At 34.2% G+C, this 1137600-nt stretch overlaps 17 protein-coding genes, 2 long non-coding RNA genes and 1 pseudogene across 30 annotated transcripts; 7 read left to right on the plus strand and 13 right to left on the minus strand.

The window, feature by feature from the left end:
- Nucleotides 1–19271: 19271 nt before the first annotated feature.
- Nucleotides 19272–68915, minus strand: LOC143256527 (glycine receptor subunit alpha-4-like). The gene is made up of 9 exons (XM_076513872.1): nt 68652–68915; nt 52263–52341; nt 51544–51641; nt 49817–49884; nt 47366–47592; nt 39329–39411; nt 37788–37922; nt 29561–29937; nt 19272–22416 (listed from the first exon to the last, which is right to left on the minus strand). Exons 2-9 carry the CDS (start codon nt 52319–52321, stop codon nt 22246–22248), a joined length of 1218 nt encoding a protein of 405 aa, XP_076369987.1. The 5' UTR covers nt 52322–52341; nt 68652–68915; the 3' UTR covers nt 19272–22245.
- Nucleotides 68916–120681: 51766 nt separating this feature from the next.
- LOC143258105 (glycine receptor subunit alpha-2-like) lies at nt 120682–146134 on the plus strand. The gene is made up of 9 exons (XM_076517124.1): nt 120682–120811; nt 131797–131890; nt 132579–132670; nt 134789–134856; nt 135117–135343; nt 137639–137721; nt 138149–138283; nt 141066–141412; nt 145486–146134. The coding sequence occupies exons 2-9, from the start codon at nt 131805–131807 to the stop codon at nt 145648–145650; spliced, it is 1203 nt and encodes a 400-aa protein (XP_076373239.1). The 5' UTR covers nt 120682–120811; nt 131797–131804; the 3' UTR covers nt 145651–146134.
- A 7184-nt stretch (nt 146135–153318) lies between these two features.
- LOC143256528 (ATP-binding cassette sub-family D member 1-like) lies at nt 153319–180902 on the minus strand. The gene is made up of 10 exons (XM_076513873.1): nt 179488–180902; nt 174759–174939; nt 168049–168164; nt 166855–167026; nt 164973–165070; nt 164352–164497; nt 163155–163300; nt 161734–161818; nt 158384–158509; nt 153319–156739 (listed from the first exon to the last, which is right to left on the minus strand). The coding sequence occupies exons 1-10, from the start codon at nt 180520–180522 to the stop codon at nt 156469–156471; spliced, it is 2376 nt and encodes a 791-aa protein (XP_076369988.1). The 5' UTR covers nt 180523–180902; the 3' UTR covers nt 153319–156468.
- A 16444-nt stretch (nt 180903–197346) lies between these two features.
- LOC143256529 (proton myo-inositol cotransporter-like) lies at nt 197347–336576 on the minus strand. Its single transcript, XM_076513874.1, has 9 exons — nt 336015–336576; nt 226161–226320; nt 221741–221955; nt 218961–219072; nt 217235–217398; nt 215330–215444; nt 208424–208665; nt 204660–204812; nt 197347–203379 (listed from the first exon to the last, which is right to left on the minus strand). The coding sequence occupies exons 1-9, from the start codon at nt 336400–336402 to the stop codon at nt 203150–203152; spliced, it is 1779 nt and encodes a 592-aa protein (XP_076369989.1). The 5' UTR covers nt 336403–336576; the 3' UTR covers nt 197347–203149.
- Nucleotides 336577–359030: 22454 nt separating this feature from the next.
- LOC143256530 (EKC/KEOPS complex subunit Tprkb-like) lies at nt 359031–369354 on the minus strand. The gene is made up of 4 exons (XM_076513876.1): nt 369165–369354; nt 360638–360760; nt 360063–360227; nt 359031–359732 (listed from the first exon to the last, which is right to left on the minus strand). Exons 1-4 carry the CDS (start codon nt 369303–369305, stop codon nt 359634–359636), a joined length of 528 nt encoding a protein of 175 aa, XP_076369991.1. The 5' UTR covers nt 369306–369354; the 3' UTR covers nt 359031–359633.
- A 2580-nt stretch (nt 369355–371934) lies between these two features.
- On the plus strand, nt 371935–379049 carry Alg10 (alpha-1,2-glucosyltransferase Alg10). The gene is made up of 4 exons (XM_076513877.1): nt 371935–372189; nt 374121–374303; nt 375309–375521; nt 376184–379049. Exons 1-4 carry the CDS (start codon nt 372013–372015, stop codon nt 377006–377008), a joined length of 1398 nt encoding a protein of 465 aa, XP_076369992.1. The 5' UTR covers nt 371935–372012; the 3' UTR covers nt 377009–379049.
- A 4234-nt stretch (nt 379050–383283) lies between these two features.
- Nucleotides 383284–439466, minus strand: LOC143257803 (laminin subunit beta-1-like; annotated as a pseudogene). The gene is made up of 32 exons (XR_013031999.1): nt 439318–439466; nt 438032–438223; nt 431274–431502; nt 430912–431086; nt 430032–430160; nt 428504–428767; nt 426577–426697; nt 426072–426260; nt 425365–425544; nt 424525–424634; nt 422535–422750; nt 422117–422275; nt 419668–419785; nt 417831–417958; nt 416451–416637; nt 415158–415300; nt 414616–414847; nt 413048–413211; nt 411074–411298; nt 409522–409721; nt 408452–408548; nt 406576–406764; nt 401257–401434; nt 399127–399302; nt 398521–398759; nt 395123–395311; nt 391490–391693; nt 389046–389206; nt 387734–387869; nt 387103–387279; nt 385713–385869; nt 383284–384813 (listed from the first exon to the last, which is right to left on the minus strand). The product of XR_013031999.1 is annotated as a laminin subunit beta-1-like (transcript).
- Nucleotides 439467–454397: 14931 nt separating this feature from the next.
- LOC143256532 (hemocytin-like) lies at nt 454398–611464 on the minus strand. Of its 2 annotated transcripts, none has more exons than XM_076513879.1 (82): nt 611244–611464; nt 606429–606508; nt 600664–600705; nt 598535–598604; nt 598028–598149; nt 595666–595689; nt 594808–594874; nt 593776–593897; nt 592925–593020; nt 590553–590741; nt 589245–589582; nt 588110–588143; nt 585346–585719; nt 584890–585055; nt 584006–584139; nt 583220–583379; nt 581526–581757; nt 580749–581049; nt 577904–577990; nt 575787–576099; nt 574755–574925; nt 571013–571250; nt 568914–569117; nt 567703–567828; nt 565873–566111; nt 564786–564964; nt 562827–563089; nt 561963–562093; nt 560078–560375; nt 559223–559397; nt 556493–556733; nt 554451–555302; nt 554030–554137; nt 551720–552001; nt 550155–550208; nt 546562–546806; nt 545996–546134; nt 545166–545330; nt 544870–544998; nt 532279–532916; nt 529888–530056; nt 528779–528841; nt 523998–524123; nt 523294–523487; nt 518481–518622; nt 517639–517674; nt 515956–516110; nt 514666–514812; nt 512693–512840; nt 512350–512436; nt 508999–509223; nt 507389–507486; nt 506198–506345; nt 505472–505537; nt 503148–503423; nt 502215–502390; nt 501866–501964; nt 497003–497156; nt 495122–495238; nt 491344–491409; nt 486381–486503; nt 485428–485687; nt 484998–485209; nt 482880–483082; nt 481726–481905; nt 481096–481316; nt 480406–480607; nt 476088–476221; nt 473914–474139; nt 472283–472453; nt 471635–471660; nt 469535–469703; nt 467989–468105; nt 466962–467162; nt 464559–464659; nt 463433–463555; nt 463021–463113; nt 462592–462708; nt 461438–461656; nt 460881–460935; nt 456209–456361; nt 454398–455225 (listed from the first exon to the last, which is right to left on the minus strand). In XM_076513879.1, exons 1-82 carry the CDS (start codon nt 611342–611344, stop codon nt 454621–454623), a joined length of 14532 nt encoding a protein of 4843 aa, XP_076369994.1. In that variant the 5' UTR covers nt 611345–611464; the 3' UTR covers nt 454398–454620. The 2 variants fall into 2 exon arrangements, with proteins under 2 accessions (XP_076369994.1, XP_076369993.1); XM_076513878.1 differs by having other exon boundaries at nt 495122–495241.
- Nucleotides 611465–621889: 10425 nt separating this feature from the next.
- On the minus strand, nt 621890–702665 carry LOC143256533 (cAMP-dependent protein kinase type II regulatory subunit-like). 4 transcript variants are annotated; one of them, XM_076513884.1, is made up of 13 exons: nt 702609–702665; nt 647771–647803; nt 645890–645942; nt 644956–645039; nt 640015–640056; nt 639009–639073; nt 635930–636086; nt 633038–633139; nt 630873–630947; nt 626923–626988; nt 625936–625987; nt 624931–624999; nt 621890–623583 (listed from the first exon to the last, which is right to left on the minus strand). In XM_076513884.1, exons 1-13 carry the CDS (start codon nt 702619–702621, stop codon nt 623453–623455), a joined length of 942 nt encoding a protein of 313 aa, XP_076369999.1. In that variant the 5' UTR covers nt 702622–702665; the 3' UTR covers nt 621890–623452. The 4 variants fall into 4 exon arrangements, with proteins under 4 accessions (XP_076369999.1, XP_076369996.1, XP_076369998.1 ...); XM_076513881.1 differs by lacking the exon at nt 702609–702665 and adding an exon at nt 700069–700699; XM_076513883.1 differs by lacking the exon at nt 702609–702665 and adding an exon at nt 660832–661912.
- Nucleotides 702666–721941: 19276 nt separating this feature from the next.
- Nucleotides 721942–748342, plus strand: LOC143256534 (calcium-activated chloride channel regulator 1-like). Its single transcript, XM_076513886.1, has 14 exons — nt 721942–722077; nt 725250–725417; nt 726118–726415; nt 727185–727291; nt 728353–728523; nt 730818–730948; nt 731663–731768; nt 733037–733264; nt 737457–737759; nt 739518–739745; nt 740490–740760; nt 743196–743366; nt 744141–744428; nt 745981–748342. The coding sequence occupies exons 2-14, from the start codon at nt 725262–725264 to the stop codon at nt 746421–746423; spliced, it is 2901 nt and encodes a 966-aa protein (XP_076370001.1). The 5' UTR covers nt 721942–722077; nt 725250–725261; the 3' UTR covers nt 746424–748342.
- A 5302-nt stretch (nt 748343–753644) lies between these two features.
- On the minus strand, nt 753645–786461 carry LOC143256535 (uncharacterized). Its single transcript, XM_076513887.1, has 7 exons — nt 786001–786461; nt 772890–773067; nt 768494–768578; nt 767783–767876; nt 764412–764544; nt 762049–762164; nt 753645–755094 (listed from the first exon to the last, which is right to left on the minus strand). Exons 1-7 carry the CDS (start codon nt 786187–786189, stop codon nt 754954–754956), a joined length of 936 nt encoding a protein of 311 aa, XP_076370002.1. The 5' UTR covers nt 786190–786461; the 3' UTR covers nt 753645–754953.
- An 18065-nt stretch (nt 786462–804526) lies between these two features.
- On the minus strand, nt 804527–808258 carry LOC143256536 (cuticle protein 10.9-like). 2 transcript variants are annotated; one of them, XM_076513889.1, is made up of 3 exons: nt 808124–808258; nt 806530–806670; nt 804527–805103 (listed from the first exon to the last, which is right to left on the minus strand). In XM_076513889.1, the coding sequence occupies exons 2-3, from the start codon at nt 806653–806655 to the stop codon at nt 804753–804755; spliced, it is 477 nt and encodes a 158-aa protein (XP_076370004.1). In that variant the 5' UTR covers nt 806656–806670; nt 808124–808258; the 3' UTR covers nt 804527–804752. The 2 variants fall into 2 exon arrangements, with proteins under 2 accessions (XP_076370004.1, XP_076370003.1); XM_076513888.1 differs by lacking the exon at nt 808124–808258 and adding an exon at nt 807075–807226.
- A 1725-nt stretch (nt 808259–809983) lies between these two features.
- Nucleotides 809984–818688, plus strand: LOC143258106 (uncharacterized). 2 transcript variants are annotated; one of them, XR_013032142.1, is made up of 3 exons: nt 809984–810318; nt 814792–814955; nt 818400–818688. It is a non-coding gene; the product is annotated as an uncharacterized LOC143258106 (long non-coding RNA). The 2 variants fall into 2 exon arrangements; XR_013032143.1 differs by having other exon boundaries at nt 818456–818688.
- Nucleotides 818689–849565: 30877 nt separating this feature from the next.
- LOC143256537 (uncharacterized) lies at nt 849566–862471 on the minus strand. 2 transcript variants are annotated; one of them, XM_076513891.1, is made up of 3 exons: nt 862399–862471; nt 855546–857960; nt 849566–855308 (listed from the first exon to the last, which is right to left on the minus strand). In XM_076513891.1, exon 2 carries the CDS (start codon nt 856956–856958, stop codon nt 855546–855548), a length of 1413 nt encoding a protein of 470 aa, XP_076370006.1. In that variant the 5' UTR covers nt 856959–857960; nt 862399–862471; the 3' UTR covers nt 849566–855308. The 2 variants fall into 2 exon arrangements, with proteins under 2 accessions (XP_076370006.1, XP_076370005.1); XM_076513890.1 differs by having other exon boundaries at nt 855522–857960.
- A 26591-nt stretch (nt 862472–889062) lies between these two features.
- On the minus strand, nt 889063–929828 carry LOC143256541 (uncharacterized). 3 transcript variants are annotated; one of them, XM_076513897.1, is made up of 5 exons: nt 929578–929828; nt 918096–918531; nt 901352–901438; nt 897228–897380; nt 889063–892504 (listed from the first exon to the last, which is right to left on the minus strand). In XM_076513897.1, exons 3-5 carry the CDS (start codon nt 901401–901403, stop codon nt 892302–892304), a joined length of 408 nt encoding a protein of 135 aa, XP_076370012.1. In that variant the 5' UTR covers nt 901404–901438; nt 918096–918531; nt 929578–929828; the 3' UTR covers nt 889063–892301. The 3 variants fall into 3 exon arrangements, with proteins under 3 accessions (XP_076370012.1, XP_076370010.1, XP_076370011.1); XM_076513895.1 differs by lacking the exon at nt 918096–918531 and having other exon boundaries at nt 929578–929827; XM_076513896.1 differs by lacking the exons at nt 918096–918531; nt 929578–929828 and adding an exon at nt 925685–925781.
- Nucleotides 926710–973938, plus strand: LOC143256539 (ras-related and estrogen-regulated growth inhibitor-like). 2 transcript variants are annotated; one of them, XM_076513894.1, is made up of 6 exons: nt 926710–926731; nt 959336–959437; nt 964021–964151; nt 970288–970481; nt 973197–973320; nt 973698–973938. In XM_076513894.1, exons 1-6 carry the CDS (start codon nt 926725–926727, stop codon nt 973869–973871), a joined length of 732 nt encoding a protein of 243 aa, XP_076370009.1. In that variant the 5' UTR covers nt 926710–926724; the 3' UTR covers nt 973872–973938. The 2 variants fall into 2 exon arrangements, with proteins under 2 accessions (XP_076370009.1, XP_076370008.1); XM_076513893.1 differs by lacking the exon at nt 926710–926731 and having other exon boundaries at nt 959198–959437.
- A 9514-nt stretch (nt 973939–983452) lies between these two features.
- Nucleotides 983453–1024906, minus strand: LOC143256542 (uncharacterized). Its single transcript, XR_013031397.1, has 5 exons — nt 1024519–1024906; nt 998940–999080; nt 998447–998534; nt 997125–997240; nt 983453–983594 (listed from the first exon to the last, which is right to left on the minus strand). It is a non-coding gene; the product is annotated as an uncharacterized LOC143256542 (long non-coding RNA).
- On the plus strand, nt 994149–1018982 carry LOC143256538 (proton-coupled zinc antiporter SLC30A1-like). Its single transcript, XM_076513892.1, has 9 exons — nt 994149–994521; nt 996779–997248; nt 1000610–1000832; nt 1001175–1001342; nt 1002674–1002815; nt 1003832–1003875; nt 1006474–1006556; nt 1012525–1012719; nt 1013768–1018982. Exons 2-9 carry the CDS (start codon nt 997072–997074, stop codon nt 1014011–1014013), a joined length of 1278 nt encoding a protein of 425 aa, XP_076370007.1. The 5' UTR covers nt 994149–994521; nt 996779–997071; the 3' UTR covers nt 1014014–1018982.
- Nucleotides 1024907–1033297: 8391 nt separating the features above from the next.
- On the plus strand, nt 1033298–1068437 carry LOC143256544 (uncharacterized). Its single transcript, XM_076513899.1, has 8 exons — nt 1033298–1033454; nt 1037009–1037061; nt 1055837–1055923; nt 1058048–1058086; nt 1062397–1062524; nt 1063775–1063933; nt 1065129–1065240; nt 1065355–1068437. Exons 1-8 carry the CDS (start codon nt 1033340–1033342, stop codon nt 1065490–1065492), a joined length of 831 nt encoding a protein of 276 aa, XP_076370014.1. The 5' UTR covers nt 1033298–1033339; the 3' UTR covers nt 1065493–1068437.
- Nucleotides 1067068–1083135, minus strand: Pex16 (peroxisomal biogenesis factor 16). Its single transcript, XM_076513898.1, has 9 exons — nt 1082979–1083135; nt 1077117–1077229; nt 1074129–1074262; nt 1072481–1072698; nt 1069481–1069627; nt 1068037–1068109; nt 1067678–1067797; nt 1067525–1067589; nt 1067068–1067185 (listed from the first exon to the last, which is right to left on the minus strand). The coding sequence occupies exons 1-9, from the start codon at nt 1083097–1083099 to the stop codon at nt 1067124–1067126; spliced, it is 1053 nt and encodes a 350-aa protein (XP_076370013.1). The 5' UTR covers nt 1083100–1083135; the 3' UTR covers nt 1067068–1067123.
- Nucleotides 1083136–1137600: the final 54465 nt, after the last annotated feature.

Here is a 1137600-nt window from a genome sequence, read left to right on the forward strand (position 1 = left end):
GAAAACGCTCCCGATCGATCAGTTCCTAAGCATACTTAAGACATGGAGCTGTTACATACTGAATGAAGGTTACTGGTTAGGTTATATAATATAGGATACGTAACATCTGTACAATTAGAATATTGTGGTTAGGGTACTTGACTCGAAATCTGGGGGTCGTGGGTTCGAATTCCCGTCCCACCAAATACGATCGCTTTTTCAGCCACAGGGGCGTTATAAGTACAGTCAATCCCACTATTCGTTAGTAAAAGAGTATCCCAAGAGCTGGTGGTAGATGGTGATGACTAGCTGCCTTCCCTCTCGTCTTTTACTCTTTAATTAGCGACAGCAAGTGCTTATATTCCTTGTGTAGCTTTGTGCTAATATTCCTTGTGTAGTTTTTTGAGATATTAATAATTAGATATCGTGTACACATTAGTCTTCTTGTCATCTGACTTCCTAGTGCCATAATCTGGTCGTTAGGACTTTCAATCTGTTGGTCGTCGATTTGAATCTCATCACCAAGCATAGACGCACTTTCAGCCGTGAGGGAGTTATATATGTGACGGTTAATTCCACTATTCGTTAGTAAAAGAGTAGCCCAAGAGCTGGCAGTGGGTGGTTTTAACTAGCTGCCTTCCCTCGTGTAGCTTTGCGCAAAATTGAGAACAAAGAAAGAAATTCAAATTCATTATCGATATCGAAAAAGTCAGTGTGGCTAAATGGACTGACATATTGCATGACAGAAATGGAACTACCCCAGGATATTATTAGCTGGCTATCAAACTTTCTAGAAAATAGAAGTTGTAAAATAAATGTAAGGGGGACCTTCTCAGAGCCATTTACTCCAGAGGTTGGTGTATCCCAAGGAGGAGTAGTTAGCCCCGTTTTATGCATCATGTATGTAAGTAATATGGCATCAAAAGACCAAAATTACAGATAAACGTTAAAATTTTCGGATGTGGGGGCATAGTAATGTGACGGTCAATCCCAATATTCGTTGGTAAAAGAGTAGCTCAAGAGATGGCGGGGGGTGGGGATCACTAGTTGTCTCACATTAGTCTCACACTACTAAATTAGGGACGGCTTGAGCAGATAGTCCTCGTGTAGCTTTGCGTGAAATTCAAAAATAAACAGATTGAACTTAGTTTCTGGTGCAATAGAGTGCCCTCTTGTGAGTAAAATGTAATAACCTGAACTGTCTAATAATTGGTTTGTCCAAAACGAACACTCGGTATAAAAGCAAGCTACCGATGTTTTCTAAGATAAGATCAGATAATTAGTAATGAATGTTAATATTTATTGCATGAATGTGATTTTCTGAAAGTATAACACGTGTACAATCTCTGATGAAATCAGACTATGTTAATATTAGTGTTTTTTATACAGTTATCTTTGTTGTATAAATTGAAATACTATAAATATGTTTTAAGAATAAAGGAAAACAGATTGCCAAGAAACTCAATTAATTGTAGGCCCATTGAAAGAATGCAGACAAAGAGACCAATAAATACTTGATGTGGAACGATGGAGTTACGTGCTTTGCGCGGAATTTGAAACAAGTATTCACTACTGAAGAGATAATTATCTTCAATCGTACTTGTTAATAAAGTACTTCCACTTGATGTGGAACGATGGAGTTACGTGCTTTGCGCGGAATTTGAAACAAGTATTCACTACTGAAGAGATAATTATCTTCAATCGTACTTGTCTGCCGGCATCTCATTTTGTTTGTCAGAGATACATCAGTAAGTCTTCGGATTTAAAACGCTAAAATCATGGATTCGATTCCTCTCAGTGGACACAGCATATAGCTTTGTTGTAACAAAATAGACAAACACACAGCTTATAGTTTTATTTTATATGCCATACTAATTAGTTGACCATAAGTCTAGTTTACAGTAATTTTTCATATTGGTTTTACATATTTTAACCACTTGCACCACAATACAGTAGTGTGTTGTCTGTCAATCAATCAGTTGATATTAAAACATAACGGACGTTAACACTGCAGTTTGTACTCTCTTGACGTAGCTAAAACGTACTCATGCTATAAATCACAAAGAATTACGCACTCTGTATGCTGCAATATAGCATAATGTATTAACTTAAAAGCAAGAAATAAAGATATCTGTTACTCTTAATTTTAGTTTTAATTTCTTTTGAAACAGAACACTTATGGGAACCTGCGGAAGTTCATCTAGTAAAGTGATTCGTGTTATTTTATAGCAAACCTGTGAAACTAAACGTGAAATTAAAATGCAGTTTTCTTTGACATCAAGAGCTCTAGATTCTGCTTGTAAAATGTCTTTAAAACATTTATGTACACAAAATTTCGCATCCACAGCCAGAGTGATGGTGAACAATAGCTGTTCCCTAAAAGTAAGAGTATGGGTGTCAGGCACGGCTGACTTAAGAAAACTTTGTCACAGAAAACTTTGCTACCTACGGGTAAACCATGAAAAGACAGGTTTAACTATTTTAAGCTTAACTCTGCTAACGTTTTTGCTATGAATTTGATTTTCACCGTGTTTGTTCATGTTTATCAGAGTATGCATTTTATAATAGAACATATTGATGTGTCATTATTAGAACTTATTGATGTATTAGGCTTATGATATGTCAAAAAAACAGTCGTAACAATTTTTAATGGCTTTATTTTCTCTCATTTTATCTTTATTTTATTTTTTTACCGTTGAGCGCAAACCTACACAATGGCTTTTGCCCATCAAATGTATGAAAACCTGATTTGTAGCATTCTAAGCTCTCAGACAAGTCGTTGAGTCACTGGTGGCCTTTTGAAAAGTAGTAGTTATTTCTGTGTGAGTAGATTTTGATCACAGAGAAAGAGAATCGAAAACTGTACTTTTTTAGGTTCTACGTTTGTAGAGTTCGGAGTTGCTTTCTGCTACAGATATCCTGAAGAGAAACCGATTCCCTCAACCAGCTGCTAAACTTGCTTAGCAATAAAGCGAGAAAGTAGACGTGATGGCACAACCAAAATGTATTTGAATTATAAATTACTTAGGAAATAGTTACTGGTATTTCATTTATTTTAAACTTTTGTGGTTATATTTTCGTGTAGTTGGAAATCTTGCATAGGGCTTCAGAAAAATATATTCATTGGATACATAATTACGTTTCACTTTTTATTAATCTCAGTTGTACTTATTAAAACATAGAGACTTCCTTACCAAAGTAGCAAAATAACTAATAACCAACTTATGTTTGATTTTAGTTACAATATTCTAAAGCAAAAAAGAATATTAACACATTGTCTCAAACGCAACTAGTTGTTTGTTTTTTGAATTACGGGCAAAGCTACAAGAGGGCTATCTGCGCTAGCTGTCCCTAATTTTACAGTGTAAGACTAGAGGGAAGGCAACGAATCATCACCACCCACCGTCAACTCCTGGGTTACTCTTTTACCAACGAATAGTGGGATTGACCGTCACATTACAATGCTTCCACGGCTCAAAGGGCGAGCATGTTTGGTGCGACGGGGATTTGAACCCGCGACTCTCAAATTACGAGTCGAACGCCTTAACACGCCCTACGTGACTATTTCAACCTCTGTGGGTTCTGTCTAGACTTCGCTTGTCTGATGTTTTATCATTATTGACAGAACAGCTTTACGTAGGACTATTGCTCTCGAAAAAAATTCACTACAGCTACAACTCTGAAAGTGGGATATAAGTCCGCATTAAATTACCTTCAGTCTATTACGTCGAGAATATCATAATATAAAACCGCTTTCTTGATTTTTGTTATTTCTTTTCATAGATTTTCATGACTTGAAAAAGTAATAATTGGTGTGTTCATCTTAAGAATCAAAACCTTATTTTTAACTACACAATGGGATATTTGTGATCTTCTCGATTTAAGAATCAAAACCTTATTTTTAACTACACAATGGAATATTTGTGATCTTCTCGATTTAAGAATCAAAACCTTATTTTTAACTACACAATGGAATATTTGTGATCTTCTCGATTTAACAATCAAAACCTTATTTTTAACTACACATTGGGATATTTGTGATCTTCTCGATTTAAGAATCAAAACCTTATTTTTAACTACACAATGGGATATTTGTGATCTTCTCGATTTAAGAATCAAAACCTTATTTTTAACTACACAATGGGATATTTGTGATCTTCTCGATTTAAGAATCAAAACCTTATTTTTAACTACACAATGGAATATTTGTGATCTTCTCGATTTAACAATCAAAACCTTATTTTTAACTACACAATGGGATATTTGTGATATTCTCGATTTAAGAATCAAAACCTTATTTTTAACTACACAATGGAATATTTGTGATCTTCTCGATTTAACAATCAAAACCTTATTTTTAACTACACATTGGGATATTTGTGATCTTCTCGATTTAAGAATCAAAACCTTATTTTTAACTACACATTGGGATATTTGTGATCTTCTCGATTTAAGAATCAAAACCTTATTTTTAACTACACATTGGGATATTTGTGATCTTCTCGATTTAAGAATCAAAACCTTATTTTTAACTACACAATGGAATATTTGTGATCTTCTCGATTTAAGAATCAAAACCTTATTTTTAACTACACAATGGAATATTTGTGATCTTCTCGATTTAACAATCAAAACCTTATTTTTAACTACACAATGGGATATTTGTGATCTTCTCGATTTAAGAATCAAAACCTTATTTTAACTACACAATGGAATATTTGTGATCTTCTCGATTTAACAATCAAAACCTTATTTTTAACTGCACATTGGGATATTTGTGATCTTCTCGATTTAAGAATCAAAACCTTATTTTTAACTACACATTGGGATATTTGTGATCTTCTCGATTTAAGAATCAAAACCTTATTTTTAACTACACATTGGGATATTTGTGATCTTCTCGATTTAAGAATCAAAACCTTATTTTTTAACTACACAATGGAATATTTGTGATCTTCTCGATTTAAGAATCAAAACCTTATTTTTAACTACACAATGGAATATTTGTGATCTTCTCGATTTAACAATCAAAACCTTATTTTTAACTACACAATGGGATATTTGTGATCTTCTCGATTTAAGAATCAAAACCTTATTTTTAACTACACAATGGAATATTTGTGATCTTCTCGATTTAACAATCAAAACCTTATTTTTAACTACACATTGGGATATTTGTGATCTTCTCGATTTAAGAATCAAAACCTTATTTTTAACTACACATTGGGATATTTGTGATCTTCTCGATTTAAGAATCAAAACCTTATTTTTAACTACACAATGGGATATTTGTGTTCTACTCATCTCAAAATTTGAAACCTCATTTTTAGCTAAACAATGAGCTGTCTGTCCTCTTTACATGTGAAAAAACATAATCTTATTTTTGGCATTGTAAGTCCTCAGACTTATGTATGAGCCATGAAGACCCATAATCATTGAAATTTACTCTAACATAAAAAGTTCAGTTTAGTTTTATTGACTGTTTATTATTATTATTTGCTATTATTATTATGTGCAGATAAGAGGATTGAGCAGCTATACGAAGTAGAATGTTGTTTTGTACCATGAAACCATTATATTCTGAAAAGATATTTCGCAGTTACTAGCCGATTACGCGTGGCACAAGTGTATTAGATTCGCGTGTGACGTTTTTATGATGTCATATCTGCACCCTGTGAATGGAGAAAAAAAAGGTTTTCCGTGACGGGAAATGGAAACAAAACGGGAAAGTCGTGATCGCAATTGCAAATCTACATGCACACAGGTTAAAAATTTAGGGAAGCTGGGGGTTGAATATCGCGTTATAAAAAGGTTTTTCTAGTATCATATAAGCAATAGTTCCATTATAGTATGATAAAGTTATCTTGGTTTGACTTGCTAAAGCTAAATTTTTCAATTTCCTTAAAAATGGTATCGATAACTTTTCTTTCAAAGATCCGAATAATTTAACGTTGTGCACGTGACTCAGTGCCTTCATTTAATTAGAAACGAATAAGCCGAAGAGTAACCTTTTGACTTAAGATAACCTTTTTGACGTGAAGAGAGAGTTACACATTAACTATACAATTATTTTAAACGTATAATGCGCATCACATATTAAAACGACACCTGTTGCTGCTTCATATATTTCTCAATATTTAGAACATTTTTGTTGTATTTCCAGTTTCTTATTATTTTCTGTTGTTGTTATTCTTCCATTTCTCGAACTTCAGTCAATGTTTAATTATTATAACAAAATTATCTACGTTAAAATAATGGTATCTATTAGTGAAACAGCAACCTTGAGCTACATTTCACAGACAAAACGTATTCTGTATGCTGAATGTCAAAGTATTGTAATGTTCTACACAAAATATCATATCGTGCTGTTTTTGCTACGATGGGAATGATCATCGAAATCATGTAAAAATTATATTGTTAATTTTTTTTAGGATTTAAAGGAGCCTTGTGGTCGTTTCCGAGAAAAAGAAAACAGCTTCAAGCTAATTTCAACTTGATTTGTTTGTTTCTTTGTTTTTAAATTTCGCGCAAAGCTAAACAAGCACTATCTGCGCTAGCCATCCTTAACGTAGCAGTGTAAAAATAGAAGGAAGGCAACTGCCAAGTCATCACCACCCACCGCCAACTACTCTTTTACCAATGAATGGTGGGATTGATCGTCACTTTATAACGTCCCACTGCTGAAAGGACGAGCATGTTTGTCGTGACGGAGATTTGAACTCGCGACCCTCAGATATTATGTGGTCGATTATAATATCGACCATTAGTGCCTTAACACCTGGCCATGCTGGTCCAGCAACTTGATTTGTATCTGATTACGTGGCATTTGACAATACAGTATCGCGAAGCCTGATACGATTCTATCGATACATGGTTCGGTACGACATAATGCGATTTAGTTATGTATCTTCAAGAAATCTGCGAGCCTTCAGTAAAATTTGTAACCTTCTGTATAGCAAAAACAAATGCGAGTTCTAATAAAGTGTTTCTGCTAAATATTATTATTTTAATATAGGGGATCAAACTAGTCACTGCTTCGACAGAAAACACTTTTCATGTTAAAATTAAAATACTTTTGTCCATCTAAAATTTAATAATTCCATCTTTTTTTGATAATTCTTCCTATTTTCTCTGTTCTATTTGCTACAATAAATTAAATTGGAGTCGGTCAGTTTGAGCAACCTCGTAACCACTGTAGAAAATACAAAATTATTCAAAATTATCTTTTCTCTTTCTAGAATTATTTCAAACTGTAGCATCAAACTATATTTACTTACATTAACTTAAAGCTTTAAAATTATGCATATCTTTCTAACTAAATGTTATTGTCAAGACTTTCAAACTTTGTATCAAACCGTTGGTATCGTATCGCGGCACCAATATCTAAATAGGTAGCGTATCGACCATAATCGTATCGTATCAGCTCTAGTAATTATGTGTTGTTTAACCTGCTCTTTGTTTTATATACATATATATCAGTCGGTCAATTACGGTATCCATTGAATTAAGACAATAGACGACTTTGTTTTTCCATCTTTCTTCATTCCTGGCTTCTTCAGGCAACTTTTCTAATACAAGATTCCCATCTTTAATTTATTTTCTAATATAAGTCAAAAGTGTCAATTTTAGCCTGTTTTTTTGCTCTTCTTCCTTCTATTATAGCTATCACAAACTCTGCTAAACTTCCATCAGATACAATTATATGACCAAAACAGTTAATCTTTCGATATCCAACACTTACCCAGCAGTTGTCGTTGCACGTTCCAATATTTGCTTATTAACATTTCTTTTTATTGAGCTGATCTTCGTTGTTAATTACTGGATTTGTTTATTTTTCAATTTCGTTCAAAGCTACACGAGGGCTATCTGCGTTAGCCGTTCCAAATTTAACAGTGTAAAACTAGACGGAAAGCAGCTAGTAATCACCACCCACCGCCAACTTTTGGACTGCTATTTTATCAACGAGTAGTGGGATAGCCGTCACATTATAAAATCCTTCGGCTGCAAAGGCGAGCAAGTTTGCTATTCGTTGTTAAACGATTAGTTGGCGGTGGATGGTGATGATTAGCAGCCTTCTCTCTAGTCTAGTCTGACACTGCTAAATTAGGAACACCTAGTGCAGATAGCCCTTGTGTGGCTTTGCGCGAAATTCAAAACAAATCACACTACCATGAATATCGTATTATAAAGGTCGGATGAATCCTGGAACGTTTCAAAAGGCCTCGTCGGCATCAAATATGATAGATGATTGACATGTTATTATATATTAATTTTTGGATTCACTCACAAACGTTTAGAAATTATTTCGTAAATCCGAGTTAGAATATGGATTACGGTTCTTATTTTCTTACTTCTGTGTAATGTTAAAATAATAAATAAATAACACAAATCGTCACACAATTACAAACATTTTTTGTGTAGTTCACTGCAATTTATTTCCTCTAAAACGTAGATTCGTCATCTATCGACGTTTATTACATTTTCACACAGATATTAAATGGGTCTGTGAGGGATTCGAACCTACGACCCTCGGAGTACAAGTCGAGTGCTTTAACCACTTGGCCATGTCATACCTCTCTCTCTAGACACAGTGTTAACATGCTCATCCTTTTAGCCGTGAGGACATTATAATGATACAGTTAAACCCAATATTCGTTGGTAAAATATCGCCCAAGAGTTGGTGGTGGGTGGTGATGACTAGCTGCCTTCCCTCTAGTTTTACATTGCTAAATTCGAGAAGGCTAGTGCAGATAGCTCTCGTGTAGCTTTGCGCGATATTAAACACAAATCAAACTCTCTAGATACAATGTTAATATGTTCACCTTTTCAGCCGTTCGGGCGTTATAATGTAACGATCAATCCCACTATTCGTTGGTAAAAGAATAGACCAAGAGTTGGCGGTGTGTTGTGATGACTAGTTGCCTTCCCTCCAGTCTTACACTGTTAAAGTAGGAACGGCTAGTGCAGATAGCCCTCGTGTAGCTTTGCGCGAAATTCGAAACCAAACAATCTTCTCTGTTGTAATAAAATTGTTTACTGTTCTTTATTAGAAATTATATCCTATTTCTGGTGTGATTTCCATTCTATTTGTTTTGTACCACTAGTTACTAAAGATACCTGAACATTTAATAAATGTTTCATATAATTAATTATTCTCTTGTTATTCCTTTTACGTATTATTCAATTCAGATTTAGAATGAAAGAAAAGTGTATTTAATATGATGTTAAGAGTACATTACATAATTAATTTGTACGTCTCTGGTGGCCAAGCATAGCCAGGTAGATCAAGGCGTGCGACACAAAGGCCAATCATTTCTTCCCTCACTTGAAAATCTCAAGTTACATATCGAACCCAAAACATCAACTGTGCAGTGTGACTAACATCTGTTGACTCATCTAGTGCTAAAGAAAAATACAAACAATCTTTTAGTTGTTCAAACAACTGATTTTCTACGCCTTTCACTAACTCTAGCATTCTGTGGACAATTGTTCTTTGGCTTAATAACAAATTGCTTACCTTTTGAAGAATCTCATCTTTTATTTTTGAATCATAATTTACCAACAGAGTTTCAATGACCACAATCAATATTTCTTTTACTAGTTCAGCATCAGAAAATGATTTCTTTTCTTAAGCTAGAATCCAAGATACTTTAGAGCTAGCTAAGGTAACTAGTTCTATCAATGATTAAAATCTTTTAGGCCTCCCCTTTGTTCATAAAGTTGTGTTTTCAGACAACCTATTTAATTCATACATTTGTTTTTTGCTATCAACTTGAAATTTTACATCAAATTCGTTGTGAAAATTGTTAAAGTGTTGCCTAAGGTTGTATACTTTATTATTCCTAAAAACTTTGTTACACAAAAGACACACTGGTTTATTATTTGCTTCAATCACTACAAATTTGAACTCTCAACTTTAATTAAATTCTCGTTTCACGTTTCTCCAGTCACGCGCCATTCTCTTTACGTCAGTAATGACAGAATCAATTAAATTGTCTGAGTGTTCACCATCATCTGGATAGTCCTCGTGTAGCTATGCGCGAAATTCAAATCAAAACAACCAACCAAACAAACCAATCTTTCGCTTTCGAATTATCCACTCACCATGTTATAGGGTTAGAAACAAAATCTATTTAAACACTTGAAATTTGCAGGACAAAAATATGTTTGCAAAAGCATGCAAAACAGCGCACACTCGATAGCAAACATTTAAACCCGACTACAGTTACAAAATGGGCGGTGTTTGTATTTGTATTTTAAAGCTACACGAGAATTATCTGCGCTAGAGGGGAGCCAGCTAGTCATCACCACCCACCGCCAACTCTTGGGTTACTCTTTCACCAACGATTGACTGTGACATTATAACGCTCCCAGGGCTGAAAGAGAGCGAGCATGTTTGGTGCGATGGGAATTTGGACCTGCGAACTTCAGATTACGAGTCGAGTGTCTTTGCCACCTGGTCAAGCTGGATCCGGTGAGGAGAAACTATCCATTTAATTAACTTAGGGATTGTGGTTTGCTTGTAACGCCAAGGCCCGGCACGGCCAAGCGTGTTAAGGCGTTCGACTCGTAATTCGAGGGTCGCGGGTTCGAATCCCAGTCGCACCAATACATGCTCGCCCTTTCTGTCGTGGGAGCGTTATAATTTGACGGTCAGTCCCACTATTCGTTGGTAAAATAGTAGCCCAAGAGTTGCCGATGGGTGGTGATGATTAGCTGCCTTCCCTCTAGTCTTACACTGCTAAATTAGGGACGGCTAGCGCAGATAGCCCTCGAGTAACTTTGCGTGAAATTAAAAAAACCAAAAACAATTGATTACTGTAAGTGATTACCACAACAATTACTGTGATTAAATGGGAAAAAAATGTAACATTGCAAATTAATCATCGAAGTTTATATTATATAGCCTTAAGTGTGTATTTAAGGGCAAAGCAAATATTCCAATATTTCGATCAAATTTGTTTCTGTATAGCGTCTGAAAAGAAAGCACATCGTGATAATATGATATACTTATAAATCATTATTTTCCAGTTTAAAATTAATGATCAATGTTATTAATCTGACCTCATTCTAAGTACATACTAAGTAATCGAAACAAATGCGAACTTTCAGATTCCTATACGTTATAGCTACACTAGTGATTTGTAACTAAATAAACCAAAACCTAATAAAAAATTAATTGAATAACTCGGTGACTTATTATTTTTTAACACAACGTTTTATTTACCTTCTGCAATCAATATTCAGTGAAAATGAAGAAACCAGTAGAGTAAAAGATTAATTAGTCTTCTCTGCAACAACTCAAAATAAAAGAGGTAACTTAATCTGACTGATTGCAGAATAGAAAAGGTTATGACAATAGGTGTCGGTAGCCCAACCCTTGTGTAGCTTTGTGCAAATATCCGAAACAAACAAACTCTTTTTTGTTTGTTTTTGAATTTCCCACAAAGCTACTCGAGGGCTATCTGTGCTAGCCGTCCCCAATTTAGCAGTGTAAGACTAGAGGGAAGGCAGCTAGTCATCACCACCCACCGCCAACTCTCGGGCTACTGTTTTAACAACGAATAGTGGGATTGACCGTCACATTATAAAGCCATCACGGCTGAAAGGGTGAGCATGTTTGGCGCGACCGGGATACGAACTCGCGACCCTCAGATGACGAGTCGCACGCCTTAACACGCTTGGCCATGCCGGGCCAACAAACTCGTACAATGGTTAATTTGTGCATTAGGGACTTCTGTTTTATAAAAATTGTTTAGATTTTAAATGCAATTAAGTCATGGAAGTTTCTTTATTTTAAAAATTCTGAAGTGGGTGCTAATATATCAAGAAACATAAACATTTCATGATTAGAAAAGAAAACCCATTTTATATCCTCATCCTTCAAATGAATCTTGCATAACTTATCAGAAATTTTCAGTTAGGGAAGTTTAATTTTTAGTTAATATATTTAACTTGTGATTAATTAATAATATCATGTGCCGTCATTTATTGCTAAGTTGAAACGATTCAAAATTTTCGACACAAGTGCATTGTCGAGTTAATTTTTAAAATAATTTTCTACTTTCTTACTAGATGGCACTTCATCAAAATTGTTCAACTAAATAATAATAGGTTTCATTAATTATTACTTAGTAAAATAATGCAGAAACAATTTAGAATTGAAAAAAAACCCACCAAAAACATTGTGTTTTCAAGTGGAGGAAACGATTCCTTTTCTTATTACTTCTCAGCTTGACTTTCAGTGTTTATTTTTATTTCTTCTTAATAAATTAACCAGAAGAAAAGAAAACCCTAAAATCGTGTATGAAGCAAACGAAATAATTATCACTTTGAGTTTTGCTCTCAAGTTTCATTTTATGTGATATATCAAAGAGTTGGACAAATATCACCGATGAGTCAAGGCGAAGTTCACATATTTACAATGTTAAAATCTTGGGCTTGATTTCTTACGGTAGACACAGTGCACATTGCGTAGCCTTGTACATAAAATCCAGCAACAGTGTCGACACTTAAAATGCTTTAGTTTAAATTTTGTTAAATGAATTGTTCCTCTATATTTACATATGTTTTCGACAAGTCCAATGTTTCATTTTTTGCATACAGTTTCAATGCTATAAATAACCTGAGAAGCATACTTTGTATCAGCAAACAGAATGGAGTATTCAAAATCTAAATATTTCAGATAAAAATATTCAACACTTTGCGTTGCAATAAACTTATTACAAAAGGATTGATTGGACGTAATAAACACGCGATATGCAAAATGAGGTTCAGTTAACACAGTGATTGGTAGAAAATGCATGTATGGAACAGGAACCACTATTTCGAGACTGGCTACTTTGAAATATATCTTTCTTCTCACGTTCTATATAAACATATGTATATAAGTAGAAAACTTTACATAACTAATATAGGTATGCCGCTTGTGCAGTGGTCAGTCTGCGGATTTACAATGTTCAAATTCCCGCTTTGATTCACCTCGGTGAACTCAGTAGATAGCCCGATGTGGCTTTGCTACAAGAAAACACACACAATAAAACTTTATTTTAATAATATCGGTTTCTTAAAGTAAACTATATATAAAAAAAACCTATTACAAGAAAAACTAATGAAAACTTGAAATGTAAAATATTAAATTTAAAATTTTAAAACAGGTTAAAAATGTTTTGTTGTAATTGAACAGAAAGCTTCACACTTTGCTATCTGTGCTTTGCCCACCACAGGTACCCAAGCTGTACCTTGTACTGGTTTCTAGCAGTAACTGTGCCACTGGGAGGCGAAATAATATTTTGTATCTGTAAAAGGGCATTAATATAATTATTTCAAAATTGTAAATATATGTATGTGTAACAGCGTAAGATGGTTTGTAATAAAGCGTACACTAGGTTTAAACTTCCTATTATATTTAGAATTTCCCGGCATGTCCAGACGGTTAAGGTACTCGACTTATAATCTGAAAGTCGTGGGTTCGAATTCTCGTCACATCAAACATGCGCGCCCTTTTAGCCATGGGGACATTACACTGTAACAATCAATCCCACTATTCATTGGTAAAAGAGTAGTCCAAGAGTTAGCGATGGGTAATGATGACTAGCTGCCTTCCCTCTAGTCTTACACTGCTAAATTAGGGACGGCTAGCTCAGATAGCCCTCATGTAGCTTTCCGCGAACTTCAAAACAAACAAACAAATATTAAGAAGTTAGGTTATTTTACGAATTTGTTAAAAGCACGGGATGAGCCCTTGGTGTAGCTATGTATATCGAATTTAAAAATATAACTTTCAGTCCCCTAAAGAGTGACAGACGGGTCAACATGACCCAAAATATTGAAAAGAGGGTTAAAGGGCAATTTTATTTTTCTAATCCCCTCTTGTACATCGGTAAGTCTACGGATTTACAACTCTAAAATAATGAGCTCGATCCCCTCGGCTCAGCAGGTATCCAGATGTGGCTTTAATATGAGAAAAAACCCACACGCATTTAACCATCGAAAATATTTTTAAAATGAAGTGGAAATGAAATTTCTGTCTGACTTCTATGTATTTTTGCGGATCTGTAATTTTCAAAAGAAGCGTCAAAGGAATTTATGTCTTTAATAAATCTTTTGTGCTCTCAAAAACTCTCTTTGACAAATATAGATTTATGTGCAAAAACATTCATAGTAGTAGTATTATAAAGATACCTTTAGGATTTCTGTAATATTATTATTGTTTGTTACTAATCATAAATCTATACAAACGGCTATCCATGCTCTGTTCACCACAGGTATCGAAACCCGGTTTCTAGCAGGCATATCGCTGTGCCACTGGGGGATCCTTTTGCAATGAATTAGCCTTAATATGGAACATAATTACTGTAAGGATAATTTTTGTTATTGATTCTATATAATAAAAATTTGCTTCTTTAAATGTCAAAAAGACTTGTCCATTTAACAGTGGAAAAACGAACTGAAAACTCACCCTATGACTGCAGTGAGAGCTGTTTCGTTCGTGATCTTAAGTGTTTGCCAAAAGGCTTTAAGACCCCAAACAGATGAGAACGTTTTGTTCCGTGTACAATTGCGAAGGTAATTCAGTGAATTCTAGATAGGATCACGTAATCAAAAACAAACGGAGTACCAATTATAGTGGCACTACTTATTGTGGCATTACTTACAGTGGCATTACTTACAGTGGCATCACTTATAGTGGCATTACTTACAGTGGTATTACTTACAGTGGTATTACTTACAGTGGCATTACTTATAGTGACATTACTTACAGTGGCATTACTTATAGTGGCATTACTTACAGTGGCATTACTTATAGTGGCATTACTTACAGTGGCATTACTTATAGTGACATTACTTATAGTGGCATTACTTACAGTGGCATTACTTATAGTGGCATTACTTATAGTGACATTACTTACAGTGGCATTACTTACAGTGGCATTACTTATAGTGGCATTACTTACAGTGGCATTACTTACAGTGACATTACTTATAGTGACATTACTTATAGTGACATTACTTATAGTGACATTACTTACAGTGGCATTACTTATAGTGGCATTACTTATGGTGACATTACTTATAGTGACATTACTTACAGTGGCATTACTTATAGTGGCATTACGTACAGTGGCATTACTTATAGTGGCATTACTTACAGTGGCATTACTTACAGTGACATTACTTATAGTGACATTACTTATAGTGACATTACTTATAGTGACATTACTTACAGTGGCATTACTTATAGTGGCATTACTTATAGTGACATTACTTATAGTGACATTACTTACAGTGGCATTACTTATAGTGGCATTACGTACAGTGGCATTACTTATAGTGGCATTACTTACAGTGGCATTACTTATTATATTTTCTTTCTTCTTTTTTCCATCTCCTTTCTCATCCGAATCATTTTTTACTCAACACTTTCGATAAGAATTTAGTTCCCGGGAAACATGTGATAGAAAGTTCATTCCGGTTCGTGAAGTAATTAATGCAAACTACGAACTTCAATCAATTATTCTCTTATCTCTCATACAATCAATTAATCTCGATTTCAGAACTTTGTTCTGGCTGTTCGTTTCTTTTGGAATATTCGCGCAAAGCTACACTCGGGCTATCTGCGCTAGCCGTCCCTAATTTAGAGGCCAGGTGTGACCAAGTGGTTAAGGCACTTCATTCGTAATCTGAGGATCACGGGTTTGAATCCCCGTCACACCAAACATGCTCTCCCTTTCAGCCGTGGTGGGCGTTATAATGTGACGATCAATCCCACTATTCGTTAATAAAAGAATAGCCCAGTAGTTGGCAGTGGGTGATGAAGACTAGCCGCCTCCCTCTAGTCTTACATTGCTATACATTAGGTACGGCTAACGCAGATAGCACTCGTGTAGTTTTACGCGAAATTCAAACCAAGCCAAACACTAATTTGGTAGTGTAAGACTGGAGGGAAGACACCTAGTCATCACCACTCATTGCCGACTCTTGGGCTACTATTTTACAAACGAATAGTGGATTTGACCATCACATTATAACGCCCCCACGACTGGAAAGGCGGACATGTTTGGTGTGGCTGGGATTCCAACCGGCAACCCTCAGATTAAGAGTCGAGTGCCCTAACCACCTTGTCATGCAAGTCCTCATTTTGTTCTGATGAAACTAAAAAGCCTTCCTAAATGGTACTCCAGAACACACGTCTCCAGACCAAAACTAACAAAGATTTCTTTCCGTGTCGCTTCCTTTTGGTTCTTAGAGCTTATAACACTATAACTGGGCTTCAATACCTGTACTGATAAGAGCATAGACAGTCTATTGTGCAGCTTTGTGCTGAACAAATAAAAATAATGAGAGAAAAACTGTTTTCCCTGACACGAAATAAATTTTCTGTTCACCGTTGTCGGTACAGAGAGAGTGGTATACTGGCAACACGACTAACTACATATTAAGATAGTGATAACTTAGCAAGTGTTAACCAAATGGGGTATTGATGCCTCTCGCTTCCCACGATGTACTTTATATGAATACATCTAAATAAATATTCTGCAAATTAATATTCATATTCCATCTGGTGGAACCGTTAAAATATAAAACATGATATCGTGCTGCTGTTAGCAATTTGTTCTCTCTTTTTCTAAAGGACTTTTGTTTATTTTGTTGTTAATTGCAAAACAGTACCATTGACAATCCGTTTTGTGCGCACCACAGATGTCACAACCTGGTTTTTAACGTTGTGAGCCTTCAGGCTTGCTATTTTTCTTTCAGCGAATTAATTACTAACAATAAATTGGTTGTAAAATGAAAACTGTTTTCCTTACACACGAGTCTTTATACAAAATTTTAAAAGTAATTTATATTTTACCATCAAAGACGAATTAACTTGTATCATATTAAAAACATTTTAAGTCACCACAGAATGGAATGAATCTGACTGTATGCGTGGTAGTTTTACAGTGAGAGAACTATCGATGTTTTTGCTCGAATGGAACCCACGTTTGTTCTCATTATATTACTAACAAATTTTCTAACTCAACTTATCAAGATTTCAGTTGCACATCTATCTAACGTTTTTGAAAAATAGAAGGATGCGTTTAATGAAGGTAAAACATCCACTTTCGATTTCGATTTTACGCAAGGATGTCACATTTAGCTCGAAAACTGATCGAAATATTGAATCTTTTAGAAACCTACATCGTAAGAATGCGTATTGCTCTCTTTATTGTCTTTGATTAAATGACTCGATTGTGAACCAAGAAATATTGATACAGTATTGCCATAAATATTGAGAAAAGAAATCTCTTGGAAGTTGGCTGACACTGTTGAATTTGTCTTGGTATTTAATAGAATAAAACTAATGTGAACACAGTTTCCTAATAATGTAAAACAGTTACTGTCTTGATTTTCGCCAGATCTTTAGTTTCATTCGTTTGACATCCTTCCAAAGTTTGGTTCGACATGGCCGGGTAGTTAAGGCACTCGACTCGTAATCTGAAGATCGCGGGTTTGACTACCTGTCACATGAAACATGATCGCCCTTTCAGCCGTGGGGACGTTATAATATGACGAGCAATCCCACTATTCGTTGCTAAAAGACTAGACCAAGAGCTGGCTGTGGGGGTGATGATTAGCTGCCTACCCTCGAGTCTTATACTGCTAAATTAGAGACGGCTAGTGCAGTTATTATTTTTAACAATAAACGTTTTCTAAACTGGTAAAATATTGTAAACAGGAACAATATCTAATAATAATACCAATATCAGCTTTACAGTTATCATTGTTGCTAGAAGACAAGCGCAACACAATAGAGGTAATATTGATGACTGAACATCTAACATAAACCTCGAAATTTGTGTATAATATTATTATGTACCCACGCTCTGCAATAGTTTATGATGTTCTGGTGCAGATGAAAAGACTGAAGATTATATGCAAGATAATAACTGAAATAATGCAGATTATAGAATACAACTTATAATTATTACATTTTGAGTAATATTGGAAACTACTGTTATTGCAAAGAATCAAATTTATTACGGCCCAGCATGGCCAGAGGTCAGGGCATTCGACTCGTAATCTGAGGGTCACAGGTTCGAATCCCCGTCATACAAAACATACGCGCTATTTCAGCCGTGGGGAGCGTTATAATGTTACGGCCAATTTATAAAAGACTAGATCAAGAGTTGGCGGTGGGTGGTGATGACTAGCTGCCTTTCCTCTAGTCTCACACTGCTAAATTAGGGACGGCTAGCGAAAATAGCCCTCGTGTAGCTATGCGCGAAATTCAAAAACAAACAAATAAACCCTTCAAAGCTCCGTTTAGGGAATCCTTAACATGTCTCGTAAGAAAATAAAAATAAACACAAAGTTTTAAAGAACTTCATATTTTCAATACAATTAGTTGAACTTTGATAAAAAGGATTGTTCAATTAGCTTCTTGTTATAGTTGGTTTAACTTAGATAAAAAAATTAACCACAACTACCACGTGCTGAAACCATTTCATTTTAAGGTGTGTTCTGAATTTGTTTGTTTGTTTTTTTTAATTTCACGCAAAGCTACTCGAGGGCTATCTGCGCTAGCCGTCCCTAATTTAGTAGTGTAAGACTAGAGGGAAGGCAGCTAGTCATCACCATCCACTGCCAACTCTTGGGCTACTCTTTTACCAACGAATTGGGGGAATGACCATCACATTATAACGTCCCCATGGCTGAAAGGGCGAGCATGTTTGCTGCTACCGGGATTCGAACCCGCGACCCTCAGATTACGAGTCGAACGCCTTAACACGCTTGGCAATGCCGTGCCCTTGTTCATAAGAAACCAAATGTACGTGATTAGAAACGCTTCATTAAAATTAACTATTCAAATTCTGGATTTTTGTTTAGCTTATGTATCACAATATTTAGAATGTTCGAATTACAAAAGACGTCAAACGTGTGTATTCGTGCGTCTTTATGATTAACATACATTTATCGAAATACTTTGTTTGACATATGAAACGATGCCCATATGTTGGAATATTATTATATACATCCCTAACGTTGTTTTACCATATTTTTCAGTACGATTTATTTCAATAGAAACTATTTTTGTAGGATATTGTTTATTCGAATGCGTGATGACCGCATCTCAAATTCCTCGACGTTCACCTATCGCATACTTTGATTTTTACATTAACAATAATTAAAGTTACCATAAAAGAACCGTCTTTCTGCTTTACCGTATCTATTCTACCATATCAGTAATAATGTGCATACTGTGACGTAGGTGCTTACTAAAGTCTTAAAGAAAAACAACACAGAACCTCTTTCTAAAACAACTTTATTTGTGCTTTTATTACATGAGTAAGATTAATCCAGCCATATCTGGCGAAATGGTGTTTTTAATATTGATTCTGATAAGCTATGTAAAAAATATTCTAAAGTCTTATTCACTAGAGAGAATAGAATCCCTAATTTGCTTAATTTACTAAACTTTTGTCTTTATAATTATCACTTCCAACATTTAAATGAATATCTACAAACAGTGTTCGAACGAATTGTAAAACGTTTCTAACATTAATTTTAATAACCAATGCCCTCTGGTGTGGGCTTTCATGTACGTCTACGTTATAGAGGGGATTTAAACTTAAAGCATAACGAAACTCATACTGTGAGACCTGTTCGAGTTGTTTTCATTTTGTTCAATTCAAGTAAACAAAGAAATCATGCTTTAAATATTGTAACATTACTGTTTCTTATTTACAAACTTTATCTAGAAAATATAATAAGATTTCAATTTAACAATGATAAGAAAATGTTTATATCAGATTCTGACTTTATGAACGTTAGCACAAGAGTGAGAGAAAACTAGTTTTATTTAGAGGTTGGGAAACTTTATAAACAACAAAAACGAACTAGGTATATACAAAAGGGTATCTAAACATTTGTTAAAATAATTAGAAAACAATCAATAGTTGAGCACACAAATATTCTTTGGTATAATCTCATCTAAACCACGCTGTTGTTTTTTCTAGTAGTTACTGATAATTGAAAAGGTTTTTTGCTACATGAGAGACACACACTATGAATTGGTACAAACCTTAGTGAGAGGGAAATCCATAGACATGTCAGGGCATGTCAAAAACCCAGTTGAAAATTTAAATCGTAACACCCTTTACTGGCCCAATCTGAGCTTCCAGCCAGAAGTTTTCTCAGCACTTCGCCTATACTTTGTTCTTTCGTATAACCATGCCGAAAAGGATTGTTTGTTTGTTTCAAGTTAAGCACAGAGCTACACAATGAGTTTCCTGTGATCTGCCCACCACAGGTATCGAAATGCAGTTTCTAACGTTGAAGCCTGCATACGTGCCACTGGTGGGCTCCGACAAGGATTATGGTTTAAAATCAGAAGTAATTAGGCTCAGAATACAGATTATTAGTTGAAACGTTTTTATATGGGCCACCTATGAACCATCAAGTCTTATAGCTTACAACGGACACATTCACATTTTACTCAGAATTGATACACATTTCTTGTTAGATTTATCACTTTTTATAAAAGCACAAAAGTTCAAGATAATGCGTGCATTATTTTGAAAATAGACATATTTTTATTGTTCTTACCAAAACAATAACTTAGTTAAAAACAAAGTTGAATATACAAATGTAACATAACATTGTTAATTATTTTCACAACGTAGCATAATAATAATGGTTAAAATCATAAGGCTTATCAGATAATAGCTTTTGTCTACGATAATTCAAGGTTACTACTTTAACTTTTCTACTGAGTTAACCATTGTGTTTTATGGTTCATACATTTAATCCTGTAATAAGTTAAACATTATAGCATTTTAATGTACCTATTTCTTGATGTTTCAAGTGACGCACGTGATATGCTACAGTTAGCGATATTCAGCTGGGAACTTAGGAGAACAGTGAAAAGTCCTTATAATTTATACTTTCGTTTCTGGCCATTATTTTTAACTGTGTTAATCCAGAGACTTAGAGCCACTTTAACAATTAAAATGTGATTTACCTAAATAAACGAATATTTTTTTTTTATTTTTGCCATCTCTAACGAATTTTTTAAATCTCTTTTTACAAAGGATTTATTCGTTATAATGCATATTCTGTTTTATTATCAACTGTTATGTATCAATGACTGTGGATCCGGCTTAGTCAGGTGGTTAGGGAAATAAAACTTTGTTAGTGTGTTTCGGAGTACCATTCAGGAAGACGTTTTAGTTTCGTCAGAACAAAATGATGATCTGAGGGTCGCAGGTTCGAATCCCAGTCACACCAAACATACTCGTCCTTGCAGCAGTAGGGGTGTTATAATGTTACGATCAATCCCACTATTAGTTGGCAAAATAATAACCCAAGTTCGAATCCCTTTCACACCAAACATGCTCGCCCTTTCAGCCGTGGGGGCGTTATAATGTTTCAGTCAATACCACTATTCGTTGGCAAAAGAGTAGCCCAAGAGTTGGCGGTGGATGGTGATGACTAGCTGCCTTCCCTCTAGTCTTGCACTGCAAAATTAGGGACGGCGAGCGCAGATATCCCTCGTGTAGCTTTGAACGAAACTCACAAACAAACAAACAATGACTGTGCTCACGGTGATTTTTACTGCTTTTTTCAACAACGAAATTCCGCGTTTTTGATAATACTCGTCGTATAAGTCTTCAAATTTTTGTACGCTGTTTGATTGGATTATTCATGTTGTAATAATGAAAATCATAATATATTAAAGATGAAGGGTGATAGTAAACCAGAAGCAAGTAGTTGAATTACTCTCTCATATCCCACACCAACATTAAACGAAAGTAACTTCAGGAAGAAACGTTGTTTGATATGCAGTTGATTGACCTAGTTCTAAATTACCCATTACTTGGCTAAACAAGAAATTATATAGAGAAGTTTCGGTGGTTTTATTTCCATAAATATAAACAGAACGTTCTAAGACATGGGAGAACTTTTAAATATTTAATGTTTAACTCAAAGGAGAAGAAAAATTGCCTTTGTTAACGTTTCAAAATAATCCTCAGTATATTTATTAAAACATTTCTATACTTACTCATTAAAACACGACTGTGAACTTTCTACAGATAAGAAAACATCTTGAACTCTATGTATTAATCCCGAAGTCACGCAGTTAAGCCTACAGAAACTTAACTTCCAAGATCTGTTTATAATGTCACAAACCATCGAACGTTCGAAGATTCTATCGTAATTAGTTGAGCCTCGAAGTTTTTGTTTTTAAAGAACGAAGTTACGTCAAACTTTGAAGGATAGTTATTCTGGCGAGGAGTTGAGAAACACCGTCCAGTAGATAGCATTGAGTACAAGAAACATGAATGGAAAAACCACGCGAGAAACCTTATCAATCATAAGGGCTTGTTCTCTCTTACGTTGCCTGACGTGAAAACTAACCCTCCTTGTTCCATTGGGGGCTGGTTCTTCTTCCTAGAATTACAAACGGCAACCAATCAATGCCAACTCAAAGCACGTATAAATGATTCTATAAAATTATATCACAATATAACCGTGATGGTGTACTATAGTTCTTTACAACCACGTGTAAGGTAATTTTTATGTGTATTTTGTAAACTATATTAGCATTAACTATAAGGTTTATTAAAGGATTTCGTACATTATCGTATTACTTTAAGATTCGTTGTCTGGCTTTGACAAGATGACGTTAAAACTACGGATAATTTTATCACACAAACGATCAACCTTCGGTGTGAAACGACTGACAAGTCTCTTAACGAGTGATACATAATTATCTATTTTGCTAGATACTACAAGCATCTGAAATTAACACAACGGTCATTCATTGGAAAGACCTTGCAATATGTAAATAAAGAAAACATGGTACTCCAGTGATTAAATACTCGACAACTGAATAAAAGAACCTCAGGCTAAAATGCGACGTAAATCACATTACAATTACAATGAATAGCATTATTGTAATAACAATTGTTATAATGACAATAATAAATTGCATTGTCGCATATTTAATAGCATCTAAATATATTTGTTGTTATACTTCGTAGAGAAAGACGGCTTAATTAGGACTGAATGTCCAGTGATGATTAGCAATCGTCATATTTTCATTTCATCTTTTGTCGTCACTTTCAATCAATTCGTCGCCTGCAGCAAAACAAAATCGTTTTCTTACTTTGAAGATATTGAATTTTCTTTAAATTTTTATTTTCCAATAAACACAAAGAAATGACTGCTTGAAAAGCAGGAAAAGTGAGTTGCACCTGCATAACAGAAACTGTCCATTTCTATAGAGCTTTACCTTTCTTCTCATAACAGAAACTGTCCATTTCTATAGAGCTTTACCTTTCTTCTCATAACAGAAACTGTCCATTTCTATAGAGCTTTACCTTTCTTCTCTTAACAGAAACTGTCCATTTCTATAGAGCTTTACCTTTCTTCTCATAACAGAAACTGTCCATTTCTATAGAGCTTTACCTTTCTTCTCATAACAGAAACTGTCCATTTCTATAGAGCTTTACCTTTCTTCTCATAACAGAAACTGTCCATTTCTATAGAGCTTTACCTTTCTTCTCATAACAGAAACTGTCCATTTCTATAGAGCTTTACCTTTCTTCTCATAACAGAAACTGTCCATTTCTATAGAGCTTTACCTTTCTTCTCATAACAGAAACTGTCCATTTCTATAGAGCTTTACCTTTCTTCTCATAACAGAAACTGTCCATTTCTATAGAGCTTTACCTTTCTTCTCATAACAGAAACTGTCCATTTCTATAGAGCTTTACCTTTCTTCTCATAACAGAAACTGTCCATTTCTATAGAGCTTTACCTTTCTTCTCATAACAGAAACTGTCCATTTCTATAGAGCTTTACCTTTCTTCTCATAACAGAAACTGTCCATTTCTATAGAGCTTTACCTTTCTTCTCATAACAGAAACTGTCCATTTTTCTATAGAGCTTTACCTTTCTTCTCATAACAGAAACTGTCCATTTCTATAGAGCTTTACCTTTCTTCTCATAACAGAAACTGTCCATTTCTATAGAGCTTTACCTTTCTTCTCATAACAGAAACTGTCCATTTCTATAGAGCTTTACCTTTCTTCTCATAACAGAAACTGTCCATTTCTATATAGCTTTACCTTTCTTCTCATAACAGAAACTGTCCATTTCTATAGAGCTTTACCTTTCTTCTCATAACAGAAACTGTCCATTTCTATAGAGCTTTACCTTTCTTCTCATAACAGAAACTGTCCATTTCTATAGAGCTTTACCTTTCTTCTCATAACAGAAACTGTCCATTTCTATAGAGCTTTACCTTTCTTCTCATAACAGAAACTGTCCATTTCTATAGAGCTTTACCTTTCTTCTCATAACAGAAACTGTCCATTTCTATAGAGCTTTACCTTTCTTCTCATAACAGAGCCATTTCTATAGAGCTTTACCTTTCTTCTCATAACAGAAACTGTCCATTTCTATAGAGCTTTACCTTTCTTCTCATAACAGAAACTGTCCATTTCTATAGAGCTTTACCTTTCTTCTCATAACAGAAACTGTCCATTTCTATAGAGCTTTACCTTTCTTCTCATAACAGAAACTGTCCATTTCTATAGAGCTTTACCTTTCTTCTCATAACAGAAACTGTCCATTTCTATAGAGCTTTACCTTTCTTCTCATAACAGAAACTGTCCATTTCTATAGAGCTTTACCTTTCTTCTCATAACAGAAACTGTCCATTTCTATAGAGCTTTACCTTTCTTCTCATAACAGAAACTGTCCATTTCTATAGAGCTTTACCTTTCTTCTCATAACAGAAACTGTCCATTTCTATAGAGCTTTACCTTTCTTCTCATAACAGAAACTGTCCATTTCTATAGAGCTTTACCTTTCTTCTCATAACAGAAACTGTCCATTTCTATAGAGCTTTACCTTTCTTTCTCATAACAGAAACTGTCCATTTCTATAGAGCTTTACCTTTCTTCTCATAACAGAAACTGTCCATTTCTATAGAGCTTTACCTTTCTTCTCATAACAGAAACTGTCCATTTCTATAGAGCTTTACCTTTCTTCTCATAACAGAAACTGTCCATTTCTATAGAGCTTTACCTTTCTTCTCATAACAGAAACTGTCCATTTCTATAGAGCTTTACCTTTCTTCTCATAACAGAAACTGTCCATTTCTATAGAGCTTTACCTTTCTTCTCATAACAGAAACTGTCCATTTCTATAGAGCTTTACCTTTCTTCTCATAACAGAAACTGTCCATTTCTATAGAGCTTTACCTTTCTTCTCATAACAGAAACTGTCCATTTCTATAGAGCTTTACCTTTCTTCTCATAACAGAAACTGTCCATTTCTATAGAGCTTTACCTTTCTTCTCATAACAGAAACTGTCCATTTCTATAGAGCTTTACCTTTCTTCTCATAACAGAAACTGTCCATTTCTATAGAGCTTTACCTTTCTTCTCATAACAGAAACTGTCCATTTCTATAGAGCTTTACCTTTCTTCTCATAACAGAAACTGTCCATTTCTATAGAGCTTTACCTTTCTTCTCATAACAGAAACTGTCCATTTCTATAGAGCTTTACCTTTCTTCTCTCATAACAGAAACTGTCCATTTCTATAGAGCTTTACCTTTCTTCTCATAACAGAAACTGTCCATTTCTATAGAGCTTTACCTTTCTTCTCATAACAGAAACTGTCCATTTCTATAGAGCTTTACCTTTCTTCTCATAACAGAAACTGTCCATTTCTATAGAGCTTTACCTTTCTTCTCATAACAGAAACTGTCCATTTCTATAGAGCTTTACCTTTCTTCTCATAACAGAAACTGTCCATTTCTATAGAGCTTTATATACAGAAACTGTCCATTTCTATAGAGCTTTACCTTTCTTCTCATAACAGAAACTGTCCATTTCTATAGAGCTTTACCTTTCTTCTCATAACAGAAACTGTCCATTTCTATAGAGCTTTACCTTTCTTCTCATAACAGAAACTGTCCATTTCTATAGAGCTTTACCTTTCTTCTCATAACAGAAACTGTCCATTTCTATAGAGCTTTACCTTTCTTCTCATAACAGAAACTGTCCATAACAGAAACTGTCCATTTCTATAGAGCTATAGAGCTTTACCTTTCTTCTCATAACAGAAACTGTCCATTTCTATAGAGCTTTACCTTTCTTCTCATAACAGAAACTGTCCATTTCTATAGAGCTTTACCTTTCTTCTCATAACAGAAACTGTCCATTTCTATAGAGCTTTACCTTTCTTCTCATAACAGAAACTGTCCATTTCTATAGAGCTTTACCTTTCTTCTCATAACAGAAACTGTCCATTTCTATAGAGCTTTACCTTTCTTCTCATAACAGAAACTGTCCATTTCTATAGAGCTTTACCTTTCTTCTCATAACAGAAACTGTCCATTTCTATAGAGCTTTACCTTTCTTCTCATAACAGAAACTGTCCATTTCTATAGAGCTTTACCTTTCTTCTCATAACAGAAACTGTCCATTTCTATAGAGCTTTACCTTTCTTCTCATAACAGAAACTGTCCATTTCTATAGAGCTTTACCTTTCTTCTCATAACAGAAACTGTCCATTTCTATAGAGCTTTACCTTTCTTCTCATAACAGAAACTGTCCATTTCTATAGAGCTTTACCTTTCTTCTCATAACAGAAACTGTCCATTTCTATAGAGCTTTACCTTTCTTCTCATAACAGAAACTGTCCATTTCTATAGAGCTTTACCTTTCTTCTCATAACAGAAACTGTCCATTTCTATAGAGCTTTACCTTTCTTCTCATAACAGAAACTGTCCATTTCTATAGAGCTTTACCTTTCTTCTCATAACAGAAACTGTCCATTTCTATAGAGCTTTACCTTTCTTCTCATAACAGAAACTGTCCATTTCTATAGAGCTTTACCTTTCTTCTCATAACAGAAACTGTCCATTTCTATAGAGCTTTACCTTTCTTCTCATAACAGAAACTGTCCATTTCTATAGAGCTTTACCTTTCTTCTCATAACAGAAACTGTCCATTTCTATAGAGCTTTACCTTTCTTCTCATAACAGAAACTGTCCATTTCTATAGAGCTTTACCTTTCTTCTCATAACAGAAACTGTCCATTTCTATAGAGCTTTACCTTTCTTCTCATAACAGAAACTGTCCATTTCTATAGAGCTTTACCTTTCTTCTCATAACAGAAACTGTCCATTTCTATAGAGCTTTACCTTTCTTTCTCATAACAGAAACTGTCCATTTCTATAGAGCTTTACCTTTCTTCTCATAACAGAAACTGTCCATTTCTATAGAGCTTTACCTTTCTTCTCATAACAGAAACTGTCCATTTCTATAGAGCTTTACCTTTCTTCTCATAACAGAAACTGTCCATTTCTATAGAGCTTTACCTTTCTTCTCATAACAGAAACTGTCCATTTCTATAGAGCTTTACCTTTCTTCTCATAACAGAAACTGTCCATTTCTATAGAGCTTTACCTTTCTTCTCATAACAGAAACTGTCCATTTCTATAGAGCTTTACCTTTCTTCTCATAACAGAAACTGTCCATTTCTATAGAGCTTTACCTTTCTTCTCATAACAGAAACTGTCCATTTCTATAGAGCTTTACCTTTCTTCTCATAACAGAAACTGTCCATTTCTATAGAGCTTTACCTTTCTTCTCATAACAGAAACTGTCCATTTCTATAGAGCTTTACCTTTCTTCTCATAACAGAAACTGTCCATTTCTATAGAGCTTTACCTTTCTTCTCATAACAGAAACTGTCCATTTCTATAGAGCTTTACCTTTCTTTCTCATAACAGAAACTGTCCATTTCTATAGAGCTTTACCTTTCTTCTCATAACAGAAACTGTCCATTTCTATAGAGCTTTACCTTTCTTCTCATAACAGAAACTGTCCATTTCTATAGAGCTTTACCTTTCTTCTCATAACAGAAACTGTCCATTTCTATAGAGCTTTACCTTTCTTCTCATAACAGAAACTGTCCATTTCTATAGAGCTTTACCTTTCTTCTCATAACAGAAACTGTCCATTTCTATAGAGCTTTACCTTTCTTCTCATAACAGAAACTGTCCATTTCTATAGAGCTTTACCTTTCTTCTCATAACAGAAACTGTCCATTTCTATAGAGCTTTACCTTTCTTCTCATAACAGAAACTGTCCATTTCTATAGAGCTTTACCTTTCTTCTCATAACAGAAACTGTCCATTTCTATAGAGCTTTACCTTTCTTCTCATAACAGAAACTGTCCATTTCTATAGAGCTTTACCTTTCTTCTCATAACAGAAACTGTCCATTTCTATAGAGCTTTACCTTTCTTCTCATAACAGAAACTGTCCATTTCTATAGAGCTTTACCTTTCTTCTCATAACAGAAACTGTCCATTTCTATAGAGCTTTACCTTTCTTCTCATAACAGAAACTGTCCATTTCTATAGAGCTTTACCTTTCTTCTCATAACAGAAACTGTCCATTTCTATAGAGCTTTACCTTTCTTCTCATAACAGAAACTGTCCATTTCTATAGAGCTTTACCTTTCTTCTCATAACAGAAACTGTCCATTTCTATAGAGCTTTACCTTTCTTCTCATAACAGAAACTGTCCATTTCTATAGAGCTTTACCTTTCTTTCTCATAACAGAAACTGTCCATTTCTATAGAGCTTTACCTTTCTTCTCATAACAGAAACTGTCCATTTCTATAGAGCTTTACCTTTCTTCTCATAACAGAAACTGTCCATTTCTATAGAGCTTTACCTTTCTTCTCATAACAGAAACTGTCCATTTCTATGGAGCTTTACCTTTCTTCTCATAACAGAAACTGTCCATTTCTATGGAGCTTTACCTTTCTTCTCATAACAGAAACTGTCCATTTCTATGGGCTTTACCTTTCTTCTCATCAGAAACTGTCCATTTCTATAGAGCTTTACCTTTCTTCTCATAACAGAAACTGTCCATTTCTATAGAGCTTTACCTTTCTTCTCATAACAGAAACTGTCCATTTCTATAGAGCTTTACCTTTCTTCTCATAACAGAAACTGTCCATTTCTATAGAGCTTTACCTTTCTTCTCATAACAGAAACTGTCCATTTCTATAGAGCTTTACCTTTCTTCTCATAACAGAAACTGTCCATTTCTATAGAGCTTTACCTTTCTTCTCATAACAGAAACTGTCCATTTCTATAGAGCTTTACCTTTCTTCTCATAACAGAAACTGTCCATTTCTATAGAGCTTTACCTTTCTTCTCTTAAGAACGTGTCACATAATCTGATACTCCAGGGCCAGGCATGACCTGGTGGTTAAGGCGCTCGACTCGTAATCCCAGGGTCTCGGGTTCGAATTCCTGTTACACCAAACAAGCTCGCCCTTTCAGCCGTGGGAGCGTTATAATGTGACGGTCAATCCAACTATTCGTTGGTAAAGACTAACTGTCTTCTATCTAGTCTTACACTGCAAAATTAGAGACGGCTAGCGAAGATAGCTCTCGAGTAGCTTTGCGTGAAATTAAAAGAACAAACAAACTGATACTCTAGTGGTTAACTGTATATTCTATTTTTTTTAGTAGCAGTACAAGACACACTTACCGGAACCTTGCTTATTGACATGACGTTAGCTAACCCTCTTTTCATTGCTAAATCTTCTGTGTCTCCCAGTAGGATGTTAACTAAGGCGTATTCCATTAAAGAACCAAATACGAAGACAGTGCATGAAATCATGAATATGTCAATAGCCTTAATGTAAGACACAGGCGGAAGTGACTTCTGCGACTGCGCGTGTTGTGTAGACAGGGTCAATAGGCTCGTGACGCAGAGAGTGACACGTGCAGGAATTGCTTCCGGTCTGATCCAGAATGATATCCAGGACATAATGACGATCAAACAAGTTGGAATGTAGGTATGAAACATGTAGTACCCCACGCGACGTTTCAGAGTAAAGCTAATTTTGATACACGTGAAGTTCCCTGCAATTATCGGAAAAATATTTTTAAAAAATAGCTATTTAAATTTAAACGTATCAAAGAAAATAATACAGTAGATTATAAGATATATTAATTGAAACGTTTGAAAATATGAAAGCCATAAAATAAAATAACTTACTTTATGTTAACTACTTACGATTTTTCCTGTAAAATATGTAATAGTATTTCAGACTGTATTTCTTCGAGCAATAAAAATATGAGACCAGAAGTATAAAGAAACAAGTGATTGGAAAATACACGACAAAAAATCAGTTGAGACAAGCTATACGCGTTTCGGCAACTTTCAACAGACACAAAATGTATTATTACTTATACTGAAGTGTATCTGATGTATACAATAGATGCTGTACATGTTGTTACTTATACTGAAGTGTATCTGATGTATACAACAGATGCTGTACATGTTGTTACTTATATTGAAGTGTATCTGATGTATACAACAGATGCTGTACATGTTGTTACTTATATTGAAGTGTGTCTGATGTATACAACAGATGCTGTACATGTTGTTACTTATACTGAAGTGTGTCTGATGTATACAACAGATGCTGTACATGTTGTTACTTATACTGAAGTGTATCTGATGTATACAACAGATGCTGTACATGTTGTTACTTATATTGAAGTGTGTCTGATGTATACAACAGATGCTGTACATGTTGTTACTTATACTGAAGTGTATCTGATGTATACAACAGATGCTGTACATGTTGTTACTTATACTGAAGTGTATCTGATGTATACAACAGATGCTGTACATGTTGTTACTTATACTGAAGTGTATCTGATGTATACAACAGATGCTGTACATGTTGTTACTTATACTGAAGTGTATCTGATGTATACAACAGATGCTGTACATGTTGTTACTTATACTGAAGTGTATCTGATGTATACAACAGATGCTGTACATGTTGTTACTTATACTGAAGTGTATCTGATGTATACAACAGATGCTGTACATGTTGTTACTTATACTGAAGTGTATCTGATGTATACAACAGATGCTGTACATGTTGTTACTTATACTGAAGTGTATCTGATGTATACAACAGATGCTGTACATGTTGTTACTTATATTGAAGTGTATCTGATGTATACAACAGATGCTGTACATGTTGTTACTTATACTGAAGTGTATCTGATGTATACAACAGATGCTGTACATGTTGTTACTTATACTGAAGTGTATCTGATGTATACAACAGATGCTGTACATGTTGTTACTTATACTGAAGTGTATCTGATGTATACAACAGATGCTGTACATGTTGTTACTTATACTGAAGTGTATCTGATGTATACAACAGATGCTGTACATGTTGTTACTTATATTGAAGTGTATCTGATGTATACAACAGATGCTGTACATGTTGCTTATAATTAATAAGACGATATCCCTGATGTGTTTTCTCAGTTGTGATGTGTTATGGTTAGTGGCTACTTCTGAGAATGTTGAAACAATAATTGCAACCTAATTTACAGGTTGTTAAAACCTATAATCACTTCAACCCCAACCCTCCTGTAATCACTCCAACTCCAACCCTCCTGTAATCACTCCAACCCCAACACTCCAAATAAACAAAATTTCATAAAGGTGATGTTTGATTAATATTTTGAGCCATTAATGACTCAAGTAGAAAATCACACAAATAAAAACAAATATTTTCGGGGCGAGAGTGTAAACGGGTACGGGATTGTAGGGGGCGTTGTAGTTAGACGGTAGGTTATTTATTAATATAGATATAAAGGTGTTCCTTTATGTTGATTAATTTTGGTTTGAGTTATTGTATAACTAGGACTTCTTTCATTTTGCATTTGTTTATATTTGTTTCCCTACTTAGTATCTGAGTGTTTTCTATGGTTATGAGGTGTTTATTTGACTTGCAGTGTTGAAAAACGTGTGAAGGTGTTTCTTTGTGTTATTCGAATCTGGTTTCCATTTTTCTGCTTGTTTCTCCAATATAGAAGTTGTGGCAGTTGTTGCCTTGCATTTTATAAATAATGTTGGTGTTGTGTTTGTCACTGTAGTTCTTTACGTAGTATGGACTTTTGATTTGTACCTGTTTTTTTAATAACTTTGGTGTTTACTGCAATGCTGTGTTTTGTTATAAGGTTTTTCCAAATGTTGGTTATTGTTTCGCTGATATCGGTAATATATGGTATGCAGCAGTGTAAGGTCTGCTGTGAAGACTGACGTGCCCACTACGGGTATTGAAACCCGAAGTTTAGCGCGATAAGCCTTCTTATTAAACTCCAGGCCACTTCACAGAAGTCCCAACTACTGAAGCCTGCAAGATAGCTTTAGAACAACAAACTACAAAACCTTATACCATACACCTGCATACCATATATTACCGACATCAGTGAAACAATTACCAACATTTGGGGAAACAACAATTATAATAAAATACAACATTCCAGTAAACACCAAATTTATTGAAAAACCAGGTACAAAATTAAAGTTCATATCAAGTTCGTCAATATCTTATTAAACATATAGCTTGGTGATTATACAATATTCAGTTTGAAATGTTAATTTAAATTTACGTACTGTCAAATCAGTAGACTTAATAACAAATATAATATAAAGATCTTTACTAGTATATTTTATGTTTAGAAAAGCACGATTTATTTAAAAGTGAATTCTTAAGAGATTCATTAACTGTATATTGACATAAGAGACACAAACTCTTATTTGATTTATTTACCTCACAATAAAAATCCGAAACTCACTAGTATAAAATATGTGTACACATTAGCGAGAAAAGCATGCAAATAGCAATTAATCACTATTAACTAATTAATTATCTAAGACACGTTTCGGTAAACACAGTAGATTTACAAAGGGGATCAAAATACATCTTTTCATTTAAATTCGCAAATGTTCAAAAGTGGTTTTAATAAACTTGGTCAATCACCTATGGATTTTCTCAGGGATTTACTAAGCCTAGTTTGACATATACGTTAAGCCGGACATGATGTTAGAAGTCGTTGTACTGAATATATATTCTAAAGAAATCGATACTATTTTACTTCTAGCGTTACTGTTATAAAAACTAACACGGGTAAAAAGAAGCGAAAGTTTCTAACACCCCGGGGTCGTCTTTCACTCTCCCAAACGTTTCACTTTTTTTATCTGAAGCTTGAAAAGTTTTTGAATCTACATTCTTGCCCACAAACTTGATTTGGAAGCTCTGATTATGAAAGTTTTCTTTTCCAGGAATAAAATAAGTTAATAAGTTAACTTTAGTATTTCATTTAATACCCTAGGTATTAACGAGATTCAAGCCATAAATTACGTTGTTTCAGAGTAAGTTAAGTCACCTGGAAAGCTATTGTAAAGCAACTACTGATTTTGTTTTCCAAAGGGAAAACTTTGAAATCTCTAGGTTTGATTTTCTCAAACTCGCTATACACGCTTTGAGAGTCACCTGGTGGGGAAGGGTGCTGTGTTCGAAGACTGAAACTTAATCGTCATGGAAGATTAAATGTATATTTCTCAGCAACGTTTCTAATTAAAACACAGAGTGATATAACGGTGCTACCACGTTACAATACACATCGAAGTTACTTAAATTACTTTCAATGTGAAGTACAGGTGGTGCTGAATCTTCCTGTTTTTTACTTTTGTATTCAAAGTCCCTAATCGGATGAGAATTCGAGAAAGTAAGAATCTCGTGTTATATATGTTTTATTCATTCCAATAGATGACTTGGTCTTGGAACTGTTTGTTTGTTTGTTTCTGAATTTCGCGCAAAGCTACTCGAGAGCTATCTGCGCCAGCCGTCCCTAATTTAGTAGTGTAAAACTAGAGGGAAGGCAACTAGTCATCATCACCCACTGCCAACTCTTGGGCTACTCTTTTACCAACGAATAGTGGGATTGACCGCCACACTATAATGCCCCCACGGCTAAAAGTTCTAGCATGTTTGATGTGATGGGGATTCGAACTCGCAACCCTCGGATTATGAGTCGAGTTCCTTAACCACCTGGCCATGCCGGGGCTTTTTGAACTGAAGACAATATTCAACTTTCTACATGTAGGCTTAAAAACTTACGTATAGATCACAATATATATAATAATACATCTTGTTTAATAGCTTCTATCCCAATACATTTGTCATATCTACATGTCTTTTAAAACGAAATCCAATGTTACTCTTCGTAATAGATACTCATTTGAGTAACAGTTTGTAAGATATCCTACATGATATGTTTACCGCATCAACGTACGAATAAGCACATTTTAGTACGCCAACAGTATGGCCAACTTGTTTATTGGTCACTCGGCTTAGAAGTATCCGAATTCTTTTGTTCACCCTCAGTCAAATGATTTATTTTGAAACGTATTTATGCGATTGAAAAACAGGATTTTTCAACGTAGCACATCAGCATTCATTATTCACAACTACTAGTGTTTAAATTTTCATCAGTGAAAACACGTTCCTTGTGTGTTGTTTAAAAACTGCGATCGTAAATTACATCAGCTAATCTCATAATGTGTTCACGACTTCACTAAGTGACGTCTTCCCTACTAACTAATTGACGAACTAGAATTCTCTGTCTATATAAAAGTAATGAACAGAAGTAACAGATTTTTCTATGTACACTGAAATGGTACATTGAGTTTGAGTAGATGGATGTCAGTAATTACACTGATCAATTGCTTCGTAATTGTCAAATACTTCATTTTTCAAGAACTTCGATTTTCGTGGAATGATATTTTAACGAATCTGGAAAGTTAAAACTGACAAAACAATCTGATAAAATAGATATGTATATTGGAAGATTCTAAGGACATGGTTTCATAAAAGAATGAAAAACACAGAAATATGTACAACAGTCTGAGAGAAAACTGATTATAATTTTATCGAGTATTTATTTTTGTCTACTTGCTAAACTATAGCATTTAAGACTTTAGCATCTGTTAATGTACTTCTAAGTAGATAAAAATATATCATTGTCATAGAATAGGTTCGTGTTAAAATTCTGGCATTATTTACGCTAAAACGTGAAATTATTTGTAGCTATCCAACAAAATCTTCAAAAGGTAAATCTCATTTTTGTAAAAGTAAGGTTTTAAATAGCTTGCATGTGTATCACTGTTGGGTGTAGAAAGAGTTTCAGATTGTATTCATGGTTCTGTATCACTGTTGGGTGTAGAAAGAGTTTCAGATTGTATTCATGGTTCTGTATCACTGTTGGGTGTAGAAAGAGTTTCAGATTGTATTCATGGTTCTGTATCACTGTTGGGTGTAGAAAGAGTTCCAGATTGTATTCATGGTTCTGTATCACGGTTGGGTGTAGAAAGAGTTTCAGATTGTATTCATTGTTCTGTATCACGGTTGGGTGTAGAAAGAGTTTCAGATTGTATTCATGGTTCTGTATCACGGTTGGGTGTAGAAAGAGTTTCAGATTGTATTCATGGTTCTGTATCACTGTTGGGTGTAGAAAGAGTTTCAGATTGTATTCATTGTTCTGTATCACGGTTGGGTGTAGAAAGAGTTCCAGATTGTATTCATGGTTCTGTATCACGGTTGGGTGTAGAAAGAGTTTCAGATTGTATTCATTGTTCTGTATCACGGTTGGGTGTAGAAAGAGTTTCAGATTGTATTCATGGTTCTGTATCACTGTTGGGTGTAGAAAGAGTTTCAGATTGTATTCATGGTTCTGTATCACGGTTGGGTGTAGAAAGAGTTTCAGATTGTATTCATGGTTCTGTATCACGGTTGGGTGTAGAAAGAGTTTCAGATTGTATTCATGGTTCTGTATCACTGTTGGGTGTAGAAAGAGTTCCAGATTGTATTCATGGTTCTGTATCACTGTTGGGTGTAGAAAGAGTTCCAGATTGTATTCATGGTTCTGTATCACTGTTGGGTGTAGAAAGAGTTTCAGATTGTATTCATTGTTCTGTATCACTGTTGGGTGTATAAAGAGTTCCAGATTGTATTCATGGTTCTGTATCACTGTTGGGTGTAGAAAGAGTTTCAGATTGTATTCATGGTTCTGTATCACGGTTGGGTGTAGAAAGAGTTTCAGATTGTATTCATGGTTCTGTATCACTGTTGGGTGTCGAAAGAGTTTCAGATTGTATTCATGGTTCTGTATCACTGTTGGGTGTAGAAAGAGTTTCAGATTGTATTCATTGTTCTGTATCACTGTTGGGTGTAGAAAGAGTTTCAGATTGTATTCATGGTTCTGTATCACGGTTGGGTGTAGAAAGAGTTTCAGATTGTATTCATGGTTCTGTATCACTGTTGGGTGTAGAAAGAGTTCCAGATTGTATTCATGGTTCTGTATCACGGTTGGGTGTAGAAAGAGTTCCAGATTGTATTCATGGTTCTGTATCACTGTTGGGTGTAGAAAGAGTTTCAGATTGTATTCATGGTTCTGTATCACGGTTGGGTGTAGAAAGAGTTTCAGATTGTATTCATGGTTCTGTATCACTGTTGGGTGTAGAAAGAGTTTCAGATTGTATTCATGGTTCTGTATCACTGTTGGGTGTAGAAAGAGTTCCAGATTGTATTCATGGTTCTGTATCACTGTTGGGTGTAGAAAGAGTTCCAGATTGTATTCATGGTTCTGTATCACTGTTGGGTGTAGAAAGAGTTTCAGATTGTATTCATGGTTCTGTATCACTGTTGGGTGTAGAAAGAGTTCCAGATTGTATTCATGGTTCTGTATCACTGTTGGGTGTAGAAAGAGTTTCAGATTGTATTCATGGTTCTGTATCACTGTTGGGTGTAGAAAGAGTTTCAGATTGTATTCATGGTTCTGTATCACTGTTGGGTGTAGAACGAGTTTCAGATTGTATTCATGGTTCTGTATCACTGTTGGGTGTAGAAAGAGTTCCAGATTGTATTCATGGTTCTGTATCACTGTTGGGTGTAGAAAGAGTTTCAGATTGTATTCATGGTTCTGTATCACTGTTGGGTGTAGAAAGAGTTTCAGATTGTATTCATGGTTCTGTATCACTGTTGGGTGTAGAAAGAGTTTCAGATTGTATTCATGGTTCTGTATCACTGTTGGGTGTAGAAAGAGTTTCAGATTCTATTCATGGTTCTGTATCACTGTTGGGTGTAGAAAGAGTTTCAGATTCTATTCATGGTTCTGTATCACTGTTGGGTGTAGAAAGAGTTTCAGATTGTATTCATGGTTCTGAATTTACTGTAGATCTTTCGTCAGTGTTCGCCGCCATTTTGGTTTTAATGACCACAGTGTTTGGTGAAGAAGGACTCGTAGTGGAGTCCGAAACTTTGTCACTAATTAAAAATACAAAGCAAGAGCTGTCTGAAATACAACTTTATCAAATGTCGACTAAACTGTTCAGAGCTACCTTCAAAGGAGAACTTATCACACCAACTGAATTATCTTTATGGATCAAAACTCATGTGAGATTTTAACGAACCAAAATAGGAATCATATGGTAAAAAACTACTGTTAATCTTTATATGACGTGAGTTATTTTTCTTAATTCACCAGTATGTGTTTGTAAGAAAGAACGTTTGTGAAATGAGCTTATCAATAAATCAACAGAAGTGCATAATTCCAACGACAAGTGTCTTTCATTATTTAATTTATAACTGCGATAATGGAAAGAAATATTCTTCAAGATCGAGGTTCTTAGCTCGTATATATAAGTGACTTTTTCTATTGAGACTTGAACCGAAACCAAATACTAGACCTAAACCAAGATCTGAACAAATTTTAACTTATTCTATTTTAAAAGAATATATGTTAAAAAGCAATAGTAAATTTCCTGTAAAACATATTTTAAACACGATCTCCTAGCTTAGTTTCTACCAAGTTATGCTCAGGTAGTACATTACCTGTTGAATATATCTGAGTACAGTCTCCTAGCTTAGTTTCCACCAGGTTATGTTGAGGTAGTTCAATAAATTCATCTACCACCAGTGGTAGATATTTCTCCCAATCAAACACAAGATCATCGGTAGTGTAAGACACTACATCAAAACAGAAGATTGAAATGGATTAATTAATAATGCACAAATAATTTCGATCTCGTACATCATGGTGTGAATTACAATTTTACCCTAAATTATACTTTATCTGTTTGATAAAAGCAAGACAAAAACACAATACCAGAAAACTGTATCCAGATTTTGATGATAATTCTTTGATTAATTAATTACAGTCTATCGATCAAGATATGAATTACGTTTTGTTTTCTTTCTAGCATCTACAGCTAACTTTATTGAATCAAACCTAGTCTACTACTTAGCTTGCCGAACGGATGATCGAAGGTCCATGGTTCACATCCCGTTCTCACAAAATCAAATCTCTTATACTTTGACGCCGTGTAAGCTTTCTAAGAGCGAATACCATATTCTAACATTCAATCGCAGTAGCCTGAGAAATAAGAGTGAGTACGTTTGACTAGCCCTCGAGCAGCTCTGCGCGAAATTCAAGAAACAAACAAGTACTACAAAAAAACATTATTTTGTTTTCCAACTGCTGGACTAAACTTGACAACCCGAATAGTACGATTTGACTGTCACTCTTATAAAGCAGCCGTGTCCCTAAAGTACAGGGTATGGTTCATTTAATCATGGAACCTAAGTCTGACACACCTTACCATTATCTGCTCTCAGTATTTTTTTTTTTTAAAATATGATTCTTAAATGACGGCACAAATAGCCTAGCTGCTTTGCGCCATAAAACACCAAATAAACCAACTTAAGTGCCAGAAATGAAGGTATTTTGAAACAAATATGCCCGAACTATTACGATTGGGTAGAATCAGAGATGACAAGATGGGATATAATACGTATTTTACAAATATATTTACAAAAATAAGGTATCATGTGTGCTTCCCGTTTCTAGTCCTTTTTCGAACTGTCTTTATTTCTTTATGTGTTAATTTTCATTGTCTTACAAATATTGTGTCGCCTTCTTTAGAAATCTTTGTAGGAACAATTGGCATTATAAAAGTTAACATAAGCAAACAGATTATAAAAACACCCTTCCATACGTAAGGTACGTATGTTTACCCAATTTCTTTGCATTGTTAAGAAAAATACAAAATATTTTCACTTACGTCATTTGCGAAGTGATGGTAAAAATCAATTATGGAAGTTATGCAACACAAGAACGTATAAGTTAAAAATAAATATGGATCTCAAACGATCATTCGATTCGCCGTTTGTCACCGAGTTAAACTGGTTTAGGGAAATTCAGCCCCTCCTCGGTAACCCTGAACAACAGGAATTCAAAAAAGAAGACTAGGCTTCTGATATTAGTGGAGTGTAAAATATAACTGGAAACAACACGTATACAATAAATAAAGTAGTTTGAATAGTAATTAATATGTAATTAGAAAATAGTTAATAAAAGAACAAAAAGAACTTACGACTTTCAATTTTCAATAAGCACGTTTGAGTGTCATGTGGATAAGTTTCAAATTTCATTGCACAGGATAAGAGCAGAGTTAGCCTATAAAAGTAATAGAGTTTATGAACTGTAGAAACACTAATGAACAAAGTTAACCTAAAGAACTAATTACAATCAGTAGAAACAGACAAGAAACAAAACAAGCTACAGAAGTAATAACAATTAGTAGAAATATACAAGAAACAAAACAAACTACAGAAGTAATAACAATTAATAGAAACAGACAAGAAACAAAACAAACTACAGAAGTAATAACAATTAGTAGAAACAGACAAGAAACAAAACAAACTACAGAAGTAATAACAATTAGTAGAAACAGACAAGAAACCAAACAAACTAAAGAACCAATTACAATCAGTAGAAACAAACAAGAAACAAAACAAACTACAGAAGTAATAACAATTAGTAGAAACAGACAAGAAACCAAACAAACTAAAGAAGTAATAACAATTAGTAGAAACAGACAAGAAACCAAACAAACTAAAGAAGTAATAACAATTAGTAGAAACAAACAAGAAACCAAACAAACTACAGAAGTAATAACAATTAGTAGAAACAAACAAGAAACAAAACAAACTACAGAAGTAATAACAATTAGTAGAAACAAACAAGAAACCAAACAAACTAAAGAAGTAATAACAATTAGTAGAAACAGACAAGAAACCAAACAAACTAAAGAAGTAATAACAATTAGTAGAAACAGACAAGAAACCAAACAAATTACGGAAGTAATAACAATCAGTAGAAACAAAACAAACTACAGAAGTAATAACAATCAGTAGAAACAAACAAGAAACAAAACAAACTACAGAAGTAATAACAATTAGTAGAAACAGACAAGAAACCAAACAAACTAAAGAAGTAATAACAATTAGTAGAAACAGACAAGAAACCAAACAAACTAAAGAAGTAATAACAATTAGTAGAAACAAACAAGAAACAAAACAAACTACAGAAGTAATAACAATTAGTAGAAACAAACAAGAAACAAAACAAACTACAGAAGTAATAACAATTAGTAAAAACAGACAAGAAACCAAACAAACTAAAGAAGTAATAACAATTAGTAGAAACAGACAAGAAACCAAACAAACTACGGAAGTAATAACAATCAGTAGAAACAAAACAAACTACAGAAGTAATAACAATCAGTAGAAACAAACAAGAAACAAAACAAACTACAGAAGTAATAACAATTAGTAGAAACAGACAAGAAACCAAACAAACTGAAGAAGTAATAACAATTAGTAGAAACAGACAAGAAACCAAACAAACTACGGAAGTAATAACAATCAGTAGAAACAAAACAAACTACAGAAGTAATAACAATCAGTAGAAACAAACAAGAAACAAAACAAACTACAGAAGTAATAACAATTAGTAGAAACAGACAAGAAACAAAACAAACTACAGAAGTAATAACAATTAGTAGAAACAGACAAGAAACAAAACAAACTACAGAAGTAATAACAATTAGTAGAAACAGACAAGAAACAAAACAAACTACAGAAGTAATAACAATTAGTAGAAACAGACAAGAAACCAAACAAACTAAAGAACTAATTACAATCAGTAGAAACAAACAAGAAACAAAACAAACTACAGAAGTAATAACAATTAGTAGAAACAGACAAGAAACCAAACAAACTAAAGAAGTAATAACAATTAGTAGAAACAGACAAGAAACCAAACAAACTAAAGAAGTAATAACAATTAGTAGAAACAAACAAGAAACCAAACAAACTACAGAAGTAATAACAATTAGTAGAAACAAACAAGAAACAAAACAAACTACAGAAGTAATAACAATTAGTAGAAACAAACAAGAAACCAAACAAACTAAAGAAGTAATAACAATTAGTAGAAACAGACAAGAAACCAAACAAACTAAAGAAGTAATAACAATTAGTAGAAACAGACAAGAAACCAAACAAATTACGGAAGTAATAACAATCAGTAGAAACAAAACAAACTACAGAAGTAATAACAATCAGTAGAAACAAACAAGAAACAAAACAAACTACAGAAGTAATAACAATTAGTAGAAACAGACAAGAAACCAAACAAACTAAAGAAGTAATAACAATTAGTAGAAACAGACAAGAAACCAAACAAACTAAAGAAGTAATAACAATTAGTAAAAACAGACAAGAAACCAAACAAACTAAAGAAGTAATAACAATTAGTAGAAACAGACAAGAAACCAAACAAACTACGGAAGTAATAACAATCAGTAGAAACAAAACAAACTACAGAAGTAATAACAATCAGTAGAAACAAACAAGAAACAAAACAAACTACAGAAGTAATAACAATTAGTAGAAACAGACAAGAAACCAAACAAACTGAAGAAGTAATAACAATTAGTAGAAACAGACAAGAAACCAAACAAACTACGGAAGTAATAACAATCAGTAGAAACAAAACAAACTACAGAAGTAATAACAATCAGTAGAAACAAACAAGAAACAAAACAAACTACAGAAGTAATAACAATTAGTAGAAACAGACAAGAAACAAAACAAACTACAGAAGTAATAACAATTAGTAGAAACAGACAAGAAACCAAACAAACTAAAGAAGTAATAACAATTAGTAGAAACAGACAAGAAACCAAACAAACTAAAGAAGTAATAACAATTAGTAGAAACAAACAAGAAACAAAACAAACTACAGAAGTAATAACAATTAGTAGAAACAAACAAGAAACAAAACAAACTACAGAAGTAATAACAATTAGTAGAAACAGACAAGAAACCAGACAAACTAAAGAACTAATTACAATCAGTAGAAACAAACAAGAAACAAAACAAACTACAGAAGTAATAACAATTAGTAGAAACAGACAAGAAACCAAACAAACTAAAGAAGTAATAACAATTAGTAGAAACAGACAAGAAACCAAACAAACTACAGAAGTAATAACAATTAGTATAAACAAACAAGAAACCAAACAAACTAAAGAAGTAATAACAATTAGTAGAAACAGACAAGAAACCAAACAAACTAAAGAAGTAATAACAATTAGTAGAAACAGACAAGAAACCAAACAAACTACGGAAGTAATAACAATCAGTAGAAACAAAACAAACTACAGAAGTAATAACAATCAGTAGAAACAAACAAGAAACAAAACAAACTACAGAAGTAATAACAATCAGTAGAAACAAACAAGAAACAAAACAAACTACAGAAGTAATAACAATTAGTAGAAACAAACAAGAAACCAAACAAACTAAAGAAGTAATAACAATTAGTAGAAACAGACAAGAAACCAAACAAACTAAAGAAGTAATAACAATTAGTAGAAACAGACAAGAAACCAAACAAACTACGGAAGTAATAACAATCAGTAGAAACAAACAAGAAACAAAACAAACTAAAGAAGTAATAACAATTAGTAGAAACAAACAAGAAACCAAACAAACTAAAGAAGTAATAACAATTAGTAGAAACAAACAAGAAACAAAACAAACTACAGAAGTAATAACAATCAGTAGAAACAAACAAGAAACAAAACAAACTAAAGAAGTAATAACAATTAGTAGAAACAAACAAGAAACCAAACAAACTAAAGAAGTAATAACAATTAGTAGAAACAGACAAGAAACCAAACAAACTAAAGAAGTAATAACAATTAGTAGAAACAAACAAGAAACAAAACAAACTACAGAAGTAATAACAATTAGTAGAAACAAACAAGAAACCAAACAAACTAAAGAAGTAATAACAATTAGTAGAAACAGACAAGAAACCAAACAAACTAAAGAAGTAATAACAATTAGTAGAAACAGACAAGAAACCAAACAAACTAAAGAACTAATTACAATCAGTAGAAACAAACAAGAAACAAAACAAACTACAGAAGTAATAACAATTAGTAGAAACAGACAAGAAACCAAACAAACTAAAGAAGTAATAACAATTAGTAGAAACAGACAAGAAACCAAACAAACTAAAGAAGTAATAACAATTAGTAGAAACAAACAAGAAACCAAACAAACTACAGAAGTAATAACAATTAGTAGAAACAAAGAAGAAACAAAACAAACTACAGAAGTAATAACAATCAGTAGAAACAAACAAGAAACCAAACAAACTAAAGAAGTAATAACAATTAGTAGAAACAGACAAGAAACCAAACAAACTAAAGAAGTAATAACAATTAGTAGAAACAGACAAGAAACCAAACAAACTACGGAAGTAATAACAATCAGTAGAAACAAAACAAACTACAGAAGTAATAACAATCAGTAGAAACAAACAAGAAACAAAACAAACTACAGAAGTAATAATTGTTGTCTTTTTTGAAAGCAAATAAAAAAACAAGAATTGTAACTATTCTTATATGAAATTTTGTCAATCATTTTTGGATAAGTCGGTTTGTTTGTAGTAAAGCACCTTATCGAAACCCGCTTTTTAACGTTGGATGTTGGTAGATTGGTTTGTTTTGGTTTGTTTTGAATTTTGCACAAAGTTACGCAAGGGTTATCTGCGCTAGCCGTCCCTAATTTTGCAATGTAGGGCTAGAGGGAAGAGAGCTAGTCATCACCACCCACCGCCAACTCTTGGGCTACACTTTTACCAACGAATAATGGGATTGACTGCCATATTATAACGCCCCCTCGGTTGAAAGGGCGAACATGTTTGGCGTGACTGGGATTTGAACCCGCGACCCTCAGGTTACGAGTACAGTGCCTTAACCACCAGGCCATGCCGAGCCGGAAGTTGGTAGGCCTACTGCCGTTCCACTGAGAGGCGGAACGTATCGGTTTGATGCACCTGTTGTACTTCTTGTTATAACGTATTGAGGAAACTAAATACTAAATGATATAGTTAGTAACTTCAAAATAACTTTCCACTGATTATTTAATCTCTGAGAACAAAATATGTTATATTTATTTGTTATACGTGTATGAATTCACGGCTTCGAAATTTCGAAAATCCTTATGTTTTAGTTTTTTAAACAATCTAAAACTTTTGCCTGTGCTCTTTAACTATTAATTTCTGTGCCTTCCCACATCAAAAAAAAATCATATAAAACTGTAAACTTATCTATATTGTCCACCGGTGAGTAAGCGGTAAGTTTAAGAACTTACAACTCTAAAACCAGAGGTTCGGTTTTTACGTGTGTTCTGTGCTGTGTTTGGGCTAATATAAGAGCAATTTATTTTGTTTTGATTTGGAAAACATTGCATGCAGTTTCACATCGTTTACGATTATTGGCGGGCAGCTGAAATAGCTTTGTTACTCGGCTTACGTTGTATATATACATATGTTTGTGCGTGTGTGTGTTGAAGACTGCTGATAGAAAAGAAAGGAACTGCCTAACACATATATACAGTCATTAAACAGTCGGTCCGTTTTCTGTCCAACACATATATACAGTCATTAAACAGTCGATCCGTTGTACAATATTAACTAAAGAATTTGGCAAAATGTCATAACAGTAGTCTCAAACTTATATTAATTTAGGTTACCATATGGTGAAGTAAAACGAAATGAGATAAACTGTGTTTTTGTTTGAAATAGCTAGTTAGGAAGTACAGTGCATCTTGTACTACGTTTTAAACTTGTTTTGTGTTTATTTATATACATTTGTTTTTAGATTTATTATCTGTGTGGCTTTCTACTTGCTTCTTTTACAGTGTCCTTTGCTGGGACAGCAGTAAGTCTTCGGATGTAGAACGCTAAAATCAAAGGTTCATTTCCCCTTGTTGGATACAGCAGATAGCTCGATGTGGCTTTGCTATAGCAAAACACACTCACACTATTAATAGCCATCACCTCGTCAGACACGATTAGAACTTTTAATACCATCTGCTAACAACTGTTTACACTCTGGTAAAAGACGTAACACCGTGTAAATATCCTTTCTCGAAAATGTCTGAGACACGTTTCTCCATCACCAAATAACTATACAGGAATGGACAAACTTATCTTTGCGGCACAGGAATTATATATAAAAAAAAAGAAAACTGTATAATCGCTTTTGGCAAACACTATATCGGTGCTAATGATATCATTGGTACGTCATGGGTTGCATAGCAACGATTTGTCACTATACGAGAGTATAAAAATCGTTTTAATTAATTGTCACCCTGTATAAATTACCATAACGCTATATATGGGGAACAAAACAGGCTGTTAAGTTAATGACCACTCATCGTATATTTGTACAACTTGGATCTGTTTAGAGACGTGGATTCCTACGAAATCATAACAAAAAAGTCACTGACTAGTATCCTTGTGTGTCGTTTCTTAACTCATTGAATGCCTTTAAACCAATGTAACTGAATCGATAACATGGTAAAGAAATGATAAAATAAAACAAGACTGGGATGACGTAGATAAGATTTACGAACCTCCAAAAAGTTAGGCCCCGGCACGGCCAGGTGGTTGAGGCACTCGACTAGTAACCTGAGGATTCTAATTCCCGTCACACCAAACATTCTCGCTCTTTTAAGCCAATCCCACTATTCGTTAGTAAAAGAGTAACCCAAGAGTTGGCGGTGGGTGGTGATGACTAGTTGCCTTCCCTTTAGTCTTACACTGCTAAATTAGGAGCGGCTAGCACAGATAGCCCTCGTGTAGCTTTGCGCAAAATTTCAAACAAACAAAACCAAAACCAAAAATTAACTTCCACTTATCTTACTTGTAGACAACATAACAATGCGCTTCCATCAACATTAAATCTTGTCGTCTCAGGCGCATAAAAAATGTTTTCTGGCTAAGTTTTATTTGAAATAGAACTAAATGTCCAAAGCTCAAAACGCTTTGAACTTCGGAAGACAAACTGAGGAAAACATTCCGAATTATTTACTCAAAATGTTTTTCTTTGAAACATAGTAGAAAAACTAAGAAACAGAATAATTGACAGAAAAAACATAAAGTAATTTCGTATTACACCGGTTCACGATATTGCATATTTCAATGTATTCAAATGCATTCATCTGAAAACAAAGAAACGCACGAGGGAAATTTATTAGACAATTGAAGTAAAGTAGTTCACATGAATAACACTTTGCGATCTGAAGCGATGTAATTGTTACAGTTACAAGTGTTGTCATACTTCGTCTGTTGACAGTTCATTTCGTATAACAATAAGTGCAAAAACGAGAAACGTCATGAACTAATAATCCACTTGGGGGTCACTGGTATATTTACTGACTTTCAACTCTAAAATCCTGTGTTCGATTTCTCGTAGTAGGCAGATCACTGACAGTCTATTGTGTAGCTTTGCACTAAAGCGAATACATATACAAAGTGGTTCAAATACTCTATGTTGTAAGCATCAAACTTGTTTTACTTCGATTAAGCAATTGTCTAGCTACGTCTCATTTTGATGGCTTAAACAATCAGTGGTCACTATTTGACCAGGTAGTAATTCGTAGTAACCCATTAATAATATTCAGAACTGATCTGAAAATTCTTGTGGTTTAATATTTGACAAAAAAGTGTGTTTTCAGATTGAATTGTTCGTGATTGTTTGATTTAACTCTGTATACTGAAATACAAGTGCCGTTACTTTCTGTTATTTAGTTAGAAATACTCCGTTTTCTGTATTACGATGGAACAACAGGAAAACCGTTCTACTGTCCATTTGTTTTGGAGTAATACCACATTGGGAAACCTGCTGTATCCATAGCGGGAAATCGAACCCTGGAATTTAGCACTGTAAACCCGTAATTTACCCCAGTCTCACCTCGGAACCATAAATCCCACTGCGTGTTTTAGAGCAATACCACATTGGAATATCCGCTGTGTCCACAGCAGGAAATCGAACCCAGAATTTTAGCGTTGTGATTCCGTAAACTTACTGTTGTCTCACTAGGGGGTAGGACTATATGTTCCTTATCAGATGGCTTCATGATTAGTTTTCAAACACATATTCATTTCGCAGTAACAAGTTCATGAGGTATTATTAAAACTAGCATGCTGATGTTGCTTTCAATACTAAAATTAAACCACTGAAACCATTTAAAAAAAATCTTACTTCACCATATAGAGAATGGTTTTATCGTAGTACAGCCAGATGTAGTGATTGGGGATGGTCATTTCTTGGAATGTCACCTTTTTAGCGTTCTTGAAGAACGAGTCTGGTCTCCACATTTGTTTTAACCAACTTACAGGCAGAAGACGGTAATATGTAGTCATGTTTTCTGGTAGTCTTAGTCGGTAGTCCTTCCAACTCTGGGACATAAATATATCTGCTACGTATGTCTAAGTAAAGGGGAAAATTATTAATCTGATTAGAAAATAATTAGATATAATCTCAGTATATACATCTTAAATATTCATAGTTTTGCGTATAAACCACAATACAAAATGTAGAGGGTGCTCTAAAATTATCTTTCCTATTTTTAAATTTAATAATAAAATAACTAAAGAAATACAACCAATGCAGTTTCTAATATCTTTGAGCCCAACTAAAACAGTTTTTATTGGCATGTCACTTGACTTCCACGTGCACAAAATTAGTGACTCTCAGTACGTCTAACCGATATTCGATTTCAGTCCAGTTTCGCTGCAGCATGCCAACAGTTACAATATTTATGGTATTCAATATCTTAGTTTTTGGCTCAGTGATCTTTACTATAGATATGCGATATACGATATCCTTAACATACCCGCGAAGAAAGAAGCCTAGTATAATGGCATTTGATGAAAGCGGATGACACGGAATTGGCTCACCAGTCAAAAGAAATGACTCGTTGAGATTTTTCTTGCACAATTGCCATTTTACGAGGTAACATTACTCACCGGAGTGAAAAAAAAAAACAAGACAATAAAAAGTTCTTTCTTCTTGGCTGAAAGACGTTTGAAACCGCATTGTACTTCTTCGGTTATTTAAATACTCAATTTGAAAATAATAAATGTAATTTTGTCCCCATGTATTAGGGAGATAAACATAACATTTTCTTATTGCACTTCAGTCGTGTATCGAGAACAATGATTGGTTGGTAGCAAAGTTTCAAAACAGTGATTGATTAAGAAAATCTGTATAAAAGGCAAATACTACTAGCATACCATTCCTGAATTCTGCAACAACGAAATAAACTCACGTGATAATAGTTAATACTATAATTGGTTGGCCTCGATCCAGTTAGGAAATATTAACACAGCATAAAGCCTATATATGTACAGAATTGTGTGGTATACCCAGTAGTAAATAAGAGGCAACTAAATTAAAATGTTGAAATGGGCATCGAACCATAAACAATAGAAAGAGCAAAGCTGGAAATGTGTGCTATTTATAGATGAGCCCAAACTCGAATTTTTGTTCAACTATCAACGACAATTTGCTGAATAAAGGGGAAGATAAAAGCATCACGGTCAATGTTGAACATCTACAGTGATTCATTGTGAGGAACAGCTGGTAGAGATACGGAGGAACCTTTCTTCTCAAAAATACAACATATTATGATCCCTCATGTAGATCCCTTAGAAACATAGGATGGGGACTTATCTTTCAACAATACACTTGTGGTAAGCATACAGCAAGTGTGGTTAAACGGTAATAACTCGACGATAAATTAACCAACATAATACCCACAATCATGACTTGATGTACTCAAAGTCCCAAAATGAAAAATTTCGAGCCTGTTTAGACTTACATAAAAACTGATAGATACCATGGGAACTAAACAGCATTGGTGACGTGTGCAGAGTAAAAGAGGACATGGAGAACAATATTTGATCAGTATACGTTGATGAACATGTACAGAAAACTGAAAGAAAGGTGGATTGTTTTGGGCAACCCAGAGAACTCGTACACAAAATACTATTAGTGCATTGTTGAACTTATCCACTATTATTTTCTAATTTTACACAATAATATTTTTACCATTAATAACTTCACTTTTGAATGTGTTTCCATAATTATTTCCATTACTGTGTCTATGAATAACAAAATGTCCAATGGACAATAAGGACACGGATTTGGATTGTAACTTATTTATATTTTAAACATCACAAACTGGGAGAAAACAGACACATGTTTTTTTCCTGAAACCACATTAATACAGACTCAGGTTTTTTCCTGAAACCATAATAATACAGACTCAGGTTTTTTTCCTGAAACCATAATAATACAGACTCAGGTTTTTTCCTGAAACCATATTAATACAGACTAAGGTTTTTTTTTCCTGAAACCATATTAATACAGACTCAGGTTTTTTTTCCTGAAACCATATTAATACAGACTCAGGTTTTTTTTCCTGAAACCATAATAATACAGACTCAGGTTTTCTTTCCTGAAAGAAACTATATAAATGTTTTAACGAGTAGATAACATTTTAAAGTGTCATTGATTATACAAATATTTACAACAAATTTGTTTATTTTTCCTATATTATTTTATCATAGTTAAATCATTTTACAAAGAAACAACTGGTACGTTTTAGCTAACTCTAAAAAGAAACGTTTATTTAATATAGCTTCCTACCATAGATCCTTCATCAACGGAATCTAGACTCAGAACGGTAACGTGGAAGCTAACAACTGTTGGTTCTCCTGCAAGTGTACAATAGTCTAATTAGAATAACGTTATCGATTCACAGGATACATTTTAAAGATCCTGCTGAAAATACAACTGTTGTAGTTGACTGTATACACACTTTTAAGTAAGTGTTTTTGTCATTCTCGAAACCATATTTTTTATTACCTGTCCAGGTTATTAGTTGATAATAAAATACGACATCAGTTTATGATTTTACTTTATATTGCATAGTCTATAAGTTCTTGTCATAACATAAGAACGGTTACGAACTATCAAACAAAGTAGAAACACATATACTCAAATTACAAATATAACACAAGGAACTTACATGATCTGTTACGAATGTTAAATGCAGGATAAAAATAGCTCGTGTGGTTTGTTAACTCTTTAATTCACAAATAATTCTTCAGTCAAGATAATAATTAGTTTTATAATGATTTGTATTTCAAAGATTATCCTTAATAATATGTTACTTTTGTAGGATTATTTTTATTTCGACTGGATCATAGACGAACAAGAGTTTCTAGGTAAAAGCAATATCAAAAACTACACCACCTGAATGGTAACGGTAAAATAATATCAAATATAACACCACCTGAATGGAAACGGTAAAACAATATTAAAAACTACACCACCTGAATGGTAACGGTAAAACAATATTAAAAATGATACCCACTCAATGGTAACGGTAAAACAATATCAAAAATAACACCCCCTGAATGGTAACGGTAAAACAATATTAAAAATGATACCCCCTGAATGGTAACGGTAAAACAATATCAAAGATAACACCCCCTGAATGGTAACTGTAAAACAATATTAAAAATGATACCCCCTGAATGGTAACGGTAAAACAATATCAAAGATAACACCCCCTGAATGGTAACGGCAAAACAATGTCAAAAATAACACCCCCTGAATGGTAACGGTAAAACAATATTAAAAATGATACCCACTCAATGGTAACGGTAAAACAATATCAAAAGCAATACCTCCTAAATGATAACTTATGTTTGTTTTATTATAATGATTTGTTAATATCACTCCAGTGGGTTCATTGTGTTTCATTTATCTTTTATTTCTAGTTAAGTCTTAATATTACTCAGAATAGACTAGATAGTTTTAGGCACAAATATATAAAATAAAATAGCTAAATATATCACTGACGGCTAATTAACTTTTAACCTAACATTAACTACGTACCAAAATTGTTATCCACAATTCTTAAATCTTACACTGATCAAAATGGTTTGTTTGTTTGTTTTGGATTTCGCGCAAAGCTACACGAGGGCTGTCTACGCCAGCCGTCCTTAATTTAGTAGTGTAAGACTAGAGAGAAGGCAGCTAGTCATCACTGCCCACGGCCAACTCTTGGGCTACTCTTTTACGAACGAATGGTGGGATTAATCGTTATATCATAACGTCCCTACGGCTGAAAGGGAGAGCATGTTTGGTGTGACGGGGATTCGAACCCGCGTATTACGAGTCGAGTGCTTTAACCACCTGGCCATGCCGGGCCACACTGATAAATTGCTGATAACTTCCACTAGATGGTGCATCTCTTTTATTTAATAAAATAAACGAACAGAAAAAAAGCTTAACCACATTGATTTCACAGAATTATCAAAACCCTTATGTTTCAAGTGAACAAAGATTATTAAATATTTCGGTACCGTTTTCCTTGGGTGGTTGGAGTCTATCATAATCCTTGGAATTTTCTGGAAGAATACCGTCAAAGTCCAGATTCTCTCGACTCAACCCAGAACAGAAACTAAAGATAAAAATGAATAAAAATTCTTTACTCATTCATATACAACTGTACATAATAAATAATCAATTTTTGTTACTCTGTAAGTCATGTTGAAATGTCTCATCAAGATCATTTTCTGCATATATAATTTAGTAATTTGAATAATTCGATGTGTTTAGTCAAAACTTAAACTTCTAGAAGCTTTAGGGAAAGAGCATCATACGTCTGGCACTCTTTCCTCCAAATCCTTATATAAAAATCTATACTTTTAAGTTTCTGTTAAATATAACACAAATAATATTATCTATCATTGGTTTGTTTCTGAGATAGCAGAACAACACACATATACTAAAGCGATCCACAAAAAAACTTCGTTTTACTAATAGAAAATAAAAACACAGACATACCCCATTAAATCTAAAGAAATGGACACGGCTCTAACAGCTAAAACACAACGATTTGTCTAATAGTTGAAATATATCAAATCACCGATGATCAACATAAATCGTTTTGTTACAAATATGTAACAAGGAAGGAAATTTCCACGAAAAGGTTATAATGAAAGTTTCTACACCCAACGTTATTAGAACCAGTTAATTTCAAGTCCATAAAATATATTATCTTCATGTTGTACGTACATACCTATCAGACGTTACGATAAACAGTTGCAGCAGTACAGAGTATATGGCTTGTTGCTTCATATGTTCTCCCGGTAAATTACCTGAAACACGAAGTCCATGATTTAACCAAATATTCTAACTGTAATTTTCATAATAAAACTACAGTCAAACAACAGTCAACAAAAATCGATATACTCCTATATGCCTGAGCATCCTCACTGGGTATCCAGTGCACTTTTCCAACGGAAAAACAAAATAAATAATTTCTTATTACCATTCAGAACGTGTACAAGTGAGTATTTAATCTCTTTAAGTCCTTTCCACCTTTTTTTTTTTTTGCCAACGAACTTTAACAAATTCATAACTAACTCGTCATCCTTAAAGTACGAATACTATGAAACTACAAATACTATTGGCTAAATTAGGAGGCTAGTTTCCTTTCAACCCTTCACTCTTTAACTGCCTTCTCCAAATAGCCTACAGCTATAGTATATAAAATATTATTTAGTTAGATGATTGTTTAATAGTCATTAACAAATGTAGTTATTTGCATCAAGACTAGAGCAGCATGTAGCATCCAAATAATACAGCCAGTGGGTTGCTGATTTTGTAATTTTTTTTTGTCAGCTGGGTCTACACGGATTAGTTTTATGGATTGAATTTATTCTATTTTCAGTCTAAGTACTATACCTTATGATATTCTAACAGTGGTTCATAATGATATATGTATGTAAATTTTCAATAACGAACATTGAAATGGTTTTACAATACTTATGTAAAATAATTTACTGTATCAACACTGGACCTCGAACATGTAACTGAACAACGGAAATATAGCAACACAAAAACTGTCTAAACAGTCAAATTACCGATTTGTCATTTCTTATCACAGTGCATTCACACAGTTGGCAGAATACTGATGACGTAAGCAGTTCCTACGACAACTGAAGGCAGATGTTACGAAATAACTAATACATAACAATTTTCTACACAATGTTTCGTCAAATGTTTTCTACTACTGAAACCTTGCAGTTAACAGTTGAACAACTGTTAACATAATGACATAAGAAAGGTCAGCTATGAGCTACCAAAATCTTCTACGTTTTTAAAGACTTTTAGGTTTTAAAGACCATTGGGAGACCCCAAAGTCAAACCTGGGGCGCTCAGAAACTTCTGTTTCTCTTCAGCTCCGCTCATGTATGAAGGTTAAAGTTGTCATGAAGTGTAAGGTAAAAAACACTTGGTTGTTTTACGTATTGGTAGATTTCTGATGGTCGACTTGGGGTTATTCGGACGCAGCTGCAATGAAGGCCAGATGAGCCGGAGAAGAAATGGTGTCACAAGCTGAGGGAGGTAAAAGAGGGCAGAGTAGGGAAACAGATTAATGTAGATACTGCATGAAATAAAGAAATGTAGAAAGGTATAGTAACAGCATTGACACAGGATAACGGCCCTCTTTTCAGGGCCTGGATAGAGAAATACCCAAACTTTTGCTGTAGAGGAAAACGGAAGTACCCCGAAGAAAACCAACTTTCACGTTCAGGGCGTTGAATAATCTACCCTGAACGTGCCCTGGATAGCTGGGGAAGGCTGAAATGGAACATCAAATAATTATGGGGGCTAGACAAGGCTAATCATAACTGGAGAGAGACTGTACTAATCGGCAGCTTGAAGCCTAAGGTTTGCCATCGCCTCAAAGTCTCTCTCAACCTCTAGTCTTATTTTCTCAGAAAGTTTCGGAAATAATCTTTTCGGCACAGGAAGATGTCTATCTTCATAAATTGTCTGGGCACTAAAGTCGTACTCGTGATCCTCTGCACAGGCTTGTGATGATCTTGGTTTCAGGAATGTGGACCTACTTCGTGAAGGGGGGAATAAGACAAGTGGTTGGTCATCAGTTACTGAGTTGACTGGTAATTCCTCTATTGTCTGGGAATATTTGTGTCTTCTGGGTGCCCTAGTTTGAGTCCCTTGAGAATTGGTGGGTTGCATGTATGTTATATGAGTTACTTGCATGGTAAGCGTTTGGGTTGACGTTTTAAAAGTTGGGGTGTTTAATGGCGTTTGACTGATTTTCTTGTTATTTTTCGTCTTATTCTGGCCTTGTTCGAGGGCCTTATCCTCGTTAGTCTGAGAGTGAACATTATTCTTGGTAACTGTTGGCGTTATGCTGGTTGTTGGCTTCACGGGAGAGTGATATGGATCACTAAGCATGTTTTCCTCGTGTGATTGTTGATTAGATGGTGATTCGGTAAGTTAAGATGAGACTTCAGGTTTTGGTCTTAAAGGTTTAGAGGTTCCGGAGTTGATGGGGCGGCGGTAAGGACGTTGGGCAGTAAAATGAAATATGTGTCAGTGGCACCCGTTATGTAAAACATGGTCAACACTTTGCTTTGAAGTAGTTACAATCTCGATGAACCTGGTGGGTTGATTAGACTTCTTGGAGAAAATTCTACATATATCAGTCAGTATATATATCAATCTTGTATTGGATTTCCAAGGCAATCTTGATTTAACTAGGCTGGATAGATGTGTCAACACCTTTCAGGAAAAGAGAAAAACAGGCTGGTCGGGTTTTTGACGGGAGAGCAGATAACATTGATTGCAGTATTCCAGTTTTTACGTAGGTAATATAAGCCTGCTTGAGTGGAAGGCTGGAGGAGAATTCCTCCTAGTATGCGTGTCTTGGACGGGTCGATAGACGCTCCTGGTTTAGCCTGGGCGAAGAATGTGGCGATTTGTAGTGGCGGGAGATGTGGCGGCAGGTCGTCGACAATTACCGGCGGGACTGGTGGCGCGATTGGCGAGGAAGGTCCGGCTAGTGAGAACACCGTGCTAACAAGGACAAGGGAGAAGCGCGTCTTACTTGTTCAGTGTCTTAGCTGGGAGCTCTTCAAATCTTCTACTGCTGGTCTGCTTTACTTAAAATTGTAAGAAAGACAACACAGTAACCTCAAAACTACTATATTCTTAACTATAATTCTTATTTTGGTAGACGAATCGGTTAGAATTACAATTGACATATATGTAATAGAACAAAACGCGTGTAAGTTTTTAGTATTTGTTTGTACAAACCCACACAATGGATTATCTGTGTTGTACCCACCACGAGTATCTAAACCTAATTTATAGCGTTGCAGTCTCACATATTTCAGGCTAAGAAATGCGTGAGTAGGTGTAATAATTAATTTTCCTATTTGACAACCTTAATCTTATATATATATATCTATCATCATATATATGATGTTTAGATTTATGAGCTAATCTTGTATATTTTTTCTTAAGTCATATGTCTTAAACCAATGGTTAATACTAAGTGACAACATGATCCCTTATAAACCAACCACGTTCTAAATCAACCACATTCTCATAAGACTGTTCATAATATCTGATACACTTTGCACATTGATTGTGCAGATTCTGAACTGGGGACACAGAATATTAAGAAGTTCAGGCCACGTGATAGGTTTCTGAGCATTTCTTCTTCAGACATATTTTGTTTCCTTCATTTGTAATATAGTTTACTTTGGGTATCATAACAGCACGTACTGAATAGTCTTCTTATGTTCCTAACAGTATCACACTTTGGTGTTGCCAAATAACGTAACATTAGGAAACTGCAATTTTATGGCTTTTCATCTAGATTTCCTCAAAGTTAAGTATTTCAGTTTTGTAATTTACAAAGTGTTAAACTTCTGTAAGAATTAATTTAAAAGGAAATAATGTTCGAAAGAGTTATACAATTTCAAAGACTCAGTAGTTTCAGTTATACGACTTAGAAAATTCTAAGCTCAACTGACAACCACTAAACAAGGAAATGAACCCCCAGGTATACGGATGTATTTTACAAAATAGGCACTTACACTGCTTACATTTACACTTACGCTTTTGTGTGTCATGTGATATGTTGAATGCAGCAGTGGTTCAAATTAAATATTTGGGATGTTAAAATCTATAGTTTTGTACGAATTAGTAACTCGAATTACCGAAACTGACAAGCTAGAATACAAAATACAAACCTACTATCTTTTCAATTTGCTAAGATATCACTGATGTACTAAATCAAAACAGTGGCCCCGCTCATTTCTGTTCAAATTTTGAAACGGTCCCATATATTCCGTTACTTTTATATATGAAATGTGAATAACCAGTCAAAAGATGGCCAGGTAGTTAGAGCGCTGGACTCGCAGTATGAAGGTCACAAGTTCGAATCCCCGTCACCAAAACACGCTCGCCCTTTCAGCCGTGGGAGCGTTATAAGGTTACGGTCAATCCCACTATTCATTGATAAAGAGTAGCCCAAGAGTTGGCGGTGGGTGGTGATGACTAACTGCCTTCCCTCTAGTCTTACACTGCTAAATTAGGGACGGCTAGCGCAGATAGCCCTCGAGTAACTTTGCGTGAAATTAAAAACAATCAAACCAATATTCTTGAATAAAAATAAGTCCAATTAAAATATACCCTGAACCATAATTATTAGTTCACAAAACCCATTACCGAACTAGAAATGATGACATGTGAAGATGATATTCCAAACTTTAAATCACAACAAACAAATAAATACATCACTCATTTAATCATCCTTTATAACACTATAAACCGGCTTCGTTACTCATGGCCCGGCATGGCCAGCTGATTAAGGCGCTCGACTCGTAATACGAGGGTCTTGGGTTCGAATCCCTATTACACTAAACATGCTCGCCCTTTCAGCCGTGGGAGCGTTATAATGTGACGGTCAATCCCACTATTCATTGATAAAAGAGTAGCCCAATATTTCAGAGCCTTACAATTTATGATGGGGAAAAACGTTGCTCATCAATTTTGCATGAATTCAAATTTGGTCATAATACATCACAAACAGCTCACAATATCAACCAATTATAGAGCGAAGGAACCACTTCTGAACGTAGAGTACAGCGTTGTTTCAAAAGCCGTCCCGAATTTAGCAGTGTAAGACGAGAGGGAAGGCAGCTAGTCATCGCCACCCACCGCCAACTCTTGGGCTACTCTTTTAATAACGAATAGTGGGATTTACCGTCGCATAATAACGCCCCCACGGCTGAAAATGTGGGTATGTTTGGTGTGATGGGATTTCGAACCCGCGACCTCCAATTACAAGTCAGATGCCCTAACTACCTGGTCATGCTGAGCTTAAGGTATTCAAACCAAAATACCTACCACGGTATCCGGATACAGAAATTTAAGTGTTTTCTTTCTTATAACAAAAGTACGTCGGGGTATTTGTTGTGTCCTCCCGAGGGAAATTGAACCCCTGATTTTAGTGTTGTAACCAGTAGAGTTACCACTGTTCCAGAGGGAAAATTTAACTGATTTAACATTTTATAGCTCATAAGTAATAACAGTTTTTTAAGCAAATAATTTTATAAAGGATTTGTTATTAAAGAGCAAAGGGATTTTGGTTGGTTTGTGGTTTTACACTTCGAGAGCTGCAAGCGTAGCCTGGTGGTTAAGACACGCGACTCGTAACCCGAGGGTCACGGGTTCGAATCCCTTTCACACCAAATATGCTCGCCCTTTCAGGAGTGCGGGTGTTATAATGTGACGGTCAATCAGTTAATTTTCTTGCCTAAGTCTATAGCATGTAAACCCAAACACTGAAGGACTGAATGTTCAGACTAAAAATAACTTAAGGTTCCGAAATTTTCGTTTTATTTGCTAGCAATGAACAGTATGAATTCTAAGCACATTTTCTAAAATTCAGAAAGCAACTCAAAGCTGCCCTCCCCCTAAAAAATCCACGTAAAAAGTATACTTGTGAACAAATGGTGAATAATAAAAAATCGACATATGCAAATGTAAGAAATTAATGACTAAATTTTGGACCACTAATAATTTTACAAATTACAAATATTTCTTTTCATTCTTAGAGAAGGGTTACAGCGTCAATTCGAGGCATATTTGCTACGCTTCAGAAAGTAATTTAAAGCCCCCCCACCCAAAAAATAGCTATAAAAAAACAGAGTATACTTCAGCAGAAAATTTTTAATAATAGCATACTACACCTTAAATATTCAACGCCTTTGGCTAATTCAACTTAAATCGGAGAAAGATATTGGAGTTTAGATTACTGTGCATATAAGCCTCTAAGCAAAGTAATTATTTTTTAGCTGAGAATCCCAGCACATCTGAACAAAAAATGAGTGGTGTGAAATTTTTAGCCACTCATCCAGTGATTACTGTTCAGTTCCTTCCCTCTTCAATAATACTTTAATTCAGGTTTCCTCAGGGGTGGATATACTGTCTTTTTGTTGTTGTTTCTTGGACCGAACAGCTAATGGAAACTTGAAAGAAACCACAGAGACCATCAATTTGAAACAAGCGACTGCGCAAACGGCTAGATTTACTCAAAAATGGAAAACAACGTGATAGGGGAATTAACCGTAAAAAATAAATAAATATAAAGTAACTAGAAAAATAAATGAGAAAAGTTTTGCTTACTCAGTAAATGTCGTTTTATAATTTTGTTAATATATAAAAAAACTTACTTTCATAAGATTTACGTTAACAGAATATCGGCAAAATCCTGAAGCTGTTTAATTGTCTCAATGAATACGAAATTTTATTTAAACAAAATAGGCTTAATAATTTCAAGAAAACTATTGCTTTTACCTATATCTTTAAACCTTTACAAGAGAGAAAACAAGTTCTTTATGTATGTGTAAGGTGCTTTTATATTATTATAGTCATTATTTCAACCAATAGTGGGACTTACCGTAACATTATAACGCCCCCACGGCTGGGAGGACGAGCATGTTTGGCGCGACTCGGGCGCGAACCCGCGACCCTCAAATTACGAAGCGCACGCCTTAACGCGCTTGGCCATGCCAGGCCCGAGTCATTATTAATGCTGCATTGTTCAGGTTTATTGAACAATGATGAAGTTTTGATAAATCAGTATAGCTTAATGACCAGTGGTAACTCGAATCACAGATTAGACTTAGAATTTATTTTTTAGTACTCGCAAACTTAGTAAAATTTTATTTCATTCGTCATTCAAGGTGGGCGCTCAATAGTTGTAGAATTAAGGGTTAAGATACGATAATAAATATTGTGTTAAATATCACAAATTATTTTTGTATTTTCTAAAGGCCTGGCATGGCCTGATGGTTAGTGTACTCGACTCACACTGCGTTGTTGTCGGTTTAAATCTCCATCACCAAATATGTTCACCCGTACAAACGTTGAAGCGCTTTTACTACGATGACCAATCTCACTATTCGTTGATAAAAGACAACCCTAAGAGTTGACGGTGGGTGGTGATGACTAGCTGCCTTCACTTTGGTCTACCACTGATAAATTAGAAATGGCTAGTGCAGATATCCTTCGAGTAGCTTTATGGAAATTCAAAACAAAACTTTGAAGTTCCGTCATACCAAACGTGCTCACCGTTTCACCTGTGGAGATATTATAATGTGACAGCCAATCCCATTATTCATCGGTAAAAGAATAGCCCAAGAGTTGGCGGTGGGTTGTGATGACTAGCTGCTTTCACCTAATCACCTGGTCATGCTTTCCCTCTAGTCTTACACTACTAAATTAGGGGCAGCTAGCACAGATAGCCCTCATGTGGCTTTGCGCGAAATTCAAAAACAAACAAACAAACTACGTCCTTTCCTGGTGGCCCCCCCGCTAGTACAGCGGTAAGTTTACATATTTACAACGCTAAAATCAGGGGTTCGATTTCCCTCGGTGGGCTCAGCAGATAGCCCGTGTGGCTTTGCTATAATAAAAACACACCCTTTCCATCTATGTTATTATTATGTTTAATGTAATAGTATTTCCTAATAAGTCACTGAACATAATCCAGTATGACCGGTGGGGCCTTAGGTTAGTGTTCCGAGATTGAAAATTCCCAAACGACTTCTACACTTTCGATCTGTTGATGGACCATGACAATGATTGTAAAATATCTCTATTTATTCATTATTATGGATGGTTTTAAAACAATCAGAAGCCTTAGCACATTCGAATGGTCGACTATTCTTCTTTAAGAATAAAAAGGATAAAGGATAATAAATATGAAAAAATTCGCGCCATAAAAGTAGAAAATATTTGACGGGAAAGCTAGCCAACTTCGACTGAAGAAGTATATACTATTAGAGGACAGAAATGTCACATGGCGCAAGGTTATAAAATAAGGAAGGGTGTGACTAAAGCTTTTGTTTTTGAATTTCGCGCGAAACTACACGAGGGCTATCTGCGTTAGTCGTCCCTAATTTAGCAGTGTAAGACTAGAGAGAAGGCAGCTAGTCATAACTATCCATTGCCGATTATTCCGCTACTCTTTTACTGACGAACAGTGAGATTGACGACTAAAATGACGAGAATGTTCGGTGTGACAGGGATTCAAGCCTGCAAATCCTTGGATTACGAGTCAAGCTCCCTAATCACCTGGTCATGCTAAGCCTACTAAATGGACATTAACCTAGATTAGTTCTACTAAAAGAGCATAGTTGGATGTGTTTTGTTATTGTTGCTTATGGTGTTTTTTATGTTATTAATAAGATATGCCGCTGATTCACATAGCTACAAAAACAGAAACGAATAATGTTCTTAAATGGTTCATATTCAGTTCACTTCGAAATTATGCACGGAAACAGAAAAATACAGTAACAAAGGATAGGAGACAAACAGAAATTGCAGCTTTCTTTATTTATTTTTGGTAGAAACTGTCAAATCAAATGAGTTGTGGTAAGCACGTGCATAACATATACCGTATTACTCCGAATTTAGGCCCTGACATGGCCAGGTGGGTTCGACTCGTAGTCTGAGGGTCACGGGTTCGAATCCCTGTCGCACCAAACGTGCTCGCCCTTTCAGCCTTGGGGTGTTATAATGTGACGATCAATCTCACTATTCGTTGGTAAAAGAGTAGCTCAAGAATTGGCGGTGGGTGGTGATGACTAGCTGCCTTCCCTCTAGTTTTACACTGAAAAATTAGGGACGGCTAGCGCAGATAGCCCTCGTGTAGCTTTGCGCGAAATTCCAAAAAAACAAATCATACACATCCCAATAACTGATATCATCCATGCATTTTTGTGCAAGAACTATTACATCTTTGTAAAAATTGCATTTTGGCAATGTTTATCTGTTTAATATGGCATATGGTGGTAATTTATTTCCATCTGCAGTTACACATAACATAACACTAACTCTTAACTTTTCATAACCAGTGATTTCGATTGTCATCTGTTTTTCTCCTCTGGCATTTACAGTGTAGTTGCGCGCCATGTCAAAAACACAACAAAAACAACTGCTGTTTCATCTGCATTGTCGATTTGGTCTAAGGAATACTGGTTCCTTTGACGTAAACTAAAAACGTAACGTGGATATTCAATAAGTTTTGTTTCCAAATCTGATGGTAATTTTTGACTAATTGTTGTCCTACGCCGTAATGATAAACCTTCTCTTTTCATAAATTTCTCACACCATCTATGACTAGCCTTGAAAGAAACACCACTGTTTCCTGCGCCTTCCTTTGTTTTTAACATTAAGACTTCTCACGTTTCAGGCAGTTTTATTTTTCCTGATTCTCTGAAATACGTTAAAATGGCTGCGTCAATTTCAGGAGGTCTTCCTTTTCTTCGGCCAGAAAACTACTTTGTACTCTTCTTGCAAGCAAACAAGTTGGTTTTTATACCACGCCTGCGACGTACATTTGTCTCTCTCACTGTACACTTTTTACAGACTGCACAATTCCTAATATATTTGGCGCGCAAAATAACTTTTTTTTTAATTCAGCATTGTAAATAAAACGCTTTTCCATGGGGAAAAACCACAATAAAAAAACACAATATAATAGCGTCTTAACAACAGGAAAAGTTATACAAAGACTGAAGACGGTGATATCCAACTACACCGGTAGAGGCGCTGACATCGGCAAATTTAACGTTTAGTACGTGTTTTTTTTTTCAGTCTTTCTGAGTTAGGTTCTTTTGAAATATAGTCCAATCTGTTTGTTAATGTTAATATAGGATTTTTCGAAATCCTTTGTTGTTCGAAAAAAAATGATGGTTTCTAGACTTTTGAAGAGTGAAAAATAATACCTCGGATTTAAGACGCACTCTGGTTTTCAGTTCGAAAAAATGCGAAAAAAGGTGCGTTTTTAATTCGAAGTAATACGTTATTATTAATCAACTCATGTTAATGGTATATCATTCAAAGTCTTAAGTTGTTTTATTATTTAATATCTTTTCAGAAAATCAAGTTACTTAGTGCCTTTCTTCATTAGACACAGGCATCGTCACGTGGTTAAGACACTCGATTCATAACCTGAGAGTCGCGGGTTCGAGTCCCCGTCACACCAAACATGCTCGCCCTTTCAGATGTGGTGGCGTTGTAATGTTACGATCAATCCCCACACGACGACTATCTGTGCTAGTCCTAATTCAGTAGTGAAGGACTAGGTGGAAGGCCCACCCCACCAGACAATCCTTTAGGCACTTATTTATCAACGAATTGTGGGGACTGACTGTCACGTTATAACGTCCTCACGGCTGAGATGGCTGTCATATTCGATGATGGAAATTCTAATTCATGATTTTCAAATAGCGAGTGCCGTGCCAGGCCTCAAAACTATCAATAATATATTATGTAAATGCATGGTTTATTAGGATCCCAACCTTAACAAACTGTGAAAGACAAATCATGTGCTAATTCATCACTTAATGGGAAACTGTTTTTGTACAATGAACAAGCTGTGAAACACGTTAAAATCCTCCAAAGTATAAATTGACGTTGCAAACTTATAGATAGATCCCTTCGGCTGAAATTAACATATCTGTAAAATTATGATATGTAACAGGCCTATATTAGAGACAAGGTCAAATTCAACTACATTAAACTAATTCTTAAATATTGTAAAGTTAGGTCAGACTATTCAGGTCATGCTATAATCCTACACGCTTTGACCACTGATTATATGAAATTAATTAAAGCTGAAAACAAGAGCTTCTAGTCGTCCCAGCCCTCAAGCGGTACAACGTCATGTCTGCAGACTCACACCGTTAGAAGCCGGGTTTCGATACCCAATATGTAGCTTTGTGCTTAACAAACAAACAGGGCCCAGCATAGCCAGATTGTTAAGGTGCTCGACTCGTAATATGAGGGTCGAGGGTTTGAATACCCGTCACTCCAAACATACTCGCCCTTTCATCCGTGAGGGCGTTATAACGTGACGGTCAATCCCACTATTCGTTGGTAAAAGAGTAGCCCAAGAGTTGGCGGTGGGTAGTGATGACTAGCTGCTTTTCCTCTAGTCTTACACTGCTAAATTAGGGACTGCTAGCGCAGATAGCCCTCGTGTAGCTTTGCGCGAAATTCATAAATAAAAAAACAGCTTTTGTTTTAAACCTAGAGTTAATTTTGTATTCCCAGCGTTCAGAGATTTAAATCTAAATATTGGTTAAGTTATTACTTTCATATTTTTTTTACATTTGCCTAAAAATCAGAGGAAAATACAGCAATTCTAATCATTCATTTATAGATATTTGTTTGTTTTTTTTTCAAAACTTTCACGCAAAACTACTGGACAAACAGCTATCAGCGTGTAGACGTCCCTAATTTTTATTGGCCCGCCATGGCCAGGTGGTTAAGACCCTCGACTCCTCTTCCGAGGGTCGCAAGTTCAAATCCCTGTCACACCAAAAATAGCCCTCGAGTAGCTTTGCACGAAATTCCAAACAAACCCTAATTTTAATTGTTAAAAAAACTAGTAAGGAAAAGCAACCAGTACACAGTCCTCACCGCCACCTCCTGGGCCCTATGTTAACTGGCAGGCCACTCCCGGTCTCACTTATACGTGAAATAGAAAACAAAAGAAATGTATTCCTGTGTTTTTTATCTCATTAACTCAGACCACCCAACATAAAAGATAATGGTGCAATATTTTGGAAAGGTTTAGTGTTAACTAATTTTTCATTTAAATAATAACAGCAAAAGTACATCAGTAAATGTGTGTCTTTCTTATAGCAAAAGGGCTATCTGCTGAGCCCACCGAGGTGGATCGAAACCCTGATTTTAGCGTTGTAAATCCGAAGACATACCGCTGTATTAGCGGGGGGCACAGTAAAAGTAATAAAGATGGTAGAATATTGTGCTACTTGAAACCACTACTCGTTCATTATTACTACAAGAACGCCCCCCGCTAGTACAGCGGTATGTCTCCGGATTTACAACGCTAAAATCAGGGTTCGATTCCCTCGGTGGGCTGAGCAGATAGCCCTATGTGGCTTTGCTATAAGAAAACACAAACACACACTACAAGAACAGTGTACATGTACAAAAAATAAAAATCAACATGTCAAGGAGGAATGAACAGAATCTTTTCTATTTCCTTCATTCTTGTGGACGAACAAATTACTGGTGTGTAAAGTAGAAATAGACATCACTGACGTTACCTCTTCACCAGTGATTCCGATGTGCGCATTTAACTGACAACACAGTCTGTTATAGTTGTCGTAGCAACAGAAGATCTCTGGAGCACTGAACTCAACGACGACGTACTGATACTGGATTATACTGTGTGGATCGAGTAGAATGTCCAGACGTACATACACACAAAATAATAACCAGCTGGAGTACCCGTCTCCTGGATGGAAGTTGTGTAAATTCATTATTAATAAAACGTCATCTTAGGATTATAAAAGATGCTTCCCTTATATGTTATCGTAAAAAAAACGCCCACACAAACTGCTAAACGCAAAATGCACAACTGAAAATTTGTACGCACCCTCACACAAGGACCTAATGAACCTACACAACAATTGTTGAACATACATACATACCATGCGAAGTAGGTACACGGACATATATAACAGACACTAGTATTATATTTATAAATGTAAGTATTTACATGGTCATACAAAAGACAGTGCTGTTGTATTTATATAGATTCCCTGGTTTATCTTTGATATAAATCGTCACATGACCTATCTGTTGTTATAGTAACATAAGTATTATGACACATCAGTATGATCTTTTCACTGTTTTTTATTCATTACAGAAATGAAAGACACCAAATAATTGGTGGTTTGTCAGTCTCTCAGCTTATAACGCTAAAAAGCGGGTTTTTGACACTAGTGATAGGTACAGCACAGATAGCCTATTTTGTAGCTTTTAGCTTTATAACAAACAAAGAAACACATACAAAATTATGGACACACTGTCGTTGATGTTTAAAATTAGTATCAACTTTAGAATCAAGAGTAAAATCAGACTTTTAACTTGTTCGCAACTGTTATTTCTTTCTCTTCATCTGTACATTTCTGTTATTGTAATATGTGGGTAGAAGAGTTTCTGTAATATCTTATTCGTGTTCAATTTGTTTTACTTTATCTTTCCATTCATAAACTGCTTGTCAGCACTCTAAGTCACTTTCTCCTTTTGGTTTCTATAATTAGGTAGACAACACAAAAGTCACATCAATAACATTTCATTTCTACGATTAGATGTATATCACAAAAGTCACTTCAATGGCCTTTGGTTTCTACAGTTAGACGTGTTACAAAAGTCACCTTAAATTATGTTCAGTAAGTCATAAAGAAGGCCTTAATTATGTTCAGTAAGTCATAAAGAAGGCCTTAATTATGTTCAGTAAGTCATAAAGAAGGCTTTAATTATGTTCAGTAAGTCATAAAGAAGGCCTTAATTATGTTCAGTAAGTCATAAAGAAGGACAGAAGTCGAACGTTTGTCTTTCTTCCCACGCTTACTTCATTAGGAAAAAGACCAAGCGACATTTACAAGGTGGACCATGTTAAAAGTTACGATCTCAGTCCCTGACTTTGTTCTGTTTCCAACAAGCACACATTTTCGTATTAGGAAAACAAATATTTCAAGAAAAGGGTATTGTGTCTAGGAAGTACAGGTACTTGAGGAAATGTGTTGAGTATAGAGAAGACAGGTATTTAAAGAAATGTGTTGAGTATAGAGAAGACAGGTATTTAAAGAAATGTGTTGAGTATAGAGAAGACAGGTATTTAAAGAAATGTGTTGAGTATAGAGAAGACAGGTATTTAAAGAAATGTGTTGAGTATAGAGAAGACAGGTATTTAAAGAAATGTGTTGAGTATAGAGAAGACAGGTATTTAAAGAAATGTGTTGAGTATAGAGAAAAGTGAAGTAACGAGAGATGTTAGCTTACAAACCTGTTAACAGAACAAAATACACTAAAGTATCAATTAATCTTTCAATAAAAGATTAAAGAAATTCAACACTAACAAACCGTATATTATATGTATATACATAACAGGAAGTAACTAGATGTATGTATATACATAACAGGAAGTAACTAGATGTATGTATATACATAACAGGAAGTAACTAGATGTATGTATATACATAACAGGAAGTAACTAGATGTATGTACATACATAACAGGAAGTAACTAGATGTATGTATATACATAACAGGAAGTAACTAGGTGTATGTATATACATAACAGGAAGTAGCTAGGTGTATGTATATACATAACAGGAAGTAACTAGATGTATGTACATACATAACAGGAAGTAACTAGATGTATGTATATACATAACAGGAAGTAACTAGGTGTATGTATATACATAACAGGAAGTAGCTAGGTGTATGTATATACATAACAGGAAGTAACTAGGTGTGTGTACATACATAACAGGAAGTAACTAGATGTATGTACATACAAACAGGAAGTAACTAGGTGTATGTATATACATAACAGGAAAGTAACCAGGTGTATGTATATACATAACAGGAAGTAACTAGACGTATGCACACATAACAGGAAATAACTAGATGTATGTACATACATAACAGAAAGTAACTAGGTGTATGTATATACATAACAGGAAGTAACTAGATGTATGTATATACATAACAGGAAGTAGCTAGGTGTATGTATATACATAACAGGAAGTAACCAGATGTATGTACATACACAACAGGAAGTAACCAGGTGTATGTATATACGCAACAGGAAGTAACCAGATGTATGTATATACATAACAGTAGGTAACCAGATGTATGTACATACATAACAGGAAGTAACTAGATGTATGTACATACATAACAGGAAGTAACTAGGTGTATGTATATACATAACAGGAAGTAACTAGGCGTATGTATATACATAACAGGAAGTAACTAGATGTATGTATATACATAACAGGAAGTAACTAGGTGTATGTATATACATAACAGGAAGTAACTAGATTTATGTATATACATAACAGAAAATAATTAGGTGTATGTATATACATAACAGGAAGTAACTAGGTGTATGTATATACATAACAGGAAGTAACTAGATGTATGTATATAATAACAGGAAGTAAATAGATGTATGTATATAATAACAGGAAGTAAATAGATGTATGTATATACATAACAGGAAGTAATTAGGTGTATGTATATTCATAACAGGAAGTAACTAGATGTATGTATATACATAACAGGAAGTATCTGGATGTATGTAGATACATAACAGGTAGTAACCGGATGTATGTATGTATGTAAGTGGTAATATTTGGACTGATAGATGTATCGTTACAACAAAGTTACATCCATTTTTTATAGATTTACAAACAGTATTTTACGTATTTTTATCTGATCAACATTTCAGTCTTATAAGATCCGAAATCGTTTTTGACAATTTAGTTTTCACAACTCGGAAATGAGTTGCATTTCTCTTATTTCGTTCATTATAAGATTGCAAATGATTAAAGTTTTTCAGTTTTCATATATCTAGGATACACTACTACTCTTTGGCGGTTTCGTTCCGTGAATTGGTTTCCTCGATATACCAAATGATTGGACTCGAACGAAAATCTACTTCGACTACACGTAGGACTAAATTGGCTTTGTTAAAACTGTTCCAGACAAAGACAACTGTACCTTTTAGAAATAACTTAATATGACCGTGGTTTCGCCCAGTAAAGGCGTCATCAGATACGGACGAAAACTTGGCAGTAAGCAACGAAATATTCATCAAAAATACAATTTATATATAAAAACGGCTTTTTTATGTAAAACATTTTCTCAACTCAAAAGAGTCGTTTTTACATAAAAATTTTCCTTTACAAGTGGGTTTTCTCGACATCACCAAAAATACAATTGTTTCTGTTCTCCCATTTCGCAAGTTAAGATTTTCACTAGTGATTTCAGGTACTAATTACGTAAACATATATATATATATATATATATATCTAATGGATAGATATACTGATATGCCTGTTAATAAACTCACATATACACTAAATACGTCTATACATAAGTGTAAGAAAAAATGTGTAAATATAAATTCTATATTAGTATTCACAATTATAGTTTACCAACGGCATATATTGAAAGTTATTTAAATCCAATTACAATATTATCTTTCGTCGACTTAAAAAGTTGAAAACTGAAGACTTTACCTTTTAAGCTGTCAGGCACGAAAGAAACGAGGTATTATTTCTGGCTATGGTCGCTCTAATTAGTACAATCACTATATTAGCTTATGTAGTGATTTATATCAATAAATGGTATTGATAACTGGAAATGTGTGCATTACTTCTGTTTTACAATTATCTTACAATAAGATCTGAGCAACAGATTCGTCATTGCTTCACGCGCGTCTACTAATCTGGGCAGCACGCACACGTACGCTGCTAAGGCGTTTCACAAGTCAGAGTTAAACTGGAAGGCAGCAAGTAAAACAGCCAGTGATAGAGCATGCGCGAATGCTCGGTGTCTGAAGTTTCTGTTTTTACATTTTACGTCAGAAAATCATGAGAAAAGGTAAACAAAACATAGTTATACAGTCCTGAAAAAGGCTGTGTAACGAAAGAACGAAAAAATGTTGCACTGAGAAACATTGTTACGTATTACACAATAATTATTAGTTTCTGGTAAGATTTCTCAGTTACACAATAATTATTCGTTTCTGGTAAGATTTCTCAGGAATTTCATTAAACAAACATGAAACTTATCAACATATATTTCCATTGGATAACGAGATGGTTTATCGGAAGATAAATTATTTTCATATTGAATACACGTGATAAGATAGTATATCAATAACACAGGTCAAAGTGGAAAATTAATAAAATAGATGCGCATGTTTTCATCAGCTCATTTCCAAAGTGGATTTTTAACAGGGCATGAGATAGAAAATGGAGGTTGACAAAGGTTATTTTGCCTATAATTATTCATAAATTCCAAAATTCTTCTTCAAAAAGGGCTACGAAGAACATTCTGCTGTAAATAGTCCATTAACATGTTGCTGTAAATAGTCAATTAACATGCTGCTGTAAATAGTCTATTAAGATACTACTGTAAATAGTTTATTAACATGCTGCTGTAAATAGTCCATTAACATGTTGCTGTAAATAGTCTATCAACATGTTGCTGTAAATAGTCTATTAACATGCTGCTGTAAATAGTTTATTAACATGCTGCTGTAAATAGTCCATTAACATGTTGCTGTAAATAGTCTATTAACATGTTGCTGTAAATAGTTTATTAACATGCTGCTGTAAATAGTCCATTAACATGTTGCTGTAAATAGTCTATTAACATGTTGCTGTATATAGTCTATTAACATGCTGCTGTAAATAGTTTATTAACATGTTGCTGTAAATAGTCCATTAAGATACTGTCGTAAAATAATCTATTAACATACTACTATAAATACTCTATTAACATCATGCTAGTACAGAAACAATGTAACGTATAAGGGAGACAATGTGTTATTTTTGGCCAGGTGGTTAGGTCGCTCGACTCGTAATCTGAGGGTCACATTAAATATGCTCGCCCTTTTAGGCGTGAAGTCGTTATAATTCTCGGTCAATCCCACTATTCGTTGGTAAAAGAGTAACCCAAGAGTTGATAGTGGGTGCTGATGACTAGCTGCCTTCTCTGTATTTTAAAATGCCAAATTAAGGATGGCTAGCGCAGATATCCCTCATGTAGTTTTGCGTGAAATTCAAAAAACAAACAAAAATGTGTTATAATATATAGTTAGAATCGGACATTGTTCTGTTATTAAAAAAATAGAAGCACCTTCTCGTAGTGGTTCCCTGGTGGAAACAGCGGTAAGTCAATAGATTTAAATACTGAAATCAGAGTTTCTATTCCAGTCGGCCCGGCATGGCCAGGTAATTAAGGCGGTCGACTCGTAATCTGAGAGTTGCAGGTTCGAATCCCTGTCACACCAAATATGCTCGCTTCTTCAGCCGTGGGATCATTATACGTTACAGCCAATCCCACCATTTGTTCGTAAAAGAATAGCCGAAGGGTTGACGGTGAGTGGTGATGACTAGCTGTCTTCCCTCTTGTCTTACACTGCTAAATTAGGGACGGCTTGCGCACATGGCCCTTGTGTAGCTTTGCTCGAAATTCCAAAAAACAAACCATATACATCCCATATACATATAAAACAAATAACATACCAGTGGATCAGCTGTAAACTTATGGGCTTATAACCCTTGAAACCTGAATTCGATACTCGCTGTGGGCACATCGTAGACAGCCCTAATTTGTTTGTTTGTTTGAGTTAAGCACAAAACTTGCAACGGGCTGTCTATGCTCTGCCTACCACAGATATCACTGTTAAATCTACTAACATGTCATCAAGCCCCTGGGGGTGGAGGGGTTAAAGAAATCAATGACACCAGTGTATTAAATCATGTTATTCTGAACCAAGTGTACTCGAACGAAACACCATCACAAGAAGTATATTTATACGAATAAAATATATTTTATAAATAATTTTAAAAGAGAACAGTGTATTATATTACTTGTAAATTGGAAATTTCTTTTCTTCCTCCCTACCCCTCTCCTTCGCGGCTTAAGAAAAGCCATTGTAGAAAATTTGCTGTGTATCAAATAAGTTTTATAAGGCATTTTAAAAGCGCTTCCATATTTTTTAATAATATCGTTAATAAAGGGCTCGTGGTTCGTGCAGCGCAAACAACTTACAGCGCAGGTTTATGCTTGTGGAAACAAATTAACTTGCCAATTTTCTAATAAGTTGTTACATCTGAATTTTTGTTTAGGTACATTTTTAAAAAAAGAAAGTTTAACAATGACAATTATAGATAAATTTTAACAGCTGTGTTTTTTTTTTCATGTCTATTGTTTTTCAAGCTTATCGTAAGTCACTCGGTAGAAAAAATTATTACAAAGCATTTCATGTGCGTTCATAAACTTATAACCTTTACATACGATTTTTGAAAAATATTTTCTATAAAATATAATGGAATGTTCTGCTTTTAGAGTACACAATGGGCATTTAAAGTACACAATGGACATTTATAGTACACAATGGACATTTAGGGTACACAATGGACATTTAGAGTACACAATGGGCATTTAGAGCACACAATGGACATTCACAGTACACAATGGACATTTAGAGTACACAATGGACATTTATAGTACACAATGGGCATTTAGAGCACACAATGGACATTCACAGTACACAATGGGCATTTAGAGTACACAATGGACATTCAGAGTACACAATGGACATTTAGAGTACAAAATGGACATTTAGAGTACACAATGGACATTTAGAGCACACAATGGACATTTAGAGTACACAATGGACATTTAGAGCACACAATGGACATTCAGAGTACACAATGGATATTTAGAGTACACAATGGACATTTAGAGTACACAATGGGCATTTAGAGCACACAATGGACATTTAGAGTACACAATGGACAGTTATAGTACACAATGGACATTTAGAGCACACAATGGACATTTAGAGTACACATTGGACATTTAGAGTACACAATGGACAACATTAAAGAGGAACGGATTACCTTTAAAGGCATTTTCCTTCCATTAGAAAAAAACATATAAACGCAAAAATTAGTCGTAAAATAGAAGCATAAGAACGAAATGTGCGTTTTATAACAAGTGTGGAAAAACGGTACTCGATAATACTATCAAAACGGTACACGATAATACTACAAAAACGGTACACGATAATACCACAAAAACGGTACACGATAATACTTGTTTGTTTAGAATTAAGCACAAAGCTACTCAATGGGCTATCTGTGCTCTGCCCACCACGGGTATCGAAAACCGGTTTTTAGTGTGTAAGTCCGCAGACATACCACTGTGCCACTGGGGGGCCACGATAATACTACAAAAACGGTACACGATAATACTACCAAAACGGTACTTGATAATACTACAAAATATCACGAGTGATTAGGAAAAACAACAGAACATAAATTTCAAAACTGATCAGGTCATTCAGTGTCTTGTTTCGTGATTCGGAAGTAACCTTAATTTCACGCATGGTGAACTCAGATTTTACAAATTATGAACAGTTACTCGAGTTGTATATAGAACTTCTATAAGTAATTCACTGAGCGGAAGTTCTAGGTTATATTGCGAATATTTTACTGTTGCAAGATGGATATTTCAAACGTCCGCACGAAATAGTTCCATGGACGTACAACGGACAATAAATAGGCAGTACCATTATATTTATTTAGATAATGTCTTCACTCACTGTGGCTATTTTCTTGCACGAGTGCTCTAAACAGTTGTATTAGTCATAACTTTATTAGGTAGTTATTCACTGTATGTTATGGCACATGTTGTGTATTGACGAAATTACATTTCTACTCTTAAACAAAAACTGGGTGTAGTGATATTTTTGGATATCATTGCAACTTGTGCGTAGGATATTTTCGGTCTTGCCGCTATAAAAAAATAATACCATACATTAATTTTTCCTTCAAGTACTAATAGTGCCATCAAAACTTTATTTAGTGGGATAATATTTTACCAAAGTCAGTTCAGTATTGATAGAGATTGAAAGATAAAACTTAGATCTCTTTCTTTCAGCGTGTTCACACAAATATTTGGTTTGAATGTCGCGCAAAGCTACACGAGGACTATCTGTGTTAGCCGTCCCTAATTTAGTAGTGTAAGACTAGAGGGAAGACAGTTAATCATCACCACCCACCACCAAATCTTAGACTACTATTTTACCAGCCAATAGTTGGATTGACCGTCACATTATAACACCCCCTAGGATGAAAGGACGAACATGTTTGTTGTGACAGGGATTCGAACCCGCGACCCTCGAATTATGAGTCGAGTCCCTTAACCACCTGACCATGCCGGGCCCTTCACACAAAGCTACAAAAAGAGATACAGACGCATAGACATCCCTAAATTTGACCTCAAAGATTAAGCGAAAGGTATATAAATAATAACACCTACTGCCAACATTTATATTGGAGTGACAGTCAATCTTATGGGACACTCACTATCCCAAAGTGCTGAGCGCCTTTCTCGGGGAACCTTTTGTAAACCATGAATGGCCAGTTTCAAACTTTGGGCATTGTTACGTATTATAATTTATCTCGGACGAGTCTCCAACTTATTATGTAACGTATACGACGTATTAAGATTTCAAATAGCCGGAAATTTTAATTTTAATTTAGAAGTTAAATAAATGTATACATGTATTAACTTAATACGCACAATTTTCTTTCTTAACACGAATATATCTTAATATAAAAAGAATAATACAATTTATAATAACAGTTATTACAAATAATGATTTATTTACAACAGTTTTACAGTACAAACAATACTGAGTCTTACATCTGGTCTGTAGCTGACTCTTTTGTCGATGGTTCACGGAGAGCGAATTAATTTTATGTTGATACTCACGTACACTTCACTAAGCGACAATGCTAGCTAGCTCTATTCTTGTCTAGTCTCACGAAAGTTTTTCACAGTTGAACTTATACAATGTCTTCGTGGAAATACTAATGTTCAAAGTTAATTCTCTAAGTTGAACGGTTCGTAATGTTCAAAATCTACCTGACCAAATATCTGCAGTTTTCCGAATAATAAGCGTTCATTGCAATTATAGCTTCAGAGATTTATAGCAAACTGACTGTAGCGACCCAACAGTATTTTAAAACCGTCTTTTGGTGCGTCAGTTTATTAACTTTAAAGTTACATTTTTTTAAAGTTCTCTTGGCATCAATACTGACAATCACTAATATTATATACACTCCATGTGCATTTTGATTCTTACACTCAAGAATCTTCTACAAATTTAGGGAACAGGCCGAACTTGTGAAATACACATCCAGCAATATACATTACGCGCATCAAATTGAAACAAACGCAGATATCAAAATAAATGCATCACAGTAAATCCGTAACAGCATACTAACCACGAAATTGTCTTTTCACAAATTTCTCACAAAACTACTTTGTCATAGTTCTTACTTATAATGATAATATTCCCAAACTAATGAGGTCACTGTAGCCCTTTCTGTGTTAAAACAATTACATCTCCAATATTCAATGTAGGCAGTGTTAAAGTCACAGAATTCGTTGTCCAGTAGCAATGGGAATAACCAGAACGATAGCCAGTTAAAATTTAATATAATCAGAGTTAAAGATATACAAGTTATAATTGAATAGAAGTAGATGTGGTTAGGATAATACTCAGCTATAATTTAATAAAATCAGTGTTAAAGTTATAATTGAATAGAAGTAGGTACGGTTAGGATAACACTCAACTATAATTTAATACAAGCAGTGTTAAAAGTATAACACTCTTAAATACGTTTTCTATGGTTATTAATTTCTAGTCTTAAACATGTAAAACAAAACTCTCAGGAGAAGAGTTTAATCTTCCAGAAACGTACAGAATACGTTTTACTTGTTATTTAATATTATTTTCTAACGCCCGGCATGGCCAAGCGCGTTAAGGCGTGCGACTCCTAATCTGAGGGTCGCGGTTTCGAATCCCTTTCAGCTATGTGGGCGTTGTAATGTGACGATTAATCCCATTATTCGTTGGTAAAAGAGTATTAAATCCCAGCATTTAATAGCTGCCTTCCCTCTAGTCTTACACTGCTAAATTAGGGACGGCTACCACAGATAGCCCTCGAGTAGCTTTGTGCGAAAAACAATAATTTTCTAGTAAAACTATTTTACTGTATAAGACTGCACAGAAATAGCATTCCAAAAATTAATGTAAGCATCTTTATTGGTATATATTGAGTCTCGTACGACAACACAATGTACCGTATTGTAATATCCGTAAAACTAGTTGTTGTTGGATTTTATTTTTGTTAGTTGCACACGCTCAGTTTCCACTATATTCGCGAGAAATCAATAAACTGTCAAGCACGCAAATCATGCAGTAACACAAAGTAAGTACGTATATTTATGTTCTGTATCTAAATTAGCATGCATCAAAGATAGTAAGGAAATAATGCGGTTCTTACAATTGATTTCTAAACCGTTTGTAATTACTACTATAGCCACGTGAAAGTTTCGCATTAACAAAGTGAATGAATGAGCACGTGCACTTCTTTTTAGTTTCGGCAATAACAACATGTGAAATTATTACAATAAGCATCGAAACCGATAAAGATCTGTCATGTGTCCGAGCTTAATTAGTCTCTCCTCCAAGATCTCTATATAAATGTACTCAGACAGGTGTACTCTCCACCAAGGTCTCTATATAAATGTACTTAGACAGGTGTACTCTCCACCAAGGTCTCTGCTTTTACAGGTACACAGAGAGATATACACTCCACCAAGATCTCTATTTAAGTGTACACGGACAGGTATACTCTCCACCAAGGTTTCTATTAAAGTGTACACGGACAGGTATACTCTCCACCAAGGTCTCTATTTAAGTGTACACGGACAGGTATACTCTCCACCAAGGTCTCTATTTAAGTGTACACAGACAGGTATACTCTCCACCAAGGTCTCTATTTAAGTGTACACGGACAGCTATACTCTCAATCAAGGTCTCTATTTAAGTGTACACAGACAGGTATACTCTCCACCAAGGTCTCTATTTAAGTGTACACAGACAGGTATACTCTCCACCAAGGTCTCTATTTAAGTGTACACACACAGGTATACTCTCCACCAAGGTCTCTATTTAAGTGTACACAGACAGGTATACTCTCCACCAAGGTCTCTATTTAAGTGTACACAGACAGGTATACTCTCCACCAAGGTCTCTATTTAAGTGTACACACACAGGTGTACTCTCCACCAAGATCTCTATTTAAATGTACACAGACAGGTATACTCTCCACCAAGATCTCTATTTAAGTGTACACACACAGGTGTACTCTCCACCAAGGTCTCTATTTAAGTGTACACACACAGGTATACTCTCCACCAAGGTCTTTACTTCAATTATCTCTACTTTTGTTACTAAAGCTCAGTCAGTGAAAGGTTTTTGAAGTTTGAGATACAATCTTTCAACTTAACTTGAGTTAATGATTCCATACTAGTTTTATAAGGTTTAGAACTGGGATATGGATGAGTTACTCCAAGACTTCGTATAGTTTCTTTTGAAACAAATCATCAGTCGTTCCTTATTTTACGTCAGGAAGCATTCTTCTGTTGATGTAGTATATTGTTTTCAGTTGTTTAACGTATATAAACACTCTTCTGTTCATGAAGTATGTTGTTTTCAGTTGTTTAACGTATATAAACACTCTTCTGTTGATGAAGTATATCGTTTTCAGTTGTTTAACGTATATAAACACTCTTCTGTTGATGAAGTATATTGTTTTCAGTTGTTTAACGTGTATAAACACTCTTCTGTTCATGAAGAATATTGTTTTCAGTTGTTTAACGAATATAAACACTCCTGTTGATGAAGTATATTGTTTTCAGTTGTTTAACGTATATAAACACTCCTGTTGATGAAGTATATTGTTTTCAGTTGTTTAACGTATATAAACACTCTTCTGTTCATGAAGTATATTGTTTTCAGTTGTTTAACGTATATAAACACTCCTGTTGATGAAGTATATTATTTTCAGTTGTTTAACGTATATAAACACTCTTCTGTTCATGAAGTATATTGTTTTCAGTTGTTTAACGTGTATAAACACTCTTCTGTTCATGAGGTATATTGTTTTCAGTTGTTTAACGTATATAAACACTCTTCTGTTCATGAGGTATATTGTTTTCAGTTGTTTAACGTATATAAACACTCTTCTGTTCATGAAGTATATTGTTTTCAGTTGTTTAACGTATATAAACACTCTTCTGTTCATGAAGTATATTGTTTTCAGTTGTTTAACGTGTATAAACACTCTTCTGTTCATGAGGTATATTGTTTTCAGTTGTTTAACGTATATAAACACTCCTGTTGATGAAATATATTGTTTTCAGTTGTTTAACGTATATAAACACTCCTGTTGATGAAGTATATTGTTTTCAGTTGTTTAACGTATATAAACACTCTTCTGTTCATGAAGTATATTGTTTTCAGTTGTTTAACGTATATAAACACTCCTGTTGATGAAGTATATTGTTTTCAGTTGTTTAACGTATATAAACACTCTTCTGTTCATGAAGTATATTGTTTTCAGTTGTTTAACGTATATAAACACTCTTCTGTTCATGAAGTATATTGTTTTCAGTTGTTTAACGTATATAAACACTCCTGTTGATGAAATATATTGTTTTCAGTTGTTTAACGTATATAAACACTCCTGTTGATGAAGTATATTGTTTTCAGTTGTTTAACGTATATAAACACTCTTCTGTTCATGAAGTATATTGTTTTCAGTTGTTTAACGTATATAAACACTCTTCTGTTCATGAAGTATATTGTTTTCAGTTGTTTAACGTATATAAACACTCCTGTTGATGAAGTATATTGTTTTCAGTTGTTTAACGTATATAAACACTCCTGTTGATGAAGTATATTGTTTTCGGTTGTTTAACGTATATAAATACACTCCTGTTGATGAAGTATATTGTTTTAGGTTGTTTAACGTATATAAATACACTCCTGTTGATGAAGTATATTGTTTTCGGTTGTTTAACGTATATAAATACACTCCTGTTGATGAAGTATATTGTTTTCGGTTGTTTAACGTATATAAATACACTCCTGTTGATGAAGTATATTGTTTTCAATAAAAAGACACCACAGTTATCATTTGGAATTGTAATATATATGAAAAATTATACATTGAAATACTTAACAGGTTATTATATGTCTTGTTTGACCCAGAGATCATTATTTTGGGATTCACCCAACCTTAGACTCGCCTTTCTTCATCATTATAAAACTGAGCGAAACAAAATGGATCACTTAAAAATAAATCGTAAACAAATATAGTATTAAAACTTCATAAAAATTGTTTATTTGTTTTTTTTAATTTCGCGCAAAGCTACACGAGGGCTCTCTGCTCTAGCCGTCCGTAATTTAGCAGTGTAAGACTAGATGGAAGGCAGCTAGTCATCATCGCCCACCACCAACTCTTGGGCTACTCTTTTACCAACGAATAGTGGGATTGATCGTCACATTACAACGCCCACATGGCTGAAATTGATTTGAAACCGCGACCCTCAGACTAGGAGTCAAAGGCCTTAACCCACGTGACCATGCCGCCCACCCCCAAAACCCCACACGTTTCTTTTTCCTTTCTTCGTATCTTTGCAAACTGTCTCGTGCAGAACATTTTTGCGTTAACCACAGCTCAGAAGAACCTTTATTAATGAGGCTAATACGTAATATTTGAAATAAAAGGTTAGTTTTTTTTTATTTCTGTACGTTTGCAATTCTTTTCGTTTCCTGTGTCTCTATTATTTTGTTAACCAATAACTAGTCTAACTTTACTTGTGAATAAAGTTTATTATTACACTGGTGAAATAGAATCATTGCATTCATGGTTCAATTTATTTAACATCAAAGTTATTTTAAGGTCTATGTTAATTTCTTTATGTGTTTGTTAATTAGCGCAAAAGTTACACAATGGCCTATTATTAACCTGGAAACCGTATTTTTAGAGCCATAAATCCTCGCAAATAGGGCTAAGCCAGTAATAAAGGCAAAGGCAGGTTAACTGGTAACTACAATAAATAATTAACGTATCAGCTTTACTCAGTTTTGTACGATTAGGCGACAGGACTATATATTAACAAAACTGTGTGCTTTCTTACAACAAAGCCACGTCGCCCGACCTGCTGTGTCTGTCGAGAGAAGTCGAACACTGGATTTTACCGTTATAACTCACTGTCCCATCGGGATACCCAAACAACGTACAGAGAGGTCTTTTACTGCTGCGGTAAAAATTAAAATAAATAGTTGTTTATCAAAACAGCAAGCTGGTCATTTTTAAAGAATCTTTCTTTACAAGCAAAGGTAAGAGAGTCATCTTTAGGTGAAATTCGTATAGAGTTTGAATAGATGTTTTTAATTTATCATAAGACATAGCTGTATTGGAATGTCACGCAAGCTACAATTAATAGAAATCCAAGCTATAGAAATCCATAATTACTAATTTCGAGTAAAGGCCATTATTCTTTCAAATTTTACATAATACAAACATTGTGAATTATTGGACAAATAACAAAGGTTTTACTTGCATTTAATAAGTCAGCTAAATCTACAACCTTATCGAAAGAACCGATTTTCCGATTTCCATATATAGACTTACAATTAGAGTGTGCTAAAAGTACGCCTCGTAGCTTCCACTTCATGATTTTTTATATTCTTGTCTAGTGTACAAGTCAGTTTCTACTGTGATCTGTCTTTCTCTCCCTCTCATGTTATCTGTCTGTCACTTGTTCACCATTTTCTTTTGTCTGATTGTCAGTTTTCCACCTATGATTTCTTGTTTCGTAAGAAATTATTTCACATTGTCTAGTTCTATTGATAGCAATATCTGGAGTTATACCCTTAATATCTAGAGTTATACCCTTGTATGAAGTGTTTTCTTCCAGTTATTCTCTGTTATACAAACTGCACACCTGCACTTCATTACGTGCTTCAAGCTATCAACCAGTTAATTCTATAATTCATCTACAGTTATTTGTACTTGTACGTTATTTGTACTTTTTACTTTCTTCGCATTGTAGAGATCTTGTATAATAAATATCGGCAAAATTACCATATAATAAATTAATTTTTTGACACTTTCATTTACTACATATTAAGTAAAAGAGAATAAAAAGAAACAGTACCTTTCGCCTGCATTGTACAAGTAAAAACTGGTTGTGGCGATAAAAAAGTCCTAAACAATTTATAATGGAAACTACAAAACTCTCAAAATACTATAAAAAAACAGTCAGAACTATTTTAATGATAGCTCTAACACAAAGTTAACACGACGAAAAATAAAAAATGACTTTCTTTAAATTATCTTAGAAAGGTTCTGTGCAATTCACTTTTAGACACGTTGAAAATAAAAATAAAACGCTGGAAGAATTGAAAGTGTGACTGATAAGATGCGAAATTTTTCGACGTCTTCCCTTATCTATTGGTAACTTACAACGAACAATAATCAGTGATGACGAGAAACCCACTTGTTGAGAAATTTATATGCAAAAACGGCTCGTTTGGGCTGAGAAAACACTTTACATAGAAGAGCGAACAACGTTTCGACCTTCTTCGGTCATCGTCAGGTTCACGACCGAAGAAGGTCGAAACGTTGTTCGCTCTTCTATGTAAAGTGTTTTCTCAGCCCAAACGAGCCGTTTTTGCATATAAATTTTACAACGAACACATTTCTCTGACAAATTTTATTCACTCAGAATACTTGTAATCATATTTTGAATTTTTAAAAACCTTACAGTTATTTATCGAAGGCGAATAAACCTTTTTTATATTGAAAGCTTTATACATAAGATATAAGTTTGAAAGGGCGCGAACAAAGTTAATTACAGCACAATGTGTTTGTTTAATTTTACTTTCCATCGCCTGTAACAATTTTGTAATAAAGCTTCAGAGGAAAACAGATGTTTTAACCTCTTTATAGGCCCAGCATGGCCAAACGTGTTAAGGCGTGCGACTCGTAATCTGAGGGTCGCGGGTTCGCATCCCCTTCGCGCCAAACATGCTCGCCCTTTCAACCATGGGGGCGTATTCATGTGACGGTCAATCCCACTATTCGTTGGTAAAAGAGTAGCCCAAGAGTTGGCGGTGGGTGGTGATGACTAGCTGCCTTCCCTCTAGTCTTACACTGCTAAATTAGGGACGGCTAGCACAGACAGCCCTCGAGTAGCTTTGTGCGAAATTCAAAAAACAAACAAACAAAAACATAACCTCTTTATTAACAATATATTTGTTGAGAGAAATATGAAAATCTACAGTATTTTTATGTTCCTGTTGTTGTTTTGAGTTAAGCACAAAACTACACAATGGGCTATCTGTGCTCTGCCCACCACGAGTATTTTATATTCCTGTGTTATACAAATTTAGTTATAAAAATATGATTATCAAAATAATTAATTAGTTATGTTGCATATTGTTGCCTGAAAGTATTAAGAATGACTTTAGTCACTTACTCTCACCTATTGCAAGACGCTGCACTTTCCTTACAATGGCTGCGGTACGACTTATTGAAGGTCTCTTTCTAGATGGTTCTGAATCATCAAGGTGATTAGTACAAGGGACATCCTTGTCTCGGAAATTCTAAATTCACGATGTGAACACATCTTTTGGATCTGAGTATAAACTTATTTGTCAAATTTCACTCAAAGCTAATCGATAATTATCTGCTCCAGTCTTAACTAATTTAGAATTGATGAACTAGAACACCACCCGCCAACTCTTAGCAGTAGGTTATCTCCACCCACCGACGTAATGTATGTGGTTGTCACTGTATCAGTATCTGTGAGTAGTGTCGAACAAAATAAATCCTAAATGTAAATGATCGTATGCTTTACTTAAACTGGTAACTTTTCTTTATAATTAACTTTCTTAGCACACAAAACACTGTGGTGAAAAAAAAACATTTTGGATATTTGAGAGAGAGAGATGTATTGTAATAGCCACATATGTTGTATTATATAAAAATATATAAGATTTACCTTACCTTAAAATTTGATCCCAATTTCCATTTTGTTTCTAATAAAAAAAACTTCAACAACCAATATTCCACTGAATAACTAAACTTAATAACGTAGTTACTTGCTACTCTATAAAGAGCAATGAACAGTTCAACAAAAGTGTTCATAAATATTTGATGAGAAATGGAAGCGAGTAAACACAAGCTTGGTAATTAAGACAAAGTGTAGCCAAGAGTGTGTCACCCCTGGGATAAGTGTAGCCTGGAAAAGCTACTGGGATCACCCTAAAATGAAATGTGCCAACTGATGTGGCTATGGCGAAGTTGTAACTGGCGTAGAAAGCTGATAGTGATTTATTATCTATTGCTCATGGATGTAATGTAATGGAAGATGTAATCGGGTAGATACCTGCAGACAGTGGAATGAATCTGCCTTTGAACACTGCGTAGAACTATAACACACCGAGAGAGATTTTAGCTTCAGTCTGAAGGAAAACGAAAAAGGAAGCAAGATGGAATGTGAAAAGTAAAGAGACATATCCGCACTTAGACACACTAGGAAGCAAGAAAAAACGTGGAAAGTAGAGAGACATATCCTCACTTAGACACACTAGGAAGCAAGATAGAATGTGAAAAGTAGAGAGACATATCCTCACTTAGACACACTAGGAAGCAAGATAGAATGTGAAAAGTAGAGAGACATATCCCCACATAGACACACTAGGAAGATATTCGTCAAAAGTTATGAGAATTGACACAAACCATTGCTGAACAACAGATCGGTAACGACATGTTTGAATTTACAAAGGGCAAAGGATGCACAGATCTGTGCTAGCCGTCCCTAATTTAGCAGTGTATAACTAGAGGGAAGGCAGCTAGTCATCACCACCCACCGCCAACTCTTGGGCTACTCTTTTACCAACAAATAGTGGGATTGATCGTCACATTATAACGTCCCCACTGCTGAAATGGCGAGCATGTTTGGCGCGACGGGGATGCGAACCCCGCGACCCTCAGATTACGAGTCGCACGCCTTAACACGCTAGGCCATGCCGGGCCTATTTATCGATAGAAAAAAAAAGAGAGAATTTTATCGAGTGGACCGAGAAAATCTTTAGACAGTATTAAAGGCTTATGATAATAGAAACAGCTACTCGACGACATTAGAATCCTATATAAAAGCGGTTAGCGTGAAGTCTGAACAAAAAATGAATTTATAGAGTACTTATAAGTAAAACTTAGGAACGAAATAAAACTGTGAGCTGTCCTCGCACGCGGATACGTAGTCTACTGTTTGTTATCAATAGTAACAGAATAACAACATAAACTTCCCCAACTCCAAAGGGAAAACAATAAACTTTTCGTAAAGGATCACAATCTATTCCATGGATACATCAACAGTGACACATAAATACACCAAATGAAATAAGAACAAATACAACCAAAGGTGGATCGACGGTTGTCAACCGATCTGCTAAACCATTCAATATTCAAGTCAATAGCAAATTGCTCAATCAGACCATTGAGGACGGACAGATGAATCATAAGATTGAAACACAATGCAAAAAAAGACAAAAAACACAACTTCAACTATCAGCTTGCTCCACTCGTGGTACAGCCAAGAATATAAATGGAAACTAAACGAAAACTAGAAAACTATTAAGTACTCTCAACTTAATTTCAACTCTTTATTATTAAAGCTAGGAGTGTAGCGTAATTAAAAGAAATAAACAGAAAACGACCACATGTGAAATGAGATGGCTGTACAGAGAAGTAAGTAAAAGATATAAAACCGTTGGAGATGTGGTCGGAGTAAGACCAGTTCTATGTTAAAACCAAGAAAAAACAATAGAATGAGATACATTTTGCCACTAGTCATCCCAACCCATCAACGAAGACAGCCTAAATCAGTCAACTCTCAAAAAACAGAAGAATATAGAGATTAAAAAACATCATTTTCATCCTTACGATATGAAAGAATCTTTTGCAACTCATTGGGTCCCCCCAGTGGTATGTCTGCGAACTTGCAACGCTAGAATCCGGGTTTCGATACCCCTGGCGGGTAAAACACAGAAAGCCCATTGTGTTGCTTTGTACATAACTACAAACAAACTCATCAGTTTCGAACTGTACAGTGTTCGACCGCACCATCTCCTGCTATTCTTACAGCCAATTCAGGCTTAACAAACACATGTTTAACACGAGAGCTATCTGCGCTATCCGTTCCTAATTTAGTAGTGTAAGACTAAACGAAAGGCAGCTCGTCATCACCACTCATTGCCAACTCTTGGACTACTCTTTTACCAACGAATAGTGGGATTGACCATCACATTATAGCGCTCCCACAGCTGAAATGGCAAGTATGTTTGGTGTGACGGCGAAGACTAAAGGGAAGGCAGCTAGTCATCATCACCCACCGTCAACTCTTGGGCTACTCTTTTACCAACGAATAGTGGGATTGACCATAACATTATAACGCCCTCACAGCTGAAAGGGCGAGCATGTTTAGTTTGACTGGATTCAAACCCGCGACCCTTAGATTAAGAGTCGATCGTCCTAACTAAGTGGCTATGCAGGAAGAGGCAAAAATAGACGTGTGGTTAAAATTACTAAAATCATATTTTTGACAACCTGTGCGTTCACCGAATACCCAACTTTCTAGAATATTACATAATACAGTCCTTCTGTTGCAATAAACATCACCTGACGTATTCCTGACTAAAATATGTTATTCACCAAAGAAAGTAGTTTTGTTAATTAAACTATATTTTCCACGTATTACCATGGATAAAAAAAAAAAAATTGCTCTTTGTTTAATAGAAGTTTATAATTTCAAATGTTAAATAATGAAAAGGTTTGTCAGTTTTATGTGATGCCGAGAGGTGTTATGGAAATATGTCAAGCATGAAACGGTGTTAAATGTAGTTTGTGCAGCATCCATTACATTATACAACCTTTTCTCTCTTTTTAAACAAGAGTATTAATACACCTTAACACTTAAGCCTAAAAGTAGAACAGATAAAGTGATATGACTTGATTGCCGGTAAATCATGTTAAAATTATTTTGTTTGTTTCTTGTTTAGCACAAATATAAATTGTTTGTGACGTGTCCACCACAGGTGCCAAAATCCTGGTTTTAGTCTTGAAAGCCATTGGGCTTACCATAGTTGGGAGCTGTTAACATAATAAAATTTTATAAGTACATAAATGTGGGACAATGGGCTTTGTTCTATTTTAAACGAAAATTATAAATTTGAAAATAAAACTTATAGCGTTTTTGTAAAGATGAGACGCATATAAAATAAACCAAGTAACAAGCAGCAGATTATCGATTTCATAACAACATCTCAAGTAGATCATTCGTTTGGTAAGTTTAATAGGTAAGTTTGGTAAGTTTAACCCAGTTGTTATACATAAATTTTGCCCTCTTGGCTTATCTAAATAGAATAAAAGAATAACATTTAAAGTATCGATTTGCTTGTATTAAAACCAAACAGTTATTTCATTACATATGTGCACCGAATTGCTTTAAATTCATTTTCTTCGATATTAATATCTAACTTGAAAAACCACAATTCAGATCTTGCCTATCATAAGACACTTTCATCATTTAGCTTTCTTAAAGGCTTCGATGTCATTTCTGTATCAGTAATTCAATTATAATTATACTTAACACTAACACATTCACGTGCCAGTGAAGTGATTTACACAATTTATACGTTGTACTTACGGCAAAGCTACTACGGTTATCTGCCATTGTCCCTAATTTTGGGCAACTGATCAGAGAGAAGGCAAGCAATCAGCAGCACCCTACTACGGTGGACTAAGCAGATAGCCCTATGTGGCTTTACTATAAGAAAACCCACACGCACGCACAACCTACCAACCACAATCTACACTAAGGTATTAACTGTCACTCTTATAACATACCTACAGCTTAAAGTTGCTAGGGATATCACGTAGTATATTACGGATTTGAACTCGGCTCTCCAGCTACTAGCTCTATTGAAATGTTAGCCTATAATCTGTGATAATTGAAACGTTGTTCGCTCCTCTACATAGTGCTTTCTTTATCCATATCACCCGTTTTTTACATATATAAAGTCAGTCTATACATTTCATTCTTAGCTACTAGAGGTGTCACAGTGTTTGCTTGTTTTGAATTTCGCGTAACGCTACATAAGGGCTATCTGCGCTAGCCGTCCCTAATCTAGCAATGTAAGACTAGAGGGAAGGCAGCTAGTCACCAGCAACCACCGCCAACTCTTGGGCTACTCTTTACCAACGAATAGTGGGATTGATGGTCACATTATAACGCTCCCACGGCTGAAAGGGTAAGCATGTTTGGCGCGACGGGGATTCGAACCCACGACCTTCAGATTACGAGTCGAGTGCCTTAACCCACCTGGCCATGTTGGGCCCGTGTCACACAGAAATGGTGTTTGAGAGTATTGAACTGTTTGTAAAATATTTTATTGTTAGTAATGCCATAATGATAAGGAATCCACTTGAAGTAAACATATCTCCAACACAAACAAGGAGCTATGTTTCCACCTTCTTAGGTTGTCATCATGTTAAGAGAAAGTAGCACTTGAAAAAGTGACCGTTATTGATCACGTGCAGTGGAGATGACAATGACGAAGATATAAAATTGTAGGAGGCGTTACATATATATTTAATTTATTTTATATAATAATTACCATTTAAGGTAATAATTAGTGTAGATATAAAAACGTTACTGTTTCAACGTGGGTTTAAGTTCTTTAAATATTCTTTAAATTTTCGATTTTTCGTTTGTATACATCTGTTTTTTGCTAAATATATTAGAGTCTTCTATGATATCGAGGCCCTGCATGGCCAGATGGTTAAGGGTCGCGGGTCCGAATTCCAGTCACACCAAACATGCTCGCCCTTTCATCTGTAAGAGCGTTATAAGTGACAGTCAATCCCACTCTTCGTTGCTAAAAGAGTTAGGGGTGGGTAGTGATGACTAGCTGCCTTCCCTCTAGTCTTACACCGCTAAATTAGGGACAGCTAGCTCAGATAGCCCTCGTGTAGCTTTGCGCGAAATTCAAAGCAAGCAAAACCAAATCTATCGTATTGTGTTTGTTTGAAATACAATGTTTAAAACACGGGAGAATGTTCCTTGAATCTGGCTTCCATTTTCCTGCTTGCTTTTCTGGTATAAAAATGATGACACTTGTTACATTGTATTTTATAAATGACGTTAATATTGTGTTCGTTAGAGTATATTTTACGTAGTATAGATTTTAATTTTTTTCACTGTCTTCCAGTGTCATTCAGAAAAACGAATATCCCCGACCTGAACACATCTTTATAACCTGAGTGTACGAGTATTTTGTGCTGGAAACGGCTGTTACACATCATCACAAAAAAGCGATCAATTCGATGGCACATCGCTACCTACTATACATCAAGCAATGTTATCAAACGCATGACGTTTCATTGCGACTTTGTATTGGCTGCGATTGTCACGTGACAAGCTGAAAGTTTCTACAGTTTTCACAAGACACTGAAAATGATACAAATGAGGTCCGCTAGAGGTTACTTTCTCTATTTTAATTGGATAAAAAAAAAGAGAGTCGCATTAGATTACAAGAAGTGTATGTATAACCAACAGCGTTTTGTATTGTTTTCCGTTGGGAAATTTACATTGCAATACCTGGTTCTTGATCTATTTCGTATGCTTCGCATGACATTTATCTGAAGCGTATTCTCGTCAGCTCTCCTATACAAGGATTCCGAGTAGAATGAGTTTCAACTATTACTGAATGTTATCAGCGAATAAAGTCTTTCCCGGAGGCACAGAACACTTTTACACAACATAACTATTTAGTCTTAAGTCTATATTGCATTTCACTACATGTGGTATTTCTTTTTGTACAAATAAAGTATACAGTTTACAATCTCTATTTCCGGAAACGTAATGTCATTTAAAAGGTTTCACTCGAGAATTATTTAACTATTTTATATTTACTTTTAATAATATAAGACAAACATACAGGAAATATCAATTTTTCACTTCATGTAATTATGACAATAGTGAGATATTATAATTGTAACAACTCATCTCATTGTTGTATTAACGAACGAACATTAACGTTAACAACACATAGGATAAAAGATCATACTTAAGTCTTTAACAGATACACTGACACATATAACAATTTTGTATTACAACAAAAAGTTCCTGAAATTTAAGCTGTCCATTAAGAATATTGGCATTCGTACTATTAGTTTTTGTTTCTGTATTTTTTCGAAAACTGTTATTTATAGAGATATTCTGAATAAGCAGTAAACCTAAGAAATAATTTTTTTTTGTTATTAATTGATAGTGATATGAAAAGCAATAATTTAAAAAAAAATGTTTGTGGATTCTTTTAAGTTGATGAACCTATAATCAGGGGCGTAGATCCTGGGGGGATGGAGGGTATACATTCCCCCCTTCATTTTAGGGTGGCGTGCATACAATCATCCCCCCCTACAGTTTGGTCTGTTGAATTGTTTTATTGGATCACAGGCCTACAAATTTTGTGTTTGTTCTTGTGATTCTCGTGTTCTTACCATCGAATTACATAATTAGGCCTAGATGTAGGCATTTTCAATAGCCGAAATGTACATCTTTAATATAGACGTGCTTCTAAGCTTTTCGATCTGAGTTATAGTTCGTAAGTATCAGTCAGTAGGCCTAAGTATACATGCAAGTATCGTGGCAACAAGATTACTCTGTTACTGCATGTTTACAGCTTCCAGGTTCACGTTATCAGAGATTACCAATTTGCAAATTGAACAGTCCACATAAGTGGTTGCAAAAATCATCCTCCCCTATCGGGTGTTAAAAATCTACGCCCCTGTATATAATTGTTTCTATTCAATTAAACCGACAAAATATTTCTTCTTCAAATTGAGGTTAAGTTGTTTTACCAGTTATAGCTTCTGTTAAAACCAGGAATGATATCACTGAATTTTCCCTCTTTATTGTTAAGAAACTTTAATGGGCTACAACAGAAGAAGAAAGATTCATATCTAAGATAATACCACACTGATACAGATAGATTAACACGTGCATTGCTTATTCTGATATTTATATAAATCTATGTAATTAGATTTATGATACCAGTTTAATTACCTTCATTAAATCCACGGTTCTATAACGTTCTTTGATTAACAAAACCTCTTGGGGCTTGTAATACATAGACACTACGTGTAAGCATTTTAATTACGTTTCTTATAAATAATGTTGACTAACAAAAGAAAACCTGTGAATACAATCTAGACTAGACTTCATATATAGATGTTTCTTTCTAAACGAAGGTTTAGTTTTAGTTTAGAAAATACAGTGAGTTCATGAACAAATGTCAACAAAAACTACAGGTTTTTCTAACACCTTATACTCGAACTTGTCAGTTTTAACTTAGACCACGCCAAACTCCAAATGTCCTGAAAAGCTAAGCCTAATAACAATATGTGTCGTCTTACAACAGAAAGTCTTGAGTGCAGTGAAGCGGCCCGGCGTGGCGAGGTGGTTAAGGCACTCGACTCGTAATCTCAGGGCCACGGGTTCGAATGCCCGTCATATCAAACATTCTCGCCCTTTCAGCCGTGGGGTATGTTATAAAGTGAGGGTCAATCCCGCTATTCGTTGGTAAGAAAGTAGCCCAAAAGTTGATGGTGGGTGGTGATGACTAGCTGCCTTCTCTCTAATCTCACACTGCTAAATTAAAGACGGCTAGCGCAGATAGCCCTCGTGTAGCTTTGCGCGAAATTGAAAACGAACAATTTGTTTGTTTGTTTTTGGAATTTCGCACAAAGCTACTCGAGGGCTATCTGTGCTAGCCGTCCCTAATTTAGTAGTGTAAGACTAGAGGGAAGGCAGCTAGTCATCACCACCCACCGCCAACTCTTTTAGCAACGAATAGTGGGATTGACCGTCACATTATACGCCCTCACGGCTGGGAGGGCGAGCATGTTTAGCGCGACGCAGGCGCGAACCCGCGACCCTCGAATTACGAGTCGCACGCCTTACGCGCTTGGCCATGCCAGACCTGAAAACGAACAAATAAGCATTGAAACGGAAAATGTGCTCTCCAATGTTCTATTATTTATGTGTGTGTGCTTTCTTATAGCAAAGCCACATCCTACCCATGATTTTAGCGTTGTAATATATTATTTATACCATAAATAAACCACATTTATTAATTCATTGTGTTAATAACTCCTAATTAACGTTTAAAATCGTAGTTTAAGGAACAGTCACAGCTCCTGTGGACCGGTTATCTTCCATACGTAGAATATTTAATGGACCTTCATTGAATTTAATGGAATTCAAATACAAATGTTATTAGTCCTCACTTCTCAGGCTCTTTTCCATCTAGATATTTATTTTTCACGTGATTCTATCGTTCCAAACCAAGTTTTATCGGTCTATTTCTGTGCCTTCTTTCAATGGGCCTACAACTCACTTAGTTTCTTGGCAACCTATTTTCCTTTATTCTTAAAATATATTCATAGTATCTCAATTTATACAACAAAGATATCTGATAAAAAAACACTAATATTAACATAGTCTGATTTCATCAGAGATTGTACACGTATTACACTTTCAGAAAATCTCGTTCGTGCAATAAATATTAACATTCATTACTAATTATCTGATCTTATCTTAGAAAACATCGGTAGCTTGCTTTTATACCGAGTGTTCGTTTTGGACAAACCAATTATTAGACAGTTCAGGTTATTACATTTTAATCACAAGAGGGCACTCTATGGCACCAGAAACTAAGTTCAATCTGTGTAAGAGTTATCGATTAAACTTATACGTACAGTTTTAGTCAGGACTGTCGTTTGAATTCATATTAAATTATTCACAAGTAAACTAAGCAAGCATAAGATATAAAATACCCGTGATCAAATAAATAACATTTTGATAATTTCAACAAATAACTAATAAGGATGGAGTGTGAAATAATAGAAGTGAGTTTTTAAATGTCATCTTATTCATATATGGATATGATTTACCCATGATGGCGTGCCGCACGTGTCTGAAGGAATAAGTACTCTGGCTGTGAGTCCGTAAATTTATTTTTTGCAAGGCCCGGCATAGCTAAGTGGGTTAAGGCACTCGACTCGTAATCTGAGGGTCGCTGGTTCAAATCCCGTCACACTAAACATGCTCGTCCCTTTTCACCGTGGGGGCGTTATAATGTAACGATCAATCCCACTATTCGTTGGTAAAAGAATAGCCCAAGAGTTGGCGGTGGGTGGTGATTACTAGCTGCCTTCCTTCTAGTCTTATACTGCTAAATTATAGACGGCTAGCGTAGATAGTCCTCGAGTAGGTTTGCGCGAAATTAAAAAAAAAAATGTTTGCGACCCGTTACCGTCAAAATACGCTCCGCATTTTGTCCTACAAGAGTGCCAGTCAACTCCCACTTTTTGATCGCGGTCATATTAATGTTCATGGTGGGTGTTGTTGAGTAGCGTTAGGGCCTTACTTTCAGAGGATGATTGTAGTTCCAAAACTGGTAAAGTACGAAATATATTCATACATTTAATATTTTTAAAAAATCAAATACAAAGTTAGAAGTAACTCTTCGCAGCAGGAAAAGAAACAGAGGAAAACTTCTTGAGGTTCTTCAAATCCAGATGTTCTAAAATATCTAAGGTTGTTACGAAACAAGAAATAGTGCAGTCTTTATGAAGAAAGTTTAATAAAAATGTTGTTGTTGGAGCTGAGTTTTCTTGTCACATTACTGTGTATTTTACCGTATAATAATACTCACAACAACAGGGGATTGTGTAAAACAGAAAAGGTAAAAAAAAAACATGGATACAACCTAAATGGTTCCAGGAATGTATCAATACATTTTCCAACCTTTGAAAAAAACACGTACTGTTATAAAAATTAATACGACCCAGATCCGTAGAATAAGAGTACTAATTAATACAAGCCTTAAAATGTATATTTTTGTTTTGAATGTAAGCTGTTGTTTTATTACACGTCACGACCTTTATAGTAAGGTAAGGTTTTATTTAATTTCGCTTAAAGCTACAAGAGGTCTATTTGCGCTAACCTACCCTAATTTAGTGGTGTAGCACTAGAGGGAAGGCAGATTGTAATCAGTAGCTACCGTCAACTCTTTTAACAACAAATAGTGGGATTAACCGTACATATTATAACTTCCCCACTGCTGAAAGGTGCGTGGTGTGATGGGGATTCGAACCCGTGCCCATCAGATTACCACTCGTGTGCCTTAACCACCTGGCCATGCCGGAACTGTTTTAACCTATGATGCAAATAACATATTGCAATGCTTTGCTTCTTACTGGTATTTTTGTTGTTGTTTGGCTGTTTCTTTTTCACATATATATTCAAAATTATCTAAGCTGGTTTGCTTTTGTTTGTTCTTTGAATTTCGCGCAAAGTTACTCAAGGGCTATCTGTGCTAACCGTCCCTAATTTAGCAGTGTAAGACTAGAGGGAAGGCAGCTAGTCATCACCACCTACCGCCAACTCTCGGACTACTCTTTTACCAATGAATAGTGGGATTGATGGTAACATTATAACGCCCCCACGGCTGGGAGGGCGAGCATGTTTGGTGTGACGGGGATTCGAATCCGCGACCCTCGGATTACAAGTCGAAAGCCTTAACACACTTAGCCATGCCAGGCCTGAACTGAAGTAAATATGTTTTTTATCCACGCCAAATACGCGTTATACAATAGGCCTAACAATTTAGTACTTAAATAATAGATTATAACGCTAACTCGTGTGAAAAGTGATTAATATTGGGTTGAGGAATAATTCGTGAGCGTTTTTTCAAGTTAAACAAATATATTCATAAATGAAACGCTTTCGCAAAATATTTCATGTCATTTGGTAAATAATTTTTTGCTCTAATAGATGGTGTGTTTGATTTTCATGTGTCTTTAATTTTTGCTTTCATGTAATGAAATGTAATGTAATGCATGTAATGCTTGAATGAAATTATTTAAAAACGCTCACGAATTATTCCTCAACCTAATATTAATAGAAAATAAACAATACTAGAACTTCTGTCGTGTAGGATAATTTAATATTTAGTAAAACATACAAAACGTTTGCACAGTCTTTGTTTAGACCCATTTCACTTCTTTCCTGTGAGGCCTAATGAAATTCTCTTTCAGGTAAATAGGATAGGTGACAAATTTTGATACATCATTAAGCATTAATAATCATTAATTAAGCCTGTCTTCATCTTATGTAAATACTCGGCAAAATGCTATAATTCAAGATTATTGAAGCATAAAAAGTCCATTGTGTAACTCTTTGATTAAGAATAAACAAACCAGTAATTGATAACTGAAATGCTGCTATCTCTAATAACGGTTCACAAGAGAATTTGTTACTTCAGACGCTATGAACTCGCTGCATGAAAAATAAAGTCTTAGCGCTCTATTGTTTGTCGATGAGCAAAAGTAAACACAATAAATAATTTTCAAACTAAAATAAATTAGGTATTATTAATCATTGCAAGCTTTTCAACAAACAACTTAGTAAATTTATTAGGATATTGTTCTTGGAGTTAACTCTGAGACCTGACAACGTTGAAAACATGTGGTGAGTACAGCATAGTTACCCTGGGTGTAGTTTTACTCTGAACGATTAACAAACATGGTTTTCACTGAAATGTTTCAGCTGTGATCATGTTTTTATGGAATATATAACAATGTCATCAATGCTAGATATTTAAGAGCGTTTTTTAAGCAGAAATACCGCTGTTCGTGAGATTGGAATTGAGAACGTATTTCGTTCTATCAATTAGTAAGAGCATCAGACCTAAATGTATTAAAGTTACATGTATTTGATTTTTAAAATGAAAAACAGTTGTAAAGCATACGTATTTGTGGTAGTAACACACAAGAGGAAGCAGTAAGTTACTCTTTAATCATTATTTTTAATTAAAATTTCTATTTAAGGTAAAAAAAAAAAACAAGTTGAGACAATAATTTACACTGTAATCAACACTTTTAATTAAAATTTGTATTTATGGTAATAACAAACAGGTGAAGACAGTAAGAGACCGTTTAATACTTCCAATAAAATATTTATTTATGGTCATGACAAAGAGGAAAAGACAATAAGTTACTGTTTAATATTTTCATAAAAATTTGTATTTATGGTAATAACAAACACGTGAAGATGGTAAATTACTCTTTAATCAGTATTTTGATTAAAATTTGTAATTATAATAATAACAAATAGGTAAAGACAGTAAGTTACTATGTAATATTTTAATTAAAAGTTGTATTTATGGTAATAACAAACAAGTGAAGACAGTAAGTAACTGAGTAATATTTTCATGAATTTTTTTATTTACGGTAATGCCAAACAATTAAAGACAGTAAGTTACTGTTTAATACTTTCAATAAAATTTGTATTTATGGTAATAACAAACAGGTGAAGACAGTATATTACTGTTTAATATTTTCATTAAAAATTTAATTTATGGTAATAACAAACAGGTGAAAACAGTAAGTTACTGTCTAATATTTTCATTTAAATTTGTATTTATGGTAATAACAAACAGGTGAAGACAGTAAGTTAATTTTTAATATTTTCATTTAAATTTGTATTTATGGTAATAACAAACAGGTGAAGACAGTAAGTTAATTTTTAATATTTTCATTTAAATTTGTATTTATGGTAATAACAAACAGGTGAAGACAGTAAGTTAATTTTTAATATTTTCATTTAAATTTGTATTTATGGTAATAACAAACAGGTGAAGACAGTAAGTTAATTTTTAATATTTTCATTTAAATTTGTATTTATGGTAATAACAAACAGGTGAAGACAGTAAGTTAATTTTTAATATTTTCATTAAAACTTGTAGTTATGGTAATAGCACACAGCTGAAGACAGTAAGTTACTGTTTAATATTTTCATTAAAATTTGTATTGGTAACTAACAGGCATAGACAGTAAGTTGCTCTTAACTCATTATTTTTTAATCAAAACGAATCTCACACTGATTGGTCAATTGTCTAATATACACAGGTGAACATTCAAACACTGCTGAAAATTTTATATGTGTGGGTGCGTTTTTTTCTTTTCGTTTTAGAGGTAGGAAATAAATACGTAATTATGTGTGCGTTTTCTTAAAGTCACATCAGGCTCTTCACGGGGATGCGAACCCGTAACCCTCAGATCACGAGGCTTAACACACTTGGCCATGCCGGGCCAAATGCACTAGAATTGAGAACCGTATGAAAATGTTTCATAACCACTTGTAAGGGCCTGGCATGGCCAAGCGCGTAAGGCGTGCGACTCGTAATCCGAGGGTCGCGGGTTCGCGCCCGCGTCGCGCTAAACATGCTCGCCCTCCCAGCCGTGGGGGCGTATAATTTGACGGTCAATCCCACTATTCGTTGGTACGAGAGTAGCCCAAGAGTTGGCGGTGGGTGGTGATGACTAGCTGCCTTCCCTCTAGTCTTCCACTGCTAAATTAGGGACGGCTAGCACAGATAGCCCTCGAGTAGCTTTGTGCGAAATTCAGAAACAAACAAAAACCAGTTGTGAGAAAAGAGTCAAGTTTTCTAATTCGAATAAATCAACAAGAGGAACTCTGTTGTAAATAAATTATTGTTTTGAAAAGTCTGAAAATGAGTCATATTAATTTAGGTGTACTCAAACCATTTCATGGCGGATTGCTTAACCTAGGATGTACTCAAACGCTTTCGTGGTAGGTTGCTTTAATTAAGTACACTCAACTCTTTTCATAATGGGTTAATTAACCTAAGTATACTCAAGTCCCTTTGTGGGGTTACGTAACTTAAATATACTGTAATTACTATACGACTGACAAGCGCCAATTTTAAAATCAAGTAATACCTTGCCTGTAACTACTTACGTCTCTCGCTGGTACAGCAGTAAGTCTACGGCTTTAAAACGCAAAAATCACGGGTTCGATTCCCTTCAGTTGTGTCAGCTGATAGCTTGGCGTGGCTTTGTTATAAGAAAACACATCGTGAATAATTTATTTAAGTTGAATACAACTTTTTTTTTTTTCTTTTAATGATGTATTTTTACTTTACCTGTACTATCACGTTACATATTCACTTATGATTATACAACTGAAAATACAGAGAAACTATAACCACTTTCTTTTCTTAGTTTATCATATCGTTATGAAATTTATTTGTTGGGATTTTAATCTTAGAAGTGACAAAATATTTTACTTATATCACATAGAACCTAAATAATTAGATTCTGTTTATTGGCACTCTTGTTAAAACATTATTCACCAATAATATTCGTGAATTCTCGGAAAAAATAATGCATTTATAAAAAACATAAATTATTAAATAGGGACTAAGGTACAGCGAATATCTGTACTACAATGTGACATGACCTTCTCTAAGAGTTATGCAGAAATTATAATCGATGCACGGGTTACACAACGTAATTCAAAAAGGTTATTAACATGACATTACCAAGTCTTTAATTTCACTCCAGATAGACACGTCTAAAAACAAGTCCTTGTTTGTAATCTATAACCTAACTTTAATTGCAAATATGTGTTATTGTATACCCATTCTGACGTTGTGTCACAAGTTGTTAGTTAGCACTTTAGAGGTGACACCCTATTTAGCAAATATTATTATGTTCAGTACATTAAAATACACATATAACTTAAAAGCATGATTGTTTATCTTATATATTTTTTCTGTATCTCTCTCTCTCGTTGTTTAGGGTATATACATTTTGTATACCCTGAAGGGTCAGGTACACTAGGCCTCTTTTGTATACCCTGTAGGGTCAGGTACACTAGACCTCTTTTGTATACCCTGAAGAGTCAGGTACACTAGGCCTCTCTTGTATACCCGGAAGGGTCAGGCACACTAGGCCTCTTTTGTATACCCTGAAGGTCAGGTATACTAGGCCTCTTTCTTCTTCCTTTTCATTGTTAATAAGGACTACTTAGTATATTAAAGTTCATACATGAAGGCCACAGTGATGAACATTACCAGGCCTTTTCAGGGTAATGTCCATGTATATTATACTTTCAGATTCACCTAGCCTAGCTCAAAGGTGGCCTGTTTTATTTTAGCACTATTTCACATAACAGTTCATGTTTTCTCCAATTTTTATCAAAGTATTTTATTGTACTATGTAGAAGTCTATCTGGTATTGTTTGTGTATTAGAGTATTTGTACATGAACTTTGAGGAAGTGGTTTTGAGTACTCTATATGCTGTTGTTATTAATGTATTTTGTAATGATTGTAGTTTGGTCTGCACTTGTTTTTTTACTTACGTTAATCCATGCAGGAGCTGCATAGTCTACTACTGGTCTTATATATGTTTTGTATATTTTAAGGATGTTTTCAGGTGTTGTTCCATAGTTTTTACCAGTTAGACTCCTAGCATAGTTTATTCTTTGCCAAATTTTAGTTTTTATGTTATTTACATGCTTTATCCAGGTAAGTTTAGAATCATATGTTAGCCCTAAATATTTTGCAGTTGTAGCAGTCTGGAGAAGCTTTCCGTTCATGTAGATCTGGGGTTGTGCTTTCTGATGTTCCGTTGATTTTGAAAATATCATTAATTGTGTCTTTGCTGTATTTATTTTGATTCTATATTTTTGGCAGTATCTTATTCTGTTTTAGTTGTGGTTGTATGTTAGTGGCTGCTATTTCTGGTGTCGGGGCACTTTTCCAAATTGCTACATCATCAGCGAACTGTGACGCGTATCCATGGTTTGGGTCTTTAAGTGGCATATTATTCACATACATGATGAAGAGAATAGGACTAGCCACTCCTCATTGATGGACGCCAGCTTCTGGAGTGAAGAACTCAGAGAAAGGTCCTTTTACATTTTCTATTTTCCAAAAGGTTTTCCAAAAACCAGCGCTGTAGTCCCATTTCATACATACGGAACCGAAGACCATTGTGCCATACAGTGTCGAATGCTTTCTCGATATCAAGGAAGCAGGCAACAGTGCATTCTTTTTTATTAAAGCTATTAATTATTGTTTCAGTTAGCCTAACTAAATGATCTATCGTTTGTCTAAATTTTCGAAATCAGTTTTGTTCCTCAGGTAATTTTGAAGTAATCTCCAAAAATGTGTAGAGTCTGTCACTTATTATTCGTTCAAGAATTTTACCTGCACAGCTGGTCAGGCTGATTAATCGATAACTATTTAGCTTATTAGCTGGTTTACCTTGTTTGTGGAACATTAATATATTAGCTTGCTTCCAAGAAAATGGGATGTATCCAGAGTAGAAAGATAAATTAGAAATAGCTAATAGGTGGTCAAATAATTTTGGAGTCATAAGTATTATCAGTGTTATTGTTAATAATATTGATTGGAAAATAAGGACTAGCTGCCTTTCTGTATCTCGGAAGATTTGTTTGTGTTTTGAATTTAGCTCAAAGCTACACAATAGCTATCTGCGCTAGCCGTTCCTAATTTAGCAGTGCAAGACCTGAGGGAAGGCAGCTAGTCATCATCACCCACTGTCAATTCTTGGACGACTCTTTTATCAACGTGATTGACCATCACATTATAACGCCCCCACGGCTGAATGAGCGAGCAAGTTTGGTGTGATGGGGATTTGAACCCGCAACTCTCAGATTACGAGTCGAACGCCTTAACCAACCTGGGCATGCTGGGCCGGCTCTCAATAGAAGGAAATTAAATTCTGATTTAAACTTAAGAATCTGTTTACATTGTCTAGGTTGCAGCTTCATTTTAGGACACACTTACATAAGTATCTGTAGCATCTAGTAAGTGAGAAGAAGTGACTACTGGATGATTGTTAGAACATACCCATGTGAGTATCTGTAGCATCTAGAAAGTGGGTAGAAGTGACTACTGGATGATTGTTAGAACATACTCATGTGAGTATCTGTAGCATCTAGAAAGTGGGAAGAAGTGACTACTGGATGATTGCTGATCTTTAGTAAGTTATACAAGTGTACTAAAGTTAATTAAACGTCTATATATATATATACACACACATCCAATTTATGATATTTGCCAACGAGATTGATACACAGTTTCTTTTTTTTAATACAAATATTTTACAAACTTACAAACAATATTGAGTCTTCTATATGGTCCAAAACTTGCTTAATATCTTATCGATTGTTCACGTTGAGCGAATTAATTTCGAGTTGACATAGATGTACTTTACTTAATTTCGACCTAACTAGCTCTGCATTGTTTTTTCTTCGCCGGTGACACGTCAGAGTTTTCTACCGCTGAAATTATACAATGTTTCGTAAAACTATTCGTATTCAATGTGAAACAGCTAAAGTAAAACGGTTTACAATGTTCAAAACTTATAAACGTTACTGGTCAAATATCTGAAGCTCATTAATAACCAGCTTCAATCACAGTTACAGCTTCCAAGGTTTATAGTACACCAACTGTAGCAAACTGGTAATACACTCTGTCTCTTAGCGCATGTCTTAGAGTGTATTTATAGACGTGAGGAGAATTTCTAGACATTTCAACCTGTACAACAACATAGATAATATATTAGTGTTTACGTCCACATATATTGTTGATCATTGATGAAAAGAAGCCAACTTGAAATTTAAAAAAGCCCAATTTGATCAATATATTTGAAATTCGATAGTTCGTTCTGCTGCCTCATAATGTAGACATTTCTCCATGAACTGACCAGAATTGAGATAAAATACAAATGAAAGAAATTGTACCGTGGCTTTCGTAGGTCGGTTGTTTGTTAACATGAGTCTAAAGTGTTTTCAAAGTATTATATTTCAAATAATAAACAATGTTTGATCAGGTACATAGTGAAAGGTTTCCAAGACACTTTTATTGCGTTTATATTAAGACAGATTGGATCCATTCGGTTTGAATTTCGCACAAATCTAGAAGAGAGCTATCAGCGTCAGCCGTCCATTTCGCGAAAAGCTAAACGAGGGCTATCTACGCAGCCGTTTTTAATTTAGCAGTGAAAGACTAGAGGGAAGGCAGCTAGTCAGTACCACCAATCGCGTACTCTTGGGCTACTCACAAATGAATAGTAGGATTGACCGTCCTATTATAACGTCTCTAATGCTGAAAGGACGATCATGTTCGGATATAAAAAATAAAATATTAACACTCATATACAGTAATTGAAAATTCCTCATGGGTCATTAATGTGTTTTGTAAGTTATATGTTGTTTTTAAATTTCACAGGTATTTTCTCTCCATGGATGAACAAAAATGTTTGAGAGCTTGTAATGATTTCAGTTAGGGATTAACGTCTGGAAAAGTATGAGTTAACCCTGATAAAGAATCAATAATTAGTAATTCAGAAGCAGTTACTACAGGTGTTTATGAATCAATTATTATTAATTCGTTCTCCACTGGAACAGCGGTAAATCTACGGATTTACAACGCTAAAATCAGAGATTCGATTCTCCTCGATGGTCACAGCAGAGAGCCCGATGTGGCTTTGCTATATTGTAAGCAAAGTATACATACACATAAGTTTTTCATTCATCAATTAAATGCTCTTATCAAAAGTAATACTGAATGAAAGTTTAGTAATCATGTTTAGGTTGTGTGAGCAGAATAAAAAAATGTTTATGACATTAATCGCTCAATAAAATAGAATAAATGTTTTTGATTCATCAATAATCTCTGAAAGGCCCTTGAAAAAGATGATGTACAAGCCTTCAAGTAGGTGTAGGTCAGTGGTACAAGGAATAATCCTTCATAGCTCCTGCCCCCTAGAGTTTCTATACCTGTGGTTGGCAAAGAACAGATAGCCCATGGTGCAGCTTTGTGCTTAAATACAAGAAAACAGACTTATAGCTCCAAATGAACATGCCCCTGCCACCGATTGGCACAGCAGCATGTCTGCGGACTCACATCTTTCAAAATAAGGTTTCGATACTCGTGATGGGCAGAACACAAATAGACCATAGTGTAGCTTTGTGCTTAATTTTAAACAAACCAACCGAATGAACATTAAGCAACAATGGAGCTTTCGTTTGAATAATCAGTTATCATAAAACATTGGTTGTAGAGTCGGTTGTACGGGAACAAAAATTGACACAATCAGTTTTAAAGTATGACCACGAGAAAGACAATTTATAATTCATATTTTGAACATTCAGTAAAGTACTGGCAATGAATAACGTGCGCACCCTGACGGTTGTTTTTATTTTTTATTTTCTAATTCCTCCACAGGTTCGAAAGTTGATAGAATACGATATTATTTACTATTTCTTACTGAATCTATTTAACATTTCTAATAATACTTTTAAGGCCATTACGCATACTAGATAGAGAAAAGACGAGACACAATTATATACAATTACGCGAGACATTTTTGATGGATCCTACATACGTAGCCTCGAAACCAACTAAAATATGGCCAGGATGTTAGGGCGCAGTGATGCCCGTTGGGCATTTCAATTATTCCAATTCAGTGTTAATCTGTTCTTTCTTATATCCGAACATCTCGTCCTTTCAGCCGTGGTAGCGTTATACTGATATAGTTTATCCCACTATTCGTTAGTAAAATAATAGACTAAGAGTTAACAGGGGGGGAGCGGTGATGACTAGCTGCTCTTCTTCAAGCTTTTCACTGCTGAATTAGGGACGGATAGCGCAGATAGCCCTCGTGTAGCTATGCGCAAAATTCAATCAGTTTTTTTTTCTTTTACATTAGAGAAATTAACTTCAGCAATGTTTATTGATATATCAAAAATTATTATACGGTCTTAACAACCGCCAGAGCGATTACCTAACTACTTTATGGTTGTTGTTTTTTTTCAGTGGATTGTTTGTTTGTTTTTTGAATTTCGCACAAAGCTACTCGAGGGCTATCTGTGCTAGCCGTCCCTAATTTAGCAGTGTAAGACTAGAGGGAAGGCAGCTAGTCACCACCCACCGCCAACTCTTGGGCTACTCTTTTACAAACGAATAGTGGGATTGATCATCACATTATAACGCTCCCACGGTTGGGTGTCTTAACCACCTGGCCATGCCGGGCTATTGTAAGTGTAAGTGGCGTTTCCTTGGTGAATTTCGCGTAAAGCTACTCGTGGGCTAATTGTGTTTTACGTCCCTGATTTACAACTGAAGCAAAGACAGCTTGGTAATACCATCCGTGAAAAGTAGGATGGATCGTCACTTTATAATGTCTTCATGGCTGAGAAGACGAACATTTTTGGTAATAGAATTCGAACCCTCAAATTGAAAGTCTAGCACTCTAACCATCAGTCACAGGTTAACGTTAAACGTGGACAAAGTAATTATTAAATTGTTTGTTTGTTTTAGTAACAAAGAGACAAGATAAGTTACCAGCGCTCTCTCCAAATCGGAGAATCGAACCCTGTATTAAAGCTTACCGAGTACCCACAGGAAGATAAAATTACGTAAATAATATTCGAAGGATATTAAACTCTCGTGAAACCAGCCTATTTTAGCGCAGCGATATGTTTGCGGACTTACAACGCTAGAAACCGCGTTTCGATCCCCCTGGTGGGCAGAGCACGGATAGCCCATTAGGTAGCTTTGTGCTTAACTGCAAACAAATTACCATCATATTTTAAGTTTAATCCTTTTAAATGTGAACCAAAGTAAGCTATTTAACATCAACGTTACATCTAACATTTAACAGTGGCAAGAAGCAACAATGATATCCGTCAATTATGTAAAACCAAAAATATTTTTGACAAAATTAAAAAGGAAGCAAATTTGAAGACAAAATCCTCCAGAGATTTTAGCCTAAAACTGTCAAAATGAAGATAAATAGAACGTAAAAACGAGTGAATTATTGTTGCTGAACGTACAATAGCGGATCGTACAAGAGATTGCCTTCTGAACTCTTGTGTTCGATTAACTACCAAGGGTTCCTAATTACATTCTATATTTTACTGACTACTTTTTACATAAAGTTTAAAGGAACTTTATTAAGATACTGTGTTGATTTGTTCTATTACTATTGTGGGTCACATATATTTAGTCTACTCTACCTTTGACAAAAGGTTTATTTTGTTTGTTTTTTTATTTCGTGCAAAGTTACTCGAGGGCTATCTGCGCTAGCCGTCCCTAATTTAGCAGTATAAGACTAGAGGGAAGGCAGCTAGTCATCACCACCCGCAGCCAACTCTTAGGCTACTCTTTTACCAACGAATAGTGGAATTGACCGTCACATAATAACGCCCCTCACGGCTGAAAGAGTGAGTATGTTTGGTGTGACGGGGATTCGAACCCGCGATCCTCAGATTACGAGTCGCATGCCTTAACCACCTGGCCACGCCGGGCCGTCATTGACACAAGGTTACGAGAACAATATCGGTGCTAACTAAACCAATGACTATACTGAGTGATATTATTTTACGTCTTACTTACACCGTAAAGGTTTTCTAACATAATAATTGGAGAATAAAAAAATATGGATTTTTACTTTTCTTTGCACAACAAAATGTGAAACTTGAGAGTTAATTTATTATAACTGTTTGTTACGCGCAAAGGTAAACGTAAAATTATAACGTCCCTAATTTTGACCTGAAAAACTGGAGAGAAGCCAGCTAATGAATAGCACCTATCTCCAACTTTTGGGATAATCATCTCTGATTGAGAAGTGGGATTTAACATACTTTTAATACCAAACTCACGACCACGTACTGCGGAGCGCGTTTTAATGATAGCGAGTTACGAATCACATATCTCGTATTCATATGCTTTACACGCTAGCCACTAGGTTTCGCTAAGTCTCTTAAACCTAAAATAATATTGCACGGTTGCGGCGTAGTGAACATGATTCCTTTAAATTATTATAAAGTACTTTTTATACCCATATTGGGCATAGACAAAAGATGTAAGCCCGACATGGCCAGGTGGTTAGAGCACTCGACTCGTAATCCGAGGATCGCGAGTTCGAATCTCCGTCACACAAAACATGCTTGCCCTTTCAGCCGTGGGGGCGTTATATGTTCCAGTCAATCCCACTATTCGTTAGTAAAAGAGTAGCCCAAAAGCTAGCAGTGGGTGGTGATGACTAGCTGCCTTCCCTCTAGTCTCATACTGCTAAATTAGTGATGGCTATCGTATATAGCTTTCGTGTAGCTTTGTTCGAAATTTAAAAAAAAAGCGAACATAATTTTGATAATCTTGTTATAATCACAAACCCTTACCCCATTAATGGATTTTACAGAAACTGATCCATTTTTTTTTCTCGGTATTAGAAGTATCGGTTGTTGGTGAATTTAGGTGTGCTTGTGATTACTTGTGTTTTGTATAACAGCTATGGGAAGATATAAGCAAAATAAGAAAACACCTTTGAAAGCTACAAACGTAACTCTCGAAAACTATTATATAGAGCTCAAAGGGAACTTGGCGTGGTTAGCCTAATCATACATTATTTAACTTTTCACAAATATTAAATTGTTATCATGAATCAGTAAATAGAGAGGAAGGCTTAACATTTCCGATTACACGTTCCTACTCATTCGATTTTTTTTAAAGTCCCCTGAGAAGAATTTTCAAGCAAGGAAGTTTACCATAAAAAAAACACTACTGTCAGATACCTCGTGAATTCGAATTCGTCATAATATCAAATAATTTATTATTTTACGATTGATATACGAGAGAGAGAAAAAACGCCGTATATAATACTAACGTAAGATAAAACACCATCCAACATTGTTCGAAACTCTATCTCTAACTACCCATGATGCATTGCTAAAATACCTTCCAAGAAAATTAAAATTCCGGGAAGATAGAAAAATGCGAGTTGTTAGAACGTTCGTTTGTTGTTTTTTTCTTAAGACGCATCTACCTGTGAATCAAGAGCACAAACATTTCAAGTCCATTAGGTTATCAAACGTAGCACTAAGAAAGAAGGGTATATTTATTAGTATGATAGCTTTTAAACAGAGTCTACGTTTATACCAACGTAAAAAAAAAAAACATTGAGGAGTGATTGTCATAGAATGAAATATTGTGGTATTTCTTACAACGTTCAGCTTCATCTTATCGCAAAATGCGCATAACTTTACATTAAAGATTCATTGTGTTAAATAACGAAATACGAATATCAGTTGTACCTCATGACAATATGTGTATTAATTACAACAATATATGATTACTGAATCAAAAGAAACAAACTATTGTTCGATTATTGTTTGTATCTAATGGGACATTCAGTTAAATAGGTTTGAAATCGAAAAATAATTTTATTTCGTCAAATCTTAAGAAGGGATCAATATGATTCAATAGTAAGGTCAATCTTTGCACATATTAATTACATGGCGATTATTTTAGCAATCGATAATGTAGTTGTTTTTTTAAATTGAAATAATTTAATTATCTAAAAATATTTTCAATTATCGATAAATACTTGATAATGGTTTTTAAGCATGGCAAAATGTTCGGGTTTCAATATCGAGATTAAACTAATCCCCAGTAAAGTAGTTTTATGCTAAGCAATAAACATAAAATTGTAAACAGAAATGGTCTAAAAAATGTTTAACAGTATTTACTCGTCTGTTTCAAAATATATAACATTGTTTGATATAATACTTGTCGCCATCTATTGACAATAGTGTGATTTACAACAAATCAATTTTCCAAATTAAACCAGCTCACTTATTTCATTGTTTGTTAATAAATCAGGTTCTGCCGTATTTAGGCTTAACTGTTACATGGCTATTAGCAAATATAAAACGAAACTAGAAAAACAATTGTTTTTATTTTATTATTATACAATATTTTTCTGATATGACAGAATTTTGAAAAATTCTAAAACAAGAATTTCTAGGTCATGATAAATAAAAACAATGTTTCTTGTAATAAGTTAAAGTTCGCTTCTAGTTCTTCAACGTAGTACTAAAACAACATATCTAAAATACAGTTTAGTTCTTCTTAAGTCTTGTTATGTTATTAACCACCTGCTAAAGATAACAGATCGCGACAAGGAAAGTTATGTTTAAAATAACATGAGATTACAACAAGGAAAGTTGTGTTTAAAATAAGGTATGAGATTGCAACAAGGAAAGCAGTGTTTAAAATAAGGTATGAGATTGCAACAAGGAAAGCAGTATTTAAAATAAGGTATGAGATTGCAACAAGGAAAGCAGTATTTAAAATAAGGTATGAGATTGCAACAAGGAAAGCAGTGTTTAAAATAAGGTATGAGATTGCAACAAGGAAAGCAGTGTTTACAATAAGATATGGCATTGCAAGAAGGAAAGCAGTGTTTAAAATGAGATATGAGATTTCAACAAGGAAAGCAGTGTTTAAAATAAGATATGAGATTTCAACAAGGAAAGTAGTATTTAAAATAAGGTATGAGATTGCAACAAGGAAAGCAGTGTTTAAAATAAGATATGAGATTTCAACAAGGAAAGTAGTGTTTAAAATAAGATATGAGATTGCAACAAGGAAAGCAGTGTTGAAAATAAGATAAACAATACTTGTATTAACGTGTAACAGGCAGCATGTAGTGATATTTATGGAGGAATGAATCTAATTTTCGTTTTCATTCTGTAACTCGTAAACCACAGTTTGTCTACTTCCACTCTAACACTAAAACGTTGAATTTCTCTAGTACTTAATATGTGCTTTAGGTTAGTTATGGCCCAAAATATACGCAATGATACCGACTGTTTAATATTGGCCAATGATCATATCGTTCGATAGATAGCGCCACTCGTTATGCTAAATGTAAACAAAAAAGTCCAGAAATAAGCAGTATATATTTTATCCTAAAATTATCGGGATGTAGGGATAGAAAAAAAATCATAAACTAGAGAACATTTGATGGGAGAAAAATCTATGTTACTCATTCTACCACGTAACTTGTATATGAATCCTCTCTGTGAATAGTTGAATGTGGAAGTAAGTATACAAATCTTCTCTGGTTTCTTATCTATTCCACCTCCACATCCTTGTAACTTTAGAATAAAGTTTCTTTATTAGTAGTCAGTAACACATATCGTCATATTTATTGTAAAACTATTATTACTTTCCAATATTATTAACAAGATATATGAATCATGTTTATAGAAATATAACAACATTGTCAAAATAAATATGTTAAACAGTAACTACATATTACTCCAGGTAATTGGAGGTAATTTGAAATTCGCGTAGAGCTATATGAAAGCTATCTGCGCTCATATTACTCCAGTAAAGGGATCCTAGGCCTAAGAGTAAAATCGTGTTCTAAGGTTTTGTGTACAATGGTAGATTTACTTTTGGATAAATGTTTGTAGAACTAAATTCTTAAAAACACCAGTGTAAAACTATAGAATAAAATTGAACAAAAAATAACTTTATTCATAATGCTAGACTTACATTTATTGAAATATTTTTACAGTGACATGGAGAAAAAGGATTTTGCTCGTAATTGGTGGCGTCGTGATTTTTTTGGGGCAGAATAACAAATAATATTCGCTGGGAAAAAAAAATCTTAGTAAACCAGGAATTATATTATTACTCATAAACTAAAAATACAGTCTCTACCTTAATTGTTTCCAATTAAAAATAACAATGGAAACAAAACATAATACCGCCAGTGTGTTATGAGAGAACTGTTCCTGTAGGTTCTTAAATATGATCAGGTATAGCAATCTGCTTTATGTTATATGAATAATTATCGTAACTTATTCACGAGAACAAAATGCCTTGCACTTTGGTGTAGTGACCACACATGTAATATTGTATAACCTAGCATACTTGTTGTATTGTATAACCTAGCATACTTGTAATATTGTATAACCTAGCATACGTGTAATATTGTATAACCTAGCATACTTGTTGTATTGTATAACCTAGCATACTTGTAATATTGTATGACCTAGCATACTTGTAATATTGTATAACCTAGCATACTTGTTGTATTGTATAACCTAGCATACTTGTAATATTGTATGACCTAGCATACTTGTTATATTGTATAACCTAGCATACATGTAATATTCTACAACTTAGCATACTTGTAATATTGTATAACCTAGCACCCTGCTGTAGTAATCGTACATTTCAAGAGGATGTACCAGCACCCTGATGTAGTGTGTTTACATATTTACGATATTTTATATTCACCGCCCTCTGCACTTACGGTACTTATTTCACTCATCTTACTGTGAAATTATTAGATATTTTAAAAATTAAATAACCAAACACGCTACAACAGTAACTACAGAAATTTCCAATAAAAAGTTATCCCTCCGTTAAATCACTCAAAACACTAAAGTGACAACACATTAATTGTTCTTCTCCAAATTGTCAAATAATAAATTTGTAATATTCATTAATAAAGAGAAACTTCTGTGTTTATTATTAACAGCACATACATTATTTCATAGCAGATACAAATCGACAGATAACGTTTTCGTTCTCTAACAGGACAAAGTTTGAAAACAAAGAGACGCTGTATGAGATTTATAGCTAAAACCGATAAAAAAAACAACAGTTAAACCATAAATACGTCGGATGGTTTTTACACCGCGGATACATATCTGTCATCCAATTAGTTTGGTTTGAATTTTGCGCAAAGCTACACGAGGGCTATCTGCGCTAGCCGTCCCTAATTTAGTAGTGTAAGACAAGAGGGAAGGCAACTAGTCATCACCCCCACTGCCAACTCTTGGGCTACTCTTTTACAAACGAATAGTAGGATTGACCGTCACAAATAACGCCCCCACGGCTGAAAGAGCGAGCACGTTAGGTGTGACGGCTATTCGAACCCGCGACCCTCAGATTGCGAATCGAGCGCCTTAACCACCTGGCCATACCGGGCCGTCAAAAGATTAGAACAACACACGTAGTTTTTATAAACATGGTAAATATTATAATATATATATTTATTGCGTAGTTTTACTGTCATCATAATATTAACCATGCTGGTTAACTTCTCAACAATGTTTACGTATTATTAATATACTTACTAACTTGTAAGTAAAAAATAAACTTTTTTGGGGGGAGGGGGTTGGTTTGGACACCTGCACGTGATACCACATCGCCTCCACACCTACAAACAAATTTCATTAGGACACTCACTCGTAGTACCTGACCAGGTTCATACCTGTGAGCACACCTTGTTAGGACACTCACTCGTAGTACCTGATCAGGTTCATACCTGTGAGCACACCTTGTTAGGACACTTACTCGTAGTACCTGATCAGGTTCATACCCGTGAGCACACCTTGTTAGGACACTCACTCGTAGTACCTGATCAGGTTCATACCTGTGATCACACCTTGTTAGGACACTCACTCGTAGTACCTGATCAGGTTAATACCTGTGAGCACACCTTGTTAGGACACTCACTCGTAGTACCTGATCAGGTTCATACCCGTGAGCACACCTTGTTAGGACACTCACTCGTAGTACCTGATCAGGTTCATACCTGTGAGCACACCTTGTTAGGACACCCGTTCGTGATACCTGATCAGGTTCATACCTGTGAGCACACCTTGTTAGTACATCCGCTCGTGATCACGCGTGTCATAATTGATTCTACTAGCTTAAGAGTGGAGGTACGAACAGTTTTAAATATGGGACCCCCGAGATCTAATGAGCCTTTCCGGATCTGTCTGCCAAGTATGATCCCACTAGTTTCAAAACTATAGTGTGAGTTCGTGGACAAACACATTCAAAACAAATAACGTAAATTAATATTCAATAGACACAGGTTTCCTGTGTGGTATGTTGATGTGCATGTGCAAACAGTAAAGAAACTGTTCCAATTTTAGTAAATGTCTGTGCTTTGTCTACTGCAAGGAATTGAGCCTCAGAATTTTGTGTTCTACCGAAGGTCTGTTTGTTATTGATAATTAACTTTTGGACTGTCTTATAATTTTAGAATAATAAGTAAGTTTAAAAAATGCTACGAAGTAAAATAACAGTTTCCCATGGAAATGGTTTTAATGTCACCTTGGTCAGGACGTTCGACTCGTAATCTGAGGGTTGCGGATTCGAATCCCCCGTCGCACTGAGCATTCTCGACCGTTCAGCCGTGGGGGCGTTATAAAATTACGATCAATCCCACTATTCGTTGGTAAAAGAGTAGCCCAAGAGTTGACGGTTGGTGTTGTTGACTAACTGCTTTCCCTTACATTTCTAAATTAGGGACGGTTGGCGCAGACAGTCGTCGTGTAACTGTGCGCGAAATTCAAAAAAATAAGCCTTGAAAATGAAGCCAAAGGGTTAAAAAATTTCTTCTCATCCATCAAAGGTTTATTTCGCCACAAGTGTATTTTTTCCGTTTTATAGCAGTTTTAGTTACAGATAAGTGTTTGTTGTTAAACTACGGTTCTTCTGTCATCTAAAGATTGAGAAAAAATATAAAAAGTAAACTTTCTTCACTAAGAGTATAGTGAATAAATTACACGTTGTTATTTCCATTCAGATATTACTGATATTGAGTATACTGAATAAATTACACGTTGTTATTTCCATTCAGATATTACTAATATTGAGTATACTGAATAAATTACACGTTGTTATTTCCATTCAGATGTTACTGATATTGAGTATACTGAATAAATTACACGTTGTTATTTCCATTCAGATATTACTGACATTGAGTATACTGAATACATTACACGTTGTTATTTCCATTCTGATATTACTAATATTGAGTATACTGAATAAATTACACGTTGTTATTTCCATTCAGATATTACTGATATTGAGTATACTGAATAAATTACACGTTGTTATTTCCATTCAGATATTACTGATATTGAGTATACTGAATAAATTACGCGTTGTTATTTCCATTCAGATATTACTAATATTGAGTATACTGAATAAATTACACGTTGTTATTTCCATTCAGATATTACTGATATTGAGTATACTGAATAAATTACACGTTGTTATTTCCATTCAGATATTACTGATATTGAGTATACTGAATAAATTACACGTTGTTATTTCCATTCAGATATTACTAATATTGAGTATACTGAATAAATTACATGTTGTTATTTCCGTTCAGATATTACTAATATTAGAGAACCAGCATGACCAAGTGTGTTAAGGCGTTTGACTCGTTATCTGAGGGTCGCGGGTTCGAGTCCCGGTCGCATCAACCATGCTTGCCCTTTCAGCCCTAGGGGCGTTATAATATTACGGTCAATCCCACTAATCGTTGGTAAAAGAGTAGCCCAAAAGTTAGCGGTGAGTGGTGATGACTATCTGCCTTCCCTCTAGTCTTACACTGCTAAATTAGGGACGGCTAGTGCAGATAGCCTTCGAGTAGCTTTGCGCGAAATTCAAAAACAAACAAATTAATATTAGATTCGCCACTGCAGTAGCACAGCCTTGCAAATTTAAACTTTATTAAAGTTCTTTGGATTTTAATAACAGGATTCCCATAATTCAGCTGTGCAAATTTCGAAAATAACATTCATTTTTTTTCTACCACAAATGACTTTTTTTACAAATTTTGACGAAGAAAAGAGCCCTTACTTAGATCGTGTTATTTTGTTCACCACAATAAACATTTTTTGTTATTATGTTCGCCATGTTTGAATTCTAGAAATATGGATAAGAGTCTCACGTTTCGATTACTCTAAAGAAATCTATAGCGAGAGGTTGTCGACACTTTCAACGCAACAAAATGTGACCCGATCTCAATGAAAGTGATTCACTTGTTTCAAAGAACATATGACGTTTTGTGGAAAAACCTGTACGCAATGGAGAAAAATATATATCATTTTCGTCTTCAGCGAATTATTCTATAAAACCTTCTGTGTTATCAGACTTTCAGTTTTAACAATAAATTCTTTTTTATTTAACAATGAGTAGATTATGTTACATTTTCTATTAATAAAAATATTAAAAAACAAGGAAGAGTAAAAATAACAAGTGTTACAAACCGTTAAACATCAACTTTCTTGTACCGCTAACGGTAAAAATAACAAAAGTGTTACAAACCGTTAAACATCAACTTTCTTGTACCCCTAACGGTAAAAATAACAAAAGTGTTACAAACCATTAAACATCAAATTTTATGTACCCCTAACGGTAAAAATAACAAAAGTGTTACAAACCATTAAACATCAAATTTTATGTACCCCTAACGGTAAAAATAACAAAAGTGTTACAAACCGATAAACATCAACTTTCTTGTACCCCTAACGGTAAAAATAACAAAAGTGTTACAAACCGTTAAACATCAACTTTCTTGTACCGCTAACGGTAAAAATAACAAAAGTGTTACAAACCGTTAAACATCAACTTTCTTGTACCCCTAACGGTAAAAATAACAAAAGTGTTACAAACCGTTAAACATCAACTTTCTTGTACCCCTAACGGTAAAAATAACAAAAGTGTTACAAACCGTTAAACATCAACTTTCTTGTACCCCTAACGGTAAAATAACAAAGTGTTACAAACCGTTAAACATCAACTTTCTTGTACCCCAAACGGTAAAATAACAAAAGTGTTACAAACCGTTAAACATCAACTTTCTTGTACCCCTAACGGTAAAAATAACAAAAGTGTAACAAACCGTGAAACATCAACTTTCTTGTACCCCTAACGGTAAAAATAACAAAAGTGTTACAAACCATTAAACATCAAATTTTATGTACCCCTAACGGTAAAAATAACAAAAGTGTTACAAACCGATAAACATCAACTTTCTTGTACCCCTAACGGTAAAAATAACAAAAGTGTTACAAACCGTTAAACATCAACTTTCTTGTACCCCTAACGGTAAAAATAACAAAAGTGTTACAAACCGTTAAACATCAACTTTCTTGTACCCCTAACGGTAAAAATAACAAAAGTGTTACAAACCGTTAAACATCAACTTTCTTGTACCTCTAACGGTAAAAATAACAAAAGTGTTACAAACCGTTAAACATCAACTTTCTTGTACCTCTAACGGTAAAAATAACAAAAGTGTTACAAACCGTTAAACATCAACTTTCTTGTACCCCTAACGGTAAAAATAACAAAAGTGTTACAAACCGTTAAACATCAACTTTCTTGTACCCCTAACGGTAAAAATAACAAAAGTGTTACAAACCGTTAAACATCAACTTTCTTGTACCCCTAACGGTTAAAATAACAAAAGTGTTACAAACCGTTAAACATCAACTTTCTTGTACCCCTAACGGTAAAAATAACAAAAGTGTTACAAACCGTTAAACATCAAATTTTATGTACCCCTAACGGTAAAATAACAAAGTGTTACAAACCGTTAAACATCAACTTTCTTGTACCCCAAACGGTAAAATAACAAAGTGTTACAAACCGTTAAACATCAACTTTCTTGTACCCCTAACGGTAAAATAACAAAAGTGTAACAAACCGTGAAACATCAACTTTCTTGTACCGCTAACGGTAAAAATAACAAAAGTGTTACAAACCGTTAAACATCAACTTTCTTGTACCCCTAACGGTAAATATAACAAAAATGTTACAAACCATTAAACATCAACTTTCTTGTACCCCTAACGGTAAAAATAACAAAAGTGTTACAAACCATTAAACATCAAATTTTATGTACCCCTAACGGTAAAAATAACAAAAGTGTTACAAACCATTAAACATCAAATTTTATGTACCCCTAACGGTAAAAATAACAAAAGTGTTACAAACCGTTAAACATCAACTTTCTTGTACCCCTAACGGTAAAAATAACAAAAGTGTTACAAACCGTTAAACATCAACTTTCTTGTACCCCTAACGGTAAAAATAACAAAAGTGTTACAAACCGTTAAACATCAACTTTCTTGTACCCCTAACGGTAAAAATAACAAAAGTGTTACAAACCGTTAAACATCAACTTTCTTGTACTCCTAATGGTAAAAATAACAAAAGTGTTACAAACCGTTAAACATCAACTTTCTTGTACCTCTAACGGTAAAAATAACAAAAGTGTTACAAACCGTTAAACATCAACTTTCTTGTACCCCTAACGGTAAAAATAACAAAAGTGTTACAAACCATTAAACATCAAATTTTATGCACCCCTAACGGTAAAAATAACAAAAGTGTTACAAACCATTAAACATCAAATTTTATGTACCCCTAACGGTAAAAATAACAAAAGTGTTACAAACCGTTAAACATCAACTTTCATGTACCCCTAACGGTAAAATAACAAAGTGTTACAAACCGTTAAACATCAACTTTCTTGTACCTCTAACGGTTAAAATAACAAAAGTATTACAAACCGTTAAACATTAACTTTCTTGTACCCCTAACGGTAAAAATAACAAAAGTGTTACAAACCGTTAAACATCAACTTTCTTGTACCTCTAACGGTAAAAATAACAAAAGTGTTACAAACCGTTAAACATCAACTTTCTTGTACCCCTAACGGTAAAAATAACAAAAGTGTTACAAACCGTTAAACATCAACTTTCTTGTACCCCTAACGGTAAAAATAACAAAAGTGTTACAAACCATTAAACATCAAATTTTATGTACCCCTAACGGTAAAAATAACAAAAGTGTTACAAACCATTAAACATCAAATTTTATGTACCCCTAACGGTAAAAATAACAAAAGTGTTACAAACCGATAAACATCAACTTTCTTGTACCCCTAACGGTAAAAATAACAAAAGTGTTACAAACCGTTAAACATCAACTTTCTTGTACCCCTAACGGTAAAATAACAAAAGTGTTACAAACCGTTAAACATCAACTTTCTTGTACCCTAACGGTAAAATAACAAAAGTGTTACAAACCGTTAAACATCAACTTTCTTGTACCCCTAACGGTAAAATAACAAAGTGTTACAAACCGTTAAACATCAACTTTCTTGTACCCCTAATGGTAAAATAACAAAGTGTTACAAACCGTTAAACATCAACTTTCTTGTACCCCTAACGGTAAAATAACAAAAGTGTTACAAACCGTTAAACATCAACTTTCTTGTACCCCTAACGGTAAAATAACAAAGTGTTACAAACCGTTAAACATCAACTTTCTTGTACCCCTAACGGTAAAAATAACAAAAGTGTTACAAACCGTTAAACATCAACTTTCTTGTACCCCTAACGGTAAAAATAACAAAAGTGTTACAAACCGTTAAACATCAAATTTCTTGTACCCCTAACGGTTAAAATAACAAAGTGTTACAAACCGTTAAACATCAACTTTCTTGTACCCTAACGGTAAAATAACAAAAGTGTAACAAACCGTGAAACATCAACTTTCTTGTACCCCTAACGGTAAAAATAACAAAAGTGTTACAAACCATTAAACATCAAATTTTATGTACCCCTAACGGTAAAAATAACAAAAGTGTTACAAACCGATAAACATCAACTTTCTTGTACCCCTAACGGTAAAAATAACAAAGTGTTACAAACCGTTAAACATCAACTTTCTTGTACCCCTAACGGTAAAATAACAAAAGTGTTACAAACCGTTAAACATCAACTTTCTTGTACCCCTAACGGTAAAATAACAAAGTGTTACAAACCGTTAAACATCAACTTTCTTGTACCTCTAACGGTAAAAATAACAAAAGTGTTACAAACCGTTAAACATCAACTTTCTTGTACCTCTAACGGTAAAAATAACAAAAGTGTTACAAACCGTTAAACATCAACTTTCTTGTACCCCTAACGGTAAAAATAACAAAAGTGTTACAAACCGTTAAACATCAACTTTCTTGTACCCCTAACGGTAAAATAACAAAGTGTTACAAACCGTTAAACATCAACTTTCTTGTACCCTAACGGTTAAAATAACAAAAGTGTTACAAACCGTTAAACATCAACTTTCTTGTACCCCTAACGGTAAAAATAACAAAAGTGTTACAAACCGTTAAACATCAACTTTCTTGTACCCCTAACGGTAAAAATAACAAAAGTGTTACAAACCGTTAAACATCAACTTTCTTGTACCCCAAACGGTAAAAATAACAAAAGTGTTACAAACCGTTAAACATCAACTTTCTTGTACCCCTAACGGTAAAAATAACAAAAGTGTAACAAACCGTGAAACATCAACTTTCTTGTACCGCTAACGGTAAAAATAACAAAAGTGTTACAAACCGTTAAACATCAACTTTCTTGTACCCCTAACGGTAAATATAACAAAAATGTTACAAACCATTAAACATCAACTTTCTTGTACCCCTAACGGTAAAAATAACAAAAGTGTTACAAACCATTAAACATCAAATTTTATGTACCCCTAACGGTAAAAATAACAAAAGTGTTACAAACCATTAAACATCAAATTTTATGTACCCCTAACGGTAAAAATAACAAAAGTGTTACAAACCGTTAAACATCAACTTTCTTGTACCCCTAACGGTAAAAATAACAAAAGTGTTACAAACCGTTAAACATCAACTTTCTTGTACCCCTAACGGTAAAAATAACAAAAGTGTTACAAACCGTTAAACATCAACTTTCTTGTACCCCTAACGGTAAAAATAACAAAAGTGTTACAAACCGTTAAACTTTCTTGTACCCCTAATGGTAAAAATAACAAAAGTGTTACAAACCGTTAAACATCAACTTTCTTGTACCTCTAACGGTAAAAATAACAAAAGTGTTACAAACCGTTAAACATCAACTTTCTTGTACCCCTAACGGTAAAAATAACAAAAGTGTTACAAACCATTAAACATCAAATTTTATGTACCCCTAACGGTAAAATAACAAAGTGTTACAAACCATTAAACATCAAATTTTATGTACCCCTAACGGTAAAAATAACAAAAGTGTTACAAACCGTTAAACATCAACTTTCATGTACCCCTAACGGTAAAAATAACAAAAGTGTTACAAACCGTTAAACATCAACTTTCTTGTACCTCTAACGGTTAAAATAACAAAAGTATTACAAACCGTTAAACATTAACTTTCTTGTACCCCTAACGGTAAAAATAACAAAAGTGTTACAAACCGTTAAACATCAACTTTCTTGTACCTCTAACGGTAAAAATAACAAAAGTGTTACAAACCGTTAAACATCAACTTTCTTGTACCCCAAACGGTAAAAATAACAAAAGTGTTACAAACCGTTAAACATCAACTTTCTTGTACCCCTAACGGTAAAAATAACAAAAGTGTAACAAACCGTGAAACATCAACTTTCTTGTACCGCTAACGGTAAAAATAACAAAAGTGTTACAAACCGTTAAACATCAACTTTCTTGTACCCCTAACGGTAAATATAACAAAAATGTTACAAACCATTAAACATCAACTTTCTTGTACCCCTAACGGTAAAAATAACAAAAGTGTTACAAACCATTAAACATCAAATTTTATGTACCCCTAACGGTAAAAATAACAAAAGTGTTACAAACCATTAAACATCAAATTTATGTACCCCTAACGGTAAAATAACAAAGTGTTACAAACCGTTAAACATCAACTTTCTTGTACCCTAACGGTAAAATAACAAAAGTGTTACAAACCGTTAAACATCAACTTTCTTGTACCCCTAACGGTAAAAATAACAAAAGTGTTACAAACCGTTAAACATCAACTTTCTTGTACCCCTAACGGTAAAAATAACAAAAGTGTTACAAACCGTTAAACATCAACTTTCTTGTACCCCTAATGGTAAAAATAACAAAAGTGTTACAAACCGTTAAACATCAACTTTCTTGTACCTCTAACGGTAAAAATAACAAAAGTGTTACAAACCGTTAAACATCAACTTTCTTGTACCCCTAACGGTAAAATAACAAAGTGTTACAAACCATTAAACATCAAATTTTATGTACCCTAACGGTAAAATAACAAAAGTGTTACAAACCATTAAACATCAAATTTTATGTACCCCTAACGGTAAAATAACAAAAGTGTTACAAACCGTTAAACATCAACTTTCATGTACCCTAACGGTAAAAATAACAAAAGTGTTACAAACCGTTAAACATCAACTTTCTTGTACCTCTAACGGTTAAAATAACAAAAGTATTACAAACCGTTAAACATTAACTTTCTTGTACCCCTAACGGTAAAAATAACAAAAGTGTTACAAACCGTTAAACATCAACTTTCTTGTACCTCTAACGGTAAAAATAACAAAAGTGTTACAAACCGTTAAACATCAACTTTCTTGTACCCCTAACGGTAAAAATAACAAAAGTGTTACAAACCGTTAAACATCAACTTTCTTGTACCCCTAACGGTAAAAATAACAAAAGTGTTACAAACCATTAAACATCAAATTTTATGTACCCCTAACGGTAAAAATAACAAAAGTGTTACAAACCATTAAACATCAAATTTTATGTACCCCTAACGGTAAAAATAACAAAAGTGTTACAAACCGTTAAACATCAACTTTCATGTACCCCTAACGGTAAAAATAACAAAAGTGTTACAAACCGTTAAACATCAACTTTCTTGTACCCCTAACGGTTAAAATAACAAAAGTATTACAAACCGTTAAACATCAACTTTCTTGTACCCCTAACGGTTAAAATAACAAAAGTGTTACAAACCGTTAAACATCAACTTTCTTGTACCCCTAACGGTAAAAATAACAAAAGTGTTACAAACCGTTAAACATCAACTTTCTTGTACCCCTAACGGTTAAAATAACAAAAGTATTACAAACCGTTAAACATCAACTTTCTTGTACCCCTAACGGTAAAAATAACAAAAGTGTTACAAACCGTTAAACATCAACTTTCTTGTACCCCTAACGGTAAAAATAACAAAAGTGTTACAAACCGTTAAACATCAACTTTCTTGTACCCATAACGGTAAAAATAACAAAAGTGTTACAAACCGTTAAACATCAACTTTCTTGTACCCCTAACGATAAAAATAACAAAAGTGTTACAAACCGTTAAACATCAACTTTCTTGTACCCCTAACGGTAAAAATAACAAAAGTGTAACAAACCGTGAAACATCAACTTTCTTGTACCGCTAACGGTAAAAATAACAAAAGTGTTACAAACCGTTAAACATCAACTTTCTTGTACCCCTAACGGTAAATATAACAAAAGTGTTACAAACCATTAAACATCAACTTTCTTGTACCCCTAACGATAAATGTTCTTTGTTAAGTCTTCTTTAATGAAACCGTTGGGTAATGATTGTTTATTGTTAGAAAGCTGCATAATAAGTTATCTGTACTATGTCCATAACAAGTATCGAAACCCGATATTTAGCGTCGTAGGCTCCATTCTTACCGCTATGCCACTGAGAAGCCGTGGGCTATTTGTGCTGTGCCCACTACCAGTATCGAAACCAGATTTGTATCATCATAAGTCCGGAGAGAGCTCCAAACAATGAACCTCGGTTCGTTGGAATCTACTACCTGTGTAGGACAATGGATGTCCAATTATCTACTACCTGTGCAGGACAATCGATGTCCATTTATCTACTACCTGTGCAGGACAATTGATGTCCATTTATCTATTACCTGTGCAGAACAATCGATGTCCATTTATCTACTACTTGTGCAGGACAATCGATGTCCATTTATCTACTACTTGTGCAGGACAATCGATGTCCATTTATCAACTACCTGCGCAGGACAATTGATGTCCATTTATCTACTACTTGTGCAGGACAATCGATGTCCAGTTACCTACTACCTGTGCAGGACAATCGATGTCCATTTATCTACTACCTGTGCAGGACAATCGATGTCCATTTATCTACTACCTGTGCCAGACAATCGATGTCCAGTTATCTACTACCTGTGCAGGACAATCGATGTCCATTTATCTACTACCTGTGCAGGACAATTGATGTCCATTTATCTACTACCTGTGCAGGACAATCGATGTCCATTTATCTACTACCTGTGCAGGACAAACGATGTTCAGTTATCTACTACCTCTGCAGGACAATTGATGTCCATTTATCTACTACTTGTGCAGGACAATCGATGTCCATTTATCTACTACCTGTGCAGGACAATCGATGTCCATTTATCTACTACCTGTGCAGGACAATCGATGTCCAGTTATCTACTACCTGTGCAGGACAATCGATGTCCATTTATCTACTACCTGTGCCAGACAATCGATGTCCAGTTATCTACTACCTGTGCAGGACAATCGATGTCCATTTATCTACTACCTGTGCAGAACAAACGATGTTCAGTTATCTACTACCTCTGCAAGACAATCTATGTCCATTTATCTACTATCTGTACAGGACAATCGATGTCCATTTATCTACTACCTGTGCAGGACAATCGATGTCCAGTTATCTACTACCTGTGGAAGACAATCGATGTCCAGTTATCTACTACCTGTGCAGGACAATCGATGTCCAGTTATCTACTACCTGTGCAGGACAATCGATGTCTATTTCCGCGTTTTTCTTTTTCATCGTGAATAAGTTGTCCAAATCTTGTGTTAAACAGCTTTACTCTCTTCTAATGTTTCAGATCATTAGTGTCACGTGATTGTAGGCCTAGTTGTAGTATTATCATGCTTCAATGTCGCTGATGTACAGTATGAACCATGGGAATTAATAATCAATAGTTTGAGTACTCTCGAATGACAAGTTCTGATTGGTTGATGCAATACGCGGGTGAAGACATCAGAACGAACCTCAGGTTCTGCTATACTTGAATGACAAAAACGGATTTCTTTAAAGGGTGATCATACCTGGTCCAACAAATCCTATGTTTAATTATAAGTGACTTTCATCGAACAATTCTATCTTTGTAAATATTGTGAATTGCCGAAGATTTTTACTGTAATTTGCCCTTTAGCTCCCCTGATGTCACACCGTAACAACAAAGTTTCATATCTGTAAAACCAAACCACCACTGAGAAGATAATTTACCGTAAGTACTTCGTAAAGTAAGCCTATTTTCATGTTATAAAGACAGAAGTGTAAAGTCAGGTCTGTTTTCATATAAGATATCCTTAAAATGTCTGTATTAAGAAATATTTTCATTTCCAGCTACGTATATATGTTTGTGTGTGTTACTATTAAGTAAATTTAAGGATCGTTAAGCCTAAAGGTACTCTTGGACCCATATGTCGTGAAACAAAATTTGCTTAAAATAAATTAATTCTTATGAAAAATAATTGATAATATGGGTTAACATATCTCGTCTGAACAAAGTGTTATATATCTTCAACCACTACTTATGTACAAAGTATCGGAAATAAGACTGGAAAATTAACATGCTAGGTTTTTGTTCATCAGTATTCTTTCTTACAACCAACAGGTTTACTGCTTTAAACTAAGAGCAGGTTTGTTTGTTTGTTTTTGAATTTCATCCACGAGGGGTATCTGCGCTATCCGCCTCTAATTTAGCAGTGTAAGACTAGAGGGAAGACAGGTAGTTATCACCACCCACTGCCAACTCTTGGACTACTCTTTTACCAACAAATAGTGGAATTGACTGTGACATTAAAACGCCCCCACATTTCAAAAGGGCGAGCATGTTTGATGTGATGGGAATTCGAACCCGTCAGGTTACGAGTCGAGCGCCGTAACCACCTGGTCATGCCGGGTCCGCTAAACGACTTACATTTATTTCCATCTCTCCAAATACACCGACCTGATATTGCTTGTTTCTTGTTAAGGGCAACGCTATACGACAGGCTATCCGTACTACGCCCTCTAAATGTATCAAAACCTGATTTGTGGCGGGAATCACATGATTTTGCTCATTTCTTTATTTGTCTCATAACAAACCTACATTGGGCTATCTTTTTTATTTGCTGCAAGGTATCGAACCTTTGATTTTAGCGTTGTAAGTCAGTAAACCTACCACTGCTCTACCAGCATACCCTAATGCTGAAACATAAAAAAGTTGGTTAGTCATATCGCATATAAAAAGTCAGCATTATATCTATACACTGCACAACAATAAAGACAAACTAATTTTATCAAATAGAAATGTTCCCCCCAGTTGCACAGCGCTAAAATCCTGGTTTCAATACCCGTGATGAGCAAAGCGCAGTTAGCCCATTGCGTAGCTTTGTGCTTAATTCTAAACAAGCAACCAAGTGGAAAAGCAAAAGAAAGATTTTGTTTGTCATTGTTTTCAGTTTCCGTGGAGAATATTGTTTTTGTACAATAACGTTAAAAGAGTGCATGTGCAATAGGTTTGTGCCTAGTTTTAGCTCAGAACTCTCTATTGTATGTAGTACTTTTACTACTAACTGTTCTTTAAAATACGGAATGCGTAATATTTATTACGATTGAAATGAAGAACTAACTGATAGAAAATAAATATTAATTATCATATTGTTTTCACTCGAAACAAACGTGAATCCTAAACATGATAAAGTATTTTTAAACACTTCAACAAAAGTTTTTGAATGTGTAAGTTAGGGTAATTCTATAACACAATTTATAAACCAAAAATAAAAATGTTGAAACTAAACAAATAATATTTATGTGACTGTTTTTTGAATTCTAATACCATTTGGAATAGGATGGCAAGCATAGCAAGGCGGTTACGGCACACCAAACATGTTCGCTCTTTCAGTCGAGGGGTGTTATAATATTACGGTCAATCCTACGATTCGTTGGTAAACGAGTAGCCCAAAATTTGGCGGAGGTTGTGATAACAAGCTACCTCCCCTCTCGTTTTGCTAGCTCTGTGCGAAATTCAAAACAAACAAACTAAACTTAGAGTAGATATCACAAGAGGGCATTATTTGTTGCCAATAACAAAGCTGCACAAATGAGCGATCGGTACTATGTCCACCACGGGCATTAAAACCCGGTTTCTAGCAGTGAAGTCCGGTGTCATAATTCAATCCAAGTGACAGAAAACTCTCAAAATATATTATGCATTTATGAATTTTACGGATAATTGAGGCGTAAGTGATATTTTTACCGTATATATTTCTCATTCACGTTTAATACGCCTCTCTTCATAACCAGAGATTGCAACAATTTTTGTTTTTCAAATAGTGGACTTAGTAAGGTCTATCCATACTGATTTATCAAACCACAATCAAACATATCATATAATATAGCTGTAAAATGTCTTGCATCATCTAACAAATGCTCGATGTCTTTTCTATTGTTGTTCTTGATTTCTCTATTTCTCAGGCTATTTGCAAACATACGATTCGTGGCACAAGGAAATGTTGCTAAATCATTCACTTCCGTGTAAAACCATTTCGTATCACTTTTCGTTCACCCAGTTCCTTTTCCTATAGTTTTGAGACATTGAAGAAATATATGTACTGTTGGCCAGGTTCTGTGGAGTTTTGAGACATTGAAGAAATATATGTACTGTTGACCAGGTTCTGTGGAGTTTTGAGACATTGAAGAAATATATGTACTGTTGACCAGGTTCTGTGGAGTTTTGAGACATTGAAGAAATATATGTACTGTTGACCAGGTTCTGTGGAGTTTTGAGACATTGAAGAAATATATGTACTGTTGGCCAGGTTCTGTGGAGTTTTGAGACATTGAAGAAATATATGTACTGTTGGCCAGGTTCTGTGGAGTTTTGAGACATTGAAGAAATATATGTACTGTTGACCAGGTTCTGTGGAGTTTTGAGACATTGAAGAAATATATGTACTGTTGGCCAGGTTCTGTGGAGTTTTGAGACATTGAAGAAATATATGTACTGTTGACCAGGTTCTGTGGAGTTTTGAGACATTGAAGAAATATATGTACTGTTGGCCAGGTTCTGTGGAGTTTTGAGACATTGAAGAAATATATGTACTGTTGGCCAGGTTCTGTGGAGTTTTGAGACATTGAAGAAATATATGTACTGTTGACCAGGTTCTGTGGAGTTTTGAGACATTGAAGAAATATATGTACTGTTGGCCAGGTTCTGTGGAGTTTTGAGACATTGAAGAAATATATGTACTGTTGACCAGGTTCTGTGGAGTTTTGAGACATTGAAGAAATATATGTACTGTTGACCAGGTTCTGTGAAGTTTTGAGACATTGAAGAAATATATGTACTGTTGGCCAGGTTCTGTGGAGTGGCAATTCTTCCTTTCCAATCTCAACATGCTAAAGTGATATTTACGTGAGCCGCCATGTTGAAGAAAAATGCCAATCACAGGAGTAACGTTGAATCATCCAACATCTGTAACTATTTGGACCAGCTTGTCTTAATTCTGTTGTAACATTACTATGTGGACTTGTTTCGTCATATAGAGTTGCGACATAATCCACCACAAAGTAAGGATATCCCTGATAGTACCTCAACAGTCTAAGCCAGAACTTTGTTCTAAACCAAATACCTAAGTACCACACGCGTTATTTTTGGAGCCATGGCCTCTACAAATCGTTGCTAACCCCTATATTGAATATTAAATATGCACAAAGACCAGCATAGTGCTTAATATCAGTTTCTACCATAAAACTGTTCATTCGAAACATAAAATGTGCTCAATGTTTAACTGTCCAGAACTTTTTAGATTTTAAAACACAAACCATCACTTGAGCTAACATACATCGATTTTTACAAATACACTTTCTTAGCAGGAACTGAGTGTGAAATTAATCGTGCTATATGGATATCAGATTTACATCAGTTCTTCATGCCAATATTACATGGATCAATAACTAAACATTACTCGCTCAATGCTCAGTTATTTGTTGACGAAGCACCTACCTTATGTCATACTTATAGTAACTCAGTAAGAGTATGTCTTCAAACTTTAATGACCACGTGAGGGACTTCTGATCTAATTTTACCATCGATAATTCAATAGGAAGTAGTCAACCATACTCGTTCAGTCAGCATATTTCCTAGTTAAGTGGAAATCTCTCTCGCATTTACTAACAGGAAACTAGTCGGTCTCTGGTTGTGTACATAATGATTTCTTAAATTCATGCTGAGAAAAATTAAACTTGGAAAACTGTTTGTAAATTAATTAACTTTTAAATACTGTTGTACATAAAGATTAATAAAAAGGCAGGTATTTTGGTTCAACTTGTAAGGTAAATAATAGTTCATAAGTTCTGTTATACTATTTAAGTTTGACGAACATTGTCTCTATATAAAAGAAAGCCTACTCATTCATAAACCGAAGCTAGAAGTGAATCAGGTTAGTTCAGCTTGTAAACATTTATTTATGTTATATTTATGGAAAAATAGTTTGTTTTACATTTCGCGCAAAGCTACATTAAACTGCGCTAACCGTCCCTAATTTAGCAGTGTAAGACCAGAGGGAAGGAAGCTAATCATCACCACCCACCACCAACTCTTGGGTTACTCTTTTACCAAAGCATAATGGAATTGACCGTCATATTATAACGCCCCAACGGCTGAGAGGTCGAGCATATTTGATGTGACGGGGATTCGAACCCGCGACCCTCGGATTACGAATGTCTTAACCACCTGGCAATGCCGGGTCGCAGGAATAACAGATACAAAGAAATATTATAATAATAAGTTCTGTATATGAGAGAACCCTGGTCGCGAACCATACAAAACATATAAACCTGTAAAAGAACACAGAGGTCAAATGAAGGTTAAAATTATTTGTCATTTTATTTCATTTTACGACTCCAATGAATCAGAACCCCCACCCAACCTGAGTGTTTCTCAAAGTGAGGGCGCTGAGTCAAGAGGGTTTCTTTAGACTATTGTAGGGTGGCCATGTGGTTACAAAACAACAAAAAGAAAGAGGTATTTTAAACTTTGCACAATAATTTGCTATCACTTTGTGTTGGAGGAAGGATTTGTTACGGCCTCAAATATTTTAAAGGGAGAAGAAACCATAAAGGTTTGAGAACCCGTATTCTACAACTGTTGTTTTGGTAATACAGACTAAATTTCGCATCAACAGCTCGGGGGAGAAACCATAAAGGTTTGAGAACCCGTATTCTACAACTGTTGTTTTGATAATACAGACTAAATTTCGCATCAACAGCTCGGGGGGGAGAAACCATAAAGGTTTGAGAACCCGTATTCTACAACTGTTGTTTTGGTAATACAGACTAAATTTCGCATCAACAGCTCATTGCAAATCTAGTAAAATTAAATTTATGGAGCACGTGGGAATTCGCGTACTTCAAGTATCAACTCACACAGAGTATCTTAATTAAGGTTTGAAACCAACCCTAGTTATTTCAGTTATTCTTAGATGTTTTGTTCATTTTTTTCTCTTTTAAAGCAGATTCTAAATGTCCTTAAGCACTCCATTCCACCATCTACTGGTTCCTCATCACTTTAGGTGCAAAGCTGGAAAAAGGCGGAAATCGAAACCCGAATTTTAGTGCTGTAAGCTCTCGTTCTTACTGCTGAGTCACCAAGGCAAACACTGTTTCCATCTACGACGTATGCACAATGTTTATGTACATACTGTTTGTGTAACCAATGTTTCCAAGCACACGTTTTCTATTTATTTGCACTCTGTTTCTATGTCCAGTGTTGTATACACACCACCTTTCTGTTTGTATACACACTGTTTCTACCCGTACATTTTTCTAAGGACAGCTCTTTCTATAATGTTTCTATGCACCCTTTTCAACACATGCTATTTTCATACGCGTTTTAAGGGCAGTGTTTTTGTGCAGACTGTTGTTATACGTATTTTTCCTTTGCTCACTGTTTCCGCAGACACTGTTTTTATTCACTTTGTGTCTATCACTGTATTTCTATACAATGTGTCTGTTTTATTTTCGAATAACTTCTACTATGAATTTATCTAAAGCAAGAACAACTTTAAGTTGCGTAGCTAATAATAATTTCCTTTCTTTAACAAATCACGTGATAACATGATTATTATCCTTTTGAAACCTAACTTCTAACTAATTATCATAAGATAAAATTATTAATGAACGTACGAATATTTCTTTTAGTGGCCCGGCATGACCAGATGGTTAGGGAGCTCGATTCCTAATCCGAGGGTCGCGGGTTAGAATTCCAGTCACACCGAACGGCTAGAGCAGATAGCCCTCGTGTAGCTTTGCGCGAAAATTCAAAATGAACAAAATTTATTTTAGTAATACAAAAAATAACGTTTAAAGTTGTTTTCGTGGTCAATAGCCTAAATGATTACATAACTCTAGTTATTAATTGTAAATCTTTATTGTTTACTAGACTGCTATGTTATTGTTGTACTTTTAGCGCAAAGATACATAATGTGCTATCTGCGCTCTGTCCACTGCGGGGAATCGAACCCCGGATTTTAACATTATGTTAAAACCTACTACTGACCACAGGGAACCTGTTTATTAGATACTAATTATGTATATCCTGAGTTTCGGTTGATAATCTGTAACTCTTTCAATAAAGTGCAGAGAAGAACTATGGTTGGAGTAGCCAGGATTTGATCCTGGGTCTTCTAGATTGAAAGACTAATGTGCTATCTGCTTAAGACATCATTGCACATTATGAGCTATCTTTCAAAGTGTTTGTATGTGTGTGTGTGTATTTTCTTATAGTAAACCCACATTGAATTATCTGCTGAGTCCACCGAGGGGAATCGAACTCCTGATTTTAGCGTTGTAAATGCGTAGACATACTCTGTACCAGCGAATGACATTTTTCAAAGTACCCCCCCCCCAGTGGAACAGCGGCATATCCGTGGATTCACACCACTAGAAACCGGATTTCGATACCCATAGTGGGCAGGGAACAAGATTGTGTAACTTTGAGCTTAATTCCAAGCAATCAATCAAAGTTTGAAAGTACTGAATAAAAAAAAATACCTGTTTTAAGTCAAGTTAGTATACTTTAATGTGGCAGATACCAAAGGGTACGAAGTTTTTAACAAAACATTTTATAATGAAGATCTGGATTTTCGTACATTTAAATAGAATCAGACCAAACTTTTCGCATTATTTATGATCCTCTTGGAATGCCTTCCGATAGAAATAAAGAAACGCCAATAATTAAAAAGGTTTGTTTGTTTACAATTAAGCACAAATCTACACGGGTATCGAAACGTGATTTTTAACGATGTGAGTCCGCAGACACTGTGCCAGGAAAGTTACTTATAACAAACAATGCTAGAAATACACACTATATTTAACAATCTTGCACTCTTGATGTACTCGTAGTAACGTCTCCGGCTGTTTATATTGATGAATATGTGGAGAGCATGCCAGTTTACTGCAATTTTTTTCTTATCACAAAACAACAATTATAATGTATATTTCTTTTACGTGGAGAACTTTATGACGCGTGGTAAGAATTTTGTGACACATTATTTCTCTTAAAATGCGTGTGTCCCCGTACAGTGAATAGCGTGAAGCCACAGGCACACAAGCCAACGGTTATCACCTATTTTTATTCGAATCCTAGATCATTCGACAATGCAGTGTCTCTAGGAAATCTTTTGCCGTGGATATTTTCTCAGTGGTTTAAGATCTAAGACTGATCTCGCCATTATGCAGAATTTCTCGTTTGAACAACGCTATTCAATGACGACCACGTCAAATTAGCCAAGGGAAAAACGAAACTTCGAATATCATTCCATAAGGAGATTGACTTTTAGTGACATCTTCATGGGAAAATGGATTATTTTACCTGTTTCAGAGCGTTATAAAAAATAATGCATTTTTATATCTGTTTTTTTTTAATTCAGCTTAAATAACTGGTTTATACTTTTGCATTACGTAACACGGTTTTTGATTTAGCCATAAAACATCCTTATGTACAGACACACTCGAAAATAATAGTGCTGGAAAAGAACCTTTATTTGAATTCAAGGTGAAATTATAGTGAAGTTTCTACACCAAAGCTAACTATGTACCGTCCTATCCTTTCAATGTACATGTCAACAGGATTTTCAACCGATGAGCTGAGGTTCTATCTTTCTTATCTCTTGTGCGGGATACGTCGGAGAATCGTGAGACTGTCCTCCGGGCATGTTATTTTACAAGAAACCATTATTATATAAAACGTCACGTACTGTTCCTGTTTGGTGAATACTGCATCAGCGATTCTGAAGAGATCGAATCTGAACAAAGAACGTGTTCTCTTCAAATAAAAAAAACGTTCATAATAGAACTTCCTCTCAATATCGATCATATGTGTGTATTTTAAAAACTTTAGGGAGAAGCCAGATTGATTTATGGATAACTTTGATTTTTTAACATACGAAGCAATATTTTTAACAGTGTTATTAATTAGTGTTTCTACAACGAAAGCTAGTCTTAATATAATAATTTTATGATTGTTGTTACACACTTAATAATTTGTTTCACCCAAAAATCGAAGAACAAGCACAGAAATTAAGAAGTTGTAATGTTTTATGTCCTATCGACAGGAAATGCAACGTCCTGTCGACAGGAAATGCAAGGTCCTGTCGACAGGAAATGCAACGTCCTATCGACAGGAAATTCAATGCCCTAGACTTCTGGAATATTTTAGCACATCAGCTTATAAATATGTCATCGACAGGCAGTTTGCAAACGTTGATTATTTCACAATACTAATCTTTTCTTTAAAGTGATGACAAGTAGGTTGCTCTAGAATAGAATATTTTCACACCGAATATGATTGATATAACACCTGTTTAACATAGTTCTAGGGTCGCGGGTTCGATTCCCCGTCGCTCCAAACATACTCGCTCTTTCAGCCGTGGGGACGTTATATATGTGACGGTCAATCCCACTGTTCGTTGGTAAAAGAGTAGTCCAAGACTTGGCGGTGGGTGGTGATGACTAGCTGCCTTCCCTCTAGTCTTACACTGCTAAATTAGGAACGGCTAGCGCAGATAGCCCTCGTGTAACTCTGCGCGAAATTAAAAACAAACAAACATAACAAAACTTAGTCTTAAATATTATATAACGATAATCATAAAAGTAAAATGTTGGTCAAACTCCATTTATCAAAATTTCATGGGCTATACGAAACTGATCCAACTCTTTCTACTATGCACTTCCTATACATGCCCGTTCCTAATTTTCGGAACTTTGCTGTTATATAAAAGCCTGTCAAGAAGGGAGTTCTTAAGACGAGATCAAGCACGGCATTATGTGTGTGATACCATATCATTACAACGTCAAGCTAGATGGATTCGAACAGGAAAGCAGGAGAGAGTCACGTGATATAAGACACCAAAGTGCACTCGCAACGTATCAACGCCTGTGAAAAATAAATGAAAAAATCCACTGTAAATCGTTTTAATTATTACAAAAATCCTTGTTAAAACAGACGGAAGATACCAGTTATGTATAGGAAAGAGGACAAGTGTGTATGTAATCACATGGTAATCGTATGTTTTAGCGCCCGGCATGGTCAAGCGTGGAAATGCTGGTCGCCCTTCACATGAAAGATATCAACCTTTTGGAAATTTGTAACTAAGAACCATTTCACAACACAAGAACAATTTCACAACACAAAAACCATTTCACAACACAATAACCATTTCACAACACAAAAACCATTTCACAACACTAAAACTATTTCACAACACAAGAACCATTTCACAACACAAAACCATTTCACAACACAAGAACCATTTCACAACACAAGAACCATTTCACAACACAAGAACCATTTCACAACACAAGAACCATTTCACAACACAAGAACCATTTCACAACACAAGAACCATTTCACAACACAAGAACCATTTCACAACACAAGAACCATTTCACAACACAAGAACCATTTCACAACACAAGAACCATTTCACAACACAAGAACCATTTCACAACACAAGAAAAATTTCACAACACAAAGGAACCGTTTCACAACACAAAACCATTTCACAACACAAGAACCATTTCACAACACAAGAACCATTTCACAACACAAAAACCATTTCACAACACAAGAACCATTTCACAACACAAAAACCATTTCACAACACTAAAACTATTTCACAACACAAGAACCATTTCACTTTATTCCACAATTCTCTTTGCTTCTCATGCTTTTTCGAAAAAGCTGCCAATAACTGAACACCACGTTCTCTTGTTAATTCTTGCAAAATGCGACTCTGGTGTAAAGCGACTAAAATTTCATACTTTTGGAGACCCGACAATGTTTCAGTTTTAAACTACTCTGAGCATGCTTGTTTTACTTACTAACTCAACTTAGAATACTGTTCTAGTGTTTAACATTATGAAAAACATCAAGCAGAAGGTTGTTTGTTTATTGAATTTTGCACAGAACTCTTGTATACTCTAACTTCTCCTTATTTAAAAGTGATAGACTAGACGAAGACAGCTAGTCACTGTCAACTCTTGGACTATCTTTAAAAACGAATAAAAAGATTGCCGTTACATAACAATGCCCTCACGACTGACAAGGCAAGTATGTTTGCTGATAGGAATCGGAACTCTGACCCGCAGTTTGCAAGTCGAACACTCTAAGACCCAGCATGGCCAGATGATTAGGGCATTCGACTCGTAATCCGAGGGTTGCGGGTTCGAATCCTCGTCACATGAAACATGCTCGCCTTTTTAATCGTGGGGATGTTATAATGTGACGGTCAATCCCACTATTTGTTGGTAAAAGAGTAGCCCACGAATTGGCTGTGACTACTTGCCTTCCCTCTTATGGATTGATCGTCAAATTTTTAACGCCCCCAAGGCTAAAATGGCGAGCAAGTTGGGTGTGACGGGGATTCGAACACGTGACCCTCAAATTACGAGTCGAGCGCCTTAACCACCTGGCCAACATATACACTTAGTTCTACTGTGGTCTTGTTGGAAACCTTATGGGTGGAAATTACTCTCAAAGGGAACAAAAATTAATTGTTTTTCCTAAGCTGCGATTAAAACGTTACTTAAGGTAAATTTATTAAAATATTTAAAACATGCACTATACTATACCTTCTTAGTTGTTCAGCTTTAATTTTATCTTTTTTGCACACGTCTTTATAAATACACCTAATATTCATAGGTACGTCTATTTCTTTTTTCTAGGTTTAAGCATGTGGCTTTCCTGTGAATTTGATATTCGATCCTATGGGCGTTATGGAACCTCTACATTTTTTATCATTGTGTGTCTTACAGAATGGTAAGGATTATATTCGTTAAAATGTTTACCAAATCAATATACTTCGTTTACAAAGGTTATATATCAAACCTACTAATATGTCTTCTTTTTTTTATAAATTAACAATTGAAGAACTATAAATGCAAAAACTATGAGATTATTTCTCTTAAAAAGATGAACAAAAAATTTCAAAATAATGGTTATTAGAAGTGTTTATAAGGAAAAACAACAGATATAATTCGATTTAAAATAACCTTAGATACAATGAATAAGCACATTGTTGCCTCACTCTGGGTTATATTTTCTTATATATAAACATATTAGTTTCATCTCTGAACAGTTAGCCTTCTAAATTCCTGATGTGTAAAACTATAGAAAGACGGTAAAAAGCCACAGAAATATTTATAAAAATATTTCTATCAGATATCAGCTAATGACTATATAATTAAAATAATCAGTCAAATAAAACTTTATATCTCAATTGATTTCAAAGTTAATAATACATTACTTATTATCAATGATCAATATTCAGATAACTAAGTTAGTTATCTGTAAAGATCGAAATAACGAGAAGTGGTTAGGGCACAAGACCAAGGATTAGATTCAATAAAACAAAATGTGGTGAAGTTAAAACGTAATACTGAGTTATTATTTCTAATTATTATTATTAATTTTTTAAATACGAAAAAAAATTGTCATTCTATTTCAGCTTCAATTTTACGTGTGGGTCGTTAACTTTTAATGACTTGTTACCAGATGGTGTCAAGGCGTACGACAAAATGAGGCCTCCAAAAAAAGACGGTACGAACAATTATTATCAAATAATACGAGTTAATCTCACAGGTTTTGGAAGAGTACTAACGGTTTCTCGCAACTTGAGATAACAAAATATTAATGGGTTAAATACAAATTTCACCTAAAAAAAACAAACCGAAACGTAAGATAAGTTAAGCTTCCCACAAAAGTTTAAAACATATCTTTGGAAAGATAATACTTGCAAGTCATGAAAGTGCATATCCCCCTACGCCAACGAAATGTAACCTATATATATATCGATTGGTTCTGATACAGTACTTCACAATACGACTGATAATAATTTTAACAAAGCTCTCTTCGCTGGCCTTTTATAAATCTCAAGTAAGAATAGTATACGAAACTCTTCAATAGTGTACCATATGTGGTCGATGTTTTTCGGTCATGAAGTTATTTAGTGAGTAATTAATATACTTTTGAGTGTAATATCACACAAACCTTTAAGCACTATCAGTACAATTTGCATATATTAATATTTTTTTAGGAATTTCGCGAATTTAGCTATAAGTAATAAGAGAAAGTGGATAAGACGGCACCCTTTCGATAAAACTGATTTTGAGTATTATCAGCCATGGCTTCTCACATCCAGAAGAACACATATAATTATTGTTCACGTGACCCTGTGTCTAAACAATGGTGGACAAGCGCGAATGTAAACGTTCAAAGCGTCACATCATTTTCTTGATTTCGAACAACAAATTTCTATGGGTACAAAGTATGTATATATATATATTTCAGAGAGTTTCTCTTTGTTAATTTCAAACGATAATGAATTGCAGAGAGCTGAAAATGCAGCAAAAATAATACAGTCCAATTTAATCACTTTTTGTTATAATGAGTGTTTTAAAATAGGTTGTAATCTCTTCTCCCAACGGTTCTGTCTTATCCGAGAATAATGGCATACATTTCGGCCATAGCCTCCGTCCCAAGTTGTTTGTTTCACTGTTTTACCTATGTTCATTTGTGCCATTATCCTAAACAATGCTTAACTTGCGTATGAGTTACAAACTGCCCAGCACTGCTGGAGGCATTTAATGTTGATTTAAGCGATTTATTTGAAGTTGCTTGTTGAAGTACTTATTTTAAATTATTATGAAATAGATGGAAAGGCCTGGCATGGCCAGGTGGTTAAGACACTCGACTCATAAGCTGAGGGTGGCAGATTCGAGTCCCTGTCACACCAAACATGCTTACCCTTTCAGCCGTAGGGGTATTATAATGTGAGGGTGGTCAATCCCACTGTTCGTTGGTAAAAGTGTAGCCCAAGAGTTGGCGGTGGGTGGTGATGACTAGCTGTCTTCCCTCTAGTCTTACACTGCTAAATTAGGGGCGGCTAGCGCAGATAGCCCTCGAGTAGCTTTGCGCGAAATTCAAAACAAACAATAGATGAAAGTCTTTTAACCTCATCTACGGGGATTCCTTTTTATTCATCTTATATAAAACGGCCAACAACAATAAAAAGCACATTTTTTCATTAACTAGAAGTAGTCTATGCCAAGTTTATATTTGAATTAGGAAAGATACGTGTAATAACACACGTTTCATTTTAAAACAGTACTTTTTTTCACAGTTGGTGAAAATCACATTTAAAGTTAAGGAACTATCTTACCCCACCTTCCCCAAATGCTACCTGTATTAGTAGTTAACAGTTTAACGTAGAAAAACCAAAAATCACCAGTAAAATGCTAGCTTCTTAATTCAAAAATAGATTTTTACTGATAAGAAAGCTGGTTTAAATACATGTGTTGACCAGTTAAAGACTCCCTGTTTTAGCTAACGCTAAATTTTAAAACAAAAAATAATGTAAGATTTCAGCATGTTTTTAACAAAACATTTCGTTATATTTTCACAAAATATAATTTTTTGTTTTTAAACATTTTTGTTTTTTATTCGTACTGTTTAAAACAAGAAAATGTTTCAGATTTCAAAAATTAATTCACAAAAAAACTGACCTAATTAATTAATTAATTTGTGACCTTAGTTTATAATATGAGATTCCAAGTAAATAAAATAAATCACAGCCTAAAAAATAATTTATTACTTAACATTTCGAAGGGGTTTTGAAAAACAAATCCGAAAAAAATTATGTTTTTTTTTTATTCACAGGTAAACCAACCAAAGTGTTTTTTCATGTAACTGTCATGGGACTCGATTCAATTAACGAAGGGTCAATGGTGAGTATGACAAATGCTGTTATAACATGAAGTCTGTAATTTTACTCATCACTGAATTGAAAGAGTTTAGCCAAATAGTTTTACATTTCTTTACTAAAGAATTTACAATAACAAAACCTTATTTTTTTAACGTCGTACCACTAAACTTAATAAGACGCAACAAGGTTGTAAATTGTCGTAATAATCAAAATTCACAAACGCATTGGTCCAAATTGGCTGAAAATATAATAAATTGTAATTTAACGTTATTCATGTTTCAGACGTATGCTGCAGACATTTTCTTTGCTCAGACATGGAAGGACCACAGACTTAAACTCCCTGAGAACATGACTATGGACTACAGGTTGCTGGAAGTCGAATGGCTAAAGTATATGTGGAGACCAGATTCGTTTTTCAAAAACGCAAAACAAGTTACTTTCCAAACAATGACCATTCCTAACCATTACATGTGGCTTTGGAAGGACAAAACTATACTTTATATGGTCAAGTAAGTCAAAATAATATAGTTTTCAACTGGGTTGGCTTTGAGTTCTGAAACCAAAAGGCTGAGAAGAAACGTTATATTTAACAAGCGATCTTTCACTTAACAAGAGTGAGCTCTCCATTAATTAAATCTGGGATTATATTGTATATCCTGTAAGATTGCAGAGTGCAAAAATAGGGCAGTCCTAGAAGAGAGAAGTATTTCGAAAATGCAGCAACCTTTGTAAGCATTTCGTTGAAAAGTAGCCTTTGGTCAATGAGAACACGCTTATTTTCTTCAATAAATGCTTAAATTAATCGTTTCGAAGTCTGTTAAAATGTATAAAGAGTCATTTTTGAAAGTGGCCTGCAAATCTGTAAAACTTGGTGAGCTACGTGTGTGGATGTGATCATGATAAGATATCCGTGAGCAGAGACATTAGCTGTAAAAGAAGTCACAAAGGTAATGATGCAAATATAAGCCCCGCCCAGAAGCAAAGAATAACATCCAAGTACCAACCAGGTATTTTCAATGAAATTCCAGACGAAGTCCAAATCACGAAGAGCATGTGATAAAGGACGACGACGGAGAGGCAATAAACGTTGTTGGCGAACTGCCTACCGTGTCTGTCTTGACTGCAGGTCACCATCCAAAGTTGCTAGACTTCAAAACTGTGTAACTCTTGCTACGTATTACTATTTCAAATTATCAAAATTTGAAGCTAATAAAATGTTAACATGTATCTATCTTATGTTATCTACCAACACGATTGATAGACACAATTTCCTTTTTTAACACAAATATATTTTAATATGCAAACATAAAAACAATGCAGTTTATAATAACGGTTAGTACTAATAGTTATTACAAATGATGGTTTATATACAACTATATAAATCTATAATGTTCCCGGTCAAATTCTGTAGTTTTCCAATTAATATACGTTAATCACAATTATAGCTTCCCTGGCCTATGACGTACCGACTGTAGTTGTCCAATAATATTCTCCTCCGGTTGTCGGTTAGCCGCTTTTTATAGGAATCACGCGATTTTCTCGACACTTCAACAAAATTCTAGTGCGTTTTTGTAAACAAATATTTTTGATTCTCACTTTCAAGAACGTTCTACAAACTTGGAGAACAGGCAGTACTTGTGCAATACACAGTTAAGAATATATTTTACATGTAAAAAAGAAAACGATACAGAGGTAAACGTAGGCACTAAAATAAATGTACAATAGTAAATCTGTTACACTCTTTGTTTGTAGAGCCTTTTATCTTTTCCAGGGCAGCGAAATGTTAAGTCAAGTTCTAACTTACCCATCTCTGAAATTTATTTCTTATTTTCTGAGTTCCAAGATTTGACAAGATTCACTTTCCATCCTATTATCTTTTGCTCTGATTAAGTCATAAATAGCTTGCTAAAGAAAATAAAAAGCGAGTTATTTGAAGTTAGACGTTAATAACATGCAGGTGCAAATGTGTTTTAGAATAAAACGTTAGAGAGAAAGCATTAATTGTGCACAATTGGGGACCAAAGCCTAACAACATTACGAGGCCACGTTGTTTTTTGCATAACTTAGATATCAGTGGTTGCCTACACAATCAAATTTTGAATTTTCATAAGTGAGGCCGACGTCAGTGTTATAACACTTGACTTTGTTTCTTATTACTTAGCAAGTAGCGCCGCCTATCGAGACAATATGATTTTATTGCATCTTAAAATAATTTTAAAGCCTAAAAATGTATTCGGTATTGTTATTACATATAAAAAAATAAGTGTTAAGTTACTTCATTGTGCCCGAATAATTATTAATTTTACTAGAAATGATAACCCCAGAAAATATATATTAGAGGCAGTATATCTAACAATTTAAGACTGACAGTGAATATAATGAATAACAACATGTTAACCACACAATATCTGCCATATCCAGCATCGACGACGTCTTTCGTCCTATATCATGGCTTATTAGGTCGGCTAGAATACAAAATACAGTAATGGTTGAAACGAACACTATTTATATTATCAAATTGCATGAACACTGGACAACAACTGGCGTGGTGTGAGCTGCATTAAGCTCGTAAAGTGTGATTTTTATTAATTTCATATGAGCCATTTCCAATCAGAATTGGTTCAAGAGTTAACGACACACGATTGTTCGTGATTTTAATACCAGTTATCTTATTTTGATTCTTGTCTTTACGAGGCTTAAGTTTCTCACTATTTATAATAAACTGGCGAACCAACAAACTAGTCTTAGTAAGGTATATCTCAACTATTCATCAATAGTTATTTAATGGATAATTTTTATTGCAGGTTAACATTAACCCTTTCCTGCTCCATGAACTTTGCTTCCTATCCTCACGATACTCAAATGTGTTCCTTACAAATGGAAAGCCGTAAGTAGCTTGACTCTGACGAAACTTTATCAACCATTGTCATCCTTCTGGATATTTTCGTTTGGAATTCATTGAGTAAAAATTGCAGATTATAAAAAAAAATGAAACATCAGTTTGTCTCGTTGTAGAATCAATGGAAAGAAGCATATTAAAATATCAACCTTAATTAAATAAAATATCAATCTTAATTAATTAAAATATCAACCTTAATTAATTAAAATATCAACCTTAATTAATTAAAATATCAACCTTAATTAATTAAAATAAGCTGGATTTAGTATTGTATTTTTTACTTATAGCCTTTTCAATACTGCAGAGTCTTACTTGTTATGCATTGTTACATTGTAATTTTTGTTCCGCTTTTACCTAGTTGATATATTAGGTCATCCCGCTTGAGTTTGTTTTCCTTTATATTATTTTATTTCAGTTTCTCATACAACTGACGATTTGGTGTTCGATTGGGAACAAGATGTTCCTTTAGCCGTTGACAAAAATATTGAACTACCACAATTAGATTTGATTAAAACCGAAAGAGCTGACTGTACACAGGTGTATTCAACAGGTAAAAGGTTTAGACTGTTTTTAGTGACAAAATTACTAACATCAAATAAGGAATGTCGCCCTAATATAATGTTCGAGGAATATTTTTAAAATGCAAATAAGTTAGACTTGTGAGAAAAAACAAAGCAGTATTTATTGTTCTGACAGTAGATATATTTTTCTCCTATTTTCCAAAATTAAAAAAATAGTTTTTGTTAGACGAATTGATAAACAAGTACAGAAAGAAATGGGTTTTGATGAAATTGTCAATAACAGTTAGTACTAAGATGACATTTTACAGATAAGTAACAGCTTTATGTTTTGTTTGAACGATATTTGGCTATCAAAAAGCTGTTTGGAGTTAATAAGATACTAGCGACCCCGTAGGCTTACAACACAAGTTTACAGGGCTGCTCTAACACATATTTAATACATCAATTACTGTTCACCTCCTTTCTCTCTTCAATAATCATTGCCACTATAGTTCAAATTTATTTTAACCAAGTTATGAACGATAATTTACGTGCTCTGAGGTAAATCAGTGCCAAATTTTGAATTTGCTTTCTGGAACTCCCCATAAAAATATTTATGTGAAGTACTTGGGTTCCCTAAGTGGTTGAATCGAAAAATTTTTCGGAAATCTTCGGGTTTCCCAAAGGGTGGGACAAAACATTAAAAGGTTTTTACCTTTATATAAACCTCGGAATCGAGACCTTTCATTTGGTAAACTTAACAGTCGGTCCAACCAGCGATTTAGGATAAGTTAATTGACACACACACACAGGCACTGAACCTTGTTATATTGATGGGCAAACTGCCATTTTAATTAATATAGTCTAAAACTACATGTTCAGATTTTCAAATCAGGTTTCGAAATAACAATTGTAAACTATTTTTAAAATGAGAATTCATTAGTTTTAGACTTAACCCTTCAAATAGATGTTTATTAACAATCGTTTGGGTTGTTTTGATTAACAAGCTTTAATCACAAGTGGAAAACTTTAACAGAATATTATGGTGTTATCATATTTAGAAACACCTAACAGGCACATGAAATCTTAAATATAAAATACATAGGAAAAGCACACCTGTTTCCTACTAACTCAGTAGAATGTAGGTTTATAACATTAAAATTAAGGCTTGATAGTCAAAGTGAACACAGATAGTCCTACTGCATAACTTTACGCTTTGTACGAAAAGCAAACAAAAACACGTCTTTTTTATTCAAAATGTGTCGTACCACATTATTTCCTTTGTAAACAGTACTTGAAATGATATAAAACTGTATGGAAGTTATTTTTCAGCAGAATACTGGGCCCAAGTATTTGTGTTTATTCACTCCAAAATTTTAAATAAGACCTTGTTCTTTCACTAAGAATGGTTTCCTAGTTTAACATTAGATATAAATATAAATATTATTTGGAGACTTCTTACTAGCTTCTTAAACGTCTTAGTAACTACGATACAGCGCCATCTTGGATGACAAGCTATCTTTCAATGTGGCGGATATATTGTTTGTTTGTTTGTTTTTGAATTTCGTACAAAGCTACTCGAGGGCTATCTGTACTAGCCGTCCCTAATTTAGCACTGTAAGACTAGAGGGAAGACAGCTAGTCATCACCACCCACCGCCAATTCTTGGGCTATTCTTTTACCAACGAATAGTGGGATTGGCCGTCACATTATAACGCCTCCACTGCTGAAAGGGCGAGCATGTTTTATGCTACCGAGATTCGAACCCGCGACCCTCATATTACGAGTCGAACGCCTTAACCCACCTGGTGACGGATAGAAGAAAACAAATTTCTAAGGACGACGTCAAATAGTCGTATGTTGACATGTTGCTATTAAGTGTAAAACCTGTAGATATGATAAATAGCAAAACCCTATAAACTAAAAAACCTTCTAATGCACAGAGGTTTGCAATTAACCTAATTGATAGTTGAATTTACTAACAACCTCATTGTAGTGAATTCAAACGTCAAGCCTTGTATAATTCACGTTCATTAAAAAAACTTAGGACCAATTAAAACACATAAAACATGTTCTCGAGGAATATGATAATAGTTACCAAATTATGATCTGCGTTGTGAAGCCACAGATTTAGATATAAATACTCATAACTTGTGATAAAGGAATAAGAAGATACTTCTTATATGCTTCTGATTTTAAATTCGCAATAGACAAATTACGATAAATGTGAAAAAAATCAACAGTCAGCGTGCTTTTCATCACAAATTCTAGGCCTATTCCAATGTTTCATCAGTTTTCTGCATTGAAACCATAATTTTACAAATGTAAATCTTGCTTCCATTGTAAAATTATTACATTAAATTTATTATTATAATTATAAAAACCAAAAAGCAACTGACGGTTGCGTTGTTAAACGATTTTTAACCTTACCAGCAATGAAATGTAAAGAACAAACTGTGATGTAGGCTTAGCTATTCTTCAGTAATCATCGAAAACGATGTGTAGGCATTTGACTTTCGTTTTTTCTCAATAACTGTCCTGATTTTTCTCCTCGAGACCCTATCACAGTTTAATTAAGGAAGCGAAAACAAAGACTTTTCATCCCTCTTATCTCATTTCGAACAATTTACCACTGCACAAAATGTAAACATTATGTAATTGTTGTCATATTAATACAATTCTTTTTCATTAATGTTAGTTTCAACCGCTAAGTGACTGGTAGATATTGTCTGTCATCCAAGATGGCCAATGGAAAATTGTGACGTCATATTTAAACTTTTGTTTCAGATATTCATAAATATTTTACACTGTAGTTTGCTTTGCTTTCTGTAGGAAATTTCACCTGTCTCGAAGTCATTTTCACGTTGAAACGGAGACTGGGGTATTACTTGTTCCATACCTATGTACCCACGTGTCTAATTGTCATCATGTCCTGGATCTCATTTTGGATTAAACCGGAAGCTGTGCCGGCAAGAGTGACCCTTGGAGTGACCAGTCTACTAACATTATCCACTCAACACGCTAAAAGCCAGGCTTCTTTGCCACCTGTATCCTACACCAAAGCCGTTGACTTATTCATGGGCGGTTGTACCGTATTTGTGTTCCTTTCTCTCATGGAATACGCCATCGTCAACGTAATTCTAGAAGAATTAGACAAATCAGACAAACGAGGAGAACGGGTAGCTATAAAATTTAATTTTCAAAGTTTATGTATGAACTTCGCGCAAAGCTACACGAGGGCTATCTGCGCTAGCCGTTCCTAAATTAACGGTGAAGAACTAAGACAGGGATGGGCAACTTATTTTTCATAGTGGCCACAACTGTGGCTAATGAAAATAATGTGGACCACACTATTAAGATAAAAAAATTGAAAGATGTTAGTTTAATCGAAATAATTACATTTCAACTCACCTTCAATGTGAAAATTGATGAGAGTTTTCATCAAGAAGCTTCGTGAAATTTGGCTTAGTATCCATGTTCGATGAGCATCTCAGCTCTGCTTTTAAATTTATGTCAGTAAGCCGTGATCTGTATCTAGACTTGAGAAAATCTAGCGTAGAAAATGTTGACCACACATCCATGTGAACCCAAACATGAAAAATAATTTTAAAATTGCTATCTTTAAATTTGGAAGGCTCTAATTTATCAGAATAGTGGCCCACATCTCTCTGGTAGAACATTTTTGTTTACCTTTTATGTGTTCTCCACTTTGCAGGGTAAGTATTTCGTCTCCAAATCCACACATATTCAAAGATTTAAAAAAAAAGATATAATTTCCTTACCGAAATTTCCTAAATCAAGTTGAAATGGATCATGCAAAAATTCAAATATCAATTTTAAATTTTTAAATTCGGTGGAACGTGATTCAAATTTTTGAGATAAATTTTTGGTCCAGTTTTCAAAGAGGTCATTTTCAGCATCAGAGAAATCATAGTTCTTATTATTTTCTCGAAAACTATTCAACTTTGCAAAGTGTGTCAAATCATTCTTTTGTAATTGTTCCGCAAGGAGGTTTAGCTTTAACTGAAATTAATAGATAGACTGTGATTGCTCACTTATTATTTTACCTCTTCCCTGAAGCTTCGTATTCAAATTATTCAAGCGAGCCATCATGTCAAACAGAAAGTTCAAACCACACTGCTATGACAAAGTTTCAATTTCAGGTAAATTTTCAATCTTACCTTTTTAACAAGATACTCTTTTATTTGAGGAAATAAGGAGGTAAATCGTTCCAAGACTTTTCCTCTACTTAACCATCTTACATTTGCAAAATCAGTAAGATCATCAAAAGTATAGTAACTGTGTTTTTCAAAGACTCAACAAACTGTCGATGGATGAGAGAGCTTCCACTTGTATTTCACAATTTTTACAACAATGTCCATCAAATGTTTCAAATCATCACTTTTAGACATCTGAGTACATAAATTTTCCTAATACAAAATGCAACGGAAAGATGGCAGTGTGGACTTTACATTATTTTCAATTAAATGCTACTTAAAAAAAGACTTATATCCTAACTTCGCCCAGTCATGGCGGGAATACCGTCTGTTGTGACAGAAACCCGTTTTTTAAATTCAGGCTGAATTTTTGTGGCATTTGAAGAAATTTTTCTCAGATGTTTTTTTACACATGTTCGATCTCGTAATCCACAAAGGCCAATCATTTCTTCCCTCACTTGAAGATCTCAAGTTACATATCGAACCCAAAACATCAACTGTGCAGTGTTACTAACATCTGTTGACTCATCTAGTGTTAAAGAAAAATACAAACAATCTTTCAGTTGTTCAAGCAACTGATTTTCTACGTCTTTCACTAACTCTAGCATTCTGTGGATAATTGTTCTTCGGCTTAATAACAAATTATTTACCTTCTGAAGAATATCATCTTTTATTTTTGAATCATAATTGACCAACAGAGTTTCAATAACCACAATCAATATTTCTTTTACTAGTTCAGCATCAGAAAATGATTTCTTTTTTTGAGCTAGAATCCAAGCTTCTTTATAGCTAGCTAACGTAACTAGTTCTATCGATGATAAAAACATTTTAGGCCTCCCTTTTGTTCATGAAGTTGTACTTTCAGGCGGCTAATTTCATTCATACGTTTTATTTACTATCAATTGGAAATTTTACATCAAATTCGTTGTGAAAATTGTTAAAGTATTGCTTAAGGTTGTATGCTTTATTATTCTTAAAAACTTTGTTACACAAAAACACACTGGTTTATTATTTAATTGTCTTTATTTTCTCGGTGTTCACCATCATCTAGATTGTTTTGTTATCGAATTATCCACTTATCCATATTATGGGATTAAAAACAAAATATATTTAAACACTTGAAAGATGTACGTGTGGCCAGTAGCCATGGAGTTGCCCACCTAGAAGGAAGGCAGCTAGTCATCACCAGCTATCGCCAACTCTTGAGCTACTCTTTTACCAATGAATAGTAGTGGGAGTGACCATCAGAGATGAACGAGCAAGCATGTTTGGTGAGACGGGGATTCGAACCTATGATTCTCAGATTGCGATTTAGCGCTCTAGCCACCTGCCCATATCGGGCCTTGGATTTCGGAAAGATCGAGCCAGTTTCGAGTCTGTGCAGTACTGTAAAATATCCCTGCACTTTAAACTGTGGTTGTTTTTGGTTTTGTTTTTTTTTTTTTGTTGTTGTTGTTGTTGGAGTGATGGTTAACCTTCTAGCATGGATGGTGGGCGGTAGAGAGATACTCACTGGCTGCCTTCTCCTCGACCAGTAAACCTGTTTGTTTGATGATGCTGAGTTAACTCAGCGAAACGTAACAGATAAACTGATCTCATAACCATGAGTTTCGTCGTTGTTGTCTTAGTGTAAAGTTACAAAATGGGCTGTTCGCGCTCTTTCTACCAGAGTGGAGATCGAATCTCGATTTTTGGGATTTAAGTCCGTAGCCTTATTGCAGACCAGCAGAGTGAGAGGTTTCCTGTAGTTATTCTTCAAAAATCTTTGATGTAAAGAGTAATCTAGTTGCATATCAGCCTGTGATGTTACACTAAGAAAAACATAGAGAGAATGTTTAAAAATAATAACAGCCAACGACGGGGCACAAATCCCATACTGTGGTCAAACCAGAAATGTAACTTTAAGTAATATACGTTTTCAGTAACAAAACTGAGTCGATACTTCTTTGGTTGTTGTATAGCACCAAACTACAAGATGGGCTGTCTGTGCTGTGCCCACTGTGGATATCAGTGACCGATTTTTAATGTTATAAGCACTCAGACTTACCATTGAGTCACTGAGAGCAAGTCAATACTATTAAGCAGAAGTGAGAGTCAGTTTCCCTTTAAATAATTTAAAGTGTATAACTAAGATTTAAATAGATGGAAGTTCACATTCAAAATCCATTAAAATGTCGACTCGTAATCCGAGGGTTGCGGGTTCGAATTCCTGTCGCACCAAACATGCTCGCCCTTTCAGCCTTAGGGTCGTTATAATGTGACGGTCAATCCCACTATTCGTTGGTAAAAGAGTAGCCCAAGAGTTGGCGGTGGGTGGTGATGACTAGCTGCCTTCCCTCTAGTCTTACACTGCTAAGGTAGGGATAGCTATCGAAGATAGCCCTCGTGTAACTTTGCGGGAAATTCAAAACAAATAAAAAAAATAGAAAACCATTAAAATGTTACAAGAATATAAACAAAGCATTTAACAGATGGTGTTTATTTCTTTGGAGTAGGATCTTCTTCAGATCTCTAAAACTATAGTAAGTTATCACGCATTTGTGTAGTTTTAATTAGCTTTTGGAACTTACTGTTTACCAGCAAATTTATAATAAGTATCCATAAATTAGGCCCAGCATGGCCAGGTAGTTAGGATGTTCGACTCGTAATCTGAGGGTCGCGGATTCGAATTCCCGTTACACCAAACATACTCGTCCTTTCAACCGTGAGGGCGTTATTACGTGATGGTCAATCCCACTATTCGTTGGTAAAAGAATAGCCTAAGAATTGGCGGTGTTGATGACTAGCTGCCTTTCCTCTAGTTTTACACTGCAAAATTACAAACGGTTAGCACAGATAGCCCTCGTATAGCTTTACGCGAAATTCAAAACAAAATATAACTTAAAAAGAATAAACGGGAGAACACCTCAAAATTTCTGTATTTCGACCGTTTTCTCGCTACTGACTGTTTCTTACTTAACAAAAAATTTTAAGAATCAACGAATGTGAAAATCGACAAGTTCCTTAATTATGTATATTCGTTTTTCTTTGCACAGGACAACGTCAGAATATTTAATCTCCAGCCCAGACTACCAGGGCCAACTCTAGCCCAGAGAAGGCGCCAACGAGCTCTGATGATTGATAGAGTTTCTCGCTGCTTCTTTCCTTCAACTTTTATATTGTTAAATATAACCTACTGGGTTTATTATGTAGTTTTCTGACGCCCTCTTTACAAAGGTTGTTTGTTTTTTTCTTCTCAACTACAACTGATTATGTCCTGGAAATGAGAATAAAGAAGAGTTACAGTAATATATACAGAATATTCATAATTAGGTTAGAAAAACATGTCAGTTGGACACATAAAATACGATTTTTGTTTCGTATTAAATTCATCGACTTTCAAAGACATTATCACTTTTTAACTTTAAATTATTAGAAACTAAATGTCTATAGTTTATACATTACTTCATTCTAAGTTGTCGCTAAAATTATTTGTTCCTTCTTCTGTTTCATATAAATTTTCCTAGAATTAGGATTTTAGGTTGTGAGTTAAAAATATAGTTTTGTATGGAAGAAATCGAGTAAATAATTGTTTTTAAAAATTAGAATTAGTTATTTTAATAAAGAATCTATTTTCACTTTTTTTTAAACATGCATAAATTAAAATTGTTCCTAGTGAATACTCAATAAAACATTGTAGTAAAAGCAGAAGGCTCATTACTGAAATATGTCTCGAATTATACGAGTGTTTATTTACAAAGACAAACAATGTAACGCTAATTACCGCTACGCTAGATATAACATTGTTTATGTATTAGCTTAAAAAAATGTTTGTAACTTCACTGAGAACTATAAGTTCATTAGTTATTTTACACTTATTGCAGTTGTATATCAGCTACTTACTCGTTTATTGAAAGCTTATGCATAAGACACCATGGAGTTAATCACATGTTCCCAGTTGAAATGTTAGACGCAGTTTAGGTTTACGTCCCACAACATTTCAAAGGGACACTTCTCCTAATTTTAATGATCTGAACTAATGTGAAGCGTGTATCTCTCAAACAATTTAAAAGGAGGAAACCTGAATAACCTATTGACAATTTTTAAAATCCTGTGCGGTATGGAAGTGTAATTTACCTTATTCTATGTTATAAGCAATTTAAATTATCAAATTAAGTTATTCGTCTGATAATATTTCAAACCGGTGTGCATAAAGTACTGAACCAAATAAAACATGGTCAGAGCCCAACATGATTGGCTCCTCGACTTATCCAATCCTACCGGCACCCATTGATGTATGAACGATATTCGTTAATAAAAATAATAATAATAAAAAAGTTTTAAGTGCAAAAGAGTTTAAATTAAAATCAAGTACATTGTGTTTTTATAAAAGTCAGGTAATTATGAAATTCAAATCGAATTTCTGATGAGGCATCAACGCTTCAACAGAAACGGTCTTAAAAAGTTCCTTCGAGTTTCGCAGCTTGACGTGGTGTAGTGGAACTTTTTACCCTATTTATAGTTTAGTTAAAAAGCCAGCTAAATTATAGTGGTATTAGAACATTCTATTCTAGTGTCTGATATATTTTTGTGCTCCAAAAGAGAGTTTATTATTTTAAGCCCATATATCTCCATAGGGGTTCTTTTTAAAGAGGTACTCAAAGCATGGTATGTTTCTCAAAGCATGATATGTTTCAAAACTAGAGACGTTGGCTAAATCCTCAACTTGATCCTCGTCACAGTCAGAAATGATAATAGTAATACCGTAAGAAATCATTGATGTGCAGAAGTTAACCATCCTGAGCAAATTCTATTAAGTTAGATCCGTCTTTAAAAGTTAACTGTATACGTTACTTTTAAATATCTAACTGGATTTAATATTATTAGAGGTGAACAGAAATTATTTTCAGCTTCTTTTGAATAAAGTTTTTGACAATGGCTTTAGATATTCAATTGTCTTCTGCCTGGTTTGGAAACAATCCCTGTAAACCAGTCAGAAGCAGGATAACTCCATGTCTTAAGTTCATTTCATCGCTAACACCAATTATAATATATCTTATTGAAGATTTAAAGCGGGAAAAAATACAAGTAATTTAACGCAACATAATGTTCAGGGAAAACAAGAGGTCTTTTGATACATCTAGACTGTCCCATCTTCGAAATTAAACTAAAAAAAATAAAAACTTCAAAGCTAGCCTTTATCGTTCACGTTTGTTTGTTTTGAATTTCGCGCAAAGCTACTCGAGGGCTATCTGCACTAGCAGTCCCTAATTTTGCAGTGTAAGACTAGAGGGAAGGCAGCTAGTCATCATCACCCACCGCCAACTGTTGGGCTACTCTTTTACCAACGAATAGTGGGATTGATCGTAACATTATAACACCCCCACATCTGAAAGGGCGAGCATGTTTGGTGCGACCAGGATTCGAACCCGCAACCCTCGCGAACGCCTTAATCCACTTGGCCATGCCAGGCTTTCATGTACTTATTAAGCTTTCTCTTTATCTCACTCAGGTTTACTGCCTCCAAAACATCCAAAGTCAACACATTTCAAAAGTCAACTACTCTCTCAGAAGAATAACATTTTCTTGGCTGAAGATCACTTCTATCTTGCCAAGATTTACACTTGTATCATCTACTTCTACCATTCTGACCATTAAATAGGGAAATAATTATATATCACCAGTATCAGATTTCCTCAACAGTCTCAAACACCTCAAGCAGATCCCTCTCAAGTCTTATTCTTTCAAGAGAAAACAATTTGAGAAATTTCAGCCTCTCACGACAACCTCTCCATCCCAGGCAACCCATCTCTAAACCCTTCCAACAATTGGATGTATTTCCTTAGGTAAGAAACCCAACACAATATTCCAAATGTGGCCTAACCAATGAAATTATAACATTTTTACACTTGTATTCAATATTTCTGTTGATACAGCTTACAATCATATTTGCCCTACCACTAAAAACAATACTCTGTTTGGGTGGTTTAAGAAACTGATCAACCACTTTCCCAAGATTATTTTACTTTCCATGACACTGTTAAGATTATTCCCACTTAAATTATACTTATAATTTTAAATACAATATCCCAGGTGCTTTATCTTATATTAATTATAATTAAAACCCATCTGTTCGCCCAACTCAATAAATGATTTTCAGAATGCTATCGTAAAGTAGCAGCATCCATCCACCAGCGCGAATGTTTTAACTTTCCACCTTAACAAGTTAAAACATTCAGGTACGACTGTATAACTGAAGTCTAGACATGTTCAGAACGAGTAGAATGGTTCAGATGTCCTCTTAATAAAATACATAAAGTTTCTCAACCTTCCAAATTACAACAACAACAACAAAATAATCAAAGCAGGCGAAACATTGAAGATGAAAAATGGCGTCAGTAGCGCAGACTTTGTTCTCATTTTCTGACAAATGATCAAAAAGCAGTTGTGTAGATAGCATTATATCAAAAAAGACAATATTTCATGAGCAGGTAGGTAAGGCACTCGGCTCGTAATCTGAGGGTCGCGGGTTCGAATCCCCGTCACACCAAACTTGCTCACCCATTCAGCCGTGAGGGCGTTATAATGTTACGGTCAATCCCACTATTCGTTGGTAAAAGAGTAGCCCAAGCGTTGGCGGTTGGTGGTGATGACGAGCTGCCTTCTCTCTAGTCTTAACACTGCTATTTTAAGGACGGCTAGCGCAGATAGACCTCGTGCAGCTTTGCGCGAAATTCAAAATAAACAAAACCAATAATACGTTGATAATGTTTTCTATATTGTTTTCACACCTATTTAAAACTATTACATTTCACTTTGTATTCTAACATGTTGAAAATAAATTGTTGGTATAACACTTTGCCATACATTTAATATATATAAAGTGTTCTATTACACAAAAGTTTAAAAAATATTTTAACAGTTTCAGACATAATTCTAGGTAAGAGTTCTTTTTATAAATTGGGTATGGTTTTTTTTATCCAAAGTCTCGTCCCTCAGTGTCTCACGAATAAATCTACAGGAGTACAACACCACAAATCGGGTTTCGATACACGTGGTGAACAGATAACAGTTAGTCTATTATGTAGCTATGTGTTTAATAACAACCAAAGATTACGTGTAGTCTTTTGACAAAATGATACCTACAAGCGAAATGTTTATTATTATTATTGTAATATTTGAAAATGACCGTGCTTAAAAAGTGGTTTGAAATTATGAAATACAGATGTGCTTTTTAAACCATAAAGCAAGGTAAACTTTGTGATAATACGGGGATTTTCCTTAGAAATAATAAATCATTTGAAGGTTAAATTAGCTCCATACCAAATTCTTAAATGGAGTGAATGTTATATCTTGTTTTATCTTTCGTTTGTTTTTCTGATTGTGTAAGTTTCCTCTCAGTAAATTTGCTCAGATTGAAATATTCTCACGTGATGAATGAAAAAAATATATATTAAAACTTCCTTTAACCCCAAGGTTACCTGGAAAATAACTGTTTACCTTGGAAGTATTTTCCTGTCAGGTGTTTTCCTTTAACCCTAATTCTTTATCAAAAAAATTTCGATGTTAAGTTTTATTTTTACAAAATGATGGTTTACTATTGATTTAATTTTCAGTTCATTTAGCAAATTAGTATTATATTGATTTCCAAATTTAAAAGGTTCGATTACTCTCGGTGGACACAACAAATAGCCCGATGTTGCTTTGCTATAAAAACCACACGCACAGCAAAAATTGCATTAATTTTCTGAACAAAGAAAATGCCATAACGCATTTCTAACTATAGCAATCAGTGTTCGATGGCTTACAGTACCTAAAAAATTTCAAACATCAAAATATACGTCAAACGCACAGCATCCATCACGACTTTATTTTTGGCCACGATTGTCACGTGATGATAAGAAATTATTCATCTCAATTGAGAGTTTTGATTATTTATTCGTTCGATTTAGTTACCAATTTTGATTTGTACATAAATAGTGTGGAACTAATAAGCTACACTAATTAAAAACACAAACACGTTCGACACAATCGCTACTTTTGTACACTAACGAATTTCATATTCTAAATTTGTATTTCTTTACTACCATATCACAACATTCTGACTGTCTTCTACATTTGTTTACATCAGCAGAGAGTAACAGGTGAAGTTTTAACCTCGTAAATGATTTGACTATATACATATTTATGTGTGTGTTTTCTTATAGTAAAGCCACATAGGGCTATCTGCCGAGTCCACCAATGGGGAATCGAACCCATGATTTTAGACTATATAAAAATATTCTAGCCGCATACACAACATCTCTCTTCGCCCTAGAAAAGTCACTGGTGTAGCAATACTAGTTTGATTCTAGTCAACAGTCCAAGAAAGAGATACGGCATAGAAGTCCAACCCATGCTGTAAAGACATGGACTGATAACTGGATTATTTAAGGCAAGAAGAATACGTCCTACACAATAGATTAACCGTGATGCGCTCACCACAAAGATCGAACCTCGAACTTTACCATTTTAAACCCAAAGCCTAGTACTGAGCTACTGACACGGGACTCGAAAAATATTTCTGAATATACCTTAGATTAGTTATGTGAGGAAAAAAAAGCTCCTCTCAGTGTTTTCGAAGTTATAACGCTAAAAACAGAGTTTTGAAACCCATTATTGGTAGAGCACATATAACCCATCGTGTGGCCTTATGCTTAACTACAAGAAAATAGTGGTTTCGAGAGAGAGTCGAGAACTCAGTAATTTATAGAACTGATATAAAAATGCTTAGAATTTTCCAACTTGGAAACACGTTGTCTGCATGTGACGTACACGCGAGTATGTCAAATCACTTGTGTCGCTCCTCAAAAATGATTACTTGTACGAGATTTTTTTTAAATTTCGCACAAAGTTACACGAGGGCTACCTGCGCAAGCCGTCCCTGATTTAGCAGTGTAAGACAAGAGGGAAGGCAGCTAGTCATCACCACCCACCGCCAACTCTTGGGCTACTCTTTTACCAACGAATAGTGGAATTGACCGTCACATTATAACGGCCCCACGACTGAAAGGGCGAGCATGTTTGGTGTGACCGGGATTTGAATCCGCGACCCTCGGATTACGAGTCGAACGTCTTAACACACTTGGCCAACGAGATTTTAACTGGCATTTACTATCACGGCGAGATGTGCGTTTTTCTTATAGCAAAGCGACATCAGACTATCTTCTGAGCTCACCGAGGGGAATCGAATTGTCGACTTACCGCTATACTAGCGGAGGGCGATCTTACAGCGAGATATATTTGTGTAGTTTTTGAAGAATATGTACAGTCAATTCTTCCAATTTATTATTGTGGATTATTTAGCAGACTCGTATATATTTTTAATATATATGAAGCCCGATCTAATATTCGAATCGCAGTTTGTTACTAACTTACTGATCTTTTTGTTTCGGTTTTTACATTCAGGTCTTTGACAGAAACGAATCGTTAAAACAAGAATAGGCTTTCAGTGGTGGTGTTTTCTGGTCATTTACTAGCCACAACCAACCATTTTATGGCATTATACTGAAATGGAACTTTTGCTTGAATGATACTGGAAAAAACTTTTTATAACGCGATATGCAACCCGCAACTTCGCAAAATTTTTATCCTGCGCGCATGTAGATTTGCAATGAGGGGTGGGTCACGATTTTCTCGTTTCCTGTCGCGTAGAATTTTATTTTTCTCTATTCTCAGGGTACAGATATAACGTCATGTGTACATCACATACAGATGCAATGCACTAGCGCCACCTATACAAATATAATAGTACTGTCTGTTGTATGTCCACGTAAATACTTCGCAAAGTGTAGATGGATCTTCACCAAAATTGGTTCGCGAGGTCCATGGGGAAATACACAGAAACTTCCAATATTTGTATTTTGCGATTTTTACGAGTGTTTTTTCGGCTTGTTTTTTTACTACTGATTCGCTTCTGTTGATGGATCTTTACCAAATTTGGCACGAAGATTTATTGAATCGATGAGGAGATACGTTCAAATTTACGGTTTTACATTTTGTGTTTTGCTGTTTTTATGGGCCTTTTAATATATAACGGAAACAACATTTCATTAATCATGAACTTGCATAACTTCCGTCCAGGTTATGGGTACCCCAGCTAGTAATAAGTTATCAGTGTAAGTACTATACACTTTTTAAAACTTGTACAGATTCTCTATAACAAATATAATAAATCCTGAATATATTATACACAAACCATCACTATAAGAACCTTGGCCTTTCTTTTACAACATGCCCTTGTCCAGAATTACTGATATAAAGTAAAACGTCCTGAAATCAGTCTAACTCAATAACTGGTGAATCGAATAACATGTTGGGCCTCTGATTTCGTTACTGATTAAACATACTCAAAATAATGCAAACTGGCTAGCTAAACCTACAATATAGTTTCAAAATCGAGTACAAACTTGAAAATTTGAAATTGTAATACAGTCACAATGGTTATCTAAAACACAAATCTTGTCAAACATTGGCACAGTACCAATGAAGAAAAAATTGTACCAAATTTATTGTAAAATGAATTTTTTTTTGCACTAATAACAACAAGCCTGAAAATATGAACATGCAGCTGCTGCTATAACAATTTCATCAAAATTCCAGAGCACAAAAAATTATTTCCATACTTGGCTTAAAGATGTGCTCAGCCAACTGTTAGAACATCACAACAAAACTGTATTCAGATTTTCAATGCTGTAGAATTTTTAATATTAAATTTCAGAGATAAAAGCTTCATGAAATCCAGTTTAATTTCAACTTTCAAAAATAACTTTATCAAATGTGTAATTTTTTGATAAACAACTAAAAAGACCAAGAAATAAATAAATCTGTAAAAAAGTACATTGTACATCTTCAACTATAAAACATTTATTTTCCAGTCACCAAAATTAACATAAACAAAAACATTAATAATTTGTTTATTCATATAATACATAGACAAATAAAGTTGGTTACATCTTCATGTTTCAATAAATTATAAAATGTTAACATTAAAATGGTAGGCATTTTTTATTGTGGTATAACAATTCATGAAAACTGCACTGATGGCATACATTTTGAAGCGCATTAAATATCGTTTTTATCAGCTTGTTAATCGAAGCATTTAAAACCAAAGGGCACTTCTTAAAACAATCAACATCACCATGTTCTTACTTGGTATGGTTTATGTAAGTTATATTTGTTATTTCTTTCATTTTTAGAATCAACAAAAATATATACAACTTAAAAAGGAATAACAAAACATAAATTAATGGACTAATTTTACAAAATAAAATAATTTTATGTGGAAACTACAGTGAAGTTCTTCAAAGTGAAATGTTTTCAAAACTAAGTAATATTCCACTCCTGTTGAATAAAGGGAAAACTCTCCCCCAAGTTCTAAATTTATTAAAATGTACATCATTAAACCTCCATATTTTTAACAGCTCTTCTAGTAGAAACTAGAATGTAATAGTTACAAGTTAAAAACAAAACGTTGCATAATTTAAAAACATTTTATTATTCTACTGCTTTTAGGCTAAAATAGATTATTCTTTCCCACTTCTACATAAAATTTGCAAGGTTCAAAATGGAATGCATAATTGTTATAAAAAATTACAATTTTTAATGTTTCATAAAACAAGAGGTTGTAAAAAAAAATTGTGAAAATAATTAACGTTGAACTTGTTACAACCTCTATTAAGATACCGAGAATTGGAAAGTGGTTAATAGTATAGCTGTATTACATCATTTCATATAACCATTTTCCACTTTACGCTCTTGAATTCCTTTGGAGAAATCATAATACACCAATAACATAATTATCAACACCTATTTGATATCCACTACAATAAAAATATTTTTAAACTTTGTTTTAACTATACTGTAAATCCTTCCCTCATATATATATATATATATATATATTAATATTTTTGTAAAGCTACACAAGGGTTATCTGCATTAGCCATCTCTGGTTCTGAACTAAGAGACTAGAGGACAAACTAATTAGTCAACAAGCACCAACTTTAGGGCAACTTAAATCAAATAACAAGACTTTACTATCATATTATAATACTCCCATGGTTTCAAAGCATGGGGTGAAACTACGTGGCAAAAGGATACAAACTACGGATCCTCGATTTTAGGTCAAGTGTGGTGAATGAAAGGCTGTCCTCAGTATCACTTAAATATACACAAGATGGATCCTCTTGTCCACAAGATCAACATTAACTTACAAAGTGATCACCCAAAAAACAGCATTTGCATATCAATAAAAAATCTGCCTGACATAAGAGTTTTAAAGATAAATAATTAACTCTTAGAAACAAACCAGAAATTCACAAAAGTTACAGAACTTTGTATGTCTTTAGTGAAAACCATAACAAGTGATTTAAAAAAGGACAGTGAAATTAGTTGTTGCTATCACAAACAATTTATCATTTAAGAAAATACCATACATGAACCAACACTTTTCAATAACATTATCAACAGTATTTATTTACAATATACTACTGATATTATTAACACACTAAGGATTCCTATGACCAACAAGTTGTTAATCCAAATAATACCACTGCTTGTGAAAGTGTTAATGTGTTTTTTTATCTAATTGTTTGAATCTATATAACATATAAGCAATGCGTTTTTGCTGTGGATTGTCAGACACTAAGTGGCATTAGAACATTTAGCCACAGCATGAAACCTGTAATGCTCATGAATCATTTCCATATAATCATACCCAAGTTCTAAAGATAGAATCTGTTGAATTCCAAAACATTTACCAACATCCCTTCTGATACAACACTGTTTTCTCATGTCATTCTCCTTTTTATCACCAAATTTAATTTTCCTTTAAGTACATCAGTTCCTGATGTCTTGATACAACAATATTAAGCATGCTTGAATACAGGTTTGTTTTTCATTCGTTTTCATCACGAAGCAATCATGGGAAAGTTTAGTATTTTAATAAAAATGCCATTGGAAAATGCCAGCACTGATGAAGATAATCACTAAGTTTTATTTCTCTCATCTATTTGTGATGTTTTGTGTGAACTGAATTTTGTTGTCCATCTCTGAATTTTTTTTGCCCACGTGCAATTCCTGCCGATTTATTTCAAGATTTTATATTTCTACAAATATTCATGTAATTACAAAAATATTAATCCTGAAAAAAAATTAATAAATTCAAGAAGTTTGTCTTGATGTAATTCAGTCAATCAGTCATGACAATGTTCACTTTTAAAACGAGTGGTTGTTTTAATGTTAAACAGAACAGTACAGTTGTATAAATAAAACTGCACATTCATTAAGTTATACACTTAAGATGTTTTAATTCAAAGTAACAGTTTCATGTAACTTTGTCCATCTTTCAAACAGATGAATGTCTCTTAAATTCTCTTAATGAACAATATAAAACAGAATCTCTGCTCTTCCATAATGATGATAATATAGCTTTGTAAAAACTTTTCAATAAAGATAGAAATACAAATTCTGTCTGATAATTCTCTGTACTCTTCACAGAATGTATCAAGATGAGAAGCACAAAAGGAGGTAAAACATGACTCAATAATACCCGAGCATAACTAGGAGAGGGAGATTCCTTTTAGCATTGAGTTAGGTAACACCAACCTCAACAAAAAAAAGAAATGAAGAAAATCTCAGGGTAACCAAGATTTAACTAACACACAGCACATGAAAATGAGTGACAAAAAATCACTAACTGCACAACAAAAATCTGCTGAAAATCTCATGTGATTAAATGAATTTATCCAGTCAGTGTATATGCACAAAAACGTTGAAATTATGCAAGTTTAAAACAAAATTAAATTATCCAGATGTCTGTAATGTGTGCTGCCAGAAGAATACATGTTGAAAGTTAATGTCACCAATCCACACTATTCTTTGAGACAGTTTCCTACTCTTATATCTAAAATGTTAGAATAGTATATTTCACATGCTTAAGAAGATACCTGCATACACAAACACTTAAGTAATGTTATAATAACTAACTTTCTGTAGCATTGCTAATCAGACAAAGGCTCTGTGTTAGCAACTGGAGCTGTTTCTTCAAGAGAATTCTCCATTCCATCAGCAGAGGGACGCTGGAGGACCACCGAGTCTTCACCCAAGAGTGTACAGAGTTCTTCAAGTCTTCTCTCCATCTGTGGAACTCCAGTTAACTGGGCTTCTAGCCTCTCTTTTTCTTCGTGTAATGACAAACGAGTATGAGTGTCGAGTGGCTCCAGACTCCAGCCTCCTTCTCCATCAAACTGCAGAAGATGAGTATGGAACTGCCTGGAAATAGAAATCAATGGAAATTTACCACAAGTTCAGAAAAAGCAAATCTGTGCTCGACTGGAAGCTTCAAAGCACTACCTCTGACTTAGATGTTTCTTGATAAATATTTTGGGCCGCTAGTGCAGAACCTTCAACGTCACGTCGTCGTGTACATAAAATGTTGAAAAGCAGCTACAACCAACAACTTTGTGAAGTCCTAAAATGCAAAAACTATTAAAGTTACGAGACTATACACATTGTTGGATTACACCTACTAGCTCTCAATTATAGCCATGTTTCAACAACATATCATCAAAACAACTAATTTGACTAGACGAAGGCCCATACTAACGGCTTGAAATGTTATCTAAAATTGTTAAATGTTGTCTACAGAACTCCCTGATCAAGTAATCTTCTTCTCTGCATAAACACTTTTAAACAAGAGATAAAATGAATCTGAGAGAACCTTGAAAAGTGAGATTTAAATAAAACCTACTAACAAAATAGTGTGACATTTAATTAACAAATGTACAAATAATTCTTATGACTTTGTTTACTGCAATATTTCTACTAATATATTCTGGTCAAACAAATCAAATCTATGAAGTTTATTGAATCTCATCCTTGGTAACTTTTTTCATTCTGTCTTCATAGTTTCAAACCCACAATCGGTGTGTGAGGACACATCTGGACAATTAACTTCATAGCTATATTTTTGAGAAAAACCACATGTCGCAATGAAACATAAAAAAATTGAAATTATTTTTCAAGAAAATCAAAAAATAAGGTTTAATAAGTGACTTGTAGGATAAAAGCAAAATATTATTGTGTGGCTATTTTTGCTAATATAACTACCCATCAGACAGTTAACATCTTACAAATATATAACAAATGTACAAATACTTTTTATGGATCACTCTTCATCAAAACTTCAACCGTCTCGAAGTTCACACTTGTGAGAATGAAATCCTAACTACCATAGCAATTTTATTAGTTTCACCAAAAAACAGTTACAAGTCGAGGTTACAATGAGTAATAATGATTGTTTCATTATATGTTGTGGATTTGTGATACATACACAAGCCAACATGACCAAGAAAAATCACATAATGTAGCTTACAAAATACTTTTTCAGAATACAGACTAACTAAATTATTTTCCCAGTTATAAAATGAACTTAAAGTAACAGCAGGAAATTTAAAACTACACATATTTTTCACACCTTTCAATATTTAGCATCATTTACAACTCTGTCTAAAAGAAACACAGTTGTATTATACCTAATTCAAAGAAGCTATTGCTTCTTATAGATCAACAGTTTTGTCCATAAACCACAAAACAACATTCAGAATGCAGTAATAACAGACTGCATGTGAATTATAATCAACCTCAGTCATAAGTAAATAATACTGAATAATAAAAGAATCAAACTTACTTTGATCAAACCAAACTAAGCAATGAAATAACCAAAATTCTTTTGATCAAACAACACCAAACATTGAAAGAAGCAAAACTATTAACTACACAATAAACAGTGAGTAAAACAGCTTTTGATTACATAATACTGAACAATAAAAAGGCAGAAAACCTGCATGTTCATTACACATGACAGGAATGGAACTTAATGTTATTACAAAATGCTAAACAACAAGATAAACTTACCACAGAGAGGGACGATGTGTGATGGTCAACAGAGAAATATCTAAATCTTTTATAGCCTGATACATCTTGCTCTCAACATCAATAGAAACTGCACTGGTGCATTCATCAAGAAGAGCAAACTGAGGTCTATAACATAAAATATTTTATTCACATTTTAGTTGATTACAAAAATAAAAACAAAGAGTCATATCCACCTTTTTCTTCTCCCCAAGAGTTTAAAAACCTTTACCAGCTTTAACGAGCATTTGTATCAATAAATACCATTGATTAATACCTACTGATGACAAGGTTACCTCAATAAATACCATTGATTAATACATACTGATGACAAAGTTACCTCAATAAATACCACTGATTAATACCTACTGATGACAAAGTTACCTCAATAAATACCATTGATTAATACCTCCTGATGAAAAGGTTACCTCAATAAATACCATTGATTAATACATACTGATGACAAAGTTACCTCAATAAATACCACTGATTAATACCTACTGATGACAAAGTTACCTTAATAAATACCACTGATTAATACCTACTGATGACAAAGTTACCTTAATAAATACCATTGATTAATACCTCCTGATGACAAGGTTACCTCAATAAATACCATTGATTAATACCTACTGATGACAAAGTTAACTCAATAAATACCATTGATTAATACATACTGATGACAAAGTTACCTTAATAAATACCACTGATTAATACCTACTGATGACAAAGTTACCTAAATAAATACCATTGATTAATACCTCCTGATGACAAGGTTACCTCAATAAATACCATTGATTAATACCTCCTGATGACAAAGTTACCTCAATAAATACCATTGATTAATACCTACTGATGACAAAGTTAACTCAATAAATACCATTGATTAATACCTCCTGATGACAAGGTTACCTCAATAAATACCATTGATTAATACCTCCTGATGACAAGGTTACCTCAATAAATACCATTGATTAATACATACTGATGACAAAGTTACCTCAATAAATACCACTGATTAATACCTACTGATGACAAAGTTACCTTAATAAATACCACTGATTAATACCTACTGATGACAAAGTTACCTTAATAAATACCATTGATTAATACCTCCTGATGACAAGGTTACCTCAATAAATACCATTGATTAATACATACTGATGACAAAGTTACCTCAATAAATACCACTGATTAATACCTACTGATGACAAAGTTACCTTAATAAATACCACTGATTAATACCTACTGATGACAAAGTTACCTTAATAAATACCATTGATTAATACCTCCTGATGACAAGGTTACCTCAATAAATACCATTGATTAATACATACTGATGACAAAGTTACCTCAATAAATACCACTGATTAATACCTCCTGATGACAAAGTTACCTCAATAAATACCACTGATTAATACCTCCTGATGACAAAGTTACCTCAATAAATACCATTGATTAATACATACTGATGACAAAGTTACCTCAATAAATACCATTGATTAATACCTACTGATGACAAAGTTACCTCAATAAATACCATTGATTAATACCTCCTGATGACAAGGTTACCTCAATAAATACCATTGATTAATACATACTGATGACAAAGTTACCTCAATAAATACCACTGATTAATACCTACTGATGACAAAGTTACCTTAATAAATACCACTGACTAATACCTACTGATGACAAAGTTACCTTAATAAATACCATTGATTAATACATACTGATGACAAAGTTATCTTTTCAGTATTTTTTTTAAATGAATTATGAAGTTTATAGATCAACAAGATTCATTGTTTTAATACTTAGATGGTAAAGACATCACAAAAGCACAACATAAAAGAAACCTACTAATATGCATGCCTGTCAAACATACAAATGAACTAACCCTATACTTCTAAAGCCAAACAAAATCTATCTTACAGAGTGCCAAATTAAACATATGAACCAATGTATTCAAGAATAATATATGCTATTATTATATGTGTTAAATATCTTTAGTTTTCATCTAGCATGGCTGAAAGCAACACCTACAAAAGTCAGATGATGTATTAAATCTCTTTAAAAAAACGTTTGTCTGTTATGACTTAAAGAAAGATCTACAGAAGTCTGACAGCCAATACATTAAATATCTTCAATTTTTTTGAAAACACATTGAAATGTACACATTTAACAAATGTCCAGACATCTGGCTAAACAGAAAATTTACTTAAAAGAAAAAAATCAAATAGCATGTAAGTAAGAAAAGTATGGTTAATTCCTATACAAGAAAGCATTCTGGATCTAAGTACAACAGCACTGTAAACTATATCAGAATACATATATAAAAAAAACAAAACTGGTCAAACTTGTAAACATGCCAACCAAGGTTACAAAGAAAAACAATTGAATGGTACTGATGGATCTGATAAAACCAAACTTTAAGAATCCTAGTACTCATTCATTCTACACAGTTCTGACAAGTGTTTTTAGATTATACATTACACATACCATAAATACTTCAGCCTTGACTTTTACTCTACAAATCTAGTTTGAATCAATTGGACAAGGTTAGCAACCAGCCATGATAAATTCAGTCCAACTTTAATCTAGCATTTATAAAAGAACAATATTAAAAAGGAACTCTATACAAAACAAGGATATAATAAACAAACTCAAATGATTTAAACAAACAGAAAGTGATGCTGAAAGTTAATACTTGAACAAACTTTTAACTTCTAATTACACCTGCCCCACCCCAAAAAGAAAACGGTAAATCTGAACAAATTAGACAAAAAAGAAGAAAAATATCTTATATTATCTACTGATGATGAAAGTCAAATTGAGTGTAGGTCCAAGAAAACAGACTTAAAAGCCAAATACCTTGGCCTAATCTAACAAAAAATAAAAACAAGATAACAGCAAGCATCTATTTCTTTGTTTATTTTAAGGACAAAGCTACATAAATGTGTCACCTGAGTTTTACCAACCACAGATATCAAAACCTAAACTTCTGCATTATAAGCTCTCTAATTTGCTGTTGAGACACTAGGGTTACATGTGTATCTAAATACAAATAAGCATAATTAGACTCCCCCCCCATACACACAAGAAAAAAAACAAATACATATTGAATATTCTAACAATTTAACAAGACAAGTCCCAAAATTCATACACAAACTTGATAAAGTTGAAAATGGTGGTAAACTACACGAGGAAAGAAAAGTTAGATCAAAATGACTGAATGACTTGACTCAACCAGAAAAAAAATGTATTAGTAAATCCAAGTATAAATCAAGTTGTTAACTATGATATATACACAGTCCCCTAAATAATGCTTTCTCAAAATAAAGTAATATTGTTACCTGTGATAGAACAGTCTTGCAACACCCATTCTCTGTTTCTCACCACCAGACAATATATCCTTCCAATCTCCAATAGCATCCCAGCCTGTTCCAAAAGAAAAGCAAACTCCATAGTAATTATTGCTCATTTAACAAACAGTCCTTCATCTGGAAGGTTTCAGATATATTTCATTCATCTGCTTTAAATTTCTTCAAAAAGATAATGTTACAATCTGTCAGCATAGTCTAACACTTGTAACATTATTTGCAATTTAGAAAAAGAATCATGCTTCCATAATGATATAAATATGTAGAGCAGTATTTCTAACTGATAGGAATATCACAAAAAAATTTGGTGACTTAAATATGAGCACTTTGAGAAGTGTACAGCCTTAAGTAAATAACTTGGATGCCTGATCCTACAAAAATCTAAGATCTTGTCTTATTTGTTGATTTCAACAATAAATCACAAAGCAATGAAAATCTTAATAATAATTTGTAATATTTTCTCTTAAAGGACACTATGATAATATCCAAGACAAAAATAAAAGTTCTGGTTCTAAACCTCCATTAAAAATTAAAGTTTAAGAATTTGTAAAACTGCAAACCACATACATGATGATCTGTCATAGCTTTATGTAACCTATCTTCAAAGAAAGCCTGAACTCAATAAAAAACTCAAGAAATCAAATTATACGTAGTTAGAATTCATTTTCAATTAATTCAGTTTTCTTGGTCAGTCCATGTGTGTCTCTTGATAACAAGCCAACTGTGTGTTTATATACATAATGTCAGCTTTAGTGGCTTCTCTATAATACTTCTACTATTTTGTATGAAATTATAACATCTGCTGATATGACATAAACAGAAACATTACTGACACGTGAAATATGATTTTCTTTTTTATTACTCATGCAATGTTTTACTTAAATTTTTGCCTACAGTCCAAGTGCACTTAACTTCCAGTGTAAGGGTGCATGGTAAAAAAAGTTTTATTTTATTGATCTGGTTTGTTTTGAATTTCATGCAAAGCTACACGAGGGCTATCTGTGCTAGCCATCCCTAATTTAGCAATGTAAGACTAGAGGGAAGGCAGCTAGTCATTACTACCCACTGCCAGCTCTTGAGCTACTCTTTTACCAATGAATAGTGGGATTGAGTGTCACATTATAATGCCCCCATGGCTGAAAGGACGAGCATGTTTGGTGTGAGGGGGGATTTGAACCTGCAACCCTTGGATTATGAGTCAATGTGCCTTATCCACCTGACCATGCCAGGCCAGTTGTATTTGAAGGAACTTATTAACACTTATTTAATTTCTCTCTAAATTTCATACATCTTGAATGATAATTATGAGAACATATCACTTATACAAGTATTACTCATATTACTACAAGTATAATTTCTATCTACAACCTTGTACATTTTTCCTCTCAACATACCTCCTTCTCTGGTGATAATTGACTGAAGGTTGACGATGGCCAAGATATTTGCCAAATCTCTATCTGTCAGACCTTTTTCCTTCATATCCTTCACTGTATCAGGGTAAATAACTTGGTCTCTCAGAGTTCCCACTGACATGTAAGGTCTGGTAAATTGCAATAAGCAGAAAGAACACATAAGTGCATGTCTTTATAAAATATTATTAAATACAGGTGAAATTGTGTTCACAAACCCTGAGAAATGAATGTGGTCAACAAACTTTTGGAGCCTGGACTATCAAACAGACAAAACAAACAGTGTAAGTAAGTAGTGAGTACACAGTTAACATAGTACTTGTTTAATCAGTAACATGTGATCCTTACAAAATGAATTAGTGTCAGTTCAAAACAATCACTATGGGGTTATAACAGCAAATTCTTGGGATAAGACACAAGTACAATAAAACACATAACTATAAAAGCTATTCTTTTTCAATCATTGTCGAGCCATTGCGTACTAAAGTCAGCTTCACGAGTGGTTTGCCAATGACAGATTCTCTTCCAGTTTCATTTAAAAATAAGTTTGTAGTTCCAAAGATTTTTGTTCTGTTTTTTTGTTTATACATTTGTACATGTGGAATACAAGATTATACTCTCTGGACTGTCTAACAATAGTAAATATAACGAGTAAGACAATTACCTTATTAAAAAAAGAAAAGATAATAAGTGACCATATTCATACTTGAATAGTAATACATGCATTTATTTGTAGCTTAATGCAACTTTGTAAAATAAAAAAAAAAATATGTTAACAAAACCAAAACAAGAGCATAAGAATTTAAAGTAAAATGACTCTTTACAGGGTAATAAGTTCTCAATTAGAACCTTCTTACTCTAATGTAGCTACAGTAGTATAGAGGTATGTTTTAATATGAAGATTTGAAAACTTATTCATAAAGACACACAATCACTTTCATTATAATATTGCTTGCCCCCCCTCTGGTAGTTCAGCAGTAAATCTAAGAACTTATGATGCTAAAAGTCAGGTGCTGATACTTCCAGTGGGCAGAGAATAGGCTTTCCTTTGTATAGCTTTACACTTAACAACAAATGTATCACTTAATTTTAAATATAAATAAGTAATGTTTACAACACCACGTTTATCATGTTTTAATAACAATAATCACCATACTACACAAATTTTATATTCTGACATACCTCTGAGGAATATAGAACATCTGTCCTGTTGGTGGTCTTATTAAACAACCAGCGTATGTTGGCCAAAGCCCACGCAATATTCTGAATAAAGAACTTTTCCCACAGCCATTTGGTCCAGTGATTAACAGGTGCATCCCTTTGGTCATCTAAATTTAGAAATACAAAGCACACGAGTTTAAGATGCCTCTAAGTAGTTTTGTAATATCTATGGACCTTTTAGTCCCACTCACATGAACAAATTCTACACCAAAAGAGTCCATACTAAACTTGTACAAAACCTTGAACTTGTTTTATAAAGAATATTACATTGTAACAGTGAAAGCTCTACTAGCATATATTAATCTGTCCATTAGAATCTGCACAATACAGCTTTACCTAAAACATAAGGAAAAGAGTTTTTAAGCATTCTTTAGCTGTATATTTATTCCCACTGTAATTACTTGTATAAAAAGACAACACATCTATTATCCAAATATAGATAAGGTGAAATTGAAGTTTCTAAAGTTCTTACACACATATATATTATTATTATTATTATTATTATTATTATTATTAAGATATTTGAAACATTTCAAACTCTATCAGCAATTACACCCAATTACTTTTTTAACCAGTACTCACAGTAAATGACAAGTCTGGAACAACAACGTCACAGTTAGGAGTGATTATTGGCACATGTTCCAGTTTCAGGATACTGTTCTCTCTTTCAATAACTGTTCCTGTAAAAACATTAAGTAAATTTAACATACAGACCAACAGCAAGGAAAGCTTCTCAAAGGTAAAACTGATGGGGTTGGGAGGCAGCTGCCCCAGGGCCTCACAGTTGGACACTATAAAGCTCACTAGGAATGCATATCACTTAACAAGCTTAAATGGCTACTGCTTTTTCATGGATTCATGATGACATTTGTCACCTGAATCTCTTTTCCGGAAAATCAGCAAAAGTTAATGAACAGAATGAACAGGGGTCAATGACATTACTGAGCCCAGGGTGCGGACTAACTCTCAACGCCCACTGCTCACGGATGTAATTTGTGTACGTAATAAAACAACAAGCAAGTATTTAAAATCATTACATTATTTGTTAGTTTCTAATAATTGTTGAATTTTTGTCTTCAGCTTCTCCTCCTATATAAGGCTGAAAAGGTACAAAAAAGCAAAAAATAAGATCAGCAGTGTCCTTCACACACACTACAGATATTGTTTACCTTACAGAATGTGTCAAGAGACCTAGTTCCTCCCATTAGAATGTTCCTCAAACCAATGTACCATTTCCAGCAAATTGAACTGTTACAACAACACAAGTGCAATAAAATACCTCATGTAATTTAATTTTTGATACTGGTGCAAAAATGTTTTTTACTTTGTTGTTTGCATTTCTGACAGCATTGTTTCAGATTCATTGTGAGCTACCATATAGAAATGTTTTGGTTTTTTTAAATTTCTATCATAGCTAATCATGGCCTCTATGGTAGATGAATCCATGAATTTAGACACAAACTAACATCTTTCAGTTGCTTTTACCAAACCTGTCAAATCAACTGTTGCCTCAGACAAGTGTTGAGTCAATTATGATTTATTTTTTTTCTAACTGTAGACATTTAATTTCAGTTGTCATTGTTGGAAGACTAATAACATGCCTTTCAATGTATGAACACAGAAACAATTTTTAAAAATAACATTCCTGTTAAACTATCATACCACTATGACAATCAGGAAAAAGTGCTCTTATTCATTGTATGCAAGATTAGCCACAGCTGCATCTCTTCACTTATAAGACTCGCACAGAGTGACATGTCACAAAATAAAAAATATAGAATGTTTTAAAAATGTATATACACAAATAGTTTTTTAAAAAATAAAGCCCAAATTGGACTCAATAGCACTTCATTTTAAGCACAGTATGCATCTGCAACCATCTTCCATAAAATTATTATTGTTCTTCTGAATTGTTCAAAACATCCATAAAATATACATTTAGGCAAATATAAACAGCTTTAAGTATGAATGAAAGAAAATAAAATAATTCATAATTCTGATTTCATGAAAAATCACCCTTTAATTACTGTCCAAAACCAAAGTAACTGGATAAAGCTTACAGAAAACTGCAATAAAAGGTTGTTTTTTTTTATCAAGCTAGTGTTGTAGCAACTAGTATTTCTTAACCTAATTTGCTGTATAAGGTAGTGTCTCCCTCTATCAACTGAATGTACATGTGCTGTATACAGTGTACAGCTCGCAAAAATTCTGTGCATGTTTAAGGCAGCCTCAGTCAAAAAATTAAGTAACGGTACAATGCATTGCATTTGTGCATTACTTACTTACAATGCTTCATTTCATACACTTGTACACTACATGTACACAGATAATAACCATCTCTTTATCTCTACAATGTATTACTTTCAAATGAGTTGAACGTAACCTAGTACTCAGAAGAAAAATGTTTTTCTTTTGTGTTTGAAACATAAATAGACAAATAAAAGACCAACTAGGTGATACAAACCTTTGATTTCTGGCATGCCATTTATAAAAGTTAGTCCTTGTACTTTGAAAGACTTCTTACTCTCTCTTGTATTCAATGTAGCAAGGGTTCTTTGGTATTTGCCTTCACTAACTTCTTCAAATACTGTGAACATCTTCGATACTCGAGATGTGTACCCAGCTAACTCGGTGACCTGAGAAAACACTTCTTTCAACAAAATCACATACATAAACCTACAAAGAGTTCCCTTTCAAGCAATCTTTTGTTAGTATAGAGAGAAAAATATCTGAAGTCAGATAAAAAAAATGTATATATATATTAGGTAATTATAAAATTAAAAATAACTCTGATCCACACACATATCAAACTGGACAAAAAAATTTTATCTCCTAACATTTACAGATATTATAAAGCTTTTGTACTTAACTTAAACTTTCTATTTAAATTTAAACAAGTACACAATAAATTGGTAAATATGAATTTTATTTCATTTTTGCAAGTTTTCAACTACTGTGTGATAATATCATGAAGGTGAATTTTTATTTTTTTTTTTTTAATGCGAAGTGTTACCATCCAAACTTTGTTCATATACAAAATAAATACACTTATATAAATTAACTAATTCACTGCCTCTGGGACATACGTTTCCAATGGCTTCCACTCCCTGACGCTGCAACCGAGACAAATGTTTTCCATGTAGACGCTGTTTACACTTCGTCTGCTGGGTCCAGGTTCATCAGCTTGACTATCATCATCAGATGGAAAGCTAGCATTCTCTTATCTCACTACCTCTTCACACACTTGACTCCATTTCACTATCTTCTAAGCTATCCAAGTCAAGTGCATCCAGTAAATTTATATAGTAATTAGAATTAATACTCACTGCTCTAGCAATGTGGGTACAGTTGGCAAATAGTTTTCATACATTAGACTCCAGCATCTTGCTGGTTACTGAAGAGCTGAGCTGAAAACACTGAGAGAAACCACATATCAATGTCAGGCAGGATGCCAATAAATACTTTCCAACTTGTTTTACTCACTTCCACATTACAATTTATATGACAACGAGGAAGCGTCTGTTCCAGTTACAGCATGAGGGTGTGGGAGCACTGGAAAATATACGTCCTGGCCAAAGTGAAAGGGTCAAGTTACTTTCTTTTGTTTTAAATACACATTTTAAAGAACAACAAAAGGAGATATACTGATATTATATACCTCTTTGTAGGAGGACATAAGTCTCTCTACAGCATCTGCTCCAGCTATTAAGATATTTTTAGCAGTTGTCATATATTGTGTCCTTGTACTAACTCCATCATCTTTGTCTCCATTACCTGATGATATAAGTTCAGACTCAGCACTTAATAGTTTGCTATTTGTGTTAAAACATTTTTTTCCACTGGAAAGATAACTAACTGTACATATCAAATATCACAAAAAAAATACCTTTAAATAGTGTTACACCAAGTTCAGCTTTTGTTACATGTTCTCACAGCACATTTCTAAAACTGAGTATTTGGACAATACTTAACCTTTTCTTAGTTTAAATAAAATGATATAAAGTATTTCAAATTCTATACTACTTTATGAGAAAAACAAAAATAAAACCTACAATGCAGATCCTACAGATTGGTACTCTTTTTATTACAGCAAGTTACGCTGCCAAATTATATTTGTATCAGATCATCCCATAAGCAATGTTCAAAAATATAATACAGAAAGTGCATCATCATTTCTGTCTTTTAGAGGCTTTAATGACTAAAATATGTAGTATGACACGTATAAAAATGTTCAAATGAATAAAATAAACTAACCCAACTTCACTTTTTCATATCATTAATCAAATAAACCCTTATGAAGATGAATGTGTCTGAGGAGCACATTAGGTATATAAAGCTTTATGCATTTAAAAAGGCAATAGTGCAGCAGAAACTACATGAAACATTCAAGGTGTTTATGGTGCAGAGTTTCTCGAAGAAAGAAAATGTCGAAGGTGGTTACAGAAGTTCAGATCATGTGAGTACAGCTTAAGTGATGCACCACATTCAGGTCGTCCTGTTGAGCTTAATGATAACTTGCTGCTGGCTGCACTTGATGAAGGTTGTGCTGTAACAGTTGAAGAACTAGCACAGAAGCTTAATTCAACCCATTCAATAGTTCACCATCATCTGCAACAGTTTGAAAAGGTGTCAAAACTTGGAAAATGGGTTCCCCATGACTTAACAGAAGCCAATCTTAAAGCAAGAGCAGACATTTGCACTCTTGTGAAAGTAATTTACCTTTTTGGACAGGTTAGTGACTACAGATTAAAAATGGATATACAGGGTGTTCAGAAAGTCACTGTGCACTTAAATATTTATTAACAGATATGTTTCAATATAGAATACAGAAGGTAAATATGAATGACAATTATAAACAATGTTGAAAGTGACCTCTGTTGGCATCAATACAGGCTTGGATCCTTCTTATTTTGTTTCTAAACACCACTATCAGTTGCTGGCTTGAAATAGACTGAATGAATGCTGTTATAAAACTGCACAGTGACTTTCCAAACACCCTGTATTATAAAAATGTTAAGTACTGCAAACAATGGCTCAGTGCAGGTATACTGGCTAAAGCACAGCCCAAAATGGGCCTCTACCCAAGAGAAGTCTTGTTAAGCATTTGGTGGGATATTATATATGTAAAAACAGCTCATTTGGGTTGAGAAAATTTTTTATGTAGAGGAGTGAACAACGTTTCAACCTTCTTCGGTCATCATCAGGTTCACAAAGAAAGATGACGATGACTGAAGAAGGTGAAAATGTTGTTCGCTCCTCTACGTAAAAAATTTTCTCAACCCAAACGAGCCATTTTTACACATATATATTTTCTCTACAAGTGGGTTTTCTCAACATCACCGATTGGTGGGATATTGTTGGTGTGATCCACTTTGAGTTGCTGCCACTCAATGTAATGATTAAATCAGACTCTACTGTCAACAGTTAGAGTGCCTGAATGTTGCACTCAAAGAAAAGAGGCCTGTTTTGATCAATCATAAAGGTGTTGTGTTACACCAGGATAATGCATGACCCCATACAGCAAGGATCACATCTGTAAAGACTGAAGAGCTAGACTGGGAAAAATTTCCACATCCTCCTTATTCTCCAGATCTTGTCCCATCTGATTATCATCTATTCCAAAGTTTGCAGAACAATCTTGATGGAAAATAGCTTGGAACACATGAAGATGTCAAAACTGCCCTCTCTACATTCTTTCCCTTCAAACCTCAATAACTTTATAAAAGTGGCATTCAGAAGCTCCTAAATTGTATGCAGGAAGTAATTAATAATAATGGAACATACATTATTAATTAAATAACATTAAAAGCATTTGAAGTCCTTTGTCTTTTCTGAACCTAAAATCAAACATTACTCAAGGGATGACCTGATACATGCATTCAGACATCACTTTCTGCTACTACATTTTAGTAATCACAGTTAACAGTTCACCTGAAAACCATTAATCAAATGTTCCTGTGCATTTATTAACATTACATAATATTTTGTAAACAAAATAAAGCTAAAATTATTATGTACAAAACTTATCTAAATGTTTTTAAAAGTTTTGTAGTGATACATCAGACATGTTACACTTCATCAATGTTACCAAAGTTAATCTAAAAATTTTCTGTACAAGTTATATCTCTTCACTGTACATGTAATCTACATTTAAAATAGAAAAAGAACAAAAAACATGAATTTAAAATCACATGTACAGCATGCTATTATCAGTTAACACGTACATATAGAAGGAGATCACAGAATAATTAGCCTGGTAAGAACATCCTTGTCATTTACATTATGAAAACCACACACCTGCAGCCCAGGTCATTGTTTGTGTCAGCACTTAATTTTATTGGGATCAAGAACCTCAACTATTTGGAAGAATTACAGTCCCCTTATATTTTTACACAGACAAGGTAAAAAACATAAAACTTTTTAAAATTTTCTCAATGATTAACTTACTAGCTGCAATAATATTTGAATGTTTTCTACATCGCACAAATTTACCCCCAGTGCATTTACCATTGTCCAACAAAATCAAGGAAGTACATGATTTTGAAAATTCAAATCAAATTGCCACATTGTGAATTCTATAAAGTATGACAGAGTATCTTTGCTGCCACAGAAAAGAGTATGGGTACTGTGGTGTCAAATGAAAGTAACAGCATTAACATTACACATTAGTTACCCTAATAACTCTAAAAGTAAAACAGTTTTTCACAAACAAAACATCTATTTGTCTTTAATCAGCTACTAATATACTATAATCCAACATATACATTTATTCAAGTTCAAAGAATGTGTGTCACAGCGTATATCTGTTGTTAGAGCTTTGTTTCTACTCACGTGTATTTTACCATGGGATTTAGCAGTAATATAATTAAGTTAAAGGCACACTCTATCTCATTTACATGTATAAAAAGGTATAATTTTTGTGCTTCAAATTACAAAATTCTGAGCAGCACAAAAAAGTGGCATTAAAAACTAATATTGATACTTGAAACACAGTAATAAATGTATTAAAACAAAAATCTTACTGGCATTACTGACAAAATGTAACAAAAGGTACAACATCTGGGTTTTAATAAGACAACAGGAAAACTGTGCTCACCAAATTACCATGGATCATCAGAACCCAACAAGGAAAATGTAACGATTTATGCACACGTACATAAATGTAAGAAGCCTGAATACACAAGGAAAACTTTATTCACAGTTGAACATATGAGACAGAGAGAGAGACGTATAATGTTACTGTTATTTTAATATAGGTATTAATTATAGCCATTTCTCCAATAAACTTTAATTTATATAAATAGCTTCCTCTGTTCACAAAATGCAAAAGAAAAAATGGGATAAAATTAGAAGTTTATTTTTTTCACATATGGTAAACTTAATGGAGTCCTGCTTACATCTACACATCTAATGAGCAGTAACTAGCACACATGATGACACACTAGTTGTATATGTTTCCAGGTCAAAGCTACTTTAAATACTAAGCTTTAATCATATGCTAAATATACTTAGCAAAGCGTACACATAAATACCAAGTAACCACAGTGTTTCAACATGATGCCTAAAGCTGTAAATAAAGCTAACACATAAACTGAAATACATGTACATATGTAAATGTATGGATGCATGTACCAAAAGCACCTTGTTTTCCAAATTGCTTCAATATATTCTAAATGAATTACTTCAAGATAAAGCAATCAGTTTTTTGATGTAGGTGCCACTCCTAATCTTAATAAAATATTAATAAAATGGTCAAGGAAAATAATCATTCAGAATCTAATTCATTACAAAGTTAGTTTTGGAAATTACATAAATTAGGTTAAGAAATTATAATACATGCCTGGTGCAAATTCTCATAAGAATCATGTTAGGATCAGAAATACAAGAAAAGGATGGGCCCAATACATGTGACAGATATTGTAGCAACCGTTTCACACATGGGGAAATAACATTTCCAACCTGTAAAAAAGATAATGTACTCTCAAAAAGTCAAGATTTTGTTTATCAATACCATGAATTTTGGAGAGTTTGTGGTCCTAACCCTACTGCAAATGCATAGTTTATTATTATTATATTGGGTATTAACCTGTAGCTCATTCCATTTGTATAGTTAGTTGTCTATACCATTGATGAGCAGGGCTGATGGGAAGAGAAGGCAAGAATGGCAGCTGCCCCATGATCTGGTGCCTATAAAAGGGCCTAACAGAGGGATATTTCAAGAATGGCAGCTGCCCCATGGTCTGGTGCCTATAGAAGAGCCTAACAGAGGGATATTCCAAAGCTCACTAGAAATACAAACAATTTAATGAGCTAAAAAGTTACTGCATTTTCCATGGATTCATAAAGAAATGCATCACCTAAATTTCTTTTGTGAAAAACTGGCAAAAGTTGATAAATATAATGAAAGAGGAACCAATGATATCTATAACCTAGGGCCTAGTCTGATTATCAACACCCTTGTCGATAAGCCTTATCTGTAATAAGCAACATTTTCTTAACAAGTTTGCATACTAATTACTTTTTTTATCTTGTCTTTCAGCTGTTGACCTGCTGAATAGAATTCTGGCCCTATCAAATACAGAAAATAATCCTTTAGCACTTCTCTGAAGAAGCTAAAATGTACGATGAAAACTAGCTAGTAATTAGTACCGAAATATGTATACAAAAGTTACTAATTAACATTACACTTAAAATGATTCTACAGGCTACTAACCACAGAAACAATTAATACAAGTCAACACAGCCTTGCTATAAGTACTGAATCATTTTGTTCATTTATACTAATGCAATAAAACAAGTGCTGTCCAACTGGAATCAGAATCCATTTTTGGTACATAAATAAAGTTAATCTACAAGTCAGTTTGTGCTGGCCTACCTCTGACAGTGACATTTATTAAGAATCACATGGGAAGGGACTTGTATAGGTCATTTGTATACTCAGCAGTTCACCCAGATCACTGTTCAAGCATAACTAAATCTATACAAGTATAAATGCGTGTGTAAAAGTTGCATTAATACAAACACTAGGCAACTATCATAACAATTTTCAATCATTCTACCATATGCTGTATCTATTATGATACACGTAACAGAATCTAAAGTAACAACAAAAACTTCACAATTATTACTTACCTTGCACTCTTATCTAAGCCTACATCTAATACTGAATAATAGAGAAACAGCAACAATTGTAAACATCTTTAATGAACACTTCAGAATTATACATTTTCCTCAAATCTATGAAAATAGCATAATGAATAATCTTTAGAACAATTACTTTTTAAAAATACAATGAATTGTGTTAGTAAAGTTATAAAACATTCAATGAAAATAAATAGAGAAAGAACTATTTGAGTAAAGCTAAGGGGAATGTGTTTGAATTTCTACCGAGTCTAAGATTTTCATTCATTATGTGTGGACTTTCTTTTATCAAAAGTTTTGATCATTACACCCAAAGTTAGAATGAAAACGTCTTCTAACGAAATGTGGTGTAATGATGTTTCATTATGAGATTATGTAGGAGAGTTAGGTGGAGTTTGAGGTACAAGTCCAGTTCTGTTTAGAAACTACATTGTGTTACAAGGCATGTATTTGTAAGTGGTGAGAAAACCTAGACGAACTAGAGGTCTGAGCACTATTGATTAAGCCTTGGAAATTAAGAGATGTGAGACATGTATTGCTTTGTGACTGGTATCATTAATGGAGTATAAGTACAGGTTCCTGTTAGTGTATTGTCCTACAGATTTATACAATCTCAGCACTGGAATGATATTTATACACAGGTGTAAAATAAATCATAACATACCTACATGCCATCTTGTAACTACTTACATCCAAATACAGCTCTATCTATGTATAGGCAGTGGTGAAACCTGCCTGATGCGAGAAAGTTCCAAATCATGTTGTACATTTGTCCTGATTGCTTGTTTATTTGAAGAGAAAAAAAAAACCTAAGAAAAACTTAATAAATGAACATTTAAAATGTGTTGATTTTGTAGGGGGAGGGATGTGATTTTATTTTGGACAGATAAATCTTTTATGCCACTTAAACATTTGACAATTTTGGGTGGAACTTGAAAGAAAGAAAAAAACACTCATGCATATAATCCATTATAACACCTTCTGCACAACGAGGTTTAAACAAACCATACAGCACAGTGTACAAGTTTTCAAGAATCACAAATTAACCACCTAATAATAAAGGAGGTTTCAGTGCAATACTTTCAAGAATATTACACATAGACCTGTGAATACATTTTAATAATAATAAAATTTGTAAAAAAGTATTCAGCTGGTAACAAGAATGAGTGATGATATTAAGAGAAAAGATTCTACAAGGCAAGTATCAAATTCATCAACAGAAATTACCATTTTCTGTCTGTTGTTTTCCAGTCAAAACTGGAAGAGATATGATAATCATTCCCACAGCACTCCAACAGTACTTCATGAGAAACTGCTCAAGCATGACATAGTAAAGACGTTTGTTGAAAATCAGATTCATCTGTCTGGCAAGAGACCTATAGCTCCTCTGTAGCATCGTTAGCTCAACCTTTCAAAAGAAAATCATACACTGTAAATTTTATAGTTAAATAATAAAAACAAAATGTTAAAACCCTTTAAATCTTAAGTCTTTCTATAACTACCTCTTTCAGATACTAATATCAAACTCAGCATACAACAGTGTAGCACAAAAATGTTGTTACAGCTGGGCTGAAAAAACCCCAAAAATTAAAAGTAGGCATAACTACAAGATCAGGTTTAAACTATCTGCTAACTGTCTTGTATACATGTGTTTATGTACACACACGTATCTGTACACATACATACAAACATATACAGGGTTCACTGCATCTTATAAGGAAGAAATACAGATGCTAATGCAACAGCAAATCACTACAAATATGAATTGTGACACCATGAGTGACAGGTACACATACATATACAGAGTTCATTGCATCTTATAAGGAAGAAATGCAGATGCTAATGCAATAGTAAGTCACTACAAACATGAGTCGTAACACCATGAATGATAGGTTTGATCTCAATCTATAGATCTGATTTGGTTTGTGGTAAATTGTCCAATCAATGTGCAATACTGCCATAGATAGATTTTAGCAAGAGGAATACATCACAGCCATTTCTACAGAAGGACATTCATTCAGTGAAACTACTACACAATGCATAGTCAAAAGACATGGCACGCAAAATAAAAGGACCTTCAACATTCTTCACTGAGGCAAACAAATCTCACACAGCAAAGCATTTAAGGAAGCATCAGACTTTTAAACTATACCCAAAGCCAGTTCAAAGCAATGTCTTCTTCTACACAGTGAAAACTATGATTATGACCTCAAATAGCAGCTGTTGTAATGGTGCTAGGCACATCTTCTGTTACCATTTATAAGATAACCACAGATATCAAATCAACATAAACTCATAAGTCAAAACTTAACACTTTTACAACTCCACATCAAAATTAAGATTTTTTCATTAAGCAAAATGAATCAATATCATAGTAGTTCCATTTAACAGCAAGCATAGTCTTCCAATACAACTCCAAAAAACTAACAGAATACCTAATCCCCAATAGAGCTCCAAGGGGTTACACAGCATACTTAATCTCCCAACAGAGCTCCAATGTACTGATAGAATACTTAGCCACCTATAATGACTCAAAGAGACTTGTGTCTTTGGTTTGTTTAAACAAGGCCTTGGAAGCTGGCATCTAGAGGCAGTGAAGTGGTTATGATAAGTCTTTCAAGATGAATGATCTAAGAATTTCAATGGCAGCACAAGACCTGTATAAACATGTTTATATGTTTAAAGATGTATAAAGTGTACATGAAATACTACTAATACATGCAGACCTGCAGATAAAAACAGCTCTTACTCTAAGATGGTTATATTTAGGATTACACAGGTATACAATACTGAAGACGCAGTGTTTTACAAATTAAAAAATGGCTGGAATTGGTAGAGAAGGCACTAACAGAAGACACAGTCTCTTCTCTTAGTAATTGCTATATACTATATAATGTTTCCAGAAATTCTTCCTTCCCCTAAAAATTTAGTTAGCCCTTAGTGTACTATATGTTTGTGCATTTATTATACTTTTAGGCAAAAATCACCAAGATAAAAATATTGCTATTATCTTCTCTTGTGAAAATAGAAAGAAAAAAATTAGACCCCAGTCACCTCATATTCTTCAATAAAAGTCTTTCTATCAACCCCCTATAAGGACCCAATCTCCACATTATTATCAACAGTAAGATGCTTAAAAATTCCTTGCTGCTATTCTGAACATTAAGAGACACCTGATACGGAACATAACCTAACTTAAGATTAATCTTTAGTTACTCTTACGCTATCGGTATTTATGTGGTAAAAATCTATAAATATTATCCTGTCTGTCAATTAAAACACTAGCATAGATGTGTAGTACAAATAATAAAAATCTTCCGAGAGTTACAGAAGTATAGGTAATTACAATGGAGAAAAGAAAGACAAAGAAAATTAAAAAAATATGTTTATAACCCCAACACTGTAACATAAACATACATTTAGATAAAATAAAATACTGCATATCATGAAGCTCCTCAAATTCTAAGTTGGAAGAACTGGATCTATTTCTGTAAAATACACCATATAAATTATCTGTTTAAAAACCTAACTTACATAATATATCAAAAAATGGTGTTAATAAAAATTACTGGTGTCTTATTCTTTAATATTTTTCAAAAAATATTTTGTTTTTTTATAACACTTTATTGTTTTATTTGATATATTAGGAAGAAAAGGTTCACTTCAGTGTTTGCTATCCATTTACAATGTACATGTTCATGCAGTTACAATGTACATTTTGGAGTGAAACTGATAGATGTTGTTTAAGGGTAAGCAGCCTTCTGTTACATGATCATATCTCTGTAACGCATGACATAATTTCTCCAAATGCACAAATTAACAATCAAAACATATGGGTAAAATAAAAACAATGTCAACAAATTTAAATGTATATATAAAGTACACATGTACCTGAAAGATCACTGTACACCTACCTGTATATATATTTTGCATACTGATATAAATAGCTATTAGTTGTTTTAATGTTTTGGATTATACACAGATATACTGCACAGCAGGTACAAACTTGCTCCTACCAATAGCTGTGGGCTGAGAAATGTGTACAACTCCCTCTGCAGACACAACTTCCTAGATTATTAACCCGTTTTACATGTTAGCTGAGATCTAATGATAAAGAAGTTGTCTTTTTTATGGATTTATAGCTCCAGTAATACTTGTGTAATAAACAATCAAACATCATTTACTTCAAATTTGTAGATTAATTATATTTTATAACAGCAGCACAAAGAAGCAACTTGGCATCTTTTCTCAGGTAAACACCATATTTTACGAAGACTGATGAATTCGCTTCATTCTTTCTCTGGTGTTATATCTACGGGAAGCATTTTTCACGTTACAACTTCTAAATAAGGAATGTGTACATGATGGGCAGTAACTGCAAAATCACACCAAGTATCATTTTTATACTGACCACATGGGGTATGTCCTAAAGGTAGTTAAAAACCACAGTAAATGGAACAAACAGTAGGAAGTCTTATTACTGGATAAACTAATTTTGACACGTTCATAAAATAACAGTTTGAAACATTGAAGCTCCTGGTCCATCACAGCCCTTCCATCCTTTAAACTAAATTAAAATAATTTTAAAAAATAAAATAAAAAATCTTAAATCCAGTCCTTACGATTCATAAACATATAAAACTTTTTCTTAAACTCACCTAAATGTACTGCCTCTACAACATTTGAAGGCAACTCATTTCAAATGCCAACCACCCTGTTAAACAAATGAGTCTTAACTAAAGATGGCTCCTACTCTGCCAAAATTTATATTTTTTGTCTCCTAGTCCTACTATTCTCACTGTTAAATATGAAAGATATGCAACAATGCTATTATTTAATTTTACAATCTTGAACACTTCAATCAGATCCTTCTAACTCTTCTTTTTTCAAGAGTCATTTTCAGTTTCAATCTGTCCACCAAGACTTCTAACAAACTGTTCCATTTGATGTGAAGTTGCTCTAACTGCTACCACAAAACTGTGTTCTTTCTCTTTCCTTCAAATGTACACATTGTGAGAGATAGCACCAAACCTTGTTTTCTGCACTGGAAATCTGTGAACCTAACAGAAATGCTCACTTTTTGTACACAGTGAAAACGTGTGTATCAGTATTGACAAATACTTTCTACACTAAACTGCATAACCACTTACAATAAAAACATATGTAAAATTATACCCATCTCACAACAAAAGTAGTGTTGTTATGTCACTCAACCTTGTCTAGTTTCTTTTCTATATACCTCAGACACTTCACTATCTATTTTGTGATTTACAACAATTATGACCTGTCACAATCTTGTTTTGTCAATTCTAACATAATGGTTGAGATTGAGTTATAATATTTTAAAGTGTTGTTAGGAGAGTGTGGAATCACTTCCAAACTTAACAACAGAATTGACAAAATGACAACTGCATGCTGGCTGAACTTCATTCCTGCTGAACATGTATGGCATGCTTTGGGAATATCCATACTTGGCAACAGAGATTAGATTGCCATGGAAAGATGCATTTCAGATAAGCACTCAATAGCACTTCATTTAGACTACAGTTGTAAAAATTTCTGAACACCAATATTAAATATACAACACCAGTGTCATACTGTCCTCTCCAGTTGTGGTAACCACACCACACACTTCAGTGAAATTTTATGAATTGTAAAGACAGCCACCTATTTAGCCCTATACCAAATACTAACCTACACATGTATACATAAAAAACCAATAATTCACATTTCAGATCACTTGAAAGACCATCATATGCATCATATACAGGGGTAAAGTGACCGAGATTCATTTCTAACTCTGGTTTTTGAATTATTTTAACTAAAATATTCTAAATTCTAATTATTTTTAACTTTTTTTTATTGATACTTTATAGAATATGTATCTTACCCATCAAAAGTTTCACTAATAAATTTATATTTAAGTCCAAACATACTTGATACAAAAGTGACATACCTCATGTCCTCCATAGAAAGCAATCTCTTCAGAATTAGCAATAAGTCGAGAGTGAATGAATCTTAAATACCCTTTTCTTTTCTCCTCTTCTGCTACAAGTTTTCCAAACTTTGGCGAGAGTTTCCTGAGAATGTGTCCTGTTAAAGAGACCATTGCTCCTCCTAAAACATTTCCAGCTACACTAAATGATCCCATGCTTCTGGCCATTTTAAGCAATGTGAAATTAATAATCACAACATCTAAAAATGGCTTGGTGATATGGGAGTACAGGTGAGCAACAGACTGAGAAAACGTTGTAATATCATCTGTCAGACAATGGTCTGCATTTTCTAAGCGACCATCTAAATTACTTACTCTGTAATAAGTCTGGTTTTTAAAATACAGATCATAGGCATGACGAACCAAACGAGTACGAAATGCTAATGCAAGTTGACTTTCCAAAAACCGTATAAGACTGTTGATAAATGTGGCTGGTATTGCCACCAGGAGCCACTTGGTAAGTTGCAAGGCAAATTTTGCGATATCCTTCCTAACTATATTTTTAACAACATGACCTTCTAGCCTTGCAACATAGATTGACAAAAATGACCTGGTTATCAAAGACAGAGTATGTAAGCCAAGAAGACCCATCTCTATTGACTGTACTTTGGGGATCATTATCCTGATTAGTTTTATAAGCTGTAGCAGAAACTGCTTGTTGAATGCTGGTGAGAACTGTAGCTTCTGTAGAGTCAACGATTTACTATCCCTTCTTGACTTTTTCTCAAATGTTTTAAGTGGTTCTTCAATTTCCTCATTTTCAGTTAACAACTGATTTTTTTCCAAGGACCTAACTGGACTTGTGCTACAAATTTTTTCTTGTGCTTCTCTAGCTTTATTCCTAACTATAGTCAATGAACTACATAAAATTGGATACCCAATTCTTAAAGTGTAGACTGCAAAAATAGCTACAGTCATTCCCCTTGTGATAACTTCTGGGTGGACGTTTGCCTTCTCTGCTGTCCGATGGATTAACTTCGACATCGAATTCACCATGACTAATGTTGTATAGTGAAATGTTTTCTAATACTACTATATTACATAACTTACAATAACAGAAATTTCACAGGCTGTCAGGACTTCAAAATTATACGGATACAAAACATATTTTCATGTTATTGTGGATAATTCAATAACAGGTTCAAAATAAAACACTTCACATATTGAGCTTATAAATTTTTTACAGGTGTCATTACTTTCACACTTATAACTTTCTACTTTTCTTTACCTTCGATTCACACAGAATATAAGATACTAATACGGAAAATTTCTGCTTAAGGTATCCACGATCGCACCAGTAACACCCATGTCATGCTTCGTAATGACGGATTACAGAAAACATATGTGCGTATATATATACATCCCTTGAATGCCGCAGTAACTGAATAAAAAGGTCAATGAGCAACTTCGAGAACAAGTTTCTAATAATAATACGTACGGAGCTGCTTCCAACAGTCAAACAATATCGGTTCGGCCACTAAGTTAAGAGTTTACATCCACAAATGTTAGTCGTATGGGATCATCATACTTCTGTTAAGAGCAAACCATTCGACATACAGTTACACCTCACGAAATACATCTGTGTCACGTCCCACTAACACTTACGACGTCAATCAATATTTTCACTACACTATAGCTGAACCATTTTCAAGCTATGACGTCATTAATTTAAACTTATTTTTCCTTTTTGTTCCTGTATGAGACTGCTAACACTTTCTTAACATGATAAGCCCATGAAATGAAACTTTAATAAAGACATCAATACGCTTCAGTCAAATGTAATATGAACAAAAAAAATAATAACTGTCTGTAAAATATTTACAGTCAATAATACATTTTTTCTTCAATTTCTTTTGTCCTGCGCTGGGACAGCTGTAAGTCTGTGAACATAAAACAATAAAGTCAGATAAACACAGCAAACAGCACAATGTGTCTTTGCTATAAAAAAACACTCACGCACATGTTATAAAAAGTATTTTACTCATTTTTAGGTTTTATCCTTATATTCTGTGCTTATGATTAACTTCCAATTCAAAGTGGGGGAGAGGGCGTGCTTGGCATACGCTCCTTTCCTGGACGATAGGGTATCGTTGACTAAAAGAAAAAGAAAACTAATCAAAAACAGCAGTTTCAGTCGTTTTAGGTTTACCTGCCCTCCGTTAATACAGCACTAAGGCTACGGATTTAAAACACTAAAATCAGGGTTTCGATTCCCCTCGGTGGGTTCAGCAAATAGCCACCTGCGGCTGTGCTGTAATAAAACACACGTTTATGTTTACCTGTTATTTTATAATTTCTCATATTAACATGTTATTATAGCTTGTTCTTTCATACGTATTTCTTTGGCCACTTAATAAAAAAATCTCAATATTTATTAAAAGTATTAGAATTGGTATTTTATGTATTATCTACCCATCGCTTGTATTTGTGTATTACTAAAACTGTAGTTAAAAAATAGGCTTAGTTTTGTTATTTTTTAACTGTACTTGACTTATTCATTAAGATCGTTTTTCTAGTTCTCACACAAAGTTTGTTCAGGGCCTATAAATCCTTCATCTGGTTCTGTTTACAACGCTGAAATTCGAAATTCGATTATTTACAATGCGCAGAGTTAGATAGTAAATTAAGTTGGTTTGCATTTAATTAAATACACAGGGTCAAGAGTATTTTATACGAACGTGGTTTTTTAAATTATGCAAACTACGTGAGGAGCCGCAAAGAAATTTTAATATTTTTTCCTTAAACCATAAAACTGAAACAGAATAAGCTCTACAAAAGGCCCGGCAAGGCCAGGCGGGTTAAGGCGTTCGACTCATAATCTGAAGGTCGCGGGTTAGAATTCCCGTCACACCAAACATTCTCGCCCTTTCAGCCATGGAGGGCGCTATGTTGTTTCGGTCAATCCCACTATTCGTTCGTAAAAGAGTAGCCCAATTAGGGACGGCTAGCGCATATAGCTCTTGTGTAGCTTTGCGCGAAATTAAAAAAAAGCAAGCAAACAAACAAACAAACAAGGGTGACAACTAATTGTTAATTTGTCTAAAAACGTATTATTACATCTTTATCACTTCAAAAGTATTTACACAGACATAAAATAGCTTCTTAATGAAATTCGTTCAAGTATTTCAGTTTTATCATCATTCAATGACCTACTGACCTAAGATCAATGTTACCATAATGAAGTCAGAAATAAACATTTGTGGAAAAAAAAGGTTTGGCCGCTACAATAATATATTTTTAAAATTAAAATGGTAACTTATTATGTTTACAATTTGTTTTTGTTTTAAACAGAAATTTTACAGCCAAATAACAAAATATTAAGCCAGATCTGACGTGCATCTAAATCTCAAACGAAATAAAACAAAATGAAACATGACGTCATGCGGGCGTATGACGTTATAGAGCTCATTTATACCAATGTCTAATTAAGCTACAATGAATCTAATCTAACCTAACAATTACCAATTATAAATAAATATAATTCTTCTTCATATAAATATACTTTGAAATTGAAACAATTGATAGTGCATCTAATTGCATGACCATGTGCCAAATTTGGACAAGTTTCAGCTGTGACGTCATTTCGTTCGAAATTTAGCCGCTAATCCAGATCTGGCTTTTAAAAGAATGTTGGCATCACTACCCTGGGTTAACCGATGTTTCATACGAAAATTATTAGACAATCTTGCATCTCCAATGACGCATGCGATTTTGAAATGGTGCCATATCTTCTAGCAACCAGTGGTGCCACAGGTCGAAGTTAATTGTGATTGTATTAACATTTTCACCGCGAGAACTTCCCCTAAGCAGAGTAAAATTGTCTGGTGTTAGGCAGAATAAAATATTAAAAAGTCCCAATACGCGATAAACGTGTTATATTGAAGATATATTTTTACTTTTTTTGTACAGCGTTTGTTTTATTAATTTTACGCACAGCTACACGAGGACTATCTGCGCTAGCCGTCCCTAATTTAGCAGTGTAAGACTAGAGGGAAGGCAGCTAGTCATCACCACCCACCGCCGTATCTTGAGATACTCTTTTACCAATGGATAGTGGGATTGACCGTTACATTATAGCATCCCCACGGCTGAAAGGGCAAGCATGTTTGGTGCGACGGGGAATCGAACCCGCGACCCTGAGATTACGAGTCGAACGCCTTAACCCAACTGGTCATGCCGGGCCGTTGTCGCCCTTATAATGGCTGAATGTCAGTAACAAATCTGAAACGAGTAAAAATCTTCCTAGGCCTGGGCTTAATTCGAATTCATCGGCTTTATCGTCATGTGCAAACACTTCAACTCTAGATGATGTTAGAAGTTGTGAAACAAGAAAGAAAGGAAAGTATGATGAAAGTTTTATTTAATATGGTTTCACATGGACAGGTAATGAAGATGGACCTTATGTGTTGTGTGTTGAATGTGGAACATTGTTGAATAACAGTAGTTTGCATCCAGCAAAGTTAAAACGGCATCTAGAAACCAAACACTCCCAATTAAAAACTCCAAATTCCGAGTATTTCAAAAGAAAGTGTTTGCAATTAAATGCAAGGAAAGATACATTTCGTTCGTTTATCCATCAAGACAACAAAGGTGCTGTTATTGCTTCATATCGTGTTAGTTACCGTATTGTAAAAGCACGTGAAGCTCATACAATTGCAGATTTGATAAAACCATCCGCAAAGGATTTGGTAGACTGCACGATTGAAGAGAAATTTCTTAAAAACATTAACACTGTGCCTCTTTCTGGCAGCAAATTGCTTAATGGAGTTAATAAGGCGAGTAAAAGCGAGTCCAACGTTTTCGCTTCAGACGTACGAATCAACAAATATTGCAGGTTATGCGATGTTGCTTGTGTTTGTTCACTATATTCACGAAGCTAGTTCTGAAGAAGACATGCTAATTTGCAAACCTTTGCATACTCAAACAACAGGCGAAGAAATAGTTAAACTGGTCCATTTATTTATGGAAGAACATGAGACCCAATAGCAGCTTTGCTCAAGTATCTGAACTGATGAAGCTACAGTTATGACTGAACATTTTTCAGGCACAGTGGCACGCATAAAAAAGAAAAACCCAGATATCGAGAGCATCCACTGCTGTCTTCATAATCATGGACTTGTAATGAAATGAATGCCAGAAGACTTAAAAGAGGTATTGAGTGATGTCATAAAAATAGTTAATTTTATAAAATCAAAGCCACTCAATGTGAGGATCTTCAGTTTACTTTGTGAGGATATAGAAAGTTTGTATAAACATTTGCTGCTTCATACTGCAGTCCGATAGCTTTCTTGGGGAAAAGTGCTTGTTCGGTTTTACAAACTGCGTGAGGAGACAGGTTTCTTTTTATCTGAATGCCATTTTGAAATTGCATACAAATTAAGAAACAAATGCTGGATATAGAAAGTGGCTTATTTTTAGGACGTATTTGCCTATCTAAATGAAGTGAATGCTGCAACGCAGGGTACCAAGGTAACGTGCTTCAAAGTTCAGAGTAAAATGGAAACGCTACAACGTAAGCTAAAACTTTGGAATGAATGTATACTTATGGAAGAACTTGATTGCTGCGAAAATGTCAGTGTTTTTTTTACTTATGAATGAAATTTCCTTAAGTGAAGATGCAAAAGTTTCAGTGTTGCAGCACATATCTGATTTGTGTACAACTATTGGGGAGTACTTCCCACCTCATTTAAAAAAAAAAAATTACTGTGGATTCAAAATCCCTTTGTTGACTCTGCAAATACCAATGATTTACCTTTGAAAGAGAAAGAACAGCTTATAGAAATTTCAACTGGTTAAACCCTAAAAACAAAATTTTAACAGGAAAAACTTTCATAATTTTGGATTCAAACACCCATGGAATACCCTGAAGTAAGTAACAGAACTTTGAATATTTTGATGCGTTTTCCAACAACATATGTTCGTGAACAAACATTTCACTGTATACAGCTACGAAGACCAAATCTAGAAACAGGCTAAATATTGAAGATTACTTGCGCTTACAGGTAACAACCACAACTCCAAATACTGAACTATTTTGTCAAAAAAGCAAGTTCATCCGTACTTTTACTTTTACTAATACAAATGTTGCAAACAGGATTTTTTGAACAAGTAAGTAGAAGTAAACATTTTTCTTTAAATTTTGATATCTTTAATAAATTTACATTCTAAAAGTTTGAAGTAAACTTTATCTGGTGCTAGTGACCAATTTATCTGGTGCTATTTTCTATTTTTAGTGATTTTGTTATTAAGGCTACGGAATGTTTTTCCTTTCTGATGTGAAGTTCCGCAGGTCTGAAAAGTTTGGGAACCCTTTGTCTAAACTGCCAGGTCGAAGAACTCTGTAATTCAGATATATTTGTTTGTTTGTTTTGGAATTTCGCACAAAGCTACTCGAGGGCTATCTGTGCTAGCCGTCCCTAATTTAGCAGTGTAAGACTAGAGGGAAGGTAGCTAGTCATCACCACCCACCGCCAACTCTTGGACTACTCTTTTACCAACGAACAGTGGGATTGACCGTCACATTATAACGCCCCAACGGCTGGGAGGGCGAGCATGTTTGGCGCGATGCGGGCGCGAACTCGCGACCCTCGGATTACGAGTCGCACGCCTTACGCGCTAGGCAATGCCAGGCCCCAATTCAGATATAACCTTCCCTAACTGTGAATCTACTTACAAGATGAAAGAAAGCCAGCCAACAGCACTCGCTGTCCCATGACGCTAAGTAGAGTGTTATGAAAAAAATGGTAAACAATATTTTTGTCCAGTTTTAACTTTTTAATTTAAAAATCATCTAAAAGGTGTTATGATTGCACAAGAGTAACATAATTTGTCAAGCAAAAATTAAAAAACAGTTTGAATAACAGTTGTAAAATTGAGTTTATAGGAACACTAGTCTTAAAAAAATCCACTTTTGCTGCTGGTGTATGGTACAAATTTCTAAAAACTAGTTCCAAAAGCCAAGAATTATCCAAATGGTCCTGTTCTGTTCCCAGTACGTATAAAATAAATGAAAGAAAAGAAAAAGAAGGAGAAATATAATTAAAAGAAACTTGTCTTTCAGAACACGTTTGTTCTTCCTGGATATTTTCAAGGCTGCTGATTGGATATTTGAGTTGATTTGAAATTTGCGCAAAGCTACACGAAGGCTGTATGCCATAGCCGTACCTACTTTGGCAGCGATAGACCAGAGGGAAAGCAGTTAGCTAACACTAGCAACCGTCGACTCTTGGGCTATTCTTTTTACCAACAAACTGTGGTATTGACTGTGACTTTCCAACGCTTACGCAGCTGAAAGGACGAACATGTTTCGAATTCGCAAATCGCGAGTTGGGCTCCCAAACTACCAGGCCATGTCAGGCTAGACTATAAACTTCAATCATATTCTTTAGGAAGTTATATATCAGAACGCTGGTCCCTAAAAAACACCATCTGAAGTTATAAGATGGTGTTCGTTTCTCTGAACTATCTTTAACAGTTCAGATAAGTTAAAAGGATCCTACCCTCCTTAACCACGGTATTAAATTTTAAAGTGTATTTTGTTTTCCTTTAAAAATGCGATTTCTTTGTTTTGAATTTCGCGCAAAGCCACACGAGGGCTATCTAAGCTAGCTATCCCTGATTTACAAATGTAAGAGGGAAGACAGCTAGTCATCACCATCCACCACCAGCTCTTGGGCTAATATTTTACCAACGAATAGTAAGATTGACCATCACGTTATAACGCCCCATGGCTAAAATGGCGAGCATGTTTGGCGTAACGGGGTTTCGAACCCTTGACCTTCAGACTACAAGTCGAGCGCCTTAACAACCTGGCCATGCCGTTAATAAATGCGAATTGTCAGTTTTCTCTACTCGTACATTCCACTTATAAGTTTCTTTGTTTCGAGATCAGTACAAATCTATTCTACGCTGTCTGATATTAATTTTGAGCTGATACATTAAAGGTGAGAAAGACAAATACCTAGTCAACAAAACCACTGACAGTTTTTGAGATACTTTTATCCAATTGAAAAGTATGATTTTACCATTGTTTTTGTCACGGAATTACAGTCCCAAACTGTAGAATGCGATGTTTTGTTCATTTTCTTCAACAGTGCCCAAACCAAGGCCGAACTAGCGTTTCATTGGTCCTAGGCTTTTCAACTCATAGAGCCCCCCTCGAGACAGAACCTTTACTATATTTATAGTCATAGCTTGAGGCCTCCTAATGAGTGTGATGTCCTGGGCTTTAGCCTGGTAAGCCCATGTCTTAATCTGGGGTTGACACCAACCAAGAACCATCAAATCCAATGTCCCATACACTGGTTACTGGATCATGCCCATTCTGGTCAGTTATGCATCACTGCTGATATTGGTTCTTTCTGGCGCACAGACAGATTAAACTAGATTAGGGTTTTGTGTTTCTGGCCAGGTGATTGAGAAATTAATATTCAAGCCATAATTTTAATTAACAACACTGCAAATTTTAGCTTCAACATAACATGAAACAAACGTCAATAAAATTATGATTACAAGTTCTTAGTTTCGATGGTAAAAATTAAATAGAAAGGTTAAATTATGACCGAGGTTATCACAGTCTTCCATCCTTCCCATTATACCCATCCAAAGTAAGAACGTAATGTAATATCAAAATACATTTAAAAATCCAATAACGGTACAATAAAATAAAATCTTTCCATGTGTAAATATAAGTTGTTTGAAATGAAATGACGCAGTGAAATCAGAAACCGTTTAAAATAAACCACACTACAACACTTATATTACATAAAAAAGACAAAATATTATTTAACAGTTTGTTGTTGTTTTTTTAATTTCGAGCAAAGCTACTCAAGAGCTATCTGAGCTAGCCGTCCCTAATTTTGCAGTGTAAGACTAGATGGAAGGCAGCTAGTCATCACCACCCACCGCCAAATGTTGGGCTACTCTTTTTACCAACGAATAGTAGGATTGACCGTCACATTATAACGCCTCCACGCCTGAAAGGGCGAGCATGTTTGGTGCGACTAGGATTCGAACCCGCGAAGTACGAGTCGAACGCCTTAACACACTTGGCCATGCCAGGCTATTTAAAAAGTTATATTTCTTATAACATAAGGTATAATCAGGGGTTCGATTCCCTTCGGTGGGCTCAGCAGATTCCCCGCTATGGCTTTGCTATAAGAAAAACACACAAACACACATAACGTATAAACAACGAAAATGGTAGGTTCGGTATAGTATGTTTGAGAATAATCATACACCAGGATTCACTTACATTCATGTAGTGGAGTCTAACGTATGAGACCAACTTGAAACGTGGAAACAAAATTCACATAAAAAACACAACCTGGAAGTACCTAAAATGAAATGGTAAGTTTCACAATTCTGTAGAAAAACTTGATACTGTGTTAAATTGTTCCGTTAATTCAAACAGGTTATTTATCTAAAAACAATAATAATTATTGAAACGCTCATTCTGAAACACTGGTGACTTGTTTACACGAAAGTAATAAATGTCTTAAATAAGCACAGCAGTTCTCTACCTAGGATCGGCGTGGCCAGGTGGTTAGGGCGTTCGACTTATAATCTGAGGATCGCGGGCTCGAATCGCATGTTCGCCCTTTCAGATGTGGGGGCGTTAATCCCACTATTCGTTGGTAAAAAAGTAGCTCAATTGTTGGCGGTAGGTGGGTGATGACTAGCTGCCTTTCCTCTAGTCTTACACTGCTAAATTAGGGACGGCTAGCGCAGATAGCCCTCGTGTCGCTTTGCGCGAAATTCAAAATTTCCACAATTTGCATTTTCTGTTAGTTTTATTTGTTTTTGTTTAGTGGAAAATGATTGCAGGTATGTTTGTTTTAGTTTTTCACCCATTTTTATGTCCACGACATATTTTTCGATAAAATAAAGTGTTCTTTTTATTAGAAAGAATACTAAGTTAGTAATACTAGTTAAAACAAAACTGTCAGATTTTATATTACTGAAACTAAGCATTTATTGGTTACTGTGTAAGTGTTGTAAAATATGAAACAGGATGTTGAAAAACATTTATACGCTTTTAAACCCACACCCGACTTACCCCGAAGGATAACTAACACTTAAACTTATTTGATTGGATCTGAATTTGTACAGAGTCATGTAGTAAGTATTTTCTCTCACTTCCCTATAGAACTTTAGACAACCATTGTACTACAAACAAGCTGATAATCCCTACACTATGTTTCCGAAGCAGTGAGAATTCAGGGAAAGCTGCTATCATTGGTGGTAAAGTCACGTGAACAGTCTGATGCCATCAGTAGCGATTCATTGCTTTATTATCGAAATATTTTTATTTCCGTCGCTAAAAGTAAAATAAATAATAAATGGTCTTCAAAAAAAAACACGAAGTAAAGATTTTCGGGAGGAGAGTTACTTTGGGATTTTGTGGTCCATGGTAAAAAATCCTCGACACATTCCACAGCATTGCACTGTGCCACTGGAGGGCCAAAAAGATGTGAAAAGGTGAGAAATGTAAGTTCTGTCATAAGGATTTGGAACTTCGTGATCAATACTAACAGAACTATACGTTTGTTTAGCCCATTTTTCCAATACTTTATTTCATTATACTTTGATTGCTTGCGTACAACCTGAATCAAAAGGATTAATTATTATTTCTTCTAAGGGTGGACAAACCTTCACGAAGTTAAATAGCTGTAAGTCGGATTCGTTCGAAATTGTGAAGAAACGGCGTTCCGCTAAAAAAAAAGAGTAAGGGAACGTCATTCACCGTGTCTCCACACTACTACACCACTTCTTACAAGCATATTAATCTGTATGTTACTATATCCAAAGGACGAACAGCAAGACATCTTCATCAAACCCCTGCAGGATTGTTATGTAATAACATAGTAATTTAGGGCGATGTACTTTTATAGGTGTGGTGAGATGGACGATCTTTGAGTGACTTAACTCTCTGCCATAGTGCGACAGTAACATGTCTCATCTATAGACACCGATCAGTGGTTGGATTCTCTATGTGCACAGAAAGCAGATAACTTTGTGTTAAAATAAGCAAGCGTCTCCATTCATATTTTATGTGGTAATCTTATCAGATGGTAATCTATTACTTTAAAGTGATCGATTATACCTTACAGTGAATAAACTAGCAATACCACTAATTTATTCTAAATATTAAGGCTTGATTAATGATATTATTTTACGTATGTCAAAATACTGTCACTTTTTCAAGACGTTACATCTAAGAAATAATGAGTGAAGGCAAAGTAAAATATGTTATAATACGTTAAGCACACTATGTTTGCCCTATCTAGTGCAGCTACGGTCTTTCGCTAACGAACAGGATTTATCAGACAAGCTGACAAAAATATTGTAACCTATTTATTTACATCAGTCTGCGGGTCGCGGGTTCAAATTCTGTCATTAAACATCTTTGATTTTTCAGGCTTAGGAGTATTATAGTGTGACGGTCAGGAAACGTGTTTAATAATAAGGGGTTCATAGTAGGTGATGTTGTCTTGTCTCTCACTTCTAAATTACGGATGTTTATCGCAGATAGTCGTTAATTAAGGCTGCGCCAAAACAAATGTTTAGTAATCATATTTTTAAAGCAACGGTTAATAACATTATTTATATTTATTCTTATAACCTATTATTTATTTATTGTTATTTGAACTATCTTTACTATCAATCAGAAGAATTGGCGAACGGCGTTAATAGCAGAAAACACCAAGCACATTTTATATAAGGGACAGAGTTTGTCGTTAGATGTCGCCCTATATAAATAGATATCAGCACTTCCACTCTTGTTCGTTTTGGAAAATGAATACCTGGAAGTGATGAGATCTGGGGTTAAAGTCCTGACGATCCTAATCAACAAAAAACAAATACCGATTGTGTTAATTATGAAGAATATATTTAAATTGATCGGAAAGCAATAGGCTGGTAGATTGTATAATTATAAACACACTGTAACAGTGAAGATGAATGTAAAAATAAATAAATAACGTAAATTTGTCGCTTCGTTGATCTTGTAGACCAGAGAGGGTCAGGTTCGCTTGGACTTTTTTCTCTTGACACTTTCTTGTGGTATTAATTTGTTTGACGTGGGATGTTGATGCTACATGTGAGTCCGAGTAAACAGCACTTGTTCCGACTCCTTTCAGGGAAATGTTCAGGTTATATGTACTGTTCTTTACTCAATAAAAATTGTCATCATACTATAATGGAACTCTTGCTTTTATGATACTAGAAAAACGTTTTTATTACGTGATGTGTAACCCCCAACTTTGCGAATTTTTATCTTGTTTGCATGTAGATTTGTAATAGGGGTCACGATTTTTCCGTTTCGCTTCCGTTTTCTGTCGCAGAGAACTTCTTAACTTTATTTTTGATAACTGTATTTTTCTTTGTTCTTAATTATCCAAATAATCACAAATCATAACTGGTAATATATTTATAACTTGGTGGTATTTTTATAGCTGAGAAATAAATAAAACAATTGATATTTTTAGAAAAATGATATGTTTCAGACTTAACTAATAAAATTTACAAAAAGGAGTAAGTTTCAAATATAAAAATAATCAAAAACAAATTAAAAAAATATTTCTTTCTCTTTACTGGAAATCTCGTGTTGCAACAGAAAAACAAGACACATACATTGATAACTGCGTCTACACAAATACTTCAGTAGACTTTACTTTGTGGTGCAATACTGTGATTATAGCTAATTTTTAAATCGACATTTCTGTGAAATTATTTTTGTCATGGATTGTGAGCGTTATTGAATGTCAAGTATGAGTACATTGTCGAAGAACTGTCAGTCAGTTCCTGGAAAAAACCTCAGGAACTATCAGTTATACCTGCCTAAAGGACGTGAATTTCTACTAGCGTTTAATAATTATGGTGTATATCATATAACCCAAATCCAAAGAAGTGGGACTGTTTCTTTGTTTATTTTGAATTTTCGCGCAAATCTACACGAGGGCTATCTGCGCTAGCCGTCCCTAATTTAGCAGTGTAAGACCAAAGGAAAGGCAGTTAGTCATCACCACCCACCGCCAACGTTTGGGCTACTTTTTTGTCAACGAATAGTGGGATTTACCGTCACCTTATAACGTCTCCACGGCTGAAAGGGTGAGTATGTCTGATGCGACGGGGATTCGAACCCGCAACCCTCAGAATATGAGTCGAGTGATACTACATTGCATGAAGTTGCAGTAATGCGTGTGTGTGCGTAGAACTGTCAGTCAGTTCCTGGAAAAAAACTCAAGAACTATCAGTTAAACCTGCCTAAAGGGCATGAATTTCTACTAGCGTTTAATAATTATGGAGTATATCATATAACCCAAATCCAAAGAAGTGGAACTGTTTCTTTTGTTATTTTGAATTTTCGCGCAAATCTACACGAGGACTACCTACGCTAGTCGTCTTAATTTAGCAGTGTAAGACCAAAGGAAAGGCAGCTAGTCATCACCGCCCACCGCCAAATTTTGGGCTACTCTTTTGCCAACGAATAGTGGGATTTACCGTCACCTTATAACGTCTCCACGGCTGAAAGGGCGAGTATGTCTGGTGCGACGGGGATTCGAACCCGCAACCCTCAGAATATGAGTCGAGTGATACTACATTGCATGAAGTTGCAGTAATGTGTGTGTGCGTGCGTACACGTGTATTGTACTACAATACTCTTCAAGTATAGTGTACTACCTACAAATATAGTACACTGTTTGCTAGCTCAGTAAACAAGCAATAGACTTTTTAATAATGGTTATACAATTTATAAATCTGATACACCTTTAACAAACATAAATACATTTTTTTATATATCAGTACAATGCATGTTCCTCGTTTTCTTCATATATTGTTTCATTTCCTAAGAATTTGGTTGTTCGTGGCTCAGTAATAAGTCTGCCAGCTTACGATGTTAAAATCGTGTATCAACACTCACAATCGGTAAAACACAATGTCCCACTGTGGAAATTTGCGTTTAACAACAACCAAATCAAGAGAAAATCAGAATGAAATAAAACACTCAACCAGTTTTTAGTTCAAAATCCAACTTTGAACCATTTTACATTCTACGTAACATCAAAATCAAAAAACAAAGACGCGCCACAATGATTAAAACTCTATAAACATAAGATGTACTTAGCTTTTTTTGTAAATGTTTCGTTCGCAAACGACCGTCTTTGGTCCAAGATGAACATTCCTATATACAAGGCAAACTTTTACTTATGCATATAAATTTCATTTTAATAGATAAACTATTTTTTATCAGTTTTATTGCTTTGACCAGGTCAAGAAGACATATATGGTATTTAATTGCGTGATCTAACTTTGCTTTTCTGCCTTTCAAAATGGCGAAGTAAATAATTATAATATCAAAGTTCACAGTGCGGACTAAACGTCACATCATCATTGTTCCAACATCTGTCAGGTGCTGAAGTAGATAATTCTAGTAAGTTGTGAAGGTATCGGGTAGACCATAGTTTGAGAAGAGTGTCTGAATGATATTATAATAATTGATCTTTTGTTTCCTAGTGTTTGTTATTGATTTTTCATAACCTTTCATATTTCTTGCCTACTAGAGTGCACGAGATGTTGTGCACCTGGGACATTTTTCCAACTGTGATGGACATTACTGTGGCTATGGATCTTAAAACGAAAACAGAGCACTTTTAGTAAGCTCAGTTAACATTGGGAAAGTCACGCGCACTTATAAAGAGTTTGTTCGAAGTTAATCACACAAGAGGCTATCTGTGTGTTTTTATGACTACGGGTATCGAAACTCGGTTTTTAGAACTATAAGTTTGCAGACATACTGCTGTACCACGGGGGTTGGGAGAGAAGAACGTCATCAGCGTGATGTCCTGTATTTCAAAAAGTAGGCGTGGCGTCCCAAGCTGAAAGTTGAGACAATAACAGTAATGTATCTCGAGAGGATCATCTACGCTCGTGTTTCCCAAAATGGAAACCATGAGAGGAGCTCCAACAAAATAGGGTCGAAAACAAAGATGCTGAATTAATAATAATTCTAAACAAACAATAAGCCGACGAAAATTATGTTAATATTTTTACTACGGCAGTGTTTTTCAATCACCATGCTAAAGTAGTTGATGGAAGGGTCAACACTTAGTAATTATTTTTTGAGCTTGATAAATCACATTTTAAGGCATTTCTATCGGATGGTTGAAAGGGAAAAGTCACACTTTTTTATTCACATCAAGAAAAGAGCCTCAGAAAAGAGTTTGGGAACCGCTGATCCGCTCTGTAACACGAATGCTTTTATTATCTCAACTGAGAGAGAAAATCGAGAAAGTTCACAGCTGCTATTATAACACCTTAACTCACAGTTGCAGAAACTTAATATTCTTTACTGTTGTTGAGGGCTAGACAAACGTTTTGAGAACAAAGTTACAGATCCTATATTATCATTGGTACTTCTTCCTTCGTGACCTGACTTACTTAATCTGATGTCACTGGCTACGTTGTACTCTCAGACTGTAATGTCGCAATTTCCGTTCAAAGAAGATCCGGAGAAGCAGTGCGGGGTCAGCTTTAGATCACACAACTTGGCTAAGTTTCCCTGGATTCCCTACTCACGTGGGTGGACATCAGCTTCCAGAATCAATAGAGTTGACCGAAGGAACAAATGATGATTGAAATTCCGCCATAGAGATTGTAAGATTTTGTTGTCAAATGGGATTTGTTTCGAAGAAAAATACAAATGTAATTTACGTTTCGCCTATAAGGCCTTTCTTCAATAAAACACTTTAACCTACATCTTTTACAAATCCAAACTACTACACACTAGTGTTTGCTTTTTTGATAAAGCTATAAGTGCAACGTTTGAAATACATTTTTCCCTCGAGTCAAGTTTCATGTTGTTGTTATTGTATTTCTAAAGTAAATAAGAAGCTTATCAGGATTGACAAGCTTATCAGTCTTCCGACGTCCTTGGCCCAGAAGTAAAAAGAAAATTGCTAAAACCAGTGGATATTGCTGAGAAATACAGGATTAACTCTTTGGTTTTTTAATTTCGCGCAAAGCTACACGAGAGCTAATTGCACTAGCTGTCCCTAACTTAGCAGTGTAAGACTAGAGGGAAAGCAGCTAATCATCGCGAAATTAAAAAAAAAAAAAAAACAGAAAATAAAACAATCGGCAAGCGAACAACACGATACTCGTAGTAGAATGTAGAATAAAATGAAATTAACGAAATTTTTATCACAAGCGTTAAATATATGGCCCCTAAATGTTTCGCTATCTGAACCGTAACCTTAATGTATTATAAACAGTATGCATGAATATCATTTCGGGGAATCTTTTTCTCTCTCTCTGTCGTCATCCAGCCCTACCGATGAGTTCTAGTACTCGGTGATATACTATTTGGACACTGACATCTGGGACACAGAAGATAAATTTAAAATGTTATTTTTATCCACTTCTGACTTTGAATTCGCAATTTAAGAAAAATGCGAGAAAAAGAAACTTCTACGGTTAACGTTTTTTTTATCATAAATGTTAGGCCTAATAATCTAGTTAGTGTTGAAGGAAATACTTTTCACTGATTTTATATAAAGATGCTGGTGCACGGAAAGTTTGCTATCGATGTTATTGAGTATTATTATTGATTATTGGTATTACCTCAAAGAAAGTAACTGTTGCATCAAAAACTTATAGAAGCAGTAATTATTTATTTGGTAACTAATTCAAAAAGTATTTGACACGCCAAAAACATGATACCACCATGCATGAGAGAAATGATATTTATTGATTTGATAACTAAAAATATTCTTGGGGCAAAAACACGGGCACCGAAATAGTCGGGTATCCAGAAGGTGTTATTGATATTTCACAGACATGGTATAGGCAGAACTCAGAAAGACAATATTTATCGATTTGGTACCTAAAAAAAAGAAGAAATGTCACTGATACATACACACAAAAGTGTCACCAGTATCATTGTGAAACGTTATTCGTAATTGATTACTAAATTATTTTAAATGTGAGCCCAAGACTTGGTACCAACAACACATAGAATATTATTATTCCTTGGTTTATCAATTATAAGAATGGGTCGCAAGAAGGCCCTGTAGTGTCTCACAGCTAGTGAACCGGATTCGAATCTGTTCTTTTCCGCAAATCAGTGGGATCGAATACCCGTCCCACCAAATACGCTCGCCCTTTCAGCTGTGTGGGCGTTGTTACGTAACGGTCAACATAACTATTATTTTGTAAAATGCAGTCCAAGAGTTGGCAGTGGACGGTGATGACTAGTTGATTTCCCTCTAGTCTTTCACTGCTAAATTAGGGACGGCTAGCGCAGATAGCCCTTGTGTAGTTCTGTGCGAAATTTACAACGATCCAAACTACGTTTCCACAAGTCCCCCGCTGGTGCAGTGGTAAATCTACGGAGTTAAAGCCCTAAAATCAGGGGTTTGACTCCCCTCAGTGGACTCAGCAGATAGCCCTCTGTGGCTTTGCTATAAATAAACAAACACGTTACCACAAAATATTTCCTGCATCATAAGTTCAGGGTGCGTTAAAATATCAAATTTCTGGAGAGGAACTACACCTTTGATTAGTTTTAAACATCTCATGACTAAATTTAGTTTCGAATCTCAAGAAGAATACAATTTTTTTTTCATGCTCAAAAATGTTGAAAAACTTTCCATCATTCACATGGCAGGTGTCTGTTATAAAGCATTTTTATAGAGACAAAGGCCTTTCTATTGAAAGGCCTTCGTTTTTTGCATGGGTAATTTCATTCATGTATTTATTAATACCACACGAACAAATGAACTGTGAGCTTATTAGGCAAACTTTTGTGATTTTACAGTAATACTTTATTTCATGTGCACATAGATACAAGTGCTTGAGTACATGTTAATCATTTATTTCACATTGAACTACATATATGAACCAGTTTTACAATCTTAACAAATTATTTCAAGAATTTTAAAGAACTCAGAGAAGACACTCAAGTTGAATTAATTACAATAAAACTAACATATAGATATTGGATGACTTAAATTAAACATTAAAACTTTAAATTAGAGCTATTCGATGGCAATCCGGTGACTATTGAAAACTAAACATGGTGATATAATACAGGCTGCAGTGTACCACTATATCTAATGATATTCTAATCACGTGACCAGAAAAACGAACCTAAACTACAACAATGACCTCTGACCCAAAATTGTTTTTAAGTGTAATAATTACAATGAACTTGGAACTATAGAATGGGCTATAGGATTTAGAATTAAAGGTTTGAATCACACGAGTTATACATTTTTAGATAGAGAACACTTATATAACATTGAATATCGCCTACTTATTATCCGTTATCTTGTAATTATATAGATTCATAAATAAACAAGTAGACTGTTCTCGGTTACCGTCAGCAAAGATAAACTAAACTGTAATTCGTACAAAACTACCAAAATTTTACAAAGTCGCTTAAAGACGGGCTAGAGGGTCCTCTTGTTTATTAAAGACGTGCTAGGTTTTTATTTCTAGTATTATGTTTGTAAATTATGCTGAGAGTTTGAAAAGCCGCAAGGTAGTATCGGGTATTATACGTTAACAGTTACGTATTTAAACATTTTAGCTGATAAAAAACAAACCTACAATTACATGTCGGTATGTAGCAAGTAAAAATAATTTATGTAGATTTAAAAAGCTTTTGCAGTTGGTTATTATTGCATGAAATTCTGCTTTATAAAAAAAAACAGGTTTCTATTATTGATATCAATAAAATATACATTAACATATATATGTATATATCTATGTATTAGTGAGATTAAATAATTACATCCAAATGAAGTTAAATAAATAAATAAAATCATGAGGAAGGACTGCGTTAAAAACAGAAAATCTCAACCTCTGATTAATTGTATTATAACTATAAATTTTCAGGCCATAAACAAAACACATTAACATGAAATAAAATATGTTGTATTCCCGGTTGATGTCTTCAAGCCACTTCCCTTGGCTGTGGTTTGACTAGACAGTAGTTAGGGACAGTGGGAATCTCGTTAATTCATTCATGCGCGTCACTAATCAGATGACGAGGTATTTGACTACCTTAAGAGAGTAATCGTTAATCTACCGTATTTTATTCCATGTTAATGTGTTTTGTTTATGGGTTGAAAATTTATGGTTACAATATATATGTATATATATATATATAGTGTAAGTACATGTAGCCAGCCTAGTAGTGTTTTGCTAAATAATATACAATTAAACCCCAAATTTTATCTATATCCTAACGCTTATTTTTTACCTCTTCTGATACATTTACATATTTCACGGTCTACGTACAAAACACGTCTCTCTCTAAATTTAACAATAGGATTGTTTTTGTTGTTTTAAATTAAGCACAAAGCTACACTGTGCTGTGCCCACTATGGGTATCGAAACCCCGTTTTTAGCGTTGTAAGTCCTCAAACATTCCGCTGAGCCACTGGGGGCTAACAATAGAAATAACATTATTTCACTAAAATTTAAATATGTTAACTAATGTTCCTAGAGTTTAAAGATAGTTTAAGAAATTGGCACTTTCATAAAGAAAATTTTAAAGAAATATTAATGACGTCTGCTACGTTAGAAGCCAAATAATTTTAACAATTTAATTATTAATTATGATTACTAATTTCACCGGTATTAAAATTTACCTGAAGCATTTTATCATGCTTATTAGCCTCCCTCTCCTACTGTGTGTCAACGGTAAGTTTACGAACTAGCAATACTAAAATCAGAGATCTGACTCCCTCCTGTAGACATGACGTAGGTGCAGCTTTGCGCTAAACCAAGCACAAGAATTTATAGAACAAAACAACTGCCCTCTGTATTCAAAAATAAATAAAGGCGATTTTTAATATTTACATAATACAATTTTATACAGATCTGATGTTACGAATTAAAGATAAATATATTACAAAATGTCAAATTCGATCATGCACGGATGACACTCTGTCAGTGGAGAATTTAAGGTTGTGCGAGCCCAGGGGCTAATAATTTTTGTGAGCTTTGCATTCCATGTAATTTTACATAGAATAAAATTAACAATGGACCCCTATTAAGACCATGGGCCCTGAAGCTGAGCCCTCTCTAGTCCCTACCTAAATACGCCAGTGAAAGAAATGTTTATGAATTTTTCACCTTCTATTGTACGTTTTGGAATTTTTGAATATTATAATTCGAATAATGATGTAAGTATTGTACATATGAACAATGACTTAACTGGTGTTAGATAACCGATACCAATCATACATGTATGGCTTTCAACTTCAGTTTATTCATGAAAGAAAAAAGTTTTAGTTCATTCAATAACTCATTTAATTTATAGCATCAAAGGAGTTGTAATGTGATGAAGATATATAAATATAATGTACAGTTTCATCAAAATTATTAAGAATCATATTTTTGTTTATTTCCAAACAAACGGCTCGTTTCCTTAAGTAATAAACATATCTGCGAAAACACGTTAAACTAATCCCACTCCTGTGACCCTTTTTGAATCAAATCATTATTTATTTACTTAAGGCTCAGGATGCTCACCGATAAAAAAGGGGTGTCAGAAGGAAAGCAAACACATGACACACTTTTAGCCACACATTTCTGCATCGCTCGTTAACCGATATATATGTGTTTAACATCAAAACAACTGACCAACGATGAAATAACAAGTAAAACGAGATTTTAACATCTCAAACCATAATGATAACAGGCGAGATCGGTAACAAACAAGTCACTTATATAACAGCATGTAAAATCACGCCTATCATCTCTAAATTAAGACTTTTAAAAATGTTCCAGGTGACTCAACAGCACTTCTGAGGGCTTAGAATGCTAAAATAAGGTTTATTAGACACTTGCCGTGGACACAGTATAGACAGCTCATTGTATAGTCCTCAAACATACCGCCCAGAACAAGTATTAAAAAGTGTTTAAGAGCTTAAAAGGATGTCAACTGTTTATAGACTTATAATATTAAAATAAGGTGTCCGATTCCTGACAGCAGACTGCGCAGACAGCCCATTTTGGAGCGTGGCTCTTAAAAAAGGCCAACAACGAAACTAAATAATTTATTTTTAAAGGTTTACTTTCAGATTCCGTTTTTTATTATTGTAATATGTAAAAAGAGTGTAATTTGAATCTATGTTCACGTAGAAAATCCACAATCATATATATATATATAATATTCGTTTTCCACGTGGCTGTTCATATCACGTGTACTTGCAATCTTAATGGTTAACGTGATTTATGTTTCCAATATAAGCATATTGAACTAACGACATCTATTCTTCCTTTAGATTTTTTAACAATGACGCGGAAATTCAGTAAGTACTTGAAAAAAATAATGCACAGAGAAGCAAATATAATTCGTTATATAACATAATTTTACGACTTTTAAACTGTAGTTTCAACCAATTAATATTCTTTTATCATTGATAATTATCAAATATAATCAAATACTTTCCATTGATAAGTATTGTAAACGCTATAGTGTAATAAACGAAAGCAATGGATCATTAATTAGTGGTCACTAAACATCTATGATGTCCATAAATAACTGAATATAAGCTACATCATAATTCTTTTGGATTGTATTTCCACATCGGGGAAAAAAAATCTGACACAACTGATTACATTATTAGAATTAAGCGAAAAGCACTGAAGAAATGATACGTATTTTTGTAACACCATACAAAATAATTTAATATGTGCCTGTTTGAATACATCAATACATACAAATACGTATATAAAGCACGCTCACGATGAATTTTATGGAAATAGTCATCAAAGAGAAAGATAGGTTATACAAATTGAAACAAATACTGCATCATTTCGAAAGCATGAAAACTGCTTTTAAACACATACAAAATACTGAAGTATTATATTGTTATCACTATAAGAATACCATACCTCAAGTGTTAACAACAGGAACACAAGGGTTTCTAACTCAGAAGATCAGATTTCTACCATACATCGAGAAAAGCTTAAACCTTTAGCCATATTTTATTTTACCCGAGATAATGTACTTCACAAAAGAAAGAAATTTAAAAATTCGACTTTTCGTTATTTCGTTGACCTGAGTTTGTGTTATTGCTTTGTTTAATTATTCAGCATTCAAACACAACTAGCTAGCGCCTCCATACCAATGTTGCATACTGTTAACTGACAGATAGAGGAATAAATACATTCATAAATCGGTTAAATCCACTCGTGATTCTCTCTCGCGTGAGTAAAAGCTTTAAGACTCTTTGGCTCATAGTGAAAGGCCTAAGCACGCATATTAAAACTCGTTCCAAAGTATTTCACACACATGTTTATAACTCGAACTTTCAATTTGTATTCATAATTTCAAACATGTTTTCGTCACCTATCCTTCAGTTGTGCATTAATTCTATTTTTATTTCTTCGTTTCAAAATGTTCCGGTTCGAGCGTGACCTAGAGGTCAGTGCGTGTCAAACTGTGAATATTCGTATTTATATATGATCCAGGCACACTACCAAGCTAACCACGCCCGGCCCTGATGTATGGAATCATAGTTGTACGTTCTTTCGTGAAATATAGTTTTCATATGGTTAAATCTTGAAGAATCGTTTACAAATAAGGTTGTTCTTCGTAACTGGTGTTTATTTTAACATTAATCTTGTAACAAAATTCGTTTCATAAATATAAAGTTAAAAAAAAAGATTTGAATATTGTTGTAATTTTAAAAAAGGGCAAACAAATTGTCTGCCGTAATAACTAACTATATTATATGTAAGAAAGTTTCATTGTTACGTCACTGATGGTACAACATTTGTTTGTTTTTTTCAACACTAACGAAAATAGTGTTAATTCATCAACAATAAATTTCAATCATATGCCTTTGTTATTGCAGTCTGCGTTGGTTTAGGTTTTGGTTTACTGCATGAAACGTCATTACTGACAACTCCAACGAATAAATACAACGTCTTATAAGACATATAAAAGACAAATTGCTTGTTGACTGATACATTAAGATTTTGTGCTCACATATTTTTTATAAAATATTTAAGCTCAATGACTGCCAAAATATCTAAAGCGTGTTTTAAAATGTCCAAGAAATGCTAAAAAGAAATGTAGTAAAGACCATCATCAGTCTTTACTTATAACACTAAACAAATCAACCACTTTCTGAATGTCGCTGAATTTATATTTCGTGCATTTCTGAATATGTCTGCAATTGTTTCACATGTTTATATAATTTATAAATAGAGTTCCTGTGCTCAGGATGGGAAGTATTTGAAATCACGATATCGCTATTATGACATGGTGATGCCCTGGTGTTTCGAAAGAGAATTATTTCTGAAACATTTCAATCAACCTTAATAATTTAGAAATTTTAGTAATAAAAGGAAACAAACTAAACAAAACAATTTCACTGTACTTATTTGGCTTAAGGTGTTAAGGTGTTAGTTGGTAGAAATGTGTAAATAACTTAACAGCGTAATCTCAGAGAGCAGGAGTCACATACTATAAAGACCACAAACTGTATACGATAAATAATATGGAAAAACTCGAACGATTTACAGGGTTGGCTGCTGGTCTCTAAGGGCTGAATTGGATGTAATGGTACATAATTTCTCTCTGAACGTAAGAAAATCGTCAGCTTTCTTCTCCAGAGTCCGGATCGTCTACATTGGTTGCTTGGTTGATACCTCGAATATGAACATACTGTACCGTTTTCTTTTCGTCCGCTGTTGTCGCATCCTGCCACCAGGGATGAGCAAACAAGCTTTCCACTTCTTCAAGGCGTTTTCCTCTGGTTTCTGGCAGCATTAGAAAAAAGTATATCCAAGCCAGGACAGCAACACTCATGTAAAGCCAGAATATTCCTAAATAATTTAGTAAATATATCTTAGAACTTGTATCTTGGTAATATAATAAAAAATTAGGAAGATAAGAGAATTATACGTGCTAAATAAGATAAGTGTAAAAGTAAATCCCTGTAATGAGAGAGAACTAATGATTTCACAAGATCTTTTATACACTTCCGGTGTTTTAAACTAATTGTTTAAAATATTAACACGTCACAAACTCTTTTATAGATTTGTCTAAAAGTTTTTCGAAACGCATTTTCTAAAATACAGACCTCACATATAACTTGTGTTGTTCGCTTACATTATGAAACAGGAATATCGTTCTAGGTTTAGGCTTAGTAATAAAACTTCATCGAATCTGCTCGGGAATCATATAAAATTAGTAGAGCGTTGACCATATTTGGCTCTTAAAAGATATAAAAATGGTCTGTATGTATCATTTCGGGCATAAAAACGAGAAATAATATTCCACACAATTCCACCAAGTTTAACTGAGTTGTAGAACAAAAATATTGTGAAAAATCGGTTCCCGTATTAAGACAAAGTGTTTGTTTTTTGGATTTTCGTGACCTTGCTCTGAACCGTAACCCTTCAAAAACTACTCACTTCCAAGTTGGGTCACAGTCCAAGTGTATATGAACTTTCGTTCAAATTCATTGAGTCGTTTTCGAGAAATCGTGTTGACAAACACCTACATAGACAGTTGGTGGAAACATGGCTTCCGTCACCTTCGGCACCGGAGTTAGCAATCCTTTCCATGAACGGCGAAAATTCTTAATAATTGAAAAATATTTGTTTTTATGTTTTTTATTGGTATGGTTTTCATTAAGGACAAAGCTATAGAATGGGTTATCGGTGCTATGCTCACTGTGGGTTCCGAAACTGGAATTTTATTATCGTCATGTTTGGTTTGGATTTCGCGCAAAGCTACTCAAGGGCTATCTGCGCTAGTTGTACCTAATTGAGCAGTGTAAGACTAGAAGGAAGGCAGCTAGTCATCACCATCCACCGCCAACTTTTGGGCTACTCTTTTAAAAACGAATAGTAGGATTGACCCTCACATTATAACACCCCCACGGCTGGAAGGGCGAACATTTTTTGTCTGGATGTATCGTAAGGTGTGAGAAATATTGCAAAGCAACCAAGAAACATTTACAAATGGATGATTATAAATCGCATGCATATTATTTCAGACCACAATAGGGCTAATTAAGTCCAACATTGTAACAACCAACGTCTTATAATTACACAATAAATCAACGTAATATAGATATATGTTACCAAAAGTAGCTTACCGTACTTATTTAATATTTCGGCAACGCTTGGGAACAACATAAAAACCACAATATTGCTTAGCCAGTTCACGGATGTCGTTGTGGCACAAGAGGTGCTTCTGGCCCAAAAGGGGTAAATCTCCGAGTTCACTGTCCAGGGCATAGAACCCATACCTGAAAAATATTTATTTAATACATAGTTTATTACATCACTAACAGCTTATGACAGTGTAAATCAGGCTTACGTAAACACAAGAATCTGGATATGCAAAATGCAAGGCATGTCACGTAATGTGTAAATACGTATCGCTGTTTAGGTGTGAACTATAATTTTCTCTGTATCTGAGATAGTAACTGACGCAGCTGTTTGAATTCACCCAAAACTGTGAATTTTGACCAATATAGTTGAGAAGTTTAAGTTTCTCTTGGTCTCGACTGACCATACAGTTTTCGTTGCTGCACATGAGTCAGTATACCTAGTAAGTCAAACCTGTAAAATAATTATGACCAAATAACCATACTGAAAAGTAGCACTTACAGGGCCGTGCATGATGTAGTAGCTAGTGTGTATCGGAAGCTACAAAAATAGCACTCGTAGAATGCCACTGAACATGCTCTGCACGTTCAGCTTCATGTGCGTTATAAAAATGGCAGTCAATCCCGTTATTAGGTTAAGAGTGGCTGGTTGGACATTTCTGGTACTCACGTGTTTCCCCTGTGATATCCTAAGTCTTCTACCTTGTTTAGGTACCGAGAATTTTTCAAATTTTTACCTAATCTAGTTTCTGTTCAGTTTTTAGCATGGATACGAGGTCCAAATGTTGTTGACATTGCCTTATTCTAGTTTTCGTTTTCTCTAGAAGATCACTTCTTTTGCTCAAGAGGATACTGTAATAGGCTACAGTATCCAGGCTGAAAAGAACAACGACTGTAATATTCTTTGCTAGACGATGTGACGTTTTCCGAATGTTACAACTGATCAATTCTGTGAGAGAACAAAAGTCACGAAGAGAAACTTTCGATTGGAAAAGGAAACAGAATCAATTCGTGATGACGACAAACACACTTGAAGTAAAATATGTATTCCAAAGATGACTGGTTCTTTATTAACCAGAAGATGACCAAAGAAAGTCGAAACGTTTTCCTGTATTTTATTTTAATTAAAGTTTTAATACCCATACCAGCTGTTTTTAGAATACAAACTGAATTAACCTGTTCAATTCAGAAGTATTTTCTTAGCACAGTTTCTACCTGGAGAGCGACTAGTAAAGGCCTACTTTAGAGTCATCGTTTGAAAGTCCATCAGAAGTCTGACCTGAGAGAGAGATAGCTGTGGAACTAATCACAGTTCGATAGAAGCGACTATCTTTTTGTATGTATAAAACTATGTTTGTTGCATAATAAATTATGAGTTTTGTTGAACTTGCCCCCCCCCCTTATTATTTCACACGCATCTTGAAAAGAAGCGAACGAAAGAAATACTGGATTATCTGAGTTTCTACAAATCACCACAGAAAAAGTAGTTAAAGAAAGTTAACAAGCTACATTGTGGAAAGAAAGGAAAGATCATATTTAGGGTGATTACGTTTCAAAAGTTTGTTTGTTTTTTGAATTTCGCGCAAAGCTACTCTAGGGCTATCTGCGCTAGCCGTCCCTAATTTAGCAGTGTAAGACTAGAAGGAAGGCAGCTAGTCATCACCACCCACCGCCAACTCTTGGGCTACTCTTTTACCAACAAATAGTGGGATTTACCTACACATTATAACGTCCCCGTGGCTGAGAGGGCGAGCATGTTTAGTGCAACAGGGATTCGAACCCGCGACCCTCGGATTACTATTCGAGTGTTTTAACCACCTGGCCATGCCGGGTCCCTTCTATCAAATTTTTCCAACTTTTTTAAACAAAAAAGATAACTTTGTATTTTCCAATGTTGATTTATACAAGGTACTGTTAAACCCACCACAATACTTGAAAAATCTTATATCCTCTTTTGAAGTAACTCATAGTTCGTGTCATTACAGCCGGCTGCATGTGTATTATTTACTTTCTTGTGGATAAAACTCCATCCATTCAATGGCTGTTCGTGCTCCGCCCATTACAAGTATCGAAACTCGGTTTATAGCGTTGTATGTTCGCAAGCGCACCGCAGTGCCACTGTGGTACATATGAAAGTATAATTTCATTTTCTAAGAAAGAAAACCATTAATTGGCAATCTGTAAATGAAACTTTCACCTCTACTTTTGACACAGTTCTGTGCAACGGCTATGTTTTACTTCTGTATATATCGTCAATGATCGAAGTTTCGAACCAGCAACCCTTTATATGGAAGGAACTGTTGGATTACAACCTGCATAACTCGTGTAAGCTCCATAAACACAAGTCTTAGTATATCTATATCTTAGTATATCTATAATGCAACATTTATGATTATTGAATTTTGTTCTTGTATATATGTATACATTATAAGCACGTGTTTCGTTCCTGAAGAAAAGTCAGATATATTTCTTGTTTTGGTTTTCAAGTGCGAAGCGCAAAAATCTACTGAAACAGTAACTTATTCTAGTATTTGAAAATAGAGTGAGTAGAGACAAAAGTTGTTTTTGATGTCGGTGTTTTCGAAATTAAATTTCAACTTAATTTTGGCACTTTTCTTCTCGTGATAAAACTTAACCCAATTTAAGTTTTACTTTTATATTCTCGTTTGCAGTAACCTTAGTAAAAACGTCATCAAATTCTATTAGAAATATATATAATCATTTGATAGGAGTTCGAATTGTTTGTTTGTTTGTTTGGAATTTCGCACAAAGCTACTCGAGGGCTATCTGCATTAGCCGTCCCTAACTTAGCAGTGTAAGACTAGAGGGAAGGCAGCTAGTCATCACCACCCACCGCCAACTCTTGGGCTACTCTTTTACCAACGAATAGTGGGATTGACCGTAACATTATAACGCCCTCATGGTTGAAAAGGCGAGCATGTTTAGTGTAACGGGGATTCGAACCCGCGACCCTCAGATTACGAGTCGCACGCCTTACGCGCTTGGCCATGCCAGGCCCCCTAATTTAGCAGTATAAGACTAGAGGGAAGGCAGCTAGTCATTACCACCCACCGTCAATTCTTGGGCTGCACATTTAACAGCGAATAGTGAGATTGAACGTCACATTATAACGCCCCCACGGCTGAAATGGCGAGCATGTTTGGTGCGACAGAGACTCGAACCAAATTACGAGTCGAACGCCTCAAGCTACCTGGTCATGCCAGGCCTTTTTATTTAAATGTTATAAACCTTTTAAATAAAAAAGATAATTTGCTCTTTGGTTTTTAATTTTTATTTTATTTTCACTATTTACATATGTAATACCTTTAATTAAACGATAGTATAGAAAGGTTTTAAAAAATATTTAAATTTATGATTGTATATGGTGACCAAATATTTAAAATAAACTGCAAAAATGACTGACAAATTGCATCATCCATTGAAATATATGCAATAAACAATTAGACCCAGCACAAACTTAAATAATTTACAACTATTATATTTACTAACGAAATAAGTTGTTTTATTTTTCTGGATCGTAAAAGCCAGATTTTTTTTTTTTTTTCACAACTAATTCCACTAAGTATTTCAAAAGTACCTTTCGTGAAATATGTTAATTTTCAAAACGGTCCCTAGAATCAAATGCAATAAATTGTCGATAGATGGCAAGAATATGCATGGCATTGATTAAAAATAATTAAAATTTCGAGATCACTGTATTGCATCGTACTTTTTAACTGACCACTTACCAGGGGAAAAACAAAGTAAATAAAGTATAAGACCAACAAGAATCAGCCATGAATAATCTGATGGACACCAATGGTAAGACCAAATCAATGGATTTTCTAACAATGAACTGTTGCATTGACCAGTGACAGATACATCGGGTTTGTCTAAATCAGTCAACAGACAACTTCCATTGGACGGTCCGGATGGCAGGTCCAAAAAACAGTAACCACAATAAGGATTGTTAACACACTGCGAACAGGAACTATGAAAAAGCAAAGATAAAACATTTCAATGTTTCATGGTTCAGAAGAAAAAGTTAGAAAATTCGATGTTCTTTCAAATATTTTTAATATAGAGGTACATCAAATGTTTTGAGGTTTTGTTGATATTTTATTAATATTTTGTTATATCCAAGTAAAAATAAATTTAAAGCGTCGCCTTTGTAGGATATCAGTAAAGCGTGTTCCAAGGTAACTTAAAACTCGTTTCCTGTATGTTTTTATACCTCTGGAACCAACAAAAAGTCCGTTAACAGCATGTGTATTTTAAATGGTTTTGTAATTATTTGTGTTTAAAACGTGTGTTATTCAAACGAAACATAGTATTAAAATTATATATTAATCCCTTCTGTATCAAGTTTAACAGGATGATATTAAAAAGGCAGTTATATATTTCGTTTTTCTGTAATAATACAATTTGAGATTCAATCCCTGCAAAGATTACAATGAGTTAAGCCGTTTGCTTATAAAACTACCCGCTTTGCGAGTAGGTTTTTATACCTGATGATGATAGTGTAAAACAAGAGAAACGTGTAGGTTTTTATACCTGATGATGATAGTGTAAAACTAGAGAAAAGTGTAGGTTTTTATACCTGATGATGATAGAGTAAAACTAGAGAAAACTGTAGGTTTTTATACCTGATGATGATAGAGTAAAACTAGAGAAAACTGTAGGTTTTTATACCTGATGATGATAGCGTTAACCTAGAGAAACGTGTAGGTTTTTATACCTGATGATGATAGTGTAAAACTAGAGAAACGTGTAGGTTTTTATACCTGATGATGATAGTGTAAAACTAGAGAAAAGTGTAGGTTTTTATACCTGATGATGATAGAGTAAAACTAGAGAAAAGTGTAAGTTTTTATACCTGATGATGATAGAGTAAAACTAGAGAAAAGTGTAGGTTTTTATACCTGATTATGATAGCGTTAACCTAAAGAAACATGTAGGTTTTTATACCTGATGATGATAGTGTAAAACTAGAGAAAAGTGTAGGTTTTTATACCTGATGATGATAGTGTAAAACTAGAGAAACGTGTAGGTTTTTATACCTGATGATGATAGAGTAAAACTAGAGAAAACTGTAGGTTTTTATACCTGATGATGATAGAGTAAAACTAGAGAAAACTGTAGGTTTTTATACCTGATGATGATAGCGTTAACCTAGAGAAACGTGTAGGTTTTTATACCTGATGATGATAGTGTAAAACTAGAGAAACGTGTAGGTTTTTATACCTGATGATGATAGTGTAAAACTAGAGAAAAGTGTAGGTTTTTATACCTGATGATGATAGAGTAAAACTAGAGAAAAGTGTAGGTTTTATACCTGATGATGATAGAGTAAAACTAGAGAAAAGTGTAGGTTTTTATACCTGATTATGATAGTGTAAAACTAGAGAAAAGTGTAGGTTTTTATACCTGATGATGATAGTGTAAAACAAGAGAAAAGTGTAGGTTTTTATACCTGATGATGATAGAGTAAAACTAGAGAAAAGTGTAGGTTTTTATACTTGATGATGATAGAGTAAAACTAGAGAAAAGTGTAGGTTTTTATACCTGATGATGATAGAGTAAAACTAGAGAAAAGTGTAGGTTTTTATACCTAAATATGATAGCGTTAACCTAGAGAAACATGTAGGTTTTTATACCTGATGATGATAGTGTAAAACTAGAGAAAAGTGTAGGTTTTTATACCTGATGATGACAGTGTAAAACTAGAGAAAAGTGTAAGTTTTTATACCTGATGATGATAGAGTAAAACTAGAGAAAAGTGTAGGTTTTTATACCTGATTATGATAGCGTTAACCTAGAGAAACATGTAGGTTTTTATACCTGATGATGATAGTGTAAAACTAGAGAAAAGTGCAGGTTTTTATACCTGATGATGATAGTGTAAAACTAGAGAAAAGTGTAGGTTTTTATACCTGATGATGATAGAGTAAAACTGGAGAAAAGTGTAGGTTTTTATACCTGATGATGACAGAGTAAAACTAAAGAAAAGTGTAAGTTTTTATACCTGATGATGATAGCGTTAACCTAGAGAAACATGTAGGTTTTATACCTGATGATGATAGTGTAAAACTAGAGAAAAGTGTAGGTTTTTATACCTGATGATGACAGTGTAAAACTAGAGAAAAGTGTAGGTTTTTATACCTAATGATGATAGAGTAAAACTAGAGAAAAGTGTAGGTTTTATACCTGATGATGATAGAGTAAAACTAGAGAAAAGTGTAGGTTTTTATACCTGATTATGATAACGTTAACCTAGAGAAACATGTAGGTTTTTATACCTGATGATGATAGTGTAAAACTAGAGAAAAGTGTAGGTTTTTATACCTGATGATGATAGTGTAAAACTAGAGAAAAGTGTAGGTTTTTATACCTGATGATGATAGAGTAAAACTAGAGAAAAGTGTAGGTTTTTATACTTGATGATGATAGAGTAAAACTAGAGAAAAGTGTAGGTTTTTATACCTGATGATCATAGAGTAAAACTAGAGAAAAGTGTAGGTTTTTATACCTAAATATGATAGCGTTAACCTAGAGAAACATGTAGGTTTTTATACCTGATGATGATAGTGTAAAACTAGAGAAAAGTCTAGGTTTTTATACCTGATGATGACAGTGTAAAACTAGAGAAAAGTGTAAGTTTTTATACCTGATGATGATAGAGTAAAACTAGAGAAAAGTGTAGGTTTTTATACCTGATTATGATAGCGTTAACCTAGAGAAACATGTAGGTTTTTATACCTGATGATGATAGTGTAAAACTAGAGAAAAGTGCAGGTTTTTATACCTGATGATGATAGTGTAAAACTAGAGAAAAGTGTAGGTTTTTATACCTGATGATGATAGAGTAAAACTAAAGAAAAGTGTAAGTTTTTATACCTGATGATGATAGCGTTAACCTAGAGAAACATGTAGGTTTTATACCTGATGATGATAGTGTAAAACTAGAGAAAAGTGTAGGTTTTTATACCTGATGATGACAGTGTAAAACTAGAGAAAAGTGTAGGTTTTTATACCTGATGATGATAGAGTAAAACTAGAGAAAAGTGTAGGTTTTTATACCTGATGATGATAGCGTTAACCTAAAGAAACATGCAGGTTTTTATACCTGATGATGATAGTGTAAAACTAGAGAAACGGGTAGGTTTTTATACCTGATGATGATAGTGTAAAACTAGGGAAAAGTGTAGGTTTTTATACCTGATGATGTAGAGTAAAACTAGAGAAAAGTGTAGGTTTTTATACCTGATTATGATAGCGTTAACCTAGAGAAACATGTAGGTTTTTATACCTGATGAAGATAGTGTAAAACTAGAGAAACGTGTAGGTTTTTATACCTGATGATGACAGTGTAAAACTAGAGAAAAGTGTAGGTTTTTATACCTGATGATGATAGAGTAAAACTAGAGAAAAGTGTAGGTTTTTATACCTGATGATGATAGAGTAAAACTAGAGAAAAGTGTAGGTTTTTATACCTGATTATGATAGCGTTAACCTAGAGAAACATGTAGGTTTTTATACCTGATGATGATAGTGTAAAAATAGAGAAAAATGTAGGTTTTATACCTGATGATGATAGTGTAAAACTAGAGAAAAGTGTAGGTTTTTATACCTGATGATGATAGTGTAAAACTAGAGAAAAGTGTAGGTTTTTATACCTGATGATGATAGAGTAAAACTAGAGAAAAGAGTAGGTTTTTATACCTGATTATGATAGCGTTAACCTAGAGAAACATGTAGGTTTTTATACCTGATGATGATAGTGTAAAACTAGAGAAACGTGTAGGTTTTTATACCTGATGATGATAGTGTAAAACTAGAGAAACGTGTAGGTTTTTATACCTTATGATGATAGTGTAAAACTAGAGAAAAGTGTAGGTTTTTATACCTGATGATGATAGTGTAAAATTAGAGAAAAGTGTAGGTTTTTATACCTGATGATGATAGTGTAAAACTAGAGAAAAGTGTAGGTTTTTATACCTGATGATGATAGAGTAAAACTAGAGAAAAGTGTAGGTTTTTATACCTGATGATGATAGAGTAAAACTAGAGAAAAGTGTAGGTTTTTATACCTGATTATGATAGCGTTAACCTAGAGAAACATGTAGGTTTTTATACCTGATGATGATAGTGTAAAAATAGAGAAAAATGTAGGTTTTATACCTGATGATGATAGTGTAAAACTAGAGAAAAGTGTAGGTTTTTATACCTGATGATGATAGTGTAAAACTAGAGAAAAGTGTAGGTTTTTATACCTGATGATGATAGAGTAAAACTAGAGAAAAGAGTAGGTTTTTATACCTGATTATGATAGCGTTAACCTAGAGAAACATGTAGGTTTTTATACCTGATGATGATAGTGTAAAACTAGAGAAACGTGTAGGTTTTTATACCTGATGATGATAGTGTAAAACTAGAGAAACGTGTAGGTTTTTATACCTTATGATGATAGTGTAAAACTAGAGAAAAGTGTAGGTTTTTATACCTGATGATGATAGTGTAAAATTAGAGAAAAGTGTAGGTTTTTATACCTGATGATGATAGTGTAAAACTAGAGAAAAGTGTAGGTTTTTATACCTGATGATGATAGAGTAAAACTAGAGAAAAGTGTAGGTTTTTATACCTGATGATGATAGCGTTAACCTAGAGAAACATGTAGGTTTTTATACCTGATGATGATAGAGTAAAACTAGAGAAAAGTGTAGGTTTTTATACCTGATGATGATAGTGTAAAACTAGAGAAACGTGTAGGTTTTTATACCTGATGATGATAGTGTAAAACTAGAGAAAAGTGTAGGTTTTTATACCTGATGATGATAGCGTTAACCTAGAGAAACATGTAGGTTTTTATACCTGATGATGATAGAGTAAAACTAGAGAAACGTGTAGGTTTTTATACCTGATGATGATAGTGTAAAACTAGAGAAACGTGTAGGTTTTTATACCTGATGATGATAGCGTTAACCTAGAGAAACATGTAGGTTTTTATACCTGATGATGATAGCGTTAACCTAGAGAAACATGTAGGTTTTTATACCTGATGATGATAGTGTAAAATTAGAGAAAAGTGTAGGTTTTTATACCTGATGATGATAGAGTAAAACTAGAGAAAAGTGTAGGTTTTTATACCTGATGATGATAGTGTAAAACTAGAGAAAAGTGTAGGTTTTTATATCTGATGATGATAGCGTTAACCTAGAGAAACATGTAGGTTTTTATACCTGATGATGATAGAGTAAAACTAGAGAAAAGTGTAGGTTTTTATACCTGATGATGATAGTGTAAAACTAGAGAAAAGTGTAGGTTTTTATATCTGATGATGATAGCGTTAACCTAGAGAAACATGTAGGTTTTTATACCTGATGATGATAGAGTAAAACTAGAGAAAAGTGTAGGTTTTTATACCTGATGATGATAGTGTAAAACTAGAGAAAAGTGTAGGTTTTTATACCTGATGATGATAATGTAAGACTAGAGAAAAGTGTAGGTTTTTATACCTGATGATGATAGTGTAAAACTAGAGAAAAGTGTAGGTTTTTATACCTGATGATGATAATGTAAAATTAGAGAAACGTGTATGTTTTTAATATTGACCGTTGGTCAAATATAAAAAAAAATTTTACTGTGCATTTTAAACTTTGATTGTGTTCTTTTTATAGCCCATTTTAATACACGGTAAAATGCGAATATATTCGGGCAAACAATTAAAAATACTTCAACAAATTATTTGGGCGACTTATCTCGGACAAACATTTTTTTTAACCCGTTGTACGCCTGACGTATCTCTGGCAAATCGCCAAAGGATTTAAAAGTATTTTTTATTTTCCAAAATAAACTTAACAAGGTTTGTTTGTCTTCTTCAGATCCACTGTATGGACTTTTCAAATTATATCATTATAAACCTTTTATGCTATTAAAACGAAAATAAGTCCAGGCAGAAGATAAGTTTTAATATTTTTCACGAACTCAGTTTCGACAAATATCCTCATGCAGGCCTACTCATACTTACATCTGTCGAATTATTATGATTAATTTCTGATTAAAGTATTCTGTTTGCACAGATCAGAACTAAAAACATATCCAGTCTTTATATCATTCTTGTTTATAACAGTTTTCGACTAATTGATTTGTCAGTTATTTTAGAGGTATTTTTTGTCATAACCCCACGAAATTCGGCGAGCTTATGAATTTTAGGTTAATGCTAAGCCTAATTTATTAAGATAATAATGCTAAATAACCTTCATAGTTATAAGTAAGTAACAAAACTAAGAAATAATAAAAATACGCTACATATATACATATATATGTATATATAAACAATTCTTCTAATACTGTCTACGACTAACATTAAAGAAACAATAGAATATTCCAAAAAAATGAAGGAAATTTTCTAAAAAAATGCGGCTGAGCAAAAACATCATATTAAAATACAATTGCTGTTTTCTTTTCTTTGTACTTAGTTTTATCAAACAAAAACAATATTCGCTAACGAAAGTATTTTGTCATCTTGTCCCTACCGTTATAAGTAATTGTTTTTATAAAAAAATTAAAACTTCAAATTGTTTTATTTCTATCAATACATACAGCTTATGAAGGTGCTACTCTCTAAAGCTAATTAATAAACTCAAGCTATTCACCTGTACGAAGAACAAACGGTGTCAGACCCACTGGTGTCATTTATTTGTATCTGTGGGGAGTGGACGTTAGCTAGTTGAAATCCAACTGCCATTATCCCGAGACTGAAGCTTACCCCTGCAAATAACAAGGTTAAGATAATTCTATATAAGGTTCTTTAATATGGTGTTTATTTTCAAGAACGTTTACTTTTTAATGTGATGCAGTTACATCTCAGAGTATCATGTTTAAATTATTATAAGCATATCTAGGCATCTTTCTGTAATGCTTCTAAAGTAAGCGTGTCACTCTAAAACATGAACCAAAACACATTCTAACACTGAACTTAGCAATGGCAAGAAACTAAACTTTTGACCTAAGCTTGTTACGCCAAAACATAAACCAAATACATTCTAACACAGAAGTTAGCAATGGCAAGAAACTAAACTTTTGACCAGAGCATGTTACACCAAAACATGAATCAAACCTTATTCTAACACTGAACTTAACAATGACAAGAAACTAAACTTTAGAAATAAGCGTATTACTCCAAAACATGAACCAAAATACATTCTAACACTTAACGTACCAATGTTTGTTTATTTTTTATTTCGCGCAAAGGTACACGAGGGCTATCTGCGCTAGCCGTCCCTAATTTAGCAGTGTAAGACTAGAGGGAAAGCAGCTACTCATCACCACCCACCGCCAACTCTTAGGCTACTCTTTTACCAACGAATAGTGGGATTGATCGTAACATTATAACGCCCCCAAGGTCGAACGCCTTAACCAACCTGACCATGCTGGGCCTAACGTACCAATGACAAGAAACTAATATTTTGAAGTACATCATTACAAGCGAAACGTTAACAATCTGAAGTAACATTCTGTTATTTGAAGTTAAGACAAGTGAAACGTTATCAATCTGAAGTAACATTCTGTTGTTTGACGTTAAGACAAGTGAAACGTTATCAATCTGAAGTAACATTCTGTTGTTTGACGTTAAGACAAGTGAAACGTTAACAATCTGAAGTAACATTCTGTTGTTTGAAGTTAAGACAAGTGAAACGTTAACAATCTGAAGTAACATTCTGTTCTTTGAAGTTAAGACAAGTGAAACATAATTACATAATCAGATAATCATATACGGTCTTTAATACTCATTATATTACAAAAGTTCAGAATAAAACTCCATGTTTAGGTTTAATTCTGAGTGGGGAACTAGAGTTTATCATGATTTCTAAAGACTCACACGACAAATGATTTTCAGACCAGCGTTTTTAGAGCATAGATAGATGTGCTATACAATCTTGCATTTCAAACTTAAATATTCAGTTCATCACATAACAGACTTGTGTCATTTCAAAATATTTAATTAACGTTATTTCTATATAACCTTAAAACTAGACCCACTTCCGCAGGTTTCCAGAAAGGGTTTCAGGAGTAAATGAAACCAAATTAGGAGTAACGAATATTTATTTTTATTACTAGATTTTTTTTTACGTTCAGGTCATGCTGTGTCATAGCCAACATAATCCTTCTCGTGATTCACGAAATACACACATTTTACGGACGTCACGACAGTACAAATTACAACGTTTAATGCCCTTTATGCGACTTACTAACAGACAACACGCTACTGTATAGTGGTGCGAGTGGTTAAACACATGTGGCCTCTTCAAATGTTCTTCGACCTCCTTTCAGCGAAATAATGTTTAAGCACAAAAACTTGTATTTATTCTTCATTTTTAAGTAAACAGATAAACATTTGATAATTTCGTTAAACAGAAGAAAACAAAAGGTCGTTTACAAATTAAAACACTCGTGATTCTAAATTATGTTAAGTAATCCAGTAAATTTCTTTAAAAAATAATCTCGCTACAGGTAACTCAAGAACAAAGAAAGCCAAATCACATTTTGTAATCGCTTACCTGCTAGACTGAAGAGTGTAAGTGGCCTTCTTCCGATTTTTTCAACCAAAACCAGACCAGGGAAGGAACAGCATAGATTAACTACAGCGATCACTGCCGTTAACCAAACGATTGACGAACTCTGCCTTATTCCACACATTTCAATAACAGAGGCTCCATAGAATCTGACGACAGGAATGATAAATGTGATTTCGTTAAGATTTCTATTTGATACGACTACAAAAGTAATAAACGAACCAATAGCAAAAGAAGTTGTGGTTTCACCAATTATTATTTAGAGTCGTTATAATCAACCAATAACAGCACTATTAAGTATGATTAATCCAATGAACATAAATAACAAAGTGAGAAATTTGTTGGTGAACACAAGTTCTGACGATTCGTTGAATAGTGAAGACGCAGTTTAAAGATGTTCTCATACACGTATATAAATACTTTCTGGGCCCGACATGGCCAAGCGTGTTAAGGCGTGCAACTCGCAATCCGAGGGTCGCGGGTTCGCATCCCAGTCGCGCCAAACATGCTCGCTCTTTCAGCCGTAGGGCGTTATAATGTGACGGTCAATCCCTCTATTCGTTTGTAAAAGAGTAGCCCAAGAGTTGGCGGTGGGTGGTGATGACTAGCTGCCTTCCCTCTAGTCTTACACTGCTAAATTAGGGACGGCTAGCGCAGATAGCCCTCGAGTAGCTTTGTGCGAAATTCAAAAAACAAAACAATACTTTCTACTGGCGTGTATTTGAACAACAACAAAAAAAAAGTCTTCAAGGATACGATGAGACAGCTTTCTTGAATAACGTGTAACCATATACCGAATCTGACGACAGAATATTGTGATAAACATTCATGTTAAGGAAACGCTTTGACGTTTCATCACAAACGAAACCTTTAATGGCGCTAATATTTGAATTACGTGAAACAGTCTTTTGATAGCTACTGCTCTTCTGTTCCTAAGCTAGCGTAGTGTTTGGATTAATAACTCAATTAACACGCAAATCTTCAGCGAATGTAAACTCTCGTGTAATTCACCGTAATTATCGCATCTATATTACATATCTGTGAATACGGTTCCGCGTGATACTTTAGTGAATATAACAATGTGATGTACAATCAAGTGCATTATGATTATAAATAATAAATAACAAAGCTTTCATATAAGTAATGTCCTATTTCCTGTCTTTTGTTTCTAAAAAACACAGGCTTTCTATGTGTGGAGCGGAAGAATTTTACGATGATAATTACAACTCTAAATAAAAATATATCATGTTAGTCGATGCTGAGTCCTCCACTGTTACAGCAATAAGTCTTCCGATTTACAACGCTAAAATCAGGGGTTCGATTCCCCTCGGTGGACTCAGCAGATAGCCCGATGTGGCTTTGCTATCAGAAAACATACAAACATACTCAATGTTGGAAGAATGGATCCCAGTGGTTCGCCTGTCAGACTTGAGGGTCCATGGTTCGTATTCCGTTACGCAGACAAAAATCGCACCCAACAAGTTTGGGTGGTGGGTTTGAGTAATGAGGTAAATTCCCAATATTTTGTCTGACAAGACTTGCCCAAAAATTAACAGTTGGAGGTTTTGTGTGGCTGCTTTCCCTCTAATCATTCACTTCAAAATTAGGGACGGCTTACGTAGTTGTTATGTAGAGTTGCGCGAAGTTCAACAAACAAATAAGTACTACTCGATATCTTTATTGAATTAGTATAAGCATGCGCATAACTCACGTGACTGTGTTACTGCCAACGAAATGGTGGGTGAGGTGAAGGAGACAGCCAATTGTGAGAGCACGTTTAACAGCAGGGTTTCGGAAAACCTGAAGAATTATGGGTCCGGAACCTGCAAATCATTAAATTCGATTATTGCTAATAAATATTGCAACACATCACATATGAAATTTTGTTTGTTGTTCTTGTTTACAAAAGTAAATCTGCATCAATAAAAACAACACTTGTTTAACTCATTCATGTTAACTACTACATAAACCTCGACTGTTCAACTCATTCATGTTAACTACTACATAAACCTCGACTTAATGAAAGCCGCACATATTAAGATACAATAGACACATTGAATTTATAAACAGTCTTCTTTCATCAGTCAAACAAGTGGTGTCCACTTCCCTTTGAAAACACATCAAAGGCCAAAAGTTACAAGAATAACTTTATAAAGTTATAATGTGGGTCGGGCCAGTTTTTATCCACGATCCCTCAACATTCTACGATTTTTACCAATCAAATGTTAACCACAATCGTGAACAATAAACCGAATGTGTTGTGTTCCAAGTTAGGAATTTTCCAAATTGCAGTTTCATACATATATATATATATATACACATCCAAGCAGGAACAAATCCTGTTTTGGTTACTAGTTCCCTCTAAGCTAGAGTTTCATCTTGTCTCTTTTAAAATCAATGCTTATACTGCAGCATTACAAAGTCGTTAAGGCCTTTAGAACTTCCCCGTTATTTCTATTATAAAATGAAAGAGTGCTGAATTTATTGAATATCCAAAAAAGATAGCGCCTAATGATAAATTTTCTCAATAAGTACGAGCCTCGTTTTGGATACAGGAGATGATTTATATTGATGCTTGGTCATTAACGTTACTTCGAAGTGAAAAATATCTTCCAGCTATCTCATACCACTCTTGTTTGTGGGAAATAAAACTTTTCTCGTGGAGTTATAAAGATAAAGACGCACCACAAGTAAAATAACAAATAACTCTACGAAGAGATTATTAGTATTATTCTCTTCTGAAATTGATTGAAGTAACTTGACCCAATGCAGGTACAAGTATGTAGATTCGAAAACATTTAATATGCTAAATGTTTATTTAATTTTGTCGTATCGATCTTAAAATTAAAGTATGTCACAGAAACTGTGTTTACTGATTTCTTTCAGGTTAAACAATAGTTGCTTTGTGGATATAGTTCAGATATTTTGTTTAAATGATACGTAAGATTGTTTTTGGGGAGATTATATAACTTTATTTTATTATAACAGTACAAAATAAATTTCGTTAAATAAATGATGGAATACAGATAAAACTATAATTTATCATTATAGAAATGCATGTGAGAGTAATTTCAAGATTTTTTTTTCTTTTAGCGCATGCGAACAAAGATTGAATGGAACGTGCGATTTCGATTCAGGACCCCAATTCATATTGATCGAAAAATTTTAGCCAGTAATTTGACAACATATACACTGACGCTGCGGAACATACAATAATTTTCTAGAAAAATAAAATGCTATGTTTTAGTTCTGCAGAAAAAATTAAATCGCGTAATCTTTACCTCAAACAAAAAAATCTTAAAACAATAACTTTAAGAGGGAGTTAAACACAAATTATTTCTCAAAACTTCAGCAACTTATCATTCTTTAATAAATAAGAAGAAACGGTTTTCAGAGTCTTAGAGAATTCTGAAATGTTATTAAACAACCATTCTGGCCGGCAGGAGGCACTTTTTGCCAAGTAAACAGAAATAAAGTTGTAACTAAGTGAGAAGATTCACTCTACTAAGTTTAGAAAATGAGAGTTTGCTCATGGAGTCGATACTGATTATGTCGCCCTTTAATCGAGTTAGCCATGGGCTTCTCCCTTATTAAAAACTTCTGTCATGAAATTTAGGTTTTTATGAACAGTATATACCTAGAATGTAGGAAAAGAGGACGTTACGATCTGTATATTGGAATGTTTTGAAAGATGCGTTTGTGGGCTTCTAAGACTAAACTGAGCATTATATATATCCTCTTATTTTGTCGGTAAATTCAAAGAGTGTAATATTACTTGCGCCTGTGAAAACTATAGGAGAAAACAATGGCGCTCACTGGATCGTAAAACCCTGAAATCGTCTATTCTGATGTAAACTCTTAACAAACGAGAAGTTGATGTTGAAAGCAGGATAGTTGATGTTCAGCTGATGTATTTCATCTGAATTTCTTGTCAAACGTTACTAGTTCGTTACGATGTAGCGAAGTGATTCCACAGCAAGAGTGTCTGTAATATTCCTCACTGATCCACGTACAACTTCAAAATATCAAAATATTTTCTTAACTTAATTATATTGGTATTAACAGCTTATTTGTCATAACTGAAAGGAACGTAAATATTCAATAACATTAGGATTAAATAGTTTTTTAACAATTCTGGAAACAGTATTATTCGTTACTTAAATAATTGCTTTTATCTTACTTTCGACAACTTTCAAAAACAAATTGCAATTTAAGCTAAAGTATTAAATTTGAAAAGTACACATTAACAGTTTATTAGTTATATATCATTCTTTGAAATTATTAAAAATGTACCGGTACAAGAATTTATTATAAAATAGCAATTGCACGTGAAAAACTCTATACAAATATAATACAGCTTTAAAAAAAAAAGTTAAAATTTGTAATAATCGAACGATTATAAGTGCTGCCATCTATCAAAAGTACGACACAATTTATTAATTCAGAATTTTTTTATTTAATATTCTTGATAACGAAAGGCTTGAAACTTGCCTGTGTTTTCCATTTCTCGTTCTGTTTCTACGTAGTTCGCTTTAATTGAATCAAATTCTTCCTTTGCGTGAGATGTTTGTCCATGTACACTTTTTAGAACCTCCAATGCTTCCTGGTATTTACCTTGAGCCATCAGCCACCGCGGGGACTCAGGCATCATGAGAAAGCCAAAAAACTGGATAAAGGAAGGTAATGCTGCTAATCCGAGCATAAATCTGGAAAAAAATGTCTTTCTTTAATTTACGATTTACGTGGTCTTATGATTTCCCCAATCCCCAATTCATTAAAATAAAAAAATACCAATAACACCAATAGTTTTTTAATGATATAAATAGCCCCTAAAGTGATAATTCTGAGTATAAGAAAACGTCTATAACCCTAGATTTATTGCATATTAAACATGAGTTTCTACCTTCCAGTCAGCCTGAGTGTTTAAATTTGAAACGTTCCGATTACCAAGTCATTTCACAAACCTCTCAACTGACACGTGCCTCACTTTCCGACAGACAATTATTCTGTGTAATACATTATATCTGTTATTATTACACATTTATAATTTGTTTATTTTACGGCTGTGTTCGGTTATTTAACGAATCTTGAATAATCGAATAAACAAATGGAAAAGTCTCAAATGTATTGTCTCTTTCTTCTCGGATTTGATTGACGAAACTTAGACTTTTTCCGTCTAACTAATTCGACACAAGTCGATGTCAACATCGAGCTCGTGTTGCTTCCCGCCCCAGCTGGTAGTCGTTCACATTGTAATAAACACAAGCTTCTGTTCAGCATCTTTAAAAGAAGCGAACGAAAGAAATACTTGATCATCTGAGTTTCTACAAATCACCGCAGAAAAAGTAGTTAAAGAATGTTAACAAGCTACATTGTGGAAAGAAAGGAAAGATCATATTTAGGGTGATTACGTTTCAAAAGTTTGTTTGTTTGTTTGTTTTTAATTTCGCGCAAAGCTACTCGAAAGCTATCTGTGCTAGCCGTCCCTAATTTAGCAGTGTAAGACTAGAGGGAAAGCAGCTAGTCATCACCACCCACCGCCAACTCCTGGGCTACTCTTTTACCAACGAATAGTGGGATTGACCGCCACTTTATAATGCCCCCACGGCTGGGAGGGCGAGCATGTTTGGCGCGACGGGGATGCGAACCCGCGACCCTCAGATTAGGAGTCGTACGCCTTAACACGCTTGGCCATACCGGGCCAAAGCTGCTCGAAGGCTATCTACACTAGCCGTCCCTAATTTAGCAGTGTAAGACAAGAGGAAACGCAGCTAGTCATCACCACCCACCATTCAACTCTTTTACCAACGAATAGTGGGATTGACCGACACATTATAACGTCCCCACGGCTGAAAGGGCGCGCATGTTTGGTGCGACCGGGATTCGAACCCGCAACCCTCGGATTACGAGTCGAACGCCTTAACCCACCTAGCCATGCCGGGCCCGTTTCAAAAGTAGTCCCTGTCCTAAGAAATCATAATTTCACATTCATAATTACAGATTTTTATCATAACAATATCATACTCATGGTAATGGAAACCCGGGACCTGTGTGCATTTTTAAAATACACAGTAAATGAAGGTGTGAAATTTGTATGTACAGTTTGTATGAGTTCGTTTTTTTTTTAATTTCGCGCAAAGCTACACGGGGGCTATGCGTGTAAAACTGCATGGAAAGCAGTTAGTCATAAACCACCCGCCGACTCTAGGGCTACTCTTTTACCAACGAAGAGTGGAATTAACCGTTACATCATAACAACTTCACGGCTCAAAGGGCGAGCATGTTTGAAGTGACGCAGATTCGAATCCGCGAACCTCAGGTTACGAGTCAAGTGCCTTAACAATGTGTCCATGCTGGACCGTAGGTTGGAGGAAATGTTAGCGTTTATCATAATTAAAGTAGAGGCGTTAGATAAAGATAAGTGTAGATCACGGGTCGGCAACATACGGCCCGCGGGCCGGACCCGGTCCTCAGTCCCCAAACAAAATATCACATCCACCCGGCCCGTGGTGGTCCTAAAAAAGAATTCAAGTTTGTAACGTAATGTAGCCCTACATCCGCTCACAGACATAGCCTCTAACTCCTATGCTGATGCCTGGTGTAGGTTGTAGGAAATGACAGCAGGACATCAGGAGAAGCTCAAACTGTTAGGGCTAAAACTAAAAATATGGGAGTTAATTGTAATGAGCCTGCTAGTGGGATTGATCTTCATATTATAAATGCCACTCCAACTGAATGAGCGAGTGTGTATGATGATGGGTGTCAAATCGGTGACCTGCAAATTGCAAGTCCAGCACTCCAAACGTCAAGCCATTTCTGGAAGGTACATTCTAATTTGAATCTATTTTCTTTACTTCAGACAGACTGGACATACGATGTTTACTTGGAGCTTATTCCAGATCACTTCAAAGCATATATAATGTCTTAGGATCTAGTGATTGCCAAGGCCTTCTCAAAAATGTATACCACTCCCTATCTAAAATGCTTTCTCCATTAACTAACGTATCTTTTATATCACGACCAATACCTGAAATAGAAAAGCGGAAGGGGGGGATGTTTAAGGAGTTAATTTTCCCTGACAACTATAGTTCTAAAGCTTATTATAAATGTAAAATAGTAAATGAGAAATCAGTGAATAACAACATGATGAAAATTCAAATGACTTGAACTTACAAATTACATTATCTATTTATTCAGCCAGTCATCTATTATATTACCTGTTTTTTATTCAGCCAGTCGTGTATTATATTATCTGTTTTTTATTCAGCCAGTCGTGTATTATATTATCTGTTTTTTATTCAGCCAGTCGTCTATTAGATTATATATTTATTCATCCTGTTATCTATTAAATTATGTTTATTCAGCCAGTCATCTATTCGTTTAACTCTTAATTCAGCCAATCATCTATTATATTATCTGTTTATTCAGCCAGTTATCTATTAGCTTATCAGTTTACTCAGCCAGCCATCTGTGAGATTATCTATTTATTCAGCCAGTCATCTATTGAATTATCTGTTTATTCAGACAGTTATCTATTAGATTATCTTTTAATTCAGTCAGTCATCTATTATATTATCTGGTTATACAGGCAGTCATATATTAGATTATCTGTTTATTCAGCCAGGCATCTATTAGATTATCTGTTTATTCAGCCGGGCATGTATTAGGTTATCTGTTTATTCAGCCAGGCATGTATAAGATTATCTGTTGATTCAACCAGGCATGTATTAGATTATCTGTTTATTCAGGTTTACATTTACATACTGACAGAGTGTGGTGTGTCGATACTACTTTGTGTGCTCTAGATATTTCAAGTCCTTCTCTTTCAGTTTTTTTCTCCGGATTGTCATCTTACCTTTACCCCGCAGACTGACTTGTAAGCCATTCCCTTGCCACCAGGTGGTTTGGAAGTAAACATGTGCTATACATGTCACCAGGTGGTTTGGAAGTAAACACGTACTATACATGCCACCAGGTAGTTTAGAAGTAAACACATGCTATACATGCCACCTGGTAGTTTGAAAGTAAACACCACGTGCTATACATGCCACCTGGTGGTTTGGAAGTAAACACGTGATATACATGCCACCTGGTGGTTTGGAAGTAAGCACGTGCTGTACATGCCACCAGGTGGTTTGGGGGTAAACACGTACTATACATGCCACCAGGTGGATTCGAAGTAAACACGTGCTATACATGCCACCTGGTGGTTTGGAAGTAAACACGTACTATACATGCCACCTGGTGGTTTGGAAGTAAACACGTACTATACATGCCACCTTGATTCTCTTTCTTTGAAACTTATTCACGGAGATTTTAATAACATTTTCACCAAATGTTACGTTTGCATAAAGTGTAACTTAAGCCTGAGTTATAAAGACATAGTAAAATTTATAAGTGCTCTTAACTGCAAAGTTATACGACAAAGTCGAAATACGATGTCTGTGATACGCGAAGGAACAAGGAATTGATTGTTATAACTTCCCTCAACTAATTTTATGTTCAACAAATCTTAATCCCGGATTAAAATGGAACATATGTGTTGTCTGTTGATGAACTCTGAACGTCGCAAAAGAAAGGTTATTGGTAATTGATGCTATTATCTGTTCCAACTCTTGTAATTAAATCGGAAGTAATTCCGGGTTATATAAAAGGTGTCAGAATAAAAAATATAGACAATAAGATGGCACGTGGACGTCAGGAACAATTCTTTGCACTGGTCGATAACGTCAATATGACTAATGACTCAATTTCCGCTTGTCAAAATCACGTGATTTGTCCAATCTTTTACTGAAAACCGTACTTTCATTTCTATTGTTTATTAACTTCCAGGAATAGGAGAGACTCAATATATTTTCTTTGCTGTTGTTAAGATAAGAGGGTACACATGTGGACAATAAATAATGCTAACCTCCATCCATTTGTTTCGTCATTAGAAAATGCTCCATCGATGATGCCAGCTACAAACTGCCCACCAGTTAAAAAGCAGTAGTTCAGTGTTACAAGTCTTCCTCGAAATTCTGGTGGTGAGACTTCAGAGATATACACGGGCACCGTCGTTGAGGTTAGGCCTAAAATGCACAGAGTTAATTACCAAACTGTTAACTGAAAAATACACTATAAAGAGGCATTTAAAAATAATCGCAGCTAATTGCTACAAACGGAAAGAGATGAGAAGTAACGTGAATAACAGCAGATTTGATTAACGTTTCAACTGAACAATTTTCACACGACCTAGCTTTCCTTTCCCTAATTTTAAATGTAGATGTTTCAGTTGTTTGTTTTTTTATAAAACTTTGAAATCTCGTAGTTTGTTACATATTGGTAGCTTTGAATTCTAGTTCCACGTAAGCTTAATATCACTCTATACTCGCCACTGAATACATCTAGAGGGAAGTACAATTTGTTTCCGAGTTTATTTTAAAAATAATTGTTGGAAAAAAATATGACAAAGAAGAGAACATTTATTGGACTGCGGCTAATAGTCTTAGTTATAAGAGTTTAGTGTATGTGAAAAGATTTTATGTTCATCCACGAAGGTTTAAACGAGGTGAAGCTAGATCAGGGGTCAACTAGGGGTTTTGTCCAGTTAAGCAGTACTTCCTTGAAGCAAACAAACCTGGATCACATGAACATATGTGCAAGTGATATGAGCTTATTTATAGAGACAAAACTAATACTTGTGTGCATATAGTATTTATTTAATATCATTCCTACGGTTTTATGGCCATAACATCCCAAGTATAAAGTCGAGCAGACTGTTAAAGTGTTAACACTTTGCTAAGTCCCCAAGAGCTCAGAGAATAGGTACCGTTATAAGTAACAATCATTGCTTGGTACTGTGACCAAGACATCACTGTCTACTTCTGTTAATGGTGTTTTCTTCGCTCCGTACACTATTTAGTAGTGTGAAAAAGGGGGTCATTTAAAGTATTTTATTTTGGTTTCATATATTTATTTTTTAATTGGCCTATCCAAAGGATTTGTTTTTAGCGCGAAGCTACACAATGAGCTGTTTGCGCGCCGTCCTCTTTAAAAATCGAGCTCTGTCCGGATTTTAGCGTTGTTTGTTTTGGTTTTTAAATTTCACGCAAAGTTCCACGAGGGCTATCTGTGCTAGCTGTCCCTAATTTAGCAGTGTAAGACTAGACGGGAGGCAGCTAGTCATCACCACCCACCGCCAACTCTTGGGCTACTCTTTTACCGTCGAATAGTGGGATTGACCGTACCATTATGACGCCCCCATAGCTGAAAGGGCGATTATGTTTCATGTGACGGGATTCGAACCCGTGACCCTCGGATTACGAGTCGAGTGCTTTAATAGATCTTAGTTGTTTTCAGTTTAAGAACAGAGCTACACAGCGCGATCTCTGTACTCTGGCCACCGCAGATATCGAAACTCACCACTGTACCACTGGGGGCTGAACACATCTAAACAAAAGTCGTCGTAAAAATAGCAACTTTGTACATGTTTTTAATTAAAAGCTGTTAAAAAACTCTAAACTGTGTTACTACTGTTGACTGGATCGCCAGTGGTGAACACAGCACAGATGCCCATCGTGTAGCTTTGCGTTAGGCAACAAACAAACAAATAGTACAAGAACCGACACGAAACAAGGTTATATTGTTTGATTTTTATCTCAACTAGACTTGACAAGTGTAGCATATATTTTGATACATTTCATAAATATTCCTCGATAACTTTAATGACGAACTGCTCTCCACTGCCTCAAAGTCAAAGCTGATGAGTTAGGAGCCTAGGGGGAAAAAGAGAAATTGACAAGAGGATTTGGTTTGTGTGGAAGTTTACGCAAATCCACACGAACGCTACCTGCCCTTGCCATCCATAATTTAGTCATGAAATACTAGGGAGAAGGTAGCTATAATCATATTATAACGCCCCCACGGCTGAAAGGGCGAGCATATTTGGTGTGACGGAGATTCAAACCCGCAACCTTCGGATTCCGAGTCTAGGGCTCTAACTACCTGGCCATGCCAAGTCCCTGAGAAGAGAAAATAGCACATGTATATATATATATGTGTGTGTGTGCGTGTGTGTGTGTGTGTGGCTTTTCCTAAAACACTGGGTTCAAATCTCACTTAGGATGGATTCTTATTTATAATATACCTTAAAATAATATACCATGTCAAAATGTGTTGCATGTGTTATCAATTATGAACAGTTAGTATTACAGACAGGTGGAAAATTAGTTGTTAATGTTTATATTTCTGTTTGTATTCCTTATATTTTCCACTATCAAAGTCCGAATAATTAAATACACTAGCATAATATATTAAGATTTTATGATAATTTATTTCTGTTTTACTACTCGTTTTCATATCTTTTTATACAATTTGAATGTTTATATATAAAACAACTATATAAGTTTGACCTTTCTATTATAACTCAGTCGCTTTCGTGCATTTAATTTATTTTGATCGATTTATATACATTTATAATTGTACAAAATCTTATGTATGTGTGTGTAAATAAACGATTATTATCTCTGTTAGAAATATTTTTCGAGTTCAAGTGTTCTATACAATAAAGCATTTGAAATCTAGGCTTTCTATTGGTTATAAAGTTAATGGAAATCGGCCTAAAAACCTATTAGCAAATTATAAATTACAGGATGTCAGAGGTGGGCGTGGAAAGTGGTTTCTCAATTTTAATTGATTGCTGTACAGATCCACAAGATTGAAGGATATAAAATATTGTATCAGAAAGTTGATGACAAAATTACAAGGAATATTTGAGTTACATTTTTTTTAGTTTTCTAGGGGTGTTAAAAAAACATCCAGAATGGACACGGCTCATAAACAAATATCCAAATTCTTATACTGTAAAAATTTGAGGCTGTTTTTAAATACTTTCTTATATACTTAAGAACTTAAAACTTATGTAATACTAAAAGTTCATGTATGATTAACAGATGGAACATGACACTTCGTGGTCAACTACAGAGAAAAGATGATATGTAAGAACAGTTTCAGTGCTTCCAGAAAAAAAACAAAACTCATTTCACCTTTGAAAGTACAGTGTTTTTCTGCACGTCAGACATGTTGAAAAGTACAGTGTTTTTCTGCACGTCAGACATGTTGAAATGTACAATGTTTTCTGGAGGTCAGACATGTTGAAAAGTACAGTGTTTTTCTGCACGTCAGACATGTTGAAAAGTACAATGTTTTCTGGAGGTCAGACATGTTGAAAAGTACAATGTTTTCTGGAGGTCAGACATGTTGAAAAGTACAGTGTTTTCTGGAGGTCAGACATGTTGAAAATTACAATGTTTTCTGGAGGTCAGACATGTTGAAAATTACAATGTTTTCTGCAGGTCAGACATGCTGAAAAGTACAATGTTTTCTGGAGGTCAGACATGTTGAAAAGTACAGTTTTTCTGCATGTCAGACATGTTAAAATGTACTGTGTTTTTCTGTAGGTCCATTAGTGACTATTCACTGTCATTTTTAAAATTCAGTTCCATTTAAAACCGAATGTGGTTCTATTTCACTTAATTTCATCATTTTAAAACTGGAAAACGCGAAGCAATTTTGAAAAGTAAACCAAAGAAAACTTCTTTGTTTTTTAACTCTGCGCTTGTCTTCACGCCAACATTCCATGCAACCAAATCTCCCTCTTGTTAGTTATGCGTGGGCTGTTTACTGTTTCGCTATTACTATCCCTAAAGAATAGGGTTAGCATCAGAAATGTGAGTGTTACTATCCCTGAAGAATAGGGTTAGCATCAGAAATGTGAGTGTTACTATCCCTGAAGAATAGGGTTAGCATCAGAAATGTGAGTGTTACTATCACTAAAGAATAGGGTTAGCATCAGAAATGTGTGTTACTATCCCTAAAGAATAGGGTTAGCATCAGAAATGTGAGATGTTTTGATTATATTTCCTATTTGGAAAAAAAAACACCTAGTCCCTTCTCAAACAAAATTTACACGAATATATGCAGTTTCAAAGAATGGTCTATTGTTTTGTTTTTATGAATTTTGAGCAAATCTACACTAGGACAATCTGCGCTAGCAGTCCCTAATTTAGCAGTGTAAGACTAGAGGGAAGACGGCTAGTCATCACCACCCACCGCCAACTCTTGGGCTACTCTTTTACCAACGAATAGTGGGATTAACCGTCACATAATAACGCCCCCACAGCTGAAAGGGCGAGCATGTTGGGTGCAACGGAGATTCGAACCCACGACCCTCGGATTATGAGTCGAACGCCTTAACCCACCTGGCCATGCCAGGCCTCATGGTATATTGAAACAAGGTATTACTACTTGCAATGAAAACAAATATTAAACACACATAGAGATTAAAACGCGATAAATAATTATGCAGGCTGATAAATAAAGAAATGAATAAATATTTATTTTTTCTCTATATTTCCTCCAAAATCATTAACACGTTTAATAAAAAAAATAATAGTAAAAATATAATCTTCGCGTACACACTTTAGGTGACGTCAGATTTTCAATACCCTCGAGTCTCAGCGCGGGAAACATCACCTGCTTACTTCTATTTGTTTTATATTCTTCCCCGATTGTTCAAATACAAGTATGGGAAACTTTCCACATTTTGTAGTCATCCGCTGGTGAAAGTTCCAGTACACACACCTTGAGGTTTAATTACTTTTTTAAACAATCCTACTCCGTTTGACAGCTGCTGTTCCAAAGAAACGATCGGATATTTGAAGGAGGGCATTGTTTGTGTTTTTCTTATAGCAAAGCTACATCGGGCTATCTACTGTGTTTAACGAAGGGAATCGAATCTCTGATTTTTAGGGTTGTAAATCTGTAGACTTACCGTTGTATTGGCGGAGGACAAAGAGAGACAGTGTAAAAGTAATCTCAGAGAGAAATATCTATATAATCAGTGACTTTTTTTCTATTAAAAACTGTTAAATTTGTTTATGGTTGCATGATTATTGTCTTGTTTTCATATTTATTAACCTCCGTGAATACAAAATACTGACACACACACATATATATATCGTAAAGACGACTGGTGAGTTAAATAGTGTGTACATTTCCAGATAAATATTTTACCCAAAAATATGCTTGTTACTCAAAAATAATTAAATTACTGACTGTTAACAAACATTATGCATAATGTTATATTGATTATACACATATTGGCCCGGCACGGCCATGTGGGTTAAGGATTCAACTCGCAAACTGAGGGTCGTGGGTTCGAATCCCCGTCACACCAAACATGCTCGCCCTTTCAGCCGTAGGAGCGTTACAAAGTGATGGCCAATCTCACTATTCGTTGGTAAAAGAGTAGCCCAAGAGTTGGCGGTGGGTAGTGATGACTAGCTGCCTTCTCTCTAATTTTACACTGCTAAATTAGGGAGGGCTAACGCAATAAGCCATCGAGTAGCTTTGCGCAAAATTCATAATAAACAAAACCCTTAAAAACATTATTTTCATCCAGTTGTATAAAATAAATAACTAATATATTTGTTGAAGTTAACATTCATAATTATTTACGCAAAAATGTCTTTTAAACTTTGATTTTTTTTAGAGTGCGTATATGAGAATCCTTGTTTCTATTGCACACTATAAAGTCTAAGCCATGAACTTTATTGGTAAATCCTCATCATAAACGCTAATCTGCTTGGTGAATCTCAGTCGCGAATATTTTTACTCTTTTTTTGGCTTATTTGGCTGTCTGTATTATGCTCAACATGGCAATCGAAACCAGGTTTCTAACGTTATAAGCCTACAGACTTGTTGCCGTGCCATTGGAAGGCTAGGATTGCGTGTCCCATAAAGTGAGGGTACTTGGTAAACCTTGGTTTCATTATCTTTGTTCGTTTGTTTTTTTTTAATTTTTGCTCAAAGTTACACGATGGGTATCTGCGCTAGCCGTCCTTAATTTAGCAGTGTAAAATTAGAGTCATTTGGTTTAGGTTTTAGTTACATGTGATAAGGTATTGTGTCTATATATGATATGGTTGTATGTTTTTCTTTCAAGGGACTTGTATTTAATCACAAATAGTTACAGATTGTTGAAGGTTTTGATGTTTAATAATAATAATAAGTCACCATGAACATAGCATTTTCTAAGATATTACACAAATTTTCTAGTTTATTTTGTTTATTTCCATGGGCATACCACTGTGCCACTGAGAGCCTAGCGTAAATTTCACATCAAACGTGGATATCTCTTACTAGACAACCCAAACAAGTGTTAATATATATAGAATTCACAACAGATATTCCTGTTCGTTAATATCAGAAAAGAAGTTACCTTTAAAATTGTCATCGTGTCGACAGCAGCCACCTACTGGCAACTCTTGGACTACTCTTTTACCAACGAATAGTGGGATTGACCGTCACATTATAAGACTCCCACGGCTGAAAGGGCGAGCATGTTTGGTACGACCGGGATGCGAACTCGCGACCCTCAGATTACGAGTCGCACGCCTCAACCCACCTGGCCATAGTAAATCATTGAATTGTGGAATTGCGGTGCGTCACGCTATCCAATAGGCCACGCTCAGCCAAGGAAATTCATATTTAATAATTAATAATGTTATCATTCTTTATATTCAAAAACACTTTTCATAATTTTTATCGAGTAAATTACAATTTCAAATTATTTACATTTCAGTAGCTTTCCCGTGAAAAAAAAATTGTATCAACTAATTGAAGGTGAATATTACAGTACAAACTGAGCAAAAGCTTTACGTAATATTACAATACAAACTGAGCAAAAGCTTTACGTAATATTACAGTACAAACTGAGCAAAAGCTTTACGTAATATTACAGTACAATCTGAGCAAAAGCTTTACGTAATATTACAGTACAAACTGAGCAAAAGCTTTACGTAATATTACAGTACAATCTGAGCAAAAGCTTTACGTAATATTACAGTACAAACTGAGCAAAAGCTTTACGTGATATTACAATACAAACTGAGCAAAAGCTTTACGTAATATTACAATACAAACTGAGCAAAAGCTTTACGTAATATTACAATACAAACTGAGCAAAAGCTTTACGTAATATTACAGTACAAACTGAGCAAAAGCTTTACGTAATATTACAGTACAAACTGAGCAAAAGCTTTACGTAATATTACAATACAATCTGAGCAAAAGTTTTACGTAATATTACAGTACAATCTGAGCAAAGGTTTTACGCAAATATGTGTATATATAATGGTATTGGTGTTTTCTTATAACAATGCCACATCGGGCTATCTGGTGAGTCCATCGAGGGGAATCGAACCCCTGATTTTAGCGTTGTAAATCTATAGACTTACCGCTGTACCTATACATAATGTAAGAGCAAAATGAAAATTATTAAAGCTTAGAAACAAAGCTTCACTTACAAGCAAGAAAATTCATAATTCCTTGGGGTGCCTTAGTGCATTTGATATAATCTTTCAGAGTTTAAAAATAATTATTTTGAAACGTATGATGTAATACTAATGTATTGCAGTACAGTTACTGCAGTAGTAGGTTACCTTTCTCTTCCTCATATAAATATATCGGTAATCTTATGTAAGATATTGGATCAGAAAGACATATCAATATATATGAATATATATGATCCCAAGGTTTCATCAACTTGCTTAACTATCAACCACTTTTACCAATAAAGTGACAGTATTTGTGGTTTGTTTGTTTTTTTAGAATTTCGCGCAAAGCTACACGAGAGCTATCTGCGCTAGCCGTCCCTAATTTCGCAGTAAAAGACAAGAGGGAAGGCAGCTAGTCATCACCACCCACCGTCTACTGTTGGTACTACTACTTTTACCAACGAATAGTGGGACTAAACGAAACATTATAACACCCCTACGACTGAAAGATCGACCATATTTGGTGTGACGGGGGATTTGAATCCGAGACCTGCAGATCAAGAGTAGCGCGCTCTGATCACCCGGCGATTAAACTGTGTATAAAAGCTGTTTATCTTACATAAAGGCACTTATAGCCCAAGGAGACTACAGTAACGACAGAACTGCTGATGAACAGTAAATGTTAACCAATCAAACAACAGTATTGACTAAACTGGATGAAGACTGTTTGCCCAATACATTACTAATCAACGAAACGATATTACTTATTAGCCAGGATAAGGAATATTTATTATGTTGTTAGCTAACGAAACGACAGTACTGATTAATTGTTTGCTTTGATAAATGTTGTAAGTTAATGAAGCAATCAATTAGCTGTGGGCGGAGGGCTGTTCTTGGACATCGTGTTCTACATAAGTTGTTAAGCAACGAATCAATAATCAGAGATTTTACTGCTAACGTATCAGTTCCGAGATGATCGTGAGTTGTCTGGAAGAAGTTCGTTCGAGATCAAGAGATATTACATTAATTAACGAAAAGTAGGCTTAACGTTTTCCATCTGCATAATTATAATCTACAGGATATTACGATTCAAATTACACTTTTTTTTTTTTTACAGCTGAAGTATTTTTCTAACCTAAAAGTAAATATATATATATAATTGCTTTAGCATTTTCTTAAATATTTGTACATGACGTAAAATTTTACTCAGTAAATTATGTAACAAATGAGAGAAAATGTAGAATCAAATTTAGTTGTAATACTCCAACACCCAAGAATAAAAATATCCTGTTTTAATATTTTATATAAACGAGCTTTTAAAGAACAAAAAAGACAGTGAATTCAGGGTGTTACAGTCGCAACACAATAAGTAGTAAACCTGTAGTGTAATAACGTTATTACACCCCAGATGTAATTCATAAGTGAAGTGCTCGTAATGTGTTCCATTCTTCACGAGTAAGCAAATCTCACAAAGTCACCACACTCATACAATGTAGTGGTCATTATACTAAGCATGGCCTGACCTTGGCTGATATTATTGATAAGGTATAGAACACCCGAGCTTGTTTATATCAGTGATATAAAGTGAATCTAAAAATAGGTGAGGCCATACGATTCTTTCCAACCAAAATGCATGGGTCTCTTTACAAGAAATATAACAAGTGCATTACACTGCTACTTCTGTGATCAAGTTACTCTGAGGATCAAACGATATTACGTAAACACAAAATACGACTTTTGTGTTTCCATTGCTCTTTCTCTGACCAAACTTCTGCTGGTAGAAATAAGACTGTGGCAAAAATAATACAGAAGAGATCATTGTTAATCTAACTGGTTTGGTCTCCCAATTTGGTTTTTGTTTTGAATTTCGTGCATAGCTAGACGAGGGCTATCTGCGCTAGCCGTCCTTAATTTAGCAGTGTAAGACTAGAGGGAAAGCAGCTAGTCATCACAACTCACCACCAACTCTTGGGCTACGAATAGTGGGATGACTGTCACATTATAACACTCTCACGGCTGAAAGGGTGAGGGTGTGAGGGATTCGAACCCGTGACCCTCAAATACCAGCAAAGTGCCTTAACCACCTGGCTATATCGGGCCTCTAGTGTCTCAAAATTAATATATGAATATTATAAAGTTATCATTTAAATTAAAGTCTTCACAAAGATCTTAAAAATAGCTTCTATTCTACAAAAGTCGAACATTTATTTTATCAGTATAACAAGTATGTAGGATACGTATGGAGTATCCAGCGATATCATTGTAAAGGTAAAAAAAATTCATTAATGATTAAATGTGTCCCTTAAGCCTCGTTTTTGATCTCAAGATCTAATCAGTTTTTTATCTTATCCTGCAAATACGCAAAAAGTATACGTTTTATTTTTTTTAGACAAATCCTGTATTGTATTAAGGTAAAATGAATGTTTTTTATTGAACTTCGGTTATTCTGGTCTTGTTAGGGCATTTTGTTTTGGCTGTTGATAGAGTCAGATATAATTAGATACTTTCCTTCTGATAACGGAAATAGTAATATTGTTCTGTTCTTCGTTATTGGTTCTGTGATGAATTGTTGGCTTCAAACGTATACGTTGGCAGCTATGACGTAGTTTGGAGCCCTATGTACACTCTATTTTCTAACAGTAGCGGATTTACGTGGAAAAATAATGAGACACAATAATGTATTCATAGCCTTTTCTATCTTCCATAGTAAAATGTGGATGGTAAAATACCAGATCGCTTTCAGTTTGTTGCTTGTTTGTTTTTGAATTTCGCGCAAAGCTACACGAGGGCATCTGCGTTAGCCGTCTCTAATTTACAAGTGTAAGACCAGAGGGAAGGCAGTTAATCATCACAACCTATCGCCAACTCTCGGGCTACTCTTTTATCAATAAATAGTGGCATTGACTGTCACATTATAACGCCCCCACGGCTAAAAGGGCAAGCATGTTTTGTGAGACAAAGATTTGAACCCGCGACCCTCAGATTACGAGTCGAGCGCCTTAACCACCTGGCCATACCAGGCTATCACTTCAAGAACAGTGAATACCAGCTCTATAAAATGTTTCTCAATAACTTTTCCTTTGACATTTCTTAGATAAACATTTATTAATACATTTCTCCGATAACTGAACAAAATACCCGAAGTTATAACATTCTACAAAGAAAGAAGTAAACTTAACATTATACGAAAGCGCTCAAGTAACGGTAAGGACTGGTTGTTGTTAATCCCAAAGCTACACAATGAGCATTCTGTGCTCTAATTACCACGGGTATCGAAAATTGGATTTTAGCTCCGTTAGCCTACAGAATTAGAGCTGACCCACTAGGGGGCGCCTCAAGTAAGAAGTAGAAGCAACATTAAGAAATGCCTGGATAAGGGATTGTTTTAAGTTACATCAAATTAAGGAGCATATTTTACGCAACAACCCAAAATCTTTACCTATTTAATCGATTAAGTTTTATTTATTACAAGTAATCAACTATTTTAAAGTTTTAATCGCGATGTTATTAAAATAACTACAACAAAAGACTCACCGACCTGGTGTGTGAAAGAGCAAATAGAATAAATTATTGCCGAATGAATGAACGAGACACGAAACACGATGCGAGTCGAACAAAAATAATATTTTATTAATTAAAACGGGAGAATGAAACAGTCAAAAGCTGGTCGTGACATGGTAGGAGTTTCTGTTGCCAAGGTTAAATGGATCAAACTGGCTAAACCTAAATAAATGTTGTTACGCTAGCCGTCCCTAATTTGGTACTCAAGGGGACTTGCTACGCAGGTTAGAGAAAAGGCACCTAGTCAATACCACCCACCACCAACTCCTGAGTTTAAATCTACCTTCACATTATAACATTCCTATGAATGGAAAAGGCGAGCACGTTCGATCCTTCTTATGCTGTTATTGAAAGTCGGGTACCGAAACTAACAGACCAGGCCGGGCTTATTTACTGCGATACAAAATGATTTATTAGGAAAGTGGATTTCCTGTGGATTTTACCACTCGGCAAACAGATGGAACTTTTCATATATTCTCTGTATGTTGCTCCTTTTCATTTAGAGAGTAGGGTGTGGCTTAGTGGTTAGCTTGCTGTATAGCAGATCCGAAAAGACCCGGCAAGGCCAGGTGGTTAGGGTGTTCAACTCGTAATCTGAAGGTCGCGGGTTCCAGTCTTTGTCACCAAACATGCTCGCCCTTTCAGTCGTGGAGACGTTATAATGTGACGATAACTCCCCATATTTGATGGCAAATGAGTAGCCCAAGAGTTGGCGACGGGTTGTGATGACTAGTTGCCTTCCCTCTAGTCTTACACTGCTATATTAGGGACGGCTAGTGCAGATAGTTTTGCGCGAATTTCAAAAACAAACAGATCTGAGAGTCCACGATCTTTTACCCTTATCTTAAACTCACACTCTGCATTTTAAAGACATGGGTGAGTTATAAGAGTGACGAACACTCTTCGATAGCTGTCTTCCCTCTTATCTATGTGTTCAAAATTAGGGAAGACGAACGCAGGTGACTTTTGTGTTGTTTCGCGCGAATATCTAAAACAAACTTTATAACGTAATACTTTGATTTATAACTAATTACAAGTACAATAGAAGTAATCAAAACAAAGAGTTATATTAAATACCTGTTCTGTTCTTCATTACATGTATTTCTCTTCTTACCTTACTTTGTAAATTAACACTGAAGTTCTTGTATGTGTTATAGCAAATATGGCATTAATGTCCCTTCTCATCTGTCCAGTTACACTTTACCTTTGAATATTTTGTTTTCACACTGACAAAAGTAGAAATCCTATGTTCCTCTATGATGATTTTTCAGTATATATATATATACACTCATTGTAAACCCAAACTTTTACTCTGCCCTGCACAAACCAACAAAACCTGATTTCAATACTCACAGTAAAAAGTAACTAGAACCTGAACCTAATTTCACTACCCACAGTATAAAGTAACTAGAACCTGAACCTAATTTCACTACCCACAGTATAAAGTAACTAGAACCTGAACCTAATTTCACTACCCACTGTATAAAGTAACTAGAACTAGAACAGGACTTCAAATGGTTAAGGCACTCGACTCGCAATCCAAGGGTCGCGGCTTCGAATCCCTGTCACACGAAACATGCTCGTTCTATCAACCGTGAGAGCGTTATAGTGTGTTGGTCATCCCACTATTCGTTGATAAAAGAATAGCCCAGCAGTTGGCAGTTGGTGATGATGACTAGCTGCCTCCTTTGTAATCTTACCCTGCAAAATTAGGGACGGCTAACGCAGGTAGCCCTGGTGTAGCTTTGCGCGAAATTCAAAACAAACCAATCACAACCTACAGCATAAAGTAACTAGAACCCGAACGTAATTTCACTACCCTCAGTACAAATAAGAAGATAAGTTCACTGCTCTAAACGTAAATTAACAGAATTTGGCCTCAATCCGTCTACTGTTGACTTCATTACATTCGGTAAAAAGTCATGAAACTTCATAAAGCTTAAAGTAACCCTGCGGTCAGTGGTCTACTAAACTTAGTTCAAACAGTCAAGGTTACATTTCTATCTCTTCACAAACATATAATTATGTATAGATTAAGTTTGTTGCATACCATCAAGCTTCAATTAATTCGGGTCTTTTTGAATAAACCGAATAATTACGTTCGATCACAGACTATATCTAAAGAGTTAATAAAATATGCTTCTTAAATCAAACGAAAATAGAAATCTGTGCCTGACTCACTCAAATTCTTTTTCTTGAGCGGCTCTGTTCTTTCAGAAAGTAAGCAGGAAATAACGAGGGCACATAAAGTCGAGTCAGCTAAAATTCTCTAGCTCTCGGGCAAATAAAAAGTTAGTGAAAAACGCAATACTTTATACGGGTGGAAAATGGAAGCTTGTTCAGACAGTCACATTTGATTCGGTCGTAATATTATTCTTTGGTGATGTCGGCTTTAAGCTACATACATGACGCTTAAAAATAGTAAAGCTGGTGACAAAGCAAAATTAGAATTTTATGGAACAAGCTAAATCATTACTCGTGTCTTGTGGTTCGTCAATTATAGAAATGTTTTCCCCAGTTACCCAGTGTATTTGGAATAGCCTGGCAGTTGTCACACCAATGTGACTGGTATAGCCTGGCAGTTGCCACATCAATGTGACTGATTAAGTTTAATATTTACTGTCTTTAAACTTTGTTTAAATGCAGTGTTTAGGTGAGTAAACCCAAGAATTCATGAGTAAAATTCGCAAAATTATAATTAGAATATTGCATTCAGAATAACGGGCGCCAACTGATTTTTAAAAACGTTTTTTCTAAACGACGTATGTGCCAATACTGTTGTTGAATTCGTGACTTGGTTACAGATCCCATAATAGCATAAAAATTGTAACTAAAATTCATTAATATTGCATTTAATATAACTGCTGGACCCTCTCTTGCGTATTTTATACAGAAAATGACTGATTTTGCCCAGTACGTTTGGTTAGTATGGTAAGGATTATGTTTGATTTGAATTTCGCGCGAAGCTACAAAAGGTAGCATTGTAAGGTAAGTGAGAAGGCAGCTGGTCATCACCACACACCGCCAACTGTTGGGCTACTCTTTTACCAAAGAATAGTGGGATTGACCATAACTTTACAACGCCCCCACAACTGAAACGGCGAGCATGTTCGGTGCAAAGGGGATTCGAACCCGCGACCCTCAGATTACGAGTCGAGTGCCTTGACCACCTGGCCGTGCCGGGCCTCCTCAATAGTATGAATGTTATAGAGCTAAATGTGAACATTTCATAGCACTAAACACTGAGTTTCGTTATTCGTGGTGGGTAGAGAACAGATGGCCCGGCATAGACAGGTGGTTAAGGCACTCGACTCGTAATCTGAGGGTCGCGAGTTCGAATCCCCGTCACACCAAACATGCTCGCCCTTTCAGCCGTGGGGGCGTTTTAATGTGACAGTCAATCCCACTAATCGTTGGAAAAGAGTAGCCCAAGAGTTGGCGGTGAGTGGTGATGACTAGCTGCCTTTCCTCTAGTCTTACACTGCTAAATCAAGGACGGCTAGCGCAGACAGACGTTGAGTACCTTTGCGCGAAATTCAAAGCAAACATGACACTAATCAGAATAGTTATCATCAGGCTATTTCTTCCATTCTTACATCAACATGAACAACAATGGTGTAATTTCATCAATTTTGCATCCGTATAGATAATTTCAGAAAATTTTCATCTTTCTTTTCATTTTGGCCTTCAAAAAAAAAAAGTAAACCTTTTTCTTGGAAATATTTTCACAATGTTTCTTTATACAATAAGAAGTCTCTTAGGTAACGTAGCTATTCGTGACAAGTCAATTTAATGGCATATTATTTACTGTTCTTTGTATTCAGTATTTTTACTATTTCTCTAATAAACTCTCATAAATAAGAAATAACACTTTTAGTTAAAATGCCCCCTGGTGGTATAGCAATAAGTTAACAAACTTACATTGCTAAAATTTGGAGTACATTTCCTCCACTGGACATAAATAAATTGTCTAAAGATCACGAGATTATTACATTATTTCCTTATTTAAGTTAGTATATTACAGCTTAGAATTTCATGAACACCAAACATGCTCGCCCTTTCAGCCGTGAGGGCGTTATATTGAGACAGTCAATCCCACTAGCGCAGATAACCCTCGTGTAACATTGCGCGAAATTCCAAACATATCAAACCAAACAATTTCACGAGTTTACAATCACAATGTCTTTAAGATATAAATAGTTTCGCCGTGAAACTTATCCCTGTATTATAATCTCGTACTAGACTATAAGAGTATTTTTACCAGTTGTTATACGGATTAACCTCAATACGTAGCCCTCTTTAAGATTGCAAAAATTGTTTTTGGTCGTTCTTGTTTGTTATTAAGCACAAACGTACGCAAAAGGCTATCTGTGCTCTGCCCACCACGGGAATCGAAACCCGGATGCTTTTGATACAATATGTATTTTATTCACGAAATTTTAGTGTGTTTTTTTTTTTGTTTATTTGCTTTTTTACAAGTACGAAGCCTTGGAAAGAAATTGAAACAGATGATGCACTATCCACGAACAGCATGGACGCTTGCGATCACTCTAAGCACCTAAAGCTTTTAAGGGTTTTGGAAAAAAATCTACTAATGACGGTGTTTGGATCAATTATGACATAGAAAGAATTTCCGAACTTAACGCTTTACCGGAGGGTACCTTTGTCTCCATAGATTTGAAAGGATGCTTAGAATAATAAAAGATAGAATATTATTTGTCTGATTATTGAATACAAAAATAAATGATTTGAAAGGCAGCATTGTTACTTTACCCTCTTAGATTCACCGGATGCAAATAATTTATCAATGAGAAACTTATAAATATAACATTGGTTTTTAGCTTAACTGAAATGTTTATGAATTACGCAAAAAAAATTATGTTTAGTGAATAAGTAAAACGTTTTCATAATTATGATTGAAGGTATTCTATGTACCAAAGAGGTCTGACATAATTACTACTGAAATTATTATACGTTCCAAGCAACTTTCAGGTGAATGCAGGAGCTTGACAAAGTTACCTCCTAATGCTCTTCTCACTGTCTGTATTCAATAGATCGTGAGAAGAAACATGGAGGACAAAAAAAAAATAACATCTAGAGGTCGCTGTAGGCACTAGTAGAATATGATGATTTGTGGTCGACATGGCCACAACCAGATGGTGGAGAAATAAACCTTGTCTCATATTGGACCAACCATAAATAAGAGCTAAAAAAAGGTCCTTAAAAGCAATACCAGTAGTAACAATATGATAACACTTGGTGGGTGGAGTTAACCTCCTAAAGAAATGAACCTCTTCACCTGCCTGGGTAGCGTAATCAGTAAGCAAGGTGGCAATAACGAAGACATGGCAAAAACCAGTAGAGAGAAAATAGCTCTTCTCACACTAGAGGGCGTTTCTGGAATTAAAGATAAATTTGAATATACGCGAAGATATACATGTTCAATCCAGATGTCAACTCGGTACTCCTGTTTGATTCAAAAACAACAAGGATAGTAATGAAGAAAATACAGATCTTTGTGAGATATATTCGTCCACAGTAATCCAAACCTCTCCATACGATCCTAATGAAATGTATAAGTAACTTAGTATTAAATAACAAATAAATAAACAAGAACAGGTAACCATACATATGGTGCTGTAATACCGGCAGTCTTTTTAACTCCTCAGACTTAGAATAACGTTATTACTGATAATACAGATATTCTAGTGGTAACATAAGGTACACACATAAGTGGATAAGATGATTTATGTACCGTAAGTCACTAAACAATCTATGAAACAGTTTGATAAGATTGGTTGAAGTGCTGCGACCTTATCCTTATGTTTATCTTTGTTTTCAAAATTTAGCTAATCTTCGACGCCGTGAAATTCGGAAGCACTGACTTATTGAAAACGACCAAACTGGAGAAAGAAATCTTGATAAAAGTGATGGCGTATCAGAAGCCTACTTTCAACATCACCAGACGATCTTCTTTGACGTGGAATCGAATCCACGGGGGAAGAAGAGAGTGAGATAAAAGAAAGTCTAGATACTTGGAAAAGAAGACGGGTTACACTGGGAGAGTTGTTTGGTTGGTTGGTTTGTGTTGAAGCAAGACAACTAGGCTATGTGTGCCAAACAAACGGTAAAAAAATAAAAATAAACTATTAAAATATATAAAAAGACATTGTGTTAAATGAAAAGAAAAACCAATTTTCGAGTTAAAATCTTAAATAGAATTAAAAAGGCCAATGACTCTTAAAAATTTAAAACAAAATTGAGGTGGACAGTGTCATTAGCGATGGTGATCGGGGTGAACCCATAGTAAATACATGTCTAAAATGGTGCCACTGGGAAAGAATTGGAGAAAGTAGCCCAGTGACGAGCATGCTAGCGGAGCATGTCGATGGCTTATGCTCCAAAAGAACTGATGAGCTGTAGTTAGTAAACTATGTGTAAACAAGAATGAAAAGAAACACCTAGCATGGATAAAATATAAGTTAGAGCCGATTCACACATACATTACGAACATTTCTGTTGACGAAGACAGGTACCAAATAACAAACAGAAGTACTAAGACAGGCCATGAAATCAAGAGGTTATGAGATCCTGAGATTTGACAGAAAAACTGAAAAGGCCAGCAAGATGCATCGAGAAAGAAGTGCAAAAGCAATATAACAGAATTCCTTTTGTAATTACATTCCATTCGAAACTATGGAAGGTCTCATACATGCTAAAAACAATTTCTATTTAATTCAGCTTAATGCCAGTTGAAAATAAATTTTCTTTGAAACTCCTGTCGTTTTATCGAGAAAACAAAAAATCTCAGAGATGCATAGGATTGAGTACGTTATATAAAACTATTTCAAACAAGCATATCAGCAAATCACAGCCAATATAAAGTTGAGATCGAACAATATGTATCAGAACTACAATTTAATGTTGTTTTGCATCCGAAACTAGTGTGATGCCACCGGTAATTGATCCCTTTTGGGAATGATATCTAAAAATATTAATACACTCAGATCCTAAATGTTCATTCACATTGGAGATTTGGGATTTCCAAGACAGAGATATTCCTTCTATTTAACGGCACTTGAAACAAACAGAATAAGGATCAACTTAAGGTATCAGAACCATCCAGAAAAACGGTTCACAAGAACTTGTGACCCAGGTTTTGCATTTGCTAAGGTTCTAGATTTTAAAATAAAAATTGCGTTTTATGAATTCATTGTTGGCAGTGTTTTGTCACTTATCAGTACTAACTGAGAAACAAATTTTATAACTGACATAAAGAAACAATTAAGCTAAAGTACTTGAGCTCGCGGTATATAAAAAGACTTATACACCACTGTTACGACACAGGATATATTCTAATAACAATTAATATGGAAACTACTCTTATTAATCAGTGGTGAAGTTTCTACTTTTCTTTCAAAAAAGAAGAATTTAAATATTCTCAAAACGCCATAACAAGCACCTTTAAAAAAATACACTTTCAGCTAGCTAATATTGAAGTTCAGTTGGTGTTGGGAAGGGAGGTAAGCATCTACCGCTCACCATTCCCTCCCCATTCGTCACCACTGATATTCATGATAAGAAATACTTATGCTATTTTATTTAGAACAAATTTAGTATTGTTAAATCAGTCAGTTCAAAGGAGCTAAAATAGGAAAGGAATCCCCCCAAGACGGCCCGGCATGGCCAGGTGGTTAAGGTACTCGACTCTTGCGTAATATGAGGGTCGCAGATTCGAATTCCCGTAATACCAAATATGATCGCTCTTTCTGCCGTGGTGACGTTATAATTTGACGGTCAGTCCCACTATTCGTTGGTAAAAGAGCAGCCCAAGAGTTGGCGGTGAGTGGTGGCGACTAGCTGCCTTCCCTCTAGACTTACACTGCTAAATTAGGGACGACTAGCGCAGATAGCCCTCGAGTAGCTTTGCGCGAAATACAAAACAAACCAAACCAAAACCCTCTGAGACTAAACAAATTGCCCGGCATGGCCTAGCGCGTAAGGAGTGCGACTCGTAATCCGAGGGTCGCGGGTTCGCGCCCGCGTCGCGCTAAACATGCTCGCCCTCCCAGCCGTGGGGGTGTATAATGTGACGGTCAATCCCACTATTCGTTGGTAAAAGAGTAGCCCAAGAGTTGGCGGTGGGTGGTGATGACTAGCTGCCTTCCCTCTAGTCTTACACTGCTAAATTAGGGACGGCTAGCACAGATAGCCCTCGAGTAGCTTTGTGCGAAATTCCCAAACAAACAAACAAAAACTAAACAAATTTGTTAAGACAGTATATAATTAAGTATATTATTCTCGCCTTATGACTCTTATCTCAGGTAACCTTAGGTTAGTTTTAACCCTAACTAGGTATTATTAAACAACAGGCTACAGACTTACTAATGGTATTCCAAGATCTAACAAGAAAGAAGCAGTCTGTGTTGTAGGTGGAACGTCAGTCATAGGAACATCAGTACAAAGTGCACGTAGCTATAAAACGTGACTCCACTTTCTACGTTCACATCTGTACGAGGAACAAGACTGTTTCATTCTTTCATTTTTTGAAACAGAAGAGTCTGTTGCTGTTTTAACTGTAACGTTTTGACTGCTACAAAAAACGACGGCAAAGAGAACCAGCAACATGACATCACAACCACGAAACCTAATTTAGCAGTGTGAGACTAGAGGGAAGGCAGTTAGTCATTACTTCCCACCCCCAATCTCAGGATACTCTTTTACAAACGAATAGTGGGATTGGCTGTCACATTATAACGCCCCCACGGCTGAAAGGGTGAGCACGTTTGATGCGACGGAGATTCGAACCCGCGACCATCAGATTGCGAGTCAAGCGCTCTGACCACTTGGCTATGCTGGGCCTAATTAGTCTTTCACCATGGAAATTAAATTTATATCGTACCTTGTAAAAATAAGGTTATCCACAATCATGTAACAACTGGAAGGTGAATTTGGCCTACACCAGACCAATCGAACTAGAATTTTGTTTTTCAACTTATGTCAACATTTACCCTCCATTTTACCATTCTCCCTTTACCCCTAGAGCTGACGATCCACCTGTCTAGAGCACTAGGGCAAACTGCTACCATGAATCATAAGTTTAAAAGGAAGCCAGTAACAAGAGTATTTATTGCTAATCAAATAGTGTTGTTAGTTGTAAAGATGAGAAACAATCGTTTCGTCAGTACTCTTGTTGTCAGTAATATTTACCACATTCAAATGGATATAAAATATCAGTCGTTAATCTCTCCTTTCACTGACAATAACTATTATATTTCTTGGTACTTACTGAGGTGTAAAATTAGTGAATAATCACATGTAGTTCCAAACAATATTCAGTTCACTAGTCACTGATGTTTCATTTGTTTTAAAGTAAAACCATATTACGTTATCTGGCGTGTCCACCGGGTAAAATCGAACACCGAATTTTATAATTTTTAGTCCTTAAACTTACTGCTGTTCCACTGAGAGAACTGAAACGAAGCGATAAAATTATGTTCACTTACGTTCTCATGCCAAGTTAGAATAATTGACTGTTAATGTAAACACACTACTAAAACAGACTTAGTAACTACCTGAGCAAGTAATATTATTTTACTGAGAAATCCAGTTCTTACGATAAAAGAAACTTACTGTAAGCGATACAAAAGATAAATTAGGCCCGGCAAGGCCAGGTGGTTAAGATGTTCGACTCGTAATCTGAGGGTCGCGGGTTCGAATCCCCGTCGCACCAAACATGCTCGCCCTTTCAGCCGTGGGAGCGTTATAATGTGACGGTCAATCCCATTATTTGTTGATAAACAGAGTAGCCCAACAGTTAGCGGTGGGTGGTGATGACTAACTGCCTTCCCTTTAGACATATACGGCAAAATGAGGGACGAGTAGCGCAGACAGCCCTCGTGTGGCTTTGCACGAAATTCAAAATATAAAGAAGCCGAAATATAAGTTCTGAAAGTTTCAACTGATTGCTAAGTTTTGGTAATATTAAATTCGGTTTACAAAAACGGTTTAAAAAAAACGTCGTAGCAGAAAGAAAAATAAGTGGGTAAATAAGTACATTATTTATTAACACTGGTCTTGAATTAAAATGTTAAGTGAAATGCTGTAAATATTCTTTTGAAGTAATTTTTGCTTGGCCTTAAAAAAGATAAACATCTATATATTTGATACTTTAAACCGTCGGTATCTGGTGAAACTCCATAATTGTAAAACTGAGGAAAAACAAGATAATTATACGTTCCACAAATACATTATTTAATGTAATGTATATGTGAAAGGTACAGTTGTCTTATTTCTTCTTTATACTGTAAACTATGTATTTGATTAATGCCATCTAACGCTTTTCCTTACTGAAGTTGCCCCCTAGTAGCGCAATGAGATATCTCTGGACTTACACCGCTACACTCCGAATTTGGATACCTGTGGTGGACAGAGCACAGATAACCCTTTGTGTAGCTTTGTGCTTAACTTCAAAATTAACTGACTAATCGTTACTGAATGATGCATTGTCGCTGAAATTCCCTCTGCACTTTAGAGACATTAGTGATTATAAGTGTAACCATCAAATCCCAAATTTAGAGCCGGTTGCTGTCGACTAGTTGCCATTTTTTTCATCTACCGGTTCAAAATTACTGACAGATTTTCTCTGGTGGCCCTTGTACAGTATCGCATGAAATTCTAAGTGGAACAGATAATTTAACATTATATTTTATGTCACACCACTTTGATCTAGAATGTTCCATTTTACTCTTTTTTATTTCTGCAACTGTTAATAACAGGTTTAATCTACTTTAAGGCAAAGGGTTTCTAACATCCCAGTGTGTTTAATCAACGCAAGATTTCTCAGTTTTTGTATATCAATTAAGGCTAGATTTGGTACAAAAACAATTGATTCAGACAACAATCTTATCCATTTTATAAATTTCACTTACACTATTTCAAATGTGCTGAACCAAGCATCTCACCTATTAAAACAAATATATTTATATGAAAGTTAGAGTATCATAATTTTCATAATCTGGAGTATATATATATATATCTTAACTACACTATGAATCGAATAATAAATTATGTATTTTAAGAAAATACTTAAATTCATTTTTGGTTTCTTCAACCTGACAAACATTCTGTGCAATATATCAGCTAAACCACTAGGCCAGAACTCCCATAATCCTCCTTAATTTTGAGCTGCTGACCAGAGGAACGGCAACCAACCAGCAACGCCCGATATCTAGACACAAAATTCAACCATAGAAATAGCAACTAGCCAGCAACGCCCGATATCCAGACACTAATATCAACCAGAAAATCAATAATTAATCAGAAACGCCCGACTAGATGCTAATCTCAATCAGTGGAACAGTACCCAGACAACAACGCCCGATTTCTAGACACAAAACTCATTTGGAGGAAGGGCAACTGCTCAACAATGTCCAACGTCTAGACATGAATATCAACCAGCGGAACGGCAACTAGTAAAACACCGAAGTCTAGACACTAATGTCAACCACAGGAACGGCAAAGTCCAACATCTAGACACTAATATCAACCAGAATAATGCCGACGTCCAGACGCTAATACCATCCGAATAGCTGGCTCGCCTGTCATCTTTAATATAGTAATTTTTAACAAAAAATAACAAGAAGGAACGAAAACCTTAAACTTTTCACTACTCATAATTATTCACAATAGTACATTTATTCAGACACTTCTAATCTTTATACTTACGCTATCTTTTAAACTGCGATATCTATTATAATGACTAAAGGAATACATAAACAACTATTATGAAATTCTCATTTTTTAAAAATATTTTCTGAACCAAACAGTTTTTCTTTATTATCTTCGTAAGAAATAGCTTCCCATGCATAATGTTTATCAGTTTTATGTTGTTTTTTCTTTTTCCTTTGGAGTGAAGTTCATTATATATATTTGTGTGCGTGTGTGTGCGTGTATACAAGTTTCAGAAACCCGCCTTACTCTTCGATAAATTATCTTAAAGTCGTTCAAAAGAAGTTAGAACCGATTGGTCAGTTTCTACTCGGATAACTTTCGAACCTCTGATTTATTTTCTTTATCTGAAAAAAAACAAACTTTTTGTTTGTTGCAGAGGTTCGCGCAAAGCTACACAAAAGCTATCTTCGCTAACCGTCCTAAATTTTAAACTCGTAAACCGGAGGGAAGACAATTAGTCGACGTCACTCACAGCCAAGTTTTGTGTTACTTTAATCGAATAGTGAGATTTTACAGTCACATTTATAACACACCCACGGTCTCAAAGAGAGAATAGTAATTTTCCACCAGTAAAACTCAAACCGCAGATTCTCAGTACGGCACGCTAACTACTAGGCCACGCCCAGACCTAAAAGCTATTAGAAATATCCACGAAAAAAAAATTAATGTAAGGAATTCAAAGAAGTGTTGAACAAGGAAGAAAAATATTTGATTTTCATAATTGGACTAACGCATATATATATGTGTATGTTTAAACTCGTTAGCATAACAAGCTCAGCCAAGTACAAGAACTGCGTGAATTTGATAGTTTGAATAACAGAAAACGAAACTGCTTAACGAAGCGGTGATGGTGAATGCAACTGTAAACGGAAAGAGAAGAAAATACGGAAATAAACCAATCAACTGAAAACTTCCACCCTAAGAAATACAGAGACACGCGTATTTTAATAACTCGGGAAAACACAGCTAGCGAATTAACTGTTTCATTATTCTGTTGGAGGGAAGATGGCATTACCAAAGTAATCGAAACAGAGAGCCTGTTGTTTCAGACTTTATTAGAAACACAAAAGTAAATATATTTCCGGCAATGTAAATATTTTTACAAATACAACTCAGTTATCCAGATATATGTAGAGTATAAGTATAACAATTAAGCAGTGTAAGACTAGTAGGAAGGCAGATAGTCATCACCACTCACTGTCAACTCTTGGGCTACTTACTCTTTTACCAACGAATAGTGGGATTAATCATAACATTATAACACTCCAACGGCTGAATGAGCGAGTATGTTTGGTGCGACGGGGATTCGAACCTGCGACCCTCGGATTAGAAGTCGAACGCCTAAACCCACCTGACCATACCGGGCCACCACTGGAGTCACAGTATTTAGCTTAAATGAATTTGTGATGGATCTTGTCACACAGTTAGAAAGCCAGGAAAACTTTGATTGTTAGAGGATATTTTCTGCTTTTTGCATGTTATTATTATATCAGTATAAAAACAGTAGGATTAAGTGTTAACGATAGTCGACAGAAAAAAAGAGGATACTCCGGTAAGTGCTTTATTTTTGTTTTTCGTGTTTATTCTTTATTTATTATTATAAAGTAATTAAGCTGTAGAAACGAGGAAATATTTAGGTTAGTTAACGTTGCATCAGGTAAAATAAATAATAATATGATAAAAATATTTCACGAGGTATGCATGCGAGCAGATTGGAGTACGTCGTCAGTAAGATACTTCAATAGCGTAAGGTGAGCTGCACGTTCCACAAGTAATTTACTTCTAATCGCGCGAATAGTAGTTAGACAGGGTTTAAATGTCAATAAAACAATAAAATTTAATTATAAATAGAAACCCTGTTACAAGTTTAAAGCTATTTAGGGTAAACGAATGTAATTTGATATTACATTTGAAGTTATTTGAAAAAATAACGCATAAAATATAACGTTTTACCAAAAATAAACACTTGTAATGTATTTAGGATATTTTAGCGATTATGCAAATGAAGTTTGAGATTTTTGAGATCAAGAAAGTTGTATTTTTACTCTTAATATGATAATCTTTTAGATTTTTAAAACACTTCATTAAAATATTTTTATGTGAGAGACATATAATGTTTACTGAACGATTGCCAAATTTTAAAGATACACACAATATTTTAAAAGTTTTAGTATATAAAATCTAAAAAGACTTTGAACAAGTATAAAGATATCTCCTGGTCGGTCAATTTGACCGAGTCTGTGTTTGTTTTTCTTATAGCAAAGCCACATCGGGCTATCTGCTTAGCCCACCGAGGGGAATCGAACCCCTGATTTTAGCGTTGTAAATCCGGAGACATACCGCTGTACTAGCGGGGGCAAAAGTTTGTGTTAAGAGACTATGTTGTTCGACAATTTATCATTGTATATTTGCTTTTAATGTTCCTAAACAATTCGTACTTTAATCCAAGGAATCAATCTTTTAAGTGTCATTAATTACTTTTTTTAAGTTTATGCTTACTCAAGAAACAAAAATAATAAAATACCTTCCTCAATAAAATATATTAACTCTCTGAAGATTCCTTGTTCTTCTGTTGTTCTAAGTAGAATTCCTGATGCTCGTTGTCTTTTGTGTTATTTATTTTTAATGTTCTTCAATTTTGGTACACAAGCCTTTAGCATCTAAATTTTAGGGTAATGCGCATTCATTGAATGTAGAAAAAAATTTAAAAGATCATATAAACCTATCTAGTATTACCTTTGTTTTATAAGAATATTTTGTCCCGCTTCACAAGCAATGTTGCAACTTAGAGGGCGCAAGCGTCAGTCTTTGTTTTATTCTGTAAGAAAAATAATTTAGTACGATATATGAGTCTTTCATGTGCCAATTGATCGACGCTAGCTTATTTATCAGAAAGCACGGCCTGGTTCGTTGAGTAAAGAATTTCCGAACAATAAAACTTTTCACGTGTAGTTCTAGATTGTCTTCCTGACATTAAACTCGGGAATACGGCATCAAAGAATGCAATGAATACGAACATTACATTTAGTATTCTAAGAACAATGAAGCTGTTAATCTTTAGGCGATCGCAAAGGTATTCTTTATCGATTATAAAATTATTAGTAACTGCAGCATCATGTACAAAGGCCAAACTAACAATTAACAGAAATTCCAAATCTTTCTTTCTTAGCTTTGTGCGAATACTTTAAACATGCAAAGAAACAAATCGAAGCTACTTCAATGAAAAACCGTTTGGATTATTAAGACTTAAGTTGGTTAACTGCCCCATCAAACAAGTTTTTATTAAACAAAGGTTTTAATATTGTCTTATTATTTGTAAACATTTTCCATGGTAATTTGACAACACCATAATTTATTTTAACTGAATGGCGTTGAACTCTGGACTTCTTGCACGCGCCAAACGAGTGTCCCTACCAAGTGAAATTAAGATTATTTGTTTTGTATTTCGCGCAAAGCTACTTGAGGGCTATCTGCGCTAGCCGTCCCTAATTTAGCAGTGTAAGACTAGAGAGGAGGCAGCTAGTCATCACCACCCAACGCCAACTCTTGGGCTACTCTTTTACCAACGAATAGCGGGATTGACCGCCAATTATAACGCCCCCACGGCTGAAAGGGCATGTTTGGTGTGACCGGGATTCGAACCCGCGACCCTCGGATTACGAGTCGAACGCCTTAACACACTTGGCCATGCCGGGCCTATGTAAAGTTAAGAATTAACCCTTTTGTTATAGCTAATACGGTTGGTTTTAATAACCCAGGACACCGTGGTAGTATTTGTATACCATTTAAATGTAACGATATTATTAAAAAAAAAATTGATATTGCATTTTAATCATTCTGGTAGTTTATTGACAACAAATAATATTCGACATGTATATTAGTGGTTGCTAAATCGAATTATTCTGTTTTTAATAATAACAAATTACATAATTGTAAGATCAGGGAAAAACTAAATTTGATAATTACCTTTACGTTCTGAAGAAGAAGAAAAAGCATAATAAATATATTATTCATTAAATATATTATTATAATAAATATATTATTATAATAAATATATTATTTCCTTTCTCGTCATATTTGTCAGTGTGTATTTTTCTTAGAGTAAAGCCATATCAGGCTATCTGCTGAGGAAAATCGAACCCCTGATTTTAGCATTGTGTATCCATAGATTTACCGCTGTACTAGAGGGTGATTCTCGTCATGTTAACGTCAGTAAGATGTCTAAAGTTTCCCAGTACAACAAAGTTATTCTGTCCCAATATACAATGTAGGTTCAGGGCCAAGATATTTACATATATAACAATTATAAAGATACATTAAACTTGATCATATCTAAAGCGATTTAAAGAAAAGACACGTGACTGGTTTGATACGTCTTCCATTTAACAACGTATTTAAACATAAAATATAGTATCGTTTTCAGTTACACCTACTCACGAGTTCATTAGTTTCCTTTAACACTTTTGTTATTAACGTTAAGCGACTATTTTAGAATAAAATTAAACAATTGCACATTTATTTGGTGGATTTTTTGCCTAGATGTTTCTTTTAAAATATTGAGAACTAATAATTTGATCTTTCGTAAGCCTATAACAATCTACCTGAATCTATAAACATTTGTATTTCAACGTAATAGCTCTTTTTTGTGAATATCAAACTTATAACTTGTATGAGTGAAAGTTATTGTCCACGCATGCGTTGTTATAAGTGATGCTTCTGTGCTGACATGGTAATGAATTTTTCCCCCTTAAAATCGCCTTGAGATTTCTGTTGTGACGTGACACATTAATAATACTGGGCTGTATTGAGATGCGTGATAAGTTCTTGCTATATTATACGAGTGACGTGAAAATCTAATATTTTATCAGATATACAGCTTGTTAAAGAAAGTTAGCGTCTCAGTCTTCACGAATTTTTCCATTGCTCATATATCGTTTGATGATTGGTTTGTTAGTTTATTTCGGGTATTCATGGCATACAACTACGCAATAGCTACGTGTGCATAGCCGTCCTTAATACTGAACCGAGAGTAGCCAGCTAGTAAACAGCGCCCTCTGCCAATACTTTGTTTGCTCCTGCCTAACCAAATAGTGGGATTTAACCGTTACCCTTAAAACCTTGCACTCCAAAGTGTGGAGAGCGTTTTTTTTTTGTTTTATTTTCTGCAACAAAACTCTTTCCATAAATCTTGGATTTACATTTTGGCATCTTAAGAAGTGGGCCACGCCTGACCCTTGGTAACTGGAATTTAGAGAACATAAAGTTGTGTATAAGTAATGTGGTCCCAGTTGATCAACAGAAATACTGACGTCATTTTCATAACTTATTTAACCAACACATTATGAGATTATGCACTCGGAGGAAAGGTGTTCGTTCTTTAAAAATACGTGAAACAGGAACAGGAGGAAACACCTGTGTATTATCAATAATTTCATTTGTATCTCAATAGTCTCTTCTTCAAATAAGCTCTGAATTTCATCCTTTAACGTGTATTTCCAATAAAACAAGTACTAAGTCATGCGGACAATCAACAGCTTTTATTCTCTTTTCACGAGTGGATGATTGTAATAATCCAATTGTGCTCTACGGTTGTGAAATGTATTCAAACTTTAAGCACGTTTCTTGTACTACTGCAGCCCGGTGGCACAACGGCACGTCTGTGGACTTACAACACTAGAATACTGGTTTGGATACCCGTGGTGGGTAGAGCACAGGTAGACCATTGTGTACCTTTGTGCTTAACTTTAAACAAACAAACTCGTCTAATTGAACTGTTGGATTTCATCGTCGTTTACGTTAAAGCACGAGGCACGTTTTTGAGAAAACTGAATTCGAATCGTGAAAATCGGACTGAAACTCCAAGCACGCTAATTCTGGGCCACGTCTTAAAATGAACTTAATGAGTAAGTGCAATGACTGGCATTAAATTTACAGTTTTGTTATAAGGAAACTTACTTCATCCTGGTTTTGTCTTAATTAACTTTCAGTCCACCAAATGTATATAACACAATTTTCAAATATTTTGAACTGTGAGTTCTTCTTTTAATCTAATATTAAAATACGATTGCAATAAGTGGCTCCAGGTTATGAATTTGTAATATAAAATCGCATTGGAAAATATCACAAAATCAATTAGTTTGTAAACAAAACCATTAAGTTTACATTTAACTAGCTTTAATCATGCGTGGACTTGTTGAACGATTAATGCCTCATATTCACTGTGATCTTAATGGTAGATATAACAGCAGTTTTCTTTAGATTATTACTGTGGTATTGCAAACAAATGAGGAGTCATTTTTAATGGCCATAGTAGTTATAATTCTTGCAGCTCATAACAATGTTATGACCAGACAGAACTCAACTTGAAGAGTTTCATTACGTAGTTTCAAGATCCTAATTACAATTAATTTTTCAAATGACTATAGTAATTTCATGACATTCTTGTGGTCCGCTATGAACAGGTGCTTAACGACCCTCGACTCGTAATCTGAGGGTCACGAGTTTGAATCCCCATCACACCAAATATACTCGCCCTTTCAGCTGTAGGGGTGTTGTGACGGTCAATCCCACTATTCGTTAGTAAAAGAGTAGCCCAAGAGTTGGCGGTGGGTGGTGGTGACTAGCTGTCTTCTCTCTAGTCCTACACTGCTAAATTAGGGACAGCTAGCGCAGATAGCCCTCGAGTAGCTTTGCGCAAAATACGTAAAACAAACCAATCGTAACATTCTAACCTTTATAAGCAGAAACTTAAGCAGAAAGTACTTAATTATCTGTTGCAAGATCGATCATCAGTTTTTCTCTAACTGTATCGTAGTTTGATCTGATCGAAAGCTAATAACAATCAGAAGTCTGGTACTATTTCTGTCGAGATAATTTCGAAGTAACAATGTTGTTTCTGAATAATCATTTAACCCTTTGAATATAATTTGAAATTGGAACTTTGGACTTGAACGACACCGTTTAAAGTAAGCGACCAGATCGCAGATCCATAGGATTCAGGTTTAGTAGTTCTCAATCCTGGTTTGGTTTGGTTTTTGGACTTTCGCACAAAGCTACTCGAGGGCTATCTGTGCTAGCCGTCCCTAATTTAGCAGTGTAAGACTAAAGGGAAGGGAGCTAGTCATCACCACCCACCGCCAACTCTTGGGCTACTCTTTTACCAACGAATAGTGGGATTCACCGTCACATTATAACGCCCCCACGGCTGGGAGGGCGAGCATGTTTAGCGCGACTCGGGCGCGAACCCGCGACCCTCAGATTACGAAGCGCACGCCTTAACGCGCTAGGCCATGGTTCTCAATCCTGAACTACACCTCGCCAGATGGAAGGAAGCCAGTCAAACCTGCAACTCTTGCTTCCATAAGCTATTTTGACCAAATAACAGAATCTTCTGTCATTTTTGTTTAATAAAGTACCCCAACTGAAAGCGTTGATCACGTTCACAAGTGTCAGTTCTCAAACCTTGAATCCTTCAACTTGCAAGCAACACACTAACCAGTGGGGTACGTCAGGCACTACTTTAAACAGAAAAAAAAATACTTGTTTAATTTACGACTTCTGAATATCGGATATAGATACAAGTGTTAGAGACGACTTCTGAATATCGGATATAGCTATGCTAGATATAACTGTTACAGACAAAGTGCTGAATAGGAAATATAATATATTCAAAATTACTCTGAATCAAGAAGCAATCAAACTTTTGAAAGACTGATGGGAAAACGTTTGAGCTTAAAGCGCTACTGTATCTTCGATAAACACTGTAAAAATAATCTATCGTTAACATGCTCACATACCTGATATAAGAAAACAACCAGAATTCAGTATATTATTTGATTAAAGATAGATAAAAAAGACCGCTAAAACGTCCACATTGTACCATTAGTGTACCGAGCTCTATGTGAAAATCCATTTGCTAAGCCTCGTTAGTCTAAACATATTCGTCTATACTAGATCTGATTCTTCCTTTTTGTTTAACCTCTTTAGAGTCAGGTTTACCACTATAAGGATACGAAGGAAGTTGCGAGCAATAGTAAATTTATTGCATTGTATGTTTTCAATAATAAATTGGTAAAATTATTCCTAATTTTTGTAATCGTATTTTTTTAAACTTAAAAGCCTCTGTTTTCTAGGCATAAATACTCTAGAACCAGTTATATGGCCCTCTGTTCTCCTCGTCACAAGTATTCTCGTAAAACACACCATGTTGCTAGTCAACAAACGAGTGCAAACGAGAAGGATATTCATAACTTAAAACACGACTCGAGCAAGCACAAACAAAAAGAATGTTGTATTTATAGGACAATTTGGAGCGGAAATTTTTTTGATACTGAATATTTAAAGTACCCTATCTTGCTTGTTAGGTATTATTCAAAATTAATATCGCCCTTAAATTCCTTTAAACTTCGTTTACCCCCACTCCCGCCGAGGCCACAATCGATCAGAAAAATAACTTAACAGAATCATCCAAAATTAATAACGCTAAGTGCTGCATCTGTTATTGGGTGTAACGCTTGTCAGAAGATTTTAAATTATTTCCAGAATACCGTGTATGTTCGGATTGTATTATAATATTTTTACATATACCTTTGCATCAAAAGTTCACAACAGCACTCAACTGAAGTATTGGATGTGAAAATTAATTACATCATTAAAAAATAAAAGAAATTTCAAATTAAAATAATGTATAACACTAATACAAAAAATACTTAATTACACTAAAGTCAAAATTTCTAACTACTTTTCTTTTAAGTTAAAACATCTGATGAATTAAGAGTCTCAAATGGTACAGATAATATGTAAAACAAGGTATATAAATGTAAAGACCTTAAAGTGATTAAACTGGCATTGAGAGACTCGTGATTATATCACCATTCAACAAATACATCACTGTACATTTTTTAATGTTTTTAAAATGGCACTTTGTACCTTCGGGATATGCCGGTATGGTAATGAAATCCCATTTATAATGTAATACATCAATATAAATTTATTCTGGAGGAAAAACAGGTTTTAAACGTGCTAAGCCTGACCTTAAGTGTCACACACCTTTGTAAGCTTGGTCCAAGACTTCCATATTTTCGATACTTAGCCACGAACTGGATGAGTTGTTGAGCTCTGGTTCGGCATGGCCAGGTGGGTTAAGGCGTTCGGCTCGTAATACGAGCGTCGCGGGTTCGAATCCCCGTTGCACCAAACATGCTCGCCCTTTCAGCCGTGGGGGCGTTACAAGGTTACGGTCAATCCTGCTCTTCGTTGGTAAAAGAGAAGCCCAAGAGTTGGTGGTGGGTGGTGATAACTAGCTGCCTTCCCTCTAGTCTTACACTGTTACATTAGGGACGGCTGGCACAGATAGCCCTGGTGTAGCTTTGCGCGAAATGAAAACAAAAACAAAACTTGTCAAGTTACTCTTAACGAATTTCGTTTCTGGTTTCTGTTAATATGGCTTGCCTGATGACGTTAGTAACGAGATATTCCGTGAAGTCGTCACAGGGTGTAGGATTATCATAATCTTGATAAAGGTGGTTGTTTATTCTGTAAATTTATTTTAATATCTCCCGTTTCATCCGTTACTAATCGTCTGTCGGTTTTGTCTGTAAAGTTCATGTGTTACATTAGTATTCTGTGCGTTTTTGAAAACACTTTTTCTCTTTTTTTGCGTTCATAAAATATTTACCTCACTCTGTTTTGTTCCTTCGTTAAGTCCACACTAATTAAAATTTCTTGTGGTCTATAGTAATTTACCTTTTGTTCCCACTGTGATACTTTACACGAAGGTGTCTCAAGTTGTGGCCAAACCCAAAGACGCCATTTTCTATGGCGGACAAAAATATTTCAAGCACAAATCTTCTTTTACTTCTGATTTGTCATCACTTCTTTCATTTAACATTATTCTAAGAACTTTTGTAACTAATGTTTTCTTATCACGCAGTCTGGCTAAACTTATTTCATCCAACCAGCATTTGTTTATTTGTTTTTAAATGGACGGTACACAAAGTTATACTTCTAATTTACTCCATTCGTATCGCTTGTGCAGAAAACAAGTTATTATTTTTTTTATGCAATAGCCATTTGTTAGCTCTTAGTTATATTGTTTAGCGCGACCGTAAAAGAAAGGTACTGAAAGAGTATTGGTAGAAGAAAATAAGAGAAAACTGAGTTCATATATCACGTGATGAGGAAATAGCACGTGAAGCACATAGTATAAACGGAGAAGATAAAATTAAAAACAACAACAAAGGAAGACCAAGAATAGATGGAGCCACAAAATCGTTAAGGAACCACAGAATTGTCGAAGATAGGATAAAGAGAAGTGATCGTAAATGTTGAAGCCCTAACACTGAATGAGGTGAAGACTTTTAAGGTTTACAGGATTAACTTAAAGGGAAATGTTCTTGAATTATAAGTACACAAAATATATACATCATTGGATAATATGGAGGACATCAAAATATGTGTCCCAGCTAAATCCTTCGACTAAGATTTTTTTTTAGCTTTCCCTCCGAAATACTTTTTGTTTTTGTTTTTAATTTCGCGCAAAGCTACACGAAGGCTATCTGCGCTAGCCGTTACTAATTTAGCAGTGTAAGACTAGAGGGAAGGCAACTAGTCATCACCATCCACCGCCAACTCTTGGGCTACTCTTTTACCAACGAATAGTGGAATTGACCGTCTCATTATAACGCTCCCACAACTGAAAGGGCGAGCATGTTTAGTGCGGCGGGGATTTGAATCCGCGACCCTCAGATTACGAGTCAAACGCCTTAACCACCTGGCCATGCTGGGCCTTCATACGAAGGAAGCACAATTTTTCTAACACAGACAGATCAAATTTAAAATATAGGATTTGAATGATAATTCGACTGAATCGTTCCATTTGGCCTTTCAATCATTTTATTTTATTTGTTCTTTGAATATCAAGTCCAAGTAAACTTTCTTTGGAACAAAATTACACTCAATCTGATGAAGTGGTTAAGGGCAACAACAGAAAAAAAAGGTTAATTTTGTTTCGTTGACTAAACAGTTCTGTAAAGAAAGAGCCAATCCTGCACTGCGTTTTTATTTGGTTTTGGTTTTGTTTTCAGGTCTCGAAGAGGAAAGTCTTGTTCTATAAAAGTGAAAGAAAACACGTTTGTTATTTGCTTATAGATCACTCGTTAAGCTTGTATCCCCTTGCTGGTGACTTCGTGTGGTCCTGTTAGTAAGAAACAAAACATGGTAGTAAAGCTTCAAACGAAACCCGACAGGTTGTTATAGTAATGAGCTGTAATTAGACTATTTTTAAAAGATGATAAATCGATATTCTACACTAAACTTTCCTTACTGTTTTAATGACGAAGGTCCTTCTCTCAGTAAACACACTAGTGCTTCTGTAGACTCGCGAAAGTAATGATGCGTACGATTACTCGTGTTTTATTACAAAACAATGCATACCTTTCTTTTCTATTAACAGCTATGTGTACTCTACAAGCCGCCCACCCCTCCTGCGAGTATCAATACCTGATTTGTTTTTAGTATCATAAGCCCTCAGGCTAGCCTCTGAGCTACCTGAGAGAACGCAATCAATATGACTTGGCAATTAATTCTTTGAAATAGTTTTCCTTCGCGTCTAAAAAGAATAAAAAAAATGCAGGAACTGAATTTATTTATCAAAATAATCTATAAAATTTTGGTTTCGTAAATTACGTTGTTTGTAAAGTGCTAACAGTTATTTTACGTGTATTCAGTTGAATCGCAGAATCCGCTAAACACGTGATCGCCTTCACAAAGAAAACGCCCCCTAATGACATAGTGATATGCCTGCGGGCTTGTAACACTATAAAAAGGATTTCGATACCAGTGGTTGGGCAGAGCAGAGATAGCCCATTGCGTAGCTTTGTGTTTAACTCAAAACAAACAAAGTCAAACCAAACACAACTAGGAGGCGTTAATTAAACGCATTGGTGGGGCTAAGTACTACCAATGTTTTATCTTTTAATATATAAATATGGCAGTAAGTACGAGGTCATTTACACATTGGAATATATGCCAACTTAACATAAGATGTTAACCAAGCTACGTCTATAAAATCAGTAATATGTGATTATTGACATAAGATATTAACCAAGCTACGTCTATAAAATCAGTAATATGTGATTAAACAACAAAGCTTAACGAAAACTACGAAGTTTTCTATTAAAATGAATGAGTCATAAAATTGAGAACTGAATTTTTTTTTAAAATGGCAACTGATTTTCAAACTTCTCTCGCAATATTTAAAACCAAGCCCTGTTTCTTTATTGTAAAACGTAAATATTGCGTCCGGGACGAAACTTGAAAGACTAGAAAGTAATAAATCATTTTATCTTAAGGCGTTGAGGTTGCTCAATGTCCGATAATCTGTGACTGCCTGTCCTCTATTCGGACAAGACAGTTTCACTTAGAAAACTGTATCTCCGTTGAAAAGTCGTCTCGTTTTAAATCATGTGTAAAACTCTAATCACTTACATAAACTAGTAAACTGATGTGTTCAGAGTAACGCATGCATAAATACTAGTGTATTAATAGGTGTGTTTGAATCGAACATATAATCATATCTCCCTTCGAGTTTTATGTGAGAGGCGAAGTGGAAGATGTATCCGTGATATCTTTATGTCCACCCATATCTATTTCATGCCTCATTAGACTACTATGAATTTCATAGGACTGGTTACTTTTCTCGTGCGTATCAGAAGCACGAGACACCAGATATGGACGAGATGTAAAGCAATCAATGCATTACCGTATCCGAGGTTACGTTAACTAAATACGTTAAATATGGAGGTATACCTCCACATCTTCTACACATGTAAAACATTGTAATATAACATCCAAATAGGGAATTTTTACGCTAATAATCCAGAACTAAGTCTGGTTGGTTTTTTTTTAAGGCTTTAGGAGGACTTTAGAATATTTTTCGCCAAAATAAATGCAGTCAACTGCAATAGTTTTATGTTTGATCGAAACTGTATACTACATTATCACAAGGATAGCTGTTGACTTCAGACTAAAAACACAAACGCTTCCTTCCTCATCGGTCACTCACTCACAAAAATGAACCAATAATTCACCTTTCCTCTTTACTGTTACGTAGTTATTATTATTCCACGATGATTGGACAGTATTTCTTACTAATTTTTCTTGTTCTTCAAAACATAAAATTAATGATTGGAATATTCTTTTCTACAAACTTAAAACAACTGAGTTGTCTATATGTATCTGACATTGTCGACAACAGGTGGTTTATTAGTTGTGTCCAGCGCAGGAATCTTATCTCAATTTTAACGTTTTAAGTCCTCAATCTTAGTGTGAGCCACCGAAAGATTGCAGCTGGTAGCTAAACAAAGAAAAAAATCCCTACCGTTTTTAGATAGAGTTCTTACGTAGACAGAGATCGTTTCCGGTTATATTGGTATCATCAACTAGTTAAGTTGATTCGTTTTGAAACCTGAAACTCTAAAGAAACCGAAGAACATGCAGTCATATGATTTAGATAGCTCCTCCTACTATCCATTATTTTTGGGGGGAGTGGATTTTTCAAATTTATCATAATGCAGTGGTTGCATTTTTAAAATGTGTAAGCGTATTCACCCCAGTGCTTCAATGAAAACTTGAGAAACAAAAAAGTATATATAACACAAATTTATATTTAGCTCTACAAAACAACTGAACAAGTTCCAAAAATGAGAAGGGCTGGAAATAACTAAACTATGGAAACGTTTCTACAATGAAACAGATGAAAGAGGAGACACGTGATACAGATGTCCCAGTTGAACAGTAGAAAGAGGAGACACGTGATACAGATGTCCCAGTTGAACAGTAGAAAGAGGAGACACGTGATACAGATGTCCCAGTTGAACAGTAGAAAGAGGAGACACGTGATACAGATGTCCCAGTTGAACAGTAGAAAGAGGAGACACGTGATACAGATGTCCCAGTTGAACAGTAGAAAGAGGAGACACGTGATACAGATGTCCCAGTTGAACAGTAGAAAGAGGAGACACGTGATACAGATGTCCCAGTTGAACAGTAGAAAGAGGAGACACGTGATACAGATGTCCCAGTTGAACAGTAGAAAGAGGAGACACGTGATACAGATGTCCCAGTTGAACAGTAGAAAGAGGAGACACGTGATACAGATGTCCCAGTTGAACAGAAGAAAGTGGAGACACGTGATACTGATGTTCTCACGATATTTTAATGTATTATCTTAGATCATAAAATCTAAACAAAACCTTTTTTTAAAACAACTGTCTTCTTGATATTAAAGCCAGTTCGTCAAATCCATTGAAATTCAGTTCAAGTAACATAATACGTACAAAACATTTAGCCAACCAATGAATCTTCGCATGAAACTTCAGTGTGTTTGCCATATTACAACATGAAAATAAAGAGTAATAGAGCAGTATTAACATTTCCTCGTTACTGTGATATGGTGCTTAAGCAAGACAATATTTCCTTTATCACCCCCTAAATCCTTACAGAGTACTTGTTCATACTTGGTAAATGATCAGATAGATATACACACTTTTCTTGGCTTGTGACTGGAAATATTTTTTACATTAAATATTTTACTATAGGGACACGTTTCCATCTCTGTTCACATAATATTCTAGTTGATGGGGTTAGAACTACCTTAACTTTTCAGTATGATGATCTTTTTATTCGATGTGTCCAATACTGTTGTCAGAGTAATAGTTCCATATAATGAAACTAACAGTTTATTCCATAACGTTATGATATGACGGTTGGTGTATGTTCAGTAATATTATAAAATGGCAACTATGTAATAATTAGTTCATAGTAATAGGTCTTGAGGATGGTAAGATATAAACCATCTACGTATGAGGAAAGAATCTCGCTATTCTTGCACTTGAAGTAATAAATATACGAATTATTTCCGAAATCACTCTCGTATTAATTCGGGAACAGCTATGGAATTGTAACTTGAATAAATTTTTCTCAGTGTATTAGCGTAACATAATTCATGATAAAAATATAACAACCCAGAAGTAAACAAACGCTAAGATCTCTTACGTAGCGGTAATTTATCTGTAGCTCTAATCTTCAAGGAGGACAAAAAATATTGCAAATACCTTCTGAACAAAACTCTATTTATTTATGAACAAGCGTTTATCGTTTCACATTAGTTACTAGCCTACTTGAGGAAGGAAACAAATTATGCTAATATAAACATAGGTAAACAGACAACGACTTATAAGCATAATGAAAGTTGTAATGATGGTGAAACACAGTGCACTTTCCGACAGGACATTGGTTTGTCAAAACATGTAGTGTGTTGGCCACCAATAAAAGTTTTCCTTATTATTATAAATCGTTGTTTGTCTACCTATTACTACTATCCTGCTGCTTAAAAAAATAGTTGTCTTTACAAATAATTAGATCGATTTATCAAAATATTCGATCAAGATGAACTTTTAAGAGCGAACAACTGATCTCGAGGGCATTGAACGAAATAGAAGTATATAAATATATTTTTAGTCTCTTAAATAAATTCTCTACCAAACCTTCGCCATTTTTATTTCTTTAAATTACCAAATTCTGCTGTTGAGTTAAAATTTAGAAAAGAAAAAAAGTTCAACATCTGCTGTCCTCTATCGGAATTCAATAAACTCCGGAACTGTTCGATAAATGCAAGCTTAAGAGCATGAAACCAATTCTAATAAGGCATCTGGCCGACCTTCTTCGCAAAAGGTTCATATTTCAATATGCTACGAGCAAACGGAACAAGAAATGTCAAAAAGAAAACTTCGTAAGTTAACGTTCCTCTACGTATATTGACGATACCTCTCTTTCACCAATAATGGAGTTTCTCAAAGTTGAAATAATTCCTCTGAAATATGTAACACTATCCTAAATAGTGCAAAACTTCGTACACTAATACGGAATTATTTGTTTGTTTGTTTATGAGTTTCGCAAAAAGCTGCAAGAGGGCTATCTTGCGCTCGCCGTCCCTAATTTAGCAGTGTAAGACTAGAGGGAAGACAACGAGTCATCACCACCTACCGCCAATTCCTGGGCTACTCTTTTATCAATGAATAGTGGGATTGGTCTTCACATTATAACGCCCCTACGGCTGAAAAGATGAGCATGTTTGGTGTGACGAGGATTCAAACCCGCGATACTCAGTTTATCAGTTGAGTGTCTTAACCACCTAGCCATGCTGGGTATAATACAGATAATCACCTAGCCATGCTGGGTATAATACAGATAACCACCTAGCCATGCTGGGTATAATACAGATAACCACCTAGCCATGCTGGGTATAATACAGATAACCACCTAGCCATGCTGGGTATAATACAGATAACCACCTAGCCATGCTGGGTATAATACAGTTAACCACCTAGCCATGCTGAGTATAATACAGAATTAAAAGTATATGTGAAAGGTACTTTATCACTTACCACGTGGGTTTTATGATTCGATGGGCTAAAACTGGGCCACTTAATTATAACGATAGATGTCAGTTTTGTACGTAAGAATAGACTTTTGAATCTTATGATGAATACATAAGAATACCAACAAGGTTGATATTAACGGTAACAGCGGTACCATGGTCCTCATCTCAATATAAAGTTTCGTTTTCGCACACAAAAGTAGGAAAAATTATTATTGAAACTGGCTGATTGAATAGATCTTTGAACTATCGGTCGAAATGGGAAAAAAAAACTCCTTTCGCTGTCTTGAGTATTTCGCTGAACTAAAATGTATGATACGCATATCAGAGATTTTAATGCTAATTAAAAACCCATTTGGACAGTAAATGCTACAAGGAATACTGTCTATATGCATAGTAAAACTTCTGTTGTTTCTCTACATTTTCTTAGAGTATTCTTAGTGTACTGGAATACATTCTGTACCGTTCATTCCATTTCACTTGTCCATATATACCATAGAATCAGTATACTATTTCTAGGGATAGCTAAGGTACTTAATGGGCATGATACGAATATGCATGCTAAAATCAACAGTGTCAGATAATTTTACTTTGAAAAAATGAATGGCACTCGTTTTCATTTGCTTCTTTAGCAAAAAAGCCCCAAAACAAAATAATAAATAGTTGCTAAGATACCAAATCAGTAAGTGACCAACACACAAAATTATTCATCTTTCTTCTTCTTGCTTCAGTCGATCTAACTCTACAACTAATTCATCAATAACATCAATTTGGCCCAGTATGGCCAGATGGTTAAAGTACTCGTCTCGTAATTTGAGGATCGAGGGTTCGAATTCCTGTCGCACCAAAGATTGTCGCGTTTTCAGCAGTGGGGGCGTTATAATGTGACTGTCAATCGCACTATTCGTTGTTAAAAGAGCAGCCTAAGAGGTGGCGCTGGGTGGTGATGACTAGCTGCCTTCCCTCTAGTCTTACTGCTAAATTAGGGACGGCTAACGCAAATAGCCCTCGAGTAGCTTTGCGCGAAATTCAAAACAAAAGAAACTAACATCAGTTTAAACCTAAATCCACTTTATGTATTTCTGGACGGTGTATAATGTCATTATTTAGTTGTAATAACTATTAGTAATTAAAACAAACTATAACATAATTATACTGTAAACGATTTTGTCATTATCTCTTGAATCTAGCTTTTTATAGACATCTGGTGTTTCTTTAAGAAGCTAAAGTACTGGGTGAAACAAAAATCATCATTCAATAATGAAAGAATGCTAAATGACTGTAACATACAGAATACTCAATGCTTTGTACACTATACAGTGTGTGTCTTTAGGGAGTCAACCCCTCTATTATGTATGAAGTGAAGGATTAAGAAAGTAATACACATAATACTAAGTTCTACAACATTCATTCACAGAATATGTTAACTTTCAGTGAGGAGAAAAAGTTACAAAACTAAAATTTAAAAGTATTATGTAAATGTAAAATGATGTAGGTATGGCAGTGCCAAAAAATGTGCAAACAAGAATTTCGGGATGATACAATTATGCACAGACCATCCTTATATGGCTTTCAACATTAAAATTTAATGTTACATTGTAAAATGCATACTTGTCTTTAATATTACTGAGCTTGAAATCATATATTTCTGAGTGTTGATATGCAGTTTGCTTAACATAATATCATAGACACGTGAGGTTAGGCAGTAATGTAATGTAACTATAAACTTAGGACTTCCATATAGTGAAAACCAAGCTGAGTCAAAACATGTCTTATTACGGACTATTTCAGGGTCTCGCTAAGAGGATGGTTGAACTGACTGACCTCGTAACCATTTTATGCGTTTTATAGTGTAACATTAAATTTTAATACTGAAAGTCATTTAAGGATGATCTACGTATAACTGTATCATTTCCATATCTTCGTTTGCATTCTTTTTCGCACTGTCATCCCTACATCATTTTATATTTAAAAAACAAATTTTATCACTTGTATGCATACATATTGGTAGGTGCGGTTTCTTGCAAGTCCTTGTAAAAGTTGTATACGATTTTATAATTTATTTTAAAACTTAACTAATTTCACATTACACAATAAAATATGACGATAAAACACTTAAACCAGAAACAAATGGTCTATATTTCTAAGCCTAAATAAAATCATTTTACCAGTGTTAAAGTCTGTCACATCACTAGACCTTCATCCAATTGTAAATATATAAGTCATTCATGATTACAAACTAAAAACTCTAACTATACTTTAAATTTATCTTTCATATATTCTTTACTAAATTATTTCATTAAACCATATTTATCAATTATTCTTTAGCGTACTGAAGTGATATATAGGCATATGCTTTCTACTTGATTTAACTTCACTGATATTTGAAAAAAATATAAATATTTATTTAGTTAGTATGCAGCTTTAGCATAAATACGTAGTCCAGAAAATAATTAAGATTGTCATTTGTCTACATGTTTTGTTTCATTGTTCTCAATAATAGTAAATGTCCATTCTATCCAAAAGTAACATACAGCACTCGGGTTGAAAGTCAGCTAATGGCATAAGAGACCAAAGGTCATGAAGTGGTACATTTACGTGTACAAAAACATTGAACTTATTTGTTGATTTCAAATGCGTTTTCTTGGTTTAGTACTATCTGAAGTTGTTTTTATTTCTTTTTCGAGTAAATACTTTGAGATAATTAGGTTTAACTCAGCAGAAGCTTAACACGAGAGAAAGATATCTGTGGAGGTAAGTAGTAGAAGTGACTGTGATTCTATCTTGGAAAGTACGCACCCAACATTTTCGTTTTGTTGAATAATACTGACCTTTGTCATTTCTAACAACTTTGTTCAGTCTCGTTATTTCACACACATTAAGAAAACTCAATTAAGTTATCAGATTCAGGATTGCGTGAGTCTCCTGTTATTAGTGGATCTAATTATCTGAAGCTTGCCAAGAAATCGGCTTTTTTATCTAAAAATATCACATTGGTAACTTGAGATCCGATTTTGGTCACATTCTATAAGATTTACTCTCCATACAAAATATCAAAAAGAGCTGTATAAACTTTTAACATAAATCTTAACCGTTATTTGACAAAAGTCTCAGATTGTGTGACCGATTATAACTGGATAACCGCAGGAAAGATTATCACCAAACCAGGCGTGTACCTCTCATAACCCCCGGGGCCCGCCATGGCCAGGTGGTTAAAGCACTCGAATGGTAATCCGAGATTCGCTGGTTCGAATCCACGTCACACCTAACATGCTCGCCCTTTCACCCATGGGGGTGTTATAATGTGACGGTCAATCCTACTATTCGTTGGTAAAAGAGTAGCCCGAGAGTTGGCAGTGGGTGGTGATAACTAGCTGCCTTCCCTCTGGTCCAGTGGTTCCCAACCTTTTTTATGCCCCGCATCCCTAAAAAATTTTAATATATTCTCGCACCCCTCACAGTAATTATTTATTTAAGAGTAAAAAAAATGTTAAAAAAGAATAAAAACAAATGTTATCTCGCACCCCCTGAAACGCTATCTCGCACCCCTGATTGGGACCCACTGCTCTACTCATACACTGCTAAATTAGGGACGGCTAGCACAGATATCTCTTGTGTAGCTTTGCGCGAAATTCAAAACGAACCATAGCCCTCGGAGAGAGTAACATAGGGAGACAAAGATCAGGTGTCACTCCAGGGAGATCCTACGTCTTCCCTGTACATTGAACAAATACATTTTTGTATATTAATATTGTACTTATCTACTAGAAGTTCTTTCCAACTGTACATCTAATAGCGTGGTATTCATATACATAATATTTATTTTTTTACTTCAAAAATAATATATAACACTTATTCTATCAGTACATGCCATAAGTATACATAGTACACACTTTAATTATGATCATGTTGTAAGCCTTATTCACTTATCGAGCCAGACAAGTAGAAAATTTAATAAAACTCGTCCTACATTCCTAGATAATCGCATTATACTTATAGTAGTACATAATCAGACTAACCGGTAATTCTGCATCATTATATTCGATATATTTACGTCACAAAACTAGACTTGCAGAACTACATACTAGAGCTGTTTTTACAAACATACATAACCGTACTTTTTGTTTGTTTGGTTGGATTGTTTTGAATTTCGCGCAAAGCTATTCGAGGGTTATCTGTCCTAGCCGTCCCTAATATAGCAGTGTAAGACTAGAGAGAAAGCAGCTAGTCATCACCACCCACCGCCAACTCTTGGGCTATTCTTTTACCAACGAACAGTGGGGTTGACCGTCACATTATAACGACCCTAAGGCTGAAAGGGCGAGCATATTTGGTGCAACGGGGATTCAAAACCGCGAGCCTCAGATTACGAGTCGAACTACCTGGCCATGCCGGGCCCCATAACCGTACTACCATATAATTCTACAAACTCAATCTTCTCACTGTCTTACCTACTCCAGCCTGCCTAGAGTCCCAGCAAATAGAATAAACAAACTAATAATTCTACCTAATCAGAATAGCTTTGTATTCCTACTAAATGAATTATTCTTATAAGACTTCTAGGCGGTATGTACTCGTACTTTTAGAGTCGTATTTTTTAGAGAAAAAAATCAGCCTTTTGTACGTGTGTTCCCCGAAATCATAGTTTTTTCTGTTACACTGTTGATGCTGTTTGGAATTAAGCACAAAGCTACACAATAGGCTATCTGTGCTCTGTCCACCACGGGTATCGAAACCCAGTTTTTAGCGCTGTAAGTCCGCAGAGATACCGTTGAGACACTGGGATCCTGTTACACTGACCACCTAAATTTTATGAAATATGCGAAATGAAATAGGCACAATTAATGTAATTAAGTTATATTGTTGTTATTTCATGTATCACACTGATAAACATGTACAATGTGAAAATAAAAGTACCGAATAGGAAAGAGCATTACTTTATATTTCAAAACTAAATATGAAGTGAAAACAGTGCTTCACATTTTAATATAATTTAATAATATTTTATACTAAAATATATATTTATGTGAGGACTAATTTTAGTTTTGTTTGTTTGTTTTGAATTTCGCGCAAAGGCTACTCGAGGACTATCTGCGCTAGCCGTCCCTAATTTAGCAGTGTAAGACTAGAGGGAAGGCAGCTAGTCATCACCACCCACAGCCAACTCTTGGGCTACTCTTTTACCAACGAATAGTGGGATTGACCGTCACATTATAACGACCCTAAGGCTGAAAGGGCGAGCATCTTTGGTGCGACGGGGATTCGAACCCGCGACCCTCGGATTACGAGTCGAACGCCTTAACACGCTTGGCCATGCCGGGCCAAACTAATTTTACATTTTTATTCCAAGTTTATAAAAAATTCTCACTGAGCTACTAGGTTTGCCATTCAAACAAATATAATCAAAAAAAGATTAACGCCTCGCTGTGCAGTTCTTATAAATACTGAGATATATTTACCTGAGCGAAACTGAAAATACTACGCGAATGTCCGAATAATTAGTAACACAGGTAACAAAAAGAACATTTTACGTTTTCGATGTAAGTGTATGTAAATAGTTATGTAACTCATAATCACCGAAGTTTCTAACACGGTCACGACATCTACCGATCGAACTCTTAGAATAGTTATGAGATATTCTCACAATTCATCACACATAATACACGATCTGGAAAGTGTGCGTTTCATTTAGCTGCTTACCAAGATGTACAGTGTAGAATTTTTACACAGGGAAATTGCGTGTTATGGGCTTATTTTCTTGTAGCAAATATCAATACATAAAAACACACATACTTAAGCACAAATACAGCTTGCGTCATGTTTTTATAAAGATAAAATGAAAAGATTCATCCGCAAGCAGTATTTCTACTCATCTCAGAGACGTAACTATCCATTTTTTTTCATTAATCTGTTGATTACAAGTTCTAATTTTTCATATTTTTCTTTTATATTGAGGTAACATTAACTTCAATAACAAGAGATACAAATGTCCCTCAGTGGCACAGCGGCATTTCTACGGTCTCACATCACTAGAAACTAGGTTTCTATACCTGTAGTGAGCAGGACACAGGTAGCCCATTCTGTAGCTTTGTGCTTAATTAAAAACAAATAGATACAAATGCTACCACAGTGACCATCAAGTTGTCCTCTAATAAACTATACTAAAACTATTTCTTACTGATAATAACACATGCTACTGTTAAATCCACGTTATTGTAGCAGATATGATACGAGTGTGTCCAATGTTCGTGTCCCGTTTCCGCCCACTTCCCAAACTTTGGGGATGTGTGTGTGTTATAAAGGTAACAGACAAACCCCACTGTTCGATCGACTAAGAGTATTTTAAGATATTTTGGATAACGATAACAATAGCATTTCAGCAACTTGGCGCAAATGTCTAAAAAACAAACAAGTATCATATAAATAAATCATTAAATCCAGAAAATACACACGTTTAACATTTAAATAGAAAAGTTTCATTTGTTGTTGATTTCTTTTCACACGAAGCTAAACAACGGACTACCTGCACTGTGATTACCGAGGGTTTCGAATCCCTTATTTTAGCATTCAAGTCCATGAACTTTCTGTTGACCAACGGAGCACTAATAACAAACAAAAGAAAATACACATGTAAATATCTTAAGAGCACAAAATATTTTAAACATTTTCAAAGTGATTCGATTTCCAAAGTCTCACTAGATTGTGTTCCTCCACTTCTACAGACAATTCAATTGAAGCGTCGTGTACAACATGTGAAATACTCAAAAGTTAATCTTAAAACATGACAAAAATATATTCATGTCAAAATTTAGACGTTAGAGTAAGTTTACGCTTCACTTATATCTCGTTGGACTTTTACTACGACATTTTGCAATGACATCAAATATTCGTTGTTAAAGATTTTTATTGTAACTTTATATGGCTAAGCGTGTTAAGGCGTTCGACTCGTAATCCGAGGGTTCGAATCCCAGTCGCACCAAACATGCTCGCCCTTTCAGCCGTGGGGGCGTTATAATTGTGGCGGTCAATCCCACTATTCGTTGGTAAAAGAGTAGCTCAAGAGTTGGCGGTGGGTGGTTGATGACTAGCTGCCTTCTCTCTAGTCTTAAACTGCTAAATTAGGGACGGCTAGCGCAGATAGCCCTTGAGTAGCTTTGCGCGAAATTCAAAAAAAACATAACTGCATAACGTTAATATTCAATCTAAGATTTCGCAACACCTTGCTCCACCTTCAAATTAACATATTTACATCAAACCAAATCATATTAAAAATAGAAGGGTTTACTTTGATTTTAAATACAACACATATATGTATACATGGGGGTGAATGTTCATCAGTTCGCTGTCCAATCTTGGCGTCCACATTCCATCTCGTATATTCTCGTGTGTACTGAATGTTTCTCCAGATAATCAGTGGAATGTAGAGGGCGTGATTAGATGTATGATTATTTTAATTAATATAGGTATAAAGGTGTTCTTTTGTATTGGTTTATTTGGGGCTTGAGTTCTTGTATAAGTAAGGCTTCTTTAATTTTGCGTTTGTTTATGTTTGTTTCTCCAGATGTTTTAAATGATATTACGTGTATATTATGTTGGGTGTAATCTCGTACAGCCCATCAACTCTTATAACTGCTGTTGAACACGCACTAGTTACACCCAAAAATCACACTGAAATTTTAATTTTAACATCCATGTACCACATTGAACACGCGCTAGTTACATCCATGAATCATACTGAAACTGTATCTTTAACATCCATATATTACATTGAATACGCATTAGTTACATCCAAAAATCATACTGAAACTGTATCTTTAACATCCATATATTACATTGAATACGCATTAGTTACATCCAAAAATCATACTGAAACTATATAGTTAACATCCACATACCATATAACACGTGCAAGTTGCACTCAAAAATTATTCAAAAATCATATTCTTAACACCCTAATTCCACATTAAAAACGCAATAGTTATATCTAAATATCGTATTGAAACAATCCTTAACATATAAAAACCACACACATTGAATATGCACTCGTTACGACATAATAATAATATGAAGCATATTGTGAGATTGTAAAGATTGAAATATGAAGCATATTGTGAGATTGTAAAGATTGAAATATGAAGCATATTGTGAGATTGTGAAGATTGAAATATGAAGCATATTGTGAGATTGTGAAGATTAAAATATGAAGCATATTGTGAGATTGTGAAGATTGAAATATGAAGCATATTGTGAGATTGTAAAGATTTAAATATGAAGCATATTGTGAGATTGTAAAGATTGAAATATGAAGCATATTGTGAGATTGTGAAGATTTACATATGAAGCATATTGTGAGATTGTGAAGATTGAAATATGAAGCATATTGTGAGATTGTGAAGACTAAAATATGAAGCATATTGTGAGATTGTGAAGATTGAAATATGAAGCATATTGTGAGATTGTGAAGATTGAAATATGAAGCATATTGTGAGATTGTGAAGATTGAAATATGAAGCATATTGTGAGATTGTGAAGATTTAAATATGAAGCATATTGTGAGATTGTAAAGATTTAAATATGAAGCATATTGTGAGAATGTAAAGATTTAAATATGAAGCATATTGTGAGATTGTAAAGATTTACATATGAAGCATATTGTGAGATTGTAAAGATTTAAATATGAAGCATATTGTGAGATTGTAAAGATTTACATATGAAGCATATTGTGAGATTGTAAAGATTTACATATGAAGCATATTGTGAGATTGTAAAGATTTACATATGAAGCATATTGTGAGATTGTGAAGATTGAAATATGAAGCATATTGTGAGATTGTAAAGATTTACATATGAAGCATATTGTGAGATTGTAAAGATTTAAATATGAAGCATATTAGATTGTAGATTGTAAAGATTTACATATTTACATATGAAGCATATTGTGAGATTGTAAAGATTTAAATATGAAGCATATTGTGAGATTGTAAAGATTTACATATGAAGCATATTGTGAGATTGTAAAGATTTAAATAGATGAAGATTGCATATGAAGCATTATTGAGATTGTAAAGATTTAAATATGAAGCATATTGTGAGATTGTAAAGATTTACATATGAAGCATATTGTGAGATTGTAAAGATTTGCATATGAAGCATATTGTGAGATTGTAAAGATTTAAATATGAAGCATATTGTGAGATTGTAAAGATTTACATATGAAGCATATTGTGAGATTGTAAAGATTGAAATATGAAGCATATTGTGAGATTGTAAAGATTCACATATGAAGCATATTGTGAGATTGTAAAGATTTAAATATGAAGCATATTGTGAGATTGTAAAGATTTAAATATGAAGCATATTGTGAGATTGTAAAGATTTACATATGAAGCATATTGTGAGATTGTAAAGATTTGCATATGAAGCATATTGTGAGATTGTAAAGATTTAAATATGAAGCATATTGTGAGATTGTAAAGATTTACATATGAAGCATATTGTGAGATTGTAAAGATTGAAATATGAAGCATATTGTGAGATTGTAAAGATTCACATATGAAGCATATTGTGAGATTGTGAAGATTTTAATATGCTACAATTTCTTATAAGCTCTGAGACAGACTGTTATCTGAGATTTGTTTGACTAATCCCTGGAACTTTTATATTAAATGAGTCATTTGCTTCAATCTTATTCTCCTTTCTACTTCTTTGTTACATAACTAGCTGAACAATCTAAAGAAATGAACCATTTGCTGGACAATCTAAAGAAATGAACCATCTGCTGAACAATCTAAAGAAACGAACCATTTGCTGGACAATCTAAAGAAATGAACCATCTGCTGAACAATCTAAAGAAATGAACCATCTGCTGAACAATCTAAAGAAATGAACCATTTGCTGGACAATCTAAAGAAATGAACCATCTGCTGAACAATCTAAAGAAATGAACCATCTGCTGAACAATCTATAGAAATGAACCATCTAATGGACAATCTAAAGAAATGGACCATCTGCTGGACAATCTAAAGAAATGGACCATCTGCTGAACAATCTAAAGAAATGAACCATCTGCTGAACAATCTAAAGAAATGAACCATTTGCTGGACAATCTAAAGAAATGAACCATCTGCTGAACAATCTAAAGAAATGAACCATCTGCTGAACAATCTAAAAAAATGAACCATTTGCTGGACAATCTAAAGAAATGAACCATCTGCTGAACAATCTAAAGAAATGAACCATCTGCTGAACAATCTAGAGAAATGAACCATTTGCTGGACAATCTAAAGAAATGAACCATCTGCTGAACAATCTAAAGAAATGAACCATCTGCTGAACAATCTAGAGAAATGAACCATCTACTGGACAATCTAAAGAAATGAACTATCTGCTGAACAATCTAGAGAAATGAACCATCTAATGGACAATCTAAAGAAATGGACCATCTGCTGGACAATCTAAAGAAATGGACCATCTGCTGAACAAACTAAAGAAATGGACCATCTGCTGGACAATCTAAAGAAATGAACCATCTACTGGATAATCTAAAGAAATGGACCATCTGCTCTAAAGAACTCAAGACGAAAACAAAAGGAGTCGTCGACCCTACAGTCTCGGTGGTCGAAAAAGTATAGATAAAAGGGATCCATTCAATCAAGGGGTCGAAAACTAGGTTTAATGTGTTTTGTTTGTAGTTAAGCGCAAAGCTACACAACGGGCTATCCGTGGTTTGCCCACCACGGGTATCGAAACCCATTTCCTAGCGTTATAATTCCGTAGACACGCCTCTGTGCCACTGGGGAACACTTTCAGACATTGTCGCAAACGGACGAACTTTGATGAATTTGATATGCTTGTTAGAGAAAATAAAAACAACTGTAAAAATGTATTTACTCATCTGTATTAACATGTATTCATCAAAACTTTACAGTTTTATCAAATATAATTTATAATTCTGAGTCAACGTTCTGCTTATAACGCCAACAAGGAATTTCTTCACTGTATTCGAACTATATTATGTTTAGTGGAAGTCCGTAACTCAGTCACACGTATATTTATATACATACGAGGAAAAAGCACAACCCCGATAGAAATAAAACATGTACTATGCGAAAGAGTAATTTGTAGCTTAAATACTTCTTCAAATACTTAAACACCTACTATTTGCCTAATACTGGTTACTAAACGAATAAACTTTTATTTCTTTGAATAACACATTAACTTCTGCTTAAAACATTAACTCGTAATCCAAAGTAATAGTCCACATACTGATTTTAAACGTACTGTTTACAATAATTGTTCCCGCGACTTGTTTGTTTGTTTCTGAATTTCGCGCAAAGCTACACCAGGGTTAACTGCTCTAGCCGTCTGTAATTTAGCAGTGTAAGACTAGAAGGAAGGCAGCTAGTCATCACCACCCACCGCCAACTCTTGGGCTACTCTTTTACCAACGAATAGTGGGATTGACCGTGACATTATAACGCCCCCACGGCTGAAAGGGCGAGCATGTTTGATGCGACGGGGATTCGAACCCGCGACCCTCAGATTACGAGCTGAGCGCCTTAGCCATCTGACTTAACGTTAGGGTTATAGCGTTAGCATTACCTGTTAAAACTCTCTGACATGATTGTGCAGTTGACTTGATATGAAAATAGGTCTATGTGTAGCATAAACTACGGCCTTTAAAAAAAAAAAAGAAAAAAGATTCTAACTTGAATTTCAAAAGTGAATCTTTCTTATGATAGCCCGCCGCTAGTACAGCGGTAAGTTTACGGATTTCTCTCGATGGGCTCAGCAGATAGCTCAATGTGGCTTTGCTATAAGAAAAAACACACACACACTTCTTACGATAGATGAACATTTGTTTTCTTATAACAAAGCCACATGGGACTACCTGCTGTGTCCACCGAAGGGAATTGAACCCTGATTTCAGGATTTTAAATCCAAAGATTTACCGCTGTCCCACCAGGGTATGAACGTTAATAATAAGTCTGATCTCTGTTGCTATAATTATATTTTCAATGGAAACGTAAACTACTTCACACACAAAATATTTAATTTTCTATCCATCGATAATTAGAACATTGATTTTAGAGAAAAACACGTGTAGAAGAGGGTAAAATCTGTCCATTTTTTGTTGCCAAAGTTCACGTGACGTTCAGACTTTACAAGTATAAAAATATAAATACCTTTGGAAATCACACCGTTCATTATTGGTGATCTGTTTCTTCGCTTGTTTTTATGAGCAAAAAACAAGTGGGTTATTTGTTTTATGTCCACAGTGGGTACGAAATCCTAATTATAGGCCGGTGAGTCATCAAACTTACCACCAAACCATGTGATCCTTTTATGATTATTAGTAGTTGTTAAGCACAAAGCTACACAATGGGCTATCTGTGCTCTGCCCATTACGGGTATCGAAACCCGGTTTCTAGCGTTGTAAGTCTGCAGACATTCCGATATGTCACTGGGAAGTACCTTTTGTAATTACTATGTTACTATGTACCTTTGATATAGTGAATTATTATAATTTGAGCGTTCATATGGTATCTGAAAATGTAAAGACATTTCATACACTATAAGGAACCTCAAGTTATACTAAATGTATTAATAACACTGGGGAACACTTTTTCAGTAACTTTGAGTTGCATTGGATATTTTAACTGATTCTGAAGGAGTTTTAGGCGCTGATTTCAAATCTGAAATTAGTTTTTCTCTACAAGCTTTAGTTTGTATGCAATTTGAGGTTAATGAAATTGTACAAATGTGAACTTGCGTAAACCATGTATAAGCATTTTCACGTCCATATATATAGATAGCTTCTAATATTTTGATCATTCTTCTTTCGTTTCAGATCAAACATGGCTTCCAAAAATAGATATCATTGCAGAAACAAGCCTGATGCCTTCTGCTACATATGTGGATGCTACACACTCAATCGTCAGAGACGTAACATATCCTCGTTCGTCAAGCGTGCCTACAAGGCATATTTTGAAGTTCAAATTGCATAAAATCTGTAGCTTGCAGACAAAAACCGACTTCAGATTTGAAATCAACACACTCAAATTGACTATAGAAAGGTCTTTTTTTAAATGGAACAAAATGAGTGTTCCCCAGTGTTATAATACGCCAAACGTTAGGCATTCGATCGTGATTTTCTTTATAAACGGCTAGTGTTATTTTTCCAAATTTTAATCTTTTTTTTAACCATGATTCAGTTTTTGTTACTTAATTTATATTACCGCAAAGTTTTAAAAGCATATTCGGGTTTCAATATTGGTGAAGGTATTTAGATCTCATGAGCAAACAATTGGATTTTTTGTGTTCTAATATACAGATATTGATTTTCACTAATATTATTATTTATAATGTTTAAAATCATTCTAAATATTATTTCTCATTTTTTTAATTTAAATCTTTTTTTTATATATACTTATGAGGATAATTTGCATTGTTAATACAGTGCGCGTGCACATACTACCGACCTGAATCACCTTAACTGACCGAAATTCGTGTTATGTAGTTTAGATCATGGCTCAAAATATCACAAACAGCAACGTTATCTAATTGGCTATCCAGTACATCCTAGTCATCGTAGATTTTCATAATGTAAAATAAACACTTTAATGTAATTATCATAAACCTTGACAGAAGAGGTTGGAGTAACGTTCTCTTAAATCGAAATTCTCTGTTTCTTACTGGTCATTATATAAGTGAATCATTACAAAAAAAAATCTCCTTTACTTAAATTCCTTAAACATTCTGAAACAGTAGGGCACTGACAGGGTCTGAAGGCTAGGGCAATTCACTCACAATCTGTTGATCATGGGTTCGAACCTTATTACCGAACACGCTCGCTCTTACAGCTATGGAACATTATAATGTGACGGTCAATCGAACTTTGGTAAAGTGTAGCTCAAGACTTGACTGTGGGTGGTGTTGATTAGCTACCTTCCCTCTGATTTATAACTTCAAAATTAGCGACGGCTACAAAAGATAGCCCTCGAGTCCTTTATCACATCAAGTATAGTATTCCAGCAAGTTTTAACGAATTGTATACCAAATACTTCGGTTTAGTTGTGAAAATGCTATTTTTAAATGTTATTTTTCCTTCATAAACGTCGAACACAATTCACCGTCTCACGTACGTCCATGCTCCAGAATGGTTCTGCTAAAAATCGGGCTCGATGCTTGTGATGAGTTTGTTTGTTTGTTTTGAATTTCGCGTAAAGCTATACGAGGGCTATCTGCGCTAGCCGTCCCTAATTCAGCAAAAACTGGAGGGAAAGCAGTTAGTCATGGACACCAGCTACTGGCTCTAGGGCTACTTTTCTACCAAGGACGAGTGGATTGACCGTAACATCATAACAACTTCACAGCTGAACACTATTGATGTGACAGGGATTTGAACCCGCGACCCTCAGATTGCGAGTCCAGCGTCTTAACCACCTGGCCATGCTGGGCCCTCTTGTGATGAGCGCAGCACAGTGTAGTAGCTTTCAGATTAATAATAAACAAACATCCCCGTGTTACTTAAAATCTACGAGTGTTACTACAGGATAATGTCAGTGTTAAGTGTTTGTTTGTTTTTTGAATTAAGCACAAAGCTACACAATGGGCTATCTGTCCTCTGCTCACTACGGGTATCGAAACCCGGTTTTTAGCGTTGTAAGTCCGCAGACATACCGCTGAGCCACTGGGGGGCCAATGTTAAGTGTGTTTTATGTTGCAGTACAACCTAGATTATGACAACTGTATTCAGAATACGTCATAAATAATAATATGTATATATTTACATATAATAATTTGTGTTGATATACAATGTGATGGATAGAACAAGTAACATTGTCTGTAAACACTCATACTAATAAATGAGAATTTGTTTGTTTTGGAATTTCGCACAAAGCAATTCGAGGGCTATCTGCGCTAGCCATCCCTAATTTAGCAGTGTAAGACTAGAGGGAAGGCAGCTAGTCATCACCACCCACCGCCAACTCTTGAGCTACTCTTGAACCAACGAATAGTGGGATTGACCGTCACGTTATAACGCCCCCACGGCTGGGAGGGCGAGCATGTTTTGGCGCGACTCGGGCGCGAACCTGCAACCCTCAGATTACGAAGCGCACGCCTTAACGCGCTAGGCCATTTCAGGTCCAATAAATAAGAAATTTTCAGAGTAGTGCTTGTCTTTACAATATTGTGTAAGTAAATAAAAGTCGATAAATTATTTCTAATTCGTTTAAGCATTTACAAGCGCTAGAACTTATAATCTTATTTATGCAAGGCTACCTAGACTGTCTGTCTCCGTCCATAAGTTTATACAACTTATCAAATGGAAGGCGTTCAGTTTGCAGTACCCTTCTGCTCCCCATTCATACCTAGGGACTAACTCTCGCTTTTATAGCAAACATATTTTAACCCTCTATTACAGATCATGAAAAGCAGGCTTAAAAATATATCACTTGAATTTCTTATTTAAATATGTCTATACTGCATAAACAATACTTTGTGAAAATGTATTTTGGTAAGTTATAAATTGCTATGTTATGGAGAAGGAACAAATGAGTATTTGTTTGTTTGTTTTTGGATTTCGCGCAAAGCCTAGACCTTAATTATTCAGTTTGTTTGTTTTCAATTTCGCACAAAACTACTCGAGGGCTATCTGCGCTAGCCGTCCCTAATTTAGCAGTGTAGGACTAGAAGGAAGGCAGCTAGTTATCACCACCCACCGCCAACTCTTGGGCTACTCTAATACCAACGAATAGTGGGATTGATCGTTAAATTGTAACGCCCCCACAGCTGAAAAGGCGAGCATGTTTGGTGCGACAGGGACGCGAACCTGTCGTATGCATTAACCCATCTGTCCATGCCGAGTCAACAATTGAAACAACCAACAAAAGTAATTCCTTGTTTTACTTAGACTGTTACCTGAAAGTAAGAATATTCAACAACAGAATTAAATCATTTGTACGTGTGTTAGATAACACACAAATAATTATATGTAATAGACAGTTAAAATTTGTGGAATTTTTGTGGCTTCACGCTGCTTTGAAACTGGTTTGTCAACTAGGAAAACTACAAGCGCCAGAACCGTTTTGTTTCGTATAGAATTAATGTTGTTTTAAAACTCATTGAATTCATTCATTTCACGGTAATTACATAAATAACTAATGTATAACTGACAACTAAATAAACTTTTAAGTCCAACATCAAAGTGTTTCGTTTTGGTTTTGCTTTTTTATTGAATTTAATCTTAAAGAAAGGAGAGACTCACATTACAAAATTAAAGTAATATTGAATAAATGGCATGTATGAGAGCTTAATACATAAAAATAAATGCCTGATATTTCAAACTTTAATTGACTTACGCTTCCAAAATTATTATTTTTGATCTCGGATTCAACAAAAGTCTTTAGGATCTACATACTAAATTGAACCTCATTCTCAAGAACAGGTTTCTCTGTGCACACTAAATGGTCCTTGATATAAGCTTTCTTATAATTATGGGCTCAGTAAAGCTAACACTAAAGTAGTGCATTAACATTTTTATTACACCTAAGGGTGTTAGGGAAGATTAACCAAACAACATAAGGTTTCTTAAGCATTAGTGTACTTATCTGTAGTGGAAGTTCAGATATGTCTTTTTCCTTTTGTAATCCCATACTATATAATATCAGTTGTATTTCCCTTGAAATGTTTCAGCTTCTAACGCGATAGAAATTTTCCAATGTGACCGATTACGATTTCTCCTTTTGCAATTTTTATACGAAGCACGAAGAGAATAAAAATGGCTGATTTTCGGGGAAGTCATCTAGGTGATTTCTACTTTCGCTTTTTTTTATATAAATATAATTTTGTTTGGCTTTATTTTGCGACAATGCACAACTGATTTAAGTGGAAACAATTCTTGTTTACACGTAACAATTTCATAAATAATTTACCCTTGAAAACGCATCAGATAACGCATTTTAAAATAACTTTACTCTGGCGTTAAGTTTATTTATTTGTTTGTTCGAGATTTGTAGATTTAAAAATTAAGATACTTGTAACTGTAAGATAAAATGTTTATGCTTTATTCGAATAGAAAGTATTAGTAACGTAATATTACATGGTAAAAGGGTTATAAATCCTGGAAGGGTCAATATTTGAACTGACAATATAATATCAACAAGGTTGATAATTTATTTGGTATTAGTACTCTAAACCAGATGTTTCTCGTGAAACACGTGAGTTAAACAATTAAATCTTCTTAATTTAAAATTCTTCACCAGTCCGCAGGATCTGTTATTTCCCGCCACAATTATAACCCGTTTACCATCAGCTGAAGTTGCAAAGTATTTTCGGCAAAACACTGAAGTTCGAGCTTGCGATACGCAGCCCAGCACGTTAGCTATTAGACCACGCTCAACATGCGGCGACTCTCAAGGAGAGATTTAAGATGTCAATACATTATCGCATTCATGTATTATACATTTTCCCGAAAGCTGAAGTATCTCCTCTGTCATGAGTGTTCGAACGTTGCTTTTCCATTGGACTTGTGTGTTTTCTATTCACACTGTAACACAAGCTATTCATTTCGTTATATTCCACTATCTGAATTACAATGGTGTGAAATTTTCTTTAACAACAGCCTATTTACTGTCGTGATATATCCTACTGTCGCTAATTTCGGGTTAAGAAGTTTCTTATATTTTTAACCTAATAGTTTTTCTGTGTTTATCTTTAACCGGATATTTGATTCACTTATCATTCAACATTATTAAACATGTATTTTTAAACTTGTGATTCTATGAAAAATAAAATTACCCATTAAAGTCATTGTCTAAGAAAGTAAGTCTTATTTTCTACCGTACATAGCGGTCCGGCATGGCCAGGCAGGTTAAGGCGTTTGACTCGTAATCTGAGAATCCCGGGTTCGAATTTCGGTCGAAAAAAGCATGTCGCCCTTTCAGCCGTAGGGGAGTTATAAGGTTCTGGTCAATCCCATTATTGGTTGGAAGTGGGTGGTGATGACTAGCTGCTTTCCCTCTAGTCTTACACTGTTTAAATAGAGACGGCTAGCGCGGATAGCCTTCATGTAGCTTTGCCCGAAATTCAAAAAACAAAATACCGTACATATTTAATGAGAAAAAAATTGGTTATTCTAAACTAAATGAAGCTTAACAAAATGAGGTTATTAACTATTCGAGTGTATCAGCCTTCGAGTCATCACGGATTGGAAATAGTGAAGATCTCCTTAAATCCAATGGTAATAATAATGGTAATATTCCCTTTTATAAATCTTGATAACCATATGCTACCACTTCAATTCTGTTCGCTCCGAATTACACTGAAAAAAAAACGAAATAGAAGAATATCCCTATAAAGTATTTAAAAAAAATCGGTAAATTGAAAAGAACAGATGATAACATCTGGGTTTGATTACAAAAAGACGGGATTTGTGCAATTTCCAAAGCCTATGTACCATGTCAGTATCCTGCGATCAATATCTGTCGAGGTTATACGAGCAAATTGTAATTGTACCTTATGATTCTGTGAGAACGGGTTCGCTTCAGCCATATCATCTTTATACATCCACAGATACGCTAACAAAATTCATTGACTCTTCTGCGAGTGTTCTGAAACTGGTGATTAAAATACAATATCAGGATTTTAATAAGGAAATCTCTCACTGACATCTGTCTTCAAAATGTTCCGGACATCTCTTGACCAAACGACATGACACCACCCAACAGTTTCTGAACAGTTTATAATAATAAAATTTTCAAGTCCCCCGCTGGTATAGAGGTAAGTCTACGGATTTACAACGCTAAAATCAGAGGTTCGATTCCCCTTGGTGGACTCAGCAGACAGCCCGACGTATATTTGCTATGAAAAAACACATACGTAAATTCACAGGATGCAAGAACCCTGCGACATGGAGCACCTAACAGTTTCTGAAAAAACTTATGATAATAAATTCAGTGGATGTAAGGTATGATTTGTTCTGAATATCGCGCAAAGCTACACAAGGGCTATCTGCGCTAGCCGTCCTTAATTTAGCAGTGTAAGGCTAGAGAGAAGGCAGCTAGTCATCACCACCTGGCCATGTCAGTCCAGGATGTAAGGACCATGCGACAAGGTCCACCCAAGAGATTCTGAAAAATTGATAATAATACCAAATTCTGTTGTAAGTATTATAGTTTAATGGATATTTAATACAACAACGAGCACATCACACCAAAATCCTAATAAAATTCGGCTGAAGGTTTGTTGTTTTGTTTTGAATTTTGCGCAAAGCTACACGAGACTTTTATAACCCTTTTGGGATAAACGTCTTAAACAAAAGGTCCTTGCAAACCGTCTGACTGTTTTCAGATGCCATAAAAACAATCGTGATGATCGATGAACACATACACACATATAATGGATGGTCTTTATAATAAGATGTTCTTTTATTTCAATATAATTTACATTTCCCAAACATGAGCTGAAAAAGAAGTACATTTTCAATTAAATGTGATACAATAGTTAATATTGTGGTAGTCTTATCTGAAACAAGTTGTAGCTTGTAGTGCACATTACTATATTGTTTTATCGATTGCCTTTCCCTTTCCCATGTTTGTTTTAGAATTTTCGCGTAAAGTTACACGAGGGCTATCTGCGCATAGCAATCGCTAATTTTGAGATTACAGACCAAAGAAAAGCCATCTAGTCAACAGTATCCACGCCAACTCTTGGAATACTTCTATCTGGCTGTATAGTGAGATTTAACAATCAGTCTTACAATGCACTCAAGGCCTCAAAGACAGGGGGAGTTTTTATGGTAATGGATACACTAACCATCAGTCCACGCTCGGCTCACTTTTTCTTTGTGAATAAATAGTCAAGTATAAACTTTTCAATTAACTTTATCATCTGTGAATTTCCCACCCGAGACACTCTTCTTTTACGAGCTAAATAATAAAACACGTTCAACATATTAAATTAACTTAAACTGCTTTGCGTGGCCTTTCATTTACCTTGTAGGAATGAATTATTATTTGTATCACAACTTACTTAATCAATAAATAAGACAAACTTATACTGTTCCTCTACTGCAGTGGTTCCCAACCAGGGGTGCGAGATAACATTTGTTTTGGCCACCTTCACCTTTATTCTTAAATAAATAATTACTGTGAGGGGTGCGAGAACATATTAAAAATTTTAGGAGTGCAGGGCATAAAAAAGGTTGGGACCCACTGCTCTATTGCATGAGTGTCAATTATTATTTCAAACTTATAGCTACACTGCTTTTATTCATTAAAAAATTGTGAAATTTATGACAAAGCTTTCTACTGCCGTTTCTAATCTTGAACTACCGACCGACCAGTAAGAAGATAGCCATTCAGTCGTCGCCCACTGCCCACCATCTTCGCTCATCGATTCAACTATCGCTCATATAACACTCCAACAGCTTAAAGTGTAGAGGGGTATATTTTGTGGTATCGGAAGAATTCGAATTTGATCCCTATCTTTGAATACCATATATCCATCACAGGACAAACCATTGACCTCTTTATAAAAGATAGTCGAGAAACTCCAACTTTTCATAAATAAATTAAACCGATTGTTATTATTAATCTACTTAACAGCTCAAATTTATTGATTTATTTTTTAGCAAACAAAAACAAAACGGCCCGGGATGGCCAGGTAGTTAAGGCGTGCGTCTCATAATCTGAGGGTCACAGGTTCACATCCCCCTCGCACCAAACATGTTCGCTTTTTCAGCTGTGGGGGCGTTATAATATGACGGTCAATCCCACTATTCGTTGGTAAAAGAGTAGTCCAATAGTTGGCGGTGGGTGGTGATGACTAGCTGCCTTCCCTCTTGTCTTACACTGCTAAATTAGGGACGGCTAGCGCAGATAGCCCTCGAGTAGCTTTGCGCGAAATTCAAAAACAAATAAACAAGCAAAAATTGCCTGCCAAACAAGTGACTTTACACTACTTGTATATATCTACGATGGCTGTGCAGCACCTTAATGATTAATCGTTTTTTGATAAAAATAAGTACATTATATACTATATCCCTGATAATCTGAAGATAAAGGAAACCCGAGTGTTGGAAAGTTTGTTTATTTGAACTTAAGAACAAAGCTACGCTACGAGCTGTCTGTGCTCTGTTCAACACGGATATCGAAACGCGGTTTCAAGCGTTGTGAGTCCGAAGATTATACCGCTGTACCACCAAGGGTCCTAGATGCAAAGTTAGTGCATGCATAATTAAAAGCGACGTCAACCTGTTTCTCATCTAAAGCCTGGGTTGAAACAATTTCTGTCCTTCCCCCTTACGTCAATGGATGCGGGTTCGAATCCACGTCGCACCAAACATGCTCGCCCTTTCAATCGTGCGGGCGTTATAATGTGATGATCAATCCCACTAATCGTTGGTAAATCAGTAGCCCAAGAGTTAGCGGTGAGTGGTAATGACTAGTTGCCTTCCTTCTATCTTGTACTATTAAATTAGGGACGGCTAGCGCAGATAACCCTCGTGTAGCTTTGCGCAAAATTCAAACAACAGCAACAACTACGTCAGTGGCTAGGGACAAGTCTGTTGACTAATTACACTAAACATTTGGGTTCGATACGTGCAGTAGACATAGCATAGATAGCCAATTGTTCAATGTTGCACTTAACAACAAACAAGTCCTCTATAAATACCCTAGCTGATAATATAAGGAGATCTTGAAAACCTAGTAAAAACACTTCTCCGCTGATCATAGTGTAGGTTTTGATTTTTTAAACATGTTTCTCACAGTCTGTCTGTCCGAAAGGTAAAAAATAAATTAATTCTAGTCTATATCTCTTGCCGGAATGTGAGATAGCCTCAAAAAAATTTTGGGGAGATCGTTGTCGCTTCTTTAAAAGAAATATATGAACAAGTGAAATCGACATAATGTAAATCTTTTCGAATAAATCTCAAGGTTTTCTTCCGAAAAAAAACAACAAACTTCCATATATATATACATATACAAATATATATTTTTTCTGATCTGACAGCCTTTTAAAGTTTTTTTTAGTGTGGTATTTAAAATGAAATTATAAATTAAATGAAAACGATATTTTATGATATAGTGGAGTACTAAGAATTGCTATTGAGGTAATGTCAAAGTTATCAAAACACACCTCTGTGAGCTAGCTATACATATACTTTATCAAAAGACGCCTCTGTGAGCTAGCTATACATATACTTTATCAAAAGACACCTCTGTGAGCTAGCAATACATATACTTTATCAAAAGGCACCTCTGTGAGCTAGCTATACATATACTTTATCAAAAGACACCTCTGTGAGCTAGCTATACATATACTTTATCAAAGACACCTCTGTGAGCTAGCTATACATATACTTTATCAAAAGACACCTCTGTGAGCTAACTATACATATACTTTATCAAAAGACACCTCTGTGAGCTAGCTATACATATACTTTATCAAAAGACACCTCTGTGAGCTAGCTATACATATACTTTATCAAAAGACACCTCTGTGAGCTAGCTATACATATGCTTTATCAAAAGACACCTCTGTGAGCTAGCTATACATATACTTTATCAAAAACACCTCTGTGAGCTAGCTATACATATGCTTTATCAAAGACACCTCTGTGAGCTAACTATGCTTATGCTTTATCAAAAGACACCTCTGTGAGCTATATACATATACTTTATCAAAAGACACCTCTGTGAGCTAGCTATACATATACTTTATCAAAAGACACCTCTGTGAGCTAGCTATACATATACTTTATCAAAAAACACCTCTGTGAGCTAGCTATACATATACTTTATCAAAAGACACCTCTGTGAGCTAGCTATACATATACTTTATCAAAAGACACCTCTGTGAGCTAGCTATACATATACTTTATCAAAGGCACCTCTGTGAGCTAGCATATGCTTTATCATACATATACATATACTTTATCAAAAGACACCTCTGTGAGCTAGCTATACATATACTTTATCAAAAGGCACCTCTGTGAGCTAGCTATACATATACTTTATCAAAAGACACCTCTGTGAGCTGGCTATACATATACTTTATCAAAAGACACCTCTGTGAGCTAGCTATACATATACTTTATCAAAAGACACCTCTGTGAGCTAGCTATACATATACTTTATCAAAAGACACCTCTGTGAGCTAGCTATACATATACTTTAGGAAGTGTGATTTAAACAAACATCTATTTGGTAACATTCCCCAAACTAAAATTTTATTTAGTTTTTGTAACACCAGTGATGTAGAGCTGCAGTTGTCACTTATCTGTTGTATACGTCTAACCAGCATTCAAATAATATCTAATTGTTAAAGGCTCCTGTGAGATTTCTGGTCATTTTTTTTTCATAAATTATAAATACATTTAAATAGCATTTTTCATGAACAACGTACTAAGTTATTTGTTAAAAGTGTGTTTATTTATATTTCGTTTTCTATTAATGTTATAGAGTTACAAATGTACAACATATCGAATTGTATGTTTTATCCCGGGCTGTTGAAACATTTTTTGATTTTGTTTTATTATCAAATATAGCGTTCACCTTAATATAAGTTTACGTCTGTTTACTTGATACTGTGAACAGCATTTACTGGAACGGATGGATAAGAAGTAAATTACAACTAAGCTATCAACATGATAATCACGTCACAAGATTACAACATGATAATCATATCACACAATTACAACATGATAATCACATCACAAGATTACAACATGATAATCATATCACACAATTACAACATGATAATCAAATCACACAATTACAACATGATAATCACGTCACAAGATTACAAATGATAATCATATCACACAATTACAACATGATAATCATATCACACAATTACAACATGATAATCATATCACACATTTACAACATGATAATCAAATCACACAATTACAACATGATAATCACGTCACACAATTACAACATGATAATCATATCACACATTTACAACATGATAATCATATCACACAATTACAACATGATAATCATATCACACAATTACAACATGATAATCAAGTCACACAATTACAACATGATAATCACGTCACAAGATTACAACATGATAATCATATCACACAATTACAACATGATAATAACGTCACAGAACTACAACATGATAATCATATCACACAATTACAACATGATAATCATATCACACAATTGCAACATGATAATCACGTCACAAGATTACAACATGATAATCATATCACACACAACATGATAATCAAGTCACACAATTACAACATGATAATCAAGTCACACAATTACAACATGATAATCACGTCACACAATTACAACATGATAATCACGTCACAAGATTACAACATGATAATCATATCACACAATTACAACATGATAATCAAGTCACACAATTACAACATGATAATCAAGTCACACAATTACAACATGATAATAAAGTCACACGATTACAACATGATAATCAACTCACACGATTACAATATGATAATCATATCACACGATTACGACATGATAATCATATCACACGATTACGACATGATAATCATGTCATACAATTACAACATGATAATCATCTCACACGATTACAACATGATAATCATCTCACACAATTACATGATAACCATCTCACAGGATTACAGCATAATAATCGTGTCACACGATTACAGCATGATAAACATATTCCATGGTTACAACATGATGACCATTTCACACGATTACAACATAATAATCAAGTCACACGATTGCAACATGATATTGATATCACACGATTACAACATGATAATCATGTCAGACGATTACAACATAATAAACATATCCCATGGTTACAACATGATAATCATATTACTTTCATCAGTAACATTAACGAGTTATGCCACGTGCTTATTCGTGAACGTGATTAAAGCCTGCTCAGTATTTAGATGTCAGTTCTCCAGAACCTGACATGGCCTGGTGACTGGAGTGGGTTGAGAGTTCGAAGCCTGTAACCAAACAGCCTCACCTTTTCAGCCGTAAGAATGTTATAATATTACGCTCAATTATACTATTCCTTGGGGAAAACAAAGTAGTCCGAGAGTTGGTGGTAGGTGGTATCTGCTATCCCTTTAGCTATCACTTCAATATTAGAGACGGGTAGCGCAGATAGTCCTCGAGTCTCTTTGTGCATAATTCAACAAGCAAACAAACGAAATCAGACCACTAATGTCACCGAGGTAAATAACTAAATCTTTCACATATTTAAGAAAACGTTTTAGGACTCGAGAAGATCAATTTTTAGTTAATTCATAAAATCACTTGTACGGTTACTAATAGGTTTGGTGGAAAAAGTAGAATGTGAAACATATTAATATTTATTTATTATATTTATATTTATTTATATTTATTCTATATTAAATGTGACATAATGGTGCTAGGAACATTTAGCTGTGGTGCTTTAAGCCATAATCAGGTGGGTGTCAAACTCTTGTTTTTGTTGTTGACACTCACTAATTAATTGGTGGTTTTATTTGATCTAATTAACTGACAATCGATGAATAAAACGAGACTGAAGTTTTTAAATGTATTAATACTTTGATCTTATATTTTATTCTGTTACTTGTGAGATGTACCTTGGAAATTTCTTCGTTCTCTGGTAGCTTCAGTTTCTTTACTGTGGCTGTTTTCTCTATTTGAAGATCCTGAGTGTTATGGTACACCGAATAATATATCAAAGATCACATTATAACCCACTAAGCTCTTCAATTGCTGGATAAACACACACTGTTGGTCTACGTAATTTTTTCTATCTACTGTCTGAATATCATCCCGTGTGAGTAGAGCTTAGTGGTGAGCCACATACGTTTCAAAGAGCGCACAAAGCAAACAAATCTTGGGGCAAACCCGATGACTAAATGTATCTTAACTTCAAACTCAGTCTTGCATGACACATTATGCAAATATTTTTTAATGAAATGGTATAAGTTTTAACAATAATTTTTAGAATAAAAAAATCGTTGTCCATAGATATCGATTCTAACTTTATGTGTTTTATTACTATTTTACGTTTATTTATAACAATATAAATTCTACCTTTAATCTATGAATAGATTACTGAAAATTACGTTGTTACGGAAGATTGAGTTATAAAACAATATATTTGTTATACTGTAGACTTTGCTGCATTCAACTTGTTAAGGTATTTCCTAATGAAGTTTTAAACGACAAAAACTGATCGCAGGTTTGACTTCTACATATAGTTTTGTTGTTTTTAATTTCGCGCAAAGCTACTCAAGGGCTATCTGCGCTAGCCGTTTCTAATTTAGCAGTGTAATACTAGAGGGAAGGCAGCTAGTCATCACCGCTCACCGCCGACTCTTGGGCTACTCTTTTACCAACGAATAGTGGGATTGACCGTAACATTATAACGCCCCCACGGCTGAAAGGGCGAGCATGTTTGATGCGATGGGGATTCGAATCCGCGACCCTCAGATTACGAGTCGAACGCTTTAATCCACCTGGCCAGGCCGAGCTACTTTTATCAGAAATAATAATAAAACTTATGTATATACCACTTATTACACACGTAATTTTCTTTAAAGTGTCAGACCTGCTGCTGTATATAAAAGTAATACATGTGTGAAAAAAAAGGCTTATGCGTAGTTTATCATCTCATAGCGTTTGTTCTAATGTTTTCTTCTATCAGTGGTTGTCACGTGGGGCAGCGGTACGTTTACGGATTTCCAACGCTAAAATATGAGGTTCGATTCCATGCAATTTGACAGAGCCATTTCACGACTTTTAGATAAAAACAGGAAACAAATTTTTCCTTCCATTCTCTTATAACACTGTAAATCAGGTTTCGATACCTGTCACAAGTAAAACACAGGTGTCCTATTGTATGGGTTTATGTTTAAGAACCAACAACAAATTTACCATTTATAACTGTTTCCATTTATTTGTTCTATTGGTCTTGACCTTATTCGTTGAAATATCAGAATTTTGAAGAATTCAGATAAACATATTTTAATTTTAGGCTTAGCTGAGAATAAAATATTGTACTTAAGCGCCACGAGCTTGTTAAACACCTTTTAAGCTTTAATACCTTCTTAAAGTGCTTTTAGAGAAGTTTCTTTACTAAAGTCAAAATGTATTTGCTAACTTGCTTTTGATGTTGTGTTGTACTTAATATCCCTAAAAGATAGAACGCTGGAACTGATGCATTACGTATGAAATCACTGATTTTATCAGTTAGTGTGTGTAGAATTACAAATTGTGCATCAAATCAACAACGAAGCATTTTTTTTCTTTGTGGGGTTTTCATGTTCTGTTAAAACAAAAGTAATTTAAATGGATTAATTTATTTTAAATTTACGGCAAAGTTGCTAAGCCTATCTGATACCATCCCTAATATTGAAGTAATAACCACATAGAATGTAGCCAGTCAGCTGCACCCTGTCATCCATCTTCTACGCTAAGAGATTCGCTATCACTCTTATAACGCACCTATAGTGTTTAAAGTGGTGGGAATATTTTGAGATATTCCTCAGACTTGGAGTTGGATCGCCAGCTCCGAACGCCAAATATCCACAACAGGACCAATTCACTCCTCCACTTAAAGCTAACTGGCGTTTTAAAAATAAGTACTTTCAATATTACTTTGAAAATTGTGTCTTACCTTTAATGTTTAGTTATCACGCTGATAAAATCCAGCGTATCTAGAGATAAAATTCTCTTAAGTTATCATACTAGCTTTTGGACATAACGATCTACTAATAATAGAGTACTAAAGTCATGCATTTCTGTTACTTTCTGTATATACCTTTTGAAACTATGGTTTCTTCAAATAGCTTATGAGCCATTTCCGATCAAAGATATGGTTTTTACCCGGTAGCTTTGAAGCCCATTTTCTGTCAAAGTGATAGTTCTTTTACGTAGCGTATGGGTCATTTTCAGTCAAAGAATTTACCAATTTGTCGTGATTAAGATACGTCTTAAAATAAAAACAAGTTAAACCGTGGCGAAAAAGACTTTGAACCCGTGCGATACCATAAAATATTACCACACTTTAAGCTATGTGTGTGTTATATAAGAGTAGTAGTAAATAAATTAACTTGAGTATTGGATGGTAGGGTTATTTGGGTGTCTTCAATCTCGTCATCAACTCCAAATCACAGACGTCTACAACTAGCTTTAATAGCTAAGCCCTGAATACAAAATAAATATGATTGTATGATTCATATCATAGAGCGTTAAATATTATTTTTATTGGTCTACATTCTATTGTCATTTTGGTTAAATATCAGGTCATGCCTTAAGTAATGTTCGATTTTAGAAAAAGAGAAAGGATTTCAAACGCTTTTAGTGTTATTTAATCAATATTTTATGTTACATTATTATTAATTACTTCCTGCTAATGATTCACAAGCTTCTGAATGTCACTTCTATAAAATTATTGGAGTTTGGAGGAAAAGAAAGTAGAGAGGATAGTTTTAACATCTTCATGTATTCCAAGATCTGTTCCATCAAGATAGTTTCTGCAAACTTCGGAATAGGTGATAATCAGATGGGGCAAGGTCTGGATATTAAGGAGGATGTGAAAGTTTTTCCAGTCTAGCTCTTCAGTCTTTGCAGATGTGATCCATGCTGTATGGGGCCATGAATTATCCTGGTGTAACACAACACCTTTACGACTGATCAAAGCAGGCCTCTTTCCTTTCAGTGCAACATTCAAGCTCTCTAATTGTTGACAATAAAAGTCTGATGTAATCGTTACATTGAGTGGCACAACTCAAAGTGGATCACACCAACAATATCCCACTAAGTGCTTAACAAAACAATCCTAGGGTAGAGGTCCATTTTGGGCTGAGCTATTGTCTGCAGGGCTTAACATTTTTATAATATACCCATTTTTCATCTCCAGTCACTAAGCTGTCAAAAAAGGTGAGTTATGTTCACAAGAGTGAAGAAAAGTGCAAATGTCCGCTCGTGCTTTAAGGTTGGCTTCTGTCAAATCATAGGAGACCAATTTTCCAAGTTTTGACACCTTTACAAGCTGTTTCAGATGATGGTAAACTACTGAATGAGTTGAATTAAGCTTCTGTACTAGTTCTTCAACTGTTACAGTACAATCTTCATCAAGTGCGGCCAGCAGCAAGTCATCACTAAGCTCGACAGGACGACCTGAATGTGGCGCATCACTTAAGCTGTAGTCACATGATCAGAACTTCTGCAACCATCTTCAACATTTTCTTTCATTGAGAGATTCCGTATCATAAACACCTTGAATGTTTCATGTAGTTTCTGCTGCACTATTACCTTTTTTAAACTCATAGAGCATTATATGCCTAATGTGATCCTCAAACACATCCATCTTCATAACGATTTATTTAATTAATGATCTGAAAAAGTGGAGTTGGGTTAGTTTCTTTTGTTTGTCTGAACAGTTCTATACACGTCCTACTACATATTGTAGTAATTAAACCTTTCTACAAAGAAACAGAAATGATAATGTACTTTCTGTATTAAATTTTCTGACATTACTTATGGGATGACCTAATAGTTAACACACGTAATTTTACGTACACTGTTAATACAAGTGTATAATTTCTTGTACTTCATTTAAGATAGTCAGTTTGTTTGTTTGCAACTAAGCACAAAGCCACACAATGGACTATCTGTGTTCTGTCCACCACAGATATCGAAACCCAGTTTTTAGCGATGTGAGTCCGCAGACATACCACTGTGCCACTAGAGGGCAAGCTAGTCAAACAAGACACCTTTTAGAATATCATTACTTAATGTTGAACCTTCACTGGACTCTTAAATTTATCTGGATGTTAAAGCTGTGATGATACTTCGGTTTCTGTGCAATGGCTTCAGCATATAAAATCAAAGAAAAAAAGTCTTACTTTTGTAGAATCCAGATGCATACAGCATATGGAAAATTGAACAACGCAATAAAACAAAATGTTTATGTAATTGCACCTATCATATTAAGTCAACGATTTCCTATTGCAGTTATTAATTTGCCTTAGTTTTTATAAACTAAACAGTTCTTTCAGGTTTTATGTTCTTTTAAGGGTTTTGCATTTTGTGAAAAAAATTCACATTTGTTTTTGGAAGTTTTGGCCAAGCTATTCGAGAATTGTTTGTGCTAACTGTCCTTAAATTTGAAATGAAAAACTAGAGATAAAGCAGCCAGTAAACACCATCCACAGTCAACTTTTGGGCTACTTTTTTATCAACAAATAGGTGGACTTGTTGTAATAGTATAACACCTCCAAGGCTGAAAAGGTAAACATATGCGGTGACTGTACTCGAATCCCCATTCACACAGCTTGCCAGTCGAGCGCTCTTAAAAAGACCTTAACAATTATACATTTGCAGTTGTGGTTTAAAGGTTAACCGTATTTTGTAAGAGCGATGTTCCAGGTTTGTAATGTTCTCGAAACAAAAACTATGGTTACACACTATTGCATGACAGCAACATTTCTTCTCAGACAAGTTTTTCACGTCGACAACTACGTTAAACTTACGTTATATACCTTAGTAGTGTTTTCATAAACCCTCCAATGTATGCGGATGTTGTCTTCTAAAACTACCTTGAAGCAAACCAAATACTCTTGTCCATTGATGTTGAAGTCGTACAATATTCCCATAATTTCAGTTAAGTGTTCCGTTTTTCGCGTGAAAACAGCCATCCAATTGGATGCACTTGTAAACTTTTTGTTCGTTTTGTTCGTACACCATCTTGTTGATGGTACAAAGAGATATGCCTAGCTCCATAGCAACATTTATATATATTTTGTATGTTATCGTAAATTCCTAAAGTTGCTGGGAAACAGATGAATATGCTTTATTGTTTTTCGCATTTTGTAATGAAATAGATTTAGAACTTGTAACCGGAATATTATCTTTTATGTGCGTGAGGGAACTTAAAAGGGTCAGAGGTTAGAGACCTTTAGAACTTAGGTATAACTATTGCTATAGTTTTTAATTATTGATCAGAGAGAAGGCAGCAGTAATCTGTCGCCAGATAACTTACTTTTGTTGACCAGCGAGAAGGCAGCAGTAATCTGTCGCCAGAGAACTTACTTTTCTTGAGCAGAGAGAAGGCAGCAGTAATCTGTCGCCAGATAACTTACTTTTATTGACCAGAGAGAAGGCAGCAGTAATCTGTCGCCAGAGAACTTACTTTTGTTGACCAGAGAGAAGGCAGCAGTAATCTGTCGCCAGAGAACTTACTTTTACTCTACTAATCAAATAACAGGAGCGATTGATTCTCGTTTATGTAACATGAAAATAACTGTGTGGTTTTAAACACTCTTCTAATAACAGATATTTACATGAAGCAGATGATTCTCTTGTTTTCCTTTTTATTAGTATCGCTACTCTCTCAGTCCATTTTTATTAATATCGCTACTATCTCAGTCCATTTTTATTATCTCTTAGTCCATTTTTATTAGAATCTCTCAGTCCATTTTTATTAGAATCTCTCAGTCCATTTTTATTAATATTGCTACTCTCTCAGTCGATTTTTTTAATATCTCTCAGTCTATTTTTATTAATATCTCTCAGTCTATTTTTATCAGTATCGCTAATCTCTCAGTCAATTTTTATTAATGTCCCTACTCTCTCAGTCCATTTTTATTAGTATCTCTCAGTCCATTTTTATTAGTATCTCTCAGTCCATTTTTATTAATATCTCTCAGTCCATTTTATTAATATCTCTCAGTCTATTTTTATATCTCTCAGTCTATTTTTATTAATATCTCTCAGTCTATTTTTATTAATATCTCTCAGTCCATTTTCACTAAAAATTACTCTCCATTTTTGTGTTATATGTTGCACGTTACTTCTGGTATTGTTTGCTTGTTTTTTTTAATTTTACGCAAAGCTAATGAAGCAAGCTTATCTCTGCTAGCCGTCCTTAAATTAGCAGAGAAAGACTAGTCATCACCACCCACCGACGACTCTGGAGCTACTCTTTTATCAACGAATAGTGGTATTTGTTGTTACATTATAACGCTCCTATGGCAGAAGAAGCAAGCATGTTTGGTGTGACGACGATTCGAACCCGTGACCCTCAGATGACCCATCGAGCACCCTAATCACCTGGCCATGCAAGTAAATTGATATATATATTTATATGTAATCACATGTACAAAACAACTCCATAAAATAACATGGCCCAAACAGTGAAATCCAAAAAAAACACGTGAATTGCAAGACTATGCAACAGTGAAAGCCAAATAACCAGAGCAAGAAATATCTTAATGAAAGATACTCGCAACGCTGTTTGGTTAAGAAGGTTGAGCACACCATTAATGTATTTTATGTGTTTATGGTGTAACTACTTTTTTTTCTATTGAACAGAACTCTTAACAGCTAATCAATTTATGCTAACGATTCCAATGAAAAGACGTCCATTTTCATCCAGCTTCAGTAAAATCCCTGAAATTTTGAGTTTATTCACATATTAGGCTTCACTTTCAATTAATCTCTTCAATCCTATTTAAAAGTTGTTTAGAATGAGATCGGCGAAGGTTTCAACAGAATCTGCCAATAAGAAAAAAAAGACTTTTTTTTTTCTCTTTAATCAGTACAATTGATGCGCGTGAACTTAATATCTAAAGGCAAAAGAAGAAGATGGAGGACTGGAATAGACAGAGGTCCTCTCCCTTGACAGTTCCTGTGCATCACACCTTTCATCAGTTCACAATCGATCTTATCACTTAACGTTATCGCGCTCTTTACCATACCATCTCGGTTTAAAACGCATCGTAAGCTGTAAGTCACTGGCGACTGCCTTTATTGAATTAAAAGAGACTGACCTAAATCCAATAACACCGAAGTGTAAGACGATTATAGCGATTACATACACATGTGACAATTTAATATTCATAAAAAAGATCTATTTAACAAAATTGAATTCAATTTTCCTACTACAATTCATCTTTAGAAAGTATTCCTTGGTAATCATGCATTGTTCAGACTCTTCACATGAAACATTTAAAAGCATAATAAGTATTCATTCAAGAATACGAAAGCCAATCAATTCCATATTTCAGTTGTTCAGTTTGAAAAATGCTGGAACAAATTATCACACTTTGTAAAAACTCTAAGATTAAACATTCACAAAAGAATATCATTTATAACAAAGTAGTAAAAATATTTTGTAAATGTAAAATAATATAGGGTTGGAAGTGCCAAAAAGAATACAAACAGGAACAAAGGGAAGATACAGATATACATAGATCATCCCTACATTACCTTCAGTATTAAATTTTAATGTCACACTGGAAGATACATAAACACAAAATTGTTACGAAGTCGATCAATTGGACCGACCTCGTGCCAAGAGTTTCTAACAATTAAAATATGTTTTGACTCAAATTACACGTAAGTCTTAAGCTCTTTTTTACACTACATTGTTGCCTACCTTGGCATGACCACGATATTATGATAAGCAAATTACAACTGCATACCAACAGTTAAGAATATATAATTTCCAATTGCAGTAATATAAAGGTCAAATATGCGCTTTACAGTGTAGTATTCAATTTTAATACTGACGTATGGATGATCCACGTTTATTATTTATTTGCACGTTTTACTTCACGGAAGGTAAATGTATTTTATAAATGAGTGTAATTATTTGTATTGATTTTCTACACCTTCACTTCAACATAATACAGGGGTTGGCTCCCTAAATACACCGATTGTATAGCATACCAAGCATTGAGTATTCTAATTGTTACAGTCGTCTAGTGTTTTTTATTAATAGCTGGTAATTCCTGTTTCATCTTGTACATAAGCTTTTTAAAGAACACCAGATGTCTGTAAAAACCCAGCTTCAAGAGGTAATGATAACATCGTTTATATCAGAATTATGTTGTTGTTTTTTAATTACTACTAGTTATTACGACTGATGACATTACGCACTGTTCTGAAACACGTAGAGTGTATTTAGGTTTAAACTAACGTCAGTAATAAAGAACTTGTAAAAGTTATCTCGACTGAAACAGGAAGGAAGATGAACAATTTTGTGGATTGGTCACTTTCTGGTTTGGTGTCTTAGCGAAGGTTTCTTGCTTTGTATTGGGGCTTGTTGGGTAGATAAACAAATGAAAGTGAGTGTCAATCATTTTTAAACTCTCTATCACAGTTTATTATTATTGGAAATGTATGTATTATGTTTATTAAGGATGTTGGCTATATTTACATATAGAATCTACAGACTACATAATAAAACGTTCCAAAAGTTAATATAACGTTTCTACTCTAAGACAATGGCTCAAAACTGAAAAAAAAAAATCTCATTCTCAAAAACAGAAAAAGCGTCAGTAAACTAGTTTTATTTTTATATTTGCTACTAAAATAGAGGATTTTTTTTAAAAAATGAGATTTTTAACTCAAAAGTTTGAATATAAAATGTTAGAAAATTCGGGAAAGAAAACTCTGTAACATCGTAAACTAACAGAACAAAAACAGTCATAAATTACACTTTGTGAACAAAACTAGATTTTTAGTTTGAGCAGTAACACTAAGTGATAAGTGGTCAGACGTAAAACTCAATTTCGTTCTAAAGACAAAAGCTCTTCCATCCAATGGGTGACAAATAGCAAATACTAAAACAAAAAGCCGTCAGTAACAAGTAATGTAATAGAACCAGCACCAGTTCTAAAACACGAACAAGATTGAAGAATAGAAATGTATAGAATGGTGGCCTTGGCTATTACATCAGCCCCTATTGTCTATCTTGCGTATCGTTGCGGGGGGTATATTGAAGTAAACGTTGCATGTGTATGTCATAGTTTATTGTATTTTACTTTCGTCTATTCAGGTATACAGTGCTATCTCTTTTAAGGCGCTCGTGACACCTGCGTGATCTATCTAAGTTTAAAATAAATATAGATTATTTTGACCACTGCTTGATCACTTTTGGTTCTTTTTTTACAGAAGCATTACATCTGCTGGACAAACTGTCTGCTTAATATGTTATCTATTTACTTATATTTACCTGTATAATATGTTTATATTTCTACATGTATATATAGATATGTTATGTTAAATTAACATCACAACAGTAACACTTTTACTATAATGACTAAGCCTTATCCTCGAAATATACTGATTCTCATTCCAATTACACATTATATATATTTTAAAGTGTTTATTTGATTTAGCGTTTCATGGAGCCCAGCATGGTCAGGTCGTTAAGGCACTGGACTTGTAATCCAAGGGTCGCGGAATCGAATCCCAGTCACACCAAACATGCTCGCCCTTTCAGCTGTGAGAGCGTTATAAATGACGGTCCATGCCACTATTCGTTGGTAAAAGAGTAGCTCAAGAGTTAGCGGTGGGTGGTAAAGACTAGCTGCCTTCCCTCTAGTCTCACACTGCTAAATTAGGGACGGCTACTGCAGGTAGCCCTTGTGTAGCTTTGCGCGAGATTCAAAAACAAAACAAACTAATGAAAAGACAAATCATTCTCCTTATCTCTATTAAACTGTGAAACTCACTTTCAAATATTTCACTAACACGCCGGATAACTTCATTTTTTATATTTTCTGACTGAATTTGTACTTCATTTCACTTTACTTCTACTTAACTAGAGCTCGCGGGTCACCTGTATATATACATTGTTCAGCAAGACCTCAACACTTCGACAAACTGTGCGATCAACACAATAATGTAACAATACTCAGTTAAGGTAACGAGAAAAACACAGAAGATTCGAGTAAAATGACAGAATTACATAACAAAAATGTCCTATTTGTTAAAGTAAATTTAAAAAGTCACCGTAAACACTTATTCAAAATACTATTATACAGTAACAAGTTTAAGGATCACTCAGAACGTTTCAATATGCTAAAGACCCGGCATGACCAGATGGTTAGAGTACTAGATTTACAATCTGAAATTCTTGAGTTCGAATACCTGTCACACCAAACATGCTCGTCCTTTCAGTCGTGAGGCATTATAATGTGACGGTCAATCCCACTATTCTTTGGTAAAATAGTAGCCCAAGAATTGGTAGCGGGTGGTAATGACTAGTTGCCTTTTCTCTAGTCTTACAGTGTTAAATTAGGGACGGTTATCGCAGATAGCCCTCGTGTAGTTTTGTATGAAAATAAAAAACAACAAGAAACAAGAATGTTTAACTTTTTTATTGGGTACCTCTAGAAACTGCATAATAAAGAGCATTTCAGTGAGCAGTGTCGTGCTAATAATGTACAGGTAGCAATACCACGTACCTTAAACCCGTTTCACTACAGAAGCAAATGGCTTCATACATTACGACCGTTGCTAGCAACAGGTAATATCGACCCTAATGTGTAGAAAACTAACTCCTTCCCTACTAAATGTTATCTAAATACGTGAAATGCTTACGTCGAGAGAATCTTCCCTTGTCTCGTTGCGTAGGTTCGTTTTTAATAGACGCATAAGTTGTTAAAAATTGGGGGTCAGAACTAGAATTGCAGAACAAGACATTATAATAAAAACATGAAAATGGTAGTTACTTGAAACCATATAGACTATGAGGAAAGTTAGTGGCTCACAACTTCATTGATTTTGGCCCCTAAAACAAACAAACCACCCGCAAAAAACAAACAACGTTATGGTTAATCAGTGCTGGAGTCCTCTATACGTATATTACATACAAGACTAGTGATTTCATGCAGTTTTGCCATCTGGGGTAGCAGTCTCCAAGTTTGAACAAACAGACTAAAGACAAGGGGATTAGTTAACATCACCCACTGTCACTCCTTAGGGTACTCTCATCGAAATATTGCGATTTTATCATAAGTCATATAACTCATTCACAGGCCTCAAAGTTCAAGAGATTTTTTTGTTCTTTTACGTCAATGGGACAGAAATCCTATGCCTTCGGATCCAGAATTCTAACTACTGCGCCAATCCCCTTTTAATCAATATTTTTCCCGTTGTATATAATGCACCGATTATAAATTTATACAATATAAGGTTTTATCCTTATATAATTTCATCTTTTTATAAGTTGATACTAAAATGAAAACATTTAAGACAATGATATTGGTAACATAATATTCGTTTATCCTAAAAGCTTTTATTTCTTGTATTTGCCACAGAAAGATCCTAACGACTTTTCTTTAAATGAAAAGGCCCGGCATGGCCAGGTGATTAAAGCACTCGACTCGTGATCCGAGAGTCGCTGGTTCGAATCCCTGTCACACCAAACATGCTCGCTCTTTCAGCCGTGGAGGCGTTACAATGTGACGGTCAGTTCCACTATTCCTTGGTAAAAGAGTAACCCAAGAGTTGGCGGTGGGTGTTGATGACTAGCTGCCTTCTCTCTAGTCTAACATTGCTAAATTAGGGACGGCTAGCACATAGCTCTCGTGTAGCTTTGCTCGAAATTCAAGAAAACAAACAAATGAAAATTACGCTTGGATCACTTTTCTTCTTGTACATCACATATTTAACTTTCTTTTAACTCATACAAACCAACAGAAAGAGATAAAGTACTATTGTGGGAATTTCTCTAAAAAATGTAAGTTTACAAAAATTCATAAACAAAATACTGTTTTAGTGTACATATTTGATCCATAATTGATGTATTATAAATTCCTTGTGTTATCCACTTGACTACTTGGGTAGTTACTGTAAATAAAAATATCAGAATAAAATAATAGTAATAAATAATTTCTGAAATAAAGTTGCATTGTTTGATTATGTACTGTTCGCTTTAACATTTCTTCCCCTACTGGCAGTAATGGCTACTTTCTAATCTTTATCGTAACCAGTGTGAAAATAATATACTTTCAGCCGCGGCATAACGGTTCACAGAAGGGCTCTGAGTTTGTTTAGTTTTGTTTTAACTACAAACTTTTACCTCATAGCTCCGTCACCTCTTGTCTGATTTGAGATCTAATTACAGTTTTGGACTCAACTGATGTATTAGACCACGACCAGGGTCTCATATATTGAACTATTCTAATCCAGTCTACCAACTTAAAATTCTTTTAGGCAGGATTAGAGTTGTTTAGAGTACAGGTAGCCCTTTGAATAGCGTTGTGCTTAACTTCAAACAAACAAACGCTATTCACCAAAGGGCTACCTGTACTCTGCCCATCACGGGTATCGAAAACCGGCTTCTAGCATTGTAAGTCCGCAAACATACCACTGCGCCACAAAAGGGCACTGATGAGTAATAACATTTAATAGGATATATACATGCACCCCGCTCCTGGTACTACTGGCACACTAAAATGCAGCTAATAAAAAGGGGGGAATCTCATAGATTAATTTGTTCTAATCCTACCTAAAAGAATTTCAAGTGTCACGGTTATTGAGAATTCCCTCTCGTTTTAAGAATTTATCCAATTACGACTGTCAAACAATCACGTGGTTTGATTTTGTTGTTTTTCACGGAAATGAGATTAAAGAAATAAGTTTGTAATAACGTAAATTAGTCCTAATCGTATTTTAAGTTAAATGCACGTTTCATTTGAGAATATTTAAAATCAAATTACTTATCATAATTAAACTGGTTAATTAAATCTTGTTATTAGAAGGGCCTGGCATGGCCTAGCGCGTTAAGGCGTGCGCTTCGTAATCTGAGGATCGCGGGTTTGCATCCCTGCCGCACCAAACATGCTCGCCTTTTCAGCCGTGGGGACGTTATAATGTGACGGTCAATCCCACTATTCGTTGGTAAAAGAGTAGCCCAAGAGTTGGCGGTGGGTGGTGATGACTAGCTGCCTTCCCTCTAGTCTTACACTGCTAAATTAGGGACGGCTAGCACAGATAGCCCTCGAGTAGCTTTGTGCGAATTTCCAAAAACCAAACCAAACGAAACCTTGCTATTAGAAAGACATTGAAAGGGTTACTAAAATGGAGAAGTTAAGATTACTGACGTTTTATCTTGACAAGTAGAGTTAGAGGGATGTGAGTGAAGTGTTTAATATTGTAAAAGGAATTGGACTTGTTAATGGATCGATATTTTTCATGTTTGACGAAGAGAATTAAAGAACTAGGGGACACAAATAGAAGTTTAGGCAACGGCCCAGCATGGCTAGGTGGGTTAAGGCGTTAGACTCGTAACCTGATGGTCGCAGGTTCGAATCCATGTCACACCAAACATGCTTGCCCTTTCAGCCGTGGGGGCGTTATAATGTTACGGTCAATCCCACTATTTGTTGGTAAAAGAGTAACCCAAGAGTTGGCGGTGGGTGGTGATGACTAGCTGCCTGCCCTTTAGTCTTACACTGCTAAATTGGGGACGGCTAGCGCACATAGCCCTTGAGTAGCTTTGCGCGAAATAAAAAAAACAAAACAAACCAAGCTACAGGCAAGGTAGAAGCTATCTTCAGCTAAGACAGTTTTATTTTTCAGATAGGGTGATTGGCCTATAGAATGGGTTGCCTTCAGATGTTATGGAGGCAGTAAAGTCAAGTGGATTTAAAAGAAAGTTTGATAGATATATGAATGATAAGGGCTGGCTTTAGCTGCTATTTTTAATTTTTCTTATTTAATAGTTTTAGTTTGGCTTAGAGGATGGGACAGCTGAGATGAACCATCAGGTCCCTTGTCATCCTTAAACATTGTTATTTTTTAAATAAATATGGAATATATATATATCTTCTAAAATTATTGGACGCTTCACACGATTATTTAAGGAGTTAATATATCTTCGTACACTTAACATGAAATTACATACATCTTTCCACACTTACTATTTGGTGACTGCTTCTTCCAACCTTACTAAGACTTAAAAATATATCTTTCCAAATTGAACACTAAACTGACACCTGTCAGAAGATAAAATTAATATGCTTTGTTACACTAAATTATTTTCATTAATAATTGTCGATGTTCTCTACCTCTTTCTTTAAAGTTAGCGTGTCTTTCCATTTTGATTAGTTTAATGCTGCAAAATTATCTAACAATTTAAAAATAATTTTTCTAACATCAGTATTTTAACCAGCTGTGAAACAGCTGTTTCTTAACATGATTTAGCAGCCGTCATCAGTGTGAAAGTTGTTTATAACATACTCCAGTTATCATGTTCAGAAAAACTCACAGTAATTCGTAAAATCGCAAGTCCTAACATTCACGGGTAAACTTTTTAAAAAGCAACGAAATTAAACCAAGTTGCAACATAGGTATTATCCTTTCAGTTTAACCATATAATTGCTGACAGTATAAGAGATCCCTTTAAACTTTTCAAATATATTTTATAAATTATTAGTTGTTGGTTCCGGACTTTATTAATTGCAAGACCCTTAACAACTATCGGGTCACCCCATAATTAAATAAATAAGATATTCCACCAATGTAATTGCTCCTGTTAATTACTGTAGAGTTTTCTCTGCCTATATTACATAGAAAAACGATAATTTGAAACTTTTTATTTGTTAACTGTGTCCATAATTTTGAACTGAAAGTTACTCGAATGCATCTACAGCCAACAAGACGAACATCTACAACCAACAAGACGAACATCTACAACCAACAAGACGAACATCTACAACCAACAAGACGTACATCTACAGCCAACAAGACGTACATCTACAACCAACCAGACGAACATCTACAGCCAACCAGACGAACATCTACAACCAACAAGACGTACATCTACAACCAACAAGACGTACATCTACAACCAACCAGACGAACATCTACAGCCAACCAGACGAACATCTACAGCCAACAAGACGAACATCTATAACCAACAAGACGTACATCTACAACCAACCAGACGAACATCTACAACCAACAAGACGAACATATACAACCAACAAGACGTACATCTACAGCCAACAAGACGTACATCTACAACCAACCAGACGAACATCTACAGCCAACCAGACGAACATCTACAACCAACAAGACGTACATCTACAACCAACAAGACGTACATCTACAACCAACCAGACGAACATCTACAGCCAACCAGACGAACATCTACAGCCAACAAGACGAACATCTATAACCAACAAGACGTACATCTACAGCTAACAAGACGTACATCTACAACCAACCAGACGAACATCTACAACCAACAAGACGAACATCTACAACCAACAAGACGAACATCTACAGCCAACAAGACGAGCATCTACAACCAACCAGACGAACATCTACAGCCAACCAGACGAACATCTACAGCCAACAAGACGAGCATCTACAACCAACAAGACGAACATCTACAACCAACAAGACGTACATCTACAGCCAACAAGACGTACATCTACAACCAACCAGACGAACATCTGCAGCCAACAAGACGAATATCTACAACCAACAAGACGTACATCTACAGCCAACAAGACGTACATCTACAACTAACCAGAAGAACATCTACAACCAACCAGACGAACATCCTGATTCCTTCGCCATTCTTCCCATTTTCTGACACAGTAATCCACTAATTCTAAAGCAATAACTTGTTTCTTTGTTTTGAATTTCCCACAAAGCTACACGGGGCCTATGTGCTAGCCGTCCCTAATTTAGTAGTGTAAAACTAGAAGGAAGGCAACTAGTTATCATTACCCACCGCCAACTCTTGGGCTGCTCTTTTACCAACGAAAAGTGGGATTAACCGTCGCGTTATAGCGCCCCCACAGCTGGAAGGGAATGTTTGATGTGACGAGTATTTGAACCCGCGAAATTAAAAAAAACAAACGAAACAGATGTTATAGCCTTGTACTTATTAATTCACAAGCTTTGGGTGAGTAGAAAAAAAATTGTTATGAAAATAACTTAATTTGTTGTTGTTAATGTAATCAGTGAAAGAAACTTTTAAAAATCTGGTACCTTAATGGGTCGCTTGGAGTATCAATATGGCGGGTATTCATCCAATTAATCAACTGGGGGAAAACAAAGAAAATGTCTACAGTTTTATCATAACACCAGTGCTGTGTGTTACGTTCTAATACACTCCATTTCTCTTTAATTTAGTCACAGAATGTTGGATTTTGGAAATTATTACGACGGATAAATACATATTTAGTGTTTTAATAACACACATTTTAGGCTTAGTCGCCAAGTGAACTCTAAGCTATTCTCAACAAAGTTTGTTAAGATACAGCTGTAATTTCCTCAGTGTAATTTTTTTAACCACAATATGTTCAGTTAGTTACCTATTCTTGAAAAAAAACTGTTTTTGGACGAACGCTGAACGATAGTTTTATTTATTATTTCTTGTCCTTTGTTCGATAACGGTGAAGTCGCTTTATTGTTGTTTATAGATACGTTTTAGATTCATGCATTTATAATATCAGTTGGTACAAAAATGCATGTTTATATTTAAGAACAAAGTTACACACTGGGATATATGTGCTCTGCCCACCACATATATCGATACTCGGTTTATAGCGTTGTGAGTCTGCGGACTTACCGCAGTGCCATTGAGGGTACGATTGGAATAATAATTAATATAACGTTCTATTCTGACCTATTCTGCACATTATTAATAATCATAAAGATATTTTTTTCTGGAATACACTAGCATTCAACAAAAAAAATCAAACAGTGGAACAACACAGTTTTCCAATTGAGAATATGACAAACGCCCCCTCATTCTGCATGCAGGATAAAAAATTGAAAATGGGAAAGTTATAGATTCTTCGAATCAACGCTCAAGTTTCAAGTCAGTTTTAAACTCACTTCAAACACAGTAATTCTAAGGTTAAAATAAATAGAACTAACGTCATTAAAACGACAAATTATTACAGAACACTTCTTACCATTGACTCAGATCCTTAAGAGACAACATCGTCTGGGACTGTGGGGCGCCTGAAATACTTCCAAACTCTGAACGCATTTAAATAATAATTTTTTTTGTTTTCTTTAACTTTTGTCCAACAAAGTTAGTTACAATATGTTATTTCTTCATTATAACATATAAAATCAAATTACTAAAATTGCAAAACTGAAAACCCTAAAGTACACAGATGTTAATAACAAGTGGATCTTTTGTGAATATTTTTTTCCATAATACGTGTAGATTCTCCGTTTTCTCGCCTTTGTTTTTTCTAATAGATCGAATAAGCTTTTGTTGTTGTTTTTAATTTCGCGCAAAGCTACTCGAGGGCTATCCACGCTAGTCGTCCCTAGTTTAGCAGTGTAAGACTAGAGGGAAGGCAGCTAATCATCACCACCAACCGCCAACTCTTGGGCTACTCTTTTACCAACGAATAGTGGGATTGACCGTCACATTATAACGTCCCCACGGCTGAAGAGGCGAGCATGTTTGGTGCGGCGGGGATGCAAACCCGCGATCCTCAGATTACGAGTCGCACGCCTTAACCCACCTGGCCATCCCGGGCCTAAAATAAGCTAAGCGAGAATTTAAAAATGTATTCTCAAGATGGCTGGTAAGAGTAGTAAATCTTTTATTAATATAAAGTAGAGAACAATGTCTCAACCTTCAGTTAGTTTGAAGATGACTTAAGGAGGTCGAAACGTTGTTCTGTATTTTATTTTAATAAAAAGTTTTAATACCTAAACCAGCTGTCTTGAGAAGACACTTTCACTTCAAGTGGGTTTCTCGTCATCACGAATCACCAAGCGAGAATTGTTACTGATATATAAAATTTGGTCTCGTACATAATTCCACATTTCCTTCACTGGATAATCAACAAATACCAATAATAATAATCAAAAACGTTTATCAGTAATCTGAAATTATTATTTAGCATATGCATTACTTCAACTGTAAAACTTCGTTAGAGGTGTTTAACAAAAACTGAAACCTACATAGTTTTTGGAATGATAAACAGAGTTAACCGCATAAGGGTTAACATAAACTGTCTTATTATTTGCTCTCACGACCAAGGCTAACTTGATTAAACATTTAGAAGAGAAATTCCTTCCTTTCTTACGTAAAAATAATAGTCGATTTAAAGCCCTGTGCATCTGCTATTACATAAGTAAACTTAAAAGGACGTACTTTTCATATTTCTATAAAATAAAATTTCAGGTCGCGTGTTTCTTTTGTTTTATTTTTCCGAGGAATCAACACTGCCTTACGCATAATTAAAGAAAGATAAACTTGTAACGTTAAAAAAACACGTGGAGAATTAATTTCAGTTTGTTTTTTTTATAATTGCGGCATTTATCATTTGTAACGAGAACTAATCAAAAATTAAAACAGAAGTTGTTTTGGAAGAAAATTTAGATAATTAAAGTTTATAGTGAAATGGTAACAATGGAATTTTATGAATAAGGTAATAACCTAATTAATAAACACTGGTTTTCTCGTCCGTACTTTCATAACCTTAACAATTATAAGTGGTATAAAAAATGTAATTAACCTGTGTAACATCACTACTAACGATTATATACAAATTAAAAATCAAAATGTGTTTGTTATTTTACTTTCAAATAATTTTTCATATAAACATAGCAGTATAACTGAATACAATAACACTCTAATAATAGGGTCAGTACTTATTTGCAAAAATTATGGTGATAAAATACGTCATTACTAATAGTAATTATGGTCGTAATTCAAAGTATTAATGATTTGTGACGGTACCATGTTAGGAACTGATAAAGGACGTAGTAACAAATTGTAATTATGATCGTAAATCAAAGTATTAATAATTTATTTTTGTATTGTCAAGCAATTATGAAATCTTTACATATAAAAACAACATCATATACTGAATTAATATCTATGATAAATAAGGCTTTACTTTTTAAAGGTATACTCCAGAGGTTGGTATCGTGTTTCTCCGAAAATAAGACAGGGCTTATATTAATTTTCACTCCAAAATATGACACTAGGGCTTATTTTCGGGGGATGTCTTATTTTGATATATTAAAAAAATGAAGTTACAAAGTAAAAATTATAAGACCTCTAAATAAATAGAAATTACGAAAAACATTCAGAAACTCAATTTGATCAATACTTAAACAAACTAATTAACTAACTATTAAACTAATTAATAAATTAATTTTTTTATTTCTTTCCTCTTCCTGCCACTCTTAACTAGGGCTTATTTTAAGGGTAGAGCTTTTATTAAAACTATTCCCAAAAATCACACTAGGTCTTATTTTATGGGTGGGTCTTATTATCGGAGAAATACGGTATGTAAAATAATGACTAAGATACAGCTTGCTTGATAGAAAATAGACAGATAGATAGTCGTTATAGCGAAACTTGAAGACTCTGAAAATATAAAGATTTTTTTTAATCGGTGTTAGAAAAAATATAATTAACAATCAAATGGTCAAATTTTCAGTCAAACTACCTTCTATCGAGACTGGTGCAGATTATCCGGTTGAAACACTGCCTGTTAATTATTACTTAGTTTTACTTCAGAATAGTTTAAAGAATCGCATCCTTACGTGGTCCGATGGTTTGGTCCTGGGTTCGAATCCCCTTCACCAAACATGCTCTCCCTTTCAGCAGTAGGATCGTTATAACGTGAAGTTTAATCCCTTCCATCTGGTCTTACACTGCTAAATTAGGGACGGCGAGAATAGATAGCCTTCGTGTAGCTTTGCGTGGAATTCAAAACGAAAGAAACGTTTTGTGTTTTCAACATTTATCACTCTTTAACTGCATTGGTGATTTAATCTTGTTACTCCAAAGTTTACAATACAGACTTTTTAAAACATAAAATACGATCACAATAAAACTTATTTAAAACTATATGTATTCGTTGTTTCGAATTAAAAATCGGGTTAAAGAAGAGATTTTACTGCAAGTGTTTAACCCTGAGTGTCTCACCGTAAGATATTTGTTTATGTGTGTATTCCGAGACATGGTATGAAAAATAATGTTACGTATTCTATCAACGAAACCAATAGCTCGTAAACGCTGTGGATAATTGACATAAAATATCTCCGCTCTAACTTTGAGACGTTACGTTTACGACAGATAATCTGTTTCCGTTTCCTTTTTTCAGTTTCTACTTAAATAAACTACATAATTGACACGTGCATCTCGTATAACGTTGGAGTAATCAATCGGCCATTATGAAATTTACATTAAGACTTAGGTTTCACGATGAAATTTGAATCTTAAAAAAATCCGCTAAAAGAAAACAATTTTTTGGCTCCCTCTAGTTAATTACTGACGTAGATCAACGAATAATTTTATATTAAGTACAAGTGACGAAGGAAACCTTTGCCACTAGAAAAAGTTAAAGTCGATTATCGTAACACAAAAGTGCAACTAACAAGTAAAGTTGTTAACAATGATATACAGCTGCCACCAAAAGTGCTGCTAAAAAGTAAGGTTGTTAACAATGGCATAACCTGCCAACAAAAGTGTTATTAACAAGTAAACTCGCTGTTCTAAGCTACAAATATCTGCCATTAGAAGAGTGTTTAAAATAACACATAGTTATTTTCATGTTACATAAACAAGAATCAATCGCTCCTGTCATTTGATTAGTAGAGCAAAAGTAAGTTCTCTGGCGACAGATTACTGCTGCCTTCTCTCTGGTCAACAAAAGTAAGTTCTCTGGCGACAGATTACTGCTGCCTTCTCTCTGGTCAACAAAAGTAAGTTCTCTGGCGACAGATTACTGCTGCCTTCTCTCTGGTCAACAAAAGTAAGTTATCTGGCGACAGATTACTGCTGCCTTCTCTCTGGTCAACAAAAGTAAGTTATCTGGCTACAGATTACTGCTGCCTTCTCTCTGGTCAACAAAAGTAAGTTCTCTGGCGACAGATTACTGCTGCCTTCTCTCTGATCAATAATTAAAAACTATAGCAATAGTTATACCTAAGTTCTAAAGGTCTCTAACCTCTGACCCTTTTAAGTTCCCTCACGCACATAAAAGACAATATTCCGGTTACAAGTTATAAATCTATTTCATTACAAAATGCGAAAAACAATAAAGCATATTCATCTGTTTCCCAGTAAGTTTAGGAATTTACGATAATATACAAAATATATATAAATGTTGCTATGGAGCTAGGCATATCTCTTTGTACCATCAACAAGATGGTGTACGAACAAAACGAACAAAAAGTTTACAAGTGCATCCAATCGGATGGCTGTTTTCACGCGAAAAACGGAACACTTAACTGAAATTATGGGACTTCAATATCAATGGACAAGAGTATTTGGTTTGCTTCAAGGTAGTTTTAGAAGACAACATCCGCATACATTGGAGGGTTTATGAAAACATTACTAAGGTATATAACGTAAGTTTAACGTAGTTGTCGACGTGAAAAACTTGTCTGAGAAGAAATGTTGCTGTCAGGCAATAGTTTGTAACCATAGTTTTTGTTTCGAGAACATTACAAACCTGGAACATCGCTCTTACAAAATACGGTTAACCTTTAAACCCCAACTGCAAATGTATAATTTTTAAGGTCTTTTTAAGAGCGCTCGACTGGCAAGCTGTGTGAATGGGGATTCGAGTACAGTCACCGCATATGTTTACCTTTTCAGTCTTGGAGGTGTTATACTATTACAACAAGTCCACCTATTTGTTGATAAATAAGTAGCCCAAAAGTTGACTGTGGATGGTGTTTACTGGCTGCTTTATCTCTAGTTTTTCATTTCAAATTTAAGGACAGTTAGCACAAACAATTCTCGAATAGCTTGACCAAAAATTCCAAAAACAAATGTTAATATTTTTTTCACAAAATGCAAAACCCTTAAAAGAACATAAAACTTGAAAGAATTGTTTAGTTTATAAAAACTAAGGCAAACTAATAACCGCAATACGAAATCGTTGACTCAATATGATAGGTGCAATCGAATCTTTGCAAAGAGCACTTTCTATCCCAATCCCCTTAGTAAATATACCAGAACATATTATTTTAATACTTATGCTAGTAAAATCATTCAAGAATTTTCAAACAATCCCACGTAAACTTCTACAATTCCAGTTTACCTTTAGCAATGCTCGTTTGTTTTAATTTCGCGCGAAGCTACTCGAAGGCTATCTGCGCTAGCCGTCCCTAATTTAGCAGTGTAAGACTAGAGGGAAGGCAGCTTGTCATCACCACCCACCGCCTACTCTTGGGCTACTCTTTTACCAACGAATAGTGGGATTGACCGTAACATTATAACACCCCCACGGCTGAAAGAGCTAGCATGTTTGGTACAACGGGGATTCGAATCCACGACCCTCGAATTACAAGTCGAACGCCTTAACCCATTGGCCTTTATTTTAACAAAATATATTGAATAAAATTTGAGTTTTGTGGATAACTGACGTGCAGAGATGTTCACACACATTTGTTTTCTGTGCCCACTTTGTTTTCAAGAAAACTTGATTTCTCAACACGCATGTTCAAAAAATGGCACGTGAAATTGAAATAGCAAAACACCTGAATAACCAGTTTTGTCCCGTTAGTCTGGTAAGAGTAAATTAGCTTAAAACCAGTTTTTATCCCTTTAGTTTGGCATGATTAAGTTAGTTTATATTTTAGTTTTTGAATGTGCGTTATTTTATATGAAAAATTATAAATGCATTAATGTTTAGCGCGTTGTTCAATATAGTGAGCTAATAATCAAATGAATGCATCATGTGCTTACTTGGATTGCCATGTTTTCGTTACCAGTAAGTTTTATTTATTATAATGCACTGTTGGCTTAGACTGCGAATGTAAAACTGATAAAAAAGTTAACAGTAGAGACAACTTGACTAATAATTCATTGTAATCTAGTCATTGCATATTTTACTTCTCTCTTAAGTCAATTTAAAACACTCATTATTTCTAGTCAGTTTGTTTTAAAACAAATTGTCTTTATTAAAGTATATACATGTGTGTTTTGTTTTAAATTATTTTAGTTCTGAACCAAATCTACAGCATCTATTATATATGACATATTATTATACTTAATAATGATAAATTATCACTCCTTATTTTGAGTTAAGCGCAAAGCTACACTACAGACTATCTGTGCTCTGCCCACCACGAGTATCGAAACCCAGTTTCTAGTGGTATAAAGTGGCAGACACTGTACCACTGGGGGTCGAGAAAATATCAATCCCTTCACGCCATAGGTTAGTTAAGCGACAAGTATCTAACACTCTTGATGTTACATAACACATCCACTAACTATAAACACCCACAACGTGGAAACCCAAAACCCTTGGAAAACGGAGACATACATACCTTTAATAATTATAAAATGTTCCTTTGCTCCTTTTTACAATATTTTGCAAATGCAAATATTGGTCAATCAGTTGTAATATTATTTTTGCTCCAAGAATTTCGGCTATTTAAGAAATTATCTTACAAGGTTGCTGTTCTGAGATAGGAAAAAATTGGAGTAACTTGAAAGGGTAAGTTAGAAACAAAACAAATCTGCAATGACATCAAAGCCACGAGAACAAAATCAAGATATGGATGGATATATAGAAAACTACAAAAGTTTATATAGATAAATAGATATACACATAATTTTTCACTTTTGAGCCTTGTACAAATAACGTTGGCAAAAAGGTGAAAGTTATATGTATAAAACTTGAATAACACCGATGGAATGTTTGTAATTAAGCATAAAACTAGACTATGAACTATCTGTGATCTTTCCACCACGGGTATCGAAACCGGGATTATAGCGTTGCAAATCCGCAGACATACTGCTGCTGTACCACTGAGGAGACCGATAAGGGTGTTTGACGTCTATCAGGGCCAGGCATGGCCAAGCGTGTTAAGGCGTTCGACTCGTAATCCGAGGGTCGCGGGTTAGAATCCCAGTAGCACCAAACATGCTCGCCCTTTCAGCCGTTGGGGCGTTATAATGTGACGTTCAATCCTACTATTCGTTGGTAAAAGAGTAGCCTAAGAGTTGGCTGTGAGTGGTGATGACTAGTTGCCTTCCCTCTAGTCTTACACTGCTAAACTAGGGACGACTAGCGCAGATAGCCCTCGAAACAAACAAACAAACAAACGTCTATCAGAATTCCAATATTTATAAAAAATAAGCTCAACATTGGCAAAATATTCTTACTTTCTATAAGTTCAAAATTAAATATAGTGATGCGAGCAAACAAAATGTTTATGTATTTTTAATTTGATGAAAACAATAAAAACACTTTATATTTTTATCTCAAGTATCAGTAATAAAAAATTAAATATAAATATTTATTTAAATAAGATTATCTCGAGTGCTAATTCTCCTTATATTTGTCTTGCAAGAACGTCGCTATTTACAAAATACGTGGAAACTTGAACACGTAACGCAATTAAACCAAGCACTTAACCTGATTAACATGTAAGTAGACTCTAAAATACCTAGGAATGGATATGTAAACTACAGTAACCGCGACATGTTCGTCTCCTCGGAGACACAAGGATAGCAGTTTCTGTGAATTATAATAAAGTAAAATGTATTAACTAATGAACTTCATGAATATCCTTATAACGAGTTACAGAACATCCACTTAAGTCATGAAGATGAAAATTTATTATTAATTTTAAAATCCTTCTAACAGTTTATCAGATATTCTTGTGGATTCCTTTGGATCCTGTGCTTCGGTTACTAAGCTTCTGTCATCTTCAAGGTTTCCTGAAGCTGTGTTTCGTGATGGTAGTAGATGATATCCGATCCTGGTTCTTCATAAGGAGAAGCTATTCACTCACCTGGAACCATCTTCCACTGGAGCTTGGATCATCTAACTATTTGGATGTTTTATAGAACATGTATAAGTCGTGTTGAATTCTATGCTAGCTCATCGAATGTGTTATTAGTTTTAAAGAGGTATAGCAGTCTTTTGTCTTTCTTATGTGTGATTTATTTACGTACTGTTCTCCTATATTCAGGTGATGGACCACTGCAGAAATATCGGCCATTACAAGGTTTTTGTGTCTCTATCTCTTTGTTTTTTCAATGTACTGGAGTCGACTTTCATCAGGTTTATTGTAAATATTGTTCTTGCTACCAACTTGGCCTCTGGGTATGTAATAACCATGATCGTATTGTGTTGTGACTTCAGAATACTGACGTAATGATGGTTACTCACCCTCAGTATTGTGTCACAGATAATTTGTACACTGGGAAATCTGACTTGTGTATAATTTTCTTCCTACCTTTTCATGTTGTTAACCCTTCCTACCGTCTTCTGAATTAAGTGTTTATAATACCCGAGTTTTTCTTCCCTCATCTTGAAATCTTCTGAATAACTGCAAATTTTCTTCATTGAGGAAGCTAAGCGGTCTATTACGCCTGTCTTCACATTGATTGTTAAGGTGGTTAGATCTATGATATAATCCAACTAATTACCAGTATTATATCTCGAGCTATATATGATTATGTGTCTCCATAATCATTGCATCTCGGAAGGAAGTTTGTTATATTTTTTCTATACATCGCTAGGTATGGTCTATTCAGTTTACATTTCATTACTTAGAGATTTCTTAACTAGGAAATGAAAACTTCACCCTTTGTAACTTTAATCCAATGAAGGTTCAGATGATCGCGTATTAAACTTAAATTATTTTACTTTCAATGAAGCACATATAATAATCTATTCATTTCAAACTTGCTACACGCTCACTACTACACAAAAATGATACGTTTTATGGAACCAACATGGCTCGAAGTAACGTAACAAGCTACAACTGTGCTCCACCTCCAACGTAAGCCAATTAAAATTATAGTAAAAAACAACTGAGGTTTACAACATAGATCGTTCGCAAATTGCAAAGTTTGTATAATACAGAATGCTTGAAGTCCTGATATGAAAATGAAAATATATGAATATCATAGATCTTTAGAGGAAACCATATTCACTGAATTCTACACAAAACTTTCTACAGCAAGAACACTACCGAAACTCCTCAGGGGTTCCTTAAAATTTCTGTCAGCCATTTTCCTCTTTCATAAATTTCGCATTGAGCCTAATATATCAATGTAAACACCTCTTCAAATCTTAAAGGATTCTATGCGGTCGTTTCTTTGAATTTCGTGAAGATTCCAAGTGTAAAAGCATTCTGTGTGAAATCCATAAGAGTATCTATCGTGGTATTCTTAAAAATGAATGCATATCGGTTTACTTACTAGGTGCGTATTTAAATTCGAAAACAATAAATATAATTATCTCATTCAGAAGCTCGTTTTCGTCACGTTGAATTCTTTTCATCGATTAAGAGCTATTAAGTTGAAAGTGTTTTATTTTTAGAATTAGCTTCAAAGTGTTTTATGTTTACAATTAAGTTGAAAGCGTTTTGTCTTTATAATTAGGCCTGTCATGGCCAGGTGGGTTAAGGCGTAATACGAGGGTTGTGAGTTCGAATCCCCGTCGCACCAAACATGCTCGCCCTTTTAGCCGTGGGGGCGTTATAATGTGACGGTCAAGTCCCTACCCATCCATATGTTATATTCATTTACGCATGTATTATAAATTTGTTTCTTTTTTTTCCAGAAAAATATGGCCGATGTAAGCCCATTTACACTTGAAGAGCGTATTGTGACATAATATTATGCAGCGAGAATGAGGGACAGCATACATAAGATATATGATGGGTAGGAACTTACGGGCCATCCTGTATAAACAAATATCACAGACCTGTGACTGTTTTATTGTTTTCAAATTTTTATATATTCTATAGTAAATCCTGTACGCTGAATCCGAATATTATATCACTTTTCTCCATCACGTACAGATTTTTCACAAAACGTATGTGTGCCTTTACATAAGTAAATCATTTTCATTGAAATCGGGTCACATTTTGTTATGTTTACTATGTTGACAACCACTGGCTATTGATTTCTCTAGACCAATCGCGACGTAAGAGTCATATCGATCTTTATAGAACCCAAACATAATAATAATAAAAAATGTTCAGTGTGGTAAACGAAATTGTAACTTGACGCAAGTAAAAGTTTTTCTTCCTGATTTGTAAAAGAAAAATCCTTACGTGATATAAACAAATTAATATTTTCAAAATCTGCGTAGCTGAATTAAGGAAAATCCGTTATTAAAACCAAAACAACTTTCCTGAAGCTCAAATTTTCAAACCTGTGTAGTGAAAAGATATATCGACGAATGTTATGAGTCTAGTTTAAGAATTAATTTCAACGCATTAGAATGTGCTAAAATTAGTTCATTCTGATACCGTTTATTCTTTCTCTGTGGCTTACATATTAGTTTGTTTGTTTGTTTTGAAATTTGCACAAAGCTACTCGAGGGCTATCTGTGCTAGCCGTCCCTAATTTAACAGTGTAAGACTAGAGGGAAGGCAGCTAGTCATCACCACCCACAGCCAACTCTTAGGCTACTCTTTTACCAACGAATAGTTGGATTGACCGTCACATTATAACGCCCCCACGGCTGAAAGGGCGAGAATGTTTGGTGCAACCGGGATTTGAACCCACGACCCTCGGATTACGAGTCGAACGCCTTAACACACTTGGCCATGCCGGACCCGATATATTAGTTTATCTTAAAGTTCCAACTTAAGACAATATAGGGCTACATGGACAAGTCAAAGACCAGACAATGTTCAGGAATATCCTTACCTGAGCTAGAAATGCTGACGACAGAGAGGACAGGCAATCAGTATTGCCTTTACATTTTAACCATAAAGTAGGGTTACAACGATATTTTACACTTTGAAACTTGGACCTTCCGACACGCAGCTCCGTACGCCAATCAAAAACCTACAAACAGCGCTCTTATTCTGGTGAAGGTCGAGTTTTGTTGTAATATGTTGAATTTCCAGTTTCAGCCGAACGTGTAAGAATTATTTTATTATTGAACAAGGATTGAGCTACAAAAATTAAAGAATAGCGTGAGTGAAATGTGCCGTTCGACACAGTTATTGGATTGTTTCTCAAACCAACAATTTTTTACTTTCAAGATCTACTACGAATACGACTGCACCTGCCTCAGAATATAAATATCGTATTTCGCTGAAAATTGAAATACATGTCTATACGTTTAAAATGGTGGTAACCGTTTGTAATAGAAACGAATTTAACGGTGTCTCGGGTATCTTTCAGACACAGGTTTAAAATAAACATCAACTACTTTAGAAAACAAAATTATATTGAACAAATAAGGGTTCTGCACGTTCTTTGCTTATTTTACTTAAACCTTTGCAAAGAGCTATCTGAACTGTGTTTCAGGCAGGGATCGATACCCCAATTTTATACATGTAGTTGAGCTTTTAATTCAACAATTCCGTAAATTTGCTCCATTTGATTGTTTTTCAAATTATGTGAGAAAACTGTCACGAATGGTATTTTTTATAAAATCAAGTTCATATTATTGTCCAAAAGAAATATATAGCGAACATATGTGTGTACTTAAGGGACTTATGTGTTTTAATTTTTACATATCCCGTTACCCTTAAATTAATATTAAACAAAGCACAAATAAAAATATTGACAAACTCGCGCTGAACCTGTTGTAAGTTTTATTGTCTCCGTCATTTTCTAAAAGATTTGTTTTTAAATTTTACACAAAACTACTCGAGGGCTATCTGCTATAGCCCTCCCTAATTTAGCAGTGCAAGACTAGAGGAAAAGCAACTAGTCATCACCACCCACCGCCAACTCTTGGGCTACTCTTTTACCAACAAATAGTGGGATTAACCGTCACATTATAACGCCCCCACGGCTGAAAGGGCGAGCATGTTTGGCGCCACGGGGATGCGAACCCGTGACCCTCAGATTACGAGTCGCACGCCTTAACACGCTTGGCCATGCCGGACCCCTTTCTATAAGAAACGATCGAAATCGTATTGTCATAAGTCATCTGTGAGAACTCGACGGAGTGATGAATTGGGCAACAGATGCGTCAGTTTTCATGGGCTAACTTTAATAGTTAATTCAGAAGTAGATGGGTTTTTAACTTGAACAAAAAGTCTGTCTCGAAAACGTTTTATTTCACTATATTTTCTGTAGCTAAGTATTCAAAGTACTACCAGGTTTGAAATATCGTTTGTTTTTATTTTGGTTGGTTGATAGTGTTTTAGCTAATAATTAGTCAGAAATGTTACTAGTCGTTACTACACGTATCCCAGGGTCACAAGTTAGTATTAAAGGGTACAAGACAGTCATTACTACATACATCCTAGGTTTACAAGTTAACGTTAAACGGTGCAAAAAAAGTCGTTATTACACGTATCCTAGGCTTACAAGTTAATATTAAAGGGTGCAAAACAGTCGTTACTGCATATACTCGAAGGTTACAAATTATTGTTAAAGGGTGCAAGACAGTCGTTACAATATATACCACAGGGTTATAGGATCATTTCAAAGGGTGTAAGACTTTAATTACCTCCTATACATCTAACATTATTAGAGTCGCTGGGTGTAGAGTTGTTTTAAAGTACTACCAACCAACGAAAGTCCAGAATAAAAGTTAAAAAACGACGTTTCGAAACTGATAGTACATTGAATATTTATATATTAAATTCGCTCGAGAAGAGCCCGCCTAGAGGTGTGTAAATATATATATCACAGAGAAAATAACCTTCTAAAGATATTTAATAAATGCAGGTGTTTTCCGCTTCAGAGTGTCACACGAGAAAGCAGACACGCGCAAGAGTTTCGAAATGATTTTACTCAATAATTAAAAGCCACGTAACGTTACTTCTACGTGAATGGAGTTTCGTTAAAGACGAAGTTTTATAATCAGTTTCGTTATTTCTCTCCGGTCTATAGATGCAGATACGATTTCCCTACTGTTTTAAAGACTAAACACGTATCTCCTTTGTGAGCAATCAGCTATAGTTGTACTTTTATTAACAGACAAACATAAGAATCACAAGCAGCACAAACCCAAACTGTCTTGGTCATCACATACAAGTCGTCCAGTCCGATCGTTGTTACTAAACTAAGCAAATAGTTATATATTTATTAGTACTAGTTGTGTAATAACAAAACACTATTTACAGAATTTCTGTTAAATGATCATGTGTATTTATTACTTACTTAGAGCACATTCAACTCCTTTACTATCAATAATTGTTTTGGTTTATTGTTCTTGAGGACCATCGCAAAAGTAATGTTGGATTCCCTGAGAATAATGAATAAACAAATTTGGCCTCTCCAATCTCATTCCGTTTATTAAATCTTATGTTAGATTTATTTTATATTTGACCCCATTATACGTCTCACTGTCTTCCACCCCTCAATTTAGAAAAGTTGGACCAAATACAACACGGTTAAAATAGAAAACTCGTCTGCTCAGTTAGAAACATTTTTTTTTATTCGCATAACTTTTACATGGTTATTAAAAGTTGATAGTTTACTATTTTAACCGCTCTTGTTATAAACTATTCAGCAACTTTCTCGTAACACCCCTTTTAATGGAGAGTGTGACCAACCCTACTTGGTGCTTCTTGGGACGATCTCTGTCAAAAGCTTGGTTTCTATCTGTCAAATTATCTGTTACATATGCTGGCTAAATTCTGGCATTCATTATTTTTCATTAATTAAAATTCCAGCTGCACCATGTTCGTCGTTTCCAATCACAATTGTAATTTCTTGCATTTCCTATGATAGTCATATGTAGTCTACTTTCCTCGTGAGATGCACTTTTTCGAATGTATTATCAAGAACAAAAACCTTCATCAACCAGCCGTATTTTCTTTCCGCCAAACAATTTCTAGGAAACATAGAACAGTGCCTCCAATGCTAAGTAATACACGAAACACTGATGGAGTTCTTTATCCACACATTTAATATTCCGAAAATAATTATTATGTCAAAATCGATTACAGACAAACTTTTGAATCGAACAGAAAAAATAACACCTCTAATTTTTTACATGTTTATGTTCAACAAGCATTACTCTTGTTGAGTAGTCTAGAGTTTAACAGCATTTACCAATATCCAAAATGACGACTTCAACTTTCTTGTTGTCATTTTGTTAGTCGTTTTTTCTGAACCTGGAAAGTCTCCTTCTGTTCTGATGGCCTTTTCTTATATTGCTCTTCAGTTTCTTCCAAGTCATTGTCATCTATTATTTTTGCTGATGCCTTAGGAACCAGATACTTAACGAGTGCGTTTTTGCCACTTTTGGGCTTCCTCTGATTGTTTGATCTTTTCTTCGTCACAACAAAAGCATGTCTACAATATGACCCCAAACCATCCGACCCCAAAAGCCATTTCTTCGAAGCTAAGCCTGACTCCCTTTAACGTTAGTAATAAATACGAAAAAGCAAGGACTTGAAATTTAGGAAGACTCGTAAAGACTTGTAAATCAAACATTCATAAGTTTCCTACTCTACTTCGAAGTCAAAGACTGTTTCCACAAGAAAAACTGCCGAAGAAGTCACAGAAATCTCGTTTAACCACATATTTGTCAAGGCCTAATGTATTTCAAAAGAACTTCTGTATCTTTGGTCTTCCCCAATGTGCGCTTGGAAATCGTACACCTAGGATTATAATGGTGAAGATAAAGACAGTTAAATGTCCTAGAAGTAACCTAATCACACAGACTCATCGCTGTTAGTAAACAAAACTGAGATGGCAGTTATGACCTCCGAGGAAATATATGGTCTTCTGCTGCTAAGATGTCCTACGTCATCAACGTTTCCACAAAGTGTAAGTAATTACCCCACTACATCACAAGGAGAGATTAAGTAATAGCGGTTAATATATTTGTTCATATTTAGATCTAATATGCTAAACAACTGATTTTGTATTTTATATTCATATCTAAAGATCATAAGAAGCGTGAACGAGTGGACTTAATAAAACCTATTTCGTAACGTCTGTTTTCAAAACAAAACCCTATTCACAAAACAAGGATCTCTTTCTAGAATGTAAGAGTTGTGTATATGCACACATCCTATAACACTAAACTTAGAAACAATGAATTATCATAATAATATCTCTAGAATAATTACTTCTATATAATGATCTATAGGATGCTTCTATATAATATGTATGGACATTTAACATTAAAGTATTACTGTGAAGTTGTAGATGATGTTTTTAAAGAAAATTTATTTTTAATTCAACAATATATTTGGTTTTAGAATAATATATTGACCAATAACAATCGTTTTCACAGCTCTTTAAAGACATTAACGTTTATTAAAATCTTGACTGTCAAAATATCTCCAACAAAAGTTAATAATTGTCTGCCACAAAATGTTTCCTTCACTGAATCAAACATTACTGAAAAACTTACTTCTATACAGTAAGCCAGGTGTTTGCAACATCCTAGTGACACAGCGGTATGTCTGCAGACTCCCACGCTAAAAATTGGGTTTCCGTACTCCTGGTGGGCAGAGCACAGTTAGTCCATTGTACAGCTTTGTGTACAATTCCAAACACGCGTGTTTATAAGTGCGACGAACTTTGTTCAAAAAACGTAATCGAACTATAACGAGTACACTTTCTCTACAACTTTACTTCAAAAGGTTTATCACAAATATTCACTTTATAGATGTGCTTAACGGCCCGGCATGGCCGGGTGATTAAGGCACTCGACTCGTAATCTGAGAGTCGCGTGTTCGAATCCCCGTCACACCAAACAGGCTCCTCTTTTCAACCATAGGGGCATTATAATGTTACGGTCAATCCCACTATTCGTTGGTAAAAGAGTAGCCCAAGAGTTGGCGGTGGGTGGTGATGACTAGCTGCCTTACCTCTAGTCTTACACTGCTAAATTATGGACGGCTAACGCAGATAGCCCTCGAGTAGCTTTGTGCGAAATTCCAAAAACAAACAAACAAAACAAGACCTCGTGTAGCTATATGCTCATCGATTAATAAGAAAATACAGGATGATAAACAAATGGTTAAGTATTAAATTCACAAAAACTGTCAACAAATAAATGAAAGTAGCTACTCAATAGTTTTAGGCCTAACTAACAAGTAAATATGTCTACTTTTCTGTTCTTGTTATTAAGCGCAAACTATACAATCTGCTATCTATGCTCTGCCCACCACGGATAGCGAAACCGGGTTTTTAGCAGTATAAGTCCGCAGATATTCCGCTGTGCCACTAGAGGGCCTACCTTTGTGTATAAACGTATTTCACACATATTATAAAATAAAAAAGTTTATTGATATGAACGTATGGGAGAGATAAACATAGATCTGTACTAAATTCGTCGTAAAAATCTCTAGTAAGTGTGTTATAAGAGTTAATGCAAAATTAGTTACAATTTAGGCATTCGGAGAATTAAAGATTTTGTGTTATTCCACATATTTTATAAAATAAAATACTGTATACTAAGAGTTTTGAAATTATGAACTTATATTCATCGAGTTATTTAAAGGTTAACATCTTTCAATGAAACAATATTGTTATGTTTCATGTGGTAAGCAGAGATTTTTTTGTAGAATAAGAAACCTTTAGTTAATTCGATGAAAAATATGGTCTATATTTTTCACTTTATACTAGTTTTGGGTCAGGTGAAAAACAAGCGTTTACAAATGTAGTTTGTTTTTTTTACTTTATCCTAATTTTTGAGTTAGGTGAGAATCAAATATTTAAAAATGTGGACTACCTTCTTAATATTTATACGTGTTTGAGTTAGGCGAGAAACAAATGTTTAAAAATGTGGTCTACCTTCTTAATATTTATACTAGTTTGAGTTAGGCGAGAAACAAATGTTTAAAAATGTGGTCTACTTTCTTAATATTTATACCAGTTTGAGTTAGGCGAGAAACAAATGTTTAAAAATGTGGTCTACTTTCTTAATATTTATACCAGTTTGAGATAGGCGAGAAACAAATGTTTAAAAATGTGGTCTACCTTCTTAATATTTATACTAGTTTGGGTTAGGTGAGAAACAAATGTTTGTTTTTCCTTTATACGAGGGCTGTTCAGAAAATACGCGGACTGTTTGAATTGCGCGGCTCCAGTTGGTTCCAGGGGAATCCGCTTGGTGTCGCTAGGTTCGCACAGATCAGCTGATTACGACGTCATTTCCCGATTGCAGATATCTTCATTTGTGTATTAGCTACGCGGTTTTAAGTGAAGTGCGATTTTTTCGTTTGGCGGATTTCAGAATGAATGACCTGAAGGAGCAATGACTCACTGTGAAATTTTGTGTTAAACTTGGAAAATCTGCGACTGAAACTTTTGCTATGCTTAAAACGGCTTACGGTGATGTTGCTATGAAGCGTACGGCATGTTTCAAGTAACATGAACGTTTTAAGGATGGTCGACAGTCCATTGAAGATGATGAGCGTCCTCGACGTCCTTCCACGTCAACTGACGACCCACACGTCGACAAAATCAACACCCTGGTGCGGGCAAATCGACGTCTGACTGTCAGGGAGCTTGCTGAAGAGTGTGGGATATCAGTTGGATCTTGTTACGAGATTTTGACCGAAAATTTGCAGATGCACCGCGTTGCTGCGAAATTCAGCCCTCAGAACTCGTGAGTTTTTGGCCAAACACTCGATCACTGTTCTTCCCCACCCCCCCTACTCACCTGACCTTGCTCCTTGCGATTTTTTCTTGTTCCTTAAACTCAAAAGACCCTTGAAAGGAAGAAGATTTGAGACGATTCCCGAGATTAAGGCAAATGCGACGAAGGAGCTGGAGGACATCACAAAAGAAACGTACCAGGACTGTTTCAACAAGTGGAAACACCGTTGGGATAAGTGTGTGCGTTGGGGAGGAGAGTACTTTGAAGGGGTCCCAGACCTGTAACTTCTAAATAAAGTACATTTTGTTTTATGACGTCAGTCCGCGTATTTTTTTAACAGACCTTGTATATGTACGTAACCATCAAATTAAGACCACAGTAGGCCCATGAACTACATCACTTTTCCAACAAGCCCTAAAGTTTTCTTAGAAATTTCGCCCACAAAAATAATCTTTTATCACATATAATGAATTTAAAATACTAGTTCCTTACACTTGAAGAAAATTCTCCTAACTATATTTAAGAAGAAAATATAATCACTGTGAAACCCTTGATAAGATCGTGATATTTTTATTCTAAAGTGTTTTTTAAAAAAAATACATAAATATGTCATTTTCTACAGTAATGTGCTGAAATTTAAAATAAACTGAGCATGGTAGCCTCATAAATGTTTCCCAAGCGAATTTCTGAATTTTGTTTTACAAGAAAACTCAGAAGCAGGTGACCTTTGTATGCAACATTCACTTTTGTCAAGGAATAGTCAAATGGGCTAGTATCACGTTGTTCACTTCCACGATCTTTTGGAAAATAAACTTTATTCCCATACGATATTTTACGTATACTAGTCAAAACAACTAATATTCTATTCTGTCTCACTCATAATTGCTGACCTATAGCATTTCGTAGCGTGCAAAATGAAGTTCTACGTAATTGCTGACCAAGAGCAAGTCTGAAGAAATTTTGCCACGCACGCATCTCTAGAATTTCCACTTCTGAATAAAATAAATACAATAGAAAGAAAAAAAATAATAAAATTTAACAGAAAATAAGCAAAAACCAGTGAAATACACATTATTCTGGAAATGATACAGAACAGTATTAGATTCTGAGCTGTACTATAGAAACACATCGTAATCTCCTCCTGTGAACAAACTTTCAGAAAAGAATCATGAAATAACATTCTGAATTATACCTTCTGTAATTCGAGTTTCAATACCCACAGTGGGCAGGATGCAAAGAGTTCACTTCGTAGATCTCGCTTAATAACAAACAAATAAACTGAAATATCTTCTGAAACTATATCATAAACTATTCCATTCACTGTTCTGGACCTTACTTTAGGAAAATGTAATGGTCGACGTTTCTAAACAATACATTCGTGACTACTCTCTAGAATAAGGTCATAAAATACTTATCTGAATATGATATTTTGAACTGTACCCTCGGAAACAATATCTTACAACAATTCATTCTAATTCTACCCATTGAATAGCATTCTTCCATTATTTTTAAGGGTTGGTTTTGGCACTCCATTTATCATAAATACTAAGACGATGTTCGGGTTTTAAGTCATTTTTCATATCTGTTAGTGTTAGAAGGAATTGTGCTGACACCAAATGAACCAGAAACGTTATTTCGAGAAAAAATAAAATGTTTAGGCAGGGGAAGTCTGTGTGTGCGCGCGTGCTTTCTTGTAGCAAAGTCATATCGGGCTCTCTGCTGAGTCCACCGAGGAGAATCGAACCGCTGATTTTAGCGTTATAAATCGGTATACTTATCGCTGTACTAGCGGGGAGAGAAAGTCTCTATATAAAAATCTCTAAAAATCTACAATGTTCTTTCTGTATTCCATTGAAATGAACAGTTCTCACTGTTTCGTTTTGAATGTAAAACGGGATGTTTTTGTCATGTTGTCAAAATAACTTAATAAAGTAATTAATTTAGAGCACTGTTTCAAGGGTATTTCAAGGTTTTTAGCCTATCAAGGCTATTGATCGAGGAGTCCAAGGTTCAATGCGTGGTGCTGCTGAAATGCTTCGAACTTTCAGCCATGGGCGCGTTGTGCATACAACTGTTTATCCAACTGTTCTTATCAAAGGGTCGAAAATGTTCTCGTGGTGACAGTTGCTGCCCTCTATTCTACTCAATGGCACAACTTTGGAGACGGCTGAACTGAACCGTAAGAATATATGACAAATACGAGTATGTCGTATAAAGAATGTATTGCAGCTTTCTCAAACTAGCGAGCGACTGTCTGAGGTAAAATATAACCTTTTCGTTGTTTTATCTTCAACTACAGGACTAAAACAACGCGCAGTACGAACTATCCATGTGTTTACTTTAGATTAAAATGTAATATAGGATCATTTTTATGGGATATTTTCACAAAACAATATAGGCTAGCTACCCCCCACAAAACAATACAGGCTAGCTAACCCCCATCCCCAAATTTAAATTGGCAGACTAGAGGGAAAGCATTTGATAAACAGCACCCACTGCCAACGCTTGGGGTACTCCAGTAGAATTGACAACTGGTCTGCCAACGCTTGGGGTACTCTAGTAGAATTGACAACTGGTCTGCCAACGCTTGGGGTACTCCAGTAGAATTGACAACTGGTCTGCCAACGCTTGGGGTACTCCAGTAGAATTGACAACTGGTCTGCCAACGCTTGGGGTACTCTAGTAGAATTGACAACTGGTCTGCCAACGTTTGGGGTACTCCAGTAGAATTGACAACTGGTCTGCCAACGCTTGGGGTACTCTAGTAGAATTGACAACCGGTATCGTAATTCACTCAGGGTCTCAAATGCAGAGGGCTATCTTAAAGCAACAAGACGTGATTTCACAGTTCACAGTTCGACAGCTCATTTCTAAGACCCGCCCGGTAAGATTAGTTAATAATAGTCTAAGACTCTGTTGCTTTATTACATATTGTTTTGAACTGTATGTAAGTCTTTAAAGCAAGAATTATTTTCTGGAATTATGTTCTGTTATATATAATCGGGGCGCAGCGTGGCCAGGAGGTTAGGGAGTTCGACTCGCAATCTGAGACTCACGGGTTCGAATCCCTGTCCCACCAAACATACTCGCCCTTTCAGTCGTGGGGGCGTTATAATATACAACCAATCCCAGTAGTCGTTGGTAAAAGTTGGCGGTTAGTAGTGACGACTAGCTGCCTTCCCTCTATCTAGTCTTACACTGCTAAATTAGGAACGGCCAGCGCAGAAAGCCCTTGAATAGCTTTACGCAAAATTCAAACCAAACAAACTATAACTAAATACATAATAGCATTTTAGATAATGGTTCCAGAACTGCTCCTTTGCTGGCACTAAAATGCTCTCTGTGTTTTGATTTCATATTAAAGAAAATTCATAAAGAATTCGAACAAATTTAATAAATTGATAAACTATTTTATTCAGATGATAAACTGTAATATGTTTCGAAACCAGGCGGAAATAATAATTCTTACAAAAAGTGAGTGTTCAAATATTTAAAGATCACATTAATACTGTGGAATACACGAAACGTTTGATACATGCATCATATTAATACTGTGGAATACACGAAACGTTTGATACATGCATCACATTAATACTGTGGAATACACGAAACGTTTGATACATGCATCACATTAATACTGTGGAATACACGAAACGTTTGATACATGCATCACATTAATACTGTGGAATACACGAAACGTTTGATACATGCATCACATTAATACTGTGGAATACACGAAACGTTTGATACATGCATCACATTAATACTGTGGAATACACGAAACGTTTGATACATGCAGTACGCTCCACGTTAGTATATTGGAATATAAACTTACTACGTTAAAACAGATATTATGTTCGTTATTTCTGTGTCCTTCCAAACACATTACAACGTACTATTGAAACGGTAGTCATATAACCATTACACTTTCTGATTAAGACTCGTAACGTATAAGTAGCACGATTTGAAACTGAAAAGAAACACGTATTTTGCTTGGATAAGACGTATCTTATGTTGTACTTAAGTTAGCTGAAACATACAATATTTTCATGTGTATACAAAATGCACTTTTGGGTATTACATCAATCTATGTACTTGGTGAGAATGCGTTTCATCTGTCTATAGTACAGCTCAGAAGTTGTTGTTTTTTTAATTTCGCGCAATACTACACGAGGTTTATCTGCGTTAGCCGTCCCTAATTTAGCAGTGTAAGACTAGAGGGAAGACAGCTAGTCGTCAAAACCCACCGCCAACTCTTGGGCTACTCTTTTACCAATGAATAGTGGGATTGGCCATCACATTATAACGGCCCCGCGGCTGAAAGGGCGAGCATGTTTGGTGCGACTGGGATTCTAACCCGCGACCCTCGGATTACGAGTCGAACGTCTTAACCCACCTGGCCATGCCGGGCGGTTTGTACACCTAACGTTTAAAATAGTGTCTCCATAATTAAACACATACAAAACCTTCTTCGAGAGTACACGTATTAGCTCTTTGAGTCGTGTCTATAACTTGAAATAACACTTTACATTTATACATTCTATTTGTTTTAAAGACACGATACACGATTTATTTTTGTCTTCAAGTTATTTTTTAACTCTCAATAACATTTGTACAGATATATTTTCATGCAAATATATTAATTTCCTTGGTGCTATATCCTCAACTGCACGAGGGAAAAAATATATTGAAATCTTATACCAGATTATTTCCCATAATCGTGCCAAGCATAAAGAGCATACACGCTGAGCTTTCTGAAAATAATAATAGTTTTAATCTCTCGTTGTTTTACTAATAAAGCAAAGTGGATATTTACTTCACCTTTTAACCTTCTCTTGAAAATCCCAAATCCCTTTTGTTATAGACCAGGAAAGAAAAATCGATTATTTTACTTCAAGGTATATGTAATAATATTCACGTCAAATTGCATATTATGGGGATTATAACCCCACTTTAAATTTTCTTATCATAAAACGATCACATTGTCAACCAATGAGCCTGCAACGTGCCCTCAAGGTTTTCGGTTTCCTTTTTTTTCTGTGACTTTATCCATTGTCTAGGTTAAGGTCTCTTTATTATCAACTTCTGCAGATGTTTGGTGTTTAGGATCAACGGTAATGTAAAAAACCTTCGTGATAACATTTCGTTAAACAACCAACGAACCAACCTTTTCTTCACTTCTCATAGCTCCTCGACTTTTGTAAACGTGCTTATTGAAATACAATAGCTTCTAATATATAAAAATGTTTATCACTGGACTACCAGCCTTTCAGAATTCTCACAAGATTTTGACATATCATGTTGAGAAGACGTTTTTATTGATGTGCAAGTTCTCTGCTACGTGAATATTTTATAAGGGTCATAAATATATAAATTCTTTGCAAACTAAAGACGGAATCTGGTTTCTTATTGACAATAGAAAAATCTATACTTTCTGAACTTTGAGCCATTTCTAAAGGTTATTGTTATATACTCAAAGAATGTGAGGTCCCCCTTAGTGTTGAAACCTGCAACGTAAATAACGAATTAACAAATATACTACTTTTCTAAATAATGTTTGTTTCGTTTGTTTTTTTTAATTTCGCGCAAAGCTAGTCAAGGGCTATCTGCGCTAGCCGTCCCTAATTTAGCAGTGTAAGACTAGAGGGAAGGCAGCTTGTCATCACCACCCACCGCTAACTCTTGGGCTACTCTTCTACCAACGAATAGTGGGATTGATCGTCACATTATAACGCCCCCACGGCTGAAAGGGCGAGAATTTGGTGCGACCGGAATTCGAACCCGAAACCCTCGGATTACGAGTCGAACACCTCAACCCAACTGGCCGTGTCGGGCCTTTCTGAATAATTAAAGAAATTCGTCTCGTGGATACCTTTGAAAAGTTAATGAAATCAGAGGAAAATTTAAAACATTTGTTAAAATTTCACTAAATTTTAATATCCTGTTTTATACAGTTTTATTTAGTAACAGTTAGGGGCAACAGAAAAACGCGCAGCACGTTATGAAATGCGATTTCCCATAATGCCCCAATAAAGAATGACGGTGAAATGTCAAGCTTCGCGCTCATCATACATTTTTATATTTTTTTATCTGAAACGGAACGGATTCAGTGAAACCTTGTGATACCAAAATACATGAAATGGAATGGTGATAGAAGCCATGAATCAGTACGTTCACTCTGAGTATGATACAGCTAATACGAATGAATTTAATACTTAACATATGTCTGTATGTATGTATGTGTGTGTGTGTGTGTGTCTTATGTTCTAACGGATGTCGATTTAGATAAACAACAGTATCATTTCTACCGTTTAGTACGTCATCTATGACAGTTTCTGTTTCGGAGGCCACTTTGCCCGACATGTCTCTTCTTTTTCAGTTTATTACTTTATCTTCATCGATCTGTACTTTAAGGGAAAGAGTGAACCTTTTATGAAGGTGCAGGGTTTGTTAATCACTGTCGTACATATCGTTCTCCGAATCTAAAAAAATTATACGATTCTTATAATTACGACTATTAAAGAAATATATTATGGATTTATAGAAACACAGGGGACTTGTCCCCCTCAATCACCGTTTACATTATTTGATTATGCCCCACACTCTCCAATATCTTATCACTCATGTAGATCAAATCGCACAGGTTTTAACCAATAAGACTAGATATCAGTAGGCCTAAAATTTGTGTTACAAAGTATTTTAGTCCATAAATGTGCTTATTCGCATTACTTTTATATAGTCTATTTCGAATTTCAAACCAAAAGTAGGTCAAAATAGCGTTAAGACCAAAGGAAGGGTACTACAGCTAAATCTTTATATAAACTTTATATTTATGCAAACACTGTGTTTGAGAAAATTTATGTCTAGTTTCAATATGTCATATATAATTTATGCAGGCCCGGCATGCCCAGGTGGTTAAGGCACTCGACTTGTAATCCAAGGGTCGCGGGTTCGAATCCCCGTCATACCAAATATGCTCGTCCTTTCAGCCGTGGAAGCGTTACATTGTTCGGTCAATCTTACTATTCGTTAGTAAAAGAGTAACCCAAGAGTTGGCGGTGGATGGTGATGACTAGCTGCCGTCTCTCTAGTCTTACACTGCAAAATTAAGGACGGCTAGTGTAGCTATCCCTCGTGTAGCTTTGCGCGAAATTCAAAACAAACCAAACCTAGTTTGTGCATATATATTTTACTTATCATGAATTCGTTATTTGTAGCCCCCTAGGTGTTCAGCAGCAAATATGAAAGCTTGTAATATTACAAACAAGGTTTCAATAGCCGTAACAAAGATAGCCCAACGTGAGCAGATTATTGTAAAATTAAGAAATCGACTCTGTGAAATCAAAATGCATAGTAAAGAGGTATAAATAAGTAATATTTCCACATTTTCTATCCAAAAATAGATACGACGTATTATGTTTCCAGTCTTTTATAGGAGACATTTTTCAACGCAATGATTGTCACCTAGCGTGCTTTAGAATTTCAAGTACAATAAAAGAATCTAACAGAAAATCCCTGCTCATACCATATATTTTATGAGAAGTAAATTTATATAAATGCATATTCCTGACAGCAGTCAGAAATACTTCTTCTTCATCAGAATATACACTAACTTTGTTTTAAAAATTCGCTGTAGATTATGGTTTCGTTATTTTATTTGAAAGGAAACACTAGCGAATATAAAAATATTTATTTTGACGTAAGGCCTTGTTGTCCTACAGAGAAGTGGGTTTTGCAGGTAATTTATCAGCTGATGCGTGATTTTGATGCACAAGACACCGGAAGAAACCAACATGATAAGAAAAACTTTATCTGTTTGTGTGAGAAGAGAACTTATTAGCAGAAAATACCATCCGCCTTTAAAACACAAGACGTTTCTTTTTTACCTTGCAACATACAGACGTAAAATATTTTAGCATATCAATCCTAATTCTTTAAATAATTTTGTTTGTTTCAGAAATTATCTCAAATCTACGTAAAGGGCTACATGCGCATAACCTTTCTTCATTTCGTACTGATATTACGAGGTTCAGCTAGCCAACAGCAACAACTCTGGGTGATAGAGTAGTGTTAAACTACAGTCATTTGTATACTACATCAGTGGCCCCAAAATGCGAAGCGTATTTTAAAGGAAACACACCGTGAATCGTGAGCTGTCGAACTAAAAGTCCGAGTTCGTTAACCAATAACCCACGCTGGTCAACGTAAAATAGTTATGTTAAAATTAAAATATCCAATTGATTTTGATAGTTTGTTTTACAAACCTATTACGTAATGGATTAATTGACTTGAAATATTACATTTTATAAGCAGCTCGTGTAATTGCATATAATTATATGCGCCTGACCTGGGAAAGTGGGTTTTCTCGGGGCACTCCCGTTCCCCCCCCACATCCAAATCTCAGGCTTTGGATCTTTAGATCCAAGCCAAGGCAACACTATTGCCCAGCCCTGAATTGGGTCGTTTCACGTTGATATACACGTTGACATCTGCTTGTCGGGCTCTGGCCTGGCTCACTTCTTCCGTGCCGCCTTTGTTTCACTCTTTCTCACCCGTTAATTTTATAATGCCCCATCGCATCACCTTAAACAAGTAACAAATTAAATACAGACAAAGTTTCAACCACAGTTAAATAATCTCTCACGTGAGGGGACAAAGAGGAACCACAACGTTCCTGATCACCCCAATGAGGGAGGGAATTCTCTTCTCTCTCTATAAACTAATCCCCTGCCAAGTTCGTTTGCGTTTTGCGATTATAATTATTTTATGATGTTTTGCTACTAAGCAGTTTAAGTCTGATGTCAGATGTAGAGCCTTTTTTTTTTGTAAATCCATAAAATTCCAATAAAATAACTGATATTTGTCTGATCTCAAATGCAGGGATTACTTTTAATTCCTAACATTCCAGTAAAAAAACAAACTGCTATTTGTCTGTTCTCAAATGTAGGGATATTTTTTGAAATCCCTAAAATTCCAATAAAAAAACCGGTACTTGTAATCATTCAAAGCTGGATTTAAACCTGAAATATAATTCAAATTTATAGAATTTACACAGTATAATGTTAATTTCAATATGATTCATTTAATATTTAACCTTACAGATAAATCTGTGACACCACGTGGGCTAAGGAGAAAATATTTAATCAATTTTTATTTTACAATTTCTATAAATGTTTCCATTATTCACTCTTAATTAAGACTTTATTGACGTGTTTTTAAGCTGTAGTTTTATGGACAGAATGTATATTTTAAACATTTACCCTACTAAGTAGCTATGTGCAGTGTTTCGTCTGCGCGTTAAATTCTCACAGGCATGTATTTCGTACAGCAAGCTATTCAAGTAAGCGCACTGAACGTCCTTAATTTAACAACATACATACAAAGCAACTAAGTGACAAATAACAAGACTGGTCAAAAGAGCGAACGACTATCACGTAAGAAAATGATTTAGTCCCGAGCAAACACAATAAATTTAGTCTTAGCAGAGAGCAAATTCAGCTGCACGAAGTCAATAAAAAAAATACACTCCAGCTGGTATTAAGCAACTCCGAAAAAAAATATATAAATAAGGAATTTTGCACACGAGTATTTCAAAGTACATTTTGTGGAATTGTAAATTTCCTTGGTGTTCGTACGTTATACGTTTGTGTTCTGTGCTTCCTTAACCCTAAAAACTATAAGACAAAACACAGACTCAGCTGCACAATGTAATCTTTATTCACAAAGAATATTTTGACTGGATTATTTTAAAGGAGGCAAAATGAAGTCACGAAGTTACACTTAAATACGAGGGAAATTGAATTCATGACAAAATTTATAAATATATGACAATCCATACTCTGTCTTTTGTAATGCATTAAGTTTTCAACTAGTGAGGACTCTGTGACTGAACTCGAGTTTCTTTGACTATCACAAAATAAGTGTTATATCACAACGTAATCCTCAAAACGGTAAATAAAGAAACAATGCATATATATACAATACAGTAAATAGAAATAAAAACAACTTACAGAACCAATAAAGAAAATATTATTCATTTGCACAGCTAATACACTAGCATAATATGCCAAAAGATAAAAAGAAATTGTGCCAGCACTTTAGATGTCAAACTGTTACGTGAAGTTAAAACCTTTGTTAAAGGTGTATGCTAATATTTCATTCAAGTACTTCTGGTGGAAGGAATATTTTAACAAAATTATATGTTTTGTTTTTTATTTAACAAGAATGAAAATCGTTATAAATACACGACTACTTCAAAGCAAGACATATTTATCAAGTCTATTTTAAGAAAATTCGAGATAGATTATACTAAACAAAACACAAAGTTTTAATAGGCTTTTATCTTAGTGCCAGATTACCTTGACTACAAACACTTCATAACACTAAATGGTGTTTCTAATTCATTTTCTCCAAATTAATATCCTACTTCTACGTAATAATTAAAAAACAAATCACAGTTGAATATCTTCTTACCTAGGGCTACTCCGATGACAAATCGCCCTCCGAGAAACATTCCCTTGTCAACGGCTGTGCCCATCAGCACTGCACCTACGGTAAACACAAAGCTCGAAAGTATTATAACCGGTTTACGTCCCAATCTGTCTGCAAAATAGCCTGCAATGAGTGAAAATGTCCAGGCTGTTGCCATAGTGACACCGATGACTAGTTTTTGCCATGTATAATCTAGTTCAAAATATTTTCGTAAGAACATCATTGCTCCTGAAATGGCCCCAGTATCATACCCTGACATAAATCCCCCAACTGCTGACAGTAATGTTACTGTATACATGAACATTTGTGCTTTAGGCTTGACCCGGTCCTGTAGTAACCCTTCTACATCATTTATAAACTCCGAAGACATTTTTAAGCGTGTTTGATTTAGTTTTAATGTTGGAGTAAGTAATATCTAATCTGTCATTCTAAAAGAAATTTACCCAATTTTTATATTGGATAAATATTATCTAAATGTTTACAAGCAATATACTATCTTATCTTTACTTTAGTGACGCTAGCAACTCCAACTATACACGCTGATATGCACAACGTGAAAATTCGATTCTCTCGTCGAATGCGTCTGCTTTTCCTGTGGTTATCTGTTGTTGTAAGGTTCGATCGCGGCGACCTCTATGACTAATCTTTGAAATATCTACACAGACGGTTGTGAAAACACCAAACAGAGTAAAATGGTAATAGTTATTTAGTGTCGTTTTTTTTTCCTATAAAGTGATAGTTGACGTGTTTGTTTAGGGTTGTTTTTTTATCTACAGTAATAAGTTATATATTCGCAAAGCTCAATTTTACGTAATTAATTACACTGTCCTAGTAACTTTATGTGTTCACTGTGAGTTTTCCATAAAGAACAGAGGATGTTCAAGCTTCTTCTCAGTGAACTTACATAGGGCATTTATTCTGCTTACAACAATAAATTTAATAACACTGATGAAATTAATAATAAAATTCCTAACATAGTTTGGTAAGCTTTGAAAGTGGTTGTAGTGGTTGTTATGCATTACGATTTCAAACAGCTTGAAACTGAAATTGAAATTTAGAAGTTAGTTGTGCGAAATCTTTTAGCGTTCGTGGTCAAATATCTGTAGTTTTCCTATTAATAAGTATTACTCCCAGTTACAGCTTCCGAAGTTTATAGTATACTAATTGTAGCAAACCAACAATATATATAAAAATGTTTCTCCTCGCGTAATACAATTTATAAACTTTAAGGTGAGGTTCTCGAAAGTTCAGTTGGCAATAATACTGACAGTCACTAGTATTTTATATACACATTGTTGATTCTTACGCTCGAGACTCTTCTACAAATTTAGAGAATAGGCGGGACTTTCGCAATACACATTTAACAGTATAGATATTTAACTAAAACAAATATTAAAATTAATATACGTTGGCAAATTTGTTATATGGTATATATACTTTAATGTGTATATGTGTTTTCATACAGCAAAGCCACATCGGGCTATCTGCTAAGCCCATCGAGGGAAACCGAACGCCCGATTTTAGCGTTGTAAATCCGTAGACTTACCACTGTACTAGCGAGGGGCATACACTTTAATATAAGTAGAAAGTAATACAGCACCCGCTGGTACAGCGGTAAGTTTTCGGATTTATAACGCTAAAATCAGGGGTTCGATTTCCCTCGGTAGGCTAAGCAGATAGCCCAATGTGGCTTTGCTATAAGAAAACACAAAGAAACTAATATTTTGTATATTCGTTTAACAAAAAGCCCTAGATTCAGAAACCATCCAAAGTATTATTAAAATTATATTTTTAACACTTAAATTACCGACCTATTCTTATGACGTTCATTATCAATAGAGTACGTGTATTGTATCATATGGTGCAATTTTGTTTCTCTCTCTTATAACAGTTTTATAGTTAAGAAAATCGTTCGTTATTCTTTCAAGTGCATAGAAAACCCCTAACTATAAGTTAGGAATTAATTGTAACGCTACTAATGTTATAAGTTTATTTTTTATTTAATTAATATTTTATCAATAGCAAAAACGTGGACCCTCAAGCAATTTTATGTATAAATAATGGCTTAGAAAATAATGTTTGATATTATAGATAACTACTACTGCGCCTACTGCTGCCATCTGTCGATTTACTGTGAAACAGAATCGCTCATTTCAAAACAATCAGAATGAAGTACAAGATAGAATCTCGGTCGCTGTCACACAAACGTAGCCCTTTTCAGAACGTCTCTGCAGACGACAATAAATTTACAATAGAAACAAAAGATTTGGACTGGCTGGTAATTAAAATATATAAGTAAAAAGTTAGTACCAAATGGACAACTAGATCATTATGTTTGTATAGGGTATTAAACTTTGTCAACAACTGAATCGGAACGCCTAAACCTTGCCGTAGGTATTAAAACAAAAGAGAGCTAAAAATATTAGAGAATCTCTGTAGATGTCTAGGAAGGGGTCAACTTTGTGTTGTTGTTGTTTTTCATTCAACAACACCTTTTCTTTCGAAGTCTTTTATATATAGTTTGTTCAGTTTATAACATTCATAAACCATTTCTGTGTATACAGAAAATTACGATTTTAGATGGTTATATGTTATAGCTACAAAACGATTTTTGCTCATAAGTTTAGATAGTTAATTTTACTTTATTTGAATGATGTTCCGGGTTCCGTTCAACACTTTGAACAGCTTTCTGTACTACTGAGCATGCTCTGTATCAATAACTATTATTACGTAAGTCCTGATGTAACAATGCTCTGCAGAAGAAGTTGATTCAAACTACACATCTTGACGAACTTTCTACAAACTTACTGTATTTGAACGTCGGCCTCCAATACCACATTGGAGCAAACCAAATACATAACAATTAATCGTATCTGTTTTAGACGACTTTATAAGTAGGAGATCAAATAAGGTTGCTATTTTTCCAGTCCTCCGGATATCTTTTTTTCATTTAAATGAGCTTTTATTCTGAGGAGTGGTTAGAAACTTTTAAATTTGTGGTTTCAGAGCCTTCATTAACGTTAAATCTTTGTTTTGATCTTGTTAATTTACTAGGAAATTTTATCATTTTCACTATTATGATTTTTTTAGTGGGACAGTTCTCTTTCGAAACCGTATCTTTCAATTCCCAGATGTGGCCATCCTCTGACTTAATCTAGAACGCGAGGTTTTCTGTATCTATATAGTACATAGAAGGTTCCCTTCTTCGACATGTTATATCTTTTGAGTAAATATCGTTTAAAAACCCTGCCATTAGAAAATCTTCTTTGACATGACTATAATTCTATCTTATAAATTTACCAATCTTTAGCTATCGTGACAGCACTGCACACGAATGATTGGGAAATCACCATGAATCAAGTTGAAATATGTGTGTAATAAACATATAGCCCGTGGCATCATGGCTTGTATCTTGCGGTGACATGCTGCTATTATTAGAAAAGACATCATTTATATAAAGTGCAGTTAACCTCAATATGTGCGCTTTTTAAAAACATTTAACTAATTTGTTGAGATGGAAAACAACGGTTCTAACCATTCAGTACTAAATGAGATTTGAGTCAAGTTTTGTTCCATAAAAAAGTGTTGGTCAACATTTCTTCTGGTTGAATGTCAGTCAACAGGTTCTCAGTCAGCTCTTTTTTTCAGTTAGGTTCTACTCAGAAATACTTGTTATATTAACTCCTCAATAAATACTTCTTACATTAACTCCTCAATAAATACTTGTTCCATTAACTCCTCAATAAATACTTGTTCCATTAACTCCTCAATAAATACTTGTTACATTAACTCCTCAAGAAATACTTGTTCTATTAATTTCTCGATAAATACTTGTTCCATCAACTCCTCAATAAATACTTGTTACATTAACTCCTCAAGAAATACTTGTTACATTAACTGCTCAATAACTTATTGTTCCATTAACTCCTCAAGAAATACTTGTTCCATCAACTCCTCAATAAATACTTGTTCCATTAACTCCTCAAGAAATAGTTGTTACATTAACTGCTCAATAAATTATTGTTCCATTAACTCCTCAAGAAATACTTGTGACATTAATTTCTCAATAAATACTTGTTCCATCAACTCCTCAATAAATACTTGTTCCATCAACTCCTCAATAAATACTTGTTACATTAACTGCTCAATAAATTCTTGTTCGCCATTGTTTCAGTGAATAGTTCCACCACCGCTCCAATACATACTTGTTCCAGAAATATATATTTCGAACAAGTATTAATAAATACCTGATCCAGCAATACCTTAGTAAATATTACTTCTACTGGTACTTTGTAAATACTTATTTTACTATCATTTCAGTAAAAAAAAGTCAAATACTTGTTCAAGGAACGTAGAGTAATAAATATGTATTCTATCAACCTCTCAGTGAATACTTGTTTCATTAATACGTCAATGACGCCTTGTTCCACAAACTCTTATAACTTATTACATTAACACTTCAGTGAATAGTTGTTCAAATAACATATTAAGCAATGCCTAATATTTATTTTACTAATGCCTCAATAAATGGTTGTTTGAATAGTAAGCACTACTTGCAGTCCAAATGCGTGGGTGGGTGTATTGTTTTATTCTTCAATATCACTTTAATCAGTACATGTTCCAATAAACAAACAGTTACAATAGCGTATCAACCAGTTGTTGCAGTAATAATAATTTCAGGTACTTCCTAACAATGATTTTATACAGGAGTTTGAGTGCAGTTAGAAGTGTTCTGTACTTTAGATATGAAAGCCTTGTAACATTGCTTTTCAAGGGTATTACTGACGGTGCATGGTCGTCAGACAGAACATGACCGGATATAACGACATTAAATGTAACGATTTAAAATCGAATATAACCTACCCAGCCTCTGTAATCATAAAAAATACTTATATATATATATACACATTTTTAAAAACCAAATACAGTTTCATAATATAACAGTTGTAAATGACTTGTGAGATAGTAATAAAATAAGCCTACTTTTCTTGACAGATGTCTGTTTTCTTGGTTTTATTAGAACGTTTTACAGCAAACAATTATGAGAGATGAGTTCTTACAAGATTAAAAGAATCTTCAATAGAGGGATTGAAGTTATCATTGATGCTCTCGTAGAATATTTCTCTTACTTACGACGTCGAGTCTTACAAACTGCCACAAATCTAACGGATTTTGTGGGACAGCTAACGCTGAGTGAAACCACGTACTGGTTCTACACTTTAAAAGATTTAGTTTCGTATGTACACTCACATTCAAGGTACAGACGGCAACTGTCGTATAACAGTAATCGGTTAACAAATATTTTACGTTCTGATTCATTTGAACTACTTCGAGAATGCCTACACAAGTGACATGGTATGCGTCTTTATGGTATGAAAATTCATTCATATACTCGAAACAAAGCATTCAAATAACATTTTTCTTATTATTATGAAGATGAAACCATTGAAGGTTGTTCGCTATATTCACCTCGTTGTATTTGTTTATTTTGACACTGCTGATAAAATATCTCGTCTTTTGCGAGATTTCTAGTGCCTCTTTGCATACAGCATCCATTACAAGGGTTTAGCATGATTGATTAGTAATTCTTATGACTGTAGTTTTCGTTCAAATATATAATTTACATTCAGAAAGAATAGTACGATCAACCGGAAGTTTTCTGTCACCCAAGCCGGAAATGGCGCTTTCCATTTTCAGTACATCCACTTGAACGGTACATCCTGGAATGCTGATGGTAAATACGTGTTCATTTAGGATTTATAAAAAAAAATCGTTAACAATATTCTATATTAGGCATTTTTTGTTTAGTCTTTATTATAAATATTATTTATTATTCTTGTTATTATTATATGTAATATATATATTCCAAAGTGGCAGTGAGATTTCTAACTCGAAAAAGTTAACCTCATTAAATTAAATTTTCTCACTTTTCGTAAAACTCAATTTAAGTATTTTTATTCCTTTTACAAAAATTAAGCAATACGATAGAAGAGCTACGTAAGTATTCCATTATTTGTATGTTTTTACTGGTTAACGTTTCGAATGGGTTTGCTGTCACTCCAGTTTCTTCAGCCACTTTTACTCAAGGAAACAGTCGTTTATTTCGAGGCAAGTGCGAAAGCTTGTGAACCCTCATAATCTCCAAATCTTTGGTCATTATTTTGTTAATGGTCCCAACTTCATTGCAAAGTTTGTTTGTAACTGTTGCTTTCACTCTGAATACTAAATCATTGCTCCATATTGACTGGATAACTTGGAAACCTGTTATTTTCCCGTACTTTCCACAGTGCAGGTTTATTTCCGTCTCACTAAGAACACTTAAGGCTTCCTTCTTCGAAACATCATTTCCTTCCGCTTTACACCATTTAACAATCTCTTCATACGAATATGTAATGGCCGATACATAATTCTCCGGAGATAATGTATCCCTTTATATCTGCACAGTGGAATTATAGAGGATTCGTTGTGAACCGCATATAATAATTAGGTGCTAGACGTCACCCACTACGCCGTATCTCGTTTCTAGGGCAATACATCACTGCATTAAAAGACGTAAATCGGCCTTATAAGATGCAATTATTAAACTCTGTTACTCGGCCTACTTACTGTGTACACCATAAACATTTACAACTCAGTAAATGACGGCATTTTATTACCATCAGATATGCATGGTATACATTCGTAGTTTTGGCAAGTATAAACAATGTTGTTTTGGAAGTATTTTGCACACGCTAATACAGCGGTAAGTCTACGGATTTACAACGCTAAAATCAGGGGTTCGACTACCCTCGGTGGGTTCAGCAGATAGCCCGATGTGGCTTTGCTATAAGAAAAACACACACACACCCGTAAGAATTTTAGTCAGTGTAGACATGATCGAATTTTAGCTTTAATAGAGTGTTTCTGCCTATTTATTAATTATACGTAGCTTACCATACGTCCCAGTTTGAGGGGTATGTTCTGGTGTCTCGTCCTGTTTACTAATTTGTCCTAGTTGACACTGAATTGTCTCGGAATGTCCCGGTTTTTAACGAAAAGGCATAAACTCCAATAATGATAAATGAAAAATGTTAAAATCTGCACACAGTTCTGACTTGGTGTTGACAAAAACTACTTTTTAAGTTTTCATTTTATTACTTGATGGGTTGAGGAAGTCATAGTGCTGTAGCATGCAAATTTTCAAAGGTATTGCATCAGTTTGTTTGTTTTGGAATTTCGCACAAAGCTACTCGAGGGCTATCTGTGCTAGCCGTCCCTAATTTAGCAGTGTAAGACTAGAGGGAAGGCAGCTAGTCATCACCACCCACCGCCAACTCTTGGAATACTCTTTTACCAACGAATAGTGGGATTGACCGTCATATTATACACCCCCACGGCTGGGAGGGCGAGCATGTTTAGCGCGACGCGGGCGCGAACCCGCGACCCTCGGATTACGAGTCGCACGCCTTACGCGCTAGGCCATGCCAGGCCATATTGCGTCAGACAAAATTTAGAGACAGCTGATACGGTACCTGTACAAGTACAGGGTGTTCGGAAAGTCACTGTGCACTTATGTATTTATTAACAAACAAAACTGCACAGTGACTTTCCGAACACCCTGTATAATGATTTATCAGTGGGATGCTACTGAGGGCACGCGCGTAACGGCAGCATATGCAAAGCTTTATTTGACCAAGTGTTTGTGATTGCTTTATTTATTACAGTATTTATTATATTAGTCATACGGTACATGATGAATTATTTTCGTTCTTTTATTTTAGAAGTTAATCCTTGTCATAACGTCCAAAGCTGGTAAAAGGAAGTTCACATTCAATAGTGAACTGTATAAAGAATATCCATTCTTGAAAACATTTGTGGCAAGGAGGACAGAGTTTGTAGTGTTCATCTGAGTTCTCCGTTTCACATGGTGGCCGCTCAGACATAAAAGACCATTTAAAAAGTGCTAAACATGCAGCTAGTCTTTCAGTTCCTTTTTAAAGTTCAAAAGTTGATGTGTTCTTCAAAAAAAAACTGTGCTTGAAGAGAGTGACTTGTTTGCAGTGTTCATCTGAGTTCTCCGTTTCACATGGTGGCCGCTCAGACATAAAAGACCATTTAAAAAGTGCTAAACATGCAGCTAGTCTTTCAGTTCCTTTTTAAAGTTCAAAAGTTGATGTGTTCTTCAAAAAAAAACTGTGCTTGAAGAGAGTGACTTGTTTGCAGTGTTCATCTGAGTTCTCCGTTTCACATGGTGGCCGTTCAGACATAAAAGACCATTTAAAAAGTGCTAAACATGCAGCTAGTCTTTCAGTTCCTTTTTAAAGTTCAAAAGTTGATGTGTTCTTCAAAAAAACTGTGCTTGAAGAGAGTGACTTGTTAATAGCTGCCAAAGAAGCAACCTTTGCTTATTACAGTGCTGTCCATAACATAAGCTTTAAAAGAGCTAATTGCTCTTCCAAACTGAGAGCAAAGTTATTTGAACCAAAGTTCAGTTCTGCTAGAACAAAGAATGAGGTTATTATTTTGAATGCAATTGTTCCTTCAGCAGCAGAGGAATTGAAGAGAGACTTAATTGAGGTCCAATTTGTTTCACTTATAGCAGGTGCTTAAAAACCGAAAAGATGCCAAAATTATACCTATCATGGTGGATATATTTTGCCAGAAGAAGGAGTGAAAGTAAAACTTTTAGGCTTTCAGTCGGTTCATAGAGTAACATCAGAAATTTTGACGAATTGCTTAGTGTCCACTTTAAAAAACATGATTTATCAAAAACAAAGTGTTGTTTATTGTGGTTACAACTGCAAAACAAATTTTGGTGGTATAAAGAGAAAGGAAAAATCAATGTATATAGTCGATTGAAGAAGAAACTTGGCAGAAATATTGTGGGTGTTGGTTGTGGTGCTCATATTGTATATATCTGTCTCCAAACTGCAGTTGATGTCCTTCCTATTGAAGTGGAAAGCTTGGTGGTCAAAGTTTACAAGCATTTATATATTTACACTGTGCGTGTTACACACCTAAAAGAATTCTGTGAATTTGTAGAAACTGAATACAAGAAGGTTCTTCAATATGGAAATACATGATTTCTGTCTTTGTTACCAGCTGTTGAGAGAATTCTCCAGATTTATGAAGCATTGGAGTCAAATTTTTGTTCACAAAAACAGTGCCCATCGTTGCTAAAAAGATTTTTTGAGAGTAAATGTGGAGAAATCTGTCTATGGTTTGTTCATGAACAACTAGTCTTGTTCAACAAAGTCATTTTAGCCATGGAGAAAACAAAAGCAACTGTAAGTAATATTGTTGCAGAACTTAATAAGTTGAAAATCAATGTGAAAGAAAGATGAGATAATAACTTTATTCCCCTTGGTGTAGAAAAATACTCATGTGCTAGAGGAAGAGGGAGGATGACAGGCAGACTTGATGATTAGGAAGGAATTTACCAGTTTTTATGATTGCTGCCTGTTTTATATTGAGCTGTGGGAAAACAGTTTTGGTGGTGGTGAATACTTTGTTTGAATAAAAAAAGTGTTTTTGTGTTGCTTTACAAACTGCTGAAAAGATTAATGAAACACTTGGAAATGCTGCAATCAATATTGATGATCTGTTTGATGAAGTTGTTCTTGTTAAATCATTGTGGTCATCAAAATGTGACGCGTGGAAATAGGTTGTGAAGAAAAATGGATAGAACTTTCAACCACTTCAAAGATCAAGTATTTCTGTACCTAATCTCAGGCAAGTTATGGAGTACATCTTTTGTTTACCAGGCACTTCTGCCCCTGTTGAAAGAGTATTTTCAGTGATGAATAGCATTTGGTCTCAAGAAAGAGGTTTAATGAATGAATCAACAGTAAAAGGACTGTTGCATTGTAAACTCAATATTGACTTGAACTGAAGTGAGTTATTTGAAAAAAAAAAAACTAATAAAGATTTTTTGAAGAAAGTTCATTCAAGTGAAAAATATGAATAGTCACAAAAAGTGTTCAATGAAAAATTAATGAAATTTTGATGTTCCTTGTCTTGATGAATTCAACTAAATGTTAGAGACATAAACTACCAGTATTCCTTTTTTATTTTTTGTGGCAGCATTAAAGCTTAAGGGGGAGTTAGGTTATGAGAGCACTTCTTTATTATATCAGTGCCGGTACCTATAATAAAAATTGAAAACTCTCCCGGTTTGAGACTTGGAAGTTATGGTAAGCCTATTTATACGTATGCTAAATATTTGACGTGAATAATATAAATACTTACAGAAAATTTTCCAGAGAAACATTGCCAATTTGGCTTAATGACAAGATAAAGCGCATTTATGATGTAACACAATATACTTTAGAAGGTCGTGCTTTGACTTAAGCCATGCTCTTACGTTAAAGGCACTCCCCTAAATAAGTTTAAACTACACTTGACTTTGTTTAAAAAGTAGGACGGCAAAATGTAAGGAAGAACTGACGAAACAAAACAAAAAATTATTTTGCTAAAAAACATTCAATGTGGAATGGTACGCACCTCTCCTCACCTGATTAAACATCTATGCCCTATTAGTGTATTTATCCTGAAGAATTAATCGTCCAGTTCAGAAAAATTCAGAGATACTGCGCAGTAATGATACAGATGACTGTTGTGTGAGATGTTCCAAGTACGTCACTGATAGTGTTACACGAAATGTGAATTCTGAAATCCATATTGAAATTGACAAAAACAAAGTTTAGCTGATACGTTCTTTTGGCCCGATCTGTAATTACCGAATAAGGGTAGCTCATCAAAATCTGATTTCGAAAATAAAACTAAATTCATTGTTCCTCGTATCAAACTTGTTAAAAGTAGCATTTAACTAATAGTATTACAAATACAAGTTGAAGCTTCAATGTACCCATACCTCGAATCTACTCTTTACTAATGTGTCCTCATATTAACTAATTACGAAACTCTCCAAACACAGTATACTATGGTGTTGCTTCTGTCCATTTCATTTGATGTGACCTGTTTGACACTGCATCAGCTGACAAGACACGGTGTATCACAGGTACAAAACTTGTCTTATTATTAAGAAGGTGGAAGAAATTTGATCTGATGTTAATTTTAATTACTTTTTAAACCTATTTTAGTTTGAATATAATTATTTGTTATCTCATTCATTTACGGGCCATTGGGCTTACAATTAGATGGTCACTAGGCTAATAGTTGGTATAATAAAAAAAAAACATTGTATACATACAAACACGTAAATATAATTCGACAGGAGAAGACAATATCGCGTTTTAAATAAAATAAAATAAGCAAGGTGTTCATTTAAAAAATATGTATTATTGCAAAACGGACTTCCTTATTACATTATGTACATCTACAACTTATACACCCTTTTCTAACTACTAATAACTGTCTGTGGGTTAACGTTTAACACTATCAAACCGACAGCATACTAATGTTTCTACAGATGTGACCAATAAAGCATTCTACTAATTCAATGTATCGAGAACGAATTGAACGTGATGAAACTAACGTAGAAAATGAAAGTGAAGCAACCATAAACAGGTTTACTAAATAATATTTGAAGATCTGCACCGTAGTAATAAAGGTGTAGAACACTCTAAATGACCACATAAAATAATTATTTATTAAATAATAATTGAAGATCTGCACCGTTGTAATAAAGGTGTAGAACACCCTAAATGATCACATAAAATAATTATTTATTAAATAATAATTCAAGATCTGCACCGTTGTAATAAAGGTGTAGAACACTCTAAATCAGGGGTGTGCGGCCCGCGGGCCACAACCCGGCCCGCCAAGCCATTTAGTGTGGCCCTAGTTGTAATCTAACCATGTGGCCTGATCTGTAATCCAACGCAAATGGAATATTTTTAAAAGCATCGATCCTACGGGATTCCCAGGCTTCGACTCGACAAACTTCTAAAATTATCTTTGCTAGAGAGGAGCAGGCCGAATTCGATTGGTCGGCCTCCTTAGGGCATGAATAGGTGACGTGCACTAGCACTATTGTCTACGACTCAACGTCATGTCCTGAACCTCGCCTTCGCCAGCTGGCGACAATTTTCCCTAACCTCTGCTGTCCGTCATTCATTATTGGTGAAAATTTTATTACCTTTTACAGTTACTACAAGAGATTGAAGGTAAATTGATTATTATTTAGCATATTGTTGTGACTTTACTGAATTTATTAAAATTTTTGCTTTCAGATGCATCTGATTCTATGTACAGTGTGACCTCGTTATTCGCGGGGTTACGTTCTTTACCCTCCCGCGAATAGCGAAAACCGCGAATATTGGACGCAGTTTTAAAACGTATATGTATGCGATTATATACTATATGAAATGCTTCCCAAACACTAATGATACTTATACTCATTGATGCAGTAATAATGTAGCAATATTGCATACTGTTATGTATTTCACTAAATTGTACCGTGTGTTACCGGGCTGTGCTTTGCCGTTTGCGTTGTTGGGGAAGCTGAGGCAGTCAGCCAATAGCAGTCCAATCTTGTTTGGTGAAGACGACAATTGATAAAACGGCTTGATTGAGTAAATACAACAGAAATCTCCTCGAAAGGCCCTTTCAGTCTCTGTGACCTACAAAAACGCAGTTCGCGCATAACCCGCGAATATGCGGGGCCGCGAATGGCGAACCGCGAATAGGCGGGGTCACACTGTATTTTGCTATTCTCAATTAATTTAAGTACCGGAAGGCTATGATCGGGATGCCAATTTAGAAACATGTGTTTCTGTCCATAAGAGGTTCCATGTGTAAATAAATTCTATGTTTTTTTCTACTTTGCTATTTTCGTGAGAATAATTTTTGTTTTGATTTCAGGGCTAGTAAAATGTCAGCAGTTAAGAAACGAAAAATTGATGATGAGGAAGGTTATTCAACAGTGAATGGTGCACAAAATATCTTGTTGTCCCACATAATCAAGGTGTTGTCTGCCTCGTCTGTCAAACTACAATTGCAGTCATGAAAGAGTACAATATTAAGCGACATTACGCAACTAAGCACTCCTCCCAGTTTGATGAAATTGTTGGTCAGGCACGAAAGGACAAAATTGAACATTTAAAACATCCATTGAAAAGCAACAAGGTGTTTTTACCACTTTCAAGAAAAATTCAGAACTGGTGACAAAACTGAGTTTTAAGCTTTGTGAATGTATGGCAGAAAAGGAAAGCCTTTCAGTGATGGAGAATTTATTAAAATTGTTTAACAATATTCACAGAATATGCATGTCCAGAGAAAAAATATTTGGTGGAGCAAACTAGCCTTTCCCGCTTTACTGTCTCACGCAGGACAAAAGATCTTTCAGAGGACATCAAAGAAACTTTGAAAGAGAGATTGAATTCGTGTGAAGCTTTCAGTCTGGCTTTGGATGAAAGCACTGATATCAATGACACATCCCAACTTGTCATTTTCATCAGAGCTGTTACTGCAGGCTTTGATGTTTTCGAAGAGTTTTTAGATATGGCAAGCCTTTCCTCCACAACCACAGGACAGGATATTTGTGAACAAGTGCTTAAGGTTGTAGAAAAGTTTGAACTGAATCCTTATAAATTATGTGGTGTTACAACAGATGGTGCTCCTTCCATGACAGGTAGGACAAATGGATTCACCAAGAAATTTCTAACTGCAATTGGAGCACAAGTAGTTGTAAGCCATTGCATTATTCACCAAGAGAGCTTGTGCACCAAAGTTCTGGATTTTGCAGAAGTCATGAAAAATGTCGTCCAATGCGTAAATTATATTCGAACACGAGGATTAAATCATCGACAATTTAAAACTTTTTAGATGAGCTGGACAGTGAGTATTCAGATGTTTTGTACTTCTCTGCTGTACGTTGGCTTAGTAGAGCTGCTACTTTGAAGAGATTCTGGAATCTGCGAGAGGAGATTAAGTTCTTCATGGAGAGCAAACGTCAGAATGTGGACTTCTTGAGCAATGAGAACTGGCTGAATGACTTAGCATTCCTCACAGACATTACACAGCATCTGTCTGATTTAAACTTAAAACTACAAGGGAAAAGTCAACTTGTGAATAAGTTGTTTGAGCATATTTGTGCTTTTGAGAAGAAATTGGAACTTTTCCAGGTTCAGTTGAGAAGAGCCATATTGACCCATTTTACATGTCTTGCAACCAGGAAACTGGAATTTCCTAATCTGGATTGCACCAAATATGGAACCAGTGTACAAAAGCTGCGTGATGAGTTTGCAAACAGATTTCCAGATTTCAGACAAACTGAAATTAGATTGAAATTGTTCGCTCAACCTTTTGATTTGGCAGTGGAAGACAGTCCTGATGATTGCCAAATGGAACTCATTGAACTGCAGGCTGACATGGACACTAAAGGAAATTCTCTGAAAACAGTTTGCTAGACTTTTACAAACTCTGTGTACGTGAAAAGTTTCCCAATTTGTCCCGTCATGCACAAAGAATTGCCTCCCTTTTTGGTAGCACCTACTGCTGTGAGCAATTTTTCTCCAAAATGAAGCTCATCAAAACCAAATGTAGAAGTCAGCTGACTGATGAACATTTGACCAGTCAGTTAAGAGTGGCAACCACTTCTGTCAAAGCTGATATTGACAAGCTCTGCAAGGACTCTAAATTTCAAGTGTCGCACTAAAATGATCACTCATGCAAAAATATAAAATATTATTGCTTGCATTTTGAGATTTTTTTTAATTTATTGTGCATGTACACGAATAAGCTTGTTTTTTAAGTGGCCCCGCTTGATTGATGAAGTTGGTTATATGGCCCACCGACGAAAAATGTTGCACACCCCTGCTCTAAATGATCACATAAACAACTAGTTAACGTATTAGGATAAAGAAAACATATTGATACATGTCACTATAGCAGAATTATTAAACAGATACAAATATCAAACAAAGAGAATATAATAAATTTTCATCATGTTTGTTTGTTTTTAATATTTGTACCTATTCTGCTGCATAGAATTTGAAATGCTTCCTTTGTATTAGTATTGGCTTGGCTCGATTTTTTTAATAACCAACCGTTAAACAGGGTTGTAAATAAATGAACTGTTATTAAAATCGAAGTATCATAACAATTTATCAAAAGGTCCCTCCTAACTTAGTTACAATCAGCCACGTCCTATGCGATTTGGCGCCAAAGAAAACAAATGTGTTCGTTTAGCCGTTGGTACGAGTTAAAACTGATATATTAGAGACAACTTAATTGTAACTTAACTGCGTATTGTTTCTTTATTTTATTATTTTTTTGCAGTAAGACTTCTTAAAACTTTTTTTTTTCATACACGTACGCATGCAACGTCAGTGACAAAGTACGGCTTATATTTCATTTTCTTAGAATGAACCTCATGTAAGTTAGATGACCCCTTTGTGATTATGTACAAACTATATAGAGCAAATATAACTGAACTAGTAAGTATTCGTGTATTTGGACATAAGAAAACCACATTAAGCTATCTGCTGTGTCCTCTCTGGTGGAGTCAAACCCCTGATGTTAGCGTTGGACGTGCATAGACTTACGCTGCCCCACTGGGGAACCTGGTATGTAAAAATTACTTATTATTATACATGAGCTACAGAAATTAAATAGAAGCATTATCTCATTACGACTAATCGAAATGTGCTAGTTAAATAAGTGGTACTACGTTTTTCTCACTGTTATTAGAATAATAAATGAAAATAAAATATAATAATTAAAAGTGTATTAGCGCTAACTTTCTTATTAGGCTTAATCAAGTACTTTTTATTGTTAATAGAATATTTATTAATTTTTCAATGATAGTTAAATATCATTCGAGATCAAGGAATCTAGACAAAACATTTGTTCACATATGCCACAGTTTCTTAATAACTCCTAATGTACTATCGTACTATTTTAAATTCAATATGATTTTTTAAATTACTGATTATAAGATTTCCTTATATTTATTATTATTAACGAGTCGTATAATTGAAACACGTATCCGTCTTGTCGTGGGCAGTAATTCTGATAAAAGTTTAATTAGAATAATTTCTGACGCTTTCTTTCTGTATGCATTTGTCTCTTGAACAATCAAATAAAAATAAAATCTTCCTCGATTAGGTTTATAATTAAACATTAGAAATATTTTTCTAACTACTAATATTATTGATATTTTAAGGTTTCCGCAAATATAACAGTATAAAGAGTTTAAGTTTGTTTGTTTTGGAATTTCGCACAAAGCTACTCGAGGGCTATCTGTGCTAGCCGTCCCTAATTTAGCAGTGTAAGACTAGAGGGAAGGCAGCTAGTCATCACCACCCACCGCCAACTCTTGGGCTACTCTTTTACCAACGAATAGTGGGATTGACCGTCACATTATACACCCCCACGGCTGGGAGGGCGAGCATGTTTAGCGCGACGCGGGCGCGAACCCGCGACCCTCGGATTACGAGTCGCACGCCTTACGCGCTCGGCCATGCCAGGCCAAGAGTTTAAGCAAAGGTTTGTTATTAACATTCTAAACACGTTTATAAAAACTGTTGCGTAGCTGTAATTTCTTTAAAAACCAAAATACCCAATTAATATCAAGTATGGTCATACGTATCTATATGTTGAATGCAGTTTCAAATAAATTTCATATTTCTTAATTTATTCATAAAAGAACATATAAATATGTGTTTGTTTGTTTTTTGAATTTCACGCAAAGTTACTCGAGGGCTATTTGCGTTAGCCGTCCCTAATTTAGCAGTGTGAGACTAGAGGGAAGGCAGCTAGTCATCACCATCAACCGCAACTCTTGAGCTACTCTTTTCCCAGTGGATAGTGGGATTGACCTTAGCTTTACGACGTTACCACGGCAAAAAGAGCGATCATGTTTGGTATGACGGGAATTCGAACTCGCGACCCTCAGGTTACGAGTCGAGCGTCCTAACCACCTGACCATGCCAGGCCTCGATTGTGAATAATGTCTTTGAAAACTGAAAGACCACCGAAGGTGGTGACGTGAAATATCTGCCTAGCCGCCGACACGTTTTCACTCCGTAAGAGATTTCAAACATTCTAAAAGGAAACTACACATACGGCAATAAATCCATCGCTAAGAGTTTATGAACTTGGTAAAAAGACAGATCTAAGAGTTATGTGTAAAAAGGCTTAAATCTACAATGTTGTAGGTAATTATTCACCAAGTGATTTAACTTTGTATCAATCCATCTAAAGACTTGAAAACATAAGTTTTTATCATCTTAGGTAAAAGAACAAAGTAAGTTGCAAATCCCGCTCTGACTAAACGTAAAACGTCGACTTCGTTATGACTTGACCACAAGAACCGTTGTGAGGAACAACGGGAAACTGTCATATAAAGTAATGAATCTCAATGTTCGTTTTAGCTGATCGCGTCTAGATCTGACAGCAATGTGTAAAGACTGTCTTTATTGTGAAAATGTCAAAACTGTGTAAAGTAATGGGGATGTTATTATGAGGTAACCTGCTGAAGGTCGTTTGGAACCATCAGTGTCTTGGTATATTTTGATACTGCGATCAAAGCCGCATTGATGGAACTATGCGACATAATACATCATTTCTTACATAATAAGATGACCAGCAGATATTTGACACAATATCCAGAACCTGTCTTGACTAGCCCAGAGCTCCAACCTGATTCTAATTTGTTCTCAAATGTTTTACGACGTATCCTCAACAAGAGATACAGACCTTGAAACCTCACTAGATTTGAAAATTGCTTTGCAAAGGAATAAGCGATATATAACCATAAGAAACAAACCAAGGGTTAGTGTGTCAAATATGGACCAGCTCCCTAAGAAGATGACTTGCCAGTGGCTAAATATGGTATCTTCTTTTTAGTGTGTGGTTCAATTATAACTTGTATAAAAAAAATAACCGGAGTTAAAACAGCAAACAATAAACCTGTTTTTTATTTCATTTTGTTCAGTTGTCAATTTGCGAATGTTTTATAATCTTGTAAGTGAATTCGTCCCATTCGTCAGAGAAACAACTTGAAAACAAAACGTAAGTTTAAAAGTAGTTTTACTTACAACCTTCCATCATTTTATTTACTCTTTGAAGTAATAATCAATGCATGTTTGTTGAAATTACCGCAGTTTGAATAAAAAGATAAACTTGTAATTTCCAGAGAACAAACCGTGTCAATAAAACACAACATTAGATTCTTCCAACTTAAAACAGAAGCATAGCTAAACATAAAAAATGTCAGTAAAGCACGAAACTTTGTAATTGCGGCTCTGTAGCCTGAACTGTCTCAAATTGCCTTCTATAAACGGATTGACATCTAACAATGAGTTCTGTAAAAACTTGTACTTTTTCATTTGTCTTAAAACCCAATACAGAGGCTGTAACAAATTAGTTTCTAAAAATATTCAAAGAGAAAAATTATTTTCTATTGATCAGAAAATAAGACCAACTTTGAAATCTCTTCCGTGGATTATATATCTTCGATTTGAAGTCTGTCAACCTAATTACAAAGTTGAAATTTTTAACCTTCTTTAATCTTTTTATTACTTTAATGAACACACACGAGAAGGATAATTAACCAAACAGGATATATTTGATTCACGTTAATTTTAATTATTTTTCTGAATGCAAATACGTCTTTCTATCGATCTTTCCGAACTTTTTGAAATCTATTATTCTAATCAATAACGCTGATTTAAAGCGAGCAGCGCCTTAACTGTGTTTGCAAACTTTTATTTTACTGTTTCATAGAAGAAATGTTTCTTTTAAAGAAATGCAAGGTTTAATTAAACGGCATTTGATTTTTTAAAACAGTAAGACTGTTCCTAATAATTGCGGCAAGGCTAGCATTGGCAGGTGGTTAAGGCGCTCGATTCGTAATTTGAGGGTCGTGGGTTCGAATTCCCGTCACACCCAACATGCTCGCCCTATCAGTCGTGGGGGCGTTATAAAGTTACAGTCAGTCCCACTATTCGTCGGTAAAAGAGTAGGTCCAAGAGTTGGCAGTGGGTAGTAATGACTAGCTGCCTTTTCTCTAGTCTTACATTGTTAAATTAGAGACAGCTTTTGTAGCTTTACATGAAATTCCAAAAAAAAACACACAAACAAACCTAATAGTTGCATCTAAGGTTTCTTCTTGTTTCAGTCAGATAACTCTATAACTGTAGCACTAGAATCATGATGGGAAACTGAAATTAAAATGAAGAAGACAGTTGACAAAATACAAAATATTTTACTTACACGTTCGAATTGTCTTCATCTTCTTTATTAACTCTAGAATTACTTTATCACAAATGTCAATTTAAACCTAAATTCACTTTATGTTGTTTATGGGTGGTGCAAAAGTCATTGTTTAATCATGATACCTAGTATCAATTAGATCTTACTCCAGATAACCTACAAAATGATCAAACAATTCTCTGCAATTCTGGAGTCAAAAAGATATCTTAGAAATAAGAGAATTGTTATGGAATTACCAGATCAAGCACCCGATATCAATCCAATTGAAAATTTATGGACTAAGTTAAACCAATTAACGATAGATCACAAGCCAAACATGGAGATGAACTTTTTGAAGTACTCGAAGAAGATGGCAGTCAGTCACTCAGGAATATGTATACAAACTCCTTGAAATGATGCCACATTCATATGAAGCAGTACTGAAATACAAGGGAATGTTAACTTGTGAAACTGGTTTGTGTTATTATGAGTTCCATTTTTACGTTTGATTATTGCAGAGAAACTAATTTAATTATTTTGTAAGATAACTGGAATAAAAAGTACCAAAAAATGACACCAGATGGACAACACTTTTTATGAGAATATGTAACTAAAATCATGAAAATCTCATGTATTTATGAAAGCTACTGTTAAAATTAGAATTTGAGATCATATTTGAACAGAGTGCATTCTAAAAATATATAGTTTTACATATTTTTTGTTATCTAATAAAAGATGTAACAAATTAACACATTTTCAAGGAGATCCATTTTTGTTTGTCCACTTCCTGTATATAAATTTAATTCTACTGTAAGTGATGTTATCATTACCCCTTGAAGTTGCGTTTCTTACAGAGATCTGGGTTCCCTTTGAAAAGCCTAAATACAGAATGAAACAGGAATTACCAGCCAATAATACATGAACATTAGATGACTGAAACATGTAGAATACTCATCAGTGATGTCGAGAAACCCACTTGTTGAGAAATTTATATGCAAAAACGGCTCGTTTGGGTTGAGAAAATATTTTACATAGAAGAGCGAACAACGTTTCGACCTTCTATGTAAAATATTTTCTCAACCCAAACGAGCCGTTTTTGCATATAAATGTAGAATACTCAATGCTTTGTACATCATACAATTGCAGTCATTAGGAATCCAACCGTACATTATACATAAAGTGAATTAGTAAATTAAATTCAAACCACATAATACTAAATTTTAGTACCCACATTCATAGAATACACTTGCAGTCAGAGGAAGAAACACCACAAAACACTTACTTTGCCAAGTGTAAAATTATGTAACCAACATGGAAGAAAAAGAATGGAAAATGGATGATAGAGCTGTACACAGGTCACCTCTACATGACTTCCAATATTAAAATTTAATGTAACTGTAAAATGCATATTATATTACTTTTGGTATTATTTTCTTTACCATAATACCATGGTCATGTTAGGTTAAGCATCAATCTAATGTGATTAAGAGCCCACGATTTGATGTAAATGTTGAGTCTAAACATGTGTTGAATATTTCAGACTAATAGACTCAGTATGAGGTTAGTCAAAATAACTGACCTTGTAACTATTTTGTACTTGTGCATTTTACAGCATTACATTAAATATTAGTACTGAGCATTATGTAGAGATTAAATATGTATCACTGTATCATTGTTGTATTTTTTTTTCTTTTTGGCACTGCCATCTCTACAACATTTTATGTTTACAAAAATGTTTTTTGTTATATGTAGCTTTGAGAAACGCCTCTGCATACCATATATTCCCAACATTAACAGACAAATAACCAACATTTGGTAAAAACTAGTAACACAATATGACATTCCAGTGAATACCAAATTTATTCAAAAACCAGGCACAAAACTAAGGTCTATACTATGTAAAAACTACACTGACAAACACCACACCAACATTATTTATAAAATACAATGTGATAACTGCCACGACTTCTATATTGGAGAAACAAGTAGAAAAATGGAAACCAGATTCAAAGAACATAAGTCACCTTCATACATTTTCAAACACTGCAAATCAAATAAACACAACATAACTATAGAAAACACCCAAATACCAAATAAAGAAACAAACAAATGCAAAATTAAAGAATCCTTACTTGTACAACAACTCAAGCCCAAAATAAACCTATACAAAGGAACACCTTTATATCTATATTAATAAATATAATCAAACATCTAAGCACGCCCTCTACATTCCTACACTCAGTTACACAACCCCCTTCAAACATGTGGTCAGCTATCGGTCAGTTACCTCTTTCTTTGTGAACCTGACGATAACCGAAGAAGATCGAAACGTTGTTCACTCCTCTACATAAAAATTTTCTCTACCCATACCAGCTGTTTTTACATATATATTTTTTCTACAAGTGGGTTTTCTCACTATCACGAATCTATTATCAGTTAACAACTCGTTAACCATCAAGCATGTATTGCTTTTACAGTAGATAATACACTGCTGTAGGAAGTCATCCTGTGTACAATTCAGGATGATCATTTACAGAATCAAACATAGATTCATCTAGTGGTAGATGGTGCAAGTCAATTTCAACCAACAGTGAAACAAACAGGTGTACAAAGCACTAGAAGTAGAATAGCAACAAATGAAAGGAGGGCAACAAAAATAAATATAAGAGAAAACATTAAGAAAAAAATGTATTCCACATGTGAGAAATCTTGCTTATTTGAAAACATCCAAATAGTAATTTGTTCTCCTGTGCATGTTAAGCCAAACTAAAAACACAACACCAGTATGAAACCTGGCTGAAATGTTGGTAATTACTTTGCATTAACATTCTTCCATCTAAAATTACTACCTACAAAACACTGCAGAAATGCAAAGGTTTCTTAAAAATTGCAATAAGCAGTATCTTATAACAAGTTTTTAAATTTATCAAAATTACTTCCTTCAAACTTCTGAAAATTTAGAATTAGTTCACATGCCATCATTGTTTGTTTTTGAATTTTGCACAGAGCCACACGAGGGCTATCTGCTCTAGCCATCCCTAATTTAGCAGTGTAAGACTAAAGCGAAGGCAGCTAGTCATCACCACCTACCTCCAACTCTTGGGTTACAATTTTACCAACAAATTGTGAGATTGAAGGATACATTATAATGCCCCCACAGCTGAAAGGGTGAGCATGTTTGGTGTGATGAGGATTCTAACTCACAACCCTCAGTTTGCAAGTCGAGCACCCTAACCACCAGATCCACTGTCACGGAGGAAAAGTCCAATGACAGATTTTTTTTATGAATACATTACTGACTAAAAATTTAACTGTTAAATTTATGGAAATTTGATATCTACACAAAACATTCAGTGTTTTCTGTTCAATGAAGTAAAAACGATAAAGTTTTGAAGAAATTAGAGATTTTAGGTTGTTTTTGGAGTTTTATAATAACCTTGTATTGATTGCTGCAATGTTTTACTTAAAAAAAACCAATTTTTGTTGACAGACATTTATGCTATAACCTTTAAGACATAAAAGCACAATGTTACACATTGCCTATTGATTTTAGTACAAACATACTCAAAGGCTATCTGTGGTAGCCTTCTCTAATTTTAAAGAATTTTATTACATGGAAGGTCATTATTCAACACCATTTACAGCCAATTCTCGGGCTACTATTTACCACTGAACAGTTGGATTGGTCATCACATTTTAGCATCCCCATAGTTAAAAGATCAAACATTTCAAGAATGGGTTTTGATCTTAGAATTCTCAGATATTGAGTAAAGTTCTGACTACCAGGCTATGTAAAGCACAGAGTTCAAAGACTTTTAACACTTATTATTAATAGTACAAAAAATAATACCAAATAAATTAAAATTCTCACATTTATTTATTCATGAAATGCTTCAAATAAAAAGAAAAGATTTTTTACATACAATACAGATGTATTATAACTCATGTACACTACTAGTCATCATACAACACAGATGTATTATAACTCATGTACACTACTAGTCATCATACAATACAGATGTATTATAACTCATGCACACTACTAGTCATCATACAATACAGATGTATTATAACTCATGCACACTACTAGTCATCATACAATACAGATGTATTATAACTTATGTACACTACTAGTCATCATACAATACAGATGTATTATAACTCATGTACACTACTAGTCATCATACAATACAGATGTATTATAACTTATGTACACTACTAGTCATCATACAATACAGATGTATTATAACTCATGTACACTACTAGTCATCATACAATACAGATGTATTATAACTTATGTACACTACTAGTCATCATACAATACAGATGTATTATAACTTATGTACACTACTAGTCATCATACAATACAGATGTATTATAACTCATGTACACTACTAGTCATCATACAATACAGATGTATTATAACTTATGTACACTACTAGTCATCCAAAAATTTAGTTTTTAAATAGAAACAATTTCTTTCACAGCAATTCGACTAACGATAGATCCTAATAACGATCCACATCCACAGTTCTCTTCAGCCTCTTTGATTTTATAAACCTAAAGAAAAGAACATGAAACCTGTAAAACACTACAAATCAGTTCTTCCCATAAACGTTTAAAATACATCTTAAGTCATGTTTACTCAATAATGAGCATTTTGCTAGTGTGGTATATTAATGTACACTTATAAGTAAATTAAACCACATTCTATTACACTTCACATAACATAAGCTTTCCAAATTATTCTTTTAAAGAATACAATTTTTTTAATGGTAATGAAAGCTTGGTTATTTCTTCTATTGTCTGGATATTTCAACAAACATATTCACCGTGTTGAACTAATTTCATATGTACACATTTATATACAAATAATTATAGAGGCAATACCTTTTTTATTTCCTGTTCATTAGAATGCTTGCTTAGAGTATCAAGTGGGACTAGTTTTCCTTTAACTACTGAGTTGACTTTTGTTCCATCTTCATCATTGATGGTGAGTACAAGAATAGAGGTATCATTCTCACCAATACCAAAAGTTTTCAGTGACTCTGTGATCTGAAAAACAGAACATAAAAAGTAACTCCATAATCAATAACAACTTGGTTACATTTACATATAAAAATTGTATTGTTATAATACATACTTAGAAATATCAAACTAACACATTATGCACTCTGAAACTTCGATTTTATAAAAATTTAACTTTTAAAAAACTTATATTACATCTGAAAAGTAATATTTGTATTACAGAAGTTTAAGTGAGATTTTTCTATTGAGAGTTATTAACAAAATGCAGTCAACTTAACTACCAATAATTCAAGACTAATAAATACTTACAACATAGTGAAAAAATCTCTAAACAAAAATTAAATTTTTATCAGAGTTTACAAAGGTTTTTCAAGTATTCAAAATATTTTTATATTACACAAAATACAGTAAGATAATTTAATGATCGTATTACTAACATTTTTTGATGGTGATAGGTTGTATAAAATTTCAGAATAAATTCCTTTTGTCTTTAACGTTCCTTGTTGTTGACTTAGGACTGCTTTATTAGCTGCAACTAACAGCTGAAATGTATCCAACACCTACAGTTAAAGAAAATATACATATACACACAATGAATAAAATTTAAAAATTTAAATTACACATAATGTAACTAAAAAAAAATAAATATATATTATAACTAACTTAAGGTTAGGGGTAGTTACATGAATAGTTTAAATATTTGATTAGATAATTTTAACTTTGTTAGAAAATGAGATACCATCAAATGGTGATGTCACATTATGTCTACAATGAAATGTTAATTACACAAAATGTCTGAATCTGAAAAGAATACAGTGTGAAACTTAAAAGAATTATGCAGGATGAACTAAATAACTTATACAAAGCATAAGCTTTAATTTACTGGATTTCAAGTGGAGCAAAGGGTAGGTAAAAAAGGAACATTTGAAGAATCATAAAACTCACAGTAAAGAAAAAAATCCTAGTTTACAGTAAGTTAAGCCTTATTATACAACTTATTAATGTCTGGTTAGTTCTAGAAATACTAAGTTTAAAATGACAGAAAGTATTTAAGTTTAAAAGCATTGACTCCAAAGCATATTTGTATATTATCTTCAAATGACATGAGATACAACCCTTAATATAAAAGTGTGTACAACATGTTACTGCTTCATGCTCAACATGGCAGAAACAGCAAAACCTAAAGAACAAGATGCCCATCTAACAACAAAGCATTCACAATAATTAACATAACTGTTTTTACATAATTTGTATAAAAATTAGAAAATGAAACTACAGAAACATATAATGGACCAAAATTATTTGATATGGAGTAATTTCTCACTGCCAAATGAATAAAAAATGTTTTCACACAAAATTCAATGTACATTTTAAAATATATATTAATAAATAATTAACTGTTTTACAGCTCCATACCTCAACTCACTCAAGTTCAGTGGATTAGTGGCAGAGAAAATAAACTGTCTGTCTTCCAACTGGGAAACTGTAGCTAATAAAATCTTAGATGGCTGTTTTAGGAAGTATTGTTTATATTATAGGCTTGAACAGTTCTATAGAAAATGTTTCTAAATTTGGTGGTGATAGCAAAATTCTGAGAAAGATCATCCTTTTGAAAATGTTTCTTTTACACAAAACAACTTTGACAGTCCAAATGCACAATCCAGAGTGTGGGAAATGAGTTTAATATTTAGTGTAAAGTAATACAGTTGATGTATTCTACAAGACTCTGACACCCCAGTTGGAATGATGTGTGTACATACAGTTTTGATCCTGTCACTACAATAAGGATATAAACACATTCTGAAAAATTGGGAAACTGCCTTCTAGAATTATACTTTGGTTTAAGTAGATGAAATTATATGAAGCTAGACACTGTTTACAGAAGCAGAAGAATTAGGGAGAGAGGGGAAATTGATTTACATGTTAAAAGTTGTTTAAATGTTTGTACAACCTTTGTAAGAATTGTATGTTTGAATGAAAAAGACACTGGAACAAAAACACCTCAAATACCAGCAGTTCTCAAGACTTTTGTAAGAATTGTGCAGTTGAATGAAAGAGTAGAAGCTGGAAACAACCTCAAATACAAACAGTATTTTAAGTCTGAACAAAGGACAGCAGAGATTGAAAACCCAAGCTCAAATATCAGAAGTTCTCAAGATTGAATTCACTAACATGTTAATAATTTGCAAGCAAATCTTCCATACTGTGTCACAAATTTTGCTACTTACAATTTTCCATGAATGAACATTTGGGTGGCACAAATTTTAATCACAATATTAATCTTCAAAAATACCACTTCACTACAAACCAACCCAACTCCTGTTCAAGTATGATATGTCATCAAACATGTAGTTTCTTACAATCCTCAGAACACTACTCAAACACTTTTGTTGTGTGCCCAGTATGTGTACCATAACATCAAAAAACATGGACTGATACAAGTTTGTTTTCATCTGTAAAAATACTATGACAAACTAAAAAAGACAAAAACATTTAAATATGTCAAATCTAGAGATGAAACAGATAACTAATGGAAATCATAGTGTTACTGTGACAGCAAAAGGCAAATGTAATTCACGTCATCTGTTAAAATTGGTCAAGAGAACTAAGTTGTTACAGTGATTTGATAATTACATAATTAAATTTTTCTGTGAATTCTGAACTAAAATAGTCTTAATGTTTTCAGTTTGTTCTGTCATAGTTATTGTTACTGAGAAACACATTCACTGATTTCTCTTTCTTTAAACTTAATAAAAACATTGAAAACATGATGTTATTTTAATTTTCTTTATTGTTGTAATAATTATACAACAATTCAAACTTTCTACTTTAATTATAATACAACTTACAGTAAGGCTTAGCTATCCATTGAGCCACGTAACAAACTACATGTAAGCTAAACATTTTAGCAAGTACTTTTCAGAGGCACTTGAAATTTTTTTGCAATTGAACTTAAAGTATAATTTGAACTCTGTTGTTAGACCTGTTTAAGCTACAGAAACCTACATGCAGACTTGTTCTTTAATCCAGTTCTTTTGGCTAGCTATAAATTTATGTCGTGGTTTACCTGATGCCAAGATATGCTTCATTATTTTAAACTTTGTTGACTAATAATATAAATGTGAATAGTGGTAATTGAGTTTCACAGAGAAAAAAAGTTTGTTACAGATAACTTTTCATTATGTTTTGTGTATTTTATTCTACTAAAACAATTAGACTGTGATGTATGGTCTAACTTAACACTTGAAATTTGTTATTCCATCATTTCCTTTACTTGTCCATGACAATACATGGCACACCACCTTGCAGTTTCAGAAACTTTGGTGCATAATATTATTAGGAATTTAGATATGTGCGAGATGTTCAAATGGAATATAAAGTGAAATTTTTAAATATCTAACTAAGGAAATAAACAATCCATAATTAATGCTAAAATATATATATTTTACACACAATCCAATGACAACATAAGACAACTAACCATACAGATCAGATGGCTCTTGAGAAACAAAGAACCATAAGTTAAACACCAGTGTAATAAATCAAAACCATTAAGAAATCTGCCCTGACTGGGAACTGAACCCAGGCTATTCAAGTTGCACTAGATATTCCACCCAGTAAGTCACTGTAACTCAAGGTTATAACTCTCTCCCGTTATTATTATAATATGAAATACATTTCACAATATCTTGATCTACCTTTAATGCTAAAACTGCCAAGTTGTATACACACAGTCATGTATAATACATCTACAACTCATGTTCATATCAAATATGCTTAATCTTAGGAATGGTGTTTCTTAATGCAAGTACCTATATTTTATTATTCTGAAAAAATCAGGACTAAAAGCCCGGTGATTCATACACTACATAAAGTAGCTAATATGAGTTACTACTAAAAACTATATAATCAACCACTTCTCCCATCCCTAAAAAAAAAATAAACTTCTTTTAAACTAACTTCAGCCCATCAAAGAGATCCACATAATTTGGTAAAATGGCAAAAGGTGAACCAAATATTTTTTTTTTCAGTTATCAACATTTTTGTAATGGGTGACAGACAATTAAATAGGGTAGGGGCTGATTTATTTGCAAGGGCTATTAGTTCAACCATGAGTGTAGTTTTGAACTGCAATACAACAGAGTGGTGTGGTAAGAACCAGAATAAACTAAATGAAGGAAAAATAAAACCTAGAGAAATGTACAGTATACATACAATGTATAAAGTAGTTGTAAGAGTAGACTAAACTATTATTGTAAAATTTGAAGTATAAAAAATAAAACATGACAGAGCACTAGTCAGAACAGAGGATTCTGATGTAATGTTAGTAATGAAATTTTAGTTAAATATAAACATTCTTGGTAACAGTTTTTTGAAACATAAGGTTATAAGATATTTAATCAGGAAAATGTACTTAAAAAATTGGGGAATGAGTGGTTTTAATATTAATATGTATTTAAAACTTCTTCAAGTTGTGAATATCAAAGCAAATAGCTTGAGGTTTCTATTAGCAGATATAACAGGAAAAGGGTTCTGGTGAGAATATGTTGTAGACCACAACTGAAAAAGTTAAAGAGAAACTCTACAGTGAAATAACAAATTCAGCTGTTAATCAGGTAATAATTAGAAGATTTCAATTTCAGGCATAAAGACTGGAAAATGTTATGAGCCAATCCACAAAGGAGACCTGATTTTATAAACTGTTTAGAATCCTCAGTTAGTTAGGAAACTTACTACAAAAAATGTTATTTCAGATAAACTAATAACTTCTAAACAGATGGTTTATATGATTGATATGGTGATGGAGAAAAGGAAACATTTGGGAGCAAGTAATCATTGTTTAGTTATATTTGACATTCTACAGAATATAGAAATAAAGAGTAATGAAATTTCAATTACAAATTTAAAAAAAAGCAAATTCTGAAGAGATGAGAAAAGAATTATCTTTTGTGAAATGAACAACTGAATTGATCATACTGATTTAATATGGAAAAAAACCTTGGAAAATGAACTTTTAATTAAGATAAGCATGTTCCTTATAGAAAATAAAAAAAGAGATGGCTTAACCCTTAAGCAGTGGCCATCATCAATCGATGCTGCTACCTACAACATTCCTCTTTAAGTGTTACAAAACAACAGGCTGGTTCTTGAAGGATATAAAGATAAAATTAAGGAAAAACATTATAAGTTTCAGAATCTAAAACTGAATGTTCCAATTGGAAATTTATGGAGTTATAAAATATTAAAGGAAATCATAAAACATAAAATTATGAAATAAAAAAGACTGGTATGTAAAAAGATTAGCTGAAAATTAAAAACATCAATCATAAGAATTTATTTAAATAACTAAGGGTAAGTAAAATGTTATGATGGGAGTTAGGGGTTTGAGGGATGATAAAAAAACCCATACCTGATAAGTACGAGATGGCTAGATTATTAAATTCAACTTTTTAATTTTTATTAATGACAATTTAAACAGTATTATTCACCCAAAACAGTGGTAGATGAAAACAAGATTTAAGAAAATGAAATTAATTCTAAGCTTATTAAATAATAAAATGAAAAATTCAAAACTCTTGGGTTTCAAAGAGGTTAAAGATTGGTATGTGAATCACTTGTTATTAATGTTTTTATAAATCTTAAACGTCTTTTCAAGGAAAGTGATAAAAATTTATCCAGTAATCATAGGATTATTAGTCTTGCAATAATGGTGGGAAAAGTTTTTGACATTTTGTTAAAAAGATGCTTTGGAAAGTAATTAAGCAACACTTAAAATTATGATGGATAGTTGACATGGTTTTACTGGAGAAACATCTCAACTTACTTATATACTCTTCAAAACAAGAAACGCAAAAGGGATATTTTTGTTATTTTAAAGAGAAGTATATGTAATAACGTTACAAGCTCAGAGTATGTGATGTTACACGTGTTAAGGCACTGATTGTCAGACCAAAATGACAATAAAAGTTGTGCACTTTGAAAACAGAGGAAAACATCGGATTTTTCGCCAAAAAGCATGCGTGTCCAATAAATTTGTTTGAGAGATCTGCATGTTCTGCAAGTGCAACATGTGCAAAATCCCTATAAAAGTGACGGGTTCTCAGTTTCCATAGCTCAGTGTTAAGCCATCGACACGAAATACAGTTATGCCAAGACTCACTGAAGCACAACGCAACCACGCCATTGGTCGCTTGGAAGCAGGCGAATCTCGATCAGATGTTGCCAGAGCTGTGAATGTCCACCCAAGCACCATCACAAGGCTATGGAATCGTCACCAACAACATGGATCAACTCGTGACCCTCCACGATCTGGCAGACCTCGTGTGACCATGCCCACATAAGATCGCAACATCCGGTTACGTCACCTTCGGGATACGTCCACCACTGCGACGTCTACTGCCTCAACCATACCAGGGCTGCATAGGATTTCCCGATCAGACCGTACGCAACCGTCTACGAGATTCTTAGGCCCCATGTGCAACCCATCATGGTGAACGTCAACAACGTTTTTCAACATGACAACGCCCGTCCTCACACAGCCCGACTCACCACTGTCTTCTTGAGACACCACAACATCAACATTCTTCCCTGGCCCTCCAGATCACCAGATTTAAACCCCATTGAACATCTTTGGGACGAGTTGGACCGACGTCTGCGACGGCGACAACCTCAACCGCAGACTCTACCTCAGCTTGCAGCAGCTTTGCAGGCTGAGTGGACAGCCATTCCACAGGATGTGATTCGTCATGTCATCGCTTCCATGGGCAGGAGATGCCAAGCAGTTATTGATGCTCATGGGGGGGGGGGGCATACTCGTTATTGACGTTGAGTGACACGTTAAACTTCAACTAGTGAAGTTTGCAGATTTTGGATGTTCAGCAGTGAATGTGCAAAGTTTCACACATGTCATACAGAACTACCCGGAATAAACTTGTTAACAATTTGTCTCATATTTTGCCTTTTGCATTTCTTTTTTTGAAGAGTATATATTGTGATGGATAGTTGACATGGTTTAACTGGAGAAACATCTCAACTTACTTATCTTTTGACATCCACTGACGTAGATAAGGTTACAGATGCAGATTTGGTGTACCAGAATATTGAAAAATCACATAATAGACTTGTTAAAAAGATTATCTCTGCAGGTGTGAGGGGCAGGTTGTCTCATTAAATAGAAACGTGGCCTCATGGAAACATGGCAATACTAAATCATTGATGGCACCTTGTAGATATAAACTCTACATTCTTTCTCAACTGAAATCTAATTAATGCCTTCAAAAATGTAAATTTATGCCCCTTGGTTGGCAATATAAAGTACAGTCACATTGGATTAATACCACAAGTTGAGTATCTCAGGGCTTAGTATTAAGACCTCCAATATTTTTTGTATTTACCCATGTGACAAAGATGAAGGAATGGTAAATAAATTACTTAAACTTGCTGATAACACTGAAGTTTGGGGTTTTGCCAACTGTGAGGAGAATGTCAAGCCAAACAAATAAATTACAATAGACTTTAATTGTAATAAATACTAAATAATGCATGCAGAATATCATAATTTGTATTCTAAATATAATTTTGATATGAATAACCTTAATGGTGTTATGAAAGGAAGAATATCTTAAGTGTCCTATGTAATCAGTTTCTTAAGCCATCCAACCAATGTGCTATTGCTAGTGGCAGGTCAAAGAGGATCATTGATTGTATTTCTGAAATAATGACCATAAGTCTAAAGTGGTTATAACTTCATTATATAGGGCAGTAGTTGGGATATATTTGGAGTAGTGTGTTCAGTCTTTGGTTCCTTACCTCAGGAAGGACATTGAATTGTTGAAAAGGATTCAGAAGAGAGCTTTTAGGATAATACCTGGGATGGAATGATTCTCATATGAAGACAAGTAAAGATCTCCCTTTCTTTGTTTTTTTTTCCTTTTGAATGAAGAGTTAAAAGAGATCTGACTGAGGTGTTTACAGTTGTTAAGGGAACTGATGCATCAACTTTTGCTAAACTTAACAGCCATAAAGATAATAAGAGTATAAACACTGGGGTGATAGAAGTCATCTTCAGCTAAGACACTTTTATTTTGCTAAGAATGTGGCTACCGTTTGGAATGGCTGACTGCAAATGCAGTAAATTTAAGTGAGTTTAACCTTAAGGGAAAGCCTGATAAGTATCTGAATCACAATAGCAGGCTTCAAGTATTTGGTTTTTATAGTTTGGTGTAGTAGATAGAATGGCTTAGAATTTTCATATTTTGTTGCTTATGTTTAATAGATTTGTACTTCACATTAATAATGCTTAACTAAAATAAATTACCTCAGCATAATATAAGCTTAAATAAAGATCACGTCTAGTATCTCTTACAACTGTATTAATTTTCTGTCAAAAATAGTCACGTAAGACGAAACACAAAAATTGTTTCATATTATGACCAGTGCATCATTTGTTTTCGTGGGGAAACAAAATCCATCATTTTTATCATTTCCAGTGCAATATAACTTTATTCTAAAGTTTACCAAGCAATTGAGTATTCTATCTACTAACAGTCTTTTGTATCGCAATCTGTTCTAAAAATCCAATTTAAAATAACATTTCACTCTCAACATCGATTATCAAACATCACTAAACCTGGAACTAGTCAACTCCATTTCAGTAACATCAAATACAAAATTTCTTAACAAAATATTTACAAACTATTTCCATAAAAGTAAAATATACAATAAAAAGTTAACAATAAGATTTATTTTAAACTAGAAAGAATCAGAAATGTTGAATATTATTTCGTAATGAGCATAAATTTAGAATAGTTGTTTTTATTTATAATCCTAACATCAACTATTTACATGCCTAAGAATTCACACCATGCTCATAAGTTTGCACCGCACAAACTATCTACGTTACCGTTGTGTGAATAGTGCAAGATTAAACAAAGATTGATAGTAAGTAAATAATTTAAGACATACTAAAGTTGGTTTGATGATGCTGCATTGTAAAGACCCTTCAACTAATTTCTGTCGTAATTCTTGGCTGTTTGTGACATCTGAATATAACATTAAGGTCACTTTTGCTTTAAGGTTTTTATCCAGCTCAAACGTCACGGCCATCTCTAGCGTTTCACTGAATTAGTAAGTGAACTGATGCTATATATTCAATGTTTTTTTTATTATGAATAATAGAAGGTCGTAGTAGTTAATAATATATCCAATTTATTATAAATATTACCAGCTAATATTATGAATTATTTTAGTTAAATCTCAAATTAATTCATTTGCTTCTTAATTAACAATGATAAAAACTTAAAGATATATCAAAGTTACGTGATTAAAGCATTTAATACAAAAAAAAAAAAACTGTGATTTTTGAAAATAAATATGAAACAAAATCATTCGATTTATCATTTGTCACTGAATTACAATGTTGTGGTATATCCCACCTTTCATCGATATAACCCTACACAAATCGAAAACAATATTAACGTTCTTATTATGATGGGCTATATGTCATTTGTACAGTGTTTTCAGCTGTCTTTACTCACCACAGTGAGCATGATTTACGAATTTTCTCAATATAATTTGTAAAAAGTGTAAATTTACCAGACTAAAGGACTGGCTTGTCAGAATCCAGTGGAGAATTTATACTCATCCGCATTAAACATAACCATACGAAAAATAAACAAATAATGCGAATTCATTTGAACCGGACGTGAATGGTTAGTATGGCTCTTATCCCATTATTACAAAAACGCAATCTTCACTATGTGTGTGTGTATTTAAAAAAAAAAGACTGTTGACTTCCGTTATTCGATTAGAATAGCTCAAAAATTGGCGGTGGACGCTCTTAACTTTCTGCCTTCTATCTTCTGCGCTAGCTGTTCCTAATTTAGCTGTGTAAAACTAGAGGGAAGCAACTAGTTATCACCACATAGCGCTAATTCCTAAGCTACTCTTTTACTAAAGAATAGTTGGATTGACCGAAACATTATAACGCTCCCACGACAGAAAGGGCGATCATGTTTGGTATGGCGGGGATTCGAACCCACGACCCTCAGGATAATGAGTCGAGAGCCTTAACCACCTGGCCATGCCGGGCCTGGTGGACAATTAATGAAATTGTCGTTATTTTTCATGAAATTTAAGAAACTATTTTACTTCAATTTAAACAGTACTAAAAATATGAAAGTAGACGAGAAGGTTACTTTGCGATAAATATTTGTGTTTCAAAATCCCACATTGACACAACGATATGTATACTGACTTACAACGCTAGGAACCGGGTTATGATACCTGTGGTGGGCTAAACATAAATAGTCCATCTTCTAACTTTATACTTAATTACAAACAAATACAGAAAATTTCTTCCCCCAGAAATAGCTTAACTTTCAATAAATTAATTTGTTGGGTGAGAAACAGAGTGCCTTCATCTTTAACTGGTCAATGAGTGTTTAATCTCCAAAAAGTATATTACGGGTAGGGTGCAATATATATAATTTGTTTAGTATGATTTTTGGCTGTTATTTTATTTGTCTTGGAGTGTATAATATGTGTTTATTCTGAATGTGTAGAAATTGAAAGGGGCTACTGATAAGATAATCCAACACTGAAAGAATCTTTAGGGGATCTTCAATTTGTTGTTAAACACAAAGCTAAGAAATGAGTTATCTGTGCTTTATTCCTTGCTGATATTGAAGCATGATTTTTATCGTTGTAAGCTGAGGCATTCGGGAATGAAATAATTTGCCTTCCCTTTAATAAATTCATAACAGTTTATCTCAAATAATACCAAACTTTGGAGGCCAATTTTCTTTGGTCAATTTCAGTTTTATTTTTTAGTCGAATCAGATTTAATCCTGACCTCTATCACGATACTGGGCTAATCAACTAACTGTAGAGTCACACTTGTAGATGTTTGGCTATGGCTAGCGCTTGCTAGTAAAACATATAAACCTATAATCTCTCCCATTTTCAAACAGGACTTCCGTGACCATGGTCTTCCACAGATCCCTTCTCCTTTAGGCAAAAAGAAGTTCCAAAGTCCGTACATTAATCCGATTGAACAGACTTTTAATATAAGTCATCTTCTATTTTCCGCGATTTTTTCAAACTCAGACTACCACGTGTTTCCATACATGCTTTGGAAACAATTAACACATAACCTATTGCGTTTCTTCATTTTAATAAGTATAATGATTTCTCACCAACCAATTTGTGTCTTAAACACCAAAGCCTGTATTATTTTATTTTATTTTATATTTATTGTTTATGCCATTATTTATTTAATGAATTTGCAAATTTATAGACCTTTTTATATTTAACACGGTTATTAAAGCATGAAAAATCTAACGTCGTTATTATTTTCCAACCTTTATTTATATATATATAAATTTACACACACATATACACTGCTGGCCAAAATCTTAAGGCCAATGGTCTTAAACTTTTGACCAGCTAGTATTTAGGCTAATTTCATAGTGTTTACATTTTCCCTATTAAATGCTAAAACAGTTTTGTTTTATTTCCCCTTTTCTTATTTTCATCTTTCGAAGCTCTACCCAAATAGATGGTTGAACCCAACAACGCAAAATGCATATTTTTTCTTTATGTTCATTGGCCTTAAGATTTTGATCAGCAGTGTATTATATTTATATAATTAAAATTTAAGTTGCAAGTTTTGGATTTTTATATTGTTCACTGGAAAACACTTATTAATTTGATTCGCAAGTGTTTATCCACCTATTGTTAATATAATGTACTAACCATACAATGAGTGTTAACGTTAGTGTTGAGTAAAGATCTATAAACTCTTGAGTTAAACATGATGAGGTGGAGAGAGAAAGAACAAGTTTTTATGTTTACTTTCATATTTGTAATTTTTGCGGTGTTTACAATCATTTTGTTCAACATAATATATCGTACCCAACCAACTCCATACATGGATGAAATATTCCATATTCCACAAACACAAAGTTATTGCAAAGGAAACTTCACGAAAGTAGGTCTAACTTCTAGGTCCTTAATTTTTAAAACAATATTAGTAATACTTACCAAGTTAACTTTTCATTTTGTACAGATTAAACCAAGGTCAAAAGTGTAATTTGTTTTCTGGATGATGAAAAATGTGTAAATTTTGTATGCTTTGATTCTCAGAAGGCTTTTGCCAAATTTTGCAAATGGATTTTGGGTGCCTTATCGGTATCAGTATATGGCATATTCCCCTTCTAAGAGAATTTTAAATCCTGCTAGAAGGTCACCGAGGAATGGTGGAAGTCTAGAAATAGGTTTTAAGGTTCATTGTACTCAAACTAGCATATGATTTTTTGTTCTTGGCTCCCTTTGGGATCTTTATGATCCCATGTTTGAAATAATGCTGGGATGCTGTTGAACTACACAACACAGAGAGGGGGAGATTTTATTCTAGTCTTATCAGTGCTATTAATAATATTGAATGCTACAGTAGATCACCTCTAGCTTTGTTTTCAAAAATAATAACTTAAAAGATCTATTTATCTCTGAGGTCATTCTGTTTCTGACTTTGTAAGAAACAAAAATTGACTTCAGAAAAATGCAAATATCATTGTACAATAACATAGTAAGCAAAACAGGCAAGTAGCTAGAAAATGTTCAGTTTCAACTATAGCATATATAAAATGGAAGGATCTGAATGTGCAATTCATGATAATGGGAAACCCACTCCAAGTAAAAAAAATAAAGGATTTAAAATGCATATCCATCAAACCCACCAGAGAAGTTCTTCTTTATATGACTTTCAGAATTTTTTGCTAAACAACTTTCCATGGTTAACACACACATTCATAATCAAAGATCAAAATTTATTGATTTGTGTTGATTAGATTTGGGGCTCTAAGCAAAATCACTTTTAAAATTATGGCCAGGTGGGTTAAGGCGTTCGACTCGTAGTCTGAAGGTTGCAGGTTTGAATCCCCATTGCACCAAACATGATTGCCCTTTTAGCTACGGGGGCATTATAATGGGTCGATCAATCCCACTATTCATTGGTAAAAGAGTAGCCCAAGAGTTGGCGGTGGGTGCTGATAACTAGCTGCCTTCCCTCTAGAGTAACACTGCAAATTAGGGATGGCTAGTGGAGATACCTCTCATGTAGCTTTGTGCAATATTCAAAAACAAACAAACAAACTTTTAAAATTTACATAGGAAACTACATGAAATACAATAGGTTTGGGAATTCTGTTAGTGATTTTTTTTTATTGCCAAAAATGTGTATTTTAAAATTATATAATTTTTTTTTCATGCACCCAAAACTTGAGTGAATGATGCTTAAGGAAGCACAGCAAAGATCTTTATGCTAGTAAAAGAAACATAACTAAAATTTAAAACTTACGTGCCTCGACTTAGCTTAACATATTTTCAATAAAATAAAACATCTAATTTCTCACTAGCTTGAGCACAGTGGGAAACATACAGGCCACGTGCTGTTTACACTATTTCTATAGGAAAGGCAGTTGGATTCCAATTTTGACACAAGGATTATGGCTTTAATGGATACAAAGTGAAGTACAATGACAATACTATAAAACTACAAAGATATTGACAATCTCAACTGATAAGTAATTTGTTACTTTCTGACCAATACTGTATTAAGTACAGAAGAAGAAATGGAATAATTCATTTTATTTAATATTTTTCATCTTTTTGTTTCACTGTAACTAGATAATTAGGGTGAAGAGAGAGAAACTGAATGAAAAAAAACATGGTATTAATTTGGGAGGTCTTAGAGGTTATGAAAACAACTTTATACTTATAGGGTTATAAAAAATGTTAAAGTTTTACTTCAGTTACCTACACTTACATTAATGCATAGTTTTTGATAAATAATGTACTTAATTTTTCTGACATGTGCTTACATTATGAATGTATTTATTTTATAATTTTTCTTTAATACAGTGGGACCCCAAGATTACTACACCTCCTGGTTTGTATTTATCTACTGTGGGAGTCCTAGTACCACTGACCCAATGGTTTGGATGGGAAGTGTGTGAAGTCTACTTTTTAAGATTGACTAATGTGTTCTTTGTATTTGGAAATTTCTACTTATTATACTGTCTGCTTTTAAATCTGCATCCTCAGGTAAAAAAAATATTAGATACAACTGAAGTTACGTACAAGAAATGTTTGCATAAAACCATAAATATTAATTTTATTTTCTCAACTCTTCTATAAATGGACATGAAATTTAAGCAATGACAGGAAGTCATGTATCCCAATTAAGTCACTAAAATCTTTAATAATTTAAACACCTATTTCAAAAACACTGAATTTCTCGAGTGCTTTAGTAAATACCATACAAGGATTTTAATAATATGTACTGCTGTGTATCAGTACTTAATGAAATACTTTTTTAATTTGCCTGTAATATAAATTTTGTGTCACGTATTATTAGTTTATTTTGCCTTTCAGATTTTATTAAATATATATTTTTAAATTCTTCAAGATCTGAAAGGAAGCTCACTTGAAATCATAGAACTTAAGGTAAGCTTACACAGCTTCAAGACAGGTTGAATGGGTGGCAAAAAAAGATGTTATATTATGGATTTAACATGGTAACAAATATACAATATTTGCAGAAGGTTTTGTCGTCATTACATACAAGTAGTTTAGCTAGTCACAGGAATGAAGCAATGTGAAGCAAAACAGTCACATGACTATAAATTACATAAGGCTTAATAAAGGTATGTTGCTGGTTCTTTTAAAATTAAGATGTTTTAATAGATACACTATGGTCCTGTTGAGTTGTAATAATTACATTATATGAAGACCAATGATTATGAGTGTCATAAAAACAGTTAGTAATTTGGCAATTAACTTGATTTGTAAACCTGATATAGAATATAAAAACCTACCACTATTCATATAGTGTCTTTTTATAATGTGGTGTTTTTGTTGTTTTTTCTCACTTCACAGTACTTTTCAAAATTATATAGTCGTAGGTGTTCATGTTTCTTTATTGTGTATTGAGTTTAAGATATATATATATTATCTTAAAAGTCTTGTCACAGTCATTCAAGAATGTATCAGTTATAAGTTTTTATATCATTTAGGTGAATTCTTATTGGCATTTTTGTTTGTTTACAGATTTCTGAAAGCAAGTTATTGCTGTCTTGCTTAAACCTTTCGATTTTTCCATTAACTTACTTCTTCGTATTTTTGTACTACACTGATGTTGGAAACCTTTTCTTTTTCCTTCTGATGTACACATTTCACCTTCAAGGACAAGACTTATTGGCAGCTTTGTTTGGTGTGATGGCAGTATTCTTTCGACAAACAAGCATAATCTGGGTGTTTTTTGTAAGTGTTGATCCGTTCATTATGTATTCTGTTTCATTTGAATAACTATTTTGCCATTTTAAAAATAAGTCTTGATGTGTCTAGTGCATTATTAGAAGAAGAAAGAATCTAATTGCTGTATTTCACTTTTAACAGTTGGTTTTGTCTTCAGCTGTAGGTGCATTCCCTTCTTCCCTTCTAATTTACTGATATCTGGAAGACTGGGATTTTTTATAAATTTGTTACGCGTGTATTTATACACGAAGTTGCATCTCTTCCCTTCACTTTGTGACGTGGTAGAAAGTTGGGGAAAAGTAGTTGATCAGTTAATGAATAAGTTATCTATAGAGAAACAACTTGATGGAACTGTGTTTTAATTTGAGACTGTGTTATAAATGTAATAATAACTCAGTGTTTCATATTTTTTCAGGGTTGATGTTGTATGTAAGCTACACCCGTTGCAAGTAATTCACTTACCATTAAGCACAAGTGAAACTAGTGTTTAATTTTATCTGTAGAAGTACATACACTGCTAAAAAGGTAACACAAATAACCACACAATATAGTTTTAATTAACGTGCGAATGTCACAGTGTTGTTTAAAACATGCATTTGCTTCGAACAGTACAATAAAATACCAGTTACACATCTCATGATGGATGAAATTTCACACTTTGTTTTCAGATGGCTGCAGAAAGTTCTGTGTACATAACAATGAAGAGGATTAAACTAGAGAAGAAATGTAACAGTCTTCAGTTTCTTAAGAAGTTCATCTCAACAGCTGCATCACTACCAGTCCATCACAAAAAACAATTCGTAAATTTGCTCATAGATATTCTAGATACTTGCGGAGGATACCTTCTCACAGCGGTAGGGTTTATTGTTTTTTTGTATCGTAACAAAGGCATTGCACTTGGTGACAGAGATGCCCATGTCTTATCCTTCAATGTCCCTCAAGTATGTTATTTCCTGGGCTTTGTCCTCGTATTCTGTAGCCCTTTTCTTTTGTCACTAGGAAAAGTCAAGAAATTTATTTCTTTATGTATTAAAGAATGGGTTCTCACTGCTGCAGTTGCAGCTGTTATGGTTCTGGTTTTAGAATATTTGGTTCAGATCCATCCCTATCTTCTAGCTGATAATCGACACTTGACCTTCTACGTGTGGCGGAGATTTCTTGGCCGAAATAGCCTGTTGAGTTGTGCTTTTATTCCTGCCTACATCTTCAGTGGCTGGACAATACTGCAGACATTACAACATAAAGATTCAGTTTGGCAGGTACTCTGTGTTATCTGTTTGTTTTTGTCAGTTGTACCTCAGAAATTATTAGAGTTCAGATATTTTATCATTCCTTATATTTTATTAAGACTAAATATCCAAGTAAACAGTTATATCCAGTTATTTTTGGAATTTTTAATTTATGTTTTTGTTAATGCCTTCACGTTAGTTTTGTTCCTGAATAAGCCTTTCTACTGGGAAGGACAATCAGAAATACAGCGAATAATGTGGTGAAACAAAGATTCTTCAATTTACACAATATTGTTTAGAAGTTTTTAAAATCCTGCCAGTCTACCTGTAAATGCAAAACATTAGTTATATACATATGTGTATATAGAGAATAAATACTTGGCTGTGACTTGTATGCAGTGTAAATCTACATGCAATTTATTGTTCTTATCTATATTGCCAGGAAGCTTTATATTTCTGTCTTGAAAGGCATATACTACTACTGTTTTGCAATAATACTGTAAAAAATAAAAAACTGAAAAATTACAGAAAGAAATAAAGTGTTCAACCTTAAGTATTTGATTTCTAAGGAAAAGAATGTTTCAAAAGTTAAAAATATTTTTATAATTTTATTTGGTAATCTATTGTAAGTTCACTATGATATTTAGAATGATATGTCATTCACAAATCAGTGTAATTTTTCTCAGTATTAAAACTGTTTATCATCCTTAAAATTTCATATATTTACTGATCAGAATTAAGGTATAATTCAGATGTCGTCTTGTACATACTATAAATACGCAAGTAGGTATTAGTTTTAATGTATGTTTACTCTTATCCAATATTTTGTATTATTGAGCTTCTTTTGCAATCTCAGATATTGATATCAGTTCTAATTTTCTATATAACTGTTGCACTTTATGTAATTTTTTAGAAAATTTAAATGCAGTGAAAGTGGTTTTCACAAGTAATTTCATTGAATTTTTAGGGTATAAACTTGACAGTTGTGTCTATTTTGATAGAAGTTTTGACCAACTTACTGTCTTTCAAGTTGATAAAGAACTGGTAACTTATTCTTGTCAAGTAAACCCAGTTAACTTTATAGGAAACATAGAAAAATTGAATATTTGTTTTTCTGTGTAATGTTTAATATTTACTCACTGAGAATGTGTACAGTAGAATGTTGAATATTTTAGTTTTCTGTTTCTCATAATTAAGAAGGGAGATTCTATTCCAAGTAATGGTTCCTCCAAGATTTTCTCAAGGTGTTGTGCACTTTGTAAATACACCTTCATAAAATGTCATTAACTTAAACAACTGTTTTTCATACTTCCATATTTACTACAGTTATTGTATAGATAACATAGTGTAGTGTATCACAGTTAATTTTCCAATGTTTGGTGTAAGAGAAGTTTGTCTTTCACAGTGTGCTTGTGAAGAGGTCACTGTTCAGCTTCATTTCTATGCTAATTTGTTTTTTAAAATTATTACTGATGGAGACTGGGAGTTGGTTTGTCGTGTTTTGCTTATTGATGTTCCGAAAAGATACATTCTGCTCCTAAATTACAGTATATTAGAAGCTGTTAATTATATAACATTAGCATAAGTAATGCGTTTCAACTACCAGTCAAACAAGTAGTTTGTATTTGATGTGCTATAGGAGTTTTGTGGTGTCATAGTCTTGGGTATATACAGTGATCAGAAGAAAAAAAGAATCAATTTTTATAATAAAATTACATAATATTGCCCTTTCTTAGAAATTAAGGTTTTATTTTATGAAGTCTAAAAAAATGTACATATTATACTGGAAAAGCCAATTTAACTTTGGAAGTCAGGGGGTCAAATTCAAAAGAAGAAACTGGCTACGTTAAGAAGTTTTGCTTATATCTTGAAAGAAAACTGCTCTAGAACTAGATGTTCTTGGCTGCTTCCACTAAATACAAATTCAGGAACTTTATACACACACAGCCATTTTGTTTTTTATACAGAATTGTCTCACTTGACATTTTTGAATGAAAGACATTGAAGAGTAACACAAAAAGAAAATGGTTTAAACATACATTTCATCTGAGTGGCTGAAGAGTAGTTGCTACTTATCAGCATATAGTTTCAGTTTTCAAATTAATGTTTGCTTTCTTTATTAGCTTTAAAAAAGAGAAATGTTTTAAACCTCTTAATATTAAAGTTTATTCTCGAAATTTGTTTTTTTGTTCCAGTGCTACTTAATAGTGTTACTTAAATATGAGCCCTGTGTGCTGCAGGACTCAATGTTAAAAACTTTTGTCACTTTTGTAATTTTAATTGAGAATAAAATGCTTTAGGGACATACAATGTTGATAAAATGAATAAATCAGTAAAACATTCACTTAAGCATCAACTATAAACACACTGATAAGCCAGCATATAAATGTGCATACAGAGTTTTTTTAAGAAGTGCAAATGAAAATTAGAAATGTTTACAAAATGTATATTACATTAAAACATGGTGTAAAGTGAAATGAAACAAAGTTTTGTTCTCAGACACTTCTTAATGTTATTTACTTCAACTAAGCCTGGTGGTTAGGGATACTTGATTCACAATCTGTAGGTCTTGAGTTTGAATGCTGTTGCTCAATATGCTTGCCCTTTCAGGTGCAGGGGTGTTATAATGTTATGGATAGTCCTCCATTTTGTTAGTAAAAAGTTGGCTATGGGTAATGTTGACTAGATGTCTTCCATCTAGTAGATCATTTCAAAATTAGGAACAGTTAGTGGAGATAACCTTCAAGTACTTTTGCACAAACTTCAGTTAAAGGAACAGTAATGAAAGTAAAATTAACATACAAAGTTTCATGTTCACACCAAGAAGGTGTAATGTTTAAAAATTTTCAAAAGAAAACTAAACTTTGGATTAAGAGAGATACTGCATCTATCAGGAAAAAACTCTTAATTATACTTACATACTTCTGTAGTTTATTATATGAATTATCGGCTTTAAATTTGAAATATTTTCTCCCATAAATTTGTAAAAATGTTTGTTTATGGCATGCTTAAGGTTTTCATAATGTTCCAACTTTATCTGACCATACATCATTGTAACATGTTCTATCACTGAGTGGATTCTTTTGCTAAAAACAGCACAAGATGCAATAATTTATTCTTTCACATCCACTACAATCACCTGCCAAAGTTATGGACTTAAGTTCAATGTAAACTCAAATTACTGTAGGGCTAAATACACTAATAACATTTAACAAAAACTTCCTAAATTGATGAATTATAATGGTAGTCTAAACTACTAAATACCATTAACTCACTCAACAACACACTTAATACTTCACTGACCTAACTGCTTACTTGTGTTTATAACTAAAGTACCTGTGTCTAGATAATAGTCATTTTCTCATTCTTAAGAACAAGCATCTTGTGAGTAATATCTAAATTAAAAATGTAGTATATAATGTGTAGTAATTGGTAATTTAAAATTAAGATCATATTTTTTTTCAAAAGGTATATTTTACCAATAACACAAAAAATCTAGCCTCTGTTTTTCACATGGGTAGAGATAAAACATTTGGTATATTTGTTACAAAAGAAAAAAAAATTGTTGCTTGCACTTTCCATACTAAAAGTCATTGAGCCATTCTCATTTGTTCCTCTAAGTTCTAATTGGTGTTTATTATAAAACTATTCTTACTCCATTAGTTAAATCTTTTACAATGAAGTTGTTTTATATAAGGTGGCAGTGTAGTCACTCCCTTACAATTTATCTGAAGTTTTACATTAAATTGTTTTGGTTTTTGTAAATTTTGCACAAAGCTACTCGAGGGATATCTGTGTTAGCCGTCCCTAATTTAGCAGTGTAAGACTAGAGGGAAGGCAGCTAGTCATCACCACCCACCACCAACACTTGGGCTACTCATTTACCAACAAATAGTGGGATTGACCATCACATTATAACACACCCATGGCTGAAAGAACAGGGATGCAAACCCACGACCCTCAGGTGATGAGTCGCACGCTTGGTCATGCCAGGCCACTTTACATTAAATCAATTTATTTTTATAATGAAACCCCCTTCAGCACTTAAATTTATGGTATTCATGAGGTTTTTGTTTCCTTCATTGTTTTTCAAAAGTGGTTAACTTCTAACAGTTAAGAGTATTAAGTTTCAATTGAACTTTTTTTTCTTTCAAAAATAGTGCAATTTAAGTATACATATAATTGTCACAATTTTAAGTCTGTAATGAGACAAAGTAGCATAGTCATCACAATGTTAACTATCAAAATGGAATTGAAATAGTACTTGTGTTTAAGCAGCCTAAAATATTCATCTCTGAGCTAGGTTTCATGTTTTAACAGTTTTAATTGCAAAATAAGCTCCGAGATGAATGTTCTAGGCTGCAACAAATATCGGTAAAACAGAATAACTTATAAGTACAATAAGTTATTTTTGTCATGCTCAAACTTTCAAAGCAAAACATAAGACTGTAAACAAAATATAGATGCAATATTTTATTTCATTAAAATATTTGTTGTGAACTAAATTCATTATTGAAGTACAGTTGTTAACTTATACTTCCATGAACAAAGATACTGTTAGAACATATTTCATAATCAGTTACAGAATACTTTTGGAAGTGGATATTGGTTGGTAATCTCAGAATTTCAAAGGTGATATGATGGTGTTACACTGGATTCAAATCTACAAGATTCCACAAAAAGAGTATACTGTCTCTTAGTATGTATAGTGGGTAGCAGACTGCCTCTAACTGGCTACTTTCCCTTTGGTTTGCAGTTCAAAACTCAAGTCAGCAACAGGTAGACTTTGTAGCTTTGCCATAAATACTGATTCACATGGGACTAAGCTGAAATTAACTGGTTGGATATCTTGCTTAAGAAACTGTCTTAAAACATTGCAGGTAAAAATATAAAATTAAAAAATCCTAGATTAACCATCTTTGAACAGGTTTGATTAAATTAACTGACCCTGCATTTGTGCATAACTTTCACTATATTTTGTAATTTATGAAGTATGTCTTCAAAGAAGTTGGCAAGTTTTTTTGTGAACAATACAAGTCTAATGTACACATTTTTGTTAAATTAAATATTGATCTACAATTTCAAAAGCCTCAACCAAGTCAGTCTGAGGGAAAGGTGATTTTTATGCTAAGAAAAGAAAACATCTAGAACATTAAAACGTTTTCTTTTATTAAAAATATAGAATTGGTTGATTTTCAGAAAGTACTTGATGAGAAGGCAGATAACAGACTTGTAAAACAAAATCTAGAAGTTAGTTACTTTATTGGATGGAAAAAAGGAAGGTTGTCACAAATGGAGTTTACTCAAACAGGATTAACATCAGAAATGGGGAACCTCAGGGCTCAGTCTTACAACTTTTGCTTTTTTGTAATTTATATCAATGATAGACATGAAGGAATGAGCAATAGATTTCTTAAATATGTCAGTGATATTAAGGTCTTGGGTGGTCTTGGCTGTGAGAATTCTGCTGCTGTTTTACAAAATGATTTAGATCATTTAGCGAGTTGGACAAATACGTGGTAAATGGGTTTTAAATAATAAATACAAGATAATGTAGGGTTATTACAATTTGGATGGAATGGTCAATCAGTCTCTCAAGCCCTCAATGCAGTGTGGTTATGCTAGTGGTAAGGCAGATAAGATTTAAGACTTGTATAGATGTATACAAGTAAACAAAGAGGTTTTGATTTCATTGTATAGGTCACTGGTTAGACCACATTTGAAGTAGAGTGTTCAGTTTTGGGCTCCTTACCTTAAGGACATTGAATTTTCTTTTGGGGAAAAAAAAATCTTGTATAACAACCCAGGTATCATTTAGTTGACTTTTCCAACAATTCAGTTAGAGGGAACCAAACTGAAGTGTTTTAAGATTGTTAATGTAATTAACAGTGCTGATGCATCATTTTTTCTGATACTTAATGGTGAGAATGGTAGGTCTAGGGAACCACCATAACTTTTGATAGGAGTTAGTTAATAACTATAAGGGGTGCCTTTCAGGGCTTTTTGGTTGTTTTAACTTAGAAGATGTGACAACCTATGTGGACCAGTAGGCCCCTTCTTTTTTCTAAACATGTTTTTTACAATTTCATATTAGTATACTTTCTTGAAACTTAGTCTTCCAGAAATGTTAAAAGTTAACTACTCTGAGAAAGAAGTGTTCCATTGTCCAAGTGTGAAACATTACATAGGGTTAATCAAGGAAAAAAAAATGTATCATTGCATGAAGGCTTACAATATAAGACTCACTATACGAAGGGTTTTCTACGCAGTAGTAAACTGATTGTATTTAATATAGTTTGTTGGGCATTGGTGAATTTTGAAATTTCCATGAAATGGAAAGACATTAAAATATCCAGAATATAAAGGAGGAAAACGATTTTTCTTAATTTTAAAAATTCTATAAAAACTTTTTGTAAAATGTTTAGCATTCTATAATTTTTAAAAGTCCTGCAAGTAACTAGTGCATTAATAATTTTAATAACTCACTCATCATGTGTAAAAGAAAAAAAATGTTTAGATATCATGCAATGTATTTTTAAATAAAGGTGTATCCTCTTCACAAATTATAGATAATCTAAAGCTAATGTTTTTCAGATAGTTGTTTATCATACATGGCTCTGTAAAATAGAAAAATATAATTTTAAAACAATTTAAGATGTGTTTAGAGAGGAAAAAGGAGTTAATATGTCTTTAAATCAGGTTATTGATAAACAGATACTAAAGTGATTTCTTATTTTCATGTCTCTGATTCACATGGAAGTTACTGTTACCTCTATTATTAAATATAACTTAAAGCTTACATACATCCTGCATCATTTTTAGTTGCATATAGGTGTGATGGGTTAGAGGGGATACATTCAGTATTAACAACACTATGCACAAAATACAATAATTTCCACACTAATGAATACCTTCAAGTTGTTTTTTTTTCAGTTAGGACTTAATCTAAGTATTAAGTCATTGTTGGAAAATTTTATACACGCTTTAAGTTTCTAGTTAAGAAGAAATACACAGTAAGCAACAAAATGAGAAATTTCCATTTTTAATGATCTATAATAGTTTGGTTCAGCCATGATCTTTAATTATGTAGGTAAAAACAAATTTACTTTGGTCTAACTTTCATAGTACAATCTTAAAAGTTAATGATGCAGAAAGTCATCAGGAAAACAAAGAAATTTACAAAGAATGAAATATATCTGTTTCCAGAGTAACCTGAATAACACACTGCCACTTATCTTAAGCCTTAATACACAGGTTTTAAATACAATTATTTAATGTTTAATAAGAGCTAGGATAAGTAAATGTTTTATCCCTTTCTCCTAAAAGATTTCTAATTATGTTCATTTTGCATGCTTTGTCATTATATCCCCCTACATTCGTAGTCTTTGCATGTTGTTCAATTTTATTTTTAAGTGACTGTTGGTCCAAATCAACATTTGATGTCCAAGACTTGGCCAACTGCGTGGACTAGTGGTGCCTCCAGTTGTCAAACTTTCATTTATCAACCACAGAGCACAAGTTTTTGAAGAACAAATATGCTACAACTTAAATCTTGAAGGCCTCTTATGAAACAACTTCTTGAAATGAAAAATAGCTCATATTAAACACCATCCTACATCCTCAACGTTATTTTCTGACCTATTATTTTATAATTAAATACCTACAATCTTGCTGAACTAACTCATGCATCATATAATTGCAAAACTATTCTGCAATAACCAAATAAGAAAAAAAAATTCAAACCTTTTATACATGTGTTTCAACCACATAATTGTTCAAGACCAGAATATATAGTTATTATCTTTACGAACTAACATGCAGCGTACCTGCTGTCCTACGTAGACAAGTCAACTATTTCTCAGTTAACCAAATTCAAATGAAATTAATAAACTTTGACTAGACAAAATTGTAAATTTCCTCTTGAAAATAATATTAAGTGCACGTTCTGTACAGTCTGTTCTTTTTTCTGATAACTGCAAGATCATCTTCAGATTCTTGTTGAAGTCTGTGAATGACATCTTGGTAATTATTCAGTGCTTCATTGTTTCTCTTCAACTCACTTTCCAGACCTAGAAGAGACAAATTTTGTTAGATATTGTAAGTGCAGAACACAATATACAATAAAAATTATGTAATTCAGGGATAAGCTAAGCACCCAGTTAGGTTACCTCCACAACTATGGATTTGGTACAAGGGAGGTACAGATCTTGTGATAAATTAAATTACTACCAATTTTTCAATTTAAGTGTTATTACAAAGCTGAAATATATGGATAATTGTCTTAAATCAAGGAAACCTTGTTAAGAATAAAATAATCTTGAAAATATGCTAAAAATTAAAATACCCAACTAGCAGAATGGAACATAAGAAACAAAGACCAGACTTCACAAGCATGTCTGGGTTCTTTCACAACACAACTCTTCTCACACCAACAAGAGAGGAGTAACTGTCTATAGCTGACCAATCACAATGTCCTAATACAAAAAGTAAAGTAAGATACAAGTACCTGACCTAGTTCTGCTGTATATTTGTACTTTTCACAAGTTAAAAACTATTTTCTTGCTTAAACTCATTAAACCCTTGCTTTCAAAAATAGGAAGAACTTTTAAATCTCTTCTAGTAGCCATAAGCATTATTAAGCCTCAAATCAATCATCTCCACTTTAATATTTTGCAGCAAACCAGACCCAAACACACACTCAATTTAATGTCCTCGTCAATACATATTTTGATGCATATAATATATCAAATTGACTATAGAAAGGTAAATAATATACAATTCTAAATAAATATTTTTATTGCTATAGCTTTTAAAATATTAAGGCATACTAAGCTATATTTAGTGTACTGTTAGGCCAAAAAGATAACCAAATATCACCTCAGGAATATTTTTCAATTAATCATTTTGATTTTTCACAGTATACCTCCACAGTCGTCACCTGTTTACTGGGAAAGCAAATGTTGCTTACTTGACAACTCGTGATAATTCCTTGTTGCAAAGTCAGCTAGTTCAATAGCCTTTTTCTTCAGATTTTCTTTAAGATTTCTCTTCTCATTAAGAGCTAATTCTTTCTGAATCAAAAGGTTTTCTGCTGTGTTGCATTCTTCCTCTAAAAGTTGTGCATCCTGTGAATACATTTTGAAACAAAGAATACCCAACCCAATAATCATGTTATAAAAACAAGGAAGTGTGGAAAAAATAAAGTTTACTATCAAGTGTGTAACTACTTGAAAATATAATATCACAGAAGTACTGGTTAAATAGTTGTTTTTTTTAATGTTGTGACACTTTAATTTCGTTTTTCTTAACCTTATCATTTACCATCTTCTGACACATTACTCATGAGCATTTGTTTGTTTTTTTTAAATTTCGCACAAAGCTACTTGAGGGCTATCTGCACTAGCCGTCCCTAATTAAGCAGTGTAAGACTAAAGGGAAGGCAACTAGTTATCACCACCCACCACAAACTTTTGGGATACTTTTTTTTTTTTTTTACTAACGAATAGTGGGATTGACAGTCACATTATAAATCCCCCACGGCTGAAAGGGGAGCATGTTTGTTGCTGCTGGGATTCAAACTTGCGACCCTCAGATTAGGAGTCAAACACCTTAACCCACCTGGCCGTGCTGGGCTACTCATGAGTGACCATTCCTCTTGCAAAATGTATAAATTACATGGAGTATTTTTCCTGTCCCTCAAGAAGGGTTTCAAAACTGGAACAGTTCATTTATTTAAAACCAGAGCATTTTAAAATTAAATTTAAAAGGAACTGAACTTAGATCTGAGGTACTACCAATTTTAAATGAGTTATGCTTAAAATAATCAAATTTATTTAAAAACTGGTCTACTGTCACATTGATTTAAGTTCAATTCTTTTTAGGCTTTATTCAAATCAATACATTTCTTTGTGAATTAAACAAAAGAACAATTGTAACTACAACTCTTGGAAATAACTTCAGCTGTTACACACATGCAGGGGGAATAAATTATTTGTCACATTTTTTTTTTAAATATGTACTACTTATTTTAATAGTTTTTTTTAGAAGCAACAGAACAAGTAGTGTGTAAAAGTTGCATAGAAAAAAAAGTTACTGAAAACAGAAATGATAAAACTTGGCCTAACCACAAATATATGCACAAACTGCACATACAAAAAAATATATAGATTTTATAGCAAAGATTCATAATTAAGATGGCACACCAACTTTAATTTTTTTTTTTTTAATTTCAAACAATATTTTCACTGTAGAAACCTCTTTGGGTCATGTGAATCTAACATAAGATACAAAACTAGCCAATAGATTTTAAAAAGGAATTTTTAATAAATTCATAACATCTGAAAATAATATAAATTTACATTTTCTGCTTTTCCTGCCAGTTCTGGAACATGTTCCACTTCTTCTATAGCTTTGTTTAAGAAATATTCATTTGTTAAGTAGCGTTTGTGGAGTTCATCACTTTTTTCTGTCAAGATTTCAACAATCTTTTCCAAGTTTACACTTAGGGCCTTTACTTCTTGAGTTTGGTCCTCGATCTACAAATTAAATACAATGTAAGAAAACTTAGTTTCATACAACAAAATAAACAAGAAGTTTGGAAGAAAAGAATACAGTTAATAGTACACGAATTACACACTAGAAAAATTAACAACATATCAAGTTCCAATATACAAGTTGGATACATTACAAAAGAAAGATTTTTGTGATAACTATCTAACTCCAAAATATCTAAGCATACTTATAATTGCATATCTATTAAACTAAATCTAATAAACTCACTAAAGGTTACAGGTCAGAAAAATATAGTATAAAATCAGTTTTTTTACTTATCTTAAAAAAAATTCAGTTGATTCAATTATAATATCCAAAGCCTTTAAAGGTCAATAATTAATATATAGAAGTTTGTCAGTTAATTAAAAGTGGGTTATATTTCTCTCCAATAATATTTTTAAATTCATTAAAATATCTATCGTGCAACTGTCACACTACCTCTGCAAGGACATTCTCCGTAGTTGAGATGTATCCCTTGTCTTCAGTGATAAATGTTGCAACACTTTCTTGCAAATCATTGGCTTCGTCGAGTACTTTTGTTTTAGCTACTTCTAAGATGGTATCAGTGGTATTTCTGAATGAAATATGTTTATTAAAGAGATGACAATACTAAACTATTCTAAAACCCATAGTTTCACAAACCTCTTGTTTCATGGCTGGCTTTAGAGGAGCAAAATGTAAAAATAATTCAGCAGTTCCCCACTACTTAGTTTTTCTAGCACAAGTAATAGCAAGATACCCATTTACTTGTACAAACTTGGTGCCAGTGCTATGTTCGGCTTAACTCTGTGCTTAATGAAATTTACCATTAAATGCATTCTAACTTGTATCTAAAAAACTTGTATTTGCAAGTAATATTAAGATAAATAATAATAAAAGGAACAATAGTTTTAGCAAATTTTTAATGACTTGTTTCTCTTAAACATAAATACATATTTTAATACAAGTGTTTAAATTTTTTTCAGAAACCTAATAGAACATGGTATTTCAGCATTAAGAACAGATGTGATAAGATCTAACATTTGCCCAAAAGTTTTGTCCTGCATACTGAATCACAAGTGTTTTTCCACCTTCTAACTTAGGTGGAGTCACTAATGTACCTCTAAATCAGTGGTTCCCAACTAGGGGTGAGAGATAACATTTGTTTTGGCCACCTTCACCTTTATTCTTAAATAATTACTGTGAAGGGTGCAAAAACAAAATTTTTTAGGAGTGTGGGGCACAAAAAAGGTTGGGAACCACTGCTCTAAATGTTTAAGATTTGCATGGGTTAATATGTTCTAATATCTCTTCATAGTGACAATGAGAATTTAATAATTAGACCAAAAGAGTTAAACTTGCTCTCTTCTACTTAAGTATTTAAATAAATTGTTTTTTGTAAACATTCAAAAAGTAAAAAGGGTGTAAGAGTAAGTGAAATAGTAAATGTTTATTTCAGATTTGCAAACCTCACTTGTGTGTGAGTACACATCCTTTTCAAAACCCACAATATAATTACAATAAAAACTGCTTTCTTAGGCTAAGTAAAAGAAGCAAAGGTTTTCTATGATGACAAGAAACCCACTTAAAGTAAAAATGTATCTTAAGAAGGCTGAAACATTGTTATCTGCTTTTAGTAAGTGTTAATACCCATACCAGCTGTCTTGAGATACAGAAAAAGGTTTTCTTGATAAAATCTTAAACCATAACCATTTCTTAAGAATAAACAAGCTTTGACTGAAATTGTTTTAAAGTGAAACCGACCACTTACTTAGCTTTGAGTGCTCTTCTCAGTAGTTCTGATCCTTTACTGTCATTAGGTTTAGAAATAAAAGTCACATCAATGTTGCTTAAATTTTCACCCATCCAATTGATTTCATCAGCCAGTTCCTCAGTTTTCTCTGGGTCAAGTGACATTTTTACGTTGAGACACTGAAATTATTTAATACATTGTAGTTCACAACTAGTTCAATAAGTCTAATTAGGTTATAGAAAATTATATTAGGACATACAATATATGGATTGGTTATCTCTTAAGTAGGTGGATGTAGCTATGTGTAGTTCATCAGATAAAAACATCGTACCTTATCAGTTTGTGTATTTGTTCATTTATTTTTGCACAAAGTTGTGCTAGCCATTCTTAAGTTTGAAGAGATCGACTAGAGGCAAGGCACCTAATGAATATAACTCACTACTAACTCTTGGGCTACTCTTTACCAACAAATGAAGTGATTCAAGAAATTATAACCATCCCTACAACTGAAAGACTGAGCATATACAGTGATGTAATGTGATCCTGAGACCCACAATATGAGAGTCAAGGACTCTGATCACCAAGCTATTTATATGTGAAAGGCTATTACTAGACATACTGAAAAATGAAAGTTATACAGTGAGAGCCCACCACTATCATAGTAAAATTACACATACATATAAATAAAAAAAAGTGAATTGTGACAATTCAACAGTAAAATAGTTTATACCAGACTGTTTGCAAGTTAGAGATTTGATCCCAACATTTACAAAACATAAATAGCAGTTAGAAAATACTCTAAAATGAAATATTAATAAAATAACTAAACCTAACCAGTTTCAGCAAAACCTAAGTAAGAGACACACTGCCTAGTACAATAACCTTACAGAAACTACATCCAAAAGACACTAAATAATTATAGCTAGCATAGCTTCACAGCAATAATCAAACATGAACAAAGAAAAATGTACAACATAAATTGTTGACCTCGAGTGCAATTCATACCTAGCACAAAAACACACAGACATGGTAAAGAATTCCAAAGGACACCCTAGGTCAAAGGGCAGGGATGGAAGAAGCAACAGGTTTGATTTTTTCCCCTTTTTTTATTAAAAAAAAAAGAGAAAAGAAGATGTTCAGAGGAAGGAAAGCATTTATAGTCATTTTCAGTTTAGTAACAGCTTTTTTCTTATCCTGATAAAAGGCTCAGTCCGTTAACCTAAAAGAAACCACACTTTACTGCCAAAGAACATCATCTACCAATAACATTCAGAGTTGAGGGAACTGAATGAACTTACACAAAAGAGTAGAAGTGTTCATGTTCAGGTAGATACTTTATATTTAACTACCTTACAGTGGTCAAGTGAGATTTGTTAAGCCTTCTTCAACAACTGCACAGAAAATGACTATATAGCTGAAGAACCAGACCTTGTATAGTGCACAATATGCATCTTGTGGAAGGTTTTTGACTGGAGGTAGATTATTAGGTTTTATTCTCTCAGTTTAGAAACTAGTTCAAAATGGACAAAGTTGTGGATAATTCAGATTCTTCCTATTGAAAAGAGTTTGAATTTCAACAAAATTTAGAAAAGTACTGTATCAGAATCCACACTCCACAATGTCTTCCTGAATCACTAACTGGGTGTTGATAGAACCCAAACGTTTAAATATACATCTTTTCTGTTAGTTTTAAGCAAAATACAGGTTTTAACTGTGACCAGCAGAGAGCAAGTTTAAATGTTAACAAAAAGAAAGACTTTTTATGGTAACCGTGTAAATCAAAGTTATTATAAATTTTATAGACACAGTGACATAATTACACCTATCATTACTATTCACTTGTTTACTATTTATTTACTTGGTGGGTTTTTAGTATGACTTAACAGTAAATAATCTGATACGTCATTCTTTATATTAATATACAGTATATTTTGTTACTTTAAATGAATAGCTCTTGAAGATGAAGCAGGAATTTTTTAACAGTTTTGTTTGTTTGTTTGTTTTAAACTATGGTTAATAATTAAAGTAAAATACAAGTGTTATTTTATAACTAACTTCACCTATTCTGAGAACGAGCAAGCATAAGTACATACATACACCATTTGTTAGAATGACTAATACTTAAGGGCAGTGATGATAAAGGGCTTAGCCTAATATGCTTAAAAAGATATAACTTTGTAAGTTAAACCTTTATATTAATGCTGTTCTACACATCATAGTTGTATTAGAAATACAAAGTTGCTGTGGGTAAAATAAACATTTCCACAGTACATGCTTGACTCACAAACACTAAGTGAACTGATCAGTTGCTAGGTAATAACAAAATTAAATTGCCTGAAGCCAAACTATAAAAAAGAGACAATGATAATTATTTCAGTTTTGATAAAACAAGTCAATCATATTCTTAAGAACAGTACCAAAGAAAATTTACTTCTACTTTCACAATTAAAGTTAAGTAATACCTCAGATGATGTGAGCTTCACCTCCTCCAATATAGCTCTGGTACCTGTAAGCTGTGCTCTATCACTATTAAACAAGTTCTCAATGTGAATCAGCAGACCTTCCACCTCTGGAGTATCCTCAGTTTGAAATCTAGCATTCTTAGCCAGTTCATAGGCCTCTCTGGCTACTTTCAATGTTTCAGAGAATCCATTCAAGTTCCCTAACTAAAATAGAATATCTTCTGTTTACCAAACTCAGATTAAAAAAATGCAAGAAAAACAATACCATTGATTTATCCATTATATTCATATTTGCTAGAAGTATTATTAAAAAATGTATTACTATATAAAAAGGCTACAAAGGGCTGGCTACTAAATTGAAGAACCAAACAAAATAGGAAAGTAAGTGGACATATCACTTAATCCAACTAACAACCACATGATAAACTGAGCCATCATGACTTTGCATGAAATCTCTACATTACTGATTTCACATTTAATCTACCAAAAGCTTAGTGTTTAAATAGAATTGCATCTTTCATCATTGTACCTTTCTTTTAGTTAACTTTAGAATACTACTCAACTATTTTACTGTAGAGTAACATTTATGATTAGAAATTCTGGTTGTACTTGTTCTGACAGTGAGAAAGGCAGTAATGTATTTCATTCTTCACAAAGACTCCCTAAAGACACCAACTGTATAGTGTACAAAGCACTGAGTATTCTACATTTTACACACCTGCAGTTCATCTGTTATTTCACCCTGCATTTGAGTTTGTTTTTTTTTAAAGAAATTACTTTTTTCTGTAAAGAAAACTAATTCAAGGGGTAATAACATCATTTATCCTAGAATTATAATAGTTTTTCTTTTAATTTTGCATAGAATATTAATAAAATAGGTAACCAAAGGTTGTGAAGTCTACTTTGTTCTATCAAATAATTATGAAGTTATAGTTTCTGCTATGACTAGGTAGGCACTAGGCCAGACATGGGGGAACCTTTTTACACTGGAAGGCTACATTTCATTTAACCCAGACTTCTATTAGGCCTTATGTTGATAATTTATCACATACATTAAAATGTTATATTTGTATCCATATATTAACTAATTTTGATTAAAGCTAGTTATACGAGATTTTTAAACAAATTAAAAACTCGGAAAAGACATTTATTTGTTTGAAAAAGTTGACAATAGAACTAATAAGGGTGGAAAACTTACAACAAACCATTTAATAACTTGTTTGTTGCAGGATAGGAGTTGCATGTTTGGTTCCAATATCATTGACCATAGCTTTAATTTGTTCTCCAGGTGAATACCTGTCACCTGAGATCTCAAATGCAGTTTAATTTCTATTGTAAATAAAAATGTTGATTCACAACAGTTGGTTGTACCAAAACAAGACAGCAATTGACAAGCATGTTGATGTAGATGTGGGTATTCATTCAATAGCATTTTTCTATACTTTAATGGGATCCTACTTAGCATCAAATTGAGAGTTCAGAACATTATCTTCCAAGAGCCCAATCAATTCCATCTATAAATCATCAGATGTTTTGAAGACATCAACCAGGAGTGGTTGGAAAGCTAGTTTTAGTGAGAGATCATGTTTCTTGTATTCTTCAATCAAGAAGTCTTGAACAGCTGTGTATCCTTTCATGTCACATTTCCTTAATGATTTGATTGTATCCTGTTCATTAATTTCTTTGTTAGTTCAGGAAAGTGTTCAGCTGAAAATTCTGATCAGGTAAGGAGAGTTTTGAAAAAGGTCAATTTTTTTCCAAAATGCCACACACGTATATACAGATTTAGTTTTTACCTGGCAAAAAAATATTCAGATCATTTTGCTTGGACATATAAAAAAATGCAGCATGTATGCAAAAATTCTCTTTTGACAATTCACATGGTTGATTTAGTTCCTCAAAAAAAGCTTTTGAATTTTTGTTTTGCAAAAATAAAAGTTTGACAAGTATTTGTCCTTGTGATAACCAGTGCATTTTAGAATGATATGGCAGATCCACACTGAATGTTTCATCATGAAGATGAAGCATATTGTGAAATTGGTGATGACGTGATGTATTTGCTTGAATGTGGTTTCATTGTGTTTTTTTTTTTACATCAACAGAATCTACTATTTCAAGTGACACATGAAAAAGTTATCACAGCATCCAGATCTGGCAATTCTGTTTGTAGTAATGATGCAAATCCTTCACATTTCCCTCTCGTAGAAGGTACACTGTCTGTGCATACACTTGCTAACTTACATTAAATCAGTTTTGCTTCATGGCTTTTTTTTTTTTTTTATTTTTAAATACACTGAAAATGTCAGTTCCATGCATCCTTGCCATAAGGGTACCCAAAGTCAATTATAACATGAATAAAAAAACAACATTTGAGGACAGTCTGTGATGTCAGTGGATTCATCCAAGGAAATAAAATAATAAATATCTTATAATTTTCACATCACTAACCTTTTCTTACCAGTGCACATACTATGTGCAAGTTGAATCACTGATTTCCTGATCCTAACATCATTTTGAATACTTGCTGCTGCTGTTTTGCATCTTTCATTTTCTTAAGTGTAGACCTTCAGGATTCTCCTTCAAATACAGCATATTTGTGTCCTTACTAGTTACATAATGCCAATACATGTTGTATATCCTGTTGCAATTACAGAGCAAACACATCATTTATCTGTCACAGCAACAACAAAGTATTGCAATTCCCATTCTTCATTGAATACGATGTTTTTTTCCTATTTTTTGACATGAATGGGTTACCACTAAATGTTTCAGAAAATGGTACACAAATTAATTGAAGATTCAGTATTAAACACAAAAATCACTGGAAAACGGTGGCACTATCTCAGAAAGGTCATCAAATGACAGCAAGAGGAGTTGATTTCTGCTAAGTAAGGCCACTTCACCAATTACTGCGTTACTCCTGACACATTACAGCCAATGTACATGAATGTTTGGCATTACCCTATGAAAAAAGGCAGATTTAGTATTTTTGGACAAACACACAAAAGGTCACAACTAGTACCCTAAAAGGCTGCAGGTTCCCAACCCCTGCATGATTAGGCCTTTTGAAAAAAAGATGATAAATGAAAATAAGAAATTTCTTCTTTGGCTATTTGCCAGTTTAACTTTGTGACATTTTAGATAGCTGAAAAGTGGCATATACAAAGATACGGAAACTATGCTAAGTAGCTCTTCACATCTATCTTCTGATACTCTGCAGAGAAGAAACTCCAGATGATATGTGTTACTTTAACAAAAAAATCAGTGCCATACCTACTAAAAGTGCTAGCACACTTCATTTATTTCAGCCATTACACTCATGATGGTTACAATTTGGTGTTATTATGTTAATAAATCTTAAACTAAATTACAAATTCATGCATTTAAATATAGCCCAGCATGAAAAAGTTTAATAAACACCTTGATATTCAACTAAGTTAAATGAAACCTGTATCCAATTTAAATATCTTATAATTAGCTTTAAAAAAATGTTAAAACTACAACTTGCTCTGAAAGTCTAAAATGCATATCTGGTACATTAAACTTAAACTTCTAGGTTTAAGAACAGAATTTTAATAGCCGAGACAGAAATAAAAGAATAAACACAAACATCATAAAAGCCTGACACTGAACCTCATACAATAAACCCTTTACTGCTGTTTCTTTCCAGTTTATATTGTACTGTGCTTCCTTGACTAAGTCAAGTGCATTTTTGGCTAGTGTAATGGCTCCATTGTCACAACCGTTTCCTCCACATTTGTCACATCCAATCCCACCACACAAATAGTCACAATCATCTACAGTTCCAGTCCCATCACACACCTATAAGATAAAACCACAATACTGTAAAATTATTAAAAGCATCTACACAAATATTCACTATTAACTGACAAACATTTCAAGAATTTAACTTTCACTTTTAATCTTTCTTGACCACTATCTATACTTTGATCAGCAAATATCCTGTTCTTTAGATAAAGTGACAGTAATAGTTTTATTAAAGAAAACCTTGTATCTAAATCAAAGTGTTATGAAAATATACATGAAGAAATCAATTTAACAAAAATACAAAATTCTATAACCTTTCCTCAATTTAACGCTGAAGAAAAAAGGTTCACATTACAAAAATGTTTAGGCTATAGGGTTTCATCTCGTTGTATTATCTGGAATAAAGAAATATCCCAGAAACACAATATAACCTTCATATCTTAGTGGTTAAAAATTAAATGTATTTAAAATAGAAACCTCTACTATCACATTTTAGCACCTTTCTCTTAATGTAATTGGAAGAAGCAAGGAAAAGGAGAAAGTAGATTCTGTAATAATGACCTCAGTAAATGTTAACAACGTTGGAAGCAAAGGTTTAAATAAACCAATCATAGCACACTCCATGTTAGGCCTCATTACAACACACACAGTACTCTAAAGACCTAGTGTGAAAGAATATTTCATCCATATGCACACAAAAAACAACTAATAAAGGTGCAGGATAATGTTCATTAATTATTGACATCTCATGGTGAAAGATGCCCTCAAGGCAACTTCCCCAAACACTATTTTATAGGATTCATTTTAGTTTGGAAAAGTATGATATTAGAAAAATTGATCATTGAAATAAATTTGCAATTAAAAAGAGGTAAATCATGTGTTAACTTACAACTTTTGGAAATAAATGCACAAACAGTTAATTTACCAAATACTTTTTACAGTCTGAAAACAATCTAAGTAACATTTCAGGCAATTAAGCAATTTGTGTTAAACAAGTGATGAGTGAAGTAAGTAATAATACTTCTGTGCACATTTCATAATAAACTGCAAGACTTCTTCATGTATAAACTATATAGTGAAAAACTTAAGCAGAATTGAATCATGAAAAAAAGAAAATTAGAATTTTAGTTATTTTTTGGTGGTTCCTACAGTTACCTGACAGTTTACACACTTATGTTAAAGAGAACAAAATTGTTATTTCACATGATAGGAAGATGCATTGGTTAACAGGAGAAATTTCAAGGAATATTTATCCAAGAGACACTTTGTATTATTCTAATTCATATACAAAACTTTCCTTTGAAAAAGTCAAAGCTCCCTGGAGGAGATAGAATTAGGCCCAAGAAAAAAGTGCTTATAAAAAGGTAAAATCAACTAACTGGCATGCAACAAATTTGGAAATGTAAAAAAAGCTAATCTGTGCAACTCAACTACCAAGAGAAAAGAACAAAAACTTTTATTCTTTAGTTTTAAGTGTTAACTGAAGGATGATTTATTTTTTATTTTCTTTTTAGAAAGATGACAAAACTTTAAAGAAATGATTTTTTTCTATTCTACTAAACATCTCAGCTTAGGTCTTTGAATGTTACAGGTTACCAAAAAGAATACAAAATTACAACAGTATAAAAGAACAATGCATGGTGAAGGGCATTGAATGTATTTTTAAACAGGTTATAGTTGCTGATCACAAAAGTAAGTAAACAAAAATAAATACACCTTACAAGAAATAAGTCTTACAGGAGCCAGGTGTTATATTTGGACTGAACTAAGCCATTATTTAAATTATTTTTCAAAGCTCTAAAATATAGAGAAGACGGACCGTACCGTAATGGTTCAAATGTTAAGGAAGAATATACAGGTCACAGAACTATGACCAAATAACAAGTGTACTTCACAACAATACGAAGTGAAATATAACAGCATAAAATAGAAGTAATGTGTGGATGTTGGGTAGGTATAACAACCCAATTCCTATTGATTGACCAGAAATTGACAACAGAGAGGACTGTCATACTATTATGAAAAACTAAGGGGGAGAATCCTCAATAGCTATGGCTGTAAATAAATCTCATCAATAAAGATATGGAGCTATGAGCTATAAGTTTGTACTTCAAAAACTCAGCCATTCTACATGCAGCTATGCCACAACTACTAAATAAAATATTGTACACACCATATCTAAAATGGATGGGAGCTACACTAATAATTTAGGTTAGGCTCAGTAGAGTAACATCTTAACTTCTTGGTATTTATATCCAAACATCATGCTGGAGAATGAATGCTAACTTCAGGGAAAGTTTTATTGTCTCTCCATTGTTGTCATGGATTTATTTCTTTGTTTTATTTTATTTGTGAGAAACAACTATCCACCACCTGGCTGTAAGTAGCAAAAGGTGGTAAAGAAAAGGAATGTTATTGGCTAGAACACCATCTACACCTTTTGATTTTCTTCTAAGCATGTGATACCCATAGACAATAGGTAGACAATGCATTTGGGGTCTTACTCATGTTGGTACCTCAATAAAACTAGGACACATTACATAATGACCAGCCTTAGGATTTGTGTCCTAGTGTTGGATGTTTGTTCTGTAGCTGCTTGTTTTCCCTCTTTCTCTCCATAAAGTTATATTTAGTTATATTTCATCTCAGGTTGTGGGTTGACAGAAATCTGAAATTTTACAATTTTGAAAACAAAGAAAGGCACACTAGTCAACCCAGAACAACCTTTAAAGTTTTGAGTTACATTTTAAATCACTGCCTACATCATCAAAGCCAGTATATATTTTGGAAAAGTAATTTTTTCTAACCATGCAGTACATTTCACCTTAAGACTACAAAATCAAAGAGCACCACTATCAATTAAACTCTCCATACATTCTCACTTTCTATTACTACTAACATAATCAAGGCAAACCGTTATAATTCTTAAAACTGCACATTTCATCTTGTGACCACCTAGAGATTAAAAAGTAAGTGAATTATTCTAAAAGTAGTATTCAAAGGGTTTCATATGTTACTATTTAAAGATTTATATTGAATAAACAAAATATATTACATGCACCAAGACTCAAGTTCTTTTGCACATATGTTCATTTCTGCAAGTATTTTATTAAATAATTTATAACCATTTGTGATCAGATTTATAAGTTTGAATAACATTACTAAACATTGAGACTGATATTTAACATTTATTACAATTAATTTAAAATTGCTTTACTGCTAAGCAAAAAAGAATTTACAGAAAAAAAAAGATTAATTCTTACTAATGTATTAATGTATGAAATTCCAGCTTCTAAAATGTCAGATGCTTTGTCAGAAACATTTTTTAAAGCTGATTTATTCTCAGCATATGTGTTGTCCAAGACCACGTTTTCCTGCTCAATTAACACCTCTGTCCGATTTCCCCTTAAGGCAGATTCATTAAGAACATCTTGAGCAGCATTCATTCTATTTTCTGCTAAGTCAGATTTTTCTCCTACTCTCACAATAACGTTGAATGTTCCTACATAAAGTCAAAATAAAAATGAAGTATCTATTGAAATAAAACTTGACTAAAATCACAATATCACAAGTCCTTGGATTACTGATCTAATTCACATAAACCTTATCGGCTTTTTAGACGTTTTTATGAAGGTCCTTGATTTGGTTGATTAGTGTTACTAATATATACATCATGAAAGTAAAATATATCAGCAGTGTAGCAACTGGTGTACATGTTCATTGATTTTCACATACTCACTTCCATTGTACTGATCTTTCTACTATTTATCGAGAAATAAAAATACCGAACACAGTACTTTTTTCTATTCAAATATATTTGTAAAGCAAATTTTGATAAGTCGCAAAATTGAATAATTCCTAGTACTCACCTTCAACGTCCATTTTATGCAGTTTTGTAATATTGCTTTCCATGTATTTTACATTCTGTTCTAGTACACTGGCTTGTTCTCTCTCATCCATTAAAGTAACATTAGTATCACAGATTCTCTGTACAGTGACTTCTACTTCAAGCTCCATATCTTCTAACTGACTGGTCAAGTTCTGCCTAAAATAATTACAAGCTTCATAACTTAGTTAATATCATATCTATTCATGGAAACCTCTTTTCTTTTTTAAACACAGTTATGTAATATATAGATTTTTGAAGAATTATGAATGAAAAATTTAAAAACTGCCATTTCATAAGAATTCACAAAAACTGACAGTTTCTAGGTTATACAATACGTGTATAGAAATGTACGAAACATTCATTAAATGAAGACTAAAAAACAAACAAACAAAAGCTATTTATTTTAAATACTTCAAGATTCAATTTGTATGCAGATATTTAATAAACCTAAAGAGTGCACAAGAATTAGTGTCGCACCAGATGCACTTACAATTCACTGAATAAACTAGAATTACAACATCAAATTGCTAAATATTTAAAAGTTTTCTGGACTCCATTGTAACATATTTGGTTGTGTACACTTATTTTTGTACCTAAACGTGTTTCATAAAAGTTCTTTTTTTTGCATGTAGCTTATATTGTTGACTGTACTGCACAATCCCACCTGTTCTCGAAATTTGTGGAACATTCGTGTGTGCAAGAATGAACAAAGTACTGGATGCGTGTTTAATACTGGTGGATTGACAGTATTGTCATGAGCCTTGGGTGAATGTTTCACTTAATTCCAATAAAAACGTGGCCAGCTAAGATATGGAGGGAGAATGTTATACAGGATGTACAGAAAGTCACTGTGTACTTATATATTTATTAAGAGGTATGCTTCAATATAGAATACAGGAAGTAAATATGAATGACAATTATAAACAGTGACTTCTGTTGGCATCAATACAGGCCTAGATCCTTCTTATTTTGTTTCTAAACACTGCTATCAGTTGCTGACTTGAAACAAACTGAATAAAATATGATTACAAAACTGCACAGTGACTTTCCGAACACCCTGTAGAACAGCTACAGTTAGTACACTATAGGCTTAGAATTCTATAAGTGTGATTAACATTAGTTGGAAAACTGTGGAATGTGACAAGCAATGTTACAGACTTTGAATACTACAAACAGTTTAACTTCAGTGAATTACTTTGGATGTTATTTCTATGCAAACAATAAATATCTTCAACTGGTAAAAATCAGTGGTGTGATGCTAGCCAATAAAAAAATGTTAGCTTAAGCAAGGTGCAACAATATCAACTCAGAATTTATTTATTCATCGTGAATCTGGATCGCTGAAAATATTTAGTTCTAAACTTGATATAAGACTCAGTATTGTCTAAGTTTGTGAAACTGTTGTATATAAACCATTTGTAATAACCATTAGTAATAATTCATAAATTGTTATTAAAATGTATTTGTGTTAAAAAAAACAAAAAAACTATCAATCTTGTTGGCAAATAACAAATTTAATACATAAACATTCAATTAACTATTAAGCTCAAATTAAAATTCCAGTTATTGGAAACAGTAATACATAATGTATTTAACATAATAAATTGGCAGCTCATCTGAAATAAAGTTCAATATGCAACATCATGTACACATTGATTCTATAGTACATCCAGCTGTTCTTAATATAAATTAAGATATCAGATATATTAAAGACAAATGTAACAGCATTTTTCTTTTTCTTAATATTAACCTGTCACAGTACTAAACTACAAAGTAATACACTTTCATACAAGCACTTATTTGTTTGATATTTACAGAAGTGATTTTCATTGTAATAAGTAACATTTCCAGAATTAAAAGCTGAAAGAATCAGAAAAATGAAACTGTTACGATAAAAATGTTTTTAACAGTCAATGTGTTTTAACTAAAATTACTCATTTCAGAGCTGTTCTTAATTAAACCTTAGAATGTAAACAAAATCTGTAAAAGTAGAATTAACTCTTTGTATTTTAGAAAATCCTTCCTGTAAACATACATCTTAACAGAAAACTAATCCATTGTATTCACTTTTATTGTTCTTTGTGAAGTGTTTATTATACTATTAACTTACATTAACTCTAAAAACGTTTCCATTTCTTCTGTATCCAGTTCTGTTACATTCTCTCCATCCAAAATTTGCTGCATTTCTTGCAGTTTTTCGGTCATATTTTCAAACACTCTTGTGTTAACAACTTTAGTGACTGTGTCATTTGTTTCCTTGAATTCTTCTATTAACACCACTGTGTCATCTGCAAATTCTTCAAACTATATAACACACTTAAAAACTTGATAGTTGAGTGAATATTTACATACACAATCTGAACTTGCAATTATTGAATCTCGTTTTAACTGAATTAATATCAATTAAGGTACTTCCAATACTTCTTTAAACTGCCTAACAAAACTAATGAAACAACTGTAACACAGGCTGATGAAACAATAAAAATGCCAAGTTGCAAGTTTCAAATCCTGGTGATACATAAAACAAGTGTAAATTTCTTTTTAATACATTAGTGCAGCTTCAATGAAACTTACATATCAATATACATTAATTTTATAGTTTTTAAACTACATACGGCTGCTACGCCTATTTAAATAGTAAAACTGTGCATTCTTAGAATTACAATTTAAGGAATTTTATTCAATAGAACATATTTATGGCTTTATACAAAACCAGCCCTACACAAACTTTATCTAGCATCCCTGGAGAGTTGATAAGAACTGCTAATTGCAAAAAAAAAAAAAAGGTTTTGGTGCTCCTAGAAGTGAATGTCCTATGTACGAGAACATGTTACCCACCTAAAGTGCTGGTTCTAGCTTTATAAGTTATCATAAATACATTTTGTTAAACCAATTACTGTTTTGGTCAAGTTATACAAATTACAAATTAAAAAAAAACACAGCATCTCAAAGAACAAACAAGGGTTAATTAACCTCATGACAGTTGCCTTATTATTTAAGATAATAGCCTGAACACAAATAATTTATCAGAAATTTCACTACAAACATGTTTTCTACATAAAATAACAAAATTAAAGTGATTTTATAGCAATATTTCCAACATTTTCTATGGAACATTTTAACGTGTTTAGAACATGAAGAAGCAATTTTCTTGTACTAAAATAGTACTAAAATTATACTTATAAAATGCAACACTATTCAAACTTATGTTTTCTGTTTTGTTTTTTCAAAAAGTTACCTAAAGCAAATACACATTTAAGGCATCAATGTAGACCCTCTGTCATTTTTCTTTACCAGCAAGTGTTCATTCTATCTTTCAAAGTTTGTAACAACTGTCTTATTACTGGACTTTCTGCCTGTAACTAGAATAAATGCAGAAAGATGCTCGTATAGCACGATTACTCTCTTGCTAAAGTTAAGGCTCTAGGTATCAAGATCATCTCCTTCTACCCCAGTATGTTTTCGTAGTTTTGACCCAATGCCAAAATTCATTTACAACACAACTGTAACAAACGTATTTGAGCTTTAGCAGGGCCTTAACCTTTGAGTTACTTTCATCCAAAGTTAATGTTTGATGGACATTTAACTTTAACAAATCTGATCAAAATCAGATGAAAACCAAGTTATACAGTCCACACAGATACCCAAAGTGTAAATATACCTCTCATCAAGTTCAAATACAGACAATACAAAGTACTGGTTACAATTATTAGTTATACGTATTTTAACATTAAATAACGATGACTGTATTATTTTTGTAACCTATAATCACTGATAAAGTAAAACGTCGTTTGTCCATAACTGTCATTCTAAAAAGGCACTTATCTTAATAAACTATGACCTGCCAACCTGCGAGAAATAACAAAGAAAGTTGCCCATTAATGAAATGGGCTCAAACCAAGAAAGTGTTTAGGTGGTCAATATTTTATAAAACTAATACACCTTTGTATTTATTCCATAAAGAAATATCTCAAGGAATTAGATCCACATCTTTTAATCAAGTTAGTTTATACATTAACATCAAGTCTGTGATTCATTTGTTGCAACATATTGTCAATCCACTTTTATTTGTACGGTCTTTCAGTAAGTTGAGAATTATTTTTTGTTACTGACAAATTAATAAGATTTGTATACATGAGAAAATTGAGGCTATATAATACTTTTACTGAGTATCAAAGACAAAACAGAATTGTTGTTTAAAACTCCTAATAAAACATACATTTGACTAACCACTAATGTTGATGTTTATGACATATTATGCTATACCACCCAGCAAATCCATCCATCTGGGCTCACAAGGTCTAACTACCACTAAAGTAATGATAATAAAATTAATATATCTAGTAGTTCTCTATCCCCCCCATCAATTCTTGAAAATTTTTCCAAAGCCTCTCCAATAGTATAACATCTATATCATGCTTTGGAATTTAGAGCAGGGGTGTCACTGGGTGCTGTCCCCAAAACTTTTCAGTATCTAGAAACACCCTCAGTAAAGCATATTAGTACCACCTTAAATTACTATTAATATTTAAAGTACCCTACACAGTAAGCTTAAACTTCCTACACAGATAAAATGCTCTTTTATTTTGTATATCACAAACATAACAATATGACAATCTTCATTTAAGCAGAACTTGAATCAGACTCTAGAGGCATCAGTGATATTTAAAACTCAAAAACAGTTAAAATAAGATAAAAATACATCAGTTAAAAACTATTAAGTGTCAAATCATTGTTTTTTTAAATAATACATTTTACTCCATTTCAGCTGCTTTTGAATGTTAAGTTTGTAGAGTGTGGGACACCTCAAATATTTATCTACCATTATATGACATACACAGGATGACACTATTCAAGTCAACAAAAGACCTTAAAATTTATTTGCATATTAAAGTTAAATACATTTAAAAAACAAAACAAAAATAAATAAATAAACTGTTTACAAATTCAAGATTTAGTTCTATAGTTCAGCAGTCATTTCTTCTATACACCTGTACTAGACTTGGAAAGAAGAGTATGCAATATTCACTGACAGGTGGTTATTACTTAATCAAGTAATATACCAACAACACTAGAAAATAACAAGGTGTACAACTTGCCATGTATAAACAAAGATGGAAAAATATATGTTGTATAGTTTACTACAGCAGGGCTGAAAACTTTGTCACAGTAAATATGATTCAAGATGAGATATAACTTAGGACTTGAGAGTCCTCCAATTCCCCAGTAAAATTGAGCTGATGACCTTATCCTCAAATTTGAGTTCGCCTTTCAAAATTTAGTGTAAACTACCAAAATAATGTTATGAAACATATTTTTACTGAGATAGCAGTGCCTGAAAGGCCAAAGGAATATTTATTGAGCATTAACAGTCCAAGTGTCTAAGACCTTGCAGAAGCAATAAACTTGGACTTTAGCAATTAAGGTTTAAACACATTTGAATAAATAAATACAGGTAAACATCGATATAAAATGCATCGATAAAGCTCGATAATCAGTTGGGCGCGATGGGGTCTTAGGCCCCAAATTTTTTGGGGTTTCTACAGAGGTCAGCCGCTAAATATTACCACTGCTTAATGTAATCAGCCGGTTAATGTGATCAAAATCAAAACCAAATCCACTTCAATCTTTTTGTATGGTTTTCACGCCGCATATTGTGATCAAACCCCGGCCTGCATGTAATAATTCCTGGTGCTGTCAACTGCAGTAAAGTTCATAATCTGCCAGTCATAGGATAGCTCTCAGTGCGTAGGCAAGAAGTATCAAAACTTTATTTTCATTAAAACCACAAGTCATCCTTGATCGACCGATGGATGACGAAGGATGAGTCATATACACTCATACACCAGTGACAGTGGCATGAAGTGCTGCAAACGATAGCGTCAATGTTGAAACCATCTCCAGCAGAGATGGAAAGATTACCGTACTCTACTTACCCAAAAACACCACCAGCAAGATTCAACCACTTGACCAAGGGATCATCGCCAGCTTCAAGAGAGAATACAGAGCTCAACTGGTCAAGGCCATAGTCGATGATATCAGCAACGTACCAGAGTTCTTGAAGAAGATGACCATCAAAGACGCCATCTACATGAGCAGCATAGCATGGAACAAGATAAGCCAGAGCACCATCATCAATTGTTGGAATAGAGGACTCAAAGAAGCAGCACCAGAACCACAACCAGAACCAATAGAAGAAAAAGATGACATTTTCCATGGATTTACAGCAGAAGAAGTAGCAGAGCCAGAAAGGAAGTTTGTAGACTACCAGGATGGACTCCCCTTGACAACCCTTGTGAAGCAGTGGGCCGAGATTGACGAAGTAGCACCAGTTACCCAGCCACCCCTCACAGATGAAGAGATCCAGAAAGCAATAGAGAACCCAGCGCAGCACCCACAGATTTTACCACTCCAGATGAAGAAGAAGAAGATGACCCCATTCCAGAAGAACTCAGGAATTGCATCACCTCAACTCAGGCAGTACAGAACACAGAACAACTTCTATATTGGGCAGAACACCACAATCTAGGAATTTGCAAGATACTACAGATCCAGGACCTAATAAGAACTGCTAAGAGGATGCGGAACCAAGGAGGAAGACAACAGACACTTTGGAGGCTTTTGAAAGAAAGAAGACTACTGAGTAACTATAAATTTGTGCATTTCAACTTGTTTTATGTGCTTACTATATTTTATTGTTATTAAATTTTTTGAAAAATCCGTTTTTGTTTCAGTACTGAATTCGTATTTTAAACTTTGCCATGACATTTTTTTATCTGGTAATTATTTGACTTCAGTTTGTACTTAGATTTTAATAATTAGTAAATAAATTATCAAAATTAATTACTATATGTATTAACTTTAAAATTGAACTAATTTTAATCAGCGCCTAATCGTAAAAGATCACATGATTGCTCTGACGGAACTACTTTTAGAATATCAGCCCCATCAAAGTAATGAATTCGATAAATTTCTTGAATTCTGCTTTTTTACATTTAATTTCAGTCTTAAAATTGAGTTTAATAAATAAAAATAAATTTAAAAAAATGCTATATCATTGGTGTAAGTAGTTTTGTTTGTTTTTCTTTATTTCACTACAAAACGCGTAAATTTTGCATTATCGCTCACCCCAAGGGTCAAAAAAATATATAATCAAATCGGTATAAGGCGCAATCAGATACAACGCGGTCGAATTTTTTGGACCCCAACTAGCACCTTATATCGATGGTTGACTGTACTACAATGATGAAAATTTTCATCTAGAAATAAGCAGATGTAATGAAAGTGTAATGACATATTTAACAGCATAAACGAAAGCATGATACTCCTAAAAATGTGACACAATAGAATCCCCATTAAAACCCACACGTGTACATTAATATTTATTAAAAGAATAAATTATTTTTCAATAATCAATATATCTACTTGCTTTTTAAATCTTGTATCTTACAGTCCCATTGTTGAAAACACTCTCCACAGTTTTTACAGTTTGGAACTCTTCCAATATATCCTCGTGCACATTGATTGCACTGCTTTCCAATAACCCTCTCCTTACAAAAGCATGTTCCATCACTTCCACACTCCAAGGTAACAGATCCTTCAGAATCACATTCACAAGCTGTTAAAAATCACAGAACTGTCAAATAATTTATACCAAAAGACATGTAAACATAGCCATATTCATAAGATACCTGAGAAAATATATCAAAGATTTCATTTATTTATACATGTATACAGCTTCAATATTTGTAAAATTAGCATGTAAAAACATTTGCTAATTATCATAATTTTAGTCAAGGATAATTGTTAGTAATAAAAAAATTATTTTTTAGGATTTCCAATCAAACTTATTTGGTTTGTTTTGAATTTCGAACAAAGCTACACATTGGCTATCTGCAATAGCCATCCCTAATTTAAAAATGCAAGACTAAAGGGAAGGCAAGTAGTCATCACCACCCAGGTCAACTCTTGGACTACTCTTTTACCAACAAATAGTAAGACTGACCATCATATTATAACACCCCCACTACTATAAAGATGAGTATCCTTGATGATTGGAATGTTTGATGCGACAGGGAATCAAAGTTATTTTTGGTTCACAGTATTAACGTTATCAAATTTTAAATACATTTACAAAACTCAGCTCATTTTATTAGCTGCAGAACCAACAAGTGGAAGAAAGTAGATGAAATTGTTTCAGATTAGCTTCAAGTGATATTTATCACCGTCGAGAAACAAGATAAAACACACTAAAGAAGTTTCATAATGCACACAGACAAGTAAATCTGCCTTCTTTAAAGGGGTGAAATAAAAATTAAAATAAAACCTGAACATTAAAAAATGTTATGGGTGACTGTAGTAGTTCATGTTGCAAATATACAAGTGTGCATGTACGATTTAAAAGAAAATGTTGTAAATTTAATTTTTTGTTTTTCTATGTGTTTGCGTGGAAAAGAATTGTGACAACTAACTTGTATTATTGTTAGTAATACTTATGTCTTATTCTGTTTCAATAAGAAATTGTTTCAACCTTCTCACAACACATTACATTTAGCAAATCTGTTTTATAAAACTCATCTTAATAACCTCTTCTTTTTTTTTATCTTGTACTTCACCCCTCACTGGCTCACATGCAAATTTGCAAGCTTGTGACGAAGAAAATTAAGTTTTGATGCACATAATTTGCAGATTATACATATAACCCACTGTGGAGCTCTGTGCTTAAGAACAATTAATTAATCAAAAGTTTAAGTTTCTTCACTAACATTATTTTTCTAGAGCAAAGCAACAATGGGTTATCTGGTATGTCCACTAAAGGAAACCAAAAGCTAGATTTCAGCATTGCAAGTCTGTAGACTTACTACTGTCCCATCAGGGAAAATCAATTTTATATCCTACCTACTTGTTTAAAACAGTTATTGACATTTATTATATATATTATGCAGTAACTCAGTTTTAGAACACCCATTAAATATTCACTCATTTCCATACGGTTATCTTCCTCCACATCACATCTAAATACAACTTTAAAAAAAAATTCATATTTTGTGGTTAACTACAATAAATATCTAGGGATGTTGTACGAAATATTCCTATAAAATCAAACTTGTAAAAAAACATAACTAAATTTCTTTAAATTTGTTATCGCAGTACTGAGTGCAAACAAAAACATCCACGAGAGAAAATGTTGGAAATCTTTGTACCCAAATACATTTTCATCAAGATAAGTAAATAACAATACACATTTTTCTTCCAAACTTCTAACGTACATTATAATGGAATCTAATTCTTAAACATGAACTTACAAATGCATCCCATTTCTTGATCAGCCCAGTAGCGTTCTTCACAATTACTACACGTTCTACCTCCATATCCTTCCTTACAGTGGCATTGGCCATCAAACTAAAAATGATTTTAACAACAATGAACTATTTTTAAACAAAAGAACACACATTATATAAAATTCCAATTAGAAATGTATAAATTTGTAAAAGGAAGAACTGACCCAGGTTGCTGTAGCAGAAAGAAAACTAAACAGTTCTTAAGCTTAGCTGTGAAGTCAGAGCAGGTTCTATCATATTTTGCACATTTCTTATGGACCCAATATATACATATATAGTCTGTTTTATGGATTTGTTTTCATTAGAATTGTACAATTTGTACCAATTTTAGTTAAAAGGTACATATGCATGTACCTCATTCTGTATAAACAAACAAACACTCTCAATTTCCAAAATGTACATTATTATGAATTCATTTTTTTTAGTTTGAATATTCTACACCCACACAGCAATATTCAGACTAAACTGATAATGGACTCAAGTTACAAAAAAAATGAGAAGATATCATCATTACTGTCATGGGTCCAACACCTCTCAGTAACTATACAACTTGTTAACCTGAATCTGACCTAGGAAGGTTGAAACGTTGTTCTCTACTTATCACTAAAAGTGTTAACACCCATACCAGTTGTTCTGAGATACATTTATACAGCTTGAAGTCTAAGCACAAATACATGGTGCACTATACATAAATGGCAAGTTACTTAGAGGTAACTCACTTCTTCAATTTACAATGGATTTCCCCCCCCCATAGACAAACTTTTCTAAAAGGTTATCCAACAGAGTTTATATCATCCATACACCCTGTGGCCGAGACATTTAACAGTAACACCTCTCTACACCAACATAAATCACATAAAATAACATACAGATTACTACAGGACAGCTAGCAACTACGATTTGAATTTACCTTTTCACTCAAAAGAATGTTTATTGCAACTAAATTTTATTCTGCCACAAAAGGTTTTTGTTTTATTTCAATAATGTTTAGAAACACTTTAGAAAACAAAAACATTTATCAGATACAGTCTTACCACGTTGCAGTAATCTGACATTAATCCTTGTGGATCACAATTGCATGGCTTACATCCTTCATCACTGCCAAAATCCCAATAATTAATGTCACACTGATCACAAGTTTGACCGATAACATTGGGCAAGCACACACACTGGCCAGTTGTTGAGTTACAATGTTCAGAAGTATGGTCAGTTCCCAAAGAATTACACATACAAACTGAAATATTTCAAATACAAGATTGATTTTATAAAAAAAAAAAAAGATAACTTGCAACCTCAAATGGTCACAAATATTTAGAGAAAATAAACAGTAAGTTACCCTTCCACATTGTAATGTTTCAAGTTGCCCACACACACACACTAACTAAGTCTTTATCCTGGGACTCTTAGCTTACAAGTACCCTTGAGATTAGATATTTGACTTAACCCTGGAGCAGGAGCAGCTACACTTAAAAAGGTAATATGTAATCCATATTAATCCTCATTTATAAGTGTTAAATTACTTTAAGTATATCTCATGTAAATGATTGAAACTTGTTATAATGAAGGCTAAGGACTTGTGCTGACAATGACAAGTCTGAGGACTTGAAAAACATTAATAGTCATCTTTTTTGATGCACACTTGAGATGTACCACCCTTCATGTGAAACAAGATCACACCTAACACTACAAAAACCCATGTCAGAAACCAGTGGGCATTAAGTTGTAATTCATAAGTTACAGCAATATCATCTTTTACTTTCAGATAATCTTGAGTCAAAACTCAAAATTCTGACTGATAGAGTACAGTGAAACAAATCAGAATCTAAAGATCTAAGAGAAGATCACTATTTAAAACGAAAAAATGTATTTCAACAAGCACTGGATGTTTAGTGCAACTTGCATGTTAATAGTCAAACAACATAGCACTATCAACAAATCTACTGTTCAGACATTGTATGGTTTAAGCAAAACACCACTAGTTAATTACCAATTATATATAAATCATGCTATTAAATAAACAGTTATATTGCTGCTTAATAGTGAAAAAATTTAAAAAAACAATCAGTGTCCCTTCAAGCATGTATGGGATAGCCATGAATTTTCACGTTCCCTATAACGTTTCAAATGAATAGCATTTTCCTCAACCTCTTATAGATAAATTAAATACATTACTTCACTGTTTCACAATGCCTTCAATAATTACATACAAATGGACACCTGCTGGAGACCAAATTTATCTTAGCCATGCTTTTTAATACTAGTCAATGTAAAATAAATTTTAAATGATGACTAAAATAGTGGTTCATTATGTACATATTAAAACTAAGAGTCATGCATTAAATACAGTTGGTGGTAATGTTAAGGATTTTGAAAATAAGGGTATTTAATTGACTTCATAAGCTTTATAAAGAGCAAATATAGTCGTACAGACTAACAAGTATAATTCTTTTATTTTCACTATAAATACTACATTTCAAAAGAACTAAATAATGCATATCGTTAACATATTAATGTTTTTCAGTCTTTAACATCATGGAATTTAATATAATAATTTAAAGAATTCTAGTACAATCAGAATGCATTTACCTTGACAGTCTTGTTGGGTTGCATTTCCATAAAATCCTTCCTTACAGTATTCACAATTTGAACCTTCTGTATTGAAAATGCAAAGAAGACATTCTCCTGTCAACTGGTCACAACTTCCTGGAATGGTAGTGTTTATGTTGTCATTACAATCACACCTCTGACATTTTCCACCAGTCACGGTTAAGTTCCCAAAAAAATTGTCAGCACAGCTTTCACACTTTTCACCTGTTAGGTTGAATGTAACATTTTTAGTCAACATTCCCAAAACTTTTAAAAGAATTTTTTTTTAGAAGTTGCATAAAGAAAACATTTCTGAATTATATAATATTTTATTATTACTAATATGACTTTCTTTTATTACAACTACAGCTATTGATTAATCATAAACTAAGTTTATTTTTTAAATTATCTCAAAGTTATGAATGCATCTTTAAAATATGTATAAATTCTGGTAAATAATTTCATAAAAATACTGATTTTGACCTAAAAATTTATTCTTGTCAAATTAAAAAACAAAACAAAAAACTCAACCATAAAACTAAATAGCTGAAAATTCAAACTAAATTTAGACACAAGTTTTTAATAACCCATCTGTTTACTGCAAAAAGTTTCAAGTAGATATGCAGTAAATGTATAATATATGGTATTTATGAAACATCATGGTTATGAATTATTGTACAGAAGTCTGACAATGAAAATGCAGCTGACCCCATTATTATTCATACTTGGGTAATTCTTGCCTTCTGTGCAATATTTCATTTGCTACAGATCAGATATAGTTGATCACTTCCTATTAAACAATGCCAGTTTTTTATAAAAGGAAAGAGAAAGAGAGACAATGATAAAACATCTCCCATGTTGTTTCTTTCAGACAGGCCCTAAAGAAGTTTATCTCAGTAAAAGTGCAGAGAAACTGTGTGCGAGTTTGTATTAAAAATGAAGTAAATAAGTCTTAATAGAAACAGACTAGTATCTTAAAATGCAGACACACACAGAAAAGAACATTCAACTATGGAGCTACTCCACAAATGAACAGTTTGTGATAGGTAGACCTGACTCTAGAGACGTTGACCCTCCTGCTAGTACAGCGGTATGTCTCCAGATTTACGCTAAAATCAGTGGTTCGATTCCCCTCGGTGGGCTCAGCAGATAGCTTGATGTGGCTTTGCTCTAAGAAACACACTCTACAGGTGTACATTTAGGTCAAATTAGCATCACAAGTATACAAAAATATCACCTTCACATCCTTAAATATGAGTTATGGAAGTAATTTATAGACTATGAAATAAACAAATAATGAAAATTAGAAATAAAAGTAAAGGAAAAACAGCAGTAAAAGGTACAGAAACAATGTAACTGGTATCAAAGAAATGGTAGGATAAATTTATGTCCATTTGTTTTGATATACAAAAATATGAACATAAATCTCATTTAAGAAAGGCAGTTGATTAAATTTATTTAAAGTATAAACAAACAAAAAATTAAATTGGTCATCCTTTGAAACCTGTAGCAACTCTGATTCTGTACGTATGCAATAGCAACAGAATGATGTACAATTTAAACAAAAAAGTAAACTTAATACTGGTTAAAGGTACATGCATAAAACAAATGCTTAATGCAATTACTTATACTATATTAACAACCAATGCACTTCACATTACTGATTCAAAATGCTAGTTCATTACATTTTCTTTAAACACTGTTGAAACAGTGCAAATTAAAAGGTTGGCATCCTTTCCTTTATTAGAGAAAAAATGTAAAAATTAAGTTTACCAGCTGATCTGGTTTTAATGAGAGCATTAGAATAATTAGATCAGAGAAAATTAAGGAGGATAAGTTTGGTCTAAATGTTAAAATGAAAGATTTTTTTATTTAACTTCTACATTAAAGATCCACAGAATTACTTTTATCTTTACTAGGTCTAAGGTCTTACATTTGCAGCTTTGTGTTTCACTCTAGTTCAACTAATGTTACCTTTGTAGCCTTCCTCACAATGGCAGATGGAATTATTGCTTTGGCTATCCAACTCGCAGTCTTGAGCATGACTGAATCCACTGTCTCTTGGTCCAGGACATAAACAAGGTTGGCAAGAAATGTTTATTCCAATTCTAGGGTTACCAAAGTAGCCTGTAACACACCTATAGTACACAAAACAAAAGTCAGCACAAAACCCTATGGTTAATCTTAACACACTCATAATTAAAATATTTTCTGGTGAACAAAAATGATCTTGTATGGGTGTGAAATAATAAGAATTGATGTTTCACTGAACATTGCAGATCCTCCAAAAGAATGAAATGGGTTCATAACATTATTACAAAAACTGGTGAAAACCAACATGTTACCAAATACAAACTGACATACATCAGCAACCACATGTTAAGGTCTTTAAAATATGTAAACGTACTATTTAAGCAAGAGTAAAGAAATGACACTGAAAAACTAACATTTTTAAATGTGTTTTAAATCCAAATTTCACTTTAAAAAAAAGGCATTTACTTTAACACATTGAAAAGTCTGAACTTTGTAAGCAATTAGTATTAACAATGAACATAATCACTAGTTCAATAGAAACACTTTACTGGTGATCTTTTGATGTTTTCAGTTTACTAAGCAATACCTTAAACCCAGGATTGTAGCTTCAACACTAATAATAACAATGTGACAAACATTTTGTTACTGTATGTAGACAGTCTGCAAGCTTTGCTGTATTGAGCCAACATTTTGCTATTCCAATAACTAAATGTTAACAATTTCAAATCAACAAATCATGTTTTTTCTGTTTAGTGTTACTTTTAAATTTTTTCTGAAATTATACATATATGTTCAGTTCATAATTCTAAGAGACCAGCTTATACAAGGAAAATGTTTCCACCAAAGTTACTTGTAATGGTTAACTTGGCCTGGAAAACTTCAGTTTACGTAAGTGGAATAAAATTATTGACAAGACATAGCTAAGATAGTAGATTAGTACTCAGTATAGCAATCACCCTGCAAAGTGCCAAAATGTTTCTTGTTTCATTTTATCCAATTTGTTAGAGTAAAGTCAGGAAATATTTCATAGATTTTTGGCAGAAGACTATAATACATGGAATGTTAATATTATAAATGCAATGCTTTTCAGTTCAATTCTGGACAACACAACTGCAACTTTTCTGCATTACTGTCTATGGAGAGCCTTCATCCACTAAAGTACTGTGTGTGAAAATAAAGAGAAGTCATTTTCAAAGTACACAAGAACTCCATGAAAAACCTAATGGAATCAAACAACAAATCTTGCTACTAAAATACTTCCACATCATAATGCTCCTTCCAACAGCTACACCTGTTAGGACAAAATAATCTAGTTTAAGTCCTTCAGTTTTTCTTCCAAAACTTTATTTCTATCACAAATTAAATTAATCATCACTAACCACAAGCTTCCATGAACTTAAATAATTTAAAAACTGGGTTAATTTCCAGATAATTTTTGTACCACATAGCATATCCTTTAATAACATAAATATGGGCTATAAACAAACATCAATAATCCAATAACTTACCTATCACACCTGACACCTGTGGTGAAATCAGAACAGTTCAAACATGACCCAGTCTCAGAATTACAGGAATCTGCATGGCCATTACACTCACAAACTTCACAGTCCGGGTAGTTCCAAAATCCAGACAGGCATTCATTACACTGCTGACCAGAGATATTACCATAGCAATGGCACTGCCCAGTCTCTGTGTCACATATATTGTCCAAAGAACCATCAGTGTGACAGTTACATGCTAGAAAATCAAAATGCAAAACTAAGATTTTAGTTTTTCTACAGACGTTTTGAGAAACAAATTAGAACAAAATCCAAAGAGAACATGATAAAACTAACTCTAACAGGCCTGCTCTCTTTCTGAATGTTCTAAAATACGACTTTCAAACACTCTTGCATTGAACAAGTTACAAGAACAATCCTTCAATTTTATTACCAGTGATTGCACATGGAATAAAACATCTAATTTATTTTTATATAATCATTTTGAAGACATGAAAACATCAAAACAAGATCAATAGAAGACAATTGTTAATTGTGACATTACTTACCTCTACATCCTCTTTGGCTAAAGTCGAAGTACCAGGGACACATCGATCACATTGCCGTCCAGCAGTGTTAGGCTTGCACTGACACTGACCTCCTAAAATGTCACATTCTTCACTCATTGATCCAGTGACACTGCAGTCACACTCTACAAATTAGCATAAAAAAGCACAAAACATTACCATATATGGCATTATATTCAATATAAATATCTTGGCTTGAAAAGTTTGTAAACTTATAAAAGGTAAAAATGTTACGAAAATATAGAAGGCAACAATGAAAATAAAAACACTTATCACAAGTACTGCTCAGAAGAAAGACTTACCATTCCCATGTTTGAATTTTATAAATCATATACATTAGAATTGCAGTAACTTCCTATTAGTTTCAGTATTTTTAAAATATGAACACCAAAATGTAATATTCTCAGACCAAATGAACAATCAAGTCTTACTGGTAGTAACCTTTCATAGTAAAAACAACTAATAAAATAAACTCTAGTCTACATCTTCAGTAGTTCCATGTGATGTTAAACACAAAAACACCTTATGCTAAATATTAAACTGTGTTCTGCCCAGACTCAAAAACAATTAGTTTTGGTAGTTACAATTCTTGATCTTTAAAAGCCAACTTGAATTTTTAAATATTTTAATACTTAAAGCTAATTATGAACAGTGAAACCATAGTTGTGTACTGAAAAATGAAAGATTTAATAATGGTCTATGTAGTAAGACCCACAAAACAATGGATAAAGTTCAGAAATGCCTCGAATTTCGATCATAATTTTGTTTTAAGTTTTATTCTGATAGAACTAAAGTTAAACCTACATAAGTATTAAATATTTTTAAAATTAAATAAAGAGTATCAAACTATGCACATGTAAGAACTGATTGTATAAAATTAAGATTTTGTGATAACAGTGATTTAAGTTGTAATTCTTCAGTCTACCACAGGAAAAACAGTTAAGAAAAACTTCAGTCAAAAGAAATACAAAAAATGTAGGCTAGAAATACTTACAATTAATGTTCATATTTTAAGGTTCAAGAAGATATTAAAAAATATTGGATGAGAAGGGAACAAGAAAGATTAGCAAGCAATGTTTTAGAAAAATATGATACAAAGCCAAATCTTTACAATTTACAAACAGATATAGTAACTTTCCAGCAGAGAGAGTTCAGAATGTTTTTTTTATGACCAAATACCCAACCAACACATCAGTATTAACAGAAGAGTTTACCCATCTGAATAAAGGTTTTTTTTAATTAAAACATTTTACGAGCAGTAAATATCAAACTTACTTATACTTCCAAACACAAAGAAGCCAATACTATAAAGGAAGTTTTTGCATGCCTCATGTGGATCCCTTTGTAAAACAGCTAAGAAAATCTTGTCACACTGAAAACTTTTAAATTCTTCATAATTCTGTTTTACCAGATCATTTTTATGATGAAATGGAATTCTGTCAACCACAGGTAGCAGAACAATCTATAATGGGGAAAATTGTTTGTGAGGATACAGTTTCTTCCAAACATATGTATGGAAATCCTAACTGCAGTTCTTTATTATTTCAAAAATATATCTAATAATAATGACATTTATAACTAAACACTTGATTACAGCTTTAATCCAACTACATCAAATCTACTTCTGATCACGAATTTGTATTGATTCAGAGAATACAGAAAAAATAAGCTACAAACATGGTCCAGGTTCAATAACACTTTAAAAAAACTTCAGTATTGTTTACAATTAATCGAGTATTGTTTTACCATATTCCTTAAAAAAATAAACAAACATGAATAGCATCATATAGGTTTTGTTAGTAAAATAATCTTTAGCTCTGTTTAATAACCAACTCACAAAACGTATCACTTGGCATTTGAAAAAAAAGTTTAATAAAGTAATTAGGGCATTGATAGTACTAATTATAGTTTTTGGAGACTACACATAAATTTTGTGAATTACAAGATTTAAAATGTTAGTGTTTTTAATCAGCCTCTTAACTGCAGTTTTTTTCATTGAAAACAATTCAGTGCAGAATTTTACAATTTATTTTTATATAATTTGTTTGTATTATGTAATATTTCAGTATACACATTAGAAAGTTGCCTGTAATTTTTTAAAAATTAATTCAGTATGCTTTGAGCCAATGAGTGAGCCAATTATATCAACAGAAATAAATTACCAACCAATCAAAATTTAGTAGTCAATTGAGTGCATTCCACAAGCTGTTGCTTGAAAGAAATTAAAGCACACCATATGGTGTGTTCTGAAATTGCCCGTCATTTTACAAATCACATCATTTGGCACATTCTGCAGCTAAGGAGTTAATAATGTACATACGATTTGATAGTTTTGCATTTAACATGTCTCAAACTGGGTTTTTTAAATAAATTATATTTATTTTACTTCTGTACCTGAAATAAGGACATAAAACTAAAGGTCCTGGCTGAAAATCTTCCAGTCATTTACATTTGTCCTTAACCAAAAAAATTTATCTTTGCCTATCAATGTCCTTTTAAATCTTCTGAAGCACTGACTATATAAGCAAACATTTTCTTCAAAATATAAAGAATAAAATAAAACTGAGACAGTCTTTCAAAATTAATGATGTAAAGTCTCTAAACATGAGGGTTAATTTGGTTCAGGTGCGAGGTAAATAAAAAGGTACAACTTACAGAGTCAATAAATATAAATGCCCGAGGTCTGTCTTCTTGCATATTGTAGTAAGTTAGCTCAAGATGAACCTGATATTTTTCACCTTTTTCCAGACAAACTGGTGGATATATTAAAGTGTATCTTTCTCCTGTAACAGTAAACATGGATTTTGGAAAAGAAGCATCATGGAATACATTTACGTGAATAACCTTGTAATGTCATATATGTTTTTTGTGACTGTGTAAGACTAAAAAAATTTTTTGGCTACTGCAGATCTATTAAACAAAGTCTACAAGTTTAAATGAATTCAACAGAATTTTGATTTTGAACCAAGTATTTTGTATCGACTGACAAATTTTCCTTCAAACCAAATAACTTAGTGTAACGATAAGGCACAGACAGACAGCACTGTTCTCTCACGTTGCATATTTTCAGAGATCATGCTAATTAGTCTTCTTTAAAAGCCAATTAAAATCAGCCACAAATAGCAATTCTAACTTAAATTAGAATAAATTTGTAGAACTCTGCTCATAAAGCATAACCATTCAACCTTGTTTTAACCCTAGTTTTCAGAATTTAACACATAAAAGGCTTAGAATCCCTCATTATTCCAAACCATTACACATTTTAAAAGGCACTGTCAAACACTCCTAAAATTTTGTTAAAAGTATGACAAGTATCAACAATCATCCAGTGGAAATGGCTTGTCCAACTAAGTTCTTTTGGCAGTTTTGACTGATCCACTAATCACCCAGTAAAAAGTAAAAATTTAAGCTAAAAAAAAACCAAAAAACTCGTTCTTACTGACCAAGACTTAACTGCTCAATACTTAGTTTATTGTACTTCTGTAGAATTTAATAAATTTCAATAACAAATTACTTTTTTCAAATAATTGTTGTCCAGCTCCTGAGATCACATTATGTAGCTCATCACTAGCACAAAACTGGACAACACTATACCAGATGATCAACAGCTATATGACAAAGTCAATACAAATTTTTACATAAAATTAAAGACTGTTTCTCAATAATAAAATTTTGTGTGTGTTTGTTTACAACATTAGATTTTATTTTTGCCATATAAAAGTTGTCTTTCAAACTTCCAGACCTAGCTTGTATAATCAACAAGACTGCAGTTCTGCTTTAGTCATCTTGAATAAAGGTTATTCAAGTAACTCAATGGATAGTTTGTTATGAACTGCTATATTCTTAATATATATTAAGAACACATTTACAGATGTGAAAAAAAAGAACAGTTGTATATTTAAGCTAAAACCCTCTTTATGTGATTTGGCACCCAAAACTTAAGCTGCACACCTAAAGACCTGGAACACATTCACGAAAATTTACTTTTACACTGAATTTCGTTCACAAATACACATTTGTTAATTAACTTTAAAATATAAGTGTACTAAAAATTTCATTTAAACACATCTTATATTGAAATGGAACCAAATTTCAGTCCTCTAAAAGTGCCAACAGAACTACTTCAGTCAACTGTAAGTTCATAACAAAGAATACTTTACAGATATATAAAGGTTTTCAACAAGTACACTAGCCTTCAAGATTGTCGACCAAGTGTTTGATTTGCACCTAACATTCTTTTATAGCTCAGATTTATTGTTTATAATTTAATAAGCAGAGCTTATAAACACTGATATAAAAACAAATGATTTTAAGAAATCACTTAAGAAAAAAAAATCAAAATTAGAAACCCAATGGCTCATGCTTTTCCAAAGCCACATTTTTTTTTTTACTTTTAAAGGAGTAAGATATACTTTCTGAAAACTTGTCTTTACACACACACACGTGTGGGAGTGTGAAAACATGAATAAAGCAGGTAAAAGAAAATCCTTACTAGAAGATAATGAGAGTAGTTTCTCATCAAATAATGGAATTTTAGCACATGGTCCCATGTCATCAATATTACTTGTTTTCTCAATATAAACTACTGCCATTTCCCAGTCCAAGGGAAGCTATAAAAAGTAAAAGAAAAATTCAATAATAAAAATGTATTTTTCAATTTCAAAATTATTTTGTTATAATTATATTTCAAGAATAAGCCAAGCACACATTTACCTTACCTTCATAATAATGAGATAAATATATTTAAATAAACACTATATTAATTTATTCCAAGTTTACTGCTATTCTTGTGCAAGTATATTTTTACTTACTTCATTACCATTTATAAATAGAATATTAGAAGAAATTTAAACAGACACCAAGTAAACAAAAGGTTGTACCAACACACTGACTGGATTCTTAATAAGTGACAAAGCTGTGGTATATCCGAGGGAAGTTCCACCATTTCTACTTTGTCAAAATTTTAACTACTAAAATTTAACAGTATTTAGCTTTATTTTGTTTGGTTTCAAAGTTAGGTTTTCAAATTTCTATCCATGCATTCCACATATATGATGATCTCCATTTCCTAACTGATTTTTAGTTTTAAAATAACCTCGTTAATTCACTGAATAAACCTGTATGAAATAGAGTATTAAGTTCTACACTTGATAAGTTGGTGAACAAAGGTTTAAAGATGTTGATTGTGATGACAGAATTACCCATGACTATTTGACAACAGTATTAATTTAATTTTGTTAGAAACTAGATGTGGTCCTCAAGATATCACAGCAGTACCATAATAATCTTCTATAAAAGTTTATGAAAGCGAATGTAATTAACATGTAGCTTTATTTAATAGTGTTTATTCTTTTTATTACTTCTGTTTTAAAGAACTTAAAATAAAGCAATCATAAATACTCATTAAATATATGATATCTTTATTGGTGAATAAAGAACTTTCTTATAAAGCTGTATGTAGCTTTTTTTAAAAAAACAAAAACAAATCTTCTATAAAACTGCTTACAAAATCCACAAGCTTTGGTTTATTATAACTTGATAATGGAAGCTGTACAATCAGTGTTTCTACTACAAAGACTACTTGTTAGTAACTTAGCTCAGATTAAAGTTATTTTTGTTTGTTGCTATTATTGTTTTTTTATGTTGAAGTTTTATTTTAAAACAAATAAAACTACCTTAATTGTGTATGAATACTTTTTTACTTCACAGAATACACCATTAAATAAGAAAAATCCATTACTATAGTTAAGGAATATTAACCAACTGCTTAAAATAAACCAATTACGTAGAAAAGTGTGATAAGAAGTTAGTTTTGTCTCATTAATCACAAAGCTATACAACGAATGATTTGTGCTGTGCTCTCCACAAGTGTTAAAATTCCATTTTTAGAATTATAAGCCCTCAAAACTACTGCTGATATAGATAAGAAGTTATGATACCAAACTAAAAACAAGACAAAAATATATTTACTCCATCAGATCTTAACAACCAGCTAATTTAAACATGTTTACATATATAAAAAACGAAAAAACCTAAGCTGTACAATAATTTTCAGTTGCTTGGTAAAATTAACACTAACACCCAATACTTAAAAACGAAATTTGTAATTCTTAATAAATTATCCAGTGCTCTATGTTATTTGTACACAGTAATCAATTTTTTTATTTCTAGTGAAAGATTCTCTTCAGACAGATTTTTTAAAATACCTTTTGTCATTTCAAGGATTAACACTTTTAACTTTAGAAAACTATTCATCCCATTACCTTAAACAGCACATTTTATTTTTCCATCAATGAAAGGTTATTTTTATTGTAACTATCTCTTTCATTTCACTTATAAAATACTGTTATGCTCATCCTTCCATATATTATGTCTACAAACCTTATTTTATTTGGCTTGTTTAATATAGAGGTCAAGTAATTGAGACAGGTTAACTCTTAAATTACCCTACCACAAAACAGTAAAGAGTGGATAATACTTCAGAAATTAATTTCTAGGCTGAAATGACATGCACGTTCAATCAGTTTTGGCATATTCAAACATAGGATTTGGAATGGTTTTAAATTCTTCAAATATGAAACCCACTCCCTAGTGAAGGCAAACAGCAATATACCAAACTTAAAAACTTAACTTAAATGTCCTTTTAAACTAATTTTTCAAACTGATACCTAGATATAGTCATTGGAGTTTAAAGTAATAAAATATATAACTAATAAAACAAATTTAACATTCCTTAAGTTATTCAATGACACTAAATAATTAATGAATTTGCACTTGTGCTTTCTGGGTAAATTTATTTTCTTTTTGTTTAAACGTTGGCAATACTTCTTTTACTACAGTAACAATCATTAATATTTTAGTTTTTATTTCACCTATCTTACACAATACACAAGTCACACTAATTATCTCAAAAACCCAACATCAAAAAAGTGAAAGATAACCTGTTGCTCGTAACGAATCACAATACCATACTCCAGTGTTTGAGGAACGTTAGTAATGTTAAACCTGAGGCTGGAACCCTCATAAACCATCATAAAACCAAGTCCAGTCCATGTTTGTTCTTTTCCTGATTCTGGTTCTCTGATATTAACTGCACAGTTCTGTAAAGAATTCTAACCATTATGATTATCCTTTTTAGATAAGGTTGAGGAAACAAAATGAAACTAATTTTCAAGTAAATAAATATTCAATTCCAAAGCTAATTATTTACTTTTACACTGGAAAATGATCATTATGAACCATAATCAATTTTTGTCAAGAAGTTAAAATGTGAAAGGTTAAATTACAGACAACTGTTTAAATAAATCAAACTAATAAATAATGTTGGTGCAGCTAATAGTGAAATCAATCAATGCTTACTTGACAACTTGTTGTAAGTTCAGCTTCGTATGTTAGATAGTCTAGATTTCCAACAAAGTAACGTGATACTGGTTGATCACAGCGACGTCCACTTACATGAGGTTGACAACGGCACTGCCCATTTATTACATCACAATTATTATCATATGCTCCACCTGGATTACAGTCACATGGTTTACAGCCTAGTTCATCAGAACTAAATCCCCAAAACTCAGGCTAACATGCAAGCAAACATTTGTTGATGTTAAAATGGAAAATATTCAAAAAAATCTGAACAAAATACCTAATGTATGCTAACTTCAAAATAAAATACCAAAAACTAGATAACACTAAAACAATTACTGAAGCAAAATATATATACAGAGCATTGCCATCATAACCATTAGAATTGTCATTTTATCACAAGATTCAATATCTAAAAATCAATAAAATTATTGAAATATGAATTCGTCTCCTCATTCTTATAATCTGAGGCTGTAAAATTAGGTAAATTTAGGTAAAACTAAATTTTGATTCTATTCTAGTCATGGATCTTCAGCTTTCCAAACTGAATGCCATAATTCCAGAGTTTTGTCAAATTTCACTCCTTATATAATCAGTAAAGTGAAAAACCAAATGTTAATAATTTAATATGATGAAGTTCAGTTAGTCCCAAATCAATCAAGTTTGAAACTCACTTTTACAGAAAGATTCTCAACTTCACAAAATCATCATTTTATACCTAAAAATATAAATCTGAAGCATTATTAACTTAAGAAGATGCATCAAACTAACTTTATGTACTACCATGCATCCACCATTAATAACAAGTGAGAGCTGGTCATTGCTAAATTTACTATCTGCTTGAAATACAGTTGCCAATCTAGTGATTTAATTTGAAAGAAAAATAGGAAAAGCTGTAAAAATTCTACTTTTTATATGGCAATTAGTTTTATTAAAAATTTAAATAAAGAAAATGAAGCATTTCTGATAATAACATAATGCTCATTGCATATGAAAACATCAAATCAGTTCACTTCATCAGCAAGTTTATACAGCTCTTTAAAACAAAATATCTTCCATTTAACATTATATATTTGAAAACCAGAATTGCTTTGATCTCACACCTGCTATTTTCTTGTTCAAACATTTTTTAATTAACATATGACTTAAGACTACTTTGGTGTAGTTTTAACCTATTCAAAATCATCAGTGCCTCGCAAAGATTAGTGTTATATTCTTAAGAACCTAACTTCAGGTTATACTTTTTTCTTTTCTTTTTTAACATTTTATCACTGGATACAGTCTTTTGAATTATTTGTTGAAAATAATACAAAGTCCAATACACATAACACATTACTTTATTTCTCTCAATGTTTGCAACAGGCTACTATCTCTTGTACTTTAGACAAGTTCACAAATAATGTTAGTACTTTCAACAGATTCTTGCTAATAGCACCAAGATAAATGTACAAATAATCTTGCTTGTACAACCAAGAGCCAATTAAATATAAACTGAATATATACATGATAACCAAAACTGATCTGAACTGCTTCACTGACTTCTCAATCACTGAAAAATTTGTTAAATATTTCACTGAATCAATGGAACTTTACCAACTGAAAAAAACCAACTCAATACTTCACTGATTATTGTATTTATAATATAATGTTTATAGATATTGCACAATATCTCTTGATCTTTAAACATTCACAAATAGTCTAAGACCTGTAGAACTACTTTTATAGATTTACTACCATCTTGCAAACATTCAAATTTAAACAATTAAAATATAGTTTATATTTTGCGTTTTTATGCAAGATGCATTTAACCAGTTAACACACAGTTTAATTATTCAAGTACCCAAAACCCTTTGAAAAACTATGCACTGAAGGAACACGTTTGGATAATAACATTTAGATTGTCAGATAAATGTTTGCATTTAAATGAAATAATTCAACTGCATGTGTTTAAAACATGTTTTAAGGAAAATTATGTAATACATCTTACCGAACACTGACTGCAATCTCTTCCAACAACATTCTTCTTACAAGAACACTTTCCTGTCATCTCATTACAGTCAGAGTTTCCAATAATCCCAGATATGTTGCATCTGCATGCTATAACAGATAGTTCTCCTCAATTCATTGTTCTTACAAGTCAAACATACAAATACTTCTGAACATAATACAGAGAATCAATTATACATTTAATATAATAATACAAGAATATCTTATGGCATAATTTTACAAAATTTACATGATACATTAAAATCTGTTACTGTTACAAATGTTAATTAATACAAAATTAATACTTATTTAATTAATAATTATCTACATAACATTCAAAATGAACTAGTTATTTTAAGCTATGCAAGAAATCTTCCTACAATAATTTTCCTATTAAGACAAAAGAAGTTTCATTATACACAGTGCAAAATATTTTTCTCACTTTTTTAGCAACTAATGCCACTTTACTACAGTTTAATGGCATTCAGTGCAAAAGTAAATAGATTTTCTAAATATTCTCATTATCTAGTTATTTAAATAAAGCTTCTTAACCCTGTAATTTCATGTTTAACAAAGATTTATGCTTTGACAACTGAATGCAAAGGCATTAATTAGAAGAAATAAAACAAATTATACTTTTAACTTCCAAGAAACATCTCTTATAATAACAATAAAAAATACATTAAATTATCTACAAAAAAATTGTGCATCTATTTTAACACATACTTGAATACTTCACAAAATTTACATAAGAAAATCTTCAAATTAAGCAATTTGTTCTCAAAAAGTCTAAAATTCAACACTAGGTCAATCAGAAACAAGATGAGTTAATGTAGCTCACATTCACAGCCATCAGGATTATCAGGTTGAAAATTCCAAAATCTGGTCTTGCAGTGATCACAACGTCTTCCTTCAACATTGGTTTTACAGCGACAAAATCCTGCAACAATCCCAGCTGCAGGATCACTCACAGATTCACAGTTACCCTTATCCAACGAGCCATGACGATCACAGTCACATGCTGTCATAAATCATATCCTTAAGAGTTTCATTACCTTCAAAACATTTGTATTATGCAAATAAAACAGTGCACTACTAAACTAAAATATCAAATAACTATGAAGCAGTAGCATGTGTAACCTACATGTCACATACAATTTTTCACTTGAAGTTTAACATATGAAACCAAACTATGAAAAGTATTCTATCACACTACATAAAAATTGTTAGTTGCCTCTCACTAGATGTTTATGAATACATTCTAAAATGTCAATGAATACAACACCTGAATGTTACTTCACTTTTGCCAAATAATTTCTTAAAATGCAACTTGAAAGCCTAGAATATTTTTATTATAATAAATTCCATTAAGATGCATACTGCAGTTTTTATGCAAATTTAGTACCTAGGAAAATTGGTTAACATATCTACTTACAAATTATTGGAATTAATACTTCTATCTTAAAATGCATTTAACAGTATAAAAAGTTAAATGTAATTTTCAGTACAACGTTTTCTCCCATACAGCAAACATTAACATGTACTTACGTTGACAAACGTTTACGTGAGTTACATCGAGTGTAGGATCATGGTAAAAAAAAGGTTTGCACTGTTCACAATTTCGACCCATCGTGTTATGCTGGCAACCATCACACATCCCTCCACTCACTTTGTTAGTGGAATTCCATACTGCCCAGTCAAAGTGACATCTCGTAGCATGTCCATTACAATTACATTCTACAAAAATAAAAAAGGGCAAATTGACAAAAATACTTATTGATGGTCTTCCTATGTAACAAAAATCTTTACATATTTACAAAGAAAACTGAAACATGTGTGTTTGTAAATTCAAATTCCATTACAATGTATTCACAAGAAGTTGCATGTAAAAACAACATGAACTTTCTAAAAGTACTTGAAATTAAAATACAATTACTTAAATAAACTTTCACTTAAATGTACGAGTAGCCATGATGGCAAAACTTTCATCATTTATATAACAAAAATCAAACAATTAAATGAATCATTCATTCTGCAAAAATGTGCTCCTTACTTCCACAAGCATTAGTATGGTTTCCTATTGCAGGTTTCCAAGGTACATCATTGTACATGTCCTCACACTCTTCACAGTTCAATCCTTTTGTATGGTGAGTGCACAAACACTTTCCATAAACCTATATATAGTAAAATTAATATGTTATTTGCACACAATTATTCATTTGTTAATGAATCAAAAATCTAGGTTTAAAAAAATTATTTTGTATACATATATCACTGCTCAGTTGTTAGCTTATTGTTTTAAAGTAATAATAATAAAAACAGTGATAAGTCAAACTTAATATTCAAAAATAGGTTAAAATCACTTTATAAATCAGCCCAATTTGATTGTACATGCAATATATTTACAGTTTTCTTCTTCTATGCAACTGGAAAGTTACATAAAAATAATTATTTAATGAACATCAAGATCTTATATTTTAGAAAACTGAAAGATTAAATGTGCAAAAACCTGCAAAGCTGTGACCAAATGTCTGTATGATGTAAATTTTCACACAATTCCTAGAAACCTTATTCACTTTGATTTCTTAACATTCATTTTATTGTAAAATTGTATTTATAAGATATCAAAGAAGAAAGCACTACACTACACTCTAATTCAGTTGGCAAATGACACAGTCTGATTATTTTAGCTTTTGTAAACATCTTCCCCAGCTTATGTAAATAGTTAGGCTAAACATGAATAAAAGTGAAAACATAGCAGCAAACAAATTTCAATCTCAAATTAAAACTTATTTAAAAAATGTTTCTCACCCATCATAAACCTTAAAATATTTTTTGTTTGTTTTATCTATTTTCTTGCAACTTATTATTGGAGACGGTGGAATTATTTTTTTTATTTATTTATTATTATTAACTACATTGAACTTGTTTATCTACAGAGGTCTCACTAAAGATTCTAAACTTGGTGTACAAAACTTGCATACCACTACAGTGCAGAGATTTGCTCTTAATATTGTTTTTCAAAATTCACGTTCCTGTTTCAAGGGTTCTTTTTGTTTAAATAACTGACATAGAGACCTATAACTATGTGAAAGAGTGAAAGCATTACTGTCTTAATATTAACATTAAATGTTTAGAACAGCTGTAAGTATAGAAATTAAATTAGAAGTTCTGTGAACAGTCTACAGTTTGTGTCTTAATTATTTTAAAATATTGTACTTCATACACATCCACTTATCACATTTCTAAAAATAATTAGAAACTCGCAAGCCAAACCAAAACTAGGTTTGTTAACTTTTCAAAATTTCATGGATTTCTTTTCCAGTTAATGTTAACTTTGTGAATAATGTCACATACTGTAGTTCTGCTTCTTGAACTAACTGCCTAGTAATTTTTTTTTCCTTACGTTCACATACAACTTGTTAAAAATTTACACTTCTGGTTTCAATTACACAAATACAAAAGTTTATACACTGAGTTGAGCAAGTTCTCTGTAAATAACACATAGAATTAATAATGTAATTAGCTTGGAATAATCACACAAACTAATATCGTACATTAATAGCCAATATACTAACATTGTGAAGCCAATCACTTTCATTAAGCTTCACATATTTCGTTTTTTATATAAGCAACGGTACCACACTTAATACCTTTCACTTATTTAACTTAACTGCCCATTAATTAGTGGTAAGCATTACCATGTCAGACTAAAAACCTGAAATTCGTTTCCCTATCACTTATAATAATAATAATAAAACATTTTGTGCCAACTGTGTTAGGAACAAAATATTTTACACAACTTGCAATTTTTATTGAATTATTGCACAAGTAAAGCACTTTTGTCAGCATCTTTCCACAATGTTTTAAAATCACCTAAAATACAAATACATACGCAACTTTTACTCTGAATGGATTCTGATGTAATTTAAATGAAGAGCACGAGAACAAACTGAAAGTATCCTAAATTAGAAACTTACAATATCAGGACCTGTATGCTGGCCGAGCTGTGGTACACAATTGCCTGCATGTCCATTACAAAAACACCTTCCTCTTGCCACTATTTCATAAATAGCATAGTAATATTTCATTTTATTTGGTTTAGCTGAATCCAAAAGATTATCACCAAGTGTATGGAGCTTGGTGAGGTTGAGTCGCAGGTTGGTCACTTTCAAAGTATCTTGAACTTCAAGACTATAGGGGTCATCCACTTGAATATTAGGAGGTATAACTTTAAATATAACCTATGGAAACAAACACAACATTTAGGTAACTAAGTAAAGTACAATAGTCAAGTCACTAGAATCATTCATAGAAAAATTAGAGATAAAATATGGGATACTTAATGGAGCTTATTACTCAAAATGAGACTAAAAAAAATACTAATGCCTACTGATTATAATGTGCAATACTTCCCAAGGAGTATTTAAACCACAAGATAAGAGCTAACTAAATTATAAAAACAAAATTTCACTTGTTAATGAAATTGGTAAATGACCAAGTACAAAGGCAAAGCAAATTAAAGAAAAGGGAAAAAAGCCCAGTACTGTGAACAACAAAACAAAAAAATATTTTTTTAGGATCTTGCTACAGTTGGCAACATTTAGGTATTATGTGCAATACCTTGTTTGTTGATACAAGATTTTAGCATAGTCATACAGAAGGTTATCTTGGCATAACTGTCCACAATTTTGAACTTGTTGACAAGTTAAAAAAAACAACGAATCAAAAGCACCCATAAGCAACTCTTGAGATACTTTTGTCTGTCTAAATAGTGGTATTTGACCATAACTCTCAGATAACATAGTTACAGCCCCAAAGTACACATGCGTGCATGCGCATGTCTATGAACATGAACCCTCACATTCATAATCCTAGAATGCAAACCACTCAACCGTGGCTAACCCAGTTGTAAAATAAAACAAGTTTATAACACCAGCTTAAACTTGTATCAGATTTGGAATAGATATGGTTGCTTTGCTCCTTTTTAAGCACAAAACCACACAAATGAACCATGCATACTGGGCCCAACTATGGTATCAAAACCTGGTCTTTAGCATTATAAGCTTCAAGACTTACCACCAAGACACTGGGGGACAAATATATAGTTTAAAAATGGAAGAACATGCTTTTGAGATACTGAAATTTAAAATAGAGAAACAAAACATATCTAAAAAATCCACTTCTGAAAACAAAATACAAAATGTAAAAGAATAATTTACGAAAACCTTACGAGTGCATCAGTATTAAATACAGCATCCAGTTGATAACAATTACAAATTAAACTTCTGAGAGAACATGCAAAACTGAAAACAATTTACAGTATACATTTAATCACCACCTTGGTTTAGAAGTTTATACTAGTTTATGTAACAGTTATATAACATTCTTTACATTTAAAATTTAAACAACTGTGCCCTCTGACAAAATGATATAAAAAACAAAAACAAAAGAACACCAGAAGTAAACACACATCAGTTCTACAAGTTCGATAAACAGAATGCCTACCTCTCCCATTGTGGATGGCTCAACCTCAGAGTACTGGGAGTCGCACACTACATCAGTCACCTTCTGTCTAGACTCAGTTGATATTCCTGGAAATGACTTTGTACAGTTGTAGGCAAAATAGTTGTACACCTGTATATTATAAAAACAAAAACAAACAATAAATAGCATACAAAAGTTATTTAAATTGGTTACCAATTTACACATGCAACTAATAACAGTTATATGTTATAGTTCCAAAACCTTTTAAAAAAGCTGCTATAAATATATTTTATTACATTTAAATCATAGGAATTATACTGTAAGATAAACTAACTGAAAGCAATTGAAATAGTAAAAGTGAGTACCATGACATTTTCCTTGTTTAGTCATAGTTACGTACAACACAGGTTTTGAATGAAAACATGATGGATCTTTCTACAATCATTCGTGACAATAGTCAGAATATTATTACACAAGAGATTACTATAATACACTAAATATCAACCAAGAGACTTTCTGAAACAGTTGTAATTACTACAAGTATGAATTAGTTCAAGGATCTTAAGAGATTATTCCTCAAACACTTTGAGTGATGTAAAAAAAGTAAAGAAACAGACAGCTTTAAACAAAATTTATGTGAATGTACTTACTGAAAAATCTGATTTTATACACAAATTTTGGCAACTTGAATTTCTCAAAGAATTATAACTGGGATATAAAGATGAGTCAAATTTGGCTTTTACAAATAAATACAATTAAACAAGATTAAAAAAGATGACAATAATTAAAAGATACAAGTTATTAAATTATTCAATATCAAGTAACTCAATAACTAGTATCTTGATATATATATATAAGTAGAAAGCTTAAACACTCAAAAAACATGCTCACTTATACATACTTTCCATGTTGTTCCAAAGTCATGAGACTTTTCAAGAAGCATAGCAGCAGGTCGAAATGTTTTAAAGACAATGATGAGATGAGTGAAGTGAAACTCCATCTCCAAATCCAGCTGTATTGTAACATTTTCCTTGCCATTTTCTGCTTGCCACCATTTTGAGTTATTACCTCCAATCCTAGTAAATATACCTATTAATTTACATGCTTTATGATTGTCAGTTTTTGCAAATAAAATTAATTTTTGTATAATAACAGTAAAGAAATAAACAAAACATTTTATAATTGAATTATAATAATTAATCAAGGAAAAGTTGCACACATACACATTTCATTATTTGTATACCACCAAGTTTTTTTTTTTACCTAGAAACAACATTTTCAATTTCATGAGACTTTCCAAGATTTCTGGCGTCACAAACAAAACATTTCTTCTTTTCTTTTAAATGACTAACAACGCAGAAATGTTCCTCTTTCTGTTGTCCACATGTTGAAGAAGCGTAAAGTTGTTTTTCTCGACCAATCAGCAAGTTCCCTACATCTGGATAGCAACTTGACACTTCACAAGTTGGTAAAGATGTTTGAGAATATGTTCCTGTTTATTAAAAACAAATTCGATATTGCATTTCGATTAGGACAAGTTCAACTAATTAGCGACACAAGTCATTAGTTTGACAAAATAAAACTGAATTTACTCTAAAATGTCAGGTATGTTTATTTGGTTTGATTTGTTTTTAATCAAAGTGAATTGACGCATTTGTTGAGATTAACTAAGTTAAGAGAATTGAGTTCAAAACTGGTGTTACATTGGTGTATGTTTCAGTAATAGTTCTCTCAACACGATCTTTAGTGCATCACGAAGACAATCTGTTCGAAATGTCGTATTAAATAAACTGGGAAAGTTGTCATTTAAACGCGTCATTTTCTTTATTTTTTACTAATAATTTATCTCGCAACACATCAGATACGACACAGAATACGACGACGACGGAATGTTGAAAATATAACGAAACAACATCTTGGTGAAATCCAAGTTCCAGCTACGTTGCGATTTTTTTTTTTTTTTTTTTGATGTTCTTGCCCGTTTACAAAAATAATTTTAGGTGACTTATATTTTAGACTGATTGCTAATACGATCTTTATTTTGTGTTATTGATTTCTTTGTTTTATTCACTGTAAATTATTGTTATTACACGACCACATAAATATATTCACAGCATAAATGAGATAAGACATTTATTAATAACTAAAATATACTTCATATATTTTTAAAAATTTAAATAGTAGTTGAACTATCAAAACTTAAGAATTAACTCTTATTTGGTACTTTTAGTTTTATCTAATGCAGAACTTTCTGTCAGTCTCAATATACCTTTTGCTCTCTCACAATCGCTTCGTTTTTATATCCATTCTCACGATGTTTGCAAGTTTCATTTCTTTCTTTCATATTGCATTACGTTTTATTTCATTTTCATTTCTTAATTATAATTATTTCAGACCGTAGAGCTTCTTTAACTTATTTTTAATGGACTGTTTTATCGCCTTACCTAGTACCCTTTCATTTTTTTTTTTCTAATACTTTTCCCTTAGTGGATGAACATTATTAATGGAACAGTGTGCTACTTTGTGTAGCTATTGTCTACATCTATTTCACTGCATAAACATACAGTAACGCACTATATTCCAATAAGCCTACTCGGAAACGTTAGAGCTCACCTTGAAATGGTGTAGATAAATGTACTTAAAATAATAACAATTCGAGCTGCGATAAAAGTGTTCCAGCTTCTTAGTTGCTTAGCACCCTAATATATTATACATAATCCCTTAATCAACAACAATTACAATTCGATGTTTAATTTTGTTTGTAATGAACGCACTAAATGGTCAATGTTTTCGCTGCAGCGCATGCTAAATAGAAGTTATTTATCTCAAAGTATATGGCCTTTCTTACTGGTAACAGTATTCCATCATTATTTTATCGTATTCAAGATGCGTTTTTCAGAGTCTACAAAACTGAATAAATCCTGTATATGATTGCAGTGTAGGGTTAATTGGATTTGTATGCCGCCTGTAATACTTACTGAAAGCTGGGCAACATATTTTACAAGATAATTATATAGTATAATTATAATTTAAAAAAAACAAAACGATATGTACTTAACATGTATAACATTACAAAAGTAGCACTCTCCAAGTACCACAATCAAATTTACATACTACACAAATGATATTAAAACGAAGTACATTCAGTTTCTGCAATGTAGATCTGTGAATACGACAATGTACAATACAAAAACTTTCACTGGAGTATGCGCTGAACTTTATAGAACCGGAGCCCTACCAAAATCTGTAAGTCATGTGACGTCACCATCAAGATCTTAAAATTCATTTTTTTTTTCTAGACCGTTTTAAATAAAGCATATTCAACTAATTATTTGAGACTATTTACATTATTATTAAATAGAATACACCTACACTAAAAAGAGAAAACTTCCCACTGAGGTTCCTTCAAGAACAACTGGGTACCATATACAATAAATTTAACATGAAAATTATTGAAAACGTCTATTTTATAAATTTGTCATAGCTGCTCTCCTATCAGTACAGATAAGAAAAAAATGTGATCTTTGCTGTATATTATGTACACAATAAGCCTTTTAAAAATGTGTGCATTTAAAAACGAACTTTATCATGTGGTTATGTTGTATTCACGTGCTTCAATAACCACACTACGAAAAGAAAAATATTTCAATCTGTGTATGTTGAGGGGAGGAGATAAACTCAGATGTGAAATGCATGAATGTATAAAAAATATTTTAATTTTGAAGTGTCTGGATTCAACTCGAATTTCAGGTGCCATAAAAACACTCCAATCGACAGTTATAAACTGTTATGTAATATAAATATTACACTAAACTTTTTTGTATTTTTATTTTTAGCTAGTAAACTTAATAATCTCGTTCAGAGTTCTAAAAGGAACGTGAAAGTTAAGTAACATTATTTAAATAAGCACATTAACAATGAATATTTTTGTTGCACCATAGTAAATAGTCCTTACTTTATACAATGAGTAACTAAACAGCAACATTATAGTAACATCATAAATTTAAAATGACTAATGTTTAGTTCAATTGTATTATGCATTATTTGGTTGGTAACAAGACAACTGTACATCCTCGTGCAGAAGAAGGCGCTAGGTTGTTTATCTCGATTCTCTCTTTTCACCTTTGCCAAGCACCACTTGGTTTGAGACAATAGGCTATCTGTTCTCTTCCCACCACGGGTATCGAAACCCGGTTTTTAGCGTTGTAAGTCCGCAGACATACCGCTGAGCCACTACTCAGCTCTACTTGAATAAGTCAAAGCTCTCTGGCCATCCTAGATTGACAAGTATTGTCTTGACTCTCTCTGCTAGCCTTCTTTATATTTGGATAGAACCAAAACCTTAATCCAAATCTAGATCTGGATCTAATAATGGTGTTGAAGTGCTAAGTTCATCCAGTTGAAACGGGACAAATCGAAATTTCCTAAGTACTGCAGTCGACGCCACTCGGAAGTTTCAATAAGACTTGTCAAGGGGTTTCTTCGATGTCTACCGAGATTGTGACTTTACAACGGTTTTCACAGGGTGCTGGTATAGTTACACCGGAGATGTGACTAAGTATTTGTAAGATTATCTTGTCTCTTCACAACTGATGAAACAGTTAACAGGATCATTTACGGTGTAATTTTGTTTTCTGTCCTTTCACAATGCTTGAACAAAACTGTACCTGATGGAGTTGTCTGATGTATATTCTAGTTCATATATTTGTAGTAAGATTGTCCATAATTTTGTGTTCTTATGGTCACTGTAGTTCATTATGCTTTTTTTTTCTCACTACTCGATGAACAACCTATTTTTGGTCTCACCTCTTCTATATCAGTAATTTATTATTATAAAACGTATTTTTAAAAAACATTAGGTCTAGAAACTGGTTACATGTTTGTACTTAAATGCTTGGACCGAATTTTTATTATTATCATAGTTGCATAAAGCTTTAACAGAATAAACTATTTTTCGTTATCAGCGAAATGTGTATTGCTTCACTTTAGGCTAATTGTGCAGTTGTGTGGAATTTTGAAATTTAAAACTTGTAGCATAAAACGTAAGTTAAAAATCTAAACGGTTAAAACTAGGCGTATACAGTTCAACATATTTCGACCCATTGTTTAGAAAAATATCTGTACTGAAACACACATTGAATGAAAATAATATATATGAAAATACGTCAAATAACATTTAACCTTAAAGGTTAAGTGTTAAAAATTCCAAATTAGTTCTAGTTCCCTAGCAGTGACCAAACTTGGTTTACGGCATTGTTAATCATAAACGTTAATAAACAAAGCTACTTTGTATGGATCGTTAGAAACATCTGACAACACAAGCTTTCCTTGAACAATACAGAAGATATTTCATTTCAATGATGGAGACGTGCGACTGTGCAAGAAACAAGACCTCTTCAGTAGCACCATACGCAATGTGTGTCTGAGGCAAGCATGACATCAAGTTGATGTTGCTGCTAACCAAGGAAAATTATGTTTGAGCAAATGCTCGGTCCCTGTTCTTAGATGAAAAATAAGTAAAAACAAACTCTTCTTCCAGTTCCACGTGGTATCTCAATTCTTCACGACCCACAGTAGTTCCATTCAGCATGCTTCTCCTTGTAGAAAGGATCTCATCTGCTCTACACATTTCCTTCACTATCTACCAATAATTATTCTGTCTTCAATGAGATAGGTCCATTTGTCAGACTTCATTCTCTTCATTAGCACCTCCAGTCCCTTCTGGATGTTCACAAGCGATAACAACCAGAAATTAGGGATTTCATCTGATAAGCATCAGACAGTGTCTGATAAAGACCTTTACACCTAACCTCATTATTACCAACACGTAAGTCACTGCGCCAACCTCAAATTACCCACTTTGTTTGTAGAGTTCAAAGTTTGCGTGGAGAGGTTGATCAGAACCTAGAGGTTTCAAATCGAATTTCTTCTGACAGCATCCGCCAAAGGGCATAACACGAGAAAAATTAAAAATAAGTCATTCAATTCTCGAATCGCACAGTTCACCTTTAACTCATTGAATTCTCTTCACAAGTCATTCAAACGGAAAATGCATTTCCTGTTTGTTCTAGTGTTAAAAACAGTACTAAATTTTCACTCGTACTACCTTACTCTCGTGTATTCTAAGGTAGATTAATAACCTTCAGGCAGTTATAGCAACTAAAATGATTAGATATGCAACAGAAAATAGTCTACGAAATTAAAGTGAATTATTGACTTTATCCTGATTGAACTAGTGACAGCACATCGTGTAAAAAGGTGAAAAACTATTAAAATAAACATACAAATTCAATGTAAATAATAAATGCATCACAACTCTGAATGCAGAGGTTTTAGTCTGCAAATAATCTGAAGTTCACAAGGAAAACCCGAATTAAAGAGATGAATCTACCACTCCACAATTACTACAATAGTGCCAATTCTCCCAGAGCGCACTTGCCACCACAATAACATTGTACATTAAGGAATTGTTTCCCATATGATATGCATCACAAGACATAAGAATTACACTGATAACACAAATGCTATCATTCAAATAATATTCCTTGTTACTAGATCAGTAATTATAATTTGATATGTTAAAATAACATACCACAGAAATAATAAACTGCAGTTACTTTTAGTTTGTTCCCTCATTTATTTTGTGTTTTTATTACGCTGGGTTTTGAGAAACTGTCTTCAGCACTTAACGTATGGGTGGAATAAGTTTACAATTGTGTAAGAATGGCAGCATCCACAAAAACGTCAAAATACAAGAAATTGCGAAAAAGTTTTACAAATTAATGGAGGTACTTTGCCAAACCGATACAATGACGATACAAGACAATGTACCATGTATACTGCAATGTCACAACATACAAGTATTAATTACTAAATAAGTTAGCTCCCGACCCACTTAGTCACTTTACTGGCAGAAATTGCTGCAATACAATAACAAATATTCCTGAACTTCTACACAGCAGCTGACGATAAAGAAATCACTAGTACACGACTAGATATTTCTCAAGCAACACGTTTCCTTGAAAAGTTTAGTCACACAAAAGGGGAATAATCTATATGTGCGACTATCGTGAGTATAACGTCACAACACGACAAGATCAGTTTAAGTTTACAATGTGCCAAATTAGTGTCAACACTCCTACGAAAAGACGTTTCTAGTCCTGATTTCTCCAAACCCCTTCCCCTGGCTGTGGTTTCGCTAGATAGTAGATAGGGACAGTGGGAATCTCGTTAATCCATTCATTAATGGATTTAAATGGCAATTTCATTTAAATACAAAATTATTAGCCTAATATTAATAACCTTTCAAGTTGCTCTGGGGCCTATTAGGTCCTACTTTTCGTAGGAGTGTTAATTAACCATTTCAAAAATGTTTGTGGTGTTACCCAACAGTTCCATCTCTAGACAGTTGTCAAGGTTACTACTTTAGTTAGTGCAAAGAAGCATGTGTAACTGGACTTAGTAATTTAAACACTAACATTTTTTTGTAAGCTTAATCAAGTACTTTGACAATTTGTCATCATTATTCAGGAAACAGTTTAAGTTAATTATTAATAGTGTTTTTATCAAAATAACTATTTTAATATCAGCTGAAAACAGCACTCAGTGCCAAGTACGAACTGTACCAAAATTGTACAGTTTGTTTGCAAAAAAACAAAAGAGGACACGAACCATGAACCTCCAGATAAACAGTGAAGCATGCTAAACACTACGCTACGCCCGGTCCAATTATTCTAAAAGCGATTAAGAAGTTACTATAAAATCATTTAAATATACATTACCTTAAACTAATAACAAACAGTTTAAAACTAGTAGTTTAGTACTTCGTCAAAAGACACAATCTAGTACTTAAAATTAATGCATTTAAAGAAAATATTTCATACACGTCTTATTTAAAAATCGATATAAGAAACATGTGCTAAGTAATTTAAAACTTTCAATTCATGGATTACAAACATAGTATAGTACACACATTAGAGTAAAAAACAAGACACGTACGTCTACACCAGATTTACACTTACTGTCGATAAAAGCAACGAAAATCCCAAACAACACGGATTGATACCTAAACCTTCCACACGTCATTTCGCCTTGCAAAAACAAAGTGGTTATTTATATAATGTCTTTTAGCATGAAAAATTAAACTTTTCGTGTCCTCAAATTTTTTTTCTAGTTGTTGCTTTTAGTCAAATCCAGTCGTCTTCACTCTGAAACTAAATTTAATAACATTAACATCACGCCAGACATATCCTACAAAATGTAAAGCAGTAAACATATTTTCAAGATAAAAGTTACGAACATTAAAGTAGCACTGACCCTTTTAACTAGACAAATTTTAATGCTGAGGAAATACTGTTAGTCTTAAAGTATGATTTCATAATCTCCGAGAGTACATTTTTAGTCACATATATACGTAATTAATAAGGCAGGAATAAATAAATACATACTGTTTTAACACTATAGCTTTATTTTGGAATGATAAAACATGCGAAAATAGAAAGCTCTTTGTGAACATCCTCATAGCTTGAATTTAAAAATTTGCAAATGTTTTACAACATCAATTAGCTATGGCCAATCAATTCTAATGCCTTCATTAGTGGTAATTATACTCATAACAACAGAACTGGTAAATATTTTTAATTATCAAATCAAATTGTTTATCCACTTCAATGTGTCAACTAAACTCAAGCTACTGTGTTCTTTAACCACTCATACAAAACGTTCGAAAGCAAGCTTTCCTTCCATCTAGGACCAACTTTTATTATAAAAACAGTCTCCTATTAGTTCTGGCATAGCTGTATATAGAATGACTCCGATATTTTTTATTTTTTCCCCCCAAGTACAAACTTTTAGCTCATAACTCTTCCGCCTCATGACAAATTTGTGATCTAATTACAGCTTTGGACTCAGAAGGTCAAACCCTTTTGATTGATGTATTTGACTGCGCTCAATGTCTCATAGATTAATTTACTCTAATCCTGTCTTGAATGATTTCAATTTGAGGGTAGGCTGGTGGAGTTCCTGATGAGTAATAAAATCGAATCTGCTGTACTCGCGTCCGACGCTTAGTGCTGCCAGCAACAAATTCTACACCTAATTAAAAAGAAAGATAAAGATCTTAAGATTAATTCACTCTAATCCTGCTTAAAAACTTTCGAATGCTGCAATTAATGAGAGTTTCTCCCCTCCATTGTTATCGTTCCTGGATCAGTTTTCTTTTTCCTAGTTCATTTTATGGTTATACAACGCTTTTAATAACATAAACTATTTATCTACTATTTTAATTTAACAACAAGTAACAGCTTACCTTGCAGAGTTTAATGCACGAGGGATTCTACTAAAATTTATCTTTTGTTGTTGTTGCTGTTTTATATTAACATGTTTTAAAATTTTTCAACTATCTAATAGAGACGTCGTGCTGTTAATCGAAGATTTAACATTCTGAAACACATGAAGCAAAACTGTTCTAGTTGGGAACCTCTCATATTAAAAGACCCGAACACTGGAGTCCTCTATGATCCCACAGAGAAGGATCTTATTATATTATTTCACTACATACGTATTTTTGTTGGCTATTTTTAAGCTAAACATCTATTTCTGTTTCTTTATTTTTTATCGAACATATCAATTTTGTACTGTCAAGTATAAAATGTAAAAGTTTACAATTCAGTACTACTCACACGTCTCATATGATACTTACCTTTTAGTATAATCAAACGTTCTTATGAACATTTAATTAATGAGTAAAGGGTAATTTTCTGAGAAATCATTTCTATACATCTATCTTAAACCACAAATTTGGCCCGGCATGGCCAGGTGATAAAGGCGCTCGACTCGTAATTTGAGGGTTGCGGGTTCAAATCTCCGTCGCACCAAACATGCTCGTCCTTTCAGCCGTAGGGGCGTTATAATGTGACGGTCAGTCCCACTATTCGTTGATTAATGAGTAGCCCAGGAGTTGGCAGTGGATGGTGATGACTAGCTGCTTTCCCTCTAGTCTTACACTACTAAATTAAGGACGGCTAGCGCAGATAGCCCTCGAGTAGCTTTGCGCGAAATTCAAAAACAAACAAACTCTCTCTTAACCTGAAGATGTCCTAGGAAGGTCGAAATATGGTTCTTTCCTTATCAATAAAAGTGTTGATATCCATACCAACCCTTCTGAGATGCGTTTTTATTTCAAGTGGGTTTCTCGTCATCAAGAAAAGTTTAACCGTATTTTAGATGAACTGAAGACCACGTTAAGTTATTCCAGTCACTCAGTTGCGTCCTTATTAAATCTCAAATCTTATATTATCCAAATACAGATGTTCCATTCATCAAAAATACAAATGCCAATTGCATCAGGATTGGGTCAGTGTTGTTAAAAGTAAAAGATGAAATGGAGTATGTTACTACTCATGTAAGTCATATCTCATATCCATAGAAACTGTTTATTTATGGAAAACTACTTTTAGTTGTAGTTTCCAATAATCACTTGTTATTATCTGTAAGGCCACGAATTTAATGCTTCAATGGATAGTGATGTCAAGACATCGTTTTATTATCTGGATTCCAGATTCAGTTTCAAGGGAAGATGTGAACATGACCATTGCAATTTCTGTACAACCCAAAGAAAGTACTACTGAAGCTAAAGGAAGTTACAACAACAAGTTGAAAGTTCACTATTTCAGAGAATATCAGTGGGTACTGTCAGGCCACTGTCCAAAACTGACCATGATAATTATTGCATTATGATGTGGCCCGGCATGGCCAAGCGCGTTAAGGCGTTCGACTCGTAATGCGAGGGTCGCGAGTTCGAATTCCGGTCGCACGAAATACTCGCCTTTTCAGCTGAGGGGGGCTATATAGTGTGACGGTCAATCCTACTGTTCGTTGGTAAAAGAGTAGCCGAAGAGTTAGGGACGGCTAGCGCAGATAGCTCTCGAGTAGCTTTGCGCGAAATTCAAAACAAACAAACAAGCATTATGACGTTCATATGATTACCAAAGGGCCGAAGCTTATTCACTGAAAGAAACATTTGTTCAAAGAATCAATAATACATTGGCTGAAGAGGAGATAATTTAGTTTAGAACAGCTTTGTGATTTATAATGTAGATGAATTAATATGTAGAAGTATACACGGATTTTCCTCTACCTTAAAATACTGTTATTTGTGAGATTATGTACTTTCTACTGGAGCTTTCACTGTGTCTGAAAATGCATTTGAATTTGCTCTTATCATCCTGTTTAGCTTGCTAATATCTGGAAGCCACGTCTAAAGTGTTTCACTATCGAGCAATTTCCAATGCATTCAGACACTCATCTATCTGTAGAAGTGAGAAGGCGTTAATACTATATTAACCTGTATTAACTGTATTCACCTGTCCGAAATCAACAAAGAACATTGGAATATGTACCTTCTCTCATAACAATAACTACTCGAAATGGTCATGCATTCTCTTAAATATGTACGACAATATCGTTTAACTTCCATTGTATTCTGGTGCTACCTGCATCAGTAGTTCTCCTGGGAAGCTCACATGACAGTTGTTTAATTACGCTTCTGCTACTGTGTTAAATTGAGATTTCTTGCTTAGCTCTCAACCAGCAACTCAGATACATTGGCGGACAAGAAACAGTGGCGATAGTGTTAGTTTTGGTTACCGACTGCCTGGTGTTCTAATAAGCATTCTAATAGAAGACTGATTGCCTATAAGTTTAAAATATATTACTGTTTGAATTAACGACGTCTGCTTTTCTGGAGACACAAATACTTGTGTTTGTTTTTTTGAATTTCGCGCAAAACTGCTTAAGGACTATTTGTGCTAGCCGTCCCTAATTTAGCAGTGTAAGACTAGAGGGAAGGTTCCCCCCCAAGTGGCTCAGCGGTATGTCTGCGAACTTACAACGCTAAAAACTGGGTTTCGATACCCGTAGTGGGCAGAGCACAGATAGCCCATTGAGTAGCTTTGTGCTTAATTCAAATACAACAACAACTAGAGGGAAGGCAGCTAGTCATTACCACCCACCACCAACTCTTGGGCTATTCTCTACCAACGAATAGTGAGATTGACTGTAACATTATCACGCCCCCACAGCTAAAAGGGCGAGCATGTTTGGTGCAACATGGGATTCGAACCCCCGACCCTCAGATTACGAGTCGAACGTTTTAACCCACCTAGCTGTGCTGGGCCCAAATACTTGTGTACAAGAAAGTACCCTAATTCTCTTCTTAGGTATAGACACGTAGCCCACTGTTCCTGGGTCCATTCTGGCTGGTATTGGATGGTTTTCCTGAGACATAGGCATAGGCAAAAACTGGCCAATACTTTCCTTAGTACATACATCTAAAGATGGCAATTCCGTTGACATTACCCATTTATGGGAGATGTACTCTAGTCAAGTCTAGTCTAACGCCATTTGCCAGAATGCAGTTGGTGTTAAGTGGCTGATTTGGTGGCTTCATTCAGAGCGCCCAACAAGTGTCTTGTGAGCTCCTATTTCAACCAGGAACTTCATATCCCACCTTTGTACAGTTATACGCTCACAAAGTGCCACTCAACCTTGAAATAGCTGGGCTGACCACCACACCGTTCAATACAATCTACCTGTTGCACTTTTCTAAATTTATGGCATAACTGGCTCAGACCTCATTAATTTTCTGAAAGGTAGTTATAGTAGTTAGAGCTCACTCCAGCTCTCCTGTATTTATTATGCAATTAGAAAAAAACTAACTATTTTATCTATTTTACTGTACTGCTGGATTTGAGTAGTTAATTTTTGAATGGTCTTCCTACTCAAACTCAGTATTTGCTTTGGTCTCTCCCCCTTTTTGGAGTGCATCCAAGTGGAGGCACAATTAACATTAGCAACGGCACAAACATCGTAAAAGAAAGCCTATTCACTGGAGTTTAGTGTTTGTGGTTCAGCACAGATATGTATTAGCTATCGGTTTACCTTTTCACAGATGAAGATAATTGTAAGTTATTCACTTGAGTAGAATGGTTTGTTCAATGTACATCTCCTGCAGCTGTGGGCCTTTTCCTTTTTTGCAACTTGTTCAAACTCTCGACTTGGAAATTCATTTAACAGAAACTATCTGCACTAGCCGTTCCTAATTTAGCAGTGTAAGACTAGAATGAAGGCAGCTAGTTATCACTACCCACCACCAACACTTGGACTATTCTTTTACCAGTGAATAGTAGGATTGATCATCACATTATAATACCCCCACAACTGAAAGGGTGAGCATGCTTGATATGACAAGGATTCGAAACCGCGACCCTCAGATTATGAGTCGAGTGCCTTAACCATCTGGCCATTATTATGGTGAGAATATTTCTCATACCTAAGTGGCATATCATTGTCTTAGTAGGTAACCCCTCAATCCCCATGTCATTTAGGGACTGTTTTTAATCTGCTGAAACTGTTGCAAGGCATTATTCTCGTATTACTTGTGCAGGTTATTGACATAGGTGTACAGCTTTTCAGAGGATTTTTTTTTAAGCCTCGAACTGCTCGGTTCTTTATTGAAATGAAATGTTAACACAAATGTCTTCTAGTCTGTGATAGTGTGAATGGACAGAGTATTCAAACACAGGGTCAGTCACTGAATAACTTGTTCTCAAGTCCAACCATTAATGGTAGCAATCTCCAATCCTTTTTTGCTGTACCCTTAAATGTCGGAGTGCTATTTTATCTCTATCACAGCTACTTCTTATTTTCACATGAGCCTCTCTGCCAACACCAAACTGAAATGTCTTAAACTTCAGGGTGAAGATGGAGGGGGTTGATGCTGGAATTCAAACACTAGAAGTATTATAACCTTCCCCTGATGTTTCAGAACATAGAATCACTGGATGTAGCTCACTCATTGGTTCTGCAGGGCCCTAGGCTTCTCATATAGTCACGTAAGATTATAATTTCCATTAAGAAGAGGCTAACTACTGCCCCACCTTCATCAGTCATGCTTGCTGTCTTATATAGTAGCAAAATTGCTCCTGCTGGTGGATTCTGTCCATCACTGCACCTCTAGTCTCTCTCTCTATCTGTTATGTGTGGTATTGACCAAGAGTTGAGGTTGAACTACCCTGGTCAGTAAATGCCTACATAACAAACTCACTATACTGTAACCAACCATAACAATCCTGCCCTCTCTGTGTTAGAATTAAACCTTTAGGGGGGGTATAGAATCTTATTAATATTCTGTTACATCAGAATTTAGCAATTCTTCTTTCCAGGTTTGTGGCTGCAGTGAAAAGGTTGCCATGCACTTTCACAGTTTGATGTCTATAAGAGTATTTCTTCTAGACTTAACAGCTCTGTCTACCAGCTATTTACATTTAGTGCTTAACTTTTCTTAATGGTCATAAGTCTTTCAACCTTTGGAAAATGTCACTTTTTTCAGATACGAAGCTTCACTCCAATAAAACAAGGTTTCAGAGTTCTGAGGCAAATACACTTACCAGAGAAAGTAGACACTCTGCAATAACAGATCCTGTGGTCATGACACCAATTTTTTTTTCTTTCAATATGTTCATTGGTATTATCAGTTGCCACAAGTATTTGCATAGGAATCTCTTAATAAATGGGGCTTGCTAAGAAAAGAAATTGTGGAGAGTTTGACATAAAGAGAGAGACTAAGTGGAAATAGCACAGAGTAAAACAGTATTTATTCCACTCAAACAACAATCAATGTTAAACAGTAGTGAAAATGAAGTCTGTTTTTCACTGGAGAGAGACGTGAATTCTAAGTTCTCATCTTGAATTATACGTCATTATATTATAAAAAGACTGACATTCTTCTCAGGATAAAAGTATTCACAATGGTCAGTTTCACTTCAGAATAGGGAGGTTGCATTACTCTACTTGTCAGTGATAAAAAGACTATTAGCAATTTTAATACACTATTTTGACAACAAGTGACACCTTGTTGACCGACCTAGAGTTTTGTGAGTAACTAAGGAGAGCAGATTTTAGTGGCTTCACTGACCTACATTCTGTGTTAAGACTAAATAGTTTAAAGGAAAAAAACTGTCTATCTATATACTACATTATGACTTACTGGAATGATTGTCAAATATCCATATAAAATACTATTTTATAAAAATTCAAAGGGCATACATTAAGGTAGGTGTTGAAATTTGAGGAGACAGATAGTTACTTCTGTATTACATTGTCATATATTATTTTCACCACATAATTCACAGTCTACAGAAATTACACTCAGGGGAAGGAAGGTTAAATTGTGGCCAACAGCTTTACACAAATAGAACTTTACTGAACAAGGTTTTATTTATTAATGTTTAGGTAATAACATTTCATTAGTGTGTTTCCTGTGTCATGAATTGAAGAATGAAGGATGAGCTGACGTCTTTAGCCCTAAAAACTTACACTTTGTATGAAAAATTTAATGTTATAGTTTAACTGAAAACCTCCCAGTTGAAAGCCCTAATGAACTAATTGAAAGAAATAAAGAAAGTGCCATTTGCAAATATATTTATGTTATATATTTACCGCCTCTAAACTGGTACTGTAATGCTTGAAGCTTTATCGATTTTAACTTCCAAAATTGAATGTGCATCGTTGTAAACATATTCAATCACTAGAAGCATTAAAACCGTTTAAGAACATATTATGGGTAGAAGATTGTACATCTTTTGAGGAACAGAAAATAATTTATAGTTTGTTTTCTTTCAAAGAATATTTATCTCCACATTGTAAAATTTCATCAGCATGTGTACCAGAATTAGTACTGAATGGTTCAAGGCATGTATAAAATACACTAGTAATTAAGTGAATGCTTTGTTGCAAGTGTGACAGTGATTGGTTAAATGGTGAAACTATATTCATGGACTTATGTTACTGAACATTCAGTGGTATGCAATATTTGTGTTTTGGATGTTTATATAAAGCTACTCAAGAGTTGATTGATTTATTGATTTAGTGTTTTATGGCACAAAGTAGCGAGGCTATCTGCGCCAGACATTCGGTAAAAATGTAAAAAAAAATAATAAATAAATAAATAAATGTAGTAATAGACATAAATGGAAATGAAGGTAAAACAAAAAAGTATAAAACCAATGTTGACACCTAGTCTACAATGTTAAGATAGAAGGCAGAGTATAAGAAGTTGTAAGGTATTTACTCTAGCTAAATGATCATAACCTGCCAGGAAGACTAACAGGTAAGTTCAAGAACGACCGTCAATCACCTGAAGTTGGCCTTTCCAGTCCTGGTTCCGGGTTATGTGTCATAGCAACCAGTATCAAAATGTAAAAGAATAAAGTTTTAAAAGATACATAGCAAAATTGTAACAATGAGTAGCCAAATGTCCAGTAACAAGATAAAATCAAATAAATGGAGTAAAATTTGTAAAAGTAAATGAAGGTAAAAACAAAACAGCAATTAAAACAGAAAATGGTGTAAAAACCAATGGTGACATCCAGTCTTCAAAGTTGTAAAATATTTACTCTAGCAAAATGGTAATGATCATAACCCGCCAGGAAGACTAACAGGTAAGTTCAAGAACCACCGTCAATCACCTGAAGTTGGTCTTTCCAGTCCTGGTTCCGGGTTATGTGTCATAGCAGCTATTATCAAAATGTAAAAGAATAAAAGTTTTAAAAGACACTCCGCAAAATCGTAATAATGAGTAGCCAAATGTCCAGTAAAAAGATAAAAGTCAAGTAAATGGAGTAAAATTTGTAAAAGTAATTGAAGATAAAAGCAAAACGGCAATTAAAACAGAAAATGGCGTAAAAACCAATGTTGGCATCCAGTCAACAAAGTTGTAAAGAACTACCTGTAGCAGAATGGTAATGATCATAACCCGCCAGGAAGACTAACAGGTAAGTATAAAAACCACCGTCAGTCACCTGAAGTTGGTCTTTCCAGTCCTGGTTCCGGGTTATGAGTCAATATGGCCAGTACTAAAAAGTTAAGTAGTAAAAGTGTGAAATGATATGCAGCAAAAGTATAATAACAACTCGCCAGGACGACTAACGAGTAGTTCAAACGGATAGTTCAAACAGTAGCGTTAGTCACCTGAAGTTGGCCTTTCCAGTCCTGGTGTCGAGTTATTTAATGTTCTGGTCATTGTCCAATGTCAAATTGAAGGAGAGAGATTAAAACTGTAAAAAAGGAACCACAATTAAAAAGGTGTAATGAATAAATATGCAACACTTGAATGAGATTAAAAAGATTAATGGCCATTAAAAAATTAAAAACATTATCAAGGTGGACAGAGTCATCATCACCAATAACTCTGTCCAATGTTACAGACTGACCCTGGGAAAAAATATGTTTAAAATATTGCCGTCGTTGAGAATTGTAACGATGGCAAGAAAGTAAAACATGGCTGATAGTGATTTGAGTGTTACACAAACTACACATTGGTGCATCAGTTCCAGATAAAAGAAAATGATGAGTTAAAAAACTGTGACCAATGCGTAGCCTAGTGAGAACAACTTCCTCCTTCCGAACTTTACGGAAGCTAGATGGCCAAAGTCCAATTTTGGGTTTGATTTGAAAAAGTTTGTTGTCACGTTGCTCACTCCGAATGGACTGCCAGCTGGTACGGAGCCGAGCCTTGAAGACAACACCATAGTCCATGTACGGAATAGGCATAGGAGTGATGGTGCTGAAGCAGACATATTTATCTGCCATGTCTGCAAGCTCGTTCCCGCGAATACCAACATGGCCTGGTATCCAGAAAAACTGAATTGAAGTAGATGCTAATGAGAAATGGGCCAGTCGGTTTCGAATATCAGCGAGAATAGGATGTGAGCTAACGTGTAGCGATTCCAAGGCAAGTATAGAACTAAGCGAATAAGTATAAATAGTGCAGTTGGAGTACTGCTCAGCTGCAATATGATCCAGGGCAAGAGATATGGCATACAGTTCAGCAGTGAACACAGAAGCTGTAGAATGGATTATACGCGCAACTACTGACCCATAGCAAACCATAGCAGAGCCCACTGAATTACCTGATTTGAAACCATCTGTATAAATGGGAAGTGAATGATTGTTTGAAAGATATTCATTGAATAAAAGACGGTACTTCCAATCTGGAGTATCTGCCTTTTTTAGGTGACTGAAAGAAAGGTCACATTTGGGGGCTGTAATAAGCCATGGTGGGATGGGCCAACCTGTGGAATCTGCAATGTTATCCAAGGACAGACCCAATTCATCCAATTGCGCCCGGATGCGAAGGCCAAACGGAACAATGACAGATCGTCTGTTCTGAAAAAGTACTGCCCACCGAGGAAGGAAAACACATTTCCAGGTGGGATGCTTTGGTAAGGAATGAAGTTTCGAAGCATATTGTAAAGATAGTTGCAAACGGCGAAGGTGTAGAGAAGGTTCATGAGATTCAATGTATATACTTTGAACTGGAGAGGTACGGAAAGCCCCAGTGCAGAGTCGAAGTCCTTGGTGATGAATGGGGTCCAGCATCTTTAAGGCCGAGGGTCTGGCAGAGCCATAGACCATTGATCCATAATCGAGTTTCGATCTAATAAGAGCACGATATACCTTTAACATTGAACAGCGATCTGCCCCCCAACTGGAAGAAGAGAGAACACGGAGGATGTTCAGTGCTCTTGTGCATTTGACCCGAAGCTGCTTTAAGTGTGGTATAAAGGTCAGTTTACGATCAAAGATAAGCCCCAAGAACTTGGTCTCCGGGACCACTGGCAGCAAAACTTCACCGATATGAAGTTCAGGATCAGGGTGAATACCCCGTCGACGGCAAAAGTGCATGCATACAGTGTTGGAGAGAGATAAATTAAAGCCGTTCGCCAGAGTCCACTTCCGTACACAATTGAGGGCGGTTTGTAGTTGCCGCTCAATATATCTCATGTTTGACGACTGACATGAGATGTGAAAGTCGTCGACATACAGCCCATTCGCAACAGTGAGAGGGAGTTGTTCAGTGATGGCATTTATATTTATACTGAAGAGTGTAACACTCAACACACAGTCTTGAGGGACTCCAAGTTCCTGTACAAAAGAACGGGAAAGTGTCGAACCCACACGAACTTGGAATCTCCTGTCCATTAAAAAATTTTAATAAACATGGGTAGATGGCCACGTAACCCATAACCAAGTATGGGCTACTTATAGTAGTCATATATGCTACTATATATAGTAATATACTCAGTTACTCCTCTACATATTACCCATGTCACTGTAATACAGTCAGTCTGCCTGGATTATTATCCATTAATGTAGGATATCTATCTACAGGAGACAGATGGTGCAGCATGTCGTAATGAATATCATCACGTCCAACAGACGTACTGGCAGACCGATGAAGGGCTATTTTTAGTTCCACCAGGGTAAAGGGACAATTATAGTCAAAGAAACAGTCAGTTCGAAAGGAAAGAGGTGATCGCTCTGCCCGAGTCTTGATGGCCAGTCTTAAAGGAATCTTTAAATCTTTTAGAGGATCCATAGGAAAAGGAAAAAAAATCGGTACCCACTGACCCCACCCACCATGGCGCCCTACAAGGGGACGCACTACAAAGTCACGCAAGGACAATGCAGCAACGCCAGGGTTTCGTGAGCACTATACCCAAACACCAGCATCAGGCACAATGTCCACAACACCCGTTGAGAACTTCCAACACTGGTACTTGGTTGATTCTAGCCCAAGTGGACCAGCCGATTGACCCAAGGGGGGCCACACAAAGGCCGCCCGTCTACAGGAATTCGAGGCCAAAGTGGTGTGTTAGGGTTGGACCCTTCAACCACCAGGATCCTCTCCTCCCCTTCACGGGTCGCCACGCACGGCAAACACGTGGGTGGATGTTTAGATCCCAGAGAAGGTAACCAGATAGAACAGAACTTTCCCTGGGAGGTCCCCTCACCACGTACAGGAATCCACACCGAGGGGCTACTCAAGACCCTAGGTCTCGCAAAACGCCATACCTCCATGTTGTGTCGTAAGCCTTCTCTATGTCAAAGAATATTGATACAAGATGTTGGCGGTTGAGAAAGGCTTCTCTGATAGATGTTTCAAGACGAATTAGGTGGTCTGTGGTGGAGTGCTGTCGATGGAACCCACACTGGGTGGGCGAGAGGAGGTTGTTTGATTCAAGGAACCAAACAAGACGAGCATTAACCATCCTTTCTAATGTCTTACAGAGACAGCTCGTCAAAGCAATCGGACGGTAGTTTGAAGGAATTTTGGGATCTTTCCCTGGCTTAGAGAAAGGTAAAATAATAGCCTGGAGCCAGGCATCAGGAAAAACATTCTCCTGCCAGATCCGGTTGAAAACAATCAGAAGGACATCAAGAGAAGCAGGAGATAGATGGTGCAGCATGTCATAATGAATATCATCACGTCCAACAGACGTACTGGCAGACCGATGAAGAGCCATTTTTAGTTCCACCAGGGTAAAGGGACAATTATAGTCAAAGAAACAGTCCGTTCGAAAGGAAAGAGGTGATCGCTCTGCCCGAGTCTTGATGGTCAGGAAGGTGGAGGAACAAGCAGAAGTGCTGGATACCCGGCAAAAGCTTTCACCCAGAGTGTTAGCTATGTTCCGAACATCAGTCACTTCCTGACCATCAGAGAGTATGATCGAGAGGGGGACAGAATTGTAGTGCCCATTAACCTTTCGAATCCTGTCCCATATGATCTTGGAACTGGTGGTAGAAGATATGCTGATTGTGAACTTAATCCAAGATTCCTTCTGGTTTTGACGTCTCACCCACCTAGCATGTGCACGGGCCCGTTGGAAAGCAACCCGGTTTGAAAGTGTGGGATATCTACGAAAAGTATCCCAGGTCCGCTTTTGAGTCTTCCGTGCTAAGTGGCAAGCAGGATTCCACCACGGACGAGGATATCGTGGAAAACGTGTCAAGGTTTTAGGAATACACTGAGCAGCTGCATGTGTAATACAGTCAGTTACCGCTGCTACACAGTCGTCTATTGATGGCTGATTTACGATGGCAGGATCAAGTTCTGCGAGAGCAGTGAAAGTGGACCAGTCTGCCTGATCCAGCTTCCAACGGAGCACGCGGGTTGGGTGGCATCGACCACGGCCAGTCTCTCTCAAAAGGATCGGAAAATGATCACTGCCTAGTGGATTACTGTCAACCCTCCATGAAAAATTGGAGAATAATGAAGGGGAGCAAACTGAGAGATCAATAGCGGTAAAGGACTGACTAGGTGCATGAAAGTAAGTGGAAGAACCAGTATTGAAAAGAGAAAGATTGTGATCAGAGAGCATCCGCTCTACAGATCGGCCCCTCCCATCAATAATAGCACTTCCCCAGAGGGGATGATGTCCATTAAAATCCCCTAGGATTAGAAATGGAGATGGCAATTGTTCAACGAGAGCATCAATATCTGATTGATCATATGTCTCTCCGAAACACGGATGGCTACAGCCTCCAAGGGTGTGTTGAGTGACAAAGACAGGGTGGGCACGTGTTGATCAACCAACAGTGCCACCCCTCCATGTACTCGACCTTCACACAGCCTGTCATTTCTGAACAGAGAAAACTGCCGAATGGAGACAGTATCAGCAGTTTTGAGAAATGCTTCTTGTAAAGAAAGACAAACAGGATGGTAGGAAGCAATCAGCGTTTTGATATCATCCAGATTAGAACGTAAACCTCGACAGTTCCATTGTATCAAGGTAGCCATTTTTAAGAACGGGTAGGTGAAGTGGCTGGAGAACCCTTCGGTTTACGACCACGTCTTTTTTCTTTACTGTCTTTAGTCGAAGGAGGTCTATCAACCTCCATGGATTCTGCTCTGGGTCGGGTGGGCAGGTTTTTGTTATTGGAAGGGGATTCCAGTGACTGAGGACGCGAACGAATAATTGTTTTGTCTCTTGTGGTGGGAGAAAAAGATGTATCAGAAGAAATGCCTGTATTTGAAACTGAAGGACGTGGATCTTGAGGTTTGTTGGAAGATATGGGAGGAACAGAGATGGGTGTGGAAGTCGATTCATCAACCTTTTTAACTACGGAGGTCAAAAGGCTTTTCATTTGTTTTGAAAACGATTCTCTTGGAGGCACAGAGAGATCTGTCTGCACTCCCACTGTAGTTGTGGACAGCAATTTCCGAGCCTCAGGATAACTAATGTTATGTGTCGTTTTCAAACGCTGCACCTCTTTTTCCTCCAACCATTTTGGGCAAGAATGAAAGTAAGAGGGGTGAGAACCATTGCAGTTTACGCAATGTGGGTTCATGTCACAGTCATAGGCATTGTGGTCCTTGCCTCCACAACGAGCACATGTCAGGGAACCACGACAAGGTGTCTTTGAGTGGCCGAATCTCTGACATTGGAAACATCGAAGAGGGTTTGGTATGTATGGCCGAACCCTGCAAATGAGATAACCTGCCTTGATGGTGGCAGGTGCACGTAGTGAAGTAAATGTAAAAACGAGGGTATTTGTTGGCAGTGTAATTCCATCTTTGCGAGTGGAGATGCGCCTCACTGCAGAAACTCCTTGAGTGGAGAGACCAGCGAGAATCTCTGACTCGGGAACGTTCTTCAAATCCCTTTCAACAATAACTCCTCGTGAAGAATTCAAGGTAACATGGGGTGTAACCTCAATAGGTATATCCCCAATTGCCTTTGAATTCAAGAGGAGTTCACTGTGTTGGGATGTGGATGTTTCAACCAAGATATCACCAGATCGAAGTTTCTTTACTGACTTTGGAGAGCCAGCAAGTCCCTCTAGTCCCTTTTGAATAAAAAAAGGGGACATTTGCCCTAAAGGTTTTTCCGAAAGAGAATGTAATATAAGAAAATGAGGTACGTGTGTTACTGATGTTGAAGATTGCTGTTCTGAGTATTCAAGACGTGGTCGCTTACCCATTGACTGTTTTTTTACAATTTTATTTAAATTTTTTAGAGGATCCATAGGATAAAGAAAAAAATTCGGTACCCACTGACCCCACCCACCATGGAGCCCTACAAGGGGACGCACTACAAAGTCATGCAAGGACAATGCAGCAACGCCAGGGTTTCGTGAGCACTATACCCAAACACCAGCATCAGATACAATGTCCACAACACCCGTTGAGAACTTCCAACACTGGTACTTGGTTGACTCTAGCCGAAGTGGACCAGCCGATTGACCCAAGGGGGGCCACCCAATGGCCGCCCGTCTACAGGAATTCGAGGCCAAAGTGGTGTGTTAGGGTTGGACCCCTCAACCACCAGGATCCTCTCCTCCCCTTCACGGGTCGCCACGCACGGCAAACACGTGGGTGGATGTTTAGATCCCAGAGAAGGTAACCAGATAGAACAGAACCTTCCCTGGGAGGTCCCCTCACCACGTACAGGAATCCACACCGAGGGGCTACTCAAGAGCTATCTGCTTTAGCCATCCCTAAATTTGAAATGGTAAACTAACAGGAAAACAGATAATCCACAACACCCACTGTTAACTCTTGTTTGACCAAATAGTGAGATTTTACCATGCACCCACAGCTCCAGAGTGAGCAGTGAAATTCTTTTTTGTTGTTTGTAGTGACAAGATTCTAGTGATGAACTTCCAATTACATGTTGGACCATGTTTAGCCATGCTATTTCAGTGAAATCATAAAAGAAGTATAGATCATATTTATTATATTATGTGAAACTGAATAAACCAATAATAAACTGTCTGCCAGCAAACAGCAAATGACAAAATCAAGATACTGTTGAATGAATAAAATGTTAAATTACATTTCTGTAACTAAATAACAAACTATTAAACAAAATATGTTTTTACAATTTATTATTTTTTCTGTAGAAGTCCTACTAATAATACTGTAAAATAGTTTTTTTACAGATTTAAAATACTAAAATCTGTGGTTTGATTCCCCATCGTTGACACAGCAGATAACCCAATGTGATGTTGTTCTATTCTTTGATAGATTGTTTGTTTTGAATTTTGCATGAAGCTATTCAAGTACTATCTGTGCTAGCTGTCCTTAATTTAGCAGTGTAAGACTAGTCATCACCACCCACTTCCAACTCTTGGGCTACTCTTTTACCAATGAAAAGTGGGATTGATGCACATTATAATGCCCCCATGGCTGACAGAGCAACCATGTTTGGTGTGATAGGGGTTCGAACCCACAACCCTTAGATTACGAGTCGACAGCCTTAACCACTTGGCCATACTGGGCCATAGGCAGAGTATTCACGATGAAACTTTGTAGAATGGATGGCAACTGCCTGTTGTGGACACACAAGTGTAGAGGTCGATATTTCGAAAGTCTTTCTTCTTTTGTCTTCGTGTTAGTGTGCGTGTAGATGTTGTCATTCTTTTACATTGTCCTGGTGAATTGTGTGTTATGATTGACTGGATTATCACTGTTTCTGATTGGAGGAGAGATTTTGTTCTAAACCAAACCATACTGTATTTAATAAGTGATAACATATCATAACAAACAATGAAATATATTTAATTCAACTATATTTCCATATACAATATTTTGTTCTTTGTTCAGTGTAAAAAGTAAATAAAGAATGCCATTTTGAAAAACTTTATGAAAAACAACTTTTAGGAACACTGTAAAAAAAAAAAAAAAAATCCATTGAAAGAGTCTTCAAAATTAGATATTGGTAAGAAGAAAAAAATTTATATTTGACACATAAACTTTTGATCTTGTTTATGGCAAGTTAGGTCCGAACACTCGATTTCCACGTTTCACTCCTCTACTTTCCCCACCCTTCCGTCCCAAAAATTGTGGTAGCGAAAATTTCGGGTTTTTTGGCTTTTGCCATGGCTCTAGTACTTCTGACTGTTCCACTTGTGAAGTTTGCTGTTGTTGTGCCTCCTGGTTCAACTGTTCTTCTTCCTTACCAAGTTCCAGTCCTGCCAACTGCTGTTGTTGACCCTGTTGAGTTTGTTCCCATGGTAACTGCTCTTGCTGACCTTGCCTACTCTGACCCCATGGTAACTGTTCTTGCTGACCTTGCCTACTCTGACCCCATGGTAACTGTTCTTGCTGACCTTGCCTACTCTGACCCCACGGTAACTGTTCTTGTTGGCTTTGACCCCAGTTGTTCTGGCTTTGTTGGTTAATTTGATTTTCTCCAAAGGACCACGAATTATAATCTTCTTTGCTTGCAGTACAAGGAGTGCACTCACAATCTGTAGGCTGCTGGAACTTTCTTTTTACTGTGTTTCCATCTTTACACTCCAGATCCACTTCTCGAGGTTCCCATGACACTGCCTGACAACACTGACATTTATTATGGAAGTACTTTTTATCTGTGAAACAAATAAGAAATGAATGAGTAACTGTCTAGAATAACAAAACAAAGATAATTTGAGAGTGAAAACAACTGTAAAAATTGTAAAGAATATAAGTAGCTAGCTTTAAAAAAATTCAAGCCAAACAGAAAATAATTAAGTTATGAGTGCATATCACAAACTCAAAAAAATATGAATAACTAATTTTATAAAATTTATGTGAAGAATGTTTGTTTGTTTTCTACCTAGATGGTAAGAGAAGAGACTGATAAGTGTAATTCAAATGTATAATTCAGTTCAGTTCAACAAACCAACATAAAGTAGTTATCATGCCAGTGGCAAGTTTAAGAAGCAAAGTTCTATAAATGTTAAAATTTATAGAATAATAACAAGCTGAATATAAATTATTAGTTTAATAGTGGCTTTAAAATACAATTAGACTGACTGAAAAAGGAAAAGACAAGAATTAATATTATTATTATTTACTGGATTTCTTTGCTATTTTAAAGTATGAGTGCTTGATATGTAAAAAGTATTAAAATGTTTTACGAATGCGAGTCTTTTCTAATCAGAAATTTACGTTTGATTTACAACATCACATTAGCATAAAATACAAACTTTCAACATTCTAAACAAATAAAAATAAATAACTATGACTACCAAGTTCACAAATACATTTTATTTATTTTACTCAATAGATGGCTCTCTGAGACTGTACTTTTGTTAAGACTTAATTGTAAGTGGAAATAAATTTGAATTTTTTCAGTGTGTCTTCTAGAAATAAAGATACTATACTATTTTTTTATGTATCTTGATCCAGCTACATTATTTACCAACACATTAACACATTATTTACTAAAACTGTAAAGTGCAAAAAAGGAAAAAAAACGTTATTACAATAGTTCTTTTACTCTAATCAATGCTTGGGGTCATTCGTATCTTTATTTCTAAACTACAACAAAATACTTGCAGAGAATATTGTTATAAAGTGTACTACTCACCCATTGAAAAATATGAATGTGAGTTGCACTTCCCGGAACACTCAAGGAGACCAAAAACGGGTTTTTTATTCAAACAAAAACCATGAATTGGATCAAAATCACCAAAAAATTCAATAGTATCTTCTATAGGGATTGCAGCAGGTGTGCACATACCTATTTAATAAGAAATAAGGGGTACAGATTAGATTTAGACTTAAAGTAACATAACCTCAGAAACACTACACATAATTGAACAATTGTCTCTTAAGTTAATTTAACATGGAATGTTTTTCATCTAAGGACACAAAAATCGAATACTAAATTCAAGACTTCTGATTTAGAATTTTAAAATAAAAGATATTTTGTGCACTGGTTGAATATTTTTCATTAAACTAACACAATTATGAAAGGTGATCTAATTAATGTCCATAAATATAGATATTGTGCCAAATTATACACATACGTGTACTTTATTAAGTGTGTGTGTGTGTGTGTGTGTGTGTGTGTGCCAAAAGTTATGGAAAAATTATAAAACAGTAAAGCTATTTAAATTATCCAGTCTTGATTAATATTACTGGTCATATCAGGTCAAGGATCTGCAATTTTATTGTTATGTCACACAATATACACAAACACACATAAATGAGCACTGATGTTTGGCTCTTCAAACTTTTTGTGATTTCTGTTTTAAAATAATGATTGTCACTTTATTTTATCTTGTTTTGAAGCATAAAGGTATAATTTTCGTTTATTTGATCTTGGAAATTTTCCTATTTCTTTTTTAGACATCCTAGTCCAGTTTTAACAACTGATTCATTTCATGTAAACCATACAAACACTTGTCTTGGTCTTGATTTAATTAGCTTCAAAGCTAGCACTCTCTTTTTAAATATCAACTTGTTAGGCAGATATTTCACAACAGACAGAGGTTGTATTAAGGTTAACTGGTGTTTGTTTGTTTGTTTTGTTTTTGAATTTTGCGCAAAGCTACTCAAGGGCTAGCTGTCCCTAATTTAGCAGTGTAAGGCTAGAGGGAAGGCAGCTAGTCATCACCACCCAATGCTAACTCTTGGGCTACTCTTTTACCAATGAAAAGTGGGATTGACTGTCACATTATAACGCCCCCACGGCTGAAAGGGTAAGCATGTTTTGTCTGATAGGGATTTGAACTCGCGACCCTCAGATTACAAGTCAAATGCTTTAACCAACCCGGCCACACTAGGCCATTAACTGGTGTTCAATGCTCACAATTCCACTCTCGTCCCAAGCCTTATAAGTCTGTTGGTTAATATTTTCCCAACAATCCAGCACAAACACGTATGTGTACGTAACTGGGCTTGTCAATGAAAATAAGTGAAATCAGAATGTATACTTAAATAAAAATAATATTAATTTACAAAAGCTATAAATAAAATACCATAAGAAATGGGAATGTGGAAAAAATTAATCAGTATTTGTTTCTTGACTTCTCAAAAGAAAAACTGAAGAATTATGATAAAAAAATTTACATATTACTCAAACTTTTGATCACCCCAAAAATCCATGAGTATATTTCATAAAAGAATTGAAGGAAAAAATATTATCAAGGATTAAGATATTATTATACAGTATGACCACTCAGCTATTACTAAGTACAATGACCTTAAATGTTTCCAGCTCTTTTTCCTGCTACAATTCCACAGTCAGTACATCTAATATTTTGATGTTCCAGTATTACCTCTACTATTTATTCATCATGCTACTCAGAATGTGTTTGAATGAAGTTTCATTCAACAAGCTTACCATTATTGTTTGTTGGTTTTGCACACTTTAGTTTCAAGAATATAAATGCTCATGAAGTGTTCCTTTGTTTAATATTTGAGATTTATTTTTGTTTCAATTTTTATTAATTTGCAACTGGTATAGTTAGTACTTTTTTATTTAATGATCTTTTTAAGAGTTGAGCTTGGATGGTGAGGAATTATTTTTGTTGAATATCTCTATTTTCCTATAATGATATGACAAACTCAGTTATGGAGGAAGTGACCTAATGGAAATGCTAATGATAAGGTGTTAGCTTACTGGTTCCGTTCAGAACGTATTATCTTGTAAATAACACACGAGTCTGCTTCAAACATTTTACTACCGTTTACTGCTATTTATGAATGGACATGAATAATCTAAATTGTGTAATTTCTTTTCACCCAAGTTTCTAAACTACTTCACAGTAAATGACGGTCCAAGGTAGAACGCAGGTGTTATTATGATAGAAAACAGGAACACAATGACAAACCCCTACATAGATCTTGTTATGCATGACTGTGCACATGAGGCCAAGCTGCTGTAAAATTATTCTAATTCCATAGGCAATATAAAGAAACTAATTTTGTAATGACTTTGTAAGTGGAGGGATAAATTACATACAATAGGTATAAGTTGTGCTTTACAATCTGACTAGAGCTTTTACAACGGTTTGTTTAAAGTAATTTTTTTTGTTCATTGAATTTTGAACTAAGCTACACAAGGGCTTATGGTCAAATTATAATGCAACCATACAGTCATGTGAAAAAGTTAAGACACCCTATGAAAGCCTGTGTATATTTGTAACATTTTTGGATATATAGATATTTAATCTCAATTTGAACAATACTGAGAGATTATAGGAATATAACAACAATTAAAACTGAAGAAAAGACATTTCAAGATCTTCTGTAAATGTAATTCTACAAAAATGCATATTCTAACTGAAGAAAAAGTTAGGACACTCCCACATTTATTCCCACTTAAAATGGCTCAACTCACACAAAGGTGTATCACACCAGGTGCACATGATTTGAAGATCATTACTCAGCATTCTGAATGAGTCTTGCCCTATTTAAACCTCAGATATTTAGTTTGGTGTGCTCCTGACTGTTGAAGTGCGAGTGAGCACCATGGTGAGAGCAAAAGAGCTGTCTGAAGCCTTCAGAAACAAAATTGTAGCAGCTTATGAGTCTAGTAAGGGATTTAAAAAGATCCCAAAGGAATTTGAAATCAGCCATTCCACTGTCCAGAAAAAAATCAACAAGTAGAGAGCTTTCAAAACAGCTGCTAACATGCCCAGGTCTGGTCGTCCAAGCAAGTTCATCCCGAGAGAGCAGACCGCAAGATGCTAAAAGAGGTCTCCAAACACCCTAACATGTCATCACGGAACCTACAGCAGGCTCTGGCTACTGTTGATGTGAAAGTGCATGCCTCTACAATTAGAAAGAGACTGCACAAGTTGTACTTGCATGGGAGGTGTGCAAGTTGGAAACCTTTGCTCTCTAAGAGAAACATCAAGGCCAGACTGAAGTCTGCCAGAGTGAATGTAGACAAAGACCAAGACTTCTGAAATAATGTTCTTTGGATAGATGAGTCCAGATTTGAATTATTTGGACACCAGAACAGAGGACATGTTTGGCGTAAACCAAATACAGCATTCCAGGAAAAGAACCTCATACCAACTGTGAAGCATGGAGGTGGAAGTGTCATGGTTTGGGGCTGCTTTGCTGCAGCAGGACCTAAACAGCTCACAATCATAGAATCCACCATGAATTCTACTGTGTATCAGAGGGTGTTTGAGGAACATGTGAGTTCATCTGTAAGAAAATTAAAGCTGAAGCGGAACTGTATCCTGCAATACGACAATGACACAAAACATACCAGTAAATCCACCAAGGACTGGCTGAAAACTAAGAAATGGAGAGTCCTGGAATGGCAGAGTCAAACCCTAGACCTTAATCCCATTGAGATGCTGTGGGGTGACTTGAAACGGGCTGTACATGCAAGAAACCCCTCAAACATCTCACAGCTGACAGAATTCTGCATTGAAAAGTGGGGCAAACTTTCTTCAGACTGATGTCAGAGACTGGTAGATGGCTACAAGAAGCATCTCACTGCAGTTATTTCAGCCAAAGGGGATAACACAAGCTATTAGGGGGTAGGGTGTCCTAATTTCTTCCTCAGTTAGAATATGGATTTTTGTACAATTACATTTACAGGAGATCTTGAAAAGTCTTTTCTTCATTTTTAATTGTTTAGTTATATTCCTATAATCTCTCAGTATTGTTAAAATTGAGATTAAATATCTATATATCCAAAAATGTTACAAAAATACACAGGCTTTCATAGAGCGTCCTAACTTTTCACATGACTGTAGCTTGAAACGGTAGGCACATTCAGTGATAGGATATGTTTAAATAAAATAACCACTACAACAGTGATAGAAATATGATAATATTTTAATATCACTTTAGGGTTTTCTTATAATTTCAGTTTAATAAGTTTTATTGCTTTTCCAGTTGTTTCAATTAAAATTACCATAAAAGCAAGTTGCCATAGATGTTTACTTTATTCAAAACATTTCATCAGGTTTACTTGGTTTTATCATGTGAGATACACATTTGAGGTTACTTATTAGTCTTTGTGACTAGACATTTTGTATTCTCATGAACCAGGAAAACATTTATCTGTGATTAATTTATTGTACATTTTACTGAAGTTATGCAAACCATACATCACTGGATTCAGTGTGAAAAACTTTTATCAAAGTATGGTCTATTTTATAAACAGTGGATGTACTTAATACTTCCTACGATAAACAAAGAGTTTAAATTATTTGTCGACCACTTGGTTGTTCAAAGTTAAGGCTATTAGAATATGAAATATTCATTTGAATAAAATCAAAACTTACTAGGTGTCATGTTACACTTCTGGCAGCAACCACTGTCATCCCAAACAACTTGATCCTGTGACATACAAACTTTGATGTAAATAGTGAGAAAAATCAAACTAAGTGTCACTTCCCTGCTCCTAGTTGGTCATTTATGTATGAAGTGATTATCAACAGATAATATCAAACATTTAACACAACATTTTTTTGATAACAGAGTCTAAGTCAGTATCACAGAGTATTTTTTTAAGGTATAGATAAACACAATGTCTCATTGCAATATGCTTACTGTGTTATGATAAATATCGAAGCACTCATAGTAACTATACACTAATGCTTTCAATAAATTTTCTAATAACCAGTACAGAGAGTAAAAAACAAAAAAACAACTCAATTCACACCAAAAGAAAGTGCCTTGGTACAAACAATTACTCACCAGTTCAAATGTGTGTTGAATCTCACCGTTCTGAGACACAAGATCTCATTAAATCTTTATATACAATTATACATGCCTTATACAAAGGTCATAAGACAGTACTGCATATAATTAAAAGTAGTTGTTTAAATGATATACAAACCTGTGGACAGTTTTCAGGAACGGCTGAACAACGAGGACTTCGATAAAGTGTTCGCACACCTTCCCCTTCTCGCACACATTCAGCACTATAACACTGGAACACAGTAGAATTCCACTTTTCCCCAACTTTGTGTAAGTTATTCCCCTCTTCACAAGCCACTGGTCGACAAATACCGCAACACTGTTTCAGGCTAGCTGTTGGAGGGATGTATTCTGAGGTCTGTGAAACATTATAAATTGGAAAAATATAAGAACTATGTTTTATAATTCTCCTTTTGCCAATAATTCAAATAAACTGCAAAGAATCTTCACAACTATGCTTTCAGTTATTATACATTTACTTTCAAATTGGTTTTTTGTAGTTGGTTTTTTTTCTCGGACGTTTTTGTCATTAAAACCAAGGAGGAATTTCAAAACAAACAATCTTTGTACTGCCCTACATTTATGATATGTTAAGTTATAATAAATTAACAGCTCCTAAAGTTTTATTGTTGCTAAGACACAACACAAAAAAGTTTTCATACAATTGTGGGTACAATATCAAGGGTATTATTTATTCAACAAATGTCATTATTATAATAAAATCATAAAAGTAGAAATATGGACAAACAATAACAATAACCTGTCATACTATGTTTGTTTGTTTTATGTATTTTGCAAAAAGCTACTCGAGGGCTATCTGCACTAGCCTTCCCTAATTTAACAGTGTAAAACTAGAGGGAAGGCAGCTAGTCATCACCACCCACTGCTAACTCTTGGGCAACTCTTTTACCAACGAATAGTAGAATTGACCATCACAATATAACATCCCCATGGCTGAGAGGGCAAGCATGATTAATGCGACGGGGATTCAAACCCGTGACCTTCAGATTACGAGTCAAACATCTTAACCCACCTGGCCATGCCGGGCCTCACGTTATGAATCACCTATTCATTTTTAAAGATTTAAGATAGAAACCAAGCTGATAAGTATATTACACTGACGTGAAAATCACGTAACAACTTCATATTGCTTAAAATATTTCAAAATATAAGAAAAAAAGTTACAGAATTTGAGAATGCAGACAGTTTTGTTCTTTTACACCCTGTCATGACCATCAAATTAAAATATGAGCATAGCACATTATCAAGTTATTTTTACAGAAAGATCAATACCTTGGGGCACGCTTGACAAGTTTTTGATTTTGATACTTTTGACATCTCACCAGTTGAAGTCAGTTCACAACTGTATGATTTACAAGGGTCGTTCTTGTCCTGCCATTCACTATCTACCTAATGAAACAAACAAGTTTTCTCTCACAATCTTTTTTCTGTAAAGATGAAGGTAATAATTATTTAAGACAGTTTCTGGAGTGGCAGGTCTTATTAATGTGAATTTTAAACTTTATGAAAAACTACAAGGAATAAATGTTGGTTTGTACTGTTCATACTAGTTTTTCCAAGAGTTACTTGTATTACAGTTAAGCACAAGTGAAAAACATATTCTATAATTGTAACTTGTTTACAGCTTATTGGGAGGGAAGGGTATTTTTTATGCTAAAAAAGAAAGAATAAATTATAATTGAACGTAATAAAATAACTTACTCCATGGACATTCCCATCTCCGTCTTTACAGAACAGTCGTACAACAGTTGGACAGCACTGTCCAGGAACATTTACAGAGGTCAGAACATAGTCCTATGAAAAACAAAATAAAATACTTAATCACTTATCTACCTACACATACAGAAATGACTTGTTGGATCTCTTTAAAAGTTTCATTAATTAGTGTTTGAGTTGCGTGTTTATGATTAAATGTGCATTATTTACATCTCTGTTCCAAATCAGTTTGTGATTTTTGATATCTTGATTTTTGAACTCTGTCCTACTGTTGTTGTTTCTCCAATTCATGGAATTAATACTTCATTTGAACTGAATCAAACAGTTGAGATAAAATGAATAGCTCTGTGAATTACATGAGATCGTTTTATGTGTTAACTTCCATGCACTGATTTACCTTATCATCTGGTAAGCTCTCTAAGGAGGGGCACTGTTCAAACACACACTGAGGAGCATACTGACCAGGAGTTCCTTCACAGGTGCAGTTTCGACAAAGACCATCTTTCCACTCCTCTCCAGGCTGCATGTAGAAACAGGAAAAAAAAAGTTGTAATAGTCAGCACTTTGTTTTATTAACTGTATTTGGAAATTAATCTTGACAACTAGACCATGACAACTAATTGTCAGTTGATAAAACACACTAATCTATAAGGAGTTTGTTGTACATGCAGTTTAGAAAGTTGATGTGGTCAGGATCTTTTAACCAACATAACCATTAACCTACAAGGAGTTTGGTGTACACGCAGTTTAGAAAGTTGATGTAGTCAGGATCTTTTAACCAACATAATTATCAACCTATAAGGAGTTTGGTGTACACGCAGTTTAGAAAGTTGATGTAGTCAGGATCTTTTAACCAACATAATCATCAACCTACAAGGAGTTTGGTGTACATGCACTTTAGAAAGTTGAGATGGTTATATAGGTCTTTCAAAAGTTCAACTATAATACCTAAACCAAGATTACAATGTAATATTAAGATTAGGGTGACACTTGTGTCAATTTTCACACTGATGTATTAAAAAATAAAGCCAATATTTAATAATACACAATAAATATTTGAAATTGAGACTGTTCCTTGTCTCAAAATACATTAAACATGAGAATTTTAATGTATAAAGATGAATCAAAATAAGTATTGTTAGATTGGCAAGTGATTTTTGATGATTGACTAAGGAATACATCAAAACATGTCACAGTACTTATCTTTATGCAGTAAAATTATTACGTAAAACCATTTTTACTGTATTTTTAGACTGCAGACAGCCTCATTTTAAACATTTATTCAGCAATACTGACCATTGGCTTTATTTTTTAATAAATCTGTGTAATTATGATAGAAAGTAAAATTCATAAATAATTTATTGTTGTATTTGCTAATGAAACTTCAGCTCTCTCTAAAACTAAACAGCATAGTTTACAACAATCACCAGATTTCCTCATGAAAAGTAACTTTATGTTGAGTAGATAAACAAAGACATAACAAACAGCTAAAACGTGAACTAAAAATAGACATTTAAACTGACCTTGTACGTTGAAATTGTCTGGTCTTCGGGAGCTATAACAACCTCTTCTCCACCAATCACATCATGCTTTTTGCTGTAAATACACAGGTCTTCAGGCGGCTCTGAAAACGACAAATATTAAAAGCCTAAGTTCATTTTTAAAAGCTCCTCATCTGGATTTCAAGAAATAAAAATGTGTGTTTTATAAGTTATTTGTACATTTAAAGCTTTCTGTTACTACATCCTAGGGATCACATTTTCATTTAAGGAACACTATTCAGCAAGAATGAAAATTTGGAACCTTACAGTCCATAATCTGCTGTACATCACTAAAAACTGTGATAGTATAAATGTAATGAGACTCAGCAAATGTTTTCATATCCAGAAATTAAAAAGGTTTTACTGTGCTATGGATATTTTAACACTACATGAGTGTCTATATTAAACAATATGGATTGTATGTACATGTCATAATGTAATTTCATCTGGAATAGTACAAGCCAGAGAAACTCAATTCATATTTTGTTCGGGATATATTACTTACCATCTACATCATTTTCATTAACAATGAAGTAAAATTCATAAACTAGCACGATTATATTCTATAGTTTATAATGGTGTATTATAATATCTGTGTTACATGTTCAGTGTAGTTTACTTGTCCACCTAATGTTCAGTATAAAAACTGCTTGGATTTTATTTTATCATCAGGGATTTTTTTCTCTAAGCATTAACATACTGTTCAGTACTATAAGACGTCATAAATATCATTTGATATCTTAGAAAGGTAAAAAGAAAATGACTACATTTGTATTCATGTCAAGTTTCCATAAAACCTGTTTTATCAAATTGTAGGCATCACTTTTCAGATGTACAAGTAAATAGAGTTAAAGATCAAATCTCTCATTATTAGAAAAAAAATCATAATTAGCAATACTGCTTAATTATGATCAACTAATATCATTTTTATAGTTTTTGTCAACTATTGTTAAACTTGGGGAGTTTATGACATTACTCCTATCAGTCTAACAACACTGGCAGTTAGAAGTAATTTATTTCTCTTCATGTTAATCAAATATTTTAAGTAATAAAAGTCTTATTGAAATATATTTTTACACTGTTTGGCAAAAGAGAAAAATTCTCCTATTAAACAAGTTCTTTCTAATATAAATTGGCTATTTCATTCTGTACTTGAAAAATTAAAACTGGTATACATGAATGTACAAAATTAATTATTTTTTTCATTAACAGCTCTTACTTCCTGTGCAAGTTGTTTTTTTATTACTTTGTTACATACAAAAATCTCTGAACAAAATATTTTAAAGTTTCAAATCAGTAAGCTGTATCACTGACTATAGCATTAAAAGATATTCTTAATTTATATTTGATGATATGATGACTAAGTGGATGAAATAGTTATAAGTTAACTCTCAGACTGTAGCTTAGTGATTATAAAGAAAAACTGTGTTGTTTTTAAGCTTCTGGTTTTAACAAATTGTGTACTGATGACTCTTTTTATTCTTTAAAGAATAATCATCAAGTTTATAATGACTAAGGGAAAATCTCAACTTAAATATCCCTTTTCTGAACACTAATAACACCCACAATGGAAGTCTTACGTCTAATTTTTAAGACAGAAGCACTATTATAAATATTCAAATTTAGTTCTGTTTCTCTAAAAAAAACAATTTTTTAAAGTTTAATTTATAAGAAAATGAAGTATCCAGTATTTTCGGCTTTTTTATCTAACACAATAGTATTATCAAAAAACATTAGATTAATTAAGTGCAATCTTTCCAGAACTTTAAATTTCTAATTCCACTTCAGATAATTAGTCTAACATTCAACACTCCTTCACATACTTCCCAGAATTCATTTGTTGAACCAACACTTATCTTCAATCCACAATTACCAGGTTAAAAGAAACTTTAAATCTCATATGAAGGATGAAATTATCCAACTGTTAAGTGTATTCAGTTTAATTTGGTTGCTGTTATGTGTAGAGCTACAAAACTGGCCATCAGTGTTTATTACTACCACAGATTTTAAAACCCAATTTTTAGTGTTATATATGACTTTAGGCTCACAGCTCAGCCACTAGGGGTTCTTAAATGTTAATGCTCTTGTCTTATCTATGGTTGTGGTTACATGGTATAAGCTGTACTGACACAGCAAACTTATATCAAAACAATTCAATACATTCATGTGACAGGAGTAACACCGCGTGCTAGCCAGTTAGATACGATACACCAGTATAATCCTATCTCTTTATTATTCATTGATTTATGTAATACAACCAACAGGGTATCATTCCTCTAGTTCAGCACTTTTAATTAAAAATAAAAAAAATGAGTTTTGTTGTATAAACTAATTCCATAACTTATACATGCATCATAATAAGAAATAAAGAAAAACCAATCTTACTACATCTATAAATAGGACAGCATTCGCCTTCTATTTCCTTAAGTTCTAACCCCGGAGCACATGTTGGGGCTACAGGGCAAGTTTCTGGTCGACAAGTAATGACAACTTTACTACAACAGTCTGATCGAACTAGTTCTGAGTGCTGTCCAACTTCTAGACTGTCAGGCCACCTGACAGGTGGGCACAATGCCGAGTCACATTCTATACTCACAGAAATAATGAAAACTTAGAGACCGACATTTCAAAGCTCCAAACTATCATAGAAAATTTCAACAAATTAGAAAATTACTGCAAATTAAATTCTTTTTTTAAATTTTAATTTGTTAACTTTCTAGCAAAATGTATTACTGAGCTCTTGAAATATCTTTAAAAGCTATTCATTTGTAGCAGTACATCATCTCCTCAAGCTGTATAATATATCTAATCACTTTCAATTACCCACTTATCCACTTTATTGTGTTGTTATAGTACCTATGAACACTTTAGGTTATCCACTTTTTAAATAATTGTCCATAACTTTACTGTATTCACACAGTACGTTTGGTCACTTTAAAATGCTTACTTTTTGAATAACTGTCCCTAACTTTACTGTGTTTTTACAGTACATTTGGTCACTTTAAATAACTACTTTTTAAATAACTTGCATCAACTTTAAAGCGTTATTACTGTATGTCAGGTCACTTTAGAATAACTCTTGTCAATTTTATTGTGTTGTTATAGGTCTGGTCACTTAGTTTAGGTTACTCTTAAATAAACTTAACTATAGTGTTTTTACGTTATCCCAGTTCACTTTAGATTATTCACTTTTAGACTATCAAGTACATTTTCCAGCTTTACTTGGATGGTATAGCATTGTATTTTAAGAGTGCCTTATCAATCTTATTTGCTTGATTCTATACATTGAATATCTTACATCAATAACTAATTATAATATCTTAAAAACAAGTTATCTTTTAGTACTTTCACTTAAAGATTCTGTGTCAGAACTTCACAATATTGAAGTGATGAAACATACAATAATACATACCACATTCATAGGAGTTACAGACGCCAGATGCTTCTTTGGTTCGAGAAAGTTTGGCTACTTGTCCAGGCAAACACTCTGGCACTACAGGAGCAGGGCATGCCGTTGGTTGAATAGGTTCTATAAATTTAATCAGATGATATTAAATTTCATAAGTTCAAATTAAAAAAAAGAAAAAATAATTATAAAATATTTAAAAGAATGCTTATAAAGACAATCTTGAGAGCACAATAAACACAAGTAATAAACAGATGAAGAATAGTTATTACCCAGTTTATTTTCCAGTACTAAACCATAAAAGACACTCTACAGGTAATACATTAGATAGATAAATTTCCATGACTAGTGGGTGGTTTTTACAGTCCTTACAATAAAGAGAGTTCACTTTTCACAACACTATAATAACATTATAATTAACTTTTTTATTTTAGATATAAAAAAAAATGTATGTCTAAGTAATCTTACGTGCAGATCGTATAAAACTGACCTTAAAACCCTATAATATAATTATAAAAAGATGTTCTTAAGAACACTGCACTGACATTGTTCCTAAAATTTGTTTAAGACAGAAAATCCTGAAGCTCTTCAGAAAAGTTTATTGAAATTTATGCATTTTTATAAAATTAATATTCTGCCTTTACATAATTTATGAGAAAGAACTGGTTTTGGACAGAATAAACAATATAGCTTTTCACATCCTTAATATAAATGTTAACATTTTTTTATGAACCCAAGATGACGTGAAACAATCTATGTTATTATTCCTCAGAAATGCTCTTGCACTAACAGAGCACGTGTCCATAAATGTGTTGTTAAAAGACAATGAAAGAGGATTTTAACTTGATGAAAACTTGCAACACATGATTTAATCATTGACCTTATTCACTTCAGGAGTTTTTAACATATTCTTATTTACGATTCTCCTTAAGTAAAATCTGTAAAAATGTAAACTGTATGCTGGATATAGTTTGTAACTTTCTGAAAAACTGTTTCTTTATTAGGATCACATTTTGAACCAGAAGGAAGTTGACAGAAAAGGTTGAAAACACGAATTAATCCCAAAAATATAAAAATATTGACAATAATATATTTAAATGGCCAATTACAAAAGAAAAAGAAATAAAACAAACCAAGCTACTCATGATTTGCATTAAGCAAGCAACAGATACAATGAAAGATAACTTCTACAAAGGACTGCTGATAAGGGGGGGATGACCCCCAGTTCCAAGGTCATCAGGAGATCGACATGAAAGCTTGACAAGTTGACTTTTCTGAGTGAATTAAAAACTTTGCCATAAAAAATAGATTAAGAAAATTGCATTTTACAGTTCACTGGTATATGGAGATCCATACATACACGATTACCTTCAGGCCTAGGATAACTCTTGGTAATCTGCTTCTACCTATTCTTAACATAAAGGAACAATTGATTTTCTTTTGGCACAGAGACATAAAGAACTAAGTAACAAAAAGTTCTCATTTTAGTCCAATAAATCTTTACTTAAGATAAATTAAACTTCAAGTACATTATTGAGCTATACAAACATACCACAAATAAATCTGGGGCAACATGTTCCATTTTCTGCAGGGATAGTGATTAATGTTTCATCTTTATAACAAACTGGAGGTGAAGCACATAGTTCTTGCAAACAATCCACTCTATAACTGGAGGAACAATGGCATCGCTGACATGCCCCTTCTGTCCAAGTATCTCCTGGCTAAAAATTATTATATCACAAAATGAAACTTAATAAGATTCAATAGTAACAGTTTAAATATTCAATACCTACTGTAGATTTGATTTTAGTTTAGTTTTGAATATTAAACACTTCATGTCTTTAATAAACTGTAATAGTTGTTGTCATCTTTATTTATGAATAAAATAAGTTAATCATCATTGAAAGTTGCTTATGTTCAGGTAAATAATGTTATAAAGTCATATAATAACCAATAACAACATAATGTTATAAAGTCATATAATAACCAATAACAACATAATGTTATAAAGTCATATAATAACCAATAACAACATAATGTTATAAAGTCATATAATAACCAATAACAACAATGCCAGCCAAATCCCAAGATACTAGAAAATACAATTTTACTATAAAACTTATTTATAATACTTTACTTATGATATAACAGTTTGTCAGGTTCCATTCAATAAAAGGAACATTCTATAATTTAATTGTGTTGCTACTTGTTTTGTTATTAAGCACAAAGCTATACAAAGGGTTATTTTTGCTCTACCCATTACAAGTATTGAAACTTGGTCTATAGCAGTAGAAGGCCACAAACACACCACTGTGCCACTGGGGGACAATACTGTTGACAACAATTTACTTTTGGTAGTTTGCATAACTTCAAATGAGACATACATAACTTGGTAGTTTGTTTATTTAGAGTTTTTAAGTCATACATGTAAAACATACTCAAGAATTTAAATATAACAGAACCTAAAATAACTACCAATATTTTATGATTTTAGAGAACAGTTAACAACAAACATCTTCATGATTTATAGAAAATATTTATATTAAAATTGCTGAAACTTATTTAAATTAATGAATGCTCTCATGGATAAAGAATTGAGTAACATTTAAATAGTATATTAATAAAATTTGTTATTCCTGTATTATCTTTATGTAAATGAAGATGGAAATATGATAGGACAAAATGATTACATTAATTCAAGCTTGTTAAGAAATAAATGGAAAGTTTAAAGAATGATAACTCTTATGGGCCAGATGATATTTCCCTAAAGATCTGAAGGAAGCTAAAAATTCAATGTGTGAAATACTATTTTTTTGTAAATCCTTAAGTAATAGGAAAGTGCCAAAAAATTTGAGGTTAGCTAATATCACTCCTCTTTTCAAGGGAAGTAATAAAAATTGTTTCAGTAATTACAGGCCTGTTAGTCTTCCATCAGTTGTGAAAACGTATTAAGGAAATTGATAAAAGAAGCTTTCCAAAGCCATTTTAAAAATTTAGAATTCTACTGGATAGTCAATATGGTTTCACAAAGGGAAAATCTTATCTTATAAATATCTTCACATGCTTTTAAAAGGTTACTGTTTATGCAAATGAGGTTAAGAGTTTAGATTTGATGTATCTAGATTTTCAGAACATGTTCGACAAAATGTCATATAAAAGGCTTGTAAAAAAATTAACTCTGTAGGTTTGTGGGTTATGTTAGGTAATTGGATATAAGAGTGGCTGGATGAAAGCAAACAGAGAATTGTTATAAATGAAGTCAAACTGGACTAATGTTACAAGTGGTGTACTTCAGGGCTCAATCTTAGGACATTCGGTCTTTTTGATTTACATTAATGGCAAAGATGAAGGAATAGTCAATAAATTACTTTAACTTACAGATGATATTAAGGTCTTGGCTATTGTCCCTAAACATTATGTTACATTCAAATGAAATAGAAACCCAAAAACCCGAATGCTTTCGAAAGGTGAACCTTTCTTCTTCAGGAGCAAACTGAGAGTGGTCAGCTTGCCCCTGAAGAAGAAAGGTCCACCTTTCAAAATTGCTCAGTTTATAAGGTTTCTATTTCATTTTTGTCAAGACTTCTTGGACTTACATGTTTTTAGAACATCATGAATGTTACATTCAAAGGTAGCTCAGAAACATACTCACCACATGACCTTCTTCATCACATGTTTCTAAAGTAAAAAAAAAAAAAAATTTAAGTTAGTTATTATACAAACTGTAATAAATTTAAGAGTTCTTAATCTTATTTGAAAATAATGATAGAAGTAATTCAAATGCATTTGTTAAATATTTCAGAATTATACAGACCACATCTACAAAATGAGTTATATTGAATCTACACACTTAAGTTATATCTAAATAATCCACATTAATACACATATTTTGTACTGTTACTGTTCTGGACGTAATGAGCTATACTGCACATATTAACTGAGTAAAGACTGCCATATGAAAATAAAAAGTTTAAGATTTGTTTTAATGCAATGTTAAAAAATGAGTTTTTGTACTCTATAAACCAGGGTATTGAGTTTAATATTCATGAATCTCATATATTTTAATTTTGGTGAAAATAACATCTAAAAATTAAAATTATATTTTTTCTTAGCCTATAAATTACTTTCTAGAAAAATGAAAATAAAGTTAACCCATATTTCATAGCTAAATAAAAAAAATAATTTTATTTAACAGTTATTATTTAAATATATATGATTTTGTATACAAAAAAAATTGTAAGGATGTCATAACAAACTTGATACTTCGCTGTGACTACAAATCACATTTCAAACAACACACCACATTGAGCTGCAGGAATACACTGATCTCCACGTAGTGCCTTTCCTTCTGGGCAGAAACATCCATCCACCTTAATCTCATGACAATCCATTTCCATGGTAGTGTTATCACAAGTTTCTGGGCAAGCATCATGACACTGAAAGTATTCCATACCTTCTGGACACGTAACATCTACAGAAAAAAACATCCCCAAAATAGACTTGATTTACATGCAGGGTCTTCAAACACTAGCAGGTGTTATAAACACACCACACTGTTACAAAATTAACATGTACTAAAATATTTTTCCCCTACACAATCTTTCTGTTATTAACTGAAAAGAATAATGCACAAAGCATGTTATCAGATATAAATTTTTAAAGAATTATGAGGACATATGGAAAACAAAAATGTCATAATCGTTATCACACACTCTTACTTTAATTTTCTTTCTTTTGAAGACATTATCACAGCATAGTTACATCTGTTTGTTCCAACTTAATGAAAGAGCTGGTTAGACATTGTGTTTGAAAGGTTTCTTTCCACCATTAGGTTTATCAAATGTGATGATGTCATATCTATAAACAGTGCAAGTTCCCTTTTCTCATCACTACAATTAAGTTATTTGCAACTGATAAGAAAGTATATCAAGTTATATTCCAGTTATTCATTAACTGAATGTACACAGAGTTGGCCTGTTGTAGAAGGAATATTAACTATAACTCTAAAATTATTACTTGGATCTACACAAAGTGTGACAAGCTGTAAGAACAATGTACATGTTTGTTGTGTGCATAACATCACTGTAAACTACTGATTTTGGTTTAGCAGTGAAAGTTCAATATGAAGGGTGATATGCACATAAAATCATACTATATTCAAATAGAAATAAATTTTTAAAAGTGTTTCCTTGAATGTATGTCTAATTCACAGTTATATCAAAGTTAACTTACTAACAAAATGTGTTAAAAAAATACAAAACGTCCATAAATGTTTTGTGCAGCTATTTATATAATATTTTTAATATAAAAATGTAAGTTGGTTCAAATTACTTAAGTATTAAACACTTTTAATATATAGGCCTAAAACAATATTATAAATGTAGACTAATAACTTAAAAATCTTAAAAAAGTACCTTTAGCATAATATAAATATTACATTGATTGGTCTCAAGATATGTATTTTATAAAAGGTTAGCACATCTTTTATAATCACATTTAAAAATACAAACAGAAAACATCTATACCAACACTTTTAAAACAAATTATAATTTTTCCACGAGATTTCTAACACTCCAAAAAACAGGTACAAAACTTTCCCTTCTTGTTTGAGCTTAAACTAACAATATCCTGTTTAAAATAATGTAGCTTAAACTAACAATATCCTGTTTAAAATAATGTAGCTTAAACTAACAATATCCTGTTTAAAATAATGTAGCTTAAACTAACAATATCCTGTTTAAAATAATGTCCTAACACTGAATTTTACAAACTTTACTTGACCTTTGTTTACAAAATGTCCTAACACTGAATTTTACAAACTTTAATTGACCTTTTCCAAAAATCTCAATAGAAAACTTGAAAGTTATTTATTTGGATGCATTTTACTCTAATGAAATACATGGTAAACATTGTGAAATCTAATTAACTTACTGCAGCCATATTTTTCAATCCAATCTTTAACGGTTTCACCCGCTTGGCAGCACTGGCGAGCGTATTCCATTAAAGCTTTACACACAGAAGTCTTCATGTCACCTCCATGAGAAATATCATAACGACATGCTTGGTTATACAATTCTGGAGCTACAAGAGGATGGCAAGACTTGAACTCTTCATTCCATAGTTCATTGCAGACAGCTGGTGGGACCGTAACATTTGGCTACATGAATTACAAGTGGTTAATTATTTTTATCAATTGAATAATTTATAATAAAAAAATTTTAGTTGAAAAGAATTTAAAAAAGTTACTTATTGTATTAACCCTTTTGCAAGAGGCTCAGGATAATATTCACAAGTTTGTCTGCACATTTTATCTATACTCAATAAATTTTAGTATAATTCTATGGCATCAATGTAGTAATTTATGATTGTTTGGTTATTTGACTGTATATATAAAACTTAAAAAATTATTTCATTTCATATCCTTCGCGTGTGAAACTTTAAAACACTTAGCAGTAACTGAGAACAAAGGTCATAACTAGAACTAACTATTTGCTTTGCTTCTTTATTTTGAGAAAAATAACTTTGAGAAATTATTTGCACATAGTAATAATAAATATATATATATATATATTTACAGAGTATTGTAACTGAAATGTGACTATATTTTATATTAATACACAGCCATGACAAGTCACTCTGTAAAGACTAAATTTAGGCCAGTTTTATATTAGTTGATACAACAACATTAGTGCATGTGGCCCATATCAATACAATTTCTGTAATTTTAGCCTGGCATGACTGGAAGGTAAATATAATAAATATATATAAACATATAATACTACAAGATTTAAGCTACTTAGTTGAAACACTTATGTGTTATGTTTTTGTCCTATCATTTGTTGTCATTTTAGAATGTAAAAAGCATAATTTAATTTCATAATTGTTTATGGTTGTTACAAGATCAGTAAAGTTGATAGACCTCATTTGGTTAGGGTAGATGTAATAACACACAAAATATAAAGTTTTACTGACAACAAACAATTGAGATCCATTTTGTATGTTTTAAGAGATTAAAGTAACAACATACAAGATTTTTGAGATGAAAAATAGTTTTTAATCATAACACAAAAAATCACTTTGCACTTGGCCTAGTAATGAAACAGACTCAATATTTTCACAAACAAATCTTCAGTAAAAATATCTAGTAAAGAATCTGATTTGTTGTATACAAAATATTTGCAATCTTTACTAAAAGTCTACCACATTTTGTGAAGGTAAACATACTGCATCATTAGGTATAGTATAAATACATAACTTGTGTATATTATACCAAGCCCTTCACAAAAGGGTTAACTGGATGTTACACGGTCATAAACATGTACTAATCTCATTACACAAGTAAAGATTAGATGTTACAATGGCTAGAAGCTGGTATCACTTTGGTTCTTAGTCTGTGGAAAGTCCTTTTAAATTTGTGTCTAACATAACTGCTAATCTAATAATTAAATTCAAGAGATATCTTGGCATTTCCTAAAGATAAGCTTTAACTTATTGTGACCACTTCACAAACACACCTTCTTATAAAACAATTTGTCAACTCCTAACAGATGATACAGATATGTATACAAATTTGTATGAGCTACAGATTTTCCTCTGTTGTACACATCCTACAGAAATAATTGGAACAGTTGGTCACATATGTTTCTTTGTATTAGAGGATATCACACTTGTACTCTTTGTCTGTTTTGAAACTGTGTTCAATTTTTTCCAAATAGGTCTTGTGTGAACATGTTAAGAAATCCTTCTTCAATTATAACAGACAGTAAGAGGTTGGCAAGTTTGGTAAATTGACAAAGGTTAATGCACCTAAAGATTTCATAATTGTTTGTTTTCTTTATCTCCCTTGTTTAACTTATTCTCAGTACAACTGTCCTGAACATGCATTTTACAGATATAATATCTGTATACTACAAGACTAAATCTGTGTCTAACTTAATTCATACTGTAAACATTAAATCAACACAGGTCATAGTGTTTCCTAAAAACAAATTTTTAACCTATAACAACAAACACACTTATAATTCAATTTGTTGATTCACAATTAAACTTTAATAATATACAAAGAATCCTCTTCCTATTCTCTAGAAACATGTGTGATAACCTACCAGTTTTTCAAATGATGTTTTGCATTCCTGTAGGTTTCCTTCTCTTAGCCAACTACACACAAACTCTCCAGTATCACTAACAACTGTTCCATTTTTTGTTTTCATGTCATCATCACGTTTGAAATTACAATTACCTAAGAAAGAATTTAAATGAAATTCAGTATAGTTCAGTTAATCTCACAAGTTCTCCAAGTCTATCATGCTCACACAACTAATTAATTATTCTTTATCAGTTGATTGTGGCAAAAATTATTTGTGGTTAAATGCAATGAAATCTGCATTAGCCACACTGCTTAAAGTATTAAACTTATGCTAGTGGGTAAATTGAGGCTGTTGAATGTAAGTGTATTATATTTGAGATACTATAGCAGTATAATGAAGCTGTGAATGTAAGAATGATAACTTTGAAGCATCTGATATCAAAGCAACCACCCCATCAACATTTATACTACATATTGTATATATAAAAAACAAGAAGTTTTATCTCCAGGAGATTTATGTTGAAAATTAATACAAAAAGAAAAACAAAAACCACTAGTATGTAGCATTGCACTGACAATAATCATCAATCTTGTTTTACATAACAATTTATATGACTAAAATAGTGAGTAATACTATTTTCATATTGTAAAATTGTATTATACATATACTGGTGTGTATGAAACATAAGACTCAATGTAATCATGAACCACTGAGCCTTAACACTTCTCGAGTGGTCACAATCACTTTTTTTTGTCTGCATGCCTGGACTGTTATTGTTGTTCCTCTCTGGGACTGGCAGGAAAGAAGATGATACTAGTTTGATTTCTGTTTTCTTAAAGCCTGGGATGCCATTTCAAGTAACTTAGATTTGACTTAAGTAGGACTGTCTCTGATTGGATAAAATTACTCTTTCATTGTCTCAAGAAAAAGTTCCCACATAAAACATGGATAATGTGAGTGATGTGCAGGATGCACATTCTACACCAGCAATGCAATAAGATAAAGGTAAATGAGAAATTAAACCTAAAATATATTAAAATGTGTTGACAGTTCATTGGGTGGTCCTAGCATTATATATTTATTTGTATGAGTAGATTTCTATTCTCAATGAACACTACGTACAACTTTGGATAAAAAGTTAATTTACTCAACCTAGTATTTTAGCTTATGCCTTTTTTGAAGGTCAATGAGCATTACAGATTCCAAACTGATTTTAGATTAAAATAACCAAAAGAAAGAGAACTACAAAAATGTAAGAGAACAGTACTTATAAAACATGCTAAAAGTGTTGTTAAATGGATTAGAATTGCTGATAATAATGATAAAAGTTAATAAAAAAATATTAATTGAAGAAACGGTTTTGTAGGGGCTAAGCATTTTATCTGTTAATGGAAAGGCACCTGTGAAGAAAATTTTCACAAATCTGTAATTTCACTTGATAAAGTGTCTCATTGATGGAGATGTGATGGTCAGTGATGACTTTTTTGTTGTCAAGATCAAAGAGTAATAATGAATTTCTATTCACTTGCCAATCACCACACTTGCTAATGCAAAGCAAAACTCAATATGTTGAATCTGAATCACCTTTAACCTGGCACAGAAGTGCCAGACATTTGCATGCCAAATTAAGAAAAAACCATAAACATTTGTTTTTTTTAAATAAAATTTAAGTTGGTAAGTATTCTACATTATAAGTTCTTATAGTGAAAGTTTTTTTTATGGTAAATACAGATAATACCACTTCATGGAATGTGGTGGGTATAAATAGAGTATAAACCAAAATTATTTCAAACATGGCATACAGTACAAAGTCATTTTTCAATAAATATAGTAATGATGTAGTTTTGTTTTTGCAACTTCAGCATGTTAAACAAGCAAGCCAAAAAACAGTTAATATCACACAAAACAAATATCAGTATGACATACACTACACAGTGAAGGAGATACAATGGCTCTCAGATTTAACTTCCATTTATATACTTCAAAGATGAAACACATTAAGACTAAAACAATGAATTGATACAACTGTTTAAAACCATAATTTCTCCCTATCATCAGGCAACAAGCCACAAGTGTAATGAGTTATTGATTTGCTCAAATATTTAGAAAATACAATTAATTAATAAATCAAGTGCAGAAACAATACATGCTATTAAACACATTATCAACCAAATATATAAACAATAAATGGTATTAAAGACATTATCAATGACATGCCACTAAAAGTTAATAAACCAAATATATAAACAATAAATGCTATTATGGTATTTCTTGCCCATTTGTTTAATTTTCCCCTCTTTTATGAAAAACAGATATTTGCTACTTTAAAATGTCTACCTTCAGTTTCTGAAATACTCCTAAATTATTCCTCAAAAATGGTACTGAAAATCACACTCCTGAACTGAAAGTCGACCCATAGCAATAGAATTCATGGCAACTTTCAATCTCTTTAGTAGTAACTTTCTCAATTTTTGTGAGACAAACTATTGAAAGACAACAACAAAACTGAAACTGTTTGCTCACTTCACCCTGATGAGGTTAACAACTTCGTGCAATACTCTTCTGGCTATTACATCCAATCCTTAACAAACTTAAAAGTTTTAAGTTCGATGAATTTTCCTTTCACTGGAGAAATTTCACTGTTAAAGAGAAAAAAATGTGGGAAGAGAATAAAAGTTTTACAGGAGCCAGCACATGGCGAGCCAATGTCTAAAAGTAGCAGAACTGAGCCACATGCTACTACATGAGAGTAATCTTGAAAATGGAAAATTGTTAAAGTAATGATGAAACCTTGAAGTGGTAGTAACTTCCATTTTTAATCAAGTTTTTTTCAGTTACAGCTTCTTCCCAACCTGACATACAAAATTAGTTGTAGTTTTGTGAAATGTTCATGCATTTCTAATATATTTTCACACAGAACAGTTTTGAAAATACTGCAAGAAATAAACAAAGACATGGTTTGTCAAACGTTACACCGTAACTTCAATAGGTCTTTAATGGTTGATCCGTAGTATTTAAAATAAACAAATATGGGTATTTTTTGTTTATATTTCCTACTGCAGCAGTCTGGTATTTGTGGTGTTAGGTTCGTACTTCTCTTCTTGAGCTTTAAATTAATATATAATTTAGTTAGACAGTATTATAAGTTTACAATAGTGTTTTTAGATATTCCAAATCTGAGCTCAATAATATGTGCTTACTAATTAAATAATTTGCATAATTAAATGGAAGAGAACTGCTTTGTGTTACATTCATGTTCCTAAATGTTTCAGCTCCTTAGTTTGTTCTGGAGTTCAAAACTAGTAATATATACAATAACAGACTATAAACACTTTAAATAGGTTATCAACAACAGGCTACTCAATGTTAATAAACAGAATGTATACATAATAACAGTATTAAAATTATGATTTCCGGAATGAAGCGAGGATCTTCCTACAAAAAGTATTGAAACAAGAATTTAAACTGCAATCACAAATTTATAAAATGCAATCCTTACTTTGGCCAACAGTTAAGTGTATAAAGTTCCCAAAGTACTGCATTTTAAACTTCATAATGTTTAATATTTTGTTAACTTTCTATCGGTCTGATGTGATGAGTCAGTCAGCTGAAACAGTTGTTAGTTTACAGATTTTTAAAAAATTGTATCAATGAATTTATCAATCTTTTCCTACTGTAAGTCAAAGTACAATGCCAGTAGGTTTTGAAGGAAAAGGTTTTTAAGTGTTGTTTTTTTAAAGCAGCCTTTTAGGTGGTCATATTTTTCCTAGTTGATCCCAACTATTAAGTATTACCATAGTTAATGATAAATAGTATAAACAGGTTATCAAAATCACTTTATTTGATGTGATAGGTATTTCCTAAAGCTTGCATTCTAACCTCCACAGCACTCACATACAATATTGAATTGCATAATACAAATACACAGATAACATAGAATGGTAAAGCACCTAACTTCCTCTCTCACCAACATGCTATTAACACAGCTGTATTAGCCATCTTAATTAACTCTGCATATTACTAATTATGGTAGGTTTGGCTTCTTCCAAATTATCTAAAAATGAAACTGAATTATCATAAGATAAATACAAATTTTATTGTAATATTTATTAAGGAAACTTGGTTTATGTCACTGGTGATGATAGTTTTTAAGAAGTAAGTAATAAGAGTCAAGAAGGTATCAAAATATTAAGAGAGTTCAAAATTAATAATCAGATGAAATAAAAAAAGCCAACACTTTTCACACACGTATAAAAAAAATAGCCAACTTTATAACTAAAAATAATTCATGATACAAAATCCCTTGTTTGGAACTGTATTTTGCTCCAGGACTCACCACATAATCCATCGACTTTGTCAAAAAACTTTCGAGAAGGTACCATAATTGAAAATCCACCATTCATCTCAAAGTAACGAACCTGGATGCTGAGGTCAGGAATGATCACAATAGTCGTTTGACCAGGAAATCCAAGAACAGTCATTCCACCAGCATTCTTTGGTAGCTCATCCCATGAAAAAGGCTGTCCATCAAGTCTGACCTGAGGTAGTTAACATCAAATACTGAATACCCTTTAATCTTTAATTTAAAATGTAAATATTTTTACAAGAAAATTCTAGTTTAATAAAACAATTAGCTATTTCTTTATCTAAGAAAAAGACTATTTATCACTAGGTTACGTACAGAAATAAAATGAAAGGTTTTTCTACTGTGTAGCTGAAAGACACAGCAACACCATAAGAACTGTAGATTGGGTTAAAAGCTTAAGCTATCTTGGTACAAAACTAAGTTATGTAAAACTTATTTATTTATAAGAACAGTTCTAGTATTTTTATAAAAGTTATTGTTCTAATAAAAGTAATTTTAATTTTGCTAATGTTTCCTACTAAATCTAGATATGGGTTTCTTTATGCTAGTAGTGTGTCTTGATTATATATTTTTCAAGAATTATTATTTTAAGTTACTATAAATTTACATTATGCATGATGGAAAAGTTGGCATTAAACAGACTACTAAAATCACTCGTACTTTTTCGCCTTTCCGAACAATCACGGTGTGTTTCTTATATGTAACACTTAATGCTGTGATACAAGTGACATCAGAATCAACACTACACATTTCAGTGGTTCCTTCAATCACAAATGTTTTGGTTTTATCAGTTGCAAGAGTAAAAAATCCTGTTGACTGGAAAGGGAAAAACCACCCATCAAATGTCTGGAAGTGAGGATCACCAAACCCTTGACAAATTTCTGTAACAAATAATAAATAACTTAAAGAATATTTTATTATAATGTGTGTATACATTATTTTACATTTCGTTCTTATAAAGACTACATGTAAAAAAAATAAATCATAATATTTAAGAGAAGTACTTATTTCTTATCAAAATGTATGTTTTTTGTGAAACAAGCCTTATAACTATTATGATATAAACGTTTGTGACAAAACAGTAGTTCACATAATTTGAAAACTGCAACTCGGTATTAGCCATTGACTACCCTAAAGTGTTGCCACGATTGTTATAAACTGTTATATGAACAATAAAGCCAGAAACTATTTTTGATAAAAATTAAGCTCTAAAACCATTAAGATCAACAAATCTGACTTATAGTCTCACAAGCTGAAGACTAAACATATGGTACGAACTCAGCTACTTACGGTCAGTACATTGGTCAAGGGCTTTACAGATTTCTCCATCTCTGACAGTACCTGGAGGACAGAAGCAGCCAGGGACACACTCTTTATTACAGACTTCTTGATCATAGATCTGATTTTCACAACTTAGATCACAAGAAGGTCCACAGTCATGCCATTCCATACCAGGTGGACAAGATGGAACTAGAAGTGAGAGACACTTGAAAACTAAGCTAAAATACCTTCAAATTATAAATAATAATAACTTATCAATCTACAGTTAATTCTTTCTCTTATAATCTCACTTATCAAAATAATTAAAAACAACATATACAAATTATCAAAAACATATTAAAATACACTTATTGTATGTTTGTTAGTTAAACATTAGAGCTAAGCTACACAAAAACTTTGAATAAATGCATGCTTCAGACACAAGAAATGCAAATATACTGTGATGCATCTAAAAGCAAACGTTATTATTTATTATCAAATGTTTAAAAAATTAATGTTACACCATGTAACACAAAGTTTGTCCCTGGATAGTATGTGTTATTTCTTAATTGCTTATGTTGTACAAGTGCAGAAAATGGCCATTATTCCCTTCAAACTTTGCATTTGTGACCTGGATAATGAAATTTAGAAATTAACCTATTTTCTATGTAAAAACTGGCAAATTTGCACATTTTCATTTACATAAGGTCTGAATAAAACAATATATGAATCAAGATTTACATGTATTTATACTAAAGTTAAACAAAAATATTTAAAAGCAAGTAGTTTTTTAAGATTTGCAACTGTAATGTAAATAATTTTCACGTATCAGCACTTAAACAGTCTCCCATCATGTTTTCCTTATATGCTCCCAGGTCACAAAAGCAAAGTTTGAAGAGAAAAATAGGTCTTTTCCATTTACTTTAGGCATAAGTAGTTGGAAAATAACACTTTCTGTTTAGGAACAAGAAGAATTTTGTAACATAGTGTTATTTGTATGACAGCACTTATTTTTTCCTCAAAAAGTACATAACTAAAGAACTTTACATTGCTCTTAAAGACAACAAGTCCTAAAGTTTTCAGATTTTGATTATAATTATTTGTAGTTAGGGGTATACTGACTCTCAGAGCAAATGTTTCTATCATAGCCTACATGTTCAATAGTAATTAATTTAATTAATTACCACATCCATGTTTAAGTCTCCACCCTTGTAATGGATGTGCCAGCTTGGTTTCACAGGCTTGAACTAGAGGTAGAAATGCATCACATCTGCAGTCTTCTGTTGATGTGTTCGATTTTTGAAGACACTCACATAAGCTGCTCACACATACCTGAACATGTTTGTCAACTGAAACAACTTTCTGGCATTCATCAAATGGTTCCTCTCTGATTATAAAAATCAAGGTTTCAACATTAGAAGACAATTACATGTCTCAGAAGTTATAATATATCAAACACAATTTTTTTGATTATCTTTAATTAAATTTAAATACAGATACATACGTATGTGTGTCTACATATAAGTTAATAATTCTAGTGCTATAACATATATTAATTATAGATAGGTAATCAAATCAGCAATATATAACAATAACGAAATTAGGATAATCAAAATGTTCACAGTTTTATCATCATTAACTCATAGTGCCCCCAGTGACACAGCAGTATGTCTGCAGACTCACACCTCTAGAAACTGGGGTTCAATACACATGGTGGGCAGAGCACAGATAGCCCTTTGTGTAGTTTTGTGCTTAATTCTAAACACTGAAACAAACGGACAGATTAACTCATGAGAGAAAAAGTCTATTGTCATAGCTCCCAAATGCACTGGGGATGTTCCATCTATCAGACAAGATCCAAATGCAGACATCAAACTAGTCAACAGGTGTGGAAAATTAATTAAGAGTTAGAAGCTGAGATATTGTGGGTTCAAGCACTCAACTCACAACCCTTAACTGCTTCTTCACAGTTGCTGTTTGACAACTGCATTTAGGGGTTAGTGATAATCTTAAGGACTTGTAATGAGAAAACAACATTTTTGGTTCATTTTTTGTCTCATTGTGAAATTTTTTATTTATGTGTGTATGTGTGTGCAAATATATATATACATATACACACATACAAAAATGTTTCAGAGTTGCAAAGTTTTTATGCTAAATATATTACTTAAATCACGAAGTAGAATGTAGTGAGTGACTGTATGTAAATTTCTACCTACTGCAGATTACTTATTCTCTTTAATATAAATATCTACATAACTGACTCTTATGATAATAGTGTATAATCTTTGTGCATTCTCTTGTTTGGGGTAAAAGTTAGTATAAGATTACAACTAAGATAATATAGTAGACAATTCAAAAGTCATTTATTAGTCACTTTCTAGACTAAATATTTAGAACATCAGTCAAAAGAAAATTGTTTACTGTCAGCATTATTTACCAAGAATCAATATTGACACCAACAGAAACAAAAATTAACAATTACCTTCATATACATTCACCTTTTGTGTTTGATATTAAGTTTCAGCTAGACCAAACAATCAGTTTTTTAAACTTTTAATTTTATCAATTATAAAATAAACATATTAGTTCATAAAGATAGTCAATTGTAACTGTAATCCTCAGTTAGCCATGAATAAATAATTTGTTCTACAATGAGAACTAAAATATTTCACATAACAACAAAAGAAATTGAAAAGAACAGTAAGTTATCTTAAAGAGAAATGTTTGTTTGAATTTTGCACAAAGCTACACAAGAGCTATATGTAATAGCTGTCCCTAATTTAGCAGCATAAGACTAGAGGTAAGGTAGCTAGTCATCACATCCACTGCCAATTCTTAGGCTACTCTTTTTACCAATAAATGATAGGTCTGACTGTAACATTATAACACCCCTATGGCTGAAAGAGTTAGCATGTTTGATGTGATGGGGATCCGAAATCACAATCCTCTGATTATGAGTCGAGCTCCCTAACCACCTGGTCATGCCAAGTCCAAAGAAAAAAAAGTAAATAAAAAATTGAGCAATAAGAAATAATAGACCATATAATTATTATTAATATATATATATATATATATATATATCATTCCTATTTTGTTATTTTTATTCCATTTATTATGTTGTTTTGATTAGAACAATGCTCTGTCATCCATTTTTGAGCAACCTCCGTGGGTGATACATTTTTTCCCACAAACTTCTGTTAACTTCTTCTGTGTATATTAATTTTCAAATGAAATATTTTTGGAAATTTATAAATTTATATAACATTTATATAGAGTGCTTCCTATGGTAAGTTTCTCACGTTAAGAGGTTACATGTTTCCAGAGCTTCTGTCATTACATCTACAGGGCAGGTCTGGGGAGCACAACGATCCTTCATTCCAGATGACCAGCTGTCACCAAACTCATTACCAGTGTTTGCTACTTTTCCATCAGGCATTTGCTTGTCATCTTCCTTCTCACCATTGAACAACCCACAGAGACCAGCAACTCGGTACATCATTCCTTTGGATGCCTAAGAAAAATCAATGTGATTATACTTGAGAAAGACTGTCAGAACTTCGGTCATGTTGAATGTAAACTAAATCACAAGATACTCCAAAGCAACAAAAGCAGTATTATTTGTGTCTTGGGGCATTCTTTTATTTTGCCTTTATTATTTATTTAGCTTTGACCATCCTAAAATAGGAATCATTTTTTGGAATCATTAAAACAAAATCAGCTAAAACTTACCCCAACTTTTAAATTCATCCTTTTATCCCACGTGACACTAAAACCATTCACCAGTGACTGAAATATCACCAGGTCACCAATAACTTGAAGAGTGTAATTAGTGCTTTGACGATTCAGTTTGGTGAGCTGGCTAGCTGTGTAGTAATGACCATTTAGCTCAACATTCAGATCAGAATCTAACTTGACAACATCTTTATCCTGGTGGATTTCTAGGCGTTTCTTACAGTCCTTTGGATTACCTAATTCACAGTCTTTGTGGACTAAAAAATAAAAACAAGTCATATTTCATATATGTACGTATACTATATATTACTTTTGAGTAAGTTTACCTTTTAAGGTACATGTCCTTAAAAGCTGAACCCTTCACATATTGTGTCAACAATGCTCCCCCATATAAAGGTGAACAAATTAAAACACATTTAACTTTATATGAAGGTAGCAATGAAACCATGAATGCTAGAAACAGATATTTTATTCTCAATGTTTTAATTACAGTCGAAACATTGAGAATAACAGATCTGGTCATAGCATCCATTGCTATCTTAATATCCATTTGTCAACATGGATAATACTTACACATAACTTCAATAAAACTTTTTAATATTATACTTTCTTCTTTAGAAGTATCACGTTTTTTTTATAGACATTCATTCAGAAGAATATAAAAATTTATTTATTAATTCAGAATATAATGAAATTTTTAGTACATTTTTAATTAATTACATGTTAAAAACACATTTTGAAAATTAGCTCTGTTGAGAAAACTCACCATAAAATCTTAAAGTTTGCACCACTGATTCATATTTGTGCATAACTGATATAAAACATATTCCACTTACACATGTTAACGATAACCATTCAATTAAAACACATGAAATACTAATACTTCTGGGTGGAGTAACAGTTAATATCATTAACAAAATGCAAGGGTAGAAATAAACCTATTCACTTACTTGTAATATTGAATTCATTGTTGAGAATGTCTTGAAGCACTAAATGGTCACATATATCATATACTAGTTCTTGCCCATCCAGTGTTCGGAGATGATTGTTAATCAACTCGCAGGTTGCGTTTTCTGTACAGAGAATTGTGGAAGTAGTGAACATACAAGTTTGTGTTTACTTTCTAAGATTTCAACTGTTTAAAAGTTTTACTCATTATTTTAAGGTACAACTGATCATTAAAGTAGGGCAAACAATATATATTAAGAAAATTCTGTTAAACACTTCTTATAACCTTCAAGTTGAGTACGAAACAAAAGTATAATGTTATAATCACTAAAAGTACACTTTCAGTCATATATGTCACACATATATATGATTAATATGGCAGGGTTAAAGAAATACATAACAAACTGTTTTAACACCATAACTTTACTATGGAATAATAAAAACGTGTGAAAATTGAAACACTTATTCTTTGTGAACATCCTTGTAGATTGAAATAAAAACGTTGCAACTTTTCTGCAGTTTTTATAAGTTACAAGCAATTTATTTTAATTATTGCCTTCACTAATGGTAATTAGACACATAACAAGGCAATTAGTAAAGATTTTTGAATTTAAGAAATACAAGCTATGGAAGGGTGTAATATAACAAGTTTACTAAGTTACAGTTTGATATTGGATTTAATAGTGAAGTTGTCAAACTAATAAACTGGTGACCCCAGTGAAAACTGCAGTTGACAAAATAGCTGTTAAAGACCTTCTGTACTTAAACGTTAGAAAACTTTCGGTAAATGTCTCCGTGCAACAGAGTTTCCTCAGCATGTAAATTTGCTCAATCTTAAGGGTCAGTGCTACCTTAAGATTAACCAATTATACTCATCTGAACAGCTATGGAAGTAATTGAGTGGGTGTTGACCCTGGATTTTTGAGCTGTCAAGATAGTTCAGATCCATGCAATTATTCCAAAATAATACCTACATTTTAAACTGTGTTGCATTTTATAAGAGTGACAGTCAGTTTCTTAGAATGAATGGTGGGTGGCAGGTTACTGGTAATTAGCTACCAGTACTTAAAAATTACAGATAAATAAAATTAACCATGAAACCAATAAGATGAAACATCAACATAAACAAATTTCTTCCAAAAACTGTGGAAAAAATTATATGCACACACCTAGACCAACAACAAACAAACAATAATAAATCTCAAGATACAACAAACTACAAAACCTTTTACTGCTACACACCATATGATCCCAACATCAGCAAAAAATAACCAACATTTGGAAAAAAAACTTATAACAAAACACAACATTTCAGTAAACACCAAATTTATTCAAAAATCAGGTACAAAACTAAACTCCATACTATGTAGAAACTACAGTGACAAACACAGAACCAACATTATTTATACAATACAATGCAACAACTGCTATGATTTCTATATTGGAGAAACAAGCGAAAAAACGGAAACTAGATTCAAGGAACATAAAAATACACCTTCACATGTTTTTGAACACTGCAGATCAAATAAACACAACATAACCATAGAAAACACCCAGATATTAAGTATGGAAACAAATATACACAAATGCAAAATCAAAGAAGCCCTACTTTATACAGCAACTAAAACCAAAATTAAACCAACATAAAGGAACACCTTCATAGCTATACTAATCAATCACCTTACATCCAACTGCAACGCCCCTACAATCCTGTACATTGTTTATACTCTCATCCCTATGATATGTGCCTGGCAAGGGTCAATTGCAAACTCTCTCTTTGTTAATCTGAAGATGATCTAGGAAGGTTGAAATATTGTTCTTTGCTTACCAATAAAAAAGTTAATACCCATACCAGTCTTTTTGCAATACATTTGCCCATGTTGTTCAATGAAATCAGTTATTTCACTTATGTCTGATGTAACACAATATGTGAAATGAGAATGAATTTAGAAGGTTTTTTTTACTAAACTAACTATGAACAAGAATGAGGTTATAACTTAAAATCAGACTCTTTTACATAAAACAAGTGTTTCAGTTACGATAAAAGAATTTAAATCTTCCTTGTAGTTATGATAGCTAACGTTTGCAAAGCTGAAACAATTAACAACAAAGAATAACATATTTTATTTTTACCAGAAAATTGTTAAACCTTATTCAATTAAGCCTATTTATTATTTTGCAAGTTAGTGTATGGTTTCACATATTATGAAGTTCAATGTTCTTTGGAAATTTCAAATTTGTTTGCTGCTAAGTGCAAAGCTACACAATGAGTTATTTTTACTCTGGTTACCATGGGTATGGAAACTCAATTTTTAGTGTAATAAATCCAAATATTTACTACTGAGCTACTTGTGGGATAAATACTTGGGATTTTGGATTTAAAAAATGAAAAATATAGAACAGATCTAATTATTTAGGCAATTTTCCAACATGTATGGATGTCTTTCTCTTAAGAAAGAAAACACATAATAGTTTTAATTATTTAGGTAATTTTCCCACATGTATGGATGAGGTAAAATAATTTAAGAAAGAAAGAAAACACACACACTGCTGGCCAAAATCTTAAGACCAATTAACATAATGAAAAAAATATGCATTTTGCGTTGTTAGACTCAACCACTTATTTGAGTAGAGCTTCAAAAGATGAAAATAAGAAAAGGGAAAAATAAAAATAAAAACCTTTTTTAGCATTTAATAGGGAAAATGTGAACACTATGAAATTAGCCTAAATACTAGCTGGTCAAAAGTTTAAGACCATACTGAAATAAAGTCATAAACAGGGTAGGAAATACCTAACAAGAGGTCTCAGTAGTGAGATGCATGGTCGTCATTGAGAATAACTTCAAACATTTGCTTTGGTCGATATAAGCGTTTGCAGAAGGCTGGCTGGAATGTTATTCCAAGTTTTGAAGATGACTTTACAAAGATCATGCACTGTTTGGAACTGACATCCATTTCTATAGACTTTCCTTGCTATCCACCCCCAAACATTTTCAATGAAGTTCAGTTTGGATCAACATGCTGGATGGTCCAAAAGAATCACGTTTTTCGTCATGAAAAAGTTCTTTGTCCTGTGGGCATTGTGGATTGCAGCATTGTCCTGCTGAAAGATCCAGTCATTTCCACACAAGTGAGGGTCTTCAGTCAATAAGGATGCTCTCTCCAACATGCCAATGTAGCCAGCTGCTATTTGATGCCCCTGTATAACCAGAAGCTCCATCGTTCCATGGAAGGAGAAAGCACTCCAGATCATGATGGACCTTCCTCCATTGTGTCATGTAGACAATGTCTCCGGTAGAATATCCTTAACATGCCAATAACGATGGAAGCTATATGAACCATCCACATTAAATTTTTTCTCATCAAAAAACAAAACCTTCATCCACTTTTCTACGTTCCACGTTTGGTGCTTCTCAGCAAAGTTTAACCGAGCTGTTTCATGGTGTGGAAGAAGGTGTGACCTTTGAAGACGTTTACAGTTTTTAAAGTCTTTCTGTCATAGATGCCATCTTATTGTTCTTGAGCTGCGTCTGTAAGGGCTTTAATCTGGTTCGATGATCTGCTGATGTCTTGCCGGACAACCTGTCAAATCCTCCTGATCAACGCCGGCAAAAGTTTCATGGACCGACCACTTGAAATTCTCATTCTGTATCCCTCAGGGTCCTTTAAGAAATTTGCAACAGCAGTTTTACTATGCCCAATCTCACCAGCGATGGCACATTGAGAGAGACCTTGCTTTTGCAGCTCAAACATTCTGCCATGTTCAAACTCTGTCAACCTTTTAGCCTTTGCCATGTTTGTTTTTACCCAATGTAACACAGGAGATGTCAGTGGGAAACGTTGACAATGCTAATGCTTGAACACAAATGACTAAATTTCATTATGTGTTTAACAATTAACTCTTCATTTCAGTATGGTCTTAAACTTTTGACCAGCTAGTATTTAGACTAATTTCATAGTGTTCACATTTTCCCTATTAAATGCTAAAAAATTTTTTATTTTTATTTTTCCCTTTTCTTATTGTCATCTATCGAAGCTCTACTCAAATAAGTGGTTGAGTCTAACAACGCAAAATGCATATTTTTTCTTATGTTCATTGGCCTTAAAATTTTGGCCAGCAGTGTACCAGTTCTAATTATTTAAGTAATTTTTCCACATCTATAGATGTCTCTTTCTCAAGAAAGAAAGAAAACACATAACAGGTCTAATTATTTAGGTAATTTTCCCACATGTATGGATGTCTTTCTTAAGAAAGAAAGAAAACACATAACAGTTCTAATCATTTAAGCTTCTAAAACAAAGGAAGCATACAAACAGTATCCTCACGCCTTTGATGAAATTTTAAAACAACTCTTCACACAAAAAATAAGATCATAGGTAGGAAACAAATAAATAAAAAATAGAACTAGGGTAAAACTAATGTGGAAGGGCAAAAATATATTATAATGAATGAGATAATCTGAGCAAGTAAGACACACACAGTGGAAGGAAAGCTTAGATTTAATCTATTTGTAAATCTCAGTTGTGGAATAAAATAAACAAGGTAATTTCCCTCAAAATTGTCCCCCCAAAACATAATACCCAACCATCTATTCTGATTATTATCATCTTAAAATGTGCTCTTAATCTGGTGAACAATCTTAGAAATCATGGATTTCAACTAATGTTTATGTGTTAATTACCAAACATAACCTTTATACACATGTTTGGCTCAAAATAAGAATGAATAGAACCTATGTATAAATATTATAAAATTTTATTCTTTTTATTGTAATAATTTCTGAGCATTTCATAGAAAATTTTCATACTTTCCTGATATAATATTATTGTTTTACTTAACTGTGTGTCTTAAGTATGACATTTTGTTTGAAATTCTTTTGGATTAAAATTTCTGTATGTATGTGTGCCAAAAATATCTCAACAATACAAACTGACAAATCACAATAAACAAGTTCTATAGCTCACCTTGTGGGACTGGAGTTGGTGTTACCCACAGAGTGGCTGTTGTAGCCTCAGTGGTTGAGATGGGTACTGAAACAAAAGTCAGATTTATAACAATAAATTATCCAGTCAACAGAAAACTATATATAAATAAATATACATTAGATAATATCTTATGATTTGAAATGTTTACAATGATATCACCCTAAAATAATTTTTGTATCCACTATTACAGAAGAATAAGTTACTAAAAACACGTTTTTACATTTTCAAGGATTCCCTTCAATCCAACTTTCGTTTGTAAAAACAAAAACAAATTAATAAATATTGTATTATTAAATCACAATAACTAAATAAATAAGTTTATTTATATTCAATTGTTGCTAAAATAAAGGAGATTCATCTATTTCTTTTAAAAACTAATAAATAAAAGTATATCATATTCTGATAATTAGTAGCTAATAAATATACATGTTTATTTCTCACCAAATTTCCTTTCATACTCTAGAGTTTAGAAAACTTTCTGGCACATATCTTGAAAACATAAGCAATCTTGTAAAAAATACACTATCTGTATTCAAAGTTATTTTGATATCAATATCTATAATAATGTTTTCACATACAGGAATCTGTTATAAGATATACAACTGAACTGACATAAAGACAAACTTAAAACATTAATTTTGAAATATTCTTTTAATTTCTAATTCTCTTAAATAAGTTGTCAAAAAAATTCAAATTATTCTAAGCATTCTTACTTTTAGTACACATAATGTTTGAAGTTAGCATTTTCCTAATCTGAAAATGTATTTCTGATAGACACTGATCTCTTCACACAGAAGTGCTATCTTCCCCACACATCTGCCCATGAGATTTACGGGCCACCAGCTTTGAGCTAACTACTACCCAAGTTCACATTCAACATGAACTGCACTGGTGCATCATGATGTTATCAAGTGACAAAAGCCCTCTGCCATGCACAGTAGCAAAGGTATAGAGGAGAGGCATGCAGAACTGAGAGGAAACCCACTGAAAACCCTGAAGTTGAATAGCTACATCAAGGGTTGGGTTCTGAATGTTCAATAGTGGTAATATTTTTTACCAAGTTCAGAGTCCCCCAGATATATAAGTAAATAGACATTATTAATGGGAATGAAATGAAACAGCAGGTCCCACCTTGATGGTTGACATATGAAAGGAATGTGAAAACGTTGCAGGGGGGAGGAAGCAACATGCCTGATAAACTGCAAGAAGTTTGATTATTGTATTGTGGAGTCAATGCTCTATGGGTCATCACATACATAAAGTCATGTAATTGGCAAGAGACTCACCCTCACTCCAACAGAGAAGCATCTATAAAAAGATTTGGTTATGTGGGTGCCAAGGGGATGCCCACTGTGATACTAACATAGTTGAATCACTAATAAACTTCACTGAGTGGAGAAGAAAGAAACATACATTAGAGGGCAACAAAATCCAAACGGGTTCCACAGTTCCTGCAAGTACTACTGGAAGTAGCACATATATGTATGGTTTACAAAGAATGAGTGGTGGGACGAAAATATAGTTCTCAAGGAACAGAAGTGTAAGAGTGAAAATAATGCACAGACTATGGTGACAAGATACTTTAGTGCTCATAGGTAAAAAAAGATGAAAACCAAGTCTGACAGAGGCACAACTTGAAAAAATACACAAAAATAACAAGATGAGAGCAAAAAATGATAACAGACATGGAAACAGAGCCCTGATCTGTGAAGGGATATAGAGACAAACAGGTCATCTGTTAGAGTGGACAATTATCAGAGGAGCAGCAACATCAAGATTGGGAATGGAAGGGAAAATAATGTCAGGAATCTGAGAAAGGAAAGAGGGAAATGTGTTGGAAAGAACTAGAAGTAGGAATAGAAAAGTGAGGAAAGATGAGAAAGTTTAGTATACAATGAGAAGAGATGTTGAGCCACCACAGGTTGGGTTTCCAGTCAGGCAGGAACATTCTTAAATATTTTTGGGCAAAGAAAAGTGGCTTGACAAAGACTGTAGATAGAAGTGTAAGGGAGTCATAGGAAAAGCAACCATACCAGTCATGATAGAGGAATCAAATAAGATGTGGTAGACGAGATGAAGTAGTGAAAAGAAGACAATGTACCTTTCTAGAAATCCCTGGGAGTACAATTAAGTACCTCTGACATAAAGTGAAGTGGCCAAATGTAATGGAGGGGGGTAGTAAAGAAAAGAGAAAAATTAGACACTAAATATGAAAACAGAAGTGAAGGGATTCATTTTTCACACACACACACACACACACACATGTGCGTAGGTAAAAAAAAGTTTCAAAACTGGGAATTGAGTAACTGAAATGAAGAACAACTGTAAGCCAAAACAAAGGAGACCAGTAAATAAGAATGACAAAGTACAGCAGTTGAGGTATCCCAAAAATGAGACTATATGGACTATAAAAGCAAGTGAATAAGGGAAAACAAAGCAGTCCTGGGTACGTGCGACATGTAGTAAAATACAGATAGAATAAGAAGACCATTGGAAAGAGAAAGAAAGCACTATACCTGGAAAACCATGTAAAGGAAGAGATTAGAACAGTGATAATATCTGTACACAGCTAAAATCGTGTGTAAAGCAAACTCTTCTAAAAGAAAAAGCCAGTCAAACATCATGTTCATGTACAACTGGGAGAAGGAATATAGGCCTAAGGAACATGAGAAGATGATCCATCATGCAAGAAGAAATCCATAATGCATCAAACAATGGTTGTCATGACTACCACTGATAACAAAAGGTTCTGTTTTAAGAAAACACTCATTATGATAGGACTAAGTGGAAATCATTTGAAAAGCAGTTATGATAAAACCAGCACATATATCAATCAAAGTTGATATTTGTGTCGCTAATCACAAAGAAAGCCTGTTAAATTTGAACAAAATTCAAATGTAAGAAAGTAAATATTTCACGTAATTGAACAATAAGTTTAAAAATATCCATTTTAGGCAGTGTTGAGGAAAATAACGAAATTATCTCAAGTGCAAGTTCATTGGGAGAGTTACAACACATGGAAGTTGTGTCACCCTCTTACTGGTGTGGGGCTTTCAGTTACATGATCACATGAATTAAGGTGGGAATTTGCTCAGTACTGGTGGCATGCAAATATCACTGGCAGATGCATAAGGAAGATAGCATTTTTGTGTAAGGAGGTGGGTTATCATACAGATTTGGAAAAACAGAATATTACTAGTCATTAAAATGAAATACAAAAATAAGAAACATAAATTGTTGATTGTAGGTTTGTGATAATAAAAACATTTACCCCCAAGACACCCATTTTCAATGTTTAAAGTTATTACTTACAAAAACAAGTGCTATGTTATCCTTTAATTGCTAATTTCAATAACAATAATTATACAAACATGAAATATAATTAGTTTGAATGAAGTTTTCAGGATACACACTTTCATTTTTGTAAATTTACAAATTTTTCCTTTTTCTAATGGACACGTGGATAAAAAAAAACTATTGCCATGCTGTCATAACAACTAAGCTGGTGTGACTAAAATATCGGGACACAACCACTACTTAGTTTTGCTCTATCACTGAACAACATTCAAACCAAATAAAAGGTTTTTATTCTACACACTACAAGAAAAAAATCAAAAAGTGCTGATGTGAACCTCTTTGATTGTTGCTTTTACATGAAAAGATAATGTCATTGGTTGAACAGCATTAAACTATTAACACATGATGCAGCTACATAAAGATGGTTGATAAGAAAACATCAAGGTATATCAAATCTTACCACAATCATATTCTACACAAGAAGAACCACTTGGTTTTGTTATTGACACAGTATATCCTTCAAGACAAGTGACCATAACAGGAGGTGGACAAGTTGTTGTTGTTGTTGTTGGTGGTACTGCTAAAGGAAAAGTTAACAAGTTAATTTTCATCCAGCAAATCTAACTCATTTAGTTCTATTCGTTGTCCTGATAAACTTGTTGGTGAAAACAATGAGACTTTACAATATGATAAGTTTAGATAGTTTATAGATACTATACGTGCATAATTCTACAATTTTAATAAGAAGCTTCCAGAATATAAATTGTTATTCTAAGAATTAAACTAATGTTTTTCTTTAAATTTTTTGAATGATTCTACAGAAAAACAAAATGAAGAAAACAAAGAACAAGAACTTAATTAGATCAATAGTAAAACTAAACGACACGAAAGATGAATATTTTTAACTCTACAGGTTTAAAAAAAAAAAAAACTGATTCACTTTATAAATTCCAAATTAGGGAAGGCAGCTTTAATTTTTTCTTTTACTAGAATAAAACAATCAATAAACACCAACAGTTGCACACTGATGAGTAACTTTTGCTATATAATCTTTCAGATTAACAATTGTTTTGGAGGGGAAAGTTTTGTTGCATACTTTTATTTCGTGCATAATATCAAATCTTCCTAAAGAAATTTCACAAAGCTCTTAACAACTCAAAATAAAAAGGTACAAAAGTAAATTAACTATTTTTGGATAATCTTCTTTACTAATTTCATTTTAGCAATAAAAAATTGCAAAAAATATCATATACCAAAAACTAATAAAAAATTAAAAAATACTACCTTTACACTTCAGATATATATAATAATTTTTGTACTTTGATCAATCTACCTTTGTAGCTTTATCAGAGTTAACACACATAACCCTGGTGAAGCCACAAAGATGAATTATGTTTATTAAAATAAAAAGGTTATTGTATTTATATCTGAAGTATAAAGGTCACTTTTCGTAAACTTTTTATCAAAATGTGTAAATCTCTCCAGTGTGCACTATAAATTTTGAAGTTTGCATTCAAATTTTGAAATCAAATTACAAAATTATTTCTTTGTTTGATTAGCAGGAAACAAACATTTTAAAATTAAATGAGATGACACAATACAGAGAAATGTGAAATTAAAATCAACTAGTGCTGTTAATACTTCAAGTATTATCAAAATAACAATAAACCAAAAAAAACTGGCTTGAAAAACTTAAACTTGAGTGGGAACAAGTTAATAAAATGATAATGGATATAAAACTATCACAATGCATCATGTAATAAAATCTAAAGTAACAAGGCAGAAATCCGTTCAACATAATTTCAGTGAGATGAAACATTCTCTTGCACTCTTTGTTCATTACTTCAAGATACATACAATTTAATTTGTTAAATTATAAACAATTTTATTTTATTTGAAATTAGTTTATTAAAGAAAAAATTTGTTAAAGTTCAAAGAACAACTCACTTAAGTACATTCATTTTTTTTAAAATGAAGTTTACACACTTAAATTATGTACACAAAGCAATCAAGTTAAGTAATATTTTTTACTATCTATAAATGTTGTAAAAATTAACATTTTCAGAGGCAAAAATTAAGTAACAAAGAACAAACGCAAATTTACATAGTACATTGAAACTACTCAGGGTAATCTCCTTCCTATTTATAAAATGTTCTAGATTTTGTAAATGTTCAAGCTGTAGATAAACCAGTGTTAAAATTATAAGCACAAGTATTAAAATTAAAGAACAAAAAAATTCACTTACATCATATATAACCTATAAAATTAAAAGTGAAAAGAAAAAGTGCTATAGAATATCTGAATAGTGTTTTAAATAAGGCATTAAGTAACAAGACGTACTTAAACAATTCTTTTCATCATCTGGACAGTCAATTACACCATCACACCACCTATACTCAGGGATGCATTCTCCACTAGTAGGACAGAGAATCGTATTTTCTGGGCAACCCTCACAAATACAGGAACAATTGGACAAAAGAGATGACTTTTGACCCTAAAATAATGTTGTTCAAGTTTCAGCTAAATTACACACAGCTTCAAGAACAAGTTATTTTCTATTACAATGGACTTTTGACCCCAGTTAAAAGATGATGAAATTTCAGGCAAAATACTCACAACCTTAAAATCAAGTAATTAACTATTATAGACGACTTTTCAAACCAGTAAAATGGTAGTTAACACTTCTAGTAAATTAATATTAATTACAAAAACAATTTGTTATTACAGATCACTTCTTATCCTAGTTGAAATGTACATAAAATTTCATATTTAATGTTGAGAATATACAGAACAATGTCAAGCTTTATAGAGCCAGATTCTTTACAGTAGGTGTCTCTGACTTGATGGTGATACATTTCAACAATGAACATACAGCACACAATCCACTAGTTTTAAAATAATACATTCAAAAGAAGAAGTCAAATGTACAGATAAAAATATGTTGTACTATGGGTTACCACAGTTGTAGCCAGAGCTTTAAATAATTCTCTTTTATGTCAAAAGTCCACACAGGCTGATTAAGTTACTTCAGAACCAAATTGGCATGTTCTTCTTCTCTACTCTGTTATTACAATAAAATCTGTGATTATAACAATTTAACTGTTGCCACTATACATTCTTTGTAGGTCTCTCACAAATATTTTCTTACTTCCACTAACTTTCTTGCTTTCTGTATCTGTGCACATTTATGACATGAAACAGAAAATCAATTAATATCTAGCCCTCCAGAAACAACAATATGATACAAGTCTAGTGCAACAATTAAACTACATATATAATGTATGACTTGTACAGCTATATAATACCACTTTCAAAATAATTGACATTTAACATTCTTGTTATGAAAACTAAACAATCATTACATATTTGATCGCTAAATAAGATAATGCTTCAACTGCACAGTCTTGTATATCAAACAAATAATCTGCCAATAAAGGATGATTTCTAACCCAAGTTTAACAGTTAAAGCCATTAGATATGTTATTCTTTGTATTTCAAAAAACTTTGTCCTATTCTTAAGACTATCTGTAAGCCAAATAAATAAATTTGTGATGTAAGATTGTCTTACATTACAAATATCTATATTTTTTACTGATATATAAAGATCTGTAATAATGACTAATTACTATACATGTGGCATTCTCAGGTTCAACTGATTTCCCACAAGAAAGGCAAAATATTCAAACAAATATTTATTAGAGTACTTCTGAAATTTTCTGAAACTGGTTGGGTCATAAGAAGGAAATCAAGAAATTGGATAGAGACAAAGAATAATTTTTGTTGTTTAAAATACAAACATAGTGTTTGTACTTGTTTGTATTTGTTTATATACAAATTCTTTGTATTTCAAAAAACTTTGTCCTATTCTTAAGACTATCTGTAAGCCAAATAAATAAATTTGTGATGTAAGATTGTCTTACATTACAAATATCTATATTTTTTACTGATATATAAAGATCTGTAATAATGACTAATTACCATACATGTGGCATTCTCAGGTTCAACTGATTTCCCACAAGAAAGGCAAAATATTCAAACAAGATATTTATTAGAGTACTTCTGAAATTTTCTGAAACTGGTTGGGTCATAAGAAGGAAATCAAGAAATTGGATAGAGACAAAGAATAATTTTTGTTGTTTAAAATACAAACATAGTGTTTGTACTTGTTTTGTACCCTGGACAATCACTTTTACTAGAACTGAGTAAACCCAACATTATTTACTTAACTCAGTAATGTGAGACTTACCCAGAGTGACTAGCACTACCCTCATGACTGGTCAACCCCATTCAAACTTAAGAGAGGTCATAACCTCAATATGTCACCTGACTTCCTACTGTCAACATCCATATCATAATTTAAAAGTGGTTATTTAAGAAAATGTACCTAAATATTGATTTTTGTGTGTCAGTATACTGAATGGAACATTGGCTCAAATTATATGTTTCTCATGTCCAAGTACAAATCCTGTAACTTCATTTGAATTAGAAACTCAAATTACCAACACTGACAAATTAGAAAATAAAATAAGAACCTTCTATCTTTTATATATATGCTGAGATACCCCTCATGTTCTGAAATCCACACAGTGGTCCTACTGACCTCCTTCCATTTTCAGAAACACTTCCTCATGTATATGTACTTCTGTCTTTATCATGCAAATAACCAACCAAAAACTTGTGGTAAGTTGAGTCTTTGGATGGTTTGAAACTATATACATTTTTAGACTGAAAAGAGCTTAGTCACTAAGTATGGTATTGATTCTGTAATTTATGATTTTTGATTATTTCAAATGTATTTAAAAAACCTAACAAAATTAATTCATTTCAGACCTTCCATCTGTGTAATTTGATAGGCTTAGCAACCTACAGCAAGCAACAAATGAGTACAAAGTTCTTAACTAGAAGAGGTAATAATTTATATGCTTCTTTATTTACTGTGCCACGTTTGAATGAAAATAAATTTTAATATTCAGCTTTAAATATCAGTAATGTATCTACATATATAATGTATTATAAATAAAATGTGACGGTATTTTACAAAATGTAGCAAAGACAGGTCAGTTTGTAAAGACTAAAGGTCATTTTTATATTACTGGATACAGTAATGAGAGCATATGCACCACATCAATACAACTTTTGTAATGTTAACTAGGCATGACTGGAAGGTCAGTATAATAAAACTAATAAATATATATAAATGTATAAAGTTATGAGATTTAAACTATTTAGGTTAAACATTTGTGTTTTTGTCTTATAATCTGTAGTCATTCTAGAACGAAAAAAGCGTAATTCTTATTTCCTTTTTTCATGGCAGTTACGAGATTGGTCAAATCGACAGACTTCATATCTTACGATAGAGAAAATAACAGACAAAATATAAAGTTTAACTAAAAACAAACATTTGGAATGTGTATAGGACATAAAAGAAGTCCGAGAGTTTTTGGATGATGAAAACCTTTTAAACAATAACACAAAAATCATTTTGCAGTCAGACTAGTAACAAAACAGACTTGATATTTTCACAAATAAATCTTTAGTGAAACTACTTCATTAAAAATTCTGATTATTTGTATACAAAAACCTCGCAATCTTCACCAAAAGTCTAAGAGATTTTGTTTAGGTAGACATATTGCAGCAAAAGTTATAGTAAAATACTAAACTTGTGTATATTATATTGGGCCCATCATGAAAGGAATAAGTGAGAAAATTTTTTTTTCATGCTTTATATAACAATTTGCACATGCATAGGTTGAGCAACTGCATTTTCCATATATCTGTCATTATGTAACTGACTTCATGTATAATTTGGTATGTGCAAGTATTACATGCTTTATATATCTTCCTTTTTTAATTTGCTTTAATATTGTTAAAAAATATTTCCCCATCAAACCAATATAAAATGCTTTAAAACCATGATCTAAAAATCATATATTTGGTTATTATTACTCAAATCCCACAGATCAGATAGTTCAGTCACAAAGAAAACAAGACAAAACCACTTTTACAAAGAGACCCATGATAAAAATGAAGTATTTAAAGACAATATCAGACTTTTAAAAACACTAAATTCAGTCACTGTAGAATACATCATGTCAACTAGACACAAAATAAATTGGGAAAAAAACAAAACAGAATTATTGACCACAGACAAATTCTGGAAGGAAAGAAAGAGTAAGGAATTCTTTCTCTTTAAAAAAAATAAAACCTTCACTAAATAGAGATCCTGTGATTACTCTTGGGTAAATCTACATGAAATTTCTCCACAAATCAGAAATGGGGATATATCATCCAATCATTGCACACCCTTAACAGTCCACCAGATTACTACAAAAAACGACAATACCAAACAAATACTGATCTGAAGATGAAAGACAGAAAACCTTTGAAACATCACCCTCCATACATGTTTCTACAAGAGGTAGTTGACATTCTTTCAATTAAATTTTATTCAACATTATGAGTGACTAAAAATCAGCTTAAAAGATATAACAACAGTTAATCAAGTGCAGTAGCTATTCCAATTTTAAAATAAAATATCTAACTTCATTTGCAATCTTTTCTATCAATCATATGCAATTCATACACAATGTCAAATCACAATCAGATTAAAATAATTCCTTTGAATGCACAGTCAAGAAAGAAGGTTGTTCACATTATAAATAACACTGCACAACAAAGTTTTTGCTTCTTGAACACTGTTGGGTGTTCCTTATAGATATTTAGCTGCTGATCATGAAAATCACATCCAAATTTGCCAATCACTTACCCTTTCATCTAAATTTTCAGTTACACCAGGACATTGCTACAATGGAAAAACGATATCAGGGCAACTGGAATCCGTCAATGCTTGCTGACTACTGTTGGACATTGCAATGTGATGCACCGGACATTGAATACAAACGAAAATCAGGTGCAAAACACTTTTAATTATGTTGAACTTAATAGTATGTTAGAAACACAAATGCAATTAAATACATTATTGCTGGTAAACAGTTAACTGTCTATTTCTCAGAGTTCCTACGTGATGAAGCAAAACCAAAACTATATTTGTGTATACCCACCAGGTACCTGTCGTAATCAGCAAAAACTTTTCAGGAAGCAAAACTTTTCAAAAAAATTGTTGTGCAGTGTAATTGCATATTATATAAATAGTTCTTTCTTATCATGAACCTAATAAATTAATAAAAAAGAATCTGAACTCACAGGCTGACAAGGTTGACAAACTTTTGGTGCGCAGCTTGATCGTCCACCAATCACACACAGGCATTCTTGGCAGTCTGAAGTTTCAATTATATCACTTTGCTAATATAAAAAGAAATGAAAGATTTGATAAGCAAGTATGCACACCATCACTTACCTCAAGTATTAACAATTGTTTAGTAATTCCAAGTTTACAAGCTGAGTATTTTTTTATATAAACTGGTATTTATTTGTTCTATACACAGAAGTACACACATACATATATATATTTATTTGTTAAGTATAAAAATATACAGACATAAATTTAACTTTTAAAATAAATTAGACTGCACTCCTGATGAGTGATACTTACACTGTATATTTTATCTTTATGAACACAGACACAATCTACAGGGTCAATACAAGTTGTACCATTACATACTAGTCCTTCTTGACAGTTCAGTGGGCATTTTTTGGCCATTGCTTCTGTTAGTTCTGGACATAACAGTACAGGTTGCGCCGTAGTTGTTGCGTATGTTGAAACAGTACCTATACAGTAAATGATGTATACACTAAAGATCTTTTGAAGGAAACCAATAAAACAAAACAAGTTGAGTGAGGTATTCAAGTGTCTTTATCATACACACAGGTAGTACAATCCTTACTAAAAAAATATGTTGTAATATCCCTACCCTGAAAACAAATTGATTGATATTTTAGTGAGATCACATCAAGTGTAAAGCATAGTAATTCTTGTAACCTTCCACATTATATTTATCTGATCATTTGTACTATAAAATTTTAATGTTATCCCTCTTTCTATATTAATGAAAAAAAAAGTTAATTTTTCATTACTTCGGTCAAGGACATTCGCTCAAGGATGACAAACTGTTCATTGAAAACACCACGGGGATTGTCCTGAAATGCTAATCTTATAATCTTATGTTTCATTTGTCGTCCAAAATAATTGACTGCCTCAAGGTAAGCCCCATCAAGAACTGGTTTAAGGAGAGCATTACTAACTCCAGTAGTTCTTGAAACACTTGATCATTAAGGTTATAATACCACCTCTTTTTTCCTGTTGTATTACAAACCAGAAGATCTCTGTGGCTATTATATGTTACACAGATTTTAAATAACCAAATAGCAAAACTTAAAAAGGTTCTTTTTATTCAACTAACTAGTTTTATGCTTTAAGTCAGTGAATAAACCATTTATAGATAAAGCATCTTAAGATATTTAAGTCTGTTTGAAAGAAACTTTAAAACATAAAAAATAATTATTATAAAAATCTAAAAAAACACACCACAACTCCAACACTTGATTCGAGCTTCGTAATTCAAACACAGTCCATCTTTCTGCTCTTCATGAAGACATTTTAGACCCCAAGTGAGGTCGCAGGAAACCTTCTGTCCAGTGTTACGATAATTCCTACCAGTAGAGTACTCTCTGCATTCAATTCCTACAGGATTACTACACATGCCAGTAGCAGCAATGATATCACTTATTGGTTCAATATCACCTAATTCACTGGGTTTAGGTACTGACAAGCTTACCCAAGGCCCATATTCAACACAGGCTTCTGTAAATTTCAAGAAAAAGAATGTGGCAAGATTCAAGAGATGCTTTTGGATTAATTAAACTGAAAGGAACTAAAAAGTTAAATTGGCATCACATGTACAGTTGAAAAATGTTAACTATTTAACCAATTCTTTCGTAACTTGAAGTCAAGAAATCTACAAAGAACATGATTATTGCTAATAGCCAAATGTGTATGATAAATGCAGTATCATACAATTATAGTTACAAATAAAAAATGTTTACCACAGAACAAGTTATGACCTTTTCATATGTTTAAATACATGTTTTGTGATTGTTTGAATAATCTTAAAGGATTTTCGTACTTTTTTTTTTAATACAGGGTTTCATTAGAGTTCGATTTGTTTCGAATTTTGCACAAAGCTACATGAGGGCTATCTGTGACAGCTCCCCCTAATTTAGCAGTGTAAAACCAGAGAGAAGGCAGCTATTCATCACCATCAACTGCCAACTCTTGAGCTACCCTTTTACCACCAAACAGTGGGATTGACTGTCACATTATAACACCTCCACAGCTGAAAGGGCAAGCATATTTGGTGTGAAGGGGATTCGAACCTGCAACATCCAGATTACAAGTTGAGTGCCTTAAACACTAGGCCATGCCAGGCTGTTTCATTAGAGTTCCATAGAAACTCTGGTCCTATAAACACTTCTAAAATCTGAAATTAAACAGTGAATTTTGCAAAAATAATTTACCCTTAGTAGTGTATTACAATATTTTTTTTTAATGTAAAGACTTAAAAGCCATTGTATACCATTCATTTTGAAACTAAAATATTTTTCCCTAATAATTTCCAGGATCTATGGTGTGTGGAATCTGACACATCTTTCAGTAGTTGTGGACAATCTTTTTTGATCACTGATAAAATGAGAACTTTTGGGGTATAAGAGAAGAAAGGCAGGGGATTTGAGCATACCCAATTATCCCCTCGTGCATGTCACTGTAAACAACTAATATAAGAGTAATTTGAAAGATCAATATGATATTAATGCAAACAGTAATTCATGTTTATCTGTTAATTGAACACAGGTTTTAACAAGATGTTTCTAAAAAAATAAGTGTGTTTGTGTGTTTTACTTATAGCAAAGCCACATTGGGCTATCTACAGAGTCCACTGAGGGGAATCAAACCCCTAATTTTAGGGTTATAAATCCGTAGACTTACCGCTGTACCAATGAGGAACGAAAAAATACAAGTAAGACCAGTTAAATGTACTAACAAATTGATTAATGAGTATGTTTTTGTAAAGTGATTTTGGAATTAGTTTAACTGTTGTTAAAATATTACATAATTTGTGTGTGTGTTTTAAATCAGGCTTGAGATTCTGTGGTTTGCAGAACTGATATCAATCAACTATATTTTCTTCTTTAATCTAAATCTAGATTTAGTTTTACAAAGAAGTCAAACATTTTAAAATGACACACATTACATTCAGCAAGAACAGAATCCAGGGTTATTTTTTTAGTTTATATTACAGTTAATTACACTTTAATTACATATTACATAAATTTCTTACAATGTCCAGCTAATATAAATCAACTACAATGAGAAAATTCAAGAACATTCGTGATTGAATTATTGTTACAATGAAGACTTCATTTCATCTCTACTAGTTTGTTTTCATCCTAGAATACGTATTATTAAATAAATGAAGATGAACTGTAACAGGATCTTATAATGCAGAAGAGAAACAGATGTAGATGCATCAGAGAAATGTAGAATACTAACAGAGTGATGATGAACCAGATTAAAATGGTAGTTAACATCACTAGGAAATCTCCAGATACATCTTCAATTTTTTAAACTGTAAAATGTTATGTCTGATATCTATAATGAACTCATCAAAAATTATATTAGGATTTAGAAATACTGCCTTCAAATTGCAACAAGTAACTGATAGTTATTATACAATATAAAAATAAAAGATCTCTGCAACATCATGAAGAATGAGAAATCTATAAAAATAACCATTAAAGTTAATTAAATTTTAATGTAAAAATACTGCATATAAATTATAGTTTTTATATTACCAGTTGTTGTAGTAGGCACAGGTGGTGTTCCAGTATCAATCAGAGGTGGGATAGATGCATAAGTTTCTGTAACAAGTAGCATTTATAAAAAAATAAAACAGACAGACCACTGAATATCAGATAAGTAAATGGTATGAAAAACACAATTTGAAATTCTTATGCAATAAAACAATATTTTAATTATCGTATCTCAATAATATTGTTAAATTCTCTTTGAAACTTGATGCTTATAAATAAAAACGTTTGCTTAACAATCAACAACAAGCAGATTATTCTCTCTCTAGTCCTTTTTATTAGATTTTATTTTAATTTCAAAATCCTTATGAAAAAACAATACAAAATAGTTAACAGTAAAAACATTTAAGTTTTGTACCTAACAACTGGAATCTCATAGAAATACAGATAAAAAAAATTAGGCCTAAAAATTACTGGCATAAAAACAACTTTTGTAACAAAATATTACTTGCAAAATCCAAAACCTTAATAATGCATAATAGCCAAAGAAGTTAGCAAAATGAACCTAAAGAAAATTTGGTATTTTTGTTCACAATATTATCTGAAACTTAATTTTGAGAAAGCACATATTACTAAATCTTTCCATTGCTGCTTCAATAACATAAAATATTCTTTATCAACACTTCTTAAAATTTATTTAGAGCATAGATTTTAAATAAAATATCTATAGAATTAATCTACATATTACTATAGAAGAAGGATAAAACAAACCATATGGGTGGTAGCATCCAACTAACTCCATTCTCAAGCCAATCCTCTCGTGCCAAGTGAGGGGCACAATTCTAACATATCTGGCAGAAGCAGGCACTTGAAAGTGATGAATAACTGGGGTGTTTCTATCACTGTTACCTGGAATCTTCTAAAGTAAATTATGTAAATAATTTAAGAGATTAAAATCATACAAATGTGACAATTATTAGTAAAATGATTACTGTGTATTTAAAAATATTTTTTTAAATATTTACAATTTTTAGGTTAAAACTAAAGCATACAAGTTACTTAAAAAACTTATAATCTTTTCTAAATCTTGTGAAATTTATTTTATTGCTAAGTGGAAAGATGGACTATCTATGCTGTGCCCACCACAGGTATCAAAACCCAGTTTTTAACATCATAATCCTTCAAACTTACTGCTGAACCATTGGTGGGATATCTTTAAAAGATGACAATCTAAGAAACAGCACATTTCATAACTTGACTTTTAAATCACCAAATTAACCACATTTTTGTACATCACCATATGTGTATTTCACAATTTGCTAATGTAATCTTTTATCAACTTATTGAACAGAAAGTATCATAATATTAGCTTTGCATTAACTGAAAGTAAATTGAAATACCACAGTTATTAATGATATTCATAGTACAGCAATTTGGTTTTCGTATTTGACAGTTTACCACTAATGTTTACACAAGAATTTAAAAGTTAAGAAAAGTGCAAATTCTAACAAAATGGAAATCAAAACTAAAATTATTTTAATCCTTTTTCTTTTTCCCTCCCATTTTAATTTCCTTCGTCCATGAGTATTTGAAAGATTTAATTGGACGTGATTATAATAAAAAAGATCCTTTTCTAGAAAATTAATATACTGATTTTCCATCTAATTTACAAATGAGTTGATTCTAGTAAGAGCTCTAAACCTTCTTTTGCTTTGTTTTTTTATCAGCAGAAAAGAACCTACTTTATACAGTTCCTAATGTAAAAAGCACTAAATATCCAAACAAGTACATAAAAGACATTAGTATGGAATGTCTATTTATCACATGCAATCAATTTTATTATTTTCAACAGATAACTAGTAATATACAACACACATTTCAAACACATATGATCTTAAAATAAGTAGGTTATTGTATCACACTGCAAGGAAAATTAAACTTTTAAAAGACATATACTATTACCTCTTCCCCATCCTTTCCATACAAGGGAATCCAGGCTTCAGTGTCATTACTAACCAGCATCATAAATGAAGTGACCCATTCATCAGCATCATCACGACCTGCAGGGAAAAAACAACAACATATTTTCTTGAGTTCTGAATTTTCAAAAAAATTGTATTTATGGATCAAAAATAATACATCACAGCCTTCACAAAAGAAGAGTGAGGTGTGGAAAGTTAGTTACCATCAAAACATGAGCCAGTCAGTAATCTATGTTCTCACTGTCCTTATTCTAATAAATCTTTTCACACTTCGTCTTCAGTATTCATCATACTTATCAAATGTTTCTGAAACTCTCTTTATTATTCATATAACATTTAATTTCTGTAGAATTAAGCTTGAAAACAACCACAATTAAGTATTTAGAGACCTTGTGCATTTTTAAATTGTGTTTTACTTCCGTGTGTCAGTTTATTGTTCAATAGCTGTGTTTTATCTTTGTGTGCCAGTTTATTGTCCTGTATTTATAAATATATAAATTAATTAATTTTTCAATAGTTGTATTTTATCAACGTGTGTCAGTTTATTGTCCTGAATTTCCAAATGTATGTATAAATTAATTAACTTTTCATCAGTTGTGTTTTATCTATGTGTGTTAGTTTACTGTCCTGTCTTTCTTAACATATGTATATAAATTAATTTACTGTCCTGTATTTCTAAATATATATAAATTAATTAATTTTTCGTTGTTCATCAGTTGTGTTTTTGTCCTGAATGTCCAAATGTATGTATAAATTAATTAACTTTTCATCAGTTGTGTTTTTTCTATGCGTGTCAGTTTACTGTCCTGTCTTTCTTAACATATGTATATAAATTAATTAACGTTTCATCAGTTGTGTTTTTCTATGTGTGTCAGTTTACTGTCCTGTATTTCTTAACATATGTATATATATTAATTAACGTTTCATCAGTTCTGTTTTTTCTATGTGTGTCAGTTTACTGCTATCTATTATGTCAAGCTCTTAATTCTCCATGACTTTTGTTTTATCTGTGTATGTGAGAATACTGTTATCAGTGACATATTTAGGTAGAGGCTAGAGGGGGTGCAACCCCAGGGCCCATGGTCTTAATGAATGCCTGTTGGTAATTTTTATTCTATGTAAACTTACATGGGATGTAGGGCCCACACTAACTTAAATCTGTTATTAGCTATTATGGATATACATACATATGTATGTGTGTATTAGTTTGTTGTAACCAAAAATAAGCCAAAACAAAAATAAATTTAAAAAATGAAAAATTCTGCATTAATTAAAAGGATTGTTTTTAATTTATTTTTGTTTCTGGTTATAAAGAACTTATATAATTGGACAGAGGTTTGGATTTGCTGATTTTAATGTAGTCCTTTCTTTTGATTTTGTTTAGTTAGCTTTATCAGTATTAATTTTCTCTAAAAATATATATTAACGGTCTTGGTTATCTAAGGGTTTATGACAAGATCTTCTGAAGAACAAATGTAATCAATATTAAAACATCTACTAAATTAAAACATACAACTGATTCAAACATCAGGATTTCAAAAGATTTTGTTCGTGAAATAATTCAAAATACAATAACAAAACCAAACAAACCTTGTGTGATAACGCCCGTGATGGTACGAGGTGTTCTAAAATCAATTTGCAGATACTGGTTTTCATCACTGGTTTCAGGAACCCAGCCACCCATTTTACCATTGTCAGCAACGGCATCAAGTCTGACTCGGGATGGGCCACTGTTAGCAACTGCTGATGACACTGAAATCATGTCATCTGACAACATTCCATTTTCTAAGCCCATGGGATCAGAGCACTCTGATACTGAAAGAAATAATAAAAGTTTTACTGTAATTATACAGTTCGATTTCACTGGAACCAGATTTCAACGTTAATAGAACAATACGACAATGTGACTTGATTAACTATGTTTTTGAATTCTGTGCAAAACTCTATGAGAGCTATTTACACTAGCCATCCTTAATCTAGCAGTGTAAGACTAGAGTAAAGGCAACTGGACATCACCACTCACTGCCAACTCTTGGGTTACTCTCACCAACCATTGGAGGAATTGACCATCACATTATAATGCTTCTTTGGCTGAAAGGGCAAACATGTTTGGTATGATGGAGTTTTAAGCCCACAACCTTCAGATTATGAGTCAAGTGCCTTAACCACCTGGCCATGCCAAGCTGATTAACTGTGTAAAAACTTTATGTTAAGCAACCAACATTAAAGAGTGCATGTGGTAGACAACAAAAACTGTCACTTGCTGCAGCTCATTCTAATGAAAAACAAAGGCGGATATGAAACCCTGTAACTGAATGTAGCAAGTCTAACAAATTAAAAACATAATAGAAAAATTATCACTCTTTTTCTTTTGAAATTAGATACTAAATAATACATTAAGAATATGCATACCCATGAAATTTCTTTTGAAACATAATGATAGAGTAAAAAATTTAATGATTAATAAAAAGTAATGATAAGCAAACTAATAAACTACATCCTATTGATACATGTTTTAATAATATGGAGCTAATCCTACTGATACATGTTTTAATAATATGGAGCTAATCCTACTGATACATGTTTTAATAATATGGAGCTAATCCTACTGATACATGTTTTAATAATATGGAGCTAATCCTACTGATACATGTCTTAGTAATATGGAGCTAATCCTACTGATACATGTTTTAATAATATGGAGCTAATCCTACTGATACATGTTTTAATAATATGGAGCTAATCCTACTGATACATGTCTTAATAATATGGAGCTAATCCTACTGATACATGTCTTAGTAATATGGAGCTAATCCTACTGATACATGTTTTAATAATATGGAGCTAATCCTACTGATACATGTTTTAATAATATGGAGCTAATCCTACTGATACATGTTTTAATAATATGGAGCTAATCCTACTGATACATGTTTTAATAATATGGAGCTAATCCTACTGATACATGTTTTAATAATATGGAGCTAATCCTACTGATACATGTTTTAATAATATGGAGCTAATCCTACTGATACATGTTTTAATAATATGGAGCTAATCCTACTGATACATGTCTTAGTAATATGGAGCTAATCCTACTGATACATGTTTTAATAATATGGAGCTAATCCTACTGATACATGTCTTAGTAATATGGAGCTAATCCTACTGATACATGTTTTAATAATATGGAGCTAATCCTACTGATACATGTCTTAGTAATGTGGAGCTAATCCTACTGATACATGTTTTAGTAATATGGAGCTAATCCTACTGATACATGTTTTAATAATATGGAGCTAATCCTACTGATACATGTTTTAATAATATGGAGCTGATCCTACTGATACATGTTTTAATAATATGGAGCTAATCCTACTGATACATGTTTTAATAATATGGAGCTGATCCTACTGATACATGTCTTAGTAATATGGAGCTAATCCTACTGATACATGTTTTAATAATATGGAGCTAATCCTACTGATACATGTCTTAGTAATATGGAGCTAATCCTACTGATACATGTTTTAATAATATGGAGCTAATCCTACTGATACATGTCTTAGTAATATGGAGCTAATCCTACTGATACATGTTTTAATAATATGGAGCTAATCCTACTGATACATGTTTTAGTAATATGGAGCTAATCCTACTGATACATGTCTTAGTAATATGGAGCTAATCCTACTGATACATGTCTTAGTAATATGGAGCTAATCCTACTGATACATGTCTTAGTAATATGGAGCTAATCCTACTGATACATGTCTTAGTAATATGGAGCTAATCCTACTGATACATGTTTTAGTAATATGGAGCTAATGGTAACTAAGATCATAACCATACAGAACTAAGGCTTTCATAATAACAGGAATAACTGGATATTATCAATGTCTTAGTAAGAAATAATGATGGTCAACATATCTCATTATTAATGGAATGGGGTAAAGTGAATTTTTTCTTACTGACAAGTACGAGAGAGGGGTGGAGGTAAATAGCAGAAGGATATGATTACTAGAAATTATCAGTCATTACAACCAATAATAGTGTGATTTGAATAACAACTTACTGTCAAGTACTGGGAGAGGATAATAATAATAATAGATGTGCATTATTACCAGTATTTATCATTACCTGCACTAATGAGGTAAACTAAATATGTGCCTTATTACAACTAATTATCATTATGTTTGTCATTCCACATCTTCTATCTTTAGGTTTTGGTAGAAATTAAACCTTAACAGTTTCTATAAATATAACATTTTACTTCATGTTTAATATGATATATTAGTTTTTTTAATCTAATTTCTTTACACTTGTAATTATAATGTAACACATGATTAGAGAAACCACTAAATTATCTTTCTTTACAAAATATCAGTATCACTGGCAGAACAGATGTTATGTTTCTGACACAGGTTATAAACACTAATACCACTTAAACTGCTAAAGCTAACACTGAACAACAACATTAAAAATCAATCTTTATTAAATCAAATTAATTTTAAATTTTAGATCACAAAAATATAAAAAATCTGTAAACAAACCTGACAAATTTACTATTCATTACATAACTGTCACATTTTTGTGAAAATGTAGAACATAAACACCACTAGTAAGATGATAATTACAATTAACAACACTCTCAATCAATGGCTGAAATTTACACACAGCCAGTATATGACAAATTAAGTCCTTTCTTTTGTTTACACATTGCTCCTAAGAATTATTTTGGCTTTAATAGCATATGTATGAATATACTGACTCATAAAAGGAAATTCAATTTACAAAACAGTAATAAAACTGTAATTTTATTTTAATGCTGCATTAATAATGCAACCTTGAGAGTTTAGTATTGGTTGTATAGAGTGAAAATTAAAAAAAAAAAAGACAAGTATTTTCAATAATACAGAGCCATGAGCCATACTATCTTACCAATGGTAATGGTGGTAGACATGGTAAATTCTTTCACACGTTCCGTCACTCTCGTGGTTGGAGTTGGAGTAGTAATGGTTGTAGTGGCTGCAAAAATGCCAAACACAATTAATTAATAAAACCAGGAACACTTATATGTGACTTGCATGTTACTTATTTCAATAAACATTTTGTTTCTATTTAGATTTCTTAATCTATTTTACACATGGAATTTGTTATCAGCGAAACTGATATCTGTCTGTTAAATAAAAACCTGATTATAACTTTACATAATCAAAGTCATGTCAAATCTTGAATATAAGATAGATAAACAGGGATTTCATATTAAATACAAAAGACTTACGATAAGGATGGAAACATCCCAACACTTCTAATTGCATGCTAATCCAGTTTTTCCAGTTAACTGGCAAGATACGCAAATACCTAGTTCTGATGGTGCTTGGAAAATAGTTTGTTACTTTAGTGTTGCTATCAAAGTTTCCTGAAAAGACCTGAAAGATGTAAAATAAATTATATTAAATTTTCAACATTAAGTAATTATTAATAAAATTTAGTTAAAAGTATTTTTATAGAATAATCATAATATTAATTTTTCAAGAACAGTAAAAGTTAAAGTTTTATTAATATGGTAAAAATAAAATTATATGTTGGAAAATAAACACCCACAGTTGGGAAGGCTTAACTAGATTTATGATATATAAAGAGGTTGACTATGATATAAAAACAATTTTGAATATTTAAATAAACTAGTTAAGTAACAAACACAGCCAATATGAAGTTGTATTGGAATGGAATGTATGAGAAGTACATTTTAAAATTCTATGGAATTTCATAAATAATGTGATATCATCAAAAACTGATCACTTTTAGTGAGGGTAAGTAATACTCTTTCCAATATAAAACATTCATTCACCCAGATCATAAAGATCTGGGACTTGGAATTTCAAAGATGGAGATATCCTTGGTAGTTAATAGCATTGCAGAACAATGGAATATGGATCAATTCTGGGTCCAAGGTCTTGTAAAAAATCTTTAACAAATCATATCTCAGCTGCAATCCTCATATGCTAGAAGAATTATGGAAAGTAGTAGGAACAATGGGATCTACTTTGAATGTGACAGTCTTGTAGTGGAGTCTTTAGTAGTGGCAAGCACATTGTAGGGCTATTGCAGTGTGGGAGGTCATTAGATAAAGCATGATCAGACATGGTAACATGAACAGTAGCAATGTGGTGAGGTTTGAAAAATCATTATAATATTAAGTATATAAGCTTTATGTATAAAAATATAATATAGTCACACATACAGAGGTTGAGTATGAAATATATACATATATGGATTATTTAAAGTAAAAACAAAACAAAACTTATTTTAACTCCATGAATAAAGCCTACTTATCTTTGCATAATAGAGCAACTGATCTTAACATTAAGCTCAGTGAAAACATTTCTCACAAATATACTTTTCTCTGTCAGTATACTAATTGTATAAAATACCTAGAAGCATTTAAACTAAACAGAACATTTGTTTCCATATCTGTTACTTATTTGTAAATATTAAAAATAGTGAATTTAATATTTACAAATTAAACTTATGAATAACTTTTATGAACTCAATTCTTCATTGCTATTATCTACATATTTTATAATGCATAAATACCTATTTTCTATACATTTTATAATGCATAAATACCTATTATCTGCACATTTTACAAAACATGAATACTTAAGTTCAAACTTGTACATCTATAATAAAATACAACTGTTTAGGTTTACTTAGATAATGTTGAACAATTTTTATTAAAATTCGTAATTTCAAATGAACACTAATATTTAATTGGAGCTATACATGGGTGGTTGGCATATTAGTGCAAAGCAATTAGGCTACCTGTACTGAACAACTGATTAAACATTGTGAATGTAAAATTATTATAAAATGTCAAAATAAACATAGTTAAAATGAAAACAAATATCCAAAATTCAGATAAAAGATTCAAACAGAATTAAAAAGACTAACAGATGATAAAAAGTTAAAAACACTGGGATGTTGGACAGTGTCATCATCACCACTGCCAATGACACTATCCAACGTCAGGAGTAAACCCATAGAAAAGACATATCTAAAATGTCTATATATTGAAATCTCTACTTCTCAACTTCTATTTTGACATAATTATAATGAGCCAGTACATAGTATTTAATTTATCTGATCAATCATTAAAGAGATATACTATTATAATTTATTTATAATACAGTTTTGACATTCATATCTGAAGAGATGCAGCATTGTTACTATTAATAGATGGTACATATCTACCTTGTCTTCTCCATTCACATCAGCAATGGTATTCCATGTCTTTCCATCATTACTGTACTGAGTCATAAAGGATGTCACCCACTGGGGCACTCCATCACGACCTTGGGTTATGACTGCTGTAACATTACGTGGCTCCATGAAATCAACCTGTGAACAATTATAATGCATTTAGACAAAAAATTTTAACTAGCAAAAAAAAAAACAAACAGAATTCAGATAAAACCAGGTAAAGTCATGGTAAAAATTCTGGAGATCAGTAGGTTTTTATATTGAAAACCAACCATAAAACTACAGGATTTAGAATATGTTAATTAGATAAAATAGCAACATAAACTATTTCTTAAAGATACTAAACTTAGATACAGTTTACAAAAGTAGTAGTAAAAATGAAAAGTATGCAACATAAAACTAAAATGTTCTTGAATCATAACAAATTGAAATTTCATCAATTACACTGGGGAACACTTTTTCAGTAACTTTGAGTTGCATTGGATATTTTAACTGATTCTGAAGGAGTTTTAGGCGCTGATTTCAAATCTGAAATTAGTTTTTCTCTACAAGCTCTAGTTTGTATGCAATTTGAGGTTAATGAAATTGTACAAATGTGAACTTGCATAAACCATGTATAAGCATATTCACGTCCATATATATAGATAGCTTCTAATATTTTGATCATTCTTCTTTTGTTTAAGATCAAACATGGCTTCCAAAAATAGATATCATTGCAGAAACAAGCCTGATGCCTTCTGCTACATATGTGGATGCTACACACTCAATCGTCAGAGACATAACATATCCTCGTTAGATGGCGTGCCTACAAGGCATATTTTGAAGTTCATCTTGGTGATCAAGACAAGCAATGGGCTCCTCATGTTGTGTGCCACAATTGTGAGGAAATGCTTGAGACTGGACCAAAGGAAAACGCAATGGTCTGCCTTTTGGTGTTCCAATGATTTGGCTGAACCCACCAACCATGTAACTGACTGTTATTTCTGCATGGTAAACCTAACGGGTGTTGGGAAGAAAAACCGACATAAGATTACATTATCCGAACATTCCCTCAGCTATTCGGCCTGCTCCGCACTCTGAACGAAAAATTAAAAAATAAATAAAAATGTCAAATTGCATAAAATCTGTAGCTTGCAGACAAAAACCGACTTCAGATTTGAAATCAACACACTCAAATTGACTATAGAAAAGTATTTTTTTAAATGCAACAAAATGAGTGTTCCCCAGTGTTATTAATCTCATCTGAATAATCCATTTCTTAAAAGCAGGAAAATTAATCACCTGTAAATATTGTTTATCATCAGATACAGCTGCCATCCATGAGTCATCACCAAGTCTGACATTTTCTGGTTTGTGTTTAGCATCATGACTTGATGAAGCAGTGATTTGAGAATCAGCTAACATTCCATCTTCTAGGCCCATTGGATCCATGCAAACTATAAGAAATTACAGCAAATCTAGTCATTCATTCTCATCAAATTTATGATGTAGATTATATGTAAGTAATTTAATTCATGGAAATGTACATGGCACAAGATTTGTTAAAAGCACCAAGATATACATATGCTTTGTTATATGTTACCAAATATTGCCATTTGTCCATGGCAATATACAGCTCACACAGTTTCAACAGTTGGTCTTCCTTTCCTGGCTATATTGTGAATGTAACTCGTGTACACAGGATTTGTGTTGTTTTTTGATTGGTCCTGGTGCCCTATGTTTATACATATTCCTTTGTTTTCCAACAATATTAAGTACAATGGATATCCCTATCTTAGAAGTTGTAAACCCATTCTTGATGCATCTTTATACCCTAAATCTATGAATAGAACCTCACACAATTTAAGTATACTGTAAAATGGTGAACCTGAACTAAATTTTTAAAATAACAATAGTTAGAAATATTTTATTGTATAACATATTTAAACTTTGCCTTCTTAAGGGTGAAAGATCAAACAATCCAAAAATGTATATTTTGGGTTTCTGTGTAGTTATATTTATAGTAATTAATATAAAAATTAGCACAAATATAAATTTTCATGTACCTAACACAAAAATGTTGGATTTGCCCATTTTCAGTCTTTTCTTGGGGGTAGATGGGAGATAGCTCACAAAAAAGATTTTTTTTTTAAATTTTGATCAATTCTTCAACCATATTTTGACCACTTTACATGGGAGTTGTACAAAGATTCTCTCCTACAAGTCCACACATCAGAAACAAAAATCATGGATTTGCTTACTTACAGTGACTGTAGAGAGGTCAAAATGTTTTAAAAAAAATATAGTTTTTGATTGACAATTACTTCACCATATTTTGGCTAAATTACATAAAATTTGGTACAAATATATATTTTTACAGGTGTCACACACGGATATAGACAATTTGAGTTTTATCTTTTGTTCAATTTTTTAGCAAAAAAAGCATAATTTGTAATTTTCTTAAACTACCATGTGTATGTCAATTGACTTACACAGGATTTGGTACAAAAATATCTTCTTGCAATTCACAAGCAGGGATGTAAACAGTTTTCAATTTTTCTGTGTTTTCACGACTTTTCTGGTGTCAAAATTGGGGGTTGTATGGTGGAGACACACTTCTGTTTTACTCATTCAATGATTTTTAAATCCTTATTTTTTAAATTTATTTTGGTTTTAATAATGCAATTTGCTATCCTAAGACTAAAAATTTTTCTTTCAATTTTGTGCAAAACTACATGAGAACTATATGCACTAGCCATCCTTAATTTAGCAGTGTAAGACTAGAGGGAAGGCAGCTAATCATCACCACCCACCGCCAACTCTTGGGCTACTCTTTTACTAACAAATAGTAGGTTTGACCATCACATTATAATGCTCCCACAGATGAAAGGGTGAGGATGTTTGTTGTGACAAGGATACAAACCTGTGACCCTCAGAAAGACTAACATTACTACTGTAAGTTTCACAGTCAAGAATAATTCTCACCTTCTTTGGGTTTCACAGGTGTGACTGTTGTAAGTTCTGGAATATACCAACAAAGTAAAATGGTATAAAATTGCATTTTTAGTTAAAAAACAAACACAGAATTTTTTTGGAAAATTTCAATTTTTAATAGAAATTTGTTTTAAAGTTTTACAAATTCCTAATAAAAACCAGTAATATTATTTCACTATACAAAATATTCCATACTTCCTACAATGTTATATTCTTTATATAATTATTAAATAAGTGTAAACGTTTATAAACTTATAATGTATTTAATGTTTTAATCAAATAATAAAACAATAAGAAAAAATTTAGGTCAATTGCAGTTTCTCAAATTTCTTCAAGAATTAAAATTACTAAAGGTGGCAGTGTCTGCTTTCAGACACTAATTTGAAGAAAGAGTGCCTAAACATGTTAAGAACTCTATTCAGTTATAATAACCCAAACACACACATATATATACACAATAAAATGTATGGTCAATTATCTGTATAATTTAAAAAATGGCATTAGGTTAAATTTTTATTGTTTTAACTAACATAACATAAACACCACTGAAATATTTTGATAAAATAACAGAACACATTTTATGATTGAATTTTACATTTTATGCAAAATTTTTTTTTTAATTTCATAAGGTTACAAAAAATGCATAAAAACAAGAAACAAACAAAAACAACAACATTGGATTCATTAATAAAAGAAGCATTTCTAATATAATATTTCAGGATCCCCATATTATTTGTATTTATTTTTCACTTATCTCACATTCTTGTACCCAACTTTATTTTGGGTAGTTAAGACTTTTCAGAGATAACAGACAACATATAATTTTTGTTTACCTTCAGAACAGCCTAAAACACCAAATCTTAGTGATATTTGCCCTTTCCATGTTTTGGGTTGAATTCTCAATGTCTTTGCTTTGATAGGATTGGGAAACATTTGTTCCACCTTGTGAGAATTGTCATAATTTCCTGAAAACACCTGGAATTATTTTTTTCAGGCATAATTAACATAGAGTTTTATGTTATTGGATAATACAGACATGTAATTTTTTTAGAATAATGCTTTGAACGTCACAGTGTCAAGAAATTTAATATTTTGATATAGCTCAATTCTAATTGTATTAGGATTTAAATGTAATAATTTTACAAAAACTCAAGTATTTATAACAAAATCATGACTAGAAGTTCAAGTTAGGTTGTAAAGTTAGTAAAATCCATGGTTCATACACTTGACCATAAAATATGTTTTAAACCATTAAATATTAGTTCTTAGAGATGTTTTGTGAACACTAATTAACACCTTGTTTTCTGTTTCTGACAGACTCGTACTTCACTCTTATGATGTTATGTGCAGGTTGCAGAAGTGCACATTTGTTATAAGAAACATCTGTATCAAAGTGGAATGCAAATATATAGATTATTCACTAAACCATCCAGATTGTGAATAACATGAAGTCCCAATATCCAGATCAGGGGTTCTCAAACATTTTAGGTTCATGTACAACATTTTCTTTAATTTTTTTAAAATTACAAACCCAGGCTTAATTAAAAGTAGAAGGAGAAAACCTAGTAACAATAATTCATACTTTTAACATTTATGAATTAATGTGTATGATTTGATTGTGTTTTTCTGGCACAATTGGAAAACATAAGGTACAAATTTTGTCAATTTTAAGGGGAAGGAAATGCTGGTGAGTTTATCCTGGTAGATAGAGAGTCTAAGTGAGTAGAGTAATACAGTTACAACAGAAAGCGTTCATACCCCTTCGTCGTGAGTAGTTTTTTTCCTCATAACTTGAAAAGTATCATGATTGGGATAATGAAAGTAAAGTATATTATAAATATTATACTAATATTTATGATACATGTCTGCATAAATTTTTATGTAAATTGAATGACAAATAAACTGTTTATAAACAAATAACCAAACATAGTAGAGGCATAGTGTTTGTGCATCTACTTTAATGGTCAATTGTGTAGCCTTTCAGGTGAATTACTTGATGCAATCTCTCATCATAGCCCTCCATGATCGTTTGACAATACTCGACTGGTATTTTCTTCCATTCTTCTTTACAGAAGGCCTCCAATTCTTGCAAGTTTTTTGGATGACGCTGATGAACCCTGGTGTTCAACTCATGCCAAACGTTTTCAACTGGACTGAGATCGGGATGACTGCAATGGCCACTCCATAATGCTTATATTGTTCCTCTGCAACCAGGATTGCACATATTTCGATGTGTGCTTAGGGTCATTATTGTGCTGGAAGATCCAACGATGCCCAAGCTGCAAGTTTCGAGCATTATTCTTGATATAAGTGCCTAATATATCAACGTACTCTTCTTTTTTCATGATTCCGTTGAAGTGGTGAAGGTTGCCTACACCAGAAGAGCTGAAGAAACCCTGTAGCATGATCAAGCCACCTCCGTGTTTAACTGTAGGGACGGTGTTCTTTGGAAGATTTCTTTCCCCCTTCTTACGGAAAATACTGCAAACATCATTGTGGCCGAAAAGCTCGATTTTAGTCTTGTCTGACCAAAGAATACTCTTCCAATAGGTAAAGGGTTTATCTACATGCTTTCTTGCATATCTCAATAGTGCTTCTAAATGAACAGGCTTTAAATATGGAGTTCTATGAGAACGGCATGCTTTGAACCCAGAAGAGTGTAACATGTTCTTAACTGTAGAGGTGCTTACTTCAACCCCAGTTTCCCTTACCAGTTTCTGTATGCCATTACGTGTTAAACAAGTGTTCCTACTAACTTCTCTGAGAACCTTCCTCTTGGTTCTCCCTGGAATTTTGGTGGAGTGTCCGGAACGAGGGAAGTTAGCAGTTGGTCCTGTAAGCTTAAACTTGGTAATTATGTTTTGAACAGCATATTTCGGCACATTAAGTTGTGTAGCAATACCTGAAACTGACACACGAGACCTCTATTTTAGAATAATTTGTTTTTTTTAAATCACTGGACAGTTGTTTCCTGTTTGCCATGATGACCAAGCAGATAATGACGAAGACGGCACTAAATTGCTGGAAGTAAATTTTTTGCTGGCTAAATTCAATAATTATGAACCCAGAGTCTAGTTCTGGAATGGTATAATGTAGTTTATTTGCCAAACTAAACAAAAGGGAATATCAGTTTGTTAACATGTTCTGAACTGTACGAACACTTTCTGCTGATCCTATTTTTGGTTATTTGTTTATAAACAGTTTATTTGTCGTTTAATTTACATAAAAATTTACATAGATGTGTGTTAGTATAATATTTATAATATATTATATGTCTATTAGCCTAATCATGATACTTTTTAAGTTATGAGCAAAAAACTACTCGGGACACAGGGGTACAAACACTTTCTGTCGTAACTGTGTGTGTGTGTGTGTGTGTGGAAAGCTCAGATATGTCTCATTACAAATTCTATGATATTCTTTATATTAATTGTATTATGCACCAGTGACATTGGATCCACATGCCATCAATGTTACGTGCACCACAGTTTGAGAATACCTGATTTAGATTTTGAGGGTTCTTTGTAATCAATACATTGCCAGTTTGATGAATGTGAATAAAATATCACATTGTTTTCTCACAGTAAATCACTGATGTAACAGATTACTTAACAGTGAAGCTTCTGTCAGTATGATATGGACACATTACATCATCATCATCATCTACAGGGTGTTCGGAAAGTCGCTGTGCAGTTTTGTAATCATATGTTTTTATATTTCATTCAGTCTATTTCAAGCCAGCAACTGATAGCAGTGTTTAGAAACAAAATAAGAAGGATCCAAGCCTGTATTGATGCCAATGGGGCCACTTTCAACATTGTTTATAATTGTCATTCATATTTACCTCTGTATTCTATATTGAAACATGTCTGTTAATAAATATATAAGTGCAGAGTGACTTTCGAACACCCTGTATTTTCATATATTGAAAGGGGTGTCCAGTAAATATTTATTACAGTTTTTACCTTTCTATCAACATGAAGTTCCTACGCATCATTATTATATAATTGTACACAGATATTTATTGTAATTAACTCCATCCACAATCACATAATTTTATTATGTTATTAAACCTCAGCAGCTTAACTGGACCATGGCACAAAATTACCATTATAGTAAGATCTGAGTTGAAATTCCAAAAAATTATTGCATTACAACATTTATTAGGGTTAGTATATAACGTGAACTACATAAATTATATGTATTTTACAGGAAATATGTTGATAAACTCAAGAAATTACATAGTCACATTATAGTCTTGAAGTAGGATAACCATTCCTTATAAAAACAGAGAATCAAACAAATGTGTTATTATGTTCCTATATTCAAGCCATTATTTACCAGTTTTATTATGTTCCTATATTCAAGCCATTATTTACCAGTTTTATTATGTTCCTATATTCAAGCCATTATTTACCAGTTTTATTATGTTCCTATATTCAAGCCATTATTTACCAGTTTTATTATGTTCCTATATTCAAGCCATTATTTACCAGTTTTATTATGTTCCTATATTCAAGCCATTATTTACCAGTTTTATTATGTTCCTATATTCAAGCCATTATTTACCAGTTTTATTATGTTCCTATATTCAAGCCATTATTTACCAGTTTTATTATGTTCCTATATTCAAGCCATTATTTACCAGTTTTATTATGTTCCTATATTCAAGCCATTATTTACCAGTTTTATTATGTTCCTATATTCAAGCCATTATTTACCAGTTTTATTATGTTCCTATATTCAAGCCATTATTTACCAGTTTTATTATGTTCCTATATTCAAGCCATTATTTACCAGTTTTATTATGTTCCTATATTCAAGCCATTATTTACCAGTTTTATTATGTTCCTATATTCAAGCCATTATTTACCAGTTTTATTATGTTCCTATATTCAAGCCATTATTTACCAGTTTTATTATGTTCCTATATTCAAGCCATTATTTACCAGCTCATGATAAGAGTACCATAATATTGTAAAATTCAACTGAAAGAAGACTGACTGTGTACATTGTGAGTCATGTTGAATCCAACCAGATCCAACACAAATGTATCCTTAAAGAAGACTATGGATTGAAAATACAATAAGTAGGTTAATTACCACAATTATCAAGCAAGGTTTCTATAAAATAAGTCATTATAAGCAGTTATCACAGAGACCGCTTCTTGAGGACTGAGATGCACATGTGTTTACCACAATGCTATAAGCATAAGACACTAGATGATACTGTACTACTTCGATTAATTATTGTCTACAACAATCTATGTAGTGAAATCAATGTTTATAGATTTATTTCATATGCCAGAGGGTGAACTGCATGCATATTTATAATCAATGATAATATGGGATCTACATGGCCCTCACCTAAACATCAAATTATAGCTATGTATTTTAGTTTTGCTTGACAATTACACAAATTGATATAAAATGTGTAATTATTATGTAAAAAGATATATAACTGAGAAAATTATTGTGATGTGTGTGAACTCAAGGTGTGCTAATGAGATTTAAGAGGCAAAATTTATTACTGTTTGGAGATGACCTTTCCAGAAAAATTCAGAAAAGGTTTTGAATAGTGTTCCAACAGGTGACAAGTATAGCTAGCAGAAAGAAAGTTTCTATTATTTAACATACACCAGCCTACCTTTGGAGTACCATCTGAGTTTTCTATATCCTTAAACACTTCTCCATCATTCCTGCTGTACAGAACTGTGTAAGATGTAACCCACTCTTCAGATCCCATCTTCCCTTGTGTTACTACACCATAAATATCTTGTGGGTACCCTAGATTAACTTCTATGAACTGATCAGTGTTCAATTCACTTGCTGTCCATGCCCCTTCAGAAATTGCATAAAACAAAAACTAAATTAAAAACATTTTATCAGTTTCTGTAATGACGGCATGACTAGTTAATCACAAAAATATAAAAAAATTGCTGCTAACTGGAGTAATATCTTGTATGAGTTTGAACAAAGTTAATAATTAATAAATTATAAATTATCTGTTTTTTATAATTAAACTATGGTTAAGGTTTATAGCTCTTCCTTACAAATCATTTTTATAACAATTGAAAAATATTAAAGGATTTAACTAGAGTTTCCTTTACAAGTATTATCTTACATCATTCTTAATTGTTTTAATTTGATAGGCTAACAAATAAATTACTACTGCTATGTGCAAGACTTAATAACAAAAAGTTAAATCACCTAAAAATTAAAATGAGGCATTACCACTGACAAAATGAAAATACCTTATTTAATAATAGGCAAGAAATGCTGTTCTAGGTGGTATTATGTTATAAAAAGGTCTTTTTTTATGGTGTAAAACTTGTGTTATTTCATACTCACTCGGTTCAGTGGTGTCTACCATTACAGCTGCCTGTGGACCAGTTTCTGGAGTGAGGCTACTTGAAGCTCTTAAGGAAGAATCAGGTAAAGACCCACCAACCAAGTCTATATATTCATTACAAGATGCTGAAAACAATATAAAAGGAAATTAATTACTCACACAATAATTTCAAAGTAAAACAAACACACATATGAATTTCATTCCACTAAGCGGTTAACATTTGCCTTAACCAAAAATGTATTTCCAATAATACTTACTTCTGCTGACAGTATACTCAGAATCCAACATTGAGAAGATAAAGAGACTGGTGAGGGCATGATCCACATAGAAACAGCATAGAACAGTGGTTAACAAAGATAAAAGTGGCACACACACTGGGGGAACCACAATACATCCAGAATAAAGGGTGGAATAGTACACAAGCAATCATTATAGGCCAGTCACCACCAGATTGCTGAGGTTCCACAACTCTGGGTTGGAATTAAGGGATCTTACCTGTATTCCATGTTGATGGCTAGGGCTATTGAACTACAATGTCATAGATATATATATAATTTTTGTTGGATCCCAACCTGTAGCCACTACCTGAATCATGATGAGAAAGTAAGCAACACCAAAGTGAACAAGCTTTATCTTCCACCTGAAGAAGTCTAAAAGGCTACCTCAAGTTTGGAATGATGGGATCGTGCATGACATACCCAACCAAAGGAACAAAACTCATCCAGTCTGGAATTATAAACACTCATCCTAACTTTCCAATCACATGAATAAGGAATATTCCACTTGCTCCTGGAATTATGGAGAGGATATGCTCAACCAAGAGCCTAGAATGAGATCACTTTACATTCAGAATTATGAGAAAACAGGGAACCTCTTTACATGAACAATTCACAAAACCAACATTGATCAAAGAGAAAGGCTATGCACCCTCCAACTGGACAGCTTTGTGTAAAATCAGAACCAGAATTATGATTATGAGTATGCTCCCATGGAATCTGGTGCCATTCCTACTGACATCTGGAAAGAAAACTTCAAGGACCAGAGTAGGAGAGCCCTCAACTTTGCCTTCTTCTCCAAGTGTGAAGGAACAAATTCTAACACTGTAGGAAAACCCTCTGTCTACCACCCAGTGACTAAAAACTGGTGTGGTGAAGACATCCTAGCTCCACTAAAGAACAGTGCTCTGGAAACAGTGCACTAGTTGAACCAATTTCTCTAGATTTTTAAAAGTTAACTGACCCCCAACTTATTCAATCCAATGATTGGCAGGGACTAACAGAATCCCTTTTAGCTGTACACATGATAGTCCACAAGTGCCAGTCCATGATATTACAGTAATACCATCTGGAAAGCAACTAGATAGTCTTATGGAACACCTCATTTCTACACAGCCTGTTGCAACCAGTAGTAAGAATAATCAAATCAGTTGCTAGTGTGGAACTGAATTAAGAGAAGCACACTGTCTTGGCAACACATACCACAGAGTGGGATCCAGTAAAAGTAAGATGTAAGGGACCCTGAAAAATGAAAAACAAGACTGTAAAAAAGTACTCTCTCCTCCTTATGATCCAGCAGATGTAAAAATGGTCATGGGGTGGGGAAAAATTCCCAGAAGAAAGCCACTTGAGCAGATAAAGAATGTGAGAGAAAAGCAGTGGGGAAAGTCTGAATATTGGATCATAAAAATTCCCCCACTGGATTAAAGGAACAACTGGCAAAAACAAATGTGCTGAATCTGCTGAGATGTAACTTAGAAGATACCTAATTTGTAAAGACAAAAATATGCAAAACGGATATTAGGGAATCTACCTTTAGAGAATTGGAGAAATTAAAGAGAAACTGAAGGATACTTATGAAAACACAGTCAAGATATCCACCATGAAAAGAGGAAAAGTGGGTGACATAACACTTCCAGGCCTGATAGGCTAAACAATTTATCAGATTACAATAGAATGCAGAGGTGAGAAACAAATGGCAAAAGAATTGCAAAGATAGATGTATCACCTTTCCTTAGTTGTCAGAGGCTTGGAAAGAAAAGACTTATTAGGTTATTGCAGGATATAAGGAGAAAGAGAAAGTCCTACAAACATGCCAACAATTCCAACTTGTGACTTCAACATGTAAGCAGTCAAAAGAAAAAATAATTCCACCAGGAGAATGGAAATCAAGGCAAGCAAACACACAAAATAATCATAAGGTTGATTGATCACATTACATGATAAAACAGTAAAGCTCCCTGTCAGAACCAGACAAATCACGAATGATTAGAAACTAAATAGTCACCCCTTCTACCAGCAAGTGAGAAGTAGCCTTAAAAGGGACAAGGAAAAGCTTTATAAAATCACAAATTTAAATGACGAATAAAAGAAAAGACTTTTGATAAGATAATGTAATAATGAAAAGTGTAAGAAAGCAGTATCCAAAATTTTCCCACGATCAATAAAAAAGACAACTTCAGAAACCCATAGGAGAAAACACTCCAAGCCAAATGAATGTCTCTATCTCTCAATGAATAAAAACATAAACAGCTCCAATCGAAAGCAACCCCCCCCCACCTCCTGCCAGAGAGGGATACTGGATAACAAAGGAGAAGTCAGATTGCTTGTCGACAAGAGTAACATGGGAATTTATACCCACAAATACCACCTTTAAATTTTTTTTCCAAATTATAATTACACGTAAACCCACAAGTCAGCACGAAAAATCACAATCCACGATGGGACAAAGAGTCATTGTCAGAGAAAACCATGACCAACACTATCCAGAAAAAAGTGATTTTATTAACCAAGTGAGATGCAGTACCAGCATGGAAGGCATAGTGATGAGGATGGAGAAATTTGCAAACTAGATATTGCCAAGGCCGTTTAAGTGGGATACCAAAGATTGGAGCATGCAAGATCAATGTTCAAATAGGCAAAGCCATTGTCAAAGAATAGCTATATTGTCAGCATATGAGATAGATATTGCCAAGGCCGTTTAAGTGGGATACCAAGGACTGGAGCATGCAAGATCAGTGCTCAGATAGGCAAAGCCATTGGCAAAGAATAGCTATATTGTCAGCAGATGAGATAGATATTGCCAAGGCCGTTTAAGTGGGATACCAAAGACTGGAGCATGCAAGATCAGTGCTCAGATAGGCAAAGCCATTGGCAAAGAATAGCTATATTGTCAGCAGATGAGAAGTAAATTTTGGAAAAACTGTCATATTTTTGCTTGCCAACTTCAAAGCTCACCCACCAAGGTGAGTATTGGCTTCTTTCAAGTTGATGTTAATACTTTCACATATTAAAGTTATTCTGCCAGTTTGCTAATGTTGACAGTACATGCTAGTATCTTACAACATTTCAATAGCTTAGACACTAAACTTAATTCTTAAAGCATAAAAACATTAAAATTAAATGCATTGTAGAAAAATATTTTGATACAATAACATCCAAATCGCAAGTTTACTCCTGTAAGTTATAAAACACCAATAAATGGAAAAATAAAATAAGATAAAATTTATATTTTATGATGTAAAATTATCACTTCAGTTAAAAGGCATTTCTTTTATTTTAAACATTTTTCCAAATCAATCTTTCTTGAAATGTGTTATACCATAAAATCATGTCTTTTTCTAATAAACAAAGTAAAATAATATTCTAGTCATTTCACAAAAGATAGTAATAATCCCTTCCTGGAGAACTATTCACAATATGGAAATCAAGAATGAAGATTTATTTATGAAAATATTACATGGAGCCAACGTTTTGGTTCAATAATCTATCTAACTCATAAATGAAATTCCAACCAACATGTTGTCATTATACTTAACTTAGCTAATTATTAATTTGTGAAAGATGCAACTCGTGTTGTTGTTTAATAGTAACTGTGTTTAACACTTTTTAAACACTTCCACTTATCACAAATAATGAACCACAGCCAACAGACACTGAAATTTGATTAATATGTAGAATTATAAGGGCTTTGAAAAATTTATATCTATAATTCTGAAATGAACTGTATCTCAGAATGGCTGGCATGGGTATTAACACTTTTATTGATTAGGATAGAACAACGTTTTGACCTTCCTAGGTCATCTTCAGATTAAGAAAGAGAGAGTTTGCAAGTGACCATTGCTGGACACATGTTTTAAGGACAAGAGTATAAAAGGGTATGGGATTGGATGGAGCATTGCAGTTGGATGTTAGATTATTAATTAGTGTAGGTGTAAAGGTGTTTTCTTTATACTGGTTTAACTTGAAGATGACCTCAACCTGAAGATGGCCTAGGAAGTTTGAAACATTATTCTCTCCTTAACAATAAAAGTGTTAATACCCATAACAGCTGTTCTGAGATACATCTTTATTTCAGGTGGGTTTCTCATCATCAGAACTGAACTATTTTTTAATATTCATTCAAGGAGGAATGACAATGCTTAATGTAACAGAAAAGGAAGAATTTCTGTCCATGTAAACATCACATGGAGCTTGTACTGACCAGTGAATAGTACTAAGTTCAGAGCAAAATATCCTAGGAACCATGCAGTGACACTACATACCTTCAATGTTAGTTGTGTTAAACTATGATGATAATATTAGTTTAAAAATGATTACCTTTAATTTATACAGTTAGAAGTAACAACACTTTAACATATAATGAAGAATTTTAATACATTTTAAATTTTCTCTTTATCAAGAACCCATTGATTATTTTGAGTTTGAGGTACAGATACTCCAGACAGTAGGATAATCATTTACGTCAAAGCACAAAATGTAAAATAAAACAACAAATTACGTACGAAATACTGATGGTGTTGATGACAAAATTTTTGCAGTTGTTTGGGGTTTTACAGTTGATCCTACTGCAGGAAAACAAAACAAAAACATCTGTTATATATAAAAGTAATGACACATCCAGAAATGCCAAAATATAGGAGTAGTGACTTTGAAATGTTATTATAAAACCATAAAAATATGAAACAGAAAATGTTCACTGTAAACAAGTTTTATTAAAACACAAATTGGCTTTTACATTAAACATTACATTATTATGTTTTTCTAAGGTACAATCACTTACATAAATCTCAAAAACAAGTGTGAAAAAAGAGTGAATTATGACCTTTTAACTTAATTTAATCTATAAGTTTTAATTCTCAATTTCTGTTTTTCACTTTTCTTTCTACATATTTTATGAAGTAAATACCATGTATTTGTATCACTGACTTTGTGAAATATTTGTTATTTCTACTAATTTTGCCTCTCTCTCTCAAATATTTACCCGTTATCTTACAATGCATTACTATATCATGTAGATGTATCTCGAATGTTCATTGGAATTTATACTGTTTCCAGTTATACAGTTTTATTACATTGTTACATTTTCTTCAGTTTGAGTAAACATACACCAGTTAAGCATCTGCATTTTAATAACTATAGACTCTTATGTTTCCTTATGAACCTTTAACAGCTGAAATATATATGTAAAAACGGCTCGTTTGGGTTGAGAAAATTTTTTTACGTAGAGGAGCAAACAACGTTTTCGACCGAAGAAGATCGAAACGTTGTTCGCTCCTCTACATAAAAAATTTTCTCAACCAAAATGAGCCATTTTTATGTGTATATTTTTCTTTACAAGTGGGTTTTCTCGACATCACTGATTTTAACAGCTGGATAATACTTAAAGTTGAACACAAGTAAACGTTTTTTTTTAATATATAAAGCTTTCAAAACTAATCAATGGAGAAAATTTTTGGCTTGAATTTACTTCAATAATTTGTTTTCATTTACTATGCAAACATTTTTAAAGATATTATATACTAATGTTGCCTTAACACTTTTTTGTCTGAAAGAACCTTTTAATTCTCTTCACAACTGTATCAATTGTTGAAGAGAATTAGAAATAACTCACCACAAGAGCAGAAGTAGCGAATCTTGTAATCCTTACATATTCCATCAGGTTGTTCAGTGTTCGTACAAACAAATCCCTTATTTAAATTACATTCAAGTCCTAGCTCTCCAGTCTCAGTGAAATCTTGATCAAAATCAGCATCGTGGCACTGAATGCTTGAGACCTCTCCCTAAGAACGTGGATTATAAGCAGAGCTCATTCAAATATATATATAATATTAATACTGAACAATCAATTAAAATAAAACAATAAAAAGAATATACTATGCTAAAAACAGCAAATCCAAATCTCTGACTAATGATAATTTGTTATAAACAAAAACAAGCCCAAAAAGAAATAAAAAACACTGCACCAACTGAAAAGATTCCCAGGCTACAGGCTATAATATTGGATATAAAATGTACTATAGGTTTTGGAGGTGACTGTGAAGTAGACCCACATTGTGGTGGAGATACACTATCTATCAGTCTTAACATCTATTTAACATCTATATATTTTAAAGTTTGACAAAAAAAAATTTGGAAGTAAAAAAAAAGGTTGTTCTCACTTTGGTGAAGAATTTTTAAATATTGATTTTAACCAAACATATCTTCTTTAAAATGATGTTTAATCAATTTGAAAATCCTTTCTTTTCAAGCAGATGAATTACTTAAGAAAAGTATGTTCTATTAGATGTATAAGTTAAATTACAAAGACTTTTATAATAGTTAAATTATTCAATGGTCCATTCACGACACAACTTTTTGTGAAATTTATATCTGAAAATGAAATTAATTTTTTCTAGCATGATTTCATTTTCTAACTAATTACAATACCTGAACCAATGACGTTTTTTTTCATTTGCAACTTATCTTACTGAAGCCTATTCCCATTTCAATAAATAAAACCTATTTGTTTAGAAACATCTTTCATTAACATATCATTTCTGTAAAGATGACTTTTCTTTTAGACAAACAATAAGTGTGTTTATGGGCATGTTCTTGCTGAAAATATTGCATGTTCTTTTTGTATGTGAAATAAAGAATTAGCATTTATTTAAAGAAAAATCTTTGCAATGTGACATTTTCTTTGGGACCAATGATGACAATCAGCACTGTGTTGGATTTCCTCTTTGACCCATTGACTGATAGTTCTCTGTCTATGGTGCATTCTGCCTCTGGTAGTTTAATGGGAGTGTTTGTATATTTTATGCACAGATTGCATAAATCTCAAGTTCATTAGAGCAGCCACACTCAATAGGTAAAATATGTGCAAGTTCATTGTCTATATTGTTATATTTATATTGGAGACTTTAGATATTTCTTTCTTTGTAAGGAAGTAATGCACAATTTTTATAACAAAGTTAATTTTTTGTGGTCAAAACATAAATATTCATTGTGGTCTATGTGCTGAATGGAAAAGGTTATGTATATTCCTTCCTGCACATTCAACTACTTATGATCAGAGCAATTGTGTTTATTGTAGTCTACCAAATATAGCTATAACTGCTAATCTGATGTTCAATAGTTATGATGTATGATTCACAAGAAAGCAGGAATAATACTCCAAGTGAGCAACATCAAATGTTCACCACATAAACATGGATGCTGAAATAACATCTGTCAATAAAATGGATGTAAAGGTGACAAATACATCTGATGATGAAAGTACTATAGGTAACTAGTAAGTGATACAAAGGTGACAAATACATCTGATGATGAAAGTATTAAGATAACTAGTGATGATGAAAGTATTATAGATAACTAAAGAGTGATGCAAAGGTGACAAATACATCTGGTGATGAAAGTATTAAAGATAACTAAAGAGTGATACAAAGGTAATAAATACATCTGATGATGAAAGTATTATAGATAACTAGTGAGTGATACAATGGTGACAAATACATCTGATGATGAAAGTATTAAAGATAACTAAAGAGTGATGCAAAGGTAATAAATACATCTGATGATGAAAGTATTAAAGATAACTAGTGAGTGATACAATGGTGACAAATACATCTGATGATGAAAGTATTAAAGATAACTAAAGAGTGATACAAAGGTAATAAATACATCTGATGATGAAAGTATTAAAGATAACTAGTGAGTGATACAAAGGTAATAAATACATCTGATGATGAAAGTATTAAAGATAACTAGTGAGTGATACAATGGTGACAAATACATCTGATGATGAAAGTATTAAAGATAACTAAAGAGTGATACAAAGGTAATAAATATGTCTGGTAATACAAGTATTAGAGATAATTAATGAGTCATAAAAGTAATATTTACTTATTTAATTGGCATCAACAACATATGATATTGAACCAAGAATAAAAACCATTACTTTTCTAGAATAGTTGATATGGAAATAATATCTACTGAACATCACTTTAAGTGCATGTTTTACCTCAGAACAAAATCCTTGTGCTATCAGCATTTCAGGTAAGGTTGTTTCTTTATCTCCTAAGTAACCACTTTTCAATGGGCTGTCTGAGTTGATCCAATCAGACCAGTAAGCACAAGGTGGTTGTACAGTACTTGTGGCAGCTGGAGTTAGTTTTTTCACTGGAGCTGCAGTAGTGTTGACTAGTGCTGGTGGCAAAGTACTGGAGAATGGAATGAATGACACCACAGAAGTGGTAGTATTTGTTAATGCTATTTTACCCTCAGTAGATCCTTCTAAGCAATCACAAAGAAACCTAATTTCATAATCAGCACACTTTTTACCCTTCACTTGATTTTCATTTTTGCATACCAAGCCGTGCTGCACATCACAGACCACATCTCTATCAGTTTTGGTGGTTTTCTGTGTAGTTGTAGATGCTTTAATCTGCTGGCATTCAACAGCTGTCACTTCCTCACCAGAACAAAAGATGTACCCTTGATCTCTCAGAGTCTGCATGTTTTCATAGTCTCCACTACTATCAGGTGTGTGTCCATTAAGCCAAGGCGTCCAGCCTGGTTGACATACAGATGGAATAGGTGTAGTTTTGGCTGTAGAAGATACAGTGGTGACCCCAGGAGGGAGTGGGGTTGTAGAGGCTTCTGAAATAAGTGCAGCATGAATATGAGCATTTTTACAGAATGAAAAGTGTTATAAGACTTTAGAAATCTGAGGCACATACATATTGGTGTATTAGAAGATAAATTTAACAAAAGAAAATAAAGACAGGTTAGGAAAGTGATTTTGAAAGCAATAAGAAATCACTAACTTTAAATAAAGCAAAAAAATATTTAATTAAAATCTTATTATAATGTTGCTCATTATAATAACTGAGTGCTTTTATTCTACTGCATTAACCTGTTGACTGCCAAGTATTTCAGCTGCTATGGCAACTCCGAACCAAGTTCAAATTACAACTCTAATGATTCTTCATTTTGTAACTTTTTTCGTGACGCCATTTTGGATCCAAAGTGAAACAATTTGTAAGTAGGTCAAATGCGTGTATGGTGCTGACATCTACGTTGAAACTAGGTATTATTGAGAACGAATTAACTCGTCCTTGGCACTATATTTCCGATTATCTTGGACGAGTTATCTCGTCTACAGCACTGAACAGGTTAAAAGAAGGAGAGAGAGAGAGAAAATGAGTCCTTTGGTAAAAACAGAATTTAAAAGAAAGCTTAAAGTTCATTTAAATTAGAAGAAAAACTCTTTTAAAACCTTTAATGAGCAAATTATGTCTTGGAGGAGGAATTAAATTATATTTTTTTTATGATGTAAAATAGGATTTTCTTTCTTAAATCCTTTAACTCATTACCCTGAATACCAGAGGGAAGTTAAAGTATGTTTTTATAAAAATCATTACACCCAAAAAAGGGAGGTTAAGGTGATATGTTTTACAAACTTCAGTTACTTCTTTTGGGTATGTAATCAAATCACATAGGATGTGTACTTACATATACCATGCATTGTATTCTTCACAACTCCAAACTTAGTCTAGTAATTTGACATAAGATAATTTTATACACATTTCATATAAATATAAATTCCAGAGAGAGGTTCTATACTTTGAGAAAGGCTATCAAACCTCCAGAAAATTTCAACATTCTAGCAACTTCAATGAGAATGTATCCAAAGTCTATTGTAAAGCAAAAGTTGTTTTTTTTTAACTCAATTGCAGATAAAGTATGTCTGACAAAATGTTAACACTTTCTACCCAGTTGTCCTTTACTATGCACAGCAAAAAGTTTGTGTCTTACATTTAAAGTTTTATTAAACTACTTTCTGTTTATGTTATATCAATTAATATATTATTAAATCTTAGCTAATAATCTATATTTTAATAGTATATAAGTTTTAAGTTCCTAATTCTACAATAATTTTTTTTTTAATTCTGAATTCGCCATAGTATGACACACATGACGTTTTCTCTGGGTATCTTGTCTTCTCTATTCTTACCACACTCTTTCAAAGAGTAAGAAATTAAACATATATCACTCACTATAGGATTGCCATTGCTCAGACAAACTATAATTTTTATAGCCATCAATTTTGTTTGGTTAAAGAGTTATCAATAGAAAATCAGACTCTGTCTGGCACACCAAACTGTCACATCCTCTTGTCTGGCACACCAAACTGTCACATCCTCTTGTCTGGCACACCAAACTGTCACATCCTCTTGTCTGGCACACCAAACTGTCACATCCTCTTGTCTGGCACACCAAACTGTCACATCCTCTTGTCTGGCACACCAAACTGTCACATCCTCTTGTCTGGCACACCAAACTGTCACATCCTCTTGTCTGGCACACCAAACTGTCACATCCTCTTGTCTGGCACACCAAACTGTCACATCCTCTTGTCTGGCACACCAAACTGTCACATCCTCTTGTCTGGCGCACCAAACTGTCACATCCTCTTGTCTGGCACACCAAACTGTCACATCCTCTTGTCTGGCACACCAAACTGTCACATCCTCTTGTCTGCACACCAAACTGTCACATCCTCTTGTCTGGCACACCAAACTGTCACATCCTCTTGTCTGGCGCACCAAACTGTCACATCCTCTTGTCTGGCACACCAAACTGTCACATCCTCTTGTCTGGCACACCAAACTGTCACATCCTCTTGTCTGGCGCACCAAACTGTCACATCCTCTTCTGTCTGGCACACCAAACTGTCACATCCTCTTGTCTGGCACACCAAACTGTCACATCCTCTTGTCTGGCACACCAAACTGTCACATCCTCTTGTCTGGCACACCAAACTGTCACATCCTCTCTGTCTGGCACACCAAACTGTCACATCCTCTTGTCTGGCACACCAAACTGTCACATCCTCTTGTCTGGGCACACCAAACTGTCACATCCTCTTGTCTGGCACACCAAACTGTCACATCCTCTTGTCTGGCACACCAAACTGTCACATCCTCTTGTCTGGCACACCAAACTGTCACATCCTCTTGTCTGGCACACCAAACTGTCACATCCTCTTGTCTGGCACACCAAACTGTCACATCCTCTTGTCTGGCACACCAAACTGTCACATCCTCTTGTCTGGCACACCAAACTGTCACATCCTCTTGTCTGGCACACCAAACTGTCACATCCTCTTGTCTGGCACACCAAACTGTCACATCCTCTTGTCTGGCACACCAAACTGTCACATCCTCTTGTCTGGCACACCAAACTGTCACATCCTCTTGTCTGGCACACCAAACTGTCACATCCTCTTGTCTGGCACACCAAACTGTCACATCCTCTTGTCTGGCACACCAAACTGTCACATCCTCTTGTCTGGCACACCAAACTGTCACATCCTCTTGTCTGGCACACCAAACTGTCACATCCTCTTGTCTGGCACACCAAACTGTCACATCCTCTTGTCTGGCACACCAAACTGTCACATCCTCTTGTCTGGCACACCAAACTGTCACATCCTCTTGTCTGGCACACCAAACTGTCACATCCTCTTGTTCAGAATATGTTCATAGTTTTCTCACACATTTAATTACACATTACACACAACCATTGAAGAGTCAAGGTTTCCATCCATCACTTGATGTATTGCATATTGTTGTATTCTGAACAGATAATAATCAATTTCACTCAGGGTACAAGCAATATTCCAGTGAAAAACTTAATAACTAGCTTTGATGAATTTTTTATGGCTCTTGTTGCATAAATAGAAAGCCATAAAAACTGTGAGAGTTTTGGAAAATTGTCTAGATTTTGCATGTTATTAGTCTATGTTATTTAGTGTATTATTTAATTAGATAGAAATTATTTCATGCATTACTACTATAAGTATAAAAAAGCAGGCTTAAATGTCCCAGACAATTGAAGGCAAGAAAAAAGGAAGACTGGGAAAGTACTTTATTTCTTGTTTTTAATATTTATTCATTATTCATTATTATAGCAACATGTAAAAATATGGAACTCTTTAGGTTAGTTAAGATTAGGTAAAATAATAATGTTGGTTGGTTGGCATTTTATGGCACAAAACGACTAGGCTACGTGTGCCAAACAACCTGTAAAAAAAATTAAAATTAAATTAAAATTATTAAACTTCAAAAAAAGGAATTAACGTAAAACAAAACAAAGTTTAACTTTTGGATTAAAAACTTAAATAGCATTATATTCAGTTTTTAAACCTAGTTTACAGCAGTAAGAGAGAAAGTAAAGTAACACAAGTTTCAAAAAGATTTTCTGTAGTTTAATTTCAATTATTATAACTCACTAGGATGACTAACAGGTTAGTTCAAACGTCAGCATTAGACATATGAAGTTTGCCTATCCAGTCCTGGTTTTGAGTTATTTGACATTACGACCATTTTCTAATTTCATATCAAACTAATTTTAACTTAATTCATAAAAAGGAATAATTTAAAAACAGAAAAAGTCTAATTTATGAACTAAAAACTTAATAGTGTTAAAAAGACCAATGGCCTTTAAAAAAATTTAAAACATTTGTAAGGTGGAGAGTGTCACCATTGCCAATGACACTATCAAACATTAGGGATAAACCTTGGGGCAAAACGTGTTGAAAATGGTGCAGTCGTTGAGAGTCATAAGAATGGCATGACAGTAAAATGTGGGCTATTGTGACCTTAGTGTCTCACAGACCACATACTGGTGCATCAGTCCAAATAAAAGAAAACAACGAATTAAAAAACTGTGACCAATGCTCAGTTTAGCTAGGACAACTTCTTCTTTCCGATCCTCACAGAAACAAGACGGCCAAAGTCCAGTAGGTTTTATCTGAAAAAGTTTGTTTTCACGTTGCTCACTCCAAGTCAACTGCCAACTTGCATGGAGCTGAGCCTTGAATAAAGGACCATAGTCCACGTGTGGAACAGGCACAGCAGTGATAGTGCCAGAGCAGACAGACCTAGCTGCAGTGTCGGCGAGCTCATTCCCATGAATACCAACACCGTCTGGTATCCAGAAGAACTGGATAGAAGTAGATGTTAAAGAGAAATGGGCTAGATGGTTTTAAATATCACTAATGACTGGGTGAAAACTAACATGAAGCAATTCCAGGGCCAGTAGAGCACTAAGCAAGTCAGTATAAATAGTGCAATTTGAGTACTGCTTTGCTTCTATATGATCCAGGGCAAGAGAAATGGCATACAGTTCAGCAGTGAACACAGAAGCTGTGGAGGAAATTCTGTGCTCAACTACCAAACTACAACAAACCATAGCAGAGCCCACACAGTCACCTGATTGTGAACTATCTGTATAAATAGGAATGGAAGGATGGTTTGAAAAATGTTCAGCAAATAAAAGACAGTATTTCCAATTGGGAGTATCTGCTTTTCTCAGATGACTTAAACAAAGGTTACATTTGGGGACTGTAGTAAGCCATGGTGGGATGGGCTAACCAATAGATACAGCAATGTTATCCAAGAACAGACTCAATTCATCCAACTGTGCCTGGATAAGAAGGCCAAAAAAAGCAATGGCAGATCGTCCTTCAGAAAAGCATAGCCCATCGAGGAAGGAAAACACAACCCCAGGTGGGATGCTTTGGTAAGGTACGTAGTTTCAAAGCATATAGTAAAGACAGTTGTAAACAGCAGAGGTGCAAAGAAGATTCATGAGACTATTTATAAGCTCTGAAATGGGGAAATGCAGGAAGCCCCAGTGCAGAGCCGAAGTCCTTGATAACGAATAGGGTCTATCACCTTCAAGTCTAGTTTCGATCAATTAAGAGCACGATATATCTTTAGCATCAAACAACAATCCACTTCCCAAGTGATGGAAGGGAGGACATGGAGGATCTTCAGTGCACTTGTACATTTCACTCATAGCTGCTTGATGTGTAGTATAAAGGTCAGCTTATGGTCAAAGATAAGCTCAAAGAACTTTGTTTCAGGGACCATGGGAAGCACAACTTCACCAACACGGAGTTCAGGATCAGGGTGAATACCCTGTAGGCAACAAAAGTGCATGCAAATGGTTTTAAAGAGGCAGAAGTGAAAATGGTTTGCTGTGGTCCACTTCAGTAAATGATTAAGGGTAGTCTGTAACTGTTGCTCAATAAATCTCATGCTCGACAACTGACACGAGATGTGGAAGAAGTCAACATAGTGCCCGTAAGAGGAAGTTGTTCAGTGATGGCATTAATCTTTATACTAAAAAGCGTGACACTCAAAACACAGCCCTGAAGGACTGCAAGTTCCTGTAGGAAAGTGTTGCACCCATACAAATTTGGAATCACCTGCCTATTAAAAACATTTTAATAAAAAGGGGCAAATGGCCACGTAACTCACAAAATGCCATACCTCCACGTAATATCATAAGTATTTTCAAGATCAAATAATATTGATACAAGATGTTGTCATTTGAGAAAGGTTTCTTAAAGCTTTAAATCGAATCAGGTAGTCTATGATAGAGAGTTATTGTCGGAGCCCACACTGGGTGGGCGAAAGGAGATTGTTTGATTTGAGGAACCAAACAAGATGAGTATTAACCGTCCTCTCAAAAGTCATACAGAGACAGCTCATCAAAGTAATTTGATGGTAGTATGAAGGAATTTTGGGATTCTCCCCAGGCTTAGAGAAGGAAAAATAGTCTGGTGTCACACATCAGAAAAACATTCTCCTGCCAGATCCAGTTAAAAACAACCAGAAGAATAGCAAGAGGAGCAGGAGATAGAGAAAATAGCATGTTGTAGTGTATATCATTAGATCTGACCTATGAAGGACCAGTTTGAGTTCCACCAGTGTGAAGGGGCAATTATAGTCACAGAGACAATCAGCCTGAAAGGAAAGAAGTGATCGCACTGCCCAAGTGTTGATGACTAAGAAGGTGGAGGATGAAGCAGAAGTGCTAAACACCTGGCAAAAGCTTTCACTGAGAGTATCGGTAATGCTTCGGGCATCAGCTACTTCCTGGCCTTCAAGAGAGCAGGATAGAAAGGGGGACAGAATGATATTGCCCACCGACCTTTTGAATCTTGTCCCATATGACTTTGGAATTGTGGTAGAAAAGATGCTGGTTGTGTATTTAATCCAAGATTCCTTCTGGCTTTGGCATCTTACTTGCCGAGCATGTGTGCATGCCCACTGGAAAGTGAAGAGGTTTGAGAGTGTGGGTTACCTACAAAAAGTATCCCAGGCCCATTTTTGAGCCTTCTGAGCTATACGGCAAGTAGAATTCCACCTCAGACGAGGATATTATGGAAAACGTGTCAAGGTTTTAGGAATACACTGAGCATCTGTTTGTATAATACAGTCAGTTGCTGCCATGCAGTCATCTTTCGATGGTTTATAGAATACGGCAGGATCAAGTTCTGAGAGAGCAGTGAAAGAGGGCCAGTTGACTTGATCCAGCTTCTACCACAGCACGTGGGTCGCGTGGCATCTACCATGGTCAGTCTCTCTCAAAATGATAGAAAAATGATTACTGCCTCATGAGTTACTGTCAACCCTCCATGAAAAGTGTGAGAATAGTGAAGGGGAGCAAACTGAGAGATCAGCAGCAGTAAAAGACTGACTAGGTGCATGAAAATAAGTATAAGAACCAGTACTGAAAAGAGAAAGGTTGTGATCTGAGAGCATACACACTACAGAGCGACCCCTTCCATGAATATCAGCACCTCCACAGAGGGGATTATGTCCATTAAAGTCCCTCAGAATTGAAAAGGGAGACAGCAACTGTTCAACGATAGTGGCAAAGACAGGGTGAACACATGCTGATTGACTAATAGTGCCACCCCTCCATGCACTCATCCATCACATAACTGAAAGGTGACTGCATCAGCATGTTTCAGAAATGTTTCCTGTAAGGAAAGACATACAAGATGGTAAGAAGCAATCAGTTCTTTGATGTTGCCCACTTTAGAATGTAAACCTCGACAGTTCCATTGTATCAAAGTGGCCATTTTTATTTATGTGTAGTGGATTTGGGTGGAGAGACTTTCCGTTTGCAACCATGTCTTTTTTTCTTTATTTTCTTTATCTGAGGGAGGTCTATTGACCCCCATGGATCCTGCCCTGGGTCGACTGGGCACGTCTTTGTTACAGGAAGAAGATTGCAGTGACTGAAGATGTGAATGAATGATCATTTTGCATCTTGGGGCCAAAGAAGTAGATGTACTCGAGGAAATGCCTGTACCCAGAACCAAAGGAAGTGGATCTGAGGGTTTGCTCAAATAAATGGTAGGAACAGAGAAGGATGTTAGTGTTGAATCATCAACTTTCTTAACCACGGAGGCCAAAAGACTTTTCATTTGGTTTGAGAATGATTCTTTTGGAGGCAGAGAGACCCATCTGCACTCCAATTGTAGTAGTGGAACAAAGTGTAGCAGCATGCATCCGAGACGAGGTGATAGACAGCAACTTTCGAGCCTCAGGATAAGTGATGTTTTGAATCGTTTTCAAATGCTACACCTCTTTTCCTTCCAACCATTTAGGGCAAGAACAAAAGTAGGTCGGGTAACAGCCATTGCAACTGATGCAATGAGGGTCAGTTTCACACTAATAGACATTGTGGTTCCTTGACATGTGAACCGCTGACACTGGAAACATTTGAGAGGATTTGGAATGTATGGCCAAACCTTGCAGTTAAGATAACCCACCTTGATGGTGGCAGGTGGATGTGGTGATGTAAATGTGAGAACGAGGACATTGGTTGGCATCATAATTCCATCTTTGGAAGTGGAGATATGCCTCACTGCAGAAACTCCTTGGGTGGAGAAACCAGCAAGGATCTCTGACTCGGGGATGTTCTTCAAATCCCTCTCAACAATAACTCCTCATGACAAATTCAAAGTAGCATGAGGAGTAACCTCAATGGGTATATCACCAATCACCTTCAAAGGCAAGAGGAGTTCACTGTGTTTAGGAGTAAATATTTTCCACCAATAAGTCACCAGAGTGAAGGTTTTTGGCTGACTTAGGAGAGCCAGCAAGTCCATCTACTCCCTTTAGAGTAAAAAACAGAAATTTGTCCTAAATGTTTGTCTGAATGAGAATGTAGTATAAGAAAATAAGGTACAGGTGTTACAGAGATTGAAGATTGCTGCTCAGAATCTTCAAATTGTAGTTACTTACCTATGGATTGTTTTTCACTATTTTGTTTAAGTTTTTATTTGGAGGATCCATAATAAACAAAGAATATTTCGGTGCCCACTAACCCCACTCACCATAAAGCCCTATGAGGGGACACACTACAGTGCCAAACAAGGACACTGCAGCAAAACTAGGGTTTCATGAGCACTATACCCAAACACCAGCATCAGATGCAATGTTCACAACACAAACTGAAAACATACAATATTAACACTGGGGGGGGTAACACTCCAAGGCCACCTGTCTACAGGAATTCAAGGCCGAAGTGGTATATTAGTGTTGGACCCCTCAACCACCAGGGTTCTCTCTTCCCCTTCATGTGTTGCCATGCATGGCAAACATGTGGGTAGATGTTTATATCCCAGAGAAAATTTGCTCACCCCATACAGGAATCCACACCAAGAGGAAATAATAATGTAATAAAACTGTTTCACAAGGCATGCATGTGCTGCTATTGTAATTCGAGAGCATAACATGAGCTACACATGCTGTCCTGAATTATTTACAATTTATGACTGCATTTAATAGTTCAGCATGGTTCAAAGGGCAATAAAATAATGAAATTTATTTATAAATGGATGAATACTGTTATGAGATAAAAGCTACTCAGGATGAATGAATGCAATTTCATGTTACAATTTGAAATAATCGGAGAAAAAAAAAGGTTAATTTGGATTTATTTTGTTGGTGGTAATGGGGTCAGTCAAACTGAGCAATCCTATTTTCAGTTAGGGAAGAGAATATAACAGATAAGATATAACATTTTACAGAAGAAAAAACTGAAATTAATTTAGTAGACTTTAGGGATTACACAAAGGAAATTTGAGACTCTTGAGAGGAGGAAAGATATTTTTAATATGAAAATTACTTTGCATACAAACTATTAAAAACAAATACTCAATATCTTAAAAAATAATCTTTATTTTAGTTTATTAAATATGTCTCTAAAAATATGATTTTATTGTACATATAGACTTGTAATGTTAACTGAAAAACTATCAAATTTTGTGAAGATAAACATAATATATTGAAAGTCAGAAGTATTAAGCCTATAAAAGACTTTAAGTGAGTACAAGAAAGTCACAGGGTTGGTCATTTTGACCAACCCTATGTTGAGAAAGTTAAAAAAGCTGAATTTCAAGGTTCTAGAAACTTTATTAAAAAATTTAACTCTTTTAATACTCAAATCCTTTCTGATAACTGTAAAAATTTATAGGTTTTTATTACAGAACTATTATTTATGATGACTATAACTCTAATTACTTTTTTCTTTTGGAACTATTATTTGAAGTAATTTAAAATAGATTTAAAAAGTATACACTTTAATCAAAACCAGTTATCACATATTTTTAAAAGATTTTTTAATCTCTTAACTTGTTATTTGTTTAATACAAATTTGATGAAAGATATCCACAAAGACTCTTCTAATTGGAATTTAAAATAAATATTTAGTTAAATCATTTTCCATAAAGAATTCAGTGTGAAAACAAAAATCAAAAATTATATCTGCAGGGTATTTCTGGTTTAAATAAGGGCAAACAGATTACCCATTTCTGCATAACAATATGTTCAAAAGATAGACAAGAACAAACGAAGAAGAATAGAGCAAACAAATCATTTAGATGATCACAAGTATTTGCTTTACACAATACAACCTCTCATGATTAGCAGCTATATATGACACAAGTAAAATTAAATTTCAACAGAAAACACAGACTAAGTTCAAGAATGCATGGCTGGAATATTCAACACAGACTAAGCACAAGAATGCATGGCTGGAATATTCAACACAGACTAAGCACAAGAATGCATGGCTGGAATATTCAACACAGACTAAGTACAAGAATGCATGGCTGGAATATTCAACACAGACTAAGTACAAGAATGCATGGCTGGTATATTAAACACAGACTAAGTACAAGAATGCATGGCTGGAATATTCAACACAGACTAAGAATGCACAAGAATGCATGGCTGGAATATTCAACACAGACTAAATACAAGAATGCATGGCTGGAATATTCAACACAGACTAAGTACAAGAATGCATGGCTGGAATATTCAACACAGACTAAGTACAAGAATGCATGGCTGGAATATTCAACACAGACTAAGTACAAGAATGCATGGGTATATTAAACACAGACTAAGTAAGAATGCATGGCTGGAATATTCAACACAGACTAAGTACAAGAATGCATGGCTGGAATATTCAACACAGACTAAGTACAAGAATGCATGGCTGGAATATTCAACACAGACTAAGTACAAGAATGCATGGCTGGAATATTCAACACAGACTAAGTACAAGAATGCATGGCTGGAATATTCAACACAGACTAAGTACAAGAATGCATGGCTGGAATATTCAACACAGACTAAGTACAAGAATGCATGGCTGGAATATTCAACACAGACTAAGTACAAGAATGCATGGCTGGAATATTCAACACAGACTAAGTACAAGAATGCATGGCTGGAATATTCAACACAGACTAAGTACAAGAATGCATGGCTGGAATATTCAACACAGACTAAGTACAAGAATGCATGGCTGGAATATTCAACACAGACTAAGTACAAGAATGCATGGCTGGAATATTCAACACAGACTAAGTACAAGAATGCATGACTGGAGTATTCAACACAGACTAAGTACAAGAATGCATGACTGGAATATTCAACACAGACTAAGTACAAGAATGCATGGCTGGTATATTAAACACAGACTAAGTACAAGAATGCATGGCTGGAATATTCAACACAGACTAAGTACAAGAATGCATGGCTGGAATATTCAACACAGACTAAGTACAAGAATGCATGGCTGGAAATATTCAACACAGACTAAGTACAAGAATGCATGGCTGGAATATTCAACACAGACTAAGTACAAGAATGCATGGCTGGAATATTCAACACAGACTAAGTACAAGAATGCATGGCTGGAATATTCAACACAGACTAAGTACAAGAATGCATGGCTGGAATATTCAACACAGACTAAGTACAAGAATGCATGGCTGGAATATTCAACAAAGGAAATAGATGTGAACATACCACTTTACTGCAGGTCCTTCAAAACATAAAAATAATATCACAGAAAGCATAAAAACTCTCACAATTCATATTTTATCTACAGCTGACCAAACATACACTCAGTTGCAATAGTTCAGAAGTATTTTGGGTCTATGTGACACTCATAAGTTATCCTTACACTATCCTATGAAACAGTAGATAGTAACTTTGATCAATGCACATAGAAAAATTGGAATGTATACCTGAATTGGCACTTTACTTAGAATGGACAAACTACATTCTGAAAGAAAATTCTAGCAACAGTTCACCATATCAGAGATATGTGGTATAAAAGAGTTGGACCATGTAAACTATATACTACATCCTAAATCCAAAAATAAAGAGAAAATTATAACATAATGTTTAGGGACAACAGAATTGCACAAGCTGTCGCTCCTTACCACATGGACAGAAGAATCTGACTTCATAGTCTGAGCATCCATTAATACCATTAATATTATTCCAGCAGTGTAATCCTTTCTTTTTATCACATTCTACTGTTTGTCCAATGACCTGTGCATCTTCTTTACCTGACAAATAGAACATTAAGAGGTTTTATACGAAATGAAGGATAGACGAACTGATTTCAATAAAATCAGCACAACTAATATTTATATACATATTTGTTTTTATTCAAAAGCATAACCTAAGACTACACACTAATCACTTAATAACTACAGTCTACACCTTCACTTACTTATTACTGCTCTACACTCTATAAAAGCAGGGTCAGGACAGAAGTTATAGTGAGCTCGAATTGTTGCCATATCTTCAAAGTCTCCTCCTCCAGATTTGGGATCATCCAAATTAATCCAAGATGTCCAACAATCATCCTGAATAATAGGAGAAGGACTTTTGGGAACTGCAAACACAAAAATAAACTTTAAACAAACAAATTTATTTTCATCAAACTATTCCTTTTTTCATACATCATAGCATTAAACAAAATAAATCTAAAGTTATTCAGGTGTAGACCCTGAATGCATCCTGTGAGATGCAATTGAAATATGTAACATTTTTTTTTGGATTTTCAATTATAATAACAGAAATAGAAATCTGTAAAATTTAAAAAAACTACACAGTTAATAAAACATTAAATGGGATACACAGTCAACATGCTATATTAGTTATTTCAAGAGTATATAAGAGTGAAACAAATTTCTTTAATAAAATTAAATGTTTCAGATGTCAGAGTACAAACAGTTTAATGAAGATGAACTGAACAAAATTTACTGAACCAAGTAAAAATATGAGAACTAAACAGATTGCAAATAACAGAATCTGCAAACAAAAAACCTATTTAGTTCATCAGCTAATTCAACCAAGTCTTGACTGAATATGCATTCATAGAACATTCAGTACCACAGTTTATAAGCTACACAAAACAGACAAAAGAGAAAAATGATAGTTTTAAGAGAGAAAACTTGCACTTAGGATTTTCAAAGCTCATAACTAAGATTTATAACATACAAGTCAATAATTTCAAACTAGCTTCAAAAACAAAATAAGGTTGCTAAAAGGGCCTACCTGGTGTTGATTTTGTTTCAATTAATAACGGAGGAGCAGTTGATAAAACTTTTTTACCACAGTCATGCATTGTGTAGCACACAAGAGAATTGTTTAGGCACTGACATTTTTCACACTCGTGTTCAACAACTGCACCAGGCTGAAAATATGAAAATTAAATTATGAGAAGTAAAAAGGCAAACACGAACTCTCACTGTATAAAAAATGGATTCATTTTGCACGCATAGTAGATTGTATACAAATGTATCCTACATGTAGCATTTAGTTTTTAATAATTATGATATTGAGGACAATAGAGCACTTGGGCAAAGTTTCATATATAACTGTTTTCATTATTAAATCTATACTCCACTTTCAACATTTTTCTCCTGACACATTATCCAAATCTAAAGTTTGTTAAGCAATGGATCATAATAAGTAAATGCAACTAATAAACAGATGTTAAAATAATTTAGTTGCATCATTGTAATCCAACCTAATTCTGTGTACATATTTATTCAGGACTCACAATGGCATGTTTCCAATTCCTTGTTATAAATTCAATTTCAAATGGTACTACTACTTACAGAAACTACTGTACCATCATCCAAAACACATGTGCATTCCTGTGGAAGAACACACGTGTATTCGTCTCTCCAGAGGTAAGGTGGTTGACAGAAGACATGTTTACAGCCTGCTACACAGTCATCTTGTTCATTTGACCTCACAGCTTTACATTCACCACGGACTTGGAGCTCCTTAAGGAAGGAGATACAGATTTGATCACAACGGAAAGCACAGAAGTCCCATTCCACCCCTGGAGGACAGGGTGCTGCATAAAAACGATACAGAAAAGCACACAGGTTAAAGTTCACCTAAACATGTGTAATCATGTTATTGCTATGAAAATTTGAGTAATATTAATATGCTTTTGTTGTTTGTTTTTACTAAGTAAAGTATTTTATTAGAGAATGTTTTGTTGTTAAAATTTATGAATAAGGAAACTTAACTTGCAGCATTGTGAAACTGTTATATTAATTTACCAGAAAGCAATATGCACATGAGCATAAACTACTCATTTTCCATGTTCTCTGTTGCATATTTAGAAATTGTGATATAAAAATACTTTTTGAAATTATTTTTTATGGACAAAGCTACACAATGGCCTATCTGTGTTGTTCCATCACATATATCAAACCTTGGTTTTAACATTACAAACTATAAAGCTTATTTCTGAGCCATGGGTTAAAAACAAATTTTTAAAGTTTAGCTATTTTAGTTGATGGCATCCTGGTGGACATTTTTCACCTGGAGGTGCAAGAGGTAAACAACCTACACATATGGTTTAATTGAATTTAAGTTCTTGTGTTACAGAGGAAAATACGGAAAACAACTTATACATTAGCTTAATGGTTAACAAAAAAATAGATGTCAATAAATAGGTAAATGTTTTATTTAATTAATTCAACTAATAAGTTTTTCAAAATATCTTTTTTAGTGTTTATTATTTATGTAATGAATGCTTATAGTAAAGAAGCTTTACTTATTATTAGTTTTTAAAGTTTTCAGTGCATGGAAACTATATTCAAGGAAGACAAAAAATGACTTCAGATAAATACCCTTTCATTCTACTTGAATTTTAGCTTATACTTTCTTCAAGAATCTCTGATCGTCAAAATCTGCAATACTCAAAGACCCTTGAAAAAGGCAAGTGCCTAAGCCAAAACATTGGGTAGAATTAAAAATATATATATTTATCTTAAACAGTTTGTGATAATGTTGGAATACAAGCTGCACTTTAATTATATTTAATGATAAAATGTTGTTTTGATTTTGAATAATCTTCTTACTTTAAATGCATGACCAAGAATATTGAAATTGTCTTTCAATAACTAGAGGTTATGATGAGTCATGCCTTGCACATATTGTACACACCTGACTTATTATTTGGTATGTTTTGAATTCTGCACAAAGCTACACGAGGGCTATCTGTGCTAGCTGTTCCTAATTTAGCAGTATAAGACTAGAGGGAAAGCAGCTAGTCATCACCACCCCACTGCCAACTCTTGGGCTACTCTTTTACCAACAAATAGTAGGATTGTCTGTCACAGCTGATAGGGCAAGCACGTTTGGTGTGACAGGGATTCGAACCCGCAACCCTCAGATTATGAGTCGAGTGCCTTAACGAACTGGCCATGCTGGGCCAACTTATTATTTAATCATTTGTTATAACCTTGTAGATTCATACCTACTACAGCACAATTTTGTGAGCAACAGCACTTTCTTCTGGTTTCACCTACTGTGTTTTGTCTATGTTTAATGTGTTTAATTAGATCATTCAATGTGCGACGTAGAAAAAAAAATTTATAAATTTTTAATTATTCTAATTTATAAATTAATCCAATTAAACTGATAATAATTATTCATTTAAAAATACACAGTGTGTTTGTAACGATTTCTTAATGCCAGAATTTTTTTTAATTCAGCTACTAAATTTTGAATAGTTTTAATATCTGTTTAATTTACACTGCACTAAAGGACAATCAAGTATTTGAACTTAAAAAATTCCAAGTAAGCAAGTGCACTGGTGTTATCTTCCTGTGTATTTTAATACTTAATAGCAATAAACATGTTGGAAAATATAATGATTTAAATTACTAAAAACAGAAGTAATTTCACAAACATTTAACATTTAATTTCACTTTTTGGAAAAAAATTCATTACATTGAATCTACAACATTGGGACCCATAACTCTGTAATCAATAATCCCTCCATTGTCAAAAGTACAAAAGTACTAAGGAAAATTATACCAAACCAACAACACTGGGATCTTTAACTCTGTTATTAATATGCCTTCAGTCATCACCAAGTGTTAAAGTTGAATACTCTGGGCTTAACTTGGAAAAATCCTTACTATGTACTACATCAGAGGTATATTTAAATTTTGAGTACAATTTTAGAGAAATCTTGAAAAATGACTAAAAAATTAGGGCTGGCATTTATAATTTTTTTATTTATTTTGAAAACAATACATCTTCAACTGATCAAGTGGTGGTAGTGAAGCAACTGAAAATCTAATAATACATTACCTGCAGCTATTTCAAATTATATCAGAAAAATAATGTAACTGGAGGTGCAGCTGCACCCAACTGTGTTGTATGTTAGTATTCTAAAAGGACACCTATGGAAATTACTGCATTTGATTCGTGTTCTACATAGCATACAAAACTCACTTGGTTAGGTTCTATATATATTTAAAAATCATTTTTAAAAAAATATGTCCCCATTACCCAGTTAACATTTGTTCCTGCATGTCTTCTCTGCTGTACCTGCAAGCATACTGTATGTACTTTGGGAAGATTTAGTTTTTAATACTAATTTATGCAGTATATTCTTTAATATTCAAAAATATCCAAAAATGGGAATGGGTAAATCTGAAATCTTCCTCACTCAATTTTGTGTTGAATGGTTAATGAATGCACTGATCATGTCTTCCTCTAGTTTTTGGGTGAAGTATCTCAATGAATATTATGTTGAATGGTTAATGAATACACTAATCATGTGTGGTACATGAATATACCAGAGCTCAGTTTGGTTGGGTGAAGTACCAGTACTCTTCTTGCTTTCCCTTTTCTTGGCTATTTTCTTCTTTATATTAAATGAATATTATGTTGAATGGTTAATGAATACACTAATCATGTGTGGTACATGAATATACCAGAGTTCAGTTTGGTTGGGTGAAGTACCTTGTTTCTCTTCTTCTTTATATTAAATGAATATTATGTTGAATGGTTAATGAATACTTTTTGGTTGGGTGAAGTACTCTTCAGTTTGGTTGAAGTACCAGTATTTTTGTTCTTTATATTAAATTTTCCTTCTTTATATTAAATGAATATTATGTTGAATGGTTAATGAATACACTAATCATGTGTGGTACATGAATATACCAGAGTTCAGTTTGGTTGGGTGAAGTACCAGTACTCTTCTTGCTTTCTCTTTTCTTGGCTATTTTGTTCTTTATATTAAATTTTCCAGTTTATAAAAACAATAAATATAATTTTTAAGTTAGGCAGTCATCAAATCAATGGTACACTGATATTGCTCTGTTTTACGGGTGAACAAATAATAATAAAGTACCACACTACCCTATCATGATAATGAAACAAATACAAAACTTACATGTTGGTGTTACAGGAAATGGAGTTGAAGGCTTTGGCACTCGTGGTGATGGACCTGATACAAATAGAAAACAATATATTTTTAATAGAAAAAAAAAAGTTTAATCATTTTCTTAAGTGTGAGTTAAAGAAACTACACCAGTTTGTCCATGTTTAACTCATATTTTGACCAACTGATGGCTATTTTACCTAAAAATAATAAAAATAGTCCTAACATCTAACAAAAATGACAATCATCTCTGGTTGTAAACCTGAATTCTCCAATTGTAACAGGTATGGCTGATTATCGTACGTACAAAACTTTGGATGTTTTATTGCAAACAACTTTATTTTTCATCTTTACAAAACCCAAACTTAAAGTTACATAACCACTTATAATCTAATTTTCCATCTTAGTTCTTATTAACAATAGTCCTCTTTTGGGGCATTTATGCAGAAACTTCTTACACTTTAAATAAGAACTTGATAACTTGTTTAATAAATAATAAAATATCCTATCAAATCAGTAAGAGAGAATAAACATTACTGTGCATTTCAAGATAAACATTTGAAATAATAGTATTGGCAAAGAAACACAATATGAAATTTTACTGTTATATCCTTTGAGAATGTTGTTCTGATTTTTAAATACAGGGCATGTTGTGATGTCTGGGTCTAGGATTGAAAGAAGGCTATATACTAGCATTAATCTATGGGGTTTTAGAACGCACGTTACAATAATTAATAAGATTTATCCAACTTTGTTTTTAAATACACAATAATGTTATTCACGCAAAATTGTAAAATAAACTATTAATATAGAAATAGCAAGGTGATTTCAATGGGAGATTAATGCATGAATCCCTGCCAACTTTATTAAATCATCTGGAGATTCGGAGGTGCTTTCTGCAAAGTTTGAGGAGGTCAAAGGCACTTGTATCAATACATTTGGAGGATGCTCAAGCATCCAAGGACCAGGAGCATTTGAACATGTGTGGTTGAATTAAGAGCCAGCAAAGTTCACAACAATTTAAAACAATTAGAACCTAAAAAATAAATACTAGTCTTACATTTTTGGTCGTGCAAAAGTTGCAATTAATCTAAATGCCAGGCAACAAATTCTCTAATTGGAATAAGTCGGTACTTAAATTAGCCAATCGCAATGATTTATCACCTCCCACCAATTCTCATTGTTCCAAATCTAAATTGGTTTAAATATTGTTTTAACCTGGCATAGGGTACAAACTAAACTGTGGGCCTATTAAATACAGATTATGTATGGGTTAAAACCATACTTCTTAAAAACAGAAAAACAAAAACCAACATACCCATAATATACCTGTCAAAACATGCTATATCATTTTTTAATGACAAATGTACATATTCATGTTAATTAAAAAACCATTAATTAATGGCACACAATAAATAACTACGCAAACAAATAACATAAAATATAAACTTGAGAGAAAATAAATATGTCAGTCTCTAATACGAAATATAAACTTATCACATTAAAAATAAGAAAATAAAATATATTTAAAAAACAACACATATTATGTTGATATTCAAACAGTTAAAATATCTTACATGTACAATAAACCCGAATTTCGTAGTCATTGCATATTTGTTTGTCAGAATTTTCGCAGATAATACCAGTCCTGGTGCAGGGTTCAGCTAAGTTTTGTTTGGTTAACCTATGAGATAATCCTGTCTCGGAATCTCGACATTCTACAGCTAATGGAATAGGGCAGATGGCACTAAAATTGGCAATGTCCGATAAAAGTTCAATGTCCTTTCCATCATCAGATGGCGAGTCAGAATTAATCCAGATGGACCACTCATCACAAAGTTTCTCAAACGGAAGTAATGCTATTATAATAAATATAAAGTGTAATTTAAGGAGAACAAGGAACCTGTTAATGTATCTATGCTGTACCGTTCCATCCACTGAACCAAACCTTAAAATAAAAACACTTGTAAAAGTCAATAATTGTCAATTATATATTTATCAAATATTCTTTTAAATAATAATAAAATCACAGTGTTGTTACATATACAATAAAGAAGCAGCAGAATGTTGTAGCATTATATAGCAAGTATTTCCTGGTATTTTTAAAGTACCATGGTATTCCATTATGTTATTTCAATATTTTGTAGCGACCTCTAGTTTTGTAAAATTCTAGACTTTTATAAAACCTATTATTTAACAAAACGTATATTATCTCTACAAAGTAAAATAAACTACGATAACAATTTCATAAGAAAGTTGTTGTTGTTTTAAATTAAGCACAAAGCTACACAATGGGCTATCTGTGCTCTGCTCACCACGGGTATCAAAACCCGGTTTTTAGCGTTCTATGTCCGCAGACATGCCGCTGAGCTACTGGGGGTCACTCTAATTTTTCATAAGAAAGATAAGATGTTTTAAAGCATCATCAGACAATAACGCCAATATGTCGTAAATTTTAAAAGAAATCCTGTTCACAAGTAAACAGTTGTATTCAAAATCGAAGTGGACTTTAAGAACGCAAAAGTTCTCTTGCTGGTAAAGCGGTAAGTCTATGGATTTACAACGCTAAAATCAAGGGTTCGACTCCCCTCGGTGGACTCAGCAGATAGCCCGGTGTGGCTTTGCTATAAAAATACACACAGAGGATGCTAAAAAATAGCACTTTAGTATGAATCTAATGTAGTAGAATTTGATTACATGTAGGGTTGTTACGTAATTTTATTTAAATTTATCAATATAATAAAACTGAACAGCTGTTTACATATCTTTCAAAAGCTTCAAATTGAACTTAACTGCTTTAACTTTGAGCAGTAAAAAGGAAAACTCATAAACGAACACCAAAAGCAATTAGTGAAAGCACAAATGAAGGTAGATAATTATTTAGTTCCCATGTAAAATTTTGATGTTTTTTAAAACAATATTTTTGAGGTATCTAGAAATGCATGTAACAGTTAAATGTATCAACTGTTTAAAGAAATATTTCAAAAACTGAAAATTCCACTTACATGTTCTAATAGTTGTTTTTGTTCTTACTACTTGTTTGTTTGTTTTGAATTTCGCGCAAAGCTACTCAAAGGCTTTCTGCGCTAGCCGTCCCTAATTTAGGAGTGTAAGACTAGAGGGAAGGCAGTTAGTCTTCACCACCGACCGCCAACTCTTGGGCTTCTCTTTTACCAATGAATAGTGGGATTGACTGTCACATTATAACGCCCCCACGGCTGAAAGAGCGAGCATGTTTGGTGTGATGGGGATTCGAATCCGCATCCCTCAGATTACGAATCGAACGCCTTAACTTAACCACCTGGCCATGCCGTGCCCGTTCTTACTGCTGCTGGTGTTGTACTTAACGTTTAAAATTACAAGCTTATTTATGTGCCGTTAATTATTGGTAGTGTCCTCGTATTGTATCGTATTGAATAACTTTAGGTAAAGAATACAAATTTGTTTTTTGAATGTTCGCGAAAAGCTACACAAGGGATATCTGCTCTAACCGTCTATAATTTAGCAGTTTAAGACTACAGGGAAGGCAGCTAGTCATCACCGCCCTCCGCTAACTCTTGGGTTACTCTTTTTACCAACAAATAGAGGGATTGACCATAACATTATAAAGCCTCCACGGCTGAAAGGGTGAGCATATTTGGTGTGACGGGATTTCGAACCCACTACTCTGAGATTATAAGTCGAGCGCCCTAATAACTTGCCGGGTTGAAAGAATATATGATAAAAACAAACTAACATTTTACGCATATTTATAAAATCCACAAATAATCTGGTGCATACATACAAAAAATGTTTAAAAATCGGTCGTGGTTACCATCAATAATTCTGTGATTAAATCAAGACTATGACATACTTTAGAGTATTTGAGAATATTTGTTTCAACTTACTGGTAGATGAAATAGTTGGAGTGGTTGAAGTTTCTGGAGCTAATGTCGTTGTAGTGACGTTTAGACAATTGCAAAAAAATCTTACTTCGTAGTCTTTACAAGAGTGACCTATTACACAGGAATACATTCAAAACAACATTCTAGCTGAAATATTTAATTGTAAAAGAGCATTTTACACGGTACATTTGAAGTTAGAAAAACGAGAGTACATTCGTGATAAAAAATCCTTACTTTAATTCTGATAACAGTAATTTCAAATTAAAAGATAAAATTTGCTATAAAAATATAAAGTACACTAGTGTCCAAAAGTTATGTAAGAAACTGTATTTTGAGACTTAATTATTTATCGTTTAACTTTTAAAGAGCGGTGTAGTTTTGTACTGATCAAAAGAAACGTCAATACAAATAAAGAATATTGTACCTGGTGCCTGTAACGAATGCAAACACTGCAGACCGCGATTTATATCACACGTGATGCCGTTCTGTCCTGCTTGGTTAAATGAAGTCGTTTCTCCGGCCACTCTACATTCAACTGAAGTCAGAAACGGTGGATAGCAGAAGTCAAATTGTTCTCGTAAACTCTTGTACGTCTCCATGTCTCCGTCAGGGTTAACTGTAGGGTCATCACTGTTCATCCAGTCTGTCCAACCATGTTGGTCGGGACTGCATAGAAATGGTGTAGAAACAGTTGTTTCCTTGGTTATTTCTGGTACTGGAGGTGCAGCTGTGCTGGTGGTGGTTTCTGGTACTGGTGGTGCTAATGTGCTAATGGTGGTTTCTGGTACTGGTGGTGCCAATGTGCTAATGGTGGTTTCTGGTACTGGTGGTGCTAATGTGCTAATGGTGGTTTCTGGTACTGGTGGTGCTACTGTGCTAATGGTGGTTTTTGGTACTGGTGGTGCTAATGTGCTAATGGTGGTTTCTGGTACTGATGGTGTTAATGTGCTAATGGTGGTTTCTGGTACTGATGGTGCTAATGTGCTAATGGTGGTTTCTGGTACTGGTGGTGCTAATGTGCTAATGGTGGTTTCTGGTACTGGTGGTGCTAATGTGCTAATGGTGGTTTCTGTTACTGGTGGTGCTAATGTGCTAATGGTGGTTTCTGGTACAGGTGGTGCTAGGGTGGTGGTAACTTGTGGTACCACTGGTGCAGGTGAACTGGTCGTTGTTTCTGGTACTGGTGGTGCTAATGTGCTAGTGGTTTTCAATTCTTTGGGTGTTATTATACTAACTGTTGTCGAAGAAGAAGGTAAAATAGTTGACATCAAGTGCCCTGCAAAACAATTCGAGTTGTACAAAATATAATGGTAGGACTGTAAGTTACAAAATTGGTTTCATCAGAGACACCTAAGAAAAAAACTAATGTTGTCGGTTAAACAAATATTTTACAAGAAATATATTACATCTAAATTATATTATAATCAGCTAACAATATTTTGAGTATTTCAGAGTGAATCCATATTGAGCTATCTATTGTGTTCACCGTGGGAAATCGAACCTCGGATTTTCGCGTTGTAACTCCGTAGATTTAACGTTGTCTCATCGGGGGACGAGTGTTAAGTGATAATAACTCTATATTTTATATTACTATATATTTTTTGTAAATAAAATATTTAGATAGCCAACCTGGTGGTTAAATTATGTAACTGACATTTCAGTACATCAATCTCTTCTTGTTATTTTTGATAACCGATTTGGAACAATATTAAATTACGTTTTTATTAAAAACTGTATAAATAAGAATAGTAAACATTGTTGAAATTATTTAAATTGTATTAAGCACGTTTATGTTCAATGAAATCAAATATAATAAAAAATTATTTATTTGATATTTTGATGTAGCCAACCCCAGATTTATACATTCACAAGCAAAGGTGACCGCCCCCAGCGACGGGAAAAGTTTTAAGTTAATCTATCAATTTAAATTATTTAATGGACTTTAAAAAGATTAATTGTGTTGTATTCTTGGTTTCATACGAGACAAAACTGACAGATATTTATATTGTTGAGTATTTCAGTCACGCTAAGAGTCACTCAACAATAATATACAGTACACCTACAGTTTTATTGTTTAAGTACGTCACAATTTTAAATGTAAACAATAGTGTGTTTAAATCATAATAGTTTAGTGTAGAATATCCTGCTTACGTAATTAACTTTTGTATTAACGTTAATCATGTCTGTTCTCCCGTCATTTCAAATGTGAGTGTTGAGGCTTTGTCTGCGTGCACAGCTTTTCAATCGGGAGACAAACGAATGCTCGAACAGACACCACGGTTCACAATATATATGAGATTTGTTTCTAAAGTTAAAGGATATAACAGCTAGTACAATATAACTTTTGAATTCGACCATTCTCCTAAAACAAGTGTATCTTTAACATTTCTTAAAGCGAGTTGTTCTAGTCGCAATTAAAACAATAATTTATTTAAAAATTCAGTTTCGTTTCTTATTCATCCTTACCACAATCACAGTAAACTCGAATTTCATAATCCAAACAGAGCTGAGCACCGTCCTGGTTTTTGTTCAGACAAATTAATCCTGATGGCAAGGAGCACGAGACCTTTTGACCACCTTCCTGATGCGATTGCAAAGTTCCCGCAATTCGACACTGAATAGCAGTCATGTTCACGACTGGACAAAAGTCTCTGTAAACTGTACGTAACCGTGAAGTTGAAGTAAGCTCTTCGTAGTCTCCTCCGTTCTGGGTAAAAAATAAATCAATCGTGATGAACTTATAGTGTAATTCGTTTGTGTATTTTGAAGCAAAGTCACATTGGGCTATATACAGTGCTCATCGCGTGGAATCAAACCCCGGATTTTAGGGTTGTGGGTCTCGTAGACTTAACTCTACCCCACTTGACTTGAGGTTTATTGTGGGGTGAAGTAATCAAACTAAGAATATTTACATCTGATGTACACTTGTTCTCCCTCTTGTGTTACACTATGATAAATTTGTGCTAGAAACTGTGTTACCCAAAACAATATAACTTGAAAACACAGGCATAACACATAAACATATCAGAATGATTTGTTTTGAGTTTTGCGCAAAAGCTTCACGAGGGCTATTTGCGCTAGTCGACCCTAATTTAGCAGTGTAATACTAGAGGGAGCTCGGCATGGCCGAGCGCGTTAGGCGTGCGACTTGTGATCCGAGGGTCGCGGGTTCGCATTCCGGTCGCGCTAAACATGCTCGCCCTTTCAGCCGTGGGAGCGTTATAATGTGACGGTCAATCTCACTATTCGTTGGTAAAAGAGTAGCCCAAGAGTTGGCGGTGGGTGGTAATGACTAGCTGCCTTCCCTCTAGTCTTACACTGCAAAATTAGGGACGGCTAAGGTTTCTCCTCCTGGTTGGGGGTTGTGCGGTGGGCTAACAATCTACTCACTTAAAGAACCAGCCTGTTGATGAATCCGCAAGAGATTGCGGCCCTATGTCCCTTCATGGAATCGAGTGGCATAAATAATAATAATAAAAAATACTAGAGGAAAGGCAGCTAGTCATCACCACCCACCGCCAGCTCTTGGGCTACTCTTTTACCAACGAACAATGGGCTTGACCGTAACATTATAACGCCCCCACAGTTGAAAAGGCGAGCATGTTTGGTGACAGGGAATCGAAGCTGCGACCCTAACATATCAGAAATACCTAAACATGATGTTATTTAATTTTAACAACAAGAAAGTAACAAAATTACATAAAAATAATATTTTTGTGATGAATTACACATTTCAGCTTCCTACTCTCCAGTGAGGAATCTACACACCCGGGTTCCAGGTGCACACACGTCCTACTAATCTACTAGTAATAAGAAACGTTAATAGAAGTTACGAGAAAAAAAAAAAGGTAACAATACGTAACGAGAAGATCAGGCATCCTTTCAAATGGTATCCTGCCTGATACCATAGGAGGGTATGACAAAAGAGATAGGACCACAAACAAACAGGATGATAATACAGCGATATAATGTGTGAGAATGTAGTTCAGCTGCGAAACTAAAAGCAAAGGTGTTTTAATAATCGGTCATAGGTTTGTCATGATGACGAGAAACCCACTTGAAGTAAAAAATGTATTCTCAAGACGGCTGGTATGAGTCTTAAAATTTTAATTACAAAAAATACATCTTAGATCATCTTTAGGTTAACAAAGAGAGTTTGTAACTGATCGTTGTCGGGCGCATGTCTTAGCGGTGAGAGTGTAAACGGTTACGGGATTGTAGGGGGCGTTGCAGTTACGTTAGGTTATAAATTACTATACGGTGGGTGGGTTTGGCATTTTATGGCGCAAAGCAACTAGGCTATCTGCGCCAATTAGTAGAGGTATAAAGGTGTTCCTTTATATTGGTTCAGTTTGGGTTTTAGTTGTTGTATAAGAAGTGCTTCTTTGATTTTGCGCATGTTTATGTTTGTTTCCTTACTTAGTATGTGGGTGTGTTTTTGTATTATGTTGTATTTATTTGATTTGCAGTGTTCGTTGTTCAATTAAAAAGGCACACCCACAATCGTGACTTTTTTTGGCTGGCCCGACACGTGCTGTATAACAATCAAACCGTGCAAATCGCCATTTTGAGGATAAACCATAAACAGCAGTTTTAAAAGTCAGTTATTCATGTCTTGAGAGACAGTGCCGCTTGTTTACCTCTGGAGACTTGGGATCAATAGGTGCACTGTTATTATAACTAGCTAAGCAAACAAAAGTAGCAAGTATTACATGACACATATGATTAAAATAGAATACTGTGTCTGAAATAGTGCTAGCTGCTGCGCGTATTTGTTTTAGCTGTAAACTTCAAGTTTCCCAGTGACGGAAATTAGAACTATACATTTTGACTGGTGTATGAAAATAAAACTCAATAGGAGTTCGTAAAAGGAAAATAAGTTAAATACAGATATAAGAATGAGTTAACAAACACATCTTAATGCTAGTAATAAAATCACTGTTGTTAGGCTTATTACAGCAATAGAATAAACGGATTAACGACGGCCTGTATAGATTGAAATTATTTATGTAAGTAGGTTATGTAATTTTTAACCTTCATCACTAACTATAGCGCAGGTTAAGTTGGTTAACTAGTGATATGATTTATTACAGAAAAGGCAAAATGATAAATTAATATAAACAAGTTAAATCATTAGTTAAGTAATGTTTTTAAACAATACTTCTGAATAAAAAAAATACGAACAAACAAGCGTACTTTGTAAGTAGGCATGACACTGTTCATCCATGGTGTCCATCCTGTAAAGTCGCACTGTGGTACTTGGATCATCATTGTCTCGATTTCTGGAGTAATGGTACTTGTTGTTGGAGGAAGCGTTCTTGTTGGAAGGCAAGGCTTTCCTTTACATTCAGTCTTTCCGTCTCGGCAATAGCTGCGAATATTATTTTAAATAATGTTTTATTTTCCTCGAGATGCGAATACGCGTTTGTAAACATAGATGGCCTAAAATTATAGCTACACTGAAATGCAACTTACTTATTTTGTGATATATTCAAACTTAATAAGCAGACAAACTGCAATATCAAACCCACAAAGTATTTAATTATAATCAAGCTGTTTTCTCTGACAAGAATATTAAATAAAATATTCAAGAAATTACAAAAAACGTTTTAATAGGAGTGCGACAACTTGTCATTTTTGCAGAAGACAATGAGACGTTTATAAATATTCTTATAAGTAGCCCTGAAAGATGCATTGGATAAATCAACAACAAAAATAACAATGGGTACAGGTAAGTAAGTAACAACAATGGACATATCGATTTTACCAATTTGGTGGCTGAAAAAAATCAAATAACAAAGTAATTCCTATAAAATATAATCTGTTTGGAAAAAAAATATATTTTCGGATGTGCTGCAGTCTACTTATTATAACACAGAAATGTGTTCTACTAGAACATGGTATCGTACATATTTATTAACGGCCAATGCAACATTGCACACAAACTAGTATTTGCAACAACCAAACAAAATTGCGCACAAATTAATTTTTATTCTTCTAACAATTAGACATTTACTGATTAGAGCTAATAACATTCGGATGTAATCATACCACGACTGGCATTTGTCTCCAACAGATGGGTCCTCGATCCTTTGTCCATCTTTGTACACGTGTCCACCAACAGAACATGGACGTTTCTCACATTTAGCCTCGGGAATACATACGTGTTCTAGGTTACTTTTGAGAATCTGACCAGGAGGGCAAGGTTTGGGGGCGCATCCTTCAACGCACGGCTCAGAGGCACAGTTTCTGGACAAGTTCTTGAATTCATCTCTGTTATCGCATGTCTTTTTGGGACAGACAGACACACAGCCAGAATAATGATCGCAGCTTTCGTCGCATTGGATAGCTTATAGAAAGAGAACAAACATTTATATGCATGTTTTATTCAAATACTCTAGTGAAATCTCTTTCTTAGAAATAAATAATTCAAATATTTAACTGAAAAAAAGTAAACATGTCCAATTAATGGCTATAATTTTGACAAATAATAAATCGATAGCAGAGCATACTTTTAGGTTTTTAGCTGAAAATTGCGTGAAACTAAATCAATACATTATTTGGGTATGGATAAATATCATGACAAATAGATGGAAGAACACGACAAAAAATATCATGTTTTTCCATCTAATTGTCGTGTTCTATCATCTTATTAATTATGACAATTGTCGTGTTCTAAAACGTGATTGGTTGTAATATTTGTCGTGTTCTACCATCTAATTGGTTGTGATATTTGTCGTGTTCTACCATCTAATTGGTTGTGATATTTGTCGTGTTCTTCCATCTAATTGGTTGTGATATTTGTCGTGTTCTACCATCTAATTGGTTGTGATATTTGTCGTGTTCTACCATCTAATTGGTTGTGATATTTGTCGTGTTCTTCCATCTAATTGGTTGTGATATTTGTCGTGTTCTTCCATCTAATTGGTTGTGATATTTGTCGTGTTCTTCCATCTAATTGGTTGTGATATTTGTCGTGTTCTACCATCTAATTGGTTGTGATATTTGTCGTGTTCTTCCATCTAATTGGTTGTGATATTTGTCGTGTTCTTCCATCTAATTGGTTGTGATATTTTTCGTGTTCTTCCATCTAATTGGTTGTGATATTTGTCGTGTTCTTCCATCTAATTGGTTGTGATATTTGTCGTGTTCTACCATCTAATTGGTTGTGATATTTGTCGTGTTCTTCCATCTAATTGGTTGTGATATTTTTCGTGTTCTATCATCTAATTGGTTGTGATATTTGTCGTGTTCTACCATCTAATTGGTTGTGATATTTGTCGTGTTCTTCCATCTAATTGGTTGTGATATTTGTCGTGTTCTTCCATCTAATTGGTTGTGATATTTGTCGTGTTCTTCCATCTAATTGGTTGTGATATTTGTCGTATTCTGCCATCTAATTGGTTGTGATGTTAGTTTTGTTTTATCACTCAAGTACTCATGCTTTACGTAAATACCTGTGTACAGTTTGTAATGGATCTTTAAGGCACCGATATACAACATTACAAATTAATAAGTACACATATTCTACTGAACAGATCTATCTTGGCAACTTAGAAACAATGTTTTAATAATTGCTGTCCAGTTTAAAGGAACAAATGGGATTAAAATGTGCTCCCAAAATGTATTTCTAAAACAAAATATTCCAATACAAGATCTTTACTATGTTCTCTTCAATTTATAATTAAAAATCACTGTAACTAATAGTAATATTTTGGTCAAATTATGCCACCGTACGCCAATCCTGTACGAAACTGAACCAATAGGGAATACTTAACATTTGTTCTTTACGTTTCCTCGTGTGAAAACAAAAGATGATTATTGTGGTCATAGCACAATAAAATAGATAGTGAATCACCTTAACTACTGCTAAATTTGTGAAGAAATTCAAATATTTAGTGGTCTATGTCTTTTTTAAACAAAAATCAGTACTCACGACACAGTTCTTGTGACCGCCAGAGAACCATAACACCTTGAGAGGTGCACTCGTGAGCGTAGGCTGCGATAGATGTGCACATGCACTCACAGTCTCCTCCGGTATCGCACGCGCACGTATCGAAGACACATCTGGAGAAAAATTAAGTCAAAACAATAGTTTTAAAACTGATTTCTAAAGAGGGAAATTTTATACTTTTTTTTTATAATTAACTGAATGGTGTTTTGTGTTTTTAAACTCACTGTTCGAAATATTTGTGATATTACGTTTCGGAATCACACATTAGTGAGAAACAACATCATCTTAACGAAGTAAAGTTTCTGGTTATTTGCATCAGTTCTTCTTAGCCTCAGGTTTGTGAATATCGAGTTCATGTTTAGACGAAGGAATAGAGGCACACGAAAATGTTTGTTTGTTTTGAATTTTACACAAAGCTACACGAGGGCTATCTGGTCATCACCACCCACCGTCAAATCTTGGGCTACTCTTTTGCCAACGAATAGTGGGATTGACCGTTACGTTATAACGCCCCCAAGGCTGAAAGGACGAGCATGTTCGGTGCGAAGATGTGGTACCAATGTAAGAAGTTAACCAGTAAATGAATTTTTATACAACAACGTCTATTTTGAACTTAGGTTTATCCGTCAACATCAACGACGGTTATATCTGTACATAAATTATTTCTGTTGCATAACCTTAAAAAAATAACCCGCCCAGTAGCAGAAGCTGTTACAACAGTATTAATACAAAGTTACTTTTACAATAATGCAACATACATTTATTAAGTTTATCTTCTGAATACAGTCACTATGAATTTATTAAACATTATATCTCCAAAACTGACAATGCAGCTACATTTTGTACCTGCGATAATAGGGCTCCAGGGGTACTTTAATGTGGCAAGTTTGAAACACAGGTGATTTCAATATTCCACACTTCTTCAACGCCCAGTTCTTTCGTTGAGGTCGACGTATGCACGAATCTTCAGGTTGCTTTGATTTAGGGCAGTACTCGAAAACTTTCCAACTGTCTCCAAATTCTATTGGATTAGACACTGGGACACCACCAGAGGGCAGCTTAAAGTCGTCACTAGCATCGCCATTAAAGTCTCCACATAAACCTTTAAGCTAAAAATAGAGATAAAAAATAAATAAATGTTGATTATTAATGTCAATTATACACGTGACTGTATCTCGGACTCATAAACCACGGGTCCCCCCCAGTGGCACAGTGGTACGTCTGAGGACTCACACCATTAGAAACCAGGTTTCGATACCTGTGTTGAGCAGAGCACAAATAGCCCATTGTGTAGCTTTGTGCTTAATTATAAACAAATAAGAAAATTCATAAGCTATAGATAGAGTATTTCATGTTGATCCAGCACATGTTCAACACATGTTTCAGCAGGAACTCAATTCTCTCAGTTCAGTACTTTGTGTCTTTAACTTTTCATGGTCTATAGCTTGAAAACATTTAGAGTACTGCAATAATTTATAATATATTTTTAATATAACAACAAAATACTACTCGAACAAAGAATTATGATTGTGAAAAAATGTTGGAAAACTACACTTATGCGAACAAATTGTTTGTTTTTTGAATTTCGCACAAAGCTACTCGAGGGCTATCTGTGCTAGCCGTCCCTAATTTAGCAGTGTGAGACTAGAGGGAAAGCAGCTAGTCATCACCACTCACCGCCAACTCTTAGGATACTCTTTTACCAACGCATAGTGGGAGTGACCATAACATTATAACGCCCCCACGGGTGAAAAGGCAAGCATGTTTGGCGCGACCGGGATGCGAACCCGCGACCCTCAAATTACGAGTCGCACGCCTTAACACGTTTGGCCATGCCGGGCCGTGCGAACAAAATCTTTCTCGTTTATGAGATTGTTCTAATTATTAATGTTTGTTTGTTTTTTAAGTTATACGATTGTTTTGTGTTGAATTTCTCGCAAAGCTACTCGAGGCAATCTGCGCCAGGCGTCTACAATTTAGCAGTGATGGACTAGAGGTAAGGTAACTAGTCCACACCACCCACCGCCAACTCTTGGACTACTCTTTTACCAACAAATAGTGGGATTGACCGTAACATTATAAAGCCCCCACGACTGGAACGGTGAGCATATTCCGTGAAGGAGATTCAAACCTGCGACCCTCAGTTTGCAAGTAAAAAAATAACTTGTGCAATGTATTCAGGATTACGATGACTATCTGCCTTCATTCTAGTCTTAAACTACTAAATTAGGGACGGCTAGCGCAGGTAGCCCTTGTGTTGTTTTGCGCAAATTTCAAAACAAACAAAATATTTAATAAAACAAATATTTCAAGTAAACCTCAAGTTCACGTATTCATATCTCAGAGAGCCAAAGAATGAATTAGATGTTCGCTACTAATTATATTTAAAATAACTCTTAGGACTGGTCGAACAATAAAATGTAAACTACCCTAACAGTTTCATTTCATTGGAATGATTAACTGCTTGTTTTCAGATAGTTGCGCAATGCTACGCAAGAGTTTTCTGCGTCAGCCATTCTTAACTTTGGACTAGAGGGAAGGCATTTATTCATCAGTACCCATCACCTCACCAGCTCCTGAGCTGTTCTAACCGAATAGTAGAATTTGACTGTTATTCTTATAGCTCATCGAAAGCCCCAAAACGAGAAGAACAATACAGTGGCCACTCAGCGCGAAAGAGGGACCCTTGGATTATCCGACATCATACCATTAGGCCACGTATGGTCCACTTTGTACTGTCCAACTTTATCACCCATAATTGATATAGAATCTTGCTAGATGAATTCCAAATAACGATTCACTTACCTTACCTTTCCAGACAGGATCTGCACGAACGTAAACTCGAGTGCCCTTGTCCCACAATACCGATATTCCCACGTCACTTTTGACGTAAATAAATAACCCTATCTCTCGGAGCTCAAACTTGGAAACTGGTGGTAATACAGGAACGGGTCGATCGTGTGATAACATGACGCTTTCCTCTCCTATAAAAAAATAACGCAAAATAAAAACGAAATTTCTTGAAAAAAAAATTAAATTATGTTGTAAACATCAGGTATTACCTTAAGCTTGGCACGTATCAGGCTTGGATTGGTTTGTTTCGAATTTCGCGCAAAGCTACATGAGGGATCTGTGTTCGCTGTCCCTAATTTAGCAGTGTAAGACTAGATGGAAGGCAGCTTGTTTGTTTTGTTTGTTTTTGAAATTCGCACAAAGCTACTCGAGGGCTATCTGTGCTAGCCGTCTCTAATTTAGTAGTGTAAGAGTAGAGGGAAGGCAGCTAGTCATCACCACCCACCGCCAACTCTTGGGCTACTCTTTTACCAACGAAAAGTGGGATTGACCGTAACTTTATAACGCCCTCACGGCTGGGAGGGCGAGCATGCCTTATCGCGCTCGGCCATGCCAGGCCAGGAAGGCAGCTAGTCACCACCGCCAACTCTGGGGCTACTCTTTTACCAACGAATAGTGGGACTGCCGTAACATTATGACGCCCCCACGGTTGAAAGGGCAAGTATATTTGGTGTGATTGGAATAAATTTCCACAACGAATATAAATATTATTAGGTCTTCGGATGCGATTAATTAACCATTTGAGACTCTAGGCTTGATAACCACTTATATTGCAGATATGATTAACATATTGACCTTGTGAACTATACGTGGCTATATATATTTATGGCAAAAACTGTCTGTAATTAATTAATATTTAGTTGTGTTACAAATAAGATGATTAATAGGTCAAAAAAGGATGAGATGCGACTAGAGAGAAATATACAACTTTTTTTTTAACCGTTCAAATACTGTTTAACAAAAACGTACCAAGGAATACAGTATCTACAACTTCTAAAGCTACGTGTATATATTAAAGTTTCCCATTATGTATACATACCGACTGCAAATACAATGCCTTTGCTACAAGTCGCGCCCAAAGTACCGCAAGGAACGTTTTGTACAACTACAGAAAAAGATTCCGACCCGTCTATTCTAGCCTTGGTAAGAACGTAGTCGCAATCGCCATGGAAGTCGTAGATTTTGTCATCAAAAGTCCTATAGTGAGAATCTCCCCACGAGGTACAGACGCCGTGACATTCGTTGTCTTCACATCTCCAAGTTCCAGCCTCACAGATACTTTAAAATAAATAATAAATGTAACAAAGGATGTTATTTTTAAAAGGAAATTTAGATTGCCTTTAGTTAGTTAAATAATCTTTAGCTGTCTGAGGCGTTATCACAACAAATTTACTGACAGGCGTAACTGACAGTTTACGAGTTATTTTCTTCGTTCATATAACCAAGCAATCTCGTTGTTACTAAGACTACAAATTAAACACCAGGTGTGACATCTACAAACAAATATTTTTACGTTAAATTTAATGTCTTGTAAAATGCGGATCTAACAGCCAATGAATTATTTTAAGGAGAGAAAGTACGATAAATAATCGCAATATCATAAATAATAATTTTTAATGCGTAGTCTTTAAACGATTCACTTAGGATGTCCTACAAACAATAATATTATAATAATAACCCTCAAATATACTTGTTTCAGACCTGCTGGCTTTTATTTGTTTTGCAAGATGTAATATTTTATTCGCCATTAAAACAAATAATATATTTTTGAGCCGTAAAGTAAATATATTATTTACTATTTTAAAACAACAATATTATTTCTTTCGCTAAAGACAAAGAACCAAAAATTATGCTTTGAAACATTCGACAGTAGCATTATTCCAGAATACAATATGGTGAATTATATCAACAAAAACACATATATTTTCTACATATCTCTACATTTTAGCATCAATTTTAATTTCACAATTCTCTGTTTAAAACCTACTGATAAAGATCGGTGTTTAAATAAAGAAACAAAAACAACAAAACAAAGTGGTCATAGGTCAGTGGGTCATTTGCCAACTGTCGCTCAGAATATTTTTAATTTCTATATTCTTCAACTCAAAAAATAAACAATCTCCAACTTGTGAATTTGTTATAATAATAAAGAAAAATCTGTAAATATAAACTTTGGAAAACATTTTCAAATTCCACCATTTGATAGTTAGAGAATTTTCTATATCTCTAATCACCATTTTGTTCTATAAAATTAAAGTAATTTAAGTCTAATTAATAACAGCAACACCATTTTTAACAGTCATGCTTTCTCACAAGTTCTTATAACCAAAGTTTAATACGTTTCTGATTTTACCGCCATGTTATTCAGAAGTAAATATGATTAATGAAAATGACCCCTTCTTTTTTTTCAAATGCCTTCATAACACAAGAACTTACCATGTGTTACAATCCAATTTTACTATGTCCCCGTCTAAGGCCTTCACAACACAAGAACTTACCATGTGTTACAATCCAATTTTACTATGTCCCCGTCAAAGGCCTTCATAACACAAGAACTTACCATGTGTTACAATCCAATTTTACTATGTCCCCGTCAAAGGCCTTCATAACACAAGAACTTACCATGTGTTAAATCCAATTTTACTATGTCCCCGTCAAAGGCCTTCATAACACAAGAACTTACCATGTGTTACAATCCAATTTTACTATGTACCCGTCAAAGGCCTTCATAACACAAGAACTTACCATGTGTTACAATCCACTTTTACTGTGTCCCCGTCTGAGGCCTTCATAACACAAGAACTTACCATGTGTTACAATCCACTTTTACTGTGTCCCCGTCTAAGGCCTTCATAACACAAGAACTTACCATGTGTTACAATCCACTTTTACTATGTCCCCGTTGCCGTAGCTACGTCCACCATGGTGGCAAGGACATTGTTCTGCACGCAAGCACAGTCCAGTTTTGGAGTCAAGAACGTATCCATCATCACAACTAGTGTATAGGTTAGATAAAAAACATTGTTTATTATTGTAGATGCAAACATTTATATTGTTTATGATTGTAGATGCAAACATTTATATTGTTTATGATTGTAGTATGCCTTTGTATGAAACACCCACAGTGAAAAGCTAATGTGAATAAAAGTAACAATAAATAGCAAGTTTTATTTGTTATTCATCTTTTCAAAAGAGGACAATCCAAAAGAGGGCGATCTAAAAGTGAATGAACCTTGTTCTTTTATAAATTAAATTTACAAAAATATGATGTTATGTTTTCTTATTGAAAGAAATATTGTAGGGTGCTGCATATTTTAACGAAAAAGTAAAATTTATGTCATCACTGTCTAAAGATACACATCACTTTAAATTGAAGAGTAAGTGGTTGGGATGTTTTTAACTGGAAATATGTTTGTTCGTTTGGTTTGTTTTGAATGTCGCGCAAAGCTACACGAGAGCTATCTACGCTAGCCGTCCCTAATTTAACAGTGTTAGACCAGAGGGAAGGCAGCTAGTCATCACCACCCACTGCCAACTCTTGGGCTACTTTTTAACCAAGGAATATTGGAATTGACTGTCACAATATAACGCTCCCTCGGCTGGAACGGCGAGCATGTTCGGTGTAACAGGGATTCGAATCCGCGAACCTGAGATTACGAATCGAGCGCTCTAACTACCTGGCCATGCTGGATCCTCAGGTTGCGTGTCGGATGCCATGATCACTAGGGTTGTGCCAGGCCTACCATTGGATAGGTCACGAAATTTGTGTAATTTTTACGCGTTTTAGAATGTTCAGTTCTTGTGTATAACTTCAAAAGTATATGGTTCAAGGTTTCACTTACCAAAAAAATCGTTCAAAGGTTTCTACACATTTTTTTTTATTTAAACAATCAGTTGCAAGCATTAAAATCTTTAAACATGGTAATTATGTTTAGTTTTACCTGTCCTGTAACATTATTTCTTTAGCATTTCATGCTGTTTTTGAGAAAAAATAACAAGTGACATTTATTTTCATATTGTAAAAATGCGCTCTTTTTAAAAATTGAACGATACACTACTTTAATTCAATATAAAATTTACCTGCATCCAGGCTTACAGACAGCCATAGAACATTGTGGTGGGTTATGCATGTTGGCGCAGGTGACTGGACAGTCTGTGAGACAGTCTGTAAAATGTTTGTGGTCAGCTGCTGAGCACAGCGATTGTTCAACCTGTGGAGCAGGTGTCAATAGTAATTCATTTGGTGTAGCCGGTCTACAATCCCAACGTCCACCAACACATTCACTAAAGAAAACAAGAAAACAGGAAGTTTATGTTACTGCTCAATAAATATAAATAACAGTTTCCATCTTTACAGACTAAATAAGATGTTTAAACTATTATTGGAGCTTTAAAATTGTAAGTCGTTATTAATAGAGGAAATGAGATATAACTTTATATATTCATACTGTTGAAAATTTAAAAATAAATCAATATTTCCATAAAAGGCTACAGTAGAACAAGACTTCAAAACTCAAAATACTTAAAACTGTGTGTCGTAAAATAAAGGTAAAGCATACTTAGTGGTTAAAATGTTTTGTGCAAATCACTTAGGTCTCAGGTTGCTTGAATTTTAGTGGCAGATTTCGTAGTATCAGCTCTATGTATGTATTTAAATCTAAAACATCCGTTAAGACTTTTTTAATGGAGTTATGTTTTAAACAAGACAGAGTTTTGACTTTATTATAATATAATAAATACAATCACCTTTAGAGATATCTTTAGGTTGCTTATAAAATACTAATTATGATTAAACTAATTAACTTATGACACAGTTAATACAATTTCAGTGGCACAATCGATAACAACTTGAACCAAGTTTGTTAATTGATAGTTGGATTCATCGTGAAGAAGGATCAGGTAAAAAGGTATTCATGTATGGAACCAGATGCACAGACAGGAAAAGGATTCAGGATAAGCTACGCTCAATGGGACGGAGGTAGATTAGTGGGCTCTTAAGGAGTTTGACTAAATGAGACATCTCAGAAAAGGTGAAACGCAGCTCGCATTTGTTTGTTTCGAATTTTTGCACAAAGTTGCACAAAGGCTATCTACGCTAGCCGTCCATAATTTAGCAGTGTGAAACTAGAGGGAAGGCAGCTAGATATCACCACCCAACGCCAACTCTTGGGCTACTCTTTTACCAATGAATAGTGCGATCGATCGTCACGTTATAACGCTCCCATGGCTGAAAGGATGAGCGTTCTGGGTCAAACCTGCGACCCTCAAATTATGAGAAAAGCGTCCAAACCAGCTGGCCATGCCAGGCCCAGTTCGCATGAGAAACACAGTAAAGTTAGCAACTTTAGCAACGTGATCATGTCTGAAACTACACGAAGAATAAAGGAAATGATAATGTCTGAAACTACCAGAAGAATAAAGGATATGATCATGTCTGAAACTACCAGAAGAATGAAAGAAATGATAATGTCTGAAACTACCAGAAGAATGAAAGAAATGATCATGTCTGAAACTACAAGAAGAATAAAGGAAATAATAATGTCTGAAACTACCAGAAGAATAAAGGATATGATCATGTCTGAAACTACCAGAAGAATGAAAGAAATGATCATGTCTGAAACTACCAGAAAAATAAAGGAAATGACCATGTCTGAAACTACCAGAAGAATAAAGAAAATGATCATGTCTGAAACTACCAGAAGGATTAACGAAATTACAAGTTGGGTAACTAAAAGAAAGATACAGTAAATTATCAGGTTTGGGACTAATTAGAGGATAAATTATCTGTATCAGAAGGTTAAAGAAAACGATCATATCTGAAATCCCTAGCAAGAATAGGCGTTGTTCACGTATACAACAATAATCTGTTTGTATGTATTCAGGATAAGTTTAAAACTACTAATGGTTTAGAGTAAATGACCGTATTTCGAACTACTATAAAGGTTTATCTAGATAAAATTCTAATGGAATAACATCTCAAATATTTTAAAATAAAGTACTTTGATAAGGAATTTGGGACTGGACCAGCTCTTCTTCATCCGATGTTAATAATAAATCTCATCTAATTAGATGCTTAACACGTTTTCTAACACAAAGTATACTATGTTCATGTCAAGACAGTATAAATAATTTTATATTCAATATCCAGAAACTTGAAAGTATCCGGATTATCAACCTACCACATCCGCCCACCCCTCAACTGTTGGAATCCAGGTGTGTATTCTCTCCCATTGTGGACACATGGACAAGAAGACAGGGACATACAGATACCGTTGGCATCTAAAGACATCCCTTGCGGACATGCACAGCCCTCCACACAACGGTCACTACACTCTGTCTGGATAGCTATCTGAGAGCAGGTGTACTCACAACTTCGTCCACACACTTGATAAATCTGTCCTCCCGTACAGTGGAACCCTGCACGACATTAGAATTGAATATTATACGTGTTATAAATAACACTTCTGGTGTTAATTTAATTTCAATGTGTTTAAAAGCTTCCAGCGAAAATGTAAAGAAAGAATATAAAGCAACGATTTAAATATGGTATTAAGAATCACTTCTCATTCTCTCCAAGTTAAATTAAAATTATCCCACTTACTTTGCACAATTAATAAAATACACTACACAACACTATTAAATCCTGTTTCCAAATACATGTTTTATTTTGGTTATATTTTCAAGATAAAACAATTTTTCATAAATATTTTATTAGGTATGATAATAGCTTAAATGTTTTAAATGTGTTTATACAAGTATCCCCCTCTGCAAAATGCTCAGCAATGAAAATAACAAATAAACATTTTGCTATTTGATGTATCCATTGTGGAAATTGAACTTCGGATTCTAGCGTTGCAAGTTCAAAAACTTAGTGGTGGGACAGTTATAATACATTAATCGATAAATTTGATTTCAATAAAGTTGTCGATGGTTTTAATGAAACATTTAGTGTATCGAATATATTAAAAGTTATTTTTCAACCTCAACAGAGTGGTTTTGATATTTCTGTTAAAAGAAAATGGCTCTCGTGAAAACCTCAAAACCCTGCCATGAAATTACTAAGTATTTGATACACGTTTCACATCAGTGCAGAGGCATGTTTACAGATTTACAACGCTAAAATCAGGGGTTCAATTCCCTTCGGTGGGCTCAGCAGGTAGCCTGATGTGGCTTTGCTATAAGAAAAACAAACACACACATCAGAGGAATTTAGAACAATAAAAACATCTAGAGATAAGCATTTCAAATAAAATTTGTAGAAGGATATGTTTTGGGACAGACCATAAAAAGTTGTTCCTGTAAACGAACTTTGTTGTGGAAGCAAGAATAACTTTAAAATAATAGAAATTTGTTAATAGTAAAGTATGTCTTTGAATATATCAACATGCCTAGAAGATAGCTTTTTTAAAAATTTCATGCAAGAAAATATAGACAAATTATATTTTGTTTACTTTTGGTCAAAATCTCCCGGTGAAATAGCGATAAGTTTACTTATTTGGACACAATAGATAGCTCAATGTTGCTTTGCTCTAAAACAAGAAACTGTTAGCCTAAAATTATAATTTTTAAAGGTTGGTTGGGCATTTTCTGTTTCCTGCACCGCATTCTGATATAAAATAAATTCAATGTACCTTTTTATGCTGATCTCAGAAATGTAAATTAATATTTGGAGAAGTGAAAAATAAATATTTTTAATATTCTTTTATTTTGCTTTTTGAACACAGAAAGTGCTATTAGCATTATATATAAACCTTTGTATTTAAGTGAATTGTAAAACATCAGGACAATACAAGGTCAAGACTTCAAAGTAACAAGGAGCATAAGGACAATACAAGGTATCTAGTAACAAGGTACATCAGGACAATACAAGGTATCTAGTAACAAGGTACATCAGGACAATACAAGGTATCTAGTAACAAGGTACATCAGGACAATACAAGGTATCTAGTAACAAGGAACATCAGGACAGTACAAGGTATCTAGTAACAAGGTACATCAGGACAATTCAAGGCACCTAGTAACAAGGAACATTAGGACAATACAAGGTATCTAGTAACAAGGTACATCAGGACAATAGAAGGTATCTAGTAACAAGGAACATCAGGACAATACAAGGTATCTAGTAATAAGGAACATCAAGACAATACAAGGAATCTAATAACAAGGAACATCAGGACAATACAAGGTATCTAGTAATAAGGTACATCAGGAAAATACAAGTATCTAGTAACAAGGTACATCAGGACAATACAAGGTATCTAGTAACAAGGTACATCAGGACAATACAAGGTATCTAGTAACAAGGTACATCAGGACAATACAAGGTATCTAGTAACAAGGAACATCAGGACAGTACAAGGTATCTAGTAACAAGGTACATCAGGACAATTCAAGGCACCTAGTAACAAGGAACATTAGGACAATACAAGGTATCTAGTAACAAGGTACATCAGGACAATAGAAGGTATCTAGTAACAAGGAACATCAGGACAATACAAGGTATCTAGTAATAAGGAACATCAAGACAATTCAAGGCACCTAGTAACAAGGAACATTAGGACAATACAAGGTATCTAGTAACAAGGTACATCAGAACAATAGAAGGTATCTAGTAACAAGGAACATCAGGACAATACAAGGTATCTAGTAACAAGGAACATCAGGACAGTACAAGGTATCTAGTAACAAGGTACATCAGGACAATTCAAGGCACCTAGTAACAAGGAACATTAGGACAATACAAGGTATCTAGTAACAAGGTACATCAGAACAATAGAAGGTATCTAGTAACAAGGAACATCAGGACAATACAAGGTATCTAGTAATAAGGAACATCAGGACAATACAAGGTATCTAATAACAAGGAACATCAGGACAATACAAGGTATCTAGTAATAAGGTACATCAGGAAAATACAAGTATCTAGTAATAAGGTGCCAACTCAAAGTGAAAATTCAGAAATATTATTAAATATTTGCTTCACCATATTCATGTTTACGACGCCAAACGTCCCCCCCCCGCTCTTACAGCGGTAAGTCTTCGGATTTACGTTAAAATCAAGGGTTCGATTCTTCTCGGTGGGCTCAGCTGATAGCCCGATGTGGCTTTGCTATAAGAAAAACACACATACAACGCCAAACGGACAGATTCTCAGATATACGAGTGAACCGTGTTATGATTGATTCCACTTGTCCCTTGCTACGTGTGTTATGATTGATTCTATCTGTCCCTTGTTACGTGTGTTATGATTGATTCTACCTGTCCCTTGTTACGTCTGTTAACCACATTCCAACGGACAGATTCTCAGATATACGTGTGAACCGTGTTATGATTTATTCCACTTGTCCCTCAAATTAAAGTTCTTATAAGTAGGTTTAGAATAAATCAGTCTATGAGACCTTGGATGTGATGAAATACATCACTCGAAAGTGTTGAGTCCAAAACTGAAATTAAACCTGAAATACATCGGATCTGTGAGCTAATAATGCGTATTTGGAAAACAACTCAGATCTGTTCTATGAGCCGATCAGTCGCGACTAAAATTGAGTTCTATAATCATTATAGTTACCTTCGAAAATAAGAGAAATGGCACGTGAAACAGTATCACGTGAAATAATTAGAAACTTCTATTTTTTGAAAACTAGATATTAATGTTTGTTATCTAGCGACGTTATTAATACAGTTCTATCACGAACTTGTTCGGACTATATAAAGGAGCCGCTACAGGGGTCACAAGTGTATACACATTTTACTTTCAGAAAAATAAACTTTCTTGAAATGGAGAGAAAAAACAACTTCATCTCCTAATTACTTCTTAGGGTTTGATGTTTAATGACCAACATTTGATTAAGTACAGACATTGTTTTATAAGATACAAATAGAAGTGTGAAAAGTGTGTTAAATATTGTATTAATTACATACCACACTCCGGCATGTGAGGTCTCCAGTTCACGAGAATCTTTTGTCGGCTGCACGCTTCGGCGTAATGTGCTATAGCTGAGCATGCGCAGCTTTCCAGTTCTTCTTCACAAGCACAGACATCGTATAAACACATTTCATAATACGGGGCAACAGCGACATGCTGATGACAAGCTGTTTGTAAAGAAAAGCAACGTATACGATTAAGCCTACAAATGAATTACATCTCTCTTTGGAATATTAAATCCCGACTTACTTCTAAAGGAACTGAAATTAACTTCGTGATTTGAGCTAGAGACTGTCTCTGAATTCTGAATTAATTTGTATTCGCAATTGTTAAACTTATACAAAACACACGAGATAATTTACACTTTAAAAAAATGTAATACGACAAAAGAAACTTTGGAAAAAGGTCTACTCAGTCGTGAATACAACGATTTCAGCGCACATAGAGACCCTTAGAATTCAGATATAATTGTTTATAATTTTGAACTACTGACGACGGGAAAGGCACCATCAGCCCTCAAAAGGGCTTTGATGCGAATAACGAAATTGACTGTAACTCTTATGACACTCTTACAGATGAATGTGCAGTGCGAACCCTGGTGGATCTTATAATACACAGCCTAAAACACCATCCTTTTCTCGCCCACGGTAGCTTAGAATGAAATGTTTAACGTGCAATAAATAATTCTCTTTATTCAGAACATCTAATAGATGACGTGTTAAATCATTTTAATAGTTTCACGTGACTGGAAATTGACATATATAATTGTGTTGCCGGACATTCCTGCTTCACGGCTGTGACACTACGCTTCGTCTGTGTTCGTTACATGACAAGTTCTAAGTAATTATAATCTTCTGTTTTGTTGATTAATGTAGTAATGTAAGTGGTTTGTTGGAACGTAAATTAGTACCGTAAAGTTTCAGTAAATTAGTTTTAAGAAAATCTTAAGAAACATTTAAGTTTACATTTAATTATCTGGTCGTCCGAGGCAAAGTTAAGGACTGCCAATAAAAGACAAAGTTACTAACATTTAAAGATGTCTTCCACCATCTGCTCACACAGAGCCTCTCCAATCGCTTGCCTCTGTTGATTTCCATCACAAGGTGACATTGTTTCGTCTCCATGAAACGAATCAGGGCAATCTTCTTTCACCTTCCACTTGTTCCCAAAGTCAACAGGATTTGTTTCTTTATCGCCCTCTCGTGTCAAAAAGTCGTCAGCTTGATTACGGTTGAAAGTACCACAAAACCCTTCAGTTTGGCCATAAAGTGCAGGGGGAGCTTCAATATAAATTCGTCGTTTGCCATCCCAGTATACGGAAAGTCCATTGGAAAGTTTAGCCTGAAAAATAAAATAAAAACAAACAGATTCTCCCACAGTTTATACACACACGCACATCACTTTATTTTATCTTAATTATTTCTCCTTCTCGTTCTTAGCTTTCAAATAATTTGTTGTTGTTTTTTAATTTCGCGCATAGCTACACGAGGGCTATCTGCGATAACCGTCCCTAATTTAGCAGTGTAAGACTAGAGGGAAGGCAGCTGGTCATCACCTCCAACTCTTGTGCTACTCTTTTACCAACGAATAGTGGGATTGACCGTCACATTATAATGCCCCACGGCTGAAAGAGCAAGCATGTTTGGTGTGACAGGGATTCGAACTCGCGATACTCGGATTACGAGTCGCGTGTCTTATCTACCAGGCCATGTTAGGCCCACTTTTAAAAAAAAAAATACCCAGTTATATAACAAAATATTATAATTTCATTACGTGTTTGGCGAATAAATAAGAAAACTGAAAAAAAAAATTAGTGATTGTAATTAAACATTACAAATGTGTCTTAATATTTATATTTCTATTAGATGTTAACGAACGATTTTTATAAGCGTGAACAAACAATTGATTTTGCGAGTAGTGAAGGCAGCTAATTAAATGTACCCTCCGCTCGCCCTTTTTTCGGCCGAATAGCGAGAGTTGACCGACATTCTTAAAGTGCACTATGGAACCCAAAGTGCGTAGCACATTTTAATGGCAATGAGCTATGAACCCTAAATCTTCGGATTCACAGGTCAGATACATAGCCACTAGGCCACACCTGACCCAAGGACAAATAAATTTGATTTTGGGGAGTCACTGAGAAGATAATTCCAATATAGAAGAATACAGCAATATTTAGAGAGAGTAAAAAATGACAGATATCTCAACATAAGCTTAGAATGTCCGTTTCTCACACAATTATCAAAGCATTATGCTAAATCTACCTGGAATATTTTGATCGAACATTTTCCCATCGCAAACAATGTAACACTTAAAAAAAAAAAATTAACCGTTTTCGAAAAAAAATGAGAGTGTTTTTGTTAAACCTGACAAAAGTGTTAAAAAATACAAATATTTACTATTAACTGCACAAATTCACAAACACATACATAGAGATATTAAACGGAAAGAAACGTTTCTAGGAAGGAACTGAAAGAGTCGATAGATGACGCTGTGTTATTTGACAAATATTTCGGGTGTCTCGGATTCCAACATTATATGTGGTGAGTTTGTCTGTTTGTTATAAAATATAAAGCTACACAGTGGGCTATTTATGCTGTGTGCATTATGGGTATCGAAACTAAACTTTTAGCGTTATAAAGCCGTTGACTTATCGCTAGTCTGCAGACTTAAAACACTGAGATCAGCAGATAGTTCAATGTGGCTTTGTTCTAAAATAAACAAACAAATTTACTAATAAGCCACATGGAGGATACATTTGCACGAGGCTAAATCGTTTATGATTTGACTTAATTTTCGAACAGCAAGATGTTGTGTTCTTTATTTATTAATAAGCACAAAGTTACACAATGGGCTATCTGGGTTGTAACCACGACAGGTGTCTAAACCAAATTTTTAGCGTTCTAAAACACGTTTGGAAGAAATACATCTTAGACAGCATTGTTTATATCATCTTACCTCCAACGAGGAAGTGTCATTCTATTACTGTATGATTTCTTAAATTAATAATTTAAAACATCATTATCCGTGAGTTTTCACCAAACGTTATTAGAGAAACCATAATTAAGTTACAAAACTATTAATTCTGCTAATTTATAACTATTATATTTGAATTTTCTCTCGAAAGGCAAAACAGAACACTTACCTGGAGATATTGAGCAGAGATACGTGTTACAAAGATACCAGGGGCAGTGAGCGGTAAGAACGTGATGTCTTCTCCATTTACAATAACCTAAATATACAGAAATAACCCTTTGTTATCTAAGTGAAATACCGAGTTTTATTCTTTGGAGAAGTACCGCTGTAGACGTTAATGTCGTGAACAAACTGTTTATAAGTCTAGGCTTAGCTGAAGTTGAAATAAATATAAAATTCCAAATAATATTCATCACACAAAATAACTGAATTAAAATTACAGTCCGTAATACTTGAACTGCGATAGGGCAGAATAATTGTTATATAATAACGCTAGCCATCTTATCAGTTCATTTTTTATGCAAATAATGTGATTTCGAGTCTTATGTGATTTAGAATGCAAACAACCGAACATTCAGTACAGACTGTGTATATATATTCATGTGTAACAAAGACAGTTTCGTACTTTTACGTTCTACGACATTTCACTTCGATGAGTACAGTTATCACTAACACAAAGCAAAATCTGTTACCAATGTTTCACGATCAATATCAGAGTGTAGTTATGATTCTAAAATACCCTTGAACGTTTCTTAGAACGCGCTGTTTACATAACATTCTTTCTGTCTAAAGGCACTTGACATACCAGTGCGCATCCAGACCACTCCATTTTTCCAGTTTCTTTTTTCTTCAAGAAATTTCCTGACAAGTGTATCACGGTGTGGTGGACATTATTATTTATTAGATTGAAGTCAGAGCAAGGGTCAATAAACGGTAACGTAAAGGGTCAAAATATAAAGGCCCTGTAATGTGTGAAATAAAGAGTACCATTATGTAAACACTGATATATCTACCACTGCCTGTTTCTTCTAAAATCATGCTTCAGTCAGACCCAACTAGGTGTGTCACCTTTATGTATGAAATTGGAAGTTTTAAATTATTTACAGAATAGTATACACGTATTTTCTGGCTGCACGGTGAACCAGAACTCGTCTGAAAAAGAACCATTGCTACACATGTTCTTATTTTGATGTTGCTACCATTATGGGGAAGTCGTTTTGTGCCTCGATATGAGAGAAATGCAATTTAATGGGTAGCTAATTGCGGCTGCGAACATTTGATTTAAATTAGGAGTAAGTACCATACGATTGCAATTAGGCAGAATTGACATTGTTGGACTGTTTGACTCGATTCGTGAACAATTATACTGGGTTACGGGCTCACCAGTTCTTCTGAATAAAGCTTAAAGTTAATTAAAGTTGAAATACTAATAACGTTAAACAAGTTTGTTAAAATACGTATATAATATTGTGTTATCAATCGTTATTCATTCAAAACATAAAAATTACACTTTATCAACTTTATCTAATTCACACCATCTCAGTTTCATTCAGGCAGCTTGATTTGAAAACCATCTCAACCACTGCCGTATCTCAGATGGGCTGATGAGCCTTGTTATTGGGAGAAAGTTCCTCAGCGTTGAATATATGAGTTGTAATGTGGTTGACATATTATTATAAATTTTTCTTTAGCCACGCTTATAAGATAATAGAAATTGAATGCAGTTCCACATTCTGCTGAAAACACTGTGAGACCTTTTTAATTAACTAGTCCAAATCAGTATGTCGTTCGATTGTTTGTGTTGAATTTCGCTCAAAGCTACACGAGGGCTATCTGCGCTAGCCGTCCCTAATTTAGCAGGTTAAGGCTAGAGATACGGCAGCTAGTCATCATCACCCACCGACAACTCTTGGGTTAATCTTTTACCACTGAATAGTGAGATTGACTGAAACATAGTAACGCCCCCACGGCTAAAAGGGCAAGCATGTTTTCGTGTGACGGGGATTCGAACCCGCGACCCTCAGATTACGAGTCAAGCACTCTAGTTACATTTTCATGTCAGGTGTGATGTAGATCGAAGGCTCCTCTAATGGTTTTTTAACAAGTAGCAAAACACCTAAGTGTCCTTTTTTGTGTGTACGAATACTATATACGTATATATACATAGCACGAGCTGAATAACCAATAATTTATGTTTCTCTCAATCAGATGTCTAATTTAGATAACAAGGGAATTGTTGACATTTCCTTTTCATAATAGTTTAACTTTGTTTTACGTATAATACCACAAGTTTGACTTGTCAAATTATTTTGTGTCACGTTTTATATCTTTAGAGGGTTAAATTAAATAAGTTGTCAGGGATAAGTTTCTTTTTTCTGTCTAACAAATAACATATGCGTGTGTTTATAAGCGTGCGCGTGCAGCTAAGTTTATATAATATAATGTATTATTATTTTTGTGTCTCGATGTTTAATAGTTTAGAGAGTATTCTTGTAACATGAGTAACATGTAACATATAACATGAGATGTTAGGGTATTTTTATTGTCAAATAAATGCTTTCGTAGTCACTGAAATTTCATTTCAATTTGCCTCCATAATTATTATTTTTTTGTATGTATTGATAGTTTTTACGAAAATTACCATCAGATGGCACTAACTACTACACTTTACGTTGCTAAAATAAATGTGCAGAAGGAGGAATGCACACAAATTTGCACGGCATGACCAGGTGGGTTAAGGCGTTCGAATCGTAATCTGAGGGTCGCGGGTTCGAATCAGAGTCGCACTAAACATGCTCGCCCTTTCAGCCGTGGGAGCGTTATATTGTGACGTTCAATCCCATTATTCGTTGGTAAAAGAGCAGCCCAAGAGTTGGCGGTGGGTGTTGATGACTAGCTGCCTTCCCTCTAGTCTTACACTGCTAAATTAGGAACGGCTAGCGCAGAGAACCCTCGAGTAGCTTTGCGTGAAATTTTAAAAAACAAACAAACATACAAATTAAAATTTGTCTTACCTCTAAGTTTTGTTTTAGCTTTACAACAGTGCCCTCTGGAGAGCGTATGTTCACAGATTTCATGCAGGAGAAAAAAGAGTTTCCTTTCTCTCTTCTTAAGTTACGAGCAGCCATGTCTCCTGTGCAGGCTAAGTTGTCTTCTTGAATAGTAAAGTTGTCATTGTAAACTAAGTAATAGGAGCAAGTGCCTTTAAAATCGTAGCGTTTACCATCAAAAGTAGAATAATGGAAAGAACCAGTGACGGAGCATAACGCAGGACAAATGTCTTTTGTACATATCCATTGACCACCCTGACATAAACTGTGAAACAAAGGAAACTTTCGAATGTTAGAATTTGTTTTACGGACAAAGAAGATTCACACTGAAAAAAAAAAAAATTATTCCCTGAAGTTTATGGAATATAGGTAAAAGTACTGAAATTGTGACAGAAATTACTAGATAAATGTACGTTTAGAGAGAAAAAAATCACTTTAATTCTAGAGGATTTAACTCTGGTTATCTTAAATTGCAATAGTACCGAAACTATTGGAAAAATGACGACAGAAATGTATATTTAGAAGAGAAAAACCAAACTATCAATTTTAATTCTAGAGCCATATTTCTGATTAATTTGCAATGTATTGGCACTGAAAATGTTATAAACCTAACCACAGAAATGTATATTTCGAGAGAATAACATGTATTTTAATTCTAAATCACTTCATTCAAGCTAACTCATCAGGATTGTCGGAACCATTTTATAACGAATTAGTAACTATAAAAAACAACTTCCATACCATGTATTACAGTCCTGCTGCATCTTTTCTCCACTAGCGTATTCTCGACCCTGGTGATCACAGGGACATTCTTCCTGAGAAATACATCGTCCCTTATTAAGCACCTTCCCACTTGGGCAGTGACAGCCATCGACACACCAATCTTGGGAGCAAGGAGGTTCAGGGTTCTGACAGGTTCTTTCACATGCTGAACCACATTGTTGGTATTCTTTTCCATTTTCACATGTAACGGCTATAGGTGGGAAAAACTTGACTTATTGGTTCATTGTTTTTATGTCATACAATATAATTTCACCATAAAAATTAAAATTGTTATGAGTAAATGATACGTTGCAACTGATATACAATGACTGACCACTTTAATGGGACTCCCCTATACATCCTCATATGTACAATACCAGTCTTACTTGTACATACGAGATAAACTGATCTGTCAAATGACTGTTTGAGTACTACAAATGTGGACATGAGTAATATCATAGTTGACTTGGAAGACCTCAAAAAAACGTGATATTATGTTACAGTCTATAGGCATCGTTATCAGTAATCGTGTTTGTACCCAACTATTCAAGATCATTTGCTATTAGGCCTTATTGACAGTATAAATCGAAAGAAGTACGTTTGTCATTAAGAAAAGCTACGAACGTCAATTGCTGCCGTGAAAAGACGACCTGATAGTCTTGCAAGATGAGACTTACAGCTGGCTGATGCTTTTTGACTGTTGTCAAGATTCGACTGGTCTCTCTAAACGTATCAACCAAAAGACGTTACAACCAGCCCAAAAATCCAGTTAGCTTTAATAAAATAAGGAAAGCACGGTATCAGTTGACGAAGAATCACTAATGGCATTTAGTATCGTCTGGAGAGTCGTTTTTATTTATTTCTGTGCTCTAGGTAAAGTTAAAGTATCTAGAAAATCACCTGAGGGATTTCATCGTGCTTGCATTAATCCGACAGTGCAAAATGCCGGAAATAGTGTAACTGTGTGGGGTATCATATAAAATATCGAGACCTTCAGTTAATTTTAAAAAATAAATAACATCCAGAATGTACCTGAATTTTGTTGCTAATCATTTTCATGTAGATGGACAAGAAATCTTCCTAGATAATAAAAAAAAATCGATCATGCTGGTAATTTCCAAACCTTTCTTTCTTTTTTAAAAGAACAGGGCAGCGACTTTAGTAATCTTTGTTGGTCACGTAGGACAATTAACGTATTTCGGTCTGACTGAAAATCTTCTGTAATATCTTAGAAACCTAATTTATTACAACTGCCAAATTTTAAAAAAGTTTGAAGAATATACTCCTCCAAAAATTAGCTAAAGCGAAACAAAACTATTTACAGTTTTTGTATGTGTGAAATATTGATTTAAGTTAAAGACTTCATTACTGTGAAGGGAGGTAGCCAATATACAGGGTGGCCCGTAAGTCCCAACCCATCCATATATCTTATGTATCCAATGTATCTGTGTGCTGTCCCTCATTCTCGCTGCATAATATTATGCGACGCCATGTTCTTCAAGTGTAAATGGGCTTACATTGGCCATATTTCTCTGAAAGAAAAGAAACAAATTTATAATACATGCGTAATTGAATATAACATAATAACATATGGATGGGTAGGGACTTACGAGCTACCCTGTAGAATACGCAATTAACTGTAGTATAAATCATCGTTTAAGTTGTGTACTTACGACAACTGTCTCTTGTCCGCCAGGCTTCATTCAGTACGCCACCTAACCGGAAACATTCTCTGAAATATTCAGCCATGCTACTGCATTCACAGTTCTGACTGTTAGACTGGGAACAGCAGTCCTCCTGGCAGGCTTCATAGTACAGCTGAGAATCGATAAGCTATAAACAAACAAGAAAAGTTCCATTTATTAAAAGAATGAAATTTCCTCTTCCAATTTATATATAACACTTTGAGAGATTTGGAGTTTGCTTTGAATCTCCGAAGTTATAAATAAAAACTTATATTAATTCGAATACCTTTCCTTCTCAGTAAAATAACATGGCAGCATGTTTACATTTGTTACCGAGTTTTTAATGTCATGTTTCGTTATGAGAAATACGAAGAAAATCATAAAGACCCAATCATAGTAAAAACTGCATAAACGTCATATAACAGCTATTGAAGCTGGAGCGCTATTTCACAAAATACTTTGGGAGAGGGAGAGAAAAGGTGAATAAATAACTTCCTAAGAGTGTGGGCCTTAATCTAGAGCATAATTTATGTGTATGTTTTAATTGGGCCTGATTAGCAGTGTTTGAGCAAAACTCTGCCATGACATATGTTGACCCTTAGCGATGTTTGGAGGTCGTCACTATCACCCTAAAATCCTTCATTTTTTGTAAACAATTAAACAAACAAAACGTTCTGAGTAAAGATTTCAAAAATATACCAGATGTTATACTTATTTAGAAACATTCACAACGTTGCTAAAAGGCGAAACGTGTATTTTAATCAACTAACGTACCTTGTGACAGGAATCAAATCGTTTGTCAAAAATGGAGAAACATTTTTCCGTGGCTCGTTCTGATTGTTCTCTGTTGGTAACGGTGTTATAACGACAAGATTTCCTTTCAGCCACCGGATCGTTACATTCTTGTCCTAAATAACAAGGTAGAAATGTTATATTAGATTTTTTCAGAACAGATTGTACGAGATTTGAAGTGTTCCTGAAGTGCTTGAGTGGACGACGTTTCGGTTTCTGTGCTGAGGCCTTTGTCAGACCCTTAACACTTCAACACAGAGAAGGAAGGTGTAATCCGCAAAATACCAGATACGGTATATTAACCTGTTGACTGCCAAGTATTTCAGCTGTTACAATACAACTCTAATGCTTCTTCATTTTGTATCTTTTTCGTGACAGCATTTTGGATCGAAAGTGAAACAATTTGTAAGTAGGTCAAATGCATGTATGGTGCTGAGATCTAGCGTCGAAGTTAGGCATTATTCAGAACGAATTAACTCGTCCGTGGCACTGTGTTACCGATCGGCTTGGACGAGTTTTCTCGTCTACGGCACTGAACAGATTAAACTTACATTAAACAACTATAAATCTTAGAATCTGTTGAACACAAAACATCGGTAACACAAACGTCGCCCTCTACATTTATATATATGTGTTTTGATTACAACAGACAGTCGTCCATTCCAGTGTACTCATCACGAATGCTTTGTCTAAACAATCAGTCAACTAATCGTAAAAAGTTACTTAATAACTCAAGTAAACAGTCGCAGAATATCACGAATCCTTTGCAAAATGTAAAAATAATTAATTAATTGAACAATGAAGGAAGCAAGATTTTAAAAATGATAATTTAGGAGATTTGTGGAGAAGGAAAAGACTGAACTCACCCTCAGTATCAAGTGGTACTTTCCAACTATTTCCAAATGTAACTGGATCCCTAGCAACTGTTCCATCAGTCATTTCAAAATCGTTGTTGATGATGTCATCGTAACGGCCGCAAAGACCACAAGTTTTTTGAAACAATGATTTTGTGATCTCGATTAATACGATATTCTGTAAAAGATATTTTAAAAAAATTATAAAAAGTTTTGAAACAGGTTTAGTTGAGGTAAAACATCGCCTTTAAATCTCAAAAACATGTAAAATATTTATAGAAGTAAATTAGTTACCACAAACAATGTAATTTGAAAATTTGTTTGTTTTAAATTTCGAGTTTCTGTTTCTTAATTATAGGTACTTTGACTGTAATAATTAGGTGTTCGATACTTCACTTCGCACTTTACTTTTGTTGTAAGTATTATTTTATTAAATTTGTATTAAGCTATTGTTTCTAATAATCTGACCTGGTCATCCAACCAGAGGGTAAATCCAAGAGATCCCCGGATGAGAACGTATTGTGCTACTTTCTGAAATATCAGTCCATCTGAAGTTGACGGCACCGAAAGTTGTTCACCGTTCCTAGTCACCACAAAACCAGCAGTGGTTGGAGCAACAACATATTTTTTTTCTCCGATATCTAGCCCTACACTTCTTCTGCAGTTGTGGACGTCTTCTGAACAGCCAGGATCGTGGTACAGAATGATGGAGAAAGTACTGTCTACGCAGTCTGCGGCGAGAATATAGCTGCAGCTTCCGGGAAAATCATACAATCGGCCGTCAAATGTCCGAAAGTGCACATCTCCCCAGGCGGCGCAAGTCCCACTAGAAACCAAAATCACTGCAAATAAACAAACAAACAAAAACAAACTGAAAAAATGTTTCGTGATTATGGTACAGCTTTTAAGAATCAGTTGTGCTGGTGGATCTAAATATTTACCATAGAATTTCATCCTTTAAACGTGTAACATTGTAGCATTTATAGAAAGGATGGTCCTGGGAACAGAATCGAAATATTGTAAATAAAAGAAATCTTAATTTGGTATAAACTCGTATAATATATACATGTGTGTGTATGAATGAGGTCTAAGTAATTATTGATCTAAAGATTTTGTTATAGTACAGAAAACATAAAACAAACTATCATTTATATTCACACCATCCTGCGAATGTTGTAAACACCTGATTACATACATCGGTGTCTGAGGTTTTTAAGTGGTTTAGTAGTAGATGTACATTATTGTTAAATGTATACTGATCATATAAGCCATGAGCACTGAGCTATTTGTTTGATTAAGGTTAGGCACAAAGCTACACAATGAGCTATCTGTACTCTGCCTGCCACGGATATCGAAACCCTGTTTCTAGCGTAGTACGTCCGTAGACATACAGTCATGTGAAAAAAAAATTAGGACACCCTATGAAAGCCTGAGTATTTTTGTAACATTTTTGGATATATAGATATTTAATCTCAATTTGAACAATACTGAGAGATTATAGGAATATAACTAAACAATTAAAACTGAAGAAAAGACTTTTCAAGATCTTCTGTAAATGTAATTCTACAAAAATGCATGTTCTAACTGATGAAAAAGTTAGGACACTCCCACATTTATTCCCACTTAAAATGGCTCAACTCACACACAGGTGTATCACACCAGGTGCACATGATTAGAAGATCGTTACTCAGCATTTTGAATGAGGCTTGCCCTATTTAAACCTCAGACATTTAGTTTGGTGTTCTCCTGACTGTTGTAGTGAGAGTGAGTACCATGGTGAGAGCAAATGAGCTGTCTGAGGCCTTCAGAAAGAAAATTGTAGCAGTTTATGAGTCTGGTATGGGATTTAGAAAGATTCCAAAAGATTTTGAAATCAGCCATTCCACTGTCCGAAAAATAGTCAACAAGTGGAGGGCTTTCAAAACAACTGCCAACATGCCCAGGTCTGGTCGTCCAAGCAAGTTCACCCCGAGAGCAGACCGCAAGATGCTAAAAGAGGTCTCCAAAACATGTCATCACAGGACCTACAGCAGGCTCTGGCTACTGTTGATGTGAAAGTGCATGCCTCTACAATCAGAAAGAGACTGCACAAGTTTAACTTGTATGGGAGGTGTGCAAGGAGGAAACCTTTGCTCTCTAAGAGAAACATCAAGTCCAGACTGAAATTTGCCGGAGAGAATGTAAACAAAGACCAGGACTTCTGAAATAATGTTCTTTGGACAGATGAGTCCAAAACTGAATTATTTGGACACCAGAACAGAGGACATGTTTGGCGTAAACCAAATACAGCATTCCAGGAAAAGAACCTCATACCAACTGTGAAGCATAGAGATGGAAGTGTCATGATTTGGGGCTGCTTTGCTGCAGCAGAACCTGAACAGCTCACAATCATAGAATCCACCATGAATTCTACTGTGTATCAGAGGGTGCTTGAGGAACATGTGAGTCATCTGTAAGAAAATTAAAGCTTAAGCAAAACTGGACCCTGCAACACGACAATGACCCAAAACATACCAGTAAATCCACCAAGGACTGACTGAAAACTAAGAAATGGAGAGTCTTGGAATGACCGAGTCAAAGCCCAGATCTTAATCCCATTGAAATGCTGTGGGGTGACTTGAAACCCCTCAAACATCTTACAGCTGACAGAATTCTGCATTGAGGAGTGAGGCAAACTTTCTTCAGACCGATGTCAGAGACTGGTAGATGGCTACAAGAAGCGTCTCAATGCAGTTATTTCAGCCAAAGGGGAGTAACACTAGTTATTAGAGGTTAGGGTGTCCTATCATTTTCTCAGTTAGAATATACATTTTTGTAGAATTACATTTACAGAAGATCTTGAAAAGTCTTTTCTTCAGTTTTAATTGTTTAGTTATATTCCTATAATCTCTCAGTATTGTTAATATTGAGATTAAATATCTATATATCCAAAAATACACAGGCTTCATAGGGTGTTCTAAGTTTTTCACATGACTGTACAACTGTGCTACTAGAAAGCAGAATTGTACTGAACGGTTTGTTTGTTTGTTTTGAAAGCTACACGAAGACTATCTGCGTTAGCCGTCCATAATTTAGCAGTTTCAGACTAGAGGGAAGGCAGACAGTCACCACCACCCATCGCTAACTCTTAGGTTACTCTTTTACCAACGAATAGTGGGTTTGACCGCTACTTTATTATGCCCCGACCGCTAAAAGGGTGAGCACTAAATGGTAAAAAGTTCTTTACACTCACCTTCTTCAAGTTGTTGTTGCTTGTGACTTGAATCCTGAAAAAAAAAAAACAGAAGAAAAGGTTTGATGAACTAAACATGATCCAGGAATGTGCGTGTTTATTAAACCTTTTAACCCAGAGAAAATTAAACTGTTCTACTGTTCTACTGTTTATGTCAAACAGATGTTTCGGATTTTTACCTTTGTAAAACTTTGGAATGCTTTCCAACGAATTTGTAATTATAAATCCAACAGGTGAAGTACAATTGAAACAGTTTCATTACATTTGTATAGAAGCTACGAGGTTAAACTTTTTTATTTGTTTTTAACATAAAAAACATAATTTTGGGATTTAACTAACACACACAAATGTTTAAAAACTCACAATTTTTAATACACAATTCTAAAAAGACGGCAATTTCCTGTCTCAAAAGTAGAATAAAATACAAATAACTTACTATATAAGAGTAAATTAATTAAAAACCCGATAACACTGGAAAAAAGTTTTGATTTGTTTTGAATTTCGCGCAAAGCCATATGAGGGCGATCTGTGCTATCCGTCCCTAATTAAGCAGTGTAAAACTAGAGGGAAGGCAGCTAATCATTACCAACCCCCGTCAACTCTTGGTCTACTCTTTTACCAACGAATAGTGGGATTGACCATCACATTATAATGCCCCCTCGGCTAAGAGGGTAAGCATGTTTAGCGTGACGGGGATTCGAACCCGTGGCCCTCAGATAACCAGTCTAGTGCCTTAATCACCTGGCTATGCCGGGCGAAAACAGTCTTATCCACTCTACATGTTTACATGTATATCAATGTGTCACCATGATTTTCAATTCTGTAGAGTAAATTATTGGTATTTTTTGTACTTTTTAAGACTGGAATCTGTTTTATTTTAAGAATTGTGTATTAACTAATTGTATTTAAAACATTCGTGAGTTTGTTAAACATAGAACGTTACGCAAGTGCCAAATGAATTTTAAAAATAACTCGAAACTATTTAATCGAATTTTATTTACAATTATTTCTCATACCACCTCGTCATGTACGTAGTTTAATAGTTCAAGAGCCAATGGTCTTTGAAATGAATCATATTTTTCCGTGGATTATTATAAAAGAAAAGCAATCGCTCTTATGAGGTGAATTTCCTTACTTCAGTCTCTTGTTGAGGAGTTTGGTGGTCAAATGGATTCCAAAAGTTCCCAGTATCTTGGTTGCCCTGACCTGACTCGACATTAAACAGTTGAATTGGTTGTTCTACGTGTTCCTGTCCAGGAATTACGTAGTTGGGCTGGTTTTCGTTATTCAAGGAGTAAACTTCATGTTGGGGAAGTTGGGACTCTTGCTGATTGTTTCCCAAATTACCAAGTTGGTTTAAAAGAGCTTGAATAGAATCTTCACGTTCATACAAATTAGTATCTAACCCGTTGAGAATGCCAAAATAATCATTATTTGTTTCCCTTGTTTCTTGTTGTACTTGCTGTTCCAACTCTGATGAAAAAGGAAGTGATTTTTATACAGCCCAAGTTTAGTAACAAAATTATAACTTACAAACAAAAACGTGTTTAAACTGTTCTAATACGTTATGCAATCATTTAAGTTCCTTGGTGGCTCAGCGGTAATGTTGTGGGCTTCAGAACTCTAAATATCGAGTTTCAATACTGCGGTGGGCAGAGAAGAGCCAGCCCATTACGTATCTTTGTCCTTAACAATAACAACTGTTTACTAACAGTTACAAATTTGACACCATTAGGGACTGATTGTGTAAAATTAGTCTTTGTTTAATTTTGTTCAAATATAAAAAAATACCAAACCGAAAGCCTGACAATAGACTTTTGTGCTACAAAAATTGTTTTGCCTGCGATTATTTATATTGTTATTAAATTGATTTTACAGTAGTTCGAAATTAACCAAATTGTAAGATACTGTACGTTGCTTCGAAACGCTTGGAGTGTGGCGGGAAAACTTACAGTATTTATAAATTTATTCATTTTAAAACAAATTAATCATATATTAATGTTAATTTATGTAAAACGTTCGTAAAACATTACAGTTTATTTAATGAATTGTTTGTTTGGCGTTAAGCACGTTATACAGTGGGCGATATGTGCTCTGCCCACTACGAATATTACAGCCCGATATTTAGCATCCTGAGCCTGGAGAGTTACCACTGAACCACTTTGGGTTGGCTATAATTTTAGGATTAATACATCTCTGAAAACTTTTGACATACTTTTTGTCTGCAGTTTTAATCTAAAAATAGTCTTCTATAAGATTATATCTTTTGGAATTCGATATTTAATATTCAAGAGAAAATGTTAACGCAATGACTAGTCCATGTGGACTTTATATTTTTTTACAACCACTGTTCCCTGGTTCCTAAAATTGTTTCTTTCTCATCAAGCGAGAAAAGTTTAGAACCCTGATAAATACAAATGTAGAAGCTTTTGTTTTAACTGACCATCAATGCAGATTGGCGCATCTGATGGAAACCAGACACCTTCAGGATTGCATCGGTAAAAATGTGGGTTCGGATCATTAAACTTCATCCCTGTTGGACACTCAGCTTCACAAACTGTCTCTTCGGATGTATGGTTACAACGTAAACTTCCAACAAATTTTATACTATGAATATCACAGTTTGATATTGCTGGAAAAAATAAAATATAATAAATTTATTTTTTGTTTGGTTAACAGGTTATTTGACTCAACAATAACAACAAGATTTGGATAAGAAACATCATTGTGTTACTTTAATTAAAAGTTTTCTGGCCAGCCAGAGGTCTGCGGTCTCAGGTTATCTATTACGAGGCTTATGAGACTAGCGGTAGAGATTTTGAATTTTAATGTCCTTACCTTTGGCATGAAAAAAAAAACTTTGAATGATAATATAACTTGGTGTTAGCAGCTGTGAAGACCAATGTCCTATTTTTAACTGTTTCTGAAGTAACTATATAACTAAAGAAACCAAATACTGTAATCCAATTATGATATCTTCTCGCGTCAGTTGATGACAACATTAATTCAAACTACCAAAAGGCATTATTGTTAATACAGTTGTTTGTTATTAATATGTTCATACAGTTGTTTGGTGTTAAACAGTTGTGTACTAATGTATTCTAAAGACGGCTGGTATGGGTATTAAAACTTTAATTAAAGTACAGAACAACGTTTCGACCTTCTTAGGCCATCTTCAGGTTAACAAAGAGAGTTTGCAACTAACCATTGCCGAGCACATATCTTAGGAACGAGAGTGCATACGGATAGGATATTGTAGGGGGCGTTGCAGTTAGATGTTAGGACATTAATTAGTATGGGTATAAAGGTGTTCCTTTACGTTTGTTTAATTTTTGGTTTGAGTTGTTGCGTAAGTAGGGCTTCTTTGATTTTAAGTTTGTTTATATTTGTTTCCCTACTTAATATCTGGGTGTTTTCTATGGTCATGATGTGCTTATTTGATTTTCAGTGTTAAAAAAACGTGTGAAGGTGTATTTTGTGTTCTTTGAATCTAGTTTCCGTTTTTCTGCTTGTTTCTCTAATATAGAAGTATTATCAGTTGTTGCATTGTATTTTATAAATAATATTGGTATTGTGTTTGTCTTGCACTTAGTAACGAAACATAGAGACTGTGGTTAAATTGGTGTTGAAATTGAAAGTTTAATGTGCTCGTGATTATATACTTTTACACCGGTCAAGGAGAAGTTTTTCACAATTCTTCTTCAATTATAATTTAGGCCTATTTGTATTTAGTGGCAATATGTAATAACGATGATACTGCTCCAATGTTTAGTAAATGACATAATTCCCTCTGATTTCCATAATAAGGTTCATGAAACAAAGTGGTATTACACATGGGGAGTTTTGGATTTCTTGAACTCACAAAATAACAAGGCATAAAGACTAACTGTACAAAATGTCCTGATGCTTCTAATACAGAGGCGTAGCCAAGGGGATTCGTCCCCCCCTGAAAAATTTAGGCATATTGATCACATACTACTTTTCAGCTTTTATATGTAATAAACTCGTTTTGTATCATTTACATAAAAAAATCTGTAAACGCTATTATATTTGATTTGTTAAAAATATATGAATTTAAGCTTTTTACCTTACTTCCTTTCCTTAACATTTTCGCCCCCCTCCCTCCCTCATGGAAAACCTGGCTATGCCACTCTTCTAAAAATGTTCCAAGCGTTAAAAGTAGTATTATGCATAACAAAACTGCGTCCTTTGGAAACTTCAAGTTAAATAGTTATATTGGAAATGGTTTAAAATATCACATTGGGCAAGATAGATTGAAACACATATCAGGCTAAAATATCATACTATGTTCTTTCATTTTGCATTCCGTTTAAATCTATTTCTCGCATGCTGACAGGACACTCTCTTTGTTTCTGGCTCTGTGGATATAATATCAAAGTGAGGAGACACTGAGTTCGTCTTGAAGTTTAAATGACTGTTAGTCATGAAACTTTGTTACATCGACACATTTAATCACGAGTTCACAGAACTGGTGTAAATAAATTGAAACTTTCAAATTTCAAATTAGTTTAATAAATATTATATTTCAACTCAATTTGTCGTTGTTTTTTCTATAACTTAAACATATAAGGTTGTTTCTGTCTATAACCCAATTCTAAGTAGGTTTTCATTTGTTTCTACCACATAATATTCATACGTTCTTGTTCGAAGCATGTTCATTTTTCCTATATTCTTGGTTATAATAAGTCCATTAAACCATTCGAGACGGTGAAAATGAAATACCCTTTATCCTCTGAGGGTGGCGGGAAGAAGAGTGAAAGTAATATAAACTTTTAACACCTTAAAGTTACTTACGATATTGACACAACTGCCCTCTGTATTCGGGTAAACATAAACAGCGGTTGGACGCAACACATCGTCCTCCATTTTGACACGGTGGGTCACACTGAGCTGTTGAAAGAAAAATAAAATAAAAAATAATCTTGCTTTATTGAGCAAATGAAAAAAATCACATTAAAAAATCCCGTTAAACGTGAACGACTAATAATAGAATGTTTTAAGTACAAAACCTTTGCATTATAAAACTTTTACAGCGTCAGTCAAAGAATATTTATTATGTGGTATTTTTATCCCGAAAGACACCTTAAGTGACACATGGAATAAAGAACCAGGTTAAAAACAATCCCGGGGTACAGGCATAGCCGTTTCTAACTTAGAACTGCTGGCCATATGGAAAACACATCCAGCCACATCGTTCACCACCTCCACTGTTACTTGTAATCCAATAAAAAATTTGTTTACCACTGTTAAACAATCTCCACAGCTAAAACTGTGGAGTAAGTTCGGTGAAAAATCGCAGGTTCGAACCTTGGATATTTCGCTTCGCAGTCCATCACTCTAATCAACAGGATATACCAGGGCCATCGACGATTATTGTGAGTAAGATTTAATTACTTGCAAAGGCTTGTTTGTTTTTGAATTTCGCGCAAAGCTACACTACGGCTATCTGTGCTAGCCGTCCCTATTTCAGCAGTGTAAGACTAGAGGGAAGGCAGCTAGTTATCACCACCCACTGCCAACCCTTTGGCTACTTTTTTACCAACGAATAGTGGGATTGACCGTCGCCCACACGGCTGAAAGGTGCGAGCATGCTGGGCCATTTGCGAAGGAAAATTGCATCGATGAATATCTTACGAGTAACTTACGTTCACAGTCAGGAAAGTTGTGTTCAGGTAACCACTGTCCTGTCCGCTGGTTACACGATAATGTCATCCGCAATGAGCCATCAGGAAATGTATAACCATCCTTGCAGTTGGCTTCACAAGTCCTAGTAGAAGCAGAATCAACATTGAATCTGTTAATGGCCCAGTCACTTGTTTAACATTAATAGTTTTATTTGATATTCTAACAGACCTCAAAAAGGTAATAATTATACATCTGAAATATTGGGAAAACAATTATACAGAATTATATTGAATGGGCTTCTAGCGAAATGATTAAATAAATTAGTGATGTTACTACATTTCAGACAAGTGACATTTTAACCTGTTTTATTAACATAGTCTGGTTTGAATTTTTGCACTTGCCGTCCTTACTTTAGCAGTGTAAGACTAGAGAAACGGCAGCTAGTCACCACCACCCACAGCCAACTCTTGGGCGATTATTTTGCTATTGAAACGGTAGTCATATAACCATTACACTTTCTGATTAAGACTCGTAACGTATAAGTAGCACAATTTGAAACTGAAAAGAAACACGTATTTTGCTCGGATAAAACGTATCTTATGTTGTACTTAAGTTAGCTGAAACATACAATATTCTCATGTGCAAACAAAATGCACTTTCGGGTATTACATCATCTGTGTACTTGGTGAGAATGCGTTTCATCTGTCTATAGTACAGCTCAGAAGTTTGTTTGTTTTTAATTTCGTGCAACTCTTAGAGTACTCTTTTACCAACGAATAGTGGGATTGACAGTCACAATATAACGCTTCCACGGCTGAAATGGTGACCATGTTTGGTGTGACGGGGACTCGAACCTTCGACACTCGGATTACGAGTCGAGTGTCTAAACACCTGGACATGCCGGGCCTATTAAGATGAATAATTTGTAGTATATCAAACCTTTATCATTAGTTGAGAAACAAAGGGAAAATAATACGTTAATTGTTTTAAAATGTCAGTTTTTCTCTCAGCCAAGATATTGAAAAAAGTTTAAGTGAAATTAAGTTGATTACATTCGAAAAAAATCTTCTTCACACGTTATGGACCCCATCATAGGAGAAGGTGAATGTTCGCAGAGTCCTGTGGAGAAACAAAGTACTGGTTACAACTTATAAAAAATCAGGAGACTTATAGCGACAAACAAAATGACACAAAAACAAAACACAGTATTTGATCTTCCACAATACAAACATTAGATGAAAAATGTTATCTTATGGCTTATGGACACGCGTAACTGTCTACCAATATCATTATTGGCTGATAACACAACACAGGTGTCAGAAGCGAGAGTACTGTGGCATCTTACTTTTACATATTTTACTTACATAGCAATTGTATATTCTTACATCAGTTATCTGGGGATAATGTTCCCAGACCCCCTAAACTGAGCTACTCTTATTATGAAATCTGCATGCTAAGCTGGACACCCCCACTTTACATCTCTTTTCTACACCACTGTACGGGGTCAATCTTCGAGTCTTTTAAACCTATACTAATATCACTATAGCTAATGTCTAATTTTTGAAGATACGTAGGATATTCTCTGAGTCAGGTGATATTATTATAGGTCACAGAAACTAATCTATAAGTTTTCTAATATTCCACTAATACCGCCACAAACAACGCAAGATAATCTTTGAATCACTTGACACGTCATCAACAGATACACACTGATATACATGAAAGTGTTAACGTTTTAGGTTTAAGCAATTTGTGGCACGAGCGTACAATGAAACAACAACAATATAATATAATACTCCAATGAGTAGAAAAAAAAACTGTCACAAAGAAGCTAATCTCTTAATCGAATCAAAGCATAAAATGAAAATGTTTAATTCATAATCAAATTAAAACAAAATCTAAGTTCTTACCAAGCTTGTTTCCTCTTCCTGTTCCTGAAACACAGATATGATAAGAGCATTAAATATAGTAAACTGCGGTTTATAACTTCAGTTCGGAAATTATAAATAAGTTTTGCATCTAAGCCTAAATCTACTTGACATCAAAGACTAACATCCGGTAGTCAATTTATATTGTTTGTTTGTTTTTGAATTTCGCACAAAGCTACTCGAGGGCTATCTGTGCTAGCCGTTCCTAATTTAGCAGTGTAAGACTAGAGGGAAGGCAGCTAGTCATCACCACCCACCGCCAACTCTTGGGCTACTCTTTTAACAACGAATAGTGGGATTAACCATCACATTATAACGCCCCGCGGCTGAAAGGGCAAGCATGTTTGGCGCGACGGGGGATGCGAACCCGCGACCCTCAGATTACGAGTCGCACGCCTTAACACGCTTGGCCATGGCGGGCTATGCTAGTTTATATAGTAAGCAATCGTACTTAACCGTATTGTCGTCCTAGCAGGGCACGTAAGTGTAAACTATATTAGAGAGTATTTCATATACTCTATATACATCTTTGTAGTTTGACCGTTGACAGACTAATTTACTGATCCAAGAAAACCAAACTCCTGTATAGAAACAAAAGCGAGTAGCCCAAGAGTTGGCGGTGGGTGGTGATGACTATCTGCCTTCCCTCTAGTCTTACACTGCTAAATTAGGGACGGCTAGCACAGATAGCCCTCGAGTAGCTTTGTGCGAAATTCCAAAACAAACAAGCAAACAAACAGAAACAAAAGCGACCCCTATAAAAATCGATTAGGCTTAGCTTCTGGGCTGCATAACTATTGTAAGATAAAACAATAAAACTTCGAGAAATTTAATAAATAAAATTTTCTTAATTTGTAAACTAACCTTATCATTACAGAATAAGGCTTACATTCATGAATTAGACCAGTTTTTGCTGTTTTTTTCGTGTGCATACGTTTAAAATAATTTGATATAGTAACAGATTCTTAAAAATAACTTTACGTAAAACGAATAAATAGTTCTCGTTTTCTCCGCTATATAAATTGCTGGTGAAGATAAACATCCTTCAGGTTAAGTACACTTTTCCGAACAATATAAGTTACAGCAATAACCACTGAAAAAATCACCTCTCAAAATAACATTTTCAGACCATAGCGTTTGTCTTAAATATTGCGAAACAATTTTCACTCCAGTATTGTGAACCTCAAACGCTGTTATTTTGGTATAGCAACATAATGAATGAATACATTTTGCAAAATAAAAGTTTATTTGTTTTTTAATTTCGTGCAAAGCTACACAAAAGCTGTTTGTTCTAGCCGTACCTAATTTAGCAATGTGAGACTAAAGGGAAGGCAGCTAGTCATCACCACCTACCGCCAACTCTTATGCTACTCTTTTACCAACGAATAGTGGGATTGACCGTCGCATTATAATGCTTCCATAACTGAAAGGGCGAGCATGTTTGGTGTAACGGAGATTCGAAACCGTAACTCCGAATTACGAGTCAAACGTTTTAACCACTTGGCCAGGCCGTTAAATATTTTTAAAAAGTCTGATTTCAGAGAACTGTTTTTATAAAGTTTTTTATTATTATTAAACAGCAGTTTTGGTTGGATAACAGCTTAAATTGTCTGGCTCTTGTAACCTGATCAGATACTGGTATTTTCGGTTGATAGTAAATGTGGCTATATATATTAAACATATGTTGCTGGCGCGAGCTAAAACTTCAATATAATATGTATTAAACTGATTGGTTTGTCTTTGAGTTTTCAAAAATTTATAACGATGTATACTTCCGCGTGCAATAACAGCCATTCAGGCCCTTTAAGGGAATGCGGCACCTAACTACATGATACAGTGCTTAACGCTCTTTACCCTCTCTTCCCTTGCTGAGACTGATGTTTGTATTTTGCTTACTTTTACTGACACTATTGCTACTGCGATCACTTGTGACAAACAATGGTAACCAAGATGGTTGGCTTAATGTTTGTATAAACCCCACAATTACTGTGTGTAATACAATTTTAAACAATAGTTTGAAATCCAACTCTTTTAACGCATAGGAAAATACTATTGTGTTCAGAAGCTAGTAGAAATTGCCAATTGGAAAGATAACAGAATACCTGTTGTGTTTGTTTGCGTTATGTCAGGCATATAAAACAACATCATGTTGACACGATAATGTGATGCTATCCGTTGATGGAAATGTTAGCTGATTATTTGATTCATCGTTACATTAATATCCAATCGGATCAGATATTTTCTTAATACTTTATGTTAACTATTAGTATTAGTTGAACAGTTTCATTTGTTTTAGTTTGAACCTTACATTTACCAGATGTTTATAGCAACTTGTTTCACTTACGTTCACAATCCGGGAAAGTTTTCCGTGGACTCCATTTACCAGTCTGTTGATCACATTCATGAACTTTCTGTGTTGCCCCATCCGGAAAATAAAATCCCTGCATACACTTGGCCTCACATGTCCTAAGTTAATAATAAACCTGTCATTTTTACCATGCGAAACAAATGAATTTCCTTGTCTAGATTATCTAAGCCTCCTCCATGTATGAAAACCTTAACATTTCAAATAATTAGTTACATGCATAGTGTTACCTCTTCAGTTATTAAACTTATTATAAAAAAAAACAGTGACGTCACACGTGTTACTAAGTTAAAGGACATGTCGTATTTGTCAATTACCATCTAGTATTTTTAAGTAATCGTTTTCTGGATAACACACTCTTTTATTTAATAAACAAAGACAAATAAGAGAACACCACTTGTAGTTTCATAAACACGTGATTTTTCCTCGTAGGTATCCTAAATTTCTAATTATTTTCTTGAGAAAACAAGTAGTCGTGTTACTTACACTTTGTCCAAGTCGCCAGAACAAGAAATGGACGCAGCCATTGGAGAAGACAGAGGCGAACATTGCATTCCTGAAATAAATCAACAAGAAAGTAAACCTGAAACACGAGATTTATAAGTTAAAAGATTTCTCAATGTGTTCTTCTTACATATATCCTAAACAATAATTTAATCTAGAACGTAATGTATTACGTGGTACTAACATTGTAAGTTAAAAATACATTTACAATAAATAAATCTAAGATAACTAAATAACTACAGGGATACAGGTACACACACACACACACACATATAATTCTCATTTAAATACATTGTACTTTATAACATACATCTATGATGATCGAAATTGACTCATGGCCAGGTGGTTAAGTCACTCGACTCCTAATCGGAAGGTCGCAGGTTCGAATCCCCGTCACACTAAATATGCTTGCCTATTAAGCCGTGAGGACGTTATAATGTGACGGTAAATTCCACTATTAGTTGGTAAAAGAGTAGCCCAAGAGTAGGCAATGGGAGGTGATGACTACCTGCCTTTCCTCCAGTCTTACACTGCTAAAGTAGGAATGGCTCACGCAGATGGCCCTCAGGTAGCTTTGCGCGAAATTCAAGACAAACCTAACCATATTTATCAGAGAAAATGGTTGCCGTGGTTATTTATAACTCGAGAAAGCTTATTTTACTGTTGCATGTTAAAACAGCGGTTTCTCAACCTGACTCAATTTGATGAGCTAGAAAGGTACTGCATACGTGCAAGCATTGGGAGAAAAAGAACCAATTAAAAACCACGATTTCTTTCTGTTGAATAGAGATTCCAACCAGGTTAATTGAAAGTTTTTCCGAATCAGACCCATTCCAATCTCGTACGTCACATCACGTGGACACTGAAAGTCATCGACAAAACTTTGCTACTTTTTCTACGCTTCTTCTGATCGAATTTAGGAATACTGTTTCTAAGAATGTTTCTCACAGATAAAAACGATTTTAAACACATTTCAATGAAAGTTTAAGCAGTGGCTGACAAGTTGAATAGTTTCATATGGACTGTTCTTGATTGCTTTCTGATTGGGAAATGACCAACGTATTGGCATACTTCGTTTCGAAACGAGACATACATCAGTGGCAGTCTAGAATAAATAATTATAGTTATAACAGTTACATTGCACAGACAGTAAGCTTTTTGTCTCTATTGTCTCAAGGAAAATCTATAGAGCTTAAAGTGGTTTTTTAGGGTGAGAACCAACAAAACTTGATATTTCTGAGATATATTGGTATTAGTTGTGGTTTTAGATTTTTAGTGATAAAAAACGGATTAATGCATAGACTTATACGGCCCTGAAAGTCTTAGAGCCTCGAAATAATCTATTATAAAAACAATAAGAAACAAAGTAATTGGTTACTTTCTTAACAGTCCTACCCTTATTTGAGAAATACAGATAGGAGGTAGCGTTATAACATCCTAAATGACAAACACTTAATATTTGATATACCGGTTGTAATTTATAACAGTGTAGTATGTATAATGATACAAGGATATTATTCTCTGAGCTTGTGACATTCGTTTGCTTGTTTTTGTTTTAAGCTCAGCTCGGAACGTGCATACAATATTTGTGTGTGCACGTGAGACAGTCAGTTTAAAAAGTTTCTCATGATGTGGCAAAATATCAAAACGTCAATTTTCGCGAATAAAAGTTCATGCTGTTACAGACTAGTTAGCTCGAATAAACGGTTTGTAGGTTGTCCAGACGTTTTGAGTTATTATATGGCTTTGTTTGTAGAATTGGGTACAAAGTTACTCGAGGGCTATCTGCACTTGTCGTCTCTAATTGATAGACCAGATGTTCCATGGCAGCTGGTCCTTACCATTCATCTCCAACATTGTGCTGCTACTCTTTTACAAAAAAAAAGCGAGATTGACTGTCACATTCTAGCACCCTCACGGCTGAAAAAAAGGTGAGCATATTTGAGGGCGACGAGGACTCAAACCCAAGGCACACATATTGAGAGTAACGTAACCTAACCACCAGGCCATGCAAAGTCCTTTATGAAATGGAAAAAAAGTGGTTACTTGAAATAATATACAAAGTGAATATTTACTCTATCATTACAAGTATGTACTAATGGGATTCTTACCAGCAAACATGTTTGGAGTTTTGGGATGACCATATTTACTCCCTAAAAACAACAACAAACATAATTGTAAATAAACATATCAACACTGAAGCTACATACAACACTGAATAGTTACTAAACACAGAACTTAGCTTTTATTTCATCAATATCAAACAGCAAACACTTGGTTAGAATAACAAACAGGTGTATCGCAATGCATGTGTATATATTTGTTCCTTATGATTAATTTTGCATATAATTTGATGACTTGTTTTATAATTTTAGTGAAAACTGTGTAAAAGGCTATCTATGCATGACTTACGTAGTTTTGAACTGATTAACTGGAAGGAAGATTAGTAAACAAACCTGCCACCAACTCGTGAGCAGATCTTGCTGACCGACTATTAAGAGTTGACCGTCACTCTTATAACGCTCCCACGGTTCTAAATATCGGAGGGTGTTTGTACACCCATGAACAACAAACCACGGAACCATAAATTCAACGTATCAGCTCGACAACCATTAAGCCACACCCAGCCAGAAACATTTTAAATGTTTGGAAGAAGTTTACAAGAAAATGTCACTGCTGTAAACCTAGGATGGTTCAGTTTATTATACAGATGATATTATATGGCTGTTACAAAATAGAGTATTATGAAGACAGTTGAAGCCAATCTAATTATTGTTTGTTTCAGAGTAACAGTTTGAGATTAAGCCATATTCTACCAAATACACTGTTGGTGTGAACGTGCTTTGTAGTCATTATTGGAAGAAAACAAGAAAAAAACACCTGTACATTGTATAGATAAAGTTTTAGTGGTCCGTGTTCATTGTATAGATGAAGTGTTAGTGGTCCGTTTCATTTCATCACATTATTTAACTGCCCAATAACAGGTATAATAAATAAGCTTATTAGTATGACCCAGTGACACACGTTGATCAAAGTATAAATTGAACTGGATCTCAATTTGAACTTAGATTTCGAAATTAAACAATTTTCGGAATACCAAGTTTGTTTATTAAACTATAGTTTAACTGAGGCATCTGTTAAGCCTCTTTTCCCACCCTACACATGTATACCGTTTATTAATAAGAACGCCTGTAAATTGGCCTTTACTTATAGTATCAGTTATAACGCAATGAAAACAACTACAGTTTGTTTCACTAACAGATCCAGTGAGAAAAGTTTTTTTGTTTGTTTTTTGGACTTTTTGAGTAAACGACAATATGTTCATAGTACTAACTATGAGAAGACAGATTAGAGAAAGACATTTAGTCAAGTCAAAAGCAGCCACTGCCGGCCAATGAGCTACTCTTATTTGGACAATAAGATTTGACTGTTACTCTTAAAACACATGAGCCCTCAGGTTTATAGGCGTAAGAACAAAGAATTTTAACATGTTCATAACAGTGTATATATTAAAGAAGTGGCTGTTATTAATTTTATTACCTTGTCTAGAAGTAGTAACGTGAAAAATAACATCCATATCTCTGTCTGCCTTAAGACAATAATTAACTATTCCCGAATGTAGAAATCACGATAACATTTAGACCTATACTTTTCATGTGTCGGAGCGAAATAAACTATGATAGACAGACAATGGCTTCGTTTGTGCTCAAAATAAGTATGAATTTATTTTTACTAATAAACTGTATCCATTTTTAATTACTCAATGTAAAGATGTAGTTATAAAAATTATTTGGTTAATTGTATATACAACCTGCAGGCAGCCATTTGTTTTTTACCAATTTAGCTCTTTGTTAGAATACAACAAACTATTTAAATTTTTACTACGCTCTATCATAATTGTGAAATGCACTTAAAGTTTCTGTTTTATTGTTACTTTTTAACAATAAACAAACAAATAAAAATATATAGTTAAACATAAGTCATCACTTCTCTTGTCCTCATTATATTTGCTTGTTATTGTAATTGGTAAACAGTTTCGTATTAATGGTTTGTTTTGAATTTCGCGCAAAGCTACTCGAGGGCTATCTGCGCTAGCCGTCCCTAATTTAGCAGTGTAATACTAGAGGGAACGCAGCTAGTCATCGCCACCAACTGCTAACTCTTGGGCTACTCTTTTACCAACGAATAGTGGGATTGACCGTCAAATTATAACGCCTCCACGGCTGAAAGAGCGAGCATGTTTGGTGTGACAGGGATTCTAACCCGCGACCCTCAGATTACGAGTCGAGTGCCTTAACCAGCTGGCCATGCCGGGCCTCGACTCGTTATTTGAGGGTCGCGGGTTCGAATTCCCGCCACACCAAACATCATTGCCCTTTAGCCGTGGGGGCATTATAATGTGACGGTCAATCCCACTATTCCTTGTTAAAAGAGTAGCCAAAGAGTTGGCGGTGGGTGATGATAACTAGTTGCTTTACCTCTAGTCTTACACTGCTAAATTAGGGACGGATAGCGCAGATAGCTCTCGAGTAGCTTTGCACTAAATTAAAAAAAAACAAAACGAAACCAAACCTTTCACTCACAGAACAAATTTTTTTCTTTGGAAGAACTTCACGTTTAACCTCTTACGAGACCTAATTCTTTGTCATGGACTGTCAGTAACCCAGAGAGGAAGCGGAAACCAACATCATAATGAGGTGGTATTTCCGCGGGAAGTAAGCTGTAGTCTGACTGATACTGTAGAGTGTTCCGGTTTTCTTAGTATCAAAACATACTTGCTTTTGTTGTGCCGTTTAGTAGCTACAATACTTTATTATTATGATTAAACTGCCATAAATAACGCGTGTAACGGAACTCGAGTCTCAGAATGTTTGAAATAATTATCGAAGTTTTTGTCATTTGGAAAGAAACATGTAACTTTATCATAAAATTAGAACAAAGTTTTTTTTCTATTATTAGTAAATATCTGTACCACAAATTATTATTATTTATTAAAAAACGAGAGAGGGGTAATTAGGCTTCTTTCAATGTTAGTTTTTAATTCAAAATCAGACTGTGTTGATTCGTTTTAGTTTCATATATTGTTCATTTCATTGTTAAATTACAAACAACCAATCCAACTATAAAATATTTTATTAACTCGTCCCTAATAAAAATTGGCTTTAATGGATAGATCAGAAACTTACTTTTGAAAAATAGGTTCACTAGAATCTGGTTCACTGTTATCGGTGTTTTTATTTAAAAAACAGTTTAAAGTTAGTATTTCTAAAACATTAGATTTCATGTGTTCAGGTACCTCTTTGATATCAAAGTTCAAAGAATGGAATCACGGCCATTGTTATTTAACAATAACTTTACACTAGGGATACAGCTCCTAGCAACATATTGTTCCATATTCTGGATCTGTGCACGATGTCCGTATTTTAACATTAAATGAAAATATTCATCACAATGTTTGAAACTAAGTGGATGTACAAATCGATAGAACAGGTCTCAAGCCTAATATTAAATAAACTGTCCGTTAAATTAAGTCTAAGCTAATGTCAGATTTTAAACCCGATACAAATCCGACCTGAAATTTTAATATCAACATAAAACAATGTCAAAAAATAACAACTGTCAAATTCAATTTCAGTGTGAACAAAATTCACACCCAATTTCAACAAAAATAGATTTCACGCGCAGTTTCGACAGAATTTTGATTCTGACTTAAAACTTAACCTCAAAAAGTTAATCCTTTAATCTGGAACTCGATTGAAATCAAAATTAATCTAAACAAAGTTAGTCCTTTCCTCCGGATCTCGACTGAAACCACACTTTATCTCAAAGAAGTTAACCCTTTCCTCTGGATCTCGACTGAATTTAAACTTAATCTTAAAGAAGTTAACCCTTTCCTCCGGATCTCGACTTAAACTAAACTTACGTAAGAGTTAAATTCAAACTCAACAATACTTACATTTCAAATACAAACTACACATTTAACTTCGAACTATATTTCATCGGAAGTCACCTCTGGACTTAGTTTAATAAAAGCTGAGACTGAACTTATGGATGTTGACGCTGAATTTGTACTCATGTTTCTTATAAAACTAGGATTAACGTTTTTATCTACGGAAACTTGATTTGAAAGCCACTCTTAACAAAAACCTAAGCCTAGTTTTATGAGAAACCTGAGTACAAATTCAGCGTCTACAGAAGCCTAACTTGTAATTCAACCTTAACAGAAGCATAAAATATTTTTAAACCATACACTATCTTAATAACAATTTACTATGAAAAAACTTAAATTTCAAATTAACGTATGATAGTGAAGTAATTTTAGTTCTTACAAAGTACCACAATAAGAAGTAGTTATACGGCATCGATTAGATGAGATGTTCATTTTGGAATACTATTTAAAACCTGAAGCCCAAAGTTTGGTCAGCCTCTGAGGTTAAGCCTCATTTTTGGTAAGTAGGAAGAAGTGTCGTAGGTAGCCAGGTAATTTCAGCTGAAAACAATGGTGCTTACTAACATTAACTAGCTGATTGATATTTAGTCCAGGTGATGGAGTAATCGAATGACGTGTGAAATATCCAATGTTAGAAGATGGAAAAATCATAATACTCTAAGTTCTGTCTTAAATGCGCAAGAAATTTAACTAAACACATTTGAAAAAAATAAATAAATAGAAGAAATAAACATAGCTTCAACAACAAGTCCGGACCTCAAGGACGCAGTCAAAAACAAAAATAACAAAATAACTTTGTTTGTAAATTATTTATTTGTTTCAGCGCACAATAGACTATCTGTAATATATCTTCATTACAAGTTAGAGCACCAGATTTTAGCGTTGTAAGTTTGTAAACTTTGGTCTCCAATAAAAAGGACTTTAACTTCAAAGCAAGACGTAACAACAACCAGACCTAAAATGTGGTCTTGTCAACAAGCTAATTTCAGATAAAATTTTAACAGTAATTGGACCACATGTACATTTTGCTAATCCGAAAAAAACTTAGTTGCAAGAAAAAAAAAGTTCACTCAAATCTCAATTCAACGACTACAGAATGTCAAGTTTAATCGCAACAGAAATTCTTTATTCAGGAGTGGAAAAAAAAAAAATATAAAAAAGGCCCCACCTTCAGAGTCATACGGATTTTATTTTCTTTCTTAATCGAACTATTATTTAAACACGAGTGCTACAATATAAATAATTTAGATTCGATGTTATTCTAATACTATTCTTCGGATACGGTCACCACAAACTAATAATTAAAGGTTTAACACAGACTCAAACTAAGCCTTAAACTATTCGTCAAACATCGCTGCTACGACATTGAAAATTCAAACCTGGCCATAACACAGACTTAGATTTAATTTTAACCAAAACTATTGCTTAAGCTCATCAATTGCCTAAATAAGAACTAAACATTAAACACTACTTCAAAAGTAACCATATTTCGTCGTAAATATTTTTAAGAACAAAATATGTTTAATTTGCTGGTACCCATGTCTATTGTTATGGCGAGGGTATTTTTCATTATCGTTTTTACTTAGTTAGTTCAATTCACAAAGTGCAAATCATCATATAATAAACATACGGTAATACATAATATTTTGTTCTAGAAATATATTTAAAGTTTTTATATTCTAATGTATTTAGTTTTCAACGTTTTACAACGAAAGGACGAGAGTCGTGCTTCACAGATAATTGCATTAAGTACATAGATATTTGACTCATTATTTATTTTGTGCTTTTATGAAGCGTAAAATTCTTATGAGTGACGAGATAATGGTGGAGGTTCTAAATTTTTTATTTTATTATACTGCTCATTATTTTTTATGTGTTTCGTTACTAATCTCGGTAAAACCCAAATGGAAGTGAAACTAGTCTTACCACGTAATGGTGATCGAGGTTTATCCTCTACTTCCCTGAAAGGATTGTTCCACGAGGGTTTACCTGGACCACCAGGTCTCCTGAAAAAAACAACATGAAAGTTATTAATATTACTTGATGTCAAACGGATTTTTAAATGTTAAGATTGAAACTTAAATTCACGCAATGTTGAATTACAGTGTTTCAGATCTTTTGTAGGAAGAATCAGTCACTTTATTTAATTTATAAAACTTTTTTGCTGTATAGGTTAAAACAATAATAAAAAGTCCCATGGAAAACTAATTAAATAAAAAAAACATTTTTAGTAAGACATATGACATATACAATAGAAAGTTCTATGAAAAGCTAACAATACAAAAAGGCGTTTGAGTAAGGTAGATAAGATATACAACACAAAAGTCGAATACAAAACTAACTAAATACAAAATAGGCATTTTTAGTAAGACAGATAAGAAATACAATACAAAAGTCCCATGAAAAATTAGCTAGATATAAAAGAGCATCTTTAGTAAGACAGATGAAGTATACAATACAAAACAATACAAAAGTTCCATGAAAAACTAACTATATATCAAAAGGGCATCTTTAGTAAGACAGGTAAGACACAGGAATGTTCATTTAGAAAATTCAGTAACTTGGAATTTTAGTTCAGGTCACAGTATAGTTGTTATGATCAAGCATAGTTGAATCACATTAATAACCATAAAAATATAGCGCTTTTGTCATGTGTTGACCTGTTTAGGTCAGTAAGTATTTGTCGATTTTATTTTTCCTGTAACCTTTCTCTTTATGTATTGAAAATTACAAACCACCAAACGTTCTTTAGTTTTTTCCAAAAACGTTGTTTGGTTACACCACACAATTACGAAGATTAGGTCTCAGTTTTTAACATTTGAAATCTAGTATTAGGAACATAATTCCCTAATTGGTCAACTTTGCGTATTTTGCTAACATTCCAAGATTTAACTAATATCGTAAGATTTTTGTTAATATTTTCTAGCTGTTGTCGAGTTTTAGGATGTGAAACACCTTATCGTTAATAGTAACATATGTGCAATGTTACATCACAAAGTAACTTGGGGAAATTAATAACATTGTTTGTTATTGTCCCGGTGCGAACCTCAAGTAGAATGGTTGACCAACAGCATTCTAAATTTATTGTTATTTGTCGAGAGCCTCTGGTACCGAGATATTTCGTCCAATACTAGAACTGGTCAAACTGATCAGATGACAACAAACATTGTCTGAGCTAATACGTTGTTTATATGTTTACATAGGTGCTGGAGACATTTCTCCACTTTGATAATATGAACCCGTGCGTTTCTCGAACAATACAGAAGCGGAAAAACTAAGTATTGAAAAGGGTTAAACAGTTTTACAGAGCTGTAATATATCCACCGTCATTACTGACCCAGTTTTAATATTGTCCGAAGAAACCTGCATCAAGGGGCAATACCACAATAGAAAACAAAATTATTTAGGTTTACAGAAGGAAACAGTATACATTTCTACACAACATACGCTTACAATACGCAATACCGACTGCTTTATTGAGCGAGCATTTCAATTGAGAAAACAATATGTCAATTTCGCGGTACTGAATCTGATAAAACATGGTTAGAGATTCTGCGTTATAACACTCTTTATGTTGTAATCCACGCAGGCTAATAAGTTCTGATAATCAATGAAACACCGCGCACAATATATAAGTTGTAGTTGAAATACTGTTATACGTTCTTCTTACGTGGAAACCTGAAGTGGGCCAGTTAAGAAAACTGTGATTTAAATCATTAGCAGTGTTATCTCTAACAAACGTTAGGTGGATATCAAGATGTGGTATAAAGTAGGGTAGTTTAATGTTATTTTTGGAGCTCTATTCGGCAATTAAGTTATTATTTATTTTTGTCGGTATTCTGGACAAAGATTAAACATTAGATTACATGAAAATTTGTGGGACGTATAAAAGGAAGAATTTACCGAAATAACAGGAATAGATGAAACAGACTTCTTCAAGACAGCCAGTATATTTTGGATAAGCAGGTCCAAGGTTCACGCGCGCGACATGTCAAATTTGCAGTTGCTAGTGTGTTATAAATGTGACAGTGAGTACTTCATACTGTTACTATGTTAAGAATATTAAGAGTTATTATGTTTAGAGTATACGTGTAGAGGGCTGATTGGTTGCCCTCACTCTGATCAGCAGCTATAAAGGAAAATTTCATTTAATGTATTAGGATGATGTTTTCTCGGCCTATCGCCGTTGTCAAACAAACAAGTATATTAAAGGGCGCTCGTCTGAAACGTTGCTAATGGAAACTGTCTTCTTTGTGATCTAACCAATTCTATTGTAATTAGGTTGGGCTCAAGTGAATGACAGAAGATGCACTTTATGGATATAATTTATTTTTGGTATATGCTTATTATCAGTATACATTATTCTTTCAGAAAATTTACAAAAAAATACGCCACCTGTATTTCTAATTAGTTAAAAAATAATAAATATTCATCTCGTGTAAATAAGTTGTCAAGATTAACCAATACCGAATTTATCTGTATTCAACCGATCTGAAACATAAAAAGAAATCACCCAGAAATAACATAAAATGTTACTTTAAGGTTTATAACCGATCTGAAGTGGTCAGATACGTGGACTAACTGACGGGATTGTGAGCCATATCGACTTCTTAAATCATAGGTTTGAAAATTATTTATACATAAAATTGCCTATAGATTCTTCGCTTTATTGGTAACGAGGAACCTAATAACATACGAATCACACAAAATATTTAAAAAAAAATTAGAAGTAATACCATTGATAACTGCTAGGGTTGCCCCCCGCTAGTACAGCGGTATGTCTCCGGATTTACAACGCTAAAATCAGGGGTTCGAGTGGGTTCGGTGGGCTGAGCAGATAGCCCGATGTGGCTTTGCTATAAGAAAAACACACACACTGCTAGGGTTTCGTATATACTTTACACAGAAAATAAGTTATTTATATTGAATGTTGGGACAATCAAAAACAATTGTAAAATGTGTATATTTGACTGGTGACAGATCGTAGAAGAAATAAGTCAATAATCTGAGAGCTAGTTTTCTTCAAAAACCTCATCTAAAGCTAAAACAAAATGGTTTTAATTATGTTGTTACTTTTGTATTGGTTAATAAACAAGCAAGATTACTATTCTATTTCTGTACGGTTTTTTTCTCTAGGTTATTATGAGTCAAGTGTTGGTTGAAGATGACTGTCATATTAGTATCTATATTATATTATAGGCTAAATATGTTTATGATACCTAATATGGTGAAATTCCAGGTACATTTTCAATGTGTGTATTAGTGAAGTTTATGCAGAAATCTTGCTTATTTAAATGCCTTCTGTTGGGTTGGCAAGAAGTTTGTGAGCTTACGATACTAAAAATCGAGTTTTAATACCCGTATCTTGCAGACCACGGATAACCCATTGTGTAGCTTTGTGCTTAAATACAAACATATTAAACTTATTTAAATAACATTAATAACGGAATTAGACTACAGTCACCGTTAACAAAAAACAAACAAACATTTTGACAGACATCCTCTCTTTATGACAGCAACGTTTGGACAGACAACCTCTCTTTATGACAGCAACGTTTGGACAGACATCCTCTCTTTATGACAGCAACATTCAGACAGACATCTCTCTTTATAACAGCAACGTTTGGACAGACAACCTCTCTTTATAACAGCAACGTTTGGACAGACAACCTCTCTTTATGACAGCAACGTTTGGACAGTCCTACTGCAGCCGTCGTTACATAATGTATATATAAAGCATGGTGTATTCTGTGAGCACGTTAAAAATGTGACAGTCAATCTCATGATTCGGTTCCAGTAGTTTGACAAACCCCTTGTAAGTATGAATGAATCATTCATTACCACTTCTATGGGCAGTTTATTTTCGAATATTCGCGCAAAACTGTCCGTAGTTTTGAATTGATAAACTAGAAGTAAAAAGCTAGTCAATATTACCAGCCGCCAACTCTGGACCACTCTTGCCTGACCGAAGAGTAGCGTTTTACTGTCATCTTTATATAACGCATCTGCGGCCTCAAACCACAGAGCGCAAGTTTGGTTGTCGTTGCCTTAACTGGACACAAAAGATGAGTTCACAGACACATAATCCGGCCAGTAGTTACAAATTAAAGGCGTCTATGCTTAAAGCCTAGCGATATTTGACCTAGCCGCTTAAGCCAAGTGTAAACATCAGCATATTCAGATAGAGTGCCTTTGATCACGAGTGCTGAAGGCTTCTAAGGTTACAACTTGATGAAATAAATATAACATTTTATGTTTCCCAAGAGATTTTTTTAAAAAATGCTTCATAAATAATACTTCCCTTGAAGCTTCTAAAAATTTGGACTTAAAACATTTTAATTGTCGCTCTCCAAATGTTTAGTAATATTTTAAGCACAATATACCCGTGTGTCTGTGTGTATGTGTACACTCGTTTAAAATATAAACAACTGAACAGCTTCTGGAAACAAATAAGTTAGCTAGCACAACTAAAAAAGAAACAAAATCTAATTTGTTCTAATTCCAGCTGCACGTGTACTTAACCAACTGGACAAAGTATGACAAAACAACAACAAAAAACGTATTATATTGAATCTCCACAAATGTTTAATATATCGTCATTAACTCTAACTCTGCAACATTTAACATTTTTCAACAAAGTTTTAAACAATACAATGTTAAAACTGTTTTGTTTTTGTTTTTTTACATTTACGTTTTCCTCCCTTCCAAAGTTAAAGCTTTAATAAAAGCACTTCACTTTACCTGAAGTATCCTTTGGCTTTTCCTTTAAATCTTCCTTGGACCACATCTGGAACAAGCGTCAAAAACAGAAACAGAAATGTAATTTTTAAGAGCCAGCTCATTCTTCTGGCTATGACTTGGTTTTTCTTTTAACTTTCTAAAGCAACACCAAGTTCTCTATAGAGACGGGATTAACAGCTGTAAAGAGGCGTGTGCTGATTTCCTTCATCAGCTCACAATTTAAAATGTTTTTCTCCATGTGTCGTGACACGAACTCTATCTGATTAGGATAAACCAACCAGGAGCTGTATGCTTACGCAACACCAGAGGGTAAAAAAAAAAAAAAAAAGTGACCACTAAACCACGTTTATCTTATTGGAGCCACAAATATAATTAATCCCGTAATGACTGTTGGACGCGAAACAACAAATGAACAAAACTGAGATGTATTATAGAAGAAAATTTGCTATATACGTTACCTAAAAGCTTAAAAATAAGGTGTTAACTGATCAAACTCAAAATATATGTTGTATTAAAACTATTTAGCCCTTCATGGTCTCAACGCGTTTTAAGCGTAAGAATATATTTTCTAGTCCAGTGGTTCTCAAACGTTTCAGGCTTGCGCACCACTTTTTGTTTAATTTTCAAAATTACAAATTCAGGCCTAATTTTTTTAAAAAGAGATAAAACATAGTAATAAACATTCATATTTTAATCACTTACTCATTAATGAGAAGGATGCGAACATTGTTTCTGGCACGACTGAAGAAGGCCCCGGCATGGTCAGGTGAGTTAAGGTGTTCGACTCGAAATCTGAGGGTCGTGGGCTCGAATCCCCTGTTGCACCAAAACATGCTCGCCCTTTCAGCCGTGGGGGCGTTATAATGTGACGGTCAATCTAATTACCCACTTTTCGTTGGTAAAAGAGTTGGCGGTGGGTGGTGATGACTAGCTGCCTTCCCTCTAGTCTTACACTGCTAAATTAGGGGCGTATAGCGCAGGTAGCCCTTGAGTAGCTTTGCGCGAAATTCAAAACAAACGACTAAAGAATATATGGTAGAATTTTTTTGTTAATTTTAAGGGAAAAAATACTGGGAATCTGAGCAGGTAGAGAGTGAGTCTATAAATGAGGAATGAAATATGTACGTGGAACGTTCAGATATGGCTAACTTGAAATTTTGTGATTTTTTGTATTAATTTTGTCGTGTACCAATAATATCAGTTCTACGTACCACGGTCTAAGAGTCTCTGCTCTACTTTATTTCAATCAGTTTGAAATAACATTAAAGTAAAACAAGTGACGAGTTTTCCAACATTATTTTGATATCTTGAAATATTTTCTGTTTCTCTTGCCTCTCGTATTTCGAGTAATTTACAACAGTGTAGAAGTAAAGCATCGATTAGTTGGTCAAACATCAAGAGTATATTAAAATCCGGCATCAGCTGATATCCGTAGATTTTGTTTGTTTTGAATTTCGCGCAAAGCTACGCGAGGGCTATGTGCACTTAGCCGTCGTAAATTTAGCACTGTAAGACTGTAGGGAAGGCAGCTTGTCATCACCACCCATCGCCAACTCTTGGGCTACTCTTTTACCAACGAATAGTGGGATTGACCGTCATATTATAACGCCCCAAAGCTGAAAAGGAGCATATTTGGTGTGACTGAGATTCGAACCCGCGACCCTCAGATTACGAGTCGAACGCCTTAACCTACCTGGCCATGCCGGGCTGATACCTGTGGTAAACTTGTATAAACTAGATGGTAATATACTGTTTTTATTGAAAAGATAGGAAAACGTTACTCACTAGGTCAGTGGTAAGTTCACTAGTTTAAACTACTTAAATTCTAGGTTTGATTTCCCGCAACATATGAAGATAACTTACAAGAAATAAAATTACGGAAATACGACTTCAACCGCATTGGAAATACGTCCATCATATTTTGAACATTTGGAGTTTATGAACAGTTTAAATCAAAAGGTATATCTCATTCAAGCGATCAGAATGTTTCATTTGACCTGAGATAAAACAGTTTAAAGTCTTGGATTCGTCGTGTATGATTTAACATTTTAATTCTTAATTGAAATTTGAAAAGAAAAAGATATTTGAAGAAAGAGTGTGTAATATTTAGAACACAATGTTCGACAGCAGTGTTTATGTGTTAAGGTTTTATGTGTGAAGCTCTTTATTTGTTTATACACACTTAAGAGTACCGGTACGTCACCCTTCTCTGTTTCAATAGTTTTTCTCCTATACACAGGTTTTAAAAGCATCGCTAAGTCTGGCATACTAGATAAGTCGATCGCTTGTAATTTGTGATTAGATCATTCGGCTCAAAGTGGAGGGTCGCAGGTTCGCATCCCCGTCGCGCCAAACATGCTCGCCCTTTCAGTCGTAGGGGCGTTACAAATTGACGATCAATCCCACTATTCGTTGGTAAAAGAGTAGCCCAAGAGTTGGCGGTGGGTGGTGATGACTAGCTGCCTTCCCTCCAGTCTTACACTGCTAAATTCCGGACGGCTAGCACAAATAGCCCTCGAGTAGCTTTGTGCGAAATTCCAAAACAAACAAAACTGAAGTTAGAAAATCTACACATTACTTGAAATGATAAATTATTTAACTCCTGATTTCACGCAAGTAAAATCTAAGAAATCCAAAATATGCGAACAATTATAATTATTGTTTGTTTCAGCATTTACCACAAAACACCATCTGATGATAGCCATATCTAATACTGAACTAGGGGTAAGGCGGCTAGCCAACAGTACAGACCACCAGGTATATTTCTACTTCAGAAAACACACATTGACAAACAAAAAATGTTAGACTTGAACATTTTTAGTAATTATAGTGGAGTACAAAAACCATAATCTTAGTTTTTTGTTTTCTTTACAATTACTCATTCGTATTTTTGCCAATTACCTTGTCTTGTTTCTACCGATTCAAATTAGATTTGGTACAAAGATACTCTTTTTCAGATCTCAAGTAGAGATATGGACAATTTTGAAATTTTAGTCTTTTGCTTATTATTTCAGTGAGAAAAGCAGAATTTTGGGTTTTCGTGAATGGCCCCGCATGACCATGTGATTAAGGTGCTCAACTCGTAATCTGAGGGTCGGTTTGGTTTATTTTGAAATTTGCGACCCTCGGATTACAGTCGAGTGCCTTAATCAGCTGGCCATGCCGGGCTTATCTGAGGGTCGAGAGTTTGAATCCCGGTCACACCGAATGTGCTCACCTTTTCAGTCGTGGAAACGTTATAATGTATCAGTCAATCCCACTATTGATTGGTAAAGGAGTAGCTTAAGAGTTGACAGTAGGTGGTGATGATCAGGTGTATTTCCATAGCTTTATACTGCCAAAATAGGGGTGGCTAGCGCAGATAGCCCTCGTGTAGCTTTGCCCGAAATTCAGAAACAAACTTTTCGTTAACAGTTTATGAATACGTCTGCCTATTTGAATGGGATTTAGTAAGAACCATGGATATAGACAGTTTCCAACTTTTCTGTGTTTTTAACGATTTTACTTTTCCTTCGTCTCATAACTGACTTCTTAATTATAGCACTAGGACTCGGCCTTCTTTCGTGATTACTATCACAATACAAGAAAGAAAACAGCATACGATATAAATAGCAGTTTATTCCATGAAAAAATTGGTTCGTTAGTAGGTTAAGTAACGATGAATTATTTAAGCATGTCAGTTTTGTTATCGTGGATAAAAACAACAACAACTTAAGGTATATAACATAATTAGGGAATAACTTAGTAACCAGTTTGGTCAATTGGATTTAGTTTCCTGTTGAAGTGGACACCCTCGAGAGTTTAAAAACGTTACAGAAAAGAACAAATCAGTACCTTTCTGCAATACCATGGATTTTATTTTCCGCACAAATACACTTACTGTATACGATTTTTACTTTGACTTGAGAGCTCAACTTTTCATTTTTTCGCACGATACAGCTTAAAAAGTGGACACTGGCAGAGAAGTTAAAAATTTCAAAGTTGGCCAGCCTGACGCCTTAGAATTATCAACATCTCCAGAATAGTCTAAGCGATTTATCGCTTTAATTAACGGATACAATTCCCGGATGTCGGTTGATGGACCTCAAGTTGTAAACAAATATAAGGGAAGTGTTTCGGAAGCGGCAGTAATCGTCTCGGAAGTTCTCTCTCTAACATGATATATTAATATCGTATCCTATTCAGTTTCTTTATGTTTTTTTTATTTATTATTCAAACTGACAATAGAATGATTTGAAAAATCATCATATCTTTTATTGTTAAAATTTTAAAGTACTGTATCTAAAGGCTAGTAAACCAATATCCATAATAAGTGAAGATGCAATATCACGTTACATAAATAGAATGGTAAATATATGATTTTATGTTTCAAATTGCAGTGTATCCATTTCAATAATGTTATGGTCCATTTAGGGTTTTCAGCTGCTACTTAAAACGTTTTTGGCACATTATATTAAAGCAATACAGACTCTTATTCAATTTCTGTGCAGGACACGGGCTGGTCCTCTGTTATATTCTATTTGTTATTAAGCACAAGACTACGCAATGGGCTATCAGTACTGTGCCCACCTCCAGCATCGAACTCCAATTTCAAGCGCAAAAAGCCCTCAGATTTATGCTGAGTGTGGGGCTAGCATGTTCTGCATTTCTGAGTTGGTAAGCCTGATTCGAATCTGTGGGATACCACAAAATCTTCCTCGTCCTTTATCACCACTTTAAAATGTGGGTGCGTTACAAGAGTAACAGTCAGACATTAAGCGTGGATAGTAAGTTGCTGCTGACTGACTGTCTTTCCTTTTAATCAGTAATTCAATATTAGAGACGGCGGTGAATATTCTTAATAGTAAATTTTCCATACATACACATTTCTACTTACTCGAATTAAAATTTTATCAATAACTTTTATTCGATTGTGCAGATATTTAGCATGTAAAATCAATAATTAAGTAATAAGTCTGTGAAACAGTAAAAGGAAAACAAAAAGAAATTTAACCACATAGTAACAATTTTCGAAATTAGAATGATTTTGGAAAAATCTGATAAAATATACAGAATGATTGACCATCTTTGCTAGCCATTCCTTATCATTAGGTAACAGACAAGAGCAAAGACAGTTAGTAAACATTAAGAGTCCCGCATCTTTAACTGCATTTATAGATATTTGACTGCCGCGCTTATAACTCAGTCATAGCTCAAAGTTTGGAGAGCGATTGTTCTAATATGTCACGATCTATGAACCGTCGGTTTCATATTTGGCAAGCTAACAACTAGGGAGTGCCTGGCTTCGCATAGCTATCTTCTCGAAATAAATTACGGTTCTTTAAAAATATTAAATAATATTTTATATCATGGAATAACCATCTCTACAAGTGAAATAACCTTCCAGAAACTTACAAGTAAGAAAGGTAAAGGGGTCATATGAGGAAAAGTAATGCATGTAAACGAAACAGGGACTTGTTAACAGTTAACTGAATACGTGAAAATGTATAGAAGGTTTGAAAGTGATCGGAGACTGTGACTTGGATAACTGTAGAATGTGATAGCAAATACTGGCTTTAACTGTAATGCATCAAAATAAAATTGTATTACTACATCGTGGAAAAATTTTACATTTCTCGTCCAAAGGATGTGTGTATTTCAATGTTTTGTAATTAATCTCTAAACTAATGTGGAGTCTAGTTAATAGGTGGCCTTTTACTATTATTATTTATTTATAAAATATACATTCACTGGTAAAAGTTGTTTAGGTCTATCATTATCATGTAAACAATACCTGTCGAGTTCACTCTCTAGTGTTTCCCGCTAGTACAGCGGTATGTCTCCGGATTTACAACGCTAAAATCAGCGGTTCAATTCCCCTCGGTGGGCTGAACAGATAGCCTGATGTGGTTTTGCTATAAGAAAAACACGCTCACGAGTTCCTTTTTTTCTCCAATTTTTATTAAAATAATTTATTGTACTATGTAGGAGTCTATCTGCTATTATTTCGATATGTGCGTATTTATGCATAAATTCGGAAGATGTTGTTCTAGGTACTTTATAAGCTGTTGTGAGTAGTGTATTTTGTATTGTTTGTAGTTTTGTTTGAAGTAAGTTTTTGCTTACATTTATCCATGCAGGAGCTGCATAGTCAATAACGGGTCTATCGTGTGTTTTATATATTTTCATAATGTTGTCTGCCGTAGCTCCACTGTTTTTGCCAGTTAGATTCCTAGCATAGTTTGTTCTTCGCCAAATTTTTGTTCTAATATAATTTATGTGGTTTACCCACGTAAGTTTTGAATCAAACGTAAGTCCTAATAATTTTGCTGATGTAGCAATCTGGAGTTATTCACCATTCATGTAGATCTCTAGTTGTACTTTTTTATGTTTAGTTAATTTTGTGAATACTGCTAGTTGTGTTTATTTTGATTCTGTATTTTTGACAACATTTATTCTGCATGATCTGTTTTCCAGAAAGTTTGACAGCCAGCGAATAGTTCCCCGCGGTAGTCTCATTTCTTGCATTCAGAACCGGAGACTGTTGTGCCATACAGTGTCGAATGTCTTCTCAATATCGAGAAAGCAAGCGACAGTGCATTCTCTTTTATTAAAACTATCTACAATTGCTTCGGTTAATCTAAGTGGTCTGTTGTTTGTCTGAATTTTCTGAAACCATTTTGCTCTTCTGATAATTTTGATGTTGTCTCCAGGAATGTAGAGTCTGTTACTAATTATTCTCTCCAGAATTTTGCCTACACAGCTGGTCAGGCTGATTGGTCGGTAGCTACTATTTGGGTTATTAGCTGGCTTTCCTTCTTTCTGGAACATTAATACATTTGCATGCTTCCAAGAAACCAGGATATATCCAGAATATAATGATAGATTAAAAATTGCTGTAAGATGTTCAAATAAATTGGGAGTGTCTTTCTTAAGAAGAATGGCTTGTATACCATCTTCTCATGGTAATTTATTTTTAGTGTTTGTAATTGCTTCTATGAGTTCTTGTGCCGAAATTGTGTTTATGTTGTTGGTTTGATAATTGTTTAAGTCTACTTGGAAGAGTGGTTTGAATAGTCCACTGTTGTTCATTATAGTTATTTACTTTATTATAGTAGTGCGTGTTCATGTTTGGGTCGTTATTTGTTTTGAACGCATTTTCTTGTTGTTGTATCTCCATTTGTTAGTCTTTTTAGGTGTGTCCAAAACTGTTTCGGGTCTGTTTTTTCATTAAGTTTGGTGCAGAAGTCGTCCAATTTTTCTTGTTTTAATTGTTTAACTTCTGCTCTAATTTGGTTTCTTATTCTGTTTATTTGTGTTTTTAATGTGTCCATGTATTGTCTTCTTTGCTTTATTAGTGTAAACAGTTGTTTATGTGGTTTCCATATGTTATTTTTAGTGTTATATTGTTGTTTAGGTATTGTATAATTCACTGCGGTTTGAAGGCATTCCGTAATTATATGACAGTAGTTATCAATATCTATTTTATTTTTAGTTGTTGTTATAATTTTGTTTGGCAATCGATCGTCTAATTGTTTTTGGTATTCTTTCCAATTTGCTTTTTTGTAATCGAATTTTTCTTTTCTATGTATAATATTTTTATGGGGGGTGAGATCGAAGACACATCATATGGGTGTGTGTGTGTTTTTATGACAAAGTCAAATCGGACTATCTGCTGTGTCCACCGAGGAGAATCGACCCCCTGCTTTTAGCGTTGTAAATCCGAAGACTTACCACTGTCCCTGCGGGCGACCCTCGGCTGAAGGAAAGTAACCCTTCCACATTTGATATGTTTGTGTTATTAGGGTTTGTGGTGGGAACAAATTTCATACGGACGTCAATCATCGAAAGCACCATTTAAATGCGTGAATGCTCACAAATATTCTGACTTTGTAATGCAGTTTGTCACTGAATAGCTTTTAAATCTGCTCATGGGCACAGGTTTTCATAACTGGAATGAAGTTAAAAACTTATTAACTGGTTGCTCTTGTAATTGTCATCTCTTTTCACACAAGAATACACAATGGTTTATGTGTGTTTTGTCTACCATTGGAACTTGAAACCCGTAATTTTACATTGTCAGTCTGAAGACTAACAGCTAACCTCTGATGAGGAGCACGTGCAACATTCTGACCTAGGAGTTACATTGTTTATAACATAACGAGTCAAATTGCTTATTTCTTGTTTCATAGGATAGTTACGTATTTTTCGACTTGAACTTGCGTGTTAGACGAAATGGAATCTTATGAACGTTAGATAGACCAGAAATGGTTACGTATTCCGGTGCCTATTTTCTGATTGGTCAAACATAGCGCAAACGTAATATGAATGCGGTTTTGGTGCTTCCATATCACATTCGTTTTGACTTCTGAGGAGAAAAGGTTTCGTTTTTTGTCTGAGATGACCAGAACCCGCTATGACTGTTTGGTGTTTAATCTGGAACTACCCTATTAAAAAGAGGTTCTGAGGAATGAAATATATATTAGTTTTAAAACTATATGGGATTAATCTTTAATTAAATGTTTTGAAAACAAAATTTTAACAACGAACAATGTCTCCGGTTTGCAGTTACATCATTAATGACGTCAACACTTTTGAACTCTAAGAAATATTATTAAAGGTCATATTTTATGTTCACCTAGATATACTATTTACAAGAAAAATATTATCAGTTATTATTATTCATCACAGGTTGTAATAAATTTCGATGTCAGGTTGATTTTATACCTAAATTTCGTTTTAATACATTGCAGGATGCAGTTCACTGACATTTTTCACTTCTGAAGAATAATTTAATTGGACATTTTAAGGAATATTCTTAGAAGGTGGTGAGTTCCAACTACTCGAGATTCTGATTCCCGCCAGTAATAGTCTCGAAATTATCACACGTTGGTCGTGTACTTATTTAAGATGTCATATATTAGGTTGTCCAGAAATACAAGTCCGAATTCTCACGCTGAAATTTAGAAGCTGGATACTGATTAACTTATCGTTGGTTGGTTTAATCCAACTTTTGTTGCTTACAAGGTGTCTTAATTGTCTGCTTTTTCAGCTCTACTCAGAGTATATTTCGTAACACCCAAGGCAGCGTGGACAAGAGGGACTTTCGTCTAATTTTCCTCTAAGACTTTAAACTTGGACGAAAAAAACTACCGAAACTATACGAAACATTAACCAGGCATTCGGCCATGGATCTGTTATTGAACGTAAAGTTCAGCGTTGGTTCCAAAGGTTTCGACATGGAGATCAAAGTCTTGAGGACCACGAAGATCATGGAGAGAAGCCATCTTTAGATGAAAACACATTAGGGGAAGCAGTTGAGACAGACCCTTGCACAACAGTACATGACCTTGCAGAAAAGCTAGGCACAAACAAATAAAGCATTGTCAATCACCTGAGTGCAATTGGAAAGATGAAAAAGTTGGATAAATGAGTCCAGCATCAGCTGACTGAAGATACACAAAATCGGAGTTATAAGACCTGTCAAGAATGACGCTTCAAAAAATTGAACGAATTTGGAATCGAAGTTCTGCCTTATCCCCCAAACCTTTTCCCTACAGATTTTCAAGCACTTTAACAACTTCTTGAATAATAAAACACGTTTAAAATCAGGGGCTGCAGAAGAAGCTTTCATGGAGTTCATTGACCATAGAAACTTAGATTTCTACAGCAGGGGCATAAACAGCATTGTTACACATTGGCAAAAGTGTGTTGAAGTAAACGGTGCTTACTTTGATTAAAGCATGTTTTACAACACTGGTTTATAATTTTCCGAACTTCGCAGTTCAAAAACGACATTTCTTTCTGGACAACCTAATAGTTTTTAGAATCGATGTTTTTTTATTATAGCATTATTTTACTGTTCTTAACTAAATCACAACGAAACCCATGCCACTAAATGTATTACATTAATAAATTACGTCTAGAGGTAGACCAGTTCTTACAAGGACAATACATTTCTGAAATATTGTATTGTTTGTCAAATTGAATGTGGAATAAAATGTAAGAATATTTTATACGAAAACAATTTTGAATTCGCAAGTAAACATAGTTAATTTTATGTGTGAATCCAGAATTAAATGTGTATCTCAAGTGAAGGAAAAAATATTTCTTAACAGTTTGGTTTGTTCTGAATTTCACTCAAAGCTACACACGGGCTATCTCCACTAGCTGTCCCTAATTTTGCAGTGAATGACTAGAGGGAAGGCGGCAGCTAGTCATCACCACACGCCTCCAATTCTTGGGCTACACATTTACCAACACATAGTGAGATTTCCCACCACATTATAACATCCTCATAGCTGGAATGGTGAGAATCTTTGGTGGGGCGGAGATTTGAGCCCACAACCTGCTGATTGCAAATTGAGTGTCCTAACTGCTTGGCTGTGCCAAGCCTATTTGTTATAGAAAACCCACCACATTATGACATTCTCATAGCTGGAATGGTGAGCATCTTTGGTGGGGAAAAGATTTGAACCTATAAGCTGCAGATTGCAAGTTGAGTGTCCTAAACACTTGGCCATGCCAAGCCTATTTGTTATAGAAAATGCAAAAGAATTAATAAAGTGTAAAACGTTAATCTAAACCATGTTATCTGTGGATAGTTAAACCGAAGTCTAGTTTTTACAGCTTCTGCCATAAAAGTAATAATATGATCATTGTTTCTCTTGGAACACAATACTTTTATTTCATACAATAAATCCATAAATTATCCATTTAAAGAGCAATTACATAAGAATGACTGGTCAATAATAAAGTCACAACTCCATTTACAGCGTGCTGTTTTCATTAGAAAACATTGGTACTAAAAACAAAGTACTAATTTTGTAAACTACCAAATAACTTTATCTGTGTCTAAAACGAACATAAACAAACTAAACGTTTCTGAGTGTAAGGAAAGCATATTTAATAACAACAAACTTGAGAGAAAAATGTCTCAGCTACACAAGAATACGACACTAGTTACTCAAGTAATAAATGTTTGACACACACAAATAAATTAGAATGATTAACGCTAAGAAATACTAAAGTAATTTTTTTTCAGAATACTCCTAACATGAAAACATTATATAAGCACTGTACAAAAATCAGCATAAACTAAAACTGTGGGAACATGACAAAGGAAACTGAGGAAAAATAATTACAGTTAATTAGGTTAATGCTAATATTCGTATGTGGATACATGCAAGGTGCAATTCAACATTACTATCACAACATTTAAAATGTATAGACCTTTACTGAACAACCAAGCAATAGACAATGGTACTTGCTGGTACATGGGCAACAAACCTGCATATCACATCACTTGTAATGTACATTTTGATATATTAGTTATAAAAACAACCAGATAATTACATGAACTGCAATGAAACATTAAGGAAACATAGAAATACATGTTACATATATATATTGAAACATATCCAAGGAATCCTACTGACAATTCTGAATAACATGGAAACTACAAGAATGGTTAAATTAACATTTATTTATTATTCATAAACCTTATCACTAACATGAAACTGACATAAGTATTGTACTTTGTGTTCCCTTACAAAATCAGAATTTGTCCAAGTACGACAATTCAGCTATATAAATTTCAGTATCTTGTGTACCCAACTAACTCATCACAAATGTGTTGAGTTAAATAATAATAATCATGAAAAAAAAATCCCATCACTATGCTCATCTAAACAAGGTGTACTCAGGTAAATAAAACATGAGAACTTTATAAAGTCATCCGTTGTTCATAGAGATTAGTGTTACTCAGCAATATGTAATATCACCGGGAAACTAATAAAATGAACAATTGTGCAAAAGGATTTACTGATTAATGTTACTCTAAATTTATTACATCTTAACACTGTATTATCCAACACTGCAACTTTTGTAAACTTTTTCCGAGTAATCATAAATTTTATTCTACCAAATATTAATATATTAAAACTTTCTTAGTTAGTAACAAATACTACCATAATATAATAGTTGTGTATAAGTAAATTATTTTGCAACAGTAATAAAAATGCCTGCTCTAAATGTATCAAGTGAGTAACTGCTACTGATAGGCTTGTCATTTCACATCAGGTTCTGTTAAGATACATTTACATTTGGTGTCTTTACAAACACATGGGAATCACTGTGTGAGTTTAAGCAAGCTGATATACAGCTTAGATGGTGACTAGGGTTGACTCTGGTTCTAGAAACACTGGAAGAACAATATTTATGGGAAATATTCATCGCAGGTCACTTATATTTGCTTTTGAACCAAAGATTTTGATAAGCTGTTCATCATATTCTTCTATGTTACGCTTCATAATGTTCATACAAGGACCCAACAATCGTTCAAAAGCAAGTACGTCCAAAACTGAAAATAAACAAGTTATAATTGAAACCATTGCAACAAAAGCTTAAAGAAATAGAGTGCTGAACTTCCTATTTTAGTTATCTATTACTTAAAATAATTTCAAATTTTAAAATCTTTTAAAACATTAAGACATAAACATCCAAATTCTGGTCCATTTTCTTACACTTGTTCTTTCAGATTACACTCCTTATTGTCTTCTTTTAAAATCTCACTGTTATTTGACTTGTGCTCTTTCACTATTAAGTGGAAGCTTAAAACTTTGGTGGTCAAAACTCTAAAACTTATCACAGAAGTATGTTTCAGCAAAACTAAAATTAATAAACTTGCGAGTTATTATTAACTCCTTAAAACTGATCAGACACTCCCGGTATCTGGCCAAAAGTCCCAATTTACCCATCAGATAGTGACAACTTCCAATAACATTCAATTCTCTTTGGCTGGAAAATTATCCAAACCATGTTATCCATAATATCAAAAAAACTTTATAAAGTATAGTGATCATTATTAGGAAATCATGAAAATAGTTCTGACAGAACATGCAAAAACTTATAGGTTTAAAGAGTTGATAATTATACTGAGAGGCATTAAAAATGCAACATACATACAGTTAAACAATTTTAATATGTGAGGTTCAACATAAGTTTTGTATGAAACAACTCATTTTATTACTTGTGTTTTTAAAGCCACCCAGTATATAAAGATGAATATGGATAAGGTATGAATTGTTTTTCAACAGAAATGTTCAAGTACTGAATTGGCTTAAATGTTGTTTTATTATTATTTTATAAAGTTTCACAAAATTAAATAACCACTCAATTATAAAAGAAACAATTCAACTGCAAACCTTGCATAATTACACACACACACACACACACATATTATACATATAAAGTAGTTTAGCAAAATTAATATGTATGCCAATAAAGTTAGTAGTAGTTTATTAATTATAGGTAATTAAAACTTGTAATAAAGCTTTTAGTAGAACAAATAAATGTGTATTTTTGGCTTGACAAATTACAGTAATTGAATTTATATTTTTACAAAATATTCTTACATGTTTTTTAATTACCCAATTAAATATATACACTAGTTTCTCAAATTTTTGAACTATCATGTCCATAACTTGTGTTTATGGGAACTTTCAGATGCAGGATTTCTTTCAAAATGACAGTTGTTAGTATAGCAGATATTAAATTTAAGAAACCATTTTTCTCTAATATCAGTTTCTAAAGCTGGCTATGTTACAACACCTAAAATCTTACTTGAATTATTTTCTCACGTATCACCCGAAAGACAAGTTTAATTATGTTTATTGCAAAACTGGTAAACACAGTATCTGTAACTTACATGCTAATTTCACAGTTCCAACTGCATAAGCAGAAGCTGCCCGAGGCTTGTGTGTAACAAGAGCCAATTCTGTAAGTACAAATTATTTTGTTAATTAAAATCAAAAGAAGGGGGCAAAAGAAATTAATTATAGATTGCTAATCTAGTTAATAAGTGTAATTACAATAAGATTCTGTCAACTTGTAGCCTTCAAGACAAAAAACACTCAACCCTAGTATATAATTTTTGACAAATTGAATTAGAAAATAAATCTTACATTTTACTTATATTATAATTTTTTCAGAAACACACAAGAAGCAAAATTATTTATTTAATGGTTGTCAATGAAGGAAATAATATACTTTTTTTTTAACAGCAAAGTTAGAAGTATTAATGAATGAAATCTTTAACTTATTTACAAAAGGATTTTAGAAAACTAATACAATTAAAAAATGTTTCAGTGAAATACTTTTCTAAATTCTATAAAGTTATTAGAATTCCATTCCACACAGACATTTCTGGAAAGGAAAGGTTTGGTGTTTTTTTTAATTTCACAAGGACCCAAACCCAAGCAGTTGTTGGTCATACTTGTTTTAAGCTGCCAATGAGAATCTATTTTAGTAAACTTTGGGAGTGACATACGTGGATCAGTGAAAAATCCGTACGTGTAAAACCATAATTTTTTTGTTTGTTTGTTGGGTTTTTCAATTTTGTACAAAGCTACACAAAGGTTATCTGTGCTAGCAATCCCTAATTTAGCAATGTAAGACTGGAGGAAAAGCAGCTAGTCATTACCAGCCACCATCAACTCTTAGGCTACTTTTTATTTTACCAACAAATAGTGGGATTGACCATCACATAAAAATGCCCCCACAGCTGAAAGGGCGAGCATGTTTGATATGGTAGGAATTCAAACCCGTGGCCCTCAAATTACGAGTCAAGTGGCTTAACCACTTGGCCATATCAGGCCAGAAAGAAAAGGAGGTGAGCAACTTGAATCAAAGTAAACATTTTTCTTGGTCTTACCACCAAAATATTGGCCTTTACTCAACTTCAATAGTTCCTTTTCTTCTCCAGACTGAAAAACAGAAAATATAAAATTTGGGAGCTACAGTATATTTTGTCAATGTTTAATGTCATCAACAGGAAATGGTAGGTAAAAATAGTTTCCTACTATATTAGCAGGTAATGAGTTATGATAAAAAAAAAAAAACCTTTATTTTTACTATATTCAAGTTACAATGCACATTTTTCTTAGAGGAAAGCCACATTGGGCTATCTGCTGAGTCCACTGAGGGGAATCTAACCTCTGATTTTAGCATTGTAAATCTGTATACTTACTGCTGCCAGTGGGTGACACAATACATAATAAAAAAAAAGTTACCTAATAAAAATAATTCAAATAGTGATTACATTTGAGCATGCATGAACACATACATCACATTAAAACAAACATGCACATGTACAAGAAAAAGATACACACATCATACTAAAAAAAAATAAAGAAATTACTAAATACACATAAATGATGTGTGTATCTTTTTCTCGTACATATGTACGTTTTTCTAGTGTGACGTATGTGTTCATGCATGCTCAAATATCATACTCGATATATCATACACATCATACTAGAAAAAAAATAAAGAAATTACTAAATACACATAAATGATTCACTATGGAAATATTTCACTAAACAGCTTAGGTTTTTAGCTCTAATTCTCAATCCTAAAAGAAATAGATTAATATCTAACGAGTCTGTATATCAGACAGATGTGATAAATTCAAAATAAGCTAGTCAATCTGCCAGATTAAACCACTAGGGCTCTTGATGTGAGTTATGTCATAAAAAACAACTGCAATGGATAGGATGACATTTGAGTATAATGAATGAACACTTACAACTACAAGTGCACCATCTTTGACTTGGTCATGCAAATACAAATTAAATTCAAGTCTACAGTAACTTTAAAATGAAAGTTACATAACACAGTGTATATATAAATTAGTTCTTACCTCATTTGTCATCACAATTCGAACAATACCATTCTCAACAAAATACATTCCATCACCTTCTTCACCCTATGTATAATATACAAGTCCATAATGTATGTCAAAATTTCGGAAAACTAGACGACCTTCAAACGTATGTAAATTAAAAAGTATTGTTAAAGTAATGATTACAGATGTGAAGATACTACATTTTTGTAGCATTATGATTTAGTGCAAAATATTCAAGTTTTTTTTACATTTTATTATAAGTTATTTAATTCCTAAGGGAAGTTAGTAACTTGAGTTTCAACTCAACAACCTATATTGTAATAAATCTCAATAATTTAGTTTCAAAATGAATTATGGTCCAAATAATATATGGTATTACTGAACTCACATTCTACATTTTCAGATACGATAATCACAAAAGAAGACTAGTTCTAAGAACAGATATGTTTGCATGCTTTGGATATTTGCATAAATCTACATTATGGTCATTCCTAATTTGGAACTGAAAGATTAAAGGGATGGCAGCTAGCCAACAACTTCCACTACCAACCATTTAACTACTCTATCTAAATAATGCACCTGTAACTACAGTATGAAAAACAGTTAAATTACACTTAATTGAGAATCATGAACTCTCGTAACTTACGTTAACTAGTAGGTAATTCTTGCTACATTAAGAACAGGAGATAGATCAGTGTTAAAGACCCTATGAGGATGTGTTAAAGTTTGAAATTAAACTGTTAATTTTGTATGTGGAATCATAAAAGTCTTTGAACATTAGCTCTTGGAGAACTATTGGTTTTTGCTATGTCAGTTGTCCGAAAATTCAAACCAGAATTCTAGACTCAGATGTACTATATACATACAGAATGAAGTACCAGCAATATAATTGTTTTTATATAACAAGCTTATAGTGAACAAGTTTTATTATAAGAATACTTTCAAGCACAACATTAAAAAAAAAAGGGGGATATCATTTGTTTTATGTGCAATGATTTTATTACATCTGTGACAAGGAAGTAGGGGCATAATACACTGATCTAGCATGTTGCCAAATAAGCCAATCACAACACAGTTTTCTATCACATGATGAAAGTGAAAATTTTAAATATGGATTGAACTGATGCATTATAATAAAAGAAAAGGTCACAATGTATTAACTCTACGCATTGTCAAGGTCAATTACAGGTTAAACTGGATTAATATATCATGTCATATTGAAATAAGATGAGATTAGAAGTTGCTAGTCTATTAAAAACAAAAAAAAATGCTTGAGTGAACATGGATGACTTCCAATCAGAATAGAGATTTTGCAAGTTTTATTGTTAATGTGTCATTAGCTGTTTAGCACATTAGCTAGGTTATTGAATACAGTATTGAAACTATGTTGAACACAGGAAAATAATTTATTACCACATGAGAGAAGATGAAAGCAGACTTAAATGTAAAAATAAGAAGAAATGAAAACTTTAGTTCAGATGTTTGTGTTTTTAACACATGAATAATATCAGTATTTCTTCTTTTATCTACTGCAAAATTTTATATACCTAACACTTCTTTCAATAGCATATATTTTATGTTTTTATTACATAACAATGTATGTTTCATTTTCATATTTTTTAAACAATGACAACAAAATTAACTGTATGTGGTTTCTGAGTTGCTGGAGTCTTTTAATGTAAAATATGTGCACTAGTCCTGTGTGGGAAAAAACAATAAAGAAATATCTGGAGCTGTAAGAACATAAATAGATGAAGACTGAAAAAATTAGTTATTGTAAACATGTGCAGATAGTATGTATTCCAAAAGAAATACAAATTAACCTGAATATTACCTAAGAAGGTCAAAACATTGTTCCCCTTGTCAATAAAAGTGTTAATATCAATACTAGCCATTCTGATATATACACAAACACACACACACACACACACTGATGGCAAAAATCCTAAGGCCAATGAACATAGACAAAATATGCATTCTATGTTGTTAGACTCAACCACTTATTTGAGTAGAGCTTCAAAAGATGACAATAAGAAAAGGGAAAAATAAAAATAAAAAACTTTTTTAGCATTTAATAGGGAAAATGTGAACACTGAAATTAGTCTAAATACGAGCTGGTCAAAAGCTACTGAAATGAAACATTAATCAATAAACACGTAACAAAATTTAGTCAATTGTGTTCAAGCATTAGCATTGTCAACATCTCCCACTGACATCTCCTGTGTTACATTGGATAAAAACATGGGAAAGGATAAAAATTTGACAGAGTTTGAAAGTGGTAGAATTGTCGAGCTGCAAAAGCAAGGTCTCTCTCAATGTACCATCGCTGGCGAGATTGGACGTAGTAAAACTGCTGTTGCAAATTTCTTAAAAGACCCTGAGAGATACGAAACAAGAATTTCAAGTGATCGACCCAATAAAATTTTGCCGGCGTTGAGCAGGAGGATTCGATGGGTTTTCCGGCAAGACACCAGCCGATCATCTAGCCAGGTTAAGGCCCTTATGGATGCAAAATGCAGCTCAAGAACAATAAGGTGACATCTACGAGAGAAAGGCTTTAAAAATCGTAAACATCTTCAAAGGCCACACACCTCCTTCCACATCATGAAACAGCTCAGTTAAACTTTGCTGAGAAGCACCAAACATGGAACGTAGAAAAGTGAAAGAAGGTTTTGTTCTCTGATGAGAAAAAAAATTAACCTGGATGGTCCAGATGGCTTCCAACGTTACTGGCATGATAAGGATATCCCACCAGAGACATTTTCTACACGACACAGTGGAGGAAGTTCCATCATGATCTGGGGTGCTTTCTCCTTACATGGAACAACAAAGCTTCTGGTTATACAGGGGCATCAAACAGCAGCTGGCTACATTGGCATGTTGGAGAGAGCATTCTTATTGACTGAGGGCCCTCACTTGTGTGGAAATGACTAGATCTTTCAGCAGGACAACTCTGCAATCCACAATGCCCGCAGGACAAAGGACTTTTTCATAGCAAATAACATGATTCTTTTGGACTATCCAGAGTGTTTCCCCGAACTGAACCCCATTGAAAATGTTTGGGGATAGATGGCAAGGGAAGTCAATAGAAATGGATGTCAATTCCAAACAGTGCATAATCTTTGTGAAGCCATCTTCACCACTTGAAATAACATTCCAGCCAGCCTTCTGCAAATGCTTATATCAACCATGCCAAAGCAAATGTTTGAAGTTATTCTCAATGACGGCCGTGCAACTCACTACCGAGACCTCTTGTTGGGCACTTCCTACCCTATTTAGGACTTCTTTTTGGTATGGTCTTAAACTTTTGACCAGCTAGTATTTAGGCTAATCTCATGGTGTTCACATTTTCCCTATTAAATGCTAAAAAGTTTTTTATTTTTATTTTACCTTTTCTTATTTTCATCTTTCAAACTCTACTCAAATAAGTGGTTGAGTCTAACAATGCAAAATGCATATTTTATCTTTATGTTCATTGGCCTTAGGATTTTAGCCAGCAGTGTATATTAAATGGTTGATACTTTATGAGCATTATGTTGCAATGATGTAATTGATAACCTGTTAAGGTCTAAAAGAAAGTATTCTCCACGAGTTTAACATTAGTTTTGTCATGACAAACTAGATTTCACCATTAATATCTGAATTAAGTTATTTCACATGAAATTGACATCGAAATATTGATCAATATTTCTTTAAAGATTATCATATTATACCTCTCAAATAGTTCCAGACCTGGAGAAAAAAACTGATAATTTACTCAGATTTATATACACTTGTTACTTTACCCAGATCTGGATAGATCTATAGATTTTATCAACTCTGAGAAGACAGTTAACCCTTCTGATCAACTCTGAGAAGACAGTTAACCCTTCTGAAATGGACCTATACATCACACTTTTACATAGTATTTCTGTAGACTGAACCCTGAAAATAAAATTAAAAAAATATTTGGAGAAAATACTAACCTGTTTAATTATTATATCCCCATCGTTATAGCTTTTGGGCATCAAGGCATCACACAAATTCATTATTTCAAATGACTGAAAGTTTTACAATAAAATAAGATTCAATTAATCTTGTACATTTACATTTCTGAAATACAAGTAACTACACATATACATAAACGTACAGGTTTCTTATGTGTTCCTACTTCTACAAGAACCAAAAATTTACATCCAAATGATTTTCTATACCATCCAGAATCTGGGCTCACTTAATTTGGCACACACAGACTACATCATTCTGGGCCTCATTATTTTCTTTACATGGATCAGATATTTTATCTTCTATGGGATGAATGATCAATATTTGTGTAATAAAAACATTTTAGAGGCTGGCTTTATTGCAGTCATGATTGTGTATTTAATCTGTAACAGAAAACAATCTATTTGTGTGTTAAATGAGTACAGCAGCAGCCAGAGTATCATCTCTTCTCTCTGCAATTGTAATTTTCTTTCTTTTTTTTATGTCATAAACCAGTTCAACAAAACTGAATAAAATACAAACAAAACAAAGAAACTTAAAATACAAATATAAGTTATAATAATGTTTTGGGAAAACCAGGGACCTTTTGGTCCATCTCAGCTGTCCCATACTTTATGTCAAACAAAAAGTTTTAAATAAAGTAAAAAAACAAAAAACAAAATCCACTTTAGAGCCAGCTCTTATCATTCATATATCTACCAAACTTTCATTTAAACTATCTCAAATTTACTGCCTCCAATCCTTTCTGTTGACCAACCACCTGTTTGAAATATAACACTGTCTTAGCTGAAGACACATCTTACCTTCCCTAAATCTATATTTGTGTTCCCTAGTTCTATAATTACATAATTAAGTATGAAGAATCAACATTATCAATTACTGATGCTGAGAAACCCATTATGTATCTCAGAATGGCTGTTACACGCATTAACACTTATTAATAAAGCAGAGAACAATGTTGAAATGTCATTCTTTGCTTTATTAATAAAAGTGTTAATATCCATACCAACCATTCTGAGACACAACACTATCATTTATTTTTACAAGCTTAGACACTTCAGTTAAGTCCCCTCGAACTCCATGAAACTACTAGCCCACAATAAAATGTACATGACTTCATAAAATTATCATATTTGAAATTACAGTTAATCAGTTGGTTGTTTTTCATAAATATATACGTTTATTTGGCCACCAACAATAACACTAAATGAACTAATGTATGCTATGTTCAGTTTTCACTCTTTCATTTTATTATGTAACTTGGATCAATAAAACTTAACTTGCTCGATGCTATATGTATACCAAAACACAAGAAATTAACAAAAGTACAACACTAAATTACTTCTGAGAGAAAATGTAAAGGCATCAAAACATCTTAATTTTAATAATGGCACAAGTATAGAAAGATTTGAATTCACATGTCCTGATGAAAATTCAAAAGCTTATACAATGTATAGAGAAAATTACAAATATTAAGTGGTGCAATTTGTACTAAAGACATAATACTACTGTTAGAAATACTGTATAACACTAAAGAAACATTCTTCAGAATTTTAAATGTTGTTTTAAATATCATAATTATGACTAAGTTACTTGATGTACAATGTTCATCATAAACTTGGGAATACACTGAAAAAAAACAACTTGTTTTAGAAAGACATTGACTATTTAAAAACATATACTGTACTACGAATTCACAAACTGGAACATAACTGGTGAAACTGAAATCATACATACACTATATATTACAAACAATGAGACATTCACTGATTGTTACAATGCATGTGTATTTAAAATGTACAGTAGCCAATTTGAGTCCACCTGCTGAAATGAAAGAAGCTCATGGAATGGTTTTTGGTTGCGTCATCGGTGGTGACCATGGTGTGTGTTTTAAAAAAATGTTTATAAACAAAAACACAATAGACACACGTTGGACTTCAGTACAATATTATGAAATACTTAAAAATTACAGAATAATTTTAGCCTCATAAACAATATTGTAGTTATTTCCCTGCAATTTATATTTATGTATTTAATTTTATGAGTAAAATGGAAATATTTTTATTAATATACACATGATAGTGGCAAAAAACATACTTCAGATAATATCCTTCTAAATCTAAAATGTTTAAATAATCAAGCTTACATTTAGGGACTGTAACATAGGAACTCCTTCCAAAAGTGTCTCATACTCTTTCCTCTTTTTGAAAGCACCTTTAAGTACAATTTTCCTAAAGACTTGTCGACTCTGCAGCAAAAAAGTTGAAGTAATAAATTAATTTTAACTAACTGAAGTGCATATTCATATAACTAGTCCCTCCCTACAACTGACATTTTATTTTACATAAAAATGTTCAACCATAACCACACACATAATTAAACTTTATACACATTAATATCATGAATATTTTTGCCTTTCTTTTCATTTCAAATTTTCAGATTTTGAAACATTATACATTACTCAACATGGTTTTTTGGAGAATAACCTTTATAATTTTGTGACACAAAATGGTAAATACAAAACATTAAAAATTAATCTGTGTGAAAATAAGTGAGTAATGGAATATAAGTTACTATTCTTAAACAAATAATTTCCTGTTGTTTGTGAAAGCAGATTAACACAAGTTCTAGCCAAGCAACCAAACACAGATCACACTACTACAAGCAGCGAGATGACAAAGTCCCATAAAATAATAAATATGTATTAACAGTATGTACATTCCATTCAATAGTGAGCAATTATGTACATGTCAGCAGCCTTCACACACAGTAATGCAGGCTCAAAATACCACTGTAAAAGAATCTTACTGAACTTCAAAGATGGTTAAGCTACTAGATGTAGAAATGGTAGTACAGAATTTCAACACCTCCATCCCATCAGATTTTATTCAAATTCATCAAGGTTAATGTGTTGTGGAAATGAGAAACCATAGGGGATCTGATGTGAAATATTGTCCCAATTCCACAAAATTAATTACTTATCAATACTTGTGATTTATGCAAGAATTACACTTGGCTTTAAATCTGAAGGCCATGGCTTCAGGACTAAAGGTCAATACATCTTGAGAAAATGAAGCTATACACTGCTGGTTCCTATACAAAAATACAGCAATGAGTTCCACTATTTACTGTTTTTCTTTGGATCCTTGTAGTTGGATTTAACTGGAGAACAATATATGTGAATATGTTGTCCCTCTCTGGATGGTTGTATTTGAATTTAACTGGAGAACACTGGATATGAATGTATTATTTATCTTATCAGTAACTCAGGTAGTATAGTGATATTTAAGGAAGCTATGAGTGCCTTTCTTGATGACAAGAAACCCACTTGAATTAAATATGTACCTCCGTATGTTTGGTATGTGTATTAACACTTTTACTGATAAGGAGAACAAAGTTTTGACCTTCCCAAGTCATCTTCTTAATCTGATGATGACCTAAGAAAGCTGAAACATTGTTCTCTCCTTTATCTATTTTAACTACAAGTTACTTCAAGTACATTAATGGAACTCAATATGATAATACTTCTTTATGCCATAGCTCATGCTATGTTCAACAATGGTTTGAGAGAAACCATGATGAGAGTGTATGTTAACCAGTACAGAACTCCAAGATGAATTCAGGTAAATCCCTCTAAGAATGTCTGGAGTGCTGTCAACATGGATTACTACTAAATTCAGAGTTTCTTTTATAAAGAAATGATAATCTAATCCACTTTATGAACATCAGACAGAAAAGTCCTATGGAGAAGTAGTCAGAAAAATATGCTCCAAAACCTCAATAACTACTTTGTTTACAACAGTGTGATGTTTAAAACATATAAACTATTTATAACATGGTTTTGTTTTATTCAATTCATCAAGATTTTTTGTATTCTTATTTCAGCTTTAATGACAAATATTTTATAATATATCCAAAATTTAATCAAATTTTCTATCAAACATCACAGGAATAGGATTTATTATACCTTCAGAAACAAGTTAACATTTTTTTGCATTAAATTTATTTTATAAATATTCTAATACTTTGTTTTATGGGAGAAATGTTTATTTCATAAAACTCAATTTTTATCAAATAGTTCTAAAATTATGATTATTACCTTGTACAGATGAAAGATGAGGAAACCTGGGTGTTTTATATCAAACATTAGAGTAGCAGTTGGTTATTTTTATCTCATAATTTACAGTTATTTGAAGTCTTATCTGCCTGGATGATAATATCATAAAAATAGCTATACATGTAATTAAAATATATTTATAAAATATTCTCAATGTTTCAGAGTGAGAAATATTTCTACAGTGTTTGATTATTTTTATACATGTAATTAACATATATTTATGAAATATTTTCAGCATTTTGGAGTGAAAAAAATTACCACAGTATTTAACTATATTTATATATGCAATTAAAGTATATTTATAAAAACATTTCCATTGTTTTAGAGTAGTAGACAGTAGTACTACAGTCTTACAATCCACATAATGTAAGAAAGGATTCCTGGGAGAAAACGGTGTGTGAACAGTATTAGTACACCTAAATACTTATTTTAAGTAAATATTGATTAAATAATATGAATATAAAAAATATTTATATAAACACAAATACACAATTCAAATATAAATACATGAGTTTTATCACAAAACGTTCATAATTTTGAATTTAGACAAACTTAATTGTTATATGTAAAAACGGCTCTTTTGAGTTGAGAAAATTTTATATGTAGAGGAGCGAACAACGTTTCGACCTTCTTCGGTCATCGTCAGACTCGCAGGTTTGTAACGATGGTCAAAGAAGGTCGAAACGCTGTTCGCTCCTCTACATAAAAAATTTTCTCAACTCAAAAGAGCTGTTTTTACATATATATTTTTCTCTACAAGTGGGTTTTCTCGACATCACTGAAACTTAATTGTTCATTAGTACTACAGTGAAAGCAACATTTTACAAATTGTTTCTTGTTATTTTTGGGTATGAACATTATACCTACTTTATTGAATTTATTTAGTGTTCAATTAATGATAGCTTGTGAAATATATCATACCATTGCCCAGAGAGATCCCTCAGATGCTGCTTTAATTGTAGCAGCACGGGGCTGATTGTACATCAGTGCAAGTTCACCAAAACTGCCAGAATTTTCATATTTACCCACAAACTTTTCATTTTCTTGATCCGTGTTGACATAGATGTTGTAAGTTCCACTAACAGAAAAGAAAGAAGGTTATCATGTACACATATACAACAAGAATACTGTCACATATACAAGACTGTTTAGTTTCAGAGTTATTATTTAGTTTATCTACAACAAGAATACTGTCACATATACAAGGCTGTTTAGTTTCAGTTATTATTTAGTTTATCTACAACAAGAATACTGTCACATATACAAGACTGTTTAGTTTCAGTTATTATTTAGTTTATCCACAACAAGAATACTGTCACATATACAAGACTGTTTAGTTTCAGAGTTATTATTTAGTTTATCCACAACAAGAATACTGTCACATATACAAGACTGTTTAGTTTCAGTTATTATTTAGTTTATCCACAACAAGAATACTGTCACATATACAAGACTGTTTAGTTTCAGTTATTATTTAGTTTATCCACAACAAGAATACTGTCACATATACAAGACTGTTTAGTTTCAGTTATTATTTAGTTTATCCACAACAAGAATGCTGTCACATATACAAGACTGTTTAGTTTCAGAGTTATTATTTAGTTTATCCACAACAAGAATGCTGTCACATATACAAGACTGTTTAGTTTCAGAGTTATTATTTAGTTTATCTACAACAAGAATACTGTCACATATACAAGACTGTTTAGTTTCAGAGTTATTATTTAGTTTATCCACAACAAGAATGCTGTCACATATACAAGACTGTTTAGTTTCAGAGTTATTATTTAGTTTATCCACAACAAGAATACTGTCACATATACAAGACTGTTTAGTTTCAGAGTTATTATTTAGTTTATCCACAACAAGAATGCTGTCACATATACAAGACTGTTTAGTTTCAGAGTTATTATTTAGTTTATCCACAACAAGAATGCTGTCACATATACAAGACTGTTTAGTTTCAGAGTTATTATTTAGTTTATCTACAACAAGAATACTGTCACATATACAAGACTGTTTAGTTTCAGAGTTATTATTTAGTTTATCCACAACAAGAATGCTGTCACATATACAAGACTGTTTAGTTTCAGAGTTATTATTTAGTTTATCCACAACAAGAATGCTGTCACATATACAAGACTGTTTAGTTTCAGAGTTATTATTTAGTTTATCCACAACAAGAATACTGTCACATATACAAGACTGTTTAGTTTCAGAGTTATTATTTAGTTTATCCACAACAAGAATACTGTCACATGTACAAGACTGTTTAGTTTCAGAGTTATTATTTAGTTTATCCACAACAAGAATACTGTCACATATACAAGACTGTTTAGTTTCAGAATTATTATTTAGTTTATCCACAACAAGAATACTGTCACATATACAAGACTGTTTAGTTTCAGAATTATTATTTAGTTTATCTACTGATACTATTTAATAAGTGTTGAAAGGTAACTATTTTAAGTGATAGCTGTAACAAGTTTTGTTACATAACTCTATATGATTAGTAGTTTGTTTATGCAGTTTAATTGTTCTACAAGGCTTTTGCAATATTGTTAATGTCACCTTACTTGACGCTTCTAAATTTTTCTTGTTATATGAATATTGTTGTCACTAGAGGGCTAGATATTTCTAGATTTTTTTGTCTTGTGTCATAAATGCATGCAGATACAGAGTGCAAGAGAAATAAAATTAAGTTAAAAAAAAAAAGTCAAGTTAGTGAAAATGAAGTTATATTGTCTGATTGTTAGTTTAGCTGTAAGGGGCAATATTTAAAGTAAGTTTCATAGTTTGACAGAGGTGAATGAGAATAAAATACCCTTTGACAAAACAAGCTAAAGTAACTGAATCCACCTGTGTGGACTTAGGCTAAAAAGAGAATTATTTAAAGTTCTGGATACAGCTGTGGTAATGCAAGTGAATTTATCAGAGATTGTAAAGTATGAAACAGAACAGAGAAAAATAATTCATGTCAGTTTGGTTTCAAAGTAATTGAAGCAGCCTGTGTGGACTTTCGACAAGAAAAGAATTATTTAGAGCTTTAGATACAACTGTGATATTTTAGTGTAAAAACATTTGCATATACATTTGATTTGCTTTGAATAACATTTTAAAACAAGTGAATTTTGTGCTGTCTGTTTATTGTTTGCACTTATCTCCAACAAGTTACAAACACCTACTATAAAGAATTTAGCCCCTACACAAAACCTAACAGATACTAATGAAAGTTACAGAAAGATACTGAAATGTTGATGTTCTATCTTTAATAAGTTACTAATTGATTTTTATCTTCACATTTTAAGACAAGATGCACGTGTGAACATATTTAAATGTTAATCAGAAATTATAACTTTTGTGGAAAAACACTATTTATAGTGTGTTATCCTATTTTAATACTGAATAACTGTACTAAAAAAAATGGAGTTTAAGCTCCTGCAAGCCTCCACAAGTTACAAGTTCTTAAAGTTATATATAGGCACACCCATACACACTACTTTAATACATTATAATTTTTCACACTTCAACAAAATGCAAGATAATGTTTAAGTCAGATTGCCAAGATTGTATGAAAATTATTGAATTGTTTGCATTACATTAGCAGATTCTTTGAATACATGTGATGATTGGTGACAAATGATAATAAATAAACATTAATGTAAGAAACAATATAAAAGTTCACTGGTTAACTTTAAAGTTTGTGTAAGTGTGTGTACATAATAATTATGTTAATATTATTAAAGTTTAAAATACTCATTTTCACCAAATCAACCACTGTATCATACTTACATACAAGTAAGTTATTAGTATACTTGTAACTTTTACATTTATGTAATGTACATAAATTTAATTATCCTTATATTTACACGTTAACAAAATTTAACAGTTAAGACTTGAGTGTGTTAGATACAAGCAGCTTAAGGGCTCTGATATAAGAGTGTGCTACATCTATGACATAACTTGAATGTGAATAGATATATTTAAGATTTAGGCTAACCTTTGTATAACATAGAAGTAATCTCCATCATCTCCTTGACGAATGATTACATCTCCAGTCTGAACCTGGAAATAAATCAGTGTGAACACTTCAAGCTCTAATAAATAAGTAAAAGAAAATTACAAGATAAGAATCCTATGAATAATAAAGCAGTAATTAACAAAACATAAATACATTTTCCTTTATAAGGTCCCATTTTTACAACTATTATCAATATTTTTTTCTTAAAGGTTACAATGCTAGTTTGTTAGACAATCAATAGAATACATCAAATTATAAGCAGCAATATATGAAAAAATGCTATAAGAAGGATAAAATGGCTTAATTTGTATAATGGAAATCCAACATTCTATAGGATAACATAATAAAGTAAATAATGTTAAAAAACTAGCAATAAATATCTCAATGAACAATATTAAAACAAATATTAAGGTTAACTTGCTGTACCCACTAATTAATTTTAAAATTACCAAATATAAATTGTAGTAAATACACACATTTTTTGGATTGAAGTTATTATTGGTTAATCAAACAAAAGTATTTGTTTTCAGAGAACATAAAACTGTTTTTTGTCTGAGCTACTTTAATGTATCACAACTATATGAAAACACAACATAAAATTATAAAAATCAAACATAACTGGTAAGTTTAATAAACTTATATCGGCAATGTATAGAAGTTGACAAGTAAAGTACTGACTCTTGTTTTTTGTTTACAAAAGACAGTTATGTAGTAATTCCACATATAGTTAAAGCTTGCTATCCTTAGGCACTATAGTCTTCACTTTTACTACTTTTTGGTCAAACCATATTACCTGGTCTTTAACCTACACTAAACCTTTCTGGATTAAAAGAGAAATTCAACATAATGATTTCATGATTTTCTTGCTATGCGTTTGTGTCAAATATATATATCAATGCAATGTTGTTGAGAAGGTATGTTATATGAAAAATGACAGCCGATAAAGTTTACAAAAACAAAAGAACAAAAACTGTTTTACACTTACCTTTCTTTCAAACATAGCATCTAGTACTTCTTGTACTTGTTCCTAACACAAAACAAATAACACAAACTCAGCAATTTATGGAAGTTACCTGGGTCATTCCATGCCAAATCACCCAGATTTTGGAAAATTTTCCAGGTGACCCCCTCAGAATGCCTTGAAAAAAAATTCACATGTGCTCATCTACCCATATAATGAAAAACTGCCAAAGATTAGATCAATATCTCTAATAGTTTCTGATTTACAGCCCTGTAAAATTTTGTTAATTTTTGTTATTTTTGGCAAATTCATTTTTGGGCAACTTTGGCTGCTTGAAGTTGCAAGAGTAATGGTGGTAGAAGGCTGAAATTTGCTACACTAACCGGATTAATCTCATAGAATTCAAAATTGGTCTCAAACTAAGTTTATCTCTCTTAGGATTTTCATAGCGAAGCTGTAAAATCACCTGAAAACCCAAAATCGTAAAAAACATTGGTTTATTTAATAAACCATAGCTCTAAGACTTAATATGATACAAAGCTCTTTTTTTCAAATTTCCTATAACATATCAGTTGATAAATCAACAATTGTTGTAATTAAAAGTTTATTAGATCTCCTGTAAAAATCTAGCTGCATGCAACTTTTTATGATTTAGCTAAAAATAGCCCTACTTCAGGCCACAGTTTGGTCATGTCACCAGTTATTCAGCCTTTTCAGATTTTTACCATATATTCTTACATCTCTGAATATGATCTACAATAAAATCAAGATGGTGTTCAACCTACTTTTGAGTTATAATATTTTGAAAGTATCCTCTGACTGTATGTTTTTACTTGAAAAAAAACTTCAATTCAGGTGTGTTACTGTGTGCAAATATATCCATACAATTTTGAAATAATGTATGAATCCCATTGAAATATTCTAATCAGCCTTTACCATATATTCTTACATCTCTGAACATGATCTTCAAAAAATCAAGGTTGTGAAAAATAATAAATTAACAGGCAGCCTAAATAAAATAATTGATTTATTTGAATTACATATTTGCAATATTTATTTAATTAATTATCATATACTGTATGACCAGTGACTTTTTGTCTTACATCATCCTGAAACATTAGAAATCTGTCCAAATACATTTGGTTACATTGCACAAGAATGGCGAGATTCTTTTAATAATTGAAAAAATTTTGATGATGACATAATCCTAATTTATTGGACAATAATGGATCAGTATAAAAGCCAGTGACATAATCTCAGGGGTTATCAGACCACAATGACCACTGAGATGGAGGGTATGCATGATTTACCTGAGTGCAGTATAGGAACTTATTTAGCTGATCCATGTCACTTAAAGAAGTATTGCCGTAAAACTGGACTAAAAAGACTGCATTCATTTTCCACTGAAGAAATAACACTTAACTTGGGGATCAGATGTTCAACAGAATAATATTGATTCAGTATGTTTTCTTCATGAAAAGATGTTCCTCACTTGCTATGAAAATGAGCAAAGATTTTGTGCTTACCCTAAGCTCATCCATGCAAAACAAATATCAAGTAAGTAAATAGTAATATTTCTATATATCTAGGGTGGAAATATCATTTGTTGAAGTCAGATTATTGAGTCCCAGTTTTATGAATTGAACATTTATTCTCTGTTATATTATCCGATTGTACATGCTAAAATTTTATTTAGGCTGCCTGTTAATTTATTATTTTTCAAAATAAAATAATTCTGAATATTTGCCTGCTGCAGGATCCATTCACCCAGTGGATCAGGACACTGCCAGAATGGCAGGAGTAAAACCATGACAAAAGCTGTGCATCAGCTGTCAAAAGAATTTGGCACAACATCCACCAGAGGATGAACCAGGTCCTTCCAAAATGGAAACAGCTGAATCTCACTCAGAGACATTTACACCTAAGGAAACTCTTCATTGCTCTTCATAGTGTCATTGCTCTTGAATGGATTGTATGGATATATTTGCACACAATAACACACCTAAACTGAATTTTTTTTAAATAAAAAACGTATGGTCAGGGGATACATTAAAATATTATAACTCAGAAAGTAGGTTGAACACCATCTTAATTTTTTTTTGTAGATCATATTCAGAGATGTAAGAATATATAGTAAAAATCTGAAAAGGCTGAATAACTGGTGACATTGTCAAACTGTAGCCTGAAGTAGGGCTATTTTTAGCTACGTCATAAAAAGTTGCATGCAGCTAGTTTTTTTTACAGGAGATTTAATAGACTTTTCATTACAACAATTGCTGATTTATCAACTGATATGTTATATAAAATTTGAAAACAAAATTCAGCTTTGTATCATATTAAGTCTTAGAGCTATGACTTATTAAATAAATCAATGGTTTTTACGATTTTGGATTTTCAGGTAATTTTACAGCCTCACTATGAAAATCCTAAGAGAGATAAACTTGGTTTGAGACCATTTTTGAATTCTGCGAGATTAATTCAGTCAGTGTAGTAAATTTCAGCCTTCTACCACCATTACTCTTGCAGCTTTAAGCAGCCAAAGTTGCCTAAAAATAAATTCACCACAAATAACAAAAATTAACTAAATGTTACAGGGTTGTAAATCAGAAACTATTAGAGATATTGATCTAATCTTTGGCAATTTTTCATTATATGGGTATATGAGCACATGTGAATTTTTTCAAGACATTCTGTAGAATCACCTGCAGCCCCCTGGATGATTTGACATGGAATGACCCACCTTTAGAAAATTCAATTCATGTTATTGAAATTTTTTCTTGTTTCAAAAAGTAGTGATTTTATGCACAAATATTTGCTTTATTCTTAAAAATAAATTTTTGAAAAATCACTTTTCATCTACACACACACACACACACACACACACACAAAGAACAGATGTGTCATATGAATAATCTGTTGAACTAGATGGAGAGTTCTTGAAATACCCTTGAAAAGATTAGGTATTAATAAAACTGTTCAATATAAAGTACATCCTGGTTGTCATTTTTCAGGGTACACTTAAATTTAACGATACAATGTATTTACTTCTCAAGAAAAGTGACTAAAAAAAAGAAATCTTCATTTTAATTGTTTTTTCATCTGTGTAAATACTCTCAGGAAAGTAAATAAAAAACAAGCAATTATGCTATTGAAATATATAAAATTAAATATTATTAAACTAAAACAATTATCTCATAAGTGTTGCCACAGGCAAGACTGTCATCAAATCTCTGCATGAAGGAAGTTTATTAACTAAAAGGAGCTGTGAAGTAATAATTGATCAATACTGTAGTTGTATCAATCATTACTGATCTTATGTCGAATGTAAGACACTGGGAATTCTAAAGAAACGTGTCACAGAATTCAACCTATCAGCTGAATATTATGTGTTTTGGATATTCACTCAAAGCTACACAAGAACTATTTGCATCAGTTATCCTTTATTTCTGAACTGATATGAACTGAAGAAAGCCAGCTGGTCAATAGCACCTATTACCAACTCTTGGGTTATTATAATCAAATAATTAGACTTGACTGTTACTCCTATAATTCCCCTATAGATCCAAAATGCAGTAGTTGATTTTGTAGCAATGGAAAGCAATCAATGAACCCTGGAATTCACAGCTTAGTACTCAAGCCACACAGTCACACCTGGTCCAACAGCCAAATAACAATTTTAACATAATAAAACACAATTTTTCAAAACAGATTCAGTAATTTGTATCATACTAAAATATAATTGCAATAAAAATGTATATATGTACCCTTGATAGATAATGCACACACTGGTTATAGAATTGTTGCCACGTGATGTTAATTAAGAAAATCACAAGAGACAGAAAACAAGTCATAATTTAAAAGCAGCATTATATATAATTGATTTGATGTAAGAGACTAAATTAGTGACAAGTTAGAAATATTCTATTTGAGTTATTAAGCTTAGCTTATGTTATTATTGAGGTTGAGTGTTCCATTTAATGCTGTTATTTAAAGGTTTGTCTTGGTATTATCACCAATATCCAAGGAGAGTTTAAAATATGGTGATTTGAATTATCAAAATGTGTGCCTTACTGGTATCAGATTAGTCCTTTAGCTTAGCTAGTAGCACACTTGGTTATCATGCCAGAAGTTTTGGGTTTAAAAAGTGCAAATAATAGATTACCATAAAAATGCTTGTTACTCAAATATATTCTGGTTTAGGAACTATATAGCAAGACAAACTGAGCCCTATAAGCTACATGTAAATGTATAATTGTCTAGATATGTTGATAAAATATAAAACATAGTTTGGAAATATATTTCATTATTCTCAAAAACAAAGTTTAGCCTTTATAACTAAAAATATAAAACTAGATGATAAACCACCGGCTATAAAGATAGAACAACCATGTCTTAGACACATAAATGTGTAATGTTGAAATCCATGTGCGATACTTGTTTTAAAAATAGTTATTTATAAAACTAAAGTTTACATAGTTACAACTGAACTGGATATTAACACGACTATACATGAAGTTTTTGGGATATCCCATATAACAGTAACTGAAAAAAACAAAACAACAGATAATGAAATTACACAATACTTCAAAAAACAAAGTCACAACATTGAAATACCTGCATGATAAACAAAAGATATCATATTTAAACAACTGTTTCATTACAATAAACACCATGAGAAGTAAGAAGAGACATTACATGTTAAGTTTCAAAGTGAAACATATATGAAAATGCAAGTTTATACAATTTATAGTTCTCCAACAGACTCCACACTAAGAATACCTTTTTTTAAAATAAAATTCTAAAATACATGGTAATTGGACTTAAAAAATAAACTCAGCAGCCATCTAAACTAATGGGCATGTTTAACAAATAATAAATTATACTTGCAGCATTCTACAACTTATAATCAATTATCATACTCTGAATTATCCATATTAAGTCTTTAAAGAAAACTTTTCTAAGTACCTGTTCTAGTGATCGGAACAAAAGAATATTCTTAACTGCTTCAGCCAGCTGCTTTCTTTGTTCATCTGACTTGGGATAGACAACCTGAAAAAGTAAATATAAAATTAATTTAATACAGCTAAACCTATCAACTGACACATTTAAGTAGCATGTGCCCAGAGAGAATTGAAGCTGTTCAAGTGGTATCAACACATTTCTCATTTGACTAGAACATCTGTATAAAAAAGTTATTAACTGTGTAAAAAAACATAAGAAGGAATTGTGTTAAGATGACTGAATAATTCATCATGCTTCCGTTCACAACATAAGTGCATATTAAGTCAACAGCTCTCAAAGTAATATTATTAATATGTGACAGTGTTTGAACAATGTTGTCTTTGACTGATATCAAAGAACAGATATGTACTTGACAACCATGAGAAGTCTGTAGCTGTTTCAATACACTAAGGTATACAGTGAAATATGCATTACATATTGTTTAATGTTCTCTCAGAGGGAAAAATTGAACCAAATAAGCTGAAAGGTCAGAGTGGCATTTACCTAGTAAATCATGTGTCACATTCTTACCAGTTGTTACTGTTGTATGAAAGGATGAAAAATGAACTAACACTCTGAACAACAAGAAGCTAAAAAAAAAAAAAAAAAACCCATACAAGTATTCATAACATGAAAAACAATTTTTACAGCTCAATGGATATAAGTAACTAACAGATAGAAGCCAGTTTTTCTTACATACATGAAAAACTAATTCATTATGATTGCAAGTTAGGGTATAAAACTTTTAAATAACTCTTGTTTATTGAGTTAGGACTTAATTAAAACATCTTTCCAAAACTTATCATGCTGCTATGTTTAAAAAGCCACAACAATGTTCAAGTAGTTTGTTTGACATCATCCATTAAGTACCTGTCACAAATATATTTAATTATCTTACCTTATCATTGTCATCATCATCATCTTCTTCTGGGTCATAATGTTCGGCAAAAACTGAACAGGTATAAGTTAATATGGTAAGTTTGTTTTTCTATGGTTCAACGTATATTGATCATTCACTATTATTATTGTGTATACAGTAAAAACTGGTTTCTTATTATTTGTTTATTATAAAAAAATACTTAAATTTTAACTTAAGAGAAATTCATCTTGTCCCAACTATAAGTAATGTACAGAAACTTAAAACCTTCATGGAGTATTATTTCAAATATTAATGCATCAACATTACCTGTTATTAATAAAAAAATAATAATTTTAATAACAAAAGTCATAATAGAAAAACTTGAACTATATGTATAGATATTTATGTCTTAATTAAAATTGTTTAAGTGTATAACAAAAACTTCAAATGGTCATAAAATATTTAAATCTTTCAGTAATGAAATGGAAACCATTTTAAGCCAAGTACTTAAAGTATGAAAAAAAAGCTTTTAATTTATTTTTATATTTTAATAAATTTAAAACATCTGCTAAGATATTTTCTCATTATTTTACAAATAATACTTGAATTTAATTAAAAAAATACTTTGCATTAGAAATCCCATTCTCTTGAATGTTTTCAGTAACTTTAAATAATTTTGAAAATATACAAAAACACGTGGAATTTCTTGTAACAAGATAGATGTTATACACTCAGATAAAATTAAGAATTCTTCAGAATTTCAAACATCTCAAAAAGAAAAAACATTTTCCTATTTTGTCTGCAATTTAACTAAATATTCAACTTATGTGTGGCTGCTGTAGGAGTAACATGGTAATAAATATTAATTTTTAGTTATGTCAACACTGATTCTTCCACTTTATAGCATACTAATATAATTAGTTCCCATTATGTTTAGTCATTGTGTTGAGAAGGTAACTGCAATAGCTCATGTGTGAAGGAATAATATTTATTAAAACTCATGTATTAAAACTACAGTTACAAGTATCTATAAGTTAAATAGGGGGTTATTAAAATTATAAAATCTATAAATATCTGTGATAATTCAGATGGAAGATCTGACAATTATAAATCTCCAATATTCATGATCCAGAAAGGTATTGAAGAAGTTCAAGCATACACTAAGATTATTTCAACATACAAAACAGGATGATAAACTACACATATATAGGTTTCCTTTTTTATCTTCATTTGAAGTTAATATTTATGCTAATGTGAGCCCTCACTTTTTTAAAATAAATTTAACATTTCTAATATTATAAAATTAATTATCATAAAATTAATTCATGCATGTGACACTGTTACATTAATATTTCAAAGATAAAAGTAATATTATTCCAATCAATGAGAACTCAGACAATATTTAAAATAACAGACAAGTAACTTTAAGTATGATATTATAAAATAAATCAAATTTCCATTTGTCCTTCTTAATAATACATGCTTGTTTCCATAATTTAACTCAGAGATATTCTGTATTTATGACTCTGCATTTGTTCATGCTATGAAACCTGTATCACACAGTTTAATAATCCCATTCTAAGTATTATAAGCCACTTCATCTACAGGATCCAACGTTTTACTAACTGTTTACAATGTGTCAGTATGACTATCTTATCTCATTAAAAACTGAAATATAGAGAGGAAATGTCAAAAATCACTTAAAAAGTAAATATCAAGGGACCTCCTTGTTATCCAAACCTAAAAACATTAAAACTCAATTATATAAGCAAGTAGCAAAGACAAGTATTTAACAGTTCGTTTCAAACTATATTAAAAATTAATTAACACATAATACATCTCATGATAGTATTTTAAAAAACTTGTTATAGCAAAAAATAATTTAAATTATGAATATGAACATAAAACACTTTTCCTTACCTGACTTTCTTCTGATAAAACTACTAGGAAGCTCTGTGAAAGAAACAAGTTACTAAGTTAATTAACATAACAAACTTGTAGACCAGACAAGATGTGACATCTGAGATTTATCTTCATATTACCAGATTTTTTAACACAAAAATGCTCCAAGATCACTGAATTTCTCTAACCTACTCATTGCCTAAGTGAAGGATTATCCTTAAATCTCTAGAGAGAAAAATTTCACTGAGCACACATATAATAACTGTTCTAAATGTTGAGTATCAATCACATCTTTCATGTAGCTTCCAGCTTTGTTGCTACACAAAAGTACAAGCCAAACCAGCCTACTTTACATTACAAACATGATGTAATTGTTGCCTTATAGCTGTAGCTAACAAAATATGAGGGAAGGGAAGATACTAAATAAGTAACAAGATAATTGTAAATCCATTAATTTTCAGAAAACTTCCTCAGAACTGTCAGTTTTAAATTTTCATTTCTCAAAATAGATTGAGATTATTTTGTGTCATGTGACCTTAGACCACAAGAAGAACATCAACGAATACTATGTTTAGACTTTGGCTAAGTAGGCATTTGATCAATCAACAAAAGGACATAGGAATTTTCATTTCCCTTGATTGATTGATAAGGCTTTTGAGTAGTTGTGTAGTTATCTACAACACAACAGGACCTCAGTATTGTGTGGAGAAGCATATACAATATTTTTGCAACATATAACTGGTAAGTGTTTGTTTAATTTTGTGCAAAGCTGCACAAGGACAATTTGAAATGTACCTGACTTAGCAATGAAATACTAGAGAGAAGCCAGGTAGTTATCACCAACCCCTGCCAACACTTGGGCTGCTCTTTTACTAATGAATAATGGGATTGACCATCACATTATACCACCCCCATGCTTGAGAAAGTGAGCATATTTGGCAGGAGAAAAAAAATTCAAACCCATAGCTCTCAGATTGCAAGTCAAGCACCTGAACTACCTAGCCATGCTGGGCCCAACTTATAAGAGAAGAAAGATTTCACTGCTTCAGCTCGTTCAACAATGTACATATGTAATGTATAACTTTAGATACATCCAGTATTCCAAGCAGGTTGTATCTTCATGTTAGGCATTACACACTAAGTGATGTATAACTATTTGCATATTAATTAGTTAGTTACTTTGAAATAAATGTTACAGTATGCAAAATACTGTATTGAAAACACAGTTTGTTCTGAAAGAAGATGTTTAAAAAACATTTCTTTTCAAAGCAGAGTGACCACTGACATGAGCATCTACAGATATTATTCTAGGGGGGGAAAGTAGTGCAAAATAGAATAACAAATACATATAAATATGCTAAATGAATAAAGAAATAATTATATTTATAATCTTGCAGGGGGATATCCCCCCTTGTTACCCCATGGATACCTATGACCACTGATACAGTGGTCTTTGAGAGTGACCTTTATCATTCACATGAAATTCATTTTGTGCATTATATTAAATGTCATAAAAATAAAACAATGCTAAAGACACAAAAATACTTAAATTACTAAATTCAACTCTTATATCATATTCACAGTACTATACCATTTTGTCTCAAATAACATATTGTATAATAAAAGATCCCCAGAATGCCAAGTATATTCAAAATATTGTTCTGCTACATATAAATGCCCAATTTCCACTGTCAAAAGTAATAAAGTTTTTAAACTGAAACCCCCTGTGATGAACTTTAAGGAGTTGCTTGTGAATGTCTCACCCTCTGTTTTCTTTTTCCCCCCCAGGAACAATTATGTTTCCTATTACCAAAATAATACCTTTTATGAAAAACACTATATAAATACAGAAATTATTTTTGGTGGGTAAAAACCAGATAAAAATGACACAAAACAATCTTCTTGCATGTCTAAAGAGTATATCCATAATGTTATTTGGGCCTTACTTCCACTGGTATCACAAAAAAAAAAAAAAGAAAAAAAAAAGGACAAATTACATAATGATATATGTATGATATGTCCAGATTTTCGATGTTTGTTCTGTGGCTGCATTTGTTTCTTCTCTGTTTTTCTCCATAAAATTACACTTAATTATATACACACACACACACATCTATCTATCTCTGGAACAATTAAGCATTAAAATCATAAAAATGCTTCTTTTCTAGAATACCTAACAGAAAAATGATTAATTGTAATTCTTACAATTCCATATCAATATCAATACTGATTCAACAGTCTTTGCACATCAACTGATTGAAAGAAGTATTTTGGAGAAAGAGTGTATATATACACACACACACACACACACACACACACTGTTGTTTGGCTTATATATATGTTTGTATCGATATTATATACGTGCACGATTTTATCGTAACATGCCATGGAAGTTCACTTGAATTGAGGATCTCCCCTTTGACATTTTTATGGAAGTGAGAAGTTTCAAAAAGCACTTACTTCAACAGTGGTCTTTTGTTGTACTCAGTGAAATGATAAAGAATGGTGGCATCCCCTGGGAAAAATCCACACAGCTACTTACTGAACCTGACTGCTCTATTGTGTTGAGTGCATTCATTGCATCGAAACTCATATGTTTTTGCCAATAATGCATTCCAATTGTCCATATTGAAATAACACATGTAGTGACAAAGTTGTTGTAAATGACCCAGTACACAACCATATTGCATATATGCTCTGATCCAAGGGATTGGATTGACTGTACATTTTATATTTATTCATCACTATTTTTATGAAAGCTACTGTTCAATTGTTTTAATTACAAAACACAGATACACTTAACATTTTGATTAAAAACACGAGGGAAAAAACAAACAAACAAACAATTAAGAATGTATTTATATAATCTTATGCACTACCTTTAAACAAAATTGTTGGAAAATATTGAGTAAATCATGTTTATTAGCTTATTATGTTTGTTTGTTTTTAAACTTCACACAAAGCTAAACAAGAGCTATATGCACTAACCATCCCTAATTTAGTAATGTAAAACTAGAGGGAAGGCATCTAGTCATCACCACCCACTGCCAACTCTTGGGCTACTCTTTTACTAACAAATAGTGGGATTGACTGTCACATTATAACACCTCCACAGCTGAAAGGATGAGCATGTTTGGTGTGATAGGGATTCAAACCCATGACTCTCAGGTTATGAGTCAAGCACCCTAATCCACCTGGCCATGCTGGGCCTTATTATACACACGTGGAAAACAGTTCTAGCAACAATATAAAATATGGGTCAGCGACTTTATAAAATAAAAGTTGTGGAGCCTCTTAGGTAAAGTTTTTATTGAAACAAATTAAATTATGCATTATTGTTCTCAAATCAGAATATAAAAATAATTTCTAAAGTGAAACACTTTTCCACAATTTTTCCATAAAAGGAGAAAAACAAACCCATAGTATTTTGGTTGAGATTAGATTAAGTTAGTACAACCAAGAGACCAATAGAACAAATCTATGTACATTCAGAGAATCAAAGATATGTTTGAAGAACTGGTTGTAAGTGCTCTTGAATGGTATGTTTGTCTGTAGGCCTATTTGCAGTCATGGATTACAATTCTAGTCAGTTCAGTCTGAAGTGTTCCCAAGTTGTAAAAAATGTCAAATAATGGGATCCTTCACCTTTATGTTCAAGAAAAAATTCTTTCAAAATGTTCCTCAACAGAATTTTGACCAACTACAATGACAACATCATCAACACCAAGGTTTTATATGACTTAATCACATATTTTGAATAATTTGGATAACTGCAAAAATATATATTTTAAAAGTACATTTTGTATTAATTTTTCTATGTCTGCATTTCATTAGTGTTTATATATATATTCATGGGAAGGAGCATTACTTTATACAAAGATGTTTTTAAAAGTTGGATAACATAGAAACAAGTATAGAGTGAATACCTGAATCCAAATAATAGTATAAAACTGAAACATAAAACCAAAAGAAAAGGAAACTGAAACTGAATTTGTTTTTTTGTTGTAAAAATACAGAGAAAAAGAATATGCAATGTGCACTATGTTCTGGTTTTTGGAGATGTGAACTCCAAGACTTTTTTGCTGAGCCATTGGGAGGAAGAAAACACTCATCAGAACATTAACATTTTACAAGATGGAAACGAAACTACATTAAGTTCAGTGTACACAAGTACAGATTTCTAGAGCGGTTTCTAAAAAAAGAAAGATATAGGGGTCTTCCCAAGAAATCGGAGATAAGTCTGCAATATTTTCATATGTTGTAATAGAAAATACATGGTGATAATATACAAAATAAGGAAGATATTTCTACCCAGTTTTCTGTCAACATCTCATAAAAAAGATTCAACAATTAATGAAAGACAAAGGGATCTTTCTCATGAAAAGAGAGAAAATGACCCAAAAATTATTTTGTTTTTAAAGTCAACTAACAACAAAATGGAATAATGTTTTAACATCACCATCCTATTTGACCAATCAAATAAAAAATCTTTGACAAAGAAACTAATAATTGCTGAAAAGACTGGAAGGAAGATAAAATTCAAAGAAAATGTTTTTTATAATTGAGACAATTCATTTGTTTTCTCTCTTTTTTTGTTTGCATGATTTAAAAAGTCAGAATGATGCCAGAAAATTCCTTTGATACAAGGTTGTTCTGACTGGTAGTAAATTACGACTAAATTCTCAGACCACAAAGAATCTAAAATCCATTAACATTCTAATCATGCATTCTTCAACAGCAACAGAAAAACTGTCACAGACTGCTTGAGAGAAGAGCACATTTTGCTTCATTGTAACGTAGCATAAAGGTACGCCCTTGTTAGTACAGGTCTTTTTTTTTTCCCCCACATTTTTCTCCAGGATCCAGTCTGCCTTGGAAAGAGGTAAATCAGCTCCTTAACTTCTCAGCAATTCACCTCCAAACCATGTTAACTTTTCAGAAGCTGTAAGACTTATATAACTACTACCTGTTGTGTAAGATACACTTAGAAACAAGAAGAATAAGGCAAAAAAAAGGCAATAGGACTACAAGAGGTGGAGGAAAGATTGTTATATGAAATGAATTTCCACTATCATGGAATACAAGCTTCAACACTTCTTTATGTTTGTTTGAGTAATGTAAGTATTTAGGTTTAAAAACCTTAGAACACTGAAAAATTGAAAAATTCCTCATGGTTTAAGAAGTTGCAATTGAAAGTCTTTCGGGGAAAAATGAATCATGGGATAGAAATGATGATATGAAATTACATAGTGGCTCCAGATCTATGGACGTATTGGGCTCAACAACTGAAAGTCTTTCAGTGGAAGTATTTTTTTTTAATTCTTGGGCTAGCCTGTATTTGATGGTTTATATGTGCACCCCTTCTTTGATGTTTGAGTCTACCGGTGTGTTTTAGAGGCATATTAACATGAAACTTAGTTTAGGATGTAATTTCAATATTGACATTAAATGTCGCGTTTCTCAGCTGGTCTGTGATCTTTCTCAGAAATGATTTATCCACTTTGTTTTTTTTATTTTATTAATACCATTTCAATTTAAAAGTATTTGATCAACTGTCTGACTGGAATTAACAACAGTTTTCATGAAAAGAAGTTTTGGGATTTTCTGGATGATATTTGGTAGATTATATTAATTTTGGTTGAAACCTGTATTTCCAGGATTTAATTTCCTGAACAGCAATGGAGAAATCCATATTTTCCAGAAAGCTATGGAAAAAGTTAGTACTGCTAATATTCATGAATCGTCTTCAGTTAAACTTTTACTAGTGAAAGAATTACATATAACTCGTTTTACAGATGAAGTTCCAGGTTGCTTCAGAGCAGAAAGGGTTAGTTTGTTTGTAATTAAACACAAAGCTACACAATGTGCTACCTGTGATCTGCCCACTACGGGTATCAAAACCCGTTTTCTAGTGTTGCAAGTCTGCAGAGTTGCCACTGTGAACCATCCTAAGTACAACAGAAAGCTTAAGATAAAAATGTGATTGACATTTGAGGTAAACTGTTAAGTAATAAATAAACACATTCATAAGATACAGATATATCGTCTAATGGTGCACTTTATGAAGCTTTTTTTGTTGTCTAAGAATTGCACGCGATGTCTTATCTTGAAAGTTTTGACATTTAAATTCTTCCTGACACAGCGATTAAAAACTATGAGGTCTTGCTTTTGAAATTTGAGCATATATTAAGATTTAGAGTCAGTTGAAATTTTCTATTTGAGAATTTAGGAAAGTCTGTAGCAATGTACTGGGTTGAGAAATTAAATGTATGATAAAAAATAATGTACGTGTGGATTACAGTATAAAACTTATAATAACTGTAGCATGAAAAATAGATAAATTTATAATGGAGATACTTCAGTATGGTATGAGATGCTGAAACAATTGCCAATTACGGATGTAATAAATTAATTTAACAGGAAATACATTTAATGTCACATCATAAATAATTTGTCAGTACGATTAGAGGTCGTGCATTACAGTCTTGCACAAAGAAATCGAAATTGTCCAACACTTAAATGTCAAATATTTATCATACCGTTAGTTCGTGTAAAGTATATGTACATCTCCAAATGTTAGATGTTAACCTCATGGGTCCATTATTGTATCCATCGTCTTTTTCTTCAAAAAGCTAAGTTGTTTTCATGAATTTTTTAGCACTTTCTTATCAGTAAAGATGTGATAAAACGTTGATTTCACTGATCTTGAATGTGACCATCGTATATAAAATAGTCAATGATGTGTGGCAACGTTACTACCAGTCCTGTATCAAATCTCGTTCAATTATAGGTATATTCGAATTGCTTATGTTTTCCGTATTCTTTTTTCTTATTCTTATCGATTTCACTTCAAAAAAACCAAAAAAAAAACGAAAACAAAACGTAAATTTAAAGATTTAAGGTGCAGTTCAAACGGATGTTGGTTAACACTAAGTCAAGTTCTCCATACCAACGAATAGGGCTCTACCCCAGAAATGTTGATACGGTAAACAAAGTCCTAGCCCAGTGAAATATTGATAAAGTAAAGTAAACAGGGTTCTAGCCACACTGAAAAAGTAAACAGAATGTGTAATCAATGTAAATAATTCATTATTAAATTTTCGTACAGTTACAACAAGCAATTTAAGTGATAAATCCAACTAACTATAAACATGACCATGTTTCACACTTATTTTCAATAGACTTCACTCGTATCTGCCAATTAGCCAGAATTCATTTTTACCCCTGTATGATATTGTTTACAAGGAATATAAAAAAAAATACTAATATCTAGTATGTTTAAGGAAACCTATAAAATGTAGCCTACATGACACTGGGATGTGTTAACGTTAACACATAATATCCACCTATTAAAATATACTAAGACCTTCACTTCTAGAGTATTTTTCAAAATGTTGGAATAGAATGCGTTTATAATATACTGTGCGTATTCTTTTCACAGAATCTATTGTAATTCTTAGAAAACAGAACTAATAAAACTTGAATTGGTTTTCAAGTCACGTACAACAAACTTTAACTGGTGCGACTTTTACCGTTTTGTTATTTTTAAGCGTAATAATGATATAAGGACAATCTCCGCTTTCCTCACCATGGGTTTAGAAACTCGATTTTTACGCGTATAAGCTCTAGAGCGTGCTGTTCAGCAATTGGAAGCACGTGACTTAATATACAGAACTGAAATCACGAGATACAACTACTAGGACAATTGGATCTTGTAAAATGGAATTTCTACAGTTGTTATTTGTCGCAAAGCACAGTGCTAATAACGGACTATCTGTAGTCTGCCCACAACGGGTATCTAAAGACGGTTTCTAGCGCTGTGCCACTAGAGGGGCTCGAATACAGTTATCTTTAACTGCATTATAAAACTCTAATGATTTTATTATACAAGTATTTTAACAAAAATCACATTTGAAACTGTACATGATTTTATATTCCGAATTCAAAACACTTACAGAAGTTTATTAAAACAACTAACTTGTTTAACACTCAAAATGACGAGGGAAAACATACCAACGAAGACCAGTCGATTTATTATATACAGCCTTTTCCCGTTCAATATTTATTTTGTTTGTTTCTTGTTAAACGAGGAGCTATATAATAAGTTATCAAAACTTTTCTGCGAGTATCGAAACCCGACATTTAGCGAAATAAAAAAAGACTTACCATTGACAGTTTCGGGATTCAAAGTAGCAACTATTATTTTTTAAACCAGACACACACTCACACAAAAGTTAAACATGTTTTGGCGTACATATAAATATTTAGCTTTAATTGTTTTCTCCCATAAGCCAGTGTGTGATAAACAACAACAGAAAAATATAAATTAGTTTGCTAAACTAATGACCTTTGTAACCCAGCTAGTAACTGGAGAGAAAGTAGACTTTACCGCCTTCGGTGTTTTATTTAGAAAGCTATTACAAACGCGTATTTGTGTGTGTGCATGTGTCAACTTACACACATTGCTTAAATGAAATGTTTTGTACATTGTCTAGTAATTAAATGTTAAACTGCTTATAACAGTTAAACACGATCACTGCGGCGAAAGACATAATGTGTTGTTGGCGAATAGCTAAAACTGGACTGGAAAATTGTACAACCAACATTTTGTAACTTTTAGCCGCGGCATAGCCACTCATAGAACGGCTCTAAGTTCTTTTTTTATTTAGGAGACCAAACCCTTTCGAATGATGTATTTGACTACGCCTACGGTCTCTTAGATTGATTTACTATGAATTTGAGGGTAGGCTGGTGGATATCCTGATGAGTTATAAAGCTGAAAGGTATACGCCCGCCCCACGTTTCATATTACTGGAGTATAAAATATAGCTGATAAAAAAAGAAGAAAGGGTCTTGTGGATTAGATTTTCTGTTCTTGCCTAAAAGAATTTCAAATGCCACATTTTGTGCGAATGAAGCGTCCTGACCACCTGACCATGCTATTGCTAAGCCTTTTTATCGTCAAGAATTCGTTCTTACACAAAATAGGTTTACATACTCACGTTATTAAATGTACAGTATTTCGTTTTAAAATGCTTTTGTTCACGTCATAAATATGTAGACATAACTTTATTTATTTTGGATACGTTATAAAGAGTGATTTCTACCAGTAGACCTTAACTTTACTACTTCACATGTATATAACATAAAAATATCTTTCTCGCTCTGTGTATCTACATATAAACACACACATCTAACGTCAAAATTAACCATAATTACATTGTAAAATATTGTGATGATTCCACTTAAATACATCATTTAATAAACAAGAAAATTTTGGAATATTTGAAAAAAGATTAGTGGTAAGAAAATACTTCCCTAAGTTAATTATTATAAATCAACTCATAAAAAACAGCATTTTAAAATACTGACGTCTTATTTTTTTACCACAAGATTTGTACAAAATGAAAGATACGGGTGATACAGAATTAAAGTTTGCACGAAATGTTGAAGCTCCACCACCTCTCTTTAAAAAAAAAAAAAAAAAAATTTCCGGCGTTACTACATGCCTGATTATACATGTACGACGACACACACACGTACACCTAACATAAAGACTTCACACACGCTGAGTACGACGACACACACACGCACACCTAACATAAAGACTTCACACACGCTGAGTACGACGACACACACACGCACACCTCACATAAAGACTTCACGCACGGCGAGTACGACGACACACACACGCACACCTCACATAAAGACTTCACGCACGGCGAGTACGACGACACACACACGCACACCTCACATAAAGACTTCACGCACGGCGAGTACGACGACACACACACGCACACCTCACATAAAGACTTCACGCACGGCGAGTACGACGACACACACACGCACACACCTCACATAAAGACTTCACGCACGGCGAGTACGACGACACACACACGTACACCTCACATAAAGACTTCACGCACGGCGAGTACGACGACACACACACACACACACACCTAACATAAAGACTTCACACACGGCGAGTACGACGACACACACACGCACACCTCACATAAAGACTTCACGCACGGTGAGTACGACGACACACACACGCACACCTCACATAAAGACTTCACGCACGGTGAGTACGACGACACACACACGCACACCTCACATAAAGACTTCACGCACGGTGAGTACGACGACACACACGCACACCTCACATAAAGACTTCACGCACGGTGAGTACGACGACACACACACACACACACCTCACTAAGACTTCACGCACGCTGAGTACGACGACACACACACACACACACACCTAACATAAAGACTTCACGCACGGTGAGTACGACGACACACACACACACACCTAACATAAAGACTTCACGCACGGTGAGTACGACGACACACACACACACACCTCACTAAGACTTCACACACGGTGAGTACGACGACACACACACGCACACCTAACATAAAGACTTCACACACGGCGAGTACGACGACACCCACACGCACACCTCACATAAAGACTTCACGCACGGTGAGTACGACGACACACACACGCACACCTCACATAAAGACTTCACGCACGGTGAGTACGACGACACACACACGCACACCTCACATAAAGACTTCACGCACGGTGAGTACGACGACACACACACGCACACCTTACATAAAGACTTCACGCACGGTGAGTACGACGACACACACACACACACACCTAACATAAAGACTTCACACACGGTGAGTACGACGACACACACACACACACCTCACTAAGACTTCACGCACGGTGAGTACGACGACACACACACGCACACCTCACATAAAGACTTCACGCACGGTGAGTACGACGACACACACACGCACACCTCACATAAAGACTTCACACACAGTGAGTACGACGACACACACCACGCACACCTCACATAAAGACTTCACACACAGTGAGTACGACGACACACACACGCACACCTCACATAAAGACTTCACACACGGTGAGGTGACGACACACACACACACACACACACACACACACTCACTAAGACTTCACGCACGGTGAGTACGACGACACACACCACACACCTCACTAAGACTTCACGCACGGTGAGTACGACGACACACACACACGCACACCTCACATAAAGACTTCACGCACGGTGAGTGCGACGACACACACATACACACACACACCTCACTAAGACTTCACGCACGGTGAGTACGACGACACACACACCACACACACACACACTCACTAAGACTTCACGCACGGTGAGTACGACGACACACACACACCTCACTAAGACTTCACGCACGGTGAGTACGACGACACACACACGCACACCTCACATAAAGACTTCACGCACGGTGAGTACGACGACACACACACACACACACACACACACCTCACTAAGACTTCACGCACGGTGAGTACGACGACACACACACACACACACACACCTCACTAAGACTTCACGCACGGTGAGTACGACGACACACACACACACACACACCTCACTAAGACTTCACACACGGTGAGTACGACGACACACACACACACACACACACCTAACATAAAGACTTCACACACGGCGAGTACGACGACACACGTACACCTAACATAAAGACTTCACGCACGGTGAGTACGACGACACACACACGCACACCTAACATAAAGACTTCACGCACGGTGAGTACGACGACACACACACGCACACCTCACATAAAGACTTCACGCACGGTGAGTACGACGACACACACACGCACACCTCACATAAAGACTTCACGCACGGTGAGTACGACGACGACACACACACGCACACCTCACATAAAGACTTCACGCACGGTAAATACGACGACACACACACGCACACCTCACATAAAGACTTCACGCACGGTGAGTACGACGACACACACACGCACACCTTACATAAAGACTTCACGCACGGTGAGTACGACGACACACCACACACACCACACCTAACATAAAGACTTCACACACGGTGAGTACGACGACACACACACACACCTCACTAAGACTTCACGCACGGTGAGTACGACGACACACACACGCACACCTCACATAAAGACTTCACGCACGGTGAGTACGACGACACACACACGCACACCTCACATAAAGACTTCACGCACGGTGAGTACGACGACACACACACGCACACCCTCACATAAAGACTTCACGCACGGCGAGTACGACGACACACACACGCACACCTCACATAAAGACTTCACGCACGGTGAGTACGACGACACACACACGCACACCTTACATAGACTTCACGCACGGTGAGTACGACGACACACACACACACACACACACACACACACCTAACATAAAGACTTCACACACGGTGAGTACGACGACACACACACACACCTCACTAAGACTTCACGCACGGTGAGTACGACGACACACACGCACGCACACCTCACATAAAGACTTCACGCACGGCGAGTACGACGACACACACACGCACACCTCACATAAAGACTTCACGCACGGCGAGTACGACGACACACACACACACACCTCACATAAAGACTTCACGCACGGCGAGTACGACGACACACACACACACACCTCACATAAAGACTTCACGCACGGTGAGTACGACGACACACACACACACACCTCACTAAGACTTCACGCACGGTGAGTACGACGACACACACACGCACACCTCACTAAGACTTCACGCACGGTGAGTACGACGACACACACACGCACACCTCACATAAAGACTTCACGCACGGTGAGTACGACGACACACACACGCACACCTCACTAAGACTTCACACACGCTGAGTACGACGACACACACACGCACACCTCACATAAAGACTTCACGCACGGCGAGTACGACGACATACACACGTACACCTCACATAAAGACTTCACGCACGGTGAGTACGACGACACACACACACACACACACCTCACATAAAGACTTCACGCACGGTGAGTACGACGACACACACACGCACACCTAACATAAAGACTTCACACACGGTGAGTACGACGACACACACACGTACACCTAACAAACATTTTACACAGTACATTTTACCCAAAACTTCACACACACACCAGGATATGGGCTACTCACTATCTTCCTTGTGTGGGCTTTCCAAGATGGAGGACCGAACAGCATTATACTGGTCAGGTTTTTCACTAGCATTGCCAATAGCAAGTTCGTAGTTTTTCTTCTTTTTGAAAAATTTCATCATATTGTACGCAATTTATATGCAGGGGTAAACCAGTAAAAATCACGATACTTTGATACACACGAAACCAAAATAATACGCAACTTTTTACACTGTCGAAGTCGAGTATTGACAGACAACGGATATTCCGGGTTAATGCTGAGAACTGAAGGTGTTTCTATAGTTGATTTTTCAGGGGGTCTTAAGGTGATAACCCCTCGCTACTGGGAATGTTCTTACACGAGTCCAAAATTGCTCGAAAAATGATTTTCATGTCTTCAGACTCAAAACAAGTAGACTTATATCACTTCAACAATAGTTACGTACAATCCAGTGGAATTCTGCGAATTATATTTGCCTCGTTGAAAGAATAATAGTGAGATTATTAAGATAATATGTCTCGTTACGGCGCAGGTCAAAGTCTGTAACTTTTACGTCATGTACAGATATTATAAGTGACGATACACACAAGTGTTACACGTACCAATACAAACACCCTGGCAATTAAAACCAGGTTCGTTCTTAGTGATGTGTCACTTTAGGAGATTATAAAGAGGAGTAAAAGATAGTAATAAATTACTTGTTTACTCGAACGATGATTGGTAAATCTTAGCTATATATGTGGAAATATATCTTTCAGATGATTGAAAACTGAAATGGCATCATGATCTTGAAGTAGTATTATATTTGTCAAGATTTCTAAGAAACAACGAACACGAAATCTCAGACAGATTTTGTTTTTCTTCGTGACACTGCATAGGTATTCCTGCTTGGCACAAGGAAAGTGATTCGCTACCACATCCATATTGATCGTCCATGTAATAAACAGCACAAAATGCGTTTCCAAGCACGTTCATCATATTTTTTTATTCATTAACTGACGAATAGTTTCTAGAGATATTTTCATCTTAATTGCAATACTTTAAATATTCGCAAGAGCGCGCACTTATCGGCACTTATGTGGACGTATTAAGATTCGAACGCACTACACCTTGAAATATTGCTGACGTAAGTATAAAAAATATATTTCCAAGGCTATTAGCTGTCGCGCTAGCATGACGTTACTTTAATACAGGAATAAAAACTATGTTGCATTAAAGTTTATAATATATACTTTCACGCATTTCAATACACTTACAGGCATATAACAAAAGAAACCTTGAGGAAGATGATCTTACACGTTTGGATACAGTGTAAATAGTATAAAATTACTTCTGTTCACGCGTAAACTCATGTTACACGTCCTTGGTGAACTACTTAAACACATTCATGTAAATGGTATATAGATAACAACTTGAAATACCGGATATTTAGATATTATGCTATCAGTAAATTTTTTGTAACACTTCAGTTTGACTCTGAGACACTGTGCTGTTGTGTAATTTACGAAATGGCGAACATGTAGAATACGCGCTCTAATGTTACACACGTTCACGACGAAATAAACGCTAATAGTTTCTGGTTACCTTGTTTAATAAAACACATATTTGAAACTAAGTTAAGAATTTTGGCAGATTTCATACGATTTTCAATTATTACAACATTGTTCGAAGTATGTATACGTCGCTAAAAGATAAAATCGAACATTTACTGTTAGATTAAAACATTATTATGTAGTTCATTTATCTGGTAGTGAAAAGGTTAACGATCATCATGAATTATAAACAGAATAACTGATGTATATGTTCACCAAATCCCTAACTTCTACTTCTCTCACCAACAGTTCTCTATGAATAAATCGACTCCTCAATCTGTTCTGGATAGGTATACAGTTGTTGGTGGGCCTGGGGGGGGTCAAGTTCTCAGCAGACTTCTTCTCGCCAGAAATATTATTCACCTCATATACTACAGATATTATTCTACAATTAGGTTTATGTGACGGTCCTCAAAAAGTTCGTTTCATTTTGAATTTTACCTAAAGCTACACGAAGGTTATCTGCGCTAGTCTTCCGTAACTTAGCCATGAAAGACTAGATGGAGGGTAGCTAATCATCACAACCCACCGCCAACTCTTGGGCTACTCTTTCACCAACGAATAGTGGGATTGAATGTAACATTATAGAGCCCCCACGGCTGAAAGGGCGAGCATGTTCGGCGCGACGGGGACTCGAACCCACGACCCTCAGATTACGAGTCGAACGCCCTAACCAACTGGCTATGCCGGCCCTGAAGAGTTAGTATTAAAGTGAGATTAAAAGTATTGGTATGCGACACAACATTGCAATTAATATCGTGAAATTAAATTTTCATACTTTACCAATATACACCATAAGAATTACAAATTCTATTTGTCACAACTTGAGTAACTAAGCTTCTTCTATGTACTAAGGCTGAGCAATCTTTGAAGACACAACGAGCCAGAATAACTCGGTCAAAATCTCGCATTTCATCCAAAGTCATCTGTTTGTACATGTAACCAAGCATGATGGAAAGTTATTAATCATCGAAGTACTGAAATTTTCAATGATTTCTTATAAAATAATATGCAACACAAACTTACTGTTCGTGAAATACGTAAACTAATTACATGGACGAAGTGTATAAGATTAAAACATAAAAAATTAAAGACTAATAATACGCACACAAACTGAAACTGGATACAAAAATTATCTGTACAACTTACCTGAATATTTGAGTATACTTTAATTATGAGGCTTACAAACAATATTTAACAATAAGAACAGTCCTAGTTTAGAATAAATATAATTACAATTTGCAAAATGAATCAATAATATCTGAAATGACGACGTACAATAATAATTCACAAAATGAAAGTTACGGTGAATAAATTCAACCCTTTATATTGAATGTAACTTTTCTGCTTTGTGTTTTGTTTGACGTATTTTCACCTGCGGTCCGACATGCCCACGTGTTTAGACACTCGACTCGTAATCCGAGGTCAGAGGTTCGAGTCCCCGTCGTGCCAAAACATGCTTGCCCTTTCAGTCGTGGGAGCGTTATAATTTTAAGGTCAATCCCACCATTCGTTGGTAAAAGAGTAGACCAAGAGTTGGCGGTGGGTGGTGATGACTAGCTGCCTTCTCTCTTGTCTTACACTACTAAATTAGGGATGGCTAGCGCAGATAGCCCTCGTGTAGCTTTGCGCGGAAATTCAAAAACAAACAAGATAATTTACTTGAGCGCCGCTCTGCGTCCAATCAGGGAACTATGAAAACTGCTTACGTTTGAAATTTTATACTTAACAACATACATGTTCCCGTACTACATGGCATTAGTCTCTGTCGGAAGTATTAAAAAAGAGGAAATGTTTAATAATACAGTATGTTTATTCATCATTTCTTCCCGTAGTCATGAATGAACATTTAAAAACATGTATATCCTTATTATGTATTTTGTTAAGTATGAATGATAAAGTGCACAATAACAGGTTTAACTATACAATGATTACTAGTAATCATACTGTTTCCTTTTTAATAAAGAGGGCACTAGATGTTCTACCGCAGTGTCCTCGAAAGTGTTCAGTTTCAAGAGTAAATGAAACTAAAATTATTAGTAACATTTATTTCTTGCTTTTTTAAAAAAAGTTCATATGTTATGCTGTGTTGTTGCCTACAGAATGCATAATTATCATAATTCATTGCATGCGCGCGTTTCACTGACAATATGACAGTACAAGTTTTTATGTGACGTCATTTTAGTGCATACTGACTAACAGACAAAATACTACTGTATATTGGTTGGAGTGGTTAAAATAGGCAACACCTCCAGACGGCCTTCTGCCCCCTTGCAGGTAAGTAATTTGTGAAACAGTTACTAGTTGAAAGTAATAGCTTAAGAAACGTTGTATCTAAGTGAAACTACTATGCTACCATTAGCCGTTTCAAAAACTAAGTAACAAGCTGAATTATCCGTCCTTTGTCCAGGTTATGATTTGTTTGTTTTTTGAATTTCGCACAAAGCCACTCGAGGGCTATCTGTGCTAGCCGTCCCTAATTTAGCAGTGTAAGATTAGAGGGAAGGCAGCTAGTCATCACCACCCACCGCCAACTCTTGGGCTACTCTTTTACCAACGGATAGTGGGATTGACCGTCACATTATAACTCCCCCACGGCTGAAAGGGCGAGCATGTTTGGTGTGACGGAGATTCGAACCCGCGACCCTCGGATTACGAGTCGAGTGCCTTAACCACCTGATCAAATGTTAGAACTTGTAACTTGGGAACGTACAATGTTTATACCTCAGTCACTAAGAAAGTGTGAATGATAGAATACTGTAGAATTAGTTCTGACACTCACTGACAAAACATACAATATTCAATGTGAAACATCAACAAACATTTTCACTAACTGCACCTGTATTAATACTGACCGTGGGGTATACTTTTCAGTAAATAAACCGCAAAAAATTATATGAAGTATTATAATTCATTTTTCTATTTATAATATACAACGAAAAATAAAACTTTCCAAACCTGAACTGTACTTTTATTTCACGTTTTCTTTATTATTCTGCAAACAGTGTTACTTCACATGTACTCCGAAATTAATATTAACATAACACTTTTAAATTTCAGACAGTAAAAATTAATATAGACATGGATAAAACTGGTTGTTGCTGTAATAGAAATGGTGAATGAGAATACATACAATAAAGAATATTTAACAGTAATAAAACAATGAAGTATGAAACTTGCTAAGTTTAACTTACAGACCAAAACTGAACTAAAACTATTTTTTCCCTCATTTAATTAGGGTTTTCGATTTGTAATCTGAGGGTCGCGGGTTCGAATCCCCGTCACATAAAACATACTTACCATTTCAGCAGTGGGGGCGTTATAATGTGACGTTCAATCCCACTATTCGTTGGTAAAAGAGCAGCCCAAGAGTTGGCAGTGGGTGGTGATGACTAGTTGCCTTCCCTCTGGTCTTACACTGCTAAATTAGGGATGGCTAGCGCAGGTAGCCCTCATTGCGCGAAATTTAAAAATAAACAATTCATTTAATTCGATTTTTATTTTAATATAAAGGCTTAAAATGAAGTTATTTTTTCTAAATGTGTTTTAATTTTAAACAGGTCATGAAACGTAGGTAGATTCGTGACTTTACAAGCAATAATTTACCAATGTACAAATGTAGAAAAAAAATTATATTGTTTGTTTGAAAATATGTGAAGCAACACAGTTTATAGGTGCTGATTCCAAACCTGGTGGCAGTGTTTTGTCGTCACATCGAATTTACTCACAACATCAATAATGAAACTTCCTTATTTCATATGCATGATATAAACATCACTCAGAAACAAAAACTTTCAATTTCACACCAAAATAACTTTATTGAAATATGAATAAACGGACAGCAACCCAATAAAATTCATAGAAAAAATAATTTAGGTTACATTTCTTTATCTATTTACATTATAAAATTAGGGTTAATTTCCTCTTTTAAGATGTCTTTACAGAAATATCTCTCTTAATTAAAACTAACATTATTCAGCGAACACAATGACATTTCAACTTACTTAATATTGAGTTTAGAAAAGAAGACGACCTTTATACTCCAGACATATATTTACATATGCAATTTATGTTATTTTTTTAATATTTTAACCAATGTTTCGCCTATGCGGCTTCCTCGGAGTTAATATATATACACAACTTTAAGGAGGGCGTAAAGACGAAAAGTTGGTTGTAATATATAAAATGAAATAAAATACACTTGATACATATCTAGAATGTAAAGATGACGTTTCTAAACTTTTAATCGAAACGTGTAAACTCTTCTAGTATGCACTACAAACTGTGAAAGACAGCGACAACTTCCTTGTCCTTCTTGATGACGAGAAACCCATTTGAAATAAAAATGTATCTCAGAACGGCTGGTATGGATATTAACACTTTTATTGATGAGCAGAGAACAAAGTTAACACCTTTGTTAACCTGAAGATGACCTAGGAAGGTCGAAACGTTGTTCTCTGCTTATCAATAAAAGTGTTAAAAACTTTCTTCTTGTTATTTTTCTATGTTTATGTCTTAATGGAACGTTTCGCCTTTTCTTTGCTAACTGCTCCAAAGCTTTCAGGAAAATATTCCATTGCGTGAGGGAAATGCAAACAATTATTTCATAGCATTTCAACACGTGGCTAACAATTATTCTATGGTCTTTGGCTTTACGGTTTCCGGGAAAGTTTTCAACGACAATTTTGAACCTTTTTCTCCACGTTTGATACTGAATCAAAAAATTGTCATCTTTCATTAGTTTTCACATTTAAGGGCTATTCAACATCAAAGCTTTTAGTTTCTTTTCACTTAGAGAAAAGGATTGGTCAAAAATGTATTTGATGTGGTTGCCACCTGTATCCAAAGTCTACACACATTCGTCCCACGTTAAAGTCTTATGGTGATAAACACTTTTTCAGGTGTCACAATAGGTGCGTTGATAATATTCTTTACGACCATTCCTTTTTCTAATGATCAGCTTTCACTCACATACGAAGCAAGGAATCTTTATACATCCAGACAGTTGGTCAAAAATCATCATGTATAATACCTTCAAATCTCTACAAGTGATCCGGTTACAATCATTATATTTTATCTGGAAATAACTTCACGTTGTTATTATTGTTACTGTTTTAGAAGAAGAGAAATACGGCTCTCTACTTCATAGAATGAGGTGTAACCGAGCTTATACGAGCATATTGGTCCAAACAATGATTGCCTAACTTTAAAAGCTACAGTGACATGATGGATAAAAACAAAATGAGTTTTCTGTAATCTTATGAAGTAGTGGCTAAAAATACAACAAGTCTTCAAATAGAAATTTACTTGTAGACTGGTGTTATTTGTTTCATGTACATATTTAATGAAACAACATATAAATTACTTACTATTGACATACAACAAAACTTTCATTTTTACCCCACAAAAAAACACAACATAATTAATGTGCGAGCAACTTAACATAAATCAGTCGAAAGGAAGAAATTCAGTGTGCAAAAACGTAACATACATCTTCTGTAGTACTATGATACATAACACTATGTAACACAGTGTTCCTGGATAATATGTTATTTCTTAATTGCTTGTGTTGTGAAAGTACAGAAAATGGCCATTATTCCCTTCAAAATTTACTTTTGTGACCTGGATAATGAAATTTAGAAATTAACCTATTTTCTATGTAAAAACGGGTAAATTTACACATTTTCATTTACATAAGGTCTGAATAAAACAACATATGAATCAAGATTTACATGTATTTATACTAAAGTTATACAAAAATGTTAGGAAGCGAGTAGTTTTTTTGAGATTTGCGACTGTAATGTAAATCACTTTCACGTATCAGTCTTTAAATACAGTGTCCCATCATGTTTTCATTATACGCTCCCAGGTCACAAAAGCAAAGTTTGAAGAGAAAAATAGGTCTTTTCCATTTACTTTCTGTCCAGGAACAAGAAAAGTAAACATTTTGTTACATAATGTAATGTTTGCACTGCTTCTAATAAGAAAAGTGAAAAGCTTAGCGAAAGCAACATTTCCGTTTATAACAAAGTGCTACTGTAATGGCGAAAGAAATGATTTGTAACAACGAAAAGAATTTATAAAGGCGTGTTCACTGACGTCACTTGAACTAAAGATTCAATTCTACTGACGTAACTCTTACATCATCAGTACGGGCATTAAATGCACAAATAGCTTCAAGGGAACCATTAATCTCTCCTACCAGGGATGAATCTGTTCTTATTAAAAACAATGTCAACCCTCTAAATATTCAAACAGCGAAAAATTTTGCTATGCCTCAGATTAAAATGTCTATCCTAATAATAAAAATATCCGTTTTATCACTTAACTGGTTATTTGCACACAAATCAGATATGGTTGTAGGGTTTAAGCAACGTGATAATTGTTGGAACACGTTTTTCAGTGAAAACAAAGTTATGCCAACCATAAGTATAGTTGAAAATGTCCGCGTGACAATACGAAGCTACGTTATATCCTCACGTATCGTATATTCTATATTGCCACCTGGGAAGAATCAGCTACAGTAAAGATACACACACACACACAAAGATGTGTGTTTTCTTACAGCAAAGCTACATTGGGCTATCTGCTGTACATATTTTTACAATACTAATTAATTCATAGTTTTAATTCATCCAAATTTTGTAAGAAAAGTTTAAAATTCTAGTTACTTTCCATAAATGTTTCATCTAAAAATTCAGAACATTCCAAATTGTAGGCTACATACAAACATACCTTTTATAAAATTATACCGGTGTTACTGTGGTCATACAACAAGAAAATCATGCGCTGACTATTATTTGCCGTATTAACAAGATCTTTGTCTTGGGAACATACGATTAATATCACCATAAGTGCAGCAGTCGTAAGTGTCCTATTGTTGAATGGTTGGCGATTTTTTTCTGCCATATTTCACGCTCACCAGTATACACTATGAATAAAGAACTAGTTTTGAGGTGAAAATTGGTAGAAAATGTTCAAATAAGTTGTAGTTTCTTGTGCTATCAGAAGTTACTGAAGAGTTAGTTTTGGTACGCACTTCAGTCTATGATACTCTGAGATTGCTCCCTCAGTGGCACAACGGTATGTCTTCAGACTTAAACGCTAGAAATCGAGTTTCGATACTTGTGGAGGGCAGAACACAGACAATCCACTGCGTAGCGTTGTGCTTACTTACAAACAAACTGAATTCGTCCGTCTTCAAACTAACTGATGAGCTTTTGTTTTAATGTTTTATATCAATGTCTTGGTCATTTTATAACAGATTTAAAAGAAAAATGACATTCATGAATCGTTTTCACTGTCTTCACAGCGACTCGATTTATTATAATGAAACTTTTTTCATGATCAATGTGGCTTACGGGAATGACACTTTTCCAACAGACAACGTAATGGTGTGGTACAAATGTCATAACAACTCGTGAATGGTACCGGCATGGTGAGTAACCGGTTCCCCAATTTTACTGCATTGTTCATGAAACAACACAGTTGACTTAACGCACGGAGAAATAGATAATAAACGAAAATTTTCGATCAACTTTCTCCAAGGAATAATTTCGTCTGCAACGTTCAGGATATAATTTTAAAATATAAAGCTTTAAATTCTACTTTGTAAAAAAGTAATAATACAATGTATAAGTCTCATTCTTTACGTAGATCTTACATACTTAGAGAAAACCAAAAGTATTCTAAGTCATAATCTACCGAGCTTAACTGAAGAAATACGTTAATACAATCTTCCCTTGGCATGGGAAACTAAAATATTACAATAAAACTTGTGATATACATGTCCAAAACTCGGATATCGGAAAACTACCCTTCCGGTCTTCATCAATAATAACTGGTAATATTTTAAGTAAACACTTTTATAGCTGAGCAATAAATACAACTTAAATTTCCATAAAAGATTTTGTTTCAGATTTAACCAATACAAATTACAAAAATGAGTAAGTTTTAATTAAAAAAAACAACAACCAAAAGCAAAATAATTCATTTTTCTTTGATGGAAATCTCGTGAGAATTATAACAGAAAAACACAGTACCTTCACTGACAACTGTGTCTGTGAAGAAATACTTCAATGAAATCTACTCTGTGATGATAGCTCACTTTTAAACTGAAATTTCGATCAAATTATTTTTCTCGTAAATAGTGATTATTGTTGAATGTCAAGCAAGTTGTTGTAGAACTGTTACACAATTACAGAAAAGGCCTCAGAATCAATAGCCTTTTGGAGGCACTAGTGGTTATATTTGCCTGTAGTGTAGGTATTGCTGCTAGTAATAATAATAATAATGCACGAAGAAATAATTAGAAAATGGTTTTTAGAAGGTGTTTTAGGGAGCACGTGCCTCCAACAACACCGCCTTTTTGATGTCTCACTATAATAGGAAAGATAGCATGGTACATTTCCTAACCAAAAGCCGCTGTTGTCTTTCCCAGGCATAATATTTTATTATTTTCAATGCTTTTACAACGACCCACATATATCTTATCCAAACAAAATTAAACATATTTACATTAATATTTGTTTTTCCTCTTTTTTTTTTTTTTATAGTTCATCAAGTAATAGTTAGCTTTCACATTAAAAAGGCACTTTCTCTTATTCCTATTTAAAAGGACTTGAATTTGTTTGTTTTACAGCAAAGCCACATTGAGCTATCAGTTGTAAGCACCAAAGGGAATCGAACCTTGAATTTTAGCGTCTTAAGTCTGTGAATTTATCGCTGTCCCACCGTGAGACAGGCTGAGCACAGAAACCTGAAATAACGATATAAAACGTACAATGCACCAACTCGATAAAAACGTGTAGCCTATATGAATGAATGATGCTAAAAATTCGTGTACTCTATATAATACTGTTTTAAGATAGAATGAAACAAATCGTGAACTACGCCATATATACATAATATTTTAAAATTCCATAAGAAAATTCTAAGAGCAGTGACAATTATTTAAGTCACGATAATCTGTTAAAACATGTTTGACACAATTAACTCAACTGCGAGGTTGTCGAATTAACTGTATCACATGCAACACAACAAAAATCTTAGAAATGCTCATCAGAATGGAAAATGTTTTTAGTACATACAGAACTGGATCTTTTTTATTACATCTGTTTTCAAAATTATTTGGATGTGCACTTGACACAAGCATTTATATCAGTTTGTTTTGATGAAGCCAGTATCGATATTTTTGTCCTACTAACAACCAAATACAAAAGGAAATGGTCTATAAGAATCGGAATGGATTCTCGAAACAGTAAAACTCATCCTGTAGTTAATCAATAAAAAGATTAGGAAAAGAAACAACAAACTAGCGGTTTGAATGTCATAAGTGAATGTAATTAAGTTTACCTTTATCAAGACAAAGAGGGTTAAATACCTCCAAGCTATTCTTGAAAACTTTAGTGTATCAAGTATGTGAAAAATTTAATAGAGGTGGGAATTAGTAGGACTTACTGATATATTCCTAACCGTTTCATTAGTGCAAGTGAGTCAAGATTAGGAGGTTACAATACTTGATAGTATACGTCTGAGATATACCAGGGTGATCAATCTCAAATGAGTAGAATCAATTTCACGCACATAGAGATGCTGATGTCTCATTAGGTAATGATGAATGAATTATTTTACGCTTCTTTCATATAAGCACATGAAAATGAACATTTTATACATGTATTCTCATACACACTGACTAACCACAGCGCTTAGTATAGTAACGGGGTCCGAAATTACCTCCAACCCAATTTGGAACAACGTCTTCGCTTAAAAAGTTAAAACGTAGTTACAAAAGATAGCCCTTCAACCTGAAAACAAAAGCCATTTCAGTGAAATGGCGTCTGAACATACCTCCTGGCACAGGTAACAAGGTAAACAAAGACGTGATGTTGGGAAAGATTTATATATTCACAAGAACTTAGCCACCCCTCGAAATCAACGACTTTTTTCATAACGAAGAAAGTAGAATCAGGGAAAATCCATTCGACCACAAACTAACATGTCTTCTGATGCAGCTCCAATGAAGTTTTATGTCATTATATGGCTTAAAAATGGCCTTGGAAACCTACGTCTAAGCACTGAGAAAGGTCTCTTGAAAGTATGCCTAGAAGTGTACCACAAGTCAGACTTTTCCATCCTTTACAGAACCTTGTTACAATGAAAATTCGTAGTGTCCGGTAATAGCACGATCGATAGCGTTAAAACCAGATACAAAGCACTGAATATACAACATCATTCTTATAAAGTACAATTAACCATAACCATGGCTAGCTGGCTCTTCAACATTATTCTGGTTCATTAAGGCACGTTATACAGAATACTAACGAATCCAAAGTAGAATACCTCATGTCGTGTTGTCTGTACTTTTCACATTGTTATTAATATAATAACAAACATGACATCGACAACGTTTCAAAAAAGGGCTCAGTTGCACAAACAGGGAGGTTTGTTTGTTTTTTTATAAAAAAGACTGAATTCTAGTTGGTGAAAAGTTATTTCAAAGCCGCTGTTTTACAGTCAGTTATAGATAAATATGCTCCTTTCTTAAACATTTTTTGTTCTTATAAATTAAACTTGATTGCACCTGCCATATTGGAATAGCACTAATGAAAACCGTCTTGTGTTACTTTTTCTCTCCCATTGAAACAAAAATATTCTGAAAAATCAGAGGATATATTTGTTTAATACAGGTTAGTGACAGGTGACATCAGTGCTTCAACATAGCAAAATTTTGGTACTTAAAGTGATCTTGTACGTTATTTTATAGGTGATGCTTTCCGTTTCAGTGAAATAATTAATAAGGTGTATAGATATTGCTTTATATGGACTTAGGCCCGGCATGGCCAAGCGTGTTAAGCCGTGGGGGCGTTATAATGTTACATTCAATCCCACTATTCGCTGGTAAAAGAGTAGCTCAAGAGTTAGCGGTGGGTGGTGATGACTAGTTGCCTTCCCTCTAGTCTTACACTTCTAAATTAGGGACGGCTAGCGCAGATAGCCCTCGAGTAGCTTAGCGCGAAATTAAGAAACAAACAAACTTATATTGACTTACAAAATGTATATAGCCAGAGGCGCAGATAGCCCTCCAGTAGCTTTGCGCGAAATTCAAAAAACAAAAACAAATACAGCCAGAGTGAATTTATTAAGAGAAAAATTCACATACATTTGGGGCTGTAATGAAAATAGGTTTTGTCATTGCTTGTTTAGAATTAAACACAGTTATACAATGAAATATCTGTGCTCTATCCACCACGGGTATCGAAACCCGATTTTTAGTGGCTTGAGCCCGCAGACATACTGCTTTGCTACTGGTAAGCAGATGGTTGGCACTGAGGAACGATTGTTCGAACTCTGGATAATACCGATTTCATAACTTACTAATTATTTTACCATAACTATTAGTTTATATTTGATTGAAAACACTAACTTTCGTAAAACACAAGTATGTAGTTTAAAATCCTTTATACAGAACAGTAGCAGTTTTTATATTTGAAACAAAACAATGCTCGAATAGCTATAGACATTAAGCTTGCATTGTAAGATTATTACGACCATTCATAATAAGTGAAGATGTGTTAAGTAACCAAAGTCTTTATTTAACAGCAATCCGTCCAAGAAGACTAGCCATCAGTCTTTTTAATAGGCCCCTCACAAGCAAATAGGGGTTATTTTTGAAGGAAAGAAACAAAAAACTATCCAATCGGTTGTTTCTTAATTTGAACTAAAATTATTTGGACATGGTTGGCCAATGGTTATTCAGAAGGTATTCAGGAACCGTTTAGAACCACCGCGATACATACTATGAAGCAAGTTGAGTACAATATTATGTCTGTAGATGCTTTCAAAGTGTTCCTGTCTACTCATCCTACTGCTGACTATCGTGATGCTTCGATCTTCCCTAACAAATCGCAAATGAAATCGTCCTATCTTAGTTGAAAGATAATTATAAGAAAGTGATAACAGAAGCATAAAGGGTTGACAATTGACAATTGTTTAATTAAATGATGCTGAGAACGTGACTTTATTGATAAACACTGAATTTACTACAAGCAGGTAGATCTTACTATTAGCTAGTATAGAGACTTGAAGATAATATATTTAACTTTAAAATTTGTTAGTTAACAAACGAAAACTTGTCTCGAAAAGATACGTCCAAAAGAACCCTCTCTGGGAATCTCCGGATCGAACATACTTTTATGTTAAACTGTAAAGACAACCCTTGGCTCCCGAGGGACGTGTTAACACAGATATTCATTAATTAAACATATCTGATAAACTTAAATATAAATAAACAGCAAAACATAAGAGAAACACTAATATTGTTTCATAAATAAATACGGATATTTAACTACAACAGATAGTTACCAGAGCGAGTGCTGTTATCAGATGTATCACGTACCATCATTTACAGACATACGTTTTAGAATCCATCAAATTTAATATTTCCTTTTATAAATGTTTCAGTATTTAAAACAAATTAACCCACCTCGTTTACCACACCATGCGCTTATCAATATTTGTGCTGACATCAGTTGACCAGGAAATATCTTTGGTAAAAGTCGTTACGTCTTCACTCTTGTAGTTTAGTGAAGACTCTTGAATTACTACAACGCAGCATTAAACTGAAGATGTGTATTTACTGAGATATGAAGATACCAAGGGGAAAACGTGCGTTATTAAAACCAACAAGACTGAATTATGAATTAACATTGACACAAAATTTCTAAAACTAACTTTTCACAAGTTTTATATGGAGCATTTTCGTGTAACTATTTATCTTTGTATGTTTTAAAGTAAAACAATATTGGACTATCTGTTGACACCACTGCCAGGTATCGAATCCCAAAGTTTAGCGTTGTAATTCCGTAAACTTACCGCTGTCCCACCAGGGGACAATTCTTTATCTAGCTGTAACAAATGTTTTAATAACTACACACTGTTAGTTTTCAAGTGGCAAATCACATGAGCTACGTATTAGTTTCATATTTATCATTAATATCAAACCGAACATTTTACTTCGTCAAATGAGGCTGAAGGAACATTTTGAAACTAAATTTGGTCCAGTTACTATATCATTTCTTCACTGTTGTTTACGATTCTTCTATCAAAAATTAGTTCGTTTAGTTTTAAACGTTTTTTCACAATATTCTATGGTAATTTTTATAAATTTCTAATTAGTGAGGTACCGATTCTGACTAAATATAGAAGATTGAATGATGAGTGACAGTTCATCACTTGAAGTAGAAACGGGAAACGACAGCAAAAAAAACTGAAGTTCAATTAGAAACATGACTTTTTATATTAAAAACACTTACTGTGTATATTGGTTTTCAAACTTGGAGTGAGCTGATAATATTAAATATATCATATATTTGTACCAATATGGATACATAATACAGCCTGTTTTTTTCCTACCTGAACTCAGGAAAACAATTTCCGTTTTAAAATTGAAATTTTCTCATACGAAAATTAGACCTTTGCGATTTAAAGATATAGAAGGCTTTCCATACAGTCTGCGAAGAGTATTAATAAAAAGTATTTTTCCTCATTTCTAGATTTCAAACATAAAAGCTGGAAGTTCTTTGCATATATATAGTGCACTAAAGCATGAAGTCTTCGATTTTGTATTTAATACATCATAGTAGAAATGAACTCAGAAATAAAACTTTATCTTTGGTCTCACTGACCTAGTGGTCCGGCATGGCCAAGTGTGTTAAGGCGTTCAACTCGTAATCCGAGGGTCGTGGATTCGAATCCCGGTCGCACCAAACATGCTCGCCGTGGGGGCGTTATAAAATGTGACGGTCAATCCCACTATTCGTTGGTAAAAGAGTAGCCCAAGAGTTGGCGGTGGTTGGTGATGACTAGTTGCCTTCCCTCTAGTCTTACACTGCAAAATTAGAGACGGCTAGCGCAGATTGCCCTCTTGTAGCTTTGTGCGAAATTAAAAAAAAAAAAAAAACACACTGGCTGACCTCCAAGTTTAAAGACACAATAAAAATATTTCGCATGATCCCAATTACGTATTCTAAATCGTTTGTTTCTCCAGTTGTTGTTTTTTTATAGACAGACCTCACACCAGGTTTTCAAACATTTATCACTGAGCCCTAGACAAACGTCTCACTATATTAGATTAAACTGTACTGCTTTTTCAGAAACTGGTTGTCTTCATGCACAAACGGACGTAAATAAAAAACATCTACCCGAGCAAGTTGATGGACAGCTCACTAGTCTGTCTAATAAGGAAACCAAGGATCTAATACCTCGGTTCCCTCTAGTCCTCTTCTGTGGTTCGTGCATGTTGTAGTAATTAAAGCATCCAAATGAATGTGGTTTGTGTTCCGTGGCTGAAGAAACAAGTACTCACGAGTTTGGGGCTGGTGCTCTTCACAAGTTGCCTTTCCTCTATCGGTTCAGAATTAGACGGTTGCGAGAAGGTTGCGAGAATAGCTTAGTGCGAAAATTCTGAAACATCTCTGAAAACAGAAACCTAACACCCGAAAGATAGGGCAAACTGATCAGTAATCAATGGCTAATAATACAGAGATAATTAATAAACAGACTTGTTTGGTCCTATTGGTCGCTAACTGACAATTAAACTTGGGCATACGAAGATATTAAGTTCTTAGGTTTGCGTTACACAAATTAGAGGTTATTACTAGTCATTTCTGTTTTCAAAAAACGACCTGCAAATCCGGAAAGTATATACACTAGCATGGCTTAGCGAAAGCTCATGAACTTGTATTACACAGTATTAAGTTGAAAATATATACCTGAGACATGACGATACTATAGCAGAAAACATATTATTAAAAAAAACAAAACTGAATTATTAATTAATATTCAAACAATGTTTCACATTAATTAATATCATTCATTTACAACGGTTCTGTACCAGAAATTCTGATGTAACTATGCATTCAGTTTTAACTACATATTATTACATTAAAAACAGTAAACCACACATTGTATGCATTATTTATTACGCCAATCTACAAGTTTGCTGATCAACGTAAAATGTACTTTAACGTTTTAACTCACCTGTGAAAAATTACTTTTATTTGCAAACGTTCGATAACAAAAACGTCATTATATATTACCATAAAGGTTATCATACAAAGTATTTGTAGTACATCTGATTCTTTACGATATATCCAAAAATACTAGTCCTAGCATAAAAAGTGAGAAAGAAAAATATCAAAGTTAACACAATGAACAAACCTAAAAGTCATTTGGCTACCAGAAGCAAAAACTGTTCTGGCACTGAATCAGAATGTGACTTAAATTACTCCGAAACACGCTAATTAATAAAACAGTTTATTTGTGGTTTGCTTCGTTTGTTGAACTTCGCGCCAAGCTACAAGAGGGCTATCTGTGCTAGCCGTCCCTAATTTAGCAGTGTAAGACTAGAGGGAAGGCAGCAAGTCATCACCACCCACCACCAACTCTTGAGCTACTCTTTTTACCAACGAAAAGTGGGATTGACCGTCACATTATAACGCTCCCACGACTGAAAGGGCGAACATGTTTAGTGTGACGGGGATTCGAACCCGCAACCCTCAGATTTCGAGTCGTGGGTCTTAACATCTTGCCATGTCGAGCCCAAGGCAGTTATTAACACTAAGTTTTGTTTACAACGAGATATGAGGGTGTGATAAATTCATTTTAATTGTGGCTCTGGATAATTTACGAAATTCATAAAAAATAACTTTTTACTTACTGTAATAGCTTCGTGTGCTCTTTTCACACAGACTACTCCATATTTGTCTAGAATTGTCAAATAAAAGTCACCTTTTAACCTTTATTAACGCGCGCGCGTGTGTGTGTGTGACATTACGTTATATATTGTTTGTTTTGTTACTAACTCAAAAAGTCCAAATAATGATAACGTTGCACAGTTGTCTCAGTTATTATTACAGCAACAGATGGCGCTGATAATCCTTGTTTATTCTCTAATGATCTTTGCAAATAATTTTCCCTCTCATGATTAAATTAATACAAAGTAATAATTGATTAATATATAAATAGGTAAGTAGAATAGGATTAACTAATACATTATGACTTAACGTCTCTTCTATATTTCTAACTTCATTTATCACACTTCAAAAGTGAGTCAATTAACTGCCTATTTCGAATTCTTGTTTGTTTGTCCACATTGATCATCTCTAATTTTAAAATGATATATTATATGGATTACAGTTCATCAACAACACCCACTGGGTTATTGCAATGAAACAACAGTATGTAGCCACAACTTTGATATCACACCCACAAGCGCAACGTGTGTAGCGCGACTTTACATCGGGTTATCTGCTGAGTCTACCGAGGTGAATCGAACCCCTGATTTTAGCGTTATTAATCCGTAGACTTACAGCTGTACCAGCGGGGGCCACAAGCCATGTATTTCGATTTTAAAAAAATAGTGTGTCATGAGAAACTGTTATATTCCACAAACCATAAAAAATGTGTGAAATTCCTTCATATATAAGTAAATTTATTTAGATACATATTTATTATCGCAAGAAAAAGTCATCTCCTCTGTAAAAATAGCTTTCATAAATCATTTTTCATGCAGTTGTGCATGAATAGCATTATGGCCTAATTTACCTTTATGGTGGGAACTGGGAAACGAAGATTCCTCACCAGTGACAGAGATCGATTTGTTTAAATCACACAAGGACGCTCAAGTCTTATTTTTTCTTGAAAAAAATTTAAGAAATACTGGTTTGAATTACTGATTATTATTATTATTCATCACTTCTTTATTAAAAGAGGATGTAATATATGCGTGTATACACACACACGTATACATATATAATATTTAAACACTGAATATATAAGTTACGGGTAATTATCATCATAGAATATCCAGCCAAGAACTTAAGTATCTATTTGTATTAGTTGGAAACTGATTGATTATTTGTAATTAAACAAAACTCTGCACAATGGGCTATCTGTGCTCTGCCGGTTTCTAGCAGTGAGAGTTCGCAGACATGGCGCTGTGCCGCTGGGGGTCGTTATTTAGCGAAACACTGAAATTGTTTTGTTTGTTTGTTTGTTTAAAATTAAGCACAAAGCTATTCAATGGGCTATCTGTGCTCTACCCACCACGGGTATCGAAACCCGGTTTTTAGTATGCAAGTCCGCAGACGTACCACTGTGCCATTGGGGGGGGGGGCTCACTGAAATTGAATTATTACATTTATTACCGCTGTTATGATACACATACAATGAAACCATGAGGTAGGCTTTATCAATATAGTATATAATTCTTAATATCAATGCCTAGTAATTATGTTACATATCTAGCAATACCGAAATTTAAATAACAGATGAACCAAGTGATGTACTGATGAATACGTTTGTTCGACTACATGGAGTAATTGCTTGATATTAAATAAAACCAAGACCTTTTATTTACCAAGCTAATAAACGGTGACAGTTAAAATAAGTCCCAACAGACACGCGTAAAAATAATCCAATGGTAATGATTCGAAACGTATGTTTTCTGCGTTCATTCTACCCATATATAAAACTTTATGACTTACAAATTGATTTGTTTAATATTCCTTGTTCGGGAGTTCTGGGCTTCAGAAACCTTATTATCTTTTCCTTTATTGTCCTACTGAAGAGAAACTAGTTTTCATAATCAGTGCGATAAAATAACACTATGTGACAAATTTTGTTCCTGGATAGTACGTGTTATTTCTTAATTACTCATGTTGTAAAAGTACAGAAAATGGCCATTGTTCCCTTCAAACTTTGCTTTTGTGACCTGGATAATGAAATTTAAAAATTAACCTGTTTTCTATGTAAAAACTGGCAAATTTGCACATTTTCATTTACAAAAGGTCTGAATAAAACAACATATGAATCAAGATTTACATGTATTTATACTAAAGTTATACAAAAATGTTTAGAAGTGAGTAGTTTTTCGAGATTTGTTACTGTAACGTAAATCACTTTCACGTATCAGTCCCTAAATACAGTGTCCCATCATGTTTTCGTTATACGCTCCCAGGTCACAAAAGCAAAGTTTGAAGAGAAAAATAGATATTTTCCATTTACTTTAGACATAAGCAATTGAAAAATAACACTTTCTCTCCAGGAACAAGAAAAAGAAAAATTTTGTTACATAGTGTAATTATTCATATATCAGTCGAATAGCCTTGCAGCTGTTAAGTGTGTGTGTGTGTGTGTGTGTGTGTGTGTGTGTGTGTGTGTGTGTGTGTGTGTTGTAGCAAAGCCACATCAGGTTATCTACTGTGTCCACAGGAGATATCGAACCCTAGAGTTTAGCGTTGGAAATCCATAGACTTACTGCTGCCTTACTTGGAGGCTGTTGTCAAGCCCAGCCTTTACAGAAAATAGTCTACCCTTTTTACAGTGTAGCACTTTGAAAGTCCAAGTTGTGTAAAACGCGGTTCTGTAAATCCAACATGCATTTGTGTCAATATGGAATCAACATAAATGTGTAAAAGTGAGATGTAAAACCACACTTACACAAAACACGTCTTATTAGCGTCACACTAATATTATGTAGCGTATGAAAGCTGTACTACGCCTACTTGAAGATTGTTGTAGAGAAATCGCATTATTGCTTACAATCAATGTTTTTCGTCGTTAAAGGATAATAAAAATCTATAAAAAATCTAGTCATAAAATATAAAAAATAACGAGTTTAGTTGCTTTTAACACTTATAATTGTTTTCATTGTGCAACTATTTATCAGCAGGTCCACTTTAGTTACAATAGAATCGTTAACATAACTAAAACGTTACATAACAATGTGTCGGTAAAGCGTGAACTTTAAATGTAGTTTGCAAAACTACATTTAAACCTTCGCATATTCTGATGATCGCAGGCAGTTATTTAAATGTCATGCCAGGGTTAATTAATGGATTTGTATCTGTTAAATTCCTGGTGTCTGGAACTTAAACTATGCCAAGGAAAATAAATAAATGTTGGAATCGAGATATTTTACTGTAAATTGAAAGTAACAGTCAGTAACTTGTATGATTGTTGTATATAGATTTTGTTGATATACAAGTAAGAATTTGTAACCTTGCACCTCATTATATGTAGGTTTGGTATACAAATCTGGTGGTAGAGACACAATAACTGTACACAAAATTTCTACCTAGAAATAACGGGTACCTCATGAAGAACTGACAGAATAGACGCGACTTTCTATATTAGCTTAAGAAGTTATTAATCTACACCTAAGTTCATGAAGGTGGTTTAGTTTAAACACATGGAAGTTGTACCTTGTGTTACACATTTGACTGAAAGAGGCATTACAGTATTATATCAGCAAGCGTGAAAGTCAACTAAGTGCAACACAAAACGTCACAGTGTTACACATTTTTACTAAAAGAGGCATTATGGAAGTTATACACAGTTACAACCTGTAAAAAGAGCTGAAATGGTAATCTTTAAGGCCCACTTCCAACCTACAACTAAAGGACCCCGTATTAAATTTATTTCATACTAAAACTATTTCAACTAAACTAATACTATATAAAACTTTCCATAAAACAACGGTAGCAAAACCACTGACACATCAGATGTATTTTCTCGGTTCTCTTCCATGTGATGTTCCCATATCTAACAGTCAATGACCCTAATACGACACATTAAACTGCGAGGTAGTGTCTAAAGACAATTTCTTATAATGTTTCAAACGAAAAATATACACTTAAACACTTCTGTGAACTCATTTTAACTTTACCTAGAAAAGTGAATACATAGAAAGCAAAGAAGGGATAAAATAACAGAAAGTACGATAATAAAAGTATAACGAGTCCTTATCCTTATATTAGTCTTTGTTCTTTGTAAAAATACAGAAAATGTTGATTACTTTTACAAGAAAGAAAACGTGGTAATAACTTCATTCGAAATGTTTCTTGTATTTTATCTCCCGTTCCAACAGTTATTAAAACCATATCCGTAATTTAAGAAATGTTTACCAGGGAAACATTCTGCAATGAAAAATATTTTATGGCAGTGTATCTCTGTGATATTTAACAAATAAAAACTGATGGAATATTCATGTGAAAGTCGTAAATGTTTTTTTCATTATATGTGCATTTTACTGGTTCGCGATAGTTATGGAGGCGGTGAGCCAGCCTCTGGAATCTAAAAGATCGAGAAACGCTAAGACATCTGTATAGTGTGACCATAAATATTTACAACCAGACACTTTAGGATATTCGACAAGTAGTTATCACTAATAAAGGTTAGTTGACAAGCATAAAAGTTTACATATATTATTTAACTATTCCTCTATTATAAAAGCAGACGAGATAAAAGACAACGTGCAAGTATTGTCTTCCTCTTACACATACAATAATAGGTATGTATAAGAGAATCGTATAGGAAACTAAGTTATATATTAAAATGTGCGAGAAGACCATTCAAACACTTGTTATTTTTCCTTCTAATATAACTTCATTTGGAGATAGGAAGTACTGAATTAAGGACGGCGTTGTAATCTTGGCGGACGTCAGTAAACATCAATATTTTTAAACATAAAACTTGGCCCCATCTGGAAACATGAGGTACTGATTTAAGGGGTCTGCTCTAATCTGGGTGGAGTCCGTAAATATAAGCAATCTGTTTTAACATACAAGTTTACCTCATTTGGAGGTAATACTTGTTGATATATGGATGGTGCTGTAATCTTGATAGATGTCAATAAATAAAACCAGGTTTTTTAAAGTACATAGCCTTGCGTGTTGAATGAAAATGGAGAAAACGATTGAGAATTCAAGAATTTATATATTTACGTTGTTCGCACGAGCTAAACAACTCACTGCACTGTTATACACGTGTCTGCCTTCATTCATGATAATGTAATGCTTGATTTCATCCGAAAGGTTTTAATGTTTAATCCATCTACTGGCACTGATCTTGGAAAGTACGTACGCCAATTGCAACTTTGCAGTTTAAGATAAATTATATGCGTAATATATAGAAATTACACACATACGTGTAATATATTTCATTGATCATGGCCCTTTCACCTCTGTTAAATAGGAAGCTCACAAATAAATTTTTCAGGTTATAATCTCCACTAATATTATTAATTAACAAGTTTGCTGAAAAATAAACTTGATTATTTATTAAATCCACATGTTGCTTTACCAAGAAAGGTGGAAGGCAACTTACAAATTAGCATTTCGTTTCATTAAGCTGTATGTGTAACTTCTCTATATCTATTGATTTATAAATCTTAGTCATCTCAAAAAAAAGTAGCCATTATACATTGCCATGTATGTTCAATAAACCAACTTACCAATTTAGAAATATCAAAGTATTTAAACGCTAAGTATACAGCATATAAGGAGCACATAAATTTTAGATTAAATTGACACCATTACAAATAATTCACTTTTCATGTCAATTACAATTCTCGACCTGAATAATGTTCACATATTATATAAAGAAGTTGTTTTATCTAAAATCTATTAGCATACAAACAACATAATTATATTTTATAATGTGCGTGATACATTTATCTATCTTTTACTCGCTACAGTGGACCTATATTTATATATATAGTTTTGAAGAATACATATAATCAATAATGCTAACTTACTTTTCTGAATTATTCAGTACATCAGAGATTTAAAACACTTGTTTTATTAAAACCCTTCATATTTTGAAGAGATGTAAAAGATGGCTAAAACACTGTGCATATCTTATACAGACTAAGCCATAAGAAATCTAATGTTATTCTGGGTCTTATTCAGAATTACAAGTGACACATGCCATCCCTTAACACCAGTAAGCTCAGCCATAAGCAGTGAATCTTATGTTGCACTGGGATTCAAATTTGTTTATTAATTCATAACGTTTAGATTAAGAAAAATGAATTATTGACTTCTAAATTATGTTTATGGCATGTCTTTGCAAATTTAAAATTCCTGAACATTAGTAAAGTAAGTTTATTAGATTCCTAGTTGCATGAAAAATATTTTATGGCAGTGTATCTCTGTGATATTTAACAAAAACAAATAAAAACTGATGGAATACTCATATGAAAAGTTGTAATATTTTTTTCATTATATGTGCATTTTAGTGGTTTGTGACAGTTATGGAGGTGATGAGACAGCCTCTGATATGTGCATTTTTAGTGGTTTGTGACAGTTATGGAGGTGGTGAGACACCCTCTGATATGTGCATTTTTAGTGGTTTGTGACAGTTATGGAGGTGGTGAGACAGCCTCTGATATGTGCATTTTTAGTGGTTTGTGACAGTTATGGAGGTGGTGAGACAGCCTCTGGTATGTGCATTTTAGTGGTTTGTGACAGTTGTGGAGGTGGCGAGACAGCCTCTGGTATGTGCATTTTAGTGGTTTGTGATAGTTATGGAGGTAGTAAGGCAGCCTCTGGTATCTAAAAGATATTGATGACACCTATGAAATATAAAAACTAGAATTTGCACAACCTTTAAAAAAAAATTCAGTGATGAATCCTAACATGATTCTACATTTAAACATGTTATTCAAACAATGACTACACTCACTGATGGAAAAAAAAAACACAACAACTTATTAAACTATAAATAACATTCAAAAATAATTTGTGGACTGTCTCAGTACTTCACTTTATTGTTAGAAATCAGTTATAGAAAAATTCAATAATAATAATAATAATTCAATAGTGTTGTATTTCCACTTGGTGTAAATACTCAAGTAATTACAGACAGAACAGTGATACATACCAGTTTAATATAATCCTAAAGACTGGCTTATACCCATCTAATCAACAAGTACATATGACTTTAGAGAAATAACTATGTTTATTTTAGGTAAAGGAGCTCCTGATTCTTGCACAATTACCAATACAACTTTGTCTCAATCACAATAAAAGGGTAATATTATTTACAAGTAATCTATGTACAGTATCATTTGTTGCTTATCTAAAGAACAAAGAAACAAATCGAACCACTTTGGATAAGGCACACAGATACTTAATGAAAACACAAAATCCTAATTATGAAATCATTTCAGTGCAAATCCAATGGTAAAGGCGCTGTCACAAAGAAAGATTCCAGTCCTCCAGCTAAGAAACTTGTTATGAAGAGCCACTTGTACCGAACATTAGGGCAAAAGGAGCTAAAAAAAGTTAGAGAACTTGAAAGTTTGTAGAGAAACTGTCAAGAAAATCTTATAATTATATGTGAAAACTGGTCTTAGCCAGTAGGATGTTCATAGTTGTTTTTCTTCGGGATGCCAGGACCATTAGTGTTTAAACACTGAGGGTTTCAACATAAAACTTGGAGTCCTGACAATTTATTCTATTTCCCTGATGGAGAAAGGGCTACCTTTCAAAAACATTTAGGATAATTTGTTTGTTATTTTTGTCCCTGGTTAAATTTCTGAACCTTGATGTTTTTTCTTTACATCCATAGAAAAGAATCATCAACGTGTGTGTATGCATTTGTTCCTTACGCATTTCCACATTTCTTGATCAATAACCAAACTTTACACAGTGATCCAGGATGATACGAGGAAGGTCATGATGGGTTAGAAACTCATCTAATTTCAGAAAAATTTTCAATGTTGTATTTCACTTAACATTAGAATGAGCCATGTATCCACAATAGTTAACATTCTTGAAAACATTATGCCTTTCTTTTCAGTATTGTTATGTATATAAATAAATCTGTGTGTGTGTGTGTGTGTGTGTGTGTGTGTGTGTGTGTGTGTGTGTGTGTGTGTGTGTGTGTGTGTGTGTGTGTGTGTGTTCCTTATACATTTCAACATTTCTTGTCCAATTAGCATCAAACTTGACACAGTAATACAAGGTGACATGGGGAAGGTAATGGGGAAATGTCCCCATTGTGTAATTTAAAAAAAAAAAAACTACCAATGTTGTATATCCCTCAGCATCAGATTGAACTATGTGACCACTATTGTTAGTGTCCTTGAAATCAGTATGTCTTTCTTCTCAGTATTGGTACCTTTATGAAATGTTATTACATCATAATGTTTATTAAGTTATCAAAAAACTAAAGAACAATTTCTGATCCTTTGTTACAAACAAGTTTTTATTGCACCCATTCAATGGAAGGGTGCTCCAGCTAGTTATGAAAAGTTCACAACTTGATTCAAATTAATATACATAATCATGCAAGTTTGGATAAATATAAAACCTTTCACTTTAGCATTATTTACTATGTAACACTATTAATAATAAGTATAGTAGACTTACATCCGAGATTCACCAAATGCTATATTTTTATCTTTCAGTCCAACATAACACTATATATTAACCATGTTGCTAATTCATAGATAAATTCAAGAGCTAATCACAACATCTCAGAATACTTTCATTTCATTTTTTTTCAGTTTAATACCCGAGTGGAAAATTTCTATTATTAGATAAGCAAAGTGAACACCAAGATTCAAAATTTATTACTAACAAATGGCCTCAACCTTCAAAGTGGCATTAACAGTTACCTTTATGATATTTTTACAACCAAAGTTTTGTCAAAATCAATTTATACCTAATAATTATATCCTGAGTTCTATTAATATAAAGTTTGTCCTTGTGTGCATGTTGTTTGAAGGAAATAAACTTAAAACTTTATTAAAATTCAGAACTCTATAAGCATCAATTCATTTAGTCTGATTAGTTTGCTTTTGCAAGTCCAGCCTATTGTATATGACAATATCTATATCTGAAGATGTCTTCCCGTTACATAATATTGCTGTAGCTCTTTAAGGCTGGAAACAGGTACTTAAAGCATGCGTGCGAGTTTTCTTATGTTAGGCTATTTACTGTGTGCACCAAGAGGAATGGAACTCTCGATTTTAGGAGTTATAAATCAGAAGACTTGCTGCTCTACCATCGGGTACTTGAAGAAAAACTATGGGATTGATGGAAGTAAACATTTTTTTGGTTTGCATTTATTACTACAAATAATTTAAAAGTAGCAAACAAAAGCCAAATGAAGTTTACCAATTTTTATTGTTTTGTATGTGCAATAGTAATGTGCAATTTTTCTATTTTGAGTTATTTTCCTCCGAAAATATATACGGAAAAAAAAAAAAAAGTTAGCATTTGTATGTTCACAGGACACAAGCATGTTCACTTTTGTACACCCTGATCCAAATTTATGCACAAATGTTCATGAATGGGTATGCTGCAACTAGACAAGGTTTTCTAAAATTAACTTGATCTGGAAAAGATGGGCGTGGCAAACCTACTTTGTCACACAAAGTGGTATTAAAGCTGTATGACAGACTGTCATTAAAACAGAAGGAAACGTTTTTCTTTCTCTGATACACAGTGGATCCTTAATAAATGTCTTATTCCATAGTGATCTTTAAAGTTTTTTGAGGGGAATAGTGTAGTTCAGTAGTTCACAGACTACTGGTAGTTTATATAAAAGCTGTATAATTAAAGAATGTGATCTTCCAAGGTAAAAATAATAATAATTGGTTCATTTGTGATTAAGCACAAAGCTACACAATGGGTTATCTCTGCTCTATAAAGATTTAGGTTTAAAACACACTGATGCCACAACTCAAGATTTCCATTTTAACAGTTGAAATCCAATACAATCAAACAAAACAATGATTAAAAACTTCCTGCACTCTATGTAATGGCGAAAATTATGCATTTGATAATTCTCTAAGTGTGTTACAATTCCAAGTAATAAAATCATCACTGTTAACCACTTCATCTTACTTACTACTGTGCAACAATATCACGTGTATTACATTAACATTAGAAGTATAATTTTAGAGCGAATAAAAACCAACACCAATAACAAGACACCTAAAAACGTTCAAAATGTATTAGTTGAAAAAAGGTGTTAAGGTAAGTGATCATAAAAAACAAACTACGACATGATAACGTACAACAGTTAAACGTATCAATACAAGATTCAGTGTCATTCTCACACAACTCCTAAACCGTTGGTCGCACCGACTTGTAAATGGTGCTAAACGAATCATGTCGACCTCAAAGATTTGCATAAAAATAAACGTTTCGCCCAGCACCTTAGGGAAATCGGGTATTTCGCGAAAACACTTTTACGGAGATTCACCAAACGCAGAATCCAAATTTGGCACTAATCTACATCAGAGCATGTAATTAAGTAGGCCTAATAATTACTACTCATAACTTGGTTAATGAAGTTAAATTTGTTTTATAGCGGCAATATTCATTAAACTGAGAAGTGCGACATAGTAAACTAAAACGTTAAATTTGCATTATAGCAACCCTGTAAATGAGGGCCATAGACCCACGGGCTCGCTAGTGATATATATGCTGGTATGGTTATCGCCTAAATAACTAGTCAAGCTACAGAAGTATATATGCAAAAGAAGGGTTATCTGCGTTAGCCGTCCCTAATTTAGCAGTGTATGACTAGATAGAAGGCAGCTAACCATCACCACCCATCGGTAATTCTTGGACTACTCTTTTACCAACGAATAGTAGGATTGACCGAATCTTTATTAGGCCCCCACGGCTGAAAGGACAAACATGTTTGATGTGACGGAGATTCGAACTCGCGACCCTCATATCACAAGTAGAACGTCCTATCCACCTGTCCATGCTGAGCCAGATAAGACGAAGTGATTCGTATATATTTTTTCTTTGCTTTTATTAAATATGTAAACTGGCATAAAAATCCCAGTTAATTCTATAATACGTTTAAACTGTTTTAACGATATCATCAATACAATCAGTGTATATCCATTACATTTTAAGTGTTATGGGGCATAAGACCCTCGACTACTTCCGAACATCATATGTAATGAAATTGGCGTACTTTTATATAGATCCTATACTGATACTAAAAACAACATAATTTCACAACGAATGAAAATAATGTAGTACTTCAAAACTTTAACGATAGGTAAACTACAAAGTATTCAAGTTAGGACTATATGCATTAATAAACCAATCGATTTTGATAATTTCATCAAATCTATGAAAAGATACACTAAAGCAGTGTTTATTACAATTTTTACAGGTTAATTACCTAGTTTAAGCTATTAGTAACTTTTCGTAACTGTCCCCTGACCACACATCAGCAGCTTTCCAATTACTGACATTCCCCCTACCGTTTTCTTTCAATCATTTGAATGTAATTCTCTAACGATCAATCCCTTGCAGATTCCATTACAAATGTCAATACGCTCACGGTAATTGTTTTAAAAAACATATTCAAAATATCGGTAAGAGGCTACAGACAGATGATCGCCATATGAACGTCTTCTACATGACAACCAATTTGGGGTTGGCCGGTATTTTTATAGGCCAAAAACTTTTACACCCATGTAGGACAGATGGCAACCATATAGAATCGTTGTAACGACGGCAAGATAGTAAAATGTGGCTTATTATGACCCGAGTGTTACACAGACAACACATTGATGCATCAGTCCCAGATAAAAGAAGACGATGAGTTAAAAAACTGTGACCAATGCGTAATCAAGTAGAAACAACTTCATCTTTTGGATCCTTACGGAAGCTAGATGGCCAAAGTCCAATACAGGGTTTGATTTGGAAAAGTTTGTTTTCACGTTGCTCACTCCAATTCGACTGCCAACTGGCACAGAGCCGAGCCTTGAAGACAACACCATAGTCCATGTACGGAATAGGAGTGATGGTGCTGAAGCAGACATATTTAGCTGCCATGTCTGCAAGCTCGTTCCCGCGAATACCAACATGGCCTGGTATCCAGAAAAACTGAATTGAAGTAGCTGCTAATGAGAAATGGGCCAGTCGGTTTCGAATATCAGCGAGAATAGGATGTGAGCTAACGTGTAGCGATTCCAAGGCAAGTATAGAACTAAGCGAATAAGTATAAATAGTGCAGTTGGAGTACTGCTCAGCTGCAATATGATCCAGGGCAAGAGATATGGCATACAGTTCAGCAGTGAACACAGAAGCTGTAGAAGGGATTCTACGCGCAACTACTGACCCATAGCAAACCATAGCAGAGCCCACTGAATTACCTGATTTGGAACCATCTGTATAAATGGGAACTGAATGATTGTTTGAAAGATATTCATTGAATAAAAGACGGTACTTCCAATCTGGAGTATCTGCCTTTTTTAGGTGACTGAAAGAAAGATCACATATGAAGACTGCAATAAGCCATGGTGGGATGGGCTGACCAATGAATACAGCAATGTTATCCAAGGACAGACCCAGTTCATCCAAGTCCACCTGGATATGAAGGGCAAAAGGAGTAATAACAGATCAACTGTTCTGAAAAAAGCATGGTCACCGAAGAAGGAAAACACAACCCCAGGTGGGATGCTTTGGTAAGGAACAGAGTTTCGAAGCAGAAAGTAAAGACAGCTGCAAATGGCAGAGGAGCAAAGATGGTTCATGAGACTGTATTTGCTCTGAACTGAGGAAGTGCAGAAAATCCCAGTGCAGAACCGAAGTTCCTGATGATGAACGAGGTCCAGCATCTCTAAGGCCAAGGTCCTGGCAGAGCCATAGAGCAGTGATCCATAGTAGAGTTTCGATCGAATAAGAGCACGATATATTTTTAGCATAGAACATCGATCTGCTCCCCAAGAGGTGGAAGAGAAGCCACAAAGGATGTTCAGTGCTCTTGTGCATTTGACCCATAGCTGCTTGATGTGTGGTATAAAGGTCAGCTTACAGTCAAAGTTAAGCCCCAAGAACTTTGTCTCAGGGACCACAGGCAGCACAACTTCACTGATACGGACTTCAGGATCAGGGTGAAAACCCCATTGGTGGCAAAAGTGCATGCAAACGGTTTTTTAGAGAGTCATGTTTTAATGTCATCCAGATTAGAACATAAACCTCAACAGTTCCATTATATCGAGGAAGCCATTTTTATTTACGTGTAGGCAAACTGGGTGGAGAGCCATTCTGTTTTTGACCAGGTCTTTCTTCTTTATTTGAAGGAGGTCTGCAGACCTCCATGGATCCTGCTCTGGGTCGATTGGGCAGGTCTTTGCAGTTGGAAGAGGATTCCAGCGAATGAGGACGTGAACGAATGATCGTTTTGCATCTTGGGGTGAGAGAAGAAGATGTATCGGAGAAAATGCCTGTACCCGACACCAAAGGAAGTGGATCTTAGGGTTTGTTGGAATGTATGTAAGGGACAGAGATGTGTGTTGAAGTTGATTCATCAACTTTAACCATGGAGGTCAAAAGACTTTTTATTTGGATTAAAAACGATTCTTTTGGAGGCACAGAGAGATCCGTCTGCACTCCCACTGTAGTAGTGGAACGAAGTTCAGCAGCATATGTCCGAGATGAAGTGGTGGATAGCAACTTTCGAGCCTCAAGGTAAGTAAGGTTTTGAATAGTTTTCAAACGCTACATCTCTTTTCCTTCTAACCATTTAGGGCAAAAACAAAAGTAGGACGGGTGAGAGCCATTGCAATTGATGCAATGAGGGTCCATTTCACACTAATAGGCATCGTGGTCCTTGCCACCGCAACAGGCACACGTCAAGGAACGACGACATGATGTCTTCGAGTAACTGAACTGTTGAAACTGGAAACCAAGAGGGTTAGGAATATATGGCCATACCTTGCAGTTAAGATAACCTGCCTTGATGGTGGCAGGTGTACGTGGTGATGTAAATGTCAAAATGAGCACAATGGTTGGCATCATAGTTCCATCTTTGCGAGTGGAGATACGCCTCACTGCAGAAACTCCTTAGGTGGAGAAACCAGCGAGAATCTCGGACTCGGGAATGTTCTTCAAATCCCTCTCAAGAATAACTCCTCGTGACGAATTCGAAGTAGCATGAGGCGTAACCTCAATAGTATATCCCCAATCACCTTTGAATTCAAGAGGAGTTCGCTATCTTGAAGTGAGGATGTTTCCACCAATATAATCACAGGAGCAAAGCTTCTTTACCCCTGGAGGCGCGATAATGCTCGGTCAATCCCACTATTCGTTGGTAAAAGAGTAGCCCAAGAGTTGGCGGTGGGTGGTGATGACTAGCTGCCTTCCCTCTAGTCTTACATTTCTAAATTAGGGACGGCTAACACAGATATCCCTCGCGTAGCTTTGCACGAAATCCCAAAAAAACAAACAATCTCTTCAATGTTTGGTAAATGTTGATATCTACAGTACCGACAGTAATGAAACAAAAAAAACATGAGTGTAGTCGGTTACTTACATGTAGAATCATTACACTGCCACAACAAACGTCAGCCTGGTAAAGAAACCGAAAATCCTAATAAACGTAAGTATGCTTGCAAAAATGCCCCCAAAATCTATTTTTATTCTTTCTCTTCTAATAACTAAACATACATATGCTTGTTTTGTAAGTGTAACAATGTTTTATAAAGTTTATGTAGATCAGTTAATGAAGCAATAAATAAAGTAAATAATTTTATTCACAATAATGTCACATAAAGATACTGTTTACGTAAATCAGTCTTTTTTTTTTAAGAATAAACTAAACACACATTGAACATAATGTTTTGAAATGTAAATCGTTTTGTGCTATAACGAAGGTTCGTTTTCTTTGCTTGTAGTTAAGCGCAAAGTTACACAATGGGCTATCCGTGCTCTGCCCACCATAGGTCTCGAAACCTGGTTTTTTAACGTTGCAAATTCACAGACATATTGCAGTGCCACTGGAGGGCTATAAGGAAAGAATACAAGCTCATCTACGTTCTCTTGATAAACGACTGATTAATTTACTATTGATATATATGTAAATACAGTTTTGCACAGAGCTCAAAATAGATGCTATGTGTAAAAATGAAGTTCTATTAATATATATATACCTGCGATAGTTGGGCCTGTACGAAAATGTCCTTTCTCCTGTCGTTACAAAAATGTCATATGCGATAATGTTAAAGACTAGTCAAAGGCTTGTTAATAAAATGCCGCCTGTTACAACAATTGTATACATCTGACAACAGTCTTATCAGTAAATATTGACACAGTCACCTCCCGCTTACAAAATGTAGAATAGCTTCTTTGTTGGGTTTTCGAATGCAAGACAATCACGACTACCATAAAACTTGAAAACACAATTAAGTTGAACGAAGCTCTTCCACTCACTTAAAACAACGTGAAGTAAACTGAGCCTCGTGTATGTGATAAACAACAAAGTCTATTTTAACTGTCATAAACATACAAACTAATGTAACAACGTAACATATGTAGAAACTAATAATGATTACAAAACATTCAAAGTGGGAAATAAATTTCAAAAGATACTTTACTTAAAGAAAGCATTATTTGCCTTTTTAAAGTCGTGATAAATACCAGTTGAAACGAACACACTTGTTCAAATCCTCTGTGAATAATTATTACACACATTGCATCAGAGCTTCTCAAAGGATCTTTTGAACAGAACCTTATGTAAACTGTTGTTCACTTAGAATATATTATAAGTATCAAATGACATATGAAAAGTTCTGAATGAATGCATCTTTCCAAGTAATTACTGTTCACTCATCTCTAAGAATGATAGGTAAATGGTTGAGGTCATGAATTTGTTTAACTGAGCATTATTTTAGTTCCAAATCAGTAAAAGTAAAATCCTGTATTATTCACTTTTTCTTTGCATCTTAAACAGCTAAATAACAATGTTAATATATTTACTTCGAAGTTTAAAGATGGTTTACAAGCAAAGAACAAAAAACATTATATTGTCTTATTATTCTATTTTAGTTGTTAAACTCTGTATAGGGTATGTATTTTTAATTTCTCCATACTGACACTACACAAGTGTGAAATATTTTTTATATACACATGAAATAGATTTTTTGTTCTGAATTGTACACTCACATTTTATGTTGCACTGAGTCATTTAAAAACAAAACATTAATTTTCATGAACAATTTTTTCATTAAATGAAACCAATAACAAAACTTAGAAACCATGTTTATTCTGTGTTTTCAGTGGAACTATGCTATTTTTTTGTGAAAACTACAACACTTACACAAAACTAAGTCTTGTATTCTAATAACAATATTCTAAAATACTGTCAGTTTTTACTGGATTTTCCACAGACATGCCCATTACATGACAATATAAAAAGCTAGGAATGTTTTGTACAAAATCAGATGCAAAGAAGTACACAAGGTAGGAGATAAGTTTTTTTCTACTTTTGTAAAAACAACTGAAAATATATTTGACATGCGTAAATTTTCCATATCACAAACAAGGTACTAAGCAACTGCAAATAATGAATTACAGCACTAAAAAGAAAACCTACCTTAATCCATATAAATTCTACAAAAGAAATTAACATAAGCAAGAAGCAATCCTCAACAGCCATAGCGCTTCAAACTCTTTTAGACAGAATTAGAGTGATCTACAAGACCCTTTATTCCTCGTTTTCTTAACTATACTTTTATGTGCCAGTAATACCACACATAACCATTTGAATTTTATTACTCATCAGGGCCTCTATTAGCCTATCCTCAAATTGAAATTATTTTAAGGCAGGATTAGAGCAAATTAATCTAGGATAACTTAGATGGTCAAATACATCAATCAAAAGGGTTTGACCTCCTGAGTCCAAAACTGTAATTAGACCTCAAATTGGTCAAGAGATAATAGAGATATGAGCTAAAAGTTTCTATCTGAAAAAGAAAAAACTGAGCCATACTATGAGATGTTATGCTGTGGCTAAATACATTTAAGGGAACTTTAGCATTAAAATCTGTAGCAAATAAATTTATTATTTTAAATGAAGCAAATTTGACATATGTATATTTATACATAACAACTGCTTAGTTGGAAATTATTTTTATTATTATATTTATGTACATGTGTGTATACAGAACTTTTCTACCACATTTGTTTTTCAACTTAAAGTGTGAAAACACTTATCATTCCCTTTTTGATATATAAGAAAGATAAAATCCAGAAACACAAGAATAACCTATAATTGACAAGAATAATCATAGTCACAAACATTCAGTTTCCTTCTTAAGTAGTTTTTCTTCACAAATTCATCTAAGAATTTGAATATTTCATAACCAACATAACACCTTTCCACCCGTAAGTCATCCTGAAAAATTACTTATTAATAGTTACTAACTCACTGCTAATGTCTTATCAACAACACAGTCAGTAAAGTATATCAATACAGTTAAATCTTCTACCTCCATAACTGGTTTCTAGTTCTTATCATTTGTATAACAAGTTGACATAACTTTAATTTTGCTCTATTTATTGTGTCAAAAGTGTAATCACTAAATTTTTAGGATTATTATGAAGAGAAAAATAAAACAAAATACAACCAAACAATTAAATATATGTCCATATTTTTCAGGACAGTAAATACACAATACCTACTATTGGTGGCACTATATTTTGTATGAAACAATTACACATTTTTTTTAAAAACCACACTCATAAAAAGATACACACTTAAACATCTCCAACATATAGAAAGATGCTTCAACAACTATTTTATTTCCTTTACTGGGTTAAGAAAATTACAACTCTACCTCCATAACTAGTTTCTAGTTCTTATCATTTGTATAACAAGTTGACATAACTTTAATTTTGCTCTATTTATTGTGTCAAAAGTGTAATCACTAAATTTTTAGGATTATTATGAAGAGAAAAATAAAACAAAATACAACCAAACAATTAAATATATGTCCATATTTTTCAGGACAGTAAATACACAATACCTACTATTGGTGGCACTATATTTTGTATGAAACAATTACACATTTTTTTTAAAAACCACACTCATAAAAAGATACACACTTAAACATCTCCAACATATAGAAAGATGCTTCAACAACTATTTTATTTCCTTTACTGGGTTAAGAAAATTACAACTCTCAAGGGTCTTTATTTCATTTTATTATTTCATGTTCTTAACATGTATATAAATAAACCTTCTTATCACAAGGTGACACCTCAAGAGCACTGTATTTGTTAATCATCGTATGATTTATACACTCAGTGAGAAAGTAAACACTTGTTATTTACACTCATACAGCATGTCTTGTGAACTTTTCCACATGAAAATCTGGGAGTACAGATCCTTCAAAGTGTGAAAATATGAATAGATACATATTCTTAATCCTACTGAGAGTTATTTTTACATATGCATCATCTGTCCCTGAGGTTACCATAGTTTGTTTTAATTATCCATGTATCTTTTGTAGGTAAAATTTTTAACCTAAAAACTATTACATTTCTTCAGACTAAAACAATAATAACACTGCACAACAAAGTTTTTGTTTCTTGAACACTGTTGAGTGTTCCTTACAGATTTTTGGCTGCTGATCATGAAAATCACATCCAAATTTGCCCATCATGTACCTTTTTATCAAAATCTTCAGTTTCACCAGGATGTTGCTACAATGGAAAAACGATATCAGGGCAACTGGAATCCGTTAATGCTTGCTGACTACTGTTGGACATTGCAACGTGATGCACCTGACATTTAATACAAACAAAAATCAGGAGCAAAACACTTTTAATTATGTTGAACTTAATAGCATATTAGAAACAAACGCAATTAAATATGTTATTGCCAGTAAACAGTTAACTGTCTATTTCTCAGAGTTCCTACGTGATGAAGCAAAATCCAAAACTATATTTGTGCATACCCACCAGGTACCTGTCACAATCAGCAAAAACTTTTCAAAAAATTGTTGTGTAGTGTTATCATGTTATTCAGATCATATGCATATATTTTACATTATTATTTTAGTAAGTGGTTCAATAACATGTACATAACTTGGTACATTACAATAAAAATGGTTTGCACAAAGACTGATTTCTAACCAAAAATATTTCTGCCAAATATATGATTTATACTTACAAGTATTTTACAAAACAGTAAAATCAAACAAATAAAAGTACAAATTACAAGCTCTCACAGTTATATAAGAACAATTATCATTATTTGAAAAGTGTTAAATACAATTTAATAAAACAATTTCTAATGATTAAGACAGATTATCAAAACATAGTTTTATAGTTTCAGTTTCAGAACTAAATTAACCACTAACATGGGATCGTTTAATGACAGATGAAAACATTTCTTAAGAATGATATTTAATTCTAACAGAACTCTATTTCACAAAGCTCAGTTGGAGAAGTTTGCAAACAGAAATGACACACTTTAGTTGGAAGTTTTACAGTTTAACATGAGTGTTGGTGACAATGAGAGATCAAGAGGTTCTACAATATTAGTCAAGCACGTAATAAAAGTTGCTATAATTTTATGCAGTTGTTATTTACACATGGAAATAATCAATACCTTTACTTAAAGAGCTACTAATAAAAAAATCAAAGATCTGTAATTTTGAGAAAAAAAACAGACTAAGAAATAAGTATTGTACTTTAACTAATTTTTCTAGGAATGTTTTGTTTTCCTGATTAGTCAGATGACAGTATACAGAAAAGTCATGATTGTGACTCATCATGTATAACTTGTGTAAAGATTTAAAGCTATCATAAAAATAGTTATACATGTTTTTAGGGTTATGGAAATCTAAATAAATATTTCATTCAACATCTTATACTTGATACTTATCGTACTCAAAAGGCCCTAACAACAACAACAAAACGGGTGGGACTATTCCATATTTTGTTGTTAAAGGTTATATGTGTCAACAACATGGTTAAAGTCAGATTTAGCTATATGCTGAAAGGAATAGTGATTGTGAAGAAAAGAAAATCGTGTGAAGGATTAGGTTTGTGTAGTTTGTACATGTGCTAGGAACAGTTCATCACAAAATATGGACTAATATACTCCTAATGTGATCTTATGCAGCAATGAAGACTGGAAACCAATGAATAAAAATATGCTATTGTTCCCTAACTAGTTTTGTAATCATATTTGATTGTTTCTTATTTAGTGAATTGATATGGGGCACATTATTGTAACAGAATAACAAGGGAACACTTACTACAGAAAATATATTATTATTCACAATACCATGTGTGTGCATTGTTCTCATTAACATATTTACAAGAAACTACAATGTGCCATTTGCTAGATCTTGTCACAGATAAAACCTGTAAACATAATTATCTTATATAGTCCTGCTGTATTTACTTATGTGACTTGTACATCAATCATTTCCTCATAAAGATAAGGTGTAATCTTTTTGTGTTTTATTTCATTACCATAAAATATATTGCAAACTGGAAAAAATTCTCACAATGTAGCTGTAAGTAAATACAGGTTTGCATACAAGATCTAGCAATGGATACTTCAAGTCCTAAAGGCAAACCAGTATGTTGTTTAAATAACACAGCTACTCGCTAATATCCACTTTAAAACATTTTATAAAAATACCCTTTACTCACAAACCTTGATGTTAAACTATCAGCAAAAATATCCTATAGCATTCTATTATAAATGATTTATTAGCATATACCTTGAAAACTATGTTGTACTTATACAGAAGGTTAGACAAACATACACTTTCTGTAAACACATTCACACTTCATTCAATAAGCTATTCGAATAACAGTAAGAAAATAGAGCAGTGGCTAAAAAAGAGGTCTCAGTTTAGATTTTATATTCAATTATCAACCTTACAAATTCACAATCTTTAAGATTTTATATAAAATTACATAATTTACATATAGTACCATGCAGGTGATATGCTAATAGATAATATATATATTAATAACCCAAGTTGTAAATGACAAGAAACATTCTGTTATTGATACATTAAAAGTTTTTTTTGTCTATAGTGAGAAGGCTGGAATGCTGTAAGCTAATGCAGAAAATGTTTTAAATGTAAATTTGAAATTATTAAATATTACCAGTTAAAAATCAGTTTCAATCTATGTCTTCAGAAATCTATCATACTCCTGATATGCTTGCATTCAAGTGAAGAGAGTATTTAACAAGTATAATAAAAACAACACCAGTGTTTAACAACTTTAGAAAATGCATTGTGCAAGAAGGGCATGTGGCCCAACAGTCTAACACTTACTATTTACTGTTTAAAATTGTATGATATACTGTCTAAAGATGTGGACAGACATGCATAATAAGATTATAAATAATATATTTGAATAAAATACAATATGCAATTTTATCATATGTAAGGACACGAAAAAGCAGCTAATATATGATATCTGAACAATCTAAACATTAAATACTGCAGTTATGATTAAACAAGCCTATTTGAATATTATTCTTATATTGAAATATTACCTGTTAATTTTGCTCTAACAAGTATTTAACAAGTATACATTTGTGGCATATATATTTAGTACATGAACATTAAATAATTAAGATAATCAAAACAAATTGCATATTGCGATACAGTGCAAAATAGATTAACATATCTACAAACTACACTAGGCAGGCTACCCACCATGGCACCAAATCTGTAAGTTTGGAATACAACAGAACTGGAAATATGAAATTAATCAACACACAAATATGGAATATAAAAAAAGCAAACGTTTGAAACGTCCGTCTTTGTTTTTTTCACCATTCTTTGACGTCACTCAGTTAAACTTTAAAAACCATCTCATAAAATGAGACATGAATTCCTATCATTATCAGACTAATTATCATGTATATACTGTAAACATAAACAACTAAAACATGCAAACAATTTTTTATCTCAGATGTATTTATTGTTTAGCCTTAAACGAGCCGATTAGGCTTACACTTAAAAACATTATAGATAATAACTGTCAATCAATGTTACAAAATGTTAGGGTTAGCCTACTTGGTGGTTCTTCATCCAGAATATCATCATCTTCACTGGTTTCAGCATCGTCCTGAAAAGCTGTTTTTTTACTACCATTTTGCTGTCGTTCTGTGTGAAGCTTCGTAAAATAATTAACAGCATAATTCACGATATCTGATGGTCTTTCAATAAGGACATTGACCGTAAATTCGAGGAGAATATTCGTTAATTCTGGTGGAACAGATATTCTGTTTGTCTCACTCATCATACTAAGTTCCTTACCGGCAAGAACTAAAACTTTCTTATAGTGAAACTTAAAATCCGGACTTATTCATTCAAGTATCCAATGCGCTGTGCAGATTTCTTAATTATCGTGTGCATAAAATATTTTAAAGGACTAACTTAACAGTGTGTCAGTTTCACAGGTTTTGAACTCAACAAGAGTGCGTTTGTCTGCGTGCTGAAACTAGCAAATAAGTTTACAATAAATCGGAATCAAATTCGTTATCTTCTACCTTACTTATGCTTTAGATTACAATACGAAACTTAGAATCAGTGTGGGATAAAAAAAAAAAAAGTGAATGCTATTCCACTCATGCGCGTGAGAGACCAGTCAAACGAATCATTATGAACTAAATGTTAAGGTTATAAAGGTTGCCTAGCAGCAGCTGGTACGCCATCGAACGAGAATATCTTACATAAAAACATTCAAATTAAAGAGAAAAGACTTCGGAAAATCAATCCGATATACGTACGAAATAGAATACCAGCTATACTTCTTCCTTTGATATTTATATACATATATGGATAAATCGTAAGCACAATTATAATAATACATCTCATAATAGATTATTAGCAAGCTTAATATGTTTTTATATGTACTGTATTCTTAACCTGGTCGCTTAGGGATGGATATAACAAATGTACTATGGTGGGGTTAGGGTGTATGTGCGTGTTTTCTTATAGCAAAGCCACATCGGACTATCTGCTGAGCCCACCGAAGGGAATCGAACCCCTGATTTTAGCGTTGTAAATCCGTAGACTTACCGCTGTACTGGCGAGGGGCGGTGGGGTAAGGAATACTATTACTATAATCAGGGGCGTAGATCCTGGGGGGGGATAGAGGGTGTACATCCCCCCTTCATTTTAAGTGGGGGTATGGTGCATACAATCATCCCCCCTACAGTTTGGTCTGTTGAATTGTTTTATGCTTTTCGATCTGTGTTATAGTTCGTAACTTCGTAAGTACCAGTCAGTAGGCCTAAGTATACGTCCAAGTATCGTGCCAACAAGATTACTCTGTGACTGCATGTTTACAGCTTTCAGGTTCACCGTAATCAGAGATTACCAATTTGCAAATTGAACAGTCCACATAAGTGGCTACAAAAATCATTCCCCTCATCGGGTGTAAAAAATCTACTCCCCTGTAATTTATAATACACTTTTCCAAATCTTGAAAATCCTTAAGACAATTAAAAATGTATCAGGCCTAATATGATAAATATACTTTAATTCTTCTTCGGTGACATAAAAAAGGCGTACAAACCACTGGAACATTTATAACAATATTGCACGTATAGATAAGCCTCAAACTACATGAGTTTCTTGTTTTAGCACGATAATTTTTAATTAAATTTTAACATTTAAACACTGACAAAAATTCATAAATTTTTACTTTCTTCTGTATAAATAGTTTTATAAAAATGAACTTAGATTATACAATTCGTATGAGAAATTACCATAATAATTTTCAATTTATGTATGTTTCTAAGTTTTGAAATACACAAAACGGCTAATTCCCATAATAATCACACAAACATACAAGTTTTATCCTTATATGCCTAAAACTATTTACTAATAAATAATTCATGGTTTCTTCTTCACGTTTCGCGTAACTGATATTAGCTTCAGGTAAGAATAAGCCTAGCCCGGCATGGTCAGGTTGTTAAGGCACTCGACTCGTAATCCGATGATCGCAGGTTCGAATCCCTCCCACACCAAACATGCTCGCCCTTTCAGCCGTGGGGGCGTTATAATGTGACGGTCAATCCCACTATTCGTTGGTAAAAGAGTAGCCCCACAGTTGGCGGTGGGTGGTGATGACCAGCTGCCTGTGCTCGCGTCTTACAATGCTAAATTAGAGACGGCTAGCGCAGATAGTCCGCATGTACCTTTGCACAAAATTCAAACCAAACCAGAATAAGCAACCTATTTAGATAAATAGTAAAAAATAGAAAGGAAAACCATCCCGATAACGAGCATAAATAATTAATAAGCTGGTGTTACGTTCTTACTTATAAAGACTAAAATACACGAGTCAGGTAGTAGGAATTCTTGCTATTAACGATATTTTCGGCCATAAACCAATAATTTCTCACGAAATTGGGCCAACTTATAAAAAAAAAAAAAGAGAGAGAGAGAAAGGTTTTCTTAAATTAATATACTAAAATATTAATGCAAAATAATATTTACAGTTAAAGAATAGGAATAAAAAAAAAATAAAAAAATAAGCTATTTCAAGCATTCTAACCAAAACTCTTATTGAAAATAGCATTAGAGAAATAATAGAGTACACTTACTTACGGAACACATAAACACTAGTTGTTAGCTTCACGTACTGACATAGATTTAACGTCCGTTGAACAATGTCCCATCAGTACTACCGTGCATAAATAAAACTTTACACACTACGCCCTAGCAACGTCTCGTGACCAATGAAAACTCAAGTATCAAAGTATTATAATATGTTTTCTTGTTTTGCTTACTAGAGGTCAAGTCCTATCAGGTTAATTATATAACTTAGCATTATTATGTCCTAGATATAGTTTCACATTGTGCTTCTATAAGTTCATATATTTTTCAGTTTTGTTACATGGTTGTTTTTTTACTTGATGAAATATTTCAATCTTTTAATAATTACAGTAAATAATTATTTTTTGGCTTTATATTACATTGACTATTTCAGTCGTGAAAATGTACACTTCACGTGGAACTTGCTAATATAAGAAACTACGAATTTTAACTTTTTTATGTGTTTGTTTAAAACAATTCCTCCTGAAGGTTTTGTTTTGGAATTTCGCGCGAAGTTACTCAAGGGCTATCTGCGCTAGCCGTCCTTAATTTAGTAGTGTAAGACTAGAGGGAAGGCTGCTAATCATCACCACCCACCGCCAACTCTTGGGCTACTCTTTTACCAACGAATAGTGGGATTGACCGTAAAATTATAATGCCCCCACGGCTGAAAGGGCAAGCATGTTTGGTGTGGGAGGGATTCGAACCCGCGACCCTCAGATTACGAATCGAACGCCTTAACCCACCTGGCCATGCCAAGACCCTCCTGAAGATACTGACGTAGCTACATGACCTTTTTTGATATAATTTTCAGTCAATAATCTGTCAAATTGTAATGCTTGCATAACTCATGGCAAAGTGTTCTGAGAGAATTGCTAGAAAGTTTTCGAAGTTTGAATGACTGGGAGATACCAAAGATCAAATGTTGAAGAGCTATTTATGTAAATGTTTTTCAGCTGTACCGAACTAATGTTTCGCAAGTTATCACATTGTCTGTAGATTCTTATACATTCTATTAAAAAGAACAAAAAGCAAATAGAATACGAATTTAAATTACTTTAATTTGTTAAAACTGAGATTTTTAGAAGAGAAATAACGACCGTGAAGGCCATTAACCATTATGTATTACCTGGCTAGAATATTATACATTATAAGACTTACGTATCGCGAAAAATTGATGTACGTAGCATCTCAGCTGACGCTACGTTGGTTGTAACACAATCAAAATAATGGGATCTGCCTGTTGTTCAATTTGTTGTTTTTTAATTTCGCGCAAAACAACGCGAGGGCTATCTGCGTTATCCGTCCCTAATTTAGTAGTGTAAGACTAGAGGATAGGCAGCTAGTCATCACTACCCACCGCCAATTCTTGGGCTACTTTTTATACTAAAGAATAGTGGGATTGAATTGAATTTTAACGTCCCCACGGCTGAAAGGGCGAGCATGTGACGGGGATTCGAAGTTGCGACCTTCAGATTACCAGTTGAGCGCCCTGTTCACCCGGTCATACTGGACAGGATCTGGTGGATTTGGAAAGAATAAAAAAAAAATGTCTCGTTGATAATGGCATACAAAGAACACATACGTTTTAGTTGAAATTCTTTCATAGTATTCTAACTGAAAACCATTGTTGTTGTGGTGGTAAAGAAACGGACCGTTAAAAATAATTCCAGTTTCATATTTTATCAATTTTTCTGTTTTTTTTTTTCAAACCAGCTGTTTGTGTTTCATCCTTTAAAACATTCAACATTATAAATTATAGTGTTTCATAAAACTATGTATCATATGTGAAAAAATTATTGTTGTAACCCGATGACTGTATAAGTTCTGACATTGTAAGAAAACCTCTTCGACAGTGTCTTAATAAATAAATGTGCAGGTGAAATATAACAATTATACACTCATTTCTTTGTGTGTGTGTTTTGCTTGTTTTACTGGAAACCGAATTAAAGACCGAAATATTGTGGTGATTAAATGCATCGCAAATCTTAATTTGATGTAATTTTACACATATGAAAATCAAAAAAATTTGGCTAAGGTGTGCCAAGTTTTAAAATGCGTTTTCTACATGTTATTTCTAAATATTAGCATCATAAATAAACGTATAAGTATCAATTTTATCATATTTCATGCATAATAAACCTTTGCGTGCTATATGTTCTCCAATATTCTGTACAATGTTACTAAGAACTTGGAGTTGTCCCTTTTTGGACAAGGTACTGTTCTATTTACACAACGTTCAAAACTAGATTACTAGATATGAACAAAAATCAAGATATTTTTAATGGCACGGCATCAGCTTTATTTACGTAGAATTTCTTTTGCTCATTAATGAAGCAAAGATGGCGTAAAGGTCTTATCTGTTTTTTGATTCGCCATTAACAACAGACTAGTTTCACAGAATTCATCAGTGCTGTTTGGAAGCGTCAAGCAAATAAACAAAGCATATCTCGTACACTTTTGTTGATGTCTACCCGTTTTATTTCCATTGTATTCGATAAATGGTAATTACAGCAATATTTCTTTATTATTTTCATTTGCTTTTAATATTTATAGAATGTACCATTCAAAGAAATATGCGGACATACAGAAAAATAAATCGGGTGTTAATATACCATTTCACAATTGTTATAAAAATGGTGAATTCTACTTTAGCAGTTGCTAATTTCCTGAGAGTTCGATCCATCACTATTATTATATTTAATGGAAAATGTAAAATAAAGCAAAGCTAGTTCTATAAAAGATATAATAAAAATATTATTTGCAATGTTAACATTCATTTTGTTCACTATGTTTCACTATCTTTTATAACATTTTTTATTGATTATTTTTAAAAAACTATTTGAACTACATGAGTTTTTAATACAGCTTACAAACCCATATCCTAATTATTATGGCTCTCGACTCTCAACCTGAGTTTTGTGGATTCGAATCCCCGTCATCAAACATGCTTGCCCTTCCAACTTTGAGGCGTTATGATGTGAAGAGTAACCCCATTATTCATTGGAAAGAGAGTACTCCAACAGTTAGCAATGATCATGTTGCTAGCTACCTTCCCTCTAGTCTATCTCTCCTAGCGCATATAGCTTTGCGCGAAATTTAAAACCACAAAGGCACACAATGGACTGTCTGTACTGATATAACTTTCAAAGAGTAAAGACATGTATCTTTTTTCTCTGAAAAAATATTGGCTTGTTCGTCTCTAAAACCCTAATTTGGGCCTAACTGCTTCAGAATAATTCAATCTACAACAGGCGATTAGGGTTAGATCTACAGCTACATCACCTAGCATCGGCTGCAACCAGTAACCTATTTAAACCAGAAGAGTCTACATATACTTTTAATTACTTTCTCTCAATGGTCTCTTGTCAACACCTTAAAAGAACAAGCCTCAACAAAATTCAACGCTTACGTTTGATCGTCGGGCGTGCCTCGACATTCAAGATGAAAAAGAAGAATAGGGTAACCGGGTCTGCGAATGATGTAAATAAGCCATCGACCTCTTCCTACTTAGGTGAGTCTAATGTGGGTGGCACTAATGCTATGAACATGGCTACCAGTTCAGACCTAAACAATCTAAGTAGTTGTGCTACATTTAAGCTGGGTAAAGTCACACACACACACAAAGAGTTAGGCGTTTCGCGGAAAAACAAAGCTAGGGCTGCGACGATTACGGACTTTTGTAACCAGTTACTCTTTGCCTCGTAACCGAACCGTAACCGGTTAATCGTGTAATCGTCACAGCCCTAGGAATTTGCGCGTGACGGCCGCCCCGAACGTTAACAAAAACTCTAAAGGCTTTCGACAACAACAACAACGAAAATTCAACCAAACAAAAAGGCAAGCAGTTCGTAAAATCGCGATAGGCAAACATACCAATGTCAAGGTCAAATAATGGAATATTTACAAGTCGATAATCGTATTGTTTTTCCTCGTTTATTTTTCTCGGAAAAAAATCTTAGATTAACCGGTTAGGAAATCCGTAACCAGTTAAGAGCAGTAACCGAACCGTAACCGGTTAATCGTGTAATCGTCACAGCCCTAGCCAAAGCTCTGTCGCAACTGCTTTAAATGGTGAAGAATCGATCACTGAAACAGTAAAATGAAGTAAATAAAAATGAAATCACCTTGAATAAATACGCATTGGACACAAACACTAAACAAAGGATGAAGATAAATTCATCACTTTACAAATGAACAACACAATGCGACACAAACACAACACACACTCAACAGGAACCGCCAAAACATGCCATTATAACAGAACAACCAAGTTCATACAAAGAACAACAAACCACAAGTAAATACAACCACTATCAAAAGCGTTCAGCTGAGGACCGAGCCCTCGTGTAAGGGGCTGAAGCCAAAGACATAAACGATTAACTAACTAAATGGTCGAAAATGCCTTTCGTCGTGGTAAAATTAAAATACACACACCCAGTATGAAATCCAAAACTGTCTTTCACTGTTATGGGGGTGCATTAATCCACTAACACTGATGACATTAAACTCACGGGAATACAGATCTCATGCACAAAAATCGAAGGGACAATTTCAGGTCGGACACAATAACCTATTAACATTATCAAAGTTTACACACAAAAAGTGACATGAAGGAAATGTTAACTAATGGTATCAGGCACTGGTACCAGAACTTTGAAGTCGAAGGAACAAAAACATCGGCTTCAATGTTACGATAACGTAGCGGAAGCATATAACCGGTTATCACGTTGTGTTAGATGTGGAAGTGACCATACAAAGGAACATACTACACCTTATTGATGTGATTGTTCAACACCACATAGCGAGCTATAAAATATGTCTAAAATATAAATAAATTAAAACAACTTTTTTCCACTTAAATAATAACAGTACACAACAAACTGCACTAAGAACACAGCGACCAGAATAAACACTACTTCCTACACCAGTCATGAAAAACGAACCACAACATCATGCACTAATGTAGTTAAACAATAGCCACAAAAGAAACCTACAAATGATACTGAACAAGTTAAAAAAAACAAGGCCCGGCATGGCCAGGTGGTTAAGGCACTCGACTCGTAATCAGAGGGTGCCGGGTTCGAATCCCCGTCACACCAAACATGCTCGCCCTTTCGGTGGTGGGGATGTTATAATGTGACGGTCAGTCCTACTATTCTTTGGTAAAATAGTAGCCCAAGAGTTGGCGGTGGCTGGTGATGACTAGCTGCCTTTCCTCTAGTCTCACACTGCTAAAATAGGGACGGCTGGCGCAGATAACCCTTATGTAACTTTGCGGGAAGTTCTAAACAAACTGTCAATAAGCAAGAAACAGAACAACAAGTCACAGTAAATAAACTCAAAGTACCAACAGTACAAAATGTTAAACATCAGGTAATTACAGAGGCTATAAAAATATTGTATAAAGATTTCATTGCACAGTATCAAAATCCAGGAAGCAAACAAGACCGTATTATGTTCATTCTAAGTATATAAATATTTCATATTACATCAATAATATCATTTATAGCACAAACATTCGTGGGCACATTTTTAACATAACATAATCATTCATAATCCAATACATTACATCCGCCCCCGCTAGTACAACGGTAAGTCTATGGACTTACAACGCTAAAATCAGGGGTTCGATTACCCTCGGTGGGTTCAGCAGATAGTCCGATGTGGTTTTGCTATGAGAAAACACACACACATTAACATCCAACGTCGTCTTGCTCCCAAGGCGCATGAGATCGGACAAACTAGTCCTGATATTGTAGTAACCACGTATTATGAACAAAATTAACTTAAACATGCGGTATATTTCACCTTAAAAAGTACACAGAATAAATAAAAATGACCTCAGATTAGGCATAGTATTATCATATAAATCTACCCTTTCTGTTATTCCAAATAGATATTCAAAATAGTAAAAAAAATATTACCGCAGATGTTATTGTAACAGATAACAACAGCTGGTATTTACTGTTCTCCATCTAAACTATTGGATACCCAATTTATTGTTTGTTTGTTTTTTGAATTTTGCACAAAGCTGCTCGAGGGCTATCTGTACTAGCCGTCCCTAATTTAGCAGTGTAAAACTAGAGGGAAGACAGTTAGTCATCACCATCCACCACCAACTCTTGGGCTACTCTTTCACCAACGAATAGTGGGATTAACTGTCACTTATAACGCCCCCACGGCTGAAAGGGCGAGCATGTTTGACGCGACGGGGATGCGATCCCGCGACCCTCAGATTACGAGTCGCACGCCTTAACGCGCTTGGCCATGCCGGGCCTATCCAATTTATATATAAATTAATAGAACATTATAAACAATCAATAATAATATGTGATCTTAATAGTAAACATAAAAAGTTTGGCTATAATACAACACTACAAAACGATTAGGACTTTTAAACGATTCTAATTGTGTGTTAAGTGACAACACTCCTGCCCATGTTAGTGGCGGATATCACATCAGTGACATACTGGATCTGCGTATTAGTGCAATAGAACTTGTTAGTTTCTTTTTAAATTTCGCTTAAAGCTACACGAGGGACATCTGCGCCAGCCCTCCCTAATTTAGCAGCCTAAGACTAGAGGAAAGTCAGCTAGTTATCACCACCCACCACCAACTCTTGGTCCACTCTTTGGCCAACGAATCATGGGATTGAACATTACATTATAACGTCCCCACAGTTGAAAGTTCGAGCGTGTTTGGAGCGACGGGGATTATAACTCGCGATCTTCAAATTACGTGTCGAGCGCCCAAACCGCCTGGCTATGCTCAAAATGTTCAAATTTTTATATCAAAAGTGATGTAGGCTTCGATCATAATCAACCAATAACAGAACCTAAACTTGATCACCAAAAAGCGAATTGATATAAATATGCAAATGAATCAGATAAATTATTACCAGATTCAATAATTTAAATTGGACAAGAACTATCATATACTGATGCATGCTGTCAAACAAGCTCTGAGTGTCTGATAAATGCTGCTGAAGAAAGAAAAACAATAATCATTCAATTCTTACACAAGATGGAAATCACATGCACGTATAACAGATATGACTACAAAAGATTACTTAGGGGACAATACCTGGATATAGGAGTTACAAACATTAAAAACAAATTAACTTTATAAGAAATACAATAATACACGAAATTAAACAATTAAAAAGAAGATGGCTGGAACAGTTACTGTTCCACGCTAAATGAATATACTGACTCCAAGAAATTTTGGACACATTTAAAACAAACAATCCAAAACTCACAAATATCCGACTTTACACTACAATAACAAAATAGTCTACTCAAATAACCAAAAGTAGAAACTTTTAAAGACCAATTAAATAAAACTTTTAAAACACAACAAGAACCAGACATGAATAACCATTTCTACAATAAAGTAAATGAATATATACACGGAAATCAAGACGTATACGTCCAGCATGGCCACGTGGTTAGGACGCTTGACTCGTATTCTGAGGGTCGATGGTTCGAATCCCCGTCACACCAAACATGCTCGCCCTTTTAGCCGTGGGGGCGTACAATGTGACGGTCAATTCCACTATTCGCGAGAATTGGCGGTGGGTGGTGATGACTAGCTGCTTCCCTCTAGTCTTACACTGCTAGATTAGGGACGGCTATCTGTGCTAGCTGAAATTGAAAAACTTATATACAACAAAATTTCCGGCCACTACAACAATCCTACAATAACTAAACCTGATGTTACACTACCTATGAAACAAACAATACTGTTGAAGATGCTGTTTTATCACATAACAGCTCTATTTAAATCTATCATATGTTTAAATTTGGATATATCCCCCCTTCTTGGAAGCGAGTAAATGTACTCAGCGTTCTTGAAGAAAGAAAAAACCAGCGAATAAGCCGGAAAATTACAGACCGTTCAGTTTAACTAGTTGTTTAGCCAAACGTTTAAATATAATAATTAGTGATGGGATCTAAAATGGTATACAGTTTGTTTGTTTTTGAATTTCGCGCAAAGCTACTCGAGGGCTATCTGCGCTAGCCGTCCTTAATTTAGTAGTGTAAGACTAGAGGGAAAGCAGCTAGTCATCACCACCCCACTGCCAACTCTTGGGCTACTCTTTTACCAACGAATAGTGGAATTGACCATAACATTATAACGTCCCTACGGCTGAAAGGGCGAGCATGTTTGGTGCGACCGAGATTCGAACCCGCGATCCTCGGATTACGAGTCGAACGCCTTAACCCACCTGGCCATGCCAGGCCACATGGTATAGAGATCACATTAAGATTACCTGAATTCCAAGATTGTTTTAGAAAATTTTGGCAAGCAACAGATCATGTAGTTACGTTTACTAAAACCGTAATAGATAGCTTTAACCTAAAAATGCAATCACTTGGTTTCGATATAAAAAAAAACACATTTGGTATAGTTTAATATTCGCTGGTTATGCAACTTTCTTGATGATAGAAAATGTAAGGTAAATGATGAGGGCACCTATTAGTACTTTTCTCCAGAGACAGGTGTTCCTCAGGGAAGGGTAGTTAACCCTATCCTGTACATCCTGTGTGTAAGCGATATGCCATTAAACGATATTAATTATAGTTCAACCTCACAGTTTGCTGATAGTGTGGCTAGTTTAAAACTACACTAACTGCTACTAGAATTATATTCAAGGACATGGCCCTGAAATGGCGAAGAAGTTGAGTCAGTGTTTTGTGTTAGAATACTGTCAGTAGCATTTGACAGTTCTTAAATCATTAATTCAGGAGAGATGAAAAAGCCGAAATTGTACCTGACCCTCCTAGGTCCTCAACAGCCTATAGGCCCGATGCCGAACGTGATTGTCCGTACTGTATCCACCGTTGGTATGGCGACCCGAATTCTACTACTATAAAAAGCTCACAGATTTACTGGTGGACGTAACTCCATTCGTTTTCAGATTTACTGGTGGACGTAACTCCATCCGTTTTCAGATTTACTGGTGGACGTAACTCCATCCGTTTTTAGATTTATTGGTGGACGTAACTCCATCCGTTTTTAGGTTTACTGGTGGACGTAACTCCATCCGTTTTTAGAAGTAATACAGTGAAGAATGTATTTCCTTATATTACAGTTACAATGTGTTACATACTTTTTAATAACTCAAAACGTATTTGAAAAACAAAAACAAAGCAAACTTCTGGCAGTTATACGCTACGTTTTCTACCTTCTTGTTTAATATAATTTTTTTTTCAAATTTTATACGAATATTGAGCATTCATTATTAATACAGAAAATCGGACAAAAGAGCTACTAAGTACTTTTTTTCGTAGTTACACACACAGACCATTCAACTAGGTGATTACGTGTACGTTCTCTTGGAAATATTAATATAGTGTTGAAAACACCATATGGAAATCGACAGTGATCTTTACCACTGGTAGGTCAGGTAATGCCTCAAGGATACAATATATCTCATTCTGTACTGAGGGTGCTTGACCTGTGAGAACGTATTTATGGACTTGACCACGAAGATTTTCAAGTTTCCTCGCCTTTGTAATCACGGGAATGGATTAGTTACAAACATTTTCACTTGTACTTTGTTTTCCATTGCAGAAGATCGTTATGACATAAAATGTTAAAGTTAGAAACATTGGTTTGTCCATTCAGTGAACCATGAGATAAGTCAAGATTGTATTACCTCTTGTTGACATGAGAGTGGCCGTCAGTAACGTGAATGTTGCATGCGCCTAGAGCAGTGGTTCCTAACCAGGAGTGCGAGATAACATTTGTTTCGGCCACCTTCACCTTTATTCTTAAATAAATGATTACTGTGAGGGGTGCGAGAACATATTAATTTTTTTTAGGGGTGTGGGGCATAAAAAAGGTTGGGAACCACTGCTCACTGGTTGTTTTGTTTAAGATATACTTTTTGACAGATTTTATTGTACACTTACCGTGTTTTTTGCTAGATGTTACATGAAAGATGCGTGTTATTTATGATAAATCGTTTACTAAAGTTTATAACTCGAGCATTTCGTAAGCTAGAACTGTACTAGCGAAAGAGCATTGTCGAGTACACACGACCTCGTGCTGGACTGTTGTTTTAACTTGACGCTGATTGTGTTAATAACAAAAATTGTAAATGTTTGCCAAAACTGTGCCTAGTCTCTTTCTTTGGGGTTGGGAGGCAGTCAGTAGCAGATAGCATGTGACACACCTCTGTATTACTGTTTTTGTAGTTCCAGCAGGCAGCCCTAGATTAAGAAATGGGCTTAATGGGCCGAAGCCCAGAGCCTCACACTAATTAGAGAGCCTCAAGCTGTGACTATAAATGTATTGCACGTGGAGGCTCTGTCTCGAGGAAGCCTCCATAAGTTGTAAAGATTAAGGGTAATAAAACCCTTAATCCAGTCTTGCCTACAGACTATTCTAAGATATTGTAATATCAGAATACCCCACTTTTCACTCTGAAATAAATTCACACTCAAGTTTCACAAACTAATTTTAACTACAAATTCAACTTGAACATACCTTTAAATTATAGAACTCTCTTCAACTTGAACATACCTATAAATTATAGAACTCTCCCTCTTTCAAGACCTTATACATGAAACTTATTTCTTAACATTTGTTATATTTCAGTGTTTAAAACAAGTAACAGTTTCACCGTATTTATCTTGTTCCCAGCCTCTTTAGGCCTAATTCACTCATCTTCAGAGTAATTCAGATTTTTGCTCCACGCCATAGTTTTTATCAAGACTATCTTTATTCTGCAGTTTCTATTGAATTACTCGATGGCACAGGATGATATGACAAGATATGAGTTGTGATTATGCATTTTATATTATATAATAATTGAGCTTAATACCTGCGCACAGTTTCCTGACCTATACAAAATGAAGGGTTGATAGATTTAACATGTAGAAAGAAATTTGCAGTGTTTTGGAGCAGATGGAATAAAAGAGACAAAACACGGGATTTAAAATTGAGATAATTAAAAAAATAAAATACTTTACACCAAATAAAAAAGAAAGTATAACATAAACCCAAGAGATCATCCAAGTGGCAGGAAAACTGAAATTATGTAAATTCACATTTAGGTAAATGTATATCACATCACTAGTAGGTGAAAATCTGGACAAACAAGAACAATCCTCCGCTCATTTAGAATAGAAAACTTTTTGCAATCTTCAAAGGACTATAATTTCTACAAAAGCGCCAAAATTGCATTGAAGAAAAGCTCATGGTTCCTGTAAATGACATCTCCTGCCTGGATAAACATATCACCTAAACAATTAGAGAAACTACAAAGAATACAAAATTTAATTCTAACTTCAGCCCATAAAGTACCACGTAACACTTCATCCACATTCATGTACAAGTATGCAAACATAGAGACAATATCTGTAAGATTCTTACATAATGCACTAAATTATTTTAATAAGAATTGGCATAAAATGACTTAATGAGTGATCTCGACAGACACTACATACAAGATGAACCTAAGTACCTCTCTCCTATGAATATATATTTAAGAAATATTAAACAAGCTGGCCACCACGCACTGGACACTTAAAACTAGTTTTATTTCTGTCATTATTATTCTTATTAGTAGTAGTAGTATTTCATATATATATGGAAAAAGAAAGGAAAAAAAACTAATAAAAGAAAAAACAAAAAAGGAAGAAAAGGAAAAAACACACTTCTTCACGACTAAAATGGACACTGTCCTGAAACGGGCCTGAATACGGTGTCATACTTTGCTTCTTCACGACTATACATGGACACTGTCCTGAAACGGGCCTGAGTACGGTGTCATACTTTGCTTCTTCACGACTATACATGGACACTATCCTGAAACGGGCCTGAGTACGGTGTCATACTTTGCTTCTTCACGACCATACATGGACACTGCCCTGAAACGGGCCTAAGTACAGTGTCATACTCTGGCCCAAATTTTACCAAATACCAAACCCAAAGTATAGACGCCATCAAAGTACGGGATGGATGAAAAGGTCTAGTGCACCTGACCCTCCTGGGAATTCCACATAATTAACCAAATACCAACACAGATAAAGTTCCTGTAAATGATTAATTAAAAAAAAGTGTCTCAAAGTGCGAAAGTGTTGTTGCTACAAAGTATCCCTTAAACACAAAGTATTGTTGCTACAAAGTATCCCTTAAACACAAAGTGTTGTTGCTACAAAGTATCCCTTAAACACAAAGTATTGTTGCTACAAAGTATCCCTTAAACACAAAGTATTGTTGCTACAAAGTACACCTTAAACACAAAGTGTTGTTGCTACAAAGTATCCCTTAAACACAAAGTATTGTTGCTACAAAGTATCCCTTAAACACAAAGTATTGTTGCTACAAAGTATCCCTTAAACACAAAGTATTGTTGCTACAAAGTATACCTTAAACACAAAGTGTTGTTGCTACAAAGTATCCCTTAAACACAAAGTATTGTTGCTACAAAGTATCCCTTAAACAGAAAGTGTTGTTGCTACAAAGTATCCCTTAAACACAAAGTATTGTTGCTACAAAGTATACCTTAAACACAAAGTGTTATTGCTACAAAGTATCCCTTAAACACAAAGTATTTTTGCTACAAAGTACACCTTAAGCACAAAGTATTGTTGCTACAAAGTATCCCTTAAACACAAAGTCAGTAAAGACACTTTACACCTACTATCCAGTTCATGGGTTCCTTGACCAGGCAAGCTACAAAGACTAACAACTCAGACAGCAATTTATTGCTTGACCTGAACTGGATTTAGAACGTAATAAAAATTAGAATTTTGTGGATAAGAAACATGTTATAATGGATTAAGGTATATAGTATCTATATACGTGAGCCAGTATGGTTATGACATCAGATTTATTACACTGTCTGGCATAACGTACTATTCTTTAAAGAATGAGTTATTTGAATCAAATATTCTACATCTCTTTTCCTAAGTTCGTAACTTAAAACCAAATTTAACAACAACCACTGTATTTACAGATCCACACGGACCTGGGAGAGTCAGGTGCAAACTTACCCTTTTTCGTCATCTGTATTGATGTGATGGATGCACTAATTGAATCTTGAACGCTATCATAAGTGAAAGTGATAAATACACGAAAGTTTATGGCACGGTATTCAATACCCTTATCCATTTTTGTGCAACGTTCATCGTTCCCATTGAGATATCTTTGTTATTAGTAGTCCATATATACCAATGTTATTTCATTTGAGTGTTTACACAATATGTATTCACATAAATACCCTATTAATATACTATTCAATAAATCACAAAATGATATATTGCGTAAGTCTATCAATAGGTGGCTCATGACTAAACTTATAGTACAATTTAATACATGAGAGGTACTTTTTTTTAAATTTCGCGCAAAGCTACACGAGGGCTATCTGCGTTAGCCATCCCTAATTTAGCAGTGTAAGACTAGAGGGAAGGCAGCTACTCATCACCACACACCGCCAACTCTTGGGCTACTATTTTACCAACGAATAGCGGGATTGACCGTCACATTATAACACCCCACGGCTGAAAGGACGAGCATGTTTAGTAAGACGTGGGCTCGAACCCGCGACCCTCAGATTACGAGTCGAACACCTTAACCCACCTGGCCATGCCATGCCTGAGAGGTACTTTGGTTCATTTCCATCATGTCTGACAAAGCGATCTAATACGCGTAACTTTTCATTGTTTTCTGAAAGTTTTTATTAAAATATACAAGTGATCTACTAAGAAGTCTCTCGTGAAGCGGTTCTATATTTGCATATTTGTGTAAAAAGTGTGAATTTGTTGATCATGAAATTTCGCATGCGCTTGTATAAACCATATTCTGTAGTCTCTGAAGCTTACTTTGGATTTTCTTGGTAACTACATCGATTCATGCTGGGCTGGTATGTTCCAGCGCTGTTTGTATGTTTTTGATATGTTACTTGGTACCTGTATTATCGATTCATGCTGGGTTGGTATATTCCAGTATTGTTTGTATGTTTTTGATATGTTACTTGGTACCTGTATTATCGATTCATGATGGGTTGGTATATTCCAGCACTGTTTGTATGTTTTAATATGTTACTTGGTACCTGTATTATCGATGCATGCTGTACCTGTATTATCGATTTTGTCTACGTGTTTTTGCCAAATTAGTTTAGTATCACATGTTAAACATTTTGTCTACGTGTTTTTGCCAAATTAATTTAGTATCACATGTTAAACATTTTGTCTACGTGTTTTTGCCAAATTAATTTAGTATCACATGTTAAACATTTTGTCTACGTGTTTTTGCCAAATTAATTTAGTATCACATGTTAAATATTTTGTCTACGTGTTTTTGCCAAATTAATTTAGTATCACATGTTAAACATTTTGTCTACGTGTTTTTGCCAAATTAATTTAGTATCACATGTTAAACATTTTGTCTACGTATTTTTGCCAAATTAGCTGGATATATACATTTGGCTGATGTAGTTGTCTGGAGGAGTGTTTCTTGGATATATAATGTTGGGACAATTTTTAGTAGTCTCTTTAATTGTGTCAATACAATAATGTCTGTCTTTGGTATTTTTATTCTTTTTCTTCAGCAGTATTCAACATTAGAATTCATGATGGATTTGTGGCCTCGATTGACGGAGTTGGTGAACTTTTCCACATAACTAGATCGTCAGCGAAATTTTATATGCAAAAACGGCTCGTTTGGGTTGAGAAAATATTTTACATAGAAGAGCGAACAACGTTTCGACCTTCTTCGGTTCACGTGAACCTGACGATGACCGAAGAAGGTCGAAACGTTGTTCGCTCTTCTATGTAAAATATTTTCTCAACCCAAACGAGCCGTTTTTGCATATAAATTTCTCAACAAGTGGGTTTCTCGACATCAGCGAAATTTTAAGTGTAACAAAAGTTTGAATCGTCTAATGGCATGTAGCTTACATATTTGATGAAAAGTATGAGGCTATTCACCCATCCTTGAGGTACATACCAGTCTCAAGAGTATTTATACAACTACCCGAGAGTTCCTCGAAAATCTGAATTGGAGAGTTGAGCAATACTATGCTGCCATCTCTTGGGACGTTTTATATTTAAAATGACAATATTTCGTTTCTATGCTATTTTGTTTGTTTGTAATTAAGTACAAAAATACACAATGGGCTATCTGTGCTCTGCACACCACCTTTATGAACTAAATGTAAAAAAGAAAGGTTTTGTTTGTAATTAACTACGAAATACACAATGGGTTATCTGCACTTCAATCACCGTCCTTATGCATTAAGTATGAAAATACTTTTAAACTGTAATATTTGCTTACACATTTTCCTTTCAATATTATAACTTTAGAAACATGGAAGATATCTATTATTGCTTTCTGATTAAGATCACAACAATCCTCACTAATACAATCAGTAATTATCACTTAGGGTTCAAAATTAATAGTTAATTAATGGGTTACCTTTCGATTTAGTTTCTTGAATTTCGCACAAAGTTACACGAGGGCTAGCTACGCTAGTCGTCCCTAATTTAGCAGTGTAAGACCAGAGCAGCAGGTCATCAGGTCATCACCCATTCTTGGGCTACTCTTTTATCAACGAATAGTGGGATTGGTCGTCAAATTAAAACACTACCACCGCTGAAAAGGCGAGCCTGTTTGGTGTAACGGGGATTAGATCCAACGATCTTCTGATCAGGAGTTGAGTACCCTAACCACCTGGCCAGGGCTGCGTTTCGTCTATTCACATACTGTAGAGACTTAAGCAATGTGTATTGTATAATGTGTACACAGTTTTATGCTTTTCTTCAACGTATGATGTAATCTGTTTACGTACTTGAAGTGTTTTACATCGTGGCTCCTTTATAAAGACATATATCACAGAAACACTGTGCACGTACAGCAAGTGGTTATCGCTATTGCAACCGAAAATATTGTATAGAAGATATCTTGATTCAGGTTTACTCAGGATATTTTTTCCAAGTTCCCTTTCAGTTTCCGCATGTATATAGTTAACCACATTCAGTTTACCGTTGTTACCACGTGCTAACCTATTCACAGGTAAGTGTTACATATCGCAAGCTGTGTTTTTAAGTCACAAGGTAGACATGAGTTTCTCAGAAAGCAACCTGTTGTTGTAACTGTTTCTATGATTGGTCGTTTTTCTTTATTTCTCGTTAAAAATAATGTAAAGTTAAGAGTTATTTAATAACGTTCAACAGGTCAAATTCAGAAATAAAACATTACGGTTATTTATTTTTAAACATTCCCTCTTCTATCTTCTCAACCCCCCGCTAGTACAGCGGTATGTTTACAGACTTACAACGCTAAAATCAGGGGGTCGATTCCCCTCGGTGGGGTCAACAGATAGCCCCAGATGGCTTTACAATAAGAAAAACACACACACCTTCTTTCGTCGACAGCGAAACCTTAAAAAAAACATTAATGAACTGATGACTAGCTGACTAATTCGAACTGTTGACTAGCTGACTAATTCACTCAGTGACTTGCCAACTAACTCACAGATTAACTGATTAACTATCTGTTTAACTCGTTATCAACAACTCTTTGGTGATTATATACGATATTTATTTTTCTCCAAGTGTCTAGGAAATTCGAGACATCAAGCGTTCATCATGTTAACTTTAACAAAGAAATTTTATAGGTGTTGTGCATCATCATTTCCATATTGTCTCTTTGCAAAAAAACAAAACAGAACGGCTAAACTATAATATCATAAATACAGCCTACAACACTGCTCCCTTCCTTGAATAATTCTAATACTCAAATAAAACAATAATGTATTAAATTTATATAATTAGTAATGAATACATCATACACGGTTAACCAAAATCAGTATTTATAGTTACATTACAATCACTTATCATTGAATTACAAACAAAATTGTGACTACCTGGCATGATAATGTTTGTAACCTTATTTACTATTTTTGAACTCCCTTTCCCGGTGGCACAGCGGCATGTCTGAGGGGTTACGTCACTATAAATTAGGTTTCGATACCGGTGGTGGGCAGAACCCAGATAGCCCTTTGTGTAGCTTTGTGCTTAACTTCTGAGAAACAAACTGAACTGTCCCTTCTTCAAATGTTTTGGTGGCTTATGGTACGAATACAGGATTGCATCTTCATCGTCACTTCCTGTATTGTTAGAAGAAAAAGGAAGTCTCTGAGGGTATATAATCGAGAAAACTCAGTAGTGGGTCCAACCTTGATTGTCTCGACAGGAATATCAGGCTCTACGACAACTCAACGTTGAAGATAATCAACTGGTTGTCCTCCTCTTAACGTGTTTGCCAAAAATTCAGTTTACCAGGTCCAAAATTCAGGGCCTTTTAAACTTTCCTTTGTGTTAAAACTAAAAATGTTTATTTTATAAAGATTTCTGAAAACTCATACTTTTAACTCCAACTTTATATTCCCGTGAAAGCTAAAATATTTTTATTCTGATAAATATCGATCTAAATTAAACAGGTTCAAGTTTTTATTTCTTTTTTTTTCCTTTACAAGTGTTGCAGAATTATACAGGTTATTACTTTGAAGTATTTAAGAAATACTTTACACTGAATTTTGAATAAAACACCATTTTCAAATGTTAATATCTTTTTCCCTTACCTAAAGTTGGAATAAGTTGAATAGCTTAGCACTACCAGGCGGTTAGGAGGCTTAACTCTCAATCTGAGGGTCATGGGTTTAAATCCCCTCAAAACATACTTATCTTTCGAGCCGTGAGGACATTATAACATAACGATCAATTCCTCTATTCGTTGGTAAAAGAGTAGCCAAATAATTGGTGGTAAATGGTGGTGACTAGCTGCCTTTCCTCTAGCCTATCATTGCAAAATTAAGAGATAGCTAGCGCAGATAGCCCTCGTGCAGCTTTGAGTGAAATTCAAATCAAAAAACAGATTGAACTGCTTGTCGTAGCGATATGGATATGAACCACCCTGATGCAAGACAAAATCTGACTCTACATTGCAAGAATCTACTGATGTGGAGCATGCTTTGGGCAATAGTCATCACGTGGAAAAGGAAGAAGGTTGTTGTTCCCACACACGAGCTACCAGTAAGCTGATAAGATTGGACTACAGATTTTATAAATCACTCTTTATATACGTGTATAAAAAAAGCTCTATTAAAACGAGATTTCGTTTCGAGTTTAGCAGTGATGGACTAAAAGGACAAAGCTAGTCAAACCAATAACTCTTGGATTACTCTTTTAACATAGGATTGACCGTGACATCATAACGTCCCTACGGCTGAAAGGGCGAGGATGTTTGGTGTTATGGGGAATCGAACTCACATCCAAGGAATGTTGTCTTCACAAGTGAATTAGATAGTCCACATACCTTGCAAGTAGCAGGAGAAATCGAACCCCGGATTTTAGCGTCGTATGTCTGGAAGCTAATTGAGTGGCTACAAGAGTACAGAAAACATAACACGAACAAATGTATTTTTCGTATCTTTATTTATATTTCGATATCATCCTTCTTGTTACCCAATGTTATTACTTCTTTTTTTTTCACTTATTTGTTTTGTCGATATTTTAATTTATTTTGTAGATCAAACACCTGCTATTCCAAGTTGTATTAAGTAAAAATGTAAATTCAGAAAAAAAATCCAAAATTTCATTCTCTTTGTGTAATTTTAGAACATATTTGTATTTAATATTTATGTTATAATTTCTTATTAAAAAATAAAGCATGCAGGGTAGAAACAACAAATCACTGTTTAACAGTAGACAAAAAACTTAACCACTTCAAGCCAACTCGGTGGGACAGCGGTGAGTCTACGGACTTATAACTCTAAAATCCGGAATTCGATTCACCGTTCACACCAAACATGCTCGCCCTTTCAGCCGTGGGGGCGTTATAATGCGACAGTGAATCCCATTATTCGTTGGTAAAAGAGTAGCCCAAGACTTAGCAGTGGGTGGTGATGACTAGTTGCCTTCCCTCTAGTCTTACACTGCAAACTTATGGACAGCTGACGCAGATAGCCCTCGTATAGCTTTGCGCGAAATTCAAAACAAACCAAACTGATTCCCCGTGGTGGAGTAGATAACTTAAAGTGGCTTTGTTCTAAAAAAACAATACTCCGTATTAATCATTTCAATTTCCGTTGGATCCCTGTTATTACACCTGCGATTTGCTTACTTCATTTTTATGAGTTATCAATCGGAAGCGTCACCTTGTGAACAAGAAAAAACAAGCACAATGATATTTAAAATAGATTTTATTGGTCAGAACTCGCGTCAAACCGTAATCAAAAAGCTTGCACAGGAAGTCTGCAATCAGCAGAAAAATTCGACTTCGACCTAACAGATAAAAAACTCTTGAACAGGAACTATATAAGTATGCTAGTGCAAAGTAAGATAAACTGTAAAACATAAAATTCGAGTTACTTAAAGCTGTGGCGACTACTGGAGGAATTTGTTTAACCTTTCTTTTCCGAATATTAAAAACAGAGTTTTATGCAAGAAGAAAGAAATAGGTAAGGTCCATAATTTTGTCTCAAACTGTTGCTAGAAGATATATTTATATATTCACATAACGGTTGAGTCTTCTAAAGGTATAGCATATCCTAGTGGTTAGGGTGCTCGCGACTTCGAATACTGTCATCGAGCGTCGTAGCCCCTTTTAGCCAGCCAATCCCACTTGTCATTGACACAAAATAGTCCAAGCGTTGACAATGGGCGGTATTGGTTGGTATTACCTTCCATTTAGTCGGCCCGGCATGGCCAAGCGCGTTAAGGTGTGCGACTCGTAATCTGAGGGTCGCGGGTTCGCATCCGCATAGCGCCAAACATGCTCGCCCTCCAAGTCGTGTAATTTACACTGCTAAATTAGGGACGGCTAGCACAGATAGCCCTCGAGTAGCTTTGTGCAAAATTCCAAAAACAAACAATCCATTTAGTTTATCACGTGTCGATTCGGAACGGCTAATGTACATAGCTCTAGAGTGGTTTTGCGCGAAATTCAGCTAACGAGCAATATTTTTAACAAATAATTATAACTAAAACAACAAAAACTCTCAAATAACGCCAGATATGACACCTAAGTCTAATAAATAACTACATCTGATAATCCTAAAAGTTAATATCCATAATTCCGTCAACGTTCTTTACAAATAAATTCAATTCTTATTAGGCCTAGTTCATCCAGCATCTTTTTTATTGAACATAAGTTTTAATTCTAGACATAACTTGCTATTCATCATGCTTGGAATGTGTTCATAATTCGCGACCCATTGGTACAAAAAACGTGCTCTGCAACTTGGGGCTGTGGATGTGTTATGAGAGAGAAGGGCAAATCCCGCCATTCGATCACAAAACAGGTGACGGTTTGAATTAGCTGCCCCCCTACCTGGTCTGTTAATTAAAGATTAGAAACTGTTACACGCAAACAAATATTGTGTAAGTTTACGCGAAATTCTGAAACTAATAACTAACAAAAACATAATTGTTGAGCTCTCACAACTGCGGAAATCTATAAGCGGTTAGTCGGTGTCTTGTAATTAGATGGTGAGCGGGTTAAACGTCTTTAGAAGGGATTGAGCCCTGCTGAGAGTACAATGTATTTACTGCCAGTATTTTATTTCGAGAATACTTACGGTCTGTTTGACAGGTTACAGAAGCTTTGTATGTACATGACTAACATATTGCAGAATAAACAGAATTCTTACCAATAACAAAATATTGCGATTCTAATAATGGTTTTAATAGAATTATTGGGCCTAACATATTGGAGTAGACTGTCACAGTTCAATAAAATTATATATAACATGTAATAACATAGAAGTACAAGAAGCAGGTGACCAAAATATTAAAACTATAATTTGTCTTATCATCAGAACCACTGGCACTGTCTGGTTCTTCTGTCTTCTGATCTTAATACCATTCTCTGCCTCCTGTGATGAGTAATTGTGTTGTAAGAATGTCAGTCAGTCCACGCCGTCTGTGACGTCATCAGAACTTGGAGATATTGAGTCAAGCAGTCGATAAATTTCACTCACTGTCTCCTACTAAAGTTGCAAAAGTATTGCTTCAAAAGTGAAGCAACCCTGGAGGAAATCTATCTTCATTATCGTGCCACCATTTCAGAGGATGAATAGTAGACACTGGTTATGCAAGATAGGTGTCAAACTTCTTATCCACTGCAATTTCAGAATAATTTCGGCCCGGCATGGCCAAGCGTGTTAAGGCGTGCGACTCTAATCTGAGGGTTGCGGGTTCGCATCCCCGTCACGTCAAACATGCTCGCCCTTTCAGCCGTGGGGACGTTATAACGTTACAGTCAATCCCACTATTCGTTGGTAAAAGAGTAGCCCAAGAGTTGGCGGTGGGTGGTGATGACTAGCTGCCTTTCCTCTAGTCTTACACTGCTAAATTAGGAACGGCTAGCACAGATAGCCCTCGAGTAGCTTTGTGCGAAATTCAAAAACAAACAAACAAACAGAATAATTTCCTGCAGGAAGGACATCTGGTAGTCGGTTTTTTTTATCTTAGGATCCTGAGTATCGTCTGATGTAACATTGATTTCTGAAACATACTACAGCCTGAAACAAAAGGAGAAAGATGAAATTCAGATTACTTCATACATAACAAACATTTTTATACGTTGCAATGTGTATAGCGGTATCGCAAGTCTAGAGAATGCTACTTTGTTTTACTAGTTATAAGCACTTGTACACATGTACTCGATGAACATGACATTGTGAACCAATTACTCTTATGTGTTGAAAAACAGCTTGAAGGTCTGATAACTTACGTTACATTATAGACTTGCTGGCTCTATTAGATAGATGACCAATTTTATCTTATCTGCTGACCCCACAGGCGAGTAATGGGAACAAATTATTGTGTGAGGACTGAAGATTATTCTTCAGAAGAGATTTTGGGAAAATTCAACACTTATTAGCAACACAACGCAAAAAGTTAGTTATTGGAGGGACGTTCATGAGGGATTCAGGATTTTCAAAAGGGAAGTTCAGACGAATAGACGTTGGAGAGTCTGTTAGGGATTCGCTTCCTTTGATAAACTAAATAATTTTTGAAATTTGAAAAATAAATAAAATTCTTGGGACTTTCCTCTGATAAATTTGTAATAATAAACAAGAATGACCAGTACTTTCTTCCACCACCGTAAACAACTTTTCTTTCATTTACAGAACTGACTATTGGCATTAGGATGTTGAAATGAACTTTGAAATCAAGTTAAATCGAGCACTGTTCATTAATAGTGGTGGGTGATGATGACTAGCTGCCTTACCTGCCTTACAGTGCTAAATTAGGGACGACTGGTGAAAATAGCGTTCATGTAGCTTTTCACAAAATTCAAAAAACAAACATTTATTTAGTCAAGGCTTCTTAAACTGAATTGGTTTTGAAATTGCAGTGTTTTGTTTGAGTACATCTTTTCCAACAATTTCACGACAAACTTAAAGACAAGAAAGCTGAAAACAGATAACGTTAACGTACGTGAAACATAAATGTTTAGTATCACAATTTTTCCGAAAAACAAATCTTATAAGAAAAACTGTAAAGTCGAAAACTTGTGAGCATTAAAACACGGACAAACTGAGAGTGTCTTTCGATAGTTTTGCGTGTTAGTTGTGTATATAAAACTTTGTGAAATTAATCTAATTATATTTGTCTCCCTTTTAGGTTCTAGTCAATATGAATCGGTATTCTTTTTTACGTCTGTTTACGTCGATAATCTTATTTACCATGGTATCAGCCAAGATAACATTCGAGGATGGTGGGTACAAAGGTGTCGTTGTGGCTATACATGAATCACTTCCAGAAGACGAGATGATACTGGATAACCTGGTGGTGAGTCTGAAAAAATGTCGCCATTTTTACCCATAACGGGTAAAAAAATTGTGAAATATTTCTATTAGAACGTTTATAAATATACAAAATTGTAATGTGAATGTGTAGGTTGTCTGTCGGTTCTCACCGAAATATCTAGTAATTGAAGACAATAACTTTCGAAAGTGGCATGATAATCCAAGGGTTCGGATTTCTCAGCCGATGATGAAAAGAGACCTCTTCGGGTTCTCCATGTTTCAATTAAAAATGAAAGTGTTTAATATATTCCTGTTACATATACTCTTTGTACAATGTATAAACAACTTCAAAACATTATTGAATTCCAGAACTGATATAGTTTTTTCGCTATTTTTTTAAAATAAAATCAACCCTTGGTTTTGAAACATTAATACTTGTGCATGTATTTTTTTTTTGAAAGACTAAAGAACTAAAGGCGACTGAAATATCAGAACGAACTGTAATATGGAGGACTCATTGACGTTCAGTTTGCAATATTTTTAAATTTTAAATATTATAGTTTGAAATACTTTAGTAAAGACGCTCTTAAGATAGTTACTTTTAAAATTTTTTTAGAATGCCAATTATATTTTACTGAAAACATATTTCAAAAATTATATAATCTCGAAAGAGCTAAAATTTCTAATAAAACCACTCAAATTGTGTTATAAATAAATAATATTATTTCTTATTTTCATAAAAGGAGCTCTTTACGAATGCCTCTCAGTTTCTTTACAATGCCAGCAGAGGGCATGTATTTTTTAAAGAAGTGACCGTTGTTATACCAACAAAGTGGTCTAGTAAGCCTAAATACGAGAGTATTGTAAACAACCCTTTTAACACGGCGACTGTTAGAGTGGACAAACCTAACCCTAAGTATGGCAACAACCCCTATACACTTCAGCCAGGAGGATGTGGGGAACCCGGAGAATACATACATTTAACACCAGAATTCCTAAAGGAGTTACATGGTAACACCACTGAGATGTATGGAAGTCCAGGTAAGAAAAAAAGACAACCCTTCATATATTGTTAATATAATAAAGACGGTTTATTTGTGATTGTTAACATTTTAAGTGTAAAACTGTTGTGTGAAGCTATTTTGTCATAAACAAATGCAGAATAGTTACCAGTTCACCGATTTGGACGAGTGGATAAAATAGATTATAAAAGACGATTCATTTTACCATAAATTATGTTGTTAGTCCACGGTTTCATTAAAACATCGTTAACGTTAATATAAGCATTTATGGAGTACCGTTAAATTTGAAAACGTGTTTATTTCAATTATTCTTCCTCACTATATATTAGTAAACTTCCACATACAACAAAATACGAATGAAAATGCTTTCCTTACTGCATTATTTAAAAGCAGGCTATCCAAAAAGTTATGCTCTGCCTTTGTCATTAAGTTAATACTGTTTTGTTCTAAGTAATATCTATATTTTTTGAAAAATATTTATAATAATAACTAAAAATAAACTAGTACAGTTTCAGACGTAAACGAAACAATGATAATACAAAATAAAAACCAAAATATATATTGAACTAAAATATCGTATATACCTTATCCAAGTAAAACATATACCAGGAGTTTAGAATTTACAGAAAGACAACAAATCAGACAGATCCGAGTAGCTGATAGCAATGCGTGATTTGGTCGGAAATGTTCAAAACAAATGTTCAGAAACAACATTTTATCACAAGCTTATTTTACATATCTTAGTTAAGTATGGTGCATTTATAAATGAACTGGTTTAATATATATAGACCGACAGTTCGTACACGAATGGTCACATCTCAGATATGGCGTATTTGATGAATATGGAATTCCTGGAGACCCCAAGTACCCAATGTTTTATAAGGAAGGTGGAAAGGTAACGAAAACATTTAAAATGTGTTTTGTCCAAATGATATAAGTATAACATTTAAACAATGACTTACTATCGTAGAACATATTGCTTTAGAATTAGTTATTAAGGTTCGTGTGGTTAAATAGATTTTACTTCAGAGTTACGTATTGAGGAATAACTGTTTCCATAAATATTAGTTCAGAGTTACACATTAAGAATCAATTATTCAAGTAGATATGATTTTACATAATGAGAAACGAGTTTTTAACTAAATATTACTTTATAATTTAATATTGTGAGTTGAAGTTTTAGGAAACTTTTGCTTAAGATTTAAACATTAAAATCGTAAATCTCCTGCGCATGATCAGAAAGTTCGAGATGAATCTGGTATTCGGATCACTTGATATTTACTAAAAGGGAATTATTGATACCCAGTTATTAATACCCAACACGGAATATACTGTGTGTAGTCAGCTTTTGTTGAGTACTTGAACAATGTCTAGTTTGGTAATTTATGTGACTTGTACTATTGTGAGTGATTCTATTAAATTATGTGGGTTAAGAACAGAAGTCTACAAAACTAACTTGTGTGTATCTAAAATACAAGTGTGGGTAACAAAGTTGTGCATGGAAGAAACACAAATCAGCAAACCTTGTTATATACGACAATAAATGTAATTTACTGTATTAAAACTAATACAAGCCGTATCTATGTAACATATAAGCATTGTTAACAGATTTGTTTTTAATTTAATACTAAGCCTTTTTTAACGTATTAATTACTTTTATGCAACCATTCATAAACTATTACATAACGTAGTTTAGAAAAATAGAGACTAGCTAAGTTCAAATTACAGGTTTTAATAGATACATAAATATTAGTGTGTATGTATATATATATATATAAATTATTCTAAACCAAAGTTATATTACAGTGATTAAAATGAATACAAATCAAAACTAAAACGATCACAATTAGACTTAAAAAAAAAAACTATGAAAGATTTGTCCATCATCAGTCTTCGTCATCACCATCAGCTAATAATGGAAAACGTTTACATAGATATACATGTATATTTATATAGGTACTGCCTACGACGTGTATGCGCAACATAACAGGATGGATTCAGCCCATTAATGGAGGAACGTGCACACTTTTTGAAGATGAGTTCCTCGAGGGTGACTGCACGTTCGTTCCTGACATTGAGAACCAATCAGTTAAAGCATCTCTGATGTACATGCCATTCATCAAGTCGGTAAGCCTAATAACAATAATAAGTTAGTTAAATTTGAAGTTTGACTGAAATTAAATAGTGGAATGAAATTTGGCAAAGAAAAGAAGTCTATCCATTACCTAATGAGAAACATAAAGCGGTGATACTTAAAACCCTTTCAATATTTTATTTTATTAACAAATATTAATAAACTAACTGTCACATTAACTCCGAATTCTCCATATAAGATATTTACATTTCTTAATTTGGGTTTGCTAAGTACAAAGCTACACAATGGACTGTTTCTGTTGTCTCTCGCTAGGTGTACCAAAGTATTCCGCAGAGCCAATGGAATTGGAGCATTTCTTTGTTGTGTGTAAGTGCAAAGCTACTTAAAGGACTTTCAACACTGTGCACATGGTGGGATCAAACCTCAAATCACTGCAAGGGGAGATTTATGGGAAGAAACTAGGGTGATTTAATGCATTTATAATCAACCATACAATAAACTGTTAAAGCTTTTAAAGCGATTAAAGCTTTAACTGACTTGTCGTAGTAAAGAATAACATTGACAAGTGGATTTAAAACAATTCGTGTAATTTTAGACTCTTTTGCGAGGTTGATAATGGAGTGAAGCCATTGTGAAACTGGCTATTCTCGTTAAAATTTGTGGGTGTTATAAGCTAAGAATTAAAAAAAAAAGAGATGATAACAGAGACGCCGACAGAAAACACATAAGCCAGGGTAAGGGAGGCGTCACCTCCGGCAGGAAAATGAGAATTGAGGGTTGAGCTTCATAAAATGGGAAAACCAAAGAATAAAACCCATCGGAAGATTCGTGATATTGTTAAAAAGTTATTTAATTTATTTGTGGTTTTTGCGAGTTGTTAGTTTTTAACTTTTTGAGATTTGCTGTTGTTACTGCTCTCGTCTTAATTTCGGTTTTTAAAAAATATGGAATTAACAAAAACACGTCCATCCTACTACCCACATATAGTGTGACACCCTATTTTCAATTTAAAAAATAAGAAAAATGTGTCACGGGTTTATTCTCTGGACAAATATAATTTCAGAAAAAATAAAGCTACAAGTTTTCTAATAATGGCGAATTATCTTTAAATTAAGATATTTTGACAACGGAACTCGTTTTATTGTGAGCAGTATTAACAGCGTTGTTTATGCCCTTTCTTGTTTCTTAGTAAAACGTAAAAAACCCCAAAAAACCCATAGAACTGCATTTTTGTTGGTTCTTTAATTGCTTCTGGCGTTTAGTCGACAGGTTTTGTTGGTTTTGTTTTTGAATTTCGCGCAAAGCTACTCGAGGGCTATCTGCGCTAGCCGTCCCTAATTTTGCAGTGTAAGACTAGAGGGAAGGCAGCTAATCATCACCACCCACCGCCAACTCTTGGGCTACTCTTTTACCAACAAATAGTGGGATTGACCGTCACATTATAACGCCCCCACGGCTGGGAGGGCGAGCATGTTTAGTGTGACAGAGATTCGAACCCGCGACCTTCGGATTACGAGTCGAATGCGTTAATCATTTGGTCATGCTGGGCCTAGTTGACAGGTATAGCTAACTCTAAGCGAATTATGAAATTGTATGCTCAGTGTAGTTGTACTTAGCTCTAAATTTGTTATAACTCATAAAGTGGCGATTTTTTAGCTTGTTATTCTTATTAACGTGAAATAACCTGATAAAGCCCGGCATGGCCATGTGGTTAAGGCACTCGCCTCATAATCTGACTGTCGCGGGATCAAATCTCCGTCACACCAAACATGCTCGCCCTTTCAGCCGTGGGGCGTTATAATGTGATGGTCAATCCCACTATTCGTTGGTAAAAGAGTAGCCCAAGAGTTGGCGGTGAGTAGTGATGGCTAGCTGCGTACACTCTAGTCTTACACTGCTAAATTAGGGACGACTAGCAGACAGCCCTCGTGTAGCTTTGCGCGAAATTCAAACAAACAAACAATAGCCTGATGTAAGTTTGGTTTCTTGAATTTTGCGTAAAACTATTCGAGAGCTATTTGCACTAGCTGTTCGTAATTTTGAAGAGATAGACTAAAAGAAATGTAACTAATCAACACCACCTACAGCCAACGTTTGAACTACTTGTACATTCTAACGCCCCCATGACTGAAATTACTTACGAGCGTGTACAGTGGCGGGATTCGATCCCGGAGATTGCGAGTCGAGCGCCCTAACCACCAGGTCATGCTAGGCCTAATAGCTTCGTTTCAGTGTTATTAGATATGTAAAGTATATTTAGATCATTAGTAGCTATTAAGGGACTATACTTAGTCATATATCTATTATTTTCTCCTATATTCCACAGATTGATGGATATTGTGATGATACCCAGGAAAGACTTCACAATGATAAAGCTCCAACGAAGCAAAATATCTTATGCGAGTACAAGTCAACTTGGGAAGTGATATCTAAACATCCTGATTTTTCATCTCCCAGGTATACTTTAAATTCTGGAATCAATTTCATTTAAGATGTCATTTAACATACCGGTACTAGCGTCCTCTATTGGGATGTTTTCGAAACACCTCAACTTCGAAACTTTATTTATTCATTTTATCTAAAGCGTAACGTGCACCTAAAATAATTGTAGAAAACTCGCCATCAGTTTGACGACAGTCAGCGAACAATATCGTATTGTCTCCTTATTAGCTCCCTTGAGGGGCGTTGCAAACTGCAAATAGGAAGCGCTAATTTTTCACACGTGATTTGTTGATGCCAATAAGTGAGTGTATGGCTGTGTTTTTCTTCTCTTCTTCAAATCAAAATTCCGGTAATAAAAGTTTATTGCGGTAGATGATTATATGTTGTGTCACTTTTGTTGTTACAAAAGTCGAGCTTCATAAAATACTGGGGAAACGATAATTAGAGAGGGGACTTTAATTGTGGGCTCTACTGTAATTCTATTGTTTGGAAGCTCATAAGTGATTTGTAGTTCGATCACGTGATTTGAGAAACATTAAATAGGGAAAAAATGAACAAAACTGAGAATCTACATTTATTGTAAATTTATCTTTTTAATTTTATCACCATATGTGTGTTTTATATGTTTTACTCTTAGGTAATTATTAATTTTTGTCAGTGATTTTGTAACGGAAGTAAACTACTTTTCAAAACTCGGCTGTGATTATATTATCTTGATGTCTTTTCCAGATCTTCACAAATCAAAGAAACAAAGCCAACGTTTCGCTTTCTGCAAAGAACAGAAGAAGTAGCAGGTCGTTTCGCACTTGTTTTAGATGTTTCGTTTAGTATGAAGGTGAGATCATATGTTACTAATACGTGAACTGTCACATCTGTCATTATATGAGAACAGCAACTTTAATAAAATCGTTTTACAACACTGAACTGTTTAAAGTAATTTCATAATTTTTAGAAGAAAAACGAAAACATAGAAAAGTAAAAATTATATTTAAAATTCTTGCATATCATGCAAAGAGATGTTAGATATTATTTACTAAGTACGGTATCAAAATAAGAAATGAAAGCAAACAAAAATGGCGGTTATCAAGGTCTAAAAATAAGTTGATAGTTAGGTTAATAAGAATATATATAATATAAACAGTGAATTAATTAATTAATTAATATAAACAGTGAATTAATTAATTAATATAAACAGTGAATTAATTAAACGTTTGAATTGTAACCGTTTTGTTCAATCAACTCTATATTTTACGTATTGTGAAAATATTGTACGGGAGATGCTTTTATTGAATTTCTTACTTAAATAGGTTTATGTTGCACAAACAATTATTTTTGTTATATTTTTTGGTAAAATACAAATGGTTACGTTACCTATAAGCGACATTGTTCAAAAGAGAAACCAACGAAAATAATTTTATGGTTCATTTAAACTGGTACAGTTACAGAACTGAAGCATTTCTGTTTGTAAGTATAGATTTGTTACCTGTATGCTACGATGTGCAATAGAGGGTAAATAAAAAAAAAAAAAAAATCACTCACTAAACAATTTATGTCGAAATCTGAAAATAGTTCTGGTGCTAGGCGAAAACACATGGAAGTTCTGTAGGGGGCGAAAATAACACACACTTGACAGAGTTCATGTTAAACGTTCAAGAAACGTCGTAATACATGAACACAGGTTTCAAATTTTACAGAAATAAACGTAAGTTTATCACTACCCGACATGAAAGGTAGAGCTGACTGATAACAAAATGATCGATCGAGAAAAAAAATTCCTAAAACTCGAATTTAATAATCGCTTGAAATATTGATATCTTTATGTTACGTTAATGAAGATGATTTCCTGTTGTTTGAATTTATTTACAATGGAACTTATTTCTAATAATTGCATAATACATTGTGTTTGTGCAATCATGCGCTTCAACTTTTTATCAGCACGTTTAACACATTTTATGCCGTCTACTGTTGATAAATCAAAAGCCAAAGTTGTGCACTACTTTCTTTGTTGAATTAAACTTTTACGTCGTGACACAGCCTTGTTTCTCTAGAAAGCGATGTATAATGTCCTTACACTTTGCGTGTTTGTTTTGTATTTATAAACAGGGTCGGCCGATAGAAATTCTTCACGAAGCTTCTTCGAGACTAGTTTATGATTTCATTCCAGACGAGAGTTATCTTGGAATTGTATCATTTGGAGGAGAGAGCAAGATATCATACCCTTTAACCCTAGTGATACCTGAGTCCAGATCGTTTCTAGGGAGATCCTTGCCAACTAGCAAAGATCTGATTTCAGCAACGAGCATTGGGAAAGGGTTGATAGAAGGTGTTCGGGTAAGGCTTGAAATACCCTACTTTTCATAACATTTCATAGTACTTAATGACATATTTCATTGGGAAAGGGTTGATAGAAGGTGTTCGGGTAAGGCTTGAAATACCTTACTTTTCATAACATTTCATAGTACTTAATGACATATTTCATTGGGAAAGGGTTGATAGAAGGTTGATAAGGCTTGAAATACCTTACTTTTCATAACATTTCATAGTACTTAATGACATATTTCATTGGGAAAGGGTTGATAGAAGGTGTTCGGGTAAGGCTTGAAATACCTTACTTTTCATAACATTTCATAGTACTTAATGACATATTTCATTGGGAAAGGGTTGATAGAAGGTGTTCGGGTAAGGCTTGAAATACCTTACTTTTCATAACATTTCATAGTACTTAATGACATATTTCATTGGGAAAGGGTTGATAGAAGGTGTTCGGGTAAGGCTTGAAATACCTTACTTTTCATAACATTTCATAGTACTTAATGACATATTTCATTGGGAAAGGGTTGATAGAAGGTGTTCGGGTAAGGCTTGAAATACCTTACTTTTCATAACATTTCATAGTACTTAATGACATATTTCATTGGGAAAGGGTTGATAGAAGGTGTTCGGGTAAGGCTTGAAATACCTTACTTTTCATAACATTTCATAGTACTTAATGACATATTTCATTGGGAAAGGGTTGATAGAAGGTGTATCATTGGGAAAGGGTAAGGCTTGAAATACCTTACTTTTCATAACATTTCATAGTACTTAATGACATATTTCATTGGGAAAGGGTTGATAGAAGGTGTTCGGGTAAGGCTTGAAATACCTTACTTTTCATAACATTTCATAGTACTTAATGACATATTTCATTGGGAAAGGGTTGATAGAAGGTGTTCGGGTAAGGCTTGAAATACCTCACTTTCATAACATTTCATAGTACTTAATGACATATTTCATTGGGAAAGGGTTGATAGAAGGTGTTCGGGTAAGGCTTGAAATACCTTACTTTTCATAACATTTCATAGTACTTAATGACATATTTCATTGGGAAAGGGTTGATAGAAGGTGTTCGGGTAAGGCTTGAAATACCTCACTTTTCATAACATTTCATAGTACTTAATGACATATTTCATTGGGAAAGGGTTGATAGAAGGTGTTCGGGTAAGGCTTGAAATACCTTACTTTTCATAACATTTCATAGTACTTAATGACATATTTCATTGGGAAAGGGTTGATAGAAGGTGTTCGGGTAAGGCTTGAAATACCTCACTTTTCATAACATTTCATAGTACTTAATGACATATTTCATTGGGAAAGGGTTGATAGAAGGTGTTCGGGTAAGGCTTGAAATACCTCACTTTTCATAACATTTCATAGTACTTAATGACATATTTCATTGGGAAAGGGTTGATAGAAGGTGTTCGGGTAAGGCTTGAAATACCTCACTTTTCATAACATTTCATAGTACTTAATGACATATTTCATTGGGAAAGGGTTGATAGAAGGTGTTCGGGTAAGGCTTGAAATACCTCACTTTTCATAACATTTCATAGTACTTAATGACATATTTCATTGGGAAAGGGTTGATAGAAGGTGTTCGGGTAAGGCTTGAAATACCCTACTTTTCATAACATTTCATAGTACTTAATGACATATTTCATTGGGAAAGGGTTGATAGAAGGTGTTCGGGTAAGGCTTGAAATACCTTGAAATACCTACTTTTCATAACATTTCATAGTACTTAATGACATATTTCATTGGGAAAGGGTTGATAGAAGGTGTTCGGGTAAGGCTTGAAATACCCTACTTTTCATAACATTTCATAGTACTTAATGACATATTTCATTGGGAAAGGGTTGATAGAAGGTGTTCGGGTAAGGCTTGAAATACCTTACTTTTCATAACATTTCATAGTACTTAATGACATATTTCATTGGGAAAGGGTTGATAGAAGGTGTTCGGGTAAGGCTTGAAATACCCTACTTTTCATAACATTTCATAGTACTTAATGACATATTTCATTGGGAAAGGGTTGATAGAAGGTGTTCGGGTACTTTTCATAACATTTCATAGTACTTAATGACATATTTCATTGGGAAAGGGTTGATAGAAGGTGTTCGGGTAAGGCTTGAAATACCCTACTTTTCATAACATTTCATAGTACTTAATGACATATTTCCAATAACTAATTAACATTGTTATATTAACTTAAAATTGTGTAAAAGTTCTCCTTTAGGAAAGGTTTCGTAGATCTTTCCCCCTTCACAAGCCTCATAAAAAGTCAAAACTAAACGTATGCATAGTGTGTAAGTTATACATGTACAAATTATAAGCAGAGAACTCCCATACTGGTGTTTTAAAATTTATGTTGCACAACTACACATGTAGCTCCTTGTTAAAAAGAGCCAAAACAAACATATAGTAATTTGTGCAATAATGAAACAGTGCAAACAAATGGAGATCATTACGTGGTACTACCCCGTTACCCTTACGTAAGAGTGTAAGCTTACGAGGCTTAAAAGCTGGTTACGATATCCGTGGTGGGCAGAACACGGCTAGCCCAGGGTGTTCTGTTTCTTTGCTTAAAAACGGCCGAAGCAATAATCGCAGCTCGGCGTAGCCAGGTGTTTAAGGCACTCAACTCCTAATCCGAGGGTCGCGGGTTCGAATCCCTGTCACACCAAACATGCTCGTCCTTTCAGCCGTGAAGGCGTTATAATGTGAGAGTCAATCCCATTATTCGTTGGAAAAAGAGTAGCCATTCCTAATTTAGCAGTGTAAGACTAGAGAGAAGGCAGCTAGTCATCACCACCCACCGCCAACTCTTGGGCTACTCGTTTACCAATGAATAGTGGAATTGACCGTCATATTATAACACCCTCACGGCTGAAAGGGCGAGCATGGTTGGTGCTACGGAAATTCGAACCCGTGACCCTCGTATTACGAGTCGAGTGCCTTAACCACGTGGCCATGTCGGGCCTCAATCGATATGTAAAGTGTGAATGCCGACACCTTTACAAGAAAGAAACATCTACACGTAAAAGGGTTGGTGTTAATTCGCACTATCTTACTCATCGCAACCCTTCTGCCTACACCAGCAACACCAACCGGAACAGCAGTTTTCAAACTAATTATAGAGAGTGAACCCCTCAGAGAACAAATGTATTTTTAAAAATGTTAATTATTTTACTATATCTATTTACAATTTTATGTTAGTAATACTGTTTAGGATGGGTTAAAAATTCAGGTTTCGTGGTGAAAGGAATGAATAAAAGAGTTCCATGGCTTCATAAACGTTAAATACCTCTGAACTAGGATATACAGCTAGCGCCAACTATCTTTTGCAATGTAAAACACTGTAATGTTTTATATATATATATTAAAGTGGCACACACCCTTCATTATGGCTTTACAGCATTACTTTGTATTTATTGTACCATAATTATTGGAAGTTCTTGATGTGTTAGGTGTTGTTGTTGCTTTATTATGGATATTCAGTTTCCTCAGTGAAGCATCTTGCACTTTGATGTCTCTCAGAAGTGAATGTTTTCTGTTTTCTTATATTAAAGTGATAACAATACTACAGGTAAATTTAAAATGCTTTAAACTTTATTATTTAGGAATATTCTTTTTAGAACAAAATTTATTGGTTGGGATAGGAGCAGTGACGACTTTATTCATGAGCGAGACAAATGTAGGTGTCGTATTTTTATTTTAAGGAGTGATTTTGAAAAGTTATTAATTATTGTCCTCGTGATGAACGTACTCTACTAAATATAAAACATTAAACATAGATATGACTTACAGTTTTCTTTGAAAGTTATCATTTAATTATTAATCAATCATAATAAATAAGGAACATTAAACACTGGTGAGCATATAGTTCCCCATGAAACGTTTAGAAGAAAAGACCCTTACACGCCATGTGTATATATATATATGTATTATTATTATTTTATATACTTTAACCAAGGTTTTGTCTTTAGATGGTTGTCAATATTAATCCTAATAATACAACCCTAATGATATGTAAATCTAGAATGTAAAGGCCTTTTTTTGTTTCTAAACCTTTTATTAAAATTTGTAAATCCTCCAGCACCCGCTACAAATTTTCAAAAATTCGCGAAACTCAGCAACTGATTGTTAATGACTGATAATACAATTAAAAGAACTTGAAATCTCATATTGTTTTACTTCTTGCTAGGTTTTAAAAAACAAAAGGCAGCCTATTGAAGGCAGTCTAATAATTCTCATCACAGACGGTGAAGAGAATACCCAGCCCTGGATACGAGAAGTTTTACCCATTCTCTTGAGAGAAAAGGTTGTGGTCAACGCAATAGCCTTGGGAAACAATGCTACGAAAAAGCTTGAGAATCTAGCGACCTCTACTGGTGGAAAAATTTTCAACTTTTTTGACATCAATGGACAAACGCCACCTAATTCCTTAGACTCTGCTTTACTCGATTCTGTCACTTCACAGACTACAAACGAGCTACAAGGAGTTCAGGTGTGTAGAACCATTGCTTTGTTTCGTATGTGAATCAGAATGACCATTATATATAACATTCATTGATTGGGATGACTTTCCCTAGTGCTGTTCTCACCAATCTCAAACTGAGATTAGTATATAATATTAGATTAGATTATTTGTCTTTATCTCTCACGCCTTTTATAGTATACCAACCTACTTCGTAATTTTTTAAGAATATTTAAACACAGATGTTTTGGTTTAAAATAGCTTCTTATAGTTTTTACCACACGTTTCATACCACAGTTAAACACTCCTGCTAACTCATCTTTAAAAACTATTTGATGAAGTAAAACCCCTTCAAATGATAAAACTTATTTTGGTCTGTTTATCACTGTCTCATATCTATACAATACTTAGATTTAACATATAAATCTACGGTTAGTATCAGTTACATTTTCATTATTCCAAAATTCTTGCCACAATTTTTTAGAATATTTTTTGAATATTTAAATAAACATTTTGAATGACGAAATTTCATACAAGTAATTTTGTACGTCAGACTTGTATGTATAAACAAAATGTATTTACAGGTTGTTGTTTTTCCATTACTTTTTGCTGTATAAACAAAATGTATTTACAGGTTGTTGTTTTTCCATTACATTTTGCGAAACGTACCCATAAGATGTTTCATGTGTAAAATAGTTTTTGTCCACACTAACTGAGCATGCGTAAATTTATTTATTTTTCTCTTAAATGTCTATTTGTTTACATGGCGTTTTAATCCGGAAAAAATGAATCGATCGACAAAGGACAAAGAAGTGACACAAAACCACATTGTTTTCCAATTCTTGTCGCAAAGAGATATGTAATTTAATCGAAATACCAAATATAATTTTCATATACTCTTCTTTGACGCACGTGATAATAGTAATTAGATATAACACATACAAACGGCTTGGCATGGCCAAGCGTGTTAAGCAGTTCGACTCGTAATCCGAGAGTCGCGAGTTCGAATCCAAGTCGCACTAAACATGCTCGCCATTTCAGGCGTGGAGGCGTTATAATGTGACGGTCAATCCCACTATTCGTTGATAAAAGAGTAGCCTAAGAGTTGGCGGTGGGTGGTGATGACTAGTTGCTTTCCTTCTAGTCTTACACTGTTAAATTAGGGACGGCTGGCGCAGATAACCCTCGAGTAGCCTTGCGCGAAATTCAACAGAAACAAATACAAATATTTTACTAAAAGAGATACCCTACCCTATTTGATGATTGCACGTGTGGTGGAGTAAAAAATACAGGTTTTTGTTTAACGTTCAATAAGACAATGTTTATAACATATCGGTCGTCTATAACAGTTGAATTAAGTCCAGTAAAGCTAATTTTATATGATCTCATTATTCAGAGTTTTGAAAAAAATCCAAAACATATAAGATTGCACTGAGGCATAATATTTGTAACAATAGCTCGACATGACCGCGTGGTTAGGGCGCTCGACTCGTAACTGAGGGTTCTGGGTTTGAATCCCCTTTACACCAAACGTGCTCGCCCTTTCAGCTGTGGGGCGTTATAATGTGACGGTCAATCACACTATTCATTGGTGAAAGAGTAGCCTAAGAGTTGGTGGTGTGTGATGATGACTAGCTGCTTTTCCTCAACTCTGACACTGCTAAATTAGGAACGGCTATCACAGATAGCCCTCGTATAGCTTTGCGTGAAATTCAAAAACAAACAAACAAATAATTCATTTGTGAAGTAGTAACTAGTTTCCATGCCTCTACTCTATTTAATTCGTAGATAGCGAACCGAAACCTAAGACTGGCTCAAAGCATTGTTGAAGAGGAAGTCGTAATTGACAATGAATTGGGTAAGAACACCATGTTTACTGTGAAAAGTAACTTCATCGAGGTGATTGACGTCACGCTGAAAAGCCCTAGCGGAAAAATTTTCAACAGCACGAGCCCAGAATATAACAGAGACAATACCATTCGGAAAAGGATCCAGGTGGTGATCGAAACGGCAGAGGTAGGGTGAACTGATCTTGTAATGTTCAATATAAAAAAATAATAACAAATTACTGAGATTCTAACAGACGTTATGAGGTAATTATGAATAAGTATTGTTACTTGTTTATCAGATATATTGCTATTTATTGTTATAATAACTGACTTAAGATATTCGTCGTGATTTATTTCTCGTACTGAATGTTTATTTCCATAGCTCGAATTTCCTTTCACCTAACGCGTTCTTTTTTACGTGATGGGAATTTCTGTTAAGATTACAACATTGAATCTAAAACCAGTCACGAAGCTAATCTGCCGTAGTAAACGTGTTTTAACAATGGATTACAGAACAATTAAAACTTTCACGCAAAGGTTTTTCGAAAGAAGAGTTTATTAGTAGCATTGTAAGTGCACTTGTACCCCGCTGGTAGAGCGGTAAGTCTACGGATTTACAGCGCTAAAATCACGGGTTCGATTCTCCTGGGTAGATCAGAAGAGAGCCTGATGCGACTTTGCTATAAAAAAAAATACACGCTTCACTGCGCTTGATTTATTTTAGGCCTTTGCAGGATAGATCAGTTGTTATAAGAGTATCATATATATATTTTTATAAATGACCAATATTGGGTAATTTAGGAGTAAAGTGATTAAAACTATTGTAAAGAAAAAAAACATTGTAATTTATATTTCCTTTCAAACAGTTTAACAATGAATGTTAAGCCTTTATTATATACATAGAAAGTCCTATTTACTTATTATTATACAGAGTGGAAATTGGACTGTTTCTATATCCAAGTCTACTCTTTCCGAAGTGTCAATTGTCATCTCTGTGATTTCTGAACCCAAGGACTTAAAAGTTCAACCAATTCGAGCACGAGCTTGGATAAGTAACACTGAATTAGCTTATCCACAGTCACCAAAAATATTTGCAGAAGTGAAGAAAGAATACAGTGCTGTAACTGGTGTTACAGTATTTGGTACTGTTGAGAGTCCATCTGGTTCACTTAAACGAATACAGTTACTAGACGATGGTGCAGGTACGTCATGTTTAATATGATAGAAAGTTTATGGACCTAAACAAACCAGAGTTAAAATACAATGCTCACAAACAACGACAGCTTACATTAAGAACTGGTACACGACACTAGTGACCCTTAGTGGTGAGAAATCAAGAAGTAGACGACTTTTAATGTGATGATTTAAACGTCGCTGTTAAATAATTTCATCTAATTAAAATCATAGAGAAATCTTTCGATTCTTCTATGACTTTTGACAACGGATTATATTTTAAAATGTTTTTAGGATGTTGTAAAATGATTTTTTTCAGTGTGTGTTTCTTCTTTCAGGTCAAACAAGTGACAAGATATTCAATCCAAATAATTCCAAACTAGAGTCTAGATGATCGTAAAATAAATGACTGATATGGATGTAATTTAAGTTTTTAATGTGCACAGGAACCTGTAATTACTAATGTGATTGTAATTTAAAGTTCTAAGTGTGTGCAGGAACCAGTAATGACTAATGTGATTGTAATTTAAAGTTCTAAGTGTGTGCAGGAACCAGTAATGACTAATGTGATTGTAATTTAAAGTTTTAAGTGTGTGCGGGAACCAGTAATGACTAATGTGATTGTAATTTAAAGTTCTAAGTGTGTGTGGGAACCAGTAATGACTAATGTGATTGTAATTTAAAGTTCTAAGTGTGTGCGGGAACCAGTAATGACTAATGTGATTGTAATTTAAAGTTTTAAGTGTGTGTGGGAACCAGTAATGACTAATGTGATTGTAATTTAAAGTTCTAAGTGTGTGCGGGAACCAGTAATGACTAATGTGATTGTAATTTAAAGTTCTAAGTGTGTGCAGGAACCACTAATGACTAATGTGATTGTAATTCAAAGTTCCAAAGAACCAGTAATGACTGATCAGGTTCCTAGTCTAAAGGGCCACACTATGTGTAATTTAAAGTTCTATGTACTTAACCAGTAATGATCAGGTTCCTAGTCAAGGGCTACACATATGTAACCTCCTAATGACTAATGTGGTTGTACTTTAATCAGGTTCCAGTAGTCTAAGGGTTGTACATTGTAACCTCCTAAGTGTGTGCGGAACCAGTAATGAGTAATCAGGTTCCTAATTTAAAGTTCTAAGTACGTAACCAGTAATGACTAATGTAACTTGATAAGGTTCCTAGTCAAAGGGACATATGTAACCTCCTATGTACTTTAAAGTTCTAAGATCAGGTTCCAGTCATGACTAATGTGATAATTTAACCTCCTATGTACTTAACTTTGATCAGGTTCCTAGTCAAGGGCTACACATATGTAACCTCCTATGTACTTAACTTTGATCAGGTTCCTAGTCAAGGGCTATACATATGTAACCTCCTATGTACTTAACTTTGATCAGGTTCCTAGTCAAAGGGACATATGTAACCTCCTATGTACTTAACTAATATAGTATTTTTATAATTAATTTTTGTATTATAGATTTATCTCTTTTTTTATTTATAAACGTAGTAGTGTGAAAGCAAATAACAAGAAGATCATTAATTTCTAAACCTACAGTGGTGACAATTTTAACTAAAATTAACTATATTGTACAGAACTACACAACTGGTTGAAAGTTCCACCAGTGAACCTCTTTTCTTTTGCTATATTAAAGCCCCTCAGTCGTAAAACGATAAATCTGAAGAACTGTAACGCTATGACTCGAATTTCGATACCCGTGTTAAGCAAAACACGGAGAGTTTATTGTGTAGCTTTGCGCCAATCTAAAAACACAATTGTTACATCAGAAACATAACTTTCTTTTAAGAACAATATCTTGACATTGTTGTCATAGTTTATTATCTGAAACCATGAAATAGGTGACAGAATCGGTGTTGTTAGGCCTAAAGCTTCTGTGAAATTAATTACAAGTTAGTTTCTCTGTGCCCCAGGTAACGAATCTTTAACTATAATTTACTGTGCAGACTTAGAAAGTGTTGCTAGAGAGTTTCTGAGTTAGCCCGTTTTTGATTCTATTAATATGTGAAGCTTACTAGAACCACAGTCTATGTATGCTGTTCGTGTAACTCAGAACGACAAATCAAGTCACAACATGTGTGCAAAATTGTGTAAAAAAACCACGACATATTTGCGGTGTTTGTATTACACAAGCTAAAAATAACAGTTAATGTAACGCACAATTATTAAATGTATAACAATGAAAGAAACTGTACTGAATCATTGGTTTTTAACCTTAATATACTTATTGTGACGATACAGGTGAGACATCAACCATAACAGCTAAGTTAAGTAATGTCAGCCACAACGATAAACTTTACTCTGTATTTAGATACTGATAACAACCAACACCGCAGATAAACCATCCTTTCTGGTTTAAATCTTTATATCAATCATCACCACAGATGAGCTAATCTTTGTCAACATTAACCAGCACAATTCATAAATAAACTTGTCTTTATCGATTAGGTGCCGATATCAACCACAACGACGGGATTTATTCCTCGTATTTCAACGACTTCGACGGTAACGGTCGTTATGCTGTGGTTGCAGAAATGTATAATGAGGGAAACGCTAAAGTCAAAAAGGGGTCGCTTTCATCGCCCGCCATTGTTATTCCCAAATTGAAAAATCCTAAAGGTAATTGCAAATGAGGTTAAATTTACGTTTTAAGGTTGTCATATAATTGTTTAATGAATGTTTACAGTTATTAAAAAACCATTTCAAGAATTTTAAACAAAATATGGATGAAAAATATAAGAAATTAACACTACATTGCAACATATAATGACATATAGAATTTATCGTCATTCGATGTTTTCCAAAGTAAAAATAAAAAATCATCATTGGGCCCGGCATGGCCAAGTGTGTTAAGGCGATCTGGGAGTCGCGGGTTCGAATCCTGGTCGCATCAAACATGCTCGTCCTTTCAGCTGTGGGGGCATAATAATGTGACGATCAATCCCACTATTCGTTGGTAAAAGAGTAGCCCAAGAGTTGGCGGTGGGTGGTGATGACTAGCTGCCTCTCCTCTAGTCTTACACTGCTAATTTAGGGACGGCTAGCGCAGATAGCCCTCGAGTAGCTTTGCGTGAAATTAAAAACAAACAAAATCATCATATCAAGCATACGATATTGGGCCTGCTTCCTTTCGCATCCTTTTATCGGAATAAATATAATTAGTTTTGTTCGTCAATCTCGCTATTTAACCCATCTGCGCATAAATTAATGTTCAGGATAAATTACTGTTTTTATTAACATTTTAATTCAAGTTATTCGTGGTTTATATTTATTTTACATTATTGTATCACAGTCTAAGGAGCGTCATTATTTCACGGGCAGTTTTATTTGTTAGGTGCATAAGTAAAAGGTGTAGAATACGTGAGACGAGAACTGTTTTTTTCTCCATTATAGACCGTTTCACAAAACCGCCGGCTAATAACTTTTCAGCTGATGATTTTATAATTTACGATAAAAAACCGGATACAGAAGTGCCCGAAGAAGACGAGTTAGCCCTACCATTTCAACGAATCACAGACGCAGGATCGTTTCGACTTGAAAATTTTAATCCAATGTCCGGTGATGTGATTCCGCCCAGTAGGATCGTGGATTTAAAAATAATTTCTGCAGGAAAGGTGGATGATAAAAATGTGGTTTCGTTAGTGTGGACCTCTCCAGGAGATGACTTCGATCAAGGGAATGGTACAGGACAAATCTTGATAGAAACATTATTTAAATATTTGTTGTTTATTTTTGTATTCAAATAACAGAATCACATAAAACACTAAACATCAAATAAAAAACTTTTATAGTAAATAAAAAAATCAACAAATTAAAGGAACTATATTAATTTTAAAGCCGCCAATCAGATCGGTATTTGCCCAATAAGGTTTTGACAAAAATAGCGTGTGTGTTTTTGTAAAAACTCGAAACATGAACATATATAACAGAACTTTAAATCGTGATAAATATTTAATCTTGTTTAGCTTATGAAAATTCGATCTTTTTTTGAAACAGAAAGAAAGAGATAGAAAAAAAAAGGTCCTCCGCTTGGTCAATGGTTAACTTATTGATGTACAATGCGAACATTTGGGGTTCGCTTCCCTACAAGGGTTTTGTGCTAAAACCAAAACAAAAACTGAAAAAAAATTGAAGTTGAGTCGTTGTTTTATAATTTCAGTGCCACTCATTTTATTTTATTCTAAAGTTAACCAAGGGTCACATAAACCTAGTTTAGAAAAACTATTTACTCACCAAATTTTGGCCCGGCATGGTCAGGTGGGTTAAGGCGTTGGACTCGTAATCCGAGGATCGCGGGTTCGAATCCCGGTCGCACCAAGCATGCTCGCCTTTTCAGCCGTGGGGGCGTTATAATGTGACAGTCAATTCCACTATTTGTTGGTAAAAGAGTAGCCCAAGAGTTGGCAGTGGGGTGGTGATGACTAGCTGCTTTCCCTCTAGTCTTACACTGCTAAATTAGGGACGGCTAGCACAAATAGCCCTCGTGTAGCAGGTCAATCACTTTATTGATTACAGAGCTTTTTTTAACATCCTCCCCCCAGGTGCCATAGTGGTGTGTCTGCAGACTTATACTACTCGAAACCAGGTTTCGATACTGTGGCGAGCAGAGCACAGATAGCCCTTCTTGTAGTTTTGTGTTTAATAATAACATACGAATCGCACAAAAAACCAACAATAAAAAGTGCTGTTAATACTGTGATTAATTTTTATTACTTATGTTCGAAGTTTTCAGTATATTTTGTATTAAAAATTAATAATTTCCCACAGTCTACTCCGTGTTTACACTGAGTGTCGAAACCATAAAAAGTATTAAATAATCAACATGGTGCAGCACGTGGACTCGGTGAACGATATAAAAATGATTTGTAAATCTAAGGGTTAGGAGGCATTCAATGATAATACATTCAACATTTTGGTTGTAGAAATTTTCATTATGATAAATAATGCATAAATTATTATTTTGAAAGCATGTCCAGATAAGCGGATAATCTCTATCAGTAATCACAGATATTCACTGTCATATTTAAAAAACGGCTAGGGCATGCGCAGTGTTTACTTGAAACTTCTTTGTTTTTTCACACATGCGCATCGTGCTGTTTCACTTCCACTCGCTCAACAGAACACAAAAATTATTGTAACTTAGTAGAATTTTTAAAAATAAATAAACTATAGTTAATAAATGAATGAATAATAAATAATTTGTATTTAAGTATTTTTATATTTATATTTTCAGCGACAGCTTTAGAAGTAAGAGCAAATATCGACTTCAGTAACCTTCTGAAAAATTTTGATCAGTCTTATCTCTTCAGCGACAACGAAATAATTAATGGCAGTCTGAAACCGGTACCATCTCGCCAGAAACAAATACTCAGTGTGGAAATTCCAGACGAAGCTTGGATGGCTACACATACAAGTAACACTACCCTAAAAGACCTTTACTTTGCCATTAAAGCTGTGGACGAGAACGACAACAAAGCAGAAGTGTCGAACATCGGATCTGCTCATTTCTGGAAACTCACGGTGCCAACTAAAGCGAAAGAAAGGCTCGAACTGTGGCCTGTTGCTGTCGCTGTTGGCGGTTTGATTGTTCTACTTGCGATTACTGCCGTTTCTGTTTATTTGTTCAGAAAAAAAAGTGCCAATCCTAAATCCAGCTGTGAATACAGAGCTGTTTAACACCGGTAAAGAAATTAGAACTTGCATTATTTTGAAGACTATTACTTGTGCTGTGTGCTTTGTGAAGATACATAAATGACTCATTAACTTGAGCGTTAGCAAGCGTTCAGTGATAACAAATACATTCGCAAGACATGAATGCAAGTGTCTCGACGTAAATGCATTGAAAACACTCCATAAAATGATCTCAGGAGAGCTAGCAAAAATATGTAAACTTTGTTTATAGTGTTTGAATATAATTTGCTTCTTTAGTTAATTAAGTGATTTTCGTGCATTTTTTCTGTGTATTTCCAAGTTGTTTTCAGCATGCATTCTTTGTTGTTGTTTTTTCTGTTGTAGTTTTTGCGTGTTACTTAATATTCTCTAACCCAGAGAGTACACGTATTTTAATATCCGATTTAAAAAATATAAGCCATTAAAAGAACATTCTATAATAACTGTAACGCGTTAACAATTATAGGGCAGTACGTTAAAGTTTGAGTTTTTCTTTTGAACAAAGCCACATCGGGCTATCTGCTGTGTCCACCGAGGAGAATCGAGACCCTGACTTTAGCGTTATAAATCCGTAGACTTACCGCTGTACTAGCAGGAGATAGTTCATTAATTCCTGTGTCTCAGCTGTATGAAAATGTCTCTCACTCGTCAAAAAACCTATAGACTCTTTTAAGCATTTTAACTGTCACGGACCTGGAATGGAAGGTGGTTAAGGCACTCGACACGTAATCTGAGGGTCGCTGGTTCAAATCCTCGTCACACCAAACATGCTTGCCATTTCACCCGCGGAGGCGTTATAATGTGATGGTCAATCCCACTATTCGTTGATAAAAGAGAAGCCTAAGAGTTGGCGGTGGGTGGTGATGACTAGCTGCCTTCCCTCTAGTTTTATACTACTAAATTTTTGTGAAAATAGATAACAGAAAGACATAGTTCATATTTATGGAGTCTTCCAGTGGGATAATGGTACGTTTATGGACTTACAACGCTAAAACCAGGGGCTCACTTTCCCTCGGTGGACACAGCAGATAGCCCAAGGTGGATTTGCTATAAGAAAACACACACACAGACACATATTTATGGATAATGATTTCTACAGAAGGAATGTTGTTATGCTCGACCTTATATGTAAATTCGATGTTTGAATGTTAGCTATTCGAAAAATTAAGAAAGCTAGTGATTTTATTCATGGTAATCGAGCTCCAACTATGCTATAAAAGTGTGTAAAGCAATGTAAAGGTCCAAAGTCTAATGGACAATCGCTAAGTCATCTTGTTTCCATATAACTAAGGAAGAGGTTTGCTCATGTAGGTTTTATAGGATAGCTTATTCCAGCTCCGTATACCAGTATTACAACACTTCTATTAAATATAAAATATCAGTTCATTGGCTAAGTTCTAGTAGTTTGTGATAAATGTTTTTTGGTATATTGTTTACTGTCTCTTTCTTTTTCCACAAGAGTTTTAAAACAATATCTGTCTTTACAGTTAATTCTTTAAAGAAACTTTCAGTTTGCGAAGAGTGAAGAAACACAAGAATAATCATAAACCCAATTGTTATTGTAACTTATTTCTCTAACTTTGGAGAAGGTAAAGCTATTTCCAACTTTGAATTCAATGGAAGAAACTTCTTCAAGAAGCGCGTTAAGAAAAATTTTTAGTACATAACAGTAGGTATCAGAACTTGATACAGTAGGTATTAGCGAATCTACTATTTATGTTCTATTACGAGTAACATATATAAACTAGTTGGGTAAGAACTAACTGTTCGTTGTTTTAGCGTTTTAAATAATATAAACTATTTGTACAGGAAACACATATTTTAGTAGTTTACTCTAGAGAGTATAAATGAGATTATGATCTAAGTTATTTAATTTGTTTTCATCCAAGAAGATATCCAAGAAGAAATAAACGTATTAAACTCTTCTAATGAAAACTGTTGAATTTTTTTAAGTTTAAACACACACACGCAAAACATACATGTCTGTGCAGACAAGTGAACGGTGACCTATACTGGATCAGTTACAGCTCGTCAGCTTTCCGTCCCCATAATATTAATCTCTACCGAACTAGTCACAATGAAAACTAAACAGAATTCATCCAAAAACGTATGCCTGAATCACACACATAAACTTGGTTCTTCTGTCTAGTCAACAGTATTACCTCATTTCCTTTGTTCTCGCAAAGTATTAGTCAGCTGTTAAATACAAAAAAACGTCAACTCGGCCAACAAAGGATGCTACAACCGTTTCTTTTTTCAACTGTAATATCCTTTCAGGTACAATGAACATTATCTATTATTAAGAAAATAAACAAAAAAGCAATTATAACAAGGCAACTCAACGACTTTCCGTTGAATGTGTTTATGGTAAAATTACACACAAACTAAATATAAAAAGTATTTAAAAATTATAACATCACTGAATCAAGTAGAAAATTTATGATGTGTCTGCATGATACACAGTCTCTAGCAATTTGTATTCGATCACAAACTCGAAAGTCTTCAAGCATTTTACAGGTCAGTTTCTTATGAGTGCTCCTCTATCTTTCAAGACTATAGTGTGATTCAACTCAGTGCTTTCATTATATTTACAACGTGGAAGCGTATAACAAGGAAAGTATCATGTCTGTATGTCCAGTGTGTGGAACGAGGTTATCTCAGAGCTAGGATTGAATAAAACGTTATTTTTGTAATGAACTCCCGTAGTCTGATGTTTTAGCTTAAAAGGTGAAAACAGTCAATAAAAATACAAAATATATAAAAACACGATAGTCACAGTAAACTTAGTAAAAGTATATTAATATGGTTCAATGTCGTGTTAATTAGTGCCTCTACCATACTGAGGGAAGGAATGTTAACTTCAAGAGGTAAGTTTCATCTTACTTACCCCCCAAATAATAGTGCCTTATTTTTTATTTTTATCTTTTTATAGTTATTTTTTTCTTATTGTAACATGGAAGAGCAGTCACCTTCCCACATCTGTCTACAGGCAGTGAAGGGCGATACAGATGTCAGACGTTGTGGGCTTGAGCACCCACATTTCGTTCTCTTAATTTCTATTCTAATTGTGTCTATTTCTTATATGGGACGAGCGAATTGAAGGTTAAGACTAATAGCCGGTGTATCCCCACCATAATGAGGTTCCTATTTCCGCGTCACCTCCAAAACCTGGGATACGTTTTATAATCTCACGTTGCAGCTTGTACCCTAGGATTTATTATTATTTTTTTTTTAGATACAGCGTATTTTGTTTAATTTTAATGATTTGTTTTGGCTTAAACAAATTAGGGTTATAATACACTGCGGGACAAAATCTTAAGGCCAATGAACATAAAGAAAAAATATGCATTTTGCGTTGTAAGACTCAACCAGTTATTTGAGTAGAGCTTCGAAAGATGAAAATAAAAAAGGGAAAATAAAAATAAAAAACTTTTTTAGCATTTAACAGGGAAAATGTGAACACTATGAAATTAGCCTAAATACTAGCTGGTCAAAAGTTTAAGACCATACCAAAAAGAAGTCCTAAACAGGGTAGGAAATGTCTAACAAGAGGTCTCAGTAGTGAGTTGCACGGCCATCATTGCGAATAACTTCAAACATTCGCTTTGGCATGGTCGATACAAGCGTTTGCAGAAGACTGGCTGGAATGTTATTCCAAGAGGTGAAGATGGCTTCACGAAGATCGTGCACTGTTTGGAATTGACGTCCATTTCTATGGGCTTCCCTTACCATCCACCCCCAAACATTTTCAATGGGGTTCAGTTCGGGCGAACACGCTGGATGGTCCAAAAGAATCACGTTATTTGCCATGAAAAAGTCCTGCGGGCATTGTGGATTGCAGCGTTGTCCTGCTGAAAGATCCAGTCATTTCCATACAAGTGAGGGCCTTCAGTCAATGCTTTCTCCAACATGCCAATGTAGCTAGCTGCTATTTGACGCCCCTGTATAACCTGAAGCTCCATTGTTCCATGGAAGGAGAAAACACCCCAGATCATTATGTAATCTCCTCTACTGTGTCGTGTAGAAAATGTCGCCAGTGGAATATCCTTATCGTGCCAATAACATTGGAAGCCATCTGGACCATCCAGGTTAAATTTTATCTCATCAGAGAACAAAACCTTCTTCCACTTTTCTACGTCCCATGTTTGGTGCTTCTTAGCAAAGTTTAGCCGAGCTGTTTCGTGATATGGAAGGAGGCGTGACCTTTGAAGATATTTACGGTTTTTAAAGCCTTTCTCTCATAGATGTCGTCTTATTGTTCTTGAGCTGCATTCTGCGTCCGTAAGGGCCTTAATCTGGTTCAACGATCGGCTGGTATCTTGCCGGACAATCCTTCGAATCCTCCTACTCAACGCCGGCGAAATTTTCTTGGGCCAACCACTTGAAATTGTCGTTCCGTATCACTCAGGGTCTTTTAAGAAATTTGCAACGGCAGTTTTACTACGCCCAATCTCACCAGCGATGGCACGTTGAGAGAGACTGCTTTTGCAACTCGACAATTCTGCCACGTTCAAACTCTATCCACATTTTAGCCTTTGCCATGTTTTTACCCAATGTAACACAGGAGATGTCATCGGGAGAAGTTGACAAAGCTAGTACTTTAACACAAATGACTAAATTTCGTTTTGTGTTTACCGATTAACGCTTCGTTTCAGCATGGTCTTAAACTTTTGACCAGCTAGTATTTAGGCCAATTTCATAGTGTTCACATTTTCCCTATTAAATGCTAAATTTGTCCCCCTTTTCTTATTTTCATCTTTCAAGCTCCACTCAAATGAGTGGTTGAGTCTAACAACGCGAAATGCGTATTTTTTTTCTTTACGTTCATTGGTCTTAAGATTATGGCCAGCAGTGTGTATATATATATATATATACATAATTTTGAGAATGTTGTGCACGGTCATTTGGTACCAAATTTAGCTTATAAGCAGCTTCAGGTTTATTTTATTCTTTTTCAATCAGAGTTTCATTACTTGACGTAACTGTTTCATCATTTAATCGTTAATGCCAAAGATGTAACAATGTTATGAAAAACGCGCTCGAGTTTAGACTAGCGCAGAATAAGAATAATTAATATAGGTATAACAGAGGATGTGGTAATAACAATTCCAGATCACTGTTTTAGGCTTAAAAAGAAGTGCTATTTTTGGCAACTTCCTTTTAAGTATTTCCTCTCTCTTTTTTTTTTTTTTGACACCTTTGAGCACCACTCAAATACTTACTTGCACCAACAGTTAAGTTACTCATATCCAAAACGTTAACGACTACTGAAACAACTCATCCAGACGGTCTTGCTTAATCCTATAGGCCTAAAGGCCTGGCATGGCCAAGCGCGTAAGGCGTGGGACTCGTAATCCGAGGGTCGCGGGTTCGCGCCCACGTCGCGCTAAACATGCTCGCCCTCCCAGCCGTGGGGGTGTATAATGTTTCGATCAATCCCACTATTCGTTGGTAAAAGAGTAGCCCAAGAGTTGGCGGTGGGTGGTGATGACTAGCTGCCTTCCCTCTAGTCTTACACTGCTAAATTAGGGACGGCTAGCACAGATAGCCCTCGAGTAGCTTTGTGCGAAATTCCAAAAACAAACAAACCTATAGGCCTAACGTGCACATGTTTTCCCATACCCCAAAATGCTGATTAATCACACCAGAACTGGATCGCAACAAACCCGACAACTGTATCACTGAGAAATAGATATAAAATTATTTGCCACGACATTTAAACCAATTATAATTGATTGTTTGCGTCACTTTTAATCGAAGGCCTCCCGGGATTCGTAGCGTGATCTGCCTTCCCCATTCTCTTAGGACTTGTACAACAATGATAATAATATAAAAACATATGATTAAGTTTAATCCCTTTTTGCTGTATTCAAGTTTGATGTTTGTCGTGTTCGATACATTATATGAACATTGTCAATTTAATAAGTTATTCCATAAAGTTCTTTACAATTTTGTTTTTCTAATTTAAGAACTTATAGTCGATTGCTACTTAATATTCAACTTCCCCGTCTCACCAAACATGCTCGCCCTTTCAACCGTAGGGGCGTTATAATGTGGCAGTCAATCCCACTATTCTTTGGTAAAAGAGTAGCTCAAGAGTTGGCGGTGGGTGGTGATGGCTTGGCTGCCTTCCCTCTAGTCTTACACTGCTAAATTAGGGACGGCTAACGCAGATAGCCCTCGTTTAGTTTTGCGCGATATTCAAAACAAACAAAACTATTCAGCTAAAGATGAAACGAGGCTGAAAATATGTTTAAATTAACAATATCTGGTCAAATTTACAACTTTACACTAGAAAATATGCTTTAAATTTGAAACTAGTTTTACAAATGGCAAAGGGAATGATTGTTTTGAAAATCCATAGTTTCATAGAAGCCCTGAACTACGGAAAAGCGAGATTGGTCAATAACAAACAACAAGCGTTAAAATATTTCACACTATACTGGTTAAGTTCGTTAAAAATTGAGTCAACCCCATTTTCAGGAAGACAAGTTTTGGTATAGGCTAAACACTTTCATCACAAACTACCTTGAAAAGCAAGATAAAAAAATGCTGTTTGTTTCTAAATTTGCTTAATAAAAATTTTAAGAATCGCTCTGTTCTTCTTTTCACTTTAGGCCCGGCATGACCAAGCGTGTTAAGGCGTGCGACTTGTAATCTGAGTGTCGGGGGTTCGCATCCTCGTCGCGCCAAACATGCTCGCTCTTTCAGCCATGGGGGCGTTATAATGTTACGGTCAATCCCACTATTCATTGGTAAAAGAGTAGCTCAAGAGTTGGCGGTGGGTGGTGTTCACTAGCTGCCTTCCCTCTAGTCTTACACTCCTAAATTAGGGGCGGCTAGCACAGATAGCCCTCGAGTAGCTTTGTGCGAAATTCAAAAACAAACAAACAATCTTTTCACTTTTAATTGAAATAATAAAGTTCAGATGGAAATGTTAGAAAAATATATGTCGCTAATTTTCTCATCGAATTTTGCTTTTCTTTCCTTTTTTTTTTACTTCAACTATAATACTGATTGTAAACAGTTGAATTTGAGATTAATACTAACTTTTCATTGTATTACCCGCATTGAGTGGACAATAGTAAGGCCTAAAAAGAAAGGAAACTAATAACATTTGAAAAACCTTCTGAATGTCATTCTGTCCCTTTCATAGGGCATCATATTGGGACCTCTATTTTAAAAAACACAAAATTAAATATTATGTACTATAAAAAAAAAGGACTTTTATTTGATATTCCAGCACATTATACAGTTCTTTATATACATGAACAAATTTATACACTAACTAATATACTGTGTTCAAAAAAAGCTTAATTTTCAAACAGTTGTGTTTTACATGTTAAATACATAATGAGAGGAGGCCATCCACAAATATTAATAATGCTAGATTATTAGACATTATAAACTTTCCTCTCTGAAACATTCCATCATATATCCATTTTTAATGTGTGTACATTCTTTAGAAAATGACATTTCAATATAAACATGCCATTGAGACAGGGACTCAAGGTCTTTATAATAAGAATAAAATTTTTATTTATTAATACTCCAATATCAATTCAAATTTATCAACGTACTGATGTTATATATAATATACTCCACTGTCTTGGCAACACTATTTTTATTATATTCAAGTTCATTACAAAATATTTATATCCACTCACATAACTGTCAACATTTACAATTATATCTATGATAAATATATTTTTTTACAATTCAATATTAAAAAATATGCTTTGGTCATAGCTGTTCACAATACAAACAAAAGAAGGTTTGAATGTTAAAATTTATATCTTCTATTAATAAGGTATTGCAAAATTGCTCAAATCAATAATTACCAAGATGAGCCAAAGATGGAAGTCTAGCAAATGACAAAAAAATAAATTTATGGGAAAATAAAAGGACTAAAGAAATATACATCTATCTAGCTGTTTCTTTCATACATTTTCAGCATGAAAATGGTTAGTAATAGAAATAAGCTGACAGAGATTTTAAAATTCGGGTGTTTTTTAAATATATATATAGAATTATGAATGTTTGTATAATACATTGTAGACTTGAGAAATTTTTGCTACCAGTTTACTAATACATGTAACGGATAAATACACAAAACAAAATGATATTTTTTTCACAAATTTAATATCAAGATTACTACAAAATATGTATGCTACCACTCAAATTCACAATCTCAAAGAAACATAAGCTGATCGTAAGAATGAAGTATGAAGCGAAAGAAGTAGCATCAGGAGAGTAAGATGAATCCATGGCAGTTCAAAATATAACTTTCCTCATCAAAGTTTATAATAATAAAATTTTCTTTATTCATATAATTAAGCTTTTTCTGTTAATCCAACTTAACCCTCCAGACCAATGTTTTAAATTACTAATGAATATTTTCATGCAGAAGATTACTTCTTGAAGTGTAGGTTTAAAAAAATTCCTTCGTGAAACAAAAAAAAAGTGGTAGTTAATTGCAAAAGTGTGTTTTCGAGTTCATAAATAGCTGACTAGTTTAGAAGTATTCTATTTATAATCAAATATAAAAATAGTTTTCGTAATTGCTGACAGAGGGCAACAGTGTCATGTTGTGGTATGATGACTGGTTCATTTCATCTCTGAGGCAAAGCCCAAATGTTTTGCTTCCAGAAGCATCATCATTTCTGGCGTTAAGAAGCTGTAAGATTCAAGAAAGAGGTTAAAAGTTTACCTATATCTCTATTATCAAATGTCTGTTTCTTTTCCAACACCGAAAACCTGGGTATAATTAAGTAGCCAAAATTTATAAATTGTTAACTAATTCTGGAGATAAAGGAAGAATTATAAATTATTTTATGGTTACAGCTAAAGAATACATAATAAAAATGTGTTTATTATACAAAAATAAGTAATCATGGAAACCATTTTTCTAAAATGCATCAAATTTTAAAAGGACCAAAAGAAGATTAGTAATTAGTCCATGAAAGATGTCCTCTCCACATCCCAATTACAACCACCCCTTACTCCTCATGTATTCATCCACTCTCTTCTTGAACTTATTTAAATTTTCTGCCTCCACTTCTCTTGACGGCAGCTCATTCCAAAAGCCAACCACCCTGTTTGAAAAGTGTTACGTATTATAATTTATTTCGGAAGACTCTCTTATTTATGCTGCGTACGTTACGTATTGCGATTTCAAATAACCAGAAATTTGAACTTAAAAGTTAATTGAACGTCAATATGTATCAAATTTATGATATTTGCAAACAAGATTTATACACACTATATTTTCGTAACGCAAATATATTTGAATATACAAAAAAAACAATACAATTTATAATAACCGCTATTACAAATGATTTATATACATCAGTTTTACAAACTTACAGACAATACTGAGTCTTATATCTGGTCTAGAACTGAATATTGTATCGTCGATCCAGGTTCACGACGAGCAAATTAGTTCTGAGTTTATACTTTTACACCTCGCTTAAGCTAGCTACCTCGGTTGGCCTCACTCCTCTTATAAGCTGACTTTTACCAACGAAGACATTTAATGTCCACGTAGAAATACTAACGCCCGAAATTAATTCACTTAAGCTGAACGGTTTGTAATGTTCGAAATATATAAACGTTTCTGGTCATATTCTATAGTTTTCCAATTAATAAGTGTTAATTACATTACAGCTTCCGAAGCTTATAGTATACCGACTGTTGCGACTAAAAATATTCTCTTAATGTGTCTCAGCGCGTTGGTTTATACACTTTAAAGCGAGGTTCTAAAAAGTTCAATTGACAACAATACTGGCAATCACTGGTATTTTACATACGTCGTACGCTGTTGATTCTTACAGTCGAGAATTTTCTACAAATTTAGAGAACAGAATTATATAACATTATGCGTTATAACAATATACGTTACGTGCATGAAACTGAAACAAACATAGATATTAAAATAATTGTATAACAGTAAATTCGTTACAAAAGTAATACTATATAAACTGCAGATGACTCCAACACTGTCAAAACATGAATGTATGACCCCTTGCCCTATCGTTTTAACTAATGTATGACCCCTTGCCCTATCGTTTTAACTAATGTATGACCCCTTGCCCTATCGTTTTAACTAATGTATGACCCCTTCCCCTATCGTTTTAACTAATGTATGACCCCTTCCCTATCGTTTTAACTAATGTATGACCCCTTGTCCTATCGTTTTAACTAATGTATGACCCCTTGCCCTATCGTTTTAACTAATGTATGACCCCTATCGTTTTAACTAATGTATGACCCTATCGTTTTAACTAATGTATGACCTCTTGCCCTATCGTTTTAACTAATGTATGACCCTTCCCTATCGTTTTAACTAATGTATGACCCTTTCCTATCGTTTTAACTAATGTATGACCCCTTGTCCTATCGTTTTAACTAATGTATGACCCTTCCTATCGTTTTAACTAATGTATGACCCTTCCTATCGTTTTAACTAATGTATGACCCTTACCCTATCGTTTTAACTAATGTATGACCCTTACCTATCGTTTTAACTAATGTATGACCCTTCCTATCGTTTTAACTAATGTATGACCCTCTACCTATCCAGTTTTAACACTAATGTATGACCCCTTACCCTCTCGTTTTAACTAATGTATGACCCTTCCCTATCGTTTTAACTAATGTATGACCCCTGACCCTCTTCGTCTCTCAGAGAATGTATGACCCTTGCCCTATCGTTTTAACTAATGTATGACCCCTTACCCTATCGTTTTAACTAATGTATGACCCCTTCCCCTATCATTTTCACTGCTAAACGCAAAACGTTTGAAGGATGTATCTTACCAGTACCCTTAAACACTTCAATCAAATTCCCTCTGACCCTCTTTCTCTCCAGAGAAAACTGACCCTCTTTCTCTCCAGAGAAAACTGACCCTTCAATCAAAGAAAACTGACCTTCTTTCTCTCCAGAGAAAAGTTTAGATATTTTAGTCTCTCTTAATAGAACAATCTCAGGTATCATTCTAGTGGCTCTTATATGAACCTCCTCCAAAATTCAATGTCCTTCTTGAGGAAAAAAGCTCAAAACTGCATACAGCACTCCAAATGATATATACAGTGAAACAATAATATTCCTTGTCTTGTATCTGATATTTTTATAGATGCTAATCAGAATCCTATTAGCTCTGTTTAGGTGACTAAAGTGATTTTTATTCAACCACAGTATTTAATGTATTCCTGTTTGAATCATAACAATAATTTAAATAGTGAAAAACTGCAGGAATCATGTTACATTTTGAATAGTTAAACATCATCTGCCATGAGTAGATCAATGCATCAAATGATCTAAATCTCTCTGTACATCTGGAGCATCTTTGATACAGTTAGCCACCCAAAATCATTCATGTCATCTGCAAACTTCAAAGTTTTGTTAGTCATTTCAGAGTCAATATTATCATTATAAATCACAAACAGCAGAGGGCCCAGTACAGAGTCTCGACACACACACACACTGCTTGTAACTGTGATCCAGTCAGATATAACTCAATTTATTTCTACACCCTGCTTTTTATTCTAAAGTCAATTTTGTAACATTTCTCAACACCCACAGCTTTAATTTTTGTTACAGGTAGTTTGTGAGGTACCTGATCAAATGCTTTTTGAAAATCAAGGTAAACACAGTATTTCCTTCATCAGTTCTTCTAGTAACATCATCAAAGATTTGGTTAACATGATTTTCCCTTACTAAAACTGTGCTGTTTCCTTAACACTATATCAAACTGTTGTGACTCTGTAATGCATCTTTAATGACACTTTTAAAAACCCTTTTCAACTACTAATGTAAGACTAACTGGCCTATAATTGCTTGGGCACTATTTATAACTTCTTTTAAACACTGAACTAACATTAGCCAACTTCCAATGTTCTAATGCTTTTCCACTACTTACTGACCTATAAAATAAAATATTAGCTGGTGCTTGATAAATAATATCTTTTAAACTCTATGATAAAAGTTGTGATTCAGAGAATTTATTAACTTTCAGGTTTCACAACTTTCTTCTTACAATTTTAAAACTTAAGAGGATGTATTTTACATCAATATTTATCCTATATATTACATGATTTGGTTAAGGTATAATACTTATTTCTTCCTTTGTAAAAACTAAAGAGAACATATGATTTAATAAATTTAAAATCTCATAATCTTCTGGGATTAGCTCCTCACTACCCTTTTTAAGAGGACCAACCCCCATCATAACATTTTGTTTACTGTTTACCTGTTTCATATTCAGTTTTTGCCCTTTCAACTTCCTTTTTAACCATCTCTTTTAACTTTCTACAGTCTTCCAAGTCTTTATAATTTCCAATAAGTTTGAATGTTTTGAATTTATTATGTTTATCCCTAGTAAGCCCTCTTATTAAAATTTTACTAAACCATACTGGCTTATTCTGCTCTATTGCTCCTTCGTTATTTTTTATTTGAAGAGTAATATTGTAGCCAGTAAGTTAACTGTAATACAACTTACCTTTACAAAGAAGAAGAAACTGACATTCATTCATGTCCCTAACTCACTCTCAAATTACTTGAAAAGTTTTGCAAAAAGGAAATACTGTTTAAACTTAGCTGTTATTTACTGAAAGATGCAAAAATATCCATACATCAACCAAAGTGACTCATTAGTTCAGTTTCATTTATTAGTATCTATGTTTTGTCAGAGACATAAAAAAATTGAAACATGTGAATAATTTCTCAGTACTTAGAACCCCTTATCAGACATTCAACTCCATTGTTAAGTACAGTTTGGGTGAAAAAATTAGAGCACTAAAAGGTACTTTGGGAAACTAATAAACATGGTGGAAAAAAACAAAACGGTTAAGCACAATAAATATATTTGGTTGTCCATAAGAACGAGAGACTTGTATGTTATATTCGCTTAATTAAAATTAGAATACAAAACAAAATGAGTATAGTATATGTTTTCTATTTATGTGTAAAGTTTAAAATGCTTGAAGGAAACAAGATCAAACAAAATGATCATAGTAATTCTGAGCTTGTTAAGAAACAATTGGGAAATTTAAAGAATTATAAAGTTATTGGAGCAAATAATATTTTCCCAAGGGTTTTGAAGGAGGTTAAGGACTGGAATACATGAAACCACTTGTCATTATTCTTTGTAAGTCTTTAACTAGTAGGCAGGTACCAGAAGACCAAAGTTGGCTAATGCTATTTTTCTTTTCAAACAAGGTGATAAAAATTGACCCATTAATTATAGGCCTATCACAAAATGTTTTGAAATGCTGATAAAAGATGCACTGAAAAACTATTTAACACAGTTTAAAGTTTTATTAAATAGTCGACATGGTTTCACAAAAGATGTATCTTGCCTTACTAGTCTTTTAACATTCTTTGAAGAGATTATTGCTTATATAGATGAGGATAAGGGTGTAGATTTGATGTATCTTGATTTTAAGAAAGCATCTGACAATGTACGACTTCATTAAAAAAAGTTATCTTAATAGGTGTAACCAATAGGTTAGCTCATTGTATAGAAGACTAGCTGGATGGAAGAAAGTGGACAGTTGTTATAAATAGAATTCAGTCAAACTGGATTACTGACACATATGAGGATAACTCAGGACTTCATGTTTGGATCTCTGCTCTTTGTGGTTTACATCAATGTCATAAATGAAGAAACTGGTGTTGCTAGCTGTGCCGAGAGGAATGCTTTATGAAAGGATTCAAATTATTTACTGAGATTGAAAATAAATGGCAGATGACATTTATTAAAATAAATGCACAGTAATGCATGTGGTTATCATAATTAGAATTATAACTTTATTTATGTTGGTAATAACTTTAATAGTTTTTATGGAAGAAAAGTATTTTGTTGTTCTAGTTTATCAGTCTCTTAAGCCATCCAAACAGTATGTTGTTGCTTGTAGTATGACAAATAAGACTTTAGGTTTTATATCTAATTAGGTTACAATGTCATTGTATTGGTCATTGGTTGGGCTATGTCAGGAGTACTATGTTCATTCTAAGGAAGGCCATTGAATTGAAAAAGAGTTCAGGAGGGTTATAAAGATGATACTTTGGATGAAAATGCTATCATATGAGAACAACTATTAGAGGGGTTTTATTGAAGTATTTAAGATTGTTATATAGATATATACATACACACACTTAATGGGGAAAAACGATCGATAACACGAGGGAATACAAATATAAATTTTGTCAGGATAGGAGTCATAGTCTGATAAGACAGTTTTATTTTTTATAACAGGGTGATTGGCTTTTAGAATGTGTTGCTTTCAGGTTTGTTGTATACAGTAAATTTAGTGAAGATTAAGGGAGGGATTAGTAATTATTTAAATGATAAGGACTAGCTCTGTGTGTTTATTATTACTATTTCTACTGGCATAGTTGCCCTTAAAGTTTATATGTTTATTGATTAGATATTCTTAAATGATAATATATTTTGAAAACTATATTTCAAAAATCTTAAATATTAAAATACGGAGAAAATCTAAGTAATAGAGAATAAATAACATGAGGTTATCTATCTCTTTCATCTAGATATAGCTTTAATAAAAATAGTGCAACGAGTATTTATGTGTGTGCAATTTGTACTGAAGCCTTATCTTTTCACCTCAATTCTTAGGGCATAAATTGTAGTTTTTGTCTTACTTACAAAAACTTTTTTTATTTGGTATCACAAAAAATCTTGAAGGATGCTTTGATTGTCACATTAACTGCCAAAACCACCTTGTCCCATTAATTAGTAGGCCTGTTCACTCATTTACTTTTACTAAAAAGTATTTATTGTGATGAAGTTACAATTTGAAATAATAATCAGTGATGACGAGAAAACCCACTTGTAGAAAAAAATATATATGTAAAAACAGCTGGTTTGGGTTGAGAAAATTTTTATGTGGAGGAGCGAACAACGTTTTAACCTTCTTCAGGTTCACAAAGAAAGAAAGAGGTAACTGACCGATAGCTGACCACATGTTTCAAGGGGGTTGTGTAACTGAGTGTAGAAATGTAGAGGACGTACTTAGATGTTTGATTATATTTATTAATATAGGTATAAATGTGTTCCTTTGTATCGGTTTATTTTGGGCTTGAGTAGTTGTATAATTAAGGCTTCTTTAATTTTGCGTTTGTTTATGTTTGTTTCTTTATTTAGTATTTGAGTGTTTTCTATGGTTATGTTGTGTTTATTTGACTTGCAGTGTTCGAAAACGTGTGAAGGTGACTTTTTATGTTCTTTGAATCTGGTTTCCATTTTTCTACTTGTTTTTCCAATATAGAAGTCGTGGCAGTTATCACATTGTATTTTATAAATAATGTTGGTGTGGTGTATTAATTAAGGGGTCATATAGATCAAACAAGGTGAAAGTGTCACCCCACTTTGAACATTTTTAACAAATATTTTCTAGCATCATTTTGCTCACCAGTTCTTCCTTACCTTGGCCTCCCACATTCTAAACAGAATTAAATACCCACGATCTAGTAAAATGTATTAATCTTTAGCTGAAATGAGTTATCTTTAAAAAGCATATTTCTGTACACACGTGAGATAGAAATATACAAATTGATACTAATTCATTATCCATATAGATATCTATCTGATATAAGTAAAAATGTTCTTACCTTCTGTTTTTGGCAACAATCAATATTTCTACGTAGAATAAATGCAAAATGTTCTTGACTGGGCCAAGCTTGCTGAATTAAGAGAGGGTAATCTTGTGGATGAAGCTTTCTTTCATCTGGGGAAATTGATGAAGTAAAGTTAATACAGTGTGGACACACAGAAAGATGAATATATATATATATATATATACTTATGAAACCTAGAAACTAATCAATAATCTAATCATTGTGATACATCTGGGGAAATTGATAAAGTAAAGTTAATACAGTGTGGACACACAGAAAGATGAATATATATATATGTACTTATGAAACCTAGAAACTAATCAATAATCTAATCATTATGATACATCTGGGGAAATTGATAAAGTTAATACAGTGTGGACACACAGAAACATGAATATATATATATATATATACTTATGAAACCTAGAAACTAATCAATAATCTAATCATTGTGATACATCTGGGGAAATTGATAAAGTTAATACAGTGTGGACACACAGAAACATGAATATATATATATGTACTTATGAAACCTAGAAACTAATCAATAATCTAATCATTGTGATACATCTGGGGAAATTGATAAAGTAAAGTTAATACAGTGTGGACACACAGAAAGATGAATATATATATATGTACTTATGAAACCTAGAAACTAATCAATAATCTAATCATTGTGATACATCTGGAGAAATTGATAAAGTAAAGTTAATACACTGTGGACACACAGAAAGATGAATATATATATATATATACTTATGAAGCCTAGAAACTAATCAATAATCTAATCATTATGATACATCTGGAGAAATTGATAAAGTAAAGTTAATACAGTGTGGACACACAGAAAGATGAATATATATATATATACTTATGAAGCCTAGAAACTAATCTATAATCTAATCATTGTGATACTTCTATCATGGATACACTAATAAAACAAACAGGACTAAATTTTTGTTACATATATTCTCAAACTTATATTTAAGTAAATGTTTTATGAACACGCTTTTTTTTAAATTAATTATTATATAGTAACAATACATGACTATTTTTATGTTTAATTAGTTATTTCCTTTAAGCACTGCTTCATTAAAATTTGACTTCTGTATATTTTTAAGTGATATCCAAATTTTCTTCTTGAAAAACCTTATACAGTGAAACATGCGAAAACATTGATTCTCAAAGACATATTTCTACATGGTCAACTGTATGACCCTGCAACGTATTAATTGTGATGGTAAAAGCAGTGAATTTTATTATGAATATCGGGTCTTTTGATTGTCTTCCTGGATTTGGATTTGTTATCCTGCTGAGCTGGAGAAGAACGTTTTAGCTTCTGCATTTTCAAAATTAAAATGTGCTGCGAGTGAAACATAGGGTGGTTATAGCTGAGGGTTTTGATTGGACAAAATTTTGTTGGTATTTCTGTGTGTCTCCTTGACAACCGAGCAAAAGTAATGGAGAATTCCAGCCAATGATTATGATTTTTTGTGTGCTAACAATACCAAGCGTGAGGCACATATATACCGAATTAGAGTTTATTACTTATCACGATCTCTACCAACCTAATATATGACAGCATAAATTTTGTTTGCCTGTGTGTTCTTAAGTACAAATGGGCTATCTGTGTTCTGTCCATCACATGTATCTAAACCTGATATTTGGCGATATAAAGTATTCAGACTTGTCACTGGGGGCAGACAATACAATACGAATTTAAAAATAAAAAAAATAATTTAATTTGTTTGTTTGTTTTAAATTTTGTGCAAAGCTACACGAGGACTATCTGCGCTAGCTGTCCCTAATTTAGCAGTGTAAGAGTAGAAGGAAGGCAGCTAGTCATCACCACCTACCACCAACTCTTGGGCTACTCTTTTACCAAAGAATAGTGGGATTGACCGTAACATTATAACGCCCTCACGGCTCAAAGGGCGAGCATGTTTGGTGCGACGGTGATTCGAATCCGCGACCCTCGAGTGCCTTAACCACCTGGCCATGCTGGGCCAAAATAATTTAGTAAAATTAACATTGTTTATTTAAGTGCAAAGCATATTATTCTACTGCAAGATTTTATCTCTAATTTTTATATTATAAGTTTAAATATTTTCTACTAATCCACTGTGAGGGTCTAAAGAAAGTGTACAATAACCTTTCCAAAGTTTCAGTAACGGTAAACTTAAATGTTATTTTTGTATACAAGCATAAATTTGAATCAGAAACGTAAACTAGCTCTTAAGAATACGGTTTTCACATATCTTTGGAAGAAGTTCGGAAATTTTACGAGTGTATTACCTTACTAGTTCATGTCAAACTTAAGTAAATAATACATTCACACCAGGTTAAAATGAGCTTACATTTCTGAAGATGTGATGTCTCAAACAACGCATATTTGGTCGGTCTTTCCTTAGAGTTGTAACAGTGCAGAACAAGTTGTATTAATTCTTCAGTGGTAGTTTTATCTGATACCAGTAGGCTTTTGTACAGGGACTAAACACATAAAATTTAACATTATTTACAAAACAAAACCTTCATATAAATGTCCGTCCATCATTAAAGTGATCTAATAAAAGATGTTTGCTAAGAGAAATATATTACTTACACCCTTGTGCAAATTAATTGAAACAAGACGGAAAATTACGATTTTTTTTCAATTTTTTGCGTTTTATTTCTGAGAATCTAAAAATTACTCACAAATTAATACATGATATGACCGCCTTTATTTTTCAAAAGATCATTAATCCGCTTTGGCATCAAGTCCACAAGTTGACTGCAATCTTTACTAATTTTTGAATCGCGGTACCACAACTCAATTATGGCCTCAATTAGCTTATCTTTCGTAGTACAGTCTTTTCCCCGAAGTCTTTTTTTACAAATCGCCCAAAGATTTTCAATAGGATTTAGGTCCAGAGAGTTTCCAGGCCAGTCCAGCACCTTTATTCGCTTTGTAGTCATAAAATTTTTCACAAGTGTCGATGTGTGGCACGGAGCCAGATGTTGCAGAAAAATGCCAGATCCATCTGGAAATCTCTTTTCCAATTCTGGAACGACTCTTCTCTGCAAAACTTCGATGTACTGTGGTTCTCACATCATACCTTCTACGAAATGTAAGCCTCCGACGCCATAGTAGCTGAAAAAGCCCCAAAACATCTTCTTCAAGGGATGTTTTACGAACTGACTGATGTGAGATTCTCGAAGTTTCTCACCTGGAGATCAGCGAACATGCAGACTTCTTTGACCCTGTATGAAGAAATGAGTCTCGTCACTGAATAACAACTTCCTCCATTGTTCTTGCGTCCAGTTGTTGTATTTCAGACCCCATTGATACCGTTTTTTCTTCATTGAGTTGGTAAGAATTGTTTTTTGACTGATTTCCTTGCCCTTCTAACGCAATTTCGAATGACGTAAAATTCCTCAAAATTTCGTCATATATCCCAAAAATAGATCAACCCTACTGCAAAACGCAGCTAATGACGCCGTTTGTGTGTAAAAATGACTATCAAAGGAAATCAGTGGATCCAGCGAGCCTACACCGACCGCCATGCTGAAAATATTGTAAAATGACCATTCGTTTCAATTAACTTGCACAAGGGTGTAATTAGCTTTAACTGATCCTGTTACGAATATGATTCGTTTCGGATATCTGAGCTAACCGTTTCTAATTCTGAACTGATAATTAAATAATCGCAACTCGAGACCACTCTTTGTTTTTCTGATGGAATAGTGAGAATAGAACTACAGTGATTTTTTTTCAGCGCTCTCACGGCTACAAAGTACGAAATGCGCTTTTTTTTTGCGACCACTGGACGCAAGTCGGGTATTTTCGGTTTCACAGTTTGGCACACTAACCACTAGCGGTTCACAGAATGGCTCTGAGTTTGCTGCTTGTTTTTTTCAAGTACAAATTTTAGCTCATCGCTCCATATCTTCACCGATTTGAGAACTAATTACAGCCACAGCTATGTGAGATTCCCTCAGGTTTAATAAAACCTTTTCTTTTCGGAGAAAAAGTGTAATTTTTAGCATTTGTAACTAAAGATCTCAACCTAAAGTTACTAAAACTGGGAAAGTTTTCAGTATCTGGAATTTAATAAACCCCTCCCCCAAAAATGGTATTATTTTTTACAAAGTTTCTGTACTGTTAAAAGAAGAAATAAAACACTACCCATTGTTCCAGGAAACATTACTGGTTTTATTTAAGCTAACATTCCGTTATTACAGCTCCACCGGAGCATACAAGGCACTTCGTAACTGATTTGGGCTTCTATAAAAACACTTCAAAATCAATCGAGTCTGCGCAGTACGGTGGACTTCGCTTAAGCATATATGTATATAAACAAATTGAAAGTATGTGTAAATGGGCAAGATTATAATAATTAAAGCAATGCGATTATTATTACTAATTAAATATGTACAGTAAAAGTTAACAATTTCAATGTGATTTTTTTTTAGCTGTGGCTTATTCTATGAAATTAGTAGGGCCTCTTGGCTTTTATGGGACAATCAATCTTAATTGTGAAGTGTTTGTTAACAAAATGTTCAGCCACATTAGCGGCTTTCCTGTCTAATGTGTGTAGGATATCGAATATGTTCTATAATTCTATTCGTAATAATTGTCCCTGTTTCACCAATATATACAGAACAACCAAGCTTACATGTAAGACTGTATACTACATTCTTGTGGTTACAATTTCCTTTTAAACCTGACTTGCAACCTGCACATTTGTCTGACTTCATTGCATGTTTTGGGTTTAACCTGTTCAGTGCCGTAGACGAGATAACTCGTCTAAGCCGATCGGTAACACAGTGCCACGAACGAGTTAATTCGTTTTCAATAATACCTAACTTCAACGCTAGACGTCAACACCATACATGCATTTGACCTACTTACAAATTGTTTCATTTTCGATCCAAAATGGCGTCACGAAAAAAGTTACAAAATGAAGAAGCATTAGAGTTGTATTTTGAACTTGGTTTGGAATTGCCGTAGCAGCTAACATACTTGTTTAATGTTTAATCTATCTACAAGTTTTTATATGGCTCTGGGTTTACATTCGTTGGTTGTATAAATGTTATTGATATGTTTTAGTTGTTCAATAACAGTTACGTGTTTCAGGTGCAGTGGGTGACGCCAGTGGTAATGTAAAAACACTGGTTTCTCACAACACTTACGATATAGTTCTGTTACATGTTTAGCGTCAATATGTTTGGTTCTTTAAAGTTTTTAACAGTGAATTTTATAGTATGGTGGAAGTTACTGGGGAATTCATATAAAAATAGTAAATTGCTTAAAGTTTTTGTTTGTTGTTCAATACAAAGCTACACGCCCCCATTGGCACAGTGGTGTGTCTGTGGACTCACGCCGCTAAAACAGGGTTTCGATACCCGTGATGGGCAGAGCATAGACAATCCTTTGTATGGCTTTGTGCTTAATTCTGAAATAAAGCTACACAAAGGACTAGCTGTGCCCACCGTGGGTATTGGAACCTGTTTTTAGCATTATAAGCCCTCAGACTTACCGCTTAGCCCAAGAAAAACGAAGGGCAAGTTTACAACTTATTCGAGTGACACATTAAAATATATACATAAAAAATACAGTCAATCATTAGCAAAACCTGCAAAACTAAATTAGTATGATTTGAAATAAATGCAAACCATATCGAGTAGAATTTAAAATGAGATGAAAGGGTTAAACTCGTGGACAAATTCGCCTGTGGCAGATACTCACCCCTGTCACTAAACAACTATCATAAACCTTCACCAAACCTCCTCTTCTCATCTGAAGCACGAATCTACACACTGGTGGATTCAACGATAAAAATCTAAAAACATCAATCAAAAACTTAGAAAAGGATAGAAACAACAATACAGTTAAAATAATTATTTATTTAAAAAAACGTTACTTGAAATGCGCAAAATTCAATTTCAACAACATCGAATCACTTCTAGTAAGATGTTATGGCATGATCAAGGAAAGGGTACATGAACCGTTTAAACCAATTGTCCAAGAGTAATGGTACACATAATATCTGTCTCTTCCTTATAGACCAACTATATAAATGTGACTATTTTTTGTATGTCAAAAATTTTCCAGTTTTAGTTGCTCACAGCACAATAACATACAGCCTATATAAATGCTATAATTATAGCCAATACAAACTTAGGGGGGGGAGCTATTTGCATTATTGATGTGATAAATGTTAAAAATGAAAATAATGTTCATTAAAGAAAAATGAGTTTTCAACTCTGCACTCCTGTTATCTTGGGTTGGAACATTTCATCAGTTCTTCAAGGAAAGTTGATACACGGGAAGAAACATTCTTCCCATGTGTATGAGAAAAAAAAAGTCTGCTCACTCTCTCTCTCACACACACAGAGTGTCTTTGTGTATATATATATATATTTAAAAATAAAAGGAAGAAGGACCTTTACCACTGACCTGAATTCTCCACCCGGATGGCAGGCCTGAAGTTCACCGGGTCTAGCCTCATCATCCAATATTAGTACTGTTCTGATAGGAAAACCTAACCACAAAAGGAAGCCTTGGATTTAGAAATTACCGAATGGCAGTTCCTAAAAGCACTAACAAATTTGAAGTTGAGGTAAACATGAAACATTGATAACTAAATATAGACAAAAACAAATTAATTACAGTTTCAACCTAAAATAATAAAAGTTTATGTTCAATGTCACTTTCAAAACAATCACATTTATTTAAAAATAGCATCTGTTAAAATATCATTCAGACAACTCAGAAGCACATACATAACAATCACTCAACATCCACACACTTAAACGTTTTGTATAATAACTGTCAAGAGCTGTCTGCTTGTTTGTTCGTTTGTTTGTTTTTAATTTCGCGCAAAGCTACTCCAGGGCTATCCTTATCCGACGGTTTGAGAACTAATGTTGCTTGAAACTAAATTTTTATCTAATGGTGGCATGGGATTTGCTAAATTTTACATGCATATGTTTGTTTGTTTTGAATTTCGAGCAAAGCTACACGAGGACTATCTGCCCTAGCCGTCCCTAATTTAGCAATGTAAGACTAGAGGGAAGACAGCTAGTCATCACCACCCACCGCCAACTCTTGGGCTACTCTTTTACCAACGAATAGTGGGATTGACCGTCACGTTATAACGCCCCCACGGCTGAAAAGACGAGCATGTTTGGTGCGACAGGGATGCGAACCCATGACTCTCAGATTACGAGTCGCACCCCTTAACCCACCTGGCCACGCCAAGCCAGAACTGTCTGCTTTCACTGGCTTCATTTTCGTGTAATTAAACTCTGCGATGTTGTTTCTAACATTTGAAAAATTCGGTGGACGCAGCAGATAGACTAATGTGGTTTTACTGTAAGAAAGCACACACACACACACATCTTTGAAAAATGTCAAGACATTGGTGTTCCTTGTATATTTCAAAGGTTTTTTTTTCAATTTTTATGGTCATCCTTATACATTTTGGTAAGGTATATCTTTGTTTGTTTGATTTTAAACATTGTACAAAGATATACGAGAGCTATCCGCGCTAGTCTTTCTCTAATATAGCAGCGATAGACAAGCTCTTGGACTACTATTTGACCGACGAATAGTGGAATGGAACCGAACGTACATTATAATGCCCCTCACGGCTGAAAGGGCTAGTATGTTCGGTGACGGAGTTTTGAACCAGCGCCTCTCAGGTTGCTAGTCTTGGGCCTTACCTCATCATAAGGCAATGCCAGGCTATTGAGATACGTTACTACCTGTTAAGGGATCGTAACCATCAAACGATGTCAGGCTATCGAGATATGCTAGCGGACCCTAACCATCAAGCGATTCCCAGCTATTGACATATGTCACCACCTGGTGGACGATTTTAACTTAAGTCTGTATTATCATCAATACGATATTCTCAATGGTTGCACGGTACACATCGGTTTACACAGTGTCTTCATAAAACCTGTCTTATCGGATCACTCCCATCAACTGCTACAAAGTAGTTTGTATCAGGTTCTAGCCACACACTTTTCTCTAACTAAATTAACAAAGACAATCTGCACGTGTAAGTACGTAATATTAAACAATCGCTCAACGCTCTCCAGTGGCACGGTGGTACATCTGCGGACTTATACTGCTAGAAACTGGATTTCGAAACTCGTGGTGGGCAGGGCACAGATAGCCCTTTGTGCATAATAACAAACAAACGAAACAAAAACAAACTTAGGATGATTATCCAAACTTTCTGCAACAAGAAAAACAAAGGTGAAATGTTTTCTAGAAATAATTTGTTTTCCCTCTTATCAAAGGACTTCAATATTATGATAGTGACAAAAATGTAGATAAAATACTTTATTTATAAAAACCTTGACAATTCATAGCTACGACTGAACTTTCATATTATTCACAAGAAGGCCTAATTCTAGTATTATAAGAGCAAGCGTAATATCATTCATTACCTATGTATTGCTATCATACGATATAAAGTTTACAAATGGTCTTAAAGAAAAAAAATACAGTAGGAAAATAACAAAATTTACCTTTTGAAAACAATTAAAAATTGTGTATGGCATCCCGTGTGCTAACTTATTAATTAAAACCATTAATCAAAGCTATTTATTGGATGATTAATTAATTTGAAAACTCAGTCGCTGAGGCTTACTATTATTATTGTCATCAAATTAATAGGTTTATGGCTATGTCATTGACTCGACTTGTTGAAGTAAGCCTGTGTTGAACATTTAATTTTTTAAAACTTCCACAACAGAATGGAAGTTGCTGATTTTAATTGACCATAAAATAATTAATCAAATACATCAATACCTTATGATGAAGGCTATTAACTCAGACTGAGCAAAGCCTCAACCACATAAAATTCCTTATATATTTTTAGTTCCTCAGCGAAACGCAGACAGAATGAATGATATGAGATAAAGGACGGAGAACTGCTTATACATGTTTACGTTTTTGATTAAGTTATTTTTGTTACCGCTTGAGTGAAGACATGAATAACCCGCTTACGTTTCGCGAAACAAAACTTAAAAGGCCAGTAACCTCCACTCGCTAGGTCAAGGTCACGGTCAGACAGGCTTAGAGGAATATCCAAAGGGCAAAGCTAAGATATTTACAACCGGTTATCTCTCACCCGCGTTCTTTGAGGCGTCCTTGTATTTAATTTCAATTTTCAGCTTACTGTTCCAAAATAATATTTTCAACAGTTTACCTTACTGCTGCTGTTTAAGTTTAAATATTGAAATTTTCACGATAGTGAGATAACAGCTTTCCGATATTATGATGGTTCAACCAACAAATAATACAGTCAATGACTGATTTCTGAACTACATGTTAGAGAAGAACATAGCTATTTTAAAATTTACAGTTTTATCGGTTGTATACAGTGAACCTTTTGTTAAAAACGTGTGTGATTTCTTAGCTGTTACCATAGCTATATTCTGCTAATATTCAGATTACGTTTTAGCTGAAACTGCTCGCGCACCTTACTATCTAAATTGCTCATGTGCGCGAACTTTATTTCAACAAACGTAAACATAGGGCGAATGAAAATACACTTCAGTAGAAGATTTGCACAATATATAAAAAGCCTATCAATGTTTTTCAAGGCCTAACATTAGGTCGTACAATAATATTTAAAAAAAAATATTTATTGACGGTATTAAGTGCGGTAAAGTTTAGCCCTAACTGAACTAAAGCAAAAACGTACAAGAGTTAAGCAGTTACACGAGCTTAACTACTGTTAAACCCGAAACGAGTAAACTCGCATATTTCGGTATCTGCAATGTTACGTATTACGAGTCTGATTTATTGTGTTACGAATATTAAAGTATTAAAATTTCAAATAACTGGAAATTTGGAGTTGGAAGTTAATTAAATGTAAATACGTATCAAACTTATGATATTTGCCAACAAGATTAACAAACACAATTTTCATTCTTGATACAAATATATTAATATTAATATACAAACAACAAAACAATTAATAACAACGGTTATCACTAATAGTTATTACAAATTTTGTTAATATACAAGAGTTTTACAAACTATACTGAGTCTGCTATCTGGTCTAGAACTGAATATTTTTATCGACGGTACAGGTCCACGAGGCGTAAATTACAGATGTAATTCACTTGACAGGAATGCTAGCTAGCTCTGTTCTCCACGACTGAGTTTTTTTCTGCTGAAGTTATGCGATGGCTTCGTATAACTACTAATGTCCGAAGTTAATTCACTGAAGTTGAACGGTTTGTAATGTTCAAAATCTATAAACGTTCCTGGTAAAATTCTGTGGTTTCCCGATTAATAAGCGTTAATCACAATTATAGCTTCTGAAGCTTATAGTGTACTGACTGTAGTGACTAAACAATATTCTATAACTGTCTCTTGGCACATTGATTTGTATATTTTAAAAAGTTCTAGAAAGTTCAATTGGCAACAATACCGACAATCACTAGTATTTTACATACATCCTACATAGTTGATTCTCACGCCCAAGAATCTTCTATAAATTTAGAGAGTATGCGATACTTGCGCAATACACGTCCAACCATATACATCACATGCATCAGACAGAAACAAATGCAATTTTAAAATAAATTTATAACAGTAAATCTGTTATAGGGATTAGAATTCTTCATTATTACTCCAGAAATTCTGTATTTAAATGTTTACTACAACAGTACTTATTCCAGGTGGTTCCACGATTAGTAAGAAATCTATACTAACAGAGACACGCAAATCATCTGAAGATAAGATTTAATACTGATCGTGGAAGCATTATGAAAAGAAAGTGTTTATAAAGCCGTAAAAGAAGTGAGTTTAAGCTGAAATAACTTACCTGTTTTTCTTATCCACACCTCCATTGCCAAATAATATAGATTTGGGTCTCGGTGCTTCATACGAAACTTGTTTAACAACATTCGGACAACTTCCTTACAGGTTGTCTGAGGTACAACGGATAACGTTTTGTATTTAACATCAGTAGACAACACTCGGGCGTAAACTTTCACAACAACCTATAGAAAAACGATGCAGAAAGTGAAATTAAAATTAGATACTGTTGATACTTCCAGTATGAATCGTTAGTTATTCCGGTATGAATCGTTAGTTATTCTACTCACATGGTTCTTTAATAATTTCGAGATTTATTTTTTCTTTGGTTACTTCCCAAACGTTTCCTATAAAAGGTAATGAGCAACTAAATGTCTGTGTCTCTGTACAAACATTTTTGAAGGTCAAAGTGACAAAAAGTTAGGCGTGTTTCTTTTCGTTTTACAACGGTCTTGCAAAACTACTTGAAAGCTATCGGCTTATAGTCATTCCTTATTTTGAATCTGTAAATTAAACCAAATGCAGCTAGTCAGAACCACCCACCGCCAACTCTTAAGCTAATCTTTATTGATCGAAAAGTGGAATTTAATCATCACTTTTATAACGCACCCAACACCCAAAACTGTTTGTTTGTTTGTTTTTGAATTTCGCGCAAAGTTACTCAAGGGCTATCTGCGCTAGCCGTCCCTAATTTAACATTGTAAGACTAGAGGGAAGGCAGCTAGTCATCACCCCCCACTGCCAACTCTTGGACTGCTCTTTTGCCAACAAATAATGGGATTGACCGTCACATTATAACGCCCACATGGTTGGGAGGGCGAGCATGTTTAGTGCGACCGGGATTCGAACCCGCGACCCTCAGATTACTAATCGAACGCCTTAGCACAACTGACCATGCCGGGACCCAAACCTAAGGAACACTTTTTGTTTTTGTTTTCTGCAGCAACGAGTCTATGTATTACCATTTCCGTATAAGCTAGTTATTATGCCCAGTTCTACGAAATATATTAAATAATTGTTTTGTAGTATTAGTAGTCTAAAGTCTTTCTTATTATATTTTACGGCTCTGATTTAAAAAAGATTGGTACCAGCTAAGTCATTTCACTTAAAAAGTTCTAGGTTTTATTTCATTCGGTCTTAAAAAATTTAAAAGATTGGTACCAGCTAAGTCATTTCACTTAACAAGTTCTAGGTTTTATTTCATTCGGTCTTGTGTTGTTGTTTTTCACTACATGTGAAACTTGAACTATTATGTCACAAAACAAAATACAAATAACTCTGTTATCTTCGACATAGAAAGTTTGTTTGAGTTTAAGATGAAGGATACAAAATAGTACATCTGCTCTATGCGCTCTGCGGACATCAAACCCCGAATTTTAGTGTTATAAACCCTCAAGCATAACGTAGGACCACTGGGAGCTTATAAAAATAAGGATGGTTGAGGAGACAGAATGGTAAAAAGAAATATGTTTTTACAGTATCATTCACAATTTAAGTAATTCTTTCATAGACAGGCCTAACATGGCCAAGTGATGTAAGTTGGTATGAGTTGTTATCAAAGTAATTCTTTGATAGACAGGCCTTACATGGCCAAGTGATTATTGAAAATACTCTGTTCGTCTGCTGTCCAACAGACATTTAGAAACATTTGAAATGACACTACATTAAACGTTACACTGTTCTGATATGGTTACATTTATTTGATATACTAACATCTTCCTTCCTTTTCTCTAATACGGCCGGGCTAGCATGGTCAAGCGGTTAGAGCACTTGATTCGCAGTCTGCTAGTGACGGGTTTGAACCTCCATCCCACCAAATATTCTCGCCCTTTCAGCCATGAGGGTGATATATTGTGATGATCAATCCCACTATTCGTTGGTAAAAGAGCAGTCCAAGGGTTGGCGGTGGATGGTGATGACTAGTGGCCTTCCCTCTAATATTTCACTGTCATATTATAGACGGTTGGTGCACGTAGCCATCGTGTAGTTTTGCGTGAAATCGAAACTAAACAGAGAATTTCTAACCGCCAAAAAAAAAAAAATTAACTGTCGTTTACATAGGCTTCAGATAGTGATGCGTTTATTAAGACACTAGTGGCGCCCCCAGAAAATAGCATACAATTTCATAAGCTGAATTTATGAATGATAACAATTAAGGGCGTAAAAAAATGAAATATATATTTCTAAACAACTGATTTCTTTGTTATTATTTTACTATACAGTTCATATTTTGTTACTTATTGTTATATTCGACGGCCCCTAGGCAGCTGCCACCTCTTTTGCCCATTGGATAAAATAATTTCTCTAATGTCATCCGAATATTCATAATTATATATTAAACAAACATGGCAATTCGTTATGCATTCTATTTCATTTGACAAAAATACATAGAATAAAAGGCTAGGAATAATGGAATTATCCCTTAAGAAATATATGCACCTGGTATATGTCATTTTGGATTGTTACTACTGGTATCTGTTTACAAATACCTGACATTTCGGCAGCTGTTTTATTTATTTACAACAAAACTACCCCTCGAAAGTGATGGTAACGTTCAAGTTAATCCAGCAAAAGTACCCGTTCCCAGTGACGGGAAAAGTTTTAAGTTAACCTACCAATTTAAATTATTTAATGGACTTTAAAAAGGACTTTTTGTGTTGTATTCTTGGTTTCATTGAGGCCCGGCATGGCCAAGCGCGTAAGGCGCGCGACTCGTAATCCGAGGGTCGCGGGTTTGAGCCCGCGTCGCGCCAAACATGCTCGCCCTCCCAGCCGTGGGGGCGTTATAATGTGACGGTCAATCCCACTTTTCGTTGGTAAAAGAGTAGCCCAAGAGTTGGCGGTGCGTGATGATGACTAGCTGCCTTCCCTCTAGCCTTACACTGCTAAATTAGGGACGGCTAGCACAGATAGCCCTCGAGTAGCTTTGTGCGAAATTCCAAAAACCGAAACCTTGGTTTCATCAGACAAAATTGTGAGATATTTATATTGTTCACCGTTAAAAGTAATTGTTGTGTATTTCAGTCACGCTAAGAGTCACTCAACAATAATATACAGTAAATCTACAGTTTTATTCTTTAAGTTACGTCACAATTTTAAATGTGAACAATAGTGTATTTAAATCACAATAGTTTAGTGTAGAATATCCTGCTTACGTAATAAACTTTTGTATCAACGTTATTCATGTCTGTTCTCCCGTCGTTTCAAATGTGAGTGTTGAGGCTTTGTTTGCGTGCGCAGCTTTTCAAACGGGAGACAAACGAATGCTCGAACAGACACCACGGTTCACAACATGCACATGAAAAAACCGGCTCACCAGCATGCTACACCCACAATGGCTTATTTATCCAAAGATGCAGCGGTTCAATAAAGCTGAAAAATACACAATGACGTCACAGTTACGGCCCAATACAGTTATAATTGGTTGGAGAAGTGCATGTCGAAAGATCCAATTTACCTTCATTTTGGAAAACAGTTTTCAGGAAACTCAGTGTCTGAGTGAAAAAAAACCATTGAAATTTGATTATTTCGGAAATTCTTGCAAAGTTACACAAGTGTTGTCTGGGCTAGCCGTCTCTAGATTAATGGTTATTCGATTGCTTTAGAGCAAAGTCACATTGGGCTATTTGCTGTGCCCACCGTGGGAAATCGAACCCCAGATTTTAGCATTGTAAACTTATCGCTGTCACACCACGGGACTAGATTGGAGAGATGACAGCTTAATCAAGAACACCCTCTGGCAACTCTAATCGAATAGTGATATTTGTCTGTTACTCCTATAATACTATACCCACTTTCCCAGAGTGCAGAGCACAAGTTTGCAGTAATGGGATCCGAACCATGAGTCCTCAGAATACAATTCGCATTGCTTACCATTAGGTCAAATTGAAACATATATTGATTTTTTTCACCCTTGTTATTACTATGAAGAATATGTAATATTAAAAACCTATCAACATAAAATGGAACTACTTTCATGTAGAGGTGATTCTGAGTTAAGTCAGTTTCATAACAACACCTCAGAACACCATAATGCGCAGTACACGTTAAAAATAATCACTCTAACGGGAAGCATCTGTAAAAGTTATATCCTTTGTTTACACTGAACTCCCGAAATTTCCACCATCTGTTTTCGGTAAAATGAATTTGGCAGCTTATTATAATCTGTTTATTATATTCCTTTCATAATTTAAACATCCTTGTCATTCTCCCGGTAGCTGGAATTTGAACAATGTGTAGGCCCAGTCTTATTATCATGTTGGTGATGTGCCAGTCTCCTGGCGTACCAGAAATATTAACAATGCAGTTTCAGCAATCTGCGGGTTGCGGGTTCGAATCCCCGTCCCTCCAAATATGCTCGTCCTTTCAGCCGTGGAAGCGTTATAACGTCTCGGTCAATCCCACTATTCACTGGTAAAAGAGTAGCCCAAGAATTGGCGGCTGGTAGTGATGGTGATGACTAGCTGCTTTCCATCTAGTTTTACACTGCTAGGTTAAGGACGACTAGCGAAGATAACCCTCGTGTAACTTTGTGCGAAATTCGAAAGCAAAACAAACAAAATATTGTAAGGCGCATGCTCCAACTCAGGAGTTTTCTTAATTAAATCTAATATATACACGATATATCTGCAGAGCTGGTATGAAAATATACGCGTCTCCACAATTTTTTTCGTAGTTGTGGTGTGAATTAATAGTATGGCAAGTATTGTAATTACGTTTTAAATTAATTAATAATCTTAACTGATTTACTCAACAAAATACTACTTTTATACTTAGCAACTGCTCGTGGTTCTTACACGCGTTGTAGAATCAGAGAACATCTGGGTGAAGAAGAGAGAGGGATTAGCGGTCAATGTGCTTAGTTACTGTTCACGTGCTCTGAAAACGATAACTAAAGTTGCCCCTCAGATTGATATTCCTGCTCATTTTCATCTTTGTTTTATATTTTGTTTTAATATTTTTTAATTGTATAACCTGATACGATTATATCTTAGACGATATACTAACGTATTCTAAAGTACAGATGTACATTATTCCTCATCGCTCAAAGAATATAGCTAGTATTTTTTTTTCATTCCTAATTGTACTCACTAAATCCAACAGTTCATTAAAACTACAGAGACTGCCAATTCTAATGACAAGCATAGTGAGGCATCTAATCAGTAGTTAATATAACTGCATCTTAAATCCATACTTTGATATCAACCCAGAGTTCAAAATTCTTTCAATGCAAAAAAAAAAAGATAGACCGAAAATGTCGCTTGTGTAGATTTTATATCTCTCAAAGAATAATTCATATGAATGTACAAAAAAAAAAATCAAACAAAAACAAGAAAATAGTGGAGCGTGAGCCGCACGCGAAATCAGCACTTCGACGAGTACTCGACTGTTGAATAATATTTGTCTAGAATAGTTAGATCGTTCGTGACCAGTGGTGCGAAAAGTGCACAGAGTGAACTCTGCTATATGGGTGTAGGTATGGCTTTATAGGCTAAATGAAAGGATGGGGGGAAGGGGGGGTCACACCGGAAATATTAAGTCCTTCACTTTTTTTATATACGGGCTCGAGTAATTACGAAACGTCCGGACAGTCACGTGAGGTAACTGCCTCTTATTTCATCTTCTTTCTTTTCTTTACTTAGGCCTTGTTTGCTTTCAACATGCAAGTTAATTACAATAGAACAGACAAAAAATTACATAAAAGTTACTGGACTTTAGTAGTTTATTCAAATTTTCATTTTATAACGATAAAAAAGGTAAAAATAACTAAGGCAGTGCATTTAGTAAGCGAACTTGCTATTATCTAGCCTTTTCTAGCTTAAAGCGTTATGCAATACAACATTGCGCTATCATCACATACATAACTTTAGCATATGAAAAGTAGGCCTAAAACCGAACGTCTTCAAACGTGCCATCTAGTGTTACTGTAACATAATCTTTTACGCTTTTTTATTTCATTCAACAAAATTTAACTACCAATTGGGGCAGTGAAAAAATTATAATTAAAATGAGCTGTTTTATTACCACAATAGTGTTTTTAATGGAAGTTTATTTTATACTTCTATTTTTTAAAGTAGATTTTTAGTATTATGTTATTTACCGAAAACAATTTTCGATTTTTTTATATAAGCTAGATTGAAGATAATACATGTCACGTACATGCGAACTTTATACGTTCAACATGGCGTTATCCACCTTGTGTCTTACCTGGCGAAAAATACGCATAAAAAATAAACTTGCCTATTGAATTTATTTGAAGAATCGTGTTAACTTACTTAAACACAAAACTTGAAATTTATTTTAACAGCCGTTCTTTGAAGTCAATGCAAAAAAAAGAGTTTGTTAAGTGAACTGTCAAGTGAGAAGACAAAACAGGTTATAAAACATGTACATTGTAAACTAAGTATTTTTAATTTAACTCATTCTGATGTCTTTAAATATCGCGACTTCTCCAAACTACAAGGCAGTGTATCTGTTTCACATATGTCTGAATAGTTTTCATTTTCATGTATGATTCCATATTTGTACCAATTAAAACATCCACAGTTGGAATATATAAGTGGTATATGAATGTTTTAAGTTATTGTAAAATTAATTAAAGTAAAATAAGCATTTCTTGCTTGAATAACAAGAAATCCTTACCTTAATTGTTTGAATTAAGCGCAAAACTACACAATGCGAAATCTGTGCTCTGCCCACTACAGGTATCGAAACCACCCAGTTTATATCGGTGTATGACCGTATACATGCTGCTATGCCACTGGGATCCTCACCTTCATCTTTCTAATCATTTAAGTGATTTATTAATAAACTGATATTACTGATATACACTGCTACTCACAATCTTAAGGCCAATGAACATAAAGAAAAAATATGCATTTTGCGTTGTTAGACTCAACCACTTATTTGAGTAGAGCTTCGAAAGACGAAAATAAGAAAAGGGAAAATAAAAATAAAATATTTTTTTAGCATTTAATAGAGAAAATTTGAACATTATGAAATTAGCCTAAATATTAGCTGGTCAAAAGTTTAAGACCATACTGAAACGAAGCGTTAATCGATAAACACGTAACGAAATTTAGTCATTTGTGTTCAAACATTAGCGTTATCAACATCTCCCACTGACATCTCCTGTGTTACATTGGGTAAAAACATGGCAAAAGCTAAAAAGTTGACAGAGTTTGAACGTGGCAGAATTGTCGAGCTGCAAAAGCAAGGTCTCTCTCAACGTGCCATTGCTGGTGAGATTGGGCGTAGTAAAACTGCTGTTGCAAATTTCTTAAAAGACCCTGAGGGATACGGAACAATAATTTCAAGTGGTAGGCCCAAGAAAATTTCGCCGGCGTTGAGCGAAATTGAGGAGGATTCGACGGGTTGTCCGGCAAGACACCAGCCGATTGTCGAACCAGCTCAAAGTCCTTACGGACGCAGAATGCATCTTAAGAACAATAAGGTGACATCTACGAGAGAAAGGCTTTAAAAACCGTAAACGTTTTCAAAGGCCACGCCTCCTTCCTCACCACGAAACAGCTCGGTTAAACTTTGCTGAGAAGCACCAAACATGGGACGTAGAAAAGTGGAAGAAGGTTTTGTTCTCTACACAGAAAAAAATTTAATCTGGATGGTCCAGATGGCTTCCAACGTTACTGGCACGATAATAATATTCCACTGGAGACATTTTCTACACGACACAGTGGAGGAGGTTGCATCATGATCTGGGGTGCTTTCTCCTTCCATGAAACAATGGAGCTTCAGGTTTTACAGGGGCGTCAAACAGCAGCTGGCGACATTGGCATGTTGGAGAGAGCATCCTTATTGACTGAAGGCCCTCACTTGTGTGGAAATGACTGGATCTTTCAGCAGGACAACGCTGCAAGCTACAATGCCCGCAGAACAAAGGACTTTTTCATGGCGAATAACGTGATTTTTTTGGACCATCCAGCGTGTTTGCCCGAACTGAACCCCATTAGGAAATGTTTGGGGGTGGATGGCAAGGGAAGTCTATAGAAATGGACGTCAATTCCAAACAGTGCATGATCTTTGTGAAGCCATCTTCACTACTTGGAATTACATTCCAGCCAGCCTTCTGCAAACGTTTATATCGACAATGCCAAAGCGAATGTTTGCAGTTATTCGCAATGACGACCGTACAACTCACTACTGGGCGGTATAATTCCGCAGACACCCCATTGTTCCAATGGGGGCGAATCTGAGTAGTACAACAAAATATTCCCTGCAGTATAAGTTACGAGTGCGTAATAAGAGTGACAGTTATTTCCTTAGCGTGGAGTGCAGGTTATTGCTGACTGGCTACATTCACTTTGGTCAACAATCCAAAATTAAGAACAGGGCCTGGTGACTCTAGTAAATTTTGTTATAAAATGCAGTATTACGAATTACGTCCTGAAGTTTAATATCAAACCTCTAAAGTATAAACCTGGTTGCTAAAATGCTGTTTTGTTTACTTTTTTTTCATTTTCTTTTAACGCATTTTTATTTATAACGGTTGGTTGAATTTATTGAATGCACACGAGTTGTAGTACAAACTGGTCTTTATATACAACTATGGAAACATGCCACATGCTTCTATTAACCGTAACAGAAAAAGTAATCACCGTAAACATTTCACCCTCAAAAAGCATCACAAAGACCACAATCAATCTGAGTGACGGTGTGCAAGTTAAATCTAATTCCTATGTAATAAATTTTCAAGAACAAACCAACGGCCGAAAAAAAAAAAAAAAAGATATAATCTAAAAACGTTTCTGAGCAAAAGCCCTGACGTCACATATTTGTTACCGCGATTGAACTGTCAATCAGAGGGTTCGCAACTTAATGCCGCTAAAGTGTGCTCTGTACTTTGTGTCTGTGAGTGCATGATAAAAATTAATGGTCAAGTCCAACTGGCGATGGGTAATATTTACTGGCTGCCTTTCCTCTAGTTTATCGGTTAAACTCTAGATTTGCTTCGGCAGGGCCCTCGAAAGTGTTCTGTTTCAAGAATAAATAAAACTTAAGAATAACAAATATTTTTATTTGGTTCTTTTGATGTACATGTGCTGTGTCTAGAAAGTGCGTAATTTTCGTTATTCATAATATGCGTACGTTTCACTTATGACACTACAGCACAAATTGCAACGTTAATTAAGAATCCTTTAAGTGATGTAATTTTAGTTTATTCTGACTGATATACAATACGCTACAGTATATTGGTCCTATTTGTTAAACAGGTAAATTTTGGCAGCCTTCAGACCCCTTTCGAGAAGCTAAGGGAGGACTAGTGTGCTCAAATGGCCTTTGTAAAACACACTACGACTTTGCAAGAAGGAACAAAAATCAAAATTATGGTAAAAATGGTATGATAAGGGAACTTAACAGCAGTTTCAACCAGTTATAATATACTTTAAGCAGGTAAACGAGTTAATAATATTAAATTACACACAGTTAAGTGTTTATAAATAGCATATCCAGCCCTACACAACAGAAAGCTTTCATAAGAATTGTAGGCTGGATTACTTAACTGAACATTAACAACAGTTTTCTAAGCCTATTATCAAGAACAGTCATCTTGTTCTTCAAGACAATTACGTTGAGAGTGGGTGTGAAAAGAATAGCGTTATGACTGTAGGACCAAATAGTAATCAGATAGGGTTAATGCTCTTGCCCATACAACTGTAATAAACGGTAGCGACCCCTTTCAATGGTGGCGAATTCACTAAAATATACATCAAAAGTTTCAAGAGAAAACAGAGAAAGTAACTCTAGGCCTGACGAGTAATAGTTTGGGGTTAACGATCTTTCCCACACAATCGTAATAAATAGTAGCGACCTCTACTGAAAGTAGCCAATTCACTAAAATATACACTGAAAGTTTCATATTAAAATACTTTATACATAGCATAATTGTATTATAAAATCTTGATATATTGTTAGCGTGATGTGAAATGGAAATCGATTCATCTGATAAACTTTTTTAAAAATAAAGTAACCAATTGATTGTAAGTGGCTAATCATTTTTGAAACATATATTATGCTTAGTTTTATTATTATTATTATGGCTTTGTAGTGTATAAAGGACTTGTTAAACAATAGAATGAATATGGCTGCAACATATGAAAGTAATATATATTAGTTATATACATTAATATATTCAGTATTTACAAAAAAAAAGTTCTATGCAATGAATTTCAATCAACCACTAAGTTACAGAAGTTTTCATTGTACTCGTAAAGAACAAATACTTTTTTCTAGACAAGTACGTAACTATAATTTATTTCACGTTAGCAGAATACAAAGCATGAAATTTTATTAAGATGATTGCGTCACTACAAGTCGTTTATTTATATTGAACTGGTATATCGTTTTGTTGTTCCTTTACAAATAAATTTATTTAATGGTTTACTTGTAATTAAGCAAAATGCTACACAATGGTCCCGCCACGAATATCGAAACCCGCAGACACACCGTTTAAAAATTAAAACGATATGTTACCTGTAAAGAAATATGTTTGTATTCACAGCAGTAGGTATCGTTTCGTATCAGTTTTTGCCTTATAATAATTATAGTGCTTTGTGAGGTACAAAATAATCCTTATTTTTGGCATTTCTTTATAATTTGAACATTCTTTTAATGTAAGCACATATATGAATGCAACAAATGTGTCGGTAGATGGCGCTACGCAACTAATATTGATTGGTGGTTGTTTTGTATTATGCAGAAAGCTACACAATGGGCGATCTGTGCTCTGCCCACCACTGGTATCGAAACCCGGTTTTTAGCGTTGTAAGTCTGCAGACATACCGCTGAGTCACTGGGGGATTATAGATTGGTACATCGAAGTTATATTCAATCAAATGGCAAAAAAACACGAATTAAAATAACAAGTAACTGAAAATATTCCCAATTAAACAATGTTTAAAGAAGAAATAACTGAAAGGTTTGGATAAAAAATACGTAAAAATACTGTTAATTTACCTTATAATCTAGCAGATTCTATTTCAGTTTGCTGATATAGCTACTTTGAGATATAGAAAGAATATTATTCAGTTCACTTTGAAATGTATATGCATATACTATGCACAAAGTTAACAAACATTACGCGTGTATCTACGTAGAAATTGGCTTTATAAAGATTGTAAGGAAAACAGTTTTTAGCAATAGGAGTTAAAATATGACAATGAAAACACATATCAGTATACTTTATTACTTTATTTTTTGATAAGACATCAACTCAAATGTGATAAAGGTTTAACATATTGGGGCTTTTCACAAAAAAAAGTTAGGATAATGCTATTGGCAAAGACACTGTAAAGATGAAAAAGTGCCCCAGTAGGTCAGAAGTAAATTTATGGACTTACAATGTAAAATATAAGATTCCATTCCTTGTGGTAGACATAAGGGGTAGCCCAATGGTGGCTTTATGCTATTATATATGTGTATATATATCTTCTGAGAAGTTATAAGATAGTAATAGCTTAATCTAGACTGACTGATAATCGATAGATATAATCAATCAGCTGATATATTAGACCATATGGATATTTCGAACGTGTAATAAATGAATAAATGGATATATATTTATTTATAAGTGAGTGCACGAGTTATTCAGATTTTACTCTCGCTTGATAAAAACATTTTACTCAGTATCAAACCAAGATAACTTCCCTGAAAGCTGTCTGTTTTAAGAACTCACGTCACAATGCAGTAGTGTGTTGTCAGTTAGTAGATATTAAAAACGACATTAGGCGACGCTTAATGTTACAGTTTGTACTGTCGTGACGTTAGTAAAGCGTGCGCATGCCATGAATCTCGAGAAGAATTATGCACTCTGTGGACTATAACACTACATAACATATAAACTTCGAAAGCAAGAAATAAAACTATTTACTTTTAACTTTGGTTTTAATTACTCTTGAAACAACACATTCGGGAGCCTTGTGGAAGTTCATTCAGTAATAATATTATACAGAGAAAAGTGAACCACTATGAACAGAAAAGATTTAGTCCTAACAACATCCGCTCATCTGTTGTAAAATTTGTCGATTTTCCTGCCACCTTTTGTTTTCTTTCTCTGCATTAACGTTTTCCTGTTAAAGTTTTATTTCCATGATAATTAGGTTATATATTAACTTCCTACTGTTAATTCTGGCTGTATGGATGGTAGTTTAAGACGTGAGACGTTACGGACTAGAGCGCCAATCTACGCCTGCTCTCAATTTTATTTTCATTATAAATAAAGCTTGCTAATAAAGAAATTTAATATATTTAAATTCCAGAGGCGTCACTAGGTGATGGCACACATGTTATGAGCGTTCCTATTCTAATTGACAGTGCCCTGAATTCCTAGTTGGTGTTTTGCGAAATCTGAATAAAAAATTGTCATCGATACCATACTAAAATGTCGAAAATTCCACCGCCTATGGGCCATAGCCCCGAATCTTTTAATCACTTATCGATGCCTCTGTTAAAGTGTATACCCACCTGTACTATTTCTTCTGATACTTTTCATACTCAGATATATTATTTTCTTTCCCATATTATACTATAGTTTGGTTGCTACTATGACGTGCTTCCCACACAGATACTATCACCATCAACGGTTTTAATGATTCACTAAAACATAATTTATTGTTAAATAATATTATGGTAGCACCATAGTTTGTACTCTGGTTATTAGCAACAATCTTCGTTAACCCTACTAATACCATCAGGTTATATTGTTTTAACTTTTGACAGTATCCAGTTGAGGCTGATTAAAATTATTTATAAGTTATAATTGATATTGGTTCCCATATGTTATTACAATTACATATTACACAGAGGTGATTGTTTTATTATCTGTATTTTATGATTATCTTAATACGATACATTAATTACGTACTATATACTGAATCACTTGCTGAAAAATTCCATGACTTAATCATGTTATTATCAGCCATCTTAGTTTCTTAGTTATAACTACTTTGTTTTTTGTCGTAATTTGAGGGAAAGGAGGGTAAAGGCTTCAGTAATTTTCTATAACGATTATATATATGTATATGTATCTGTTGAAACTAGAGTACTGAACAACTAAATAGATAAAATAACAAAGCAGTTTTAACTAATCCATTGCTTCTTACCTTTGGTGTTTTCGGGGACATATTGACGTCAAGGAGGCTCGCGTTGCTGGAAGACCGAGATGAGAACGTACCACGTCCAGTACTGCTGCCGAAACTTATGGTGGAATTTAAGCTCATGGTGTCCCGTGAAAGGGTTCTACAACGATATGGTGAGAGACCAGCGTTGGTCAAATGTACGTGCTTTAACATTTTCGAAGTACAGCACGCTAAGATTTAAAAACTGTAAGATGCTGGAATTTGAAATTTAGTTCCAAAGTGCGTGATTTTAGCAGTCTGATTAGCGTTTATTAGCTAACTTCGTTGAATGTTCAGAACATAAAAGGATACATGCAAACATAAACCACACCTGTAACGAAGCTAAATGGACAACACGCACATTCTAGACGTAGTCACTTGCTTATTACTACAACGTCTGTTTCGTATCACAACTCTCTTACCACCACTCCCCGTGCAGCTCGTGAAGCTACTGGCAGGTGATTGGCCAGAAAGGTGTTGCTCTAAGCCAGTCACAAAACTCTCACCTTGTTCGCCTGCTTCATATTTATTCGTAACGAAACGAATCATCAGCTGTCTATGGACGAAATAAACACTTTGAAGAAACAACTTAGCAAGTTTCAGTTAAAACTGTTTCGATTTACAATCAACTGCTTCCCCCTCACATATACTTTCTGGGACCAACTGGTAAGTGTCATCACACGAAATACATACGCACGTGACACGAATACCTAACACTGATGTATTTCGAAGGAGAGTTCTCAATTCAAAAAACAAATAATGATAATATATGTGATAACAAACTTGTCTACTCTTTTTTAATTTTTTATTTTAGTTAATGGTGTAAGATATTTTAGCGAAATGTTTTTTTGAAAAATGACACGTTATAAATTTATTTAAGTTTTAAAAACTTCTGTAAAAAATATGAAGGCTTAGAGAAGAATTTGGCGCGCAATTATGCCTTTTTTATTGTTGTTGTTGTTTTTTTATGGAGAACACAACTTCCCTTTAATTCCACCAGTTTATAAATGACATATCACAGTTTCTAAGAAAATGACATTATTTATATTACAGATGAAAATACCTGTAGTTTAATAGTTTTGTACAATACAATATAACCATTTTTTAATTTCTACTTTTAAAAATATTTGTTGTGTTTATATTTTTTCTTTTAAATAATATTAGACCATTATACGTAAGAGTTATTTACTGAAAATAACGGCATAGCAGTGAACATAACGAGAAGTCGACGTTACAATGAAGCAGACCCGGCATGGCCAGGTGGTAAGGCACTCGACTCGTAATTCGAGGGTCGCGAGTTAGAATCCCCGTCACACCAAACATACTCGCTATTTCAGTTGTGGGAGCGTTATAATGTGACGGTCAATTCCACTATTCGTTGGTCAAATAGTAGCTCAAGAGTTAGCGGTGGGTGGTGATGACTAGCTGCCTTCCCTCTAGTCTTACACTACTAAATTAGGGACGGCTAACGCAGATAGCCCCAGTGTAGCAGAACTGAATATTTTATCGAAGGTTCAGGTCTACGAGGAACAAATTTATTCTGAGCTGATATCGTTACACATCGCTTAAGCTGACGCTCTCCTTTCATGCACTGTTTGGAATTGACGTCCATTTCTATAGACGTCCACCTCCAAACATTTTCAATGGGGTTCAGTTCGGGGGAAAACGATGGATGGTCCAAAATAATCACGTTATTCGCCATGAAAAAGTCCTTTGTCCTGCGGGCATTGTGGATTGTAGCGTTGTCCTGCTAAAAGATCCAATCATTTCCACACAAGTGAGGGCCTTCAGTCAATAAGGATGCTCTCTCCAACATGCCAATATCGCCAGCTGCTGTTTGACGCCCCTGTATAACCTGAAGCTCCATTATTCCACGGAAGGAGAAAACACCCCAGATCATGATGTAACCTCCTCCACTGTGTCGTGTAGAAAATGTCTCCGGTGGAATATCCTTATCGTGCCAGTAACGTTGGAAGCCATTAGGACCATCCCGGTTAAATTTTTTCTCATCAGAGAACAAAACCTTCTTCCACTTTTCTACGTCCCATGTTTTGTGCTTCTCATCAAAGTTTAACTGAGCTGTTTTGTGGTGAGGAAGGAGGCGTGGCCTTTTAAGACGTTTATAGTTTTAAAGCCTTTCTCTCGTAGATGCTGTCTTATTGTTCTTGAGCTGCATTCTGCGTTCGTAAGGGCTTTGATCTGGTTCGATGATCGGCTGGTGTCTTGCCGGATAACCCGTCGAATCCTCCTGCTCAACGCCGGCGAAATTTTCTTGGGCCTACCACTTGAAATTCTTGTTCCGTATCGCTCAGGGTCTTTTAAGAAATTTGCAACAGCAGTTTTACTACGCCCAATCTCACCAGCGATGGCACGTTGAAAGAGACCTTGCTTTTGCAGCTCGACAATTCTGCCACGTTCAAACTGTCAACTTTTTAACTTTTTTCATGTTTTTACCCAATGTAACGCAGGAGATGTCAGTGGGAGATGTTGATAACGCTAATGTTTGAACACAAATGACTAAATTTCATTACGTGTTTTCCGATTAACGCTTCGTTTCAGTACGGTCTTAAACTTTTGATCAGCTAGTATTTAGGCTAATTTCATAGTGTTCACATTTTCCCTATTAAATGCTAAAAAATATTTTATTTTTATTTTCCCTTTTTTTTATTTTTATCTTTCGAAGCTCTACTCAAATAAGTGGTTGATTCTAACAACGCAAAATGCATATTTTTTCTTTATGTTTATTGGCCTTCAGAGTTTGGCCAGCAGTGTATATATTGCTTCATTTTGTAAAAGTGTCTGAAATGTCTTAGTGTTTGTAAACGGAACATCGCTAACTGTAACTTTTTCTATAATTTTATGTTGCAAAAAATCAAAACGAAAGATATTTTAGTTTCCATATTGAAGCCTATTATATCTACTTTGTCTGAAGTTCCACAGAAACAAGTAAATTTAATACTATCTCGTCCATGCTTAATGTAATGGATATGACCTGTAATATGGCGTCAAAACTTTAGCCGGCCTTATGTTTTCACGAATGTGAAAGTACTCTATGTAAACCAAAAGGGGGACAGATTTGTTTTTTAATTTCGTGTAAAGTTATACGAGGGATATTTGCGCTAGCCATCCGTAATTGAGCAGTGTAAGACTAGAGAGAAGTCGCTAGTCATCACCATCCACCGCCAACTCTTGAACTACTCTTTTTACCAAGGAATAGGACGATTGACCGTCACATTATAACGCCCCAGGGCTGAAAAGGCGAGCATGTTTGATGTGACGCGGATTCGAACCCGCGATTCTCGGATTACGAGTCGAGTGACTTACAAAACTCGCCACGTCTGTGTATATGGTAAAAATTGTCACATCATTGTAGTGCGTTATTACACTTAAAAATTCAAATGTTTCCATTAAAAACGGTACAAATTAAATTGAACGACGGGATTTGCATGCATAATATTATCTTGTAAACGTGTGTTGTTTTTTTTTGGGGGGATGCTCATATTTTATTGTAATAGTCGTAAAACTAAAGTTAGAGGTTCTACTCCTATCAATAATATTTTTTAAAACATAATTATTTCTCCACGTTTGTGGATTAAAGCCAAGTATATTATTGTTGATATATATCATATATTTTAATATATATTTCATTCAGTTGTATATGAAGGTTTAGCATCATTATTTTCGTTTAAACCTTCAGAACGTAGTTGTTTCGTATATTACGCAGAAATATATATTTAATGTAATCTCAATTTTTTTATTTTTTTCACATATTCATTTCTTGCGTAATGTATCGTAAGTTTAATCCAGGGAAAGGAATTTTTGTTATGGTTAGTCGCAAAGGTACATATTAAGTTATTTGGGCTATGTTCACAACGGGGACTCTAACGCCGGAGTTTAGCGTTTAACATTCGGATTAACGCTAAGGAAAAAGGAGTGTGTGTTTTTTTTATAGCAAAGCCACATCGGGCTATCTGTTGAGCCCACCGAGGGGAATCGAACCCCTGATTTTAGCGTTGTAAATCCGGAGACATACCGCTGTACTAGCGGGGAGTTAGAGGAATAAGGATTAGCTATGTTTAGGTGTTTTAGAGCAAAGCTACATTGGGCTGTCTGCTGAGTCCAACCGCAGGAAATCGATCTCCGGTTTTTAGTGTTGTAAGTCCGCTGGCATAAAAAGGAAGAACACACTCACAGTTAATAAGTGATATATTTCAGACAGCCTGAGATGCTCATTTTGACCTTTGATGGAACGACCGAAATATCTCCTCCTGGTTCAACCCAAGCCTGAAGTATTAGTATCAGGAATGCTTTGGTAAAATTGCAGAATACGATTGGGGCTCTGAACGTCCAATTCTAGATACGTATTATCATTTCATTGGCTTTGTTGGGGAAAGAAAGGTCGACAAATAAATACAGTGTGTAATTAGGAAATAACATCAAAAATAAAACAAACTGATATATGAACCCAACTGTTGTTGAAAATCTCAACTGAACTTTAAGATTCATTGTTTATGAAGGGCGATGCGAGTTTGTTTCTTTTTTTTTTAATTTCGCGCAAAGCTACACGAGAGCTATCTGCGCTAGCCGTCTCTAATTTAGCAGTGTAAGACTAGAGGGAAGGCAGCTAGTCATCACTATCAACCGCCAACTCTTGGGCTACTCTTTTATCAATGAATAGCGGGATTGACTGTTACATTATAACGCCCCTACAGCTAAAAGGGCGAACATGTTTGGTGCGACGGGGATTCGATCCCGCGACCCTCAGATTACGAGTCGAGCGCCTTAATCACCTGGCCATGCCGGGCCTCGATGCAAGGTCATGATGGATCTAAGATTTCACGAAGCGTTAGATTATTGAGTTGTTTTGCAAAGAAATAACTCGCGGGTGAGAAGTGGTTGGCGAGAAACGTTGTTCTGTTAGAGTGAAAAAGAATGAAAGTTTTCATGAGAAGCTGTATTGACTAAACTGTCGGTGTTTCTTATGACAACCAGCCAGTGTTAATAACCTTTCCACGAAGACTTGTCTTTCTCTAGTGCGCATAACAGAGTTAAACAGTGAGAGACTGTATTATAGGAAGGTTGTTTTTACACTGTTAAAAATTTGTAAAAACAAAAAAACATTATTTGTTAGACGTTATTGATTTGAGATAACTGTACAGAATTACAGAAATAATATCTTCGAGAGAATCCATAATTTTGGACTATATAGGTAAGAGGGAAAGTAGCCAGTCAACAGCACCCATTTGGACTATTATTAAGGGATAAAGGATTTAACCGTCACTCTTATAACGCACTCATTGTTCCAAAGTGTAAAATGGATTTTTGTGGTAATGAGAGACGAGCCATGTGCCCCGGGATCATAATCTGGCGTATCATATATGATAATTTAAAACTATAAAGGACAAATAAATTAAAATGTGTTCGTTGTTAAAGGCAAAGTTACACAATGAGGTATCTGCGCTCTGTTCTCACCCTCTAAGGATGTCGAAACACAGTTTCTAACGTCGTAAGTCAGTAATCATACCAATGTTACACTGGCGGGGTGGCCTGGCATGGCCTAGCGCGTAAGGCGTGCGACTCGTAATCCGAGAGTCGCGGGTTCGCACCCGCGTCGCGCTAAACATGCTCGCCCTCTCAGCCGTGGGGGTGTATAATGTGACGATCAATCCCACTATTCGTTGGTAAAAGAATAGCCCAAGAGTTGGCGGTGGGTGGTGATGACTAGCTGCCTTCCCTCTAGTCTTACACTGCTAAATTAGGGACGGCTAGCACAGATAGCCCTCGAGTAGCTTTGTGCGAAATTCCCAAACAAATACACTGGCGGGCTCAACTATTACTCCTGTTACAGAATATTTTTTAAAATCATGCTTCTGAAACTATAGGGTAAATAGTTTTAAGGCTTTAGGAAATATAACAGACTATGCTGAAAGAAAATCAAACTAACAAAGATAATTTATGATAACTGAGTTATACTGAACTGAACGTATATTATAAACACCAGCTGTAACATATATTTGTTTTGAATTTCGCGCAAAGCTACTCGAGGACTATCTGTGCTAGCCGTTCCTAATTTAGCAGTGTAAGACTAGAGGGAAGGCAGCTAGTCTTCACCACCCACCGCCAACTCTTGGGCTACTCTTTTACCAACGAATAGTGGGATTGACCGTCACATTATAACGCCCCCACGGCTGAAAAGGCGAGCATGTTTGATGCGACCGGGATTCGAACCCGCGACCCTCGAATTACGAGTCGCACACCTTAACACACTTGGCCATGCCAGGCCTGTGACGTATAGCATTATTAATGTCAGGTTTTTACTTACTGATCATTAACTGTACTGTTGTTATTTGGATTGCATTTTATTTGATACGTAAATTAAGGCACAAGGGAGAGAATGTAAGTAAAAACAAACTAACGAAATTGTTGTTTTAAAGATAACATAAACAAGGACGAGAGAAATGGATTTGAAAAAGCAACTGCAAGTAAATGTATTCACCATGACAAGACGACGTGCCAGCTCCAGTACGTGTTTGTTTGAATATAACTAACCAAACCTTCCTTTTCTTGATGACGAGAAACCCACTCGAATTAAAAGTATATCTCAGAACGGGTGGTATGGGAAGTAACACTTTTATCGATAAACAGAGAACAATCAGTAAAAGTGTTAACACCCATATCAGCCGTTCTGAGATACAAACTTTCCTTTTGATGTAGAAACGTACCGTGTTAAGGTAATCAACACCATCTCCCTGCCAAAAAAACAAAAAAAAGGAAAACATTTGCCAGTCGGTTATTTCCAATTATTTTAACGATAGAAAATTACACTGTTCTACGAACAGAAGGGCTAGGCCTAAAAGACGAACAATCAAAACGCGTACAGCAAATAAACTAGACAATTTTGTTTCCACTGAGCTTTTCATGATAAATATAGCTCAGCTTATGTGTCTAAATATACTTCATTCATTGCTATAGATATTATAATTATTTCAGTGTGACCAAACAAAGAATTGTATCATTTATTATACTTATTATAAGATGGAGAATTTGTTTGTTCTGAATCTTGCGCAAAGTTACACAAAAGCTATCTGCGCTAGGCGTCCCTAATTAAGCAGAGTAAGACTAGAAGGAAGGCAGATAGTTATTACCACCCGCTGCAAACGCTTCGGCTGCTCTTTTTACCAACGAATAGTGGGATTGATAGTCGCATAATAATGCCCCCACGACTAAAATGGCAAACATGTTTGGTGTGACGAGAATTCGAACCTGCGACTCTCGGATCGCAATTAGAGTTCCCTAGTTATCTGTTTTCTCTCGAAGAAACTAACAAACATTCTAAGCTCAAATGTTTTGACAGCAGTGTACGAAATACACAGAACTTCCTTGAATAATGATATGACGTCTTTTTTTTCCTTATAATTACCAGAAATATACAGCTTTAATTTGTACATTAGATAAGCCTGATTCAGCGAGTTCACTACGTTGAAACATCAGACACTCCTTCGTTAAGTTCATGAAAACAAAAACCTGTTCAGAAATTTTATCATTATTGAAAGCGAAGTTTTCTACCTGTACGTAACTTCTACAAAAGTCTTCGAATCATTAGACGCAGATTCCGGGATCAAATTGACTCATCTAATAAAAACAAACAAAAAAACACGTTATATTTTATTTAATAAATATATCTTATCATAAAACAAGTGATTTTAAATGCACATTACAGTTTATACGCTAGAAGTGTGTGCTGTGTTTTTTTTAATCACATAATTTCACTCACTGATTTCAGGTTTTACCTAGCTGCATACCGGAAGCTATGACAAAGTGTAACAAGGTAAACGTCGTTTAAAACTTTGAAAAACGCGAATGAGGCAGATGTCATACGTCGAGGTACTTCGTATCAAGAGAACAAAACGAACAAAGCTGAAAGCGTTTATAAACACTATTGTGCTGGTTTGGGCTTTGTAACTAGACGTCTTAATTACAGTACAAACACGGGTGATGGCTTCTGAAGAGTTTGATTTTTTCAAGTATACGATGAAATTAATTAAAAATACACATAGAAAGGACCACGCGTAACCTAATGGTGTGCGTGCTCAGACTGTAAATCTGAGGTTTTACGACTCGCGACACGTTGCTCTAAGAGTTCGATTAGCACTCTGAAACTGCTAGGTCACTATAAAAGTAACAGTCGAATCCCACTTTTCTATCAGATTAGTTGGGGCAGTAGCTGACCGTTGGTGCGGCTGGCTATCTGCATTCCGTTTAGCCTATCAGTTCAAAATTAAAGACAGTCATGCGCAGATAGCCCTTGTGTAGCTCTCCGCGAAAATTCTAAGCAAAAACAAGAACATTCCGGCTCATCCTTTGTCTTAAGAAAAATAAATATGAATTACAGCAACAGTTCTCAAACTTTCTTCAGTTTCTCATTTCCGACACCTCAAATCCGTACACATGATTTTTTATATCGCCAAACTTGACCACTCGCCAGAATCTGTCGCAATCCCAGATACGGGAACTACTGTTCTGAAGTAAAATATAAGCATATAATATGTAAGGTTTCTTTAATTTCACGATCTGAAAAGTCTTATTTTGCTAGGCACTTGGCTATTACTACTTTCAAAATAATTCGTTTTTTGTTTGTTTTTTCATTTTAATTTTAAAATTAGAGGTAATTCCGGTCTCCACTGTTGTCATCCACAAATATAGGATCGAGTGGCAATTCTAAGAACGTATGAGTGAAAGCAGAGAAAAGTATTTTATAATATGTCAACCACACTATGCCGGCCATATCTAGTGCTGACGAAGCCTTTCGCATAACACCAGGACTCATCAGTCTGGCTGGGGTACGATAGACATAGAGTATACTAATGATGGTCTAGACCAACTTAAACGATGACAATGCTCACTACCAGCTCTGACACGCGAGAAACAACGCGCTCGATGTTTTCAGCTAGTGATTCAAAATACCAGCATTTCATACAAAAAAGTTTAACATCCCATTTCTTTTGCACTAATTTTTTACCTCAAGTGTGTTGTTTGTATTTAATGTAAGTTACTTCTTCGTATTTCGTCTGCTATAAAACGTGTGCATGTGTGGTTAGTATTAATAATAAGAACAGGTTCCGCTGAAATGGAAAAGATATATTTTTTTATCTCGGTAAAAAAACACATGAAAAACAACAAAAGATCACACAAAATGCAGTTTGTAAGAATACGTTAACAGACTAGTTCATTCTAAAGATTGGTGATGTATTCATTATAGGAAAACTAAAATAATAAAAATGTCAACAATAGTCGAGTTTATGGCAAAAAAAAGAGAAGAGACACGAAAAATGTTTTTAGACTCCACTGTCATGGTAATAAAAATTGAAATAAATATATATATATGGAACTACAATTTACATAATGAACCAGTTAGGCTTAACTAACGCGTGGATACAAATAAAGATGTTATTAGCAGTAACAAAAAAACCTTTTAATGAATAATACATAACTACAACAATATACCTGAAAAATGGTGACATTCAAGTCACGATAATAGTAGTCAATCATACATCTGTATAGCATATGTGTTAATAAGTCAGTGTTCTGTATATAATGTGATTCCTGTGAATATTAGTCAAGTTACAGAACTTGTCTTGGAACCTTCTAGGTAGCTGTGAGCCAGGTTTTCATACTGGTTAGGTTGCCTTAAAAGCAGAATCTGACCGTGGGTTCTGTGTATTGATGAAATACGGATTAGCAAAATTTAGTTTGTTTTTTTATAAGGGGATGTTTTTTTTTAATGAGTAACGTTTCGTGGAAGAGATTGATTGGTTTTGTACATTATGTAAGCTACTCTTGTTTTTTTTTCTGTACGAAGAGTTAAACGTTGTTTGTATGTTATTTGCTTGTTTTGTTTGTTTTTGAATTTCGCGCAAAGCTACACGAGGACTATAGCCGTCCATAATTTTGCAGTGTAAAACTAGAGGGAAAGGCAGCTAGTCATCACCACCTACCGCCAACTCTTGGGCTACTCTTTTACCAACGAATAGTGGGATTGACCAGACTTTATATCGTCCCTACGGCTGAAAGGGCAAGCATGTTTGGTATTATGGGGATTCAAACCTGTGACCCTCAGATTGCTAGTCGAGCACCCTAACCATTTCGCCATGCAAAACGAATTCTGTAAATCATTCAATAAGGTGTAAAAAATAAAATAAATAAACGAGATAAGTATTTTTTATCGAAGTTTAAAGCGCCAGTATCATATCCTGGAAAGAGGACTAACGACCGCCTGGAGGTTTGTTTTGTTGTTTTTTGAATTAAGTACAAAGCTACACAATGGGCTATCTGTGCTCTGCCCACCACGGGTATCGAAATCCGGTTTCAAGCGGTGTGAGTCCGCAGACATTCCGCTGTGCCACTGGTGGGACCCGTTTGGAGGAGTCATCTGGTTTAACTACTCGCAACGGTATACAGTAGTGTGTTGGTTGTCAGACAATCAGTAGACAGTAAAATGACGCCACATCAAGGACGCTTAACGTACGCATGCCATGAATTACGAGAAGTATTATGTACCCACTAAGCTGCAACACAGTATGACAAATGAGCTCCAAAAGCAAGAAATAAAAATATTTGTTACTCTTAATCCAGGTTTTAATTACTTTTGAAACAGAACACTTTCGGGGACACTACAGAAGTACATCTAGTATATATATATATATGTATTACACAGATGATATATAACATTTATGTTTTATAATGTACACACGTAAACAGCCAAATGTAATATGAGGTTGTAGTTTTCGTAAAAGCCACGTTTTCAGAACAAATCACTCTAATATTTTTCCACTGATCTTCATAAAAAGTATTTAAAAGAAGACATTTTAAGGACTAGAACGATGCATCTGTATCTTGGTGAAAATTGACACTCTGTTCTTGTGAAATATTTTAATGTACGACAATGAACTGTATAAACAGGATATAACGAGACACAAGGAGGTTATTTACTGGGTGGTTTGCTGAAGTGTGTTTATATTATTCAGCAAATAACAGGCCCAGCATGGCCAGGTGGTTAAGGCACTCGACTCGTAATCTGAGAGTCGAGGGTTCGAATCCCCGTCGCACCAAACACGCTCGCCCTTTCAGCCGGGGAGGCGTAATAATATAACGGTCAATTCCAGTTATCATTGGTAAAAGAGTAGCCCAACAGTTGGCGGTGGGTGGTGATGACTATCTACCTTTCCTCTAGTCTTACACTGCTATAGGGACGGCTTGCCATATAGGCCATAATCTTGAACGAGCTGAGCTGCAAACGTAAGGAGTGAAACACAAATAAATTAGCTGTTATGTTTACAAACGTTTTGTTTTCGACTATTTAAGGTATTAATGACACAAAAACGTTACGCCCATTCTTTGTCATAGGAAATGGTTAAAAATCAAGGTAATATTAATTTAATAATTATAAAACTTATATCTGATCCAAAAAAAAAGCATAAAAATTGATGAAAACATTAATCAGAAGCTTAAATTACAGAAGGACTACGAGTGAGTGAAGTGGTCGATATTCTGAATGTTTAGCAGTATCATATGTTTCTTTATTTGAAATTAAGCGTAAAGCTACACAATGGGCTATCTGTGTTCTGCCCACCTCAGCTATCAATACCAGATTTCTAGCGTGGCAAATCCGCAGACATGCCGCTGTGCCAATGAAGGGGGGTGTCAGTCGTAACTTGTTCTTGTTTGAGTGATTAAATTTGTGAGCTTTAAAATGAAATTAAAGATGTAGAGGATGCTTATATATCGTAAAAATGTCAGTAGAACTAGCCCTGATGAAAGGTTTAAGGGTTTGCTTACGTTAAGCACAAAGCTACACAATGGGCAACCCGTGTTCAGCCCACGTGCGGAGGACATATTGGCTGCAAGTATCTGACACAGAAGTCCGCATAGAGACAGGGGATTCATAGATTAATATAATATTAACCTTATACGGTTAGAATTAGTTACGTAGCTAGAAACTAAGCTACATTTACTACTGAGTAAAATTACGACCAACCAACGTTCACATCATAATATCTGTTGTTTTCTTAAAATTCAAAAACAGCTAAAATGAAATGGATCATTTAAATTCAACGTTTCGTCACTGTTAACATGGCGTCGTTTCTACTTCATTTTAACTGTTTTTAAATTCAGAATTTTGCAGAGTTTGGGACAGCTCCAACATTTATACAGCTGTGATTGGATAATATAATTGACGTCTTAAGCCAGCCTATTGAGAGAAAGTCCTGTTTGGTACAGAATATAGTGTAGTTGACATATTGTTACATATTCTTTTTTAAATTAAATCAGACATTTTTAATATTACCTCAAATAAAAGTACTGTATATTTTAAAGTTATGATAAAGTTTTTGGGTTTGCATTCGGAACCTGTTTGCGCGTGCTCTATTATTTCTTAGAAATCACACAATCTAGAGTCAATGAACGAATTGTTCATGAGTCATGTCCATTGTGTGAGCAGCAGTGAGGAATAAAACTCGTTCACACATTAGTACAAAATTAATCTAGGATTCTGTTATTTGTCTTTGTGGTTTTACGACACGACAACATATTGAAAAGACTTGTTAAAATAATCACGACTTGGAAGAGAACACAGCCACAGATCGGTGCCACAAGGTAGACGTATAACAGCTTTGCTGTCAAACAACACAAGACTGAAATACGAACGTCAGGCCAGCTGTTGACCAAGGTAGGGTTGATGCGGCTACACGGTTGGGTGAGTTCCCGGCCCTGAGGCACACTTCCTGACCTTTGCATAGTTTTGTGGAGATAGGGGAGGGGGCAAAAGCAAAAGTTTAAATACCTCAAAACGTCGGATCCCAGAACATATGGTAGCAAAGGAGTCTTGTTGTGTTAGAAAACAGTAGTCAAACTTCCAAGATTGCATGATTCGTACACGATTCTTTGTGGAACTCTAAATCTTCTCTTCTGATTAGGATTTTTGATAAATATAAGGTCGATGAACACTTTCTCCTAGAATTAAAAATCAACACTTTACATGATTTCTTTGACAAATTAAACGGAACATGAATGACAGCGAGATTTATGTTCTGTTGGAATTAATGCACACCTGTTGAAGAGTATGGATGGAAACTGTTTATAACTGTTGATAACAGTATTACTCAAGTTGGAGCGACTATTTAGGATGAAAAAATAATGTAGTTTCCGTCAATTCGTTATACAACTGAGACAGTGTTAGGATTAATTGTGGTTTTTCCCGATTTCTGCTAAAAAAATAAATATATTCTGCATTTCAGATCCAGAGAAATCCGTCACAAATTAACGAAACTTTTGTTTTTTGTGGGAACTCATAACTTGGTAATGTGGGTGTCTGCACAGCGCAAAGAAAATGGGAGTGTGTAATAGATTTAACATTATGTATTTATTTTAATGGCGATGTATGTTTTAGTTAAATATATATTTAGAATTGCATGTAACTTATAGTGTTAAATATGTGTTGCGAAATTCCCGCCTATTCTCTAAGTTTTTAGGAGATTCTTAAGTGTAAAAAATCATCAATGAATTATATATGTATATAAAATACCAGTGATTGTCAGTATATTGTTGCCAATTGAATTTTCGAGAACCTCGCCTTAAAGTTTATAAGTCGACGCGCAGAGAAACAGTTTTATAATATTGTTGGTTTGCGACAATTACTATACGAAAAACCTCGAAAGATATAACTGTGATTAGCATTTAGTAATCGGAAAACTTCAGATATTTGTCCAGGAACGTTTCCAGATTTCGAACTTTACAAATCTTTTAACGTCGATGAATTAACTTCTTCGAGGACGTTACATATCTTCGTTGGAGAAACGTCATGTTGTAAGTAGCGTGAGGCTGGCCATTACGCGAAGTGTAACAATATCAACATAGAATTAATTTGCTCCTCGTGAACCGTCGATAAAATTTTCAGTTCCAGTCCAGATAGAAGAACCAGTATTATTTGTAAATTGGTTAAACTGTTATGTATAAATAACTATTTATATTAACTATTTGTAATAATTGTTATTATAAAATGTATTGTGGTTTGTATATTAAAATATATTTGTGTTAAGAAAGAAAATTGTTTGTGTCTATCTTGTTGGCAAATATCATAAATTAACTTCTAAATTAAAATTAAAATTTACGGTTATTTGAAATCGTAATACAGTAATATACGTAACATAATAAATCGGAGACTTATCCTGGATAAATTATAATACGTAACAACTAGAATAAAACTTTTAATTGGAATATGGATTTGAAAATTACTTTGAGTTTGAGCTGATGGTATAGTGCCTGTTTGTTAACTTAGATAACGTTTTTTTATTTGTAGGGTCTTTTTCCAGTTTGGAAATACTTATACTGGCGGGACGTTTGGAATAGTTAGGTAGTTTTATTTTAGGATTGTGTTTGGCGTTAAAAAGTTACGTTCCAGTTTTCCTCACAAGATTTGAAGGTTTTCATTTTATTCCAAGACGAAATTTCTGTGTGGAGTGTCTAGTAAGTTGTAATTCAGTAGATTCTCTCGGGAAGATAAGAAATGTGGTTTTGCTTGTAATAAAATAAAATTGTTAGAAGATCAGTAAAAGTTGTTGTTTTTGCGATAAATAAACGCCTTTGTTCGTACACTTTGAAAAAAAACACAACAGTCTTTACCATGCGTGTTATGTATTGATAATTGAATTTCCTGTCGTTGGAGTTATCTTCCGGTGTGTACGACCCCATCCCCCAAGCCCCGGTGGACAGAGTGAAGATAGTTCATTGTGTAGTTTTGGTTCTTCGGTGGCTCAGCGGTAATTCTGGGAGATTGTAACGTAAAAATGGGTTTCTATACCCAAGTGAGCATAGCAAAGAGAGCTCACATAATTCGGTACCCATATATTCGATATATTATAAATAGCCCATTACGTATCTGCTGTATTTCGATACTCGCATGCAGTGTTTAGCACTATCTTGATGTGTCAGCTTAAATCGTGTTTTATGAACTTTTTTAACCAGAGCTAAACAAGAACTTTGTTAACATACATGGAGTTTTTGTTGGTCTTTTATATTTCCTTAAAGATTGTTGTGGTTTATGTTTATTTTAAATTAAAGTGTTTTAATTCAAAATATAGCTAAATTAATATGACCGTTAATAAAACAATTTGATTTTCACTATAACGTGTTAAGTAGGGAAACAAATATAAACAAAGGCAAAATCAAAGAAACCGAGAACTCAAACCAAATATTAAACCAACGTAAAGAAATACCTTTATACCTATATTAATTAATAACCTAACATCTAACTGCAACGTCTTGTGAACCTGGAGATGACCTAGGAAGGTCGAAACGTTGTTCTCTGCTTATCAATAAAGTATTAATACCCATACCAGCTGTTCTGAGATACATTTTTATTTCAAGTGGATTTCTCGTCATCAAGAAAACATCCTTAATAAATTTATTTATCGATTTTGTTTTTCATAAACTACAATCGCTAGACCCGTTGGCACGAATTTTATTTCTATCTTGTTTTTGTTTGTTTTTTAAACAACGAAGATGTTTTGTTTTTTCATTGATAAAAAATAAACCAATATATATAAAACGAATATGTTAACTATTTGTGTATCTGTCCAACAAGTAGTTCAAAATATCTCATACGATTTGGTGTCACAAGGTAACTAGAACAATGACAGCAATACCAACAGTTTTTCGTGACTATATTCAGAGCTTTTAGACAGATACAATTAATAGCTACTTACTATAAATCTCTCCTAGCAGCAAAATCACAAAAGTGCTTTTTCTTAATCAACAGGATTCCAATAGCAAATTTTAGTTCACTTTTTAAGAAATTTATCAGGCAGAAAATCCTCAGTCTTAAAATTTAGCAGTAAAAGCATGTATGATAAAACAAACAAAAACATCCCTAAACAAACTAAAACCCTCTTTTTATCAAGAATGTTTTAAAACACGACATAATACAGTTTTTTTTTTATATGACTGTCTATTCTGATCTTAACCCGCTAGGCTCAGCATGGCCAGGTGGTTAAGACACTCGACTCGTAATCTGAGGGTCGCGAGTTTGAATCCCCGTCACACCAAACATGATCGCCCTTTCAGCCGTGGGGGCGTTATAATATTTCCGTCAATCCCAAAGAGTAGCCCAAGAGTTGGCGGTGGATGGTGATAACTAGTTGCCTTCCCTCTAGCGCAGATAGTGATCGAGTAGCTTTGCGCGAAATTCAAAACAAACCAAACCTTAACCTGCTGTAGTAAATAATATCACAATATCTCTGTGTACAGTTGTACGCACACTTTTCTTTACAAATGTATTTAAACTAAACATGCTGTCTGAAAGTAAATAAGTAGTTTACTTACAAGCGGAACAAGCACACGAGTGAGGAACATTACAATAGACTTATCTCAGTCTTCAACACCTCCCACAATTAAACTGATATAATTTATCTTCATTATCAAAGAAACGGAAGTTCAGTTATGAAAAAAAAAAAGTGTTTTATTATTCATTCACGTGTAGTTCTAATTTTCGTGTCTGTGTATTTTTCGTTTCCAAAACTTAAAAATCGAATGGCGTTTTGTTGTGTTTTTTTTAAATTTAGCGCAAAGCTACACGAGGACTATCTGTGTTAGCTGTTCCTAATTTAGCAGTGTAAGACTAGAGGGAAGGCAGCTAGTCATCACCACCCACCACCAGCTCTTGGGCTACTCTTTTACCAACAAATAGTGGGATCGATCGTCACATTATAACACCCCCACGGCTGAAAGAGCGAGAATGTTTGGTGTGACGGGGATTTTAACTCGCGACCCTTGAATTACGAGTCGAGTGCCTTAACTACTTGGACTTGCCGGGCCAAAATCGACTGGACGGCGCATAACTTCCATGCTCACTGTTTAGATAACTTATAATACAGCTATAATTAATAAATATGTTATCATCAACTTTTTATATTAGCAACGTTTTCGGTAATAATTATAACTTAATTATGTAGAAATAAACTAAGGATGTATTTCCTTTGTTTATTTTGAATTAAGCACAAAACTACACAAGAGCTATCTGTGCTAGCCGTCCCTAATTTAGCAGTATAAGACAAGAGGGAAGGCAGCTAGTCATCACCATCTATTGCCAACCCTTGGGCTACTCTTTTAGCAACGAACAATTGGATTGACCGTTATGATGTTTAGTGGAACGAGGATTCGAACTTGGATATGTTGAAGAAAAATAATATTTTATTTTAAGTACACTGTACTTACTACTGACAGAACACAAAGAAAGATAGGTGCATTAGATACTATATTTCAAATGTGAAAACTGAGAAAAAAACTTAATATTTTAAAATGCAATCAAGTAATCTATGATTTTAAATGTATGAACTCGGATATGAAGATACATAGTGTTTTTAATTCTTTAAAACATTTTTGTTCCCTTTTCGAAAACATCAGAATATATTTACTACTGTTATTACAGTGTTTTTTTAGATTAAAATTTAGGGCCAAGTGTTTAGCATGCCGTAGTTTGAAATCTGGAGTTCTTGGTTTGCATCCTGTTACAGCATAAGAAAAGAACATGGCGTTACGTACTTTGGACTGTTGTGGCCAAATCCCATCGTTCTGTTAGAGTTTCCCAAGAACTGGTGGTGGGTGAATTTGATTGGCTTGCTTTTCCTCTAGCCTAAGTCTTCAAAATTAGAGAAGACTTATTTATACAGCCCGCCATTGCGTATTTTGGCTCGAATATTTGAAACTAATAAATTATCATTCGGGTTTCATGAAAAGACAGGAAAGCGATAATATTACAAATAATTTAACAAAAAAGCGAGTTTTCTTCGTTACTGTTGACTAGTAAATCATAGAACACCAGCACGTGGAACATTCGAAGGATTGTTTGTTTGTTTTTTTAATTTTCTCGCAAAGCTACACGAGGGCTATCCGCGCTAGACGTTCCTAATTTATCAGTATGACACTAGAGAGAAAAAAGCTAGTCATCACCACCCACCACCAACTTTTGGGCTACTCTTTTACCAACGAATAGTGGGACTGACCGTCGTATTATAACATCCACACGGCTAAAAAGACGAGCATGTTTGGTGCAACGGGGATTCTTACCCTCAGATTACGAGTCGAACGCCTTAACCCACCTGGCCATACCGGACCAACATTGGAAGGAACGCCAACACTAGTTTCTTTCTGATTTTAGAGTGGTTTTATTTCAATTATGGATTTGAGGGGAACATCTTTTGATATGAAGGTATATAACGCCGGATCCGTTGAAGTGTGGATTTTTAAATTGTAAATGAAATGAAACCTGAAATGAATGATATTAATAAAAAGTCTTTGTCCAGTTGTCACTTTAGCCTTTTTTTCGTTTAAAAGGTGAATTTTCTGTTCCGTTTTAACATTAACATCCAAATACTCAGCTGAGAGCTCTCATTTTTATTTTTTGTATTTAAAATTATTCTTGACACCAACGAAATGACGCAAAACTAAAAAATATTGATTTGTAAACAGTTTATTACAAAACAGTTTTACGTGCAATATGGAAGCAGAAAAAGTTTTATGTTGTTAAAGCATTTCAGGAAACGTCAAACAAATAAATTACTGATCACAAAGCAAACACAACTTGGGTACTACCAAGAAATATCTAACGATATTAACTGAGAAGACATGGAAGTTAGTGACAACGATGTTTAAAGCTAAGTCGTTATTTTACCAAGTGATTTCCTTCCTTAAGCATGAGAGTAGCTGTAAGCTGAGGGAGCCTGGTTGTAGGGAGCATGGACCAATTTGACGATTTTCTGAACTGGAGCAGCCTTGACTTGAATTGCAGGAGGTTCCTGAGCCGTTACTTGGACATCAGCAGGATTGGCGTTAGCGGTTCCTGGTTCGTTGGTCTCGATGGAAGGCTTGAAACCTTCGGTATCAGCCACATAATTTACTCGCCGGAAGAGTCCGTTAGCATCTGTGTAGGAGAAACTGCCACTTACAGCACCAGTTCTGTCTCCGGACTCCTGGCGGGATAGGGTGTTACCATCTTCGTCTTTAGTTTCGTAGCTGAAGTCGTAAGGCTCGGGTTTCTCCTGGTGATAGAGATGGTTTTTTTCATGACAAAACTTCACGATGTGTTTAATATTTTACCGATTGAAAATGATTATACTGTAGTTTTCGAATAACATCACAAGTAAAAATACGATTTAGAACCTGTTAGCTTATAAAATGATTTCATTTCTTGTGTTTTTAATATGTATTTTCTCTAACTATCTCAATCCTTTTGTTAAGGTTTCAAAATTATTTACTGTACTTTCGAGCAAAGTACTTAAGGGAGACATAAAACCAAACGTGTTAATTAATATGATAAACTAAATGAAAGAACAACAATTTTGCTAACCGAATAAAACGCGTCCCAAAATATCAGGGATAATTCTTCAATGCTTATCTCATTAAAATTCATATTTTAATATCCGTGGTGGGCACAGCACAGATAACCCAAACATAGCTTTGTACTTTAAAAAATTCATCTTTGGTCCTTGGCTTTAATAACGATTAGCACTTTCGTAAGAAATACAGCAAACTATTTTGGTAATTATTATTTGCTGCTGAAGATTGTGTAAGATTTAATATTTCAAAACTACTTTACTGAAAAAATTGGAAAACTAGCATTTCTTTATGATATAAAACGTACAAAACTATTTTATTGAAATAACTGAAAAAAACTAGCATTTACTTAGATATAAAACTTAATGTTCTGTGAATAAACACTTAGTATAATACACAGTTTGAAGTAATATGCAAAGTCAATTTTCTTAAATTAAACATTTAAAATGAGGTGTTCAAAAACTGCTTTTCAGTTCAGTTAACAACACACTAATAAAATATATTCAAACAGCACAATGTTACAACATGTGCTATAAAAATAATTCTTCCTACCTTCCTATGGTCCGGTATGGCCAGGTGGGTTAAGGCGTTCGACTCGTAATCTGAGGGTCGCGAGTTCGAATCCCCGTCACACCAAACATGCTCCCCCTTTCAGCCGTGGGAGCGTTATAATGTACGGTCAATCCCACTATTAGTTGGTAAAAGAGTAGCCCAAGAGTTGGCGGTGGGTGGTGATGACTAGCTGCTTTCTCTCTAGCCTTACATTGCTGAATTAGGGATGAATAGCGCAGATAGTCCTCGTGTAGCTTTGCGCGAAATTCAAAAACAAACAAACAGTCCTACCTTCCTGTTTCCCCGAAAAAGTTGCTTACCAAAGGTTTTCACTTTATATTACATTTTAAATATACTCGTTATTCTGCCGTTAGTGGGCGCTTTTATAGAACTATTGCGCATGACAAATCATGGGCGGTTAACACTACGTTATCGTGAAAGTGCAATGTAGAACGGGTGTAGGTTAGGCTTAACTGTGTGCACGATAGTTTCGTGTGTCTGATGTATTTGTTTGTAACTATTTATCTGAAAGGTTAATAAAGTTTTATTTTGGTAGAATTAAACGAAATGGTAACTTACAACTTCGACAGGTTTCGGTACAGCAACGACAGGTTTAGGTTGGTGGCTGTAAAAAGGAGCATGCTCAACCTTGACAGCTGGGGCGGCATAGAATGGATAACCAGCATAGACAGCTGTAACCAGCATGCACAGTACAAGGAACTGGAAATAAAGAAAACAGCATTATTAATATATCTGAATATGTTATCGAATATGAAAATTATTTTTTACTTTTACGACAAAAGAGGGAGCTCTCACTGATTAACATTTTTTAACGTGATGTTCAGTTCCCTGGAAGTTAGTGTAGCGATATTGTTAATGGAATTCGAGTAATATTTCAAAGAAATTAATTGTTAAATTTGATTTTAAAAGCTTCCTTGTAGTAGTTTGTCCTGTCTACGCTATATATGACTGGAAAAAAATAAAGATTGTAAGAATGCATTAACTATTTTTAAAAGCTGATTTCAACTTTCTAGTGTAAAAATTTGCCACTAGGGGTATAACGTTATATGTTTATTCTACATATTTCAGCCATAAATAGAGTTTAAACTTTAACGGAGAATTACCTTACACATTTTTCGTACAGGAAGACTTTTACAAAGTAGAATATTTGACGAAGTGGGTTTACCGTTGACTTTGCGAAGACTGCTCACGAAATAGCATCTTTTATACTAAGGTTTGGCCTAGTTGTGATGAAAGAATAATGGGGCTGACATGAAGTGAAAAAACATAATAAAAAAAAGTGATGCACGAGGATGGGAGCGGTGAAAGTTTACCCTAAGGGGAGGGAGGGTTTGGACCAGATTTTGCCGTAAAAACACTCAAAATCTAGGTTTATAGCTTCCAGTATACCCTAGACAAAAAGTATTGACATGAGTCAACATGTATGTATAAAGCAATGATGAACGACTCAACTGTGTATCTCTTTTTAAACAAATACCGCACGTGTTTGTAATATCACTAAAACAAATACCTGTTGAATACACGTACATCATGTTGTTCTGGATGTTTAATATAAGATGTTTTAGTTTATTTTCGAGTTTATTTTTTCTGAATATATTTCTTGGCATTATTTTATACGTATGGTAAAAAACTCGTTGGTTGTCGCCTATACATACGTTTCGTGCTTCGTAATTCTGAATAAATCCACTAATATTTAACTTTTAGCACTTTTTTAAAGATTTCTCAGATGTAAGTAAAATAAAAAACTTGGGATGACACGCTGGATAGTGTCCTATGAGTAGCTGTTTTCAACTACTCACACATAACAAACATTACCATAAACTAGTGTAGTACTGTCTTTATGTTTGGAGGATACGTGTGATTTTTGTTCGTCTTTACAATACCTTAAATAATCATTAATATTAAAAAATAAGTCAACTTTCTTAGTGAATCTAGGCTACCAGATATACATATCAAAAGAAAAGTCCCCCTACACTGATTCTAATATGGCGTTACACGAGCAAACCGCGCTGACATAAAAATCCATGGGGAATACAGAATGATGCGCAGATTGTCCGTGGATTCTTCCCACTCATAGTACAGAATTTGTCATGGTTAATTATTTAAATATTCAATAATTGTTTAGTATTTAAAGGGAGATACAGTTTCATACCACTCTGACTGGAGTAGTGAAGGAGTACACATCACTATGCCTCAGCTTGGAGATCGTCTAGAAATATTCTGTTCGTTGGTCATACATTGCTATTTGTGCTCTATTTGTTTGTAGATTTACCAAAATATTTCATAATACTTCTTGTTATTCAAGCCAATACTGATAAGGAGATCACGAGGGTTGTGATAAATATACCTGATATCTCAGAGATGTGATTGAGCTGTACATTGCTCTGCCAGTATTTCCAAGAGAGGACTAGTACTAGAAGAAAGGAATGTCAAATACAACACTAAGGTTCATTCTTCTCGGATCTAAACAACATGTTCGTATGGACCTTTAGTCGGGTACATTTCTGGCTTCGTTTTGGCAGGTGTTAATCATTGTTTTTAAGCTTTAACTTAATATATTATACGTTACGTACGGTTAAGGATTTGAGTATTAACACTTACAGACAAGTATTAACACTTAGAGAAAAATTATTCAAACACTAAGTATTAATATTTATAAATAAAGTATTCAAACACTAAGTGTTAACACTTACAGACAAGGTATTCAAACACTAAGTGTTAACACTCACAGACAAGGTATTCAAACACTAAGTGTTAACACTTACAGACAAGGTATTCAAACACTAAGTATTAACACTTACAGACTAGGTATTCAAACACTAAGTATTAACACTTACAGACAAGGTATTCAAACACTAAGTATTAACACTTACAGACAAGGTATTCAAACACTAAGCATTAACACTCACAGACAGGGTATTCAAACACTAAGTGTTAACACTCACAGACAAGGTATTCAAACACTAAGTGTTAAACACTCCCAGACAGGGTATTCAAACACAAGTGTTAACACTTACAGACAGGGTATTCAAACACTAAGTGTTAACACTTAAAGAGAATGTATTTAAATACTTTTTATTATTTTAGTTTCAATTTAGAATAAAGTTGATATTTATTATCGCAAATTCACAAAATTAATCATGGTTTACACTAAAAATATTAGTTCCAGGAATAAAGTTGTTATTTATTATCGCAAATTCACAAAAGTAATCATGGTTTACACTAAAAATATTAGTTCTAAGTTCTTACTTCTGAGATGTAAGTTCTATATATCAGTTGTTTCGTAAAGGATACTTCGTAATCATAGAGTGTATGCTAGAAAGTAACAAAAGTAAGTTTATCATTTATAAACACAAACAGAAAACTTTGTTATGTGTTCTGTTTGTGATACAAATAGACCTTCCTTTGTTAAAAGGTTTTTTACTTTCTATAAAATTACGTGATTGTTAGTGAGATTTAAGTGATCCTTTCTCAGGTATCCATTGAACGTTTAGTTAAGTTCAGAATATCTGGCATTAGTGTGATACAGCTGTTGTTTGTTATTAAATACAATAGGTTATCAGTATTCTACCCATCGAAGGTAATGAAACCCACGTTTCTAGTGGTATAAGTACACAGACTGTGCCACTGCGGGGTACGTAGTACCACTAGACAATTGCCCATTATTCGTTTGATACAAACACCATAATTTTATCACTTCAAAAGCCCCAGTAGAATAGTGGTACGTTTGCAGACTCCCACTGCGAGAAAGCGGGGTTCGATATTTGTAGCAGACAGAGCTCTTCGTGTAGCTTTGTGTTTAAGAAATAATTTTAAAAATAGGATGCTTTCATATGTATAAACACTCAGTTACGATCCTTATTATTACACAACTAAAACTGTTATCAAATAAAATTATTTATCTACATTCTTTCTCTCTCATTTTGCCCTGAGATAAAAGTCTTATTTGTTTAGGTGATAACAAGAGACGTGAATCACTAGAATCCCTGAATGTGACTAATAAATCCAGAAGTGTATATCGCTGATCGTGGGGCTTAAAAAATGTGCCACATAATAACAGAACTTATAACATCAACAAAGAGATGAACAATTATTAACCCTAACTTAAAGGTTGTTATTCAGCTGTATTGAATGGTATTTTGTGGGAGTCGCAAAAAGCGTAATAAGTGTAAAAGTAAAATATTCAGTTAAATTCCGTTGTTGTTTGATTAGAACGCTCATTAAAGTTCATTCAAGTCACTGTACCAAAACACTCTTTCAAACTAAAGCCAGATGTTGGTGTGATCAAATGCGTTCTAGGTTGTCTTTGTGCTTAAGTAACATCATAAACTTGACCTGTCTGAGGAGGTAAGGAAAATAATATATGTTTTTCAGAATATCAGACTGCACTACAAAATACATGATCGTATTTACAAACTTCGTCGTTAAAAGGTACATATACAGTTTTAAAATATGGACTTCATTTTTTAAGTAACGCACACACACAGTGAGTAAATACCACATTTTGCAACTTTTTATTTCTACAAAAACGTGGTTTTTTTATCGATACCTGAGATTAATATGGAGATTATTGCAACAAAAACTTCGATGTTTCTTTTGGAATCTCACGCGAAACTACACGAGGGCTATCTACGTTAGTCGTCCCTAATTTAGCAGTGTAAGACTAGAGGGAAGGCAGCTAGTCATCACCACCCACCGCCAACTCTTGGGCTACTCTTTTACCAACGAATAGTGGGATTGATCGTCACATTATAACACCCCCACGGCTGAAAAGACGAGCATGTTTGGTGTGACGGGGATTCTAACTCGCGACCCTTGAGTTACGAGTAGAGTGCCTTAACCACCTGGCCATGCCGGGTCCTGCAGATAGTCATTTGTGTAGCTTCGAGCAAATATTCTAAAATAAATATCCTCAATAACTTATAAGTATCGATTTAACATATGAAAATTTGCTTTTTTTAAACATTTACTTTTATTACGTGTTTTTATTATAGCTTTAATAAACAAGGTTTTCTGATGTTAATATGTTGGTTTGGGGTAGAGTTTGTGGGGTTATTATTGGTGAACGTGGAGGAACAGCGATTTTTTCACAGGATCCATCTTGTATGTGATGCAAAACAAACTAGGTTTGTTACACCCATTGAACGTGCAGAAACGTGCAAAACGACGTAACCTGTTTATGTTTAGGGTAAGGATATATAACTACTGTATTTTGTTACTTTCGTGCGTAGCAACGTAGACAAGCAAGTGGCATTGTAACCTGTTAGGCACTTCTCTGTAACAACAACTTCGAAGTTTGCTGTGCTTTTGATTGGTATGTTAATTTTTCACAAGAAGCAACAAGTTGCCAGAAACATACGGAACGTTAAAATTTCCTAGTAACAAAAATACGCTAAGTTCTTCAACAAACGTTTGCTTGAATAATAATAACGAATGGTTTTATCTTTTGCATTATTCAAGGATTATCTACTTATGAAGGTTTGTCTGTTACGGTGCTCGACTTTCAATTTTCTAGTCGTAGGTTCGAATCCCCGTTATCTAACATGTCCTTTAAGCCGTGGGGGCGTCATAATGTAACGGTCAGTCCCAGTATTCATTAGTTTAAAAAAGTAGTCCAAGAGTTTGCGGTGGATAGAGCTAATGGCTGCCTTCCCTATATTATGTCACTACTAAATTGGGGAAGGCTAGTTCAGATAGCTTTCGTGAAGGTTTGCTGGAAATTCAAACCAAACCAAACTTGCTTGTGTGTTTTCACTGGAAATTCAAACCAAACCAAACTTGCTTGTGTGTTTTCACTGGAAATTCAAACAAAACCAAACTTGCTTGTGTGTTTTCACTGGAAATTCAAACCAAACCAAACTTGCTTGTGTGTTTTCACTGGAAATTCAAACCAAACCAAACTTACTTGTGTGTTTTCACTGGAAATTCAAACAAAACCAAACTTGCTTTTGTGTTTTCACTTTGTTTCCGCAGCAATAGATCAAGGAATAGGCAACTTTCAAACCGTTTAGTTTATCAGGCTGTCGAATTGTTTGCAACAATGTAATGATTGTAGTTTAACAAACTCTATCTGTCAAGATACTTTAATTATTATATATGAAAAGGCTGAAAACACTTAAAGTATTCGTCATTGTTGCCGCTTTGTTACAATTTATATTACAGGTTCTTACTGTTCATTTATATACCCACCAAAAAAAAAATTACTAGAAATGGTATATATATATATATCCATGTGAGGGGCGCGGATTTGCCCTACAGTAGAGATCTGTATTCCCGAGCTAATGAGTCGAGTTCTAATCAGAGTAATACCACAAAAAATGCTGCCACTTTAAAGCTATGGGTGTGTTATAAGAGTGACAATCAATCCCTTAGTGAGGGTGGAGGGTAGTGATAGGGTGTTGCTGACTGACTGCTTTCCTTCCAGTGAGTAGTTCAAACTTAGGGACAACAAATGACAGTCCTAGTGCAATAAATATAAAATTTAAATATCTACGTGCTATTTCCTGCCTGTTTACAAAGATAAACACAGTTTTTGATGTTTATAGAGGTCAAACGAAATGAAACATTCTAGAATATTGAAACTGCACATAAACTGTTTTACTCCGTATTAATGACAAAATCTATCTTTTTTACAGGGTTTTATCCCATGGATGCATCATCAATCTTATCCGACGGTTTGAGAACTAGTGTTGCTTGAAACTAAATTTTTTATCTAATGACATGGGATTTGCTAAATTTTACATGCATACGTTTGTTTGTTTTGAATTTCGCGCAAAGTTACTCAAGGATTATCTGCGCTAGCCGTCACTAATTTAGCAGTGTAAGACTAGAGGGAAGACAGCTCTTGGGCTACTCTTTTACCAACGAATAGTGAGATTTACCGTCACATTATAACGCTCCCACGGCTGAAAGGGAGAGCACGTTTGGTGCGATGGGGGATTCGAACCCGCGACCCTCAGATTACGATTCGCATGCCTTAACACGCTTGGCCATGCCGGGCCGTATACATGTGTGTGTGTGTGTGTGCGTGTGTGTGTGTGTGTGTGTACATATATATACAATAAAACAAATATATTTTTCTGAAAGAAGTGATTAACGGATATGACATTCTTCAGTTTCTAGATCAATGTTTTATCGAACCAGACCTACTTACGAATATAAAAAAGTGTATTTATGGTTTTATTTATATCTTTTAAATCAACAGTTATAAATAAAGAGCTTTAAAATATTTAAAGTAATTTTTATAATGTTCATATATATATATAACTTTATACGTTTTGTTTAAGTATAATACTTCACTATTCATGCAATGTGCTTTATACTACAAGCTATTTTTATTTGATTATTTCTATTTACAATTGCATTGCCATAATATTTCAAAGTAAAATTTAACGTTTCAAATAAGCTGTTGTTTTCATTTCAATTCCGCGAATATTGAATGAAAGACACAATTTTGTGAACTTTTATAGAACTTGCAATATGGTAAAGAGTCTATAGAATTTCCTTATGTATTCAATAACATTTTAACTGAATTTAAAAAAACTTTTGCCGTGAGGGCTACGGTTTCGATTCGAGCACGTCTATCATATTTCAGGTATCTTTCTTGTAACTGTCCGCACTGTCCATATACTGGCAGGTTGTATCCATTTATTTCTGGTAATCTTTTCTCAAGTCACTTGTTTTCCGAATCTAGGATGTATAAAATGTGTCTTGTTTGACAGGTCATTTACGGAATAATGTAGGATATTGGACAGAGTCATCACAGGAGCACGTGTTAGTTTTCCTCAGTCAACATAACTTTGTTGTTGACATATAATAAATCCGGTCAATCAACGTTCTTCTTATTATTATTATTGGTTAACCATAACACTCCAATTTAAAATATTTAAATTTCCAGTTCATCATTATATGACGCTTCTAGGCCTGCTCAACTGTTTCAAAACTGCTTTGCTAGAGGGCACTGAAGGCTTCTGTTACGCACATGAACAGTTCTGAAGGAAACAAGTTTTACTTTTAGAAAAGTGGGTTACCTGTCGGTAGTTTCTATAGTTTTATTGTCATTGGGCGATACTCAAAAAAAGTACGATGGATAAGCTCTATGCTTGATTATTTTCTTGTAGGAAATAAACCGAAAAGTAGAAGGCAAACGGCTGTTGCCTACGGTGTATTTTTCAGTGGACCTGGCATGGCCAAGCGCGTAAGGCGTGCGACTCGTAATCTGAGGGTCGCGGGTTCGCGCCCGCGTCGCGCTAAATATGCTCGCCCTCTCAGCCGTGGGGGTGTATAATGTGACGGTCAATCCCACTATTCGTTAGTAAAAGAGTAGCCCAAGAGTTGGCGGTGGGTGGTGATGACTAGCTGCCTTCCCTCTAGTCTTACACTGCTAAATTAGAGACGGCTAGCACAGATAGCCCTCGAGTAGCTTTGTGCGAAATTCCAAAACAAAACAAGTATTTTTCAGCTGCTAAAATTAGGTTACTTCGGTTAATACAACGGCCCGGCATGGCCAGGTGGATAAGGCACTCGACTCGTAATCGGAGGGTCGCGGGTTCGAATCCCCATCACATAAAATATACTCGCCCTTTCAGCCGTGGGGGCGTTATAATCTGATGGTTAATCCCACTTTTCCTTTGTCAAAAGAGTAGCCCAAGAGTTGGCGGTGGTGGTGATTCCTTCTCGTCTTACACTGCTAAATTAGGGACGGCTAGCGCAGGTGGCCCTCGTGTAGCATTGCGCGAAATTCAAAACAAACCAAACCATTCGGTTAATAGAATGCAAGCACAATTCTTGTATAACGTGCGTGGTTTTTCTTTTTATCAGGCTATCTGCTGAGTCCACCGAGGAGAATCGAACCCAATTCTTATATAGAGAGGAATGAAAAAAAAATCTTCTTCGGGCTAGTTCCATTGCTCTGACGAAGAACAAATATAGATTAAAAGAAGGAAAGCTTCGGAAAAATCTATTTGACACCAGAGTAAAAAAAGGTGTGTTGACTTTTCGATTTTTCTGGGAAATTCTGAATCGATATATTAATATTTTAAAATTGATATAAGAAAACATCTTTGATTATATTCGATTTTACGTTGCTGAAAAAATACACATTTATTAATATTTAAATGTTTAATAAGAGTTTTCTTTTTTTATATATACAACCATTTTCGATTCAATTGTAGCAATCTATATTTGGTATTCTGAGCCTTTTTTTCTCTGCGTAACATATAAATATGGGTTGTTTTGATATACAACAGTTACTGGTTCAACAGTGACAGGCAATTCCATAACAATATCTGTAGGTTCATTTGCGTGTTAGTGAACTGTACAACACTGTTTTATACGTTAATTCAAAAGAAGTTTAAGCAAAATAATTCTATACATACAAAATGTAACAATAATTTCTCACGTGGCATACGGCTTTAACCATCATGTCTTCAAGAAAATTGCTTCTGTAGAAAATGGTTAAGCACATTATGTTGTATATGCCAAAAAAAGAACGAAACGTTGTTCTGTACTTTATTTTAATTCAAGTTTCAATACTCACACCAGCCGTCTTTAGAATGCATAGAGTTTGTTTATAGAAAATTAAACACTAAGCTACACAATGGGCTACGTACGCTCTTACCACCACGGGTATCGAAACCCAGATTCTACCGGTGGTAGTCCGCAGATATACCGCTTTGCCACTGAAGGGCTAACAAAAAAATATGTATTCAATTGACAACAATGGTTATTATTGGGATTACGGACGAAATATCATTAAAGAGAGGGCACCCAACTGATGCAAGTTTCTCAATGTATAAACAGTTGCTTTTCTATGCACTCGTATTTACAAATATTAATGCTGGTTATTCCTTCCTCTTACGGATGTGCATATTTGTTCGGACAGCAGGCACGTGCAAACAACGTATTTCTCACGTTCTTTTGATAATTTTCACTTAGCTCCTAGCCCTTAATGCATTATGTTTGGCTTTCATTTCCTCCCTTTCTTTGAACAAAGATCTACATCAATAGATGTTTGCTTCTGGCGTTGTGTCATGTGTTTTTGTTTTAATTTAATTTTTGCAGTATTTTTTTCACTAATCTTCCTTTCAAAATATCCCTTTCAATGACCTTGCACTCAAGAGGGGTTATCATTTCTTTGACCCTCCCTTTTTTTTTTTTTTGCTATTTTGAGATATTCCTTGCTCTCTAATCGTCAGATGCACGCGCCCATATGTGTTTGGCACGTGTCATGGTCCGACTGATCGGGAAATGACAACACACGCGAACACCATATTGAATGAAAGCACGTGCACCAACTTTTCCTGCTAAGCTAAGACTTACAAAACTCACATCACTGGTTTTAACTTGTGAAAATGTTTGTTATGTCAGTATTACTCTTTAATAAATTACACGACATCACATAAAATGTTTTTTTCTAGAGAGGGCGCTTTAAATAATAAGATGCTTTAAATAACGTATCGCAGAGGTAAAAAAAAAATCATGTTACTGGAAAATACGAACTCCTACAAGATTAAGCCTAAAATGTCATTAGTGTCAATGTCACACTAAGACTAAACATTCCAGTTTAATAGAATTATGTTTACTAAAGTGTATAATATCATTCTATTTTCTTTATTCATTGATTATTATCATAGAAGAAAGAGTTCAATGCCTAAAGCAAATAGAAACAACCTGTTGTAACTTACATAATTCCGTGATTACAACAATATGCATTTTGTAGCGGCAACATTAATTTTCTAACATATAGACAGATTAGTAAATGTAAGCCTGGCATGGCCAAGTGTGTTAAGGCGTTCGACTCGTAATCCGAGGGGCGCGGGTTCGAATCCCGGTCGCACCAAACATGCTAGCCCTTTCAGCCGTGGGGGCGTTATAATTTCGGTCATTCCCACTATTCGTTGATAAAAGAGTAGCCCAAGAGTTGGCGGTGGGTGGTGATGACTAGCTGCCTTTCCTCTAGTCTTACAGTGCTAAATTAGGGACGGCTAGCACAGATAGCCCTCGAGTAGCTTTGCGCGAAATTCAAAACGAACCAAGTAAACGTATTATAATTAAACAAAATATCCAGGTTTTACAACTTCCTGTGTTAAATTGTTCACATTTAAGGGAATCACACTGTGTTATTCGTAATTTATAACACTTTCTTTCCTATCATATACGGTAAGTCGTCGGATTTACAACGCTAAAATCACGGGTTCGATTCCCCTCGGTGGACTCAGCCGATAGCTCGACGCGGCTTTGCTATAAGAAACTCACACGCAGGATATGAAAAACAAACACTTAATGTCACTGTAAGAGAGATATACAAGGTTTTTATATCGGACATCGTATGACTTTTCAACACATTTTGCGGAGCACTTCTATGTGTTCTGCTGATCCATTACAAGTGAGATAAAGAAATGACCGGAAGTCTCCATGAGGCGTAGCTTACGTCAACGATAATTAGCAAGAGATCCCGGACGAGCGTGTGGACACGAAACGACATCGTCACAGAGTTCTACGTTGTCTGTGTTGTCAACAGATGTCACTAATTATTACATATCAACACAAACCAGACTTGTGCCGCCGACGTTAATTACAAGAATATGGTTTTCTCATGGGTTTAATACATGTTAAATGTGGTCCTAGTAACATAATTATTTTTACTACGTTCCCACAATTTTTTATTCTTATTCACTTTATTCATTACAATCAGTTAAAAACAGAATTTTTTTATTTTATTTTTCCTGCCTCGGCTTGTAAAATGGGTTTGTTTGTTTTGGAATTTCGCACAAAGCTACTCGAGGGCTATCTGTGCTAGCCGTCCCTAATTTAGCAGTGTAAGACTAAAGGGAAGGCAGCTAGTCAACACCACCCACCGCCAACTCTTGGGCTACTCTTTTACCAACGAATAATGGGATTAACCGTAACATCATAACGCCTCCACGGCTGAATGGGTGAGCATGTTTCGAGCGACGGGGATTCGAACCCACGACCCTCAGATTACGAGTCGCACGCCTTAACTCACCTGGCCATGCCGGGCCTAATAAAAAACGAATAAAGAGAATAAGAAACATTTTAAAATATACTTTCGCCAAGTGAAAAAAAAAATTTTTCCTACTATGATACAAAACTACAGGGGTTGGGATAAATCCTAGACACTTTAGATAAACGCAGTTAGGATAATGTATACTTTAGATAACTAAATAACAATTCCATACATCGGTTATTTTAATTCAAAACTTATAGCTACTACTAACTTTTATTTTAGCTAAGCCTATGTGATATTTCATACTGTTTGTAACTCTGGATTATACAACAATCTCACTATGTATACTTTGTTAGTTCGAAACGTATGATGAAGAGAGCATAGTCATTGGAAATGTTTTGAAATATGTTATAAACTGATCTTGGTGACTTCATGTTATAATTGGTGTGTCTGGTTACAGGTCCAAGGGCCTAAGATTCGAGACGTGATGACACTAAACATGTTTCACATTTTCAGCTGTGAGGGTAAATTCCTTTATCCGGACCAAAGGGCTCAAGGAAGTCTTTATCGAGGAAGAACGAGTCTATTAGAGGTGGCTGACTGTCTTCCCTCTGGTCAGTGATTCAAAGCTATGGACGGCTATACTTAAACCTTGGAGTCTTTCACCTACCCGTTTAGCGTATAAGCGTCATTCAGGTTGTAACTCACAAATTAATCCCTTTTCGTTTTAGATATCTTAATCTTCAAGAGAGAACTATTAAATTTGGGAATTTTCTGCTTACTTGTAAGTGTGTGTGTTTTTTTATAGCAAAACCAAATCAGGTTATCTGCTAAATCCACCGAGGAGAATCGAACCCCTGATTTTAGCGTTGTAAATCGATAGACCTACCGCTGTATCAGCGGGGTACACTTGCTTGTAACACTAATTGAAATATGCTTTAAGTTCGCTACTCTGTGAATTCTTGGCTGTTGTAATGTCTTCTGTACGTAGGTTAGAGTGCCACTTGAAGTTTCAAAAATAAAAAAGGCGAAGTTATACAATCAGCTCTCTGTTCACCACAGGTATCGAAACACAATTTCTAGCAGTGTTAAGTTCGCAAACATACTTCTTTTCCACTAGATGGCTTGAAAATGGAAACTTATTACTATTTTAATTCTTGAGACTTAAAAACACGTTTTTCTAGAGTTCTTTAGTAAAATGAAATTATAAGAATATGGAACAACCTAGCCAATATTAAAATAAAAATTACAGACTAACTGCCAACTCAAAACATCAGTTAGCCTATTGTACTCCACTCACAACAGATAACAATGTAATAGAAATTTGGATACGTTGGCTTACGGAAGAGCTGCTTAATGTGCAGAGCGTAACAGTTTTATGTACTCTATCTTGTCTAAAATGTCAGATTGAAATATTGCATATTGTGAAGGGTCTAGTGAGCACGTGGTGTTTCAGTAAAAGTTCCCGTTCATTAAACGTTTGGAAATGTAAACATATAAATCACAAAATATACTAAAAACCAGTTAAAATAAACTTCATGAAGTGATATAAAAAAATAGCTGAGCATGTGTTGTTTTAAATCGAGAATCGAACGTTAAATCACTGAATGATTCTTATACTTTCGTTTATGCAACTCATATTTGCAAGTTTGTTAAATACTGTAAAGTAAAAAGACTGAAATTTATAATTTAAAAAGATATTTTCCAAGTAGTAGGACATTTAAAATTCTGTTACAAATACCTATAGTACTCTATAAAAATAAATAGCTATTTTTATTTGATGTCAGATTCGACCTCAGCAGAAGAAAAGTGGAACGTTCGAAATGTGTGATAACTGAAAACCAAAAACCGAAGGACCAAGATAATTTTAGCATCAAAACTATTGTTGCTACTACTACATCCGAGCCAATCTCAATCAAAAGTAACACAAGCATCAAAACTATCGTTGTTACTATTCCTACATCCGAGCCAATCTCAATCAAATGTAACATTAGCATCAAAACTATCGTTGTTACTATTCCTACATTCGAGCCAATCTCAATCAAAAGCAACATTAGCATCAAAACTATCGTTGCTATTATTCCTATATCCAAGCCAATCTCAATCAAATGTAACATTAGCATCAAAACTATCGTTGCTATTATTCCTACATCCGAGCCAATCTCAATCAAAAGTAACAAAAGCATCAAAACTATCGTTGTTACTATTCCTACATCCGAGCCAATCTCAATCAAATGTAACATAAGCATCAAAACTATCGTTGTTACTATTCCTACATCCGAGCCAATCTCAATCAAAAGTAACATAAGCATCAAAACTATCGTTGTTACTATTCCTACATTCGAGCCAATCTCAATCAAATGTAACATTAGCATCAAAACTATCGTTGCTACTACTCCTACATCCGAGCCAATCTCAATCAAATGTAACATTAGCATCAAAACTATCGTTGTTACCATTCCTACATTCGAGCCAATCTCAATCAAAAGCAACATTAGCATCAAAACTATCGTTGCTATTATTCCTATATCCGAGCCAATCTCAATCAAAAGTAACATAAGCATCAAAACTATCGTTGTTACTATTCCTACATCCGAGCCAATCTCAATCAAATGTAACATTAGCATCAAAACTATCGTTGCTACTACTCCTACATCCGAGCCAATCTCAATCAAATGTAACATTAGCATCAAAACTATCGTTGTTACTATTCCTACATTCGAGCCAATCTCAATCAAAAGCAACATTAGCATCAAAACTATCGTTGCTATTATTCCTATATCCAAGCCAATCTCAATCAAATGTAACATTTGCATCAAAACTATCGTTGCTATTATTCCTATATCCAAGCCAATCTCAATCAAATGTAACATTTGCATCAAAACTATCGTTGTTACTATTCCTACATCCGAGCCAATCTCAATCAAAAGTAACATTAGCATCAAAACTATTGTTGCTACTACTCCTACATCCGAGCCAATCTCAATCAAAAGTAACACAAGCATCAAAACTATCGTTGTTACTATTCCTACATCCGAGCCAATCTCAATCAAATGTAACATTAGCATCAAAACTATCGTTGTTACTATTCCTACATTCGAGCCAATCTCAATCAAAAGCAACATTAGCATCAAAACTATCGTTGCTATTATTCCTATATCCAAGCCAATCTCAATCAAATGTAACATTAGCATCAAAACTATCGTTGCTATTATTTCTATATCCGAGCCAATCTCAATCAAAAGTAACATAAGCATCAAAACTATCGTTGTTACTATTCCTACATCCGAGCCAATCTCAATCAAATGTAACATTAGCATCAAAACTATCGTTGCTACTACTCCTACATCCGAGCCAATCTCAATCAAATGTAATATTAGCATCAAAACTATCGTTGTTACTATTCCTACATTCGAGCCAATCTCAATCAAAAGCAACATTAGCATCAAAACTATCGTTGCTATTATTCCTATATCCGAGCCAATCTCAATCAAAAGTAACATAAGCATCAAAACTATCGTTGTTACTATTCCTACATCCGAGCCAATCTCAATCAAATGTAACATTAGCATCAAAACTATCGTTGCTACTACTCCTACATCCGAGCCAATCTCAATCAAATGTAACATTAGCATCAAAACTATCGTTGTTACTATTCCTACATTCGAGCCAATCTCAATCAAAAGCAACATTAGCATCAAAACTATCGTTGCTATTATTCCTATATCCGAGCCAATCTCAATCAAAAGTAACATAAGCATCAAAATATCGTTGTTACTATTCCTACATCCGAGCCAATCTCAATCAAATGTAACATTAGCATCAAAACTATCGTTGCTATTATTCCTATATCCGAGCCAATCTCAATCAAATGTAACATTAGCATCAAAACTATCGTTGCTATTATTCCTACATCCAAGCCAATCTCAATCAAAAGTAACATAAGCATCAAAACTATCGTTGCTATTATTCCTATAACCGAGCCAATCTCAATCAAAAGCAACATTAGCATCAAAACTATCGTTGCTATTATTCCTATATCCGAGCCAATCTCAATCAAAAGTAACATAAGCATCAAAACTATCGTTGTTACTATTCCTACATCCGAGCCAATCTCAATCAAATGTAACAGTAGCATCAAAACTATCGTTGCTACTACTCCTACATCCGAGCCAATCTCAATCAAATGTAACATTAGCATCAAAACTATCGTTGTTACTATTCCTACATTCGAGCCAATCTCAATCAAAAGCAACATTAGCATCAAAACTATCGTTGCTATTATTCCTATATCCGAGCCAATCTCAATCAAAAGCAACATTAGCATCAAAACTATCGTTGCTATTATTCCTATATCCAAGCCAATCTCAATCAAGTGTAACATTAGCATCAAAACTGTCGTTGCTATTATTCCTATAAACGAGCCAATCTCAATCAAAAGTAACATAAGCATCAAAACTATCGTTGTTACTATTCCTACATCCGAGCCAATCTCAATCAAAAGTAACATAAGCATCAAAACTATTGTTGTTACTATTCCTACATCCGAGCCAATCTCAATCAAATGTAACATTAGCATCAAAACTATCGTTGCTATTATTTCTATATCCGAGCCAATCTCAATCAAAAGCAACATTAGCATCAAAACTATCGTTGCTATTATTCCTATATCCGAGCCAATCTCAATCAAAATTAACATAAGCATCAAAACTATCGTTGTTACTATTCCTACATCCGAGCCAATCTCAATCAAATGTAACATTAGCATCAAAACTATCGTTGTTACTATTCCTACATCCGAACCAATCTCAATCAAATGTAACAATAGCATCAAAACTATCGTTGCTATTATTCCTACATCCAAGCCAATCTCAATCAAAAGTAACATAAGCATCAAAACTATCGTTGTTACTATTCCTACATCCAAGCCAATCTCAATCAAATGTAACATTAGCATCAAAACCATCGTTGTTACTATTTCTACATCCGAGCCAATCTCAATCAAATGTAACATTAGCATCAAAACTATCGTTGTTACTATTCCTACATCCGAACCAATCTCAATCAAATGTAACATTAGCATCAAAACTATCGTTGCTATTATTCCTATATCCGAGCCAATCTCAATCAAATGTAACATTAGCATCAAAACTATCGTTGCTACTATTCCTACATCCAAGCCAATCTCAATCAAAAGTAACATTAGCATCAAAACTATCGTTGCTACTATTCCTGTATCTGAACCAATTTATTAATGTGACGTCACATTATATATTTTGGTTGTCATTAGGATTAGACTAACATTTTAAAAGAGACTAACTTCATTTCTAAACGGGTGAAGCTGAAACGACAGTAACAACATTTTATCTAAATAACCTTATCGGTAAAATGATGGTAACTGGAACCAGAGGAAAATAATTATAGGTCAAATAATGGTAAAGTCACTGCTATTATAGGATCAAAATAATTTCAAGACGAGTTAGAATTGTCATAAATTTAAACAAGATCAATCAAATTTTATGGTTCGAATCCCCGTCACACCAAACATTCTCACCCTTTCAGCCATGGGGGCGTTAAAATGTAACAGTCAATTCCACCATTCGTTGGTAAAAGAGTAGCCGAAGAGTTGGCATTTGGTGGTGTTGACTGGCTGTTTTCCCTCTAGTCTTACGCTGTTATGTTAGAAACGGCTAGCGCAGATAGCCCTCGTGTAGCTTTGCGCGAAATTAAAAAACAAATTTTATGAATAAACTTTATTTTGTTAGGAGTTAAAAATCTGTTTTGCCACAGTTGAGAACTGTGAAATCTGAGTTACTGATCGGATGTTCTTTATGTGGCCACTGATTACCAAACTAGATAGATTTGAAAGCACATTATAGTAGTACACTTACAAATATTTGAAGGCACGAACGGAAATATATACTTTAGTTTTCGGGTGCAGTACATTAATAAATGCATTAAGTTAGGTCATCTTGGAAGGCCTTTCATTTGGCAGAAGTGGCTTAATTTTAAAGATGGTTCGAAGGTTAAATTCATTTTAACCTACAGATAAAACCTTTTTATTCATTAGCGTCTTAATTTGTTTAGACACAAAATAAAGTATTGCGCTTTCTTATGTAAGGTACAGGGTTACTGGTTACAGTGTTTGACTTTGAATCAGAAAGTCTAGCTACGCCTAGCGTCTTGTTACAGCAAAATCTGCGTTGGTGTGTTATAAATGTGGCAGTCAAATCCCGTTATTCGAAATTAGTGGAGTACAAGAGTGTGCGATGGGCACTGTTAACTAACTGAATTCCTTCTAATCTGCCTGTTCAAAATTAGGGTTACATAGTACAGATAATCCTTGTATATGGCTTTGTGCGAACACACAAAAAAGCACACGCACAACAAACAGTGAAATAGTAAAAAGGATAGAACATTTGGCCTAGTTGCAAAGTCAATTTATGTGATGCATTGAATGTGGTAAACGTATCTTTTATGGGTTTGTTCTCAAAAGGTAGATGGCAGTTCTACTTTGTAAAGCTATGTAAGTTAGAGCGACCAGTCACCAACTGAACACTGGCCTAAACCGATGACCTCGTGAAAAGACAGAACTCATCCACGAGATACAAGCTAAAGGTTGTCAACTTCAAGTATTACGGTTGCACTAAAGAAATAAGTGGAAGAAACCCAAGTCTTTTAAAGTTCCAGCCTACAGAACTGAAATTGGATTTAGAATTCCAATGCTGTAATTTGTGTGTATGATGCACAAACCTGGATTAAAGTTATGCAAAGCTACCAATATATAGATTTGGTCCAATTTTACTGGCAGCCGTACAAGTTTATTTTTCTTCATTTTACTTAGAGCTCAAATACTTTTTAGAAACGTCCACATCACCAATGCACAGGTCGACTGTTTGTTAGTGTTGTACATAACATATTACAGTACCGTTATAACATACTATTTTTACAAATGTCTGTCAGTGTTATGCATGAGACAGATTATAGCACACTTAATATACAATATTTTGGGAACAACTGGTGGTGGGATAGAATGGTTTTCTGAGACTGGTGACACAAAATTGTTAAAGTGACAGGTTCTAAGCTTATTTATATTCACATGTAATTTATAAAACTTAATTAGACTCTTAAATTAAAAGGAAACTTCGAGCAAAACAGACTATTGTCTGTAACGTACGCAAAATATTTGAAAGGGGAAATTTATTAGATTAAAAGTCAACACATATTATGCGAAGCACTATCAACATGCAAGGTATGCTAATACTACGGTGGTCCAGGGACATGCAACTATTTCAAGCCAAGTGATGCTAATGCATCATCAGAATGTAGTTCATGTATATAGTGTTAAACACTATAAGCAGCTACACTAAGTTGTATAATATTTTTTTACATCATAAAAATAGGATTCCCCCGCTGATTCAGCGGTAAGTCCATGGAGTTACAACGTTAAAATCAGGGGTTCGATTCCCCTCGGTGGACTCAGAAGATAGCCCGATGTGGCATTACATAAGATAACAAACACATACGTGAATAGGGGGTTCGAACAAACCTCCTTGTGGCTTTACATAAGATAACATACACATACGTGAATAGGGGGTTCGAACAAACCTCCTTGTGGCTTTACATAAGATAACATACACATACGTGAATAGGGGGTTCGAACAAACCTCCTCAACATCCCACCATCTCCCCGCATGATTGTGACCCCTGGAAATCTAAGAAGTTACACAGTTAACCTTTAGCAAAATTTATTCGCTTTCGTTCTTTTCCTAATGATACGTGAGTTAATATATGTGTGTGTGTAATTTTAAGAAATGGATAAGCTTCTTCAGTTGTAAACAGAACAAAATAAAAGTTAAAGTTTGTAACAATTAAACACTAAGTGTTTAAGAAACCAACATTGAAATATAATATTTCTCAGTTTCTTGAACTTTGTACACCATTTCAACACTCGAATTTTATCTCATTTCATAAAGCAAATTAGCTCTCGCTATTCACGCGCTAACACTCGTTTACCCAATGATCAAGTTGGCCTTTTATGTTGAAATATCTGGTGATAATAAAAACTAAGACTCGCAACAAATCGTATATTATCTTACTGCTGAAACTCAAGTGTTTTGGAAGTGTTTAACTTGTTGGCTTTAGTATCCAAGTGAACTTGTCTTGTCCTTGTCCAGAATTTGGTACTAATTTCCAAGGGTATCGTATTTACGGAGTCATCTGATTATGTTATGAAATATTTAAATCACTCACATAAAAAAGTAATTAGAACAATTGCTTTAGACCTGAACCAATCAATATAGCTTAGCCTGTCATTAAGTGAAACGACTGCTTTTGTTATGACAAAAGTTTCAACATGTTAAAATATTTTTAGTGACAGATGAAATATATACCGTGCGAATAGCATTTTGTTTTGCAGTTGAATAGAGTGGATAATTAATCACAAACAAACAAAATATTTTAGCTCTAACGGAACCATGTCAATGACCTACGGGTCGTTTTCCTTGTACGATTGAAACGTTTCTAGATTTCCATAATATTGGATGTATACCTAGGTTATTATCTTTTTGTTACGCCATTTCTTTAAACCTAAAATCAAAAACTAAATATTAGTAGCATTACAGTGCTGAAAGTCTTACATGAGGGAGGTTCAAGGGTCGATGCACGTGCCATTTAATCTGTTTTTTTTATATAAAATAGGCTTAACGATTAACACACGTCTTATTCAGTCTTAGACGTCAATCTCTTCAGTAATGTTGATTCGCTTCAAGGATTATTTTCCTCATCTTTGTGTCTGTTCAACGTGAAAAGATGTTCCATTCAGAGCATTTTAAACTCTAAGAAACATAAATATATATAATATATATAATATAATAATATTATAATAAATATATAGTTTATAAGATTATTTGTGAAGGAACAAAATATTATATCACGAAAACTAAAAAAAAATCTAACTATTTATAACGAGTACCCCAGTGGCACAGCGGCATGTCTGTGGACTCACAAAAACCGGCTTTCGATACCCCTGGTGGGCAGAGCACCGATAGACCATTGTGTAGCTTTGTGCTTAACTTCAAATAATCAATCAAACCTTATGATGAAAATATTACACAAACGCAAGAAAAAAGATAATTTATTTATGTTTATTTCTTGTTAAGCACAAAACTACACAATGGATTTACTAATGTTCTCCCACCGTGGGGTAGAAACCCGATTTTTGTCGCTTTAAGCTCTTAGAGTTAGTGATAAGACACCGGAGATAAGGGTAGCACTAACGACACTGATATCTGTTGAATTTCGAACAAGGCTACACAATAGCTGTCTGTTCTGGTCAGGCCCCGCATGGCCAAGCGTGTTAAGGCGTGCGACTCGTAATCTGAGGGTCGCGGGTTCGCCTCCCGGTCGCGCCAAACATGCTCGCCCTTTCAGCCGTGGGGGCGTTATAACGTTCGGTCAATCCCACTATTCGTTGGTAAAAGAGTAGCCCAAGAGTTGGCCGTGGGTAGTGATGACTAGCTGCCTTCCCTCTAGTCTTACACTCCTAAATTAGGGACGGCTAGCACAGATAGTCCTCGAGTAGCCTTGTGCGAAATTCAAAACACACTGTTCTGGTCATCTGTAATTATGAAGTGATAGGCTAAAGACAAGCCTCCTGGTCAACAACACCCGCTGCCAATTCTTTAGCTACTTGAACAGTTGCATATGACTCTCACTGTTATAATAGGGTTAATGTTATAATCCTAACCACAAGGAGGCGCCGCACCCGCACCAAATACATACTTTATCGCATATCGCTTACTATGTCGTCAATGTTCCTGGATTGTGTACACGAGCATGTTAATTCCATAAATTCGTAAAGATTAATAAAAGATGGTTTAAGGTAATCCTGGTGTATTGCGACCTAATTAAAATATACGAAAAATTACACTTCACCAAGTTAAACCAGTTGACTCCATAACAGTTGTTATCAAGAAATGTACTGGTTTAAATAATGGTTGAATTACTACTATGTTTGTTGTATTCCAATTGGTTTGAAGAGCTCTAGTTTTTTGTGAAAGGCTTCGTTGTCCCTGGATGTAACAAATATAATGTTATATTTATAATGCTTTCATTCGGTTCTTATCAATAGATGAATGGTGTAAAGCCAGTAATGAATAAAACAAAACAAAACCTGTAACAAACGGGGCTCAAATTCCAGCTAAGACCTTATGTCTTAGCTTAAAACAGCTGCACGTGATACTTTTGTCCTACTAGTATGTGGAGTGTGAATACAGTTTCAAACATAGCATCCCAAGATTTTGAGGGGAGAATGAACACAAAACGTGATGTAAGAATCAAGTTCAGTGACTCTGACAACCCATCCTTAGATCTTCATCACACTTGAGTGAGTTTTGGGTTCTTTATAACTCCTCTTGGTATGTTGGGTATGCAATATACATAAGGACACACCCCTGGCCACCGTGAGTCCGAATACCAAGATTGGTCCAGCTAGATTCAGAACTATGGGAAGTTTTTGGACAAACAAACGAATTCACACGACGCAAAAATTTAGGGTATAAATAGAGATCGTATGTATACCTCTGCGCGAGTGCTTATTTTTAAACATTATTAAAGTTTCGTAAACATCGTTTGCAATTCAGTTTATTGAGTGAATGGTAAACTCAATTATATACATATATAATCCTTTTTTGTCGAGAACTCATTATGTTACTATCACAGTTACTTGAAGACAACGCTTGTAACGCCATCTTTGTAACAATTGCAGCACTAGAAATATTGTTAGCGTGAATAAGCTTAATAATAAACTTACATTTTGTACAGGAGTATGATTGACTGTCGGCGAGGCTTATGGCACACCGAAAATCGAGGAATCCATTTGGTGGGTACTATATCTTCGGTGTGGTTGAACACATACAAATATGAAACTTTATCAAATGTTTAGTTGTGCTGAAAGAACAAATGAGATGCTGAGGTTTAAGATGAAAGCTGTTATTATCGTTTTGTTCATTGATTTCGTGTAAACTACGTCTAAAAAGTAGTTCAAAAGAAGTGCTGCTAGAAGGATTCGAAGTTTGAGAAACCGGAACCGAATCGCTCTTGATTTTACTATGTATGTTTTTCAAACATTTTTTTGAATTTCGTGCAAAGCTACACGAGCACTATCTGTGCTAGCCGTCCCTAATTTAGTAAATGTAAGACTAGAGGGAAGGCAACTAGCCATCACCACCCACAGCTAACTGTTGGGCTACTATTTTACCAACGAATAGTGGGATTGACCATCACATTATAACGCCTCCACGGCTGAAATTGTGAAAGATATTTGGTGCGACGGGGATTAGGGTAAATAGGAGGTGCAACCCTCAGATTAGGAGTCGAACGACTTAACCCACCTAGCCATGCCAGGCCAGGCCTGTTTTCAAGCGAGAAAGAATCCAACTTTTTCTAATTTGGGCTTTCGTAATGACTAAACATTTCTTGTGTGACATAGAAACACGGGTTCATTTCTATGTGTAACATGCTTCAACTTTAAATTATTTTATTTGTGCTGAATATGTTTAAAACCTTTACGTATCACGACTAAGTTCGTCTTGTTTCTAGTTATATTTGTTTCTTTGTCATCATAAATATTAGGTGGTACCTGTTACGGCTTACTGAAAACATTGGTAACATTCAACTTTCTGTAATGTTAGGGCAACGTCCTTCTGTGGTTGTATTGGTAATATATTCGATCACAGATAGTTCATCTACTATGGATTGAAAATGACCAATCAGATCTCATTGTCGTACTAGGTAAATGCAAAATTTTGTCTCAGAGAAAAATCTCTCACTTAGTTAGTCTCATTCTGAGTTTGTGCCATAAAATTTATTGGCTGAAACTGTTGGCACGAGATTCTCCATACCCATTTATTTGTAGTTAATTTTGGTCATTAAACATTGATATACATCCCAAGCAACCAATTAGCAACCGTTATAGGATTCACTACCACCAAAACTAACTTTATGTCATAATGGGAGTGGGTGTGCTTTCTTACAGCAAAGCCACATCAGGCTACCTGCTGAGCCCACCGGGGGGAATCGAACCCCTGATTTTAGCGTGTACATCCGTAGATTTACCGCTGTACTAGCAGGGGATAATGTTTTGTATCAGCTAAACTTAAATATCGGTAATTGAAAGATGGCGTTTGAAACTAATTAGTGAACAACTTTTCTGTATTAGTTTTGATAATAATATAATATAAAATAACATTTGAGACATGAATAGGTAAGTTGTTTTAATGAATACCGATATTTGTTTTATCATGTTGTATTATTGTATGTTGTTAACAATAAATCTCACTGTTCATTACTGTAACAGATCACATTATATCACTGCTGAATCACAATAAAATATTGTTCAAATGGATGTTCACGAAATTCGGCTTGAATTCTTTGATAACATTTATGATGAAGACTGACAAAACAATAGAAGAAAAACTCGACACTCAGTCATTACATTAATGGACAAGTGGGTTAAGGCGTTCGACTCGTAATCCAAGGGTCGCGGGTTCGAATCCCGGTCGCACCAAACATACTCGCCCTTTCAGCCGTGGGGGCGTTATAATGTTACGGTCAATCCCACTATTCGTTGGTCAAAGAGTAGCCCAACAGTCGCCGATGGGTGGTGATGACTAGCTGCCTTCCCTCTAGTCTTACACTGCTAAATTAGCGACGGCTAGCGCAGATAGCCCTCAAATAGCTTTGCGCAAAATTCAAAAATACAAATACAAGCCATTACATTAACTAAATGATATAATGGAGCATGTATCAGTAAATATGTATTACATATCCGGTTTACCAATACGTTTAAATGTCTGGCTTCGAACTCGTTTGAGGTCCAATTTCTCATAATCCGATTGTTTAAAACTATTTAGAAATGATGGTTGGTTTAAATTTCACTCACAGGTACATGAGAGCTCTCTGCGCTAGCCATCCATAATTTAACACTGAAAGACTAGAGGGAAGACAACTAGCCATCACCACTAACTCTTGGGTTACTGTTTTACCTACGAAAAGTGGGATTGACTGAACATTATAACGCCCCCAAGAGTGAAAGATGGAGACTTTTATTTCGTAAAACCCCCAACCTTTTAGGTTGTGTGTGAGTCAAGCGCCTTAACAACCTGGCCATGGAAGTAGAAATTATTTATCAATTGATTTCTGCAAGAACCAAAAAATAGAAAATAAACACGCCATTGTTTCAAAACCTTCAACCAATAATCGATAGCACTGCTACTTACTATCAACATCTTTATGAAGAAGTGTTAGTTACCCGAATAAGAATGTTCATTTTTGAGTGACCTAAAGAGGTATTTTTGCTTCCATGTGTCATTATATCAAAACCTACAACTGACTCTTCGCCAGTTGTTGATTCTATCCCATCATGCCTTACATAACCTTTTTTGTCACGTGGTAACAGTGCAGGACCCCGTAGGACACGGCGTCCTTCTTCCTATCCTCTAAGCACCGTGGATAATAAACCCACTTCCGGCAGATTTTTCATCTGGTTGGCAGAAGTAGACCCTCAGGGCAGAAACTGCGCGCTCTATCTGCTGAAGTTATAGATGGTTATTGTTGTTCTCTGTTCTCATATTGGAATGAAACGTTTTCTTATGTCGTGATTTAAATTCTTCCTGCAGAAAATTATCGTCCAGTCCACTGGTTTTGAATATCAGTTTTCTTCTCAGGAGAGTAACCTCTGTTTTGTCCATAACCAAAACGATTACAAGCGATTCAAGCTTTATATAACGTCTCGTTTCAGAATGAAAACTTTGAAACTAAAATATCCACCAACGATGTTTTACTATAATGACAGAACCGCGTGTCTTTTTATAGAACTTGGTCTGGTGGTTAGAGTGCTCCACTCGCAATCTGAGGACCACAGATTTAAAACTCGTCAGTGAACATGCTCCTCCTTTCAGCCGTAATAGTTTTATATCTAATAGTCAATACCATTTGTCTTAGCCAGTGAGTGTGGTTTACTAATCTCCCCTGGTTTATCGTATCTAAACTAGCTGGTAACCCTCGAGAAGTTTTGCACAAAATTCCAAAAAAACAAAACAAAAAAACTCTTACAAAATAAGAGGGGTAGGAGAGATCTAGGTAACACCCGACCCTCCAAGGTCGCGCAAAAACACAATAGAACAACGATCAAATTCCGATACAAAATAAGTGCAGTTATCGTAGCATGTCGGAAACACTCGCTGCCCGGTAGTGATTCGTGTTTGTTCATGCTCTTAACCCTAATAAATGTTTATAAAATTCAACATCCTGTACACTACCGACAGAGAAGTATACGAAACAGTTCTTGTTATTATTTATTAAAAAAAAAAACACTTTAGAATAAATTAAACATATGCAACGGTATTACGTATGGAAGCATATATAAGCATACTAACATATAATGAATATTGAAGTAAAATTACACATTTGAGTATGAAAACTTATATAAAGTCCAACTACCTAAATTATGAATCAAAATTTAGTAGCTACTTGCTGATTATTTAACATAGGCTTCGTTTATAGGAGTGGCCTGGTAGGGCCAGTTGTTAGGGCGCTTGACTCGTAATGTGAGGGTCGTGGGTTCGAATTCCTGTTACACTAACCATGCTCGCCCTTTCAGCTGAGGGGCGTTATAATGAGACTGATCCAACTATTCGTTAGTAAAAGAGTAGCTCAAGAGTTGGTGATGGGTGATGATGACTAGCTACTTTCTCTCTAGTCTTACACTGCTAAATTAGGAACGGCTAGCGCAGATAGCCTTCGTATAGCTTTGCGTGAAATTAAAAAACAAACAACATAAATTAAATATAACCATAGCTAGAATAGTACTAACACTTCTCTTACGTTAAGCTACTCCTTCAATCTAGGATTGGAGTGTTCATTTAAATGATCTTATAATTTTTTAACAGTCGATTCGACGTAGGCGCCCCCACACTTTGGGCAGCAGACTTCATAACTGACATGTGAGTGTGGAGAAAACTGGATACCTACTTTAAACATAAACTTGTGGATAGATCTTGTTGATTGTGGTTTCAGTTTTCTTTTCAAAATTGGTGAGTGTGAGCCTAAAAAGACCATAACCTAGGTCTCTGATTTTCCGACACTCTTTTAACAGAGGGAAAAATGCCTAGTTTAAGTTTCCGTGAAAATATTGAATCTGCGCATGAATAATGTAGCCATGTTAGCAGAATAGCAAAAAGGTTAAAACAATAGATAATAACATAGCATGAAAATAAAGGCACAATTGACCATAATACTACAAGTGGTAAATAACAACAGAAAGCATTTTTTGAACTATTTATGTTGTTGTCTTGTTAAGCGCAAGTTACATAATGGGCTACCTGTGCCGATCTCACCACGGAGGTTGAAAACAGATATTTAATGTTATAATAAGCCTCCAGATTTACCGTTGAGTTACTGGGGCTTCTTATTTCTTCATGGAGCAAAAAAAAAAAAAAAGTTACAAGTTTGACCAAATTGATTGATTTCTAGCTGTTTGATGCTAGGAACTTTGGTATCGCGTAGTTGTCTTATAATATTAAGTCTTGTACTGTTTATAAACTTGGAATAATCACAATAGCAAAAAAAAAAAACATGCATCATTAGCAACTATGGTGGCAAGTTATGTCAACAAAGTAGACGTGAGCTCACTGGGCTAGAAAGGCATTCTAATTTTAATGTAAGAGTGACAAATTATATTATAAAATCAGCGTAACTAAAAGGTAAACACCACTTGGTAATCCTTACACAATAATTAGACAGGTTTTAAGACACACACGGCCAGAATTTATAAGAGAAATAATGACTAAAAATTAACCCAACAGATGCCAGTCACGTTTGCTTGTTTGTTTTTTTTGAATTTCGCGCAAAGCTACACGATTGCTATCTGCGCCAGCCGTCCCTAGTTTTGAGAGAAGGCAGCTAGTCATCACCACCAACCGCCAACTCTTGAGTTACCTTTTTACCAACGAATAGTTGGATCAGTCTCATTATAACGCCCCACAGCTGAAAAGGCGAGTATGTTTGGTGTGACGGATATTCAAACCCGCGACCCTCAGATTGCGAGCCATGCTGGGCCTACCAGTCACGTTAGTGAAAGCAATGTTTCTGTGTATCAGGCAGAAATAGAAATAGGTGTAAATGGCTATAAAATTTAATATAAACTTTTGATGGTTTCAAACGTGCTTCAATAACACGAACTAGTTCGATCCCTGAATATTGCTATTTTTATACATGTGAATGTCTTCTGGTAACATTGCCCACAGGAAGACGAATTGGCTTTTGCTCCTTAATTTCTGTTATCAACTTACTGCTAGCTCAGTCACTTTATGTCATAAGATAGCATACCTATTCTTGTCAGTGTTTTCACCGCACTGAGATACCGACACCTGCAGATATGCAAGTTCAGCAATCTAACGCCTTCGGCATGTACATGTTGTTGTCTTTACTTGATACGTAGCCCGGTATTCTCTTTCTTCCCAGAGATAGTTTTTATACATTACCGAGTCTATTACACATCACCATGGTGCTACTGTTTCAGAAAATACGTGTACGTGCTCTTCCTGTTCGACCAACATGGCCAGGTGGTTAGGACGCTCGACTCGTAATCTGAGGGTCACGAACTGGTTATATTAACAGTGGACTAAGATATCACGTTTGGAGAGCCACAAATGTTTGGTATAACATTTAAACTATTCTGCACCTTGTCATGACGTCACTGTCCATTTCGATACGTCTGGTCATGATATGGTCAGGTGGTTAGAGCGCTGGAGTCGTAATCTGCGGGTTCTACTCTCCGTCACACTAAATATCCTCGCCTTTTTAGCCGTGGGGTATTATAATATGACGGTCAATTCCAATATTCGTTGGCAAAATAGTAGCTCAAGAGTTGGCGGTGAGTGATGATGACTAGCTGCTAAATTAGGGATGGCTAGTACGGATATCTCTCGTGTAGCTTTGCACGAAATTCAAAACAAACAAATAAAAACTCTTCTTGGTAATTAAAACAAACAGTAAAGTTTCTTTTATAGTATATGTAAACATAAAGCCAGATCTACAAAACACAGTCACGAATACAACATTACTGGTTGAAGAATGTTAACCAGTGTATGGTTTTTGGTATTTTTCACTTGAACGGCTACCAGAGTTGAAGCACATCCCTTATATTAGAATGATCAGCCATCTACACTGCTTGCTAATCGTGACCAAATGGTGAGTTTACTGACAGTTATTACACCCCCTCAGGTAAAACTGTGGAGCAGCAGCATATTGTGGCTTCAATCTTGGACTCTCCGCTCGCAGCCCAGCTCACCAACAATTACAGAAACTTGAAAAAAGGAAATTACTAAGTAACTGATAATGTCACCGGTGTTGACACAAACACGACAAAAATCAGATGACAAGTATAAGGTAGTTATTAATTCTTAGAACCTGAAACTGATATATCTTTAAATCTGTTACGTTTGATACCACAAATATCAGTTTATAAACTTTATATAATGCTATGTGGTTTAGCTCAGTCTTCAAGCATATTTGAATCCCATAATATTCCAATCTCTAAAAGGATCACTTACGTTTGCCACCACAAAGATCAGTTTACATAACGCTATGTGGTTCAGCTAAGTCTTCGAACTCCTTCGAATCATATTTCTTTGATTGCCTACTTAAACATTATAAATAATCGGTGTCAAATATAAAATAAATCAATAAGAAATTAATAATTAATCCAAATACTAAAAACCTGATTTATAAACGACTTAAGTAAAACTGATAATAACTACAATTCACTTACTTAATCTTGTTCATACTAAAACATTATTCATGAATAGCCTAGACTACATCCCTGTCGCATACTAGACGGCCTGATGAGCCCTGATATTAAACGAAAGGCCTCGTCGCCTTTGGATATAGTGTGGTTGACATGTTCTTATTTGTCTTCATTTCTAATATTTTAGAGTTAGTCTCAGAAGATTAGAAGTTTTAAAAAGTGATTAAACTGCTACAGATGCATCAACATACCGCTGTTGGTTACTGGATGCAGTTAATTATAAATGATTACTCAACTAGTAGTTACATTTGACAACAACAACAAAGACGGGTTCAGTAAATGTGAAACCTTTCGGAGACAGGAAGTAGGCAGTAGGTTTATGGTTGTATGCGTGAAAAAAGAAAAAAAAGTACTACATGCCATAACAGTCTTCGATCTCGGTCTTCCACTAATCACAGCTTCTGCAGTGTCAGGATAAAACAACAAACAAACTGCGATTGTAATGCTTAAACTCCTACTTATAAGAGAATATTACTCAAAATGACATATTTTTCTTTATCGAAGTGATAACTTTGGATATTAAAAAAGTGTGTATAATGATAAAATAAATATCTTTCGTTTTAAAATTTAAAACAAAATTGGTGTGTGAAAATTAAATAACAAACCTAATTTACATTGGTCAAGAATTTCCAAGTGCGAAAATATTGTCAACACATTGATTTTTTTTTTAGGAGGCAGCAATTATCTTCTGTTTATGCAAAGTTACATAACTAACTATTTCAGTATTTGCTCAGCGCTAACAGCAGGTAACGAACTCACATTTTTAACGTTATAAATCTTTGAGCTTACCATTGCGCCAGCGCATAGGGTTTCTGTAAAACTAGCTTCAGAAATATTTTCTAACAATTTTGATATTCGGTACGGTAGTTAAACTATGTATCCGGTCGTCTAAGTTAGGCCTAACTTCTCATCCAGGAAAATTTTAGTCCAAATTTATAACTATTTTGGAAAAGACATTGTTATTGTTATTTTAACAAGTATATGTGAAAAAGGTACATCTATAGGAACGTAAATCGAGTCCCTTTATATTAATGATTTCATTACATTTCATATATCATTGGCTGCATACCTTCCCGGTTACTGTTGTCAACTCTAGGTTTTCTTGTCTTTCTAGCCTTTATGTTAAACAAGGCCTACCAAATGGAGTACCAAAAGGTCAGTAATAGTCGTCGTGACTTCTTAAACTCATTATGATAGAGCAGAGGCATAATAGTGAGTTGTTTTAAGTTGACTCCGAAGTCATCAAAGTTATAGGGCATGAAAAGACAATAGGCCTAAGAGTACACGTTTTAATTTTTCATGTGATTGGATTGGAAGCAATGATTGTTTAGAATTCAAGTAATTTAAGAGATAAGGATGTTGCTATGTAGGACGTATGTGTTTATTCAACTGCATGTGCATCACACGTTAACGAGTATGTAATTTAGGGCCAAACAACATAACTCAAGAGAAAAAGGTATTGAACTTAAATACTCTATTTACAACGCTATTTTTAAAGTGACGTTATTTATTCTGGGGAAGAACTGAGTAAATTACAATAACTTTCTGTAACCTTACCTCCAACCAGAAAAATGAAAGTTGAAAGATAAATAGAAAGACATTACATTTACTGTGCTAACTGTTTGACACGTTATATATTTGATCGTGTATGATATATATATATATATATACTCTTCCTAGGATAGTTTATGTGTTAAATGTTTTTAAAAAAATGTCTAATAAAGACAAAACAGTCGTTGATTATGTATATTAAATTCTGATTATATATTTTCAAATACAGTTCGTGTGCCTGATTTAGCGCGGTTTGGAGCTTTGTCTTAATGTTATGATTTAAAAAAAACATCTTTTTTAAGTAAAAAAGAATGGGTTTTATTTCAACAAAAGGTAACGTGTTGATCTATATTTTATTTTATTAATGTGAGAAAAGAATAGCAATCGATAAACAAATACAGTCTCAAATTACCCCTTCCCCCAAGTGTCTCAATGGTAAGTCTTATAACGCTGGAAACCCAGTTTCGATACCAGTGGTGGACACAGCACATATAGTCAGTCCACTGTGTAGTTTTATGCTTTACGACAAACAAAGAAACTCAGATTAGGAGCTGATAAAACAAACCTAAAGTATCAGAAAACAAGTGAACAGATTCGGTTTCAAAGTGGAGAATTTCGACCCACAATGTATTTTGTTCAACCAAGAAATAGAACAAGTAAAGTAAATCCAAGTATTCAAAGCATACAAAACAAGTTCAAATAAGAAATTATTATAAGTCTGTAAAAAAAAGCTGAAATCATAGATAAATGTAATAAATAAAGATATTCTATAAACTAATTGTATTCGATTTTTTTAACGCCTCCCCTCTCACAACGTCTCGTCAGTAAGTGTGCAAGCTTAAGACACTATAAATCGAGTTTCGATACACATAATGGTAAGAGCACAGATAGTCCATTGTATAGCTTTCCACTGAACATGAACCAAACTGGTTAAACGGTCTCGTGACACATTACAAAATTCCTAAAATATTATATTTTTGTTCAATTTTCAGCTCAAATTATACAATGTTATCCATGCTTTTCACAACGCAGGTATTGAAACCCAGTTTCTAGAGTGATAAATCCCCAAGTCTACAGATGAGCTATGGAGGGGAATTAATCTGTTTTGAAATCCTACACTCATTAGAAACAGTGAAATAAAACTAGAGATCTCAATATACCATATTTTTATATTAATTCTAAGAACAATTTTTCTTTAAACTACGTTAAATATAATATTTAGTTTTTACACGAATATTTTAACATTATGTATATAGCGAGCTATAGTATTCTGTCATCCATTTTAAAGTTTTGTAAATTTAATTCGATCGCGTGAGACGGCAAAGTGTTTCGATCCCGCAACTACATGTTAAAATAGTTATCGCTTCTACAATTGTTGACTAAAGTAGACTAAAACAAATACGATTGTGAAGTATGAAGTGAACGGATAAACTATTAAATAATTTTAAAATAATTACTCATTAAGTCATATTACATTTAATTCCTAAAAGTCACTAACTTTTATTGACCCCGCCTTTAGTAATATTTCTACTATGTCCAGCATGGCCAGGTGGTGAAGGCACTCCACCCCTAATCCGAGGGTCGCGGGTTCGAATCCCCCATCACACCAACTATGCACGCCCTTTCAGCTTTGAGGACATTATAATGTGACGGTCAATCCCGCTATTTGTTGGTAAAAGAGTGGCCCAAGAGTTGGCGGTGGGTGGTGAAAACTAACTGCTTTCCTTCTAAATTAGGGACGGCTAACGCAGATAGTCCTCGGGTAGCTTTGCACGAAATTAAAATAAAAAACATTAACTTTTAAAGCGAAGATCAAAAGAGAAATTTAATTTCAACGTTTTTGGTTTGTTAATTTGTTTTGTTCCAAGGGTTTGAGAAGATAAGTAGCGAATGTGTTTTTGTAAAAGCATTTCAAGTCGTCAGGTCAAATACGTGAGTCGAAAATAAACTAAGTTCATTTGAATGCAGATGAGGTTAGACAGAAAGTATTATCTCGCCACTAGTAATTCATGCATAGAAACAAAGTCGTCATTTATTGTTGTTGTTTTTTCATTTCTTTAGTGCACCCGTGACTTAGTATGTATAAAGCTGTATATATGACTTGTTTTATCTCTGCACGTGACTTCCTTTTGTGTGGACGCACGTAAGTTTCTCTTTTAACCCCAGAACAGCTGGTTTCGAATATTTTGTTGTTACTAGTTCTCGTCAGGAATGTGTGTGTTGGTTGTTAAGGTTTGTTGGTTCTGTATTATTATATGGGTCAGGATATCAACACCACAAATAACCAATAGCAACAGCAGGACATCCGTGCGGTACTGCTATTAGCAATTTCCTTTTTATTGTATGTCGTTCATTCGTAATTGTTAACCTACCGTAGAAACAGATAAGAATAACGGTCTGTAGGGAAAACCTTTAAGCTATTTATTCACACTTCGGAGGTGATATTTGAATCTTATGTTCATATATATATAGAACAAAAGACATGTTATGTTCAGTACTACACTTATTAACGTTACTAAATCAGTAAGATAACTTGTTTATTTTGTTTGTTTGTTGTTTGAATTTCGCGCAAAGCTACTCGAGGGCTATCTGTGCTAGCCGTCCCTAATTTAGTAGTGTAAGACTAAAGGGAAGGAAGCTAGTCATCACCACCAACCGCCAACTCTTGGGCTACTCTTTTACCAACGAATAGTGAGATTGACCGTCACATTATAATGTCCCCACAGTTGAAAGAACGAGTATGTTTGGTGTAACGAGGATTCGAACCCGCAACCCTCAGATTGCGAGTTCAGCGCCTTAACCACCTGGCCAAGCCGGGCCCGAAATAATATATATATATATCGTATGTAGGTTATGAAACGTGTTATTTATATGACAAAGATTCAGGTGATGTATATTTGGTAAGAGGTTTTATCTGGCTGAATAATAGGGCTATTTACGTGGTGAGAACTAATGCAGTCTATAAGGGTACCCGAAGCATTCCCTAATTATAACTTACTGACAACAGGGGGATCAGCCAGTCAACAGCAGTCTGACAGCCAACAACCATGTTAAAAGATTGGCTGTTACTTTTAAAGTAAACTCGCATCGTAAAACACGACAAATATTTATATATATTTATAATATCCCAAGGATTCAAACACACTTCGCCACAACAGAAATCCAGAGCTTTACAACAGGGCCGCGCTCTTCGAGAAGAAACGTATGTACACAAAGAATCGAGACAAGAGAGAAAGAATTACTTAATCATATGGCCAAATGGATTAAAATAACTTAATGAATTGGCACTTATTTTAGATTCAGTAGAAAACCTGGAAGTGTTTAAAAATTAATGTTATTTCTCTTCGACCTCTTTTCGAAATTGTCAATAATTTTGTCGAGTTCACAGTGAACTGCTGATTTTTTGTGATTCAATCGTGATGGAAAGATCTTTTCTTGGTAATAATTTGAAGAGAAATGAAATGGAGATTCAAGCTTAACGATTACCAACTAATAACGATTAGTAGACCCATATGGCCGAGAGTCAGCGCAACCCGTCCCAATGACCAGAACCAATGGTTCCGTGGTAGAATATTTATATAGCGAATTAATATTTTTTTGTGCATAAAAAAAACGTTTTGGCATCGTACAAAGCGCCATCTAGTGACCTCAAATAAACATTTAGTCAGTTGTTACAGTAGAGTCTATGGTGTTTGTAAATCTTAGTTAAATTGAAGAAATTTTCTGTATGTTTTATAAGTTTTGCGTAAAGCCACGAAAACAACTATTTGAACGTAACTGTTCACCACTTTGAAATGATTGACTAGAAGGAAGATAGCTATTCAATAGCACTTTTCGCCAACATATTGACCTGCTCTTGTCAAATCGAATTGATGAAATTTTACTGTAACTCTTGTACAACGCACCAAGTTACCCGAAATTACAGAACATGTTTTTTTAGTTGAAGAGGTGCGAACCGTGAACACTCGGGTTCACAATCCAGTCACACCAGTCAGTAGCTCATGCTTGAACTCAGTTGAAGAAAATAAGTTCTTAGAAATGATTATTTCATACAATAAGTGTTGGACAACTTCAGGTGTTATACAACAATTTTGTGTATAATCTCGAACCACGGTACTACTGACAGCTCAATAAATATTTAGCGGTGTCAGGTGTTAAATACAACTTTTGTATATATTCCATGTACTCTAAAACCAGAGTACAATAATATTGAGTATTATACAATGTAAGTATATAAGTAATAAGATATTTATATTATGGTTAGATATGAACATTTGTCAAAGAAAAAAAAAAGGAAATTAAAACATTTAGTTTTCGCCTTAGTTTTATAGAATGTTGTTTACCGTTTTGTTCCTAATTAACGCCCCCTTGGTCGATACAAATTGCAAAGGGGAGCTAATTATTGCATTTTTGCAGTTAGTACTTTATTTTTTAGGCCCGGCATGGCCAAGTGTGTTAAGGCGTTCGACTCGTAATCCGAAGGGCACGGGTTCGAATCTCGGTCGCACCAAACATGCTCGCCCTTTCAGCCATGGGGGCGTTATAATGTAACGGTCAATCCCACTATTCGTTGATAAAAAGAGTAGCCCAAGAGTTGGCGGTGCGTGGTGATGAATATCTGCCTTCCCTCTGGTCTTACACTACTAAATTATGGACGGCTAGCGCAGATAGCCCTGGAGAAGCTTTGCGCGAAATTAAAAAGAAACCAGACTGACGACCTTCGGAACTTTCATTACAATGTGTTCATTACAGTTATTTTTATATCCTTAATAAATTATTAATTTATGTTTATCACAATGTCTCTGGTCAGATGTTAACCTGAGAATAATCACAGTAATAGTAATAATATTATTAAAACACTACTGAAGCTTTCAAACCACTGATAAGAACCTCTCAACGCCCCCTATATTTATTTACTCGCATTATTTCAGCCCATTTCACCATTACCAGTGTGTTGTAGCACACATATAATATACATGTTATTTTCTTTTACTTCTGGATTCTTAGAATTTGTATTATCTGCCTTTAGATGTTCATAGGATGTGCTTCACATTTATTAATGATTCGTTGCTGTCTGTTTTTTATTTGTTTCAAAATAAGGGTTAACTTCATTGTTTATTTTGAACTGAGAGACTAGAACAGCTTTTTTTTTAACATGATTCTGTACAGTGGGCTGTATGAACTGTGCCAACCGAGGGTGTCTAAACCCTCAGAACTCTCTCTGAGCCATCGGGAGTAAGATAACTAGAACGAAGACAGCTAGTCCAAAGTTGCTATCTAGTCACATCCTGTTATTATAACTACCAAACTAATGATTTATTTTCTATGTAGTCACCATACTGAGGTATGTGTGCAGCGCTCACCTGTCTTACTTTTATGTCGTTTGGCTTCCCATAATTATTTTTTATATTTTAACACTTCGTAACAGTTCAGGTGTTTTATGATGTCATCATGGCATTTTACATGTGCTTGTCGGTTTCGAGAAATGATATGCGAGAAATTGCATGTAATTGTGTTTATTACATTTTCCCTCCTAATCGTAGAAATTTCTTATGTTACATAATTGATTCCACTATTTATATAAATTTAGTTGTTTTCACTCTTTTCTATATATATCTTATATTTTCTATACTTGTATAATTTAGATTTTAAGTCCGCAGTATGTTACGAGTTACAATGAAAACGTGCTAAATTGGTGTGTGTGTGCCAGAACAGCGTGAAATGCGTCAGGCATCTAAACGACTGTAGCGCCATCTTTTCAAATATGCGAAAACGAGAAAATGATGAATAATAATACTTAAATGCATATTATGAAAAGCATAATGAAAAAGTGACATCTATCTTTAATTAACTTATTGTTACTGTACATACACAGGATACGTGTAAAGTTGGGAAATGGGAAAGAAAACGTAATTAGCTGTAAAAGATTTAATTAAGCTTATGTCGGCAACTGTTACGAGTTGTTGTCACCCTGAACATTTATTTCTAGTCTATGCACATACGATCCATGGCTGCAACCAGTATCTCCAGAAGAGTAAAGTGTTTTTGAAAACAAATTGTACTTACAAAAAAAAAAAAGAATGCTGATTAATATAATGTAATGAGTACGTTATCAGATAATGCCACGAGTGACTTTCGTTACTTGTAATATATAATTAATATGTTTAGGTTGACTTCGGAGATCTCTTTGAAGATGTGTTTTCTCTCAAGACTTGTGAAAACATAATGATTATTAACTTTTCTTTCTACGTTTTTTGAAACAGAAGTTCTTACTACGATACAGAGATGGCGCCAAATTTGCTCTTTGGGTATTGTTTGCGACTGCTAAGTTGAAATGGTAGTGAAAGTTAAAAAATTACAAATGACTTATGTCCATCAGAGGAAATCGAACCCCGGATTCTGGTGTTGTAAGACCGTAAACTTATCGTTTACCTGCAAGGTGACTGATGGAATTACATTACAAATCATAAAACAAGTAGTTTCAAACTGTTAAAAACAGTCGGTGCCAAAACCACGAATGCCCTTGTATGCTAATTAAGGAAATAAGATACCCATTTTAAAACAACAAAAGAGCAGGAATCATCACATATTGTCATCAGGAAAAGGTGAGATGGTTTTAACAGACGGTTGGAAAGATTTTCCTCGGATAAAATAACTTTCAGAAATATGTATTGAAAACACTAAACAAAGATCAGAACGTGTGTGAAGAATTATTACTGTAACCAAGTGATCAAAGATGGATCTTAAATTTGAAGTGAATTAAGTTATTTGCATTGAAGTGAACGTTACTTTAAAATGGAAGCTAATGAGGTAAATGACCACTAATTCTAAAATAATTTTAATTTTAGGGTAGGCCGGCAGAGATACTAAGGGGCTCAACATGGCCAGGTGGGTCGAGGCGTTCGACTTGCAATCCGAGGGTTCGAATCCAGGTTCACCAAACATGCTCGCCCTTTCAGCCGTGGGGGCGCTGTAATGTACGGTCAATCCCACTATCCATTGGTAAAAGAGTCGCCCAAAAGGTGGCGGTGAGTGGTAATGACTAGTTGCTTTTCCTCTAGTCTTACACTGCTTAATTAGGGACGGTTAGCGCAGATAGCCCTCATTAACCTTTGCGTGACATTCAAAAACGAACAAAAGAAAACAAAGAAATACTAAAGAGAAATAAGATCCAATCAGGTATACACGCGCCTCAAGCTTGGTATTGTTGGCGCACAAAACGTATAACTAATAAAAAGGGAAACAAACGTCTCACAGATTAATTTACTAACAGAATTTCAGTGACCGCTGATATTTAAAATTTCTTCTTGTTCCGTATCTACGCGCTCTCAAGAAGGGAAGGTACAAGAAGTCAACAATCTCTTGTCAAAGACATGTTAAGATATTTATCGCTTTCGGTACTTCTGTTCCTTTTGTGATTACTGGACACAGCCCTCTTGATGTTTTGTACTACTAACGCATAAAGCGTAAGTGCACGTTGCGTATATACCACTTTAACTGACGACCAAAGGTTTTTTTCAGGTTTATTGAATATAACAAACTGTATGACAAGAAAAATGAACTGAGTTGTTTGTGACGACCACATAATAAGAGCACGTCATATCCCATGGCGATTGTTTGTTTTGAATTTCGCGCAAAGCTACTCGAGGGCAATCTGCATTAGCCGTCCCTAATTTAGCAGTTTAAGACTAGAGTGAAGGCAGATAATCATCACCACCCACCGCAAACTCCTTTACTAACGAATAGTTGAATTGATTGTAACATTATAACGCTCCTACGGCTGAAAGGGCGAGCATGTTTGGTGTGACAAGAATTCGAGCCCGCGACCCTCAGATTACGAGTCAAGCGACCTATCCTGGTCCTTTCGAAGTAAGTTTAGTTTAAAAGATTTCTACAACTTGTCATTTACCGTAAAATAAATTATATGTATATTACTGTGTGACATACATCTAATCAAACTGTTCTCTATCGTAAGTAGTTTCTCAAACTTTAAGAACTAAAACTTTTTTAACTTATGGTAAGTGGACCATTGATTAGCGTGCTTAACAATGGATCTGAAGTTCCATAGTTTGCGTCCACATACATTTATGTGTGTGTGTATGACCTAGTGAAAGGTTGGAGTGCAGAACTGTGAATCCTTATATTCATATTTTCAACCAGTTGCTATCTCACAATGTGGCCGTGGGTGCACCGTAATAGTGTCAGTCAAATCCCACTATTCGGTCTTACAAGTGTTGACAACGAGTGATGTCTACCAGATGCCTTTTCCTCCATTATTTTAAACTTTTAGAAGTATAGCGTACACAACTTTGTGCAGATACAATAAAACAAACAAATCAGGTTTGCCTCTCAAGCCTAGTTTGCCAATACTTTCCAGGATCCCACTAGTCATTTTACAATTACTTTTTTAGGAAGAGGATATATGTAGCTGTTGCGTCCCAGCCAATAAGTGGCCCTTTAAAAAGAAAATAGAGCACGACTCATAGGTGGGTCATGTGGGAACCAACGTGTTAAGCCAATTCATGTAAATTTACTGTTACTCATCAATGTTATTTTATCTTCTCAAACTATGAATGACAAATGTAGTTTTCAAGATAAAACCGGGGTAATTTTGCGTATTTAGTTAAATTATAAATAGGTAACAACGAGAAGTTTTAATAATGGATATTAATGTTACAGATGAACTATTTTAAGTCTGTGGTTCCAATTGTGTTGCTTGATCGAGTCTTAAAACTTAAATGGGTTATTCGAGATCTGTTGCAAAACGTTTCCCGTTCTTTGTAGCTACGTTATAAGAGTAACGGTCAAATTCCACTATACGGAAAAGTAGTTTATAAATTGTTGAAATATCTAGTCTGTCTTTTGAAAGTATGGGGACAGTCGTGCACAGGTAGCTCGTGTAATTTCGCGAACAATTCTGAAACAAAACTTAATTACACAACGTCTGATCACATCATAAACTCAGAATAGAATTACAAGACTAACAGTGAGGGGTATACCTATTAATAGAAATATAATTTTTACAATATATTAACCCTAAATTTGTGACAGTTTGGTGATAACTCTGGTGTACGCAGCAGTCAAAAGATTTTCAAATTTACCAAAAATATGCTTTAACGATATCTGTAAACCAATTCCCTTTCCACGAAGACATAATCTATTGGTAACGTTTTTCACTCTAAAATTGTTCAACACTAATAGATTACCACTGAAACAACTCAATAGCAGTTTTCTAAAAAAATAGTGCTGAATAAATATAAAATGTACAGCCAACCCAATCCCTTGGATTAGAGCGTATATGCAATATGATTGTCTAGTGGGCCGTTTACAACCATCCTTGATCACTCCCTGTGTTAATTCAATAAGTAAAATTGCATTGCATTTGTTATTAAACAAAGGAAGCTGACTGCAACGCACTGTTAGCAAAAATAAATGTTCGTGTTTCGATGCAATGGACGCATGTAGTACAGGGTTAGGAAAAATCCATCCTGCACGCCCAATCCGACCCGTCTAACATTTTTGTCATGTACGCCATGACATCTGGCAATTGTGGAAAGAACATAATAGGGTCTTTGTACAATTGATGTTGACGTAATTCAATTGAAATAGTAGAAACGTGCGACGACTTAACAAAATTTGTGGAGTGCCACCGACCCACAGAAAATTATTTCCCAGCCCTGATCTAACACAATAAAGCGCTAAAGTTCACTAAGTGGCCGTGAAGTTTTTCTGCTGGATACCACCGTTCCTTGTCATTTTATCGAGCGCAAGAAAAACCCGTTATGATGCGATCAGTTTTTCACGACTGTCATTTCTATAAGTAGCAAACGTGAAATATTCAATTTATTCAACAAGGTATAATAAAATTGTGCACTTACATAATACCTACAAAGGAGAAACAATATACACACACACATATGTGCGCGTATGCAAACCGAATAACAAATATATGATCAAGTACGTTCCTCTTTTGATGCGTTTTTCTGTTCATGCTCAATCTTCAAAATACGTCTTTCAGTCAGTCCACAGAGAAAGTTTTTTTATTGATATTCCGCCATAAAGTGAAACACTTTTGTTCTCACTAAACTTATTTTTCTCAGATTGACCAATCAGCATGTACGAAAGCTGCTGGATCAATGTTGATATCAATATGAAGTTCTAGGAATTGGATGGAAAAACTATAATCTCTTCTTGAAGAAAAAACAAAATGTTTTTTCTACGATTAACCATTCAGGAGATACGGAGTGTGACATATATATGTTCTCTGCCCTCTCTTTGACTCGTATTTTTCAATTTCTGATCAAAAGTCAATTACTTTGTGTGTGTGTGTGTGTGTGCTGTTTCCCGTTTTAAAGTACTGATAACTAATGTAGAATACTATTAGTTGTTTCAAAAAGTTCTTTAATAGGAACTGTGGGTTGATTAGTCCCATGGTTCAGTTGGTAAAACAATCATTTGTAGTGTACGCCGTCGCGATTTCAAATCCAGTACGTATAAAACACAAAAACTGAAATTTTCACAAGTGTTATTGTAAGAAAACAAGAGGTCGTCCAACGTGTTTAAGAGCGAACCTTATTGGTGGGAAAATAAAAATGGTTTGAGTCATTAAAAGGTTTTTTACTTAAAAACACTGCAGTAGCTTAGACCTTTAATTAGTTAAAGCATTTGCTCGCAGGGTTCACATACTCTCAACACGGGAGACGCGAAAATTTAAATTAGTACACTAATAAATGTGCGAAGCGAAAATATACTTCAAGTGAAATACATGGTAAATGGGAACTCGTGGGGTCTGTTCGTTAGCAGACCGTAACTTGAACACGGCTTTAATAAATAGATGGTAGATAGTAGACAATCCACCAGCAACGTTTTACCAAGTAATAGTGAAATTGACAGTTGAATTATAACGCCCTCACGATTGAAAGAATATGTTCCTTGAATAATTTCGATTCTGCGACATGTATCTGTGAGTTCAGCGTCCTTATCATCAAAACCGATTTTCTTACACCTTCCATTCTGTGTTTTGTCGTAACACATGACTGAGTTTACTTTACTGAGACAGTTGCACGTTTCCTATATATACATATTCAAGATATAACAAGTTTCCGCAGCCCAATGTAAAGCCAACCTTGGGTAAAACTGTGACCTATGAGGACTTTATATACAGCACCTCTACTCCTATAAAATTGACAAGAACCACTAATTTTAAAGCAGATTTCAGCGCCGTTGGGATGGGTGCACGTCTCTAACCCAAAGGACCAGCCCAGAGATTGATTGGTGTATTGAATTTCGCACAAAGCTATTCAAACATTAATGCGGTTAGCAGTCCCTAGTTTCAACGTGACAGACCAGATAGAAAACAGCTGACAAGCACTATCCCACCTCCGACGCATGGGCTACTTACTGTTTCACTAACGAATAGTAGGATTGAACGTCACGTAATGACATTTACACGGGTCATAGGGCGAGTATATTTGGTGACATGATTCCAACCCGCGACACGTAGGTCGTTAGTCATCACCCCTAACTTCCAGGCTCCAGTAGTTGGTAGAAAGTACGCCACAATCTCCAAAAAATTAAAAGGTTCAATATTTTATTGTTAAAATGCTCGTAACGCTTCTCCCCGGTATTTTTATTTATAAAACTAGGTGTGACAGGAATGTTATCCAATACATAATACATTTATTCCCGTAATTTTCATTTGAAAAATAAAGAAAACAAACACAATCTTATCAACACTGAAATAAGGAAATACGCGAAAATTACAATCCGCAGCTGCACAAACAATATAATTAATGCCCCTCCCATAGTGTGCAATTCCCTGGGGTCGTTAATTAGGGGTAACTGGGTATAATAGACAAAACACAAAGATACCCAATACAGTAATGAGCAGTTTAAAAGTAAAACTGGTAATTCAGAGGCTGACAAATTCAATAAGCATAAATATTGTCAATAGACTATCTGTGGTGCACCCAGTTTTTAGCGTTAAAAGTCCTACTAAACATATACCAATAGCAAAATGGTAAGTGCAGGTTGTATTCAATTTGTTAGTATCTCTCGAACGGAATAATAACGCACAGTGGAACACAAACTGTAATGAACGTCCAACAAGCACGTCATGTACGAGATGCTTGTAACGACATTAATTCATTTACAGTATATATATTTAACACAATTTAATAAGAAATATACTTTAGAAGACGTTCTGTTCGGGTTTGAACTCTGTTTATTTTCCAAAACTACATTATGACACACTGGCAACACATCAAATCAACACATTTTCAGGTAAATATTCTAAGTAATTTACAGTTACGTAGTGTGTGTTAATATATATATATATATATATATATATATATATAGACTGCGTGTTAGATACATAAATAACACTACGTGATAGTTCTTATCAGCACGCGTGGTCTCTCGTTTAAGATGAAATGTAGCTTACACTACAGTAACAACAAAATGTTTTATCATCTTTAAATATTCACATTGCGTATTAGTATCATATTTTCATACATTTACGTCATTTTGAGATTGCATAGTAACCACCTTAATAAACTGTCGATTTGATAGTATATGAATATGTTAAACGGCACTCCAACATCGTATCTATATTATGTTGTGAAACCTGAGCATTTTCAATAAATTACTGATGGATGTATACATAAATGAAACATGGTAGTAACTTAGCTGTTAACAAGAACAAAATTACGTGTAGTCCCGTAAAAAATACCATACCCGTTTAACGTTGAACCTATGTCGGTTTTTATTACAAAATCTACTTATAAATATATATTATAGTATGTACGAAATAAACTACTTTGTACACATACTTAGGCCTTAAAATGAGTGATATAAACACTGTCAGAAGAAAATCCAAAAATGTTCTGTAACAAGTAAACCATAATCGTTACATTAACTCTTCCATTAAAAATAACGCTATTCACTTTTACGGAACTAAAAATCGCTATTTTGAAATTATAGTGGTATATTCCTACGGTTAACAACTGAAAATTAGTTTTATAAAACGGCCATCCCTATATGTGCATGTAGTTAAGCGGTCAAGAAACCACCACACAACCAACAAATCTAACATATTCCACCAGCAAACCGTTCGTAGCAATAACATATTATTTCGCAATTATTATGCAGCAACTTTCACCTCTTTCGTGTTTTTTTTTTTGTTCTCTCTCTTCTTGTATGTTGCTAATAAAGCTCGAATAAAATAAGCTCTAGATGCAACAGTAACATTCACAAAACAAAACAAACTTAACTACAAAGCTTGACGTGCTAATTTTCCCATAGTGAATAATTTCTAGTTGCGTACGAATTTCCAATTAGTATTATATTGCTTTCTGACATAACTTTCATATAATCTTACTGCCTGCAAGCTAAGCCTACAACTAGAACACTTTCAAAAGCACAACATAATTTAAACATTCACTATAACTTATGTATTAATAACGAAGAAAAGCGAGTTGAATATCTGGAAATAAGTTTTTGTTGGAAATGTATTTTATTTAACTAAAAACGTAAAGCCGAAAAATAATAGTTAGAATCAGTATGTTACATTAGTTAACAGTATTTTGCCAACTGCTAAAGAAATGATAGGTGTTTCTTGTACAGAATATAAACTTGATGAATCAGATGAAATGCAATTTTCAAAAGCCTCAAACTGACACAAGGAACAAATGTTTCAAAAAATGTTAATGACACCTAGAGGGGATAATTTGTTCTCGTTCTTGAATTTGTATTAGGAAAGGTCAAAGTGAATGGTTATAAAAAATCAATTAATAAAAAAAATCTAAGTAATATTAACCATTATTGGAAAAAAACAAAAAAACTTGAGTGAAAACAATATAAATTTTATAGTTTCACAAAGACATTTTTGGTCATCCAGACATTGATAATAATGATAAATAATCAAACACAAATAATTCTGTGTGGTTATTAATCACAGAAAAGAAATGGTTTTGTTCTATACACAGTAAGTGATATTTGAACATTTTATAACCCCACATACACTTTTTAACTATTTTTTTCAAACATCTTCATACTGAGGAATCTGCTTTCGAAATACCTGTCTTCCTGATTATTAAAATATATCTAGTCCAAATTTGAAAAAATAAACAACAAAACATTTAAAAATTGTTACAAGTTAACTACACTTACAAATTTATAATAACAATTGAAGTTTCTAAATGTTTATGCCTAACCTAAAGCACATATGTATATATATTTATAAAACAATCCAAGTGAACCAATCATGCAACTCGTATAGAATAAGACTGAACATATTGTGATTGTTAGTTACTCACTAAACGACAACAAACTTTTCATTTTAAATATTCTCTTTGAAAATTAATTCATTAATTAATATAAATATTTAACAAAATTAAATCAAATTAATTGCAAGAGTCACTGAAAATAAAGTTCAAGTATATATATATATATATATACATACACAAGTATTACTAATTTTCTCAGTATATTATATAGACGAATGTGAAATTTATTCAAACCCACTGGTGTTATTTAATATTGGAATGAAATCATCAAATGGTAATGAACATTTACAATTTTTAAATCATATATATATATATATATATATAAAAATATTCCTGTCTACAGTTCATTCAATTTTAGGCCTAATTAATTATGTTTTGCTGGATTTTGTTTCTCCCACAATAATTAATATTCTTGAACCAAACAACTTGCAAAAAATTATCCTATAATGATAACAAATTTCTTTACTAAAATGTCTATATTTTATTTAAGTCCTCCAAAAGTTAACAAAACACTTTCTATTGCATGTCCTACAGTACATATGTCCCACAAGACATCAGCATAATTTAACAAGTTTGTTCCTGATCATCTCACATGGAAATTCATCAAAACACAGGAAAGTATTTGAAACAAATTTCACTTCACAACCAAATGTATTAAAACACGGGAAGGAAAGGGAAATAAATCATGAGTGATAAATACTAAACTGCTGACTACATGGAGTAAATGCCTAAAAATTATTGAGAAACATTGTAATAGTCAACTTTCAATACATTTCATTCTTTGCATTTGTTACCAATTAGCAGAGTCTTTAAAATAACTTTTCCTATTCAACTTAAATATTTCTCAATGAAAGATGGGTGATTATAAATTAACCATTCAGTATGCACTATTGAAGCATGCAACCAAAAACTTCAGGTACTGGAAATGGTAAATTGTTAGGTCACTCAAGTTTACTTATTTTTACTAAGTTAATTGGGAACGCACACACACATGGAGACTAGCTGCTTCCAACAAACAACCATCTTTGAACAATAATACTAAAAACAAATGCAATATAAAATTGGTTGAAATGGTAAAAAATAGACACCTGAAAGTGCAGAAAGCTATTGAAAAAACACAGCTTTGTAAACGAAGAACCCCAAGGAATAAAACAGTCAAGAACCGTTTTTTTTTCTATGCAGACTTCAATCAAGTAAGAAGATATGTTGAAGATATTTGTAAAAAGAACATTTACAATTAACTGTAATGTATTTATTTAATTTCTCTATAGATTTTTAAACATATCTCAGTTATTGTACACAAGAATTAACTTATAATTATATTTAAAGTGCATAAAAATGGCATTACAGAGAAACTGTTTTTGTCCTCAGATGAAACCAATTGTTGGATAATAATTAGTTATCTAAGTAGTATGTAAGGCACAAACTTCCACTGAGCAACAAGATTACAGAGTTTAACTTACATTCACCACTGTCTTACACTTATAACTGTAACTCCATAATGTTTAAAATGCTATTAAGAACCAAAAAAAGAGAAAACTGTAAACATCATCCAACTTCTGTGCTCGGAAAATAAAACCTTGTTTGTACAGATTTAGTTATGAAGAACAAACAATGGATTAGAAAAGGAAAGAATTCACCCAATAAGAAATGTGAACTACCAAAAAGATAGTTTCACAACAAACACTTAATAAACCAAGAGCTGACTGTAGTAAAACGAATAATAATTACAAATGATAACCTGCTGAGAAAAAGTCAAAATAACTTGAAATAATTATGCAGTTTAGCAATATGTAAATAGAGAATATACAAATAAACATAATAACTGACATGAAACAATCAGAACAATCAGTAACTGAAATTATCAACAGCATCATGAAAGGTTATAATTCAAGTAAAGGAATAACAAAGACAGCTGATAAATCTCACATACTGAAACAAAGAGGTAAGGAGTAGTTAAATTGAAAAGAAAATCTCAAAGTACAGTTGTAGTAGTCAGCCATGTTTGTTTTTAAAATTAACTATTACAGTGTTGCTTGCACCATCATTTTTTGGTTTATTTATATCAAATAGAAAAGCACAGCAGGATGCCAATATATTTTATAGTTTTACTTTTGTAAATGTGCTCATGTTAGGATTCAGGTCTCCACAGCAGCAAGAAGGTGTCATAAGAATTACCTAAAACTCAGGTATTAAGAGAGAGAACACAAAATCATATAGTTACCACAAATCAATGGTAGATGTTATTAAACAAAATAAAGATATGCATGTCCATGTCACAAGTGAATCTAGATTAACAGCTAAAACTTGAATAGAATTTGTATCTCTGTGTGTGTGTGTGTGTAAATAAGAATGGCACAGCAGATGTTTGTAGCTTCTCAAAATAATAAATGAACCAAAACAGAACTGAATTAGTTCACAAAAAATAAAACGAACAATGAAAAATTCACCAACATCAGAGAAAAAAAACACACATAGAGTAGTGATGGATAATATGAGTATTGAAAACTATTATTTCTTACCCCTATCAGCCATCTCTACTAGAGTAGAAATTTTTATTGATTGTATATTGATTTTATACAATAAATGAAAATTGTGATATATTAGAACAAAAGCAGAATCCAAGAGAGAAACTGCTAATGAAAAATACTGAAAAACCCACAAAAACAATATATGTAAGGTAACAATTTTTTACAAATACCAAAGAAACTTAATCTCGTATGCTGAGAATACGACAGAACAACTTTCATTTACAGAATTACACTAGCAACTTAAAGGGGGAATAAAATATATCCAAAGTAAAGACAGGTTTTACAAATGGCTGGACTGGATAACTGATACAGAAAAACAACAACAACAAAGTATTCTTTTATACATGTGAATGCCAACCAGCAGCTAATTTGCTATAGTGTTGAAGTGATTTTAGGTGTTTAATAAATATTGCATACTTAAATGTGCTCAGAAATACAAACAAAGGCATTAAAGATAAATTCAAGATAAATTAAACCTGTTGTACTTTGTTTTACTGGAAATACCAACTGTATGAACAATGAACAGTTGCCTTTTTAAAAAAGATATCTGTGGATTCAAGCCATACGAGTCCAAATGATATTCCAGCCACATATCCTCATGGGTCATGTGCCCAAAACTTCATTTAGGTTTCATATCAGTACTCTTATTAATCACAAAGTACCAAAAATGTTTCTATGCATTATAACTATTACTTACTCTTATTGTATATAGCAGTTGGTTTAAAATTTCCATCAACTGTATTAAAATTTTTTAAAGGGAACATTTCACAGTAGTGGCTATTACATTCTTTTTTTCAATTGTAAATGTTTTGTATTTATGACAAAGATGCCAATAACTATTAAACAATTATGACTGAGAGCATAACAAAACAAAGGTTCTCTTTTTCCATTTCAAATAAATTCAATGCCAATTTTTACAGTGCTAGAGCTGAACACAAACATGCCAATGGAAAGTGGAACAAAAAACCAAAAAATCCACCATATCCACAATATTCTAGTTGAAACTAATTTTCATCCACAAACACAGTATACCTCTTGTTTGCAGTATTCTTCCAGATTTCCGAGTAACATGACTTACTAATATAGTCCTGTGCATATTTCCATTTTGAGATTGGCACGGCAAAAGGTTGATCCTAAATAGTAAAACATCATTACAAATAAATCAAAAGAGAAAATTGCAAGATTGATACAAATCTTTGAAAATTAGGAAAAGCCTAAATGTGAATCATCATTCTTTCATAAGTTATTTGGTGACTGTGTTTTAATACAGATCTAAATACCTTGAAAAAAATTTGTTTTGTAATATTCTCAAATAGTTAGCAACTTTAAATTCAGTAAGTGCATACCTAAAAATTCTATTAGAAGATTACTTAGCTGAGTTGTTCTGGACCAATTTCCACAGTCTCTTGTACGCTCGGAACTTCAACACTTGATTCTACCAGAACAGTAGCAGCTTCAATAAGCTGCTGAGCTTCTCCATTTTCAAGTTTTTCAATGTCTTCACCTTTACACGAATGATATCTTAACTTGTGTGTCCGTACAGCTCCACTCTGAGCAAACTGTTTACTACAAACACCACATTTGTATGGTTTCTCTCCAGAGTGAATTCGATAATGGATTTTTAAATCATGAGGCCAAGTATATATTTTGCCACAAATTGGACAAGGAAATATCTTCCAAGTTCTACTTATTTGATTAGAAAGATCTCCATCAATGTTATTGGTGTTCTCATTAGAAGACATTGGAGGTCCAGATTTCAGTTCGTCAGTTGAACTGTACGAGTGGTCTGGGTTTTTTACAATGTCTGAAGCATTATAAAAAGTTTTCAAGGTCTGTGAAGTATCTTTTGGCCAGGGTATGATCATTTCAAAGTCTGTTTCTCCAAAGATAATATCATCAATACCATTAGAAGCCGCTTCTTGAAGGATAGCACATTGGTGACTAAACAGCTTTTTAGAATTCACAAAATCCTGGCCACATTTCCCACAATGGTACATTTGATCTGGAGCATGTTTTGCCATGTGTCGTTTTAAATTGCCTATCTGAGAGAAAGCTCTTGTACAAACAGGACACTTGAAAGGTTGCTCTCCGGTATGGGTACGGGAGTGGTTACGCAGTGTTGACTCATGAGCAAAACCCTGACCACACTCAGAGCAGATGAATGGTCTATTAGAAATATGTTTCGAAAGGTGACGTTTCAGGTTCCCAATCTGTGCAAATCTTTTTTGGCAGAAGTTACAGAGGTAAGGGGCTTCACCAGTGTGGGTTCGAATGTGATTTCTTAAAGTTGCTGGGTCAGTAAAGCCCTTTCCACAAAATTTACACTTATGAGGTCGCTGTCCCCTATGAGCATTTAAATGACGTTGCAGATTTCCTATCTGACTGAAGGCACGATGACATTGTGGGCATTGAAAGGGCAAATCTTCAGTGTGTAAGCGCATGTGGTTGACAATAGCATCTCCACTAGAAAATCTCTTTAAACAGATATAACAATGATATGGTTGTAGTTCATGAACACCATGTATAGCTAGTTTATGATGTTTCAAGTTCCCAGCTTCAATAAATGTCTGTCCACAGTCAGAACATAGGAACTCATTGTCTTTGATGTGTGTACGATAATGAATCAGGAATGATGTTTCGTTTACAAGTATATTGCCACATATTTGACAACAATAATAGCCAGTGTACAGTTTCCTAACGTGTTCCTCTTTGTGGGTTTTATATTTTGTACAATCAACAACTTTCCTACACAAACCACATTTTGTGGAAACAGATTGGTTCATGAGAAATTCTTGGCTACTAATAAAAGTAAGATTGCAGTTTTCACAAAGCACATAGAATCGGTGTTGGTCGTCGAGGACACGTGCAAAAACACTTGTGGTGAATACAGTTCGGTGACAGCTTCATGTGATGCTGGATCCAAAACTTTCACATTTTGTGACAAAATTACAACAGCTTTATGAATGCAGGTGTCATTACTGTCATTGTTAATTTCTAAAGCTTTTCCATTAGGTTCCATAACTTTTTGTTTTTCAGAGTTAAGCTTACTACTGAAAGAAACAGATTTTGTTCTTTGTACGTTGTCCGAGCTGGAAGGTATCCGTCCTTGCTCTCGAGATCTCAAGTTACCAGCTAAAAACTCAATGACGTCTTCCTCCTTACGTTCGGTATCGTGAGAAGCAACATGCTCACAATGTTCATATTCTTCAGTAAACGTTTCTGGACAGTAGCTACATCTAAGAACTTCTTTTTTGGTGTTTATCATTGACATTGCAGCATCTTCATTGTATGACTGCTTAACAAACCCAAACTTTTCAGCTGTGAAGAGTTTTTCAGGCATCAATGTGGTAACTGACCCTAACAATTCCAAATTTTCTATATACTCTTCTTTCAAACTGACAGTAACTTCATTCACTAATGCTTCATTATATTTGTACTGAGAATGTTTTGCATCTGCCATTGCAATGAATAATTCTAAATCATCTATATTATGTTTTGAAGCAGTGTGTCTGTTTAAGTCCAACTTATTCTTGAATGTTTCTTTGCAAATGCAACAGGTTAATATTTTAGTACAGCTCTGTTGATGTAGGCAAAGACTTTTTGATGTGAACATTTGTAAACAACGAGGGCATGAGAAAAATATTGGGCACTGTTGAGATGATGGAATCCCAAAATTTTCATCTTTCAGTGATTGCCCAATATCATTCAGTGTGTCCTCCATGAGTTGCTGTATCAGCTGAACTTATTTTAGGTTTTTTCCCCATTCACCAAAGTTTTCTTAGTATCTTTATAAAAATAAAAAAACAACAACACACATTTAAGAAACTTCTCTGTTTTTCACAGACACGTATTTATATAATTTTTAATTTTGTAGTTTTTTTTACAATATTTCTTTCACATATGACATTAAATTAGTTTCATATGCAACTTGCCAATCTTATTTTTGCTGTAAAGTATGTAAATAATAAATTATTTCTATATCTTCATTTATATAAAGGAATGGGGGAAAAATATGTACATAAATAACCCAAACCCTTTTGTTTTATTTAGTACATATACTCATTCAAACAGTTCATCTGTACAAGTTTATCATCACATCATCAGAACAATACCCTCTCTGGGTTATTCTTGTTAAACCTAACATTTTACATTTTACTTGCAATTTCATGACTTATGTAAGTCATGTTTAATTTATATAACATGAATACCCCACTGTCAGAGAAATATACAAAGCTATAAAGTATATTATCACTTAAAAACAAACATTATTTCATGAAATTTTGTATGATCAGTAGCCTGGCCAAATAAATGTATAAAAAAAAACTTGAAATGAAAAAGTTTCAGAATAATATTAATTCAAATCAAACATGTTATGAAACTAATGTTAATATATATATACACACACACTTTAAAACTGATTTAAAAAATTATCCCCTCAGTGACAATAATATCTAAAACATTTAAATTATTTTCAATAAATTCTAAAAGCACTATTACTGGTACTTCAATAAATTTGACTAAAATTAACATATCAATAATGTTTATATACATGTATGTATGTATGTGTATCATTCCAACTGAAATAATTCAATACATTTCAACTTCATTTTAAATTTGATGGTTTCCAATTATAATAAAAACAAATGCATAAAATTTATAATTGATTTCTCAATTAGTAACAGCTGCAACTTTTCTTACATAAAGTGGTAACAAAATTTCAAAATTGTACATTAACATCCCAAATATTAACAGTTAACACAACAAAGTTTGATCCAGTGGCCTGATCACGTATTTGAGAAGGAATGCTGACCACAATTCCAAATTTACCATGTGTATCAATACAAATTTTTAGTAATACATTCAAGTTTGTTATACAAGAGTTCAGATATAATAATAATAATAGCTTTTGTACTATAAGTGTGTCTGAAAACTGCCAATATCAGTCTGAAATAGACTTTGACAAGTTGGAATCAAGATTATGTTCATGCAAGAAATAAAAATATTTTTGTCCATTACACAGTTTGCATAGTATGTGTGTTTTCTCACAGCAAAGACACACTGATGCACCTGATGTGTCAACCAAAGGGAATCAAATCCCTGATAGTAGCACTGCAAATCTGAAGACACCACTGCCCCACAAGGGGACTTTGTATTTGCATTTGGATAACTACTAGAACCTCAAATACATACCCATAGTTCTTTTGGTATCTATGTATATTCTATAAGTATTTTCTTCTACAACAACCTTTATTAAATAAGAAACTTAGGGTAAAATAACTGTTAATATCAACAACACACCTTGTTGAACAGTGCTACCAAAAAGTTGCACGTGCACTTTGACTTCTACTTGTGCACATAGTTCTGTATCTCTCGAAGTTGTAAAAGGGGTTAGGGACATACTTTATAAAACATCTAAAATGCCCTACATATAAGTGTTTTGAATAGGTGTTGTGTTACTCTAGTTGACATACAACAGCAAATTTATTTGTTTCTAACACCCATTTTAAGACTACAATGTCACAGGGCCTTCCTTTCTATTTTTACTTTTAGTGAATTTACATATGGATTTATTAGGAAAAGCACAGAACATGAGTTTTAGAAGGTAAAACAGTGATTTCCAGCTACTTGCTAATATCTGTCAGTGAAGTTGCTCAGTTATTTATAAATCCTTTTAACCTTGTTTTTACAGGCCTATGTGTAACCATCTATATTCTGTGCATTTCCTATTTGTAGATCATACATTGTAATACAAGTCTATGCATTCCAAGCTGCCTAAGCATTTTAGAATGATTTTGCCACTCTGTAAAATGAAAGAGGTTGAGAACTGAGTCATGGGAAGCCTGGGTTATTAAACTTTACTTTTTCTGCAGTTTTTACTCATGAAATTTGAAAGAGTATTCTCTATTCTGAACAATTTCTAGATGAACAATACAATCAAATTAACCTTGTGTTTGTTAAGAAAAAACTGTGAAGTTTAAAAGAATGATAAAATTCTTGGCACAAATGGCATTTACCTAAAATGTTAAAGACTGATATGAGAGCCACCTGTTATCATTTTCTGTACGTTCTCAAAAATTGGGCAAGAGCCAAAAGATTGAAAGTTAAATTATTTTTCTTTTCAGAGAAAGTTTTCAGTAATTTAAAATTTATAGCACTTGGGGGAAAAGTTTTTTGAATGTGTGATAACAGGTGCTCTGTAAGGTCATTCTGTAGGAGAATTAGAATAGTTTCACTGCAAGAAAATCTTGTGATAGTAATCTTTTGAAATTCCTTGAAGAATATTGTTGTAGGTCTGGTACATCTGGATTTTCAGAAAGCATATGACCAAGTGCTACATAAAAGGCTTGTTTTAAAAGTTATTTCTGTAGGTGAGAAAGATAGATTTACTCATCAGGTAAAAAAATTGGCAAGATAAGAAAAAGCAGAGTTGTTAGATACAGAGTTCAGTGACACTGAATTAATGTGTTACCTCAGGGTTTTGTATTAGGGCAGTTTCCTCTTTTCGATTTACATCAACAACACAGATGAAGAAACTGTCAATAGATTACTGAAATTTGTTGAGGACATCAAAGTTCAGTATTACTACTTTCAAGGAGGATGCTACTGTTTTATAGAATGATTTAGGTTATTTGGAGACTTGGACAAATAATGACAGATGACTTTTATGTTATAACAAATACATAATGATGCATGCGAGATACTGCAATTTCAGTTATAATTTTCACTGAAATAATCTTAACAGTTTTATGGAAAAAATATATCTTAGTGTTATAGACAATAAATCTCTTACATCATTCAAGTAACATACTGTTGATAGTGGCAGGGTAAGTGGGATTTCGTATGGTAACTACAGAAATACTGAATAAAAGTCAAAAGAGTTTATAATATTTTATAGATCATTGGTTACACTGCATCTGAAGTACTGTGTTCAATTTTGAGTTCCTTACCTTAAAAAGGACATTAGTTTTTGTATATGGTTCAGAATAACATAACTACAATGATACCTGGGATAGAGAGGTTATCATTCAAGAATATGTTACGCTCTCTAAACTTGTTTTCTCTTGAAAATAAGACATGAAAAGGATCTCTAACTGAGGTGTATAAAATTGTTTAAAGAACTGATGGTGTTAGTGCATCATTTTTTCTCATTTAATGGCAAAATGTTAAGACTAGGTAACATAAGTATAAATATGACAGGATAGGAATAATCTTCAGCTAAGACAGCTTTATTTTTCTAACAGGGTGGTTGACTTTTGAAATAGGTTTGCCTTCAGATGTGGTAAAAACAGTTAAAGAAAAACATGATAAATATCCGAATGATACACATGGTACACATACACAGATACTGAGAAACTTTGGCTGACTTTGAGATGACTTTTCCTCTAGTATTTAGTTAACAGGATGGCCTAGATCATCAGAAAGGGCTATTATTCTTCTTTGATGTTAAAAACTATATTTTAACACCTCTTATTCAACACACTCTCAATAAACTGTTTTTGTTATACATGGGTATGTGACATAATTCACTGAAGTAAAAAAATAAAAGTTACATATTATTAATGAACAATATACTCTACATTTAAAATCTATTATGGTTTTTTTGAGTTCTAAAAGTAAACAATTTCTCTTAAAAATGCTTGGCTTTGCACCAAGCTTGAGAGTTATAGACAGCAGAGACTATGACTGATATGTAATTAGTAGTCTCAAGATTTTTTATTATCTACGAGAGTATGTAGTCGTCACCTTCACTTGTAACATACAAAACACTTTTAAGTTCACAATGACAGCTTGATCTGTATTAGATTTACTATAGTAAATAGTATATTTATACTGTTAATCACTATAGTATAGTAATTTTAGTTGCTTAGATCTTAAAAACACAAACATTAATAAAGAAAATCCTACTAAAGTTCAAATAAACATTACAGAACGTTCCATTTCTATTCTTAAATTACCTTTCTCCTGTACAGAATTTAATGTTAAACAATGCAATTTTAAAAGCTTAAATCACTGTTTAGCCGCCATGTTGGAACTGAAACTAATCTAAAGCACAATAATTGCGAAATCAACTTAGAAAGGGATTAAACTTTTAAGTACAGAAGTCAAAAGAGTAATATAATATCTTTCTTTTTTCTTCAGTTGTCATGTCACTAAATCCCATTAAAAAACTGTTCACTGCTTCTATTTTAAACTGGTTACGAAAACCAAAACCAACAAACTAACCTCTACACACTCTCCAACTTCCTCCCTACGCTTCTTAAAAGAGAAAGAATTTTCGTTGCTCTGTGGGTTTCGGTTATCTGAACAAAGCGACATCTTTTAATCTGAAAAGTATATATATTAATTGATGGTAATAAATATGTATACATGAAGAAACTAAAATAAATGTATTGCATGAATTTTAAGTAGTTCGGTTTAGAGTCAAGGGGCAATGCAATGGAAATTCTCGTTTATATTCAACATGAAAAAAATGTTATGTTTATCTGTGGCTTAGCGGTAAATCTGTAGGCTTAGACCACCAAAAGTTGGTTTCGAAACTTGTGGTGAATGCATAACAAATAGCCTACAGTTTAGATTTGTGTTTAACTACAGAAACAAACAAAACAAAAGCTATCTGTATCATAAAATATAATATATAATTAAACATTCACTCTTCGATATCTTCTTCTGAACTAATATTAACAATAATTTATGAACATTTATGTCCTCAAAATAAGTAATTCGATACATAAACTATCAGTAACTCAAAAATATTTTGACCATCCAAATATATTTTCAGGGTGATGATTAATATTATTATATTATACTATTTCATAACTAGTGTAGAATATATCTCTATTACTTATATATGTATTTACGCTGCTTTCCTAATTTTTCATGCATGTAATAAGCGTATTCTCACCAACCTGGATGTATGAAGGTGGTAAGCACATATTAACTCTTTTAGTTAGAGTAAGTATCATGTACTATAACATCTATCTTATATGCTGTAACGGAGACTAAAACAGAACACCACTACAACTAGGGTCGAACAAAAACAATTGATTAAATACAAGAACATAAATCCCAACATAAAACGTTCAAACTCGTACTTCTCCAGGAATAAGTGCAAACGTTCAGAGACAATTCAACATAAGTCTTAATGTTATTAATCTCAATAAACGAGGACATTTGAAAAAAAACAACAACACCAAAAAAGAAAGAAAACAGAAGAAGTAAAAACTTACTTCTGAAAAAGCACAGTTATAAAATTAAACCACTTCTCAAAATGGATAACGATGACGCACAATAATTTCAGCTGTATTTTGTGAACTAAGTCGTTTAAAATCAAGGAAAAGTTTTTATTTAATGGTTAGAGGATGAAGTTACAATGCTTGAATCAGCATTACGTAGTGTCTACTTCCTTGGAGTTACCTTTCTTGTATATGTTATTTGGAACAGTCATCACAGAGTCTAAGGTAAGCTGAAGATTCAGTGATGCCGCTCTAGAGCCTTTGGACTAATATGTATTTCATTATTCCTCTTTTTTTAATACTTATTCTTAATGTGTGTTTTGGAAGATTCCTTCTATTCAAGCGATTAATTTGTGTTCTTGTAGGGATCCAAATATTTCTGCACAAATCGAACACGGAGAGTGAAGGAAAATTGAGTACACAAGTAAATGGATAAACCGAAATATTTATGTATATTAATATGAATAAGTAGTTCCTAACTTACTAACTAGCTTGTGTATTTAATTTAGTGATTTCTTACTGGCTGTTGAGCTAGAAAAAATCTTCTAAAATGTCTTCAGTAGAGAAACATCCAAATAATTGTAACTTACTATAATTTTAAATCAGACAAAGAATCCAAATACGATATACGAAAGTCTCAAACTGCATATATCGCTGATCTTTCTAAGTAACACACAGAAAGGAGCAATATTCCACTCATACCAATTTGTACAAGTAGCTGTTTCACCCCTTAAAATGAACACACACATCCCACGAACGTAGCAAAAAAAAAAAGGGCCAAAGCAATATAAGTTTCTAAAATGATTAGCTACATTTCAACATCTGACTATGAGGAGAATGTCATAATTACCACCAGGACATCTTCATGAAGATTTAGAAATATTATCTGAAAATACCTGAAAAAAAATATATTCCACGATAGTTATAGTTCGTTTGTTTTTGTTTTCTAATTTCGCGCAAAGCTACACAAGGGCTATTTGCGCTAATTTAGCAGTGTAAGACCAGAGGGAATGTAGCTAGTCATCACCACTTACCGCCAACTCTTGGGCTACTCTTTTACCAACGAATAGTGAGATTGACCGTAACATTATAATGATCCCACAGCTGAAAGGGCGAGCATGTTTGGTGCGACGGGGATTCGAACCCGCGACTAGTTATAGAAGAGTGAAATTATTAATTGTTTCATCTGTGACGATTTTCTTTTCCTTATCTCATGGTCTTCCTGATTTAGAAATTAAATTAAACAAAAATACTTGAATCATAAAGTTAATTATAGGTCATAATTTGCCGTAATAGTGTTTTTCAAGTGACATGAAAAAAACATGACAAAAGGGGCTAATAAAAAAAAACGTCCAGAAATCAGCTGGAACGACTGAAATCAAGTACTCCAAATCTCTATATGAAATGGATATTAGAATACAACTCAAAATTATGCACAGTACAAGTAAAGCGAGTAAAAATTTAGAATATAAAATAAAGAGTAACAAAATTAAAAACTACATGCAATATTAAATGCGTCTAAAATCGAAAGAATGCTGGACAGTTATAATCAAAACCGAAAACAAAATTAAAGATTCTACAAAAATGTAAATATTACAAATAAAAAATTGAAAACACAAAGAAAATATTAATGCATTGAAATTACATAAATAACCACAATAATTTGAAAACATTCCACTTCAGGTCGAAGAATATATAAAATATTTACAGTTCTGCAGGTATGGGCTGGTGAGATATCTATCCATTTTTTCCAGACTGTGATAGTCTTTTCAGTATCTTTCTTCTGGAGTTAGGAACTGTTTACTGTCACACGTGTCATTTATGGTAGATTTACCACTTCTACTCAACAGTCGACAAGGAAGAGTCCTGAACAACAAATCATTGGCTGTCTTCCAGTTGTTTCGAGTGGTTCATGCATGTTCCCAAAGCATTAGCCCAAATACAACTCTTGGAAAGTTCACCATAGTCCTCCAATAAGTGCAATAGATTTTCAGGAGGTTCGCAAAGTGTTTAGCACTATTAACAATTCAGAACTGTGTTGACAGCTCTATGTCGACTTATTGCTGATACGAGATCGTATAATACAGTAATTTAATCATCAAAGTAAACCTGTTCATCTACCTCTGTCTCCTGGAGTGGCCAGTTCTCAAGAGTGATGTATATATTAAATTTTTCGAAGTGTTTGACATATTTGTGTGTGACATGCGACCACAATAAATCATAATTAATATCGTCCAGCTGAAGACAGACAAGATGTGGACCAGTCACGTTGTAACCAAATTGTTCCAGTCCTTTTGGAAGGATATACCAGAACCATAATTAGACAACAGGCTTGAACATTAATTTCATTTCTGTTTTTGGAACATATCTTTTGCGTTATAGTTACTTTACTCATTTACTGTTGCACGAATTCGTATGCATGAACTATTGCACGATTTAGTCATTTTACTTATTATTGGATAGACTGAAGTATTTCTATATATCAGATCCATTGGAAGAATTATGTTTCGACAAACATCAAGAAATTTGTAGAATAACCAGTAAACTGTTTAGTTGTATCGTGCCTCATCGTGACTGAGGTCAGACATTGTATTAGATTGAGGATGATATGGTGAAGTTCACATTTTCCCCACACTCAACATTTAATACAGTTCTGCAAACGAGCTGCTAAAACTAACTTAACTGCCAGTAGATCTCTCAGACTGTGTCGAATCACCATGCACATTGCTCATCTAACACACGTGCTAGTGTTTCAGCCAACAAATGTTACAATCTACTTGATGAAGTCATCGACTTCAAATGGAATGTTTGCAAGTCTTCAATCAAAGATCCAGATGCACCAGAAACTGGACTTTTATTCTCATACGTAATTCAGTGACTCTGGCATTTGCTGCTTGGTTATTTTATGCTAATTCTGCCTCTGTTATTATTCTAGTTGAGGTTCTGTGGCGTAATAAGGACTCAATTTGATGTATTATCATTGTCTTTTGTGATGATAGAACTCATGCAAGAAACACAGCAGCAGAAGAAACAATGATGTGATGGATTGCAGCAAGGTGTGGTGCGACCATCACAAACTGGCTAGGTAATGTACTGCTGACACCTGTATAGTCAATGAAGAGTGCAGGATGGCACCTTATATCATTGTCATGAGCCACTGAGACACTGTAACCAGTGCATGGTGCAACTGTTGGTCTTAAGACCTCTAAACCAGGAAACACCTCAGTTTCTATATAATGCAGGCACCAGAGCTAACTTTAATTGTCAATCATTTCACAAGATGTGTCGAGTGTTAGTTTTGAAGAAAACGCACACTTTTTAATATCATAGACAGTATGGCTGAATTTATGGTACAAATGTCAAGGACATACTTACTAAATTTGAATTACTTGACTGAACTGATTGAGATAAGCATCCAAGTTTAAAGTCGTAGAGAAAAATCAGACGAAAGTCCTTGATATTAGTAACTAAATGTCAGTTCATTCTAGCAAATCGATGTTGTTGTTTTTACATTGCTGCTACCTTGGGGTACTCCTGAAGTACAGTAACAAAGTTGCAAAATTTATTCTGAGTAGAGGTGAAACAGCAGACAATTAAGACACCTTGTAAGCGACAAACGTTGGATTCAACCAACCAACCAACCAACGATAAGTTACTCAATATTCAGCTTCTAAATGTCATAATTAGAATTACGACATTTATTTCTGAACAACCTAATGATTTCGTTGCTGTTACAACTAACAGTACAAAATTAGATCTGGATGAAAGATTATGGTTGGAAATAGAGTTCTTTGGTTATTTTTATTCGTTATTATTTTCATTTTTTTAGAGGTGAAACAGCAGACAATTAAGCTATTGGATTCAACCAACCAACCAACGATAAGTTACTCAATATTCAGCTTCTAAATGTCATCATGAGAATTACGACATTTATTTCTGAACAACCTAATGATTTCGTTGCTGTTATAACTAACAGTACAAAATATTTTTATTCGTTATTATTTTTTTTGAATTAGAGCATTGTTTGTTTGTTTTTAAATTTCGCACAAAGCTACTCGAGGGCTATCTGTGCTAGCCGTCCCTAATTTAGCAGTGTAAGACTAGAGGGAAGGCAGCTAGTCATCACCACCCACCGCCAACTCTTGGGCTACTCTTTTACCAACGAATAGTGGGATTGACCGTCACATTATAACGCCCCAACGGCTGAAAGGGCGAGCATGTTTGGCGAGACGGGGATGCGAACCCGCGACCCTCAGATTACGAGTCGCACGTCTTAACACGCTTGGCCATGCCGGGCCACGAATTAGAACAACTTAACGTTTTAGGTGGTGCCTGAGGCTTTCCACGTGTTTGAAAATGTCATCTGACACTGGAGTCAATTGCTACAGAAACCAGGTTATCCGCTGAATAGTGATGTCTTGTGTTGCAAGCATGCACTAGTTGATAAATGACGATGGCTAAACGTGTGTGACAATACGGACACGTTTTTCTATATATGTGAACCAGTTTGTGCGTATTTGTTATTGCATTTAGTTCCAAAAGGAAGTTCAATTTTAGTCTACAGTTATATTTAACATTGGAGTTAATTTTCATGTAATTTAGAATTCATTTAATTGTTTTCTATTTAAATAATGCTAAAGCTGACCGGCCCTTTTTCTGCTTTCACTTGGTCTATAATATTGGTATGAATAGAGCCTGCCGAGCGCCATGTTTTTAGCTCACTAGGCATTTAGGCTTAAATCCACTTCTGTGCAAGCCATCGTGTTTTGTTTATTTTTTACTTGTTTGTTTTTCCTTTTAAAATTTAGTATACACAGAGGCTGTAAAACAGTGGTTACAGAACATCACCTAACTAAGTCTGCATGCTATTAGTAGTGACCATTCAAATGTCGCCTTGTTGCAGACTGTCCAATTGTTACACAACAACGGGTTAATAATGCATCAGAATCAGAATTTGAAATGAAGATGGATATTATTTAATAGCATTGGTTTATACAGAAGCATAAAAATACCACTTAGCATAATATTAACATGTTATGCTTGTTCTATTTGGGATGCAAAAACTTTTCTTGCCTTCGGATGCTTCACAATCCAAATCATTAATTCGTGAGCCTACAGGTGAGAAAAAAGATAGCTGAAAAGTGAGAACTGTGGTTCAGAAGTTTAAACATCAAAGTTAGCAGAAAATTAGAAAATCTAAAATGTCTTTTAGAAGAAGAGCAGGATAAAAATAACTCTTTGTTTTTCTCAAGAAGAAAACTTTTTGTGTAATGGTTCAGAAAACCTTGTCACAACGAGCAGATGGACACATTATTTGGTAGCAGAGTTTCATTGGCTAACCGTGATGACGTGTGTTTGTATCATTGGATTAAAAGTTAATTGAAAATAACTAGAAGACTTGTATTCACTGAAGGAAGAAAACGCAAAGAATGGAGACAATGCTGTGGTTTATTCTGAACGGAATTCGAAGCACTTTCTGAAAAAAAAATAAAAGTTCCAAACTTTGTCGGCAAAAGGAGCCCTAATTTTACAGTAGATAAAGCAGATACTTTACCAACACAAGTTGGCTCTTTCACAGTTGGAAAATAATATGTTTACAAAGACTATAACCACTCTCACGATCCACTCACAAACTGAATCGCAAAAATTCGAAGTATCTTCATGTGAGTATCGTAAACTAGTCGGATACGATATAAATATCTTTCTACACAGCAGATGAAGTCCTATACAGGTTCATGCTAGAGAGACTAATACCTAATACTTGCATATCACAAAAGTAATATACATTTGCTATCTTCACTAATCTGTCTGGTACGTGGAAGAGATAATTCATCTTAGGCTTTTGAAAAGCTACGTCACACACAAAATCTCACACTAAAAGTTCATTTTGTCCACGCTATTTACCACGTGGCACGGGAAGTTTCAGCGATAAGCTTACACATTTTTTTACTATAAATTACTTATAGAAACTTATTACTAATGAACATCTCTTTAATATTACGTTTTTACTTGATGATTTTATTACAACAGAAAATATCCAGACAGACACATAGTGACATTTAAAGTTTACTTGAGTTTACATTTACTGTTTTAAAAAACGTCAATCTAACTACCACAGCGCCTTCCTGTCAGCTAGTTTAAATACAATGTCCTTTCTGTTTTACAAAATTCCTAAACCTAAAACTTCCCTGGTTTTCTCACATTTCTAAGCATTTACTTGTTTGCAAAGGTAAAGTCACATCGGGACATCTGCCGTGTCCACCCTGCTTTTACCTTTCCAAGTTCGAAATCTCACCATTTTCCCACCAGAGAACAAATAATTTGTTGTCGGACAAATCTACTAATATTATCTACCTTGGCTCCTAATTTTGAAGAAAAGGCAATCAATCAATATTATCCTACCACTGATCATCCACTGTAAGAGATAAACCCTCACACCTATAACGCATCTACAGCTTAAATTGCGGGGAATATTTTGTGGTAATATATGGATTCGAACCTGGGTGGTCAGGTTCAAAATTAAGAACTTTACCACAGAGCTCTTCTTAAATTTATCAGGCTTCTGAATGAAATAGTGTGGTGTTCAAAAGATAAGTTATGTTATCTGCAAAGTGTTGGTTCCGGAAATAAGTGTAGGTTCCGGAAATGTCATGATGAACACAGACAGCAAAGGAAGGGCAAATACCAAACAGACAAGCAAAATATATCTTTGATCACAATAATTACGTATATATATATATATTTTGCGTACTGGAAGTTGGAATAGAAAGATGGCTTTTTACACACAGGACAAATAATAACTAAACACAACATATTGTTTATGCAGGGTTCTAAAGCAGTATTTTATAATCCCTTAATTACATAACTCAATGATTGTTCCAAAGAAAATATACAAGGGTTTACTTCACCCCAAGAATTAAACACAAACACAGGATTAAGCTGCTACAAGTTTCTATGAAAAAAAAAAAAACATTGCAGTGTACAATCTTTATCTTCAATGAATTAATTTGGGATAACAAAGCTATTTATGGTGTCGCTTCTCCCAAAAACTTTCACCTGTTAACTGCCAAGTATTACCAAGTTCAAAATACAACTCTAATGCTTCTTCACCTTGTAACTTTTTCCTGACGCCAGTTTGGATCGAAAGTGAATTAATTTGTAAGTAGGTCAAATGAATGTATGGTGCTGACATCTAGCGTTGAAGTTAGGTATTATTGAGAACGATTGTTTGTTTTTTGAATTTCGCACAAAGCCACTCCAGGGCTATCTGTGCAAGCCGTCCCTAATTTAGCAGTGTAAGACTAGAGGGAAGGCATCTAGTCATCACCACCCACCGCCGACTCTTGGGCTACTCTTTTACCAACGAATAGTGGGATTGACCGTCATAATTATAACGCCCCCACGGCTGAAAGGGCGAGCATGTTTGGCGAGACGGGGATGCGAACCCGCGACCCTCAGATTACGAGTCGCACGTCTTAACACGCTTGGCCATGCCGGGCCACGAATTAGAACAACTTAACGTTTTAGGTGGTGCCTGAGGCTTTCCACGTGTTTGAAAATGTCATCTGACACTGGAGTCAATTGCTACAGAAACCAGTTTATCCGCTGAATAGTGATGTCTTGTGTTGCAAGCATGCACCAGTTGATAAATGACGATGGCTAAACGTGTGTGACAATACGGACACGTTTTTCTATATATGTGAACCAGTTTGTGCGTATTTGTTGTTGCATTTAGTTCCAAAAGGAAGTTCAATTTTAGTCTACAGTTATATTTAACATTGGAGTTAATTTTCATGTAATTTAGAATTCATTTAATTGTTTTCTATTTAAATAATGCTAAAGCTGACCGGCCCTTTTTCTGCTTTCACTTGGTCTATAATATTGGTATGAATAGAGCCTGCCGAGCGCCATGTTTTTAGCTCACTAGGCATTTAGGCCTAAATTCACTTCTGTGCAAGCCATCGTGTTTTGTTTATTTTTTACTTGTTTGTTTTCCCTTTTAAAATTTAGTATACACAGAGGCTGTAAAACAGTGGTTACAGAACATCACCTAACTAAGTCTGCATGCTATTAATAGTGACCATTCAAATGTCGCCTTGTTGCAGACTGTCCAAGTGTTACACAACAACGGGTTAATAATGCATCAGAATCAGAATTTGAAATGAAGATGGATATTATTTAATAGCATTGGTTTATACAGAAGCATAAAAATACCACTTAGCATAATATTAACATGTTATGCTTGTTCTATTTGGGATGCAAAACCTTTCTTGCCTTCGGATGCTTCACAATCCAAATCATTAATTCGTGAGCCTACAGGTGAGAAAAAAGATAGCTGAAAAGTGAGAACTGTGGTTCAGAAGTTTTTTATTAAACATCAAAGTTACCAGAAAATTAGAAAATCTAAAATGTCTTTTAGAAGAAGAGCAGGATAAAAATAACTCTTTGTTTTTCTCAAGAAGAAAACTTTTTGTGTAATGGTTCAGAAAACCTTGTCACAACGAGCAGATGGACACATTATTTGGTAGCAGAGTTTCATTGGCTAACCGTGATGACGTGTGTTTGTATCATTGGATTAAAAGTTAATTGAAAATAACTAGAAGACTTGTATTCACTGAAGGAAAAAAACGCAAAGAATGGAGACAATGCTGTGGTTTATTCTGAACGGAATTCGAAGCACTTTCTGAAAAAAAATAAAAGTTCCAAACTTTGTCGGCAAAAGGAGCCCTAATTTTACAGTAGATAAAGCAGATACTTTACCAACACAAGTTGGCTCTTTCACAGTTGGAAAATAATATGTTTACAAAGACTATAACCACTCTCACGATCCACTCACAAACTGAATCGCAAAAATTCGAAGTATCTTCATGTGAGTATCGTAAACTAGTCGGATACGATATAAATATCTTTCTACACAGCAGATGAAGTCCTATACAGGTTCATGCTAGAGAGACTAATACCTAATACTTGCATATCACAAAAGTAATATACATTTGCTATCTTCACTAATCTGTCTGGCACGTGGAAGAGATAATTCATCTTAGGCTTTTGAAAAGCTACGTCACACACAAAATCTCACACTAAAAGTTCATTTTGTCCACGCTATTTACCACGTGGCACGGGAAGTTTCAGCGATAAGATTACACATTTTTTTACTATAAATTACTTATAGAAACTTATTACTAATGAACATCTCTTTAATATTACGTTTTTACTTGATGATTTTATTACAACAGAAAATATCCAGACAGACACATAGTGACATTCAAAGTTTACTTGAGTTTACATTTACTGTTTTAAAAAACGTGAATCTAACTACCGCAGCGCCTTCCTGTCAGCTAGTTTAAATACAATGTCCTTTCTGTTTTACAAAATTCCTAAACCTAAAACTTCCCTGGTTTTCTCACATTTCTAAGCATTTACTTGTTTGCAAAGGTAAAGTCACATCGGGACATCTGCCGTGTCCACCCTGCTTTTACCTTTCCAAGTTCGAAATCTCACCATTTTCCCATCAGGGAACAAATAATTTGTTGTCGGACAAATCTACTAATATTATCTACCTTGGCTCAAAATTATAATTTTGAAGAAAAGGCAATCAATCAATATTATCCTACCACTGATCATCCACTGTAAGAGATAAACCCTCACACCTATAACGTATCTACAGCTTAAATTGCGGGGAATATTTTGTGGTAATATATGGATTCGAACATGGGTGGTCAGGTTCAAAATTAAGAACTTAACCACAGAGCTCTTCTTAAATTTATCAGGCTTCTGAATGAAATAGTGTGGTGTTCAAAATATGAGTTCTGTTATCTGCAAAGTGTTGGTTCCGGAAATGTCATGATGAACACAGACAGCAAAGGAAGGGCAAATACCAAACAGACAAGCAAAATATATCTTTGATCACAATAATTACGTATATATATATACATATATATATTTTTTGCGTACTGGAAGTTGGAATAGAAAGATGGCTTTTTAAACACACAGGACAAATGATAACTAAAAACAACATCTTGTTTATGCAGGGTTCTAAAGCAGTATTTTATAATCCCTTAATTACATAACTCAATGATTGTTCCAAAGAAAATATACAAGGGTTTACTTCACCCCAAGAATTAAACACAAACACAGGATCAAGCTGCTACAAGTTTCTATGAAAAAAAAAAAAAACATTGCAGTGTACAATCTTTATCTTCAATGAATTAATTTGGGATAACAAAGCTATTTATTGTGTTGCTTCTCCCAAAAACTTTCACTTGTTGACTGCCAAGTATTACCAAGTTCAAAATACAACTCTAATGCTTCTTCACCTTGTAACTTTTTTCCTGACGCCAGTTTGGATCGAAAGTGAATTAATTTGTAAGTAGGTCAAATGCATGTATGGTGCTGACATCTAGCGTTGAAGTTAGGTATTATTGAGAACGATTGTTTGTTTTTTGAATTTCGCACAAAGCCACTCCAGGGCTATCTGTGCAAGCCGTCCCTAATTTAGCAGTGTAAGACTAGAGGGAAGGCATCTAGTCATCACCACCCACCGCCAACTTTTGGGCTACTCTTTTACCAACGAATAGTGGGATCGACCGTAACATTATAACGTCCCCACGGCTGAAAGGGCAAGTATGTTTGGTGTGACGGGAGTTTGAACCCGCGACCCTCAGTTTACGAGTTGAGTGCCTTAACCATCTGGCCATGCTTGTATAATATAAATGATTTGTTTTGTTTAACTGAGTTACTGAGGAAGTACTAACTTGAGTATGTTAGTATTCAAAGTTTATGTTTGTATTAGTTAACATTCGTGGAAAGTAATATATAGAAAACAATGTTCTAATCTGTTTATTCTCCCCCCTTCTCTTGTTTGTTTTTTTAATTTCGCGCAAAGCTACTCGAGGGCTATATTTCCGTCCCTAATTTAGCAGTGTAAAATTAGAAGGAAGGCAGCTAGTCATCACCACCCACCGCCAACTCTTGGGCTACTCTTTTACCAACGAATAGTGGGGTTGACCGTCACATTATAACGTCTCCACGGTTGAAAGGGCGAGCATGTTTGGCGCGACGGGGATGCGAACCCGCGACCCTCAGATTACGAGTCGCACGCCTTAACACGCTTGGCCATGCCGGGCCCAATTGAGAATGAATTAATTCGTCCGTGGCACTGTGTTACCGATCGGCTTGGACGAGTTATCTCGTCTACGACACTGAACAGGTTAAATTTTTATTACTTGAATAGCCACTTTTATTTTAAACGTTAAGATTGTATCGCTTCTCGTACAAACTTTAATCATTTATTACATGAATAGTAACTTTTATTTAGTCTCTGTAACTTCATCAGTTATGCTTTCGGCCTACAAATATTTCCTCAAATAAAGTGTTTTATTTTGGCATTTATTTCTTGTAAATAATATGCCATTGGAAGGATAAGTCACTAAAGGGTGTGCACTGTGATTTTTCAGCTTTGACATGAATCATTATTATCTACAAGGACGGCGGCTCTCTGTCTGAATAGATTTCACATTAATACACACTGTTTGTTTGTGGTTAAGCACAAAGCTACAAAATGGGTAGATTTCACATTAATACACACTGTTTGTCTGAGGTTAAGCACACCGCTACAAAATGGGTAGATTTCACATTAATACAAATTGTTTGTCTAACTTCCAGAAGTTCGTACTATATCATACTTTAATTTAATGCGTACCATTTGAATCTTCATCTACTAAATAAAATTTTAGCGAGACCTTCAAATACCAAAGTGTAGCAAGAAATACATTGACTTTAAAAACTGTATTTTTTTTGCTGAATTACTTTTTAAGTTATGTGTGATTGGTTTAATGCCAGCTGGGAGTTTTCATTCCATAATACGTTACACATTTCGTTGAACGAAAATACGATACCACTTACACACACGTATAGTTTTAATTTTGTACAAAAATTTTGAAAAAAGAAATAACTCAGGCATTACTAAAATATTTATCATCACTAGGTTGTTTTTGAAGTGAATTTTGCGCTCTAATAAAATAAAACTTCGACAAAAGAAAAATTCAGAGTAACACCATAAATGTAATTAGTATTTGGTTTTCTATATATATCGAAAGCAATAGTTTAACCATTGCTCCAAAGATAGCGCTACGGTCTAGATATTACACAGTTGTGTTAACATTCGCGATATAATTACAAATATTATATAAAACGTTTATATTTAACGACACGTACCGGAGTAAATAAAAATACATTTATATCAAAATATAATAAATTATCTTCATGCATTTTAACCATGTATCTTTGAACTGGATTATATTATTGGCTTCTTTATTTAGTGTGAAAGTAGATTAATTCTAATGAATAAAGTGGAACAGACGATAGTGTGTTTTCTTATAGCAAAACCACATCGGTCTATCTGCTGAGCCCACCGAGGGGAATCAAACGCCTGATTTTAGTGTTCTTAATCCGTAGACTTACCGCTGTACTAGCGGGTGGCGGAACGTTCGATTAATGGTTATAGCAAAAAAAAACTAAATAAAACAGAAACATGGAGTATGACGTTTGGGAAGTCTTTCGTCTTCAGGAAAAATTAAGTTTATTGTTTTAACTGGTTTTAGGGAAGCTAATTAAATACACTACTAAAATTAGCTACTATCAATCTTTACATACTTTTATAATACTAGTTGTGAAGTAACAATGAGTAAAAAATACATTCATACGATACGTTACAACATCATCTGTTATCAGAAATATATTAGGAATTGACGTTTTCTATCGCACAATCAGAGAGCCCATTTAGGAAATACCCCAGTGGCACAGCGGTATGTATGTGGACTTACTGCTAGAAATCGAGTTTCAGTACACGTAGTAGGCAAAGTACAGAATTCCCTTTGTTTAGCTTTTATGTTTTTATTAGAATGTTCGGATAAATAAAATTAGCTTGTTGGTTCGCCAGTTCTTAATAATGAATAACTTAGTTCAAGAAAATAGTTATAGATTATAGATCAATAACACATGAGGCCTGGCATGGCCAAGTGGTTTGGGCGTTAGAATCGTAATCTGAGGGTCAAGGGTTCGAATCCTCCTCACACTAAACATGCTCGCCCTTTCAGCCGTGAGGGCATTATAATGTGATGATAAATCCAACTATTTGTTGATAAAAGAGTAGCCCAAGAGCTGGCAATCGGTGGTGATGACTAGCTCTCTTGTCTCTAGTCTTAGATGTAAAAGGTCGTAATATGCTGTAAACTTCCTGAATCCATAATCAGTATTAAGAATATTGTTGAAGTTTCCATAGAACAAGATGAATCTTATACTTCAAGTGTGATCGGAGTAAACCTCGTTGGTGAAAATACGAGTGAGTTTACGGGCTTTGTCCAAGAAGTCTTTTGTAATGCAGAATAAATTCTATTGTACCTAATAAGTTAAGAGTGGTAAACACGTTCTTAGCTTATTTGTAATAACAATGTTTGAAAATGAAAAATTTATAGCTTCAAATGTTGAGAATGTTTTTTTTTATTGAGAACCTTGACTCTGAATAATTGGTTAAGGATGTCAATGTCTAAATTCAAGCACCATGTTTTACTTTTAATAAAATAGATGTTCATCAAAGTAAACCTTGCTGGATAAACTTATTGGACTGCGCCAAAAATACTTGTATATATTATATACATAAAGGCAAGTGACGTCATTACAGACTCTGTTATAAAGGTTTGTAATGTATGATTCAGTGCGAACATTTCAATTCCAATAAATATAAATCTATAACTCGGTTGAAGTTACCTCCCAGCTCTGTTCCTCATGTTTGATGGAAAAAATATGATAATCGAACTGTAGAAATGTGTTGTCGGTTGAAAAAAATGCATATTATACAATGCTTAGTTTGGTGTGGAATAATTATAGTCTTTTCATGAGTCGCACTATCGCAAAAACACCTGTGTTTATTAACGTAAAATATTTATTTATCAGCATTATCCAAAGATCTTAAAGCAGACGATAAAAGAATGTTACCATTTAATGTATAAGAGTACTGGTATAAAGATGACTCAAATCAAAAAGTTTTTGTTGTTTTAGCCTCAAAAACATTTAGTTTTCTATTTAAATGGAATTACTGGTGAAAATGACCAGATTTATACCAATTCTCGCTGATGATACTAAATAACTGGTTTAAATACTTTTTAATGTGTTTCTTGACTATTACCTGTGAAATTTAACAAATCGTTAGTCAGAGCCTGTTTAGCCCAGCCAATAAACATGTGACATTTTCTACGTAGTTTGGGTATCTAACAAAACTTAGGTATTAGTTTATTCTATATGATACTTTATATATCGGTGCTTGTACATCTCATTACTTGAAGTTTTCAAAATTAGCCCTAGTTTTCGAAACTAATACCTAGTTCTTTAGATAACTACACTATAAAAACTTTTTTTTTATGTTGTCCATACTGAGTTTCTCCAAGTATGTCTCTAGAACAATAGCTACTAGATGGTTATCGAATTCTGCAAGTCTTTATTTTGTTTGTTTGAAATTAAGCACAACGCTACATAATGGAATATCTGTATTCTACCCACCAAGAGTATCGAAACTCGGTTTCTAGTGTTATAATACTGCGGGACCAAGCATTTACTAATAAACGTTCTCTTACTATAGATTCTAATATAATCATTTCTCTACTTTTTCAATAAATGTAGCTACCAAGTAAACCTTATCCTTACATCAGACATCGATTCACGAAGCAAACCAGAGAGATTTAAAATTATTATGTTACTTACTGCCTTTAAATAATAATAAAAAAACATCCGACAGGTACTGAACCTCAGATTAGGCAGAAGTTAAACACTGAGTTTATAATAGATAAAGTCACGTGAATTCAACAATGTATCTTTTCATTTCCTTTTGTTTCTGGCCCGACATGGCCAAGCGTGTTAAGGCGTGGGACTCGTAATCCGAGGGTCGCAGGTTCGCATCCCGATTGTGCTAAACATGTTCGCCCTTTCAGCCGTGGGGCATTATAATGTGACGGTCAATCTCACTATTCGTTGGTAAAAGAGTAGCCCTAGAGTTGGCGGTGGGTGGTGATGACTAGCTGCCTTCCCTCTAGTCTTACACTGCTAAATTAGGGACAGCTAGCACAGATAGCCCTCGAGTAGCTTTGTGTGAAATTAAAAAACAAACAAAGAAACTTTTGTTTTTTCTATACAGTTGAAGTGTTTCTGTCTTCACGCGAAATAAGTTAATGAAGAACCACAGGACGCTATTCAAGGATGAATTCCATCATTTGGTGTTTCTAAAAAATTGTTCAATAATAATAATTTCAACTAATGTCCGATAAATATTAACAGTAAATCCCTAAATCTCCAACTCGTATGGTAACGCTTTCACAAAAATTCCCTGCTAATCATTAACAATAAATCTCCAAATCTCTAAGTCGTGTCTTAACACATAACAATCACATATACTTTCTCACATACATTTAAACTTCCTGTGATAAAATTCCGACTTAAATTACTTCAATATTTAATGTCAAAAACCAATATAAATATTTAATTTCTGAAAGCTGTGAATGTTGACAACAGTAACCCGATGTGCAACATTATACGTATTTTTTTTTTAACATCAGATGGCAGGTGTAAATATTTTCACTTGTTAAGATTCTAACAAGACATTTATGATCGTTCCGAGTTACGTGTGTGTTCGCTTTCTCTCTGTATGGCTATTGATGTTTGTCTACCCAGGAGGGTCAGGTTTCGTTAAACTCTTCCACCTTCCTTCAGATTTTCTTTGTTTTCCCAACTGTCAAGTGTATTTATATATGGTGCACGAGGGCCAGAGTAACCCGCACTTACTCAGGCCCCTTTCAGGGCAATGTCCATGCACTATGTACACATACACTTGGTGCAAATATATAATTTCTTTTACAGTTCCATAGATTATTTGCACTTTCATCAGTTAGATATTAACTAGAGAACGTTTACATAAAAAAATCTTTCAATGTTTTCTAATTAATCTCTAAACTAATGTGGAGTCTAGTTAATAGGTGGCCTTTTATTATTATTATTTATTTATAAAATATATATTCACTGGTGAAAGGTGTTTAGGTCTATCATTATCATGTAAACAATACCTGTCGAGTTCACTCACTAGTTCATTTCCTCTCCAATTTTTATTAAAATAATTTATTGTACTATGTAGGAGTCAATCTGCTATTATTTCGATATGTGCGTATTTATGCATAAATTCGGAAGATGTTGTTCTAGGTACTTTATAAGCTGTTGTGAGTAATGTATTTTGTATTGTTTGTAGTTTTGTTTGAAGTAATTTTGCAGGAGCTGCATAGTCAATAACGGGTCTATCGTGTGTTTTATATATTTTCATAATGTTGTCTGCCGTAGCTCCACTGTTTTTGCCAGTTAGATTCCTAGCATAGTTTGTTCTTCGCCAAATTTTCGTTCTAATATAATTTATGTGGTTTACCCACGTAAGTTTTGAATCAAACGTAAGTCCTAATAATTTTGCTGATGTAGAAATCTGGAGTTGTTCACCATTCATGTAGATCTCTGGTTGTGCTTTTTTATATTTAGTTAACTTAGTGAACACTGCTAGTTGTGTTTGATTCTGTATTTTTGACAATATTGTGGTTGTATGTTTGTGGCTGTTTTTGCTGGTATTGGAGCACTTTTCCAGATTGCTACATCGTCTGCGAACTGTGACGAGTATCCATTATTTGGATCTTTTAGAGGCATATTATTCACGTACATGATGAATAGGATAGGGCTAACTACCCCTCCTTGAGGGTAACCAGCTTCTGGAGTAAAACTCTCAGAGAATGTCCCTTCAACATTTATTCTGCAAGTTCCGTTTGAAAGAAGGAAAGCCAGCTAATAACCCAAATAGCTACCGACCAATCAGCCTGACCAGATGTGTAGGCAAAATTCTGGAGAGAATAATTAGTAACAGACTCTCCACATTCCTGGAGACAACATCAAAATTACCAGAAGAACAAAATGGTTTCAGACAAACTACAGACCACTTTGTCAGATTAACCGAAGTAACTGTTGATAGCTTTAATGAATGAGAATCCACTGTCGCTTGCTTTCTCGATATTGTGAAGGCATTCGACACTGTATGGCACAACAGTTTCCGGTTCTGAATGCAAGAAATGAGACTACCGCGGGGAACTATTCGCTGGGTATCTAACTTTCTGGAACATTAATACATTTACATGCTTCCAAGAAACCGGGATATATCCACAATATAATGATAGATTAAAAATTGCTGTAAGATGTTCAAATAAATTCGGAGTGTCTTTCTTAAGAAGAATGGCTTGTATACCATCTTCTCATGGTAATTTATTTTTAGTGTTTGTAATTGTTTCTATGAGTTCTTGTGCTGAAATTGTGTTTGTGTTGTTGGTTTGATAATTGTTTAAGTCTACTTGGAAGAGTGGTTTGAATAGTTCACTGTTGTTTATTATAGTTATTTACTTTATTATAGTAGAATGTGTTCATGTTTGGGTCGTTATTTGTTTTGAACGTATTTTCAAGTTGTTATTCGAAAGTGTCGGCTTTTTTTTATTTGTATATGCTGTGATATTATTGTGCTGTAGTGGAGGGTATTTTCTTGTTGTTGTATCTCCATTTGTTAGTCTTTTTAGGTGTGTCCAAAACTGTTTCGGGTCTGTTTTTTCATTAAGTTTGGTGCAGAAGTCGTCCAATTTTTCTTGTTTTAATTGTTTAACTTCTGCTCTAATTTGGTTTCTTATTCTGTTTATTTATGTTTTTAATGTGTCCATGTATTGTCTTCTTTGCTTTATTAGTGTTAACAGTTGTTTATGTGGTTTCCATGTGTTATTTTTAGTGTTATGTTGTTGTTTAGGTATTGTATAATTCACTGCGGTTTGAAGGCATTCCGTAATTATATGACAGTAGTTATCAATATCTATTTTATTTTTAGCTGTTGTTATAATTTTGTTTGGCAGTCGGTGGTCTAATTGTTTTTGGTATTCTTTCCAATTTGCTTTTATGTAATCAAATATTTCTTTTCTATGTATAGCATTTTTACGGGTGTGTGATCAAAGACACACCATATGGGTAGATGATCGCTGTCTGCATCTTTTCCCATATGAAATTTTATTAGCTTTTCGCTCCTGCGTGTACGCTTACATGCTTGTTTTTGCTTTTTGAATTTCGCGCAAAGGTACTCGAGAGCTATCTGCGCTAGCTGTTCCGAATTTTGCCGTGTAAGACTAGAAGGAAGGCAGCTAATCATCACCACCCATCACCAACTCTTTTTACCAACGAATAGTGGGATCGACCGTAACATTATAACGCCCACACGGCTGAAAGGGCGAACGTGTTTTGTGCGACGGGGATTCGACTCCGTGACAATCGGATAACGAGTCGAATGCCTCAACCCATCTGGCCATAAAAATGTAACTCAGAACGGCTGGAATGGGTACTGACACTTTTGCTAATAAAACAGAGAACAACGTTTCGACCTTCCTAGGTCATCTTCAGGTTAACGTTCTGAGATACAAAATTACTGTTAACTGTATCAGAAAAACGGAAAAGTGAGTGTTATTCGATATTCCTGACCTTCAGGTCCAGAGAAAGACTGAAAGTTACAGCGTGTGTATTTAACTTGTATAAATAACTGTTTTTTTTTTTATGCAATGCAGACAAATAAACATACACCATTATTTCAACATTCTGATACAAGAAACTCTAGAACTCAAGATAAACATAATTTATTACGTTCCAAGACAAAACTAAATACAGTGTTGGGAAAAAAAAAGTCCCTACGACATATAATGACACACAAAAATAAATATAGCAATGATGTAACTTTGAACAGTGGTGTTATCAAGTCAGCTGTCCTTCCCGCAACATCATGATGAAATTACATATATCTTTATTACAGCCACAGTTTACATTAATTTTAATATTTAACAAACACATAAAAGCTGTTCAGACGAAAAATAATATATTATTTCAAGGCTGTCTCGATTTGTTTGAAATTGCATCGAGTTAATTCGTTTGTTTCGAATTAAGCAGTAAGCTACATAATGAACTATCTGTGCTCTGCCAACTACAGGTATTGAAACCCGGTTTATAGCTATGCGAATCCACACACATAACGCTGTGCCACTAGGGGGCGCATCGGATCAAATGACCGAAAATACAATATAACATACGGGTAAAACTAGATGAGAAAACGAACAGATTTACCATAAAAGGATCATAGAAAAAACAACAACTGGCAAACCAGTTGAAAAAAATATATCAGCTCAATGTTGACAAGAAACACAGACAGACAGATAGAATTACTGTTATTTATTTTTAATTTATAGTGCATTACACTATAATGCTGGGTTAGCGCAAGCGTAGAATGACCATCACGTAGCTTTACGCTGAAACAACAACTTTACGAACAAGCTGTTCGTGTAGTCTGATTACACTGTGGCAGTAACCAAACTGCACAATGTACAACAGAAGAACTGTAGTAAAACTGAAATTACACGATAAATACGATAATTGTGGAAATGCCGAAATTACACGATAAGTAACAATAAGCAATGGTCAACAACAAATTTGAAGAACACAAAACACAAAGTTGAACACAATATTTGTAATTAAATGTTATATTTAAAACAACTTTTGCGTATCTCGTTTTCGGTCACGTGCATTTAACCTTCCATTTTGCTACAACACAGTCTCCAATTATGAATAAATTAATAGTTTAGTAATTTTTCGGAGCCACGAACACAATAGTACATTTAATGTAGCAAATAATACTAAACACATTTTCAATTACAACAATTTTTAACTGATCATCAAGGCCACAAAAACAATCGTGCCTTAACAACAACAAGTTACAACACATACTTGCGTGCGGTGTTATTATAAAGTGTTACACGTTTAAAACTAGTTCAATGAACTCAGTTTCACGCTGGTACAGCGGTAAGTCTACGGATTTACAACGCTAAAATCAGACGTTCGATTCCCTCGGTGGACTCACCAGATAGCCCGATGTGGCTTTGCTATAAGAAGACACACACACACAATCAATGAACTGAAGCCCCTAGCGGTTCGTTATAGAAATACAGGAAGAACTGTGAAATAAAATTATTCTACGTTATTATGGATAAAAAACAGTCAGAATAGTTACGTCGTATTAAAAGCATCTAAAGAAACGACTGATAAAGAATACATGTTTTTCATCATTTTACAGTTTTGCTAACACTGTTAAATGGAGTACTATCTAATTGGTGTCGATAAAATATTAACCAGGTGAAATGGTTCACAAAGGCTATTCTTTTAAACAACGTCTCCTAGATACGTGAGATGACGTCATAATGGCGGTATTACAGTGTTAAACTAGAACACGATAACTATAACACTGTCACAATAATTTTAAAATATAACATCTGATCTAGTGATGATGTTACCTGAACAAGTGTACCAGGAAAAACCCGTTTTACCATAAAGACATATGATCTATACAGCACTACATATGTAATGGGTACAGCTTGAATTTAATCAAAGTAGTGGAGAAATATCCTTCAATGTACTTTACAAATATAGTTCATTCTATTTTTAATATGAAGTGTAATTGAGGGATATTAAATCCTGCCCTGCTAGGCCTTGGACGAAGTGTTCTGTTCTTTTTACTTTTATTGTTTTCTTGGGTGAAAAATCAACTGCGAAAGTTTAAAGGTCACAAAGGAATAATGTATTAAACTGAAAATAGTTTTAACGATATTTAAATATAGCTTTTACACATCTCAAGAGCACGGCATGGCCAGGTGGTCAGGGCACTCGACTCGTAATCCCCGTTACACCAAACATGCCCGCTCTTTCGGCCATGGAGGCGTTAAAATGTTACGATCAATCCCACTATTCGTTGGTAAATTTGGCGGTGGGCGGCGATGAATAGCTGCCTTCCCTCTAGTCGTACACTGCTAAATTAGGGACGGCGAGCTCAGACAACCCTCGTGTAGTTTGGCGCGAAATTCAAAAAACAAACACGTCTCAGGATAAATTAATTAATTATGAGCTTCCGTTTGCTACAGCCTCTAGCAGTACAAAATAAAGATACAAACAAAATCGTGAGAGGTCTCTGGGTAGCCCTTTTCTATTTCATTTCTTTAATCGAAAGATAAACATCTCAGGTACACTGATTTTAACTTAAAACAAACACAAGTTAACAAAGAAGAGTTATGTTAATAACATATTCAAAAACGCTACATTAGAAATATTGTGTTGTTAAACATACTAAGGTTTCAGCATTAACGGCCATGTTAAAATTATCGAACAAATAAAGTAAAAGTACATCTTTTCGGCAAGTCGTACATCCATTTGCAAAACCTCCAGACTACTCGGAGGTAAATTTTAGAGCTTTAACGCCAAAATTCGGGCTTCGATTCCCACGTGAACACAGCCCATTACACTTAACAATTTTGATTCTTGAATTTCGTGCAAAGATACTGGAGGGTTATCCTTGATAGCCGTCTCTAATTTAGAAGCGACAGCTTTAAGGAAGTCAGCTAGTCAACATCACCCACCGCCAACTTGCGGGCTACTTTTTATCAACGAATAATGGACTTGATTTGCCGTCATATTATAATTCACCCACGGCTGAAAGGTCAAGCATATTCGGCGACGGGATTAGATCCTGCAACCCACATACCGCAAGTTGAGTGCCCTAGGCCTTAGCTAACCACCTTAATACGAAACTATTACGTAAAGAATGCGTTTGATGGAATTTATTTCTTATCAATTAATTAAAGGAACCACATTACCATGAGAAAATTTCTCAATTTGTTGGCTTTGTATCTGGTTCTTTGTCCTAAATTTTAAACTCACAATAAGAGCAGGTTGAAAGAAAAAATAACCCTAAGATGTTTTGTTTTTAATTTCAAGACGCGAAATAAACTTCACTTTGTTTAATTGGGGAAGAGGGCTATTCTGACAACAGCTACGATATTTATAAACAACCAATCTCTGATCAGAATTAACAGGAAACCAGGTGTGGGAATATTACTGGAATAAATCCTGTAATCACGTATGGTATTCGTGGTTGTTTTTTCTAGATTATTGTAACGAGTTTACCATAAAGGCATAACGTGGCGTAATATTCTAACAGAGTAGAAACGTCTATTTATAAGCGTGACGTTTCGAACAGGTCACCCTACGTCAGGTGCACAACAGTAACAGCAAATAAAATTATAAAAACGTTTGATTCCATGATACGTTGTACTACAAAACAATAACCATTAAAATAAAGCCAACAGTACGTAATAATACAATTTTAGCACACTCTAGTGGTATTTTATTAACTGATTTAAAAATTAAATTATAGTTACTCTCGGTCTGATTATTAATATTTTTAATGTTTACAACATTCAATATCACTGTTCTGATTGTGCCTCTTGGATATCACTCGTGTAATTTATGTTTCACCTCTCTAGTCCATACAGAACTTTTTTCTAATCGTGTGTTATAGTTTCATAGATTATATTTACAGTGGATAGCGGATCGAACTATCTGTTTGTTGTGCCTGAAAAAGAAAAAGACATCCAACCTGAAACTTCGTGTGCCCAAAGAAAAGTTTCATACTAGACGCGTCAAGTTATTCTTTTCAGACATGGTGGGGCTTATGTGAGTCATTAGAGTTTCTCTTTTATGTTGGGGTAGTGGAATGCTCAGCATTGAATTTCTTATCGGTACCCTTACTACTAGGCTGCGCACACTCCGACTGAATAGTACCTCCCAAATACACGTACGTATACGATGTATACTTCGATTCTTCAACACAAAGTATGGATAAAGTACGTTTGTAATTAGCCTTCTCTTGTATTACTGAATATTGTTTTATTTCGAGATCTGTTTGGGTTTACTTTAGAAGTATACCTTCTGTTACGATTCCTGTATTTCAATAAAAATGAAAAAAATATATATAAAAACATCAGTAATCTCACGAGAAAGAATTGATAATTTCACGATCTGTGGTTTGTTTGCTATTAATTAACAACAAAGAAACTAGATGGCATTTCTGTGCTGCTCACACCAAGGGTATCAAAACCCGATTTAATGGAGGGCGTGCAAGCTCTCAGACTAATCACTAAACCACCTGGGGCGGCTGCATGACTCTTAGAACCAACTTTCTAAAGAGATTTGTGAAATATTTTATGAAGATTTAGCGTAAATATTACAAAAAATTAAACTTTTATAAAAGCTAAAAATGATACTTTTATCACATATTTCTCTCAAAATACTTTGAAAGTCAGTCTCTAACTCATTCATTGTGACGTCTATGGATAAACAACTTTCCCAGTGCAAGGTTTATTTTAAAATACACACAAACACGTGTAGGGCTATATATTTACTTACACATCGCTTATCACGATGTTATACGAGAATAAAACTTTTGTAAACGGTAACCTTCTCTGATTGTAAGAAATATTTAATAAAATAATTAATTATTCGTGCACTTATTTCCAAAATTAACATATTAATATGAAACACTTATGATTTACTGAAATTTATTATAAAGGTATCGATTTTAAAGCATACTTCGTTCATTCCTAAAATATTTATGTATAAAAATTGCTGTTTCTCACGCAGGTTTTACTAAAGAATACGCCACCTATCCTTCTATATTCATTCTTCCAAATAAAAAAGAAATAAAATAATATACATATATAATTCCTCCCCCAAAAAAAAAAACAATTTAAATAAAAAAACATAAATTTAACGTTTAGAGTAGTTGGTATTATCACTGAAAATGTAGATTATCTGTTTTTAAATTACATTTAATTTACTGCCTTGATGTTATTTTTGCAGAAATATGATTTTGACAATATTAGGCTTAGGAACTTAATATACAAAACGAACAAATTTCACACTGCTACAAAAGCACTCTCGAAAACTTGAACAGTTATGATATTTCACTTAAAAATTTACACTTTTAAAGTAATAGTTTAATTATTATTATTCATAAATCACTTGACATGCCATCAGCCTCTCGTAAAACCCTCAAACATAGTAATCAGAATAGAAAAATGTGACGTTGTTTTCCATTATAAAATAAATATAATAATTACACAGTCTAAAGTTCACGTCTCTTCATAGACAAAATAACGGTTTTAAATAAAAGACGAAAGCAATACGATACTTATTAGAGAATAACTATAATTTGTTTGCAGTCTTCAAACCGTAACTCAACCTTTCAGCTGAGATGAGACACGTTAATCTTTACAAGATTTCTTTCTTATCAGCAAGACAACCATTTTTGTTTGTTTGACTCCTTCCTTTATGAGATAAAGATAAACAGTTGGTTTTCTTAGTTAACAAAACGTAAGATTTTCTTCAGTATTTTAATCTTCTCCTTAATTCGTTGAACCTACTTATTTTGAGCTCTAGTAATCCAACAGTTTGCTTTTGTTGGAAGTTCTATGACTATCCCAAGCACTTCCTCTTGAATGTTGAAACTGGAGTTCACGTAGCACTACTTTAACGTTCAGATAACCTTTGTATAGTACTGCTTACGTAAGTTAGATGGCACAGTAATACTAGGCTAACGTTAAATATTTGACTTCAAACAGCGTTTTCTGAACTAGTCTAGACAATAAATTGCCATTTTAAATTGTTTAAATGTTTATCAATAAATCTTCACAATAAAAGACAATTATGAATTAACATATAAACTGAGTTTTCTATGGATTTTTGTCGTTTTTATTGTCTTCGAGACGATTCCGGGTTTCATGCTGAGGTCTTCAGTAAGGAATCCCCCTGTCTGTTTACTATCAGGGGTTCTTCTTGTCTGTTTACTATTAAAGGCTCTTCTAGTCCATTTATTAACTGGGTCTTCTGTCGAGTTACTAGCAAGTGACCATCCTGTTCATTTACTATCAGAAGATGTTCTAGTCCATTTCTCTAGTCCCTTTTGTCGATTTACTATCATGATCTCTTCTTATCCATTTACCAACTGGGTCTTCTGTTGATTTACTATCACGAGCTCTTCTTGTCCACTTACCAACTGGGTCTTCTGTTGATTTACTATCACGAGCTCTTCTTGTCTGCTTACCAACTGGGTCTTCTGTTGATTTACTATCACGAGCTCTTCTTGTCTGCTTACCAACTGGGTCTTATGTTGATTTACTATCATGAGCTCTTCTTGTCCGCTTACCAACTCGGTCTTCTGTTGATTTACTATCACGAGCTCTTCTTGTCCACTTACCAACTGGGTCTTCTGTTGATTTACTATCACGAGCTCTTCTTATCCATTTACCAACTAGGTCTTCTGTTGATTTACTATCACGAGCTCTTCTTGTCCACTTACCAACTGGGTCTTCTGTTGATTTACTATCACGAGCTCTTCTTATCCATTTACCAACTGGGTCTTCTGTTGATTTACTATCACGAGCTCTTCTTATCCATTTACCAACTGGGTCTTCTGTTGATTTACTATCACGAGCTCTTCTTGTCCACTTACCAACTGGGTCTTCTGTTGATTTACTATCACGAGCTCTTCTTATCCATTTACCAACTCGGTCTTCTGTTGATTTACTATCACGAGCTCTTCTTGTCCACTTACCAACTGGGTCTTCTGGTCTTTGATTTACTATCACGAGCTCTTCTTTGATTTACCATTTATCCATTTACTAGGTCTTCTGTTGATTTACTATCACGAGCTCTTCTTGTCCACTTACCAACTGGGTCTTCTGTTGATTTACTATCACGAGCTCTTCTTGTCTACTTACCAACTAGGTCTTTTGTTGATTTACTATCACGAGCTCTTCTTGTACATTTCATACTAAGGGTCACTTTATAAATTTAAGATCTTGGGATATAAAGGGTGAAAGGGGCTCCTTGCCAAAAAATGACGAATGACGTGCATCATTGTGGCTAGAACACTAGTGTTGTACCTGTTTATCTTGTTGAAACTTACTAGTGTTGCTTTCTTTCGAATGAGTATTGAGAATCTGCCACTCAGTGTATAGGATCATTCGTTCTTTGTCACTAAAGTGACCTTTGACTATCATTTGAAGCGTCGATCTCCACTGTTATTAATTTATCTTAATTCATTTATTAGATTGAATTATTTGATAGAAGAAGCTCAGACATCAGAAATATTATGTAGTTTCTACTTAACAAATTTTGTTCTTGACCGGGTAATTATTATTACACAGAAGTTTTCATCTAATCATAGTTTTTTTAATACTAAAGGGTATCTTTGTTTGTTATAATGCACAAATCTACACAAAGGGCTATCTGTGCTCTGCCCACCACGGGTATAGAAACCCACTGTGCCACTGGGAGGCTTTAGGGGCTCTTCACTGAAACAAAGAGGTATCACTGCAACCCCTTCTGACGTTTAACTTTAAAAATCAACGCGTTAAAATAAAATTAATGGTGTAGATATGGAGCCCATGTTAATCTATATTCTTGCAAACTTGTTACAAAAAAAAAACAGCGAGTTAACTGATGTTGGAAAAGGATCTAAATTACTTTATTATAAATATATACATATATAAGCAATTAGTGCGTTCTTTTTAAAGAAGAAAATAGAATGTGATAGGTTATTTATTGAACTATTGAATCAATAACATCTTAGCACTGGGTAGAAAAGTGACAAAGATATTTGAAATTAATTTAAGTTCGTTACAAACCCATTAAAAATGGAACATTTTCCTTCACGTAGTTTCGAGTATCAGTTTATGTAGGCAAGTGAGGAAGCTTTATTTCAGGCATAAATATTTCAAACGAATGTTAGTTCGCAAACCTTTTAATTGCTGCTTACTTATGGCAAATTAAATTTGGAATTGAACCGAGTTCTAAAAGTTTCACAGCTGGATGTTTACCCTCTTATACAGTTCACCGACACCCCTCAACGCAGTTAATGTACCATGCCAGTGTGATAAATAAATAAGAAGTGTTGTCTTGGAGCAAAGACACATCAGGCTATCTGCTGAGCCCACCGAGGGGAATCGAACCCCTGATTTTAGCGTTGTATATCCGGAGACATACCGCTGTACTAGCGTGGGGCGAGATAAATAAGAAAATCTTGCTAAAACAGAAAGAAGACAACAATTATTACTCTCTAGTTTAACTGACGATTAATCCTCAAGTCCTATGAAGAACTGTTTTAAAATTGAAAAATACGTACCAATAGTATGAGGATTGATTGTTCGGAATTAGGCCCAAGGCTATCTGTGCTCTGCCTACCATGGGTATCGAAACCCGTTTCTAACAGTTCAAATCCGCAGACATAGTGCTGTGCCACCAGGGGGCTAAATTTTTTGTTTGTTTTCTGAACTTCGCACAAAGCCACACAGGGCTCTCTGCGCAAGCCGTCCCTAATTTAGCAGTGTAAGACTAGAGTGAAGGCAGCTAGACATCACCACCCACCACCAACTCTTGGGTTACACTTTTTCCAACGAATAGTGGGATTAAACGTCACATTGTAACGCCCCCACGGTGAAAGGGCGAGCATGTTTAGTACCACGGGGATTCGAACCCGCGACCCTCAGATTGCGGGTCGAGCGCCTTAACCACCTGGCCATGCCAGGCCAAGGGGCTAGTACGAAGAATATCTACATCTTCGAAGGAAGTATTGTTGTACGCTTTAATTAACTAAGAATTAATTAATATCAGTTAAAACACTGAATAACAATCGCTGGAAGCCTGTGCTGTAACTCCTGACAGAATACCAAATCAAAACCAGAGCATAAAACAAGTGGATTCTACGAATCAAAGACACCAGCCTCGTGCGGTTGCAAACTTTCAAATTTGATTAGAGAAACGAAATGGCCAAGCGTGTTAAGGGGTGCGACTCGTAATCTGAGGGTCGCGGGTTCGCCTCCCGGTCGCGCCAAACATGCTCGTCCTTTCAGCCGTGGGGGGGTTATAATGTAACGGTCAACCCCATTATTCGTTGGCAAAAAAGTAGCCCAAGAGTTGGCGGTGGGTGATAATGACTAGCTGCCTACCCTCTACTCTTACACTGCTAAATTAGCGACGGCTAGCGCAGATAGCCATCGTGTAACTCTGCGTGAAATTCAAAAACAAACAAAGGATAATTAACTGTTTAAAGCCACACGGAAGTTACAATAATTTTCAAAACTACGTAAACAAGTACATATAATTTAAATAAACATACCTATCAAGAGACCTTTGTTGTTGTTTGTTTTTTCTCTTAAATGTCAACCGTGAACGTGACGACCCAAATTTATCTTGATATGTTTATAAATACAAAGAAAGGAAATTATTTTTCTCATACCATATGGCTAATTATTTGTAATTTGGAAACTATCACATATATATTTATTAACAATAACCAATGTCTGTTACTTCGGCAAATTCTCGTCCTTTATGAAATAACATTTTTGTAAGTTGTTTCCTAACAAATATACATTTTAATGGCCAAACGAATAACAGCCACTTATTTTTAGGTTACATAAATGGCGATTTTCTAACATTGTTAAGGTCAATACTTCACCGTTTTACTTTTTTTCAAAGGCCACAATTGAAAACTTGAATTAGATTATTACACGGTTAGTTAAATATATATAAAAGCAAGCAAGCGTTAAAAGGTCTTGAAAAGTGTGCATCCTAAGCCACATGTATTAATATTATTAATCCAACTTTAGGTAAGGCAATACGAAAGATTGCTTTTACGAAATTAGCGTCATCTGTCCAACGCTGCTAAAAGGTTAATTATTATAAAATACTTTCAATCGCGCAGAAACGAAACTAGTAGAAAAGTTAGAAATGGCAGATTTGCTTTTGTTCAATCTTAAGTAAAATATGTCTTGTTGTCTAAAAGGTAGCAAACATGTTACAACACGACAGATGGAATCCGTACATCAGATGTAATATTGGCCAAAAATTGACTGTGATGAATACTTAAATGCTAATAACCGCCCCAAAAATTGCAATGACCAGAACATGAAATACTGTTGATGGACGCCTTACAGCCGCCGTATTGCAAAAATCAGTGTCACAAGTGCAGCGGTACATGGTCCACGCTGGTTTAGTTTCGTTCACGCATGAATTTATATTTTCGACTCCATTTTGCATACAATTTCGTCTTGAATGCTCCAAAACTCCTGAATAAAAATAAAACAGTTTCAGAAATTTATTCAATAAACTGGTGTAAACAACAACAACAACAAAATAATACCAAAACTTGCAAAAGCACGTTCACAGAACGAACGTCTATCAAATAATAACTTTTGTTTGTAGACTACATGTTTCTCACTAAAGTGTTAAATATTTGTACGTCAACACCAAAATTAATTAGGTATTACTTACCCAACCTCATGTCCTATAATACGAACTTAATTTGACTTTAAAGAAAATACTGGTGTATTTTTTTTTTTTGAAGTTCGCGCAGAGCTACTAGAGGGCTATCTGCCCTAGCCGTCCCTAATTTAACAGTGTAAGATTAGAGATAGGGCAACTAGTCATCACCACCCACCGCCAACTCTTGGGCTACTCTTTTACCAACGAATAATGGGACTGACCGCACATTATAACGCCCCCACAGCTGAAAGGGCGAGCATGTTTGGCGCGACGGGGATGCAGAACCGCGACCCTCAGATTACGAGTCGCACGCCTCAAAGCGCTTGGCCATGCCGGGCCATTCTCTATCGCACAATCAGAGAGTCCATTTAGGAAATACCCCAGTGGCACAGCGACATGTATGTGGACTTACTGCTAGAAATCGAGTTTCAGTACCCGTAGTAGACAAAGTACAGAATTCCCTTTGTTTAGCTTTTATGTTTTTATTAGAATGTTTGGATAAATAAAATTAGCTTGGCCACTTTTTAAATCATATCAAAATGTACAAGAACGTAATTATCGAATATTCAAAATACAAATCAAATACTGAGTTCATACGAAAACTGTTACTGATTTTGTTCCGTATCAATAAATCATTTACAAGAATAACCTTAACTCCTGACCAAAAACAGGAATTTTATATTTTCGTTTGTTTGCGGTTAAACATAAAACTATACAATGACTGCGGGTGTTTCAACCACCGCTAGTATTAAAACACGAGACGACCGGCATGGCCAGGTGGTTAAGGCGCTCAACTCGTAATCTAAGGGTCGCGGGTTCGAATCCTCGTCGCACCGAAGATGCTCGCCCTTTCAGCCGTGAGGGCGTTATAAAGTTACAATCAATCCCACTATTCGTTGGTAAAAGAGTAGCCCAAGAGTTGGCGGTGGGTGGTGATGACTAGCTGCCTTCCCTGTAGCCTTACACTACTAAATTATGGAAGGATAGCGCAGGTTGCTCTCGTGTAGTTCTCCGCGAAATTCAAAAACAAAACAAACAATCAAAACACGACTTTGGGCGCCATGAGCCCTCATATTTTCCGCTAAGCCAACGCGTGGGCATATTGGATTGAATAGTAAGCACTACTGGGCGAAAATACACCGATTACAATTGACAGATGGCTTCCACCCGCTCACGCCATCACGACTTAATACACAAACATGACGTAATCCATTCATAAATTATGACGTAATACATCGCGTAAACGTGACCCCGGCATTGTTTAAGGTGATTCATATCTATTCTTATAATGCAAAATGTTTATTTAGAGCCATCACGGATATTTGTAAAACGATTGTGCTCAAACTCGAGACTATAATTACTAAAATGATTACTAGCAAACAATCGTCACACTTCGTAATAACTTCCTAAGTTGTCTTCTCCAACTGTCCACTGTTACAGGTATCTGTTAACTTATTTCAGCTCGACATCAAAATCGTATGTCGAAACTTACTCTCCAAACGTTTCTAGCGTATTTGTTGAAAAAAATTAATACGTTTCTTGGCGTATAATAATTTTAAGCTCCTTCAGTACAATGTTTCAGTATAATATGAAGAACTGTGAGATTATTCATGGCAAACAGAATACGAAAATGCTAAACTTTAAAATTCAGATTACACTAAGGTTCTGTAGTCTACTGATATTTTTGTTGATCTGCTTTACGGTGAGGTCCTGTAAGTCTACTGATATTTTTGTTGATCTGCTTTACGGTGAGGTCCTGTAAGTCTACTGATATTTTTGTTGATCTGCTTTACGGTGAGGTCCTGTAAGTCTATTGATATTTTTGTTCATCTGCTTTACGGTGAGGTCCTGTAAGTCCACTGATATTTTTGTTCATCTGCTTTACGGTGAGGTCCTGTAAGTCCACTGATATTTTTGTTGATTTGCTTTACGTTGGAGCTTTGTAGTTTGAAAACATTCTGACTGCACTGGACTGCTCCTAACAAAGTTGCTGTTAGCTTGTTAGGATTACCAAGTTTTATTTCAGGTAAAAATGCAACTTATTAGTCAACCCTGTGAATTATACATACGTTATTTATATTGTGTGTACTAAATAACAGATAACCTTGTCTGAGATTTTATGTATAATAATGTCCCGAAATTAGAAATATTATTTTGACTCGAATTTCTTTCTTCTTGCGTAACTGGGGGTGTCAGAAATAAAACACGAACCTTTCTTATAGTGGAATATGTCTTCTAGCCTAACTTGATCACTCTTATCTGTCTTTCGATATGGCATTCAAACAAGAACTGATCAAATTTGGTAAAGAGAATGATTTAATCGTTTTAACAGAATATCTCACTATGCTTTTATTATTAACATAAGGCTTTAGCCAATCACTTGAGTAACCAGTTTTCTCAGATCATTTTAGTTTCATACTTCATTGAGGCACGTATCAACAGAAGGCTGCTTCAGGTCACCTGGACAAGGATCCTCTGACAGAGGGATCCAATTCCTGTTGAAACGGGACGATCATGCTTATTTTGGTTTATAATGGCGACGGAAAACAGCCTGTAATTGTCTCAACCACAATTGTTTTTTTTCAACATAAACATCTTATGGAGGATAAATAATCAACTCCCCCAACTTATAAGGTACTTAAAAGTTGTTAAATAAATAAAGAAACAAAAATACGCGCTAACGAAGGAAAATAACCTACCAATTTTTTTTTATTTAAGAAAACTAATATAAAGTCAATATACGTGGAAGGATAACATAACAACCAGTGATTTTTGTAAACGAAATTATGCCCGAATATATAGATGATGGTATCACAAAGACTCAAGATTGTGGTATGATACCAATAAAAAAAACGATTTAAGTAAACTGTTCTGAAACAGAAAAAAGAACCAATGTAGTATGAGGGAAACTAGATCCATAGAGACGGAAAAAAATGTATTTCGTCACTGTCGTGCGTCGATACGCGAAATTAAAATACAATGTACACTATATGATGTGCGTTTCACACACACATTTCACTACACCTTGAAAAAGTAAGTAAGATAAAGGAGTATTATTTCAAATGCACTGTAATAATCCCCACAATACGGACATATTGTTTGGGTGACCTTTGTCTGACCTTTTCAATTTTAAAATACTGGGACTTTGTGCAGATCAACCTGTAGCTGTGAGTGTTCCATCAACCTTTCTGCAAACACACTATTGTTTCTCTACATTAGATGTATGCCTGGGATCTCCATTTTGCTGAAGTTGCTTCCCCCTCTTTACTCCATGAGTAGTGTTCCTAAATGACGAAATGATTAAAAAACTACCGTGCTTTCCCGCTGTCAGAGTGCCATCAGTTTTATGTAGATTACCAACATAATTCGTCCAGATGCAGCCCCAAGGTTATACTAATCACCCTCATACTGCACTACAAATCTTGTACATTGAAGGACTATCTCTGTTCCGTCATCGAACAAAATGTTCTGGACAATTCGAACTTCTTCTGTGCACGAGCCTACAGCTTTGTTCATTACAATGCTTGTGGTTTGATGCCAGATTCAATATTTGGAGTTGGTTAGCTGTTCTTACCGGTTATTTTAGAGCAACTACAAATCCAGTAAAACCATTTTATAGTGATGTGTACCTCATCATTCTTGAGGCAACATTTATATCTGTATTTACAGCAGTATTCGACCTAATGAAAATCGTATCCTATGATACTTAACATGACGTTTGAAGAGTTTGGATTTTCTACCCTGACCATTGTTACTGTTAACAATGCCAGTGCCACGTACCCTCTCCAGAGACTCGTCGAACATGGAATCTTGCTGTACTGTTTCGTATGGAGTTTGTTTGACCAGCTAAAACTTTGAATTATAAACGCTTGTCACAAAGAATTTCAGCTTCAGAAGCCATGACTGATTTAAACTACTCATAATAAACATGGTATAGCTTCCTGTACGTTTATAAACTTTATTATACTGGTATTGCACATTCTGATTTCTTGGATGGTTGTCACACTCCTGTGTGGCATTTCATAGCATTTTCCTTTTATCTCCTTATTACTCATAACTTCCATAATTATTTCTAATGTTATATATAATTGAATTATTAACAATTTTAAACAAGGACATAAAAAAATTAAACTGAGAAAAATTACCAAATTTTTTTCTTTCTCATCTACTATGCGGCGGCCCGACATGGCCAGGTGGGTTAAGGCGTTCGACTCGTAATCTGAGGGTCGTTCAAATCCCCCTCTCACCAATCATGCTCGCCCTTTCAGCTGTGGGGCGTTATAAATAATCGGTCAATCCCACTATTCGTTGGTAAAAGAGTAGCCCAAGAATTGACGGTGGGTGGTGATGACTAGCTGCCTTCCCTCTAGTCTTACATTGCAAAATTAGGGAAGGCTACCGCAGATAGCCCTCGTGTAGCTTTGCGCAAAATTCAAAAACAAGCAAACAATCATCTACCTTAACAAAGTATTAAAAACAAGTTGAACTGAGAAACGAACGTCAAAAAAGCAATATACTAAAACTCACCATTAGAGTCCCACTGAAAAAAAGCCTCGCAACCATGGCTGCACTCGACACTGTAGACAGCATTGGAATTAAAGTTTTCCTCGGTACAGGAATCGCTTTGGTTGTTCTGATCGTTAGGACTCCAGCTGCAGAGGTAGCACTTAACGGCAAGACCTGAAGTGAAGACTAGATCCATAATTTGTTCATATGGTAAACGTTCTCTGAGCTAAGTAATAACGGGGGGTTGTATAATACTTGCGTACAAGTAATTCCACAGTAAACTAATACAATAACAAATACGTTTTATGGTTAATTATTAAACACAACCAACAGTAAATACTTTTAACATTAACCCTTAAACGACGGCCATCATCAACTGACGCTGCTACCTATAACATTCCCGCTGTTTAAGGATTAAAACAAAACCAAAAGTAAACATTTTCAACGCAAAAACAACCAACAATAAACACATTACAACTTGTTCAAAAAGGGGTGATCCTTTCGTTCATCCAAGCTTAAGATAATTAAAACACAGCATAAGGCTTAAGTACAGGATATTGGTAACAAGTTAAATTTCAAAACCAAACAACTAAAACAGGAAACATTTTCAACATTAAACAAACACATACAAAAGAGGTTGCCTTCACTTTCACAAATTACAATATTTATTGATTTTAGAGTCCAAAAACTTTAAGACATCCACAGATAAGGGGAAAAAAATTGTTTTTACAAATCGCTTGTCCTGTTCTGATAAGTTGGCTTAAAGCATCTCGGAAGATGCCACAAATAAATAAATGTAGCAGAATATTTGAATCTTAGTTATTTCATAATTTCTAAAACATTGAGCCGTTAATCATGAAGCTCAGTTCCAAAATTAGACGCACCGTGGATGCCAATATGCCTCATACACACCAATTTAAGGATGAGGAATTAACATAAGGCCAATTTCGCGTTGTAGAAAGATTAAAGTATTTTCACATAACTGAAAGTTCAATACGTTACATACATCAAGTCTGTGGAGTGTTTATGTTATTTTTAATATGATGCCAGTGGTATTCGTCAAAACCAAGACCAACCTGCGAATTACGTGTAAACTAGAAATGTGATTACGTATTACTCAGAAGGTCTTACTATGGCGACCTGTGGTGGTAACAACTGAACTGGTATCACACCGAATTTAATGATTACGTAAAAAGTTAACACTAGTAACAACACTGTAAGACCTGGGCTTCAAACTGAAGGTATACCTCTCAGGTGCCTTTTACTTATGTTATAATAAAAAGTAATATTCTACTGTTTGACCTGGTGTTAATGATAAATTAATCCGACTTACACATCTACCCAAAACTGTGATGTTAAAACACCTAGAGAAAATATTTCCAGAATATTGGTTATAACCTGTAGATCGTAACAAATACAAGTCTAAAAGTAGGTTTGATGCGACATGAAAGTGCCATGCACACCATTCTACTATTGTGTTTGTTTAATAGTAAAACTTATTTCCATTTGGAATACGCTAAATTTAGTGTAGATCGCTGCTAATTTAACCCTAATCGTGACTTTCTGTAACAAGACTCAGCTAAGGAGACAACTTATTGTTTTATAAGCTCCGATCGTGGCTTAGTGATTAGCCTAGCCTGTAGTGTTTGGATATTTTCTTATAGCAAAGCCACATCGGGCTATCTGCTGTGTTTACTGATGGGAATCGAACCACTAATTTTAACGTTGTAAATCCAAAGACTTAAAGTCGTCCTATCGGGGACATTAGCGTATAGGCGCGAAGATCCGAGGGTATTATTGAAGTTTTATTTGGCATAATCATCAGGGCCCTGCGAAACTTAAGAGATTCGATTGCAAAATAAAATTGGGGATTCCGATTCGATATTTTCGAATTTACATCACTTTCGGTGAAGTTTAGAATTTAGCTTGTAATCCATTCTATATACTGGAACCTCTTTCCTTGTAAGATCACTTCTGTACCATTCGTCTTCTAGATGTTCAAGTACTTTACATCTTTTGTTTTCAGATTTACTTTAAGAGTCATCGCTAACTGTGTGTAGAAACACTCTGTATAAATTAAAAAAAATCTTCTATTTAAAACTCAATTCAGCCTATATTCTCTATAATCTATATATGTTTGTTTGTTTTTGAATTTCGCACAAAGCTACACGAGGGTTATCTGTGCTAGCCGTCCCTAATTTAGCACTGTAAGACTAGAGGGAAGGCAGCTAATCATCACTCCCCACCGCCAACTCTTAGGTTACTCTTTTGTCAACGAATAGTGGGACTGACCATTACGTTATAACGCCCCCGCGGCTGAAAGGACGAGCGTGGTTGGTTAGACGGGTATTCGAACCCACGACCCTCGGATTACGAGTCGAGTGCCTTAACCACCTGGGCCCATTATACGTTTAACAAATGTATACTAAAAACTTAAAAGAGTCGCATGCCATCAAAAGTTATCAAACAGTTTGTTATAATTGGATATTTGGTTTACTGATCGAACCAATGGCACTTACAGACTCTAAGAAGAATAAATTGTGAGTGAAAGTAATTTTTAACTGGCCAATTACGGAAATTAAAAGTTCTCGATTTTCGTGCCTGATTTCTCCGCGAAAAAACGTCACATAGGGTTGTTTTCTATGCGATAACTGCCACGACTTCTATATATGAGAAACAAGTAGAAAAATGGAAACCAGATTCAAAGAACACAAAAAGTCACCTTCACACGTTTTCGAACACTGCAAGTCAAATACACACAACATAACCATAGAAAACACTCAAATACTAAATAAAGAAACAAACGCAAAATTATACAACTCAAGCCCAAAATAAACCAATACAAAGGAACACCTTTATGCCTATATTAAAAATAATATAATAAATAATAATAATAAAATATAAAATTATATATTCAAACATCTAAGCACGCCCTCTATACCCCGACACTCAGTTACACAACTCCTTTCAAATATGTGGTCAGCTTCCGATCAATTACCTCTTCCTTTCTTTGTGAACCTGACGATGACCGAAGAAGATCGAAACGTTGTTCGCTCCTCTACGTAAAATATTTTCTCAACCCAAACGAACCGTTTTTACATATATATATAGCATGAAATATTATTCCAACACTTCCTGATGTATCAGTGTTAGCCTACCACAGTGTAATAGTTCTACCACCAAATGATAGGAAGTTCTTTTGTTTTCCATTTCCTTCACCAAATTGATTATTTTTATTTCAGTTTCCAATAGTATCTTGTCTCTCCAAATTCATTTACAGTATAGTACTCCTTCCATAGGTCAATTTATTGCGAAGATTTGACAACCCTATGCTTGGTTTATCTTTGGTATACCACTCAAGTGAGAAAACCGGTACAATAATATAGGCAATGATGTATTTAGATAGTGGCTAGATGGGGCTCAGCCCCAGGGCCAATGGCCTTAATGAGGGTCCACCAATAATTTTATTCTATGTAAAATTGCATGAGATGTAGGGCCCACAAAAATTATTAGCCCCTGGGCCCACACAACCTTAAATCTGTCACTGAATATAAGGTTTATCTTTGTGACGTTTTGTCCAACAATAGTTTATAAACCAAACTTGACACCCGAATTCTACATAAGTACCTACTTTTGAATGTACACAATCTTCAACATGGGTCACAGTTTGGGCAACCTTCAAAAATGAGATTTTCCACAAAATACTGCTAAAGGAAAATTTGATGGATATGATACTGAAGAGAAAATCGCATCAAATGTGAAAGTATCTCAAAATGACTTATAACCGGATTTCGATATCCGTGGTGAGCAAAACATAGATAGCCCAATTTGCAGTTTTGTGCTTAACTTTAAACAAATAAAGGGCCCGGCATGGCCAAATGATTAGGGCGCCCGACTCGCAATTTAAGGGTCGTCACACAAAACATGCTCGCTCTTTCAGCCGTAGAAGCGTTAAAATGTGATGGTCAATCCTACTATTCGTTGGAAAAATAGCCCAAGAGTTGGCGGTGAGTGGTACAGACTAGCTGCCTTCTCTCTAGTCTTACACTTCTAAATTGGGGAAGGCTCGCGGTGATGGCCCTCATGTAGCTTTGCGCGAAAATTCACAATAACCAATCAAACAAACAACCTCAAAATGACCATACCTTTTGAGATTAATGTGAAAATTAATGTTAACGAAATAAGCCATGATTCCATATGTTGTTTTGCATGTTTTCAGTTCAGTAGAGGACCTGAAATACAGAAAGAAAAATCGGTGAATGATTAAATTTCACATCTAATCTTAATATAGCATTAAACTTTTTTTTTTTAGTAAGTAACACAAGCATCTCTCTTTTGAAAACTACTTTTCAAAAACACGCCACGAACACGTTTTTCTCTTGACTTTATCTTGCAAACATTTTAATTTTATTAATTTTGCTAATCTGTTAAGTTGAATTTGTATGCTAATTCACTGATGTCATATGAAAACAAATATTTCATTTATACATTAGTGCATATAAATGTACATAACTTACACAAATACTTAATTGTCCGAATGAAAAACTTTCCAAAAGACAAAAAATAAACAAACAGGGGTAGCCTATAATTCCGAATATATTTAAACTCTGTGTGTGTGTGTGTGTGGAATTCTTAGATGTATGTGAAAACAGTTTTCCTTTTAAAATCCAGTAAATTTTACAACATTCTACCGTTTACAGTTGAGAACCTAACCTACTAATTATTAGTCGATTCACAAATAGACAATTTACAATAAATGATAGAAATTGTTTGTTGGTTGGTTTGGTGTTTCATGGCTATCTGCGCCAAACATCTGGTAAAAAGTTAAAATTAAAGTAAAATTATTAAAAAATAAACAAACAGAAATTAAAGTAAAACAAAACAAAGTTTAATTTTTAAATTAAAAACATAAATAACATTAAATACAATTTTTATATCTAGTTTACAGTAGTGAGAGAAAAACTACAGTAATACGGTATACAAAAAAACTGGAAAGAAGTAGATGTAAAAGAGAAATGAGCCAGTCAGTTTTGAATATCGGCGAGAATAGGGTGTGAACCAACGCGAAGCGATTCCAGTGCATGTAGATGGCTGTGCGAGTCAGTATATATACTGCAGTTTGAGTACTGTTTAGCTTCTATGTGATCCAGGGCAAGAGAAATGGCGTACATTTCAGCAAAGAACACAGAAGCTGTAGAGGGGATTCTGCGCACAAACAACCGAACCGCAAAAAACAATGACAGAGCCCACATAGTCATTTGATTTTAAACCATCTGTATAAATAGGAATGGAAGGTTGGTTCGAAAAATGTTCAGCAAATAAAAGACAGTATTTCCAATCGGGAGTGTCTGCTTTTCTCAAATGACTTAAACAAAGGTCACATATGAAGACTGTAATAAGTCATGGTGGGATGACCTAACCAATGGATACAGCAATGTTATCCAAGGACAGACCCAATTCATCCAACTGCGCCTGGATACGAAAGCCAAAAGGATCAATGGCAGATTATCTGTTCTGAAAAAGCATGGTCACCGAAGAAGAAAAACACAACCTGAGGCGTACAGTAAAGATTGTTGCAAATGGCGGAGGTCTAGAGAAGGTTCATGGGACTGTGTATAAGCTCTGAACTGGAGAAGTGCGGAAAGCGCCGGTGCAGAGCCGAAGTCCCTAATGATGAACGGGGTCCAGTATCTTCAAGGCCGAGGTCCTGGCAGCACCATAGACCAGTTATCCATAGTCTAGTTATTGATCAAATAAGAGCAAGATATATCTTTAGCATAGAACATCGATCCCCAAGTGGTGAAAGAGAGGACAAGGAGGATGTTCAGTGCTCTTGGGGCTTATCTTCAACTGTAAGCTGACGTTTATACCACACAGCAAGTAGCTACAGGTCAAATGCACAAGAGCACTGAACATCCTCCTTGTCCTTCAGGAGCAGGGTGAATGCCTTGTTGGTGGCAAAAGTGGATGCAAACAATTTTAGAGAGAGACGTTAAAACCTTTTGCTGTGGTCCACTTCAGTAAACGACTGAGGGCAGTCTCTAGTTACCGCTCAATATAACTCATGTTCAACGACTGACATGAAATGTGAATGTCGTTGACATAGAACCCGTTTGAAACACAAAGAGGGAGTTGTTCAGTGATGGCAGTAATCTTTATACTGAAAAGTGTGACACTCAAAACACAGTCCTGAGGAACTCCAAGTTCCTGTAAAAAGAACAGGAAAATGTCGAAACCACACGAGTTTGGAATCGTGTGTCCATTAAAAATTTTTCAATAAAAATGGGCAAATGGCAACATAACCCATATACATGGAGGTCTCGCAAAATACCATACCTCCATGTTGTATCATAAGCCTTCTCAATGTCAAAGAATATTGATACAAGATGTCATTTGAGGAAGACTTCTCTGACGTTTCAAGTCAAATAAGGTGGCCCATGGTGGAGTGCTGTCATCAGAACCTAACTGGGTTCCGTGAGGAGGTTGATTGATTCGAGGAATCAAACAAGACGAGCATTAACCATCCTCTCTAAGGTCTTAAAGAGACAGCTCGTCAAAGCAATTGGATGGTAGTTTGAAGGAATCTTAGGATCCTTTCCAGGCCTAGAGAAAGAGAGCACAATAGTCCAGCACCAGGCTCATGATAAACATTCTCCTGCGAGATCCAGTTTAAAATAATCAGAAGAACAGCAAGAGAAAGAGGAGATAGATGGCGCAGCATTTCGTAGTGTATATCATCAGGCCCAACCAATATATTGTCAGACTGATGAAAGAACGGTTTGAATTCCACCAGTGTAAAGGGACGATTATAGTTACAGAGACAATCAGCTCGAAAGGAAAGAGTTGATCGCTATACCTGAGTCTTGATGGCTAAGAAGGTGGAGAAAAAGTAGAAGTGCAAAATATCCGGCAAAAGCTTTCACCTAGAATATCGGCGATGCTCTGGGTATCAGATACTTCCTGGCCATCAGAAAGCAAGATCAAGAGGGGAACAAAATTATATTGCCCACCTTTGGAATATTGTCCCATATGACTTTGGTACTGGTGGTAGAAGATATGCTGGTTGTGAACTTAATCCAAGATTCCTTCCGGCTTTGACGTCTTACTCACCAAACATGTGCATGGGCCCACTGGAAAGCGATGCAGTTTGAGAGTGTGGGATATCTATAGAAGGTATCCAAGGCATATTTTTGAGCCTTCTGTGCCATGTGGCAGGCAGGATTCCACCATGGACGAGGATATGGTGGAAAACGTGTCGAGGTTTTATGAATACATTGAGCAGTTGCTTGTATAATACAGTCAGTTACTGCTGCCACACAGTCGTCTATTAATGGCTTACAGATGATGGCAGGATCAAGTTCTGCAAGAGCAGTGAAAAAGAGCCAGTTTGCCTGATCCAGCTTCCACCGGGCCATGCGATTCGGGTGGCATCGACCACGGCCAGTCTCTCTCAAAATTATAGGAAAATGATCACTGCCTCGTGGATTATTGTCAATCCTCCATGAAAAATGGGAGAATAATGAAGGGGAACAAATTGAGAGATCAATAGCGGTAAACGACAGACTAGGTGTATGAAAATAAGTGGAAGAACCAGTATTGAAAAGAGAAAGGTTGTGATCAGAAAGCATATGCTTTACAGAGTGACCCCTCCTGTCAATATCAGTACTTCCACAGAGGAGATGATGTCCGTTAAAGTCCCCCAGGATTAAAAAGGGAGACGGCAACAGTTCAATGAGAGCATCAAAATCTGATTGATCACATGTCTCTCCAGGTGACAGGTAGAGTGAACAAACAGTGATGGTATGACACAAAAAAACACGGATGGCTATGGCCTCCAAGGGTGTGTTGAGTGACAAAGACAGGGTGGGCACATGCTGATCAACCAATAGTGCCACCCCTCCATGTACTCGTCTATCACACAGCCTGTTATTTCTGTACAGAGAAAACTGCCGAAAGGTGACTGTATCGGCAGGTTTCAGAAATGTTTCTTGTAAGAAAACACATACAGGATGGTAGGAAGCAATCAGTGTTTTGATGTCATCCAGATTAGAACGTAAACCTCAACAGTTCCATTGTATCAAGGTGGCCATTTTTAATGACACATAGGCGAAGTGGATGGAAAACCCTTCTGTTTATGGCTACGCCATTTTTCCTTACTGTCCTTATTCGGGGAGGTTTATCGACATCCATGAATCCTGTCCTGGGTTGGTTAGGCAGGTCTTTGTTGTTTGAAGGTATTCCAGTGAATGAGGACGTGAACGAATGATTATTTTGAATCTTAGAGTGGGAGGAGAAGATGTATCCGACGAAACGCCCGTACTCGGAACCAAATGAAGTGGATTTGCTGGAGTGAATGTAAGGGACAGAGAGGAGTGTTGAAGTTGATTCATAAACTTTTTAACCATGGTGGTCAAAAGACTTTTCATTTCTTTTGAGAACGATTCTCTTGGAGGCACAGAAAGATCTGTCTGTACTTCCACTGTAGTTGTGGAATGAACTGCAGCAGCATACGTCCGAGATGAAGTGGTAAACAACAACTTTCGAGCCTCAGGATAAGTAATGTTTTGAATCGTCTTCAAACGCTGCACCTCTTTTTCTTCCAATCATTTAGGGCAAGAACGAAAGTAGAATGGGTGAGAGTCATTGAAATTGATGCAATGAGGGTCTGTTTCAAGCTCACAAATATCGTGGCCCTTGCTACTGCAACGAGCACACGTCAAGGAACCACGACATGATGTCTTCGAATGGCCGAACCGTTGACACTGAAAACATCTGAGAGGGTTTGAAATGTATGGCTGTACCTTGCAATTAAGATAATTTGGTTTGATGGTGGCAGGTGGACGCGGTGATGTAAATGTCAGAATGAGGGCATTGGTTGGCATCATAATTCCGTCTTTGCAAGTGGAGAAACGCCTCACTGTAGAAACTCCTTGGGTGGAGAAACTAGCGAGAATCTCTGACTCAGGGATGTTCTTCAAATCCCTCTCAACAATAACTCCTCATGACGAATTCAAAGTAGCATGAGACGTAACTTCAATAGATATATCCCTAATCGCCTTTGAATGTAAGAGTTAACTGTGCTGAGATGTGGATATTTCCATCAATATGTCACCAGAATGGAGCTTTTTGACTGACTTTGGAGAGCCAGCAAGTTCCTCCATTTCCTTCTGAATGCAAAATGGAGACATTTGCCCTAAAGGTTTGTCTGAAAGAGAATGTAGTCTCAGAAAATGAGATACAGGTGTTACAGATGTTGAAGATTGCTGCTGAGAATATTCAAGACGTGGCCGTTTACCTATGGACTGTTTTTACCTTATTTTATTTAAGTTTTTATTCTGGTTTCGTAGGTGCCTCATTTTTCTATTGGATTTTGCTAATGGTACAAGTTGATTTTACTGGAAATGCGATATAATTGTCAATTCAAATTAATGTATTTTCTTTATTTCAATAAATTTCATTTTAAAAATTTCCGGAACTGTAGCTAAAAAATCCAACAATTTCGTAAAATACCGGAAACCTATTATCCAAAAATTCTAGAAACCTAGATTCGGCGAAAAACAAAGGCTTTATCCAAACAAACACACGTGTCAAATATATGTTACATGCAGGCATCAGTTTAGCGTGCTGGTTTTATAAAATGTAAAACACATACAGAAGCCATATACTTCCCATCCTAAAATGTCGTATAGTGCCAAGTTTATGGTAATCACACGAATTCACAGCTCCTAAGATCAAATAAAAATGTCCGCTCAGGTATACTCTATATACATGACTGTATATAATGTATATAACTGTATGTAACATGACTGTATATAACAATCGTATTATACAGTATTTGTGATCAGAGTGCACGTGGAACATTCCATTTCATCGGTTCCACCATGAAAGAATTCCGAATGGTTATTCCGTGTTGTGGTAGTATCTCTCGTTTTAGTATGTTAACAAGTAACCAGATAACGTGTTTCAAACCACTCGAATAATTTGTGGAAACTCAGTAGCTTGCAAACTATGAAAAAAAAAAGACAAAAACACACAAATATAAATAAACACAATTTGTAACCAGGCACAACTTTTTAAGGTAACGTATTCATAAGAGTTTGAGTACAAAACTCCATAAGTTTCTTGTTGTGCTCGATAAAATTATTTGATACTGCTAAAGTTAGGGAGGAAAACAAAAACAAACAATCCTGTAAGTAGAAGTTGAAGAAATGATTTCATGAAGCAGTCGTCTGTTCGTGTCATATTTCTCATAGTCTTGAGTGTGTTCGTTTACAACTATTCACAATTAGTAACAGTCATCACCCAACTATTTTTTCTATCGTCTGGTATGGGTACTAAAACTTTTACTAAAATAAAGTAGAGACAACGTTTCGACCTTCTTAAGTCATCTTCAGTTTAACAAGTATTAACTACCAAACCCCTGATATTTTACCCTAAAATGTGTTCTGCTTTTCTTATTTGACTTGCCCCTAAATTATCCTTATTCTTTATCGTTAATGTGTAGATGACCTAAGAAGGTCGAAACTTTGTTCTCTACTTTATTTTAATAAAAGTTTTAATACCCATACCAGCCATCTTGGGATACATTTTTACCTCAATTGGCTTTCTCGTCATCACGAAATAGTTTTCTATCGATCCATCTGTTATTTGTAAAACCATTTATGCACAAGTTTTCTTAGTTTCGGTTCGCCATTTATTTTTATAATGGTTTTAAAACCGTAAACATATAGCCAAAAAATATCTCGTAAGGCATGTTTTAAAATGACCCCTTACACTTGTAAGTATTTGGAGGGGAGTAGACAGTGTTCACTACACCAGCGAGCCTCACGTGCTCGATAAGTTCTTAATTGTCGAACCACATCAGTAGGCTTGACCCTCATGACTTTAAAACTCAACTTACTATTGGTTTACAATGCATTTACCACTTCATTTGATATTTGTCTTTTAAAAGTTTCAGCTGTCGTGGCGTTATAATCGTGATAGTTAAATCTACTATTTGATTAATAGTAGTCACAGAGACCTTAGGTTCTGCTGACTGGTTTCCCTCTCTCCACAAATATTTCTAAGTTAGGGATGAACATACCTGTGTAAATGTTTAGGTAGGAAATACCAACACCATTTTACTCAATATCGGGATGTATTTGGTCAGCGCACCCATACATGATCTGACTACATGTATAACACGTCACTTTGGTTAAAACACCCAGTCTCACTAAAATTGTAACAAATGTTTGAGACTCAACAAGTCAATGTAATTTCGTTTCAACACTTAGAACAAGAGACATTATATTACACATACATAAAAACGAACAAACCACTCGTACCTAGTCCTGGATAGATTTGTAATCGCTGCTAGTGAAGAACTACGACCAGTACCAAAGCCGTTCAGATCCATTCGTGACGGTAGCAGATGTAACAACACTGCGTGACGAACGATCACTTTACACGACTGGTATATAAAATAACGCTTCAATAGTCTTTGGTCACCTGTCATTCGAGACTTTTATAATTCTCATACTGGCAAATGTCGAAAGTAAAAAACAAACAAACTGACGTTACCAATCCACCGTTACTAGGATGACAAATATTTCGCTTGGTAACGACTAACTCTCGAAGCAGGATGTTTCAATCTTTATTTAGTCTGACCCCATCTTACCTGCTAAGCAGTACCGTTTTCATGGGCAAGTTCTGTATACAGACTAAGAGCATGTTAAAATATTTTTTTCCATACAAGATGCTTACATACATCATGTTCAGTTATGAGCAGAGTTCATGTTTGGACATCAATAAACTGCTGAAATACTTCGAGGACGGTAGCGAGCAAGAAATGTGGTAAGTGTAAATGAACTTTGACATATTAGTGCGTTATGACATCGTGTACGTAAAGGATAAATTTGAAGGGAATATAGCTAAAGTCTGGTTTTGAAGGGCAAATTAACGAGGGTGTTTATGCAACGAAAGATTTATCACGACAATTAAAAGCATAAGCAGAAAACAAAAGAAATAATGTATGATTACATTCAGTGTTCTAGAGGAACGATTTTAAGGTTTATTTATAAACAAAATTGTTGGTGCTGAACGTTTTATTTTTAAGGAGTTTGCGCAGTAGAACCACATAAAGCTCGTACATCTTACATTACATTTTTATGACGTTATTTTAACGACTGTAGACCTTTCAAAGCCCCTTACTCTTCTTATGTTCACACTCTTTTAAGCCCTTCGCTATATGTAGTCGAAAATCTAACTTACTCTAATTTTGGAGAGATGAAGGCTCTGTTTATTATATTTTCCAGTCGACTGTTCGTACCATACACCTACTGAGTGACCATCTAATTGATACAGATGTCCCTAAATTTACTGAGTAGGTTTCTGTAGCCCCCCGCTAGTACAGCGGTATGTCTCCGGATTTACAACGCTAAAATCAGGGGTTCGATTCCCCTCGGTTGGCTGAGCAGATATCCCTTTGTGGCTTTGCTATACGAAAAACACACACAAACTGTAGGTTTGCTTGGTATTTAGAAACCTTGATAAGTGTATCGTATACATGTAAAAATCATAACATACTTTTACTCCAAGGTAAGTATATCATTGTTATGCTTTTATTAACTACCAAACCCCTTGATATTTCACCCTAAAATGTGTTCTACTTTTCTTACTCGGCTTGTCCTTGAATTATCGTTACGCCGTTGAAATGATTTTCCAAATCATAAAGTACTTCCAGTTTTCTTTTCACTTACTGGAATATTCCTCGTTTAAAATTTCTAGTCATTTTAACATTGTGTTTACACGTGTAGAATTACAGATATTATTTAAACATTCGTTACGATTTCACTTCACCCGTTCTTATGATTTTTTCTTAGAAGGTACGCTAGATGAAACTTTACCAGAATGTTATTACATTTGTATTATTGGCCCGGCATAGAAAGGTAGTTAAGGCACTCGACTCAATTAGAGGGTCGCGGGTTCGAATCCCTGTCATATCAAACATACTCGCCCTTTCAGCTGTGGGAGGGCTATAATGTGACGGTCAGTCTAACTATTCGTTGGTAAAATACTAGCCCAAGAGTTGACGGTGGGTGGTGATGACTAGTTGCCTTCCTTCTAGTCTTACACTTCTAAATTAGTGACGGCTAGCGCAGATAGCCCTCGTGTAGCTTTGCGCGAAATTCAAAACAAACCAAACATTTGTATTATCAAATTTACGTATTAAATTTATAATGGAACTTAACCCTTAAATTAAATGAATACAAAAACAACGAGAGTAGAGAAGAAATAAAAATGCTCGAATGGTAACACATAGTAAAGGAAGATTTTTTTTTTTTTAACAGACGAGTTACGATGTTAAGAATAATGTTTTTGTGGTACCAGATAGTTTCATTAATTAAACGATGTTAAGAATAATGTTTTGTGGTACAGATAGTTTCATTAATTAAACGATGTTAAGAATAATGTTTCTGTGGTACCAGATAGTTTCATTAATTAAACGATGTTAAGAATAATGTTTTTGTGGTACCAGATAGTTTCATTAATTAAACGATGTTAAGAATAATGTTTCTGTGGTACCAGATAGTTTCATTAAGATGTTAATGAATAATGTTTTTGTGGTACCAGATAGTTTCATTAATTAAACGATGTTAAGAATAATGTTTCTGTGGTACCAGATAGTTTCATTAATTAAACGATGTTAAGAATAATGTTTTTGTGGTACCAGATAGTTTCATTAATTAAACGATGTTAAGAATAATGTTTCTGTGGTACCAGATAGTTTCATTAATTAAATTGTAAGATTAAAGAACGTATCACTCACTGAAAGGCTTTTATATCCTTTGTTAAGCCTAATATTTCTGAAAGTGAAAGGCTAGCCAAGCCTAACATTCGTAACGTCTATTAAAACCGGTCTAAGATCTTCTCTGTGGGCGATAATTTCATGTGACCCTAAATAACTTCCATTAAGATTATCTTTCACTCCCTCCCATCCACCCCATGGTTTGATTCAAATCTAGGACGCATTAGGGGAAAACACCACATGCCATTTGTTTGCTCTTTGTTGTACAAAAGATACTGTCGTGTCAGGAACAAGCAAACTTTCACATGAACAAATGAAATTTTGAGACTTACACATCATGTTTTGCTTCTTATTCAACACAAAGGCCAATGTATCTGGCTTCCAGCAAATGACGAAATCTTACAATTCTTGTCAGTGACGCAATTTAAATAAAACGTGCTTAAAGAGCAGACTTTTCGAGTGCAATTGGGTATTCACTCATATTAATAATAATAAACATAACATAATAGAAAGAAACAGATAAAGTAACAGGTAGACACACGATCACTACTTTTACACAGACAAGAGGATTTTTTAAGCACGTTCTGTGCGATTATTTCATGTTTCAGTGAATCCTTACTCTAATGTATCATGCTGGCAAGGAAATCAGTATGATCTTGCTGTAATAAATAACGGATATAAACAAAAACTGGTGTAATATTTAAATATATTAACTAAAATTAATGTTGTAAGCACACGAGGCTTACAAATATACGAACTGTTTCTGGTTGCGAAAACTATATAAACTTGGTTTAGAATCAAACTAATATCCTAGTTGTAATTGTCTTTTGTCACACGTGAGGAAGTGCAAACATTACTCGTGTTGTTAATCTAACTGTATCGCAGTTTAAGATCGTACCTTCAAAAGCTTTGACATATAGTTAGTTACTTGTATTGTTGATCTAAGTGTATTGTATTAGTTCCAGATTGTTTTTTTGTTGTTTTTTTTGCACAAGGTTACACAAAAGGCTATCTGCACGCAGCTATCCTTAATTTTAAGCTGATTGGGTGGAAGAAAGAGCAGCAAGTGAACATTTTTCACACCATTCCTAGGGTAACTATTATCTGACAAGATAGCGACAATTGCCGGTCACTCTTGTAAAATACCCACGTTCACAAACCGCACAGCACTTTTTTTTTTGTGTGTGCTAACCATAGCTTTACCTGTTTCATTAATTGTGTTCACAAGTGAGTAATGGAAGAGATTTATCGGCAATTAACCATTAGCGGTTTCAGATCGTCTAAATCTTATAAATTTCCTGTAAGATTTTATATTCTTGTGCACAGGATACGCACCTGATAATTTACTACTAATTTTACTTTTTGATATACTAATTTGCAATATCAAATGTTTCTAATTAGTGTTTAATATATTTATAAGCTGCTATTTTTCTTATTATTCTATAATACATAATCAGTTCGAACAAAATTCTTAATTTCGAAAATAAAGCTCACACTAAAATATCCACGGATTATGTTTCTAGTAGGTTAGTTCACGGACTTACAGCGCAAAAATCCGGGGTTTGATTCCCCATGGCGGACGGAGCGCAGATAGCCTACTGTGTCATGTGGCTCTGAACCAAAATGAGGATTTCACATATAATAAAATACAAAAAATATTGTTTCACGTTTTACTTCATATTTTATTTTTATATAATGCCAGATTTTTAAAATTGTATTCATTATATCTGCAAAAATAAATAATATCGTAGGTCTTTTTTTTTTTTTTGTATATAATTTCCACCTTATTTGTCAGAGTAGGATTTAAAAGTTTCATTACTAGTTCCATACGTAGAATATACGATTTTCCCTTCCACACCGATGAAAGGCAAAGTGTTACATGGTAGTAATTAACATAATCTGGTTTGGTATGTTTTCAATTTCGCGCAATGCTACACGAGCGCTATCTGTCCTAGCCGTCCCTAATTTAGCAGTGTAAGACTGGAGGGAAGGCAGCCAGTCATCACCAAATCTTGGGCAACTCTTTTACCAACGAATAATGGGTTTCATCGTCACATTATATCACCCCCATGGTTGAAAGGACGAGTATGTTTTGATGACGGGGATTCGAACCCGCGACCCTCAGATTACGAGTCGAGTGCCTCGACCACCTGGCTAGGCCTGGCCAACATAATTTGCTTCCACCCTTAGCTGCTTACCCAAGGAATATTAAGCAGACTTTAATTCATTACAATTGAACGTTAAGCCTACACCTCTGAAGTTTAAAGGTCGTTTTGATTTTTTTGTGTGTATGTGGCTTTTTTTCGGTATGAAGAAACAGAATCGCCAGGTTTATCCAGACGATGTTTCATTTTTGAAACGTGGAATCCTTAACAATATTTCATTTTTCAAAAAGTCACGTGTAAACAAAATTTAGTATCGTTAATCTTGTAAGGAAGAATAGTTTTAACAGCAATTGTTAGGCTTCGCATTTCGTGCTTTTACTCCAACAACTCGTTAAGCAACATGTGCGGGGTAGACCTTTGAATTAAGTTGTTTTTCATGCTCAAGTTTCGTCAACGCTACGAATAACTTTGTACTTGCCCAAATTGATTTTTTTTTTTTCTGTGAAGGTGAATTGTTTCTGCGTGTTTCTATAGAAATCAATACATACCTACCATATATAAAATATCTATTTTCTTATTAGCCTCATCGGGCTATTTGCTATGTCCGCCGAGGAGAATTGAACCCCTGATTTTTAGCATTGTAAATCCTTAGATTTACCGCTCTATCAGCGGGGGAACATATACAAAGTTTCTATGTAAAATAATAATAATAATAAAGAGAAAGAAAACAATGTATTACTTTTTTTTATCGGCAACAACAGTAACAGATTCAAGTGACTGCCAACAATAAATTTAACAAGGGAGTGATAAAGTATAACAATTTTCGTTTTTTAACAATCCGTGTAGTTTTGTTCAGCGATTTAAAATATCGTGGTCAGTATAGTTTTCACTATATTGAAAATTTATATCTTAACAAGGAAACGTAAAATGTCCATCGACACGTGCTAACCGTCGTAAAATAGAGCAGTTTGTTATATTCGGTAAATGTGAAATACACTCTAAATAATTCGTTATATATCTAATTTCCATAATACCTTATATTCAGGCGCATGCCATTCGTTGAATTGTTCTTGTAGTGAAGACTGTTGTTCTCATTATAATTCATGAATATTTTTATTAGTTTGGGATACTCAAAAATACCTTTGGTTAAAAACCGACACTTACAAAAAGAACGTTTTCACTAATATAGAAAATGGCCCAAAATGTGCTTACTCGAGGGCTGTAAACTAATCGTCCTTACGTTTTTATCGCCCCACACTCCCCCCATGTGGTTAAACGGTAACCGTGGAGATTTACAACGCTAAAAATCGAGATCTGATACCCGTGATGGGAACATCACAGACATATCACCGTGTAGCTTTGTGATAATTAAAAACAAATAAAAAATAACTCTTATCTGTTTCAGATTATTGGACAAATACAAGTAAACAACACATTATCTTTACACACACGAAGTGATAGAGTAATTACCCCTTGAACAATCTGTATTGTTACGAACAAGAGAACAGACGTTCTATTTATTTACCAATAAATACGTTAATCCCATTTTATATATGCACACTGTTTTGTTTTTATCGAAAAGATGTGTGATGGAAAAGACTATCTCCAAATTGAATGAGTTCACTCGTGTGTCTAGAAATCACGAGGAGCCTCATCAGGGCTCGAAATTAGCGGGAACCCAGGAGCCAATGGTCCCCCAAAAACGTCGGTGGGTCTATAAGATCAAAAATGTCATTCAAAGTTTGACTTCACATCATATGATCTTGTAAGTTGTTTGGAGAAACTTCTTTACTGTATGTTTGTTTTTCGAATTTCGCACAAAGCTACATGAGGGCTATATGCGCTAGCCGTCCCTAATTTTGCAGTGTGAGACTAGAGGGAGGGCAGATAGTCATCATCAACCACCGTCAACTCTTGAGCTACTCTTTTACCAACGAATAGTGGGATTGACCGACACATTATAACGCCCCCACGGCTGATAGGACGAGCATGTTTGGTGCGACTGGGATTTGAACCCGCGACCTCAAATTACGAGTCCAGTGTCTTAATCACTGGCCATGCAGGGTTTTTTTACTGTATGTATATTGTTTGTAAATGTAACCATGTTAGGGCTAATACTTTTGAATTCAACTTTACAGACTGCACTAGCCAAAAACACAATATTACTGTTTAACTGTTCATGTCCCAACTGGAAATCAGCAATTGCTGATTATTATAACGCACACTCAGCCTCATTCTGATTATTTATAGTAAAGCCATTATGCATTACTGTTAACGGTTTAACCTCAAAAACTGTAACGACTACAGAGGGTATACTTTGAAGTTTCATTAATTTTGAAATGGTTGAAATTATCAATAAATGTGTTGTGCAAAAACAAAAACAACAACAACTGAAATATAAACCTACGATCACTTTTTCCGTTTTTTATCGGAAGGAGTGGAAACCAGAAACTGACGTGTTGGTAAGTACATCTTCTATATATAACGTTGTAAGATTGTTGTGAGAGGCTAATCTTTGAGGCTCACAACCAAATTCGTTATTCACTACAGCCACAAGTTGAAAGGTTTTTACTGTCACTACACATTTGGAACTAAATCACTTTCTAAAACAAACAATGTATTCCAACCAAAGATCAAATGAACGTGACAATATTTGAAAGGAATCTTCAAATCGGTTACCCAAACATTTGTTTTTTTAACTGATATATTTTTAAAAAATGCTCCTAACTGTATCTCTATTGTGTATTTTACTTTAAATTTTCCAACCAAAGAGAAAAATACATAATTATAAAGAAAGCCTATATTGTGCTGGCTGAATAACTTGCATTTTAATCACCTCCAGGTTCGTAACGCATGCTTTTATCGAATGTATTTCAGAACTTGACCCTCACACTGTGTCACTTTTCACATTTGTCTAAATTCACGACATACATCGCCTTTACTGACAAAAAGGGCGTATTTATACATAAGGGACTGTTAGCTACGAGTGCAACGAACAGTTACGACAACTGCCCACCTTTATGGTTCTTGTTTTCAATCATTACCTTCCAACCTGAAAAAACAAAAATCTCTTCGTTTTTTGCCTCTCTAATTCAGAACTAATCCAACCAATCAGCACTCACGTTTGTCGAGGCGCAAGTATCTTTAAAATAACTTCTTAGAACTATTCATATTCATACATAACGAGGTTATGAAAGATTGTTTGTTTTTTGAATTTCGCACAAAGCTACTCGAGGGCTATCTGTGCTAGTCGTCCCTAATTTAGCAGTGTAAGACTAGAGGGAAGGCAGCTAGTCATCACCACCCACCGCCAAATCTTGGGCTACTCTTTTACCAATGAATAGTGGGCTATGAAATAATGAAATGGGATGTTATATAGCTGTCCAATAAATAGGCTAGTTATTTTGTAAGTATTGGTATATAGTGTTTTCTTTCTTTTTCTTTTGACACCGAAATTTGGTCATTTAAAACTTGGAATGGTCAGATGCATTTCATCTCTTCCTTCCTCCAGTGTATGTTATTGGTTCCTGACTTATGTTAACATGATTAAAACAAAACGATCAGAGCTAATCTTACGCACTCGCTCTGACCCCTTTCAAGATCATGTAGGTAATTATGGTGACAAAGGCACAAAAATACACTATCGCTTGATTTGGTTGTCTAAAGTTCTATACTTGGCAAACAGTTCAAGTTGTGTTCCGGAATTTCATATGTATTTTAACATGAGATCATTTACATAAATAACCCTTTTAATTTGGTCAAAATTATTTAATTTATAGTGGTCTAGTAATTAGGTGGTCTGTTTTATTTTGTATTTCAGGGGAAAAATGGGTAGGGCTATCATCATGTGTCCAGTATCTGTCCAGTTCACATAACAAGTATTCTTTTTTTTCCTTCCAGTTTTTCGCGAAGTAATTTAACGTACTGTTTTAGGAGTCTGTCGGTTATTGTTTTTATTTTTGCATATTTGTGTATGAATTTGGAGAAAGCTGATATAGGTACCATGTATGTTGGAGTAATGTGTTCTGTATTGTTTGTCCGGTTAAACTAGAGAGGTATTGTCGTTAGCTGGATAGTGGAGCAGGAATTATTTTCTATACAGAGGGCGGTTTATGGATTCCAGTAGGTCGGATGTGATTCAATTTCGGTTCGAGTCTTCCCTTGTGAAAGGGCGTGGAAAGAAGCGAAAGAAGGAGTCTTCTGTATCAACGAGGTGTGGCGGAAAGTTGGCAGAGGTATTGATCTGAGGGGGCCTAGCGAGTCAGATAGGAAGCGGTCAATGAAACCTTCGTACAGGAAGGGACTTATTAATTGTTTTGAACGTAAGGCTTCTGTGAAAGTAACATGCACAATTCATATAACTAACAAACTCCCCTGTTAAAATGTAATGAGATATTCCAAATCTTCAATTGTACTGTCGCCACGCGCTTTCGCTTACCTCACCAAAGAATGCAGTATTAACGGGAGCCACATGGCGTGTCACCACGAGATATTTCGCGGGAATAGCCCACGTAGATCATTGTCAAGCACACGATGTGAAATAGCTCTGTGCACAGGCTGCTGGTATCGACCATTTGTTAATTTACGGTTCGTAAAGAAATGGGTGGGGCATTGTTTTTTTTTTACCCTTTCTTCCGTTCAGTACGTCAACTTACATAAATAAATAAGAAACATTGTTTAAATGGGTGATATTTTATCCAATGGTAAATCATGTGCTGAAAGAAAAGAAGATGGGTACAGGGTCATGATTGTTAGCATACTCAGACATCAACTAAATAACACAACATCGTAATTGGGAATAAAGTAGTCTGGGTGGAGTTAGTTTTAATTTCTTGGCAATCGATTTTCCGTGATCGCGAAATTCGGCGAATTGATAAAACTATATAATACAAAACAACAACTTCAAATGAACATAAAACAATGATGTAAAAACAGAAACAATAATTAAATTTTCATGAAGGTCTCTCATACATTTACCACAGCTGTTTCATAACTTACTTTCACCTCATATGGTTCAAAAAGGGTAACCACAGATCGCTATTCCCTGAGGAAGAACTACGTAACATCTGTGGCTCCTCAGATATACTGTTGTCTGTACCAGCCAGCTTTGCTGAGGCAGAGAGAGGACTCAGGAAGATGATCAAGACCAACTTGAGATTCTGTCTTGGAGCTGACAGGATCAGTGATCAACTTCTGGTCATGCTCCACTCGCCTTCAATAAGTGACTTTCATCCCGTAACAGCTATTCATCTTTGTAACTCGGAATCATTTCAAGACCAACTTGAAATTCTGTCTTGGAGCCGACAAGCTCAATGATCAGCTTCTGGTTATGCTGCACCCACCTTCAATAAGTGGCTTTCATCCATAACAACTATACATCTTTGGAACGCAGGATCACTTCGCACGAGAAGACCAAATGTTGAAAGGATCCAGGCTGAAAAGCAGGTTCAGGAGAGTGAAGAGGAGTGACACAAAAGAAGAATCCAAAAACTGGATACTGCGACAAAATCGGATTCTGAAACTGACGCATACTAGTTTTCCTTACATTATTATTTATTTTGATTAGCAAAAAAACACTAATTTAACTCATCACCACTTAAGTTATTTTTTGAACTATTTTCGTGTTTCACGTATGTTGCTAATTTAAGGATTTTACTTATTAAAAATTCAAATTCCCAAACAACTAATTAACACGCTTCAAAACATTAACAATTAATAAAGAACTGATTGCTGTAAAGTCAGTAGTAATGTAAATGATACGATTTTTTCCATCTCTCAGTTAAAAGTGTTTGACATCTTACTGTAAATGGTTTTGGTTTTGAATTTCGCGCAAAACTACACAAGGGCTATCTGCGCTAGCTGTCCCTAATTTAGCAGTGTAAGACTAGAGGTTGGTTGGTTGATTTTGTGTTTTATGGCACAAAGCAGCTAGGTTATCTGCATCAAACATCCAGTAAAAGGAAAAAATAAAGTAAATGTAGTAAAATACATAAGAGGAAATGAAGATAAACCAAAACAGCAATTAAAAACATAAGTAGCATAAAACCAATGTTGACATCCAGTATACAATGTTAAGAGAGAAACCAGAGTAAAAGAAGTTGCAAAAGACTTTCTGTAGCATAATGGTAATTATCATAACCTGCCAGGAAGACTAACAGATAAGCACAAGAACCACCATCAGTCACATGAAGTTGGCCTTTCCAGTCCTGGTTCCGGGTTATGTATCATTACAGCCATTATCAAAAAGTAAAGTAATAAAAGTGTTAGAAGACATGTAGCAAAATTGAAAAAATCACTCACCAGGACGACTAACGGGTAGTTCAAACAGCAGTGTTAGTCACCTGAAGTTAGCTTTTCCAGTCCTCGTATAGAGTTATTTAATGTTACGGCCATTTTCTAATTTCAAATCGAACTAGAAAGATTGTGACTCTTAAAAGAGAACCACAATAAAAAAGGTTTAATGAATAAATATCCAACACTTAAATGAGATTAAAAAGATTAATAGCCATTAAAAAACTAAAAACTTTATCAAGGTGGACAGTGTCACCATCACCAATAACAATGTTACAGAAAAACCCTGGGAAAAAAGATGTTTAAAACACTGCCGTCGTTGAGAGTCGTAATGATGGAAAGAAAGTAATATGTGGCTTACAGTGATTTGAGTGTTACACAAACTACACACTGGTGCATCAGTTCCAGATAAAAGAAAACGAGTTAAAAAACTGTGACCAATGCACAGCCTAGTCAGAACAACTTCCTCCTTCCGATCTTTACGAAAGCAAGATGGCCAAAATCCAATATAAGGTTTTATTTGGAAAAGCTTGTTTACACATTGCTCACTCCAAGCCAACTGGCACGGAGTCGAGTCTTGAATGCAGGACGATTGTCCACGTATGGAATAGGCACAGTGGTGATAGTGCCAGAGCAGATAGATTTAGCTGCCGTGTCTGCAAGCTCGTTCCCGCGAATACTAATGTGGCCTGGTATCCAGAAAAACTGGATAGAAGTAGATGTTAAAGAGAGATGAGCCAGTCAGTTTTGAATATCGGCGAGAACAGGGTGTGAACCAACGTGAAGCGATTCCAGGGCCAGTACAGAACTTAGTAAGTCAATATACATAGTGCAATTTGAGTAATGTTTAGCTTCTATGTGATTCAAAGCAAGAGAAATGGCGTACAGTTCAGCAATGAACACAGAAGCTGTGGAGGAGAATCTGCGCACAAACCGCCGAACCACAACTAACCATGACAGAGCCCACACAGTCACCTGATTGTGAACCATCCGTATAAATTGGAATGGAAAGATTGTTCAAAAGATGTTCAGAAAATAAAAAACAGTACTTCCAATCGGGAGTATCTGCTTTTCTCAGATGAATTTAAGAAAGGCCACATTTAAGGGCTGTAATAAGCCATGCTGGGATAGGCAGACCAGTGGATTCTGCAATGTTATCCAAGGACAAGCCCAATTCATCCAATTGCGCTTGGATGCAAAGGCCAAAGCCAAAAAGAGCAATGGCAGATCGTCTGTTCTGAAAAAGTATGGCCCACCAAGAAAGGAAAACACAACCCCAGGTGGGATGCTTTGGTAAGGAACGAAGTTTCGAAGAATATAGTAAAGACAGTTGCAAAGGGCGAAGGTGCATAGAAGGTTCATGAGATTCTATGTATAAGGTCTGAACTGGGGTGGTGCAGAAAGCCCCAGTGCAGAGTCGAAGTCCTTGATGATGAATGGGGTCCAACATCTTTAAGGCCGAGGGTCTGGCAGAGCCATAGACCAATGATTCATAGTCGAGTTTCGATCGAATAAGGGCACGATATATTTTAACATCGATCTGCTGCCCAACTGGTAGTACAGAGAACACGGAGGATGTCCAGTGCTCTTGTGCACTTGACCTGTAGCTGCTTTAAGTGTGGTATAAATGTCAGCTTACAGTCAAAGATAAGCCCCAAGAACTTGGTCTCAGGGACCATAGGCAGTGAAATTTCACCAATGCGGAGTTCAGGATCAGGGTGAATACCCCGTTGGCGGCAAAAATGCATGAAAACTGTTTTAGAGAGAAAGAAATTAAAGCTGTTCCCCGTGATCCACTTCAGTACACGATTGAGGGCAGTTTGTAGTTGCCGCTCAATACATCTCATGTTCGACGACTGACACAAGATCTGAAAGTCGTCGACATAGAGCCCGTTTGCAACAGTGAGAGGAAGTTGTTCAGTGATAGCATTAATCTTTATACTGAAAAGTGTGACACTCAAAACACAGCCCTGAAAGACTCCAAGTTCCTGCAGAAAATAACGGAAAAGTGTCGAGCCCACACCAACTTGGAATCTCCTGTTCGTTAAGAAATTATTAAAAATCATGGGTAAATGGCCAAGTAACCCACATATATGGAGGTCTTGCGACATGTCATACCTCCATGTTGTATCATAAGCCTTCTCAATGTTAAAAAATATTAATACAAGATGATGTTGTTTGAGAAAGGCTTCTCTGATTGACGTTTCAAGTCGAATTAGATAATCCATGGTGGAGTGCTCTTGTCGAAACCCACACTGGGTGGACCAGAGAAGGTTATTTGATTCGAGGAACCAAACAAGACGAGGATTAACCATCCTCTCTAAGGTCTTAAAGAGACAGCTCGTCAAAGCAATTGGAAGGTAATTTAAAGGAATCTTGGGGATCTTTCTCAGGCTTAGAGAAAGGTAAGATAACAGCCTGGCGCCAGACATTAGGAAAAACTTCTCTTGCCAGATCTGGTTAAAAAGAATTAGAAGAATATCAAGAGAAACAGGAGATAGATGGCACAGCATGTCAGAGTGTACATCATCTGGTCCAACAGATGTACTGCCAGACCGATGAAGGGCCATTTTCAGATCCACCAGTGTAAAGGGACGATTATAGTCAAAGAGGCAGTCAGTTCGAAAGGAAAAAGGTGAACGCTTTGTCTGAGTCTTGATGGCCAAGAAGGTGGAGGAACAAACAGAAGTGCTAGATACCCGGCAAAAGCTTTCACCTAGAGTATCGGCGATGCTCCAGACATCAGCTACCTCTTGGCCATTAGAGAGTAAGATCGAGAGGGGGACAGAATTGTAGTGCACACTGACCTTTCAAACCCTGTCCCATATGACCTAGGAACTGGTAGTAGAAGATATGCTAGTTGTGAATTTAATCCAAGATTCCTTCTGGCTTGAAGTCTTACCCACCTAGCATGTGCACCGGCCCGTTGGAAAGCGATGCAGTTTGAAAGTGTAGGATATCTACGGAAAGTATCCCAAGCCCGTTTTTGAGCCTTCCGTGCCATGTGGCAGGCAGGATTCCACAACGGACGAGGATATAGTGGAAAACGTGTCGAGGTTTTACGAATATATTGAGCAGCTGCTTGTATAATACAGTCAGTTACTACTGCCACACAGTCGTCTACTGATGGCTGACAGACGATGGCAGGATCAAGTTCTGCGAGAGCAGTGAAAGTGGACCAGTCTACCTGATCCAGCTTCCACAGGGGCACGCGGGTAGGGTGGCATCGACCACGGCCAGCCACTCTCAAAAGTATAGGAAAATGGTCACTGCCTCGTGGATTATTGTTAACCCCCATGAAAAATGGGAGAATAATAAAGGGGAGCAAACCAAGAGATCAACAGCGGTAAAGGACAGACTAGGTGCATGAAAATAAGTACAAAAACCAGTATTGAAAAGAGAAAGGTTGTGATCAGAGAGCATATGCTCTACAGAGCGACCCTTCCTGTCAATAACAGCGCTTCCCTAGAGGGGATTATGTCCATTAAAGTCCCCCAGGATTAGACATGGAGACGGCAACTGTTCAACGCCAGCATCAAGGTTTGATTGATCACATGTCTCTCCAGGTGACAGGTAAAGTGAACAAACAGTGATGGTATGACCCAAGGAAACACGGATGGCTATGGCCTCCAAGGGTGTGTTGAGTGACAAAGACAGGGTGGGCACATGCTTATAAACCAATAGTGCCACCCATCCATGTACTCGTCTATCACACAGCCTATCATTTCTGTACAGAGAAAACTGCCGAAAGGTGACTGTATCGGCAGGTTTCAGAAATGTTTCTTGTAAGAAAACACATTCAGGATGGTAGGAAGCAATCGGTGTTTTGATGTCATCCAGATTAGAACGTAAACCTCAACAGTTCCATTGTATCAAAGTGGCCATTTTTAATGATGCATAGGCGAAGTGGCTGGAGAACTCTTCTGTTTATGACTACATCTTTTTTCCTTACTGTCCTTATTCGAGGGAGGTTTATCGACCTCCATAGATCCTGCCCTGGGTCGACTGGGCAGGTCTTTGTTTTTGGAAGGGGATTCCAGTGACTGAGGACGCGAACGAATGATTGTCTTGCATCTTAAGGTGGGAGAAAAAGATGTATCTGAAGAAATGCCTGTACCTGGAACCAAAGGATGTGGATCTTGGGGTTTGTAAGAGCGTATGGAATAAACAGAGGTAGGTGTAGAAGTTGATTCATCAACCTTTTTAACCATGGAGGTCAAAAGGCTTTTCATTTGTTTTGAGAACGATTCTCTTGGAGGCACAGAGAGATCTGTCTACACTCCCACTGCAGTTGTGGAATGAAGTGCAGCAGCATATGTCCGAGATGAAGTGGTGGACAGCAATTTCCGAGCCTCAGGATAAGTAATGTTATGAGTCGTTTTCAAATGCTGCATATCTTTTTCCTCTAATCATTTAGGGCAAGAACGAAAGTAGGAAGGGTGAGAACCATTGCAGTTGACACAATGTGGATCCGTTTCACACTCATAGGCATCGTGGTCCTTTCCACCACAACGAGCACATGTCAGGGAACCACGACATGACGCCTTAGAGTGGCCGAACCTCTGACATTGGAAACATCGGAGAGGGTTTGAAATGTACGACCGTACCCTGCAATTTAGATAACCTGCCTTGATGGTGGCAGGAGTATGTGGTGATGCAAATGTCAAAACGAGGATATTTGTCGGCAGTGTAACTCCATCTTTGCGAGTGGAGATGCGCCTCACTGCAAAAACTCCTTGAGTGGAGAAACCAGCGAGAATCTCTGACGTTCTTCAAATTCCTCTCAATAATAACTCCTCGTGATGAATTCAAGGTAGCATGAGGGTTATCCTCAATAGGTACATCCCCAATTATCTTTGAATTCAAGAAGAGTTCACTGTGTTGGGATGTGGATGTTTCAACCAATATGTCTCCAGATCGAAGCTTCTTTACTGACTTTGGAGAGCCAGAAAGTCCCTCCAATCCCTTCTGAATAAAAAAGGGGGACATTTGCCCTAAAAGTTTTCTGAAAGAGAATGTAATATAAGAAAATGAGGTACGTGTGTTACAGATAATGAAGATTGCTGCTCAGAGTCTTCAAGACGTGGTCGTTTACCTGTTGACTGTTTTTTCACTATTTTATTTACATTTTTATTTGTAGGATCCATAGGAAAAAAAAAATTCCGGAGCCCACTGACCCCACCCACCATGGAGCCCTACGAGGGGACGCACTACAATGTCAAGCAGGGACACTGCAGCAACGCCAGAGTTTCGTGAGCACTATACCCAAACATCAGCATCAGATACAATGTCCACAACATCCGTTGAGAACTTCCAACACTGGTTCTTGGTTGACTCTAGCCCAAGTGTATCAGTCGATTGACCCAAGGTGGGCCACCCAAAGGCCACCCGTCTACAGGAATTCAAGGCCAAAGGATCCTCGCCTCCCCTTCACAGGTCGCCACGCACGGTAAACACGTGGGTGGATGTTTATATCCCAGAGGAGGTAACCTGAAAGAACAGAACCTTCCCTGGGAGGCCCCCTCGCCACGTAGAGGAATCCACACCGAGGGGAAGACTAGAGGATTTTGGTTTGGTTTGTTTTTGAATTTCGTGCAAAGCTACACGAGGGCTATCTGCCGTCACTAATTTAGTAGTGTAAGAGTAGAGGGAAGGCAGCTAGTCATCACCATCCACCGCCAACTCTTAAGCTACTCTTTTACCAACGAATAGCGGGATTAACTGTAACTTTATAACGCCTCCACGCTGAAAAGGCGAGCATATTTAGTGTGACGGATTCACAAATGTGTCAGTTGTGTAAGATATATGGGAGAGTTGTTGCTGTTGCTTGTTATTAAGCACAAAGCTACACAAAAAAGCTCTCTGTGCAGACGTATCACTGTGCCACTTGTGGGCGTTGTTTGGTGAAACACTGAAACTGAATTATAACGTTTATTACTGTTGTTATCATACACACGCAAAAACCAAGTTACTGTTATACCATGATTTAGAAAGAAATTAAATATATATGAAGTAAATTTCGTTTAAGTGGCCTCAAAAAAAAAGTGGCTTGACTTTTTTCTCATAAAATACGGCTCACAATAAATTAAGATATGTTAATATCTTTCGTTTTCTTTCAATTTACGTAACATACACTATTTAATTAAGTTATTTCTCTGATAACTTCCACCACAGAGTACATTTTATAACGAGCTATCGGACTGGCTCTGTATTTTCTGGGAGCCCGGCTGTCTCTCTAAAAAGCAAAGTTTAGCGTGAGCCCTATTCATATTTGCCGCAACTAACTATTTACCTACCTGTCTCTCTGTACACCCACCTAGTTGTACAGCCTATAAAACTGAACATTTAAACAGGCACGGCACTTATTTGTCGATGTTCACGACTGTCAGAACTTGAGCAGAATAGAGAATTTATGACGCAATGCACATCAAACAAAGATTTCTATGACGTCAGTGACAGTCTCGTGTTATTGGTCTGATATGAGTCATCAACGTGTTTGGAAACTTCCACTTTTCAACGTTCAGTACAATTTCATGAGGATCAAAATACATGCTACCTGAATAAGGGTGAGCTTGCATATTAATCAGTTAGAAATCCAGCTTTTCTTATATGCTTTGAAAATTTATATCAATGTCCACGATAAAACAAATTACATTAATTTAAGTGTTGAAATCTATTCGTAACGGAGACGACTTACACGTAGTAATAAAACACATCAATGATTCTAACACGAATAAACCTCCAACATTTCGAACTTATTTTACGACAACATAACCAAAACGTCCTCGCCTCAAAGTTATTATATTACAAAGGAACGCTTGGAAAAAAAAAAATTTCTTACCTAAAATTAAGTACAACTAACGAGTATGTTTTTGAATTTCGCGCAAAGGTACACGAATCAATGAACGCTATCGAGAGCAAATGTTGTTTGCACGTGGGTGATAGGCTTGAATATTCGGACTAATATTAAAAAAAAAACAACAAACAACACATTGAGCACCTTCTGCAATAACTTTGAAGCATCTTGTGCAATGTTCAAACTTTCACCAATAAAATTTATGATTCTCTGTGCACTCTTTGTCGAAAGACATGATACCTTTAAATGTGGGAGTTTTATTTGTAAATAAACCTTTATTACTGGCAGTGTGGTGACCAGGACTTAATTCGAAGTTCGAGGCACTTGCTACAAATGCAGGCACGCAAGTTCCCACTGTTGCATATATGCTATCCATTGATTTTGTCTGGGTTTGGTTACGACGTAATTTAACATCACAAAACTTCTATTCTCACAGTCGATGAGGCGAGTCCAGTGCCTGTATGTACGTTTTCTGCTATTATGCAGGGTAAGTAATATTAAGTTATGTTGTGACACAGATGTTAGCTTTTTACTTCGGTAAGGTTCGGACAGAAAGAATACTTTAGCATATGAATTTTATAACATAATATGAATTACCAGAACACTTCGCCTTCTTCCGGCTTTTATTATTAAGTACAGCAAAGTGTTGTTTTTTTTAGAGTAAAATCATACAATGTACTATCTGCATTCTGCCTACCACAGAGAATCGAACCCCCAATTTCTGTAAGTTCAGTGGACCATAGAAAAGTGCAAGTCGTTATGAAACTGAAATGCAATTAATATATTGTCAGATATAACAATATTGTTTATTTGTTTGTTTTTGAATTTTGCGCAAAGCTACATGAGAGCTATCTTCGTTAGCCGTCACTAATTTGGCAGTATAAAACTAGAGGGAAAGCAGCTGGCCATCACCACCCATCGCCAACTCCTGGGCTACTCTTTTATCAGCGAATACTGGGATTGATTGTTACTATGACGCCTCCACAGCTGAAACGGAAAGCATGTTTGGTGCTACGGGTATTCCAACCCGCGATTCTCAGATTACGATTCGAGCACCTTAACTACCTGGCCATGCCGGGCCTATGTAACAAAATGTTAATGAGTTGACTATTATGTAACAACAATAAAATTTGGTTTGTTTTGAATTTCGCGCAAAGCTACTCGAGGGCTATCTGCGCTCGCCGTCCCTAATTTAGCAGTGTAAGACAAGAGAGAAGGCAGCTAGTCATCACCACCAACCCCCAACTCTTGAGCTACTCTTTTACCAACAAATAGTGGATTGATCGTCACATTTTAACGTCTCCACGACTGAAATTACGAGCATGTTTGGTGTGACGGGGATTTGAACCCGCGACTCTCAGATTGCGACTCAAGTGCCTTAACCACCTGGCCATGCCAAGCCGAGCAGTTCAGGAGATGGGGTTTTCCAGACCGTTTCTATCTGTATTCGAAAAAGTTACAACTAAATATACTGATCACTGCATAATTTCAACGTAATGATTTGCATACTGTCTTTGTCCGCGATTTTATCGGTATTAGGTATTCCCATCAAATATCCCTTCTGGAGTGGTGTCAGCAAAGTTACGTATTCTCACTGACCGCACTGCTTTAACTCTCGTATAACGATGACAATATTTGTGTTCCTAGAACAAAACAGTTGCTTACTAAAACTTCTTTAAAATCGTCATGAATGTTTTAAATGTACAGGGGTTGGAAACCTGCGGCTTCCGAGTCGCACAGGGCTTTTTAACCATCTCGCTGTCTAATTTCATTTCCCTGCGGTTTTAAAATGGTTGAAAAAAGCATCTTTTCTTACTAATTGGGTTGTTGACCTCAGGTTTAGAAAAAATAAAATAAAATGCCGATGGACCGCACTGGTAATTCTAGGGTTAAACGATGTTCTACAATGTCGAAAATAACACTCCAGGTAAGATCAGGAATATTAGTATTTCATAATTTGGGTTGTCGATGAAATTCAGAAAGGTTCTGGGCGTGGTCTAGTAGTAACTCCACCTAAACCTTAAATCTTAGGATTCATGGATCGTTGTCCGTTGTCACAAGATTGCGCTTCGTACTATGGGGTGCGCTATTCGAATAGACAAGAGGTCATCAAAGAGTTAAGGGTTAGTACCATCTGACCTTCTTATTGATCAGTTCAGGCTTCGAGAAGGCTATCTGCAGAACAGCCCAAACTATAGTTTTGAGCAAAAATTCATTAACAAATTATAATAATCAGGAAAGGTGAAATAGTCGATATTTCAAAGACTTCCGTTCCTTTAATAATGTGATAGTCAAATAACAGAAATAAAAGTTGGCTCTAGGATATAAAGACAAAGCACAGTGTTTGGCCTGAGTATTCGTACGCGAAATAACTACTTACTGTTGGATTGCAAGCACTGTTTTTCATATTAAAAAAAAATAACCTTAAAAATAATTGTTCACTTAATCTTAATAGCCTGTAGCAGCCTTGCAGTTAAGACACTCGACTCATAGGCTTTAATTTTTCAGTCAGTAAACCATAACTGTTGTAACCAACTCAGCACAAATATAGCAAGAGACAAAATGCAAGTACGCTATACATAATCATAGGTATTTAGAACTTTCTACTTTACATCTAAAAACACGGGCTAAAAGTAAAAGAACCAGGTTAAAGACCTTGAGGCAAAGACATAAGTCGTTCTAATTTGGAACTTCTGACCAGAGGAAGAGGGCAACTAATCAGCAGCAACAACCGCCTTTAAGTCTACCATAAATCGAATAACCAGATTAAATATTACTTTTATAACGCGCCCAGAGCTCAGTGTAGATGGTGTTAAACATATCGCTAAGCGTGGACCACGCCCAGCCCTTCTACAGTAACCAACCGACTAGTATGTTGCTGAAAAATGACTAACATAAGGTTATACAATATTTTAACCCACTACTTTTGTTGAAACTTACTGCATTTGGGCTCGGTTCCTATAATTCAGGGCGTGGCTGATGATTGTTTTGACTTCTAGTTTTTATCTTTCAAAACTCCCCACCTCATCCTTCGCTTTTCATTACTTGACAGGAACATCTTATCAGCATTTTAAACAAATACCTACCAGTACTAGTGTTAGTACTACTAATAGGCCTGATATGGTCATATCATTAAAAATATTATTATCTTTCTACAGGTTCTATTCAAATTAAATTTCAAAATTCATCCAGTGGATAAAAATATAGATTCAAGACAAAGAAATAACTAATGAGAGATAGGCAGCATTGTTTACCTTAAGATGTTCACTGATAAAACGATAACACCGCTTTATTAAATATAATTACCACATAAACAATTGCGATTAGGCTTACCTTTGCCACAAATATCAAACTAATGAAGTCTAACGTAATGTTCTCTTCACCGTAAAACTCTGTCCGACGCTAAAAAACGCAACCGAAACCGTATCGGATTATCCTCATTTAATTCAAATAAATGAAAGATCTTTGGTGCCTTTTAAGGACTCAAATATAAAGAGTGAAAATGCAAAACTACGAATAAAGACACACGAACGAACAGCCTAACGTTCGTCTTCTGCAGCCGATCGAGCCGTTGTAGTCCACGTGACCGATTTGGGAATTCTCATAGTTAGGTTGAGGGAGACGCTTAGTGGTGTGTGTTATGCAGGTGCGTGAGAACAGTAAACAATTCAAAGTACGTTTTTGTTCTACCGTTGCATTCACTAGCTGCTTAAAATACAAAACTTTAAACTTACACTCCTTCCAGTCGTTAATTACCAACACCTAATCCAGTTTTTTGACGTTTTCATTTGTGTAACATCATTGTTGTTTTACTATTACGTCATTGTTGGTTTCATGGCTCGAGTTTTTTGTTTTTTAATTAATAGTCTTCAGTTAGCGCTACCTTCAGTGGCGTAGCTGGGGGGGAAAGGGGTACATCTGTCCCCGGGCGCAGCATCAGGGTTGGGGGCGCCAAATTGATGTTACATAATTAGGAATTATGGCTCACATTTTATCGCGAGGGGGCGCGAAAACTAACTTTGTCCACGGGCGCTAAAAACCCCAGGTACGCAACTGGCTATCTTTTGGCCATCTGTGCATATTATAATACAGAATTTTGTTGTCAAGTAGGAACAAGTGTAAAGCAATTATTGTAATACAGAATTTTTTAGACAAGTAAGAACAAATGTTAAGCAATTATTATGATACAGAATTTTGTAGACAAGTAGGAACAAGTGTTAAGCAATTATTATAATACAGAATTTTGTTGACAAGTAGGAACAAGTGTTAAGCAATTATTATAATACAGAATTTTGTAGACAAGTAGGAACAAGTGTTAAGCAATTATTATAATACAGAATTTTGTAGACAAATAGGAACAAGTGTTAAGCAATTATTATTTATTGCGGAAAACGTCAGCTTCAAAGTATTGCGGTTATCTTATCTTTGTAAGCTTGATTTAGCGTCGAAAACATGTTGAACTCTTTGTACATCAATAAAGTGACTCGAAAACTGCGCTCCAAAGTGTCTCAGACTCTTCTCGACAACGATGGAAAAGTGACGTCATAAATATGGCAGAAGATGTGTATCCATGGAGAATGTGCTTGAAATGCAAGGACAGCAAATACAATCTCTGCTATATTTGGAAACGTTAGGTTTCTCTTCCTGTTCACTACGTTCATTTATAGAAAAATAATATTCAGAACGTGTTCTGGGCAGGCGAATCGAGCATGCTTTACTCGTATGGGTATGTTTTTACGTAAAAACAGAACCATGGTTATAATTACAAAACCATTGTTAACGGTGTTGTATTTTAACACTACGGATAACTGGGAGAAATCCTTTTGCATTTCAATTCATTTGTCAGTTGTTTTTCCCGTATAACAGAATAGAATACAGCTGAAACAGGTTGTAAATTTAAATGAAACGATATATGAACTACATTGTGCCCCTTCCAAAGTATATCTAGTAATTAGCTAATGGCCCCCAAAGGCACTGTGGTATGTCTGCGAACTTATGCTGCTACTAGAAACCGGATTTCGATATCCGTGATGGGCAGAGCACAGATAGCCCTTTGTGTAGTTTTGTGCTTAATAACTAACAAACAACAATTATCTCATAGCTTGTCTAGGCCTTTATTTACATATATCATTGTAAGCTATTTGGCTCATCAGTATTGCCTAAAAATAACACTATTGGACTAAACAAAATATTTTTGAATTAAAAAGATTTGTGACAATGGAGCTTTTTAAATCTGTATTAATGTGTAAAGATAATACAATCTTCTACAGATGACGAGTGGGGACGATACCCTTTCATTGGCATTTCACACCAGTTATCACTGCTCCAAAAAGTCCTGGTGTGTTAAGTGGTTAGTACCCGAACTGGTTGATTAGTCTTGATGCCACAAAAATACGCTTTACACTCGAGGACGCGAGTTAGCTAAAAAAGTGTGGGATAAATTTGACTGTTTAGCCAGATAATAGTAGCCCACGATTTGGTAGCGAGTACTGATGTCTTAGAACGACGTTGCACATAGTTTTTGAGTAGCTTTGTAACAATATTGGAAAACAAAAAACTAATAACTTCTATAATTAAAGTATGAACAGCCGCCTGGTGGTGTAAGTGGAAAGCTTACAATCATAACTATTATTTCATCCAATAATAAATATTCTATGGAAAATAACTAATTTAATTGATTGAAAAAAAAAACATTACACTTTCAATATTTCATTAATTAATGTAGCGTCGTTTGCATATCCTAGGAATTAGAGTTACCTTAAGTCAATATTAAACTCTTATTATTTGCTAAATACGTTCATTGAATAAGCCATATTAGAGCGTTTGAAGTATTATACTCGAAGTTAACAAGCGAAGATAAATATTTTTTGTTTGTTTTTAGCACATTATTTTAACTGTAGTATTTTTATATTACCCCAGCGGACTTGCATATTCATTTATACCAAGATACCGGCATGGCCAGGTGGTTAAGGCACTCGACTCGTAATCAGGGGCCGCTGGTTCAAATCCTCGTCACACTAAACATGCTCGTCTTTTCGGCCGTGGGGCGTTATAATGTGACGGTCAATCCCGCTATTTGTTGGTAAAAGACTTGACGGTGGGTGGCGAAGACTAGCTGCCCATTCTCTAGTCTTACAATGCTAAATTAGGGACGGCTAGCGCAGATAGCCCTTGAGTAATGAAACATGTTATCAAATATATAATTACCAATTAACCAGCAAAATAAAATATCATTAGACGCAGTTAACATTTATTGTTTAACTTTATTACAGTATTTCTCTTTCTCATGATTACAACATTAAGGCCACAACTCAATGAAGTAAATTGTCAGTAGCAGGATGTGTCCATGTGTGCTGGTATGTCTGCTATATATATAAAGTAATTATTGATGTGTGCTGACATACACAGATCGCCCCCACTGGGTCTTTCCGTCCAACCACTCAAGTAAATTGAAACTTACTTCTTCCGCCACACCCCTGTAACATAATCTATAACTATAAAAACTTCAACGTTTTTCACTGTGTTGTCTTTTTTATCTCCTATTGTAATGTGTTTCCCTACTTTATGTGCTAATTATGTAACTGTCAGAGGAGCGTAATTTTATGAAGTTCTTTCGACATGTACTTCGGCAGAAAAGCGTTTTAAAACTTTTATTGGCTGACTTTATTAACATGAAGATGACCTAGGACGGTCGAAATTTGTTCTCTCCTTATCAATAAAAGTGTTAATATCCATACCAGTCGTTCTGAGATACATTTTTATTTCAAGTGGGTTTCTCGTCATCAAAAAAGGCGTTTTGTTTTGTTTTTCCAGTCGCACATCCATTAATTTAAAATTAATGTGGTATATGTACAAGTACATTGTATTTATTATACCACAAAATAATATCGTTTTATCACGAAGCTTTTAGTTTTTATCAGTACGAAATACGACATTAAATAAAGACGTGAATTTCCTAATTAATATTAACGTCATATCAGAGTAAGTTACCTATTTAGACGAAAACTAAAAATCAACCTAATCCGTATAGTTAACTAAATATACATTTTTACGTTCTTGCTTATAAAGATTGTAACGCATTTTTTTTAGTTCAGTACTCCCATTGTTGACGATACTCCGTAAACCCAACAACGTATTATAAGCTTCAGCCAGTTTAGTATGTTTAGATTAAACTTAAATCTATACACCAAGCTAACAATGTAAAACGATCTGTGTTCAAAATATAATAACAAAATTAGACATATTAATTAAATATTTCAATCCTTACTGTTAAAAATAGTAACTTTAAAAAATAACAAAATATATCCTACCTGCAGAACACTAGCTTCGTGATTGAAGTGCTGTCATAGTGTACGTTGAAGAACGTAACTTCAGTACAACTGTGTTTAAACAAAACGATCCTCAGTTCTCCCTAAATCAGCTCGTGACAATAAAACCTATGAAATGGTTCGAACTGCGCGACTTTATAGAAGAGTTACATCTGATATAAACTGCTACGATACATGTTGTTATTTACGTACCGAGTGAAGCAGGAGGGCATTACCAAAAAATACGCCCCAAAACCAAACGTTTATGAAATAACAGAATAATAAATGAGAAGTTAAATGAATACATAAATCATGACATAAATATCTAGAATGTTTGCATAGTGATTAAAATATAACAGTGTTAAATTAAATATAGTATCAAGAAAAACTTTCATTCCAACATCCTATGAGGTGTGTCTAGCACAATAATTCTCATTAACTAAACCTTGTCATAATAGGAATAATAGGAATAAATACACAATTTTTTTTTTTATAAAGCCGAAAATTAAATGTGATAAGGTTCCAGAAGGCTCAATAATAATAACAAATATTAGAGTGGGAAGTTACAACAAAAGTAAATGTCGCAAGTAAATACTGGTCTAAGTTTTCTATTGGCGTAATGTTATACCATATGTGGGAACTGTAATATAGCTAGTATTTGTATGTAATAATAGCTAAGCTTAAAGGAGTGGAAAATTAATGATAGTTAATATATTAAAGCGGTTTAGTGTTACTTTAAGTAGTTTCTATAGGAGTTAAAGTGTAGACGTGAACATCAAAGCGTGGCTTAGTGATAAGTGTTTCGGGCTGCGGACTGTAAAACCGAAGATTCTCGCGTGATTCTGTTGAACATAAGAATGACTACAGATCTTTCCGTACACTTCAAAGATGGAGAGTAACTTTTTGACAGTACTGGCGCTGGCTGAGTGCTTTCTGTTCGGTCAGTAATTTAGTCCATGTACGCATAACGCGCTGTTCAGGTTGAAACTACTAAATATAATTATATACTCAATGATTATATTATATATTGAATGAAGAATAAATCAAATGAAACAATCAGAAATACAATACGTAGTCAGTTGATTTTCAATACCGACTCCATAGTAGCTTGATAGGAAACCTGAGGGCTTTACCTAGTAAGTTACTGGTAAATCTGAGGGCTAAAGACAGGGTTTTGATACATGTAGTGGGAACATTATAAATATCCCATTTTGTAGCTTTGCGTTTAAAAATATTTTTTACTATCTAATATGATATTTCTGGATAATATAATTATTCTTTTCATATAGTATTTTTTATTTGTGTGGTTGAGTTTTTCTTATAACAAAGCCACATCGATAAATCTGCTGAGCCCACCGAGGAGAATCGAACACCTAATTTTAGCGTTATAAATCCGTAGACATACCGCTGTACCAACAGAGGGCATTATTCACTTCTTACTTTTAATACAGTATTTTTTATTATTCACTTGTCACTTTTGATATGATAGTTTTTCTTATTCCCTTGTTACTTTTGATATATTATTTTTATTATTCACTTTCTTACTTTTGATAAAGTATTTTTTATTATTCACTTGTTACTTTTGATATAATATTTTTTGTTTTTTACTTTTCACTTTTCATATAGGTTTTTATTATTCACTTGTCACTTTTGATATAATATTTTTTATTATTCACTTGTCACTTTTGATATAATATTTTTTATTATTCACTTGTCCTTTTTGATATAATAGTTTTTGTTATTCACTTGTTACTTTGATATAATATTCTTTATTATTCACTTGTCACTTTTGATATAATATTTTTTATTATTCACTTGTTACTTTTGATACAATATTTTTATTATTCACTTGTTAGTTTTGATATAGTATTTTTTATTATTCACTTGTTACTTTTGATATAGTATTTTTATTATTCACTTGTTACTTTTGATATAGTATTTTTATTATTCACTTGTTACTTTTGATATAGTATTTTTCGGTGAATCCTGCAGAAAGCAGACGTGTTTTTTGGTCTCTCTCCAAATCGTTCTGAATCTGTGAAAGGACTAATTTTTTACTAACGTTTTTAGATTAGTTTTCAGCAACAGTATTTTATAAGTTTAAGCTGCAGTTTTTTTATAGTACACAGAACATGGTTTAAAAAGAAGAAAGAAACTTTGTTAATAAAGCCATTTTTGTTTTTAACAAGTTTAACCCTATTATGGTAGGGTTAATTTGTCAATTAGTAATACTAGCCAATTACCCATAATGCCAGTGCTCACTTTGGATGCCAGCAATTGATAGTGATGACAGTGAATGGTGGCTGTAAGCGGTTTGTAGCCTTGTATAGATGAAAAATTCGAAACTACAGGGAAAGTAAACGTGACGTCACATCGTGTTATGTATCTGGTAAAAAAGTGTGAGCACTTTACAAAGAGACCAAAACTTAAAAGGTCACTCACAAGTCATTAAAAGTCCGAAGAAAAAAGTGGAAAAAGGATGCATACAAACCGGTAATCTAAATTCATGTCATATTATTATTGAAAATATCCCACGTAGTCTGAACGATATCAAAGTGGCGAAAGAAATTACAATTATATTTTTCGTACCTTAAAATCAAAACAATCAAAAGATTAAAGAATGGAGATATGTTTATTGAAACCGATGATATAAATAACACCATTACCGAATATCTTTTCAAGGAACTAAAAATTCAGAGGGTGGATTGCAGTAAATCTCAAAGAATAAAAAGTGAAAAAACAGGCGATAAAATTACTACTAAGAAAATTGTTTATCCTAACGAAAAATGTGAAAACTTAATTGAAAAAAAAAACTGGATATAGAATTTCTGCATTTACGAGTAGACCCGTTACTTTTATATAGCATTTTAATTCTTTTATCACCTTTCATATAATATATTTTATTCTACCATCGCCTTTCATAAAGTATATTTTATTCTATTATCACCTTTGATACAGTATATTTTATTCTATTATCACCTTTGATACAGTATATTTTATTCTATTATCACCTTTGATACAGTATATTTTATTCTTTTATCACCTTTCATATAGTATATTTAATTCTTTTTAACATTGGATATAGTATATTTTATTCTTTTATCACATATTCATATTATATTTTATTTTTTATCACCTTTGATATGGTATAATTTTTATTTTTATCACAATTGATGTAGTATATTTTATTCTTTTATAGCCTCTGATGGAGTATATTATATTCCTATATCATCTTTCATATAATATATTTTATTCTTCTATCACCTTTTATATAACATATTCTATTCTTTCACCACCTTTTATATAGTATATTTTATTCATTTATCGCCTTTGATGTAGTTTATGTTATTTTTTTATCACCTTTGATGTAGTATATCTTATTCTTTTATCACCTTTCATATAGTATATTTTATTCTTTTATCGCTTTTGGTGCAGTATATTTTTATTGTTTTATAACCTTTGACATAGTATATTTTAATTTTCATCGACTTACATATACTATATTTTACTTTTTATCGCCTTTCATATAATATATTTTATTTTTTGTAACCTTTCATATACTATATTTTATTTTTTATCGCCTTTCATATAGTATATTTTATTTTTTGTAACCTTTCATATAGTACATTTTATTCTGTTATCGGCTTTGAGGTAGTATATTTTATTTTTTATAACCTTTGATATGGTATAATTTTATTCTATTATAACCTTTGATGTAGTATACCTTATTCTTCTATCGCCTTTGCTATAGTATATTTTTTATCACCTTTGATGTAATATATTTTATTCTTTTATCATCTCTCATATTATATATTTTATTCTTCTATCACCTTTTATGTAATATATTCTATTCTTTCATCACCTTTTATATAGTATATTTTATTCTTTTATTGCCTTTGATGTAGTATATGTTATTCTTTTATCACCTTTCATATAGTATATTTTATTCTTTTATCACCTTTCATATAGAATATTTTATTCTTTTACCGCCTTTAATGAAGTATATTTAATTCTTTTATCACCTTTCATATAGTATATTTTATGCTTTTATAACCTTTCATATAGTATATTTTATTCTTTTATAACCATTGATATAGTCTATTTTATTCTTTTACCACCTTTCATATGATATATTTTATTCTTCTATCACCTTTTGTGTAGTATATTCTGTTCTTTAATCACCTTTCATATAATATATTTTATTCTTTTATAATCTTTAATGTAGTATATTTTATTCTTTTATCACCTTTCATATAGTATATTTAATTCTTTTTAACATTGGATATAGTATATTTTATTCTTTTATCGCCTTTGATGAAGTATATTTTATTCTTTTATCACATATTCATATTATATTTTATTTTTTATCACCTTTGATATGGTATAATTTTTATTTTTATCACAATTGATGTAGTATATTTTATTCTTTTATAGCCTCTGATGGAGTATATTATATTCCTATATCATCTTTCATATAATATATTTTATTCTTCTATCACCTTTTATATAACATATTCTATTCTTTTACCACCTTTTATATAGTATATTTTATTCATTTATCGCCTTTGATGTAGTTTATGTTATTTTTTTATCACCTTTGATGTAGTATATCTTATTCTTTTATCACCTTTCATATAGTATATTTTATTCTTTTATCGCTTTTGGTGCAGTATATTTTTATTGTTTTATAACCTTTGACATAGTATATTTTAATTTTCATCGACTTACATATACTATATTTTACTTTTTATCGCCTTTCATATAATATATTTTATTTTTTTGTAACCTTTCATATACTATATTTTATTTTTTTATCGCCTTCATATAGTATATTTTATTTTTTGTAACCTTTCATATAGTACATTTTATTCTGTTATCGGCTTTGAGGTAGTATATTTTATTTTTTATAACCTTTGATATGGTATAATTTTATTCTATTATAACCTTTGATGTAGTATACCTTATTCTTCTATCGCCTTTGCTATAGTATATTTTTTATCACCTTTGATGTAATATATTTTATTCTTTTATCATCTCTCATATTATATATTTTATTCTTCTATCACCTTTTATGTAATATATTCTATTCTTTCATCACCTTTATATAGTATATTTTATTCTTTTATTGCCTTTGATGTAGTATATGTTATTCTTTTATCACCTTTCATATAGTATATTTTATTCTTTTATCACCTTTCATATAGAATATTTTATTCTTTTACTGCCTTTAATGAAGTATATTTTATTCTTTTATCACCTTTCATATAGTATATTTTATGCTTTTATAACCTTTCATATAGTATATTTTATTCTTTTATAACCATTGATATAGTCTATTTTATTCTTTTACCACCTTTCATATGATATATTTTATTCTTTTATCACCTTTCATATAGTATATTTAATTCTTTTTAACATTGGATATAGTATATTTTATTCTTTTATCGCCTTTGATGAAGTATATTTTATTCTTTTATCACATATTCATATTATATTTTATTTTTTATCACCTTTGATATGGTATAATTTTTATTTTTATCACAATTGATGTAGTATATTTTATTCTTTTATAGCCTATGATGGAGTATATTATATTCCTATATCATCTTTCATATAATATATTTTATTATTCTATCACCTTTTATATAACATATTCTATTCTTTTACCACCTTTTATATAGTATATTTTATTCATTTATCGCCTTTGATGTAGTTTATGTTATTTTTTTATCACCTTTGATGTAGTATATCTTATTCTTTTATCACCTTTCATATAGTATATTTTATTCTTTTATCGCTTTTGGTGCAGTATATTTTTATTGTTTTATAACCTTTGACATAGTATATTTTAATTTTCATCGACTTACATATACTATATTTTACTTTTATCGCCTTTCATATAATATATTTTTTTTTTTTGTAACCTTTCATATACTATATTTTATTTTTTATCGCCTTTCATATAGTATATTTTATTTTTTGTAACCTTTCATATAGTACATTTTATTCTGTTATCGGCTTTGAGGTAGTATATTTTATTTTTTTATAACCTTTGATATGGTATAATTTTATTCTATTATAACCTTTGATGTAGTATACCTTATTCTTCTATCGCCTTTGCTATAGTATATTTTTTATCACCTTTGATGTAATATATTTTATTCTTTTATCATCTCTCATATTATATATTTTATTCTTCTATCACCTTTTATGTAATATATTCTATTCTTTCATCACCTTTTATATAGTATATTTTATTCTTTTATTGCCTTTGATGTAGTATATGTTATTCTTTTATCACCTTTCATATAGTATATTTTATTCTTTTATCACCTTTCATATAGAATATTTTATTCTTCTATCACCTTTTGTGTAGTATATTCTGTTCTTTAATCACCTTTCATATAATATATTTTATTCTTTTATAATCTTTAATGTAGTATATTTTATTCTTTTATCACTTTTCATATAGTATAGTTTATTCTTTTATAACTCTTGATATAGTATATTTTATTTTTTTATCATCTTTCATATAATATATTATATTCTTCTATCACCTTTTATGTAACATATTCTGTTCTTTTATCACCTTCTATATAGTACATATTATTTTTTTATCGCCTTTCATGTAGTATATTTTATTCTTTTATAACTTTTGGTAGAGTATATTTTATTTTTATCACATTTGATGTAATATATTCTATTCTTTTATCACATTTCATATAGTATATTTTATTTTTATTACCTTTAATACAGTTTATTTTATTTTTTTATCGCCTTTCACATCGTATGTTGGCGCAAGTTTTACAAATTATTCGATACTGTCTTTGTGTCTGTAGAAAAGATTTAAGTAAGTTTTAAAGAGTTTTAAACAAGAGTCCTGGAACACGCGGTAGTTTGAACTGATAAAAAGTACAGTTAAACCTAACCCTAAGTTCGTAAAGCATTTACTTGTAGCGCGAGTTTGAATCCTACACGCGGAATACGCAAAGTATTTGAATTACCACAGATAAACTAGCGCCAAACATGGGGTCGTCCCACGATTTCGTTTTGATAAACATAAAATCACACAAGGAGTTATCTTTGCTTTATTAACCATGGGTATCGAAACTTGGTCTTTAGCGTTTATAAATATGACTTCAGACTTACAGCTGAGCCGTTTACTGTGTGTGTGTGGGGATTGGGCTGCCTACTTTTAAACAATTCTTAGAAGTCTGGCTGTGATGTTAAACGTGTCATTCTAAGATTTAGAATTTTGAGTCGTTTATCCAGGCCCGGCATAGCCAGGTGGTTCATGCACTCGACTCGAATTACGAGGGTTAAAGGTTCGATTCCCCGTCACACCAAACATGCTTGCCCTTTCAGCCGTGTGGGCGTTATAAGTTACGATCAATCCCACTATTCGTTGGTAAAAGAGTAGCCCAAGAGTTGGCGGTGAGTGGTGATGAATAGCTGCCTTACCTCTAGTCTTACACTGCAAAATTAGGAACAGATGATCCTCGTGTAGCTTTGCTCGAAATTAAAAAACAAACAAACAAATCGTTTATCCATGTTTCTAATGTAAACATTTACCACTTACTTCTCCTTGCATTAGTCCAAATTACACGAAGGGCGGTATTTCAAATCTCATTCTCGGGAGACCAGCATACTAAACGACTTCGATATCTTCGTAAGTGGATGTAACATAAACATTAACATCACATACACGTCCGTTTTAAATTTAACTTTATTCAGGCAAAATAACTCCCGAAATTTAACAAAAGCCAATTAATTATCTCTTCCTAAGTACGTCTGAATATTTTTACTAAAGCCATTAATGTTTGATCAGTAATTGCTTTGCCCATTTTCCAAGCTAACTGCACATAACCTGAATATTAGTGTCGGTAAAAAATCGATTATGTAAAATCATCTGTTTGTTTTACAGTATTACAGATTAACGTGTTTAGTTTTAGAGATCAGTACTTTTTGTCACTTACATATTAGATTTAACAGATTATAAGTCAAATAAAATATTTCAATAGCGTGTGCTGCTGACAGGCTTTTTTTTAACGTGGTCAGTGTATTCAAAACTTGGTGTTGTCACATTTGAACACCGTTTAGACCACTGTGATGTACGCATCGGTCGATATTCAGGTTTAAAATGTCAGTTCCACTCACGGAGTTTCTAATATTTCATCACAAAATCTCACGTGGCTTTTAACAGTATAGATTTTAGAGTGAGGTCATGAAAACCTCCTGCATCCAAGCTGAGTTTAAAAAACAACTCATTGCATTTAAGTTCGGATTTCAGATTTGACCAAATGTTGTTTTTGCCGCTGTACAGGAAACTCACATCCACGGAACATTTCAGTCGACTTTAGTGAATAAATATTATAATCGATCTTGTTAATACATTTATAAATATTATCTAACTTGTGATGATAAATGTTTGAAAATAAATTGATACAAATTTCAAGTATTAATTCACTGTTAAAACATTCATTTAGTTTAAAACAATTACTCCAAAAATAAAATAACAATTACCCTTATTTTTAACAAATTTCAGATGCCTGTTAACTTAGGCTTGACATAACCTGAAGGTTAAGACACTCAACATTATTGAAAATACTCTGTTCGTCTGCTGTTCAACACACATTTAGAAACGTTTGTAATGATACTACATTAAATATTACACTATTCTGATATGGTTACATTCGTTCGATATACTAACATCTTCCTTCTTGTTTTTTCTAATACGGCCGGGCTAACATGATCAAGTGATTATGGTACTTCATTCGCAATCTGCTAATGACGGGTTTGAATCTCCATCCTACCAAACATTCTCGTCCTTTCAGGTATGGGTGCGTTATAATGTAACGGCCAATCCCACTACCCGTTAGTAAAAGAGTATCTAAAATTATGGCAGTGGGTAGTTTTAAAACTAACTCTAATCTGTCGTTGCTGAATAAGAGACGGCAAGTTCAAACCTCCGCGTGCAGCTTTGCACGGAATTCAAAACAAATCAAACCTTTTTAAGTCTAGAGGGCGCAACAGAAAATCAACGAACTAAGAATAGGTTGCAGCAATTAGGCGAAGAGTTGTGAGAATTTTGGGATTGTTTTTTTGAAAAATTCATTCATCAACTTCAGGGGTTTCTACTCATAATACAAGCACGAAACCTAAATATGCACAAATGTATCCTACGTGAACTGTGAACCGAGCCTTGCATTATAATGTTCTAATAAGTTTATGTAGGAAAATAAACTACAATGAAGGCTTGAATTAATAAATTGTTAATAAAAATATTTATAACATCAGAATTAGAATCATAATGTTTGTTTGTTTTGGAATTTCGCACAAAGCTACTCGAGGGCTATCTGTCCCTAATTTAACAGTGTAAGACAAGAGGGAAGGCAGCTAGTCATCACCACCCACTGCCAACTCTTGGGCTACTCTTTTACCAACGAATAGTGGGATTGACCGTCACATTATAACTTCCCCATGGCTGAAATGGCGAGCATGTTTGGCGCGACCGGGATGCGAACCCGCGACCTTCAGATTATTAGTAGCACGCCTTAACACGCTTGGCCATACCGGGCCTGGAATCATAATGAACTTCCACAATAACTAAACACAAATCGAATAATGTAAACAGATAGAAAACGATACTTTAAGTTTTCAGTTCGTATTCAGTACAAAATATATTAATGCTCTTTCTTCATCTCACCAAACACGCTCGCCCTTTCAGCCGTGGGGGCGTTATAATGTGACGGTTAATCCCACTATTCGTTGGTAAAAGAGTAGCCCAGGAGCAGGCGGTGGGTGGTGATGACTAGCTGCCTTCCCTCTAGTCTTACACTGCTAAATTAGGGACGGCTAGCGCAGATAGCCCTCGAGTAGCTTTGTGCGAAATTCAAACTAAATTAAACTAGTTTCATGGAGTTTTCTCTGTTAAAACTACTCCTCATTTATACTTTAGATATATATTTTTTTTTTACTTGTAATGGAACACTAGCTGAAATAGTATATATTTTGTTCTTGCATTGTTTATATGTACACTTTTCACATGTTAAAATAAAATGGAAATACATACATATATGTATCTGCTCATAAGATACTATCATAAGACAGGAACCAAATATCTGCTTGATTTTCGTGAACTTTCGTTGGTTAAACTGAAAGAACGAAAAAAGAATTGCACAGCCTAAAACAGAAATATTATGTTAAAACTACGCTTGTTTTTCGTAGAGAAAACTGACTTTTTTGTCTCCTTCAAATGCGCGATTGCGTCGTAGAAACAAACAAATTTTTTTGCGTTTTCATATCGCGTGAGCGTACTATTTTACAGTTGGAGTGCCACTGCTGGTACTTAAATAAGTCAGATGAAAAACTTGGAGAATTACTGTTTAACCAAGAAATATGTAACTTTTTATCAAAGCTTTTCGTTCTTAACACTAAATAGAATTAATGTACTAATCTAATTATTTGAGTCATTGTGTATAGACGACATTAAACTTCACTAAAACATATATACATATAAATGATATATGCCAACAACGAAAAACTATTTCAAAAAATTACTGAGATTGAAATATATTTACACTAATTAGGAATTGTTAATGAGTCTGTTTAATTAGCTTCGATATTGTTACTACATGTCAAGTGTGAAATAAAGTTTCTTTAAAGCTCTAATCATTCTGATGGAATATCTTAAAATACCAGTATGTCTTCCTTTGAGAAATTATTACATTTAAGCCGATTTTCCATGATTAAAGCTTACCATTCCCATGCCTTATACAATGACCCTGCTTAACAAGTCGTGATACCTTACGTATTAATGAACTGTTCCTGTAATGGTGTTACGAACTGACGTCACAGCCAGCGCTGGTAGCTTAGTCGATACTTCACCGAACACAGACAAGCACTGCCGCACCCCAGCATCTAACCCAACCTATCCATGTGTGTGTATGGAATATAACGCGGTCTTTCTCAGTCTAGTAATCATACTTGCATATTTTTAACTACGCGATAAATTAAAGAAGTAAAAACTAAAAAGGAATAAACGTTTCAGCAGATCAAAGTTCACTTGAACGTGTGATAAGACAACGAAGGAAAAACAACATCCGGAAGGTTCTAACCTTAAATTAACCGTGCGAAAGATATCTAAGTAACGTGTATAAGTATTACCTGGTTGTTCAGTGTTAAAAGCAGGAGACTGAAACCGTAGTAACAAGAAAAACAGACGCGACAGAATGGCGTAACATCAGCGCAGAACATCTTTACTGTAGATCAACAGTAAATTAACTAAATAATATAGTAGGTGTGAGCACTGGGTGATCCTTGCGTATGAAATAAAAAGTAGAAAACTAGAACATATGTTTTAAATTAATTAGATCGTATGTTATGTATACTTAAAGATAAATAAAACGATTTTATCTTTTGTACGGCTAATTGGTTAACAGCAACTGTATAAAAATACATGTAATCCAAAATTACAAAAGCGTGTTACTCGAGCGACGTTGGAGTACAGTTGCACTACTTTTTGACTTATTCGAATATATCTTTACTATTTTTTTAAATAATGTGATGACGGACTATTTCTTTCTTTTACAAACTGTCCTGTCAGTTTTCCACATAAAACCAAGTTATGGTACAACATGTGTCGTTTCGAGTAATATTTCTTTCAACTTGGAGCGAAACATTAATCAATATTGGTTTTATATGTGAAATTTAAGCAAAGGCTCTCTTTTAAACCAATGTAAAAATAAACGCAATTTGAGCTACGCAAAAATAGCGTAAGTTTAGGATATTTTATTATATAAATACACACACACACACACACACACACACAAAGAATTAATTTTTGAAGTTATGTTTCTTTCTTTATAAAAAGTTTTGAAATTTCCATAAAATGTTATATGCAGCCTGGCCAATTATACACACACGTGCAAGTGCGCACGCGCAACGTTAAATGTTTGTTTGTTTTTTGGAATTTCGCACAAAGCTACTCGAGGGCTATCCGTCCCTAATTTAGCAGTGTAAGACTAGAGGGAAGACAGCTAGTCATCACCACCCACCGCCAACTCTTGGGCTACTCTTTTACCAACGAAAAGTGGGATTGACCGTTACATTATGTCGCCCCCACGGCTGGGAGGGCGAGCATGTTTGGCGCGACTCGGGCGCGAACCCGCGACCCTTAGATTACGAAGTGCACGCCTTAACGCGCTAGGCCATGCCAACGTTAAATGAAATGTACGTTTATCATCTTTCAGTCTTCCAGTTTATTTAACAGCACATGGACTAAGAAACATTCTTATGATCTAGTTCCTTAAATAACAAAAATAACTGAATAACTTGTAGGTTTCTCATTTATTTATGTTGCATATATTTGGTGCAGTTCATTTGAAATGTTCATTTTCAAATTACTTTGGTAACGAAAACGAAACAGGTTGTTAGTTATTCCGCGTAAAAACACTGCTGTACAAAACCAAACAAGCAACGCTCATGACAATCATAGATAGAGTGTCCATATCATTGATTCGATAAGTTAAGGTCAAATCGACCATCTTATTTCAACTTCCTTTCAGTTGTGCTCGTTGTGACCATTCTAGATTTGTGCGAGGAAACAGTTATTCTAACTGAAAGCTAAATAATTCCCTACATAATAACTTATGAATTTAAAGCAATGTATCGCCTGAGCTATGCAATATTTAACCGACCTTATATTAAAGTACTAACGGTGATTAAGATTTATGTTTTTGTAAATTGTCAATTATTCATTTAGTTATATGAGATTTTCTTGTACCGAGAATACACACTTTGTTCTGGAATAATTTGAAATGCTTGTCCCGACGTGGCCACGTGGTTAAGGCACTCGACTGGTAATCTGAGGATCGCGAGTTCAAATCTCCGTCACATCAAGCACGCTCGCCCTTTCAGCAGCGGAGAGGTTATAATGTTACAGTCAATCTCACTTTTTGTTAGTAAAAGAGCAGTCCAAGAGTTGGTGGTTGGTGATGATAACTTGCTGCATTCCCTATAGTTTTACACTGCAAAATTAGGGACGGCTAGCGCAGATAGTCCTGTGTATCTTTGCGCGAAATTAAAAAAACAAACAAACTTTGACATGCCGATACAATCATGTATCCCACAATGTTAAGCAAGTTTAACAAACAATCAAGTGAAGAACAATCGTAACTAAGTCTGAAAAGAGTCATGTAGGATACAACATTGAGAAGGTTTATAAAACAATTATGTAGACTGTTACTTTAAGTCTAAAAACGAAACACTCAGAGTGTGATGGTAAGCACATCTTAAACAATTGCATGAAAAACTACTTTAACCCTGTAAACCAATCATGTAAATTATAACGTTAAGTAAGTCTTTAAAATAACCGTAACAGCACAGTATTAAGTTGATAAGGCGAACCATGTAAATTACAACAGGTTAGTTGATGAAATTCAAGTAGAGCCATAAAATAGATCATGTATAACACAGTGTTAAGTAAAGTCATAAAATTATCATGTGTTCCACAAAGTTATCAACACAATTACATCAAGCGTAATGTTAGCTAATCAGAAGCCTAAAATGGAATATTTTTGGACGTTCTCACCCACTCCTAAAAGTGCTAATTACACTATTTTCGCAAATCTGAAACACGTAATATTAGTACTACACTTATTAAAGTGTCATTTCTGCTCGTTCAGTACCATAACTGTGCCGGTGTCTTTCTCAAATCAAACAAGTTGTGTGTGTGTGTATAATACATTTACAAATCAGTACACGTACCTGACTGAGAAATGTCTTGCTGCTTGTCATTGGATCAGCGACAAATTTAAGACTGCAACGCTGCAATCCAGGGTTCGATCCCGTTGGTGGTCAGAGTGCAGATAGCCTATGTTACGTATTTCGGACGAGTATCTGATTTATTCTTTCTCGATTTCAAATAACCGGACATTTGAATTTAGAAACTAATTAAATGTCGATATTTATTAAATTTATGATTTTTGCCAACGAGATTGATACACAAATATATATTAATATACAGCGAACAATACGATTTATAATAACGGTTATTACCATTGATGGTTTTATCACAAATGATGGTTTATATACAAGAGTTTTAAAATCTTGTAAATTATACTTACATCTTATATCTTGTCTACAAATGAATGTTTTATCGATGTTCTAGATCCACGACGAGCAAATTAATCCTGAGTTACACATCTCTTAAGCTAATGCCGTCTTTTCTTGGCTGGCCTCACACCGATTACAAGCTGACTTTTTTCGGTGAAGATATTTAATGTGCTCGTAGAAATAATACCGTTCGAAGTAATTCACTGAAGTCGAACAGTTTGTACCATTCGAAATCTATAAACTTTCCTCGTTCAGTTCTGCAGTATTCCTGTTAATAAGCGTTAATCTTAACTATAGCTTCCAAGGCTTATAGTTTACTGACTCTAGTTAGCCAATAATAATTATCTGCCTCTCGGCTAGCTGCTTTTATTCTAATCACTCAAGATTCTCGAATGTTAAACAATGTTCGAAAACACATAAATCATATTAGGGACGGCTAGCGTAGATAGCTCTTGTGTATCTGCGTGCGGAATTGAGAAACAAACTTTTGGTCTTCGTTTGTTAAAAGAAAATGATAATACATAACTACATAATTTTTGTTTTGTAGTTAATAAGTTAGTTTTTCGTATATATTTAATCACTGTAAGCTGTGGTATTATTAGCTATGGTTCTGTAGGTTAAGTAGATGAACCAAATATTATCCCACATTAATTATTCGCATAACTGAAAACTTAGAATACCGCAGCATCTTCCACATTATTAAGAACTTAATTCACCTTGAATAATATTACAGTTTGCCAGCTTAGAAAAGTTACTCTACAATTTCAAAAATTATGAAACATAGGTTGATATAAGGTATTAAAAATAAATTTATCCCACTGTGTGTCATTATTAAGTACTTTTGGATTACATGAATAGATTAAACCTTATGCTACTTGTTTAACATAACAATGTTTTTGTTTCATTTACTTCTTAACAATTTAAAACCAATTTTACAAAACATAAACAAAACATCAAAATTTATTGTAATCTTTTGCCTTCTATATTTTCTCAGTCTTTATCTCTGGACAATGAAATGTTATTAGCAAACGTTTTCTATCACTTTCATTCAACCTAAAGGAGTAATACGTCTTTAAACTTATCAATGAATATCTTATAATTACTTTGATGCATATTACGTATTATAACTTATCCTGGACGTGTCTTCGATTTATTATGCAACATAATACATTTCCAAATAGTCGGAACTTTTAATTTAAATGTTAATTGAGTGTCGATATCCATCAAATTTACGATATTTGCCAACAAGATTGATACACACAAGTTTCTTTCTTAATATAAGTATTTTTAATATACAAACAACAATACAACTTATAATAACAGCTACAGCAAATAGGTATTATAGACAACTATTTATATGCAAAAGTTTTACAAACTTACAAATAATACTGAATCTTTTATCTGACCTTAAACTGAATATTTTATCGACGGTTCACGATGAACGAGTTAATTCTACGTTGGAAATGAAAAAACAAACAAAAAACCCTATATCACGAGCGCTTTCAAAAGGTGGACCTGTCTCCTTCAAGGACAAAAACTATACTTACCAAAGCTGAGTTTCCTGAAACTTACTGTTTATTTCAAAACAGTTTCATGTCTGTTTTTTATAAATTGATCAGTAAAACATTTTTTTTCAATCAGTCTTCAGTCTTTACTTTACTTAAACACCAAATTATAGTTTTAAATATACACATATTTAGCCATTTCCAAATTAAAATATCCCTAACACCTTTTCACATACTCTCACAATCGGCTACATTGTACCGGAGATGAGACATTACAATAGTACATAGAGAAACAACTGTTTCCTAGAAAACTGGAAAACCTTATGATGTCAATAAATTCCCTCTATATATATCACTCGTTCGATTACATCGTCATTCTCAATTTATCGCTGAAAAAGAAAGTTACACCTTTCGAAAGCACTCAGGTTATAAGGTTTTTATTTCATTTCTATCAAGACTTCTTGAATCTGCGCGTTTTTCTAACATCATTAATTCTATGTTGATATTTTTACACTTCGCTTAATGGTTAGCCTCACACCGTTTAGAACCTGTCTTTCCTTCAGGTGATTATAGCGCTCGACTTGTAATCCGAGGGTCGCGAGTTCGAATCCCCGTCGCACCAAATATGCTCGCCCTTTCTGCTGTGGGGGCGTTATAATGTTACGATCAATCCCACTATTTGTTGGTAAAAGAGTATCTCAAGAGTTGGCGCTGGGTGGTGATGAATAGCTGCCTTCCGTCTAGTCTGACGCTGCTAAATTATGGACGGCTAGCGCAGATGGCCCTCGAGTAGGTTTGCGCAAAAATTCAAAACAAACAAAAATTTTCCAACTAAGATGTCTAATGTCCTCATAGAAATACTGACGTCCGAAGTTAGTTCACTGAAGTTGAACGGTTTATAATGTTTGAAATATATAAACGTTTCTCTTCAAATGTCTATTGTTTCTCGATTAGCAAGCGTTTATCACAGTTATAGCTTCCGAGGTTTATTATACTAACTGTAACAAACAAGCACTATAAAAAACTGTCTCTTCGCGTTGCGTTGGTTGCCTTTTATATGCTTTAAGGCGAGGTACTCGAAAGTTCAGTTGACAACAATGAAAGCATATATTGTTGACTCTTACACTCTAGTATCTTCTACAAATTTAGAGAATAGGTAATAGTTTTGCTATACACATTTAATAATATAAGTTACATTCATTTATATATATATATTAAACTGAAACAAACATAGATATTAAAACAAGTATATAGTAGTAAATCCGTTACATGTATTATATATTATATTAACTAAATATAAAATGCAGTAAATAGAATAAATTAATTTGTGATTAACTCATCAAAATACTACTTTCACCCCTAAATGTGAGCGAAATTTTAAGAGTTGTTGTTATTTGAGGATATTTTGACTATGAAACTTTTCAATAAATTTGTTTTCTTTCTTTTCTCTCTTAACATTTTAATAGACTTCTATGGTTATATGTTAGCCTAATAAAATAAATTATGAGGTATTAACTTGCTAAAATTGATCATTAGACCTTATTATTTAGAACAAATGTTTTAATGTCAGTTTTTTAGAACAAATGGTTCGTTGCCGAGCTTTAAGGCTAAATGATCAGATGTCAAGTGTTTAGGAAAATGATTATATATAAAACTGTTAAACAAATACTTAGGTATCAGCGAAAAACATTCTGAAATTCTCTTTTTGATTTTATACTTTGAGCTCCCACAACCTAAGCTCAGTGTGTAGAAAAGAAGAAAACACATTAAGTTTTCTTGAAGCAGGAAAACTTTGAATTAATTGTGCTTTATACTGTACTAGCGAAAGTGCCCGCCTTCGTACAGATTATTAGGTTGATATATTTTAGCAAGTGCATAACATTTGTCATGAAAGTTAAAATATCGATCCAATTTTAAATGTAAATCGTTTCTGAATTACACAATTTTCTGTTGAATCAACATCATTTTTAATTAAAACAAACCTCTTTAGTCAACAGATATTCTAGATTAATTCAACAAATATCATCTTAGTTTTGTTGTTTATTTGTTTCATTTTATATTATACTTTCAATCCATAGACCAATAACAATATCAGGTTATGGTTTTATTGCTAAGCAACACTACACAGAAATTATCGTTGGAACGATTTGTTACCAAACCACGCTGGTTTATATTAGAAGTTGTTAACGTAATTGATATACTACAGGGTATACTACGAGGCGTACATGCACACACACACGTAAATAAAATAAGTAACAATACCCAGATGCAGACCCTCAGGGTACACTTTGTATGGATGAAAAATTTCAGGTATTTTTGGTTCTTTCCTCCAGAGTCATGGCGGTCCAATACACATAGAGACAGGCCCTTTTATTATCAGGTATACAAAATAAACTACATATCCGGCAGTTGAGTAACAACTTTGAACAAATGAATATATTCTTATCAGCTTATATTATGTCAATCATGCGTTGCTTTAAACTTACTCAGAATGCACGTTCATTAGTTTTCCTAAACTGATTGATTTTTACGCGTCATCTTGTATATCCTGTTTATTTATCGATTTATGTGTACTTGGATGCATTTTGTTCATTGTTCATTTTTGACCCTATCTGTTTTTGTGTTATTATTCTAAATTAACACATCACGAGGAAGCTAAATTAACTGCCAGTATTTTGTTAATCTTTCAGTAAAAAAATAAATAATCGAAGTATAAAAATAAAGTTCACTACATGTCTTCGTAAAGCATAATTTCACTGACAGCCAAGGATATTGATAATTTCTAAATGGCCTGACATGGCCAAGCGTGTTAAGGCATGCGACTCGTAATCTGAGGGTCGCGGGTTCGTATCCCTATCGCGCCAAACATGCTCGCCCTTTCAGCCGTGGGGGCGTTATAAAGTTACGGTCAATCCCACTATTCGTTGGTAAAAGAGTAGCCCAGGAGCAGACGGTGAGTGGTGATGACTAGCTTCCTTCTCTCTAGTCTTACACTGCTAAATTAGGGACGGCTAGCACAGATAACCCTCGAGTAGCTTTGTGCGAAATTCAAAAAACAAACAAACAAACTTCTAAACACATTGGTTAACTACACTTTATAGATAACTTTTAGCTCATCTTATAATATTGACTGTTGATATGCCAAAAAATTTGAAGCAAAAACAAAATTTATTAAGAATATATAAAAATCATGTCTACACATAATGTGGAACATATTTTAAGGGATTTGATAAATACTTTTTCTTGTTTGTTTCCCAAACTGCACTTTCATTACCAGGCCAGTTTAGTTTCAGTCTCAAATATAAAAGTTTTTTTGTGAAATTCGGAAGCTACAATGCATATTTTAATTTTTGTTAGTGAATAATGGTATATGGAATACACACCAATACTAGAAACGACCTTATAATACCAAAATGTCGTCTTTATACTGAAGCTTTGTACTGTCAGTTCCGGTTTGTTTTCGTAAACGCTTCCGAAGAAGCTGTAAAGCGAAACGTCGAGTGTCTAATTAAACATATGATATATAGTTTAAAAAACAATAATTGTGTAACCACAAAATGTACTTTAATTTCGAGATAAATTTCAACACAAAGGGATTCTGTTTATTTTATTTTCCTAGGCCTTTCAGCTGTTATTGAAATATACCGACTTGTATTTTGTGTCGTTGTTTTTTTCCAAATACTGAAAAGGTTAAAGTAAAAGAAAAATAAATTCGCTTCGTTTTTCTATCATTACGTTCGCTTAATTGATTACAACGAAGTCTCAGATGCTCTTCTGATTCGCTCTTTTAAACATTCTGTTTCTAAACAGTGAGCTTGACTCTAGTTTGTACTATTTAATCATTCATATTCGGTTTATTATCCCTAGTCCAGCCAACTTCTTTCAGTTTTTACTACTGCATCTCACATTTCTTGAAATTTTTCTACCTTATAGGTTTTTCATTCTTACTTTTTACTATTTCACCGTCTAAATTTTAAGTGTTGCGTCTACCAAGTATTAAAGGCGTAAAATAATATTAGAATAAATAAATAACACAGTGTCTACCCTTCACTGAGTAAAATGATAAAAAGTTGTTTTTAAAATTCCCGTCACGAATCGGGAAGAAACTTAAATCCTTACGGTTTCTGTGATTTTTAGGAACTATTTATATATTTATTTATTTCATCCAAGTTACACTTCTTCTTGCTATTTAGAAGAATATTACAGCGCCTTCCAAAATGTGCAATCCTTACGTCTCTAGTGTAATGCGATGAAGCTGGCGTATCAGGATGTTTGTTTTGGTTATTCTTATTCCATACCTTTATTTCTTCGTCGAGGAATTATATATTTCTAAATCTGTTTTTCAGCATTTCGTACGATTAAGTCTGCATATTTTAGTTAAAGAAACTTTACAGACGTTTCTTAAGTATTCGAATAATGTTTTGTTTTTCTGTGTAGCAAAGGCGTAGAACTGTTTGTGTTTTTAATTTCGCGCAAAGCTGCACGAGGGCTATCTGCGCTAGCTGTCCATAATTTAGCAGTGTAAAACTAGAGGGAAGGCAGTTAGTCATCACCACCCACTGCCAACTCTTGGGCTACTCTTTCACTAACGAATAATGGGATTGACCGTCACATTACAACGCTTCTACGGCTGAAATGGCGAGCATGTTTGGTGTGACAGGGATTCGAATCCGCGACCCTCGTATTACCAGTCGAGTGTCTTACCCACCTGGCCATACCGGGCCTAAATGTGTGGAGTTCCAAACTAAATGTGAATAAAGACACCCAATTCTAAACCATGAATTATATTACAGCGTTTAATTTTACAACATTCGCACATAGTAGTAGTAAATGTGGCTTAAAATTAACCTTAATACGTGTTTCAGCTTCTATTTATAAGTAATTTTATAAAAAGTAAAAGTTCCTTTGTCCGATTAATCGTTGTTCTAATTTAGACATGAGTAAGTGGCTGGCGTCGTATTGCCCTTTATATGTTAAGGAAACCAGTTTTTCAAAAAAGATTACATTTCTGACTGAGATTAATTTACGAAGAATTATACTTTAAAATATCTTTATCTGGCATACCACAAGATGGTGCCACATACTTATGATTTATTTTTAAGAAAAAAATATTATTGGCCAATCTTTAGTTAGAATAAATTATTTCCTCTACAGTTTAATGAAATTGGCATTTTGCCAATAAACACCAGAAATTGTATTCAGTTTATTGGACATACCAAATACAGCTACTGTAATTGCTACATTATCTTTTAAAATAATTATCATTATCTATTAAGTTTATAACGCAAGTTATAAGTTGGGTTTCAATAAAACACATTTGGAACAGCATAGTGTAGCTTTGGCTTTGTGTTTAGCAACGAACACACATACATAAACTGTTATTAATGTTAAAACTGCCTCAGTGACATTATGAGTTTATATTTGACTATTTGTTCAATAAACAGTTTTGTTATATTGTTCTTGCTATATTGTTCAGTGCTCATGCTTCTATCCCGTATTACATTGTGTTTTTCTTGTATTGTTTAGTTTCAAGGCGTTCCTGCAGTTGTTGTTAACCGACAGATTTGTTTCTGGCTTGAATAAAAACCGTTTGCTCGAAACGTCGCCAAGAAAATAAATTATTACAATACGTTATAAAAGGTGATTTATCTTCAAAAATTAAATTTCTTTGTTTTATCATCTTTAATAAAGAATTACAGTAGAGAGAGGTAGAGGGCAGCACATAATTCGGGGAAAATAAGATAGGCCTAATGCCATCTTCAGAATTTCTAGTGGCTAGGCTTTGACGGACTGCAACTATTGGTCATCTTTAGGTCTTCGTCATATTGTAACGTTGTGAATCGAAATTGCAACACTATCTTCAGTCATCACGTAATACTCTAATTAGATGTATATCCTGGTGTTATTGGCGTGAGTTTCTTAGTTCCTGTTGTTTGTCATATAATGGAGGATACAACATACATATAAAAAAGTAAATACCACAATAGGTATGGTATTATATATTCATTCTAATTTAGTAGAAAGATATGATATTATATCTTCAATATAAATGACGCATAAGTTTTGCAACAACGTACGAGCTAAACGACAGATCAGAAATATAAAGTTCAGTCACAGGTAGCCAGACGGACGCTAACCAGTCAGGATCACCTTCCGCCTACATGGCTTTTCAACTCAACAATTGTCACTTCTATAACGCGTTTACAGTTGAAAGTAAAGAATATAATCAACGACATACCATGTGCTCGCTGTCAAACGTTTCGTTCTGCACATTTACCGTTCTGCTGCACATAGAGCAAAACGTTAAGGGGTAAACCTTTACATTTATCTTTAAATTGACGTAAATTATTTATTACAAAACCAGGTTTCTAGATACAAGTAATTTTTAACATGTGACTATATCGTGTACAAAATTATGGTTCCTTTTATCTATTTTTGCTTTACAACTGTTTTACTTACGTTAGCGGTAAGTTTTCGGACTTGCAAAGCTAAAATTCGGAGTTCCATCCTCCACGGTGGACAGAGTGCAAAGAGACCATAGTTTAGCGTTGTGCAAAAACAAGAAATCCAGTATTATAACAACACTTCTGAAATGTCTTCATTACAACGTGACAATACCGAAACCACGTGATGGATAATGAACTGTTGTGGTAATATCGAAATTATACGAAATTCCAAAAAATATTGTTGGAAGTTGTCCAACAATATAAGTGTTACTTGTGTGTTGAATGGATGAAGGGGAATATATTGACTATCTTTGGAAATGTGTTGTTTGAAGAGATGCTGGCAGTTTTAAACTTCTTACGGTGTTGGTGTTATGATTACTGATATGGTTTAAAACTTTAAACGAAGCCATTTCTGAATATGTGAATTTCGAACGTTTATTGTTAGTACGTAGATTATTTTTAGAGTGATAAATAAGAGAAACAGGGTACATGTTTTTTTTTGAAACAGTGGAACGTATTAATAGATTTCTTATTATAATCTTGGTCGTTACTATAAATTCTCATCACGTCATCTGGCGAGTTGTGACTTGGGAGCATTTCTTTTGAGGATGACTGGAGTAAAATGTAAGTCGCCACGTGTGTTTCTAATCTACACACGTCAAGAGACGGCCACCATCAGTCACGGAAATGAGATGGTTTGGTACGAGGTCAAAGACTTGAATTGGCGTAATGGACGAAAAGATTTTAACGAACTGAAGATCGAGTTCATCATCAGTGCATGTGGCTGTACTGAAAACATCATCAGTATATCTGCAGTATAATAAGGAATGAAATACACCTGTGTAGTTACGAAATAAAAAATCTTCAGTGTAACCAAGAGGTCAGCGTAGGAGGGACTCGTTTTGGTACCCATGGTAACATCATTCTTTAACTTATAGAATTTGCTGTAAAAATAAAAAATGTCTTTAACGATAAAACTAACCTAGCTAACCTAAAAGTCTAATATAATCTTTAGTCTTTACTAAAGTCGTAAAGATGGACTGAAGGTCCTAAAACATTATATTGACATAAAAACTACCCTAAGCCCACCTAGTTAATCTCTGATTAGATTAGATGAATATTTAATATATTGTGTTATTTGTAGCAACGGTGACGTAGGAGAAATAAGCTCGATTCTAGTTGCACATACACGACAACACTCAAAGATTGCAGATCAAGACAAACTTGTGGCTCGGCACTTTAACACAGCTGATCATTCTCTTGAGCACTTTTAACTGCTCGTCTTACGACAATACCAATGAAAAAAATCGCAGTCTGAATAGAAATTATTTTTAAGTTAGGGCGTTTAAGTCCTTTGAATATCAACGAATGATTCGACTTTTATAATTTGTTTTTTAAAATACATATATTTTATTAATCTAAAATGTGTAAGCTATTCCTTTCTCTCCTATGTAAAGTTATTTTATATTTCTAATAATTTTAACACTATTTTTAATACTCGGTTTCATTATATTGTTTAATTATTGTGGTTCTATCCCGTCTTACATTGTGTTTTCGTGCATTGTTTCATTTCAACTAGCATGACCAGGTGTTTAAGGCACTTGACTGGTAATCTGAGGGTCGCGGATTCGAATCCCCGTCGCACCAAACATGCTCGCCCTTTCAGCTGTGGGAGCGTTATAATGTTACGGTCAATCCCACTATTCATTGGTAAAAGAGTAGCACAAGAGTCAGCAGAGGGTGGTGCTAAATTAGGGACGGCTAGCGCAAATAGCCCTCGAGTAGCTTTGTGCGAAGTTCAAAACAAACAAACCTTTCATTTGAAAACGTTCCTGTAGTTGTTATTAAGCGACAGGCTTGCTTCTGGCTGTCAAAAGAATGTCCTCGAAACATTGCCAAGAAAACAAATTTACCACCATGGTTTTTAAAGGTGACTTGTCTCCAAAATTCTGATTTATATCGACACAGTTCTAGAATATTCGATATATTGGTCCAAAATATTGTGGAAAGATACACGTTGCCGAAAAACGTATTTTCAAGTACTTTCTTGTCAGTAACTGGACTAATGTTACATTCGAATTTCGAGGATTTGTGGTAAATCGTAGTGATATTTATGTTTTGTTTCATTTCAAGAGTTAATAAAATCCTATTAAAATGATTCTCCAAGGATATAGTCTTTTTTTTTAATATTCCACTTACAAAACAGAACGAAAGAAGATGTAATTGTACTCTTTTTGATCTAAGTTTATTTGTTGTAATCACTACACCCACGTGCATAACACGTGTGCATTGAGACAACCACTACAACTACTTCACGAAAATCGACTCAAAACATAACTGTAGGTAACCTTCGTAAACTCACAGCTTCAACTTTTTACTTTGTAAGCAGCGTTGGCCCGGCATGGCCAAGCGTGTTAAGGCGTGCGACTCGTAATCTGAGAGTCGCGAGTTCGCATCGACGTTGCGCCAAACATGCTCGCCCTTTCAGCCGTGGGGGCGTTATAATGTGACAGTCAATCCCACTATTCGTTGGTACAAGATTAGCCCAAGAGTAGGCGGTGGGTGGTGATGACTAGCTGCTTTCCCTCTAGTCTTACACTACTAGATTAGGGACGGCTAGCTCAGACAACCCTCGTGTAGTTTTGTGCGAAATTCAAAAAACAAACAATAAACAGCGTTAAAGAAAAAAGTAAAAAACTCCCCACTCGTAGTTAGTTTTTGCTTCAATAAAAATATTTTTTTTGCTACGCACCTGAAAGGTGTAACTTGAAGTGGATAAGTTAAATGTATATAACTATTTTCTTTTGACAGTTGTCTTATAAAAATTGTTTTTACAAGTTGAAATGCTCCTTTTACTCTAGACATGCTCGTCCTTTCAGCTGTTGGAGCGTTATAACGTACAGTCAATCCCACTATTCGTTGGTAAAAGAGTAGCCCAAGAGTTTACGATGGGTGTTGATGATTAGCTGCCTTCCGTCAAACGACTAGCTCGTGTAGTCTTGAGTCAAATTCAGGAAACAAACACAATTTTATTCCAGAAGGTTTTAAACATACGCTGAAATCCAGAATACGATTCCTCGCGGTGGACAGAGCAGATAGCCTAATGTGGCTTTTTTTCTAAAACACAAACAATATATAATAGTTATCTAAGTGGTTTACAATTTATTATAAAAGAAGAACTATTGACCAATACAGAAAAATAAAAAGATGTGTTCTTGAATATCAATATATTTTGGAAAAGAAGCCATTGAATTACATATTCTGTGGTCTGACGTATGTACCACCACGTAAACGATCACGTGACCTTACGTATTGCGATAAAAGCAACCGCAAAACGTACGTTGTCTGAAAGCTCGCCTACGAAGCTTGAAAGAACGCCTGTCGAAGATTCGTAAGGCGAAAACGAAGTGAAATAAGAAGGAGAGATTTTTCTTTTGAAAATTATATGTTATTATTAATTGAAGCAACAAGAATTATCGTTGCTTGTCTTTTTGTAAGAATATGTATACAACCGTTATGTATTCGAGATAATTATTAATGAATAGAAATTATATGTTCATTATCTTACAATGTATTTGAAAGAAATTAATTATATTTAGAAATTTTGGAAACACTTTAACATTTACAAAAAAACAAACTAGATCCTCCTGGATACACTGAGAAAAACCCCAAAGTTAAAGTGTGTAACGGTTTTTTTTTACTACCATGACAACCAAAGGAGGGAGACTGGCCTTACGGAAATTTGGACGAACCAGTTTATGGTCAAAGGATAGTCAGTGTACCTTTACAGTATTGGGAGCAGAAGAGGTGGGTAAAACAGGTAAGTTCGTTATTTGTAGAAACGTCAAATAAATATATCGTGACTGGTCTATTTAGGCTTAATTTGTTTTACTTTTTATTCATGATGTACGCTAGACATCACTCGACATTTTCAAAGCATTTTTGGAAAAAAAAGATAAACAATAAACCAGAGATAAGAACACTGTATATAATGTTTTACAGCTGTAAAGAAAGCCAATAATAAAAAACTTTCTTTTCTTGAATTATCCCATCTATGATACAGTGTATACCTAATGTCAGTTGTTTTATCCATAAAACTGGATCTCTGTAAAAGTATTTACATAGTCTACAGTGTTAAATTCCAGAAGTAAATCTTTTTTGTAGACTGGACATCTAATAACAACTACTTTACTTTCTATTATTGATAACTTATGATCAACACAAGTTACAGACTAAAAAGATTAAAATAGTAAACTTACTCAGTAAATAGTATAATAAACTGGTATAATTAGGAGTGTGTATTACCATAAAACGAAAGAACATAATTATTAAAATTCACTGACTTATCTATTACCGATATTTTAAGCTGTGTTCTCAATAATACCTCATAAAGTTCGACCAGCTTAGGGGTAGATTAGTTTTAAATGCCTAAACTAACGCCCTCTAGTGGCACAGCGCTAAAAACTGGTTTTCGATACCCGTCGTAGACAGATCACAGATTGCCCAATTTGTGACCTTCTGGTTGACTCCAATCCAAAAATAAACTCAACTAACAATACCAAATAATCTATTTAAATACAATTATGAAGACACAACAACAGTATTCTATGACTTTTTCAAATGCTGCTTTTATAAAATTATTGTTTTATATGAACACTTAATTCTTTTCAGTGGACTCGGCAGATAGCCTGATGTGGCTTTGCTATAAAAACACACACAAACTTTACTATTTAGGTGTCAGGGTCAGACCCTCTTGGAGATCTCTGCCTCCCCCAAAGCCCTTCTCTCATATGACGATTTAGTCTTTCAAAATGTTTAACCTGTTCAGTGCCGTAGACGAGATAACTCGTCCAAGCCAATCGGTAACACGGTGCCACGGACGAGTTAATTCGTTCTCAATAATATCTAACTTCAACGCTAGATGACAGCACCATACATGAATTTGACCTACTTATAAATTGTTTCAGTTTCGATCCAAAATGGCGTCACGAAAAAGTTACAAAATGAAGAAGCATTATAGTTGTATTGTAGCAGCTGAAATACTTGGCAGTCAACAGGTTAAATTCTCCCTACGTTGTGACTCTTACTATATATGTAATAAAAGGGAATAAATAAACACTTCTTAAAAGCAAAGAGCCAATTTCTTTTATACTTAATCAGGCTTGACTCACTTTCTGATACACCTCCTAGTGGTACAGCAGTGTGTTTTCAGATTGACAACATTAGAAACAATGTTTCGATACCCGCAGTTGAAAGATCACAGACAGCCCATTATGTGCAACTTTGTGCTTTTGATACACTCCCCTTTTGCCCCATCAAATATTTGCTCCCTCGTCCCCTGCTAGTAAACAAGTCGTAGAAATGTCACTGAACAACCAGGAGTTTCGATGTAAAATAGTTAATTTAACCTTTCCTTGTCTTTAATAATTTAGTAACTAGATAACAGGAATTTAGCAAACCCTTGTTGTTTTACTAGAAGCTCTAATGAATGTATAAATTAAGTAACATTGCACACTGCCTCAACTTTATACAACGTGAGATCATCAGTTGAGCCCGGCATGGGTTAAGGCGTTCGACTCGTAATCTGAGGGTCACGGGTTCGAATCCCCGTCGCACCAAACATGCTCGCCCTCCCAGCCGTTGGGGCGTTATAATGTAACGGTCAATCCCACTATTCGTTGGTAAAAGAGTAGCCCAAGAGTTGGCGGTGAGTGGTGATGACTAGCTGCCTTCCCTCTAGTCTTACACTGCTAAATTAGGGATGGCTAGCGAGATAGCCCTTGAGTTGCTTTGCGCGAAATTCAAAGGCAAACAAAAGATCATTAGTTGTTAAACACGTACGCCCTAATTAGCAACAAGAATAAGGTTACAGCTGAAAATATCATAAACAGCGGAAGTAATCAATTGACGAAATAATGGAGTTTAGTTTTTATTATAAGTAAAAACGTAAGGATGGTATATATAATTAGTTCATCATCAGGATAGGTTTTAGTTTCGATATGTATAAGGAGGTAGATTACTTTAATTAAAAGTTAAAACTAAATATTCATAATGTCTGTGATGTATAACAACACAGTATAATAAATATATAACAGCAGTGAGTCCAGGATTTTTACTAAGGATTCTAAAATATTACACAGCTTTAAAGTGAAGGATAACATTTGTAAATGGCCTTCGCATACGCAAGCGCTCGTGGTTTTGTATTACACAAGTAGCTCCTTCTAAAACTCGATAAAATCGTGTTCAATTCAGTCGCTTTATCAATAGCATACTAACGAACATCCGTACGAAACAAACCATCGTTAAGTTAACTCTGAAATGTGAGTCAATGAACGCAAGTATGAACAGTGACCGTGTTTCCTTTAATAATACCTAAGTCAGGGAAAAGTGAGTCAGTTTGTTTTGAATTTCGAGCAAAGCTACACGAGGACTATCTGCGCTAGCCGTCCCTAATTTAGCAGTGCAAGACTAGAGGGAAGGCAGCTAGTCATCACCACCCACCGTCAACTCTTGGGCTACTCTTTTATCAACAAATAGTGGGATTGATTGTCACTTTATAACGCTCCTACGGCTGAAAGGGCGAGAGGTGTGAGTGACGAAAAAGACGATGTTTAATAACCAGAAAAAGACGTGGTAAACCTCAAATGTTTATTCTGCGGGTATCAACAGTTATTCTATTTACGACTGATAAATCTTTACATGACGTCAATCATCTATATGATAGTTTAAAAAAATCGAAAACAATGAAAGAAAGTCTGACAGAGTCATAGATTTGTGTGTGGTTTTAGTCTACCGTGACGTCATATCATCTCAATCTACGTGTCATAAATAATTAAGGTCAGAACCCAACTTATTTGTTGTTGCTGTCAAGTTGTTGCTACCAAGTAAAGTAGCATGCTTATATTATACATTGGCAGGAGTTTGTTTGTTTGTTTGCTTTTTGAATTTCGCACAAAGCTACTCGAGAGCTATCTGTGCTAGCCATCCCTAATTTAGCAGTGTAAGACTAGAGGTAAGGCAGCTAGTCATCACCACCCACCGCCAACTGTTGGGCTATTCTTTTACCAACGAATAGGGGGATTGACCGTCACATTATAAAGCCCCCACGGCTGGGAGGGCGAGCATGTTTGGTGCGACCGGGATTCGAACCCGCGACCCTCGGATTACGAGGGTCGTATAACTATGTGCGAAATTCAAAAATAAACAAACGAGCATACAAAAAGTTGTTACCTGAGTTGTTTTACTTGCAAAGTAAAAGAAACATCTGTATGCAGTTTTAATAGTGATATTAAATACAGCCATTTTCTTTATTAAGACAGATTAAAAGGAATACAGCCTATACTAATAAAGTCGTTATATTGTTTCACTTACTGTTAAATTATTGATTAACATGAAATTCCACTTTAAACTTCACCATCGCAAACAATTATTTATTTTTGAATGTTTATTAATCTTTCAAAATTATATGGCATGGCCAAGCGTGTTAAAGCGTGCAACTCGTAATCTGAGGGTCGCGGGTTCGCATTCCCGTCGCGCCGAACATGCTCGCCCTTTCAGCCGTGGAGGCGTTATAAAGTTACGGTCAATCTCACTATTCGTTGGTAAAAGAGTAGCCCAAGAGTTGGCGATGGGTGGTGATGACTAGCTGCTTTCCCTCTAGTCTTACACTGCTAAATTAGGGACGGCTAACGCAGATAGCCTTCGAGTAGCTTTGTGCGAATTTCAAAAACAAACAAACAAATTATGTACCGGGTGTTTGAGTTATTTTTAATTTCCCGTACAGCAACCTGAAATTTTAAATTTTATCTTTGGTAAAAAATAAAAACAGTGACATACTAATATAATTTAATTAAATGTTACCCTAAAAATCTTGCTCATGATGTCTTGAAAAGTGCATTATTACGGTTCGATGGAAGTCCAAGAAAACTAAATATTTATATATTCTGACCTAATAAAAATATTTTTGTTCATTTTGAAATTGTCTAATTGCTTGGGTCATTTGTTTTCGTTAATGTGTGATATTATTTATATCTTTGTAAATATAAATGAGCATAACATCCTGGTTTTTCTTACCACTGTTTCAAATCCATTTTCATACACCTTCAACGTGTGTTTTTTTAATTCAAAAAAACGCCTCACTTAATGTGGCCTCAAATTTTCTGGCTCAGTGTCCCCATGATGACTGGAACAAAGTATCCAAAGTTTTGTGCAAAAGGAAAAAAGAAGACAATCTCAGTGTAAAAATGGTGTCTCTTTAATTCCGCTATCCTAACTACTCTGTCCTCTCTTTACAGAAATTCACTGTGGTGAACGTGAATTGTATGTGTGGTGAGACATGTCAGCATTCAGCAACTAACTGAATGCAAAACAGATTGATTTCCACTTTTGTTTATGTCATTATAGCTTTGGTGGTTCGTTTTCTCACAAAAAAGTTCCTCTCAGAGTATTCCCATTGTACTTCGTTCTGCTACGAGCGAAACGTCAGCGTAAACGACAAAATACTTCCGATACGAATTACAGACACTTCCGGAAAGGTAAGATGAGAAAATGTTGGCACAATTAATAATTTTATCATAATTAGCAAGTTCTAGAACTTTCTGTGGTGTTTGTTTGTTGGGTAATTATCTATTTGGTCTGCACGAAAAGTGTTGTTTTTTTTGTGTTTTTTTTTTAATTTCGCGCAAAGCTAAACGAGGGCTATTTGCGCTAGCCATCACTACTTTAGCAGTGTAATCCAAGAGGGAAGACAGCTAGTCTTCACCCACCGCCAACTCTTCGGCTACTTTTTACCAACAAATAGTGGGATTGACCATCAAATTATAATTTGATAATTATAATTATAACGCCCCCACGGCTAAAAGGTGCGAACATGTTTGGTGGGACGCGGATTCGAACCCGCGACTCTCAGATTACGAGTCGAATGCCTTAACCCACCTGGTCATACCGGGCCGAGACGAGAACTAGGTGATAAACTTTTAACGTATTATTTGTATTGTATTTAAAAAAATGATTCGAATAAATTGTTTACTTTAAAAATATTAATATCACAAGTTCCCAGTATTAAGTACATGAGCCCAAGAAGATAAAAGAGAAGTATCATAATTTAATGATAATGAAAACGGTATCAATAACATTTAACATAATTTAAATTATCAAGAACTTCGAAATTTGCTACAAAAGACTGAAGTAGAATAAGGTGGCGCTTTGGGGGCGGAAGTAAACATGTACTATCTGAGAGCAAAATTCAATTTCGACAAGGTAACATGAATCAAGCACATGCAATAACACCATGTTGCTGGGTAATATAATGGGATTATATTATCAACACCAGGGGCGCGTTGATATGGGCGCAACTCTAAGTAACATCAATATTATTATGTAGTCATCACCAGAGGGCATGTTCCTAATATTTATCTTTTTTATATTATTTCATTCGATTTATAGTTATTGCTTTTATAGTTGATTGTTAATGAAACTTTCTGGGGTATTATATTAAAAGACAACTGTGTCAGAACAAGGTGAGTGTGTAATAGACACTTTCTTATATTCTCAGAAAATGTGCAGTTGTTCTGAAGGTTAATCTAAGTTCATTTCTGTTTCAAACCGCTTGAGGGAGACACTGGATTATAAACCATAATCATGTTTCCTTATAACTGTACTCAATAATGCAACAGCTGTAACTCTTTTTTTTTTTAATTCAAGAAATAAAAACGAATAAAAGTACTAAGGCTTGCCTTGTATACTCTTGGGCAGTGTACTTTTGAACTGTATTAACTTATTTTAGTTAGTATACACACAATGGTTTCTGCATAAACACATATCAAGGAGGGAAGTTTGTTGGTAAATATAATGTAGAGATGAACGTGATGGAAATAGAACTGTAGCTTTACATAAACTGAAAAAAGAAAAACAAAACTGGAAACAAAAAACTGTAAGTAAGGGATAAAACTTATGAAAATATAATAATAACTTTCTATAAATTGTAAGAAATGTTTACTTTGACATTTAATATTATTTGTGATAATTAGCTGTTACAACATTTATGAAACTACAATCTCAGTTTTTCTTTAAGAGAAATAAAACACAGATCTAAACAAGGGTTCCATACCTTTATGAACTAACTCTTTTTATGCTCACAGCAAAGGCAAAATTTTTATATGGTTGTTATCTAGTAGCCAATGAACGTGTTGTAACAGTATATTATTATTTATGCCACTCGATTCCATGAAGGAACATAGGGCCGCCATCTCTTGCAGATTCATCAACAGGCTGGTTTTATTAAGTGAGTAGATTGTTAGCCCACCGCACAACCCCCAACCAAGAGGAGAAACCTTAGCCGTCCCTAAGTTTGCAGTGTAAGACTAGATGGAAGGCAGTTTGTCATCACCACCCACCGCTTGGGCTACTCTTTTACCAACGAATAGTGGGATTGACCGTGACTATATAACGCCCCCACGGCTGGGAGGGCGAGCATGTTTGGCGCGACCGGGATGCGAACCTGCGACCCTCGAATTACGAGTCGCACGTCTAACGCGCTCGGCCATGCCGGGCACGTTGTAGCAATACAAGTGTTCATTTAAAACAAGAAATGATCTATTTACTTTCACGTTAAGAAACAACAGTATAATCCTAAAATTAAGACAAGCCCTCTAACTCTTTACTCTTTTAAATTCCTGCTTCACTAACATATAGAGTGAGGGTGAAGTCTGATTTGTTTTGCCCATCACCAGGTAGAATAATTGATGAGAACAAATTGTTATGATCGTAAAAAATATAATTTTAATATTCTTGCCATTCTAATAAATCCCAGTTTTGTGTAAAACTGCTTGAAAATCGCTCAGTATTTGTTTCACTAACCAGAAACAAATTCAAGAAAAACGTTTTTCTAATTCAACTGTCATTATGTTTCAACAAGTAAAAAACCTTATAAAACAATGAATATACCAAGAAACAAAACCTTATAAAACAATGAATATACCAAGAAATAAAACCTTATAAAACAATGAATATACCAAGAAATAAAACCTAATAAAACAATGAATATACCAAGAAATAAAACCTTATAAAACAATGAATATACCAAGAAACAAAATCTTATAAAACAATGAATATACCAAGAAACAAAACCTAATAAAACAATGAATATACCAAGAAATAAAACCTTATAAAACAATGAATATACCAAGAAATAAAACCTTATAAAACAATGAATATACCAAGAAACAAAATCTTATAAAACAATGAATATGTTGTGGTGTCCAAGAAACAAAACCTAATAAAACAATGAATATACCAAGAAACAAAACCTTATAAAACAATGAATATACCAAGAAACAAAACCTAATAAAACAATGAATATACCAAGAAATAAAACCTTATAAAACAATGAATATACCAAGAAACAAAACCTAATAAAACAATGAATATACCAAGAAATAAAACCTTATAAAACAATGAATGTACTAAGAAACAAAACCTTTTAAAACAATCAATATACCGAAAAACAAAACCTTATAAAACAATGAATATACCAAGAAATAAAACCTTATAAAACAATGAATATACCAAAAAACAAAACCTTGTAAAACAATAAATATACTAAGAAACAAAACCTTATAAAACAATAAATGTACCCACAAAAAAAACCTTACAAAACAATGAATATACCAAGAAACAAAATTTTATAAAACAATGAATACACCAAAAAACAAAACTTTATAAAACAATGAATATACCAAGAAACAAAACCAAATAACTTAAATATATTTTCTAAATGGTTTAGGTAGAGTTTTCATGACTAAGAAACAAAAGTGAAATGGGAAGATATGCCTATCGCAGAATGACACATAAACAGAATATCCTGGAGGATAAAGTGTCGAAAATCACCGCATACTGGATAAACCATTAAAAAACTGGTGAAAGATGATTTGTGGGCAAAAAGCAAAAATGTTTTCGAAGCATCTCCCTTCCAACCCAATCTACCTTTGAACTTTACTAAACGTGTTTTACACGTGTCGCAATCTACCTTTGAACTTTACTCGTCCAAAACGTGTTTTACACGTGTTACTCTGAATTAACCAGATACTCCCATTTCACTTTTTTTTATTAAGTTAAAAAAACACCCTCTATTGAACAGCCTTAACCACACGCGATTTCTGTTTAAATATTTGGAAAGCCAATGTACATTCTATTCTGTGTCTTTGTTTAATATTAATGGCATCTTGCGCGTGCAATGGATTAAATGATCAGAGAAGAGGTCCCTATGATTCTGATATAGCCATCCTTAATCTAGCATCGTCCAAAGTTCAGTCTCTCTTCCCTTTATTTATGGAGTCTCGTCCATAAATTGTGTCAGTGCACAACCCATGGAGGCCACCGACTGACCATTACCAATTTTATCACTTTATTGTTATTTATCGATGGCCTGTCATGGCCAGATGGTTAAAGTACTCGACTCGTAATCGAAGGATAGCGGGTTTGAATCCATGTCACATCAAACATGCTCACCTTTTCAGCCATAGGGGCGTTATAATGTGACGGTTACTCTAACTATTCTTTGGTAAAAGAATAGCTTAAGAGTTAACGGTGAGTGGTGATCACTAGCTGCTTTCTCTCTAGATTTACACTGCTGTGTTAGGGACGGCTAACGTAGATAGCCCTCGTGAAGCTTTGCGCGAAATTAAAAAACAAACAAACTTATTTATCGTTATGTTTATCTTTAAAATTAAATACCTGACGCAAATAACATAAATTTAACACTATTATTTCGTCTACTATAAGACGATAATGCCCTGTAACTCGAGTGCTTTAGAAAGCCGGTAAATATTTTACCTTAATGAAGAAAAGTCTACCTTTCGAAAGCGCTCGGTTACAGGATTGTTTATCGTATTATATTTTTAATCCCACATGTTTTTCTGACATCATAAATGTTAATGTTTTGACTATTATTATGTGCTTGAAGAGTTTGGCAGTAGCCTTCTATTGCAGAATGCTAACAAGTAAGCTAGTTGCTAAAACGAATGAAATTGGCTCCGATATATTGTTTATAAATAAAAACCAAGAATAATTTTTACCCGACTCGGATGAATATCAAAAGTTCTTCTGCTTCCATGGATGATTCTTGACCCATTCTGATGAATATTAAATGGCCTTCTGGTTAAAGTGCTTGATTCGCAATCTACGGGTTCGTGGTTCAAATCTCCATTACTAAACACCTTCGCCCTTTCTGTCATCTGGGCGTTAAATTGTGACGTCCAATACCACTATTCGTTAAATGGGTAGTCCAATAACTGGGGATGGATAGCATTCCCAGCTGCCTTCCCTCTAGTCTATTACTGCTGCATTAGGGACGGTTAGCTCAGATAGCCCTCAAGTAGCTTTCGGCGAAATTCAAGAAAAATAAACAAATAACGAATATTAAAATGTCTACTATCTTTTCCTACTCAACCGAATATTAAATTGTTCTGCTACTTAGTGTCCTAGGAATGTAAACGAAGTATCATGTAATCAGGTGAAATAATCGGTTTTAGCTTCCTAGAGCTCCGTATTATTATTTATTACAATACAATGCTTTATTAGCAATCTCACCCCCCCCCTGTTGCTCAGCAATGAAAATCAGTTTACAATATCCGTGATAGCAATCTTGTGTATCGACTGGTTGTTTACGTACCAAGATGTTTACTACATTATGCAGCTGTATTAATTGTTTATGTGCTGTTTGATTAGGTGGAGCTTCAATGCCTAAGGGCTTGTAATTAATGTCTTCGGTTAACCCGTTGAAATAATAAATACACAAGAGTGACAAGACTGTCATTAAAAACCCACTACGTTAAATGCAAACACAAGAGCTTGTTTACCAAAAGTCTAATCTTTAACAACCGTGCCCTGTATCTCGAAGCTACGTTCTGTGTGTCAACATCTCTGTTTGTCTTCCATTCTGTGGAGGAAGGTGACAAAAGAGAAGCCATGTATTAATAATTATAGATTCTTTTTGAAATGATGTGCGCGTTAATTAACAAAATTATGAGCAGTCTATAACAACTAGGCCTAAGTGAATGTATTTGATTCAATAGGCAGTAAATAACGGATGAAATGGTATGAGAAATAACCATAGACTATGTAACGAAACCTGTATATACGAAAAACACGTCTTTGTCAAAGGTGCTTAGTGGTGTTCCGTAATAAACCAGCCTTCTTGAGATGTTATCATTTTATAAAACAACAGATCTATTCGATAATTACTAGGAAGGTTTTAGAAATTTGTTTACAATACGTGTTTATTAAAGTTCAAATTTCGATCTGAATTTGAAAAAAAACAAACTAATTTTTGTGTGTATACAAAAGCCTAAACCATTCGGACATTTCCAATGAACTTTTATTGTTTGAAAACAAAAATATCGCTAGGCCTATTTCTTGTCTTCTGTGCTTTATTTTCTCTCTTTACCCTTTATTATTTCTTTTCCTTTTGTCTCACTTCTGTTCTTCTTGTGTACTATATCACTGTCCATATACTAGACTGAATTTTCGTTAAGTTAAATTTCAATAATACGACTGATCTATGTGAATAAAGTGCAACCACAAAGCTTAGTCGATTAATTAAGCTATAAAAAACCCAACATAATAATATACAACCACAAGTCTGATGGTTCTGTTTATTTTTCTATTTATCAGGAACCTTATACGTCTCTGAAATCAAAAGGGCTACTAGAAGGGGCAGATGGATATCTTATTGTCTACTCAGTCACCGACAAACGTAGCTTTCTGAAAGCTTGTGAACTATTAAAACTGCTCAAGAAGGACTTTTGTGAGGAAGGACAAACACCAATGGCGTTAATTGGGAACAAAGACGACCTTGTTCATTACAGGTTCAATAAAAAAGATAATTTTGTTTGCTGTTTTTTTGTATAGAAATTGATAATAGGAAAATAAGTACTAAAAGTATAACCATGTTGGATCCACGCGGTGGCATTAACACTAAAGATTGTTTCCCTCCCCTTCAGAAAAACAATAACTGGATTCTCTACGTTTATTTCCCTATAACTGCAGTTACGATTTAGGTTCCCTTTTGGATCGCCTCGCTTCTGCAATTGCGGGGGCCATAATTACGCCACTGATCCAGCATAGCAAGGTAATATTTTCAGGTTAGTATATTGTTAACTACACTGCAAAACAAGGCAATAGAGATTTTTTCTCCATTAAACAAAGCGCACTTTTTCATCCTACTGATAATTCATAAACTTCTAAGAAAGGTTGCCCAAGTGACACAGCAGTATGTCTGCGGACTCTCACCACTAGAAACTAGCTTTTGATATCCGTGATGGGCAGAGCACAGATAGTCCATTGTAAATCTTTGTAGTTAATTTCAAACACCCCCGGCCCTGCATGGCCATGTGGTTAAGGCGCTCTAGTCGTAATCCGAGGGTTGCGGGTTCAAATCCCCCTCGCACCAAACAAGCTCGTTCTTTCAGCCGTGAGCCCATTTTAATGTGATGGTCAATACCACTATTCGTTGGTAAAAGAGTAGTCCAAGAGTTAGCGGTAGGTTGTAATAACTAGCTGCCTTCCCTCTAGTCTTACACTATTAAATTAGGGACGGCCAGCACAGTTAGCCTTCGCGAAATTCAAAACAAACAATCAACCGTTTGGGAAATGTTAATTTGTAGATCACGAATTTTTATGATTCTATATGCACATATTGTGTAATAATTCTATGTATTTTGCTGTAACTTCAATTGTTTCCAATTAGATTTGTTTGGAGCACAAAGTCTGGTCTTAAAAATAGTTAATGCCCCTCTCCAGTGACACAGCGGACTTACAGCGCGAGACTCTGGGTAGAGCATAGATAAACCATTGTATTGTGTTTAACTTTAAACAAACAAATAAACAATTAATGAATTTAATCATTCTTGAAAGTTGTGAGGAAAGATGTTTCTGAACTTTGTTAACAGTGAAGGTTTGTTTGTTTTAAGCGCAAAGCTACACAATGAATTATCTGCTCTGTGACCACCGTGATCAATTGAACTCGAACTGTTTGATGACATAGGAGAGTGGGACCCATGATGAGAAATTAAAATCATCCTCATGATGCAGAAGGAACAGGTCAAGGTTGCACCTGACCATCCCAGGTCCAGACAAGGATCTAAATCCTGATGAAGCAAAGGAAGACAGTGGGAGGAATAAATCAAGATTGCACCTGACCCTCTCAAAGGTCGAAATCAAAATACTAAGATGGGCTTTGACTTGACTTAAAGAGAGTAAATGACCCTGAAGAGAGAAGTAGTATCAATGTTCCAATGCTTTGCTATAGTGTTTACTGATTTCTTGAATAACGATATAGCATTTGGAAGTTCACGAAGAACAGTAGAAAGGAGAGAAAGAGGTCCTAGTGAACCTGAACAACGGCCAAACGACGATACAGCAACGACAATACAGCAACGACGATACAGCAACGACAATACAGCAACGACAATACAGCAACGACGATACAGCAACGACAAAACAGTGAAAAAATTAACAAAGAACTACCAATAAATCTTCGCACAAAATGTTGTTTAGTCTGAAATAGTCTCATATTTAGCTGTTACTACATATAAATTGTAAATTTGTAGTTTCGCTAGTTTTCTAATAGACAGATAACATATCAGTAAACGTTTAGATATTAAGGAATTCTTCGGCGATTTTTGTTTGCTTAACTTTCTTGGGTTACATTGTACTTTTCATATTTTAAAAAGTATGGAAAGACGCTATGAAGTGTTAGTCGTTTTCTTATAGTACCCTGCTGGCACAACGGTACGTTTGCAGACCTACGACGTTAAGAGTTCTGTTTCGGCAACAGTGGTGTGTCGAGTACAGATAGCCCATTGCGTAACTTTGTGTTTAAGAACAACCAAACCATTCTGTAAAACGCATTGGTTATCGAATTTTCTGAATTAGATCATTAAACGATTACACGTTAGCAGTTAAAAATAAATATGCTCAATCTCGAGAAATGTCTAGAACAATAGTCGAGATATTTACCTGCACAACAACATTTGAACTACGGTACTATGGATCCTTTTTCATGGATGTATAAACACTCACATATATATCCATTGCTTTTGGATATATCTAAACTGACATGAATATTCTTTAAAAAAAAAAAAAAAGACTCTGAGTTTTATTCTTCCGTTTTTATTATAAAACCACTCTCAAAAAATATTGTGTACTTCTGTAATAATTCGTTATTTTCATAATTGTATTCTTCCTAACTTTAAATTAAACGGGCATGAACAGGTAGTTAAGCCTGAGGGTCATGGGTTCAAATCCCCGTAACGGCCCCATTGGCTGAAGGGCAAGCATATTTAGTGTGACGGGGATTCGAGCTCACGACCCTCAGATTACTACGAGTCGAGTGCCTTAAACACTTCACTGTGCCAAGTACATACAATTCTATAAAACTTTTCATACAAATGTTTATACAATTTTAAATCAAATTTCTATAATAAATACTTCACGAGTGTTAATTATAAACGTAAGAAGTAAACATTATTATTTTTAAATAATTATAGCTCAAATTTTATATTTTGTTATATTTTTTACAGAGCAGTATGTTCTGTGGAAGGTCAGCGTGTGGCGCTTTTCTACCCCGGATGTTCATTTTACGAATGTTCTGCTGCGAGGGAAGCTCGGAATGTGGAGGCAGCGTTCGAGAAATTTTTATGTCAGGTAAGTGAGCTTGAAACACATCTTGTTTCTAATTAAAAAGCAATGTAACCATCCCATAGTCTCAGCGTCGGGCAAACAGAAGTTTTCACAAGGGTTGGTTGTTAAATAAATGTTCATAGTGTCTTCTTACCAGCAAACTTGTAAGCTAAGCCAGCTTTCTGATTAAACATGAACTTGGTGAAGCCTAGCAATAAAATTATCGACATGTGTATGTACCTTTCTCTACTGATGAATTCTCCATATTGCATCATCTTGAACAATTTTATGTTTCTTTTCTCTTGCAACACTCAATAGAAAGAGCTAATCAAGAAATTAGTAATATTACCAGCTAAAGCATAAATGTTTTCAACTTCTTAAATTGAATCTGTCTGTTACAGGTAGTCACCAGTAAAGAACAGAGACGGCGTCTATCGACTTTTACCTTACTTACACCCAAGATCCAAAATCCTAGAAGAAATAGTGCGGGAAATTCAACGTTAAGTAGCTGGTGGAAAAAAAATCGAACAAACCCTGAGCGCGAAGTTAGGCAAGATCGAACATTAACTATGTAATAAGGCTTAACGAAGAGAGAGATGTTTCTTTTTGCTGGTTGATTAAAATCATGTTCTTCATACGCTATGTAGTTCCATAATTTTGTTTGTTTGTTTGTAAAGCGCCAAGTTACACAATGCTATGCCGACCATGGGTATTAAAACCTTCACACATACGGCTGAGCAACTTTTTTTTTTTTTTTCGGAGGGGTATAATTTCGGAACTTAAAAAAAATTGAAATAAACTTTTATTTTTCCCTATGTTTTAAGAACTATTTATATCCCTATATTATGGCCTCAACTGTGTAATTTTTCCCCTATTAAAGACTATAATTGACCATTTTCTCCACTTTTGTCATCAAACCTTTGTTAGTGATAAATGATACTATATATTATGTATTTAATTATATGGTAGTGCTTCTTGTGATGGAAAGTTCCACACTATAAATAATTATTACCCTTTTCTATAAACTGAACATTTTATTTCAACTTCTTTATCTTTTTTAGAACAATAATCAGTTTCAAGCATACATTCCAGAGATATGGGCAAATGATGAAAAGGTTCAAACAGAACATGAAGAAAGTATATGTTAGGTTTACGTGGGATATCAGTTCATTTGAGGCCCAAATAGAGGGTCCGGTATGGCCAGGTGATTAAGGCACTTGACTCGTAATCCGAGGGTCGCGAGTTCGAATCCTAGTCACATTATATATGCTCGCCGTTTCAGCCGTGGGGGCATTATAATGTTACAACCAATCCCACTATTCATTGGTAAAAGAGTAGCCTAAGAGTTGGCGGTGGGTGGTGATGACTAGCTGTCTTCTCTCTAGTGTCACACTGCTAAATTAGGGACGGCTAGCGCAGATAGCCCTCGAGTAGTTTTAAGCGAAATGCAAACCAAGCCTTTAACGTTTTTTTCTTGCAATTATTTATTTCCTTAATACTATATTCTGATCGAAGGTTTTGTTTCAGTTGGGACTTGTTCGGTTTATGTGTATTTCACTAATCTTATATGTTGCTTTGTAGGTGCAGTTTATCACCAGTCAATTAACATGTGAAAACATGAAAAGTATGCATATCGATTTTTTAAGGTTAAACGAAGAGAACATGAATGCGATGTCATAAAGTGACGTAAGCCTCGCGCTGCAGAGGAGTTTTCAGTTGAAACTGGGATCTTTGATAAAACAGTGTAGCCGAAGTCCTACACATTTAGCAAAGGCTAACATTCGTTTTGCAAAGTCTGAACCAAACTTGAAAACAGTGAAAACAACAACAAAGATAGCTGTCTCTAATTCACCTAATTGTGGGAATCTTTAAGGTTAAATAGCCCAACAACGAAGAGATGTAAGTATACACTGCTGGATACCTTGACGTTTGAGGTTATGGATTTCTTTTGTCTAACTTGGCAGGAAAACAGTCGCTCTTCAGGTTACACACTAGCCTTTTTATGCTTTATTTTGTATTAGATTTGGCATTGGTGATAATCTCTAACTCTTCACGGTGGAATTGTCTTTGAAGAGTGGGGAAACAGACCCTTGAAGAAATGTACTGAACAAGAAAATTGAAGAAACGAATTATTAAATATGTCACTTTTGAAAGGGGGTTCATATTAAACATTGTTGATGGGGCATTTAAGAAATTTGATGGTCTTTCAATGTAAAACTGTTCAAAATGAGTGGACCTTTAAGAATTGGGTATTTCATTACGATAATGATAGTTAATGTTTTCTTTAAGTTCTTAAAAATTCAACATTTCAGCAAAACGTCTTTTGCTTTTCAAGTAATTTTCATACAATGAGTGATTTTAGAAACAGACTGTTGTAAAACCGTAGTCCAAGAAATCTTTTTACTGCACGCAACTTTCCTGGTGTTGGTCAATTCTGAACAGATTCCATTGCAGATGGGTCTGTAAACATTCTGTGTCCGATGACTGTGTGTCACAGGAAATTCGTCTGTTCTCTTTTCTCAACTAATTCGGAACTTTTCTTAGCTCGTCAAAGGTTATTTTCTATATGTGATTATGCCATTTAAGTATTTAAAGACGACGTTCTAAGGTAGTACAGGCACGATCCATTAGTCATTGAAACGTAACAGATGTATTACATAATCTAAATGGAAATACGACAAACGTTTTCTACTCGCCTTGTCGACTTATTTTGAACTTTTGGTTTCTTGCCTTGGCAAGATTCTTGAAATGCCTAACTAAATCATGGAGACGTCTGGAAAGGTCTTGAGGTCACAGCAGTAGTGGTAGCAGGTGTAACATCTGTATTTTAAAAGTAAATGGTGTTTAAATTTCCAGGCAGATGCAGCAAGAGGTGTGGCTGTTTGATCTTAGCATTTACCATTTCATTTTTCAAATGTTTTATTCTGTCTCATGTTTCTTTCATGTCTTATTTATTTGTTTGTGTATTATATTGATCTTTTCCATGACACTCTTTGAGGATGATACGAGTGTAACTTGTTTTCCATGTTGTTTTTATACTTACATTTTTAATTAGAAAGTTTCTGTACTTCTTCAGTCTTGCTGCTGCAATCCTTCTATACATTTTCAATAATTTAATTAATCTTCATTTAATACTGTCTCTTTTTTGCTTGTTTTTCTTTCCACAGTTGTATCAGCTTCAACAGATTTTCGATCTCGTTTCGTGTTCGTTTTATCATTTTAGCTTAGTCAAAACTCTATTCTGTTTTCATCAAACTAATACCACTTCCGATAATATTTTTGTAATATGTAATATTGTTAAATGAGTTATTTGGCTTATTTAGTAAATAAAACATAAACTTCAGTCGACGAAACAATAAAGCATTTATTTATTTCTTCAATAACGTTTGTTACTGGCTACATTCATTGTTAGGCCTAACTTCACCAACGAAGTTTTAACAGAATCTCTAAAAACTAATGCATGTCTAATTTTCTTGCTAATAAACCAATAAAAAACATGATGGCTGACACAATGACTAACGTAATTGAATAACTCACTGATATTTATGTTGTACTTTTATTCCTATCTATTAAAGGAAGGTTCCAGATTCTATTGAGACCTTAACTTTCAAGAAATTTCCATATCTTATATCACAATGAAACAAATATCTTGTTTTTTATTGTTATTTGAAGAGGACAATACACACAATGGGCTTCCTGTCCTGGGTCCACTACGAGTATTGAAACTCGATTTTTAGTGGTGTGAGTTTTAGGAATTACCAATAAATTACTAGGAAGAAAAAAATCGAAATTAAAAGGTCATAAATATAACTTACAACATAAGTTTGTACTTAACACTTATTCTGTTGTGTAAAGACATATTTGTCATAAGGTGAATGTTTTTTTTAAGACAACTCCCGCTCTTAGTAACAATGTTCGTGCCACATCTTAACTAAGAGCTAGATGTCCTAATGGATGATAATGTAAATTGCGCACACTGCACTTGGGTTGAGAAGAAATTCCTTTAGAAGAATACTTTGTATTGAAATGACTTAATCTTAATAAAACTTCAATAAAGCATGTATGAAATTCCCTCTAGCATAACAACGATAACTTTCTGGAAGTCAGAGTATTCTAAGGGCAAAAAGTAATGGATTTAACTGTAATGAACCTATTCTATTGAGTAACGTATTCCAGCTATTGGGTTTTGTGGATAATGAACTTGGAGGGAAGGAAATCAAAAGTGGCAGAGAAGGACGTGGATGATAAATAGGTTACAGTTATAGGTAATTCATTGACAAGGTATGTGAATGGGATAGTTTATGGGGTGAATAGGGAGAAAAGAATTAGATTATACTACCAAGAGCAACAAGTGAAGGATATAACTGATAGTAGAAGAGATATAATAAAAGGAATTAGCAATGACGTAGTTTTTGTTGTGCACATAGGGATAATGATGTAGGGATAGCAAAGTCAGAGGTGCTAGTTAATAATTATAGAAAGTTAAAAAGGTATGCAAAGTAAAAGGCCATAACTTACAACGGAACATTTTTCAGTGTAAATTACACTACAGAGTCATTACCAAAATGCAATGATGTCGAATAGTGTTACAGCATGTAGCAACAAGAACTGTAACGACGTTCATTACACTACAGATCCATTACCAAGATGCAATGATGCCAGATAGAGTATTACAGCATGTGGCAACATTAACTGTAACAACGTTGTTAAATTCCAAAACAGAGAAACTTCACTTTAATAAATGACACATTTTTCTTTCTTTGCTGTATACTGATTCCAACAAGGTGTTTTCTTTGATACCAGTTCCATCAGGCTGGCTGAGTTGCAAACACGAAATTTTAGTTAAAACGCAGTTTATACCAGTGTTGTTTCAGGGTACAGGATGTCTTAGTTGTCGAAGCATGTTATTTAGTATTAAAATGTATGTTCCCCGGTTGTTCAGCTGTGAGTATTGAAACTTACAATACTAAAATTCGGAACTCGATTCCCTGCGGTGGACGGAGTGCAGATAGCCCATTATGGAGCTTTACGCTAAGAAATTAACAACAAGTAATATTTGTGCGATATAATACCACTGTTTAAATGACTGTAATTTAAATCACATCACCTGTGAAAAGAATGTGTTATAGTATACCTTGTTTGCTTTATACTGCTATCAATAATGCCTTTCGCTCGATACCAGAACTCGTCAGGTGTTGGGTTACAACATATACTCTTCAAAAAAAGAAACGCAAAAGGGGTATTTTTGTTATTTTAAAGAGAGATATATGTAATAACGTTACAAGCTCAGAGTATGTGATGTTACACGTGTTAAGGCACTGATTGTCAGACCAAAATGACAATAAAAGTTGTGCACTTTGAAAACGGAGGAAAACATCGGATTTTTCGCCAAAACTCATTCGTGTCCAATAAATTTGTTTGAGAGATCTGCATGTTCTGCAAGTGCAACATGTGCAAAATCCCTATAAAAGTGACGGGTTCTCGGTTTCCATAGCTCAGTGTTAAGCCACTGACACGCAATACAGTTATGCCAAGACTGACTGAAGCACAACGCAACAACGCCATTGGTCGCTTGGAAGCAGGCGAATCTTGATCAGATGTTGCCATAGCTGTAAATGTCCACCCAAGCACCACCACAAGGCTATGGAATTGTCACCAACAACATGGATCAACTTGTGACCGTCCACGATCAGGCAGACCTCGTGTGACCACGCCCGCACAAGATCGCTACATCCGGTTACGTCACCTTCGGGATAGAACCACCACTGTAACGTCTACTGCCTCAACCATACCAGGACTGCGTATGATTTCCGATCAGACCGTACGCGACCGTCGACGAGATTCTTAGGCCCCTTGTGCAACCCATCATGGTGAACGTCAACGACGTTTTTCAACATGACAACGCCCGTCCTCACACAGCCCGACTCACCACTGACTTCTTGAGACACCACAACATCAACGTTCTTCCCTGGCTCTCCAGATCACCAGATTTAAACGCCATCGAACATCTTTGGAACGAGTTGGACCGACGTCTGCGACGGCGACAACCTCAACCGCAGACTCTACCTCAGCTTGCAGCAGCTTTGCAGGCTGAGTGGACAGCCATTCCACAGGATGTGATTCGTCATCTCATCGCTTCCATGGGCAGGAGATGCCAAGCAGTTATTGATGCTCACGGCACGGGGGGGCATACGCGTTATTGACGTTGAGTGACGTTAAACTTCAACTAGTGAGCGTGGACTTCGCCTTTGCAGACTTTGGATGTTCAGTAGTGAATGTGCAAAGTTTCACACATGTCATACAGAACAACCCGGAATAAACTTGTTAACGACATGTCTCAAATTTTGCCTTTTGCGTTTCTTTTTTTGAAGAGTATATAAACTCTATACATTAACTTTAATAAATGACACATTTTTCTTTCTTTGTTGTACGTTGTTCGTTAATCTGTGTAGATGTTAGTTTTTCTTTACGTGAATTGAGTCATCTTTTTTTTTGTTCTGTTTTTTGTCTAAAACTTCCAACACTTTAGGAGGTATTTTATATAAATGACTGATATAAGTATAAACGACATATAATAAGTCAATGTTGATATTCCATTAAATCTGCTTCTCACTGGGAATCCATATTGGATCAGTAAATTAAGGCATAATTGAAATCTAAATATTAGTACTGTGATGTTGTATCACACGTATATTACAACTAAACATTATACTCTGGAAGCTAAAACGGTCTAACGCTGTGGTTACTTATATCAACAGTTCTCAACCTAACCAAGGACTGGTATCACTAGTTGATAATACGACTTAAGCAAATACTATATTTTTAATAATAAACAAACACTAGATGGATAAGAACAAATTAGAATTATTAAATAATAAAATCGTTCAAAGTGACGAAGCACTTATCGCGTGCCACTCGAAAACAGCTCGCTCACCACAAGTTAAGAACCGCTCGCTTGAAATAATTCAGTTAAAATGTTCATTACTCTCAAACACAGGAGAGTGTTCAATATTTTAGTTTTTTAATTTATTACCCTCGACTTTATACTTCATATAAAAAGTATAATTTCAAACTATAGTTATCTTCCATATCTCCTGATTACGTTAACGTTAATCGTCTGTAAATCTTTCATACGTTTATTTTTAACATCTGGAAATCTTAAATCGATTTACTTTTGTGTCATTTTAAACGTACTTACACAATTTTTATTATTATTATCAACTCCAGTAAGGTTTGTTTGAAGTTAAACAGAAAGCAACACAACGGGCTATCTGTGCTCTGCCCACCACGGGTATCGAAATCCGTATTCTAGCGTTCTAAGTCCGCAGACATATTGCTGTGCCACTGTGGACGACTTCAGTATGTCTTTCCTATGCTACTACTGTAGGTTATGTAATATTTGACCTATCGACCAATACATTGACTCTTAATATCTTCAAGCTACAAATTGTGTAAGTTAAAATTTGTGTTTAATTTTATCACAAAGCCACACGTTCGTAACTTAGCAGTGAAACACAAGAGGGAAATTAGGTAATCATCACCACCCACCAACGGATCCAGGACAATGTCTCACCGTAGCAAAACATCATAGAAATGCATTAGGTGTTTCCTTGGGGGTTGACCACACCTCTTCTACACAATTAGAGGTAATACCTCATCACTTCTCACACTCTCTACAGCCTTCCAAAATGAGGAATGCTTTTAGCCAACCAATGCTTTGAATTTATTTTTCCAGAGCTAAGTATTCGACGAATTACAGCTTTGTGGCAAACATTTGGTGTTACTTTGAAAAGTGTAAGATGCATACTTCGTGAAAAATTATAAGACTTGAATGTGATAATCAAACGAAGTCAACCACCGAAATTTCACTAATTTTGTATAAATATTCAAGAAATTTTTAAACGATGTTTCAATTACTGCTTTAAGTTTTTCTTTATATGAATTGAATTGATATATTTTTGTTTTGTGTACAGACAATTTTTTCTTATAATTATGTCTTTTATATTTTCTAATCATTTTTTGCAAATATTTAGCGTTATGTATTCAACTGAAAATATGTTTGACAATTGTGTTTTTGAAGTAGAATCATAAACCACTATTCTATACAAATAATGCCGAATTGTCTGCAACAATGTGTTTTTTCTTATCTTGAAAAATACAAGCTATAATTAGCAAATTACCTACCTAATTAATTAGCAAATTACCTACCTAATTGATAAGCAAATTACCTACCTAATTAATTAGCAAATTACCTACCTCATTAATTAGAAAATTACCTACCTAATTAATTAGAGAATTCTCTACCTAATTAATTAGTAAATTGCCAACCTAATTAATTAGCAAAATACCTACCTAATTAATTAGCAAATTGCCAACCTAATTAATTAGCAAATTGCGCAAATTGCCAACCTAATTAGATTTTCACTTGGAAAGAAACACTCTTTTGAAGTAATTTTTCTGACATAATTAATTTCTCACTTTGAAACAAACAAACTTTGTCATCAGAAACAGAAAAATAATTAAAAAGGTGGACTATACAAACATATTTGTGTGAGACATTGTTCTTACCCATCTCCAACTCTTGATTTACTCTTTTACCAAAGAATAGAGGGATTTATAAGGACTCCACAACTGAAAGCACGTTTAGGGGTTGGGAATCGAACCCGCATCCCTTAAATTAGAAGCTGAGCGCCATTTGACCATACCAGGCCGCATTATACAAAGGTTTTAGTTTACGAATATTATAAATAATTTAATTTTTTGAAATCCTCGACAGTTTTTTTTCTAAAGGAAAGGTTTATCTACTATACATTCAACATACATTTAAAGTATTTCCCACGCTTTGGAAAAATAATTTTTAATGTTTGTTATTTGTAGCTCTTTAGCAACAAATAAAGTCAGAAAAACATGTCTTTACACAATATATCTGGTTTATTTTTTTTCTTCACTGCATTATTTTCAGCGCGTGTCAGACACAGGTCAGTCTCCGAAATACTTGAGTCGTCAACTTCAACAACAGGATAATTCTACAGTTTATCTTGAGCCTTTGTTGTTGTTCTGTTAATGCCCAGATGCAGATTAAGGGCAGTAAAACGTCAAATAAATTATATCATTTCAACAAAATGTTAATATTATATGTGTTGCTCTGTCTTTATTTATTACTAATCTAATACAGCGTCAGCGTACTTCAGAGAAAAAGAACTCAGATAGGTGAGATGGAGAGTTAGAATTGTGTTAGTTTATAGAATATTCTTTATACTGTACGTATATATTTGTTTGTGAATAAAACTTCGATCACCTTGTACCAGATTATATCCTGTAGACACAGGGAGTTATGGGGTAAACTACTCCTTGCTACATAGCAAATAGCGAGCGCCCCTGAATATGATACAAAAACTATACACTAAGTTATGGATACTTACTTATAAGTATTTACATGTAGTAATCTATAAAGAAACGAATTAATTTCTGAGGAAAATTTCGACGTTTCGTATAGAGAAACGATTTGTACTAAACACTTTTGGTCGCGGGTTCGAATCCCCGTCGCATCAATCATACTCGCCCTTTCAGCTGTAGAGGCTTTATAATGTGACGGTCAATCCTACTATTCATTGGTAAAAAAGTAGCCCAAGAGTTGGCGGTGGGTGGTGATGACTAACTGCCTTCCCTCTCGTCTTTCACTGCTAAATTAGGGATGGCTTGCGCAGATAGCACTCGTGTAGCTTTGTGCGAAATTAAAACAAAACAAAACAAATAAAAACCTGTATTAGAAAGAATAGTAAATTGTTATAAAAAAAAATGGTTTCTCCCAATCGAGTTTTGTTGAAATAAAACGTTCAGAATGGCACTTTTCGAAGTGCTTTAGCGACGCAGGCATTTTTCTTCTCTGTAAGATAAACAAACCGGTATTGTTAATATTTCAAATTATACATGATATAAAACTTATTAACAAAAAGCATTGTATTAATGACGCACAGTCATTTATTTCAGAAGAATGGTCAACAGATTAATGCATTATTTTTCACTATCAAGTAGCAAAAAAGCTATTCTTAAGTCGAAATACACAAACGACGATCATATATATGTTGAACTGAACGTTTTTTTCAAAACTAATAAATTTATTTATAGATAATATTTCAAAAGCATGAAATTGTACCTTTTGTTTTCTTCCCTCTTCTCTCTTTCTTTCTTTTTTTTTCTTCTTGTCCGCAGTAGGTCAACTGTAATTTTCTCCACTTATCTGTAATGTTATTCTCCGCGTTCGACAGAGCGCGTGCAGTCCGTAGTATAACTTTGCGCTAAAAAAAAACAAACAACAAAAAAGTCCCTTCTTCTTCTTTTAAAAGTTGACATTTTCCAAATCTGCTTTTTAAATTTTTATGTATTTCATTAATCTGTTATAATGTGTCCAGATGTTGATAAATTAACGTTATAACTATATTGAAAATAAGTAAAATGCATACCTTCAATTTAAGTTAACCGAGAAATACAGCTAATTAAATTACATCTGTATATCACTTTACTTCGGAGTGGTATGATAAATATTTCAACCAGGAAGATATGTCGTTAAATTCCAGTTTACACAAATTGTTGGATGAAATTTGGTGCCCGGATGATGAGTTAACTTACAAATAGTTCTTGGTAATGATCGTCTGCACTAAATCTTGCAATACGCGTTAAAAGACTAGAAAGGTTTATTTCCAGAACCCAACGCCAGGGATTTATTGTTGCTTGTTAGTTTGAACAATAAAAATGCTTAATGTAATAAGTAGGCTTGACAGCTGGTTGAGATACGTCAAGGCTCAGGAAACCTACCCTCTATTTTACAGCTGCTGACCTAAACCGGGAAAGGAAATCAATCAACAGCACCTGCCGCCTACATGGCTACTTAACAGAATAACGGGATTATCACGCATACGACTTCTTCAGCAGTGATGTGGCAACCACAGTAATGACGTTGATCGATGGCTTCCACGTTAACCACTGGACTCTGCCAAGGTTAACAACAACACCATAATGCGCGTGCATATGTGGATATATGCATGATTTATGGGTATTTCGTAAGCAACCACATTTTAATTTCTTTATCTACAAATGTGTGAACAATCAGTAATCAAATTTTGACCCAACATCAGAAAAACAAAAAAAAAACACGGTTTCCATGGTAATAGCAATTTTAATATCTTCCGATTCAAGATAACAAGTTTTCATGCATTCGATATATTTTGTGGTTAAATATTTGAGCCACATACATTTTGATAGACCTCTTGGCGGGCTAGCACTGGGTTTGCGATCATACAACATCAAAATCAGAGCTTTTTCTCTCCTTATTGGACAGAACGCAGATAGCTCATTGTGTAGCTTGGTGCTAAGACTAATTTTTTTGTTTTGAAGTTCATGTGGGGTTATTGGTATAAAATACGTTCCAGCGGGGAGAAAAAGTAAATTTTGTGACATTTGTTAAAAATTTAACTGTACTTAAAATCAGTTGTGTATCTTTCACTGGTTTTCAAACACTATAGCATAAAGTATTAAATATCGTCAATAAGTGTGTTCGCTTCTACGTAATTACCAAACTGGAGAAAGTAGCTTCGTTACTGATGAAACTTTGTAGAATGGACGGTTTGTTTTGTTTTTGAATTTCGCACAAAGCTACTCGAGGGCTATCTGCGCTAGCTGTCCCTAATTTTGCAGTGTAAGACTAGAGGGAAGGCAGCTAGTCATCACCACCCACCGCCAACTGTTAGGCTACTCTTTTACCAACGAATAGTGGGATTGACCGTAACATTATAACGCCCCCACGGCTGGGAGGGCGAGCATGTTTGGCGCGACGCGGGCGCGAACCCGCGACCCTCAGATTACGAGTCGCACGCCTTAACACACTCGCCTATACCGGGCCTAGAATGGACAGAAACTGCCGGCAACTTTGTTATTCCTACGAAATGTAAATATATAGAAATTATGTGGATTAGAATTTTATGTAAATTACTCGTGAGAAAATTCTATGTTCACTATTTCCAAACATACATTGTAATAAATATAATGAAATAAGATTGAATACAACCAGCTCCCTAACCTTCAGTGGTACTACAACGCTTGTAACGCTAATAATTAGGGGTAGGGGTAGTTTATTACGCAAGCCCTATAGCGCCATCTTTTGAATTGTTTTGAAAATAACAACTAAACTGTATCGCTACGAAAAATCTAAAATGAAGCTAAACGATGCATTTGACTGTAAACATATGTTCTTTGACAATTTAAATATCCTTCTTACCCAACTATAAATTGTTTATAGCGCATGCGTATTAGTATTTTTAAAGCTTAATGTTTCATTCTGCGCAATCTTTATGTGGAGAACAGCAGTAATGTCCACCTTTCTCTTGTTAAGATAACAAGTACTTTCGTCACCTTTACATTATTTGTTAAGTAAAACACAAGCATTCATGGTCATTAACTATCTGGGTGCCATCTTGATTCAATCAATCCTAATTTAAATGTCAACCTTGGGTTACTTTTACACCACAAAAGCTGAGATTGATCCTCAAATTATAATGTTATAAGGCTGAAAAGGTTAGCAGCTTCTACGATAAGGGAATTAGAACTCGCGGCCTACAGAATGCGAACCGTGCACCGTGACCGTCAGGCTAGTTGTATATAAAAATAAATTCATAGTGCATGGTAATACAATATTTCATAAGATTTTTCCTCGTTTTTCTTAAATGCGTAACCATAAGATATATTTTAATTGACCTTCGCTGCGAGTTACCCTTGTCTATTTTTTAGTTATGATAATGTGAACGCTAAAATCAGCCATCTGTTTCTTATATGTTTCGAATTTCACGCAAAGCTACACGAGGGATATCTGCGCTAGCCGTCCCTAATTTAGCAGTGTGAGACTAAAGAGAAGGCCACTAGTACCCACCGCCAACTCTTGGGCTACTCTATTACCAACGAATAGTAGGATTAATCGTAACTTATAACGCCCACACGGCTGAAAGGGCGAGGATGTTTGGTGTGACAGGGATTCGAATCTGTTACCTCAGATTACGAGTCGAGTGCCTTAATCACCCGGCCATGCCGGGTCTAACAGCCATCTGATAATTCTTAATGGTTTCAGGAAATAAACTTTAAAACCCACAGCTAAATTTAATATAATAACAGCCATGTAGGCCACATAAGTTTGGGATCAACTTTGAAGTCTGAGATACTGAACTTTACAAAACCCATACGAATGATAATGCTCGTGTAATATAAGTATATCATGCACTTGAAATATTTCAGTTAGGTTTGTTTGTTTGTTTTTATTGTACCTATAAACGATAATTAAAGCAACAGTAACATAAATTTAACGTTTTCTATATTTTAGAATTTCGTGTAAAGCTATGGAAGAACAATTAGCTGTCCTAATTATGAGTTCACAGACTAGAAGGAAAGTAGCAAGTTAACAGCATTAGCCAGAATTATGAGTTCACAGACTAGAAGGAAGGTAGCTAGTTAACAGCATTAGTCAGAATTATGAGTTCACAGACTAGAAGGAAGGTAGCTAGTTAACAGCATTAGCCAGAATTATGAGTTCACAGACTAGAAGAAAGGTAGCTAGTTAACAGTATTAGCCAGAATTATGAGTTCACAGACTAGAAGGAAGGTAGCTAGTTAACAGCATTAGCCAGAATTATGAGTTCACAGACTAGAAGAAAGGTAGCTAGTTAACAGCATTAGACAGAATTATGAGTTCACAGACTAGAAGGAATGTAGCTAGTTAAGAGCATTAGCCAGAATTATGAGTTCACAGACTAAAAGAAAAGTAGCTAGTTAACAGCATTAGCCAGAATTATGAGTTCACAGACTAGAAGGAAAGTAGCTAGTTAACAGCATTAGCCAGCAATTCTTGGTTACTCTCTTCTCATCGGGCCCGCCATGGCCAGGTGGGTCAAGGTGTGAGACTCGTAATTTGAGTGTCGCGAGTTCGAATCCAGGTCGCACCAAACATGCCCGCCCTTTCAGCCTTGTGACGGTCAATCCCACTATTCGTTGGTAAAAGAGTAGCCCAACAGTTGGTGGTTGGTGGTAATGACTAGCTGCCTTCCCTCTAGTCTTACATTACTAAATTAGGGACGGCTAGCACAGATAGCCCTCGAGTAGCTTTGTGCGAAATTCAAAAACAAACAAACAAACCCTTCTTATCGAAAAGTAGGATTTGGTCTCGGTTTTTATGGCCCAAAAGTGAAGAAAGCGTTTTTGTTGTTTTTTTCGGGTAACGGAACAACGTCAATTCAAAGTGTATAACACAGTAATAATAGAAAGCCCAGTTTATTTTAATAACAATCTTATTTTCTAACTTTCTTTTCTTCGCTAAATACAATGTGAGAACTTTTGATCGCAAATTTATCATTAAGGTTAACTTAGCAACGGGTCGCGAACCAGAAATATGCTCATTTACAGTCTGAGCACACCAAACTATCTTACCTCACGAATTCAGTGAGGTTAGTAGAAAGATCTGTCAGAGGGCGCTTATTGCAGATTGTCATTCGTTGACGAAGTAAATGTTTGATATGATAAAAATGAAACACAATGTTGCACGAGAATACAGTTGAGTTGGGTCTGTTTAGTCAGACTAATACTTGTTTCCTTTCAGTTAGGATTTTCAAACATACTAGTCCAGAACTTGTTTATTTTAGTTGAAGAAGAATTAAAATAACAAAATTAATGTGTGTTTTTTTTCTGATTATCTGATAACATTGAAGCATGTTTGAACTATTTTCGTTCTTAGTTGGTTTAGTTAGAAGCTGCCAAAGTTTGAACAAATTCTTAGTAACCAGAACTGTTAATGAACATCTCGATGTCTTTAACAAAAACAAAGGTAAATTGTTTTCGTTCTGACCGTGGGCACTGTATTTCTTTATGGTAATTACCTGAGTGCAGAAAGTTTACAATTTAAATTAGAAAGAATTTTATGTAAAAAAGTGTAATGAAACAGGTAATGTAACAGGTGTTTAAACATTAAACGAAGTAATTTAAGCTAGCTTGATGTAGCTTAGCAGTCAGGACACTCTACTTGCAAAGTGTTGGTCAATGGCTCGAATCGATGCCTCTGAACATAATCGCTTTTTTAGTCGTCGGGGTCAATTGTATTATTTGTTGATAAACTTTTAGTGGGCGACGTTGACGAACTGTTTTCTCTCTAGTTTGGCCCAGCATGGCCAGGTGGATTAAAGCGTTCGACTCGTAATCTGAGGGTTGCAGGTTCGAATCCCCGTCGTATCAAACATGCTCGCCCTTTCAGTCGGTGGTCATTATAATGTTACGGTTAATCCCACTATTCTTTGGTAAAAAACGTAGCCCAAGAGTTGGCGGTGGGTGGTGATGACTAGCTGCCTTTCCTCTAGTCTTACACTGCTAAATTAAGGACGGCTAGCATAGATAGCCCTCGTGTAGCTTTGCTCGAAATTTAAAAAAACAACAACAATAAAACAAACCCTCTAGTTTATCACTTCTAACGTAGTGGTGTTTGTTTGTTTAGAATTAAGCACAAAACTACACAATGGGTTATCATACCGCTATGCTAATGGGGGAGGGTCTTACTGGTGGCTTCCTAAACAGGTAAATTCTCCGTCTAAATTGCCCCAACTGTCTCGTGAAAAAAAAAAACATCAAGGTTTTCAATGTATAATGAAGGAAAATAAGTGTTACCTTTGATATTAACACTTATAGCGACCTCTTGACACTGATAGAGAACTAACAAAATATTTAAACGCGTAATATAACATTGTGGTTTCCAAAGTTTGCTCTAAAAATGTAAATTCATGTTGCAGGGTTAATATTGTAATGCATTTCAAAGGCTTTCTTTTTACAGTTTTCTATTCCATGTTTTTGAAATTCTTGTATGATTTGCATCATTTAAGCACAATAAATAATTTAGGTCACCTTTCAGTTAGCTTCCTTACGTCATTCGTGTACTATAAAAAATTTATTCCAAACAAAAATTACGAAAAACAGGTTGACCTTCGTCTTATAGCTTTACATAACCTTGTCCGACTTAACGAAATGCAGTTCTTGTGATTATAAGAATGTCTGTGTTTTAACGAAAATCTAAAACTAAAGTTTAATAGACAAAAGTTGACACTTTAACACAGTTAACAACTAATTCTGAGGTTCATTCTCGAACGAATATTCATAATGTTTAACGAATTTACATGTAAATGTGTGTTTGTAATAACATCATTCTTACGTATTAAATGATAATTTACATTAAAAATCGTTCAAGGTTCACTAAGACGACTGATTTTAAGTTATTACATATCCATCGCATCTTTAACACTTTAGCTGTTAAACTAATTATTTTATTACTGATATTACTAATGTTTGTGACATCATCATTTTTGGGTTAATGACATTTATCGTAGATATGAACATAGTTTTGAATCATGCCATGCTGTCCACAGGTAGTTAGTTCAGTGAGATCGGTAAGCATGAAAGTAATATATCCGGGTTTCGAGAAGAGCAGAGAACACATAACCAACTGTGTAACTTTCTGTTAAATAAAAAACAAACATATTATATACGTGTTTCAGATGCCCGGCATGGCCAGGTGAGTTAAGGCGTTCGACTTGTAATCTGAGGGTTGCAGATTCGAATCTCGGTCGCACCAAACATACTCGCCCTTTCAGCCTTGTGGGCGTTATAATGTGACGGTCAATCCCACTATTCGTTGATAAAAGAGTACCCCAAGAGTTGGTGGGGGGTGGTGATGGTCTTACACTGCTAAATTAAGGACGGTTAGCGCAGATAGCCTCGTGTAGCTTTGCACGAAATTAGAGAAACAGAAACAAAATGTTTCAGATATATGTGTTACGCCCAAAAACAAACGAAAAAAAAAACAAATTCAGGGCATGAAAACATTATCTTACCTTTTGTTTGTTTGTGTGTTTTAGAACAAGTCACGTTGAGCTATCTACTGCGTCCACTATGAGGAATCGAAACCTGTATCTTAGCTTGTAAGTCTGTAAACTTACTGCTGTCCCACCGAGGGACGCCGTTTTACTTCCCTCGCAACCGTAGGTTTACCTCCTTGACTATCTCTGTGTGTGTGTGCAAATTGTGGATAAGTTGTTCTAGTAAGTTTAGTGGTGTATAGTTACTGGTTTGGGACTTGAACATTTTCAAGCAAAATATATGTACTGGCCTCATGCATATTTGATAATGAATGGTAAATAGCCGTTAACCAAAAAAACACATTTATATGTGTATATGTATATATATATATTATGATTATTATAGTATTGTAAAGATAATTTGAATGGTTTAGTGCTCACTACTTAGTATTTCAGTATAATTGATTAGTTGAAAGATAGGCAAAATACAGAGACCGTCGTGAGTTATTAAAAAACAAACTAGTTATTGGTTTACTTGAATACGTAATTGTTGTAGTAAAACACGGTAATGAAATACCCACTGTTATTTAATCGTTCAAGTCTGCTTTTCGATGAGAACTAATTGATGTCTTAAAGTTTTATTTTATCCTTCATAATGTTAATAGTGGACAGCAGATTTTTGCTCCCAACAACTGGCCTAACAGGTAAATAATTTACCGGCATTGTTATAAAAGCGTTTCAACTCATGACTTTATGCTCAGAGTTTGTTTCTTTTATGCAATAAATCGTGCGTTGTTAGTACGTGAATCCGAGGGCAGTCAGTGTTAATAAAACACTTCCGTGATTAATTTTTGTTTTGTTTTTTTTAATTTCGCGCAAAGCTACACGAGGACTATCTGCGCTAACCGTCCCTAATTTGGCAGCGTAAGACTAGTGGAAAGGCAGCTTGTCATCACCATCCACTGCCAACTCTAGGGCTAATCTTTTACCAACGAATAGTGGGATTGACCGTCACATTATAACGCCCCCACGGCTGGGAGGGCGAGCATGTTTGGTGCGACGGTGATTCGAACCCGTGACCCTCAGATTACGAGTCGAATGCTTTAACCCATTTGACCATGCCGGGCCTCCATGATTAATACAGGTGCTAGTGTATACTTTAAACCAAATACGATATTAACAAAAATAAAAACCTATTTTTCTTCGTTATGATTAAAATTATTTTACCTAGCTGGTTTAATTGACAACATCGTTTACTCTGCTCATTTCATTGATATAAAACATGAAAATAACCATCTATTACATGGTCAACCAACCCACCCAATTCATTAACCAACCTTTCTAATGCTCAATTTTTATCACCTAAAGAAAAGAAGGAAATGGAAAACTGCGTATAAGGAAATCATAAACTGATATAGGGTATTCTCACCACATGTTACAGTGGTGCATGCCTCTTGAACGCAATAAACCTGAAATAAAAATAAAGTCGAAAACAAAGTTGTGGTCTGAGTTTCCAAAATATAAACTAACTTATTTCGTAAAAACTAAACTTCTTGCTGTAAAGTATAAATTTTAACACCATAAAATTTCAACATTTGTTTTCAGTTAGTATGGTCTGTATTTTCTAATAATTTCAGTTCTTTTAATCGTATCTCTGAAGCAGTATCAGTGCTTATGTTCAATACTGGTTATTTCAACCAAAGTTAGAATGATTAACGGGCTCAACTCGCGATTTGCGGGTTTGAATCCCAGTCACGAGCTTGCCGTGGGAACGTAATAAGAGACGGTCAATTCCCTTATTTGTTGGTAAAAGAGTAACCCAAGAGGTGGTGATATGAGTTTGTTTGTAATTAAGCACAACGCTACACAATGGATTATCTGTGCTCTGCCCAACACAGACATCAAAATCCGATTTCTAGCGTTGTAAGTCCGTAGACATTCCACTGTGCCACTAAGGGGTTGGACGGTAAAGACAAGCTGCCTTTCAGCCATAAATTAGCGATGGTTAGCAGAATTTCAAACTAACCAAGATTTATTTAGTAAACTCTTCTCCATAACATTGCACCGAAGATAGTTTTGAAATACCCGATGTAAGTAGTTTAACTGAAGTTAAGTTTCTAATTTGGCTTCGATATTATCATTACTGTAAATAAATCTCTACATTGTGCTTTGTATGAGCGTAGTCTAAAGTTTAGCAAAGTATTTTTAAATTTACAAATGTTTGTTTGTTTTTGAATTTCGCACAAAGCTACTCGAGGGCTATCTGTGCTAGCCGTCCCTAATTTAGCAGTGTAAGACTAAAGGGAAGGCAGCAAGTCATCACCACCCACCGCCAACTCTTGGGCTACTCTTTTACCAACGAATAGTGGGATTGACCGTCACATTATAATGCTCCCCACGGCTGAAAGGGCGAGCATGTTTGGCGCGACGGGGATGCGAACCCGCGACCCTCAGATTATGAGTTACACGTCTTAACACGCTTGGCCATGCCGGGCCAAGACTAGATGGAAGGCAGCTAGTCATTACCATCCACCGCCAACTATTGGGCTACTCTTTTACCAACGAAAAGTTGGATTGACTGTCAAATTATAACGCCCACACGGCTAAAAGGGCAGGCATGTTTGGTGTGACGGGGATTCGAACCCGGAACCCTTAAATTACAAGTCGAGCACCCTAACTACCTGGCTAAGTCAAACCAATTTACTAATGACAAACAGATAAAAAAATTTTTCAGCCATATACATTTTTCTCGGCGTGGCCAGGTGTTTAGGACGCTTGCAATCTAAAATCCGCGGATTTGAATCACTGTCACACCAAGCATACTTGCTCTTTCAGCCCTGTGGTTTTTATAACTTGATGATCAAAACCACTATTCGTTGGTTCAGAGTATTCCAAGAGTTGGCGGTGGGTGGTGATGACTAGCTGCTTTCCTTCCAATCTTACGCTACTAAATTAGGTACGGCTAGCGCACATAGCCCTCGTGAAGCTTTGCGCGAAATTCCAAAAACAAACACACTTTCTTACAGAATTTTGGTAGAATTTCAGTAGGTTCAGGAAGACCCTGGATTTAGTTTTGTTAAGTTATGACAGAATTAGTGAAAAAGAAAAGAAAAACGTTTATCGTGTTTTTTTCTGGCTTAAATAGCCCCGTGGGACTGAGAAAACAAAAATTGTATCGTGGAGTTATTCATTACGTGTTGAGATCTAAAATATGGATGAGATCAAATCCTTAAAACAGCCTATTTAACAAACCTCTACGCAGTTTATGAAATATTAACATTTACCACGAAGCTCCTTTATATATATTAGAAAAACGACTGGTCTTAATTATGTTCAGACGCCGATTATTTTTTGTATCATAAGAAGGGCTTATACATTATTAATCATCTCTATGGAAAGGAAATACAAACATATAAACAAGGACGAGAGTGCTACCTGGGACTCAGTGATAAGTCTGTTGGATTACAACACTAAAATTAGAGTGTCGATACTCGTAATGGGAAGACACAGATAGCCCATGTGTAGCTTAGTATGATTAACAACAACCATTTAACCAAAATTAGCGTATTTTATCCGCAAATATTAAATTATTATTGTTGTTGTTGTTGTCCCAATCTAAAACTTGTATCAAATTTATCTTGAAAAATATATGTAATTTAAATGGAAGTAAATAAACCCTGTATCATGTTACAAGAAATGTTGCAAAAATGGATTTTTTTTATTTTTTTTTACATTTAGTTAACTATAGAAACACAGTAAAAGATTTGCATTTTTATTTCTCCATCTCTTTGTCCCCATTGGCTTAACGGACTTATAGAACAAATATTACGTTTCACTACTTTTGGTACGCACGGAGAAAATAACCCACTGTGTAACTTTGTTTTTAATTACAAAATAAACTCGCATTCGCTCACATTTTTTTCTCTTACAGAAAATTGATAAAGGAAACGTCAACAGATGTCAACACTGTTGTGAAAAGATGTTGTGCCGAGTGCAACGAATCACTGGTGTTGTGTGCAAAGATTTAAACAATTTATACTCGTATAAGGTATTGAGATGTGTTGGTGTTGTGGGAAGAAAGTTGTCATTTGCTTAACTATGTTTTTGATATAAAAATGAAAATTGTATGATATTTTAGGTCATCGATGTCTATTTAAGGCTGATGTGTTTCCGGCTTTCGTAATTGCAAAGAAAGAGATTGAAAGTGAAACTTCAGGCGGAAAAATAGAGAGTCAAGTAGACAACACGCACCACAGCGGGTAAACCTCAAAGTTCGATGGACAATGGAGAGCAAAAGGCTTTGATCCTATTTTATTTCATTTAAAGTTCAGCTGACTTCTACCTCTTGACTTTAGTAAGTGGTAATGTCTTACCCATATTAAAGTCTTAATAGAGATTGTATTAATAGGATATTATTATTAATTGTACTGTATTGAAAGTAGTATATTATAATTTACAAAATGTCAGTGTTGCTAACAGTAATAGTTAGTCAATGTAGTGTTGCGAAGCCCAGTGACTTTGTACTTCTGAAAAATTTAATATTCGTTTATGTTGCAAGGAAACTATCGGCGAGCCATGTAAAAAGAGTGTAAGGTTTTCTGTTTGTTTTAAATTGCACACACTTTGTTTTATAAATATAATTTACATACATAATTGAGAAATTAAATGTACAATATACTGATATTGGAAGTTTAAGATGTAGTACTGGTACCACCAGTCTAATATCTTGTTACTAACCTAAGGTAAGTTTATAGTGTAAGTTTTAATTGTTTAATGTAGCCTATAGGTGTAGCTAAGGCTGGAATTGTATAGGTTTTTTAATATTAATTTTAAAAAGTGTACATCTTAAATACATTTAATACAAAAACTAATAATTGTTCTAAATGTTAAATTAAAATAACTTGTATGTGGAATTTTAAAGTGTTGAATATTAAGCAAAGTTTAAAAGCTCATGTATCGAAGGTGTCTATAATTTAGTGCATCCCTCTACCTGACATAACTTTGTAACTACAGTCTTGTGTTACTCTTAGTAAGATTATTGCTCTGTTTACAGTAGTTCAGAAGATGGTGGACAGGTGCCTGGAATTGGACAGTTTATAATGTTACTTTCTTTTAAAGAGATTAGTAGATAAAGATTGTGGACAAGGTGTACTTTTATTTTGAAGCTTTTAAAACTATCCTCATAGAAGGTAAGCTACAAAAACCACAGTTGAACTTGAAGCTTGGTAAAGACTGCTAACTGGTATTATAGGATGACTGCATGAGGGACAACATTGAACAGAAAGTTATGAATGATATGTTGTTACTGGTGTGGCAGGTGGTGTCTTAAAAGTTGAGATTGCTGGGTTTTTGCCTTTTATTTACATTAGTGATATGGGTACAATAAGTAAAGTTTGTTGATGGCATTAAAGTTGGATATTTCTAGCTTTATCAAGAGCATTGAGGTACTATAGAATTGTTAATTTGGAATAGTATTGTACAAATGATGTAATAATAGTTGTCATGATTTGAACCAGGTGTAATATAGATAACCTATTCAGTAGCCCAACTAATGAAAAAGATCTTGGAATAATGGTTAAGTAATTCAAGCAACCAAATCATTTCTTTGCTTCTGTTGGTAAAGCTAACAAACTTTAAATGTGCTTTTATGTGTCCCTATATATATGTATTGTGTGTGTGTGTGTATTTTAAATCAATATCACAAACTAGCAGAGTACTGGTTAGTGTTGCAGCCTTGCTTGTAAAAATTATAAAGCACCTAAAAAGATTGTTAATCATACACATTTCAAAAGGAATGTTTTAAGATTTGACTACTGATTTTAAGTTATTTGTGATGTATGCCAATCAGTCTTCATACTGCAAGATTCTTAGAACTGAGGGTGTGTTATAAATGTGACTAGATTAACAAGCTTATTTCACTTAATGGTGCTGTACCAGTCATGTGGTCTTTTGTTTTGAAGCTAAGTAATAGAAAGTAAGGGTAACAAGACTGCAGTTTCAACTTGTTTGATTGGTTGCAAGATGTGAGCTAGTTTGCTTTAAAGGTGCAGTATCCAAGTTGTTGCTCATTGGAGGTAATGATAAAAATTATGTAAACTGTAATTTTGTTTTTTTTTTCCACAGTTTTCTTAACTTGGCCATGATTAACCCACATGTTTGACTGATTGGTTTCTAAAGTGGTTAATAATGTGGGTATCTTAACATCCATCACCCACAGATTTAGCATAACTGTTAACTTTACAGTTTTCGTTGTGTTTTTTCCTGTGGGTCAGTTCATGCCAACTCTCCTATAGCTTTCCAGTTCATGTCATAGATTTTCTTAAAGTAAAGCAAATATTTCATTTTGATAGAGTTAGCCATGCAGTACAGCTTTAGGATTTTAGATGGTTGAATAGATCAAAATGAAGCTTTTTTGCTTAATTTTTTAGAAAATCTATGACATGAACTGGGAAAAGTTCTTTTTTGTGGGTGAGTTTGTATGGAGTGATCCTTGTGTGTGTGTCATACATGTATAGAACTTTTTTTTTTTTTCACCATTGAGGCATTCTGTTTAACTTAATTCTGGTATTTTTAAACCTGAATATATATTAAAACATTTTTCTTATTTTCAGCTGCTAGTGGATGGATATGAATCTTTCTTCAACTGAAGAATTTGAAGAATCTGAATAACATATTGATGGATGTTGCCTTAAATGATTTTTTAAAATAAATCTTTAATTACATTGTATATTTTTGTTAGTATTGCTTTACATATGTTTTAGACAATCCGTGGAAAGGAGTTGGAAACATAGTCCTTACAAATTTTAGGTTACTGTGATTTATAACTGTGTAATTTGATAACATTTGACACTGAAACAGACTTTTAGCTTCTTACTATTCTAAATAAAGCTACACTCAAGTAAAAATGGGAAGATATACTGGAAAGAAGTGTCGTCTCATTAGCATGTTTGGGCTTACCACAAGTTTTTTCTTTGTGGAAATCATTGTTGGGTATGTCACCAATTCCATGGCACTGGTAGCAGACTCCTTCCACATGCTGTCTGATGTCATAGCTCTGGTTATTGCTTTCCTTTCTGTAAAGGTAAGTCATAATATTTACTAAGAAAGCTTAAGATAAGTTTTTCTATAAATCTATGATAGTGATGTATGTTCATTTTGAATATTGTTAACATAAAAATCAATCAATAGAGCAAACACAGAATCTCAACTTGTCAGCTAACAATTACCAGGAATAAGAATCATTTTCAACTCTACAAAGAAATTGGAGATTGGGATGTAAGTGTTAATTGTTTCAAATATTTTATTGGGTTGATACTTGACCCAATGGGACAGAACTTCATTTACGAAAAGTATTATACTGAAAACTTTTCATAAGTACAAAGCAAATACTGTCAGTCATATATAGTGGAAGATAAGGGTGAAATGAATTATATATAAATTCATTAGATAAACTTAAAACTAAAAGTAAATAGGTTAGGATACAGCAGTACAACATATTTTGTAGTCATAATGTGTTACGAACACAATGAAGAGATGGAAATATTACATTCCATGTGAATACGTTTAGTTGACTTCCCTGATCATGAATGTGTGATTTATCTTTATTCTTTTAATTATGACCAGTGAAAGTGGACATGTTGCAGGAATTACTGTCAAGTAAACGTAATTTTATTTCATGGCTTCTATTCTTGAAGTGTTGCTGACAATGAGGATACTTAACTTTTATGAACCAATGTAATGCCAATCATTGTAAGAAAGAATAATATGTTAAAATTTAGTATACTTATTCTGTAATTATTTATTACTGAGTTGATTGTTTATATCTGAACAATATAAGTAGGTTTGATCACAACTTAGCAATGGCTATTTTCACCTGGGTTTCTAACATTTAATTCTCTTGTCAAGTACAAACTCCATAAAATTTATTATATTTTACTAATGAAATTTTAATATTTTAAAATTAAAGTACCTTAATACTGTTAATATTTTTTCAGTTTTTGAATAAAGTAAATGGATGACAGTGTTTCAGGTAATGTAGGAACACTATCATTATATGCTCATATTTTATGAACTAATTGTAGCATTTACTAATGTTGTTGTAGAGCATCACAGAAAGTTTTAATTCTTACAATAAAGTATTTTAACCAGCTTAGGAATAATTACATTCAAGTTTAGTTAGGTGTTTTTTGTTTTTTTTTTATATTAATGAATATATTGGGTATACTTCAAAACCTAAAGATACATTGACCTTATACAAATACTTAGTTGTCTTTACTTACCTAATCAATAAACTTGGGTATCTAAGTTTCTATGGCTTTGTATAATTGTCTAAAGATGTCATCTGATGCTGCCTTTACCACATGGTGCCTAAGGGTGGGTGATAGTACACTTTTGCATTGATAATATAAACTTAGTAAATTATTGTGTCGTATCTCAAGTTTAATTCGCAATAGAATACAAATGTTTTATATTTTTGGGCACTTTTAAAGTGAACATTAAATTTGGTGGTAGTATGTATTAGTATTGTACATTAGAAACAAAACCTAACTTCAGTTTCACAAACAATTCCAATGATAAAATATTAATTGAATTCCTTTTTAGCTGTTTTGTTGTTGGGAAACTAGTCAAATGATTTATATTACCACCAAAAAACCAGGGACAAGCAAACTTAACTGTTTATTATGAATATTGATATCGAGTTAATTAAAGACAAATACAAATAATTATATATTGTAAGAATATTCATGCATGTTCTCATCTTATTGTGTGTACTTAATTGTATATTCTTGTGAAGTGCTTCAAAGTTGACGTCCTTCGAGTTTAAACTGGGACATCATACTTGTTTTTAAGCTGTTTGAAAATGGGTCATCTTCTCTCACTTGCTCTAAACCAGGAAGCCAGATCTGAAACGAGCTTAAAGTTTATTCACACATGTTAATTTTAATGTTGTATAAACCAGATATCCTATTTTAAAAAAAAGAAAGTTAAACCTGTCTCATTAATAACCTCATTTGTTTTTGTCTTTAATGATTTATTGTAATGCATGCTGCTAGTACAATTAATATAAAGTATTCTAAAGAACAAAATCTTTGAATGTTATCAAGATTTTTTTTTGTTAGGTACATGTAGATGTAATAAAATCAAATGTTGTTATTTAGATGTGGGTTTAATATGAAACTGCTACCTGTAAACTCTTCTGTAACTGTGGGTAAGAATTGTTGAAACGTTCTCTATAGATGTGGAATCACTTGGTCTCTACACTGTGATGTGGTGTGTATGCTAATCTGTACTGATCAGAAGTGTTTCACAGAAGCTGCCATTTGAGGTCAATCACCCAAATAATGCCCCTATTCAATGTCACTAAGATTTCACTTTCACTGGTCAACAGTAACTGTAATCTTTTAAAGCTTGCTTTGTAATAAAACTCACTTTATAAGAAACAGTAATATTTCTGTGCAAATTTAATGAAACTTTCCTCTCAGAATTATAAATTAACATGGTTCTAGAATGTTCTTAATATTTCAACCATAAAGCACAAGTCTCTTTCATATTAGTTGGTTACAGAACTTTTCAACTCTCATAAGAACACAATTTCTAGAAGTAGTGAGATTAATCTACTCTGGGAATTAAAATACTAGATAAAGGTGATTTTTTTTAATGTCCTTACTATTTATAATATTTGAAATGTAAGCCATATTTTCACACATTAAGTAATAATGCATTATAATGAAATGATACAACCATCATACTTGTTAAGGCTAGGCTATAGCAAAACAAATTTGTATGTTATGTAATACTTAAACAGATAACCTTATGGTATAATTACTTGTGACAGTCAAATACCTCTTATATTTTCAGTTCATTATTTGTGAAAATAATTTAAGGTTTGTTTTTTTTTATATGAGATACTTGGTTAAATAGATGTTATTTGAGACTAGTTGCTTAACCAGTTAATTTGTTTACAACAGTAATGAAGGAAGGAACTGGAAAGTGTAGGTGTTTTGCTAGACATTCAGATTTTACAATGAAATATTTAAAGCACAAGGAGCTGCTGAAAACACACACACACACACACACACACACACACACACACACACTGTTTTATATGTTAGTCATTCTTGAAACTTATTTGGTAGTTAGGGGCTTAATTTGAGTATGCTTTCAATTAATGAAAATTTCATTCTCCAAATTTATTTGAAAAGGTATTTGGTATAATTTAATACTATGTAAATAAAACCTTTTTAAAAGCCTGACTCAGTAATAAGAGATTGATTTGTTTTTTATACATATAATTGCAGTTTATTTAGATATTTAATTAACACTCAAACAGTGCCCAAAATATTTTTTTAGTTGATGTGCATAACAGTTTACTTATAAAGAATATTTTACAAATATAATTATAATCTTAAACCCTACTTTAATGTACTTATTTCCTTTTTTAGATGTCGCCTAAAAAGTGGTCCAAGAACACATTTGGATGGGCAAGAGCAGAGGTTTTGGGGGCACTTGTGAACGCAGTTTTTCTGGTTGCCCTGTGCTTCTCCATTTTAGTCGAGTCCTTGAAACGATTTTACGAACCGGAAGAGATCCATGACCCAGTACTAATCTTATACATTGGTGTTGCAGGGCTGCTTGTCAATATTATTGGATTATTCCTGTTTCATCGTGAGTATTTGAAAGCGTGTACAAAGCTTAGGAGAAGCACGAATATCCAAGTTATCACATTGATTTAACACCATGTATAACAGTTATTAATAAATACTCGTAATAAATAAGGTAAAGGGGTAACAAAAAAGGAAGATTTTAAAAATTGATTTTATTTGCTCTCTTTTGTTGCTTTTCCCTTGAGGTTTATGGTTTGTGTAATTATGTATAATGTTGTTATAAATTTTCAAAATGTCTTTAAAATATCGATTTCTATATTCATAAGATAATCTGGTTTGGCATAAATACAATAACTAGTTAATGTATCTTATTACCAAATGACTAAGCTTTTTTTATTATTAGACCATGGTCATGGGCACAGTCATGGTCGAGGGCACCATCACAGCCTACCAACAATAGAAGAGGTTCTGGCAGAAGAGGACATCAATGAGAATCATGGAAATTATAGAATTCCTACCAATTCTTCCTCAAACATCCAACAAGAACAAGATGCTAAGAAAGGAAATGTCTGTGAGTTAATTGTGGGGTGAATGGTGCTTATGTGTAACAAAATGTGCATATGTTGATATTTTTCTGTAACAATTTAGAAAGAAAAAAAAAAGGTAACTTGTATATTTTTTGTGTGTGGCAGTTACACACTTGGTCATATTGACCGACTCTGTATAAGTGTTATGATAGAGAAAATAAGAAATGGAATATAAAGTTTTATGGAAAAAAGTTTTGGTATTTATTTAGCAGGTTTTAGGAATTATGCAAATAAACTTAAACCTTTTCATATGGGAAAAAAAGCTTTTGTTGTTTTTTTTCTTAAGTAAAAATATTTAATTCAGGAACTGGATTCCCTCTGTACAAAAGGATTGTAATGTTGATTGAAAATATGTCAAATGTCAAGAAGATTCATATCATCACTTACACAATGGAAACTCTGGTTATCTTGTGGTTACAAGGCTGGTCTGATCAACTGACCCAATATGGAAAGAATTAGATGTTTTGCCACCATGTTAAATCCTACTCAGAATCAGAGAACCTACTTTAAAACTATTGCACAAATGTTACTACTATTAAGTAATGTAGCAGCAAGGGTTAATGTGGGAAAATGGCATGTACAGTATATACTTAAAGATTATACAGGCTGGAGAGAGACCCAGTAAAGTTCGTATCACTGGCTTGGAGTAATGCTACAACTTTTAATTTCATCTTAATGACTTGTAGTTCTTTATTTACAGACTCGACAAAATGAAACAAGCTCAGAAATAAATTTATTCTGAATTTCTAATTTGACTATGAGCATCACTTATGAATGAAGAATGTTGCACAGAGGTTGAGAATTGAAACTTCAGTTTGTCTGGCAACTCCCTTTCTTGTGGGATTATTTATTGAATATTGACATATGCTAGCTGCTTAATTAGACTAATTCTGTTTGTTAAAATCTTAATTCAATACAACAAATATATTCTTCTAAAATTACTCTATTGTTTACCAGTTTAATTGTAGAAAAATAAAATTGTCATATTATACTAATGTGTTTTGTGTACATCTAGTTCTACACCTATTTTCTGCTAACGTACCTAAAATAGATGAAGTTTTAAATTGCAAAAAATGTAATTAAATATTGACACTTAGTGTTCCAATATCTTTGGTAAAAATATTGAAAATTGGCAGCTTTCGAAATTTCATTATAACTTGCAGGCACACAATTTATCAATATATAAATTTTTTACTTAAACTTTTTCAGAAACTATCTGTATGTACTTTGATAGTGGGAACATAATAACTTTGTTACATTTTTATTGTATATAAGTATGATAGAGATGCTCACAGTAATTTTTTTATTCTTGTAGCCAGTGGGACTCAAATGAATATGCGAGGTGTGTTTCTTCATGTTCTTGCTGATGCATTAGGATCAGTTATTGTCATTATTAGTGCTTTAATAATATGGTTGACATCATGGGAGTATAGATTCTATGTAGATCCAGGCCTGAGGTAAGTTTATGTTCACATTCTTGTAATTGTTTGGAGATAAATGTTATTGACCACATAACCTCATACAAATCTAACCTATCTGTAAACAAGTGTTGTATCATGCTTGATTTCTCAAAACGGAATGAGTAAAGAAAACCAAAATGTATTTACATGGATAGAATAGCTCATTTACTATCCCACCATCAAGATTTTAGTTATGTAGGTGCAAGGGAGCTGTGAGCCATGAAACCTAAGTATAGTGAGTGTTGCTATAATAAACCTTAAGTAAAACTTGGTGTGGATCACCTAACTTGGAGCCAAGTGTATAAAATTGATTATGAAATTTTAAAATATCAATTCAATTTCAATCTGAAATTATTTCCAGGTTGCAATATTTTCTGTTGCCACCAATAGTTTTAATGAAAAAATTAAACTCTTTAATCAGAACTTTAAAGTAAGAAAACTACAGATATTTTCCCTGTATTGTTGTATATACACTTTTTATACTTTAAGCACACAGACTAACAACATTAAGTTTATACTTTAGTTGCTAAGCAACATGATATAAAATCCACTGTTGGCCAGTGTTAGCCAATCATATTGGATTTTTTGTATATTAAAAGTTGTTAATCTAACTAATTTTTACAAATAGTTGTTCTATGAATATGCCACCCATGAATTTATTTCATGAACAATCCTAATTTTTACTCGCAAAGGAATTTCCTAATGTTTGGCTGCCTCGACTGCACTTTTCTTCTTTGTTAATCAAGCTTGATTTTTGTGTAATTATTTCAGTTAGCTGTGATGCATGAGGGTGGGGTATACTATGGGATGGGGGTGAAAATACTTGCCTTGTCATATTTGATAGGCTATATGCTAGTATATTATAAAACTTAGTGAATTAGTACAGGAAGTTTATTTATACTTAAAGTATTTTTTATAGCTGTAATTTTAGTTTTCATATATCCCATCTTTGTAAGACAGTCCTAATGGTAGTTAGATTAGTGTGTGATATTTTTGGTTTTTCTTCCTTCCAGTGTAGTAATGGTTTGTTTGATCATGAGATCGACCTGGCCTTTGCGTAAGTAGTCTCTTAGAATCATTTCTTTTGTTGTGTTAAAAAAACATTGACAAAACCACTTGTTTTTAAATGTGCAATCAACAACATGGATAAACTTTAGCTTTCCAGACTTTATTTGTTAATCTTTTTAAATAGCTCCAAAAAGTTAAAGCATTATAAACAGGATCCGTATTTAGGAGGTTGACAAGACAAACAATTGTATTAGAAATGATAGAGACTTAAAGAAAGGTGAAAAATTTGCATTTATACTGTTTTGAAAGTTAATGCTAATTTTAACTACAGTGAATAAACTTTGCATTGTAGAAAGAGTTCCCTTTTGTGTTCCAGTAATTAAACAAACAAACAAAAAAAAACCTCCATGAAATACAAGGAGGAATGTAAGGCCTCAAAGCATGCTCTACTCTTATCAACATATCCAATGTGTACATGACATGTTAATGCAGACCATACAGCATGCACTTATCTATACATAACCTATGCCAAAGTAATTTGACGAAATCACATCCTGTGAAACTGATTACAACAGGAAGCTTTTCTCACAAGTACTCTATCCTAACAATAACATCTAAGTGTTGTTAAAGCAATGTTTCACAAGTACTCTATCCTAACAATAACATCTAAGTGTTGTTAAAGCAATGTTTCACAAGTACTCTATCCTAACAATAACATCTAAGTGTTGTTAAAGCAATGTATGTGTGTAGTTGTTATTTTGTAAATGTCTTAAAATATTCTTGAATCATATTGTGACACTTATTTTGTTTGGTAGTTTTTTTCTTTAAATTTTGATATTAAAATAAGTCTAAGTCCAGACCACATGTTGATAATAAATTAGTTTTTCTTTGTAACACTTCTAAAAGCTCCTACACTAACTGTTTGGTCAATATGTACAATTATGTTAAAATAGAAACATCACACTCAGTGCACTGTGATTGATTTTTAAAACTTAATTTGCTTGTGCACATTCAAAGTTGATTTGATGTAACTGAACATACATGTTATAACTAACACTAATCCCAATATTTTACTGAAACATCTTGCCAGCAAAACAAAATAAGCTGATAGCTGATTCATTATTAGTTTAAAGCAAAATGATCGGTCATTGCTTCTAGGATTCTTATCCACATAATATCCTGTCATTTCTCAATGCTCTTTCAGTCTTTTAGTGTTTTAAATATAAATCTAAAATACCCTAGGCCTACTTTAGTGTCATGTGCCCTCTAACATATAAATTAAAATACTGAAAATACAGCTTACAATATTTTTACATGAATGACTTAACTTGGCTTCCTGACAAATTTTAACATCAATGCTCTTGTGAAGTCTACTAGTGGAGAGTGAAATTCATCTAGTATGTACTGAAAGATACACAAGTTATTTAGTTCAAGTAAAATGTTGTACAAAGAAAATAAATTTAACTACTTTGTAGCTTTAATTTCTTATATTGCACTTGAACAATACAAGAAAGAACCTAGAGGTGCTTATGCAGAAATTACTCAAAAAGCTTTTACAAGTTGTAAGCAAGCTTAGAATTATAACCACTCTTGAGGTGGTACCTTTTCAGTGGATAACAGAAAAGCAAATGTCATATCACTAGCTAACAATTTCAGAGATGTACATAGTCTACAATACTAGAAATAGGTTGTCTTTATGTGGCAACAGATGACAATGTTTATATATGCAACTTGATGGTTGTAGAGTTTGGCAAAATGAAACAGCAGCAGATGGGCTATGTGTAATGTACAGGTTGCAGATGTTGGTAAAACAAATACAGTAACAGCTGGTTTTGTGTGTGTGTCAAATGAAGGTGAAGTTTCGACAAAAATTTATCAACAAAGAATATTTCATGAAATAGCAGTCTTTAACTGGCATGTTTTGAAGGATGCTTGTGAAAATTTAAGTTTACAGGAAAATAAACCATGTGTTTCACAGATTACTAGTTTGTTGTACATGTAAATAACCTGTGTCATTGTATGCATTCAGTCTGTTTTGAAATTGTAAATATTACTGTGAATTTCATGCTGAAAAACAAGTTAACTTTTGAATTATTTATTCTTATCCTGTTGGTAATTCAGAACATAATTAATATATTACTTTTAACTACTTAGCAGTTTTATTATATTACACCCATATGGTGTAAGAAATAATTGAGAGATGGTTGCACAGAAATCAATATTTTTTATTTCATATTAGTAGTGTCAAATTGAATTTTCATGAACTATCTTTGGTAGAAATTGGCTTTTAGAAGAAAAGTAATATTCTGTAAATGGTACGGTTATTTCATCTTAAATTACATTTTCAGCTACCCACAAACAAAGTGCAAAGTATGTTGTTAATAAAAGACAACTTGCAAAGGTTAAAGTTACAGTAATTTCAGTTGTAAATGGAATAAATGGATAAAGATAATACAAAAAATGTATACAAAATTGAAGAATGTTTTTCCCACAGTGAATGTGCTTGTATGAAAAATGTTAAAATAAATAATTTTTCTGAGTCATTAAAGGTTGATTTTATATTTGATTAATTATTTCAAAATATCTGTGTAGAACTCGCATACTGCATACAAATTTGTATTGATTGGTCTTTCTTTTATCTCTCTAGTTGTTGAATCTGCCCTTATTTTACTCCAAACAGTACCAACCCATATACAAGTAAATTATCTGCAGAAGAAATTACTTCAAAAGGTCTGTACTAGTCTGTTGGATATTGCAATATGCTGTCTATGTACGAATGTTTATTTGAGAAGGGAAGAAATAACTGTAAACAAATGAATCAAGTTTAAAATTTTCAGGTGAAGCCATATGTGTTTGTTTCTTTGTTCAAAATTAGGCTTTCTTGATCTAAATTCAGTGAAGGTAAATTATAAAGGCTTCTTTCAATTTTAGACCTGATTTCAGTTTGGGTATAAGAGAAACCTACTTGATAGAGTTCAGCAAAATCATTGGCCTGTGTCCAAGGAAAGTTCATAAAACCAATTAAATAAGATGATAAACCAAACTTAGTTTCTCTTTTAATGAAACTTGTGAAAATTGTTGCTTACTGCACTGGTGTCATCCTATGTTCAGCAAAGGTCTGTCGTCATGTAACTGCTGTTAATGCCTGGATGTTTGTTTTGTATGTGTGTTTTTAAAGTACTTAATAAAAACAAGTAAAACCACAGACTAACCCTTGCGTAAGGATTAGGCCCAAGTCTCTGCCCAATAATTTCTTTGCTACAATTTTGCTGCATGAAGATTATATATATATATTTTTTACAACTGCATAGGGTTGAATGCATAGCACTGGTGTGACAATATTATATATAGGTGTGCATGTTTTGCACCTGTTAAAGCAACGCTTAAATGTTCTGTAGCCTGTTTTTTTAAGATCTTAACTGAGCTGAAATTTATAAAGGCCAAGTATTTTTAACAAAAGTGTTAAAAGCTCAAGTTCCCTGTTGACAAGATAATTTGCATTATTGTTGGCTCAAGATGAAACTATGCTACTTGCTGCAACTTAAGTTTCATTTGTCATGTTATGGATAAAAAGGCATTACCAAATAAGGTTGTTCCTCTCTAAATAACTGTTTTGACTTCTAACATATAATAACTAGGCAATTCAGTATTGAATAAAACTTTTGCTACACTTTTTTATTTCAAACTTAACCTAATTCTGGATTAAAATAATTTTTAATTGGCATATCATCAAACATATTATGACATATTATTAAACTCATTAATGGTATGTACCTGGTACAATAGATATCACAATCTGTTGTACCAGGGACATACCATTAGTACTGCATTAATAAGTTTTTTTTTTACTATTTCAACTCTTCCATTGCTTAAATGTTGTCAAATTTCTTTCCACCTCAGTAAATCAATTACAATTAAATCAATCTTTGTTAATACTAGTAAAGCATGTGTTTCATCATTGGTCGGAATGGTAGAACTACTAGTAAAGCATGTGTTTCATCATTGGTCGGAATGGTAGAACTACTAGTAAAGCATGTGTTTCATCATTGGTCGGAATGGTAGAACTACTAGTAAAGCATGTGTTTCATCATTGGTCGGAATGGTAGAACTACTAGTAAAGCATGTGTTTCGTCATTGGTCGGAATGGTAGAACTACTAGTAAAGCATGTGTTTCATCATTGGTCGGAATGGTAGAACTACTAGTAAAGCATGTGTTTCATCATTGGTCGAATGGTAGAACTACTAGTAAAGCATGTGTTTCATCATTGGTCGGAATGGTAGAACTACTAGTAAAGCATGTGTTTCATCATTGGTCGGAATGGTAGAACTACTAGTAAAGCATGTGTTTCATCATTGGTCGGAATGGTAGAACTACTAGTAAAGCATGTGTTTCATCATTGGTCGGAATGGTAGAACTACTAGTAAAGCATGTGTTTCAGTCATTGGTCGAATGGTAGAACTACTAGTAAAGCATGTGTTTCGTCATTGGTCGGAATGGTAGAACTACTAGTAAAGCATGTGTTTCATCATTGGTCGGAATGGTAGAACTACTAGTAAAGCATGTGTTTCGTCATTGGTCGGAATGGTAGAACTACTAGTAAAGCATGTGTTTAGATCATTGGTCGGAATGGTAGAACTACTAGTAAAGCATGTGTTTCGTCATTGGTCGGAATGGTAGAACTACTAGTAAAGCATGTGTTTCGTCATTGGTCGGAATGGTAGAACTACTAGTAAAGCATGTGTTTCATCATTGGTCGGAATGGTAGAACTACTAGTAAAGCATGTGTTTCATCATTGGTCGGAATGGTAGAACTACTAGTAAAGCATGTGTTTCATCATTGGTCGAATGGTAGAACTACTAGTAAAGCATGTGTTTCATCATTGGTCGAATGGTAGAACTACTAGTAAAGCATGTGTTTCATCATTGGTCGGAATGGTAGAACTACTAGTAAAGCATGTGTTTCATCATTGGTCGGAATGGTAGAACTACTAGTAAAGCATGTGTTTCATCATTGGTCGGAATGGTAGAACTACTAGTAAAGCATGTGTTTCATCATTGGTCGGAATGGTAGAACTACTAGTAAAGCATGTGTTTCATCATTGGTCGGAATGGTAGAACTACTAGTAAAGCATGTGTTTCATCATTGGTCGGAATGGTAGAACTACTAGTAAAGCATGTGTTTCATCATTGGTCGGAATGGTAGAACTACTAGTAAAGCATGTGTTTCATCATTGGTCGGAATGGTAGAACTACTAGTAAAGCATGTGTTTCATCATTGGTCGGAATGGTAGAACTACTAGTAAAGCATGTGTTTCATCATTGGTCGGAATGGTAGAACTACTAGTAAAGCATGTGTTTCATCATTGGTCGGAATGGTAGAACTACTAGTAAAGCATGTGTTTCATCATTGGTCGGAATGGTAGAACTACTAGTAAAGCATGTGTTTCATCATTGGTCGGAATGGTAGAATTCTAACTTCTAGCAATGGGGAAGCTTATTTTTCCTAAACGTTTTGGTCCTAAAGCAACAATTTGAGCAATTGCTGCAAAGTAGTAAGGAATTTGGTTATTATTTATTTCTTTTGTGATCAGAAAGTAAAGTTATACACAAGTTCTTATGATTTTATGTTTATAGCAACATTTGAATTTCCTAACATGTTTTCTTTGCAACTTAAGTAGTTCAAATTTACAAAGTGTACAACTAAAACTTGTGAAAATATTTTTGATGTTTTTCAGAAAAGTGATTGTTTTTGTTTTCATATTTAGAGAATGTTTATTACTCTTGTCTAAAAGATTTTCTCTTAACCATTAATATTCTTGAAGGCTTAAGAAAATTGAGATACAAATATTAATTTCATTCTAACTTACTAACTATATTAACATGCTGTGGTATTTGACATTTTATAAAGTAACTGGAATGATAGCACCACAATTTTCAACCTTGTTAGTTCAAATGCAACAAAGTATTTTAAGGTATAATTATTATGAAAAGCTAGCATTTTGAAGTACAATTGGTTTAATTTTCAAAATAACATTTAAGTCCTTTGTGTAACTGATAGCACACATTCATTCATTTAATGTAAACAAGCCTAAGCCTACTATTGCATGTATTTACTGATTTCATTGGCAGTATTGCTCTACAGTTATCATGTGGCACTTAATGTACATTATAATTTGTTAGTTGTTTACCATTCTAAATGATGCAATCAGATAAGCACAGTAAAAGTTGCAAATGGTCCGAATTGAACAGAGGGTTGATTTGCACATATGCTTTGTATGTCAGCAAAATTGGTTTGATAGGAACTGTTTATAAACAAAGACATTATTTCCTGTCCAAGATATATACAAACTTTGTTTAAAGGACTGAAGTGGGCCATATTTATTTGTAACACAAATTCTATCATATAAAAGGTTAAGTATATACTTTTAATTTTATTGTATTATTACATGACAAACAGGTTGGTTGATACAAGTTAATGTGTTCTGGATGGGTCGGAGGCTATGTCATTTAATTTTTTGACTTGCATTTAGACTTATTGAACCACTATTTTATGAATGGATTTCAAATCTGGTATCAAACTGTAGATTATAACATTTTAGTTTTACACATTATTTAGTTTCTTAACATTAAATATTGCACACACCTACACATCTGTTTGTGTGTCCATGGTGTGTTTGAATGTAGCTAAACTATTCATTTTGATGTCAGAATACGAATTCTGTAGTTTCATATAAATTAGGAACTCAAATTACCAACATTGGCAAGCTAGAAGATAAAATAAGATTTCTGTCTTTTCTGTTTGCTGAGATATTTCTTGTTTACTGAATCAAACATAGTGCCTCTGCTCACCCCCTTCCATTTTTGAAAATGTTCTCTTATGTGCTCTTACATCCCCTAGTGGCATTCTGTGGAATCAATATCGTAATTTAGGATTTTTTGGTAATTCAACTGTGTGTGTGTAAACCTAAAAAACATTTGAGGGTTAGCAGCAAATAAGTACAAAGTTCATAACTCAGAAAATTTGCTTTTCTTCCTTTACTGTTCAATGTTTTAAAAATTCAACTTGTTTGTGTATAGATTATTAGTATTTATAATGTATAATAATCTACATGTGACTGTAATTTACAAAATACTAGTTCACTAAAACATAGCCAAGACAGGTCACTTTACAAAAAACTAAAGTCAGTTTTGTTGGATATGAGAGTATGAGTCCTTGTGTACCTTCACATTATGACTTATTGTGCCTGGTTAACAATACATAAATATATATAAATGTAAAATGTTACAAGATTTAAGCTATTTAGTCTAAGTATTTGTTTCTGCAGCAATAATTTGTTAGCCATTCTGAAATTAAAAGGGCGTAAGTCATATTCATTTCCTAATTTATGGTAGTGACAAGATCAGTCACATTCACTGACCCTACACATTTTATTTTACCTATTGTTATTGTTAGTGAAAAATATTGGATAAAATGTGAAGTGTTTTTTTTTTTTTCCACAACATTTGACAACTATCTGGATGTTATAAATATTTTGTGAAATTTTAATTTTCTGATCCATAAAACTATTTTTAATCTTAAAATGAAAATTACTTTGAATATGCAATATGTGAAAAGAAAAAAGCATAAGAAAACATCAAACCTCAGGACTTAATTAGAAAAGAATCTAAGTTGCATATGAAAGCTTTTCAGTTTACTGTTACTGATAATTTCCCAGACCTCATGAATGTACGTTTACTAATTTAATTGTTACAACATGAAAACTTAAGTGCAAAATGGGTATGATATCAGTTGTTGTGACTGAGCCTGTGCTGAAAGGGCTAAAGAAGCAGAAGAAATTGTGATAGGATAGCAAGTGGTTTATTGCAACGTGCACATGCACACATGTACAGATATGCATTTTAAATTTCACTTAATGTTTGCTAGTTCTGACTTCAAAACAACTTAATTTTCTCTTGCTTAATATAGTTCACACCATAACATTTTTGGTCATGCAACTGAATATATAGTTACCACTTCCATTGTAATCTGGGAGATGTAATGTGCTTGACATATTACATATTATTTTCTCTTAATTGTTAAATTAAAAACTGTTGTAATATAAGTAGCATGATCTGAAAGTTTACTTATTGTCTGTGTATATTTTCAGTAACATTTCATTTTTTGAAGTTACAGTCACAGTGTTGACATGCAGTAACTGTCTTCACGATTTATTAATATTATTTTCACATGAATGCCAAATAGTTTCATTTTTAGTAATTTGATTACTTTAAATGTGTTTAAGTGTGACTTTGTAACAATATTATTTGCATAACATTTTACATTAAAAACCCAAACAGTAGGATGTTCATTTCCCAGGCTTGTTAGTACATATATATTATACCAACCAATAACTACTTGTTAATCACCCATAAGTTACAGAATTGATGAAACTTAGAATTTTAATACAATAACATTTGAGTTTTATCAAAAAAAAAATTTGGTTATTATAAAGTCAATTTTGACTGTGGTCATTTATGGACAGGCTGTTTATATTACTGTTTTTTATTCTAATGATAGTCTTTCTCTCTAGCTTAAGTAAGAAAAGTTCATTATTATTTGGATGTTATATGCTTTCTTCTCTTATGAATGACTTAATTTTCAGTGATAATTTGTATATTTTTAAATGAATTAATTCACATAATTCTTTTAACTTTTAGATTGATGGTGTACTTGCAGTCCATGAGTTTCATGTCTGGCAATTAGCTGGAGATAGAATTGTAGCTTCAGCACACATTCGTTGTCGAAACCTTTCTGAATACATGCAAATAGCTGAAAAAGTGAAAGAATTTTTTCACAATGAGGGCATTCATTCAACAACAATCCAACCAGAGTTTGTAGAACTTGAAAGTGATGTAAGTTAAATTATTTACTGGCTTTTGTCAGACAGGGTTAAAAATATTTTCTCTTGATATTTAAATATCTTCTAGCATTGAGTATCATAATAGGTTATTACAATGTGATTTGTAGCTGATATAAAATCTGACTATTAGTGTAAAACCTTGTTTCAGGTGAACTTTTCTATGTGATGAAGAACATTTTTACATATACACAGAATATTTGTAATTATGAAATTGAACTTCAGAATTCATATTAATTGAAGTATTTTGTTATTTATGAGTTATTCAAAGGGTAAGAATTTTTTTTTCTGCTGTGCAGTTTTTCTGTCTCGCATACTTAGTATAAGTTCTTAAAAGAAACTGTAGTAAAATATACATCACATTCTTATTTAATTGGACATCATCAGGATGGAAACCATGCAGTATTTTTCTTTCTTTTGCTTTATAAATTCTGTTGCTGCGTAGCTTTAATTTGCTAGCTTATTCTAAATCTAAACTTACAGGACTAAGATAATTACAACATTATCATAAGACCTTTGCTATATTTAACTTTCTCCTGAGGCAGGGAAATAAAATGGCCATGTATTATTTCAAAATAAGTTTATATAAAAATACATTTATTTTGATATGTAACAGTCCATTTACAATTCAAAATGCAGTAGTGTGTCAAGGTTTTCCCAGTGTGATAAATTTCTAAATGGATTTCTGGGATACTGGTTCATTTTTACAGGTTGTATGTGCTGCATGTGCTTAAAAGAAATTTTAATGATTTGGTTATTAAATTTAAATTTTTTACTTAAATTTGCAGAGAGAGATTTTCATTTTAATTGAAATATTTTGGTAAATGTACTTGTTATATTTTGTGTGTGATTAACAAAGCTTGTGATCCATGCATTGAAATCAGCTAGTCTGTATTATAGAATGAATGACTAGTATATAATGGTTACCTTGTATCAAGCTGAAACACTACAGACAACAAAATACAAACATTCAGTTGGCTTTTAATGAACAAAATCCAACATTGATAAATTCTGAAGGTATAGCTAATAAAACTGTTTTTCAGTTTCAAGATGGAGACGATTGTGTATTAGATTGTCCAACTAACAACAGCTGTGTAGCACAGACATGCTGTGGCCCGCAGAAAGATGGTAAGGAATCACCAAAGCCTGATACACCAAACGGATCAGCATCCCCAACATGTCGTCAGAGAAATAACAGTTTTACACCAGAAGTTAGACGCAGCACAAATGACGTGCAAGTAATGTTAAGTTTGGAACAGATAAGTGATATCCAAGAAACACAATCTTGATGCAGTTTGTCTTGCAGTGTGAATGAATATTTGGAGAGCTGATTGTTAGAATTTAAGGCTTGATTTCTTTAAACTTGGATATTTTTAAATGTTTCAAGCCATAAATAAGATGCTATTTAACTTTCAAAGTTAATTTAGCACTGTAGTTGTCAAATGAAGTTCGTGTATCGTCATAAGCTACGTTCTCAGGACTGTATTAGATTTCCTTACAGATATTTAAAAACTAAAATAAGCATACTTTTATCAAATTGCTTACTTGTCATTGTTGCCAATTCAACAAACTAAGTTCATATTTTTATTTCATTCCCTGTGTATTTCATTAATATCATAATACTCATATTTATGTTTATGATAAATAAGGAAATTTACAAGAAAACAAAGAATATAAATCACAAATATAAATTCTCTTGTGTAAACGTAGCACCTTTTTGAAGATGCGAGTAATCCGTATATTTCAAGATGTTGATGTTGGATCTAGTGAACTTTATTTTATTTTTCAATGTAATAGACAAATTATAGACAACAAAATAACTTTAATTTTAGTCTAATGTTTTTGTTATTATTTATCAGTAGTATATTCAATAAAGTTTAGTTCAGAATATTTTTATCAGTAAAATGATTTTTAGTATACTGTATTATCTCTTTGCAGTTCATATTTAGTTGTTATGAACATGTTTGTAAAATGCACTAATTTTTCTGAAATCAGAGCTTCAGTCATTTTAGCTATTTTAATCTTAAGACAAATTAAGATTATATTTCTAAACACTAGAATTTCAACTGTTAAGGAATAAAGATTTATTTAAAAAATGTAATGCAAACCTGACCTAGTTTTATATTTTATTACTTGTTTTTATTGTACATAGATATCTGTGCATGTACTGAAATTCAGAATATTCATAATTATACCATGCCATCAAAAATGTGAATCCTTTAGTTCCTAGATTCTCTAACAGTAGATTATTTCCACATTGTTTATCAGACTTGGTTTTTATTAAATATTTTTTATTAATCTATATCCAATGTTTGATCTTTGGATGAAAGTAATTATTTTTATATTTATCAACTTTTTGTAGCCAGAGTGCAGTCTTTTGGGCTTGAGACGTTTTACAAGCTTTCAGTAATTTCTGTGGCTTTTCCTTATATACTAACTTTTTAACATCTTTTTCAAACCTTATTAACCCTAGCTGCTTTTTTTCTTTTCATTAGTGTAATATTGAAGACTTGTCTTCTTTCCTAATATCGGGGGGGCTCATCTAATGTCTCCTTTTAACCTCAGAATTTCCTATTTTGTTAATTCTTTGGATTCGAGACTGGATTACTTTTTATCAACAGTATTTTTGTCTGTGGCAAGTGTAAATTTATCTTATTGATTTTGTTCCTTTGGAAATATTTGGAATGTCCCTTTCACATATCTTGGTTCGGATGAGATTGTGGTTGTAGTAAAATCATAAACTCACCTTGAAATTTTAAAGTTACATTGTTAAAAGCATTTTCCTTTTGGTGATTTTTCTTTTCATATTTGTTTTAACCACAATGATAGTTCAAAGACTATTTCATCCAAGTTTAAAATTATTAATATTGTAATTTACTTGGGCACTTTATTTTTCCATGTGTATTGGATGTTTAACATGCTGACAGTTAGTGCACAATGGTTTGATAAGCTCTTAAACTTTCCTTTTCATTGTTTGTAACGATGTCCCCCTACAATTTACCTACTGTAGTTTATACTCAGCCACAAAAATGTAGATACTAATATCTACAACTTTATTGAAAGTTACTTTTGGTGTTCTAATGGAGGTAAGATTCATGATGAAAAGTTTCTTTGATAATGTATTATTATTATTATTATTATTATAAAACAAGTGTTAATGACATCTGGTATTGATGTTTCAATAAGTGTTTGTGTAGTCCACTGTTGTTTCAAACACTTGGCTAGTTAATGAACACCAGAGTTGGTTCTAAATATATTCAATTTATAAGCAAGCTGCTGGTAGGTCATTCCAAGAAGTTTTATTATAACACATGTTTGTAATAGGGAATGTTACATCAACTAGAACAACATAGTGACTTGCTGACTGGAAATGCTTTGCCATGGCTTGTAGAATTTGTTCACGCAAGTTCATGGAATACAAAATAGACATTTTAGATATGCCTGTACTTCCAAGGTATCACCAAGTGCATGGAATACAACTTGTGCCATGTCTCTGCTACTTCACGGTTGATAAAACATTATCATGGTTGAATTGTTCATTATCTTTCTTTCAGACCAATATTTAGCATTCTCTCTCAAAAACTAGGTTAGATTCTTGTATTACACACAATTTTGCCATCAGTCATGAAGATTGCAGTTATGATGGACTTTATTTGTAGTAGTAGATGAGGGTTCTAAACATTCTTGATAATGTTCAGTTTTTATTTCCTAGTTCCTCCAAAATATTCACACGCTCGGAAAGCATACTACAGACCATCCAAATGGTAGACTAATTTCAGGAATTAGGCCAAACATTAAGACATTCTTGTTCTTAAGTATAAATTCTTAACAGTGATCATACTTCCCATTAATAAATCAGTGCATTGTGTGCTTTAAGAACTTGTTCATAAATCATTATTTCAATTTAAATATATTTTTAAACTACTAATACCAAACTGTATTTGCTAAAACATCTTTGGTTAATGCTATTTTAAAAGGAATGTTTTCTTTACATTTATTTAGTATTTATTCATCATTTGTCAGTAAAAGTGACATAGTTTGACATGTAATGTCATATTAGTATGGCATTGCTTTATCTTGGAGCCCCAGTGGCACCGTGGTAAATCTCCAGACTTGGTGATAGTAACCAGGTTTTGATACCTGTGGTGGGCACACTGCAGATGCCTGTGTGGCTTTACTACCAAAACAAACAGGTTTATCTCAAGATAAAGCATATTGTGTTTTGTAGAAAGGATTACCAGTATTATTTATTAGGCTTCTGGCATTATTGCTTATTACTCAAACTTGTAGTCATCTTAACTGACTGGTGTAATTCTCTTATTGTTTTCTTTTCTACAGTGAGTTAAAGCAAATAAGTAATGTTTTGCATCTTATTTTTTTTAATTATCCCTAGTTTAAGCCAGTCATAATAATTAGCTGTAATTAGTTCCTTTATTTAGTAAATTCTTAATTGTGTTATATACTTAGAGTAAAAACATCTGTTTTCAGTTATACAAAATGTGTATCCTAGATGACTGTGTTCGTTTTTCATTGTCATGCAAATACTACTGTTGTATTGTTCTGTAATATATGTACCTTCTGTGAATAGGTACAAGCTGTCTCATCTTTAGTGTGCAGGCAAACCTAGGTCTAACATTTTGTAACTTACTAACCTGGAAAGTGTATTCTTAGAAACTGTAGCTTAATTAACCTAACTATGAAATAAACAGCTATTAAATTCAACAAGATTGGAACTTAAAGAAGCATCTTTGAGCTAAAAACAACACAACAAAACCTGGAAAATTGAAGTTCTAAATGTGAACAGCTCAAAGGAAGACACAGGTGGGCTACTAAAGTAAAAATTTTGAAAGTTTCAACAGTTTGTTCATATAGTATCATATGTTTACTGATAATAATGAATTGTACAAGAACAACATCTCAATGTTAAGTGTTAAAATACCTAAAACTGGCCCTGGATATATATTAATGTTAAAATTTCCATTTCTTATAAAGATAACATAACTGCATGATTGTTTTACAGATTAATGTCATGAACCATATTTCTATCATGATTTTTATAATATAAAACTTAAGGAAATGTATTGTATATGTGAGCATGTGTATTGTTAATGTGTTCTATGTAGTATAGCCTAAAGATATAAAAATGTGTTCAATATTCTGTGAATGTAATCTCAAATATGTTTATGGTGTTGAAAAAACAGGTTCAAGAAGTCTTTTTTGAAGTTAATAAAAACACTGTAAACTGAACACTTTTGAAAGGTGGGCCTTCCAAAATCACTCTGGTTTTATAGGGTTTTATTAACTTCCAGAACATATTTATATTTCAAATACCTTAAACAACAGGCGAACACATTTATTAAAGTTGGTAATTAATTCCTCAAATCAAGTTTTTAGTTTTAAAATGTGTTAATTTTTTATACTTTATTTTGTAAGAATCTTACTGTGCATTAATACTATACTTATTACATGAAGTTTAAAAACAAAAAATGGATTCAAGATTACCATGTAAATATTGTGAAATAGCCTGAAAACAAACAAATACATGTGCTTATGAAAAATAATATACATTGTTTCAGAATATGCTTTATTAATTTAAAAATGTGTAATTACCAGGAATTAAAGTACAATAATTCCCTTTTTGAAGAGTTCAAAAACTGACTTCACTGGTAAAGTAAAACTGAAGTTTTTTATTGACCCACAGTAACAAGTATACAGGTATTATGTCAAATCAAACTTTCATGCTAATGTGTAATGTCCAAATGGGTTTTTTCATAGCACTTAACGTATCCTGAAAGGGAAGTAAGTGTTAAGTATTTCTTAACTTAGTAAAACAAAACTTCCAACAATACTTCATGGTTCTGTTGTGGTTTTTTTGAAACAATTTTGTTACTTTGTCATGTAATTATATGGTAATATTTGTTTTTTTGAGTGTGCCTTTCAAAACAAAATATCCACAAACCAGTAAGTTCATAATGCTTTTAACACTGTTTTTTTTGTTCCACTGAATTGCAAATTATTAGATATTTTCATAAATATATTTTGAAGTGATATTTTTAAGAACTAAATTTAAAGCATGTGTTCAAAAATATTCATTAAAATTATTTATTTAGATTTCTTTCATAAATGATTTTCTGGTGAGATGGGATAAACTTAGTGATGAACAAAAAAAAAATTGGGTTATTATGAATTTGTTACAGTTTATTGTGTGTGTGTTTAGTTGTAGATGTTTCTAGTAATCCATAGAATAAATTATTGTCCTAGAATTTTGGTTGTAGTCTTTTTTTTTTTTTTAATGCAAGTGTAAATTTCACTTATCTGTACCCTAGCTACATGTATTATGCATGTGGTAGCACTGCTTATGTAGGAATTGCTACAACTGTTCTTGAAAATTGTATTTTAAATATCTTCTTAATATCACAACTTTACTATACAGTATCTCCTTTTAAATCTATCTTATTATAATGTATACAACAAAAACTTGGAACTCTGAAACAGCTGCACCAAACATTAGTCACAACTAGGTAATATTTTTAACTATGCATTTTTATAGTTGAGCAATAAATAAAAATTGAAATTTCCTTAAAGATGTTTCAATTTAAAGAAATTACAAAAACTAAGTTAAGTTTCTTAAAACAAGAAAAATAAACTTTAAAAAAATTGCTTGTTTCACTTTACTGAAAATTCCATGAGTGTTGCAACAGAAGAGCCAGACATTTGCATTGTTAACTGTGTTTACAAACATACTTCATTAAAATTACTCTGATGTAATACTGTTATTATAGCTAATTTTTAAAATAAATTTCAATAAAATATTTTCATCATTGATGTTAAACATTATTAAATGTTAAGTATTAATACACTGTTGGAGAACTGTCAAACAACTGGTGAAAGGGCACAGCCCCAATAGCCTTCTGCAGAAATTATAAGTTATACCTGCCCAGAAAATGGGTATTTCTACAAGTTATTGTATTGACTGAGATGCACGTTCTGAGGATGTCTAAGTATCATAGCACAGTGTTTGAAGTTCCTGTTCTTTTTACTACTTGTTTTTGTTGCATAACTCAAAAACCAAGACAATGGTGTCATCTAACTTTACTGAGATGACAGTTTCAAGTGGAATATTTTCCTTTAAGTTTTACTGATAACTGATACCAATTTTATAAAAATCACAATTTAGGGTTAAGGATGTTATCACTGCTCCCTTGAAGTTAGCTTTCTTACAGAAATATGATCCTTTTCGAAAACCAGAACAAACTGGTAAGAACTTAAGCAGGAGTTACCAGCCAATAGATAAACAGATATTTCAACTGGAATCTTATTGTATTCATAACGTGGCTATAAATACAACCATCCAGTGTCTATTGAAACACTGCATTAAGAAACAGCACAAAAAAACCGCTTTTCAAGGAATGAAGCAATTGTAGAGATGGCTAATATCTGTCCTTTAAAAACAATGTAAACAAGATAGTAGGGATGGCATTTGTATCGTTTTTACATAATCGTACAGACAAGAATTAACATGTAAAATTTACACAACAAAGATAAACTCAACTGCAGTTCAATAGTTAACATTTTACTGCACTGTACGCCCGATTGTTTTGTAGTGGTGACTAATTAGTGGTCAAAGGGCTGTTATTGGCTATCCCTACATTTACTTCCTAACCGGCCAGAATGTGCCTTGGGTATATGACCTTAATTAAACTTATTTTTTTGACATTAAGAAACCACCCACATCTGCTGGAGCTACCAAATGGATATTTAACATTTCATGCAAACGACTGCGACAGCCAATCAGGTCAGTAGAGGCGAACCTTCGCAATTTTCGAACTGACAAATGCGAGTGGGACGCTAATCATTTTGAACGCTCGACTTTTCTGAGTCATTTGCCTCAAATATCGAACGTAAGAATAATGAATTTATATCGCTTGCAGTATTAGCACTAGATTCATATCTAAGAATGTTGTTAGGATATTCTCCATATATTAATAATTCTGATGATGAAATAAAGGTACAGCCGTCGTGATTAGAACGTATTTGACATTGAATCAATGACTTGACTCTCCTCCAATATACGTACATTAACACTAACGATGTGAAAAGTATATTTGAACCCTTCCCATAATTCAAGACTTCTTCAGGATATTGTGTTCTCAAGACGGCTGATATGGGTATTAGCACTTTATTTTAATTAATGTTTCAACCTTAACTCATCGTCAGGTTACCAAACAGACTTTGCAGTTTACCGTGATCGAGCACATATCTCGGAGACGAGAGTGTAAAGGGGTACGTAATTGTAGGGGGCGTTCTAGGTGGATATTAGGTTATTAATTTGTATAGGTTTTAAGGTGTTATTTTATATTGGTTTCATTTTGGCTTTAGTTGTATAAGTATGGCTTCCTTGACCTTGCGTTTGTTTATATTTGTTTCCGTACTTTGTATGTTTATTTTCTATGGTTATATTGTGTTTGACTTGCAGTGTTCAAAAATGTGTGAAAGTGTTTTTGTGTTCTTTGAATGTAGTTGTATTTCATAAATTATGTTGGTGTTGTGTTTATCAGTGTACTTTTAAATAATATGGACGTTAATTTTGTACCTGGTTGTTGAATAAATTTGTTTACTGGAATGTTGTGTTTTGTGAAGTTTTTCAAAATGTTGGTTATTTTTTCGCTGAGTCTAAAACATATGATGTGCAGCAGTATAAGGTTTTATAGTTTGTTGTATCTTGGGATTTATTGTTTTATTTGTTTGTTGTTCGTCTCAGTGTGTGCGGATAATTTTTTCCACAGTTATTGAGAAAATTTGTTGATGAAGTGTTTATTTTGGCTGTTTATTTGGTTTATTAATACATTGAGTTTTTGTTTTGTTTCGTGTACTGAGTCCTATGGAATGTATAATCCAGTATGGGTGATTATTCGGTAGATTTCTGTTTTGAATTGTGTATCAGTTCTAGTGATTTTGAAGTTAAGAAATGATATTTGATTTTTTCTTCCTGTTCACATGTGAAGTTAATGTTGGGATGTATAGAGTTAATGTGATTGAAAAACTTAAGTGTGTGTTCTGTAGATGTGAATCCAGCAATTGTATCGTCAACATATCTGTACCAGTATAGTGGTGGATGTGAGGTTGAATTGATCGCTTCGGATTTAATCTGTGTCATAACAATGTTGGCTTGAACTGGTGATACGAGGTTGTCCATACATAGGCCATTTATTCGTACGTAGTTTTGGTCATTAAACATAAAGTTAGTTTTGGTGGTAGTGAATTCTATAAGGGTTGCTAATTGGTTACTGTGGATGTGTATCAATGGTTAGGTTCTTGGATATAAAGTTCTAAAGCTATATTGCAGGCTTCAGTGGTTCGGACTTCTGTGAAAAGGGAAATTACATTAAAACTGGCCACTAAGACTTCATGATTTAGTTGATTAAGAATATATTTAAAAGTATTTGAAAGAGGAGCGGGCTGACGTTATAAATATTTAGAAAATGTCTTGTTTTGTTTTTGAATTTCGCGCAAAGCTACTCGAGGATTATCTGTGCTAGCCGTCCCTAATTTAGCAGTGTAAGACTAGAGGGAAGGCAGCTAGTCATCACCACCCACCGCCAAATCTTGGGCTACTCTTTTACCAACGAATAGTGGGATTAACCGTCACATTATAACACCCCCACGGCTGAAAGGGCGAGCATGTTTGGCGCGGTGGGGATGCGAACCCGCGACCCTCAGATTACGAGTCGCACGCCTTAACACTCTTGGCCATGCCGGCCCTAGAAAATGTCCACGCTATTTACCGTGGTTCTAGTTAAATGATTCATAAGTCAACATTGTGGGTCTGGTCGTATTGCACAATCGGGTTTGAGGGTGCCGTATAGTTGTGATGTGCACGAGTCGGTTCTGCGTAGGTAAGAATAAAGGTTTCCTGATATTGTGTTATTGTTTTTTTCATTTGTAGTAATATTTTGTTCAGTTGGTTTTCATGTGTTTTTGTTGGATTTGTGTGCATTAGTTTAAAAAAATGAACATTTTATCAGATACAAATAAATGTAATGTATTCATTTGTGTTCAGATTGTATCTGCTTTTAGAATTTTGATATTGTTGTCTTCTTTAAGGTTGTTTAGAGAATGAATGTATTTTCGTGTGAGGTTATTTTTTTCAGTTTTCTTTTCTGTTAAATTATGTTAATAGTTTTGCGTGAAATTTTCTTAAAGAGTTGTTTTAGATACTGTTTTGAGGTGTTTCAGGGAAATAGATGTTTTCAATTCTACCTTGAAAGATAGGTTGTTGGTTGTCGGTAGAATTGTTGTCTAAGTTGTCTTCTTTCTGGTGTTTGTTTTTCGTTGTTTTGTTGATGTTTTCGGTTTCTATATAATGTATCACTAGTTTTCTTGCTAAATCTTCAGACAGGCTTTCATTTCAATGGATGGGGTATTTCTAGATGCTACTGCGAAGTTGAGTTCTTTTCTGAAGAAATTTATCCCTCCACTGCTTAAATGTCGGTCAGATCTGTTAATTATGAGATTGGTTTACGGTTCGTCGTATTGGCGTCTATTTTGTTGTTGGCACCTTCGTTTTTATAGTTTTATGTCGTGGCAAATCTTTTTCTTGTTGTTCTTACTATTGCTTTGATTGATGTTGCGTTGTGTGAGTCCATAAATGTGTTGAATGCAGCAGGCAAGTTGGTGATCTAGGTTCATTTTTTGTTTCTGTAAGTCGTTTAGTTTTTCGTATTTTGAACTCAACATATCTCTTAGCAGTGTTTTCTGTAATTTATGGATAATGTTTGTACGCTGATTAAAATTCTTGGACAGTTTTATCTTTATAAAATTAGAGATTAGTTTTTCTTTTCGGCACTGTTGGATGAAATAAATGTCATTTCTTCTATTAGTAAGTTTTTTTTGGTTTAAATTTATTAGTTTCATTAGGATCGCACAAGCGTGTAGGTTAACAATGGCGTAATGTAGGCGAGTTCAGGCATTATGGAATTGAAACTGTAAAAATGTATTCCTCGGGATATCGCTCCCCTGTGACTTGCAACACTAGAAATCGGTTTTTGACACCCGTGGTGGACAGAGCACAGATAGCCTATTGTGCTTAAGCACAAACAAACCTCAGATACATCCTCATCATTTTGGTTGTCTTTAAATGGCGCACTTGGCACTTCAAAGCGAGACTTAAACAATTTGTTCTGATTTACAACTCTAAAATCAGGGGTTCGATTCCCCTCGATGGACTCAGCAGATAGCCCAATGTAGCTTTACTATGAGAAAACACACACACACACATCTGATGTAAATGTGTAAAAATGGTGTCTTATTCGTGTTTTTCTGTTTGTTTGTTTTTTTGTTCTTTCCATGCATGTGGGTTAGGGAATTCTTTAGACCAACTGTTTTTGGGAAGTATCCTTTCATCCCACAGTAATGCTGAAGGAAAGGTTGAGGAAATTTTAGAAATAAACCGTTATCATTATATTAGCTTCCATTCAAGGTGCTGTGTGCGTTAGAATTAGTGTCTTAATTTACAGGTTTGGAAACAACTGTTACTGTATATTTTAGTTGTATAAACATGATGGCTTGTACTATGGACAGACTGTAACGCTGTCTGTAAATTGAGTTGAACATATTTACATGTCTGCGTGTGTCAGAACCCTGAACGTACTGTTGCTATTAATGGTATCAAAATCAATCCTTACAAAAGCAATATACAGCTCATAACTCACCTTATTCAATTTTATCAAATGCATCATTGACAAATTCCTTATCTTTTTGCTTATTCAATAAATGTGTTTTTAATAAAACTCACCTAGATTTCTATTTCTTCTCGTACCGTCAATATCTCAAAGACGTCCGTGAAATATATCGTCTTCCCACAAAGGAGTTAACATTCTCTTCACAACCTATATTCTTAATATTACAAATTATTTGCTCACTGAAAATGCACCGAAGCCTAACTGTAATATTTGAACATGAATCGCCTGACAATAATATTGCGATTAGTTGGCAAATATTTCCATGAATTTGAACATCAGTTCTTCTACCCCGCGTTTTAACTTTCTTTTATAACCTTCACAATACGCAACAAACAGATCAGTTTCGTAACTTGACTGACTGGTTCAAGTGACCTTCGCACCTCTTCTATTGTGTTTAGCACGCCTATTTCTAACAGGCAAACAAGTTCCTGCTGAAACTTAAATCTTCCTTGCATATGTAGTTGTAATCTTAATATTCAGCCAGTTTCACTCTTTATTTTAAAGTATTCCTACGCTTATTGTGTTGAGGGTTTAATATATAGCAGATGTGAAGTTCGTAATACAGCGAAAATGAAAATATTTATACGTAATTGATGTATCACTTTTACAGACTTAATATTTTCACTTTATCACGTTTTGAATACTTGTACTCTTTGATAACGACGTTGTCTTTCAGTACAGTGTAATTTGTTATCTCCAGTAATGTATTAGTGTCTAACGTGCTCGCGGGTTCGCGCCCGCGTCGCGCTACACATGCTCGCCCTCCCAGCCGTGGGGGCGTATAAAGTTACGGTCAATCCCACATTCGTTGGTAAAAGAGTAGCCCAAGAGTTGGCGGTGGGTGGTGATGACTAGCTGCCTTCCCTCTAGTCTTACACTGCTAAATTAGGGACGGCTAGCACAGATAGCCCTCGAGTAGCTTTGTGCGAAATTCCAAAACAAACAAACAAAGTCTAATGTGTAACACTGTCTTAGAGGAATTTCCAAAACCAAGCGAGATCCTGTTAAAAATTCGTAATCTGCGAGTAGGTAGATCGAAACCGGACCTTGAACATGCTTGACCTTACAGACATAGGGTCGTTATTAAGTTAGAACCAGTTTCACTATTCGTGGGTAAAGAGTTGGCGGCGGTGTAGTTGACTATTTTCAGTGTAGTAAGACTGTGGGCTTATAATGCTGAAACCTGGGTTTTTGATACCGTAATGGATAAATCACGGGTAGTCACTTGTGTGCTTAATGATAAACAAATCTTGTAGTTTATTATTTCAAAATTAGAAATCCACAAAATGAAATTTGATGTTTTTTGTAATTTTTTTATTAATTTTACGTACAGCTGACTAAAATTCTGTAAAGTTTAAACTGTTACTATACAAATATATATGCAAAACGAAAAAAATTTACGTAGAGTTTCGACCTTATTCGGTCATCGTCAGGTTCACAAAGAAAGAAAGAGGTAACTGACCGGAAATTGACCACATGTTTGAAAGGGGGTTGTGTAACTGAGTGTCGGAATGTAGAGGGCGAGCTTGGATGTTTGAATACATAATGTATATAATTAATCAACCAACAAAAGTAAATATATCTCACGAATCAAAATATCACGAAACCATATACCGCTGCATGCCATATATTCCTGACATCAGCAGAAAAATAACCAACATTTGGCAAAAACTAGTAACAAAATATGACATACCAGTTAATACCAAATTTATTCCAAAACCAGGTACAAAATTCCGGTTTATACTATGTAAAAACTACACTGACAAATACCACACCGACATTATTTATAAAATACAATGTGATAACTACCACGACTTTTATATTGGAGAAACAAGTAGAAAAATGGAAACCAGATTCAAAGAACACAAAAAGTCACCTTCATACGTTTTCGAACACTGCAAGTCAAATTAACACAACATAACCATAGAAAACACTCAAATACTAAATAAAGAAACAAACGCAAAATTATACAACAACTCAAGCCCAAAATAAACCAATACAAAGGAACACCTTTATACCTGTATTAAAAATAATATAATAAATAATAATAATAAAATATAAAATTATATATTCAAACATCTAAGCACGCCCTCTACATTTCGACTCTCAGTTACACAACCCCTTTTAAACGTGTTCAGCTTCCGGTCACTTACCTCTTCCCTTCTTTGTGAACCTGACGATGACCGAAGAAGGTCGAAACGTTGTTTGCTCTGCTACGTAAAATATTTTCTCATGTTTTTACATCTATATTTTTCTCTATAAGTGGGTTTTCTCGACATCACTGATTGTAACTATACAATATTTATATTAAAAATCGTAACTTATATTAAGCAAATACATATATATTTTAATAAAGATTTGTTTTCTTATAGCAAAGCCACAGTGGTTATCTGCTGAATTCATTGAGGGGAGTCGAACCGCTATTTTAGCCTTGTAAATTCGTAGACTTACTGCTGTAACAGCGGGGACCTTTTAAGAAAGAACTGAGAAGACATTTTATAGTGTGGTACAATTAAACCTTCATAGATTTTTTCTATTAATTATTTGTTTTTTGTTGTTGTTTCTAAGTCTCGCGCAAAGCTACACGAGCACTATCTACGCTAGCCGTCCTTAATTTAGCAGTGTAAGACTAAAGAGAAGGCAAACCAGTCATCACCACCCACCGCCATCTCTTGGGTTACTCTTTTGCCAACGAACAGTGGGATTGATCGTCACATTATAACGCCCCCACGGCTGAAAGGACGAGCATGATTGGTGTGATTGGGATTCGAACTCACGATCCTCGAATTACGAGTCGTATTCCTTAACCACCTGGCCATGCCGGGCCAATTTTTGAAAATCTTTAATTAAAGGATTAGATTAAGAATTTGATGTTAAAAACAATAATCTTAACATCATGTCTTATGATAAGTATACTCTTTAAAACAAGAAAAGGGATATTTTTGTTATTTTAAAGAAAATATATGTAATAACGTTACAAGCTCAGAGTATGTGATGTTACACGTGTTAAGGCACTGATTGTCAGACCAAAATGACAATAAAAGTTGTGCACTTTGAAAACAGAAGAAAACATCGGATTTTTCGCCAAAACGCATTCGTGTCCAATAACTTTGTTTGAGAGATCTGCATGTTCTGCAAGTGCAACATGTACAAAATCCCTATAAAGGTGACGGGTTCTCGGTTTCCATAGCTCAGTGTTAAGCCACCGACACACAATACAGTTACGCCAAGACTGACTGAAGCACAACGCAACAACGCCATTGGTCGCTTGGAAGCAGAAGAATCTCGATCAGATGTTGCCAGAGATGTGAATGTTCACCCAAGCCCCATCACAAGGCTATGGAATCGTCACCAACAACATGGATCAACTTGTGACCGTCCACGATCTGGCAGACCTCGTGTGACCACGCCCGCACAAGATCGCTACATCCGGTTGCGTCACCTTCGGGATAGGACCACCACTGCGACGTCTACTGCCTCAACCACACCAGGGCTGCGTAGGATTTCCGATCAGACCGTACGCAACCGTCGACGAGATTCTTAGGCCCCATGTGCAACCCATCATGGTGAACGTCAACGACGTTTTTTCAACATGAAAACGCCCGTCCTCACACAGCCCGACTCACCACTGTCTTTTTGAAACACCACAACATCATCGTTCTTCCATGGCCCTCCAGGTCACCAGATTTAAACCCCATCGAACATCTTTGGGACGAGTTGGACCGACGTCTGCGACGGCGACAACCTCAACTGCAGTCTCTATCTCAGCTTGCAGCAGCTTTGCAGGCTGAGTGGACAGCCATTCCACAGGATGTGATTCGTCATTTCATCGCTTCCATGGGCAGGAGATGCCAAGCAGTTATTGATGCTCACGGGGGGCATACTCGTTATTGACGTTGAGTGACGTTAAACGTCAACTAGTGAACGTGTACTTCGCCTTTGCAGACTTTGGATGTTCAGCAGTGAATGTGCAAAGTTTCACACATGTCATACAGAACTACCCGGAATAAACTTGTTAACAATATGTCTCAAATTTTGCCTGTTGCGTTTCTTTTTTGAAGAGTATATTATTAATTTTAATCATACTTTACCAGCTTGTAAAAGGCATTTACACTATGACAAATGTTACTGTAATAAACGGCCCATATAAATGATGTTCCAATCAGTACGGGGGTGGCCCGGCATGGCCAAGCGCTGAGGGTCGCGGGTTCGCATCCCTGTTACGCCAATCATGCTCGCCCTTTCAGCCGTAGGGGCGTTATTATGTAACGGTCAATCCCACTATTCGTTGGTAAAAGAGTAGCCCAGAAGCTGGCGGTGGGTGGTGATGACTAGCTGCCTTCCCTCTAGTCTTACACTACTACATTAGGGACGGCTAGCACAGATAGCTCTCGAGTAGCTTTGTGCGAAATTCAACAAACAAACAATCAGTACGGGGTTCGTAGTATCTCACCTAAAATCAAAAGCTTTGAATTGAACAAAGGGGAAAGATGTCGACTGAACGAAACGGCCATTAGCAACGAATATGGTGAATGCATTGTGGTTGAAATATTATCATTATATACGCTTCTAATTCTTAAAAAAAAAAACTCCTAGGTACTAGATTCAGAATATAGAAATATAGGCTTAGAATTAGGTCTTATTACAACTATTTTCAAGTTTTAACTTAGATATTTGTTAGATGGATCTCGTCATTATAATTACATCAAGATCTTAAATAATAATGAAAATTAATAGTCGAAAAGCTTCTTGGACTATGTGTGAGTACAAGTATAATATAAATATGATCAGTCAGTAATGATTGAGTCATTTCAATCCCATCCAATTAATTTAGTGTTAAGAATGTCATTCAGTGTAAGGAAATTGTGTTATCAATCGCATATATTATGCTATTCAGTTACACTGTGAGTTATATGTTTATTTATTTATCTATCTATCAAATTTCGCAGTTTATGTTAAAACGTTATATTTGAAATTATTCCAATATTTAATTAGGAAGTTTATATTGACAATTTTATTTGTGAAATTAGGTTTATATATGAATATGGCTAAAAATAAACGTTATTTGATACGCTTATCGTACTTGGCATTATTTTTGTTAACTAACCCAAAATAACCCGGCATATGGTAGAAAACGTTACAACAGTATTGTAATTATAACTTCTCTTTTCAAAGGCGGTAATAAAAATTGTTCTAGTAATTATATGTTTATTAGTCTTACATCAGTTGTGAGAAACATTTTGTAATAGTCAACATGGTTTTACTAAGTGAAAATTTTGCCTTGCAAATATTTTGACATTCTTTGCAAAGATGTTTCTGTTTATGTGAATGAAGGTAAGAATGTAGGTTTAGTGCATGTGGATTTTCAGAAAACATACACTGAATCTTAAATATAATACACTGCTGGCCAAAATCTTAAGGCTATTAAACATAAAGAAAAAAATATGCACTTTGCGTCGTTAGACTCAACCACTTATTTGAGTAGAGTTTCGAAAGATGAAAATAAGAAAATGAAAAATAAAAATAAAAAACTTTTTAGCATTTAATAGGGAAAATGTGAACACTATCAGATTAGCTTAAATACTAGCTAGTCAAAAGTTTGAGACCATACCAAAAAGAAGTCCTAAACAGAGTAGGATATGCCCAACAAGAGGTCTCAGTAGTGAGTTGCACGGCCGTCACTGCAAATAACTGCAAACATTTGCTTTGGCATGGTCAATATAAGCGTTTGCAGAAGGCTGACTGGCTGGAATGTTATTCAAAGTGGTGAAGATGGCTTCACGAAGATCATGCACTGTTTGGAATTGACGTCCATTTCTCTAGACTTCCCTTGCCATCCACTCCCAAACATTTTCAATGGGGTTCAGTTCGGGCGAACACCCTGTATGGTCCAAAAGAATCACGTTATTCGCCATCAAAAAGTCTTTTGTCCTGCGAGCATTGTGGATTGCAGCGTTGTCTTGCTGAAAGGTCCAGTCATTTCCACACAACTGAGGGCCTTCAGTTAATAAGGATGCTATCTCCAACATGCCAATGTAGACAGTTGCTGTTTGACGCCCCTGTAATACCTGAAGCTCCATTGTTCCATGTAAGGAGAAAGCACCCCAGATCATGATGGAGCCTTCTCCACTGTGTCGTGTGGAAAATGTCTCCAGTGAGATATCCTTATCGTGCCAGTAACATTGGAAAGCATCTGGATCATCCAGGTTAAATTTTTCTCATCAGAGAATAAAACTTTCTTCCACTTTTCTATGTCCCATGTTTGGTGCTTCTCAGCAAAGTTTTACCGAGCTGTTTCGTGGTGTGACCTTTGAAGACGTTTACTGTTTTTAAAACCTTTTTCTCGTAGATGCCGTCTTATTGTTCTTGAGCTGCATTCTGTGTCCGTAAGAGCCTTAATCTGGTTCGACGATCGGTTGGTGTCTTGCCGGACAACCCATCGAATTCTTTTGCTCAACGCCGGCGAAATTTTCTTGGGCCGTCCACTTGAAATTCTCGTTCCGTAACTCTCAGGGTCTTTTAAGAAATTTGCAACAGCAGTTTTACTACACCCAATCTCACCAGCGATGGAACGTTGAGAGAGACCTTGCTTTTGCAGCTCGACAATTCTGCCACGTTGAAACTCTGTCAACTTTTTAGCCTTTGCCATGTTTTTACCCTATGTAACACAGGAGATGTCAGTGGGAGATGTTGGCAACGCTAATGCTTGAACACAAATGATTAAATTTCGTTACGTGTTTACCGATTAACGCTTCGTTTCAGTATGGTCTTAAACTTTTGACCAGCTAGTATTTAGGCTAATTTCATAGTGTTCACATTGTCCCTATGAAATGCTAAAAAAGTTTTTTATTTTTATTTTTCCTTTTCTTATTTTCATCTTCCGAAGCTCTACTCAAATAAATGGTTGAGTCTAACGACGCAAAATGCATATTTTTTCTTTATGTTCATTGGCCTTAAGATTTTGGCTAGCAGTGTATGACAAGGTGTCACATAAAAGACTTTAGGTGTGGGGGAGAAGTTAGAAACTTGGATAGAAGAGAGACTTGAGGTAAGAAAGCGAAAGGTTGTCGCAAATGGAGTTCAGTCAAACTGGATTGATGTCACAAGTGGGGTAGGTACCCCAGGGCTCAGTCTTAGGCCATTTGCTTTTTTTATTTATATCATTGACATAGATAAAGGAATAGTCAATAGCTTTTTTACGTTTGCAGGTGATATTAAGGTCTTTGGTGTTGCTTGTTGTGAACAGGATGTTACTGATTTACAAAGGATTTAGATCATTTAGTGAGTTGGGCAAATAAATGGCAGATGAGTTTTTATTCTAATGAATGCAAAATAATGCACGTGGGTTATTGTAATTTGAATTATAAATAGAATTAGGATAGGAATAACCAAAGAAGAATCTTTGTGTAATGGTTGATCAATTTCTTAAGCTATCCAAGTAGTAGTGTGCTATTGCTAGTGATAAGGTAAATAGTATTTCAGGCGGCATGTACATAAATATTCAATTCAAGTCTAAAGAGGTTATAGTTTTACTGTACATGCCACTAGTTAAGGCCGCAGTTGGAATTCTGTGTCAGTCATGGGCTTCTTGCCCAAGGAAAAACATTGAATTCTGGGAAATGGTTACTAGAATGGTGCCTAGGATGAGGGAGTTTTCATACAATTACAGGATGAAATTTCTCATATTGTTTTGTCTTTGAAACAAGACGGGTTTGAGGGATCTGTTTAAGATTCTAAAGGGACTTTATAATGTTGATGTATCGTCTTTTTCGTATTTAACAGTGAGAGTAGTAGAACAAGGGGTCACAAATATAAATTTTGGCAGAGTATGAGTCATCTTCAGTTAACACTGTTTCATTTTTCTAATGGGGTAGCGGGCCTTTGCAATGACCTGCTATTGTATGTTGTAGAGGCAGTAAATTCAATTAAGTTTAAGAAAAAAAGCTCGATAACTATATGAATGAGAAGGACTAGCTTTAGGATTATTTATTTTTCAATTATTGTAATTTAATTTAGAGGATGGAACAGCCAAGATGGAGTAATAGGTATAATTATTGTTCCAAAACGTTATGTTAAAATAACACCTGTCTAAAATAACCAGCTGCTGTGTCCTGCATTTGTAGAATTTATTCAATGATTTCATCTTGTTTGTTTGTTTTTCATATAGCAAAGCCACAAAGGGCTATCTGCTAGAGGGAATCGATGATTTTAGCGTTGTAAATCCGGAGACATACCGCTGTACTAGCGGGGGCATGATTTCATCATTAAATATAAAACATTATTCTTACAATTATTTCTCTGATGATAGGGCCCGGCATGGCCTAGCGCGTTAAGGAGTGCGCTTCGTAATCTGAGGGTCGCGGGTTCGCGCCCGAGTCGCGCCAAACATGCTCGCCCTCCCAGCCGTGGGGGCGTTATAATGTGACGATCAATCCCACTATTCGTTGGTAAAAGAGTAGCCCAAGAGTTGGCGGTGGGTGGTGATGACTAGCTGCCTTCCATTTAGTCTTACACTGGTAAATTAGGGACGGTTAGCTCAGATAGCCCTCGAGTAGTTTTGTGTGAAATTCCAAAACAAACAAAACAAAATTCTCTGATGACATTTTACCCATTCACCTTCTCCATTCGTAAGTACATTTTTCACTTCGTATGATAGCTGTTCAAATTCGAACAATATATATATGTATTTGAGTGGTTGAGTTAGGTTGGTTAAGAAAACTGTGTCTTTTTTGGTTTGAGTTTATATTTGGTTTTTATATATTGCACGTATTAGATGTGCTTTTATTTAGATTTGCTTCTTTCCTGCAACAGAACATTTTAAACCAATCAGAAGGCGGCTTGTGTTCTCTTTGCTGTACACATTGAAGCTTCAAAATGTCGGGAAGGTATCAATTGTTCATTGGGCGCTTGCCTCTTGATGTTAGAGAAAGAGATATTGAAAACATATTTGAAAAATATGGACGACTTTTGCGATGTGATGTGAAGTACGGTATGTATAATTTGAGTGTTTGAAAATCGTTTTATAAATAACCAATTACTTGCGATTGTTTTTCATCATGTTAGGCCTAATTCGGCACAAATCAATTGCGACGGTAGGCTTAATTCGGTAAATGTGCGTTTTTGTACTAAAACAAACGTTTGAATGACGATCAATAAATTACATTTTGAAAATATTTGCGCGTATTCCTATAATCTTCATTATAATATTAGTTCATTAGTTTTATAAATAGCATTGTCGATGCAATTAAGATTTAGTAGTTCACTTTCCTAATTTATCATCTACCGATTTTCCAGAATTCTACTTTTGACGCGTCTGCGAATGTTGCTCGTGATATTCTTGAAAACAAGTGAAGCACTTGTAGTTTCTCATTGTTTCTTGTAAAAATAAAACCGTATTATCGATCTTTTTTATCTTTTTGATTTATTTACTTTTGTTCATTTATAAATACGGTACACTGCGTATAATTACGACCTGTTAGTTACTAATAAGTTAGTGGTATGTGCTGACTAAAATATTTACTGCTCTCAACTTTCAAAAGTTCCGATTAACAGTCGTAAAGAAGTATGACTAAATATGTGTTGTCTAAGTTATGAGAAAACTTGAAATTAAAGAAACTAACTGAAGAGTATATATATATTCTTGAGGTGCAGTCTAGATTCATAATTCTAAAGACAGTTTGTGTTTATGACAAATTTCTGCTGTTCCAAACCTGCAGATGCAATGAAGAGTTGCACATTCAGTTGCACCAGTAATATGTTTAAAAGACTTGATCTTTCCATGTATTTGACACCCAATCAAACTACTGAAAAGGAGAGAAGCCAATGCCAATCAATTTTACCAAGGAGAAGAAAAATCATCAACAGAATACTCCCACGAATGGGACTTAATGGGGATCTGTAAATCTAAGTACCAAGATACAAACAAAAGGAGAGAAGTTTGTTATAGTTGAAAGCTGTGGGAGTCAAAGTCTGTCTGTCTAACAGTGTTTATCTCATTTCATATAATTTAAATATTGTCTTTTTTTTTAACACAAGATAATTGTATATAACTAGGTACTGCACAGTGGGCCATTATGACTAGTTAATAATTTACAAGTCAACAGGGAGCTGGTAGGAACAACAATCAAGCCCAGTTAATTGTAACATTACTTGGTGTCTTATTAATGCCTTTATCATATGTTGATAAGACATTGCAGTTAGTAATTTGACCATCAAGAAATAATATATGAACATTAAATGAAGAATTTTCTCAGAAGGTTTAGCTGTAACATGTGAATATGGTAGACCTATGTAAGTTGTGTACAAGCAACTGGACTCACTCTGCTGTTTTTTGATGCTTGTCAAGATGGTGATTATGTTAACAAGCAGAATCACGTGATGTCATTTTTGAGTCTTTTAATGGTTTATTTTATTTAATATTGTTTTATACTTACTGCTATGCATGATATTGTGTTCTTTCGTTATTATTGTTATCCTTTTAAACCATAAATTTAAGGGAGGCAGTGTTGCTAGAGCCTCACAATAAGCTTACATTTATACTTGCATATTATCATTTTTGTGTGAAACTGATAATAGGTATCCAACCTTTAAACTTGAGTCATCTGTGTTAAGTGTGTGGTTAGTCAAATTATATGCTTTGCTTAGCAGTAACTTACACCACTGTTAGTTATGTATAGAATGAGTGATAGTATTCTCAGAGTTCTTTGGAGAGAGAAAGCTCCACCACTTAGAGTAATTTTCAACAGTTGTCAGTAGATAGCTTTTCTTGTATGTTATTTTGAAATACCACTTCCCTCTATTAATTGCCTCTATAAATGTCCACTGTATGATTCCCAAAATAAAAAATATGCACTCTCTTTTGCATATTTTGCCTGAGTACTGTATAATTACCTGTTAATATAAACCCAATACCGTTCCTAATACAATACTTAAACTTGACTTTGGCATCAAGATGTTGTTTTGACTTCTTCACAAGGGTTCTATAAAATATGCAAGTTTAGGTGTACATTGGCACTTGTAGTATTTGTAGTATTTATACTACAACTTCTAATGCTGAAAGTGTATCTTCAAATAATTTGTAAGATTTTCATTTATTATTCCAAGTCTTTTGTACACAAGAGATAAGATTTTTCAATCAAGTATTTTTATTAAGGGTTTGTTTGTGAAAATATCAAGTATATTTTATTACTAATCTTAGTGCAAAGTGATTTTCACCTGATGATAAGAAAACTATTCTTTGTTACCAAAATTTCAAATATTACTTGTGTGATCAGTAACTCTGTGTTTTGTCTGTTATTTTCTTTACCCTAACTGGATGGGGCCTGTCAATTTGACTAACTTCATAATCATTAAAAATAAATTAAGAAATAAACCATACTTTTTTCTTTTCAAAATGGCTACAGATTATAACTCAAACACATGTTTAATCTAAATACTTTAAATCTCATAACATTATACATATATTCAGAATTTTTATTATAATGACCTTCCTGTCATGCCTGGTGAACGTTACAGAAGTTGTATTAATGCAGCACATATACATTTGTGTTACCATATCCAGTAATCTAAGTAACCTTTATCTTGGCTGTGAATAACCAAAAAAAAATAACTACATTGATACCGTATAATTCCACTATACTTTATTAAGTGCTTTATCCAAGATGTATTAAGATTTAAAAGAATATGAAACTTTGAGCGAACTAAAGACACATCCTACCTCATTGAAATATTGGATTGAAAGAATGTGATAGCTTTTTCAAATATTAAATTGGTTGAGAAAATTACTCTGGGGACATTTTAAGCTATTGATTGGTTATTCATGTTGTATACTATAGTAAGAGTATATAAGGGACCATTTAAAAAAATGTAAAGAAATGAATGGGATCACTGTATTTGATTCAGTACATGAGCCATATCTTAGCAAAATAAAAAGATGAGATTCTTATTTTATATTTTAACTTGTCAGTATTAGTAATTTGAGTTCTTAATTTGTATGACATCAGTATTTTGACTTCACAAATGTATCACCAAACTCACTAAAATTTATATTTTCATCTGTTCTTTTAATATTTACTTTCAAATTAAGAAATTAACTCTTATATAATAATAAAGTTTGAATTATAATTTCCAACTTGATTCCAATCGTGTTGACATAAATTCACATAATAGTAGCTTAATAAAATTTTTAATGCAAGTCAACAAAAGCGATGACATGGCTTTTGACCCATGATCCATAGTGAAAGGGTTAAATGATGGTTAGTCATACGTTTGAAACCAGTATTGTACTTGTGTGCTAGAAATTGTATGATTGAATATATTTTGCATATGTAATTTTAAGTGCTTTTAACTGTGTGACTTTGATATTAAGAGGAAAAAGAAAAGTCTATTGTATATATTGCAATAAATAGGCCTTAATGATTGAAAAAAATAAGTTAACTCGATTACAAAGTGTGCATTGTTTTGTGTTTGTGAAAAATAACAGCTCACACTATAAGTTATATCTTTATTTTTGTGTTTGTAAAATGTATGAATTTTATTACCTAGGCACTGGAATGGCTTATGCCTTTGTGGACTACGATGATCGTAGAGATGCTGAGGTAAGTCATCCACTAATTTAAAACTTGTTTTTCTCAGATGTGTTTGAAATAAGAGAAGAAAAAGTTCTTAACAAAATTAACTGCTAGTAAATTTATGTACTTCTATCACATTCTGAAATACTGGGTCATAAAACTTCACAATGCAGTCTTACAACAGAGGAAGACTGTTAGAAGCAGGCATTATGTAGCAGTCATTTCGTTACTATCATCCATTTTATAGCAAACGTAGAAATACTGTCTTTTATTTTGGTAGGGTATATCTTCAACTTATGAGTGTTCACTTTTTTTTTCTGTGGCATAGTCTTTGTTTTACCCACTTAGTATGACTGCATCAGTGGTCGTTATGTGTAAAAGTTTCTTTTATAAATAATGGGGTTTGGAGACTTTTAGTTGCATATTAGAAAATTTGAAATAAATTGATTATGAAAAGTGTTAAAAATAACACTAATCTGTATGGCATACATGGAAATATGCAAATTTCATTATTTAATTTGTCATTTTGATTACTATTAATGATGCTACTCATTCTAAATATACAAGTGAAATTTGTATATATTTATGTGTACATTACAGAAAGTCATTGTAGTTTGCATTCACATACACTTTGAATTATTTTGTCAGGTTGAGGCAGGTATTTTTTAGAGATTTAGGTTGAAATTTTTATTTAGGTTTTAAAAGTATAAAGGCATTATTAATTCTTTATAAGTACTACAACAGAAGTATAATGAGGTACAGTGTAAGTGGTTCACCTTCCCTTCCGGGTTTTAATTTGTTTCGTAAAATGCTTATTAGTCATATGAAATGTGCTAATAGAATTTATGGAGAGTTTTTTAGAAACACCATATCTTTGTTTTTAGGAAAAATTACAGGACACTGCTTTTTATATTAAGTACTTCTTGGCTGTTAAATCAATTGCCTATAGACATGAATTAGTGTCCTCTGAATAACTTATTAATTAAAATTTTGATTAATTTATTAATATCATAAAAATATTAACTAATCAAAATAAATGTTTTATTATTATTATATTTGATTATTTCCAAATACCCAAGTAATTGAAATACTGCTGTTATGCTTGGATACTGTTAACCACAGAGCTAAAGAGTGAGCTTTCTGACCTGCTAAGCCAAGGTATCAAAACTGATCTTAGAGTATTAACAGTTTTTCTTAGTCACTTGTTGAGAATAATTTATTAGATGAATATAATTGATTAATGATCTTGGTGATTAGGCAGTCAGAAGCTTCCATTAATCTTTCACCTCTAGTATTAAGTACAGTTTAAAAAATATACATTTTGCTATTTAACTATAAAGTAGTGGAACATAAGAACAAAGTGAATAAATCAATCTCAGTTTTAAAGCTGAACAGTTAACTGTATTACTCAACATAATTGATAACTCTTCAGCATTTACAGTCAAACCTCATCAGTGTAAACTAATCAATTAAACAAAATTGGTTTCTGATTAGTCCAAATATTCAACTAACCAAAATGCTACCAGTATGATTTCTCATTATTCTTTGATTCAGAGTTCTTAAGCTCAATTAGTTAGGGTTATGTCTCCAAAACAAAAATTAACTAATCAGATTTAGTGTGTTGATTATTCCAACTATCCACATTGTCTTGATCATTTTGACCAACCTTGTAACTATTATATAAAAAGAAACTAAACATGCTGTGACTGATTATACTAAGTTTATCTTTCCAGTTTTTGGCAAACCTTTATTAAACATTATACAGGTCTGTTGTATGCAAAGAATATTACTTTCTAATAAATTATTTTTACAAAAGATTTGTTTGAACTCATAAAACCTTTAAGTTAATGTGTATGAAAGGTGATTTTTATGTTAAGAAGGAAAGTGATTATTTATCTTAGTTATATTTTTGATAACTTTAGCAAAATCATCAATGTACACAATAAAAAGTTTAAAAATATGAAACAAAATGAAAAATCATTTTTATGTACAATAAGTTATTGTAGGTTGTAACAGTTATAAATATTTGTTTGTTTTTTATTCCTTTTAAAATTACATGCACCACTATACTGGTACGGATATGTAGGTGGCACGGTTGTGGGATTCACATCTATAGAACACACATTTAATTTTTTCAATCACATTAACGCTATACATCCCAACATCAACTTCACATGTAAACAAGAAAAAAGCAATCAAATATCGTTTCTTAACCTCAAAATTACAAGAACCGATACACAATTTAAAACAGAAATCCACTGAAAAAATCACCTATACTGGACTATAACATTCCTTGAGACTCAACACATGAAACAAAACAAAAACTCAACATACTAAGAAACCAAATAAACACAGCCATAAAACTATGCTCACCAGATAAAATTAACGATGAATTAGACAAAATAAAACAATACTTCATCAACATCAATAAGTTTCCTCCACAAACCGTAGAAAACATTATACGCACACACCTAGACATAAAGCAAAATCAACCAACAAAAGTAAATATGTCTCACGAATCAAAAAATCACGAAACCATATACTGCTGCATGCCATATATTCCCGACATCAGCAGAAAAATAACCAACATTTGGCAAAAACTAGTAACAAAATATGACATTCCAGTTAATACCAAATTTATTCAAAGACCAGGTACAAAATTCCGGTCTATACTATGTAAAAAATACAATGTGATAACTGCCACGACTTCTATATTGGAGAAACAAGTAGAAAAATGGAAACCAGATTCAGAGAACATAAAAAGTCGCCTTCACACGTTTTCGAACACTGCAAGTCAAATAAACACAACATAACCATAGAAAACACTCAAATACTAAATAAAGAAAGAAACGCAAAATTATACAACAACTCAAGCCCAAAATAAACCAATACAAAGGAACACCTTTATACCTGTATTAAAAATAATATAATAAATAATAATAATAAAATATAAAATTATATATTCAAACATCTAAGCACGCCCTCTACATTCCGACTCTTAGTTACACAACCCCTTTTAAACGTGTTCAGCTTCCGGTCAGTTACCTCTTCCCTTCTTTGTGAACCTGATGATGACCAAAGAAGGTCGAAATGTTGTTTGCTCCTTCACATAAAAAACTTTCTCAACCCAAATGAGCCATTTCTACATATATAAAGTTATTTTCTGTTTGTCAGTGTCTACAGTGAATGTTTTAACTCGCTGGACACTTGGAAATTCATGTAAGTGTAAAAATAAAATCTAAAATGTGAAATATGGAACTAGGCACCTCGTATGAAATGGAGTGAAGATTGAGAATTTAATTACTTCTTTAACTTAAATAATAAATATTTGAAATACAATAGTCCCTCTTAAATATAACACTTTTCTGCCAGGATAAAAAAAAATTACAATCTAACAGGAAGTCATAATTTAAAGGATCTCAGTAATCATGTAATGAATGAATGAGTTCAAGTGGTGCTGATCTGCTATTTCCGGGGGTTGAATTTAATGATTTATATGCTGTACATGGAGTCAGATAACATAGCAAGTATAGTAATAGTTATGATGGATGACACTTCAATAAGTATAATTTAACTGTTTTATTTGTGTTTTTATGTAAAATAATTTATATACCAGTCGCATTTATTTCATACAGATCCATGTGTCACATTTTTATTACATACATATATTAAACTGACATAATTTATTTTGTAGAAGATCATCCATTTTTGTTTGTTTTACATATTTAATAGAGTCAGTTTGAATGTTCACAGTTCTGGATGTTGTTATATCAAGAAGCATTTTGTTAGTTCTCAGAGCACAATTTTGGTATCAGTTTATAAAATAATATGCAAATGCACAGAATTCTACATTGAAGACACCAAAAGAAAATTAGAAACCAGATTCACTGAACATAAAAAAAAAAACAACAATATTTATGACCACTGAAGTAAAATACAACACAGTATTGCTGTACAAAGTGCTGTAAATGTTTACACAAAGAACCAACATTGGAAGCTACATGTCTTAATTGAACAAAACGGTCTCACTTATACACTAAAATTTCACCTTGGAATTTGGATCTTTTGTTTTGACCTCTGAAAAGGTACCATTTTGTGTACTTAAATAACCAGTAAAGAAATTAATACTATATATCCAAACTACATTATTGCTAGACTGCAGTGAATAACTATTAAGGTAATCCTCTCTAAATACAAATGCTACATAAAATGTAATATGTTGCATTTAAACATTTTAAGCTTTTTAAAAATTGTTTCATTTATTTTGTTGCTTTCATCACAGCTTTGCTCTGTGTCAATGTTCATGTCACATTTCTATTCCAACACTTTGAGGCTTCATCAGCAGCTTGCTGTTCTCATCTTGAGATGTTCATGGCTTCACTGGATGTCTTGAGGCATTTTATTAGTCATGTCTACTACATACATTAGTGGAGTCTGTTTTTCAAGAAACTGTGAGTTAATCTTCACACCCTGCTAGTAAATGCTAATCATGTTTCTTGATGTCTTGGCCACAAATTGAAAATCTGCCACATTAACTGAAAAAAATAAACCACAATTCTACAAGTGTGGCAAAGACAAACAACAGTTTCTGATTGCCCCTTTTCACCTTTCAGGACCTGAAAGTTTTTAAATCAAATATCTGTGTTTGTACCAAAGAGAGTTACTTGAACATCATGGGGTGTCAAGAGATGTATACTAAACTGGGAAGCAATCTCCAGTCATGTGACCTCTGTTTGGTACTGTATTCACATGTCTGTACAAGTTACAAATATGAAGAAAAATCATTATATATAGAGGTTATTTGACCTTTGCACCCAAAAATCGTGGTTGTGTATTGGATCTGTCAAGAAGTCATTTGTGGGAAGTCATATTTACGTAAAATCATTCTATGCTTAGAAAAAAGTCGTATTTGAAAGGAAATTGTTATTAGGAGGGATTGTATCCACCAGGGACTACTGTATAAATTATATCTTGATGCCAAAAGTATTAACTTACATTGATCATAAAGTTGTTAATTTTGAAATGTAACTTCAAAAAAGTTATGACAAGCACACTCTCACTATGCATAGGACTAACAGAAATGAGGATTGTTTAATTGGCAAATTTTATTAACTGCCCAGCTATGCTGAATATTGTAATTATTGTGTCACTACAACATTCAAATTTAATGCATCTGACCAATGTTTTGTGTTACTTTTGAGTAGTCTTTAGTCATTGTCTGAATTGAGAGTATCCAATCTAATTTCACTTTTTCAAGCCACATCTCTTAAGTCATTATTTATCACTTTATACTGCAAGGCTTATTTTAACAGTGAAGTATATCTACTCATAGGGGATAAGTTGTTTAAAAAAAACAACTTTGCACATCACTGAATCAACACAGTTATCATGCTGTCTCAGGTTTGTGCAATCTAGAAAAAATGCTGCATCAAAATTTCTTGAATTTTGAGAAAAGCCTCCAGTAGCTCAGTGGTACATTGAAACCTGTGTTGGGTACAGCACAAATAGCTCATTGTTTTGCTTTGTGTTTAACAACAAATAATCTTTGGAAAATCATTCTAAAGAGTAGTTTTTGTATATATATTGTTATAATAATTTACAATACTGTACTTGTTAGACAGTGACTGTATTTATGTGCCTGTAAACCATTTTCTGTTTTAATAGTTTGTGTTGAGCATGAGAAAAACTGCTTTCAAAACACACTTACTGTCATCCAATATGTCTATTCTTCAACATTAGCTTTGCCTATCTAAGTGTTGGGCTTGCATGCTCCAGTTTTTTATACTCCATTTAAATACTGTTGAGAATATCTAACGTGCATATTTCTCCACACTTGTAAATAATACCTCTGTCCTGGTACCATATTTAAGCATCTCACTTAGATAATGTAACCACTTTTCCTTGACAAAGTGTTAGTCATGGGTTTCTTTGACAAAAGTTTTACATGTTTTTTTTCCATTATGGACTGTTATTTTTAAGCTGCCTTGTAGATTTCAATATAATTTTCAATTAAAATACAAACTAGGTAAGATGTGATATTTGTGGGTATGAATTCCCATATTACTGTTTCCAGCAAGATGGTTACTCTGACTTTTGTTATTGAGTGTCAGGAAGGGGGTTACTTTCAGGTGCATGTTTTTATCCACTGAGTGTTTTTTTTTTTTTTCCTGGGGGTTTTGAAGTTGCTTTTTCAGCTGATTCTGGGGAGAATTTGGAATTTGTTTTCTGACACTTCTTTACTCAGTTGGCTTCTCACAAGTCCAGTTTGGATCCACCTCCTATTCCTTTTCTTCAATTAATCATATGGATTTGTGAGACTTTTATATATTAATTCTACTCCATTGTTGGTGATAGGGGGCCTGTTTAGTTTTCTCTTTTTCCTTTGCTTCTCTGGTTTAGGCTTGGAGATTTACTGTTTTATTATGTGATGGGATAGCTAGACCTTGTACTTTACATTATCTGTTTACTTGTCTTGGTTTTCCACATTCTGGTAGATGTATATATTTCTGGCTGCTGATATGATGTCATAAGTTGGAATTGTTCGCATGTTTGTCTTTTTCCTCCTAACTCTTTTGTAATGGGTCATGAATCAAAGGTCATGTTATCAAGTTTGTTGACTTATTGAAAATTTTATTGAACTACTTCTTTACGAATTTATGCCAATAAGTTTAGTATCAACTTGAATATTATAATTCATATTTTATTAATTTAAAAGTAAATATTCAAAAACATAATGGACTATTGAATTATATGAGTCACATGGTATGTTGAATGCAGCACTGTTTAAAATTAAATGTTTGTCATGTAAAATTATGAACAAAAATTACCAATATTGACAAGGTATAATATAAAATAAGTACATTGTATCTTTTTATTTTGTTGAGAGATTACTAATGTTCTGAATCAAACAGTGGCTCCATATACTTCTTTTCATTTTTGGAAATTTTCCGTAATGTACATTTACTTCATTATATGACATCTGAATAACCAGTGGACAACTTAGAATGTCCCCTGGTGGTTTTCACAGCCATTTTAATGTGTTAAAAGGCTGCCAGGTTCTTCTGAACAAAGATTTCAAGGAGATAGGTTGTGTTTTTAGTATCTAGAATTTTCTTTCTTTTTTTACCTAAATATAGCATAGATATTAAGCTCAATAAATTATAGTGGAATTCTACAGTATCAATATAATTTGATTTTTTGGTTATTCACTTATATATATAAAACTTTAAAACATATTTCTGTTCATGTTCTCCACATGCAAAATTTTAAATGTCTAGCAGTAACTGCATTCAAAGGTCTTAGTTAGAAAAAATAATTGTGTGCTTTTTACTTTATCTATTGTTCTACATTTTAAGAAAATTAAATTTAATAACTTATTTCTAAACAGTAATAATCTTTATACATACACAATGTGTAGTAATTGAAATGCGACTGTATTACAAAATACTAGTCCACTTAAAGACAGCCAAGACTAAAGGTTAGTTTTATATTATTTGATATGGTTATGTGAGTGCAGTTGCACTGCATCAATGCAAGTTATGTAATGTTAGCCAGGCACAACTGGAAAGTCAGAATAATATATGACATTATGGGATGTTATTTTGTGTTATAATATGTAATAATTCTTGAATGAAAAGTAACATAATTTATATTTCCTTTTTGGTTACAAGGTTGGTCAAATTGACAGACTCCATGTAGCTAGGGTAGAGAAAATAACAGACAGAATATAAAGTCTTCCTGAAAACAAATATTTGAAATGTATTTAGGAATTACACAAATAATCTTTTGGGATGAATAATATTTTTTTTTAATCATAACAAGAAAACCACATTCAGACTAGTAATGAAACAGACTATTTTCACAAGCAAATCTTTATAAAAAATACTTCATTAAAAAATTGATTTTTTTTGTGTACAAAAACTTGTAATCTTTGTTAAAAGTGTAGTAAATTTTGAAAAGATACACTTACTACAACAAAAGTTAGGGCATAAATACTTAACATGTGTAAATGTGTATTTAAACTCGTGTATATTATATTGAGCCTGTTGCAAAAAAAAAAAAAAAATTGTTGGATTATCTTTCTCCTCTTACGTCTTGCTATGTCTTAATGGTTCCTTTCTTTCTAAGTCTCTGGAAATTAGGGTAGGGAATGCACCCATATTTGCAATTCTTTTGCCATCTGTTTCTCACCTCTGCAGTTGATTGCAATCTGATAATTTGTTTTGGCCTGTTAGGCCTGGATGCATAATGTGACCCACTTTACCTCATTTTGTGGTGATCGTTTTGACTGTGTATTCATTGGAATCCTTCAGTTTTCCTTGATTTCCCTAATTTCTTAGAGGTGGATTCCCAAATATTCATTTTGTGTATTTTGGTTCTATAGGTGAAGGTATCTTCTGAGTTACACCTCATCAGGTTCAATGCATTTGTTTTTTTGCTGTCCATTTCATTCATCTAGTGTAGGACATTTTACAGGCTGGTATTGAAACTTATCCCAGTGTTTTTCTCTTATGTTATTTACATGCTTGGGCAGCTTTCATCTGGAACTTTTTCCTTTTTCCATGACTGTTTTTAACAACATCTGATGGATTTTAAATAAGGTGGGAACTTAAGTCACAACCTGTCTTTTTCTTTTCCAGGTTCCCTTACATTTTGCTTTCACTGGATACCACTTTCTGTTGTTAGATAGGAGTTATTCTCTCAGCCCAGTTCCTTGCTAGCAAACAGATTATTTGAACTACCAATTGCAATAGGCTCTGTAGAAATGAGGTGTTCCATAAGACCATCTAGACCAGGGGTTCCCAACCTTTTGGCACTTGCGACATGAAAATGTAATTGATGAAATAAAATTAATGTTATCCCAAGCTACTTCTGCCAAGGCTTCATGACTCCCCTGCCAAGGCTTCACGACCCACTGGTTAGGAACCCCTGATCTAGACATTTACCAGATGGTATTACTATATTATCAGTAATCTCCACTCATGGATAATCATGAATAAAGCTAAAGGGGATTTTGCTTATGTCTGCTGATCGTTGGATTGAATAAAATGGAGCTTGTTTGCATTTAAAAATTTAGGGAACTTCATTCACCTATTGCACTATTTCCAGAATACTATTCCTTAGGGCTTCTCAAGCTCTTGCTAGTGGAGTTAGGGGATCCTTATCACATCTAATGTCCAATCACATGGGTGGTAGACTGAGGCTATTTCTCAAAAGTTTGAATGTGTTCATCCACTTTTGGAAAAGAGGGCAAACTTGGGGGCTCTCATTCTTGGGTTCCTGGATGTTGTTCCCAGATTTCAGTAGGAATGGTACCAGCCTTTGTGAGAGCTTCCTTAAACTCTATTTCAGATATGACACTGTACAATCCAATTGGGGTATGGGTGTGTGTGTATTTTCTGTGATCAGTGTTGATTTTGTAAATTGTTCATGGAAGGAGGTCCACTACCTCCTTATAATTTTGAACATGAAGTGGCCTCATTCTAGGCCCTTGATTGAGCACAGGTTTCTTGATCTCTCTGTAATTCTAACGACAAGTGGAATACTCCTTGTTCACTGAGTTTTGGAGTATGAATGAATGTTCATAATTCCAGACCAGATGAGTTCTGTTCCCTTGGTTGAATATATGATATACATGATTCTGTCTTTCTGAGCCTGGGGTGTTGTCTTTTGGGCTTCTTCAGATGGAGGAGAGAGTTTGTTCACTTCGGCATTACTTACTTTCTTGTCTTAATTCTGGTAGTGTGAAACACATCACTCTATGACTGTAGCTTAGGATCCAACCAAAAGTATCTATATCTGTGGCATTGCTGTCCAATAGCCCTAGCTACCAGTGTGGGGTATAGGGACCAAAAACCATGAATTCCAACCTTGAGTTCTGGAACCTTGGCTATTTATGATTACTCATGTACTATTTCACATTTGATACAGGAACTAGGTTCCAGGTGAAAAACATACCTGTTCTGGATGTTGTGCAGATCCCCCACTTGTGTACCACTTTTATCTTTGTACTATACTGTTCTATGCAGACATTATCTGTGTTGATCATGCCTGCAACATTCACTCCACATTCTCAGTAAGGGATTCTGGCTATATTGTCAACAAATAGTAAGTATGTTTTGGAAGCTAACATTTTCCTAAACTGCAAATGTACTTCCAACAATACTTGCCTCCACTGACACTCTTCTGCCCTGTCTCCCCACTAAGAGGTGGTGTAAGTCTATAAAATTTGATAAGAGTATCTAAGTGAAGTGTTTACATACAGTACTAGGGTAGAAGGTGCATTGATGAGGATGGAGAAATTTACAAATTAGGTATTTCCAAGGGCATTTAAGTGTGATATAAATGACTAGGTACCTTTATTTTAATTTTGGATTTCCTTCCAATAAATAAATAAACAAATGTTAAACATCTGACATTGCATTGTGTTTAGCTTCAGTTCACAATTACTAGGAGGCCCGGCATGGCCTGGTGGTTAAGGTACTCGACTCATAATCCGAGGGTCATAGTTTTGAATTCCCATCACACCAAACATGCTAGCTCTTTCAGCCATGGGGGCATTATAACGTGATGGTGAATCCCACTATTTGTTGGTAAAAGAGTAGCCCAAGAGTTGGTAGTGCATGGTGATGACTAGCTGCCTACATTGCTAAATTAGGAACAGCTGGCACAGATAGCCCTTGTGTAGCTTTGCATGAAATTCAAAACAAACAAACAATTACTAGGTACAGTACTTCTCTGATCTATAAAATCATGAAACTAAAGTAGCATGCCTTTTGTTTATGTAATTGAAAAGTTATATTGCTGAGCAAGTTGTGCAGATTATAGGTAACCATTTGGTTTCAAAGCAAGTCATTTAAAGCATCTTTCACTGCATAGCAAAGTTGCTGAACTTTAGACAGTGCCATGATCCTGAGAGGCTAATGATACTAATAAAAGAAACTATTTTGTTAGTAAAATGGTGCATGTAATATTTAATTAAATATGGCTATTTGGCATGCATCTGTTTATGTTGTTTGTGTAGGTGTACAAAAATTTGTTTCTGATGTTTTTATTTTCATTAACTTAATCGATTCCTTATGCTTATTTTCTGAGTATTATTGTGTGTACATTTATTGAATTAGTAGTTAGATTTAGTTTTGTTTTTAAATAATATAGTTATAATTGCAGATTAGTAACTGCTGTTAGTCTACATTGGATGGTGAATCATTTACGGGACTGTATTTATGAAACCTTCTGTTGTAGTATTTTAAAATTCAAATCTTAAAGCTTTGAATGTAAAATTATCATTATGTATAATAATATGATTGTTCTGATACTGTTCAAAAGAGGGAGAGGAGAAAGAGAGACAGACAGACTCCGATCCTTTCCGATGCACTCATCTGACCATGCAGTGTTCCTAGTCAAGAGAGTGATTGACATGCCTTAAGCCAATGAAACTCATGACTAAGCCTTGTCTACCAAATTGACCATTGGTGCCATCCTGTTTTGACCACTGTTTGAAAAGAGAATGAAAGCCCTTCTGACCCGAAAAATAGCTAGAACTCAGATAAAGTGACTAGTTTGAGAGCCAGCTCTGATCCAGACGTAGCATTTATCCCATACCTGTTCATATGACTGGCCTTGTGTATGTGGTACCATGCTCTATTTTTTAAATGCTGAGGCTCAAAATTTTACACTTCCCTCTGAAAATTGTTTAATTTTTCTCAACTAATGCTTTAATTTCTAAAGTTAGATTTGGTAAGAATTGAGGACCTTGGGGCCAGAACATTTAAAAACTAGTATCTTACATTCACATAGCACATGTATTGATTTTTATGAATTGGTAACTCCATATCTGAAATTTGGTTATTCAGAACTTATTAATAAACACAAGATAGTTTTTGAAAAAAGCAGCATTAGTTTACATGTTAATTTGAATCAATACATGCTATCTTTTTTTAAAATATATGCACTTCAGTGTAAAGTTATTCTAAATACAGCTTGATTATTTATACAGAGTTCATTATTACACATTTCAAAGCTGTATAGTATAACCATGGTGGCACTGCATTGGTTTTTTGCTGCTCATTATAACATAGTTGTGAAACATTAAAGATAGTTGTTCATGAAGTTATTTTCTGATGATGATATGTAGTTTAAATAGCTGCAAACAATGTGTAAGACATCATATTGTGCAAATTCAAACAGAGTCAGTAGTACTATTACAAATCTAGGTTATTCTTTGTATATTATTCAGAAAATATAGGTTATACAACTTTCTTATTTTCCTTACATGGATGTAGGAATAACTCAAATTTCCTAAGTTGAATGAACCTTGTGATATAGTATTAGGATTATGACCTCAAATATCACTAAGAGAGAGGGAACTTAAATGATGAGATAGTATACTTTATTATTTAGAATTAAGAACATAAGAACAGTATAGCTATTCTCACTATTAAGGTCCCCTGCTGGCACAGCAGTAAGTCTACAGATTTACAATGCTAAAATCAGGGGTTCGATTCCCTTCTGTGTATTCAGCAGATAGCCTGATGTGGCTTTGCTATAAGAAAACCCATACACACGCACTCTCATTACTAGGTTTATTTTTACTTGTAGTGTACATAGGTAGCTTGTTTGATAAAAAGTCAATATATTAATTGTGCTTAATGAAAAACATATACTAAAATAGGTGTCTTAAATACCTCTGAACTACAACTAGGATTTGCAGACTTCTATTCATTTCTATATTATCTCCAGAAAATTATGGGGTGTTGATGTGGTTGTGTACCCTAAATATTAGTTTACTATATATTAACATTGGACAGCCATGTAGTATGGGTCACATTTACTTTTTTTAGTTTTCAACATGTAAATAGCAGTTGAAGGGAAAACGGACTGTTTTGTAGGTTCTCTGCGCTGTGTTGAGAGAAAATATTGCCAAGCTGTATATTCTGCATAAGTATTCAAACATTAGAGCATAGAACAAAAAATATCGTAGAAAATTTTGTGATCTTTGATTTGAAATTGGGTAAACAGATATTTTAAATGAAAACAACCTTGGAAATTTGTCTATTGCAACTAGATCAATTGTTCACATATTTTGCTCATCATGTATAGTTTTTGAAGAACTTTAGTATTTCAAATTCCTGAAACAACTTAAAATTCTTTTGGGTCACTGAAAATAAATTGTCAGCCAGATCATTTCACTTGGTCTTCAAAGCTATCTCTGATAAAAGTAACATATTAGTAAAAGTGGAATGTGTTAGTTTATGATTTCTTTTAAGTTGTTAAAGTTGGAAATTACTTTGTAGTCTGAGCAAAAAAATATTTTCATTTGATTTTTCTCATTCTCCAGGTTGTAAATCAAAGTTTAGGTTTAGTTGGTGATTTGTTTCTGCATGTTAAGTGCCCATTCTAAATGGCATCTCTATTTGCTTTGTTAGGATAGATAGCAGTCTAAATCACTTAATGTTTTGTTTTCAGCAAGTAGAAAGTTATTTTATTTATGTGCATTATTTGGGTACGATGAACGTAACTAACAAGTGGTCATGGTTGTGCACAGTTTTGCTTTTTGGATGCAAAATAAATCGTTTGGATAGAAAACCTTTTTTTTGCATTAATGGGATGCATAAAAATGGTAAAGACACAATAAAAAGGTAAGATGTATCGTAATCCTTTCCAGATCAGGAGGTTGTCACTGCAGAAAATAGTGAGTGTTTGATTACCTTTTTAATGAAGGGAGCTAAAATCAAACACTTCAACTAATGAAGACCTGTTTGCAGTAGTGAAGGCCTGAATCTTCACTGTTGCAGAGACACACGAGGTCTGATATTAAATATGCATTTGAGACAGTTTGTTAGTACTCTTGAAAAGGACTGGTGAGGAAATAATAAAGTTGTCTGTATAAATTTATTGAATCTTGTAGGCCTAAATTAGAGATTTAAGTCTTTACTATCACTGTTTTATAGTTAAAGGTTAAATAACAGTAAATTAGATGAAACATATTTATATTATTTGACTTGGACATTATTAAATTACTATCTTTATATTGTATATCATTGGTGAGGTGCCTCTTCATCTGAACGAGAGAATAATTGGCAGTTTTTTCTTCTTCTACACTTGTTTTTTACAGTGCATAATAACATTGAGGCTCCTTGCTATTATGTTAGTGTTAAGCTGTGCAAGTTCGGATTTTTGATCAAATATGCCTAAAAATTAAAAATGGTAATTATTACTTGTTTTGTAATTTAGTACTAAGAAATTTATTTTACAGTGGTCATGAGAAGTTCTTAAGTTGATACAATCCAAACCTCATTACCCAGTATTTATTTTTATGTAGTGAAGAATTTTAGAAATGAAACATTAGTTCTACAATTTGTATGGTCTAAACTTAGTAATATTGTTCAAAATTAGTTATAAAAATCATCAGTGTAGTTTTTATTAAAAATGAAACTCGCTAAACGTGTTTAAAATTTGAATATTTTTTTTTCTGTTGAGCTACATGAGCAGTTATTGGCTTTGAACAAGATATAGTTAAGATCTATATTTTGAATACAAAGATAAATGCTCATGATCAGCCACCAGGTGCTTCACTCGTGCATGCAAACAGCTTGGAACACAAGGTTGGCATTTAGTAAAATAAGTATGCAATATATTTAGCATTAAGGTTGATGTACTCATACGTGAAATATTTTCTAAGAACTTGCAGATAAATAAGTGGTGTAATTTATTATAAGGCATGCAACAAAGCATAAACCTTGACTCAAATATGGTCCAGGAATACCAATCTCATTTTGAAAACTATTCTATTCAGGCTGAAGGATCAGAGAGTTACATTTAGTCATATTTACGTGGTTAAGTGTGACAAGATTTCATTCATTTTGGCAAGCAACAGTAGTATGTGAATGTAACTCCTGAAAGATAGAATATAATTTTTTTTGTATGTGTTTTGAAATACTTGGACTAAAAAATCTGACACAACAACTGAATACCACTCAATAAATGAGGACTTGAGTCAGTTAAGTATTTTGCTCCTTTTTACCATACTTGCTTATCTGATCTGTTTTGAATAACTATTAACATGTGTAGAGAAATGATTAAACTCTAAAACTGTGGTTTGTTCCAGGTTCTTTTAAATTTTCAATAGAATCTTTATCTATGATTCCTTGAGGAGTTGCAAGTAGTACTTTCCCACAGAATCATAAATTATGGCTCATACCATTTATTTGCTTTACACCAAGTTAAATAGCTTTTAGTATATTTTATGTGATCATATTTAAATATTGTATTTTGGTATTTTCAAAAATATGTTTAGTTTGTAATTTGTTTTCAAGCCACATTCCATGATATCATAAAAGGTATAGGAATGAAAAGTTTATATATGTAGATGGTAAAATCACACAAGATAGACACCTTCTGTTGCACTTTCAAGGATCATAGTTTATTTAAAAATATATAAACCTGTGCTCTTTAATGGGCAGAAAAATTCTAAGAAAACAGATATGTAAAGACTGCAGAGATGACAGAAGGTTTTTAATTTTCTTTGCACATCATATTAATCAAATTTCATAATGTCAGAAAATATCAATTCAAAAAATTCTGGAGTTACAAAATTGTATGAGGAAAAGTAATTATTTCTTCTTTCATTTTCAGATTTGATAGTTGTGTATGCCCTCCAGATTTTTAATAAGAATTCAGATTGCATTTTAAAATTAAATTACAATAGTGAGACAAAGTGTAACATATTTTGTTGGTAACCAAAGCCTGTGAATTTAAACTTTATCAAAGTTGTTTTGGTTTTTATAATAGATTTTCCATAATTCTGCAACACAGATTTCAAAACTAATATTCATTTTCTATTGTATAAGGATTTTTTTTACATATCATGAAGAAGGAAAAACAAACTTATTTTGATAAAATTATTTCATTTACCAAAATGAACATTTTTTATTATTGTTTGTTAAAAATACAAAAAAAACTGAAGAAAAAGGAAGAACATTGATGTTAAATGAATTTACATTCTAATCTCATTCATTTAAATTTTTAGTGAAATCTACATATTTCATCTTCGAACTGCATAGTAGGCTTTCTCTTACGAATCATATCTTGAGCATCTTGTTTCAGTGACCACCAGTAATCAGCTGTGATGCTGAGTTTCTTCCTTTCCTAATACCTCCACACCATTTCCTTGATGTCTTGACAGAACCTTTTCCCTTATTCTTTGCTGCCAGCATAGAGATTTTCAGGGAAATATGTGAGTGTAATTAATGAACTTTCAGGCTCATATAACAGTCCAACTCTTTGAATGTATTGAATGTATGCTATTGGCATTATTTTCATAATTTGTGTCCCTGCTCTGTTTCCTGTTGTCAATAACATTTTTAAGAGCAAACCATGCTTCTTTTTAAACTTTACTCATTGTTCACTCGAACTGTTTATCCAAAATCAGTTTCCTAATCTAAAGCTAAAAGAATTCCTTCTAAAAAATATCTGGGAATTGTCCACATAGATACTTGAAACAGTTGCTATTTTTGTTTGAGGTCTTTTAAAACTGCTTCATCTAGCCTAGTTTTATATGAAGTGGAGGTAATAGGACTTTATTTGTGTCAACCAAACTTTTATGTTCAGTGTTGCTTGATCCTGGTAATAGGGTGACTTGTGACCATTGCTGATTTTGTACTCTATGGTCACATTTACACAAAAAACATGGAAATTTTGTATAACCTGATTACTGATCCAACAACATACAAAGGACTTTTAAGTCTCCAGGAAGTAACCAACCATGTTCTTTCTATTTGACTTTATTAGGAAGAAGTTTGAGATTTTTATACCTTTTCTTTAGGTGAGTTGAATGAGCAGTAGGAACAGATACATGTATGTTACTATTATGAAGGAAAAGACCTTTTAGACTTCTTTTGGATGGATCAATGAACAATTGCTACCAACTTGGTTCATAAACTGCAGCTCCTAATATTGTTATTAATTCAGCAATAATGTTACATTAAACAGTCAACCTTCTTGTGAAAAATGTGGGTTTATAAACTCTTTACAATTTCTGTATCAGTCATATGATGCCCATGAAGAAAGAAAGTTCTTAGCCTGAAGTGAAATATCTCTAAGAATCCTTTGGAAGATCCAAATCTCTTACCAAATCATTAAGTTCACCTTTTGTGAGGAGTTGTGGTTTACTAGACATTGAAAACTATCCCTATCGTAATCTTTATTAAATTCAGACTCATTTAAATCTGTATCAAGAGTCTGATGGAGTGAGGTACAGGTACATCAGTTCCATGAGCAACAAGTGTGAAAGCAGATTGAATGTTTGGACAAGAAATTTGCTTTTTATTATGAGTGTTGTAGCCTTGAATGTTACATGAGCAGAAGTAGTAGTCATCTCTGTGGTTTCTAGGCTTACACCAGACCATTGGGATTTCAAAAGACAAAAACTTTTCTTACCTTTATTTCATTGTCTCCATTCTGTGACACACATTGTGCAAACTTTATGTAGAACCCGTTATTTGTATTGGTCCCCACATTTTATTCTATGCATAATCTTTTTGATGAATTCAGTAATGCTTCATCTTTGTTTCTTTGCAGTGCATTTACCCCAAATACAACATGTTTGGGTCATTTACGCAAACTCTTGTTGTCATAGTGTTGCATAAATAACAATGAAAAATATGTCACAGTGCACACATGAACAAATAATATCCAAAAATGGCAAGTCAGGGGCCTGTTAATCATTTATACAGTTGCAGTGTTTCTTTTGGGTTCCAGAAAAAATTATAAACTCTCATGTTGCGATTGGTCTAGTCAGTGGTTGTCAACATTTTAAGCATAACAAAATGTAACGCAATTTCACTGAAAATGATTCGCTAATGTAAAAGTACATATGATGTTTTGTGAAACATTTGTACTTGATAGGGAAACAATGTTGTTGTTTTATTCATCATACAGGAATTACTGTAGAATGTGTAAAAATTTCAAGACAGTTAAACCATCATAATCCTGTGTAATCAGTGATAAATGTACAAAAGAAAATGCAATTTTACACAGGATGATTGTTTGAAAGCTGTGATGCAAAAAAAAAATCACATATGAACTTTAACCTTTTCAGTGTTAATTTGATTAATCTAAGTAATAAATTTTGCCAAGCACTGGCATACTATTATATTTGCTTTTCAGTAAAGTTGTGACTAATCACTTGAAGGTTTATTTTGTCTGTCTAAGGTAAAAATGTTTTGCATTTTAAATTACACTTAGTGTAGTAAGAACATGGAATACACTTCTATAGCTTCAGGGTAGAAGAATTTTACCTATCAAACTTTTTATAGTGTGCTACATTAAAATAATCTTGAAGGCATTAGTACCTTGCTGTTCAGTAATTTATCATAAAACTTACTGCACTTGTATTGTGTTGATTGTGATGTGAGACAGAGAGTAAAAGAAACATACTTGAGAAAGGCATTTAGTACATTTTTGTGGTCCAATTTTTTGTTTCTGTTTTTATTTGAGGCATCACAACTTGTTATTTTACTGCATGTCAGTTATGGCTTGTGATATACTGTAAACATATTAGAACCTCATATTCTACTGAATAGGTTGGAAATGGATGTGTCTTAGGCTTTTTGACATTTTGGTAAATATTTAGGGTACTGAATTAAAATTTCATTTTTTCAGTATTACCTATCTAAAATGTTTTAAACTGCTTTTAAGATTCACAGGTAGAACAAAAGAGAAAAGACTGAAATAAATATTCTCAGTTGTTTAGTTGTTGGCTTCTTTGATTTAGTTTTTTTCTTCTAATTTTGTTGTAAAGGATGCTATTAAATATGAAAATGGACGTGAACTTCGAGGACAAAGTATTGTAGTGGAATGGGCAAGAGGACCATCATTTCGTCCATCTGTAAGTACCTATATTTATGCAGACTTGGATGTTTTTGCTTTTCTAAATCCTGAAAGTTTTGATGGATGTAAAACTTATGAATTATAAGAAGTTTGCTGCTGCATAATTTCCCCTCCTCTTGAAATTAAACTATAAAGTTCCTTGGATTATGAAAACTGCTTAGCTGTCCACTGATATAAAATACACCAATATACGGTGGCATCAAATTAATTTCTGTGTGTAATGTTTTGCAAAGTAGCCAATCATGCTTTTTCTAGGAAAAACAAATTTTCTGGAAAAAATGTTAACTAAAATGTTGAATGTTCATAATTACTGTTTAAAAATATCACAGATTAGTTAAAAACAAGATTTAATGGGAGTGGTTAGGGAGAAAATGTTCATTGTGAAAGTAGCTTTGAGGGTGTTAAAAAAATGCTGGATGTATGTTTTGGCCACATTTGCAGAGGAATTCACTTCCATAGGTCACGTATCTGTAATTAAATTATCTGTTATTTATTTATGTGTACTGTGTTATGTTATACAAGTTACATATTATGATATCAAATAGGTGGGATTTTTTATTTTAATTTATAAGTTAATTGAATGTCAGTATGTATCAAATTTGATATATGCCAACAAGATTGATACATATAATTTTCTTTCTCAACTCAAATATATTTTAATATACAAACAACAGTGCATTTTATAATAAGTTATTACAAATAAGTCTTTCATACAATACTGAGTCTTCTATTTTATCTGGAACTGAATCTTTTATTGATAGTTATGGAGAGCATATTAATTATGTGTTGAGAAATTGATACATTTCACTTGACAACTAGCTTGGTAGCTGCTTCATTGAGTACCAGTAAGTTTTCTACTGATGACAATATATAATGTCCTTGTAGAAATACTAATCTAAAGTTATTTTGCTGAAAGTAAACTGTGCATTATGTTCCTGGTCAAATATTCTGTAGTTTATCACAATTATAGCTTTTGAGATCTATAGTATACTGACTGTAGCAGACTAAGAATATTAAGTTGTCTTTCCCTGAGTTGTGATGTATGTCTTTTGTATTTAATCGGCGAGGTTCTCGAACATTCAGTTGTCCCATTTATACTGGTATTTTCGTAGATACGTACATTGTTGATTCTTACGCTTGAGAATCTCCTACAAATTTAGAAAACAGAATTGATTTTCCTCATAGTATGTTATAAATTAACTTCTGTATTACAAGTTATTTTTCTAGATGTAAAGGTTATAAAATCAACAACAAACTATTCAACTGATTACTTATAATGCATGCCACCCAGCTATATATATTTATATTACTGTATAACCACAAGTTATTAATAATAATAAACAAAACAAATGTAACACCCTTTAGAAACAAATGACCACCTTAAAGTTATGTTTTTAGGTTTAGGTTAAAATGATTAATTCACACTTGTTTGCTTTTTAAATTGTCATTTGATTTAAACAGATGATTGTTGAGAGAAACAACATCCTCAGAGGAAGTAAGAAGTATACATATCTTAAATTATTTCGATTTCTAGTATCTAAACATGTATATCCATTGGCATTATAATGTTAACATGGATGTCTGTCAACAGCTAGGTAGAAAGTTGTTGTTTATGATGACGAGAAACTTGCTTGAAGTAAAAACATAATCTCAAGATGGCTGGTGTGGGTATTAAAATAAAGTAAAAAACAATGTTTTGATCTTTCCTAATAAGGTAAATATTGTCATTGCTGTGTGAGTTTTAAGGTTTTATTTACCTGCATAATGGTTAACAATAGTTTCAAATAATAAAAAAAAAAAATATGAAAAATAATTTTCAGTTGTTTTTATGGTAATTGTATGAAAACAAAAGGTTTTTTTCTGATGATTGTATCTTATATGAATCTTAATGAACTACTTGTATAAGATGTTAATCAAACAGATTTCTAATGAACTAGGCATCTTGGCCTAAAATATATGTAATAAATTGATTGTAGTGACTTTTCTGTGAGTAACTAAAAGATACTTAGAATGAGTTTCCTGGAATTTCTAAATTGAGGTTAACAAAGTGAGTTTACATATAAAGCTGATAAATATTAATAAAAGAAATAATAAAAATAAATGGTGATTTTTTTCTTTCTAGAGTTATGCTATGAAATCTGGGGGAGGACGTTCACATTCTGTAAGTTACATATTTGTATTATTTAGTGAAAATATTAGGCAGAGTAGATATGTATGTAAGAAAACTTTATCCTCTTGCTATGTGCCTTATGGTGAAAAGTCAAAGAAGCATGTCATTGCATTTGTAGACTTAGGTTCAAAATTTTATTAAACTACTATTTTATGAATATACATCATAAGTTTGGTATCAAATTGTAGATTATAATTCAAATTTTAATACACATTAATTAGTTTCAAAGTAAATATTAAATTAAACATCCTCAATATATTTTTGTGTGTTATGTGGTATGTTGAATGCAGCTTTGGTTCAGACTAGATGTTGGTAATGTCCAAATAACAAAGTATAGTTTATTATGAATTTGAAATTCAAACTACTGATACTGATAAGCCAGAATGTAAAGTAAGAACCTCTAATTTTTTCTATTTGCTGAGATATTATGTCTTCTGAATCAACCACTGTTGACCCGTCCTCTTCTTTCTTTCTTTGAAAATACCATGCCTATTTCTTTCAAGTACATGATTAACCAGTCAGAAGCATTCATTTCAAATTCAGTAATTTTAACAGTATTTGAGTGAAACTGTCATGAACTTTGCAGTTTGGTGTTCAAGGCAATGTGCTGATTTTCCAGACCCAAAATGTGCAGCTTAGTTAATAAGACTAGAATTTTGTGGTATTGGTAATGTAAAATTTTTTATTTTAAAATGCATATACAAACTATAAAAAAAAATTTTTATTCACATCCTCCGTGTGTGAAGTTTCACAAGGCTTAGTGTGTACATAGCATGGGTACAAAAAACAACTTTGTAATCATAAGTAGTACAGATCATTGTTTTCTCTATTGATTTTTAATTTAGTGTTCTAAGTTTTATGGAAAATAACTGAATTGTGAGAGTTGATTTGTAAATAGTAGTAATATATATACATATTTAATGTTTGGTAACTGAAATGATTGAATTTTACCAAATAATTGTATGCTAGTGATAAGAACAGTAAGATATGACATTTGTAGTTTATAAAGGCCAGTTTTATTCTGTTTGATACGGTAATGTGAGCTGCAAGCGTGTTGAGTGGTGTGCAATTTGTGCAGCAGTAGATTAGACACATGGTTCAAAGGTCAATAAAATAAAAGAATTAGTAAATATAAATAGATATATATTGTTATAAGATTTGAGTTATTTAGAATAAACATTTGCAGTTACTTGTTACAATTTGCAGTTATTCTAGAATGATAAAAGGAGGTAATTTAGATCTGTTTCCTAATTTGTTACTGTGGTTACAAGGTCATTCAAGTTGACCAATCGTATATAAAATTAAGGTAGGGAAAATAAAACACAGTTTTTCTTAAGAAAAGTTTGGTAGTTACTTAGAGATGACACCAATGATATTTGACAATTTTTAGATGACAAAAAGTATGTTTAATCTTAAAATAAAAATATTTTTGAAATATTGGATAGTAAACATTCTGAAACAATGTTTGTAAGCTGATTTTTAATAACAAAAGTTGGATGTTTTGTGTATGAAAGCCTTGTAACATTTACTGATAATCTGTTAAATTATGGGAAGATATGCTTGCATTATCAAAAGTTCCCGAGTGACTACTATTATGGTTATGAACTGTGTGCAGTGCACCCAGTCATAATGAGAGACTTAAATAACATTTGTCATTATGGTATAGAATGATACCCTATGTAGTAATAACATAACAACATTAGTCATTATTGATTTAATGGATACATTTGTGTGTGTTCCTTCTCTATTATGGTTTGAATGGTGAAAATACTAGCTTTTATTTATAATCAGTGATGTCGAAAAACCCACTTGTAGAGAAATTTATATGTAAAAATGGCTCATTTTGGTTGAGAAAATATTTTACGTAGAGGAGCGAACAACGTTTCAACCATCTTCGATCATCGTCAGGTCGAAACGTTGTTCGCTCATCTACGTAAAATATTTTCTCAACCCAGACAAGCCGTTTTTACATATAGCTTTTATTTAGTTTGAGAAGGAAGGATCTACTTTGGCTTCTAGTTTATTCTGAAGAGGTTAGTTAATATATATTTTACTTTATAAAACATACTTTCTGGTGTTCAGGTAAAGCAGTTTTGTTTTACTGAATTACTCACTTTATATTATCATTCCTACACCAGCTAACTTTTACTTGTAATTCTTTCCTTTCAACTTCATAGTTAAGTTTTCCTCTGTTATTTTTTGTTTTAAGTTGCTGGGTTTTTGTGTATTCCTAGCCTATGATTCATTCTTTGATTTTATTTTATTTTCTGCTTGTCCAGTTGTAGAATTACTTAAAGAATGTAACTAAGGATGGGAGCCTTGCATGTTGAAAATCTACACTGTGGGTTTCTTGTATTGTATTAACAAGCTGACTCTTAGGTAGTAATATTTTTGCCTTTAGCTAACTTAACACACATCAAAAAGGCAAGTAACAATTTAAGTTTTGGATAAGCCAGTATTTGAAAAAAACATTTTTTACGTTGCATCTGGTAAAAACTGAATACTGGTATTAACCCTATAAGTATGAACATAGTCATTGTGACCAGCCTGTAATTATTGTGTGACCTTGAACATATAATACTGATTCTGAATGTACTTATAGTTCATCTTCACAAAATTTTCCAAGCTTTTAGTAAATGTTAAAATTCCATTCTTCACAAAAAAAATTAGTTTTGGATGAAATATTTATATTAAGAATTTATTTGTGAATTTTCAAAGCCTTTACTGAGTTAATATGAATTTCTTGATGAGAATAAAAATAGTTTTGTTTTCATATTTCTCTTGTGTAACATCTAGAATCTCTTAAATGAATGTAAAATGTCTGTATAAAGTGAAGCTTATTTGTTATTTTCTTTCCTCTGACTGTAGTTAAATTGTTAATATTGAGATGAAATTTTGAAAATTATACAATAAAACAGTACTTCCATGAATGAATTAACTGTCATATCCTCAGTTTTATCATCATCACAATATTACTGTTTTACATTTTCATATATTTTACTTCAGTTTTTATTGAATTGTTTGTAAAATGTTTTTATTTCTTGCCTGAGGAGTAGCATGTCGCATACGGTAACAAATGTCTGAGTATGCAGCTCTGAACTTCTGTCTTTGTGATTACCTAAGCTTTTTTATGTTAATTTAAAAGAAAAAAATAGTAAACCATTTGACTATGCATTTCAAATTATTATGCATAAGCTATTTAACGTGAAACAAAGTTAGTACATTAAAACTGTACATTGGACATTATAATTGTATATAGCTTGTGTCTGTATAAGTCAGACAGTGTAGATGCTGTAATATTGAAATTATACAAACTAAAAGAAATTGGAATACATATATGTTGCATGATACAGAGAACTGGAATTTTTTAAAAATATTTTCTTTTAAAATTAAGTAATTGAAATTATAAAACTTTTTAATTATAAACTACACTGATGTTAATTTTTAATGACAAAAATTGATAATAAAGGTGTTTAATTAAATTTGAATGTAACTATGTAATATTGTAATATGCACAAAAAAACATCCAATTCTAGAAAAAAGGGTAAACAAATTTGCTCATCCAGGTTCAAAGAAATTTTTTTACGTTTTTACCAATTCATAGTGAAACGTGGTTATATATTTAGAACAAAATTTCGTATACCATTAAATTCAATTTTCTAATTATTTTAAAAGTAGAAGACTGTTGCAAGCCATTTAACATCAGTGAAGCAACCATATTGCAAAAATGTGTTACATGTTCTCAAATCTTTTTATCTAAAGACTGATAAAAGCAAAAATACAAAGCACGAAAAAAAAAACTGTTGAACAATGAAATACTATATAATTTTTGTATGTTATAATGTGATTAATATGGTGGAATAAAAATGTAATGTTTCAGGCCCGGCATGGCCAGGTGGTTAAGGCACTTGACTCATAATCTGAGGGTCGTGGGTTTGAATCCATGTCACACCAAACATACTCGCCCTTTCAGCTGTGGGGGTGTTATAATGCGATGGTCAATCCCACTATTCGTTGGTAAAAGAGTAGTCCAAGTGTTGGCAGTGGGTACTAGCAGCCTTCTCTCTAATCTCGCACTACTAAATTATGGACGGCTAGTGCAGATAGCCCTCGTATAGCTTTGGGCGAAATTCAAAAAACAAACAAACAAAAAACAACATAATGTTTCTGTATTTTTGTTGTACCAGCCTCTTGTATACATGAATATTTTGTTTCTTGTGTTATTTTCAATCCATAAATTAAAAATGATCAAATTTTGTTTTGATAGATATTTTTTTGCCATTTTCTCTTTTCTTCTAAAGATATATGATGAATGTTACCATTGTCGACATTCTGGTCACTGGGCTCGAGATTGTCCTGAATTGGAGAGGGATCGTTTCTATCGTAGAAGGTACTGGTCACGATCAAGGTCAAGGTCACGATCTCACAGGCAGGTTATTTTGTACATTTTCACTGATTTTTATGGTTTTAAAAATTGTAAAGGATCCTATTAAACATGAAAATTTGAAGGAAAGTACTGTAGCGAAATACATTTGGAATTTTCATACGTAACGTTGTAATGAGAAAGATCAATATAGCTTTGGATGCTAGTTGTAGATATATTGATGAAATTTGTTTACTTAATTATCAGAGTTGCATTGACACTTTCACTAAAAAACAAAACACATTATCATGACTTAGATATCAAAATCAAGTGTCCAAGCTGTGAAAGCATTTTATAGAGTCATGTTTTTAAATACTGATATTTTTAATAAGCATTTAGTACTTGGAACTTATTTCAACACAACAGAACTCATTAACTCTTATACATGCTGACACAAGATTTCTCCTAGCACATTTTAAAGATACGTTGGCAGTGTTTTGGCTTTAAAATTTCCATGTCTACATCTTTTTTTTTTTTTTTTAAAGAAAGTTGAATGGAGTGTGGTGACAAACATTAAGTTAAACACTTATACAGCTCGCATCGGGTATATTAACTGTTTCCTGAATAATATGATTATCAGATTTATGGCATATAATATTCCATTTCTTATTTCTTTTAAGAGGGTCAGTGTTTTTAATTCAAATGTATGTCCTGATGTGTAATTATAGATAATGTTTCAAGAAAGTTCATCTTCCCTTGTGAATGAAGTTAGTGTTTTAAATATGAACCCACACTTTTTATTAGCCACCTAGTTTGCCATTATTCTTAGACAATGCTTTAGGTCAGTTTCAGCTTGGATGGTAATAGTAAACCCTGATCATTGATTGAAACCAGTAATGTGGCTCTACTTTTGAGTTTATTGACAACAAAGCAGAAAACAGTTTTAGGTATGGGTTTTGCAGATCTTTATTTTGATATTTAAATGTAATCAAAATGAGGTATTTAAGATTGCAAGTGATGAGACCAGTGCACAAACTTGCCTTGCCTTAACTGCTAAGGAGGGCAATTGATTTATTTATGAAAATTAATGCACAGGGGCCATCTGATGCATATTAACTAAATTCTGCAGTAGTAAAATAGTTGTTTGATTCCATATTTCAGTTTAAGATTTTAAATCGTGTGATAATGGTTGAAAAGTTCTGAAACTATTTACAACAATAAAAGAGTACTGAATAGCAACTTTACGCACAAAAATACTGATTATTTTTGCAAGCCTGGTCTTTTAAGGTTTTGTTTGTTTACATTTAATTATTCAGACGAAAAAGTTACAGTAGAAGCCGCTCAAAGAGCAAGGATCACCGGCCTCGCCAAAAGAAAAGTAGGTCTCGCAGTCAAAGTCATGAACGCAATAAACCAAACCGTAGCAGAACAAGGAGTAGGTCTTCTTCTGGCTCCAGATCTAGGTCTCACTCAAGGTAAAAATTTTACTATAGTCAGGATTCTTCAGATTAAATGCATCATTGTAGACATTTCAAATAAATGTCTACAAAGATATATAAACTATTTGCATTAAATGTTAAGATCTAAATAGTGTAGTTAAATTTTCAGAACTTGTATAATACAAAATTAATGTAAGTAATACAGATGTGTAGAAAAAATTTCCTGAAAGTTTAAAAATAATTCATTTGTATCATTGACAAATAAAGAAAAGAAGTTACTTTTAATAATGTGGAAAGTGATTGTTAAATGTGTCGTCTGTACTCTAAAACAAGTACAAAAACCACCATGAATGTATACCTGTAAAGTGCAGGTTTCTAAGTATATACTTGGATACTTTGATATTTACTGAACCCTCAAAATATGTTTAAGAAATGGATCTATGTGAAAGTACAGTTATCTTTTTAGTGAGAAAGCAAAAACTGTATAGACACTGAATGTAAACAGGTTTTGTCACATAATAAATAACGTATTTATTTATAAGATTTCAGTTTTCCTGTCTTGAATAATAGTTTAATCTAATTGATCTTAAGAGCTCTGCAAAAACAGCTTTTATATCATTTTATATAAATCAGATGCTGTAAGTAAAGAAAGATTCATGAATAATCGAACATGTTGCCCTATTAAAAAAAAAAAAATTTGTATAACTGTTGTCAAGAATGAAGTCTCTTTTAATCATTTTTTTTATTTCATTGAATAAAATGCACCATTTGAACCACAAAAGCTGATTAGTAGAAGTAAACCAGTTATTTTACTTTATTTTTGTGAAGCCAAAAAAGTATTATACATGTTTTTAAATCCCAGTTTGAGGTAAGGATTATTACTGTAGCAGTTGTATGGCCCTCTATATAGTTATTTGTGATCAAATTATAAATATAGTAGTGCCACCTGTTGTACTGAAATACAAGATATCAATCCCAGAAGTGATGATTGAAGCTTATGAAATGGGGCATTGTTTATTGTTTGGCACCATGAATGAAAATCCATTTAAACACAACAAAAAAACTTTTGGGTATTTGAGATTTGGACCATTAGAAAATAGTGGTATGTGCAACAACCATTCTAAAAAACACAACTTGTGACTAGAACTAGATAAAGTAATTTTTAAATGTAGTGATGTTCTTGTAATGAGGAGTAAAGGTTAGTGAATTCATTCTTGCTTTACTCTCCTAGGGATGGTGGTGATGATAAAGAGAGAAACAGAAGTCATTCAGCTAGTAAGAGCCATTCACGTTCTCCTGAAAGTGAAAAACATAAGAGCAAAAGTCCAAGTGCAGAAAAAGGGGTAATCGTATTAAATAAGTTTACCTTTTTTAATAAGTGTTGAAAACATATTTGAATATGGTCTATTCAAGTATCTTCTGTTGAGAACTTATCGGTTGTTATTAAATATAACTAGAATGATGCTACTGATGAAAAAGATGAGAGAAAGTGGAACAGCAAGGACAAAAGCCCTTCCAGAAGTAGATCACCAGTTGTAAGTCCGAAGGCTCATCCAGAAGAAGAACCAAATAATAATGATGATGATGATGTATGAGCTGAACAAAGTGAGAATCTTTAGAGCAGAAGAAACACAACTTATTTTCACGATGTAATTTACTCTTGGATGTATCTTTTTTTTTTGTTGCTTTTTACACTACTTCTAATAAACATTGTTTCATAGGATGAACAGGCCTAAATAACATTACCCTAAGCACTTTCATAAGAACAGCCCACCTGTTTTAAAGTGAGTGTAGAAGCATATTTTCATTAACAGTAATTAACATTTGTCTTTTCCAACTTTTATATTCCATCTTGTTTATTTATAATTTTTTATGTTACTGGAGAAGAGTGCCAATGTAGTGTACACCCAGTATGTCTTGATTGGTTTTTATTGTGGAGATGTAATTACATATTGTCCTTTCTCTCTATACAACTGTTTTTCAAAGTGTCAGCCTGAAGTTCATAAAACATTTTATGAAAAGGTGAAATCCATCATGGTATGAAAGGGTTAAGGTCATATAAAATTTCAAAGCCTGAAACTTATAGGAAGAGATTATCAAATGTGGTTCTGTTGGTAAAGTTTGTCTAATGACTGGAAATAGATTTGCTTATTGTATTAAATGTAATCTTTCTTTGTACTTTATCATTTGTTTTAAGGGAGTTTTTGGTTGTTAATATGTCATTTTTATTGAAAAATACAATCCTGAATTCTGATGTGTGGTACTCTTCCATCTTTTACAACATCGAGATAAAGAAGGTACCAACGTATAGAGAAATTTTCATTCAGTTACATTAACAACCTATCTGTTCTTTAAAATATGCCTTTAGGATTACAGAATATTAACACTTAAATGTGTAGTTTGTGACATCATTCCAAAGTCTTGGTATGTAGAAGTAAACATTTGATAAAGGTTGGTATGGAATGAGGTTTACAATACATTTCACACTTTATTAGCTGAAAGTTAGTCAACTCATGAATATAAATCATTTCAACTTCAAAAGGAATGTATTAGAACACTGAACTTGTAACATATTGGTCCCTAAACAAGAAAAAAAATCAAACTGGTTAATATTTAGATGTTTTTTTATATTGAAATGCCTGGTAATATTTTAATTTGTTGTACTCACAGACAGCAACAGAATATTATTATATCACTAACATGTATAAATTAATTGACAAATTTTCTATTCAAAATATATGAATAATAAGATTTTCTCTATTGAATATATATACTTAGTTTGACCTCCAAGCTATACTGAAACATAACATTCCGTGATTCAAGAATCTATAAACACAGTAACACCTGATTACAGAACTTTTCTGACTTGTTTGGTATTGCTTGAAGCTGCAGTGTCCTCTACTTATTTCTCAAAGATCCTACAATACTAGTTTAAATATGCCTTTAAACACAGAAAAAAGAACAATTGCTAATGTTTCTTACTGGAAAAGTGTTGAGTTAAAAAGTTTGTAATATAGTAAACTGAAAGTGAACTTTAGAGTAGAAAAGAACAAGCTGTTAATGGGAGTACATCTGTAACCTTACATGGCCCAGGTATGAAAGTAGGTTTGCTGCCACTCTGGTAAGTATTCCATCAGAGGATCTGTTGAGATGACACCAAGACACAACAATGAAAAATTAGAGTACATTTAATTAGAGTACAATTAATGGGAGTACATCTGTAACCTTACATGGCCCAGGTATGAAAGTAGGTTTGCTGCCACTCTGGTAAGTATTCCATCAGAGGATCTGTTGAGATGACACCAAGACACAACAATGAAAAATTAGAGGTTACTACAACTTATTAATAAGAAATATAAAAACATTACATTCATATTTTGGCTGTTATGTTGCTACCATGTTCAGACAGAACTCCAATCTAAACTTATGTATACTAGTTGACAATACAAGGATGCAGGCTGAAAAACTACTAATGAAACTATGCCCACTCTGTTCCTGACACTAACAGAAAGTCTACACCCATTAGAAAAAGTTATTTTTCTACAAACTTATAATCATGATTGTGTAGTAAGCCTACATTAGTTTGACAAGATGCATAGAAGGATTCAAATTATTACAATTACTTACATATAAGAAGTTTTGTAACTGGAATGGTCCTTGCAATGCTTGATAAAATGTGCAAGATCTTCTCTCTGAAATAGACCCACGAAAGTAAAGTATGATTAAAAACCGTCTTTTGCTATCCTAACCTGTAAATATTTATGAAATGTTTTAACTTACCTGCTGAAGCGATCGTAGAAAGGAGAGCGAAGCAGAAACATAATTAACATTAATGCTCGGCGTGTTACTTCTAACTGTTCAGCATGGTTCAACTGGTTATTTTCTCTAAGTAGATGTAAGCTGCAAATAATATTTCAAATAATGGTTAATGAACAACAAATAAATTACTAATTAAAAAGCTAGATAGATTTGTAAGACTAAGTTTACTTCTGTTTGACAGTATCCATAAGTGTACCATCCACTTCAATGTAATGATTGATATCACGAAATGAAATGGAAAATACTGTATTTTGTCGAGTTAAATGTTTACAATATGTGTGATAAAAGAGAAGTATGTAACATAACTATTTTAATCTTACCTCGATACATCCATCCCTAAGGCTACAATCCAGGGTTTCCAAGAATCTATGCCATACAATCCCATTGTGGCTACTGTAAATTGTCAGGGACTACAGATGGGTTTGATCCATATTTAATTATAGATATTTAACAACTCTTGTTTTTAGATAGCTTTATTTATTTTTAAATTGTTATATAACAAAACTTTGAAATTAGTCATATTAATATAAACCAGGATGCCAACAGATTCCACACCAACATATACTCTCCGGCTGTATTACTCTTCTGAGATGCCAGGAATGAAGTCTCAAAAAGATAACTTCCATTTTGATAATTAATATTTATTTAAACAAAACCTGTCCAAAAACAAACATTCAAGTTATCTTAGGAATACTCAAAATAAAAATGTTGCTTCTTCAAATCTCAATTCCAGTGATTGCCCAATGACAAATTAGAAAAAAACTGCTGTGTTATGTCTTTATCAGGTAATTCTTCAAGTAATGTATATAATGAAAATCCAAATGTATCAAATTATACACTGATGCCTAGAAAAGCTGGGACAATTTAATATTTTTACTGAGAATTATTTATAACCTGAATGTTTCAGGCTCAAAACAGATTATGTTAAGCTAAGCTTGTACATTATCTCCAGAGTGGGGTAGTAACAAATTATGCTGAGAGGATTGAACCTGGAATCCTTGGATCATGATAATTCTCTATAAACTGAGTTACAAAACTAAATCTATTAGGCAACCAAATCTAGTAATTAACTCTAGCAAAATAATGTGACAACTTACACTTAGTAACAGCTAGGATGAAAGATGTGCAGATTTGATGAATGTAAATATTTAATAACTTTTTCATAAATAATACTAGGACATTTTGTATCTAAAAGCCTGGCATACTATAAATATTTCACCTCATATTAATAGTAAATTTTTTCCTTAAAAAAATCATATAACATTGTTCTGAGCTCAGTATAATGTAGACCAATAATTACACCCCCTCTGTTTTCTCCCATCCATATGACCTGGAATTAATAGTGCCATAGAATTTTCCATAGTAAGTTGCTGTGTTTATACTCACACTCACAGAATACTGTTAGTTCATTAAAATAGACAAGAGTAATCAACATCCAATTGTTTGCTCAGTTTTCATATATAAAAATAACAGTCACTACTGCCACATACTTACGCTTGTATTTGTCAAATGAATTCTACATTGTTAATGAAACAGAAGATAAGGCCACAAAGTTTGGTGGCAAAATACAAATAACACATTATTAAAACTGATTACCTTACAAACACAGAAATAATGTAGAAACTATTATAAACGAATAACTTCATAGCATGTACTGTCTAAAACATTAATAAATTACAATGCTTTACTGAAAAAAAAAGTATTTTTAAAAATACATGACCTTTTTTTTTACTTTGACATACATCTAATAAACAAAGAGGATACAGTGTGTCAAAGGTTGCATTAGATGCAGTAGTTCAGCAGCAAACTGTTGACCTTCTAAAGATGTCGGAGGAAAATGTATCTTAGGTGCATCTTTTGATTGTTTTTCAGATCCAGGAAGTTTCCATGTTCTTTTACTTATAGGAGGAGCTGAAATTGTTCCATGCAGAGATATATACATAATTATAAAATATTAAATTTACATAACAAATTACAGCACCATAAGAAAGTAGGATATAAACTTTCAATTTTTAAGAACAAATATGTTGAAGAGAGTATTTATAAATGGGTTGTATATATGGAACTTTGATTTATTTTCAAGTAAAGAGATCAAACATATGATGTAATTTTTCTTTAGGACTACAACAGAGTAAGTTATACCTATTACCAACATAAAGCTGCTCGATATAATAATAAATCATAACATTTTTCTTATGAAGTGAAGAAAAACAGATGCAATCGTTAATTAATTGCTGTTTACAATTTCAAGTACTGTCATAATATTCCATCTTATGAGGACAAGTTAAAGCTTACCCAGACAAGAATAATCAACTTCAAATTAGTGAGTCTTTCAATGGTCACTTAATTATCTTCAAGTATTTCCAATGTCAATTAATTATTTTCAGTTCTGGTATACAAAAGTTAAATCAATATATTAACAAAAATGTTATAAATAATAACAAAATAAAAAAAACTTCAAATACACATCCATGGAAGTTATAAAGTAAAGCAATGGCATACAATGCATTAACCAAATATGGTTAACTTCACTTAAACATGTTGAGTAATTACATTGTAAAAAATACCTATAAAAAGGAATACAAGTTTATTAATTTCACAATACTCCAAAAATTAGATTATTGGAGCTGTTATCAATCATACTATAAAACATATGTTTAAGAATTTGACAACTGGTTACAATGGTAATGGTCAAGTTAATATATCAAAATGTTATGGAATGTAAGAAATTCACTAGTCCACAGCACAACCTTTTAACTTATAAGAAAACTTCTGGTTCTCTAGAGCACAGTAAGATTAATAATTCATGAGGTAAAAATAAAGCATACTTGAAATTAATGAATATAGAACAAAAGTTAAGCATTTTGAAATAATTAAGAAACTGACAAGAATGTTACAGCAGTAGGTGCTGTCAAACAACAGTAGACTGATAAAGTATATCTGGATATTGCTGTGGCTTCTTTTTATAGCCAGCAAATTTTATAAAATGTTTTTGTGGTAAAGCCAAACAGTAGAAAGGTATAGAACACAGCTTGATGCAGGGGCTAAGAAACACTGGAGAACATATAATAGATTTACTTTAGTGGAGTCAAATAATGAACAAACAAATTTGGTTAATTCTGGTTTTGTATCACAGTGTTTGTGTTTTGCTGGTCTGTAAGCAATGTTGGTGATGGTTATTTTCTTTACACCAAATTTGTTCCGTTTGTTCATCATTTGAAGATAATCATCACCAACATTGTTTACAGACCAGCAAAACACTGGCAATGTAATGCAAAAATACAATTAACCATAAAGAAATGTTCACCTTTTCAAGTTTAACTTGACACTTAATGAGCTCAAACACAGTGTGGGAATTCATGCTATTCAAGGTTGGTTTAGAAGCAATCACAACACTAATATCGTTCTATAAGAGCAGTTAAGTTTATGGTGTCCACATTTGCCCCAAGGAAACAAAAAAGGTATATTGAACTAAACAAAAAAGAAACTTTAATAGATGAAATTTATTCAATGAGAAAAAGTTTTATTTAGTTTGTTATATAGATAAAAAGTTTTGAAAAATCTCGGGTTTTGATTTAATCTCAGCATGCTCCAACTGAAAACAGTTTTAGCATATTTCCTAAATCCTTTTGAATAAAATAGTGCTAATTTGAACCTTGTAACTTAAATATAATTATAGTTTTATCCACTTTCATCAATCACTCTTTCTCAATCTCAGCTGCTATTGTATGACTTGTCTGTATCTGTTGTGGGAAGTAAGTCACATAATAGTGATCTAAGATCTTATGAAAACTCTTTTTCAGTTCTTATCAACCTTATGAGCCAATACAGCTTTTATTTCAGAAGATACTCTCACAGAGATTAGAATAAAGAAATAAATGCTTAGCTTGGCAACATCTTGCTAAAGTAAAAGTTGTTTGTGAACAGCTTTAGTTACTATTAAAGTCCTCACTTTAACTTTCAAAAGTACCCTTTATTATTTTATACATCATTTCAATTAAAAGGTTTGGCTTTTTATGTGTGTGGAACAAGGTTAAGTAGTCTTAGTTAAATCTTTTAGCATATGAATGTGTCAAGTTTCATTTTGCCAATAAAAACATTGCCTGATAAGCTGTATTTATAATAGGGCTTATAGGCCTAAGTAACTCCTTGAAAGGGCAAATAAAAGTCACAAAAACAATTCTAAAAGATTATATATAAATGAATAAGAAATGGGCTTAAAACTTATTTCATGTGCATATATAAAACCACTTGATTTGTACACCACTAATCACAAACACTGTGAAACTGTGTTGTTTTTTGAATCAAAATTAAGATAACATTTACACTTTTATCAAATTATACCTTTATAAGAAAAGCTGTGAAAACCCAAGAAAGCATAAAAATGAGTAACTCAAATATACAACAAAAGGTATTTTTCATTGTTTATAAAAAATATATCAATGAAATATTTTCAGATCTTGAATCTGCAAATTCATACAGGTATTATACCTGTATATATTTCTGCATAAGCTATATATTTTATCTATTTAAAGTTGCAAGTGATTTCACCTACAATTCAATAAGACAAACCATAAAACAGGTTCATTTGTTCAAAACACTTGGGGATTTTATAATTAATAACAGTTGAATTCTTCAGGTATTTGTACACCAGTGAAGAAGCTAACAATTAGTAAATAAAGTCTGAGAAAACAATCTTTATTAATTACAAATACATGATTTATAAACTACTTTTTAGAAATAACATTTATATTTTATCCTCACCTGCAGCAAGTGTACGAATTGTTCTGCCTGACCTTTTTAAACAGAATGTAACCTCCATGGGAGTACTGCTGGTTGCCTCATTTGAATTACGAACGTTTTCTGTTTTGTTTGTGCTTTGTAAGTGGAATAAGTCTCGACGACGGTTGAGAGGAGAAATTGCTGGACACTTCTGTATTCCCTGATTATACCTCAACAGCAGCACTAGACGGAAAGCAGTTCTCAACACACAAAAATAAAAATTCATTATTTTAAACTCAACAAAGTTTCTGTACAATTTGGATTTCTTTTTATCAGATAATATAATGGATAGAAAGAATTATAAAGCATGCACCTTTCCATTCAATGATTAATCCTTATTTTGTATACAATATAACAGTAGACTAATAAATAATTTATAAGCACTAAAAATATTTCATGTAGAGAACATGCTATATTTAAACAGAACACTGGCTTCTTCAGAACCAATGTTTTGTTTAAACATAAAGGATATTCATTAGATAAATCTTTTTCTTTGCCAAGTTACTTCTATATGGTTTTAGAATTACTTAATGGTAAACAAAAACTTTGAAGTTATGTTTAAGTTCCAACACTTGTGCTGATTAGTAAGTGTTACTGACTATGTCACTGAATGATGAATTACTAAAAATTAATCAAACATACAAATTTTAATTTTTTGGAATTGTTTCAATTCTTATTTCTGGATAAGGTTTTTATTAATAAAACATTTACAAGTTTTTGCTAACTAAATATGTCATCAGACCTAAACAAGTGTTAAGTACCACTTATTAGGAGGGGGAACCCACAAAAACTACTGTTCTCTCTTAAAAGGTCTCTTACATAAAAGTAAGGGGACAAACCTTTCTATAAGTATAAAATATTAATTAGAAGCAGAGAAGTGTGGAAAATTGGTTCGCACATTGTTAAACTTGGTCGAAACTTTCAAACTAGTTTCTCTCACACAGCTTTTCTACATCTAATTATGGTTGAAAAAACACACACTAAAGAAGCCAAATAAATATAAAAACTGGTAATTAATTTGTGTTTAAAACAGTTTTTAGAATAAAATTATGTGAACTGTATTCATAAAATTAGTCTTGACAACTGAAAATAATTTACATCACCATCCATTTCTTACAAGGAAATAATAACAAAACTTTACTGTTATGCTTGTATTTGTGCATACATACACACAGCTATCCCATTGGTATTATTCTTTTCAAAATCCTTGAAAACTTTTTTTTGTTACAAAATTTTAAAGGATGTGCTGAAGTGATTCTGTTATAATATCAACTGTGCAGGTCTTAAAATTTGTTTTTGTTTTTTTATAATTTCATGCAAAGCTACTCGAGGGCTATCTGCATTAGCAGTCCCTAATTTAGCAGTGTAAGACTAGAGGGAAAGCAGCTAGTCAGCACCACCCACTGCCAATACTTGGGCTACTCTTTTACCAACAAATAATGGGATTGACCATCACTATTTAATGTCCCCACGGCTGAAAGGATGAATATGTTTGGTGCAATGGGGATTCAAACCCTCGACCCTCAGATCACAAGTTGAATGCCTTAACCCACCTGGCCAGGCCTTAAAATATTCACAGTGTGGTTAACTTCTATATCTATAATGTAAAAACATCTGTAATTAAACTTACTTGATAAACTGAATAACAGTGATGACTATCCAACGAACAGATGGTCCTCCTAGCCTGGAGGATGCTATTTCTAAGAATACTTCTGTATATTCAAGGATAGCTAAACACCGCTGGATACTTTCAACTGGTGTATCCTACAGTTACATGGAGCAAAATGATCTATTAACAATGATCTGTTAACAATAATTAAAGAAAAAGCATTATAATTTTATTATCCACTCCAGAATATGTCAAAAATATCCAACATATTACAATATTGAACTTTTAAGGCATTATGTAACATATTCAAGAAACAACCAACAACATAAACACTAACAGATAATTATCTCATTATTAAACCAGCTGGAGTTCTCATCCAGGAGGAAGTTATATAAATTCAGTGATTTGTGAAAGGTTATCACAAGGCATGCTTCCCTTATATATATTTGTAAAATATGCAAATATACTGACAAAAACTGTAAAACAAAATGTGAAGCAATAAATGTACATGTATATCCCCACAAGCAACAACAAACCTTCATACCAAATTTGAAGGTCTGTCATCAGGGGGTAAAGAGTGCAAAAACACCAATGAAAACCACAAAGTGCAAAACTGACAACTTGTAGCATCTCCCCACAGACCCAACAAACCTTCATGCAAATTTGGTGAAGATCCATCAACAGGGGAAAAGTAGTGGTACAAAATGCAAAACTAAAAGGTTCTATGTACCCTGCATTGACCTAATGATCCATAATATATCTGGCAAAGATCCATCCATAACCTGTAAAGTAGTTGCATGGACATACAACAGTGTTCTATTATATTTACATAGTTGAAAACCTAAATGCACTCTAATAAGGTTCAGTTTACACATTAATAGTTTATTAGTATCACCCTAGTACAATGCAAAACCCTGAAATGGAAGTATGATCATATCATTCACAAACTACAATAAGTACATGACAGTTATTTTTATCACGCATGTCTAACATTTTGCTTATGTTTATTTTAATTTATTTAATTTTACAACTGTTGATATTTTCCTTAGGTTTTTCATTAATGTTTAGTTTTTTTCAATGCAGTAATTTCAAAACTGTCTTTAAGATTTTCTCTTTTATAAGTTTAGTCACACCTTAACTTCTGTAGTTAATTTTGTGTTTCTGTTAGTTTAAGCTGGGTTTAGTTATTTTTTAAAATCTAATTGTTAATCACAATCTCTTAATTTATCTTAAAATACAATGATCAAAACATTGTGTTATATGTATTACATCTTAAGTGTAATAAACATATCTTTCATGCTGTTTTTATCTTATACAATGACTTAAACTTATTTTTTGTGAATACAGTGAATGTTACTTTTTAAGTTAAGGTTTCTTATCAGTGAATCTACCTCTAAAATAATGATACTATTGTATAGGTAGAATGTGTTGCCAATTTTCCTACTCTTGAAAAATGGGATTTAAGCTTAATATGATACTGTAGACAAATCCACAATGACATGTAATTAAATTAAATATACAGTCATTAAACAAAAACAGGCAAAATTTAACACATGGAAGTGTTAAAAACTTGTTATTACATCAAAATGGGTCTAAACTCTCAATATAAGAAGTCTAATGTGCAACATTTCCCATCCAAATGTTTTCTCATTTTACTTACTATACAGAATTGCATCTACTCAATTTCTGAGGATTTGAACTTTACGAAAGCAAATGTCCAGGTAAAAATACCAGAAAGAGCAAAATATATTTACAGAAAATTTTAACAAATAAATTTACTTTTGAAGACCTGAGAATGTAATTTAAATGTATCTACTTGTTTAGCTTACTAAATTGTGTTAAAAAAATATAACTATAAGAAAAACAGTGCAGACTTTCAGAATAACTCTCTACAGACTATATAGCTTCAGTAAATAAAACATCTTATTTTAATATTTGATATTTGCATAAATTCACAGCTTTTAAATGTTGGAAAGATGCCACTGATACTTCTAAAGACACAATTAAAAAATCTTAATTGTATGTTATAGTTACTATTTTTTACTGTTCTATAGTATTGTAAAACTTCTACACTTTTTTTTTATAACACTAAATTTTATCTAAGTTTTGATTTGAAGAAACAATGCATGCAATTTCACTGCATTTAAAATAAGTGGAATACAATAAAAACAGCTTTTCACTCGTATTATAAACGTACCATCTTGTTGATCAAAAGGATTCATTTATATATTTCTCACCAGTTAGCTTCTTTATCCATTTGTACTTAGACTGATAGGGGCTAACGTAAGCGAGGTTTAATACAACTGCCTTGTTGAATGAAGCACAACTTGATACAGTCCAGTATGAAATGATTTAACTAAATCCATTTCAGAAAATAAAACATTTATTTTCCTATCATAGTAGTGCAAGTTCTAACTTTAAATGTGCATAATAACTTTGTTTGACATACATGGCCTTAACATTCTCTTTAACGTGCATTAAAGATATTTTTCCAATGTTTCAGTTAAAACTGTTTATATTTTTTACTCTTTGACTTATTTAAACAAATTATAGTTAAACATGACACAACTTTCTTTCAAGTTATGAGCAAATGTAATATTTTTCACAATTGGATGAAAACCATTAATGTAATTTTTATGTAAACTATAATTCTACAACATGTATATTCAACTGGATACAAGTCAATTTTAAACCTTAATTATTATCAGCTTTAAATGAGATCTACTCCATATCTTTTATCTATTTGTACATACATTGTTCAGAGGTATTAATTTTGGGAGCAAAGAGATGTAAACCAAAATGTCATAAGTTATATGTAGTCATGTTTATCTCAGAAAATGGCAAAATTTCATATATTTTGCACAAACAAATGGAAGTGCGTGATGCAACATCTAAAAGAAATTATTCACATTTTTTGGAACATGTGACAAAAAGACAACTAACAAGGCCAAAATAAAATTTTCTCAACACCAAAATAACAATGCATCAAAAACACAAAGAACTACTTACTATGTGTGATGGAATATTAGCAGCTTTACGTAATATTGTATCATTTACCAAACCAAGAAGACTGGATGCTGAATAAATCAGTTCTGATATTATAGGAGAGTGTTCAAATCGACCTAAGAAAAACAGAAAAGTGCTCAAACCACTCTTAAGTAAACAATTAGTTGAAATACACATATCTAGTATATATCTAAATTACATCCAGTAAACAACATTCATATACCTTTACAATAAGCCTGGAACATAGGTGTATCATTTTATACAGTGTACTCTATACAAGATACTTTCTTTGCCAAGTACTTCAAACTTTCATCATATTTGCTCATTTTTCTCTGTATTTATAAAATATTTGTTTTTCTTGATATGACACCAAAATCCAAGACTACAAAGTAATATCTTAAAACCTTATTTTTCAGAAATACTATGTAAGCATTCCTCTTTCAGACCAACATTCTGTTTACTACTAACAATAATCTACAGTCAGTTGTGTGAATCCAGTCTTTTTTAGGAAAGGACAATACACAGCTTAAATAAGAACAAAAATGTTTCTTAGTGCCATTATACATGTTGGTATTGGAAAGCATATTCCCAACTTCTATTAAAATGTCCATTCTAATATATATCAATATGGGGAAAAGCAATATGAAAAACAAAACAAAAACAATTTCATCTACTAAGCCCTTTTATTTATTTTCCAAATAAAATTATGAATATTACCTAATAAGTAAAATGTGTTCTATACTTATGTAATCCAGTTCAGCACAAATCATAAAATTCTAAAGGTACAAACATTAGGTTAACAGTCCATCAACAATCTCCCTTCCAGTTTCTAATTATAACCACCCTTTACTACTCATGTATTCATCCAATCTGTTCTTGAACTCAGTTTTCTACCTCCACCACCCTTGAAAGCAGCTCATTCCACAAGCCAACCACCCTATTTGAAAAGTATTATGTCTAAACTGCAGTGATTCCTATGCTGTCAAAGTTTGAATTTATGACTCATTCTCCTATAAACATAAGAAAAATTGATAGATCTAACACATCACTTCCTTTCATAAGTTTAAACATCTTAATCAAAACTCCTCCAACCCTTCTCTTCTCCACAGAAAATTTTAGTCTTTTCTCATAGGACAATCTCCCCATCACAGGTGTCATTCTAGTGACCCTTCTCTGAATCTTCTATAACAATTAAATGTCCTTCTTGAGGAAGAAAGCCCCAAACTGTACATAGTACTCTATATGAGGCCTTACAATTATTTACAGTCAAGCAACAACATCCTTTGTCTTACATTCAACTTTTCTATAGATGCTATCCACAATCCTATTAGCCCTATTGCTAGCTACAATAAACTGTTTAGATGACTTAAGTGATTTTTCTATCATAACATAAAGATCTTTTTATTCAACCACAGTATTTAATGTATTCCTGTTTAAATCATAACAATAATTTAAATAGTGAAAAACTGCATGAATCATGTTACATTTTGGATAGTTAAACATCATCTGCCATGACTAGATCAATGCATCAAATGATCTAAATCTCTCTGTACATCTGGAGCATCTTTGATACAGTTAGCCACCCAAAAACATTCATGTCATCTGCAAACTTCAAAGTTTTGTTAGTCATTTCAGAGTCAATATTATCATTATAAATCACAAACAGCAGAGGGCCCAGTACAGAGCCCCAACACACACACTGCTTGTAACTGTGATCCAGTCAGATATAACTCAATTTATTACTACACCCTGCTTTTAATTCTCAAGTCAATTTTATAACATTTCTCCACACCCACAGATTTAATTTTTGTAACAGGTAGTTTGTGAGGTACCTGATCAAATGCTTTTTGAAAATCAAGGTAAACACAGTATTTCCTTCATCAGTTCTTCTAGTAACATCATCAAAGAATGTCCAAAGATTTGGTTAACATGATTTTCCCTTACTAAAACTGTGCTGTTTCCTTAACACTATATAAAACTGTTGTGACTCTGTAATGCATCTTTAATGACACTTTTAAAAACCCTTTCCAATTCACTTCTTACATATAAAGCTGCTTATACCCCTCTTTTCAATACTCTAGTAAATAATCAATAGTCTGGTATTTCAAAAAAGATTAATCAAAATTGTTCAAATCCAACCAAGCTTCAATGATATCAAAAACCTAAGTGTCCACAACTGCTCTGAACTCAATTTCTAATACTTTTACCATTACAATAGTAACAGTTAATCATAGATTTTAATATATGTTGTATGTTTTCCTGTCAGTTTCTAGGTTACTTTTTATATCCTTAGCCTATTTGTAACTTTTGTTAGAATTTGGCATTTTTAGAGAACTCATTTTTGTTTTATGTTATTATATATTAAAATATTTTTATTAAAAATTTACATCAGTTAACTCTAAACAAAGTTAGTACAGCTTCCTTAAGTTGAATCTTAAGAAATTGGTTTTGAGGAACATGCAAGCAAAGTTGACTTTTGTTTGTATTAGAATGGAAATAAAGTTGTCTTGGTCAGATCCATTATCAGAATCTTCCTCCTTAACAGAGTTGTGTTTGTTATTCATAATGGATTTGATTATATTTCATTCTCATTTGGGTAATCACGAAGGATAACATTGTCAATATCATTATACTGCTCAAGCCACCTTGAAGACTATTATTTATCACACTTCTTCCTTTTCTGTTTCTCTCTATCTTCAGAACTGAAAGAGGCCCAACATGGCATTCGACTTGTCATGTGAGGATTGCAGGTTCAAATCCCACTGCACCAAACTTGTTTGTCCCTTCAGCTGTGGGGGCATTGGTAAACAAAGAGTAGCCCAAGAGTTGGCGGTGGGTGGTGATGACTAGCTACCTTCCCTCTAGACTTACACTGCTAAATTAGGGACGGCTAGCACAGATAGCCTTTGTGTAAAATTCAAAACAAGCCAAGCCAGTCCTGAAACTACTTTTCCCGAATCAATGGCTAAAAATGACAGACTTCACACCCTTTTGTACTTTTTTCTTTCTCCAACAGTCATCAATGTAAAAACAAGTTATTTCTTATCATCCAAAACATCTACAACTTAAATGACTGTTTCCTGTTTGATATTTTCAATAATACTCTGTAGCTTGGAGGTCACCTCAGGGGTAAATAAAAACTTTTATAGCTTCTAGTTATCCTTTTAGCACTTTAGGGTAAACTATGCAGTTGTACAGAATGAAATTCAATTAACATTTAGCAGCAATGAAGTTTCTGTTAACCTGAACAAGTCAGGATTCATAGAGTTTGGACATTATCCAGGATTATTTATTACTTTCATATGTCAGAGGTAAAATGCTACTTTTGAAAAGCACAGTGGGTTTTGATATTTACAAGTCAGGATAAAAGGAAGCTTTTCTATGCTTGACACATTAGCAGAACCATCAGGATCACATACTTCTTTTGTAGCCATGAAAAGCATTAAGACCTATAGGTCATAGTCTTGACTGGTAAGCTTTAAAAACAAAACACTCATGTGCTTCTTGAACCTAAGCCTCTTTAACCTCAGCACTTCCCCACATAATATTTCCCTTGTCTGATTTTTTTTTTTTTTTTGATGGGTCAGCTCCTATTACTAATTTCAACACAATTTCCCTATTTTATTTAGCATGGTAGAAACTATGTTTGATGGTATCTTAAAATATTGTGCAATCTTTTGTTTTTTCATTGATCAATATTATAAGCTTTAGTTTTAATACTGTAACCCAATTCTTTCAGTGCTACTATTCATGCATTTCTAATGAAAATTGTTACAGTACAGTGTTGCCCATGCTTGTCTTAAGATGAAACAATGTAGCAAACATACAAAACCTCAACTGCCCATAGTTTGGAAACTCAGAAAATACAATTATTATTACATTAATTATCCAATTGAAAATAGGACTATTTATCATTTAATGACAAGTTGCATGGTTCACAGAAAGTAGGAGTGTACAGAAACACTGTTTTGTCAACTGTGATTATTGAGTGACTATTTTATAGCAAATGTACTTAAATACAATGTAGTTCTAGATACAGAATCAAGATATTTGTTTCAGGGTACAATTTAGGTTATTTGAGAAATAGTGAAATTCAACTTTGAGAATTTTGTGTCAACAAAGGAAAGAAGTTAAAAGTAATTTGCCTGGAAAGTAATGTACATTTGACTTAGAAAGATATTTCTGTCAAAGTAGTTTCTCTGTATTTATCACTTAAATTCAAAATTAAATATGGTTAAATTATTTTTTAGTAATTTTTATGTCTTTTCAACTTGCATTGTGTCACTATATGTTTAAAATAAAGTTGTGATATTTACTTATGTTTATGTAGTTCAAACAATTATGTCAAGCATCTTAATTCAGATATCAAATTTCATATTAGTTTAAACTTGTAACATTTTACTGTGGTTAACTTCCATTTATTTGTCTTTTGTAAGTATAATTTTTACACTTGACTGTTTTTTTTTATTAGTACAATCTTCAATATAACAATGGAGCACAGGCTTTATTAAATACAAACTAAAAGACTTCAGTATAGGTTTAGTTAAATGGACTAACCTATCTTTGACTTCTGTAAATTTCTTAGTATTCTTAAAAATCTCAACACTTCATTTTTCACTTTATAATCATTCTATACAAACACTTGTGGTAAAGATAAATTTATGTGATCACAGATGCTACAAACGGAAACTTTTTACTCTTGTAAGTTGTATAAGGTCAACATACGACTTGAGATCAGGATTTATAAAGCATGTTGCTCTCTAATGACAAGAAAATGGTAGATTTTGTTATTTATATGTCAAATATAATTTAAATTTGTGTTGTAAGATGGCTTAAGCAAATTTCTTTTATGCATAAACCCAGAAGGATTCAATCAAGTATTGCTTTTTGGATACATGCACATCAAACTTCTGTATAAATGATGCTAACAAGAAGTGCTAAGTTTTCTTAAAGCAAATTGTACAATTCCATTATTTTAGGAATTTTACACAAACAATTTTTTTTTTACTTATAGTTTATTAATATAACTACACACAACTTTTAAAATAACTACCGTGAATTTACAATAAGTGGTATTATTTACAATAATTGATGTTCCTTTCTGTCAACTATAATGAAATATTTAACTTACAGCTAAAGATATTTATATCGTTACAATAGTTTGTTCTGAATTTTGCACAAAGCTACACAAAGGCTATCTGCACTAGCCTTCCCTAATTTAGTAGTGCAAGACTAGAGGGAAGGTAGCTAGTCATCACCACCCACCACCATCTCTTAGGCTACTAAAGGGTGAGCATCATTGTTGTGACGGGGATTCAAACCCGCAACCCTTGGATTACGAGTCAAGTGCCTTAACCACCTTGCCATGCTGGGCAATTTTGCAATAGTAATACAAGTATTTTGATGAAGTTTTAGAAATAAACAAATTATAGTTTGTAATATACCTTTATTTTTGGTATCATGAATGAATCTTACATACAAGACTATTACAGGAAGTTAATGTTGGGCCAGGTAGGATAAACTATAGTAAATAAGTGATAGTACCATTTAACTGAGAAATATTATTTGAAATTATGAATTATTCATGCAACACCCTTTTCAATTTGTGACATATATATTATATTTATTACAACAAAATGTGTTAATAGTTTTTTGTAAGTGCAGTGGGTTTTATGTTCAAGATGAGTTAGGCTAAGCTAGATTAACGATACTTGGTTTCCTTGGTTATCCCAATGCAATATTATTACTACTGCAATTTACAAGTTCAAACTTGTTAATAACACTAATCGTTATATTTGTGGTGCAACTATATACACGTAATATCTACATTGAAATAAAAATTTATTGTAAGAAATAGCTTATTACCTGCTGCTATATACGAAATCCATCTCAAATATGATTCCAACTGACTAGCAAAAGCTGGATTATTAGCAATAAATGTTTTATATTTCTCAATCCAAACTTCATAATTAATGTACTCCGCCATGATTCAATTTTTGCACTACAACACCCCCTCAAGTTACCTGATTTTTATATAGTAAATGAAAATATTTATGATTATTAAACGTTTTATCATGTGCAATACACAGAAACGAGAACAGATATAATTACAAAAACAAATATACAGAACTAAATATAAATAACAAAAAATCAAAGTGACTTAAAACCAAGGAAGACATATCAGAAAAGCCTTCGAAAAATAGAAATACACTTTTAATTTTTAATTGTTTTGGTGTTTCTTCTTCCCGTTCTTTATTGAAGTAAGTCGGCGCAGTAAGTTTCAATCCACAACTAAAGTCTAACACAGTGGCCTGTGGTGGCCACGTGGGTTTAGGCGTTCGATTCGTAATCTGAAAGTCGCGGGATTCGATCCCTGTCGCACCAAACATGCTCGCTCTTTCAGCTGTGGGGGTGTTATAAAGTTAAAATCAATCCCACTATTCGTTGTTAAAAGAGTAGCCCAAGAGTTGGCAGTGCATGGTGATGACTAGCTGCCTTCCCTCTTGTCTTACACTGCTAAATTAGAGATGGCTAGCGCAGATAGCTCTTGTGTAGCTTTGTGCAAAATTCAAAACCAAACAAACAAACAAATCTAACACAGTTACGTTAGGCTATTAATACTTTTTCTTTTGTATTTTGAAGACAACAGAAAAATACATAAGTACTGTAGAAGTGTTCGCTTTTAATATGCAGTTAATATTGTACCATTTTATTCATCTATTTTAATTTTTGCTAACTTTGTTGGAAGCAAGCTATTGTATGAATTAGATCTGCCGCAAACTTGAAATGAAATACACATATGTAAGAGTGTAATTTATTCTTTTAAGCCAAGTCCAATTAAGCTCTTTTTTTTTTCTTCAAGAAAGCATGGTTCCAAATGTAAAAGGCCCGGCACAGCCAGATGGTTAAAGCACTCAACTCGTAATCTGAGTGTCGCGGGTTCGTATCTCCATCGCACCAAACATGCTCGCCCTTTCAGCCGTGGAAGCGTTATAACGTTACAGTCAATCTCACTATTCGTTGGTAAAACTCTTTACTCAAACAATGCAAACAAAACTTCACGAAAAAAATACAATTTTACTAAAAATGTCAAACTGATCTCGCAGTCCACATCCTCTCTGTAGCTAACCAATGATAACATTGAATTAATAGAATCTGAAATTATCTACCTCAAGCGATAATCGTAAAACAACCATACACTCAATGTAATATTGTAAATAACACAGATTCGTACTACGAAGAACGTGATATTCCAACATGTCATATTTTGCGCCATCTTTATTCATATAGGAATTTATTTTTTTATTTCGTCTTTTCTATGTATTATTAACATAAATATACGGTCAAAATAAACCACTGAAATTATTTCGTTCGTTAAATTTTTTCTTTGTTCTCTTTAGCAGATAACAACTATCCTGACTGAGAAGAGCAACATCGCACATCCGTGTCGAAAGGTTATAACTGCAACGTCCTTCGCTGGCCGAATGAATGATGTCTTCCTGCACCTTACAGCTGACGAATACCGTGGGAGAATGGCCAGTCATGCTATTATAAAAAAATAAAGATTATAAAGATACGAGATAGATCAGAACCTGTGTTCTTGCTCAATTCTTCTTTGTTTTTATTCCAACTAGTTTGCTAGACATTCGTTCTGGGGGATTGTTTGTTTGTTTTGGAATTTCGCACAAAGCTACTCGAGGGCTATCTGTGCTAGCCGTCCCTAATTTAGCAGTGTAAGACTAGAGGGAAGGCAGCTAGTCATCACCACCCACTGCCAACTCTTGGGTTACTCTTTTACCAACGAAAAGTGGGATTGACCGTCACATTATAATGCCTCCACGCGTGGGAGGGCGAGCATGTTTGGCGCGACTCGGGCGCGAACCCGCGACCCTCAGATTACGAAGCGCACGCCTTAACGCGCTAGACCGTTCTGGGGGAAAGTTGGCAATTTGTTCATCGGTCCAGTAGAGCTAATTGAATATGTGTGTACAGTAGAGCTAATTGAATAAGTGTCTACGCCGCTACTTAAACTGTTCTTATTTTGTTTTAACTCACCACCAAACATGTCCAGTCTGTTTATTTTTCACACAGCTCAAAACTCAGTTGGTTTTCAAGTTTAGATTATTCTGTAAATTTCGTATTCGATTCTCTTGTTATTCAGTAGGCTTATGCGAATATATCAGTTGATCTGAAAATACCAAAAGTGTAACGCAGGTGACAGATTTAGCACACTCCGCAGTCCAGATTAACCAAGTTCTATTTGTTGTTTGTATTTATATAAAGGTTACCCAAACTATATACCCCTGTCCCTAATATTGGGCTATTAATAAAAAGGGAAGCGTCAAGTCGACAGCACCCTATCGCCCACCATCCATGCTGAGGGTATGACTACAATTTTCATAATACACCCGTAACTTACAGAAACAGGGACTATATATGTAAAAACGGTTCGTTTGGGTTGAGAAAATATTTTACGATGAGGAGCGAACAACGTTTCGATCTTGACTATGTTGCGGTATCGTATGAATTGAACCCGGCTCACCAGTTCCGAAATTCAAAGCTTTACAAGAAAACCAACACACTTCCAGCAAGTTTTAATCTGAAACTTTACAGAGAGAGAGGAAAAAAAACACAAAAAACAAATGGTTACTTATATTTACCTACTATAAGATAATGAAGTATGCAGTATTGTCACACTACACTAACATAATATCAGTTATTAGGTCCTCACTGAATCTTATAAAAACAAACGTGTAACGTCTGATTACAAACAATTTTTAACAGAACTGCAATCAGTTCTCGGTAGCGTCACGCTACCTAAGAAATTCCACACAATGTGAAAATATAGTTCTTTGTTTGTTTTGTAATTTCTGCTGAGTCCACCAATGGGAATTTGTTTTTTTTGTTTTGTTTTTTAATTTCGCACAAAGCTGCTCGAGGGCTATCTGCGCTAACCGTCCCTAATCTAGCAGTGTAAGACTAGAGGGAAGGCAGCCAGTCATCACCACCCACCGCCAACTCTTGGGCTACTCTTTTACCAACGAATAGTGGGATTGACCGACACATTATAACGCCCCCACGGCTGGGAGGGCGAGCATGTTTGGCGCGACTCGGGCGCGAACCCGCGACCCTCAGATTACGAAGCGCACGCCTTAACGCGCTAGGCCATGCCGGCCCCCTAAATATAGTTCTACCAAGACTTTATATAGGTTATGTTTGTCACTAATTATCACGTACTTCGTACATTTGTATATTCAAAATAATTTTGATTTAACGTACTTAACTTGGTGTAGTACCACTAAAATATCATTTCATTACTCTGGTGCATCTCAGTTTAACTAGAAACTTCTCCCATTATTTCTACATCCTTAAGGGTAGCACGGTTCTTAAATTTTTAATTTTGATGTCACGAGGAAGGTATATTATTTCAAAGGCCCGACACAGCCAGATGGTTAAGGCAATCGACTTGTAATCTGAGAGTCGCTATTCGTTGGTAAAAGAGTAGCCCAAGAGTTGGCGGTGGATGGTGATGACTGGCTGCCGGCCCGGCATGGCCAAGCGTGTTAAGGCGTTCGACTCGTAATCCGAGGGTTGCGGGTTCGCATCCCCGTCGCGCCAAACATGCTCGCCCTTTCAGCCGTAGGGGCGTTATAATGTTATGGTCAATCCCACTATTCATTCGTAAAAGAGTAGCTCAAGAGTTGGCGGTGGGTGGTGATGACTAGCTCTAGTCTTACACTGCTAAATTAGGGATGGCTAGCACAGTTAGCCCTCAAGTAGCTTTGTGCGAAAGTCAATAACAAAAGACTAGCTGCTTTCCCTCTAGTCTTACACTGATAGATTAGAAACGGCTAGCGCAGATAGCCCTCGTGTAACTTTGAGCGAAATTCAAAAGCAAACAAACTAACAAGCCTTCGTAATAGCTGTTAAGACGTTTATTTAAGAAACTGAGTTTCACGCGTAATACGCCAAACATTATTTCAGCAAATGTTTATTAATAAGTTTTTGATAAATCTTATGAATCGTATTTGAAACGCTCTCATGCGATTAAAAAGAATCATGAATCACATTTCGCAGTTAAAAATAATTATGTTAATACAGTCATCGGTATATATTAGTACTGTCGCATACTTATTTAAAATTAATTAGAGAAAGCTTCTATTGCAGTACAAATATTAGATGCACCTTAATGAATGCGTTTGACTTGACACGTGGACATAACCTTTCTTTGACTAACTGTATGATAACGTTATCTTATATATGCAAAAACGGATGGTTTGGGTTGAGAAGATGGTGACTGAAGAAGGTCGAAACGTTGTTCTCTCCTCTTCATAAAAATTTTCTCAACCCAAATCAGCCGTTTTTACATATGCATTTTTCTCTACAAGTGGGTTTTCTCGTTATCACTAATAACGTTATATTATTTGACTAATAACACTGCACAACAACTTTTTTAAAAAGTTTTATTTCCTGAAAAGTTTTTGCTGATTGTGACAGGTACCTGGTGGGTATACACAAATATAGTTTTGGTTTTGCTTCATCACGTAGGAACTCTGAGAAATAGACAGTTAACTGTTTACTGGCAATAACGTATTTAATTGCATTTATGTTTCTAATACCCTATTAAGTTCAACATAATTAGAAGTGTTTTGCTCCTGATTTTCCTTTGTATTCAATGTCCGGTGCATCACGTTGCCCTGTCCAACAGTAGTCAGCAGGCATTGACGGATTCCACTTGCCCTGATATCGTTTTTCCATTGTACCAATGTCCTGGTAAAAACATTTCACCGTGTTCGTCACTGACAGCACCGGGATTTGCGCGAAAGAAATCCAAGTGTGAGTGGAGGAAATGAATCTTGAGTGACATGTTGCACTTCATTGTTTTGTATGCTTTGAGAAGTTTGTCTACCAGCTGAATGTAATGTGGGGCTCTGTAATTGTCAAGAAAATTGTCAACAACGTCTTTGAAGTCTTTCCAAGGCAGGGCAATCTTTTCCGACCCAACTAACAGATCTTCGATCCGCTTGTCACTCATAACATGTCTGATCTGAAGACCAACAAAAATGTCCTCTTTGATCTTGGCCTCAGTTATTCTTGGAAACATCTGTCTTAAAAAACGAAAACCTTCGCCTTCTTTGTTCATTGCTTTCACGAAATTCTTCAAAAGTCCCAATTTTACGTGAAGAGGAGGCAAAAAAATGAGCCACATTTTTCTGTCCTTAAACTTACTTTTTACGGAGTGGCCAGCTTTGTCTAGAATAATGTGACTCTTTGGCACGACTGTTTCATTCACAGATGAAACAACAGTACTTTGTATAGCTAAGCTGCAGTCCCAGTAACAGAGCAACGACTTTTAGATCTCCACAGATATTCCAGGTGTACTTGTTGCACTGGATGTGCTTCAGCAACATTTCCATGTTCTTGTAGGTTTCTTTCAGGTGTGCTGCATATCCAACAGGTATTAAAGGGTGAACGTTGTCAATGTGTAACAGAACAGTTTTGAGGCTTAACATTGATGAATCAATAAAGAGACGCCACTATTGCAGGTCATGGTCACAACCCAAAGCAGAGAACAATCCTTCGATGTCAACACAGAAACAGAGACTATCAACTTGTGCAAAGAATTTTAGTATATCATCTTGGCGGCTTCGAAAAACAGAAATTTTCGTACCTGGTGACAGCAAAAACCATTCCTGCAGTCTCAAACCCAGCAATTCGGCCTTTGCTTTTGATAAACCCAAATCTCCGACCAGATCGTTTAATTCGAACTGTGTTATGAGATGTGGATCGCCTGAGGAGCACAGCTCAAAATCCGGATCAATGTCATTGCCAGTTCTCTTGTAGATTCTTCATCTGGTTCGTCTAAGGTCCATTCTTCTGGTGGTTTCGGAATTGAAAGACTGTCGTCATGTGACACGGGTCTCATTGCTGAAGGCAGATTAGGGTATTCAACTGACTTCTTGTTTTTTCAGAGAAACCAGACACATTAGTCAAACAGAAGTAACAGTCCGTTACATGGTCTTTCTGTTCTCGCCATATCATCGGGACAGCAAACGGCATTGTCTTTCGAGTGCCTCTGAGCCAAGCTCTCAGACAGACAGCACATGTCTCACAACAAATGTAAGGCGCCCAATTCTGGTCTTGATCACCAATTTTACAGCCGAAGTACAGATGATATGCTTTCTTTACAAGAGCAGTCATTAAGCGTCTCTGATGAACAAGCGTATACTCGCCACAAATATAGCAGAATGTATCACGGCTGTAACGACATTGACTGACACCAATCGTCCTGTAAAACGTCTATAACATCTAACTTACTTGTTACAGTGCTACTCAGGCAATGCTATATTCTGAAACAATACGTACACACTATAAGGTCTATATTAATCCAATGAGCAACATCTGCATATGCAAGCCACTTTTATAGCCTGCTGAGACAGTGTCGAGCTGGCTTCGGCCTGCCCAGGCATGCCCGGGCTGCATACTTCCACATAGATCTCTTACAGAAACGAAATTTTTAGACAAAAATATAAGAAAAAACATGAAAAAACTGAAGATTTCGATGAAACGGTACGTGATGAGCAAATTTGGATGTGATTTTTGTGATCAGCAGCCAAAAGTCTGTAAGGAGCACCGAACAGTGTTCAAGAAGCAAACACTTTGTTTTGCAGTGTAACCGTACAGAATACAGTCAAACACGTAAATTTTAAATGAAAGTTTGACATGGGACAGAAAAGTATATTATTTCCTTCAAGAATCAATGCACTCTTATGTTATTAAAAACTTAAAATAGAGCACTTACACACTAAAAAAATATTTAGGTTCTGAACGTGACCCCAGTTTCATTCGCAAAAACTAAAAATGAATTAACCTTTATACTTGTTTACTCGGTGTTTGAAGGTGTGTACCTTCAAAATATTTTCGAGGTAAAAAAGTTTGAGTGTGGTTTGGGGTTTTCATTTTATAAAATATTAATGATATTATAATAGCTTGTGCAAGTAACAAGAAGTGTTTTAAAGAGTATACGTTAATTCAAATTCAAATTAAAGATTTTAATAAGATAAGCTTTTATATTCCTTACGTCACCATAAGTTGTTTTTTCGTTTTAAAGCTACAATTTGAATTTGTTTTTTATATAATGTTGTGACATTAAGAATTTCTTGACATATTTGTTTTTACGTAGTAACTGCATTGTAATTTTACTTATTTTCTTATCGGCTATAAAGAAAGTCGATATTATTTATTCGCCTGGATTACTTCTCAACATCTGTCTTGTGCAGATGACTCTTTAACTTCAAACCATTTCAAGATAAGCTGTATTATTCTCAATTATATAACATTTATCTTTTAACTGCGCTTAGACTTCGAGAAATGAAGGAGAAATAACAAAACGTAGTTTATCAAATTATGTATGAACTAGGGTGCATAAACTTAGCAGTTTCTCCAGAGTTGCTATTGAAACTATGCGTGATAAATGCTATAGACAGAAAAATTGCGCACGCTAAGTACGGTAAAAGAAATGAGATATATTTCTTAATGTTTGAAGGAAGACTCTGAGTGAAAGCCTGTCAGAAACCTATTGAGTTTTAGATTAATATTTCTTCCTACTGGGGATTCCACATTCGACTAGTAACAAATGTGCAAGGCAATTCATCAGAGAAATACAAAGACATTCGCAAACACTCAATAATAAGCATGATAATAGCAAAAATATCAAAAGTTGGAGGCAGTTTATAATAAATATGGACTGAAAGCTCTTGTAAGACCACCAAAACATTAGACAAAAACCTAAATCTGTGTGTTTTGTTGATGGTGCCAAAAATGTTAATATATTTTCCTCTTGCTGAAAAATTGTGAAATGCTGTATTGTATATATTACATACATAAATATAATGTTAAAATTTTTCACTTTCCTTCTGATGTGTAGTGAATTAAAATAAAATTCGTAAATATTGCATTTTACTAACTTATGAGGTACGGTGCGTGAAAATGCTAACGCACGGTGGCGCCAATATCAGTGTAGTACCAATATTGAGCCAGTGTGCTTCGCAATTCAGCATTTGGTCAATCGATACGCCCGTTTCAACGATACATGATTTCATTTGTTTTTTCTGATATTTATTTTACTAAAATCCACTAAAATTAGTAAGAAATGTGAAAAGTGGAACCTTAGCGGGATTGAGACGGAATTTAAATGCATCAGAATTAAACCTACTGACAGAAAAGCCAATTTGAATGATCGGTAAACAAAATAATAGCGATAATACACTGTTAAAAAATTGTTTTATTACATGAAAACAAGTATGGTTTCAACATGTTTGTAAGGACCTTGTTCTGAACTCATGAACAAAACGAGATAATTGTAGCTATTGAATTAAAATAATGATTTGCTTGCAGTTCAGTACAAAGCTACACAATAGGCTATCTGTGCTCTGCACACCATGGGTTTTGAAACCCAGATTATGGCGTTTAAGTTCACAGACGTGCCTCTGTGGGGCAAAAATAATGACAATGATTAGCTGTTGTTTACCTTAAAATACGTGCATCTGTCACTGACATTTCACAGGCCTGGGTCTAGGATAGTTTGGCCTCGCATGGCCTAGCGCGTAAGGTGTGCGACTCGTAATTCGCGGGTTCGCGCCCGAGTCGCGCCAAACATGCTCGCCCTCCCAGCCGTGGGGGCGTTATAATGTGACGGTCACTCCCACTACTCGTTGGTAAAAGAGTAGCCCAAGAGTTGGCGGTGGGTAGTGATGACTAGCTGCCTTCCCTCTAGTCTTACACTGCTAAATTAGGGACGGCTAGCACAGATAGCCCTCGAGTAGCTTTGTGCGAAATTCCAAAACAAACAAACAAACTCGTAGATGATGTAATTCGATAGAGTAAGGTGAGATCCACGTACCTCACGTGATTTCTAAGTTAAAGTGATGCGGTAAGTATAATCAAAAGAGCAATAAAACAATAAAATTTAACTATAGATAGATTTATACTGTTAAGAGCTTAACAGTACTTAGCATAAACAAATGCAGTTTCATGTTACAATTTGAACTCATTCTAGAAAGAAAACAGGGTGATTTAGATTTATTTTGATTTTTTGGTGGTTATGAGGTAGGTTAAATTGACCGGTTCTGTTTTGAGATTGGGTTGAGAAAATAACAGATAAAATATAAAGTATTATTGAAAAAAAAGTTTGAAATGTATTTAGGAGTTTTTAGGAATTACACACAAGAAACCTGACAGTTTTGAGATGATAAAAAGTATTTTTAACTTTAACATGAAAATTATTTTGCGTACAAACATATTTTAAACAAAAAGTCAATATATTCACGGATAAGTCTTTAATTCAGCTTATTAAAATACTCCACTAAAAATTAGAATTATTTGTATCAGATCACTTTGTCGGTCAAAATGACAGAACCCATGCTGAAAGAGTCCAGTTATTTTCAAAAGGTAATTTAAAAGAGCATGTCAACAAAATACCTTTACAGCAATATACTGTTATATACACTTTTTGTCCTTTCACTTAGAAGTTGCAAGTAATAGTTTCATTTTTTTAATCACAATTCTAACGTAGCAACAACGAAATAAATATTGGATTTAAACAACAAGAGCGAAAAGACCGTGAACGTACGCCAACGGTTTAAAATAAGTATGGGGATAATTCTATTTCTCTGACCCTTTCAGGATAGTCTGTAAGGAAAACCTTCCAAACAACTGGTATTTTTAAGAGTGCTGTGTGCAGTTGGGAGTGGAAATACACTAGTATTTTCGTAATGCATTATGAAAACTCTCATGGAACAGCTTGTTTGTTTTAGCGCAAATCCACACAACAGATTATCAGTGTTCTGTACACCATGAGAAACCAAAACTTTGATTTTAGTGTTTTAAGTTCTTAATATTACCGCTAACTCATCGGCAGACCCACGGTATAAGGAAAGGATTTAGTTTGGCTGTTTTTGAAACAAAGCCATATTAAATAATCTGCTGTATCCACTGAGAGGAAAAGAATTCTGGATTTTAGGACTTTAAGTCCACAAATTTACCACTGACCCACTGTGGGCTAAGGAAGGGAATGCTATTATTTTGAAAAGTGATGCTTGATTAACTACATCTTTAACTCTATTATATGCTTTTAGTCGAAAACTTATATCTTCGGCTTACAAGAAACCAAATTACATTTCTTTCCATCCACACCTCATATTATATTGTGTCACTTGTTAAAAATGTCGTTTAAAAAGATACAGTGAGATCTGTAGTAAAACCCAAACTTTCACGTTGGTTTTCTATTTTCTATATAAGAATAGCAAATTGCGCCATCCGATACACAATACTAATAAAAGTACAATAATTCGTGATTTATCTAATATATTAAGCATGACAGTAGTTATAACATATATTACAACTACAATTCTATCATCTTCAGCAATTTTTTTTAATTTACAATATTAATGATACACATGACATTTACTCTAATTTATATAAACTCATTCTTGGTTTGTAACATTATCTGTGATGATCCATTGATAGCAATATTACAACGTGTTTGGTGTGATGAAGATCTGAGCCCTCGACTCTCAGATTACGAGTCGAGCTCCCTAACTACCTGGCCATGCCGGACCCAGCAGTAGATGAAAAACTGTTTAGGTACAATGATGCTATGTTGTGTAATGAATTAACACAATCCATACAGCAATTATACAAAATATTCTACCAGAAGAGCTGCTAAAAATTTACTAAAATTATAATAAATAGTCTTAATTATAAGTAATAAGTTATTTATTTGGATATTGTTAGCGGTGTTTACGGCCCTTATATGGACCATTTCAACATTGTCATTCACCGATAGCACTTTACTCTGTAAAGTGAAATTTCATACTCAAAACTACAAGTCGCAAGGCAGAGAAAAAATTGACAGTTCCCAGATTTTGTCCCGTTCTTTGCAACTAGCAACACTACTGTTTTTCTTTACCGTTTATATCCAATCTTTTAACTATATTAAACGATAAAAATATATCAGTAACATCATCTTGATTGAACCTCACAACTTTATACACTGTATTTCGTTTTTTTCTGCGTGCCTGGATAGATGACATTGAATAAATCAGACAACCAAGTCTCTTGAAAAGCTGTGAAACACAGATTACATCTTACTAAGACATATCACATTCTATTCAATCTTCAAAGACATACGATATAGCAGTGAGATTGCTACATGCCTTCCTGACATTGTATTACATCTTGCATAATTATTGACTGGTACATGTTTCAAGTGCTTTAAATTCCACTATATAAGTTTTTTGACTAATATTTTACTTATCAAAATCTCTCCCTTTTTACTATACGGTAGAAGAAATTATAGACTTCAAAGCAGATATCTTACCATTTCCTATATACCGTAATAAATATGCAATCTGTTCCTTAAATATAACTTTTCGAAAGAAAAACTCAGTTTTCTTAATAACAACTTTGAAGTTATCTTTTAGAGAAAGGTGGTAATCTCAGGAAGTAAAAACGATGAGATTAGCCTTTAAAACGACCCATATGTTTTTTCGCTTCAAACAGTGCAAGCGTTTACGTAATAAGTTGAGTGTGTGTTTTCTTACAGCTAAGCCACATCGGGCTATCTGCTGAGTCCACCGAGGGTAAAGTAAGTTGAAAGGGATATTATCAAACTAGTTTATTTTTACGTGACATCAACAACACTTTCATAGACTCATTTTGGAAATATCTTGTATCAAATAGTTTTATAATATTTAATACCACACTTTTTTATATATTTATTTTGAACATATTTTGTGGCAGAAACTTAAAATATTTTGCACCATGTTACTAAGCTGGGAAGAAATATATATGCAAAAACTGCTCGTTTGGGTTGAGAAAATATTTTACGTAGAAGATCGAACAACGTTTAGACCTTCTTCGGTCATCGTGAACCTGACAATGACCGAAGAAGGTCGAAACGTTGTTCGCTCTTCTATGTAAAATAATTTCTCAACCCAAACGAGCCGTTTTTGCATATATATTTCTCAACAAGTGGGTTTCTCGACATCACTGATTAAGCTGGGAAGACTTATCTTCAGTCATGTCATTAAGTTGGGGAGACTTATCTTCAGTGCGAGAAACGTTCCACTAAAAGATATGTTCACGAACTTTAAAATGCTGAGTTTTACAAAACATCTAAGTTACTTTAACTCACTTATCTTACGTTATGTCTTTTCTGGTTTCTTGCTGCCGAGAAAGGCAAAGTAAGACAGCAATGAACTTTCCTTCCGGTATTAATATTACATGAGAAAACACACGAGATTAACCAAGTTTTACCACATGACAAAAACACATGAGACAAACAAAGTCTTACTCCATAACAAAAACACGAGACCAACACAGTTTTACCACATGACAAAACACGAGACTAACAACGTTTTACCCTATGACAAAACACATGAGACAAACACAGTTTTACCCCATGACAAAACACGAGACTAACAACGTTTTACACTATGACAAAACACATGAGACAAACACAGTTTTACCCCATGACAAAACACGAGACTAACAACGTTTTACACTATGACAAAACACATGAGACTAACAAGCTTTATCATATGATAAAAGAAACACAGATCTTAAGATCTAAAAAAGTCTGTTAGTAGATTTAACTCTTGAGTTCAGGTTTCCGTATTTTTACTTAAACATATTTTTCTAAAAACTGAAGACTCTTGATCAGATAAACTATATTAATCTTGTTTTTTTTGTTTATTTTTTCATTTCGCACAAAACTACACGAGGGCTGTCTGCGCTAACCGATCATAATTTAGCAGTGTAAAACCAGAGGAAAGGTCAACACCACTCACCGCCAGCTCTTGGGATACTCTTTATCCACTGAATAGTGGGATTGATCATAACATTATAACACCTCCACGGCTGAAACAGCGAGCATGTTTGGTGTGACGAGGATTCGAACCCGCGACCCTCATATTACCTCATGTCGAGCTGTGTACATCGTCTCTTAACGACTATTTTGTTGCGGTCTCATAACAAAAAAATAGACGTAGTGATTCGAGAAAAAAAAAATCTGTCTTTGGTTCGAACGAAGTTTTACAGTGTCGTGTTGCTTTCTTCATTATTGTGATGCTACTCTGCTAGAACAGCGGTAAGTCTACGGATTTACAACGCTAAAATCAGAGGTTCCATTCCCCTCGGTGGGCTCAGCAGATAGTCCGATGTATGAGAAAACACACACACATGATTGTGACATTTTATCAAGTCTTGGTGGTTGTGTTGTTAACATATTTCTAACACATGTTCTACAAACACATGTATTGTGATTTATGTTACCCTTTCAAGCTATCCTCATACATCAATTTCACATATAAACCATAATTATTTGCACTATCGGAGTGTGCCTCTGCATTAAGTTCACCTCTTGCTGAGTCATTACGCTACAAATCATTTGCACCCACGCCCTCTAGCAGTTTGAGTGTATCGTAATTATAGGTCTTCATTGTTGATTGTCAGGTATTGCATGTGTAATATAATGCCATAATAATGCTTATTTCTGCATTACTTCAGGAAAGATTGCCATAACAGTCCAGTTAAAACACATTAATCGAGTTTCGGAGGGCAAGCTGGCAGCTTTAGCACTTAAAAAATAACACATACCGACATCATATATCGTACGGACCTTATTTTGTTTTTGATTGACGTCTTATATTCCATTATGCCTCCGATAAGACAGCAGCAAATCTAAGGACTTGCAAAGCTAAAATCCGGGATTCGATTCCCGGCATTGGACAGAGAAAATAGCCCAATATGCTTTTCTGTAAAACAAACAAGCTTCCAGTACAAACCATGACACAAACGTTCACTGCTTACTCTTCATCCATAATTGAATGTTTGTAATATTCCTGAAATTTCATTTTTTTCTATTTAAAGGCGGGCTGATCTAATGATTAGTGTATCGAGATGAAAATTTATGGAGGTCCAAGATTCGATCCGCGATACCGTTCCAAACGCTTCACACTTTTAGCCATGTGCGTTGCGAAAGTGACACTTAACCCAGTTTTTCAGTTCAAGAAACCGGACAAAGTGTTTGCGGCGGCGGGTGTTGCTAACTGGTTGCTCTCTCTATGGCCGTTTAGCCCATATGTGCATAAAATGTCATTCAGTTTATTTGAAAAACTACCATTACCAATACTTCACCTATTAATAGTTTTTTCGTAGCTTTTGTTACGTATTAGAAACTAGATTTGAAGAATTGCATGTGATTGAATGATGTGTCTAATGGATAGCGTTTTGGGTTCTTATATTCAAGGTTGTGGGTTCGAGACTTGTCCAAGACATATTACTGTGTTTTTTGACAAGGCACTTTACCTTAATTGCTTTAGTCCACTCGACTTTTTTGTGGATACCAGCGGGGAGCCTTTGGTTAACATGTGATTACGACCAAAAATATTGTTAACAGCAAGACTTGTGAAAGAATGCATTCTAATCTTTACAAGAAGAAAAGTATATTAAGTTAGGCACATGATTGTTAAGTTAATTTTTAGTATCGCTCTAAGTACATGAGTTGGTTTGATAGTGTTTATTTGTTTAGAATTAAGCACAAAGATACACAATGGGCTATTTTTGTTCTGTCCACCACTAGTATCAAAACCTGGTTTTTAGCGATGTGCCATTGGAGAGAGGCTTGTTGATTAGAACCTTGGACCTTTTAATCCGCAAACTGACACTCTAGCCTTTAGGCTAATACGTCAAGACTTATTTAATTTTAGGGGAATCCTTATATTATCAAATTAAATATACTTAAATTTCTTGAAAAACCGTCCTGTGAGAGCAAATTTTACAAATTGCGTAGATTTCCTTGAATAAACTATTAGAAAGGTATAAAATGTCATACTTTGTCTGTTAAAACCTGTAAAACGTTGTATGCAGTCTCACTTATGAAAAGACCCGGCATGACCAAATGGTTAAGGCACTTGACTCGTAATCTGAGGGTCGCGGGTTTGAATCCTTGTCAGATCAAACATGCTTGCCCTTTCAGTCGTGGGGTCGTTATAATGTGACGGTCAGTCCCACTATTCGTTGGTAAAAGAGTAGCCCAAGAGTTGGCGGTGGGTGATGATGACTAGCTGCCTTCCCTCTAGTCTTACACTGCTAAATTAGGAATGGCTAGTGCAGATAGCCTTCGTGCAGTTTTAAAATAAACCAAATAAACAAACCACTTAAGAAATGAATGAGTTGAAAATATAAAGATAGCTTTAAGCTAGTTTTAGCCCACTTTTCAATTTTTATGCAAAAGTAGAAGACAAGATATTAAGGCGTAATTTAGCATCATTCGTAACACAATGTAAATATTTCAAATTTATAAATAGTACGAAATGATAATCTTCACAGAGTTACTGTTTTTAAACAATGATAATCTTCACAGAGTTACTGTTTTTGAACAATGATAATCTTCACAGAGTTACTGTTTTTAAACAATGATAATCTTCACAGAGTTACTGTTTTTAAACAATGATAATCTTCACAGAGTTACTGTTTTGAACAATGATAATCTTCACAGAGTTACTGTTTTTAAACAATGATAATCTTCACAGAGTTACTGTTTTTAAACAATGATAATCTTCACAGAGTTACTGTTTTTGAACAATGATAATCTTCACAGAGTTACTGTTTTTAAACAATGATAATCTTCACAGAGTTACTGTTTTAAACAATGATAATCTTCACAGAGTTACTGTTTTTAAACAATGATAATCTTCACACAGTTACTGTTTTTAAACAATGATAATCTTCACAGAGTTACTGTTTTTAAACAATGATAATCTTCACACAGTTACTGTTTTTAAACAATGATAATCTTCACAGAGTTACTGTTTTTGAACAATGATAATCTTCACAGAGTTACTGTTTTTAAACAATGATAATCTTCACAGAGTTACTGTTTTTAAACAATGATAATCTTCACACAGTTACTGTTTTTAAACAATGATAATCTTCACAGAGTTACTGTTTTTAAACAATGATAATCTTCACACAGTTACTGTTTTTAAACAATGATAATCTTCACAGAGTTACTGTTTTTAAACAATAATAATCTTCACAGAGTTACTGTTTTTAAACAATGATAATCTTCACAGAGTTACTGTTTTTGAACAATAATAATCTTCACAGAGTTACTGTTTTTAAACAATGATAATCTTCACAGAGTTACTGTTTTTGAACAATGATAATCTTTACACAGTTACTGTTTTTAAACAATGATAATCTTCACAGAGTTACTGTTTTTAAACAATGATAACCTTCACAGAGTTACTGTTTTTAAACAATGATAATCTTCACAGAATTACTGTTTTTGAACAATGATAATCTTCACAGAGTTACTGTTTTTAAACAATGATAATCTTCACAGAGTTACTGTTTTTAAACAATGATAATCTTCACAGAGTTACTGTTTTTAAACAATGATAATCTTCACACAGTTACTGTTTTTAAACAATGATAATCTTCACAGAGTTACTGTTTTTAAACAATGATAATCTTCACACAGTTACTGTTTTTAAACAATGATAATCTTCACAGAGTTACTGTTTTGAACAATGATAATCTTCACAGAGTTACTGTTTTTTAAACAATGATAATCTTCACAGAGTTACTGTTTTTAAACAATGATAATCTTCACAGAGTTACTGTTTTTGAACAATGATAATCTTCACAGAGTTACTGTTTTTGAACAATGATAATCTTCACAGAGTTACTGTTTTTAAACAATGATAATCTTCACAGAGTTACTGTTTTTAAACAATGATAATCTTCACACAGTTACTGTTTTTAAACAATGATAATCTTCACAGAGTTACTGTTTTTAAACAATGATAATCTTCACAGAGTTACTGTTTTTAAACAATGATAATCTTTACACAGTTACTGTTTTTAAACAATGATAATCTTCACAGAGTTACTGTTTTTAAACAATGATAATCTTCACACAGTTACTGTTTTTAAACAATGATAATCTTCACAGAGTTACTGTTTTTAAACAATAATAATCTTCACAGAGTTACTGTTTTTAAACAATGATAATCTTCACAGAGTTACTGTTTTTGAACAATAATAATCTTCACAGAGTTACTGTTTTTAAACAATGATAATCTTCACAGAGTTACTGTTTTTGAACAATGATAATCTTTACACAGTTACTGTTTTTAAACAATGATAATCTTCACAGAGTTACTGTTTTTAAACAATGATAATCTTCACAGAGTTACTGTTTTTGAACAATGATAATATTTACACAATTACAGCTTTTGAACAATGATAATTTTCACACAGTTACTGTTTTTGAACAATGATAATCTTTACTCAGTTACTGTTTTTGAACAATGATAATCTTTACACAGTTACTGTTTTTGAACAATGATAATCTTTACACAGTTACTGTTTTTGAACAATGATAATCTTTACACAGTTACTGTTTTTGAACAATGATAATCTTCACAAGTTGTTTAACTGTCTATATGGGCGTCACTTGAATATTTGTAGAGGGTTTGTTTTCTTTATGGTTTGTTTGTTTGAAGTTAAGCACAAAACTACGCAATAGGCTGTTTGTGCTTTAACCACCACGGGCTCTGAAACCCGGTTTCTTGTGTTATAACTTTACAGACATACCGCGGTGCCACTTGGGAGCTTTTATTATGGAGGGCGGGGTTCACATTTGTTCACGACCCATCTTTTTCGGGTATATATAGAGGAACGTATGTACATATATGTATTCTCGTAAGACTGCGTGTGTTACGACGAGAACTTGATGATGAACTAGTTATTTTGAAATAAAGTTTCGTAGTAGTTTTAAAAACAAAGTGGATAAAATCTATTCGTTATTCTCTGAGTTTGAGTGCATGTTTTAAATATAAATATATATATATATGCATATATATAGTTAAATACGTTTTAAATATGTATATATATATATATTGCTCTTTAACAGTTGTCTTGTAGTATTATAAAAGGTAGATGTGCTGTCATTCGCTTTCGAGTTCTTTATATTAAGCACCGTGTTGTATTGTATCGAACTTCTAGGAGAATGTAAATCTGAACAGTCACAGCCTTCGGCGGGGCCTTATAAACGAGTCGCTCCTACCTTTCTGCTTTCGCTTGCTACTGCAAAAACAAATTCCTCAGTGACTTGCATTTTGGACCAGTGGACCACCCGGAGAACTCTCACGCACCACCAGTGGTTTTAAAACCACGCTTTGAAAACTACTGTTTTAAATATATCTAGTTTCCTCAGCTGTTTTACAATATGGCTGTTTGTTTGTTTGCACAAAGCTACACAATGGGCTATCTGTACTCTGCCCACCATGGGTACAAAGACCCGGTTCTTACAGTATGAGTCCGCATGTATACCACAGTGCTACTCGGGGGCTACAGCATGGCATCTGCCAGGTTTATTTTGTGTTGAACGATATTGTATTTGTTCGTTCTCGTTGTTCTCAAGAAACTGGACCGCCATCTGTTCACAGACTTTACTCATAAACAAAATCATTATTACATTCGTTTAGTACACACACACGCAAAAGACAAACATTTACCCAGATAGTAATTCCGACATAATATAAGAATTCTAAACTTTATAAAGACGAGTAGAGATTGATACACAGTAACTAGGTGATGTACATATCGATTCCTTTACAAAATAAAAAAAATCATAACACATTTTTTTGTGGTAAAAGAAAGGAATCATGAGAACCTCAGAGAGAAGAATTCTGTGAAATACTTAAAGCGATAAGTTCGCCTCTGTTTATGTACGCTTGTCTGGAGTAAGTCACTTACTTACTTACAAATAGTGAAATTTTGATTCACTTCATAAACACGTGTCTGCTCAGCTGATACAGTAACGTATTTATTGTTAATATTCAGACATTCCAAACGGGCCATTTTGTTTCGTTACGATTCTGCTATCATTATTTTTACGACTTGTAAGACGCACTTTTTTTAAATACCTTTAAAAATTTGCGTGCGTCTTCCAAGACAAAAATGATGGGTTAAGGTAAGAGGTTAGTTTAAGGTCTACTCAAAACGGCCTCTCATACAGATCGTAATTTCATTATATACCAATTACAAGTATTTTCAATAGCATAAAACATTCAGTTTAACTGATATTGTCGATATACTGTGAAGAATATGACGTATTTGACTGTATTTACTCAGTAGATTGAAAAAAAACCGTCAATGCTGAATCAAGGCGTTGGTTGCTGAGCCAAAATATTTTTTAATTAGAATTGTCTTTACAAAATTAGGGTGTGTCTTCCACGACGTAACGTCTTAAAAGGCGTGAAATACGGTAAGTACTTTCGTACGTAATGATAACTCTTGTTCACGTGCACGGGAATACATAAAATCTTCTGCAAAGTTTACGTTACTTGCGCGAATACAACTAAAAGCCATACATTCACACACTGCTCCCATCGACAGAGCAGTTAATCATAAAAGTAATTACTGTGTCTATTAATTAGTTAGAAATTTAGACAGTCAGAAAACTTTCATTTAAGGATAAAAATTTGTTTTATATACATTGGTTCATATAGTCTCATCGAGATACAGTTGAATGAACAATAAAGCAAACATAGAAACTAATCTACATTTGAAGAGTTCTGAGAGACGTTACCTCCCTGCACGTAAAGTGAGGGGTCGGGGGTCTGTTGCTCCTCGCAGGACTACAGCACTGCATTTAAACGAATTTCAAGGGCTTTATTTTTAACGTTTGGTTTGTTTTGAATTTCACGCAAAGTTACACGAGGGCTATCTGCGCTAGCCGTCCCTAATTTAGCAGCGTAAGACTAGAGGGAAGGCAGCTAGTGATTACCACCCACCTCTCACTCTTGGGCTAGTCTTTTACCAACGAATAGTGGGACTGACCGTCACATTATAACGTCTCCACGACTGAAAGAGCGAGCATGTTTGGTGTGAGGGGGATTCGAACCTGTGACCCTCGGATTACGAGTCGAGTACTTTAACCACCTGACCATGTCTGGCCGTGTTGTTAACTTGTCCTTTCAGGAATTCGAGATATTTTCACGTGCATCGATTAACTTGAAAACAGTTTGGCAGATTTTGACGAATTCTTCAAATTCACTGTTATTTTGGACACAAAATGGAGCTGACACTCGCTTATTGTATTTATCACTCATAACACATGTAGGTTTCACACGGATTTGTGCTAGACGCGTTCGTTAAACCGTGCACTCAAATATAAATCAGCACAAAAAGCATATTTTGCGTCACACGTTAAATATTTTTTTTTCAATTCATATTTAAAGAACTTGCATCATTAGCTAAGTATATATGTTTATTTTACAGAGAGACGTAACTGCAAAGTCAACATATTTTGCGATCATCACAATAGTGTTGAAATCTCGTAAAAATACTACATAAGTAAACAAAAATAAAAACTAATTAGCCAATTATCTGGTGGGTATTGAGTTGTGTCTAAACCTCTTTCTAGCGTCATTACTGTAACAAAGGAGGTGTGAAACCTAGCCATTAGCGATACTATTGGGTTGAGGAATAATTCGTGAGCGTTTTTTCAAGTTAAACAAATATATTTATAAATGAAACGCTTTCGCAAAATATTTCATGTCATTTGGTAGATAATTTTTTGCTCTAGTAGATGGTGTGTTTGATTTTCATATGTCTTTAATTTTTGCTTTCATTTTCAGCTCATTAAATGGAATGTCAAGTGAACAAAATCGAGCATTTTCTACACCATCTGCTTTTCGCATTTAATTTCTTGCAATTTCGTTTAAAACAATGCATACTATATACCTAGGTATTACATGAAATAAAGTATCATAATAAATGTTTTGGGTGTAATGTGTTCATGCATTGAAGTATTGTATAGTCTTGCATGTAATGCTTGAATGAAATTATTTAAAAACGCTCACGAATTATTCCTCAACCTAATACTTGTATCACTGATAATATATTTTGTAAGTTTCTAGGCTCTGAGCATAAAAGACAGGCGAAGAAAGTTTTTGCCGGGAGCCAACAGTGAGACGGTGTCAGCATGTGATATCGCTCTTCGTTCGATGTCTTGGTTGAGAAAATGAAGCGCTGTTGTAACGTGTCGGTAAAACTCGTCTAGGGCATGCGCAGGAGATTTTCGGTGACGGCAAGCAGGCTGGAATGATGCGAGAGAAAGATCTCTCCTCAGTACGTGATCACCACACGTCAGAAGTATCTTATATCTCAGTAGTCAAAATTATATCGATTCCTTAATATAGGAAAAAATAACGTTCCTTAATCAACCGGTGACACCAGACACTTTTTTCTTCTTAGTTAGAGCAGATAGAAAACATGTTAAATTGATTTAGATTTGGTTTCAAATTAGGCCTCAGTGTTTGTGGCGGAGATGTGGCTTCAGCGCGGTGCCTCAGTAATCTAATCTATCGTTGTGTCGTAACATCTGTATTATTTGTGTCGGGGTGTTCTTCTCCGCCGTAGTGAGGAAAACATGGTAAGTAATAACAGTGATCTAATATCTATGAGTACGTAGACTAGAGTGAGTGACGTCACGTGCAGTCATGTTCAAGTAGCGATAATATAGTAAGAAACAGAAAAATGTGTAGATATTTTAAATAAATCAATTTATACAGTAAGATGTACGTAATACAGGTTGTTGTTTTTTAACCCTTAAACAGCGGGAATGTTGTAGGTAGCAGCACCAATTGATTATGGCCGCCATTTAAGCGTTAATGACATAACCCAGGTGAATGAGTTGATTGATCATCCCTAACGCTTAGATAACTTTGATTCATGTTAATTTCTTGAAGTCTATATTATTATAAAAAATCTTATATTTATTTTATTTATCCGTGTTCAGATGAACTGTAAATGTTATGACAGATACTGGCCACCGATACTTTTACTGAACTCAACAGAGTACATACAACTACAGCAACAGATCAAATTAATTTGATGATAGTATTTAAATACAAGTACGACGGCTCTTCTTTGGTTTAAAGCAAAGCCGTATTGAGTTATGTGCTGTGTCCATCACAGGAAATCAAACTTCTAATTTTACCGATGTAAATCTGTGGACTAATTTTCAGTGATGACGAGAAAACCCACTTGTAGAGAAATATATATATATATTATACATATATATTTGTGAAATTGACGACGACCGAAGAAGGTCGAAACGTTGTTCGCTTCTCTGCATAAAAAAAAAAAAATTCTCAACCCAAACCAACCGTTTTTGCATATATATAAATCCGTCAAGGTTCTATGTTTGCATTTTTAGTTATAACTTTCAAGGAAGTTTTTGTTACCTGATATTTTATTTTACAAAGAAATTCTGAACAAAAACCGGTTATTGGTTTGGCTATTGCTTCATTCAATATCTACACAGTGGGCCACCTGTGATATGTCCACCCGAATATTATAGTTTTATGCCTGTGGGGATGAGGGAACATTGGCGTTTTCGTGTGAGATTTGCGGAATTGTTCGAGAAAATTCGATAAGATGTACTTTCAACAAGAGAAATATAGAGGTTATCGTACATCACCGCTCGCTGCAGGCGTGTAATGTCAGATGTAGTATATTGTGTTCTGTCAACAATGTGACAATATTTACCTGCAACAATAAATTCTTAAATATAAAAACAACTAAAACAGACGGCGGTTTTGAATACTTAACTTTTCAGCTTGTATTAAATAACCAACGAGTCGTCCTATTTATAGGACTTGAGCGTTATTTTGGTTTGAAGTTTCAAGTAAAAACTTATGGTTACCGTGTGAGGAGGACCAATATTAAGTAAAGCCAAATATGGGTTAAAACTAAAAACAAAGAATCCTGACTATTGGATATATATCATTACAATAAATGAATAAAATATGTTTTAGTTTATCATATCCAGAAGATGACCGAAAAGTACTGCAAATGGAATTCTTTAATTTTCGACAACAGAAATTAATAAGTTTAAGTGTATAAATTATTGTTTGTGCTCACATTAATATAATCGTTATAAGTAACTGTCCAAAGTGGAAGTTTTAATAAGATAAGAAAATAACAGTTATAGATAGTCTTTAGTTTAAATGTTTAGTATCTACGACTAATACAGAAATGTTTCATTCGTTTTCGCTCCAGTTTATAACGAAGAAACTTAAAGTGAAGTAATTTTATGTAAAAAAGGATGACAGTCAAAAAGTTTTCACAAATATTTATTTATGTGATTTTGTTGCAATGTTTTTGTTAGTTGAATTTCGCACAAATCTACTCGAGATCTATCTAATGTAGAAGGATACACCCTACGCTAGGTTTTGGGATAATCTTTACCAACGAAAAGTGAGATTGATAGTTAAATTATAACGCCTCAAGGCTAAGAGGTCGAGCATATTCGGTAGTCGGATTTGAGCCTGCAATCTGCAGACTGGGAGTCTAGAGCAGATCGGTTTCAAAGAAGTATCATCGTTAGTTTCTGAATTAACACAGGAAGTAGAGGTCGCTGTATTCGCGGAAATGCCATTCAGCTGAGTAAGATATCCAACTTCAAAAAACCTATGGGTCTTATTTAATACCTTAGAGACCAAAAGCACATTGTCGTGACCTTCCAGGCTTAATATTCACAGGAAAAAGTAAAAATCAGATTTATAAAGTTTATTATTAAAAACATGCTTGAAACTAAGTTCTCTATTATTTTACATGAACTAGGAAAAAGTCTTTTATCTGTAGCTCAAAGGGATACCCCTAAGTCAGTTGTCCCTAACAGACGCCCGTGGTCCACATCAGATCATCGCAAGCATGATTTTGGGTCGCACGATCAAAATTGTATTTAGAGAAGAATGCATTTCCCAACAAACTGAGGCCTAGCCCTTGACTATAGTGTGGTCATCTGAAGTAGCCCAGTGTGGAAAGTATCTGAAGATCTCTACTTTAGAATATTTGGAGTTGGATATTTGGTCTATCTGCAGATTTCGTAGTTTGCTGAAGGAATGATGGAAGCTATGGTTATAGCTTTAAGGATCAGCGAATTAAAAAAAAGAAATAATGAATATGAAAAGGAAATAAGTTATTCGTGCAATTGTTGTGAATGCAATGAAATATGTTTTGTTCTCTTTGTAAGTTGGATCCACGAAACCACTGTCCTTAACCGTCCTCGCAAACCAAAACAGTAACTAAATCACTTGAATTTCAGGAAAAATAAATTGTCACAAACAGATAAGTAAAACAACAACAACAACAACTAAAACTCATGTTTATACTGCCATCATCAGAGACAATAATTATTATATATACTTAACTAAAATGAGCTGTTTTCTGAAGCGACACCATAGATTTTCTATGCATGTCATTAATATAATTCGTACTATGAATTTCAATGGACAAGAACAAAATTCACCGAGTTTGGTTATGAAGTGTAAATGTATCGGTCACGCATTTCACTGAAAAAAATGACCTGACATTTCAAATAAATAACAGAACAGATAAATACTGTGGATCTAATATTTTTCTACACATCGCTACAGACTCTTAGAAATTACCATTTATATGATACTCAATAGAAACAAACAAATAGCTAGCAGAATGAACGCGAAGTGAACGTTTTGTGTTCTTCATCTAAGATGGACGGTTTGTACAATAATAATTTGCGGTATTAATGTGCTTGTCACGTTTCTTTTTTCATGCACTAAAAAGTAATTACTATAATTGAAGAGTGCACGAGGCAGTTGTACCTATGCGCTAACTACTTACCGCACGTAATAAAATCTAGCAGATAACGGCTGCATAATTTACCCCTTTGCTACAATTATCGATTATTTTCCCCAGAGCCTTTTAGACCTAAACGGGTTTTGTTGGATTATAAATGCCTGTTTCAGCCCTCAATTTTAGGACGTAGCGAGAAATGTGATAATTATACGATTTAGGCGAATGATATGGTTTCACCAACGTTAGTGGACAGTAGCACCATGGGAGATTTATTGAATTCATTGCACGCTGAATATTCTAAAGTTATTAGGTCCACACCAATGTTTTACAGTTTTTTGATAAGCATTATTTAAAATCGAAAAATATAATAACCCAGACTATGCTGCTTAATTAGGCAGAAGGAAGAAACAAAAATACTAACTCGAAAACTTAAAAAGACAGAACGCATTGGTTACTATTGTGACATATTTTGCTGGTCTCGTTATTTTATCTTGTAATTAATCTTCAAATACTTAAACTTTTAGTTTTTTGTAACTTCTTTTTTAGGTGTTGGGAACGTGCGCATTCGTTACACAACTGTTATTCCGTTCTCTGAAGCATCTATGTTCATATATTTATTGAAGTTGGACACTCAGTTCATCTACGTGAAATATTCACAAATACAGTGACTTCTACTCTCTCCATTTTTCCTCCAGGAAATAACGATGATTATAATAATAAAAATCAGATCTGTAGCTGGAACAATCATATCTTAAGCCTACGTAGGCTACCATGCGAGAGTGATGGTAATTTTTATTGTTAATTCCTTGTTACATGTCAAGATAAACAGTACATTTGGATTGGTTGTTATACTGTTCTATTTGATTCTGGATCAAACCTACAACTTTGCTGGTTGGTTCGGTGTTGTACGGGTTATAAACAATGTATCTTATTGTGAGTATAACTTTGTTTCTGAGGCCAACAGACCCGGCATAGCCAGGTGTGTTAAGGCGTTCCACTCGTAATCTGAGGGTCGCGAGTTCGAATCCCCGTCGCACCAAAACATGCTCGCCCTTTCAGCCGTGGGAGCGTTGCAATGTCACGGTCAATCCCACTATTCGTTGGTAAAAGAGTAGCCTAAGATTTGGCGGAGGGTGGTGATAACTAGCTGCCTTCCCTCTAGTCTTACACTGCTAAATTAGGAACGGCTAGCGCAGATAGCCCTCGTGTAGCGTTGCGCGTAATTCCAAAACTAAACAAACCTGAAGATGATCTCGGAAAGTTGAAACTTTGTTCTGTACTTTATTTTAATTGAAGTTTTAATACCCATAACAGCCGTCTTGAGAACACTCATTTACTTCAAGTGAGTTTCTCGTCATCATGAAATCATTGTTTAATTCTGAAATCTTAGAAAGTTCGATATTTTTTTTACTAAGAAATAAAGGTAATAATATTTCAAAACGTATTCGTAACAAATACAGATTCTATGAAAATAAAAGTAATATTATACCATAAATATCTCGAAACTAATACATTTAATAAATCGAGTGTGTATGTTTCTCTTATAACAAAACCACATTAGGCTCTCTTCTGAGTCCACCGAGGGGAGTCGAACCACTGATTTTAGCGTTGTAAATCCGTAGATTTACCGCTGTACCAGAGGAGGACCTGATAAATTGAGCAGGTGAGGTAATAAAATTTTCCTAAACAGTGTTCTTGTCAACAGCTTACTTTAGCATCTTTTAGTATAAGTTACTTAAATAACATTGTTTATTTGTTTTTTGAATTTCGCGTAAACCTACAATAGGACTATCTGCGCTAACCGTCCCTAATTTAGCAGTGTAAGACTAGAGGGAAGGCAGGTAGTCATCACCACCCACCGCCAAATCTTGGGCTACTCCTTTACAATGAATATTGGGATTGACCGTGACATTATAACGACCCCACGGTTGGGAGGGCGAGCATGTTTGGTGCGACCGGGAAATAACACTGATAAGATTATAAGTTACTTGTTTGATCTGGTTCACACCATAACAGTCGCTATTCGTAAACAATGATGACCTAGGCTACTACTCTCTCTGCTGCATCTCGGCTGACCTCGTGACCCGTTGCACTGTAGGAAAGGCTTCGTTCGTGCGTGATGTGGCAGATGTAGTGCTATAATATAGTCTCCTTTGTTTCCATGGTAACTTATAATTACTTCTTGGGAGGGATCCAGTGCTTGTTGGTCCTTATTTTAGAATACGTTAATTTTAGTTGAAGTTTTAGAAACTAAGACACAAAAAATTACCAGTGGATATATTTGTAGTTAACAGAAACCAAGTTTTGGTGCTATGGTATTCTAACTTACATATAATTTGACGTGGAACTCCACAATTGCAGGCCAAGCGAGACTCTATTGGGATACGCTACGTCATAAGGCACAGTTTTAACAACTCGTACTATGAAAGTATCAAATATAAAATGAATGTCATGCGACTATAATGAGGGATATACTTAATTTATTTTGTTATGTGCTTATATATTTTTAAACACTGAGCACAAGTAATAGTTCCCATTATTATAATCAAAACTCGATACAGAATTTCTACTGTTGAAAAACATGTGCAAGTATGGTAAACATGTGCATGTGTAAAAATATTAATTTAAATTGCAACAACTGTTTGTTTGTTTTGGAATTTCGCACAAAGCTACTCGAGGGCTATCTGTGCTGGCCGTCTCTAATTTAGCAGTGTAAGACTAGAGGAAAGGCAGCTAGTCATCACCACCCACCGCCAACTCTTGGGCTACTCTTTTACCAACGAATAGTGGGATTGACCGTCACATTATAACGCTCCCCCCGGCTGAAAGGCCGAGCATGTGTTGGTGCGACGGGGATTCGAACCCGCGACCCTCAGATTACAAGTCGCACGCCTTAACCCACCTGACCATGCTGGGACTGTTACGAATGCTAGAAGGAGAAGAGGCATGTTCAGCTGGGGTGGTAACAAGAAGTGGTGTGATGCGTGAAACCAGGTACATAGGAGTTTCCCCTCACTTTTCAATTCGAAAAAGGAATTTCGAAAGTGAGACTCAAATCTTAAGTATGTTTTAAACGAAAGAATGAATAACAGATTGTCAAATGCCAAGTAACAAAGCATTTCTTCCAGAACTATAATGTTAGATTAATGGTGATTTAGTAAATCTATTTCCCGCTTTTCACTGTTTTCTAGTTACTCAATTTTTTTTTAGTGTGTGTGCAAAGAAATCAATGCTTATATTCCTTGCCAACTCGTTTGGCAACCTTCCCATTTCTTCCAACTTCTGAAAATATCCAGTCAGAAGTGTTTGTTTTGATTTTTTTATTTTACTTTTTTTCATGTGTCCCCCAGTGTCACAGCAGTATATTTGCGGACTTATACTGCTGGAAACCGGGTTTTTTATACTCGTGGTGGGCAAAGCACAGATAGCCCTTTCTAGCTTTGCGCTTAAATGACAAAAAACTACATTTTTTAAAAATTAATTTCCATAATTGTTTACTGTTAGAGAAGTATTACATGGGATAGTAAACTGGAGAAAGAAATATTTCGTTACAATAGCTCGATACAAAGCAAAAAGTGGGTCCCAAACACAGTTGAATAGAGTAAACGCACCTCATTAATTGTTGTGCATATATACGTTGATTATTTTGGAAAACGGAATATTTATAAAATCGGAAATGTATTTGTTAGAAACGTAGGTCCAAGAGAGAACGTATTGATTTGTTTATTAAATGCACTTATATTTTGATCTAATATTTTATTAATATTTTTCATAATCATAAGGGTGCCAAAATACAACATAACTCTTTCTTTCCCACACGCGATAAGTACAGAAGGTGCTTTACAGAAGAAAGGACAGTTGATGCGGTTCTAGCTACTGACGTATCGTTTTTTATTGAATTATTAAAACAAAAGGTTTATTTCATCCACTAGAACCCGGCATAGTCAAGTGGTTAAGGCACACGACTCGTAATCTGAGGGTTCCGGGTTCGAATCCCATTACACCAAAAATGCTCGCCCTTTCAGCCGTGAGGGCGATATAATAATGTATCGGTCCATTCCTTTACTCGTTAGTAAAAGAGTAGCCCTAGAGTTGGCGGTGGGTGGTGATGACTACTGCCTTTCCTCTGGTATTACACTGCTAAATTAGGGACGGCTAGCGTAGATAGCCCTCGTGTAGCTTTGTGTGCAATTCAAAACAAACCATCCACGAGTGGTAACTCAGGCCTAGCAAGTTTTACAGTTTACTGAAGTGCTGTGAATTCACACTTATATTAATGTCTGGGTTATGTTCTTTCTTTTTAGTAATCTGTGTACACATACTATTTAACCTCTGTCTCTTGTAATTAAATACATTAACGTACATTGATATGACCAGGCTTGAATTAAGTACTCGGTGACCTTTGACACAACCCCAGCAAGCACATTAATTAACTCTGGGCATTTTATCTGTAGACTTGCACTTGCTACCTTGTAAGATCCACAGACAGCCGTTTAATGTTTTCCTGAGTTCGTTGAAAGTTTTAACACGGCTTTACATCTATTATTTATCTCAAACCAATAGCAACGTAATTGTTATAATTACTATTAATATCTTACCTATATTTAGCAGGTCTAAAACGTGTTATAATTAATCAAGTCAGTCCTGTATAACAAACGTATTGAAGTACACTGAAACATTTGTTGGTTATCATCGCCTTTGGCGTTATTTTCGGCTGTAATCCCAATGAAGTCTCATTAGGTTCAGCTTACTGAGGAGATTTAAGTTATTTCTTAATCCACTAAATAAACGAACAATACCAAATATTCTTCATAAAATATACTGAAAAAATTAAAACATTATTACTTCAGTTTTAATGAAACTATCTATAAATGTAGAGGCCGAGCATGGTTGCGAATCGAACATTCAGGGTTTGAGATACGATGCCACTGTATGCTGCCTTCCATCTGGTCAATAGCTTAAAATTAGGCTTACCTGAGCCTTAAGTGACCTCTGACTTGATTGCTTGGTCTATACGTACATAAGGTGTCTTTCAGGATAGAAATTCCAATTTCTAGCTTCCCTGTGACTCAACTTAAAACCTGGTTTCGGTGTTCGTGGTAGGTAAGGAACAGATAACCAACTGTGTAACTTTGTGCTTAGACTACAAATGATCAATCAAATTTCTCTAAAGGAAAATGATATATGTTGAAACTCTTTTAACACCAGTATAAGATAACACTGAAATACACCTTACTTTTATGCATTACATATAGTCGATTGGTTAAAAAGAAAAGATACGAAGTAGAAAATACTGAATATCACTAGCATAAAAACCCCTGTACCAAAAATGAGTTAAATCAAATATTAAGTTTTATTTCACAACAAAAATGCATGCCACTAACACTTGCGGACTCAGCAGATAGACCGATGTGACTTTGTTATAAGGAAAACTCAAACTCATGCCCCTAACACTTGTGGACTCAGCAGATAGGCCGATGTGGCTTTGTTATAAGGAAAACACAAACTCATGCCCCTAACACTTGCGGACTCAGCAGATAGACCGATGTGACTTTGTTATAAGGAAAACACAAACTCATGCCCCTAACACTTGCGGACTCAGCAGATAGACCGATGTGACTTTGTTATAAGGAAAACACAAACTCATGCCCCTAACACTTGTGGACTCAGCAGATAGACCGATGTGACTTTGTTATAAGGAAAACACAAACTCATGCCCCTAACACTTGCGGACTCAGCAGATAGACCGATGTGGTTTTGCTATAAGGAAAACACAAACTCGTGTCTCTAATATTTTTTATAATGAAGATCTTCATGTGAAAAATGTGAGGAGGAACAAGATGTTACGTTGTTTTTCCTCAGTATTATATCCGTGCACGAGAGCCATGTTATATCCGTGCACGATAACTGTGTACTACTCCTGCATGAGAGCCATGTTATATCCGTGCACGAGAGACGTGAACAACCCGTGCACGAGAACTGTGCACTACTCCTGCATGAGAGCCGTGTACTACCCGTGCACGAGAGCCGTGTTATATCCGTGCACGAGAGACGTGAACAACCCGTGCACGAGAACTGTGCACTACTCCTGCATGAGAGCCGTGTACTACCCATGCACGAGAGCCGTGTTATATCCGTGCACGAGAGACGTGAACAACCCGTGCACGAGAACTGTGCACTACTCCTGCATGAGAGCCGTGTACTACCCATGCACGAGAGCCGTGTTATATCCGTGCACGAGAGCCGTGTTATATCCGTGCACGAGAATATCCGTGCACGAGAACCGTGTACTACCCGTGCATGAGAGCCGCGTACTACCCGTGCACGAGAGCCATGTTATATCCGTGTACGAGGGACGTGAACTACCCATGCACGAGAGCCGTGTTCTACCCGTGCATGAGAGTCGTGTTATATCCACGTACGGGAGCTGTGTAATACCGGTGCACGAGAGCCGTGTACGACATTCTTCGACTTATTTTACTTATGGGTTAGAAACGAAAAGAAAGCAGGAACTGCGTCTTTCTCTGAAGGTTGTGAAAAATTGTTGAAGCAAGTAAGTCTAAGGTCATTAAAGTATTTTTAATGAACTTCGTCAGGTAATTATAAAGTTAATTATAACATAGTTCTGAAAATACTGTAATGAAACTTATTGTAATTTAATGTTAAATTAGGATAGTCTTGATAGCTTTCGCTCTCTGAGATTAGGCTTATTAGGTATACAGTCCATTTAATTCGTTATTTTGTTTGTTTGTTTTGAATTTCGCGCACAGCTACACGAGGGCTATCTGCGCTAGCCGTCCCTAATTTAGCAGTGTAGGACTAGAGGGAAGGCAGCTAGTAATCACCACTCACCGCCAACTCTTGGGTTACTTACTCTTTTTCCAAACAATAGTGGGATTAAACGTCACATTATAACGCCCCACGGCTGAAAGAGCGAGCATGTTTAGTGTGAGGGGGATTCAAACCCACGACCCTCAGATTATGAGCTGAGCACCCTACCCACCTAGCCATGTCGGGCCGGTTAAGGTTTTATGTTAAATATTATTGTTTAGTCAACACATCGCCAACTGAATTTCATTTTGTCTCTTTGTGCAGTTCTATTCTTAAACTAGAAACAAACAGTTTTAGTATCACCCTCTAGTGGCTCAGTGTTAAGTCTTAAGTATTATAACCCTAAAAACCGGGTTTCGATACCAGTGGTGGGCATAATGCATATATCCCTTTAAGTAGTTTTACTCTTAATAACAAAGAAACATTTTACTGTCGCTAAGTCGTATAAACGTCTTTTCCGTTTGGCCACATATTATGTTACGTATGTCTTGCGCCACCTGGAATCTCGGATATTTCCTGCTCATAACAGCATATCAAGATCAGTTGTCAGTCATGTGGAGCTGTTCCGTACACCATCTGTCTTCTTTGTCAAGTGCATCCAACAGCAATTAGTTGGTAAACCACACGAACCAACCCTTTTATTATCATTAATTTCATAATGTCAGATCGCTAACCCTAATCTCAAAGAAACCATGTGGATGGAGTTAACACGAGTCCGAATTATATACCATACTATACCAAGTACAGCAAGAATTTCCTCCTTGTACTGTGGTGTTTGCATGATAGAATGATTAAAAGAAATAGATTCACCTTATATGTCTTTTAACCCTTCTGGAATTATGAACTTTCAGTCACAATAATGTAATTCCACGTCATTAAATAGTGTTGCCAGGCAACGACTTATTCATAAAACATTTTCCTTCTTGAGTTTGGTTTTGATTTGTTTTGAATTTCGCGCAAAGCTACACGAGGGCTATCTGCGCTAGCCATCCATAATTTAGCAGTGTAAGACAAGAGGGAAGGCAGCTAGTCATCACCATCTACCACCAGCTCTTGGGTTGCTCTTTTATCAACAAATAGTCGATTGACTGTCAAATTATAACACCCCAACTGCTGAAAGTGCGGGCATGCTTGATGTGACAGAGATTCGAACCCGCGACCCTCAGATTACGTTTCGATTGCCTTAACCACCTGGCTATGCCGGGCCATAGATTGTTTGTTTGTTTTTGAATTTCGCGCCTGCGCTAGCCGTTCATAATTCAACAGTGTGAGTCAAGAGGAAGGCAGTTGGTCATCATCACCTCTTTCCTTGGGACAGTAGGAAACTATCTTGTTATTTAACATTGGTTAGATAAACTTATATGTTGTTGTATATGAAAAATTCCAAATCTTTTCTCTTTTTAAACCAAACTCTAAAGAGGTAACTAGTTTCGTAGCATCGCAGGATTTCTAGTATAAATACTATAACTTCCAGAAAACAAATAAATACGTCTTTGAGTTAAAATTTTATATAAAATATACATATTTAATTTTTTCACATTATTTATTTTAAGGTAAAAAAAAAACACCTCAAGGTATTATTTTGTTACTGACCTTTCTGCCCGCCATGGCCAGGTGGTAACGCATTCGACTTGTAATGCGAGGGTCGCGGGTTGGAATACCCATCACACCAAACATGCTCGCCCTTTTAGCCGTGGGGGCGTTATAATGGTACGGTCAATCCCACAATTCGTTAGTAAAAGAGTAACCTAAGAGTTGGCGGAGAGTGGTGATGACCAGCTGTCTTCCCTCTAAGGTTACATTGCTAAATTAGGGACAGCTAGCGCAGATGACCCTCGTGTAGCTTTACGCGAAATTCAAACCAAACAAACGATTATTCATTCTAATGATGGGTAATATACAGGAAATCGTATATTGAAACAGCAGCGATTACTAATAGTACCTCTAAAGATATGTTAGTTTCAAATGTTGAATGGCTGCCAGTCAAGTTCATTGTCTGATAAATGAGCTGTGTCAGTAACGTGCAGTTTGACAAACTGGACAAAATGTCAAGGTTCCTCATAACATGGGTCGAACTTCTAAAGTTTTGTCGTTGCTAAGTCCATCCGTACAAGACGTGACAAAGTGAGGCAAATAAAATTACTTATGAAAAGGACATTAAATTATTTCAGTGTCAGCTGTGTATCCTCGAGCCAAAAATATACACGATTCTCTGTCCAGAGTGATCATAATGAATATAATAAATGGTAACAACTGGTGCAGGGTTGTCAAAGCGAGGTTTTCACCATTACATGATAACTGAACAGACTCGAGATAAAGTAACCGTGTCGAGATCGAATGACTGACAAATGAAAAAGCACACTCTACAATTATCGTCGGGTGTTCCAAACACTTAGGACTAAAATCATGGGAAAATATGCTTGATTACGAAACACTGAGGACAAAAAACATTGGAAGAAATGTTTGTTCAGGAAACACTGAGGACTGAAAACACGGGAAGCGATGCTTGTTTAGGAGACATTGAACACTAATAACGTACTCAGAGATGCTTGTTTAGGAAACATTGAACACTAATAACGTGCTCAGAGATGCTTGTTTAGGAGACATTGAACACTAATAACGTGCTCAGAGATGCTTGTTTAGGAGACATTGAGCACTAATAACGTGCTCAGAGATGCTTGTTTAGGATACATTGAGCACTAATAACGTACTCAGAGATGCTTGTTTAGGAAACATTGAGCACTAATAACGTGCTCAGAGATTGATTGATGACGATATACTGAGGACTAAAAAGATGGGAAGAGATGCTTGTTCAGGAAACATTGAACACTAATAACGTGCTCAGAGATGCTTGTTTAGGAGACATTGAACACTAATAACGTGCTCAGAGATGCTTGTTTAGGAGACATTGAGCACTAATAACGTACTCAGAGATGCTTGTTTAGGAAACATTGAGCACTAATAACGTGCTCAGAGATTGATTGATGACGATATACTGAGGACTAAAAACATGGGAAGAGATGCTTGTTCAGGAAACACTGAGGACTAAAACATGAGAAGAGATGCTTGTTTAGGAGACATTGAAGACTAACAACATGGTCAAAGATGCTTGATTAGGTAATACTGAGAACTAAAAACATTGGTAGAAATGTTTATTTAGAAAACACTGAGGACTAAAAACATGGGAAGAGATGTTTGTTTAGGAAACATTAAGGACAAAAAACATGGGAAGAGATGTTTGTTTAGGAAACACTGAGGACTAAAAACATGAGAAGAGATGCTTGTTTAGGAAACATTGAGGACTGAAAATATGGGAAGAGATGTTTTTTCAGGTCATATTTTTATTGTTAAAAATAAGTTTGCCAAGAAAGTATTTTTTATCTGCTGAAGAATATTTCAAAGTTGTCAGTGAATCTCAGCGGTCGAGTTCAAGAAATAAGGAACGTTGAACACTGAACACGGGAAGAGATATTTCTTCTTGTTTCTCTCATGTTTGTGTTTTTCTTTTTCTTAGAAGGTGTTCTGTAATTTTGTTAGATTTTCTTTTGGTGATTTCAGTGTTATTAACATTTTTGCGCGTTTTTACTTACTTGTTGGTATTTTGTAAAACAAAATTAGATACATTAGTTTTCCAAAACGTCGCTGTCCAGTATTTGAAAAAGTAATATCACATCAAGAAACTTAAACTGATTTTCAACTTTCTTTGTTTTTATTATTGCTTAATTCTGAGCAAACGAAAAGATTTATTGAATCGTGAACAATACTTCCAAAACTAAGAGTAGAAGTTTGACTATTCCTTGATTTGTTTGTTCTACAACCTGAACCTCGAGCACACATCGATAAACCGTGAGGTAAAACATTCATATAGTTTGTTTGTTTTGGAATTTTGCGCAAAGCTATTTGCGCCGACTCTCTCTAATATGACAGTGAAAGACTTGATGGAAGGCAGCTAGTCATCATCACTCACCGTCAACTCTTGGGGTTCTCTTTTACCAATGAATAGCAGAATTGATCACGTATTATAACGCCCCCAAGGCTGAAAGGGCGAGTATGTGTGGTGTGACGAGATTTGAGCCCGCGACCCTCAGATTACGAGTAGAGTGTCCTAACCACCTGGCCATGCCGGGCCGTGATCCATGTGGGATCCAGATGTAGCTGTCCCTAATTTTGAACTACATTCCAGAGTGACGACTGTTAGTCAGCAGTACACACAGCAACAAGGGTTTTGAATAATTCTCTGTAAGACGAAACGCTTGTACGGATCATTTCACGACTTCAGTGACTTACACTCTAACCTTTTGGGAAAGCTGATTTGTTCCAATGTTGAAACCAGAACTTGGCATTTTGACTATGCTCTTGTATAATATAGTGCAACAGGAAGTCAATCAAAGAAAACTAATTACCAGTCGTATATATAACACAGTTAAGGATAACAGTGATCAATGAACGTTGTAATTACAAGGAACGAAATTAGGTTCATGTTTGACTGTAGTGTAAACGTATTTTCGTAAAAGTCTTCTTGTAAAACGACTTCTAAACAAACTACTTTCATTTATGTAGGATAGTGGATATCTAACACGAACCGTAATAGTCCAGATAGTTTACTGCAGTTTGCTTATCTTCGCATGAACTGGACCAAGAGCACCCATATTTAGTTGAATGTGTGCTTGTTGAAAGAAAACTGATTTTAATTAACGTAATTTAATCTATCACGAAGACAACCTTTACTTATTTCATTTTAGAACACAACAAACTGAAAGCTTAAGCAATAAGAAGGAATAATGTTTGTTTCTTTTTAGCTTATGAGAAAGATTATTCTCATTTAGAGACTTTCTCTTTCGAATAAAGTTTTTAGATTAAAGATTATAATGTTCTTTAGTTATAAGGTATCTGATGTCTTACCCGTAAACGGAAGAGAAAGAATATAGTATTATCCTGCGACATCTTTTGTAAAGTCAGTGCTAAGCTAACACAATATGTAACAGCTAAGCTGGAACAATATTTACCTGCAATAATAAATAATTAAATATAAAAACAACTAAAACAAACGGCGGTTTTGAATACTTAACTTTTCAGCTTGTATTAAATAACCAACGAGTCGTCCTATTTATAGGACTTGAGCGTTATTTTAGTTTGAAATTTCAAGTAAAAACTTATGGTTAGCGTGTGAGGAGGACCAATATTAAGTAAAGCCAAATATGGGTTAAAACTAAAAACAAAGAATCCTGACTATTGGATATATATCCTTACAATAAATGAATAAAATATGTTTTAGTTTATCATATCCAGAAGATGACCGAAAAGTACTGCAAATGGAATTCTTTAATTTTCGACAACAGAAATTAATAAGTTTAAGTGTATAAATTATTGTTTGTGCTCACATTAATATAATCGTTATAAGTAACTGTCCAAAGTGGTAGTTTTAATAAGATAAGAAAATAAAAGTTATAGATAATCTTTAGTTTAAATGTTTAGTATCTACGACTAATACAGAAATGTTTCATTCGTTTTCGCTCCAGTTTATAACGAAGAAACTTAAAGTGAAATCATTGTAAGGTAATACCATTCAATTCTTTTTGTTTGATTTTAATTTTTAATTTCAAAGTTTACTGCGCCCTCTGAATTTTAAAAACACCCACTAGGGGCTGTACCGTACAGGTTGGTTTAAACAGTGTAACTCTTCAGAAAATTTACAGAATTTGAGACACGAGTACTGATGTGTGAGACAAATATTTTCATATGAAATTACTGATAAGGAATCGCACACAGTAAACTATAGCACTAATTGTTTACCGTGTTTTAACACCTAATCATTACATTTCTTAATAATTAAATGGATTGAGTTAAATCATATAAAAGCATACACCTGAACCATATATACTTTAACTTTCACACTAGTGTGATGAAATCAAATTAAACTTTGATAGTAGACGAGAAAACGGTTCTTTACAGCATGTGTTCTCAACCGAAAATTTCTGATTTAATAATTTAAACTTCATAAACGATCTTTCTACCATTATGAAAGACGGAACGAAGAAGCCTAAATGTAATACTTAGATATTCTATACTAATATGAGTGAAACAAAGCTACTCGAGGGCTATCTGTGCTAGCCGTCCCTAATTTAGTAGTGTAAGACTAGAGGGAAGGTAGCTAGTCATCACCACCAACCGCCAACCCCTAGGCTACTCTTTTAACAACTTGTAATGGGATTGACTGAACATTATAACGCCCCCATGGCTGAAAGAGCGAGCATATTTGGTTGGATGGGGATTCGAACCCAAGACCGTCAAATTATGAGTCGAGCACCCTGACCACCTTGCCATGCCGGGCCTAACAAAATTCAAGCATCAATGTTAACAACTGATAACTAATTTGAAAAATACTTAAAACTGTAAGCTGTTAACTGGAAAATAAGCTAAGTCAATGCGATGTTTGAAAGCTTGGTATGTCATTAAACTGAACATAACACAAAGCATAGATACTGGTGAATTGGACTTTTGAAGTGACATTATTTATTAAATATTTTACATATTAATAAGTATCTTACATGCCATTTTCACTTGGAAATGTGTTCTTTGTTGTATTTGTATTAATGACAAAGCTAATGAGTCTATTTATCGTTCTTCTAATTTCGAACTAATGACCAAATGGAAGGCAGGAAGTCAACAGCGCCTTGCATCCCATCACCCACTCTTATAACGCACCTACAGCAGTGTGGGTGTATATTTTGTGTTATCGCGAGGATTCTTATCCGGATTTTGAACTTCAAAATCCAGAGGTTTACCTCATCGCCAACCCGCATTCTTTCTCATTGTTAAAATTAAATTATAAAAGTTGGTGTACCAATACATTCTTTCTTCGTTACGAATGACCTGACATGGTCAGGTAACTGGAGCGTTTGACTCTCCATTTGAGGGTCGAGGGTTCGAATCCCCATCCAACCATATATGTTCGTCCTTTCAGCAGTGGGGGCGTTATAATGGTACGGTCAATCCCACTATTCGTTGATAAAAGAGTGGCCCAAGAGTTGGCGGTGGGTGATGATGACTAGCTGTTTCCCTCTAGTTTTACATTGCTTAATTAGCTCTTGTATAGCTTTACGCGGACATTCAAAACAAACCAAACAAATTGTTACCAATACTGTCTTTTCCGATATATTGTTTTTAAGTACTATTTTTTTCATTAAACTTGCAAAAATATTTATGTAAAATTCTCAATGATTTATTTTTATTATTTAACACTAGAAAGAAACAAACCTGTGGAAATTTCTTTTGAAAAGATATGAAATATTGAATAATACTGCAATTATTTCTTGTAAAAGTGAAAATATTAAAGTTTATAACGCGTAAGTTGTGAATTGTTAATTTATTTAAAGTCAAAATAAGATTAATTTTCTCACTGTAAAGAGAACTTCTATAAAAAATAAATGTGTAAAGTTTGGAAACATATAGTTTTAAGATTAAAAAATAAAAATGTTACGGATATGCAGCCTTAGTTTCAACTAAATATTGTGTTATGAATAAGTTAATAATTATGCAAACTTTTACTTTTATAGAAACTCGGTGTTTTGGATAGTTATAAATAAAACTAGTGTATTTCAGTGCCTATATTATCGTCTTTTTTCAATAGTTTTTTTTAGATTGCTAATTTAGCTAAATATGCGGCATAAAGCTAATTAACACTTATATTTGCTATATTTACTTCATATTTCCATCTCCTGATTGATATAAAAATATATATTTCAATAATTCTCTAGTATTATTGTTTATTTGTTTGTTTTTGAATTTCGCGCAAAACTCCACAGAGGGCTACAAGCGCTAGTCGTCTCTAATTTAGCAGTGTAAGACAAGAGGGGAGGTAGCTAGTCATCACCACCCACCGCCAACTCTTGAACTACTATTTTACCAACGAATAGTGGAATTGATCGTCACATTATAACGCCTCAACGACTCCAAGGGCGAGCATATTTGGTGCGACGGGAATTCGAACACTTGGCCCTCAGATTATGAATCGAGTGCCTTAACGACCTGGCCATGCCGGGCCTAGTATTAGTGTTCTATGACTATCACTGTTTCTACTACGTAAAAACAGATTACTTTTAACTGGTCGAATTTAGTTCAATCAAGTAAAGTGAAAATTTGGGTTCGAATCCTTATAGTATTTTGTTTTGTTCTCATATTTCTAATAAAAACCTTGGTCAAAAGAACTAATTAATATCTCATTCTTGTGCACTATGCCGCATTAATGATGCATTAACACAAAACAGAATAGTTTGTACAGTTAATAAACTAGTGAAAAGTTCGAAAACTACAACAGAAGCTTTGAAATAATTAGTTTCGACACAACCGAGCGGTCTCGACCTGTCCCGCGTTGTCTACGTGTCTTGCTGAAGAGCCGACAATTGATGTAACAGCCTGAGATGGTTGATAAAATTTAATCCAACATAATTAGTTATTGAGTAGTTTTCATTATTGCTTTCATTTCATTTTACTGTTATTCATTAAAATTAAATTGCTTCTAATTTCTTTCATTGTAGATATTTCATCACAGTTTGTTTCTTTACTGTTAAGCATAAAGCCACATAGTTGGCTACTTGTGCTCTGCTCTCCAAAGGTATCGAAACCCGATATTTAGTGATACAAGCTATTAACCTTACCTCTGGATCACTGGGAGGATTCGTTAGAGGAATAAATGTGTAATTTTCTTTAATATATTGGTAACAATATAACGACAAGAATTTAACTGTTTTGAGCAGCTACTATGAAAATTATTGTAAACGTTTTCATACACGAAATGTTTTAGTTATATTTTTATCTTATCTTGCTCGATCAATTATTATTCATACTAGCCGATTATACGTGGCGCCAGTGCATTAGATTAGCGTGTGACGTACTCATGACGTCATATCTTCAACCTGAGAATGGATAAAAATAGTTCTCCGTGACAGAAAACGGAACAGAAACGGGAAAATCGTGTCCCAATTGCAAATCTATATGAACACAGAATAAATATTTCCCGATGCTAGATGTTTCAAATCGCGTAATAAAAAAGTTTTTTCAGTATCATATAAGGAAGAGTTCAATTACAATACGATTACCCGCTTCACAATGAATTCTTTTTTATATGTTCGTTACAATGTATTGCCCTGTTTCGAAGCGGACGAGAAATTATTAGATAACGCTAATACTTACGTACTATGTTGTATTTGTTTGTTGAACTTCACCCAAAGCTACTCGAGGGATATCTACATGAGCTGAACTGAGCGCGACCCTGTGGGAAATTTTCTGAACTGTGTATCCAAAATTCCAAAGATCATGTCCCGTAACAGAAGGTGAAACAAAACAAATCGCGCTTCATACTTTGGAGCGTGGGTACGTTATATGAATTATGGTCAAATCGCACCATTCGATTAGAGTAGCTCACGAAACGGCGGTGGTTGGTGCTATGTAGCTGCCTCACCCATAGTTTATAAATTAAACATTAGGGACGGCCAGTGAAGATAGTTTTCGTGTGGCTCTCTCTAATAAACACGCTAATCGTCACAACTCACATTGTATTAGAAATAGCAAATAAACATTTTAGGCCAATAATCTCACACTTAATTATAACATAACGAATTATTTACTTGTATAAAACCTGATAACCACCCATTGCCAGAATCTACTGCATTATCTGGATTATCGTATTGAGTGTGTAGCTAGAAATCAATAGAAGTGTCTATTTTTCCCACGGGATAAAATAACTAAAGGGTCAGTTATAAAGTTCTATACTCTAAAGAAATACAAGAAGAACCACATGCTCTTAGAAGAATTCACTTTCTTTTACAGCTGATATATATATATGGGGCTGTGAAAAACTGTTTCTTATACTGACTGCCTTTAGTGATGATAAATGAGTTGAGTTTTGGTATTAAATGCCAACTTCGTAGCCTTTATCATGGCCTTACTTACAAGTATTAAAGGAGTAAATCTGAACTAACATCGTAACCTACAACCCAAACTATCTTCTATCTGGACCTTTATTTTCCATATTTTTGTTTTATTTAATTACATATTCAGGAATGAAAAGCGATCGAATCTGAGCATGCTACATCAAATGTGTTGTGCATTTTAAGTGTCCGGACTGTCTTTCTAGGCCCGCTGTGGCCAGATGGTTAAGGCGCTCGACTCTTAATCTTAAGGTCACGGGTTCGAATCCCCGTCACACCAAACATCCTCACCTTTTCAGCCGTGGGGGTGTTATAATGTGACGGTCAATCCCACTATTCGTTGGTAAAAGAGTAGCCCAAGAGTTGGCGGTGGGTGGTCATAACTAGCTTCCTTCCCTCTAGTCTCACACTGCTAAATTAGGGACGGCTAGCGCAGATAGCCTTCATGTGCCTTTGCGGGAAATTAAAAAACACAAACAAACTGTACTTTCTCAGGAACAGTAATATCCCAGGAGACTAAAGATGACGGATTAAGTCTTTAAAATACAACACAAAATAGCGTAACTCGATAGTGTTAAATCTGTGTATAGAAAGGACTTACCCTTTAATCGTTTCCTCACCAGAGCAAAAGATCCTGAAGTCTATACATAATACAAACTTTTAGAGTACAAACTACAACTTTAGAGAAAATTATAATGATACTAGGTATAAATCAGAACGCATAGTTTAGAAATAGATTAATGTTTTAATAAATGTGATTGTTTATGTATTCACTTGTCAGAGCTCTGATCGTATCTCAAGAAACATGGCGCAATTGTTTTAAATTAGAATGATTAATATATTTCGTAAAACATTTTAAAATCCTGTAGTATGACGTAATGGTCAACAAATAAAGCTAAGATCAGGGTTTGTTAAATAAATAAATAGCTTCTAACATGACAGGTTTTATACAGACAAAAAAGGGTCACGACCCCGTTTAGAAGAAAAACTCCTTTACAAATTACACGTAACAGAAAAATGTTGCCTGATTAGCCTCGGGGGAGGCGTATACTTAACCAGCCCCACCAAGAGGCCGTAAAGAAGGTGCTTCCTCTGTTGTTAGCAACACATGCACGTTCAAATACCTCCCTCCTTCTTGAGACAGCTTGTACTTCTTTTTGTTAGCAAGTTTTTCTACTGCCCTAACGTATTTGTTGCTTAGATTGTGACTATGTACAACAATTTTACTTCCAACTACACGCGGTGAGTAAGAAATTAGAGGAATATTCTAAATTTCCAGAAGTGAGAAACACTTCCCCACACTTCTCCGACAAACACCAGATTGATGAAGTTCGCGAATGAAACGTGACCATAGCAATTATTTGTATCCGTCTGAGGTGAGAATAATGAACTTTAAACTACTGTTGTTTTCAAAGACTATAATCTGGCGTCCGTCTTGTATACTGACTATGATAGTTTTATAAACATATCTATATATATATAATGAAAGAAATAACGTGTTATTAATTGGACGCACGAGTCCTAACAAAATCTGAGTATCATTTCTTACACATCTGAGGTAAGAATAATTAACTTTATACAGCTGTTGCTTTTAAAGACTATAATCTGGCGTCCTTCTTGTATACTGACTATGATAGTTTTATAAAGATATATACGTATATTTAATGAAAGAAATAACGTGGTATTAATCGGACGCACGAGTCCTAACAAAATCTAAGAATCCTTTCGAACTAGAAGAACACATCCTGGGTTTCGAAACCTAGCAAAACTGTTTAGGTTAAGACACTGATCTTTCGTTTAATAACTCAGTGACAAACGGATAAATATGAAAGTGATCAAGCTTTAATAATTGAAGAAAACCAAAAATTATAATTATACTGGGTGTAAATGAGAACGCATAAGTTGGAAATAGAAGTTAAAGTAATTCACCCTAATTCTGGTGAGAAACAATGACGAACTTTAATTACATAACAGTCTGCTCATGTTGGCTTATTGCTAAGTCTGAGAGATTATATCGCTAAAGATCCAGTTTCGATACCTGCGATGGGCATAGCTTATGTAATCTATTGTGTGAGGTTGTACTTAGCAGCAAACAAACAATGAACCCTAACCCCGGCAGAGATTATGTCATCTAATGAATATAAGTGGTCGATAAGTGTAAATATAAACATAGCTCGGAAAGACTTCCTAAGTCTCCTTCGCCTCTGTTAATCTTATCATTAAAACAACCTGATAGAATTTGGAATTAAGAATGTTAAACCCTTAGTGGCATAGCGGTATGTCTGAGGATTCGCACTGCTAGAAACATGGCTTTGATATCTGTGGTGGGCAGAGCACAGATAGCCTATTGTGTAGCTTTGTGCTTAATTCCAAACAACTAACTAAACAGAATGTTAACTGAACGTTGGAGTACCTTTAAGGGTTCCTGTCTTTCCATATCATCAATGATTAAAGTTTCTACAAACTGTACCATAAGTAATTTACAAAATTTTAAATACCAAACATTAATTCACTCACTTATGGGCCCCGGCATGGCCAGGTGGGTTAAGGCGCTCGACTCGTAATCTGAGGGTCGCGGGTTCGAATCCCCGTCGCACGAAACATGTTCGCTCTTTCAGTCGTGGGGGCGTTATAATATGACGGTCAATCCCACTATTCATTGGTAAAAGAGAAGCCCAAGAGCTGGCGGTGGGCGGTGATGACTAGTTGTCTCACGCTGCTAAATTAGGGACAGCTAGCACAGATAGCCCTCGTGTAGCTTTGCGCGAAATACAAAAACAAACAAATAAACAATTACTTATTTGCATAGATTTCAGAAACTGTTTATAAAATTGTAAGACAAAAATTGTTTGTGTAAATTAGTCAAGTAAAACCTTTTGTCGTTTGCTGTACATTTCTTTTAGAGAACTCCTTTAAGTCTTATGATTCTGCTTGCTGAATAGCGGGTTCTGGACGCTGACCTTAGAGTAAACCTTTTTTTTTTCAAAGATATTTCTCTTATTAAGTCTTCTGGTTGCTAAAATATATTAAAGTCTTGAAAACCTTTTAGACTAACTACAATGCCCCTTGCTGGTACAGCGGTAAGTCTGCGGATTTACAATGCTAAAATCGGATGTTCGATTCCCTTCTGTGGGCTCAGCAGATAGCCCGATGAAGCCCTGCTATAAGAAAACACACAAACTAACTACTACGTGTTTTTAAATCTCTACATTAGAGTTCCGTTCATCATTGGGTTAGCGATAAGTTTACGGATTTAGAACGCTAAAATCTGGGGATTGATTCCCGTAGTGGACGGAGGGTAGGTAAGGCCTAAAGTTTTGAAACATAAAAAATACCAAATACATCTTGTGCCAATCGTTGCATGATAAAGTTCTCTACCACTGCTCATGTGTAGTATAGCATTCGCAATAACTTTAACAATAACAATTAAGAAGATACTCTGGATTACTTATTGCTTACACAAGTTCTCATAACTGTACTATCTGTAATTATAAACCGTCCTAGGGGCAAATATAATTCCAACGGCTCAACTTGATCGAAGAGGTTTGAGAGATAATTTATTTTATAAAACGACCAATAGAAATGATCTTTAGCCGACACCTGCCCTTATTGCAAGTTAAAACATCGTGGATGAAAATTAAACAGAACCGGGCGGTGTGTTCTAGTAGTTGGTGGGTCGGTCTGCGGAGTGTAGGGTCCAGAGTTCGAGATGCAATGTTTTTGAACACGTCATGCACTTTAAGTTATGAGCACATTATTGTCATTACAGTGAATCCCGTAATGAAGTTCAAAAAGTTGGAAAACCTTGTAAAAGCAGTTGCTACTAGCTGGGTAGTAGTTTAAAATTATGGAAGGCTATTCTTGAACCCTATGGGGTCTCTGACATGTAACATGTTGTTCAGGTTCAAACTTCAAATTCCAGGAGTTGTAAGAGAAGCTCGTGATATTCTATAAATCAAATATAAAATTTCTGTAATTAAACGAAGGATGTTTCACACTTTTATTCATTTTTCACTAAAATAAATATCACACAACACACTTTACTTATTATTAAACTGGCTGTAGTACCAGGATGTTTCACACTTTTATTTATTTTTCACTAAAATAAATATCACACAACAAACTTTACTGATTATTAAACTGGCTGTAGTACCAGGATGTTTCACACTTTTATTTATTTTTCACTAAAATAAATATCACACAACAAACTTTACTGATTATTAAACTGGCTGTAGTACCAGGATGTTTCACACTTTTATTTATTTTTCACTAAAATAAATATCACACAACAAACTTTACTGATTATTAAACTGGCTGTAGTACCAGGATGTTTCACACTTTTATTCATTTTTCACTAAAATAAGTAGCACACAACACACTTTATTTATTATTAAACTGGCTGTGGTACCAGGATGTTTCATACTTTTATTCATTTTTCACTAAAATTAGAATTAGTAGAATTACTTCGAGTTTTTTCATGTTCAAATTTTTAGCTCATAGGTCTGTCATCTCTTGACAGATTTGAGATCCGATTACAGCCGCTGCTATTGAGTATACCTTCTTGTTTTAAATGCTTAGTATTGTTTTGTTGTTGTGTATGGTCTTAAACTATTTTCGTACAGCAATAATTCTACGTTTTTTCTGTTTTAAATTTTTGTATTCAATGACAACAATTGCAACAAACTTTAATTGGAATCACGTTATTGAGTGTGAAAATGTGGTAGGATTACATGTTCGTTTACTTTTTAGCTACAAGCTAAAATGTTAAAACATTGATAAAGATATATATTTAGTTCTCGGACCTAAATTTATCAGCACTCGCTTCTGAGTTCCTAAAAATAATAATTTTAGTCCAACTTAGCATTTTCAGAGTTGTGTGGTCAAACCTCAGACTGAAATTAATTTCTACAATTAAATACGCAATGCCCCCCCCCCTTGCACAGGTGTAAGTCTATGGATTTACAACGCTAAAATCAGGGGTTCGATTCTCTTCAGTGGGCACAGCAGATAGCCCGATGTAGCTTTGCTATAAGAAAACACATACACTCCCTTTCGGTTAAATGTTAAAATCAACGTAACTGTTATGCGTGGGTTTGACTTGCACATAATGTTTACAGGTAATCTTTCTCTACACTTGTATTGGATAATTTCATCAGTTTTTGGAAAGGAAGATGTTTACCTTAGTGTTTAAATTTCTTAGGCGATCTTAGCTATAAAAAGAAAGAGTTCGCTGTTACAGCAGTAAGTTTACTGATTTACAAAGCTAAAATCAAAAGCTCGATTCCCCTCGGTGGACACAGCAGATGGCCCGAACACAAACACCCGCCATTTTGAGAAATAAGGCTCTTGCATACCTTATATCCTCAGAAAAATAAATGTATTTACAAAAACTTCCTATTATAGATATAGAAAGTACTCGTTAAGAGGTTCCATTAGCACCATATTTAGCATTTTGTTAATAATCCGTGCTTTTAGTTGAAACATTTTTGTAACAATTTTCAAACTGGACGGCAACAAACGAACAGTTCGGTCGACTCTATGTTGGGGGTGGGATAAAGTTTTAAAATGTACGATCCCAAACGGCCAATTTAAGTGTAAACACGCCCTCCGCTACCAACAGTCAGTGCTTTAATTAGATTATGTTAATTAGCTAGGTGGAGGTATCAGAAAACCTGATAAGATATTCTGAGCTGATTAAGTGATGTTTTTTTCTTGACTGAAAGTACGATGGGAGGGGATACATTTTCATCTACACCCATTTTAACCCTACCTTTATTAGATTCCTTCCCAGGAGGTTTGAAACTGACACCCTCATTACATTACGAAAGATCTGCTCCCTCCTTGTTTTGTTTGCTTTTTTTTTTTTAATTTCGTACAAAGCTACTCGAGGGCTATCTGTGCTAGCCGTCCCTAATTTAGACTAGAGGGAAGGTAGCTAGTCATCACCATCCACCGCCAACTTTTGAGCTACTCTTTTACTAACGAATAGTGGGATTGACTGTTACATTATAACGCCCCCACGGCTGAAAAGGCAAACATGTTTGGCGCGAAGGGGATGCGAACCCGCGACCCTAAGATTACGAGTCGCACGCCTTAACAAGCTTGGCCATGCCGGGCCTCCTTGGTTTCGGTCGAGGAGAGACAAACATGTAGGAGTTCAGCTCTGGTATTCCTTTTTAACATTTTATTTCAACCAACTGTTACCAAGAAACTGTGATAAAAATCGGAGTCAATGAAGATATATTTAATATATTATTTAATATTTAATATATTACTTACGCTTTGGAGTTCTGACAAACTTTTTTTCTTCGCGTTTTTTTTATTCAGTTCATATTTTACTTCTTTCGTTTATTTACATATAAATACCAACAACAACAACAAAAGCAGTATACATTTACTAAAACCAACTTAAAAGTTGTCGAACGGGTGATAAAGAAACTAACTAAAACCTTCATCATTATAAACAGTTTTAAGCTGTATAAAATGATTTCCATGTTTTCAACTACATTGTATGAAGTGGAGAGGTGGATATTTGAATTTTAGCAAAGAATAAACAACGACGGATATTTATCTTTCAATAATTATTGATACGAACGTTTGTTGTATTCACTGCTGACGAGGCCTTTCGCTTAATAACATGATTTTTCAGGCTGGTTAGGATTCGACAGATTTAATAGTGGTTGAGGCACTAACACTTTTCAACAAATAGTTTGTTTCTTTTTTAATTTCGCGCAAAGCTACTCGAGGGCTATCTGTGCTAACCGTCCCTAATTTAGTAATGTAAGACTAGAGGGAAGGCAGCTAGTCATTACCACCCACCGTCAACTCTTGGGCTACTCTTTTACCAACGAATAGTGGGATTGACCGTCACATTATGACGCCCCCACGGCTGAAAGGGCGAGCATGTTTGGCGCGACGGGGATGCGAACCCGCGACCCTCAGATTACGAGTCTGTTAAGAGTTGGTGGTGGATGGTGATGGTTAGCTGTCTTCCCTCTGCTATTACATTACGAAATTAGTGCTAGCAGAGATAGCCCTCGTGTAGTTTTGCGCGAAATTCAAAAACAAAACAAACAGTATACCGCGTCACTCTGACTTTCAGAAAATTTTAAAAACATTACACAGACATCGACTAAGAGTTAGAGAAAGACAGGGATATAAAACTAAGATTAAGTTTTTGAGTAAGTGTTGTCAGAAATGTATTCTTAGAAATATAGCTTTGATGTAAGTTTAATTTTGGTCGACAATAGCTGCTAATTTAATTAACATGGTAATTCATTGGGATGTGTTATATTTAAATTTCTATCACCGTTAAGGAAACCTTATACGCAGTATCAGACCCCCCGACGAAGCGATGGGGTTTTGTCTTTATTGGGGATTAGTTGACCCGCGAAAGAAGATTTGCTGTAAGAAAGAACTGGAAGCTTTGCGTTAGTTGGTTGGACAGGAAGAAAAAAAAACAACAACTAAAATTCCGTAACAAAAACAAACAAACCCAGACAACATGGTCGGGTGGTTTCCTTGGTGAGACGAATCTCTAAAACCTCCAAATCACCATTAGGAAACATGAAGGAAATACAGCATTTTTGTCAAGCTCGTATGTTACGCTTGTAGCCCAGCATTGGTAGGAATGTAGTTAGCGCTACCCAGAGAAGAAAAGTTTTGTCTCCCACTATTTTTTACATGCTTGTTGTTAGCCCTAATGATGAAGTTAGATTCTCTTCAAGTTGAAATGCCACATCTTTTGCTCCGCACTTTTCCATCAAACCGCAGCTGGGTCATGGTGTCCTTTTACTAGAGGGAAAACAGTCGTCTTTCTGTCGTCGCTCCTACTAAAAATATAGATAAAATGACAGACAGACAGACATAAGACGATGGTATATGCTGAGAATGCTTAGAACTTGACTTTCTGTGTTAAGTGAAATCCTTTTCTGGGGGAAGTTTTATCGTAAAATACGCTTAAAGAGTTTCAACGTATTATGACATCCCGTGAATTTGTTTATTTTGGTAATTAACAAGGTTACCAGTTATGAATCCGGTCTTCACAGAGTTTAGCTTATACTAATTTTCTTTGTACTTCGCGCCGTGGATTGTAGCCCCTGTCTTTGATTACTTCATTTTACAAGTTATCTTTGTCTATATTTCATGAAGAGTACGTTGAATGTGGATATTATAACGAGATGTGTTATTAATTCTTAAACAGTGGGAATGTTGAAGGTAGTAGCATCAACTGATAATGGCCGCTGTTTAAGGGTTAATAACAGCTAGTCTTTTAATAGTAGACGAAACTTGTCAGTGTTGTCTTTTTACTTATTTGAATGTGTGTGTGTATACGTCAACCTACACTTGTATTGTATTTTCGATTTTTTTTACAATTAAATTTATTTTTATTTTCTTTTGTTTGTAGTTTTTTTTTTAATTTCACGCAAAGCTATACGAGGGCTATCTGCGCTAGCCGTTCCTAATTTAGCACTGTTAGACTAGAGGGAAGGCAACTAGTCATCACCACCCACCGCCAACTCTTGGGCTACTATTTTACCAACGAATAGTAGGATTGACTGACACATTATTACGCTCCCACGGCTGAAAGGACGAGCATGTTCGGTGTTGTTTGTAGTCATACAGTTATTTTTACGCAGCTACTTTTTCATATAATTTCGGTTTACAGCCAGAAACGTATTTTCTTCTTCACAGTTGCCCAGCATGGCCAGGTGGGTTAAGGCGTTCGACTCGTAATCTGAGGTTCGCGGATTCGAATCTACGTCGCACCAAACATGCTAGCCCTTTCAGCCGTGGGGTCTTTATAATGTTACGGTCAATCCTACTATTTATTGGTAAAAGAGTAGCTCAATGGTTGGAGGTGGGTGATGATGACTAGCTGCCTTTCCTTTAGTCTTACACTGCTAAATTAGGGACGGCTAACGTAGATAGCTCTCGTATAGCTTTGCGCGAAATTCAAAAACCAAACCAATCGTTCATAGCTGTATAATTAATTTTGTAATCATTTTACTTATAGCCACACAGTTTTGTTTTGTTTTCATCTGCAAGAGCTATTTCTTTCTTTTAATTTATAGCTACAGAAGTGCGTTATTCCAGTTAGTACTCAATGTCTATGACCTTTCAGAAGCAAATTTAATTTTTCTTTTTACTTCAAGATGCGAATATCTATAAGTTTTATATGCTGGATTATTCATCAATTGTTAATTAATTAACTTCTATAATAGCAGAACGGATTAAAATATTTTCGTAATATCAACGTTTTAAAACAAATTTTCGTGATGTACTTTCCGCAAAATAAAATATATCGCGTGCTCTTTCAAAAATGTTTGTGCAGGTAGGCCTTCACTGTATAATCTACATTTCCTGCAAGTGAGAGATAGACCATAAATTATTTTTTACGTGATTAGATAACATTTTTATTTCTTTTCTACTACTTGAATAATAATTTTCACCTGAAGTTTCGTCTGTTTGCTTAATAGACTAAAGGGACACTCGATAGTCCACTTAACTCCACCAATTAGAGTGTGTGTGTGTGTTTTCCTTTACCAAAGCCATGTGAGGCTATCTGCTAAGTCCACCGAGGGGAATCGAATCCCTGACCGCCAGGTGGAGCTGCTTATATTAAAAAAACACAAAAATGTGTCCGTCATTATCAACTGACACGGACCATTTTTGGCAGAATAATGAGGAACAGTATTCTACACCAAGTTTCATTTTTAACTAAGTTAGAGAGAAAAACATATAGCGTAGAAAATATAGTCCTCATGCTAACATGTAGAACTTTTTTTAAATTTTCGTGACCTTGCTTGACCTTCACCCTCCTAAAACTAATCATTTCTAAGCTGGATTATAGTCCAATTTTTGTTCCAATTTATTTAGCAATTTTTGAGAAATCATGCTGACACATACACACAAGGGGGAAACATTCTTCGTCACTTTCGTTGGTGGAGGAAATAATTCCAAATGTGTGTAATATATCAATATATTAATTACTACTGGGTTACAGGGCAAACACAGATCTATTTGTAGAGTTGTAAACTTAGTTTGAATATTTTAATGGAGAGTTTTTTTTTATTGTTTGCTAAAGGGTTTTGGCATGATGGCGTTTGACACCAAGACATTTCTCGAGCAGTTAGACTTGACGTGACACGTAAATATTACTAGATGCTTGAGGAAATATGAGATGCTATAGTAATATAAATACACAAGAGAGTTTTGTTGACTAATAAGTTAGTCAGTTAGTTTGTTTGAGTATTTCAAAGTCTTGTCGACCAATTACTGAATTAGTGGAAGCGTTAGTCAACCAGTTTTGAGTTTGTGCTGTGGATACGAGGGGAAATTTAAGTAAGTTAGTGTTAAGCTTTATTGGTAAGTTAGTTCTATTGCTTGGTTATCGTTTGCTCGTGAAACCTTGTAGGTTTTATAACTTGCAGTTGAAGAAATAAATAATTTACTTTCATTAAAAGGACTATATTTCACATTATGTTTACCGAATATTCAAAACTAACCCTTCTTACGATAGAAACCATTACTACACTCATGTCAGAATTGGGATTATTTTGATAAAAATAGGTATACTATGAACTTTAAGAGAGATTTAAGAAAGACCCATACAATTTAACAAGCACGCTTTTGTTTCATAAGACCGATACCCTATTGTACTATGCCATAGACCGTATTTAGTACTTTTCCTATATATATATATGTATGTGCGTGTGTGCTCATGTACAGTAATAATAATGTGACACTGTTTATACGTTGTTCAAAATGCTCGTTCGCCATGAATACCGAAAGTAGATTAGCAACTGGGCATGAAGTTCCAGCAAGAGTTTGAAGCCATTATTACTGTGGAAAAACCTCCCTTCTCAACATGATATATCTGTAACTAACATTCAAGAAGAGTACATAATGAAAACTGATTTCATCTGCAGTCATGGAAGTGAGGCTAGATTAGCTTCACAGTATGTGACCAGTAAATTCCCAAGCACTATATGATTATTGTACCATCAGAGGTTTCATTTCAATTAACATCAAAGAGGATGACACGGGGTAATGAACAGAGCCTATTTGGAGTGCAACAGAACAAGTCATTTATTGTGAAAAGTAGTCGGTGGTTCAAGTATTTGTTGCAAAGAACAGTCGGTGGTTCAAGTATTTGTTGCAAAGAACAGTAGGTGGTTCAAGTATTTGTTGCAAAGAACAGTAGGTGGTTCAAGTATTTGCTATAAAAGAGTAGTAGGTGGTTCAAGTATTTGTTGCAAAGAACAGTCGGTGGTTCATGTATTTGTTGTAAAGAACAGTAGGTGGTTCAAGTATTTATTGTAAAGAACAGTAGGTGGTTCAAGTATTTGGTATAAAAGAGTAGTAGGTGGTTCATGTATTTGCAGTAGGTGGTTCAAGTATTTGGTATAAAAGAGTAGTAGGTGGTTCATGTAGTAAAGAACAGTGTAAAGAACAGCTTCAGTAGTGGTTCATTTTGTTGTAAAGAACAGTAGGTGGTTCAAGTATTTGTTGTAAAGAACAGTAGGTGATTCAAGTATTTGTTATAAAAGAACAGTAGGTGGTATTTGTTATAAAAGAACAGTAGGTGGTTCATGTATTTGTTGTAAAAGAACAGTAGGTGGTTCATGTATTTGTTATAAAAGAGTAGTAGATGGTTCATGTATTTGTTGTAATAGTCATTGGAAAGACATCAACAGAACAACCAAATGATTAGAATGTTAACATAACCTGTTGGAGACTACGAGGTTCTTTTGAAGACCAGTTCCATGTATCCAGAAAGAACTCCTCAAGTGACAAGAGACCACCTCATCTTCTTGTCACAAGTCATGTAAGAGTAAAAAACATCAAAAATTAGTGAGTGTTTAGTTTTATTTGTGATATGTGCATATCGTCATCAGTTGCTGAAACCATGTGAGCCGTAAAATATTCAATTGGAAAAAATGTTTGCCTTCGCTTAACCTTGCATTATTTTTACATAACAAAATAAAAAAATCGGAACCATTCAACCACAAAAAACCGTTAGAAATATATTTTAAAATTTCATTTCAACATGTTATCTCTTAAAGTGGAAACATTCAGTCTTTGCTTTTCTAAAGTATTTAAGTTTGGTTTGATTTGAGTTTCGCGCAAAGCTGCACGAGGGCTATCTGCACTAGCCGTCCCTAATTTAGCAGTGTAAGACAAGAGGGAAGTCAACCTGTCATCACCACTCGCTGCCAACTTTTGGACTACTCTTTTACCAACGAATAGTGGGATTGACCGTCACATTATAACGCCCCCACGGCTGAAAGAGCGAGCACGTTTGGTGTGAGAGGGATTCGAACCCGCGCCCCTCAGATTACGAGTCGAACGCCTTAACTCACCTGGCCATGCCGGACTTAAGTATTTAAGATAAATCTAAATTGTATATATTTTGTAATTCTTCTAACTTCCATCAGCTTCACTTCGTTGTTTCAAGACTGTATAAAATATTGTAGTACTATATGGTATAGTACTATTCGTTGGTAAAAGAGTAGCCCAAGAGTTGGCGGTGGGTGGTGGTGACTAGCTGCCTTCCCTCTTGTCTTACACTGCTAAATTAGGGACGGCTCGGTGCAGTGGGCTAACAACCTACTCACTTAAATACTTGTTGAAGAATCCGCAAGCGATTGCGGCCCCATGTTTCTAGATGGAATCTAATTGTGATAACTAACTAACTATATGGTATAGTACAATGTCTTTTTATATAGTAACCTTAATTGTTTTACATGCCAAATTACTTAATAACATAGCGTTTCTAATAATTACTACTTCATATTTATCATATTAACAAATAGAATCATTTTATGTTTTAATGAAACATAATTCTGTAAATAACACTCTTTCGTTACTGGTCGAAAGATCAAAAAGCTACAGACATAATAGTTCAACAACAAGTTTTGCGTTCAAAATTAGGTAAAATCCTTATATTTATAATGAAGCGAGATTTTAATTTCGTAAATGATTTTGACGTCTATTTTTGTGTATGCAATTTTCAAAGA

Source organism: Tachypleus tridentatus, chromosome 7 (genome assembly GCF_004210375.1).
Source record: "Tachypleus tridentatus isolate NWPU-2018 chromosome 7, ASM421037v1, whole genome shotgun sequence".
Lineage (NCBI taxonomy): Eukaryota > Metazoa > Arthropoda > Merostomata > Xiphosura > Limulidae > Tachypleus > Tachypleus tridentatus.

Bases quoted from the DNA above. Each gene is read 5' to 3' on its own strand.
- LOC143256530 (XM_076513876.1), bottom strand. From the start codon at position 369,305: ATGGCCGTGACGTTTGAGCTGGATAAAAACCTTAAAGCAAAAGTGACC. The intron at 360,761-369,164 runs GTATGTCTTAAA...CTTTAACTGTAG, and splicing joins GCATCATCAAACCAACTTTA to GTGTTGGATACATTTCAGCT. The intron at 360,228-360,637 runs GTTAGTAATACG...TCTGTTTTTCAG, and splicing joins ACCTATCACCATCAAAAAAT to ATCACAGAGTCACTGAAAAC.
- LOC143256541 (XM_076513897.1), bottom strand. From the start codon at position 901,403: ATGGAATCATGGCTTATTTCGTTAACATTAATTTTCACATTAATCTCA. The intron at 897,381-901,351 runs GTATGGTCATTT...TCTTCACTTCAG, and splicing joins TTTCACATTAATCTCAAAAG to GTCTTGCCGTTAAGTGCTAC. The intron at 892,505-897,227 runs GTGAGTTTTAGT...ATTTTTATTCAG, and splicing joins TTTTCAGTGGGACTCTAATG to GAGTTTTGGAGCATTCAAGA.
- LOC143256538 (XM_076513892.1), top strand. From the start codon at position 997,072: ATGGGAAGATATACTGGAAAGAAGTGTCGTCTCATTAGCATGTTTGGG. The intron at 1,002,816-1,003,831 runs GTAAGTTTATGT...TCTTCCTTCCAG, and splicing joins TATGTAGATCCAGGCCTGAG to TGTAGTAATGGTTTGTTTGA. The intron at 1,012,720-1,013,767 runs GTAAGTTAAATT...ACTGTTTTTCAG, and splicing joins TTGTAGAACTTGAAAGTGAT to TTTCAAGATGGAGACGATTG.
- Alg10 (XM_076513877.1), top strand. From the start codon at position 372,013: ATGATGAGGTGGAGAGAGAAAGAACAAGTTTTTATGTTTACTTTCATA. The intron at 372,190-374,120 runs GTAGGTCTAACT...TCTTTAATACAG, and splicing joins GCAAAGGAAACTTCACGAAA to TGGGACCCCAAGATTACTAC. The intron at 374,304-375,308 runs GTAAAAAAAATA...GTTTGTTTACAG, and splicing joins TTTTAAATCTGCATCCTCAG to ATTTCTGAAAGCAAGTTATT.
- LOC143256537 (XM_076513891.1), bottom strand. From the start codon at position 856,958: ATGAACCAATCTGTTTCCACAAAATGTGGTTTGTGTAGGAAAGTTGTT.
- LOC143256532 (XM_076513878.1), bottom strand. From the start codon at position 611,344: ATGAGCTGGCTCTTAAAAATTACATTTCTGTTTCTGTTTTTGACGCTT. The intron at 514,813-515,955 runs GTGATTAATTTT...AATTGTTCACAG, and splicing joins ATGATAAACAATATTTACAG to GTTGATTTCATGGAGCCACG. The intron at 501,965-502,214 runs GTAAGTATCACT...TTTTTATATTAG, and splicing joins ATAAAGATAAAATATACAGT to CAAAGTGATATAATTGAAAC.
- LOC143256529 (XM_076513874.1), bottom strand. From the start codon at position 336,402: ATGTCTTCGGAGTTTATAAATGATGTAGAAGGGTTACTACAGGACCGG. The intron at 221,956-226,160 runs GTTAGCATTATT...ATTTTTTTCCAG, and splicing joins GACGAAACAAATGGATGGAG to ATTTATGCTCGGATTAGCAG. The intron at 219,073-221,740 runs GCAAGTTTCAAG...AATGATTTGCAG, and splicing joins ACGAGAAATGGAAAACACAG to GTTCCGGACCCATAATTCTT.
- LOC143256534 (XM_076513886.1), top strand. From the start codon at position 725,262: ATGAATCGGTATTCTTTTTTACGTCTGTTTACGTCGATAATCTTATTT. The intron at 725,418-726,117 runs GTGAGTCTGAAA...TTTTCATAAAAG, and splicing joins TGATACTGGATAACCTGGTG to GAGCTCTTTACGAATGCCTC. The intron at 740,761-743,195 runs GTACGTCATGTT...TTTATCGATTAG, and splicing joins GTTACTAGACGATGGTGCAG to GTGCCGATATCAACCACAAC.
- LOC143256539 (XM_076513893.1), top strand. From the start codon at position 959,323: ATGACAACCAAAGGAGGGAGACTGGCCTTACGGAAATTTGGACGAACC. The intron at 964,152-970,287 runs GTAAGATGAGAA...TCTATTTATCAG, and splicing joins TTACAGACACTTCCGGAAAG to GAACCTTATACGTCTCTGAA. The intron at 973,321-973,697 runs GTAAGTGAGCTT...TGTCTGTTACAG, and splicing joins TCGAGAAATTTTTATGTCAG to GTAGTCACCAGTAAAGAACA.
- LOC143256533 (XM_076513881.1), bottom strand. From the start codon at position 700,297: ATGATGAGTGAGACAAACAGAATATCTGTTCCACCAGAATTAACGAAT. The intron at 645,943-647,770 runs GTAAGGAAAAGT...ATACCTGTTCAG, and splicing joins TTTTATCAGAAGAAAGTCAG to TTTTTGCCGAACATTATGAC. The intron at 639,074-640,014 runs GTAAGTGTAAAA...ATTTATTTCCAG, and splicing joins ATGCTATGTTTGAAAGAAAG to GTTCAGACTGGAGATGTAAT.
- LOC143256527 (XM_076513872.1), bottom strand. From the start codon at position 52,321: ATGAAGCAACAAGCCATATACTCTGTACTGCTGCAACTGTTTATCGTA. The intron at 49,885-51,543 runs GTACCGAAATAT...GTACACTTGCAG, and splicing joins CCAACCACCCAAGGAAAACG to GAGAACCAACAGTTGTTAGC. The intron at 39,412-47,365 runs GTAAGATTTTTT...TTACTTTTATAG, and splicing joins ACCATTCTCTATATGGTGAA to GCTAACTCTGCTCTTATCCT.
- LOC143258105 (XM_076517124.1), top strand. From the start codon at position 131,805: ATGTGGCTTTCCTGTGAATTTGATATTCGATCCTATGGGCGTTATGGA. The intron at 132,671-134,788 runs GTACGAACAATT...TTTTATTCACAG, and splicing joins GAGGCCTCCAAAAAAAGACG to GTAAACCAACCAAAGTGTTT. The intron at 138,284-141,065 runs GTAAAAGGTTTA...TGCTTTCTGTAG, and splicing joins TACACAGGTGTATTCAACAG to GAAATTTCACCTGTCTCGAA.
- LOC143256544 (XM_076513899.1), top strand. From the start codon at position 1,033,340: ATGTCGGGAAGGTATCAATTGTTCATTGGGCGCTTGCCTCTTGATGTT. The intron at 1,033,455-1,037,008 runs GTATGTATAATT...TTTATTACCTAG, and splicing joins GCGATGTGATGTGAAGTACG to GCACTGGAATGGCTTATGCC. The intron at 1,065,241-1,065,354 runs GTAATCGTATTA...AAATATAACTAG, and splicing joins GTCCAAGTGCAGAAAAAGGG to AATGATGCTACTGATGAAAA.
- LOC143256536 (XM_076513888.1), bottom strand. The intron at 805,104-806,529 runs GTAAGTTACCAT...CTCTATCACCAG, and splicing joins TACCGAAACCTGTCGAAGTT to GAGAAACCCGAGCCTTACGA.
- Pex16 (XM_076513898.1), bottom strand. From the start codon at position 1,083,099: ATGGCGGAGTACATTAATTATGAAGTTTGGATTGAGAAATATAAAACA. The intron at 1,072,699-1,074,128 runs GTAAGTTTAATT...TTGTGTGTTGAG, and splicing joins ACTGTTATTCAGTTTATCAA to AACTGCTTTCCGTCTAGTGC. The intron at 1,067,186-1,067,524 runs GTAAGTAATTGT...TCATCTCAACAG, and splicing joins AGTTACAAAACTTCTTATAT to ATCCTCTGATGGAATACTTA.
- LOC143256528 (XM_076513873.1), bottom strand. From the start codon at position 180,522: ATGGTGAATTCGATGTCGAAGTTAATCCATCGGACAGCAGAGAAGGCA. The intron at 161,819-163,154 runs GTATGTTGAGAG...CTTTTGGAACAG, and splicing joins AATTATCACCAGAGAAGGAG to GCTGGGATGCTATTGGAGAT. The intron at 158,510-161,733 runs GTAACAATATTA...TTTATGTTATAG, and splicing joins GCAAGACTGTTCTATCACAG to ACCTCAGTTTGCTCTTCTTG.
- LOC143256535 (XM_076513887.1), bottom strand. From the start codon at position 786,189: ATGTTAAAGCACGTACATTTGACCAACGCTGGTCTCTCACCATATCGT. The intron at 768,579-772,889 runs GTAAGTTATTTC...TTTTGTGGTTAG, and splicing joins GGTGTGGATAAGAAAAACAG to GTTTTCCTATCAGAACAGTA. The intron at 764,545-767,782 runs GTGAGTATCTGC...TTATGTGTTTAG, and splicing joins ATAGTTGTTTAGTGACAGGG to TCCCTGTACAAAAGCCTACT.